The 1145828-nt window shown below is 40.7% G+C and overlaps 6 protein-coding genes and 2 long non-coding RNA genes across 8 annotated transcripts; 3 read left to right on the top strand and 5 right to left on the bottom strand.

Annotated features, from left to right (window-relative positions):
* Positions 1–30271: 30271 nt before the first annotated feature.
* On the bottom strand, positions 30272–34137 carry LOC127580551 (leptin-like). Its single transcript, XM_052034137.1, has 2 exons — positions 33988–34137; positions 30272–30658 (listed from the first exon to the last, which is right to left on the bottom strand). Exons 1-2 carry the CDS (start codon positions 34135–34137, stop codon positions 30272–30274), a joined length of 537 nt encoding a protein of 178 aa, XP_051890097.1.
* A 56051-nt stretch (positions 34138–90188) lies between these two features.
* LOC127580632 (uncharacterized) lies at positions 90189–133824 on the bottom strand. Its single transcript, XR_007957846.1, has 3 exons — positions 133798–133824; positions 91624–91693; positions 90189–90410 (listed from the first exon to the last, which is right to left on the bottom strand). It is a non-coding gene; the product is annotated as an uncharacterized LOC127580632 (long non-coding RNA).
* Positions 133825–294648: 160824 nt separating this feature from the next.
* Positions 294649–1040731, bottom strand: snd1 (staphylococcal nuclease and tudor domain containing 1). The gene is made up of 24 exons (XM_052034288.1): positions 1040513–1040731; positions 1027957–1028106; positions 1017549–1017669; positions 1015459–1015540; positions 1014275–1014435; positions 1012981–1013072; positions 1010933–1011091; positions 1008031–1008137; positions 998944–999034; positions 979407–979520; positions 922363–922449; positions 864015–864115; positions 838487–838597; positions 813278–813350; positions 782853–782994; positions 704845–704954; positions 502517–502705; positions 408851–408995; positions 376061–376184; positions 359187–359256; positions 351943–352056; positions 344631–344834; positions 297066–297110; positions 294649–295906 (listed from the first exon to the last, which is right to left on the bottom strand). The coding sequence occupies exons 1-24, from the start codon at positions 1040714–1040716 to the stop codon at positions 295841–295843; spliced, it is 2862 nt and encodes a 953-aa protein (XP_051890248.1). The 5' UTR covers positions 1040717–1040731; the 3' UTR covers positions 294649–295840.
* Positions 648241–651754, top strand: LOC127580629 (leucine-rich repeat-containing protein 4-like). The gene is made up of 2 exons (XM_052034289.1): positions 648241–649233; positions 649426–651754. Exons 1-2 carry the CDS (start codon positions 649204–649206, stop codon positions 651292–651294), a joined length of 1899 nt encoding a protein of 632 aa, XP_051890249.1. The 5' UTR covers positions 648241–649203; the 3' UTR covers positions 651295–651754.
* A 1258-nt stretch (positions 1040732–1041989) lies between the features above and the next one.
* On the top strand, positions 1041990–1059502 carry LOC127580631 (uncharacterized). Its single transcript, XR_007957845.1, has 3 exons — positions 1041990–1042005; positions 1049685–1049751; positions 1059397–1059502. It is a non-coding gene; the product is annotated as an uncharacterized LOC127580631 (long non-coding RNA).
* Positions 1059503–1063122: 3620 nt separating this feature from the next.
* On the top strand, positions 1063123–1094159 carry LOC127580550 (paired box protein Pax-6-like). Its single transcript, XM_052034136.1, has 10 exons — positions 1063123–1063239; positions 1069946–1070125; positions 1071189–1071404; positions 1072658–1072748; positions 1074370–1074501; positions 1075459–1075541; positions 1081235–1081307; positions 1081996–1082093; positions 1082784–1082991; positions 1092376–1094159. Exons 1-10 carry the CDS (start codon positions 1063123–1063125, stop codon positions 1092648–1092650), a joined length of 1473 nt encoding a protein of 490 aa, XP_051890096.1. The 3' UTR covers positions 1092651–1094159.
* Positions 1094160–1098185: 4026 nt separating this feature from the next.
* On the bottom strand, positions 1098186–1110856 carry LOC127580549 (fascin-3-like). The gene is given in 7 exon segments (XM_052034135.1): positions 1098186–1098521; positions 1098983–1099057; positions 1099060–1099154; positions 1105122–1105189; positions 1106875–1107005; positions 1109471–1110161; positions 1110728–1110856. Coding segments are annotated over 7 exon segments (1395 nt in total). The 3' UTR covers positions 1098186–1098315.
* A 9174-nt stretch (positions 1110857–1120030) lies between these two features.
* On the bottom strand, positions 1120031–1139595 carry si:dkey-5i3.5 (uncharacterized protein LOC565091 homolog). Its single transcript, XM_052034290.1, has 4 exons — positions 1139577–1139595; positions 1133133–1133316; positions 1127936–1128404; positions 1120031–1122077 (listed from the first exon to the last, which is right to left on the bottom strand). The coding sequence occupies exons 2-4, from the start codon at positions 1133268–1133270 to the stop codon at positions 1121719–1121721; spliced, it is 966 nt and encodes a 321-aa protein (XP_051890250.1). The 5' UTR covers positions 1133271–1133316; positions 1139577–1139595; the 3' UTR covers positions 1120031–1121718.
* Between the last annotated feature and the right edge of the window lie 6233 nt (positions 1139596–1145828).

Here is a 1145828-nt window from a genome sequence, read left to right as displayed (position 1 = left end):
AAGATATGAAAATATGGGGCAATGCTTTGTCCCAAATTGGAAGACCACGCATAAGTATGTCATCCACGGGCCTCTTACAAGTGATCAGGAATGCTTACAACTTGCCACAAATTTGTAATAAATCATCAACTTTATTTAAGTGAGAGGTAGGTTATAAAGTTGGGCTTAGGATTCATTCAAGGATTAAGATTCTAACTTCTGTTAAATTATATTTTGGAATAAAAACTTTGTCTCTAAGCTATACTGCACTTCCATAGGAGATTTTACAGTATACCTGCCTCAAGAAACTTTACAAAGACAACACCTAATCTTGAAATGTTTCATGAGGCAGTATAGAAAAGGCCTTTTTATTTGGCTTGTTCTGTACCTACCCTGCATGATTTTGATGGAATTGTTTAGACAACTGTACTCTTCATCTCACCTGCCCCGAGTGTGTTTGATGGAAAAGTGTAGCAGGATCATTACTCTGCATGTAACTTGTGCTACAAGTGCTGTGGGAGAGTTTGATGTTGCTGTTGGATGCAGAGAGCAGGAAAATATTTCCATCTATTCAGGAGTAACAGCCCTCATCTTGAACAGATTCCAATTCTCATTTTATATTTTGCCGTATCCTTGGAAACCAACATAAGCACATTTCCAACCCCCACCCTCCAGGCTCAGAGACGGCAGAGTTTTTAAAACTCGTCAGTCAGTCACTGTGTCGACGTCAAGCTGGGTATTTTAAAGGATTTTGGTTTGAAAGTACAAGCACCCAAAACCAGTGACTAAAGCGGACAGGAGGAGGTCAAAGAGTTCTGTAACCTGCAATATGATTGCTCATGGTTTATCGATGATTCATGCTCCCCACTCATGGACCCAATTCTCTGGTCCGTGATGCAGAAAATCAAACATAAGTGATGCTGGGCCAGTGGTGTAGGATATTCCTCCCGCAGGCAAATATTTTTAGAGTTATGCTCGTCTCTGAGACAAACTCAGTGGCTGGAGGCCAGCAAACACAGGAAAAGTTAAATTGCTATGAGTTTTAACTGGTTGCTCTCCAAAACATTGAGGTGAAAGTCTTGTTTGACTGCATGTCTCATGAGTAAGCTGTTTCTTGTTTAAAATATCTTGTATGTATGCTTACCTGGTATCCTCCTGCTCCCCCTTATTTCTATAACAACTTCATGTTCTACAATCCAAGGAATCCTATGAAGTCTTTGCACACCTTAATTTTAGTCAGTTCTTTGCTAACTGCTCTGCCATCAGATGCCTAGTGCTAAACTCTGGAATTCTTTCCCTAAACACTTGCCCCTCTGCTTCTCCCTGTTCCTCCAAGATACTCCTCAAAACCTACTCATTCAACAAAGGTTTTGGTCACTTGTTCTAATATCTCCTTATGTGATGTATGTTAACAATGTTCCTTGGAATATTTTACTATTTCTGGATGTCATATAAATGCAGGCTAATTTTCAAGAATGCATTCTTTGGGTGACGGTTGAACATTTGTTCTCTGTCAATTTTGCCTAATACCTGTACGACCAAGGATTGTTTGGTTTAATTTGTTTTCCATTTTCTTTATAGAACATTATCCTAATTGATATAGCAATCTCTACCATATGAGCAGTTGAGTATTAATCCCAAAAACTGCAAACCAGGTTCAGGAGGAGAGCAGGATTATGAAACAGAAACCCAGGGCTAAGCAGGCAGTTTAGCCTTTGAGCCTTTCCTACCATGGTTGATCTGTGGCCCAGCTAGTGCCTTTGCTTTATATTCTTTACAACTTTCAGTGAACAAAAATCTATCAATCTCACATTTTGAAAAGAACATTTCACCTCTAATCAACTGCCATCTGCACAAAAGAGGGTTCCAAACTTCTTTCACCATTTGGATACAGGAATTGCTTCCTAACTTAACCACTGAAAGATTCTTCTCTGATCTTTAGGTTGAGTCTCTTGGTCCTAAACTCCCAACCAGCAGAAGTAATTTTCCCTATCTACATTGTTATCCTTAATATTTCCAAAACAATATTTAAATTGTCTTTATCCTTTTAAATTCCAGGGAACAAAATCTTAGTTTGTGTCATTACTCATAGTTAATCCTTGAAGCCTAAGTATCATTTTGGAAAACTCATGATGTGCTCTCTCCAAGACCAATGTCTCCTTCCTAATTTGTGAAGCCCAGAATTACTCTTGGAATTCCAGATGTGGTCTAACCAGGGCATTGTGTAGCTTTACATAGAACAGTACAGCACAAGAACAGGCCCTTTGTCCCACGATGTCTGTGCTATTCATATGGCTGTTTAAATGCCTCTTAAACATTGCCATCATATCTGCTTCCTCCACTTCCCCGGCAGCACATTCCAGGTACCTACTTCTCTGTGTAAAAAAAAAGTGTAGATCTCCTTTAAATTTTTTTCCTCTCATCTTAAAGCCATGCCCACTAGTGTTTGATATTTCCAGCCTGGGAAATCTGTCTATCTGTCCTATTTACGCTCCTCATAATTTTATAAACTTCTACCAGCCTCCAAAACACCAGAGAAAACAATCCAGGTCTGTCTAACCTCTCCTTATAGCTAATACTCTCAAATCCAGGCAACATCCTGGTGAACCTCTTGTGCACCCTCTCCAAAACCTCCACATCCTTCCTGTAATGCAGCAAACAGAACTACACAGAATATTCCAAATGCAGCCTAAACAAAGTTTTATTCAGCTGCAACATGACTTCTTGTCTTTACACTCAACATCCTGACTGAAGGCAAGTATGCCATGTGCCTTCGTTACCAACCTATCGACCTGTGTTGCCACTTTTAAGGAGCCACATGACCCACGTTTTGCGCAGTCATTTAATCTGTTGATATCTTTGTAATTTTATGCTTCCATCCACACTTATGTCACCTATCGCTATTGACAGACTTGATATATGATATTCTAATCAATATGTATGTTACTTCTAAGTATTCTAGAGAGCAGTTGAAGTCCCAACACGAATCCTTGTGGGACATCATGAATTGTGCCCTGATAATCAGAGTACTTAATAATTTATAGCATGTGAGCATTGCTATAAGGACTCCCATTTATTGCACACCTGTAATTGCCCCTGAGAAGGTGGTGGTAAGGTACCAGCATGATTCACTGCAGTCTACATCCTGAAGGTACATTCTAAGAGAGTTTCTACATTTTACTGCAGTAATTATGATGGAGCAGTGATATTTTCCCAAGCCACTTGGAGCAGCATTCCTACATGGCCACTGCTTTTATTCATGAGTTCACAGCAGTTATGCAGTGGTTAAACATCTGCACAAATAAGTTAGATACCTAACTACAGTGAGATGAATCCTGCTGTGGCAATTATGGATAGTTTCAGTGAATAATCTGCAATTTAAAGCTAAATTTCTGTAGTCATTGATGAGGAGACAAAACTTCTGGATCTCATGAACAGAAATAAGATATCTTTATTAATCATATGATCATTGAAACACAGTGAAATGCATCTTTTGCATAGAGTGTTCTGGGGGCAGCCCGCAAGTGTCACCACACTTCCGGCACCATGTCCTTCAGGGAGGAAATCTGTTAGCCTTGCCCTGTATGTGACTCCAATGTGGTCTGGAATGGCCAAGCAAGGCACTTAATTCAAGGGCAATTAAGGATGGGCAATATATGCTGAATTTGTCAGTGACACCCAGATCCTGAAAAACTAATAAAGAATAAACAGAAATTGAGAAACTTAACTTCAGGATTTTGTGGTGAGTTGCTGCCCTCGTGCAGCACCTGGGCTGGAAGTAATGATTTATTTTACACTGGTGAATGGGTTGGGAATTCAGCATTATTGTTTATTCTTCAGCTTTTTGTTAGTTCTTAGAGCTGTGCTCAATGAGACATAAGAATGTAAGAAATAGAAGCAGGAATTGGCCTTCATGCATGCTGTATGGTTGTGGTTGATCTTTTCCCTCAATGTCACTTCCCTGCACTAACCTCAGATCCCTAATTCCCCTATACCTAAAAAAAAATCTATTAATCTCATTATGCTCGTGGACTGAGCTTGTATGACCCATTTGGGCAGTGAATGCCAAAAACTCACTGCCCTCTGGGTGAAGAAACTTATTTCTCTCCTGAATGAATGAGATTGTGACCTTGGTTCTCAATACCCCAGCCAGGAGAAATATCAGTTCCATGTGTACCATATCAAACCTTGTAAGAACTTAATGTGCTTCAATGAAATTACCTCTCATTCTTCTAAACTCTACTGAGTATAAGCCCAGTCTGGTTAATCTTTCCTTGTATGACAAGGTCTTGATTCCAACGTCAATGTGGTGAACCTTTGCTGCACTCCCTCTTTGGCAAATATATCCTTCCTCAGGTAGGGGAAACCAGACTTGTGTACAATATTTCAGGTGATATCTCAATAGGGTTCTATATAGTTGGAGCAATGAAGGCCAATATACCATTTGCTTTTCTGATTGCATGCTTTAAGTTAACTTACAGTGATTAATGTATCAGGGTACTCAAGTTTCACTGAATACCAACACTTGTCATTCACTCACTATATAAAAAATACTCCTTTTTATTTTCCCTACCAAAATGGATTTTTACACATTATATTCCATCTGCCATAGCCTTGCCCATTACTGTAATCCCCAGAAGCTTCACAGCACTAGATCCTCCTCACAGTTCACACACTGACACCCAGCTTTGTATCATCAGCAAACTTGGATATAATACATCTGGTTTTTCTCATCCAAATCATAAACAGCTGTGGCATGCCACTTCTAATCCAAAAATAACCATGTTTTCTGTCCATTAACCAATCCTTAATCAACACCAGGATATTATTGCCAATACCACGCATTCTAATTTTAATCTCTTGTGTTGCACTTTATCAAAAGCCTGAAAGTATGAATATACCACATCAATTGGTTCATCCTCATTTAACAGATTTCCTTTGTTGACTTGTTGACTTTGCCAAATTCTATTATTATTTTGTAATTGCCTTGTTACCATTTTCCTTAATGACAGGTCCCAGTATTTTCCCTTTATCGTCTGATCCAGTTAATTTTCTGGTTTAATGGTGACCTCCAGGATAAGATAAAATTTCTTTATTAGTCACATGTACATCAAAACACAGTGAAATGCATTTTTGCGTATGTGGGTGTTCTGGGGGCAGCCCGCAAGTGTCACCACGCTTCTGGCGCCGACATAGCATGCCCACAACTTCCTAACCCCTACGTCTTTGGAACGTGGGAGGAAACCAGAGCACCCGGAGGAAACCCACGCAGTCACAGGGAGAACGTACAAACTCTTTACAAACAGTGGCCAGAATTGAACCCGGGTTGCTGGAACTGTAATAGTGTTACGCTAGCCGCTACACTACCGTGCCTGTTGATGGAGAGTGATCTGACAAGAATGCTGTTGAGTGTCATGGGAAAAGACTGTCTTTTCAGAGAAGGCATTTGGTAATTGGTTATTATTGTCATGTGTGCTGAGATATAGTGAAAACTGTTTTGCATGCCATCCAGACAGATCATTCTGAACATAAGTACATTGAGGTAGTACAAAGGGAAAAGCAATAACAGAATGCAGAATATAGTGTTACAATTACAAAGAAAGTGCAGTTCAGGTAAACAAATAAGCTGATTTGCAGGCTACTTAATAGTCCAAGCCTGATTCTTGTCCAGGTTTAACTTCTTGTTGGCACAGATTGCTTCATTATCTGAGGGGTTGTGAAGGGAACTGTACAATCATCAGTAAATATCCCCACCTTTGATCTTATGGAAGGTCACTGATGAAGAATGTGAAAATAGTTGGGCCTAGGAAACAACCCTGAGGAATTCATGCATTCATACTCTGCGATGAGATGAGTGGACTCTGATGATCTTAATCATTTCCTTTGAGTGGAGTACTTTACCCCAATCCATAATTAAGGCTTAGTAGGAAGTGAAGACAAGTATGTAGTTTAACACTCCTGCATATGTATCTATGTGTGTGTACATGCATTCACATGTTCAAACTACTAAAATCAATTGTCTGAAATATACCTCTCTTCCTTGTTCTTGCTTTTGCTCTACCTAACCTTGTGCAAGTTTAGTGGGCGGATTTCCTGGTGCAACTGCTGGGAAACTGCAGGCAGTTGGACATCAGGATGGGTCCAATGTTAGGGCATGGGAAGAAGTTCAGGATCGATCAGTTGTGAGGAAGATTGGGAATTGTGTGGGAGTCCCAAACTACTTCATGGGTTCTGGAAGTGGATGCTCCCCACAGAGCTGCTTGTTTTTGTTGAAATTTCAGGCCCGTGAATGGCCTTGAAATAAATCAGAAATTCATCAGTAATCGGAGGTTTAAGGTGATTGCGGAAAGAACCAGAGTCAACAGCATGAAACTATTCTAAAGACAGTGTGTACACATGATGAGGAAAGCATTCCTTGAATGGGTGATGGAAGAAGGTTAAATCGTTTACTGAATGAATTGGATAAATCCGTGAAGGGGAAAGACAGAGGGTGATGAAGAAAGAGGTAAGGAAATGGCTTAGTTACATGGCTGTACAATCATAATGGGCTGAATGGTCCCCTGTTGTATCTCTTAACATATGTGCATGTTGATGTACACATGCAGAAATATAGTTTCTGTAGCATTCCTGTTTTGATGCTTTGCAGAATTTCTTCTGAGCCACTTTGACTCACCACTTCCTCAGTCCCATATTAGGTTTTGATGTTTTGAATGTGTTCCTCATGTTGCATTTGGGTACATGTTTTGGGTTGTTGGTTCTGGACTTATTTCAATACAGATCCTTTTAGGGTCCCTGAGGTCACTGCTTCTGAACTGAGTGCTATGTCAGGCACAAAGGCAGAAACCTAACAACCAATTTAACTTGCCAGTCAGTAACCACAGACATCATCCCTGGGGCTTGTGTGCAAAAAAAAATTATTGGGTAATGCTAAATCTCAAGCCCACAAGATGTGTGCAGTGAAACCAAATGTCACAGCTATGACTCAAACCACCTTGGTGGTCAGAATTATGTGAAGCAGGAGATCATTAGTTAAACTGTGAACTGTAGCCAAACAATTTCAATAAAATGTAGACACAACTTGGGAATGTTTGAAGTAAAAAAACATCCACACACCAATATGGCAAGGAAGAAAATGCTTGGCCAGTAGTTTTGTAAATTAAAGGAATCTCTGCGAGATATATTGCTCCTATTACAATGTTTTACGCAAGCTATAGGAATGTTCTTCTTAGATATTTTGCATTTCTGCACAGTGCAGATCTCAAAAGTAAAGCAAAATATCTTGTCCATCACACATTTTCAATTTAAATTTCCTTAAGGAGATTTGGTGAAGCCCCAAAAGGCAACAAGAGCCCATAAACAGTTTTGAATGCATTTTAGCTTCTTTGTTTGGAAGGGTCTTCCTCAGAAAGCTTTGAAAAGCTGTAGCTCTATGCTCACTGTGTAAGCAGTTTGAGAGGATAATCACGCATCTGCATGTCCAACCAGATCTTTGTCAACAGATGCAAATCCCCTTAGTCTATCATCACTATCCATCTCAAATGTCATCCAACTGAATAGAATCCAATTTTTTCATCAATTAAAAAAAATGAAATCCTTGGAACCTCCTGTCCTCCAGTGAAAGTTATTTGGACTTCTGAAATCTACATCCAAGCTCAAAGATTGGGCACCATTGTAGTCACTTTCTCCAGGATCTCTATCTCTGCTACAATGCATGAAGACCAAACTTGCACTGGAGAATGATTGTACTCCAACCCTGAATATAACCTAAATATTGCTTAACTTTATATTGTGCTTCCTCTTTGTGGAGCTGAAGTGATTGACCAGTTCTATTCCTTAGGTCTTGACAGGTGGCAGTCCCCAGGTTTTGCCAGGTAAGTCTGATGTTTCCAAACTGAAATGTTTTATACTAGATCAACATAAGGACAGTGCTATGTATGGCTTTGTTCCCCAATATATCTAAATAATATGCCATCATGCCCCTCACATTAAGTCCAGTGAACACTTCAATTATTTCCCTCATTCAAATCTATAATGAAAATAATGAGCATTCTTGCCCACTTCAAAAGTGCCTCAGAGCACTTTGGGTTGTCCTGAGATTGTGAAAGGCTGTATAAGAAATATAAGTCTTTCTTATCCGTTTGTGCCTGAGGTTACAACTGTACAACATAACATCTGATCACCACTCTGAGTTTTCTTTGCTCAACTGATAGGTTGAGCTCTCGGGTAGTTGCTACTGTCTTGACACTCTGAAGCCTAACATTAAATTGGTTTGGATTTTTCTCCAAATCTTGATGCCTTTAATATCACAGAAGTACATTCTAACAACAATTTGAAGCACATAGTGTTAAAGACCCCCCTGACTGACAGCCCATCAATACCACTATATTATCCAGAGACTGTAAGGAGGCATCGACTCATATACACTTACAATCAGGCAGCATGTTACTGAATGTTGAATGCGTGATTATTGAATGGGCCCAGTGTCCATTCCATTTCCTGCATTTCTTCCCTCATCTCTACCCCTCACTACCAGGGCTGGGATTTATCTTGATCCCATATTCCATCCCATCAGCCTTCACACTCGGCAGATCCTCCAATATTTATGCCTCCTGCCATGTGACCCAGCAACTAAACACATCTTTCCTTCCATTCCAGCTCAGAATTCTGTCTCTCCAATGCTCTCCAACCTCCTAAGGGGTTGGGCTTGACAAAGGATTGGATGAGAAAAGAGGGAACATCAGAATTGGTGCAGGTAGAAAGTGGGGTGAAGGAGATTGAAGGGATGGTGAAGGAGTGTGGTCAGTGACAGGAGAGAACGTATTGGGACTTGTCTTGAGAATGGCCTCCTGATTTCTTTCAAGAAAAATCAGGAGGCCATTCAACTCCCCAAGCCTGTTCTGTGCCATTTAGTTATATCATAGCTGATCAATATCTTAACCTCATTTACCTGCCTTGGTTCCATACCCTCTGATGTCCATGCATAACTGTCTAATGCTTGAGAAGTTTAGAAACTCAGAATTTAGCTCTGATGTTGTCAACTTTTTGGGGAGGAGGCTTCAGACTTACACTGCTGTTTCTGTGAAGAAACCAGCCACTGTCCGTAAGGAGTTTGTACATTCTCCCCATGTCTACGTGGGTTTCCTCCGGGTGCTCCGGTTTCCTCCCACATTCCAAAGATGTACAGGTTAGGAAGTTGTGGGCATGCTATGTCGGCGCCGGAAGCGTGGCGGCACTTGTGGGCTGCCCCCAGAATGCTACGCAAAAAGATGTATTTCACTGCGTGTTTCGATGTACATGTGACTAATAAAGATATCTCCTATCTTAAGTGCTTTCTGATTTCATCCCTGGATGGCTTGGATCCATTTTAAGGTTATATCCTTTTTCCTAGATACCCCCCTAGAGGAAATAATATCTCCCTCTCCACTGTATCAACCCCTGCAATCATCTTAAGCACCACAAATAGATCATTCGTTAATCATTTTCACTCAAGTAAATAAAAGGAATAGGTGCTTGACGAGGGTAGGGCAGTAGACATTATCTATATGGACTTTAGTAAGGCATTTGATTAGGTCCCTTGTGGTAGGTTGATTTAGAAGATAAAGGTGCATGGGATCCAGGGTGAATTGCAAGTTTGAATTTGGAACTGGCTTGCCCATAGAAGACAGAGAGTAGGGGTGGAAGGCTGTTATTCTGGCTGGAGGTCTGTGACCAGTGGTGTTCCACAAGGATCGGCGCTGGAACCTCTGTTGTTTGTGATATATATCAATGATTTGGATGAAAATATAGATGGGTGGATTAGCAAGTTTGCGGATGACACCAAAATTAGTGGAGTTATAGATGGTGTAAAGGACTATCAAAGATGGGATAGATCAGTTACAGATGTGGCAGATGGAGTTTAATCCAGGCATATGTGAGGTGTTGCACTTTGGGAGGTCAAATGAAAGGAGAAAGTATACAGTTAATGGTAGGCCCCTGAATAGCATTGAGGTACAGAGGGATCTTGAGGTCCAGGTCCATAGTTCACTGAAAATGACTACACAAGTGGATAAGGTGGTAAAGAAGGCATGTGGCATACTTAGCTTCATTGGTAGGGATGTTGAGTATAAAAGTAAGGAAGTCATGCTGCAGTCATATAAAACTTTAGTCAGACCATACTTGGAGTATTGTGTGCAGTTCTGGTCGCCCCATTATAGGAGGGATGTGGAGACTGTGGAAAGGATGCAGGAAAGGTTTACCAGGTTGCTGCCTAGATTAGGGAGCATGAGCCATAAGGAAAGGTTGGAGAAACTTGGGTTCTTCTCGCTAGAGCATTGGAGGCTGAGGGGAGACCTTCTAGAGGTTTTTAAAATTATGAGAGGTATAGATAGGATAGACTGTCAGAATCTTTTCCCCAGGGTAGAAATGTCAAACATAAGAGGATATGCTTTTAAGGTTAGAGGGGGAATATTTTTTACGCAGAGAGTGATAGGTGTCTGGAATGGGTTACCTGGGGTAATAGTGGAAGTAGGCAGTTTGGTTGAGTTTAAGAGGCTTTTAGATAGACACACAATTATGAAGGGAATGGAGGGATATGGGTAATACACAGGAGGATGGCATTTAGTATAAATTGGCATCAGAATCAGCACAACATTGTGGGCCAAATGGCCTGTCCCGTGCTGGACTGTTCTATGTTCTAAAAGCCAAGTCTTCCAATGAATGAAATGTTTAGTGGAAAAGTTGGTTTCATTAAAAAGGCAGAAACCTTACCTTATAAGCATTTTATCCCTGTCCCAAAAACATTTCAACTATTTTCCAAGGATTAACTCTACTAATGACGCATCAACATTAAGCGAGTGATAGCTCAGCTTTGAGAGAGACTGACTTCCAAAACTGATAATCTGTACAGGAGACTGTCTTTTACAAAGCAAAATTCATTATAAGAACATCAGAATGAGGTAAAACTTTGAAAGGTGGTATTTCTCACACAGCTAGGGTGAAAGGAAAGAAAGATCGCGTAGATCATGTTAGAATAGATATTACAAGCCAGAAATCTATAACATTTGTGGTGCTTCATACTATAATTCTTAAGAACTTGTGTGATTGTTAACGCTATGGTTATCATTGTATATCTGCCATTGTTGGTCGTAAAGGAAGCTGACCAAGACATTGGAAAAGTTCACTTTTGAGATGAATAATGTGAGATTTACTGTTTATTTTCTCTTCTGTCACTGCACTGCGTTGTTCTATGAGACAGAGGTCATTGCAGGTCAGTTAGTGGGTCTGTAATGTGGAAATAAAGAAACTTTTCCATGACTGTGAGAGTAGATGTACTTTAGTACAAAACAGTTGCTAATACTGACTAAAAGGAAATCGTTCAATTGCACGCTTGAAATGACATTCACTAATCATTTGGTATTTGTTTTGTGGCTTACAATATGCCATCCACCGCCCTTGGTTGAATTTCTGACTGATTAATCAACTGCAGCCATCTATGTGTATCTTATTGCCAAACTAAAAATGGGCTTATGTGGCTCTGGAGAGAAGCCACATTTTCTACGCATCTCCATTGAGATTCCTGTTGATCTCCTTCAATTCCTGCCACCCATCTCCACCATTTTGAAACATTGAGCATAAATGAACGGCTGACAGGCTAGTGAGACTTCTTCTGCTGTTCAGTCAGATTCTCTTTTGGTTGTTCAGTTCCAAGGACATCTTACACTGGGGAAATCTGTCATTTTGGAGTGGCCATTTCAGCATGCGCCTGCACTAAATTTACATTGATCTGATAGCACCAGCTTTTCAGAGTGGTTCTTTCATTCCATTGTCTATATGCCATTGATTGCTTAAAAACAAAGGCCTGGTATTTTGTTGGCACTGTAACTATCTTAAAGGACTAACACCAGTGGTGGGAAAGTTACTGGAGGGGATCCAGAAAGACAGAATCCATTTGCATTTGGAAAGGCAATGGCTGATTAGGGATAGTCAGCATGGCTTTGTGCATGGGGAATTGTCTCATGAATTGACCCAGATGATAGATGAGGGCAGTGCAGCAGATGTAGTCTACGCAGACTTTATCAAGGTTTTTGACAAGGTCCATCATGGTAGACCAGTCCGGAAGATGAGATCATGTGGGATCCAGGGAGAGCTAGCCAATTGGATACAAAATTGGCTTGTTGGAAGGAATCAGAGAGTGATAGCGGAAGGTTGTTTTTCAGATTGAAGGCCTGTGACCAGTGGTGTGCAGCAGGGTTCTGTGCTGGGTCCTTTGTAGTTTCTCATATATATTAATGATTTGGATAAGATTATAGGTAGCATGGTTTGTAGGTTTGCAGATGACACCAAAATTGGTGGTGTGGTGGACAGCGAAGACGGGTGTCTAAGGTTACAACAAGATCTCAATCAACTGGTAAATTAGGCAAAGGAATGGCAGATGGAATTTAACTCAGGCAAGTGTGAAGTAATGCATTTTGGAAAGTTAGACCAGGGCAGGACTTACACAGTAAATGACAGGGCCGTTGGGAGTGTCGTAGAAAAGAAAGACCTCGATGTATAAGTACAGAGTTCCCTGAAAGTGGCAATGCATGTAGAGAAGGAGGTGCAGAAGGTGAACAGTACATTTGCCTTCATCAGATGGGGTGTTGAGTACAGGAGTTAGGACATCATGTTACAGCTGTACAAGAACCACACATGGAATATTGTGTGCAGTCCTGGTCACCTAGCTATTGGAAGAATGTGATTAAGCAAGAGAGAGTGCAGAAAAGATTCATAAGAATGTTGCTGGGGCTGGAGGCCTTGAGTTATGACAAGAGAATGGAGAGGCTGGAACTGATTTCCTTGGTGGGAAAGAGGCTGAGGTGTGATCTTCTAAAATTATGAGGGGCATGGACACAGTCTTTTTCCCATGGTAGGGGTCTAAAACTAGAGGGCATAACTTTAAGGTGAGAGGGGAAAGATGTAACGGGGATCTGAGGGGCAAGTTTTTCACAGAGAGTGGTGGGTATATGGAACGAGCTGCCAGAGAAAGTGGTAGAGGTGGAAACAATTACAATTTTAAAAGACGTTTGGGCAGGTTCATGGATAGAGCTTTATAGCATGGAAAACAGGCCCCTTGGCCCAACTCACCCATGCCAGATAGGAAAGGTTTAGAGAGCTAGAGGCCCAGTGCAGGCAAGCGGCACTAGCTCAGGAAGGCACCTTGGTCGGCATGGATAGGTTGGGCCGAAGGGCTCGTTTCCACAAGTCCGTGACTCTTTGATTAAAATAGGCACTTAGAGTCATAGAGTCACTCAGCACAGAAACAGGCCCTTTGGCCCAACTCATCCATGCCGACTATGTTGCCCAGCGAGCTAGTCCCATCTGCCTGCATTTGACCCATAGCCCTCGAAACCACTCCTATCCATGTACTTATCTCGATGGCTTTTAAATGTTGCTAATGTGCCCGCCTCAACCACTATTTCTGGCAGCTCATCCCAAATACACGCTGCCCTTTGCATGAAGAAGCTGCCCCTGATGTCCCTTTTAAATCTCTCACCTCTGATCTTAAACCTATACCTTCTTGTTTTTAGCGACCCCTCCCTGGGTAAAAGTCTCTGTGCATTCACCCCATCTATGCCCCTCACGATCTTATACACCTCTATCAGGTCGCCCCTCAATCTCCTACGTTCCAGGGAATAAAGTCCTAGTCTTCACAACCTCTCCTTGTAACCCAGGCCCCCAAATCCAAGCAACATCATGGTAAATCTTTTCCACACTTTTCTCATTTAATAACATCTTTCCTATAACACGGTGACCAAAACCGTACACAATACCCCAAGTGCAGTCTCTTCTACGTCTTATATAACTGCATCACTTTCCAACTCCTATACTCCATGAGCGGACTGATGAAGCTCATCATGCCAAACGCCTTCTTCACCACCCTATCTACCTGTGATGCTGCTTTCAGTGAACTATGCACTTGCACTCCTAGTTCCCTCTGTTCCAGGACCCTACCATTCATTCTACCCTGGTTTGATCTCCAAAATGCAATACCTCGTATTTATCTGGATTGAAAGCCATTTGTTAAATCCTCAGCTCACATACCTAGCTGATCAAGGTCCCTCTGTAATTTTTCATAACCTTCTACACTTGTGTCCTTATAAAAAATGTGTACTGCATCAGGAGTGCAAAACCCACTGCATTGATAAACTCACTGTCTCAGTGTCCAGGCTTTAACTTCACACCCTATACATATCCAAACTTAGGACACAAATAAGAATAAGTTGAAGGATAGCAAGCAATGGAGACTTGTTTGAGTTGTGAGATGGAGAAGGGGAAGGTGTGGAACTGTGTATCCAAGAGATTGCTGCTGGATTAGAGATGTTTATATTTTGATCATTTGTGTTGAGAAGCTCAATGCAAACTAGTCGATTAAAATAAAATGTTTGAGGATAAAATAAGATGGAGAGTAGGTAAGACTGTGAAGGCAGCTCAGAAATTTCGTTCAGTTTGTTCAATTACAAAAGAAGATGGAAGAGTAGCGGGTGAAGTTTAACGGGAGCAGACACAAAACAGTGCACATTAGAAGGAAAGTGAAAAATACAGGCTATCAAATAGTGAAGTAGAACACAAAGAGATCTGATGTGCTTGAGCAGACTTATTGGTTAACTGTCACACAGCAGTCAACAGGATGAGTTTGAATGGAAGTTGGAGGAAGTCGTTAGATGTTTTTATGCTCTGGTTGAGGCATAAGTGCAAGGTTCAGCTTACTTTTATCCTGAAAACTCCTGAGTGATAACACCTCCAACAACTGAAAGTCTAGACCACCTACCCTTAATGTTCAAAGTTACCATTGCTGACCACCTCACCATCAAATCCTGGAGGTCACCATTGACCAGAAGCTAAAATGGACCAGCTACATAAGTAATGCGGTTACAAGAGCAGGTCGGAGACTGGATACCCTGTGGCAAGTAGTTCACCTGATACCCAATGCCATTCCACCACTTGCAAGGCAAAATTAGGAGTGTGATAGAAGCCTCTCCACTTAACCTGCATGACTCCAGCACCAACAACCCTCAAGAAGCTCGACACCAGCCAGGACAAAGAACTCCCTCCCCAACAGCACGTTGGGAGTATCTTCACCAGAAGGATTGCAACAGCTCATGAAGAGGACTCACTATCTCCTTCTATAGTGCAATTAGGATAGGAAATAAGTATTGCCTCTGACAGAAATGTCCAGATCCTGAAAATGAAATAAAAATGCATGGAATGAGGTGCTTATGGCAAGCCCAGGATTTATTGTCCATTCCTAGTTGCCCTTGAGAAGCTATCTTCTTCAATTCTTGTTGTCCATTTGGTAAAGGAACTTCCTACCTTGCAGCATTATGGGAATTTTGACCCAATGACAATGATTATCCCTGGGGAATATATTTCCAGGTCAGGATGGTGTGTGACTTGGAAGTGTTATTCCCATATGCCCACAGCTTTTGCCCTTTCAAAGGTATTGTTGAAAAAGTTATGGCAAGCTGCCAAAGTGTGCTCTGTGCAGGATTCAAACTACAGTCTGTGGCCCACTGGGGTGGAGGAAGTGAATGGTTAGGACGGGTGTCTTCCAAGCAAGCTACTTTGCCCTAGATGGTGCCAGGTTTCTTGGGCGCTATTGGAGCTGCACATATCCTGATGAGTGGAGATAGTCATCACGTTCCTAACTTGTACCTTGTGGCTAATGGAAGTTCTTTGGAAGTTGGGAAGTAATTCACTCTCTGGACGAAACCCAGTATTTAATTGGTCTAAATTTCTGGTAAATACTGAACCCCAAGATACTGATGGTGGGTAAGTTAAGAGTAATGTCAATGAATGACAAGAGAAGGTGGTTAGATCCCTGTTTTTTGGTGATAATCATTGCCTGGCTGATGTGTAGCAATTACATGACTTGTCATCTATCAACCCATGACATCTGGGTCATGCTGTATATGGAAATAAATCAATTCCTTATTCAAAGAATTGTGAAGGAAAGTGAACATTGCACAATTGTCAATGGATATCAATCGTCCCAACTTAATGATAGAAGCAAGATCATGATAAAACTAGCCCTAGGACAATACCCTGAGGAATTCCTGCAATAACATGCTGGTGCAAAATGGTTAGACTCCAGCCAGGTTGTTACAGAGTGTGGTGTTCCCGTCACAGAGCTGTACAGGTCCTGGACTGAGTGTGGAAGAAGGACAAGGCTGATTACTCTTGTTGGAGATTTGGTATGAGGAGTAAAGACTGGAGAAACTCAAGCTTTCCCTCTTGGAAGGGAAACATTCAAAGAGATGATCCCAAAATAAAGCATTAAAATAATTTTCAACCAGACAGCACCGGTATGGTGGGAGACACAGGAGAAAATATACAAAACATCTAATGGAGAACTGACATCAGGAAATTCCTTTTCATACAAAGGATAATTAACACTCTTAGTAATAGTTTCTTTCAAAAGCGATTTGAAGGCTAACCTAAAATTATTGAATGATAGTGCACAGAAGGAGCACACTCAGGATGCTTTCCTACCTCTTTCAGGCAGTGCATTATTGATCATAACAATACTTAGTAAAAATATTTCTTCATGTCACCTCAGGTTCTTTTGCTAATCACCCCAAGTCCCTGTCCTCTAGTTACGAACACCTTTGACATTGGGAACACCTGTTACAAATCTCTCAACCTTCTCTGCTCTGAGGAAAGTAATGTCATGTTTCCATTCTCTCCATATAACTGAAGATCTTCATCCCTAATACCATTCAAGTAAATCTGCTTTTGAAAGTGTGGTGCCCAGACATAACCACAAAACTCCAGCCAAGAACTAATTAGTGTTTGATAGAAATCTAGCCAATTTTCTTGCTTTTGGATTCTGTGCCTGTACTAATAAAGCCAAGAATTTCATCTGTTTTTTAATCAACCTTCAAACTTCCATGTTTTGTGTACCTTCACTCCCAGGTTTCTCTGGTCCTGCACCTGGGGTGAAAATAATTTAAATTTCTTCCCAGAATAATTGTATCACTAACATTGCTGATTTAACCCATTTGTACTGATTGTGTGTTCACTTTCTTACTGGCACACAGTATCAACCAGTACCAGCTTACTTTCAACTCTGACTTGCATCCTCTTCGAAACTGGACTATTCAGTTCTTCTGTCTCTTTTTTTCTTTTTCCTATAAAAATGTTTTGCTTTGCACTTCACTGCATTAAATTTCATCTATTTATTGAGCCATGAGCCCTGTTATTTTGTCCTAAAATCTGTTGTTATCCTGAGTTTCATCACATTTGCAAACTTAGAAATTAGGCCCCATTTACCCAACTGCTGATCAGTAATAGATATCCAAGAGAGCTGTTGTCCTAAAACTGACCCCTAGCAACAACATTCCACAATTCCTTCCCATCTGAAAAAACAAGAGTTTACCAATACCCTCTCTATAATATCAAGTTACCATCATTCATATCCTATCTCCAAAGGTCCCTTTCATTCCATTGGCTTCAATTTTAATTGCTATGGCTGTAGAGAGTGAGTTTGATTCATTGGATAGTTTGTTCAAAGACCCAGAATGACAATGGTGAACCAAGCAGCTTCTTTCTATGTTTAATATTTGTATAATTAATGTTTAATTAATATTGAGCATGTTACTAGTTTTGTAAGGAGTAGTACAGACAAAAAGTCTTGGAAAAAGTGGTTGCATTATGTTGATGAATGGATTAGGATTATTTAAATTCAGGGTTTCAACGGGGTTTCTGTGTTCCTGTGAGATACACTGAGAGTGGCAAGATGCCTCCAACTAGGAATGTCTGCAAAAAGAGGTTGAAAAATATTGTTTGTGAACCTGGTGTTTGTTCATTTGTTCTTCCCAATGGGATGATTGGATTGGGGGTTCAGTAAAAGAGATCAAACATGGGATTGATAATTTTTTTGTTGGGTCAGGTTATTAAGGGCTATGGAATCAAGGTCAATAAATGGTATTAAGATACAGATGTGCCATAGTCTAATTGAATGATGGATGATGAAATGCCCCAAATTACCTCCTCCTGTTCCCCTGTTCCAATATTCCCCACTGGGCCACAACACCAGAGTAAGTCTATCTACCTGTGACGAATGAAGGGTTAAAATTCTAGAATTTGTTCAAATGTCAGTAAAAATGGAAATCAAGGAAGTTCCGTTGCTCATCGACTCATTTTTTCCCAGTGTCCTAATTCCCGTTTTGCCTTGCCCAAGAAACAGGGTGACATTATTAAAAAATAGTCTCCAAAATGAATTTTCCTTTGTGTTTTATTAAATATTGACGTGGATCAACTACAACCCATGTGACTCAGTTTCCTCAATCCTTCCCCAAACTGCATGAGCTCTTCATTTTGTTTTCCTTCCCAAGCAATGTTGGCAAGAGTTTGGAAAATTACGCAAACTGTGCAGTTGTAGAGCAGACTTACTGTTTCACTTGCCAAACACTCACAAGCTAGGTTTCAGACTGACTGGGAAAGGAATCAACAGGACAGGCACGCTAATTGTCTTCTGCACACAGGCTCTATAATAAACCAGAGACACTACCCAGCTCACGCAGGATCGGTAAAAACCCTCCAAAACACTCACCTTCCATGTGGCAAAATGTATCATGCTGATGGTCACCGTTATGAAAGTAAAGGGTTTTGCTGAAAATCTTTAAATGGATTAAGTGTTTTCATAAGGTGAATTCATTGTGGAATCCAGAGTTTTGTGCTCATGACAGTTTTTGTGCACTTTTGCTTCTTAGCTGAGAAAATATTTACTTGGCATAGAGGGAGTACAATGGAGGTCCACCAGACTGATAGTTGGACTGTCATACAAGGAGAAATAGGATCAACTGTATTCACTCGAGTTTAGAAGAATGAGGGGAGATCTCAATGAAACATGCAAAATTCAGACAGAATCAGGTATCGGAACGTTTTCCTGGCTGAGCTATCTCGAAACCGTCAGTCACAGCTTCAGGAGAAAGGGAAGGATGTCTAGGACTCAGATAATGAGAAATGTCTTTACTCAGAGGGTGGTGAACCTGGGGAATTTGTTACCACAGTGGGTTGTGGAGGCTAAGGCACTGACGTGTTTAAGAAGGAGATTGATAGATCTCTAGATACTAAATGCATTCAGGAGAATGGGGAGAGAATAATATGGTATTGAAGTATCACGGTATCAGCCATGATCATATTAAATGGTGGAGCAGGTTCACAGGCCTAAATGGCCAACTCCTGCTTCAATGTTTCTATGAGCTTAATGATGGGGAAAGAGATAGGAGATGGGATTGATTCATCGTGGCTATCCCTCAAGGTCGAGGATGATGGTCTTCATTCCGTTGATCTATTTATGGGCTCTCAAGTGGCTTATGAGTCCAGTCCTAGCTCTGAAAATTAAGCCCACAGAGCGAAGACGCCTGTACGTGTATTTGTGTTTAACGTGTACTTGATGTTGCACTACAAAAAGCACATGATACTTCACAAATCAACCAACTGATTCCAATGGCACAGAAACCACGACGATTGGAGCTGATGGGTTTGTTGCAGCCTTCATCCGCCTTTACAGCTGTTGAGTTCAAAATAACTTCATCCACCTGTTCCACTGTTGAGGTCTTGGTAGGATTGTTCTTTGTCAGGGACCTCACCATCGACCTTACCGCCATGGGTGACCCTACCAGGAGCATAGCTCCAGACAGCATCGCTCTCGGGATCTCAGGACCACACAAGCTTCTCTACCACGACAAGGTGACAATCCATGGAGAAGTGGGATTGATTAGGTAAGCAGGATTTGATACAGACTAAAGTTCTCCCCTCACTGTCTCAACAAGCACTTCCAGAGCAGATATAGTATGAGTTCAGTGCTCCATTTATGTTGTCCCAACAAGCACTCCCAGTGCAATTACGTTTCAAGCTCATTAGTCGTGAAAAGAAGAATGATGCTACCTGCCGTCATTCAGAATCAGATTAGTTACTACTGATACAAACCACTACGGGAAGACTGTTTGGAGAAGGGAAAAAAGGAAACTCAATCAAGATACTTGTTTAGCTCGTACTTAGTTTTAGTAGTTGTTTTCCTGGACATTGGGAAGAGAATTAGTTGTCTCCCCCACCCCATCCACCGCAAACTCACTTCGTAAATAAGAACCATCACGACCTTCATGCTTTGACTCCTACCATAAGGTTACTTAATCAGTTGGTAGAGTCTATGATAAAACAGAGTGTACATACAGTCCATATATCCACTACATACCTTAGCAGGGCCTCCACCCATCCATTTAATCTCCTTCCACAGATCACATACATTTTCTCCTATCATGCGTGCTATCATTCCTTAACTTCCTTGTTCATACAGCCCAATTACATTTCTATCCTTTTGTAGTCCTTATTCATTTCCAAATTGGGTATAAGCACATTAATTTATGCATACAAGTTTTTCTAGGTTATTAGATTACTCAGAGAATACAATTGACTACCAGTTGGCAAAATTGCGAAGAATTAGGTGGTGATGATCGGAGGTACAATACCAATTCTCACCAGCAAAGGGCACTGTTGAGCTAAGTAATGTGGGCTGTTTTCCTACTTTTGCAGTACATGTAGTATGTGTGATGTCAGGTATGTTTTGCTATTCACATGTACACTCTGTGTAGAGCCTTTGAATAAATTAGACACACCTTGCTAAAGCTCCTTATGTTCCACCAGTATTAGATTCAATAGATTTTGCTAGATATTAAGAACTCATAGTGCCTGTACTTTACACTGGAAACAAGAATGGGAGGATGACGGATTATAGCCATGAGAAATAACCAAGGTATCGAGGATGCTGAGTGACTGGATGACTACATGGTAAGGTGTGTATGAGAAGCTCCTGATCAATCGTGACTAGTCTAAGGTATAGCCATGAGCACGAGAGCAAAAAGCAGCACCTGCAAATCCAAAGACACACCTAGTGATTGCTGACGTGGAATCCAATACACAATGGCAGTTCCATCCCAAAGGAACACAGAAAATGCTACAAGCACTCAGCAGGTTAGGCAGGATCTGTGGAAAGAGGGATAGTTAATGCTTCTGGTCAGAGACCTTTCTATTCTCAACTGGTTACGTTGGAACAGAGCACAGGGGCTCTTCACAAACAGATGGAGATTTTTAGGGTGAATAACACCATCGAAACCAAGAGTGAAGGCAAAAGTGTTCTGAATGAGGCCATGAGTGAAAGCAAGAGGGCAATCCTGTTGGGTGAAATCGATCCAGATACTTAAGCATTGTTGATTATTTACGAACGACATCCCATTTAATAAAGTAATAGAAACGTTGCAAAATCATTTCAATCCAATATCCCTGGAACTTGTGGAAAATATCAGATTAAAACTCACAATCAGAGATCAGGAGAGACGATTAGTGACTTCTGAAAAACCCATTGCATCATTGCAACTTGCGTGTCTTCTTGGATTGTGCACTATGAAATGTGTTTGCTAAACATACCAGATCTAATGTTTGAACAGGCTTGCAATGTGGCAACACTGGTGGAACTGGCCTCTAAAATGCCAAGGGATTTCAGTGGGTATAGAATGTCAGTACAAACACGGTATACGGACCATTGGCAGGAGACATGGTGGGAGCTCTGATGTGAAGGTGAATGGCAAAAAAAAAGAGCAAGTCTGGCAGGAAACCCAACTACAGTTGCAAAGGGAATCACTCAGCACAAGTCTGTCAGTTCAGAGCCCCAAGGTGGTTTAACAGTGATAAGTAAAGGCACCTAACCTTTGTATGCTGCACTAAACAGAGACTAGCAAGCAAAAGTAATGACAGTTAAGCACTATCTCAATGGAAGGGAAACAACTGAATGGAGGAGTTGAGTAATGCAGGGAGTGCATAAGGAATGACATTTATCACATGTATCTCTGCCACACGCAACCTTCTGGAAAAAAGTGTATCAGACAATGGCCCGTAGTTCAATCATTCCAGTTTGAGTGACTTATGAAGAGTTATAGAATAAAGTACTGTTTCATTCCTCTGCGCCACTTAGTTTCAAATCGGGGAGTGGAAAAATCAGTTTGCACGCTAAAGAAGGTATTGAATAAACAGTGCGTGATAAGTCAATCAAAAATCATTATGAAACATTGAGTTTTTTTTTAAGCCGTGAAACAATGTCACACCTGTGGAAGTGCTGATGCACAAAAGACTCAAATTACAGTTGTTCAGCTCAACTTGCAAGGAAAGGTGGAGGGAACACAGTAAACATCATGACACAAGTTGCGGGAGGAAGAGGATCAGGCTGCATGGTATATTTTATGATATATTCCGGCAGTTCGGTGATGTTAAGGTGAAATATTGTGCAAGTAATGAAAGTTTACATTTCCAAACATTATCCCATAGGACTGTGTAACTCAGTGAAGTCTATGTCAACCACTTGATATTAGCATAGATAATATTTACGAAGTCTGTGAGTTGGAAGATGTTCTTGAAGTAAATCCCACAATTGATCAGGAAGAGCCAAGGGATAATATTTCTCATGAGAGTCAAGATGAGATAATATCATTGAGAACAACATCGTCTGATGAATTAACACAAGTAGCATCAGTACCACAATGAAGATTCAGAGTGTGAAAATGTGTAATTCGGTTAAATTTGTAAATCAGTTATATCTTTTTTAAAATAGAAATCAATGTTATATGTGGGAATATGTGCGATATCACTTATGATGCATTCTTGTCACGTATGTTATTGTCTGCATGTGCAGTCTGAGTAGAGCTTTTGCATAAACTTAACACATTGTGTTTGGGCTTCTTATGATTCACATTTATTGATCTGGAAATGGACTTCCTCTGAGGTTAAGAAGTCAGTGAGTACACATTCCTTTACACCTGTTAGCAGGTTTACCAGCCTACTCCCCAATACCATTTAGCTGCATTTTGATCATAATTCTGATATAAACCATTCTGAACTGGAACAGATTTGACAGGTGGCATGTTTGATGATGCAACTTAAGTTTTTATTTCAATTGAATAAGTGTAATTCTCCATTTCTGCTTAAATTGCTATCGTTAGTGGCACAGGAGGTATAGACCCTTGCAGCTCCAGCAGCCAGGTTCAATTCTGACTTCTGGTGCTGTTTGTGTAGAGTTTGCATTCTATCCCTGTGCCTGTGCCCCAATTTCTTCCCAGAGACAGTCCCTCTCACCTTACGTTCTCAATTCTCTGTAATTCATCTTTCCTCCACATTTAGACCATGGTTGTAATAATATCAGGAACAGAATAATCCTGGCAGACCACATACTGTATACTGCTGAACTCGTTGTTGGTGAGGAACTGCCACATGAAAATCATTGTTGATAGCAACTTACATCACTTTACTGATGATTGAGAGTCAACTAATAGATCAATAATTGGCTGCAATTGACTTGTCTTGGAAAGGTCAGGATAGAAGATTGGCTGACTAACAGAAGGCAAGGAGTGGGAATAAAGGGGACCTTTTCTGGTTGGCTGCTGATGACTGGTGGTGTTCCCCAGCAGTCAATGTTGGGTCCGCTACTTTCATGTTATATGTTAATGATCTTGATGATGGAATTGATGGCTTTGTGGACAAGTTTGTAGATGATGCAAAGATAGCTGGAGGGGCAGGTAGTGTTCATGAAGCAGGGAGTCTACAGAAGGACTTGGACAGGTTGGGAGAATGGACAAAGAAGTGGCAGATGGAATACAGCGTAGGGAGGTGTATGGTCATGCACTTTGGTAGAAGGAATAAAGGCGAAGACTATTTTCTAAATGGGGAGAGAATTCAGAAATCAGAGGTGCAAAGGAACTTGGGAGTCCTAGTGCAGGATTCACTAAAGGTTAATTTGCAGGTTGAGTCGGTGGTAAGGAAGGCAAATGCAATGTTAGCATTCATTTTGAGAGGACTAGAATATAAAAGCCAGGATGTAATGCTGAGGCTTTATAAGGTGTTGGTCAGACCATATTTGGAGTATTGTGAGCAGTTTTGGGCCCCATATCTAAGGAAGGATGTGCTGGCATTGGAGACGGTCCAGAGGAGGTTTATGGAAATTCACCCGGGGGTGAAAGGGTTAACGTATGAGGAGCATTTGATGACTCTGAGCCTGTACTCACTGGAGTTTAGGAGGATGAGGGGGGATCTCATTGAAACCTACCGAATATTAAGAGGGCTGGATAGGGTGGATGTGGAGAGAATGTTTCCAGTAGTGGGAGAGTCTAGGACCAGAGGGCACAGCCTCAGAATAAAAAGATGTCCCTTTAGAACAGAGATGAGGAGGAATCTCTTTAACCAGAAGGTGGTGAATCTATGGAATTCATTGCCACAGACAGCTGTGGAGGCCAAGTCACTGGGTATATTTAAAGCAGAGGTTGATAGCTTCTTGATTAGTAAGGGTGTCAAAAGTTATGGGGAGAAGGCAGGAGAATGGGGTTGAGAGGGAAAAGTAAATCAGCAGTGATCAAATGGCGGAGCAGACTTGAAGGGCCAAATGGCCTAATCCTGCTCCTATGTCTTTGTGGTCTTATGCTTGAGCAGTTTTCTATGTTGTGGCTAGCTATTTTGGTACAGTTTGGCCAGAGGTGGTTCCGGAGTGCTTATTGTTGGAGCCCATAATCTTTTCTGTATCCTATCTGCTTGATATTCCCTGGAGTGAACTGGATTGACTGAGGACTGGAATCTGCATGGTGACAACCTCAGGAGGAAGCTGAAGGGATCATCTACTTGGCACTTGCAGATGAGAATAGTTGCAAAGCTTCGGCCTTGTCTTTAGCACTTCAAAGTATGAGTTCCATGCTGTTGAGGATGGGAATATTCAAACAGCCCCTTTTTTTGCAGTTAATTGTTCATTTGTCCACTACCATTCATGACTGGATGTGGCAGCTCTGCAGAGCTTTCACCTGATCTGTTGTGTGGTGGGATACCTTAGGTCTATTTATAGCATGTTCTCTCTGTGGATCTCTTGATCGTGAATAAATAGCACAGTTACTAGGCTACATGATCCTTGGCAGTGAATACTAACTACTAATTATTTGCAGCAAGTTGTAACATCCCAGATTGAATAAGTGAATGGGACTTTCCTGCTCACACCTGCTGCAATTAGTGGTCAGATCAGAGAGTTGCAGTAATCTGTAATGGGCTATGACTACTTCAATTCCCAATTAACATTTTTGTTTTAATTAGTTTTTCTTTAAGTATCAACCTGATTGAAGCTCACAAAGCCAAGCTACTACATTGGAAAATGAGATCATTATATTAAATAGACAGATTAAAATGATTATTGGATCTCCCTTGATGTTGCTTTTGGGGACTTTCATGCTCTGTTGTTTAACCAGCAACCTGATCTGTGCTTTTAGATGATAATTCATACAGTTCAGAGAAGCCATTTAACCCAGCCTACATATGTTTGCGATTTAATAGAGCTATCCCATTGATCGCATAGTTCCATTCCTTTGCCCATTGCACTGCAAATAATTGGACCAGTGAATGAACCAGATCAAAATTACAAATTCAGCCCATTTATAAATGCTAAAGGTCTATTAGTATGTTCTTCTAAGTTTAAGAGTCAGACAGCAAATGACTTCCTTTCTTTTTCCAAGTTTGTTTTATGTCTTTAACAGAATATGATGGAGCTTTCTACAAGAGTGATGGGAAACTGAATGATTTCCACCTTGAATCCCAGGATGTATTCTGGTGCTGAGATGAAGCCATATATTTTTGAAACATTAATGTTGCCAAAACTGTCATTACTCTGGCTTTCATTTATTTTTATAAAACTGCCATTTGTTTGATATCTTGTCTTAAATGCCATAATCATTTCTCATGCTTTATTTTAAATCCCAAAGATGTATCGGTTAGCAATTTAAATGGCCTCTGTAAGTTATACCTGGGGTATTGTTGAGTGGTAGAATCTGATCGAAAATAAAATGGGGTTCATTTAAATGGATCCTTGATGGCTGGTGCTAACTCAATGGGCTGAAGGGCCTGTTTCAGTCTATGATTCTGTGATCTTCATGTCTACAATTGAAGGCTTGTGGTGGAATAATTTAATTCAAGCGTGATCAAGAATTGGAGAAGTGCGGAGATTAGAAGTGTTGTTAAACTGGAAGAGACTTCATGGATGTGGTGGGGGAAAGTAATTAATAATTCAGCAACAAAGATAAGAATTTTAAAATTGTAACATTGTATAACTGGGAGGCAATATCGGTCAATCAGCACAGGAGTGATTGGTGAGTGGGCCCTAGAACATGGCAGGAGAAATTTGAATGATTTCAAGTTTATGAAAGCTAGACAAGAACAGCCAGCCAGGAAAGCATTGAAATCGTCAATTTGCAGGTAGCAAAGGCTTGGACGAGAGTTTAAGCAGCAAGTGAACTGACTGAGAGGAATCAATTGTTATTGCAGAGGTGGAGCTATGTGATTTTAATGATAATGCAGATATATCACTAAAAACATCTCCAGGTCGAATCTGAGACCAAAGTTGTGTATAATCAGGTTCATTTTGATACAGATACTAGAGTTTGATGTTGGTGGTGAGAGAATGGAATTAGTGACTGTGACTGAGACGATGGCTTTAATCTTCTCAATATTTAGGATTGTTATAGGACAGTTACAATGTTATCAATGGGCCATCATGGTCTGACCATTCATTCTTCTGAAAGCTGGTTATTCAGTGCAGCTTACCAGCTCTGGAATAAAACAGGGATAAAGTTATACATTCACCAGAGGGACTAGAGAATGCTAGCCTGATGGTAGAGAAGGTTAGGGAGAGATTTAATAGGAATTTGAAGTAATTCAGAGTTTTGATGAAACAAGGAGGACCTGTTTCTGTGGGTCCTGTGTCCAATAAACCAAAGGCCACAGATTTAACATAATCAAAAAAAGAATAGGAGGAGCCGAGAAAATTCATTTTTGCACCCAACCGATTGTTGTGATTTGCAGTGCACAGCTCGAGAAGTGGAAATTGATTCAGTTTTTTACCTTATTAAAAATAATCCAGTTACTTCCACACATGAGCTGTGGTATAGGCCAGGAAAGCTGTTGGAGAAAGAGCTGATGTGGGGTACTAATGGGGCAGTTCTTTTGAGACCTCTCTCAAAAAAAGAATGGGCTGAATGACCTCTTTTGTACTGTTCTAAATTTCCACGTATTCAACGTTGTAATCCATGCACTAATGTCTAGTTACCTGCTCACAGCCAGACTATTTCTGGGCTTAACCATCAGACTTTAATGAAAGATACAAAAGATGGTAATTTTTAAATATTAAAGCTTTACTTTTTTAATAAATTAAAATACAGGCATTAATCGTAAAATCTACATTATTACAAATAAGTTATTTTTTTTTCCAAGTTCCCTCGACTTTTTTCCAGTCCCACTCCTCTCCATTTGGATAATTTTTTTACAGATCCAAAGGACCACAATACACATTCAGTAAATACAGTGCAGCAGTTGTTTGAGACGTGGGAATCACTGGTGACATAAAAGCCCAGTCTTCCAAACAAATATGGATTTCATCACAGTGTCATCAAGTGACAGGGCTGGATTTGCACTGGAAAGTGCCCCATAACAACTAGCCTGAAGGTGGGTTGCTGTACCCTTCTGCTAAGGTGAAGAGAGGCAGAGCACATCACTGATTTACACACCAGAAAGTTGCTCCTCTGTTCCCATCCATTACCTGTAGGCAAAGTTACTGAAAACTAAAGCAAAGGCACTAGTTTAGGGAAAATGTACAGGTAGATATACACTACATTAAACCCTTGTGCCAAATGGGCTTTTTATATGTTTAATGGGGGTGCACAGAGGAAGCAGGTCCCAGGTTGGACCAAGTCAGAAGGAACTCAATACTGACTGTGGCAGAACACAGTATTCATTTTTTGTTTCTAGATTTTTTTCTATCCTGTAAAGTCTATTGGTAGTAAATAAATAAATAAAAGTTACCAAACCTGCTGTGCTAAATATTAAAGAGACATAAATACACTTCCTGTAGCTGCAATAATTCTAACTAAACAGAAGACTCATTCTGGGATATTGCTTGGTTATCACTTTGTTTTATCAGTGAAGTAACTACATTCCAAATGTTCTGAAGGGTCGCAAACTCAAAGTGTTGACTATTTCTTTTCCCACAGATGCTGCCTGACCTGCTGAGTGTTTCCAGCATTTTCTGTTTTTGTTTCAGATTTCCAGCATCTGAAGTTTATTTGATCTACATTCCAAATGTACTTCATTGACTGCCATTTTGGGTTGTCCTGAAGTTGGCAAATGTGACAACATTAATGAAAGTCCTTCTTTTACTTTCAGCAATAACCCAATTTGCACTTGTGAAAACTGATATTCACCAAAAGCTCCAACTGAGAAGTCAGACTTAAGGAGCAACATACAGAAAGAAAGAGATGGAGTGGCAGAGAAGTCTGGGGAGGAAATTTCAATGGCCAAGGCAACAGAAGATATGGTCACCAAGAGTGGACTAAAAATCAGGAATCCGTAAGAGGTTAAAAGTAAGGAAAATCTGGGTTCTTAGAGGGTTTCAAGGCTTGAGGAGATCACTGAAATAGGGATGAGAACCTAGAGAGGTTTGGAAAGAAGGATGGAAGTTTTAATATCAATATGTTACCAGACTGAGAGTCACCATTTGTCATTGAGCACAGGGGTGATGGGTGAACTGAAAACGGGGAGCAGAAATTTGACTGAACTCAAATCTACAATTATGAGTTCAGTTGGCAGGTTAGGTGCAGTGGGGTTTATGTGATTTAGTCATGTTTCCATATCTAATTTCTGGCATCTGAACAAGCCATTCCTTACATCAACCAAATTAACAAGAAGAATCAGCAAGACCTGGTAGCAGTTCACCAGCTTGTTCTCTTAATCATTGAGAAGGGTAAAAAAACACGATGATGGTGGAGGAACTCAGCAGGCCAGGCTGCATCTGTGGAGAAAAGCAGGCGGTCAATGTTTTGGGTCAGTACCTTTCTTCAGGACCCGAGGAAGGGTCCTGGCCTAAAACGTTGACCGCCTGCTTTTCTCCACTAACGCTGCCCGGCCTGCTGAGTTCCTCCAGCATCATCGTGTTTTTCACCTAGATTCCAACATCTGCAGTCCTTTGTTTCTCACTGAGAAGGGTACATGGGAACATTATGAACTAGATTTTTTTTAAAGATCAGGGTATTGAGAGCTACGAGAACTGGCATAAGTCAGCCATGATCATATTGAGTGGCAATGCAGGTTTGAGGGACCAAGTGGCCTACTTCAACTCCTATTTTCTTATGTTTTTATATATCATTCAGTCCCTTAAGCATGTTTTGCCATTCAGTTAGCCCTTGACCTATCAAGAATCACTGAATTTAGCAGACAAGGTTCTGTATCCCTGCAAAAATTTGTTGATACAAATTTTGATCTTACAATTGACATAATCTCAGTAACTTTTTGGGATACTTTAAATCAACATTGGGCAACCTTAACAGGTGAATGTTTTTTGTGGTTTAACTCCAACATGCTTCCTTTGTAAGAATATTATCCATACCAGATTCAACATAATATGGTGCCAATTTATCACCAAAGGACAGAAGACATAATAGGCCTTAATTTGGCATATTACTCCCATGACAAGCTCCTGGCCAAAGATGAACTAGCATAAGCATTTGAGTTCTATTTTGTGTGCAGGGGTAATGACTAATATATGAGCAGAGAGATTCAAATCTGCATCACCTGTTTCTACATTCAAGACATTAAACTGCGCTATACGTAACTTTGAATACTTGGGAAAGAATTTTGTTGAAGCATACTTGGATTTTTGGGAAAGTGTCACTCTGTTCTGCAACTCTCAGCTTAGCTTCTGATGAATATTTATAGCAACAAATATTTTTGAATGTATTCAATAAATCTAAAATATCTGAGATATCTGCCTCTGATAGCTCTTGTACCTTATTTCACCCCTGCATAATGATCCCACCTTGTATTCTGCTCTATCCTATGGATGTCAATGTAATCATATCTGGACATGTGTTTCTCATCCAACATCTTCTCCACTAAATTTTAAGGAATGATTCTTACTAGGGTGTTTTCCCACCAGTCCACTTATCCTCAGTGGGAAGAATACAGTTGCATCTTTGGCTAACATTCAGGTAGGTAGGTTTTACAGCACAAGCTGCAAAATGGCAGTCAGGAAGAGCAATTCTGGTTAATTTTCTAGGCGAGGGTCTCAGAATCCAATTATAGTGCTCCTACAGCCAACTGAAAGTTGTGATGTCAAACTATTTGCAGCTAAAGAAGAAGAATGTCTCTTTAAATTATACACTTCCATTGTGGGTGCACTTTCCAAATGCTCAAAATACATGCCCCAAAGACCTCAAATCAGGGGTGGACCCATGCAGCTCAAAGGGTTGTCCAATACCCAGAGCAGCCTACTGAGGTAGTTTTGGAGCCTGTCCAGAACAATGTGTTTAATGGTGAGAACAAAAGCAGAGTTCCTCCGTAGAAAATTCTTCAGTTGTCGAGATGTTCCACACTTGGAGGCAAGGCAGTTGTGTGAAGTTGCCAAGGATCTGACCAGGACTTTGAGGTTCTTCAAATCAGCTTGGATCTGCCCAGTGTTACTTATCTGGAGAGCGGAGAGGCTCTCAATAAAACAGCTCAGCGCCCCATGCACGGTCCCCAGGTTCTCCTGGGCACTGTCTCTGAGTGGTGCTGGAATCAAATTAAGTCCACTGATTTCTATGTTTGGTGAGGGTCTGAACTGAAAGACAAAGTAAAATTCATGTTTATAACAACTTATCTATAGCATTAATTTATGGAGCTACCCATCTTTCAACATCAGTTATCCCCATGTCTCCAGACTACCGAGCCACCTGCCTACTATATCATTCAAACTTCTAACTTGCCTGCCTAAAAATGGTCATAACTGCCAATTCGGTTAAGGCAATTACAAGTATGGGTTACGTGGCCAATGCAAATAATGCTGTTGACCTAGATGTTCTTATAGTGTTCCATGACTTCCAGCGGTTCCTTCATGTAATAAAACTTCACAATCCGTTCTGCTGAAAACTCATTGGCCTGAAACGTTAATTCTGTTTTTCTCTCCACAGAGGTGCTGCTGAGTATCTCCCGTATTTTTATTTCAGAACTTGTTGCCTTACTGTCAAGAACAATAGCAACTTCAATGGTGGAGCACACCATCGCTATTGCACTGAAATGTTGATCTGGATTTCTTGGTCAAAGAGCAGTGCTTGAACGTTTGACTCCAAGTGGACAGTACGACCAAATGTGCTAAACTGATAGATACACTGAATGTTATCAATACTGCTGGGGCATGGAATTAGAAATGCCTCTTTTTATTTCACATTTCCAATTGGTAATACATTTCCTTTTTTATCTCCTATTTTCACAGTCTGTTCTTGTTAAAATCCTTCCATGACCCACCCCTCCGTATGCCAGTAACTTCTTCCAGCTCTACAACTTTTCAAAATCTCGTGCTCCTCGATTGGAAGGACAATGATTTGCATTTCTCTTCGGATCTCATATTTCCCATTTAAACATCTCATCCTTATTTTTCAGATCCTACTATACATAGCCTTGGCCTTCCCCACCCCTTTCTCTCTCTCTCCCTGACACCTAATTTCAAGCAATTTCTGCATCTATTTCTCCCTAGCCTTTGTCAACCCACCCCACTCTGGGCTCATATGGTCATCTCTCCACCACTAGCAACTGTGTCTTCAGATGCCTTGATGCTAAGTCCTTGAATTCTGTTCCCAAGCCTCTCTCCCTCCTTTTAGCTGCCTATCAAACCTTCCTAAGTCCTTGAATTCTCTTCCCAACCCTCTCTCCCTCCTTTTAGCTGCATATCAAACCTTCAAGCTTTCAGTCACCTGCCCCGACACCTCCCTTATGCGGTGGGATGTCAAACTTTTGTTATGAATCTTGTGTTTTATTCCAGGGAAGGTGCTATATAAACGCAGGTTGTTCTCACACCTCACTGACTTGTCAACTCTGGGAGATCGTTTTTGCTGAATGTTTTCATTCATTCCGCCAAGATGACCATGATTTGAGCTTCTTGCTGGCTGGCGCTTTAATTCTCCATCCCACCTCTACCGTGACCCGTGGCTCCTTGCACTGTTCCAATAAAGCTCGGGGCTAGAAAGTTTACAGCCTGAACTTTGAGTTGATCGACATCAGCTCAATCCTGCCCTCAGCCAACATCTGCACAAATTCAGCCAGAGCGGGAGGCAGCAGGGAGGGTTTGGCCATCTTCGCACGGCTTTGTAGCACACTGATGCGCCATCCGAGCTCAGTTGACACACCAAAGAACAGCGTGTCTGGGAGACTCCGCGCTGTGGCCGTTCTCATTGGAGAGGTCGCGAAAGGTTTTACACTTCTACCCGGGAGAACTAGTTCGTGTTATTTTAACCAGCTTTTAACCAGGTTACATGGGCTACGACAGACGGAACGGGAAGAACTGTCGAAACTGGACACAGGTAACTGATCCCAATATATTAATCCTTACCCCAGCGAAGGAAACTAACCCCGAAATTTAAATTAACTTTTAAATGAACATCGGCGGCTTTTCCATTACATTGGTCCAGATTCCTCAGATCCGGAAACTCCGGCCTCACTTTTTAGATGAAATGCAGGTTTTTATTTCGGTCTCTGATTATTTATTGAAATAATATGTTCATCCCCTCTAAGTTTCGTTTAAAATTTCAGTTTAATTCTCTACCCGCAATCAGACAGTACACGCCGATCGGCGAGGACTTCATAATATGCTAAGAAATGTTATTTCGTGTTTCCATCTATTAAGCAATTTTGCTTGTGCTTGGAAGGATTTGTCGCCGCTAATTTCGTTTTGCCGATCGGACGATGTTCCATTTTCACTCTCGAAATAATTTTATAATCGGGCAGCTCGGAGCAGAAATATTTAGGAGGCGATTTACTGAAGAGCGTTCGCCCACGAAGTTGCTTGTGCACGTACAGGAATTTTATTTAAAGATCGTTATTGTAGAGAGGAGTAAAATGTATCTCAAATAGTGGGACACAATTAAACCACTAACTTCCCCGTTCTATTCGCCCTATAGATCCTAACCGCTTCCCGCAAAAGTTTTACTTTGTCCTAATAGTTCAACTTCATTCCTGGTCACCTTAATTTGCATAATATATATTGAGATATAGTTGAGATTTTACATGACTGTAGTTTTATTTTATTCTTTAATCTATTTCCAAACGTTTTAACGAATTATGTTGTAAACGGAATCGGTAGGTGCCTTCGCCCGAGGCAACCTGACATTTGTCCTTTGTAAGCACCTGCAGTCCCAGTGCCCGCCCTTCTGAACACTTCCCTCTGTCCCCATAACTCGATTTCGTTTGGCTCCTTTGTGTCTCTCGATGGCCGGGAGAGGTGTTAACTACCTCCGGCGGCTGCCGAAGAGAAGGGGGTATCGGCCAGAGTTCCTCCAACCAGCACACCAAAACCAACGCTAACTGAAAGCAGAGGGCAGCCTCTACACCAAAGCCGGTGGACTTGAGGTGACCCAGGACACTCTAGTGGTCCGGTGCAATGTAAAGTGCAATACCGTGGAGCAACACACAGAAAGGAACTCAGGGGGTCGGGCAGCATCTATGGAGGGAAATGGAGAGTCAATGTTTCGGGTCGAGACCCTTCATCTGGACTCATTTAGACGTCTCGACCCGAAACGTCGACCGTCCATTTCCATCCACAGATCCTGCCTGACCCGCTGAGTGTTCGTTGCTCCAGTTTCCAGCGCCCGCAGTCTCTTGTGTCGCCATGTGTACACTTCTGTTTTAAGCCCGTCCCCAACTCTGTGCTCCAGTTTACTCTCCGTCTTGTCCACCACTCCCAGCACAGCGGAATGCCCAGTATTTGCAGTCCCCCGCACTATCACTTCACATTTGCTCGTCCGCTCCACCCGGCACCTGGCCTTAATCCCCCCCCCCCCCCCCACCACTCCCCGACACAGACTCCCGCTCCCTCTCACCACTCCCTCCTCCTTCCGAAATGCCTGCCACTCCCACTGCACATCTGGCTGCAGCTGGCAAAGGGGAAGTTCGCCTTACCCGGCCGTTGAGCTGCTGAATGCGGATGATGGCGCTCCTGGCCAACATGCGTGCGTCTTGGATGCGTTTCTCAGTGGTCGTGAGACGTCCCGAGCACACAGGAGTCAGGACCCACAGGACGGCCCAGACCGACAGGGCGAAGCTTCTCATCTTGAGACTTGGAGGTTCGGGTTGTCCAAGGGATGGAGGTTGAATCTAACAACAGGGTGTTGGCACATTTTTACGCCGGCTGTGAATTCAACTTTGCAGTGGAAAACATTGTGTTTTGTTGGAGAGAAACCGACACATAACCTCCCCCAGGGCAACTTTCTAATTCTAAGAGAAAGATTTTCTGGAAGAGACCGCATTTTCTCCAATGGTCCTGGTCCCTTTCTCACGCAGGTTGCTAGAATAAACATCTCCTCATTCGTCGAGAATTGAGCCCGGGGTATTTCTTGGGTTGGGCTCAATCACTGCCCCCGCATCCCTGGCTGGGTTATTCAGAGTGGAATCTGGGCCGCCAGGAGTTCCTATCAGCACATTACGTTACGGTGCCGGGGGGTGGGCAGCCCGGCGTGAATTACGCAGCCGGGAGGACGAAGAGTTAAAGGTGGAGGGTGGGGTGAGGGAGTGAAACGGCGGCGTGACAGTCTCAGCACATCTGTGGAGCCGGCAGATGCTCCCTAGGTGACAGTTTGTGGGAATTGGTACATCTGCACACCAAACTACGTTCAACAGCGGTACGAGTAAAGGGAGTTGATCAAATAGAAAGGTGGTTAGTGCTGAGGTGTGGAGGGAGAGAGATTGCGAAATTGCATAGAGAAAAAGCCAGGGATGGATTTCGGCGAGGCAGGCAGAAGCTGTGAAAGAGGAGCAGGATGGAGACAGGGGTGGACGGGACATAGAATGAGACAGATGGAAACAGTAAACAAACAAATAAGAGGAAGGGGAAAGGCAGGGAGGAAGAAGAAGAGAGGGCGAGAGAGAGAGAGAGAAAGTGGAAAGAATGAAAGGTAGTTGGGATGACGGGGGGGGGGGTAGAAGAGATGGGCAGAATGAGGGAAGGAAAGGAGGGGGGAATCAGCGAGGTGAGATGCATATCTTTGTCAAGACAGAATGAGGCAGAAAACAGCTGCAGAGGGAAACAAGACAGAAAACAACTTTCAATTAATTTCAGAACTTCTCAGCACTAGTGGCGGCCCGAGCCGAGCTCACTGACATCCGCAGATGGGGCAGGAACCTTTTCACATTTCAGGTTAAAGATCCGGCACGGGAACCAAGTGCTTATCTGAATAAAGCAGTCTCTGAGAGCAGCAGCTAAAAACCCGTCTGTGCTGCTCACGCCCCTTCCTGCAAAGGAAACCGTTGAAAGCCCCACTCGAAGCAACAATCTCTGCCCCCTCCCCTATCTGAGAGTCGTCTTACCTGTGGACTGGCTGCTCGCCCGGCTCCTTACTCCGCTCACGTTGTGCCGGTCCTTTATATATTCCGAATTCCATTGCACAATGTGCGTGTGATTCATGTAGCGTTTTGGAAACCCGGTCTAACCCCAGTTATTCCCGACCTGGCTAAATTTCATCTTTAATTGGATGAGCAACGTTAGGGGTTTGGAGCGAGTTCATATATCTTGCATGACAAGAGAGCGAGAAACCAACTGAAAGCTAATCCAGAAGTTGAGCGGAATTGTTGATAGCTTTAAGTGACTGGAGGCTTCAAAGATTACAGAAAAAAAATTGTAAGAAAACAGAACGAAGGAATCAAAATGATGTTTCTGTGTGGTTTATTTTGATAAATAGTTTAATTTAAGGAGCGTTTTATAGTTTACTTGTTATCTCAATTGAGCAGATCTTCATGGCGTTTTGTTGATTTGCGATTGATTTTTAGAGGTCGAATTTAATGCAATTTATCGAGTCTGTTTGGTCAGTAGGTGGAACTCACAGGTCGTGGGCTCGAGCCCCGCTCCAGACGCGAGCAAGAAGTCTCGGCTGAGACTCCACTATAGGAGAGAGAGGCTGCAGCACCGTCTGGGAGAAGACGGTAAATTACGAGGTTATGAGAGGGATTCGAAAACTAAACTAGAATGGATTGTCAGGAAAGAAGCTTAAAAAAAAGAAAGCATCAAGAGGGAAAGCTTGCATCTGTATAGCGCCTTTCATTACACCAGGATGCTCAAAAACACTTCACAACGAATTAAATCCTTTAAAGTTGCAATGTAAGAAATGCGGCGGCCAATTTCACACAAGCAGTCAGAGTGGTACTGGCTAGATAATTGCTTTCCTGTGCCATTGGTGAAGGATAAATATTGGTCATGGGTTTTGCTACCCTTATTCAAATAGAGCCATGGGACGTTTCCTTCAAAAGCAAAACACTGCAGATGTTGGGAAGCTGGAGTTTGTATCTGGAGTTTGAGAGAATGAGAAGTGATTTTCCGAATCACAACCACGGAGTTTACAGCACAGAGGGCGACCATTCAACCCATACTGATTCTGTATTGGTCCTGTGTTAGGGCGAGCCAGCTGGTCCCACTGCCCTCGATCCACCTCCCCCCCCCCCCCCCCCCCCCCCATACCCCAGAAAATTCTTTCCTGTCACATTTTTGTCCAGCTCCCTTCTGAATACCACAACTGAATCTGCCTCCACTACACCCCCAGCATGGCACTCAGACCCTAACCTTGACCTGCATAAAAAGGCTTTCCTTCACATCATAGTTGGTTCCTTTGCTAATCACTTTCTTTCTATGTTTCATACTTCTTGACCCGTCCACCAGTAGGAACCGTTTTTCTATATCAACTCCTCATGATACAATTCTAACTGAATCCCTTCCAAGCTCCACTTTTCCAAGGAGATCAACCCTAGCTTCTCCAGTCTATCGACATAACTAACATCCCTCATCCCTGTAATCATTTTGGTAAATCTCTCCTGCACCCTCTCTGAAACCTTTACATTCTTCCTAAAGTGTGGCATCCACAGCTTAACACAATATTCCAATTATGGCTGAACTCATGTTTTAGAAAGGTCTGTCAAGATTCCCTTGCTCTTTTGCTTCTATTTATAATGCACAGAATTCCACATGCTTTTTAACTGTTTTCTGTCACTTTCAATGAACTATGCACATAAACCCATAGATCTTTCTGTTCTTTTACCCTTTTTAAAATAGCCACTCTGGTTTGTGCCTCTTCTCATTCTTCTTACCCAGATGTAACATCTAACATTTCTGAGCATGAAATTTCACCTGCCACTTATCCACCCATTAGCCTGTCTATGCCTCCTTGAAGCCCAGTGTTGTCTTCCTCATGGTTTACTGTGCCTGCATAGTTTACTGTTTTGTATTGTCTGCAGATTTGGAAGTGTGGACCTGTACACTTAAGATAAACAGTGCTCTATTTCTAACCCCGAAGAACTCCACCGTACACTTCTATCCAGTCCAGAAAACACATTTTCACTACTCCTGTTGCTTAGTAATTTTCTATCTATGCTGTTCCAGCCCCTTTTATTCCAAGCCCTCCAACGTTAATGAAGACCTTTATGTGGCACTGTATTACATGCCTTTTGGAAGTCCATATATATTGCGTTAATCACATTTCCTTCATTAACCCTTTCATCAAAAAACTCTATTGTTAGTTAAGACACTAACTAAGTAAGTCCAAGTTGGTTTTCTCTTATCAGTCCTCACTTGTCCACATGACTGCTAGTTCAATGCCTGATTATTCACCTAGAACCACCGAGGTTACACTGACTGGCCTACAGTTACTGGGTTTATCCCTACATGCTTTTTTGAACAAGAGCGTGACATTTGCAATTATTATTCCTGCTATTACTCCTATTTGATATTTGGAAGATTGTGGCCAGGGCTCCTGCAATTTCCTTCCGAGTTTCCATCAGCAACCTACGATATCCCATAGAACCAGATGATTCACTCATTTTAATGCTAGCTGGCCTTTGCAGTAAGTCCTCTTTATTTAGATCATCTGGAACCTTAACTGCACCTACAGCAACAGCTATATTAATGAACAGCTATTACCAGGATGCTGCCTGGTTTAGAGAGTATGCATTATGCGGGAAGACTAAGGGAGCCAGGGCTTTACTCTTTGGAGAGCAGGAGGATGAGAGGAGACATGATAGAGGTATACAAAATATTAAGAAGAATAGATAGAGTAGACAGCCAGCGCCTCTTTCCCAGGGCACCAATGCTCAATACAAGAGGGCATGACTTCAAAGTAATGGGTGGGAAGTTCAAGGGAGATATCAGAGGGAGGTTTTTTTACCCAGAGAGTGGTTGGGGCATGGAATGCGCTGTCTGGGGCGGTGGTGGAGGCAGGTACATTGGTCCAATTCAAAAGAGTGCTAGATAAGCAGATGGAGGAATTTAAAATAGAGGGATATGTGGGAGGAAGGGGTTAGGTAGTCATAGGCGAGGTTTAAAGGTCGGCACAACATTGTGGGCCAAAGGGCTGTATTGTGCTGTACTGTTCTATGATTCTATGAAACAGATAAGATCCTGAGGGTACAGACTGATATGAACATATAGTTGATGTATACTTGCAACATATATGTTATATGAAGCCAAGTCAAATGCTGATATAAAACTGATTTAAAAGCCAGAGCATTTGAGTAGAATGTTTTCACCTTAGGAAAGAACAGTCAGTGAATTAACCCACTGTGTGCCACAGGACTGTTGATTAAATATTGGTGCTGAGAAAATAGATCTCAACTTTTATAGATCAAACATTGTGAAAAGCAATGCATCCATTTCTGAACATATCACTCTTTATGGAAAGTAAGGGAACAGGCTGCATCTGCAATTCAGCACAAATGAACAGAAAGACTCGGAGAGGGAGCAAGAAACCACAACGTGAAGGTGCTGAGTGAAAGAGCCTTGAGTTATTATGAAGCAAAGGATCTGAGGATTACTGAGAAAAGGGTAATGTTTTGCATTGAACTAGCAAAAATACCATGAAGTTCTAAGCATGGGAATGCAGCAAATCTAAAATTATCTTTGTGACACACCGGACTATCTCCAAAAAAATATCCAGGAGTGATCCATGTAGCTCCAGTCACCTCACCACAAGCGCTTGGCCCTTGAAAAGGTAGACCCTAACAAGGATGACATTTGAATGCACTAATGAAGCACTTTTGAAGATTTTGATTCAGTTTTATTGTAGAAGTGGGAACCATGATGATCGTGAACAACTTTTTCAGAATTATGAAGAAGAGTGACAAGTTGATCTGGACCAATTGTGTCTAATGATACCATGTTTGAAAATGTGGGGATTCTATCTACTGACAATGAAAACCATCTATTAGATGATGTTACCTTCTGGCAGAGAGACTACAAGAATATCTGCTCACAATGCCATGTCAGGAGCTGATGACTGCTGGACAGGTCACCACTTAATCTGTTCTATTCTCCACTAACCCTGTACCTAAGCAATGATGGCAAGAAAAACATTCCCACAGGAAAATCAGTGCTGAAGAACTGAACACAGAAGGGCATTCAGTCACCACCTCACCGTCGAGTGAATCACTCTCACCAACAGAATGCTTATACTATCTGAATTGACCAGCTGACCACCATGATTATTTAATGTGAAGAGAGTTTTAACTCTGTACCAGAAAACAGAGAATGGTTTAATGAGAAGGACCAGGAGACCCAAGAGATAAAATATCATAAATACAAGGCCTTCTTGTATTGAAAACACTATCAGGAGTCAAAGAAAAAATAACTAGGTCTCCAGCCACCCGAAGGCCAACTCCAGTGTAAATCTTATTGCCTAAAGAACAGATGGTGGGTGGAAAGAGAACTAGTCAATGGCCATAACAGATGTTTACTCTTCTGCGTTGTCAGGACCATCCATGCCGCAAATACTGAAGGGCACTCTCCGCTGAGAGACAAGAATGCAGGACAGATCATTAAAGAAATCAAGACAATGCCAGCTGAAAAGAGCACTTTGAAGATTTCCTCAACCAAGACCTTCTTTCCTCATAGACAGTTATTTGGAGTCAAGGATGACTTGTTGTCATTACCAATTTGTGGGTTTTGAGATGGCCAAAAGTTCTCTATGAGATCCACAACTTCTGCCAAAGTTAAAAAAAACTGCAGATACTGGAAATCTAAATTAAAAACAGAAAGTACTGGAAATAGTCAGTCAAGTCGCATCTGCAGGAAGCGAAATAGACCCTTCGTCATAACTGGTCCTGGGTTTGAGATTCTGGTCTTCAAATATTTGTCCTTAAGCTGGCAAAGGACCTACTGAAGGCCATAGTGCTGCCCTCACTGAGAGGTGGCTCCCGAGAAAAGGAACATGATCCAATTTGTCCAGGGCCTTGTCGAGGAGCTTAATTTTTGGAGGAGAACTAGGAGTTGTTGTTATGCAGCAGTGGCAAGTTGATTTTATCTTCTCAATTTTTCATGTAAGGCTCTTCCTCTTGTATGCTATGGTGAAGGAACCAATAACAATTTGAAACTCACCTTCCAAGTGTTCATATCTTTTATGTGCACCTGAGAGAGTAGACAGGTCCTAGGTTTATTGTTGGATTCAGTAACCAGCACTTCTGACAGTGTAGCACGCTCTGCTCACCACACTGCAGCATCAACCTAGATTATGAGATCAAATCTGTAAAGTGAGGCTTCAATACATGGACTTCTCATCCAGAGGCAAGTTTGCTGCCCACTAAGCCATGGATAGTGCCTTAGAATCACAGTTTCAATTCAGGCTAGGATTTTGATCCAAGGTTTCGACCCAAAACATCGACAATCCCTTTCCCCTTCCCCCCCCCCCCACCTCCACAGATGCTGCTCAACCTGCGGAGTTCCCCCAGAAGATTGTTTGTTGCTCCAGATTCCAGCATCGGCACTCTCTTGTGTTTCCTTAACAGTGCCTTCTCCAAATAGACATTGTTCTGATGGTTTTGATCACCTGACTGTTTAATTCTGACCATGTTCCTGCCACTGGTCATCAGACATCCACCAAGAATTCACTTGAAGTTACTTATGTCCAACACAATATGCAATGTTATGCACAGTGATGCAGAAGTTATGCATTAGTATAAAGCCTCTTGTACAAGATACGCTTCCACATTCTTGGGTGAACACACTATCCCATTTGAAAGGTTAGGACACCCAGGGCTTGACATTGCTGTGTTTGACTGCGATTTGACCAGCTTGTAAGCGAACAGACTTTGCACACTGACTGGATGATTTTTCACTCTCAACCAAACATCTTTTTCTCCCAGATACAAGGGACTGCAGATGCTGGAATCTGGAGCAACAAACGATCAGCTGGACTGGAGTGGAGAGGGGACTCTTAGTCCTGATGCAGGGTTTCAATCTGAAATGTCGACAATTCTTTGCCCCCCACAGATGCAGCTTGACCCGCTGCATTCCTCCAGCAGATTGTTTGTTGATCCTTTTCTCCCACCTTTAACATTTTTATGACTTAAAGATGTAAATGTTGAAAGAAAATGAAAAAGAAAGTGAAAAAATAAGATCACATAGTTTTTCTCCCAAGTGCTGTTACCAGGTGTCATTTCTTGGAGAGTAATTACTGGAAACTCTAAGACATTTTGAGAAGGTTGAGATTTTATTCTGAACCTTGATACCTGCTCCTTTCATGCACAGAGCTGGGCTGTGAGTATGAACTTCAAAAAAAATCATCAGTTAAATGCAAAATATCTCAACAGAATGTATTGGTAAAATATACTAAATATGATTTGCTAAAGCTACCATTCTGCATTGCAGTATTATTTTCCTTGTTTATTTGACGAGGCCATTCCCTGATGTAACAATAGTTGCCAACAGAAGCATTAATTCTTTCCCTGAGAAATTATAGTGTGTTCCATTTCATTGCAGCTCTCAACTAACTGTTTGTTAATCCCAAACACTGTGATTCCAAGCTGTAAATGTCCAAAATTTTACAGATAGGCTGGTGTACTTGCAGAAAAATTGGAGAGGCACCTTATACAATTGGTCCCTCATAACCTTTGCATCACTACCAATATATTGTGTTGAACCCCAATAATTCCTCCTTACTTCACATGGATTCTTGACGTGTGTGGTGACACTGAGGCATACGTGAGCTGCACAACATGAGGTCATTCCCTTTGACCTGTTCTTTACTGCAGATGTACAGGAGCTGGTAAAGCCACATACAACACACATGCGCGCGCACACACACACACACACACACACACGTTCGAGCTAGACAGTACCACACAGAAGCAAATTGTTCTTTCACCTGTGGTTTATTTTACATGTACAAGAACTGACAGTAAGGATACGCATAAGCCAGGCAAAACCTGACTGACTGAATTGCCTCTTTTTACCTAGAATTCTGTATCTGCACAATACCTGACCATTGACCTACACAAAGCTGTGTAGTACCAGATAGAAATGATATGTTCCCTTTTATCTGGTGTATTTTAAATTAATTTTATGAATCGTGAGCATTGCTGGGAAGACTGGCATTTGATTGACCAAAAGTAATTACCCTGGAGAAGGAGGTGGTGAACCTGTACATGTGCAGAAAAAGACCTGTCAGACGGGAGTGATTCCTTGTGTGTGATAGAGGCAGGGGGTTGACGCAAGTGTCGTGTACAAGGGACAGGAAATTTGATGAGCCCTACTGTTGTACCAATATATTCACTTCAGCGTTATGCTATTAAATGTTATCTCCTTCAATACTCGTGCAGGAAATAATAACGGTTTTATAAAGAAGATTTTACAACTTGCATTACTGCAATCCAGCACAGTAAGCCCCGCAACAGTCTTGTGAAATATTTGTGCATACCGACTGCAGATACGATCCCTTCCTTTTCAGAATCTCACCGCAGGGAAATGCACAATTGCACTTGTAAATCTTCGCTCTCTAAGTTGAAGCGTTTCGGGGACAACTGTTGCAAATGAATTTATTGCACTGGCGTCAATTACTTTGACGCACTTTTTTGAACTAGTTGTATTAAAGCAAAATAATGGTTTGTTTAAGAGAATAACACACAGATGTGACAAATCGCTTTCTCTGGAGACAATGCGAATTTGAACTGCTCTTTCTCCATTGTTTGCAAGAGGAAAGGGATAACGGAACAGCTTTATAACAAAGTCCGCCCATTCCGATCAATAGCGTCGATCATGACGTTCGATGCTCCCTGGATTCCTTCAATGTAAAAGGAATGGAAATAAATTTAAAGCACAAAAAGGTCCCAGATTTGAGCTTCTCTGGTCTCTTCAATCCGTCTCTCAACGGCGCAAGCAGGGCGGGAAAATGGGGGAGGGGAATCCCCGACGTCATGCAGAAATCACCATGGAGACTCCGGGATGGCATCAAGAGGAGCCGGAAGGGGGAGACCCCCCATCCCCCCCCCCCCCCACCCCGTAAGTCCGGGGACAGCCGCTGTCAGTCACAGTGAGTAGGGTAGCAAACCTCTCCAACCATTCTGCTTTGTAAGCACAAGATTTAATATATAATCATAAGGAGAATGTTACTTAAACTGGTTTATAATGAGCAGAGAAGCTTCGAAATTCCCTGTTAACTGTGTTCGGGGGCATCCGGTTCGGCTGGCGAGTTTTTGCAGGACTTCCTCTGCAGAGGGGCCACACTTGCAACCCGCTGCCCCGTTCGCCCCAAAGAGCGCGGTAGTAATCCGGGCAAGTGGAGGGTGTTGGTTCCATCACCCTCCTGACTGGGTGCCTTTGGATGGTGTCAGGTGAGGTGAGTCTGGCTCACAGGGGACCAAGCCCCTGGTGGCCACGGGATTTATGTGGGCTGGTCCAGTTGAGTTTTTGTTTCCCCACCCCCAGGTTATTGATGGTGGGGGCTGGGCAATGGTCATTGTACAGTGCAGAACCAGATCCTTCTGCCCACCATATCCACGCCGACTACTAACCATCTATTCTGATGCCAGTTTCCAGCACTTTGCCCATAGCCTTCTATGCCTTGGTGATTCAAGTACTTCTTACACATTGTGAGAGCCTCTGCCTCCGTCAACCTCTCCGGCCATGCATTTCCAGATTCCAACCACCTAGGTGAAAAAAATTCTTCCTCTGATCCCTTCAAAACCTTGTACCCTTTACACTAAACCTACGCCCTCTTGTTTTTTAACCATCAGCTACAAGGAAAGGTTTCTTACTATCCACTCTATCTATGCCCCCTCCCCCCATAACTTTGTACACCACAGTCAGGTCCCCTCTCATCTTCATCTGCTTCAAAGAAAACAAACCCAGCCTATCTCATCTCTACTCATAACTGAAACAGTCCATTCTGGGCAACACCCTGGTGAATCACCCCGGCAACCTCACCAGTGCAATCACATTGTTGGTACATGTGGTGACTAGATCTGCACATAGTACTCTACCAATATTGTATAAAGTTGTACTATAATCTCCCCACTCGTATGTTTTATGCCCCAGCTAATGAAGGCAAATATAATGTGATACAGTAGACTATTAAGTGGATGGTCAGTCTCTCTGGTCATTTGAGATGGTCATTTTCCAGTGCTTTCATCTCCCATTTTTTGCCACTTATCAGCCCTTTCCTGGGTATGAGCTGCTTCAATTGCTTCATTGTGAATGGAATGGAATGGAACATTGTGCAATCAAACTCAAACAACACCAGTTCTGCTGTTTTGATGGAAGGAAGGTCATTGATAAAGCAGCTGAAGGTAGTCAGGCTGTAGTACACTGTCCTGAGGACCTCCTGCAATGATGTCCTGGGGCTAAAACAAAACAAAAAATGCTAGAACATTCAGCAGGTTAGGCAGCATTTGAGGAAAGAGAAACTAGAGTTAACATTTCAGGTTAACGACCAATCATCTAAATGGGGGAAGAGAGAAAACAAATAAATCTTATGCTGCAGAGAGAATGGGTAAAACAGAGTGAATAGGACAAAAGAAATATTTGTGATAGGACTGGAGAAACCAAATGGGTGACTGCTTTGTGGAGCACCTGCACTCAGTCTGCTGGGGCAACTCAGAGCTCCCTATTGCCTGTCACTTTAATTCTCCATTTCATTCCCACTCTGTCTGTGGCCTCCTGCACTTTGTCAACAAGGCCCAATTCAGGCTTGAGGAACAACATCTCATCTTCCATCTGAACACATTGCAGCCTTCTGGATGGAATGCTGAGCTGTACAATTTCAGGTACCCTGATTTCCCTAGTTGTATCAGAACTGGCCATTCCTGATATAAGTCATCCATCTGTGATACTGGCTCAGTATTTCTCTCTCCATTAGCAGAAGCTGTCCTGCTGGGCATGGCCCATAGCCCTCCATTTTGCAATTTTTATGTTTCTTTGTTTGTATTCTCACTCTCCAACTGCCTTCATTTACTCACTTTCTCTTTCTCCACTGCCTCCATTAACACCATGATCAAATGACTCTATAGCTTATTCCCACAACAACCCTGGCCTCACTCTATCACAGATATTTGTCTCATCTTTCCCTGCCCATCCTCGATGCCTTCTCCCTTGTTTTCTCCCTTCTCCAGTTTCAACAAAAGGTCTTCAACCTAAAGCGTTAACTCTGTTTCTCTTTCCACAGATGCTGCTTAACCTGCTGAGTGTTTCCAGCATTTTTTGATTTTATTTCAGATTTCCAGCATCTGCAGGTTTTTTTTATTCTTACCTACTGGGGCTGATGTGATTCACCTCCAACAACCATAACGATCTTCCTTTGTGCAAGTTATGACTCCAGCTCTTAGACTGTGGATAACTAAAAGGAAAGGGGGCTCATTAAATAAATTTCTTTTCAATGACGACAGAAACCAGCTCCTGAGATTCAATGGTAAAGCTGAAGGGTTCACATCTAATACTGGCCAGAAGGGCCATGTGGATGAATAATTTTGGCATCCTCCCACAGAGGACCGTCTAAAGCCATTTGATTTACTCACAGGATAGTGTGAAATTGTCAAAACCATTGTTATCAGTCAAGGTAACAACAACATCCTGGTTCTGGCACCAATGATATCCTGGTTCTGATGCTGATGACTTACGTTCCAGGACTTTTTGTGACTATAACTCAGCTGTTCCATACAGCCGCAACACTGGTGCCTCTGCCAGAAAGTGAAAAATTGTCCAGATATGTCCTATCCACAAGGAGCAGGACACATCAAATCTGGCCCAAACAGACTTCCTTCAGTCATTAGCAATGTGGTGCATGGTGGTGTTAACAGTGGAATCAAGCTTAGCTTGGTTCCTAGTAACTTACTCACTGTATTCCAGACCTCCTATAGCCTAAGCCTGTACATAGACTAATGAGTTAAATTCCAGAGTTGAAGGTATTGTTACTAAATTGGCTGGTGATATAAAGGTAGATGGAAAAGTAAGTTGTGTAGAAGACATAAGGAAGCTACAAAGGGATATGGATAGGTTGAGTGGGCAACAATCTGGCGAATGGAGTATAATGTGGGAAGTAGTGAAATTGCTCATTGTAGTTGGAAAAATAAAAAAGACGCATATTATCTAAATATTGAGAGATTGTCGAGCTCTGAGATACACTGAACAAAGAAGTCACCCAATCTCTGGTTTCTCCAGTGTAGTGGAGATCAGATTTTGAACAACAAATGTAGTTCACGAAGTTGGAAGGGGTGCAAGTGATTCCCTGCTTTATATAGAAGGACTCTTTGGGTACTTGGGTGAAAGAGAAGAGCTAAAAGGGTGGGTGTTGCATCTCCAATAGTTGCATGGGGAAAGTGCTTTAAGGAGGGGATGACAGAGTGGACCAAGGAGTTGCAAAGATAACAGTCCCTTTGAAATGTTGAAAGGGGAGGGAAAGATGGGTCTTGTGGTGGAATCTCATAGAAGGTAGGGTAAATTGCAAAGTATTGTTTGCGGGGGGCACTCCAGAACTTTCCTTGTATTTATCCAGTGACAGGATGTGGATGTCACCAGCAGTGCAAACATTTATTGTCCATCCTGAATTGTCCCTGAACTAAGGAGACTTTGCCAGTCTGGAGTTACATATTTAGAAGATTTTGTAAAGATGACAGCTTTATTTCCTTAAGGACATTAATGAACCAGCAAATGGTTTTTATCAATAGCCCAGTGGTCACCTTTACTGAGACCATCCTGTCACTACCTTATATTTCAAATTCCAAATTTTATTTTTAATTTGAATTTAAATTTCCCATCTGCCCTAGTGGGAATTGAATCCATCAGTTGTCCAGAATTTTGGTTGGTAGTCCAGTAGTTTTACCATTATATTACCATTTATAGCAGTTCACTTGACACAACTATCTCTAGGACAGCTGGGAATGGGCATTAAGTGATGGCTTTACCAGGCATGGACACATCCTACGAATAACAAAAAGGAATTTTGAAAACTTAATATTGTAATGAGGCTGTTAGCCTTCAGCTGGAAGATAAGAGTCTTGTCTCTGCAGCACCCTTGGCAGAGCAGCCTTCCTGGGCCACAGGGTAGAGTACAGTATATTGCTTTCCTGGTGCCAGGGTCAAGGATACAGGCGACCCCCTGCGTATTGGCTATTCAAGTAACAAAAATTTGCCCTTACAGAATTCATAGATTACTACCCAAAAATTTGAGATGCAGAATAAATAAAATTTGGTCCCATAGAATTCTTCCCATGTGGAAGAAAAAGTAAATAAATTTTTTTTTAAAAAAACCTCATGTTTCTTGATGCATGCGCAGATGACATGGCTTTGTGTTACGGAAAAGCACGATGCAGACAGTTTCCAGGAACACAACCCTCCCATTACACAGTTATTGTTTTATTACTGGATGGCTGAAGAGCATCTTGAAAAGAGAGGGTGAGCAATCAGAAGCTGTGGTCCACATCAGATCTAATGAAGTAGACAGGAAAAAGGATAAGGTCCTACAAGCAGATGAAAAAGCAAGACCTCAAAGATGGTAATTTCAGGATTGCTCCCTGTACAACGTGCCAACCAGTACAAGCATAAGAAGGTAGATCAAATGAGTGTGTGGCTTGAGAGACAGTGCATGAGGGAGGGGTTTAGATTTCTGAGGCACCAGAACCATTTCTGGATTAGGTTAGACCTGTTCATTCTGGACAGGTTACACCTTAGTAGGACCAAGACCAGACTCCTTACAGGAGAGTTTTTTGGGGAGGGTTTAAACCAGTTCAGCAGGGGAATGGGAACCTTAAAGGGAATTCAGGAAGGAGAGAAACTAACCCCGGAGTAGAAGTTAGAAAAGTAGAGGGAAAATAGATAGGCAAAGGAAACAAAGGCAAGCATCAAAAAGGTTCAAAGTACAGAAAAAAATTAAGAGCATAATCAGAGGAAAGATAGTATGCAGCATTTGCAATAAAGTAGATAAATTAACACCAGAAATGGAAGTACATGGTAATGATATAATTGCTGTTACAGAAATATGGTTGCAGGATGACCAAAGATGGGAGCTGAATGTTCAAGGGTATTTGATGAAGGAAGGATAAACAAAAAGGAAGAGGAGGCGGGGTGGAGCTGTTATTAAGGGTTGAGATCAATACAAGAGTGAAAATTAATCTTGGCTAGGCAGATCTGAATTTGGTTGGAGCTAAGAAACGGCAAAGAGCAGAAAACATCGGTGGGAGTTATTTATAGGTCACCAAAAAGTAGCATTAATGTTATGCTTGGCACAATCAGGTACATGTGACAGTGGTACTAGAGTAATAATGGGGGAATTTGATTCACATATGGACTGGACAATTCAAATTAGCAGTAATAAGGTAGAGGATGAATTTATGGAATGTTTTCAAGATGTATACAAGATTTCAAAATCAATATGTTGAGGAACCAACTAGGAAAAGGATTGGAGACACACAAGACTCCAGATGCTGGAGTCTCAAGCAACAAACAGTCTGCTGGAGGAACTCAGTGAATCGTCAACATTTCCGGTCAAAACCCTGTATCAGGTCAGAGGGAGAGCATTATTTTAGAACTAGTGGTGTGAAATGAAAAAAAAAGGGTTAATTAATCATCTTGGTGTAAAAGGGGCTTTAGGGAAGAGTGACCATAATGTGAAGGAAAGTGACGTAAATCTAAACCAAGGTACAAGAGGTGCAGTGGCTATAGTTGGTTGGGAAACTACATTAGAAGGTATGGCAATAGACAGATAATGGGCTGCATTTAAATAAATTATATATGTTTTGTATTCCTTTAAGACACAAAAGCCAAAGGGAAAAATAGTTCCTCCACAGCTGACAAGAGAAATTAAAGGTGGTATTAAGTCAAAGAAAGAGCTCAGGAAGATGCCAGAAATAATATTAGGCCTGGGGATTGGGAGCATTTTAGACCTCAACAAAGGAGGAAGAAGAAATTGATAAAGGGAAGACTAGCAAGGGCAAAGGTGGATTCCTTACAGAGATGGAGAATTTATAATGGCAAAGAAATTAAACAAAACTTTCTGTCTTCATGGAAAAGGGTATCAAAACCTCCCACAAATACTAGTAAACCAGGGTCCAATGAGAATGAAGAACTGAAGGAAATTAATATTGGTTAAAAAAAGTACTAGAGATGTTGACGAGGATAAGACTAATAAACGCAAGAGATCTTTTGATCCACATCCCAAAGTTTTGAATGAGATGGTTATAGAGGTAGTGGAAGCATTGGGATTCATCCTCCAAATACTATAGATTTTAGAATGGTTTCTGCAGAGTAACAAATGTCGCCTCACTGGTTAAAAAAGGAAGGAGAGAGAAAGTGGGGAACTCTGACCTATTAACCTAACATCAATAGAATGGAAAATGCTGGAATCTATAATGAAGATGTAATAACAGAACACCTTGAAAAGAATTATCAGAACGAGCAGAATCAACGTCAATTTTTGAAAGAGAAATGTTTGACTAATCTGTTGGACTTCTTTTGGGGATGTGATTATTGCATAGATAAGGGGAAGCCAGTAGATGTGGTATATTTTCAGAAGGCTTTCAATTATATCCCACATGGGAGGGTGGTTAGCAGGCTTAGATCACATGGAATTAGGGGTAATTTACTGGCATGGATCGAGAATTTGTTAACAGACAGAGAGCAAAGAGTGGGAATGAACAGATCAAATAAGGAAGAGAAACAAAGGACTGCAGATGCTGGAATCTAGAAGAAAAACACAATGATGCTGGAGGAACTCAGCAGGCCAGGCAGCATCTGTGAAGAAAAGCAGGCGGTCAACGTTTCAGGTCAGGACTCTTCTTCAGGACTGAAGGTAGGAAAAGTGGAAGCCCAATATATAGGAGGGAAAAGCAGAGCAGTGATAGGTGGATCACAGTGGTGGAGCAGTGAGAGAGGGACTCACAAAGCTCCCATCAAAGAGAAGAAGAAAACTTCTTCAAAATGGGCATCCTTGAAGAGACTTTGCAGTGGAGCAATAATACTAGCGAGACAAAGGACTGCAGATGCTGGAATCTAGATGAAAAACACGATGATGCTGGAGGAACTCAGCAGGCAGCATCCGCGGTCAACGTTTCGGGTCAGGAAGCACAGTAGTTCATGATGATTCGATGAGGAGCAGACTCAGCACCTGATGTACTCAGAATTATGTAGAACATACTGAATTATATTTCAGTATGTTCTACACTCATCAAATATGAAATTGAGGTTCTTTTTGCTAACATCTCTGGATGAATGGAGAATGGAATCCATGTAGAACTCAATCCAATTATTCAGATATTGTATCTATGCTGAGAGCAGTTATTGGCCAAGATATGGGAGGATCTGATCTTTGACTGGTTATGATGAAAGTATTAACCTATTCTTTGGAATATGACATAGGCCTTCAGTTCCCATTCTGTTATAGAGTCATAGAGCCATACATCAGGGAAACGGGCCCTTTGGCCCAACTGGTCCATGTCGACCAAGATTCTCATCTAAGTTGGTCCCACTTGCCCACATTTGGCCCATATCCCTCTTTCCATATACTGACCACCCTCTGGGTGAAAAAGTTGCCCCTCAGGTTCCTATTAAATCTCTCCCCTCTCACCTTAAACCTATGCCCTCTAGTTCTTGATTCTCCAACCCTGGGAAAAAAGACTGTGCACATTGACCCTATCTATACTCCTCATGATTTTATACACTTCTGTAAGATCACCCCTCATTCTCCTTCACTCCATTGAAAAAAGTACCAACCTACTCAATCTCTTTCCATAACTCAATCCCTTAAATCCCGGCTACATCCTAGTAAATTTCTTCTACACTACTTCCAGCTTAATGGCATTTTTCCTTTAGCAGGATGACCAAAACTGAGCACAATATTCCAAGTGCGGCCTCACTAATGTCTTGTACAACTGACGTTCATGGTTCTCATTATTCTGTAAGTGACATAGCCGCAGGCCCCCTGCTAGTTATGGGCACTCTGTTCTGTTATTGGAAGGCACCAGGACTTAACCCACATCTGTTATCAATCCAGAAGGAAGTGTGGAGCACTGAACCGCTGCAGCAGGACAGCACAGTGGTCCAGCTTGTAGAGCTGCTGCCTCACAGTTGCAATGATGTGGGTTCAATCCTGACGTCGCAAGCTGTCTGCGTGGAGTTTGCACATTCTCGCTGTGACTGTGTGTGATCCTGTTTTCATCCATATTCCAAACATTTGTAGGCTGGTTGGTTAATTTGTCACTGTAAATTGCCCCTAGTGTGTAGGCAAGTGAGAGAATCTGTGGAGAGTTGATGGGAATGTGGGGAGAAACAAATGGGTTCAATGTAAAAGGGTATTTGTTGGTTGTTACCCACTGCTGAACTGAAGTGTCTCATGTCTCATGGGCTAAACTTCTTAACATCCACCCTAATATCTTTATATGCAATTCAGAGTCAAATCCTGGCACCTGGTAGGCATTTTGGGCACAGATTGGGAACCTGTCAGTTCACCCTGACTATTCAAGGAGAACTTACCTCTTGCTGGAGCTCTCTATATCTGGGAGGTTGTATATGTAAAACTCCCAGCTTCCCCTACACATTGTGGTAACAGCAGCCTTTTCTCATAATCCTGGAAACACAGAGAGCTGAGTTGGTGCCACTTCCTGCATCTGCAGTTTTCAAGGATGCACAAAGTTCTCCCACATGGCCCAGGATATTCACAGGACAGACACCAACTGTGCTGGTGAGCAAAGAATTTTAAAAAGTATTTTAATTTCAAGGCAAACAAACTTGTTCAGCTTGCATTTGTTGTATCACGTTACATATTATAAAATAAATTTACATCATTAAATGATAACATTATTTCCCTTGCACAGGATGGACTTGTAGACAAATTTGTAGACTGGTATCCAAGGAAATATTTTGATTTTACTGAAAATAGAGATGAATGTGCTTATACTAATGCAAGTTAGTGACCTAAATGTGAAGGAAATTGCAAGTTAAATCCAGATAAATGGATAGAAGGATTGAGGATATTAATAAGATCCTAACCGGATGAAATGTAGATAAGTTTAAGCTTCTAGCAACAATTTGAACCATCTCCCAGCAGGGAATGCTGCTTGAGGGAATACCACACACCACATCCTGAGGGACGGGTGGCATGTGTGGCACTGGAGATAAAGGAATGGACTCCGAGTGTAACATTAAAACTAAAGGCATGCACACAGGCTGCAGCACTGGGGTCAGAAAAACATATAGTGGGGTCTAAAAGTGACAGAGGAATATATACTGGGTGAAGCACAGGAATTAGCAGCATAAGTACTGGGTGTAGCTCTTGATTCAGAAGAATGCATGTTGGGTGTAACAGTGGAGCCAATGGAACGTACAAATGGCATAACACTGGTGTTATTGGAATGTTCTCTGGGAGTTGAATTTTATGACAATATTATGAATATTATAGCTCTATAGGTAGTCAAAAACCAAGGGGGTCAGACCACAGCTCCCTCTTTCTCTGTCATTCAGTCCTCATTGCTTGTACATTTTACAGAATCTTGTTTTCCCAGAGCATGTTGGGCTACTACACTTTTATGCTCAGTATCTGCATTAGAGAACCATGGGCTGTCTCGACCACAGCTGCCTGTGCAGGCGCCCAATCCTGTTAACGTAGGTACCATTAGCCACTCTTCCTGAACATATTGGTGCAAAATAGTGCAATGGTGAAGGCAGTGAAATGTAGAATTGTGTAACACTGGAGTTAGCATAATATACTCTCAGTGCAGCTCTGGTGTTATAGGAGCTTAAGCTGTTTCTAGTGCAGAAGGTAGCTGAAGGTACCTTGTGTGTAACACTGTAGACAGAAGAAAGCACGATAGGTTGAACAATGAGTCAAATGAAACATGAAGGATTTGTCATAAGATTTTTTATTTCTATTCTACCACATATGGTCCTTGACATTCATTGAAATATAGACTTAGGAGTTCCACTTTTATTGGGAATATATAAGACATCTTTATTAGTCACATGTACATCAAAACACACAGTGAAATGCATCTTTTGTGTAGAGTGGTCTGGGGGCAGCCCGCAAGTGTCACCACACTTCTGGTGCCAACATAGCACACCCACAGCTTTCTAACCCATACGTCTTTGGAATGTGCGAGGAATCTGGAGCACCCGGAGGAAACCCACGCAGTCATGGGGAGAACGTACAAACTCCTTACAATATTTGGCTCGTAACCTTACTGTTACCTCTTTGAAGGCTTCCCATGGCTCTGAAACAGAGTTACCTTCAGGGCCACTTCAAGTGAAGCTGCTGCAACACAGTTCTGGCAACCTGGGTCCTGGCCTCCAAGCTGTCTGTGTGGAGTTTATGTGCTCTGGTGTCCTACCACATGCCAGGGATGTGCAGGTGGATGGGTTGATTCACCAGTGTGGGACGTCCCTGGTGTGTGGGTGAATGATGGAGTCTGAGGGGAGTCGGTGGGAATGTAGGGGAATATAGTGGGGTTAGTGTAAATGGGTGCTAATGGTCAGCATGGACTTGGTGGGCCGAACTGTACTGAATGAGTCTATGGCTGTGGCACCACTGTTGATGTCATTTGGGTGAGCTGGATGTTTGAAAAGCAGAGTAAAGGAACAAGGAAATCTCACACATTGATAATTCAATGTAACAACAGGCTTTAACTTCCCTAGTAATGTACACGATGTGGTTTAGTCTAGTGTTAACGTGATTTTCCACCATCTACAACATCAGTAATTTTTGTGTCATCTGCAGAGTTACTAATCATATCTCCTACATTCACTTCCAAGCAAAGGTCCCAGCACCAATCCCTGTGGTACACCACCAGTCACAGATTTCCAGTCACTTTACGGAGAGGCTTGTAATTCTTTGGAATTCTCTGTCTCAAATGGCAGTTTTGTTTCAGTCCTTGAATATTCAAGGCTGAAGTTGTTAGATTTTTGGACAGTGAGAGAGTCTGAGGATACTGTGATCGAACGACAACGCGGACTTGAGGTCCAGCCATTACCCTACTGAAAAGTAGAGCAGGCTTAAGAGCCAGGTGTCCTGCTGCTGCTTTGATTTCTTACGTTCTTATATCCACTTACATTTATTTAGCCCATGAACATGATAAAAATACCCAAGGTGCTTCACTGGATTCTGAACCGCCAACACTTCCCAGTGAAACAAATTATCAGGTAGTGATAGCCCTAACCCTATCCCTAACCTTGTCTGAAAAACAATTTCCAGGATCAAAGTGGAGAGACAAAGTATTTTAAAGAGGCAACTCCAGAGTTTAGAGCTGAGATAAATGGCTACCAGTGATGGAGCAATAAATCAGGAGTGCATGAGAGGATAGAATTGGGAGAATGCAGACACCTCAGAAGATACGTGGCCCAGAGGAGATTACAGAGATAAGAGCCTTAGGTTTCAAGAATCATCCAGAAGACCGCAGCTGCCCTGGTGCAGCGTCCCCTGAATCCTCAGGCCGCATTATGGGTCTGGGTGTCTGGGACGATTCTTGAGTCAATGATGTGAGAGCTACAACTGAACTCAGGTAGAGCTCCTTTGCAGACCAGGTCAGGGCAGATGAGTTGAAGGGTGAAAAGGACAGAAGAACACAGTTACATATGCAACTCTTCCTGGGAGGGCATCTTCACTTTGCCTCCACAAGTTCTGTGATCTTTCAAAGCAGCTGCAGTATGATTGATGGCCTACAGGTGGGGATGGTGAGGTGGGGCAACACTGGTCTCTGTACTGCCACCAGGAGGGCGCTACTAGAACGACAGCACTACATTCACATTGCGGATTTCGTCCTGCAAAAATTGCAGAAATCCTTCACCGTTATCTATACAAGTCAGGGAACTCGTGTTCTTGCAACACTTCAAACTTATCACCTTTGCTGCAAGTTCTTCACAGGATCAATATAAAATAAGGTATCTTTATTGGGCACATGTACATCGAAACACACAGTGAAATACATCTTTTTGCGCAGAGTGTTCTGGGGGCAGCCTGCAAGTGTCGCCACGCTTCTGGCGCCAACATAGCGTGCCCACAACTTCCTAACCTGTACGCTTTTGGAATGTGGGGGGAAGCTGATGCACCTGGAGGAAACCCAAACAGTCACGGGGAGAACATACAAGCTCATTCCAGACAGCGCGGGAATTGAACCCGGGTTGCTGGCACTGTAATAGCGTTATGCTAACTGCTACACTACCATGCCGCTACTTATCAGGCAACATATCTGCTCTGAAAAAAAACAACTGCAGAGTTGGAAATCAGAAATAAAAAGAAAATTCTGGAAATACTCAGCATCTATGGAGAGAGAAACAGAGCTAAAATTTCAGTTCTGATGGAAGGTCATTGACTTTAAATGTTAACTCTGCTTCTCTCTCCACAGATCCGGCTTGGCCAGCTGAAAAATTCTGCATATGAGGAGATATGAGGAGAGGTAACCAAACACTTGATCAATGCCTAATTTTTAAGGATAGTGTGAGGAAATGCAGCAACCAATCCGTGCACAGGAAGATTCCACAAGGAGCATTGAGGTAATGGCAGAAATTGACCTTTTTTTATATTGTTACCGGTGTTGTTCGTGATCAGGAAGGATACTTCGAGAGCCATTGAGTTGAACAGCATAGAAACAGGCCCTTCGGCCCACCATGTCCATACTGACCATCATGCCCATCTACACTTGCCTGCATTAGTTCCATATCCCTCTGTGCATTGCTCATTCAGGTATCTGTCCAGGCGTCTCTTAAATGTTGTTACTGTTCCTACCTCCACCAGTTCCTCTGGCAGGTCATTCCAGACACCAGCTACTCTGTATGAAAAGTTTATCCCTCAGATCCCCTTTCAACCTCCTCCCTCTTGCCTTAAACCTATGCCCTTTAGTTTTAGACACCCCTACCATGGGAAACAGACTCTGACTATCTACCCTATTTATGCCTCTCATAATTTTATATACCTCTATCTTCTCACCTCTCAGCATCATTTACTCCAGGGAAAACAGACCCAGCCTATCTAATCTCTCTTTATAACTCAAGCCTTTTAATTCAGGCAACATCCCTGTGAATCTTTTCTGCACCCTCTCCAGCTTAATCACACCCTCATATAATGTGATGACCACAGATGCCACAATACTCCAAGAGAGGCCTAACCAATGTTTTGTACAATTGTAACATGACATCCCAACTCCTGTACGCAATGCCTCAGCCAATGAAAGAAAGCTTCTTTGCCACCTCTTCTAACCATGTTGCCACTTTCAGGGAGCTACATACTTGTACACTAAGGTCTCTCTGTTCAACAACACTCCCCAGGGCCCTGCCATTCATTGTGTATGCCCTGAGAGACAAAGGACTGCAGATGCTGGAACACTATGGTGCTGGAGGAACTCAGCAGGCCAGGCTGCATCCGTGGAGAAAAGCAGGCGGTCAACGTTCCCAGTCAGGACCCTTCCTCAGGACTAAAGATAGGAAAAGGGGAAGCCCAATATATAGGAGGGAAAAGCGGAGCAGTGATAGGTAGACAAAAGAGGGGAGGTGAGGTGGACACAAGGTGTTGATAGATAGATGCAGGTAAGAGAAAGTGTTAGGCGAGTGTAGGGGAGGAGGGGAGAGCAGATCCACCGGGGGATGGGTCAAAGGTAAGGAGGTAAAAAAGGGGGTAGAAAAAAGAGAGATAGGCTAGGAAAGGGAAGAAAAGAGGAGGCATGGTTGGGGTTGGGGTGGGGATTACTTAAAGTGGGAGAATTCAATATTCATGCCATTAGGCTGCAAGGTTCCAAGACAGAAAATGAGGTGCTGTTCCTCCAGTTTGCGCTTGAAATTATCCTGGCAGTGGAGGAGGCTGAGGACTGACATATCAGCGATGGAGTGGGAGGGGGAGTTGAAGTGACTGGCAACGGGGCGATGCAGATCGCGGTTACGGATGGAGTGCAGGCGTTCTGGGAAATAGTCACCTAGTCTGTGTTTGGTCTCGCTAATGTAGAGGAGGCCACACTTGGAGCACCAAATGCAGTTGATGATATTAAGGGAGGTGCAGGTAAATCTCTGTCTCACCTGAAAGGACTGTTTGGGTCCCTGGATGGAGGTGAAGGAGATGGTGTAGGGGCAGGTGTTGCACTTATGGCAGGGGCAGTGGAAAGTCCCTGGGGTGGGAGCAGGATGGGTGGGTAGGAACTAGGGAGTTGTGGAGAGAGCAGTCCCTGTAAAAGACAGAAAGGGGTAGGGAGAGGAAGATATGCTTGGTGGTGAGGTCCTGTTGGAGATGGCGGAAGTGGCAGAGAATGACATGTTGGATACGTAGGCTGGTGGGATGAAATGTGAGGACAAGGGGGACCCTATCCCTGCTGGGTCTGGGAGGGGTGGGGGTGAGAGCGGAGGTGCAGGAAGTGACAGAGATGCAGGTGCGAGCTCTCTCGACCACAGTAGGGGGGAAGCCGTGGTTAGTAAAGAAGTTGGACATGGGAGCAGATGTGGCGGAGGCGGAGAAATTGAGAGAAAGGGATGGCATCCTTGCAAGAGACAGGGTGGGAGGAGCTATAGTCGAGGTAGCTGTGGGCGTCAGTGGGTTTGTAGAAGATGTCGGTGGATAAGGAGTCTCCTGAGATGGAGATGGAAAGATCGAGGAAGGAGAGAGAGATGTCAGAGATAGTCCAAGTGTATTGGAGGACAGGGTGAAAATTTGTGCGAAATTTATGAAACTGTTCAGTTCCGCACAGGTGCAAGAGGTGGCACCAATGCAGTCGGGGGGACAGGATAGTGTCTGGATACGAGCTCAGAGGGGCAAGAGCATGCCGAGACAATAAGTCTGCTGGTGGGTAGCTGTGAGCCATGACCCCACCAGGGACTACCAGGACATTATCTCCCACACTATCACTGACCTCATCACCTCGGGAGATCTCCCCCCCACAGCTACCAACATGATAGTCCCACAACCTTTGACTGCCTGCTTCTATCTCCTCTCCAAAATCCACAAAATGGACTGTCCTGGCAGACCTATTGTCTCTGCATGTTCTTGCCCCACGGAGCTTGTATCCTCATACATGGACGCTATCCTGTCCCCCCGGTTCAATCCCTTCCCACCTACATCCATGACACATCACATGCTCTCCAACTTTTCCATAGCTTTAAGTTCTCCGCCACGCACAACCTCATCTTCACCATGGAAGTCCAGACCCTATATACCTCCATTCCCCATCATGATGACCTCACCACCCTCCGCTTCTTTCTTGACCAGAGACAGAAACAGTTCCCTTCTACTAACACTCTCCTCTGTCTGGCTGAACTTGTCCTCATCCTAAACAACTTCACTTTCGATTCCTCTCACTTTCTACAGACCAATGGTGTAGCCATGGGCACTAGCATGGGCCCCAGCTATGCCTGCCTCTTCGTTGGCTACGTTGAACAGTCTCTGTTCCAAGCCTACTCTTGCCCCATTCCTCAACCCTTTCTCCGCTATATCGAAGACTGCATTGGTGCCACCTCTTGCACCCGTGTGGAACTCGACAATTTCATACATTTTTGCCACAAATTTTCACCCTGCTCTCCCAATGCACTTGGACTATCTCTGACATCTCTCTCGCCTTCCTTGATCTTTCCATCTCCATCTCAGGAGATTCCTTATCCACCAGCATCTTCTACAAACCCACTGATGCCCACAGCTACCTCAATTACAGCTCCTCCCACCCTGTCTCTTGCAAGGATGCTATCCCTTTTTCTCAATTTCTCTGCCTCCGCCGCATCTGCTCCCATGATGAGGCTTTCCACTCCAGGACATCCGAGATTCCAACTTCTTTACTAACCTGATTTAATTTTTGAAAATGCATCACTTTGCACTTGTCTGAGTTAAATACCATCTGCCATTCCCTTGCCAATGTTCCCAGTTGATCTATATCCTGTTGTAACTTTAGACAACTTTCTTTATTATCCCCAATACCACCAATTTTGGTGCCATCCTAATACTTACTAATCATGCCACCAGCATTCTCAACTAACTCCAGCACCGATTCCTGTAGCACACCACTGGTCACAGGCCTCCTATCTAAAAAAAAATTCCACTGCCACCCTCTTTGTCCTACCACCAAGCCAATCTTATATCCAATTAGTCAGCTCACCTTGGATCCCATATGTTCTAACCTTCCAGACAAAAGGCAGGATCATCATGGCAATATGAGGATATCCCCCCAGGATATTGCCATGATATTCCTGCTAATCAAAAGTCGACTCCCTGTCCTCTCTTACCTCCACCTGTAAATGCAGTTCAGCCTGTCAGGCCTTCCATGCTCCCTGTCCTGCCCCAGCCTAGCCTGCCTACTGGACATGCTTGCTTTAACCTCTATATTTGAGAGGCGGAGATAAGGTGGACAGTAACAGTCTTTTCCCCAGGGTAGGAGAGTCCAAAACTAAGGGGCATAGATTTAGGGTGAGAGGGGAAAGATTTGAAAGGGACCTGAGGGGCAAGTTTTTCATGCAGAGGGCGGTGAGTATATGGAACAAGCTGCCAGAGGAAGTGGTTGAGGCAGGTACAATAGTATCCGTTAAGCAGCACTTGGATAGGTCCATGGAGGGCTGGTGCTTAGAGAGATATGGGCTGAACACAGGAAATTGGGACTAGCTGGGTGGGCACCGTGGTCAGCATGGACTGGTTGGGCCGAAGGGCCTGTATCTGTGCTGGCAGATGTAATCATTGATCACAAATGTAATTTCAGTCGGAGTCTCTTCAATGTGCAGAAATGAATAATGAAAATGCAGGCCGACTCCATGAAGTTAGACAGTGGAGTAAACCTGTTGCACTTCAGGAGAGGGCACATCAATTGCAGAACAATGATGAGGATAAAGATTGGACTATGTGTGAAGTAGGTTGACCGAGTTTGGCATGGAGGAGCGCTGTTAGAACTGTAGTCACTGGGCAGCAAAAGGCAAGCATGCCAGTGGTTGGGGTTATACCTCGCACAAAGGACGATGATTGTGGTTGCTTTGTTCAATCATCTCAGCCCCGGGCTATCACTGCTGGAGTTCCCCATGTCAGTGTCCAAGGTCTGACTATTTTCTGCATTTCATCAATGAGGTCAAAAATGTGGATGTTCACTGTTGATTTCACAATGTTCGTTTCATTTATAATTCCTCAGTGAACAAACCAGTCTGTACCTAGATGTGGCAAGACCAAGGCAGCATTCAGGATGATAAGTGTCAAGTAAAATTTACACCACAAAATCACCAGGTAATGACCATCTCCAACGAGAGAGAGTCTAACCTCTTCCCTTAATATTCAATGGGATTACTATTGCCAAGTTCTTCACCATCAACATCCCAGCCATCACTGACCAGACATTCAACTGGAGCAGCTATGAGTACACTGTGCCAGCAAGGGTAGGTCAAAGGCTGGGTATCCTGTAGTCATTGTCTCATCTCTTGGCATCCCAAAGCAAAAGTCAGGAGAGTGATGGGATATGCTCTGCTCATGAGCAAAGTGGCAAAATCTCTCAAGAAGCTCGACACCTACAAGAACAAAGCATTTTGCTTGATTAGCACCCCATCCACCACCCTAAACATTCATTCCCTCCACTACCAGGGTATAGTAGTTGTAGTATGTTCCATCTACAAGATGTTACTCATCTAGGCTACTCCGACAGCATCTCCCAAATCAGCAACCTCCACCACCAAGAAGGTTAAGAGTATCAGGCAGAAGAACATTGGAAGATCACCATTTTCAGGTTCCCCTTCAAGTCGCACACCATCCTGGTTATATTTGACCATTCTTTCTGGGTCTGAAACCTGGAATTCACCTCCCAGTGGTTTTGTGTGAATGGATTGACAAGGAGGACTGCCCTCAAGAAGGTGGCTCATTATAACCTCCTCAAGGGCAATCAGGGATAGTAATAAATGCTGGCATTGCCGGAGACATCCAGGTGCTGAAAAAAGAATTTTAAAAAAGTTGTCCTTGCAACAGAGAATTATTAAAGGAGGTTTGATAGAAGTTTCCAAAGCCATGAGCAGTTTTGGTGGAGTAATTAATGCAGTGTTGTTTCCACTTGCAGAATGTTTGGAATGCAGAGGATACAGATGTAAGCTAAAATTGGCAAAAGAACCACAGGCAATTGGGGAACTCTTTTTGCACAGAGTTGTTGTGGTCTGGATTGCCTGAAAGGGTGGTGGAAGCAAATTAAACCTAAATATTAAAAGTGAACTAGAGAAATGAAGTGAAGAAGCACAGGATTTGGTGAAAGAGCAGAGGCATGAGGTTAGTTGAAACACTGGCATGATGGACTGAATGCCTGTCATTCTATGGTTCTACGATTTCTACTCTATTCCACCTTAGGAACGGTGGTGTCCTTCCTGAAATTTAAACAGCAATGCCCAAGGTTTGGTCCTTTCTGGTCCTTTCAAATTCCAAGTGCTGAATCTCATTCCCCAAAATTGGGTGGGTCCAGGCCAGATGAAATGCGAACATTTTGAAAACCTCGAAGCCATTCCAACCCGTTTCCAACCTGGTCTGTTCTGGCTTCAGTAGAGGAGGGACGGGCACAGGGAGAATGGCAGGAGCAGCAGGCACACCTTCAGCCCACATGTCCAGCTGGTGAAGCTCCAACACAAGATAAAACATGGGGAGCTGCAGGCAGCAAACAGAGCCCAATAATCCCTCGATCAACTGATTAGAGCCGAGCCCTGCTGTCCTGTCATATCTAACCCTGAATGATATCCATATCTCCACCTCAAAGATGGTGGAAACTAGCACCTGAGGGTCAAAGGTGAAGCTGAAGTGTTCACAACTAACATTGCCCAGAAGAACCAATTATTGGCCAACTCCTGAGGTTCCCACCATCAGAGTGGACTGTTAGAAGCCATTCGTTTCACTCAACATGACATCATGGAGTGACTGATCACTTTGAATTTGGCAAAAGCTATGGGCACTGTCAACATCCTGGCTCCTGTACAGCAGACGTGTTCCAGAACTTTCCGTGCTCTAGCTGAGCTCTTCCAGCACAGCAGCAACGCTGGCGCCTCACTGTGAATTCTGTAAAATTGCCCAGGTGCGTCCTGTCCACAAGGAATGGGACAAATCAAATCTGGCCAATTATTGGCCAAAATCTCCTTCCAGTCCTCCACGAGGCTCCCAGTGGAGTTTATTCAGCAATAATATGCATGGTGAACCTTCAAACCTCATTACAGCCTAGCTCAAAAGATAGACAACTGAGCTAATTCCCAGACCGAGAGTGACTGCCTTTTTTACTGAGTGTGCCATGTTCAGTGAATCTGTAGCCGGTGTAGCTGGAGGTGTTCATGGCATAAAGGTGGCTGTATTTGTTGGGGCCCTATCATCCAGGCCATGGGGCAGTACCCCAAGGAATTCCTGTAGCAAAGACCAGTCACTTTCTGTAGTTTTGTCAGTGCTGTTAATCCATCATAAGAGCAGGGGGGCGGAAAGTTTACATGGTTTTCTTTCTCGTTTGCAAATCCTCAGACGGTTCTGCTTCCTGTACTGCATTCAACTCGACCCAGACAGCACTCAGGCTGGCAAGTGATGAGTAACACTTCCACCACATAAGGGCCAGGCAATGACCACCTCCAACAAGAAAGAATCTAACACCTCATATTGGCTCTCAATGCCACTACTGTCATTTAATCCAACTCCATCAACACCAGCAGCTTAAGTAGACTAGGACATAAATACTGCAGCCATAAGAACAGGTCAGAGGCTGGGTATTCTGTGATGCTTCCTCACTCGCCTGAGGCACTGCTCACAAGTCTGAGGGAAGACTCTCCACCAGCTTGAATGAGTGCAGCTCCACAATCAGTCAGGAAAGTTGAAGCCATCCTGGTTAACCCGACCCTCTTGACTGGCAGCCCACCGTCCATTCTCACCCCCACCATCAGTGCTCTGAGGCTGCACTTTGTGCTTTTAGCACCTGCACTGCAGCAACCTAGCAAGATTCTTCAAGAGCTTCTAAAACCAATACAAGGACAAGGCTGGCAAAGGTACACTCCATTTTAATTTGCCATTAGATGACCATTCCCTCCTCATTTCTCAGTGCACACCCTGGAACTCCTTACCCATCAAAACACAGGAAATGCTGTCACAACAATGTTTGCAGCAGTCCTCAGGGTTGTAGAGTTTTGGCAATTTAAATGTTGTAACAAGATGAGCAACCTGCAGTTTTTCTCCTGATAGACACTTGGGGGAGAAACTTTGTTGAAATGCTAACAGAGAGAAAGAATATCCTCAAACATTGCAGGTGCAAAGTGCAGCCCAGATAACCCAACAAACTCTTCTCCAATGGACTGGCAATAAACTTGCAATGAATTGCTGATTGGTGTAAATAACACAGGTGATGGGCTGCTTCTAGCTGTTCAGTCCTGATTCCCTGTTTGTGGTCCACAAAGTCTGTTAGATGCACAAAGCTGAGGCCACACATCACATAGAGTGCCAGAAGTTTTGTGTCCCCCTGCATTATCTGTGAGCTGCAGGCTAAGCTTGGTGGAACAACAGGAAGTGAATCTTTCGAGGTGTGTGCGGTGGTCAATAATCTACCAATTCTGACAGCTGACAATATTGGAAACATAGAGGGATACATGATGAATAAAAAACATGTGGCACACCGTTCATATTCTACACCACTGTGTCCATGTAGGGAGCAGAGACTGGCCAGTATGTGAAGAGGTCTGATCCGCATGGTGGCTGCAGTAAAAATATAAACCCACTCATTGGAACAGGAGGGAAGGTCCGTCAGTCCCACACTATTCCAGGTGCTGATCTCATTCTCCCATCATGGATTCCTTCACACATCACCCAGTGATTTATGGAACACACTGATCCATCCCAGTAAAAACATTAAGATGTTCCATAATCTCTACATTCATCAAATCGCTTCTGAACAGACATTTTCCTCATTCCCTTTAGAAAGATGCCAGTGGTCCTGAATTAATCCTAAATAAATAGGTTTCAATCTCATTGATGTCTCTGTGTGATGAACATGGTAGGAAATAGGGACTAGATGTGGCTGAAATCTGCTGTAAAAACAATTGAAGTGGTCTGAGGTTTTTGTAATATTGTTCTTAATTTTTGTGGTCTTCACCTCAATATTATGATTACCACATCCTGAAAAATTTCATTGATGATATTCATTGAATAATAATTCTCACACACATTTTCCTTTACACAATGAGGTCAGCAACTGTGACTGCCGTTTCCATTCCTAAGGCCAGGCACAGACTCACATTCTTCAATCTCACATGGAACTCAGGACATTCATGTGGTTTCAGTCCATCCAGTCCTGAGCTGCCAGTCATTGATTGGCCAGCAGTAATTCTGACATAATTAACAGTCCATCCAATTGGATCTGATTTATTTAACGAGAGAATTTTAAACCTGGACACGTGTGTGTGTGTGTGTGTGTGTGTGTGTGTGTGTGTGTGTGTGTGTGTGTGTGTGTGTGTGTGTGTGTGTGTGTGTGTGTGTGTGTGAGAGTGAGTGTGAGTGTGAGTGTGAGTGTGTGTGAGAGTGTGAGAGAACTAGCAGCAGGAAATCCCCATTTTCACTTTGGAACCTTGACAATGATGTAAAACCTTTTCTTGTATCTTTTTTTGCTTGTCAGAGGAAGGCAAGTTCATTGCAGTCATGAGATTTGTGCTGGTTTTGCTACTGAAGGCATTACTCACCAGTGATGTTGAAGGTAGGGTCAATCTGTTCTGTGAGGACAGGTTGGTGGTGTGAGGGGAAGAGCTGGTTGATCACCTGATGTGTTAATCAGAGGAAGCAGAGGTGTCAAGTTTATTGTCATTGCCCAAGTACGGTGAGGTACAGGTACAATGAAAAACTTGTTTGCAGCAGCATCACAGGCAGAAAGATTCAGACAACACACAGAACATAAATTATACAAGACAGTGAAGAAAAAGACTATGCAAACAAGACTGTGCAAACAAGACATTGATGCAAAAAACACAAACAAAAACAAGTCCACAGTAGTGGAAGAGATGGTCCTTAATGTTCCATTGCCGAGGTAGAATTAGGGTAGTGAAGGTCAGTTCAAGAACCTGATGGTTGTAGGAAAGTAGCTGTTCCTGAACCTGGTGGCGAGAGACTTCAGGCTTTTGCCCTTCGTGTTCTATGGTAGCAGTGTACCTGCAGGTACCTGCAGAACGAACTGAAATAATCATCTGTCTAACTTTATAAAACTATGTACCCAGTCCAGTTTCACTCCCTGTCCAATTTACAGGCCCTTTCATCTCCCACCCAGACTAATCCCAGCTCACTTACCAAGTATTCCAATGCTGTAGTCAGTGAGAGAACAGTGAATAACATGCAGTCAATTGTCCAGATACAGTGTCCCATGACTGTGTGTGTGTGTGTGTGTGTGTGTGTGTGTGTGTGTGAGAATGAATGAGTGAGTGCATCATGAACCACAAACTGACGAACCATAGGCTGCCTCTCTGACCTAGATCCTTTGTCCACATCCCATGGCGTTACTGCTGGAATATGTCAGGAAAGTTTGTCAATTTGGGGTGTAGCTTATGATTAAATAAAAAAAAACAGAAAATACTGGAAACACTCAGCAGGTCAGACTGCATCTGTGGAGAGAGGAACAGAGTTAATATTTCAGGTTGACAATCAGAACCAGAAATCAACATGTTACAATGGCCAGAGAAGGAAGAGGACAAAGGGAATGTCTGTGACAGGGTGGAGACCAAGAGAGACTGGGTGACACAAGTGGTGGTGGTGTCAGTGGAGAGAGGGTGGAAAATGCCCGTTAACAGAGCTGATTTGTCCTGAAGGACATTAAACAGAAGGGGATGAATGAAATGAGAGAAAAAGAAACAATGCTGGAACACTCAGCAGGTCTGGCAGCACTTGTGGAGAGAGTAAAACAGAGTTAGTGTAATAAGTTGATGTACTTTCATCAGAGCCAACCAGTTCAGACACATCTCAAATAGTTGAATTCAATATTTAGAAGTACATGCAGCATCAATATGCCAGGATAGAAGACGAAATGCTGTTCCTCGAGCTTATCTCACTGATCAGGCCTGAACTGTCCTTTATATAGAACATTGGGAGTAACTTGGTGCTGGGTTCAGATTTATCTAAAGTACTTGGGGCTGGGAGGTGGGGAAATAGGAGGTATGTGGGGGGGAGGGGGGAGAGGGGAAGGAGTGTGTAGGAGGAGATGGGTGGAGAGTAGGGCTCGGTGGGTTGGGGAATGGAGAAAAGGGGGATGTATTTTGACCAAAGGTGAAAAGAGATGTCACACAGGTTCAGTGTTAGTTGGACAAGCCTGTCGGAATGTCTGGATCTGGCACATAGTTTGGTTCCTATTGATGCAATTTGGTTTTCAGGCTGTTTCAGTATTTCTGCCCGAGACACTGAAAAACAAACTCGTCATTCAAACTGACGACAATGGCACTTTATTTAAAAGAAGAGAGGCTGACAAAGTCGGGACACCAAGGCTTCCTTCCGCAGAGGTAGATGGGCTCTGGCAAGTTCCACACTAAACAATGTCGTAACTCTGGTACAACAACATATCAAAGTCATTCTGCAAGGAAAGATCAGTACTTAAAGGTACACTTGCATTTAAAATAAACCATATCAATATATTTCCAGTTAGGATGTGTGTAACTTGGAGCAGAATCTGCAGATGGAGGCATTCCCATATGCTGCTGCATTTCTTGCTGTTGGTGTTAGAGGAATGTATGTGGGAGGTACAGTTGGAGTAGGTTGGTGAGTAATATGGTCTACTCTGCAGTCTAAGCCTGGAAAAGGTGGAGGGAGTAAACATGTAGTGTGGTATGTGGTAGGCAAATCAAGCAGCACACTTCACCCTGAGGTTTGATCCAGAAGACAGACTTGCCCCCTAGGTTAGGTCACATTGCTTTTTGAAGGCATGTGTGCAGCTGTCAACCTTAATGATGGATATACACACACAAACACACACACACACACACACACACACACACACACACACACACACACACACACACACACACACACACACACACACACAGAGTGTGCAGGACTTGCCACATAATGAAAGGTCCCCAGGTATCCCTAGGAGAGCCACACTGCTCCTTACAAGGAGCAACGGTGACTTTTCCACCCAGCTTGCCCTGACCTGGAGACTTCATGCAATTGAACACTCAGGGTAAGGACTCAATTCCACTCACTGTCTACTTAGTCTCTGAAGCTGAGCCTTTGCTGGATGAGGAGCTCAGGGAACTGATACGGAGCCTGGAAAACCACCTAAGGATGGGCGAGGGGAACCACACAATGGTGAGCTAGGAGCCCAGCCAGTTCCGAGCATGGAACCAGGAACTAGAGATCACACCTGCAACCAGGGCCCAAAGACTCATGGATCTTGTCAAGACCACATCCAGATCTAGGTCCTATCCACCTCTGGACCCTACTGGTGGACACAGGTTTAACACTGCAGTATTGTGCTGGTGGAATGGGTTCATTGTCATAACACTGAGGAACAGTCATTGTATTATACAGGGGAACTATACTAGTGAGCACAGGTATGTTGCTGTGTAACACTAGAATACAAATATCGTACTGGTAGATATGGCTCTATCACTATAAACAAGATACAGCACCGGTGAGTACAAATCTATCACTTTATAACACTTCTTGCGATGCCAAGATTGGTGGGCTGATTAGTAACATCCTTTACTGGATGAACGACACATTTATATTCACCGTATTAATTAGTCTTCAAGACAATATAGGTTACTGATAGTAAAACTGAACAATCCCACCAATGTACACGCCAATATGTAACGTTCAGTCCTGCTTAGCTGAGGTACTGGAAGACTTAGTTCCTGCTCTTATCCTCCAGCTTGATCCTGCCCACAGTTCTCCCAGCATCCAGCTTCTTCCTTATCCTCTTCCTGCTCTCCCCGACCTCCTGATTTTCAGTCTTCTCTCACCCCCCCAATGTCCAGCCTCCCCATCCCTCCCTCACTCTGGCCGTCACCTTTCACTCCGACGAAATTCAAGGTAGTGCTGCCCACATGATTGAAAAGGCTGTTCAGAGCCACCGTCAGCTGGGGACCCAGTCCTTGTTGGAAATACGCACCCAGAGGTACGCTGGTAGAAACCGTGCCGTTGATGGTGTGCAGCTGAAGAGCACGGGAATTTCACCCCTCTTCTGAGATCTGCCCCACTTTATTGGTGTTTATTGCAAGGGGTTAAAACTAAAATAAGGATATCTTCCTGAATTGTGCAAGACTTTAGTGAAGCCTAAAAGCCATGCCCATGCAGTTTTAGTTAAAGAATAAAGACTGGTTTGTGAGAATGATGAGGAAGTTGAGGGTTTAATCAATCACAAACATGAGGTGTTCCTGTACTGGAAGCTCCACCTATACTTAAGGGCGAAGTAAAAACTCTACAGGCAGCTGAAGGCGGAGTTCCCACAGAAAACACGAAGAACAGATGGTGGATGGAGAAAGTGCAGGAGAATCAGCAACTTGCTGAGAGCCATTGCAGGCATAGCTTCCTCAGAGCTGTAAAGGCCAGCTACAGCCCCAACAGCCAAGGCTCCACCCCATTGAGAACCAGGAACATGGATCAACTTATCAGGGACAGAGAGGCAGCTAATGCCCTCTAGAAGGAACACTTTGAAGATCTCCTCAATAGAAACTGTGTTCTTGGTGTGAGTGCCTGGACTCCATCCCACATTAACCTGTTTGGGCCAGTTTTGCTGTCACTTGTGACTGACAAGAAGACCATATCCCAACTCCAATACAACACAGCCTCGGGAGCACACGACATCCCTGCTGAAATCCTAAAGCTTCACTGTGAAGAATCACAATCTCATCAACCATATCTGGGAAGAAAAGATTAAGCCAAGGGATCTCAGAGATGTTGCAAACATGAAGCATCACCTCACAGAGTACCCACCACGCCAGCTATCTCCTGCCCTTCCGTGGAAAAATTCGCATGATTTTCAACAGTACTTGTAAATGAAGAATAGCTGTAACCAAAGAAATGTAGCAGCAAGTCTTCACAAGGAAAGTCCTGTCAACAGCAGCACAGTATTGAGCAGATAAATTGCTTTGGAGATGTTGGTTGAAAGATCAATATCTGTCCTGCTAAGAAGTGCCTTTGTTCTTTTTCTAATAGTGCCACAGAATCTCAAAAAACAAAGACTGTTGATAAAATCAGGAAATGCTGGAAATGCTCAGCAGGCCAGTCAGTATCTGTGGAGAGAGAAGCTGACTGGAAGAGTTAACCTGCATTATGTACTCACAATTCTCTGTTTCCTCCTAGGCAGCTCCTCAGTATTGAGGATGATTTGCTTCCACTCTGGTTGTGTGGATTCTGAGATGGCTGGTGAGGCCAATATGGGAACGGCAGACTGTTCCACCGATGGAGAAGAGTGTGTGTGTGACAGCAGGTGGTTGGGTTGTGAGGTGCTGTGCACCTTCCACTGCTTTTGCAGGGCTTCGAGGATGGTATGGACAATGGGTGAGAGGTCTATCTCTATCCTGGACCATATGATCTTACTCAAATCAACCTGTTACAGAACAGTTTTGTGAAGAAGCAGCAATGGTATCTATTATTTGTTTATGGCAGTAGACATCTCCCATGTTACTACAAGGAATCTTTTGAGAACCACATGTAAGAATGCATTGTGGCTTTTATCAACCACTTCCTCAGTAATGGCTTTCAAAGTTCAGCATATGTGTCAAGCTAAGTGAAGATTGGAGCAGATTGCGCCTCCAATGCAGAATCCCCCTTGTTGTCCATTTCATCACCGTCTGCTCGGGTTCACTTGTGAGGTGTGAAACACCAAGTAGATACACAATTACTACATTCTAGATTTGTCCCAGCTGTGCTTCATTTGGTAGAATTCTTGCCGCATTTGGAAAATTGGGGTTTGAGTGTATCTCTGGAAACCTAAGAACAAAAACCGAGGCTGACAATCCAATATGATCATGAGGGCTGCTACACTTCTGGAGCTGCCCATACTTTGCACAAGATGTTTAAGCCAAGGCCCTGTCTGTTCCCCAAATGAAGACAAAAAGGTCTCATGGCACAACTGTGAAGAGCAAAGGAGCTATCCCTGATATCTCGGCCAATATTTACTCCTTAATTCAATTGTCAAAACAGGTTATGAGATCATTTCACATTGCTGTGAAAATATTGGCAGCTACATTTCTTGAAAGAGAAAAGAATTTAATTGTGGTATTAGTATTGGTATTGGTTTATTATTGTCACTTGTACCGAGGTACAGTGAAAACTTGTCTCGCATACCGATCGTACAGGTCAATTCATTACACAGTGCAGTTACATTGGGTTAGTACAGAGTGCATTGACATAGTACAGGTAAAAACAATAACAGTACAGAGTAAAGTGTCACAGCTACAGAGAAAGTGCAGTGCAATAAGGTGCAAGGTCACAACAAGGTAGATCAAGGAGGTCCAGAGTCCATCTCATTGTATAAGGGAAAACTGTTCAATAGTCTTATCGCAGTGGGGTAGAAGCTGTCCTTAAGTCTGGTGGTATGTGCCCTCAGGCTCCTGTATCTTCTACCCAATGGAAGAGGAGAGAAGAGAGAATGTCCTGGGTGGGTGGGGTCTTTATGCTGGCTTTATGCTGGCTGCTTCACCAAGACAGCGAGAGGTAAAGACAGAGTCCAAGGAGGGGAGGCTAGTGTCATTGTAGGCACCTCTGAGCTTGGCCATTGATGAAATAAAAGCAATATCAGTGTATTGGAGACATCCTGTCACCGGCAAGCATTCAAGCTTCCCATCTCCTTTCAACAGAGAATGTGCAGATGTGCCAGTTATCTCCAGGACGATCTCCTGGGCAATGGTGATCTGTACAATTTGTTCTTGCCCCACCTCTGATCCTGTCCCCCTCCCTTGTGGCTTGCACGCTCTTCACCTATGAATGGTGTCAAAACAGACCTGCCGGCATGTGAAGGAGTAATGGTCACCAGTGCATTTAGTGAGGGTGACTGAAAGACACATGAATTACCTTTATATTAGAGAAACAAAGGACTGCAGATGCTGGAATATTAGGTTTGGAGTGAGTGTCAATGGTAAATAGTGAAGTGATGAACTGCAATTAGACAGATGAAAAATTGAGTGAGTATAAAGAGGGATGTTCAAGAACACACAGAGCAAGATAATGAAGTGTAAGCTTAAAGCACAGAATGCAGTTAATTCAGCAAATGTACAGTACTTACTTTTTCTGTCCTGTTTAGTTTATTAGACTATTTTTCCACTCTATAACAAGAGAATAGCACCCATGGTTCTTAGGTATCTCCAACCAATTTGATGGGAATAGCAGGTTTCTTCCTCCCATTGCTGTGGAAAAAAGATGCCCCTCTCCTCCTGATTACACCCAGCAGGAATTCCATTAAGGTATCAATAAACCTGGGTACTGTTCTCACTCAATGTCCTCCGTCTATCTTCAGCCCTTTAAAGTAACATCTGTGCTCTTTGCAAAAGCAGCCGAGATTCCCATGGGTAGGTGCCATCGTGCCCACTGTACATCTTGGAAAGGTGAAATCCTGAAACAAAACTAATCACTTCAATTTAACAGGTTCCAACTCGTTGAGTTGGTTTCCAGATTGTGGTTGAACCATTCCACATCTTCTTAGCCACATCCTGATTAAAACTGAGGCCAGTGTTTCTGGGATGGTGTATTGGAAGGAAGAGTATCAGTCAAAGCCAGACACAGCTGAAATTTAGTGAACCTGTGGCAAGTTTATGGAAGGACTTTTGTTGGCTGAGCTGTGTTGTTCCACTGAGATCAATTACCAACCAATGCTCACTATCTCACACATAAAGACTAATCCCTTTGATAAAGCCAGAAGGCCTCTGTGTTCGGTAATGTACACTGGCTCCCATTTGAGCAATGCCGCAGTTTGAAAACTCTCAACTTTATACTCAGATCCATCCAGTCCTATAGTCCCTGCACTTCTCCACATCTGGTCTTTATACCACTTTCAGTTTCATTGTGCCTTTGTTATCATGTTTTTAGCCGTCAAGACACAAAACACTGGGATTCTCTCCCTAAATTTCTCCCTCTCTTCCTCCTTAAAACCTGTTTCATTTACCAAGCATTTGGCTATTTGCCTGATATCTCCTTATGTGGCCCAGAGTCAAGTTTAATTGATAGTGTTCCTTTGAAGCTCCTTGGAATGTTTACTACATTCACGGCAGCATCATTATGGTTGTGCAGGCTGTTGGAACCAACTGCCAAAAGGAGTCAACACGTTCCAGCAAGGGAGAAGGTAAAAACTGGGAATTCAAACCATCCATAAGGAACGGAGATCTGTCATCCTTTCTATAATTTATTACCTGTATGAAGCAGCTCGAAAGTACTTTTCTCAGAAGCTGCTCTGCCCTCCACACATACATTTCCCAGAAAGATAATAGCACGGTCGTTGACAAGACATACTTGCTGGGATTCAAAGAATTTACCTTTGCCTGAAAAGAGTTCAGAGCGCCTTGTGTTGAAATTTAAACCTCAAACTCTTTGCAAAAAAAACAAAAGAAAGTGGATTTCATTGACCTCCGCTGACAACCATTGAGTCATAGAAGCGAGCCATTATGAACCAGTGTCCCAGGCAGAGGACTGTTTCTCAGTTTCAGGACAAGGTTGTAATTTCAAGGCTTCAGGAATGAGGTCTGTGCTTTTGTGCCGGTTAATCAACAAAAGAATTCATCAAGGGCATTTAAGGAGAAGGGCTTCATCAAGTGATGAGTCCACATCCCAAAAGTAACCCTTCACTTTTCAGTTCTGTCCTGAATTCGGAGAATTGTTGATTCCAATGTCAGAAGAAGCAAATACTTCAAATGGGATGATGTATTTCAGTTGGTTGGATACAGTGCAGTGGTGGTTATGTTCATGGGCTGGTATTTTTATTGAACATGAGTGCAAATCACATCATTGTAGGTTGAGGGAAATGATGACTGAAAAGGAAAATGAACTAGAAACTGTCTGACTCTGGCAGTAACCCAATGGTTCGCATGTCATCTGTGACAGAAATCAAGCTGTTTTTATTTGATCTGGACCTATCTGTGACCTCCTGTCCCATACTCAGTGTGGTTGATTCTGCCATCTGAAGTGAACTACAAGCCATTCTACAAGAATGTCCTGAGGTGGGCAATAATTGCTGGCCTTTGCAGTGATGCCTGCAAAGAGCAACAGGGTTCTCATTAAACTCCATTTAGTTAATTTATGTTAGATTGGACATGGATGGTTATGACACTGGCTGAATTGTGATAATGCTGAATTTTTGTACAAATGCTTCCATAACTTCAAGCTTTGAATTTTCAGTTTTCACTGGTAACAAATAAATACTCTTGAAGACATACTTAAAAAATCTGTTATTTACTTTGTAAACTGTTATGTCTTTGTTGCAATATATTTGTAATGTCAACCATGCACCATGCATTTTGCTTTAAGAATGCACTTTCAAAACGGATTGACTGTTGACATTTGTTCATAACCATAAAATAGTTACAGTATTTAGTGATGTGACTGGTGCGTGCCTTTATATGTGTAGGTCTTATTTTGTAATAAACAATTTAGTCACACTTATTAAAACCAGAACTTGTGGTATTTGCCTGATTTTTTTTTTGAATAACCAAACAACCAAAAAAAAACAAATTTTGTCAAATAATGTCAAGTAGCTGAGAAGGACACTGACATACCGAATCAAAGACAAAAACTGAAAAGTTTCAAGCTCTTCTGTAGGGGAAAGCGGACGTGGTACAGTAGATTGTCTGTGAAATGAATTGGAAACTTATCTGCTGTTTCAGAAATACAGCCAGGTTCTTTTAACCCTCTAGAGAACCAGTTAAATCTTGCAGGTCAACTTCCGAAGTTTCCCTTGCGCTCAGTCCATAACCGCGATCTGCGTCTCCCTGTTGCCAGTCACTTCAACTCCCCCTCCCACACTATCACAGATATGTCAGTCCTCGGCCTCCTCCACTGCCAGAATTCAAGTGCAAACTGGAGGAACAGCACCTCATTTTCCGTCTTGGAACCTTGCAGCCTAATGGCATGACATTGAATTCTCCCATTTGAAGTCATCCCACAACCACCCCCCACACCCACCCCCCCCAACCATGGCCTCTTCTTTTCTTCCCTTTCCTAGGCCTATCTCTCTTTTTTCTACCCCCCTTTTCTCCTCCTTACCTTTGACCCATCCCCCAGTGGATCTGCTCTCCCCTCCTCCCTCCGCATCTGCCTATCATTATCTCTTACCTGCATCTATCTATCAACACCTTGTGTCCACCTCACCTCCCCTCTTTTGTCTACCTATCACTGCTCCGCTTTTCCCTCCTATATATTGGGCTTCCCCTTTTCCTATCTTCAGTGCTGAAAGAAGGGCCCTGACCCGAAACGTTGACGCCTGCTTTTCTCCACGGATGCAGCCTGGCCTGCTGAGTTCCTCCAGCATATCGTGTTTTCCCTTGCAGTGGGGTGTGGCTGTGGTTCATGTTTGGGAATGGTTGGGGGTGTCTGAACTTGGGGAAGCCCAAGTCGACCTTGGAGGAGTACTCTTGTCTCTCCTAGCCCGACAAGGAAAATTTTAAATTAAAACATATTCAGGCCTCTTTTGACTCTAGCTACTGTCACTGAATTCACTTGGCTTGAAAGTTACAGGCTGAGCTATACAGTTTAAATTACAGTCAAGTGACAAAGATGTCAGCAAGCCCTGACATCCTGAAAAGAAGGATTCCTCATGCCTTTCTCATCAGTGAGTTAAAAGGGGAATGTTATCACCCTCCTCAGTTCTGCTGGGCTGTTATTGTTAAAATTTCCCCTTGTCGACCAACTCCTTCAATGAGGATGTGCAGTAATACCCGTTTGTTGTAGGAATGGTGTAGACTGAGGTGATGTGAGACTTTGACTGCAGGCAAGGGGAAGCAGCAGGCCACCAATGATCTTTTGACACCCATCAAAGAGTCTAGGTTATAGGTTCAGGCTCATAGTCTTATATCCCAGTCTCTGACTTTTAATTCCATTTAGGGAATCACTTCAGGAATGAACATATGAAGACTGAAGTGTTCTGTACTTTCTGCCGATAAAGTTTATGTTAATTTACTCAGTGGGTGTGAACATCACTGGCAAGATGGGCATTTATTCTCCATTGCCTATACAGCCTGAGGAGATGGAAGGAAGCTTTCTTCTCGAGCTGCTGGAGACCAACTGCTGATTCTTGTTACATTTTGACAGCTGAATGGGCTGCTCATTTTGGATTCAGTGTGGTTTGCAGCAGTTAACACTGCTGCCTCACCATTCCAGGGATCTGTGTTCGATTCTGACCTCAGTGTGGAGATTGCATGTTCTTCCTGTGACTATGTGGGTTTCTGTCAGGGACTCTGGTTTCCTTCCACAGTCCAAAGATATGCTGGTAAGTTAATTGGCCACTGAAAAATCAGTATGGACAAATGGTAAAAGAAAATCAAAGGGCAGTTGATTGGCATGAGAGAGTGATTAAGTTGCAAGATTACGGGGAAAAAGGAGTGGGACTTAACCAGCATTGACCTAATGAACTGAATGGCATTCTGTGTTGTCCTGGTAAGTAAGCCACTTCAGAGATAAGTGCTAATTACACTGGTGTGAGCCTGGAATTCTATGTAGGACCAGACCAGTAGAAGACAGCAGATCCTTCCAATGGAGATTGGAATTTTCCTCAGGCTCCACATGGAAACCTTCAACGTCACAGCCATGGACTTCTCCCCTGCTCCTGTGGTACTTCCATGCCAGTGAGACAGCTCCAGGACCTGATCCCCACAAACTAATTTTCCTCTCAGAATATTAGTGGACAAGTTGGGTTTTTAACAATTCATCAGTTTTAATGATAGCAAAGACACGTTACTTGCGTTTTGTCTAAATAGAATTCAAATTCACATCATCAACTTAATGGAATCTGCACCCATATTTTACTGATTTAGTGCAGGTCCCTTAATAACTGGTAACTAGGCCAGTACACTACCCACCTACTGAATTATGCCCCACTCATCTGAGGAGGTCTAGGGATTTGCACAACCATCCCTTCCCCTTTTGATTGTGCCAGGGAGGTTGGATATTGCTTTTGCAGTTGGTACAGGGGAATGAGAATCCAGGACAAGGGGTTTAATCCTAAAATTAGTGCTGGTCTTTTAAGAGATAAGAGAAGATATCTTTAGTAGTCGCACATAGTGGGAATGTCAAGAAGCACAGCCTCACACAATGCATGGTGGAAATGAGGAACTTTCTTCTTCAAGACTCAGGGTTGATTGAAAACTTCAGAATGACAATTACTTGAGGTAAGTTAGGTTAGGAATGTTCTTGGCTAACGCTATTAAAGGTTACCAAGTCAAGCCAGGTTGATGGAATTAAGATGCAGATCAGCTAGGATCTAGTGAAATGGAAGATCATGGTTAAAAGGTCAAATGCCTTCCTCCTGTTCCCCTGCTGCAGCCGATCAGTATCAGTCTTGTGAGGTGGGGCCCACAAGGACATTTGATTCAACTTACATGCAGTTGAATCTCGACAGTTAACAGATCCCAGAGGTTTCTTTTGCCTCAGCCTTGGCCTGACCTGAATCAAGGTCTTTGAGATGAAAGGTTGGAGTCTAAGCTCCCTTGAGCCTAAATTCTCTGCGTTCCTCAAAGGTTAGGTCTTGTAAAGTGCTGCCTTTGATTAGTTTAACAATCTTCAGGGTTATTACTCCAAGTCCTGTGAACCCTCCGCCCTTCCACCCAGCTGAATCCTCCTTTTCTGTGGTCTGGCTGTCTAGTCCAAGCTCCCACAGCACTTGGCTGTGGTTGGCCTTTATGTGAAAGAAATGAATTAATCTGATATTCCACTCCTGCTCTCTCAGCATTGGCTGCAACAGGGAAAGTGGTCACCGTTTCAAAGGAACGCTTACCGAAAGCTAATGTTTTCTTAGTTAGATCACTTTTGCACATTCCCCAACTCACGCACAATGTCACCCTCTGCTGTTGGTAGGGAAGCTAGCACCAGCTGTAAAGCTCTTGACTCTGAATATATACAAGGTGAAAGGTAGCAATTCACCACTATCTGAGTTAGTATGGCTCATGTACATCTTCATGATGCTCCTTACAAGTAAAACACGCACTGGGTGAAAGGGAACAATTCACCTCTGTCTTGTACAGTGCAGCTTGAGTATGTCACAGTGTCAGCTCCTCTAAAGTACACATAAGGTACAAGGGAATAATTCACTCCTGTGTGGTGTGTCAACTCACTGTCAACTCCTCCATGTGTAAAGTATATGTAAAGAGCAGTGATTCACTGCTGTCTGGTACTGTATGGTTTGTGTATGTCTCAGTGACAGCTCCTCCCTGGGTACAGTATTCTCTATGTAAGAGGGAGTGATTCATTTCCTTTGAATATATTTTGGTTCATGTGCCCTTCTTAGCCTCTGTACATTGTACAGTACCCAGCAGCAAAAGGGATGATTCATTCCAGTGCAGTAAAAGTACCATTTCTGAGGACTCTTGAAGACTTTCCTTGAATTTATATGATGCATTTAACAAACTAAGTATTAAATGTGCTATATAAACTCAAGGAAGGTCTTCAAGAGTCAAGTTTCATGGCAGATTATGATATATAATTTGACACCGAGCCACAAATTAGAGCAGGTGACCAAAATCTGATCAAAGACTTAAGGAGAACCTTTAAGAAGTTAAAACGGCACAAGGGTTTAGTGAGGACATTCCAGCGCTCAGGGTTTTGGTAGCTGAAGGCACAGCCACCAATGGCAAAGCAATGGATATCAGTAAGACTCCAGATGTCTTGGATGATTGTATATTTGGAAGAGATTATGGAAATAGGGAAGTGAAAGGCCATGGAGGGATTTAAAAACAAAACGAATTTTAAAGTTGAATCACAAGTCTTAACCACAAGTCAATATCGTCCCAAAAACACGGGGATTTTAAGTGAATGGAATCTGATGTGAGTTTGGGACATGAGCAGCAGGGGACAGACATCCACTACTCACGTAAAACCTTCTTACAGAAGGTCAAGTGGTAATGGGAAGATGTTCTTGATAAGGTCAATGTCCGAAGTAAAGTCTCAAGGACACGAAAACATGCTGCAAAAAATAGTAATGTCTTTACTAGTGTGGTCAAGGTCAGTGAGGCATCACCAAAAACTGTCCCACTGACTTATAGACTGTTCCACGTAATGCACTCTCATTATTTCCCTAACAGCAATACACATCAGGTAGGATTTCTACCTGATATTCGTATGTCTCACCACACCCTTACACACTCACAATGATCAGCTCCAATATTTTGGGGTTTTTTTTGCAGCATTTCCCTTAGAGACAGGATCAGTTCATGCTGACTCATCAGGCAGGAAGAGAAGGTACCCCAGGTGCCAGCTTGGTGGAGGGTGACCCACAGGTGACCACTCAGGGGTATGCACAACGAAGGCTTCACTGAATGTCTGCATGAAATGCCAAAGACCATAAGGGAATTCAGCCCCAACTTTGTGCAAGGCTTTCTACTTGGAGGCCATCATGTCCAGAATGGAAGTGCTGGCTGGCTCCATTTCAACAGGCGGACTCAGCCATAAAGCAGCATTTGCTGGCTGATCCCTGGTGCAAGATGAAGTTACCTTGTGAGTTCACTGGGTGACTCTAGTTACAGACCACTGCACATTGAGGGAGCTCTTTGTTTCTATGTGTCTTGCATTTTGAGCTGAAGCCCTGCAGGTGATGTGTGATAGAGTTATACAGCCTAGAAATAAGCCCTTCTGCCCACCTTATCGATCCGTCCATTGAACATATCTAGACTCATCCTATTTACCCACATTAGCTCTGTATCCTATGCTCTTGCAATTTAAGTACTTGTCCAGAGGCTTCTTAGATGTCATGAGAGTATCTGCCTCCACCATCTCCTCAGGCAGTGCATTCCAGACTCCATCCACCCTCTGCATGAAACATTTCCCCCTTCAGATGCCCTCTAAACCTACTTCTCAAACCTATGCCTTCTTGTCACAGGCACTTCTGCCATGGGAATAAGATTATCTACCTATCCAACCCATTCATAATTTTATATACCTCTATCAGGTCACCCACAGCTTTCTCTGCTCCAGGTAAAACAGACCCAGCCTATCCAGTCTCTCCTTACAACTGTAGTGCTCCAGCCCAAGCAACATCCTGGTGAATCTCCTCTGCACCCTCTCCAGTGCAATTACATCCTTCCTATAGTGGGGTGACCAGAAGTTCACCCAATACTACAGGTGTAGCCTAAAGTTATAACATGATGTCCCTGTTCTTATATTCTATGCCACAGCCAATGAAAGCAAACATCCCATATGGCATCTTCACCACTCTTTTCACTGGTGCTGCCACTCTCAGGGATATATGCATTTGTACCCCAAGGCCTCTCTGTTCATCAGCACTCTCTAGGGCCTTACCATTTACCCTGTATGCCCTACCCTTGTTTGCCTTCCCAAAATGCATCATCCCATACTTGTCAGGATTAAGTTCCATTTGCCATTGGTCTGACCAACATTCCAACTGATCAAGATCACACTGTAGCCTTCGACAACCTTCCTCGCTATCTACAGCACCACCAATTTTCATATTGGATAGTGTCAGATACACCTCACTCCATCAGGAAGCTGCAATCCTGCCAAAGCCTTCAAAGCAGGCACGGTAGTGTAGCGGTTAGTGACAGTGACCCGGGTTCAATGTTCAATTCTGGCCGCTGTCTGTAAGGAGTTTGTATGTTCTACCCGTGTGTCTGCGTGGGTTTCCTCCGGGTGCTCTGGTTTCCTCCCACATTCCAAAGACGTAGGGGTTAGGAAGTTGTGGGCATATTATGTTGGCGCCGGAAGCGTAGCGACACTTGCGGGCTGCCCCCAGAACATTCTAAGCAAAAGATGCATTTCACTGTGTGTTTTGATGTGCATGTGACTAATAAAGATACCTTATCTGCTGCAGAACAGCACCTGGCTGAGAATTCTCTGAGTGAAAATTTGAGGCCCACAGCCATTGTTAAAGTGACCCCTGCAACAGCTTTACAGCTGTAGCATAAGGCAGACCTCAGTCATGTTCTCCTTGCTCCACAGGCCTTGCTCCTCAACTAGATGTTCATAGGAGAACTGCCCTCTAACAATGCAGAGCAGATAAACCTTTCTGCTGAGGTCCCTTCTCCTCCTCTTCCTTCTGGCAGTTTCTTTCTCCCTACTCGAGAGCATGTAATCCAGGTTGTCACTCTTTTCCTGATGAACCACTTTTGCTTGCATCTATTTCTGACAGGAAGCAGGTTTTGCTAAATCTACTGCAGGGGGATGTAATGTTAACCCTGCCTCGGCATTTCCTGGAAGATTTAGGGAATTTGATATCTTCAGACACTGCAAGTACCACGGCATCTAGCCATCTCTAGATGCAATCGATCATCTATAAAACTGCAATTCATTTAAATAACACAGGTCAGGATGGTTCCTCCTGCTGCTTAATGCTAAGTTCTTCACCTGCATTTGCTGGAAGAATCAAGGCATAATTTGAGAAACCTGATGCCAAATCAGTGAGAAACTGATCAGTGCCAAAACAATGAGAACTGATGGCATCAGCTTCCTTTTTAATATGCTTCATACAATCGATACATAGCACCACAATAACTGTCTGCCAAATAATGCCCAGCTGTATTAAAAATACGTGCTTCTAATTTGCAAGTGAAATTTCAAACAAATTTGATCTATAGTGTGAATTCACAGCTAATATGGCTTAGTAACAGAGATAAATATTGGCTAGGACATCTGGAAAATGTCTCTCGCTCTTCTTTTACACCCAGTTGAGATGGCAAATAGGGTTTATCATTTCATGCCAAAGTGGACACACTGTATTCTACAACACAGTACATCATCAGGGCCAGAGTGCCATCCTGGATTACATGTTCAGGTCCCTGGAGTGGGTTTGAGCCACAATTGCTGACTCAGAGGCTGTAATGCCACCACACATCATTTCACAGGATTCCCCAATATCAGCATCTAACTCTGTTTTAAATAACATTATATTGTTTGCCCAAACCTGCCATCCAGAGACCATTCCAGGTATTGATCAACCTTTGATTGGAACTACTTGCTGGAGTCAGGCCTGTATTTCTATTTCCAAGTTATATCAGCATTTCCTTCTTCATTAATTGTGATTTAATTTGAAAGATTTCTCTATGGTAACCTCTCCTATCCACCTACTGTATATATTTTACATCTCTTAATACTATATAATTAAATTTTATTTACAGCGTGGTAACAGGCCCTTCCGGCCCAACAAGTCCGCGCCGCCCATTTTAAACCCATATTAACCTACCCATACGTCTTTGGAATGTGGGAGGAAACCGGAGCACCCGGAGGAAACCCACGCAGACACGGGAGAACATACAAACTCCTTACAGACAGCGACGGGAATCGAACCCTGATCGCTGGCGCTGTAATAGTGTCATGCTAACCGCTACGCTACCGTGCCGCCTCACCCTCAAGATGAGAACTTCACTACCAAGATGAGGATTTATTGCCCATCCTTCAATGCTCTGAAAAAGTGGTGCTGAGCCTTCTCCTTGAACTGCTGATAATGCTTTGATAGTCTGGCTTGGGTACATTTGCGAACTAGAGTCACTCATTAGGCAGACCGGGTAAGCACAGCAGATTTCCTTCCATGAACCAGTTGTATTTCTATTCCACTGATATCTGTTTTATATATCCTTAAGTAAAAACAGAAAATATCAGGAAAGTCACTTATTCTAGCCTAACCACCCCTGAACTTGCATTGGCTGTTTGCTAAGGTCCAACACCAACACTGTCATTAAACCTGCTGGTAAAAGTGGTGCTGTTATTTGGTGAATCAGCTCTATCTTACAGAGGCCTGTATGCATCCAAGACAGAAACTGATCGAAGTCTGTGGAGGAAAGTGGCTTGAATGTACCCTGTGGCCTCTCCATACCTCCCTCAGGACCATGATCGCACCATCCAAATATCAAGCCAAAGACATTTCTTACAGAGACCTTCTGTGCCCACAACCTCACACAGGTCACTTCTACCTTCCTTCCCACGACGCATTAACAAAACCTAACATTTCTGCCAGATCATGCCAATGGAACCTGTTTCATCTTATTTTGGATCTTTTTTTCTCCACTTTTCTGGTCTCCTCCCACCTACATCCATGACTGTTTCAATGTCCCCTGCCCACTTTAATAGCATCCAGTTTCCTGGTCTGATCTGTCCATTTTCAGAAGGAACTTCCAATCCTCCTGTTTGTCTCACCCTACCATGACACCCTGAAAAACTTTATTTCTTCATCGAACAGAGATCCAACCGGCCCCCCTCCACCATGAAATTGGATACAAACTTGGCTTGATGGTAGGAGTCAGAGGGTGGTAGTGGAGGTTTGCTTTTCAGATTGGAGGCCTGCGTACAGCAAGGATCTCTGCTGGGTCATCTATATTAATGATCTGGATGAGAATGTAGTCAGCATAGCAAGCAAGTTTGCAGATAACGCCAAAGCTGGTGATATAGTGTACAGAGAAGAAGGTTATCTAAGATTACAACAGCATCTAGAGTGGGAAAGTGGGCCAAAAAATAACAGTTGGGATTTAACTCAGACAAATGCAAAGTGTTGCATTTTGGTAAGTTAAATCAAGGCCTTTTTTTCCCGGAGCATAGGAGGCTAAGGGATCTTATAGAGGTATGTAAAATCATGAGGAGCATATATAGGGTGGATGGTCACAGGCTTTATCCAAGGGTAGGGGAGTCTAAAACTGAAGGACGTAATTTTAAGGTGAGAGGGGAAAGATTTAAAGGGGACCTGAGGGGCACGTTTTTCACACAAAGGGTGGTGGATATGGTAGAGGCAGTACAATTACAATGTCTAAAAGACAGTTAGATGGGTATATGGATAAGAAAGATTTCGAGGGATGTGGGCCAAACACAGGCAAATGGGACTAGCTCAGGTAGGCAACTTGGTCAGCATGGACGGTTTGGGCCGAAGGGCCTGTTCTATATTGTATAACTCTGATTCCATGACTTTATGACCACCATCCTCCTCCACCTGAGGGAGCTAGTCTGCACATTATGCAACTTCTCCATTGACTTCACTCCCTCCAAATAAGTATGTTGCTATGGGAACCCATCTGATTCCTAACTCTGCTTGTCATTTTGTGAGATGTGACACATATTCTTTACAGCTTTACTTAGTCCCCTCTTTCAGCTGTTTCTCCAGTAGATTGATGATTATGTTGGTGTTGTTTCCTTCACGCCTTAAATTGTAATATTTCATCACTTTTACTGCGACTTTCCAACCTTCTCAAGCTTACAGAGAGTCCATCATCTCTGGTTTATCCCCAGCTTGTCTTCTGTACCTCACATTCTGGGGGTAGGTCTGTGACCAACATCCACCAGAAACCTATTGACCCCCACAGTTACCTTGACAATACTTCCCATCCTGCTTCCAGTAGAAACTCCATTCCTTTCTCCGCATTTCTTTGCCTCCATTGGATCTGTTCTGATGATAGCACTTTACACACCACTGATTCTGCCACATCTAACTTCACTTTCAGTTAAGGATTCCATTCCACCACGGTTAACAGCCTGTGACCATGGCTTTCCATTTGCCTATATCTCTCTCCCCACTTTGCCTCCCTCCCAGAAATATTCTCCTTGTCCTCATTCTCCAACACCACCAAAGGAATTTAAAATTAGAAATAAGCACAAGAGCAATCTATTCAGTCCATTGTGCCTGCTCCAACATTCAATAAAATCCCAGCTGTTCTTTCATCTTAGTGCCTCTTTCCTGCACAGACCTCCATCAATCTCTGTCTTGAATGTACACAGTGACTAAGCCTTAGTAGCCCTCCTGGGTAGTGAATTCCAAATGTTCACTACACTCTGGATGAAGAAATTTCTTCTGTTGTCAGTCCTGAATGGTCAGCTTCTTATATTGAGACTGTGACCCCTGATTCCAGACACTCTGGCCAAGGAGAAACAACAACCCTCCAAGGCCAGTAACAAATGTAAACTTAAATGCGATGATATTTCATTCTTCTAAATTCAAAAGAATATAGACCCAGTATTTTTAATCTCTTCTCATACAATGTTCCCCACCATGCTAGGAATTAATCTGGCAAATCTTCACTGCACTCGCTCCCTTTAACTACATGGTTCCTTAGGTAGGGAGAGTAGACCAATACTCGATATTCCAGGTGCAGTCTCACCAGAGCTCAATCAATCTTTATTCTTGTATTCAGATCCTCTTGCAAGAAGGCCAATATATTGGTTGCCTTTTTTAAGGCTTGCTGTACCTGCACGTTTACATTCAGTGCTATGTGTACAAGGACACCCAGGTTTCTCCGAACACCAACTATTTCTCACTATTTAAAAAGTATTCCGATTTGCTTTTTTATGTATATAGCAGAGTGAATGACCTCACATTTTTCCACATTATATTCCACCTGGCTTGTGCTAACCCATTCAGCCTCTCTGAAAGCTCCCCACAACCCACAAACATACCAGCTTCATCCATTTGCACTCATTCATATAACTTGTGAACAGTTGGGTTCTCAGTACTGATCCCTGCAGTCATAGCCCCCCTTCCCCAAGGTGATACATTCATTCTCCATCAGTCTTCTGTCCATCAGTTGAATCTCAGTCCACCCCATCATATTACTTTCATGATGATCTAATTTTGTTTCATAACATCTTGTGTAACACCTTATTAAAGGCCTTCTAAAAGTTCAAATATACTACAGCTACTTGTTTCCCTTATCTATTCCACTAATTACAGCCTCAAAAAACTCTAATAGATTTATCAAACATGATTTCACTTTCACAATACATGCTGAACCTAACTAAACATAGTATTATATTTGAAGTGCCCTATACCACTTTCTTAATAATAAATTACTACTGATGTCAGGTTAACGGGTCTGTAGTTCTCCATTTCTGCCCCTCATTATATAAGTAATAGAATTACATTTGCTCATTTTTACTTTGTGGGAATTGTTCTAGAATCTATGGAATCGACACTGTTTAAAGGCCAAACCCCAGCCCAATGTTTTCTGCACATTGCTGTTTCTTAGTTCCATCCAAACTGATTCTACTTCTTGATTTTCTGAGCTAAAATCCTTTCTCCCTTCTGCCTTTATCCCATCCTATATTATCAAGGCTCCTTCATCTCATTTTCCATTTTGCCTTTCCCTTGTAAATGTTAAGTATCTTGAGATATTTAATCACCAACCTTGGTCATTTTGCAACCACAACTCTGTAATGGTTATTAGATTGTTCCCATTTATTTCTATTTGAGCTAATAATTCATCTAATCTTGTTATGAGCATTCATGTAAGTGGCCTTCAATTTTATCTTTATACCACCAAACCCAAACTCAACAGATCACCCTGTATTGTTTCAGGCATCTCTTACTATCGGAGATGTTTTAATATAGTTCAAAACTTATAGCAGTAACGAGCTGACAAAGGCCATTGAGGCACTTGGGGGACATAGCCTTGGCGGTTACCACTTGAGTCTAACCTGTCACTCAGAGCTCACCACCTTGTATACGGGGCTCAGTTTGCTTGGCCCTCTGTATCCAGGAAAGGTAAATTGAATGTGTGGGCTCCATGGACTAAGTCCAGACAGCAGGTGAGTCCAGCATGATCTGGCCGATTGTGTTTAATCCTCATTTCCTTAATGTGTAATCATTAGTTGCAATTATTTCAAATCATGTTGTTCTAACTTCATTTGCTGTTGTGTATAACAGAGTTTGTTCAAGCAGATAATGGGAGAGGCAGATGGCGAGGCAAATAGTGCAGCTCTGGAGGTCAGTAATCACAAGCTACCTCCAGGCGCATAGTATGGAAGACCACCTTGTGTAAATTCTCACACAATGGAACACTCATAACAAATCAGGTGTGGATCGCAACACATCCAGATCGCAATGATCCCAACTGTAGCCAATAATTTGACAGCAAACCCTCATGGAGTCTCTGAAAATTGATGATTAACTCTAGGATACTGCTGTTAGTATTCCTCTGGAAAATTCATTGCCACATGGAAGGAAAGTTGCTTTTTGAAAAAAAAACATACGATTTATTTCCCTACATGATAACAATAGTTTAACTTTGGAAGTGTTTCAGTGGCTGTAAATTGTCTTGTAGCTTCCTATGGTTCTGATGTGAGAACCGACGCAGCTTGGGTGACCGCTTCGTCGAGCACCTTCGCTCTGTCCGCCACAAAAGCAAGGATCTCCCAGTGGCCATCCACTTCAATTCCACATCCCACTCCCATACCGACATGTCTATCCATGGCCTCCTCCACTGCCATGTTGAGGCCAGAAGTAGGTTGGAGGAACAACACCTCATATTCCGCCTTGGGAGTCTCCAACCTGACGGCCTCAACATCAATTTCTCAAACTTCCGGTAATCCCACCCCTCTTCTCCCCCACCTTCTCCTCCTTTTGTCATTTGTCTTCCCTCATTCCTGAGGCCCCCTTCACTCTTCTCTTTCCACTTCCCCTGCCCTCATGACTTGCCCATCTATTCCCCACCGCCTTCCCTTTACCCTTTTGTCCACTGCCCCCTCCCACCAGATTTCTTCTTCTTCAACCCTTTTCCCCTTCTACCTATCACCTCTCAGCTTCTTACTTCTCCCCCATCTCCCACCCCCACCCTCCTACCTTCCCCCTCTCACCTGGACACATCACCTGCCTGCGTGTGCTCCTCCCCCTCCCCTGACCTTCATCTTCCAGTTTCTTCCCTCTTCCTTTCCAGTCCAGATGAAGGGTCTCGACCTGAAAAGTTGACTGTTTATTTCCCTCCATAGATGGTGCCTGACCTGCTGAGTTCCTCCAGCATTTTGTGTGTGTTGCATAGAAATGTATGGGCATTGTTTCGTCAATTAGTTAAGGAACTATCGATGAGGAAATAACGTCACCAGAGTAGAAGGGGTGGTTGATCAGAGATGAGAAGTGATGTAGTGAAATCTTTGAGAATCCTGAGTCCTGATGCAGGGTTTCAACCCAAAAAGTTGACATTTCCTTTCTCCCACAGATGCTGCTCAACCCACAGAGCTCCTCCAGCATCTGCAGTCTCTTGTGTCTCTCTTTGATCATCTATCTCTCTGGAATTGGACAATTGTACTGAAAGTGTGTGAAATGAGTTTACCAACCTGATTCATTGGGATCTGCTGCCAGAACCAGAGTCTCAGTGAGTATATATGTTGGGAACCTAAGCAGAGCAAGGTTGAGGTGGGGGTTCTTTCCAAATCCCGTATTATCTATGGCACCTACACCAATTTGATGGAAAAGTTTTATTTGTTGGAATGTAGCTGATGGAAATTGGGAAGACTGAAAGGAAGAGTTTGAATGAATGCAAATACAAAAATATTTGCACTCATTGGCAAATATTTGGCTATATGTTGAAGAATGATCAGCATATACCCAATATGCTATATATATATATGGCTGGAGAATGATCACACAATTACATACTTAGCTTCCAGCTAGACATTCAACTAGATGCATGTGTCCTTACTGATCAATAACTCATTTTGCAATGAAATTCTAACACAAAATAGTTGAAAATGTGTCCCAATGCACCAAACGTTCTAACTCAGACAGTGAGGATGTTTGCTCCAGAGTTTACCCTGAGTTCCCCCCATTTCTGAAGAGTTGTAAGTCTCCTGTCACTCCTCCTTCCCAATTTACAGTCTTCATTGTTGAATCCAGTGCAGTTCTCTATTAGAGACGGGATTGCTATTTCAAGCAGCAGCTTCAAATGCCTTGGTTGTATGTTTAAACAATGAGTCAAATTATGATAAATTTTAAGTCTGACCTGGAAGCAATGAATAGATGTGGTGCTCAGTCTCACCCAGACTCTGCATCTAGCTGATCTGCCACAGGAGTGAGTGGACACTGGAGCAAATTCCACATGTTCAGTTACATTCATTGTTTCACTGTGGGATGGAGGAGGAGGTTGCAGAAGAAACACTGAATGTTATGTCAACACCTTTTAATCAACAGTTCATCCTTATCACTTAACATCAGAATAAAATCCACTTCCTCCACTTGGGTTCCTGGCACCATGACTATAACAAGGAGAGCTGGTTCTTTTGTCCAATGAACTTATAAGCTTTATCTTTCTTATCAGGAAAACCAGAACACCCTTTGGACAGTAAATGGTCCCATGGATAAGGCCCAGTGTCAAGCAGGTGACTAGACAAGATGTGGGAAACACCACCTCCATGAACTTCAGAACAGAAAAGAGGCATTAGACCCAAACTTTTATTCCTTTAAAATCAATCACAACCCAACCACATCACATCCCTTGATTCGTTGTCTCATACCATGATGACCCTTGAATTCATTAAACTCTTGGATAATTAACTGAAAAGGATTTTCTAAGGCTATATCAATGACTTTTAGATGTCATTGTGACATAGTGATTGATTTGTGTAGAGGCATCCAGGTTTGCAGTACATTTTCAGTGTCTTATCTTTCGTCAATAGCACATCAGGTACTTGGAAAGAGTTTGCATATTGGTTGTATTTGCTAACTCTCCTCCTCCGTTCCAATACCATTTTGGATCTCTCAAAATCTTCTGCTTATGTCACCCTCCATAAGATAGTGTGAAATTCCTGGAATCCCACACGTTGATAGAATAGAACCATGAGATTTATCATTGCTGAGTCATATTTCAATAAGGATAGATGGGTCTTGGAAGAGATGGGCACCCGTTCCCCAGAATAACAATGCATCCAAGTTGTGAGGAAGGTTGCATGAACAAGGCTTGCATTTCCACAAGGTAATGATGCAATTGAGGTGTTTAAACTGATTAAAGAGTAAATGATAAAAGGAAAAGATAACAGTAAATAGAGGAACTGCATCTATTTCTAGAGGAGGAGGAATCCTAACGGGGGATATATTAACCCAGTGAGGATTCAACCATTCGGTGTTGTCGGGAAGCACTTATACAGACTAAGGTTAATGAGGTCTGGAGCTATCTCCCTGAGATAACTGTTGCAGCTTTGACACATTTAAAAATATTAAAACTAAGATCAAGAGATATTTGTTAGGCAGGAGTATTGAGGGATATGGAACCAAGGTAGTGGGTGAAGTTAAAATGCAGATCACCTATGGTCTAACTGATGGAAAAAGCTTAAAGAGCTAAATAGCTTTCCCCTGTGCCCATGTTCCTTCATAAGTATCCGTGGTTTTTCATATTTTTTTTGCAGTGTGCCTTTCAGCAACACTTGGAATTCTAGTGATTTCCTACAGTTATATGATTCTTATACAGGGGTGAATAATATAATGGTTTATCTCATCTGACTGGATTCTATTTAACATTTTAACTTTGTTTGATCCTTAGTATGTAATGAAATTCTTTTCCGGTAATGAGATAATCACAGTGATAAATCCCATTAATGAGGGAAAAATATTACGAAATATAATGCCAGGCTCTGCCAGCCCAGAATTAGTCACATTAGAAGCCAGATCTTGGATGGCAATTGTAGCCTCCTGACTGGAGACAGCCAGGAGAGCATCCTGGAGAGTACGCAGTAAAGCGCAACAAGCTGGATCTACAGCAGGAATCATCAAGGGGAGCATCCTCTGCATGGCTCGGCCTGACCTTCCGGAGTGCATAAAAATTCAGAATAGTGCTTCTATTGGTGATAAAGACCATAACATCACTGGAAAGGTCCCTGTGAAAATCTTGCTGAATGGGAATGTGCCTCTGTAGTTTCCTGCTTTACATAATTATCAATGTCTATGTACTGTATGAATATAGTGGTCTCCCTTTGTAAGGGATCTTGCTCCATCTTTATCTCTCTTTCCATGGTACCAGCCCCTCATTTCTCATCTCATCTTGCTCTTCATCTCCCTCATTATTCTGTGCCCAATTTTCTTCCTTTCTCTCAAAAGGGAAAACGTTATTCTGGAAGAAGAGCCGTTCTGTTTTGCTTGGATTGGCACCGACTTTCCGCTTCTGAATTCTCTCTTGCAAGGTCAGACTGAGACATGCTGACTCTGTTGGATGATGCCCCACTGCAGTGTGTATCTCACGCAAATACTTTTTGGGGTAAGGGCTTCCTGATTGTCAGACAAAGGAACAGCAAGCCCAGACCGCAAAAAGATTCAAGAGAGAAAACATGAGAAGGCTTCAACCTGAACTCCTTTTCCATTATATTCCAGTCACCAATCTGTGAAGAATAAGGAAGAAACAACATGAATTGCCTCACTTTTGTGTTTCCTCTGTGACGTTACATTGTCCACTTTCTTTCTCTGCTGAGACATTTGATACTCTGGGGGTATAGAAATTCCTTCCACCTCTCGTTGAATTGTCTATTTAATCTTGAAAATAAATGGTAATTGAGAGTGGTCTGTTTAACCACAGAAGACATCTCAATCAACCATGGTTCCCCTCGGCAAATGAGCAAATGTGGCAAGCAGTGATCAGGATTGATTTGTCCCTTTTCTCTCTACAGACTCCAAGGTCAGTTACAGAGCCACTCACGTCCCAATTGACGGCTGTGGTTCTGTGAATCACATAATGGCTTCCAGTCAGGAAGTTTGTTTATTGAACTCCCATGCAGAAGACTTGGATGTGTCCTCTGGATGGATGTTGTGGTGGAGTACTAAGGGTGTGTTGCATTGTTAGTGCCATTTTTTGAATGGTTCCTGTAACCAAGTCCTCGTCTGTTGTCATGGGTGGATCTAAAATTCCCACGGTACTATTTGAAACAGGTGTGCGGGCCGACATTTAATCCTCAACCAGCAAAGAAAGCAGATCATCTGCACAATTATCTCATGGCTGTGCATGTACTGATGGCTGTGTTTCCTGCACTTAAGCAGTGACCACACTTCAAAAGCACTTCATTGGCTGTAAAGTGCTTTTGGATGCAGTAATTTTAATGCAAGGCAATCTTAATGCAATTTGCCTTGTCTAACCACATCTCTTTTCTTCCCTTCTTTTCTTTCCCATTATCTCCATAGACCTGGGCTCTGAAAGGCTGATCTGTCAGGGAAACTAACTTTCCAGCACTTTACTCGTGATTTTCTCCAAGAACTGTGCAGATCTGTGAACTGTTTATCTGCTGACAGGGTTTTTGAGCCGTGGTATTAACATGCTGCTGTTTCCCGAATCCCTGCGAAGGTCCAACTATAATTTTCAAATGAGTGCTGAGTAACATTATTGACTAATGACTTATAGATAGTTAAAATAAATTAAATAAAAAGCGTGCATTCAAAAACATTTGTGTTGATTGTGAGACCAGTGGGGACTTTATGCTGAAGTGATGTCTTTCGGGAATAAGCCCAGTAATTAGAGGGGGTGGGGACTGGAACCTGAAAATAGGGACTCTCCTCCTATTGCAGGAGACAGACCCACAGAGTGGCAGCTTCTTGACTTCTTACCTTGGGATGAACGGTGCAAAAATGTATGAGCTATTCCATTGTATTCAGGCATCTCTTTTGTCTTTTGTTCCTGGAGAATAAGAGAAAACAGGAGATTATTGTAGAAGATAGATGATCCAAGATTTCAAAGAATTAGCAAAATTTCTCTTTAAGTACTGTGGCACCTATCATGTATGTGTTTAACCTACAAACAAGATTATTAAACATGAAGCACTGGAAAACTAGGTGTCAATGTAGATCAGCAGGAGCTGTAGAAAAGGGCAAATGGGTTTTGAAACGGGAAGGGATTCAGAAAACAGTGTTGGATGAACTAAAGTTTATAAAGGTGCAGAACAAGAAGTTAGCTGGGAGAGCATTAGTATGATAATATTTGAAGGTGATAGTATGAGCAGCCATTGGCTCCCTGCAAGAGTGGTAGATGGTACTAGATGGGAATGAGACTAAGACAGTGGTTGGACACTGGTAAAGAGTGTGTGGTGGAGCACATGGCTTCAGTCTTCCAAATGTTTTGTCAGAGGGAATTACACCTTATCCAGTTCAAACATTAAAGTAGTGGAGTGGTTAAGAGGTATGATAGAGAGGTGAAGCTGGGTAATGTCAGCATATAATGAAGTAGACCCCAAGTCTTTCAGGTGATGTGACAAAGGAGAGGCAGACAGAAAAAATAATAGAATCATTAAGAGTAAAATAAAAGAGAGAAGCATATTGATACTGACAATGAACCATGGAACAGATGAAACTGAAAAATCATCCCTGGGACAGCACAGCACTACTTTTCAATGGAGGGGACCCTGAATCCAAGACCTTCTGACTCTAAGGTGTGAGCACTGTCATGAGCTCTGGTAAAACTGGATACAAATTTGCCAATTTTCTATTCTGCATTTTCTGAGTCTATGAAACTAAATGTACCTGTTTTCTAGTGTAATCCAGACCATTCTGCTCTATACTAAACCATGAAATGATCCAATTCCCTTCTATTGCTTCACTAGGGAGAGTACTTACAAGCCAGTGAGCAGTTCATTCAAGAATGCCACCGTTCTCCAGCTTAGTCCACAACCATTTTAACTTGTTTTGCTGCTTTTCTACTCTTGGTTTTCTTTGAAATATGACAAGCAAATGAAATGATGCTTTTTTTTATATATGCAGCAACAATTATTTTAAATCTGAAATAAATCTGTGATTCAAGTTCTTGGAAAACAAATCATTAATCTTTTGAAGAAAATTCTACCCCTTTACAAACTTAACTGACTTCTTTCATTTTCTTTCTCTTCATGAAAATAAATTTTATTTCCTTAGCTTCTGTCATTGCTCATATGATTCAAGAACAAATTCCCTTCTCTAACTGGAGAGTTAATAGAGTGATGGTGTGGTCCCAGCACAATGCCTGTCTGATGAAAGCACACAGTGGCGGATGATACTTTAAGGACAAAGTGACTGGGAACCAAATAGAGCAAAGCTCTGACAGGACATCACTGAAATTGGAAGTAGACCCACGCCCTCTCCATTTTTATCTCCACGGATGGAAGATAAACAGTACATTTATAGAGAGTCTGGTTGTATTGCATCCTGTATACTATTTTCAGATCTAGAGACCACATCTCAGGAAGGAGATATTGGCTTTGAGGGGGTGGTGAACAGATTATCCATAATTATTATTAACAATGCAATAGCTAAATTATAAGAGCAGATGGCATAGACTAGCCCTGTATTCCTTCCAATATACAGTGGAAGGTTAAATGTTATTTAAGATGATTACAGGAATTGAAACAGTCATATTTCCTCTTGTAGGGATGATTCCAGGGATGAGGGACTGTTACATGGGCAATTGGAGAAGGTGGATTTTTTTGCTTTGGAACAGTAAAGGTTGAGAGACACCACTATTTCAAAAAGGAGGGGAGAGAAAACAAGGAACCACAGATCAGTCAGCCTTACATTTGTAGTAGGGAAATGCTGGAAACTTATAAAGGAAGTAGTAATAGGGCACTTGAAAAATAATATTAGGCTTGGGTAGAGTCAACTTGTCTTTATGAAAAGGAGATCATGTCTGATAAATCTGCTGGAAAATTTTGGGTATGTAATCTGCAGAATAGATAAGAAGTGATATATTTGTGGTATATTCAGAAGACCAGAACTATACAATCTATTCTAGATCCTGTCTCACCAGGGCTCTACATAATTGGATCAAGATGTTTCTATTCTTGTACTCAAATATTTTTGTAATAAACACCAATGTACCACTCCCTCCCTAAATGTCTACTGAACACCCCCTGCTAACTTTCAACCACACCTTATTGAATTGGAGTGCATGGTATAAGGGTTAACATACTGGCATGGATTGCAGATATGTTAGGACAGAATACAGACAGTAGGAATAAACAGACCATTTTTGTGCTGGGAGACTGTGATCATTGAGGTATTCACAAGTTTTATCAATGATTTGATAAATAGATCAAGATACATCTGAGTTTCCTGGTGATACAAAGCGAGGTGATAGTATAGGCTGTGAGGAGGATATAGAGAGTGATCAGGGGAAATAGTGGTCCAGTTAAATGGTTGAGGACATGGCAAATGAAATATAATATGGAAACATGTATGGTCGTCCTCTTCGATAGTCAAAATAGAAAGGCAGAGCCACTTTTAATTGGTGAGAGATTGAAAGATGTTCAGCAGGACCTGGGTATCCTTGTACGTGAATCATTAAAAGTTAACAGGAGGGTTCAGTAGGCAATGATGAGGGGGAACAGTATGCTAGTGTTTATTGCAACAAGACTTGAGTACAAGATGAAAACATTTTGGTCCAATTGTACAGGGCCCTGGTAAGACACCATCTGAATATTGTGTACAGATCTCCTCTTCCTGACTAAGGAAGAACATGCATGTGATAGAAAGCAGCAAAGGTAGGCCAGATTGATTACTGGAATGGAAGATTTGTTGCAGGAGGAAGAGGTAAGCAGACTGGACCCATGCTCCCTAGAGTTTGGAAGAATGAGAAGAGATCATATTGAAACAAACAAAATTCTTAAGGACCTTGACAGAGAAGAAACAAAGTTCATGTCCCCTGACTGGGCAAGGTAGAACCAGGGGTCATACCTCAAAATAAGGTTTGGCCATTCAGGACAGAGTTGTGATGACATTTCTTTATTCAGAGAGTAGAGAATCCTCAGAGTTCTCTACCCAAGACAGTAGTGGAGGCTCAGTTGCTGAGTGTACTCATCAGAAATTGATGGGTTTTTTGATATTAAAGGAATCAAAAGATGTGGGGTTAGTGCAAGAAAATAGCATTGAGAGAAAAATATCAGCCACAGACTTACTGAAAGGTGGAGCAGACACAATGGGCTGAATGGCTTATTCCTGTTTCTGTTTGTTATGATCTGATAGTGGTATCTAATGTCATGAATGGTCTATAGAGAAAAAATACAGAGAAACAATTCCCACTGGCAAAAGAATCAAGAACTAAAAAATGTAAAATGAAGTTGATTGGCAAAAGAACCCAAAGTGACAGGAATAGTATCCTTAGAACCATCAAGTTGTCCGGGGCTGGAATGGACTACCAGGGGAGGAGAGGAGGCAGATTCAATCAGTCTTCAGAAGAGGACTGGATAAGGATGAAAAACACAATGATGCTGGAGGAACTCAGCAGGCCAGGCAGCATCCGTGGACAAAAGCAGGCGGTCAATGTTTCAGGTCAGGACCCTTCTTCGGGTCTGAAGAAAGGAAAAGGGGAAGCCCAGTATATAGGAGGGAAAAGCAGAGCAGTGATAGGTGGACAAAAGAGGGGAGGTGGGGTGGGCACAAAGTGGTGATAGGCAGATGCTGGTAAGGGACAGTGATAGGGAGGTGCTGGGGAGGAGGGGAGAGCAGACCCACTGGCGGATGTGTCAAAGGTAAGGAGAGAAAAAAAGGGGGGGGGTAGAAAAAAGAGAGGTAGGCCAGGAAAGGGAAGAAAAGAAGAGGCATGGTTGGAGGGAGTTGGGGGAGTGGTGTTGAGAAGAGGTGTGGGGATTACTTAAAATGAGAAAATTCAATGTTCATGCCATTAGGCTGAAAGGTTCCAAGACGGAAAATGAGGTGCTGTTCCTCCAGTTTGCGCTTGGAATTCTCCTGGCAGTGGAGGAGGCCGAGGACTGACATATCAGTGATAGTGTGGGAGGGGGAGTTGAAGTGACTGGCAATGGGAAGATGCAGATTGCGGCTACGGACAGAGTGCAGGTGTTCTGTGAAACGGTCACTTAGCCTGCATTTGGCCTCACCGATGTAGAGGAGGCTACACTTGGAGCACCGAATGCAGTAGATGATATTAAGGGAGGTGCAGGTGAATCTCTGTCTCACCTGTTTCTCTAGGATAAGTACCTGTAAGGAAGATGTTGGCAGAGCAATGGGGAGAGGACATGTAGTGGGAATAGCTGGATTGCTCTTGTATAGAGCCAGCCCAAAATAGATGAAGTGAATGACCTCCTTCCATGCTGAAACCTTCCTGTGATTCTATAAACATTAAGTTAGAACTAGGCCATTTAGGGATGTCTTGCATAATTGTAGGAGAAATCTGGACTTTTGCTTCCCCATCCAGAATAGGAGAAAATGATGCAGTTGGGAGAAGAAAATCGAAAATATCAATTTTGTCAAATGTCAAATGGTGATTTTTTTAATTAGGCAAGAATTTTAAGGGTTAAAAAACCAAAGTGGATAATGGAGTTGAGATCGGGGTCAATCATGTTCCAACCAAATGGCAGAGCATGCTTGAATGGCCTCCTCCTGTTCCTGTATGTCTCCTCTTTAAACATAAATACTGCGAGGATTCCCACTGTAAACGGCGGCACCAAAGAGAGAGGATTAAATGAAACATAAAATGACCTCCAGCAAAATTATAATAAGAAATAATTACTCCTTGGAACATTCTGCCAAACACGATTTCCCACTTCAAGACTAAGACCTGTTGGAACAAAGAGAGCAGGTTTAGGAGAAGGTTCCACTCCCTGAAAATCCTTCACCATTCTTGGCTACCTAATCTCAGCAGCTGTTGAGGGTGCTGAGCATGATTCCAGCCTCAACAGGGAGTCACGCACGCTGGTGTGGGTGGGTAATTGTCCTGCTCATTACACCGCCCTTGCTCATGTTCTGCTCCTGTCTGGAAGCTGTTGTTTTTATTCATACCTTCACACTCTTGGGGAACAGTGTAAAAGAGTGGAAGGATTCACCAGCTGATTAACAGGCTGTAACAAGAACGTTGATTGTTGGCTGAGACCATCTTTATAGCAGTTGATGGAGCAGTTTAGTCCAGGGCACTAGGAGGGTGGAATCATGGATTACCAGAATAATGAAGTTCCCACAGGATGCAAAGATCCTGCTGGATATTAATCCAGAGTCATAGCTCTGGTTTCCAGTTGCCAGGGATTCAAAACCTATGACTCTGATGTAAGAACAATATCACTTAGCTCAAAGGTTTATTCCAGGCAGTATGTCTGTGGTCAGATGAGATAAATTGGGTACAGATTTGGTGATGAAGATTTCTATTCTAAATACAGTATTGCCAAACACTAAGCAAACCAGGTCTTTGCATCACAACTGTGATGCAAAATTGTTCAGCTACAGTTCAGTTTAATTGACAGCTTTGGGACAAACGGCAGAGCAGGACACCACTCAAGTACAACTGCACACAGTCCTTTACCATAGTGGCGCACAATCATTTGCAGGAGTAGGGGGGTGTAGTTGGTCATGCCTGCTCTGCCATTCAGTATTATAACTGATCCCCGACCTCAACTGTAATTTCCTGCCTAATCCCCATTTACCCCAAGAGTCCAAATGGCAGCACCAAAGAGAGAGGATTAAGTTGATCCCATCAAAAAACCTTACAGGTTATTGAACTGCACCCTTTCTGCAGAGCACACATTTATCTGTTTTAAGCTGATTCCACCTCATTTTCCATTTGTACCACTGGTAGCACACAATAGCTTTCTGCATCCATGTAGCAGATTTTGTTTGTTTCTTTGGATTTATCTCCACTTTGTAGATAAATCCAATGACTAGGTTTAGTTCAAATGTAACAGTGTTGTATTTACCACCTTTTGAAGTGGATATAATCTGGCTGGCATTGCCACATTGCCTGTGATGTTAAACAGACCTATATGAGTCCTGTAGCAACCATCTTACTCCTACTATGTGAAAAGATCCTGGTGATGGTTTACAACTTAACAGTCTCCTTACAAAACCTTATCTTTGCTGTGAGCATCTTTTACAAATACTGAGGTGAAAACTTGAATTGTCAAACAGTCAATGATTAGCTGATTATCCCACACAGAATTTTTACCAAACACAGCCAGGGTTTATGCTCCCCATGAGCATCCAGCTTTCTTCATCTAACCTCACAAACAAATATTTAAGTTCCCTTCGCCCTTGCATATCTATCCAATTTCACTCTAAAATGCATTTATACTTTCCATCTGAACTATTCACAGCACTATCAAGTTCTACATTTTAACCACTCTGGATGAAGATGTTTCCCTTGTATTTCTGACAGGATTTATCAGCAGATAGTCTTATACTTATGCTCCTCTAACTATCCATTTCAGATGACCAGTCTTAATCTTAATAACCTTATCAGGTCAGCCTTCAACCTTTTCTAAACATAAGAGCTCAAAACTGTTCATTCATTTGAAAAGCTTTCAGTTTTGGCATCATTCTTCTCACATGATATTACACTAGGATCTTATTCTGGATTTACCTTATTTAATGTTATACCCATCCTTCTGGAATCATATCTGCCATTTTACATTTCAAGCATTCAACTACATTTGTAGATAGCCTTTAACTGTATCCTTTTCTTCTGAACTTCCTGTTTTAAAATAAAGATATAGTTATTGCAACATGTTTAAGACTGAGCAAAATTATGAGGGATCTTGACAGAGAAAATAATGAGAGACCATTTCAAATAGCTGACAGTTCAGTATCCTGAGATCACAGATGTTGTTGGCAATGAATAGGTGGAAGGTGAGAAGAATATCTCCACGCTGCAAGTTCCTCCCATCTGGAGTACATTGGATGAAGGGGAGGTGGGAAAGATTCAGCAATAACTTTCACAGGGATGAATGGGTGAAAAAAGAAAACAAAATATCCAGCATCTTGATGGATGAGCATGGGAGTGCAATAATCATGCTCTTTGAAAACTCTGCTAGTATCACGAAAGGCTGAATGGCCTCCTTTGATGCTCTGAGATTCCATGCACAATTGCTTCAAGATAAAGCATAAATATTGTTAACGTAACAGAATACAATGCAGTTACTTGGCTGGGCTACTCTGATAGTACCTCCCAAGGTGGCAAATTCTACTACTAAGGACAAGGGCAGTAGATGCATGGGAACACCACCATCTGCAGGTTCCCCTTCAAGTTGCACATCATCCTGACTTGGAAATATATCTCTGATCCTTCAAACTCGCTGGGTCTAAATCCTGGACATCCTTACCCAAGACAGTGGGAGAGCACCTTCATCAGTTCAGGAAAGTAGCTCATTACCTCCTTCTCAAGAGTAATTAGGGATGGGAATGAAATGTTGAACTTGCCAGTATGGCCACATCCTAAAAAGACAAATTTACTTTTAAAATGGTTCAGGGAATAAGTGGTAGTCTTAGAAATGTGCACTCTTGATTACTACTCCTTTTTCCTTACTGCTAGTTCATTTATGCTCACAGCTCCAAGAGAATTTAAGGAACCAACTATATGACTGAAATCTAACCACACTACACCACCTCTGAACTCTAACTATGCTGAGCCACTCACTGTGTCATGACTGATGTCCATTTATGCTGAGTCATTCGCCGTACTGCAGCAGAAATCTAACCATGCTGAGATCTGCATAACCACATAACTGAAATCTGGCCATAATGAGACATTCACTGTGAAACAAGTGAAAGCTAACATTGCTGAAACATTCACTGCAACATAACTGAAATCTGAACAAGTTCAGACATTCACTATGGCACAACTGAAATTCAATCAAACTGAGACATTCACAATGCCATGATGGAAATCTAAACTTGCTGAGACACACGCTATGATACAACTGAAATCTAACCGTATGAAGACATCTGGTACACCATGACTAACAACTAAACAAGCTGAGACACTCACTACACCATGACTGAAGTATAACCATGCTGAGACATTCACTACACCATGATAAAAATCTAACTATTCTGAAACATTCACTACAGCACGACCAAAGTCTCACCATGCCGAAACATTCGCTAGGCTGGACTGAAATCAGACCATAGTGAGATGATATCGATCAATTGGTCAGATCGGCAGAGCAACAACAGATGGAATTTAATCCTGATAAGTATGACGTGATGCATTTTGGAAGGACCAATAAGGGTAGGACATACACAAAGAATGGTAGGGCCCTAGGGTGTATTGAGGAACGGAGGAGCCTTGGAGGTGGCAATACAGGTAGATAAGGCAGTGAAGAAGGCATATGGGATACTTGCCTTCATTAACCAGGGAATACAAGAGCAGGGAGGTTATGATACAACTTTATAAAACATTGTTTAGACCACAGCTGGTTCAGTTCTGGTTGCCACACATAGGAAGGACATGATTGCACTAGAGGGGGTGCAGAGGAGATTCACCAAAAGATAAGATAAGATAAGATCTCTTTATCAGTCACATGTACGTCGAAACACACAGTGAAATGCATCTTTTGCGTTGAGTGTTCTGGGGGCAGCCTGCAAGTGTCGCCACACTTCTGGCACCAACATAGCATGCCCACAACTTCCCAACCCGTATGTCTTTGGAATGTGGGAGGAAACCGGAGCACCTGGAGGAAACCCACACAGTCACGGGGAGAACGTACAAACTCCTTACAGCCAGTGGCCGGAATTGAACCCGGGTCGCTGGCGCTGTAATAGCGTCTGTTGCCTGGGTTGTTACAGTTGTGGGGAGAGAATGGACTTCCTTGTTTTCCTTGAAGCAGAACAAGTTGTTGGGGGACCCAATGAAGATATACAAACTTATGAGGGGCATAGATTGGATTGACTGCAGGAAAGTTTCCCCCATAGCACAGGTATCTAATACAAGAGGGTATTGGTTTAGGACAAAGAATAAGAGGTTCAGAGGGGATCTGAGGAAGAACCTTTTCTCCAGATGGTGATTGAAATCTGGAATGTGATGATGGAGGTAGTCCTCCCACAATATTTAATAAGTTTTGAGATAAGCACTTGAATCACCAAGGCATAGAAGGCTATGGACCAAATGCTGGTAAATGGGATTAGTAAAGATGGGTACTTTATGGTCAGGATGGACAGGGTGAGACCAAGGCCTGTTTTTGTGCTCTATAACTCTATATGAGACACTTACCATAACATGACTGATATCAAACCACATCCTAATATTCACTATAGCACCATTGAAATCTAACCATGCTAAGACATTCTCTGTGGCTCAACTGAAATCTAAGGATGCTGAACCAATCACCACACAACTAAAGCTAAATATTCTAGGCATTCTCTACACAAGAACTGAAATATAACCACACTGATACTCACTAAAACACAAATGAAATCTAACAAATTGAGACATTCATTATGGAATGACTTAAATGGAACCATATTGAAACAATCATGACATGACTGAATCTAACTATGTGGATACCTTCACTGTATTACACTGAAATCAAATCATTCTGAGGGATTCACATGTGTGTCACAACTGAAATCTAACCATGCTGAGACATTCATTACAATACAACTGGAATCCAACCAGAATGAGGCATTCACTTTGACACGACTGAAATTTAGCCATACTGACATTAACTATGAAACATATAAAATAAAATCATATGAGACACCAATACACCACAAATAAAATCTACCTAGACTGAGACACTCACAATGTTAGGACTAAAATTTAACTACATTGAGACATGGACTATGATGTGACTGAAATCTAAGCATATATTACATCAAGACTGTATTCAACTACACTGAGACAGTCACCATGACACAACTGCAATTTAAGCGTGTTGTGACATTCACTGCACCACAATTGAAATCAGCCTATGCTGAGACATTCACCATGACACGACAGAAATCTAACCCTGCACGGACACTCACTAGAGTGCAACTGAAATCTAATCATGCTGAGACATTCATTATAATATGACGGAAATCTAATCATTCACACTTACTATGATGTGACTGATATCTAAGCATACTGAGGTATTCAAATGACATGCATGAAATCATCCTATACTGAGGTATTTACTCCATCATGACCTAAATCATGGCTTAGCTAAGCCATGACTGAAATCTAACCATACTGATACATTCACAATGTTACTACTCAACTTGAACTCCATAATCCCACCTACCATCAGCAACCTTTTCCCTCCTTGCTTTTATAAAATCTTTCTATCTACCTTAAGTGTATTCAAAGGCTGATTTCACTGCCCCTTTAGGAAGAGATTTCCAAAGACTTGTGACCCTCTGAAAGAAAAAAAATCTTCCCACCTGTATCTTATTTGGGTGACCCCCTATTTTTAAGCCAGTGTCTGCTTACAAAGAGCCTTGTCTTGACTGAAGGATAGAAATATAAGACCAAAAAGGAACCAGTTTTTGAGATGCATTAATTAATACTGTTACTAATAAATTAAACACAAATAGGAAATGAAAATGTTGTTTGTAAAAGAGCTGTGCAATTGTACTTCATTATTTCTATGCCTAACTCATAAATTGAGCTGTTTTCAAAATTCATCCAGACATTTCTAATTTCTGCACATACTAGTACACATCAGCCATTTGGTATGTACACATTGCTTTAAGTGACGTTATTATGCAAAAGCCATTTAACTTGGAAAAGTCCATGGACACACATAGAGAACCAAGCAATTATGTTTCACCATTCTCTGCAGCTGTGCTCCTTAACAGGCTAATCTACCACCTGACAAACATTTCTGCTGTGCTCTTTGTGAATGAGAGGTTGGTGTTGTTCTTGACATCTTCCATCTAGCAGAAGACATTGGAATTGCATTGAATGGCAGCTGGGGAAATGCAGGCAATGTGCAAGCTACCAGTGCCGTTTTATGTGAGCTGCACTGCCATTGTTCCCTGTTACACTTTGCCCTGGGTGCTTTATGATGGTGCCTTTGGGTAAACTGGCCTAGCTGGGCTGTAGGAGATGTGTTGGAGATGGGGCAAATATTCCTAAGTGATCCAGAAGGAGAAACAATGGAAGGGTTTGTGATCAGAAACCGTTCCCCTACAGTGCTCAGGCACCACACTCCAAATTCCAGATCTCTGAAGGGTAATGTATCCAGAGACTATGGTTTCTAGAGGTGTGGGAATGGGGTGATTGGACCGTGTGGGGTTGGAGGATCCAAATGTAGAGCTATGTGGGTGATGGAAATGACTGTGCAAGTGAGTGTGGTGCACGTATTGGGAGAGGTGGAAGCATGGGAGAGGGGACTGAGAATTGTGACATATGTGCCCAGATGATGATTGTGCGGCACTTAAGTTCTTAAATGCTACACTAATGAAGTATCTGTTTGTGGGAGAAAAATCACACACTGCAGCAAATCTCCAAAGAATTGCACATTTCAAGACACTTAACCCTCCACTTCCAGTTGTCAAGTGCACCTTCAGACACCAGGCACTGGGTGCATAGCTTGTGCATGGAGTAATTTCATTCACTGTGTAATCATCCTTTTGAGTAAGTCAGAGTGAAATTGGGTCATGTTTTCCATTTCAGAAAGGCCACTCACAGAGAATGGTGTTTTCATCGCACTAACAGAAGCTATGCAATTTATTGGGGTGACTCCTACAATCAACATTTACTCTGGAGGCTGTCTTCTGGGATTCTGTCCTGGTATTTGCCTTCATGACTTGAGTAAGGTGAACTGCCACTTCTCTATTATCATCTCTATGCCAGTGTTTCAGTTATGAGGAGAGACTGGATAAATTGGAGAAGAACATGATGACGGGGCACTTGATGGAGGTACACAAAATTATGAGGGTCATAGATTGGATTGACAGTAGGATACTTTCCCTCAATGCAAGAGTGTCTAAATCGAGACAGTGTTGGCTTAGGGTAAGAGTTAAGGTGTTTAGGGGGTGATCTGAAGAAGAACTTTTTACCCAGAGGGTGACTGGAATCTGAGACATCTTGCCTGAGTGGGTGGTAGAGGCAGTTACTCTTGCAACATTTAAGAAGTATCTAGATGAGTATTTGAATCATTAAGACACGGAAGGCTATGGACTTAGTGCTGGTAAATGGAATCAGTGTAGATAGGTACTTAATGGTCAGCATGGGCATGAAGAGCCTGGTTCTGTGCTCTGTGACTCTATTAGGCACAACATGGCATGACTGAAATCTAACCACATCCTGATAATCATTACGGTACCATGCTAAGACATTCTCTATGGTTCAAAAGAAATCCAAACACTCTTGACACAACCAACCCTAAACATTCTGAGGCATTCTCTACACTAAGCTGAAATATAACATGTTTTTGAGGAGAACAGATGTGGTAATTCCACTGGATGTGCTGCACAGACCTGTCAAGGGAGAAGGACGAGAAGGGCTCACTTATATAGAGCCTAATGCCCCAAGAGTTTTCATAGATCCACATTCCTATCTCCAGTTCTCCATACAGCAGTATGTCGGCAGTCTAAAGTCTTCTAAAGCAGCCTTGACAGAGATTTGCAACCATCTGGTGACAGAGCTGCAGCCACACTCTCTGTCTGGACTGCTCAGCTCCTGGTAGTTAAAGTCACTGACACGCTGAATTTCTTTGCCTCTAGGTCTTTCCAGGTAGCACCAATTGACACATTTTGCATTTCAGAGTTTGCTGCGTGCTACAGCATCAGGAAGGTCACTGATGCTCACTAATTAAAGAAAAGGTACTTCAGACCAAACTTGCAAACTTTGCAGACTTCCCAGAGGTTCTGGCGGTGATATCTGCACCCATGTGACACTTCAAGCATGCCTTCAGAATCTGGGGCTCACTGAATCAGAAAGACCATCATCCCCTGAAAGTATTCCTCTTGGTTAGTGTTTTGTATCTGAAGAGTTTACATGACCCCTTATTCTTGGGCACTCTATGTTGCCTGCAGTACTTTAGCTGACATTCCACCTGGGAGCATCTCCATCCTTGGCTTCTGACAAAGTTCTTTTAGATCCAGTGGGCTACCACCAGTGGAGAATGGCATTAGAGTCCTCAGTGTATAAGTACAATGGCAGCTACTGCCCCAATGGGAAGCTGCAGTGCCAGCTTGCTTGATAAAACAATGCAACAGTATGCTCCTTCATCTTTGTGTGCACAGAATTAAGCATAAACCTTAATGTATCTGCAATTATCCTGTTGCATAGAAGTCAGTGGCAGGGTAGAAGTAGGCTACTGGAGGCTGTACCAATTGGTACAGCTCTTTGAGGTTTGCCCTATAAAAAGAATTCTCCTCAAACACCACTCCCAGTCCAGGTGGGGGTAGTAATTTAGTGACCTGGAAATTCTAGTGATAAGTGGGGCCCCATGCTTCCTGAGGAGAAACCTGAGATTGGTCTTACTCTGAGGCTACTTCCTGTTCTCTCCGCTCAAAGCAGGTTATTCCCAATGGAAATTCCATGTCACCTCTGTACCTCTCCCTCTATCTTGTCCAATATTTACTGTCCTCACACTGCAGTTCTGACATTACAACAGTGATTACATTTTAGAGTGGTCATAAGGCCATGAAATATGTTCCATAAATCCTTACTTTCACATCTCACATAATATTTTGTTTTGTTTCTTTCAAACTAATGAAGCCAAATCTATAATTCAATAGCAGTAAGGATCGTCTTGTGCTTTTACTTACGCACTTCCATCTGGCCTTCAGGATCCCGTTCTCTATTTTGGAAGAGTGAGCAATATTTGAAAATCTTAACAGTCTTCAGCTGAAAAATGATTCCAAAAAATTAAGCAAAGGAAAATCTGGAGGAGGTCGATTGAGGCCTGTGCAACTCCGGACATGAAAAGCACTCAAAGCAGCAAAGAAAGTGGGGGCCAGTTTGTTATCATTTGCAGAAGATCATTTTAAAGCTGGTTCATTCAAATCATGGTCTACAAAGAGTTAAGCTGGTATTTTCTTTCTACAACGAATGCCAAACAGATCTTCGAACAACCCCTGACACGTTGTAACTCTGATTTCCCAGGTATTTCAGCCAGCAGGATGGAGACGTTAGGATCAGATGACTAACAACAGCCAATACCCTCTCTGTGAGCAGTTCATGGCTGCCTTCAGTCAGTGCAAATGATTCCCACTGGAAGTTGGAAACCTCTGCGTGCATGAAATGATAAGTGTGAGTTGTGAGCAAGCTCCATTTAGAGGAGCCTGCTCTCTATTAAATGCATTTTCTTGGAACTTGGGAGTCTTTCTTTAAAAAGGAGGTGCAGCCGAACAGTAGAACCTAACTGATTGGCTACTCTGAGCCAACAATACGGATTGGTCCCTAACTAAAGGAGCATCAAAAAAACTATACTTGTTTGTAGACTGACAATGCAGTGAAATCAATATATTATAACCACAAAACTGTTAGTGATTTTCTGCTGGGTTTTGCAGTTGCTGGAATGAGATGGTTGTCCTATCAAGAGATAGGCAATTTAGGCCAGTATTCCTTGGAGTTTAGAAGAATGACGAGTAACCTTATTCAAACATGTAATATCCAAAGGGACTTGACAGGGTAGATGTTGAAATGTTTTCACTAGTGGGAGAGTCATGAACAAGGAGACATAGGTACAAAATAAAGGACCGGTCATTTAAAACTGAGGTGCATAACATTTCCTTCTCTCCAGAGAGTAGTGAATCTCTGAATTCTTCCCCAGAGGTGCTGGAAACCAGATCATTAGATATATGTAAGGTGGAGATTGTAGAATTGAGGGTCATGTGGAATCAGCACAGAAGAGCAGTTGATGCCAGCATAGATCAGCCTCGATCACATTGAATGGCAGGATATCTTGCAAGTTGAATGGAATAACAGGACTGAGTACAGGTTTATGAAACAAAAATTATCTTTGATATTTCTATGAATTCTTTGAAGATGTTATTAGTGGAATAGATTGGGGAATCAGAGGACGTGGTGTATTTGGTTTTCAAAAGGCTTTTGATAAGGTCCCACTTATAAAGGTTAGTTAACAAGGTTATACCAAGCGGAGTTGTGTAATATACTGACATGGATTGAGAACTGATTATCGGAAGGGATATAAAGAGTGGAATGAACGTTTCTTTCTCAGGTTGGCAGCTGTGACCAGTGGGTACCACCGGATCAGTGCTTGCATCCCAGATATTCATGATCTATATCAACAATTTGATTGAGGCGATCATTTCCACATTTGCTGATGATACTAAACTAGGTGGGATTGTGAGTATGGAAAAGGATGTAAAGAGGCTGAACAACTCGGTGAGAATATAATGTGAAAAATTGTGAGGTCATCTACTTTGGCGCACAGAACAGAAAAACAGAGGCATGCTATGTTGGCACCGGAAGTGTGGCGACACTTGCGGGCTGCCCCCAGAACACTCTACGCAAAAGATGCATTTCACTGTGTGTTTCGATGTACATGTGACTAATAAAGGTATCTTTTCTCTCTTACTTGTTGAAGGGGGAGTGACTGGGTAATGTTAGTGTTTTACTGGCTCTAAATGTGCTTGTACACAAGTCATTGAAATCCAACATACAGGCACAGCATGTGATTAAGAAGGCAAGTGGTCTTTTGGCTTTTAATATGAAAGGAGTTGAGTACAGGATTTGAGATGTCTAACCACAATTATATAGGGTCTTGGTGAGACCACATCTGGAGTATTATGTATGTTTTGATCACCATCCCTAAGAAGGTATATACTTGCAATTAGAGGAAGTGCAGTGAAATTCATTAGTCTGGTTCGGGGGATGGCAGATTTGCCATTTGAGGGAAGATTGAATAGACTAGGGCTGTATTCTATAGACTTTAGAAGAATGAGAGATCTCATTGAAACTTGCTTTATTATAAAGTAGATAGAGTATAGAAGTAGCATGGTGTTGCTAGAACTATGGGGCTTTGGCAGGACCACATCTGGAGCATTTTGTACTGTTTTGGACATTTAGGAGGGACAAACTTTCATTGGAGAAGGTTCATTCGTTCGATTGCTCAGATGAAGGGGGTCATCTTGTAAGAAAAGGCTGACTTAGTTGGGCTTACACTCTTTGGGGATTCAAAGAATAAGAGGTGATCTCGTTAAAACACATTCAATTGATTCAGAAGACAAGGTAGATGCTGAGGGAATGTTTCCCACTGTGGGAGAACCTAGAACCTAGAACAGTGCTGTACAGAACAGGCCCTTTGGTCCACAATGCCCGTGCCAATCATGATGCCAACTTGAACTACTCCGCTCTGCCTGCACATGGTCTATATCCCTCCATCCCCTGCCTGCTTATGTGCCTGTCCAAATGCCTCTTAAATGTTGCTATTGTATGTGCTTCCACCACTTCCCCTGGAACGCAGCATATTCCAGACACTCACCACTCTCTGTGTATATCTAGGTGACATAGTTTCAGAAGGTGACTTAGTTGAGGAGGAATTTCTTCCCTCAGAGTGTTGTGAATCATTGCAGCTCTCCACCACCAGGGAGAGGCTGAATGAGTGAATATATTCTAGACTAGAAAGGCACACTTTTTGTCAATGGAAAACAGGCAGGAGAGTGGGGCTAAAGCCAAGATAAAATCAGACATGATTTCTTTTAATGACGAGTCATGGTGGAGGAACCACAGAGCTTACTCCAGCTCCTATTTCTTATGTCCTTAGACTAATGTATGTGACGTTCATCAAGGTAAATGATCAACCAATTCCAGACCAGGTTTTGCATGGGTTATGTACAGAATGCAATCCCTTCCACACTATTCCATCAAACATCTCTGGTCAGGTGCAGCACTGGTTAGATCCAGAGTAAAGCTCCTTCTACACCAAACACTCTCAAGGCAGTTACAGAAAGGTGCTTCAACATTAATCCATCACAGATTCCTAGGGCAACCACAGCATTTTATCTGATACAGAGTAAAATACTTCCTACACTTCCTCATCAAACAACTCCAGGCAGCTACAGAGTGTTAGGTACAGAATAATACTCCAAATAAAGATCTTCTAGCCATTACATTGACATGGTTACAGGGAGATCGAACCCAGCAACTCATTATTCATGGATATTTGAATCTTAGGAAGGATAGGTAGTTGAGAAAAGCTGATGGGTGGCTCTGCTGATAATGGGTGAAATAAAAGGGTCTGGGCTTAGAAGATGTCAAAATTAAAACAGAAAATGCTCTAAACGCTCAGCAGGTCAGGTCTGACAAATGGTCTCAGACTTAAAATGTTAACTCAGTTTCTCTTTCCACAGATGCTGCCTGATCTGCCGAGTGTTTTCAGCATTTTGTTTTTATCTCATATCTCCAGCATCTGCAGTTTCCTTTTTTATTTTCATTAAGAAGATGTAGAATCCTTTCGGGTAGAGATTTTAAAAAAGCAAGGGAAGGAACACACTGATAGGAGCAGTACAAAGGCTCTCAAACAGTAGTCACCCTATAGAAGATAATATATATCAAGAAATAATGGGGGTAGGGGTAAAAAGTGCAGTAATCATGAGGGACTTTAATCTTCATGGAGATTTGGTTAAAAAAGAGATTTGGAATTGCTAGACTTGAGAATGTATTCATAGAGCACTTTCAGGGTATTATGAAGCCAACCAGTGAACAGGTTGGAACTGGTAATGGATAACAAGACATGTTTAATAAATGATATCAAAGTAATGATCCCCTAGGATGTCGTGATCACAGCATAATAAAATTTAGCATTCATTTTGAGAGTGAGAAACATGTTTGAAACAACAGTGTTAAGTTTAAGTAAGGGGAATTATAAATGAAGGATAAGAGAGTTGGCTAAGTTGGACTGGGCAAATAAATTAATAGGTAGGGAAAATGAACAAGTGGTCACAGACATTTAAAGATATAATTCATGAATCTTAGTAAAAATATATCCCAATAAGGAGGAAAGATTCCGAGGCCAGAGAGGGTTGGGGTTGTGGGAGTGGGATTCGTGAATCATTCACAGCTAACCAAGCAAACTAAGGAGAGTAATAAGTTGAGGGTAGCAAAAGTTGGTAGTAGGCCTGAAGATTGAGATGAATTCAGAATCCAATAAAGAACTAAAAATAAAATCAAGGAGGAGAAAATAAAGAAGGACAAACTAGCAAACATATAAAACTTGATAATAAATAGCTTTTCTAAGTATATAAAAAGGAAAAGAGAGATCAAAGTGAATATAGAGTCCTTAGGGAATGGGGCTGGGAAATAGTTATGGGGAACAAAGAAATGGCAGAGAAGTTACATAACTTTGACCAATCCTTACAGTAGGAGATACCACACACATCCCATTAATGCTGAGAAATATGGGGAAGTAAATACGATCACCATCATTAGATTATTATTATTTAGCAAAATGATGGGATTTAAAGCAGATAAATTCCCTTGACCCGATGGTTTGCATCCTAGAATCCTAAATGAAGTGGCTACAGTGATATTTCAGAGTTTAAAAGAATGAGAGGCAAACATATAAGGTTCTTAGGCAGGGTAGACTTTGTTATGTGATACCCTTATTCACAATGAATGGAAGACAAGAAGTGAGTAACTATAGACTGGTTAGGTTAGCATCTATTCTTCGAAAAATGATACAATCAATTATTTAGCAGGTAATAGCGGAACATTTGGAAAGTCATAATCTGATCGAGCAGAGGGCTTCATGAAGGGGCAATCATGCCTGACAAATTTATTAGAGTGGTTGAGGAAGTATCAGCCAGAGTAGGTGGAGGAACCAGTCAATGTAATGAATTTGGATTTTTCAAAAGCGTTTGACAAGGAAGCAGGATGCAGCCAGTAGGGATAAGGGGTCATTATCAGTTTGGCAACCTTGAACCAATAGGGTGCTGCAGGGATCAGCCCTGGAACTGCAGCTGTTTACGACATATGTTAATGAGTTGGAGGAAGGAAACAAGTGTACTGTGGCCAAATTTTCAGAGAATACAACTGTAAGAGAAAGACAAGCTATGAGGAGGATATAGTTTATAGAGTTATATTGATAAATTAAGTGAGTGGGTAAAAAGTTGGCAAGTGGAGTGTAATGCGGAAAAAAGAGAAGATATTCTCTCTGGAAGAGAAAATGTTAAGCAGATTATTATTTAAATGAAGAAGACTGCAGAACACTGCAGCAAAAAGGCATTTGGGGGGGCCCTCGTTCATTAAACACAGAAAGCTAGCATGCAAGTGCAGCAGGTAATCAGAAAAGTTGATGGAATGCTGGCCTTTATTTCAAAGTAGGGAAGTTTTACTGCAACTGGAGAAGGTACAACTGTGAACACATCTAGAGGATTGTCTACAAATTCTGGTCCCCTTATTTAAAAGCAAAATACATATTGCCATGGTAGACATTTCGTGGAACATTCATTTGGGGTGCAGTGACAAATGAGTGCAGCAATGGATTCCCCTGAATGATACCAGCAAAGCGTTATAGCAAGTACTGTAGGCTTTGCCTTTATCTGGTGAGGATTGGGCCCTGCTAAGTCACTCTGTCTGAGAATCACCCAATTTGCAAACCAGATTGCAGCATGTAATCTGCCCCAATCATCACAGTATCCTTGAGACTGTGATTACAGACAGAGCCAAGTGGGGTTGGAATGGTTTTGTCATGTCTGACTTACCTCCGAGGAGGGAACTGAAATGATTGGAATGTCACCACCCACCCTGACAGCCTCCAATTCACCTGAACCCACAGTCACCACTGCGAACGTAAGATCAGTCTTCTGGAAAGTGAACCTGCGGAAAGCACCTGGCCCGGATGGTGTTCCTGGCTGTGTCCTCAGATCCTGTGCAAATCATCTGGTGGGGGTATTTACAGACATTTTTAACCTCTCCCTGCTTCAATCTGAAGTTCCCACCTGCTTTAAGAAGACCATTAATATCCCAGTACCTAAGAAAAATAAGGTAATGTGCCTCAGTGACAACTCCCTGATAGCTCTAACACCCACCATCATGAAGTGCTTTGAGAGGCTGGTCATGGCACGCATCAACTCCTGCCTCCCAGGCAACCTCGACCCACTGCAATTCATCTACTGCCAAAACAGGTCTACAGCAGACGCCATCTCCCTGGTCCTACACTCATCTCCGGAGCATCTGGACAGTGAAGACACCTACGTTAGACTATTGTTTATTGACTACAGCTCCCCCTTCAATACTACAATTCCAAGCAAACTCACCACCAGACTCCGAGACTTGGGACTCAATATATCCCTTTGTAACTGAATCCTTGGCTTCCTGACCAACAGATCGCAGTTAGTAAGGATAAGCAGCAACACCTCCGCCACGATTATCCTCAACACTGGTGCCCCACAAGGCTACATCCACAGCCCCCTACTCTACTCCCTATACACTCACGACTGCATGGCCAGATTCTGCTCTAACTCCATCTACAAGTTTGCAGATGATACCACCGTAGTGGGCCGTATCTCAAATAGCAATGAGTCGGAGTACAGGAAGGAGATAGAGAGCTTAGTGACATGGTGTCATGGCAAAAACCTTTCCCTCAAATCTCAGCAAAACAAAAGAGCTGGTCATTGACTTCAGGAAAGGGGGCGGTGTACATGCACCCGTCTACATCAACGGTGCTGAGGTTGAGAGCATTGAGAGCTTCAAGTTCCTAAGAATGAACATTGCCAATAGCCTGTCCTGGTCCAACCACATTGATGCCACAGCCAAGAAAGCTCACCAGGAAGCTAAAGAAATTTGGCATGTCCTCTTTGACCCTCACCAATTTTTATCAATGCACTGTAGAAAGCATCCTATCTAGATGCATCATGGCTTGGTATGGCAACTGCTTTGCCCTTGACCACAAGAAACTGCAGAGAATTGTGGACACAGCTCAGCATGGAAACCAGCCACCCCTCCATGGACTCTGTCTACACTTCTCGCTGCCTTGGTAAAGCAGCCAGCATCATCAAAGACCCCACCCACTCCAGACATTTTCTCTTCTCCCCTCTCTCATTGGGCAGAAGATACAAAAGCCTGAAAGCACATACCACCAGGCTTAAGGGCAGCTTCTATCCCACTGTTATGACTATTAAATGGTTCTCAAGTACGATAAGATAGACTCTTGACCTGACAATCTACCTTGTTATGACCTTGCACCTTATTGTTTACCTGCACTACATTTTCTCTGTAACCTCAATGCACTGTTGTAATGAATTGATCTGTATGAACAGTATGTAGACAAGTTTTGCACTGTACCTCAGTACATGTGACAACAATAATAATAAACCAAATAAACCAAGTGAGGCTGTTTCAGAGGACATTTAAAACTCAACTACATTGGCAAGTCTGGAATCACACACAGACCAGGTTTCCTTCCTTGAAGGGGCATTGGTTCCATGATGGGATTTGAACTCAGGTCTCTTATTTGTGAGTCTAGGCTTCTCTGTTTCTGATAACAACCATTAAACCATCAACATACTAAATAACATGCCAGCAATGAAAGATGGTTTTCAAGGCAATGTCTTTTAACAAGAGAGTTCTAGGTCTGTTGATAATCTGCATCTTTACCAGTTTTAAATTTCTGTTTTTTCCTTCCTCTTTGGTTATGTTGGTTATCTCTTATTTTTGTAATTCATCAGTCATATTAATTGAGACAGGCACTTCAGTTCAATACTAAGGGGGTACTTCATTTAGTGGTATTATTATTCAAATGAGGCATTAATATGAGGCCCATTTTGTCCTTGCGGTTGGACCTCAAGGGTTCCATGGCACCTTCTCCCCTATGCCTGATCAATACTTAAATTACAACCAACATTGCTAAAGCAAATTGTCTGTTGATTTAGCATAATGCTGATTCTGGAAACTTCTTGTGCACCAACAACCACAGTACTTTGACACTCTGATTGCATACAACCACTGGTCCTTTTCCACATAAATTCTGTGCAAGTCAGCCACTTTACACTAGCTATTGTCCTCAACCACAACCTTATGTATACATTGTACTTAACCCCTAATTTTGTAGACAGATTGTGTAATGTGTCTTAAGGCGGATTTTAGATGCTGCTGAAGTTCTGGTAAGTTCTCCTTACAGTGACAGTTATAGTTCACAGGGGCTTTGAACAAAGGGGCTCATTCTACTTCTAACAGCAAGAAAATGCCTACATGTGATAATAAATGTGACCACTTGACTTGTTTACATTACAATTTTAAAATATACTCCATTGATTTCTATCTTTGAAAAAAATGTGTGTAAACTCATTTCACAGTTATACACATTTCACAGGCATTACTGACTCAGTCTGTTGACTGGCCTTCTTAGTGAATGGACCTCTTCAATCGAATATCTACCTCTGATGTTGAACATTTTCCTGCTACTGAGGGACTCACAGCCTCGACTTGATTCACTGTGTTCTATGATAATTGAACAGTAATTGACTCTGTATTAGTGCAAGGCATAGATTCACCATCACATCTTACCTGTCTTCAGGTACATCTTTAGTTATGATCATTTGATCAATGTGGACATTCCTGAAATGATTTCCAACATGAACCAAGTAACCATTTGGACTGCAGATTTGGACTACTTCATCAAGGTCGCACTGTTGAGTCTACTACCACTCACTAATCTGTTTATTCTAATTTTTTCACACAGTTAAAATTGTTTTTCCCTTCCTTAAGAAGATGCTTTCTGGTTTAATTTATGTCTCACAATTTCCCCTTCTAAGTTAGGCTGTACAAAGATCAAAGACATGCAATAGCAACAATGTTGGAGTAAAACCAGTAGGAGAAGATACAGTTGTATTTGAACAAGAAATTTGCCAATCAACAATCATGAAACTAGAGTAAAATAGGAACATTTGTTCCTTCAGGGCTTTTTACACACAAAAATCTCTCTACTGTCCCATTGGAAATAGGATGATATAAAGGAATCAATAGATGTTTGATGCCATAGCATCATATGACATTCTCAAATAGATGCAGAGTGAACTGTGGTCATCATCAGACATTAATTCTGCCAGTATTCCATGTATAGCAAAAACCTTTATACAAGTGCCAACACATCTGACCTCAATTCATTTTAAGTGCTCATCGAGGAGCACAAGGAACAGGTCATTCCTCTTTTGACAAGAGTCAACATGAACTCTTTGGAATGGTCATTATGGGTTATTTCCATAACGATAATGGTGGTTGGTGCATTGCTGGCAAACTGAACACAACTTTCTTCAACTCTTTATCAATGCATAAAACTCCAAACAATGTTGATAATTCCAGTGTTTTCAGTAAAGCATTCATCTACAATCATTTTCCTGGCAATACTTGGAATGACTACTTGATACCCCCATTTTAAACATCCCTGGGCAGTTTACAATTCAAACCTGTGATTATAGATGGGTTGTAGTGCTTTCATTGGACACTTATCCAGTTTGGTCTGTCCTCTCAAATAACTCACCTTGATGAGTCAACTGATCAATCTCAGTGGTTGTTATTGGGAAACATACATCTACAAGCTGCAGTGTGAAAAGCAAGTTTTCACTAACAATATCAGATGATTCATGTAATAATCTGCACAGAGCTTCAACTCATGCAGTGAACATTTCTGTCCAATCAATTTCATGTCATTAACCAATTTTTGTCTATTATCATTACTTGCGCAGTTTAGTCCACTTCAACTATAGGTTATGAGTCACTGGGTGTCACAGCATACAATCCATAACATCTGTCCCTTGACGTTCAAAACTGAATAACTCCTAAAATTACCTTGAGTCCTACTAAGGGTAGAAGACTGAACCAGTTATATAGCTCCTTTCCAGTAATGGAATAGTCTTCCAACATGTTGACCTTTAAGTCTGGTGACTTTCTGTCAATGAGAACTGTGATCTTAGACCCCTTTTGTCTTAAAGTTACTTGTAGCATAGATACTATAACAAAGTACATTCTGCACCATCTGTTGTGGTTGTAATATTCCGTAAATTCTTTTTTGTGTCTTTTTCGGAGAAACATTCTTTCTGTGCTGATGTTGCATCTGGGTCTATACAGCTGTCATATTTAGCTTTACAAACAACTGCTCTGTATTCTCTTCTCTGACATGACTGGAATTTAACTCAGGGTCACTCCTGCATAGTGAATGTGGCTACTCCACAAAACAGTGTTCCAATCTGCATTTGGTTTCTCCAATGTACATTAGTTTGTAAAAAATGTAAGTGAATTGCAGCTTCAATTGGAAGGATGGTTTGGGCCCTATATGTTGAGGATGGAGGAGGTGAAAGGACAGATATTTCACTTCTTGTGATTGCATGGGAAAACAGTGTAAGAAGGGAAGTGGTTGGTGGAGATGGAAGAGTGGAGCAGGGAGTCTCAAAGGGAACAGTCCCTTTAAAATGCTGAAAGAAAAGCAGAGAAAAAGAGTGTCTGGTGGTGGCATCTCGATGAAGGAGGCAGAACTGGTGAAGGATGATCTGTTGAATGCTAAGGCCGGGGTGGAAGGTGAGGACCAGGGGAACTCTTGTTTATTCATTATTAGAAGTGATCCTTTGACTATAGAGTACTGTTATATGTGTGCTGTCACAGAAGGAATTCCCTGGCATCCTTCACTGCCATTTCCATTGGAAGTAGCAATAGCACACACCAAGTCAAACGTGAGGCTTTTTGTGCTTAATCCACACTGGATTAACTGAATCCTTTTTATTCTCAGACTACTCAAGAACCTGTTTCTTGATACACAATTTAAAATCTTCCCAAATTTACAATGTTTTTAAGTCTTTCCTTTCAATAAATTAATTGCTGATGATATTTGCCAGCTTTATCAAGCAACTGTGAGTTGAAATATTCTTTGAACCTCTGGACTACCTCTGAAAATGAGATATCTTAAGTTTTCTAGAGAATTACTACATTAGTGATCGTGTGGTACACTTCAGAGCTGATTTCTCTAAGTACCATTGCTTTCTTACATTCCTTCACAGCAGCATTCAATGTTTGTGCATTTTCAGCATTGCCTTCAAGCTCAAAAATATTATTAGCCATTAGAAGTATCTCCATCCTCTCTGTGTAGGATGCAAACAATTCACATGCTTTGTTGTACAACCCCAGTATGAAGCCTACTTGTCCTTGAGTCACCATTTTATTTCTATTCCCACCAAAATAGTGTCACTGTACTCAACCTTCCAAGTTGTCCTTACTATTTGTGAGTTTACACTCTCTTCCTCAGTTTGGATTCTTGTTAAGGTTAATTATTGTGCCTTTAAAATCGCCTACAGTTGTCCAGCCAGCAGCAAACACAGCTACCTGGAGTTCTCTCTGTTCCCCTCTGAGTTGACCCACAACACTCATATAAGATGCAGTTGGGAGGTTCAACATTTGGGGCCATGGTTCTTCTATATTTGCTGTTTCTCCTTGTTCCATGGGATTTTCAGAGCCCACAGGTAGGAACAATTCTCTTAAAGGTGCAATGCTGATCTTTTTCCCAACTTATTTTCGGATTTCATGCAGTCATAGTGTTATACAGCACAAAAACCGGTCCTTCAGACCAACTCGTCCAAGTTGTCTACCTGAGCAAGTCCCATCTGCCTGCATTTGGCCCATATCCCTCTAAACCTTTCCTGTCCATGTACCTGTCTAAATATCTTTAAAACATTCTAATTATACCCTCCTCTACGGCTTCCTCAGGCAGCTCATTTCATACACCCACTACCCTCTGTGCGAGAAGGTTGCCCCTCACGTCCCTTTTAAATCTTTCCCCTCTCACCTTAAACCTATGCCCTCTAATTTTAGACTCCCCTACCCTGGGAAAAAGACTGTGGCCATCCACCAAATCTATTCTTCTCATGATTTTATAAACCTCTATAAGGCCACCCCTCAGCCTCCTTCATTCCAGGGAAAACAATCCCAATCTATCCAGTCCTTTCTGATAACTCAAGCCCTCCAATTCCTCTGGCAACATCCTTGTGGATCTTTTCTGCACCCTCTCTAGCTTAACCACATGCTTTCTATAGTACGGCAGCCAGGACTGCATGCAATCGTCCATTTTATTAACCTTCCTGATTCTTGTTGCCAACTGTAATATATCCTAAGGATACAGCTGGAGTTCTCATCAATATTTTTTACAATAACAGTAACAGTTAGTGTATTATCACCTGGCAGCAAGGAACGCACCATATCGTGCTTACATTGCATGTGATGATGTCATTGTATCTGATAACCATAGAACCAATTTGCATATCTACATGCAAATACATCACAGATTGGCCTTTTGTATACAGATTGAACACGTACTGTCCTTTGTACACACAATTGATCACCACTCTGAAGCTGGTCAGGATTTAAAGGTGGTGGGTGTGAAGAAGCAAACAAACACTGAGGGGTGAATTTTACTTGTGGAATCCAGTGTGTGTGTGTGTGTTTGGACAATTAGAATGTGCCAATTAATGTTCAGGCTGGAGGTCAACCGCTCTTCCATAAGCCACACAGATCTGCTTATGCCTGTGGAATCCAATGAGGTTCCCAACCAATGCAATTAGAGAATTGTCTTGGGCTCCTAAAATTTGTAATGTTCTGGACTGTCCTGGTCATTTTCACCAGTCATTTTCATAAATCCTACTAATGGTAAATGACTGCAGTCAGTTTAAGTAGACCATGGAGTGTGATGCTGGGAATGAGGGTGAATTTTATTCCAGTTGTGTGTGTGTGTGTGTGTGTGTGTGTGTGTGTGTGTGTGTGTGTGTGTGTGTGTGTGTGTGTGTGTGTGTGTGTGTGTGTGAAAGTGCGTGTGTGTTGTGTGCATTATGTGTGTGTCTGTGTGTGTGTTCTGTGTGTGTCTGTGTCTCTGTGTGTGCCTGTGTGTATTCCTATGCTTGTGTGTTGTGTTTGTGTTATATGTGTGTCTGTGTGTGTGTCTGAGTCTGTGTGTGTGTCTACATCTTTGTGTATGTCTGTGTGCGTGTGTGTGTCTGTGTGCTGTGTGTGTGCTCTGTGTGTGTGTGTGTGTATGTCTGTGTGTGTGTGATGTGTGTGTGCGTGTGTGTGCTGTGTGCTTGTGTGTGTGCCTGTGTGCATGGTGTGTGTCTGTGTGTTATGTGTGTATGCATGTGTCCGTGTGTGTGTGCTGATCGTGTGTGTGCTGTGTGTGTGTGTGTGTGTGTGTGTGTGTGCTTGCGTGTGTGTGCTGTGTGTGTGTGTATGTCTGTGTGCATGTGTGTCTGTGTGCTGTGCGTGTATGTGTGTCTGTGTGCTGTGTGTGTGTGTGTGTGCGCTCTGTGTGTGTGTGTGTGTGTGTGTGTGTGTGTGTGTGTGTTTGTGTGTGTGTGTCTGTGTCTGTGTCTGTGTGTGTGGGGGGGGGAGCGGCAGTTAGGATGAGACGACTATCCTTAATTTTAGGTCTCTGGAGGTCAACCTCCCACTCCTCCCATTAACCACCCAGCTCAGCTTCTGACTGTAAATATTGAGGGCAGTCTATAGTCCTACACAGTCACGGAGCTAACAAACACACAGAGCAACACTTGGTGGTCTGGAATGTGTCGACTTTTTTCTGTAGTTCCAATTGGATTCAGCCCGGTCATGAGAATCGCCTCTCTATCCTGTACTTGTTGGAACCTGCCATAGGATCTGAGGCCCCATTAACTTCTTTCTGGTGCAAAGATTTAGGAAACAAAGGGAAAGCAAGTTACATTTTAAACATTATTTTCTTTATAAATGTCTTTGCTAATGTAATTTGTCTTTTTACTTGAAATCTTTTTTTAAATTGTTTACTTCAATTTTAGTGGTTTTTAAGTGTCTCTAAATGGCTTTTGGGGTGATCAGAAGCACTTTGGGGGCAGAAGCCCATTGCAACAGCTCAGGCCCATTCACCCAGCAGATCAGGCTGTGGACACCACAGTGCAAAGGGCCAGTAAGATGTCCATCCATGCCTGACCCAGATAAGTTCAGGTCTGGCTTGACCTGGTCAATGAGCCTGGGTAGAGGTCCCAGTCCAGCACAATCCTGGCCCATGTGAATTAATGGCTGTGAAATTGCATTGGCTTCCCAGAGGCACCAACAAGGTGTACCACATCAATGGAGAGCTAGACAGGTAGAGAGTTATTCTGAAGGAAGGTTGCACTGACCACTTGGTGAAGGAGCTTCATCGTCAGAGCAATGTCTGTTTCCACAGCTGGCTGCTGTGTCCCCAGGCACATACTGCAGAGTGGGTGTGGTTGGCTGTCAGAATTAATGCCAGAAGTCAAGCTCCAAGGCCCTGGAAGATGTTCAATGACCTCACACAATCAGTAAAGGTCAGTGAATGTATCTCCAAATGACAGATGCCACTAACTGCTCCAATGGCCTCATACAATACCTTAATCAACTACCAACGATCTCCAACAGTCATGGTGCATACCTAACATTCATACATTCTGCAGCATGCATACACTGCCCTGCCAGCTATTCAGTTATCATGCTGCTGCACTTTTCAACATGCCCTTTACCTCTTCCACAAGCATCAACACCATCCAGGGTAAAACATCCTGCTTGATAGGCACCCCATCTACTAACCTAAACTATTGTTCCCTGCACCACTGTAGTATGGAGTGTGCCACCTATACTGTGGACTGTGGCTACTCACCAAGGATACTCCAACAGCAACTCCCAAACCAGTGGCCTCCACCACCAAGAAGGAAAAGGGCAGCAGGCACATGGGACACCACCGCAGCATCCCCACCAAGTCAAACACCATCCCAGCTTGAAAGTATATCACCTTCCTCATCACTATGGCTAAATGCTGGAACTTCTTATCTAACAGCAGTGTGGAGGCGCCTTCAATAAAAGATCTGTAGCAGTTCAAGAGGTGACTCTCTGCCACCTTCTCAGAGGTGATTAGGGACAGGCAGCGAACGCTAGCCCTGCTCATGACACCCACAACCCAAAAACTGAATGAGGAAAGCAAAAATAAAATCAGCAGTTAAATGGCAGGAGAGGGAGGACAGATGACACTGGAAAACATTCATCACCAAAGGCCCACAGAGGGGAGAGCACTCCCCATCAATGGTCAGTACTGTGGCTCTGACCAGTGAAGAGGCTGAGCTTAGAAAGGATCACAATATTTTTGTACTTAATCCTCCCCCTTACATCCCACTCTCCTCCTTGTCCCAGGTTATGCAAGCTGCAGATAAGCTGAGGGTGGTGCATCTCTCATTTTCTCCTGCTCTCTTCACCACTTCTCCCTTGTACCATCCTCCCTGCAGAGAGCCAACTGGTCAGGCTGTGAGAGAAGAACAAGCAGAGTGTGAAGATGAATTCACACTGCCACTCAGTTTAACATTCTCAGTCACCAGCTCAGATACTGATACTGCTTATAAAGTAGAGGAGAGTTTAGAGGCAAAGTGAGTCATTGGTTATAAATGGCTTCCACCAGGAAAAAGGTCAGGAATATTGCAGGTGCCAGCTCCCTGGCAGATGAGTTTGCACACAGTTTCCGCTACAGAGGACTTAGGTGAGGACTTTACTGAGGGATTCTCCAGCAAAAGGCAGATGTTTATGTAAAACGTGACATTTGACACATTGCAGATTTGCCAGAAAGCTGCAGGCAATGTGAGGGAGTGGGAAAGAATCCCACACCAGTCTTGCACAGGGTTTTGAACAGAGCATGGGGGTGTTCATTTTTTCTAACCTAGAAGTGGCGGGCAGTACCATTAACACAAGCAGTGTGCAGTATATGACAGCTGATCTCTCAGCTTCCATTGCAGCACAAGCAGAAGCCACCCAACATCCTTTGCTCCAGTTTAATACTCTGTTGTGCAAACTCAAATTATTGCTAAGCAAGGTCAGTCTGCTACAATCAGGGCTGCGGATACCAGTGTTCAAAGGAATTTGGAGGGAGTAGAGCAATCCACCAATCTGTGTTTCAACGCTTGCTGGGATTGCTGAGACACCGCCTTGAGACAGAGAGGGTGGTACTGAGGACATGAATCTGCTGTCATCTTAGAACGACAATATTCTTGATCACACAACAGTCACACTGCCAATATACATGCTGTTGCCTGTTCACCAGCCAGCTAGTCGGCTGTTCTAAGAAGCTGCAGTCTGAAGTAGCATCTTCTGGGCCTTGAGCTACATGAAGCTTACACTAAGGCTACTAGAAGTGTCCTCTTCTGAAAGTCAGGAGTCTGCCACTTGCCATGAAACAGTGAGGTAGCACTGCATGAGGATAGGCAAAGAAACACAGAAGACAGACATTAAGGGAATGTAAGAGATTTGACACGTTATCCTTGCTTCAGTTGATAATTTTAGTTTGGATTATTTGTTTTACGTTGACGATTTTTTGCTCAGTGGTGATGGACAGGTGTGGAGCTCTGCGTGGGTAAGTCAGGTTGTGTTTACTGGTGTGGCTGCTGGATAAGTTGTTCATGGACAGCCTAGAAAGGAGGTTTCATTATTACCTCCCTTCTTCCTATTCTTCCTCCTTTTCTTCCCTCTGTCTCTCCTCTATCTGCCTTTCAGCAGTTCATCATAAGGGAGTGTAACAAGGGCTGAGCCCCTACAATGGCAACATTCACCAGATCACCACAAATATTGGGACCCACCCTAGTGGGTCGTGTGCAACTTCTCCAGAGTGATCCAGACGTGGGAAGAGAAGTTTCAGCACGACAACAGGTTACTCCATCTTATTTCATGCAACAGCATGGTTTTCATTCTATGCGTGTGTTGTGCCAAAATGAAGTGTTGTCAGTGGAAAACTCTGGTGACGAGCAAAGTGTGCACATCATGGAAAAGCCTGCAATCTTTGACAGAGCAGGGTCCTGGTCTCCAGCCAGCTCCCTCCCAATAAAGTGCACAAGTGAACTTCTTTAAATAACAATAGAAGACAAACTACAAATTCTTTCAAATAACCCCAGCACCAGAATGGCATCAAATTTTGTGGCCATGGTAATCTTGCCAGCATGGCCCTTGCCTGCTTTGAGGTTGCAGGTGTGAGTGCAGCAGGTGAAAAGTTTCAATGAGAAAACCCTGACTGAAATGCCGGTGCCTCGGAAATGGTTTAGGTAGCACTGGGTACACTTGCAGCAACAGCCAGTGAAAATCAATCAACCAACTGGTCTGCAGCTAATGATCCTTTTAAATGCTAATGTTGGGTTATTCTGGATGGGCGTAAGGGAGTGGGAGGTCTTCTCTGTCTCCAGGTGTATGTTCAGCTCTGAGAAGTTCTGAGAGGATAACAGCAAGTGTGTTTGGCTTTAATTTGGCTGCACTGGTGTCAAACTAACATTTCACACTGACTGGCATCATGAGCTGCTGATTGTGCAGTGAGGAACATCCTCACTAATTCTGTGTTCACAAGTGTGCTCACGTACATCAGATGCCCAAGTGGAGTTGACTCAGCACCTTAATACTACAGAATTTCATGGAGTGTTAGGAAGGTGAAGTGTGTGGCCTGAGTCTCTCTCTTTCTATCTCCTGCCCCCTGAGCATTGCTGGTCTGGTGGCTAAATTGCTGTGACCCAGTAGAACAGGACAAAAGAAGCAAACAGGGAAGAAAACTGTGATCTAGGATGGATTTAGGACAAGAGAAGGGCACAATCAGGTCTGTCAGGTCTATTTACAATAACACCAAAAACATTTAAAAGGCATTTGGCCAAGTACATGGATAGGAAGGGTTTAGACAGATATGTGCCAAACGCAGGCAAATGGGACTAGCTTAGGTGGGCACCTTGGTTGGCATGTACCTTTTGGGCCAAAGGGCCTCTTTCCGTGCTCTATGACTCTGTCTATGAAGGCTTGCTCATTAACACCTGGGTTCTTGTACCAAGGTTAGAAGAGCGGTCACACCGACAAACCAAGAGACATCTGGCATAGTCCTTCATGCAGTGTTAATGCCAGTCAAAACCATATCCAATGTAACCATCTCTCTACCACCACCAGATCCCACAATCAGAATTATGGGGCAGGCACGGTAGGGTAGCGGTTAGCGTAACACTTTACAGCGCCAGCGACCCGGGTTCAATTCCAGCCACTGTCGGTAAGGAGTTTGTACGTTCTCCCCATGTCTGCGTGGGTTTCCTCTGGGTGCTCCGGTTTCCTCCCACATTCCAAAGACATACAGGTTAGGAAGTTGTGGGCATGCTATGTTGGCGCCGGAAGCGTGGTGACACTTGTGGGCTGCCCCCCAGAACACTACGCAAAAAATGCATTTCACTGTGTGTTTCGATGTACATGTGACTAATAAAGATCTGATCTGATCTGATCTGATCTGATCTGATCTGATCTGATCTTATCTTATCTTATCTTGTCACTGGCCATAAAATTAACTGGACTAGCCACATGGATAATGTGGCTGCAAGAGAAGGTAAAGTGTGGCTCCCCTCCTGACTCACCAAAGTCCATGATATCTGCAAGCCAGTAGTCAGAAGGTTGACAGAAATCTCTCCACTTACTTGAATGAATGCAGCTCCAACAGCAGTTGGGAAATTCAATGTCATTTTGGACAAACAAATTCACTTGGTTGTCACCCACACACCACCTTAAACATTCACTCCTTCCATAGCAGGTTGTAGCATATTGGAGAAGACCCCAGCAGCTTACCAAGACTTCTTCAGCAGACCTCCCAAACCAAAGCCTTTCAAGTGTCTCTCCAAGCCATCCACCATCCTGAACTTTAAATACATCACCTGTCCATCATTGTTGCTGGGTCAAAATCCTGGCACATGGGCTTCGCTGGTTCAAGAAAACATCACTATCCTCTCGAGAGCAATTGGAGATAGACAATAAATTCTTAAAATGGTCGCATCCAGTGAATGAATAATAGAAAGAAAAATACTTACTAGAACTGTGTATGACTCCATTACCGTTCCTAGGTAGTTTTTGTTTGATCAACAGGACACACCCATCAGAGATGGCAGTGTACTCATACAGTAGGAAGAAGAGGCCTTGGGGATCCTCAGTAATGTCTCAGGATACCCTGAAATATCGTGGCTTGCAGGTAAGAGTGGTCAAAGAAACTTACAGCTGTTTACCCAGCTGATGAATCAACATGACTGCTGAACCACCATTAGGAGGCAGCACTATGGGTTGGAAGGGCATAAAATCTCCTTATGATGGGTGATTTGGATGTTTCTCCTTGGGTGATCTGGTCATAACACCACTGACATAACTGTTAGACTGGGCTTGAAATAGGTGGTGGGAGATCCAGAAGAAGGAAATGTCCTATTTGACCTCATCTAATTCGTCTGTCCATGATAACATGACCCTTATGGAGAACATGCTACTTCTTCATAATGAAGACACCCTCAATAGATTGTGTGGCCTTTACATTGTGCTGAATGAGACAAGTTAAGAGCAGACTAAATCTGGGAACCCCTGAGGTGTTGTGGGCTATCAACAGCACCAGAATGGTGTTTGCTGTAATCTGTAATCCCACAAGACTCAATCCCCGATTATCATCAAACCAGGGTTAATGACAAGTGCAGCAGAACATGCCTAGAGCCAGCCTGGTGAAGCTCCAACACAGTATGGTGAACAGCAGAAGCATCATGATATGAACAGAGTTAAATGTTCCCACAGCCAACCAATCAGATCAACGTTCTAGAGTCCTGTCACATCAAGATAATTTGCAGCCTGACACGTGAATACAGATGAAGTGTTTGCAACCAGAACCATGAGTATGAAATGGATGACCTTCTTCATCCTCCTCCCGAGGCTCCCACTAAAATATTACGCCAGTTTTCATCCAATAATATTCACTCCATATGACGTCAAGAATGAGCTGAATGCACTGGACTCAGAAAAGACTATGAGCCTCAAATAACACCCTGGTTGTTGTACTAAAGACTGTTACTCCAGAATAATAGCACACTTAACTGATCCAATCCCGTCTAACTGTAATATTCATACCTAACTAAAAAGATGAAAAATCCATTCCATCCACCAAAAGGACAAATCAAAGCTAGTCAATTTTGGCCTCATCAGCCTATTCCCAAACATCAACAAAGCAAGGTAAGGAGTAAATAAGAATGCTATCAAACTGTATTTACTCATCTATAAACTGCTCAATGTTCAGTTCTTCCAGAACCATTCTCCTGACCTTGTTTAAGCCACTACCCAAATATAGATACTATGTAACTTTTAGAGATAAGGTCAAAGGATCTGGCCTTGATTTCAGGGTGATATCTGACCATGTTTGGGTCCAAGAGTCCTAGTAAAGTTACTCATTGGAGATCAGGTGAAAATTCTTCAGTGGCTGGAGTCATAGCTAGCACAAAGGAAATGGTATGATCATTGGAAACCAATTGTCTCTATTGGACACCATTGTAGGCCCAAATATCCTCAGTTGCATCATCAATGACCTTTCTTCATCATGTCAGAAATGGAATTGTTTGTAGATGACTGTGCAGCCTTCAACTCCATTTGCAATTCTTCAGATACCTTCATGCAGCAAAATCCATGCAACATCCAGCCTTGGGCTGATCAATGGCAAATAATATTTGTACCTACATATGTCAGGCAATGAACATCCCCAAAAGGAGAGGACACAACCACTTTCCCTTGACACTCAGTGGAAAATCCATCATTGAGTTCCCCATGAACAATATCTTAGAGGTCATTATTGAATAGAACTCAACTGGAACAGTCACATAAATCCAATGGTTCTAGAGTAGGTCAAAAACTGGCTGTTTGTAATCAGTGGTTCATCATCTGACGCCCCATATTAGTTATAGAGTCATAGAGTCATACAACATGCAAACAAACTCCTCGGGCCAACCCTTCCATGCCGACCAAGTTGCCTATCTGAGCTAATCCCATGTGCCTACATTTGGCCCATATCCCTCTAAACCTTTTCTAACTATGTACCTGTCCTAATATCTTATAAATTTTACAATTGTACCCACCTCTAACACTTCCTATGGCAGCTCATTCCACATACCCACCACCCTCTGAATGAAAAAGTGAATCTTTTCTGCATCCTTTCCAACTTAATGGCATCCTTCCTATAGCAAGCAACCAGAAATGCACACAATATTCCAAGTGTGGTCTCACCAACATCTTGTAAGTTGTAACATGACGTCCAAACTCTTGTACTCAGTACCCTGACTGACAAACACAAGCATGCCGAACACTTTCTTCACCACCCTGTCTACCTGTATTGCCGCTATGTACTTCTGCACAGTATGGTTGTATTATTATTTTTAGTAGAGCTGAACACACAAAGAATTGGGGTTGTGTGAGTTGTATTCAGTTCTCTCATAGGAAAAGGAATAGTCCATTCAGCCCATACCTCTTGTGCAATTTTTAAGTGTGATCGAGGTTAATCTAACTGCTGCTGTCTGGGATTAATATTCCCTATTACCTCTAGTCAGTGAAAGTTTATCAATTTCAAATTATTAATTGACCTAATATCAATTATGTTCCCTTCACCTTCACATACTTACCAAGCATTATTCCTGTATATGTACAACAGTGAATTTTATTGCAGGTCCTTATCTAGCCAATACCAAGCAGAGATTTTAAACATTAAAAAAGTACCCTTAGCCTCTCTGATGTTTATAGGCATTTAGTGCTGTACCACACAGACCAGATGGTTCAACTGCTGAACAGAGTACCAGGGGCACTACATCTGGTTGGTGAGCTTGCTGAGTTAAGACGGGACGGTCTGCCAGACTGCCAACCTGAATCCCATTTGTTCCCTCACCAGGTCCACATCCACAATGGTCCCTATGATGAAATACCCAATCAACACTCACAGAGTAGGCACACAGCTGAGGAAAGTAACCTGGCTGAGGTAGTTGGGGGCAAAGTTAGTCAGAGAAGGGATAATCAGCCCAGGATTCCTGATCCCGATGGTTAACCACTTTACCCTGTTGGAAAAAGTGTGCATTGTCATTGAGTGAGGCTAGACTGCAGCAGTTCCCCTGGATGGGAATCTCAATTTGGCTTAACCTCCAAGTTCATAGAATTAGATATAGTGGCTTCAGTGAACACTGAGGAGGTGCTTGTGGAATCATACTACAGCAAGGAGTTGGTATTTTCACAAAAGGAGCTACGTGGCAAGGGGTTACATGAGGAAAAGCTGTATTGTTAGCACATTCTGTGTTTTTCTGAGTGCACTTACCATAAAAACTAAGCATTGACAACCACTTATGGATGTTGGGATTTGGCTGTGAGTCATTACTGGTACTTGGACCAAGCAAGTTTAGTTGACCATGAGTGTTGGGAATATAAGTATTAAATGCTAGCACATAGGTTTGGGGGAATGAGGTGTGAGCTTTGGGGTACAGGTGTTGGGATATGGGTGATGGTGATGGTCTGTTGGCAATTGGTGGATGGGCACTGGCTGGTTTGGTGTTGGGCCCTGGGTTATAGGTATGAGGACATTTTGGTGTGTACTGAGACATGGGTGTTGACTGCTAGGATAATTGTACTGGCATTTGGATGTTAGGTACTGGTCCATTTGTTTACAATCCTGAAAAATGGGTGTTAGATTCTGTGTTAACTGTGCAGTCATATAATTGTTTGTGATGTATTGCTGTGGGCTGTATCAGTGCAGGGATATAAGTATTGTGTATTGGTGCTGTGATATGGGTGTTGGCTGTGTTGTGATATGTATTTGGTTACAAATGTTGGGCGCTGGGATAAGAAGTCCTGTGCAAGCCACGGAAGGAGCACATCACCTCACCAGCCTGCCTGATCAGGCACCTCCTGCCCTATCTGTGGAAGAGTCTGCAGTCCCACAGAGGCCTCATCAACACCTCAGAGCCCACCAAACCAGAGTGGAAACAAGTCATCCTCGATCCCAGAGGGACTGCCTGAGAAGAAAAAGAAAAAGAAGAAGATTTATATTGCAGGAAAGGTGGAGATTCTAGTCAATAGTGACCCCCAGGATTTTGATCTGAGGGACATTTGATATCAAAGATAGTTTAGATTCATTCTGAAGTATTGGTGTTGGCTATTATGGTCTGGCTGCTAGGTACTGCAGTATGGGTAGTGGGTGACTGGGGTTGGGGTGCCTGGCTATGTGTGCTTACTGCTGGGATCTAGGTGTTGGGTGCTGGCAAATGAGCATTGATGCAGTAATATGGGTGTTGGGGAATTGGTGCTGACCATTGGGTAGTGGAATGGTGTTTGGATATGGGTGTGGGTACCTAGCATTTGTATTCGGTGCTGAGATATGGTGCTAGGTGCTGTCTATTGGTCCAACCCCCACAAAATGCTGGAGGAGCTCAGCAGGTCAGGCAGCATCTATGGAGGGAAATAAACAGTTGATGTTTTGGGTTGAGACCCATCATCATCTGAGTCCTGATGAAGGGTCTCGACCCAAAACATTGACTGTTTATTTCCCTCCATGGATGCTGCCTGACCTGCTGAGTTCCTCCAGCACTTTGTGTGTGTGTTGCTCCAGATTCCAGCATCTGCAGAATCTCTTGTGTCTCTGTGTGCTGTCTATTGGTGTTGGGATGTAGGAGTTAAGTGCAGATGCACTGGTGTTGTGTAATGGCTATGGGCATTGGATGTGGGGTATGACTATTGGCTACTGGGCTATTTGCGCTGTCAGTGGTGTATGGATGTTGGTCACTGTGTTGTTGATATTAGACACTGGGGTATGGCTATTGGGTACCGGGCCGTGAGTGCTGCATGCTAGATAATGGATGTTTGTTGATAGGGTATTTGTGTTGGTTGTTGGGGTATTATTGATGGTGCTAGACATGGGTGTTAGGTGCTGACATATGCATGATGGGATACTGGTGCTATTGGTGTTTGGGTATTGGGCACTGAAGTATTGGTGCTGGAAGCTAAGGTATGATTGTTGAGCACTAGGGCTGGGATATGGCGGCTGCATCAGTTTGAGTGCTGGATTATAGATGTAGGGTGCCAGGGTATTGGTGTTGAATGGTGTTTAATGCTGAGGTATGAGTGCTGGAATATTGGTGCTATTGATGGTATATGAATGTGTGCTGGTATTGGTGCTGATTGATGGGATATTGGTGTATGGGCTGCATGCTCCTATCCTTGATATCAAATGTCCTTCACTATCAACATCGTGGAGGTCACTATGGACCAGAATCTTGACCCTACCTGCCATATAAATATTCTTCTTCTTCTTAAGCAGTCCCTCTGGGATCGAGAATGACTTGCTTCTACTCTGGTTTCGTGGGTTCTAAGGTGGTTGGATGCTGGGGTGTGGTCATTGGTTGCTGAGGAATCAGTACATGCTAGATTATGGCTGCTGGTTGATGGTGCTGGTGTTGTTATATGGGTAAAGGGTGTTAGGTATTGGTGTTGGGTGCTGGACATAGGATGCTGGGGTATGGTTGAGGGGCTGGATTATGGATGTTGGATGCTGTAGTCTGGGCGAAGGGTGCTGTAGTATGGGCAAAGAGTGCTGGGTGTGAGTGCTGTAGTATGGGTGAAGGGTGCTCGGTGTGGGTGCTGGGTGCTGTAATATGGGTGAAGGGTGCTGGGATTGATATTGGGTGCTGAAATGGGATGCTGAGGTTTGGATGTTGGGCTCTGGGATATTGGTGCTGGTGTGTTGTTGTAGCATGCCGAGGAATGGATGTTGGGTATTAGCGTTGTTTGTGACAGAAGGATGTGGGTATCGGATGATGGAATGTGGGGTGATGGTGTATAGGTGCTGTGTGCAGTGCTATTGGTGCAAGGATGTTGGATGCTGTGCTGTGGTATTAGGTGATGGATTGTGATTACTGGGTGCTGGGATGTCGTTGTGTACTATATCAAAGTTGGGATTTGGTTTATTAATGTTAAATGTTGGTGTTTGGTGCAGGATTATGGATGTTGGTTGTCGGATATTGGTGCAGGGTTTGGGGTGTAGGTGGTGGGTGTTGGGTGCTGGGATGTGGGTGTTAGATTACTGGGAAGTTGGTGTTGGGTGCTGGGTTATGGGTGTTGGGTGCTGGGATATGAGTGTCGGGTTATTGGGAAGTGGGTGTTGGATTACTGGGATATGGGTTTTGTGTGCTGGGATGTGGGTGTTGAGTGCTGGGATGTGGGTGTTGGGTGCTGGGATGAGGGTGTTGGGTTACTGGGATGTGGGTGTTCCCCGCTGGGATGTGGGTGTTCGGTGCTGGGATGTGGGTTTTGGGTTACTGGGATGTGGGTGTTCCCTGCTGGGATGTGGGTGTTCCCTGCTGGGATGTGGGTGTTCCCTGCTGGGATGTGGGTGTTCCGTGAACGGGTATGCGTGTTGGGAGAACTCCTGCAGCTTTCCAGCTGACGCAGTAGGTTTGTGAGTGTGATGCTCCCACACAGCACCGTTGATTTTACACGAATGACTGACTGACCTGTGCAGTGGGAGGTGATGTGTTGTTGATGGAATACATGGGGGACCCTAGATACCACTCACTGGAGAAGGAATGCATCCTGTATCCAATCCCCAAGCAGTAGAAGCTCGTGTTCACACGCATTCTGGGTGGGCGATAGTGGTCCATCTAGTAGATAGCAAGAATTTTACCCAGGATGATGTATAATCTGTAATGAAAACCTCCCCAGATAGACGTAAGAGAGGTGTAATTCCTTATCCACCCCGCCTCTCCCACTTCTGCTCTCCCCAGCCGCCCCGTTAAACCTCTGGCGTTTTCCCTCTGGTCGTTTTTAAGTGGGAGCCCAGACCGTGAGACCAGAAAGCCCGTGACTCCAGCTGAAGTGCACCCGAGACAGTAACCCAGGCGCTGGGAAGAGCCGTGCACTTTATTATTGCCCAGTGAGGAACTGATTCAACAGAAGCCCGAGTCTCTGGGGCCAGCGGGTGATGGCGGTGCCTTCCTGAAGATTTACACCGGGGTCCTGAGATGATGAAAGCGCCCCGCCTGGAACCACAAAGACCAGCCGCCTGCTGCCAGGGGCTCTTTCTCATTCCTTTCTCTTTACAGCATTGAGGGAAATTTCTTCCAAGCAAGCCACTGCCTCATGGGGGATGTTGCGCTGGTGATGCCTACGTGTGTTTCCTTGAGACACGCTTTTCTCTCAGTGTGCCTTTGCATCTTTTCTTCTGACCAGCGCAGAATGAGCGGGGGAGAGAGATCTGGTTGGGGCAGCCGAGAATCTGGGATCCAAGCACAATGTCTGGTCCAGTGGAGTTGGTGCATGAGGACCGTTGCTTGAATGCTGGTGATATAAGTCACCGGGCTGTGCATGCCACCACCGAGCCAGAGAAAGTGGCTGGGAGGGTTGTGGGTAGTAATGGGAAAGAAGCTGAGCCTTTTCCATGGACAGCTGCTCACCCAATGAGCAACCTGCAGACAACATCTCTGCTGCCCTGAATTGGGGCGAGTGTCTGGCATCCTTAAATAAATGTGCATTGAATGCGCTGCAATTCATTGATGCCTGACCTTGGGGAGACAGTTCAGAAACCGCAGTGTGCTGTAAAAGGTGCACTCTGGAAAACCTACAGGGCATTCTGCTCAAATAATCGACGCAATTGGCAGGGAAACGCTCGCACCATTCGGCGCAGTCATGGGCGCAGCGGATGGCGGGGTGAAGAAATTGACGAGGTCGTTCGCAGCATGTTCTTGATTGAGGAGGTTGTGTTTAAATGGCATTGTGCAACCCCAATCCTGTAACTGGGGACAGGTCAGACTGAGAGGCCCTCTTCTTCCTCCAGAAACAACCTGCCCACTGGCTAAATTCACTATAAACGCCATCCATGTCCCTGTCAGTGAATGCTCCCAAACGAATGATTCTACACAACCCAGCCCTTGCCCTTGCAGGTTGGATCCCAGTAAATCCAGGTTATGTTGGGGGAGAGGGAGGGAAGGGAGATGGTTTCAGCCTTGCTTTCTGTAATTTCCTTCGAGGCAACAATTCTGGAACGTTTTCTCACTTAAATGCAAGCTTTCTCTAAAAACGCAGTCAGGAGTTCTCCTTTACAGATGCCAAATCAGTCATTAACTTTCATTCAAATAGAGAAAAACAAATTATCAGTTGATAGATTTGCCACGATGTGAGTAAGTCCAGTTTACGGGAAAATACGATACTTGGACGAAATCCGTCATTTTGATTCACTGACCTGGCACTGAAGATTGTCAATCCTTGTTCTGAACATATACAAAATATAAATACATCTACATATCATATACTTAAACAAAGTTATGCATTCCTCATCAAAATACGTTAACCCTTTGAATGAAAATAATTTAACTCTAATGCTGACAAATAATGCAATGGCGTATATATAAAATAATTTGCTGTGACTGAGATACAGAGTATAAATAAACCATTTGCTCATTCAATTTCTAGGCCATACATTGTTTATTTCCTATTTCTTAAATATTTGAGAGAAATGTTCTCCTAAATGTCCGTCTAAACAAATTGACCTGCTACTAAAAATTATTCTTAATATGTACACATTGAGTGTGGCATGACAGTTCGAGGCGAGGTTCCGAAGGGTGCATTTTTAAGGCAATGGTGTTTCGTTTTATAAATGTTAATGCCAACAATTTCCTCCCACCCAATTTCTCCTATTGTGAAATAAATCAGAATGCGTTTGATGCTGATAAGTATAATCACGCTGTTGATGTGAGGTGAGACTGACTGTGACAGGTGAGATGAAATTGTACATTGGATTTTATTGCTTCCTTGCGTGACATCCCGGCCAGTTATGAGGGTCCAGTAATTTTGTCAATAAACCCTCAAACCACCCAATGAACCCCTCCAGCCAACCCACCAGACATATGAAAGAGAGAGAGAGAGAGAGAAATCCTTTCGTCCAGCTAAACAAGGCAGATAAAAAACAAACTCTCCCTCAATTACCTGGTACTAAAATGGATTTCGTGGATTTTTAAACATGCAAATAATAAAATAGGATTAGAAATTTTCTTATCGGAATATTAAATAAACCCTGTTTCCCCCTTTTTTCGCTCCATTCCACATACCTGAAAAGAAAAACCTTGCTTATTATGAAGTTGGGAAATTCGCCAATATAAATTCTTCATATATACAAATAATTTAGAAACAGTGGTCAGAATTGAGACCAGGTTCCAGCTAATAGCTAAAAATATAAACGATATCCAACACATTTTAAAATAACAGAATCTTTTCCTTTGAAAAACAACTTGCAAATCGGACATATTCCTTTATATAAAAATATTCATTAATCCCCTTTTCCCCTAAAAATAAAGCTATGAATGTAAAGCACCCACCTTTCATCCCCTTCCACTCAGTGCCCGTGTCTCTGCCTCAGGATCTACTGCAACATCCACTCTAACAGAAACTCTCAAATCTCCAGGCTGGAAATTGACCTGCATTGACGTCATTGCGTCATTAGGTTTCCCCTAGAAACGCGCGGGTTTATAAATAGCAACACATTAAATCAGTTCAAAGCAAAGGAGACTATTTGTGTCGCTGCCTTTCTCCAGCTATTGGGGGTTTTTTATGGTTACAGGCTGCAGAGATGAACAAGTACTTCAGCCGCCAAGGACAACCAAGCTGGCTATTTATAGAAACTATTATAGGGCAAATATTTTACAAACACAAAACTCTTTTTCAGCAACATGTATGTTTATATTAGAGGGATGGATTTATTATTTTTTTCTATAGGTTGTTCAAGTGTCCCACAATAAAGATAGGAACAGCGCCACTGAGTTAAAAATAGAAGCTGCTTAACGTTCGCTGTCAAGGAGCTTCTGCGGTATGTAGTAAAAGGGAGAGAGATGGAGAGATACGAGGAGGGAGAGATATTGCAGATGGAAGGAGGGAGATAAAGAGATCACGGGGATGATACAGAGAACGAGAGGGATATTGGAAGGTGGAGAGTGATATTGAAATACAGACAAGGAGTCAACGATTCAAATAAAGAGAGGGCGTGTTGCATATATATGCAGTATAAGGGAGGATGATACCGATATATGAAGAAGACGTGAACAACATAAACATAGAGGGGACAAGAGGAGAGAGAGATATTGATATGCACAAATGGAAAGAGCAAGTTATGGATATGGTGAGATGCTACAGAGAGAGGGAAGAGGAGTGATATAAGGGGAGCATTCCAGGTATTCATGGTGCTAAATGTATGCAGATACTGCAGAAGAGACTACATGAGATGGAGCTACAGAGAGAGAGGGTAGGATGCACGATGATCTACACCATGATACACCATGATACACAGGGCATCAGATGGATCAAATCTGAAAATGTAGGAAACCACAGAGAATAATAATGGCTCGCAAGAGAAGGTGGGCTGGTGAAAGGGGCAAATAAATGGCAAGTGAAATTTAATGCCGTAAAATGGAAAGTGATGGAAATAAGATGTACAATTTCATAAGGATGTGGGAACAGAGATCTGACAAGAATGCTCTCAAGAATTCAAAGATGGCAGAATAAGAAGCCTGTGGAAAAACATGGGATCTCTAACATTATTAATAGAGGCACCGAGTACAAAAGCAAGAAGCTTTGCTGGGCTTCAGGTGAAGCGTCATTTGAGGAAGGGTCTTAGGAAGGGTGCTAAAGAGATGTAAGGTAATGCTGAAAAGATACCAGGGCTGAGAAAATTCAATTATGTGGAGAGATAGAAGAAGCCAGCATTTTTCTCTGTGGAGCAGAGAGGTTAAAACAAGACTTGATGGAGATGTGCAAAGTTACAAATTGTTTTGGTAGAGTAAACAATTGTTTTCAATGGCATCAGAAATAAAAAAAAACAGAAAATGCTGAAAATATCCAGCAGGTCAGGCAGCATCTCTGGAGGGAGAAACAAAGTGAAAATCTCAGGTTGATGACCAGTTCTGATGGAAGGACATCAATCTGACACTACAATTTTGCTCCCCTCTCCACAGATACTGCCTGACCTACTGAGTATTTCCAGCAATTTTGGTTTTTATTTCATCTGTAGTTTTATTTTCAATGGCAATAGGGCTAGTAGCCAGCATTTCTGGAGTAAGAAGATTGCCAAAAGAACCAGGGTAACATTAGGAATCATTCCTCGACACTGAGTTATGCTCAGGACTGCTGATGTGAACGCATGCCTGTGAAAGGTGAAATTTTGGATTGGTGAGAAGAGTACTATGGAATTTTCCAGGGGTCAGTATTAAGAAAGGTGTTTTTCTTAATGTGCACTGTTGACTTGAACGGGGTACAATTTCCAAATGTGCATTTAACACAAAACCTGGAGGAGAAGTGAACTGCGAGGATGGTAATAGACTACAAGGAGCTTTAGATAGGCTGGTGGAATGGATGGATTGGCAGCAGATGAGATGTAATGCTGACTCTTAATGTTACATTTTGGTGGGAAAGATGAGAAGGGGAATATAAACCAGAGGGCACAATTCTGAAGGAGGCTCAGAAGCCTCAGTTCATAATTCATTGGATGTGGCAGGTTGAAAAAATGCATTGGGATCCTGAGCTTTCAAAATGGAGGCACAGTGTACAAGAGCAATGAGACTATGATGAACTTTTATAAAACACTGGTTCAGGCACAATTGAAGCATTGGTGCCTGGTTTTGGGTGCTTCACTTGCTACACTTTACAAAGACTTTAGAGAGACACAGACGGGACTTACTGAAATTGATTCTAGGGATAAGAGATTTTATTGTGTGGTAAACTGGAGAAGGTGGTCTTGGTCTCCTTGGAACAGACATCTGATGTAAGTAATTAAATCATGAAAGAAGACCAAGTAGATGGAAAGAAACTGCTCCCATTGGTAGAAGGTTCTGGAGATAGGGGACATTGAATTAAAGTGATTGTCAAAAGAACCAGAAGTGACACCATGACATTATTTTCTTGCAGTAGGTTACCCTTTTGAAGGTAAGTTAGTTAAACTACTATTGGAGATGGTCATTGCTTGGCACCTCGTAGACCCAGTCTGAATGTTTTCTAGGTCTCCGTGCAAATGGACATTAAGTGCTTCATTATCTGAGGTGTTGTAAATGGAACCAAATACCATAAGCAAATATTTCCACTTCTGACCTAACATCACTGGGCAACTTCCTAGAACAACCTTACTAACAGTGCTATGGGAATACAGTCACTAGGGAGGTAACAGTAGTTGATGTAGATGGCTCACCACAATCTACCTAGTGACAATTAGGAGTAGACAATGGGGGCTGGCTTTGCCAGCAATATTCACATGACGTGAAGAAGTTTTAAAATAGTCATAAAATAGGGAGAAATATCTGTAAGGAAATATACTGACATATTATGTACTGTAATCTGACATACTTCAATGAAGAGCTCCATAGAAAGAAGATACAAAGAAAGAGAAAGATAGTACAGACATCCACACACATACACAGATACAAAGATGCAGAGGGAGAAACACACACAAAATATGTTTAGAGTGGGAGAGATACAGTGACAAATATTAACAAAAAGTATACAGAGATATGCAAATACATTTATTAAGTAGGAGCTAAAGGCACACAGCCACACAGGGAGAACATAGATTGAAAAAAGATATCCAGATACAGGGAATTACAAACAGGCACAGAGCAACAGATACAAACAAAGAAGGTGTAGTCACACAGGGAGCTGTAGATAAACATACACAGTCTCGCAGAGATTTATAGCCTGAAAAGGACAAACAGTGACTTAGAACTGTAGACAAAAGTATACAGTCACATGGGTATAAACTGAGAAAGATATACAGTCACAGACTGCTGTGGGTAAGGATATATAATGACATAGAGAGCTGTTGATGAAGATGCAGTCACAAAAACAGACTGAAAAGATGTCTAGTCACACACAGATCTACAGGTTGAGATGTACAGACACACAGACAGTTCTCAGTGAGATATACAGTCAGACGGGGCAGACACTGGAAAATACAGTCACAGAAATCATAAATTAAGATGTATCGTCACAGAGGCGTAGACATAGTTGCACAATCTTACTGAGATATAGACTGAAAAGGATACAATCACATAGAAATGTAGATTCAGATGTTTAATCACACAGTAAGATATAAACAGAGAAATATGCCCAGTCACAGGGAAATAGATAAGGATGTAAAATTGTATATGGAGCAGAAAAAATGCAGAGATAAAAATGTACAATTACATAGAATGATTCAGAGATGCTAAGAAAAAATGTGCAGTCATATAGAGATACATTAAACTACAAAGAAGAAAAACTCAGCAATACTTATTAGGCAAAATCACATAGGAATACACCAAGAATTCTCAGAGACAAACAGTGACACCAAACCACGCAGAGACATGTCATTCCCAGCTACAGAGCAGTGTGGAAGTGCAGAGGGGCCTAAACAATTTTTCCAGCTGAACCTCTTGGACTAGAATTGACCAGATAGCGGGGCTCACAGAGTTGATGGAACTCAACAAGCTTGGTGACTGGATATAATGGGAAATTCAACTGTTGTGCCGAGGATCTAAACAGGAGGGAGTGGGTGAGCCAGGACATCCAGCAGGATGGTGGGAGGGGCAGTGGGGAATGTACTCAAGGGGAGGAGATGTCTAAGGTAATCAGACCAGGAGTGGGTTGGGAGGTGGGCTTTGGAAATCCAAGGAATAGGGGTGTGAAAATCAAAAGACTCCAGAGGCTGGAAGTCTGAGATAAAATGCTGGAAACACTCAGCAGGGGAGGCAGCATCTCCCGAAAGAGATGCTTTAGATCGAAGACCCTGCGTGAGACTGGGAGTGACGTTTTAGATTGAAGACCCTGCATGAGACTGGGGAGTGGCCGGGTCAAACACAGGGGCTGGATAAGAAAAAGTTAAAAAAAATGGGCCACTGAAAGGGGTGAGTGACATAGGGAATCATTGTGGTAGGGTAGGCAAGGCAGTTCAGGCTGGTGAGGGAAGAAACCCCTGGGGGTGGTGGGTTTAGTAATTAAGGGAGCGGGGCTGGACAACAATCAAAGTGGGGAGGTGTCAGGGAGGGGATCCACAGGCATGGAGCTGGGGTGGGGAAGCAGTAAATGTTGGGGTGGGAGTAAGTGAGGAAATAACAAGGTTGAGGCAGAAGAAATTCAAGGAGTGGCAGTGGGTAGTAATCGAGGGTGTTGAGTAAGAAGTGAAGAAGGCAATCAGAAGGGATCTAGGGGAAGACAGTCAGGGATGGGGCCAAGAAGCTTTATACATTGGCAAAGGAGTGAATGGATGCACCTCGTCCTTCTGTTTGGAAAAGTTTAAATGATTCTCCTGGCCCCGTGTAAATATTTACATCCTTCCACATGACACCAGTGGTCCTGGGTTGGGCCATTGGGAGCTTCGTACTGGTAGGAGAAATCTGGATGGCCTGTGCTCAGTCTCTTACTAATTCAGAAGTACACCAGGGTCATGTTGACATTTCAGGAGCCAGAGTTATAGAGTCAGAGCATCGTGCAGCATGGAAACAGACCCTTCCGACCACCGTGTCCATGCTCACCATTGAGTACTGCACTAATGGAGATTGCAGATGCTGGAATCTGGAGAAAAATAAAACTGCTGGAGGAACTCAACTAGTCGGGCAGCATCCCTGGAGGGAAGTGGACAGTACTACGCTCATCCTATTTACTAGTACTTGATCTGTAGCCTTCTTGGTGATCCAGGTGCTTGTCTAGATAGTTCTTAAATGCTGTGAGAGAACCTGCTTCCACCATCCACTCAAACATTCCAAGCTCCAACCACCCTCTAAGTGGAAACATTCCTCCTCAAATCTTCTCAAAACTTTTCCTTTTAGACACTTATACTCCGGGCAAAAGTTTCCTACTATCTACTCTATCAATCTTCTTCACCTCCGTCTGGTTCCCCCCTCAGCCTCCTCCACTCCAAGGAAAGTAAACCTGGCCTATCCTGTCTCTCGTCATAACTGAAATACTCCATCACAGGCAACATCCCAGTGAATCTGCCCTGCAACCCCTCCAATATCTGCTTGTAATGACACTGCAATTTTTGGGATCTTGATGTGCAAACTGGCTTCTGTGTTTCCCAAATGACAGCAGCACTCCACAGTTGAAAATGAAAGGGGTGATTCCTAAACAAAGTGGAAAGACAAACTGTCGATGTGTCAGGTCTGTGACCCTTCGTTAGATCTGTGAAACGTTGACGGTTTCTCTGTATACTGATGCTACCTGACTTGCTGAGTTTCTTCAACATTTTCTGTTTTTGTTTCAGATTTCCAGCATCTGCAGTTTTGTTTTATTTTCAAATGCATATCTTGTTTTCACATTGGGTCAGGCTGCTGCTTGGAATGATTATCTCAAGTTCCCGCATCTGTGGGAACCTTGGTCATTGTCACCCCCTCCAGAGCCACAAGAGTAAAGATCAGATCCCATGGATGCAGAGACTGTTGGTTGCTGCACATTAGTCAGTTAATGGCAAGGTTCCAGAGAGGGCACAGAGAAGATTGGCCAGAATGGGATGAGCCACAGCGTCAGACTGGAGGAGCCAGTGGCGTTTCCTTGGAGCAATGAAGCCTGAGAGGAGACTTGATAGCTGTGGACAAGGTCATGTTATCTGTGGTTTATCAGAATGTGCAACATCCCTGGGTCACAATGTACAGCCCCATTGGTCAGAGGGACCAACATTGTTGTAGCAGCTTGCACAGCCTTTGGCTATGGAGTCACTGAGTCGTAGAGCTACTCAACACAGAAACGGGGCCCTTCAGCCCAATTGTCCATGCCAATTGCGATGCTTATCTACACTCATTCCACTTGCCTGCATTTGGCCTGAATCCCTCTCCTTTCTTATCCAAGTACCCGTCTAAATACCTTTTAAATGATGTATTTGTATCTGCCTCAACTAACTCTTCTGGCAGCTCATTTCCACTTGTACCACCACCCTCTGTGTGGAGAACAGGCAAAGAGAGATAAGTACCAAGATGCATCGAATAGATGGTCAAGAAGATGTGAGATGCTCCTCTTTACTGATGAAGGGAATTCAAGCTGGAACTACATAAAACATATTAGGTCATAGTTGAAGTACTGTGTACAGTTGAAGACACCTCATTATAAGAAATGAGGAGGATTTCCTATAACCAGAGAAGGTTTCGGTGAGCTGAGAAAACAAGGATCTGGAGAAATTCTGATGGATAGAAATATACAATTACAGTCACTAAGAAATACACAGAAATAGAAACAGGCATGAAAGTTCCAAGTGTTACAAATGAAAATATTCACAGTCTTTCAGATATACACTGAAAAAGGGATTGTTAAGACACAGAACTACAGAGACTGAGAACTACATGGAGATGCAGAGCTGCACAATTTTTAGTGCAGCCCATTTTTAATTTACCTTGTTCTGCCACATTCTCCTCATCCCTTGTAATTCCAGCATTACTTCCCAGAGAAATTCAGCATGACCACCTGTTTTTTCTCAGTCATCTCCTTTGGAGATTTATTTTATATTAATCAAAAAATAGTAATTTGAAAAAAAAGTAAGATTATTGGAAAAACAAACAAGTCCTAACGTTGCTCAATATACATTTTCATTTCAATCTCTCTGGTGGTCACAGGTCGTGGAAGACTTCAGGCGAGTTAGCAGAGACTGTGTCCTCCCTCTGCAAGGATACCTGGGTATGAATGAGGCTGTAAAAGAGCCAGCAGTCCCTGCCTGGACCTGGCTCCTTAACAGTCACCTTGGCCTAAGACTAATACACCTGATATTCCCAGATAGACACTATATAAGTACAAAATAGACCTGAGATCAACCAAGATCAGGCATTTCAGGTTGGAATGTCTGGATTTCTGTTTCCATGAGTACATAAAATCCAATACTCATTACCTTTGACTTATCTGTAATTTTGGGTCATGTTTACTTTCATTTCCTAATTGTCTATTTTACTTTCCTTCTAATAAATTTTAAAATTGCTTTATTCTGTATTATCCCTTTGCAAAAGAAGCAAATGAGTTCAATGATAATTTTTCAGACCTTTCAGAGAATCTCTGTAATACGTTCCATCCACGTTCAAAAATAGCCTCCAAATTCTGAAATGTTTCCCAATTTTAAGTTCCTTCCTTATTCTAAACATTGCTTCGCATTGCAAACTTAAACTTTCCACATTTCCCTCCACATTTATCGTTCCCTCCTCACTGTAATGTTCATTCCACGTTCATTCAACACTCTTATTCACTCATTCCCCTTTTTAAAGTTCACTCCACATTCTCTTTATTCTCCTTTCTATTACCTCCCCATTCTAATATTAGTACCCATTCCACCCCTCCCCCAAACACACAGACACACAGACACACAGACACACAGACACACACACACACACGCACACACACACACATAAACACACAAACACACACACACACACACACGCACACACACACGCACACAAACACACACACACACACACATACACACACACAAAACACCCATTTCAATTTCATTTTCATTATGGGACACATGTCTGTAGGATGACCAGAGCTTAAAATATAAGGATATTCAATATTTAGGAAGGACAGGCAAAAAGGAAGCAGGGGTGTGGTGGATTTGTTCGCAAAGGATGCAGTTGGTACAACAATGAGCAAATGATGAAATGGAATCAGTTTGGGTGGAGCTAAGATGCATCAAGGGGAAGAATACCTTGGTGGGAGTTATCAGTAGATGTCCAAGCAGTAATGGCAATGTAGGGAATGGCATTAAACAGGAAATTAAAGATGTCTGTAGCAAGGACACTCCATTTGGTCATGGGTGACTTTAATCTACACGTAGGCAGGCCAAACCAAATCAGCAGGTACACTGGTGAGGAATTCCTGGAGTGTACGCAGGTTGGATTTTTGGAGCAGTATCTTGAGCAGCCAACTAGAGAATGGGCTATTTGGTAGGTTATTGTGCAAGGAGAAAGGGTAAGCTAATAATTTTGTTGTGGAGGATCGATTGGGAAAGAATGACCCAAGCAGCTGAAATTAAGCTGGAAAGGGAGGTTGTTGCATCTTAAAAGAAGGGTCATATCTAAATAAAGGAAACTACGAAGGTATGGGAGGGGAGTTGGTTATGGTGCATTGGGGAGATTCATTAACAGGTGTGAAGGTGGATAGACAATGGCTAATGTTTAAGGAAGGAATGCGGGGACTACAACTGTATTGGCATAAAAATGCAACAGGAAAAGCTGCCCAACTGTTGCTAACGGTGTAGTTAAGGATAATATTAGATCCAAAGAGGAGGCATATAAAATTGCCAGACATAGTGGCAAACCTGAGGATTGGGAGCAATTCAGCAAAGGAGGACAAAGGAATTGATGAGGAAAGCAAAAACAAAGTAAGGGCATAAACACAGGGAGCATGAAAATGGACGATCAAGCTCCTGTAAAAAGTAAAAGATTAGTGAAATCAAGTGTTGGTCCCCTACAGACAGCAAAAGGAAAAATTATACTGGGGAACAAGGAACTGACAGAGTAATTAAACAATTATTTTGGTTCTGTCTTCACAGCAAAGAACACATAACTTCATAGGAAAGTTAGTGAAATCTAATGAAGGTGAGGAACTGAAGGAAATCGGTATCAGTATAAAAATAGTGCTGAAGAAATGAATGGCACTAAAAGTTGCCAAGTCCCAAGCAGCTGAAATTTTGTATCTTGGAAATAGTGGATCGATTGTTATCATTTTCCAGAATTCTATAGATTATAGAATAAATCCACAGATTGGGGGGGTGGCAAATGTAGCCATGTTATTTAAAAATGGAGGGAGAGGGAAGACAGGACTATAGACCAGTTACTCTAACATCCATAGAGGAGAAAATATAGAAGCTGTTGCAAAGGATAAGATAATAGTATCCTTGGAAAACTGCAGCAGGATTAGACAAAGTCAGCATGAATTTCTGGAAGGGAAATAATGTTTGACAAATCTACTGGAGTTGTTTTGTGGATGTATTTGGTAGAATAGTTAAGGGAGAACCAGTAGATGTAGTGTACTTAGACTTTCAGAAAGCCTTTGATAAAATGCCTTAGGAAAGACAGGGTAGAAATAAATGAATCTTTTTCAGAATAGTGGATAGCAACTAGTGGGATACCATAGGAATCAGTGTTTTAACCTCATGGGGAACAGAATGTAAAATATCAAACAAGACTAAACTGGATGGGATTGTGAACTGTAAGGAGGATGCAGGGATGATTCAGTGTGATTTGCACAAGTTGAGTGGACAAAAATATGGTAGATGCAGTATAACATAAAGTGTGAAGTTATCCACTTCATAAAGGAAAAAACAGAAAGACTGTGTGTTATTTAACCGTGTTATGCTGGGAAGTGTTGATACACACAGGGACTTGACTGTCCTTGTACTGAAAGCAGGCATACAGACGCAGCAGCAGTTAAGAAGGCAAATAGGATGTTGGCCTTCTTAGCAAAAGAATTTGAGCACAGGAGCAAAAATGTCTTGCTACAATTATACAGGGACTTGCTGAGACCACATTTGGATTATTGTGTGCAGTTTTGGTCTCCTTATCTAAGAAAAGTTATACCACCTTTACTGGGAGTGCAACGAAGGTTCAGCAGACTGATTCCTGGGATGGTGAGACCGCTGTAGGAGAAGAGACTGCAGATGCTGGAGTGTGGAGGAAAGCATAAACTTCTGGAGGAACTCAGCGCACCAAGCAGCATCCGTGGAGGCAAAAAGATGGTCAACGTTTTGAGTCAGGACTCTGCATCAAGACTGAAGTTGACGAGGTTGGTAATCACTGGAGTTCCAAAGAATGAGAGGGGATTCAACTGAAATTTACAAAATTAAAATGGAAGCAGATAGACTGGATGTGGGAAGGATGTTTCCCTTGGATGGACTGCCTTGAATGAGGAGTCACTCTCTCACGTTACAGGGCATGAGGTTTAGGACTGAAATGAGACGAAATTTCTCCACAGAACTCGTAGAATCTCTATTCGTTAGGATAGAGAAGGGTCGAGGCCAAGTCACTGAATATATTAAAGAAGGAGATAGATAAATTTCTGGATGCAAAAGGCATCAAGGGGTATGGGGTCAGAAGGGAAATATAGTATTGAAGTAGAGAATTAGCCATGATGGTACTGAAGGGCCAATTAGCCTACTCTGCTCCTGTTTTTGTTTCTATGTTGAAAATTCACTCCACCTATTCATTTCCCTTTCTAAAGTTCACTCTCCATTCTCCAGTTGTAACATGTATAACATTGGGCACGCTAAGGACTGTAGTATATGATCAACTGCTCTCTGAAGACCTTGCAGCAATGCTTGAGGAGAAGCCACCAGTATGTCCCTCTCTGGAGAGTAGCCGTTTACCTATCGGCGCATGGCAGAGAAAGAATGCCTGTCCCTCTGATAATTCTTCTGTTGGTTATAACACTTTGCTAGTCTAACTCACCAGCTATCCTCCAGTTTCTTGGAGATTGATTTTGAAAAATTGTAACAGAATGCTCATTAGTAAAACTATGAAATTCAGTCTCCATGCCTGAAAATTAAGATAGCACATGAATGTGTGCTGACAGTCAGCAAGCTGTGTGATTCAAGTGAGGTATTACAACATGAAATAAATAAAGATGCTCAAGCCATTGGATTTCTCTGCTATGAATGATAGGAAACTAGGGGGCTATGTGGGAGGGAAGGTTTAGATAGATCTTAGAGCAGGATAAGATGTAGGCACAACATTGTGGGCTGAAGGGCCTATACTGTGCTACAGTGTTCTATATTCTATTAAAGAATGGAGATAATGGAGGGAAGGGCTTATGTTCTGAATTGAATTGGCTGTTCGAGAGAAACCAGAAAAGGTGACAGGAAAGATGTTGTAAGTCTCATTGGCCACATTGTACAACACTTCTGAGTCTTCAGATGAAACTGGTGAATTATTAGACAGCTTTCAAGTTCATTGCAACACACTTAGAAAGGAAATGGTTGACCATTACCAGTTCTTTTCTCATCGTCAAAAGCGGGGAGAATCATCAATACTTTCTTAAAAGAGCTCAGTTGTTAGCAAACAACTGCAGCTTCACAGATCTGAAGGAATCACCCATCAGAGATAAGAATGTTTGTGGAATCTGTGAGTTCAGCTTGAGGAAAAAGCTGCTACGCGAGGTAGTTAACTCTAGAATACAGACACGTGAATAGCTGCTGAGTTATCAAAAAACAGGATTTTTCCAATGTCAGATATTTCAGTAAGTCTCCCAGAATTCCCTGTTATCTGTCTCCTTCCTCTCTTGAATAGGGGCAGAACATCTGTGGTTTTTCAATCCATTGGGACTGTTCCAGAATCTTGGGTATGCCAGAAGACCACAAACAGTGCATCCGATATCTTTACAGTCACTTCAATTAAGTCTATAGAATGCAGACCATTTGTTTCAGAAGACTTATCAGCCTTAAGTTCCATTCATTGACCTAGTGTATTTTCTCAAGTAATATGACTTCTTTCTGTTCCTCCCTTTAGCCCCTGGATTTTCTACTATTAATGAGATGCTTTCTAAAGTTCAATCCCCTTTCCAAACCTCATTCCCCATTCAATTCATTCCCCAATCCAAAATTAATCCCTCTTCCAACTCACTCTCCCATTCCAAAGTTCACATCTTTTACTGGACTGTAATTCAGAGACGAGTTCAAAACCTACTATGACAGCTGTGGAATTTAGTCAAAAAATAATCTGGAATTTAAAACTGGATTGCTGTGAAAAGCCTTCTAGTTCACTATTGCCTCTTCAGAGATAGAAATATATAATTCCAGACCCACCAATGTGGTTAAGCAAGCCAATCAGTTGCACCATGTTGAAACAGAGCAAGAATAAAAGCTGATGTGCCACGTGGCGTCAACCCAGGCACCCAGCCCAGTTCAGACAGGGAAACCTCACTCCCACCCCGACCTCCTCATGAACATCTGGGGAATGGTTCTAAATCTGGGGAGATGTCCCACTCATCAGTCAAGCAACAGCCTCATACTGTTGCATTAGAATCACACCTCACAGACAAAGTGCACGACGCCATCACACTTATTGACCCATCAGAGGGGATGACACAGGCAGGAAGGAGTAGCGCTGGGAGTCTGCAGCATTGACTCCAGATCCCATGAAGTCTCGGGGCATCAGGTTAAACATGGACAAGGAAATTGTCGCTCACTCAGCTGATGAATCAGTGTTCCTCTACGCTGAACAAGATTTGGAAAAAGCAATGAGAGTAACAATGGCACAGAGTGTCCTCTGAGTGGAAGGCACCAATGTCCATTAACATGAGTGCATTGATAGCACCATCTCTGAAAGAGCTGACAAGCAGCTGCAGATTTGGAATTGGAATTGGTTTATTATTGTCACCGAGGTACAGTGATAAACTTGTCCTGCGTACCGTTCACACAAATCAATTCATTACAACAGTACATTGAGGCAGTACAAGGTAAAACAATACAGAATGCAGAGTAAAGGTCACAGCTACAGAGAAAGTGCAGTGCAGGTAGACAATAAGGTGGAAGGTAATAACAAGGTAGATTGTGAGATCAAGAGTCCCTCTTATTGTACTAGGGGGGATAGAAGCTGTCCTTGAGCCTGGTGGTATGTGCTTTCAGGCTTTTATATCTTTTGCCCAATGGGAGAGGCAAGAAGGAGGATGAGGGGGGACCTGATAGAGGTATATAAGATGATGAGAGGCATTGATCAGGTGGATAGTCAGAGGCTTTCCCCAGGGCTGAAATGGCGGCCACAAGAGGACGCAGGTTTAAGGTGCTGGGGAGTAGGTATAGAGGAGATGTCAGGGGTAAGTTTTTTACTCAGAGAGTGGTGAGTGTGTGGAATGGGCTGCCGGCAACGGCGGTGGATGGCGGATACGATAGGGTCTTTTAAGAGACTGTTGGATAGGTACATGGAGATGAGAAAAATAGAGGGCTATGGGTAGGCCTAGTAATTTCTAGGGTAGGGACATGTTCAGCACAGGCTTTGTGGGCCAAAGGGTCTGAAATTGTGCTGTAGTTTTTCTATGTTCTAAGAGAGAATGTCCAGGGTGTCTGGGGTCTTTAATTATGCTGGCTGCTTCACCAAGGCAGTGAGAAGTGTAGACAGAAGGGGAGGCTGGTTTCCGTAATGTGCTGAGCTGTGTCCACAGCTCTCTGCAGATTCAAGTAGCGAACAGGAGGGATAAACTTACTTGACCTTATCCTCAATCTACCAGTGGCAGGTGCAAGGTGCCTATGAAGGGATAGCGTTGGTAGAAGTGACCACTGCACAGTCCTTATGGAGACTAAGCTCCATCTTCACACTGGGGGCAGACTCCATCATCCAGCTGCAGTGATGTTAAATGGGATAGGAATGTACACGATCACAATCTGGGACCTCATGGGCCTGGGATATCCCTCACTTTATCTTTACTATAAGTCTAGGGGATCAGCCCTTGTTCAGTGAGGAGTGGAGAGGGGCATGCTGGGAGCAGCACATCTGGTGCCACTCGGTGAAGCTGGACACATGCATGAACAGCCAAAAAAACATCCTATACACAGAGCTAAATAACCTCACAGCCAATGGAATCAAATCAAAGCTCTGCGGTCCACCCAAATCTGGTGGTGAATAGCAGTGGACAATTATTTAATAGGCCCCAAAAATCCCATCTTAATGATGGTAGGATGCCACATCTGAGGTGCTAAAGACAAGGTGTAGCATTCACTACCATATTCAGCCAGAAGTGCCGAGTGAGTGATTCATATTGGGCCTCCTTCTAGGATGCCCAATGTCATAGAAGTCAGTCTTCAACCATTCGATACACTCCACCTGATATCAAGAAACGGCTCAGACCACTGGATACAGCAAATGCTATGGGACCAGAGATAACATCCCAGCTGAAAGTACCGAAGATCTGCGCTCCAAAACTAGCTGCACCTCTAGCCGAGCTGTTCCAATACAGTTTTAACACTGACACCTACGTGACAACATGAAGAAGTACCCAGGTATGTCCTGTCACAAGAAACAAGACAATGATAGAAGGAGTCATTGCTATCAGTGGCACCAAAACCTTTCACCGGGCTTCCCCAGAACCACTGCTTCAGACCATGCAGTTAAATGCTGCCTTGATGTCAAGGGCAGTCACCTTGACCTCACCTCGTTTCCAAATGTGGACCAAAGAACTGAATCACAGTCTTAAGGTCAGAGTGTCTGCCTTTGACATAAAGGCTGCATCTAACTGCACACAGCATCGAAAACCCTGGTTACACTGAAGCAATGGGCACCGAGGCGAAACATTCCAATAGTTGGGGTCACACCTTGCACAAAGGAAGGTGGTTGTATTTGTTAAAGGTCAATCCTCCCAGCCCCAGGACATCACTGCAGGGGTGCCTCAGTAAAGTGAGCCGGGCCCTAGTTTCAGCTGCTTCACCAATAACTATATCTTCAAATAAGCGGGTTGTTCGCTGATCCTTGCACAATATTCATTCCATTTGCAACTCCTCAGCAAACAAAGCAGCCCAACCTGCAGACCTGGACAGCGTTCAAACATGGCAGATGAGGGGCGAGTAAAGATCATGCCTCAAAAGTGCCAGGCAATAACATCTTCAACAAAAGAATCTAACCACCTACCCTTGACATTCATTAACATTACCATCACCAAGCCCCCCACCATTGGAGTCACCACTGACCAAAACTACAACTGGACCAGCCACATTTATTGTAAGCTGGTCCTGGTTTCCCCAGCGACCTTCACCTCACTCTCCACCCACTTCCCTCTCCTAATTCTGACATCACCTCGCCCTGGTTTCCCCAATGACCCACCTCCGGTTCTGACCTCAACCTTGCCCTGGTTCCTCCAGTGAACCCTCAACACCAGTTCTGATGTTACCTCGCCCTGGTTTCCCCACAAACCCACCTGCAGTTCTGACATCACCCTGCCCTGTTTTTTGTCATTTTCTTTGCAGTGATTGCTCATTGTGCACATTCTGTTACGAGAGCACCCTCTGATGGAGGCTGGAAGTATAGCAGCCAAAGGACAGCAGCTGAGGAATATGAACAGAATTCTAGTTGGTTGGTTTGTGGGCCTTCAATTGTCTGAAAGGAACTTTCTGCAGTGAAGGGGACTGTGATCAGTGGTTGTTTTTTATGCCGTCTTAGTGCTAATTTATTTTTATTTTTGTAGATATTGTAACATGGGACAATACAGTATAAAAAGGTGGTAATTGTGCTGTGTTAATAGTTAGAGTGGTCCAGACACTACTTGGAGTCGTGCCTTAAGTATATTTAAAACTTTCCTATGTCAATATTATTTCTATTTTGCATTATTGTAAACAAAATCTAACATTATTCCCAATGCACCGCTCACTGCTGTGACTTTCTGCTTGAGATATTGATCCAATTTTCTCTGGCTCAAAATTGTCTGTGGCAAGTCATTCAATGCTTCAAAAACCCGCTTGTGAAGGAATTGCTTCTCATCTCTCTCCTTGCTGTCATTGTGATAATTGATCATTCCTTATCACCTCCTTCTCAAAACTTTATCCTCTGTTCACGCCAAGAAATCGCTACAGAACTTTTTCAGCTTCCGTTCCTCTGCTCTTGACCTTCACTGACCTGGATGGAATTAGCCCCAGTACATTGCTTGACCTTGTAGCTCTGCTTTCCTAACATTAGTATCATCCTAGTGAATCCATGCAGATCCTTTCCCTTGCTTTAAAAATTTCCTTCAATAACTGACTGCTCAAACTACTCTAAATGGCTGTTCATACATTTTGTCGATGTTAATTGTCGTCTCTGAATTTTCTGAATTGAGCTTCGGGAAGTCTGTCAGATGAACGCAAGGGCATAATATATAACAGGTCACTGATACTGATACACTGCAACTCATTTCTCAGGAGCATGTTGTCACAGGTTGCTATTATGGATTGTGACGCAGAACATCATTAACGTAGTTTTTTGTGATGCAGAACATCATTACATATCTTTGTCACAGGAATCATTACAGAACATTTGATGCAAGGCATTATTTATAGAGCATAATGTCCTGTGACTCCATTAATAGATAAATATAATCAGGACATGATTCCAGATTATTGTGTTACAGGACATTAGCACAGATCATTGTGACAGAAAATGTCATTCCAGGTCATTTTATACAGGACTTTGTTATCGATCACATTGACACCTGATGACATTACATATGGACATTGTAAGATCAGCTTGACACAGAACATGATATTACAGGAAATCATGGTAAAACAAGTATTGTGTTGGCAAGCCACCACAGCAGTTCATTGTTATCTGAAAATCATTACAAAGCATTGTGACATGGAACATTATAGATTACATAAAAGAATCATACAGATCATGAGGATCGTTACAGAACATTGTGAATATGGGTATTATTGGCATAATCACCAGAGCTGCCAACATTGTTCTTCAAACACAAGGACAGGTTTGTCCTAATGGGTGGGATTTGTGGTGGATGGCTGGGTTGTTGTGCCTTGCTAAGAAGGATTCAGGCAGTTCCTGTAGTCGCCTGCCGGCAAGATCGCACTAAGATATCTCAATTAATTTAGAGGTCATTTGCAAACTGGTCGTGTTTTCCAACAACCACAAACTTCTGGGCACTTGTACAAAGAGTGTCTCAGAATCACTTGGGTCAGAAGCAGCCCGGACCTCAATCCTTGCTGGAAGGGTGCCCAAGCTGGATAAATGATAAAGGTAAATGTGTATACCAAAATGACTGTTGCGCGGAGCAACTAATTTTGTCATTTAAATACAGCGTTTCATTTAACATGGGATTGTTGGCAACCCAACACCCTCCTCCTGCCTTCCCCCCATCCTCGTTATTCTCACACCCCACTTTTCTCTTCCTCATTCTCCTCCTCAATTTCTACTTCTGCCCTTCCCTTTACATAGAACACAAGAGCATGCAATTCAGCATCTCATGTCTGCTCTATCTTCCAATATGATCATGGTTGATCCTTTACCTCAGTACCACTTTCCTGCATTGATCCCATATCCTTTGATTGCCATATTTATCAATATTAATTGAACTTTATCCTTGAACATCCTGAGCAACGAGGATCCAGAGCCCTCTTGGGTAGAGAATGCCAAAGATTCACCTCTTTGAGAAAAATATTGAAAAATTTCTTGTGCAAAAAATGTCTTCTCATCTCCAACCTTCATTTTGAGACTATTCTTGATACCATAACTAGAGAAAAAACATCTTCTCTGCATCTGCCTTGTCAAAATTATCTGTCATTCTTTCAAGGCATAGCCCTAGACTGCTTAATCATGGGTCAACCACTCCAATGCCATCTCATTCCTGAAATCAATCGGGTAACTCTTTATTGCATTCCCTCTGGGACAAGTTCTTCCTTAGGTAGGGAGACCAGACCTGTGCACGACATCCTACATGTGGACTCACCAGGAGTATGTAAGTACTCAAAGACTCTTGCAATGAAGGCTTCTACAATTTGCTTTCTAATTGTTTGCTGCACCTGGCATGTGAGCTTTCAGTGATTTATGTTCACGGGCATCCAGGTCCCTCTGAACACCAACACCTTTCAATTTGTCACCTGTTAAAAAATACTCTGCTATTTTTACTACACTCCACATATTCCCATTCCTCCCCAACTCCATCCTTTCCTTCCACCTATAACCTCCATCTCCCAGTGCAGCGACCTCTAGCAATGAAATTGGGTCGGGCACACCTCCAATTGGGCCCTGCTATCTATTGTTAACAGCAGAAGCTGCAGCAAGAATGCTGGGTCAGGAGCAGATCCCTAGCTGCTCCAAGCTCTCCCTTGGGAGAAAGGCTGCAAGTCAAGCTTCAGTTTGTTTCGTAATTATCTGGAAAGTCCTTGTGGTTCCCTAGCTGTAAATCCAGCTATTTTTGAATTTCAGGTAAAAAAAGGGGAAAAAAAGCCACTTCGATTTGATCTTGTATGGGTCAGTCTATTTTGCTTTTGAAACGAAGGAATTTCCTCATAATAAGAGGCTGCTGGCAACCCTAATTATTGCAGAACATTCACTGTAGAAATTGGATCATTATTTTTTTCAGTACAGCTGAGTCAAAGATGAATGAGAAAGTAGCAGCCACAGTAGTTAAGGATGTTTGATGCTGCCCCAGAAATCAGACTGTGCTCTGCAGCTACATTTCACCCCACATCTTGATTACATCTTTCATCTGCCAGTTCTTTCTGAAACATTTCATTGCAAATCGAATCATGTTACAGGTGGCGACTGTCAATGGCACAGCAAGGGGCTCCCATCAGGTAAGATCTTTGTATCCAGACATGACCTTCCTATGGACTGGAACTTCCTTCATCCTTTGCTCTGGGCTCTTCCACTACAATACTCTCCAAGAGACTCCCGATTACCTCTTGCCCCTGCCCAGAGTAACTGCTGGCAAACTATAGGAAGCTTTTAAATGAACTTCTGGAAGCCTTTGGAGACACAAGAGACTGCAGATGCTGGAATCTGGAGCAAGAAACAATCAGTCCTGATACAGGGTTTCAACCCAAAAAGTCGACAATTCCTTTCCTCACACAGATGCTGCTTGACCTGCTGAGTCCCTCCAGAAGACAGTCTGTTGTTCTGGAAGCCTTTGTTGGACTTTGGGAAGTTTTGGACAATAGACAAGGTAGAACCATCATGCCTTGGGAAAATCCTGGCACTGTCAAATTCCAATTTCACACTGTTCTCTTGGCAACCAGTATTCTGCAATCTGGTATGTTTGTAATCGAATGACTAACAGATGAAAATTTATTCTATGGATTGCTGTAGTAGAAATAGTAGTGTATTAGATCCAAGAACTCTGTGTCCCAGGAACTGGAACTGACGTTGAGAATGTGGCGTGTGCAAAGGAAAGGAGACATGAATCAATTAAAAGGTCTTAATCCAACAAGGTTTGCATGGAAGAAGTGGTGTCGTGTTCACCTAAAGGTGTGGAGAACCCAGAGGGAGCAGTCACTACCATCCAGTAGCAACAGGCTGTAGCTCCATGATCTAACAACTTCCTTGTAGATGCAGAATCCATGTACACTGACGTTGGGGTTATCATTCACTTGGAATTCCAGACAGTGTCCTGGGCAATAAAACTCCAAAGTCCATTAAAGGCACTTTGTGTCCACACCAGTTTGCTTTTTGCAGACTTGTGTTCACCACATTTTCACACGTGGAACAGTGTAGAGTGGTGGAAGGTTAATAGTCTGAGGGACTGTGATATCAATATTCATTCTATAAGGCAATCGTCTCTATACCAACAAACAGGATGCGTTAACCCTACAGTGGAGGACCAAGGAAGCACTCACTTTTATCTCTAAAATAAAATGCTAGATTCAGGCCTCATGTTTTTTAGGCTCAATTAAAAGATTCAATGGGTCTACTTGAAAATCAAATAGGACTCATCACTGGTGGCCTCCAAACAGGGAAGCATTAAGGTTACAAGAAAGCAGGAGCAGGAATAGACCCCTCAGGCATGCCCCACCATTCAATATGATCATGGTTGATTTATGCTGGACTCAACTCTTCTTCTGTGCCACTTCCCCGTGACCCTTAATTCCTTGAATTTTCAAATATTTATCTGCACCTTAAATATTTCTAGTTTAGCATGAGTAGCATCCACCAGAGGTATTCTCTAGAAGGAGAACTTTCCAAGAACATCAAATGACTAGTCCCTTAATTTACAAGTGTTTCCTTGTTCGTGATTCTCCCACTAGTGAAAACGTCTCAATATCTACCCTGTCGAACCTCCTTGGAATCTTATATGTCACCCCTCATCCTTCGAAATTCTGAAGAAAACAGACTACCCCACTATGATAAGACTATTGAATGGTTCCCTTATACGATAAGATGGACTCTGACCTCATGACCTACCTTGTTGTGACCTTGCACCTTATTGCACCGCACTTTCTCTGTAACTGTGACACTTTACTCTGTACTGTTATTGTTTTTAACCTGTACTACATCAATGCACTCTGTACTAACTCAATGTAACTGCACTGTGTAATGAATTGACCTGTACGATCGGTATGCAAAGACAATTTTTTCACTGTACCTCGGCACAAGTGACAAGAATAAACCAATACCAATACCCAAGCTATCTGGCGTCTGGATCCTGAAGGAAACAGACCCAAAACAAAATTCTGAAGAAAACAAACCTAAGCTATCTAGCATCTCTTGATAGGACAACCCTCTTATCCCAGATTATAGCCTGATGCTTCCATTTGTGAGAACTTACTGTCTGCTGTTATGTTTCCTACATTGCAGTGACTGCGCTTTGGGGCATCCAAAGGTTGTGAAAGTTGGTGTAAAAGCGCAAGCCTCTGTTTTTTAGTAAGGCCAGTCTTTCCTCGTTCCTACATGAGTGGTGGGGAAGGGTTGGCCCCTGCGTTCTGTAGAGTCCAATCACAATCCCTTTCATGGATATCCCCTCAATCTCGATCCAAAGTTCAGAGCCAGAGGGCAGCCTGCACCCTCAACACTGTCTGGAGTTGGTTCAAACACAGGAAAACAATTGGCACAATGGCACAGCCTCAGGGACCTGGGTTCGATCCTGACCTCAGATGCCATCTGTGTGGAGTTTGCATGCTCTCCCCATGACCATGTGACTTTCCAAAGGTGCTCTGCTTTCCCACCAGGTGCTGGAAGGTTAATTGGCTACTGTAAAATTATCCCTTGGTATTAAAATTAGCCTTCATGTAGCAAAGGAATCAAAGACTGGATGGGCATAGAGAGAGAAAGTTGCAAGGGCACAGGAAGTAAGGAGAGGCAGATGGGATCGATGGGATTGCTCTGCTGGAGGTGGCATAAACTCAATGGGTTTAATGACAGCCTTGTTAAAATGCAAGTGTCTGTTGTCTTCTCATTAACAAACCTAATGAAATACCATGGCCTTGTACAGAGTCCTGGAGACACCATTAACCATGTCTATCAAAACAAGTGGATACCAATTGCCCCTTCTCACCCTTACCTCCTAACTAATTCTTCATCCACGCTAGCGGGTTTTGTCTAATTTCATATCCTTCAATTGGCTTCTCACATGAAGCCTTACCAAAGGCCTACTGGAAGTCTATATAAATAAATCATCTATTGAAGTTTCTTAACCACCTGGATACCTACCTTACCAGGAAAGGTCACCTGGGCCCTATTACAAAGCCACATTGGCTCACTCTGATCAGATCAAATCTATTCCCTCTGTCCCTAAAGCAGATCCAATAACTTCCCCGCAACTAACTAAAGGACTATTGTTTCCTAGTTTATCTCTACATCCATCTTAAAGAGTGGCAGTTTTCCAGTACAAGGAGATAATTCCTGGCTGGAGACAACTTTAGAAGATTATAACTCGTGCATCAATAATTTTCTCAGTTATAAATTGGGACCAGGAGATTTGTCAATCTTTAGTCTCCGTTATGAGTTTATGCTGAATCTAGTTGACATGTCCTCATGATTTTTGTTTTAGTACTCCTTGAACCTCATACTTCATTTTTATCTTCTGCTATGAAAACTGATACAAAGTAACTCATTAGTAAGATTCCCATTTCCTGATTTCCAATTACAGTATCAATTGCATAGTTTCTAGGGGGCTAGAATGATCCCCAGTCACCACCTATGAATATACTTGTTCAAAGCTGTTCTCTTGTATGCTTCTTCTCACCATTCTAGTGCCCTTCCGTTCCGTGAATTTTCCGCAGCTCTGCATTACTTTTATTCACCCATATGTCTTGTCCTTTAGGAATATATTCAGACCTCAGTTTCTTTGAACACCTCCCACTGTTCATCAATGGTTTTATCTGTTATTAGATCTGCCTGGTCTACTGTGATCAGTTTCACCTCATTCATCAAGTCAGCTTTGCCCAAGTTTAAGACCATCTCAAATCCTGTTGAGTTATAGTCACTGCTCGCTGAGTGTTCCCTTACCGTTATGTTATTGACATTCAGCTCAATACCCACTGACAAATACAGCTTGTTCTCTTGCTGGTTCAAACACAGGAAAAAAAGTGGCACAGTCGCAGAAATGCAAATATATTTAAAACCTATATTTAAAACCTCACAGACAGCAGGGCTACTTCTAGCAAATGCAATGCAAATTCCTTTAGGAACAAATACATATTTTAATTAAAACAATTCTTGGCATCCAGGCATTGCTGGAAGGCTGGGATTTACTGCTTATTCCTTGAAAGCAATGGACTATTTTTTTATCTAGCAATTTTCAAGATCCCAACCATTGAACAACAGTTAATGTCGCAAAATAGGAAATGCCGCAGCTTTCTGGGCCAATATTAAACTTCTAATCAACCACCAATAAAGCAGACTGTCTGGTCATCATTGCTCTGCTTTCTATAACACAACAATTCACAGTAATTGCTCCGGGGAATCTTAAGGTAATTAAAGATCATGATATAAATTCAAGTTACTTCTTTCCTTTTGGTGCAAGAATACTCAGTCTCCCTGTCTCTCGCACGTCCACAGATTTCCAGGAGTTCCCTGTATGCACTAATACGTTTTCATGTCCCCTCAGGATGTAATACCATTTATCAGCCAGGAGAGGGGAATGTTGGACCATGGATAGACATTTGGCCCAGCTGTTTTTACAAAGTACATTAGCCAAGGCCTTCATATGCCTGTTGAGGAGACAAGGAAATGTCACCTCTTCAAATTCATCCTTTCACAGCCCAGTATGTTATATCCCTAGTACAGACCAGTGGTCTTTACAGCATCTAGTACTAGATTGCAAATACCAATGATCATCCACCAGAATAAATTACATGAAATTGCATAGAATACACTGTCCAGAAATATAGCAGATTCAATATTCCAGATGAATCTCCTCCCATTCCATTTGTCTCATTTCACCATATCCTTCTCTTTCCTTTTCTTTCAGTCGTCTGGTTTCATTTCAAAAGCATCTAAGTGTTTAGTTTCATTCGCTCCCAATTAATAGTAAATTCCACTGAATTCAAAAGGTTTACTCCTTACTTCCTATTGTATTTATTAATAACTACCTTATTTAATGATATGTTTTGTACTCTCCCACAAGAGAGAATCTTGAAATATATTGTGTCTACTCCATTTACAAACTTAAGGACTGCTATCAGCTTTTTCTTAGGAGAAAAAGTCCAAGCTGTTCAATCTTTTCTGACCATTGTAATCTCTCCGTTTTGATACTATCATTGTAAACTTGCATTTATGTGCAGTCTCAGGATGTGTACAAGTGCTGCATAGCTAATGAAGAACTGGGACAGCTGATTTCTATGTTAAATTGTAAGATTTTTATTTAACAGCAGCCAACAACAATAAGGAGACAAATGACCAGTTAATTCTTAAACTTCAATGGAACAGAACTCAACCCTGTTTCTACATTTCCTAATAGCATTCACAGATTTAGAAGATGTTTTGCTTTTAATAGAAGTGCCTTCCTTTTTTTGGATTCTTGTGTGTGTCAGACTTTTGGTGACAGCAACAGAATCTATTTTTGCACTCAGTGTTTATGTCAATTCCACCTACATAAAATGTAGCACTTTGAAAGATAGGACTCAATCAATTCAGAGATTAAATAAATGAACATTACATTAAATACATGAACTTTAGAAGGAGATCTTTACTGAATAGAGCATTGCAGATCCTAACTGGTTTCAGAATGAAAACCTTTCTCTTCATCTCCTCTTTACTGATCATTTTGAGTTTATAGTTATTGGCCCACTTGCAGGATGGAACACAGTTCCTTTATTAAAACCTCCCACTGTTAGGTCAGCTCTTAACATCTTTTGTTTGATGGAAAACAGTCCTAACTTTCCAAAGTCTCATAACTGAAATTCCTCATCCTGGTAATATCCCAGAGTCCAGTCTGAGCTATTTACATTCATTCCACTGTGCAGCTCAGTACTGACCACAATACGATAGTTGAGGCTTAGTCAGTGATCTATGAAGTTCAAGCATAATCTCTTGGATTTTACATTCTATGCCTCTATTTATAAACCCAACTTGTGATTTCAACCAACCACTCAAAATCATTCCACTGATTCCTTGTATTCCTGTGATGCTTTTGATAACCTTTATTTTTGTCTCGATGTGTGATCCATTATTTTCTTCTTGTCTTTCATCTTCAGAAGCCACCTGTCCGTTGATCCAATCCACCTGCAGCTGGCCAATTCCATATTTAAGAGCAGTATTCTTCTGAATCAGGTAGGGACACAGAAAGGAAATTAGCCCCGTGGGTTCAGTGCCCAGGTACCTGCAACTAGTGCAATTTCAAAGGAATTACCTGTAATCACCGGACTCATTAAACCACTGCAATTCCCAGAGCACCTTCCTCAAGTCTCAGGAACTGCCCAAAACCAGGAAACTGCTCAATTCTCTGAGAACTGCCCCAACATCCAGCAAACTATTGTGATCACCAAGGCACAGCCCAATCCCAAGAGCATTGTCTCATTTGTAAATACTTCTTTTTCATCAATTTTTGGAGGTGGGTGTCACTGGTAAAGCCAACATTTATTAGCCAATCCTAAATGCTCCTTAGAGGCGGTGGAGAATCACTGCAGTTCTGCTCCTGCAATGCCGTTGAGTTGGGAGTCCCAGCTTTGTGAGTTCCTGCCACTCTCCATCTTCTTGCCATCCACTACCCCACCTCCTGGCCAAATGTACCTCATCATTCTCCACACCATCCACCCCTCTCCATCCCCCTCCATCCCCATCCATCCCCTTCCAACCCCCTCCACCCATCTCCATCTCCCTCCATCCACCTCCACCCCTCTCCATCCTCCTCCATCCCCATCCATCCCCCTCCAACCCCCTCCATCCCCTCTCCATCTCCCTCCATCCACCTCCAACCCTCTCCATCCTCCTCCATCCCCCTCCAACCCCCTCCACCCCTCTCCATCTCCCTCCATCCACCTCCAACCCTCTCCATCCTCCTCCATCCCCATCCATCCCCCTCCACCCCTCTCCATCCCAATCCATCCCCCTCCATCCCCATCCATCCCCATCCATCCCCATCCAACCCCCTCCACCCCTCTCCATCTCCCTCCATCCCCCTCCACCCCTCTCCATCCCAATCCATCCCCCTCCATCCCCATCCATCCCCATCCATCCCCCTCCATCCCCCTCCACCCCTCTCATCTCCCTCCATCCCCCTCCACCCCTCTCCATCCATCCCTGTCCATCCCCATCGATCCCCTCCATCACCAACCATCCTCCTCCATCCCCCTCCATCCCCCTCCATCCCAATCCATCCCCCTCTATTTCCACCCATCCCCCTCTATTCCCAACAAACCTCCTCCATCCCTATCATCCCTATCATCCCCCTCCATCCCCCCTCCATCCTCCTCTATCCCCATCCATCCCCTCCATCCCCATTCATCCCCACACCATCCATCCTCCACCCTTCTCCCTACCCCCTACCTCCACCCCTATCATCCACCCCATCCCCCAACCCCCACACCTCCACCCTCCCCATCCCCAACCATTCCGTCCATCCTCACCCCTCCACCTCATCCTCCATCCTTCTCCATCTCCAGCCCCATAAACCCCTCTCCACCCTCATATACTCTGCCCTCTTGCATCCCCCACCAATTCATATGACCCCATACGACCCCGAAACCTCTCCTGCCCCTCACTCCTGACCTTCCATGACTTTCCATCAACCCCCTCCCCGCTTGACCCCTGTGCACCCCACCACACCACTCTCCATCTTCTTCCCTGCACTTATCTTCCAGTCCTTTCCCCCAATAACACCCCCACCCAGTGCACAGCCCCCGCCTTTCACTCTCCCACACACGTGTGTGCCACCTCTCCTCCCCCATCCCATGCCCTCCAATCCTCGCCCTCCCTGGCTCACCCCCACACCCATGGACCCAATCATTCATCCTGGGTTGTAACTCGTCAAGTCGTAGAGTCTGAAATAAAGAGGTTCAGGGCTAATGGAAAGTTCTGTGCTCAATCTTCTGTTTTCTGTGGTATATTTTTGTTTAATGTCCAGACGAGGGGCAATATTAATCTTGCAGATGATACAATAATAATCAATGTCTTGATAGTGAGAAAGAATGTTCTTGTCTGAAGGAAACTTGAAATTAAGTTTCTGGTAGCAAAAAAGTAGCAAATAGGATTGAAGCAAGAGAAGTGTGAGGTGATGTATTGTGGAGGACAGATAAAGGGAGGGTATATGGTATATGGTAGGGTACTGGAGAGGAACAAACAGACCTTGGTGTGCACGTTCACAGATCCCTGGGGGCAGCAGGTCAAACATATAAAATGTTTGAGAAGGTGTACAGGATACTTGCTCTTCTGCCCACAGGCTATTTTGTCAGCCTATTCGCTAAGGGATTTTACAAGGACAGAACGACCAATGAAACATCCTTTATTGAAGGTGGTCAACATTCAGCTGAGAGCAGCCACTTCTTCACATACTGTACATTTTCATGTGTCTATTCTCACCTTTTGTACTTCTATTGTACCTTGACTATGCAGAACTAAAACTACATTATATAATATACTTTCTAAACATCAACTGTAACAATAAACATAACAGGCTAAGAACCCTCATTAACTACTGTAGTAATTATAATAATCTTGCCTTTAATATATTATTAAAAACCATAAATCCACCCATATCATTGTCTACTTTGATTGCTCCTTGATATTGCTTTTCCATGTGCCTCTGCTCATTGTCTTTCATCTTGACTTTCAGAACACAGTGAACATTTTCTCTTTCATTGCCTCTGACCTTCACTCTCTCTGGATTAGTGTTACTGACCTTGATGATATTGTTTGGTCTCAGGGATATCTCCACTCATTCCACTTATGGGGAAAAAGATTGAGACCTCTTACATTTCCCAACCTCATCGAATAACCACCATGTTCACTGTTACCATTACTTCTGCTTTACCTTGGGAACCCCATTCTCCAGTTTGATGACTGACCCATAACCCCTCAAGCAGCAATATCTTAAACCCAATGCCATTATGGTGTTCTTAGGCTCTATTGTGATGATCACTAAAGTAGGTGAAAAGGAAATTGCTATTAAAGAACCTTTCTATATTGAAGGTAGTGAATACTCAACTAACAGCACTATCTGTTACAGCAGTGCATCAAAATCATGCCACATGTTACACTCAGTTCTTATAAAAGATGCATTCATACATACTACACTTGCCTTTTTTAATGTAGGAGCAGAGAGGTCACACTGGAACTGTATACAGGCCACAGATAGAATACCACGAACATTTCTGTCAGCACACAGGATGAATGTGAGAGTATTAGAAAGGAGCAAAGGAGGAATGTGAAGAGTTGCCAGACTGCAGAATTACAATTATGAGGATTGTTTTGGAACAAGAGAGATTTGATCAAGGTTTATACAATTATGAGTATTCCTTAATTTATGAACACTGTAATGCCATTGACACTTTAGCACACATTCTTTGCTATAACATGTAGCATGCCAACCCACCCGTAGGAAGACATTGTACCAAAGAACCCATAAAGTACTTTTCTAGTCATTTGATTTATGAAAATGAGAGCTTTTCCAGGAATACATCCGTTTCATGAATCAAGGAATAATTGTATCAGAGACCTGGTTAGGAAGGACTGATTTCTCTTAGCACTGAGGTCAATTGATAATTTGTAGGATTAGAAGAGCGTTAAGGAAAAAAACCACGGTGGATTCTGGATTTCATTGTCCGAAAGGGAGATAAAGGCAGAAACTCTCACTACATTTAAAAGTTTCCTGGATCCAGTATCTATTTGAAGAACTGTTATCTAGAGAGAAGGGGTCCAAGAGCTGGACATTGCCAGGGTAGCTCATACTTTTCCAAGGCATGAATACGGTGAACCAAATAGTTTTCCTCTCTGCCATAAATTTCTATTGTACTCTATTTGATGGGGGCTGAAGTAAGGAGGTCTGTTACAATGAGAATAGTCAATGTCTGGGTTAAAGGTGGCTAGGCAAATGGTTCTGGAGAAAGAATGTCTGGGGCAATGGGCACTATACAAATGACATTGGCAGAATGTGATTTGGGGTAATGGGCACTATACAAAGTGAATGAGCAAATGACGTCTGGGGTAATAACTCTGGGGAAATAACAACTAGGCTAATAATGCCATTAAAATTGTCTGTGCAAAAGACATACATACAAACAAATAAATAAATGAATTAGACTCATCAAGCCCGCTCCATCATTCAATAAGATCAATGCTCACCTGACTGCAACCTCAACTGTTACATGACATTCTCTTATTGCTTTTTCCTTTTGTACTAACTCGATGTACCTATGGTTGGAATGATCTGTCTGGCTGGCATGCAAAACAAAGCTTTTCACTGTATCTTGATACATGTGACAATGATAAACCAATACAATTCCCTCCTAACCCTGTATTATTTCAACTCCTTGCTTTTCAAGAATCTACTTACCTCTGATTTAAAAATAATGAAAGATTCTGCTGCCACTGCCCTTGAAGAAAGAGAGTTCCAAAGATCCACAACTCTGTCATAGAGTCATTCATCACTGAAGTAGGCCCTTCAGCCCATCATGTCTATGCAGACCATCAAGCCTCCAACTAAAACAGAAACAGAAAACACTGGAAACACTCAGCTAGTCAGGCTGCGTCTAAGGGGAACTAAGTCAACATTTCAGGTCGGAGTCCCTTCATCAGAACTTAACCATACTAATCCCACTTACTAGCACTTAAACCAAAGCCTATCATGACTTGTCCAATCAAGTGTTCATCCAGATGCTTCTTAACTGTTACAAGAGTACCTGCCTCCACCACCTTCGCAGACAGTGTGCTCCAGATGTCAACCACCCACTGAGTGAAAAATTTCTTCCTTGGATCCTCTCTAACCCCATTTGTTCTCACCGTAAACCTATGCCCTCTGGTCTGATATACCTCTGCCATGGGTTAAAAAGCTCTAGGTTCTTCCACAAGAGGAAACATCCTCCCCACATTTTGCCCTGTCAAGAGCCCTCAGGATCTTTTGTCTGGGCAAGTGTTGTCTGGCGGTGATGCTGTTCAGGCAAATGACGTTTGGGGCATGCTACCTGCAGTGATCATGCCTGAGTTATTGATGTCAGGACAAATGGGATCTGGGACATCGATCTCTGGGGAAAGATATCTGGGGGAATATTGAAATACTGTTGCCTGAGCAAATGTCTAGGCTAGTGATGCATGTACAAATAACATAATGGTGTCAGGATAAACGGTGCCTGTACTGTGATGCCTGTGCAAGTGGAGCATCTGCAATTTGTCTGATCTAATGTTTCCTGGGGTCATGTTTTCTGTGTAAGTTATGGATCTACAAATATTGTCTGGGGTAATGGTATGTCTGGGGTAATAGAGTCCATGATAATGGGGTCAGCGTGTGCCCTCTCCCTTCTCTCTTTGTACTCTGTCATTCTCCCTCTCCTCTGTCTGCTGCAAATATTATAAATCTCTAGAGTTGAGACTGGGGTAGGGGAGGATTCACTGAGTTGCTGTTAAGGTCTGTCACCAGATCTCTTGCTGTTCACTGAGTCATTTAAATGAGAATGAGGAGATATTGAGGCCACCTGACCAGCATTGATTCCTCATTTATTGCTGATTATTTTTAATATATTGCAGCAATCTCATGGGGCTGGTATGGGATATGACTGTGGTGACACTGTGAATGGATGCAGCCGGTGAGTGGGAGAGAGCTGTCGAGTTAAACTAAACAATGCGCTTCCCTCTGGGCAAATGGGAATGAATTAAAAAATCAAATCACAGACAGTGATCCCTGCAATGAGCGTGTGCAGACTACAGCCACTGAGCAGCTTGTAGATCGATCCATCTCTTGTCTTAAGGGCCTAAGGCAGAAAGCTTTACAGATGGATTAAGGTCTGCTTCAAAGAATGATCGCCAGAGGTATTTCCCCGGGAATCAGTATTAAGACTATATCTACTTAGTATTTTCAGTCATGGTCTCGATGTAGTTATTGTTGTCACCCTAAAGCTTGCATAACTTTTCTCTTGGAATTAGGTATGGAATATATTCAATTCTAATAAAACCTTAAAGTGTCTGGAGACTAGACCTATCATTAAATCTTTCAAATCGCCTGTCAGGAATGTTTTGTTTTTTGGTTACCTTGTGGGCCAAGAGCTACAGGATCTTTAGGCCTTCCCTTTTTGGGACCCAGCCCTCTTCCATCTCTTGCAAGCTCTGGTTTGATGTGTTCCTGGAAATTTTATCTGTTGACCTCCTGATACCAACCACCCAACACAAATTCCTCTCCTAACATGTGCATAGATGAATCTTTATATCTATATGCACTCTGTATCAGTACCCTTACACTCATATATCTGGATATTTATTCTACAAAATCTATATGCCCATGACTGCACCTTTACATGCAGGGGTGCAAGTATGCACTGTAGGTCTATAGATCTGTGAATGTAAATATATATAATGTCTTGGTATATGGATGCAAAAGAACTGATATGAAGTGCATATTATATAAAGATTCATATACATTACATGTGGGATGCAGATATAAGATTCCACTAGTTATAGGTCTGAACTCCTAAATGCATAGAGATTATAAGTCTGGAATTATGTCGAAAAACTTACCTACTGTTTGACTTTTGTTCCATGCGTAACATTTTTCTTTTGACTTCATAGAAATACAGTAAACATCCCCAGCATTGTAAAAAAATGGTTCAGTTTGAGCTCCAAAGACTGTAGTGTCTAATGCTTGCCAGAAGGAGGCAGGAGACTCACATTGGCACTCCTCATGCACTGTTCTTGTTTCTTGGTCTATTGCTTGCTTCCATCTGTACATCTCCCCTCAGGGAAAATAACTTGCGAAAAAAAATTCCCAACAAACTATGAAAGAAATTCAGAAATAAGAATCCTCAAGTATAGGCCCACTGAGAGAGCTCTAATCACTGCTGGTGAGATGATCAACTCCACGGAGACAAGTAAGCAGTGAAATAACCACTGTACAAATACAGAAACTGCAGAGACTTACCTTAATCACAGCGTGCACCCAGAACAACAGGAATCCAAAATTATATGTTGCAATTTTATCCAATCTTTCACACAGCATCTATATACATTAATGGGTACCCAACTGCGAAGAAGCATAGAATTCGCCAAGGGGTTCAAGAATAAAAACTGCCTGGGGAGTGAGTTGCAGGTTGGAATCTAATGAAGGAGTTTGGGTGGTTAATACTGCATGTGTACCAAGGAGCATGCTGCAGTCAAGAAGCTAATGGTTATATACAGAATGTCAGAGACTGTGAATGAGTTATAGGCTGGGGATATGATGCTTCTTGAAAACCTGGCATTTATAGTTCATTCCTGGCTAGACCTGAGACAGGAATCTTCAACAAGTGACAATTATAAACCAATTCCAATTTCAATGATCTGAAATACACTGTTGGAAAAATGATCAAAGTGGATTCAGAACTTTTAAAATGCATTTGGATAAATACTCAAAGGAAAGTTTCATAAAGCTGACCAGTGGGAATGGGATCAATTAGACAACACTGTGAGAGAAAGGGCATAATAGAAGAAACAGCCTCCCTTTGTGCTAAGTGATTCTACAATTGTATGTGGCATTACGTGTGGCCCAAACCTCCTAAAGTCATGAAGGCAGTTTATGATTACCGGTCTCAATTATGCCAATGCAGCAAGCAGATTCCCAGCATCTCCCACCAGGGAGAGAGCAAAAGGTGACAACAATTTAATGTTAACTGTCAGAATGTGATACTTGGAGTGCACTGAGAAACTCAAATAGAAAATGTGAGCATTGGCTCCAGGGATCAAAAGGTTGCCAAATTACATTGTTACTTAAATACTAATACTTGTTACTTCCTGCATTCAATGCATAGGAAGACTAGGGAAACTGAGATTGTTTTCTTTTGAACAGAGAATATTAAGGTAAGATTTGACAGAGGTAGCCAAGATCATCAAAGGTTTTGAGAGGTTATCAGGTATTGTTATGTATGGAAAGTGACCATTCATCCCACGATACCTCCTCAGTAAAATTATCCAATTAGTCCCAACCTTTTGTTGTGCATCTGGATCACAATTTGCTGCGTAAAGTTCGGTAAAAATGAGTTATATGGGTGTGACACATACTGCTGTCCTCTGTGCTGCAACATTTGGTCATTGTTGCAAGGGGTAGAAACTAGGGATGGATGATAAACACCACACCCGCTAGCAACATGCAGAATTGGTGAACAAATAAAAAAGCAAATTGACAGCCTTTTTTGAGCAGATGTTTATTAAATAACCATTAGTTAAATTTAAAGCTCATGGATTTGATGGCAAATTATTGACCTGGTTAGAAAATTAGCTGAGCATCAGAGAAAGTGGAAGATAATAGACAGGTCCTCCAGAGTGTGATTAGTGGTGTCCCACAAGGACCTGTGCTGCGGTCACAACTATTCACTGTATTTATAAATAACTTAGCTGATGGGAGAGCAAATCATGTTTCCAAGTTTGTCAATGACACAAAGATAGGTGAGACTGTTCGCAGTGCAGAGGGAAATATTAAACCACGAAGTGCTATTCATGGATGGTGTGGGTAGACAATACTATGGAAATTGATTGCATTGTGGGCAAATGCAAGATCATCCATGTGGACCTGCAAAGCACAAAACCAATGGTAATGGTCTGAAAAACTTGAGATCATGAACATTAATTACTAACATGTCACAGGTACAGAAGAAATTAAAGGACTAAAGGATTACTGGCTTTCCTATCTAAATAATTTGAATACAAGGGGGTAGAATGCTATACAAAGCTCTGTTTCAACCAGACCTAGATTGCCATGACAGCACACTTATGTTGTGTGTGGATGAAGTTTGGAGTTCTCTTAATCAGGCAACAATTCATGCTGTCAATTGTTCATTTCAAATGAACAATTGATAATCTCTTGTCAACTGAAAGTATTATTGCTTTTCCCTTTGTACTACCTCAATGTACTTATATTTTGAAGTGACCTGTATGGATGGCATGCAAAACAAAGTTTTTCACTGTATCTCAGAAGGTGACAATAGTAAACCAATTTCCAATTAAGGTTCAATGGACATGGTGGGTGTCTGAAGTTGGCCCATAGATCAACCAGGTGGTTCAGATATTCTACATTTCAGGATTGTGTACATTTATTCCATTTTTCCTCAGGTTATGAATGGCCTAGCTCCAATTTTACTAGTATGTCCATTTGTCTTGATTTCTCTAATCAAAATTAACCTATTAAATCAATAAATCACACTTCAACCATCTATACTCAAAGATATATATATATGCCAATTTTATGCAAACTGGTTTTATAAACTTGAGCCAGGTTAACCTATTACCTTCAGTCTTGGTATCCAGCCCTCTCAATCCTTGGCACATCAAATCCTTAATGGTGTCCCTAATTTTCTTTGCCTGAGTTGTTCCACCAATCCCCATCCAGGTTTGGTAGTCCAGTGGCATCGCTATGATGCCACCATTCCCACTTATTGCATCAACTAGTGCATGAGGTTAGCAGTAGAATTGATCTCGGGACCACAAGAACTATAACTTAACATGGTTCTGTCCAATTTATTCTTAATATACATGATGGTGATATACTTAGCTTGATTCATTGCCTCATTAGGGTTTTACATCTGATTGGTAAGTCATAAACCATTTGACTCAGTCAGCATCTAAAATACCTACAATGGTATAATTCGTCCTGTACTTTCCCTCAGCTTTGAGTGATGCATCATACAGATAAGATCATCAATCCACCTGTCAAATATCATTAAACAGACACATTAAAAAACTGAGGTAGGGATTCTGTAATATATTATTAATATTTGATATGCTCTTAAACAAACAAAAGTGCATTATAATTCAATCAAAATAATTTCCAACATTGTTCACATAGAAACTCCATTGGCCACATGGAAACTCACACCAGGAGCTGAAATGGATGGCACTGGGAAACTGGGGCCAGGATTGTGACGTGCGATTATCCCACTGCCACCTGACCCAGTGCAGGACACACACAAGATTCCACCTAATTTCCAGAAATAAGTTGTGTGCTGTTGTAAATCTTAAATGAGGGCCAGTTTCTTGAGTAGCTAGCACCAATTCAAGCCACCCACCACTAATTAAGGTCACGCTTTCACTTCCTAAAAGGATGATTTATGGCTAGAATGATGACGGAAGTCATTCCACACTAACTTGGAATTTGTTAAAGACATGGTTGAACATGGAGACCCTGATTTTCCAATCAGAAGCCTTTTCTCATTGAGTAGAGGGACTTCACTACCTGTAGATGTCAGGATCTCCATAAGAAAAACCTTAAAAGTGGCTGTAGGAGCAGAGAACAGTTGAAACAAGGAGTCAAGCCCCCCACAAGGAGTGCGGTCCAGGAAAAAGTTCAATGACCTCACATGCATGGTCGAAACTAGATAATGCATCTTTAAATCCCATTACCCCTGATCTGCACTACCAGCTTCAAACACTGGAATACATGGGATTGGAGCTTAGTGGATAAATTACTCGTCTGGTAATCCAGAAGTCTGAACAAATGTTCCACAATTACCAGAAGGTTATAAAAACCCATCTGATTCACTAATGTTCTTCCTAGTTTAAGTATGTGACCTTAACTTCTGTTTGAAAAGGTTTGGCAAGCCAAATAATCAAGACTAATTAGGGACAGGCCTTGAGAGTGACACATACATTCCATAACTGAACAAGTAAGAACCAATACACTATCAGTCTTTTGTTAGCTGATAACCAGCTTCATAAGGCTGTTGTTCATGGAGTGGTATCCACTCTAAAACTGGATCTTAAAACATGAGACCATAAGAAAATAGGAGCAGGACTGAGACACTTAGCTCTTCAAGTCTGCTGCGCTATTCAATCATGGCTGATCTGTCCCAGACCTCAATTCTTGCTCTGTGCCAGTAATTCGTAGCCCTCAATTCCCTGATCTTTCAAAAATGTATCTAGTTCCTCTTTAAGTTCCAGCAATGATCCAGCATCCACAATCTCCCAAGGCAGAGATTTCCAGAGATTCACCGCCCTTGTGAGGAGAAGTTCCTACACACCTCAGTTAGTAATGACCACCCCTAATCTTGTAACTATGTCTCCTCATTCAAGACTCTCCCACTGGTAGAAACAGCTTGACATCTACCCTGTCATGCCCCTTCAGGGTTTTACATGTTTGAATAAGGCCACCCTTCATTATTCTAAACTCCGAAGGATATAGATCTAATTTCTTTACCCACTCATGATAGGATAACCCTCCCATCCCTGGAATTAGCCCAGTTAATCTCTTTTGGACTGCCTCTTAAATATTGTTTCTTAAATAAGAAATGAGCACAGAATTCAAAGTGTAGCCTCACCAGTATCTTGTACAATTGTAACAAAACTATCCTATTTCTAAATTCCAACCCTGTTGCCATAAAGGCCAAGGAGCCATTTGCTTTCCTAGGACCTTCTGGGACCAGAACTTCTCAATGTTGTCTGTCAAAGGCATTTGCATTAATATGCCACAGTGTCCCTCAGACACTTACCAGTACTTCAAGGCACATACCCACATCCTAGAGAGTGCCAGCACTTCAACCATTGTGGGCCCATCACCCAAACACATTGCATGGTATTTACTGACACTACCATCGATAACAGAACAAGGGAGCATGTAACCAGCAATAGCAGCATCAGATTAACAGAGAACATGTGTAGTTCTAACATCTTACAGCCCCAGCTGGTCCATCCCCAGAGGAGAGACTGTTGGCCGACATTGGAGCAGTCATCATAAAATCCGTGGCCTTTGACACGGATGGTATGATTATACCTCATGCTCTTTCTCATATTCCACCAACCTCTCATCCCACAATCTCTTCTAATTTCAAGCCTCAGGTAATGTAAACCCCTATTATTTGCCCCCTCCTTTCACCGTGGCTCTACGTTGTGCCTTACTCCTTGGAGATAGCCCAGAACTGCCACCTGGCCAATCAGCAGGAAGCAGCTGGAAGGTGATGATGAAGACACCTCTTTACTAGATCTCACAACCACCAGCTCAGATGCAAAAACCTCTCAAACAGCAGAGTTTAGCTTAGAGGTGGGTCCCCAAGCATAAGTGATCCACAACAGAGCAGTGGTGAGGGATGGCTGGTTGCCAGCTCCCCAGAGGCAGGATCACACACTAATTTTGCTGCACAGGACTTGCATGAGAACTTCAAATGAACAGCCCACAGAAGAAGGCTGATGGATATGCACGGTGAAATGCTTGGCGCACTGACAGCCCTGCCTGAAAGCCTTTGAGGAGTACCCGGGACTCCAATTCCAACAATGCGCAGAAGACCCTGGAGTTATAACGGAAGCTCAGACTGCTTCTGGATGAGATTAAACTGCTGCCAGGATTGCTCTGTTCAAAGGAACTTTGAGGGTGCTATAATTCTCCAGAAATCTGTACTCTGAAAGGTCAGTGGGATTGCTGAGGTACCCCTTGTGGTACAGCAGTGGGTCTTTGCTTTTTTCTTTCAGGATGACAGTATTTGCCCTCCTATCCGTGCCATTCCGCTGGTGTTCTTAATGTGCCTGTGAGCAAAACTGTCACCAAACTGATACTGATCATGGGGGAATGGTGCAGTCCAGTGAAGGATCTTCTGTGCCAAGAGTTGCATCAGATTAGCCTCAAGAGATTCAGCAACCTCCTCAATGCCAAGTTAGCAGTTGGGAAAGAACTGGGACTAGGACAAGCAAAGACAAAGGAACATTATCATGCACATGAATGACTAGTTGATTTTTCCTGGTTGGATGTATAAATATGTTTTGGAATACTGATTATTTTTCTGTTTTAATTCTGCCATTGGTGTCAAGTAGAGACATCTAACGATCAGATAAGATATGGATATTTAAGACAAGGTATTTATTTATTAGTCACATGCATCTTTTTGCATTACTGAGAAGGTGCTGGGGGCAGCCCGCAAGTGTTGCCACTCTTCCAGCTCCACAGCTCCTAACCCGTACGTCTTTGGAATGTGGGAGGAAACCGGAGCACCCGGGGGAAACCCACGCAGTCACAGGGAGAACATACAAACTCCTTACAGACAGCGGCAGAATTGAACCGGGGTCGCTGGCACTGTAATAGCGTTACACTAACCGCTACACTACCGTGCTGCCCAGTAACAAAAGAAAGAAGGTAAGAAGGAGAGTGAAATGGAAAGTAAGGCTTGTATTTACAAATGACAGTTTGATCAATTAATCTTATTCTGAGACTAAAGGGGGGCTTTCAACGTTAACCCTTCCTTTGTCCTCTGCCACCACCACCTCCTCCATCTCCTACTGCTACAAGGCTTCTGCCACATTATTACCAAGTTATGGAGCATGCAAAACATAAATATGGAAACCTGTTCTGCTGCATTCTGCAGGGCACCTACAGAGCAGTTCATGCAGTGGAAGCTTTGCTTGAAAGCATCAGCAGTCCCTTTGATGAGGTTGCATGTGGCAACATTGTGGGCACAATCACACAGGAAACAAGGGTCAGCTGGTGAGAGGAAAGCCCCAGGTCTCTGAACATTATTTAAGAAGTAAAAGGAGGAGTAGACCATTTAATCTCTTGTGCCTGCTCCATAATTCAACAGGATCAGGGCCGATCTTTTACTCCAATGCAACATTCCTGTACTAACCCATAAACCTTGATTCTCTTAACATCCAATTATAAAATATCCAAAGATATGTTAATTGCTTTGTCTTCTCCTTGTTTCTCTGTGGACCAGCGAGTCTGTCAGCCTTTGATCCACACTGGTTTGCAGTCAGGATTTTCTGAAGTTCAGAAGACAGAGCTAAAAGCTGGAGATGTTTAGGGTGGGAGCTCCAGACGCACTTATGGAGTTAGACCCATGTGTTCTCTTGGAGTAGCCTACACAGCCAAATTCTCCCAGAAAAATGCTTGAAAACTGACAGTGTAACACAATCAATGAGGAACATCCCATGCACAAGGCCTGAATAGGACAAAGTTCATCCAAAAGAGGATATTTCAAAAAAACCAATAAAAACCTAATAACCAAGATACTGTGAACTTTGTGAATTCTTCTGACTGTGTGTCATATACTTGGAGATTTTTGCTATTTCTCCAAGTTTCCTGTGGTTTGCCTGACAAAGCAGATCTCATCTAATAAAGGATGATGTCATTATAGTAATGAGGAATGAGATTGGCTCAGAAGCCCAAGGTGTAGAATCAGCTTGGGTGGAGATTGGTGGGAATCATATAGGGACCCTATAGCAGAAGCTATACTGCAGAGCAATGTGTAAATCTAAAACTTTTGAGAGCTTGTGATATAAGCCCTACAATAATAGTGGGTGATTTTAATTATTATATTGATTAGACAAATCAGATTGGCAAGTATAGCCCTGAGGACAAGTTCATAGTGTGTATTTGGAATGGTTTCCTAGAGCAATGGAAGGAAAAACCAACCAGGGAGCAGGTTATTTTAGATCCGGTTTGTGTAATGAGACGAGATTAATTAATGACCTTGTATTAAAGGATCCCCTAGGAAAGTGATCACAGCATGGTAGAATTTCAAATTCAATTTGAAGGTGAGAAACTTGTGTGTGAAACTAGTGTCCTAAATTTAACTAAGGGCATTTGCAATGGTATGAGGACAGAGTTGGCTAAAGTAAACTGGGTGAATAGATTTACGAGTAAGATGGTAAATCAGCTGTAGCTGATACGTAAGGAGATATTTGATAAATCTTAGTAAGGTATCTTCTGGTGATAAAGAAGGGCATGAAGAGAAAGGTGCACCACCCATGGCCAATTGAGGATGGCTCAACTATTTACAAACTGTAGTGATGACTTGGATAAAGGGACTGTGTAATCAAATCTGCTGATGAACCAGAAATCAATGAGTAGACAAGTTGTGAAGAGGCTGCTAATAATCTGCAAAGGGATATAGATGGGTGAAGTTGTCAGATGGAGTATAATGTGGGAAAGTGTGAGGTTATCCACTTTGTAAAGAAGATTGCAAAAGCAAGTTATTATTTAATTGGAGTGAAGCGGCACAATGTTGTGATACTGAGGGATTTGGGGGAACTAGCACATGAAAAACAAAAGTTAGCATGGAGGTACAGCAAGTAATTAGGAAGGCCAGTGGAGGTTTGTCTTAATTGCAAGGGGTATAGAGCAGAGAAATCTTGATGCAACTTTACTAGATCTGATGTGGTAAATGCGGGCTCGCTCTTAACTTTTAAGAGTAAATTGGATAGATACATGGACAAGAGAGGTCTGGAGGGGTATGGGCTGGGGGCAGGTAAATGGGACTAGCAGAACAATGTTTCAGCACAGACTAGAAGGGCCAAATGGCCTGTTTTCTGTGCTGTAGTTTTCTATGGTTCTATGGTTCTATGGATGCTGGTGAGACCACACCTAGAGCACCACATGTAGTTTTGGTCTCCATATGTAGGGAAGGATACGATTACAGAGAAGGCAGTGCAGAGAAAGTTGATTCCTGGGATGAAGGGGTTGACTTATTAAGAAAGGCTGGACACATAAGATAAGATGAGATGTCTTTATTGGTCACATGTACATCGAAACACACAGTGAAATGCATCTTTTGCGTAGTGTTCTGGGGGCAGCCCGCAAGTGTCGCTGTGCTTCCGGCGCCAACATAGCATTCCCACAACTTCCTAACATGTACATCTTTGGAACGTGGGAGGAAACTGGAGCACCCAGAGGAAACCCACAGACACAGGGAGAACGTACAAACTCCTTACAGACAGTGGCTGGAATTGAACCCAGGTCGCTGGCACTATAAAGCGTTATGCTAACCGCTACACTACCATGCCTGCCCATACTCATAAGTGTATTAAAGAATGACATGCTGTTCTATTGAAACTTATAAGACTCTGAGTAGGATTAATAGGGTAGATACTGAGATAATGTTTTGGGAGTGGGATTTTCAGAAGTGGACGTACTTTCAAAAAAAGAGGTCTCCAATTTTATATGAAATGAGGAAGAATTTCTTCTCTGAGGGTCATGAACCTATGGAATCCTCTACCCCAGTGAGCTGTGGATACAGTGACTGAGTATGTTCAAAGGTGTGTTGAAAGATACTTAAACCATAACAGAGTAGAAGAGTATGGGGAGAGAGAGTGGAGAAGTAGTGTTGAAGCTGAGACTGAGCTGGGTTACTCTCGCTCTTTACTTCACAAACCTTAGAAAAGAAGCAAAGAAATTGCTAGGCCACAATGCTGATTCAAGTGATCTTGAGATACCAGAAAGCACTTAAATATTACAGCCCAACCATTCAGGAGTGAAATAAGGAAGCAGTTCTTCACATCAAGTGTGTTGGAAACTTAGAACCATGTTCTCCAAAGAGTGTGGGTGGTGCAGGTCAATTAAAGCTTTCAAACACTGAGATGGACAGATTTTTGTCTGATCAGTGTATCAAGGAATATGGAGTGAAAAAAGTAAAATGAGTTTGTGTTAGAGACCAACCACAGAAAAAATATCAGGTATATATTGCTTTCTGTAACCTCAGGATAAACTGAAGTGTTTTGCAGATAATTGAAGTGTAGTCACTCCTGTGATGCAGAAAATTTGCAAATAGCACGGTGCCATAAATACAGATCTGATAATAAATAGTGATCTGTTTGGTGACATGGATTGAGGAATGGATAATAGCCAAAGTACAAGGGAAAACTCCTCTACTCTACTTCAGAATAGTGGTACAGGATCTTTTGTGTGGTCCAGTTAACATCTCAGCTGAAAGTTGACACCTCTGAGAGTGCAGCATCCCTTTGGTACCAAGGGAAGTGCCAACAATGAACTTCAGAGTGGGACTCGAACCCACAACCTTCTGACTCAGAGGGAAGAGTGCTACACACTGAGCTGAGGTTAAACAATGACCTGACTGTACACAGAGTAGGCTCAAGGAGCTGGATGGTCTCTTCCCATTGCTGTGTTTCTAAGAGACTTCAGCACCGACAGGTTGAATAAATGGAGGTAAGACACCGACGGGAAATAAAGATCATTGCCTGGGTCAAATAGATGATGAGGTTAACGCTGTGCTCCAGAAAATGCTGACTGCAAGCTAGTGCGACTTAAAGGCTGACAGCGTCACTGCTCCATGGTGTAATAAGAAGCGGACAAAACTATCAGGTAATATATACACCCGGGGGCACCTGCAGACAAGTCCTGCTCACATTGCAGTTATGCAAGGATCAGATGGCCCCACAGGGTATAGAAGCTGGACATTAATAAATGTTAATTGCTTTACTAACAGTTTGAAATGATCTGCTTGTTGAATTCAAGCAGAGCCAGATTGAATCCAGCAAAGCGTGGAGCTGATTTTCTGCTGTCACCATGTTCTGAGGCTGACAATTCATAGCGCTGTGACGTGCAACCCCTAGTCAGGTCACCCCTTTACGTCAGCCCCTCATAGCCTGGTGTGGGAGAGGGGAGAGATGGGGGTGGAGAGGTGTCATGTAGTGAGGAAAGTGAAGGTGTGGCAGAGGTCAGAGGGTTTACAGGGTCAGAGGGGGGTAGGAGTTGACATAGGTGGTTGATGGGAGGGGGTGGGCTGAAGTGCTGCAGGGTTTAATAGGGTGGAAGGGTGAAAAGGAAAGAGAGATGGAATAGCAGGAAAGTAGGAGGAGATTCTGGAGGATCAGATGTTTGGAGGGGCTGGGGTGAATGTGTACAAATGTGCAGTAGGAGGGGATGAAGTGGAAGGCTCTGACCATGATCAGATTAGTGAGTGGAGGGGCTGGATGGATGAATACTTTGGAAGAATACATGTCAAAGAGGTGGGAGGGACACAAGTTTGGAGTGAGTTGTGGTGGGATGGCACGAAGGAGTGAAAGAGTGGTTTGGAGGATTAGTCGGGTAGTGGGGTTCAGGTAAGAGTGCAAGGGTGTGATCAGGGGTGGAAGTGTCAGGTTTTGAATGGAGTTTGATTGGGAGAGGTTTGAAGGGGTGGAAGGCTAGTGTGTTAGAAGGTCAAAGGGGAGGAGGGAATGGATTAGAGGAGTGGAGGGAACAGGGAGGCAGAGGAATGGGTGGTTGGCTGGAGATTGCAGGGCATGGATAGGGGGGTGGCAGGTGATGAGGGAATGGAGCAACTGAAGAGGCATCTGCTTGTCTCCGCCACAACATTTAAGGTCAGGTTGTACAATGGGATGCCCCTTTGGAAGCATCTCCCAAATTTGTGACCTGCACTGCCAAGGATCAGAGCAGCATGGGATAACAGTCACCTCCAAGCTTCATCTCCAAGTCACTCATCATTCTGACTTAGGAATACATTAACATTTCTTTATTGTTGCTGGGAGATAATCCTGGGAATCCCTTGCCTGTGGCATAATAGGAGCACCCCCTCACCACTGAAAGTCGTCAAACTGGGCCTGGCGAGGCAGTGGGCTTAAAAAGCCACAACGCGTCACTTACGGCAAATCTGCAGGACTTGGCCAGGAGATGGTTAAATGTCCAGGGTGCTTCGTTGTGGTGTTACCACAAAACATTTGACACTGAGCCACAAAAGTGAGATCAGAAGAACTGACTAAAAGAAGTAAGCTTTAAGGTACAACTTTCAGGAGGAGAGGGGAGTACCAGTGAAGAATCCAGAGAGAATTCGGAGCTGAGGTCCATGAGAGCAGAAGATGACTCTTGACAATTGAAGTTCAGGATACACAAGAGACAAGATTTGGAGAACTACCAAGATCTCAATTTTGCTGGGTTAGAGGAAGTTCTGAGATTGAACAGGGCAAGGCCATGGAGAGCTTTGACCACTGAGAATTTTTACATGGAGGTATTAGTGGACTGGAAGCCAATGTAGATCAATGAGCACACTGGAAGGTGGATGGATGGACCATTAGAAGACAGTGGAAGAGTTTTGGGTGATCTGGATTTTATGGGAAGAGGTCGATGAAAACATTAGCCTCTGGGGTAAGTGTGTCTAATTTCACCTGCATGGAGTCATCCAAGGACAGAATGTCACCTTGCTGCCAGTTGAAACCAATCTGCTCAGTGTCGAGAATTACTCCCACTGCCATTAACCGTAAGGGTATTCTTTGTTTCAAAGATTTTAAGCTGTGGGGAAAGGGAAAAAGATTGAAGATTTTTTCATAACAACAGAAGGAATGATATCAAGGTCAACGTTTCTTGTGCCCAAGATTACCACGATTCAGGGACATGGCTCACTTTGAAGAAGACAGTAGAATGAAACAGACAGGATAATAGAATGAGCAAAGGCAAACAAAATGAAGTAAAACACTGAAGTAAAGGAAAAGGAAGTTCAAAATTTGGAGATGCAAGATGCAAAATTAGGCCATGAAATCAACAATGAATATAAAAACAAGGGAGTAATATTAATTTGTGCAGGTTTGGAAGAAAGTGATATTGTTCAGTCCAGCATGGAAGGATAGTAGAGCCAGGATATAGTGAAGGTTAGTCAGGTGGAAAGCTGGAGTGTTGTAGCGGACTATCATTTTTTTTAATGGAATGAAAAGGGATACAAAGGATCTAATTTCATTGCTTTGAGAGGGTAAATAACAAAAAGTTTTTCCATTGCTTGGTGATTCATTATCAAAGGCATCAGAGACTAAGGGTTTTGACAGAAATTTCATTTACAGGACTGCTTTGAATCGGTGGACTGGACCATATTCAAGAATTCATCTTCGGATCTGAATGAATATGCCACGGCCATCACTGACTTCATCAAGACATACCGAGTGGGTGCATTCAACAACATACCGAGTCTTTCCAAACCAGAAGCGCTGGATGAACCAGGAGATTCACAGTCTGCTGAGGGCTAGATCTGTGGTGTTCAAGACTGGTGATCCAGAACCCTATAAGAAGTCCAGGTACAACCTATGGAACAAATCGTGAGAGCAAAAAGGCAATTCTGAGTGAAGCTAGAGACAGAATCAGATACACAACAGCTGTGGCAGGGTTTGCATGCCATTACTTCCTGTAAGGCGAAACCTGACAGCATAAATGGCAGCGATGCTTCACTCCCTGATGAAGCGAGAATAACACTACACCTGTGCAAATCCCCACAGCATCCGGCAACCCTGTGATCTCTGTCTCGGTGGCCGATGTCCAAACATCCTACAAGAGCATGAATGTTCGCAAGGGGTCAGGCCCCCATGGTGTACCTGGCCGGTACAGAAAACCTGTGCCAACCAACTGGCTGGAGTGTTCAAGGACATCTTTAACCTCTCACTGCTACAGTCTGAGGTTCCCACTTGCTTCAAAAGGGCAGCAATCATTCCAGTGCCCGAGAAGAGCAGGGTGAGCTGCCTCAATGACTATCGCCCGGTAGCACTCACATCTACCGTAATGAAATGCTTTGAGATGTTGGTTATGGCTAGAATTAACTCCTCCCTCAGCAAGGACCTGGACCTGGTGCAATTTGCCTACTACCACAACAGGCCTACAGCAGGCGCAATTTCACTGGCTCTCCGCTCTGCTTTGGAGCACCTAGACAACTGCAAGAGATATATCAGGCTACTATTTATTGATTACAGCTCGAAGTTCAACCATCATTCCCTCAGTACTAATAACCAAACTTCAAAACCTAGGCCTCTGTACCTCCCTCTGCAGCTGGATCCTTGATTTCCTTATCAGGAGACCACAGTCAATGCGGATCAGTAATAACATCTCCTCCTCTCTGACTATCACCACAGGCACACCTCAAGGATGTGTGTTTGGCCCACTGCTCTACTCTCTTTACACTCATGACTGTGGCAAAGCACAGCTCATGTCTCAATAAATTTGCTGATGACACCACTGTTGTTGGTAGAATCTCAGATGGTGATGAGAAGGCGTACAGGAATGAGATAGATTGGCTGGTTGAGTGGTGTCGCAACAACAACCTCGCACTCAACGTCAGCAAGACCAAGGAACTGATCGTAGACTTCAGGAAGGGAAAGTTGTGAGAACACACACCAGTCCTCATTGAGGGGTCAGCGGTGGAAAGGGCGAGCAGCTTCAAGTTCCTGGGCACTAACATCTCAGAAGATCTATCCTGGGCCCAACACATTGATGCAGTCATGAAGAAGGCATGCCAAAAGCTCTACTTCATTAGGAGTTTGAGGAGATTTGGTATGTCACCAAAGACTCTTACAAATGTCTATAGATGTACAGTGGAGAGCATTCTGACTGGTTGCATCACAGCCTGGTATGGAGCCTCCAATGCACAGGATCGCAAAAGGCTGCAGAGGGTTGGAGACTCAGCCAGCTCCATCACGGGCACAACCCTCCCCACCATCGAGGACATCTTCAAGAGGCGGTGCCTCAAGAAGGCGGCAACCATCATTAATGACCCTCACCATCGAGACATGTCCTCTTTTTGTTACTACCGTCAGGGAGAGGAGGTACAGAAGCCTGAGGACCCAAACTCAATGATTTAGGAACAGCTTCTTCCCCTCCAACATCAGATTTCTGAATGGTCCATGAACGCATGAACACCACCTCATTATTCCTTTTTTTTGCACTATGTTTGTTTTTGTAATTTATAGATTTTTATGTCTTGCCCTATACTGCTGCCACAAAACAACAAATTTAACATCATATGTCAGTGATAATAAATCTGATTCTGATTCAATATTTTCACACAGAATTGCTGGGCCAGGAATAGTTTTTTGAGGCTGAGATATGTTGAAAGAGTTATATAAGAAACCAATGTATAACTGCATCACAGAACAATCCAGCCAAATAGGAGGCTATTCAGCCTGCCATTCCTCTGCCTGCTCTCTGAAAGAGCTGCCCTTTAGTCCCACCTCTCTGCACAGATCACTACCCAAAAAAGATATAGAAGAACTGACAGAAAGGGCAGGGTTTTTGGATGATGACAGCTATGCCCAGTTAAAAAGATAACACCAGCAGAGGAATAATGGGCTGAACGCCCTTCTTCAGTGCTTTATTTTCTATGACTTGATTTCTGTATCCCCACATGCTTGATAGGCAGCATGATAATTGCACAAAGAAAGCGCTGTTGGATTCAGACTGTGAGCAAAGAGCTAGAGGACAGAGCTTCAGAATTAACAAGCTTCAAGCAAGACTGCAGATTAAGAGAATGCTTTTCCCCACAGACTGGCGAATCTGCAGAGCAGACGCTCAGCAAACCAATGCGTCCTTCAGAGAAGAGTTAGATAGATATACCAGAGCTAATGAAGTATGAAGGTTACAGTGATCCTTACAGAACTATGAATAGATATAGAACCAGGAATATGTGTAAATCTGGGGATAGGGCCAGGAAGACATGTAGAGCCAGAGGTATGCGCAATACAGGATACATATATAGATCCAAAGAAATGTACAAAGCCAGAGAAAGAACCAGAAAATGTAGTAAACTGGGACAGAATGGGGAAAGGATTAAGAGTACATGTAGAACTAGGTAGAACCAGAAATGTGTGTACATTTAGGAAAAGAACTAAGGATACACCTAGAATTAGAGTTAGAACAAGGGATACAGCTAAAATCAGGCAAAAGAACAGAAGCATAGAGTTAGTGAGTTGTTTAGAATTAGGAACAGAACAGTACTAAGAACAGGAATAAAATTAGGGATGCATCTAAAACCTGGAATAGAAATAGAATCAAAGATAAAGCCAGGCTTTGTATAGAATCGGGAATTGTACCAAGTATAGGAAGGAGTCAAAGATAGATCTATGAATACACAGAGGACTGGGTATAAGAATAGCATAAGGAATGCGAGGAAAGCCTACAGAGCCAATCACAACCCATTGTTATGTATAGATTCCAAGATATGCATGAAGTAAGGAATATGGGGATTGAACCAGAGATAGCCATATAACTGAGAATAACTAGGGATGCATTTGAAACCAGGGATAGAACCAGAGAGGAATAGAGCAGACAGTAGAACCAGGGGTAAGACTGGAACTGGAGAGTCCCAAAATATCAGGAGTTTATTAACCACCTCTCACAAAACTTTATCCATTTTACTTTTGCAATTTTCAACTGACCTCCGACCTCAGCATCTTTTGTGTTCTTCCAAACACAAAGTCTACTCTACACAGCCTGTACAGCTCTTACAGCCCAGGCATTCTTCTGCCTAAATCAACACATTGCTCTTAAATGCAACAAATCCTTTCATTACCTTTCCAAGGATACAACAGTGATTACACTTCAAAGTACTTCAATGGCTATGAATCTTTGGGTTGTGCTGAGGTCATGATAGGCATTATATAAATGGAAAATTATTGGTGGCCTTGAGCATCAGTTGGTACCTGACCTCAGGGAGGGAAGCTGAACTGCAAAGAGATTGGTTCACACACAGCTGCTGAGTGTTAGTGTTTCCATTCCACCTAGCCTTAAGGAATTGAGGTTAACTTCTTGGGCATGGCTCAGGAGAAAGATCAGAGGTGCATCTAAAATAATTTGAAATTTGTTTGCTTCCTTTTAGTTTCAAATCTCTTGATTGAGTTTGAAAAAAGATATAAGGGAAAACTGATTGTTTGACCACTGCAAATCATCCAATCAGGTGCTGGAGAGTTTGAATGCTTTGCAATCAGTGTGAAAGGACGGATGTGTTGGACTACCACTGGCAGGACAGTGGGGGTGGGACATCAAGCCTCCTGGAGTAGATCCAATTTGGGTTGACCACCCTGGTGGGTGTATGGCAGCTTGAGCATGATCTCACTCCAATGGCTGGGATAGGCTTCCTGAAGTATCTCTTTACTCACTGTGGAGTAATGCAATAACTCCCGCCCCAGCACACACAGTCCTTCCCTTCCCTGAATGTTAACAGTCTTCCCCAATCACTGCAGCATACATCATTTTCAGTTCCAACTGTACACTGCTACTCTAATTTATTACCTCCTCACACCTCCGCCATCCTTCACACATCAGAAACACTGTTTCACTCTCACTTGTATGTCCTCAGAGCTTCTCACAATTCTAGCACTAACACACTTCTTTCTTTCTTCTGGTGCTGGAAGAGGCACAGTGACCATGAGCAGGCAGCCAGAAGATGTGAGCTGTTCCTCATCCGTGTGTTGTTCTAACCCTAAGCTGATCTTAAACACTGAGAACAGGAGGTCAGATTGTGCATGGCAAGGCTGAAGGACAATTACTGCAATCTTTCAAAACAATCATTCATTTTTTAATGTCATCCTTGCACATGAAGCTGTGCACCTGTCTCGTGTTCCCATACCCTACCTACCTTAAAACTTTAAAAACTTTATTTATACAGGACGGTAACAGGCCCTTCTGGCCCAATGAGTCCACACCGCCCATTTAAACCCATGTTAACCTACCTGCACGTCTTTGGAATGTAGGCCTTCTATAGGCAATCTATTCAACTACTGTAGGAGCAGACAGAGCAGAGTTCCCACCAGAGCAGTCGACTGATATATTTTATGGTAGGGGACAGTCCACTTGTTCTCTGCGAGGAGCACTGCATGTTTTGTCAGGAGCAGACTGTACACCTGTCATCTGGGGCCAGGCTGCCCACCTGTTCCCCAAGACCAGGAGTCTGATCAGGGTCTGTTCTCTTGGAGCAAGCAGTCCACTAGTTTCTGAAGTGTTCTGCAGAAGGAGGAGGTCCACCTGGTCTCTTGGAGACTGTCTACCAGTTCTGCAGGCTGTTGGACCACATGTCAACAACCTGCCTGTCCTTCTGGAGCAGAGGGGGCAGACCATCCACATACATCCTGGACCAGACCACACCCCTTTATCTGAGATCCTGTTTACTGAGAGAAATTTGCTCACTTCTTCTGCAGGATCCATCAGCCCATTCCTACCCTTGGGGCTCTGAGAGCAGAAAGGCCGCTTCTTCTCCAGGGATTTACAGTCAGCCTGTATTCCTGGATGGAATAGTGCACCCGCTCTCCAGGAGCAGACCTGCCTCCACGTTCTTGGAAAATTAATCACCCACATGTTCTCTGGACCCTGATACCCACCTGTTTACCAGAAATTGAGAATTTACGCATTCTGTAGGAACAGGCAGTTTACCTGCTCTCCAGAAATTTACTGCCAGCCTTTTCTCTGGGAGCTGTACACCCATATGTTCCACGGGGCCAGGTAGTACACCTGCTGTCCAGGAGCAGACAGTCCAACTGTTGTCTGGTAGCAGAGCACCCACCAGCCTCTCAGGCTCCAAAAAACAAGTGAGTGGTCATTCTCCCAAGAACAGGTAGCAGGTCTGCCCACCAACTCCCTGGGAGCAGCCGTCCATCTGCCCCCTGGGAATTCAGCAAGCCACAGTGTGCACAGATGAAGCCACTCAGCAGTCGCACATTAATGACTGGAAAACCTGATCTTGTGATGTTGCTTAATGGCCAATCCAAGACACCACAGGAGTTCCTTGCATATCTTTGAAATAGTATTAGAGGATCGTTTACTTTCATTCAGCAGCCAGATGGAATCTTTCTTTAACATCTCATCCAAAAGATGGATTATAACTGGAATATTCTTCCGCCTGTGTAAAGTCAAATAGCTGGTGTTGGCAACATCTCTGCCTTTAAACCAGCAGAGTAACAACCTGTATTCTTATAACCCTGCAATGACAATTTGCATTCATATAGCATATTTATTATTTATTCATTTCATGGGACCCATTGTGCCACTGGCACAGTCAGTATTTCTTGCCCTTGCATCCATCCAGGCAAATGGAGAGTTTGCAAGTATTTCCAACTTGTGCTTTATAGATGGTGGAAAGGTTCTGGGATGCCAACTTCTCACCTACATCTGTAGCTCAGTATTTACATTGCTGGAGCAGTTTATGTTCAATGGTGACCTCCAGGGTGTCATTGGTGGGTCTTGGCGATGGTAATGCCATTGCATGTCAGGAGAGGTGGCTTGATTTGGAGATAGTCCCTCTTTTAAGAAATTTTGAGGCATAAATGTTACTTGTCACTTATTAGTCCATGTCTGGACGTTGTCTCAGTTTAACTGTATGCTGCCATAAACTGCTTTATTTGTTGAGGAGTTGCAAATGGATTGAACATTATGTGATCATTAGCAAACATCTGTGCTTATGATGGAAGGAAGGACATTGATGAAGCAGCTGGTTGAGCAGAGGACACTGCCCTGAGGAACTCCGAGCGATGTCTCAGAGCTGGGCAAATTTACCTTCAACACCAACAACCAAGGCTCCTGAATGCCAGACTCGGTCAACTTTCCCTTGATATCAAAGGTAGTGAGTCTCACTTCATCTCTGGAATTCAGCACTGAGGTTCATGTTTGGGTCAAGCCTGTGATGAGGTCTGGGGCCAAGTGGTCCTGGTGAAAGCTATACCAGGCATAGATGAGTAGGTTGTTGGTAGATAAGTGATGTCTGACAGTACTGTTGATGGCAGATCCCATCACTTTACTGATGATTAGGACTAGGCGATTAAGTGATAATTAGCCAGATTGAATTTATCCTAATTTTTGTGAAAGAGGATTTACCTGGACAGTTGACTATATGGTCAGGTAAATGCCAGCATTATAAGTGTACTGAAGCAGCTTGGCTGGAGAAATAGCTGATTCTGGAGAGCAGGTCTTCAGTACTACAGCCAGGATATTGTCTGCTCCCACAGTTTTTGCTGTATCCAGTGTTCTCAGCTATTTCTTAATATCACATGGAGTGAATCGAATTAACTGAAGACTGGCTTCTGTGATAACAAGGATCTCAGGAGGAAGCCGAGATGAATCATGCACTCAGCTCTTCTGGCTGAACATGATTGTGAATGTTACAGCATCACTGTTAACACTCACATGCTGGGCCCCATTGTCATTGAGGAGGAATGCATTCTTGGAGTCTCCTCCTCCTGTTAATTGCTCAATTGTCCACCATCATTTGCAACAAGACAGAGCTGTGATCTGATCCATTAGTTGTGAGATTACTTAGCTCTCTCTATCTGTGCAAGGAGTGTATATAAGGGAGTAAAATGTCCCAGAAGTGTACTCCAAAAATATTTCACACCAGGTCATATAGGGAGCTGTAGGGCAGATAAACAAAAGCTTGGTCAAAGACAAAGGCCTTGAGGAGAGTTTTAAAAATGGGGAGGAATAGACAATTAAGACAGGGACTCCAGAGGTTGGAAACTTAGCGACTGAAGGTGCAGTCACCAGAGGTAGAGCAATGAAAATTGGAGAAGCACAAGTGAGCAGGATTAGAAGGATAAGAGAAGGGCAGGATGTGGTCAATGTGGGGAAGAAGGATTAGATTAATTAGGAGTCATTGGTTTAATTACTTTGGCACTACATTGTGGGCCAAAGGGCCTGTCCTGTGCTGTACAGTTCCATGTTCTATGTAGAACAGTGCAAGCATCTTGGACTGCTAAAAGGCTAGAATAGGTTACTGCAATAGGAAGCATTTGAGAACAAGAATGGGAATTAAAAGGTAGAGGCCTTCCTGGTCTGGGAACCAGTACTGTAAGTGTACTGAAACAGCTGGGTCAGAGGCACATCTGGTTGTGGAGAGCAAGTCTTCAGTACAACAACCAGGATATTGCCTGGTCCCACAGGTTTTGCTGCATCCATTGCTCTCCATACGGGGTGAATCGAATTAGCTGAACACTGGCTTCTGTGATGACAAGGACCTCAGGAAGGTCAGTGAACACACAGATCTTGGGTGAATGACACTTCTTGAGAGTTAGCAGGGGCATGGTAGGCAAGGAGGGGTGACCAGAGGCACAGAAACTCTCCTCATCCACCCACAATCATAAAATAATGATACATATGACCTTGGGTATAGACCTCACATGCTCATTAGTCTCATAACATCTTGGATGCAGATTAAAGCCAGTGAACTGTGGACATGGTGAAATAGGATGGCGCAGTGGCTTAGCATGCAGTGCTGCTGCCTCACAGCTTCAGCATCCTGGGTCTGATCCCACCTCCAGTGGCCTGTAGAGTTAGCACATTCTCCCTGTGACTGCATGGGCTTCCCCCGGGTGCTCTGGATTCCTCCCACATCCCAAAGACTTGCTGGTTGGTAGGTAATTATACCAAGTGTAGTGGGTGAGTGGTAGGCAAATTAGGATACAATTAATGGGCATGTATAAAAGAATAGGTTACAGGGGAATAAATGGAAGAAAGGGATTGGTCTGAAACCTAGCATAGACTTGATGGGCCAAATGGTCTTATCCCACGTAATGAGGAAATCTATATATGAAATGTGAAAACTGTATACTGCAATTAAATTTCCCTGGTCCTGTTTTCATCTCTTTTAATTTTTCTTTCTTCTGTTGTTATTGAATTCCCACTGAAATGCTATGATTGACTTGATGTCAATACTTGGTTGTGTGGGTGGCTACTACACCACACAATGCTAACAGTCTAATTGCAAGGAAATAACAGCTCCATCAACACAATTTTTTTAAAATTATGTAATATTTATGAACTTAAGGCAGTAAAATCAATACAAAAAGTAAAGCATTAACTTCAAGAGTCATAGTTTCTGTTTAGTTAAAACATATGAAAGCTTTAAAACCTCAGGCCTGAGTCTCGTGAGTCTTTACAAGCTCTACAAGATCACTAAAACACTTTGATAGAATCTACACTGGAGCCTTTCAGAACCTGACCTCTGCAGTTCATCATCAAAGGACTTCACTCCTGAAGAATTCATGGCTGAATGCTCATTAGAGGCTGCATCTTGACTCCTTTTTTATATTCTGAACTGCATGCAGCCAGAATGTGGAAACATTCCATCTGCCACATACTCATGCAGGGGAACTGAGAGAAATAGGTGGGTTGGAAAAATGTAGGAGGGAAGGGGAGGGAGGAATTAAGGAGTCATAGAGGGAAGATTGTCATCTGAGCCTTGCTCTCTGTAAATCCCTCAATTTGTGTTGATCTCACTCGTTTTCTATCTCCCTTTCATTGTCTCATTGCCTCTCCCTTTTTCTGTGCGTTCTTCATTCTCTTTTATGTCCCTTCTGTCATTCTGCCTTTCTCCTTCTCACTTTCAGTCCATAACAGGGTGAACGTGAGACATTATTTTTGATGTCAATGCTCAACAGATTGCTGCCTTCAAAACAGTGACAGCTGATTGGAGCCTTGCAAGGCCTGAAGGGCAAACCGTGACCCAGACAATATTCAGTGAAACCAGCAACAGAAGGCGAATGAACAGATTGTGGTTTTTTCACATCTTGTTCATCGACTAGCCTCAACAACTGATCAACATCTGATGACGTCTCCCGTGGAAACCAACAGCCCAACCATTCTCACAATTCCCACCCACATCCACCTCAGCAGGAATGATACCGTTTGAGTGATGTAGGTCAAATCAAAAGAGATGAAATTGCTCCTGCATAATACATTGACACCATCCCATCTGGGTACTGTATAGAGCTCTGATCACCTTGTCATATTTAAGGGTGTTATTTTTAGGAAGGATAGAGCCAGTGAATAAAACCAATCCTGGCACCTGCAGACATGAGGAAAAGTTGAAGAATAATTGGACTTATTCCTTTGGGACAGAGGATTTTTCAGAAGTAATTTACTTCAAGTTTTCAGGCAGTTTTGCAGGCATCCCATGCCGTTGTCTGGAGGGTAGGTAGAACATTTCATTGGTTACTGTCACCATCTTCTTGGGCAGTTCTTTGAAATACCAGGGATGGGGTAGAAGTTGCTTGATCAGAGGTACCTAACTTGTGAGGTACTGCATTTCTTCCCCTATTTACAGTGGGCTTCTATGCACCCTTGAATGATGGACTTGGGGTTATCAGTGCCATTCTGAGTGCTCCTTCTCCACTTTGAGCAGTGATGGGCCAGGGACGCCCAGGAATCAGTGGGGGTGTTGCATTTTCCAAGAAGGCTTTGAGAATGGGCTTGAATCTTTTTCTCTGTCCACTCCCATGACAGAGCTCAGTAGTGTCTGCTTTGGGAGCCTGATGTTGGCCAGGTGAGCATACCCATTAGAAATGGCTGGGTAAAATATAGGTCAATGCTGGGAATCTTGGACAGGAAAAGGATATTGCTGTTGATTCCAGTGAACTTGGAGGATTTTGCAGAGACAGCATTGGTGATATCTCTCTGTGGCTTTGAGGTGTCTGCTTTAGGTAGTCCACGTCTCATGGGCATGGGAGGGCAGGGATCACTGCTGTCAGGTAGACCATGAGTTTCGTGCCAGGTTTGAGGTTATGATCTTCAAACACCCTTTTCCTCGGATGGCCATAGACTATGTTGGTGCATTGAAGTTGATAGTAAATCTCATCATCAAAGTCTGCTTTCATGGCTCATAAGCTATCAAGAGTCTTGGCGCAAACGTTTATTGTTGGAGGCAGTGTTGTACAGCAGAGCCAAGTTGGTAGAGGACCTTTGTTTTAAAGAAATTTAGTGGACAACCCATCCTCCCATATATTTAGATGAGCAGATCATTGTTGGAGCTCAGCCTCTGAGTGTGTGCAAATGTATGTATCGTCTGAGGCTGTGGGTACCTTGATCCTGTAGTGTAGGTAAAGTAAGTTGAAGAGTTTCCCATTGGATCTTGGATTAGCTCCACTCCAGCATGAAGCTTGTTGGAGGTAAGGTGTGGCACTGCAGCGGGAAAGATTGGAAAAAGTGTTAGGGCAATGATGCAGCCTTACTTGTAACAAGTCTGCAGTAAGATTGGGTCTGTTATGAATCTGTTAATTAGGATCATGGCTTACATGCCATCATAAAGCAAACAGATGGGGATGAAATTTTGCAGGCAGTCCCCGCTGGTTGTGGAGTCAAAGACTTTAGCTTCCTGCTGCTTGCCACAGGCAAATTCATCAGCAGGGTCATCATTGGTTGAAGAGCTGCTCCCAAATCACAGTGTGAACTCTGTCATCTCAAGGCACAGTGGGTATGATGTCCTCTTAGATTGGGGTCACTGCTCCAGAGTAAGCAAATCAAAGTGGTTGTAGGTACAGGTGACCCCTGTGTTATGGCCTTTCAGATAACGGAAACTCACCCTTACAGAATTCACAAATCACAACCATGAGACATGGAATAAAATTCACGCTCACAGAAATTATGTAAAAAAAGTAAATAAATAAACACAACATTTATCTTTTTTCTATTTGCATTTCTTGGCACATGCACAGATGACATGACTTCTTGTTATGGAAAATTGTGATAGGGACCATTTTACAGGAATGCAATGCCCCTGTAATACAGGGGTCACCTGTAGTTGGAAGTTGCTGCGGTCTCTTTCCATGGTATGGATGAGTTTCAGACAGACTAATTATTTTTAAAAGATTATTTTGAATTTTCCACAAAACCTGACATTGAAATGTAGTGCTTGGTAGATGCTGGACATTAAGTGCAATTATTAATAGAAGTCAATCTATCACACACGCACATGGGCATGTATGTTTGTATCTGTGCATGCATATGTGTGTGCATATGCGTGTGTGTGTGTGTGTGTGTGTGTGTGTGTGTGTGTGTGTGTGTGTGTGTGTGTGTGTGTGTGTGTTGGCCAAATACCAATTGGCAATAATTGGTTAAAATTAAATTTATTAAGATTCAAATTATTTGGACTCTGAGCAAACAAAATTGGAAGCACAATGTGGGGTTGGGCTGAAATACAACACACCTTTCTGCATGACAGTGATTTCTCACAGGGGCTCAGTGGGTCAGATTGTCTACCATAACCATGGATGTTGTATGAATTGATAAAACGAAGAACATAGAACAGTACAGCACTGGAACAGGCCCTTTGGCCCACTACATCTCTGTTGATCATCATGTCAATCTAAATTAATCCCATCTGTGTGCATGTGGTCTGTATCTCTCTATTCCCTGCCTGTACATGTGCCTGTCTAAATGCCTCTTAAATGTTGCTCTCATATCTGCTTTTACCACCTCTGCTGGCAGCACGTTCCAGACAGCTACCACTCTGTGTAAAAAACTTGCTTTGCATATCTCCTTCAAACCCTTCCCCTCTCACTTTAAAGCTATGCCCTCTAGTCATATGTCCTCTTTCTCTCAGCTGCAGAAAATTCTCGAGGGGGAGGGCGAACAGCCAGAGGTCATTGTACACATTGGTACAAATGACATAGGTAGGACAAGGGAGAAGTTCCTGCAGATTGAGTTTGGTAAGAAGTTAAGAAGCAGAACCTCGAGGGTAGTGATCTCCAGATTACTCCCGGTGTCACGTGTCAGTGAGGTCAGAAATAGAAAAATAGGCCAGATGAACTTGTGGCTGAGGAGCTGGTGCAGGGGGCAGGGATTCAGGTTCTTGGACCATAGGGATCTCTTCTAGGGTAGAGGCAACCTGTACAAGAGGGACTGGTTGCACTTAATCTGGAGGGGAACCAATATCCTTGCAGGAAAATTTGCTAGTGCTACATGGGAGGATTTAAACTATATTGGCGGGCGGTGAGATTCTGAGCAGGAGCAAGTCATGGGATAAAGCAGTAGCCAGCGAGAACAAGTTTAGTAATCAGGTTAGCTTGGGGCACAGTAAAGGCAGGGAAAGGAATATCCAGTTAAACTGCATTTATTTCAATGCACAAAGTTTAACAGGTAAGGTGGACAAACTCAAAGTGTGGATTGCCTCTGAGGACTGGGATGTTATAGCCATAACAGAAACATAGCTGAGAGAAGGGCAGGACTGGCAGCTCAATATTCCAGGATGTAGATGCTACAGGTGTGACAGAGGTACAGATAAGTGAGGAGGAGGTGTTGCCTCTTTGATAAGGGAGGATGTAATATCAGTACTTAGAGGTGACATTCTTGGGGGATTGTCCAGTGAGGCTATATGGGTAGAACTTGGAAACAAGAAGGGAGGGTTACTCTAGTGGGGCTGTATTATAGACTCCCCTCCCCCAATAGTCAGCAGGAAATTGAGGAGCAGGTGTGTAGGGAAATTGCTCATAGTTGTAAGAATAATAGGGTTGTATTAGTGGGAGATTTTGATTTCCCTAGTAATGACAGGACTACCCAGGGTGTTAAGGGCCTGGATGGGGGAGAATTTGTGAACTGTGTCCAGGAAAGCTTCCTGAGACAATAATAAGAGGGCCCTACTCAAGAAGGTGCAATACTGTACCTTCTCTTAGGGAACGAGGCAGGGCAAGTAACTGAAGTGGCAGTCAGGGAGCACTTTGACTCCAGTGACCATAATTCTATTAGTTTTACGATAGTGATGGAAAAGACAGAACAGGTCCACAGGTTAGGTCCTAAACTGGAGCTGGGCTAATTTTGGGGTAATTAGACAGGATCCAGCAGGTGTCAGTTGGGCGAGCCTGTTTGAAAGGAAAGGAATGAATGGCAAGTGGAAGGCTTTTAGGAGTGTGATATAAAGAGCAGCATGTTCCTGTTAGGATGAAAGGTAAACCTAGCAGGGTCTGACTGAGTGCATCCTAGGAGTTTGTGGGAGGCTAGAAAAGAATTTGCAGAGGCCCTTGTGGAGATATTTGCTTCATCATTAGCCAATGGTGAAGTTCCTGAAGACTGGAAGGTGGCTAGTGTTGGTCCTTTGTTTAAGAAGGGTAGCAAGAACAAACCAGGCAACTACAGGCCGGTCAGCCTGACATCAGTGGTTGGGAAGTTACAGGAGGGAATTCTGAGGCACAAGATCTACCAGCATTTGGACAGACAGAGTCTAATTAGGAGGAGTCAGCATGGCTTTGTGCATGGGAAGTCATGCTTGACAAGCCATTTAGAGTTTTTTTAAGAGGTAACCAAAAAGGTAGATGAGGGTAGGGCAGTGGATGTTGTCTATTTGGACTTTAGCAAGGCCTTTGACAAGGTCCCACATGGCAGGCTGTTCTGGAAGGTTAAGTCCCATGGATCCAGGGAATCCAGAGAGAGCAAGTTGGCTCGGAGGTAGGAAGCAGAGGGTGGTGGTTGAAGGTTGTTTCTTGGAATGGAGGCCAGTGACCAGTGGTGTGCTGTAGGGGTCGCTGTTGGGACCTTTGTTATTGGTTATTTATATAAATGATTTGGATGTGAATGCACAAGGTTTGATCAGTAAGTTTGCAGATGACATGAAATTAGGAGGTGTTGTTGATAGTGAAGAAGATTATTGTAGTTTACAGGGGGATCTTGATCAGTTAGCGAAGTGGGCCGAGGAGTGGATTTCAATACAGATAAGTGTGAGGTGATACACTTTGGAAAGTCAAACCAGCATAGGACTTGTACTATGAATGGCAGGGCATAAGGGAGTGTAATGGAACAGAGGGACAAGTGCATAGTTCATTGAAAGTGGTGTCACAGGGTGGTGAAAAAGGCATTTAGCACGCTGGCCTTCATCGGTCAGGGCATTGAGTATAGGAGTTGGGACATTATGTTGCAGTTGTATAAGTTGTTAGTGAGGCTGCACGTGGAGTATTGTGTACAGTTTGGTCACCCTGTTATAGGAAAGATGTGGTTAAACTGGAAAGAGTGCAGGAAAGACTTACAAAGATGTTGCCAGGACTGGAGGGCCTGAGTTATATGGAGAGGTTGGCCAGGCTAGGTCTTTATTCTTGGAATGTAGGAGATTAAGGGGTAACCTTCTGGAATGTTTAAAATTATGAGAGGCATGGATAAGGTGGATGGTAACAGTCTTTTCCCCAGGGTAGGGGAGTCCAAAACTAGCGGGCATAGATTTAGGGTGAGAGGGGAAAGATTTAAGAGGGACCTGAGGGGCAACTTTTTCAAGCAGAGGGTGGTGAGTATGTGGAACAAGCTGCCAGAGGAAGTGTTTGAGGCAGGTATAATAGTACCACTTAAGAAGCATTTGGATAGGTAGATAGAGAGGCAGGAAATTGGGACTAGATGGGTGGGCACCATGGTCGGCATGGACTTGTTGGGCCGAAGGGCCTGTATCTGTGCTGTATTGCTCTGTGACTCTATGACTCTATTTGACATTTCCATCTTGGGAAAAAGATTCTGACTGTCTACCCTATCCATGCCTCACATAATTTTATATACTTCTGTTAAGTTGCCCCTCAGCCTCTGATGCTCCAGAGAAAACAATCCAGGTTCATCCAACCTCTCCTTGTAGCTAATACTCACTAATCCAGGCAACACAAAATTCAAACTGATCTCTTTCTTGTTGTATTCTTTGACAACCTTCCTCACTATCTGCAACTCCATCAATTTTCATTTCATCTGCAAACTTATTAATCAGTCTACCTACCTATTAAGCTCAGTCGTTACAAACAACAGAGATCCCAGCACTGATCTCTGCAGAACACCACTGGTCACAGAACTCCAGTCAGAAAAGCACCCCTGCACCACTGCTCTCTGTTGCCTATGACAGAGCCAAAGTTGTATCCAATTTACCAACTCACCATGGATCTCATGTGACTTATTTTCTTGGACCAGCCTACCATGAGGGACCTTGTCTAGTACTTTACCAAAGTCCATGCGTACAACTACCCTCATCAATCATTTTTGTGAACTCCTCAAAAAATCCAATCAAGTTTGTGAGACAGGACCTCCCCCACACAAAGCCATGCTGACTATCCCAAATAATTCTATGCTTCTCCAACAATTTCCCCACCACTGAAACTCATTATGTGAAAGAAGAAGAAATAAAATACTTGGTCAGCCTGTTACCCCTTTACAAAATCTGACCATTTTATGAAATCGCTGCAATGCTCGAAGTGTATGGAATGTTCTAAATGTGACAATGCAGGAAATTAGGGAAAGAAACCATAAAACTTGTTTTTAATTCCAAATAGAACACAATATGGGAAAATGGGAAATGTTCCACTTTTAGAAGGAAAAATAAAAGGGAAGCATTTTGTCTGAATGCTGAGAGATTGCAGAGCTCTGAAATGCTGGGGGATCTGGGTGTCTGAATGCATCATCTATAAAAGTTAAGTATACAGCAAGTAAGTAGGAAAGCCAACAGAATGTTATTGCTCATTGCCAAGCCAATTGAATACTTCAGTTATATTAAGCAATGGTTAAACCACATCTGCAGTTCTGTGTCCAATACTGGTCTCCTTATTTAAGGAAGGATGCTATAATGTTGGAAACAGTTCAGAGAAAGTTTTCTATCGAGGTACTTGGAATGGTGGATTGTCTTATGAAGAAATATTAATCAGGCTGGGTTTGTACTTGTCAGAGTTTAGAAGCATATAGAAGAAAGTAGAAAAGGGGATGTGTTTAAAACACATAAGATCCTGATGAGTCTTGACAGGATAGATGTCAAGAATATGCTTCCTCTTGTGTGAGATTCTAGAATTAGGGGGTGCTGTTTAAATATAAGTGGTCAACCATTTAAGACAGAGATAAGGCAATTTTTTTCCCTTGAGGATTATGAGTTTTTGTAACTCTTGTCCTCTAAGGGCAATGAAGGCAGAGTCTTTGCATATTTTTAAGGCAGAGGTTGATAAGTAATAAGTCAATAAGTAAGATAAGGTTGATACACTTGATAAGTAAGGGGTAAAAGTTTACTGCATTTGGAGGCGAACATGAAGTTGGGGTTAAAACCAAATCAGCTGTGATCTTATTAAATGGCAGAGCAGGCTTGTGGAGCTGATTGGCCTATCCCTGCTCCTAAGTTGTATGTTTGTAAACACACCTTCCCTTCCTACTTAGAGGGCTAATACTTCCCACTTCTCTTAGTCAGAGTATTGGGCACATTTCCTTTCTCTGCTGATTCGTATGTCCTTTGAGGAAGGAAGCTTACTTTGGATAGCCTACATGAAGCTCATCCTGCAGGACCATGAAGGACCCTCTGAAGCATTCCAGCAAGCTGTTCAACTGGATCCAATCAGATGGGAAGAACAGCAATGATTCAACCTTCTCAGGGTAAGTAGAGATGATACCCATTCCCAAGAAAGTAAGAAATAAGCAATGATCAGCCCAAGCCTGCTTTAGACTGTTCCTTATTGTACCTCTTGCTCCTGCCAGCTTCTCACATGGGCTCCCAATGCCAAATCATTCCACAGCTCAGTTACGTAAAAGCTGAGGTGCATAGAGTTTTGCCAGATAGAAGTAAGTAATGGATTTGGAGCCAAGACAGAAGAATGGAGTCGGTACATGGATCTTCTCGAATGGGTGAGCAGGTTCAGAGCTGAATGGCCTACTCTTGTTCCTTTGTTCTCGAGGCTATGATGACAAGATGGCACAACAGACACAAGCCAGCTGGGAGAAGGGCTCCGTGCCAGATGCAGAGCAAAACATTTCTCCAATCCAAAAGCAAAATACAATAGAAGCTGGAAATCTGAGAAAATAAACAGAAAAGGCTAGATGACTTCTGATGAAAGGCTATCAATACGCAATGCTAACTCTATCTTTCTCTCCCCAGATGCTGCCTGACCTGCTGAGTACTTCCAGCATTTTTAATTTTACATCTCCTCTACTTATCCCCTCACAATGTGGTCTGCAGTCCCAAGCATCCAAGTTATGGTAAAGCCTCTGCTGGGGCAATCCTTCCTCCAGACCATCCTGATCACCCTTAAGCTCCCTTGCAGACAACAACAATTCCCCAACAACTCCCCACACTGAAGCTCAGAAGGATTCAGAGAATCACAAGTTATGGAAGCAGGACAGCATCATATTTCTCTGGGGCTGGTTCTTGGGAAGTCACTGAACTGATCCCACCAGGGTTGCCGATTGTGGATGGATGAGCCCTGGAAGTTGCAATCACAGGGACTGCCATCTCCTGGTCCGGTCAAACTGTGATCTTTTCTCCACGCTAACATTTTTATAACTAATAAACATAACTGTTAAAGAAATAGACAATGAAAACCTACTTTTTATTGCCAGGGTTTGATGATGGTGATTCTGAAATTAACTTTTAATTGCTGGACAGTGCTGGAGAATCCGCGAGGATGGATGAGCCTGCCCACTCGCACAGCCCTTTCCCCATAACCTTGTTATATTAAAATCAACAAAACGTCATATCAAGAGAAACTAAAAATGTGAAAATTGATAAATAAAAACATCATCAACATAAATAAATGCAAAAAATGCACTGATTTGCGGAAACACTCCTGAAACAAAGCAACAGAGGTCAGGGCCTTCTTTCCCTTCACATTTCACAGGCTAACCTTGAACTACTGTGGCTAGATAATTAAAAATAACATCTGACTTCTCTCAGAGGCTCTAGGGTTCACCCTCAGCAAGAGCTCTAACAGCCCCCAGAGCTGCTTAACTGGAAGAAGCTGGACTACGTGATCAGAATTTTAGGAGCCACCACCACCTCCCTCCGCGCAGCCCCCAGCTAGCCTGTCAACGTGTGTGTGCATCCAACGAATCAGACTGCAAAGTCAGTCTGACACCTACACTTCAACACATTTGCCTCCCCCATGTTATTTTATAACAGCAAAAGTCACTCACACTCTTATTGAGTTCCATCTCCGATCTCCCAGCTTTAATGCCGTGACCAAGAGGTCAGTCATCTGATTGTGGTTTCAGGTGGACTGTGCCCGTCACTGCCAGATCAGTCTGCACGCACAGTCATTCACATTCACACAACAAATGTGTCGGCTTGACACATTCCCTGTGCCTTAGCACATCATGCCTGTTAAATTATGTTGAAGCTTGCTCCTGTTGAAGAAGAGATTTCTGCTACAACTCAAGGAAAGAGTCAGGACAAAGTGATTCAACTCTCTCAGCTCAGTCAGTGTAATTATTAAAGCATACAGCATCGTGAGAGTCAAGTTCAACCTCAGGCACAGTACCCCTCTCATTCAATCTTACTCTCTCAGTCCCAGGGACCTGTCACAGTCTCCTTCCCCTAGTCTCACCCAGAATCACTTCCACAGACTCAAGGCTCCTGTCACCCAGATTCACTCCCTCAATCCCGGCTCCCTGTCACTCCAACTCACTCCCTCAGTCTCAGCTCCCTGTCACTCCGACTCACTCCCTCAGTCTCAGCTCCCTGTCACTCCGACTCACTCCCTCAGTCTCAGCTCCCTGTCACTCCGACTCACTCCCTCAGTCTCAGCTCCCTGTCACTCCGACTCACTCCCTCAGTCTCAGCTCCCTGTCACTCCGACTCACTCCCTCAGTCTCAGCTCCCTGTCACTCCGACTCACTCCCTCAGTCTCAAGCTCCCTGTCACTCCGACTCACTCCCTCAGTCTCAGCTCCCTGTCACTCCGACTCACCTCCCTCAGTCTCAGCTCCCTGTCACTCCGACTCACTCCCTCAGTTCCAGCTCCCTGTCACTCCGACTCACTCCCTCAGTCTCAGCTCCCTGTCACTCCGACTCACTCCCTCAGTCTCAGCTCCCTGTCACTCCGACTCACTCCCTCAGTCTCAGCTCCCTGTCACTCCGACTCACTCCCTCAGTCTCAGCTCCCTGTCACTCCGACTCACTCCCTCAGTCTCAGCTCCCTGTCACTCCGACTCACTCCCTCAGTCTCAGCTCCCTGTCCACTCCGACTCACTCCCTCAGTCTCAGCTCCCTGTCACTCCGACTCACTCCCTCAGTCTCAGCTCCCTGTCACTCCGACTCACTCCCTCAGTCTCAGCTCCCTGTCACTCCGACTCACTCCCTCAGTCTCAGCTCCCTGTCACTCCGACTCACTCCCTCAGTCTCAGGGCTCCCTGTCACTCTGACTCGCTCCATCAGTCTCGGCTCCCTGTCACTCAGATCACTATCACAGTCCTGGGCTCCCTGAGTCTCAGGTCCAGTCCCAGGACTTTCTGTCACTCAAATGCACTACCCCTGTACATACTATGTGCACAGGGTTTCTGTAGCTTATTATATATCACTAAAACCCTGTGATCATATTCCAGCTTTTCTATAATTCCACAGCAGCATTGAGAAGGAACAGGTAGTTCCTCTTTTGTTTTAATACTCTACCACATCAATCCATTTGAGGCTTTGAAAAGTTTATATGAAGTGAACAAGTCAACAGTGACTTGGAGCATGGTCTCTGAATGTGCACATATGCATGCATCGTCCGGGTGCTGAGGCTGGAATAACCTTGCTTCTGAATAAAGTTTGAACAATTTCCCATTCTTCTGCAGATTAGCCCCACTCCAACAGGAACCTTAGTGAGAACTGCAGCAAAAATGATTGAGAAAATGTTGGTGAGAGGTGTTCTGCTAGACCGCAATCTCCACTGGGATTGTGTCTCTGGTGGACCCATTGGTTTGAAATACAGCTTGTATTAACAATGTGTCCACTAGAGAATGGACCTTGTGTAATCATCCCACGAAGGTCCCCTACCAACTTGCCCCCTGAACAACACCATCTCTGCAACAAAGGTTCACAATGAGATCCTGGAAAATGTGGAGTTCTCCCATATTTCAGTAGGCACCTCTAAGTGAAGATAGACATCCAAGACAAAATTCACCAGAGCTCCCAAAAGGTTGAATGGTCTTTCCATCTCCCTTGGATATTGAAGTGGCATCAGAGGAGTGGACAACTACAAGTGTTCCATCCCTGTCCAGATCAGGGAAAGCATAGAACCCATTGAAGACTATTGTCCAGGTCAAAAATAATTCTCAATTGGAGAAATATCAGCCTGTATGTTAAAGGCAAATTAGGTCTGAATAACCTGCATGAGATCTTTGATGATTGAACGGGGGCTGATGAATGCAATGCTAAGATGTATTTGAAAAAGTATCACACAACCAACTTAGTTGGAAAATTGAAAGATGTGGAATCAAACTTACCCAAGTGTATTCCTGGAGTGGGATTCCTGGAGATCAGGTATTAAAACTATTTGTTTCCTAATCATTGATAAATGACCTAGTTTTGGGTGAAACAAAGGTAACATTTCATTTTGCTGAAGATGCAAAGCTTAGCAACAAAGCAATTTATGAGTAGAATAGGGCAGACATTTAAGTGCAAAGTGAGGTACTTTGGAAAAAACTGATTAAAATAGTAGCATAATCTATATGAAACTACTTTGAGGTGTTCACAAAAGTAGGTTAATTGGGGAGTGTATATTCACAAACTGTTGCAGGTCAACTTGATATTGTATTTAAGAAAGGGCATTGTGGAAAAGAATAATTAATTCAAAAACATAGAGGTTGTGCTAAATCTTTACAAGTAACCAGTTAGGTCTCATCTCATAGGTATTATGTACAATTCTTGGTGCCACACTTTAGGAAGGATGCCAAAGCTCTGCAAAGGTGCAGAGGAGATTTGCTTGATAATATCTGGATAGAAAGTTATGTGGAAAGACTGGAGAAGCTCGGACTGTTCTCCTTACAGCAAACAATATCAAGGGGAGATCTATCAGAGGTAATCAAAATTGTGAAGAGGTTTGCCAAAACAAGAAGCAGAAAACCGTTCCCGGGAAGGTGGGTCAGAAAAAATGATTTACAAAAGAACCTGATGGTAAATGAGGAGAATTTTTTTCAACAAAAAATTGTTCAGATCTGGAACGTACTTTCTGAAAGCTGGTGAAAGCAGATTCTATTGGATCTTTCAAAATCTGATCAAACGTGGATATGTAAAGGACTCATTTGTGGAGTAATTAGGAAAATTCTGTGGTTGGGATTAATTGGACATAGACAAGATGCACCATCTAGCTCTCTTCTATGCTGTAAGATCTAATTATTTTATTAAATCTCTGGAACATGAATTCAATCTAGAACTCTCTGACTTAGAGAGAGTTATCTACTGGACCAGGATGCAATACTGAAAGGATGCATCCAAAAATAACTGGCTAGTATGCAGAGAGCCATACACTGGATACAACCAACGCTGCAACTGGTGCCTCTGAAATGTCTTCCTATTTCCTTAATCATGTCTTCCCCTCAGGTCTCACCTATTTCCTGAACCTTTGCTCTCGCCTGCTGTTCTCCCAGCTAGAGCAAGAATAGATTTCCCATGGTCCTCATAATCCACCCCACCAGCATTGCCCTTCACATTTTCTGCCAACTTTAACAAGATTTTACCACCAGACACATCTCCCCCTCCGTCCTCTCCCCTTTCAGCCTTCCAAAGGGACCATTCTCTTTGCTCTCCCCTGATCTGCTCTTCCATCTCCACCAACCAGCACCCTTCTCACCCCACTTTCCCATGCAAATGCAGGAGATGTATTACCTGCCCTTTTACCTCTCCCCTTCCGACTCTCCAGGGAGCCAAAGATTCCTTGCGGGTGAAGTGGCAATTCAATTGCACGTCTTCCAATCAGGTCTTCCACTTCAGTGCTTACAGTGTGGTCTCCTCTACATTGGAAAAATCAAACACAGATTGGGTGACCATTTTGTGGAGCCCCTGCATTCAGTTAGCATGGAAACCCTGAGTTTCCTGTTGTCTGTCACTTTAATTCTCCATCTCTCTCTGACCTCTCTGCCCACACCTCCTGCACTGTTCCTCAGGTCTCATATAAGCTCGAGGATCAGTGCCATAACTTCTGTCTGGGTATGTTGCAGCCTTCAGGACTCAGTAATGAATTCAACAATTTCTGTTAACTTTGTATTAGAAATTGTATTAGAATTGGCCAGTTCTGCTGTGGGCTACCCAACTGTAATATTAACGTTGTTTTGCTCTCCATTGACACTGCCTGACCTTCTGGGCATTTCTTATCATCTTGACCTGCACTTCACAGTTTTTACAAATTCCTTTGTTTACTTCCTCACTGTATAACTTCCTTCATTAATCTATCAACTGGCTTCTTCTGTACTCTTTATCACCTTGGTAATCCTGGTCCAAACCTATCCAGGGTATTCCCTTTGCCTTCTCCATCTCTCCCCCATCCCCCTGCAACTTAAAGCTAACTTGTTTCCTTTCTTTCCCACTTCTAAAGAAAAGGACTTTGACTCAAAACATTAACTCTTTCTCCTTCTACGGATGTTGCCTAACCTGTTGAGTGTTTCCATGATTTTCAAATTTCCACCATCTGCAGATTTTTTTATGAAGGATCCAACTCATGCTGTACCCATCCTGAGAATGGTTGATAGGACTGTACAGAGAGAGCCTTACTCTGTGTTGTTCCTGGTCAGGGGAGTGATTAGTGAAACAATACAGAGAAAACTTCACTTTGGATCTAACTAATGCTGTGCCTGCCCTAGGAGTTTTTGATGGGGCAGTATGGAGGGAACTTTACTCTGGATGCAATCTGGCCTAGGGACAATATGATGGACAGTTTAGAGCCTTACTCTGGCGTTGTGGGAATTTGTTGGCATAGTGCATAAGGAACTTTATGCTGGATCTAACTGTACTATACCTGACCTGAAAGTGTTGTTGGGACAGTGTATTGGGAGCTTTAATCTGGATCTAACCTGTGTGTATCTATCCTGGGGCTGCTCTATAAACAGGTGCAGGCTGCAAGTAGCTTCATCCTGCATTAAGTACTCTTAGCCCATCAGCTCCATAAGCAAGAAACCACTTCCACTAAAATAAATTGAAATATCTAAATTAAAAATCATAACATTTTTACCATCAATTGCTGTGACTTACAGGAGATGGGTCTGTAATTCAACACTTGGCTCAGCCCATCTATTTTGCTCTATTACTGTCCCACAGCAGGTATCCAGGGTGATTTAAGAAATCATTAATTCAGCCTTAGTGCAGCCATGGCTACAGATTTAACCAGTGCAGGAGATGGGTGTAATTCTCTAGGTAAGACATGGTCATTCATCAAGTGCAGATCTTCCTCTAATTTCCTTTTGGTTTACTTGCAAATTAATTTGTTGCCCTACGCACTTGCTGCAGCAGGATGGTTGAGTCAAGATAATATTTTATCTGGACATTGGGTAATCAGTTAGGAATTATTTTCCTTGTTCACAGTACTTCAGAATTTATTTTGAAGTAATAGTTTTATAATTAATTTTCAGCCAGTGTTGAGAGAGCTGGCCATTCAGTACATCCACCTAACCCTTCTTTTCTAACTCTCCAATAGTATCATAAGATCTAAGAACCCTTTAAATGACTTGAGAAGTTTCCCTTCATTTCGGGCAGATTATAGGGCGAGATGGTTCTTCGCATCAGGGTGATGGGGCAAGAAACTACAAGTCACAGCTCCTGCTTTTTGATTCCCTTGAAGGAAATGAGATTTACCAAGCTGTCATCTCTCTTTGGGAGGGACACAGTGATGCAGCTTGAGTGACCCAGATTCGATCCCAACCTCCAGTGCTGTCGACGTGGAGTTTACGTGTGACCGTGTCAGTTTCTTCCAGGTGTTCCTGTTTCCACTCATATGCCAAAGGTGTGCAGATTGGTAAGTTAAATGACCACTGCAAATTGCCCTTAGTGTGTAGGTGAGTAGTAGAAACGTGAGGGGGAAGAAATGGGGGGCGGGGGGAGAGAATAAAATTAGTATAAAGGGGCACTTGGTGGTCAGCCAGGACCCAGTCAGCTGCAGGACCTTTTTCCGTGCAGAATGACTTTCCCTTGTACAGATAGATGTAGTGATCGCCTTGCTTCATAATCATGTTTCCATAGTGATGTGATGAGATCTCAAATATGTGTCCAACCAAAGTTGGCGATATGAATTTTCAACCTTGAGGGCAAATTGTGGAGACTTTAACATGCTTTATAAGAGACTCATTAGAATAAAAATGGATGAAAGAAATACAATCATGCAGAGAGAAAGATTTGCAAGAACACACAGAATTATCAGGAAACAAAAATCTCTGGTCATTCAAAAGCCTTTTATATATTGTGATTGTAGATCTGTAGAGTTCTAACAGAAGGAATCATTGGATGTGCCAACATGACTCCTCCATCTAACGTACCATTTTGGCAGGAGGTGGATCTTTAGGTATGCAATAGATTGGCCATTCTCTGGAATTGCCCAGTGTTGATCTTGAAGAATGTAAAAGCAGCCATAGCTAAGGATATTTTATCTCAAAGTACTGCTACGACACTTAAATTGAGCTGCACTTCTTTGAAGGGATCAGCACTATAATAACCCTTTTCCATGCCCTTATTTAACTTGGAGACCTTTTCACCAGAGCCAATCACTATCATCATTGAACAGGTGCAGATTATTAGTACCTATCATTTAATACAACCTGTATACTGCTGGATTAAATTCCCTGCCCTTCACCCAAGAGCTTCAAAACAGGAATTAATTAATGTTGCCAACTTTGGTTGGACATATCCCAGGGAGTTCCACCCCATGACCTGCCACCTCAACAGCACCACTCCACAAACCTGTGTCACAAACCAGCAACAAAAGAAACACACTGAGCATGATTCAGTGTTAAAAACTATTTTATTAATCACTACTTATGATAATACGTAAAATAAAAGTTAAAAAAAAAATGTTAGTATGTTAGAATTCAAGAATGTTAAACCTCGAACGTTAACCCCAAAACTAAACTCTTTGTGTGTGTGTGTGTGACAAAGTCCAAAACTCCCAGTTCCTGAATGGTTCTTAAAGTTCAGTTCCGCAAGCCATAAGGTGAAACATGAGCAAGGGCTTCTTCAACAACCACTGTTGTCTGAAGATAAGATGTAGATGTAGAAAAACATAGAGAGAGTACATACGAAATCCAAATGTTCCACGATGGAACCCAAACGACACTTCAGTGTTTACTCGGTAGTGACTTCCTCACTCCAAAAGCATCCGAACCGTGGTCGTCCACATACAAATACCTGTTTCCTTCTACAGGTCAGCAACAAAGTGAACTCCACTGGATTACTTCCAACTTCCATACATGGATTTCAGTGGCAAACACAGTTATTGTTTCTCATCCATCGATAGAGAAAACAAGCAGGCTGGTGTCTCTCTCCCTTCTCTCTCTCTCCTTCTTCTTCTTCTGCCTTCTTCAACAACGTTATTACGTCCTTTATCTTCTATTGACGTAAGCACGCCCCACACACACATACACACACACTCTCTATCTTAAAGGGACTTTCACTGAGTCCGTAACACCTGCCATTGGTTGCCCAACTTCACGGTGTCCTTCCTTCCCACAAGCAACCTGAAAATGAACAGACTCCTCATTACCCAAAGGGTGATCCTTGATGACGGTCAAATGGCCTTTTCTTCCACTATCCCTCAAAAGATGTTCAAATATGAATGAAACACAAGTTTTTAATGGCTAACTATTTGTCCTGTGTTTTGTTTGGAGCACTGTCTAGGAGAATAATGTTTCAAGATCAGTCTTGGAGGGTTGACAACTCCATAACTAATAACGGTAGTTACCATCACTGACCCAGTCTCTGAAGTCAGGAACTGAAGAAGGGATTGCCTTCTCTTAGTTTTAGTCAAAGTTGCCATCAGCAAAGGGGACCTTAATTGGTGTTTCAGTTACTGTTTTAAACCTATATTAAAAATAGTGTGGGGAAACCAGTTATCTGAGTGATTTAACAATGACTCTGAAAAAAACAGCAGTAAAACTGCAATAATCTTTCACATAGATAAGTTTTCCAAAGTCAAGGGAAAGAAATGAATGCATTAGTAAAGGAGAACCTATGGCAGAAATATGAAGACAGGCCAGGGGACAATGTGATAAAAACCCTCAACATATTTAAACAGTATTTGGATATTTACTTGAAGATCTGTGCTCTGAATGGCTATAAACCCAGTGCTGTAAGGTGGTATTAGGTTAGGTAACTGGTTTTGAAGCATCATAGACACAGTGGGCTGAATGGCCTCTTTCTGTGTTGTAAAATTTCAATGATTTCGTTTCTAGGGAGGTGAAGGATAATTCTCAGTAACTGGTAAACACCAATGTTAAAACTGAGCAAAAGGAGGCCTAAAGTGATTGTCTCCAGTCCTGGCCAACTTAGATTGGATATGTTTCAGGAGATTTTATCACATGACACCCCAAGTTTATGTTATTGGTTGCCCAAAACACCTATCATCACTACCTTACCAAGCTTGTCGGAAAGCAAAAAACCATTACTTGAATGGGTCAATCTTAAATAAAAGGATATGAATCTTTGCTCCCCATTTTCAGTAATGTTATAGCTTCCCTAAATTTACTCCATCAAATACTCATAGGGCAGACAAAGTACAGTAGAGACTGAATGAGCTCTGTGATTTTATCCCCCTTTTAAATTATATTTTGTTCTTAAGCTTTCAAGATTTTTCTGTCCTCTGCTCCCTATTGATCATTCTTACTTGTGTAGTCTTTTAAAAATCATTATTCATTTATTCAAACACACTGCTGTTCTTGCTTGATTGAATATTTAACTCCTTTGCCCCTTTTATGTGAGATGGAAAGTTTCCTGAATTAATGGAACATTACATCTTAATGATAATCATTAAAAAAGATACATTTTAAGGAGCATTGCCCATCTTAACACTTTATATTACTTGGAAACTATTAGCCGATGCAATGAAAGAGTAACAAAGGATTCAGTTCGTAAAGAACAAAAGATTTGCATTCATCACATCTCCTGCAATTCATCTTAAGATGGTCCATGTACTTTGAAAGATGGTGATTACTGTAAATGGGCAAATATGGTGACCAATTTGCAATTAAATGAGAGATAAATATTGCCACATCATCAGTAGCCTCTCCTTGCTAATCTTTATTTAATATCAAGTTCTTGAACAGCTTACTGATGAACATTATAGATTTTAGTCGGTCACTAGTAGATACTTAAGATTTCAGTTTAACATCACACTCAAAACACACCTACTCCAAAAATTCTGTACTTTGTGCTACTCCAGAGAGTGTCAGTCCAGAGAGATAGGAACAGGAGGAAGCCATTCAGGCTCTCAGTTCTGTTCTGCTATTAAATCTGATCATGATCTAATCTCTCTTTATTATCCTTTGCACCATACTTGTTGATATCCTGATTCTTCTCCTCTGGTATCCAAAGGTTCTTGAGGGAATCTCTTTTCAACCTTCTCTGAGTCTCCAAGAGTGAAAAGTCAACTCTTGAAGTAATGTTTAGACAGGATGCTAAGGAAATGGAGAAAGTGCGAAAATTTTTATGAATAGTATCAGTGGACAGACTGGAGAAGCCTGGCTGTTACTTCTTACACTGAGAAGGCGAAGGAGAGATTTCACAGGGATGTCAAAATGGTGAGGGAATTTTGCTAAAGGGAGAAATTGTTTCCATTGGAAAGACAGCAATTTGAGATAATTGGTCCTCTGGGTTCTCCGGTTTCCTCTCACATTCCAAAGACGTACGGGTTAGGAAGTTGTGGGCATGCTATAGTGGCGCCAGAAGCGTGGCGACACTTCGGGCTGCCCCCAGAACAGTCTATGCAAAAAATGCATTTCACTGTGTGTTTGATATACAAGTGACGAACAAAGATATCTTATAAGAAGTGTGTTATGCAGGTGGTTATGATCTTGATTTAATAGTAAACTTCAGACAAACTTCTTTTGTCTGTTGAAAGGGGGAAAAATAGGGATCATAGGGAAAAAAGTAGGGGAAGTGGTTGCTCCCATAGACTAAATGGGACAAAGGCTGATTTATCAATCAGGAATACCACTAATAAAGAGGGGCAACATGAAGGAAGGTGAGGCTGTATTTTTCTGGTGGAATAACATTGACTTTAGAAAGGAGCCAAAACATTGTCCAGTCAATCAAAACTCTGCAAAAAGAAATGGCCTTTCAAACTGACATTGAACCAATGAGAGACAGCTTTTTATTGATCCAACATGTGAGCAAATTGAAATATGAAAACCTGAGTTGGATAAACATTATTAATCATCTTCAGTCTGCTACACCTTAGCTGCTTTAATTTCTTTTAAACTACAAATTTTGTTACAGTCAATTATGTAAAGGTCACATGGCTTATGGCTTGAATCAGATGGCTATTTCAAACCTTAATCTAGAGACTCCAGACTAAAGGAATGCCATCATGTCAGCCTCTGGGTGAAATGTTTCACTGTTCAGGTGAATGCAATGACTGCCTCGACAGCACTTTGAAGTAAAGCAGAAGGATTCTCCAATGAAGAAACGAGTGACCTACCATGTTTCCCTACTCTAAAACATTATCGTTGTAGGTGAGGCACCTTGGGAATCCATGAGTTCATGAAAAGCGTCTTCTTTCTTTATATATAATACATGCACCTGCAAGTCTTGTGCTCGCTGCAGGAGGTATGGATGCTCAGAGTTCACATCATCCTTGCCCTTGTTGAATATCACTTGATATTAGGAACTTTTGAGCAGTCAATCAAACTGAAAATGTGTGTCTTAACAGCAGCAAAAGCAATGGCCTTTCAAACAAGTATTGAACCATTGAGAGACAGCTTTGCATTGATCACATCTCTGAGCAAAAACTTCACTCTGACATTTCCTATCCCTACTTCTGCTCCTATATCCAGTTATTTTATAAAGCGTTCAATATTTTAAAACACAGATACAGCTCCAGGGTCAGTGAATGTGAAAAATAGATGAATGTATAATAATTCAGTATATAAAATATTAAAAATATATAAACAGTGAAATCTAGGAAACATCAAAAAGATTAGTGACCCGTTATGCAGACTGATAACCCCATAGAACCATAGAACCATACAGCACAATACAGGCCCTTCGGCCCACCATGTTGTGCCGACCTTTAAACCACACATAAGACTATCTAACCCCTTCCTCCCACATATCCCTCTATCTTAAATTCCTCCATATGCTTATCTAACAATCTCTTGAACTTGACCAAAGTACCTGCCTGCACCACCACCCCAGGCAGCACACTCCATGCACCAACCACTCTCTGGGTAAAAAACCTCCCTCTGATATCTCCCTTGAACTTCCCACCCATTATTTTAAAGCCATGCCCTCTTGTATTGAGCATTGATGCTCTGGGAAAGAGGCGCTGGCTGTCCACTCTATCTATTCCTCTTAATATTTTGTACACCTCTATCATGTCTCCCCTCATCCTCCTTCTCTCCAAAGAGTAAAGCCCTAGCTCCCTTAGTCTCTCCTCATAATCCATACTCTCCAAACCAGGCAGCATCCTGGTAAATCTCCTCTGCACCCTTTCCAACGCTTCCACATCCTTCCTATAATGAGGCGACCAGAACTGGACACAGTACTCCAAGTGTGGTCTAACCAGAGTTTTATAGAGCTGCATCATTACCTTGCGGCTCTTAAACTCAATCCCACGATTTATGAAAGCTAACATCCCACAAGCTTTCTTAACTACCCTATCCACCTGTGAGGCAACTTTCAGTGATCTGTGGATATGAACCCCCAGATCCCTCTGCTCCTCCACACTACCCAGAATCCTGCCATTAACCTTGTACTCCACCCTGGAGTTTGTCCTTCCAAAGTGTACCACCTCACACTTCTGCAGATTGAACTCCATCTGCCACTTCTCAGCCCAGTTCTGCATCCTATCAATATCCTTCTGCAATCTTCGACAGTCCTCCACACTATCCATAATACCACCAACCTTTGTGTCATCTGCAACCTTGTTAATCCACCCTTCTACCCCCTCATCCAAGTCATTAATAAATATTACGAAAAGTAGAGGTCCCAGAACCGATCCTTGTGGGTCACTGCTAGTCACAGCCCTCCAATCTGAATGTACTCCCTCCAGCACAACCCTCTGCTTTCTACAGGCAAGCCAATTCTGAATCCACACAGCCAAGCCTCCCTGGATCCCATGCCCTCTGACCTTCTGAAGAAGCCTACCATGTGGAACCTTATCAAACGCCTTACTAAAATCCATGTAGACCACATCTACTGCACTACCTTCTTCAATCTGCCTGGTCACCTCCTCAAAGAATCCTATCAGGCTTGTGAGACATGATCTGCCCTTCACAAAGCCATGCTGGCTGTCCCTAATCAGTCCATGATTCTCTAAATGCTCATAGATCCTATCTCTAAGAATCCTTTCTAACAGCTTACCCACCACAGACATAAGGCTCACTGGTCTCTAATTCTCTGGACTATCCCTACTACCTTTTTTGAATAAGGGGACAACATTTGCCACCCTCCAATCTTCCGGTACCATTCCCGTGGACAATGAGGACTCAAAGATCCTAGCCAACGGTTCAGCAATCTCCTCCATTGCCTCGCAGAGCAACCTGGGGAATATTCCGTCGGGTCCTGAGGACTTATCTGTCCTAACATTTTCTAACAGCTCCAACACATCCTCTCTCTTGATATCTACATGCTCCAGAACATTAACCTTACCAACACTGTCCTCAGTGTCATCTAGGGCCCTATCCTTGGTGAATACTGAAGAGAAGTATTCACTGAGAACCTCACCCACTTCCACAGCTTCCAGGCACATCCTCCCACCATTGTCTCTAATCGATCCTACCTTTACTCTCGTCATCCTTCTGCTCTTCACTCAAGTGAAAAAAGCCTTGGGATTCTCCTTAACCCTGCTCACCAAGGCCTTTTCATGTCCCCTTCTTGATCTCCTCAGCCCCTTCTTAAGCTCCTTCCTTGCTACCCTATATTCCTCATTAGCCCTATCTGATCCTTGCTGCCTACACTTTAAGTATGCTGCCTTCTTCCTCCTAACTAGTTGTTCCACCTCTCTTGTCAACCATGGTTCCTACACCTTGCCATTCTTTCTCTGCCTCACCAGGACAAATTTATCCCTAACATCCTGCAAGAGATCCCTGAACAACAACCACATCCCCATAGTACATTTCCCTTCAAAAATGTCATCCCAATTTACTCTTGCAAGTTCTAGCCTTATAGCTTCATAATTTGCCCTTCCCCAATTAAATATCTTCCCGTCCTCTCTGCTCCTATCCTTTTCCATGACAATGCTAAAGGTTAGGGAGTGATGGTCACTGTCCCCCAAATGCCCACCCACCAAGAGATCTGTCACCTGACCCGATTCATTACCTAATACTAGATCTAATATGGCATTTCCTCTAGTCGGCCTGTCAACATACTGTGACAGGAATCTGTCCTGGACACAGTTAATAAACTCTGCCCCATGTAAACCCTTGGTACTAAGCAGGTGCCAATCAATACTTGGGAAGTTGAAGTCTCCCATGATAACAACCCTGTTATTCTTGCACCTTTCCAAAATCTGCCTCCCAATCTGTTCCTCAGTATCTCTGCTGCTACCAGGGGGCCTATAGAATACTCCCAGTAGAGTAACTGCTCCTTTCTTGTTCCTGACTTCCACCCATACTGACTCTAGAGAGGATCCTTCTACATCATCCACCCTTTCTGCAGCTGTAATAGTGTCCCTGACCAGTATCGCCACCCCTCCTCCTCTTCTCCCCCCCCTCCCTATCCCTTTAAAACACTGAAATCCAGGAATATTCAATATCCATTCCTGCCCTGGTGACAGCCGAGTCTCTGCAAGAGCCACAATATCATAGTCCCATGTGCTTATCCAAGCTCTCAGTTCATCACACTTATTTCTGATACTTCTTGCATTTAAGTAAATGCACTTTAGCCCATCCACCTTTCCACTTTTATATCCTGTACTCTGCTTCTCCTTCCTCAAAGCTTCTCCACACGTTAGATCTGACTTTTCCACATCCTATTCTTCCTCTGACCTACCCCTTTGGTTCCCATCCCCCTCGCAAACTAGTTTAAACCCTCCCGAACCACCCTAGCAAACATGCCTGCAAGGATATTGGTCCCCCTCCCCAGAAGAGATCCCAATGATCCAAAAATATAAAACCTTCCCTCCTGCACCAACTCCTCAGCCACGCATTCATCTGCCATCTCCTCCTATTCTTACCTTCACTATCACGTGGCACTGGCAGCAATCCTGAGATTGCTACCCTTGAGGTCCTCTTCTTCAGCTTTCTGCCTAGCTCCCTAAACTCACTTTTCAGGATATCCTCCCTCTTCCTATCTATGTCGTTGGTACCAACATGTACCACGACTTCTGGCTGTTCTCCCTCCCACTCAAGAATACTGTGGACCCAATCAGAGACATCCTGGACCCTGGCACCTGGGAGGCAACATACCATCCGGGATTCATGCTCACTGCCACAGTTACCCTGACTATCGAGTCCCCTATCACTGCTGCCCTCCTCTTCTCCTCCCTTCCCTTCTGAGCAGCAGGACCAGTCCCAGTGCCAGAGACCTGGCTACTGCTGCTTGATCCCTGTAGGTCATCCCCCTCAACAGCTTCCAAAGCAGAAAACCTGTTACTGAGGGGAACAGCCTCTGGGGTCCTCTGCACTGTCTGCCTGTTTCCTTTCTTTTTCTTTTTCTCTCCCTTGACAGTCACCCTTCTATCTACTTCCTGGACCCTAGAAGTACCTGCTCTAAGGGGGGGGGGGGGTGACTGTCTCCCAATGCACAGCATCTACATAACTCTATCCCTCCCTGATGCTTCACAGTGTTTGAAGCTGCGATTCCAGCTCATCAGTTCTGAGCCGAAATTCCTCCAGCCTCCAGCACTTACTGCAGAAGTGGTCACCGTGCACCCCAGTAGGGTCCACTAGCTCCCACATCAAGCAGCTGCTGCACATCACCATGTCTTCCATCTGAACTATTCTTTCCCTACCTAGTTTTAATCTACTTAAAATTTATAACAATAACAGTTAAACCTTACCTTTACTTACCAGCTACTCACCTGCCTTGCCCCTCTACACCTAAGCCCATTGAGTCAAAGCCCAATCACTCTGCTCCCTCTCACTTCGTTGCCCACTCCGACACTGCCTGCTGGATATGGTGGTCTTCTTTTTAAACTGCTCGCACTCTACCGACTGATGCCACGCACCTGCGCAGTCCTGCCCCACTATTCCCGGTTAGAGAAAAAAAATTTAGCTGCTCTGAAGTCCTAAGTTCGCTGAAACGATCTGAAAACAAAACCGCCAAAGTTGTTTTTTTCGCTTTTTAAACTGTTTGATCCACTGGTCCATCACTTGTTCGTGGCTGGATAGGAGGCTTCTGAAGAAATTTTGTGAGTTTAAGTAAGAATGTGATTTGTGAAATTACCCACTGAACCACAATTACAAACAATCTGCATAATATGGCACCATTCTCATAGTAAAGTTGCTACACAACAGCGCAAGACACTTCACAGGAGCAACGAACAAATAATATTTAACATTGATCCGCATAAGGAGATGTTAGGACAATTGGAAGGTAGGTTTTACGATCTTCATAAAGAAGAGGATAGAGAGTTAGAGAGATCAGGAAGTGAATTTCAAAGGTTGGGGTTAAGACAGTTAAAATGATGGCTGCCAATGAGTGAATGATGAAAGTCAATCAGAATAGGTTTACAGACCTGGAGGGACGCAGAGATCTCAGAAGGTGTATCTGGCAACAGAACAATCATCAAGGAGCCAAATGATTCACTGATGGTCTTCAGAGAGGACAACCTGTAGACCGGACCATGCAGGCAGCATCTGTGGAAAGAGAAACAGAGTTAACGGTTCAGGTCAAAGTCCCTTTCTCAGAAGTGAAAAAGAGAGAAAAACAAGTTAGTTGCAAAGAAGTTGGGGAATATCTCTGATAGAGTGAGGTCAGGGTTGCTGTGGGGATCATTTGTAGAGGTTGTCCAGTCAATGGATTAATGGGGGCATTAAGAGAATTAGAATGCAAACAAAGAAGCCTAAAAAGTTGTGAATGCAGGGCCGTAGCACATGCCCAGTGGTTCCAGCAGCAATAATGGAGAGGGAAATGCCGAGCCAATATCACTTTTTCCCTTTCAACAGATGCTGCCTGGGCTGTTGAACATTTCCAGCATTTTCTGTGTTTATTTCCGATTCCTAGCATATGCAGATTTTTGATTTTTGCCATGTGATTGACAGTCGACTGTCTTCAGGACAATGAAAGATGAGCAATAAATGACAACTCTCTAGTATCACCCAGATTGCAAGAAGTTTCAGGAGTAGGATTTGGATCAATTATATTGATAAAGAGTGGCAGGGAGACTTGTGTGTAGATAATTGTCAATGACTGCAGCAGGGTTGAGTCACTGAAGTGTATCATGGAATTAGGAAAGGCCTAGCATATAATCAGTGTCTTTACTGGAGTGCCAACTCTCCAGTAATTAGGGAACACACCAGGATGGTGATGCTGAAAAAACCCTGGAGAAACATCAAAGGGAGCATTAAACAAAATAACTTTTTGTTTCAATGTTCATTTCAATAGTTTTGCTCCCTACTTATGGAAGGAAATATAAGGGAGACCTCTAGATATATAAGAACCCTCTAATCAGGAATCAAAGAGCCTCTGCACCTTCTCATCCACCATGATGATAGATAGGTCAAGGGTCGACTAACGAGAGGGTGTGGGTGGTATAAATGGAGACAGGCAGTCATGTGATCAAACTTCAGGGAGTCTGTTCAAACAGAGCTGGCAACCTTGGTGCCTCCACTTAAGGAAGAAACCAACAGGAAATCAGGAAAGTTAGGCCAGGCAGCGAGACTATGAAAAGCAAACTCAGACAACAGTTTCTAATTGCTGTCACTGGCTGGTAACCAATTTAGTGGCAAACACTGCCAAGCTCCCTGGAGCAACCTGACCACAAACCAATGCTACAAGCACACACACACAATGAGCTGGTGTCTATTTTAATCATGTAAATAGACTGATTGGGAAAAGTCCAACCAAGCTGCAATGCATTCAGTTGGTTTTTCCTTGCACAACCCCTCCACTCTCATAGAATGACTTCAGTAATAAGACCATAAGATATAGCAGCAGATTTAGGCCATTTGGCCCTTTGAGTTTGCTCCGTCATTCAATCATGGTTGATTTATTTTTTCCAATCAACCCCATTCCCCTGCCTTCTCCCTGTAACCTTTGATGCCCTTACTAATCAAAAAATTATCAACCTCCACTTTAAATATACCCAAAGACTTGACCTCCACAGCCGTCTGTGGCAATGAATTCCACAGATTCACTACTCTCTGGCTAAAGAAATTCCTCCTCATCTCTGTTCTAAAGGAATGTCCTTCTATTCTGAGGCTGTGCCCTCTGGTCTTAGACTCTCCCACAACTGGAAACATCCTCTCCACATCCATTCTATCCAGGCCTTTCAGTATTCGGTAGGTTTCAATGAGATCCCCCCTCATCCTTCTAAACTCCAGCGGGTACAGGCCCAGAACCATCAAACGCTCCTCATACATTAACCCTTTCATTCCCAGGATCATTCTTGTAAACCTCCTCTGGACCTTCTCCAACGCCAGCACATCCTTCCTCAGATATGGGACGCAAAACTACTCACAATACTCCAAATGGGGTCTGACCAACACCTTATAAAGCCTCAGCATTACATCTTGGCTTTTATATTCTAGTCCTCTTGAAATGAATGCTAACATTGCATTTGCTTTCCTTACTACCGACTCAATCTGCAAGTTAAACTTTAGGGAATCCTGCACTCGGACTCCCAAGTCCTTCTGCACCTCCAATTTCTAAATTCACTCCCCATTTAGAAAATGGTCTTCGCCTTCATTCCTTCCACCAAAGTGCATGACCATACACTTCCCTACGCTGTAATCTATCTGCCACTTCTTTGCCCATTCTCCCAACCTATCTAAGTCTTTCTGCAGACTCCCTGCTTTCCCAACACTACCTGCCTCCTCACCTATCTTTGTATCATCTGCAAACTTGGCCACAAAGCCATCATTTCCGTTATCCAGATCATTAACATATAATGTGATAATTAGTGGACCCAACACTGACGCCTGCAGAACACCAGTAGTCACCAGCAGCCAACCAGAAAAGGCCCCTTTTATTCCCATTCTTTGCCTTCTGCCAGTCAGCTAATCTTCCATTCATGCTAGTATCTTTCATGTAATACCATGGGTTCTATCTTGTTTGGCAGCCTCATGTGTGGCACCTTGTCAAAGGCCTTCTGAAAATCCAAGTAAACAACATCCACTGACTGTCCTTTGTCTATCCTGCTTGTTAGTTCCTCAAAGAATTCCAACAGATTTGTCAGACAAGATTTTCCCTTTAGGAAACCATACTGACTTTGGCCTATTTTATCATATGCTTCCAAGTACCCCAAAAGTTCATCCTTAATAATGGACTCTAACATCTTACCAACCACTGAAGTCAGGCTAACTGGCTTATAATTTCCTGTCTTTTGCATCCCTCCCTTCTCAAAGAGTGGAGTGACATTTGCGATTTTCCAGTCCTCTGGAACCATTCCTGACTCTAGTGATTCTTGAAAGATCACTACTAATGCCTCCACAATCTCTCCGGCTATCACTTTCAGAACCCTGGGGTGCAGTCCATCCGGTCCAGGTCACATCTGCCTTCAGACCTTTCAGTTTCCCAAGCACTTTCTCCTTAGTAATAGCGACTACACTCACTTCTGCCCCCTGACTCTCTCAAATTTCTGGCATGTTGCTGGTGTCTTCCACAGTGAAGACTGATGCAAAATACTGATTCAGTTTGTCTGCCATTTCTTTGTTCCCCATTACTATCTCTCCAGTGTCATTTTCCAGTGGTCCAATGTCCACTCCTGCCTCTCTTTTAACTCTTTATATATTTGAAAAAACTTTTGGTATCCTCTTTTATATTATTGGCTAGCTTACCTTCGTATTTCATCTTTTCTCCCTTTATTGCTTTTTTAGTTGCCTTCTGTTGGTTTTTAAAAGCTTCCCAGTCCTCTAGCTTCCCACTAATTTTTGCAATATTGTATGCCCTCTCTTTTGCTTTTATGCCAGCTCCTCTCTCATGATTCTGTAGTTACCTTTACTCAACTGTAATATGGATAACATCCGATTTTCCCTCTCAAACTGCAGGGTGAATTCTATCATATTATCATCACTACCTCCAAAGGGTTCCTTTACCTTAAGTCCCTAATCAAATCTGGATCATTGCACAAAACCAAATCCAGAACTGCCTTTTCCCTAGTGGGCTCAACCATGGCTGCTCTAAAAAGCCATCTTGTAGGCATTCTACAAATTCCTTCTGCTGGGATCCAGTGCCAACCTGATTTTCCCAATCTACCTGCATATTGAAGTCCCCTATGACCACTATAACATTGCCCTTTTTACATGCTTTTTCTACCTCCTGTTGTAATTTGTACCCCACATCCTGGCTACTATTCAGGGGCCTATATATAATTCCCATCAGGGTCTTTTTACCCTTGCAATTTCTTAACTCTACCCACAAGGTTTCTACATCTTCTGGTCCTATGTCACTTCTTGCTAAGGATTTGATTTCATTTTTTACCAACAGAGCCACCCCACCCCCTCTGCCCACCTGCCTGCCTTTTCAATAGGATGTGTATCCTTGGATGTTTAGCTCCCAGCTGTGATCTTCTTTCAGCCACGACTCTGTGATGTCCACAATGTCGTACCTGCCAAGTTCTAACTATGTTATGAGCTCATCTATCTTATTTCATATACAGCATGCATTCAAATATAACACCTTCCTGTATTCACCACCTCTCAAGTTTGTCTCCATGTTGCCTGAAGTTAAATTCTTATCCCTTTCTAAACTTTCTGTCTTATTCTTTATTCTGGAAACTTCACTAACCTCTCCTGCACTCTCCTTCCCTTTGACTTTATCCGTACTTTTCCAATCTGTTGAACCCACCCCCTACTATTTAGTTTAAAGCCTTATGCACAGCCCTAGTTCTGCGATTCGCCAGGACCCTGGTCCCAGCGTGGTTCAGGTGGAGCCCATCCTGTTGGAACAGTTCCCTCATTCCCCAAAGTCATAAGCCCCGAGACTCCTTAAAGAAGCAAGATGTGCACAATTCCAGGGATAGTTGATCCACTCAAAATAGTCTTAAAGGAAATTAAACTAAATGCACCGTGTTAAATCAAAATGGTAACCTTGGAGGAAATCATAATGTTAATTTCAACATCGCATGAGAATTAATGTGTGCTGGTAGATAACAGCTGCTTAAACTAAGAGATGACTGAGTGTAAATCCTAGCCCGAAGTACACCCCGCATCTTTGTTAGGCCACAGTTGAAATAACAGTGTCAACTTTTAGAAGCTCTATTTTTGTTGCTGATCACCAGACCCCATTCTTCATTCAATCGAATGGTGTTCTCAATCCAGTGACTCGTCACGGAAGAGTTAATCTGTAAACGTTGTTCTTGGATTCCCAACCTCTGAAAAGACATTTGGGAGATTTGATTGAGGGCAGAATTGATCCAGGTCTTGAACACTGAGATATATTTATTGTGCAGACAAAGGGTGGCTTTAATTAAAAACACCATGCCACAGGCCATGATAGAAAATTAATGAGTCTTAAGCAAGATTAAAAATTACATACTTTTCTCTAATCAAGTATTGGATGCGTGAAGTTAACTCCTACCAAAAATTGTTAACCATGGTCAGTCAATATTAGAATAAAGATTTGTTTCTTGACCAATTTTTATTCATCAATCAACAGTATTAAAACAGATTACACGATCATTGTCACACAGTGTAGGAGCTTAACTGCGCAAACGTTTCCTACATAGTGGTGCAGCAAGTAGTGCTGTTGCCTCACAGCGCCAGAGACACTGTGTGTGAGCTGAACCTCCACTGCTGTGTGTGAGAATTTTTCACATCCTCCCCATGACCATGGGGACTCTCCCAGGCTTCTCAGCTTTCCTTCAATATCTCAAAGACGTGAGTTGGCAGGTTAATTGGCTGTTGTAAATTACCCTTAGCATCCAGATGGGTAATGGAATTGACAGGAATGTGAAGAGAACAGGTTACAAGGAAAATCATTTGGGAATAGGATTACTTTTTGAGGCAGCACAGACTTGATGGACCAAATGGCCTTCTTCAAAAGGGTGGCATTATAGCACCGTTAATAGAACTGCTGCCTCACAGCTTGAGTGACCCTGATTCAGTCCTGACCTCCAGTGCTGTCTGTGTGGAGCTTGCACGTTCATTCTCCCTGTGGCCACATAGGTTTCCTCTGGGTGCTCCAGTCTCCTCCCACATCGCAATGACATGCAGGTTGCTAGGTTAATTGGCTACATTAACTCAAGTGCATAGGTGAGTGGAAGATTCTGAGAGGAGTTGATGGGAATGTGTGGAGAATAAAATGGGATTGATGTAAACAGGTGCCTGATGGTCAGTGTGGACTTGATAGGCCAAAGGGCCTGGATTTGAGCTGTGTGACTCTATGACTCCCATTACGACATTCAAAATTATTCTGTTAATTGTGAATTGCTTTGGGAGATCATGAAAGAAGGTTTTTTAACACAACCTCCTCATTTCTTTATCTGTTTGAAAATGCAGTTGGAGGAGCTCGGCTTGATGTACAGTAGCATGGGTACGGAGCACCACGGAACAAGAAGAGCAACACTGGCTCATGTAGTGTCAACTGCTGTCTGAAGGACAGTTCAGGTGGGATGCTTGAATTCAGAGTTCCTCAATAACAGGAAGGAATTAACATTGACCAGGTCTCCTTCTTCCTGATTGTTAGCATGGAAACAGGCCTTTCGGCCCAACTGGTCCATGCTGACCAAGATGCTCCATCCAAGCTAGTCCCATTTGCCCACATTTGGCCCGTAATCTTCTAAACCTTTCCTATCCATGTATCTATCCAAATGTCTTTTAAAAGTTGATATTGTACCTGCCTCAACCACTTCCTCTTGCAGCTCATTCCTCATACGTACCATCCTCTGTGTAAAAAAGTTGCCCCTCAAGTTCCTTTTAAATCTTTACCCTCTCACCTTAAACCTATGCCCTCTTGTTCTTGATTTGCCAACCATGGGAAAAAGACTGAGTGCTTTCACTTTACCTGTGCCCCTCATGCTTTTATACACATCTATAAGATCACCTCTCAGTCTGCTACGCTGCAAGGAGAAAAGTCCTAACCTGTCCAACCTCTCCCTATAACTCAGCCCCTCAATCCCAGCAACATCCTTGTAAACCTTTCTGGCACTCTTACCAGTTTAATAATATCTTTCCTATGTGATCAAAACTGAACAGAATAGTCCAAATGCAGCCTCACCTGCGTGTTGTACAACTGCACCATGACTTCCCAACTTCTATACTCAGTGCCCTGACTGATGAAGGTCAGTGTGCCAAAAGCCTACTTCACCACCCTGTCTACATGTGACTCTACTTTTAGGGAACCATGTACCTGAACTCCAAGGTCCCTTTGTTCTATAACACTCCCCATGGCCAACCGTTCATTGTGAAAGTCCTACCTACTTTGACTTTCCAAAACACAATGCCTCACACTGATCTGAATTAAACTCCATTTGCCATTCCTCTTCCCGCTTACCCAGTTGATCAAGTAATTTTTGATAACCTTCTTCACTGTCCACTATACCACCTATTTTAGTGTCATCTGCAAACTAACTTACCATGCTTTGTAGATTCTTATCCAAATCGCTGTTAACCAAAGATCCCTACCCTTCTCGTCTGCATGTAAGAAAAAATAGCACTGGGTTCACCGGTGATGCTATTCATGCAGAAATTGGGCTCCTGGTGAAGTAAGAGAAGGTGTCCTGTATCACATCAGAAATCTGAGCCAGGAGAGGTTGAGATGTCTGGGCAGGGAAGGTGAAATGATTTTAGGGAAAAAAAATCATTTTTCAGACCTTTGATGAAAGAAACATTTTAAAATCAATTATTTTCCATGGGATAAATGCAAAAAAATAAGATTATTCTAGGCTACAGTTGAAATTGGTGTATTGTGCAGGAGATCCTAGAAACACGACACAGTTTTAAATTCATACCACATCTCCTTAATTTTTATAGATTTCCATAATAACTTTTAATGCCCATATTTATAATGGAAACTGCCTATGTAAACGTGTCATGCTGTAATAACAAACACCTACAAGTACTGCTGCACAAAGTTTAAATAACAGGTTTCTATTATAAATGTGGGGTTGGAAATTCATTTTGGAAAAAATTGATTGAGATGTGCACAGATATATGATTTTAATACATTAATAAATTATTAAAAGCTGTCAAACTGAATGGAAAACTTAATATGATTCATGAACCACAGAATGCTTTAAACTGTCAGATTTTTAAGATTTGCTCTCCTTGAATAATATTCATTATCCAGTAATCACTGGCCATTATTAGCTGTAAAGCACTTTAGGGTATTGTGAAGTTGGGAAAGCTTCTATAAAATTACAAGTGTTTTTTCCCTTTAATGTCATCAGGGCTTGACTTTGAATTCCTTCTCCCTCAGAATATGACAGCAGGGGATTCTCAAGGATCACTGACTAAGCTTTGGAATTCCCCTATATAAACTTTGACACCTCTCAGTCTATTTGTTCCCCACTAAGACATTTCTCTTAAACATATCTCTTTGGCAAAGCTTTCGGTCACCTGACCTGATATCTCCTTTTAAAGCTGAGTCAAATTTTGTTTGATAGCCTTTCCCTTAAATGTTTCGTGTGTTTTATTATGATAAAGGCGCTTTATGAATGTAAGCTGTTATTGTTGATAATATATATCTACTTATTCTGTAATGAGATATCTGTTCTTTGGAACTCACTGACAAAACCACTTCATTGCCTTTCTTGCCTTCAATAGCTGTTGTAAAAATGTTTCTTTTTGATCATGCCCTCAATCTCCTTTTCTGCCCAAATTTCCTCCTCATCTGGTCAATAACTCTTTGTTATTTCCTCCTGAGACTTTCTCTTACATAAGAATTGTCTAAAGGCTATTTGTCTGTGTCGGGGATGCTGCAAGAGGGGAGGAGATTGTTCAGGAGCATCTCATAAGGGAGCAGGCTGACATTGACCCCAGCTTCCCCAAGCAGCCTGAAAGACATTCAGAGATAAGAAGGCAAACACAAATTAGTCCTGCCACGCTCAGAGCTTGTTTGGACGAAAGTCATTTTTAACAAAGGAGCAGTTTAAAGCCATTGCCACTGAGTGAAAAATGGGAAAATCACATGGGAATCCGAGACTCAACAGCTAACTGAGTTTGCCGGAATTAATCCATCGTAGGTTGCTGTTAGCTTCATCTTAGATTGCTTGGATCACACAGATGAACATTGCAATTAAACATGACCACTAGACTCTCTCAATCTCCCCTGTTTCTCTCTTCCCGTAAATCACCACATTCTCTGAGCTATGTGCTTACAATCTGGAGTCAATAATTATTTTATATTGGAGTAATTATTCGAGTTAATTATTATAAAGTTGTAATTAAGAATTGCCCATTAATTGTACGCTTATTATTATAGCACTCCGATGGCCTTCTGCAAACTTCCACTTTTGATTTCTCAGAAGAATTTCAACTGCAGTTTGCTGGAAAGTAAAAACTCCTGATTTAATGAAGAATTACATAAAAGTTACAGCACACAATAGGCCATTAGCTCCACTGTCCTCAGTGGTGTTTGTGTCCCACATGAGTCTCTTCTATCTCACCCTAATAAGCATGTCCTGCTTTTCTTCTCCCCTCTTCTGTTTATCCAGTTTCTCCTGGTGCATCCATCCTATTTGTCTCACTCCACTCCAATGGTTTCTTCCCAGTAACAGGGAAAGGACCTCTTCTCTATCTGAGGCACATTATCATAGATCAGATTCATTGTCTGGGGCTGACTGAAGGGGTAACCTCATCCTGTTATGGTTGGCAGTTGTGTCAAGTTGGAGAAAAGGTGGTGCAAGGATGGTCCATAATCACTTCCACAGCATCCTGGGAGTGGGTCACGAGCTGCGGTCTTCTCAGATTGAAGAGCTGTCCATCAGTCTTCAATCAGATTTTGTCTTCAATCCCAAAGTGTCAAAAGGCTCACCAGCTTGTTTAGCACTTGAATTTTTTAGATTTTATTTTTGATCCAACTCAGGGGAGTCTTCTCTCTTTTTTGTTTTCCATTTTGAAAAACTTGACGCAAGAGATGCGCTAACTTTTGATTTCTATCGGAGCAAATAAATCAAAATCAATAATAACTAACTATTTTACTGGCTTTACTTTAATTATTTATTTGACCAAATCTTCATTTACTTTCATGTAATTATGAACAAATGTTGTTTCCTGTTGTGTTTCCACCTGCTCATTCCAGACCTATACATCACCAATACACATATCCTGTAAACAAGTGCTTGGTCAGATGTCTGTAGGAGTATTTTAAAAGCCACCTTTGGCATTTGAAGCACAAAATCAATGAAAGTGCAAATTTATTACCAGCACCAAATTTTATTGGTGAAAAAAACTTTTTAAATATTTTCCAGTAGGCCCTCGGGAGTGTTTTTTTTAACGGTTTACATCAGTTAAAACTGAAAAATTAAAGCCCAGTTTTTATTTCACACATTCCAAGATGCATCAACAAAAGACCTCCACCTTCTAACAGCATACCAATCAAACAGTCTCCTTATCTCTAATATTCCAAATCTCGTAAATAAACTATTCAAAGAAAATGGGCAAAAAGCAACAGAGGTCCTCCATGTTTTATTTTCTCCCAACCTTTTGTGAGCATACATGGCCAGGTCTTTGATCTCTGATTCCCGGAGACACCAGTACAATCCTGGGAGGGTTGGCAACAGAGTGGATTTATAATTCATTGACTGTCCTTTCAAACAAAGCTTCCCACCCACCCCTCACCATGCCCCCACACCTGAACCAGCCAGTTACCTCTGAAAAATAAGTAACAATCCATGGGGTTGAAACCTGATTTCCACAGGTGTTTTTAAGTAAGTCTCTTTAGCAACTACAGACACAGCAGCAGGAGTTATTGTGAGCAATGTTGAGTCTTGCAATGGATTGCTCATGGTGCTTTTTGTGTCTATAATTGAAGAGGCAAGAATGTGTTTAGCAATCAGTCAAAGCAGTCTGAAAATGAATTAAACACTGGCAGGCACAGCTGCAGACGCCGGGGATTAGCTAAGCTTGCCTTCACCCTGACTTCACCACTTGGGTGCATTGCAGACAAGATTAATATTTCATATTGATAATTGTTATGAGCCCAAGGATCCATAGTGTTTCGGATGATAACAAATTCTATAATTTATCTTTCACACAAAATTCAGCTGGGGACCCAATTCTGTAATAATTCAGAAATGGATTCTGATCCAGAAGGATTCAATCACCATTTGTGCAGAGCAGTGTTGTCCAATAGAAATTGCTGCTGTGTTTTTGGCAGTGGGTAGCTTATCCACATGTACTAATTTTAGTAGCAATCACTTCATACACAAAACTAGTAAATGTATTTCCCATATGTATATATACTAAAACATCTACTTCCATTCCATGTCAAAGTCTGGATTACTTCTCTTTCACCAACGTTTAATATTCTGGAATGCAATTAACATGTAGCACACTTCAATGCAACTTCCAAGCTTTTGCTGGAAGAGCTTAGACTTCTTATTAAGAATGTGAACTCACACAATGTAACGTATGTGGCTTATGTGCCCCTCTACCCTTCTTCCTCCCCTCTCTCCTCTGAGCTCCCTTCCCACGACCTTACCCACCCCCAGCCGTCCCTCCCATCACCCTCTTCTGACCCATGCCTTGCCCCAGATCTGACCCCTGCCAGGTCTTCACCATTTCCATGACCTCCCCTCTCTGACGCAGAGTGGTTTGTCCTCAGCAGAGGCCTCACCCTTGTACCCCTGCAGCCACACCTCAACGAGCTCTGAGCCTGTTATGTTATCGAGCTCTTTTCCTGTCACCTCTGCCTCCGTGCCTATTTATTTGACAAGGAGTCCTCACCCCCAAAGTGTCTCCAACACTCCTCTTCCTCTTGGACGCAACCCTCTGGCCTTTTACCCTCTCTTGACCTTTTCACTTCCAATTGCTGACATGACATCAACTGCCTTGACTTCTCCATCCCTCACTCACTCCAACCTCACCCCTTCTGAACACACATCACACCACCCACTCCGCTGCAATCCCAGCCTCATCATCAAACCCACAGACAAGGCCGGTGCCAATGTGGACTGGCGGACTGACCTCTACCTTACAGAGACCAGACGGCAGCTCGCAGGCACCTCCTCGTTCCAACCCTGGACCATGAACCCATCAACAAAACCAGGTCACTGTCTCCCATCCCAGGTCTCATCACATCAGGAGATCTCCCCTCCACAGCCTCCAACCTGATAATGCCCCAACCCCACACTTCCCACTTCTCTCTCTTATCCAAGATCCACAAACAGGACTATCCTGGTAGGCCAATTGTTTCTGCCTGCTCTTGCCCTACAGAACTTATCTCCTTGTACCTTGATTCTATTCTGTCTCCCCTTGTCCAGTCCCTTCCCACCTACATCTTGGATACCTCTCATCCCCTGCACCATTTTGATAATTTCCGATTCCCTGGCCCCACTGCCTCTTCTTCACCATGGATGCCCAGTCTTTATATGCCTCTATTCCTCCACCAGGAAGGTCTTAGGGCCCTCCATTTCTTTCTGGAACAAAGATTCAACCAGTACCCCTCCACCAGCACTCTTATCCACCTAGCAGAACTTGTTCTTACCCTGAATATCTTCTCTTTTGACTCCTCCCACTTTCCACAGATCAAAGATGTAGCCATGGGCACCACTTCTAACTTTTGCTGGCTCCATGGAACAGTCCCTGTTCCAAACCTACTCTGGCAACCCTCCACAAATCTTTCTGCGTTAAATCGACGACTGCCTTAGCACGTTCGCCATGAACTTCTGCCCTGCCCTCAAATTCACTTCAACCATTTCCAGCACCTCGTTCCCTTTCTGGGTCTCTCTACCTCTATCTCAGGAGACAAGCTATCTACTGACATTTACTATAAACCCACTGGCTCCCACAGCTACCTTGACTATACCTCCTCCCACCCTGTCTCCTGTATGGACGCCATCCCTTTTCCCCAGTCTGACCATCTCTGTCATATCTGTTCTCAAGATGAGGCTCTCTGCTCCGGGACATCTAAAATGCCGTCCTTTTTCAGGAAACATTGTTTCCCTTCTACTGTGGTTGATGCAGCCCTCATTCTCGTTTCCTCCATTTCCCAGACTTTTGATCTTACCCCCAACCCAGACAGCACAGAGATAGAGCTCTCTTGGTCCTCACCTTTCACCCTACCAGTTTTCGTATCCAGCACATCATCCTTCATCATTTCCGCCAGCTGCAATGGGATCCCACCAGTCTCACCTTCCCCTCCCTATCCCTTTCTGCTTTCTACAGGGACCACCCTCTCCTTTTCTCCCTGGTTCACTCATCCTTACCCACCCACCCCTCCCCATCCCCAGGCACTTTGCCCTACAATCATAGGAGGTACAACACATGTCCTTACACCTCTTCCCTCACTACCAGCCAGGGACCCACAGAGCTCTTCCACATCAGACAACGATTCGCACTCACCTTGTCCAACCTCGTCTTCTGCATTCGGTGCTCTCGATGTGGCTTCCTCTACATTGGGGAGACCAAGCGTAGACTAGGCAACCATTTGGCAGAACCCCTCCTCTCTGTCCACAATGGTCATCCTGACCTCCCAGTTGCATGTCACTTTAACTCCCCTTCCCATTCCCACACTGACCTGTCAGTAGTCAGCCTTCACCACTGTCAGGGTGAGGCCAAGTACAAACCAGGAGAACAATACCTCATATTCCATCAGGATAGTCTACAATCCAATGATATGAACACTGAATTTTCCAGTTTTGGGTACCCCACACTCCTTGTGCTCCTTTCTCTCTCCTTCTGGTTCCCCTTCCTAATTAAATTAACACTTGGACATATGCTTAAAATCGACAAACCCTGTGATTCAATTGAGACAGTAAACAATAGAACAACTAAGGCTGCCTGGATCACTGGATATGTGAGTAAATGAACTGTCTAAAGAGTGCAGACAATGGAGGGGAGAGTCTACATTCTACCCTGAGCTTGGTATGGCAAATAAACCAGACAAGATACAAATGAAGACATTCTATCTAATTAATCAGAAGGAGAGAGAATTTTACCATACTGTAATAGCCCTCAAATGAAACACTGGAGAACACATTAGATGCATTTCAAGTATTCTTCGTGGAGCAATGAAACTACAAGCAAAATGCCACCTAACCTCAGATAAGATGGAGCAGCCAGTAGTACGCTCACCATTAAAACCAAACTGGAGAGGCTGCCTCAGGCAGAGGTACAAGCCCCAGTAGATATGCCAACCTAGCATGTGACCAACTGCTCTCTGCATAATGGAAGAAAGCCAGAACAAGGATGTTGTCCCATATTGTGAGCATTTGCTTTGTTTAATAAAGCATATCATTAATCTGAATCGCCAGAAGGAGATACAGAGAAAATACATCAGAATCACTTCTCTTGCCCTGAACACCAAAGACCCTTCCTCCATCAAATCCAATGCATTTTCTCATTTGTCCTTTGACCTTAGTCCTGATCCAGACCTCCCTCATAGAGTCATGGAGTAATACAGCACAGAAACAGGCCCTTCGGCCCAACACTCATCCTCCAGCTTTAGCCTTCTTCCTCCAGATCCACCCCCAAGCCTTCCTCTTGCTGGGTTGTTTGGGTCCCCTTGCCCCTTCCCCATCCAGACCCACTACTCCGCCTCCCTTCACATCCAACTCCAGTCCTGAACTTTCCCCTTCAGACATATCCCACAGCCTAATCTGTCTCTAGCTTCAACCTTCGTTGTCCCTTCAGACCAACCCACTGTTCTCCATCTAGATCTTCCCCTTCCTCCCCATTTTCTGCACAGGCTCATCCCTACCCCCTCTCCAGGCTCACCCCCAGCTCTTCCTTGAAATCCTCCTACTGCACCCCCTCCAGACTCTCTTCTCCTGCTCCAAAAGACTTTAGTTTGCTCTTTATCTGATCAGCCTCCAAGCGCACCCAGAACTGCCCCTGTTTTCCATCGAGATTATTTTGTTATGAACTGTAGTCCCAACCCCTCCTCCCCCACCCCACCCCACCCCGCCACCTCCCACCATGTTCATCCCTTCTAAGACAGATGTTTACACTTACTCTTCTATTACCCTTTCTAGTCAGCTCCACAATTGTACACAACACTCCCACAGACTGCTACATGTTTAGGGTAAATTATTGGGCTTATTCTAACACTCTCACAACATTCATTTGGTCCTCAATTACTTTTGTTGAAATAAGTTTATGGTGACAATGACAGTTTTGATAGAAGGCAATCAACCTGAAACATAAACTTTGTTTCTCTCTGCACAGATGCTGCCTGACTTGGTGAGTGCTGACAGTAGTTTCTGTTTTATTTCAGTGACAATGACTGAGTGCTTTCAGTGAATCACCACACTGACATATTTCATCATGTTACCTATGCTAATGAATACATTTTTCTTAATATATTTTTGTTGCAATGATATGTTAACTCATGTTAAAACTCATCTACACTCTTCAGTTAATCTGATTAATTAATTGAAATCTTTTGAATTATTATTTATTCTTTATATCAGTCCTTGGGTAAATGCTTCCAGCTTGTTTTCTTCTCCCAATCACTTTTTGGTCCAACTAATTAATTTGATATTAATTCCATTAGCCTTAATCATCTTTTAAAGCCTCATAATTGGTAACAGCCATAGAAGGAGGCCATTCACCCCTTTAAGTCAATGCTGTCTCCCTTGAAGAGCAACACAGTTAGCCCCAAACCTTTGCCTTATCCTGTTGCCCTGAATTTTATTTTCTTTCAAATACTGATCCAGTTTTCTTCTGAAAGCCACGATCGGATCTGCCACCAACATCCTGTCAGGCCCTAAACGTTTGCTAGCAACAATGGTTTAACTCATGTCACTTCAATTTTTTTGCCACATACCTTAAATCTGCCCACTCTAGTTCTCGACAATTCCGCCAATGCAAACAATTTTGTTCTATATTTTGAGTACTCTGTTGCACCTCCTTTCAAGCATCTCTCTTCGAAGGAGAATAATCCCAGATTTTCCATCCTTTTCCTGTAACCTAAATCTCTCAGCCCTACAACCACTCCAGCAAATCTTTTCTACATCTTCTCCAAGACTGAAGTATAGTGACCAGAATTGGATGGAATACTCCAGTTGTGTCTGGGCCATGGTTATATAAAGCTTCATAATGACTATTTCACTTCTGTACATTATGAAGCCCTGGATCAACCTACCCTGCTACCTTCATAGATTTATACACATAATGTTTCTCTGTTCTGACACTCTTTTAGAATTTTACCATTTGTATTATATTACATCAGGATTTCCTGAGCAAATATATCACATGCTACTTTGCATTATATTTTGTCTACCCACCAGCTGTCCACTCCAATACTGTCACTCTCCTCCTCCCGGTCACTAGGTTTCCCAGTAATGTATCATCTGATAATTTTGAAATTGCCCTTTGCATACCCAAAGCCTAGTCATTACTATGTATCAGAGAAAGCAATGATCCCAGTTCTGTCCCTGAGGAACACTATTGTCTCCAGTCCAAAATCAATTCACCACACTTCTCTATTTTCTGTCCCTAAACCAGTTTCTTAACACAGCCTCTGTTATTCTATGAGCTTCAATTTTTTCCAACTATAATGTAGCACTTTTAGAAGTCCATGTAAACCACAACAGTCACATTGCCCTCATGAACCTATTCTGTCAGCTCATAAAAATGATTAATTAATAAAATATTCCTTTTACACATCTCTGCCAGATTTCATTAATTAATACATATTCAGCCAATTAACTGTTAATTTAATCCCAGGTTATTGTATCTAAGAGCTTCCCTCAGCAAGATGAAACTGAATCCCAGAAGTGGGCCAGCTTGACCCTGCCAAAGATCTGGGATCCTGGACTTCCAGGAGACAAGTTTTTGAATTCATGGGTCTCTTGCAGAAATCAATGAATAGCACACAAATACAGAATCAGAATTAGATTTATTATCACTGACATATGACATGAAATTTGTCATTTTGTGGCAGCAGTATAGTGCAAAGACATAAAAATCTATAAATTACAAAAATAAATAAATAGTGCAAAATAAAAGAAATAATGAGGTAGTGTTCATGGGTTCACAGACTGTTCAGAAATCTCATGGCAGAGGGGAAGAAACTGTTCCAGAATCATTGAGTTTGGGTCCTCAGGCTTCTGTACCTCCTCCCCGATGGTAGTAACATGAAGAGGGCATGTCTCGGATGGTGAGGGTCATTAATGATGGATGCCGCCTTCTTGAGGCGCCGCTTCTTGGAGATGTTCTTAATGGTGGGGAGGGTTGTGCCCATGATGGAGCTGGCTGAGTCTATAGCCCTCTGCAGCCTCTTGCGATCCTGTGCATTGGAGGCTCCATACCAGGCTGTGATGCAACCAGTCAGAATGCTCTTCACTGAACATCTATAGAAATTTGTGAGAGTCTTTGGTGACATACCAAATGTCCTCAAACTCCAAATAAAGTAGAGCCACTGGCGTGCCTTTTTCATGACTGCATCAATGTGTTGGGCCCAGGATAGATCCTCCAAGATGTTGATGTCTAGGAACTTGAAGCTGCTCACCTTTTCCACTGCTGACCCCTCAATGAGGACTGGTGTGTGTTCTCCCGACTTCCTTCCATTGGCGAATTTATAGATGGTGTTTGAGCTGTGCTTAGCTACACAGTCATGAGTGTAGAGAGAGTAGAGCAGTGGGCTAATCATGCACCCTTGAGGTGCGCCTGTGTTGCTAGTCAGAGAGGAGGAGATACATCAATGCCCTCCTGCTGAACTGTAATATGTACCCGACCAGATGCAGCACCAGCTACAAACGAACTTCAGGAGGTGCAAAACACGTGATGAAACATTGGTGCACATTTCAGGGCAGTCTGAGTATGTAAAATGCAAGAATCAAGGGACAAAATGGTGGAGTGTCTGAAAGAGAGGGCCCAATGGAAATCAGACCTGATATCCATGAAGGAGAAGGAAGTAGCAGTGGTCAACGTTACAATAAGATCTGAAGACAACAATGTATTATTTTTTTTAATTAAGTTGATCTGTAGTGTTATTCTTGCTCCCTTTTTTGAATAAGGGTGTAAAATATGAAATCTTCTTTTGAGAACTATGAAATGCCTTCTGAGAATCCCATTCAATTACATCCACCGGGTATCCTTCAAAGAATAAAGACTAAAGAGGCTGCAGATGCTGGAGACTGGAACAAAGAAACAAAACACTGGAAGAATTTAGCAGCACAAGCAGCATCTGTGGAGGCTAAAGGAGTAGGTGGAGGTTTTGGCTCGAAACCCTGCATCAGGACTGAAAGGGAAGAGGAAGGATTATACAAGAGAGAGGTAGTACAGATGCTGGCAGGTGATAGGTGGGACCAACTGGGGAGGGGATGATGGGCAGATGAAACCAGTTGGGGGAGGGGAAGAGGATGGGAAAGGTGGACAAAGGGAGAATACATTTTGTGGACAGGTGAGTGTGTGTGGGAAAACACCAGGAGGTGTTGATTCCCTGAAATTAGAAAAGTAGATGTTCGTATCATTGGGCTGTAAGCTAATCAAGAGGAATATGAGATGTTGTTCTACCAATTTGCATTTGGCTTCTCTGTGGCAATGGAGAAGGCCAAGGGCAGATGGGACAGTGTGGGACTGGGAAGGAGAGTTAAAATGACATGGAACCAGAATAATCCTTCAAAGAATTACTTCCCTTCTCAAAGACTTCTGGTTTATCAGTAACTATTGAAATAAATCCATGCAAATGATTTCTTTTGATCTCTGACAGTAAATGAGACTCATCACAGTCCTTCATCTGCACTGGAGTGTTGAATTCTGACATTTGCCTAACTGAGATACCTGTCACAGAGTCATAGATTCACACAAATAGGTTCAAGACTAGTTTCCACACCACTAGACACAAAAGAAAAATACCCCACTTACAAAACAAAATGTTTGGGTCTGAAAGGTTAATTATATTGCACTTTCACCATGACTGCTGCCTGATCCTAAAATATTTAAGGCATTCCTAGATTTCTAGAATCCATGGGATTTTGCTTTCATTTTAGTGAGAAATGCTTAATATTTAGGTTATATGTAAAAACATTTCCAGTCACTAAAATAGCTGGTCCAGAGTTGGAGATGTGGGGACCATCTGCAGGCAGACACTATGGGGTGGGGGGGATTTTCTTCAGTGGGGATCAGTATTCTGTGTAGGGAGAACAGTCTCCCAATTCTGAGTGAATGCTTGGCATCGGTGACAGAGCAGCAGGCAATGCAGGGTTAACAAAATGCTGACAGTTTTCTTATCCTAGCAGGTGTGAATTTAAATCTACTCCTGACAAAGGAAACAAAAGGCCTTCTCCGTGATACGGGAAGCAGCCTGGATCCCAATGGGAATGTAACCAAAGTCACAAAATATCCTCAAATTCTACTGAATGAGGCAATCACGGGTGTGTGGCAAAGGAAATGTCACTGTAATCTCAAGCGAGAAAACTGCTCTGATCCCCAGCACTATCATCCTTCATTTTTAGGAGTGCAGTTATGCAGAAAAGTTGTAATAATTTCAAACCAGCTCAGAGTGATGGAAGAAACACAAAGGGCAAGGCAGTGCTCTCTGCTTCCTTCGAGTACTTCCTTAAACAGGGCTTCCACTGGGGATGATTCCTGAAGGAAGGAGTGACACTTGGCAGCCACTCAGAGAGGCCCAGGACTAGGGAGAGCCTCTGTAGCAGAAAATGCAGGTGCTGGAAAACCAAAAGATAACCAGAGCAAGCTGGAAGTGCACAGCAGGTCAGGCAGTATCTGTGAGAAGAGAAACAAGAGTTAACGGTCTGGGTCAAGGACATTACAGTACCTCAGAACTGGAAAAGTGTGAAAATAGTGTAGTGAGGGAGATGGGTGGAGAGAACAGAGGGAACATCTGTGATAGGATGCAAACCAACGCTGTCAAGGTAATATTTGTTTAAAAACTGGCAGCTAGAAACAGAAGTGAAAAAAGAAATAAGATGAAACAGAAAAATATACAGCAACACCTATGGAAAGAGAAAGGAAGGGTAATTACCTGAAATTATTCAATATGTTATTGTCTCCAGATGGCTACACCATACGCAGATACAGGTACAGTTCCCTCAATCTTATATTGGGCATCAATGTAGAAGGCCAAAGACAGTAAAGTCAAGAGGGGCATGGGGTGAAGAATTAAAGTGACAGTGACTGGAAGGTCAAGGTCATCAAGGCCACCCTTGAGGACTGAACAGAAGCGTTCTGAAAAGTGTTCACTGTGTTTAATTCTCAGATGGAGACATCATTCCATTGTGAGCACCGAATGTGGTACACTAAGTTGGAAGGTATGCAAATGAGTCGCTACCCTTCCCTGGATGGTGGGAAGGGAAGAGATGAGGAATAGCCAGCCTTGCTATTCACTCTGCCCTAACTGGCTCTGCCCAAGTGTTTAGAAGGTCAAGTCGACATCTGTTGGAGTGGACTGAAGTAACTTCTATTAATTGATCTGTCAAGAATTCAACATCCATGGGAAAATATCCAATTAAATTGAAAAACATAGGTGTGTAGTCAGTCAGTCGGAATGAATGAGCTCACCACGCCAGTGCAGCAGTGAGAAAGTGGCTGACATGATCAGTACAAATGAGTTAAATTGGCAATGTTAGCAGTACAACCATACTGATAAGAATATAAGTTACTTTCACCCCTGACATGGAGAGACCAAGTGCAACATTTGAGGGGAAACTGAATACTGTAATTAACTGGCAGAGGAACCAAGAAAAGCTCTTGGCTCGCAATTCCATGTGTTGCAAAGGGATTACCATACAGTGTGCTAATAAACTGAAAAATAGCTGTGGTGTGATTGGGGAGGGGTTGGGACGGCTGTTGTAAGAATATGAAAAAGTTGATGTAAATAAATTCAAAGATCTTTTTCATTTGAACTAACTTAAAAGTTGAATGATTAACATAGACTATACAGCCACACATATCTCAGAAAGGTAAAGTACAGGTCACAGGGGTGAATTCCCTCTCTGCTTTGGAACATTAGCAATGCATAAATTAAATCTTTTTCACGGATTCCACAAATAAAGTGCATCCCCCAGTGATGAATATTCACTGAAATCCATGAGGAAACAATTTACAGGGTTTATCTCCCCAAATCCCAGAAGAACTACCAACATGAAAGGAGCCATGGGCGGAACTGCACTAAAACCCATCAGGCCACTTCATGTGGAGTTTGCATGGAAGTTCCCAACAGAAGCCCTGAAATTATTGCCTTGCCTGGTGATCCACCCATCCTGGCTCCACTTTTCTCTGCATGTGTCTTGGGTTCTCACCCACAATGTGCTTGTGATAAATTAGATGGAGAATCAATGAGGCACAGTTACTGTTATCATCATTTGTGACTGGGATAGTGAGGTGGGCAGGTGGTTTGCTCAGCACGAGTTTGTGAATAGTCTCGACAACTGAGAAATAAATTTACACCTGATGATCTTGTTGTACGGAAGACAGCCATACTCGTATCTGATAAGGTTTCTGACAAGAGACTCCCAGACTCCACCCAACAACAGGCCCTCTCCCACAACACTCGTACTCAGGAACTAGAATGACTTTCCTTCTAATCACACAGGACAGAAATAGGCCATTGATTGCGTATAGTTGACTAAGTGCAGGTTCCTTTATTCATTAATCTGCATTTGCACAACTATAACTGGCTTATGCTGATATCTACCTTTTACTTTCATCCTACCAGTGTGTCTTTTTCTGACCTATATTTATCAAGCATCCCTTAAACGCATCCTATGCTTTTTATTTAACCAATCCATATGACAGTAAGATCCACAATCTCGTCACACTGTGTTATATTTAGGTTTACTGGATTTATTAATGCCCACCTTAAATTTACTGCCTCTAATTTTCAACTGCCCCAGAGGTGGAAACTTATCCATGCCACTGAACCTTTCCAGATTTTAAATTACTAGATCACCCCTCAGCAGTCTCAGACTCCATCTGCTCAGTCTCACTGATTGTTATTGTCTCTAAATCCCAGTGAAATGGTAGTAAGTTGTTTCTGTACGATCCTTGAGCTTCCATATGTTCAAACTATGCAAATGACTTCAGGAGATTCTGTGGAGAGAATGATGCACAGTGTATAGCATAGTGCAAAGGAGACTTTCACAGGACTTGACACTGCACAGCTCAGCACAAAATCCTTCCGTTTGTGAGAGACAGCTTCCTTCAACACCTCTGCCTGACCTGCCACCTTCCAATAGAGGAATTTGCTTTTACACAACCATTCTTAACCATCTCAGAAACTTCAGGTCTGGTATCACTCTAACCAAATGCCACATAGTTCTGATGAAGGGTTTTTGATCTGGAATATTAACTCTGTTTCTCTTCCCATTGATGCGGCCTGACAGTTCTAGCGTTTTCTCTTCTTGTGCCACATCTGTACACATCCTATTTAGCAAATGCTGAGGATTTACTCCTTCTACAAACTGCCCTTCCTCTTAATATCTATGTAGACTGCATTTTGTAGCCTGTTTGTGGGCTTCTCCTGGCTGTTCCTACAAAGCTAGGGGACCTCAGGAGATGTTCATTCCTCATGCTCCACAAGATTCTCACAGAGCTTGAGAGGTCACAGCGGGTCACAGAGTCACACAGCATGGAAACTGGTCCTTTGGCCCAACTGGAGGTCATAAATGTCACCCCAGATGCCCATTCAAACTGGTCCCATTTGCCTGTGTTTGACCCATATCCTTCTTTACCGTTCCTATCCATGTACTTGTCCAACTGTCTTTTAAAAGTTGCTATTGTACCTGCCTCAGCCACTTCCTCTGGCAGCTCATTCCATATACGTATCATCCTCTGTGTAAAAACATTGCCCCTCAAGTTCCTATTAAATCTCTCCCCTCTCATCTTAAACCCATGCCCTCTGGTTCTTGATTCCCCAACCCTGGGGAAAAGATTGAGTGCATTCATCCTATCTATGCCCCTCATGATTTTATACACCTCTACAAGATTATCTCTCAGTCTCCTTTGCTCCAATGAATAAATGCCTAGGTCTTCGTGTGAGAATTTGGTGAGAATGAGGTCGCACTGCAAATCCAAAGCAAGTGTTGAGTAAATAGCATGTTGTTGTCAAACTGAAAATTAAACTAATTTTCTTATTTTACAAAGTACAAGTGGGGAGAGCACCTGGTAAAGTCACTGGGATTCACAGAGTATACAAAGGACAAACAGCATTAGAAGGAAAAGTAGCTCATCAAAAAATGGGATCAGACAGGAGTGGGGGAGGTGGTAGTGCAATGTGAGGCAGATAAAAATGGAATTAGCGTGCATGTGCATAAATGTCTGGAACATGGTAAATAAGGTTGATGAGCTGTAGGCATAAGTAGCCACAAGGGATTGCGATATAATGACAATAATAGGAAATTTGGCTCAAGCAAGGGAGCAATGAACAATTAATTGTCCTGGCTATACTGCATTCAGGAAAGATAAAAAAGAATCAAAAGATATTTTAGCAGTACACGGAAGGGCTGAAGTAGATTAAGCTCCATAGCCGGTTTCTATTTAGTTAGATTAAGGAAGAGCAGAGGAGCTGTTAAGCCGATGAATATGAAGTATCGGCCACTAGAGAGTGAGAAAGAAGCGGAGGAGCAAGTTTGTAGGCAAGATGCAAAAAGATGTAATTCTTTTAGAGCAGAAACAACGGGGTTCTGTAATAATAAAATATCTACAGGGAAAGTAACTGTAAAGGATGAAAAGGCAAAGAATTCCTCATTTCATCTGCAGAAGACAACACATTGGCACAGATAGAGCTGTTGCCTCAAAGCTCCAGTGACACAGATTCAACCCTGACTTCCGGTGCTGTCTGTGTGGAGTTTGCACGTTTGCCCTCTGACTGACTGAGTTTCTTGTAGGTGCTCACACTTCGTAGAGCCATGCCAGTTGGGAGGTTAATTGGCCACAGAAAGTTGCCTCTAGTGTGTACATTATCAGTGAGAGGTAGATCTTGGGGGGCGTGATGAGAATGTGGATTGATGAGAATAGATTAGAGAGGAAATTAGTTGGGGAATGGGATTTCTCTCTTGGCCAGCAGAGAGTTGATGGACTGAAGTGACTTCCTTTCCTGTCACTGGGTGGTATGGAAGTGTCTTGATCAATATATTTCCAACCCACTGAGGAAGGGAGGAGTCCTAGATCTTGTTCTGGAGAACTAAATGGGGCAAGTAGAACATATTTTGGAGGAAGAGTGTTTTGAAAAACAAAATGGTTGTAACATAATAAGGTTTGGGCATTCAGCTTCCTTCTGCACTGCATCCAGTTCCTAGGGATCAGTCCTCATATTGACTACTCTGATTTTTGGAATCTTAGAAACAGGCAAGAAAATATCAATTGTGAAAACATTGAGTATGAGGAGAGCTAACTGCAGTGAGTCGATTTGGGATCTGACCAAGTTGGATTGAAATCCAAGAATGGGAGTAAATGAGTAATTGAGGCCATCAAATAAAGGGGTAGTTTGGGTACAGATCAGGTGCCTTCCCTTAAGGAGTAAAGGATGGGCATCCAAATAGAGTCACCCTGGATGAACAATAGAAAGGAATGAGTTTCAGTTGTACAGGTCAACATGCACTAAAATGGCACCCATGGTGGACCTGCACCAATTTATCCAGGTGCTGTTCCCACAAGAAATTTAGGCATGCCCCTTATCATAGATTCCTGAACCTACTGTGCCAATTGCCCTCTTTTTCACATTAATTCTCAATAATGGGGAGTTCTGTGCACCATGGGAAAATGATGGTATTTTAAAGTCATACTTGTACCTCTTAAGTAGGTGGTACTCGCTACTTGCAACACCTCTGGAGGTCATTGTAAAGTCTAGGATGCAGAGTGGAAGGATGAGAAACCAACAATGAACAAGCAAACCAATTTCAAATGCTGGCTTGGTTAGAGGCAGATAGCAGGAAGTTTGGTGTTTCAGGCAGCCATCCAGGACAGAGATGGAGAGACAGTGGGAGGAGGTGGCCAGGGAAGTTAACACAAGGACCTGCAGCCCTAGGACACAGCCCCAGCGCAGAAAGAATCTGAATGACCTCACATGTGTGATCAAGGTCAAAGGAAGCAACAACAAAGTACATATATCTACAACAAACACCTACATTCCAGTCCTCCCAACACTCCCACACACACCTCACACTTCACACAAAGTTTCAGCTATTCAACTGCACTAGGTGTATCATGGGCATAAATTGCAGCACAAAGATTAACTGAGTTTCCTCTCTCATTTGTGAAGGTTGCAAAAAACTGATGACCTCAGCAGAAGAATCCCAAGGTGGAAGTTACCATGCCCACAGGAGAGAAGGGCTCAGGCACAGAACTTGTGGCCAGTGGAGGAGCAGAGATCATTGAAACTGACAGCATGTGCACCTCCACCTCACGTCTCCCCCACAACCCATTATCCTAAGGTACAGCTTGCTTAAGTGTGGCTTCTAAGGTGGCCATCACCATCTAACCCTTGTGCCTTTCTCACTTCAGTTAGCCCAGAACTACCATGTTCCCAGGCCCTGAATGGTGAGCCTATAGACTCAGCAGAGGAAGGCACCAGCTTGGATCCAGGCACAGTGCATGCAGCAAAGGATGGCCCAGAGGAGGCTGGTGAATCACTTGACTTGGTTAAAATGCAGGCAGGCCAGAGGCAGCATGCCTTGGTGCCATTTCTGACTGCTGATGTCCCAGCTTCCATTGCAGTAGAGGCAGAAGTCAGCCAATAACCAAGTGTGGCACTGGAAGCCCAGGCTCCTGATCGTCACACTCAGGTTGTGCCATAAAAGATCGACAGATGCTGCTGACAATCTCCTTGCATCTGTGCAGCTTGGAGATATGCACAGAATCCACATAATTCAATCGTACAGCCATCTCAAGGTACTGAATGACAAGAGATATCACATACAACCAGGGGCCCAGAGCGCATAATAAAAACTAATTATGTGGACAAATGTCCAACCAACATGGGTTAACATGAAACAAAAAAGAAAGCTTACGGCATATATTCCTGTCTCCATCGATGGTTGGTGGGCATCAATGTCAAGGCCAGCACCTGTTGTTCATCCCTAATTGCTGAGCCATCCTCTTCAACCACTGCAGTCCTTCCGGTAAAGGTACTCTGCAGTGTTGTCGGTTAGGGAAGTTACAATGAAGGGAAGGCATTTTCCAAGTCAGGATGGTGTGTGATTCAGAGGGAAACCTGTGGGTGGTGATGCTGCAAGGCACCTGCAGTTCTTCTCCCTCCTGGTGATAGAGTCCATGAAGTGGTGGCTGGTGCTGTCAGGAGCACGATATCAGGTTCTTACCTCAGTGGAGACATTTGCTGAGGACATAGAGTTTGTAGGATAACTAAGAAAAGAAATGAGGAAAAAGAAAGCGTATGAGTAACATGACAATAAAATCCATTGGCATCTAACAACATAACAATAGACATGTAAATAGTAAAAGGAATGTCAAAAGAAACATAGGACCAATGAGGGAACAGAATGATCTTGTGGTGGTCAAGGGGATGGCTGAACCAGTCACTGAGCACCTTCTGACTGCTTTCACTGACAAGTTTGCATTTATAAATCACACTCAACATACCAAACATCTCAAGGTGCCTCACAGGAGTGTGAGCAAACAAAGTTAGACTGCAGAAGAGAATGCTGTCAATATGCTGGTCATAGAAGGTAGTGAAATGATTGGATAGGATAAAAGTGGATAAAGAGGAGTACTGAAAAGATTTTCGAAGTGGGACTCCCAATATGTATCTTTGGTTGCTGAGGGAAGCAAAGGTGGAAATTGCAGACGCACTTCCAACAAACTTTTAACCCTCAATAAGAACATCAGAAATAGGAGCAGGAGCAAGTCATCCGGCCCGTTGAGCCTGCTCCGCCATTCAATAAGATCATGGCTGATCTGGCCGTGTACTCAGCTCCACCTACCTCCCTCTTCCCCATAACCCTTAATTCCCCCACTATGCAAAAATCTATCTAACTGTGTCTTAAGTATATTTAATGAGGTAGCCTCTACTGCTTCCCTGGGCAGAGAATTCCACAGATTCACTGCTCTCTGGGAAAAGCAGTTCCTCCTCATCTCCATCCTAAATCTATGCCCCCAAATCTTGAGGCTATGTCCCCTAGTTCTCAACTCACCTACCAGTGGAAACAGCCTTCCTGCCTCTGTCTTGTCTATCCATTTCATAATTTTATATGTTTCTATAAGATCCCCTCTCATTCTTCTGAATTCCAGCGAGTATAGTCCCAGGCGACTCAATCTTTCCTCATAGGCTAACCCCTCATCTCTGGAATCAACCCAGTGAACCTCCTCTGCACCGCCTCCAAAGCCAGTATATCTTTCCTGAAGTAAGGAGACCAGAACTGCACGCAATACTCCAGGTGTGGCCTCACCAGTACCCTGTACAGTTGCAGCATAACCTCCCTGCTCTTAAATTCAATGAAGGCCAACATTCCATTTGCCTTCTTGATAACCTGTTGCTCATGCAAACCAACCTTTTGCGATTCATGCACAAGCACTCCCAAGTCCCTCTGCACAAAAGCATGCTTCAATCTTTTGCCATTTAAATAATAATCTGATCTTCTATTTTTCCTTCCAAAGTGGCTGACCTCACATTTACCAACATGGTACTCCATGTCCCAGACCATTGCCCACTCATTTAACCTATCTATTTCTCTCTGCAGGTTCTCCGCATCCTCTGCACTATTTGATTTTCCACTGAATTTAGTGTCATCAGCAGACTTAGATACGCTACACTCGGTTCCCTCTTCCAAACTGATGGAACCACTTCTGTCCAGATGTTTCACCATTTCTTCCTTAATGATAGCTTCAAGCATTTTCCTGACTACAGACGTTAAGCTAACTGGCCTATAGTTACCTGCCTTTTGCCTACGTCCTTTTTTAAACATTCATTGACACTTGTTGTCTTCCAACTGCTGGGACCTGCCCAGAGTCCAGAGAATTTTGGTAAATTATCGCAAATTCCTCTAACTATAACTTCTGCCATGTCTTTCAGTACACTGGGGGATGCATCCCATCAGGAACAGGGGACTTGTCTACCTTTAGGCCCATGGTTTGCTCATCATTACCTCTTTAGTGACAGCGATTGTATCAAGGTCCTCACCTCCCATTGCATCCATAGCATCTCTCTTTGGCATGTTAGATATGACCCTCACCTTGAAGACCAACACAAAATAGTCACTCAAGGGCCTCAGCCATTACCACATTACCCAATATTAATTCCCCCTTCTCATTTTCCAAGGGACCTACATTCACTTTAGCCGCCTTTTCCGCTTTATATAATTATAAAATGTTTTACTATCTGTTTTTATATTTTGTGCTAGTTTACTTTCATAATCTATCTTCCCTTTCCTTATTGCTTGCTTAATGGTTCTTTTTTGCTTTTTAAAGTTTTCCCAATCTTCCAGTTTCCCACGACTCTTGGTGACTTTGTATGCATGAGCTTTTAGATTGATGCCTTCTTTTATTTCCTTGGTTATCCAAGGCTGACTCCCCCCAACTTTACTGTCTTTGCTTTTAACTGGAATATATTTTTGTTGAACACCGCGAAAAATCTCTTTGAAAGTCTTCCACTGTTCCTCAACTGTCCCACCATATAGTCTGTGTTCCCAGTCTGCACTAGCCAACTCCTCCCTCATCCCATTGTAGTCTCCCTTGTTTAGGCATAATACACCGGTTTTAGACCGAACTATTGCACCCTCCATTTGTCTGAGAAATTCAATCATACTGTGATCACTCTTTCCAAGAGGATCCCTAACTACAAGATTGTTAATTTTACCTGTTTTATTGCACGGGACCAGATCTAAGATAGCATGTTCCCTTGTAGGTTCACTGACATGTTGTTCAAGAAAGCTATGATGATGCACTGTATGAAGTCCTCCTCAAGGCTGCCTCAACCCAATCTATGTGAAAGTTAAAGTCCCCCAGGACAACTGCCGTTCCGTTCTTACATGTGTCAAATATTTATTGGTTTATTGCCCGTGCCGCTGTAATGTTATTATTCGGTGGCCTATAGACAACACCCACCAGTCATTTTTTCCTTTACTATTCCTAATCTCCACCCAATTGGACTCAACATTCTGCTCCCTAGATCTTATATTGTCTCTCACTGTCGCCCTGATCTCATTCTTGATTACAAGTGCTACCCCACCTCCTTCACCTTCCTGCCTATCCTTCTGTATTACTTAATACTCTTGGGTATTTAATTCCCAGTCATCTCCACCCTACAACCACATTTCTGTAATGGCCACTAAATCATACCCCTTTGTACTGATTTGTGCCACAAGTTCACTGACCTTGTTTCGAATACTACAGGCATTCAGATAAAGTGCCCTTACACTCATTGTCCTTTTAGAACCTGGTAACCTTTGTGTCCTTTGCATTTGACTTTTCTGTACTCCACTCTTACTTTTCTTTTTTCCCATTTTTGCTCTGGTATCTGCTTTGCTTCCCTCGTCTTTCTGCATGGATTCCCATCACCCTGCCAAATAAATTTAAACCCTCCCCAAAAGCACCAGCAAACAATCCCACTAGGACATTGATCCCAGACCTGCCCAGGTGTAGACCATCTGGCTTGTACTGGTCCCACATCCCCCAGAACCAGTTCCAATGCCCCAGAAATCTGAAACCCTCCCTCCTGCACCACTGCTCAAGCCACATATTCATCCTAATTCTGCTGTTATTCCTTCTCTGACTATAGCTATGGAGGTTTGGCCAAAGGATTGTAAATTTTAAACCCAGGGTTGTGTGAGCTCTGAGTGTGGCAGCTGTGATAGTCTGAGTGTGAGTATGTGAGGGGTGAATGTGGGAGGTGTGAGTGTGGGAGCTGTGAGTGTGGGAGTTGTAAGCTGTTATTGTGGGAGGTGTGAGTGCGTGAGGTGTGAGTGTGGGAGGTGTGAGTGTGTGAGGTGAGTGTGAAAGGTGTGAGTGCGAGAGGTGTGAGTGTGTGAGGTGTGAGTATTGGAGGTGTGAGTGTGGGAAGTGTGAGCATGGAAGGTGTAAGTGTGGGAGGTGTGAGCTGTGTGTGAGGGAGTGTGGGAGATGTGAGTGTGTAAGGTGTAAGTGTTGGGGTGTGAGTGTGGGAGGTGTGAGTGTATGAAGTATGAGTGTGTGAGGTGTGAGTGTGGGCATGTGAGTGTGGGAGGTGTGAGTGTGGGGGTGTGAGGGTAGGAGGTGTGAGTGTGTGTTGTGCGTATGGAGGCGTGAGTGTGGGAAGTGTGAGTGTGGATGGTGTAAGTGTGGGGTTGTGAGTGCTGGAGGTGTGAGTGTGTGAGGTGTGAGCGTGGGAGGTGTGAGTGTGGTAAGTGTGGAATGTGTGATTACGTGAGCTGTGAGTGTGGGAGTGTGTGAATTGTGAGCTGTGAGTGTAGGAAGTGCGAGTGTGTGAGCTGTGAGAGTGTGATGTGTGAGTGTTGGAAGTGTGAGTGTGTGTGTGTGAGTGTGGGAAGTGTGAGTGTGCGAGGTGTGAGTCTGAGCTGTGAGTGTGCCAATCCTGAGGTGAGGCATGGGTAAACCAGATTTAAATCATCTCGCCACTGAACTGCCCCAAAAGTGCAATCTGCAGCTTCAGCGTGAGAGGAGGAGGATGGGGAAATAATCGGAGAAAAAATGGATTGCATTTTGTATTTTGGGTCAGCAATTCAAACTGTGTTTATAATTCTGTAGAAAGAAAAAGGCTGAGCTGGAGGGGTCAGACCTGAGTCGAGGTTCTCCAGGGTACCGACAGGCTGATTTGCTGATGTGCTTTCACGGGGCCCAGGAGGCTTGGCCAGATTTATAAAAATAATCTCGAGTATTTCCCTGCAGACTGTGCCGTGATCAGGATTGACTGGCTGGCTTGCCTGATCCCTTGGGATTGCCTCTTGCTCCTTCTCTTGGCTGTGATTTATTTTCTCATTCTTTTATTCTGCTGAGGCTATCCTTCACTTCTTTAGATTAGATTCATTTACCTCTTTCCCGGTGCCAAAGATTATTTTATCTGTCTGGATTTGTTAACTTGTTTTTTGTTGCATTAAAGCTGCTCGAGTGCTGTGATGAAACAGCTGATCACTTCATAAACCCCCAGCCAGGATAATGTCCCACAGTCCACCACTATTTCAGCAATTCCCTCCAGCAGCTTGGCACTTAATGTGCTCTCCTGCAGACTGAGTGAGTGAAGGAGTGAGTGCAAAGCTTTATATATTTCCATCTCTATTTCTACTCTCCATGGGCAGTCCCTCAGGGTTGAGGATAACTTGCCTCCACTCCAGTTCCACAAGTTCTGAAGAGTCCACATCTGGAGCAGGGTGTGCTTGTAGGGGCAGCTGGGTTGGTTATTTGGGAGGTTTTGCACTTCTTCCATAACTGTTACTCAGCTTCCAAGTGCTTCTGTCAAGAAGATACAGGGAGCTCAGCACCTTCTGGGCAGTTCTCCATTTTGAACGATCACACGCACCAGATTCCCACACACCGATGAGGATGTTACATTTTTTCAGCAAGACTCTGAGAACAACCTTGAAGTGTTTTCCTGCTAATCTCTTGCCATGATAGAACTTGGATTGCAGCACCTGGTATCAGGCATAAGCACAACATGACCCACTCATCAGCACTGGCTGAGTGTCATCAGAAGCTCGATGGTGGGAGCAGTGGCTGGGAATGAAGCTGATGTTAGTTCATTAATCCTGCCAGTAGATTTGAAGGATTCTGTAGAGAGAGTGTTGAAGGTCAGTCTCCAGTGACTCAGAGTCCATGCTGCAGGTGCTGCATAACATTGAAGTATTTTGAAGGGCAGGGATCACTGTTCTCAGCCAGAACTTGATCTTCAAATAGACAGTCAGTGCTGGTACATTAGGAGAGGTGATGAATTTCATCATAGATATCTGTCTTCACCGGAGGTGGCTCCTGAGATATGTTGCCCTTTATATTGGGCAGTGTTTGACTGTGATTGGCTTCAAAAACTTTGGCAAAAAATGTTCTACAGAAGTCGATACGCACTGAGGCAAAAACACTCCGGTTGGTTCATGAGTTCTCTGTACAGCCCTCGGTTTATAAGTTGTGGTTAATGAATTGTCGGGTGAGACTTAGTTCATGAGTTGGCCATCTGGCTGTTGGTTCATGATTCTGGTTAATGAATTTCTCAAATTAAGATGGTTGTCGGTGTTAATGGAAAATCAAAAAAACTGCAGATGTTGGAAATCTGAAATAAAACAGGAAGTGCTGGAAATACTCATCAGGCCAGGCCACATCTGTGGGAAGAAAAAGGGAGCTAAGGTTTCAGGTCAAAGACCTTTGTCGGAACAGTTCTGACATCTGACTTGCTGAGTGTTTCCAGCACTTTTTGGCTGTGGGTATTGGAAGTCAATCATCCCAGCCCCAAGGATTCCTCAGGGCAGTGCCCTAGGACCATCCTGAGCCACTTTGCCAAAAGACTTCCTTCCATCGCAAGGTCAGAAGTGGAGATTCGCTGATGTTTGATTCCATTTGCAACTCTCATCGTTCAGCATCACCCAACAAAATGGAAAGTAACATTCCCACCAGGAAAGTGCCACACAGTGAAAGTCTCCAACAAGAAAGAATCAAACCATGTGTCCTTGGAATTCAATGTTGTTACTTGTGCTGAATACAACATCATCAACGTACCAGACACCAGGATCTCAGCTGGACCAGCCAAATAAACACCACAGCTGCTCAGGCAGGTACAAGAACATGACTGGACCCTCAGTCCAAGCACTGGTACCCGTTAGACTCTGCATTCTCCAAGCCACAGACTGCAAGGATGTTCACATTGACCCTGCCATCCTGAGAGCCAAGGACTACTGAACCAATCACCACCTAATTCACTCTGTCATTGTCAGCAGTCTGGTTTCAAAACGATGGCAGCAGTAAAAATGTTGCTTCAAGAAAATCAATGTCGAGGATCTCAAGGAAACTGTAAAGGAAGCAGTTCTTAGTCAATGCCTCACAAGACAGCCTGCTCCTCCACACTCCTCACCCACCCATTCCTCAGGAGCCGCAGAACATCCACAGTGCCTGGTCTGCCCTAAGGTCACTGTAACTAGCACCTGTCTTCTCTGCCAGAAAGCACCACTACTTGTTTGATGGGAACAACCAGGAGAACCAGGAGCTAATTAACCACAAACTCCATCAAACCTCAAGAGGTAAAATACTTGAAGGCCAAAGTCCAACGGAAAACCTGTGACTTATGTCAACATAGCTTGTCTCTATTTACATTTTTTATGCATGTGTTCATGTTAATGTTGGTGTGTGTGCCTGGGCTTCTGTGTGACTGTCGCTTTGTTCCTATATTTTTGTGTGTTTGTGCATGTGTATCTGTGTTTATTCATGTATCTGTGATTGTGCTTGTGTACCTGTGTTTGTGCATGTGTACCTGTGTTTATTCATGCCTATCTGTGTATATTCATGTGTATCTGTGATTGTGTTTTTGTACCTGTGTTTGTACATGTGAACCTGTGTTTGTGCATGTGTATCTGTGTTTGTGCATGTGTACCTGTGTTTGCGCATGTGGACCTGTGTTTGCACAGGTGTAGCTGTGTTTATTCATGTGTATCTGTGATTGTTTTTGTGTACCTGTGTTTGTACAAGTGTACCCACCAAGAGGCATCCTGAAAGGGATCAGGGCCAAGCTAACCCCTGACCCACATAAACATCCAAGAAAAATCAATAAGATGTGAGGTGCATACTTTCATCCTACAACTAAGAACAGTTGTGTCCCTCCGAAGTCCTGTACACACTCCTGAGCATTCTTTTGTTTGCCTGTCTGTGTTTGAATCAATGCCCATCATCCTGTATGTCACTGCATATGTGAGATGGTTCTACAAGAGATGGTGGGATCAATTTAACTGCATCCTTTGTTCATTTTCCATCCGATGAGGACAGTTAAAATTAACTGCAGCATACATTGGGAAAGAAGGAAGACAGGAAACCTGGGCTTAACTTTGTAGAGATTGCAGAGTTGATGTTGCGGAGGTGAATATTCATCCTTCACTTTTTCTCACAAAAACAGATTTGAGAGAATCTGTAAATCAAGAGCGATGGGAATTTGGTGAGATTAGAGATTCGGTACAGAGTGGGAAGGAGGGACGGAGTAATTTAAACCCGGGACAACAGTGGCAAAGCAAAGACTTTGAAAAATCATCAGAGTAATTAATTAGGTCTCAAGGGATAACATTAAAATTAACTAAACAGAGGATACAAACATTAAAGGGATCAGAAATGCATTAAATATAAACCTGAATGTACAGTACATAAATGATAAATAGGAGGTAAGGGGATACTGAAATAAAGCTAATAAACAGAAAACAAAACTAATTAGTTACCAATTAACCTGAAATCAAGCTAAATCTATCTACTAATAGTAACTTAGACCCCACGTAATTGTATTTAAAATGATATTAGTACTAACAAATAACATAACTAGAAGTGACAGTGCAGGCTGTGTGTCTGGTTGTGGCGTGGAAGCTTATGCTCAGTGATACTGTCCCAGTCGTTTCATTTACCAGGAAATGTTGCTCCAAATGTCATTACAGAACACCAGACATCACAGCACCATTGAATGAGTACAACAGCAAGGAGCTCTGGTAAAACTAAAGTCAATTGGAATCAAGGAGAAGCCTTTTCTTAGATAGCCACATGAATGATAGAAAAATGGAGGGCTATGTGGGAGGGAAGGGTTAGATAGATCTCAGAGCAGGATAAAATGTCGGCCCCACATCGTGGGCCGAAGGGCCTGTACTGTGCTGTGATGTTCTATGTAAGCTTCTCCACTCACTGGATTTATACCTTGCGCCAAGGAAGACAGTTGTGATTGTGGGAGGTTGATCAACTCAACTCCTAGACATCACCACAGGAGTTCCTCAGGGTAGTGTCCTAGACCCAATCGTCGTTGACCTTCCTTCCATCATAAGGTCAGTAGTGGGGACGTTCCTGCCTGCATTGAAGCAAGCAACAGTTACATCGCATATTGCCAAGCAATTACCAGCTCCAACATGAGAAATTCTAACCATCCGCCCATGACATTCTGGCATTGCCATCACCGAGTCGCTCATCATTAACTTCCTGGGATGGAGGAAGGGGATCACTATCAACCGGAAGGTTAAATAGTACAACTACAAGAGCAGATCAGAGATTGGATATGTGGTAAATGACTCATCTCCTGACACCCAAAGACCTTTCACCATTAAGAGACATATGACAGAAACATGAAGGAGTTGGCTCCAACATCATCCAAGAAGCTCAGTGCCATCCAGGTCAAAGCAGTTGCATTCTGCTCACCACCCAAACATTCACTCCCTCAACACACAACAGCTACTGCGTGCATCATCTACAAGATGGACTGCAGTTTCTCACGTCGGATCCTCTGACAGTATCTCCCAATTTGAAACCTCTATCATCCAAAGGACAAGGGCAGCAGGTGCACAGAGAAGCCACCACCAGCAGTTCCCCCTCCAAACCTCACAGCATCCTGTCTAGGGAATATATTGCTGGTGCTTAATCAGCACTGGGCTTGCATCCTACTGAGGGAGAACCTTCACCACAAAGTCTGCAGTGGGCGAAGGAAGGGTTCACCAAAATCTTCCCAAGAGCAATCAGGGTGGGCAATAAATCCAACATCCACATTCTGTAAATGAATTTTAAAAATTCCTCAGGCAAATATCATTGCCTTGATACACTCCATCTCAGGATCCTTGAGTTGGAAATATCCTGGTACTTAAATGAATAAGAGGAATTTCTGGATAATTTTCCCCAAGGCACAGTCACACATCAGAGGAAAGCACAGGTGTAGTAAGTGGAGGATGTGACTATCAGTCATCAGTGTGGGTGAAACTAAGAAAAGATAAAGTAAGTCCCAGAGACAGGAACAGTCCAACAGAAACAGTTCACTTGATATTTGTGAAGATAAGGAGAAAGGCAGCAAGGAGTAAAACTATGGCAATGATCGATTCCACTGGACCAGGAAGCCATCCAAACAAGGGAGGAACAGAACAGAAATGTAGGTGTTATCAAGGGACTCAATAAGTAGGGCTGGAATAGTATTTTCTGCAGCCATGGTCACAGGTCCTGAAGGGTTCCTGCCGTCCTGCTGCCAACAAGAGGGATACCTCTGGCAGCTGCAAAAGTACAACTCCAGTCACCATGGTTCATGTCAGGTCAGGGAGTAAGCAAAGAGGAGTTTTGTGAAAGAACCGCTTAAGTTTGGGGCAAGACCTCAAGAAAGGCAACTTAATTTTATTATTCAAATCTTGAGCTAATTAGCATAGGGAACAAACAGATCAAGTGGATGACATCCTGGCAATGGTATAGTATCCCTTCAGGTTGAAATCTAAGCCAAGGTTAACTTTAACAAAGGAGGTGGAGCCTGACAAGAACGAACAGTTGAACAATTGTGGGAGAGGACTGGGATGTACAAGTGTATTCAAAAAACTGGTGTTGCCTAATGCAGCACTAGGGGATGTCCTCAATGGGCAGAACCTTACTGACCAAACAGTCATGAGTGATAGAAGAGGCAAGAAAACCAAAGGGAAGAGTTGATGTTGCATTGATCCAGGGTACGTAAGACATAGAAGCAGGAGTTGGCCATTTGGCTCCACACCTGCTCCCTCATCCAATAAGATCATGGCTGTTCTTTTACCTCAGTGTCACTTTCCTGCACAAAACCCCTCATCTTTTGATTCCCTTGCAATTCCAAAATCTGTAAAGCTCTGTGCTGAATGTACTCAGCGAATGAGCTTCCTTAGCCTTCCCACAGGATAGAGAATTCCAAAGATTCTGTACTCTCTGGGTGAAGGAATTTCTTCTCATCCCTGTCCTGAATAATCATCCTTTTACTTTGAGACAGTGAGCTCTGGTTCTAGATGTCCCAGCCATGGGAAAAGATCCCTGTGCCTAGCCTGCCTGGACTGAACAGGGAGAGATAACATTAACAAGATTAACTGGAGAAGTTTTTTCGTTTTATATTTGAAGGAAAAGGGAAGTCAAATGTACTGGGGGGTCTTTTATAAGGAGATACAGTAAGGTTGCAAATAAAGCCAAGGAAACAGCAAACTTGTTGGATAATCACTTTGTACTAATCTTCACAGAACAGAAAGAGGATAATTTATTCAACATTAAATTGAATTTGTCCACACAATGTGGGCTAAAACCATGAGGCTGGCATTCACTTCCCATCACCCCACGTACTAAATGTTCATTAAAGGGTCAACAGCACTTGGGAGATGTGCAAACCAGCTCAACTTCCCTGAAGAACTTCAGTGAGCCAGATGGATTTTTATGGCAGTTTGGTAGTTTCATGGTCACCATTACCGAGACTAGCTTTTTTAATTTATTTGTTTTTAACAACCTGAATTTAAATTGCGCTGCTGTGGTGGTGGGATTCAAAATGATGCCTTGAGATCAGTAATCCCTAATAATGAAAAGACTGGAACTTATTAAAGAAAATCTAAGCAAGAAAAACATTAGCAGTAAAGACTGACATCTCTCAAACTTTGAAGTTCCACCCCAGGGTTTTCAAGGAAGTAAGTGAGGAAATTTAAGATGCTTTAGTCATCATCCAAACTTCTCTTCCTTTGGGAATTGTCTCTTGTGATTATAAATATGCAAATGTAACTCCATCATTTAAGAAAGGTGAGAATGAAACCAGAAAATGATAAACCTGCTCATCCATTATCTGTTCTGTGAACTTATTGGAATACATATCTCCAAGGTGACTGTTGAGTTGGAGATATTTGAACTGAATTACAACATTGAGTCTGTTAAGTGTAAGTCAGTCTAAGGAGGCAATTTTTTTTGAATTAGCAGTCGTGGTCATGTCTGTGGAAGTTATTTAAATAGACTTCCAGGTGGTATTCAGTAAGCTGCTGCATAAGAAACTGCTGGCCAACATTAAAGCTCATTGAATCAAAGACAAATTATTGATTAGATGGTAAAGCCAGTGAGTAGGTTAAAGATCTGAGTTCGATCCTCAGGTATTACTTTATTTATTCAGGATTTAGATAATGCAACAGAGAGCTAGATATCAATGTTTGCTGATGGTACAAAGATTAGCATCATAGTAAGTTATGTAAACTGGAACATAAAATTACAGAGATATTGATAGATGAAGTAAGTGGGCAAAACAATGCAGATGGATTTCAGCACAGAGATTTAAAAGTCGATATACACCGACCATTAAAAATGTAATATTCAGGTACAAAAATAATTTTACAGGCTTTGGAATGTGTGTCTTTATAAATAGAGGGAAAAATATAAAGGGGAAGAAGTTTTGCTACATCCACACAAAGTTCTGGTTACACTCCATCAAGAGTAATATGTATAGTCTGGCACTGCACCTCAAATACATGAGCCTTACAGGGAATGCAGCACACCTTCATAGGATGTTACAAGGGATCCAAGGATTAATTTGTGAGGATGAATTACATGGGTGCATGCAATGTAAGGGATAAGGGGTGACAACTGGGATTTTGAAAAGAAGTGGATTTTTTTTACTGGAGTCGAGGATAAGAGGAGGTGACCTTAAAATTTAAACCAGGCCAGACAAGGGAGAAGTTAGGAAATACTTCTTAATGTAGAAAATGGTAGAAAATTAGAACTGTCTCCTATACAGACTAATAGATGCCAGCTCAATTAATAATGTTAAATCTGAGATCAAGAGATGTTTGGGAAACAAGGGTATAAAAGGTCATGGAGCTAAGCCAAGTGGATGAAGTTAACACATAGAAAAGTCATAAACTTTTTGTTGGGCGAACAGACCTAGGGTTTAAATAATGCATTCCTATTCTTACATTTTCCTCCTAATTACTGTCAGAAACAGGGGAAATTATAGTTGGAAACAAAGAAGGAAATCAGTATTCATAAAGAAATAGTGCAAAATTAATGATCCTCCTGGGTCTGATAATCTACATCTAATAAAGGAAGTGGCCCCAGAAATAGTGGTAATTTTCTTCCAAAATTCTTTAGACACTAGAGCAATCCCTACAGACTGGGGAGGCGGCAAATGTAACTGCACTACTTACAAAGGAAAGTAGTAGTAGAGAAAATTCTAGAATCAATTTGGAGAGATGCAGTAACAGAATACTTGGAAGCATTAACAGGATTGAACAACGTCAATATGGGTTTATGAAAGGGAAATCATGCTTAAGAAGTCTATTGGACTTTATTGACAAGTGATGTAGATTAGGAAGAACCAGTGGATGTGGTATATTAGGACTTTCAGAAGGCTTTTTTAAATTTTATTTACAGTGTGGTAACAGGCCCTTCCGGCCCAACTAGTCCACGCCGCACATTTTAAACCCAAGTAACCTACCCGTATGTCTTTGCAATGTGGGAGGAAACCGGAGAACCTGGAGGAAACCCACGCAGACACGGGAGAACGTGATAAGGTCAAACTTAAGAAGTTAGTGTTCAAAATTCAAGCTCATGGGATGGGGGTAATATACTGGCTTGGACTGAGAAGCAGTCGACAGAACAGGGAACAGAGGGTAGGAATGAACAGGTCTTTGTTCAAGTGGCAGGCAGTGATGAGTGGGGTGCCATATGAATCAGTGTCTGAGCTCCAGCTATTCACAATATATAATACCAATGTTGTGAATGAGGGGACTAAATGTAAAATCTCTCAGTCTGTGGATGACACAAAGCTGGTGTGGGGGAAAGTTTGAGCTGTGAGGAGGATGCAAGAAGGCTCCAATCTGATATGGACAAAATAGGTGAGTGGGCAAGTATATGCCAGATGCATATTGATGCAACAAGGCAGAATCTACTATTAAGGACCCTCAGCACCCGGGACATGCCCTCTTCATGTTACTACCATCTGGGAGGAGGTACAGGAGCCTGAAGACCCACACTCAAACGTTTCAGGAACAGCTTCTTCCCCTCTGCCATCAGATTTCTGAGCGGTCCATGAACCCATGAACACTGCCTCGTTGTTCCTCTTTTGCACTAGTTATTTATTTTTGCAACTTATGATAATTTTTACGTGTTGCACTGTACTACTGCCGCAAAACAACAAATTTCACGGCATATGTTAGTGATAATAAATCTGTTGACCACTTGCTTTTCTCCACGGATGCTGCCTGGCCTGCTGAGTTCCTCCAGCATCATAGAGTTTTTCGTCTAGATTCCAGAATCTATAGTCCTTCGTTTCTATAATAAGTCTTATTCTGATTCTGAGATGCAGTATAACAGGGATAAGTGTGAATTTACCCAATTCAGTTGCATAAGCAAAAAGACAGATGATACCTGAATGGTGAGAGACTGGGAAAGGGGCAGGTGTAGTGAGACCAGGTTGTCCTTCTACACCAGTCACCGAGAGCAAGCAATTAGGAAGGGAAATGATATGTTGGTCATTATTGTAAGAAGATTTGAGTACAGATGTCCCACTGTAGTTGCACAGGGTCTTGCTGAAATCCCATCTGGAGTTTACTGCCCAATCTTGGTCTTCCTTTCTGCTGTAAAGGAGGGAGTGCAGTGAGGGTTTACTGGACTGATTCCTGGAATGGCAGGACTGATGTATGAGGAGAGCTGGGTCAGTGTCTTCAGTCGAGAATGGAACGGAAGGGGATCTCGTGGAAGCCTACAAAATTCCAATCAGAATAGACATAGTAGATACAGAGAGCATTTTCCTAAAAGCTGGAAGCTGATGAAACCAGGGGTCACAGCCTCACGATATGGATATGCCCTTTGGAACTAAGATCAGAGAATTTTTTTCACCTAGTGGATGGTGAACTTGTGGAATTCTCTACCAGTAGAGCCCAGGTCATTAAATATATATCGAGGAAGAAGATAAATATATTTCTTAATGCCAAATGATCTCAGAGATATGGGGAGAAGGAGGGAACAGGGTACTGAAGAGAATGATCAGCCATGATCACGTTGAATGATGAGTTACATACGAAGGGCCAAATGGCCTGTTTTAGCTTCTACTCTCTATGCTAATGATAACCTCGTGTTTATGTTTTTGGAAAGCTGCATTGTCCACATAACCGTTCCCTCCTGATGAACACAGATCAATTTGATGTTTTGCTAATTTTATTTTTCGTTATTGAATTTTTTGGTCTTTTACAATTAATTAAATATATCTGTCACACTTACTGTGAAGATAATTAGGTTACTTGGAAAGATTGAGTCTAAGAAATGAATATTCATGTCTTTAACATTTCAGAAGATGTGGGAATCTGTCATTGTTACAGGGTTGAGACAGAAATCTTGCATTAATAAAATCTAAGTGGCTGTTACACTTTTCTGTCACAATGACACAGATCAGGTAATTGAAGAAGGAAGGAAAGCATTAACATTACTCATACAGAAATTCACCAGGGAATCCGACTCAGACTCAGTAAATAACCAACATCCCAGAGTGTTTAAATCATTGTGTACTGGAAACTCAATAAATCCGTGGAAGAGACTAAGGCAGGCGATGGAGGGGTTGAAGCTGGAAGCAGTAAGTAGAAAGTAAGATAAAGGCATAAAAGGATGTATTTGCCTTTATATGGTATTCTAAATTACTTTGCAGTCAATGAAATATTTTTCCAGCGTAGTGTTACAATGGAGGAATCTGTGTGATGTTTTCATGACCTCATTCTCCTCATGACTGTGTGGGATTCCCCCTGGTGCTCTAGTTTCCTCCCAAATCCCCAGGATGTGCAAGATGGTAAATTAATTGGCCACTAAATTGCCCCTAGTGTGTGGGTGGGTGGGAGAATCTGGGAAAGTTTGATGGGAATGAAGGGAGAATAGGTTCCAGGAAAAATTAGTGGGAATAGGATTGCTGTGTGAGCCGGCATAGACTCGATAGGCCAAATGGCCACCTTCTCTGAGACAGCATATTGGGTGCAGCAAGTTTCTACAATCAGCAGTGTGATCATGGCCAAATAATCAGATTAACTGATATTGGTTAAAAGGTAAATAATAACCAAGGCACAGGAGATAACTAGTGTGAGCTTACCAGAGTCATATTCACAGGAAATGATTTTACAAATTTACATTTTGGAGACAGCTTCCCTCAGTCCCTTCAGTGATGGGCATTTGGACTAATTATGCCAATGGCTCATAAGTTTATCTAAGCAAGGAATGTGTGTCTTACCCTTTCACTGTGCAATGAACTCACCCATTTTCTTACCTCTTGGCATCCTTGGACACCTCTGCTGTGCTTGGAAATGGCACAATGCCATCAAATTAATGCATCGTATTGGATGAGAGAAAATGGTGCACTTCTTCTGCCCAGCTGCATGACCTTCTGAAAATAAAAATTCATAAAACTGCAGATGCTGGAAATCTGAAATAAAAACTGAAAATGCTGGAAATGCTCAGCAGCTCATTCAGCATCTGTGGAGAGTGATGAGGCCTTTGGCTTTCGGGGTTCGGCCTTTGACCTAAATGTCAACTCTGTTTCACTCTCCACAGATGCTGCCTGACTTGCTGAGAGTTTCCAGCATTTTCCGTTTTTAATCCCATCACCACCTGTCATCACTGTGACCAGGGGCCTTTGGAACAGGTGAGGGAGAACTGGACCTGTCCAATGAAGCCAGCATATCACCAGGGCAATAAATAAAGCTTTGATGCAAAAAGGAGATGTGCAAATTGTGACAGAGGCTGAACTTGGAAAAGCCTGAGCACAATAACAAGTGGAAGCACAAGTTCAGGAAGAAATCTATGGGGTTCATATCCACAGATCACTGAAAGTTGCCTCGCAGGTGGATGGGGTAGTTAAGAAAGCTTATGGGATGTTAGCTTTCATAAATTGGGGGATCAAGTTTAAGGGCCATGAGGTAATGATGCAGCTCTACATAACTCTGGTTAGACCACACTTAGAGTGCTGTGTCCAGTTCTGATTGCCTCATTATAGGAAGGATGTGGAAGCATTGGAAAGTGTGCAGAGGAGATTCACCAGGATGCTGCCTGGTTTGGAGAGTATGGATTATGAGGAGAGACTAAGGGAGCTAGGGCTGTTCTCATTGGAGAGAAGGAGGATGAGGGGAGACATGATCGAGGTATACAAAATATTAAGAGGAATAGATAGACGGCCAGTGCCTCTTTCCCAGGGCACCAATGCTCAATACAAGAAGGCATGCGGTGCATGGAATGTGCTCCCTGGGGTGGTGGTGGAGGCAGGTACACTGGTCAAGTTCAAGAGATTGTTAGATAAGCATATGGAGGAAATTAAAATTGGGGGATATGTGGGAGAAAGAGTTTAGATAGTCTTGAGTGAGGTTTAAAGATCGGCACAACATGGTGGGCCAAAGGGCCTGTATTGTGCTGTATTGTTCTATGGTTCTAAAAGCAATGGGTTAAAAGTGGAAGATACAGAAGGAAGCTCAGACTGAATGGCCTGGAACAGTCTGGGTCAGGGACTGGAGAGGAGAACAGCTGAAGTTATTGAAGGGCCAATATGATGGAAATTCTGTGGGAAAGATGGGTTGAGAAAAGAGTTTGTATGTTCTCCCTGTGACTGCGTGGGTTTCCTCTGGGTGCTCTGGTTTCCTCCCACATTCCAAAGACGTACGGGTTAGGAAGTTGTGGGCATGCTATGTTGGTGCCGGAAGCATTGCGATACTTGCGGGCTGCCCCCAAAACACTCTATGCAAAAGATGAATTTCACTGTGTGTTTCAACGTACATGTGACTAATAAAAAAATCTTGTCTTGTGCAAAGGGTGGGACAGGGCATTGTGCCTATACCATTTCCAATGCTTTCAGTGCAAGCAATTAGTTCTGATAGCCATGGTGGGAGAAGGGGTGAGGGTGTGCAGTTGACAAAGATGGTAAACGAAGGGTCACATACAAGCCCCAGGATGACGTCCCACAGAGCCTCGCACCCCTCGGGCAGGAGAGGCCACAACAGTCTGCTGAAAGCAATTTCTTAAGCTCTGTTTTCTGAAGAGTCAGACCTGGTACGTAGGATGTTCCTTGTTCAAGTACAAGGTATCGATTAATCTGTCCAAATGTTTGAAAGGCAAAGAGCAGCCTTAACTACACAAACTGTGCAAGATGAGCAACCAGATGCCAGCTCTGGTTAAACCGATGTTCAGTCAGCCAGTGTAGTGGGAGTCAGACGGCAGCATCAAGCTCCCGCTCTCTCTATTGTTTCCATTTATTAGTTTATGAGGAGAGGTACAGGCGCTGTCAGCATTGATTTATGATAGTAGTGTTCTGCACTGATCCCAACTCTCCCTGTACATCTCAAAGCCATTACTCAGAGACAATCAGTGTTTGTATGCTCTCCCCAGCTTGGCTCATCCCAATTTAATAATATATATGTTATTACTGTGGTGCGTAAGGCAAGGACATCGCAACCATTGATACGGCTAGAATTTCACTTCAACCAGCAGCTCTCTGCTTGCAATGAGCAGCAAAGCAACAGCAGGTACTTGGATTGACAGAGAAGTAAGCAAGCAAAGTGTTAGCTTTAATTCAAAAGCAGAATTCTGCAGACTCTGGAAATCTGAAATAACTGTGAATTCTGGGAATACTCACATGTCAGGCTGGGATCTGTGGAAAGAGAATGCGTTGGGTCGATGGCCCTTCATCAGGACAAAGAAGTTGAAGATGTTTTGAACTGGACACAAGTGAAGGGAGATTAAGAATTGTGATAAGGTCTGTGATAAAGTAGAAGGCAGTAGAGATTAAATAACAAAAAGGAAAATAGTGCAAAGTAAAATGGAATGGGAATGAAACAAGAACCAAAAAGTGAGTTTGGAGGAGGTGTGAATCATTCCCAATTACTCGTGTCCAAACTACGGGGGTTACAGTGCTGATCAACATTCCAGTCCGAACATTTGTAAGATGTCTAATTGAAAGCTTGAACTGAGCCTGACTGGAAAAATGCCGGAGGCTGCAGACTGAGGTTAGAGTGGAAGGGAGGTGGAGAATTAACAGGAGAGGGGACTGCAAACTTGTGGGCACACTTGCAGAACGTAACAAGTGTTTTACACAAAGCAGTCACCCAGCCTGCACCTGAGTCTCCCCAGTGTACAGCAGACTATGTTTTGAGCACTGAATATTGGTATTGGTTTATTATTGTCACTTGTACCGAGGTACAGTGAAAACTTGCCTTGCATACCATTCATACAGGTCAATTCATTACAGTACATCAGATGGTTTGGCGCCTCACAAAGGAAAGCAAGGATGTAACAGTGCAGACATTACATTTCCTGAGCCTGCGAGGGAAGCGTTTAGGGAAAAGGAAGCAAGTGTTGGAGTGACTGAAGAATAGATCAGTGTCAATTAGGGAACCGTCCTTCTTTTGAAAGTTGTGATCAGATCCATTAAAGTTGGTGTACGTGAGCCCACTGTGAGAACATTTGCCCAGCTGAATGGACACATGCCTGGTTGTGTGTGGGTATGTCCTGTTGACAAAACGGGGTTTTGCTTTAGACAAATGTATGTCCTGCTGTTTATACACAACCCTGCTTGTTTGTACACATGTCCTGTTGTGATTGCATGGTTCTTCTCTTCTGCTGTGCAGGAGGGACCTCATGTTGCTTCTTAAGCTGCTGGAGGAGATTGGAGCCATGGGGTTTGAAGATGGGGAACAGGGAGGGAATGGCTGAAGTAAACAGACACATCCCTCATGGGGCTAAGCTGTGGGGCTAAGATATTCAGGAGGACACTTGCAGTGAGTGGAAACCCTGCTCAAGGCTCCGAGATCTGAGTAAATGAGCTGTGTGTTTATCAACATTCAGCTGTACCACAGATGCTACTTCCTCTGGGAACCCACACTGACCCCTGAGTATCGTAGCCTCAATAATTAATCGTAGCTCACCATTTTAAGAGAATTAAAGAGGCGGGGTGCGGGAGGAAATTGGAAAGGTTCATCGGTACAAGGAGTTAGAACATGCTCCTGTTGTCTCTGGGATCTGGTTTCACTGAGTTTACACTGACGGGATGGTGACACACCCCTCTGTTTAAGTGCTTGACATGTGTCAGCATCATTGCCAGGCCCTGGTTTGCTGCATTTCCTGCTTTAGACAGACAACCCTTTGCTTTTTTTGTTGATGTATTTGGAATATTAATAGCTCCATTAAGAGCTTCCATACCCTGACATGCCCTGATACAAACCGTGACTGTACAAGTGGACCTAAATGGTCCCATGACAATATTTTGAAGAAGAATTGGGAAATCCTTCCTGGTATCTTTCCCTATATTTTTCCCTTATTGAACTTCACAACAATAGATGATCTTGTCACCTTATCCAATGCTGTTTCTGGGATCTTGCTGTGTTCAAAATGGCTACCACATTTCCCACTTGACAAAAGGACCAGCACTTTAAAGATGCTTCATTGTGAACCAAAATGAAATGTCTTCAATTCATAAAGGATGCTTGTCCTCAGCATGTAAAAAGGAGCAATAAAACAGCTCTGCCTTGAGAGCTTGTACAATCATTGATTTATCCAGCACAGAAAATGGCCCTTCAGCCCATCGAGTCCACAGACTATCAAACACTCATTCACACTCATCCCATTTTATTCATTCCCATCAATTCCCACCCAAATTCTCCCACCCCCCCCCCCCCTCACTTACACACCAGGAGGAATTTACAAAGGCCAATTAACCTACCAACTTGCACATCTTTGGGATGTGGGAAAAAAATTGGAGCATCCAGAGGAAACTATATGGTCACAGAGAGAATGAGCAAACTCCACGCAGTCAGGATCCAAGGTCAGGACTGAACCCAAGTCTCTGGTGCTATGGGGCAACAGCTCTCCTGGCTATGCCACTGTGCCACCCGCAGTGCCATAACAGTATTGTTTGCTTGTTACTGCATGGTGAGTGGTAGTTCAGTCCTGGGCACCTGCCCGTTCACTATTGCACAACTGGGCTCCAGCCTTCACAGGGCAGCAGATCGTACATCTGCTCATGACCCACAACTGGACGTAGAGCACCTCTGCTGGACTCACAGACACAGGCCTCAGTGAATGATGGAGCAAATGGAGGGGCCGAGGGATCTACCCTGCACCCAGCGAACCAGGAACCCGTCACAAGCAGAGCTGAACTGAAACTGCAGGAGGTGGCTAATGAGGTTAGTGCAGTACTAAGTGCATGAGGCATCAGCCCTCTTGCTTTTGTCAAGGTTGGCGTTCTGAGTCTTGCAGGGAGGGACTTGTTTTCCCTGCGGCAAAGGAGGCTGAGGGGTGACCTGATGGAAGTATGTAAAATTACAAGAGCATAGATAGGGTAGATAGTCAGAAACTTTTTCCATGGTAGACGTAACTAAAGCAAGAGGGCATAGGTTGAAGGTGAGAAAAGGGAGATTTTAAGGGGATTTGAGGGGGAAATTTTTTTTACACAGGAAGTGGTTGATATCTGAAACTGATTGCTGGAGGTGTTGGTGGAATCAGGTACAATCACTGTGCTTAAGAGATGTTTAGACGGGCACCTGAATAGGCAAGGCATGGAAGGATACTGACAAATGGGATTATTATAGTTTGGCAAAAAGGCTGGCCAAAGGTGGTGGGCCGAAGGGCCTGTTTCTGTGCTGGACAACACCCCTGCAACACCACTTGCACTGCTTACGGCTCACAACAGACACAGAGCAGTTCCTCTGTGCAGGATTCCTACACTCCTCATTGCCTCCTGGTTCACATAGGTCACAGCAAAGCTCACTGCCATGAACAATAAAACTATGAGTGCTCATGTAGTAATAGTATGTTGATATTGACCTTCTCCTTGATCTAGTGGGAAATCACCACCTTCCATTCACAAACTGTCATTGACACCAACTGACTCACTGGATCTGAAAGAACAAACATTCTCCTTGGAGATTCTCCCAATCCCCTGCTGGAACCAAGTGACAAAGGTTTGTAGGTATCTTACTGCTCCTTTTCGCCTTCCACCCTCACACGACTGAATGTCTGCCTGTGTATGCATGCCTGTCTGCTGGGTTCCCTTTTAATAGCATCATACTCTCACCATAACCATGCTCTTTATCTGCCTATCATTACAGAACTGCAGCATCACCAGGAAGCTGCTCCCTCTCCTCCCACCCAGCCCTGGGGTAGAGACTGCAGTGCCCCAGAGAGCGTGTTTACACATCTGTGCTGCTCCAGAGGGCTTCGGTTTGTTCTAATTCATTAACAGGATGGCTCGTGGCAATGCCGGGATCCAATACCAATCCATAATTACCCTTGAACTTAGCAGACAGTTAGAAGACAGGGTCTGGAGTCAGATATGTTAGATTGAGGTAAGGGCATAGATTCTTTTCCTGAAGGACACATCCAGTCAGATGAGGTTTTACAGCAGGCCAGTCATTGTGTTATTACTGTTATTGAGACTAGATGTTTTATGTAATTTCAGATTGATTTAATTACATCATTTATTTAAAATCCAAGCTGTGACAGTGGGATTCGGTCCCACAGGGTCAATGGTGCAAATCTCTGGCTGCTGCTCTAACCATTTAACAACTATCCCACCAAACCTCTAACGTTGGATGAGAGCAGCATGAGGGGAAACATACATTGGAAGACTATCCTGATTTTATTTGAAATATATCCCTTCACAGGATGTGGTCGCTGCTGCCAGGGTCAGTACTTATTACCCATCCCTAGTGAGGAGTTAACCACATTGTTGGGTCTGGAGTCTCATACAGGCAAAAGAATTGCAGATTCCATTCTCTCAAGTGAACCAGATGGATTTTCATGACAATCCCCTGGTTTTGTGGTTCCCATTACTGAGACCATGTCTTTTCTAAATGTTGAATTTATTTAATTATTTGAAGTGAAATTGTCTCGCTTCCATGGCAGGATTCAAACTCATTTCTCAAGGTCAATGGTCCAAACGCCTGGATGCCAGTCCAGTTACTTATCCAGCAGGCTGCCGTACCCCACACGTTGACGTGCAACTGGGTGTGAAGGAAAGGGCTCAGAAGTAAGTAACACGTGACACAATCATCATGCTTGTGGGACAAGTTTTACCATTATTCAATGCAAGTTTGTGAGACTGTGGACGTGACAGACGATCTGCAGGGCCTGGGATTTCCTCCTTCCACAAAGGCATGTATCTAGTGTGAGGCAAAGTGATCATTTTCACCAAAGTGCTTAAAGTATGCAGAGGCAATTAAGCTTCAAAGTGCAAGGAGCTCAGCTCAGTCACTGCTCATTTATGCAAAAGAGGGGTTAGTTCCCCCTTTGAAGTCGCTCTTGCTACAGGCCCTTACACAGAATCTGCCTGTTCAGTTAAGCATTGTAAAGTGCTTCATTTTGACAGTAATACTATGAGGAGATTAATGAATGCTGATGTAATGCAAGCAGCAGTGCTCAGGGCTGGAGGAACAGCAGGTTGCATTGTCTACTGTCCACCAGAAACTATGTGGAGACGTTAAGGCTTCTGACCAAGGAACTTGCTGTCCTCATAAAGGCTCACAATGCAAGAGCAGGCATCTCAGAAGATCAGAGTGATTCTGGAGCCGGCCTTAGCCTTGTGAACAGGGATGATGATTTTGAAAGACAGAAGGCTTGGTTCTGTTTTGGTAACAGTTAACTCTGTTTAGCATGGCTAAGGTGAGAGAGGGAAAGGTTTAAAAGAAATCTGAGAGAAAGGTTTTTCACACAGAGGGCGGAGGGTACATGGACCAGCTGCCAGAGGTGGTGGTGGATGCAGGTGAAATTACAGCATTTAAAAGACATCTGGACAGGCACATGGATAGGAAAGCTTCAGAGGGATGTGGGCCGAGCACAAGCAAATGGTCTGCACCACTCTGTCTACCTGTGTCGCCACTTTCAAGGAACGATGTAATTGTACCCCAAGTCTCTCTGTTCAATAACACTCCCCAGGACCCTGTGATTCATTGCGATATGTCCCACCCTCACTTAACTTCCCAAACTCCATCATTTGAAGTTTATCGGAGTTAAGTTCCATCTGCCAATCCCTTGCCCACTTTGTCAGTTGATCTAGATCCTATTGTAACCCTTAGACAACCTTTTTCACTGTCCACTATACCACTAATTTTGAAATTATCTGCAAACTCACTAATCATGCCATCTACATTCTTTTCCAAATCATTAATGAACAATAAAAGATCCAGCACTGATCTCAGAGGCACACCACTGGATACAGGTCTCCAATCTGAAAAGCAATCCTCCAGTAACACCCTTTATCTCCTGCCAACAAGCTAATTTTGTATTCAGTTTGCTATCTTACCCTGGATCTCACGTATTCCAACGTTCTGGTCCAGGCAACCATGCGGGACCTTGTCAAAGGCCTTGCTAAAGTCTATGTAGACAACATCCACTGCCCGCCTCCTTTTTCCTGACCAGAGGCTCAATATCCCTCATCATTTAGGGTTCCCTCATCCTGCCGGCCTTGCCCTTCACTCCAACAGGAACATGCTGGTCCTGAGCTCTTCCTATCTCACTTTTAAAAGCCACCAGAATGTGTCCTAAGAGTCCATTTCTGTAAGCCTTGTAAAATCACAGCAATGTTTCTACAAGAGAGGTATGGAGTTTCAATGGGTTCCTTGAAAATTATGGTCTTCCGTGCTGCTGCAGTGCTATGAAATGACCACTCCATGTCCTTGAGACTACCCTGTGATAGGATTGGATGCACCACAGATCAGAAAAGGATCCCACAGAATGGCTTTCTCCATGTGGTCCATTCCTTGCGCTGATGGTATGGGGATGTATAACCACCTGGTTTGGTTAGGACTGTGATCTAAGTAGTTCGAGAATGTTCTAGAGTAGTTCAAGTTCAAATTCATTGTTGTGTACATATATACCCAGGGATAAATGTCATGAAAATTAGCTTTTTTTGCAGTAGCAGCACAGTACATTACAAACATGACAAACATAAATTATATAAACTTAACATAAATTATACACAACTTACATGACAAAATAAACAAAAACAAACATAATGACGTTATTGCAAGTTGAGGGAAACATAGTCTAAGGTAGAGTTAGGGTTTTTCAGGTCGCTTCAAGAACCTGATGGCAGTGGGCAAGAAGCTGTTGTTGAACCTTGAGGTGAAGGTTTTTGGGCTCCTGTACCTCCTGCCTGATGGCAGTAGGGAGAAGAGGGTGGGGGTTCTTAGTGATGGATGTTGCCTTCCTGGACATCACCCCTTACAGATGTCCTCAACAGTGGGGAGAGCTGTACCTGTGATGGAACTGGCTGAGTCCACCACTCTCTGTAGCCTCGTGCATTCCTGTGCATTGGAGTTTCCATACCAGGCTGTGAAGCAAGCAGTCAGAATGCTTTCCACTGTACATTTGTAGAAGTTTGTCAGAGCCTTCGATGACATGGTGAATCTCTTTAAAGTTTGAGGAAAGTAGAGACATTGGCGTGCCTTCTTCATGGTTGCAACTATGTGTTGGGCCCAGGATAGGTCCTCTGAGATGTTGACACTTAGGAACTTGAAGGTGCTCACCCTTTCCACTGCAGACCCCTCAATGAGGACTACTGCTTATTCACCTGACTTCCCCTAAAGTCCACAATCAGTTCCTTAGGTTTGCTGACGTTGAGCGCAAGGTTGGGCACTGGTACAATTGATGCCATCTTGAAGCAGGTGGGAACCTCAGACCACAGAAGCGAGAGGTTGAAGATGTCCCTGAACACTCCAGACAGATGGTCAGCACAGGTCATTAGCACTCGACCAGGTACGCAGTCAGGGCCTATTGCCTTACAAGGGTTCACCCTCCTGAAGGATGTCTTGACTTTGGCCTCCAAGACTGAGGTCACAGGGTCGCCAGGTCCTGCGGGATCTCGCACAGGTGTGTCATTATTCTCCCTCCCAAAGTGTGCGTGAAGACACTAAACTAATCAGGGAGTGATGGGTCATTGCTGTTTATGCTATTCATTTCTGCCTTGTAGGCAGTGATGGTGGGCAAGCCCTGCCACAGCTCTTGAGCATCCATTTGTGTCTCCAGCTTCGCCAGAATTGCCTCTTTGCTCTCACAATAGTCTTCTGGAGGTCGTACCTGGACTTCTTGTAGGTATCTGGATTGCCAATCCTGAACGTCCTTAGATCTAGCCCTGAGAAGACTATGAAACTCCTGGTTCATCCAGGGCTTCTGGTTTCTGATTTTGTGGGCACACACTCATCCACACAGGTCTTGCGGAAGGCAGTGACATACCACGTGAAGCGTTGACTGGCCTAGGACCACAACCGCTGCACAGTGTCATCACTTGCCACTCACTCCAACAAGAGACTGTTGGATCACTATGACATGGCTCTGAGTATCTTAGGGCAAGAGTTCTGCCAGTTGTGATTGAAATAAATCAGGAACTCTTCCTTCAGCAAGAAGAGAACCAAGGGTGTAGATGGTAGTCCATTGTGTTTAATAATTGCCGTAATTGTAATGTCCATGGGTTTCTTTTGTGTCGTGGCAAGTACTATATTCCAGATTAGCCAGCTAACAATAGAACATCCCTTATCAAAGGCAGCTATTGTTGAGTTTTACAAAAAACCCTGGTACAACAATTTTTCAAGGTCAGACCATGTGGCACACTCAGCTCTTAAAGGTGCATCAACACTTCCACAAATTAGGATCCTATTATACTACGAGTGCTAGATTCTCAGTCGTAGAGCACAGAAGCAGGCCCTTCAGCCCACCATGTCCATGCCATTCTTTTTGCCTAATACACTAACCCCATTTGCTCACATTAGGTCCGTATTCCTTTTGTCTAAATGTCTTTTAACCACCTCCTCCGGCTGTGAGTTACAGATATCAACCACTCTCTGTGTAAAACAATTTTCCCTCAAATTCCCTTTTCAAATCTTTCCTCTTCCCCTAAATCTATGCCCTCTTGTTTTTGATGCCCCTGCCATGGGAAAAGGCTTCTGACCATCTACTCAATCCATGCCCCTTTTAATTTTATATACCTCCATCAGGTGATCCCTCAGCCACCTTCACTCCAGTGAAAACAAACCCACCCTATCCAATCTCTCCCACAACTAAAGTCCTCCAATCCAGGCAACCTCCTGGTGAAGACACAAGAGACTGCAGATGCTGGAATCGTTTCGGGTCTTGGCCCGAAATGTCGACTGTCAATGTAAACCTGTGCCCTCTTGCATTTGACCTTTCCACAAGCTGGGAAACAGACTCTGACTATCTACCCTATCTATGCCTCTCTATACTTCTATCAGGTCGCCCCTCAGCCTCCATTGCTCCAGAAATAAACAATCCATGTCTGGCCATCCTCTGCTTATAGTTAATACCCTCTAATCCAGGCAACATGCTGGTGAACCTCTTCTGCACCCTCTCCAAAGCCTTCACATCCTTCCTGTGATCGGTGACCAGGAACAGACACAAATGTGGCCTTATCAAAGTTGTATACAGCTACAACATGACTTCCTGACTTCTATACTCAGCACCCTGACTGATGACAGCAAGCACGCTGTGTGGCTTCATTACCACCCTATCTACTTGTGTTACCACTTTCAGGGAGCTATGGATTTGTATCCCAATATCCCTCTGTATATTAATGTTCTTAAGGGCCCTGCCATTTACTGTATACTTTCCTTGTGCATTTGATCTCCCAATGTGCAGCACTTCACACTTGTCCAGATTAAAGTCCATCTGCCATTTCTCTGCCCACGTTTCCAGCTGGTCTATATCCTACTGAATCCTTTGATAATTTCCTCACTGTCCATAATTCCACCAACTTTTCTGTTGACTGCCAATTTACTAATCAGCCCACCTACATTTTTGTCCAAATCTTTTACACACATTACAAACAACAGAGGTCCCAGCACTGATCTGTGTGGAACACCACTGGTCAGGGAGCTCCAGTCAGAATAACACCCCTCCACCATTGCCCTCTGTCTTCTATGGCCAAGCCAGTTAGAATCCAATCTACCAAGTCACCATGGATGCCATATGCTCAAATCTTCTGGTTCAGCCTACCATGAGGAACCTTGTCGAAAGCTCCTCCTCAAAAAACTCAATCAAGTTTGCAAATCAATCAAATCCACACAAACCCAATATATGTCCCAAAGACCAAGGGTCCCAGCACCCAGCACTGGTTACAGACTTCAAATCAGAAAGGTGTTTTTCTACCACTACCCTCTGCCTCCTATCATCAAGCCAAAGTTGGATCCAATTATCTAGCTCACCTTGGATCCCATGTGACTTAACCTTCCACACCAGTCTACCATGTCAAATGCTTTATTAAAATTCATGTATACAATGTCCATCACTCTGCCTTCTTTAATCTTCTATTGACAGATATGAAATTATAAAATTAACTAATTACTTAGAGACGATAGATAGATAGATAGATAGATAGATAGATAGATAGATAGATAGATAGATAGATAGATAGATAGATAGATAGATAGATAGATAGATAGATAGATAGATAGATAGATAGATAGATAGATAGATAGATAGATATATGTAGTCTCTTGGATATCTTAACATAAAAACTCTTCACTATGAGCTGTAATTAACATCTCAATTGTCTACTTCAGTCATAAGTGATTCCAATTAATCTCCCTCCATGTAGGTCTTGTAAATATTTGGTCTCATGTTCTGTTCTATAATTCTCACATGGATATAACTATCTCATAACTATGAAATAACCCTATAGCTTGCTCAGAGTCACCATATGAACACCTCAATGTGTGATTTATATAACTGATAACTACAACAAGTGTAATTATACTTTAAGCAAATACTGCAGATGCTGGAAATCTGAAATAAAAACAGAAAATGCTAGAAATATTCGGTAGGTTTGGCAGTGCCTGTTGAGAACTAAAGTTTCACATTTATGATCTTTATCAGATCAAGGAGTGGTTGTAAGACAAGCATGTTTTCAGTTGTAGAGCAGGGGAGGGGCGAAAGAACAAAGGAAATGCCGGTAATAAATTGGAGACCAAGAGACGCCAAATGACACAGATAGCATATGTGGCAGCTAAGAGGAGGTGGCAGGAGCTTGTTAATTGCAACTAATCTGTCTAGAGGTGATATAAATAGGAAGAGAACAGAAGGAAGAGCAAAAACATAATACTGGAGCTGTGAGAAAGAGAACAGTCACTGGAAATCTGGAACCACTCAGCAGACAAGGAGTATCAGTAAAGAAACATCGAGTTTACACTATATTTTGTTGATGTTACAGTGGAACTGGCCATCCCTATTTAAATTATCAAACTATAACATTAACTCAGCTTTCCTCTCTCCACAGATGCTATGCGACAAATTCTTTCACAATTTGGTGGGCTGGTTATCTGGAATTTATGAATTCAGTATTGAGTCCCATGTGCTGTATCCTAGGGGAAAATGAGATGTTGTTTCTTTCACTGACATTGGGCTCAATTGGAAGAGGCCAAAGATGGAGAGATCAGAGTGGGAGTGAGGTGGACAATTAACGTGACGGTCAAATAAAAGTTTTCAATCACTTTTGTGGACTGAGTGGTAGATGTTCCACAAACTGGTCACCCAGTCTGCATTTGGTTTCTCCATTCTGGAGGAGAACACCTCTTGAGCACCAAGTGGAAGGCACACGTGTAAATCACTGCCTAACCTGGAAGGATTGTTTAGGGCCCTGGATGGTGGGAAGGGAAGAGCTAAAACGGCAGCTGTTGCTTCTCTATGGTTACATGGGAAAGTGCTGTTGGAATGGGACTGGATATGTGTAGAGATGGAAAGGTGAACCAGGGAGTTGCAGAGGGAATAGTCCATACATAACACTGAAAGGAGAGGGGAGGGGAAGGGGAAATGTGTTTAGTGATTGCATCTTGTTACAATTATGGAGAATGATCTGTTAAATATGGAGGCTGGTGCAGTGGAAGAAGAGGACAAAGGAAACTTATCCCTTGATCCAAACAACTTGTGGTTCCTCACCATAACTGTGAAAGATAATTGGGCCCAACAGCATTTAGCTCTGCTTCAAGGGAAAGAGTTAAGGTATTTCCAATTAATGTCCTTGCCTATGATGGACTGACTTGACAGAGTATTAACATGCATGCTTATTGCTGTGTTTTCAATCAGTAAGACAGGCTTAAATGTCTGCCTTTGGTTGTGCAATAAATCTAGTTCATCTCTACTTACTCGTTATCCTATTCTGCTGTGTATCCAGTAGCTCAGCAGGACTGCTACGTATCAAGGCAAATGGGGACAACCATCCTAGCTGGGCAGTTACTTTCTTCAAGGATCTGCATCCCCGATGCTGTGACATTTATAGAACCAGGCCACCTTGAACAGGCATCCTGAGGTCAAGTCTCCCACATGCTTTGCAATTTTCCTGCCTTCGGTATTCATTTGATCTCCTGGTTTCTCTCCAAACTCACTCACAGTACCTGTGTGATCCAGCTGTGAAGACCATGTTGCCATTACAAATGCCTGTGGTTTGTTTCATTGGGAGTCTCACCAGCATCTGATCTGTCCCCAGCCCTAACAGCAGCAATAGGCTCTTCCTGTCCTTGTATGTCATTTGTTCTGTACACCCTGCCCTGACCTTAACAATCTAATTCCCCTTAGAAACAACTCCACATGGGAAATATACAGAGCCATTGGCTGCATGTGCTCACACCCCTCACCACACACACTCTGACACAGAGTCAGCTTTCAACTTCACCACCTGGATAATGGATCAGTTGCCTGTTGTGGGGCTTGTCAAGTTACTGTCCATAACAAGTCATCAAGATCAAAAGCCATGGAATAAAAGGGGCTATATTCGCATGGAAAGAAAATTGGCTGAGTAACAGGAAGGAGTGGTGAGAGGGTGTCTGTCAGACTGAGGAAGTGTAGAGTTCCCCAGAGGTCAGCAGTACTTTTCTCATTACATGTTATTGACATGAATACAGGGCACAATTTCTAAAGTTAAAGATGAACCAAAACTTACAGGTGTAATGAACTCTACAGAAGACCAAAGCGATATTGACAATGGGTCGACAGGTGGCAGATGAGGTTTAGTGCTGAGAAATGCGATATCTTACATTTTGGTTGGAACAATGAGGAGAGGGAATATAAATTAGAAGGCACAATTCTAAAAAGAGGTAGAAGAACAAAGGTACCTGCTGGTTAAATGTGCATAGATCATTAAAAATGGAAGGACAGGTTGAGAAAGTGCTTAAAGAAAAGCATGTGAGATGCTGGGCTGTATAAACAGGGACACAGAGAACTGAGCAGTCTCTTCAAAAGACTGATTCAGCCACAGTTGAAGTAATCCATCCAGTTGTGGTTGCTGCACTTTTAGGAAGATGTTTAGGAACTTTAGAGGTTGTGGAAGAGATTTACTGAAAGGGGGACCTTAGTTACGTGGATAGACTAGAATAGCTGGGGTAATTCTCCTTGGAACAGAGGAGGATATGAAGAAACTGACAGAGGTGCTTAAAATCATGAAGGGGACAGAGAGAATAGATAGAAACTATTTCCAGCAGTGGGAGGTTCAAGAACCAGGGCACGTGGAACGAAGGTGGTTGGCAAAAGAATCAAAAGTGAAATGATTTTGTTTACACAGTGAGCGGTAGGAGACTGGAATACACTGTCAGGGTATCGGACAGCATGGAAACAGTCCATTCAGCCCAACTCATGCATACTGACCAGTGGGCACCCTTCTGTATGATCCCACTGCCCAGCACATGGTCCATGGTCCTCTACGCCTAAGTGATTCAAGTCTCGTCTGGACACTTTGTAAATGCTGTCGGTGACCCAGTTTCAGCCACTCCCTCATGCAGTGGGGTAGGCAGGTGATTGCAGCATTTAAAAAGGAGCTGGACAATATCTGAAAGGACAATATCTGGATAATATCTGGGGGAGGACGGGAGAGATGGGTGGAGAGGGAACTGGCTGAATTCCTCCACACTGAGCTATCACAGACTTGATGGAACAGATGGACTCCTGCTGTGTTGATTCTGTGACATCCCATAATTTACAAGGTATACATTGGGCAGACTGAGCACTTGGTAACACCACCTTGTCAGTCAGGAGGTTAAGCTTACAGGACATCCAGTTCAAGGCGTGTGTTACAGGTGCAACCCTTGGACTACAGTAGCACATGAAACACTTCATTGTGCAGGCACCTTCCTCAACAACAGGGGCTCAGGCCACTTCCCAGGGGAGTTTAGACAGGTACCTCCCGGCCACTGATGGGGAGTTGAGGTGTGCGATTTATATGGGGGTGGAAATGTTGAAGTGGGGTGTGGCGACTAATACCGCACGCCCCTCGCCTGCATACTTGCCAAACACCGTGTGCTGAATATGCCGGCAAGGGAACGATGGGATTGGCAGCCTCAGCTTCACGGGTCCAGACCCCTCTCCCCACAGCCCTCCTGTCGCCGCTCGGAGTGCGGACAGAGGCCGGTCCGTGGTCAGCTCACTTAGTGCTCAGAGTGTAAAGTCAATGGCAGTGTCTGGGTGCAGACACCAGCCTTTCCCACCGTGATGGTTGCTTGGTCTGCTTGTGGGGAGTATTGGTCCATTTAGTGCACGTACCCAGCACATCCTCGGCCAGACATGGAGAGCGCATTCCATTGGACTCTCTCTCTCTCCCTCTGGACCGTTTATCACGCTATTCTAATTGGTATGCAGTCAGAATCGTCGCAAACGATCGACTATATCTCCAGGGACTCACTTACCTGCAACTGCTTTTAAACTTTTACCATTTCATGTTTCCTTTAACCTTTAAAATCAAGGATATAAATCAAGCTCCTTTCAGAATGAAAGCCCGAGTTAGCATTTAGTGATTTGCAGTTTTTACCCTCAGCACCCATCTCTCCATTGTGTGCCTGCCTCAGCTTGTCCGACCCGAAGACAGCCTGCCTGGGTTTGGTGGTGGTGGGGAGCAGGGCTCCTACCGGCGGGGCAGGGGCGCGGCAGGAAGACCTCGGGAGTTGGGTGGCCACAGGTTGACGCTCAGCCGCTGCCGACAGTCGAGGCTCCTCGGAAATGGAGGAATTGTTCACATCGCAAGATGTGAATGTGATGAATGTAATTAATTACCGAGGTCTGGCCCTCTTAGCGGTTCCTATTTCTGCTCCACTTCTAGCAGCTGTATCAGGTGATCTGAATCTTTCTTACCTCGTGCAAAATGGAGATGAATTTTTTCACTGTCTCTATCTCGCTTATTATAATTTGTTCGGTAAAGGATGTGTTGCAGTGAAAGTGCGATTATCAATCTCCGTGGCACATCCTTGTCATTCCCAGTTAAATTCCAATCTGTTCCTGAGCCCCTGCTACCTCCTGGAATTTCAGCCATCAATACAGCTGCCTTTCCCCAGTACATCATTCCCATTATTCCTGTTGCAATGGAATGTGTCAGGATTCAGTCTGTCGGAGCACATGTGGCAGCGGGACAAAGAGAACGGCGGCAACTGGAGGGCGGCCAGAAAAGAGAAACACTCCTCATTGTCCAGCGAATGGGCTAAAGAGTGTTTGTGAATATGGTGAGAGTTGAAGCTTCCAGAGGTTAACTAGCTGGTTAACAGTTATTAAGACTAACCCTTGCAGTGACGGTCCGTGAGTTAAATAAACAGTGATAATCCATCCAAGGTTGCCCTAACAATGCCTGGTGAAGTTTTGCAGCATCTGCTTCCATTTCAAACCCAGGGGAATACTTTGTCAGAGATATCACAAAAGATTGAAGGCCCTGGGGTGTACCTGCTGCCGGATGGTTCCTTCTGTTACTGGGACACCACTATTCAATTGGCAATGTGCAGGTACAAGGTGTATCGACAGCACTGCCTGACTCCCTCTGCTCTGCCCGCCGCTGTGAACACGTGGAGGTGAACGGCAGGAAAGGATCTGCTGGTCCAAGCAGCTTGCTTCAAGACAACCAGAGCATCAGGACAGAAAAGTTCCCTCCCTTCAGCATGTAACGTCCTGGGGGAGGCGGAAAAGGACAAACACAGAGCCAGCAAAGGGGAATTAAACCTCTGTCAAATTCTAAGCAATCAAAACCAGCCCAGGTCAGCAAATGTTCTTTGAAGACATCTACCTTCTTTACAATATAATCTCAGCTACAGTTAAGAACCAGCCCAGCTTCCTCCTAAAGACAGGTGGAGTCACCACCCACCTACTGGCAGACAATGAATTCAAGAAACTCTGTGCCCTTTGGGAAAAGAACAAGTGTTCCCAACCACACATCGATTCAACTCGTGACCAGACCCTCCCTACCCTGAGGACAGTGTATGGATAGAGGTCGTAGCAGGAAAGTCTCAATGAGCTGCTCCAGATCAGAGCCAGCAGTAAAATGAATGGACAGGGGTGACTAGCTCTCCACACCACTCATCCAGAACCACTGACCACAAGGGCAAAACTGACATTAAAACAGTCACCATCCTGACATTGCAGCTACCTCAGTGGGCACAATGCTGGAATTCTAACATACTTTCACCAGCCAACGCCTTCTCCAATGTGTTTTTTTATATACACAGCTGGCCACTATTTTAAGCACCTCATCATTTTTCTTTTGAAAGCTGTTGAAGTGCCATCCCCTAATCTCTGGGCCCCAATCTTTCTTCAGGAGGTGTTAATTTTGAATCATACCTTTTTATACTGTGTTTATAATCTACTATACAGCCTGTTCAAGTTCTCACTGCCTGCTCCTCTTTGTCACTTTAGAGAGTGAGAGCTAAACTCTTGTCCCCACATCAATCTTCTTATGTTCAATACGGAGCTTCCCTTCATCTCCAAGACCCAGAATTAACGCCCTTCCTTCTCTTGAATGTACCAATGTAACTTCATAAGAGTAGGATCCAAAGGTTAAACAATGAAAGATTTACATTAATGCAATGGTGTAGCACATTCAGGATAAGGAGTTGGTCATTTAAGATTGAGATGAGGAGACATTTTCTGCGGGAGAGGCTCTTTGGAATTCTTCACCTCAGAGGACTGTGGAAGTTCAGTCATTGAGTTCAATCATGGCTGGGATCAATAGATGAAAGGATATAGGGATCAGGGCAAGGTACGAGGTCATTCAATGCCAGATCAGGTGTGAGGGCCCTTATAGTCTGCTCCTGATTCTTTTCCTTATGTTCTTGTTGCACACATAAGATAAGATAAGATGAGATAAGATCTTTATTAGTCACATGTACATCGAAACACACAGTGAAATACATCTTTTGCGTAGTGTTCTGGGGGGCAGCCCACAAGTGTCACCACCCTTCTGGTGCCAACATAACATGCCTATAATTTCCTAACCTGTATGTCTTTGGAATGTGGGAGGAAACGAGCACCCGGAGGAAACCCACGCAGACATGGGGAGAATATACAAACTCCTTACAGACAGCGGCGGGAATTGTACCCGGGTCGCTGTCACTGTAAAGCGTTACACTAACTGCTACACTACTGTGCCTGCCTGTGAGACATACATGGCCTATAGACAGGGTTCCCAATGCATCCTCGTTAAGACAAGGGTAGGTACTTCAAAATCAGATGCGCTTAAGATCTGTGATGGTACTTGATCTGTTTCCTTGACAACAGTTTCCCATTGACTGGAAACTTTATGTGAGTGATTAATAACTATACTCAAATTCTTTTCCATTTTTGCTAATGGACACCCATTCATCGCAAATATATTTCACATTTCCTAATCCAATCTCCATATTTTACATTTACCTAGATTAACATCCATCTGCTTAATTGGCTTATATCTCTCTGAATGGTGTTTATCTCTCTTATACTTGTCACTTAGCTTAGTATTGTCAGCAAATTTTACAACACAGAAGCAGCATGCTCCCTAAATCATTTAGAAAATGGTTGGACTCCCCTGAGAATTCAGCAAGTTTATCCAGTTAGTCAGTAGTAAGTTCATCTCCAGTCTCAATCAAGTCCATGGGAGAGGAAGGTGAACCAGAAGCCACAATGCCCAATGGCCATGAGCCCACAGATGTGCCTGGTCTTCTGGTTGTTTCCAGCATTTTCTGCTTTTATTTCTGACATGCTGGGAAATGATGATAATCTTTATTCTGGCATCAAGGAGGCAAATCCCATTTAATTTCTTTTATTCAGTCAAATTCATAGAATACCCTTGGATTGGAAAAAGTTTTGTTTTTATATATTACTGACAATCATTGACAGTTTGTCCTGTTGGCTGATGGGATTAGAGAATGCGGCTCTCTCCTTTAACCTTCACCCACCTCTTGCTCTCCTCCTTCAACCCTCCAGTTCTCTCCAATCCGTTCCCTCCTTCTTTCAACATCCCACTCCCTCCTCCAATCTTAGCCCCTCTGCTCTCTCCTCCAGTCTTCAACCGTCCACCTGCACTCTCCTCCAATCTTTATCCCACACTCCATACGATCCTACTGTTCCTACCCTGTTCTCCTCCGGCTTTGTTGCATAATAAACGCTAATATAATGCAGGTCTTTCTATACACCCGTCCCATGGGCACTTGACACTGGCACTGGGGAGTTTATTTGGAAGCTTTTTTTCCCAAGTCCCCAAGATAAGTAGAACAAGATTTCCTATGAGTTGTGTCCTCCAGTTCTAGTTACAATGTATTGGTATTGGTATTGGTTTACTATTGTCACTTGTACCGAGGTACAGTGAAAAACTTGTCTTGCATACCGATCGTACAGGTCAATTCATTACACAGTGCATTGAGGTAGTACAGGGTAAAAACAATAACAGAATACAGAGTAAAGTGTCACAGCTACAGGGAAGTGCAGTGCAGGTAGACAATAAGGTGCAAGGTCAAACAAGGTAGATTGTGAGGTCAAGAGTCCATCTCATCGTACAAGGGAACCGTTCAATAGTCTTATCACAGTGGGATAGAAGCTGTCCTTAAGTCTGGTGGTACGTGCCCTCAGGCACCTGTATCTTCTACCCGATGGAAGAGGAGAGAAGAGAGAATGCCCCAGGTGGGTGGGGTCTTTGATTATGCTGGCTGCTACACCAAAGCAGCGAGAGGTATAGACAGGGTCCATGGAGGGGAGGCTGGTTTCCGTGATGCGTTGGGCTGTGTCCACAACCCTCTGCAGTTTTTTGCAGTCCTGGGCTGAGCAGTTGCCGTACCAAGCCGTGATGCATCCAGATAGGATACCTTCTATGGTGCATCGATAAAAATTGGTGAGTGTCAAAGGGGACATGCCAAATTTTTTTAGCCTCCTGAGGAAGTAGAGGTGCTGGTGAGCTTTCTTGGCTGTGGCATCTACGTAGTTGAACCAGGATAGGCTATTGGTGATGTTCACTCCTAGGAATTTGAAGCTCTCAACCCTCTTGCCCTCAGCACCATTGATGTAGACAGGTGCATGTACACTGCCCCCTTTCCTGACGTCAATGACCAGCTCTTTTGTTTTGCTGACATTAAGGGAAAGGTTGTTGTCATGACACCATGTCACTAAGCTCTCTATCTCCTTCCTGTACTCCGACATCTTTATTTGAGATACAGCCTATTATGGTGGTATCATCTGCAGATGGAGTTAGAGCAGAATCTGGCCACGCAGTCATGAGTATATAGGGAGTAGAGTAGGGGGCTGAGGATGGCTGCATCCTCGTGGGGCACCAGTGTTGAGAATAATCGTGCTGGAGGTATTGCTGTCTGTCCTCACTGCTGTCTGTTGGTCAGAAAGTCAAGGATCCAGTTACACAGGGAGATGTTAAGCCCCAGGTCTCAGAGTTTGGTCATGAGTTTGCTTGGAATTATAGTATTGAAGACAGAGCTGTAGTCCATAAACAATAGTCTAACATAGGTGCCTTTACTGTCCAGATGCTCCAGAGCTGAGTGTAGGGCCAGGGAGATGGTATCCACCTGTTTCGGCCGTAGGTGAATTGCAGTGGGTCAAGGTCATCTGGGAGGCTGGAGCTGATGCGTGCCATGACCAGCCTCTCAAAGCACTTCATGATGGTGGATGTCAGAGCCACTGGGCAGTAGTCATTAAGGCACGTTACATTGTTTTTCTATGGTACTGGGATGATAGTGTATATACAAGTCTCCTTTGTTCATGGTTATTGTTGACCATGAGACCTGTACACTGGCAACAGTCCAGCCATCTCAGCCTGAACACCTCTTGCACACAGCTGCCAAGAGCATACAACGGTGGCTGATTTTTCCCAACTGAGGGGAGCACGGAGGGCACTGACTGGCCACTTGAACAGCCTGACTGATGTTAAGGGACAGGGTATCCAACTGGAGAATTTTGTCCTAATGTAAAAGAAGAGTTGTTTCCATTCTTAGTGCCACTGTAGTGGAAGAAAAATTGTTTCTTGTACTGAAACAACAAGTCAAAATGATTCACAGAGGTGAAATCAACTGAATTCACTGAGGCAAAGGAGGACAGAGCCTTAATGAGGATCTAAAGCGATGAGAAAGAAACGGCAAGTTTTGTAAAGAAGCGAGCAGATTAGACAGTTGAAAACAACAGTGGGGTATAATTAAGAGAATGCAGAACAAACCATGGTCAAAAGGACAGTGTTTGAAGAGGGTTTTTAGCTTCAAATAAGTTATAGTATCAGGAATCATAATACCATGAAAGGATTTAAGGACAGGGTAAGAATTTTATGTTGGATGACTTGCTGGACCAGGTGATGAGGAGAGAGATGATGGGGTCTGGAATTGGATGGGATTCAAGGAGCAGAGTCATGGATGAGTTGAATTCTGTTGAGGTTGTAGTGATGGGAGATGGGTCAGGAGAAGATAGTAATACTTGAGTCAGGAGTTGATAAAAGCAACAGGGCTGGGGCAGATGATGAGGAGGCAGGAAGTAGGATGGATCACCAATGTACGAGATGTGGAAACAAAGTTCAGCTAGGAGTTTGACAGGCAACCAAGAAGAGAAGAGTCTGCTTCAATCAAAGTTGGTGCCAACAAGGGAATGGAATCAGTGGCCTGAACATTGGCAGGGGTAATGGCTTCAGTTTTCAGAGTCTGAACTGGAGGATATTTGGCAGAGCAAATTCTTCATGGAGAAGTTGACATGGATCTGAGGAAAAGATGCATCAAATACAAGAGGGCATAGGGTTAGAGTGAGAGGAAGGAGATTTAAAGTGAAAAGGTTTTTTTTACATAGAGAGTGATTGATAGCTGGAACTCTCTGCCAGAAGAGGTAAATGCAATCACTGTGTTTAAGAGACATTTAGACAGGAACTTAAACAAGCAAGGCAGAGAGGAATACAGATCTATTGTGGGAACATTGGATTAGTGTAAATGGGCAAAAAGATAGGCAGGGACAGGTTGGCCCAAGGCCCATTTCTGTGTTGTCCCACTCCATGACTTTAGGTGCATGAATTTGGGAGATGATCAATTCAAGGACTTTGAGGAGGATGGGAGGTAGAGGAACAGCACAAGCTTTGTCTGTATAGTAGGAGCAATGCATGGGAAGTCTTTCTCTGCATCTAACACAAGCTATACCTACATCAGGAAGCATTTGAAGGGATTCAATCCCTGACCTGGAAGTTTTATTGGGCCAGAGGAGAGGGGGCTTTACTCATTACTAAACTGCTGTATCTGAGTTTGGAGTGTTTAATGGTGAGTGAGGCATTAACTAGCACTGACACAATTCATGTTTGATAAGCAGGAATTTGTTGCTCCCACACGGAAGTGGTTCCCTAGAGCTGGTGACGAGAATTGTCTTCCCCTTGCTCACTGGATTAGATGAATTGTAATCAAGCTCTTTGTTCCCATCCCTTGTTTCTTCCTCAGAGGTCAATTATTGTTACACTGAAAATTTACACCATAAACTTCAGCCTCCAATTTCTGATGCCTGTAAAACATCCTCACTTGTCCCCCTTCAAAATATGGTGTAAGCGTTAAATTGGCTAGTCCCACTTTAACATGGAAAATATATTCCCAACAATCTACTACTCATTAATTAAGCATCATAAACCATCTCAATAATTCAAAGTATTAGCAAAAAAATTAAATCCAGCTTGAAGTAATATCTTTTCATACATAGTTACATCCAGAAAAAAAATTGCATAGTGTGGTTGGATGGAACAGCCTATTTAAATGTTGTCCAATCATGTCCAGAGCTTTGTCTGAATGCAGTGAACAAAGACCTTGCCTTCATGATGGTGTATTACCATTTGTTAGAAATGTCCGGAATTGTGAAGGTCTCTCTGTGGCTGAGCATCGTAGCGAGTCAAACTAAATACAATCCCTTCACCCTGGAGACGTAGGTTTGACTGTTGTCTGGACAGTAGGTGACGATGGTCTCCTCTCTTTGATAACTGTTAGGACTTCTTAATCAACATAATTAATTCAGGCAGCACTAATCGATTTCCCAGCAGACATCACTCTTTACTGCAGGATGACCTTTATAGTGATATTCATTCTCAATTATTTTTGTATTAAAATCAATAGCACTTGGCAAAATACATAGTTCTTCAGAATACTGCAATTTAAATCTATTTAACTTTGAATATCAAGATGGAATATTTGCTGAAGGCAATTTAAGAGTGAGCACATTTTATCAAGTGTTTCTGGGTTTCAATGTGTCAATCTAGAGGCATACATCAGGAATCAAAGCCAGCATCTACATTACTGGGTACCATTCCTCCTTCTGATCTTTTATGCTGCAGTGGGTGCAGGCTTTGTGATCAAAGGAGGGTTTCAAACCCTTTAAAGATAAGTTAATGACAAAGGCCCACACTGAAGGACACCACCAAGGTTCCAAAGAACTGAAGAGAAGATGACGTGGGTTAAATCAAGTATTGCTGGATTATTCATGTCATATTTGAGTTTTTTTGAAGCCTGTAGGATGCAGGAAGAAGACAAAACTCATGAAAGGATGAGGTTCTTGTAGAGAATAAAACACAAGTAGGCTGAGAGCCCTCTTCTGTAGTGTAGAAAATATGTAATAGAATTACTCCATGGTCTTCGGAGTTTTGAAATACTGAGTTAGTTTGGGGGTAGTACGGTAAGTCTGAATTTTAAAAACAAAAATATTGGACCTTATTTTCAGGAAAGGACGTTGGTCCATTTCAGAATCAGAGTCAGAATCAGAATCAGGTTTATTATCACTGACATATGTTGTGAAATTTGTTGTTCTGCGGCAGCAGTACAGTGCAAGACATAAAAATTACTACAAGTTACAAAAATAAATAAATACTGCAAAACCAGGAATAACAATGAGGTGTACAGGAGTGAGGTAGATCGGCTGGTTGAGTGCTGTCGCAACAATGACCTCGCACTCAATGTCAGTAAGACCAAGGAATTGATTGTGGATGTCAGGAAGGGGAAGTCGGGAGAACACACACCAGTCCTCATTGGGGGGGTCAGCGGTGGAGAGGGTGAGCAGCTTCAAGTTCTTGGGCATCATCATCTTCAAGGATTTATCTTGGGCCCAACACATTGATGCAATCATGAAGAAGGCACGCCAGCAGCTCTACTTCATTAGGAGTTTGAGGAGATTTGGTATGTCACCAAAGAGTCATGCAAATTTCTACACATGTACGGTGGAGGGCATTCTGACTGGTTGCATCACCGCTTGGTATGGAGGCTCCAATGCACAGGATCGAAAGAGGCTGCAGAGGGTTGTAGACTCAGCCAACTTCATCACGGGCACAATCCTCCCTGCCATCGTGGACATCTTCAAGAGGCGGTGCCTTAAGAAGGCGGCATCCATTAATAAGGACCCTCACCATCCAGGATTTGCCCTCTTCCCATTACTACCATTGGGGAAGGAGGTACAGAAACTTGAAGACCCACACTCAACGTGCATGTGTCTCTCCATAATGTTTACCAGTTGAGCTCCTCCATTGTAAGGGGTTTTTGATCTTCTTCAGACCCTGCACAGTATCTCGTTAGCTTCCTCCGCTGCCACTTTGCTAACATTCCCTCTAATGCATTGTGAATTTGTGAAGTTTGTACACAGTTGGCACAAGCCTTTTTGAAACTGAAATGTGTTTGTGAAATTAAAAAAAATGTTTCTCTTCTTGAATCTACAGCCCCTGTTTTTGGAATCATTGTATATCTGAATTTCAAATTCCTTCTTAATCATCGAAGTCCTGTCAGTTCTTTCCTTTATTCAACAGGAAAGGCGCAGCTCTGACTTTTTATTCAGTCTCTTAATATTAATCATGTGGTTCTCAATGAACAATCTCTAGTTACTTAGCACCTCTTTCAAAGCAGGAGATTCAATTCAGGGCACATTACTCCATTGAGATGTGGTCTCATTAAGTTTGAGATGACCCCTTCATTTTGTTCTGCACAGTGTTTTAGTTGCTTTCTTTAGCAACAGAAGTATTGAACTGATAATTGTAGCCACCCTCTAAAGTTTGTCCCCCACCCAATCTGGTTTCCAACAGTGCTGGGGATTCAAGGAGTCGAAGGGAAAATGACCATGTGGTCCATTGGCAGCATAGGAAACATTAGACATTGAGTGATGCTTTTTAAAGTGGCGTGGAGAATAATTGGAATAGGACAGGCTTTTATAGAAAGAGGGCAATATCAGTGATTTTGAGACATGTTAGCATAGCAGAAGCTAAAGATAATGCCAAGAATAGTGCTGGAAATGAAAGTGAATTGGTTGGGAGCTCCTTTGAAAGGGATTTGATGGAACAAGAGTAAACATAATGCAAAACTCTAGCCTAAGAGCAGCAACATGCCTCCCCGGCTGACGCAGGAATTCCATAAATGAGCAAAAGCTTCAAGGTGGAGATTTGCTTGATTTTATATAACATGGACCTTGGATGGAGTTTCTAATGGTTTGTTTTGATTTAATTGCAGGTACACCCACCTTTTAACAATTTGTGTGTGATAGTTCAGTAACAATTTTCCACTACCAAGGTCACATTTGGAGTAGTGTGTGTCATTTTAGGTCAACAACCTCCAATAGGTCATAGATACATCAGAATGGGTTCAGAAGATTGATGTAAGTAGGTAAAATGTCAGCTTGGCAATGACATGCTCCCCGCCTTCATGCTTGCAATGCGGGTTCAAGTCTCTTCATGTACAATCTAGTTCAGACCACTGTATGTCTCCAGTGCAATATCACTGCATTGTTGGAGGAGACTTCTGTTAAATGGGGCACTAATTTGAAACTTTATTGATCTTTTAAAATGGATGCAAAAGATGCCAAAACAATAGTGGAATTCTCCTGGTAACTTGACAACTATTTAGTCATGAGAAGCTGAGTCAGTTCAACAAAGAAACTGTGCTGTGTGCCCAAGTCAGGATGGTGCATTACTTGATGGTCAGTGAAAAGATGATGTTGTTCCAGAAGCCTTTTTGCTTGTTCTCTTCAACGTTACTTCTCCTGTGACAGCTGCTGCTGCCAAGTAACCTTGAGTGAGTGGTGCACTGTGGCTGTAAAAGAATGGTTAAGGGTTGTATATTGAGTTCAGTGGCAGGGCATCGATCGAGCAGACTGCTCTGCCCTGATAACATATCACACATGCACATAAAGAGTACAAAGATTGATGAGGTGCTGCTCTTTGAGCCCTGGCTATCCTTCAGTACTTTGCCCAATCTGCCATTCTTCATCCGAGTGCATTGTCTGGAAACTTGGCCAGAAGCCCAAATACATGTACCTTTGGAAGTCTTTGGATACCAATCAGGAATGTGAAATCTAGTTGGAGTTTCCTTCCCCTCTCCATTTCAGAATGTTAAAGCTGGGAGCTGGGACTGCTGACGTGCATGACTTTTAAACTGTGGCAAAGAATTGCATTTATTCATTAACCTATTGAAAGAACAAAACTATTTCATTTCAGACTCCCTGTGGCCTAACAGGAGGCAGCATCAGTCATTGAACTGAAGAAAGAAAAAAAAGGAGAAACTAAAAAGAAAGGAAAAAAAGAAAAAGACACCCCAGCCAACTTACACACTGCAATGTTCCACAGCAACAATATGATCACAGCTAAATCATCTGTTTTTGGTGATGTTGATTGAGGGATAAATATTGGCTCAGGCACCAGGGAGATCTTCCCTGCTCATATTTGAAACAGGCAGTGCTGAGTCACAGTGTCCATTTATAAAGGAGGTGGATGATTCACATGGTGACTAAGCTGAGGGCCAGCTCACTGCACAGACCATAGGGATGCAGGTTTGAATGCTGCCTGGCTGTGTAGGCTGAGTGCAATGGAGCTGAATTAACATGAGTTACAGTCATTAATCTAAAGGGCTTCGAGTGTGCATTTTAATTCCGCTTTTCCACACTGCAGGAGAAATAACACCCCGACTGAGAAACACGAGCCAGCAGTCATCAATGTCTACTGCTAAATAAAGATATAAATGAGACAAAAACACTATTAAATCAAAGTAGAGGTTCGATTCAAGGCATGAGACAGGGACAAACACATGACTGAAATGATTGAAATTGCTTTTTCTGCTCTACAGTGGCTTTTTGATGAATAATCATTGCAGCAGGTGTGAGAAAGAAATTGCAAGGTGACAGACATGGAAAAGGTGCGGCCCATGTTGGAGATCCATTTAAATCTACTTTATCCAATTGGCAATGAGAAGCACTGAGGAGACGTGGGGAGAGCACAAGTGGCAAGGAGTCAGCAGTCTGTTCTCAGGAGTGAGGGAGTTGGAATTATATATTTGAATGATGAATTTGGAATTGAGTCCCTGTACATCTCATGCACACCAGCACATGTAGCAGCAGTGCCTGGGATTCCATCAGTGGCTTCCTGCACACATCAGTAAGTTGGGAGCATTGTGCCGGATTTCCATAGCAAACTGTACGTTTAATATCCTCCAGGAAAGTTCAAAACATCTAACGATGGAGTGGTGAGTTCTCAAAAGATTTTCTTGCACAAACTAATACATTAACATTCTATACTGGACTCAATCTTCTTCTCTTAGACAGCCTCTCAGGATGATTTACTTCCACAGCAGTTCTGAGCGTTCTGAGGTGGCTGATGAGGCCAATGTACGATCAGTTACTCTTCCACAGGTGGGGAGAGAGTGCTTGACAGTATTGATGGGGTGGCTAGTGTGGGAAGCTTTTTATGTTGGATTTCTGCATACTTCCAAAGAGACTCTAGTTTCTTAGTGCTGTCCTGGATAATCCTTCTCCATTCTGAATGGCATTGGGCGAAGGGATTCCCATGAGATGGTGAGGATATTGTTTTTTTCTCTAAGGAAGCCTTGAGGACATCCTTGCAGTATCTTCTCCATCCTCCTGTAATCCCCTGCTGTGATGGAGCTCAAAGCGAAATGCTTGATTCAGGAAGGTTGTTGTTCTGCTTGTGAACAACGTGCCCCACCCACCACCCCAATGGAGTCAACTAAGTGTGGTTACAGCCTTGATGGGAAAGTTGGCCTTGAACAGGGTGTTGACATAGATTCACTTACAATGGCAGTGGAAGTGCAGCATTGTGCAGAGACAGCATTGGTAATATCTCCCTGGTACTTTAAGGTGCCCACTGCAGGTACTCAATACCTCTGAGCATATATGAAGGTGGCAGTCAGTGCTGCTTGTTAGACCATGAGCTTTGGGCCAGGTTTGAGGTATTGACCTTTGAACACCCTTCTCCTCAGATGGCCAAATGTTGTGCTGGCACGGAGCAGATGGTGGTGAATTCCATCACTGATTTTGCCCTTGCTGAGAGTTCGCTCCCAAGAAATGGAAAGTAGTGCCATGATTTCCAGGACCTTATTGTGGACCTTTATCCTCAGGGGGTGTTGATGTGCAGAAGGGTAGGTTGGTAGAAAACCTTTATTCTGTGGAGGTTTAGTGTAAGGCTCATTCTAGCATTCTTTTTAGTGACATGACATTGACTTGGCTTCTGAAAGTGTGTGCATGCAAGTGTTGGCTATGTGCTGCCATTTGCATTAGGATGGGTAGGGTCACATCATCATGCAGCGGCAGAGAATGGAGGTGAACTTGAGAAGGATTCTCCTTAGTCCCACTTAGCTGAGAGTCAAAGGCTTTTCTGATCCCTTCCATTTCCTTGTTGTGCGGTGACAATCACATACAGTGTATCCCTTGATAGAATCCATACTGTGATTTGGGGAGCAGAATTTGGTCACTGGGAGGAGGTAGTTGACTCTCCTCATGACAGGATGGATGAAGATTCAGCTGTAGTTACTGCAAAGAGGTGTTTCCTTGACATTGGTCACAATTATAGCGTTTCTGAGGTCCCCCTGGCATGTCCATGGTTTCCCAGATGTGAGAGATATAGCCATGAGTGTCTGAAATTCCTCTTGTCAAATATTATAACTTCATCAAGGATACTGTCTGCTCCAGAGGCCTTGTTGTTTTCCAGTTGAAATGTAGCATTTTCAACCTCTTGTGGGTCTGGGGAGGTGGCAGGTCCGAACTGGATAGTCATGTGGAATGGAGAAAAGGACGGAGTCTTGGTTGAGGAATTCTTCAAAGTGTTCCTTCCATGGGTGCTGACTGGCTCCTTCTCTTGGATAAGCTCTTGTCCATCTTTGGCTCTCAGAGTGGTGGTCCCATGGTTGTTTGGGCAGTAGTTGGCATTGACAATACTGAAGAATCTGCACATGTCATTGTTATTGTCAAATTGTTGGTTTCCTATATTCTTTCCATCCACCACCCGTTCTTTAGGTCATGAGTTTTAAATATTTAATTAATAAGCAGAGCTAAATTCTTTCCTTGCTGCACTCAGTATAAATTCTTTCCTGCAGTACCTAATGTAGGTAAGTAGAGTGTTCATGTGACCTGACGGGAACTTCCAAAATGATGAAGTTGATTGCAAAACACAGAATTTGATCACTCTGTTGCATGATTAACTTTAGTTGTCTATATCTTTACCTGTAAGTTTTCAATGATCACACTGTTTTCACTGTGTAAATATTTCCTATTCCACATGCACAAACCACTATTTATCCACAGTATCACAACATTTAAGAAGCATTTAGAGAGACATATGAACAGGCAGGGAATAGAGGGATGTAAACCTTGTGCAGGCAGATGGGATTAGTTTAGATCAGCATCATAGTCAGCGCAGACATTGTTGACCAAAGGGGCTGGTTCATGTTCTATATTCTAAAATCCACCAGCAATCACTTCCAAGTCCAGTTTATTTAAAAACATAACAAATAGAAGCAGTACTGGGACATTCAGCTCCTTGCATCTGGTCCATCTCAGCCAACATTTTATCTCAGTGTCACTTTGCTGCACTGACCTCATTTTCCTTGATTCCCTTTATATCTAAAAATCTGTCTATCACAATCTTAAATATACCCAATGACCGAGACTCCACAGCCTTCTTGGATAAATAATTCTAAAGAACTGCTACTATCTTGGCAAAGGAATTTCTTCTCATCTTAATTCTGAATGACTGATCTCTTACTTAGGGGCTGTATCCCCTGGTTCTAGACAGTCCAGCCAGGGAAAACACCAGATGTACTCTTATAATATTTTGTCTTTCCTTGGTACCTCCTTACTGTATTCTGAAAATTTCCCAGTCTTCACTACACAATGATCTCCTTTGGTCTAATACTGTCTTTAAATTCTCATTAGCCAAAGTTGGATCATTTTTCTCTCTGGATTTTTGTACCTAAAGGGATATAAACTTGTAAACTTTGTTATCCTTTCCCATTTTGCTCTCCCGCATTATCATCTTGTTACTTTTCTATAAACTAAATCCTCCTTTACTACTTAATTTAAATCCTTATCCACATCCTTAGTTATTCATTTGCTAGGATGCTGGTCCCAGTCCGACTCACATGAAGCCTGTCCCAGGGGAATAGCTTCCTGTTTCCCCAGTAATGGCCCAATGAGCTGAAACCCTTTCCACCCACACCAATCACTGAACCAATTCACATGTGTCTCAGGTAATAATTCAGAGATTATTAATCCAGAGATTTGCCAAATTCTGGAAGGCTATTAATTCCTTAACATGTTCATCAATCTAAATGTGGTTATTAGATCTGTGGCATATAACAAAGTGCCCTCCTGACCTCTGCAACCTCTTCCAGCCTTATATCCCTCTGGGCATCCACGTCCCTACAAATCATCCCTCCTGCATATTCATTTTTGTAGCGTCATTACTGATGACCGCACTTCCGGGTTTCCTTCACTCTGCAGGACCCCTATCCTGTGCTCCCTCAAAACTCACCGGTGCCCTGGTCCCCGCACTCTCTTAAAATTCACCTGGTACCGTATCCCACTCTTTCTTGAAACTCATCTTGGTTCTGTTGCCAGCGCTCCCTTGAAACTTACTGGGCTCGGTGGAAAATTTATTATTCTACTGTGTAACATCTTTAAGAAAGGGTGAATTAAATGTTGTGGTACTAGTAAGAATAACATCCAATAGTTTGGGAAATTTGCTAGTCTGGCACCGCCAAAGTCCCGAGAGTATTGGATTAACTGGGTTTTACTGTAGTTATTTTTGTTTGAATAAAAATCTTGTGAAGTGCCTTGGAATGGTTTAAGATCTTAAAGGTATTGTACATGACATGAATATCTAGTATAAGTAGGGATCCCCTTAAAATTACAAAGGGGCAATCTCCATCCTTTATTTAGCTTTATTATAGCTTTTACCTATGTGGTGCACCTATTTATATAACAATAGTTGTCACTACTTGGCAGTGTCCCACAATTTGACATTTTAAATACCTAATTAACAAGCAGAGCTAAATCCTATCCGTACTGCACTTCACATAATGATGCAGCCTGCTCTTTAATCATATTTTTCCCCTAGCATACTTCTGCTTACCTTTCTCAATATTAAATGCCATTTAACATTCATCTACCCTGTTGCTAAGTGGTTGTCAATCTCAGATGATCCTGCTTTTCTGTCAACGTGTGTTATCTGCAAAAGTAGAAAGCTGTTGTTTTCAATTACTTGTTAGGGTGGGGGGGGGGGTGGGGGGAGAAGGGAAGGTGTTTATGGAATAAAAATCAGAAGATGTCTCCATAAAAATTGTAAATGTGAATAGCAGAATCTATAGCAACAACAGCTCTCTGGAAGAATGGGGGCAGTGGTTATGATCTCTGAAATTGTTAGACTGAATATTGAGTCCAGAGGACTACAAAGTGAATAATTTAAAGGCATGGCTTGCATTGAGCCTCACTAGAAGTGTAGGAGGCTTTAACAGAGATTAGAATGTGAGTGAAATGGAGAAATAAAATGATAGGGAATCACAGACTCAGGAGCAGGCTTGCAGACTCAGCAAATGATCACCCAGTCTGTGCTTGTTCTCCCCAGTACAAAGACAACACACTGTAAAGGAGTACACTGAATGGAAAGTGCAAGTAAATCACTTTTTCATTGGAATGAGTGTGGGAGGCTCAGGACAGTAGAAAGGGATATAGCTCCAATATTGCAACTCCTGTGCATGAGTATATGCTGTTGAAAAGATGATGTGGGGACTGAGGACCAGAGCAGAGAATTGCAGAGGAAATGGGGTCTTCAGGATGCTGAAAGATGTTGTCTGATGTGATTTTACTGGAGGTGGTACAAATGACAAAGGATGATATGTGGTCAATGGAATGGCAGAATGCTACGAAAAGGGGAATCCTGATGTTTACCTGGGGAGGAAAGATAAAACATGACAACAGGAACTGGAACTAGTAAACACATGTCTGAGTACAAGGGCAGAGGGGAATCCTTGGATGTGAGACATATTGGAGGCACTGATATGGGGATATATTGGTTAATTATTGTCACATGTACCGAGGTACAGTGAAAAACTTGTCTTGCATACCATCCATACAGATCTATTCATTACAACAGTGCATTGAGGTAGTACAAGGTAAAATAATAACAGAATGGAGAATAAAGTGTTACAGTTACAGAGAAAGTGCAGTGCAGGCGGACAATAAAGCTCAAGGTCATAACGAGGTAGATTGTGAGGTCAAGAGTCCATTTTATCATTCTAGGGGACTGTTCAATAGTCTTATAGAAGTTGTCCTTGAGCCTGGTGGTGCCAGCTTCCAGGCTTTTGTACCTTCTGGCTGATAGGAGGAGGGAAGAAGAGAGTATGTCTGGGGTGGGTGGGGTCTTTGGTTAAATTGGCTGCTTTACTGAGGCAGCAAGGTGTAGAGGGGAGGCTGGTGTCCATGATGCACTGTGTCCACAACTCTCTGCAGTTTCTTGCAGTCCTGGGCAGAGCAGTTGCCGTACCAAGCTGTGATGCATCCAGATAGGATGCTTTCTATGGTGCATCGATAAAAATTGGGAAAGGTCATAGGAGACATGCTAAATTTCTTTAGTCTCCGAGGAATTAGAGGCGTTGGTGAGCTTTAACGTGGTTGGACCAGGACAGGATAGTGGTGATGATCACCCTAGGAACTTGAAGCTCTCAACCCTCTGGACCTCAGCACCGTTGATGTAGACAGGAGCATGTTCACTGCCCCCTTCCTGAAGTCAATGTCCAGCTCTTTTGTTTTGCTGACACTGAGGGCAAGGTTGTTGTCATGACACCATGTTACTAGGCTTTCTATCTCCTTCCTGTGCTCCAATTCATTGTTATTTGAGAAATGGCCTACTACAGTGGTATCATCTGCAAACTTGTTGATGGAGTTAGAGCAGGATCTGGCCACACAGTCATGAGTATATAGGGAGTAGAGTAGAGGGCTGAGGACGTAGCCTTGTGGGACACCAGTGTTGAGAATAATCGTGCCGGAGGTGCTGCTGCCTATCCTTATTGATTGTGGTCTGTTGGTCAGGAAGTCAAGGATCCAGTTGCAAAGGGCGGTGTTGAGTCCCACGTCTTGGAGTTTGGTGATGAATTTGCTTGGAATTATAGTATTGAAGGTGGAGTTGTAGTCAATGAACAATAGTCTGACGTAGGTGTCCTTACTGTCCGGATGCTCCAGAGATGAGTGCAGGGCCAGGGAGATGGCGTCCGCCACAGACCTGTTTCAGTGGCAGGCGAATTACAGTGGGTGATCTTGTTAAAGAAGTGACTGGCATGGAGAAACTGGTAGAACAGAAACAGTTTTTTATGAAACGTGAGGTAGGCAGGTGTTGTCAAGTAGCTGCAAGTGGATATTGATTCATAACCTATCACAATGGAGATAGAATAAGCAAGAGTTGGAGATGGACTGTGTAACAATTTGGGAAGCACAGATATTGAGAAAAAAAGTTAATGAAATTTTCCAGTTTGGGGTGCAAGAAGGAAACAGCATCAATATACTGGAGGAAGAGAGGGAGACCTATGGGCTTCAATAAGAAAGACTTTTATGTGGAGGAAGTGAACGGAATCAAAGAGAAGTTGTTCAATGCAAGAACATGTTCAACCCAGCAGCAGATGATGGTGCTCGATGGGGACTGATTTTAACTCCAATTTCAAGGAAGTAACAGGGAAGCTTACACTAATTTAGGAAGGAACGGCAGTGTGTACAAAGATGGGAGATTACACATTCATGATGAGGGAGAGGCTGTAATGGTCAGGAAACTATTACACTGCTGGAGAGCACCTAAGGAGTCACAGATGTGGTTGAAAGAGACTCAACAAGTTGCTTCTGTGGGGTCAAGATCAGATGAAAATGATGGGTCCACCAGTACAATCCTGTTAATGGATCTTGAGAAAAGGATGGAAGTGGGATGTTGGGAGGAGCAAGAGGGGCCGAATTAGAAGACCATGAGATTGGAGGCTGTCAGCAGACATGCCACCAGGTACTGTCTGAAAGACAATGGTAGGGCATTCATTGGTGGTGTCATGATCCAGGGGTAAGGAAGAGATGTCAGAGTAGAAGCATTCAGTTTTCACGAGTTAGAGAACTGTTCATGCCAGTGACAACTGTGTTAGAAATTTAAAGGCAATGTTGGGTTTGGACCTAAGTGAACAAAATGCTGCAATTCAGTAGAAGTTAGATTAAGTGAGTTGGAGAAAAACTGAGGGTGCTGTTTTCATATTGGCAGTTTACAATGACAAGGTCTAGAGAAAGTATGGATAAGTGGTCTGAGAGAGTAGTCCGGGTGGAGTGAGGATTTCGAAGATGGATGAAAGGTCTGCAGTATGGGTGATGTGGAGGGAGTAAAGAGAAGACCCCTGGGCAAATACTTGCAGAAGCTAAAGTGTCCGTAGAGCTCAGTATTACGCTGAGCTTGAAGTTCATTGAGATGGGGCAAAAAGGGGTGAAGTTGAGAACTATGTGGAGACCTGATAGTTTGGGATCAGAATGAGTAAGGTCAGAGGGATTATTGAAGGTACGGCAAAGAATGAGTGGAAGGGAGAGGGTTGGACAAAAGTGAAGAGCAAGGATGAAAGGAGTGCTGATAAACACATTGTTGAAAATGTGCAGGTTTTCATCACTGATTATATTGTTCAGAATTGTTAATAAATTATCAGCAGGAATTGCCTTATTCTTGCTCTTGTTTCCCAATGTCAAAGCAAGTTTAAACAAATTGAGGTGCAGTAATGCAGCAGAATGCCACATGAATAGAGGTGCCAACAATCCTTTATGATATGGGATTTCCCAGATCTTAAAATTAGTTGCCCTGTATGATTTTGATATGGGTTTGCCAAATTTCCCGTAAAACCAACAAAGGTCATAGGTCAATTGCAGTAATCAACAGGCTGGCTCCAACCTTTTTCCCAGGGCGAAAATGGCTGACACAAGGGAGCATAATGTTAAGGTGATTGAAGGAAGGTGTAAGGGGGATGTCAGAGGTAAGTTTTTTTTTCCAACACAGAGAGTAGTGGGTGTTGGAACGCACTGCCAGCAGAGGTTATGGGGGCAGATACTTTAGGACATTTAAGAGACTCTTAGATAGAACATAGAAAACCTACAGCACAATTCAGGCCCTTCGGTCCACAAAGCTGTGCCGAACATGTCCCTACCTTAGAAATTACTAGGCTTACCCATAGCCCTCTATTTTTCTAAGCTCCATGTACCTATCCAAAAGTCTCTTAAAAGACCCTACCGTATCCGCTTCCGCCACCGTTGCTGGCAGCCCATTCCATGCACTCACCACTCTCTGAGTAAAAAACTTACCCTGACATCTCCTCTATACCTACTCCCCAGCACCTTAAACCTATGTCCTCTTGTGGCAACCATTTCAGCCCTGGGAAAAAAGCCTCTGACTATCCACACGATCAAGGCCTCTCATCATCTTATATACCTCTATCAGGTCCCCCATCATCCTCCGTTGCTCCAAGGAGAAAAGGCCGAGTTCCCTCAACCTGTTTTCATAAGGCATGCTCCCCAATCCAGGCAGCATCCTTGTAAATCTCCTCTGCACCCTTTCTATGGCTTCCACATCCTTCCTGTAGTGAGGTGACCAGAACTGAGCACAGTACTCCAAGTGGGGTCTGATCAAGGTCCTATATAGCTGCAACATTACCTCTCTGCTCCTAAATTCAATTCCCGATTGAAGGACAATACACCATATGCCTTCTTCACCACAGAGTCAACCTGTGCAGCTGCTTTAGCGTCCTATGGACTCGGACCCCAAGATTCCTCTGATCCTCCACACTGCCAAGAGTCTTACCATTAATGCTATATTCTGCCATCATATTTGACCTACCAAAATGAACCACATACCCACACAAACGATAGAGAAATGGGAGGGAAGGGTTAAGATAGATATTAGAGCAATATAAAATGTTGGCACAACATTGTGGGCCAAAGGGCCTGTACTGTGCTGTAGTGTTCTATTGTTGTAACTCCTTAAAAGCAGCCAGTGATATTATTGTGTATTTATGAAGAGGCTGGGCTGAAGACCAGAAAAGGGACTGGATTTTCCTGTTATCTGTTTCATCTCCAGGGCCTACCAAGGACCCAGGGACCAGGAAACCACTGAGCATGTCAGGCCAAAGTCCATATCCGGATACAGACATAGGAGTAGTGTATTGGTAGGTACAGATAGGATCACATATACCGCAAACAGGTTTGTAGTCTGTAGCCTTCTATACCTTGGTGATTCAAGCGCTTGTCCAGATAATCTTTTAAATGATGTGAGAGTGCCTGTTTTCACTCCCTTCTCATTTATCACTATAACACAGGTACTGGTAGATATACACCTGACATTGTGTAACATTGGGGTACTATACTGGTGGGTGCAGATGTGTCATTGTATAATATTGGGATGGAGCATCAGATGCCATTTCAAAGAACTCTCTTAAAGAGCTTGTACTGTCAAAATGGGCAATAATATTTTTTTCAAATTATCGTCTCTGCTATGTCCTCTCTCTCAAATATTGCTCCTGTTAGAGAGATGCACTTGCACCAGATAAAGCTGATGCTTTGAAGTACAGTGATTATTGAGGGCAGGGAGCAATTGAGTCTAACTTCCTCATTGAGGAATGATGGAGATATTTGCCTCCCAAGAAAAAGATGTGAACATCTAACTTAAGAAATATACACTTAGGTTTTATGGATCTTTCAGAATGCCCTGCAGTGTTGCCTTTAGAGTTTACCTCAATGTAACAGTACACACTTTGGGCAGTGTTTTTGAAAAAAATAAGCAGATTTCAGGAATGGGAACTACCAGGTCCTGTATAATATTTTCTTTTCCCTTTCACCCATTTAATATTATTTCATACAATGACTATGGTTGCACAAGACAGTTTGACCCACTGATCCTACACTGTACCTGGGATCTTCTGTTAATAGTGGGCTTTGTGGTTGCCTTATGCTCAAATTGTTGCCTATAGCTGGAATACAACCTTGGCAACCGTATATGAGGTACATACCTTGGTTGCTGTGTGTGCTGCTAAAGGATCAGAGCCTGTTTACAGGGAAACTCTAGGACTGTGCCAGTATTTGTTGAGGATCTCCTCTGGGACTGTGCCAATATTTAACAATCATCTATTCTGGGACTGTGCCAGTATTTACACGGGGATCATGGGTGCATGCCAGTACTTAACCACATTCTTCACAGAGATGATGCCAATTTTTACATAAGAAGACTGGGAGTGCGACTGTTTTTGTTGGGATTTGCTCTGGGTACATGCTCTTATTTGCTAGGGATCACTTCTCAGCGTAGGCCAATATTTGCAGGGTGCGATCCACACACAAAACTTTAGAGAACACTGCAATGACACACGTTTCCTATTAACATGCTATTGCACAATGGAGACCCAGTGGCCCTGCTGGTAATTGCTTCATGTCAAATAGTGCTTACCCCTTCAAAGCAGGTGAGGTCCAATGTTTGAAACCTGCTCTGTACTGATCTCAGCAGAGCAACCTTAATCAACCTCAGTAAAACGAAATAACATGATCATTGTTCCTGCTTCTGATCTTCACCTAATTATCTACACTAGAGACATGCATATATGTAGGTGGATGGATGTTGTTTGAGGCCATAATAAAGACTGACCATGATGTTTCCCCACAGGCAAATATTACACAAACGCTGTCTATGCTCTCAGCTGTGCAAGCATCCAGATTGTGGAGCTGTAATTCAGCATGAACCATCAGCCTCAAGAGACTAGAATGAAAGAGGAGGAGGAGAGATGAAAGTGCAGAAAGAACAGAAAAAAGCAAGATGCAAAGCTTTAATGCATTCCTTTTCAGAAAGCTACTTGAAAATCTTATAAAGTTCAACATGACAAGCCTACTTTGCGTGCTTTCCCCTCTGCTGGGCTCCACACGATGTTTCAGTGCAGTTGGCTGCTTTATGTTTTTTGGTTTCCCTATTTGATATATACAGGAATCCCAGAGAGAGAGAGGGAGAGAGAGAAGAGCAGCAAAGCCAATGGGGCTTTACTCTGCTGTATGAATAAAACAAATCACACAGCAAATTGCACTGCCATGTGACTTGGTGCTGAACCGCACTGCAGCTGCTCCAGCCTCTGTAGGATCAATTCTGTCACCGTGTTACTTTTAAACTCTCATTATTGTCAGAGACTGTATGCTTTCCCCCTCCTAGCCGGGGGCATATTACTTTTCAGAGATATACAGTTTGTTAAACAAAATAATTCACTAACTTGCAAAGACTTGATCTTTCCATCTTCAATCACTTTGTCTTTGTCTTGTATAAATCTCTCAGATTTTTTGCTTGTTCCGAACCTTTGGGTCTGGTGAGCTTTCCTTGGCTCACAGAGGCACTACCTCAGAAACACCTCCATTTCCTCGGCTGGTGTCATTGAGTACTCTTCTGAAGGGGTGACCTCTGACACATTGCCTCACAGACCCTCATCCGGTACAGCCTTTGTGTCACGATTCTTCATCTTGAGTTTAAACAATGTCCATTTTCTGTTTGCTCGTAAGTAGTGAGTCAAGTACCATTTCACCATCTAATGTCTGACCTCAGGGCCCATCAATTGGTTAAATGAATCACTGGTAGCTCTCTGATACCCCTTCATTAATGTATCCAGTTCACTTTTGCAAGTTATTGAATCATGTCCACTACTTTTTCAGGCAGTGCATTCCAGATCACAGCAATTGCTTTTGTCAACAATGGTATTAAGTGGTTCCTACTAATAATTTGCTCACCGTTATTTTGCTTTTGCTCAGCGAGGACCACTTGACTCATTATAGCCTTAAGACTAAACACTGATAAAAGAGCCGGATTGCAGAGAAGAGGTGAGACTGCCTTTGTCATCAAGGTCACTTTTGACTGAATTATTTCAGTCCCTGGACAATGTTACTGAAGTTGGTCAGGACAAGATCACCCAAGCCATCTATGAGTTCCATACCTATTAGCTCTCAACGAGACTAAATAATTGAAATCAAGCCATGGGGTTTGTGCTTAATACTGCACTGGACAGTACAGTTAAAAGCTTGTCTGCCAGAGGAGAGGCTGAAAATTTCCAAATGTCTGTTTGCAATGTTATTGTGTAAGATTACTTGTACATTAATACTAAGGCATACCTAATAGTTACCAGCCACTTGATTTAATAGCAGGACATATACATTTTCATACTGCACATACTAGGTGCAGCAATCTTTTAAATGTTATAAGTAGGGACTCATAACCTGACTTGCATCCATCCAGTGATCACCCACTAGGGTTGAAGTTCTGCACCTGTTGCTTTGCATATATCAAAATTTTAGACTGTTCACATGATGCATTCTGAGAACAGGATTAGCCACTCAGGTGGCCATGGTGGAACCACTCTAGTTGGGTGACATATGCCCAAGATGGAGCGACCTGAACAGGTTCTTCACCCGTTCAGGTCACTTTATGTTGGGCAGCCTGTTCAGTTGACCTGTCGATGGCGATGAGATGCAGGGCAAGATACCATGCCTGGACCATCCTCAGCATTTAGCCACATCAATTCTGCACTAACAATAAGTGAAGAGATCATGACACTAAGGATATTCCATATTACCAATGCTATTTTTATTGAGACTGTAAGCATTAAATATAATGACAAGGGACAACATCAGGTAAGGGAAGAAGCGGGGGAGGAAGGAGAAATCATAAACCTAGTTAGAGTTACAAATGATAATTACTTGCAATCAAGTCACAAGCAAAATAAAAATCAAAGAGAAAGAGAGAGAGGAACACAGCTTCCTAATGTACATTACACTGCATCAGCTATTTGTACCCACATGTTCTGCTCAAGACAAGCAACTGATTGCTAAGCAGACAGGGCAAGTACCTTAGAAAGGACTCTGTCGGCACCACGTATCATATTTATATATGGTTCAAGCTTGAGCAGACGGAGGATTCTAACACTTAGCAGTTTGGCTAATATTTTTAAGACATGAATAAGATTAACTCAGGTGCCTCTACTTCCCATTCTGTCCAAGGCTAATTGATTTTTGGGATGGGATGAGGGGAGCTCCATATGCAACAAAATCTTAAACCTGCTATTATAAACAGGCTCAACATAAAGTTACAGAAAGAAAATAATTCCCCTTTGTTAAAATATAACAGATAAAATTAAAAAAAAAACATCAAATACACAATGCAGTATGCAGGGTTTGCAAAATTAGAAACATTTACAAGTTTCACAGGCAATTCCCCTTTAAGACTCCATCTGTCCTGACCTGGAACATCTGCTTGAGTTTTTCCTTGAACAGGGCTTGCTTTAATTACCTGCCAAACATTGGGCCGTCAGGTATAACAGTTGTCAGCAACCTTATTGTGTAACTGGATTTCATTTGAGATTGACTTAGTTTCCAATGTTTTATCAAAGTTTAGACTTTTCAAAATAAAAAGGAATAAAAAGAAATCACCAAATGAAGAGTGCTGATTTATTCTGCAATTCAGAAGGAACTTAAAGGAGAAAAAAAGAATTTCAGGTCAAAGCAGGGAATTAGTTTCCAGTTCATTTCACAGACTAAGATCACCACCCAATCATGATTAGTATCTCAGCCCCTAACACTGCCAACTGTTCATTTGAAGATATAGAGGACAAGTGCAATGAGACTCTGAATGCCTGAGAGGAGGAAACAGAAAGTAGCAAGTCTCTCTTTCAATGGATTGGTTGGGGGTTGGGACACAGTAAGAGAGAGAAAGGGCAGAGGGGAAATCAGTATGTTGTCATCTTCACATGTAGATTCTTCAGCGTCTGTAACCAAATTCATCAGCGTCATCAGCTCGAAAGTCGCCATAGCGCCAGAGGTTCAGCTGTAAATAGAAGAGATTATCAGTGCAGCAAGGAGTGTAGATAAGCAAAGCAGGGGACGTGGTTCAACATTAAGGCATGATGCCTGTTGCTAGAAAGGGCAGTGACCAGGAGAGGCAGACATGAAAAACAGATCATGTCTGTCCTTCCATATCAGGGACGGAGGGAAAGAGGGAAAGGGGAGGGAGGGAAAGAGGGAAGGGGAGGGAGGGAGGGAGGGAAAGAGGGAAGGGGAGGGGGTAGGGAAGATGGAGGGAAGGAGGGAAGAGGGGGGAGGGAATAGAGAGTTTTAGGTGATAGAATTGGAGAGCAAAAGAACATGGATGAGACAGGATGGGTTGATGGTGAAAAGATCGTACAGTATTGTAACCATAAGGGGCAGTCAATTCTTCATTTGTAAATGGGACACCTGTGCAACATGGGACTTGCCGATCCTAACTGGCAGGCCACATGGGTTGGACAGCAATAGGGTTACGGGGATGATCTCAGTTAGGATACAAGAAACAGTTTTGGATGATAAGTTAATGGGGAATAGGATGAGGAGGCTCACCAGGGTTATTGTGGAACAGTGTAGAGGTCAGAAAGGCAAAGATATGGGTTTCATAGAGGGGTGAAAATAACTCAAGTTTCTTACAGGTACCTGCCTTTATTTGGCTTACCTTTGGCTTCAGAAAAGCTGAAGCAGGGATATATTTGGTTCATGTTGTTTTGGCTAGATGTGGTAAACAGAAATGACCTATTTCCAGCAAAAGAGAGGTAGTAATGAGGGAACATGGATTTAAGTTAATTAGTTGAAGTACTGGAGGGGAATTGAGAATGATGAGAGTGTGGAACTCTCAGTCTGAATGCGTGATGCTGGCAGAAACCCTCACCAGATTTAAAATACATCTTTGTGTGATCCCAAAACCATAACCTGTAGGACCTCAGACCAAGTTCTGGGTGTGGGATTAAACTAAGGTCCACTTTTAGCCAGCATAAACATGTTGGGCTGAATGGTCTCCTTCTTTGCCTTTAACTTCTATGTTTTGAAGGTGGAATAAATATAGGGCCTGAAAATCAGTTCAGAGCAAATACGGCAATATTGAAGCACTGAATGGATGGAGTGTAGGAGGGGTGGAGGGAGGGTATGAGTTAATCATTTGAACTCCATACCGCACTTACCCTGGCAGATTTGGCAGCTTCTTGGGCATTCAGGTATTCCGTAACCTGTGGAAGAGAAAACCAGTATTAAGTTAAATTATAAAACAAAAGCAAAATTCTGCAGATGGTGGAAATCAAGCAAAAATACCTGAAATATTCAGGCAGCATCTTTAGACAGAGGAACTTTTAATACTCGCAGTCATTAGTCTTTCATCAAAATTGCTAAAGTTGGTGATAAAACAAGTTTTAAGATGTTGACAGAGGTGGAGGAGAGGAGAATCGGGATAAATAGGATGGAGGGCAAAAGAGATTAATTGACAGAAGAGTGACGGTGCAAGGCAACATGGAACAGAAACCAACAATAGTTTTGGAAGAGCAGTAAATGGGGGAATAGAATTATTGTCTGAAGCCGTTGGACAAGTTCAGAAGGACGTAGAGTTCCCAGTTTAAAGAGGAGATTCTATTCCTCAAGCTTAAACTAGTTTAACTGGAACAGTCAGAGGTCAAGGACAGAAAGTGATAAGTTATCAGAAGCTTGGGGCTGCATGTTAACTGATTGAGTGACTGCTTCATGGAGTTCTTCATTGACTTACACCACCTGCCTCCATAGATGCTGCCTTACCCAATGAGTTCTTCAGCATTCTGTTTTAATTGCTGCCTTGCCTGGCAAAATCCATTTGGATCTCTGGATGATGAAATTATTATTGTCCCATTAGTATTAACCATCACTTTTTGCCTTGCATTGTTATTTCTTCTGTAATTTAATCTCTTGCATTCTACAAATTCATGGTCCTTTTTGTTCCTACTCTGCATTCAACTTTTTCCACATCTTAAAAGCTGTTTGACTTGACATACTTTAACACAGGTAAACATTTATTAAAGAAGAGGTGCTGCATATTCTACCACTAACAGGGCCCCAATGGGACTCATGAGGTAGAATAGGTCTTACACATACAAATCCATCAAAGGCTATTCATCCATGACTTCCCACCATGTGAGAGTGGATATTCTGAATCTCCTGTCACTGTAGAGAGTGAAGGGCAGGAAGAGTGTTCAAGAGTACATGTGGGGAAAAAGATGATAAGGAATGGGTTTGGCCAGATGTCCAGGAGAAGTCCTGGGTGCATACTGGCAAATAGTTTGGGGAGGAGGGAGTGCTGTGGCTGAAGACATCAGCAACAAGAGAGGGTAATATGGCTATGACAGATGAAGTTAAAGAAGTAATCTACTGAAAGGAAGGAAGATGCTTTGGATTCACTAATGCCAAAGCAGTCCTCAATAGTCTGGTTAGTGTTTGAGACCTGCACTGTTTGTGGACATTCTAGAAGCAGTAGAATTTCAAGCAAGTATCAATGAAGTGGTGTACGCCACATTTTGGTGGCATGTGTCCATGTGAAAGTCATACAACAGAGGATCAAATAACTAGAAGTGTACTGTGCACGCATGAAATACACAATCATGCAGTTGGGTTTTTGACAAAATTATTTTGCACAAATGCAGAAAAGCATTTTGGCATATGATAGAATATGTTATTAATTTTTTTCCAGTTCTGATGCAAAGCCATTGATCTGAATCCATTTTTCTCTCTACAGATTACACTAAGTTATGAAATTCATTTTTAAAATTTTGACTGTACCATTTAAAGTATAAACTTGTAAAACAGTTCAATAAGTCATGTGACCAGAACTATCATTAATTGTTATATGGGTCTGTTGTAGCTGTCAACATTGGACCAAAAAATCATAGTACAATACACATTGCAAGACAAGCACGTACAATTTAGCTTGACAATTTAATGGAAGACCACAGGGTTTCTGATTCACTGGCGGTTTTTTGAATCAAGGTCTCATTTACCTGTCCAGGCAGACATACAAGGTTTGAAGGCACTGCTTAGAGAAGAATTCTCCTCGTCAATACTTATCCTTCAACCAGCAACTCCAAAAACACATAAGCTGATCATTCATCTCTTTACTCAGGGTGCTTAGTACAGAAAAATATATCAGCTGCTCCAAGTAGTAAGAGTACATCCTGGTGTAATAATGAATGTGGATAATCCATCATATCAACTCTTCCCAGGCACAGTGGATGGTCACCAGAACAGCCCACGATCATTTTGGGTTGGAACAAACATCAACTGCACCAGAAGTAGCCTTGATTTTGAATGTATTGTTCAGATACCAGTGATACTGGCAAGGTAATGTATTGGTCATGGTGGTGGAATCCTTCTTGGGTGGAAAGAAAACAGAAAATTATGCAAATACTCAGCAGATTGGACAGCATCTATGGACAGAAAAACCGTCAACCTCTCTGGCCAATGACTTTTCATCAGAAGCCAATATGGTCTGATGAAAAGTCATCGATCTGAAACGTTAACTCTGTTCCTCTCTCCACTGAAGCTGCTTGGCCAGCAGGTATTTCCAGTATTTGCTTTCAGGTTGCCAACATTCGTAGTATTACTGTCTGGGTTTTTTCTTGGTGATTGTTTTTCAACTGAGTGGCTTGCTAGGTCACTTCAGAGGACAGTTAAAAGCTGACATAAATGCAAGCTCAACCAGAAAGCAAAAGCAGGTCAGCCTCCTTAAAGTATATTATGAAGCAGTTGAATTTTACAGCAATTCTCCAGATGTTGTGATTATTTTTCTTCTTATGTCAACCTATAAATGATCATATCTATAGACTTCAATTTCACCACTTCTGGTGAGGTTTGAGGTCTCTAACTCTATGTATTTGGTTATGGGTCTCAGTTAGGCCAAGAAGTCTAGGTGTCATCTATGGATCACTGGTAATCCTCCCACCTTCAGAAACCTAAGCACAAAACTGGACATTTCAGAAGGAAACTGAACATGGGACTATCTTTCAATGAGACAGTAACCACCTGCTCTCTCTGGTGCACATAAAAGATCCCATGCCATTAATTCAAAAAAAGAGAAAGGGAGATTTCTCAGAATCCAGGCCAATATTCATCCCTCAAAAATCCTACAAAACAAATAACCAACCATTATCACATTTTTGTCTAGGAGATCATACTGTGTGGAGATTGGCTCCCACTGCCCTCCACTACAAAAAAAAATTGGCTATAATGTGCTATGGCACATTCTGAAGTTATGAGAAGGGTTACAAAAATGCCAGGTTTTCATTTATTTAAGTGGTCAAACAGCCCGCCAACACAAACGTACAATCAAGGCTGATGCACAAAGAGTAGCTATCATACTCAAACCAAAGAGCCAACAGCTTCTGTAAGGCTGGAGTGAAATAAAAAGCCAGTTGAAAAAAATTACTGAGAGAAGAAAATGAATTTGGAAGCAGCTAAATCATTGTTATGCCATATAACAGCTCAGCTCAGACACTCAGTCCTAGAATTACAGAAAATTTATTGCACAGGAGGTCTTCTGGACAATCATGTCTGTGCCCGATTAAAGAGCAACACAACCAATTCCACCTTCCAGCAGCAAGTCTGTGGCCCTGCAGGTCTCTGCTATTCATACACATTTCAACTAACAACCTTTCAGGCAGAAGTTCCACATCCATTATGCCTGCTGTGTGAAAAAATATTTCCCCATCTTCCTGCTAATCCTACTACCAGCAACTTTAAATCTACTTTCTCTGGTTTTTGTTCCCTCTTTCCTACTTAATCCATCAAGGCCTCTCATAACTCTATACACCTCAGTAAAGTTCCACCCTCTCCCCTCCTCTCATCCCACTCAGCCTCCTCTGTTCCAAAGGCTACTAATCTAATCCCTCCTCATAGCTTGGATCTTCCTGTCGAGAAAATATCTCTGTAAATCTTCCCTGCGCCTCTCCATCTTTCCTGTAAAGTGGTGACCAGAAATGTATACAATAGAATCATAGAGTCATAGAGACATACAGAATGGAAACAGTCCCTTCAGCCCACTGAGTCTGTGCTGATCATCAACCACCCATTTAACTAATCCTACATTACGCCCATTTTTAATTCTCCCCACATTCTCATCAACTCTCCCCCAGAGTTTACCACTCACCTACACAGTAGAGGGCAATTTACAACAGCCAATTAACCTACCAAACCTACACTTCTTTGGGACGTGGGAGGAAACCAGAGCACCCTGAGTACCCAAGGTCAGGATTGAACCCAGGTCTCTGGTGCTGTGAGGCAACAGCTCTACTAGTTGTGCTGCCCTACTCCTATGTGCCTTTTTAACCTCCTTATTGACCTGTTCCTGCTACTTTAAGGATCTGTAGACAAACCTCTGAGATCCCTTTGTTTTTCTACTTTACTCAATATCTTCCCATTCATCGTATTACCTTGCTGCACACCCCCAAATGTATCACCTCACACATCTTGGGATGAATTTCTATTTGCTATTTTTTTGTCTAACCAATCAGATCATCTCCGTTTTCCTGCAGTCTAAAGTTTTTCCCTTTACTGTCAAAATCAGATGAAGTTTTTGTATCACCCACATACTTCTTAATGAAACTCTTAAGTCATTAATATATATCATGTAAATTAAGGGATTATTTAGCCCCACAGAACACTACTCGTAACTACCATCAAGTCACAAAAAAAAGCCATCAATCATTACTCCTTCTCTTCTGTCACTGACCAATTTTGAATTCAACTATCCTTGGATCCCATGGGTTGTCACTCTTGTTGACCAGCCTGCCATGTGGGACCTTGTATAAAGCCTCACTAAAATCCATGTAGGAGAGACAAAACATTCATTGACCTTCATCAACCCTCAAAAATTTCAATCATTAGTAGCGAACAATCTTGTCTTAACAAATCCACGCTGGTTGTCCCTGATCAATCTGCATCTTTCTAAACGGAGGTTCAAAATGTCCCTTGGAATAGGCTATTGAATAGATTCCAGTTAAACTAACTGCCTTGCTGATACTTGGTTTATCCCTTCCTTTTTTAAACACGGTGCAACATTAGTAGTCCTCCAATCACCTAGCACCACTCTGGCAGCCTGGGATGTATTTCATACAGGCCTGCAGATTTATTATTTTTCCAAGGAAAACAAACTCTTTAATTATTCTTCTTTTACTATATTTATCCCATTGATATTTCACACTAATTGCAACTTCAACATCATTCCCCTCTCCTGTGAATATGGTAGTGAAGTACTTGTTAACAACCTTGCCCTCATGCTCTGTTCCGACACAAAGGTTACTTTTTTGGTCCCTGATAAAGCCACACTCTTTCCCAAGTTATTTTCTTGCTCTTTATGCACATAAAACATCAGTGGATTTTCTTTGACATTAGTTGCCAATAATTTTTCATACCCTCTATGTTTTCCCAATTTCACTGCTACACCTTTTATATTCTTCTAGGCTTTCTGGTATGCCAAGCCCTTGGAGTCTGACATTAACATTTTTTTTTGCCTTATCCTACCCTCTATGAACCTTGTCATAGTGGATAGGATAAGGCAAAAAAATGCTCGTGTCAGGCTCGAGATTTAGCAGTTCCACCCTTTTTCTTCATGGCAGACTTGAACTCTCAATATTCCAAGAACAATCTATTTCCAGTGCACTTTTGCCAAATTACTTCTCAGTCCTGTAAAATTGGCCTTATCCCAATTTATACCCTCTAATTCTATTTCATATTTGTCATTTTCCATAACACATCTATAACTGAATTATCACTACCATAAAACTGCTCTCCTACTGATACTCGTTCCACGTGCCCTACTTTATTCCTAAAGTAAATTCCAAATTGCCTGCCCACTCTTATTGGGCTGTGACGTGCTAGATCAGAAAGTTCTCCTACAGTAAATGCACTTGAGGTATATTGTGCCCTCTATGCCTTTGACACTGATTTTATTCGTCAATATGAGGGTATCTGAAATTTCTCCATTTAAAATGCCCAAGCACTTTTGGATGTCACAACTTTCCTTACAATTTGCTCTGAATGTTTGGAGGTCAATAGTACACTTCCAACAATGCCAGTGCCCCCTTTTGTCCTTTACTTCAACCCATATAGCTCAACTGATGATCCTTCTAACACACCATCCATTGGCTATTGTGTGATGTTTCAGTTTAATTGCACGTGCAGCAAATACCTAGGCTGAAATACACATGCAAAGCAGACGAGAGGAAGTTCCTTGTGTTAGGATATATTCATTTGAGTGTTTCCATGTCATTCAACAGAGTTGCAACATTGGCAAAATAAATGCATCAAACTCTGATGCTCTCCAATTGGCAGGCAGTGTGGTCAGTTCAGCTGTCAGTGATTTAGGATAAAGCTGGCAATTTTCTGGCTGGCATTAGCAAAATAACCAAACTGCAACACTACTGTCTCCTAGAGAAAAGAGTCTTCTAAACTCTCTTGATCTTGCCTGCATGCAACCCCATTTCCCTGGCCAATTCTGGGGTAAGAAATGCTCCACTGTTGATGTTGCCCACATACCAAGGACAAATTAAAACCTCTCTTTACCCCACCATGCCACAGTGCCCTAAACTGCCTAAACCCTAATATTCAGTAATTCATTTGCTAAACTACCTTGCCTCTCCTCTGTTAAATTCAGTCTTTGACTAAGATTTTGGCTACCTCAACTTTTCATTCTCTGGCTCAGTGCTCATTTGATCCTGGAAATCTTGCCAATAACCCTTTTCACTCTTTTTTTGCTCTTTCAAGTGCAATTGGATTGAATATTTGAACACAAATTTAAAAATCTGAAATTAAAAGGCTGGTATTTGTTAAAGTGATTATGTTTGGAATAAGGAAATGTGTTTACTTAGTGACCAAGATTGGAAATCAAATATTTTAGATATCTGACATTCCATGAGGAAGGGTCTTGGGTACAGAAGATCAAGAATTAGAATCATGAAAAAAGGCACCTTAACCACAGCTATGTTGTGAATTAATGCAAATCGTGGGTAGTAAAGAAAAGAGTCAAGACTGCTTAAAGACCGAGAAAGTGATCTATGTATAGATACTATGGCAGGGGAGGTGGTAGAGATAATAGTAAAGAGGAAGCATTGGGAATGTTGGCTGTACTTAAAGTAAATGTCACTTGGCTTGGAAGGGATGCATCCCAGGTTGCTGAAGGAAATGGGTTATGGAAGAACTTGCCAAAATCTACCATTCCTTCTTAGGTATAGGAGAGGTTCTGGAAAACTGGAAAATGGTGCATGTGACACCCATGTTCAAAAAAGGGCTTAAGAATATGGCCAACAACTGCAGGCTGGTCAGTTTAACTTCAGTGGTGGAGAGAATCTTTCAGAAATAACTATCAGGGATAAAGAAGGACAATAAGAAAGAATGCACAATGATTTATTAGAATTGTTCAAGACTTGCAAGATTTCAGCTGTAAGGTTTGACTGGAGAAGCTAGGGTTATTCTTCTTGGAGCAAAGTTTGAGAGATTATTTGACAGAGGTGCTCAAGATTGTGCAAAGTTCAGATAGGGTAGGGAGAAGCTGTTTGCATTAGTGGATAGCTCAAGGACTAGGGGACAGAGATTTAAAATAATGGGAAAAAGATAGCATAGAAAATTACATTATAAAGCCAACAAAAGAGGCAGGATATTTTAGATCCTGTTTTGTGTCAGCTAGTAATCTCTTGGTGAGGGATCCTCTGGGGAAGAATGATGACAGTATAATAGAATTTTGCATTGAGGTTGATAGTGATGTATTAAAGTCAGAAACTAGAGCCTTAAAATTAAATAAAAACAGTTATAGAGGTATAAGGGGAAATTGGCTAGGGTAGATGGGGGAATTAGATTAAAAGGTAAAATAGTAGATAAGCAAATATTTAGGAGCTATATTTTGTAACTCTCAACGAGCAAACGTTCTATTCAGTATAAAAACTCCAAGAGAAATATAATCCAGCCGTGGCTAACTAAAGAGATTAAGGATATTATTAAATTAAGAAAGACGTGATGCTGCCAACGAGAGCAAAAACAAAACGACTGTAGGAATTTCAAAATCAACAAAAGATCATATAGTTGACAAGGGGGGTGACAATGGAATATTAGGGTGAACTGGCAAATATAAAAAACTTCCTGCAAGTGTGCAAAACTCTCGTTCACAGTTGTGAGTATCTTGAGCACTGTGAGCACAGCCCACAATAGACCAAATCTCTGCAGATCAGTGTCAAGTAAAGTCTGAGTCATTGCCCCAACACATTTCTCATCCTTCCTCACTGCAATACTGCTCATCACCTTCAACCAGCTTTCCACAAGGGTGGAGCTAATTTACATGACAAACCACGTTGCCTCCGCTCCAAAACCAAGTTCACCTTAACTTCAATTATTAAGCTGCAGATGATGCTTACGTATGAGCACATTCAGAGGCTGAGCAATTTGTTCACTGAAGCATACGAGAGAACGAGTCTTACAGTCAATGTCCAAGAAACAAAAGTCCTCTATTAACCTGCCCCTGCTGTACAACACCGCAAACATCTCCACTCCCTCCCCCACTGGCAATAAGACACTGGAAAATGCAGACCACTGTACAATTTTGGGAACTTCTCTCAAAAGTGGCAGACATCAGTGATGAAATTCACTACTTCCTTCAGAGTGCCAACATAGTCTTTAACCATTTGAGCAAAAGAGTGTTTGAAGATCAAGATCGCCAACCCACCACATTGAAAACTCAATGTGTACCGGGCAGCTATGATCTCTGCCCTCTTGCATGCCTCTGAGACAACAGACTTTGTAGAGAAGGCAGCTTAAGGCAATAGAGAGGAACCACCAATGCTGTCTCTGCAAAACGCTTCAAATTCACTAGAAGGATAAACAAATCCCCCCAGCACTGCAGCCCTAATTACACTCAGCCAGCTTCAATGGGCAGGCTACATCACATGCCCAACACTACACTTCTAATCTGATACAATATTCCAAGATCTGTCATAGCAAGACATTACCAGGTTGACAGAGGAAACGATTCAAGCACATTCTCAAAGATTCACTGCAAACGTGTGAACACCTCCACCAGCTCATGGGAATCCTTGGACCACGAGTGCACAAAATGAAGAGACTTAGAGGATGGGATTGAGCATCTCTGGTGCATTCTTGGGGGGCACGCAGATAATCAGAGTAAACAGTGGAAGAAAGGGATAATCTCCTAAACTACCCATCCACCCTCCCTGTTAAGCTTCTCCTGCCCCACCTGTGGCAGAATCTGCCACCAAAGAATACTCAGAAATGGATTGGAAAAGTCATCCTTTACTCTCAAGGTGCTGCCAAAGAAAAGAGACCGGAGAAGAGGGATCAGGCTAGTAAAATCAACCTTAGTGTTCTAAACAAGAATGGGAAATTGCGGGAACAGAGCAAACTGGGCAAGCATTCTTCAGTTGTCATCCTTAAACTGAAAAATGCATGTGCATGGATCACGAGAGGGCAAAGCCAGCGTAACAATGCACAGTAGGTTGAACTGAATATCAGAGTGTGGCTGTCACTTGCGAAATTGCAATCCTGCGAGGAACCTTTGAGAGAGGAGGTGAGAAAATAAAGGAAGTGTAAGGTGAGCAGCCAATCACAGTGAAAAATTCTTAGACATTTCTACAGCAAAAAAAATTGCTAATATTTTAAATATTTTACAGACCATAAAATAACAATTGAAACCTCCTCAATATGTTGAGGTAGAAGCTGAAACAACATGTTAACAATATTTTACTTTAATAAGCATTATATTTTGAACATTTATTTGAGAAAATTGCAATCCACGTGTCTGAAATTATTTTTTTAGGACCAAAGAATTTGCTTGGAAGTAATTATGGCACAGAATGCTATTGAAAGCTCATTTCACCCATGCCTCAAAATGTACCATTTTCCAGAGTATTTTACAATGAGATCAGATAATACTTGGAATTTTCATTTAATTCACTGATATTTGATTCCAATAGAGAAAGGTTTAAAACAGGGCAGCCTGCAGAGAAGCACTGTATCAATTACGGCAACTTCAGGATTTCCCTGTTAAACTATATATTCAGCCAGTTCCATGGCATAATATTGAATGCTGATAGTTTTGCCAGTTTTATAACTGCAAACATTTTTATGACATTTTTATTGTTATGGACAAGGTGAGATATCTTGTCATGGCCTCCATTATCTAGTCATTTTAGAATCCTGAAAACACAAATCACACATAATCAATATACTCTTTACTAGTGAGATGCATCCTGTTTACATTACTGTTTCCTATAGTCCATCCTCATTTCCTCAGATCATTCTGGTTTCTCTGTTCTATATCCTTTCTGTATATAGCAACCTGAACTGTACATAGTATTCTAACTGAGGCTACTCCAATGATTTACAAAAAGGAAAGATTAACTCTCAATTATAGCTCAATACTGACCTCTTAATGCATCCCAATATCTGATTTAGTACTCTCATTGCCATTAAACATTGTTGTGATGAAGTTAACGTCATTTGGGACCATCTTCTATGCACATTATTTCCTTTCCTGGGTTAGTACACTAAATCCATTTGACCCTTCTATTTTCACTGTGACATTCTGGTTAAATCACTAGCATGACCAAGAAAATTTGCGTGAAAATGCCTCAATGCACGTGCATTGCCCCAAATTAGCTAGAGAATGTAAATTAGCTTAAGAATGCCCTCTAGGCAGAGGCTTACATTTAACATTCATTTGGAAGGGAACGCACAGGTGGTGGTGCCTCATCTTTCTTTGTGATAGAGGTCATGGGTATGGTGGAGCTGTTGAAGCAGCCCAGGCAATTAATTGCAGTGTGTATTGTATGTAGTATGCACTGCAACCACTATGCACTGGTGGTGGAGTGAATAAATGCTCCAATTATTCCATCACACTCCTGACTTGCATCTGGTGAAAAGATTATGTGGTATAAGGAGGCTGCAGTATAAGCCAGCCTCAGCCTGCTCTTGTATCAACAGTATTTATGTTGCTGATGTAGTTGAGTTTCTGGTCAATAGTGACTCTTCCCCCTGCCCTTCTCCCCAGCATGCGATGGTGGGGAGTTGACAATGGATATGCCACTGAACATCAAGAATAGGTGTCAGACTCTCTCTTAGTGGAGAAGGTCCAATCATCTTTTGTGGCACAAATGTTACTTGCATTTATCAGCCCTGAACATCATCTAGGACTTGCTGCATGGGGTTGAACAGTATTCAATCATCAGTAAATATCCCCACTTTTGACCTTATGATGGAAGGAAAGTGACTGATGTAGCAGCTGAAGACCATGTTTAGGACACTACCCTGAAGGCCTCCTGCTGTGATGCCCTGGGGCTGGGATAACTTGACCCCTAACAACCACAATCACCTTCCTCTATGTGGGAGATGACAAGAAATGTTATCTCCTTGATGCCTATTCACTTTTGTTGTACCAGCTTCCTTGATGCCACACTTGATCAAATGCTGCCAGGTAGTTATTCTTGCCTCAGCTGCAGAACTCAGCTCTTGCAGTCCAGGTAAAACCCAAACTGGGCATTGGTAAGCAGGTTATCCTCAATACTGAAATCAAATAGTTAACTTGGACTCAAAACTACATCTTCTTCTTCAACCCTACTCCTCCAGTTTTACCAACATTTCAGATCCAGCACTGGTATTATATATTTATTCACTTCCTTTGGGAATTTTATTATACCAAATTAAAGTTGCTATTTTGTAAAGCTGTTATTGTCTTCTCAGTGGTTGTGCTGTATTCACTGTGGATCCTTCAGCTAGGTTTCTCATTAATTACTGTGTGGAAGATTCATTGCAGTCTTTTGAAATGGTCCTTTTACATGGAGCTAAAAGACCACTTTTGGAGTGGCAGACTCTTCTCACAGTAAAGATCAAGCTCTGAAGGTGGTATCATAAAGAGGCAGAGTGTGCTAACTATTCCAACATTCACAGTTGCTTTGATCAAAATTTATAAATCAAAATTCTATGCAGTGATCTGCTATGCAACATGAAATGCTGCAAACACACCCTAGAGGACTCCAGGCTTGCTGAGAACAAGCAGTGTGCTATTAACATAACTCCTGTTTGTACACCAATTGCCATCAGCTCTTTCTAGGGCTCAATGAGGTAATGCCCACTCATTGTGTACAATAGCTCATATTGTCTATATTTTTACTCCCAGTGGTAAGAATGTGGAGCTTGCTGATATATGGATTGACTGAAACATAAACATTTGAAGCAAATCTAAACTGCAAGAGCAAAAAAAGAAATACATTGATAAGTTTGGATGAAAGTGGGTGGGAGAGGGAGTATAGCAGAGAGATTTGGATATGGTGTAGAGTAGGAATGAGGTAAATGGGGGAAAGAGGTGTGGTATGAACACTTTTCAAAGATCAGGATTGAATTAATGAACAGTTGCAGTGGCAATTCAAATCAAGAGTTAGAAGAACAGGGGAAGTAGAAACTTATTGATCTTAAATACTAACTCTCTCTCTCCACAGATTGCAGCTGATCAGCTGAGCATTCTAATATTTTATGTTTTATCTGAAAAAAATCAAAATATGAAATCACAAAGGATAGGGAAATAACTGATTAGTAATTATTTTAGTTGTTATTTATATTTTGTGTTCTTTTATCTGAATGACAACCCAGAGCAAAAAGCATAACCTAAATTGGTTCTTAAAACCAGATTATTGACCAGACTACAGTTATAAAGAGCAAATTGAAAAACTTAATTACAATTTAAATCAATAAATTATGAAAGACATGGCAAGGCAGGTGACGATTTATGGCTACAGCATGTGGATACTACCAGTAACCACATTTGAAGTAAATACCTGCAATTTAAGGAACTTCAGCTCAGAGCTGATGAACTGGAGTCAGAGCTTTGGACAATTCAGTGCATCAGGGGAAGATGAAGTTACCTAGACAGTTTCTTCCAGGAAGCTATCACACCCCTATGGTTAAGTACTGTGGATTTGCTTAGTGGTCAGGGACAGGAGAAGTGGAATGCAAATTAGACAGGTGTGGGGATTCTGATGGAGCTTTAGTCCTTGCATTTGTCCAAGGCTCTTGTGGCTTTTATAGACAAGAGTAAAGCCTCCAAAGAGTTTGAACAACTTGACTGAAAACCATGGTACAGAGCAAGCATGCAAACTGGGAGAATAAAAGGGCAGTAGGGGACAAGATAGTGAGTGGGAATAGACACTGTTCTCTGCAGCCCCACAAATGAGTCCTGAGGCTGTATTTCCTGCCCAGTGCCATTCTTAAGGACACATCCATTGGAATGAAGAGGAACTAGACTCAGGAGGAGAAAGGTCCAGCTGTGGTCCAATTAAGTACCAATATATAAGTGGAACTCGGAAAGAGGTTTTGCTGAGGAAGTATAAGCAGCTAGAGTCTAAATCAAAAAGCATAACCATAAAGATGATGATCTCTGGATTACTGCCTGAACCTCATGCAAATTGGCAGAGGGTGAATAAGATCAGAGCATTGATTGGTGTGGAAGCAAAGGAGTTCAACTTATGGATCAACAGTGCTGGGGAAGAGAGCTGTTCTATTGGGATAGGCTTCGCTTGAATTTGGTTAGGACCAGAGTCCTGAAAATAAAATAACTTGGGATGTGCACAGGGCTTCAAAATAAATAAGAGGTGGTAGGTGGCCTTAGGTGGGCAGTAAAGCAAGGGTTCAGGTGAGGGGAAATTTAGAATGTCAAAGACAAAGAACAAGGCAAAAATTCAGGGACAAGAAGAGACCGTGTGACATAGATAAAGGTGTACTTGAAATTGGAGCCAAAGCAATGAAAAATGATTACAGATGAAATTAAAGCCTCTTTATCTGAATGCACACAGCATTCGTAACAAGATGTTGGAACTGATGGCATAAAAATAAATAAATGTTGAGAGAAAGAAACCTTAGGAATAAACAATTTAAAATCTAATATTGTGCAATGGTAAATGGTTAATAAGTAATCTAGTAGTTAAAGGGCCATTAGGATGAATGGAACCTTCTATTAAAAGTTAAAGTGACTTAGTTCAATCTGAAAATAGGGCCTGAAATCTAGACAATGCAAACTATGAAGATATGAAGTACGAGTTAATTATGGTAGAGTGGGAAACTACATTGAGACAAGCAATGGCTAACAACATTTAAAGCATTAATACGTGGTTTGCAACAAATATATATCCCTTTTAAGGCAAAAGAAGTTAAAGATAATATTAGATCAAAGGAAAAGGCTTATAATGTTAACAAGAACGGTAAGCCTGAGGATTGCAAAAATTCAGAATTCAGCAAAGAAAGACATTTATGAAGGAAAGCAGAATATAAGAATAATCTAGTGAGAAACATGAAAACAGACTGCAAAAGCTTCCAGAGATGTGTAAAAAGGAAAAGATTAGTGAAAATTAATGAGATCCTTTATGGACTGAGACAAGAGAATTTATATCAGGGAATAAGGAAAAGGCAGAAAATTTAAACAAATCCTATGTGTCTATCTTGTCAGACAAAGATACATAAAACTGTTTGGAAATAGTCAACAGGTCTAGAGAGAAAGAGGAGTTGAAAGAATTTAGGGGTAACTGAAATTTCGGATTGTTAGGCATAAAGGAAAAGAAGGTGCGTAGCTGTGTTAATAAAGGATGAGATTGGTGTCATTGTAAGAAACTATTTGGCTCAGAAGTTCAAGGTACATAATCAGTTTGGGTGGTGAAACAAATGTAGTAGTCTATAGGCCTTCTAACAGTAGCTGCACTGTAGGATAATGGTAGTCTTGAATTGGCTTCATGGAGCACATTCAGGACAATCTCTCAGGGCAATATACTGTGGAACCAAATAAGGAAGTGGCTATTTTATATTTGGTCATGTATAATGCTACTGAATTAATGATCTCATAGTGCAGAGTGATCATAACATAATACAATTTCACATTCTGTTTGAAAGTGAAGTACTTGAGTCCAAAGCTTATGTCTTAAACTTAACTCATGGCAAAGGATTACCAAAGGACGAAAACAAACTTGGCTAAAGTTGCTTGGGAAAACAGACTCAAAGATAAGACAGTAGATAAGCATTGACAGGTATTTAAGTGAATATTTTATACTTCTTAACATATATACATTCCATTGAAAAGACTAAAGAGGTATGATCTATCCATAGCTAACTGAAGTAGATAAGTTTGGTAACAAATTGAGAGTGTGTGAAGATTAGAATGTTGGGAACATTTTAGAACACTGCACAAGATGACAAAAAAAGAGGCAGAATGAATTATAAGAATTAAGTAGCAAAAAAAAATCAGCAAGAATTTTTAGAAGTTTTGATAAAGAAAAATAGTAGCTCAAGTAAATGTTGGTTCCTTGAAGGATTAAACAATGAAATAAGTAACAGGAAGAAATAGCAGAGACTTTGAACAAATGTTTTCTATTTGGCTACATGGAAGAATACTTTAAAAGCTTTCCAATAAAGCAGAAGGTAATGAGCAAAAGAGAGGATAGATCTTAAAATAATTATTATCAATAGGAGAAGTAGTATTAAGCAAATTTATGGGACCAAAGGCCAAGACATTTCTCAGACTGCATATAAGGGTTTTCAGAGAAGTGGCTGCAGAGATATTGTATGCATTGGTTGTAATCTTTAAAATTTCCCTAGATTCTGGAAAGATCCAAGCAAATTGGAAAATCATAAATGTAACAACCCCTTTTCAAGAAATGAGGGAGGCAGAAAACAGGAAACTCTAGGCTAGCACCAACTGTCATTGGTAAAATTCCATCATTAAAATGTAGCAGTTTGATGTCTAGAAAATCACCATACAATTATGCAACATGAACACAGTTTTATGAAAAGGAGATGGTGTTTCACAAATTTATTTGAATCCTTTGAAGATGTAACTGGCAGGGTGAATAAAGGGGAACCAGCAGTGGTAGCGTATTTGAATTCCCAGTAGGCATTCGGGAAAGCACATGCAAAAGGTTATTACGCAAGAACAGAATTAAGGAAGTTGGGGTAATCTATTAGTATGAATTGAGAATGGCTAACTAAGAAAAAATAGAATGGGAACAAGTAGTTAATTTTCAAGCTGGTAAACTGTAACTAGTCCCACAGGGATCAATGTTGTGGCTTAACTATTTGCAATTTACTTCAATAACTTAGATGAAGGGGTACATTCCAACCCAAACCGCTGACAATACAAAATCGGGTAGGAAAGCTAGTTGTAAGGAGGACACCAAGTCTGCAAAGGGATGCAGATCAGTGACTGGGCAAAGAGTTGGCAGATGGAGTACAAATGTGGGAAAAAGTAAGGTTATCCACTGTAAGGAAAAACAAAGTAAAATATTGTTTAAGTGGAACAAGACTATAGAATGCTACTGTACAGAATGATCTGCGTCTCTTCAGAGGTAATCAGAGGAAGTTAGTGCACAGGTACAAGTACTTAGGAAAACAGATTCGAAGGGTGATTGAGTATAAAGTATGAAAGTTTTGCTGGGCGAAATCACAAGTGGACTACAGTGCAGTTTTGATCTCCTTGCTTAAGGAGAGATATGTTGCATTGGAAACAGTTCAGAGAAGGTTCTCTAGGTTGATTCCTCAGATGGAGTTTAGAGAACATGGCAGGGTAGATGTTGGAGGGTACGTTTCCCCTCATGGGGGAATGCAGAAACTGGGGCATCGCTTCAGACCAAGAAGCTGCCTATTTAACACAGTGATGAGGATTTTTTTTCCCTCTCAGAGGATCATGAATCTTTAGAATTCTCCACTCCAGAGAGCTGTGAGGCTGAATCACTGAATGTATTTAAAGCTGAGAAAGACAGATTTCTGGACCATAGGGGAATCCAGGATTATAGGGATTGGGAGGCAAATGAAATTGAGGCCAAGATCAAAGCAGCCATGATATTATTGAATAGTGCAACAGGCTCAAGGGTCTGTATGGCTTACATCTGCTCCTCTTTCATATGCTAGCATAAATAAAGGCACAGGCCAAATGGGCTGATTCCCTCTGCTATAATTTCTGTTCTCTCCAGGTTTGGTTTTTCATCTTTGCTGAGTTAGTTGATCTCAGTTAGGGTAACAGGAAGGGTACAGTAATTGATTTGGCTTCCGAGGCTAGAAGAAAAATGGTGTGGAGAATTAGGTAGTAAAGAGGTCATGATACTGGAACACAGGAGTGTGGGGGCAGGATTAAGCATAGTGGTGCTGCTCTTCACAGCCTGTAGGTGCTTGGTGGACAGCTTTGCACAGACTCATTTGGCACATGGATTGGTAAATTGGTTTATTATTGTCACATGTACCGAAGTACAGTGAAAAACTTGTCTTGCATACCGTTCATACAGATCAATTCATTACAACAGTGCATTGAGTTAGTACAAGGTAAAACAATAACAGAATGCAGAATAAAGTGTTATAGTTATAGAGAAAGAGCAGTGCAGGTAGACAATAAGATGCAAGGGTCATAACAAGGGAGATTGTGAGGTCAAGAGTCCATCTTATTGTATGAGAGAACTATTCAATAGTCTTATGACAGTGGGATAGGAGCTGTCCTTGAGCTGTGTCCACCACACTTTGCAGTTTCTTGCGGTTACAGGTAGAGCAGTTGCCATATCAGCCATGATGCATCAGGAGAGGATGCTTTCTATGGTGCATTGATAAAAATTGGTCAGGGTCAAAGGGGAGATGCCAAATTTCTTTAGCCTCCGGAGGAAGTAGAGGTGCTGGTGAGCTTTCTTGGCCGTGGTGTCAACATGGTTGGACCTGGACAGGCTATTGGTGATGCTCACTCCTAGGAACTTGAAGATCTCAACCCTCTCGGCCTTAGCATTGTTGATGTAGACAAGAGCATGTGCACTGCCCCCTTTCCTGAAGTCAATGACCAGCACCTTTGTTTTGCTGATATTGAGGGAAAGGTTGTTGTCAATGACACCATGTCACTAAGCTCTCTATCTCCTTCCTGTACTCTGACTCATCGTTATTTGGGATATGGCACACTATGGTGGTATCATCTGCAAACTTTTAGATGGAGTTAGAGCAGAATCTTGCCACGCAGTCATGAGTGTATAGGGAGTGGAGTAGAGAGCTGAGGATGCAGCCTTGTGGGGCACCAGCGTTGAGGATAATTGTGGTGGAGGTGTTGCTGCCTACCCTTATTAATTGTGGTCTATTGGTCAGGAAGTCAAGTTTCCAGTTGCAAAGTGAGGTGTTGAGTCCCAGGCTTAGGAGTTTGGAGATGAGTTTGCTTGGAATTATAGTATTGAAGGCGGAGCTGTAGTCAATAAACAATAGCCCAACGTAGGTGTCTTTACTGTCCAGATGCTCCAGAGATCTGGAGCCAGGGAGATGGTGTCTGCCATAGACCTGTTTCAGCGGTAGGCATATTGCAGTGGGTCCAGGTTGTCCAGGAGGCTGGAATTAATGCATGCCATGACCAGCCTCTCGAAACACTTCATGATGGTGGATGTCAGAACCACGTTACATTATTTTTCTTAGGTACTGGGACGATAGTGGTCTTCTTAAAGTGGGGGTGGGGTCCTCAGATGGAAGCAGAGAGAGGTTAAAAATGTCTGCAAATACCCCCACCGGTTGATCTGAGCAGGATCTAAGGAAACCACCAGGGACACCATCCAGGGTAGATGCTTTCCGCGGGTTTATTTTCTGGAAGACTGATCTTACTTCCGCAATGGTGACTGTAGGTTCAGATAGATCAGAGGGTGAGTGGTGACATTCCAATCCCGTTTTGTTCAAAATGTGCATAGAATGCATTAAGATCATCGGGACGGGATGTGCTGTTGTCAATGATGCTGCCCGACTTCATTTTGTAGCCTGATAAAGCCATAGTTCATATAAATCAGAGGGCTGTGGGTCTAAGTTCCAATCCAGTGACTTAAGTATGAAAATCTATGCTAACATTCTAGTGGAACACTGAGAAGTGCAGTCTTTCAGATGAAATATTAAACTAAAGCCCAGTCTGCAGGTGGATGTAATAATTTACTGGCATTAGAGAGTTATGTCTGGTGTCATGGTCAATATGTATCCCTCAGTCAAGATACGTAAAATAATTATTTGATCATTGTCACACTGCAATAAGTAGGAGCTTACTCTATATAAATTGGCTGCTGTGTTTTCTACATTATAACAGTAAACGCACCATGGAAATACTTAAGTAGGTGTTAACTACCTTGGTATGTCCGTAAATTGTAAAAGATGACTTACAAATCAAAATCTTTCTTCTTTTTAAGCAGAGTATCACCATTATTTATGAATTATTGCTCAACAACACTTAGGAACTGCAAGGAACAGGAAACAAATTAACCAAAAAGGGCATCCTCTTCATGAAAAGGATGCTGAGAACAGATTTAACATGCCATAAGATTCATCCATGCAGAAAGGAATTACATTCTGCACATTGGATTAGCTATTTGCAAAATGATTTTGTTTTTTCCTTCACTAACAACTATTTCTACAGATCCATTCCACATTTATCATTCCTTATTGGATGAACAAATGCTGACGTCAATGTTTTTAAGCCCATTTTCTTATAGAGAGGAGCCTGAGGAGTTTACTGTGATGTATTGTGGTTACGATGCAAGATACATTTTAGCCTACAGTCAAGGATTATACAATTTTAAAAACAGTACATATTCTATAAAGAACACTTTTCTATTTTGTTGGGATTTTCAGGGAAGGAGGTCAGCCCATTCCTTTAAAAAAATGCAAAACCAAAAATATGAATTCGAAACATGAAAGTGATTGCACATCACTCTAGAGCAGACAGGCTGCCTCAGGGAGTGGTGGAGACAAATTCCAAAGAATATCCTCTGCAGCAGTACAAACTGATTGTTAATAGTAATTTTTCTTCACCCCCAAACAGGCACCAAAGGATGCTCTCCACAAGATTTACCATTTGCAATAACTTGGTTTACCCTTTTCCCCATTTCTACTTCTGTTTACTCTGCACTCCAATGATAAGCATAGATGTTTTTGTTCTTTCATTGATTGGATGTTGAAGGCAACCTAGTACCATACCCCCACCCAAGCATGGACCCTTAATCAACTTCATCCAACATCAGGTGCTGTGACACCCATATAATGTCTCCCTTAGTGCAGGAACAGATTCTCTACTTCAAAAGCAGGCATGGGGCAGGAGTTCAGTAAAGTAGGCACAGGATTTGTGCTGAGTGGTGATGAAAATAGTAAATAGAATTAGCAAGACCTATAAGGGAGCAAATGCCATGCATCCTAAACATTTTAAAATCTAATCAGACTGAACAAATAGCACCCTGTTGAAACGTGGCAGGGTCTGGCATTACCTGGTGACACACATTAAATGTGGGTTCAGTGGTTTGTTCTGTTTGCTTTGTAACCCATAAAATTTTACTGACAATGAAGAATGAAGATTTATCAGATTACCCTTGGATATTCATTCACAACAGATTCATTTCATGGATAAAGATTTCCAGGATAAGATGCATTTGGTTCTGCCACGTTCACTATTCCTGCACCCACTTCACCCACAGCTAACCATCTCATTTCACAGCCAGAAGACTTTATTCTTCAACCTGATATGTTAACTGTTTTTCTTTCCACATTTTCTGGAGAGTTTCCACTATTTTCTGTTTTGATTTCAGACTGCCAGCATCTGCAGTTTTTCTAACATTATTGGGAAAGGTAGAGCTGGGGCTTTCCAGAGTAATTTATGTTCTAATTTTCCTTCTCCACAGGCAACAACCAAGATACAAAGAGCCAGGATTTGGCAATTGCCCTACATTAAACTGATGCACCTCAGCATGATACAGCACAATGGAGCATCACCAAAGAAAAATGTACACCTGCACCATCTAAATTTCTATTAAATTTTGAACTGCTGAGCAAACTTAATGTGCAACACAAAACTGCTTTAGCTAGAGTGTCACTTTGCTTTATTGGTTCATAACCACACTGGCTTATTTACTTCCCTTTGCTTACATCAAATACTGATAAGAAAAGTTTAAATGTTGTTGTCTGCTGCTCCTACTGCTTTGGTTGATGAAATGCTGTTTGTGCACTTCTCCTATTAATTGTAAAAAGCTGGGTTCAAGAAGAGGAGCAAAAGCCACAAAGTGATCCTGTCCTACAAGCTATCCAATAACTCTCACTAGAACCTGCATATATGTATACTCTCCAATGGTGAATGACTGGTGTTACGGACTCAGTGAAAGTCCCTTTAAGATAGAGAGTCTGTGTGTATGTGTGTGTGGGGCGTGATTACGTCAATAGAAGATAAAGGACGTAATGACGTGGTTGAAGAAGGAAGGAGAAGGAGAGAGAGAGAGAGAAGGGAGAGAGACACCAGCCTGCTTGTTTTCTCTATCGATGGATGAGAAACAATAACTGTGTTTGCCACTGAAACCCATGTATAGAAGTTGGAAGTAATCCGGTGGAGTTCACTTTGTTGCTGACCTGTAGAAGGAAACAGGTATTTGTGTGTGGACGACCACGGTTCGGATGCTTTTCGGGGTGAGGAAGTCACTACCGAGTAAACACTGAAGTGTCATTTGGGTTCCATCATGGAACATTTGGATTTCGTATGTACTCTCTCTATGTTTTTCTACATCTACATCTTATCTTCAGACAACGGTGGTTGTTGAAGAAGCCCTTGCTCATGTTTCACCTTATGGCTTGCGGAACTGAACTTTAAGAACCATTCAGGAACTGGGAGTTTTGGACTTTGTCACACACACACACACACAAAGAGTTTAGTTTTGGGGTTAACGTTCGAGGTTTAACATTTTTGAATTCTAACATACTAACATTTTTACTTTTATTTTACGTATTATCATAAGTAGTGATTAATAAAATAGTTTTTAACACTGAATCATGCTCAGTGTGTTTCTTTTGTTGCTGGTTTGTGACAAAATTGGGGGCTCGTCCGGGATCGTTTGCGTTACCGCACTTGATGGGTAAACATCTGGATCATCCTCAGACTCATCAATCCTTGGTTTGGTTGTTAACCGTACCACAGGATCACTTTCTTCACCAAAATTTAAAACACTGTCCAGCAAGAGAGATTGACTAGCCCCAGTATCTCTAAGAATTTTCACTGGCACCTGGGGTGACTCATCATTCAGTGAAACAAAACCCTCTGATACATACGAACGGAATTCCTTTCTCACCTCCTCCAACTTTTCCGCTTTTCCCTCTTGCAAGGACTGGTCTTTAACAGCATCTCCTAAACCTTTTTGATTTTTAATTGCCTGAAAGCAAGCATTGGGCCCAGCTTCCTTCTTTTTGTTCAAAAGGGCACAATTAGATATCACGTGGCCAGGTTTCCTACAGTAATAACAAGTACGCTCAACAGGTTTCTCCAGCCCTGGCTTCTTTTCATCTTTTCCTTTTTGATTACCTCCCAATTTAATCTCCGGTTTACCTGGATTGTCTTTGTAACTCTTTTGAAAGGTTTTAGGTTGTCCCCATTTGGATTTATGGGTTAAAGCATAATCATCTGCCAACCTAGCAGTTTCATGTAAAGTTTCCACTGCCTTTTCATTTAAATATGTTGTTAATTCAGCTGGAACACATCTTTTAAAGTCTTCCACTAGTATCAATTCTGTCAATTTATCATAATCCCCATCTACATTTTTAGCCAGGCACCATCGTTCAAAACATATTCTCTTTCCATTGGCAAATTCCATATAAGTCTGATCTGCAGATTTCCTCAAGTCTCTGAATTTTTGTCTATAAGCCTCAGGGACCAATTCATAGGCCTTCAAAATAGCTTGTTTTACCTTGGTATAATCAGCTGCATCCTCAACAGACAAAGCAGAATAAGCTTTTTGAGCTTTACCTTTAATCACACTCTGTACCATAAGAGCCCATCCTTTTCCGCCACCTCCAATCCCTTTTGGGTTGGTGACTCCAAAAATGCCTTAATATCCATTGCTGCTGGTTTCCACACACACAAGCCAATTAAAAAGAATTTATCAGACCTCCCTCAAAAATCTTTGGATTGAATCCCGAACAAATCTTGTCAATCTGGGGAACAATCCCAGACGACACTCGTTAACCTTGGGAACTATCCCGGACGAGCCCCCAATAGTATGCTCCGGCAGTGACATTCATCATCTTAATTAAAATCAAGTACCAGCACCCAAGAAAGTATATGGTAGCAACAAAATCACCTTCATAGGAATAGTGGAAAATGCTTTTCTTCCTCCCCCTCTATACCACTCCTAAGAACAAGGCTTTCGGCTCAGTAGCAGTAGCTGAATCTCAGTCTAGGGTTCAGGGTTTGAACTCCAACTCTCTCTTGTTCTGAGGCTGGAAATTCAACTTTGCATTCCAAGTTGACTGATCAATAAAAATAGAAATAATGGCATGTGAGAATAATTCTGAGCATGGGAGGCAAACTGGTTTTGTGTTGGGGTTGAGGTCTTGATTTTTCAGAAGGCCAAAGCAAATGCTGGTTCATTGGGAATTTCAACATCAAAGACAGTCTTTGTTGAGATAGTCTTGAAATAAGAAAATTGTCCATATTTTCCAATGTGTCATCATATATGTTCATAGTGGTGCAGAGATGGGATAATGGTGAATTCAGCCAATTGAAAGACATCATACTCCTTGCTTTCTTGATGTTGGTGCCTCTTGAACAACTGTGGTTGGCATTCTTTTGAATTCCATCCAACCAGAAAAATATTCCCCCCAGATACAAAGTGAATAATGCTCAAAGTGAATAATGCTAGTACAGACACGATGGGCTGAATGACCTCCCGCACTGTAACTATTTTGTGAGTCTATGATAATAATGGTATAGTAAATGGACAAGTTTATACTGACACTTATCTCAAATCATTAAGAATCACAATTATATCACATAAAGATATTCTAGAAATCAGAAATAACTACAGACAAGGAGTGGCAAGGTGGGATATTTTAAAATCAATCCAGTGAAGTAACATATATTTACTGGTCAAGAGATTAAAAATTTTTCTGTTCATGAAGGCAATAAGCATGAAGAAACAACCTGGAGAGGCGCATGATTGAAATATGTTATTCTCCGGACCTTTGAGAATCTTTCCAATATAAGTGCCCCAGCAAACAACATGCCTTAGGCTTGCTTCATGGCTATGTCAAATAACTTTTTTGCTGAAACATGAAAGGATGTTAGTAACCTTAACAGCCATTAGCAGTGTCATGTCAATCTCAGCAGAAGGAGGTAGGATTAAAAATCTGCTTGCAACTTGTGTCATTTCCTACCAATAGCTTCTTCAGCATAGTGTAGCCTTCAGAAGAAATGCTCTTCTGACAATGTAGGGATATGTGCCTGTTGTCTGTATGCTCCAGGGTGGGGTAAACTATGTGATATGTATTTCCAGTTCTGGTGCCTGATGGGCCCTGTATCAGCTCATTGCTCCTTTGAAAGATACACAGCAACTGACAATGAAACCTACTGTTTGAAACTGGAATGTTTGCAGAATGGGATTAAGTTGTGGCAGCACACTAAATTGTGGAATAACAAAATGATAACAGCAAAATAAGGTCAAAATAAACTTAAGCTGACAGCAATGGTATTGATTAACAATGTGCGCTCTTGAAAACCACCTGTCCTTCAATACACCCCCTCCACTCCTACCTGCCTGAAAGCCCACACATCCTCCTCATTCCACACCCCCCCAACTGTCCTCAAGTTTGCCCATTAACCACCCAGCAATGCTGGAGACTGGTTTCAGATAAATAGGAGACAGAATTGGTGGGAATCAGGTCTTACACTGAAACTTTGCCTCAGTTCCATGGAATGATGCAGAACAGGCAGACACGTGTGGGAAATAATCTTCGTGTTAAGAAACTACCTGATTTTCCAAACACATCTGCTTAAATTAAGCCCATTAATTTGAATGAAGCAGGTGAGGGCTATCAGACTTCCCCTTCACTTTATCTGATCCTATTATCAGCCAGCCTGTACTTTGGTGCACATTTCTGGAATGGAATTGGAATTCTGTTCAACTAAGACACTCACAGGTCAAGATTTCCCAGAACAAATACATGACCACACTGTGCGTCTTACTGAAATTTGCAACATAACACAGATCATCCGTCAAACTGGGAGATTCTACTTTGTGATGGTTGTCTGGACAATCCATTTAATAATCCACCTGGGAAACATTGTGTGTGTGTTTTCTGTAGATCTCCACGTTGCCCAATATCTGCAAGGGTATCAATTGCCTTGATCCTGTTAATGGGAGGAGTGCAAGAGTAGATCTCCCGAATATCTTATTCATAATTTTCCTTGTCTGGCAGTACCTACCAACTTGTGGTTACATTAAGAATGCTGCTTGTAGTAGTCAGCCCATATCATACTGCTATGTGGTGCATATAAGTCTCAACCATTTAATTTTCTACAATGGCATAAAATCTTAAAAATTTACAATCCAATAGAACATTATTCAGCCCACTGTGTCTATGCTGGCCAAAAAAAAATGTTATTTAGGCTTCTCCCAATTCCTAGCTCTTGGCCCAGAGGTATTCAGGTTATGGCACACCAAGTGCTCATCCAAGTATTTTTAAAATATGATGACAGCTTCTGCATCTACTACCCTTTGAGGCATTGACTTCTAGACCCACATAATCCACATGGTGAGAATTTTTTTCCTCAAGTCTTCTCTAATGCTTCTGCCACTTACTTTAAAGACACCTCTTCTAGGGGAAGTAGAACCTTCCTGTTCACCTTGTCAAGACTTATCATTTTATACACAAAATCTATCCTCAACATATTTTGTTCCAATAAATCTCCAACCCAGCCAATGTGAAATTCAATCAAGTTAGGCAGTCACAACCTTCCCTTGCCAATCCATGCAGTCTGCTCTGGATCAACCTGTGCCTTTCTAAACACTGAATTATACTGTTCCTCAGAATTTATTCCATTTTTCTGTCCACCACTTATATTTGGTTGACTAGTTTGCAGGTACTCAGCTGATTGCTTTCCCCCTTTTAAAAAATCATCAGATTTGCAGTCTTCCAGTTCATCAGCACAATGCCAGTAGTTAAAGGATTGGAAAATAATGATCAGTCTTTGATTTTTTTTCTCCCTTGCTTAAGGGACTACAATACATTTCATCTGAGCTTGCTGACTGATCCATTGTTTAAGATGCTGAACTCCTTAATATTTTCTATACAATCATAGACATCATTTCACACTATTCCTCAAATATCAGTGTTTATGTTATGCCCCACTCTTTTTGCATCTTTCAGCTCATTCACTTAAACTGACCAGAGCTTGAAGCAGTGAATTGGAAATATTCTGGAACAATTTTCACGCAGCACTAAAAATAACAAGTGCTTTGGTTCAAGTTGATAAAAATGTACGATCTGGTCAATTCAAATTCAGTGTTGAATGTGCAATTCTAGGGGTGCTGCAATTGGCTTCAATTTCTCTGAGCAAGGTAGGATTTAAAAGCCTCAGCCACATTTGCACCCAAGATTAGGTGATAATTGGGGTGGGGGGAGGACGACACTTTTTTTTAAACAAAATAAACTTTATTCACAATACGACACTTATGCAGCTGAAAAGAATTCATAAGCCATTTGTGGTAAATTTTGTATAATTCGGTGTAGATTTCTTTGCTGGAAACCCCAGTATGGTCATCATGTAAGGGGCAGTACCTGCCTGAACAGTGGCACAATGTTCATATGAACATAAGAAACACTGTGCCAAAGAGCACCAATCTAACCTTCTCCAAATATGGCTAATCATCTTCAGGAAGAAAATTTGGTCAACAACATACACAAATAAAAATAGCAAATTAATTCTGTCAGGTATGATACACGCCAGGTAATGAGTTGACAATCAGCTTCTAGAAAAAAGTGAATGTTTTCACAAAACTCTTATGAATGTGTTACTACAAAGTAGACTTGTGTGCCTAGAGAGTGGCGAGACTTCCACTTGCCAACCTGAAGCTATTCTGTTTGTAGAAAATGGGGGAATGGGGCAGTATGATGCAAACCAACCACTTCCTTCTTCAATATTCAAGATGTCATTGACGCACACACTAACATATAGAAGTAAAACGAAGCAGTACAAGCAAATGTGCTTAAAACAAGATAGGAATGAGATTTCTCTTGGGCACCTGCTCCCTCTTCCAGCACCAGTTAAACTACCTGACAGATAGTAGCACTTTGCTATTTTTCATAAATCACTTCAAATCAAAGCTGAGAATATAAAATGAAAAAGAATCTGACTTTCCTTTACAAGCATTTTCTGGCTGTCATGGCTCTACGATTGCATAATAAGCAGCTCCTCTTTACTCATGGGGGAAGAAGATACACAGAGGATTAGTCAATAGATTCCAGATATATCATTCTACAGAGACACCTGGTGCTTCTGTTTCAGACCACTCTTTATGTTCAGAAGAGAAGGATGATAATGATTGGTCAGCACAAACATGCTGGACCGAAGCGTGTTCCTGTCCTGTTTTATGTTTTAATTAAATCTCCTTATCTTCAACTTGTGCTCCTGTACAATATTAATGTTTGATGACTGCACTTTATTCTTTCAATGAAAGCAAAATTAGCATTAACTATATCTGTGTATAAATAGCATACTTTATTAATACTTCCTTAGTCCCCAACCGCTGCCTCCAGAAAAGAACCATAGAACAATACAGCACAATACAGGCCCTTCGGCCCACCATGTTGTGCCGACCTTCAAACCACTCCTAAGACTATCTAACCCCTTCCTCCCATATATCCCTCTATCTTAAATTCCTCCATATGCTTATCTAACAATCTCTTGAACTTGCCCAACGTATCAGCTTCCACCACCACCCCCGGCAGCACATTCCATGCACCAACCACTCTCTGGGTGAAAAACCTCCCTCTGACGTCTCCCTTGAACTCCCCACCCATTACCTTAAAGCCATGCCCTCTTGTATTGAGCATTGGTGCCCTGGGAAAGAGGCGCTGGCTGTCCACTCTATCTATTCCTTGTGTTTGTGTACTACCTCTTTGTTGGACAGATTATTTGCATATTAACATAAGTAAGTTTTACTGCCGCTCCCTTATTCAGGTCTTCCTGGGTCACAGGGCATATACGCTGCTTATCATCAAAGCCTCTTTAGGTCTCAGCCATGAAAGATCGAATGATTGCCTTATCCCTGGGCAATGCTAAGCATAGCTGATTTGCAAATTCTCTCATCCAGATCCTGGCTTTTGTACAGAGTAGCCAGTGTTAAGGAAAATGGCAGAAAAATATAAAATGTATTCATAATAAGAGACTACATGGAAGGAATTTATTTGGTCCATTGCATCTGTGCTGACATTATTTAAAAAAAACCTTTGATCTAGTTTCCTGGGGTAAAAACGGAGAGTGTGATGGGATGGGGAGGGGAAATGAAGTTGAGGGAAAAAGGCAGCAAAAGGAAAATGATTCAGGTTAGGGTGCTGAACTGAACATACTTATAACTCTTACCCACTGATTCAAATATCCTGGTGACAACAGTTCCAATTTACTTACGAACAACCGCTGGTCTCTTGGGTGAAATCGTAAACAGCAGCCAGAAAGAATGTAGCCCTATGTCAGCCCGCACCTTATTGGTATTGGTATATTATTGTCACTTGTACCAAGGTCGTACAAACCGATCGCACAGGTCAATTCATTACACAGTGCAGTTACATTGAGTTAGTACAGAGTGCATTGCTGTAGTACAGGTAAAAATAGTAACAGTACAGAGTAAAGTGTCACAGCTACAGAGAAAGTGCAGTGCAATAAGGTGCAAGGTCACAACAAGGTAGATCATGAGGTCATAGTCCATCTCATTGTATAAGGGAACCGTTCAATAGTCTTATCACAGTGGGGTAAAAGCTGTCCTTAAGTCTGGTGGTACGTGCCCTCAGGCACCTGTATCTTCTACCCGATTGAAGAGGAGAGAAGAGAGAATGCCCCGGGTGGGTGGGGTCTTTGATTATGCTGGCTGCTACACCAAGACAATGAGAGGTAAAGACAGAGTCCAAGGAGGGGAGGCTGGTGTCCGTGATGTGCTGGGCTGTGTCCACAACTCTCTGCAGTTTCTTGCGGTCCTGGGCAGAGCAGTTGCCGTACCCAGCCGTGATGCATCCAGATAGGATGCTTTCTATGGTGCATCAGTAAAAGTTGGTGAGAGTCAAAGGGGACAAACCAAATTTCTTTAGCCTCCTGAGGAAGTAGAGGCGCTGGTGAGCTTTCTTGGCCGTGGCATCTATGTGATTTGACCAGGACAGGTTGTTGGTGATGTTCGCTCACAGGAACTTGAAGCTCTCAACCCTCTCGACCTCAGCACCATTGATGTAGACAGGTGCATGTACACCGCCCCCTTTCCTGAAGTCAATGACCGGCTCTTTTGTTTTGTGACATTGAGGGAAAGGTTGTTGTCATGACACCATTCCACTAAGCTCTCTATTTCCTTCCTGTACTCTGACTCATCGCTGTTTGAGATACGGCCTACAACAGTGGTATCATCTGCAAACTTGTAGATGGAGTTAGAGCAGAATCTGGCCACACAGTCATGAGTGTAAAGGGAGTAGAGGGCTGAGGACACAACCTTGTGGGGCACCAGTGTTGAGAATAATTGTGCCGGAGGTATTGCTGCCTATCCTCACTGATTGCGGTCTGTTTGTTAGAAAGTCAAGGATCCAGTTACAGAGGGAGATATGGAGTCCTAGGTCTCGGAGTTTGGTGACAAGCTTGCTTGGAATTATTGTATTGAAGGCAGAGCTGTAGTCAATAAACAATAGTCTAATGTATGTGCCTTTACTGTCCTGATGCTCCAGAGCTGAGTGTAGGGCCAGGGAGATGGCATCCGCTGTAGATCTGTTTCGCCGATAGGCGAATTGCAATGGGTTCAGGTTGTCTGGTAGGCTGGAGCTGATGCGTGCCATGACCAACCTCTCAAAGCACTTCATGATGGTGGATGTCAGAGCCACTGGTCGGTAGTCATTGAGGCATGTTACCTTGCTTTTCTTTGGTACCAGGATGATAATGGTCTTCTTAAAACAGGACGGAACCTGAGATTGAAGCAGGGAGAGGTTGAATATGTCCACAAATACTTCTGCCAGCTGATCAGCACAAGATCTGAGCACACGGCCCGGGACACCATCTTGGCCAGGTGCTTTCCTCGTGTTCACTCTCCGGAAGACTGATCTTACATCCTCCACTGTGATCACAGGTTCAGCTGTGTTGGTGGTTGTCAGGGTGGATGGTGACAATCCACTTCCCTTTTGTTCAATATGTGCATAGAATGCATTAAGTTCATCAGGAAGGGATGCGCTGTTGTTAGCTATGCAGCCCGACTTCGTCTTGAAGCCTGTTATGGCATGTAAGCCCTGCCATAACTGGTGGCTGGTCAGGGACTCTATTTTGAGTTGGTATTGCCTCTTGGCATCCCTTAGCAAGATTGGGTGACAGAAAAGGTGAGTGTGGGGCTGTGATAAATCGACTATTAAATGAATAGAGTTTATTAACGATAAGTTACTCTCCATTATTCTGAAGCATTTAATTAGATTCAAAATGGGCTTGGAGGTAGGAAGCAGAGGGTGGTGGTTGAAGGTTGTTTCTCAGAATGGATGCCGGTAACTAGTGGTGTGCTGCGACTCTTGTTATTTGTAATTTATATAAATGATTTAAATGCGAATATGCAATGCTTGATCAGTAAGTTTGGAGAAAACATGAAATAAGGAGGTGCTGTTGATAGTGAAGAAGGTTATCGTAGACTACAAGGGGATCTTGATCAGTTAGAGAAGTGGACCGAGGAGTGACAATAGATTTCAATACAGATAAGTGTGAGGTGATGCATTTTGGAAAGTCAAACCAGCATAGGACTTACACTATGAATGGTAGGGCACTAGGGAATGTAATGAAACAGAAGGACTGAGGAGTACAAGTGCATAGTTCATTGAAAGTGGCGTCACAGGTAGACAGGGTGGTGAAAAAGGCATTTAGCACACAGGTCTTCATCAGTCACGGCACTGAACGTAGGAGTTGGAACATTATGCCGCAGTTGTATAAGTTGTTGGTGACGCTGCACCTGGAGTACTGTGTACAGTTTTGGTCACCCTGTTATAGGAAAGACGTGGTTAAACTAGAAAGAGTGCAGGAAAGATTTACGAGGATGTTGCCAGGACTAGAGGGCCTGAATTATAGGGAGAGATTGGCCAGGCTGGGTCTTTATTCCTTGGAACTTAGGAGAATGAGGGGTGACCTTATAGAGAGGTTTAAAATTATGAGAGGCATAGATAAGGTGGGTCATAACAGTCTTTTCCCCAGGGTATGGGAATCCAAAACTAGGGGGCATAGATTTAGTTTGAGAGGGGAAAGATGTAAAAAGAAACTGAGGGGAAAATTTTCCACACAGAGGGTGGAGTACATGGAATGAACTGCAAGAGGAAGCAGTTGATTGGGCCGAAGGGCCTGTATCCGTGCTGTATTGCCATATGACTCTATAACTTAATTTGTACTGACAGTGAGAATTCTTATAGTCAAGGGGGATGTAAAGGGAAAATGGCTGAGGCAAAACTAAATCAGCTATGATCTTACTGAATAGTGGACCAGGCCCGGCGAGCTGATTGGCCTACTGCTGCTCCTATGTCTTATGTTCTTATGGACTGAAACAAATATCAAGGGAGGCACCAGACTGGAGAGTGATTTTAAAAACAATATAAATCTGACAATCCTAGTCATGTATGCAAGCTCACAAATGGAAAGGTCATTTGTAGAAACAGTAAAACTAACTGGCTCAGCTGTACCTGGGTTTCCTCATGTGTTTCCCTATTACTGGAACTGGGCCATTTTGCTTTGGCCTTCATCCAGTGATTGTGCACCGGTGTAATCCCTCACCAATGAGACTGGTTCAGTCAATTAAGTAAATGTTATTACATCAGTGTTTCACCTACATTCCCTCATGCACCTGTGTGCCTACGATATAGGGGCCAATATAAAAGAAATTGCACCAGTAAGTGAGGTATGGCTTAGTATAAGCTGAGATTCGAGTTGGTTATTTAAAAATAAGGTGGAAGATAGGGAACTTATCCAAAATACAAATTCATGATCTTTTGTTATGCAAAAATACAGCTTCAGACTTCAATGACTTTCTTTATAGTCCTCTGAAATGGTATTTGAACATATTAATAGGAGAAAAGAAAGGACAAATCAGGAGTGTTATTCAGAGATAAAAAAAATCCTTTTTTTACTTCAATAAGGCAGTGTCGTAAGAAATCAGTTTCCACTCCTTACTTTTTGCCTCTTTCTCCTGAATGTTTGATGAGATAGTGTGGTAGGAGTGTAACCTGGGTTGTAACTGGCTTGGGAATGTCTGATGGGATTTGTGCAGAGAGAACATTAGTTTATATACAACTTATTTTAAACACCCCATGTGCTTAACGAGAGTGTAAAATGAACTTTATTCCAATATCAACCCATACTGCACCCAGCCTGAAAGTGTTTGATGAGACAGCCTAGACTTTTACACAGTATCTAACAAAGCTGTACTTTCCTGAGATCAGTTCACGGGGTAATCTAAAAAAAATGGAGCTTTATTTCCATACATGCCCACACACTCCTTGGCTTCCTGTTCTCTTTTTTTCTGTCACTAACACTCATTAAATTCCATGGCTATATATGATTCCACTCCGCACCCACCAACCTCAGAGCTATAAACCTAGATGGAAGAAGTCACTATACTATTTGATGACGCAGAACATAGAACAGTACAGCACAGTAGGGGCCCTTCAGCCCACAATGTTGTGCTGACCTATATAAACCAACTCCACAATCAATCTAACCCTTCCCTCCTACACAGCCCATGACCCTCCATTTTTCTTACATCCATGCGCCTATCTAAGAGACTTTTAAGTGCGTTCCAGGCACCCACCACTCTCTGTGTAAAAAATTCCTACCTCTGACATCTCCCCTAAACTTTCCTCCACTCACCTTAAATGGATGTTCTCTGGTATTGGCCATTGCCACCCAGGGAAAAAGGTGCTGGCTGTCCACTCTATCTATGCCTCTCATAATCTTATACATCTCTATCAAGTCACCTCTCATCCTCCATCACTCCAAAGAGAAAAGCCCTAGCTCGCTCAATCTTTCCTCATAAGACATGTTCTCTAATCCGGGCAGCATCCTGGTAAATCTCCTCTGCAAGCTCTCTAAAGCTTCCACATCCTTTCTATAATGAGGTGACCAGAACAGAACACAGTACTCCAAGTATGGTCTAACCAGAGTTTTAACAGCTGCAACATTACGGCTCTTTAACCCAATCCCCTGTCTAATGAAGGCCAACACACCATATGCCTTCTTAACCACCCAATCAACTTGTGTGGCAACTTTGAGGGATCTAGGACCGCAATCTCTCTGTTCCTCCATACAGCTAAGAATCCTGCCATTAACCTTGTACCCTGCCTTCAAGTTCGATCTTCCAAAGTGCATCACTTCACACATTTCAGGGTTGAACTCCATTTGCCACTTCTCGGCCTGAGTCTGCATCCTGTCTATATTCCGTTGTAACTTACGACAACATTCCTCACCACCCACAACACCTCCAACCTACTGGTCATCTGCAAACTTATTAACCCATCCCTCCACTTCCTCATCCAAGTCATTTATAAAAATCACAAAGAGCAGGGGTCCCAGAACAGACCCCTGTGAAACACCACTAGTCACCATCCTTGAGGCAGAATACGCTCCATCTACCACCACCCTCTGTCTTCTGTGGACAACCCAATTGCGAATCCATACAGCCAAGTTTCCATAGATCCCATGCCTCATGACTTTCTTCATGAGCCTACCATGGGGAACCTTGTCAAACGCCTTACTAAAATCCATATACACCATATCCACTGCTCTACCTTCATCAATTTGTTTTGTCACCTCCTCGAAAAACTCAATTAGGCTCATGAGGCACAACCTGCCCCTCGGAAAGCCACACTGGCTATCCTTAATAAGACCATGCTTCTCCAAATGCTCATAAATTCTGTCCCTAAAATCCTCTCCAATAGTTTGCCCACTGCTGATTTAAGACTCACTGATCTATAATTCCCAGGATTATCCCTATTACCTTTCTTGAACAACAGAACAACATTTGCCACTCTCCAATCCTCTGGTACCATTCCTGTGGCCAGGGAGGACGCCAAGATCATCATCAATGCCCCTGCAATCTCTTTCCTTGCTTCCTGTAGTAACCCGGGGTATATCTCATCCAGCCCCAGGGACTTATCTATCCAAATGTTTTTTCAGAAGCTCCAACGCTACCTCTATCTTAACCTTAACATGCTCCAGCATATTAGCCTGTTCTACGCTGATCTCGCATTGGTGAAAGTCCCTCTCCCTGGTGAACACTGAAGCAAAGTATTTATTAAGGACATCCCCTACCTCCTCACCTCCAGGCATATGTTTCCCCTTTATTCCTGAGCAGTCCTACCCTCACTCCAGTCATCCTCCTGTTCTTCATGTGTAGAACGCCTTGGGGTTTTGCTTAATCCTACTTGCCAAGGCCTTCTCATGTCCCCTTCTTGCTCTCCCAAGTCCCTTCTTAAGCTCCTTCCTGGCTACCTTATAATTCTCAAAAGCCCAGCTTGATCTTTGCTTCCTAAACCTTAAGTTTCCTTCTTCATCTTGAACACATGCTTCTTTCTTCTTCTTGACTAAACCTATCCAGGACCCCATGCAAGTTGTTCCTAAACAACCTCCACATTTCTTCTGTGCATTTCCCTGAGAACATCTGTTCCTAATTTATGTTCCCAAGTTCCTGCCTAATACCATTGTAATTAGCCCTCCCTCAGTTAAATACTTTCCCATATTGTCTGCTCCTACCCTTGTCCATGGCTATGCTAAAGGTCAGGGAGTTATGGTTACTGTCTCTGAAATGCTTGCACACCGAGAGGTCTGTCACCTGACCACGTTGATTGCCTTGTACTGGATCCAGTAGGGCCTCTCCTCTAGTCGGCCTGTCCAATACTGTGTCAGGAATCCTTCCTGGGCACACCTAACAAATTCTGCCCCATCTAAACCTTTTGCACTAAGGAGGTGCCAATCAATATTAGGGAAGTTGAAGTCACCCATGACAACAACCCTGTTATTATGCACCTTTCCAAAATCTGCCTACTTATCTGCCTACTTATCATGTCTGACGCATCCAAGATGCAGTAACTGATACAGTGCGGGAAGGCTTAATATTAGAGTGTTTCATTCTCAACTCATCCATAATCTTCTTCCTCTTGAGCAGGTCTTTAGTATTGAGGATGACTTGTTTCCACCCAGAGCCCAAAACATGAGTTATTTTGCTGAGAATGTTGGCTGGGAGAAGATGCTGACATTAGCTCATTTATCCTGCTAATAGATGTGAAAAATTTTGTAGAGACAGCATTGTTGTACCTCTCTAGTGTTAAATATATATTTAAAAATTATTCTCTTATATGCTTGACTGAACAATGATTTGGAGGTTGGTTTTCAAGTGTGCACACACATAAACATTGTCTGCATTGTCTCAGTGATTGAGGATGGAGTAAAATTTGGTTCTGGAGTGGATGCAGTTTCCCTTGCAGATTAGTTCCATTTTAGCAGGAAGCTTTTTAGAGGCAAGGTGTAATATTGCAGCAAGAAAGACTGAGTAAAGAATTGGAGCAATGACATAGCCTTGCTAGACCCCAGTTCTCTGCTGAAATTGGGGCCTTAGGTGGACCTGTTGGTTAGAATCATGGCTTGTATCTCATCTTGCAGTGGAAACAATAGTGATGAATTTCTGAGAATAGCCACATTTAAGAAAGATTCTGCAAAGGCCCTATCTGGTGACAGAGATAAGATGTTTGTTTATTAGTCACATGTACATTGAAACACACAGTGAAATACATGTTTTTGTGTTGCTAAGAATGTTCTGGGGGCAGCCCGCAAGTGTCGCCACTCTTCTGGCGCCAACATAGCATGCCCACAGCTCCTAACCCGTACATCTTTGGAATGTGGGAGGAAACTGAAGCACCTGGAGGAAACCCATGCAGACAATGGGAGAATGTACAAACTCCTTACAGGCAGCAGCGGGAATTGAACCCAGGTCACTGGCGGTGTAATAGCATTATGCTAACACTACCGTGCTTTTGTAAAGTCGGAAAAGGACAAGTATAGTTGTTGGTGTCGTTCCTTGTATTTTTCTTGGAGTTGTTATATGATAAAGATTATATCAAGTGTGCACCATTAATCAAAAGAATAAAGTAAATGTATGGGGTTTGAGAAGTGCAAAAAGATTAAATATTCATAGGGTTAAACACTGTTAAGTCTCTTGGTTTATTACTTCCAACTGACTGAGAAATACTCACCCTCTTACAGCATTGAGAAACACACTTAAACCATTGAAATTAATATACAGCCTAGTAATTTCTAGGGTAGGGACATGTTCGGCACAGCTTTGTGGGCCAAAGGGCCTGAATTGTGCTGTAATTGTTCTATGTTCTATGTTCTAAAATGACCTCCACTTCCACATTTGTAGCTTCTGAAGTGTAAAGTAAAAGGCTTTAAGTCTCCTTCAAAAATCTTTCCTGTCATTGATGAAATGTTGAACTCAACAAAAAATTAACTTTGGTGTTTAGGCAGAAATTTTTGAATTGACTCATCAATAAAATCCAGAATGCTTTTGTACCATCCTGGTTTGTTGCAGGAGGTTAACAGCAGCCCAGGCACCCAGTGGGCTGTCAAACCTTGCATTATGGTCCAAAGGAGACATAGAAGGTAGCATGCTCAGAGAGAGGGAGAGAGGGGAGTTTTGGGAGGTATTTTCCTGAGTTTATGGTCTGGGCAGCCAAAGCCATGGTCATTAATGGAACAAAGGAAATCAGCAAAATGCAGGGAAAAAAAAAGAAATAATGGTCTGGAATGGTAACTGTTTTCTCCACACCACTCCTCTTTCCCCTCCATACCAGCTTTTGTGCCCCTAGTTCTGATATATCTCCTGCAAGCATTTAACTCAAAACAGGCCATGGAGTTGAATTAACATCATCTGTGTGACATATTGTTGTTAGTTACAATTCGGTTGATCTCCTTAGTGGAATCTATCCACCCAGCTTTTCCCCTATTTCCTGCTCATTGACCATCATTCCCTTCCTTGAATTGGTTTTGAGAATTATTTATTATGTGAATGACACCATACTAATATAAGCCTGTAAATCTTTAAAAAGAACGACTGTGAAATACTGCTGCTTTTTATCAGCAATTTAGAAATCGATGCTATATTTGACACGTAACCTCCAAACAGGCCTGTAAATATCACATACTCATATTCCTTTGCAATGCCTTTAACACCTCCTTCTGAACCAGTGAATGAGGTCAAATGGTCTCATCAGTAAAGATGAAAGTAATTTAAATTTCTTACCAGTGTGGACTATACACTTTCTACGAATTTTATCTATTTGTACCGAATGCTCTGGCCATTTTCTTACTAGAGTACTGTACCAATCAGTACTGGCTTACTTTTACTCCTACTGATCAGATAAAAGATCCATCTGGGAGAAATTTGAATCGCTCATGCTTAAAGAATCAAAATGCTCATTTAGAACAAAAACAGGTAAGAGTTTTTTTTCATTCAAGTTTTGATCAGATTAAACTTGTTGCTGATCCATTTAGGCACTACTTCCTGTTTAATTAATTTGTGAATAATAGATTTCCATTGGACTTCTGCTCCTAATGATTTATCATAGTTTGTGGATATTACATTGTACAAACTGGCTGCCATGTCTGACTAAAGTCACTGCTCTTCAAAGTAGATCATTGCAATTGAAGTCTTTTGAGAATGTTGAGAAGCACGAGTAGGTGTTCCATGAACGCAAGTCCATCTTTCATTTTTGGTTACATACAAACTGTCTGCAGCTGTCCCCAAGTCAAATCACCATCACAAATCAATTTTACATTTTCAGCTTCTCTGTAGTTGAATTATGCAATAAAAATGATGAACCCTCCAAGTAGATGGAGTGGATTAGAAACTGCCATTTTACCAGAGGTCCTGGGATTTGCTTCTGGGTGATGAAAATTATCTCTGCCCTGAGGGATCACTTTGGGTGGATAAAGGCCAGACTGTGCAGAGCATGGGTCCACACCAGTTCTGTCTCAAAATTAGCAATTTAACTCACAGGATCCATGCTGTAGCTGTTGGGACAGGCATTCTTCTGAAGTTGAGATTTGAAGGAATTGGTTGAGACAATTCACTGGGAATTTAATCATGCTGCAGCTCACGTAGAAGTATTCAATAGATAGCATAGAGGGAGCCTTATTGTGTATGCAACTCAGGCTATAGTTGACCTGGAAGCTTTTCAAGAAACAGTGCAGAGACATTTTAACTAAAATTCACCACTTATTGCCTTTCTAAACCACTGCCTCCTTTCCACCTCTTGTTTTCAGCAAAGTTTTCCAAATCTCCAGAGACCAGTTACTATGCCACTTTCAGTACAAGTTTCTATGTTCATTCCAAAAACAATTCAATCAGTCAAAAGACAGCTGAAGGAAGTGGACATATGTCTAACATCAGTAATGGGTGAGCTTTTGGAAGCCACAATATACAATTACATTAAAATTCATTCTGAGAGACTTGGGCAAGAACAACTTTACATTACTCATTCTTGTAAACTCCAGTGGTCACAAGACTAGCCTATCCAACCTTTCCTCATCAGATAACCCATCCATTCCAGATATCAATCTTGTAAACCTTCTCTGAACCTTCTAATGTATTTGTATAGTTTCTTAAATGAGACTGATATGTTGTGCAGTACTCAAATACCCTGGAGCATAATCTCGCTACTTCTCTATCCAATTCCTTAGCAATAAAACAAGATCATTCTGTTAGCTTTCCTAATTACTTGTGGTCCGTGCATACTAATGTTCTGTAAATCATGTACTAAAGCACCTAGAACCTTCTGTAACTCAGAACCTTGCAATTTCTCACCATTAAGAACATCTACTTTTTATATTTCCTGCCAAGATAGACAAGTTCACATTTTTCTATATTACACGCTAATTGAAAGATTTTTGCTCACTCACTAAACCTATCTATACTGCTTTGTAGCCTCCTATATATCTCTACATCATCAGTAAATTTAGCAACCACACCTTTGATTAGTAAGGGCGTCAAAGATTACGGGGAGAAGGCTGGAGAATGGGGTTGAGAGGAAAAAATAAATCAGCCATGATCGAATGGCAGAGCAGACTCAATGGGCCAAAGGGCCTAATTATGCTCCTATGTCTTATGGTGTTTGGCACCATCATGCAAGTTATTTATAAAAAAACAAATCAATCAGTCAAAAGACAGCTGAAAGAAGTGGACAAATGTCTAACATCAGTAATGGATGAGCTTTTGGAAGCCACAACAGCTTTTGTCAACCAAAAAAGCTCCACTTCTGCCTACTCTTGGTTTCCTGTTCGCCAGCTAATCTTTTATCCACACCAACACATCATCTCCTCCATCATAAACTTCTTTAATAACCTTTGATGTGGCACCTTACCAAATGCCTTCTGGAAAGCAAGTACATCTACCAGGTTCTCGCTTTATCAACAGCAGACTACTTCGTCCAAGACTTCCAATAGATTGATCAAAAGGATTTACCTTTCATAAATTACGCTGGTGTTCCCCATTTACATTTTTTTTTAAGTGCCGGGCTATAACATTTCTAAGAATGTCTTCTAATATTTTCTCAATGAATTTATTGTTCCCTTTTTAAAAGTACAAACCAAACATGTTACGCAAACATTAATCAGACACTAATCTAACTTTGTATTAGTGCAACTTCACAGAAATATGTCAAAATAGAGAACAATCGCAATGTAACATTTGAGCAATTTCCTTCTCAGTGGATCATTATCTTTCTGACAGGATCCACCTGATCATTCGCAATTCCACACTAGCATTCCTTAGCACCACTTGCCTTTCTTTTCTCTGTGATTTACATATTAATTTAATTCCTATGGTTAATTAATTTTAATGACTGTAATTAATTAAAAATCAACCAATCTGTGATCTCATCATGCTGAGAATTAATCAGAATATGGCACCAAGAAAGCTGTAAAATTCAAGGAGAAAGGGTTTTCTTTTTGTATGCAATACAGAGATACAATATAATTAAGACAGATTAAATGTATCTTCTAATGGCTGGCATGAAACAGCCAAATAGTTTACCTCCTAGGTCTGAGTATCTGGGAAGTGCAGGATGCCAGGGCAAATGCTTGAGAGATGAGCGAGAAAATAGATATATTTGCACTTTCCGCTAAGGGGCATTGAACAGTAGCAAGTGGCAGAATTCTCGACTAATTCACCTCTTCTTAAACCAGAAAATCATGCATTTGGGGAGCACTTACTGCTCCCCTGGCAACCAGTTAATTCAGCGCAGATGAGGAATGGAACCACAAAAGACTTTGTCTTCCATGGCTAATATTATCCTTAATTGTCGTAACAAAGCCTGGAGTTTTCAAGCCTCTTCAAGTTAGTAACAGGGTTCTTCAAGTAGATTAGATCTGTCTTTTGACATCAGATCCTTTACACTTGCCAATGAATGTTCCATTGAGCTGACAATATTCACATGGATTTTTTAAATTCACATAAAGCATTTGAAAGGCATAACCATTAAAAGTAATGTTATACTTTAGCTGTGCACAGAACATTTTTTCTTAAATAATCATAGGTTCTTTCTCTATAACCAAATATTTAGAGTAAATTATATTACCCATAAACCAGCACTCTGCTACTCTAAAGCTTGAGTGAACAAAGGCAGCACATCACAGCCAAAATACCTTGTATTATCATAGACTTTAAAGCAGTAAAATATCCCAAAGTAGTTCAAAGGATAATTAGTACATAAAAATTGACAATAAAGATAAGGGAGATATTTATATGGATCAAAGAGATAAGACTTTAAGGAGCAATGAAAAGAAAGAGAGTTAAAGGGCACAAATTGTTGATGTTAGGGCTTGACTAGTTGAAGACTGCCAATGGTGGAACAAAAGGAGTTAGGAAAATAGGTTGCATCATGGCCTGGTAGGGGAATTCCAATGCACAGAAACACAAGATTATTGGTTTTTTGGTTTATTATTGTCACTTGTACCGAGGTACAGTGAAAAGCTTGTCTTACAAACTGATCGTACAGGTCAATTCATTACACAGTGCAGATACATTGAGTTAGTACAAAGTTCATTGATGTAGTACAGGTAAAAACAATAACAGTAAAGTGTCACAGCTACAGAGAAAGTGCAGTGCAATAAGGTGCAAGGTCACAACAAGATAGGTCATGAGGTCATAGTCCATCTCACTGTATAAGGGAACCATTCAATAGTTTTATCACAGTGGGGTAGAAGCTGTCCTTAAGTCTGGTGGTACGTGCCCTCAGGCACCTGTATCTTCTAGCCGATGGAAGAGGGGAGAAGACAGAATGTCCCGGGTGGGTGGGGTCTTTGACTATGCTGGCTGCTTCACCAAGACAACGAGAGGTAAAGACAGAGTCCAAGGAGGGCAGGCTGGTGTCCATGATGCACTGGGCTGTGCCCACAACTCTCTGCAGTTTCTTGTGGTCCTGGGCAGAGCAGTTGCCATACCAAGCCGTGATACATCCAGATAGGATGCTTTCTATGGTGCATTGGTAAAAGTTGGTGAGAATCAAAGGGGACAAATCAAATTTCTTTAGCCTCCTGAGGAAGTAGAAGCGCTGGTGAGCTTTCTTGGCCGTGGCATCTACGTGCTTTGACCAGGACAGGCTGTTGGTGATGTTCGCTCCCAGGAACTTGAAGCTCTCAACCCTCTCGACCTCAGCACCATTGACGTAGACAGGTGCATGCACACCGCCCCCTTTCCTGAAGTCAATGACCAGCTCTTTTGTTTTGTTGACATTGAGGGAAAGGTTATTGTCATGACACCATTCCACTAAGTTCTCTATTTCCTTCCTGTACTCCGACTCATTGTTGTTTGAGATATGGCCTACAATGGTGGTATCATCTGCAAACTTGAGAATAATCGTGCCGGAGGTATTGCTGCCTATCCTCACTGATTGCAGTCTGTTTGTTAGAAAGTCAAGGATCCAGTTACAGAGGGAGGTATGGAGTCCTAGGTCTCGGAGTTTGGTTACAAGCTTGCTTGGGATTATTGTATTGAAGACAAAACTGTAATCAATAAATAATAGTCTAAAGTAGGTGTCTTTACTGTCCAGATGCTCCAGAGCTGAGTGTAGGGCCAGGGAGATGGCATCGGCTGTAGAGAGTTGTGGACACAGTCAGTCCATCACAGGCACAACCCTCCCTACCACTGACAACATTTACAGGAGGCGCTGCCTCGACAAGGTGGCATCTATCATCAAGGATCCCCACCATCCTGGTCATGCCCTCTTCTCGCTGCTACCATCAGGCAGGAGGTACAGAAGCCTGAAGTCCCATACTACCAGGTTTGGGAACAGTTATTTTCTCACAATCATCAGGTTCTTAAACCTACCTGCACAACCCTAAACCTACCCCAGCAATGGAACACTATGGACCCCCTTTTGTACTACCTTGGATTTGTCTTTGATTGTGTCCTTGATTTTTTTTGCACTAAGGCCTTGCTTTTGCACAGTCTTTTTTTCCACTGTATAGTATAATTTATGTATAATTTATATTCTGTGCATTGTCTGTACCTATATGCATGTGATGCTGCTGCAAGCAAGTTTTTCATTGTAGCTCTATTTGTGCACATGACAATAAACTTGACCTAACAAAAGGCCCATGTTGGATAAGTGCAAAACTTTAGGTGGAAGTTAGGACATCTGTGTTTTCTGTGGCCTTGCTTCTCCTTCCTTTTGTAACCTTCTAATGGGTAGGTTACAAAAGGAAGGAGAAGCAAGGCCATAGAAAACACAGATCCACAAAGATTAGGATTTAAAGGCAGCATGCACAGGTTTGGTGAGTGAACAGCATCTAGTACAAGTTAGCAAATGGACAGCTGACTTCTGGATGAGCTCATGTTTATGAAGAGTGCCAGGGCAGCTTCAAATAGCCCTGGACAGAAGTAGCAAAACATAGATGAAAACTTAACCAGCAAATGAGATGAAAAGGGGTAGAAATATGAAATGTTATTTAGTTCAGTTGTGTTGGGTAAAATGTTGGTTTGGCAGCTCAGCAATGTAGTCAAATTGGACAAATAGGTTGTGACCAGCCTGGCTCAGAATACATTATAAGAAAAATATGTGGATAGTGGCAAGCGAAGTAAGAAAGGAATAGATCATAAGGAAGCTCAATAGTGTTATAATTTAAAAGACTTTTGAAGGCAGGAGATGAAAATTAAGGCAAAGTGAGTTTGGAAGACCTCTAAACAGTAGCCATGTAAAGGCTGAAGTATCAGCTGCTAAAATGTCAACTTGGCTCAAATGGTTAAGTTCAAGTTCCACCATGGGTTTGAACACATAATCTGCATTAACATGTTGATGCAATGTCAAGGGATTGCTCATTGTCTGAAGTGTAATCTCTTGATTGTGAAGTTAAAGCAAAGTCATATGCAACTGTTTAAATGGATGAGAAAGATTTGATAGTGAGATTGCAGTTGAAGTGCCTTGGCCAACATGGTCTCTCTGGCTTATAATTCACAGTTTTGGGCTGACACAAAGCACCCAATAATTAGGCTTATGCTTTACAGACAGAAAATAACTCAGCACATTTCCAATGTCTGCTACTCTAAGCTTGGGTGAACAACGGCAGCACATCACAACCAAAATACCTCATACTACCGTAGACTTTAAACCAGTAAAGTGTTCCTGCTGCTGACCACTATCTCAATGCTAAAATATATTGGCCAAGGTTACAGTGGAACTTGAATATGTTCATATTCAGAGTTGAAAAGCTAACCAGCTTTTCAACTCTGAATATGAACATATTCAAGCATAAAATATAGCCAACTGAGTAAGGTATTGATGTGCAGTTGGCATTCATAGAATCATACCGTGCAAAATTCTGTATCTTTTGGAGAGAAGGGGAAAATACTCAGAGTGGTATGTGCTTACTTAGGTGGGTGGACAAACAGTTAAACAGTTAACCACAATGAAGACTAAGAATCTAAAATGAAATGCCAATTATAGTTATTATAGTACAAAGGATTGGATGGTATTTGAAAAGTTATCAATTACAATTATAAGCAGAAATACATTTTCCCCATTATTGTTATTGCACTAGTACCCTGCTCATTGAATATTTAATTGCAACAAGCAATAATTAACTAACTTTGGAATGAGATGTATGCCAGTCCTTCGGATCATGAGCTGTGCAACACTAATTAGGTGGCTCTGCATTCTGCACAAATTTAGAAAGCTCAGCACGATTCATCCCCTCCTCATAGAGGCCAGAAAATACATGTTTAACTGCTAATACATTTTTGGTGCAGTGTATTTGACCCACTTTATGAACATCGTTTACATTTTCAGTTTTTTTTATTGGATTTATTTATTGATGCTGAACCTCAATCAACCTTAACAAACCTCCACTTGTTATGAGATCTCAGGAAGCTGTGGCTGCTATTTACAGATTTATAACTCTGGCCTACTTGGCTTTCCTCTTTCTTACCTCCCTATTCTTCTCCCCTATTATTACTTTACACTGGTATCAATCATCTCCTGCGGTAAAAACACTCTCGATTACTGCCATATTTCACCCCATAATAAGAGTTCTTTCACAATTTGATGTTATCGAAGCAGTAGAGATTACAACATAGTAATGTCAGCCAGGTCTTTCTGCAATCAATTCGCTTTATGAGAATCTGCCAGGGTTTGCAAATAAATAATGTACTTTCCAAATCACAAGTACCACTGATTATTTTAAATCTTGCTCACTTTAGGCAATCTTGCGAAAAGATCCCCAACAATTGCATTGTAATCTCTATGCAGAGTGCCACATTCATGGCTGTCTGTCAGCCAATCCAGTTGGATTATCTCTGGACTTTATTCAGTATAAAAATTGACACAAAGACTCTTGGTAGCTTTCAGTTAGGAAAAATGCAAGGAAAGAAGGTTAAGGAAAGAAAATGACTTTCATTCTTCATCTCTACTTAGTCCACACGACAAGGTGAAAAAAAAACAGACTGAGACTTGTTTGTGATGTAGCCCTACTGTAAAACCGACCAAATGGGTGGTGAGGGTTTGTTGGCACTTATTATAACACAGTGCTTTTTCACTATTTTGCTTTCTTAGCATCACATAAATTGACAAATAATACCAAATTATAGAGAATTCCACTAAAGTGCAGCATTACACAAAACTGGGAGAAGGTGCAGTTCAGGAAAGATTATTTCTTTTGCTTGGATAGAGAAGGCTGAGGAGACAGTCAAAGAAGATGTGGGATGGTGACCAAAGCTAAGGGTCAAAAAATAGAATACAGTTACTTATAAACCCAATATGGAACAGAGGAGAGAATGGTTGACATTTGGAAGCTGGTATGCCAAGGTGTGCTTGAGGTGAACACTATTCATACATTTAAGGGAAAGCTATATGTACATGAGAGAGTATGATGAACAGATGAGATAAAGGGGGCAAAAGGAGGCTTGTTTGCAGCATAAACACCAGCAAGGATCATCTGTACTGAATGGCGTATTTCTGTGCTTTACATTCAATGGAACTCTATGTAATACAGATAGGCTTTCATATGTGAGGAATAATGCAGGCAGGTTGGGAAAAGGCAATTAGAATCTGAGAATACTTGCATGAGAGAGGGACTGAAGTAGAGACCAGTTGGTCCAAGTTGGCTTATTGCTGTATTATAGATTCAACTGTAATTCTGCACAACTAATGAAAGATGCCAATAAACTAAACACTCAACAATTCATAAAACAAGATTGGAATGTAAAAGTATACTGCATAAAAAATGCTCTCCTTGCTGCTGTATGTTTATGCTGACTGCAGCTAACTTGTACCGTGGTGCTGAAACAACAATATAGAATTTCGCAGGTGCAATCTTGTCCTGACTATTCCCATGTTAGAATGCTTTGGGCTCATGTGGCTCCAGGCCAGAATCAGAATGCAAAAATCTCGGCAACTCTTCATTGTTGTTGAAGGCAGCCACTGAAACTGTTCCTGGGAGACAGTGCCTGATAACTCTCAAAGCACTGGCTTTGGGCTAGATAACACTGCCAGGATAACTCTGATAGAATCCTTGCTTTTGAAAGGAATCCTATTGGATAAAAGCCTTATTAGGCAGGAAAGATCATCTAACTTGACAAAAAATGTTCTGTATTGTGTAGAAATTGTCAATATTTAGAGCATAATTTTAGAATATAGAACACAGAACAGTACAGCATAGGAACAGGCCCTTCAGCCCACAATGTCTGTGCCGAGCATGATGCCGAATGAAACCAATTCTCTTCTGCCTGTACATGATCCATATCCCTCCATTCTCTGCATATCCATGTGCCTATCTAACAGCCTCTTGAATGCCAATATCGTATCTGCTTTCACCACTACCCTTGGCAGCCTGTTCCAGGCACCTACCACTCTGTGTAAAAAACTGCCCCACACATATTCTTTAAACTTTACCCCTCTCACCTTAAATGCATGTCCTTCAGTACATGACATTTGTACCCTGGGAAAAAGATACCGATTGTCTATTCTATGCCTCTCATAATTTTATAAACTTCTATCAGGTCTCCCTCAGCCTCCAACATGCCAGAGAAAACCTAAGTTTGTCCAACCTCTCCTCATAGCTCATATCCTCCTGGTAAACCTCTTCTGCACGCTTTCCAAAGCCTCCACATCCTCCCAGATACGACAGTGGCATTTAAGAGGTTGTTAGATAGACACATGAATATGTAGGGAACAGAGGGATATGTCCTATGTTCTGCCTTTCAAGTATTTGTCCAGTTCCCTTATTGAGTCACTATTGAATCTGCTTCCAGCATCCTTTCAGGCATTACATTTGAGTTTAAGTAAAATTCCAAAGACCTGACAGAAACAATTTGCAATTACAATAGATACTCATGTTTCAAGCAAGTTGGCATCCAACAAATCTAAAGGACCAAGCCATGAGGGAGCTGAGGATAGACATTACAAAACATTCTCTTCTAGGTATCTGCTGACATTCACATATAAAATTTTGCTTTTATATTCAATCGAATTGGTATATTCCCATCAAATGTCACTCTGTTCCTCCACTGCTGCAATATTTAAAAGAAAAAAGTCTCCTCTCACTGCATCTGGCTAAATTTGGTTTTAGACCAGCATTAGGAATCATGGCTGAATCAGAAGCTCCAATATAAACAAGGCAAAGATGCTTAAAATCTGAAACAAATACAGGAAATGTTGGAAAGGCATGAGCATATTAGGTGGTGCCTGCAGGAACAGAACTAATGATCCAGGTCGATGAAAATACTGATGAAAGTCACGGAGCTGAAATGTTTACTTTGTTTCTGTCTCCACTTCTAGTGCCTGACCTGCTAAATGCTTTCCAGTATTTTCTATTTTTAATCTATCAATGTCTCACCTGCTTAAAAAAGACATGCATTATAAACACCTTACTTGACCTCTCTACATCCCAAAGAACTTTGCAGCCAATGAAATAATTTTGAAGTATAGTTCTTGCTGTAACATAGGAAATTGTTGGTAAAGTTATTCTGTAAGGTGAAAACGCACAACTGGATAACCTGTATTCAACGGATTCATTCTTTTCTTTTAATTCGAAACTAAGATTTTAATTTCTTGTATTCTTGGTGTGTTCATTTGCTAGGGTTTTCCATCAGAAAAAAAAACAACCTGTATTGAAACAGCACATCAATCATTACTCCAATCATTATGTGATCACTTACCACTTTCTGCAAGTGTTTCTCTTTACGCACATCCACCATCACAAGCCCCTCCTTGACTAGTCCGAGACCTACATCATCCTTCGTATCGGAAAACTGCAGTGTAACATATGAGCAAGTGGGTCCCCCGAATTCAACGTTCAGCAGGCACTGAGTGTTTTGAATGTCCCTGACGACACTGTCAATTGCATCAGCTCTAGCATCTTCCTAAAGGACAGAAGACCATATTTGCTTATTAGCAGTAGATTATAACTAGTCACAAGAACTCATCAGGAGTAATTGCTGAATGTTGGTTTTCCCAATTTCCAGAGTGGAGACTAGAATCTGGCTCCAAATTCTGGGATGAGATCTCCTTAGGATACTTGCATCCAGTGGGTAGGAGTTGCCCACTTGAGATCATATAGATTGTAGGCACCCATAAAATCAACCCCCCCCCCAGATACAGGACCAATGTTGTGACCAGCTAGTTAAAGATGATTAATGGCCAGAGAAGGGTCATTGATGTAGTGGACTGTGAAATTCCCAAATATTTATAAATCCCCCTTACTTATCCTCAACTACATGATGCACTTAACCAATGGCAAAATCCACATGCACGTTAATTACATCTAGCTGTACCTCTCGTCCCTTTTTCATTGTCAATTGTAGTTTAGTTTGCAAACTCTGAATCAGTAGGTTATGGTTTCAAGAGCCACTCCAGAAATTTGAGGATCAGAATTTACAGACATTCAAGTACACTACTGAGGGAGTGTTACACTGTCTGAGATGTTGACTTTCAGATGAGATGTTATATTGAGGCCCAACCTGATTTCTCATGTGAATGTAAAAGATCCTCTGGTACTACTTCAAAGACAAGCAGGAGAGTTATTCCTGGTGTTCTGGACAACAGGCTAGATCATGCTGATGAATAGCTGGCAGGTCTCGAGAAACTAATAGCCAGCTCTAGTGCAAACATCAGCAAGTTCCAAATTTCTGCAGCAGCTCACTGTAGAGTGGAAGTACTGACAACACAGAAGCCTCCAACCATTATTCAGCCAACATGTTTAGCTGTTCTTTATTTTTCTTTAATTTACTGGAATTATTTGTTTTTAACTAATCAACAGTTTTTTTTTTAGTGTGTTTTTGAATAAATCTATTTCTTGAATTAAAACAGAAATAGCCCTTAACATCAGAGATATATGGGAAGAGTGAAATGGTCAGGGTGGTCCATAGAAGGAGCCTTAATTTGCACTGCCTAAGGTGTACTTGCCTCTCAATGCCCCCTCCGTTTTGCAACACAGCCATGGAGGTGAAGCCTTGAGATTATTGGGAGCCGCATAAATGCAAAACGTTAGTATGGCAACAGGACTAATGTGGGAATGGCTGGGGGGAGAGCACGGAGACACTGAAGTGCAAGCCAGGTCCAATCCAATGCCACCCAACATTTATCCCGTATTCTACAATTCTGAAACAGATTGTATGTTCAGAATCATATTACTGTTTCTGGGAAGAATATGGAAATTTCTTACATTACAATAGTGACTGCATTTCCTTGGTTGTGGAATGTCTAGAACATAGGGAAAGGATCTCAAAAGGTACTGTAGAAATGCAAGTCTTTTTTTTTCAGTTATCAGCTTGCAAACTTTTCTGCTACTTCACACTGTTCTCCAAGGGAAGTACGTGAAGATTCTAAGTAATTCATGGACTGAAGCATCAGTTTACCTCAGCTGTTATCATTCCTACAACTGTGGGTACAGGTCCCACTTTGCAACTTGAACATATTTCAATGAAGCATTGAAGGGGTCCTGCACTTTTGACTGCATGAGGATGGGATGTTAAATCAAGGTCTCATCAACTAGTTCACGTTGCTGTAGTAAGCCATGCTCTCCAGAGACTGCCACTGAGACACATTATTTGGACAGTGTTGAAAGAGGGCAAACAATGGCAAGATCAGTATGCCTCAATACCCAGAGGAACTACATACAACTGAGTAGCTTTAGAGTTGGAAAATCACATTTAAGTAACAAGTCTGACTGATGTTCTGTTTTCCAAAAGCATGAAACTGCAGATGCTGAGAATTTGAAATAAAACCAGAAAATTCTGAAAATACTCAGCCTCAGCAGTTCAGACATCAATGGAAAGAGAAACGGTGCTAAACTTTCACGTTGATGACCTTTTTATCTTTGTGATGAAAGGTCTTCAAGCAGGAACATTTACTTTATTTCTCACTCCATGGCACTATCTGACTTGCTGAGTATTTGCAGCATTTTCTGTTTCCTTTCTTTAATTTCACATTACCAGTTCCATACAGATTTCTTCCCTTTTATTCTTGCACTGTGCCTTTCCCGCTCTTTCTGCAGTTTAAAATTTGTTTAATTTGTAACTTTACCTAGTACTCATGAAAGATCTGAAACATTTGCTCCATTTCTGTCTCCACAGATGGGGCCGAATCTGCTGAGTATTTCCAGCATTTTTGGCATTTAGTTTAGATCCCCAGAATCTGCAGTATTTTGCTTTTCAGTTCCAAAACCCAACAGTATTCATCCTGGTGAGGTGTTTTGAGGGTTGGAGTGAGGAGGATGGAGGAGGGGGGGGGGGCACGATCCATTACTGAGAAGGCAGAGGCAGAGAAATTTGATGTTTCAGTAGGAAAGGGCTGGAGGACATCTGATGGCCCCATTGATAGCTCTTCCCAGTCAGTGAGGGGAAAAAGCAAATTGATTTGCAAGAAACCATTAAATTGTGTTCATACTTTAAAAGTATTTCACTGATTCTAAAATGCTTGGCAAATGGCATTACACATCACTGAAATAAAATGCTTCACTTTCCCGAAGTAAATCTCAAAAACAAAAAATGCTGGAAACACTCTGCAGGAAGGCAACATATTCATATAGTCTGGCCTGCTGGGTATATCTCACAGCCTTGCATTTACAACACCTTACACAAATATGTTGGTAACTGCCTTGTTAACCCACATGGATTCAACTTATCAGAGATATTCCCTTTGTTCTACCCATCCCTCCCCTTCTGAAAACTAACTTGTTTTCCTCTCTTTCCCAGTTCTGACAAAGGATCCCGAACCTGAAACATTAACTATTCCTCTTTCCATAGATGCTGCCTGACCTACTGAATGTTTCCAGCATTTTCTGTTTTTATTTTGGATTTCAAGCATCTGCATTTTCATAATCAGAATCAGGTTTATTATCACTGACTTATATGTCATGAAATTTGTTGTTTTTGCAGTCATAGTATAGTGCAAAGACATAAAAATTACTATAAATTACAAAATAAATAAATAGTGCAAAATAAAGGAAAAACAAAGTAGTGTTCATGGACCATTCAGAAATATATTTATTCATTTTCTAAATTTAGCCATCTTATTGCTAGAGGTAACAGACCCAAATATATATGGATTGGCCAGAGATCAAAAGGTTTCAGTTAATTCTGAGTCTGTGCTTTGTACTCTGATCTCAGCCCTGAAAGTGGCGACACAGCTAGACAAGGTGGTAAAGAAGGTATTTGGCACACTTGCCTTCATCAGGCAGGGCAATGAGTACAGGAGTTTGGATGCCATGTTATAACTGTACAAGTCTTTAGTGAGACCACACTTGGAGTATTGTGTGCAATTTTGATCACCCAGCTATAGGAAGGATGTCACTAAACTGGAAAGGATGCAGAAAAGATTCGTGAGGATGTTACTAGGACTGGAGGGCTTGATTTATAAGGAGAGGCTGGATAAGCTGGGACCTTTTCCCTGAAGTGTAGGAGGCCGAGAAGTGACCTTATAGAGGTAAATAAAATCATGAGGGGCGTAAATAAGGTGGCTATTCACAGTCTTTTTCCTAAGATAGGGGAGTCAAAAACTAGAGGACATAGATTTAAGGTGAGAGGGGAAAGATTTAATAAGGACCCAAGGGGTTTATTTTTTCAGTGCAGATGGTGGGTGATATATGGAACAAAGCTGTAGAGGAGGGTACAATTACAATGTTTAAAAGACATTTGGACATGTACATGGATAGAAAGGGCTTAGAGGGATATGGGCTAAATGCAGGCAAATGGGACTAGCTCAGATGGACATCCTGGATGGCATGAACGAGTTGGGCCGAAGGGCCTGGTTCTATGCTTAATGACTCTCTGACATGTGTATACCACCAGAGTAACCAAAACACTGTGATCTGTAGAGGAAGTGGTCATTTAGTTTCTCCTCTCTTAATCACTAAAAGAGTAAGCCATGACAGTAGTGAATGGATGTGGACATTACAAGAGCTCAGGATAGCATTTAGCTGAGGTGTATCCCGTGATCCAATAGCCTGCATGTAATCATTATCTAAATTCCAACATTAAAATGGCGAATTGGATCAGAGGGCTGGCTGGCACCCAACTGTGAAGCATCAGCAGGTCTGTGCTTATAAAGGATGGTGGAAAAGTAAAGAAATGTCTAAGATTGAAACTGAGATTTTCAGAAATATTTTTAGCTGCTAATCACACCCACCTACTCAGTGAGAATGCCTTTACCTGTCAACACTACAAGGTGCCAGGTACGTGTGGGAAGAAGTTGAGTGAAGATACTCCGAATTCAATAAGTTATAAGCATTTCTACAAATTGTAAGATGTGGCTCCTAATTCAATTTCTGCAATCCAATCTTTCCCAACAGGAAAGGCAAGGGAGAAAAGAAATGCCTTAAACCAAATGAACCTAGTTTAATTAACTATTTACTGTTATGACTTCAATTAAATATATAAATTAGTAATTCCCTCAGGAGGTACACATTCATTATACTTGCAAATTATAAAAGAGAGACTAATGGAATCAACTGAAGGTTGCTAGGGAACCGAATGCTCTTTAGTACAGTGAGCATGCTGTAGGACAGTTGATAAGTGTCGCTTTGAAGATGCAATGATATTCCCCAGTGGCTAGAAGCTTGATAATTTACAATACAATTTCAAAATATTGACTTCCAAATATGGCATCCAAAAAACTCTTCCCTCATCATCATAGTGTTGAAATCATGACAGTTCACACTATGCCCTAATCCACGTAATCCTCTCTTTTCTGGGCCCTATTCAGAGCAGAATTTATTTTCCTTTTACAATCTAGAGATTTTAATAACCCTATGTGTGGCAGTATCTAATTACCAACAACAGAAAATGCTGAAAATAAAGGTCAGTTGGCATTGATAAGAGAAAGTAAGGCAGTTTAATATTTTAGGGAGATCTAAAATGTGAAATGTTTCACTCGCTGCTATTTACTCTTTACAGGAATGCAGCATTTGAAAGAACCTGGCTTCCCTTCTCGAAGATAATTGAGGATGAGCAATGATTGCTGACCTTGTCAGCGGTGGTCACATTCTATAAATGAATTTAAAAAGAGCAAGTACTTCTTCACAAAAAAAATCAACAGTAATAATGTTTGGTATAACAAATATCTAGTTCAAATCAATTGCCCACTTCCAGTGATTCCTTATTGGTTGAGGACAAGAGATATTACAGCAGGAAACTCTGTAGTCCTATCAGAATGAAGCAGAAGATTAAACTTTCCTCTACCCTGCTTTCTAGAATTAATCACAGATTAGGGGCACAACAGTAGAAATGAATGATGGAAGACTATGGGAGAAATGGCTATTATAAAGACGAAGGTCTCAATCATTTTGAACACATCAACAAAAAACTGACAGAGGAAAATTTGCAAAGTTGTTGTCATCGGGGAGGAAATCTTTAGACTGCAGGTAGATAGGGATGGTCTGGTCATTCGGGCAGAAAAATGGGAAATAGAATTTAATCCAGCAGAGTGGGAGGTAATGAATTCGGAGAAGTCCAACAGGGCAAGGGAATTACACGAAAAAAGGAGGATATTGATTGTAGAATTTGACCCTTGAACTTCACAGACCCTTAAAGGTTGCAAGACAGGTCAGTAATATTATTAAAAGGGTAAACAGTATGTTTTGTTTTAGCCAAGCCATTGAATATAATAGGGAGGATACTCTGAAAGCATATACAACACTAGTTAGACCATCATTTGAATACTGAATACAGTTCTAGTCATCGTATTGCAGGAAAAATGCAACTGGAATGGAGAGGGTGCAGAGATTGATAAAAATGTCACCAGGACTGGAAAATTGTAGCTTTGAGGAAAGATTGAGTAAGTTAGGGCTGTTTCCAAATAGTGGAGGCTGAGGTGTAACTTAGTTGAGGTGTATAAAGTTACAGGGTTTAGACAGAATCAACAGAAAGAACCTAGCCCCATAGCAGAGGGTCAAAAACCCTCTACCTAAAACATAGACTTGAAATAATTTGTAGGATGATTAGAGGGGAGGTGAGGAAAAACCTATTTCATCCAGAGGGAGGGAGGTAAGGAAGCATGGCGACACTTGCGGTCTGCCTCTAGAACACTCAATGCAAAAGATACATTTCACTGTGTGCTTCAATGTACATGTGACTAATGAAAATATCTTATCTTATCTAAGGGCTCAAAAGGACGGGAGAGATTGAAACGCTCATCACCTTTAAACAGAATTTGGATGTGTACTTGAGGAGCTATGACCTTCGGTTTTACAGACCTTATACACGAAGATGTGTTTTGAGTGGGTAGCTCCTTTGTTGATTAATACTGATACAGTAGGCCAAATAGCCTCCTTCTATGTCTTAAATTTTCTCTGATTCTATAAACGATTTAAATAATGTGTTTCTGGTTGAGTGAAGAATGTTGGACAGGACATAGGAAAATACAGATTTTTCACTGTACTGGGAAACTTAAGCATTCATTGGAACCTCTAGCATTAGGTGTAACTAAATATCTCATCATTTGAACAAAAACTCATAAACTCATAATGAAAGTCAAAAACACTGTAGCTGCTGGAAGTCTGAAATAGGAACAGAAAATGTAGGAAACATTCAGCAAGGGTTTTCAACCTGAAACGTTAACTGTTTCTCTTTCCACAGATGGTACCTGATTGTCTCAATGTTTTCAGCATTTTATGTTTTAATTTCAACTCCAATAACAATTTTTAAAGCTCTTCTTCGTCTATTTTGAAGATAACGGGTACGAATACTAATCACCGGTGTGGAGAGCAATAGGAAGTAAAAGTTAAGAACATCACATAAGCAGCTTAGTTCAAAACACTGAAGATTATTTACGTCTATTTTCTTTACAGGATAACAGTACCAACATCAATAAATTAAAGAGGCCCACTGGCAACACTTATGTAACGTCAGGCTGTGGTTTTGTCTGCACTTCTAAATTGAGTTTATTGCAATCACAAAACCTACAGATCACTAAATATCAAAAAATAAATCTTGTACATGTCGAAAGAAGTGATTCTGCTACAGCTTTACTTACATCTTGTGGCACCTGGATATATGCAAAAGAATATTCTGTGGCCTGAGGCGGCAGGATCCTTGTGCTGAAGGCAGGCGGCAAAACACCTAGACGAGAAGATGCCACGTTCTCTCTCTACAGGAAAGAACAACAATTAGCACATCTCACCCTGAAGTGAATACAACCACAGCTTGTTTATATAGCACCTTCAATTTAGCGTTCACAGGAGCTTTATTAGATAAAATTTAACACTGGGATGCATAATAGGACTGTGAGCGAGAACTTGGGTGAAGCGGTTGGTTTTACGCAGCATCTTGAAAAGAGAGTTGTAGGGACAGAGTTGTGGGGAGGAAATTCCACAGTTTGGAGCTTGCGCAGCAAAAGGTACAGCCACCAATAACACTGTGAGATAAATCGAGGATGCACAAGAAGCTAGAATCAGAATGTGCAGAGGGTTCTGAGTTCTCTATTGGATTAAATGCCATTTGGCTTTTTTCTGCCCAAATGACTGTACCATTACCTCCCTGCATTCTAAAGATGTCCCCTTCAGTGACAACGAGTTGGTTAACTGATAAAAGGGGCTAAACCATGGAGAGATTCACCTGCATGGATGGGAAATATTTCTTTTCTCTACAAGCTGATCTGTTCTTGGATGGAGCCAATATAAGTCAGCAAGCCTGGGGCGATGTTTAAGCAGGATTTGGTCTGATGTTGGATATGGATGTAAAAGTTTATTAAGGTTGTTGGATGTAAGCCCATTCAAGACAGTGTTTTAACAATTTTAAGAACAGCATTTAAATTTAAATATTATAATAATTTTTAAAATAAACAAAGTATTTTAAATAAGAAGTATTATTTAAGAAAACTTGTTCTAGAGTAGTGCTTTTAAGATCAAGTGACACATACTTCCAGATGTTCCAAACATTCTGTCCCTCCTCCCATCATCTTTTCCCCGAAGGTCAGATGTTGTTCCTGTATGAGTCAGCTATATAAATGTGTAGAGTAACACCACCGTGACTTATTCTGCAGATTCCTATAGTAGAGGACTTAGAATAGTAATCACAAAGAGGAAACCAGGTTGCATTCCTCTATTGCTGGAAGGCCAAAAGGTCAACTTAGATCAATTATTGAGGTACTGTTAGGATCTTCTGATCTGAGTTAGCATTAAAAGGAGCATGCCCAATGGATTTTCACTTTAATCAAACCCATTGAATAAATCAGAAGTATCCCAACTGGAGAATGAACAAAGAAGTTTCAGAAAGCTATTTCAAGTGAGATTGCCTTTGGATTAAATTTTGTATTAAAGATGACGTTTGTGGTTCAAAGACAATTTCTGCAAAACTACAAATTTTGGGAAATTGAAAGGAAGATCGAGGTTCGGTCGCTCTCTTACTGAGTTCAGCAACTGTACAGTGAGCTCTCCTGCAGCCTTCACAGCATCAAAGATATTGCCTTTGAATACCACCTACTAATCTAGTCATTGGAGGTCTGAGGCTAGAACTCTCGTTTTTGGCTTTTTTAAAATTCAGTTCAGAGATTATTTTTGTTTTCTGTTAGTGTCCATTAAAATTCTGTCATCGAAGTCAGTAAGATGCATCAACTTACGATTTTTATAAGTTCAACAAAATTGATGTAGCAACACATGTACATTCAAATTCATACTGGATTATTAAAATACGTTTAATTTGATGCTTGTCTTATAAAAATGCTTATTTAAAATAAAAAAAATAATGATAATTGTTTGAATAATGCTCCAGCATTAATGATAACTTCCACTATCTCATTAACGGAAGCAGTTAAGGCTAGTCTTTGTCACCATGTCTAACAAGTGGGAGGGGTCCTTCAGGTACATTGCTCTGAAGTCAGGGTAACTTTTCAACCCTGAACTTCAAAATACAGCTTTTGCAGTCACATCAACGCAAGAATTTTTCAATGTCTTAAGAGGTTTTCCCAAAGCAATGTTACTATAGAGAGGAAATTGCATATTTGCATAATTTCTATGCTGGTCCTTAAAGTATTCCTTCCATTTTTATTCCCTGTTATCATAAGTAAAAAAGGTTACTGAAGGTTGGATCATCTGGTATCTCAGGGCTTTCATCAAGGATAATGGTTTTTTTAAAAAATTAATCACCATACTAGAAAGGCATTACAAATCATTTTCAAAAACCTCTTGGAAGTACTTGCTATAGAGCTGGTGAGCATGTGGCAGAGTTGTTGCCGCAGGGGCTTTCCTGCAAAACAGTTTACCAAGGGATCCATCTGGTGATTCAACATGGTTTCTGAGTGCACAATTGCCTGAACAAAAAGTTGCCCTCCTCTTCGTGCTTTCTCTGCATTTTAGTTACTGCTGATGTTAGTGACACGTGTACTGCTCTAGAATCTGAGATTGGGTTTCTTTTTATTTTATTTTTGATGCTCTGAAAATTGACAAGCAGTTTTACCAGTTAACAACAGAAATAAAAACTTTATGGTATTTACCATTTAGATCAGATTTTCCCTTAATTATTCCTTCAGCGAAATCTTTGCTTTTCTTTCACATAATCAGATACTCCATTCTTTTTGTACCCTATTCCCACCACACTTCTACAATTTGGTTTCCCCACTGCTGTCACACTACTGACCAGCTCAAATGGGTCAGTAATCTAAACACAAATTTTGACAGTCATATGCAGCATTCCGAAAGCAAATATAAATTCTGCATGATTGTGAGAAAGGAGTTTTATCAGCGGAAACCAACAGAAAATCAAGTCCTATGCATAACCTAAAGCATTTGATACATCAATGGGCAGAATTTATAACACTCACCCTCCTTTACTTTCAAGCCCCAAAATTGGGTCTCCTGAAAATAAGTTATGTCCAAAACCTAACAGTTCTTTAGACAACATGTGAACAAGATGTGAACTTAGCATGCATTTATGCAAAACAGTACTTAGAAAAAAAGGATACAGTTTAAAAGAAAGTCACTCTTGGACTGTCAGTGTGAAGGAAATGTTATTCAGCATTACTGGTAATTATAATCTAATTCCTTCCCCATTGCTGGCTCTGATTCTCTCAGCTTCTCAGCAGGTGAGATATAAATTGATGAAGGATAGTGATACAAGTTGAAACCAGCATTTATTGCAAGGGAGGGGAGGGGGTTAACGACAATTCATGGCTGAGGGAGAATGCAATTGATTCCCAAATCTCATTTAAATGCCAGAAGCAAAATAAATCTAAAGATGCATTCAGTTTATCACATAAAAGAAACGTGGGCTGGTACTTCAACAGTATGGTGCCCACCCTCAAATTAATGAATAAAACAGAATTGAGTAAGCTTAGAAAGAACTCCATCTGGCCACATTTCTACTTGTGAACCTATATGACCGACAGCTGCCCTTCCATTTGATGTAGATTCGGAGAGCTGTGTGCAAAGACCCATGAGCTGAAGAGGTTTTCTTTTGCTGCAATGTGGAACCACTTCAGAGCTGAAGAGGAGATTTGACAGAGCAGTGGCAATCTGTGCATCAGGCACTGATGCAAAACTCTCAACAGCTGCTACAGAGCAACCTGAAGACATATCACTAATTGCTTGCCTTAAGAAAACCATTTTTTTGGTCATAGGACTAACTGAATGGAGCAGGGGATTAGCAACAACAGTCCTTGAAGGCATTCAGTCTTTGCCTTGCAAAACAGATGGCAACTGGATCAAGTGCCAGGGTATTGCCAGCACCTGAATCTGGACCCAGTTGCAGTAAAAATGGTGTGCCAGCAAGCAAGTCAGGTTGAATGGATGGTGACAGAAGAAAGTAACTTGCATTTACATAGTGCCCTTCATGAGCTCAGAACATAACAAAGTTTCCTGAAGAGTAGTCAATGTTCTAATGCGGAAAATGTGGCAGCTATTTTGCACACAGGGTTTCCCAAATGACCAGACATCTGTTTTAGGGTACTGCCTGATGATTCAATATTGCCAGAACAATGTCTGACTTCTCTATCTTTTTGATATTTTTTACATCCAGTTGCAATGATGCCATGGTATTTTTAGGTACAAGTGAAAGGATGAGTTCAGAGGTCTCAGTTTAACACAGAATTTGAAAGGTAGCTCCTCTGATAGTGCAGCACTTCCTCAGTTCTATGCTGGAGCATCAGCCTGATTCTGCACTAACTGTGAGTATCCTCCATTACTGAGCTTAGTCTTTTTTATTTAACTACTATTACCACAGGTTCTCTTTAAGTGGCACCTTTTCCATTCATTAGACAAAAATATCAGTGCTAGGAACCGCATAATTTCAGATCTTTGAGACTCAACTTTGCTCCGATACTTCCAAGAGAAACACAAATTATAGCTTCCTGAACTCTGTTCAAAATGCATTATTCCCTTCAACAGCTTCAGCATTTGCACAGTAGTTGGGGGAAGGATATGCACAAGTAGAATTACAACCAATATACTCAATGGATGCTAATACTACAGTGCATTCTTCACCCATGGGCTTGATGTGATCTTTTTATTGTAGTTTGGGGAATATTAAGATACAGCACACAAGGTGGCTACTCAGCTCATTATATCTATTCCGCATCAAAACTTTATATTTAAGCTGCAAGGCTCCATAATCTGTTGCCAAGTTCCATATTCCGACAAAATTCCTTGACAGTTTCTCTACAGTTTTAGTCTATATCCTTATCATCCTTGTGACTTTGGTTAATGAGATATCAAAAATGGTAACAATTGCAGGCAACATTTAAATGTAAATGCACAGTTGTTCAGAATGAAACTGAATGCATATCAGTTACAACTGACAGGAGAAAGATTAAGTCACAGATGCCAGTGAAAGGACAGTGTTCCAATCAACTCTAAGTTACAATCCTCGTGTTGCTACAAGTTTAGTGCAACATGTGGACAGATTTATAAGCCATCTGCAAGCTTTTGAATGTTTTAGAATGGTAGAGGAAAAAGTCAATATATATACATATCTGTGAGAATATCTTCTGGCTCCTTGCATTCACTCAAACTGGCTTATGAGAGATTAGGTGCTCAGCCAGGGCTATTTCCCTTTTACCTAGGCATTGTAGGAATAATTAATTTTGGAAATAATGGTAAGGCCTCATTTATTGCTATCTCCAGTGTATGTGATATGGTAAAGATGGACCTACTCGAACTGCTGCAGTCCTTGAGCTGAAGGCACTCCAACAATGATAGAGACACTAACAGATGTTCAGATCAAGCTGATTCTATGTTCCCATTGCACAATTCCATGATGGAGATTACAGGAAAGAAAGCCCTGTCAAAGGCATTTTTGGCAAAATTGTAACTGTCCATTCTGTGGTCATGTATAGTGCAGTCACAGCAGGGCAATAGTGGAGAGTGTGGATATTATATCCAATGCGGCTGTACCAATCAATTTCTTTGGTGTTGATGGGGTAAAACTTTTGAGTTTTGTTGCTGCTGCACAAAGTCAGACTACAGGTGAGAATCTGATCCCATTTCTGATTTAAGGTTTGTACCTGATGGATAGACTTGAAAGGATCAGGTCATGAGACATTTGTCAAAGAGTGCACATATTCTTGTCTACTCTTGTAACAATGATATTAATCTGGTACATGCTTGTAATAAATGGTCACTATTTTTCCATTCCACCACTGTACTGCCCAAGTTATGAATGGTCTGTGATGTTATTGCAGTCAGTTGTCAAAGAAAGATAGCTAGGCTATCCCTTGTTTGGGATGATCATTACCTGACTCCTGGGTTTTACGAACATTACCTAGTACTTGCCAATCCAAAACTGCATGTTGTCAAGATTCTGTTGTAGCTTGGAAGGGCAGCAGAATATGGTTTAGCTGTGAGCAATCATTGAGCAGCAAAGATGTCCTAGGATAATGAAGATAATCCTCTAACCACCATGACCATCCTCTTTTATGTTAGATTTAACTCTAGCCATTTGAGAATTTCCCCTAGACTCCCTACTGACCTAGTTATGCCAGTGCATTGTTGATGCCATTATTTGTTCAAATGCTGGCTGTCACCTCTTCTCCATCTGCTCTGTTTCCATGAGAACCTACTCTTCAATTCCATTTCACCTAAAGAGCATACATAATCTGAATTCTTCATGTGTAATGCTTTGGGAGATAGCCCTGTATAATATTAAATAACAGCATTTTATTGTTGTTCCCTTTTATGGTTGAAAGACAGGGGCTTGGATCATGTTTCTGATTATGCTGCTTATATCAAAGATAACCAAAAATCTTGGGAACTCATGTCTACATGTCATTTGTGACAGAAGTCAAGAAAAAAATGGATTTCTGTTAAAATGAGGCTCTTGATACTTCACTGTGTTTAGAAATTTCAAGTCAACTTTCTCAAAAATAAATTGTTTGGTCCAAAAGAAGGTGGGGATACCTATCTCCCTTTATAAAACAACAGAAAGAGCAAGGGAGAAATGGACATGCTCCTTCTCAAATTATTAGGAGCAAATGAACCATCATGGAAAGACATTCCACATTCTGCTTGCAGTGCAAGATGAAACCCCTCCCCCAGAATCTCAGTGTTGCCTAAAATTCCTGGGAGTGCTGTAAATGTCAGGTTTCTAGCAGACAATACGCTTGTTCCAGTAATTACTTAAGCAATTTAGAAAAGGAATGAGCTAACATGTTTGCTATTCCCAGAGATGGCTGCTTCTAACTGCAGAGACTGCATATATTTTGAACTCGGTGAAATGCACTGACTAAATATGAATATTCAATCAGTTTTCCATGAAAGCTGCTGAAATGCAATGCGTTCTCTCTTTTTTAGAAGGGAATGATTAACAGCATTATGTATGACTGTATTAAGGCTATATTCGATAGACAGGAAAATCCTTTTAAAAATAACCGTGCCTATTAGTTAGAGAATCACAAATGAAAAATATAAACATTGAATTAAAATTTAAATGGCAGAAAATTTATTGAAGTATAATAGAAGACATAACATGGGCATCAAATATCAGATGCACGTTACAATTATCATTTCATTATAAAAGAAAAAACAAAGCCGGTAACAGCAGCAGGATCAAGGGAATTTCTTTTTCTATTTTCCCTTTCTCTTTTGTGACATATTCTTGAATATTTTTTTCTTGCAGTGACCATTTCACACTTAACACTGATTGAGATTTTTTTAAAGGCATAACAAGTTTGTTAGCTCAGATGTTGAGGAATTGTTTCTGCTTGTGGGGGAGAATGAAACCTAGGGCTTCAAATAAAACAGTTATCAGGAAAGTGATGAACAAAGGAGCTAAAAGACTTTAGGTACTCACGTTGCCATAGTCAATGTAGAAGATGTGGACTTTGGCAGGCGACTCAACCTTTTCCACCCGGGCTCTGTACCTGTTTTGAAAACATAACAGCAAGATTAGTGTGAGAGGCAATTAGTTGGCCTGAGAACAGTTTATAGTGAGGCCAGCTGCTGTGATCTGGCCTTTGCATTCAGTCCCTGCTGACATGCATATAACATAAGTAGAGGAGACACAACGGTGGCCACTGCTTAAATGGTGCTATCTGGCATTGATGAAGCTGCTTTTACAATGTTGCTCCGATTTTCCATTAACTTGGCTTCCCAGCATCTCTTTCCAATTTACAATTTTCCTAGTCTCAAATTATATTTTCGTAATGGTCATGTGCAATGAGATGTCTCAGAGATCCACGTGTCGTGTCTATCACCCCGCATCACAGACAAACAAAGAAGAGGACTTCAAACTACAGACATGTTGGTTGGATTAGCGGTTGTTGATAGAGGGGACAGGGAATGAATATGGTGGATCGGGGTGCAAAAAATTAAGGTACTATCAGCAGAGTAGTTAATGAACTTGGGAACTTAATAGATCTATGGGGTACGTTACAATCAGAATCTGGGCTTCACAGCAAGTCAGAGTGTTGAGGAGACAAACAGAGCACTGCAAACATTGGAACTAAAGCCAGTAAAGCACAGGATGGAGATGGGCAGGAATCAGAGACGTTTGCAATCTGGGGGAATCAGATGTGAAGAACTTGATAAAGGATGGGGTAGTGGTCAACCAGTACACCAAAGCATGCCAGCAAATATTGGGAGAAGTGAACACAGCTAATCTGTTCAGAGCTTGCAAAATCCACAAGAAATTGAATCTTTGCCACCTCAATAATAAGTTGAAAGGATTGATAAAAAAGGGGAATTTATTACTTAAGCTCATGACAGGAGAAATATTTGCTCTGGTTGCAGGGTAATTTACCACAGGTACAAAGACAAGAAGCCAAACTTGCCAGCTTGTACCGCCTGTACAGTCCAGAAGTCCTGAATGTGCTCTTCTAGTTATTTCCAGTGTTGGATTCTATGTGCCATCTCATGGAGTTTCATGATTCTGCCCAACTCCCCAGCAGTTAAGCTGGGAAATCTGTCCACTGAACGTGCATCTAGTGTAACCGGATGCAGGAACAGTATACCCAGGAACTTCTTAGGGAGAAATAAGTTATATTTTTTCACTTAATCAAGTTTGATTGTTTAATAGGCATTTTAATTAGATCTTCAAAATTAACTGTTCAATTCACATTAGAGTTCCTGGATGTTTCTGATACTCAAAATCCTTCAAAGCAGTCCTTCCAGCAAAGTCTGCTTACCCAGCTGTCATTTTTGCCATTTCATAGGCAAGTCTTGATCTGCATCCGGCCCCGAGTTCGAAAAAATTATGTTGTGCAAGGCTCTGTTGCAAGCAGGACCTTATCATTTTGAACCAACACAGTAAGTTAACAATAGGAAAAGGTCTATAGTTGGTATACCCGTCAGCAGGGATTGTGAGTGATTCTTCATGCTGTAAATTCTGGCCTATGGAAGGAGTGCAAGAAGGAGTTTTGGTGTTTTTTTGTTGTTGTGCTATTTTATCCGACTTAATTCATTTCCTGTCCCTTCTTATTGGTATAGGTGTTGTGCCAAGAGGAGGATCAGTGAGATATGCAGTGCAGTACCACCATCATGAGATACTGGCAAGGTTCCAATGCCTTAATCTAAACTCAATCTTCGTAAGATAGGCTCAGCGATGAATGCCAACAATCTATTTGTTCTCAACTGATATCCATGAATAATGGCGATTGTGGATTCAGGCAAGGCAGTTCAGCTTGTTTCCTCCACTTCTGATAGTCACACAAATGAGATTGCCTCAGTTAACTCTGACAGATTTGGGTTGCAACTGAGAGCTTACAAGTCTGTATAGCTCAGCTGCACACAACCAAATACCTTTTGTGAGAGCAATATTTATATGTTGAGATAATTTAGTTATTTACACATTTGTTAGTCACAGGCAGAATCTTGGATCCTTATTTCAATGCAGTCAACACAGGCTTCACTGCAGCATCTGCAGAACAATGAATTGTGCTATTCTGAATAATAGCCTGGCTTTGCCATTTCTTGCTTCAAGGTTTCTTTCATACAAATAAAACAATAAACAAAAAACCCTGTCCCTGATGCCTACAACCTTATAGAAGCGAAAACTATGACTTAAAAAGACCAGTTTTCAGTTTTCCAGCATGTTGGATGAAAATTTCTCCGAAGTCCAGAGCAGAACTCAATGTCGTCTCTGAGCAGAAATGTCACTTGTGCTTCTAGCAGGGGACATCCTCCACCTCGTTCTGGGCATATCCTTGTCCCATATTCCATGCCAAAAAGGGAAAACTGCCCCACACGCCGCCTAGAGGAGCAAATAGCTCCTCACGACACCCAGTGAGTCAAACTTCCCCACGCACCACCAGGGAGGCAACTAGCCCCTGGGAGGAAAACTGCCCCACAGCCCACCCAAAGGGAAAACTCCCTCATGCCCCACCATGAGCTGGAAACTCTCCTACATTCCACTCAGAGAGGGAAACTCTCCTATATTTCTCCCTGATGGCAACAGTTTTATTCAATTGGTTAGTCATCAAATATTTCTCACTGAGGAGGTTTGTGCACCACGAGGGTTGTACCCGTTGAATATTATATTTTTGAGGACAATGACTCATTTTCTTAATTATGACCTTGCAGTTTGAAGAAACTGCTGAGAAATGTTTTCTGAACAAATGGTTTTTTTGATCAATCAAATAGTCAAAGCAAGCATTGCAATCAGTACTTCATATCTGTAGTGATACACAAGATGAAACACAAATTTGAATGCTTAAATGAGCTAAGTTTCTCCTCTTTCCTCATGCTAAGTTCATTGGCAATATTCATGCCAAAGCAATTTTCTGTAGAAGTCTTAGCAGAGAGTCAGAAAAAGTCTAGGGACTTTGGGGGCTGAACATCATTGCCTGTGTGTGGAAAGTAACTTGCTTTCATCCAGTTCTCTGGTTCTGAGGAGTCTTCGAAGGGACCAACAGATTCTGCTGGAGGTGGGGCAGCGGTGCCTGACAGGGTGGGTTAATGGGTACTCTGATATTATGCATTTCTTTTGCTCTTTGTGCATGCTCTCTGTAAATGTTAATTAAGAGGCCAGCCAACTTTCCCAGCTTTTCTTTGAGCTGTACCATGGGATCATTCATCAACTGAACAGACAAATGCAACCCTGCCTTAATTTCAGGTGTTCAAGTACCACGTGTGAGGCTTGAAACTACAAAATTCTGATTCAAAAGTGAGGAGCTAACTGTGAACTAAGTTAACTTAGCATTCATTTTCACTTTATGAAATTTTGTAAAATGTGCGGATACTGGATTGGTTGTATCCAATTATTACACTGAATCCAAAAATGCTATATTTTTCTTTGTGGTTTTACCAAACTGAGGAAAATTTTGAGCATTTTATGTTAGTGTGCCTCTGACCATTGACCATGGGGAGCATCACTTCTACATTTCACTCTGCACCCAGTCAGTATCTACACATTCTCTAGCAGTCGGGATGTCACTGCGTAGCAGCCACAATTGACCTGCTGCAGGGGCTGACGGCAGCATCTGAGCTACATCCTGGTAATTCAGAAGAAACTGGGAATCAAAACTTATGCGTATTATTTGTCAAAAGACTGACGATTCAATTGATAAAATAAGAGCCAAATCTGTGGCAGGATTACCAAGGAAGAAGAGAGAAATAGTTTTAATCTGGACAAATCCTCAGAGAATGGTAGAAACCAGACACATTCAGCAACTTGTTCATGTCATCCCTTCATGTGAGATGCTGCAGAATTACATCAGGGTATTCTGGGTAATTCAGTATCAGTATCTGTCAGACAGTAGTGTTATATCTGGAGTCTGGTTATAACTGAAATGATGATTCTAACACTTGCTATCAGTTAACAATTGATCCAAAACAAACATCAATTTTTCAATCTTTACAAGAGGTAATTTCAAAAATGGTAAGATTTTCAGCAGGGTGGAATGGTACTAAAAAAGGGAGAATGAATCTGAAGCAAAGCCAAACACTTACAAACATCAACAATATTATGGGTTTATAGCTTTGTTTGTTGTCAATCTTTTTCATGTGTGCTATATGCTAGCTAACTGTACACTTAGTGTTACTGTGGAAAAGAACTAAAAACAATCACGGCTTTTGACCCAGTTAGTTTTAAAGCTTGTAGGACAACTACCATCAAATATTTCCAGTGCGATAATTTGGCCAACAAGACAAATGTATTTGTAGTATCAGAAATGTTAATTTTCAGTTGCCTGTTGCTTTTCGTTACTCTGGTTCCTACTGTTAGTTGAAACTAGTGGGGAAAAAGCCCGTGTTGAGTATATTCACAAGGAAATAGCAAAGCCAGACCCTTATCTCCCATGTAATTACCTTTAAAAGTAATTGTATCAAAGTTCAGAAACACTGATGGTAAATGAGCAACTGTGGAAACACCTCAATAACCTGTAACATGGTCATTAACTAACTCAAGGAAGCCAGTCAAACTTGCATTAACTTCAAACTCTGATTTATAAATGTGCCAAACTCCTTGGAATCCAATACAAATTTAAAACGTCAACATTGCTATTACAGTAGGTAATTTGTAACCTTGGAATGTAGCTTCCTCAGGGAGAGAATAAACACTGAATCAGCAATAATAATTGACATTATTCTTAGTGCATTATAGCAGAGGTTTCCCCAAAGATGCATGGCCCCTGGCTTAGCCAAAATGCTTGGAGTTCAGGTCCTGATAAGCATTACATGATTATTAGTCTTTCTTCTATATTAAGAAGCCCATGTATAAGGCAAAGCATTAAGAATGTAAACTGTAGTAGGGTATGGAGAGAAATAGATAGGGGACTGAAACAGCAAGTTTTTAATTTAATTTATTTATTTTCCAGGATCTGGCCATCACTGGCATGTCCAGAATTTATTGACCAGCTCTAACTGCCCTTGAGAAGGTGGTGGTGGTGAAGCATCTCTTTGAACTACTGCAATCTTCTGGTGAAGGTAGTCCCACAGTATTGTTGAGTACAGTGATATGTTTCTAAGTCAGGTGCAACTTGGAGGGGAACCTGCAAGTGGTGGCACTCCCATGTACCTGCTGTCCTTATCTTTCTTGGTGGTAGAGGTTGTAGGTTGGGAAGTACTGTTGGAGATCCTTGGGTGAGTATCTGCAGTGCCTTTTATAGATAGTGTACACTGGTGGGAGTGAATTAATGTTTAGGGTGGTCGATGGAGCACCAATCAAGCAGGCTGATTTATCTTGGATGGTATTCAGCTTTTTGAGAGTCGTTGGCAGTTTATTCACCCAGGCAAGTGGAGAGTATTCCATCACTCTTCTGATTTATGTCTTACAGACTCTGGGGAGTCAGAATGTGAGGCATTTTCAAAGAATACCCAGTAACTAACCTTCTGGTCTAGTTGAGTTTCTGATCAACAGTGGCTCTCAGGACATTGATGGTGGGAAAAGTGGTGATGCTAATGCTATTGGATGTCATTGGTAGATGGCTAGTTTTCTGATGTCATTGCTTGGCAGATCTGTGGTGCAAATATTACCTGCTACATATTGGCTCTGACATGAATGTTGTCTAGCCCTTGTTGTGTGCAGGCAAGGGCTGCTTCATTTGCTGAGGACTGGGAATTGAATATTGTATAATCAATGGAGATCATCCCCACCCCTGACCTTATGATGAAAGGAAGGCTCTTGATGAAGTAGCTGAAGATGGCTGGGCTTAGGACATTGAGGAACTCGTGCAGTGGGCTGGGATGACTGACCTCCAATACCATAACCAGCTTTCTTTTGTGTGAGATGTGACTCCAACCACTAGAGTGTTTTCCCTTTCATGGCCATTGAGTTCAGTTTCACTACAGATCCTTGATGCCAGACTCAGTCAAATGTGTCTTGATTTCAAGGGCTGTCACTCAACCTTCAGCTTTTAGAAACACTAACTGGACAATTCAAAAGAAAATTACATAGTGAACTGCTCTCACATGGAATGCACTGCCTGAAAGAGTGGTGAAAGCCAGTGACTTTTATGGAATCAATCTTAATGGGCAATGTCAAGACAAGCTTGGATAAATACTTGAAAGGAGAATAAATTATTGAGCTAACAGGAAAGGAAGAGAGTGCGATTAATTGTTCTTTCAAAAGTATGCACAGGGACATTAGGCAGAATGGCTTCCTTGTGTGCAGAACACACAAGAAAATAGGAGTAGGGGTAGACCACCTAGCCCTTGAATTTGCCCCACCATTCAATATAATCATGGCTGATCTCCCTCAGGCATCAACTCCTCTTCTGTGCCAGTCCTCCAGAGCTGTAAATTTCCCAAATGCGTTGACCAAGCTCTAAGTCAATAATGACTATTCAGATCTCTTCCATAACGAAGCAGCGGGTAAAAATAATAGGCAGTGTCAACAAAATATCAACCTTGTTAGTAATAAAACATGGAACAAGGAAAGAACACTCACTTTAATAGACAGTAAATTTTTCTAATTAATCACCTGAGGATGGTGACTAACTACGGCTAAAAACTTTCAGAAGAAAACTTGGACATTGGAAGAAAAGCTCCAGGACGAATATTTTAATTATCAGTGAACCTTGGCCACGCATACCATAGACATTGATCCAATGGTAATAGAATCACAAAGTCCCAACATCGACTTGAACAGATGCTCTCGTAACTAAACAGAAAAGTCATCTCCTTCCTTTGTGTATGTTACATTCACAATAATATTTTGAACAATAATATTTTTTCTTTGAGAAACAAAATCATTAGTTCAAATTCTGCACTTTAATTTTGTATTAAGCTTTGGGAAGCTCTGGTTTCTTTGAGCACTTAAAAAAATAATTCTGGGATTAATGCTTGTTATTTTCTTGATTCATCCCAACATACATATTGATCTAATGAAAACAAAATTGGGAATAAGGGGTCAGCTACTTAAGATGAAGGAGGAATTTCTTCTCTCAGCAAGTTGCAAAACTATGAAATTCACTACCCCAAAGGACAGTAAAGGCTAAGTCATTGAATATATTCAAGGCCTGATAGATTTGTGGTCTATGGGGGACTCTGGGGTTATGGAGAACAGGCAGTAGACTGGAGCCAAGCCCAAGACCAGATCAGCCATGACCTTATTAAATGGTGACTGAAGCTTGAGGGGCAACGTGGCTCTCCTGCTCTTAGTTCTTCGGTTGTCATATTTTAAAATGAGGTGTGTCAATAGAAGTGCTGCACTAATGGCAGCAAATGAAACTGCCATCAACAGAGAGTTTAATGATCTCACCATTGCTAAATCCCCCAGTGACAACTCTGGGCTGGGGTGTGGGATGGTGGGGGTCTCTGCTGAACAGAAACTTATATGGACCAGCACTTAGCTACTGTGGCCCCAACAGCGCATCAGAACCTTGTGTATCCTGGGCTTACACCTCCTGACTCTGCATATCCTTTCCACTATTTACAAGGTGCAAATAACAAGTGTAATGGATATCTAGATGAGAGACAGAAAAGCTAACCCCCTCGAGAGGAAATTAGATCCCTTAAATGGCAACTAATCTTTCACCCTAAAAAACTTACTCCACTTACAGTGCAGCATTTGTTGCAGTGTGCTTCATATCAAAATACACTGCAACAATTAGAAAAGATTTCTTCAACAGCACCTCCAAAACCGACAGGACAAAGACAACATGTGCATAGGAACATCATCTTCTGCAGGGTCCCTTCTCAATTGCACATTACTATGACTTGGTAATATATCATCATTAGTTTCATTACCACTGTGTTTAATTCATTGGATTCCTACCCAATAACTTTTTGGGAGTGCCTTCATCATATTGGTTCAAACCAATGATTCGCCACAATCTTCTCAAGAGTACCTAAGGATGGACAGTAAATGTTGGCCTTACCAGTGCCCTCTTCTTCTCCCCTTACATTTTCCAAATGAATAAAAGGTTAAAAAGTTGTTTTTTTTGTAGCCAACTCCCCTCTAGATGCACTCGTGTACTTTATCATATCAGTGAGGGCATTAATGGCTGAGATCCCATTTAATCCCTCTTTCTACCTGTACACTGAGAATTTAATCTGCATTACTATATGCTCTGTCATGTGAAATGCTTCCACTAGTCAACCCATCTGCTTAACCAAAGTGATGCATTTCCACTTGTGGTGGAAGCTAAAACCAGAAAAATATCACTCATGGGATATTTGCTTGTCAAAACACATTTATATCAGCACATGGTTCGTCACATAGAGAAAGTCAAGTTGTGGAATAAACTTTGGATTACATTACAGAATTATTCAGCAAATGAGATAAGCATTTAGTTCATCAAGCCAATGTTCACTCTCTGAAAGAGCTACTACTTCATGGTTGAAAGTCAGTGGGCAAACGGAGGAGTGAACTTAAGACAATTATCAGTGGAATAAAAGCATTAGCCAAACAAATGGAACTAATGGACTGGACCTGATTGATTGGGCCCCTAGAGTCTTAAATGGCTGCAAAGATAGTGGATGCATTGGTTGTGATCTTCTAAAAATAGCCAGATTCTGGGAAGGTCTAAGCGGATTGGAAAACCACAAGTGTAATGACATTATTCAAGAAAGGAAGGAGATAGAAAACAGGTTATTATAGGACAGTTTACTTAAGATCTGTCATTGAGAACAACTAGAATTTATTATTAAGGAAGTAGTAGCAGGACATTTAGAAAATCATATTTTACCTTATGCAGCATTATTTTATGAAACAAAATGGTTCTATGAAACGAAAGTCATGTTTGACAAATTTATTGTAGTGTTTGTGAGGATGGAAGTAGCAAAGTCATTAAAGGGGAACAAGTGTATTTTGATCTCCAAAAGACTTTCAATTAGATATCACATAAAAGGCGAATGGCAAGATAGGAACATGGCATTGGGAGTAGCATGTAAGTGGGTTAGAGAATTGGCTAACTCACTGAAAACAGTCAGAATAAATGGGTTATTTTAAAATATGGTATGGACGACTTTACTCAATTTAGCCAAAGTGGACTGAAAATAGCTACGAGAAGATAAGTCAGACTTAAAGCAATAGAAGGCATTCAACTGCCAAATCTGGACTCCCCAAGGCAAAAATGGAAAGCTTACATCAAACACTAATACAGGAGACAACCTGGAAGAGCATAGAAAACGTAGGAGTGAAATAAAATAAAAAAAGCAAAGCGTATGAACACACATTGGCATATGTGGGTAAAGTTCTTAACAAATATTTTGCAATTGTCTTCATGAGAGAAGTGGATGATACTGATATTGTAGTTAAAATTAAGGAATGTGAAATGTTGAATGGGATAATTATTGGAAAAGAGGAAGCTTTTGAAAATGGTTAAATCACCAGAACAAGATGAAATACACACTAGGCAGCTGGATGAAATAAGGCAGGAAATTGCAGAAGCTCTGACTACAATATTTCAAACCTTCCTGGCTACAGGAATGGTGCTACAAGATTGGAGGACTGCCAACATTATAGCATTCTTTATAAAGGGAGGAAAAGATAAAGTAATTTCATGGCAGATAGTTTAATTCCTGTGGTAAGAAAATTATTGGAATACATCCTAAGGGACTATATAAATCATCATTTAGAAAGACACAGATCAATCTGGGTCAGTGACTATGGATTTGTTAAGGAAGGCTGTGTCTGACTAGATGGACTTCTTTGAGTAACAAAAAAGGTTGGTGAGGGCAGTGTATTTGATATAGTTTACACAGAGTTTAGCAAGACTTTTGACAAGGTTCCAGGTGGTAGGTGGGTTGAAAAAGCTTAAGGACATAGATACAAGGGAGAATATCAAATTGGATCCAAAGTTGGCTTAGTGGTATGAAGGAAAGGATAACGATTGATGGGTGTTTTTGTGACTAGAAAGCCGGACTCAATTCTTAGTTCCTTGGATTTTGTAATACACGTTAATGATTTAGACCTAAACGCAAGGGGGCATAATAAAGGAATCTGCAGATGGAATAAAAACAGGTGTGTAATTGATGCTGAAGAAGAAAGCTATAGAATTCAAGAAGGTACAGATGGTCTGATCAGTTGGACAGAAAAATGGCAAGTGTAATTTAATCTACAGAAGCATGAGGTAATCAAGGGATGGGAATATACAATAAATAGAAGGATATTGAGTGGTTTTGAGGACTAGGGGGAGCATGGAGTGTATGTCAACAAATCCATTAAGAGAGCAGGAAAGGTCAATAAGGTGAGAAAAAGGCATATGGAATGCTTTTGTTTATTAGCTGTGGCACAGAACAAAACAGCATGGATGTTATGCTAGAACTTGAGTATTATGTACACTTCTAGTCACCACATTATAGGAAATGTCTGATTGTACTGGAGATTTACAAAAATGTTGCCAGGATTGGAAAATTGTAGCTATGGGGAAATATTAGATAAGTGACAGTTGCTTTCTTTGGGCAAAGACAAGAGCTAAGGGGGAGACAGCTGAGGGATATGAAATTACGAGTAAATATGAAGAAAGGATCTTCATGGATCAGAAGTGCAATGAGGATTTTTTTTACCCAGAGGATAATTAAGGTTTGGAGCTCATTGCCTGAAAGGGTGATACTGGCAGAAACCTTCGCCACTTTTAAAAAGCACTTGGATGTACCTGTACTTAAAGAGCCATGTCTTGCAAGTCTACAAACTTAGTGCTAAAAGGAGGGATGAGGTTAGGTAACTCTTTTCCAAAAGGCACAGACACAGTAGTGTGAATAGCTGCCTTCTCCACATTCTACATGCCATAGTGGATGGGTGAGTGGGATTGGAAGATGGGGGCAAACTTTAGCTTCTGAAGGGCACACTAAGCACAAAGAGAAAATTCAGAAACATTCCTACTCGCAATTGGTTTCCTGTGATTACTGTCTAATGTACATTTTCTACTGTCAGCTCAAAACTGGAGTAGGCTCAGAGGTGAAAGCTCTGAGTGAGAAATCCGAATACGTGTAGTGGGACGATATTGAAGTCAGCAAAGACCACAGGATAAAATACCATGACAGCACCTTCAGGATAAGGAAGGGGGAAACTGCAAAGTCAACAGCTTATATTTATATTACAATATGCTTTCAACTAAAAAAAGCTTCAAGACACTATGTAGATCTTTGTAAGGAAAATTGGTGCCAAGCCAGGAAATATCTGAAAGCTGGTCATACACGCAGTTCCCTGCAGTGCAAATTACCACTTTTTACCATTGTGTCTAGTGGAAGATACTAGTAAACACCAATTGCTACTGTAAAAGGAGGACACGGCAAGATCTATCTCCCAACTCATCGCAGATTTAGGTTGGGAGCCAGGAAGTTAAAACAAAATTCATTCCAATTGGGAAAGTTCTCCAATTAATCGAGACTAATGCTAACTAACCAGTATGCCACAGTACAGCAAGGACAGGAGCAGATAGTTACGAACATATAAATTAGGAGCAGGAGCAGGCCATTCAGCCCCTCAAGCCCGTTCTGCCATTTAATAAGACCATGCCTGATCTGTTTGTAACATCAAGTTTTATCTGCTTTAACTACTCACCTCTTGCTTATACCAACTATCTACCACTTCATTAAAAATATTCAAAGACACTACTTACATCACCTCAAGAAAGAGAGTTCCAAAAGCTCATGATCCTCAAAAAAAAATCACCTCATCTTTGTTTTTAAATTTATTTTTAAATTGTGACCCCTAGTTCTAGACTCTCCCACAAGGGAAAGCATTCTTTCCATATTTATCCTGTCAAGACCCCTCGGGGTTACACGTCTCAATTAAGTCACTTCTCACTCTTCTGAACTCTAGCAAATATCAACCTAGCTTGTTCAACCATTCTTCATAAGATAAGCCACCCAATCTAGGTATCAGTCTGGTAAACCTTTTCTAAATTATCTTAAAAGTTGGAAACTGTACATGCTTTATTCTACACATATAATGTTCAGACACACACACAATGATGCTTTTGAAGTGAAGCTGCTAATGTGATTTACGGAAACCCACAGCAGCCATGGGCATATATCAGACAGGTCCCAAAGAGAACAATGAGATAAACTGTTCAAATAATCTTTTTTGATAATAATTAGTGACGGATTAATATTGACAAGGATAAGGATGGAAATCTCTTGAGTCTTCTTCAAATGATGGTATTGGTTCTTTTACATTCACTATAAAAGCACATGGGTGCATTAACATTCCCATCCAAGGATGTCAGTGCGATACTTCCACAGTATTTTGCTGTGATGTTGGTCCAGATCATCAGCCTTCAGTGGCACATGAATCCACAGCGTACTGAGAGGCAAGGATGCTACTGTTAAGTCAAGATTATTTTTTATGTTTGCAGCTATTAATTTTAAACATGCATCCTCTGAGGTGGATAAGAAATGATAATTGAACACATTTTCAGTTAAATGCAAAACTGCTTCATTTGGGTTAGCACATTTAAACAATATTTGTTGTTGGCTAGGGAAGGAATGAAAGTTTGGAGTTTGGATAATAGAAGAATTCCTGTTTTCTGAAAAGTACCTTGAAATCTGTAAAGTCTACCAAAACGAAACAGAAAGGCATTGTTAAATATCTGCCTACCCCACTCTCACCCACCCTATCTACCCCCCTACCTCCAAAATACACAACGTAATTACAGGTGATCCTGCTTTACAGGCAGGGTTTGGTTTGTGCTCCTAGAAAATGTGAAGTCACGTCATCTGCACATACGTCAAGAAACGTGAGTTGAAACAATAAATTCTGTATTTATTTACCTTAGTTCACATAAATTTCATGAGAGCGAATTTCATCCTGTATCTCAAAATTTTGGGTTGTGATTTGTGAATTCTGTAAGGGCAAATCTCAGTCACCTTAATGTAATGCAGGGTTTGCCTGTACTGAGTTAAAATAAAATACTCTGGAAGCATTCAGTAAGCCAAACAGCATCTGAGGGGATAGGAAAGAGAAGTTAAAGTGGAAGTGCAGCAGACTCTCCAACATCTTTGTCTTCTAACACTGCTATAAGATTGCCTAGTGTAAGTTTGAGGAGCAGCACCTCACCTTCTGTCTGGATATGTTGATGCACCAAGGACTCAGTATTGAGCTTAGCAATTTAGTAACCATTCTACTTTTTTTGCTCTCTTTCCACAGACGTGGTTGTACCTTTCTGTTTCAATTACCTCTTATTTCCTTTCCAATCTCCAACTGCTGCTTTTTATAATAATTGTCACCTTGACGAATTTAGTCTGTACCTTACATTAACATTTCTTTTATTCTCTCTACCCTATTCCCTCTGTGCAACTCAACATGCTGGTTTTCTCAATTTTCCAGTTCCGATGCGGTGTCCATGACCAAAAACGGTGAAGTTGTTTTTCTCACCAGTGCTGCTGCCTGACCTGCTGAATGCTTCCAGTATTCTCTGCTTCAGAATTCCAGCATCTGCAGCTTTTTTTTGCTAACTTTTGTTATTAGTATTGTTGTGTTGTTGTTGCTTTTTTTTGTTAGTATTGAACTAATGTATTGGCTAGGATTACATGCTCAAATCCTGATGCCAAACACAAAACCACAACCTTAAGAGGCACGAGTAGTGCTAATTGAACAAAGCTAAAATCTTGTGGTTGGGTTTCATCCCCGATCTACATGGAGTTAAATAATCTCCACTACAGAGTGACTGTATATTTTGTGAAGAACTCAATGTCCACTAAGTGAAGGAGGGAAAATTAATGAAGTTTCCCATCCCAGTTGCCTTCTGATGACTTCGTTGGGAAAGCAGAATTGAGGTGAGAAGAACTCAGCTATCAATGCTCAGTTATTAGGGTGAACACATGATGACTGATTCATAGGGAAATGAACAAGAGGGCTATGATTCCAACTTAATCGTATCCTGTTAAGAGTCAGCATCTTAAGAAGAGCACCGAGGAAGGGTATGTTGGGAATGAAAAAAGCAAAGGCTGATGTAACATAGAAGGGTCCAAGCATGGAGACCTGTGTGGTTGCTAATGACAACAAATGGGCAAATGGTAAAGTGTGCAATGTCCTGGTAAGTTTCATCAATAAATGTACAATTTATAAATTCCTATTAATGCAATGGACACATTTTTGCTCCACTCCCTCCTCACCTCTTCCACCAACATACTTTTTGGATTGTACACTGCTGCAAATCAGCATGCACATCCTTAATAGGGGAAGCAGCCTGTGTGCTCCAAGTGTTTGACCTATACAGAGCCACATGGGAGAATCAGGGAGAGGCCAAGATAGTCAGAAGTTCAGGCTGGAGATGAGAGACAGATGGTATTGGCCTTTTAACAGTCAGTCCAATTATGCCAATAGAGCAGTGCTTCTAAGGCAGTCTCAACTAAAATCTTATCACAGGCTCTTTGCTCATATCATTACAGTATTTTCTGTACAAAAAAGTCTCTTTTCCTTTCCTCTTTTCTTGAAGGAGTTGTTGAAGAAGTCCATTGTGGCTGTGACTCCAAAGATGATCTCTGGGAACATGCCTGTATTTGAAGACTAGACAGTAATTGTCGGCATTTTTGCCAAAATCTAACCCCATTCTGTTTTCAATAGATAGTATTTTGGGTTGAGAATCAAGAGTTAAAGCCTATTGGTAAAATCTCAAAAGAGACCACAAAACTCATTTAAAATTAGTGACTGAACGTGGGATCTTCTACCTGGTATGATCTGGTGCCACACTGTACATCTTCTATACAAACTATTAGGGGAGCCTGATGAGCATGTTGTTGATATTCTGAATGCAGAGGTCAAACTGAAACATGAAGTTATGAACAAGCTTTTTTACATGGAAATGTTAAATTGCAGCTAATCATACAGGTTTGGTGAAGGGTTGGGATCACTTCAGTTGAGAGATTACAAAAATACATCAGATATAAAGAGTGTTGCCAGAACAAAGGGAAATAGTATTTTGGGGATATTACCAATAATCTCCAGAAAAATAAAGAGGGAACATGGGTTAGGACATCTCTTTGCTACAACGTCAATCCTGGGAGTAGATATATTAGGACCGATTGTGCGATTTTGCGCTGCCAGTAGACAGCAGAGTAATCTAAGAAATTGTGGTGTCTGTTAAAATGAATGGACAGAAATTGGCAACACAATATTGATTACCTGACAGCAAATAAAATTCCCTACTGGCACTGCTAAAGTGAAAATGATCCCTACCATCAAGATTTTCTGCTTTTCTGCTACCATAACAATGAACCTTCTGTCTCAGTGACATCACGAAATTTAAGATCATAGATTAGTAGAACGAACTTAAACACAATGAGCCAGGCCATCTGGAAACAATGGCTCTAAAATAAATTTAGGAGAATCAGGGGACTTAGATCTGCTTTCCCAATCTTTTCTCTCTCTGGGGGGGTTTTCCTCACTTCATATCAAGGATTGCTGCAGAGTAAATGATAGAGGTGATTGCCATGGTTATCTAACAACTGTTGTATTGTTGTATCACATGACTACCAGTCTCAGAGTGTGAGCTGAATGAACCATAGTCTTTCTTCAAATCACCCTTCTCATGTTCCCCAGATGGTGGCAAGGAGTGACCAAGAATCCAATAAATGTGCAACTACTTCAATTAAGCTCTATTCAATAAGATGCATGCACTTCATTGAAAAATATTCAGAGAAATAATATACTAATCTTAGTGCTTCAAATAGGCATTTTAAAATGGTAAAAGCATTCCTGATAACCCAGTTCTGAAAACTGAACAATCTGAATGGATGTCAAGCTAATCAATTTTTGCTCTTTTTGCTCCCATCAGCCATTAGCCTCCTTTCAGTGATGCAGATATCTATGGTTCTATTAACCGTCTTTTGTCTCATAGCTGGAATGTATTCAGATTGTGAAAAACTCTGAATAAAACCCCGTCCTTTCTCTTGGGTTATTATAATTTGTGAAACCTTGCTATGTGCAAACATTGATATTTTGGCTTCTTTAACCAAGTTAAACTGCATATTCAAAGCAAAACATTTGAAATGTTTGAAAGATGCTTAGGAGATATGATAAGATGCTAAACATTTGGCAGTATCCACCTGATATCCATGGATATAGATATTAAGCAGGTTTTTGCCTAGCAAAACAACTTTAAATTAGCCTTAGGCAATTCTCTCATAACACAGAGAACAGGCTCACAGGTGTTTAAATAAAGAAAGTTAGATCTCTAAAAACTGGATCTCTTCAGGACTTCAGTATTTTATTGGCTATAACATGGCTTGGAGTGTCTCAAGGTTGTGAAAGGCACAACATAAATGTATCTTCCTTTCAAGACCTTAATTTCTGCAATTCCCTCCCCAATCTCTCTACTTTTACCTGTCCCTTGAAAGTTATGTCAACTTCTAAACATTTCCTGATCTGGTTTGCTGTCGAACATTATTTGATAGGATATCCTGTGAAGTGCCCTGGGTCTTTTACTATGTTCAGGGCTTCACATGAGTGCAAGTTGTTGGTAGTCCTTCTGAATCAGAGTCATCATATTACCACACTAAATGCACATGCTGGCCAAAGTGTCAATCAATCTGTACATGTGCAGGTCCCTGTGGAATGGATGCATTTACAGGAAGGCTGGCTGTGCATCACAAAGTCAAATACAGGAAGATACTGCAGTTGATTGACACTCTCCAGACTTGCAGACTGCATTGTAGGGACAGTTGTAAATCAGAAGAGAGGGCAGAACAAACTTGAATGAAAGAACATTTTTCATACTTGCTGGTAAGGTGTTGCTCTTGAACTGAATATGATTTGTTTTTGAATACTACAGCCTGTCAGAGGAAACTGACCACTTTGCTCTTTTTGTATAAAGACGTGATTTTAATGCAATTTCTCTTTACCATTCTCCATCGATAAACTTGGCAATGCAGTAGTCTCCTCGGCGGGGTGAATAGGAGCCCTCTAAAGGTGGATGAGCTGCTATCTCGCTCCTCATGCTCTCCATTAATTTCTCCAGCTGAGTACCTGCAAGGAAGAACAGAGCAAAGGATAATTAAATTTAAATTTTCACACTGACATCTTAATTAACACCTTGCCATAACCTTAGAGCATTCCAGCAAGGGTTATGCACAGCAAAAAAGTGTTGGTGAGGAATAGTCAGTGAATGAAACACCATAGAAAAAACTAAGAAGCAACCCTGCTGTCAAGACAAAAAAAATGGATTTTTGACTAAAATATTTCTCATCAAAAATTATATTCTAACTTACATTTTTTCTGGAAAATCAGAAATATTGTGCGTTTTATTCTGAAGTCAAAGTCAATGAGGAAGAAAATTATGGATATTCTAAATCATTTTGCAGATTGGACTGCTGGTGCTTTTACTTTAAATCCAACTGATTTTGATTTCAAAATAAATGTATGCAAAACCTCAAAGAGGCTGAAGGAATAATTTGCTGTATGTGGCAAGAAGAAAACTAGAATTTACAAATTGATTGCTTCACATAGGAACTATGGATAGAAAAATAAGTAGCTTAAGTGTCCCGAAATTCCTCTTCCTGGATACTAAAACTGATACAGCCCATGCTGGCTCTTTAAAACTATTCAAATTACTCCCTTTCATTGCCCTTTCCCAATGGCTCTTCAGTATTCTTCTCCATTACCTATTGCATTGTCCTTTGAAAATTAGTGTCAAATCTGCTTCTATCACCCTGTCTGATGGTGTATTTCAGATAATAACTATATACTTTTTTCTCGTGTCATCTCCGCTTCTTTTGTCCATTACATTAAAGTTATGAAGCTTCTGTCAATAAAAAGTTATTTTTTAAATCTTTATCAAAGCCTTTCATGATTTTGACATTGCTTTTAAACCTCCCCTTATTTTTCCTGTTCTTATGAAGAGAACATTGCTGGCTTCTCTTTCCATACAAGTCTTCATCCCTACTGTTAAGTAAATTTCTTCCGGACCTTTTCCGTTGGAGAGGTCTTTGCTAAAGCATATTTTCCATGATTTAGGAAGTATATTTTGATCACCAACCATTGTACCCACCATCTTGATGGACAGAATAAAGCCAGATTGTGAGTTCCTCTACCCAGTTAGGCACCTCGGACTCCAATTTCCCCTTTCTTCATTGAAGGGTACTGAGACTACGTCTAATTCCCCAATCACCATTCTAGAGGAGAATGTTAATCAAACTTGTAAACAACATGTCAATACATCCTGGCAGCACAGTTTCCCTTTTCATCATCTGCTGGGAGAGTCTCTGTTTTGTGAATTTTCTTTTAAATCCAAAGAACATTTTGCTATCTTCAATTACTGTTTTGTGCTCATAAGGAAGTTCTGATGACAACTGTTTTTGCCACAAACACAATGAAGATATGCATATTGCACAACATAAAAAGAACACACACATGCTTCCACTTCAAGACAAGAGCAACACACAAAATGCTGGAGGAACTCAGTGGGTCAGGCAGCATCTATGGAGGGAAATAGACAGTCAACATTTTGGGTCAAGGCCATTCATCAGGACTAGAAAGAGGGGAGAAGTCAGTATAAAAGGGTGGGGGGGAGAGGAGGTGGAGCAAGAGCTGGTGGGTGATAGGTGGACCCAGTTGACGGAGGGGGGGGGGGGGGGGGGGGGGGAGGAGAGTGGGAATGGTGCAAGCAGCTGGGAGGTGATAGGTGGAAGTGACAAAGGGCTGAAGAAGATGGAATCTGATAGGAGAGGACAGTGGACCATGGAATAAAAGGAGGCGGGGAGGGGAATCAGAGGGAGGCATATGTGGGTGATGGGCAGATCAAGAGAGCGGGGAGGGGAAAGAGAAGGGGTGATGGGGCCGGTGGGATAAGGGAAAAAAGGGGGACAGAGGGGATTGGTTTCAAGAGAAGAGCTATTTTTCCTGTGTAGATGGGAATATAAATTCGCAACCTGATCCATTAATGCGCTCCCAAGCTCTGCGCTCCACAAATGTGTTGAGAGCAGTATGTTTCCTGACATAAGCCACTGAGCTAACCTGCTGGCAGCAGATTATGTTTTGCTACTGACTCCAGCATCTGCAGTTGCTTGCATCTCCAGGTTGTTTTCCTGTTGTTTCCAGAGACATAAATCTAAAATATGTATCCTTTTTGCTTCAGGCTATGGGCAGGTTTAGTAAGTAATCCCCTCCCTGTCCAGTCCAAATAAGAGACACTTTTCCAAACTGTACAAATAATCTGCAGCAACATGGAAACATATGAGGGGTTACAAAGGGTGCTTTTGGACTACAACTTTCCAATAGTACCAGTCTCTGAGGAAGAAAGTTAATTAAATTATCTATTTCGGAGACTAGAGCACGATGTTCAATACAGTTCAACACAGATGTTATTGCACTGGCAGAAGAGCCATTTTCAGATGATACATTAAACAGGCTTAATTCGACTTTCAGGTAGATATAAAGAATCCCATGGATACTATTTTTAAGAAGAGCAATTAACCTAAGCCAATTATCTAACTGCTGCCCACAACATGGTTGCTGTTATTCTTACATTATGACAGTGACTAACATTTATAAAACACTTAATTGGCTATCAGGGTATTTGGAACATTATTGCATTGAAAAAAGGCATCACAGGCACAAAGCTTTCTTCCTTTAAGAACATGCATACAAAACTGAGAGTTATTTTGTTGATCCAAATTCTGGCTCACATTCTCCAAGTATTATACAGCATCAGGAGCTTGTGGCCACATAGAATCGTTTTTGTGCGAGTTACTCTGTAAATTGCCTATTTCAATGAAGCTGGCTTGATTCAAGGAACAGGTCTCCCATATGGTTTCTTCCCTTGGAGCGTGATCAGGAATAATGGAATCATGGCTTTCAGCACCAACCCCTTGCCATGAGTCCAATCCCAGTGTCACAAAATAGCCAGAAGACTTCTCTTGTGAACCAAATACCTTCTGTTCTGCACACCCTCAAAAACAATCACCAAGAGAATGAAGTGGACCAAAGTCTTGTCCCTTGATAGAAATAGCAGTCCTTGTGCATTGCTGGCTCACTGACAACTGACTAAATCAGTACAGGCAATGCAATAATGTTCTGTTCAATGCACCAAGTAATGCTTCTATAATGGGCTATTAATGTGTTCCAGGATACATGCTCACTCATTTCACTTCAGTTTACTGGCCCTATTTCCTATCCTGAATGGGTAATCTCTAGACTTTCTGGTTTAAACAAATTTTTCAATAGGTCACACGTGTTAAAGATATCATATATTTTGCTTCTGACATCCCAAAACTATTTTGGAAATATAGTCAATCTTATTGGGAATGTGACAGATGAATCATGTACAGCAGGATCCTTTACAGCAACTTGAAAGTGACTACATAATCTATTCCAGTGATGTTAATTTAACCATAAATATTGGCTTTGGAGTCATCGGAGAGAAATCTCTTGCCCTTGGAATCTAGAATATCCGTGGGAAGGCTGATGGCTCTCAGCTTAATGTATCAAAATGACCCTTGGGCAGGACAACACAGCCTTTGAACTGCACAGGGCACACTTGTTTAGTTTGTGTATTTGACCCACAGCAGTGATACATTAAGCTCTAAAATTTAGTACCTTCTTTAGGCTATGGCTGGTTAGTAATAAAATTAGTAATAAAAAGAGAAGGGCACTTCCTTAAAGTGGGACTGTTCTGACTATCATCATATATGTGGCCACATCAAGTTCTAAACTATCATCTGCAAAGCCATGGCTCAACCTATTTGTGTTTCAATCCCATGTTTGCTGATTGGCCATGTTTGAGTATTGTGGCCTTGGATTGCTGTTAAGAGCTGTTTTTGACACTGTTGCCTCAAGATAAATCATAAATTAGATCAACAAAGTCTGTTAGTTTCAGCTATTATGATATGTAGCAAATAGAGGATTGGGAATTTATAAGGCCCCTGAGGAGTTCATGAAACACAAAGTATTCATACATTCCTGTTACACAGCTACATCACAGGTAGGCATTTCAGAAATGACAATTTTTGTTGAATACAGGTGCTTCAGGGAAGAAATTCAGTTACTGAACCAACAGAGAAAAAGATTTAATGTATGCTTGGCTGAAAAAAATATGTTGAGGTTGTTTCAATGCTTCTTTCTCCTGTTTTGAAAGATCCACCATGCAGCTTGACTGGTGCATTTGAGTCCAACCGAGTGTTCTGCATCTGAAATGCCTTCCCTCATTTCACCCTTTGTCAGAATGTTATCTTGAACACCCTGAGAATTTTTAAGTGATTACAGCAAATGAGCATAGTCATGCCAGATGATCCTGGTTGATTTTTTTTTGAAGAATAGTTAAAGTTGAAAGGTAGTGGACAGGGCATGTCTTATGGATGTTATTTCTATGGAATTCCAGAAGACATCTAATAAGCTGCCTCAGAAGAGAATGGAGGCTTTAACTTAAGACAAAGCAATGCAAGATGCATTAAAAAGATTCACCTCTTTTTCATGTCTTCAGGTAACATCCATGGGATCTTTTATAAATATTTTAAGAACTCTAGGTATACTGCATTAATACCAAACTACGCCCCCTTAAGGTGGCACAGTGAGCTGTTACTGAGCCAACAATTGCCAATTCACAAGGACTGCTGCACATACCAAGAGGAAAGTAAGAGTCTTCGCCAACGGTGCTTGTTGTTGAGGGACATGATAAAAACTAAAATGGAGGCTGTCATAAAGGCAGTACAGGAAAGAAGACAGATGGTGTGCAGCAGATGTTCCCTGGCTATTTTGTGACACTGGGACTGGGCTCATGGTATGGGGCTAGTGCTAAGAGCCATTGTTCCATGATTCTGGGTCACCATCTAGGGGAAAAAGCCATCATATGTCACCCTATGAACCGAATGAGCAGCATGAAAATAGGCAGACAATGATTTTAGAATAGGGTAAGCCTTTCCGTAGGGAAAAATTCAGGCTGTAGTAACGTCACAAGCTTCTGAAGCTGTGTGATACCGAGTTCTATGAATTGAAGGCAAATGATTGACCTGCTAAGGACATCAACTGAAGAGAGAGGGTGAGGATAATAGACAAGTGCTCTACTGGCACGATGTGAGTGGTGTCCAACAGGGATTTGTGTGAAATTTAAACTATTCACCATATTTATTCACAGTGTGGATGATGGGACAGAGTCACATATTCAAGTTCACCAACAGTACAGAGATAGACAGCACTGGAAACAATGTGGATGGAAGTACAACATTACAAATAGGTATTAATAGGTTAATTGAATCTGCAAAACTGGGGAAAATGGTGTAATTTCCGGAATATAAAAGATTTAAATTTTCAAGACATTGAGGGGAATTCATAGGGTAGAGTGAATCTATTCCTGCCAGCTGGGGAATATAGGATGCATTCTGAAAAAAGTTAGAGTGATTAGATTTAAGGTTATTAGGTTATTGTGGCTGTGTACATCCCCCCAGGTGTTAATACCAGGGAAGCACTGTGTGAACTTTATGGAGCGATAAGCGAACTTCAAACGGCTCACCCTGATGGCTGTTTCATTGTCGCTGGAGATTTTAACCATGCTAACTTAAAATCGGTGCTTCCAAAATTTTTCCAACATGTTAACTTTGCAACCTAGGGAGTGAATACATTGGATTTGGTATTCACAAATATCAAGAATGCATACAGAGCTGTCCCCCAGTTTAAGATGGTGGCGCACTCAGATGCAGCGGCATATTCGTTCGACTCACACAATTGTTTAAATGTTAGTGTTAGTGTCACTCCTGATGTTTTCAACAATGATAAACTACAAGAGATTACTTGGAAAATACAGAATTACTCATACAACCGACAGATACTGTTGGACATCGGCAGCAAACCATTACTTTACTCTGTCTGGACACCGACGGCAGAGGTGAGTAACCTTGGCTTGTTGCGCAGACCTGAACTTGACCCCATCAACGTGCTGCTCACCTCGGCTGCCCCAGTGAGGAGACGCCATAGGTGGTGTGAGAGGAAACAGAAGCGGGGTAAGCGGAGTGGAATCTATCTCAGGCTAAAGGCTCGCCCTGTCAGACCAGCGCTCCCGTCGATGTTGCTTGCCAATGTTTGCTCCCTGGAAAACAAGTTGGACTGCATTCGACTACGAAAGGCAGTCCACCAGGAGACGAAAAATTGCTGCGTTTTTTTCTTTACGGAAATGTGGCTCAATAACAACATTCCCGATGCTGCTATTCAGCTGGATGGGCTGACCTCCTTCCGAGTGGACAGGGTAACATCAGTGTCTGGTAAGACCGCGGAGGTGGTTTCTGTGTTTATATAAACAATGAATGGTGCAATAACGCTGTGCTGGTCTCGAAGCACTGTTTACCGCTAGTGGAGTTTGCTATAGATAAATGCCAGCCATACTATCTGCTGAGGGAGTTCACAGCCATTGTTATTGCGGCTGTGTACATCCCCCCAGGTGTTAATACCAGGGAAGCACTGTGTGAACTTTATGGAGTGATAAGCGAACTTCAAATGGCTCACCCCAAGCTGTTTTATTGTTGCTGGAGATTTGAACCATGCTAACTTAAAATCAGTGCTTCCAAAATTTTTCTAACATGTTAACTTTGCAACCCGGGGAGTGAATACATTGGATTTGGTATTCACAAATATCAAGAATGCATACAGAGCTGTCCCCCGCCCCCACCTTAGCTACTCAGACCACGTCTCTGCTATGCTGATTCCAACATACAAACCACTCTTTAAACGCTACAAACCCTCCTGAAAGCAGATAAGATTATGGCCTGTGAATGCAATGTCAGCCTTACAGGACTGCTTTGAAAACACGGACTGGAGTTTGTTTAGAGAAGCAGCCACCTATGACCATACCATCAATTTGGAGGAGTATGCAGCTGTGGTGACTGTCTACATCAACAAGTGCATTGACGATGTCACTGTCATCAAAACCGTTACCACAGGTGCCAAGCAGAAGCCATGGCTGACAGCAGAGATACATCAACTGTTGAAAACTCGAGACACCACAGGTGATGTGGCAGCCCTCAGGACAGCAAGGGCCAAACTGTCCCATGGTGTCAGGGAGGCAAAGAGGAATTATGCCCAGAAGATCCAGGGCTACTTCTCTGATACCAAGAACATAAGACGTCTGTGGCAGGGCATCCAGGCCATCACGGACTACAAGCCCCCACCTCGCACTTGCGACAATGACGCCTCCCTCCCAGATGCACTGAACAACTTTTATGCTCGGTTTGATGTACTTAACAATGAACCTGCGAACAAGACACCTCCACCGCTCAATGACCAGGTACTTTGTCTGTCCTCAGCTAGTGTGAGGAAGATATTATCCAGGGTTGACCCTCGGAAATCAGTGGGACCTGATAACATACCTGGCCATGTGCTCAGAGACTGCGCAGACCAGCTGGCAGATGTATTCACCGACATCTTTAATGTTTCTTTGAGCCAAGCAGTTGTCCCTGTATGTTTCAAATCTACCACCATTATACCAGTGCCTAAAAAGATGCCTGTAACCTGTTTAAATAACTACCGCCCCGTGGCACTGACTTCAGTCATCATGAATTGCTTCGAGGTTAGTCTTGCAACACATTAAATCCATTCTCCCTCCCTTACTGCATACCGCCCTAATCGGTCAACTGAAGATGCAGTGTCCTTTGCCCTCCACCTGGCTTTGTCTCACCTAGATCAAAAGGACACGTTAGAATGCTCTTTATAGACTTCAGCTCTGCCTTTAATACTATCATCCCACAGAACATCATAAGGAAGCTACACCTACTGGGCCTTAGCACCTCCACCTGCAATTGGATTCTGGACTTCCTCTCTGAAAGGCCACAGTCAGCTCATATTGGAAACACCATCTCAAAAATCACTAGGCTGAGCAGTGGAGCCCCCCAGGGCTGCGTGCTCAGTCCACTGCTGTTCACGCTGCTGACCCATGACTGTTCTGCTAACTCAAGCTCCAACCATATCATCAAGTTTGCTGATGATACAACAGTGGTGGGCCTCATCAGCAGGAATGATGAAACAGCTTACAGAGAGGAGGTGGTGAGGCTGGCAGATTGGTGCTCAGTCAACAATCTCTCCTTGAACGTGGACAAAACAAGAGAGATGATTGTGGATTTTAGAAAGGCCCAGGATGACCACTCACCCCTGTGAATCAATGGCATCATTGTACAGAGAGTCAGCTGTTATAAGTTCTTGGGAATACATATAGCAGAACACCTGTCCTGGTCAACTGACATCTCTTCCCTCGCCAAAAAGGCACAGCAGCCTCTCCACTTTTTACGGCGGCTGAAAAAAGCAAACCTGCCCTCCCCCACCCTCACTACATTCTACAGGGGTACCATTGAGAGTGTCCTGACTAGCTGCATCTCTGCCTGGTACGGTAACTGTAACATCTCTGACCGTAAGTCTTTGCAGAGAACTGCGAGTACAACAAATAAGATCATTGGAGTACCTCTTCCCTCCATCTCGGATATTTACAATACACGATGCACATGTAAGGTTTATAGAATTATAGACGACCCTTCTCATCCCTTCCACGACCTATTTGTCCCACTGCCGTCTGGCAAGCGGTACCGGAACATTCGGGCCAGAACTACTAGATTGCACAACAGTCTTTTCCCCCAGGCTGTCAGGCTCCTGAATACCTTGGTAGACAAATGCCGCGTCAAAAGCTCTGGTTTGCACAATGGCGTATAACAACTTTGGCCACTGTTGAACATGCTTATACATGTTTTGCACTAACTCTGCACTAAATTTGTATTTTGTATATACTTTTTTTTGCACTATTTGTACTTGCACTATTTTATTTTGATTTTTTGTTTTTTGTTTGTGTTTATTGTATGTCTTCTGTTCTATGTATGTCTTCTGTTGTGAGAGTCTGGGGTAAATGACATTTCGTTCCGCCATGTGTTTTTATAGCGTGGATGAATGACAATAAAGTAACTTGAACTTGAACTAAGAGCAAAGTGTGATGGGTGTTTGTAACATTTCTTCCAAAAAAGTTAATAATTGTAAGCCCATGATTTTTATAATTGAAAGTCATTAATAACTTTGGGGCAAAGACAGACATATGGAAAGGTCACAGAATCAGCTGCAATCTCACTGAATGGCAGAAAATACTGAGAGGTGAAATAGTTTCCTCTTTTAGCTCTGTGCTTGAATATGTTATTAAAGTTAAGTATCACCAGCATTTGGTTTCTATAGATGATGGTTTTCTGCCTTTCAGGTTAAATAGATCACTATGCTCTCTCAACAGATTGTACAGTACTGAGAGAAAAGAATTTCACCCAGGGAGGCTGATGTTTGTACAGGATTTAAATATGCTCCCTATCCCTGTGTATTTACATTCAACATAGCTGATCCAATGAGGCAAGAAAAGTTAAAATGTTTGTTCTTGTCTTATTTTATGAAAGAACAAAAGAAACTCACAAATATACCAGAATCTGGCCAATTAAAAATTAACAAAAGCCATTAGTGAAAATTGACTGAATTGGAACAGACTCAGAAATGAGTTATTTTCATTTTTGGGACCATCAGATACACCTTGCACGGGTGTAGCACATATTAGATGAATAATAAAGCTCTTTCTACTGCTCCATCAAACACACCCAGGGGAGATACAGTAGGGGAAAGTGAAAATTGAAGATGTTTCCTGTTCACAAATGAAGCTCTCTTGGTTGTCCAGTCTCTCGATACCTGTGACCCCCACCAAGATAGCCTCAGAGCCTTCCCATTTCTACCTTGAAAAACACTCCTCTGTCCACAACCACCACCCTCAATGGAATGCAACCTCATCTTTTGATCAGACACTTCATAGCCTTAGACTTAACAATGACTTTATTCATCGGAGTGTAGGAGAATAAGGGGTGATCTTACACAGGTACGCAAAATCATGAGGAGCATAGATAGAGTGAATGTGCATAGTCTTTTTTTTCCAGGATTGGGCAATCGAGAACTAGACGACATAGGTTTAGGGTGATAGGGGAGAGATTTAATAAGAATCTGAGGGGCAACTTTTTCATCCAGATGGTAGTCAGTAGATGGAATGAACTGCCAGAGGAAGTTGTTGAGTCAGGTACATTAACAACATTTGAAGCTACTTGAACAGGTATATGGGTAGGAAAGGTTTAGAGGGATATAGGCCAAATGCAGGCAAATAAGACTAGCTTAGTTGGGTATCTTGGTCATCATGGATCAGTTGGTCTGAAGGGCCTGTTTCCATGCTGTATGATTCACTGAAGCAATGACTTCAACAATTTCAGATCAAAATCACTGATCCAACTTTTTGGGATTGCAGCTGAAGGTTATGATTCTGCTTCTACTTCAACACTTCTGAAGCAATAATGTCTTTCTTGTCCTTTTACCAACCCCTTCTGCCTCACATCATTACTGTCTTTTAATTTCTCCCACTTTCCATCCTTGACTAAACTCTCCCTTTTGTTCTTTCCTCTGATCACTACTTCCCGTGCTCAAAACAAGTTGCATATTTAACTTTTACAGTTCTGATGAAAGGTCACTCAAATATTAACTTGGCTTCACTCCACACAGATGCTTTGTGACTTGGTGAGTGCTTAAAGATTTGCTGTTTCGTTGTCAGATTGAAGTTCTCTTTATAATGAGATCAGAGTCATATGGCCCCTTGGGGGAAGTGCTGATGGCTAGGCAATAGTTCTTCATGGACCCACTGGCCAGCCACAGTGCATGTGATAGTACATTTGGATTTCCTGCAGCACTAACTTGGGAATGCACAGATACATACACATCTGACCTCCTGCTCTGCTGCTGGAATGCATGTACACACCTTACCACTTGGTCTGTCCCTGCCCTACACCCAAGCCCAAGGACATTACATTTGTTGACAGAAAGCAAAAAAACTGCCAGGGTGACCTCTATGGAGAGAGAAACAATATTCCTGATTGATGACTTTTCATCTCCCAAAATGTTCTGTTTTTCTCTCTCCAAAGATACTGTCTGATGCGCTGAGTGGTTCCAGCGTTTTGTATTTATATTAAATTTCATAAGGTGTTGAACCAAGGGCTTGGATACATTTGTACCTGACCCTCAGTTTCATGTCGTCAGAGGTGAATGGGGCCTGGCAACTCAATGGGATCAGTGATCTTAAGTTAAAAGATAAATTCAGGTAAATTTTTGATCTATTGTTCTTTATTTTATTGCACAATTTAAGTTTAATTATTTAGCAGCAGCTTCATACTTTCAAATAACTTTGATATATAATTATTAATTTTTTAAAGGTTCATTCCAACCGTGTTCAAATGTGTCTGATTATCAGAAGGCCATCAGGGTGATCTGTGGACAGGGCCTAGTTGCTGCTCTTGGGTCCACTGTGCCTCATAGAAGGGATGCAGCAGCAATGTTGGCCATGTGTTGGGAGACACATGGCCAAAAAAATTTAAATGCAGTTGTGGAGCTGTGAGAAAGGCAACTTTATGGTGTAGGGGTGGTTTTAACATGATTGGCCACTTCTGTATTCCATTCTTCATACAAGAGTAATAACCTCATGCTTCCTGACGATATACACTATCTGCCATCTTCTTGTTTACTCACTTAAAACCATTTCCTTTCGGCAGTTCACTTTCCCACCCAATCTGGCATTATCAGCAAAATTGGACAGGTTATATTTCATGTCTCTGACAGAAATCTTTAGTACATGCTAAAAAAAAAATCGTACGCTTTGTAAGTACATGTCCTTGTGCCATATTTGGGTGGTGTTATCCCAGGAGAAAAGCTTGTCTCTCTAACTTTTGTTCAGAAAGCTGTGCTGGCTTTATCATCTGACTCTAGGGAAATACAACTTGGATTCTGATTTGCCAAATCCCTTAGCAGCTGCAGTGCACAGAGAAACACACACACTCACAAACACCAGTGACCAATGCTACAAAACAAAAGTAGGATTACATTCATCTACCATCTCAGAACTTCAGATTAAATTACCAATGTCATGTCCAAAAGTCCTTTCATATCTGCTGGAAAAGTCTGCCGTCCTCCAGCTGTGGTACATACACATATTACAAGAGCAGTTTCCACTACAAAACAGAATGATTTCGGTTTTTGAATTCAGGATGGAGTTCGTGAAATTGTAGATGTAGGTATGTGATTCAAGTGAAGTAAAGCAGGTAATAGAATGAACGGTCTGCACTCAAAATAAGTTTTGAAAAAGTTAAAAAAAAATCACAGAACCAGTGAGTCATTGCTGATAATCCACACTCCACTCTGTGGTACCAAGAGTGTGTTCTGGTTCCCTGGGTGCACATACCTTGGTGACTTTCCTCTATTCTTGGCCCATGGATACTCACTGTTGTCCATATAACTCAAATTAAACTAGCTTCCATGTTCAACTCATGAGTACTAGAGGACAAACTTTTTCATCTGCCTGTAGTCCACCAATGCTTTTGTGTCCTGCAAATTGGCCACTTGGGCATCACTTGCTCTCTCAACAATTGTGCAAATGACCAAGGTCAATGTTAACAACTTGACCTAGGCACTTTGTGTCAGTAGGCCATTCAGATGTGAAAGGCAGCACAGTCAAATTAAAATTTATCTTTATCCAGTTTACAGCAAGATTGGCTCTGTATCAGTCACGAGTGGAGAAAACTTGTCTGATCTCCTCTGCCACCTCCCAGCCCCACTTCCTCAGCCTATAAGTGTTCAGGCCAAGTGTGCTGGGACTAATGGCAATCTTGGTAGTATCAATAAAAGTGTTTATGAAGCTGAACTGTTGTTAAGACTCAACAATGTCATTTTGGATAAGCTGTTTGTATTTGGATTAAGACTATATGCAACTCCTGTACTTCACCAATAAGGTTTACTCTGAAATGTCACCTGAACTGACCTAGCAGGTCTCTCAGTTGCAACAAACCACTCAAAGAAAAAGAATGTTCTGTTGCAATTCAAGATGATGAACCACTACCCAAACAACCAAATAAAAGGACAACAAATACTGACTAAAGCACCCATATCCCAAGGATGAATTCATTGAGATCTAATAACAACGTGACACATTCTTGCCCAGGCATTCAATGAACAAGTTTCATTTGTGAGATTACTCTTAATGTAGAACAACATCTCAATGTGCTTTATGAAAGTGTAATGAAGCACATATTGGTAATGAAACTGAAGGATGCCTTTAACAGAGATCACCAAAAGTATGGTCAATGAAGAACTTCCAGACAAGGGATTTAAAAAAACAGGTGCTGGAGTATATGTGATTAGGTAGTGAGTTCCGCACACCTCTCCATTTTCTTCATTTCATTTTAGACATTCCTTGAGAAGCACTGAATAGCTTTAGGTTCATCTCCTTGCTAATTAATAAATATATTGATGAACAAGGGCAACTTCACATATGATTACTGGCCTATAGCAACTGGCCTATACACCTAGGTTTATGGAAGGGAGAAATGAGTTTGGATTCTTGCTGCAAACATATAGATCCAGAGTTATGGTCTTCAGTCACATAGTCTGCTGAAGCTTACAACCTAGATGAACTAAGTTAAATGGGCCCAGTATCAGAGGGTCAATTGTTTGCACTCCAGCAAGCAGTCTTTAGGAAAGAGTGGAAACACCAAGTGAAAAGAGAAGTTAGAAATATTCACTGAAATAAGATACATAGCAAAGAAACTTTAAATATCTCACCTTCATAGGATACAGCCAACAGTATGAACAACAATTGAGGTTAATGCCATCTGGAGATCAATTTGTGCAAACCTAAATATAGATACTGTGCTCACGGAAGGTGAAGAGACAGGCATCATGCCAACAGTATAGGTTAATGTGGTTACAGTAAGAGGCCAACACTTGTTAGATACCTTGACCTCAGTTTATACTCTGACAGAGTTTGAATTAGGGACTTTTTTGTATATATATTATAAAAACATAGTTAACTGAAACCAATTCGCAATTGAAAACTACAACTGTTCACCTACTGTACTGAAAACAAATTCAAAATTGATTCCTGGGCATTAGTACAATGCATGCCTGTTACAAGACAATCTTTGAATCCCACTCCAACTATCCTCCACCCCACTCAATTATGTTATGGATTCCATGGAAACCAGCACATTATCTCTGTGTGGATCAGCCATCATTCTTTGAAGTGCTATTTTTCAGGTTAGCTTATTTTTTGAAATAAAGAATAAGGTCTAACATTTAATGAAACATCTAATCTCAATAGCTCATTCAGCTTCACGTTCGAAGCAGATGACTAAGCATTTCATTCTGCCACATGATGTACTGCAGGCTATGAGTACAAATTACCAATGTGAAAAGTAAGGCATTCTCCCAAACCATTTATAAATAGTCATAAAAACAAACCATGCTGGAAATACTCAGCAGATCAGTCAGCTTCTGTGGTGAGAGAAACAACGTTGATGTTTCAGGCTCATTGATCTTTCATTAGTTCTGACCTCGAGTATTTCCAGCATTCTCTATTTTTATTTCAAGATTTCCAGCACTGTAGTTTTGTTTCGCTTTTCAACTCAAGAGTTATTGAGCTTCATCCTTGCAGAATATATCATTTCCAAACGGGGAGGGAGAGTCAAAAGAAGTAGTTAATTTAATTCACCCAAGACATGCAAATGTACTGTTGGTGATTTCTATTTATAGTACGGTGATACTTTGCTTGTTAGGTGAAGAATTGTGGGTAAATTTGGATACAATGACAGTTGAAGGGTTCAATAAGAGTGACCTTGAAGCAATAGTCAGTTTAGACAACAAAATGAATTAAAAAGCTACCACACTGATAACAAGTTAGTTCTGCAGAAAAGAACATATCCATGAAATGACACAAATTTATTATTAGTTTTGGTCGGTTAAATGATAACAAATGTGTAATTATTATTGAAATATGTAAAGGTCTATTGAAAAACAACATAGTGAAGCTATTGATAATGGACAAAGCTTATTAAAATTCACTTAAGTAAAGCTGTATTAGATAATACAGAAATAGCAATGATGTGCATTTATTTTACTTTGATCCACATGCATTGAAAAGACAAATTCTGACTGAGCACAAATTTGCACAGGAGAATGAAAGCTTGATGCAAGAGGCTTTAAAGAAGCATCTGACAGAATGAGAGAGAGGAAGAGAAACAAGCATATTTAGGGATGGAAGTGATTCAGGAGCTTTGGGTCTAGATAGCAGAAGGCTCAGTGACCAGTAGTAAAGCAATGAAAACCAGGAAGGTGCAGCAGACCAGAAGCAGAGGAGTGGAGATTCAGAGTGTTACAAGGCTACGAGTTACGGAGATAGGGAGGGTTGATATCATTAAGACTCAAATGAGAATTCTAAAAAATCAAGAGAAACATGCAAGTTGTCAGATAGAAAGGAATATCAAAGAATTATAAAAGTAAACAAAGTCTAGGGATTGAAGCCTGTACCCCTGCTCAGAATTGCAACATATCAAGTCTTCTAAAATGTGTATTTATGTTGCATGTTTAACTTGTGAGATTTGACTTTCCATGTGGTGAATCCCATTGATTTGTGGAGTAATTTATATGGTAATGGCGTAACATTGCCTCCCCTCCAGAAAAGGCTGCCCCCTGCCAAACATCTGCATACTGATGTTTAGTTTTGCAGACCGAGTTATTGATCTCAGCTGTGCTTGCGTAGGGTGGGACTGAGCTGAGGTCAAAACAAACCCACAGGATGCAAGGGTTTCTAGCTACTTCTGTCTAAATTATACTCAAAGTCTGGCATTAGGATGTCATAGAATCATAATTGTGTCAGCACAATACAGGCCCTTCGGCCCACAATGTTGTACTGACCTTTAAACCTCGCCTAAGACGATCTAACCTCTACCGCCCCCATATCCCTCTATTTTAAATTCCTCCACATGCTTATCTAGCAAATGTGTGGCAACCTTCTTGTCCTGAGATCATACACACGGGTTGATAGTCTTGTAATATGATACCTCAATTTTGAGAACACCTGACACCCTGCTTTTTATTTTAAAACAAATAAACAAGGAACAGAAAAGCTTTCACTGAAGTTTAAATTTGTAACCATCTGGGTAAGATTTACAATTCCTCCTTGTGTTTAGGAATTAAATTTAAAACTTCGATATCTTTGGGTATGCTCAGTTCACACATCTAAAATATCCTCTCCAACACCCTTCTTTCTTACTATTTCCACTTTGCTGGTTATCCTACAAGCAAGTTATCTCAACTTCTGCAAAGTTTTACTTATTTATAAAGCAGAAAAAAAGGAAACATTGCAAATGCTTGCACCATATTTATTCAAATTTTCAATCACTCCAGGCACAAGAATAATGGGAGTACTCCAGAGCAAGCACATAAAGCACTCTTTGTAATCCTGAAGCCATTCCCTGTGGGGTCTTTATGTAAAAGGACAAACTAGCAATGACCTCTCCCGGAGCAATAAGAAAGAAGAAATTTTGAACGATTTACACTTTTCAATACACTGAAAGCTTAGGGAAAGCTTCTCCCTTTTAACAAAAAGTTTTCTTTAAATTCCGCATCATATTATGCTATCCATGATGACAAAAGGCGTTCTGTATTGACTGCCAAAGTGCTGTGGTGCTTGGAAATGACAGTCATTGGCTGTCAATGACATGGACTCATTTGTTTCTTCAACACTGGTGCTTAGTTATTAAACAAATTAATTGTTTGCAACAATTTGCTGTTTTAAACAGCCAATTCCACTTTATTGCTATCATTTAACAGTGATTCGAACAGCACAAATAACTGTCCATTCAGGCATCAGTAACCACAGTCCTTGTTCTAGAACATGCTCAGAAAATTTTACATGTCCAAAATAATCCTCAAAAAGCCAGGTTGAAGGAAGTAAAAGAAAAAAGGCTGCAAATGTTGAAAATAAGAAAATGCTTTAAAAGTTCAGCAGGATAAATAAACAGTTATCAGTATAGATGCTGCCTGACCTGCTCTGTTTCTACAACATTTTCTGTTCTTATGAAGGAAGCGAATGGATTGGTGGGTCACACACTAGTCTTTATCTATGGTTTGAAAACAATAAAGTTATCATTCTTGCTGATTGCAACCATGTTATCCAAAATGAGATTAAGGAAGCCTCTAACTCAGTCCTGGTGGATCAAGTAAAGAAAACAATGGGCAATTCATAGACCAATTAGGACACGTACACTGACAAGGACTGGAAATGCCATACCAGTGTTGTACAGTAGGTTCACTCAAACATTTGCTTTCATGAGCCATATTGGTGGGTATCACGTAGATATGATGTTGCACGTTTCTATGCTACCACTAATCTGCACAGAGTTTATATTACCATATTCTGTGATCTGATTCATGACTTATCTACCAGTGAGGGAGCTGTCACATCCCTCAGATGTGGTTCTGGACTGCAGCTTAGATATTGTGTTAATGTCTCTGGAACAAAGTTCAAGCACTCAGTCTTTCGGGAGAGGTGAGAAACCATATTTATTGATTCTCAATAATTTCAATCATATTAAGGAAACAAACCAACTTAGCTTCAAATATCAGATCACTCAGTGTACCTCATATTAAAAAGGACATGTGATTTACACAGCATCTTTCACATTCTTTTCAAAACACTGCAAAGTGCTTTACAGCCAATGTAGTACTTTTGAAGCAAATACATTGTTGTCATGAAGGAATTGTGCAAACTAACTCATGCACAGTAAGTTCCCATGGACGACAATGCAGTATGATCAGATAGCATGTTTCAGAAACATTAATTAAAGAATAAATATTGGCCAGGACATCAGGGATCAGTTCTCCATTCCTCTTTGAAATATAGCCACAAGAATTTTTGCATCATCTGAGAGAGCAGTTTAACATCTCAAATGAAAATCAGCACCTCAGTCATACTGCACTGGATTGCACATTGAGACAGAGGAATAACTGGAAGATTGGCAAAAGACTGAGGAACTTTTGCTAATCATTCCTTCATCATTGGCATCAAAATCCCACATCCAATTGATCCTTAATTTAGACTGACATTCAGAAGCAATAAAAAAGCCTCTAAAAGTAAACAATCACTTAAACACTTCTAAATAATTAAAAACATTACTGCAAACAAAAATAATTAAAAAGGACCTTGTCTTATTCTATCCTTCTTTCCAGCTGAAGTCTCAATTGAAATGTATGCTAATAGCTGGCGGTTATTTCCTGAGCAGATTGCCCAACTTTAAGTGCTGGGGACATCAAATTTGGTCTTCCTTGCTGGATTTCCTGCAGAGTCTAGTGCCAAAGCATACTATGCAGAATCTGCTGGCAAGTGTGGGACTTCTGTGCTCAGAGGTGCATGTAACATCCTGAACTTGCTTGCATTTTGTCACAGGCCTGCCGCCATTTACTTGGAAGATACAGCTTAGTTGCCGAACTCTGAACTAGGATGAAATACTGACCTGGAAGTGACCAGTGTCTGTGGAAGTTCATGTCAGCAAGAGTTCAATGCCTTTAAGGGGACTGACATTAGTAAGTGGATGACAAAACAAAACAAAGGATGAGTGACTATCATATTGGAGATATAATTAGTAAATGATTGCTAGTGGTCTTGGGGTTGGGGGGATGTGAAGATGGTAGTTACATTACTGATTAACTGCATGACTAGCACACACTATTTCCAGCACTCTGGGCAATTGTTTACTTGTCTTGAAATTTCAGTCAATGCACACATACATTAAAGGGACATTATTGGTAATTCCAATCAACGGCTGATGTGGTTAGCTACAGGCCAAGTGTGTGACTAGCTTACTGAGAAGCGAGTACAAGAGAAATCCGTCTCTCTGAAAAATACATTGAACCCTGCTCTTGCAAGATCCTTTATAGCTGGGAAAACAAAGATGCAATACATCTTAGTCATCACTAACCTTGTACTGTGCAAGCCATTTATAATGAACTAATCTGTGCAGCATTATTTTGCCCACTCTACAAGGCTGTCTTATGCATCACTAGGAACAATACAGTAAACCAAACTCATTTGGCGAGGTCTTTTTCTTATTTATTCATCTTTCAGGATCCAGGCTTCATTGACAACACTGGCATTTATTGCTATCCCTAAATGTCCTCTTCATCACAAGTCATTCTCTTGAACTACTGTACTCCTTTTAGTGAAGATATTCCTACAGTGCTGGTTGGGATTTCCAGCATTTAGATCTGGTGATGATGAAGGAATGACAGCATATTTCCAGGTTAGGATAGTGTCAACTAGCAGGGGAAATTGCAGGTGGTGCTGTTCCTAGCATCTACTTTTGTAGCATGATGGTAGAGATTAGAGTCATAGTCAAAGAGCTATACAGCACGGAAGACAGGCCCTTTGGCCCAACTTGTCCATGCCAATCAAGTTGCCTAACTGAACCAGTGCCATTTGCCTGCATTTGGCCCATTATTACTCTGAACCTTTCCTATGCATAATGTTCCTATCTGTAATGATTGCAGGTTTGGAAGCTGCTGCTGAAGTACACTAGCTAACTAAGTGGAGTGCATTTTGTAGATGGTATAACATGGGTAAAAGGTTTAGAAGGTTACAGGCCAAACGCTGGCAAATGGGACCAGCTTGGATGGGGATCTTAGTTGGCATGGACCAGTTGGACTGAAGGGCCTGTTTCCATGCTGTACGACTCTAACTGTAGCCACTGTGTATTGGTGGTGGAGGGAATGAACATTTAGGGTAGTGGATAGGGCATCAATCATGCAGGCTGCTTTGTCCTGGTTAGTGTTGGGCTTCTTGAAAAATCTTGGAGCTCTATTCATCTAGACAAGGGGAGAGTACTTTAGCACACACCTGATTTGTGCCTTGTAGATAGTGGAAAGGCTTTATAGGTGTCAGAACACAAGTCAATCACCGCAGGATACTCAGCCTCTGACTTTGAGTCCAGTTGAATGCATGGTAAGTTGTGACCCTCAGGATGTTAATGTGCAGGACTCAACAATGGTAATATCATTGGACGTCAAGACTGCCTTATTGGAGATGGTCACTGCCTGGCATTTTTGTAGTGCAAATGTTATTTGTCTATATCTAGCAACAACCAAGGATGCACTGGTTCACTTGCTGAGGAGTTGTGAACAGAACTGAACATTATGCCATCAACAGCACACATCTCCTCTTCTGACATTATCACGGAAGGAAGGTCATTGATGAAGCAACTGTGAGACCCAGAACTCTGTCCTGAGGAACTCCTGCAGTGATATTCTGGAGCTGGGATGATTGATCTCTAATAAACACAACTGTCTTCCTTTGTTTTAGGTATGACTCCAACTACTGGACTGTTTTCCCTTAATGTCCAAAGATCAGGTTTACCCGGAACTCCTTATGCCATATTTGCTCAAATTCTGCCGTGGTCTTAAAGGCAGTCACTCTCACCCTATGATTGGAATTCAACGATTTGGTCCATGTTCAGACCACAGCTATGATGAGGTCTGGAACTGAGTGTTCCTGGCAAGATCCAAACAGGGCATCAGTGAGTGGGTTATTGGTGTGCAGGTGCCATTTCTTAGCAGTGTTGATGACACATTCCAACCTGATGATTGAGAGTAGTATAATTAGCCGGATTGGATTTGTCCTGCTTTTTATGAATAGGCCATTGCTGGGCAATTTTCCATATGCTTCGGTAGATGAAAGTGTTGCAACTGTACTGAGACAGCTCACATCAGAATGTGAAGAAACTGTCAAACATTTTATTGATCTATCAGCCAATTATCTGAATTATCTGCTCGCTGCAATCTGGAATACTCTGCCACAGATTTTCAATTCAAAAGTTTCAAAACCAAATTCAAAATACTTTTGTTAACAAGAGGCTAAGGGTTATGGAACCACGGTGATCAGAAGAAGTTAGGATACAAGTCAACCATGATATAATTAAATGCTGGAATAAGTTCTTGCTGCTGAATGGCATCCTCTTGTTCTCATCTAACTCTCCGAATAAACCACATTCAGGATAAAAAGCTCACCTAATATTACTTGTATTTCAGCAACCTACTGAAATTGGCAGTATGAATGCATTATTATAGATATATCAAGCTCCCACTGAACTAGCTGGTTAAAACAATGATTGGAGAAATGATAGTTCAGGAAAGATAACTGGCTCTGGTAAGAGTAATGAGAGGAGCATTTAAAAAAAAAATCATTATTCTTGGACCAGCTCTAGCCCAGATTTGATAGTCATGCTGATCAAATAATGCCAATCGCTAACTCCTGGAAAAAGATCCAGTTATTCCCAGTAAAGGCTCTCCATTGGCCACTTTCTTTATTGAGATTGTCAGACCCTCTTTCTCAGCTGACTGCAATTCAAGGGAAAGCAAAATGCTGGAAACTACTGATAATTTGTACAATGCACGTTTGGGAATATGAGTGCCATGGCCTTTGCTGTGGAAAGTAGTAGTTTGCTGCATTCATATTAAATTAAGACTTATCCAAAGTCCACAAGCCAAACCTTCAGTATATTAAATTGATTTTCTAAGTGCAGCAAATAAGGACATTCTTTTTTTTTGAAGTATTGTCTTCTTGGTGGTTGGCCTTAGCCATCTGGCAAGTTCATTTTGGAGTGTTGCTGAATGCACGAGAGATACACATTAAACATTGTTAGTTCCAGCACGAGTACAGCACAGTAGAGAGGCAAATGGCAATGACACTACATGGAATTATACATTTGCTAAACAGAAACTGGCTACTTGGCCCAACTACTCCATGCTGGCATTTATGCTCTATTCAGGCCTTGCTTTATCTAACCCAGTGGCACACAACATACATTCAACAGGCCACATGCAGTCTAACCTGGCACAGCTGATTTCCCAGCAGGAAGTTAGCAATCCACAAATGGTCCAATATCAGAGATCAAAGGGAATGATGATGGCAAGGAGCCTCAATAAGTTCAGAACTTCCCTGGTCATGTGACTGGCCTTCAGGAGGGGTTTGGATTGTCAATATGACCCACTCAATAAAAGAACTGTGATAAGGATAGGCATGTTCCCTGTGATGCTGCTGCAAGTAAGTTTTTATGAACCTGTGCATACATGTACTTGTGCATGTGACAATAAACTCAACTTTGACTTTTGACTTACTTGTTTATCTCCTCCCTAAATCCATTTCTACTATTCACTGCAGCTGCTCCACGTGGCAGAGTTTCCCATTCTCACCATTCTGAGTAGACAGTTCTTCTTCTGAATTCCCTAGATTTATTTGTGACTAATTTATGACAGTAGCCCTAATTTTGGACTCCATGATACAAAAAGATCTCTACATCTACATTATTAAATCTTTTTCCTAATTTTAAGAACTTTAATCAGATCACCCTCAAGTTTCTCCTTTCCACATTAAGAAAGTGATGGCTATAATCTCCCACGTGAAGAAAAGCCAGCTGAATTAGGAGGTAGTTGTATAAAATATCAAACGGAGAATAAGTGAACACTTTTCTGCCCACGGGCATTTTCACCAATCGATTGCCTTTTATTTTTCTCTATCCTGTGCATTAAAAAGCATATGGAGAATAATGCAGATCTGAATAAATTCTGAGCCCAGGGCTCTACACTTTACATTTAATTGCAACTATTCACAGCACTGCAAATTCTGCCACTATAATATCTCCAATTGTCATCAATACTACAATATCATAATGCTGAGTCAGTGAATAAAGGACTTAGCCCAAGGAAGCAAGATGTTTAACATAGTTGGGGATTGGATAAGATGGAGGGTGAGGGGTAGTTGAGGAGCTAGAAAATAGCAACTTTGCTTCAATAGTGCCAAAGGTTTATTTAAGTAGCTGGAAAGCTCAAGAATGGAAGAAGACTTTGAACCTATGGTGATAAGTTATTTCATTCATTGGCAGAATTGTAGCCTCACTGGGCTAACAGAGCTGGATTTATGACAATCTGACCTCCAAATCAAATTAGGAACACCATGAAAGTGACTTTGAAGTACTCCTGTCTTCCAGGTGAAACAATGTTAATAGATTGTGGCCGCTCCCAATAAACCTTTCAGGCAACTTTTTAAACTTTCTTACCCCTTCAAAGTTGAGATCCACAGCAAGTACCATTAATGTTAACACTGGTCAGGCAGCATTCCATGACTTATACCCAAGCTGGGGAAATCTTGGACTACTAAAATCAAACTAATCTACATATGTCAAAATTTTCATAACATGATCGTGGACTGATGGAGATACCTAAAATCCCTAAAACACCTCCTTACATTTGTACTAATTCTTTCCAAGACATGAAATCACAGAATGAAAAATGGATGAAGCTTTCACTCCCCCTTCTAGCACTGTTTCCTTGCTGTTTGTCATTGGGTCTGCTTTTCAGCCTGGTACACTTTATCATAGGGACAGACACTAAACACATCAAGGTCAATACTTCCACAAGCTGACTGATCACACAGATGTGTGTGGTATACTGTACATTGGTAGCACATACCTATGCAGTTGTTTAGAAAGCAGAATATTGGATCTTCTACAAAAAAAAATTTAAACAGATATAAATGACAAATAATACATTGTTGCAGAAATCCTAATTTGAATATAAAATTAGTCAAACCACTGGCACAAAAACTGCCAATATACAAAACGTACTCTGTCTGAAGGGAACATTTTCTCCTGGATTTACAACTTTATTGGATTATTATTAAATTCTATAGAATTCAGGCAGAGGAAGCAGTTCAGCCAGGCAGGAGCTTTTCCTTTCCATATCCCTATTGGCTCAGCAAGAAGAACTGGGGATAGAGGCCAGGGATCTGAAGTAGACCACACATTAGCAAATGTCTCATCCCTTATGGCGGATACTACCGGCAGCTGAGGCTTATGAAGATGTCACTGTGTCAAACTGCTAATCTGGCATGGAGCCTGGATGTGAACCGGAGAGCAAGGCTCTATTAATTAAATTCACTAATTAGAAAAAGCAAGGGATCGATGAATCAGCTCCTGAGTTGAGCATATCTGGGCTCACCACAGTAAGTGGGTCAGACCATTGTCATTCAGCCCCTACTTTGAAGGAGAATGCTGAAAACATCACAATGACACAAGTCTATTTTTGTCCTCTGTTTATTACCTGGCTAACAGGTAAGTATCTTTACTTTGGAAAAAAATTGCAACAAACAAGTCAAAAATACAGACTTCAAACCTAATTCTTCATGCAATCACTTTGACAGCTAATTTGACTGTAGAGAGTTCAGTCCAAGCTTTCCCAATAATAGGCACATTGTACAAGGGTCACGATAGATGTTCTGGACTGTGAATTATCAGTGATTTTGTAACCTTTAGCCACAGAAATCATAGTTTCCATCAACTAAAAGCAGCCAGTTTAAGATGGACTGGGAACTGAACCTAGTCCATATATCCCCAGTTAAACAAAGGTGTGCTTTCCCCGGGACAGGTGATAAACCACATAAAATCATTGGTATCTGTGGCACAGATTGAGGCCATTCAGTCGATCATATCAAAAGTGGAGCAATGCTGCCCAAAATACAGTATTTAGATTACTCCCACTCCCGAGCTCCCTAGTGCACAGTATTGTTCAAGCACTCATCCAGCGCCTTGTATACGTGAACTCCAGACCTCACTGAGCTTTGAGTGAATACGTTTTCCCTCAATTCTCATTTAATCATTCTACCAACTAATGTAAACTGATGTTCCCGAGTTATCAACCTTTTAGCCAAGGGAAATAAGTCCTTCCCATTTGCCTTGTTTAGACCTCTCATTATTTTGTACTCCCTCAATTAAATCTCCTCTCAGTTTTCTTTGTTCTAATTTATGATCATAATCCCTGATTCTTCCTTGCAGGTGCTGATTGCTGCACAAGAGTCTAGCCCCTACACTGTTTAAAAACTCAACCAAATCACCTTAAACTTCTCTAAAACATACAGTAAATGAAAATTTTAAAAACTGCAAATTATGGATATCCAAAATAAAAACAGAGAATGCTGGAAACAGTCAAGAGGTCAGGCAGCATCAGTAGAAAGAGAAACAGAGTTAATGTTTCGGGTTGAAGACCCTTCGTCAGATCTTTGTTGAGAAACAGTAACTCTGTTTCTTTCTCGTCAGATACTGCCTGACCTGCTGAATGTATCCGGTATTTTCTGCTTTTATTATATAAAATATACAGGTCCAATTCCTTGAGTCTATCTGGATAAGTAATGCTTTAAATTGGTAATTAAACTGGGGTCCTCCTCTGCACCATTCCAGAGCCTTTACATTATTAATACATTAGGAGACAAAAATAAAACACAATAACCCGAGTCCTAACCAAAGTATGGACAAGTTGATATGTTTGGTTTTAGGGTTAATCGCCCTGTGAAAACACCTATTTACTGTGGTTGCTGCCCCACAGCTTTGGTCATGAACCAAAAGAACAAAAGCACCAATATTTCTTTCAATCATCACTGAGTTTAATTATTTTCCCTGCAGGATACTTGGATGTTTAGCATTTGAATTGCCCATCTGCATGGTGCTACACATTTCTAGGTTGGATAATCTTGGTATTGTACAGAATCAAACAAATCATTTCAAGCATCTACAAACAGAGCGTAACTAAAAGACAGTAACTAAGCAAAAGGTTTAAAAAAAGCAAAACCACCTAACTGGTGGTTACCAGGGGCTGCCTCAGGAAAATTTGTCAAAGCCAGGGAAAGGACATTAAAATTAAATTAGGAATGCAAGGTCTTAGTTATGAGAAGGAACTAAGGAACCCAGTGTAATTTTCAATGGAACAAGAAGTGTTAAGAAGTGTTCTGTTAATAGCGAAGAATTAAAGAGTTTGGTAAACTAAAAAGCAGAAAATGTAATTACATTGGTTTCGAGATCAGCAGCTCAAACCTTCAATTTTTCAAATATTTATCCATTTCCCTTCTGAATTGGGCTTCCACCACTATTGCTGGTTAAGAATTCCATGTCCTCATTCAAGCTCTTTGTGAAAAAAAAACTCTTCAATCTCTCATCTTGATTTGGAGATTAATGCCCCCTAACATAATTCATCAAGGCACTTCATAATTCTGAACATGAACTTCCTTTAAAACGTTTCACTGAAACAAGTCTCAGCCCCTAATCCATGTTTAGCATCTGTACTCATTCCATGGTCCTGACTTCATTCTTATGCAAGACTTCCAAAACCAGATAATATATTAGCTTTCTACAGTGGTTTCATGAAGTGTCCAGAAAGAACATAAACACACAAGTAGCTAGTTGAAATAAATTAAGAACAGGGATTTAGCAAATATATGGAGGTTTCTTCGATCTAGTAAATGTGAGATCACCCAAATCATTCCTGTCTCAACCCTATCCCATTTACTCATTGCACCTGTTCTTGCTGAACCTATAATGGCTCAGAATTAAACATGCCTCGATTTTCAATTATGTTCTTTTTTAAAACCCTCCTTGGCCAAAACCATCCCTATTGATTACTTCCCCTTAGAGATGTGGTCTTACAACTTTGGCTTCTTGATCACCCAGGATTTAAGCACTTCACTACTGCCTTCAACTGCCAAGGACCTAAGCTCTGGTACTACCTCCCTTAAAGACTCTGTTGCTCTACTTTTTTTGCTTCCTTTAAGGCAATCTTCAAAACCTCTCTCTTTTAACAAGTTTTTACTCATCTGCCACAATATCATATTATGGAGTTTGGTGTCAATTTTATTCAATAATGCTCCTGTGAAGGGCACAAGACATTTTGCAACATTAAGGACATTTTATCAACACAAATTTATGTTGTTGCAAATTATTCCAAATCTAAAATATCATTCATTGAAGTTTATAAATAATAATTTCAGTGATTCAACTGGAACAGAATGTTTTTATCCAATTAAATATTTAGTGGCTTTGTTGTGATTTATATCCTGTCATATACATATATGAGATTCTTACATCATTAAAATAGGCATTGTTGCCATTTGCTATATTCATATGATAGCCTTGAGAGTGCATCCTTTAAATCGCACGAATAAACTGAGTCCAAGATTCAAATTATTTACCAGTGAGCTGAATGCTGCTGGAGCAGTGAAGTAGTGGTTACAATTGGCCTCAGTCCTTTGAGCTTGAGCAAAAAGGGCTCTTGAAAGGATTGTGTGTAAAACAGAACAATTCACTTCAACTTGTATTTTCCAGCTGGCCACCTCAGCATTAGCTTACCAAGGTGTGCTGGGGGTAGGCTAACTGCTTTCACTCAGCTTGGTACAGTTGGGTGAAAGGCACCAATTCACACTGTCTGCTTTGTGCTGGCCCCAATCCTTGATGGTGGCTGAAGCAACTTCACCTTTTGGAGAACAACCCAGAGTAGTACATTGCTGGAGGCTGGGAGCCAGTGAGCGGTTCAGTGAATGGATTTCCGAAAATAAACTGGAGAGTCATTCTCAAAGTGACACTTCTACTTCTCTTGATTAATGAATTATAGCAGCATGCGCTCTAACACAGAGCTGCGAGAAACTAAACTAATAAGAATTAATGGAAGATCTAACTGAAGTGGGACTATAGATTGGTCAAGGTTCAAAGCACAACCAGTGAACTAGAATGGAATTTCTGCAATTGTCAATTTCATTCTGTGTTTTTACAAATCTCTTGCAGCTTGCTATTGTGGCCAGTCAGAAAAGTGGTTAAACAAACATACCTACACATCTTGCAGCCCCTCATATATTAATTTGGGTAAATGTCTTCATTACATGCCTGGTCAAGTTATTGAACTACATTGGATTCCCACCAGAATATCACAGAGAAATGCTGTACTCTCTCTCAACAGAGAAGTTGTTTTATATGGATAACATGTGCTACTGTGGCTCCCTTTCCAATTGCCTTTCCAATTGGCTTTCCAGATAGTCAGAACACAATTTAGTAATACTCTCTTGCAATCTCTGGGAATAAAAAAATCAATGAAATCAAATCTAGAGGGTCACAGACCACCAGAGTTACTAGATGAAGTTGATGAATCCTTTTACAGCCAGAGGAACAAAATATCATACCAGTATGCTAATTCTATCCAATCACTTCAACAATGGTTGATGAAATGGAAAGGAAGGGTTGTAAAAGACAAGTTTGAATGAATTTTTGAACTCATTAAAAATTTGCACAATTAAACTAAAAGAATCAAATGTGGCTTCAAGTTTTCATTTGGGTTTTGTGAGAAAAAGCTAACTACATTATGTAACTGAACCATGGAAATTTACAGCACAGAATGAGGCGATTCAGCATATATCTACACTGGCCAAATATTAAACTATTCAAGTTAATCCTGGTACACGGTGCAGGAAGCTGCCTGTCCTGTCAAGCTTCTTACTCTGTATCTGAGGTAACTGGCATTGAGAAGGTGTCAATGTGGTAGGTACCAACTAGATACAGTCTGCTTATTGGTCCCAAAGTACTATCACCAGACCAGGAGAAGGCTCTTCCCCACTGCCTATCTGAAAAAATCTGGCATATTTACCACTGCGATGCCACTACTCTAGAAACAATGGCTGAGAATAAAAGCAATTGAAGGGTGGAGGGGAACTGGCCTAATCCTAGAATGTACTCCAGCCCTCCAGCAATATGTCCTTTCCTTTACTTGACCAGGATATGCACATCAACAAACTGTTAACCAATAGGGGAGTGGTAGTGGAGATGGGTGTGGTGGCTGGGGGTGATGGAATAGGGAGGAGCAATAGCTGAAGGTAGTACGATTGCCTTTACCTCTTCCAAGACTTAGTCGCTTCAGATTGTGCTCTTTTCCAGTTAGCACCCATGGTAACAAATGTCAGTCAATTTTCACTCCAGACAGAAATAGAACTTACTATCCTGGGACCAATATTTATCTCTCAATTGACATTAGTAAGGCAGATAATCTACTGCCACATTGCTTTTTGTGGGATGTTGCTGTGAGAGTAAGACTGTTCAAGACAGGCAGCTGGGAAGAAGCTGCTACTAGTCTGGGGGCATACTTCTGAGGCCATTGGAGATTGCACCAAGTTAGCAAAAGCCACATGGGAACTTTGTCAGTATCAGTCATTTTTTTGTTTTAAGAGCTGCGGTAATTCAAAATTATTTTGTTGTAAAACACTTTAGGGTGTCTCATTATGAAAGGAGCTAACATAAATGTACTGGTATTGGTTTATTATTGTCAGATGCACTGAGGTACAGAGAAACGCTTTTGTTTACTTCCATCCAGAGAGATCATTCCATACATAAGTAGTGCAAGACTTTGTCCCTAAGTTAGTATCATTATGGTATGTCTGATAATAGTTAGTTGGTCATTAAACCTATGCCTCCTTGTGTGGGGGGTTTGCCGCTTCCTGAGTTTTGAGCTAGATATCCATCTTACAAGCTGACTGGATAGAAATTTCTATATGTAAATGCCAAAGTTTCAATTTTAGATACCTTTTTTTCTCCACAATGTTCTGTCAAATAGACATCTTCACACCCTGATTTATACTCTATTCTCTCATTTTGTACTTGGGAAAATGCCAGACTTTTTGGCGATTTAGCTGGTGCAAATGACTGGACCCCAAATTAAGTACTTATGACTACAAGGACTAAAGAAAGACCGTTTTTCTTACCCCTCAACTCAATACAACCAAAAGAACTGAAGAATATGTTATTTTAGATATTATTGAAATGGAATTTATACTTTAAAATGGGATCAAGACACACATGATTTTGGAGAACTAAGGTAAGATTAAACACTAAAAATGGGTAGGTTTTTTGACATTTTGTGCTATATTTCAAACCATACTATATTCAGAAGGCATGGGATGGTCTCCTTCATTTAAAAATGTGCTAGTCTTGAAGATAGAAACTTTTAGTGAATGTGAAAAGGCAGTTATGCAGCTTCTGACAAGAAAGAGTTAAGTAAGGAACTCAAAGACACCACACTGGTTTTTCTGTCACAAAACAATTATTTCAACTGTGGTTGGACGAGCAATTAAGCTAAAAGTACCACAGTACTAGGGAAATCAGCATTTCTCAGAAGCCTTGTCAGTGTTCAACATCTAATTCTTTATACTTCTTAATACATTTTATTCTAATGAACTAATGTAGCAAACTTCCAACTAAGTACATATGCTAAAGACACTTTTCTCTTCAGATACCACATAATAGTAATTAGAGGCTTTCAACTATGGAGGTTCTGAGACAAAAGACAACATGTAGACAACATTCTGATATTCAGAATGAATCTGGGAATTGCTCCAGTACAGTCAGCAAAGGGTATCTATCTCGGATGGTTAGTCAATTAAGTGTGAGTGGTGACAGGATATTTAACCTTTGGGAGAAGGAATTGGCAAAAGGAAGAAAAAAGCCCTATCAAGAACAATCCTAATTTTAACCCATTAAATATCCATATTCAATTATTTTTAGGAATATCAAAGGCGTTTGCGTAATTTCTATTAAGTGTTCAAGAAAGAACTCATACAGACTGCATTGGTATCTGTCACAACACAATTTTTCCTACAGTGGTTGGGTGAATAAATAAGCAAAGGATCTGGAAAAATATCAGTCATTGGAAAATTAAACAAGGACTTGGTAATGAGGAATCTGTTTTTCTGTTCTCCAGTCTGTTCTAATATCTATACAGTCACTTTATTATTTTGATTCTAAAGATTAGTCTGAAAGAAGCTGAGTGTAACTTGCCTGGATATATGTAGTTTCAATAACACCAAAAGTCTGACACCTTCCAGGACATAGCAAACCTTTGATTAGCATGTCATCCACTATCTTAAACAGTCAATCGCTCCACTACTGGTATGCTATGGATGCAGTATGTACCAACTACAAAATACTCTAACAGCAATTAACCAAGGCTTTTTCCTCAATATCTCCCAAATCCGTAACAACCACCAAGAAGGACAAGGTCATTGGGCTTACAGGAATTCATCACTTGCAAGTTCCCCTCATAGTCACATTCTATCTGTTTGGAAGTATTTCTCTTTTTCATCTTTGCTCGACCTAAATAATGGAACTCCTACCCAACTGTTGGGAGTACTTGCATCATGAGGTTGGCAATGTTCCAGAAGATAGCTCATACTCAACATCTCAACAGTAATTAAGAGATGTGAAATAAATTCTGGCCTTCCCAGCAGTGTAAACTTCCCATAAATCAATTTAAAATATCCGCTGATTTGTAAAATGCATGTATTCAGAAAATCTTAACTATCATGAAGGAGAATTTCTGTGTTGAGTGTCTATGTAAAAATATAGGGTCTAATAAAAAGTTAGAAGCAGAATAAAATTCTCCCTGCACTGATTAATCAACCACTTCATCAAGTACAGCGTTTGTTTGATGTTGCACAAGTCTCCACTGACCACCCCAGGTTAAGAATTTGCGAAGGAGACACGATCAACTGCAGATGCTGGAATCTGGAGCAAAAAAATTAACTGCCGGAAGAACTCAGTAGGTTGAGTGTCATCTGTGGAGGTAAAGAGATGGTCAACATTTCGAATTGAGACTCTACATCAGGACTGAGATTGCAGAGGGAAGGTAGCCAGTATATCAAGGTAAGAAGGAAGGGTGAGACAGAGGCTGATAGGTGTTGGTGGAACCAGTTGAAGTGGAGGGGGGGAATGATGGGCAGATGGCTCCCCCACCTGTCTCAAACTGTCCATCATCAATAAAAAAAGTGAACTGAGTTAGGGTAGAATTGCAAACTATCTACAGTATAGAGTCACAGTTACTGATATAGGTTGGTCCTCCATCAATCTTGTTTCACTTGAGAATCTTACATAAGACCAGTGGGCCAAGCAGCATTCACATCAATGTTCCATAATGTGCCACTTGACTCTTTATTATGCCTTTGAAAGAACTCTTTGCTAAACATCCTAACTTTGTGTTACCTCCTATACTAATTTCATATTAGCTGCTATTCAGAATATCTAGCTATTGATTGACCAAGTTTCCCCATCTGCAGTCCCCATTACTTTAATTACCTTCTTCAGAAAGCAAACCATCTCCCACAACAATAAATGTCATGATAACATTAAACTTCACAGATAAAATACTGCCTGCTGCTTCCACTATCACAGTTCACATGCCAGAATCAGTTGCAGGCTGAATAAAGCTGGCTCCCAACCTCATCTTTTTCAACATGAGCTAATCTTCTTACTCCAGTATCTTTTCCACTATGAAAATTGCCCACTTGCACAAACAAACCTACCTGGACTGTCTTCTGAACTGGATGTAATGTAAAGTCTTACAACTGTCCACTTATAGTTGACTGATTGATCATACAGTTCAAGAAGTTCTAAAATCTTTCTATATATTTATTTATGAAACAATGCATTACTGTAGATTAATACAAAAATGCTGGCTGAAAAGGGTAATTAAATATTCTAAGATTGTACAATATATGACACCAGTGTAAATCAGTGACAGATTGCCTTAGTGAAACATTCATTGCTCAAGCACCATCACTATTGAACCATATTGCTTTCAGTGCATTACATGAAGCTATTTGGTAAATTCTGCCAGGATGAAAGTTGCAATTAAGAACTCTACCATGGAAATTAAATACCAAGTTTAAACTTGTAAATGAGAAGATTTTAACTGAGAGAATCACAGTGCACAAAAGCGGTGCAACATGTTGTTTTCCCACTGGACACATTTGAATGCTATATAAACAGCTCCAGTGTATCCCAAACTTCCAGTTATATCTAGCAATATTGAAGAAAACAATATTGTTATGTTGCATATGTGCTTCTGCTATATAACTGGTGACACCATTTTCACAGGGATATTGTAGATTTAGCTTAGTCAAGAGTAAGCACGATTAAACACCCCTGCCCAAGAGTACTGACCAGTCTCAACATCTTGGACATAGAAGTGAAGGTCATCTGTAATCTCAGTGACAAAAACAGGCTTGTAGTTGGTTGTGCGCTCCTTCTCCTCTGCAACTTGCAGCACTGCTTCTTCTGTTGGCTGCTCCTCATAATTTGACCAGACCTGCAAAAAAGTTACACAGAAATGTGAGCAGTGACTCAGTGCAACCTGAGAGAAACTTGCAGTAAAGTATATTATTAAACAAAGTAACATTAGAAGTTCTCAGCAGGTTGACCAGCATCTGATAGACCTGCATCTCTTCTGTCTCCCTGATAGACCTACTTAGTACAAAGATGAGATGAAATTTTCTCAAATCGAAGATTGTGAATCTTAACAATTCTCTAGCTCAGAGGACTGTAGAAATTGAATACATTCAAGACTGGATCAATGATCTTTGCACAATAAGGGTATCAAGGGAGTTAGTAGTAAGTGGGAAAAAGAACTGAGGTAGATCAGGTAGAATCATACTAAGGCAGGCTTATGGGATTACTTTGTCCACCCTTCCTTTTTTTCTATTTCACATGGGCCCCTTTGTCAGATGTCCAATATTCCTGCTTTACTTTTTTTGTTTTAAACTAAAGAAGATTGTGAGAGAGAGAGATAGCTGCTAGAGATCTGAATGTCACAGAGGTTTGACAAATGCACAGCATTTTGAAGAAATAACACAGATATAAATTTATCTTTTTAAAGCTGTACATTTCTAGAACTGCTACTGTTGGCACCAGAAACAGTGTCAAATTTCAGTAACAATGCCCTGCCAAAGGAGACTACAAAATACATATATATGCAATAAAGTATTACTCCCGAATTTGCCAAGTTTGTGAATGACTAAGCAGATCACAGCTGTGCAGCATCAGGTCTTAATATGGTATTCTTGGTAGTAGCACTTTTATGATTATTCCATCTCCAACAATGCAAGGTAAGTTTTTTTTAATATTTAAAACAGAACATTTCCACATCAGTCAACACTGGTTTATTGGATCAGAGTGTGACAGCATTGATTCTGTGATTTCATTATCCAAGGCTGTGCTTGGGCAGGAGCAGGAGCAATTTGAAACAAAATTCACTCACTCAAGATTCCAAGCACCCACTGAAAGCCTGAGCAATGTATTATCCATGTGACCGGAGGTTTTAGGACATTTGCATATAAAACTCTCCAGAAGCCCATGGACATGATTGTAGGATCACAGACTAGTTAGAACATAGGAGGCTATTCAGCCTATTGTTTCTGTGCCAGCTGTCTACCAGAGCAACTCACCAGTAAAATCTGGATCTGTGCACTGGGCACCATTTGGCAGCGAGTACCTACAATATTGAGCCTCAGTAGCAGTCAGTAGAGACATAGGGAAAGACATAGCACAAAAGACACGCCACAAAAGACACCAAAATAAAACACACTTATTCATAAAACTTCTGTAATAATTCTGTAAGCCTCTGATCTTCCATCATTCAGGTCATGTCTGTCATGGGAATAAAGTACTTACATTTACGGCATGGAGGAAGGTTAGACTGGGTAAATTGCATATATAACACCTACCAGTCTCTTCCACAAACTGATTTAGTGTTAATAATTTTCATGTTCTATTTCCAGACTGCATGAAGCACAGGAGGACATTTGCTTTAAATTTTAGAAGTGACAATAACACTGCTCTCCCTTCTAGACACAACTTCAGATCCACATTAATATAATGTCCTTAATAATAAGGCCCCAAGGAAATACAAGAACCATCTTCCATTTCATTCAGGTTCCGCAACTCAGCAGATATATAGCAAGAATTCCCACAGCTGCGTGCATAGCTAGAAGCTCCTTCATTAACATACATCCAATCCTATACAGTACATTCAAAAGGTCTTTCCCGGAGAAACCTTCAGTAAAACAGGATCCCTGGATAGTTCAAGCCTATTTCCCCTTTGTGTACATAGGGCTGTTTCCCTGGAGCTGACTTTAAGTGAACTATCATCTGTTGCCATCAAACTCGCCCTGTGGAGCATGAAGTAAGGTCTCTCAAAGGTGAGTACAGTGGATTTCCTCATCAAACATCAGTTATGTGGCTGTGCAAGACATGAAAGGAACTCCCCAGAGATATTCGCCACGAAATGCTCTTTCCTTTGTCACTTCTTTTTAAATCTACTAAAATTTCATAAAAATGAAACTTCAGAGTATTTTTATAGAACAAAATTTCCAGATATTGGGGAAAGTGACACATTTCTTTTTTTTAAACCACTCCATCACTTATCAGGCCAGTTCATCTCATCTTTCTAGTCAGTAAGTCTTTCTTCATATCAGAGGAATAGTTAAGAATATATGCTTGACAGATTTTGTATGCAAACATGTATCAAGATAATGGTTTGTTATGAGGAGATTGGTTTTTGGGGAATGCAAAAGTAGTAAGGAAAAGGATATGGACCCCTTCTATCTTTGAACTACATTAACTCTTAATGACTGAAGTAAATCACATAATGCCTCGTCTCTACCATTCTCCACTATTCTATCCCTCAGAACCAAAAAGTTCTGAGAAGCACTAGTCATTGCTTCATTGGCAAGACCAATTGTCCTACCATTTTCTCTTCCAACTTTCATGGTTGGTATACCCATGGGTAAAAATCTTGCTAACTTCACCTCCAGCATGTCTATCTTATTCACATTTGTTCCACTTGTTCTGAGTCAGGGAATCACCTTTCCCTCCCAGAATATTCATTCGTCCTTGCTGTTCAGAAGCATATTATCATTGATTGCACTGACATCCTGCCTTTGATCAAAGCTTGACTTACAAGTAACAAAATCCTTCCCTTTACCAAAGTTTGTTCATAGTTTTCTCCATTACCCCCAGCTAAACCAATGTACAATACAGAATACAGACTCATACAATTTTATGCACAAAAGAAGGCCACTCACTCCATCATATTTATGTAATTTTGTCTTTTAAAATTTCATCATTCATCCCAGCGCCCAGCACCCGGATGGATCCCCTAGTACCTGACAAAGCAGGAGCTGACGCACAGAGCATTTAAAAACTACCAAAATTGCTTTAAATATTAAAAACAATAAAATTAATTGAAAACATGTTCAAACTAATAAGCAATTAAAAGCATTAAATTAAGTAAAACAAGTATAAAAGTAACTAAACACAGATTTTTCTTCTGAGTTTCCATGCAAGTCATCCCCATTCAAATTAATGGGGATTCCTATCATATTCCTGGTCTGGCTGATGTGAGATTGTAGAGGTGGATCCCTGAGCATAATGCTGCAGAATCAAAGAATGATTGGCCTCTGCCAGTGGATTCCATGTGAAGTCCAACGATGAAGCGGAATAACAGGTGCATCAGAGTCTGTCCCTCAACTTGTCCTGGACTTGTCGGGTAGAGCCGTGTAAGTGCAGGATGTACTTACTTGTGAATGGTTAAATGTGGCTGATTCCAAAGGGAACCACCAATCACAGCCAGTTTACATAATGCAGCAGTGACTTTCTAATCATAAGCAATTTTGGATATAGTACTCATTCTCATTTGGGTAATTTTCCTCCCAATTTTCTCTTCTGAAGAGAGGACTTGTTGGTTTATTGCAACCTGGGGAATTCCCAAAATATATCGCACCTAATTAATTCTTTTGAGGTGCGGTCATTTTTCCCTTGTAGATGAACACAGTAATGTTCCACATGCAGCAATTGACCAAAAAGACTAGTTAATGGTGATGACATGCAAACACATGTTGGCTGGGACACTGGAAAACTCCTGCCCTTCAATTATAATCTTTTATGTTGATCCAATGGGGAAGCAGGGTCTTATCTTAATGTTGCATCATAAAAGATAATATACATAAAAATGAAAAACGTTCTCAGTATTTAATTTAAACATCAATATGAACAATTAATTAAATCTTTTTTAAAAATTAATTTTAAAAAAATTAAATTTTATTTACAGCATGGTAACAGGCCCTTCCGGCCCAACGAGTCCGCGCTGCCCATTTTAAACCCAAATTGACCTACCCGTACGTCTTTTAGAATGTGGGAGGAAACTGGAGCACCCAGAGGAAACCCACGCAGACACGGGAGAACGTACAAACTCCTTACAGACAGCGATGGGAATCGAACCCCCGATCACTGGCGCTGTAATAGCATCGCGCAAACCGCTATGCTACCGTGCTGCCCACAAATATCTCACGCATAGATGTCTGCTATCTAAGCTAAATTCACATGATGATTATGTAAGTGCTCATTATTCATGTACATGACAAATGTCAACAGGTCATCTGTGGCAATATCACAACCAAGCCCAGTTCTGTCCTTGCTAGCAAGTTACTGAACTGTTATCAGGAAGGGAAATGACATCTGATGTTTGCTTTCCTCCTACTGTGAGGACCAAGTGTAGCACTCATAAACTCATATCTGAATTCATTTCACTTGGTATAGATTGAAAACAAATGATGAGAGCTCCCCATTCTATATGAGTTTGTGTTAGTTTGAATTGTTTTACAAATTAACTTATTTGTTTTGCTCCCCATGGCTTATCCAAGAACAGAAGTCAAGAGCAGTGAAGATATGTGAGGAAGTATATATCTGATTGACAAGAATTCTGAACTGATGCTGTGATCTGAATTACAAAAGAAGATGGATGGGCCATAATTACGATATGAAAACTTTAAAAAAAATCAATTTGATGCTAGAGAAGCACAGAACATTGATGGTCCCCGAGGCAGAACACCACAAAACAGTTATGATGCTCAGGGCGCAGCTACTGAGGCAGACCTGGTATTCATCAGCTCTAGTCCACTGAAGCAGGTTATAGGGCTTGATGAGATCCAAGAGGCAGATAATGTAGGGATTGTAACATAGCCCTCACTTTGCTACTCTACTTAAGAACAGCCAAATATGCAAAAAGACCATTTGATCAGTTGAATCTAATCTCTTTTACCCTCTTAGCCTAATATTCCAGTTGGTTTTTAAGTGCCTGTAATAGCTGATTTTTCTGTTACCCTGCCTTATTCCATTTACATGAAGATAATTGTTGACGTCAAATTTACTTTTCATTTGTTTATCTTCACACTTACTACTTCTACTTTAAAGTCTTACTTTAAACAGGCCAAAGAAAATTACAGATGCTGGAAATCTGAAAGCAGAAAATTCTGGAGATATGCAGAAAGTTAAGCCACATTAATGGAGTAAGGAACAGGGTTAAAATTTTGAGTAGCCTTTGAGAAGGCCATCTTTTTGTGTTGGGTGGGGGGGAGAGCAGGGAGACGTTAGGTATGGAGTTCCAGGATTTTGACCCAGTGATGAACGAAGGACAGGGACATATGTCCAACTTGCGGCATGCAAAATTCAAGGTGAAGTTCCTCTCCTGTATCTGCTGCACTTGTCCCTGCAGGTAGTGCAATGTGACCAAGATACTAAAGAGAAAGCTGGGTATCAACATTTAAATCTTTCTTTTAAGCAGCAGACAGTCACCTTCTGGATCTTGCAAGGCAGGGATAGGAATTATTTTGTTATTGCTATTGTGATTTATACATAGACATTACTCAAAACAAATCCTTTCACACTGTTAGCAAACTGCATAATTAATTCGATATATCAAAAATTCCATTAAGCAATTCCCTTTCTTTGCTCAATGAATTATTTGTCAAACTGTGAATCCGTTACATTTTTTAATTTGAGACAAGTTAATGCTATATTCTTAATGACATAGTAAATTACAAGTCATTACATATTCATTAAAAATTGTTGTTCTTTTGAGGATTAAAATGCCTTTTCTTTGTCCAGTATCAATATCAGTACGTGAGAAAAGATAAATATATAAAAAAAACTCAAGCCCTTCATACCCATTTTGTAGTTCCATCACTGGTTCTTGTTTGGAAGTGTTCAATAGTTCCAAGTCATATCCCAGAACAGCACACAATGAAATGGTAACCAAGGAAATGTTACATCACCCTAAGCAGTAGAAATGTAAAGTTCCTTCATCCTCCGGATCTAATATGCATTAACACCAAGTTGCTACCAAATGCAATATGACTTGATCTGGTCTCATTTGAGGAGAAGCATAAAAACAGCACAAATCAGATAGCCATGATCAGGTGTCAGCCAGCAGAGATCCGGATATGGAACTTGAAAAAATGGCGGAGCAGCCTGACTGCTAAGGTTATTGTACTGATGATGAACCAGTTGTCTGGCAGGAAGGTTCAAGCAAATTATTCCCCCCCCCACCTCAGGTGGGCACCAAATCACCTCCCACCACAGCCTCTCAGGCAGCATGCTCACCTACATCCCACAACTAGCCATTCCAGACTGCTACACAACTGAAACTGGCAACAGTCCCAAACTAGTTCGTAGAGTCAAGTGCTTCTTCATGGGTCATCGTGGAAAGTTGTAGAAACTCAAAGTGAAATGGAAAAGCCTTCCACTGGCCATTCAGGGAACACTGCAACATAGTGCTTGGAATTCAAAACCCAGATACAATGTAGTAAAACAGGGATGGCGCCAGGGTATGCAATTCCATTGAAAAATGATTTTTTGAAATTTGTATTCATTTTTTTTCCTGCCGCAATTGATTCTGAATACACCTGTATCTCTGAGATGCATCCTTATTTAAGATAAACAATATCTTTTATTGTGTATAGATAGTTGACACTGGTGATGCAGCTACAGGCATCACTACAGATTGTGCCCTGGCTCAGCTAGAGAGGCTTGCAATGGAGTGTTGCCAGTGATATTACCACTGTGCCATCAACTGAAAGGATATCTCAGCAGCTAAAAACTGCAGACAGCAATCCCTGCACACTTTGTGAATTTTGTGAGATGCTTCAGCAGCCAGTAGTGAATTATGAAATTGGCCATCCAAGTCTCCTGATGTCAGCAAAATGGACACAAATATAAGCAAGTAGCACAATGCAGGATTAGTTTAACCAATGTGGTAGTTTGTACCCAAAGTTCCAATTTCTATTAGTAAAGAAGGAAATCTGCTGTGCACAATTGTGGTTTTCAGTCTTTGTATCAAATATAGTTGTATCAATGTCAACTTCAGTGGCACTATCTAATCTAACAAAGGAGTTAGTCGAGGGACACTCAAGTAATAAGTGCATCTCTTACACAATTGTTCTTTTTGGGAACAACATTTAAAATACAGCTTTCTGGAAAAGAGTAAAATAGCCTTCCTGGAGGAAATCCTGCAGCTTTTGTATGAAATTTAGGGTGCAAACCTTGAAATTAATGTATGAAATTTCTTTACCCACTTTTCAGAGATTTAATTTGATTTCTTGAAATAAATCAGCACCTCTGTTAAACAGAAAATGATATGTATTTGTCCCTTGTAATCTGTATCAAAAATCCTCAAGGATATATCACAATAAGTGAACACCAATTTAGAATTCCAAAGTCAAAAGGCTGCAGATGCAGAAAATCTGAAATAAAGACAGAAACTGCTGGAAATACTCAGCAGGTCAGGCAGCATCTGTGGACAGAGAAAAAGAGTTATGTTTCCGGTTAATAACCTTTCTTCAGAACTAGAAAAAATTAGAATAGCAGGTTTTATATTGCAGAGAAGGGAGAGAGATGGAGAGAACAAAGATCTGTAGATACAGAGAAATTGAATAGCATAGATGGTGGTGATGCCGACTGAGAAAGGGTGCAGAAGGCTTATTTATTGCAGCTGATCTGTCAGGGGTGGTGTAAATAGAGAAAGATTAATGAGACAGAGGAAAGAAAAATACCCAATGCTCTAACTGTGAGATACAGAACACAACAGTTGCTGTTCTTATTTCCCTTATATATTGAGAATCTAGTGTTGTAAATAGTGCATCAAATTATTTTCCAATTTGGTTCTATATTCTGCTTTCTACTCAAAGTAGAAAGGCTGTCCCTGCATCAATGTCTGCCATACTATCTATGCAGATAAGAACAACAGTTCTTTGAATCCAGTGAACAAACACTCTCCAGTACTCCCACACGAGTGCAGAAGCAAATTGGAATACAATTCAATACATCAATTACAATACTGCACTCTCAGTACAAGAACAGAAAATACCGTCTGGTTCGAGGCCAACATTGCTGTAATGGAACCTGTCATTGAAGCCAAGTGATCCACCCTCATTAACTACAACAAAGACCTGAGCGAGGAAACTCTGAATGCATTAAGAGCTGCTTAGAGTAACATATGAACATAAGAATTAGTAGTAGGAATAGGCTATTTGGTCTTTCAAGCCAATTCCACCATTCATCAAGATTATGCTGATATTCTTGCATTTTCCTGCACTACCCCCTTGAATTTTTTAATATCCAGAATACTTCCAATTGGCATTGTAGGAAAAGTATTTGCATGCCATGCCCATCTAGAGCAGAGATCTTGGTTGAAAGTATTTACCCCAAATCTGAGGTCTTAGAATCGGGAGAACCATGATTCATGTGATATTCACAACTCAGCAGTCACAAGAGAAATACCATTATATATGGCTTTTATCGATCTCACCTGAGCATTCAATTGTGAAAGTAGGGACTGTTCACTTAAGCTGCTGAAGCTGCTCAGTGGGATCTATTCCTTTCACATTAACACAAGGGATAAGGTTAATTGTGCTGGGACAACAGAAACAGAACTGCAATGGTGTCAAACAAGGTTGCACTCTGGCACCAAAACTCTTTGGCATATTCTTCTTGGTGATGCAGTCATATGCCTTCACATCCGCAGAGGGTACATTTACATAATATAACAGAACAAATGGAATGCTTTTCAGCCTTGCCCACCTAAGGAACAACACAAAAGACAGCCAGATTGTCATTAGGGAGTTAATTAAACTATGCTGACCAAGCTGTAATAGGAGTCTATAACTAAAGAACAGCTCCTTTAATGCCTGTAAAGCATTTAAATTGATTATCAAAATCAGAAGGATGTACATCATGGCCCAGAACCCTGCCATTGGTTAGCATTGATAATGTTTTCTTGAGCTTGGTGACAGCTACACAATAACTAATCTGTCATTTCATGCTGAAATCAACATACATATTGCAAAAAGCTGCAATTGTTATGTAAAGATGAGCAAGAACCAACAGTGACTGATGGAGAACATCAAACTTCAAGTTTACAATGCCTATGGTCTTAGTAACTTTTCAACAGCAATGAGATCTAGACAATATACACATTGGAGGGAAGGCCAAACATTCTCCACCTTTCCTGTCTTAGAGACATCCGAAGCAGGTCAAGGTCACCAACTTACAGATCCTGGAGTGTGCAAAGACTGCCAACATACATTCATTCCTAAGCCAGCAACATTTGCAGTAGATCAGCCACAGCCATCTCATGAATGAGGACACTATTCTTACAGACATTCTGAACGGTGAACTGGCCACTAGTCTCAACCTCTTGGATGCCCCTATCTCTACCACAAGGACAACTGTAAATGAGAAATGAACGTGGTGGGTATCAACACACAAATGGAAGTTTGCTGCCAGTCAGGACCACCGGAGGGTGAATGTTCAGAACAGCAGTGGATTAGGTGAGGTTAAATAAAAACTCAGTTGGCTGAGAAGAGGATGCAGAGAAACCAAAGGGCAACATGCTGGAGTGGGGCTCCTGTGCCACATCAGACAACCTTCAACATGCAGTTGACAATGAAGATGCAAATCATTGCCTTACAGGACAGACAGCTACCAGAGATATCATACAACCTCCTTGTTTCACCTTGGGTCAGTATGCAGAATGCTGGTCTTTGTGATTCTAGCCTTGGCCGAGAGCTTAGTGCTTAGCATATTCCGCACTGAATTTCTGGCATTTCTCAATGCAAATATATGTATGTTTTGAGAATCCAGAGTGAGCATAGAAGGCCTGAATTTAGTGACTAAGCTCCACCGAATTCCTGGCTGCACTCTGACCCTAGACCCTGTAACATTTTTATTCTTTTAGGATCAACATTTAAAAAAAGTATTTCAAATAGTTCTGAAATGTTTCTAAATGTTGGAGTTTTGACAACTTTGACAGACTTTAAAGTCGGGGGCAGGGTTCTGCTGGCTTCAAAGGCTTCCAAAGAGGTTTTGTGGGCAGGGCCCATTCTGGTCCCCTGCATAACCCCACTTTGTCAATCAAGGCCCTGCTGCTACCCAGACAGTCTGGGCCACATGCAGATAAGTTCAAGTTAATGCAGCAAGTAGGCAATGGTCTCACGCTGGAAAATCCCAGCCCTTATAATTTAGTTTGACATCTTCATGCAAAGCCTGAGGGGCTCCTGGATTGTCAAATAAATTTTTCTTTGGAGGAAATATTAAACTGAAGTCTACCGAGGTAGATGTTAAAGATTTCAACCTGACCAACATTTTTCCAGTACTGCAAAAAAGACAGTGGTTTATTTTTGCTTGTAGGATCCCTCCATCAGCCAAATGGCAGCGATATGCAATGTTCTGTATATCACTGCTAAGTTTTATATTAAAGTGCAATAATAAATACAACATTTGTACACTGTAAAAATTAAATTACATATAGCATGTTAAGTATGTTCAATTTGGTTTAATCATTAAGCTACACAACCATTGGTGTATCATGAACTGCTTGCAACAGACCAAGCTATAACTAGTTCACCATAATTTTTCAAAATTTTTTCATGGAATATGGATGTTGCTGACAAGGCCAGCATTCTCTGCCATCCCTAATTGGTCCTTGAACTAAGTGCCTTGCTAAGTTAATTCAGGGTGAAATAAAAAGTCAACCACAATGCTATGGTCTGGAGCTGCAAATGGTCCTGATTAGCAAAGTACGATAATTTTTTTCCCCGAAAGGATGCTAATGCACCAGGGCTTTAACAAGAACTGGCATTTTCATAATCATCATTTCTGATACCAGTTTTTATTTCTCAACATGTTTAATTAACTGGATTTAAATTCTCAGTTGCTGTGATGCAATTGAACTTGTGCCTCAAGATCAATAGTCCAGGCCTCTGGATAGTGAAAAATCAACAAAAAAAAAGTAGATGCTGGAAATCAAAAACAAAAACAGAAAATGCTGGAAATATTAAATAGGTCAGGTCACATCTGTGGGAAGAGAAATAATTCAACAGTTTCAGGTCACAGACTTTTCATCAGAACTGAAAAGGAGACAAAAGAAGCTTGTACACCTGCAGGGAGGGTGGGGGGAGAGGGGTGTCTCTGATAGGGTAAAACCGGGATGACAGTGGAGATAAACTGTAAACAAGGTTATATGGTCAATGAGTGAATGGGAGCAGTGACATGGCGAGAACATAGACAAAAGAATATGGTAGTTGAGAAATGCAGAGCAGGAGGACAAGCCCAGTAGGCCCAATATTCCATCTGCAATATTAGCTCAGCATGTTTTCCCCCACTTGTTTTCCCTCTGGGAGTAGAGGACATGCCCAGCCTGGCCTACTGGGCTTGGCCTCCTGCTCTGCATTTTGCAACTTCCATACTATTTTGTCTAAGTACTTTTGTCTATGGTCTCACCCTCTAACTACTCCCATTCAGATGACCTTGTTTACGTCTTATTCCATGCTCACCCTATCAGAGACATACCCCTCCCCACCCGCCGTGCAGCTTTACAAGCTTAATCTTGTCTTCTTTTCAGTTCTTATGAAGTGTCTCGGACTTGAAATGCTGACTTGGGTTTCTCTTTCCACGTATGCAGCCTGACCTGCTGTATATTTTCAGCAGTTTCTGTTTTTGTTTTAGGCCCCTGGATATTTGTCCAGTAACTTGATTAATGTGCTTGTGCTCTTGGTAGTCACATGATGAAATGATATTCAAGTTGCTGACTTCTCCTAGGCAATATGAAATTAAGTCTTGATTTAGTGACTGTTCCCCAGAGGACCCATTACTTTTACATTATTTGGAAAAACCAAACCCTGAAGTGAATTATCATCAGATCGTTAGCAACTTTTACCACATTCTCCTGATTCACTTCAAGTACCACCGATTTTCAATGTGTTTAAGTTAGATGATATTACATTATCTCTGCATGTTATCTCATAAAAATACATGTACATCCTGTCAAGAATTTTAACTCATGGAAAGAAAACAAACTTTCATAATTTCCAAGTAATCAATCATCACTGCAATCATTCCCCCCTGTCTTTTCTATTCTATATTCTCCATTTTGAATTCATTCCATATTGCTAATATAATCCTCTATACAGACTTTGACTCCATCCTAAGGTACAACTTCATGGCTATTGATCATTTTTCTGTTCCTCAATTTCATGGATGCTTGTGTTTCTCCTGGACTGCTGCTGCACAGATATAACTCATTTTCCCGTTCTTCAGTTCATTGGATGTTGGACATTCTCACGCAACTCAGCTCTTCGGATTCTGATTATTCTGTTGTTAAGCTCCATGGATTTTGGTCATTATCCTGTAGCTTATCTCCATGGATTCTAATCATTCTCCTGCACCTAAACTCCATGTATTGCAATCATTTACTTGTACCTCAGCTCCATGAATGACAATCATTCTCTTGTGCTTTAGTTCAGTGGATTTTAATCATTCTCCTGTATCTTAGTTCCATGGTTTCTAGCCATTCACCTATACTTTGCTGAAATGGCCTTTTTTTTAACATGGACACTATACATAGAGGTAGAATGTTCCCAATTTAGTCAGTCTTAATTTCACCTATCTCCACATAGTTTCAAATAGAATAAACATTGGGCATGGAATTCTAAATTTTCTGCTCTTAACCTTACATTTTCTTAGCTGAGATCATGAACTCAATGCAGACTAGAGAGCAAACTTGAGTCCTTGTATTTATGGCATGCTACTCTTTGGATAAGCTTTAAGTTTTGTTTCTGCAATCCTCTCATATAGACACTTAACAATTTAAGGAAAAAGTAAAGACTACAATTAAGACTCTGTTTACTTTGCCTGGATTTACTTTACTGTATTATTCTCCTGTCTTCTGGTTTCTCTCCAAGTTCTGTTTATCTATAATTATAACCTTCACCTATCAAACGTGGAATCTGGTAAAACAAACTTTCCCCTACATTAATAGTTGATCTCCCTGATGGTGCTGTATGCAGCCATTTCTTGCATAGAAATCTAGTTTAACCCTGAATAATTCCAGTTATTTATAAACCCACCAGGATTTGACTTGCACCAACTGGCTAGATGCTAATTCAGCTCTATTCATTAACTCTTTTATTCCAGAGAACAGCGACAGGCCAAATTTATGGAGTATCTCCTTGAACTTGCTCGCAATATGCACAAATCCATCTAGAAGCTATCCGAGTCATTTATTTTTACATTGATTCTAACCAGTGGCTTCTGTCTTTTGCTCTGCATCAGCTCAGCCACCAACTCAAAATCCACAATCTTATGCATGATGATTAATCGCAACCCTGTTGAATATCAGGACAAAAATAACTGCCCAACTGCACATTTGAGTCATCTGCTGCTACGATATCTATTGTACGCTCCCACTCTTCAGTTTCTCCTTCTACTTTTCAAATCGTATCCTCAATAATGTCCAGTGCTTGAAGCCAGTTCATTCTTATACTCCATGGCTGCTGTTCTCATTAAAAAGGTGCAACTTGAATGCAAATTATTATTGTCTGTTGTAGTATAGCCTAATTTATGCCTTTTAGACAGCCTCTCTCTCCAGCAGCTCTTCTTTTACAAGATCTGCATTCACGTCATTTAGTTCATCCACTCATTCAGCTGTCTTCCCATAAGTGTAAACTCTCTGCCACATTGCACATGTGAACTTATCAAACTCAAAAGAGAGTTCATAATTACATGGGACCTAGTCTTCACATCCATTCACCTTCAGGTTCTTAATCACCTAACAATGTTTGCATCAATAACCCTGTCCAGTCTCCTCATCTCTGACAAGTGTACAGGTCACAGGACAGCCAGACCATTGTTCTCACTTTAGCTTCCATTTCCTGAAGCAGCTGAGACCCAAGCCAAAAAGCATTCACAGACTTTTCACAACTCTAAAATACTCTTCAAAACTACTTAACTTACCATATACTTGACCTTTATCCATTTAATGCAAGCATCACCTTTTATTGGATGCAATATGGCAATGGAAGCACTACAGTAAAGACCTTCCTGGAGACAAGTAATAATACTGCAACATATGGCTTGCTGTAAAATAACTGGCTCACCCTATCTATTGCCAAGGGTAATGAGAAAAAAGGAGCAATACCGTCTGCAAATACAGCAAAATGCACGTAACAGCTTTGCAGCAGAATGTAAATTTCCCACCTCTCCCCCAGATGAAGGCTCCAATCCGAGTCTTTGGTACTCTGTGTTTCTGGGCGGAGAGTGATGCATCCTGATGCTGTTCACCAATATTTTATTTGGAATAGGTCACATCCCTGCCACAGAATTCATTCAAAATTTATCCTGCTATCTATCCCAGAATTAATACAGAAGACAAGTCATAGATAAGGTAGACAGTCAGAGTCCTTTTTCCAGGGTGGAAATGTCAAATACTAGAGGGCATGGCTTTAAGGGGAGATGGGGGAGTTTAAAGGAGATTTATGAGGCAAGTTACAGAGAATGGTAGCTGTCTGGAACACACTGCCCAGGGGAGGTGGGTGGGTGGGTGGTGTAAGAGGATACAATAGTGATGTTTAAGAGGCATTTAGACAGGCACATGAACATGCAGGAAATAAAGGGATATGGATCATGTGCAGGCAGATGGAAATAGTTTAATTTGGCACCATGGTTGGCAAAGACATTCTGGGCCGAAGGGCCTGTTCCTGTGCTGTACCATCGTATGTTCTAAGGGAACAAAAAGACTAAGATCTGAATCTCCAATTGGAAATGAGGGTCTATTTGCCTCTTCAACACAAGAAATGTCATGTAGTATGATACAGGTGAGCCTCCTGTGTTACTGATGGGGGGGGGGGGGGGGGGGGGGATGGCATTCCTCGAAAATGGTCCATAATCATTATTTTCCGTAATATGAAGCTGCACCATCTCCGTACACATCAAGAAATACAAGTTAAAAAAATTGTGCTTTTTTTTTGCACATAAATTTTGTAAGAGTGAGTTTTTATTCCATATCTCTGATTTTTTGGTAGTGATTTGTGAACTATGTAACAGTGAATTTCTGTTATCTGAATTGATGTAACATGGGAGTCGCGTGCAGTTTCCTTCTTTTAAATTACTTGGTATGAACTGAAGTACGAACGAGGCAGATTTGCATTTAAATAGCACATTTCATGATGTCCTAAAGCACCTTAAAACTAACGTTCATATGTGGGAAAAACATCAACCAATTTGTGCAGGGCAAGAACCAACAAACATAATACAATAATTGACTAATTCATTTCACTGAGGACAGATATGAGGTAAGATCCATGAGTGCAGATAGAATCTCAGTTTAAAGCCTCACGCAAAAGATGAGGCATCTGATAGTGCATGGCTCCTCCTAAGTCAGTGATTTTCAACCTTTTTCATGCTGCGGCCCCCCAGAACATGTCCTTGTTAGATGGCGGACCCCCAAAGCCCACAAAATCAAACAATCGCTAATTCATGCATACAACACTTAAATTACTGCACATAGGCCCTATTGAAATAGTGACTATTTCAATCACCGATAGTTACCAGCGGTGTCTTTCAGTGTTCGGTTCAATGTGAAGGCTGTGCCTGTTTTGCACTGCAGAGTTTGTCCAAACGTGGTGGTATGTGTGACAAACATACGCATATGTCATCCTCAATATTCAGTCTTGATCTGTATTTGGTTTTCATGGCAGTGACTGCAGAAAATGTTATTTCGCACAGGCAAGTGGTTGCAAATGGTAACAGAACATTGACGGCTTTGCCGGACAGCAGTGGATACTCCTGGGAACATGCTATCCAGAATGACAACAGTGACATTCGGTTGAACTGCAAGCGCAAAGTCCTGTCAGATGACAGTTCAGCCAATTCTTCTTGTTCACGTCCAGTTAAATCAGTAAGCATGCATTCAAACGGATTTCGGATCCAATCAAACATGCTCGTGTCATCGTTGCCGAAATACTCATGGAAATAATGTGACAGCTGTTGAATATGGTTCAAAACGGTGCTCGCAATGGCCTCTGTCTTAGTCTCGTTCACTGTCAGAAAGTCAGCCAGCAACGGAAACATATCTTAGATGCTTTGCTCGCATCTTCCCTTCCAGATACGGAGTTTTTTCTGGAAGGCATTGATTTTGTCATGCGTTTTCAGAACATTTGAGCCAGGTCCTTGCAATGATAGATTTCAGCTTTCAAAATGTTGAAAATATCTGCAAGGTAAGCTAATCTGGCAACCCACGTCTCATCTGTCAAGAACTGGGCCAATGATCCGTTATGCTCATTTAGAAAATGAGCAGCTCATCTCGCAATTCATATACATGCTGCACAATGCGGCCTCGTGACAGCCATCTGACTTCTGTATGTAGCAACAAATGCTTATGCTCGGCTTCCATTTCACAGCATATGTTTTCAAACAAACGATGATTGAGCGGCCTGGCTTTGATAAAGTTAATGATTTTAATGCACATGGAAAACACATCTGCAAGATTTTCATCCATATCCTTTGCAGCCAAAGCCTCACAGTGAATCATGCAGTGGGCTGCTGCTACATGTGGAGCTACTTCTTTCACTCGTGCGACTAGACCCGACTTCTGTCCCGTCATTGTGGCAGCACCATCCGTGCATATTCCAATACACTGTGTCCACGCTAATGCCAATTGTACATAAAAAGTGTCAAGCACACTGAAAAGTCCTTCACCGGTTGTACACCCTGGGATCGCCTTGCAAAACAAAAAGTCTTCCAAAGCCTCTCCTTCCCAGCAATATTGAACATAAACCAACAACTGCACAGCACTGGCAACATCAGTACTTTCATCGAACTGAATCGCAAATCTGACTTGCTGAAGATGTGCTATCAGCTGGCTCTGTATATCTTCCGCCATATCGCCAATTCTTCTGCTTACTGTGTTATCAGACAGTGGAATGGCTTTCAGTTTTTGACTGGATTCTTTTCCCAGTACAACTTTGCACATATCTACTGCTGCAGGCAGTATAAGCTCTTCTCCAATTGTGTGAGGCTTTCTGAAACATGCTATTCATAATGCCACCAAATACGTTGCGCGAAGAGCCTTCTCATTTACAGTGGCGCAGGCTGTCATTTTGCCTTTCTGCTTGAGGTACAGCTCCTTTTGCCCCTCAAAATATTCCGTTGGCTTACTGGCAATATCTAGATGCACTGTTGTTAAATGGCGCTTCAATTTCGCTGGTTTCATTGCATCGTTGGACAGTGTTTGCAAACACACAACACAGAGAGGTTGGTCCGCATTTGTCCCCACTGCGATGAAGCCATATGAAACGTATTCTGGACCATACTTGCGTTGTTTTCTCTTTTGGTCACCCTTATCCCCTTCGTCATCAGAACCTTCTGGTTTCTGGTCAGCTTTTCTCTTCAGAAATTTCTCCATACTCAGCAATACACGCTGGACAGTTTAATTACTATTACTGATAAACAAAATTATCAAACATCTAAAATTTACACGATTGCGCACTTTTCGTTTAACAGTGACGTCAATGTGGCGTAAATGCACGGTAAGTAAGCAATATTATTAAGGCACCCAAACATCGTCACTCAGTCTCGCTAACACTACAGTACACAACAGAATAGTAGTGAGCAGTGAACACTACTGACTACTCTGACTACACAAATCGAATATTAAGCGGCAGCTTACTAGAATGGAACACCGTCTAAGTCTCTGAGGTTGTCACCTATCACAGATAGAATAGATATGGCCGATTTTCTGAATAGTGGAAAACTGGAGCAAGCAAGTAAGCTACGTCTTTGTAACAGGTCACTTTTCCATTTTTTTCTTGGCTTGCTCGCGGACCCCCTGGCAACCCGCCATGAACCCCCAGGGGTCCGCGGACCACAGGTTGAAAACCTCTGCTCTAAGTACTGCAAGGAGACCTTGAGAACATACGAAATAGTAGAAAGAGGCCAAATGCACCTTGAGCCTGTCCTGCCAAACATTAGGGCCAGAAATTGGGATTAGAATAGGTTTTTTTTGTTTTCCTATTCCCCATTTCTCATTTCTTCTTTCCCTTGGAGCAGACTCGATGGGCCGAATGGCCTGCTTCTGCTCCCTTGTCTTGTGATCTTGTGAAGATCACGGCAGATCCTTGACTTCAAATCCAGTTTTACACCCAATCCTTGTATCCATGATATGCCTATGAGCCCAAAAATGAATTGCTGTTGTGAACATATTCAATAACTGAGCACCCACAGGCCTTGGAGTAATGAATTATAACAAAAACTTCTTCTCATCTCACTTTTAAATGGACCAACTCCATTTCTCCAGACAATGCCCCTAGATTTAGACTGTTCAGACAAAGATAACATCTCAATAGCTATCACTTGAAGCCCTCTCAGATTATGTTTCAATGAGATTGTCTTTGCTGTTTTCTAAACTCTATACAGTATGGAGTTACTTAATCTGTCCTCATAGGATTATCCTCTCATCTCAGAAACGATTCCTGTGATCCAGTTAACCTAGACTATGTATTTAAGTCTCTACAGTGAAGTTTGAACTCATGACCTTCCAACTCAAAGGCAGGAGGATGATACCCACTGAGCTATAACTGGCAGCATGTTAATTAAAACATGAATAACCTCAAACCCAAAACGAAGGCCATTTAAAGCAGCTCAATTTTTTCTGCATTGACACTGGGTGTACCAGAGCCCAAATCATGAAAATTTAAGTGCCACATCACACAGCTTCTTTGAGCAAAAACGTGTACCCTAGCCGTCAGTTGCACTGCTAATTCAACTGCCGTAGCTAATTTGCTTGACCCTTATTCAGTTTAATGTGCTTACTAGTAGTGAAATTCAATGTGGTAGAAAAACCAATTTGTGTGAAGAAATGCAGTTTTATATTTACAGTAATAGAAGAATTTATCATGTTTAAAGAGAACAGAATATGACATTTACACTGGATCAAACAGAGCAGAGAAGGAATAATAATGAGCTTCTAATCTGACCTGTTCAGATGAACAATTAACCTCTCATTAATCTGTTGTTTAAATGTGCCTTGTGTTTAAAAAATGGACTGAACACAGGCTGGGGCAGTAACATATCCACACCCTCCCCAGATCTAACAAATTTAGCTGCTTTCCCCTTCTATTTGGTGCCTTCAGTTTTTTCCATTTCTGATAAGAGCTATTCAACAAGTGTTAGTTCAAGGATCAACGATATTCTCGACTTACATAAACAACTTGCACTCGGGAAATCAAGAGTGAATGTTAGGCTATCAGATGACACATTAAACAAATCTAGAATAACAATCTGGCTTTGACAATGATAACCATGAAACTAGCAGATTCTAGTTCACTCATACTTTTGGGGAAGAAAATCTGCCATCCTTATGCCCCATGAGTGACTCAAGACCCACAACAAAGTGCTTAACTCTTAACTTTCTTCAGTTCAGGGACAATAAAGGATGGACAATAAATGATGGCCTTGCCAGTAATATCCATATTCCTACAAACAAATAAAAAGTCAAAGTTCAGTATTTGAAGATGAGACTAAATTTGGAAGCACAGTTAATATATAAAATAAATGCACCAATATTCAAGAGGGCATGAAGAAATGTCAATATGAAATGTAAGCAGCAAACTAATTTGAACTTAAGTGGCATATTTTGGCAGGAGGAATAACGAAGCAGCACTCCTCAGAAAATGAATTTAAATGTGGGAAAGGTTCAAAAACATCGATGAAACATTAAAAGGTATCAAAACAGATCGATAAAACTAAAACATGTACAAACCAGGCATTGGGATTATTACTCAAAGAACAAAATTTAAAAGTAATATAAACTTATATGTAGCCTTGGTTAAACCACATGGAGAGCACTAAGTATAGTTCTGATCTCCAAATTATGAAAGGATTACCAAAGTACCGTAGAAGAGAACTATGATGCCTGAATGTAAAGGATACAAATACAGGGAAAGTCTGACATGTCTCCTTTCAAACAAATGGAGGCTATTAAATTGCAAAGGAAGTTAGTCAAAGAGAAATTTCTACTTGAAGGAATATCAAAACCAGGGGTATTCAGTTGAGATTTTTAGAAACAAACCCAACAGGAGTAAATTGCCTTTGCTCAGAGTGCAGGATAGAGGAATCAAAGGAAAGGGTGCAGAAAAGATTCACAAGGAGGTTACCAGAACTAGATGGCTTGAGTTATAAGGAGAGGCTGGATAGGCTGGGACTTTTTTCGCTGGAGCACAGGAGCCTGAGGGGTTACCTTATAGAAGATTATAAAATCATGAGGAGCATAGATAAAGTGGATGGCCACAGTATTTTCCCCCCCAGGGTAGGGGAATCTAAAACTAGAGGACATAGATTTAAGGTGCGAGGGGAGAGATTTAAAGGGGAGCTGAGGGGAAAGTTGTTCCCATACAGAGGGTGTTGGGTATATGAAATGAGCTGCAGAGGAAGCTACAATTACAACGTTTAAAAGGTACATGGATAGATAAGGTTTAGAGAGGATATGGGTCAAATTCAGGCATGGACAGGTTGAGCCAAAGGGTTTGTTTCTGTGCTGTATAATTCTATGATATACATATTAAGTAGGGCGAAGGGAAACGCAAAGGGATCATAAAGTCCAGTAAAGACATTGGCTGAGTTGCCTATTATTGTGCAATAAAACTCCATGTAATGTTAAGGCATGTTAAACTGAAGTTCTGGTGCATTATTCATCCTGGAGTCTGTACACAGATCATTGACAAAAATCTAATATTGGGTTTGAACTCAAAATGCCTTGAATTTGAATGAAATACCAAGAATGTTACCAACTGAACTACAGGGGAGAGCAATAAATGCTTGCTTTGCCACCTATGAACTCAACAATTTATTTTACAGGATATGTTTGTCACTACCTGTTGAAGGTACTTCATTGATTAAGGTGCTTTTGGGATGTTTTAAATTATGAAAGGTGTTCTCTCAATTCAAGTTCTCCCCTTTCTGAACTAAACTTACTATTGCCAACGGTTTACAGAAGAAAGAACATCCCTTACAAATTGGGGGTGGGGGAGATGTGCCAAAACAAAATGACAATTATCTTTCATGTTTTCACAAACAAATATGGTGGAAACATACAGTAGGTCTGTCAGCGTTTGCAGAGAGAAAAGAGAAATTCAAATTGTAGGCAGTGATAGTTGATGTGACTCAAGTGCTGATCTGCATTTTCTATCCAGACTAATGCTATTTTAGGATTCTCAATTAATTTAAAAGCCTCTGTGTTGACTCCTGCATATACTGAATACATGCTGGGTAATCCACAGCATCTCAACTTAGATTGACCAGTCTGGGAGCCCATGTACAAATATTCCAGCGGGAGGCACCAATGAACTGTAGCTAGATTTCCTGAAAGGGCAGTGAGAGTGGAGAGGGCCAAGTTGTGAAGGAGGTAGTGTCTCAAATCTGCTCAAAGGGATGCTCCAGGATTTCATATATCTTCTATTAATACAACTGTTGTCTAAAGAAAGAAACAAAAAGAAAAAAACGATATGGAGGAAAGTACAGATGCCCTGAAAAGAGACCACTATTATTCAACACGGTAAACACCAAATACACCATACAGAAAGGAGGACAGCAGCCCAAGTTACAGGAGAGGACATGATATTATGACATCTATTAACAAAAATACTCAACTATAATATACAAGTTGATGCTGATCTGTTAATAAGTCAACGATTGCCAAAGTAGGCTTTTAAGCAACCACTGGCTGCCGATTAATTTATATTGACCAGCACCATTCCAGCTTACGTGACTGCATACAATACTTAAGGCTACTTAATTCTTTGCTTTCCTTGGTTTATAAATTGTTCAAAGGTTATTTGTACCCTCACAGTTCTCCTGTTCTTTGTTGTGCCATGGAGTATAAATGCTGGGCTATGCTGTATAACTATACAGAATTCACAGAAGAGAAGGCAACCCCACCCCAGTACAATGAATAGGTGACCATTATGTTTGAAAGGGATGGGCAAGCAAAGAGTATGAGCATGCTACCATAGAAATGGTGGCGGTGGGGTTTTGGGGAGAACAATATGGGGATGGGAAAGCTGCATCGGCAGAGATGAGAGGGCAGGTAGGGGAAGGGTTAAGTGGGGTGAAAGGATGCATCAAAAGTAAGAGGCAACATTCAAGAGTTATGTGGGTGCGATGTATGAAAGGTGAGGGCTAGTAGTATTTCCAACAGAAAAGGAGACAATGCACAAGAGAAAGGGGGTCAGGAAGGGATGCACAGGAAAGAAAGAGGCAGCGGATGCTGTGGAAGAAAGTGGGCAGAGATCATGAGAGGGGAAGGGGAGCTGCCAGAGTGATTTGTTAATTTGTAGGATATACTTCCACTGACCATCTCCTTTTATATGTTTTTTAAACTGTGTCCCACAGCTGAGTATATTTTCTCACTTCACATTCACTCTTCATCAAGGCTTGACCACTGATACTGATTCTCCCCCTCGCTTGCCCAGAAATATGGAAAATGATGGGTCCAATTAATGCCCCCATTGTTGTTGTTGACTACCATAATAGTATATGGATTTTCAAAATAGTATACCAGACCTTCAGATTTTAAGGCCATGATCTAATATAATACTATTCCATGTTTCAATTTATTAGAATACAAGTTATGCTGCTATATATGCAATGTGTATTGTTTCTCTTTGGTCAGTTGACAGCATCTGCTGGAAATGGAAAAACAATAAAAATGTTGGAAAAGTACCAATTATTACAGTGGTTCTTGAGAGATGGCTAATATTTAGAGGGATCTTTCAAGAATGCCATTATTTGCAGGGTGGTTACAGGAAAATACAACTATTTCAAGAATCCACTGACAAAGAAATGTTCAAATCCACCTCACTTGACCACCTCAGTACCACTCACATTCAGAAAAATAATCCCCAATCTTCATCAGCTAAACTCTTGATTAAAACCTTCTACTTCTTTCTCCTTCATCTGTTAATAATGTAGTTATGATGCCCAAACTGAGAGGGCGTAGGTAATACCAAAGAATATCACACCAAATTACTAGAGGACAAAAATGAATATATAAATAAGAGCATAATCAACAAGTGAATTTCAAAATAGATTAATGGTGCATTATATAGAAGAAATAAGGAAGCAATGTATTCCTCAAAAAATAAAAGTCTAAATGTGGTAAATGCACAAAAGGTACATATTCATAAAACATTAAAAATAGCAATAAAGATAGAGAATGCTCAAATAATCGGCAAGTCTGTTGGTATCCGTAGTGACAGAAACAAAGTTAACATCTATAGTTGATGATCTTTAATCAAATCTAGGAAAAGGTAAAAGTCAAACATGTTTTAAGTTGCAATGGAGAAGGGGTGGAGAGAACAAAGGCTGATTACTAAGTTTGTAGACAACACAAAAATTGGTGGAGATGTGGTTAATGAAGAAGGTTGTTGAAGGGTACAGCAGGATATAGACCAGTTAGAAATTTGTGCAGAGAAATGGCAGATGGAGTTTAATTCAGATGGGTGTGAGGTTTTGCACTGTGCAAGAAGAAAGTATACAATAAATGGCAGGATCCTTTGGAGCAATGGTGTAGAGGGATCTCAGGGTGCAAGTCAATAACTCCCCGAGAGTGGCAACACAAGTAGATAGGGTGGTAAAAATGCATACGGCATACTTGCCTTCATTGGTCAGGGCATTCATCTCCTCTGGACAGATCAGTTGCAGCTAACAAGCTTACCCCAAGCGCTCTCAGCTGGCACCACAACTACTTGTGTCATTCAGTCTCTTTCACCCTCCACTCTATCCACAGGTAAACCCCTTGTTCTTTCCATCCCTTTCCTTTCCATGTAACTTAAAGCATATTTCATTTCTAGCTTTTCCCTGATGAAAACTTGTTGATCTGAAAAACTAGTGCTGTCTCATTCATAAATGAAAACCAATGGAACTGCAGATATTGGAAATCTGAAATAAAAACCAAAACTGCTGGAAATACGTGGAAAGAAAAACAGATAACATTTCAGGTCCGAGACCCTTCATCAGAACTGAAAAAGAGAGAAACAATGTCACTGGTCAAAATCCCAGAACTTCCATTCTAACAACACTGTGGAAGAACCTTCATCACAAGGACTGGGGCAGTTCAAAGGCACAATTAGTGATTTAAGTTTATTCTGGTCTGTTCTACAGCATTCGCATCCCATGGATTAATATTTTAAACATTTCTGCTGGCAATAGGAATCATTGTAAAGAAGCATAACCCCATATCATTAGTTTGTTAGCAATAAAATCAGGAAGGATTTTCTTCACTAAAGAGAGGTGAAAATCTCTTCCCTTAAGCAGTCACTAAAGGGGTATATGAAATTAACAAGACTTCTACAGATTTTTGGGAAAAAAATCTAGAAATCTGAAACAGAAACAATAAATGCATCAGTGGGGAGAGAAACAGAGTTGATGTCTTGGGTCAAGGAGTCGTCATTAGAACTGGAAAAATGAGAAGACAAACATGTTTTAAGTTGCAGAGCAGAGCAGGATGGGAGAACAGATAGGGGACAGATCAGAGTTGTCAAGGTCACAATTACTTTAAGGACAGTAAAGAAAAAAGAAAGAAATTGAAACAGGAAGTTATTGCCACATACGTGTTGAGAAAATAAAAATAGTTATCTGAAATTGTTAAACTGTCCAGATGGCTGCAAAGTACCCTGACAAAAGACGAGGTGAAATGAGTGAGAGTTAGAATGTCTAGAATGAAAATGCATAAAATTGAGGGGGGTGGGGAATAGACAGTAGAAGAGAGAGTCAGGAAAGAAGGCTGCACAGGAGATAAGAAGAAAGGGCCCAAAACATGACATTTACTCATTGGTTTCTGTGAATTGGAACCCCACTAACCTAACATTATGCCAGGTGTTTAACTCCTGCGTCTGCTTATTTCTAAACCAATTAGTACATGGCTAACATAATCATCCAAGAATTATAACCATGGTGGTCCTGTTCTTTAATTTAGTTTCTAGCACTTGGTACTGTGCAAAGAGGACCTGCTGCCTACTCTTTCTTAGGACTGATTCCTCCTCTGCCTCGTCCAACACCTTTTTAACATCTTTCAAGATGTCCTTTATCATGGCACCACACAATAAACCATATGGCTATTTGATCCTGTTTCCAAAGGATGCTATCTGTCCACTTAATTATGGAAGCCCTGGAATTACTATTATGTTTCCTCTCCTCTCTCCATGGATAGCCTCTGTATCATTTAGTTATCTCACTTCATATGCCCAATGAATGCTCATCCATCCTCAATGATGATTCAATTCTGTAAGCAAACTAAGAGATATATTTTTTGGAGAGCAGGTAGGAAGTTGGGTTGAAAAATTTGCTTATAAATCCTTACAAGACTAAGAGGTCAAAGATAATACCTGGGGTCCAAATTAACAAAAATGGAGATCTACGTTTGCCAGACTGTTGAGGACTGTCTCTGGCTGGAGCTCAGTGCTTTGAAAGGTTAGAGAAATGCAGAGAAAAATATTTCATGAGTGGGTTAATGAAGGTTAATTTGATCAGCCTTTGAAGTCTGATTTATATCCAAGAACTGTTAAAGTTTTTCAGAGCATATTTAGTAGATTGGCTTGCCAGGCACGAGAATATTTAGGTTCCATACATCTTCCAACAGAATGTTTTTAATTTTAAAAGAGAGGTTCCACTACGTATTGTATTATTATTAAATATTTTGAGAGAGAGAGAGAGAGAGAGAGAGAATGGGAGAGAGAGAGAATGAGAGAGAGAGAGAGAGAGAGAGAGAATGAGAGAGAGAGAATGAGAGAGTGAGAACAAGAGAGAGTGAGTGAGAGAGAGCGAGAGAGAGAGAGAGCGAGAGCGAGAGAGAACATAAGAACAGGGCTAAGCCATTTATCCCCTTAAGCCTATTCCACCATTTAATAAAATCGTGGCTGATCTGTAACTGAACATAATCTACCTACCTTTAGTTCATGTCCCTAAATACCCATGATGTTCAATTATTGTCTACATCCCTTCTATTTCAACCACAGATACAAGTGCTGCTTTACAGCAAACAAGTTCCAGATTTCCACTACCCTTTCTACAAAAAAATGCTTCCTGACATTATCCCTGAAGGCCTTGATCTAATTTAAGGCTGTGCTCTCTTGTTCTGAACTTCCCTACCACAAGGAATAGTTTCTCTCTATCCACTCTATCTAATCCTTCAATTATCAACTGGATCAGTTCTTAATGTTCTTTCAAAAAACAACACAGTTGCTATAAATCTGAAATAGAAAATGCTGGAGTATGTCTGGCTAGGTGTTTCTAGCATTTTCTATTTTTAATCCATAATATTCTGTACTTAGGTCAAAAAGACAATGTGGTATGGATTTGTGCATGCAACAATGATTTAAGTTACAGTAGACCTAATAATGGCTTTAATTGCTATGGGCAGGTAAAGCAGGGATCCAAGGCTGAAGTCTCAGTCTATGAAGCAGGACTTTACAACTGACCTCAGGACTAGCAAACAATTAGGGCAAGAAATTTGACACTGATCAGCATCTAGTAACTTCATGGTTTTGAAAGCATTTAAGTGCATGCCTTTTTCCTTCATGCTGGAAAATACACTGATGGATGTCAACTGATTGGCCTTGGCTGATCTGCTCTCTTCAGTGAAGTAGCCAGATGATGATTAAGGCTTATACAAGAAGAGTAGTAGTTGAGTTGTTACTTAAAGGTTGTAAGAGCCTGTGAGACTGCAATCTGACAAGAGCCAGCATCATCAAAGGAGGAACAACAGCCATAAATAATGAACTGTTTATAGCTTAATTAACTGGATTTTATTTAATTGCAATTGTAAGACAGCAATTTAATTCTGGGTCAAAGTAAACCTGAAAAAATAAATGTAATGAAGCAAACAACGGATCATAGAAACATGCCAAATCAAGTGGCAGTCTGTCATCCAAATCAGCGGGTGGCTTCAATGACAACAAAGCCAAACAGAACATGAAGACTTGAGCTGGATGCAGAGAAAGCAAGTCAGATGAAAGAAATACTGAAGGAATGTTATCACCTGGCAACAGTTTTTCAAGATTAAATTCTTTCCCCAGCAAACAAGTCAATTTGTTTCTGATTACAGAAGCTGATTGATAAATTTCTTCCAAAAATAATTTCAGTGCTGCATGTAGTAGACAGAATTGATGCAGTATTAAAGAGGGAGAGGTAAATAACATTTCAAAAGAAATCTGGCAAGGTAATTGATATATACTGACAAATAGATACAATACTGTGACTGGAGCCTGATATCATTATTCCAATCATTTACTTATTACAGATGAAAAGAATTTTGATATCCTTCACCCTCAACAAAAAGTCACCCTTTTTTTTCTTTCAGTCAAAGGAACAAATGGGTAACCTGTGCTGAGATAACTCTCCCTCACTGAGACAAATATCAGTCCCTTCTTACTCAAGCACAACCAAGAACACCAGTCTGGAAGGATAATTGCCATCATGGTCTGAACTGTGCATGTTAAAGCTATATATTTTATATTTGAAGCAAGTGAAGTGAAGACATTCATAAAATATACAGTGACTAAATAAACCTAGCAAATTGATGTTTTCCAAGATTGTTCACCAGGCTATTATAGCCTGATTAAAAACTCATTGGTTTTGTTAGGTGATGGCAGAGACAAATGGTGCTGCTTTTGTTGCTTTAGAGGACATGAAGGAGTTATTTGATAAAAATATTTAAAATTATGGAGGAAAAGAGTACAGTAGATTTCTTCCAGTGATTGAAATGAGGGAACACAGATTGCAGATTAAAATCATTAGATTTCAAATAGGGAGCAAAAGAACTATTTTTATGCACAGAGTTGAAGCTGAAGAATATGGGCAGGGTACATGATTAAAACAGAAATCGCATTAATTTTTCATAGCGTCATTGAAACAAGCCCTTCAGTCCACCGAGTCTGTGCTGATCATCAAGCACCCATTTACACAAATCCCATTTTACTCTTCCAACATTCCCATTAACTCCAGGTTTTTCTCTCAGACCAAGTTTGAGAGAGTTTAAAGAAAGCTGAATAAAAGGATTTAATAATAAAGTGCAGACACTTGAGATGAGGACTCACAGGTCCAGGAGGATAGGCTACAGACTAACATGGACTGACTGTGCTGAATGGCCTGCTTTCATTGTCATTTTTCAGTAATAATAATGCATGGTTGATGAGAATGTGGGAAGAATAAAACAGGATTAACATAGGACTCGTGTGAATACGTGACCATTGGTTGGCGTGGACTCAGTGGGCCAAAGGAGCTGTTTCCATGCTCTATGTGGATGGGCCTTACACTCAACATTCACAAGAGAAACACTCTCTCCAAACCACCACTTGCTGCACAACACTGCCTCCACCAATAAAGCTTATTGGGAAGATCCCTGAAACAGATATTCTTCCTCAAGTTCTGTCAATAGACAAAGAAAATGTTCAAAAATGTAGTCAATACCTCCTTGAAGAAATACAACATCCTCACTGAGTCCTTAGGTCTTCTGGCACTTGACTGTTCAAAGAGGAGAGGGAACATTCAAGATCAAGAACCTCAAGGTCATGGAGACCCTGTGTAATGGTGGAAGGAACTGACCACCTCACAAACTGCCCACCCACCCCTTCAGCCATCAAAACCACAGCTGCCCTGTGATCTTCAGTGTTTCAACATTCTCCCTATATCACTCCAGAGCAAACACTTTTGATCTCTTTTTCTTCCCCCCACCCCACTACAGGATGTTGGATATTAACCTAAATGAAGTAGCAGTTCAACACTGAGCTACCAATGTCATTCAGATTAAATAAACAAACAAAAAACAAATTTTAAAAAAATTTGTGAACTACCGAGGATTTTCTTTTGCTGGTGTTAAAAGTTGTGAAAAGATTATAGTTTAGGGGACAAGGACCTCCATTTGTATTTTCTTTCCATTTTTTTTATTGTGAATCAAGACAACAAAATTAAATTTTTGGAAACTATCACCACTTTATTTTTTATATATAAACAAAGCCACTCTCTTTAATCAGAAACCCTGTCAAGCTTAAAACAAAGCTGGGAGGTGAGGCCTTTGAATGTAGCTATAAATTATAAATTAAAAAGAGTCCAGTCCTTTTGGGATTGAGTCGGATTTATAATTACTTCTAACAAATTTGTCCTCATGAGCATTCTCCATTACCATTGATGGAATTTCTTCTAAATTGGTTCACAGGAGCTATGGATGCAAAGAGAAAATGGAACTTGCTCTTTGATGAAGAAATGTAATTTAACAGGGAAGTATTTAATAGCAGTAACAACGCTGATGGGTATTGATGGGAAAATTTCAGAAGATATACTGACACTTTTTTGGTGAGAAAGATATTAAGCAAATATTTTAAGGGAGTAGATTGTGAAAGGCATGTGGGAGTCATTTAAAGGCCAGCAGGTCAGAGCTCAGGACCAACATGTTCCTGTGAGGAAGACAGACAAGGTTGGCAAGGTTTAGGAACCTTGAATGGCAAGAGATGTTGCAAATTTAGTCAAAAAGAGAAAGTAAGGTTTAGGAAGCTGAAATCGGATAGGGCCCTTAAGGAACATAAGGGAGCAGGAAAGAACTTAGGAACAGGGTATCAGGGGCTAAAAGGGCCCATGAAATGTCCTTAGCTTGAAAGGAAAATCCCAAGGCCTTTTATACACATAAAAAACAAGAGGATATCGAGGGAGAAGTGAGGACCACTCGAGGACAAAGGAGGGGATTTATGCCTGGAGCTAGAGGAAATGGGTGAGGTACTAAATGAGTATTTTGCATCAGTATTCACCAAAGAGAAAGACTTGGAGGACAGCAAAATCAGGGAGGGATATGCTGACATTATAGGGCATGTGGATAACAAGGTGATGGTGGTGTTGGGTCTCTTAAAGAATATTAAGGTGGATGTCCCCAGTTCCTTATGGGATCTATCCCAGGTTACTGAGAGAGGCAAGAGAGGAGATTGCTGGGGCCTTGATAGAGGTCTTTGTATCCTCTTTAACGACAGGCAGCCTTCCAAAGGACTTGAGAATAGTCATTGTTGTTCATTAAGAAGGGTAACAGCTACAAACCAAGAAATTATAGGCCGGTGAGCCTTGCAGTAGTGGTAGGGAAATTGTTGGAGAAGATTCTTAGAGATAGGATTTACTTGCGTCTGGAAAAGCGTGAACTTATTAGGGATAGTCAGCATGGCTCTGTGCGGGTGGGGGGGGGAAGCGAGGGGTTGGGGGTCTTGTCTTCCAAACTTGATTGAGCTTTTTGAGGAGCTGATGAAGATGATTGATGAGGGTAGGGCAGTGAATGTTGTCTACGTGGACTTTAGTAAAGCATTTGACAAAATCCTTCACAGTAGATGATCCAGAAGATCAAGGCATATGGGATCCACGGTGATTTGGTAGACTGGATTCAAAATTGGCTTGTCCATAGAAGACAGAGGGTAATGGTGGAGGGGTGTTATTCTGGCTGGTGGTCTGTGACCACAGGGATCAGTGGTGAGATCTCTGTTGTTTGTGATATACAAATAGTTTGGATGAAAATGTAGATGCGCTGATTGGTAAGTTTGCAGGCCACAGAAAATTGGGCAGTGTTGTGGATAATGAGGAAGATTGTCAAAGGAATCAGAAGGATATGTATGAGTTGGAAATTTAAGCAGAGGAATGGCAATTGAAGTTTAATTCAGAGAGGTATGAGATGTCACACTGTGGAAGTATACAATAAATGGCAGGAGACTGAGGGGTGACCTGATAGAAGTATATAAAATTATGAGAGGCACTGTTAGGGTAGAAGTCAGAGTCTTTTTCTCAGCTGCAAATGTCAAATACTAGAGGGCATAGGTTTAAAGTGAGAGAGGGGAAAGTTTAAAGGTGATGTACAAGACTTTTTTGTTTACACAGAGTGCTAGGTGCCTGGAGGTGGTAGAAGCTGATACGATAGCAATGTTTAAGAGGTACATGAACAGACAGAGAATGGAGAGATATGGACTATGTGCAGGCAGATGTGCATTTAAATTGGCATCATGGTTGGCACAGAAATAATTAGCTGAAGGTCCTGGGTCTATGTTCTATCTGAGACAAGATGGTGATTAAGAGAAGTTCACTGACCCATGTGGTGGTGTTGCAGCTCATGGAAGGTGGTGAAGGCATGCAGATGATGTCTGGAGGAGACATAAACAGGAGGAGATGAATGAAAGCAAAGGCACAGAGAGAAAGAAAAATAAACATTGATCGAATGTTGAATTGAACAATTTCAGATAACCAACCTTTCCAGTTTGTCAGTTCCAAATGGTTCTGATGAAAGATCATCAAATTGCAAGATTACTTCAGTTTTTTTCTCTCTCAACAGATGCATGGCCTGCTGAGCATTTCCAACAATAGCAGTATTTTGCATCCGACTGGGAATGGTAGGTGCCTGGAACGCACTGCCAGGGGAGGTGGTGGAAGCAGATAGCGGTGTTTGAGGGATTTAGGAAGGCACATGAACAGGCAGGGTATGTAGAATATAGACGACATGAAGGTAGATGGGATTAGCTTAATTTGGCAACAGGGTCAGCACAGATATTGTGGGCCAAAGGGCCTGTTTCTGTGCTGTACTGTTGTTCTATGTTCTATTCAGTATCTGTGGTAAGATACCAGGTGTGGGAGATGATAAATGTAATATTTTTTAAAAAATCTGTAGCTTTGAATGTTCCTAAAAACTGAGTACAGCAGCTCAAAATGTTCTCCAAGTGATAAGTTCAGCATTGTGAAAGGATCAGAATTCATGGTGATATGAAAACCATTGTGCAGCTGTAAACTGTCAAAGTTCACTATCATTACACTCGGGAAACTGACAGTAACTTGTCATTCAACACACGTACAATTAAAAGGTGAAAATTTATAAACTGCTCTCAGCAATGCCCACCTTCTCCAAAGGGTGCAATGCTGCAGATTTTGTAGATGGAATTGGTGAGAAGTCACTGATTTGATGGGAATCACAATCAATTACAACTATCCTTGTGAAAGTTAAGCCATGTTAAATAACTGAGTTTTCAAAGAACACACCAAACCATAGTTAAATCTCTATCACTCCTCACTGTGAAGGATTCTACCCAGTGGATCCCAGAAGCTATCACTGAGAGGATTGCTCTGAGATCAAGTTTGAATTTACTTTGGCCAGTGGCAAGTTGAAAGTGTCCACTGCTGACCGAAAAATTGCAGGCGACGGTTATTACTGGATAACTCCAGATCAAACTGTGTCCTAAAGTCACATGTTCAGTTCATGCTTGGCTTGGGAGTTTGAACTTTATAGGTAAGGTACCAGGAGTAGGAAAATTATACAAGAAAATAGACAGCCTGTAATGATTTTGTATGAGACAGACCATTTTTTATTTAAATGCACGCAATACCAGATCTGACACCAGAAAGGAATTAGTGTCATGAACAGCAAAATCTATGCCACACAGAATGTTAGATATTTGTGAGCAGCTGTGACCATCATCACTTCACTGCTGACTGCAAAATCCAGGCAACAGATCTGCTCAAATAGCTCATTCCTGCAGATGGGAAGGAGTAGGGCAAGGTTAGTCACTGGCTGCATTGCCAAGTTAACTGATTACTGCTTGATACACATTCAAATTATTTTTCATAACTTTGAAATCTAATCTGAAATTTTTAGTAGTAGATATCTGTGGAATATGAACTGACTTTGGAACCCATTAACAGATTCTGCTAGGAAATCCAACAGAGCAATAGGGCTCTGCTAAAAGTGTAAGTTATGACCTTTCACAATTATTGTACTAGATTCCTTAAATAACGGGCATCAATCATTCCTCAGAGTCGCTGCTTGGGAGAACTGTATCTTATTGGAAGCTGACTGTCTTCCAGCATTGGCCAAATCCTCCCTATAGCTGCCTACCAGTCTCTTAGCCGGTTTGAAGGAGTGTACAGCATAATATCGGTGTTTTCCTTGCTTGCCCCAGGTTACCAATAGGCCGTTTCATTTCTTCAAGTGACCTTGTATTTGTGTAACTCCACTCACCTGATCAACTGCTTTATTCAGGGTATGTGTCAATGATGCCAACAAACAGGTCTTGTTTTATCTCTCCTTTTCCAAACTGTGCTTGTACTCTTATCAAATTATCAATGTAGAGGTGAAACCACAATTCCTCATTTATTTTTCATCATTTCAAGACAAGGTACGGTTTAAGCATACTGAAACATTTGAATTACATTTCAGCTTGTGGATACCTACTATTCTACACAAAATCCATCTGTCTCTCAGGTTTCTCTGATATTTTTAGGAATCCTATGCCTCAAATTTCCTAAAATAACTCAATTAGAACTTGTATTGTAAATTATAATTTTGTATCCAGAGCTTCCTTTTGCAAAAGCAAAATTTTTCAGACAAATATTCTGAATATGCACCGAGGAGTGACAAATCAGGGATCCTAGAACGGACAAGTCAATACTGAAGCACCAGACATGAATGAATAAATTAAATAGATATAAATAATCTGACCCGAGTCATAACATTCTGATCCTTCTACCACGTTGAATTGTTGTGCAAGTTCTGGTCACGTTCAGCAATGCCTTGGAATTATTCAAAACAAGGCCTGATTTGGAAGGACCTCTTGAATATACTAAATCATTTTGGATTCAAAGTTGGGTCCAGATGAATTTCTTACCATTTTCACCCAATTGGTGCACATGCAGGCAGTTAACTCCAATACTCAATGGCAAAGAGATGGTGTTATTCCAAAGTCACACACTGTTAAAATAGAAAGAGCTTTTTACTATATAATCTGTGGGTAGCTACTCTCCGGTAAAAACAAAAGATTAAGGAATCAATCGATCCTGAAATCTATTTCCTATGAATGATTTTGCTGACACTATTCTGAAACAAATTAAAAGATCCCATGTTTGTCAATACTGATCTCCTGGAGGCTAGGAGTTGTAATTTTCAAAATATGTTCCAGCAGAGTGGTGAGATGGGACATAGGATCAGCAAGAGTCCCCAATACTGAGGGTTGTAAATGACTCTTATGGGAAAATACACTTCTTGTGGATGCTAGATAAGAATGGGTTTGGATGCTCATACACAAAGATTCATAGGAGGGATAATTAAATCCAGCATGCATGTGACAGCTCTTTGATAGACCTATCCAATTAGTCCCATTATAGCCATCTTGGAAAGTTAAGGGTTAATAATTAAACATCCTTGTTTCTTGGAGCAACAGGCTATGCAAGAGAAATAGAATGTGAAACGAGCAGGAAGATGGGTTATCTTCAGTCTTCTATATCCAAATATTATCTACAAGCAATTCTGTTAAAAGTTGAGAAGTGACCTGAATAATATCAAGCAATTTAAATACCCCAGACCAGTGTAATGGCATTGGCAGTGGACTCCCCTTTAACTACCATTTGGAATGTAATAATTAATAAGCCTACTCTGTAAAGAATTTAAGAACTGAAGTAGCTTTGAAAACACCCATCTGCAACTGTGTGAATAGACTATTTCTGAAGACACACATTATAAGGTCTTATAAAATCACAAGCTTTATCTTTGATGGAGGCAAAATAAGGAGAGAAAGAGCATGGTTTTCACTGTCCTTTAGAGGGCTCACAAAACAGAACTAGAAACTGAAATAAAAACTCACCATGTACAATATATTTAGTCTACTATCCATGCTGCATATGATTTAAATATGGTCCATATATTCCATCATCTAGTATCTTACATACATTGCTTTCAATGGAAGCAAAAAGGCTAACAGTCGAATGTCAATTTTCATTTTCCACTTTTTCTGATTTATAGACATAGCTATCTTTTTCCTTCAAGTATTTACTTAATAATCTTTTGAAAGTTACTGCTGAATCAGCTTCCATCATTCTTTCAGATAACCTGCTTAGATCATAACAACTTGCTGCACATTATTTGCCTCAAATTCTTTGACCAATCATCTTAAAACAGTGTTCTCTGGTTACTAGGTCTTTTACCACTGCAGAGAGTTTCTTCTCATTTACTCTTTCAAAATCCTTCATAATTCTGAACATCTCTATCACATTTCTTCCTACCCTTTTCTGCTCTAACAGCAGCTTGATTCCGAAAGCCCAACAATCTGCCAACAATCATAATAGAGGTTCACTAATAAAAAATGACCATTTGACTGAGCTAGCAATCATGGAACCACATAACCAGCAAGAACAAGTGCCTTCAGGAAAGAAAACAAAAAACAGGGAGCAAACTGACAGGAAAGACAGTAGCAGATAAAGAGCATGGTTGTCACCCTAAGGTAATAATGTCACCTTGAACCAAAGGAGTCGTGACTGTCCACTATTGGTTACTACTAAAATGTTCCAAAGTAATAATGTGTGAAGCTATCGATGGTTTCTGGAAGCGAAGTGGGAGGCAGCATCTGTAACTGGAATGGGCTCTGTGCAAAGGGAATTGACAATTTTAATGGAAGGTCACAGGGCACAGCTGGAGATTAAATTACAATCAGCTGGTGGAATTCTCTGCCGCCTGCTTATGATCGAAATGACCGGCCATGAAATGCTACATTACCGGTGAAGAACCAACAGAGGAAGAAAAAGAATATAATGCACATGAACCTTCCCTTGCTCAAATCATTTAATGTTTTTCACACATCAAACAGATCAATAAAAGGGCTCTCTTAATTCCTCAAGATATTCCTTTCAATTGTAATCATTGCAAACACAATCAAAAGTGGTGCATGCAACACTGAGCTGATATTTGAGGAAAGAAATAATTATCTTCCTTACTGAGCCGACTTTCCTGCTCAATTATCCATGAATTCCAGACCCACCAGCAATTCTCTCCTTGAGGAGGAGAATTGCTGTTTCTCAGAAACATATGGTTGAAAATATCAGTATTCGACTCTACACATTATCTTAACCCCCAATGCTGCCTTTGACAAATATTTGTAATACAAGGAAAGGAAGAGCTAATTAAAGGCAGCACAGTGGCACAGCTTATGGAACTGCTGCCTCACAGTTTCACCAGGGTGTTCAGATTTCCACCTACATTCCAAAAAGGTGCACATTGGTAGCTAATTGGCCACTGTAAAATGCCCCTCATGTGAAAGTGAGTGGTAGAAACTAGGAGGGAATTGATGAGAATGTGGGGAGAATAAAATGGGTTAGGGTACAATTAGGGTAAAATGGGTGCTCAGTGCCAACTTGGTGCGCTGTATCTCTCCATGACTTCAAAGGCAGGGTCTGACTTCAGTCACTTCCTAGTATTTTGTCACATGCTGCACACCTATTGACTCATCGGGTGCGGAGAAATTGATCTCAGCTGGGACAACAAGTTGTATTCATAAGACAGTCCCAGGAACAAATAGGATCAATATCCTTAGGTTAGAAACAATCAGCCAATGGCTTTATTTCTGGAAAGCCTTTGTGCATATATGATCAAGAATATGACTTGAATGCACTACTTTCCATTTTCACATAATCAAGTACCCAAGCAATACTCCCTGCCAGCTAAGGGATGACAGCACTTAAGGCAGTGATACTTGGAAAACAACAGTTCTTACAGAGTATGTAGGAGAAATAAAAATATATTTATATCTCTCTTTTTAAATAAAGAGATCCAAATTTAGTTTCCAATATGCTTTTGTTTCAGCAATTAGTCATTGGTGGAACACATGATAATCTGTCAACAGCCTTGGGGAGAAAAAATAAATATTATTTATCTAGTGATACTGCCAACTGTTTTTGACATTACACATTTTGAACTTAATATGTTCTTATTGACAAAAAGTTAATTTGCAGGTATATGTGGGGTCTTGCTGCTTCTAACAGATTCAAACTACAATGCATTCTGAGAAAATGAGCATGGCACAAGGAAGCTGGGGGCAGGGGGTAGAGAGAAAAAGAATATTAGTTTTCTTTGTTACACAGAATATTCATCTCTTCAGGTGCCTAGAAGTAATATTGTGATAATTTAATCCAAAGTAAAAACAAATTTCAACTTGGGCAGATGTTTTAATTATTGAGAGCAGCCATTCACTGTACTTGATGAATTGTTGCCAGCCTTTTTCCATGTCAGAGGGCATCACACAGTTTCCAGAGGTGACTTATAAATATCCATTTAAGAAAGCTATGGGACATTTAGGGCGCTATTCACCAGGGGAAGAATCTTTAAAAACCCCAACTGTGTTTATTAATGTTCTTCAGTACAAAACTGCAAGCAAATTAATGGAGGGGGAACTTGAACAAAGGAACATTCATGGGTCCACATGGAGTAAGTTTCAGCAGCACATTTGACAAGTTGCTTAAAGGCACCAAGTCAAAGGTCAGGTATTTTCCCCAAAGAAAGACTGCAGATAAAAATGAAAAGTGTCTGTCAGAATGGAGCAGTTGTGCATGCACAGGAAGCTGGTCATATGATGAACTCTTAAGAGACCAGGGTACTGGGTCCTATTTCATCTCCAACTACAAGGCAATGGGATTACTTGGGGAAAGGAAGTGGCTATTTGTATTTTAATCTAGATCTTTGAGCTACCTCCTGAAATTTATGCAATTAAGTCAAGCTTCCTGATTCTAATACCTGAATTCTGGGAACTTGCCACAGAATGAAAAGAGAAGGGCCAGCAGTAGCAGTGGGAAGTGGACAGCTGTTTAACCTGATATGTTATATTGTTTTCTCTGATCTGGTTAATATTATACAAGTAGACCATGACTCTGTGTGTCCTAAACACCAAATTAGCTGATTTGTTTCATCTGCACAAGAAAACATCTTTGAATGCATTATGGAATGATTGAGTGCATCCTTTCACTGTTCTGGGGAACCAATTAGTGAGGAGCTTGCAGTTATTGCACTGTTGGCTGAGGTTACATACAGGAGTTTCATAGACTTTTCTCTCCTTTCAACAGAGTACAGTATGTAATTTTGTTAATAAAACTCTTTAGCAAGTCAGCACCCAAGTTTTAATTTTTCACTATTAAGAAATTTAAAACAGTATTTTTTGGACTGTTTTCCGGCATTTACACAGATTTCTTGTAAATATTTACTTTTTGTTTCTGAAATTCAAACTTTTAAACCAATAGGTTTTTAGCTACTACAGGAAACAAGAGCTATGGGGTTAGTGTAGGAAAATGGAACATAGATAAAAGCTCAACCATGACAATTGTGAATGGTGGAGTGGGCATGAGGGACTATACGACCTAATTCTACTTCTATTTCTTACTTTCACATTGACATTCTTCCTGATTGTGAGATGGGGTAAAGAGGAACGTGGGAAACAGAGTGAAGAGGAAAGAAAATTCCCCCACAATCTCCTTTCAGAGCTCCTGGCCAGAATGTGGCACAGCCCTCCAAAGATCACAAACTACACACTTGAACAATTGTCACTTGGATGATACCAGAGGGTCACCAAAGCCAATCAGAATTTATCTGTTTCTCAGCTACTGTTAGCATCCTCAGGAAAGAAACTGGTGGATTTTTTAAAAGACAGATGGTTAATTTTTTTTAAGAAACGCATTAGCAAAATAATACAGCAGGGAGAATGCATCTCACCTGCTGGATGCTGGAAATAAATTAACATTTTACTTTAAATAAAAAGATCTACAAAAATCTAATAGAATTTCTTCTTTCTTCACCTCCAAAACTCATTATTTTTAATGAGTATACCCAGCAGCTAGAACTGAAATTGTGGAGGTCACACAGCTCTGGAATCACGGCTCTTCCTATGGAGCAGATTATGATTCACAACAGTGATGTGAAATATTTGGGCTTCACCCATAGCACCCTGAGTGAGCAAGGACTCTGAAGCAAGTCCATCATCATCAAGTAGACCTGGACTTAGTCAAATGTGGGTTACATGCAAAACTGTTCTCAATGAAATTTTTATGGTCAAGAATAATTAAAACACTTCACGGCATCAGATTTATGACAATTTACCAATGGTTTGTTACAAGACATAAAATTTCAGTAGTAATCTCATGATACTGTAAAGCACAAACAATAAGTAGACATCTATCTATGCAGTTATGTCATTATTTAATTACTGCAAAATAAAAATAATTTTGTAATGATCATATGAATTGACATTACGGGAGTAACTGCACCAGAAGGACAGTGGCAATACCAGGCAGTGTTAATCACCACTTTCTCAGGGTATTGAGTAAATATATAAAACCTGTACACCCAATTTCCAGATTGCAACAAAGCATATAGACTAGCAGGTACATAGATATCTAAGACCTAGAGGTATACGAGCCAAACTCAGGCAAATGGGGACTAGCTTAGATAAACATCTTAGTCAGTCATGGGCAAGTTGGTCAGAAAGGCTTGCTTCCATGTTATTTAACTCTATGACGAGAACCTACCTGGTTTGAGTCTCATCCTATATTAAATTCTCAGATCTCTGCTATGGCAACACGAGGCTACAATTGGTCACATGGATTGATCATTAACTCCTACTACTTTTTTAAATATCTCCTACTGACAGGTTTACTTTGTGATCATTGGTTCCCCTGTGACAATCTCATAACTACGTTGTTCTTGACAATGCAGAGAATAACTGAAGGGTCAGGGATGGAAAGTCCTTAGCACCCATGAAACTGCAGCTTACCAAGTGTTACTAAGCTACATTTTTCTATCTATATCTTAATCCAGTCATCAGAATCCTATAATTCCAGTGCTGTCACTATAATGAAACACAAAGCAGGAAGCAATGCATTTCCCACTGGGCCTCACAGTCCATTAGCATGAATAGGCCAGGTAAAAGATTTGTGGGTCAAGGTAAGGAATCTCTGAAGACACTACACCTCAACTCTCCCCAACCCCTAAAGCGAGCCGTGATACCTTAAGGAATGCAGATGTTTGCACATTTTAACTCAAAAATCTAATTTTAAATGCAAAGCTCACCCAAAGTTAGCCCTGTAAATGAAAATTACTGGATGGAACTGCAAGTGACCTGGAAATAACGTGGAGCTGCTCATTCCTAGATACAAGATGGCTTATTCATTTTCAGGGAATCATTGAGAAAAGGCAATGTATATCAGATGCTGATAGAAAGTAGAAGGTCACTTAGCCTTACAAATGTTACATTTGGTTCCTTCATTCAAATAATTGATATATATTCCAAATATCTGGGTTGTGTGGTACCCCACTACTCACCATCTGCCACTCACAAGAAAGTCTCATTTATTCCTACTCTCTGTTCCCTGCCTAACAACCTATTTTCAATCTGTGTCAGGATATGACCTCCAATCCCATGCACTTTAATGTTGCACATTAACCTCTTAGGTAGAGCTTTAATAAAAGTCCTTCTGAAAATCAAATGCACCACATCCACTGGTTCTGCCTTTATCTACTCTACCAGTTACATCCTCAAAGTACTCTAGCAGGTTTGTCAAATTTGATTTCCCATTCATAAATCCATATTGACTGTTTAATCCTGTTGATATTTCCTAAATATCTTGTCATCACATCCTTTATAATAGATTATTGCATTTTCTCTACTATTGATATTATGCTAACTGATCTCTATTTCGTTGGTTTCTCTTTCTCTCTCTTCTTTTAATATTGGGGTTACATTTGCGACCCTCCAATCTGCACGAACTGTTGCACCGTGTATAGAATTTTGGAAGACAACAACCACACATCCGCTATTTCCATGGCTACCTCTTTTAATACTCTGGGATGCAGATGATCAGGTCATGGGAATCTGTTGGCCGTAAGTGCCATTAATTTTTCCAGCACTTTTTTTTATTAATACAAATTGCCTTTAACTCCTCCTTTTCACAAGACCCCCTTTTTCCCAGCATTTCTGGCAAGTTATTGGTGTCCTGTGATGACAGAACCAAAGTATTTAATTGTTCTGCCACTTCTTTTTTCCCCATTAGATACTCTCCTGTTTCTGCCAGTAAGACATTTGTCTTGAATAATCTTTTTCTTCTTCAATGTTTGTGGAAGCTTTTACAGTCCACTTTTATTTTTCTTGTGAATTTACACTCACACCCTATTGTCGCTCCCTTAATCAAACTTTTGGTCCTTTTATGCTGAATTCTAAACTGCTGCCAATTCTCAGACCTGCTAATCTTTCTGGTAACTTTATACACCTCTCCCTTGGATCTCATATGGCAGTCTTCAGGTTAAGTTTCTGATTGTCCGTGAGCTGACTTTGCTGTGAGTCAGAAACATCCGTTTTCAGCAGTTACCCATATTGTATATACTTGCTATAATTCTTTCATTTTATTGAATAATCACTCCAATACTATCCATAATAAACTACTGGAATATATATCTTATCCAGTCATTAATGAATACCATGAAACATATTATTACTATTAGCTTGAAAAATGCTTTAAAGATGTATAGGAGAATTTTTATAAACTCAGATTTTTGTAAGATAGGTTATTCATAACCTGGGGAGCCCCTGCACTATCCTTAACCTTTTTTCTAAGCCAAACTTCTTTTTGTGTTTTTGCTCCAGAAGGGAAAGTATAATGTTTGATGAAAACCAATAAAAAATGACATGCTGGAAACCTGAAATTAAAAACATAAAATTCTGAAAACAGTCAGCAGACCAGGCAGCATTTGTGGAAAATTTGAGTGGAGAGAGAGAGATGAGATAAACTGAATATCTGTGATAGAGAAAGGCCAGGATTGCCAGGGAGATAAGTTGTAGAGATCTTCAGGTTAAATGGGTTAATGAGGGCAGTTGGAGGGTGATAATACAGACAAAGAAGGGTAAGCGTTGCAAATAGCATGACTGAGGGACATGCCCACAGGCCAGCCGGTGCAAATGAAGAGAGAAAAGTGAGCCAATACCACAGATGGATGACTTACAGTAGAAATGGCCAGCTGTGATACAGACAGAGAAAATGTGTGATCTACAGCAGGAGAATTCAATATTGATTCTGGAAGGCTGCAACATGCATAAACTGTTGCAGTTCCTGCATTCATTCCTTGAATGCTAGTCATTACCTACCCATCATCGTGCATTTTAATGAAGAACTTCAATATATCACAGCCAACATACCCTCATACTTTTGTAGTTTTCTTTGTTTACATTTAGTAAATTAGTGTATTTGTATTCAGAAGAGAAAATATACGAGAAAAGGGATGGTCCAGAGATAAGCTTCAGGTGAACCATGGCTTGCAAAGTTGCTTTAACGTGATTAAATGCTCAGTGATTTCTGTGCATTTGGAACAAGCTGTTTTGGACTGCTTCTTCATGTTCTCAGGTGTGGGGAACTAGAAAAGGTTGCTTCCAGTGGGAAAGTCACTTCTTTCAAACCTTCACATCCAGTAAGATTAGAAACGGAGTCAACAGAATCAAATGTTGAAGGAAGGCAAGAACAAAAATTTGAACTTCAGTGCCAAACCATAATCTCTACATTTGTGAATGTCTTAAGGCACACAGATTTAATCAGCCCAGATATTTGATGCCCCTCACTTCCAAAAAGGTTGGGTAACTCCACCCGATACAGAATACAGAAAAAGTGCCCAAGGATGCATCGTCAGAGGACATATAGATGCAGACTGCTGGAAAATATGCTCGAAAAGAAAGTCTAAAGATTTGCAGTTTTAAGTAGTTGCTGAAGGGGAGACATTAGTGTCTGGTTACCTAAGCTAAACATGTGTTTATTGGCTGCTGGTTTTACTCACCTCCATACATTTGGTTCTGCTGAAATCAATGGAATTGAGTGCAACACATAGCCAATCCTCACACATTTAGCACTAGCAATCAAAGCTAGAATTTTCTCCCAAAATAAATGTGATAAAAATCAAAATAAGACGCTGGTCAGGCAACTGTACAGTTTACCAAAACAGTACTGGAGCCTCTGAAAGAGTACAAAGCAAATTCATTAGGATAGTGCAAGGGAGGCAAGGACATAAATAGGACCATGTTCACAGAAGTAGAGAAGGTTAAGGAGAGATGTAAATAAAGTGTTCAGAATTACAAAAATGTTTGAGAGCAAGTCGTGAAAGATTATTTCCACAGATTGGTGAATCATTTATGAGGAGCATAAATTTACAATTAGTACATAAGGAGAAGGTTAGAAGAAATGTTATTCCCACAAAGGATTATTAGACTGCAGAATACGTTACTGCAAGTGGCTACTTAAGCCAAGTAAATCATGACATTTGAGGGAGAATTAGACAAACAGATGAAGCAGAATTTTAAAGGCTAAGAAGAAAGGGTATGGAAATGAAATTAAAGTAGCTAGTTCCAGTGGGGTACTGACAGTCTTAATAGGCCAAATTGGCTGAGGGCCTCATTCTCTGCTTAAATCGCCATAATTCAAAGTTCAGTTTTGAAACATTACTGCTGTCACCAGTTTAATCTACAAGTAATGAGAGAGAGAGAAACAAAATTCAGAAAGGGGAGAAAAAAAAGCAACTCCTGTAAATCTGATACTGAAAAGAAACTCCTGTTCAGTGAAAATTTACTGTGTACTATTGGCTCCTTCAATGGGTTTTGTCTTTACTAACAATTTGCTAAGCCTAACATGCTCTCAAAAATTGGACACAGATATCTCTTCTCCTATGCTTTAAAAATAAAGCAATGACATTGATAGAGTGACATGAAATAGAGTGGGAGGATGCTTGCGCACAGCATAAACGTTTTGGGCTGAACAGTTATTAAAAGTTATCAGTCAGCATCTGCAGAGGGAACAACTATAGTGTTATGCATCCTTTGACAGAACTGAAAAGCAAGAAAAACAGAATAGGTGTCATATCTAGGAAAAAGATTTCAGTCTACTCACCTTTCAGTCTTTAATTATGATGAAAGGTTCCACACCCAAAACACTAACAAAGAACTAAATGAGTAAGTTCAGTAATTTATTGGAACAAATGAAAAGTATGTAACATAGAGCATCGGTACACAGAATGGTGACAAAGATTTGATATCAGAGATCCCATACACACTGGAAAATTCACCTTATGTAGATGAAGCTGAGAATTTCCCTCCATAAGGAAGAAACAAGGGAAACAGTCAGGCTCCAGAATGCTCCACTGACAAGTGTCTTGTTATCTAGTTCAGAATACTATTTTACGTAACCGTCTCAGGTAGAGACCAAGAATGGAAGAAAAACACCTTAGGAGTCTCAAGTCACGATTCTTTGAAATATTACTTAGAACAAAACAAAAGCACAAGCTGCAGCAGTCTAGGGAAATTACAGAGCCAGATCACATCTCACATCTAAGACTCTAATGATCTTATCATTGGAGACTAATAATTAGCCTATTATTTCTTTATATTACCTTCTTACTGTACATATTGGCTAAGCCTCCACAACACTCGTTCATTTCAATAACAGTAGCTTTAAAATATCAATAAAGCAAAATCAGATAAAATACAAAGCTTGTGTGCCAAGATATTTCGTGCATGCATCAGGATTTATAATTTTTTTGATAGAAACAGCATTGTGCAAATCTATTTTTATTTTGATCAAACAAATAATAATGAAATAAAACTTTCACTCATCAGAAAGTTGTGGGTTGTAGTCCCATCAAGAGGTGTGAGCACATAAGATAAGGTGACACATCTGTGCAGTACCAAGGGGATGCTGCACTGTCAGAGGAGCAATCTTTTGGATATGACTTTCTGAAGTCTGCTTTGTTTAATTCTGTTGGAGAACAGAAAATATCCTATGATGCTATTTTAGAGAAGAGCAAGGGAATTCCTCAAAAAATATCACTATAAATGAATTACCTGGTGATTATCTCATACATATGATTACATACACAGGATATATGACCAGCCAAAGGTGTTATGCTCCACTTGAGCCTCCTTCTGTCTTTCCTCATCAAAATCCATCAGTGCAACCCTCTATTGCCTTCTCCATCACATGCTTGTTCAACCTTCTCTTAAATCCAACAATATTTGTTTCAAATCACTCTGTGGGAGCAAGTTTCACATTCTCCACCTCTTTGGGTAAAGTAGCATCTTCAGAATTTCCTGCTGAATTTCTTTGTAACCATCTTATTTTGATGGCCTCTACAAAAGTGCTAACACTCTCTCTGTGACCACTCTACGAAACCTTTCATAATGTTTAAGATATCTACTAGATCACCTCTCAGCCATCTTTTCTCAAGGGAAAAGAGATCCATTTTCTTTCCCTGATGTACATTTTTGGTAACATTCTTGATAGTCCTCTCTGTACTCTCCAAAAGTTCCATATGCTGTTTATAAAATGCCCACCAGAATTGTTTAAAAAGTAATAAAATATGTTCTAAGCAAGGTTCAATTCAGGTTTTGCTCTGTTTCTATACATTTCTATCCCTTTAAAATAAATGCTAGTGTTTGACTTGTTTTTAAGACCTTACTAACCTGTGGTATTACTCTAAGTGATTAGCCCATTTGTAATCCAAGATCCCTTTGTTCTTTTACCTCATCTACATTCGCACTTTCAGTAATAATGTGACCTCTCTGTTCTTTCTACCAAAATATATTACCTCACATTTATATGTGTTGAACTTCATTTGCTAATTATTTTCCCATTCTGCAAGTTAATTATTATCCTCCTGTGATTTGTTACATTCGTTTTCAGTATTGACCGTCCCCCCTGTACTGTACTCCCCCACTCCTAACCTTAATATGGTATCATCCCCGAATTTAGATACTGCCCCACAGTAGACTGAAGGGCAACAGCTCCTCACTTTTATGGTCACATTGTTGCTTTGCTGGTACATGTCCTCCTTAGCTTATGAATGCCCAACTTATGTACAACCCATACATATGAACGAGCATTTAGGGGACTGGCAGGATGGATTTGCCTGCCGCTGTGGGCTGCAGGCATCTCCTACCAGGTGGAAACTTGGTTTGTTCTGCATTCCTGACTTGCAAACTGTTCAGGTTACAAACAGTTCTCAGAAACGGAACCCTGTCATAACCTGGGGAGGATCTTTATACTTAAAGCCTACCCTACATAAACATTAATAAATGTGTATACTTATACATGGTCGTGATATTTGGCCAAGATTTCAGAGATAACTGAAATTTTACAACCTCTTCCTCTGAAAAATATTTCCATGTATTTGAAACTAGTTATATCTCTGCAATTATCTGCAGCAGAAAACAGTTACTGCAATGCAAAGGTTGCCATAGAAATACAAAAGCTTTTGGTTGCACAGATATTCACCTTGGACACTTTTTGATTAATCACCTTCTTGATTAATGTGATTACAAAATACCAAAAAGGTGCTTCCAACATTTTGTGATGCAGCACTTTTTGCCTGCAAGGGGATGTCTGACAGTATTGTAAAATATGGTCTTATCCATCTCATTATTAATTGTAGAAACTTACTACCTGCAATTTGGCCATCATGTTTCCTACATTACTTTGAAGTGTAGTCAGTGTCACAAGATATTGTCTGACAAGACCTTTGAGATATCCAGAAATTACATAAGGCCCTATAACATAATTGAAAGTCTTTCTGGACTGATGAAAAATTATGGTGACTGATCAGTAAAGCTGTTAAATGGCAATGGAAATCCTGCTACCAGTCAGCACCTGTAGGACACGGAGAGAGGAAACATGGCAATTCGACGATCTGCCTTCAGGAATTATTGCAGCTTTGGATCATTTTTACAACAAATATTTTTCAACCATTAGAATATAAAGAGGAAGAGCAATCGATCAACTGTCCCCTTGTGCCTGCTCCACTATTCATTTAGATGATGGTGATTTGTTGATTGATCTCAATTCTATCTTCCTGCCTGATTCCCATAGCCTTCTATTCACATATGGTCCAAAAATCTGTCTTGGCCTTAAATATACTGAATGACTCAACATCCATAGCCTTCTGGGATGAAGCATTTCTAAGATTCATAACCCTTGGAGCAGAAAATAAAAAAAACTGCAGATGCTGGATATCTGAAATAAAAACAGAACATGAAGGAAATACTCAGTAGGTGAGACATCATCTGAATAAGGAGAAACAGAGTTAACATTTTAAGTTGAAGACTCTTCATCAGAGAAGAAACTCCTTACTTCAGTCTTCAATGGATATCCCTTTATCTTGACACAAGGTCCCCTCATTCCAGTTTCTCCAGGTAGGGGTAACATCCTAACTACATCTACTCTGTCAAGCTTCCTTATAAATTTTCATGTTTCAATAAAATTGCCTATCAGTCTTCAAAACTCCAGAGACTACAGGCCAATCTACTCAACGTTTCCCTCATAGGCAATAGCTTCATCCCATAACTGAATCTTGTGAACTTACTCTGCAATCCTTGCACAGCAAATATATCCCTCCTTAAATAAAGAGTCCAAAGCTGTATGCAGGACTCCAGTTGTATGTCACCAAGACTTCCCCTCACCCCTTGCCAACCCTGCCATTAGGGCCAACACTTCTTGCTTGGTGTACCTATATGCTAACTTTATGCTTCTTGTACAAGGACATTCAAGTCTCTCTGAACACCAGCATTCATTAGTTTCTCAATATAAATAATATTCTTCTTTTCCATTTTGCCCACTGAAATGGATAACCTTACATTTCTCTACATTATACTCCATGAATATTACATCAGTGAACAGAGTCATAGAGAGTCAAAGAGACTTACAGCACAAAAACAGGCACTTCAACCTATCCTATCCATGCTGACCATCGAGTACCCATCTATACTAATTCCACTTACCTGCACTTGGTCAATAGCCTTCTATGCCTTGGCAATTCAAGTGCTCCATCCAGATACTTCTTAAATGTTGCAAGAGTTTTGCCTCCTCCCACCACCAGGTGTTGCATTACAAATTCCAACCACCCTCTGAATGAATTATTTCTTCCTTTTATCTGCTTTAAACCTCTTACTTCTTACCTTAAACCCATGTCCTCTGGTTACAGATCCTCTGCTATTGCAGTTTAGAAATAGGCCCTTTGGCCCAACTCATCAATGTCGAAGGTGCTTTCATGATCTAGTCCCATTTGCCTTTGTTTGGCCCATATCCCTCTAAACCTTTCCTATTCATGAACCTGTCGAAATGTCTTTTAAACACTGCAATTGGGAAAAGTTTGCTACTGTCCATCCTGTCTCTGCCCCTCCAAATTTGTACACGGCCATAGGGGCCGCTCTCATCTTTCTCTGCTCCAAGGAAAACAAATTTAGCTTATCACGTCTCTCCTCATAACCAAGACATTCCATTCCAGGCAAATTCCTGGTGAATCTCCTCTGCACCCTCTCCAGAGCAATCATATCCTCTCTATACTGTGCCAACCAAAACAGTACACAATATGAGATGTGGCTTCACCAATGTTTTATAAAACTGTGCTCTAACTTCCCTGCTTTTATATTTTATACCTCGGCTAATGAAGGCTGGTATCCTATATGCCTTCTTCGCCACCTTATTAACCTGCGCTGACAAAAATTAGAGAATGTTTTGTTTTTATGAAAAGTGAATTTTATTTCAAGTATTGTGCAAAATCAGTCTGAAAAGACATTTTTATTTTGTCAGGCCCCAGGGATGTATCCACCTTTATGCCCACTAAGACATCCGATGGTGGGGGCTTTGATCATGATGGTGCTTTAAATGAAAACGTTCTCTTTTCTCTGCCATCAAGGCAATCATTATTGCTTTACCTTCTTTTCAGTTCAACTGGATCCCTTTAATGAAGAACATGTTTTGAAGAATTTTGAAAGAGATTTCAGGGTTAAATCCCAATTAACAACTGCAGACAAACAAAAACGTATTACTAAAATGCAAGGTGCCTTGACAACTGCTGCCTATACAGAGTAACATCTAGCCAAATTCAGGCTTTTTTGACACCATTATCATCTATCATCTTTCACAAGCACCAATTTAAAAAGACCAGGAGAGTTCTCTTCTGTCTGGGTTAACATTTTTCTCCCAACCAATATCACTTAAAGTAGATTATATTGTTTTTATTACAGTGGGAACTTGCAGCGTGCAAACTGGTTACTGCATTTCCTAGATTACAATGATGTTTACACTTCAAAAGAATGCTGGGCTATGAAGCACTGTAGGGCATGGAAGATGCCATGCAAATGCAAATGTTTCTTCTTCTCATTCCACTATAAATTACTTGGTAGCAACCTCCGAAATATCAAACAATGCAACATGTCATGGATGATATATAAAAAAAGTTATTCCTTCACTTAGAGCTCCTCTGGCTACTCATTAATTCTTCAATAATTGTATTTTGTATGTCCTAGGCCTTGATGCCTGTAACCCTGTATATTAAACACTAAATAAGTTGATATTTTCTGACATTTATTTGAAGTAGTTTTTCTTGCTAGTTTCGAATTGGACCTTTTTTGGCTTAATTTGATGTAATATATATATATTTTACTTTATTTATTCTGTTTCATATGTTATTTACTTTTATGTATTATATCAGTTCTGCAGTCCATCAATTCTCAACTTTCAATAGCAAGTTAATCTCAACCTGTTGTAAAACATAGAACAGTACAGCACAGGAACAGGACCTTCAGCCCACGATGTTGTGTTGTAAATGTTAACATGGTTTGATACCACTCCAAGCTTTTACTTGCTGCAGGTGTTTAAAGCCTTTTTTTTATGGTCAATGGGAGTTGTGTGTGAACCACTTGCCAATCCCATTCATGCACTGACACTTCAAAACAGCTTTGTGACCTCTGGCTTTAAAACATAAGAATTTTTATTCTAACTGCCATGTCAAAGATGTCCAAGGTTACGACAAGTGTGGTGGAATGAAAACTGAATGGCCAATCTTAAAACAGATATCTCAAAAATTTCAGTGGACAGGTGCCACATAAATCAGATCTCAAAGAGGTTAAATAATAATAAAACTATGACACCTGCTCAGGTGAAATGAACAAGGTCTGACATTGCAGGCAACTGCAGAAATCAGAGTTACAAAATCTCAGAATACAAACAGGGTCAGGTTGGTGTAATTTGACAACTCAATCAGAAAACATCCGATTCAGAGTCTACACTATCATTATAATGTAGGGGAACTTGCTTTCAATATCGGAAAGTGAATATGATAAAGAGTTCGTTAGAAAACAAGGAAATTGTACTAAAAGGAGTGACAAACAACACATATTTGTGGAAATAGAGAATAAACTACTCACAAGCAATAAGGAAAGGTTAAGGGACAATTTACTAGAAAGGGGGAAATCGACTCCACAGGGATAGGAACCAGAGAATGTGATTAAAGATGAGCAAAACTAAATAGAAGATCAGAAAAACCTTTTGTTTTAAAGTAACACAACAACTTATGATAATCTGAAATATACTGCCTGGAAGATTGGTGAAAGCAGATAATTGAAAAAGAAAAAGCTGCAAATCTGAAGAAAAAGAACTGCGGTGTATGTGTGTGTGTGTCTGTGTGTGGGGGGGGGGGGCGGTGAGGGGAACAAATTAGATATTGCTCAAAGACTGAGAATAGGCAAGTTGGGCTGCATAGTCTATGCCACAGTTTATGATAGAACTAGTGGAGGAAAGGTTCAATGCCTTATTCTTTAGTTAAAATTAACAAAGTTCCAGACACTTTTGTCCTGGAGTTCAACATCTTTGGAGTTGCAGGTAGAAGAATTACACTTTCTGTGCAACTTATGGTGCAGAATTATACAGAGAGGATGGGGAATAGCATGAAATAAGTCACATAAACATTGACAAGTCCAGCATATCATATGATAGCTCTGATTACAATAGTGTAGAGTTTGTGTAAATTAGGCTTTATACACCAATAGAGGACCAGCCAGTGCAGATCCAAATATAACCATTTTAAAAAGGTCAGCAGAATGACATACTGTAGCGGCCTCTTAAATCACAATACCATAAAGGTCAAAGGCCCATACATCTGGTAGATACAACAGCACTGACACAGAAGGCCATCATTTTCAAGGGCATATGTCTCCCGTGCATTAAATGCCTTCAGTTTAGTTAAGGGGAGTGCATTTTTGATGCTTCAGAGAATAAGAGTACCAACTTCTGTGAGAGGCAACACCCACAACTGTGATAGAAACCTGTGATTCGATTAACTGAACACAATGTAATAATAAACAAATTATTATCAAGCTAAAAGCTATGGGTCTGTTTGGAAATAGACAGCCTGATTTTGGACCTGAAACACAAAAAGATCTGAAACTAGGAAAAGAACAATCCAGCTTTCAACTGCTTAAAGAACATTATTTGATCCACAAGTGAAGGCACTTCCTGCAATCAGAAGGCTCACATATAAAACAAGTCCCTTGTTCTCTCCTAGTGCAGTTTTCAAAAAGGCAAAATTATAGTAGACCTAATGAGGCTTTCCCCACAAAGTACACTACTGATGGTCGACACATTCCTCCAAGCCCTACAGGCATGCTTGTTCAAAATACAAAAACATTTTGTCCTGCCATTTCCCCAAATAAAGAACCATTGATTTCTAGTTTATGCCAGTACATTCAGAATTATAATCACACCAGTCAACTGCATTAAGATGGAAAGTAGTCGCGTGGAGTACTTGGCTCCAGATGATTTTAAATGAACTCCATTGATTTTGTCAGATGTTATAAACACAGGCTTGACAAATGGAGTGAAACTTAGGAACCATTTTGAAATCAATATATGTGAGAAGTGCTTGAAGTCACAATTTCTATGGTGTGCAGGATGAGATGGAGTGCATAAAATAAAAGTGTCAATGTTAAAATCAGAGACTTTTGAAGGACCACGTGTTACAGCACTTGTAATCTTGATGTCTCTGCACTGCTTGAATTGGTTTGAATCATTGGATGAAGCTTAATGAGCGAATGACGATGTTACCCTGATAATCTACCACAATCAGTATCAGCTGGTGTCATGCTTACTAAGGTTTCCTGTTTCATTTTCCCTGCAGATTGTTTGTCCTTAACACAATCTACAAAATGAAAACATACTAAAACTGAACAGGGATCAGAAATTCAAGATAAGATAGCTTTATTAGTCACATGTACATCGAAACACACAGTGAAATACATATTTTTGCATAGTGTTCTGGGGGCAGCCCGCAAATGTCGCCACACTTTCAGCGCCAACATAGCATGCCCACGACTTCCTAACCTGTACGCCTTTGGAATGTGGGAGGAAACTGGAGCACCCGGAGGAAACCCACACAGACACGGGGAGAACATACAAACTCATTACAGACAGTGGCCGGATTTGAACCCGGGTTGCTGGCACTGTGAAGTGTTACACTAACCACTACACTACCGTGCCTGCCCATATTTACTGTCGCCAGCGTGGAGATGCCAGGGATTGAACCCGGGACCTCATACATGCAAAGCATGCGCTTACAGCATCTACTAAATGTTCAACAGAGCCCACAGTTATACAGAACGAGGACAGGCCCTTCAACCCAACTCATCACTGCCAACCAAGCTGCTTACCTGAGCTAGTCCTATCTGCCTGTGTTGGTCCATATCCTTCTAAACTTTTCTATCCACGTATCTATCCAAATGTCTTTTAAAGGTTGTAATTGTACTCACCTCTATCATGTCCTCTGGCAGCTTGTTCCAACATACCCACCACCCTCTGTGTGAAAAACCTGCCTCTCAGGTTCCCTTTAAATCTTTCCTCTCTCACCTTAAATCCATGCCCTAGTTTTAGACTTCCCTATTCTGGGAAAAAGACTGTGAGCAGACACCTTATCTATGCCCCTCGTGGTTTATAAACATCTAAGGTCACCCCTTAGTCTCCTTCACTCCAGGGAAAACAGTCCCAGCTTATTCAGTCTCTCATAACTCAGTCTTCCAGTCCCAGCAACATCCTTGTGAATCTTTTCTGCACCCCCTTGAGCTTAATCACATCCTTCCTACAGCTAGGTGACTAGAACTGCACACAATACTCCAAGTGTGGTCTCAGCAACATCTTGTACAGTTGTAACATGATATCCCAACTCTTGTAACTCAATGTCCTAACCAATGTAGGCAAGCGTGTCATATGCCTTCTTCACCACTCTGTCTAACTGTGTTGCCACTTTCAGCAACCTATGTACTTGTACCACCAGGTCTCTCCATTCCACAATATTCTGCCATTCACTATGCAAGTCTTGGTTTAACTTCCAAAAATGCAGCACTTTGCACTTGTCTGAGTTAAATTCCATCTATCATTCCTTTACTCCCTAGTACATCTGTATTACCCCACTCCAGCATGCATGCTATGTGGCAAAAAACTGCTGTTCTGGTTATGCCAATTATCTCAGCATTGATGGGGAAATGTAAGATTGCAGCTTAGTGGTTCAATGAATGGTGTATTTATAAATTATCAGGGGAACTTCACCTCTGCTCATGATAATAGGATCCAAATTGCATTCATTGATATTGATACTGATCCTGCCACCTATACCCTATGTGCATCTCACACAATTGTTACGGACTCAGTAAAAGTCCCTTTAAGATAGAGAGTGTGTGTGTATGTGTGTGGGGCGTGCTTACGTCAATAGAAGATAAAGGACGTAATGACGTTGTTGAAGAAGTCAGAAGGAGAAGGAGAGAGAGAGAGAAGGGAGAGAGACACCAGCCTGCTTGTTTTCTCTATCGATGGATGAGAAACAATAACTGTGTTTGCCATAGAAATCCATGTATGGAAGTTGGAAGTAATCCGGTGGAGTTCACTTTGTTGCTGACCTGTAGAAGGAAACAGGTATTTGTGTGTGGACGACCACGGTTGGGATGCTTTTCGGGGTGAGGAAGTCACTACTGAGTAAACACTGGAGTGTCGTTTGGGGTCCATCGTGGAACATTTGGATTTCATATGTACTCTCTCTATGTTTTTCTACATCTACATCTTATCTTCAGACAACGGTGGTTGTTGAAGAAGCCCTTGCTCATGTTTCACCTTATGGCTTGCGGAACTGAACTTTAAGAACCATTCCGGAACTGGGAGTTTTGGACTTTGTCACACACACACACGAAGAGTTTAGTTTTGGGGTTAACGTTCGAGGTTTAACATTTTTGAATTCTAACATACTAACATTTTTTTTACTTTTATTTTACGTATTATCATAAGTAGTGATTAATAAAATAGTTTTTAACACTGAATCATGCTCAGTGTGTTTCTTTTGTTGCTGGTTTGTGACACAATGCAATTAAAAAAAAGAGCTAATGCCAGCTTGCTGTGTGGTGAAGTGCAGATTAACTAGTTGTAATGCACGGTGTCAGATCTCTTTCTACTCTTCACCATGAGTAAGTATGTTAAATGGTGATATACTGGCTGCACCAAATGCACTCCTAAAGAATGACGTAATTTTCCTCCTCCCATCCATTCTCTCGAACATTTCTCCACCTTCACGTTTGAGACCAATGATGACTTCCAACACTCAATCTACACTAGTGTATTCTTCCTTTTAGGCTGTTCCTCCAGATCTACCCTGTCAATAACTTCCAGACCATCATTAAGGAATCTGCTAGTGGATTGGCAACAACTTGCATTCCTGGGATCCTGGAATCAAACACTTTATTTTCAAATGAAACACCACAAGTATGTTGTTGATGCTTGATGCACTTTAAGAACTTTGCTTGTATTATTCTTACAGTCAGTTCAAGGTACATTTGAGAAACCTGAAAGGATAAACCATGGGCTCCAGTTCAATTATCACAGATGATTTTCACTGGGGAGCAAAGGGAACTCTTGGGTTTCTGAGCCATCATCCTTTCCATTGTTTCAAAACCAAAAAGAGATATATAATTACTGTTTGTGAGATATTGTGCTCTCTTATATATACATATAGCCAGTGTCTGCACTGTGTCATATTTGAGCTGCCCTTTCTATGAGTCCTAGAGAAACCCAAAATATTCTTCAGAAAGTACATTTTATTATTTCTCTTTACAGCAGAATCCAGAGTATGAAATGCATGTGGATGAGTCAATGCTCTATTCAAAGAATGCCTTTTTAATCGTGCAGTAACATTTTGAAGTTACTGGTTGAATGCTGAGGGAGTGCAGTGTTCGGTGGGTGACTGCAGATCTCCCAGGTATTCTTTCATGATATAATACTGGGTCCTTGTTGGGTCCCATGACAAATAGACAATTTTTGCTGTTTTGCATACCAGTGCTCAGGATCAATGAAGATTCAGTTTCTTAATTATGAAAGAAGTATGAAGTTTTTCTTGCTTTATATCACCAGTGGAGGACAGCTTAGGCTGGAAATGAAGTCAGAGTGGTAAGGCTTTGGCTCAACAGACTTCGGCGAGAACAGGTACGAGGCAAGATTTATAGAGAGGGGCTAAGTTACCACTTTATTTATTTTAGTAGCATTAGACAGTGCCATAGCAGTATGCATCTGGGATTATTTTTATGTTTGGAGTGCCAGATGTGGGGACCCTAGGAGACTACCAGCCCCCCTGAGGACTACATCTGCGCAAAATGCATTGAGTTGCGGCTCTTCAGGGATCATGTTAGGGATCTGGAGCTGCAGCTTGATGACCTTCGGTTGATTAGGGAGAGTGAGAAGGAGATAGAAGCTATAAAGAATTTGTAGAGAGTACCTCTGTGGCGGTCCCCCTCAAAAATCGGTATCTCATTTTAGATTCTGTTGGAGAGGATGACCTGACAGAGGAAGACCACGGCAAACGGGACCTTGGCACCGTACCTGGTGCTGTGGTCCAGCAGGCAAGGAGAAATGCAGTGGTTATTGGGGATTCTATAGTGAGGGGAACAGATAAGAGATTCTGCAAACCCGACAATGAATCCCGGAAGGTGTGTTGCCTCCCTGGTGCCAGGGTACGGGATGTCTTGGACCAGGTCCAGAATATTCTGAAGGGAGAGGGTGATCAGCCAGAAGTCTTGGTACATGTAGGTACCAATGACATGGGTAGAAAAAGAGAGGAGGTCCTGAAGGAAGATTACAAGGAGCTAGGAAGATGGTTGAGAAGCAGGACCTCCAGGGTAGTAATCTCAGGATTACTACCTGTGCCACATGCTAATGAAAGTAAGAATGGCAGGATCAGGCAGATGAATGCGTGGCTGAGTAACTGGTGCAGGGGGCAGGGCTTCAAATTCTTGGATCATTGGGACCTTTTTTGGGGGAGGTATGACCTATTTAAAAAGGATGGGTTACACCTGAACTCCAAGGGTCCAATATCCTGGCGGGAATGTTTAGTATAGCTGTTGGGGAGGGTTTAAACTAATTTGGCAGGGGGAAGGAAACCAGGATGTTAGGATAGAGGAAGAGGTATATAGGAACAAGTCCAAGACAGAGTGCAGTGAAGATGGTAAGAAGGACAGGCAGGTGAAAAGACAGGATAATTTGCTGAACAATAGAAATACAGCGAAATCGGTAGCAGACACTGGTCTAAATGTACTATATTTAAATGCACGTAGCATTAGAAACAAAGTGGATGACCTAGTGGCACAGCTACAGATTAAAAAATATGACATTGTGGCAATCACAGAGTCATGGCTTAATGACGGATGTGATTGGGAACTGAATGTCCAGGGGTACACAGTGTATAGGAAAGATAGGCGGATAGGCAGAGGGGGTGGTGTGGCCCTGATGGTTCGTAATGATATAAAATCAATAGAAAGAAGGAGCATAGGGTTAGAAGAAGTGGAATCCTTATGGGTGGAGCTAAGAAATGGCAATGGTAAAAGGACAATAATAGCAGTTATATATAGGCCCCCTAACAGCAGTGGGATGTGGACTATAAGTTGCAGTTAGAAATAGAAAAAGCGTGTCAGAGAGACAATGTCAAGATAATTATGGGGGATTTTAACATGAAGGTGGATTAGGAAAGTCAGGAAGGTAGTGGATCTCTGGAGAGCGAGTTTGTGAAATGTCTACGGGATGGCTTTTTGGAGCAACTTGTTGATGAGCCCACCAGGGGATTGGCTGTTTTGGATTGGGTGCTGTGTAACAAACCAGAGGTGATTAGGGACCTAAAGGTAAAGGAACTAGCTATCACAATATGATTGAGTTCAGTTTCAAATTTGAAAAGGAGAAGCTAATATCAGGTGTATCGATATTTCAGTGGAACAAAGGAAATTACAGTGGCATGAGAGAGGAACTGGCTCAAATTGATTGGAAAAGTAAGCTAGTTGGAGGGATGGCAGAGCAGAAATGGATGGAATTTCTACAAGAAATAAGGAAAATGCAGGATAGATATATTCCAAGAAAAAAGGTTATGAATGGAAAAATGGCACAAATGTGGATAACGAGAGGGGTTAAGGCTAAAATAAAAGCAAAAGGGAGGGCATACAAGGAAGCAAAAATTAGTGGGAAAACAGAAGACTGGGAAACTTTTAAAAACTTACAGAAAGAAACTAAAGGTCATTAGGAAAAAAAAGATGAATTATGAAAGGAGGTTGGCAGATAACATCCAAAAGGATACGAACAGTTTAAGAGTAAAAGATAGACACGGGTTGATATAGGACTAATTGAAAACGGCGTGGGAGAGATTATAATGGATAACAAAGAGATGGCAGAGGAACTAAATGAGTATTTTGCATCGGTCTTCACTGTAGAGGACATCAGCAATATACCTGATAGTCAGGGGTCTCAGGGGATAGAACTGAGTTCAGTCAAGATTACTAGAGAGAAGGTGCTCGGGAAGCTAAATGTACTAAAGACAGGTAAGTCTCCTGGACCAGATGAAGTGCACCCTCGGGTTCTGAAGGAGGTGGCTTTAGAGATTGTGGAGGTATTGGTGATAATTTTCCAGGTATCAATAGACTCCGGCATGGTTCCGGAGGACCGGAGGGTCGCGAATGTCGTCCCGCTGTATAAGAAAGGTGGGAGGCAGCATAAAGAAAATTACAAACCTATTAGTCTGACATCGGTGGTTGGAAAGTTATTGAAATCAATCCTCAAGGATGAGGTTATGGAATACCTAAAGGTGCAAGGCAAGACAGGTCCAAGCCAGCATGGTTTCGTGAAGGGAAGATCCTGCCTGACCAACCAGGTAGGGTGGATAAGGGAGAGGCTGTGGATGTTGTGTATTTAGACTTTCAAAAGGCCTTCAACAAGGTGCCACACAAGAGGCTGATTAATAAGATGAGAGCTCATGGAATCACTGGTAGGATATTAGAATGGGTGGAGCATTGGCTGGTAGGCAGAAAGCAAAGGGTGGGAATAAAAGGATCCTGTTCTGGTTGGCTGCCGGTTACCAGTGGTGTTCCACAGGGGTCGGTGTTGGGGCCGCTTCTTTTTACATTGTACATCAATGATTTGGATTATGGAGTAAATGGTTTTGTGGCTAAGTTTGCAGACGACACCAAGATAGGTGGAGGAGTAGGGGGTATTAAAGAAACAGGAAGGTTGCAGAGAGACTTAGATAGTTTAGGAGTATGGGCAAAGAAATGGCAGATGAGATTCAATGTTGAGAAATGTGCGGTTGTACACTTTGGAAGAAGAAATAAACGGGCAGATTATCATCTAGATGGGGACAAAATTCAAAGTACAGAAATGCAAAGGGACTTGGGGGTACCCATGCAGGATACCCTAAAGGTTAACCACCAGGTCAGATCGGCGGTAAAAAAAGCGAATGCTATGTTGGCATTCATTTCGAGAGGTATAACGTATAAAAGTAAGGAAGTGTTGATGAGGCTCTATGGGGCACTGGTGAGGCCTCATTTGGAATACGGTGTGCAGTTTTGGGCCCCTTATCTTAGGAAGGGTGTACTGATGTTGGAGAGGGTTCAGAAAAGATTTACGAGGATGATTCCCGAATGAAAGGGCTTACATACGATGAGCGTTTGTCAGCTCTTGGACTGTACTCACTGGAGTACAGAAGAATGAGAGGGACCTCATATAAACATTTTAAATGTTGAAAGGACTGGACAGAGTAGATGTGGCTAAGCTGTTTCCCTTGGTGGGTGAGTCCAGGACTAGAGGGCACAGTCTTAGAATTAGAGGGTACCCGTTTAAAACAGAAATCAGGAGAAATTTCTTTAGCCAGAGGGTAGTGAATTTATGGAATTCTTTGCCACATACAGCTGTGGAAGCCTGATCATTGGGGGCGTTTAAGGAGGAGATTGATAGGTATCTAATTAGTGAAGGTATCTAATTAGTCAAGCTATCAAGGGATATGGGGAGCACAGAAATTGGGGCTAGATAGGAATAGTTTTAGTTTAGCTCATGGAGCAGACTTGATGGGCTGAATGGCCTACTTCTGCTCCTTTGTCTCGTGATCTTATGAACTGTAGATAATGTAGCATTATACTGTACATCACAGAAACAGCCATCTTACCCCATCAATATGTTCTCATTCTTATCTCCTTCATGAACTTTTCTTTAAATTACATCTATGCTATTTGCATCAAACATTTCTTGTGGTTTAATTTTGTAGTACTTCCTTGGTATAGAAGATTGGCCTTACAAATTCTACTATGCAGCACTGCTTCTTTCCAGCGTAATGTGATAATTACCACGTATGAGTTGTTTTGCTGTGTTCCCAAAAATTTGACTGGACACTTCCTGGCTTAAGTAAACCTTGTGCCTCTGATGCAATTTCAACACCAGTCACACAGAAGAAAATGTCACTCCCTGTGAAAAGTGTTTTTTAAAGTACTCCAAGTGATACTACACCAAGCTGTCCAGGAAACGACCATCACTGGGCACTGCTGGGACAACCACGTTTTAGTAATTTAGTGACTTAATTTTCGTTCTATACCTTCCTCTCCTCCCTGCACCAACTTTCTGGGTTTATACCTCACCACACCAAGCACAGGCCATCTACTCCTACCACCAAGCCCTATGGTCACGACTTCTCAAGGCTTCGATTCCCCCAAAACCCCAAGGTGCATCCAATGTCCTGACCCTCCAGAGCTCAGGCTTCACATAACAATCCCCAATTGGAGTCCCCAATCTCTACCTCCCACTCTACCCTAGATTCCTACCTGATCACCACCCCTGTTCCAAGCCACTGTGGAAATTCCCCCCAACTCCTAGTCCTTCACCTCTGGCTCACAGTCAGCTCTTCCTCTTATCAAGCCTTGGTCCTGGGCAGCACGCTTTCAGCCTTAACATAGATTTCTCTAACTTCCCATCCCTTCTTTTTCTTTCCCCCCACCCACTCCTTTGTCTTCCCTTGTTCCTGTGGCTCCCTTCCCCCGCCTTGATGACCTGCCCATCTCCTCTCCTCCCCTCCTCCATCCTTTATTCCATGGTCCACTGCCCTCTCCTACTGGATTCCTTCTTCTTCAGCACTTGGCTTCTTCTACCTATCACCCCTCAGCTTATTACATTTTTCCCCTCTCACCTGGACTCACCTATCACCTGCCTCTGTTGTGCTCCTCCCCCTCCCCCCACCTTCTTATTCTGACTTTTGCCCTCTTCTTTTCCAGTTCTGATGAAGGGTTTCAGCCCAAAACATCGACTGTTTACTTCCTTCCATGGATGCTGCCTGACCTGATGAGTTCCTCCAGCACTTTTTGTGTAATGCTGCAGATTGCTGTATTGCTGTGTATTGTGTTGTGTATTGTGTATTGCTGTATTATTGGACCTTGCCGTGGTCTACGATGGCCACACCTGCAGTAAGTGCTTGAGGCTGGAGGAACTTTGGCTCAAAATTGATGAGCTGCAGCTTCAAACACTGCGCAGCATCAGGGAGGGGGAGAGTTATGTAGATACTGTACAACAGGAGACAGTCACCCCTCTTACAGCAGGTACTTCTGGAGTCCAGGAAGTAGACAGAAGGGTGACTGTCAGGGGAGGGAAAAGGAAAAAGAAAACGAACAGGCAGATAGAGCAGAGGACCCCGGAGGCTGTTCCCCTCAATAACAGGTTTTCCGCTTTGGAAGCTGTTAAGGGAGATGACTTGCCGGGGCCTAGCAGCAGTAGCCAGGTCTCTGGCACTGGGACTGGTCCTGCTGCTCAGAAGGGAAGGCAGTAGTGATAGGGGACTCAATAGTCAGATAAACAGATAGGAGGTTCTGTGGCAGTGAGCATGAATCCCGGATGGTATGTTGCCTCCCAGGTGCCAGGGTCCAGGATGTCACTGATCGGGTCCACAGGGTTCTAGAGCAGGAGGGAGAACAGCCAGAAGTCATGGTACATGTTGGTACCAACGACATAGGTAGGAAGAGGGATGAGGTCCTGAAAAGTGAGTTTAGGGAGCTAGGCAGAAGGCTGAAGAACAGGACCTCAAGGGTAGCAATCTCGGGATTGCTGCCAGTGCCATGCGATAGTGAAGGTAGGAATAGGAGGAGATGGCAAATAAATGCGTGGCTGAGAAGTTGACGCAGGAGGGAGGGTTTTAGATTTTTGGATCATTGGGATCTCTTCTGGGGAAGGTGGGACATGTACAGAGAGGACGGGTTACACCCGAACCTGAGGGGGGGCCAATATCCTTGCAGCCAGGTTTGCTAGGGTGGTTCAGGAGGGTTTAAACTAGATTGCGAGGGGGGAAAGGAACCGGAGGAGTAGGTCAGAGGAAGAAGGGGATGGGGAAAAGTCAGATCTGACAGGTAGAGAGGCTTTGAGGAAGGAGAAGCAGAGTACAGGTTATAAAAGTAATAAGGCGGATGGGCTAAAGTGCATTTACTTAAATGCAAGAAGCATCAGGAATAAGGGAGATGAACTGAGAGCTTGGATAAGTACATGGGACTATGATATTGCAGCTATTACAGCGACATGGCTGACATCAGGACAGGAATGGATATTGAATATTCCTGGTTTTCAGTGTTTTAAAAGGGATGGGGGGGGAGGGGAAGAAGAGGAGGAGGGGTGACGATATTGGTCAGGGACACTGTTACAGCTGCAGAAAGGGTAGATAATGTAGAAGGATCCTCTCTAGAGTCAATATGGGTGGAAGTTAGGAACAAGAAAGGAGCAGCTACCCTCCTGGGAGTATTCTATAGGCCCCCCAGTAGCAGTAGGGATACTGAGGAGCAGATTGGGAGGCAGTTTTTGGAAAGACGCGAAAATAGCAGGGTTATTATAATGGGAGACTTCAACTTTCCAAATATTGACTGGCACCTACTTCGTGCCAAAGGTTCAGACGGGGCGGAGTTTGTTAAGCGTGTCCAGGACGGATTCCTGACACAGTATGTTGACAGGCCGACTAGAGGGAATGCCATATTACATCTAGTTTTGGGTAATGAACCGGAACAGGTGACAGATCTATTGGTGGGTGAGCATTTGGGGGTCAGTGACCATTGCTCCATAACCTTTAGAATTGTCATGGGACAGGGATAGGAGCAAAGAGGACAGGAAAATATTTAATTGGGAAAAGGCGAATTATGAGGCTATGAGGTGAGAACTTGGGAGTGCAAATTGAGATGACATTTTTGAAGGGAAATGTACTATGAAGATGTGGTCGATGTTCAGGGATCTTTTGCAGGATGTTAGGGATAAATTTGTCCCGGTGAGGCAGAGAAGGAATGGCAGGGTGAAGGAACTGTGGGTGACGAGAGAGGTGGAACAACTAGTTAGGAAGAAGGCGGCAGCATGCATAAGGTGTAAGCAGCAAGGATAAGACAGGGCTCGTGAGGAATATAGAGTAGCAAGGAAGGAACTTAAGAAAGGGCTGAGGAGAGCGAGAAGGGGACATGAAAAGGCTTTGGCGAGTAGGGTTAAGGAAAACCCCAAGGCATTTTTCACTTATGTGAAGAGCAGAAGGATGACAGGAGTAAAGGTAGGTCCGATTAAAGGCAAAGGTGGGAGGATGTGCCTGGAAGCTGTGGAAGTGGGTGAGGTTCTCAATGAATACTTCTCTTCAGTATTCACCAAGGAGAGGGGTCTTGATGATGCTGAGGACAGTGTTGGTAAGGGTAATGTTCTAGAGTATGTAGATATCAAGAGAGAGGATGTGTTGGAATTGTTATAAAATATTAGGAGAGATAAGTCCCCGGGGCATGACGGAATATTCCCCAGGCTGCTTCGTGAGGCGAGGGAGGAAATTGCTGAACCGTTGGTTAGGATCTGAGTCCTCATTGTCCACGGGGATGGTACCGGAGGATTGGAGGGTGGTGAATGTTGTCTCCTTTTTCAAAAAAGGTAGTAGGGATAGTCCAGGGAATTACAGACCAGTGAGCCTTACGTCTGTGGTGGGTAAGCTGTTAGAAAGGATCCTAAGAGATAGGATCTATGAGCATTTAAAAAAAAAATTATTTACAGTGTGGTAACAGGCCCTTCTGGCCCAACGAGTCCGCACCGCCCATTTTTTTAAACCCAAATTGACCTACCCTTACATCTTCGGAATGTGGGAGGAAACCCATGCAGACACACGGGGAGAACATACAAACTCCTTACAGACAGCGACGGGAATCGAACCCCGATCGCTGGCGCTGTAATAGTGTCGCGCTAACCGCTACATACCGTACCGTGTCATTTAGAGAATCATGGACTGATTAGGGACAGCCAGCATGGATTTGTGAAGGGAAGATCTTGCCTCACTAGCCTGATAAGGTTCTTTGAGGAGGTGACCAGGAAGATTGATGAGGGTAGTGCAGTGGATGTGCTCTACATGGATTTTAGTAAGGCGTTTGGTAAGGTTCCGCATAGTAGGCTTCTTCAGAAGGTCAGAGGCCAAGGGATCCAGGGAGGCTTGGCCGTGTGGATTCAGAATTGGCTTGCCTGTAGAAAGCATAGGGTTATGGTGGAGGGAGTGCATTCGGATTGGAGGGCTGTGACTAGCCGTGTCCCACAGGGATCGGTTCTGGGACCTCTACTTTTTGTGATATTTATTAATGACTTAGATGAGGGGGTGGAAGGGTGGGTTAGCAAGTTTGCAGATGACACAAAGATCAGTGGTGTTGTGGATAGTGTGGAGGGCTGTCGAAGCTTACAGAGGGATATTGATAGGATGCAGAGCTGGGCTGACAAGTGGCAGATGGAGTTCAATCCGGAGAAGTGTGAGGTAGTACACTTTGGAAGGACAAACTCCAAGGTGGAATACAAGGTAAATGGCAGGATTCTGGGCAGTGTAGAGGAGCAGAGGGATCTGGGAGTTCATATCCATAGATCACTGAAAGTTGCCTCACAGGTGGATAGGGTAGTTAAGAAACCTTATGGGATGTTAGCTTTCATAAATCGTGGGATTGAGTTTAAGAGCCGCAAAGTAATGATGCAGCTTTACAAAACTCTGGTTAGGCCACACTTAGAGTACTGTGTCCAGTTCTGGTCGCCTCATTATAGGAAGGATGTAGAGGCGTTGGAAAGGGTGCAGAGGAGATTTACCAGGATTATGAGTGTGATAGAGAGAATGGATTATGAAGACAGACTAAAGGAGCTAGGGCTTTACTCATTGGAGAGAAGGAGGATGAGGGGAGACATGATAGAGGTATACAAGATATTAAGAGGAATAGATAGTGGACAGCCAGCGCCTCTTTCCCAGGGCACCAATGCTCAAAACAAGAGGACATGGCTTTAAGGTCATGGGTGGGAAGTTCAAGGGAGATGTCAGAGGGAGGTTTTTCACCCAGAGGGTGGTTGGTGCATGGAATGCACTGCCGGGGGTGGTGGTGGAGGCTGATACGTTGGTCAAGTTCAAGAGATTGTTAGATAAGCATATGGAGGAATTTAAGATAGAGGGATATGTGGGAGGAAGGGGTTAGATAATCTTAGGTGTGGTTTGAAGGTTGGCACAACATGGTGGGGTGAAGGGCCTGTATTGTGCTGTATGGTTCTATGGTCCTAAAGGTACAATGCCTTTTCAGTAGCATTCAAGTACACTGTTGAAATTTGCAGTGGGGAGGGAGGAGGGGTTGTCACAACCCAGGCAAGATATTGATCCTGACAGGTACTCAGTCTGCCAACCAAAGGGGGTCTCAGGTACCCTGTAAACCATATTGGTTGACCCTGGTGGAAAACTCGTACAATTATTTCAGTAGATAAGCCAAAAAGACAATATAATCAGATTCCATCCTCATTCTGTGCCAAGTGGGTTATCTCATTGGCAAAAGTATCTGTGCTACAACTGGTCTCAGGGCGACTAGCCATGGAAGGGAAAAATCAGCTCTGGTTCCCAGAATTCCTGATAAATGTATATAGAACTGATAAGATCGTGCTTCGGCTCATCTCAAGAGTCCTTGTGATGGTATAATGGGTCATTACTTCTTTAGGTACATTATATCTACTTTGGGCATAAAAGAGAACCTGCTGACAAAAAACAATGGAGGGAGAGAAATTTGGGTAAAGGGTGAATCCACTCAGTCTTTTTCCCAGGGTTGGGGAATTAAGAAATAAAGGGCATAGGTTTAAGGTGAGAAAGAAAAGATTTAGTAGGAACTTGAAGGGCAACTCTGTGTAAATAAAAGGGTGGTATGTATGTGGAATGAGCTGCCAGAGGAAGTGGACAGGTACATGGATTGGAAGGGTTTAGAAGGTTATGGGCCAGTTGGGCCGAAGGGGCTGTTTCCGTGCTGTGTAACTTTATGAAATAAAACTCAGCAGATATCCATGGAAATAGTACAAGATGGGGGCCTTTAGTAGTGTTAGGAGGAATACAATCCTAATAAGTATTTTCATCAAGCAACATCAATTGTAACTAGGCAAAGAGTATGAAGAATTGTACAAGACACATTTACAATTTGGAACTAGCTTTCATCTGAGAAACTGCCAGTATTTCTCAGGGGAACAAGGAAGACTGACCTTGTCAAAAAGAGCATTCTTCTGGTAAATAAAAAGCTATTAATCACAGTTCAATTTTTACTGACTTCTCAGCGATTATCAGTCACTGCTCATCACAGTTCTCCAATAATGACATTGGCCTAATATTCATGAACTTATAAAGTGGCATATTACTCGCAAGCATTTCACCTACAATGAATCACCTAGAAGGAAAGCAGCCTATATAGGAAAACGTGGCAGCTATTTTGTAGATCACACAAATTAGTTTTGGATGATGTTAGTGAAAGCGTGAAAAGCGTAGAAACCTGCAGATACCTGCAGAGTTCATCCCGATCAATCTGACTAGAGCCAAACCTTGCATTTCACCTTTAGGATAGCACCTGTTACAATGCAAGATTCCATTCCAGTATCATTTACAGAGCTGAATGCTGGACAGTGGCTTAAAAATAAATGCAACTGTGCAAGATTAGTGCATGGGGAAACTGTCATCCCAGCAGGCGAATGGGGATAGCTGATTTGTAGCATCTCAAGTGAAATCAATGTCAGGAATTGCATGATGGATTGTTTCTTTTTCCTTCATAAACAGAAAAATGTAGCACATAACTCAAGGAAATTAGTCATCACAAACAGGTACTCTCAAATCTCGAGGTGAGTGCAGTATTCCTACAGGAAATCCTACATGCTCAACAAATCTGAGCAAAGCTTGCTCCAATTGCATTGGAGAAAGCATCTACTGGGAACAACTTGATCTTCCAAATATATAGACGAACTGAAAAAATCAGATGTTTTGCAAATCTGCACGAAAAACTAGTTAGCTGCTGTATTCGTTTCTGACAGTAGTTATATTCAGGGCAAGCAGAAATTGTTATGATACTTAAGGCATTGCTACCTTGTAAATATCAGTAATTCTGAAATGTTCTGCTCTTGTGCAAGACACTGCATTACAAATTATTAATGCCTCGAATATAAAGCTGTGAGCATCCAGATTATTAATAATGTTCAACAAATGTTCTTTACAGAATCTTGACTAAATGGTTTTTCCAAATTATTACTTAATTAAATGCAAGACTGTTATCAAACATTCCAAAATATTCAAGTGCCAAGCCTATCCACTAAGAACAACTGATGGCAAGCAGGGAGCCAAAAGGACTATTATTTAATAATTTACTTTATGGAATAAACATCCCCCTGCGAAGTACATGGGTACATTTCCACTAGTACCAAATCCAGCAGTGTCATACATTGGTCTGGATTGTAATCTAGCAAGTCATAAGTGTTTGTTGAGCTTACTATCCTCCCTCATTAAAAGGGGCAAAGACAGTTCTAGCACAATTCACTGAAAAATGATTAATGAGGTGCAGAACTGTTAGAAGATTTTTTACTCATCCTTCCCCAATCAGTCGAGCTCAAGAGGACATTAAAGAACTAGGATGGCACAATGGTACAAGTCACACTGAGCCATCATGGGACAGGGTTTTAGTGACTTGGCTTAACACTTAGACCGTTATGTACTTAATCTGGGAACACTAGTCAAAACACTGGATATAAATATTACCCCAGTGAAATCGCTCATCAAATTGAAAAAATGTGAAACAAGTGCAAAAATTGCAGCATAAATTGGTTAACAAAAATTTGTAACAAGAAGCTGACTTGTAGATTCAAGATGCATTCCTTTGCATAACAGCTGCCAAATGATTTGATTCATTTCTCAATTATGCAGTACTAGATTGTTTGAAACACTGACCTTAGCATGATGCAATAAAGTGCTAAATCTCCTGCTACTCCTCTGGATGCTGAGCACTGTATGACCATTGAGTAGGACTTTTGGATGCCCGGGGAATGTGTGGGGAATTGACAAATAGGGTGGCTCTCATCTCAAAACCAAAACCAAAACCAAAAGAACTGATAATCGACTGTTTCTGGGACCTCAATGCACAGAATCCAAAAATTAAACATGAAGTACTTTAGTAGCACCAGTGCAAGAAAACCTTTGCCCCATGTGCCAATCCGAGCAAAACATCATGGTGCTTCAGAATGACCAATCCCATTTGATAATTCACTGTTAGGATACACAAGAGCAGAATCTTATCCTTTGTTACTTGCAATGATTGTGCAACATAGCCGCGGTAGTTGATCTCTGGTTGCAAAAAATGATTGAGCGAGCAATTGCAAGTAGAACTTCAGAAGTGGAATATAGTGTGAAGCCTCTACTTTATTGCGGGTTTAGTGCAAGTGACTGACATCTAATTTCTACACAACTGCCCGGGGATGACAACTTGCCAATACAGTGCATCACTCACTGGTCTATTCAAATTTATTTTACAGCTTGAAGTGGAATAGCTGGTTCAGAGAGAAAGAAAAATCAAAGTCAAAGGGAATGAAATGATTATTTTCAAGTATAACTTAAACCTTATAAAGTCAGTTCAATCTTATGACCATATACACATGATTCCATCAATTTACACTGACCTTTAACCCAATCCTCTGAAGACCATAAACTTTCAAGAGCAATAAATGCCACAAAGGTAAAAGTGAAGAAGTGCCCACCTGGTTATTGTCTGTTATATTAGGTGAAGTGGTACTGAGCCTACATAGACAAGATCTGCAATGAATGCCAGGGAAAATGGCAAAATCAGAAGTGCTCGAGTTATACTGCTTATCACTGCCTGAAGCACAATGATCACCTTGTCTTTAAATACCATCATTTTCCTTTCACCAATCTACAAATAAAAGCCTGCTGGACAAGCAATTTGTTCAAAGATTCAATCACCAGTACTTTCAACAGCTCCAATAATTGGACAGCTTTCATGTGAACACATGAATTAGAAGCAGGTGCAGACCACTTGGCTCCTTCACCATACTCTGCCATTTAATAAATTATGGTTAATCTGACTGTAGCCTCTACTCTGTATACCCATCTACTCACAGTAACTTTTCACTGTCCTTCAAGGAAGATAGTTCCAAAGAACCATAATCTTCTGAGGGAAAAAAGCGGCCTCATATCTGTCTTAAAAGGCTGATCCTTTGTTTTTAAACAGTGATCCATAATTCTAGATTCTCGGAAAGAGGAAACCTGCATTGCACATCCAACCTGTCAAGATCCGTCATATACCCTCCCACTCTTCTCAAATCCAATATGGCTCGCTTGTCAAAAGACAACCAGGTATTAATCGAATAAATCATCCCCCAACAGCTTCCAATGCATTTACATACTTCCATACATAAGGAGATCAATAGTGTATACAGTATTCCAGATGTAGTCTGACCAATGCCTGATGTAACAGAAGCATAACCTCACTATCTTTGTATTCAATTCCCCTTGTAATGAACAATGACATTTTGTTTGCTTCCCCATTTAATTGCTAAACCTGCATCCTAGACATTTGTGAATCATGAACCAAGATACCCAGATCTCTCAATATATTAGCTATGCAATCTATCATTATTTAAGATATATACACTTCTTTACTTTTCCTGCCAAAATAAGCAAATTCACCTTTTCCCACATTATACTCCATCTGTCAAATCTTTCTCTTCATAACCTTCTTACTCCTCTTCACAACTTACTTCACTACCTATTTTTGTTTTAATTACTGTTTCCTTCCACTAACGGGAAAAAGAGTATCGCTAAGATAGAGACCTCAACTATTTTGCGTCTTTCTTTGGCAAGCAAATACTACTGAAATATGTAAATTGTTGTAATGTATAAGACAAGCAAGCAATTGGAACAATAAGTTCATATGATCAACATAGGGCTACGACCAACCAGATTTTTTAATATTACTTTAGTAATGTTAGTTGGGAGATATATATTAACCAGGACAGCTGAAGAAAACTGCACTGGTTGGGCCTTCAGTTTAACAGTGTGGCCATTTGTGCTTTGGCTGCATTGTTAAATTGAAGGCCCAACCACTGCACTGTTTCAAGATCAGAAACTCACTATGCTGAGGGTGCAACCATTCCCCTAATCAGTTGCGCATAATGCAATAAAATATTGAACTTTTGGCTCCATGGAAATGGATTCATGTTTTATTTTTTAGAAATTAAAAACTGAATAGTTTTGAACTTGATCAAAGGATCCTAACTCATACAGTGATCCATTTGTAAAAGCATCAGCTGATGCATTTTGGAGCCTTGCTATGCAGGATATCCTTGTTCCATGGCAGGAGGATCCAAGTTAAGGCAGTTGGCATCAAGTCGCTGGGTTAAAGGGATGGGGTGAGAAAAGAAAAAAGAAATCAGTCCTCTGCAGATTGCTCTACATTGACTTTTTGTGGAAAAAATGTCTTTCAGGTGAAAATATGAGTGCTTATCAAAAGAAGAATAGCCTTCCAACACCTTTGAAGCTCACACATGAAGAATAGATACTTAATCGAGATACACAAATCTCTGGCGAATGCAACTAAAGTTGATACATTCAGGAAAGGAAAAAAAAACACAAGGGAAATAAAAGGAATCAGGAAATGAATGATATAAAACAGTCCCTGTTAAATTATAAGGTTCAGCAAAACTGAACTCCAAGTTAGAGCTATGGAAAAAAAGTTATTTATTTAGCTAGAGAAGATGGTGGAAAATGACTAATCGTGAATTGCTTAGTAAGGTACATTAACAAATTTTACCCATTTGCATCATAATAATTAGAACCATGTTATTAAAAAATTAGACCTGTAAATATTGCTCAGGTTCTGTATTGATCATGACGTCTTTTTAGATGATAAAAAGAACATAAAAAGGGTGAACGTCAAAGACTAGGTTGTAAAGGATTAACTAGGTTAGCAGTAGCAATTCTTCAGGGTATTTAACTGATCTGCCAAAGAGATCCATTAATGTTAAATTTGAAGAGCTCACAGAACAGAGAATCACAATGCCTTGTTGTCAAGGTTATATTTACATAGGATTACATTCATAGGATGTGCAGAAGACAGACAGACCATTCTGTCCAACCAGCCCACACCAGAGTTTATAGACTCCAGTCACCTCCCATCTTTTCTCATCTAAATCTATCAGCATTCCTTCTCCTTTATTTGCTTGTATACTTAAATGCATCCATACTATTCACTTCAATAATTTCTTGCAGTAGCAAGTTCCAGATTCTCACCACTTTGGGTAAAAGGTTTTTCTGAATTCTCTATTGGATATCCTTGGTGCTTGTGTTATACTGATAGCCATTAGTTATGATCCTCCTACACCCTGACACATTCTCTACTGTTTCCACTCTTCAAAACCTTTTCTCAATTTTAAAGACCTGCATTGGGTCTTACATTTGCTTTCTTTTTCAAGAGAAGATGCCCAGTTTATTCATCCTTTTTCTGGACATGTATACCCTCAGATTTGTGGTATCATCCGATGGAAAATTTTCTTGCATCCTTTGTGCTCAACATCTTTTTGGACATTATGCCAAACAAAACTCTGTGTAATAATCTAAATGTATCTAACCAAGATAACATACAAATCTAGGAAAACTTCCCTATTATTCAATTCTGTTCCTCAGAAATGAACCCCAATCCTTGGTCTGCTGTTCTTAAGGGGCTTGTTAACTTTTAGTGATTGTATTATTTGTAGTCTGAGATCCCTTTTGATTCTCTACCTCATCTGGACTTGCAGCTTTCAAGTAATAGTGACTCCTCTATTCTTCCTGGCAAAATGTACTTCCTCACATTTGTCTTTGTTTAACTTCTATTTCCAAGTATCTGCCCATTCTGAAAGTTTATGTCCTTCTTTAACTCGCATTCCTCCACGTTACTGACTATTGCCCTCCATATGGCAACAGCAAGATTTCAGTGCAACACCCTCCATCCTTTTGACATCAAACATTGCTGCTTTACTGGTATTTTCAAAGCCTGTCTTAATACTAAACTGTTGTTTTTTTTTTATATAAATAAATGTGTGCCCTTGAATCTTTTTAAACGTTTAACCTGCAGTGACTTATGGCTAACACGTAACAGATAAATGAAATGTTACAATCTCTTCTTCAGAAAAATAGTTCCATATCTTTGAAACAAGTTACATCTCAGTTACAATTCTCCAGTAGCAAACAGTTACTGTAATACAAGAGTTGTCATACATTTAAGATCAGTTTGCTATTATATTGTAAATCACTTCTTCAGGCCTTTGTTGATGAATCAGCGTTTGTAATGAATAAATTGACTTCAAAGTACCAAAAGGATGCTTTCAGAATTTAGTAATAGAACGGTCGTTGCCTGCAACAGTTTGCCTGATGGTATTGTAAAACATGGTCTCATTCATATGATACATTCAGTAAGTGCAGAGTGCAAGCAATAGGTGAGGGGGATAAATGTTCCTCCAAGCCCATACAGAGCAACGCCAGACAACTGGAAGTTGTATTCTTTTATAGTCTTAAAGCAGAGATGTTTGAGTAGAAAATTAACTACAGGTAACAGACTTAAAAACTTCTTCTTGCATTCAAGAGACAATCTGGTTTAGCCACACAGCAAGATTCACAGCAACAGACAAGGAAAGTAGTGACAAACTACTGAATATCTTTGTTTGCCTTGCGTAAAATTACCCACGAAGGACAACAGCTCCAATTTAATGGCGTTCAGTCAACAAGGTAAACTACCCATGTAGTTTTGGTCAAGGCAACGTAATTTTGTTATTTGCATCCATCTGCATATTGTTCCAAAATACTTTACTTCAGAAAGAAAACCCTTTGTCCATCAATAATAAAATCAGTTTTTTTAAACAATTCCATTATTTGATTGCACATCAATTACTCTCACAGATAGAAGCTACAAATCCCACTCAAGCTCTTCCTATTGTCATTACTACAAGCTCACTACTAAAAATTACAGGTATTTCTCACATTGTTTCACAGCTGATTTAAGTTTCTCTGATGTTTCATTTGATTGCCATTATAGTTGATGGCCTTTCAAAATAACTATTTCTTTTGCCTTCAGGCTTCTCATGTGATTCTGCAGCTGGAGCAAGTACGTTGGTGGCAAAAGGCAATTGATAATCAAGGGTGAAAATATTCCAAAATCAGAAGGTTCAATTTAAATTGCATTTGTGAAAAAAGAATAACTTGCAGTTATATAGCAGCTTTTATAACCTCATGATCTCCCAAAGGTTTTTTTTTACTAAAAGGAAAGTTTTTGAAGTGTAGTCATATTGATGAAAACACAACTGTAAATTTGCATACAGACTCTGATAAACAGCAATGAAAAAATGTTCAAGCTTTTTTTAAAATGATATTGATTGAGGAAATGTATTTAAATGTTGTCCTCATCTTTGCTAATCTCTGCTCCTTTACTTATATTGATAAATTGAGTTTTTTTCAAAAGTGTGACCCAGATATTTCAACATTAGCTTTGTGACTTCTAAAAAAAATTCACAACCTTGTCTTCATCTTCCCCAATGTCAATTTTGGCATTTCAACTGTAGGGTCATTGTTACATGCCCCTGTCCACATTTATGTTCCTTATGCTCTCATTTTGTCCCATTGCCACTTCCCCTTCCATCATCCAGTCCCTATCCTCAATCGTAATTGGTTTATGCTGCCCTTTTCCATACCCACAAATGGTTTTTCTTGTTGCATTTGCCAGCACCAGCAACTTTCAAGAAACTCATCACCATCCAGGACAAGGCAGTCTGCTTCACTGGCATCCCATCAACCACCTGAAACATTCATTCCCTCCACCTCCAGCATACAATGTGCTGCAGTGTGTACCATCTACAAAATACACTGCAGTTACTTGCTCAAGCTTTTCTGCCAGCTCCTCCCAAACCAATTGCCTCTACCGTCAAGAAGGACAGGGGCGACAGACACATGGGAATACTACCAGCTACAGACTTACCAATTCATACACCGTCCATATTTGGGAAATATATCGCTTGTTCTTCATTGTCACAAAATCCTGGAACTCCCCACCAAACAGGAACAAAGGAGTACTTCACCAGAAGGACTACAGTAGTTCAATATGGCAACTCACTACCACCTTCTCATGGCCAATTGGGGTGAGTAATAAATGCTGGCCTTGCCAGCAATGACCAGTTCCCCAAAATGAAGAAAAAAATTCCAATCCTAATTGGCTCACTTTGTTGCAATTCTGCTCCTTGCCATTTAAAATTATTTAACAATTTTCCTTTTCATCATCCTTTAGCTCATTATTTTATTTACACCTTTATGGCAAATGCTTCCTCAGGCATCCTATCAGGAGGACAAAGATCCTTCCACTGCTAGTATTCCATACCAAATGTCCTATTTGTCTTCTCCAAGTAAACTGCATTATGGCTGTAACTCCCACTCAACTTAGGAACAATTGAATTATTCCTTGAGCTCAATTTATTTAGAAAAGAATATTAAGTCACTAACCAGTTCCTACACATCAGTTGAGAATTAGAATCAAACTCAAGTTCCACATTTAAAAGGTCAATTGAAATTTACTGAGTCATCAAGCCCCCAACACTTTCTTACTCAGTAGGAAACCAAATTCACAAGAGGGGAAAGTAATCAATTTTAGAAATTGTTTTGCTAATTTAGCTTCAGACCCTAGTTCACTATCTGGCTACACCGACTGTTGAAATTCATTTGTCCAAATAGTTATTGAATATTTGGGGAAAAAAGTGTGAAAATGATCTCTCCCTCTCTATTACTGTACAAGGCAGTAACATCAAGCCAATGTTTAAGATAATAAAGATGGAACATATGACTAGAAATTATTTCAAAAAGGCGTCGCTAAATTGTATTATCCATATTGTACTCACAAGTATGATTTATATAATAACTTCAACATTGTAAAGCATCCAAGGTGTTTTATGGAGTGTTAACAGATGAAATCTGACACCAAATCACAAAAGCATTAGACAGGTGACCAAAAACCTGATCAAAAAAGTGAGTTTTCAAAGCTTCCAGAACTAAAAGCTGATATAGCATACTGCAGCAATGAAAAAATGAAGGAAATGTATCAGTGATGGATAGGAGGCCAGAAGTTGAGTATCAAACAGTACTATAAAGTTGGAGGTTGGACATGGAATAACTTCTACATGATTTTTTTTCTGAGATAGAGTTCTAGTTTGCCACCTTGCAATCTTCACTCATGATAAACTCTGATTCTTCAAAACTTTTAATTCTGTCCCACATTACAAAACCCCAGTATCCATTAGACACAATGTATTAAATTCAGAGTTCATATCCTCAAATACGAACTCTGAATTTAATGCTTCAATGCTTCTTCAAGCACTTCTCCAATCTCCTTGAACCCTTTGTCCTTGTATGTGCCCATCAGTTATGCAACTTTTGCCTGCTCTGTATCGTTTCTTTCATTTATAAGCTCCCCATAACCCCTATACTATTGGTCCTAACTTGTTAATTTCCATTTGCCTTTCTAAAATTTATGTAAACATATCATGTACTAAGCTTTAATCTCCTAATAATGGTTGACATTCATTCGTCTTCTGAAAAGGGGTTGCTATATGTGTTAAAAAACATCCTTGCCTATAGCTATTGTCACATAAAGCAGCAGAAGCAAACGAAATTGGATGCACCCAAGGTGAAACTTGATGCATATACAAGTGAAGGAAATGGAGGTTTTGGTTCTGGGAGTGGGTAGGGAGAGATAATTAGAATGGGAAGAATTGGGACCAACCTCAGCGATGAACGTGAGCATTCACAGGGAGTACCTGGGACAAAATTTGATGGTTGCCTGGACAATCTTCTCAGCACCAGCCTAAATTGCTCTTACAGGGCATGTGGATAATTACAGGCACTATGTTATCACTTTAAACTTCTAAATACCTTAAAATATTTTCAAGATTTAGTTTTAAAAATTGTAATTGTAACCTTCTGCAAGCTGTAGATAAATTTTAAAACCTGTATATATTCAGAAATATTCTTTAATATATCAGTACATTATAGCAGTAAAAGATTAATGGACATAGAACATTACAGTACAGGCCCTTCGGCCCATAACGTTGTGCCGACATTTTATCCTGCTCCAAGATCTATCTAACCCTTCCCTCTCACATAGCCCTCTATTTTTCTATCATTCATGTGCCTATCTAAGAGTCTCTTAAATGTCCCTAACGTATCTGCCTCCACCACTTCTGCCGGCAGTGTGTTTCACGCACCCACCACTCTCCGTGTAAAAAAAAACTTCTCTGACATACCCCCATACCTTCCTCCAATCACCTTAAAACTATGCCCTCTCGTGTTAGCCACTTTCACACTGGGAAAAAGTCTCTGACTATCCACTCAATTAATGCCTCTTTTAATCTTGTACACCTCTCATGCTCCTTCGCTCCAAGGAGAAAAGCCCTAGTTCACTCAACCTATCCTCATAAGACATGCTCTCCAATCCAGGCAGTATCCTGGTAAATCTCCTCTACACCCTCTCTAAAGCTTCCACATCCTTCCTGTAATGAGGTGACCAGAACTGAACACAATACTCCAAGTGTGGTCTAACCATAATTTTATAGAGCTGCAACATTACCTCGCAGCTCTTGAACTCAATACCGCGACTAATGAAGGCCAACACACCATATGCCTTCTCAACAACCCTATCAACCTGCGCAATTGTATTCTGCCTTCTAATTCGATCTTCCAAAGTGTATCACTTCACATTTTTCCAGGTTGAACTCCATCTGCCCAGGTTTGCATCCTATCAATGTCCTTTTGTAACCTACAGCAACCTCTTACACTATCCACAACACCACTAACCTTCGTATCACCTGTAAACTTACTAACCCACCCCTCCACATCCTCATCCAAGTCATTTATAAAAATCACAAAGAGCAGGGGTCCCAGAAACAGATCCCTGCAGAACACCACTGGTCAACAACACTCTGTCTTCCATGGGCGAGCCAATTCTGAATCCACACAACCAAGTTTCCCTGGATCCCATGCCTCCTGACATTCTGAATGAGCCTTCCATGAGGAAACTTATCAAATGCCTTACTAAAATCCATGTACACCACATCCACTGCTCTACCTTCATCAATGTGCTTTGTCACATCCTCAAAGAATTCAATCAGGCTTGTGAGGCACAACCTGCCCCTCACAAAGCTGTGCTGACTGTCCCTAATCAGCCTATGCTTCTCCAAATGCCCATAAATCCTGTCTCTAAGAATCTTCTCCAGTAATTTGCCCACCACTGAAGCAAGACCCACTGGCCCCTTTCTTAAACAAAGGAACAACATTTGCCACCCTCCAATCATCTGGTACTACTCCTGTGGCCAATGAGGATGCAAAAATCATCGCCAAAGGTGCAGCAATCTCTTCCCTCGCTTCCCGTAATAACCTTGGATATATCCCATCCGGCCCTGGTGACTTCTCTCTCTCAATGTTTTCCAGTAGTTCCAGCACATCCTCTTTCCTCACGTCGACATGCCCTAGCGTATCAGCCTGTTGTACGCCATCCTCACAAATGTCATTGTCTCTCTCACTGGTGAATACTGAAGCAAAATACTCATTAAGGACATCCCCTACCTTTTCCGACTCCAGGCACATGTTTCCTCTTTTATCCCTGATCGGTCCTACCCTCACTCTAGTCATCCTCCTATTCTTCACATACATGTAGAACAGCTTGGGTTTTCCTTAATCCTTCTTGCAAAGGCCTTCTCATGCCCCCTTCTAGCTCTCCTATATTCTTAAGCTCCCTCCTGGCTACCTTGTAACTCTCAAAAACCTCGTCTATACTATCCAAGGCGGTTTTCCTGTTATTGAGGGGAACGACCACAGGGGTACTCTGCACTACCTGCCTATTCTCCTCCTGACAGTCACCCAGCTACCTGCCTCCCTGTAGCTCTTATCTATGAACTCATTCTCCCTTAGGAGCCGAAGGTCATCCAGCTGTAGCTCCAGTTTCCTAACATGGTCTATAAGGAGCTGCAGCTGGATGCACCTCGTGCAGATGTAGCTATCAGGGAGACTGGAGGTGAGGTGACTGAAGGTGAGCTGTGGCAAAAAACTTATGGAAACAATCTAGTATACTGCAAACGATCGATTTACTCTGGAAGCAGTCTATTTGAGGATCAAAAGAAACAAACTACAGCAATATCTCCCAGTAGGTTTTTCAATAAAATGTGTGTGAGGGATAGTTATTCATAAATTATGTGCATAAAATCAATCGCAGACACCTTTATCTTTGTGGTTACTCAGCTTGATTGACTGAGGAGTTCCCCATCCACTGGCTGACTGTAGTGTTATCACCAAATGCAAATGTAGCATTAAATTAGTGGTGCATTATATACAGTCCACAGGCCATATCCAGTTAATGAAATGGGCCCATTCAACCTGAACTGAACACCCTTACTGCCTAGTTGAAGCTGGGCTCAGGTCCTAGGACTCTCCAGACGCTGGATCTTGGAACACATCCATGGACCAGGTCAAGCCAGGTCTGATAACCAGGTCTAAGTCTAGATGGAGATCCACATCAAGCTCCAGAGCCAGATGTGTTATACTGGTGGGTGTAGGTGGTCTTCAAAGATGAAAAGGGGTGAGGGGTAGTAAGCAAGGCAGGTGATGCGTTAAGCAGGTGAAGGCACATTGGTTGGAATAGGGAGGATGCAGTAAGGGAGCCGCAAATAAATGGTGACAGAGCAGCGAGAACAATGGCATTTGTGTCTTTAAATATAACCAAGTATTGATATATTTAGTGAAGCATGATTAAAATAAAACTCTTTCTCATGAGCGACACTCAGCAATGGTTAGGATTGTAAATCTGTCGATCTGAGGAACAAGTTTTGCATCATCGTGTTTACATGTACAAAAGCTTTTAAATCCAAATGCTATTGATATGTGGTCTTATTTTAAATCTCTTAATAAAATAACCATGCTTCAGTTACTCTGGAAATAAACCACAGCCCCTCCTCAGGTTATGAACGTTCAACTTGTGGACACCCGTGCATACACACAAACGCCCATAAATGTTAGTTATTTCGAAATGGGAACCAGTCCTTCAAAATAAAACCTGTTTACATACAACCTTCCCTCAGTAATCAGACATCATTGTCTCTTGAGGATACAGACTGCCTGCTTCATCACATGAGGCCACTTAAGAGATTTGCTTTGGAAACTGACAAGGCAATCGATACCTGATACAAAAAACAAGTTGCTGGTTGAACTCAGAGGGTCAGGCAGCATCTCTGAATGCAAAGGGATAGTTAATATTTCGGGTCAAGATCCTGCATCATGACTGGATACCTGACACTTGTGCAACGATACTCCATTAAATAATGTAGTATCGACTGATACTTCATGGCCAGCGAGCCCACCCATTGAGCATCGGACATCCTGATTCTGTACCACTGTAACCAAGCAGGGGAAAACAGTAAGTAAATGTTCGTGTTAATTGGCACTTACTGAAACACCTTGCCACATAAGAGACAGGTCAGGACATGTTTGTTCTGCCAATTAATATTTTGGCTGTTTGTATATCCAGGGAACTATCCCTCCACAATGTAACAGGTATATTTTGGCTTAAAACTCCTTGGACCAACCACCAGTATTTGAATATTCAAAGGGATTCTTGTCAGTTGGGAGGTGCTCCCATTGTAAATACGTATATCAACACTCAAAATTTTAAAGAAGGTAATTATAACCATTGAAACTGTACTTAATCACTTATAGGTATCTTTATTTTAAAAGTATAAACCTCACTGTACTGCAGAGTATCACAAAAGGGAGAGGAGAGGAAAGGCGAAACAGATTCTCCATATGACCTGTTTGTGCTGAATAAAGACTTTTTACCTCTCCAGCAGCTTATTCACAGTCACACCACCATTCATTACAATACTTTGGTGGTATGGTAACCATATTTTTGTGTATTTTCCAGCTTATGGATAAAATCAACTTACAGATGTCTGTAAAAACAGAACTCATTTGTAACCCAGAGAAGGCCACATGGGATAAAAATTTAAAACCTGCATTTTATGAAAGAATAGTTCTTTAAAAATAGTTTTTTGAGTTGACGTCAATATATCAATGGAGAGGTTTAAAACACTGTTGTTTCAGTACCTTGTGTCAGTGTTTTGTACCATCATGCCACATTATACATCATCCTTGGATATTAAGTTACTTGATGTTTGTAAACACATCACTGTTTGAGGTTTTCATTATGAATTTTGTGTTCACTAATGTCAGGGCATTACTATTGTTGGTGTGAAGCGTGTTTTTACTTTGGGAACTCAAAGCCATGCTTATTCGTGTCCAACTTTTACACTGAAGGAACTACCCCCCTCCTCTGCCTATACAATCTTCTTCTGAATCCACTACACTGACTTTCAAGTGCAACATCTCACATGTCCCACATTGATCAATGTGAAGCCTCTGTCAATTCAATGCCCATCTGTTTCATCACTGGCTTGCAATAAGCAATGTACAGTTACTGAAATAGGGATAGAATTTGGTCTATTCCCATGCAATAACCTGTCTGCTGCTGAAATCTTCATCTCTGCATTGTTACTTCTACTTTTGGATACTCCAATGCTGTCTTGCATTGCCTTTATTCTACATCCACCATAAATTGTGACCCTTATCAGAATTACCCTATTCAAATCCTATCCTAAGCCCCACTCACCAATCATCCCAGTTTTTCTGGGACTTAAAATTTCCACCCAGTTCCTTCAACAATTCACATTTAAAATTCATCATCCTTGTGTTTAAATCCCTTCAGGCCTCATTGCTACTCACCTCTGACACCTCTTGAAATTCCACAAGATCCTCTCAAACTCTCCATTACTTTTGGTCTTACTCTAGCCCCCCTCTCCTCCGCCTCACCATTGGATGTTTTGAATTAAATCAATTTATATTTCTTAACAACACACACAAAATGCTGGAGGAACTCAGCAGGTCAGGCAGCATCTACGGAGGGAAATAAACAGTCAACGTTTCAAGTCAAGACCCTTCATCGGGACTGGAAAGAAAGAGGGCAGAAGCCAGAATAAGGTGGTCAGGGGAGGCGGAGGAGCAAAGGCTGGCAAGTGATAGGTGAGTCCAGGTGAGAGGGGGAAGGTAGGTGGGTGGGGGGGGGGGGGATGAAAGGGAGTGATGCAAGAAGCTGAGAGGTGATAGAGGAGGCAAAGGGCTGAAGGAGGAGGAATCTGGCAGGAGAGGTCAGTAGACCATGGAATAAAGGAAAGGGGGTGGGGAATAGATGAGGAGGTCATGAAGATGTGGGAGGGGAAAGAGAAGGGGTGAGGGGGTCACAGGAATGAGGGAAGACAAGGGGGGGGGGGTGGAGAGAGGGGAGTGGTTATCAGAAATTAGAGTCTGGCCTCAACGTGGCAGTAGAGGAAGCTGTGTATAGACAAGTCAGTATGTGAGTGACACAGACAGAGAGACAGACAGAGCAGACAGAGCGAAGGGTCTCACCGATGTAGAGGAGGCTGCACTAGGAGCACTGGATGTAATAAATCACAGGTGAAGCACTGCCTCATCTGGAAGGACTGTCTAGGGCCCTGAATGGCAGTGAGGGAGGAGGTGTAGGGACAGGTGTAGCACTTTGTACGTTTTAGGGAAAAGTGCCGGGAAGGACATCAGTGGGGAGGGATGAGTGGACAAGGGACTTGTGGAGAGTGTGATCCCTGCGGAAAATGGGGGGGGGGGGGGGCGCGGGGGGGGGGTGCGATGTGTCTGGTGGTGAGACTTGCCCACCTATTCCCCCACCCCCTTCCCTTTATTCCATGGTCTACTGCCCGCTCCTACCGGATTCCTCCTTCTTCAGCCCTTTGCCTCTTCTACCTATCACCTCTCAGCTTCTTACATCACTCCCTTTCATCCCCCCTCCCCCACCCACCTACCTTTCCCCTCTCACCTGGACTCACCTATCATCTGCCAGCCTGTGCTTCTCCCCCTCCCCCAACCTTCTTATTCTGGCATCTGCCCTCTTCCTTTCCAGTCTTGATGAAGGGTCTCGACCCGAAACATCGACTGTTTACTTCATGCTGCCTGACCTGCTGAGTTCCTCCAGCGCTTTTAGTGTGTGTTGCTTCAGATTCCAGCATCTGCAGAATCTCGTGTCTCCATATTTCTTAACAACATGGAAGAAGGTCATTCTGCCTACCAAGTCAATGCTAGCTCTCAGAGCAATTCCATTCCCCCATTTATTTCCCTGAGTAAACTCATCCACATGCTCGTCAACACCACCCAGATTCTCCTATCACCTATGTATGCTAGGGGTAATTTAGAGGGATAATTAACCTCTAACCCAGCTCTTCTTTGGGATACGGGAGGAAACAGAAGCACCCAGGGGAAACCCATGCAGTCAAAGAATGTGTAAACTGCACACATACAGGACCTGAGGTCAGGATCGAACCAGGGTTGCTGCTGCTATACCACTCTTCTGCCTGCAATCCCCTTGTTTTGGAATTCCTTCCCTAAATCCTTCCTGTTTCTACACCTCACTCTTTCATTCAAAGTCTGCCTTAAAATCCACTTTTGTGACCATGCATTTTGTCATCCCTAGCAATATTTCCACTTTTGGTTTCATGTGCTTTTTAAAAATATAATGCCTCCTAAGAGCTCATACTCATTCTCCTCCATTGAATATTCTGAATCAATGAAAGCTGTAGCTGCATTACAAGTTAGGTGAAAATGTCAGAAAAAAGCAGGACTAACGATTGGGTTGGGATCATTTCAAGGTCACTGATTTGCCACAGAGTCCTGGATAATTCTCAGCTGAAACGTGCACAAACAAATTTGCTTAAGCAAGTTGGTATTAAAATATGATTGCTTCACAGTTCTCCATACTGTGTGTTATGAAAGCTCTTGGAGGTTATCATTTACAATAATTACTTACACTTCATGATGAAAAGAGGAAAAAAAAAATCACACTGTACAAAATTTGAGCGAAGTAAGCACTTTGCCTCTGACCTACAGATTACAGAATATTCCCCATGTGCCAGTGATGAGAGCTTGTGCTTTTCTACACTCTACATTACAGGCACGTAATACTACTATGATACCACAGACAAAGAGATCTCTGTCACTCCAATTAACCCATTCTCTGTGTGAAAAGCCAACTAAGAATGAGCTTTTCTAAAAAAAAGTTGGCAGCTAACCAGATTTTGAGAAAATATAAAGAAGTCAAGATTTTTGCAAGAATCCCAGAGGTGAATTACAAAACATAACTGCACTTATTTCACAGTGGGAACTAAAATCACAGGCAAACCCTAGGGTGCCATCGGCCTCAAATGAACTGCCCTTGCTTTCACAATCTGAGTGACAATGACGATTCTTCATTACTTTTTGCTGCTTCTCAGTGACTATTCTGTAACTCACTTATCCAGAGACTGAGACACGATCAAGAAGAGCCTGAAGCTTATATAAAGCTTGTGGGGATTGGTGGGGTTGGCTGATGAGGAAGAGGGTTTGCCAAGAGAGGAGGGGTGAAGTCCAATGTTTGACGTTGTATTCAAACATAGGCTGGCTTTTCCTGTAACAGGATGCAGTTCCAGGTCTGTGACCTGGACTACCTACAGCAAGCATCACAAAGTACTGGAAAAATACCACCAATGCCAAATCCTCCAAATTTACTGGAAGGATAGGCGAATCCATATCAGCCTCGTCTCCCAGCCCAACATCCTCAGCAGGGAAGCCCTGGTTGCTCACTGTCAGTTATGTTGCACAGGCTATGTTGTTTGCATGCCTGACGGCAGACTCCTGAAACAGATGCTCTGTTTCGAACTCTATCAAGGAAGATTACCAGACAAACAGAGAAAGTACAACGTCTCCACTGACTCCTGGGAACCTCTGGCCCATGCCCACTCAAAATGGAGAAGCAGCATTTGGATGGCATTGAGAACCTCTAGGCCATGCCTCAGGAGCACAGAGAATCTCTGTGGAAGTGGCATAATGAGTGCACCACTTCACAAACAATCCACCTGCCCAGTTAGCCAACTCCTGACAAACGTGTGAAAGAATCTCTGGTTCCCACAATGGCCACCACAGAACCCACTAAACTGGAGCAGAAGTCATAAGGCCAGGGACTGCCTGAGAAAAGAGTATCCCGTCACCTTAAATCCTATTCAAACCGAAGGGTGCAAGTGAATAGGTCTGATTCACAATGCAACACAACTTTTGCACAATTAGTTATATAGCCTTATTGAAATCCTAATTAATGCCTTCATCTGAGCGCAGAGTAGTAACATAAGGACATGTAGCTGCAGTCAGATGAATTAGGGCAAGTGAAAGTTTGTGCAAAGAAGGCAAAGACCAGTTGGAAAGAGTGGCTTGTTTCTCAAAGTGTGAATTCTATGCAACTTGGAATTCAAGATAAGTATTAATTAAAAACACATACCTTTGCATTTTTTTTAAACAAAGCAAAATGATTGTGAACATGCTCAGATTCAATATATTACAGCAGTTTGAATAATCGCCTTTCTTAAAACTCCCTGATCCTACTTATGCTCTTGCTGTGGTGATGGAATAATCCTACAGTACCTCAAATGGTTAAACAGATCAAGAACAATGCAGAAACTGTTTTAAGGACAGTTTGCATTGCCCATGGGAACAGTAAATGATAAAACTGGCCCCATGGATTTATTGAAGACAAAACTTTTCAAAGAAGCTAGCACCCTAGACACATATGACAAAAAAGAAACACAGTACAAATAATACATTAGGTAATCAATATACCAGGAAAGCACAGTACTGGTGGTCATTTAGAGCCCTTAATCCTAGAGAATTAGGTCAAACAGTAGAAGATATGAATATTGGCACTCCAGTCAGAAGAGGAGTTGATCTCATCAACTGACTGGAGAAGGTACATTTGGCCCAGACTATCTGAGGGCTGTCCGTGCACAACAACTACATTGGGGACCTGAAAGCAGAATATTTAAGTGGTTTCAAAGTAGAAGTATTTTGTCAGAGTTGTATGAGTATTCCTATTATTTGTAAAAGGTGTAACAGATAACATCAATAAAGCAGTTTGGTTAAGTATTTCTAAGCTTCTGTATTAGAAATCACAAAGTCAAACTTCTTTAAGGGGTGGGTTCAATGCAAGTTACAGGTGCCACTTTTTTTCTGATCAGCAATTTAAAGAATGTGTACCTTTCTGCTTATATCATTCCATACAATGGAATGAGTGAATCCAATGACAGTTCTACATAGTAACTTATGATTGCTATCGCTAAAGAGGTAGTGCCAAGCAAACCAGTGGGACTAAGGTAGATAAGTCCCCTGGTCCTGATGGAATGCATCCCAGGGTCCTGAAAGAAATGGTGGAAGTTATAGTAGAGGAATTTGTGATAATTTACCAAAATTCTCTGGATTCTGGGCAGGTCCCAGCACATTGGAAGACAGCGAATGTCATGCCACTGTTTAAAAAGGGATGTAAGCAAAAGCCAGGTAACTATAGGCCAGTTAGCTTAACATCTGTAGTCGGGAAAATACTTGAAGCTATCATTAAGGAAGAAATAGAGAGACTTCTGGATAGAAATGGTTCTATCAGACAGACACAGCATGGATTCAGGAAAGGCAGGTCCTGCTCAACAAAGTTACTGGAGTTCTTTGAGGATATAACAAGTGCAGTGGATAAAGGGTAACAGGTGAATGTTGTAGACTTTGATTTCCAGAAGGCATTTGATAAAGTACCGCATAAAAGACTTATCCATAAGATTAGGATATATATGGAGTTGGGGGTAATGTATTGGCATGGATAGAGGATTAGTTAACCAACAGAAGGCAGAGAGTTGGGATAAATGGGCGTTTCTTTGGTTGGCAATCAGTGGTGAGCGGATGCCGCAGGGATTGGTGCTGGGCCCGCAACTGTTTACAATATACATTAATGATTTGGAAGAGGGGACCAAATGTAATGTATTTAAGTCTGGTGATGACACTGAATTCAGTGGAAAATCAAATTGTGCAGAGGATAGGGAGAGTCTGCAGAGAGATATAGATAGGTTAAGTGAGTGGACAAGGGTCTGACAGATGGAGCACAATGCTGGTAAATGCAAGGTCATCCTCTTTGGAAGGAAAAATAGAAGATCAGATTATTATTTAAATGGTGAAAGATTGTAGCATGCTGTTCTGCAGAGGGACTTCGGAGTACTTGTGCATGAATTGCAAAAGGTTGGCTTGCTGGTGCAACAGGTTATCAAGAAGGCAAATGGAATGCTGGCCTTCATTGCTGGAGGGATTGAATTTAAGAGCAGGGAGATTATGCTGCAGCTGTACAGGGTACTGGTGAGGCCACACCTGAGTACTCCTTGAGGAAAGATATACTGGCTTTGGAGGCGGTGCAGAGGAGGTTCACCAGGTTGATTCCGGAGATGAGGGAGTTAGCCTATGAGGAGAGATTGATTCACCCGGGACTAAACTCACTGGAATTCAGAAGAATGAGAGAGGATCTTATAGAAACATATAAAATTATGAAAGGATCGATAATATAGAGGTAGGAAGGTTGCTTCCACTAGTAGGCAAGACTAGAACTAGGGGACGTAGATTTAGATGAAGATGAGGAGAAACTGCTTTTCCCAGAGAGTAATGAATCTGTGGAATTCTCTGCCCAGGGAAGCAGTAGAGGCTACCTCATTAAATATATTTAAGACACAGTTAGATAGGTTTTTGCATAGTAGGGGAATTAAGGGTTATGGGGAAAAAGCAGGTAGGTGGAGCTGAGCCCAAGACCAGATCAGCCATGATCTTATTGAATGGCGAAGCAAGCTCAAGGGGCCGGATGGTCTACTCTTATTTCTTATGTTCTTATGATGCATACAATATCTCAAAACAATTCAGAAAATAAGCTTCTCTTTGAGGAAAAGCTACATGATATGCAGGAAATTAAGAGGAGCCAACTTATAAAATGCATAACTCACCATTTACCTCAGAGACAATAGGAATCAAGCTAATCAAACCAAACTATAAAGCACAATAATATTGCGACAAAGACAATACACACACTTGAGAGGAGGAAAGGTAATTTGTCCAGAAAAATCACTGAATAAGGAGCAACTCAGAAGGATAATTCTCTCACACTTTTTGGGGAACCACGACAGCATAATAAAAAGACATACCAGAATACTCAACCAGACAGCAACATATGGGGAGGAAGACTCAAATATAAGGGGTTATTTATCATCCAGTCAATCAGGATAGGAAAGCTGATTAGGAGAGGGCTAAGTAAGTTTGCTGATCAGAAAAAGAGTGATGCACAAGAACACAAGAAAACAGCAAGGGTAGGCCATTCTGCCCCTCAAGCCTGCCCCACCATTTAATATCATTATGGTGATCTATGCTGGCCTCAACTCCTCTTCTGTTCCAGTTCCCATAACTCTCAATTCCTTGACCTTTCAAAAATTTATCTATCTCCACTTTAAATACATCTAATGATTTGGCCTCCACCACCCTCTTGGGCAGAGAATGCCAGAGAATCACTATGCTTTGAGAGAAGAAATTTCTATGCACCTCTGTTTTAAATGACCAACCCCTTATTTTGTCGTTGATGTTCCCTTGTACGTGACTCTCCCAGTAGTGGAAACGTCTTAACATCTACCTTGTCGAGCTCCCTTAGGACCTTATAAGTTTGAATACATTCACCACTCATTCTCCAAAATTCCAAGGAATCCAACCCAAATCGTCTAGCCTCTCTTGATAGATCAACCTTCTCACCTGTATTTTTATTATTCTTGTTTCCAAATTATGGGTGACATATAAGTAAGTATTATTTTGTCCCTTCATTCTTGGTATATATCAATAATGGTCTTTTTTCACTGATTCACAGCATATCTCAAAACACATCAGAAAATAAGCTTCCTTTTGAAGAACAGTTATTTGTAAAAACTTTATTAAGACTGACACAGAACATGTTAATGTATAGGTGAAGGCACTGGAAAATAAACAAAAAAATCTTTTCTGGGTTTTAGGTGGTCTGTGCTTGTCACAAGGTTAAAAACCTATATAATATCTTTGAAGTCAGAAGGCTGTTAAAGAAGTTGGAATCTTGAGCTTTTACAAAAAGCATAGAATCTAAAAGCAAGGAAGTCTTGCCAAACATTTTAAAAACATTCGTTAGGCCTCAACGGGAATAGTGCGTTCAATTTTGTGCACCACATTTGAGGAAGGAGTGGATGCAGATGTAATTAAATAATATGCAACAGAAATTTGTATCAGGTATGAGGAAATTAAATTATGAGAGATTGGAAAAGCTAGAATTATCCTCCCTGGGGCAAAGGTGGTCAAGAGTCTGTCAAAAGTGTTCAATTCTGTAGAGTAACGAAGAAGCTACGCTTTCCAGTCACAGTAGGGTCTGTAATCAATGTGGACATATTTAATGTGGCTGGTTAAAAATAAAAGGTCAACTGCAAACTTGTTTTAATAAAGTGGATTACTGTGAGCTTGAATATTCTATTTGAAAAGTCAGTGCAACCAGATTCAATTGTAATGAAGAGAAATTTGTATAGATATTTAAAGTGGAAAAAAATTTGCAGAACGATGGGGAAAGTGGGACTAATTGGATCGCTCTCCTAAAAATCCGGTACTGCCAAGATGATGTCCTGCTGTGCTGAATCACTTTAAGTAATAGGACTTCAGGGCACATCTAAATTACCTTGATGAACAAAAGGTGCCCATTGCACCTCTTCATGGGACACACTTCATAAATTACCTACCTGCCCTGTCAGCCACCTGCTTCCCTGACAACACCACCCAAACTTTGTCTGACCACTCATGACGTGCATTTCAGCCAGAGTGCGGAATATGTAAAGGCATTATACTTGTTTAGGCGTTATGTTCCCAAAATTTTAATTGAGTGATATGTTAAGGTCCAACATGTAGCTCATGATATCCAGAAGATGGTCTCAATGATCTCCTTTAAGAATGTTTTAAAACTGCATTTGTAAAACTTTCCTTGATTTACAATAAACCAGCGGTACAAACGTTTTTTGAGTTAGGGCTGGGGGACCATATTGATAATCCAAACAATCCCTGAACTCCACAAATAAATATGTTTTATATTAACCATATACAGTCAATTATTGTTATTTTTAGTTACACATATGAAAACACAAATGCTAGTTTATTAATAGCCTAGGTTCTGTTCAGTCTGCTACCCACTAACAAGCTAATAATGGCTTCCTTATTTAAAACACAGGGAATTATGATGTAGTTTGACAGCATAACTTGCTTGAAATCATTTTTTCTTAGCCTTTTATCAGTTTTTGAGACTCAGTAACAATAAGAGTCCATATCCAAACAACAGCTGATCATTGATTTTAAAATATCCATTACAACAAAATAAGTTGACCTTTAATTATTAAAATAGTATGAATTCACCTCTCCTCCAACCCCTCACTCAAAGCTAAATTTTTATGTTATTTGCTTTTCTTTTACCAATTCACAAGAAATCCTGTTTAAGAATTTCCAAACCAAACTATTGAAAGCTTGAAATTTCAAAGATTCCATTTACATCGCCTCCACCTAAAGCCTTGGTCCTATCAATTTGTAGGTTATTTTCAGCTACTTTACAAATAGGATTGCAGGTGAGTAGGGGGCCATCAAGCATATACAGGGCTGCTACTGGAGCTTAAGGAAGGAAAATCAAAACCAAACTTTCCACCGAGAAGAGCACTAGTAAACTTGCAGTTCCTAAAGGTAGGTCAGGACATTTACTTAAGGAAACTCACGTTGATCCTTTACGTAATATATAAACCAGAAATTTCTCTGGGGCTCCTCCCTGGATAAACAAATGGGTGAACCTTCTGAGCCTGTCACAACTTGCTCTCCTACCTCATGGAAATTCTCAATAGCAGCATCAGTATCACGTCCCAGAGGAGTTTAACAGATACGCCCAAATGTTTTGCACTTGCTACAGTCCAACAAAATTTAGAGGGTGTTTAATTTCCCAAATACTATCAAAGTAAGAGCATACAAAGTTAGGGCAATAAGAAGCATACAGCACCTTGAGCCTGCTCTATCATGCAAGAATACGGCTGACCTAATCTTGGCTGGAGTTCCCCAGAACCTTTGAGTCCCCCATAGACCAAACAACTGTGCTTCTTGGCCTAAAATGTATTCAGTCATTCAGCTTCCACAAATTTCTCAGATAAATGATTCCAAAGATTCACAGCCATCAAGAGAAAACTTTACTTTTCATCTCTATCTTAAATGGGTGCGCTGTTATTCTGAAATAATGCTCCCCTCTCCTAGTTCTAGATTCCTGCATGAGGAAAAACATTTGTCCTGTGAAATTTCCTCAGAATCATATCTGTTTCATTAAGAACACTTCTCATTCTTCTGGACTCCTAAGCCTATCCTTCTCTATTTTTCCTCAATGCACTTGAACGAGCTACACCTCAGCAAATCCAGATGAATATGCTCGCAGTGGGTTTGCTAGTTCTGTTGGCTAGTGTTTAATTTAGTTCGGCATGGGGATGGAAACCTCCAAGAGAATTCAGAAAGGAATGAAACAATGCAGGAACTAATAGTCAGAAAAGTGGTAAGTGAAACAAGTAAGCAATAGGCATAAAGGCAAGGAGCAAATGGAGTCAAAAAATGGAAAGTTGTTAAAATAGCAAAATTACAAGTGCATTTGCAACAAGGCAGATGTAGAAGTAAATAGGTATGATCTAATTGCCATTATAGATTTTTTGCTACAGGGCGACTGAAGCTGACAGCTAAGTGTTCAAGGATATAAAGCATTTGGGAAGAACTGGTAAACAGGCAATGGTGGAGGGGCAATCCTATTATTAATAAAGGATGAGACCAGAAGTGGTAAGAAATAATCTTGGCTCAGTAGACCATAACTTAGAATTAGAATCAATTTGTTTTGATCTAAGATAAACAAAGGGCAGAAACACTAGCAGGAGTTATTTATAGGTCCTGAAATAATTGTAATAATATTGGCATGACATAAATCAGGAAAGTAGAGGTGCATGCAACAGGGGTAATACAAACATTATGGGAAACATTTCTACAGATAGACTGGACAAGTGAAATTAGCAGCAATAAACTGGAGGATGAATTCATGGAATGTATACAAGATATTTTTCAAGATCAATATGTTGAGAAACCAACTTGGGAAAGGGCTATTTTAAATCTCATTTTATGCAATGAGAAAGGATTAACTGATAATCTTGTTGTGAAGAGATTTCTAGGGAAGAGTGACAATGATACAATTTTATATTGAGTTTGAAAGTAGTTCAATGCAAAACTGGAGTCTTAAAATCTAAACAAAGAAAACTTTGAAGGTGTGAGAAGCGAGTTAGCTGTGGTTGGTGGGGAAAATATATCGAAAGGTATGATGTTGGATGAATATTTAAAATAATGTATCAAAAAAATATATTCGCTTTAAGGCACAAAACCCAACAGGAAAATTAGTCCATCCTTGGCTGACAAGTGATATTAAAGACAGTATTAATCTCAAGGAGGAGCTCAAAAATCTGCCAGAAGCAGCAGTAGACCAGAGAATTGAGAGCATTTTAGAGTAAAGGGGGGCCAAGTAATTGAAAAAGACAGGATAGAATTTCAGAGTAAACTTGCAAGAAACATATAAATGGATTCTAAGAGTTTCCATAGATATGTGAAAAGGAAAAGATGAGCTAGAGCAAACATGAGTCCCTTCAGACAAAGATGCAAGCATTTATAACAGGGAATAAGGAAAGGGCAGAGGAATTAATCAATTATTTTACGTCCATCTTCATAAGAGGCTGCACAATAAAACTGCTATAAATACCAGAGTACAAAGTATTTAACAAGACTGAGAAACTAAAGAAAGTACTAATAGAAAAAGTAAGACAGAAGTTTAAGAGGCAAAGTCCATAAAGCTTATGATCTTCATCACAGAGTTTTGCTATAGAGACAGTGAACATTCCAGCTATAATCATTCAAAATTCTATAGGTTCTGGAATTGGCCCTGTGAATTGGAGAATAGCAACTGTGACCTCCTGCGACCTGAGAAAGGAGCAAGAGAGAGAAACCAGAGACCTATCAGCCTAATGTCAGTGCGAGAGAAGAAACTGGAATCTATAATGAAGGATGTAATAACAGAGCACCATGAAAAGTATATAGGACTGAGCAGAGTTAGTATGGATTTATGAAAGAAAAATCATGTTTGATTAATCTATTGGAGTTCTTTGAGGACGTGGCTAACAGAATAGGTAAAACTCAGCTGCAGATTCCAGGAGGTCGAGTACAGGAGTAAAGATGTATGTAATGATATTAGGCCTTGGTGAGACTACACCCAGAGCAATTTTGGTCCCCTTATCTAAAAATATATATTTACCATAGAAAGTGTGCAAGGAAATTGACAAGACTGGTTTCAGGAATGGTGGCTTTGGTGTATGATGAGAAATTGAATAGACTAGGTAGTAATATCTAGAGTTTAAGAGATCTCATCAATTCTTAAAGAGCTCAGCAAGTTGGATGCAAGGTGGTTGTTCCCTGCCTGTGGAGTGTGGAACTATCTCTGATCTCTGTGGACTCCACATTACAGCTTGCTGACCTGTATATTATTGATAGTTAGCCAATTCTTTATCTGTGCTAATATACTGTCCCCAATGCTTTGAGGTTTTAACCTGTATTATGGCACCTTCTTGCATGCCATTTGGAAATTGAAATAAGCTATATCTACTGATTCTCTTTGTTCATCAGACCCATTACAACATTAAAGAAAGCCAATACATTTTCAAACCTGATATCACAGTAAGTAAACTGAAGTAGTGACATTTCAGTTCAACATGTAATTTATTCACACAAGACTGCGATTTATGTAACATTAGCTGACAAATTTATGGAAACACATTATTGAATTCTACATCAGATAAGAATGTCCTTTGAGGATTCAAGATTTAAGGTGGCATTAAGTTGTTTACACTTTTTCATCAAAACTTATGATACGCAAATCTATTCCTATGTCACCTTATTTACTGAGTGCTAATATCTGCACAGTGGTGGTTTTACAAGAACACCTTGTTTCTTCGTTCCCCTGCTTGCCCTCCTCCACCTGCCCCCAGAAGCACTGAGCCCTTAATCCGGATATTGTCTACTAATTTTCAAAGAAAACTTAATGATCGCAACAACTGCTGATCATCTTTTAAGAGGTTAGAGATCTACAGCATTAAAAATACCTACTAAAGTGCACTGGTTGAAAGTATCAAAGAATATATTAGGACAGGGAATGAAAAATTAACATTGACAAGCAGAAAACTTTCTTCTAAAATTGAGATACAGCAGTGAAAACTTGAATAAGCATCTTGTCGTGTTAGGAATGTTTAAAGCAGACTGTGGGAAGGCAATATAGAGAAATGCACCTACATAACTTACTTTAACTAAAGAGGAATGAGAATACTTGAGTGGGAAAACAACAGAAGTTTTTTCTGGCTGAAATCTGGTCAGTTTATGATGAAATTCATTATAGCTTTGCAACTCAGAAAAGGTGAAGAAAAATAGAACACTTTTTCTGATGTATTCAAGCCATAAGCCTCATCTTGATGATTCCCTGATAATGTTCCAAAAATATAAGTTAAAACTTGCCTTCTTGTAAACTGCAATGGACAGCAGCTTTACGTGGTGAGTTTGCTAAAGACTGCAGGATTTACATATCAAGAGGTCAGCTGTGTGTGAACAGCTGTCTCTGTTATCTGGAGACAGGAAATTCACTTGAGATGGATACCGAAATGTATTGCACAGTCTGAGCAGGAGCCCAGTAAAACGTTTTATTTATTAAAGGATTTTCAGACATCCAGAATTGAGATCACTCATGATCTTTTAGAATGGTAACATTTTCTGAGTTCAATTCTTAAGTGAAAAGAAATATTTCTACATTAATGTATAGCCTAAGAATCATTTTTATCACAATTCCATGAATGTGTGCAACTCATGTAGTGTTGGCAGGAGCTCTGACCTAAATGGCCTTCTTCCATGCAGTCAACATCATTTAATTCTGGCAAAATACAACAATTTATCTCCATACAGAGCCTCAAAAGGATTAGATTAGATTATATGGACAGCTTTATCTGGGAGTATTCCAATCAAGAAATAGCTTTAATTCAATTAATTTGCAAATTACACACCCATGTACACCAAAATAAAAAAAACAACAAAAATATAGGCAACAGTCTTCAAGTTAGCCAGCACTTGTGGAAGGTGAAAGGGTTTGTTCCTCTTCTCACAGGTACTGTCTGAAGTCCTCATTTCTTTGTCATTATTTCAGTTTTTCAGCATTCAGAGTATTGTTTTTCTAAACCAATTTACAGCATGAGCCTAGTGAAAATCACAAACACCTACAACATTTTAGAAAAGTGGAAGCTGCCTTTCAAAAAGCTTTCCCATTCAAGTCCTACCTTTTCCCGCTTCAGTTTAGCTGCCTCCTCAACTGACAGGAGGGCTTTGTAGTAGGAACTCCGCTCTGCAGTAAAGTGGACCTTTGACAGTGAATGCTCCACAAGGGCAACAGAGAGATTGACCCCATCTATGTGCAACCAGCCAATGAAGTTGCCAGCTTTGTCCATGCTTTCCACTTCTACCTCCACCTGAAATTGGAAGAGAACATTTTAGTGAACTGATTCACAAAACTTAAGAGTACTCAATCTCAACAGCAGATCACTTAAAGAAAATCCAAGACAAAACTGCTTAAGAATAAAAACAAGCATAAAATGTACATCAGAGCAGTGCAAATGCAAAGAGAGATGTTTTTATTTGGAATATGAATAACATGTTGATGCCTGTCTTGATGATGTAAGATTCAGTGTTTTACTGCAAGTTCTGAATCACCAGGTAGAATTAAGACCATGCAGCGCTGGAGTCACTGAGAACATCAAGTGCGAGTTTGGGATCATGAGGTAGGCCAGTTAACAGGAAGATGACTGGGTTCACCAAGTATACCAGACTGACAGGGCAACAAGTTGCATGGTGAGGATGACTGTGTTGACCAGACTAATATCTCTCTTCCCTGATAGTCATCAACCAAACAGGTTGGCTGTTATGCCAATCAGGAAAATTTTATGATCTGTCTATCTGGTGCAGATTTATTGAATTCATTCAAAACTGATTTTATTGACCATTCATCAAATTGTTCTTTGTGAGGCTACTCATGATCTGGAGTAACTGCCTAGAGAACAATTATGGGAACTTCAGAAGTATTTCATTGCATTTAATCAACTGCAGGCAGCAGTTGGCAAGTAAAGTGACGAGGTACAACATAAATATCTTTTCACAGTTAGTTAAAAAACTAATAAATTGTATTCTTGTTAGATTATAGTCAGTCTCTGTTGTAGAATTATGTCCAGTCGGAAGTGATTTTGTACATCCTCTTGGCCAGCAGCACCGCCAGACTGAGCTGAACCTATTGAGAAGAACTGAGAGTTCTAATATATTGCATCACCCACATCCTAAATTTAGATTTTGTTTTTAAATATATATATTTGCATAATTGGTTCTGTAATAATGACAGAGAAATGACAATGCAAGAGTTAGTAAGTGTAACTACATCAGGTGACTGAATTAAACAGATTATAAAATGTCTCCAGTAGCATCAGCCATTTCAGTAAGACCTAATTGGTACAAACATATTACATGAAGAAAAGGAAAAGACCAAGAGATTGGTGGTTTGGAAGAGAAGGAAGAGGTCAAGCAAAGAGAATGAATGAAAGGAGGTAAGCAAAACACAGAGGGAGAAGGTGTATGGCAAAAAGGGCAAGCAATTAAAATGCAGATAAAGCAAGAGGGCATGTAATTTCAAGAGACTGAAAGAAATGAATACTGAAGGTGAGAAGGATGGGGAAAGGGAAAAAATGACAATGACAATGAAAAGGAAACTATGAAGACAAAAAACTGAACAAAATAAAATACCAAATATAATAATATTTAATCCCATCCCATGTCAGACTCTAAACTGCATTCAGCCTTAAAGCGTGCATGCAGTAAGCGTATCTTTCACTGAAAAACACATTTAGGTTAACATTTCCCTTTTTCCTTAGGTAAAAGGAATGGAAACACAAGGAGCTTTCAAAATAAATCTCTCTCAGAGAAAAAAAATTCAAGTCATTATCCATCCCACTTAAAAGGTACTTTCATTGGAAGTGTAGTAAAATAGAAAGAATAAGCTTCACTGCACAGCACATTGGATTCTAACAATCCTCTTTCTGAATTTACCATGCAGACAGGAATGGACAGAGAGAAATCCAACTGATGTCTTTAAATAAAAGCTCTGTGGTTACCTGAGAAGCAATACAACAATTGCTTTCTTCAATTATGGTACATTAGCAAAACAATCCAGAAATGTGATCAAATATTCAGCAAACAATATCAAAAGTATCTTCAGCCTCAATAAAAATGTAAATAAAATGGTTGGTTTCTCACATCTAACATTCGCTTCAAGAGTCTGGGTTCTCAGAGGTTTATGATGGGAGAAGAGATCTATCAACGTTAGATCTTTTGTAGCATTCTTCATTCCTTGAAAACAATTGATGTTGATTTTTGGCCTTGACCAGCACTGAGTGCAGCAAAGAATCATGAGAGTCTGCATCTACTCACTCTTTCATAATGAGAACTAATCTATTGAAGACCTCAGTTTCCATGCATCTTGTTAGCTTGAGAACAAACTGCAGCTCAATTATGTCCAAAATCAGAGGATTGGATTTAATTTCAAACAAAACAGTAACTTATTTTGTCTACCTCGGTGCAAATACTCTACAATTCTTTAGCATCCTAATGCCGCAAAATTGCCTGGATTACATAACATCATGCAGATCGTCACTCTTCTGCCACCACTAAGCTACATTCCAGTTTACATAAGTTATAGATCAATACATATATGAGTAAAAAACATTGATGTATTAATTGCATTATACGTAACATGGATTAATCTGGCATAATTCTGCTTTGTATTAGTATATCTTGGGTATAGTTGAATCTAATGGCTTTAAAGCAAGAAAACAAGCGTTTCCATTTGGCTTTTTTAAAGATTTATGGAAGGTGGACAACTTTGGCAAGGCCAGCATTCATTGCCTACCCTGAATGCTCTTGTGGAGGTAAGAGTATTGGTACAACATTGTTGGGTGAGGACATACAAGATTTAACATGCAGTAATGATGAAGGAACAACATTTTACATACAGTAAGGATATATGATCTATAGGCCTTTCTTTTTAGTTAGAGAAGTACATTTTATAGAAAGGTACACATTGTGTACCATAGTCTGCTGATTCTACTGCTTAATGACACACTAGGGGCAATTTACAATGGCCAATCAACCCAAAATCCTGCAAGTCCTTAGGATGCCAGAGGAAACCCACATGATCACAGGGAAAACATGGAAACTCCACATCGACAGCACCCAAGATCAAGTTTGAAGCCAGGTCTCTGACGCTGTGAGGCAGCAGTTCCACTCGCTGCACAACTGTGCTGTCTTATCCTTGTGTATTTCAATAAGAAAGGCTGCAATGTTGGAGCTGCACTCATCCAGGAAATGGAGACTATTTTATCATATGTGTATGACTGACTTGCAAAGACTGTGGATAATCTTTGGGGCATCAGAGTGGCAGTTAGCCCACTGCTCATGTAGCCACAGTATTTATGTGGCTTCTCCAGTTGAGTTTGTCAGTGGGTGATGCCTGGGACTTTAAGTGATGTAAGACAGCAAAAGTAATGCCACTGAATATCAGGGGTAATTAAAAACACAAAATGGTGGAAGTTCTCAGCAAATAAGATAGCATATTTGGAGAAAGAAACAGAATTAACATATCAGTTTGGTGACCTTTCATCAACATTAAGAAAAGTTAGAGAATAGGGAAGGGTAGAGAACAACGGGGTTGGAACCAATTGATGCGGAGTTATACAAGTGGTGGAAGAGCCAGCTGATAACATGTGGTGACAGCAGATTATCTTTTTGGAGGAGATGTAAGGAGAAGATAAATAAAAACAAAGGCCAAGAAATCAAAGGTTGGTTAGATTACCTTTAGTTAGAAGTAGCCATTGCTTGGCACTTGCATGCCTCCAATGTTCATGTTTACTACATCTTGCTGATGGAGCAATGGACTGCTTCATTTTCTATGGAGATGCCGGGAGTTAGTGAGAAAAAAACAAAGGGATGTGTTGACTGAAAGTGTGAAACAGAAGAAAATGCTGGAAACACACAGATCCTTCAGCATTTGTAGAGAAAGAAAAAAATTATACACTCATGAATGGTTAAGAACAAACTTGGATACTGTGACGTCTGTTCAGTTTGGTCCAAAGACACTTTTTGTATAATCCAAGTCTTTCACAAAGTATTTCATGCCTTTCCAATTTTAGCTCAACAATTTTAGTCTGAGTGCATTGGTTCTAAGTTGCAGAGAATCTCTAATGCCATTTGAAAATTTCTTTTTTGGTGAACTTAAAAATGCAAATCTTCCCACAAGGAATAGACAGGCAATGTCTGCCTTGGTGATGGATGATAGTCTGTATGGAACATGTTAGTGGTGATTTAAATATATGGTAATTATTTTTAGAACATTCAGCATTTTGGAAGGAAGAATAAGGAGAAGCAACATAAACTAAATGGAATAATTTAAGCAAGACAAAATGGGACATGCATAAACAAATCTTTTATGGTGATACCAAAATGTGAATTAGAAGTGGAAGTCAACTACAGCCCTTTGAGTCTGCTCTGCCAATTAAAAAGATCATGGCTGATCTGACTGCAAACTCAACTCCAGATGTGGTTACCTTTCACCACCTTGTTTGTCAAGGCTCTACTTCTGCTTTAAAATTATTCAAAGACTCTGCTCCTACTGCTCTTTGAGGACGAGTTCCACAGAAGCACAATGGAGACACAAAAAATTCTGCAGACGCTGGAATCTGGAGCAATACACAAGAAGTGCTGGAGGAACTCAGCAGGTCAGGTAGCATCCATGGAGGGAAATAGACAGTCAACATTTCGGGCTGAGACCCTTCATCAGGACTGGAGAAGAGGGCAGAAGCCAGAATAAGAAGATGGGGGGAGGGGAAGGAGCACACACAGGCAAGGGATAGGTGAGATCAGGTGAAAGACGAGTCCAGGTGACGGGGGAAGGTAGGTGGGTGGGGGAGAGGGGGAAGATGTAATAAGCTGAGAGGTGATAGGTAGAAGAAGCAAAGGGCTGAAGGAGAAGAAATCTGGTAGGAGAGGGCATCGGACCATGGAATAAAGGATGGAGGAGAAATGGGCAGGTCATCAAGGCAGGGGAAGGGAGTCACAGGAATAAGGAAAGACAAAGGAGTGGGGGGGAGGGAAGAAAAAAATGGAAGGGGTTACCTGAAGTTAGAAATCGATGTTGAGGACATCAGGTTGGAGACTCCCAAGGCGGAATATGAGGTTTTGTTCCTCCAGCCTGTGTCTGGCCTCAATGTGGCAGTAGAGGAGGCCATGGATGGACATGTCAGTATGGGAGTGGGATGTGGAAATGAAATGGGTGGCCACCGGGAAGTCCTGGCTGTTGTGGTGGATGGAGCAAAGGTGGTGGATGGAGCAAAGGTGCTCAACGAAGCAGTCACCCAATCTGTGTCGGGTCTCACCGATGTGGAGGAGGCCACACCAGAGCACTGGATGCAATAAATGACTCCCTCGGACTCACAGATGAAGTGCTACCTCATTTGGAAGGATTGTCTGGGACCCTGAATGGTGGTGAGGGAGGACATGTAGGGACAGGTGTAGCTCTTGGTGTGGTTGCAGGCATAAGTGCCAGGGGGGTTATCAATGGGGAAAGCAGAGAGATGGGGTGAGGGGAAGATGTGCCTGGTGGTAGAATCCCATTGGAGGTGGCGGAAGTGTTGGATACGGAGACCCATGGGTGGTCAGTGAGGACAAGGGGATCCCTGTCCCTGTTATGTTGAGGGTGGGGGTGAGGGCAGGCAACTGGAGGAGATACGGGTAAGGGCAACATTGATGGTGATGGAAGGGAAACCCCGGTCACTGAAAAAGGAGGACACATCTGATGTCTTAGAATGGAAAGCCTCATCATGGAAACAGATGTGGCAGAGGTGGAACTGGGAGAAGGGGATGACGTCCTTACAAGTGACAGGGTGGGAAGAGGTGTAGTCAAGTGCACAGTGTTCTGAGAGAAAAGAAGCCTCATTTCTGTACTAAGTGGTGCAGCTGATAAAGCTGCTGCCTTACAGCTTCAGGAACACAGCTTCAATCAGACCTCTGGTGCTGTCTGTGGGGAGTTCTCCCTATGACTGCGTGCATTTGTCTGGGTACTCCAGCTACCTCCCATATCCCAATGTGGATTGGCAGGTTAATTAGCTACTGTAAACTACTAAGTGTTGAGGTGAGTGGTAGAATATGGGGGCAGTTGATGGGAATGCAGGGAGATTAAAATGTGATTGATATAAATGGATGTTTGATGGTTGGCGAGGACTCAGTGGGCGAAGGGCCTGTTTTCATGCTAGATGACTTTGATTCTAAATAGTCAAATACTTCTTTATAAACAGTGGCCCCCAATTCTAAATTTTCCTACTAGAGGAATCACACTGTTCGCCTCCACTGTGTAAAGATCCTTCATGACCCTATAACTTTCAATCAAGTCTCCTTGCACTCTTTGAATCTCTAACGTATACAAATCCAGCCTGTCCAACCTGCCCATTCCAGAACTAATTGATGAGGCTAGTCAAAACACAATCTAGTTTCTTGGCTTCAATAATGAAGATCTAGAGTAAAATGCACCAAAATTTCACCTTTATAAATCACCTGCTAAGCCTAGCTATAGCATTACATTCATTTCTATGCACCATTCTTTAGAAAGGATGCAAAGGCTTTGGAATATGGTGGAGAAGATTTATTGAATGGCACCAGGGATGAGGGACTTCAGTTCATTCAAGCAACGAGAAAATCTGGATTTATTCTCCTTAGAAAAGAGGAAAAAATAAGCAAAGGTTTAACAGACAAGCTCAAATCGATGAAAGTTGAATAAATTAAGTGAAATATATCCCCCAGAGCAGAGTCAGTACCCAGTGTACACAGATTTAAGGAAATTGGCACAAAGAACTAGACCTGAGTAAAATACAGCAAACTGTAATGATTTGGAATGCAAGTTAAAAAGGTTGGTGGAAGCAGATTAAATAGAATCTTAAGGAACCTGAATAAATACTCAAAAAGAAGAAATTTGCACAATGGTTAAATAGGATGGGAATGGGACTAATTGGGTGGCTCTTTCATAAAGCTGACCCAAGCATGACGATCCTAACTCAGGCAAGATCAACACATCAATTGTGGAACCCTTTATTAATCTGCCACCTAAAACTCCACACCTTTTATCAAGAAGCTCCACACAGTAATATGCCTTAAGAGACTATAAAATTATACAGTACAAATGGAGGAAAATCGTGCTTATGGCAGTACTTTGAAATAGCTATGTTCCAACTCCCCATATCTCCACCACCCTAGTTCTTCCATCACAATGCTGCAATGTTGTTCCCGCCAAATATTAATTCTAATCCTCTTTTCAAAAGAATCACCAAATCTGTTTTACCACTCCTTTGGATAGTGCAATCTATATTACATTAACTCACACAAATTATTTTTTTCTTTCATGATGCCTCTGGTTCAATTGACAATTACTTTAAATCTGTGTCCTCTGGTCACCAGCCTTTTTGCTGCTGGAAGCAGTTCTCCTTTATTTACATTATTAAGCTCTTCATGATTTTGAACACCTTTATTAAATGTCCCCTAGTCTTCTCCGTTTTGAGAGGAACAAGTTCAGTTTGTCTAATCTCTCCACATATCTGATCTTCCATTTCTAGTATCATTACAGTTTATTATTACAACAGCTCTACATACACTTCCTACAATTGCACTGCACTGAAATAATGACAGCCTCCTACTCTAACTTCTTGTTTTTGAAGACTGTGACATTATTTACTTCCATCAATCTCCACTTCCTAAAACAATCCACTGGCTTATGTTTTCAAAGCTCGTCATGTATCATCTATCTACTCTAATTCACAGGGTTTTAGAGCAATGGAACCACGACTTCTTCAGCAGCCACTCAAGATCGAGGATGATATTTTTTTATTCTGGTTTTGTAGGTTCTAACCATGATGGATAGTTTGCAAGTGGTGCAATCCTTCCCTCCATTTATGCTGGGCTTCTGTATGCTCCCCATGCATAGATTCAAAGTTGTCAATACCATCCCAAATCTCCTTCTCCATTTTGAGTCATTATGGGCCAGAGATTCTCAGGAGTCAGGAGAAATGTTGCACTTTCCCCTCCAAGGAGGCTTGAGAACATCCTTGAATCCTTTTCTCTGCCCGTTTGGTAAATTCTTCCAGTGATAGAACTTGGAACAGATTGTCTGTTTTGGAAGTATGATACGAGTGACATAGCCTGCCCAACAGAGCCATATGAATGCAACTTGACTGTCGATTCTGGAAGAAGACACTAATGCCAGCTCACTTATCCTTCCAGTGAATTTGGAGAACTTTGCAGACACAGCTTTGGTGGTATCTTTCAAGTGTCTTGATGTGCCAGCTCTTGATACTCCAAGTCTCAGAAGCATATTGAAGTGCTGCCAAGTGACTGTAATTTTGCCCCAGATCTGAAACCATGATCTTCAAACACCCTTTTCCTCAACATGCTAAAGACTGCACTGGTGCTGTGAAGATGGTGGTGAGTTTCGCCGTCTATACCTGCCTTTGCTGAGAGGTGGCTCCTGAGAGATGAGACTGCTCACATTTACCAGGGTCTCACCGTTAACCTTTATTGTCGAAGTGCAGAGTTTCTTAGTAGGGGCTGGTTGGAGAAGTATTTTTGTCTTGTGGATATTCAGCCTACATTCTATCCTCTTATATGCTTCAGAGGGCAAGCTGACAAGGCTTGGAGCTCAGTCTCCAAGCATGAACAAATGCAAGCAGTCTGCATACTGTGCTGTTGGCATTGTGAGGTTCGGGAGTGTTGTTGCCATAGGTTGAACAGTTTCCCATTAGGTCTGAAGATTAGCTCCACTCCCAAGTTTAGAATACAACATTGTGCCAAAGAAGATTGAGAAAAATATTGGGGCAATGATATGGCCTCACTTGACACTGATCTTCACTGAGATTGGTTCTATTGTAGACTCTCTGGTTAGGATCATACCTTGCATGCTTCTATCAACCAAATATAAAACTGTGATGAATACAAATGCAAGTTTTTTTTAAAATAGAGGATGAAGGATTTAACACTGAAAGATAACGGAGAGAGAAAGGGAAGAAAGGAAAAAACACAACACACAAAAGAGGAGAAACAGTAGGTTAAGAATGAGAAGAGACGATCTGGCAGCTTTGGCATAGTCATTGCAGGAAATTAAATAATTGCACAAGATGTTATCATTGCAAGGCCCTGGACATTTAGAGTATTTTGCTTTTTGTGCAAAACGCTGCTCTTAAACAAAACTTACATACAGATCCCAAGGCTCTATTTGTTAGCTAATACTTCTATTGCAGTAGGATAAAAAAAAGTGAAATAAAGATATGCAAAGTCAGTGTCTTTTTAAACTTGGTACAATATAACTTGCTGGGAGCACTAATGAAACAGTGCTGAGAAATGACAAGACAGTGCACGTGTTGTCACTTGCTATATAGCTCAAGCTCAATGCAAGCAGCAAATAGTGGACAATACAAAGGGGAATACTCCAAAAGTTGTAAAAGAAAGCCTTCCTGTAAACAATGTGTTGCTTTTAATACTTCTGGGACTCGATGCACTTCTTTTGACATCAAAAATCTGAGAGCTCTGCGGGCATTAGACATGATTCTGGAGAAGCAGCTCAACACACATTTTAAGTGAATCTATTGGTGTGCCTTTATGTTCCTGTGATCCCAGTTGTGTTTAATTATAATTTTTTTCCCATTTCCCTCATCTATCCTCCTGAAGGAAAAGCCAGTGCTGCTGAATTTCATTTTCATTCTTCATTTATTCCTTTAAGCTTCCTTTTAAAAAGTGGAATCTAGTCTTGAAAGATGACACCTTGGTGTTACCAGGCAAAGTAGATTGTAATGGCACAAATGAAGAAATAAAAAAAAGTTAATGGAACTGTAAATAATAGGCTAAATCAAGCTAGCTAAAACCTGGTGGTTGCAAAGCTAATTACTAATTATTGGTTTCTTGTGGTTTAGCACATCTTGGACATTTGAAGTGCATCTTTCTGCTCAGTCAGAAAACTAGTTTGGTCAAGAACCTGACCTGGAATGACTATGCAATTCAGCTCAGAATGGGTTCCCCCTCAAGATTACTAACTGTATTTTCTGTTTCAGGATGCACGTTAGGGGATATCAGAAGAGGAAATCAAGTTTGGGTGAGATTGCAATCTTGCCATGGGATGAGAAAGCAGACCGACAGAACTTGCACAACAAAGGCTGAATGGGGAATATTGGATTAAATCATGAATTGCAAGATAATTTTGTGAACCAAACACATAGTACACAGCATGTGACCAAAAACAAAAGAATGTGCATGTATTTGAAAGTATTTGGTTATCTGGCTTACTGGTAGGAATATCCTTTACCTTTGGAAGCATGTTTGGGGGAAAAAAAATTCACTTAAGAGCAAAATTGCAACTCTTTGTGCTGGAGAGATCATTTGCTCATATCTTTTCAGGAGGCAGCTCCAAACTAGCCTGTGAAATTGCAGTGCTGCTAATCTAACCTTTTTAGATGACATCTTGGTGTCATTTGTGCAAAACCATTCCAATCATGGAATCAAATCTTCCCTCAGCCTTCTCCTCTTTACAGAGAAGTGTCTGAGCTTCTCCAGTCTACGCTTGTAGCAGTAGTCGCTCATCCAAGGAACAATTCTAGTCAGTCTTTCCTTGACCCTCTCCAAAACTCTCACATTCTTCCTATAATGTGGCAACCAGAATGGAACAGAATGCTCCAGTTAAGACAGGACCAGTGCTTTATAATAATTCAGCGTGATTTTCTTGTGTTTATATTCCATGCGTCAATTGATAAGCACAACACTGTGTATGCCTCATTAACTACTTTCTCAACCTGCACTGCCATCTTCAATGATTTGTGCATTTCCCCAAGTCACACAGTCCCTATACCCCTTTAGAACAGTATCCTTTATTCTGCATCGTCTCTCCACCTTGTTCCCACGAAAATGCAACAGCTCACATGAAACTTCAGCTGCATGTGTCTGGCCATTCCACCAACCCTTCTTTATGTTTCTGTGGTTTATCACTGTCCTCCATGCAGTTCATAATATCCTCAAGTACTGTGTCATTTGCAAATTTATAAATTGTGGCATGCAGCAATAAGTTCAGGTCATTGACAAAGATTCAAATAAAAACAATGGCCCCAAAACCAATCCCCAGAGAACACCATTATTCACCTTCAAGCAGTTCAAAAAAACAATCATTTAGTCTTTAGATGCTGGGCTTGCCCTTACTCCCTTTTTTGAACAAAGGAATAACATTTGTCACTCTTCAGTTCTCTGGCACTACTCCTATGTCCAAAGAGCACTGAAAGATTATGGTCAGTGAGACTATGAATCCTCCTGTACATTCTTCAAAATCCTAAGATGCATCCCATCCATTCCTAGTGACTTACCAACTTTAAGGTCTGCCAGCTTTTCTGAAACCTCCATCCTATCAAGTGTATCAACAGTTGAGGGTTGCAAATGTTCATTTAAAAATAAGTTAAGTTTTGATTTAATTTTACAGAAAAGAATTTATTCCTCATCCCTTTCTTTTCCAAGGAAATCTTTTCTATAAATCATTTTTTTTTATATAAAAATACCACAAGCCAAGTCTCTGCAGGCCCACACACAATATTACTTCTCTGGCAGATCACAAAATGAAAGATTATTTGTAATGCATTTTCAATGACTTGGGAATGAGATGGCATTGTGCTTTGTACTACAGTCTGTGTGCTTGCATAGAGAATATCTGTATCTCCATAAGCCCTATCTCAATAGCTGTGATGTTTTAATTGGCCTCAACAACTCTGGACTAGAGAAGAGCTGGTGGGAGGAATTGTGAAACAACTTTGCAGCAGTAAAACAAACAACATCAATTGCAAGTGATAAACACAGAAAAAGGACAGACAGATGAACGGATTGGGTACCAACACTTCATCCAGGACTATACTCAATATGACAGGAAACTGCAAACATGTTGAACATATTTTTCAAACTTTTCCAAATATGGGAACTTCGACAGGATCATAAAATTGTAAATATCACATAATTTAGGAAAGGAAGGGAAGGGGAGAAAAACCTGGTTATGACAAGGCAGTCCAGTTTTAGTTATTGGGAGCTTACTAGAATCCAGGACACAGTGATGGATTTGAACACAACTGGCTATGTGAAGATCAGAGAGAGTCAATAAAGATTTTCAAAAGACGTCTGATTAATCCAGTTTAAATTTTTGAGACGGTTACAAAAAATTGACCAGGGAAGTCTCAGTGGATGTTATCTCTTAGTAGTTCCTAAAGAAATTCAATAACATCTGGACAAGAGAAGAGCAGAATAAATAAAAGACCATAACAATATCCTAGGGATTAATGTCCCAGGGGGATTGTTTGCTAGTGCTGTTGGGGAGGGTTTAAACTAATATGGCAGGGGGATGGGTTTCCATGCAGAAAGATAGAGGAAAGTAATGCAGAGACCAATGCAAAAGTTAGAAGAGAGAAATGTAAGAGTGGAGTACAGAAAAGCCAAATGCAAAAGACACAAAGATTACTGGATTCTAAAAGGACAATGAGTGTAAGGGCACTTTATCTTAACGCCCATAGTATCCGAAACAAGGTCAGTGAATTTGTGGCACAAATCAGTATAAAAGGGGTATGATTTTTTATAAGATCTTTACTAGTCACATGGATTTAGTGGCCATTACAGAAGCACAGTTACAGGGTGGAGATGATTGGGAATTAAATATCTAAGAGTATCAGGTAATACAGAAGGATAGGCAGGAAGGTAAGGGAGGTGGGGTAGCGCTCTTATTTAAGGATGAGATCGGGGTGATGGAGAACGATGATATAAGATCCAAGGAGCAGAATGTTGAATCCATCTGGGTAGAGATCAGGAATAGTAAAAAGGGAAAAAAATTACTGGTGAGATTTTCTGTAGGCCATCAAATAATAACATTACAGTGGCACAGGCAATAAACCAAGAAATAGCTGACGCATGCAAGAATGGAACGGCAGTTGTCATGGGGGACTTTAACTTGCACATAGATTGGGCAAATCAAGTGGGTCGAGGCAGTCTTGAGAACTTCATAGAATGCATTCATGATAGCTTTCTTGAACAGCACGTCAGTGAACCTACAAGGGAAAATGCTATCTTAGATCTGGTCCTGTGCAATGAGACAGGTAGTAAAATTAACAATCTTGTGGTTAGGGATCCTCTTGGAAAGAGTGATCACAGTATGATTGAATTTCTCATACAAATGGACGGTGCAATAGTTCGATTTAAAACCAGTGTATTATGCGGAAACAAGGGAGACTACAGCGTCATGGAGGATGAGTTGGCTAGCACAGACTGGTAACACAGGCTATATGGTGGGACAGCTGAGAACAGTATAAGTCTTTCCAATGAGATTTTTCACAGTGCTCAGCAAAAGTATATTCCAGTTAAAACCAAAGACAGTAAGGGTGGGGAGAGCCAACCTTGGGTAACAAGGAAGTAAAGGAAGGCATCAAGCTAAAAGCTCATGCATACAAAGTCACCAAGAGTAGTGGGAAACTGGAAGATTGGGAAAACTTTAAAAAGCAACAAAGAACCACTAAGGAAGCAATAAGGAAAGGGAAGATAGATAATGAAAATAAACGAGCACAAAATATAGAAACAAACAGTAAAAGTTTTTAAAATTATATAAAGCAGAAAAGAGTGGCTAAAGTGAACATAGGTCCCTTGGGAGATGAGAAGGGGGACTTAATATTGAGTAATGTGGAAATGGCCGAGGCCTTGAACAACTATTTTGTGTTGGTCTTCACAGTGGAGGATGCATCTAACATGCCAAAGAGAGATGCTAATGGATGCGATGGGAGGTGAGTACCTTGATATTATTGCTATCACTAAAGAGGTAGTGCTGAGAAAACTAGTGGGCCTAAAGGTAGACATGTCTCCTGGTCCTGATGGAATGCATCCCAGGGTACTGAAAGAAATGGCGGTAGTTATAGTAGAGGCATATGTGATTATTTACCAAAATTCTCTGGATTCTCAGCAGCTCCCAGCGCATTGGAAGACAGCAAATGTCACGCCACTGTTTAAAAAAGGATGTTGGCAAAAGGCAGGTAACTATAGACCACTTAGCTTAATGTCTGTAGTCGGGAAAATGCTTGAAGCTATCATTAAGGAAGAAATAGAGAGACATCTCGAGAGAAGTAATTCCATCAGGAAGACACAGCATGGATTCAGAAAGGGCAGGTCCTGTTTGACAAACTTACTGGAATTCTTTGAGGATATAATGAATGCAGTGGATAAGGTGCAGTTTGATAAGGTCCCGCATAAAAGACTTATCCATAAGATAAGGATGCATGGAGTTGGGGTTAATGCAGAGTATCAGCATGCATAGAGGATTGGTTAACCAATAGAAGGCAGAGAGTTGGGATAAATGGATCTTTCCCTGGTTGGCAATCAGCAGTGAGCAGGGTGCTGCAGGGATTGGTGCTGGGCCCGCAACTGTTCACAATATACATTTACGATTTGGAAGAGGGAACCGAGTGCAGCATATCTAAGTTTGGTGATGACACGGAATTCAAATTGTGCAGAGGACGTGGAGAGTCTGCAGAGAGAAATAGATAGGTTAAGTGAGTGGGCAAGAGTCTGGCACATGGAGTACGATGTTGGTAAATGCGAGGTCATTCACTTTGCAAGGAAAAATAGAAGACGAGATTATTATTTAAATGGTGAAAGATTGCAGCAGGCTTTTGTGCAGAGGGATTTGGGAGTGCTTGTGCATAAGATATCTTTACTAGTCACATGTACATCAAAACACACTGTCACGAACCAGCAACAAAAGAAACACACTGAGTCATGATTCAGCGTTAACAACTATTTTATTAATCACTACTTATAATAATACGTAAAATAAAAGTAAAAATGTTAGTATGTTAGAATTCAAAAATGTTAAACCTTGAACATTAACCCCAAAAACTAAACTCTTCGTGTGTGTGTGGCAAAGTCCCAAACTCCAAGTTCAGGAATGGTTCTTAAAGTTCAGTTCCGCAAGCCATAAGGTGAAACATGAGCAAGGGCTTCTTCAACAACCACCGTTGTCAGAAGATAAGACGTAGATGTAGAGAAACATAAAGAGAGAGTAATTACGAAGTCCATATGTTCCACGATGGAACCCAAATAACACCTCAGTGTTGACTCGGTAGTGACTTCCTCACCCCAAAAAGCATCCGAATCGTGGTCATCCACACAAATACCTGTTTCCTTCTACAGGTCAGCAACAAAGTGAACTCCACCGGATTACTTCCAATTTCCATACATGGATTTCAGTGGCAGACACAGTTATTGTTTCTCATCCATCGATAGAGAAAACAAGCAGGCTGGTGTCTCTCTCCCTTCTCTCTCTCTCTCCTTCTTCTTCTGACTTCTTCAACAACGTCATTACGTCCTTTATCTTCTATTGACGTAAGCATGCCCCACACACACAGACATACAAACACACACTCTATCTTAAAGGGACTTTCACCGAGTCCGTAACACACACAATGAAATGCATCTTTTGCGTAGAGTGTTCTAGGGGCAGCCCACAAGTGTCGCCGCACTTTCGGTGCCAAAGGTTGAATCGCAAAAGGTTGGTTTGCAGGTGCAACAGGTTGTCAAGAAGGCAAATGGAATGTTGGCCTTCATTGCTAGAGGGATTGAATTTAAGAGCAGGGAGATTATGCTGCAACTGTACAGGATACTGGTGAGGCCGTACCTGGAGTAGTGCATGCAGTTCTGGTCTACTTACTTGAGAAAAGATATACTGGCCTTGGAGGTGATGTAGAGGAGGTTCACCAGGTTGATTCTGGAGATGAGGGGGTTAGCCTATGAGGAGAGATTAAGGTGCCTGGGACTATACTCACTGGAATTCAGAAGACTAAGAGGGAATCTTATAGAAACATATACAATTCTGAAAGGGATAGCTAACATAGAGGCAGGAAAGTTGTTTCCACTGATAGGTGAGACTAGAACTAGGGGACATATCCTCAAGATTTGGGGGAGTAGATTTAGGATGGAGATGAGGAGGAACTGTTTCTCCCAGAGAGTAGAATCTGTGGAATTCTCTGCCCAGGGAAGCAGTAGAGGCTACCTCATTACATATATTTAAGACACAGTTAGATAGATTCTTCCATAATAGGGGAATTAAGGGTTACGGGGTAAAGGCAAGTAGATGGAGCTGAGTCCACAGCCATGACCTTATTGAATGGCAGAGCAGGCTCAACGCGCCAGGTGGCTTCCTCCTGCTCCTATTTCTTATGTTCTTAACATTATATAAAATTAAAAGGATTAGAGGCAAGCTTGTTAATTGTTGTTTGATACAGAAAGTATTCCACAGCTTTTTATCATGGACATCAATGTCTCTGATGAAGGAACAGGGATTTACATAATTCATTTGAAAATTACATTAACTTGTGTAGTGGGAGCATAAAGTTTAAAAAGGTGACAGGCAGTCTCTGTAAACGAGTTTGTAGCTTACAGTATGTGGAACAGTATGAAACCAGATTGTATAAACTTGCTGTATGTTCACAAGCTTAGAAAGTTGACGGGAAACCTAACTTACATGTTTAAAAAGAAAGAATCTAAAACAAGCAATTTCTTATCATTGGGAAATGCAAAGCAAGGATAGTGATGAGGAGCACTGTCTTAAAATTAGAACTAGGCCATTTACGAGTAAAATCAGGAAGCAGCTATCCACGCAGAACCTAGTAGCAACCTGGAATGTGCTTCCCTACATACTGTGGATCAATAGTATTGTTTGAAGACAAGGTATAAAGGCAGTCATATGTATCAGTTCTTATACTAATGAAGAGACCACATGTGAAATGTTATCGTTTCTTTCTTTGAAACAATGATCAATTTATATTTTAGATATTTTCAGATTTGTTTAGTTACATTATCAACAAATTGAGGACATTTATTTTTAAGTGAAATTATACCAGAATTAGGAATCAGTAACTCCTATGTTCCTTGTTTATATTAAACATTAATGCCAGTCATGAAGTAAAAAAAATACCATTAGAAACATCAGTGGAAGCCAGACAAAAAACCGGAAGCTGTGAAAATCTCATTTCCACTGCTACACGGCCACTGGAGGTCAGAAGGTAAACAGCAGAATGCATAATCAAAAGGACCAAATGCCTGCTGTTCATGGAATTCAAACAATATTCAAGATGCTTGAGACTGCAAACACAATATCAGGATTCCAATAAACTAAATTAGATGAAGAAACACCTCCTGAGTTTTTAAAATAGTCCTTATTATACCCAAGATTCATGAATGTGCTGTTCATTAAGGCTTATAGGCAAGTAAGGCTTATATGATTTTTTTCATACCATCACAACCTAGCTCACCAAGCTTCCCACTCCTACAGTCCTAATGCAATACTACTAAGGAGCGTACTTTAATAAACAGCTGATATAATTGTGCTACAAATCACCCATTATTTCTGTGCTATATTCAACTTTTAATGAGTGCTGGCATGCTCCTACAATAGTGTACTCAAATTTATTTTAAAATTGGTCCACAGCTGGGCTATCCCAACCAGATGCACATCCTCCTCACCTCTTGTCTGCCAGGAAGTGCTGGGGAAAAAGCCTTGAATTGCAATTCAAGTGTAACAAAACCATAACAGAAAAGTTTCAGCCTTCAAGTTTCTCCCTTAACAATTTCTCCAAAGTTTGAAAGCAAAAAAAATGGGAAAAATTAGTTTTTTTTAAGTCGATCTACACCAACCACAAGCAACAGAAGTGACATACGATTCTCCCATGCCTCTGCTTTCAGCATTCTTAAAGTAACTCCCAATAATGTGCACAAAAGTGAGATGTCAACTTTCATACTGAAATTGCGGATCTATACTCACAGAGCAGTGGCGCAAATTGAAAAGTGTCAGGCAATCAGCTGAGTGCAGAAGTTACAGTTAGTGAGTTTTATTCAGGTTACATAAGAAAAAGAGTGACGTGGGCAAGGTACTCAAAAATGTTGATGTTCTGAAAAAGTACCAGTTACTGGAGACTATGGAAATACAAATATTTATAGTATGGTTGGATTCAACTCATTACGTCTGTGGCAGTTCTTTGTTATAGCAATTCAAAATCAATCCTTCTTGATTTTTCTCAACAGCCTTATATTTTCCACCATTTCAAATATTTATCCAATACTCCTGTGAAAGATGCAGCTCTCTGTCTCAACCATGTCCTCTGGCAAAGTATGCCATGCTCTCACAATTCCCTGCATCAAGAAATTTCTGGTACTCTTTCTTTTATGGTTTAACAAGTCTATTTCAACACAGCCAGGGAGTATGGAACAAGAGGAGCATGTGGAATGACTGCTTACATGAGAATTTACCACAAGGGAAACATTCCACAGGAAAATTGCTCGATGAATTTGGTTAATTTACTTTACAAAAAAACCAATAGTGTCTCCTAGAAGAGCTTGGCAGGTTGCATCGAGCAATTACACAATGCTATGACATCTAAATAAAAGCAACTCTAAACAAACCCACTATTCCCAATTACATACATGCTAGGATGTTATGTGCTTACAAATCTGCACAAAAGGACATTAGAAATATATTTAGTGAGCAAAATCACAATAAGTATCATCAATGACAAGAACAGCAATATTGCTGATGTCAAACACTAGATATTTAAAACAGCCTAATAACCAATTATAGTGAAAAATTAGATTGGCTTTTTTATGATGTTATAAATATTCCAGTACATTTGGTCTTTCTCAGCTCAGTCAAATGCCAGCAGACTTGTTAATAAGGCAAAAATTTAGCCATATCACACATACAAATGTTCAATTAGTATTATGCCAGGGAGGCAACAACTAAGGTAATTGATATACAGCACATGCACGTTAGTGCAGCGGTTAGCGTAACGCTATTACAGTGCCAGCGACCCGGATTCAATTCCCGCCACTGTCTGTAAGGAGTTTGTATGTTCTCCCCACATCTGCGTGGGTTTCCTCTGGGTGCTCCAGTTCCTCCCACATTCCAAAGACGTACGGGTTAGGAAGTTGTGGGCATGCTATGTTGGCGCCGGAAGCATGGCGAAACTTGCGGGCTGCCCCCAGAACACTCTACGCAAAAACTGTGTGTTTCGATGTACATGTGACTAATAAAGATATCTTATCTTATAACAAAAGATGATCTGAAGGCATGAACACACAGTTCTGTCCAACATAATGCATTAGCTGCCAATCAAGATTGAGCTTAAATTTCACAATTTAACTGCAAAATGGTTACTTCTACCTTCAGTGACTTTATATGTCAATTCTCTTTCTGGTCCTAGAAATCAAACCATCTTCAACCAAATCATGCTAAAATTATAATGTAAGGAATTGATTCAATCATAAAAAGAACATTTCTTCAAATGCAGTTCTCAGCCCCATCCTCAAACTAATAATTTGTCCTTTCATGATATGTCAAACCCTAATCCAATTACCTCAACATCTAACTCAACAGGTAAGTGCCAAGGAACAACAAATCCAGAACTTGCATCTCAAATACTTAATATAATGTTGCAATGTATTTCCCACAATAATAAGAAAGCAAATGTTGCAATAGCAATAAGCCTTTTAGAATGGTTCAAGGTCAATACACCAACATTACTGGTTGAAAATTACAATAAGCATTTAATGATAAAATAGTTTCTACAGATTTTTTTTGTTGCTACAGAGAACTACAATCCTCTACCCAATTTATTGACAGCCTCCAGAGGGAGAAGTACAATTCCCATTCACACTTTCCAATTTAACTAGCTTGTAAACAACCTAATATGCAGTCTCACAATCATTGGTCAAGTCCAGAGGTTTCTCATCTATGTGTTGCAATAAAAAAATGCTCAAAACTGTAAATGAGATTTACTGCATCTGCCACAGCCAGTGTGCATTCATCCTTCCAACAAAATGGGCTCTGAGTAATTCTAGACATTGGTGTTCTCAAAACAAAGATCTATGGAAAGCTCTCAGGCATCCCCTTCCAATTTTTTCTAGCTCTTTACTCACTATTTAAAACAGTAGCCAATCTAACAACAGACACACATCTGGATGGCAAGAAATTTGGCATAAGCACCTGCTCTGCCACACTCTCTGGCATAAGAATTTAATGTTTCAATGGAGGTAAGCAAAAAAAAATACAAAAAGTGTAGAAGCATTGTCTCTGCTACAGCACATCAATGTGCTTAAAAGCAAAGCTGCCTTTGATGCTTTGTACCAAAAACAAACAATTTCATTAATTGAATAATGTAGTCCTCTTCGCACAATAACAAATGGATGTTTGAATGAACGTAAATGAGCCCCTTATTTTGTGAGGAAGGAAATGTAAGCTATTAAAAAGGGGATGCTCTCACCTCTTGTTGAATTTTAGTACATGAAATAACCTCCTGAAAGGCATGTTCTCAGTTAATAATAGGAAACATCTCTTTCCAGACTGAGCAGTGAATAACTGGTCTGTGAATGCCAGCTGTTGAAGTCCACACCAAATGCCAGAACCAAAGGTATTCAATTGAAGAACTCTTGATGGATGAGAACAAGATGCCTTTTCACCACACAATCCTCTACCCATTCTACTGCCTGGAACCCTGCTGTTGTAGCCCACTATTCCCATTTTTCTCAATTATCTATGCCATCCTGGCTCTTGGTTGCATGCCATTTCAACTTCCCTTCTCATTGCCACACTGACCCGTCTGCCCTCTGCCGCCTTCTCCATTACCAGAATGAGGCCCAATGCAAACTAGAGGAACAAACCTCATACTCCACCTGGGCAGCCTACAACCCAAGTTTATGAACACTGAATTTTCCAATTTCAAGTAAATGTGTCCCCCCCCCCCCCCCCCCCCCACTCCCCATCCCACTCTCTTTCTTACCAATCCACCTCTGGTGCTCCCATTTTTGTCTCTTATCTCATATGTCTCTCCAGCCCCATCACCCATTTTTGTGCCCTCCCCATCCTGGTCCCATCCATCCACTATCCACATATTTTACCCACCGGATGTCTCTCTCCTCCATCTGGTTCCACCTGCCAAATTCTCCCCTAATGGTTCCCATGATCACATTTACTTATCAGATTCCAGCACTGATGGTGCTTGTGCTGCTGCTGATTATCCTCCAAACTGTCGCCTTCACCCTCCCTTCTCACCACCTGGCTCCATCTGCCTTTTTCTGTCTGCCTCTATGCATCATCCACCTGCCTCTGCCTCCCAACTCCAACCCTACCCCTCCCATACCTCCACACCTGCCCATCATCCTTCACCCCATCTTGGCCCACCAATCACTACTAGTCCCTGTCACACCTCCCCCCTCCTCTTTATACAGCTATCTTCCCTCTCCATTCTCAGTCACGATGCAGGGTTTTGACCTGAAACGTCAACAATTACTGTCCCCCCCACAGATGCTGCTCGACCCACTGAGTTCCTCTAGCAGATTGTTTGTTGCTCCAGGTTCCAGCATCTGCAGTCTCTTGTGTCTCAATCTTGGCTGAATTTTTCCTTGCATGTCCAAGGGATAGCAAAGTCCATTGTAACTATTAACTAGCCTGGATAAGCTAATTTGAACAAATCTAAAATCTTCTGGTATGCAAGGCTCAGACATTATCAAATGAGTCAACAGAACAGCCCTGTGTTTGATACAGGAAATATCTCATGCATATTGCTGCAATTAAACAAGGATTTTGGTACAGGCAGTACCCAGCTTCCTGCCACATAAAAGCAAGATATTCATTATCACTTGCAACACACGGCAATGTGAATAACCACAAGAGACCATTGTTTCTACTGCTTCCATGCCTAAAAAAACACTCTACATTCCTACAATCCTTGATTCTTTCCCACTGAAATAAACTACCCAGAATCACATGAATTTACTGACACCATCAAGAGCTTTAATTTCATCAGGATAACATCCTGCTCCTTCATTACTTTTGTTTGTAGTAGTAAAGTCAAAACCAATATTTTATATCATGAATTATGTTAAGTAACATAGAACCCTATTAACTACATTCAGCAGATCAACTATTAAAACACATGGCAGAATTGGGAAATGTTAACTGATGTCGCTTTGAAAAATAGTTCTTTCTGTCTTGTAAAGCAGAGTCCACAGTCCATTCTCTACTGCCTTCATGGAAAAATGTTTCTGGCTAAATGCACATAAAGAATTATGAAGGTATGAAATCAATTGTTACCCTATATTTGACATTCCTTATCTGTGCATCAGACATGGAAGAAAAAGGCTTTATCTCCTGTTGCTCTATTCACCTCAGGCTGAAGAGAATACCAACTGAAAGTTCAAAAGGGAGTGACCTTCTCGACAATTATCATCCACAGCAGTTACTCCCTTAACATTTAACAAGACAGGAAGAGGTTTTCTTTAAATGTACTCTCACTCTCTATTCACCATTGCCTCTCTGATGACAGGCTATGACTTAACTCACACTGTAGATCCTGATATCACTACATGTAAAGTACAATTGTTCTTCAGGAATGTTTTTCCCACAATGGAGCTTTGATGTCAAATTTACTAAAGACCTACCTATCCTTGATTTTCTTTGGCTTCTCTTTCCTTTGGCTAGTTGGACATAATTTGCTTCAAACTTTCCTATGCCATTCTCAATCACATTCTGCTGTTTCTTTTCCTCTGACAAGCAACATGCTGCCTTGTGTCAGTTTTCTCAGCACTATCTCTTTAGTGATAGCAATAACATCAAGGTACTCACCTCCCATCGCATCCATAGCTACTGTACATCTCTTTGAAGAAGCTTGTTCTTTAGATATTCTTAGAACTCTTGAATTAATGGCAAGAGTATTTACGAAGCTTCAGCTTACTATTGATATAGTTTTTAGTGGTCTGTGCCAGTTTCCACTCAATTGGTAACACTCTTGCCTGTGAGTCAGAAGGTTCCACGTTGAGGTTCCACAAGGTTGATGCTGCAGTTCAGGATTAAGCGCTGTAATGTCAGAAGTGTTGCTATTTGGATGAGATGTGATCTTTTGTGCACATAAAAGATCCAAAGGCACTAGAGCAAATCTTCACCATCAGAACATAAAACAGGAGAGCACAGGAACAGGCCCTTTGGCACACAACGTTTGAAAATCCCGGTCGCTTGGCATCTGGCTCACCTGGTTTTGTTTCCCATTCTCCCTTTAAACTCACCAAAACATTGGCTCCTGCACTCTCTTTATATACCCCAGTGCCCTTTTTCCACATTCTTTTTAAACTCACCGAGGCCCTGTTTCCCATGCTCCCTTTAAACTTACTTGACTCACTGGAAAAGTTATGTTACTGTGTAACATGTAAAAAGTTAATTAAACCTGTGCTGGAATATTAATAGGAGTAATATCTAGTTCAAATAATCTGCCAGTGTGGCACCACCCAAGTCCCAAGGATGCCAGAGATTTGAAGCCGTGGTCAGTAAAGAAGTTGGACATCTCAGATGTCCTGGAGTGGAAAGCTTCATCATGGGAGCAGATGTGGCAGAGGCAGAGAAATTGAGAAAATGGGATAGAGTCCTTGCAAGAGACAGGGTGGGAGGAGCTGTAATCGAGGCAGTTGTGGGTGTCAGTGGGTTTGTGGAAGATATTGGTGGATAAGGAATCTGAGATGGAGATGGAAAGATCGAGGAAGGAGAGAGAGGTGTCAGAGGTAGTCCAAATGAATTGGAGTGCAGGGTGAAAATTTGTGGCGAAATTTATGAAACTGTCAAATTCTGTACGGATGCAAGAGGTGGCACCAATGCAGTCGTCAATATAGCGGAGAAAGAGTTGAGGAATGGGGCTGGAGTAGGCTTGGAACAGAGACAACATAGCCAACAAAGAGGCAGGCATAGCTGGGGCCCATGCGAGAGCCCATGGCTATGCCCTTAGTCTGTAGAAAGTGAGAGGAATCGAAACTGAAGTTGTTTAGGGTGAGGACAAGTTCAGCCAGGTGGAGGAGAGTGTTAGTGGAAGGGGACTAGTTCTGTCTCTGGCCAAGAAAGAAGCGGAGGGCGGTGAGGCTGTCGTGATGGGGAATGGAGGTATATAGGGACTTTCCATTGCCCCCACCACAGGTGCAACACCTGCCCCTAGCAGCTCCCAAGTGCTTGATGGAGACACAAGACTGCAGATGCTGGAATCTGGAGCAACACAGAAAACACTGGAGGAAGTCAGCAAGTCAGGCAGCATCTATGGAGGGAAATGGACGGTCGACCTTTTGGGTCTAGACCCTTTATCCAGATGAGGAGATTCTTATCCAGATGAAGGGTCTTGACCTGAAACGTCAACTGTCCATTTCCCTCCATAGATGCTGCCTAACCTGCTCAGATCCTGCAGCGTTTTGTGCATTGCTCCCAAATGCTTTATTGTCCATCCCCATCTGCCTTTGAGAAGCTGATGGAGATCTGCCTTCTTGAATTACTGCAGCAGTCAGGTTTTGGGATTATCAGGTAGAGTTCCAGGATTTTGACACTGCAACAGTGATGGAGCAGCCTGCCTTTCGAGGTGATAGAGCCTGAGATCAGATTTTATACACGGGAGGTACTTTCAAAGTAATTTCCAAAGTGCAGTTGGAAAGAGTACACATTGCAGCCATGGTGCACTGGAAAGTGGCATTGTTCTAGCTTCTGGATGGGATGCCAACAAATCAGGTGGTTTTGTCCTAGACTGTACTGAGCTTCCTGCAGGTGATTAGAACTATATTCATCCATGAAATGCAACATATTCCATCATATACCTTGTAAACGGCAGAAAGGCATTTGAATGTCAAGTGATGAATGATCAACTTCAGAATATCCAAAATCAAACTTGATCTTATAGCCAAAGTAATTATGTAGTTCAATTAAGTTTCTGGTCAATGTAATCCCAGAAGTAATGATGGCATGGGATTTCACAACATTGTAATTCGAGGGAAAATGGCTAAATACTCTCTTTTTTAAAGATGGTAATTGCCTGACTCTGTATGACATAGATCAACATTATCCAGGTCTCTTCACCTGTAAAGTGTGCATGGTTTTCTGATGAGCTGTAAATGGCACCAAACTCTGGAATCAGCTGCAAACATCCCCATGATGGAAGGGAGGTCTTCGAAGAAGCAGTTGAACATGTCTGGGCCTTGTATACTACCTTGAGGAAATTCTATAGCAATGCCCTGGAGCTGAGATGATTGTTCAACAACTACAACTATTATCTTTCTATGCAGATTCTAACCAGTTTCCATCTCAATTTCCACTGATGTCAATTTCGCTGAGGTCCCTTGATACCATATTCAAATATGGTCTTGATATCAGAGGTAGTCACTCTCCCCTCAAAAATTCATCTTGTTTGTCCATGTTTAAACTAAAATTGTAATGAGGTGAGGAGCTGAAGGGGACCCAAACTAAGCTGGTTATCACTGTGGAAGAAATGGAAAACAAGTAAAACTGCAGATACTGGAATCAGAAACAAAACAGAAATGCTGGAGGAACAGTTCTTAGGAAGGGTCCCTGACCCAAAACATCCACTGGTTTCTCTTTCCACAGATGCTGCTTGAGTGGCTGTTGTTTTCCCAGCATTTCTGTTATTATTAAGTGGCATTTGATATTGTTGTTGATGATATTTAATCAATGATTAAAAGTTGACGGAGGGGACAGTAATAGCCACAGTGATTGTGCTTTGTTGGACAGGACATACCTAGACAATTTTTCACATTGTCAGGTAGATGCCAGAGTTGTAGCTGTAATCAAACAGCTCAGCTGGAGGCACAACTGGTTCCAAGGCACTACAACCAAACTACACTTTTGCTGAAGCCAACATAGTCAGCCATTGCCTGATATCACAAGCAGTAAAGTAAATTTGCTGAAGATTAGTCAACTTATGATGGTGGAGACTCCTGGAATTGCTATACCGACTTGGTACTTCCAGCTGAAGGTGATTCCAAACACAATAGCTGTGACTTTCAAGTTCAAATGCTGGTTTCCACCAATGTTGAACATAGAGGTGCTCTTTGAGCCATCTCTTTCCATTAGCTGTTTGACAGGCCAACCATCATTCTCCAAAGTCTTAGTTTTATACTGCAGGGGCAGAAGCAAATATCCACTCCTTTATTTTAACTTGGGTTGGTAGGTGAAGAATACACAGGTGTAAACAGCTGACAAAAACAAGGAGAAACAAGGGTTTCAGAATAGAGATCTCGACATGAAATCTTTATGAATGATGGAGATAAAAAAGCAATGAAGTTTGTTAGGGCTCAACTTGGCTCATTTGATAACATCACTTGTGGATTATGTTAAAGCCGCTGGACATGGTCATATAATCTGCTCTCAATTTCAATATGTCCTTGTGAGAATAGTCTATTCTAAAGTTGTCATTGAGCTGTTTCTCTGGACAGTACATATACCACAACAATATTCAAATTAAGAGCAGGGATCACTTTCAGTGCCTTCCAATATTTTTCACTCAAGCTGTGCCAAAGAGAAATGCTTAATTTGTCATCTGGTACAATGGAGAATGTAGCCTCTTGCTGTAAATAAAATAGCCACTGCTTGGTAATACAGAATCCAATTTCAAAGCAATTTGTTGTAAGTGAAATGCTTCAGAAGACATAATCAGGCCCCACTGAATGAGGGTTTCATTCTTTTTGACACAATTAAACTATATGGTCAACTTACAGACATGGAATCTTCAGCACTGAATTAAGATGATACCCAAATTAATTTAGGCCCCTTGGGGCTGAATGTGCATGAAAATTTAGGTATTTACTGTCTGAACTGGGCTGGGCTTGACTTGAACCAGAGTCAAAATTCTAAACAGAATTTTGCTGAGGCTCACTAATGCCATCATTCTCTCAATGAGCACCATTTGCCGCTGGTTCTTTACGTTTGAACTGTAACATGCAGGATCAAGAGATGCGTGTATATTGATAACATAATTAAAAACAATTTCAACTGAGTTCTATGACGAGAGGACCATGAACAGTAATGCTGTTTGGAAGGATTAAATCTCCATTTCTTACTGAACCCCACCTCATAAATGGACACGTAAAGGACACAAGTCACTAACATGCCCCTTTGAACACAGTACTAATAACATCCGAGAACAAAACAAGCAAGAAAAATGTATGAAAGAATGGCAAAATGAAAGCTGCCAATTTTTTCACTCTGCTCTTCAGTTTTGCTAAAATAACTGGCACATAGTTCATCACATTTCAGAGTGTCTGGGGTTTTATGAAAATATTGCATTATTCTCATTTCAAAAGCAATTGAGAAGACATACACATGAAATACAGGCATTAATCACCCTATAATAAAATGACATGTAACCATTCTTCTGCCTGGATGAAAATGTTAAACACGTTAAAAAATTAAGAGTGAGATTAGAAATTATTTTGCAGCATTTATAGCATCAATTTACAATGTTTGCGAATGCCAGGGATCCAATAATATCACACTGAGTAGGCCGGGGAGTCGTCTCACCCACGCATGCTGCACAGAGGTAATCAAATCAAATGTAAACAGACAAAAATTTGGATAATGCCAGACAAAAAAAAATGTTCATATTCAGTGGTGATTAAAAATAAAACCATCCAAATTAAGCATCTATATTTTTCCAGGAAATATTATTTGAACTTTAAACAAAGGAAGTATATTCTAAAACAGAACCAAATAACTACTGCTATCAATTTAGAGATCATCAATAGAGGAGAACTGAAACAGGCTGCCGAGGATCACACAGGCAAAGAAGGGAAAGGGTATTAAATACACATATAAAATAAATGTTATTGAAACTTGCACATATGAACACACAAAAGAAAGGGGTTTTGAAATGTATACATGTGCATAACTGCTACTATGTTTTTTTTATTGATTTCAATGCATAACTCTGGCAAACACACACTTTGCTGTTTGAGGCATTGTTGAAAGGCAGGAATCACTCCTGACAGAAATAGGCAGCACATATGACCCATTTCTGGAAAGAGGGTGGGATGGGGAGGGGGGGTATGCGTCAATATCTGTCTGCTTGGAATTTGCTAATTGCAGTAAAGTAACACCACTCATTGCTGATTCTGAAACAATTTCTAAACAATGATCCAGTCCTCTATGTTGAGAACACCCCTTTTCTATGCATGTTGCTGACAGATATCAGTTCAAAAGCAATCTTTGCATCCTGCAATTGTCATGTGATCAAGCTGGCTGAGCATTCAACTACTAATTCAATTAGAATTCTGACAGACAGAAAACCAGAAAGGAAAACACACAAGTTTTAACACATAACTATTTTACAGAGCGCTGAATGGAGAATGGAACATGCACACTGCGTACAGGTGGAAATTGATATATCATAAACAGAATTAAAAATAAAAATGTCTACTTTTTCACTATTTAAAGTTATAACAAAACTGTTTGCTGAGACAATAGGCCATTAAAAACACTCAGACCTCATTCAACAAACCATATCAATACTTTCCTGGATTGCAGTGGAACAGCCTACAAACGGTGCAGTCAGTACAGGACAGCGGAATCAATGACAGCAGTTTTGGAATTCCTCACGTTATAGTAATCATTGATACAAATCTGAAAGTGGCTGTATGTTTCAATGAATAATGACAGTGAACACAGATAGTTCCATTATCAGCACCACAGCAAGATTCAGGCCAACTTTCCTTGGGTGGTTGATAACTTAGACTGGTCACTTTTGGAACAAAACACTGGGATAACAACTGTAAAGTTATGGGGTAAAGGAATCATTAGGGGAGGAACACCATCAAATTAGATGGTGTAGATAATGTACTTCTTTCAAGCCAGCAAAGAAACTAGGAGTAGGTGATGTAATTGCCAATCAGGAAAAACAGTAAGATTTAAATCTAACATTTGGAAAAAAAAACACAAGAATACTGGTACAAAATAAAGTCAGATAATATAAAATACAATCAAATTTCTCCCAGTTCTTAACCAGGATTCTTAAATGCGGCAAGTAGAAATAGTATGCTAATAGGCTAACAGCCTCTGTAGTCTGTAATGGAGATTTCAAAGAATATATAATGAGCACAATCAAATGTTCAGCAACCAAGTGTGGTATGACATCTTTCCACATTAAGTCACTGCCCAGTGATTACTTCAGTATTTTATTATTCCAATGTAGTTCTCAATAAACACAGATTCTGATATTCACATATGCTTTCGAATGGGGCTCTGGTCCAACAGATGCCTGAAAGATCTAACATCTCTTGATAACTGTTCTGACACAACCCATTGCAGTTGTTGTCCACAGAGTGGAATGACCCTGCACATATTCAATCCAGGTTAGTGACTCCATTCAAATAAATAGGACAACGTTAAATATGGGAAATGTTGCTGACGTAAAGCTCAGGGGCCAGATACAAATTGTGTCAGGCTGCTTGGCTCAGGATAATATGGGACCACACCTGGACTCAGTTGGGTGCCTAGAGGTGGAATGAAAAGTCAAATGCGCAGACATGTGACCTCCAATGCGTTCAATACTTGCACACTACAATGCACAGTCATGCAAGACATGAACTAGCTTACCCGTGAGCAGTGCCTTACTGGGGGTTTTCTGCAGAATAATTGTCAAGAGATATATATGTTACAGACTGCTGACATTGTTTCTCTTGTAACAGATATGCTGTCTGCTGATTACTTTCAACTTTGTATCTTTCGTTCAGAACTGAATGAGACACAAAGGCCTGATGTTCCTATTTAAATAGCTCACGGGGGGGGGGGGGGGGGGAGGAAATTATTTGGAAATGAAAAGAAGCATGGATGAATTTAAGACATACATAATTACAGATATGTGAATGTACATAGACTCTTTCTGTGATTCTGTAACTTTAGTAATTTAAGCAAAATATCGCAACTAATGAATAATTAAACATTGAATTATTTTCCTTCAATTTAATAAGCAAGGCTAGTGAGTGGCACTGACGAACCTTATCCAGTATTCATAAGAATGTGGGCAAACTCTTATTTATAAAAGAAAGTCCATGGTCAACAGTAACAAAATCATTGACTTTTTTTAAAAAGATATCACTACATGGCTTGGTTATTGTGTCAAGCGGAGCTCCTTGAATATTGCTATTTTCAAATAAGGACAGAGCAGACAACTGGCAAAACTACAGGCTTGCACAGCAGTTAGTCCATAGAGTAAAGCAGCCTTCTGAAAAAATGCAAGTACATCAGAACCTGCAGTTATTCAAAAATCTATGATGGAAGGTCAATACACTGAAGTGACTACTAGACAATAATTGGATGAAGAGATGCGTTGGTAGACATTAGGAAAACTTAGTACGTGTACAAATCGAAGAGGAGGAGTGACTGTCAAAAGGAACCAGTTTAATTCCGTTGATGTGTGGGTCTGAGTAACACTGGGAATGGTCATGCTCACAATTTGAATCAGCTCTTCTGGTGAGAAAAGTCATGGTTATTACTCCCAAAAGTACTTCCCAATGTCTTCTGGAGCGCAAATGTATGCATTGGAGTTCAGTGGCCTGTGATACTCAAATGTATGGGCAAAAAACAGAGACCTGGCGATAACCAGGTGAGTTCACACCTTTCAGAGGGGTGAAAACAATGAACAAGAGAAAAACTACCAAGTAGTAGTTTTGCACTCTGATTTAAGAATACTGGCATTCCAGGATAGGTTTACTACACACCAATTATATTTTGTGTACCAGGCATAGTAGGTTGGATTGTGGACTTATGCTATTGGGTTGATGCACTGTTTTTTTTAACTAAGGAAATCTATAGTTTGATTTGTAAAAACCTCATTTTAGAGGGAGTAAATTATGATTACTTTTACATTTTAGGGATTTAAAGAGGTAGAAGGATGATCATCCTGCACAAGAATCCATAGTATGGAAGGCAGACCTTGGAATTGTGGTTATAAATTAACATCTTGTTGAGAGGAGCCAGGGAGAAAAATTATTTAAGCTGTACTCTGAGATTTATGTTGCATTTGTGCACGGTATCTCTTTCCCACTTCATGTCTAACTTCACCATCATCCTTTTCAGTCCTCCTGTGAAGCAAGAACCCCAGGAAACAGTACTTTATTATTATACCAGAAACGTTTCAGCCCTCTGGCCTTAACACCGACTTTATGGAGGGCCAAATGCATCAGCATTTCTGGCAATAGACTGGGAGTAAGCTGGTGTTTAGAAATAACATCTGGCTAGATCTCAGATCCCTTTGCTACTTTATTCTCATTGTTTCTTACCATTTGACGAATAAATGGTCCCTTTTTTCAACGTCCAGAAACGAATCATCTCACATTCTGCTGCACTAAAATTCATTTGGGTACTCTTCTTCACTTTGCAGGCCTGCTTTAGCATGGATGTACTCTTCTGAAATTAGGTGAAGTTGGTGTGCATTTAAGAGCCTGAGAAATTTTAGTGTGTTCCCTGCTGCACTGTATACCCAAAATGGAAAGTGTTCTATACCCATTATTAATAATTTGATAACAGGGTTGTGAAATACCATCAATAAAGCTGCAAAATCAATACTTTGCTGTGGCACATTCATTTACTGTGATATTTGTCCATCTATCAGTGGCATTTCTGACTAGGTATTCAAACTTGCCTTGTGGCAAGATATTAGTATTGAGGACTCTACTTCCTTTTCTTCTCTTTATCTTGATTCTCAAGAAAAAACATACTTTCTCACCCACAAAACACTGCACAAAGTATCCCTAATTAAGAGCTCAGCAGTACAGTCTTTTCTACTGTACCCATTACAGCACCATCTTTTGTAACATCAGAGCTGTATGTTGTGGTACCATCTGCTTTCTTGTACTTAAATATCCATTCTTGAAGTGTGCACATATTCAGTGGTTGGGTGAGGGTTATTTATATTTTTTAGAATCGTTAATATTCCATAGGCAAACTGGACTAAGTCTTCATTTTGTATATACCACCCGCGCCGCCCACCCCCTCCCCCGCAACCACACACATTCACAGCTACAGAAAGTCATCAAGCCAACAGATATGAATAGAAGTAATAGAAATATTTGCTTGCAATGATTTTTCTTAGGTTCAACATATGTTAACAGGCATGATTATCTCTTAACAAATTAACACTTTTCACTAGTTTTTAAAAGCGATCTCAGTAAAATACATGAAGTAGTGCACAATACCCTTCTCTTCTACCCTTTCTAATATTCTCGATGGCAACCTATCAGTTACCCAACCCTTGTGTTCTCCAATGCTTGAATCAGATACAAGAATGAAGACAATATGTGGACAGCAAGCAATAAGCACCTGGTTCGAGTATTGCTGCCACAGAATCTGTTGGAGGGCAGCCGTCTTGGAGGCAAGGGAAGGAAAGGAAGATTTAGGAGGGAGGGGAGGAAGCTGAGGAGATAGAGAGAGGGGAAGGGAGAGAGTGAGACTGAGTGAGACAAAGTACAGCATGGGAACATGCTGTTTGGCCCACAATGTTGGTGCCGAGCATGATGCCAAACTAAACTAAATCTCTTCTGCCTGCACATGATCTGTATCCCTCCATTCCCTGCCTACTCATGTGTCTATCTAAAAGCCTCGTAAACATCACTATCATATTTGCTTCCACCACTATCCCTGGCAGCAGGTTCCGAGTACCTTCTACTTTCTGTGTAAAAAAACTTGCCCCGCATATCTTCTTTAAACTTACCCCTCTCACCTGAAATGCATGTCCTCTACTACTTGACATTTCTACCCTGGGAAAAAGACTCTGAATGCACACCCTATCTATGAATCTCATAATTTCATAAACTTCTATCAGGTCTACGCTCAGCCTCCAGTGCACCAGAAAAAACAACCCAAGTTTGTCCAACCTCTCCTTATAGCTCATGCCCTCTATTCCAGGCAGACCACAGTGAACCTCTTCCGCACCCCTTCCAAATCCCTACCCTTCCTGTATGGGGCGACCAGGTGGGAGAGAGGAAGGTGAGTAAGGGTAAAGCAAGTGGGGGGGGGGGGGCGGGGTTAGTGGGGGCATTGGCATCATGCAGTTGGTGCAAGGGGAGGGGGGCAGTGACCAGGAGAAAGAGGGGTGGGGGGCACAGAAGAATAGGGGTGGGGGGGAAGGAAGATAAAGGGGGTATGGTGGACTGGGAAGGTGGGACAGGGAGAGCACTTGATCCCTAGCTCTGCAGGTCACAGCTCTTCAAGTATACATCTGGCACGTATTTTTAATGCATTTAAACTTCACTTTAAACTTTATATATACAGCATGGTAATAGGCCCTCCCGGCCCAGCAAGCCTGCTCCACCCAATTACACCCACGTTAACCTACCAGCCCATACATCTTTGGAATGTGGGAAGGAAACCAGAGCACCCGGAAGAAACACATGCAGTCATGGGGAGAACGTACAAACTCCTTACACATTTACCTCCTTACACATTTAAGGTCTCTGCCTCCAATAAATTCTTTCCCTCATCTTTACTCTAATCCTTCCCTCTATTATTATAAATCGCTTGGTTTCCAATTAGATTTTTGATTCTGTTTCCATTACAAGTAATTTTTTTGCAATGAAATGAAGAACACCTGCTGTAAGCATTCATTACTAATAACACACAGACTTTTTTACTGTTTGGGATTCTCTTTTCAGACTAACTCAGAACTGGTTCCATCCAAATCTGTATTTTAAGCTTTCAGTTGAATTAACAGTGGCTACTAATTGTGGCCATTCACAAAACCGAATCTTGATTTTCTTGCTCTGAATAAACATACAAAACCCTCGATGCTCATCATTAAGCCATGCAGAGATAGGTAATATCCCACCACCATTCCATCCCTAGACTAAAACTACATCAATTCTAATTTAAGTGTTAATCAGGCCTGATCAAGCACAGCTTTTCAGATTGGAAACTTGCATCGTAGTATGGCTACACACTGATAGCAATCGTACCTTGGAGAAAGCCCATCTGTAGCCTTCAGATCTTGAGGCTGGCATCTCTAATGTTCCTCTCGAACCTGCCTGTTTCCAATTATCCCACTGCTGCTTCACTTGCTATTAAGAACAACTAGCTCACAGCAGAAATCTGGTTCAACTAAAATAAGTGCCATTAAAATCTGTGCTCTAAACAAGCTCACCAAGAACTGTGCTGATTAGAAACCCTTGTCCAGTTTGATTGAGGTAATGTTGTATTACAGAACATTAGGAGATAAACAAATCTTGGGAGTGAGGTACAGGATGAAATTTAATTGTGGACTTCAAATATCATCAGATAACTTGATTGTAAAGCAAGAGTGCTTCATAAATCCAAATCCCTTGATTAGATTTCACTGCAATTCACTTCTAGATATTCCATTAATCGAACAAACACATATTGTGTAATTTAATTAACAGTCTTCCCTGAATAAACTTCAACAGTTATAGTGCAAGCTTCTGAATTGAAACAGAGGTTGAGGCATTTTTTGGAGGGTTAAAGCTCCCTGAAGTGTTATAGCCCTGGAACCCCTCACTACAAAAGGTTTCACAGCCTATGCAGTGTCCTTCATCTTTCATTCATTTCTGTAATAATCAGGCATGTCAAAGGAACTGCTCTTGCCTCTCAACCACCTCACAGCCATTTAACTTTCCAGATGAGGTTTGTGATGATGAAAAATTTTGCAATTACCTTCATCTGTGCAAAGCCGCCTACTCAGCTTCAAACAAATCTCCACTCTCTGGACAATCCAGAGTAACTATTGTACAGCAATAAGCATCCAGTTGATAGAATAAAATGCCATAGGAGCAAATGCAATTCAGAAGCTCTCTTCCTCTTACTCCCAAATATATGAATTTGGCAAATGCTGCTGTACCACTGTGACAAAACGTGTATTTATTGCAAGAGCCAGGTATATGGAAGATCTGGTCATAAAGTGGAAGATCTTAATTTTTCCTCCTTTTTGCTAACCAGATAACAATTCCATCTCAAATACTGGTTTTAATCACTTTATGCAAAGCTAACCTGAAATAAAAAAGTAGGCGTGCTCTTTTCCCAAGATGGAATTGAGGGTTATGGAAAAAGGGTAGGAAAGTGGAAGAGTAATAACAGATCAGCCACGATCCCACTAAATGGTGGAGCAAGTTTGAGGGGCTGAATGCTCTACTTTTTATAGTTTTATGGAAATATATCACTGTTCCTTGGTGGGTCTTAATCTTGGAATTCCCTTACACAGTAGCATAGTGGGAGTACCTTCACAGCAAAGGTACAAGAAAGTAGCTAACCACCACCTCCTCAAGCACAATTAGGGATGAGCAAAAGGAAAAGGAGAGTCTTGGCAGCAAAGCACAGATCCCCAAAAAATGAATAAAAGAACTATAAGCCATAATACATTCTAGAGATTTAGCCAACTTCACAAATTATGCAACTGCGTAGCATTTTTATGTAAATATTTCAAAGAACACGATAGCAGTAAGCACTGTTTATCAAACACAAGTGGATGCTGGAAAGGTGATCACTGGCAAAAAGAAATAAAGTTTTGAGGAGCTTTTAAAGGCGAGTTGTGGGAAGACAGAAGCATATATTAAAATACAAACCTGTGAACTGAGCATATGCATGGAGGCTGTGCTAAGATCATGCATAATGTTATCTACAGGAGACAAGGACCCCGACACAAATTTAGAAACAAGTTAATGTGCACCATTCCATTTAAATGAAAGGAACAGCAACCTCAATTGATTGCAGCTGCATTTCTAATGCCTTTCACATCCTCAGGATGCCTCAAAGCATTTCACAGACAATTAAGTTAATTTTGATGTACAGTCATTGTTCTTATAAAGGTATAACCCATTGGTCATGCTTTTTATTCCCCCTGCTTATTTCACTAAGTAGTTAGATGAAAATGAATTTGCCAATCATAGATAGAAGCAACAAAGTCCAATAATAAAATGGCAAAAAGATGAAAATGAGCACAAACATCCATATGGAATTCTTGTTTCACTTACGTTATAACGCAAATTTGGCACTTGAAGCTGTGGGATATCTTGCAAAACTGACTCCCTAAAAACACTCTTGGGAAAACACATGCCCTTTTACTACAGGCAGATCTAACAGTCAGCCTTTACAGCTCCAAGCATTTTAACATTTGGAGAAACTCACTTCCCGACATTATGAAAGGATAAAACCTGTGTTATAATGACATTTTTCAACAGTGACATTTGTATTACAAACTCTTCTTTAATCCCCCTACATTGCCCCCAAAAAGCACAGATGTTCACTGATTTGTAACCTTGCCCATGCAGCCAAGTCACTAATATGACTCAAGAATTCGCTGACAGTCAATTCAACCATGGAAGGAATCATAACTCAGCCTACGGTTTCTAACATTGTGTTAGAAAACTAAAAATCATATTTCTGTTGTGCTATCCTTTTCCACACCGTGCTTCCCCCGCCACCCCCCCCCCCCCCCCCCAATCCCGAGTTTTTTTCCCCTACTGTTGCAGCAGTAGTTAAATGACATTATTTGACATCAGGCAAAAGATGGCTTTTGTCTAATGAGTGATATAAAGAATCAAAGAACACTTAAGTCTCCCTATTATGACCCAATAAAAACAACTCTTCCCTTCCTGGAGCTTAAATCTTCTGAGGGAAAAATTCTGTCTTCAGTCTCCATATGTTCAGTTCAATTCTTTTCAACATCCCAAGGATTAGTAATGTTATAGTAACCCCACTGTTGTCCCATTTCTAATGAAAACAGTTTCAACTCATCGTCTTAAATGCAAAACTTATGATTCTTAATTTATAATACTCTAAGCATAGTAAGGGCCTGGCTGTTAACATTTGATGGATCAACGCAGAGAGAGTTTTACTGTTCTTAACCATTTTTTAAAGGGGTTTATTTCCATATTTATGTTACGTTCCTCAGTATTTTTCTGTAAGATGAGCTTCTTTTCAAAGGTTCCCTGAAGCCTCCATTGGAAGTCAAATCCGGTGGGAAGTTTGAATTTATTTTGGATCTCAGGGACGAGCCAACAGTGCTTATTATTGTCCACAAAATACTGATAATTGTATCAGTTGAATGGCTTGAGGATAAACAATCAGAACTGGCCCAGGACTATACACCTTTGCAAATCGGATGCCCAGGTTAGGAAAACTATACTAGAAAAAGGACATCCCACATTGATTTTGTATGAGACAGCCATTTTTCAATTTAAATATGGAGTGCCTCATGTAATAGTGATAAATTGCAAGGTATCAGTGTGGACTGAGGGATGGATGTAGAGGCTTCAGGGTTAATGAACAGGTTAAATAAAGGGGCAAGGAAATGGAAGATGGAATATAACGTGGAAAAATATGGGGTTATCCACTTCCATAGAAAAAAAATAGAAAGATAAATTAGTTTTCAAACAGTGAGAATTTAAAAGTGGTTGGTGTACAGAAGGAGCTGCGTACTCATATGCAGAAATCACTTAAAGTTAATATATAGGTACAGAAAGTAATGATCAAGGCAAATAGCATATTGGCATTTATTGCAAAGTGATTTGAGTACAAGAGTAGAGATATCTTGCTCCACTTATACAAGGCCATCATGAAATAGCATCAGGAATAGTGTGTACAGGTCTGGCCTTCCTACCTAAAGAAGGGCATACATGTGACACAGAAAGAGTGTTAATGTCCACCAGACTGAGTCCTGGGTTGGTGGTTTAGTTTCATATAGAGAGACTAAACTGACCCCAAGTGGACTGTAGAGGTTCAGTTGCTCAGTACATTCAAGACAAAGATTGATGTTTTTAGATATCCAGATAGTCAATGGATATAGGTAGTGCAGGAAAATGGCACTGAGGTAAAAGGTCAGGCATGATTTTTACTAAATAGTAGGGCAGGTGCTAGGGGTTGAATGGGCCCACTCCTGCTTCTATTTGTTATGTTCTAATAATGTAAGACGTATGCTCATGCTAGGCAGTTGGGAACTCAACATCATTTTTACCTAACCTTTACACACATCTTCAAGAAGAATTAACTAGATAGAGAAGATTATCACAAACAAATTACCACTGATAACAGTAAAAAGCTCAAGAGTTCAGGTTCTTATGCTTCATTACAGCACAAAAGAAATAGTTCTTAAACCTTCTTGCACGTTTTTAGTTTTCAATTCAACACTGAAATAAGTAAATTAGGTCTTAATTGGCAAACACTAATAAAAATAAATAATCACTCTCAGGTTTCTTGACAGAATGGAACCAGATGCATTTTGGCAGCACTCACTATGGCTTATCTTAATGAGATATATTTGTACAACCAGGGAAGCTCAAACCATAACCTGGTGTGAGCTTTGGCTTGGTTGACTGAAGGGGAAGGTTGCACATCCTATCATGTGTCATACCCAAGCTATCATACTACTACAATAGTGAACTGCTGCACTGCAGTGGGGTGGAAGAGGGAAAGGAAATCAGAAAGCGACTGGGACTGATGATGACTTGAGGAATGTGGCACATGGTAACCAGGAACATCAACAATGAGTGTCAGAGGGTTGAATGATCAGTAATAAAGGAATGGCAGCATAAACCTGGAGAAGATTCATGTCTTCAACTCACTGGCAAGAGCATAGAGGGTCTGACTCAGCTAAAACCTGCTTCAAAGTTTTTGTGGTCCTTGAATACACAGCTGAATTTTGCAGAAGTAATGACAGATGAATGCTGCATGTTGTTTATCATTCTGAGTGCTGTGCAGTCACCAGGTAGACCAAGGTGCAAACAAATCCTGGGATCAATTTTAGTCTGCAAGCTTCTGCCCAACCTGAAAATGGCCCTCTGAAGCCAGAAGTTTGGACTTCCCAGTTGAATATCAAATAGCCTCAAATGGCTAATTGAAAAGTTTTACAGCCTACTCAAAAAATGATTTCTGGTGTTTTTTTTTGCTTGAGGATTACCTTGGCTTGTTTTGCCACATGAAAGTCCATATATAGATGGCAGTAGCAATAGTTGTTGGAGGTGCATCCAGAATGGCATCCTAGATAAAGCAGTCCACCTGATTAGCATCTCAACCATTACTTTGAACATTCACTACTTGCATCACCAGAGAAAGGCACACCATTTGTAAGTTGCACTGTCTTCTTTGAAAGCGCTACTTAAATCCATAACCATCAACACCAGAAAGACAAGTGTAGTATTCACTTGAGAACATCACCAGCTTCAAGTTCCCTACCAAGTTGCACAGCTCCTTGCTAAGACCTCATAAGTTGCTTTACTGTCACTGGGCCAAAGTCCTTAATAACATTGTGGGAGCACATTCACCACATGACTATAGTAGTTCAAGGTGGCAGTTCATCACCAGTTTCTCGAAGGCAGTGAAGTATGGTCAATGAACACTGGCCTTGCCTGCAGTGCCCACATATCATGTAACGAAAAGCTCTTGATTTTCATCAATGAAATTAATGGGAGTTAAAATATATGCCTTGAAAACATCAAAAATCTGAAATAAGTCATTTGTTTGTTTTTGTTCTTTGTAATATATCTTTGTTGTTTGTATATATCAATGAGAGTGTAGGTGATATGATTAGTAAATTTGCAGACTACATGAAAACTGATGGAGTCCAAGATAGTGAAGAAGGTTGTCTAAGGATATAAGATCAGCTGGAAAGTTGAGCAGAGTAGTGGCAGATGGAATTTAATCCAGGCAAGTGTGAGGTAATGCAATTTGGTAAGTCAAATTCTGGTAGGTCATATGAAGTAACTAGCAGGGGCCTTTGCAGTGTCGATGTACAGAGAAAACTGGGAGTACAAGTCCATAGCACCCTGAAAGTGGTGACACATGTGAAGAGGGTAGTGAAAAAGGTACTTGGTTGTTTGCCTTCATAGGCCAAGGCATTGAGTATAGCAATTGGGACATCATATTGAAGTTGTACAAAACAACGGTTTGATGGCACTGAGGCTATTGCGTATAGTTCTAGTCGTCACACAACAGGAAGATTGTGATAGCAATAGGGATAGTGCAGAAGAGATTCACCAGGACGTTGGCTGGAATGGAGGGCTATAGTTATAAGGAGAGATTGGATAGGCTGGGTTTATTCTCACTGGAATGTGGAAGGTTGAGGATTGATTATAAAATTATGAGAGACAAGGAAGAGTTTTAAAGTAAAAAGACAGAAATTTAAAGGAGATCGCACAGGTGGTGGTGAATATCTAGAACAAACTGCCAGAGGCGGTAATGGAAGCAGAGCACATTTATAAGGCGTATGAAGAGGTATTTGGATAGGAAAGGCATCGAGGGATCCAGGCCGAATGTAGGCAAATATGATCAGTGTGGATAGGCAGCACAGTTGGCATGGACGATGTGGGCTGAAAGGGCCCATTTCTGTGCTGTACAATTCTGTACAACTGAGCATGCAACCAGGAATAACAAAATTCATCACTTAATAAAAACTGCTGAAATACAAATTCACTAAAAAAAAATGAACTAATGGACCAAACTCCATAAGAGGAAAAGTTCTGGTAAAAAGTCAACAACCTGAAACTGTTTCTTCTCCACAGATATTTCCTGACCTGGGTGTTTTCCAGATTTTTTTTGTATTTTGCAGAACTGGCTTGATTTAGAGTTAACTAGCATCTTTAAAGAGCAAGGTCAAATCCAGCAAAAACTGGCGGGGTCAATGTGCATAGGGATTAACAACATGGCTTGATTTGATTCCAATGAAGGCATTTATGACATTTAAAAGTGAGGGCTGTGCAAGAAAGAAAAGCTGTAGCTGAGCTGGAGTTTCTTCTATTATTAAAATCTGATATAAGATTTGCACCTGGGAAAGGCAAGTAGGAGTTCACATCCTAGCTCTCAGTAGCACCTTGTACAACAATGAAGATATCTAAAGCTCTTAATTGCCAGGAAAGCAGTTGATGCCTGTTGACAACTTCTGCCAACACTCACTTCTTTTGGGAGAAAGGTTTGCGTTTAATAGTGATGGCAGGAATAAAGTTACAGATAAGCCATATGTGGAAGGGACACAAGTGAGACACATTCTGTTGATATGTGAAATCAGCACATCCATGAAAGCTGACTTCTGGAATGACTACCTGTTTGTAAGTGTGTCAGAGTTTGAAATATTCTCTGAGCTCCTGCTTTGAATGAATAAACATGTGCAAATAATTGAGGGCATCTCCCTTGATGGTTGGAATGATTTTAATAAATGCTTTGTCTTGTGTCTGTAGAACATTGTTAGAATATATAGGTAGTAATTGCAGGAACTGAGCTCAATTCACTTCTGGATTATGTGCAAGATTAAGACCACTTATCCAGGAGGATTGTTGCAAAGATGAAAAGAAAATTTAAAAGAGTAGACACAGAAACTCAAAAGAAAAACTGTAGTCAAATGATCTGTGCAGCAATTTCACTAACATCAAAGATACAGGAATAGGTATACAAGAGAACAATTTCTTCTCCATCATCTTGGTACATCTGCTTTGCTGAAATGAGCAGCCTTTGTAAACAGTATTATTTCCAACACAAGCAAACAAAAGCCTGAACCGGGTGCTATGTCATTGTGTTACATTTTCACAATTTCAGCTCTGTTGCTGTACTGTAATTCTCAGGTATTTCAGTACACAGATCCTTTTGACCCATGTCCATGTTTAACTGAAATTTAGCCATTGCATAACATTCTGTACAGCTTTTAATATTTTCCTTGGTGATTATTAAATGTAATGATTAACTTAACAATGAGTAATAATTTGCTCCATAGACTTTATCTGAAAAATATCTTCCAAATCTTTCCCATTATGTCCCTTGTACAAATTCTGAATTTAAATTACATTCTTTCTTGTATTTTTGTAGTACTTTTAATGTGGAAAATGCTCCAAGGTTCTTCACGGTATCATTGTCAAACAAAATTTGACACTAAGACACAAAGAGATATTAATCCAGAGGATAAAGACTGACAAATAAACTGGACATTTTAATGCCTGACGTTATCTTCATCATTTCACTTAACCACCCCACCACAAGTTAATATCCACTAGCTATTGTGTTGTTTTTCCAGTGTTGTAATCTGCAATGCAATGAATTTCCAAAACTTCACATTAAATGGCAGGATTTCCATGGATTAATTTTGAACACAAACTGCAAAGTGGTATTCGACACTACTGTTTTCATTATATTATTCAAGCTCCTTCAATGATTCATTTTACAAAAGCGCATGCTCTTTGAGGAATTAAGAGGATCCGAGGTCAAGGAGATGCTTTAGATCATCTGAGGTAGAGTGGAGATGGTGTTAAAATGGCCTTGAGAGACCCCCTGATCTTGGGGGTGGGCTACATACCTAATAAGAACAAGTCAGTCAGATATTTGGGGAAATGCAACAGCATGAGAAAGGGGAAAGGTAAGGAAGATGTAAATATAAAAGTGCTTACTGCGAATAAAATATTCCAACAAAATATGAAATAGTAGTGACTTATTACAGGGGATATATAGCATCTATTGTGTACCTCAAAATGTCACATGCAGCAATGAAATGATTAGTCAGTTAAACCAATGGAAGAGATAAAGTTGTGTGTGCAGAAACACAAAAGATTCGGTATTCTCCATGGGAAAAGGCATTGTATGCCAAGAACAGACTCTGCTTGGCTACAACCCCTGCATGTCTGTGTGAACAGCCTGCACAACATTCACTGTCTCGACTAACTATGAAGGTTGGCTTTATAGGTGAGATATTTCAGCATGCTACCACAGAAGGGCCGAAAACTAAAGATTTTTTTTTAAAAAAGGAATTAACCCCTTGAAAGCTGGACTCCACTGGAGAGGCAAACTTCAAGCTACAAACAAGATTTTCGGTCGAGTCTAAATACACTACTATTGGGCTCAAGAAATTGCAGATACTTTTAAATTTAAAACTGTGTAATTTTCTGCTCTTCTGAAGTTGTGGGGGTAAATTTGATCTTTTATATTTGTGTAAAATAAATATCAATAAATATCAAGCCTAATTTACACCCTTTTTATTTCTTTTACCTTTAATAATAGGCAGAGATGTAAAATGACTGCCAATTCGCTGTGCAACTGTTTATTCTATAGTACAAAGTCAAAACTCCTTCAATGGACCATTTCAATGGCAGTTCCTCAGGTATAAATGCCCTCATCCAATAGCCCATTCTTCATCCACATAAACTGGTCGATCATTTGTGGTTGCCCAAAAAACTTTTCAAACAGATATGCATTCTTTCCATAAAAGTCCCCGCACAGCTGGGGTGCGAATATTGGCTGATTTCCCCCTCCCCCTGCCCCCCATCTCCTTAGCCCAGGCCTGACGAGGCCAACACTGGAGCCTCATCTACCACCTGTTAGCCCAAGGTAAATCAATAGGCAAACCTGCCAGCTTCACATTGGTTGAAAATCAAAAAGCTACAAATGCTGGAAATCTGAAATAAAAACAGAAACTGCTGGAAACTTTCAGCAGGCCAGGCAGGCAATATCTGTGGAAAAAGAAACAGAGTTAGGGTTTCCAGTCAAAGACCCTTCATGAAAACAACCTTCTCATGTGTGTTGCACCAGCCAGAGATTGAGCTAATAGGGATCCTAATTCTACAATACTGATTGTCAATTGTTCTTTGCTATTTAGCCTGAGAAATGTTTTCTCATTTTAAGTAAGTATTTCAAAGCCAGCATTTCCATTAATTTTGCAGTAAAAGAAAGTGATGTCATACTACTAGTTGCTGCTGCTGACTAAAATACAAAAAAATGATAATACCAATGGAAACAACACCCTCCAAATTCCATGAAGCAGGTTTATGCTGATAATTAAACAGAATATGTGTTAACTTCCATCCTGAGTTCTGCTGAAAAATGCAGAATTCTCCTGGAGTAAAAAGGTTGCCTGCTGCCCTCACAATCCAGATTGTGGATAGGTTAACAAAATGCAGTCCATTTCAATTAAACCTAGATTATGTTTGAATCAGAATTTAAATAAACTGAAAACTAATTACAGGAAATTCAGCAATTTTGCTCAAACAATATTCAAGTCTACCAGAGGGATTAGGATTTTAAAATGCTCTGTGCCTAATAGACCAAACCCCCTCCATTTACCGGAATAATAGAATCTCAAGTAAATGAACATCTTCCATTTACTCCCACTGTGTAGCAACTCAGCAGGGTAAACCTTCGCCATTTGCATCACTATTATCACCAAATTTAAAAGAAAATCAGTCTTACATTTAATAGATGAGACACACAATGCTCAGAGACAATGTAAACACCTCAATTGTTTGTATTTTGTTTCCTTTTCCCTTAAATGATTAAATGAGAAAGGATGTGGAGATTTTGATTTGGTTGCTGTCTGGAGATTACAGTAATTCAATCCATATAAAATATGTCCTTGCAAAGTTGATGTGCCTGTCAAGACACTTGAAGTTTATACTAAACGTATATTGACAACAATGGTACTTACTACAAACAAGCTAATTTAGCGCAACGGTTTTGTATAATACTGAGAAATTGTACATATTGTTCAGTTGTTTAACAGCATTTTGGTGGATCTCTTATGTTGCTGCTCAAGCTCATTCAAAAATATATTGCTCTTTGGCACAAAGCATTCAGTAACTGAGTCTTCACTTCAATATGAATTTGTACAATACCTTTAATACAGCAGAGCACCCAGAGGCACTTAACAAGAATTGATTATGAAAACTTATCGACACTAGGCAACAGGATAGGTCACCAAAAGGCTAATTAAAGAGGCAAATTCTAAGGACGTCAAAAAAGTATTTACAGCCAAGGAAGCAGAAAACATGATTGCCAACGGTAGAGCAAATAAAACTGGGGATCCTCAAGACCTCTGAACTGAATGGCACAGCAATCTCAAAGGATAACAGGGTCATAAGAAGTATGGTGAAAAGTAGGGAGGAGCCTGATGGGATCTGAAAACAAGGTGGAGTATTTTAAAACTAATGTCTTCTCTAACTGGGAGTTTGTGTCATTCAAGTAATGGCACACGAGACTTGGACTGTGTTAAAAATGGAGGCAGAATCTTGAATGAGCACAAGTTAATGTGGAAAGGAAGATGGGAGGCCAGTCAGGAGAATAATGGACTAGTCGAGTCAAGAGGTGACAGCAAAGAGCCATGCAAAAGGTCAGAACTGAGTGATGTTACAGTAGTGGAAGCATATAATCTCAAAGATCGTCAGAAGCTCATCTTTAAGTGACAGACAACACCAAACATATGAACAATCTAGTGTGACTCACCGGAAACAGTGAACAGAGGGTGGAGTTGATGGAGAAAACCAAAGACAACGGCTTTAACATTACCAATATTCCAGCCAGCTGTTCAAGTTCTTGCTTCCAAACCAGATTTTCCATTCTCCATTTCTCTTCAACAGCCAAACCATTACTTCAGATATCTGAATATGACCATTCAACTGCAACATAGGGCGGTGAAATGCAGGAGTCCAGAAAGATGTATGGTACTATTTATTAATGTGGTGGGGGTACCATGCAGATGAAAACTGCAAGTATCTTACATAATTTTGAGACATTGAAATTCAGGAGCAAGATATTGCAAGGCATTCTGTTGCAGCAAAACAGGTATACAGGCTTGCTAATATGAAGATGAAACTTCCCTTCAAGCAATTAGGGTCAAGAAATTAATGTTCTCCTCTCAGCAATGGCCACTACCTGAGAATGAACTGAAAAATATGGACTGTCAAAGAAAAGTTGGTTTATTGTTGTACCAGATATTCTGCACTGGGATTATAATCACAATAGTTTATTTTAAGTTTTGTTCTCACATTACTACAGACTTGTGGTATTAATTAAAAATATATACATTTTGATAAGCGATAGCTCCTCCTGTTTGTAAAGTGATCCACATGATCTTCCTCACAGATTAATATCTGGGTTCTACGGGTCTCGTTATCTGATGCTGCATGGACTTACTTGCAGTCAATCTGCAGAGGTCTGCAAGATATTGTACAAGATTAATTAGAGCCAAGGACTTGTGCTTGTAAAATTCAATGATGAGAGTTTTTTCTCTCCTCTTTGGGAAACTAAGGGAACCATGAATCTTTTTTTTAAATATATATAGTATGATTATTTTAGAGTCATATTAGGGTATCCTGCCAACATTCTAACATGCATCATAAAGTCAAAAATATATATTCTGAATAAATCAGAATTCAGCAAGCTTATGGACCACATGCTGAGAAATATCAGTTGCAGCATGCCAGAACTCAGGGTTAAAACTTTGAAAGCCCTACAGTATGACAACTTTATCACCCCTTCATCCTTGTCCAAAAATGTTGCAATCTGTAGTAATTTTTGTCCCATTGTGGTACGTCAGAATCAGGAGTAATGAATGGTCTGAATGATGGTGCTCAATTCTGCTCTTTTAGTTGGACCAGAGAGGTGGAGTGAGATAAGAGAAATAAATCAGAATTCAGGTTTCAATTACTCTTCAAAGCACACTTCTGCCTAGATATTGGTCAAAAGCATGATAAAGCTTGTATGGGATGCTCCCCACCATACCCAGACTGAATAACTTGTCAACAGTTTTAAAAAAAGCACAAGGGCTGAATGAGCTGTGTAGATGTCATCTCCTGAGGAGAATGAGGCAAAGGTTTCAGGTCCTTGAGAGGTCACAAACTTTTAAACCAGAAAATGGATCCCAGTCCTCCAATGTAAAAACACCGATAGAAAAAGCATACCAACACAGCCTGAGACAAAAGGGCCGGGACACCATTAAAAGAATTGAGTAGACAATAGCTAGAGGAAAGGTACAACACAAAAATTGGTGGAGTTGTGGATAGTGAAGAAGGTTGTCAAAGGATACAGCAGGATAAAGACCAGCTGGAGATATGGGCAGAGAAATGGCAGATGATAATTTAATCTGGACAAGTGTGATGTGCTGCATTTTGGGAGATCAGATGTAAAGGGAGTGTATATAGTAAATTGATGTACAGAGGGATCTTGAGGTGCACGCCCATAGCTCCCTGAAAGTGGCAACACAAGTAGATGGGGTGATAAATAAGGCATACAGCATGTTTGCTTTCATTGGATAGGGTGTTGAATATAAAAGTCAGGAAGTCATATTGCAGTTGTATAAAACTTTGGTTAGGCCACATTTGGAGTATTGTGTGCAGTTCTGGTTGCCATAGGAAGGATGGATGTGAAGGGTTTGGAGAGGGTGCAGAAGAGGTTCACCAGGATCTTGGCTAGATTTGAGAGTATTAGCTATAGGGAGAGGTTGTTCAAACAAGGATTGTTTTCTATAGACATTGGAGACTGAGGCAAGACCTCATAGAGTCATACAACAGGGAAACAGGCTCTTTGGCCCAACTCACCCACGATGACTGTGTTGCCCAATGGGCTGGTCCCAGCTGCCTCCGTTTGGCCCATAGCCCTCTAAACCTCCTATCCATGTACTTATCTAGATGGCTTTTAAATGTTGCTAGTGTACCACTCACTCCAAATACGCAGCATCCTTTGCATAAAGAAGCTGCCCCTGATGTCCCTTTAAATCTTTCACCTCTGATCTTAAACCTTTGCCATCTTAGAAGCTTATAAATTATGAGAGGCATAGATAAGGTAGATAGAGTCTTTCTCCAAGGATCGAAATATCAAATATTAGAGGATATTTCCCCGTCTTTAAGATAAGACGGGGAAAGTTTAAAGGAGATGCGTGAGGCAATTTTTTTCACCCCCCACACAGTGTGGAGTAGGTGCCCAGAACATGCTGCCGGGTAAGTGGTGGAAGCAGATACGATAGCAACGTTTAAGCAGCATGTGGACAAACTCATGAAGATGCAGGGAATAGAGGTATATAGATCATGTACAAGCAGATGGGATTAGTTTAATTTGTCATCATGGCCAGCACAGACATTGTGGGCCAACGGGCCTGTTCCTGTGCCATACTCTTCAACATTCTTTGTTCTAATTATCCCAGTGTAAGTTAACACCATAAGGAAAACAGGGTTGTATGTTGTAAATGTATTGAATTATAATTTCAATTTGAAGGTTGATCTCTGGAGATACCCAGTATTGAACCTATGATGGGAAGAAGGCCATTGATGTAACAGCTGAAGAGGAATGAGCTCGGCAGACTGCCCTGAGGAACTCCTGCAGCAATGTGCTAGGACAGTAACAATTAGTCTCCACAACCACGAAAGTCTTCTTTTATACGAGGTATGAATCCGCCAGTGAATCATTTCCCTTCATTTCCAATTGACTTCATATTTTACTAGGACTACAGAGTCAAAATCTGTCTTAATAGCTGGAGCAGTCACTCTGGCCTCACCCCTGGATTTTAGCTCTTTGGTCCATGCTTGGACCAGGTGATAATGAAGTTTAGAGTTAAATGGTTTAGGAAAAAACCAGAGGCATCCTTAAACAAATTATTGGTAAATGGTAATTGATAGCATTGTCAATAACACTTCCCCAAAATTTACTAATGATTGAGGTTACTAATGAACTTGATTGGATTTGTCCTGCATTTCATGGGCAGGACATACGCAAGCAATTTTCCATGTTCTCAGGTAGATTCCAAATTGGTAAGTGCACTGAAAGCTTTCCTGAGAGAGTTGCTGGAGAGGAGAACAAGTCTTCAGCACGAACCCAAGTGTGTGTCTGTTCCCATGTACTTTACTGTTTCCAATGATCTCAATGAATGGTTGCAAATACTTTAGCCTGGTTCTAGCACTCGTGATGTGCCCTGCTTTCATTGAGAATAGAAATGTTCCTGAAGCCTCCTCCTCCCATTAGCAGTTTAATTGTCTATTATCATTTTTATCCACATGTGGAGGAATGTGGAGCTGTATTTTGATCTGTTGGTTGTAGCTGAAACTACTGCCAACTGCCAGAGGAATTCCTGTGTCAAAATCTCAATTTTAGATATGCCTGGTGCCCTTTTGCTACTTTATTGATTCAGGGTTAGTCCCTGGTTTAAAAGTAATGAGGTGACAGATTATGGTGGAATTTAGATTGCAATGACTCACTTGTGGTTGACCAGCTTTGAGCTGCCAGACCTGTTGAGTCTAAAGTAAAAACAGAAAATGCTGAAAATGCTCAACAGATCAAGCAGCAACTGTGGGAATGTTTTCAGGTCCATCACTCATTCTGAGCCTATTGCATTTAGCATGATGGCAGTGCCAAAACACGACAGGGTATCATCTGTATAAAGTCAGGAAATTGTCAACACAAGGGCTGAGCAGCCATCACTCCTACCAATATCCAACACACTCCTGTTCTTGTTTTTCTTATTTTAGAAATGCTAATGACTTTGCAGCCTGTTCACCTCCTGCTCATGGGTATTTCTATGGGAACGTTTTATGCAATAGAATCCTCAAGGCCTATTTATGGATGTTGATGGAAGAATACAAACTAAAATCATGCACCATCTATTTCACACATTGCAGAAGGCTTATTTTATTAATGGAGTATTAAAACACCTATTTTTAATTTAATTATTTTTCACCAATAATCACTTACCACATCTCACCCAGCCAGCCAGCAGACAAACGAGACCCCAGGCCTGTGTCAATATTATTTAAAAATTCTTGCATGGAGACTGAACATAATTCAACTTTCCTCCCTAGAAGCAGGACCTCAGTGGCATAGTGGAATGCGTAACCAATATTCCTGAATGTCTGTTAAAGCAAAAACACCCTATTCTCTCTCGTGCTATCAGCCTCATACTACTGCCTACTGTAATCATCTGGACCTATCACAGTCACGAAGAACATTTTGCCCAATGAAAGCTTAACAAAATCTATAATGCATATAGGTGATTTTACTCAAGGACATTTGACTGCACAATGAAACTTCATATAGCACTAATCAACCTCATTTCTTATAAAGAAGACAAAAAAAGCTTCACTACCGGTTTCAATTGTATGGTTGCAGGCCATTTTGGGGTTTCTTAAGTGGGGCTCATCTGCAGTACATGCTTAGCTGTACCTTCACTGGATTTTGAGTTAGTGAGCTAGAATCATCATGTACATACAAATATTGTCCATGTACTTTCAGGCAAATCCAGGCCGTCTGTCTGAGCTGTGAAAACTGCTGACTCGGTAATATACATGCTGTTCAAAGGAGGATGAACAGCTGCAATCTGTTAACTTTGGGGAGGAAAAAAATAATAATCAGCAAACTGTATGATATTAATATTCCCAAAAAAGGGACCAAGATTTCAAAGCAGAGCTGAGGATAGGAGTGATTTGTTAGTTTTCACAGTTCAATTGTTTTTTACATTATACATTTGCTTGCCATTTCATTTTTTTGAAGCTACACAGGTGGTGTTCTTTAATAGAATAAGTTGTTTACACTAAAGCAACTCTGTTGTCTAATTTACTGCAGGTCAAGGTTTATATTTAAGTAATATTGCAATGTTTAAAATACATCAAGGTTGAAAGAACACACCTTGTGCCACCATTTGAGACTCTATGCACAGCAGCATTCACCACCTCAGCCAGCAATTCAAGGTTACATACAAAGGGTCAGATGGATAAGGGGTAGTTGAACCATATGTTCTCATGCACCATACAACTGCCAATAGCTGCTCAGAGAGTGGCAGTGCAAGTCAGTGCAAAGTGTCCCTCCAATAAAGAGAATAAGAGAATAAACAGTTTCAAGTTTTGGTTTCAGGGTGCCGAAATTCATCTAACAAAATAATAAATCAGCAATTGTTTCACTTCTGGGTTCTGTAACACCTGCTATACTCCAAAATCCCACAACATTGTTTGGGTTGATGATTAATTTGTACCTTTTGAATTTCAGTTCTGAGTTTAAAGAAAAACTCTTATGATGAAAATAACAGCCCTAAACCAGCACGTCTATCCTTTTGGACAGTCTCCATTCCTGACCAACAAACATGTTCAGCAGATGCAAAAGTTCAAAGGGTTTCTTATTTCCAGATAATCAAAGAGCAATAAAAGTTAAGAGATTCAGGTTGAAAGTTTAAAGGTGAAACCAACTAATTAAAAGTAATTATTAATAAGGTAAATTAGATACTGAAGTGTATCTAGGCAGCCGTGCAGAATAGATACATCCTGATTCATATACTGTAATCCAAGGCATGATCATCGTACCTGATGCAGCATGCCCAGTAATTTATCAACATTAGCAGGGGGCTTTGGAGCAAACTCTAGGTGACTGAAGACTGAGGATCCCGATCTGCCAGCCCTTCTGAGCACTTCAGAACATGAAGAAGAGTCTTTGCCTCAATGCACAGCTGAATGTGAGCATAGACAAGATGTAGTGTGTGAAGCCAAGTGACTGTATCTGCAGATTTACTACTTTCTGCTGCAGAGTAAACTCAACCAAACAGCCAAGAAGTTTCTGAAACAGTCCAGTGTGCTGAACCCTCGGCCATTATTATAGGCATTCATTTTCTCTTTTATTTTGTGAGAGGGAAAGTGGTGTGTCCATGTATGTCATCCAGCTGATACCCAGCAATGTAAGGTAGGGTTGGAACAACTGCCAGCTGAGGTTTCAATCTGTGTGTGCACATCCCCAGAGGCAATTCGAATCCTCATGTCCATGTGCAAACAACAAAAAAAAAATCATATTTCTGCATGTACTGTTGTTTCATGAGTAAATATAACATTGAAGCAAAGTTTATAACATTGGCTCATAATGAAAGGATGGCCACGCTGTAGATGATACATTCTTCCCACATGCAGCTGGTTTACAGTATTGTATTTTATCAACAGAAAGCTCTAGCTATATTTCCCTATTTTTGTACATGACACAGTTATCCATGTTGAATCCAACTGCAGTCAGTTGATTTTGTCTTATTGTTGTTTAAAGATATAGAAAGGGTGTTTTGATTTCAAAGTATTCCTGGGTTTACTTTTTTCTGGTTTACAATAACCTGACAACATGTTACTTCGCCCAACTGATCCAGATTGATGCTTATGTGCCACAAGGCTATTCCTGGTTGCATCATGTCCTTCTCAAGTGGAAACATATACACTGCTCCTGATCAACCCTTTCATATGGAAAAGCCCCAAACTTTCCTAATTAGTATATGCTCTCGGTTCTGCAATTGTCCTTGTGAGCCTTTTGTTTACTTCTCTACTGCTGACCAATTAAATTTGATCATTTTCAAATTTAATTGGTGCACTATTGGCAGCCATGCCTTCATTTATGGAAGTCTTAAACTGCAGAATTTCTTCACTAAACTTCTCAGCTTCTCTTTTGATATTTAAGACACTCCTTAAAATGTACACGATTATATCAAGCTTATAGACGTCTTCCCCAATTTCTCCTTCAGTGGGTTAGCATAAAATATTGTTTGATAATACCTGGGAAGTACCTTGAGAAACTTTGCTGTGTTAAAGGTGTTAGACTAATACAAATAGCAACAGCAGCAACAGCTGGCCTTTGGTAAGTTTAAACATCAATGCTTCTGAGGTCTGACCATCATTCTTCACTGACTTTAGTTTCCCAGCCAACAATAAATTAAATTTAAAATCTTTGTAGCAAAAAACAAACTACTGGTGGAATTCAATGTTTCGGGTCAAGACCCTGCATCAGTTGGTGAAGAGCATTCTGACTGGTTGCATCATAGTCTGGTATGGAGGCTCCAATGCACAGGATCGCAAAAAGCTGCAGAGGGTTATAGACTCAGCCAGCTCCATCACAGACATAACCCTCACCACCATCAAGGACATCTTCAAGAAAGAATAAATTTCACATCATGTAAGTCAGCGATAATGAATCTGATTTTGATTCCCTTTGCCTCCACAGATGCTGCCTGACCAATCGAGTTTCTCTAGCAGCTTGTTTTTTGCTCCAGATTGTAGCATCTGCAGCCTCTTGTATTTCCATTAAAATCCTTGCACTTGCCTTTAATAATTCTTCACCTTATCCTGCCCCTATTTCCTGAGATTTTCAGTCTTACCACTTGAGCAAATTGATCAGAATCTGATATTTGCCTCATTTTCTCCAATCATATGAAGCTGATGTTACTTTGAGGTTCCACCTCTAAATGCCTCACTTTCTCTTTAAATTGTTCTCAAAATGCTTCTCTTTGATTATACTTTCTACCTGCTCCATTTGTGGTTTAACACCTTTTTTCAAGCTAATCTGTGAAACTGCATCAACTCAGGTGTACACTGACATTATTATACTGACCAAAAAAAGACAATAATGATGGACTCAGTTTTTGATTAAGGCACACAGTGTAGCAGCATCACAAAAGCCACACATTAGAAAATATTTAGGGAGTTATTGTGCAAAATGATTCCAATCCTTGGAAGAGTAAATTGTCAGGAAATACTCAAAAAACCACCAGCTCATTTATTTCGGAAAAGACAACCGAGGAAGGTGGGCAAATATAAAAGTCTTGGGAATAATGAAAAGCTATAATATTCTAAGTAGGCTAATTAGTTTCTAAAACAGAAGTTCTGAGCATGGCTACAGACTAAAATAATTATCTTCCTCCCTATCGCCTGAGATATCTTTGTGAAGCAGACCTCAAAGAGAGTTCATTCACAGTCAGCTCTGATAGGACATACACGCATGGCCTTTTAGTAGTGAGGATTAAATTCATACAAAGTCCAAGTATAGAATATGAACTTTGTGATCTGTGTTATATCAAATTAATTAAATGGCAATAAATGGATAAGGTAGAAAAGTTCTTAAATGTCATAAAATCTTGAACAATTTGGCACCCGAATCTGGTCTTTGATTTACTATCCAGTGTTTTCTTTACATTTTCTTTTTAAAATCATTGCTGTATCTCCATGGCTCATTAACATATTCTCAGTAATTTTGCAGACTAACTCAGCATATTAAGCTCTTTCAAATAAATAGTTTAAAATATTTAATAAATAACTTTTACATTTACAGGGATTATTGTAATTTTAATCAGAATATCTGGCTGTATATTCAATGGATCATTCAAATTCTGCAATCCAACTTCATTAATAATTAGCTGTTCCCAAAATTTTTGCTATTTTAGGATAATCAACAATGAGTTTAAATGTACCAATTGTAATGCACACAAAGTTGAATTCAAATTTATGTACCCTGGACTGGTGTCAAGAACTGAAACCGTTTTATGCAACTGATGTGTGCATGTGTAGTTCAAAAGCAACACAACCTCATTCAGTCGCTTCCACCCTTCCCACTCATCATTATTTTAATAAATAGAGAAAGCACTGCCAAATGAAATAGACACATTCAGCTAAATCGTTAATTTCAGCAATTCAAAATTTCCTGCAAGTTGTGAAAGTGGCCTCTATAGATTTCAATTCCAAATTAGAGTGCAGAGGCTTGGATGACGGTGGTGCACAGGAAAAGGGAAAGAAGAAATTAAATTCTGCAGTTCAAAGAAATCAAGCTCTTTTTTTGTATCACCATTTAAAACACACTAAATAAACCATACTCACTTTGTACCAACTGAACTTCATATAAATCATGTCAGTCTTACTGAGAAACAAAAGCCTGATGTTCTACTAACTACGATGAAGTCAAAAACCAATAGTTGAAAGAACTGAAAGGAGAGGAGGCAGCAGTATCCTCTGTTAAGCAGGTGACAGCATTGTTTCACCATATGTATTTCCAGCACCAGTGAAGATCAATTTTACCATGATTCATAACTGCTCTATAGATAATACTGACAGGCTTTAAGCACAAGAAGAATGACATAGACTGATGCCTTTCATCTGTACTGACAGACGCTGTACTAAGCCACACCATTAATATTGGGTAGCATAGATTATACTATTTCAATTTCAAACCCATCTCTGCCCTGTCGAATGGGTTAAGGGTTTGAACAGACAAATCATCTCAGCATGGAAATAATTGAGGAACCATCAACATATTTTCAAGTGCAAACCCAAGAAAACAAAATGCAATTCAATTTTTATTAAGATCCTGCAAGGCAGTCAATTCTAAATATGGTACACTCGAGTAATTGCAATGCTTGAAAAAATACTATAACAATCTGCTCTGTTACCCCCATACTGCAGAGCAGCAGTGAAATTAAATTTAACAATTTGTAGGGCCAGGAAGAGGAAACACTTTTAAACATACACTGAGTTTACATCCGTACACATTTTGGAGACCGAGGGCCTTCCTTGGTCTACCAAATGTTCCAGTATTTTATTCGGCAAAGCAAATTGCTTAATTTAAAGTGCTGGCTTCTATTCCATCAAAGACAAAAATGAAATGTCACTTAGTTTTATTCATTACCAGAAAATTCAGCCCATCAATATCTTAACTGTCCTTTAAATGATAATTCCACATCAAGCATTTGTAAGAGATACGTTAAATTTTCTTTACCCACTTTCTAGCATGACACAATTATGTCCTGACGAAGGGTCTCAACCCGAATATTCGACTGTTCATTTCCGTCCATTGATGCTGCCTGACCTTCTGAGTTTCTCCAGCATTTTGAGTGTGTTGCTCCAGATTTCCAGCATCTGCAGTCTCTCGTGTCACAATTATGACTAGCATTGTGTAAAATGCTCTTTGGCACATTATATTTCTCTTGAAAGCTATAAAAGTACAATTGGGTATTTTGGTTTATGAAATCCTTTCGTCCTGGTAAATTTTGTGCATATTAGGTTCAGTAACACTGAATCTGAGATGTGCAACATTTCTCATTTCAGGCACTTAAGACTCCGTAGGTCCATCATAGTACAGGGACCCCACCATTCCTAAACAACATAAAGGCTGCAAAAGAGACATCTGCAATAACATAAGCCATCCTGTGACAATCCAGTGAGAATACGTGGGAGATGCAGTTTACTGCTATCACCCACCCATTGACAAACGCAAGCTGTTCAAACCTGCAACTGACACATGGACATCTTCACTAGAAGGCTTGGTTGGTATTTCCTCATCAGTGAGCATGTGACTTGAATTCAGAACTGAACAGAAATGTAAACTGGAGAATGAAATCATGTTCAAGGGTAATAATAATCAGAGATCACCAATATCCAACCAAAGAGGAAAAAGCAAAACATGCATTCTTGTCCATATCCATCCTTAGTGTAGAGGTCTATCCTAATTTACTTTAATGCCAATGCTTCCTGTAATCACTACTAAAATACAGATTTATGCATATTGAGATCATTTAACTTAATTGTACCAATTCTACCTCCTTCATAGGATGATAGCTTCAGCTCAGTTTGTTGCACTTTCACTTGGTAATTAAAAGGTTGAGTTCATGCTCCACTCCAAAAGCTTGTCCACATATTTCCTTCCAGTGGAGTAATATGAAGTGCTGAACTGGGGCCGAATGCACAAGAGGCCAAAAAAACCTGGATTATCATTGAGGATAACCAAGTTTAGTGTTATAGGGTGAGAATGCAGGTCAACATTCTGGAGGTTTACAAGGCAAAAAAAATCCAAATAACCAGGAAGTCCGCAATGAAACAGACAGAAATTAGGACCACGAGGGGAAAAGAATGAATGGGAGAGTTTGAAGAGCAGAAGGATTCAGTACGATAAATAAAGTCAAAACCTTAAAAATACCGAGGTCAAGGTCATTTTAAAAATATGGAATTATGTCAGGGTCATTGCCTTCAGAATTTGAGCTCAGAGGTCTGAGCAAAAACAAATGATAGCAATAAATGAAGTATTTCATGAAGTGTAAAGTGCTATTAAATATTGTTATTACAGGCACTATTAAAAATCTGTTTTTTGTCCTTTTGGAAGATGATCAGGCAGGGTAGAAATGTTATTCCTGAACTTGTCCATGATGTGTAGCCAGCAAAGTGACTAGCAATGATAAGGCAAAAGGTATGAGTGCATGAACTTACAAGGTTTATTGGGGGAAGATGATGGTGGCTTTAGGCTTCAGTTTTCCAAATAGTCAACGAAAGGAAAAAGTACTGCTCCAGAATGTGACAATGTGCTATGTTCTGACAATAAAGAGACACTTTGCAGAGTCACCAGGATGTGGCATGTAAACAAGGAAATGTAAATATATAAGGGCAGATCCTTGGACTGATCTTGGTGAAACCTAACAGCATAAATGGCAGTGATGCTTCACTCCCCGGTGAGCTCAACACCTTTTATGCATGCTTTAAGAGGGAGAATAACACTACACCCGTGCGAATCCCCACAGCATCTGATGACCCTGTGATCTCTGTCTCGGAGGCCAACATCAGAACATCCTTCAAGAGGTTGAACCCTGACAAGGCATCACGCCCCAATGGCGTACCTGGCAGGGTACTGAAAATCTGTGCCAACCAACTGTCTGGAGTGTTCAAGGACATCTTCAACCTCTCACTGCAGCAGTTGGAGGTTCCCACCTGCTTCAAAAGGGCATCAATCATACCGGTACCCAAGAAGAGCAGGGTGAGCTGCCTCAATGACTATCACCCGGTAGCACTCACGTCTGTGATGAAGTGCTTTGAGAGCTTGGTCATGGCTAGAATTAACTCCTGCCTCAGCAAGGACCTGCACCTGCTGCAATCTTCCTACCGCCACAACAGGTCTATAGTTGATACTATACTGGCTCTTCACTCGGCTTTGAAGCACCTAAACAACAGCAATACATACGTCAAGCTGCTGTTTATCAATTACACCTCGGCGTTCAACACCATCATATACTCAGTACTAATCAACAAGCTTCAAAACCTGGGCCTCTGTACCTCCCTCTGCAACTGGATTCTTGACTTCCTAATCGGGAGACCACAGTCAATGCGGATCGGTAGTAACATCTCCTCCTCGCTGACAATCAACGCAGGCACACCTCAAGAATACATGCTTAGCCCACTGCCCTGCTCTCTCTGCACTCATGACTGTGTGGCTAGGCACAGCTCAAACGGCATCTGTAAATTCACCCATGACACCACTGTTGTTGGCAGAATCTCAGATGGCGACAAGGAGGCATACAGGACTGAGACAGATCGACTGGTTGAGTGGTGTCGACACAACCACCTCACACTCAATGTCAGCAAGACCAAGGAATTGATTGTGGATTTCAGGAAGGCGAAGTCGGGAGAACACACACCAGTCCTCAAGGGTGAGCAGCTTCAAGTTCTTGGGCATCAACATCTCAGAGAATCTATCCTGAGCCCAACACATTGATGCAATCACGAAGAAGGCACGCCAGCAGCTCTACTTCATTAGGAGTTTGAGGAGATTTGATATATCACCAAAGACTCTTGCAAATTTCTATCGATGTACTGTGGAGAGGATTCTGACTGGTTGCATCACCGCCTGGTAGGGAGGCTCCAATGTGCAGGCTTGAAAGAGGCTGCAGAGGGTTGTAGACTCAGCCAGATCCATCACGGGCACAACCCTCCCCACCACTGAGGACATCTTCAAGAGGTGGTGCCTCAAGAAGGCAGCATCTATCAATTAAGGATCCTCACCATCCGGGACACGCCCTCTTCTCATTACTACCATCAGGGTGGAAGTACAGGAGCCTGAAGACCCACACTCAACGTTTCAGGAACAATTTCTTCCCCTCTGCCATCAGATTTCTGAACAGTCCATTAACTCTACCTCATTATTCCTCTTTTGCAATATTTTATTTATTGGTAACTTATAGTAATTTTTATGTCTTGCACTGTACTACTGCGCAAAACAACAAATTTCACGACGTATGTCAGTGATAATAAACCTGATTCTGAGGTAATGGCACAGAGGTAGAATAAGAAGTCATTTCTGGATATTAAAACAGAGAAGCATTGAACAGACAGCATCTGTGAAGAGGAAAATGGCATCATAAGGACATTCAAACAAAAACAATTCTTCCCTCTCTCCAGAGATGCTGTCTGAATTGCAGCTTGCTTCCAACACTTCCGGCTTTTGTCTTAATTTAAACTTGCTCACCCACACTGGCTTCCATTTAAGCCATACCTTAATGTTGAAAATGTCATCTTTAACTCTTCATTTCCCTACATGGTTTCATTTTTCTCTATCACTACATCTTTTTCAATTCTGATCTGTTGATCATCTGCAATTTGAAATCGCTCCATCATGCATGATTATGTTAATTCTAGATCCATGCAGATCTAGATTGTGTAGCAGCACCACAACCCATCCCAAGCTTCCTTTGATAAATTCCTGTGAAAAGGTCTTTAACCATTTTTAAGGCATCTAACTGATGGGTTTTGGTATCTATTCTCCAATGAACTGCATGGTAACTTTTTCCTGAAAAAGAGCTTTACCATTACAAGTTGTCAATTCCAACATTTATTTGTAGGGAACTGCTTTTAAACATTGAAATACTACTTCTGGGAGCTCCGTACCAACTCCTAAAACATAGTAATAGGAAAAAAACCTTTCATTACGAACAATATTATGGAGTCATGAAATAACGTAATCATAAATCAGTTGAAAGGCAGCAAATTATGGAGGTTGCATCCTCACGACCCTGTGTGAAAACAGCTCAGAAATCTGATTGCGCAAAATGGAGCTTAAAGATCTATTATATGACAGAATACAAAAGTTGTGTGGTAATTCAGAGTAATTGTCCTCAGTTCCTTCAAATATTATCCAGATAAGTCTGAATAGCCTTTAAAGCAGGATATCATAGCCAATAGCTCTTCAGCGACCCATTCAACCAACATATATAGGCCTAATTTCCAAACATCTTCTGCAGGTTTCATTATTTAAAAATCTGAATGAGATCCCAATATGAAAGAGTGTGGTTTACCAGTTATGACTCAGTCTCTCGAGCAACTCAAATTAGAAAAACACTTCGTATTTCACAGTCTGCAATACTAAAATACAATATCAAGAACAAAATTAAATTGTTTGACCTACTTCTGATGAATTCTGAAAAAATAGTAGAAACAGTACATTGATGTTAGGATCCTAATATGTGGAAAAAACTAAACTGAATAAAGCAGATCACAGCTATCAACATCATGAAGTCAAATAAACTCAATAGTACCGAATGAGTATCTATGTCACTCTCCTCAGAACTACAGACATCAATGAATTTCCAAGAACTGTCACAAGTGACAAAAAGCTGTTTACATCATGCTTTGAGAAAAGAAATACCCTGCTCCCACCCCCAACTTGGCCTTTTAAAAGGTTAAAAACCACCCAAAATGAAACTGAACTTAGAGGATTTAAATGATAGATGTACTTAAAGGGATGTGAGGTAAACAGACAGATGGAGAAAAGAACAGTAAGATATGATGCATTTTGTGTGTGTTGCATCATATCTTACTGTTCTTTTCTCCATCTGTCTGCTTACCTCACATCCCCTTAAGTACACCTATGATTTAAATCCTCTAGGTTCAGTTTCATTTTGCAGATGCTGGAATCATTTTGTGTGTGTTGCTCCAGATTCCAGCATCTGTAGAATATCTTGTGTCTCAGTAAGATATGATGGGTTAGGTAGAAGTATAAACAAAGGCACAGTTCAGCTGAGACAAAATGTCTGTTGCTTTGCGGAGGGGGGAGAGAGAGAGAGGCGCGAGGGGCATGAGAAAAAGAGATGGGGTAAGGAAAGAGAGTCAGGGTGAGAGAAAGAGACAGGATGAGTGAGAGAGAGGGAGAAAAAATACACAGGGAAGGAAAAAGGTGAGAGAAAGGAAAATAAGGGAAAGAGAGAGAAAGAGTGACTTTTTGAGTAACTGCAGTAGAAAAATACCACCACTGGATGTTAATCAAATGGTCTATGTACAGAGCCGTAATTTATTTATATATGGATAGCAGTTTTTAAATTTTCACTGCAACTAAGCCCATCAGCAATCATCAGGAGGATTTTGGCTTGAGGCTCAAGGATACTTAAATTAACCTGCATCTTCAAAAAATTCATATTTCAGGTTCCAATTGTTTAAAATCGGTGTAGCTCAAAATTTCCAAGAAGATTCATGAACTGTTGGTCATCTCTTGAAAAGGTAGAGAACCTCCCAATCTCTCCAAGGACGAAACAAAATTATCTGACAGCTGCAGTTAAGCATCTGACAGGAGGTTATATTTTAAGAAACTAACACCCCAGTGAAACAAAACTTTGCTTCCCAGTTTCAGCAATGCTATGTAGTTAACCATCTTACTTATGGAACATTCTCCTAGAAAATGTTATTTGTTTTTGCTGGGAGTTGAACCACTGTTTTGTGTAGATTCTCCAAAAATGAAAGTCCACCTATACCCAGAAAGAAAAACGCCTGTTAACTGCATTTCTTGCTTCCACTCCAGTCATATCTGCATATTGTTTCCCAGCCAGACTTGGGCTGGATATTTTTTCCCCTTACTTGATCAGAATGAAAATAGATGTGACACTTTCAACATTAATAAATTTCTCAATGCAAATAGGCTATATGGTCCATCAGCTTTGTACCAATGTTTTTACACAATGAACTTCTCACTCAAATCTCACTCTTTTCATTCACCATGCTTAGTATTCATTTACCGAGCAACTATCAGGCCCCCATTTGATAGAGCTTTTTTCAAATGGTTTATATGCAAGTAGGTTGCATGGCAATGATCCACATGATGCCAAAGATCCCAGTTTTGACAATCAATCTATGTCCGATGTGACAAACCTCTAATGAATCTTGGTTTCCATTTTAGGAAGAAAAGGAGAACTCCACTACGAATATTTTGGACTGTTCCTGAAAATTCCAATCAGCAGCTCTGAAAGTAGACATTACATCAAACAATGCAGCTTCCACCAGTGATCGTGAGACTATGATTAGAAATGAGAAATTTTACCGACTTTCTCCTTTTTAATTCAGAGTCAAGAATACCACTGAGGGCAAGAATACCACTGAGGATTATTCTACTCGGCATCCTGGACTCGAAACATAGACCCCTCTGATCTGTGTGTCTCAGCGATATTGTAATTCATTATACTATAAGCAATAACTTACCCGTGTGTGCATAAATGTATTTGCTGTATTTTTAAGATCAGCCCATTCCTAAAATTGTATGTGCCCACACAGAAAAAGAGAAAAGCATTTAAATCTAGCTTTACGATTTCAATGGAAAGTAAAGGCTATACGATTAGCTGCACCCCATTAAGTGCTTTACGATTAATGCAGTTGCTAGGCTATTATGCAAGTCTGCTAAAAGAAACGACAAAACTTAAACCATTTCAAAATCTCATTAATTTCCCTGAAATTTATAAAGGTATATTTGATTTAAAGAAGCCTCAAGACAATTTTTTTTCTTCACCATATCACCACTTATATAAAAAAAATCCTGTGAGGAGTTGCTTATGATCACTATCCCTTTCTGCTCTTTTCTAAACACTGAAAGTAATAAGTCATTATGGCACGTGTACAAGCATAAAATTCCATCCAGTCATGTGCATGTGAGATTTGTGACCTGACGTTGCCCTATCGAACAAAGGTAATGCTGGACGAGGTTTGCTGAGTGTGTTCAGAAAGTTGTATGTTCAGCAGAGCAGGCAGAATCCGTGACTGGGCTTGTCCTCTGCAGGGTTTTTAAAAGCTCCTAAGATCATAATTTAAGAAAACCTAGTGGGGTGCTACCACTGTTCCAGCTGGCTCAGTTGCCACCATCTTGCAATGCTGATGTTTTAGGCCAAATCATCTCCATCTTTTTTGTGCCTTTAATCTTTTAAGCAACAATTTATCTCCTTTGCCTTTAAATGCCAACCCCTCACCCACCAACCTCCATCTCCTCACTATACCTCTCCAATTGAAATAGAAGATAACTAATGTCAGAATTATGGGTGCAATTCATTAAAATGTGAAAATGATGAATGTTCTTGAAGCACTGCAATCTAAACGCATTTGATTTTGGTGCAGTAGCAGCACAGCAGTCCTCAAAGGATTAACTGCTTTCTTAACCTTGAGACTACAGAAACATTCTTGCAGTCTAAAAATATCACATTGCTTTTCCTTTTTGCAACAGGACCACAATGCATACAACAGCGTTATAACCAACTGCAAATATTTTTCTTCTCAGACATGATTTCCCTACACCATAAACAAAGAAGATTAAATTAGAACCAAGGGCAAACCTGCATTGACATAGCACCTCTTGCTTTCAAACATCCCAAAGGAACTCACAGTAAATTTACTTTGAAGTGCAGTCAATATGTTTGCAAACCTGCCAACCATTTTATACATGTCATCATAAACAATAAAGTGAGGGTCCAGCTACCACTTCACTGATTTGAGTAAAGAGCACTGTCTAGAATGTTAAGGAGTTTCTTGCTGATTTCTTCATCAAATCTGTAATATTTGCCTAAACAGGCAGATGGGAGCCTGAATGGGTCAGTGAAGATTGGCACTCCCAATAATACAGCATACCCTAAGGATTGCATTAGACTCTCTGTTGCATTACTCTCTCAAGTCCTTCTGACTCAGAGGCAATAATGCTATTAAGGCAAACAGTCACATGACAAATATTGCCAGCCTCAATCTTTGCAATGTAGTGCTACATGAACCTGGGTAACTGCAATGGAAACATAAAGGACATTGGAGAAGTTAATGAAAATGAAGTTGAACAAAGTGGGGAGTGCAGTCAGCTCTTCTTCTGATAGGAGTGAAGCATATAGAATCCATCACTAGACCACTTGTGTGTCCCCTGGGTGCAGTCTCATAACTGTTCAACTGAAAGCTCTGGGAAGAGGTCACAGAGCTGCCATTTTGCCTGCATTTGAGGTTTGATTATGTGTGCATTTGGAAAAATAAGGACTACAGGTTTGCACACCATCAAAATAAATGAATTATGTCACTATTGTCACCATTGTCACTATTGAATGCAATCACAATTCTACTATCAACTGCTTAAAATAGAGAAGTACAAGGTGGTACACATCCAATATTACAATGTATCATTGATTAAGCACATAACCCTTCAGCATTCAAGAGACGTGCCAAGATGGGGAAAGGGCTGACTAAGAACAAAGAGAAAATCCTAAAGGAGAACATTGTTTCTACATAACTAACATCAATTCTAAGGCATAACTGAAAGAAAAGGAATTAAAAATATTACTGCAATGCAAACTTTTGTGTTAATCCCAATTAAATCTATGCCCGTCCTTGGCCAGAATCAGACAGTAAGCTTGATGCCAAGAATCATCTTTGCTGCAGCAGTGATTTACCCCACCTACTATAGCAAACAAGCATGCTAGCAATTCTGCAGTTTATCAGTGGACATTATACAGTAATTACTTGACTTACAAACATTCAATTTACAAATTTTCATTGTAACAGTATTGACTCTTTGGGTAGGTATCATGATTGGGTTATTGGGTGCTTTAACGAGAAGTGCGCCATTCCTCACCCACATTGCATTTTTGCACATCCCCTACACCATTTTATCTTCATGATGACCACAATGCTGTGCTTGTTATTGCGATTTATCATAACTTATTTTGTGCATCTTTCAAGATGGTTTCAAAACATGTTGGCAGTTCTGAATATTGCACCGTCTCTAAGAAATTGAAGAAAGCCGTAGCCATTAATTTTAAGTTGAATATAATTAATAGAAGTAAAAACAATGAGCATTTGGTAGACATTGGCCATTTGTTAAATCTTGCAGCATCAAAGGTGGAAATAATCTGACAAAATAAACACAGTGACTGGTGTTACTCTTGGAAGTGTTACAATAGGCGATGTTACATGAAAAGAATGGAAAAAGGGTCGTGGTCAGAAGAACCTCAAATTTGATGTTGTTCCAAGAAAAAATAAGATAACTGTGACAAGAAAGAATGTGAAAAGGGTGATGAAAGTCCCAACATGTTCAAGGTCAGCCATGGCTGGTTTGAACATTTCACAATTTGTGCGGACCTGGATAACATTGTCTTGTGGGAAAGGCAGCAGGTGTAGGTAATGCATGGTTGCAGAAAAATTTCCAATGGAACCAAAGTGAATCATTGAGGAAGGTGGCTACTCTCCTAAACAAGTGCTGAACGTAGATTAGACAGGTCTCTTTTGGAATGTTCCATCTCAAGGGATAAGAAAACTGTTCCAGGTTTTAAGGCAAAGATCTCTTTACTCTCCTCATATATCTATAATGACAGATGAGATCATTCAATCATTCGGGTCCATGCCAGTTCCCAGGGGTGCATTCCCATTAGTCCCATTCTCTTACTCCTCTTTGGGATATGCAATCTTCTAGTGGGATAGTGATCTAACAAAAAAAGCCTAGGATTCTAAGATTACTTTTCCATTTCTCACCACTTCATCAAACACTATTGTGCATGAAATAGTTTGAACAACAAAGCTTCTGGACAGTCTTTTAACATCAAAGATAAAGTTAACAACATACAGGTAGCATTTCTGTCCCGACACCACTTCATTGTTACAACCCATGGTTCAGGGTGTTATTGCTACATTCAAGGCTTACAACCTGTAGCATGTAATGGCAATCCCACCATTCCAGAAATTTGGAAGAGGTGAAGTATCAGGGTATCCATAAACTACATCAGTGCCTCTTGCAGTGATGTAATCCATGAAACAATGAATAGTGAACAGAGAAAATTAAGGCCAGAGAGTATGCAAGGTTCATGTGGGTTTATGAACCTGAAAAATCACCAAAAAGACATTGTCAAGTTGACGAGCGAGGCTGCATTTGAAGAAGATTTGGAAGAATAATTGGAACTTCATGCAAAAGGAGGATCAGTTTGAGTTTGTGTTTGAGTAATGAAGGTTACAAGTGAAATAAGACAAAACTATATAATTTTACCACCCACCAAAAGAGCTCACAATGAAAAGGCTTTCAGAGATGTCTTCCAACATTATGCAAGCGACAGCCATGTTCAAAGATAATAATCTCAGACACAGCACTAAAAATGACCACACGTTAGGAAATGGCAAGATTTGCTATAAGAAACTTTATCAAATGAAAAAAGAAATGTTCAGATTTCTATGATAACTTCTATATAATTCTATTGATAATTCACCAGCCAACTAGAAACAGCCACAGGATGAAGCCTCAGCAGAAACATTGCCACCATAATCTGAACATAAAGTATCTCCTCTGCCTATCACTTCCTTCTTATCATCTCGACATGCAAAGCCACTTCTACCATTTGCATACAAACACATAAATTATGAATCACTCGACCCATGGTTCTTTTAATTACAACTTCAACTCCACTGTAACTTTTCATCCCCTTACTTACCAAGATCTATCTACCTCTGCCTTAAAGGTAATCAAAGGTTTTACTTCTAACTACCTTTGGGAAAGAGTGTTTCAAAGACTTATACTAGAGAGAAAAAAAATCTCACCTGTATTTTAAACGGGCAAAACCACATTTAAACAGATTCTCCCAGAGGAGGAGACATTCATTCCACTTCTACTGTGTCAACTCCCCTCAGGATATTGTATGCTTAACTTGGTGAGTACTAGCATATTATGTGTTTTTATTATCTCAATTTATTATTATTATTAATAACATGATTTTTTATTATTTCAATTAATTGTAGTGATCTGTATGTGCACATTTATTTAAATAAAGTTCTTGAGCCATGGAATCTAAATTGAATTCTTACACTTAAACCAATGGAGAAAGGCTTTTTGATTTACAAATGTTCACAACACAATCCTTTCATAAAGTGAGGAATCCTTTTAGATGCAAATTATACGGTAAAGCGCAACTGTTTCCCTCCCCTCATGCCATGCATTAATTTTCTGTATTAACCCTGAAATTATTTTCACAAAACCAAAACAAAATCATTTTGATCTGGTTAAGAAAAGGTTATATTTGCTGGTAATCAAGCACAATCCAAGTCTGTCTCTCAGCTGACAAAACCTATGTTAATGTCAAGCTCAAAGAAGTGCAGAAGCATTCACTGCTATTACAACTGATTTCTTCAATTTCCCCAGTGGCCCATGACTATTAGTGAACTGCTGAACCCATGTGGCCCCAGGGTAAATTTGGATTTATGCTGAGCAAGCTGGTCTCATCCAAGATATGAATAATGGGTAGTTGCATTGACAGATAACTAGTATCTTTAAGTTTATGCACAGATGGGAAGGTTTTAAATTAGTCAAAAATGAAGAAAATATACCATTTTATAGAGCCCAGAAAGCCATGTCAGTCCCACTCAGCATCTGAGTAAAAGACATCACAAGTGTTCAAGTACACTTTGTTCATTTACCATTTTTAAATAAAGGATTTTAAATAAGCCATCTTTAAAATATCAGTAGTTCAATGAAGTTAGCATTAATATTTTTTACTGTTATGTAATGCAATCAAAACGCTGTTTTCTTTCTAGAGGAAAGAAATTAAAAAGCAGAAATGTTACATTAAACCCAAAATTCTAGGGAAATAGGAATTGTATTTAAAAACAGGCAAGCAACAGACATTACCTCTTCTTTGAACAGGAATGTAAACTAGGAATAAGGTACAGACTAGTTAATCTCCAGGAAATCCAGAGACCATAATAAAAGACAACTTTAACAAACAACAAGAAAGGTTTATGAGTCAATCAGTATTAGTCAATATGGATGTGCTTGGATAACTCAAGTCTTTTACCATGTTCTTGAGTGTTCAAAAGGAATACATGAGATATTGCCTATTTTAATCTCAAAAAGAATCTGACGATTAGGAAGAGTTGGGAAGGTTGTAAATCAGCCAAATCAGAAATCAGAAGAAAAGAGCATACAAGTCCAGGAAAGCTTGTTGGTCATCCAGCACTGAGGTGAAAGACGTCAGAGGTCTAATGAGGCTCTTGGAAATAAAGGCCCATCGTACTTTCGTAAAAATATTGGAAGGAGAGGCAATATGGTAGAACCATACAAAGCAAAGATAATGAGTAAAGGAATAATTTTTAATCAGATTATAAAGATGGAGCTGTGGTATTGTCCAGGGATCTTTGTTCAGATCTATATAGAGACAACAAAAATCTTCCAAGATATGAGACAAGTGGATTGATGAAAGATCTGGATCTTCTTATAAAGGGTTTTTATTATAAAGATCGACAGCGTCAATGCCAAATGAAACCTGGGAAAATAGAGAGAAACAGTTAAACAGAGGCAAACTGGACTGCTATTGATAGCTGACGTGGGGCTGCTCAATATAGGCACTGTGATTCAATGCTGCTGCAAATTTGGATATATTCATTGACAGACAGGTATTAATTTGGCTTCTGATGACTCTCTTACACAGAGCATCTGATTCATCATCATGGCCCTTGCTGTAATCATTCTACTGCTAGGTTTTTTCCCATGTGGCTGGTGCTTCGAAGAGGAGACTCTTTGATCAGACATGTAACATCAGCTATCTCCATTTGTTATCATGACTAAAAATCAGTCTCCCTATTTTTAGGTTTTACTGAAATATTGTTTTTGCTTTACTTGGTTGTGGTACTGTTAAATGTTCCAAAGATTAGCATTGTGATGTACGTTTAAAAATCAAAGTTGTGTGTAGGGTCTTCCAGAACGACAAGTCCGACACTTCACAGCCAGTGAGTGTTGTCATTCTTGAAATGTTGGAAACCTGGCAGCCAATTTGCATACTGCAATTCCCAAAAACTTATGCTAAATAAATTTCACTTACTTCTATTAGAACAGCTGTTTAGGAAAATGGATTGAAAGGATATGATGACAGAAGTGGCATTTGTGGTCAGAACTCAATGCAGGAAGGGTGAATGCCAACATGGACTGCTTGGGCCACATGACTTTCATATGTTACCACATCAACACAGCAGCCCTTCAGTGCTATACTTGTATCAGCCTTAAGTGCTCAAATATCTCAAACCCATAACTTCATGGATTTACAAGTTATCACTGAGGTAAAACCATATAATGCAATCAAAAGCACTGTTTCATTTCTGGAGGCACAATAGTGTAACTAGTAGAATTCCTGCTTCACAGCTCCAATGATCCAGGTTCAGTCCTGACCTTCAATGCTATCTGCGTGGACTTTGCTTGTTTTTTCCCTGTCATTTGTGGGTTGGTTGGTGCTCTGGTTTCTTCCCACATCTCATAGACATGCAAGTTGATACGTTTCTTGGCCATGTAAAATTACCCTGGTGTGGGGATGAGCGGTAGAATCTGAGGGTAGTTGATGGTATCGTGAGGATAATAAAATGGGACGAGTGCAGTGTTAGAGTGAATGGGTGCTTGATAGTCAAGGTGGACTCTGCAGTCTGAAGACCGTTTCCATACTGCATAACTTTATGATACCTATGCGTTTGGTTTTAAAATAATATCTTAGGCACAATGCTTTTTACATTTAAAAAGGGACAGAGACAAAGTCGAAACTCACCAACTCCCAAAGTCAACAAAACTTATTCCATTCTCACAATCACAAAATGGCTACAGCACCAAAGGAAGCCTTTGAACTCACCAAATCCTCACCAGGAGTAATCCAGTTGGTCCCACTCCCTCATTCTCTCCCACAGCCCAGCAAATTATTTCCTTTCAATTACCCATCCAGCTTCCCTCTGAATGCTACCAGTTAATCTGCTCCATCTCTACCAATAATATTCCATACTCCCAACCATTCACTATGTGAAACAAAATTTTAAAACCATTTTTAGTTCTTTTGCCAATCATTTTCATGTTATGTTTCCGTAACTTCTCTGCCAACAGGAATAATTTCACACTATCTATTATCCATACCTTTTATTATTACATACCCCTCTTTCAGATATCCCCTCAACCACATCTATTCCAACAAATACAAACCCAGCTTCTCCAGTCTATCCACATAATAATGTTCCTCATCTCTGGAATCATTTTGGAAAGCTTCTTCTGCACCTCTTAATCTCTCCTGACGTGAGGTACCCAGAACTGGACACAATTTTTCAGTTATGGCTGAACTAGTACTTTAGAGGTTCACGACAACTTCCTTGCTCTTTTTCTCCTTCAATTTGCTTTGCATTTTCTAAATGTCATTTGAATACAGACCTTGCACATACACATTGGACAAATAATCTTATCATACTTCAGTCTGGAAAGTAATAATTCATGCTGTGATTTGGTGCCAAACCTACATTCTGCCACTTCTTAAGATAGAGGACTTAGTTGTCAATTAGTACCTGTTCAGCCTAACAGTTCTAGGTGCAATGTCATATTATCTATGATTTCATGTATTAATCAAAGTAAATGGTAAATGGATAATGAAGGAGTGACAGAGATGGCAGACCCAACTCCTTTTAAAACATTCAATAATTGCAGAATAATTCAATAAAACTCCATTCCTTAAAATTCCATTCCACTTTGTTTTTTTTATTCAATCATAAAAGGGGGTAGAGTGGGAGAATGAAAGCCCACACAAGGTAAGCTTCAGCCGAATTCATCTTTCAGCACAATTAGAAAGAGAACATTCTCAAGATTCATTAGCTTCATAATGGTAGCATTAAAAGATTTACCTGCACTGCTTCATTCAGTAGCATCACCGTTAAGATTATAATTTTCCAGTCCTGATCTAATTGCAACAGTGCATGAGGCAACAATTTCTCAGAAGGGAAGTCATGCTTGTGACTGTATCAATTCTTCTCAATTGTTAGCAACTAGAAGTGAGCTAATGTACAAGAATCCTGGCCCATAAAGGGAAAGTTTCCAGGAGAGGTCAGGGAATATGCTTTCTAGCTTCACCAACCTGGATCTTGAGATCCTATCTGAAGAGATTTACTCAGACGGGGACATTCTTTTCATCTGGTAGGAGAGGATTTCGTGTTTCATTGACTGCCTGCATGGGCCCCATGGAAATTAAAATGTTTGGGTGCATGTGTTTGATGACTGTCTTAATCCTATAGGCATAAATGTATATAAGTGGTGTGAAAAACAAGTCCATGAGAATTTGGGGGATGCTGTACTGTGACAGTATGCCCAGAAACACCTGCTATGCCTGTGTCAACCAAACATACAACTTGTACTTCACTTCCTTCTTCTCGCCCTCTCTTTCTCTGGTTCCCATGACTCCTCCTCTGGGGCAAAGATATTGCTCTCCTGATGGCTGAGTTGTATAGGGACAGATGACAATAACAAAGTACAATGCTCTGTTTGAGGAGTACTGGATGAAAATGAATCATATGAGCACTCTGGATACCTGGCATTGGCCAAGAAGTTTCTCTCATAACCAACGCCAATTTGAATATTAAGGGAGGAGAGTCCCGTGAGAGTTGTGGATTTCAGTGACTAGATGCCAGCTCTGTCTCGTGCTCTGCTATGAAGTAATGTCCCCTTTCCTTGAGCTTGAAGCAACAGACACTTCCCTGATACTGTGACAAGCAGCAAACTTCAAGATGTGCTATAGATCAGCCATGGCTATCTGGAATGGCCCAGTGGCTAGGAATCTGAACTCGCTAGTAACCTCGATCTCAACTGGTAATGCAGTTCATGAATGGGCATGACCCTGAAGAAGGTTGCAGATCTGAAACAATTGATTTTATAAATTTTAGCCTCAAGACACATTTCTTCTTGGAAAGGCCATGATAGGAGTATGGATCCATGTAGGTTTTTTAGGGATATGGTCTGCAAACACCAGGGCATCTACGTCTTCTCTCTCAGGGTTGCCAAACTTGCTTGTGGTGCAGGAAATCCTTGTCTTGTAGCTTCGAGTCATCCAGCAGAACCAATGCAGAACCAATGGAACTACCATGCTAGCACCCAAAGTGAATAGGTTTCAAAAGCTCAAATAGCAAAACAGCTCAGTAAAAGACTCTGTGCTCAATAAGGGCAATATTTTTTTAATTGCACAGCCTCCAGAGTCTTCTGTGGCAGACCACAGAACTTGGAACCAAAAAGAAGAGTGGCCCTTTAAATGACAATGTTACAGATCATGCTCTACGATGAAAACATGGTTCTAAAGCCAATAACAGTTACTCTCCTGAATGTTGTAACCATATTTCACCAAGAAAGACTGCAAAACAACTTTGCATGAGGAGTGAGTAGAGAGATGCGCCTCAATGTTGAAAATGCAACAATTGCATAAATACATAAAGTGCCTATTGGAAATTCTAGAGTAATGCAAATATCCTTGAGAGAAACAAGGGACTGCAGACACTGGAATCTAGGTGAAAAACACAATGATGCTGGAGGAACTCAGCAGGCCAGGCAGCATCTGTGGAGAAAAGTAGGCTGTCAACGTTTCGGGTCAGGACCTTTCTTCAGGACTGGAAAAGGGGAAGCCCAATGTATAGGAGGGAAAAGCAGAGCAGTGATAGGTGGACAAAAGAGGGAAGGCGGGGTGGGTACAGGGTGGTGATAGGTAGATGCAGGTAAGAGATAGTGATAGGTAGGTGTAGGGGAAGAGGGGAGAGCAGATCCACTGGATGATGGGTAAAAGGCAAGAGAGAGGAAAAAAAGGCTAGGAAAGGGAAGAAGAGAAGAAGCATGGTGGGTGGGGTGGGGATTAACTAAAGTGGGAGAATTCAATATTCACGCCGTTAGGCTGCAAGGTTCCAAGATGGAAAATGAGGTGCTGTTCCTCCAGTTTGCGCTTGGAATTCTCCTGGCAGTGGACGTGTCACATCAGTGATAGTGTGGAAGGGGGAGCTGAAGTGACTGGCAACGGGGAGATGCAGATCACGGTTACGGATGGAGCGCAGGTGTTCTGCAAAACAGTCACCTAGTCTGCGTTTGAGTGTAGAGAAGGCCACACTTGGAGAACCGAATGAAGTAGATGATATTAAGGGAGGTGCAGGTGAATCTCTCTCTCACCTGAGAGAGCGCAGGTGTTCTGCAAAACAGTCACCTAGTCTGCGTTTGAGTGTAGAGAAGGCCACACTTGGAGAACCGAATGAAGTAGATGATATTAAGGGAGGTGCAGGTGAATCTCTCTCTCACCTGAAAGGACTGTTTGGGTCCCTGGATGGAGGTGGTGTAGAGGCAGATGTCGCACCTTCATATCAGTGATAGTGTGGGAGGGGGAGTTGAAGTGGCAACGGGAAGATGCAGGTCAAGGTTACGGACAGAGCGCAGATGTTCTACAAAACAGTCACCTAGTCTGCGTTTGGTCTCACCAATTCATATCAGTGATAGTGTGGGAGGGGGAGCATAGCAGTGATAGTGTGGGAGGGGGAGACTTCCACTGCCAGGAGAATTCCAAGTGCAAACTTGAGGAACAGCACCTCATTTTCCATCTTGGAACCTTGCAGCCTAATGGCGTGAATATTGAATTCTCCCACTTTAGGTAACCCCCCACCATGCTTCTTCTCTTCTTCCCTTTCCTAGCCTTTTTATCCTCTCTTCTTACCTTTTACCCATCCCCCGGTGGATCTGCTCTCCCCTCCTCCCCCACACCTGTCTATCACTATCACTATATCACCACCCTGTACCCACCCCGCCTCCCCTCTTTTGTCCACCTATCACTGCTCTGCTTTTCCCTCCTATATATTGGGCTTCCCCTTTTCCTATCTTCAGTCCCGAAGAAGGGTCCTGACCCGAAACACTGACCGCCTGCTTTTCTCCACAGATGCTCCCTGGCCTGCTGAGTTCCTCCAGCATCAATGTGTTTTTCACCTGGAAATAGTTATCATAGTTTACTAGGGAAAGAATTGATTTTTATTCACATAGCATGGAGGGGAAAAAAATGTTCTAGTTCACCTAACTTCTAGGACATTTTCAGGATTAAGTTCGAAGCAAAGGACATTCTTTGATTTGGAGCCAACCAACTGGTGTATCAGCAGATTGGTTCATTGAACTGTGGGACATAATTCTATCACCAAATCTTACATTTCTGAATTTATCACTCCTAAGCAGCTCAACAGCCTCAAGAAGTCTTGAGAACTACAGAATAGTCTCAAGATGGTCAATTCCTTCAAGGATAAAGCAGCCCACTTGATTGGTATACCATTTACCAACTTGACATTTCATTCCAGCGACTATCATCACACCATGGCTGCAGTATGTACCATCTACAAAATATACAGCTATTATTTCCAATAGCACCTTCCAAACCTGCAACAAGGAAGACAAGAACAACAGATACATGGGAATACTATCACCTGCAAATTCCTGTTACACACTATCCTGACCTTAAGCCACGATAACTATGGACTCTGCTTTTTGTTACTCAAATGAGGAAGAGGCAAAAAAGAGAAAACTAATCATGCAGGATTTGTCTTCATAACAATTATATCAATTCAACCAGAAAATGCATGGTTTGATTATGCTCAAGGTCAAATTTAACATCAATTTCCTATCAAGCTGACCAATAGCTGACACTCAGCACCACAACTCAGTTGAGGAATGGTCCCTTGAATGAAATTTCAGAGGGCTGAATATACCAAGTATTTGTGAGCAAAATGGATAAAAGAAAAATAGCATTTGCAATTCACATCTCAGGCATAAATAAATCAAACACATTTCTTGCCTTGAGAACTGCAATGCCCATGAGTTTTTAAAGAACTGCAGAATAGTCCCCATCATTAATTTTACAGTTTGCTCAACTGTCTTTAGCATTTTTGCCAAAAATTTAGTCATATGATAAAATTTGTTGTAGTGTCTGATTTGATAACAGCAAAGCTCCCTCCGTTCAATGTAACTGACAGTTCCACAAAATGGCAAATGCATTACTCAGATAGTTATTGCTTTTCAATAGACTCAAATACAGGCAAAAGCTCCAGAAATTATATAGATGAGATATTTACTACAAATCAGGAATTCCAATATAGTGGCACAGAAATTCTGTTAAAATGAAACCAATTTCAAACTTCATGTCTGATTCTAATCAAGTAGCTTTGCTGTCCAGATTTTATTGAGGCAATTTAAGAGTATTCAACGCCACACACTAATACACAGATTATCAATAAAGATTCAGTGCTGGGACACCAATTTGTACCATGGTGCTGGACTGAATCATGCTGCAAGTCTGTTCTTTTCCCTTTCACATCCAGAGATAAATCAGAAAACAAAAGGACATAGTAAATGCAACAGAGCAGACATTACCCTTCACTCCAGGGCTTAAGATCAAATCCAGTCCATGTTGATAGGAATATTGTATCTTCTGGCTTTTAGCCAGAATCGGGCAAGCTGTCACAATCCACCTCGCAAGTCTACAACACAAACCTGCCTCAATTGTGCATGAACTGAGAATCTCTCCTCAGATCATCAGAAGTTGCTTTGAAATCAGGAGACGGTTGGATTAGTGAGACGTTCACCTTAATGTTTGGCATAAAAGTTAAGGAAGCTTTACTCTGAATCTAACAGTGCTAAAGCCACATCTGTCACCATTGGGTACCTGAGAATACAATTTAATGAAAACAGGGGCTATTCTATCTATTGCTTACACATGATTATTTCATTATCACACAACATTTCTTGATCCTTTTTTTGGGTAATATTAAACATTTCCACTGATTCCCTCAAAAAAACAAAATCAAACTACGTTATTAAAAAAATTCAATCTGGCTTTTCAAAAGCAATTAACTGAAATCATTTCAAAAATTGTCAATTGGTTCCAAACCAATTACATTCAGTGGAATTTGTTTTACTCTGCTAAGAGGCAAGGGAGAATAAATGTATATTATAAATTTCCAACCTTGCCCAAGGTTGTGGACTTTGAAATGGAAAATGTTCCCTTCCTCAGAATAGAAAAACATAGTAAGTCATAGTTCCCAGCCATCAATGTGTGTCATCAATACTCATTTCCTGTATCAGATCTCCAACTCTCCTCTTTACTCCAGAATGATGAAACTGCTCTTCAGAAATAGTCAGCAGCCTTCAATTGGTTAAGTTCCCTTTAAGAACTGCATGGAATCCAACCTTAGGCACTTCATCCTGAAGGCCATGAAACACAGCTGTGACGTGAACAGGGACTCATTCCTCCCTACAAACCTACACTTTTTCCTACAGGGTTTTGACTCCAATATGCTTTTATAGTTCCGTCCAAGACAACATTTTTTTCCTGGCAGAATGAAAGATATGTTGTGTTAGATGAGTGCAGACAACAGAAATCACTTTCCATTACAAATTTGCTCTGACCAAAGTGAAATCTGAAATGGGGCAAACTTAAAATCGACAAAATTGAAAATGAAATTTGCTTTCCTGTATTTATCTGGTAAGTAACATTCACGTCACACAAGTGTTCTGCAGTGACATCTCCAATCACCTATCATCGACACTGCCATCACCAATTCCCCCACCAACAATATCCTAAGGGTGGGAGGCAGGATCACTCATGACTAGAAATTCACTGGATCAGCCACATAAATATTTTGCATCCTGTAGCAAGCGACTCCACACACCAGAATATCTTTCCACGATTTATAAGGCACATCAGGAGCCTGATGGAATACTTTGCATTTGCATGGATGAATGCAGCTCCAACAACACTCAAGAAATTTGAACACCAAGAGCAAAGCAAATCATTTGATTTACACTCTTTTCACTGCCTTAAATATTCATTCCCTCTGAAAATGGCACACAATGGATATAAGATCAAAGTTCAATCCTTGGTCTGTGTAGTGTTAGTGGATCTCAGTACAGGTGACGTCATAGTTTAAGAGAGAGAAGATGAGGGGATTGGGATGGAGTGGGTGGGAAAGAAATATACCAAGGTCTCATGATTGGGACTTAGTTAAACAAGTACAATACCCTGGAGAGTATGAGCTAGCTTACATATTGACCACTCATGCCTACCTGAATAGAGCAATGAAGAATTGCTGATGCTTCACGAGAGATACCTTAACAAAGCATCTTCAGATTTGGAAAGGGAAGACTACAGGAGGAATCAAAGATAATATTTAAATTGCTTAGGCATTATAATTAGTAGGTATGATTGCAAATTTAGGCACCTTCATTTTAACTAATTACTTTGTACATCCTACATATCTCCTCCTTACCCCTAGCAAAAGAAAAAAGCTACATAGAAAGGAGGACTGAATGAAAGTAATTTGAAGAAAAACACTTAGTTGCTGTTGGATAGTATATACCAAAAGAATTTTATTTACATTAATAAAGGCAGAACATTCTATTAAATGCAACTCTATCTGAGCTGGCATGTTGACATTTAGGATGGAGAGCACTGAGACAGGATAAGGAAAGAGTCAAAACAATTAAACTAGGAATAGCTGATTGCATAAATTATTTTGCGCGAAGAAATGCAATACTCATTGTTCAAACAAAGACCATCAGCTCTGTTCTATCCCTCAGGCAAATAATAGCTTGTCCAAATTTACTGAGACCCATTGATTAGAGACAGTGTGCCAACGTCACTGATCTGAATAAGGCGCTGTGACAACAGGATTGAAAACTTTACAACCTCTGAACAGGAACTATTTTTAACTACTTTTGATGACAGAGCTGAATTGCTAGCATTAATAGGAAAAGGAGTCTTTCTATCTGTTCTTATGAGTTCTGTGGAACAGCAATGAATGATTTCCATGTAGAAGGATATGTCTTTGGTTTCACTTAAGTATACTCAGGCAAATCTAAATCAGCTCAATGTCTGAACTGCAATATACAGAGTGACTTTCCTGAAGCAGTATTTACCTTGCAAGGGACAGCTGCATGGCATGTTGCGAAACCTCAATCAGAACTGTCAAGCCTTCATTTCAGACTCTTATTATATCCTGACCATCACTTAATCAGAAGATATCTAATCTTTCCCTGCAATTCTGGCATATTTTTGATTTAATTCATCATTTCCATGAAATGCAGGGAAGTATTCTGTAATATTGCGCCAATGTATCCTAACTTTGTCCACAGTCACCTCCTTGCAAAAACCATAATTTTTTTTTTACTAATTCAGCAATTCAGTGAGTTTCTAAAAACCTGCTTTCTCTTTCAAAGCACACAATTATCAGCATTTCCAATTGAATCCAAAAACTGACAAATGATTTTTTCTTGAAACATCACATGGTCAATAACCTGAAAGTTTGAATTTCCTTTCTGGAAAGTTCAGCAGTTTTAACCTGGCAGTTTGAGCAGCTTGGTGAAAGCAGACAGAAATTTTCCATTTTTTCCAAAAGTACTCCAATAGTCACCACATATAATAGTCTAAATTCAACAATATGCATTAATTCTACATGTATACAGTCCAGTAAATTATAGCTATATTTTAACTGTAAAAAATTGAGACCAAACTTTCTCCAATGCATTGACATTGCATAGGACCAAATGGACCAGAGTCTTTCTAACTTGGTGTCATTATATTGAACTCTTGAGCTAATAACCCATCATTACTCATTTCCATTCACAGGCCTTTAGTTAAAACAAGACAATATAAAGTATTAGATTAGCGCACCTCATTCTTTGTACCATTACTGCTGAGTTTTTAGAAGGTTGTGGATTCATGCTTTATTACAGGACCTAAGCATTTAACCTACTGCTGCATTGACTGTTTGCAACACTGTTCAGAATACTAACTTTTGACGAGGGATTAAAAGTCTATTCATTTGGACAGGAAAAAAGTTCATGTCTAGTGCCTGAACCAACATTTAACCCCACAACTATCAGAACAAATGAACTTAATATTATTCAGTAGAACCACAAAAGTAAATCATTGGCTGTGAACTGATATACAAAGTACAAAAGAACTTAGATGTTATATTAATAAATGTTTGTTCTTATGTCTATATGCCAGATTAATAAATTCAAACATGTTAGAAGACAGGCTTGAACAGAGTGCATTCAGAAGCTAAAATATATACTTTATACATAAAAATAAGTGTTTTATTTTATCACTGAAGGTTTAAAATAATGCTGTTATGAACATTAGATTATACAACATCTTTCACTGGTATGTTTGAATGACTGAAATTTTCAAACCTTGTCATTTGTGACAACTACTTAGGAGAAAACCAAAATGCAGTTATGGATGACAGATAATAGCTAAAGATCCAAGTTGTTCCAATGAATACAGTTCAGTGTTGTATGCAATTTATTAAGTAGGACAAAACCTATCATTTGTCATATAACAGGTTTGTCTGGATTCTTGCATGATGTTAAGACACAAGCCATTAATTTCTATAAAATATGTGGCCAAACCCCAATTAACTCAAGCTGCAGGTACAGTAAAAGACTACTTTAAAAAATTGCTCTCTTACTCAACCATTGCAAAGAAAAAAAACAAAGTTGCTCCTTTCGTCAATCTTCTTGGCAAACCTTCCTCAAGTGCACTGCTTTTTCAGTTGTGACTCCCTCCAACATCTTGTAAAATTGACTATTTTGCACAAATTCACCCAATTAAGCAGAGAAGTTTGTTTTTTGTCAGCAATGCTAAATGGCCGTATATCAACTGCCAGCTAAAATCACCCCCCTAGATTCAACTCCATTTATTTTAATGGAAATGAATGGGACAGACTACTATAAACTGATACAACTGAGCACATTTAGCAATGGCAATCAGAAGATGATTTTTATGATCATGATCCATGAAGACATCCTGTTCCACAAGTGGGAAACACATCAGACACTATGAAATAGTGGTATAAAGTTATATCCCTGGGAGAAACATCAAAACAAATTTGCAGATACTAGAAGTCTGAAACAAAAACAGAAAATGATGGAAACACTCAGCAGGTCAAGCATCATCTGTGGAAAGAGAAACAGAGTTAACATTTCAGGTCAAAGACTCTGTCAGCTGGAACGAAGAGAATACTGCAGAGGGTGCAGTACACCAGTTTGGAAGTGCAAGTGAAATGCTGCTTCAGCTAGAAAGACTGTTTGAATCCCTGGTGGAAAGGGAAGATGAAAGGATAGACGTTGCACCTGTTGCGGTTGCATGGGAAAGTACTGTAGAAGGGGGGATTGTTGGTGGGGATGATAAATTGGACTAGGGAGTCACAAAGGTGTGAAGGAGCCCTGGAAGAACTAAAGTCAAAGGTAAACTCTCCATTGGATGAAAAGTTTCTCCTTGAATTCACATAAAGAAACATGGTTACATTTGCTGTAGGCTGATCATCTCAGTCCCTGGAGTTCATAACAAGAATACCCCAGTGTCCTGGGCCTTTCAGCCACTTCACCAATGACATTCTCTCCACCATAAGGTCCAAGGAAGGGATGCTTCTCATTGATTACTCAATTTTAAACCCATAGGGAACTTCTCAGAAAATATATTAGCTCATCCTCACATAGTCATTCAGACAACAGCAGATAACAAGTAATTAACTTTTGATTTACACAGACATCAGTAAGGAGTGACTCACATTCTGACAGCACCCCTCCACTACCGCCCCACCAAAGCCTTTTCATTGTGACAGGCAAGGCCTTTGACAAGGTCCCTTATGGCAAGCTAGTCTGGAAGTTTAGATCACTGGGATCCAGGGAGAGATAGCAGAATGGATTCATAAAGGGCTCAGTGGTAGGAAGCAGAGACTGATGGCCGAGGGTTGTTTCTCGGACTGGAGGCCTGCGTCTGGTGGTGTGCCACAGGGGTCGGTGCTAGGACCTTTGTTTTCTGTAATTTATATAAATGATTTGGATGTGAATGTACAAGGCATGGTTAGTAAATTTGCAGATGATACTAAAATAGGTGGTGCTGTAGACAGTGTAATAGCTCACAAAGATTTACAGGGGGATCTTGATCAGCTGGATATGTGGGCTGAGGATTAGCAAATGGCTTTCAATCCAGATAAATGTGAGGTATTGCATTTTGGGAGATCAAACCATGGTAGGAATTAATTAATGGTAAGGCCCTGGGGAGTGTTATGGAACAGAAGGACCTAGGAGTGCAAGTGCATAGTTCACCGAAAGCAGCATCACAGGTAAATGAGGTGGTGAAGAAGGTGTCTGGCACGCCAGCCTTCATCAGTCAGGGCATTGAGTATAGAAGTTGGGAAGTTATGTTATAATTATACAAGACATTGGTGAAGCCCCGCTTGGAGTAGTGTGTAGTTTTGGTCACCCTGTTATAGGAAAGAAGTTATTAAACTACAAAGAGTGCAGAAAAGATTTACCAGGATGTTGCATGGACTTGAGGGCCTGAGTTATAAGGAGAGGTTGTGCAGACTTATTCCCTGGAACGCGGAAGATTGAGGTGGACCTGATAGAGGATAATATCATAAGGGGCACAGACAAGGTGAATGCACATAGTCTTTTTCCCAGGGAGGGGAGGTGCTAAAAACAAGAGCGTATAGATTTAAGATCAGGGGCAGCATCTTCACTCAAAGGGTGGTGCGTATTTGGACTGAGCTGCCAGAAATAGTGGTTGAGGTGGATACATTAGCAACATTTAAAAGCAATCTCGATAAGTACATGGATAGGAAAGATTTAGAGGGCTTTGGGCCAAATGTGGGCAGATGGGACCAGCTCACTGGGCATCACGGTCAACATGGAAGAATTGGGCCAAAGGGCCTGTTTCCATGCTGTATGACTCTAAACACAGGCCAAGAATTCAATGGAATATTGTCCATTTGCATAGAACTGTGCAACTTCAACAATGCTCAAAAAAACTATAACATCCATGACAAAGCAACCATTTTGGCTGGCATCCATTCCAATTTATTTGTTAAAAATTCACTTCCACCACCATCTGAACGTGATAGTCATATTATGTTCAAATTTACAAAATACACTACTGTCACCTGCAAAACCTTCCAAAACTGCACCCTTTCATCACATAGGAAAACAAGTGCAGCAAGCACATGAGAAGTCCTCTCTCTGGAAGCTCCCTTCCAAGTCACACACCATCCTGATTTGTAAACTTATTCCATTCCTTTCATATTAGTTGGGTTTCAATTCCCTAACTCCCTTGCCATAGTAATGTAGAAGTACATCCAATCCCAAGACTTCAACAGTTCAAGTAAACAGTCTGCCACAACACTTAAGAGTAATTTGGGATGCACATAAACACTGGCCTGCTTATGATGGCCAAATTCCATAAATGAATGAAAAAAATTACAAACCTCAAGGGGAAAAGTATTCAAATTTTTAATGTGTTCTAAGATATAGCCATAAAATTCACATTTCTCCACAAAATGCAACTGCTATCATCTCAAAATACTTCGGTTAAAATCTTTCAATCCCAATGCTAATGTGTATCAAATGTATCTGGCAGTATAGTGCACCATCTTCCAAACATGGGAATTCTCAAACTGAATCAGCAAATCAGGCATTTGGCATTGAATCCTAAAGATTATGATAGTCATGAGATGTCACTCATTCCCACTATTGGGCACGAGGCAATAAATGATTTGTAAAACATTCATCCCAGAGAAACAGGAGAAGTAATACAAATCTAAAAGGAAACCCTATTCACTTTTCTTGCATAGTTTCAAAGATGTCCTTGGCTATCTTATCCAGTTGCACTTTCTTCATTTATGAGCCAACACAACACATATTGAAAGTCTATTCCCTTGTGGTAATTCTCAAGCCAAAATACAGTTCTGCTCAGCAAGGGCCCACAAGCTTATGTTGCAGTAGCTGTGATTGCACAGTCAAGAAGGTAGACCTCAATTAAGTTCCTCCTCCAACACTGTCAGAGGCACTGAAGCCAACTGCACCTTCAACTAATGTTTGTTAATTCAGGTTGCGAAGCAATCCTAGAAACATCTGCTCTCTGATTTAAACTCGATCCCACTTCTTTAGCTATTACATTTCTTTAAAAATAATTTCAAATCATATTCTATTTTGATTACTTTAAATATGCAAGATATAGATTTACAATGAAGTTAACCGAAAGACAATTTGTACCCATATGTGAAAATTTATTGCCCCACACCACCATGGAAAATGTTTTCAAGATTTGATCTAGTTCTAGTCAAATGATTGGGAAGATGCATTTTGTATTCAATGGAAACAGTCAATGTCACCCCTCTCTAAAGAACATATATAACCATGATTGAGGAGTGTTTTAATCAGCAGGAAATGGAAATGACACGTGAAAGTTTGTGACATTGAACAGAAAGAACAAGTAAATTAGTTAAGAATAAACAGGTGCTATTTTAATATCTATTTTTGTCCTGTTCTTCTATCAATTGAGTCAATTAGTTCACATGCCTTCTCTGTGAAATCCTGAGAGATTCTCTCAGATTATTTCAATATTTGAGGCGAATTGAATGCTACTGGAGGTTGGCAGCAAGAAAGGGAGGGGTGGTGGTAGTGATGCTGACGGTGTGGGAATAGGGAAAGTAAAGGTGACTTCAAGTGATTTCAAGTCACAATGAAATAATACAAAATGCATTGATTTTATAAACAGATGACTGTCAAGCAAGAACTACAAACAATATTTTGCCTCCAGCAATTTAGAAAACATTATCGTGTCATTTCTGATTCCAGATAGAAAATGAACATTTAATATACTATTTCAAACAATATACTATTAGGTTACAGGCAGAGTTTAAGCAGACCCCATACTTGAAAAACAAAGAAGGCAATTTGTAACAAATGCATTGAAAATTACTTAAAGTAATAAAGAACAAATCAAAGTGCGCTCTGAAGTTTCAGCAGTATTGCTGAAGAAAACTTAAGTTATTAAAATATATTTCTCACATCTAAATTGCAAATAATTTAATTGCATTTCAGAAATGAGTTAAATGAAGACCAAGAGGTCTTTCTAACACAAATGCTTTGCTAATAAAGCTAATTTGACAAGTTGACTGAAGCATTCAATGCGGACAATGGCTTTACTACACATTATACAAATAACATTAAGACCAAAGTTATATAATGAACTAAAAAAGCCACCATGTAAATCCAATTCCTTGACTTCTGCAAAACCCTAGAAGTTTCATTACCTCATTTGATCAATCCAAAGGACTCATAAAATTCCAAACTCTTGATATCAAATCACCATTATGGCTACTGAAACCACTGTTTTAGGGATAAACAGCTGAACAGCTGTTCTCCTATGCCCAAATTCTTTGCTTTTCGGACACCAATTCACTACCCCTTTTATCCATTTCTTTTATTTGCCTTCCAATTGGTTTTCCTTAACTTATTTTCTCCCCTCTCCTATTCTGTATCAACATTTTCCATGTTAATAACCTTGTAGAAACTTTATACGTCTTAACCTTAATTAAGTAGCATTTGGCAGCTCATGTGGTGTTGACTAGAAGACTGGTTAATCAGCCAGGATTCTTACTCCAGAACACCAACCAAGAAATTCATTCATACAAAACTATCTGGTAACTCATTAACAAATCAAGATGTCCCTAAACACTTGCAAATATCAGACATGTGAGAAAGCAGTTGAGGACAATATTGTGCTAAAATTCCCCACTCATCATTGTGGAATTCACCATTTCTTTGCCCATTGATTACATGCTGAAGTGGCTTCCACAAGAAGAGTGGTAACTTTTGATTCCCTGGTCCTTATGAAAATAGGTCAAAAGTAGCAATTGTGGGGAAGCAAACAAACAATAGTGTTGTGGAAAGGAAGAATGAATTTCCAGTGAAATAGAACCATAAAGAACCTGGACTTAAACCTTTCTGTTTGACAAGACTGGAACAGTTTAATTTAATTACTGCCTTGTAACTTACTGCCATCTATTTCATATATTTTAAACAGCAAGACTACAAATAGCAATCATAATTAAACCTTCAAGTTTTCAAACAAATCACAAATTCATTTATCAACTGTAAAGAACATAAGTACATTTCAGCTCAACATTTTCAAAACATTTCCAACTGCTCCTCCCATCCGTACAGCTGGGCACTTTTCCAAGGCATCTAATGCACATTTGTGGGCACAAGAGGCAACTTTGGCACTTTCAAAACAAACCTGCTATCTTCTTCCTTTTGGTGCTGATTCTGGAAACACCTAACATGGGTATCTATAGCTCTTGGCCATTTACCAAAATGGCAATATGCTATTCAAATTTGCATAGCAGTAGAACAAAACCTAATCTCATCTTCAACTGTAATTCACTGCCACAATGGCCATTTTAGCTTACAGAATAGATCTTAGGGACTCCGGCCGATTTCCCCACTACCCTAATAACTTGTACTGCCTCGGAGTGCTAATGCGAAATTCTTCCTCTTGAGATTAGCTAATTTAGCACAAATCAGGGATCAAGTACAGATCTTTGTACTGTAAGTTTATGTCAATAACAGAATGCTCAATTAAACAGTTTTAAAATTTGCCTATCTTAAGAGAACAGGATACAAACTTGCACTGGCTTATTACACTGCGAAAGTCAAGGGCTAATGGTATCACCTTAACTGTACAGCAACACTGTGACGCAAGCAAATATGTAGGCTTCTAAAATATCATCTCATTGAGAGGAGTCTGTGGTAATGCTGCAGAATGCCGAGCGATGACTGCTACATCAGTATTCCTGACTTCACTCAGAGTTAGTCTCTTCCAGCAGCCAGGATGACTCGGCAATGCACCATATTAACATCAAACACAGCCACCTACAGAATTCATCACTATCAAAGGAAACACTCCTTTCCCCTCTTCCCCCTCCACCTCACACACTGAGTACTACCAACCTTGTAGAACAGCAAGTGGCACTGAGTGGAGGTGGTAGAATGTCTACAGTTCTATATCGAGTATGACAGAATGTACAGATTCATTTCTCTTGCTTTCTCATTTTGGCACAAGCAGAGTTGCTAATCAGAATCACACTCCTGTCTATCACCTAGTTCAACTCAGAGCATGATCAACAGGCAAGCAGCAATTTGTGGAGACTGTCAACAACTTCTACATTGCAAGACACTACTCTGCTCCAATGAAGGCTTCTAGCTCTGCAATGTACCATTTTCTCTTCAGGAAGTTAACCAATTCATATCTGCTAAATATACAAGGAAAATGCTCAATATTATGTTCAATTCTAGGTGGGCTTTTCTCACGTCGAAATATCTCCAAATATAGGTTTGATGTACTGTTACGGACTCAGTGAAAGTCCCTTTAAGATAGAGAGTGTGTGTGTATGTGTGTGTGGGGCGTGCTTACGTCAATAGAAGATAAAGGACGTAATGACGTTGTTGAAGAAGTCAGAAGAAGCAGAAGGAGAGAGAGAGAGAGAGAAGGGAGAGAGACACCAGCCTGCTAGTTTTCTCTATTGATGGATGAGAAACAATAACTGTGTTTGCTACATAGAAATCCATGTATGGAAGTTGGAAGTAATCCGGTGAAGTTCACTTTGTTGCTGACCTGTAGAAGGAAACAGGTATATTTGTGTGGACGACCACGATTCGGATGCTTTTTGGGGTGAGGAAGTCACTACCGAGTAAACACTGGAGTGTCGTTTGGGTTCCATCGTGGAACATTTGGATTTCGTATTTACTCTCTCTATGTTTTTCTACATCTACGTCTTATCTTCTGACAACGGTGGTTGTTGAAGAAGCCCTTGCTCATGTTTCACCTTATGGCTTGCGGAACTGAACTTTAAGAACCATTCCGGAACTGGGAGTTTTGGACTTTGCCACACACACACACAACGAGTTTAGTTTTGGGGTTAACGTTCGAGGTTTAACATTTTTGAATTCTAACATACTAACATTTTTACTTTTATTTTACGTATTATCATAAGTAGTGATTAATAAAATAGTTTTTAACACTGAATTATGCTCAGTGTGTTTCTTTTGTTGCTGGTTCGTGACAGTACTCATATGAATTATTACAGGAGACTCCAGCCAGTCTACTCAGCTATACCCAGAGGAGCAAAGATGGATTGAGACACCTTCCTTTTGATTTCGTGAATCGAAATTCTTCTTGAGAATATCTGCCCAATTTTATTACTTTCATACATAGAAGTGAAGCTAAATTCAGGCTGAAATACCAGTGGATGTGTTTATTCTACTTCAACTTCAGTCCATCCCCAGTTTATTTTTCTCTATTTATAGCTTTGTGAAAGCACCTACTCTTAATGCTATTCCAATGGTAACTGCATCCTTTCCCTACGTTCCAAGTGGACATCCTTATTTGAGCTAAGGTCAGAAGAAATGGATGTTCAGCTGTGTAGTATCAGTCAAGCTTGGTCTAGAGTCTAGAGTATATATACACACACACACACACACACACACACACACACACACACACACACACACACACCCTCTCAAAGGCTTATCACAAAGAGAGGTTTTGATCTCGGCCAAACTTAATGAAGTGAAGATAAAAGTCCACAAAACAACCAATTTGGTTGAAGTAACAAATTTCACATCAGGAATCAAGAATTAGTGGCACACAACCAGGAATATTAAAACCAATGGAAATCTGAGAAAATGTGAACTTTGCAGGAACCGTGCTGAAACTTGTTGATATCATTGCCCATTAGGTAGTAAGACAAATGACAAAACTTAGCTATTTCTGCTTGACAAAAAGATTTTTTTTTTACACAACGCCATAAAACTCCAGTTTTCTGTGATATCCTTTCGGGTAAAGTACACTAATGCAATGAATGAACTAGCTGCCTCCTGATAACCTTAGTTGAAACAAAAGTTTATATCAACCTATTTCAGGTACTAATCCAACACTGTGGTTCAGATGACAACCTCCTTGATCAGACTGCTGGCCACCCACTGTTCACTCTGTAGGTTCAATACCAATTGGAGAACACAATAAATTTCTTGGTACTAAATGATCAGAAATCAATTTAATCTTATCTGTAAAGTTCAGAAGGTACTGTGTGCTCGAAGGCAGTAAGCAGAGGAATTCTATCAACAGAAATAAGCCATCCTAGATAAGCTCTAAAATCAGCTGTATCCCATGATGTATTGTGCTTTACAACATATTCTTAAGTCTGAAAAAATTGTTTTCTTCTTTCTTGCCAAACACTTTGACTGCCATGTCTCAACTTCACAAAGCCCAATTTGTTGAAACCTTTACAGCAGGGAAGCTTAAACATCTTTTTCTGCTTCTCCAAGTCCTTTCTTGCCCCTACTTCATTCGATGCTGCTGAAATCCTTACCATTTCTCCTTTCTAATCTGAAAATACACCATCATGAACACCTTTTTCCTTCCTAGTACCTCGGCTGTATTTGATTAAGGATTATCATTTTCTTTTAAACTCTTCTTTGCCAGGTTACAGATGAGCTCTGTCCTCTGAGATTCTTTCCCAGGATCTCAAAATCTAAATTTCTGTCATTCCTTATTACAAGATGTAGGTACCTAAAAACTAAGACCAATGAAACTTAAGTGTGATTTTGTTATTTACCTGTACAAAAGTGGTGCCCCAAACTATAGGCCTTCATGTTTCTCAGTGAAACATTTACAATCCCTTATGAACAGAATGATAATGCATTGTACACAGGTCAACTGATGGTCATTTAAGATAATTCAAGTCATAAATCAAACAGTCAAGGTCAAAGTCATGGAAATGGGTAATGCGTATTATCCTTTTATATTTAAAAAAATAACAGGAGAATCACTGAAAAATATTTTAACATAGAGGAAGATCATTCAGTCCATCACCTCCTTTCTGGAATAAGAAAAAGGAGCTACCCAGCCTAACCCCACCTAGAGTCATAGTTGTACAGCACAGAAGTGGCCTCTTTCCCCACCACATCCATGCTGACATTTTTGCCCATTAACCTTGGTGCCCATTCCATTGCCCATATTATGACCATATCTTTCTTTGCCTTGCCTTCTTGCACTAGGTGTGTAGCCCTGTAGGTCACGGCTCTTCAAGAACCTATTCAATGACTATTTCTGCCTCCACCACCCTTTCAGAGAGTGAGTTTGATATGTCACCTCACCAATTACTTTAAATCTACACCCAATGATTTCTGACCCCTCTGCTTAAGGAAACTGGTAAATGCTATTTACTCTGTCTAGGCCCCTCAATCTTATGTACCACAATGAAGTTTCCCCTCAGCTTCCTGTGATCCAAGGAAAACAAACCCTAGCTTATCCAATCTTTCCTTATCGCTAAAATGTTCCACTCTTAGGAACAATCTCCACCTTCTCCCATGCAATCACATCTTTCCTGTAATCTGGTTGCCAAATAGGTAGCAACAATAAGTAGCCTATGGTGGCAAGAAACCAGAATGAAAGGAAATCCTATCTTAAAACAAAGGAAGGAAGCATGTCCAATCGGTGTACTAAACTAGTCATCTTATTTAAACCATTTAAACTCAATTTCTATTGTGCTTTTTTAGAAGGATAGATTTTACTATAATGTTTACAATTGTTCAACAGTAATTGCTTTGTATGATTTTTACTTTTCTCCTATTAAATAACAGCAGAATCAGAAAAGAAAATGTATAAATCAGCTACCATCTGAAATATACCATCAATATGTTTCCAGCTTCAAGATTCATACAACTTAGTAGCAAATAAAAATTCATTTGAGTGGTATATTCGCCTAGGACATATTTTGTCAGACTCTAGCAAAATGTCGCCTCTAAGGCAATGTTTCTTTGCCGGTATTCAATTTTATGAGTGAAGGCTGTTCACATGTGAGCCTAGATATAATGTACCGGCAGTATATTTGATCCAGTTTTCCCCAGATTATATACGTGGCAATTTCAAAAGCAGTTAAAAACTCAGCCATTACTTTTCCAGGACAGTTAGGCACCAGCAAGTCACAGAGGAAGAGCCAGCAGGAAATAAGAACTGAAATTAATTGTGATACCTCTCCTTTGCAGATTCAAGATAGTTTGCGAAGCCTACATGGGATCTTCTAGTTTATACTGTCCAGTGCTAACATCAGAAAATAGTGCTATCCATTGAGGCAAGTTTGATATCTGTTGCCTTTAATCATGTCCCCTCCTTCCAGATTTTGTTTCAACATTTTCTGATCAGTCTTAATTCTCACTAAGTGTTCCACCAAATTCTCCCTGAAGTGAGTATTCTTCTTGAACACAGTCAAGATATCCAGGAGCCTTTTTAACATCACATTCATTGAAGTTGTCTCCTGCTGTTATCAACAACCAGCACATCTCATTGGGTATGGATAATATTACCATATTATAGTCACTGGGCAGCACTGATCAGAAAGAATGCTATTTGGGAAAGAAAGCTAGATGATTTTCTTAGACCATTTACTGTGTTCATTTCACTGGAGCTTGGATCAACTGAGAAACTAAAAAATGGAAACTGGCACGGTTTGATCCATATGGTGCATTTGCTGTAAAAATCTAGCCGCTGGGGAAAAAGATACCTGCATTTTGAAAATTCACACGATAACCACAGACAGCGATTGTTTCTGCCCTTCCATATACAGAAGAAAACAATCCCCCAAATCAAACAGCCCCAAAGTATTGCCTCCTTTTTGTCTCCCTAAACAACTGATTAATCCTAATGTTGAAGCATTTCTGTGAAAGTTGTTCTTCCTGACATGAATGTGTTCATCCGGTGCACTCAATAAGTCCTTTATTATGTGAGTGTGTCTCCTAAGATCAAAGGCAGGTCCTTCAAATACTTCACACAAACTTAACTGCTATGCTAGACAAGCAATTAAACCATCTCACTAAAAACATTTTGACAACAGAATGAAGTACAAGCATCCAAAAGTTACTAAGATATGGAAAGTAATCTCTTTACATCAAGAGTAGAGACATAATTTTATAAAATATGTAGCTCCAGAATTAATAACTTGTAAAATGACTTAACTACCTTCTCTTTCCACTGAAACAAAAGCAGCAAAACAAAACTTGTAAAGATACCAACAGCAAAAAAAGACTTCAATAAGTTAAACCAGCTACAGTACTGAAATCAATAGCAATAACCTCCATCCTTCTTTATAGTGCAACTTATAAAGTTAAAGATCAATACATATTAAATTATATATTAATAAGGCTTCAAATATTAGTTTTTGATGCCAGAACTTGTGAATTAAAAAAACAAAATCAATACTGATAACACACAGTACAGATTTATCACTCTGAGGACACCAGGTCGACTGGGTCTCATAGTATTGCAATCGTTTTAGGATATCCACTTGTTACACTTCAACCCCATTATTACACTCATCTCTAGCAGATGGTATAATTAATGTAGGCCTTGCACATCACAACATCCTGGCATATTTAAAGATGTGACATCTTCAGTTATTGTAGCATTCATCAGCCTGTGCTATTTATACACTATCTAGTGCTTGAAACAGAATTGCATTAGATCCAAGGTATTTTTATTTCTTCAGTTTTCCCATTTACAACCATGAAGCATTTTCCTGCTTAGGACAACTCAACTGCAGTTGCTGTCATTGATACCTAGGTACAGGGGGTTAATCAAAAGAATGCAAGCAAAGGCTATTCAACCAATGATGACTAAAGTAATGCAAACACTATTTGCACATTTCAAATGTTTAAATGTAATATCACCAAATCTGTGGATAACACAAAGCTAGTCGGGAGTGGGAGCTGCAAAGAAGATAAAGAGAGGCTCCAGAGTGATTTGGACAGGTTAGGTGAGTGGGCAAACACCTGGCTGATAGAGTATAATGTGGATAGATGTGATTTATCTATTTTGGTTTTAAAAATTCAGCAAAGTAGTTTATTAACTGAATGTCAAATGAGTCGGTGCAGCGAGACCTAGGTGGCCTGCTATAATAAGAATGCAGGTGCAGCAGACAGTTACAAAGGCAAATGATATGTTGACCTTCATGGCAAAGGGAATTCAGAACAGAAGTAGGGAGTCTTATTGTAATTGTACAGGCCCTTGGTGAGACCACATGTTGAATATTACGTGGAGCTTTGGTCCCCTTACCTGAGGAAGGATGTTCTTATTGTGAAGAGAGTGCAGCAAAGATTTATCAGACTGATTCCTGGGATGACATACCTAATGCATGGAGGTGGATTGGGACAATTGGCCTTACATTCAGTTGAGTGACAAGAATGAGAGGGGCTCCACTGAAACTTTTAACATCCTGAACAAAACTGGCCCAGTCCTATTTCTCACATACACTGTTCCTTGAAAATAAGACCTGAAAATGTGTCCCAGTGTTTGATGTATGCTGATGACCTCCCAGTTTTAACTCATTGTCACCTCTCAAATAGGTCTCCAAATTTTCAGACTGTGTAGAGAGAACAGAAATTTCCTCCATCCAAATATTTATCTCTTTGACCGTTCCCTGGCTACAAACTCTCTTTCAGTTCTTTAAAGCTGTCTGAAACTTAGAGAGATTGGTTGGTGTTAAATTTGACCAAGTTGTTTCAGACCACATAGCTTGCCACTTCCACAGAATCTCCCAACTCTGCACTGTTTTAGCTCAATTGCTGCTGTATCAATCATCCATGCCTTTGTTTTTTGATTATTCAACTGCACTTTTGGCCAGTATCCCTCAGTTTACTCAATGTAAATTTGAGGTCAGCCAAAACTTTACTGCTCTCGTCTTCAGCTGCACCATGATCTGTTCATCAATGCCTCCATTTAAGCAATGTCCCAGTTTAAAAAATCACATTCCTGTTTGTAGATCCTCCATGGTTTCATCACTTACAACCCAAGGTACCTATATTCCTCCAACTCCAGACTTTTGACTGGCCCTTCACAGGCAGTTGTTCTTTCAGCTGCCAAGCTATAATCTCTTAAATTCCCTTGCTGAACCTCTCTGCCTCTGTTTCCTCCTTCAAGACACTTTTAAAACCTCTCTTTGAGCCAATGATTTGGCATCCACTGCAGTAATTTGTGTGGTTCAGTGTTAATTTTTGTCCAATTACATTACTTTGAAGCACTTCAGACGGATTTCCTTCTTTAAAGCTATTTTTTCCTGAAATAAAATCTATTGTTTTGATCAATTAGTTTTACCAACATTGAGACCAATAAAACAAAATTGACATCAGAGAGAAAAAAAGTAGAAAATGCTGGAAACACTCAGTAGATTCATCAGCATCTATGTAAAGAGAAAAAGAGTTGACATTTCGGATGGAAAACATTTTGGAACTGACAAAGGGACTTGGACCTGAAATATTAACTCTGCTTTGCTTTCCACAGATTCTGCTTGATCTGCTGAGTGTTTCTATAATCTGCAATTCTTGATTTTCTTTTATCACAAGAAAACTAACTGGTAAATCTGAGTAGTCTGATGAGCAAATATCACACATGGCAGTTACTCAATTCTACATATCATGATAAACACATCGTGTTTAAAAAAGGGGGCTAAGATGTATTACTTTCTACCTCTACAGTGACACAAGAGGTCATGTAAGATTAGTCCAAGAAGTTCACATTGAAGAAATATTTATATAGGAATGGGTCCTCGATAGATGCTCTATTTCACTGAAAATGCACCAAAAGAGTGACAACAGTAGCCCCCAGGGATTTCCATTTATCATGCACTCTCTCTGGGAACACAGACATGCTAATAATTATAGAATGCAATTTTTTTTTTGACATTCTTAAGTCCAGATATTCTTGCTGAGTTAATGCAGTAGGCATTTCTCCCTGTAAATAAAGCACCTGAACGTCTGCACATGAAATGCTTCCCAGCATTTGCTGAGTTTCCATTGAAGACTATCCCATTGGGGAGAAAATAAATAAAGTGCATATTTGTGCTCACAGCTGACTGATTTCTTATGGCAATTGCTTTTCTTACCATGTACACAAGCAAAACGTCTCAGGCTGAAAGACCAAACTAGTGATGGCTTTTATGCAGAATAGACATTCGAGTTACTAATAGAGGAATGATTAAATAGAACTACTCTTTATTAAACTTAGCTGGTTAAAAATAACTTTGATTTGCTGAACTTGAAATACTATCAAAGAAACAAAGTCATAATAAACATCTGGCTAACATAAATCAAACCATTTATGTTGTTTAAATAATGGATTTTCATCAAAAGCAATGAAATGGCACCAGCAGCAGAATTATTTTTCAACTCCAGCATTAAAAAATTTAAGGATAATGGTTAGTAGGAAGTCAAATATTGAAAAAACAAATATGAACACCGTCCCCCACCCGTACTCTTGCTCTACTTTCTCTAGACCTTTGCTGATCTGTTTCAGTTGCTTTAAATCTCTGATGAGATGACACACCAGTTTTTCAGGGTGGTCAAAGTTTCATGTTTGCATTTCAATAACCAGGAGAATTAAAAGTTAATTATTTTAATGAATGTTTCTATTTGAAATGTTTTGGTGTAGGTTCAAATCTCAATTGTGCACAAAGATCGGGGCCGACACACAGTACTTGGGCAATAATATCTAGTTGCTTCAGATGCTTAGATGCTTCAGAAGTGATCTTACTCTGATCTACTGATTATGCCAAAGAAAGGCATGGATTTTCTCAGCATCCTGAAAACATTCCTCATTCAATTGATATCAAAAACTTTTTTTTTTACATACCAATGTAATTCTGTGTGCAAGCCAGATGCAATGTATGCAAGTTACATCAGATATCAGAATATCAAAGCAAATGTTTTGAGACATATGATAGACGCCATGTGAAGGCAAGATTATCTCACTTTCTAAAATACCACTTTAAATGTAGCACATTCATACCTCTCACATTTTAATGAAATACCTTTAAAAAAGAACAAATTATCAGAACTCATTGCAATTGCCATTGGAAATGGGACAGCAAAATTTGCACAACACACTGTTAAAACAATAATCAATTCCTCATGTGAATACTCAAGGAAAGTTCCATGTAATTTTCCCAATGCAAGAGAATCAGCAAGCACACCTTGATACACTAAATGTACACTAGATAATAGGTGAGGAGCTAAACTTGGTCACCAAATTTGATGACAATGCACTCAGCAGAATATTCCAATTGCAAAATATATACAGAAAAAGTTTTCTTATCTATTGGATTCCATAGGGCAGGTTAAAATAAATGAAACATTATCTAAAACTATGAATATTATTCAATCAAATTAAAAGAACTGACTATTAAATACTAATATAACCAATTTCAAAAAAAAGTCATGTTCAGGATGTGGGCATCACTGGCAAGTCTAACATTATTGCCCATTTCCAATAGCCCTCCGTAATTTAAGGATAATTAATAGTGGTATGTGCCTTGAGTCACACACAGACTAGAATAGGTAAAATCAATGGTCTTCCTTCTCAACAGGAGACACTTACAATAATCTAATATTCAAATTTTCTTCATCATCTGAATTTGATTTCCCAAACTACCATGATGGGATGCAAGCTCCCACTATATTCAATATCATATTTTCAATATGGCTCAGAAAATACCTAACGCAAAATATAGTAACTGCAGTGACCCAGTATTAAGCTAGTTTAAGTATTAACCCAGCTAGCTTTGCCTCTATGTATCTTAATGCATACACAACATCTAGTTATGTTTGCAATATGATAAAGAACTTGGTCAAATCAAACCATTCACATTGCCTATTTAAGGCCAAAGATGGCAGCTTCAAGTGGAATAATATTGTATAATTTATTTGAGTCCAAGTATCAGATACCAGAAATTCAAAATACATCAACTAATACTGCATAAATTTATGAGAAATGTGCAGCCCAGTGAGTTCATTCCTAAGTGGAGGGGGCCATTTTTTGGTCGGAGACTGTGGGATAGAGAAGGTAACAAGAACACAGTTACCATCTTTTTATCTACCAAACAATGTCTTTTGTTGATGGACGTTTCTATGTGGAGCAAAAGACCATTTAAAAACATGATGACAACAATAATGAGTCTAAGATAAATGACGACAACTGAGCACCTCAAACATCAGTGCATAAATAAAGCATACTCAATGGCTCAGCAGGGTACATTTCCATCTAATACCTTAAACAAACAGCAACTGACACATGCAAGACCACTGAGCGGAAACATAATTAAACCTAAGCTCTTCGAGATATTTTCTAGTCACCTTTCATACTAGCAAATCACAAGTTTTTACAACCTTATTATACAACCTTATTATAACTTCAATTGATTATATACCCAAGTATTCTGGGTCATTTTATTCCATATTCTACAAGGTTTTAATGAATAAATTTATTTTCCTTTTAAATGGCTTGGCTTTAACTCTAAGATTACAATCCCTGTTATTTACGCAATTATAATTACTCGGGTAACTTGCCATCACATTATTGGAAACATGTGGTACCATAAGACACTCACACCCATTGTCAATGCCTGAAAGCTTTGAGATATTATAAACAGCACTACGGCCTTATCTTTCACTGAAGAAAATTCTTAAAAACCTTTGAACAATTTCATGTCTTGGCCATCTTCAGGTTACATTATATTTGGTTTCCAATAGCTCTATGACAAAGGAAATAATTTGCTTTGACACTAGTGGTGGTTTCAATCATAAAGCTATTGTACAGTGCATTGAAATTAGCCTAATTACAAAGCACACAAACACAACCTCATTAACCTTGCCTCTACCACAAATTCAATCATTAACATTCAAATAATATTAAGAGATGCTTGTTGTGTATCTATGACAGATGGAAGGAGTATACAGTATTAACATCTCAGTTAGGGTTCAGGTAGTTTGGGACATTAACTGACAACACAGTATTGTAATATGCAAAGGCAGGAAACAGATTACACATTTAAAACCATTGGGTGGGTGAAATTCAGGATCCATCTTCATGGCTCCCATCTTCTCATAAGAATAAAAAAGAATTCTTAAAAGACACAATAAAAAGTCAAAGTAATAAGGGCTCTTTCTTCCAAGAGTTCACCTTACTTATTGAATTACACATTGAACTTCCCCCTTATCTGATTCCACTATTGTAACTGCAAGAAATAGAAACAGAAACAAAACAAAGACTTTCAGATTAGTAAATTCAGTTTTCACTAACTTTTAACATTTAATTCTGACTGATCACAATATCATAGGTTCATCGTATCCACGTCATTTAATGGTTTAATGCAATATGCAGTGACATCCAATTTTAACCTTTGACACTTCTTAACTGTGGAGTTTTATTTTTTATAAAAGGTGACCTTGAAAGTTGATTCTAGCTCCATGATCATTTATTTCTGTCTACAGCATTTCCAAAGCATGTTGAAATTTGGTGACCAGAAATGCACATAGTTTGATAGAGATTTGAAGTAGATATCACTTGAATTATTTTTCTTCTTTCACGACAAAAGGTCCACTGTGGATGCTATAAACTGGCTCCCAAATCCTACTAAAAAATTACTTCTTTTCCTGATTGCTACAAAGTATTTGAAAGGTACTTTGCCTACTGTATACCAGACTATAGCTTTAAGTACAAATATTGGATATGATTATTTGTGGAAATTTGGTGCAGGAAGGGAAAGGATGTACCATTTAGCCTCTCCAATATTATGATTCACGTTAGCTTCAGGCAGAAAGAATTTGACTTTGATGCTCAGTGTTGAACAAAGGTGTTTTATTTAAAGCCTATAAAAGGTTATTTTTATTCACTTTTCATTATAGGCAATTTTATCTTTGAAAGATAAATTAATTGGTTAAAAATGAGATAAAGTAAATAAAAACCTAAACTAACTGAACTGTATAAAAATAGATGAGATGGATGTGGTAGGGGGGATTGTGTGTTACACCTACAATGAATGAATGTTCAGTCAGTGACGAGAACTGTCTGCATACTGTAAAATGGGATTAACATAGGATTAGTGTAAATGGATGCTTGATCTTTTGTGTAAACATGATGGGCTGAACTGCCTGCTTCTTTGCTATATAACTGATCTCAACTCAAAAACTCAGGAAGCAGAATCACTTTAAAGAAGTGATAAAGAATAATAGGGGACAGAAGTAAAGGTGGGGCCAGAACAGTAGCTATTCTTATTCTTCCGAGACAGTCCCTCGGGATAGCAGAGGACTATGGATCCACAGGTTCTGGCCATGTGATGGTGGGCAAGCATGTTGTGCACTCCTTCCAGTGTGTGCTCTGTGTGCTTTCTGAGATGCTCTTTCTACATATTGAGCATTCAGAGCCCAGAAGTTTCTATGAGGATGCTACAATTTCCAAGGAGGCTTTGAGAACTTGAAGTATTTTACCCCTCTGCCTGGAAATCTCTTCATGTGACAGTCTGGTAAAATGGGGCATGAACCATATGATCCACCTACTGGAACTGGACCATGGTCTCTATAGTGGGGACGTTAGCCCATAAGAAGACACTGAAATCGGTTCTCCTATCTTGCTAATTGAGTTGGAGGATTTTGGTGGTATTTCTCCAAGTCTGAGTTGTCTCCTGCCAGATATGCATTATTCTGAAGCTTAAAGGAGGATGGAGATTACAACTGCACTGTGGACCACTAGCTTGGTTTTGGGTTTGTGGTCTTGGTCCTCAAACACCTTTTACCCCAATCAGCTGATCTGCCACGCAGGAGAAAGTAGTAATTTCAGCGCTCCTAAAATGTGAAAAGTGATCCACATTTTCCAGGGTCCTTCAATGGATTTGGATTGTTAAGGAGTGGTGTTGTGCTGTGGCATCAGGTTAGTATAAGGACTTTCTCTCATAGGCATTCAGTATAAGGCCCCTCTTTACTGACTCATTCACTGAAGCATTAACTATGACATGTAAGTTCGTCTCCCAAATATGTCTGCATCCTGCAATTTGATGACTAAGGTTCAGATGATCTTGGTTCTGGAGTAGTGGCAAAGGTTGAATAATTTCCCCTTCATCTTGCAGATTAACCTAAATTTCAGGACATCCCAAAGCAGCTTAGAGTAAATGAAGTACTTTTGAAGTGTAGTCTCTGTTGTAATGTAGCAAATGAGGCAGCTACTTCACTGAGAGTCAGGTCCCACCACTGGTAGTGAGATAAATGTTCAGTTAATCTGTTTTACTGATGTTGGAGTAAATGGTGGACAGCACCCCAAGGAAGAGCTACCCACATCATCCAATAAAGATGAGGTGGAGCACTGTAGGAAGGAAGAACAAAGCAAAGTTGTTGCCATGACACAGCCTTGCTTAATCCCAGTCCACACCAAGGATGGGACTACAGTGCACTGTTGGTTAGGACAGATGTGGAATGGTAATAAATATATCAGGATAGCCAAAGCTGTTAAGGATTCCCCATAATCTTTCTTGGCTGATGGAGTGAAGGCTTTTGCAAAATGTTTGGGCTAGTGCTGCTTTCCACATTTTTCTTGGATATGCTGAGCGGTGAGATCAGGAGCACTTTGATCACTGAAAGGTGGTTGAGGAGCACCTTTACAATTACTTTGCCTGAGACAGATAGACAAAAGACTCCCCTGTAGTTACTCCAAACAAATATATCTCCTTCCTTCGGATGGTACCAATTATGGTGTCTCTCTAGCCTGCTGACATGTTCTCCTTTTCCCAGATGAGGGAGATGCCTCATCAGTAGCTATACAGTTGGACAGAATATCAAATGAGAAATAATGGGAGTTTGTAACTGAGTCCAACCTGAGTCTGGTCTAGACATATTTAATGAGACTTGATTAATTAGTAATCTCATTGTGAAAGAACCTTTTGGAAAATGTAATCAGAAAATTGATAAATTGGTCACTCTCAAACCAAAAGTCCAAAATGAAAAGCATAAAAAGAGGCAATTACAAGGAAGAGTTGGTTAAAGTAGACTGGGAAATTGGTTATACAGTATGATGGTAGATTAGAAATGGCAGACAGTTAAAAATTACTTCATAATTATGAATAAAGATACACCCCACTGAGAAATAAGAACTCTGTAGGAAAAATGATATATCCACGGCTACAGTAGTCAAGGTTTATTAGAACCATAGAACAATACAGCACAATTCAGGCCCTTTGGCCCACCATGTTGTGCCGAACTTCAAACCACTCCTAAGACTATCTAACCCCTTCCTCCCACATATCCCTCTATCTTAAATTCCTCCATATGCTTATCTAACAATCTCTCGAACTTGACCAACGTATCAGCCTCCACTACCACCCCAGGCAACACATTCCATGCACCAACCACTCTCTCGGTGAAAAACCTCCCTCTGACATTTCCCTTGAACTTCCCCCCCCCCCCCCATTACCTTAAAGCCATGCCCTCTTGTATTGATCATTGGTGCCCTGGGAAAGAGGCGCTGGCTGTCCACTCTATCTATTCCTCTTAATATCTTGTATACCTCTATCATGTCTCCCCTCATCCTCCTTCTCTCCAATGAGTAAAGCCCTAGCTCCTTTAGTCTCTCCTCATGATCCATACTCTCTAATCCAGGCAGCATCCTAGTAAATCTCCTCTGCATCCTCTCCAATGCCTCCACATCCTTCCTATAATGAGGCGACCAGAACTGGACACAGTACTCTAAGTGTGGTCTAACCAAAGTTTTGTAAAGCTGCATCATTACTTCGCGGCTCTTAAACTCGATCCCACGACTTATGAAAGCCAACATCCCATAAGGTTTCTTAACTACCCTATCCACCTGTATGGCAACTTTCAATGATCTGTGAACATGAACCCCACCCCCTCAGATCCCTCTGCTCCTCTACACTGCCCAGAATCCTGCCATTTACCTTGTATTCCACCTTGGAGTTTGTCCTTCCAAAGTGTACCACCTCACACTTCTCCGGATTGAACTCCATCTGCCCAGCTCTGCATCCTATCAATATCCCTCTGTAAGCTTCGACAGCCCTCCACACTATCCACAACACCATCGATCTTTGTGTCATCTGCAAACTTGCTAACCCACACTTCCACCCCCTCATCTAAGTCATTAATAAATATCACAATAAGTAGAGGTCCCAGAACCGATCCTTGTAGAACACGACTAGTCACAGCCCTCCAATCCGAGTGCACTCCCTCCACCACAACCCTCAGCTTTCTACAGGCAAGCCAATTCTGAATCCACACGGCCAAGCCTCCCTGGATCCCTTGGCCTCTGACCTTCTGAAGAAGCCTACCATGTGGAACCTTGTCAAACGCCTTACTAAAATCCATGTAGACCACATCTACTGCACTACCCTCATCAATTTTCCTGGTCACCTCCTCAAAGAACCCTATCAGGCTTGTGAGGCAAGATCTTCCCTTCACAAAGCCATGCTGGCTGTCCCTGATCAGTCCATGATTCTCTAAATGCTGATAGATCCTATTTCTTAGAATCCTTTCCAGCAGCTTACCCACCACAGACATAAGGCTCACTGGTCTGTAATTCCCTGGACTATCCCTACTACCTTTCTGAATTAGGGGACAACATTCGCCACCCTCCAATCCTCCGGTACCATCCCCGTGGACAACGAGGACTCAAAGATCCTAGCCAATGGTTCAGCAATCTCCTCCCTTGCCTCACGAAGCAGCCTGGGGAAAATCCCGTCAGGCCCCAGGGACTTATCTGCCCTAATATTTTCTAACAGCTCCAACACATCCTCTCTCTTGATATCTACATACTCTAGAACATTACCCTTACCAACACTGTCTTCAGCGTCATCAAGACCCCTCTCCTTAGTGAATACTGAAGAGAAGCATTCATTGAGAACCTCAATGAATTTAGATTGAAAGGAAAAGCTGATAATATTGCAAAGAATTGTGTTCAGCATGAGAATAGGGAGATTTTTTCTAGGAACCAGCAAAGAATCACTAAAAATATTATAGAGGGCGATAACAAAGTCTGTGTAAATGAAAAATTATATATAAAAACACAAAAACTTCTTCCCAGAACTTTGAAGGGAAATAAGAAACAAAAGTAAACATTTGTCCCTTAGAATCTGATACAGAAGAAGAAACCATGGGTAATAAGGAAAAAAAATGTTAAGTAGACTTTAAATTTGCCTTCTCTGTAGATGATGATTAAAAAATAAACACAGCAAAGACAGTGGATACAAGTGGCAAAGGAGAATGAGGGACTTCAACAACCAATATCAATAGCAAAAAGAGAGTACTAGGAAAACTAAGGAGACCAAAAAACAAACAAATCTCAGGTCCTAATTGCTTGTGTCCTAGGTTTCTAAAAGAAGTGGCTGCAGAGATACTGGTTGCATCGACTGTCATTTTCAAAAATATCACAGATTCTACAAAGATCCCCGCAGACTGGAAAATGGCAAAAGTAACATTGCTTTTCATGAAAACAGGGAACTACAATGTGGAGAAGACTGCATTGTGAGTGCCAAATGCAATACACTATATTAGGAGTAAACGTGAATTGCTGTTTCACCAGGAAGGAGAGTCCCTCGATGGAGGGAAGAGAAGAGGTAAAAATGCAGGTGCTTCCATTACATGGGAAAGTTCTGTGAGAGCCGTACCACTTAAAGAGCCCTTCCATGTGAAGCAGCAATTCATCGACAGTTCTTGCAATTTCATGCATTGCCTTTAGTACTCTCAATGTTGTCTCTAGTACAATGGAAAAACCAAAGTAGACTGGGTAACCATTCTACAGAACCTCTCTGTCCAGTCCACAAGGGCAACCCTGAACTTCAGTGGCCTATTAACTTTAATTCTTCTTTCCATTCTCGCTGTGATTTCTGTCTCTGACTCCTACACTGTTCCAAAAATGGCAACATAAGATTGAGGAACAGAACCTCATTCTCAGTGTAGCTCTCAGGACTCAATATTGAATTGAACAATTTCAGGTAACCAGCCTATTGATTTCTCTCCATAGACATCACTTGACAAAAATCAGTCAGCACCTACCACAGACATTCCCTCTGTGCTCTCCTCTCCTTCTCCTTTCTGCAACCGAAAACATCTTGTTTTTTCCACTTTTCCAGGTCTGATAAAAGGTCACAAAGTTGAAATAATATGTTTCTCTCTCAGTGGATGCTGCCTGACCTGCTGAATGCTTCCAGCATTTTCTATTTCTCCTGTGGATTTCCAACATCTGCAGTTTATTTTCTAAATAGTGAAAGATTGCGAGCTCTGAGATACGGAAGGATCTGTGTATTCCAGTGCAGGATTTGCAAAAGGCTGATATGCAGGTATAGCGAGTAATTAGAAAAAGCAAACAAAATGTTATTTTTTATACAACTAAGGGAATTTAATACAAAGGAAGGGAGACTGCACATCAGTTATAGAAAGCATTGGTGAGACCACATGAATATTTAGAACTTTCTTCCTCAATAGACGATGGAAGCAACGTCTTTGAATATTTTAAAGATACAAATAGATAGATTCGCCATGAGCAAGGGAGTGAAAGATCACAGTGGATAGACAGGAAGGCAGAGTTCAGACTTCAATCAAGTCAGCCATGATGTTATTAAAAGACAGATCAGGCTTGAGAGGCCTAATCCTGTTCCTAATTCATGTTGCATGTTTGACTCATACAACAATACATAATCACGTGCATTATTAAACCAGATTTCAAAACTAATGCTTACCTATTCTTTGTAAACCTCTCCCTCAAGCTACATGACTTCAACCCTGAAAGTCTCATCAAAAAGTGCTACTTGAACATTTTCATTTGCATTTGATTCTCTCCCCATACTGACAGCCATAGCTCAACAGATGACATTCTTGTCTCCAAATCAGAAGTTCATTGATTCAATTCCCACTCCAGAGACTTGCAAACAAAATCTTAACTGTCACATCAAGCAAATCCTGTACTGTTGAAGTTACTAGCTTTTAGTTGTGCTGAGGTTCTGTCTGCCCTCTAAGGTAGTGCCTGGCAACATGATTTAAGCTCAACTACATGTTGGGTTTGGGTTGGTTGTATGTTCTGATGAATTATCTCGGTTCAGATCAGGCCATGGCACATAACCACATATGCCTAGTTCAGTGCCTTACTCAAGCCATGGTGATATACTCAGTGTTATCACAAGTGTCATCTGTTTTTGATCAATAGGACAAGTGAATGTTTGAGATTATTATATTTATGGCAATGGTTGGGTTAGGTATGGAAAAAATGTACAAATAATCAGGCTTGCATCACCTTAAAATACCTGTTCACAAATCTGGATTGTTTTAATTTTATAACCAAACAGACCCCTCTTCTTAGGTGGATGTAACTGATCCCGTTGCACTATTTCACTAGAAACATGGTGTGTTGTTCAATATTTAGGAGAGACTCCAAAAGTACTTCTCTGGCTGTCAAACTACAGAAATGCAATTTTTCCTTTCTACAGCAGTTCCCCCACACCTAAACACAAATGAAAGGGATGGATGGAATAATTTAGATGATAAAAGTTTGAAATGTCCAATTTGGGCACTTCAGATAACTGGTTAAACTGACTGACCACCCAAATGACCAGTAATACACATCTGTGATTTTGCTGGTCACCACAGCTGTGGACACAGTACTAAAAATTAATTTGAACAATCATTTCCTTTCTCTTGAAAGCTGGTTTGTAAATTAAAATAACCAGCAATAATATCTAGAGATTTTCAGAAATGATACAAAAAAGCCAATAAAGCTACTAATAAAAGTCAGAATGGTAGTAGGGCAGGCACAGTAGTGTAGCAGTTAGCGTAACGCTATTACAGCTCCAGCGACCCGGGTTCAATTCCGGCCACTGTCTGTAAGGAGTTTGTACGTTCTCCCTGTGACTGCATGGGTTTCCTCTCACATTCCAAAGACTTACAGGTTAGGAAGTTGTGGACATGCTATGTTGGAGCCAGAAGTGTGACGACACTTGTGGGCTGCCCCCAGAACACTGTACGCAAAGATGCATTTCATTGTGTGTTTCGATGTACATGCGACTAATAAAGATATCTTAATCTTAAATCTTTCATCAGTGATCTTCATGAGAAGTATGACATCAGCAACCTCTCTCTGATCGTTTCTGTATTAAAAGTCATTGCACATCTAATGGTGCCACTAATAGCTGGTAGTTCATTGAGAAATGGTTGTGCAACAATTTGAATATATTACATGGAAAGGTATCAAGGTTGGAATTCAATTGGTATTGGAGCCATCTGCACAGCTACAGAAAATACATCATGTGTCACACAAATACTCAGCCACACAATACAACTCCCTTTCCTTCTGCAAGGAAACCTATTTATCAGTGACATTGCAAGCACACCATTGATGACGGCATGGAAATATTTGTATATTAACAATGTATGGCTGCATACAAGAACATTCCAAGGCATGAAAAACAATGGAAACTGTTGTCCCTTATGACAAATCTATTCTCCCACCCCCTGCCCTACCTCATGCCATATTTCCCCAATCTAGACTTATTCTTTCCAACTTTCCTGAAGAAGCCATTTTATATCAGGTTTTATCCTAGAAGTACTTTTAAGTGTTCAAATGGGCCTTTCAGGTCTACACAGAGGGTCATTAGCCTGTTCAACAGTGAAAGAATCATAAAACAGTGAAATTCTGTTCTTAATATCTATTCTATACATATCAAGTGAAATTCAGGCATCGACCCATAAACTAGGCAAATGCCAAAAAAAACTTTACACACCATTTTATATTAAATTGCTTTGATTGATCAAAGTTCAATCATTCAAATGTCATTTTGTGCTGAATGGGTACATCCTTATTCTAACACTTTTTGCACTGGAATAATTGTACACATGCAGCACTTCACAGGCTTTTTTCCCCACCAAATTTTCAAGGTATCACAGCAAGATAGTGTTCTGTCACACAGCATCAGTGAGTCAGTAAATACAAACAGGAAAAGGCATGTTTTGCGGAGGCAATGCATTCATCAGCTTTGAATTGGAAACAAGCATTCACATTTCTTCCCGGGATAAAGTGACACTGGCATTTCTCCTCCCTGTTAAAATGCTTACTGAAAGATTACTATTAAGTAGATACCTGATAATCAGGCTTGTTGTGGGACCAGTGGCTTTTTGTTAAAATATATCTTGTAAAACCAGACAAAAAGCTGACAGTATTTTTAACATAATTTTCTTGCCACAATATCTACAATTTTTCGATTTTCAAAATAAAAACAACTCCAATCTCAATCCTTTCAGTTTTTTTAAACAGATGGGAGATGCAAAGGACTGAGTTATGAATAATAAATGTAAGCAAACTAACAAGGTCATTCTGATTACTATGTTAATAGAAACTGCTCAGCATAGCCTATACAGATTGCAGTTCCCCATCCGCTACCTCCCCCGCCCTCTGTTTGTTCAGCATGTAGTTACTCCTGTATGTGTTTTGAGAACATTAACCAGCAATGATGCCCAGTGAGCAAGCCATCAGAGAAAACATGTTTAAAGAAAATGGTCCTGAAAATTCCAGTTTGGGATTTTAACAAAGGCCAATAACAGAAGGATCTGCACTGGCTGTTGATCAGGCTCATTCCAATCCACAGCCATATATGGTTAGGCCAAGCAACCCATATGGGTGAAAAGGCAATATTATCACTGATGTGCAAAAATGCCCAATAATGGAACAGCTACAATTGATTCACTTTAGCCAAATTTGCAATGTGCAGAAAGTAATTAATCATCAATGATGACTCAATTAGTTTGCAGAAACTCAATGAACTTCACACCTTCAGCACTTTGTCCTTAATTGCTACATCAGAGTCACCATAGGCAGAAAGCACATAAATAAAACCTTTAACACTACTAATTATAAACTTTGTTTTTGCACTCAATGTCCTTGCTTTTAACTCTCATGTTCTTCTCTCTAACTTCCTTTACAAACGCTCCACAGGTAATTTTTCTACGCTGGGCAAACAAGACACTGAGGAGTCAGAGCAAGCTCATTATCAACACTGGTCTTCAATCCATGCCCCAACCCCGCCCAGAGCAGTCCCTCCCGCTCAACTATCACAGAAATCATAGACTCTGGAATCACGCAAGAGTCTATTGAGCTTGCCTCTGTGAAGGACAAGTGTGCTAATGCGCAAACCATGGCCACCTGGCCAGGAAAGGACTGTTTAAGTGTTCAACTGTGCTTGTAGTATTATTGTGTACAAAGCAAAAGAAACAAATGTGCATTTTTATTATTGTAGATGTCTGATCCAGCAAAACAAAGAACTTCATACAACTGCTTTTTCTGCAGTAATTTGTCGTTTTGCTATTGTACAGCAAATGGTAAACTGGGGTTTGTGGCAACAAATCACAAAAGGCTAATGGGAAAGAAAAAACAATGGTATCAAACAGAGGTAGTGTATGTTAATTAGTTATCAATATACAGAGACTAATTCTGATGGGTGCCTGAATGATTCCAAAATACTCAAATCATTAATTACCCAGCACACTTGAGTTTTCTGCAATGCCTCAGAATGCATAACTTATGACAATGTCCCTCGAGCGAGGCGAGGCATATAAAATAAAGTCAAATGGAAATTTTAAATACCTTTAACTTAAGAAATGTTTGAATGCCGATCACCAGGTTCCTGAAAGATGGAAAGCTGGACCAATTTACTTTGTTTACACCATTCTCCCCGTGACTTGTTTTAAACTTAACATAAAATACATCTAATGATCAAAATGCACATTTGTTATTTAGTAAGAGTTTGTTAAGAGCAGAAAAGATGCAATACTAGGGCCACATTATACACATACATGATCTACAAGATTGTTGTGAAAGCTGTAATGTAATTTTATGTAAGGCACTTCAAATACAATTAAGCATTCTGACAAGACTTTTCTATAGGCTGGGTCCTTGACTGAGTGGAATTGGAATAACAAGTTGTTATATGGATGCCCAGTTTCTGGTGAAATTGACTAACCAAGCAGCTCTGATACTGTGTACCTTGGCCTGTCCATAAATAGATGTACAAAAACTTTACTGGCATAAATATTTACCCTTCCTCACATACTTCAATTTGGGTTTAGTTATTTTACAGTGGTTAGCGTTTATTATGTTATACCTTAACCAGATTCCTCTCATTGTTTCCATCCAATTCCTTATGCAGAACCATTTACTCATTTTATACTGCCATCATCAACGAGAACAAGAAGATAAAACCTACCTTTGAATGTACCTTTGAATACATCAAACCTCTGGTGAAATGGATGAACAAAAAGCAGATGAAATATAATGCAGAGAAATGTGAAGGTGCATCTTGGAAGGAAAAATGAGAGGAGATCAAGAACTGGCAAAATAGAAGTGTGCAATGTGAAAAACTTGTTCCATCTACGCAAACAATAATAGAATACTGAGTATTGAAGATGCCGGTTGTGCACTTGTTAGCTTTTTGGTAGAGCTATCAAATGTTAATTCCCCTGCTCTTTTCCCTGGCAATCTGTTGGCTGTTTTAACATACTCTTAACACATGATTATCTTCTCATTATCTAAAATAGAAATTAGCTCATTTTAGTTGAATATTGAGAAATTGTTTTTTTTGCAAAACAAAGGAAATGTGTCTTATATGAAAATTTGCTTTGTGCCCCCTCTGGGAATACTTGCAACTGATCGGGATAGGATACCGGCAGGGAGGGGAACTTTTCTTACTTATAAATGTAAAAAGAGGTGAACTATAAAACAAAAATGAACACAGCACTTTCAAATAGACAACAAAAATACTATTGGTGTGAAATCTATGGTGAACAGAAGAGTTAAGCAGTTAAAGGTGGGAGTTCATTGACAGCTGCTTGAATGAAAAGCAGTGTTAATACATAACAAGTTATTCAGCAGTAAATGTCACATAATAACAGTGAATAGTATTCACAAATTCCAGAATCTACTAAATCAATTCTGAACGATAATTATTAAGGCTGATTAGTAGATCATCAACATATTACTGTTTGTGGGATTTTTCTGTGAACAAACTGCCCAGTGGCCATCAAAAGAACAATGTAGATGCAAGTTCCTTCTTAAGAAACATTAAGGAACAGATTTGGTTCATCAACTTTTTTTCTCAATGAAACTTCTGTTGACTCAACCACCTCTGCATTTTTTCTCCATCTGAAACATTTGTTCATTTCCTTTTGAAAAACACAAACCCCCATGTTCCTAGAAATTATTCCGTATTGCGATTTTCTGTAATGTATCATCTGCTCATGTGTCAGAAACGAGAGCTGAAAAAAGTGTTTATATATATACTTTTTTCACATAAATTCTATGAGAGCAAATCTTATACTGTATCTCAAATTTTTGGCTAGTGATTTGTGAATTCTGTAAGGGCAGATTTCCGTTACCCAAATGACTGTAATGAAGGGGCCGCTATGCACTGCTTCAACTTCCATATCAATAAACATCAGAAGATAATTTGTCAATTGTAACTGCTCACTTTTAAATAAAGTAGTGAATGATCAAAAATCAACATAGAAAGAGATATATATATATACACCAATCTATCCTCTCCAGATGCACACTTAAAGCAAAGTCTCCAGAAAACATGCTGCACAATTGCAAAGCTGCAGCTTTAATTTAACTTTGTTCTTTTGCAATACATTTTCATTTAGTTACAGGACTGATTCACTGTAATTTCACTTGACGCAGTGGCTTTATGCAAAAAAAAATCTTGCTGAGCTGCGATTGATTAGAACTGTCACTAACAGCATTTGTTCATTGGTGAGATAATTGCTATAAAAGGCAGTTATTTCCAGACCTGGATTTTAGCAACAGCAATTTCAATGGAGCGGAACCATCTCTAATTTGCAAAAATAGGCAGTTTGTTCATTAAAAAAAAACTTACTATGGATATCTTATTATTTATGCTGGGTTGCTTTGTCTAGACTATTGCCATTTGAACAGCTAAAACCATTTCAGTGTATTCCTGTTTAACAAATTGCAAGTTCTACCAGATCAGAAGTCTCTATCCTACTTCTATAAAAATTGACATGAAGTGGGTGTTTCCATTTTGCTAGAGATGCTCTCAGCCAATTATCCCCCTATCACAATCCCATGGAGTTGCACGAGACAAGCAACAGTAACCGTAAGTCACTGCATGCTGCTCTCCATTTATGACACCATTGGTCCAATTTTGCTTTGTAAGAACAAACTACAGATTTCAATTGGGTTATTCTACTTGAGATGAATAGAATATTGTGATGTATTTACACTTTACTTGTAAATGTGTCATATGGTCAAAGGGCTTCAGCCTATCAATTTTTGTTTATTACTGATAACCTGATGACTGACACTGCAACATAAGTACTGCAACAACAGCAGTTTGCATTCTGAGATTTCAAAAGAAATAGGCAGGTTAAATATATGGGCAACAGCACATAATGTTGAAAAATGTTAGGTCATTCACTTTTTTGGAAAAAAAAATCGAAAAACAGTATTTTTTTAAATAGTGTGAGATTGATAGGTTTTCCTGTTCAGAGGGACCTGGTCGTCCTTGTACGTGAATCACTGAATATTAATATACAGGTAGCAATTAGGAAAGCAAATGGTATGCTAACATTTGTTGCAAGAGGATTTGAATACAAGGCTAAAGACATCTTACTAAAATTATACTGTGCCCCAGCGAGACCGCACCTGGAATACTGCACACAGGTTTGGTCTCCTTACAAAAGGAAAGATGCACTTGCAATAAATGGAGTGCAACAAAGACTAAATCATGGGATAGGAGCAGGGGATTCTCCAATGAGGAGGGATTAAGCAGACCGAGCCTATACTCTCTTGAATTTACAAGGATGAGAGGTGATCCAATTAAAATGTACAAACTCTAACAGGGCTTAAATACAGAGATGATATTCCTTGGCTGGGATGTCTAGAACCAGGGGTCAAAAATACAAAGCCAACCATTCAAATCTGAGATGCAAAGAAATGGATTACCATCAGATTTCTGAACACTACCACGTTAGTCCTTTTTTGCACTATTTATTTATTTTTGTAACTTAAACAAATTTTATGTCTTGCACTGTACTGCTGCCACAAAACAACAGATTTCATGACATATGACATAAATTCTGATTGACAACCAATAGCTCTATATTGAACTGTCAACTGTTTATATAAGGTGGCTCAGCTTGCACCTGACATCATGATGTCTGTAATGATCTGAAGGTCAAATGTTAGTGCATCTGACCTTCTGCTCTGCTAATAAAGCACTGATATGCTGGACAAATGGGGCAATTTTGCATCTAGCCCCTCATACTAATGCCAGGGATGGATAGGGTAGAACAAAAGACAATGTCTCAAATGAACAGCTATTCCTCATTTACCTGGTATCCTATTAGTTTTTTGTGACCTAGCTATATTAAATCACAGCAGCAAAACAGGAGAAGGAAAGTATTCTTCCTTATTTACACTGGGAAGTACAGCCTTCTTGAACAAACGATATGAAAACACAGGTGTGATTGCACTACTGCGAATATTTCAAAGGCTACAGACAAGTGGGTAGGATATTGAGGAGCAAGTTTGCCAGGAATTTACAGAGATGGGCAATAACCATAGAGACCTGATATTGGAGAGTTGAATTATCCAATTATCGACAAGGGTAGCACTCACATAAAGGGCAAAGAAAAGGGGGAGTTTAACTGCGTTCAGAGAATCAGCAATCATAACATCATACGAATTAGAATTGTTCTGCAAAAGGATCCAGACCACTTCAAAGTGAAAACAGCCAATTCAAGAAAGGCCAATGGTAGTGGATGAAAACACATCTGGTAGAGATAAACTTGAATCAAAGACTGGCAGGGAAAACTGCAATTGACCAATGGGAGACCTTTAAAGGGGAGATATTTCTGGGTACATTCTCATGAGGGAGAAGCGCAGTCAAGTTAAAACCAGAGCTCCATCAGTGACCACAAAAGACAGAGTGAATAAGAGCAGGACATAAAAATGACATATGCTATGTTGTTAACACAAATGAGAACTCGACTGATTACTTTTTTTTAATTATTGGTAATTCAGAGGGGATGTTTAAGGACAGCAAGGAGAAAGCATGAAAAGAGATTGGCAGCAAATGTAAAAAGGAAATCTACTGGTGGAGGCAAATGGCATGGGACGAGTACTTTACATCAGCCTTTACCAGGTAGATGCTATGATGAAGACTCAGTGAAGAAAGATACAGTTGAGATTTTGGATGGACTTAAAATTGATAAAGATATGGGACTTAAATGGTGAGCTGTATTTAATGGTGTGGGACTTAAATGGTGAGCTGAATACGTCCTAGGTTACTGAGAGAAGTAAGAGAGGCAATTGCAGAGGTTCTGACCATTATCTTCCAAATGAGTGGTGGTGCCCCAGTATTAGACAACTCCAGAAGTTATACCCTTGTTTAAAAAAGGGTATAGGTGAAACACATGGCAATGATAGACCAGTTAGTTTAACCTTTACTGTGAGAAAAGTTCAAGAAACAATAATCAGAAGCAGTGTTACTCGTGACTTGGGACAAGTGTGGATTAATTAGAGAAAACTAGCACATATTTAAAAGCAAACCACATCTACAAATGACCAACGGGGAAAATGCAGTTGATCTGGAATAAATGGACATCCAAAAGAAAACCATGGTATAAAGAAGGATACAAAACAAAAGATAACCAACTAGCTGAGAAATAAGAAAGAGACAGTAAAAGTGAAAGACTTTTTTTTAGACTGGAAGAAGTGTTCAGTGGAGTTCCCCAAGGGTTAGCATTAAAACCACTGCTTTTCCTAATGTCATGTTTTCATATGACATAGAAGGAAGCCTATGCCAGCTCTCAAACAACCCCATTCCCCCACTATTTTTATCACTCTCTCATATGCCCATTAACACCCATCTACTACCTTCCTACTACACCCTTCAACACTAGAAGGGCAATTAGCAGTAGCTAATTAACTTAACAACCTGTATGTCTTTGGGAATCTAGAAGGAAACTGGAGCATTTCAAAGGAAACCCAAGTAGTCTCAGGGAGAACATGGGATATTCCACATAGACAGCAGCAGAAGTCGGTATTGAACCCAGGTCACTGGAACTGTGAGACAGCTGCACCAGTTGCATGTTGCTGTGCCACCCAAGATTTGGACTATAGTCGATGCCAATATTGGGTTATAAGAGGCAGCCTATTTCTGATGAGAGATGAAGGGAATTCCAGAGTTTGAAAACTTGGAGAGGAATCAGTTAGTCCAGAAGGTTGGATACATGGTTTTAACACAGACAAATTAACTGAATGTAAAGAAATCCCACAAACAAATTTGCAATGGAAATATTGGAAATGATACAATGGGACCAGAAGGTTTAAGAACACAGAACATTACAGCATAGTACAGGCCCTTTGGCCCACAATTTTGTGCCAACATTTTATCCTGCTCTAAGATCTATCTAACCCTTCCCACCCATATAGCCCTCCATTTTTCTATCATTCATGTTTATTGCCATGTTCATTTCTTAAAGCCAGTTAAATCCATAAGGCACATGATATATCTATAAAATGTAGCACCATCCATTTCTCTATACCTTCCATAGAATAATAGAGAGCTGGCAATGAGGCATAAGATAGTATTTCAACAGATAACTTCTAAAAACTGGGAGTAGTTTTCAAGCATTTAATGATGAATATAACAGATTCCAAATTATCTCCAGTTCACAACCACATACAATTTGATAGTAGTTAAGTGTTAAAACTGGTTTCAAAAAAAAATCTTACTTCATATACCACAACAGCAAGTCTGCTGATATGGGAGCAAGGCAGCCAAGGCAGCAACAGGACAACCTGGCAAATTATGTACCCATTTCCACACTAGCAAATTTGATGCTCAAGGAAAAAATATTCATTACTTTTTTTGGCTCCACTGTGTACGGCAGAGTTGATGCAAAATGGAAAGGGAACTGATGTCATTTGAAAAGAACATCGAGTCTGAGGAAAGCCTGAGGAAAGGAAAGGGAGAGGCAAAGAACGTATGAACTACTTATGGCTAAGGCACACAGACTATAAAGATCCAAGCCCAATACCTTGTAACAATTGGTGCTTGTGACTTATTGTGAGAAGGAACCAATGCAAGTTCCCCACTCTTGAAGAACAATCTATAACCTGGTCTGGGAAGGATACATTTGTGGATCTCTCTTGACAGCAAGATGGAGGATCAGCCATGATGTTTTTTCTGTGAATGAACAATTTGCCAACATATTTTGCTGAAGCTAACAGTTACAAGTGGTCCTTTGGGAAAGTTTCAGAACACAATTCTATATTATCAGTAGCGAAAGCTGTAAGAGGAAAAAAAGGATCTATTCCATCCATGTCCCCAAGTTGAAATAATTCTCTTTAAAAAAATGATAATGCACGTCCAATTATTGTCCAGAAGGAAATGCCGCTCTGGTAGAACCAACGGCTACTGCTGAAAATATAGGTTATGAATGCAAAGGATACAACACCTCTACACAACAGCTGACAGGTAGAAACATTGTGTGCTTCTCTCTACAGACTCAGATAATTCAACACACCATTTCAAATTTGACTGCAGTTTGAGGGTTAAAACTGGTATCAAGAAAAATCTTATTTCATGTACCACAATAGCAAGTCTGCTGATACGGAATTAAAGCAGCCAAGAGAGCAAACAGGACAAGCTGGCAAATTGTGTACCCATGTCCACACTAGCAAGAGTAGCAGTAATACACCTTACAATCTTCTGATATTTTTGTTTTCAGATACCTAATGATGCAAGTTGGAACCTTCCTCCTACAAAATCAAGATTTTGTACAAACCCCATAACTTCTGCAAGCCATTACATTACGCCAATAGCTCTGAAAACCACTAATAATAGAACCACTGATTTGAATTAAATATTTCACTACACAGCAAATGGACAAGAACAGCAGAACCATCACAAAATAAACATCAGAGGCAGCTGCAGCACATATTCAGATTTCAAATTAACTGTATTTTATCCAAACTTTTGAACATACATTAAGGTTAAAGTTCAGGTTCTAGGAGACTAACCATGAAGTGAATATCCATGGTCCTCAAACATCAAAGTTAGTAACAGCCATTGTCAGATCCCAGAAAGTGGAACTGTGAGCGAATCAGCCTTAGGTAGTACTCATAGCCATGGGTAGTACTCATAGCCATGAGTAGTACTCATATCTTGGTGTCAGAAACGTTTGGTTTCAAGTCACATCCAACAACTTTCGCACAAAATCTAGGCTGATAGTTACTGCAAAACTGAGCAGTTGTTGCACCCACTAGAAGTGTTACCTGTCAGATCAGATATTGAAAAGAAGCCCTGTGTGCTCTCTTAAATGATACAATAGATGCCATGACACTATTCAAAGGAAATATCTGTGCCTCAACCAGCATCAATAAAACTGCTCACCTTGACATCATCACAATACTCCCTGCAAAACTTTGTTGTGCACCAAACAACCACCGTGTTTCCTACATTACGAAAGAAACTGCGCTTATACACACATCATTAAAGACATTGGGACATTCTGAGATAAGAGTAAAAGTATCTTCCTATTAAACCCATGAACATTGCTTTGATACATGAAGCTTGCTTCCTCTTTAAGAGTAAAATAACAGGAGTAGTAAAAAAAGCCTCCACTTTGCCATTCAATAAGATCACGTGCCTCAAGAACACTTTGCTGCCCAATCCCCTGCTCCCCTTGATGGTTCAGAAACCTACCAATCTCAGCTCTCAATTTACTCAATGACTGAGCAGTCACAGTTTCTGGAGGTAGACAAATCCAAAGATCTACCAGCCACTGTGTAAAAAAATTTCTCCTTTCAGCCCTAACTGCCTGGCCTTTTCCCTGGAAAATCCACTAAGAAACAGTCCCATGACAGCCATTCTGTCCTTCTCTGCCAAGTGCTCTCAATCTTCACTTGACAAAATCTTTCTCACAGGAAATCAATCTTGTAACTATGTGATGGACTGACTCTCTGGCTACAGAGACCAAAACTAGAAGCAATACTCCAAATGCATTCTGACCAGACTTACACAATTGCAAGAAGAGTTGGTGACTCCAAATGCTTTCCAATAAAAGGCTAATACATACAATTTGCTTTTTTAATTGCTTGCTGTATTTATATGTTTACCTTCTACATCTCTGAACCAGCACATCCAGATTCCACTCGATACAAAATATTTACTGGTTCCTCTGCATTTAACAAAGAAACATCTGCTCTTCTATTCCTCCCAGAAAAATGAATAACCTTTCTTTTATCTTCATCCTACTGTCTATCCAATTCTTAACCTGCTAATGATCGATAGCAGATTCTGTGTTCTCCTTATGCTCCCACCTTGCTTTGGGCCATCAGCAAACTTGTAAAGATAAAATTGTTACTTTTCCAAGTCATTATGTAAAGTGTAAAATGCTGAGGGCCCAATACTGATTCATAGCAAAAGTCTGCCAACCTGAAAAAAAGGCATTAACTCATTCTCTTTACTTTCTCTCCTTTGAAAATTCCTTTATTCACACCAATATGTTACGTCAACCCCAAAGGTAGATTTTTAAATAACCTTTCTTGCAGCACATTATCAAATAAATGACTATTTCTATACATAGATTTGTCAAATATGATTTTCCATTCATAAAACAGTATTGTCTAATTATATTATGATTTTCAATATGCACTGTCATCATATGCCAGTAGTCTTCCAACAAGTTTTGCCAGGCTGACTGGTCTATTGTTCCCTATGTTGTCTCCACCACCCTCCTTTCTCAACTGGTGGCACTGCATTTCTACCTTCCAGAATGTAAGGAGTTTTGAAAGATACTAATGCATCCTTCTTTGTAGCTACGTATTATTAGCCTGGTTTGGGAGTGTTAGTCCCTTTAATTTCTCCAGTAATTTCCCCTCTGATAATATCACTTTAAGTTCCTTCCTTTCATTAGTCCCCTTGTTTTCCTTTATTTCTGCCACATTTCCATTATCTTCCACAGTTTGGACAGAGAAGCAAATACACATTGAGTGCCTTTGCCATTTCTTTAGGATACAGCAGTTAGTACTGCTGCCTCTCATCTAAACAGCCCACTTTCAATCCTGACCTCTGAAATTCTGAATTCCACAAATTCTGTGTGGAATTTGCACATTCTCATTATGACACTGTGGATTTTCCCCAGGTGCTCCAGTTTCCTCCCCTATCCCAAAGACATGTTGGTAAGTTCACTGACCATTGTAAATTATCTTTTGTATAGGTAAACAGAAATAATCAATGGGGAGTTGCAAGGAAATAAGAGAATGGAACTATTGTGATTGCTCTGCTGGGAGCTAGCATGGACGATGTGCTGAGTGGCCTGCTGTGTAATAATAAACAAATTATTCCTCCTATAATAATTTCACATACCCAAATCTTCATTTTTGCAAGTTAAAAAATATTACTTCTAACCCACTTCCATACTCCACCTTCCATTCATTTTTTGGTTAATTGTTGCTGTTTTTAGATAGCTCTCTCAGACCTCTGGCTTATGACATTGCGCAGAAATCCAAATGGTTCATCATCTGGCTTATCAGGTGATGTTTCCTGCACTCCCTTTAAATGCAGCAGAAGCCCACTTCCCACATTCTCTAATTTCATGTTACCCCAGTCCTATTCTTTTAAAGTCCCATGCTCCCTTTACGTTTCCTAGGGTCCTCTTGCCCATGATCCCTTTAAGCTCACCAGATCCCTGTTCCTATATTCCCTTTAAACGTACTGGGTTCAGTGGGAAATTTATCGTACTACTCTATAACCTCTATGTGAATTAAAAGCATCTTGTGGTATTAGTAGGAATAACACCCAATAGTCAGGAAAATCTGCAAGTCCAACACTGAAGCCCAAAGGGTGTTGGATCATCAGAGTTTTACTGTATTTCTTTTCACAACATTTTTAGCCTATTCTTTTGATCTAGTATTCCCCTTCTTTTTGCCATGGACAGGTCTCTTGATTTTTTTTAAAAAATTCTCAGTGGAATGTATTATTTATTGAGAATTTCAAAATATTTCTTGAAACGCCTCCAATTTATAAGCCAATTCATCCTGCATACCTACATAGGTAGATTTATGATCAAGACTCTGGTTTTTGAGTGAACTGGTCCTTTTTGAGTCACATCCAAAGTTCTACCATATTAGGATCATGTATCCATGGAGAATGTTCCAAATGATTTCATTCTAAATCATGCCAATATGTGGTACACCACACACTTCTGTGCAGGCCCTCAACTACCTCAAGTGTAGGAACAAGAATGCTTGGTGAAATTATGCTTAGGTGATCAACATAATAGCATTTCAACACAGTTAGCTGCTATCTCTAACATTTTATTGTCAAACACATAACATTTTGATTACTTGTGGTATCAAGGAGCCCTGGTAAAAATTAAAATCAATTGGCATCAAGGGGAAAATACTTCAACTGGTTGGAGCTATACTCTGCACAAATAAGTTGTTGCAAGTCAATCATCCTAAGCCAAAAACACTGCTGCAGCAATTCCTCAGAGATGCATCGTGGATCCAACCATTGGCTGTTGTTTCATTAATGTCTTTCCATCGTATGGTCATAACTGGGGACCTTCAATTCCATTAACAACTCCCCAGAAAATGACGCAAATCACTTTTAAAAGGATTAAGATTTAGATGTCAATCAGGCATAGGCTGATAAGCACCAAGTAACTTTCAAAACAGGCAAGTGACAAGCAATGACCTTGCCAACAAGAGACAGTCTAACCTCCTACTCTTGAAATTCAACAGCATTACCACCACCATTCTGGGAATCACCACTGACCAGAAACTAAACTGGACCAATCACATAAATACTAGTGACTACAAAAGTAAATGGGAGGTCGGAAATTCAACAACAATTTATATAGCTGATATCCAAAAAGCCTTTCCACATATTCAAAGCATAACTCAGGAGTGTGGTGAAACACTCAAGATCAACACCATCATCTCATTCAACATCTGAAACATAGGCTCCCTCCCTATCATTACTGCTGTGTCCACATGTACTAAATGTACAATTGCACTACAGTTATTTGCCTTGGCTACTCTAACAGAGCCTTCCAAACTTGTGATCTCTACCATCATTGAGGACCATGTTATTCTGTCTCAGTTGATTTGCTCCAATGACTCAAATTTCCACACATGCCTTTGAGATATCTTCCTTTTTCCTTAACTGTGGACTTCTCCCTACCACCATACCATAGTTGACAGAGCCATTAACTGTGTTTATGTCCTCTCATTGAAGATGGCAAAAATTGCAAAGGATGAGGTTTTGAATGTGAAGGCTGGTGGATGGAAGGTGAGGATCAGGAGTACTCTATGCTCTGGGTAGGAGCAGAGGGAAATGTACTTCCAGCCTCCACATTCAACAGAGCATCCTTTACAATTTTTGCCATCTTCGATGTGAGGGCAATTGTCAAGGGCAATTAAGGAATAAGTGCTGGCCTTTGGAAATGGTAAACCAAAACACGAGTACAGTCCGAAACACTGGCACCACCAGCTGCTTTCAGTGTAAACTTATAAAACTAAATACAAATACAAATTTAAGATATTCCAAAACAATTTTTTTTGTAGTTATGTGTTTAAACTCTCCAAGTAGGAAACATATAAACTAATGATTTAATGCTGTATATCTAACTACAGTCTGTGCGGTGGTAGAACTGCAACGTTTGATTGGACGTAATTGAAGTGCAAGGTAATACAGCTACAAAATCTATTCTAATCCAATAATCCTGGCTAAGATTACATTAAAAAGGAATTATCAAAAAATATTTGCAAAAAATCTGATCACGTTAACAGGAATCACAGCAAAAAGACCACCACATTCTCTTCACTTTTTACTATCTCAATACCTTTAGTGGTCATCATATTAAGCTTGCATTGTTCAGCTTTTAACTTGAACGTTTTGAGGGACAGTGCTATATAAGCAAGGAGGGGAAGAGAAGAATTAGCCAATGATTCCATTCTGAGCCCATCAAGAAACTCATACCTGTTTGGAAACACATGACAAAGGATGTATGTCATTCAAAATAAAGTTTGAAAAAAAATATTTAGCAGTGAGGGTGGAAATGAAGAAATTGGCAAAAAAAATACTTGTTTACAGTAAAAAAAATTACTAGTTTGGGTCTCCTTCTTGACTTCAATCTTCAGCCATCACAACATACCTTAAAACTTTTGCTTTAGCCCTTTACAAATTTAAAGATCTCCTTTAAAAAAAATACAGATGTTGGAAACGCTTGCACGTTGACTGTCCACTTCCCTCCATAAATGCGGCCTGACCAGCTGAGTTCCCCCAGCTTTCTGTGTGTTGCTTTGGAAACCCCTGTTGCCTGCCTCTTTAATTCTCCATCAGACTCCCATTTTGACCTGTCTGTGGCCTCCTGCATGGTTATAATGAAGCCCAACACAAGTTTAAGGAACGTCAGTCTGAACAGGTTGCATCCTTTTGTGGTCATCAATACAAGTTACAGTAATGGGAGCTCCATGTTATGATGCATCATGGGTAGACTACAAAGAATCCTAATCAGTGGATCTATAACAAAGCATCTCAGTGTGGTCTGGTGTCATTGCCCTGATGGACGACCAAGAAAAAGGATGTTGGAAGTTTGAAGCTTAAGTCCTCATATCAAGAACAAAGCTTGCAATCTATCAGGCAGCAGTGATTCCTTCCCTTATCCGCTTTTGAGACTTGTAGTACATATAGCAGGCAAACAAGGCACAGGAGAGATACCACTAATGATGTCTCTGCAAAATATTCAAAGCACACTAGAAGGATAATCAAACCAACATCTCTTCCACTCCCATGTCAATGTCTCCACGGCAAGACCCTCTATATACTCTGTCAGCTGCATGAGTCTGGCTATATTGTTCACAAGCCCAACATTAGACTCCAGAAGCGGATTTACTATTCTGACTTTTTGTCACAAGGACAGTTTACAGCGGGCAAAGGAAAAGCTTCAAAGCCTTCGTGAAAAGATGCAACATCCCCACCAACTCCTGGGAATCCCTGACCTATGACAACGAAGAGTGAAGAAAAAATATTTGGGACAGCATTGAGAACCACGAGGACATGCATCAGCAGAACATGGATACCCAACATAAACGGTGGTAGGGGTGCACCATCTCACTAACTATGCATCCATCATCCCGACAGGTACCTCCCAACTTATCTGTGGTAGCGTTAGTGTGATCCCTATCAACCTTAATCACCTCAGAACACAGAGAACTGGAATGGAAGCAAGTCATCCCTGATCCCAATGGTTGCCAAAGAAGATAGCGGTACTTAAGGATTGCAGACAGGTGAGGCATACTTGAATCGTTACCCAATTTTGCCTCTCAATTCTTTGTATACAGACAACTTTCCTTTGGGTAGCTCCTCTAGGCAAATACTGTTCTCTAATCGAAATAGTATTCATAAGTAGCAACACTCTAAGTAAGGGAAAGAGGACACCGTTTAATAGTGAATTAAATCTCTGGACTTGCTTGCCACTCATAATCAGATCCATAAATTTTTTTTTACAGGAGAAAGCAAACTACAATCAGAATTACCAAGGGACATCCCATTGGGTTTCCAGCAAGTTAGCATGCTTGGGAGTAAATGTCCAAACAAAAACAATAAAATACTTGTTACGTTAAGATGGGGCAGTATTAACCATTATTGCACCGATAACGAGGGTACAGTCAAAACTACCTCCACAAAGAAAACTACACCAATTTTTTGCACATCTTACAAATTTAGTACCAATCCTGAGTTTGTTGATGAAGCGTTTGATCCAGGAAAAAGCAATACATGAATGAAATATATTACAATCCTGACAGCAAATTTAAAAAGAAGCACATCATTTGTTACTCAATCCTAGGTAATCCATTCATTCAGTTTTCTATGTAACATCACACTAAATGCCTGTCTGAATCTGGCAAACATTCACACAACAATTATCCTCACTTGATTCAAAATAATGTTCAAGAGGAGAAGGAAAAACTGCCATATGGCCTATTAAGAATGAAATAAGCATTTTCAGCTACTGTTTGTTGGTGATTCATCATCAGTGTTCCGTTCATAACTGATCCACAACCCAATCCATGCTCAGGGCAGCTTTTGAGGTAATAAATTAGCTTATCTATTTAAGTGCTGGTCAGACACAGAACCCAATTTAAAACAGAAAAACAAATGAATGCCTACAGGCAACATACAATTTCTTCCACCAAGCATCAGGGGCATGATAACCATGGCAAATAATTTGCAGATATTTTATGGGGAAATCAGAATTATGGGAAAGGGACTTCTTGTACTGGAGGAATAGGCAGCTTTGTATCCTCAAAGTTCCACAAATGTAAGCTGCATCATTCAGGCTTTTACCCCCTACCTCATCATGGCAGGGAATTTGATGCAAAAATCTTGATACCTGGAAATCCAAACACCATAGAATTAGAGCATTCTATGTTTTATACTTTACCTTGAGTAAGTTATACATCACAATGGAACCCATCAGCAGGTGAACAAAATACTACAAATGTTAAAAATCTGGAAGATACATTGGCGCTGGAAACATTCAGGCTAGGCAACGTTTGTGTAGTGAATAACCAAGTTAACTCTTCAAACATGGCCCTCTTATTGGAATAAATGCTGCCGGTAAATTCTACCTTCTAACATCACTATTTTCTTATAAAAATGCATATAAAAAAGTTACACCAAAACACAACCAGGTTTCAGATCAAACAGATATGGCTAGATGGAACAAAGTAGGTTGAACAACATCTGAAAAAGAACAAGGGAAAAAAGTATCACATTTTAGGTGGAAACCCTTCAATTTAGAGATGTGACAGAATTGGCTGTCTGACAGCCTGATATTAACTTGTCTTTATTTCTGTAAATGTTGGCAAAACAGCTCTGTGGAAACATATCGACATATACACATACTATATACACTTCAATATATGCCTGAACTGGATTAAAAAACACACCGATGCTCTATTAAAAAAAAGATGATCAAATCAAAGTGGGAAATACATAGTGAACTGTTCCATGAAAAACTAAGGTGGATAAATAGACACTAGCAAAGCGAGTAGATAGGTAGCAAAGACAGTCAAACATGAAGTCAAATTTTGGAAATGAAAATAGCAAAAGGAGGCACACCTTAAACAATCAATTTTTAAATGATGGAGAAGAAGACTACTAGTGATGTACGGATACATATTATTAAAACATACTGATGCAAGGAGATAAAGCCATTAAAAATTTAAATAGAATCCTTGATAATATTTTGTTTTAAACTTTCTTGGTATGCCAGTGACATTGGCAAGTCAGAATGATTAGTATAGCTCATCAAACTAGCAAGTTCTCTTCACCAAAGGACATGGTAAGACATGAATATGTCATTGGATTGAGGCAGAGAAGGAATGGCAGGGTGGAACCGTGGGTGACGAGAGAGGGGGAACGACTTGTTAGGGAGAAGAAGGTAGCATACGTGAGGTATAAGCAGCAAGGTTCAGACAGGGCCCGTGAGGAATATAGGGTAGCGAGGAAGGAACTTAAGAAAGGGCTGAGGAGAGCTAGAAGGGGACATGAAAAGGCTTTGGCTAGTAAGGTTAAGGAAAATCCCAAGGCCTTTTTCAAGTACGTGAAGGGTAGGAGGATGGCTAGGGTGAAGGTAGGTCCGATTAAGGACAAAGGTGGGAGAATTTGCCTGGAGGCAGCAGAAGTGAGAGAAGTTCTGAATGAGTACTTCTCTTCGGTACTCACCAGGGAGAGGGGTCTTGATGATGCGGAAGGGAGTGCTGGTAGGGGTAATGTTCTCGAGGTTGTTGATATCAAGAGAGAGGATGTGTTGAAGTTGTTAAATAATATTAAGACAGATAAATCTCCGGGGCCTGACGGGATTTTCCCCAGGCTGCTTCGAGAGGCTAGGGAGGAGATTGCTGAACCGCTGGTAAGGATCTTTGAGTCCTCGTTGTCTACGGGGGTGGTGCCGGAGGATTGGAGGGTTGCGAATGTGGTCCCCTTGTTCAAAAAAGGTAATAGGGATAGGCCAGGGAATTATAGACCGGTGAGTCTCACGTCTGTGGTGGGTAAGCTGTTAGAAAGGATTCTAAGGGATAGGATTTATGAAGACCTTGAGAATCATGGACTGATTAGGGACAGCCAGCATGGCTTTGTGAAGGAAAGATCTTGCCTCACAAGCCTGATAGAGTTCTTTGAGGAGGTGACCAGGAAGATTGATGAGGGCAGTGTGGTGGATGTGGTTTACATGGATTTTAGTAAGGCATTTGATAAGGTTCCTCATGGTAGGCTTCTTCAGAAGGTCAGAGGCCAAGGGATCCAAGGAAGCTTGGCTGTGTGGATTAGGAATTGGCTTGCATGTAGAAAGCAGAGGGTTGTGGTGGAAGGAGTGCCCTCAGATTGGAAGGCAGTGACTAGTGGTGTCCCGCAGGGATCGGTTCTGGGACCTCTACTTTTTGTGATATTTATAGATGACTTAGATGAGGGGGTGGAGGGCTGGGTTAGTAAGTTTGCAGACGACACTAAGATAGGCGGTGTTGTGGATAGTGTGGAGGGCTGTCAGAGCTTACAGAGGGATATTGTTAGGATGCAGAGCTGGGCTGACAAGTGGCAGGTGGAGTTCAATCCGGAGAAGTGTGAGGTGGTACACTTTGGAAGGACAAACTCCAGGGCAGAGTACAGGGTAAACGGCAAGGTACTTGGCAGTGTGGAGGAGCAGAGGGATCTGGGGGTTCATATTCACAGTTCATTGAAAGTTGCCTCACAGGTGGAAAGAGCAGTTAAGAAGGCCAATGGGATGTTGGCTTTCATAAATCGCGGGATTGAGTTTAAGAGCCGCGAGGTTATGATGCAGCTTTACAAAACTCTAGTTGGCCACACTTATAGAGTACTGTGTTCAGTTCTGGTCGCCTCATTATAGGAAGGATGTGGAGGCATTGGAGAGGGTGCAGAGGAGATTTACCAGGATGCTGCCTGGATTGGAGAGTATTGAATATGAGGAGAGGCTTAAGGTGCTAGGGCTTTATTCACTGGAAAGGAGGAGGATGAGAGGAGACATGATAGAGGTATATAAAATATTGAGAGGAATAGATAGAGTAGACAGTCAGCGCCTCCTTCCCAGGGCACCAATGCTCAAGACGAGAGGTCATGGCTTTAAGGTTATGGGTGGGAGGTTCAGGGGAGATGTCAGAGGGAGGTTTTTCACCCAAAGAGTGGTTGGTGCATGGAATGCACTGCCTGGGGTGGTGGTGGAGGCAGATACATTGAACAGGTTCAGGAGCTTGTTGGATAGGCATATGGAGGAACGTGAGATAGAGGGATATGCGGGAGGAAGGGGTTAGGTAGTGTGAGGGTAGTCTGATGGACGGCACGACACGGTGGTCCGAAGGGCCTGTTTTGTGCTGTATGGTTCTATGGTTCTATGGTTCCAGAACCAGAACTATGATCATAGTTTCTTTTGAAAGGTAATTATCCAGCTGTTTGAAAGAGTATGAAAAGGTACAGACTGCGAAGTGGAGAATTAGAATGAAACAAAGTAGCGTACATGGAGAAAAACATACCTAACGGGATGAATGTGTCATAACAATATTTTTATTAAACCAGAATATACAGTACATCTTTATCTTGAAAAAGCTGGCCTATGTACCATATCCACTTGCTGCTTTATATTTCCACCACCTGCTTATTAACTGTACAACAGCCCAGCTCAAAAGTGCATGCCTGCACTGCAACATAAAATATCTTCCACTAGTTTGCATTTACTGTTGCTAACCAATCTCTGCTAATTACCCTGCCCTTCTGAAATATCACTCAACATTAAATACAAGGCTTCAAAGGTAGCTCAAGTTTGAGCAGAACAAGTATTTGAACCAATTCTAGTCATGCTGGGGGCTCCAAGATGGAGAACATTGTCTAAGCAACACTATTCATAAAGGATTGAGGCTTATCCATTTCCTGAGAGAGCAAGTTTGAACATATCATACTGTGAAGAAAAAATAAAATCTGCGGCCTTACAAAGAATCTTTCATCTCAGCATCAGCAAAGCTTTTCAGAGCTACAGTTAAAATAAAATATAACTGTCATCTAGGCACATATACAGCAAGTATTCCTTCAATCACACTTAAAATCTAAAATAATCCCTAAGTTTCTTTCGTCTAAGGGGCAGAAGGATAATATAAAATGACATAGCAAAGAAACCACAATGGGAGTGATGATTCTTCAGATGCAAAGAGACCTTCAAAACATATTGCTGTTAGAGTCTTTCCCAGTATCAGAATGGTGCATCAATGGAATTTTTTATTCCAACGTAATTCTAAATTAGAGTTAGCTTGTTCCATTTGGCCACATCCACAATTTGACCAACAAAGGTTTTATAAGCTGTGTCAAAAAAACAGAAAACCCTAATCAGTTCAGAGATGAACAAAGTCATCATCTACCTTGAATGTTGATATTATTGTGAACACAAGCTGCAAATAGCAAGAAATGCTGTAATTAATTGTGCTAATATCAATTTACAGATTTTACACATTTCTCAATAAAATTGAGAAATAATTGATGTTGTGGTTTGTAGTGCTCATGGAGTATTCGGGTATGGCGTCAAGCCTATTTGAACCTCAACTTTGGGGATCAGGAAGAGACAAGCTTAATATTTGCTTCTTAACATTATGTAACTGTCAGAGCAAAATATAGGTATTCAAAGATGTAAAGAAACCCAAGGGCAAGGTAATCCAAAATCTAGGGTTTGTTAGGTTCTCCTGAACCCTAATATTCACTTAGGTGAAGATTTGTAACCAACTCATCTGGCAATCTCAAGTTCTGGGAATCTAATGTGCAACACAGTATGATAGAGCTAGGTGAGAGTATATAATGAAGTAGATTACAAATAAAATGATGATTTACTTAAAATCAATTTCACAGCAACTAGAGAAGGCTTTGGACTTCAAAGACTTTCATATACTACAGCACAAGCATACAATGACAGCACATGGCAGCAAATGGACCATTAATTCAATTTTTCAGGTTGAAAATTCATCTTTACAGCAGGCAGTATCTAGTTTTATTACGCCAAGGTTGGTTACTTGCACAATGCTAATGCCATAGCAACCCACTGAATTTCAGGACTGGAACTGAATCTTGGCACAAAAAAAGATCTGAGCAGCCCCCGGGAAAGAAGAAAGTGAAATTTTTTAGCTAACACATTCAATAGCTATTAATCGCCTCCTACTGCTGAATGGCATTTTTAAAAGTACTAAGCTGGGAGTTTGCTTCCTGTTGCTGCATCTTTTGCTGAAAACAGTCAAACCTACACAAAACGTGCCTGGATTCCTCCTTTCCTCTTAAGATTTCAACAGGCATACACAGAACCACTCTCCTAGGGCAGTCCTCTTCTCTTTCCAGAACCCATTATTCTGACTATCTTACCTATTTTTATCTTTTATGCAATGCAGCAAAGTAGAATGAACAGATAGTGTATAAAATTTTGACATAGATTCTTCGTAGAGATACTAATAGCTATGCTTAGCAGGAAGCTATTTCAAAAACAGAATATTTCTCGGAATGCAGTCATCACATACAGTGTCAGTATTTATTGCCCACTTTTAGGCCCTTTGAAAAGCAGGTGATAGACTGTTTTCTTGATCTGCTGTGTCATTTTAATCCAAGGCAGTGGCTTGCTGGACACTTTAGAGAGCAATTAAGATTGACCATATTGGTGTCAGACTGGTGCATAGAGACAGAGAGAGGACGCAGGCTTCCGTTCATAAAGGAAATCAGTGAACTGACAGTTCTGCAATGAACTTTACTCCCTGCATCAAAAAAGTCACTGGGAAGTGTCACTATGATTATATAACTCAGGTTTATTAGATTCACATTGGTTAAGTTCACTCTCAAAGGTGATCTGGGAAACTGCTTTCTAATTTTGGTACACAGTTCAATATCCACACACTCTAATGTAGTTGTTAATAATAGAGGTGGGTAGGGAATTTTCAGACTGTTCATTTGATATTTCTAGTCAAGGTCCTTCATGATACGTTTCAAAGTTTCATTAACATTTTGTCCAGTGCCATATACATACAACCTGACCTGCTAGCTTAGACGTGGTATCTGATAAAAACCTGAGAATTTTTAATCAGAATAGCTCAGGTAAAACAATGAAGGGCAACATGCAATATTGGAATAAAGCACAGTGGTCAATAATAATCTCTTGAATTCTAAAATTAAAACAAAAGACAACCAACACCTGCAAAATGCAAATGTAGCCTTCTCAGGATTCCTGTACTGATTGTGGATTTTTAGGTTCTACAGACAACCCATGTCATGGATGGGATAAACAACTAATGGACACTCTGGAACTTCACTGGTGAATTTCTCATTATGCTATATTGTGGACTGCTTGTAGAAATCTGCCCGCTGAGGCTGAACTAAGATAGATTTGGCATAGGTACAGTGAGCCATGGTAATTTATATGTCTAAGTGTTGTTTAGGGTTTTAAAATATTTTAAAGTCTAATAATTTAAAAAGATTAATAGAACGTTTCATTTTAATAGATTGTGAATATTTTTGAACCTTTGTAAATGTCAGTGACATTTGCAGTTATAGCTCTTAGACAATTGGTACATCCTAGGTGCAAGGCTTAATTGACTCTCAATGTACTTCGGTGGGGATTTACAATCAGAATGCTCTGCAATGACTAGATTACCCTTCTGCAGAAAGTCTGCATAATGCTACCTTCCTAAGGCCAAAGCAGGTTTAACTGTCAGGCGACCAACAAGCTTGAGCAGTTTGCCACTCAGCAAAATATTTGGATCATTAAGTTGATGAGAACCGTGTAAAGCAGGATCATCACAGAGTGAACCGGATGCATTTTACATGAAACAGGAATGTATTTAAATTTGTTTGGTCAGCAAAATGTTTCATGCAATTGGTTAATCAGGTTAATCGCTGATACAAGGAATCTTCCAAATTAACTGACAAACGTCGTTCCATAAAGTTCGTGTATCACTTACTTTTATATCTGGTGGACGGGTGTTATAACAATTATTGATCTATGACCAGGATCAGTGCTGGGACCTCTGTTGTTTATGATATACATAAATGATTTGGTTGAAAATGTTGGTGGGCTGATTAGTAAGTTTGAAATCAACACAAAAATTGGCAGAGTTGTGGACAGTGAGGAAGACTGTTGAAGGATTTAGTAGGATATAGACCAGCTGGAAATATGGCCAGAGTAATGGTAGATGGAGTTTAATCCAGACAAGTGTGAAGTGTTGCAATTTAGGAGGTCAAATGCAAGAATAGAGTATACAGTAAATGACAGGACCCTGAGGAGCATTATTGTCCACAGGTATCTTGGGGTGAAAGTCCATAGCTCCCTGAAAGTGGCAACACAAGTGGATAGGATGGTAAAGGTGGGAACAGCATACTTGCCTTAATCAGTTGGGGCATTGAGTATAAAAGTCGGGAAGTCATGTTGCAGCTATATAAAACTTTGGTTAAGCCACATTTGGAGTATTGTGTGCAGTTCTGGTTGCCGCATTACAAGGAAGGATATGGCGACTTTGGAGAGGATGCAGAAGAGGTTCACCAGGATGTTTCCTGCATTAGTATTAGCTATAAGAAGTGGTTGAACAAACTTAAATTATTACTTTGGAGCATCAGTGGCTGAGGGGTGATATAAAATTATGAGAGGCATTGATAGGGTAGATAGTCAGATTTTTTTTCTCCAGGGTGGAAATGTCAAATACTAGAGGGCATAGCTTTATGGGGAGGAGGGTTTAAACTTATTTGAGATTTACGAGGCAAATTTTATTTTGCAAAGCGCAGGTGTCTGGAACACACTACCAGGGTAAGTGGTGGAAGCAGATACTAGAGCAATGTTTAAGAGGCATTTAGACAGACACATGAACAGGTAGGGAATGGAGAGATATGGATCATGTGCAGTTTAAATTGGCATCATGGTCGGCACAGACATCATGGGCCGAATAGCCTGTTCCTGTGCTGTAATGTTCTATGAACACATCTTTGAGGAAAGGTCAATAATATGAATGCTGTAATCACTAGGGACAGTAATGCAAGACTTGATTTGCAGTTAACATAACCTACCCCATATCAGCCATAAATTGTTCTCAACTCTTGGTGGGAGCAATTCAAGGATGTATTCATGGGGTTGATAATGACATTGTCAGTTTCCTTGATCTCAGAAACAAGTAAGAAACAAGTAAGAAACAAGTGAGAAACAAGTAAGAAACAAGAAGTCAAGCAATTACCGCCAATGCTGCCTAACCTGCTGTTTCCAGCATTTTCCATTTTTATACAAGGTAATTACCTAGTTATAAGCAAATAGATAATAACATTGATATATTGAAGTAAGACCTTTGCTCTGAGGGCTGTGCTGGTGAGGTGGTCTGCATTCCTGATGTCAACTGTTTTTTCAGCTTCTACTTAATGTTAGAACCATTGTAGCCCCTCTGCTCAGCCAGTTTTCATGCTTTGCTTTCCACTTATCTTTAAATCTAGTCTCACACTAGATGTTGCAATGATCCATCAATTTTTTAATTGTTCTCATTACTGTTCTGCACGGCTGCATGCTAATATCTCTTCTGACATACACAGACACATGGCCTAAGAGATGGAAAAAAATTGGGTGAGTTACATGTATAACATGATCATATCTCTTTGGTCTTTAACTATTAATCTTATTGCTCAAATGCACCACTTTCCATGCTGTGCCCGCACCACCTCACCCGCCCCAGTAAAAGAAACATACATGCAAATTTGCTAAGTAATTTTGCTGATGTTCTATTGCAAACTTTCATGTATTAAAAGCTTTAGCAATTCTGGCATTCTTTGAGTGAAAATACTGGTCATGTCAAAAATTGAAAAACTTGCTCAGATGCAAATTCTTAATCACATGTCACAATATTGATTGAAAGAAAAAAACAATGTACATTGCCAATTTTCTAAGGTGCAGATAGCGTATGTTGATTTTTGTGTCAATAAAAAGAACTAGCATATTATTGATAATCTTCCACCAAACTTCACAACTGCACATAATAAAATATTTATAAAATCCATCAAGTACAAATAGGGTTAGCAACTGCAACTTCCAAATTCAATATTCAATTATTGAAAATTAGACACGACAGCCACATTCTCTGGATAGTCGTTTTACTTTAGGCTGTTTCAGCATAAACATAAATCCATTCAGTGAGACTGCCTCTCCATGTAGAGCTATAAAACGTTTCATGGCAATATCCATCCATCAATATTGTAAAAAAAAAGTCACCGGCATGAGATCATACTCATCCACACCAACACAAAGTGATTTTAGAAGCATGTTCACAATAGCAACTTCACAAAAAAAATCTGGAATAAAAACAATAAAAAAAATGAAAATAATCATCAGAGCAACAAAATGTGTGGAGAGACAAAAATGCACTTTGCATTACAGGTCAATGACCTTTCATCGGAATTTGCAAACATTGGAGGTTTAATGGGTTTTAAACCCTTACAGATACAGGAAAACCGAGGGAAGGACAGAAAAGAACAAAAGGGAAAAAAGCAGGACTATCATGTGAGGGTAAATGACCAAAGGGATGATGTTTACAGGAACAAGCAAAACAAAAAAAAGATTGACCTTGAGGTAGTGTAAAGGGGATTAGCAGAATTGCCCGAAATTGTTGAACCTTCATTACCACCTTCAGTGTCACACTTGCAGACTGATCAAAAATATTCCACAAAGTCAATCTGCATCTGGTTCTTCTGCAATGTGGAACAATGTAATTTGATGAATAATTCTAACTTTTTCTGTTTCATTTTAGACTTTTAGCTTCCACAGCACTTTGCTTTTATAAAAATTCAGATGTAAGGTCAGGTATTACAGTCCTGGAAAATCTCCAAACTCAAACTCCAGACGTTCCTTCAGCAAAGAAAAATCTACATGCCAAAGGTGCATGATAATAGACCAATTCCACTTGACTTGAGGAAATGAATAGTATTCTACTTGCCCTGTGATTCACATAACAAACACTGCTCAAAACTAATCCACCAATTCCCCTTTCAACATCTATGTCAACTATATTAACAGTCACCCTTCTCGAAGGCTGTTATCCATATGATAAATACATTTCTCATGTTACAGCCTTTTCACATGCCTGATGATCAAACTTTACAATAAGGACATCAGATTTATTCATGCAAACTTCAAGTCATCTCCCGAAAACTATAAAATACTGTGCTACAAATCTTGATCTCTTTTGAATGTCCTCACCATCACGGAAGCTAGGTTAATTCACTTCATGTGAAATAAAGAAATGGCTGACTGGTTTGGATAAAGAAACAGTGATGGGCCCTGACAAAATCCGGCCTCTGTTTCCAATACAGCTAAAGCAATGATATCTAGCTCACACTGCGGGAAATACGTCTCATCCACAAAAAGCAGGACGCATCCAATCTAGCCAATTTCCACACATCCTGAAAGTGACTGAAATTGTTGTTGACAGTGCTATCAAGCCACACTTGATCACCAACAAACTACTCACTGATATTCAATTTGGATTCCTCCAAAGCCACTCAGCTCCAGACCTCATTTCCATTTTTGTCTAAATATGGATGAAAGGGCTGAATTCCAGAGATGATCGTAATTGGCCTTGACATCAATGCAGCATTTGATTGAATAAGTATAAGATCAAGGACCCTAAGTAAAATGGAAGTCAAGTTGAGTCAAGGGGAAAACTTTCCACTTGCTTATGTCAGAACTATCAGAAGGGCTGATGATTGTGGAAGGCCTATTATCTAAGTTCTGGGTCATTTCAACAGGAGTTTGACAGGGCAGCATACTAGCTACATCAATGACCTACCCTCCAGCAGAAGGTAAGAGGTAGAAATGTTCACTGATGATTATATGACTACCTCTAAAGAGTGACTCAAGTCATTTCCTTTATGTTCAATAATATTACCACCCACAAATATCCCTCCCCCCAGAATGCTCACCACTGACCTAAAACTTAATAGGACAGGCATATAAATAAAAAGGTGGTCCAGAAGCCAATACACCAGGTATTTTGCTGCAAGCAGTAAGGCACAAATCAAGAGCATGATGGAATATTCTCTATTTGGCTGGCAGCTCCAACCACCCCAAGAAACTCTAAATCACCCAATCCACCATCTATTCCCTTCACCATGGTATTAGCATGCACAATCAACAAAACACATTACAACAACAGACCATGTCTTCATCAACACAATCTCTTAAACCAGAGACATTGACCCTCCAGGACAAGGGCAGAAGGTCCAATTCAATCAACAGCTCATGCAAATTCCCCTTCAACTTGAATAACATCCTAATTTAGTTACACAACATCCTGATTTGGAATACATCCTAGTTCTTTATCACCACGGAGTCAAATGCAGGAAATCCTTATCCCATAGTATTATGCGAGCACTGTCACACAGAACAGCAGCAGTTCAAAATAGCAGCTCACTAACAGCTCTGGAGGCAATTAGGCATGACCATTAGATGCTATCTTGCCGGCTATGGCCACATCACCGGCATGAACAAAACAAGGTACCTTTTAAGTTCAAAAAAAATTAGAGTAGGAAAACTTACATGAAGGCTGAAAAAATGTTATTGTATACAATGTGCCATGGTCTAAAGACAATTAAATACAACATTTCTGCATCTTTTCTGCATGGGGCAGGAAGGCATTTGCATTGCTGCTATTTTGTTTACAATGACCAAGAGCATAAGAAATTGCACGGTCTATCTATCCAACAGTAACTTTTCGTCTCCAAGATGCAAAGCTGGAATGAGTGGGAACGTAAATGGTGATACTGTGATAGAACAAGCTTTTTTAAAAATATAAACCATGTACTATAATTATTCTGCAACAGAAATCTGTGTGCTTGATCTTGGGAATAAGGGGTACTAAAAGGACGTAATATTGATTATTTGTTTAACCCTTTGAGCTAATTAGGTAAAGGAAGGCAAAAGTGCCCCAAAAACCTGTTTTATATGAGGCACTTTGGTTATTGGGGACAAAAGATAGATACAAATAATAAGGAAATTTCAGGGACCCTGTAAGGAAATATTTGCAGGAAGCATAAAGAAAGTTAAGACCTATAATAGCAACATTTTTAAACATGACTGAATTATAAATCATTAAAATATTAAGACACTATTAAGGCAATTCTCCAGCCTTGGCCTTTCCATGAAAATGAGTTGCTATTATTTGTATAACAAACACTTCTGTTGCTAAACTATTTGGGAATTCTAATCCATATTCAATTTGAAAAAAAAGATCTCTCAGACCAGTTTTATTGTAATGAAACCAGTAAGTGACCACAAACTACAAAATTCATTTAACAAACTCATTGACTGCCTGCAGTTTTATCTTCTGGAGGAAAAGATCAGCTTTTGTAGAACTGTTGGGTGTAGAGCCAAATGGATCTCAATGTATATATGCAAACATCAACCACTTGCCGATGAACTTTAAATTGCTCAACACTTGATTGCAAAAAGCAAATAACTGAAACAATAGATAAAATTATGGTGAAAGGACTATTCAGATACCACCATACTGTAATCATGTGCATGGAAGAGATGTCAGATTCCAATTGTAAAACTACACCCACTATTGCCAGTACATTAATACAGAAGAAAATGCCTCTCTAACTTGCACATCAGCATAAATTTGGATTCTTTTATTCCATCTTAATTTGGGAGTACTGCACAATTGGTGCAATTCTTTAATTACTTGCATCAAGGTATTTGGCAGTCCAAGAAGTGTCTATTCACCAATATAGCAGCCAACTTGCGCATAGCAAACATGTCAAAAAATAACATTGAAATAAATATTATCTGCTTCAGTTAGGTTAATAAATGTTAGCCAGGAGAACTACTCTATTCTTTTACCCTTAACACAATGGAATTGTAAAATTGACCTCAACACAAACTTTGAAAACTGTTTCATCTGATGGATGGCATTTATGACAGTGCGGACTCTGCTTGATACTGCACTTCAGATTTAGTCCTCAAGTCTTAGGAATGAGGCTCAAATTCACAACCTATTCATTCAAATGTCAGACTCAAAATCAACAAGAGGGGAATATTAAGCACATGAACCTTCCAACACATATTCATTTCAGAACACTCATATTTAAAATAAGTGCACTTATCTCATTAGTCAACTTACATTTTTGTATCAGACAAAGAGTATGTGACTATTGCAAAGCTTCTGAACCTGTTGTCAATTTGCTTTCAGCACTTGCTCATATTACAGCTTTCAAAATCTCCCTTGAGAAGTGCCTAATCAACCTAACAATGGAATTCCTTGGCAGTCCTGTAAACATACCATCCACTCACATAATCTCATCATCCAGGGAATTATGGCAAAAGTAGTATATACAGGTCCTAACAAGCAAAGAATAAAATCCAATAATCAAAAGCTGTCTAACAGATTATACGTATTAATACCTTACGGTTAAGTTAAAAATCTTCAGACACGACAAGATGTTGTAAAACAAATAAACGTATCGGCTTCATGAGGACATCTCTAAACACCAAACCTGCAATTCAACAAATGTACCAGCAGGAGATAATGAGCAGCATCAATCTTAACCACAGAACATTAATGCATTTGTTACTTATAGCAAAAAAAAATCACAATTTCAGATTTATTCTCTTCTGGTTTGTTAAAAGCACACAGGGAAACCAACAAATAGAACCAGTATACAGCCACATGAATATTCTCATCTCACCAAAAAGTGCAACATTAGAACCATTAGCGATCTTTGGCACGTCAGTATATCTGTCAATTCAACAAATTTAGACCTCAGAATTATCCAAAGTTCCTCACAATCATTTCACCACAAAGAGTAATTACAGGATCGTCCAATTAACTCTCCTTCAAAAACTAATCCACTTGTTCGGCCAGGACTCGAGGGAAGCTCTCCAATTCTCATTTAATATCATCACAGAATGTTAAATTCTTTAATGATGCACTATTGAGATGTGTTTCTAGTAGTACATCATTGATAGTACTGCACCAGACAGACCGTCCGGATTTTGTACTATTAATCTCTGGAGTAGGTTTGAACCCACATATTTCTGACTAGAATGCTATTGCTGAGCTCAGATTTTAGGCAGTCAGTTGTGGGCATATTAAGGTAAACAAGTAACATGGTTAAAGCACAGCATTGCAAGGTACTCAGTCATCCTTTTCAGAAGATTCCAGACATCATTTGTAATGAATAAGGTGTACACAGCTGGGAATGATAAATAACTTCTGCAATCTATGAAGGGGAGGAGTAGGGGGATGGAGGGGAAGAAAAGGCTCAAATGATTAAAAAACAGCAGGTTTTTGTTCCTGACTCTATCCAGTGATTCCAACCAAATAATGCATACATCTGGATTGCGCTTGGACAATGACATATCTGTTTGTAAGGTCAAACTAAAAAGTATTGAAATTGACTGGAATATAACCATTAGTAATTTTGTCTGCTACTCAGGGATTGGGGTTCTCCATTCCCTTGTTTACACATGAATCTTGCAAAAAAAGTATAATCAGTACTTAAGTACAAAATTACTGATCTTCTGCCTTCAATAATACCACCAGTGCCCAATACTGGTATTGAAGTGCCCTGAATAGCCACCTAAGGACAGGTTAGAAGATACCTGTGAAACTGTGCCACAGCACAGTTAATGCCTTCAGGACATCAGGGGAGAAGAACATATTAGCAATCAAAAATCACATCAATCATCTCAGCTGCATTTTGCAATTTGTCAGTAATGCTGAATTCCTTGTGAAATACTTAGTTTCTTCTTCTACTATTCACTTTGTGGATTAAGAACCTCCTAAATTCTGGAAAATATCCAGCAATTACTGCTCTTTAGCTGAAATCGAAAGAGATGGAGTGTAGCTTCATGCCAACAGGGCTGTGCCTTGTAATCAGCTCAGTGTTTTCCCGTGGAATAGTTGATATTCAAAATTTAAACTGGTAGTGCAATTGGATGGGAGAAGACAAGGAATGGAAGAACACACAGCATGAAAATTAGATGCACAACCTTTTAACCTAGCAATCTATGACAAAGCTCCAATTAGAACTTAAAACCACTAAAATAACAGAAATCCGTAAACAAATAACACTGCAGGCCACAGCCACTATTCCACAGGAGCAGTTATTGCCCCACCGAAAACTTAGATGAAGAGCTGAAATCCCAGGCAGTGTGCCATATCAACCAAGCAGATTAAGTATTATCCCTCCTAACTAGAAACATGCATCCCCAAGCAAATACAAATTTTCTTTTGCATCTAAAAAAGGAGAAAAACCAACTACCACTTTCAAACTACAAATAGTTTCAGGAAGACCAATGGAAGATGTTTAAAAAAAATCTCAAATCGTTTTGCTCCAACTACTTGTGTGCAGGTGAGTCTCTGGATTGGATTAGATTGGGCTCAATGCAGCATTCCCCATGGTCACATTCTATCACTGCCCATTGTCAGGATCCTTGCATGCTGACACAAAAGGGATGGGAGAGTAAATTTGCATCTGCAACATTCCCCAGTCAGTCCTTCAGGAAAAATGAAAACTGATGAGGAAAGCAGACCAAAATCAAATGTTTATGTGGATTCCAGATCAGCACGTGGATGAGGATCAAAGGTTTCAACTATTTGCACTGTTGTCTTCCTTTTACTGAATTTTTCACAGATATTTTAGATTTTATATTCAATTACATCATGCCAGTCCAGAGTCTCATATAGTAGCCGGCAACATAGCTTGCTTAGGCCAGCAGCTTGCATGTTTGGCAGATTCACTATTACAAAGAACTACATTGTGTTTCTGGAACATGAATAGTCATTCAGTGCAATTGCTCCACAAAAGCCTCTTCCCATTTTATTTCAACTAACCGCAAGGTGCATAAAATACAGCTGTTGGCCAAATATGGATGGGGTTTCACTCTGATCAGTTTTTGAATCACAATTGGCAGCTGCTATTTTCTTATAAATGACAAGAGGGGTCTAATCTCATTGTGGGAAGGATAATCTTATTGACATGTAATTGCAATTAAACATCAGCCAGTAACCACAATCACTATGTCTCCTCTTGCCTAATTGTTCCATTTCACTGTCTTATCACTACAACTGACCTGTTTCTTTGGACCAACAACCAAACGATCAAAACAAAAACTGTTTTCTCCCCTCTATGGCTGCAGTCAGGAGTGTGAGAGAAAAAAAATTAAATTTGACCACTTTTATAGGGATATTTTAAATAAACCCCTACACAAGCCAGACTGCTGTTCAATATCTTAAGTGCTGAGAATTACCAAACAGGGCCATAATCCATTACTGGATATGCAGAGAGAGAAAGTAGTGATAATGACAGAAATAAATAAGCACAGTAATAAAAATAATGCAACAAGACTTTGAGAAATAGATCCCACTCTCAAGGCCCAGCTGAAATGCTATCGCAGTTATCATATTCAATGAAACCCATGAATGGAATCTTGAATTACAATTCACTACAAATGCTACAAGCTTTGTCAAAAACAATACCAACACTTAAATTTGCATTAAATGGTTCTTGGAAGGTGTAAGATGTAAGGGGTATTTAGAATCACCAAGTGTGGTACAAGAAAAACCTTCCAGAAGGGTATAGTCCCTGTTCCAGAAGGGCATCGGTGAACTACTTATGGACAAATGGATGTCCTTCATAACCATTTCTACAAGGCCACTGTCTAAAAGACTTTTTAGAGAGTCATAGAGTTCTACAGCATGGAAACAGGCCCTTTTGCCTGAACTCTGCTTCATAACTTGGGGTGGTGACATTTGAACTTTGAGCCAAATTATTAGACGGTACAAGAAGCAGAACCACTAAGCTGTTCTACACTAGAAGCACTTCATGCCATCAGCCAACCCTATTGCTATGTGATGGCATTTAATTCTTTTAGACATTTGCACAAAACTAAACCATGCTTCTGCTAATTTCACTTTACCAATTTTTTGATTTATTGATACAAAAAAAATGTTTTTTGAATTACCTCAGTTTGCCCTTTATATAGAAAGACAGCAGTAGTTCATCTCTCAGTACTGCACATAAGTAGTTGCTTTTTCATCACTGGCGTCATTCCTCATGGGAAAAAAGGTCCAAAATTTCGAATTACAATCATGAAATACTGGTATTGGTTCTAGAATTCAGTTTAGTAAGTTTTTTTTAAACGTTACAGTTGTAAAAGTTTAGTTATAAGCCTCGTCACACTGCTATAATCAGGGATGTTTCAGGGATATTTAGAGCTTCAGATATATTGAGGAGAGAGAATATGAGGTCTGCAATGTGCATTGGAATAGCCACCCCTGGAGATGACAATTGATGGTCAGCGCAGACTCAGGGGCCAAAAAGCCCATTTCTGCACTGTATCTCTCTAAGACTCTATGCAACGAGGGCTTTAGCAACAGAAAGGCTGAGATGGGATGAAGGGTCAGTTTTTAAGGTGCACAAGACTTCTCAAGATAGAGAGTCTGATGGAAATAAGCAATCTTTATTATCAAGTTTTGCAATTCATTTCAAGGTTGAATCGTATGCCTCAGTTGTGAACATCGTGGCCCATCTTAAAACAGAGAATAGATTTTGTGGCAATGTTACAAAGGTTGTACCAAAAACCAAAGGCAACTGCAGCTTGTCTGAGATTTTTCACACATCAAGCAACACTGACCCCTCTATGGAGTGATTTACTTTGGAAGAGTTTACACGACTATGACAGAGTCATGAAGTTCACTTGTCTTCTGGGTAGTACATTCATTTGCAATCGTGCCTTTTCTATGATGAGTTCCAACAATTCAAACAAGCACAATCACATTACTGCTTCAAGATAATCATCTGTGATGCATCTGACAACATAAAAAATAAAGCTTGATATTCCCAAAATTATCTCCCAGAAGCAGAGGAACAAGTCACTGTGCTTCTGAGAAAACAGCCACTGGTAAGTTTGTATTGTTTTAATAATTAAAATTCAATTTATTTTATAAAGCTGTGAATATATCAGACACAACGATGAGATGTCAGTTGAATCAAAAATCTTGGACTATTATTGAGCCTTCACCATTGATATGGGCTGTAAAACTCATTTCAAGAAAATTATGCTGTCAAACATACAAAACCAATCAGAATTCCCTGCATTTTAAATTATTAGTTAGCTGTTTGGTAGCAATCTTGCATAGAAAATAAAGTTCTGCTGTATGTCTTTTCATATTCATGATCAAAAATAACAGCTCATTTAGTAAGATTAAAAATGAAAATTTTTCACATGTGACCCTTGAATGGATTTTGGAACGTCAAGCTGGCTCTTACCCTGAAAGGTTGTACACCATTGACCTAATCACATCAACCTCTTTTTTTTATTCCTTTCTTCCACAAGTAATTTACCGAGTATCCCCTCAAATGTTTCAAAGCTGGTCACCTGGTAAAGATGTTTCTCTTGAAGCCTGCATAGTTTGATCCTTGATAAAGCAACTCCATCCATTCACCAAGGCCAGTGGCTGAAAATCCTGGCTACTAGCTATTATGAAAACATCAGGCTTAGAAGCCACAAAAGGCAGCTCACAACTGCTGAAAAAGCTGAAACGCATCCTATGTTCACCTCGGTATAAATTCATCCTACCCAAAGTTGAGAGTAGGAGAGGTCAGACTTCAAACATAAATCCAAAACCATCAATCATGCCTATCTCACACGATGGCAAATCTGCTCGATTTGGACAAGGCTGCAGTAAGTTAAGGTCTTTTTGGGAAAAACTTCTTTCATTTGCAACATTTTGGGCAAAGGCTTCTGAAAACCCACAAAAACTTCAGTGTTGACTTACTTTTTCCCCCAAGGCAATCAACATGGCTAAGTGACTATTAGTTAGGCCTTTTTAAAAACATATTTTATATACTTTATCCCATGTGAGCAATTTCCCATTTGTCAGAAGAACACCTTGCATTTCGGAGATCCAGCATCAGCAACAAGAACAAATCAGACAAAATGTAGTCATGCTAGATTTAAAGGGTAGTCTTTAACCTTGCCCTTCTCACTCTTGAGAACAAGGCGATTCTTTTAATTTCTCCTAGCAGTCATTTTACATTCTTCAATAAGAACATGAGTAGAATCAAATTATCAATTGTTTAATGTCCAACATTCAAGTTTCTTCAGTTAGTTGCAAGCATAACCTGAACGAGCAACACCAGCATATGTTATCATCTCATACAAGACTAAAGCTGAATAGAATCTGGAGGGAAAACAAGCAAATCTTAGGCTGATTTTCAGAAAACTAATCCCACAGGCTCCATGAAAAGATGTTACATGGCTTAAAAAGGATCATAATTCAATACCTGGACAAAGTGCAGTAAAAAGTACAAAGTACAGTTATAATCCGGCACATTCAGGAATTCAGTCATGATGGACCAGCAGGTTTTCCGGACCAGCAGGTTTTCCAGACCACTGGACATTATTCCTGTTAATACCTCCAAACAATTCTAATTCACTCTTTTTAGAAGTGAGTTTTATAATCAATTTCCCAGTGAATTCAGTAAGTTGGAAGAGAGCCCAGGAACTGGGGCCCTGGTGAATTGGAAGGGAGCGCGGCAAACATCACCTGGTGAGCCAGATGCTGAACCATCCGGATTTTTGAACAGTCAGGTAGTGGATTATCAGAGATTTACCGTAATGCCATCTCAAAATGCACATTAATGACTATTTTTTATTTGCAACATGTGGGCATTGCCAGCAGACCTACATTTATCATGCATTCCACTTTGCCCTTGGTGGTGAACCAGATTGTTGAACTGCTTTTGTCTTCGAGGTGAAGTCACTCAAATTGTGCTGTTAGATAATAGTTTCCAGAATTCTAGTCCAATAGGATTGAAGGAAGGGATCTTGATGAGACGATGGTGCTCTCCTTATCCTTCTGGGTGGTCATGGATTTCAGATATGGTCAAAAAGCTTGGGCAAGTTCCTGCAGTGATCCTTCTAGACCATGCTGCAACTAGAGTCCTCTATACTAAAAATTACATTCTTATCATGATTAGAGGACAGGGTGCCAATCAAACATTGTGCTTAGTCCTGGCTGATCTTTAGCTTCTTGAGTGTTATTGGAACAGCATGCAGCCATTTAAGTGGAGGGTATTTCATCACGCTACTGACTTGTACCTCATACATGATGGAAAGGTTTTGGGAAATCAGGTACTGAGTCACTGATCTGCTCTTATAGACACAGTATGTGTCTCATACAGTTAAATTTCTGGTTTCAGGATACTGATGGTAAGAGATTTGACTTGGGTTGCAAGGCCTAATTATATTCAAGCTGTGAATGTTGAATGAAAAAATAATCTGTAATATTCACACTACACAAATGTCAACAATGATAATCAACAAAACAATATTACCATCTTCCTATGCTTTCCAGGATCCACGTTGGAGATGACTTTTTTTCATTCAACATTCATATCTGAATGTAATTCAGGACTTATGACATGGAAACATGAATTTCATTATCTGAAATACTGTAAAAGGAACTGTAAACCACATAGTTAGCAAATATCTCCACTCTCACCTTACAATGAAGAGAAATGCAAATGAAGATAGTTGTGACCAAGACACTGCCTTGAGGAACAATTGCAGCATTTTACTGGGTTTGGGATGCTTGATCTTTGAAAGGAACAACAATCTTCCTTTGTACAAGATAGGATACCAGCAAGCTTGGAGCTTTCCTCTCAATTCCCAATGACTTCAATTTACCATGGCTCCTTGATGCAGCATTTGATCAAAAACTGCTTTAATAACCTCAGATCCAGAACATATCACTTTCTTAATGCATTTGGGCCAAAACTGTAATGAAATGTGGAGTCAAGTAGACATGGCAGAATACAAGTTGAATACTGAAGTTGACAGTGAGTAAGTACTGCTTAACAGCATTGTCAATCTCACCTTCCACAACATGTTGATGATTCAAATTAGACTGATGGGATGGCAAATAGTTGGATTTATTTTCTGTACTTTTTGTGAAGAGAACATACCAAGGCAATTTTCCATATTATTGGAAAGATACTCATTTTGTAGTTATACTGAAACAACTTGGCTGGAACCATGGCTACTCCTCGAGTACATCTTTAACACAACTGCAATGTCATCTCATGCCATTGCCCTGAGGCACTCAGTCCATTCCTACAGTCACTTGAAAGAAATCAATTCACTGCAGACAGGCTGATGGTGGGGATTTCAGAAGAAATCTGAGTGGATTATCCACTTGATGCTTCTGTGATGATGATGCAAATGCTTCAGCCTTACCTTTTACACTCATCCTGAGTTCTATCATCACTGAGGATGGAGAGGCTCATGGACCATTTATTGCCCAACCTTAATTGCTCTTGAAGCGATGATGCTGAGCAGCCTTCTTGAACACTGCAGACCTTCAGATGAAGATATTCCTACAGTACTTTTTGATAGCGAGTTCCAGGATTTAAACTCAGTTACAATGAAAGAACATCCATACATTTCTAAGGATGGCGCACAACATGGAGGAGAACTTATAGTGATAGTATTCCCATGCACCTTCTACTCTTGCCCTTCTTCGTGGCAGAGGTTGGCAAGTTTAAAAAGTGCAGATGGAGTAGCCTAGGCAACTATCTGTACAGAATTTTGTAGATGGCACACCACTGTGCATCAGTGAAGAGAATGAAAGGTAGCTGTGGTACTAATCAAATAAACTACTTAATCCCAAATGGTATCCAGTCTCCTCTTAAATGCATTTTGTACCATTCAAATCAAAAAATTCCCTGTTGTAGCAAGTTCCATGTTCTCACCGCTCTTTAGGTAAAGATATAATGTGTGATGGGTGAATTTCCACTACCTGATGACCTTCCTGAATTGAGAGATTCTAACTCCCCATTAGTGGAAACATTCTCTCTGTATCTGCTCTAGCAAAACCTTTCAGAATTTTAAAGACCTGCAGTTGGTTACCTCTCTCCCTTTTTTTTCTCATGAGAACTGAGATTGAGTCTGTTCAATCTTCCCTGATATTGCATACTTTCATATTCCTGGTTTCATCCTTGGAGATCTTCCCTGTAGCCTCTTTACTGGCTTTATATCCTTTTCATAGTAATAAAGACCCAGTACTCCAAATACAATTTTAGTTAATGTAACTTCCCACCTTTCAATTATTTTCTTCTGCAAATGTACCCTAAAACTTGCTTTGTCTTTTTCTGGCCTCACTAACCTGTGCCACAACTTTCAATGATTAGTATAGTTGTACCATCACCTTTTGTTCCTCTAGCACATCACTCTCACATTTTCCAAGTGTCCTTCCGCTACTTCCTACCAAAATTAATTACCTTGCTGTAATGGGTTGAACCTGATGTCACTTATTCACCTATTCTGCAAGCTTATTAATGTTCTCTTGAAATTTGTTCCACTGCTCCTCAGTATTCATTTATTCGCCTATTATGCTCACTTTTCTCAAAGGACAAACCCCTCATGCCAAGAACCAATCTAGTAAACCTTCAGTGGGCTGCTTCCAATGCAGGAATATCCTTCTTTAAATAACACCACCAAATCTGTATGAAGTTCTCCAGGTTTGGTCACATCAAAGCCCAATGAATTACAACATTACTTCTGTGCTTAATTCCCCCACCCCACCCCTGTAATAAAGGCCAACATTCAATTACCCTATTAATTACTTCCTGTTTCTTTTACAAGGACACCAATCTCCCCAAACATCAATATTTACCCTCACACAATTTAAACAGTATTCTGCTTTTCCATCATTCATACCAAAAATGGTTAAACTCACATTTCTCCTTATTATAGCTTACCTGCCATCTTTCTCCCACACTCAGTTAACCTGCCTATAAACCCTTTGCATGCCCTTCACATCTTACCTTCACACCTTTGCATTATTAGTAAATCTGCAGTCATTTCCTTTATCCAAGTCAGTAACAGAGATTGGAAAGAACTGAAATCCCGACATTGATCTCAGAAGTACCCCATTGGCTACAATTTGCCAATTTGAAGATGACCCATTTATCCTTTCTCTTTGTTTGTGTTTGTCAACCTATCCATAAAAATATATTACCATCACCCTACAAGACCTTATATTATATACTAAGGTTTTATGTGGGATCTAATCCTATGCCTTTTGGAAACTCAAACATACTACATCCACTGTTTCCGTTTTAATTATTCTGCTAATTACATCCTCAAAAGTCTTTAATAAATTTGTTAACCACAATTTCCTTTGATAAAACTGTACTGACTCTGGCTAATCATGTTGCTCTTCTTTTATTACCTCCTTGATAATGGATTCCAGGATTTTCAGACAGCTGTGAAGACAGACACTCTACCATTTCTCCTTTGTCAGTTAAAAGGTAAATGCATAATTTTGTCTTTTTTCTTTTTATAAACTTATGGAAACCCTGACAATCTGTTTTTATGCTGCCTGCTAGTTTACATACATATTCTATTTCCACCCCCTTAAAAATTGTTTCAGTCATCTTTTCTGGTTTCTAAAATTCTCTCAATCTACAAGTTTATTAGAAAGATTTCTTCAAATATCTACTATTACTTAACTATCACCATACCTTTTAGTCTAATTTCCCAATGTGCCTTAAACAACTCACTTCTTACATCTATGTAATTGCCTTTATTTAAATTTCAGTTAATGGACTCAAATTTGTCATTTTAAAACTGAATGTGAAACGCTTTCACTTTCTGATCACTCTTTCCCAGATGATCCTTCGCAAATAAGACTACCATTTAATCCTACCATGTTAAACATTATCCAAACTAATATAGCCTATTCTCAAGATGGGTGCACAATGTATTTTTCTCAATTGCATTTCTTCCTCAAGTTCATCTTGGCATAATCTATATAAAAATTATAGCATTTTCTTTGGTATAAGCCACGAGAAGATCCTGACCAATTGTCTGCCGAATGTTAAGGGTAAATATGTAAACAACTCCCACCATGTTTTATCCCCCTCATTATTCCTCATCTCCAAGCAAACTAAGTCCACTTCCCAATGGTCTGAACCAAAACTCTTCCTTACTACTAACCTAATTTACTTAATTATTAGAGCTACAAACTTTCTGCCATGTTATTTATTCTTGTCCATGACTGGATAATGCACTAATATCATCCAAAACACAAGAGGTGCACAATGATACATCACGACAGACCTTCACAATGACTCCATTCCAAAGTTAAATCCACAACACTCTATATAAAACAATTACAAGGCTACCTATGACCAACTCCTGCATACACAAATACAGACAGGTCTATCACTACAGTACAATTAAGTTGTGTACCAGCATCTGCCATTGAATTGAGTCTAATCAGCACCTGCTGGTACACAACTGAATGCAACACTGAAAATCCACAGGAGCCCCAAATTGGTCGAGTTGCTGGTCATGTGAGAAAATAAAAGATGAAAAAGGTAAGCATTAAAAAGTTAAGGGAGACATTTGTACTTTCATTGCATTTAGTCATTCAGAATGAAGACTCCATTTTGCTTACAGTCTTTTCTCCTGCCATTCCATACTATGCGGAAGCATTTCTCTCTTCACCTAACAGATTGTCTTGCCATCCACAGAGCAGCCAGCTCAGCATTATAAGGGATGACGTAACACTGGCAGCCAGCTGACCAATTGCAGCTCACTGGCCCCCAGCAGTTGAAACATCAATTCATGTTTATCCCAACAGGGACGAAGGACAGTAAACTAGCTTAAATCACTGCAACATATTCGCTACTTGAAAGACTCAGCCACCACATCACATGCACTCAGCAAAGACCAAAATAGCAAGAACACTACAGAGTCTGAATTGCTATCCCCTTTGCAGATTACATATTCATCTAAAATGCAACACCACTGGAAGCATTTATCAGTAAACCCTGGAGGGGAAGACAGCGGGGCAGGGAGAAGGATGAAAAGGCTGGGGGTGGGGGTTGGTGGGACAGTGTAGCTTGCTCATACATACAAGAGCACTGCATCACACCAAAGTACTGCTTATTACGACATGCGTCAGCAATACATTCACGTTCAGAGTGAAGGACAAAGAGATGAGAGCGCAGCCTGTGTGGTTGCCTGCAAAGGGAGACGCGAGAAAGAGAGAAAAAGAAATAAATTGTTCCAGAAGACAGAGGTTTCTGCTGCAGCTGTTAAGTCACTGGCCAACAAAGACGTTATTAACAGGACAAAAGACTAAAAAAACTGCCACAACTCACTACCTCAAAACAAGGATATCACAAGAAATACAGTGGGAGGAGAAAAGGATCTTTATTTCCTTCTGTTATGATGCTAATTCTGCCAACATTTTAAAAAAAAGGCTCATCACTGAAGATTTTCATTTCATCAGTGAGAGAGAGCGCTCTCCAACAATCTTTTCCTCCTCCAATCGCCTCCCCCCTCCCCTTGGAGCAATCAACGGATTATTGCTAACTGTGCGGGAGGCAGCCTGCAGCTGCTGCGTCTACTGGTGGAGAACTGGCTAGTTAAGCTGCTGACTGCAATATGCTGCTTGTAGCTGTTTTTAAATCAGCCGACTCTGGCAGAGAGGAGAGTGAAATAGATTAGAGAGCAAAGCTACCACCAAGAAAGAGGCTGGTAACAGCAGTAGAGAGGTGGGGGAAAAAAAAGACAGGCGAAGTGCTCTACACAAAGCAGAGTGCTTGGATGCTTTAATCGGAGATGGAGCTCACTCGACAGCTTTCTCAACTCCGAGGACAAAAACCACGACTGTTGATGGCGCTGCTCTCTGGGGCAGAGAGGATGCATGCACCTGCGTAGCCGATTGGGCCTCACCTCTGTTGGTCCCTTCTACTTACTGGTTTGGATTTATTAGGAGCCATTTTGTGAATCCTTTGTTTTTTAAGGAAGAGAAGGAGAAGTAGCACTAGTATCTAGTGCATGAAAACCAGGGACTGCACTTTTGTAGAGGTAGGTGTGACAGGCCGTCCTCATTGCATCGCTCTCCTCTCTTTCCCCAACCCCACCCCCTCTTCCTTTCACTGTCGATCGCTACAGGCACTGGTAGCCTGCTGTGCCGGGGTAGAGCCGATTTTCAAATCAGTGCCGTTCCCAGACTATGGTGAATTATGAATGTGCCACATCATGAATCTCTTGTGGCAGGTAACTGTGCATCACACCTGGAATGCTGCCCTGGTTCTTCTTGTCTACCTCACGGTACGGATGTGGAGTATATGCGAAGCATCAAACAGAGAACAGAGTTGCCCAGAAATCTGCTCCTGCAGTAATCACTTCAGTAAAGTCGTCTGCACTCGCCGTGGACTAAAAGAGGTCCCTCAAGGGATCCCTTCTAATACCCGGTACCTCAATCTCATGGAAAACAACATCCAGCTTATCAAGGCAGACACCTTTCGACATCTGTACCACATGGAGGTCTTACAGCTCGGCCGGAATTCCATCCGGCAAATAGAGGTTGGTGCATTTAATGGACTGACTAGCCTTAACACACTGGAGTTGTTTGAGAATAGACTGACTGTGATACCAAGTGGCGCATTCGAGTCCTTTTCAAAACTGCGTGAATTGTGGCTCAGGAACAATCCCATTGAAAGCATTCCATCATATGCTTTTAACAGGGTGCCATCACTGCTGCGCCTGGATCTGGGGGAACTTAGAAAACTAGAATACATTTTGGATGGTGCTTTTGAGGGCTTAATTAACTTAAAATACCTTAACCTGGGGATGTGTAACCTGAAGGACATGCCAAATCTCACACCACTGGTGAGATTAGAAGAGCTGGAAATGTCCAGTAACCATTTCCCTGCAATTAAACCAGGATCATTTCAGGGGCTTAAATCGTTAAAAAAGCTCTGGCTTATGAATTCGCAAGTCAATCTGATTGAGCGGAATGCCTTTGATGACCTCACTGCACTAGTGGAACTAAATCTGGCCCACAATAACCTTACTTCACTGCCACATGATCTGTTTGCACCACTGAGATACCTGGTGGAGTTGCACTTACACCACAACCCATGGAATTGCGATTGCGATATCCTCTGGCTCACCTGGTGGCTGCGAGAGTACATCCCTACAAACTCTACCTGCTGTGGCCGGTGCCACTCCCCGCTTCACATGAGGGGAAAATACTTGACCGAAGTAGAACAAGGCACTTTCCAATGCTCACGACCGGTTATACTGGAGCCACCACAGAACCTAAACATCTCTGAAGGGAGAACGGCCAAACTGAAATGTCGAACGTCCTCCATGTCATCCGTAAGGTGGTTGTTGCCAAACAACACAGTATTGAGTCATGGCTCAACACATCCCCGTATGTCTGTATTTAACAATGGAACCCTATACTTCTTGCACGTTTTAATAACAGATGCTGGTAACTACAAATGTACGGTCACCAACGTGGCAGGGAACGCTGATGCATCTGCCTTCCTGAGAGTTAGCATGGCAGAGATCAACACGTCAAATTACACCTACTTCTCCACAGTTACCGTGGAAACAACACCAGAAACCGTCAGGACTAAAGTTCCGCCGTTTCTGTCGACGCCACCCACTTACAAGCCAGCGTTCATCTCCACTCCCACGGTGCTACTGCAGAGCACGAGGAGTCCCAAAACAGTGGTGGCGGTCCCTACACTGGCTGCCATGGACACGACTCGCACCAGCCTAGATGAAGTCATGAAAACCACAAAAATCATCATCGGTTGTTTTGTGGCGGTAACACTGCTGGCAGCTGCCATGCTCATAGTGTTTTACAAACTTCGCAAGCGGCACCAACAACGGAGCACGGTGGCGGCAGCCAGGACTACAGAGATCATTAACATGGAGGAGGATCTCACGCCATCCGAAGGAGCTGTTGTCGTACCCTCGGTTCACGACCACATGAACTATAACACATACAAACCAGCACATGGGGCTCACTGGACAGAGAACAGCCTGGGTAACTCGCTCAACACCACAATACCTGAGCCCTTTATTATACAGACACATACCAAGGAAAAGGTTCAGGAGACTCAGATCTGACCTGTACATTATATATGTATGTAATATATACAATATATATATAATATATATATAATATGTAATATACATATGTGTATATATAATATATATATATATATGCAATAGAATGCACAAGTTGTCAGAATTTTGTAAAAAGTGCAGAACCCAAGACTGTTTTCTTGTATATGCTTATATCAGAGCAACCATGGCTGATTAAAAAAGTGATTATATATATAAAAAAATAAACTATTTTCTAACCTGTAACTTATATGTTTAAGAAGAGAAAGCTGTTCAAGACGCTTTCATGACTTTGGAAAAAAAATGGGCCGAACCAGTTTAAAAGGGCATTCTGTAATTTTTAAAGCCAGTGCTATGAGGATGCAGTCAAACATATTTATATGGAAATTCTTTCTAAGCCCAATATCAGACTTTACAGGTTTATCTTGTAAAAGCACCAATTTGTACTGTGCCAAAATGTTAAAAGGCAATAAAAAGGGATTTTTTTTGAGAAGAGTTGAATTAATTTATAACAGAAGAAAAATCATCAACCTTTTCATCTGAGTGAAACCAGCGAGGGCTCGTTCCACTTCAAGACATTTTCTGTTTATTTATAAACACACTTTTCTGCATGCTGTGTTACTGTGAATTCTATAAAATGGTGGAAGTGCAGATGAGTCTGCTAATTACCGTAAAGCATAATCTTGCCATGTGTGTATGTGCGTGTGTGTGCACGTGCGCAAGTGAGTGAGTGAATGAGTGTGAGAAAAAGTGTGTGTGTGTGTGTGTGTGTGTGTGTGTGTGTGTGTGTGTGTGTGTGTGTGTGTGTGTGTGTGTGTGTAAGAGAGAGAGAGAGAGAGACAAAGAGTGGGAGAGAAAGGGAAAGGGGAAAGAGAACAGGGAACAGTATTAGTGGATACGAGGGGTAGTATGCAGTGAAACTTATGCTGGCAAAGGATTGAGAAAATACCTGCAACAAATTCAAAATATGGGAGAAGGAAGAGAATCGGAACACATTATGTGGTAGTAACCATTTCACAACTTCTGCAGCAAGAATGGAATGCACTTCTACAGACTTAAGTGATTTATACAATATTGCATACTGTTGGCAGCTTCACAAACACTGCATTCTCATCCATAGCCTTTGAAAGACTTAGCTTTTTTTGTTGGCAGACTCTTGCTGCAGTGTCTCAACTGAAGGACATGTAGCAACAAAAGAGTTAAACAGTGCATTAGATCCTTCTATTGATCACCTTCCATTTCTAGTGATTTATTTTAAAAGATGATTCAATGTGCTGAGTATCAGGAAAAGATCATGCGGGTGGGTAAAGAGAATAAATCTTGATAGATTTTTATCATTTTCAGAAATAAAACCAACATTATTAAATTACAAATAACATTCTTGCATGGTAAGATTAGAAAATCTCGGCAAAAAAATGGGGATTTGCACAAATGGTTTGAATGATATTTGGTTCAGCTCAAGTCTATACTAGAAATAGAAACTGAAAATGCTCCTGCTTGCTTCAATTGGTGTAATGTATGAATAGCAATCGTATTCTTGTAAAAGTTATTTGAATTTTACTGCCGTAATCCATCTGCTGACTGTGCTGCTCCTAACCCAGCATTAGCATGCAGAGAGCACGAGCTGCCTAATTTAGAATTTTCTAAATGTCGACAGAATGGATTGAAACGGAATTGCAGTTTCATAAACCCGCAAGCAGTCAGGGCAGTAGACCTGCGTCAAAAGAAATAAATGCGCCATGTTAAGCCATTAAATTAGATCCTCAAGAATGGTGTTGATTAGGAATGCTTGGTCCTACACACTCTAACCATGAGTATGCCATTGTGCTTTATGCTAAGACCGGGAGGTGGGGTAGTAAAGTTGATGCACCAAGCACTTTAATCAGCTCAGGATCTGCTGCTCCAACACAGCACACACTAGAACATTCATCGCTAACAATCAGCAGCTGATCGCCGTTCTACCATTTTTGCAGCAACGGCTTTTATTATGTATTAATGCTCATTGCTGCTTTCAATTTATATATTATCAATCACTTTGTTACATCTAATCAATAATGACATTCTGGGAAATATGAATTAAAGTACAATTTGAAGAGTATGTAAAGAACTGACATCTATATTTTTGTTGCTGTAGCCGCAACATCCCATTAACCTTCAAATGCTCTGTGAAAACAAACTAACCAGGCAGTAATTTTTTTTGGTGTTCAGAGATGGGATGGTAGGTGGTGTAAAAAATACAGTGAAAACATAGTAAGAATAAAATCTATAACAACTGAGATATAGTAATGAGTTTGTTCAGACTTTAGCCTCTTAATATTAATATGATGAATATCACTTTTTGCATCAACTTTACAAATGCAACAGGTTTCAAGCAAAGCCAGGTGTAGCAAAATGTATTATACAATTCCCTTGACATAGCTCCTCTGTTACTTACCAGGTATTAAAAAAAAAATTAAACCTAAAATAAAAGAAGAAATACTTGGAGCAGTGACTGAAAGCTTGGTCAGAGGTAAATTTTAAAGGCAGCTTGAAAAGTATAAAATGTTACAGAGGCAGAAGAATATAGGAAGTGAACCCCAAAATTAGAGCTTAGATTAAAGAGTGGAGTGGAGAAGACACAAAAGGTGAAAGCTGGAGAAATGCTGAATTCTGAGAAAGCTTTTGGATAGAAGACGTAGCGACAATATTTGGGAAGGGTTAGGTGGATGGCAACAGAAAATTATGGTTTACATTCCAATGTGATTGACTTCTAATTGCTGCCTCAGATCAAGGACAATTAAGAATGGATAATAATATTCCAGAAATGCCAGAGATGTTCACATCTTGTGAATAAACCAATTAAAAAAAAGACATTACAACAACTAACAAAGTTCTAGGTGCTTCCGAATTTAATTATCCCTCAATGGAAACAGAAGTATGCCCTAAAATATACATTAATAATTCAGTGTAGTGTATAGTATCTACCTCAACCTGTTCACAGCTCTATCACAAATTATGCTTCAGAATTTATAAATCCAATCGTAGTTTGGAAGCACTAGGAAAAGGACACTTAAAAAAAAGACAGATTGATAGATAAGACCCTCTCCTGCCCTTGTCAGTTTGTTTTTGTGTTTAAAATTTCCAGTGACAAATACTCATAGACTTGGAAAGCAAGACCCTAGGAAATTCAGCACTATTCTTAGTGCATATCTGTGTGCACATGCCAGCATGCGCATGTCAGCATGTGTGTGCATGTGTTAATTTTATTTCTATCTTCAAAAACATACAGGTTGAAGCTCTCTAATCTGGTACCCTTGGGACCTGACTGGTTCTGGACCTCAGAAATTACCACCTGATCACCTTCCGCTGAGCAGGAGAACTTTCCTTAGGTCTGAACACTCCCAGGTCATGTAAGGTTTCCAAGAACCCGTATATTGGAAACGCAGTCAGCTGAGATTGCAAAAGTTGCATTGGTAGGTTAATTAGCTACAGGTTAGTACAGATCTTAGTTAATTTTAGATCTTAGTTAGAGTTAGTTAATTAGCATAGATCTGAACCGCTGATTCAATATATGGATGTTGCCGGATGAAAGCACTTCGGACTAGAGAGTTTCAACCTGCACTAAGTTTTCCAGTCTTGGGATTTTTAAAGAGGAACTCATAACTATTAGATCACTTCAAAATAACTACAATTCCTTTAAACTACTGTAGTGTACATTAACAAGATTGGATTTTACTGCTAACAAATGATACCCTAGATTTTTTGTGGGTGATTTTCACCATCCATATGCCTCCAGTGCTATCATTTAAAATCAACAATCATCCACTTCAAAATTTTGTATACTGAAAGTTATTTTCTTTTACAAATGACTTGAAGTGGTCTCAGCACATTCTACTGTTGTTCCAGCTTTGCAAAACTGGGCTTACTGCAGTATCATTTTCTGCCAAACCAGCACAGGAAGCCATTTGCTGGGCTTTTTATTTCACCGACTCTCTCTCAGGTCCAGGGGTCTGTACACATCTGGCTGATATGGAGCTCCAAGATTCTACAGTGACATATCATTCAAATTTTTTTTATCTACCCATGATTTTTATTTTACTTCAGTTAAGTAAAAAATATATTTATTGGATTCCATAAGGATTTTGAAATGTGAGTTAATTATTTTTGCTGATAATCTGCTCAAATATGTAATGTTTGAAATTTTTTTTATTGCAAAGTTCTTTTATTGTTATCAGATGACAACATCATACTCTGGCTCGCAGATTGATATAGAGTTGTTTAACAGAATTTAAATTGTCCCAGTGGTGTCTTCATAATTATGTATATTGGTATAATAAGTGTTACATCATTCTGTATTTTTGAGGTTGGGAAGGAGAAGGTGAGAAAAGGTACTGTACTTCCATATCAGTCTCTTTCTCTCTAGGAGCACATGAAGCTGATTGAGAGGAGTATTTAGGTTCCCTTGGAAAGGTTTCCTTAATGTGCCACTAAGCAATGCTTGTCGTATTCAGCAAAATAAAATATGGACATGCCACCTGAGCAGGAATAACTATTTTATAGCTGAGTTCAGAAACACTACTTTTTAAATTTATACTCTTATTCCTCCAATGTTTTCACACATTATTCTTGGGATGATTTGACCAAGTGAAAGAAAACAAACAACTTATATCTAAACTTACAGTAACTACATAACCCATATGCAATGCACATATTTTAAATCTACTATATTCTTTATTCCTCATTTGGTACAGACTCTACCTTCAGCGATACTGTCTAGAAAGTATTGCCCTTGTGCTTATTTTATTTGTTTATGGGACTTGGGCATTGGCAAAACTGCTACAATCCTTCTGGTGAAGATACTCCCACAGAACTGTTGGGGAGGAAGTTCCAGCATTTAGACCAGCAACAATGAAGGAGAGGGATGTAATTACAAGTCAGGATGCGTGAGTTTTGGAGGGGAACCCACAGGTAGGATTGTTTCCACGAACCTACTGCTCTTATCCCCTTATGTTAGATGTCGTGGATTTGGGTGGTGCTGTGAAAGCAGCCTGCGCAGGTAACTGCAGCACAGTTTGCAAATTGTACACACCGCAACTACTGTATGCCAGTGGTGAAGGGAATGAATACTTAAGGTGGTAAATGGGGTGCCAATCCAGTAGAATGATTTGTCCTTTAATGATATCAAACTCCTTGAGAATTATCGGTGCTGTACTTATCCAGGCAAGTGGAGAGTATTCAATAATGCTCCTGACTTGTGCCTTTAGATGGTGGAATGGCCGTGGATTTTCAGGAGGTAAATAATTCACCACAGGATATCCAGCCTTGGAACTGCTCTTGTAGCCATTGCTTTTAATGTGGCTGGTCCAGTTAAGTTCCTGGAGAGCGGTGACCTCCAGGACACTAATGGTTGGTGAAATGGCAATCATAATCCTATTGAATGTCATTATAGGTTGTTCCACATTGAGGATGGTCACTGCCTGGCACTTCAGCAGAATTTTTGCAAGAAAGCAACCATTCTACCTCTAATATAAATCCCATTGAGAAACAAGGACTCTACAGAAAAGTTGAACCAAAGAGGGAGAGAGAAGCAAAAGTAAGTATTATATATCTTAGTAGCCACTATACCCAGCACTGCTTGGGTTATTATGCTGACAATCATGATGCCTTCATTTATTTCCATACAATCGGGTTTCAAACTATCCTTGCAAACAAAATAAACCCTTAAATCTTTAATTATTCCATGAGCAATATCATTAGGGGGTTAAGTTACCAATGAAAAAATACACACAGAAAATAAACATGTGTAAATTTACTTGACTTCATTGTTGAAGTGCTTCAGAATACACTCTATTTCTTGCATTTGAATCTGGTGTAAAAATGTATAGATTATTTTTATTTCCAACTCTGAAGCAACCAAAATTTAAATTTAGCTGACTATGAGAGAAGCATCAAGTTTCAAGATTAAAGCCAACAACTTTTAGTGACCATCCTTGTACCTCGTTAATACTCATATCAAATCTTAGTTGAACAGGGAACTGAAGTCATTTGAAAAGGTAGATCAGATGAGAGAATTGGTATCTGGACGATAAAGACATTTTCCCCAACAACATTACCAGTCATTATTGCAGCCTCAGCTATATTGGTAGTAGTTTTAGAACAGATAATCTTGTGCCATTGCACAGTATTAATGGATCCAAATTCCTGAGTTGTATGATTGGAGCTCCTTTAAGTTCAAGATTTTACGATGGCACACCAGTTACTGGCAAAGTTTAAAAATCAAGAAGAAAACAGTCTCATCAATGTCTGTCACACCATTAATAGAATTATATTGTACAGGTTGTCCAGGAAACTTTGAAAGAAGGTGCTTATTCGTGGAGTGCACTGTGCCAGCTTTTGGTGCTAAACTTGCTCTTTCAAGCAACTACTGGTAATTCAAATAGTGTTTAGTGACATTTGCATCAGCTCATGAAGTAATGTAACAATTCGAAATCATTCCTGCTGAGTCCTCATGTTTAATTTTCTCATTTCCTAATTTAAGTAAACTTGCACATGGATCCCCTATCAAATGCGCTCACATATTGATTTACAAGTGTAATCATTTAGTATTTTTCTAAATATATGATGCTTCAGTATGGGCTTTCACTTCATCTGCTTTGGGACCTGGTGGAATTACTGGTAGTGTTTGACCAACAAGTCTCCAGGCAGCACTAAATTAATACCCACAATTAATTGATTACTGTATTATATGTTTGAGTCTCCACATCTGTCATATTTAAAGGCAGTTTAAAAGCCAAATGTGCAGTTTTCCCTCCTGTCAAAAGTTTTGAAGCAATGCCTGATGATACCAGGGCAATCATGTTTTGTCTTTAAACTTCAGCCAAAAGTAGATTAATAAGGAAAGTTTTTCCCATTCCACCAAAAAAAATCCTTTGATCATTGTAAACAGCCTTTGTAATAATAAGGCATTTCTTTGGTATCTCACTAAACTTGGTTCTTTCTCTTGGATATATTTGTCTAACTGGTTTAAATCCTAGCTGATCTCCCACAGAAACTCAGTACAAAAATTTTCAGTTTCTCTTTGTGTTTCAGGTAAAGCAAAAGTACTCAGGTCAGGCCCACCCAAATATCTAGTACCTCAAACACGGATCTGGAAAAAAATCTCATCAATTTTCAACAGGGAAAATTAAAATTAGCATCCCTTTAGTCTATGGCGGGGGGGGGGGGGGGGGGGGCTCCGATGGGGGTTTTAGAAAAACTAAGAGTGTGATGCACATCCTTATGCTAAACTGAACTTACATGCAAAATTTCATATTTCAAGGTTGTTTTATTACTGAGATAAGCATGGGACATACAAACATGCTATTTTGTTATTTACCTACAGATAAGCAGAGAAAGGGAAATTAATAATGTGTTCAAAATTTTTTTTCAATCTGCCTTCAAAAGACACAAAGGACTGCACAATGTAAAATGATCACCAGAGGAAAAAGTACCGAGTAAACTAACTGAAATAATGCTAATGAAATTAGAAAGATTAAACAAAAGCAAAATAATCAAAACGTTTACCTTTCCCCTTGTCGCCTAAACTGGATAACTAGAATCTACACTGAAATCAATGGAGAGCCAGGGCTAACTGGTTCTGGATGTGAGGGTCAATTCCCCATCTTAATGAATCCCAACAAAACTCAACCCTGTCTTGGATTCATTGGGGGAACCCAGCAGCAGAAGGGTGGAATGCCAGCAGTTCCCTTTGCAAACACCAGCCAGAACCAGCAGAGTTCAGCTGAATAACGGTTTGGATGAAGGGACTGAATATAGTGTGTCCAAGTTTATTCATGCTATAGACAATTTAGAAAGAAACTTGTTGGGAAGACATGGTATTTGCAAAGGTAAGCAGACAGATTAAATGAGTGCACAAACAGATGGCAGATGGAGGATAATGAGGAGAAATATGAAGTTATCTACTTTGGCAGGAAGAATGAAAGAGCAGGATGAAAGTGGTAAATTTTGCTGCTTGGAGAGATTTGAAGTCCCCTTTAACAAGAAACAAAGTTTTGATGCAGGTACAGCAAGTAATTTAGGGCAAATGTTAGCTTTTTTCTTTCACGAGGAGGAGGGAGTGAGTGTAAGAGTAAGTCGTCTTGATGCAAACAGCATACAGCTTCAGTGAGAACCCACCTGATCTCCTAATTTAAGTGAAGATGTACTTGTCTTCGAAGCAATGCAGTGAAGATTTACAAGATTGATTACTGAAAGGAGAGGTTAACATAAAACAGTACAGCACAGGAACAGGCACATTGGCCCATGATTCCTATGCCAACCATGATGCCACTTTAAACTACACACCTGCCTGCATGTGGTCTATATCTCTCTATTTCCTGCCTGTTCATTTGTCTGTCTAAATGCCCTTTACGCATCTACTTCCACCACTTACCCTGCAAGTACATTCCAGGCACCCACTACACTCTGTGTAAAAAAAAAACTTGCCACTTAAGTCTCCTTTCAACTTTCCCCCTCTCACCTTAAAGCTACTGTATGCCCTTTAGTATCTGATATTTCCACTCTGGGAAAAAGACTCTGACTATATACCCTGTCTATGCCTCTCATAATTTTATGTACTTTTATCAGGGTTGCCCCCCCTGTCTCCAAAACTCCAGAGAAAACACTCCAATGTTTCCATATAGCTAATACCCACTAATCCAGGCAACACCCTGATGAACCTCTTCTGCATCCTCTTTAAAGCCTCCATATCCTTCCTGTAATGTGGCAACCAGAACTGCACACAATACTACAAATGTGGCCTAACCAAAGTTTTATACAACTGCATCATGGTTTTTATGATGAGAAAAGATTAAGCACAATGGATCTGTAGTATCTGGAAGAAAATTGATGAGAAATTAAGGGAATGGAATTGGTGGTTATGAAGTGGCATTTGTGGCAAGTGCCAAAGACAATGACTGGTCTGTTCAAAATTTAACTGACGAAAATGGCTGATAGTCCATGAAGACTCAGTGGGCTGAAGGGCCTGTTTCCATGCTGCATCTCTCTATGGCTTTAAAATCATTGTTCATCCATATTAAACACTGGCTAAGGTACTCCTGCTTAGCCTCATGTAAAAGTCATCTACCTCCACCCCTCAAGGTCTTATGCCCTAACAGCAGCCTGTACATTCAAGAGAGGAAGTGCTTCAAGTTCGTGAAGGAAATGCAAATCAGCACGCTGACATGGAATATCTGTGCAAGTAATGCAATGCTTACAATTTGCAGCAGGAACACTGAAGCAACTGCATGACTTTTGATATGCCTTACAACTGTTTTATACAAAATTATAATTTAGAATTGATCTGCATAGCATTGCTCCATATAACATTTTATTGAGGAAAAGGGGAAATATAGACACATATGTGGGACAAAAGGAATGGCAGGCAGTAAACTATATACTAAAGATCTTTCAATGGTCTTACTTTCAAATCAGCTATCACCAGGATCTAGTTTACCTCTTGAGCTCCATGATTAATGACAAAGCTTCATTGCTTTTAGCTTAAACACACAGAAAAGAGAGCTTTTGCAGCTTCTCTCTATGCTCCCCATGCTCATCATCAGGTCTGCAACTTGTGTGGACAGACATTTTAGATTTTTATCAATTAATGAAGTTTTCCAAAACCACTTCTATGTTAACCTGATAGTTTGCAATTTGATGTTCAATGTCAAGAATGCTCCAGAATCCTGACTTGTACCATAAGGTGCTGATTTGTCTAATTTTTCCTCTGTGTCCTGTGGAGCACTCAGACTTGTCTTTCTATGTGCAAGCAGCATTGGATTTTACACTGTTGCAATTTCTTTGAATCTCATATTACCAAGATACGCTGATCTACTTTACTGTGAAGATAATAGATCTGCTGCAATTTCATTGCTAATCCTAGTCAGCTAGAACAGTAAAACAACTTCATTAAGTGGCATAAGGGGCTAAATGATAATGCTTGCAACAGTAATAAAAACTGTGATCTGATACACTTAGATTCTACATTCAATTTTATTTCTGCAAATGAAACAAAAATAATTTTTTTAAAAATTATTGAAAAGGACTTGTAATAAAGAGGAGCTACACCACCTGCTTTCAAATGCTCCTTGAACAGAGTATCCAATTCCTGACTGAATATTGGCAAGATTTGTACCCTTCCATAAGACCATTCCAGGGATTGAACACTGCGTAAAAGATGAGCTATCTGATAAGTCATGAGCCCACCTTTCACCAGAGTTTGCATTTCCCCAAGTCCTTATGAATTCTTCCCCTACAGTCAGATTTTACCTTTAAGACTGCTCAGAATTAACTCTATTATTCCACTTTCAAGGTCTATAAAATCAATCAAGTCAATTTGATATATCCAAAGGTTAATGCACATAAGATCCAAGGCGAGCCTGTGGATGGGATCTAAAGCAACACACAAGGCGCTGGAGGAACTCAGCAGGTCGAGCAGCATGAATGGAGGAAAGGGACAGCCAACGCTTCGGGTCAAAACCTGGCTTGTTGATAGGAAGCAGAGTGTAGTGGTGGAAGGGTGTTATTGTAATTGGAAGTCTATGACTAGTGGTGTACCACAGGAATCAGTACTGGGACCTTTGCTGTTTTTGATATATATAAACAACATGGCTAAAAATGTCGGAGGTATAATTAGTAAGTTTGTAGAAGACACAAAAACTGGAGGTGTTGTGGATAGTGAGGAAGGTTGTTTAAGGCTAGAGCAGGCTATAAACCAGATAGAAAGTTGTTTTTATGTTAGAGTGCAGAGGAGATTCACCAGGATGTTGCCTGGATTGCAGGACTTTAGTTTTGGAAGAGATTGGCCAGGCTGGGCTCATTTTCCCTGGAGCAAAGGAGACCAAAGGGTAACCTGACAAAAGTATATAAGACTGTGAGAGGCATAGCTAGGGGAAACAGTCAAAACCTTTTTCCCATGGTCGGGGTATCAAAAACTAGAGGGCATAGTTTTAAGTTGAGACGTAGGAGATTTTAAAGGGGATCTAAGGGGCAAGTTGTTTTTTTTTTACACAGAGAAGGGTTGATATCTGGAATGCACTGCCAAAAAAGTAGCGGAGTCAGATACAATTACTACATTTAAGAGGCATTCAAACAGACACTTAAACTGGAAAGGCATGGAAGGATACAGTCCTAATGAGAGCAAATGGGATGAACAAAAGGTCAGCATGGATGTGGTGGGCTGAATGGCCTGCTTCTGTGCTGTGTGACTCTAAGACTAAGGTATTACTGAATGTGCAAGGTTCAAATGTTTGAAGTTCACATGTTAAAAAAAAGGTCTAACCCTTTATAAATATAGGTAAGTTAAGTCAGTCTAATTTATCTATATATTTACTTTAAGACAACTGAGATACAAAGAAAATTCCATTTAAAAAGTGCAACACACAACAAGCCAGGTCTTTTATGGAGGGAAAAACAGGGGATAAAATTCTTGGCAAGCTGATCTAGTTTAACATTTTTTGAAACAGAACCAGAGTACTTGAATATCATTTCATATTAAAGACACCTTTCATCTTCCTTTCTAATAATGAGATGAAGGCAACAAAAACAAAAATCAAGGATTGCTATTTTGCAACAGCTGTTCAAATTCAAGGATACAAGTGCAGTGCTAGATCAATTCCAGGACATCAATTTAATATTTTAAGTAAAGTGAGCAAACAGTGTAAATTATAAATTGCTGGAAGTTATTCAAAGCTATTTTACCAGAGAATATTTTTCACATTCAAAATTCCCTCTTCATTTAAAGAAGAGCTGACATGTTCCAGCAATTGAACCTTGAACTAGCGGCAGTTGAATTACTGCCATAACAGGTCAACAGCAGATGCGTTTTCTCTGGCTCTTCACTCTGCTCTGGACCATCTGGACAACAGGGACTCATACTTCAGGCTGCTGTTCATCGATTACAGCTGGGCATTCAACACAATCATCCAATCCAAACTCACAATCAAGCTTCAAGATGTGGGTCTCTTTACCTCCCTCTGCAACTGGATACTCCCTCATCGGCAGACCTCAATAAGTGAGGATTGGTAACAACATCTCCTCCTTGCTGATCATCAACACAGGCGCACCAACTGCTCTACTCTCTATACGCACATGACTGTATGGCTAAGCACAACTTCAATGCCATCTTCAAATTCGCCAACACTACTGTTGTTGGATGAATCACAGGTGGCGATGAGTCAAGCTTACCGGAGCAAGATAGGACACCTCTCGCTCAACATCAGCAAAACTAAAAAGCTCGGATCGGTGCTGGTCAGCAGCTTTAAATTTCTGGGCATTAACAAATCAAATGACCTGTCCTGGGCCCAGCGCATAAATACAATCATTAGGAGAGCCACGCTAGTGTTTTTACTTTCTTAGGAGGTTAAGGAGGTTCAGTTTATCACCGAACACTCTAACAAACTTCCACAGATGTATGTTGAAAGCATCCTGACTGGCTGCATAATGGTCCAGTACGACAATTTGAATGTGCAGGAATGCAAGAAGCTGTAGAGAGTAATGGACTCTGGCCATTACTGGCACATCCCTCCCACAATGTGTAAGAGGCGCTGCCTCAAGAAGACAACATTCATCACCAAAGATCCCCACCACCTGGACCATGCTGTCTGTTCGCAGCTACCATTCGGCTACAGGTTCAAGAACAGCTACTTTCCTTCAACCATTCAGTTCTTGAACCAACCAGCAAAACTCTAATCATCAATACAGTTTAGCAACATTATGACCACTCTAATCACTTTGCACTAAAATAGACTTTGCTTTTTTTTTTGTTCTAATTGTTTTTTTGTAAAAATTGTGTATAATTTATTTTTAATTTATGTTTTTCTTGTGAATGCTGCTTACCTGATGGTATGTGCCTGTGATGCTGCTGCAAGCAAGTTTTTCATTGCACCTGTACACGACAATAAACACGACTTCGACCACTATACGCATGGATATCGGATAAAAACCATCAATTACTGTAATAGTCTGGGATTTATTACAATGGAGAAAAGATTAGGAATTTGGAGGGGACAAGGAAGGAGAGAAGGAATACACAGACACTGATATATGCATACATAAAGTACAGAAACAGACCCTTCAACCCATCATGTCCTTGCTGACCATCAAGTACCCATCTATATTAATCCCATTTACCAGCACCTGGCCTGCAGCCATCTACGTCTTGGTGATTCAAGTGCTGTATAATTAAAAAACAGAAATGGCACACGCCATACACCTAATCCTCATTATCTGCAGATCCACAAGGTCAATGGTGTATTATTGGAAGTGTTGGTAAACATTGTGTATTTCTCCAGAACTCTCTACTGCTGTGTCCGGTGAATCCTGTTTGCAATAACGTGGAATACATTTGATACCTCATGCTGTCAAGTGATGAAACATCAATAGGGAGTGTGCGGCCTGAGCCTGGGTCAGGAATCTAGGCTGGATATTTTTTTGTTAGTTACCATGTTGTGCTTTAGAATTATGTAAAGCTACATTAACCTTGAACATTGCTTCTAGGTTCATCTCTTCCCAGTTCCCAGGTCCTGTGATGACCAGCGTTTTGATAGGCAAGTTAAAGTACACAGCTGTACATTGGGTACATCAGCTATAAGGCTGGTACTGCAGCCAGAATCAGAGGTCTGGAGCAAGCAGCTGGAACCGGAGCTGTAGGTCCAGAGCTTCGGTTGGATGTGGAGCCGAAACCGGATGAGCAGCTGGAGCTGGGGGCCCAGGGCATGTTTAAGTTGCTGACAACTCTGCAGTTTTCTGCTTCTGCTTCAGAACCACTAGCTACCAGCTGCTATAGACGGTGAGTAAAGTCAGGAGCTCGTCAATCTCCTCCCAGTAAATATGCAGTAAATCAAAAGCAAACCACGCTCATTTTGACAAGCTGATACATGCACAGAAGTCGTTATATCCATGGAGAAGTTGACCGCTGTATGTCATTATAGCCTTTGTGTTACTGCCAGCAGCCTTAGAGGTATTGACATGTTTTTTGTTATCCATTGGAAATCTGTGTCCTTATCCCTTGTGGATAACAAGGACTCTGTGTATTTCAGATCTGCAATATGCTCCTTGACAGCCAGAGGAAGCATTGCCACAAGTCAACCACATATGTGCTGCTGCAGCTTTATTACACACCAAATACACTTAACAAGTGGCCCATCACAAAATGCATGAGTAACTACATAATCAGCAGGCTTTCTTTTCTGACTTCCAAGTCATTAACAGAACTTTTATTTCAAAAAAACAGACTCTACAGCATACTTATAAATACTAGCTTCAATAATGGCAGGGTTAGATGTGTGACTGGAGGAACTGATTGCTTTCTGTAACAGTTACGTCATGTATGTGGAATAGAAGAGATTACATTTTCATGAACCCATTCAGTTGCCATTTCATTTAGTGAGGTAGGTTGTTTTCCACACAAAGTAGTATCAACAAAGACATGCAGCATTGTGTGCATGATTGGTATAAAATGCTTCCATATTTTATGTAGCAAAGACAGAGATGCCCATGAGAGAGCAGAAGTATGATGTTTTCCTTGAGAGGGTGAACGGCACAGAATCCATTCAACTGGTCAAGTCCTGACTTTGTTTCACCTACCTGCTATTGTTCAAGTTGTAAGCTTTGTGACTATGAAAGGAAATTCAACAACAGAAGCCTTCAGAGTCAGAACCAACTCAAGAACTTGGAAACTCCATGAAAAGTTGTGGAACAGTGAGCAGAGATATTTTTCTCTCCCAAGTATGAAAATACAAAGGCAAAGACCAGGGCAAAAGTAGAATGGAGGTTAAGTTGTTGCATTAGTATCCAGAGGCCTGAGTTAATGATTAGGGCAAGGGACACAAGTTTGAATCTCACCACGGTAGCTGGGGAATTACATATTAAGTCATTCAATAAATCTGGAATCAGCATCAATATTGGTGACCATGATGCTACTGGATTGCAATCAAAATCAATCTAATTCTATAATCTGCTGTCCTTACCGGGTCTGGCCTATATGTGGCTCTAGCTTCATCAATTGATTGGCTCTTAACCCTAAATTGATCTTGCCAGATATCCACATCCCAGAAGTAAATAAGAATCATAGCTGAGATCAGTTTATCTAAAGCAGAATATAGGTCAAGGCCAAAACCTTCCCAGTGAACAAGGAGACATCAATGACAAAACAACGCATTTCATCACAGCCACTCATTCCCACAACCTTGTACCCACTGCACCCTTCCTTAAATTAAATACCATTTTTGCAATTGAACAGGAATATTCCATAAAATGGAGTCATTGTCCAGTGTAATAAGATTAATCAAAACACATTTGTCTCATTACCGTTTATAAAATTCCCATTACTATTAGGATTGATAAGGTTAATTCTACACCTGATTTCACAGCTAGTTTTAAAGTCTGTGATAACATCACATCTGCTTTTGTATTACATGTTCATTCTTTGCACAAAAAAGCAATGTGCATTATGGCCAAACAACCATCTGAAATCCAGGTCCAAAACAAATCCACAAAATCAATGAAGGGGTCAGAATGGTGGGAACAGGGAAGGTCAGAGGAAGATCAAATACAGGTTAAGTTTATCAGCTTCTGACTAACTAATCATATTTAGGAGACAAATGAGAAGAAATAAAAAAACAAACTCGAAATGTGATGTATTCTCAGTGAACAAGAAGCTCATTTTTCAATTGCACAATAATGCCACACAACTTGAGGCTGATGTACCATGTGTATTGGGTTTGGATTGTGCAATGTACATGTTCAGACAGGACATTCTACTTTGGATCAGTTCAGGCCAGATCTGTATTTCATCCAGGTCAGTTTAACTGGGTTGTGGCTGTTGGTTCGACACTTGAAAGCGAGTGATCAAGGAAATTAGCCAAGGACAAATGAGTTATTTTCCAGTATCATATTGACTCAATATCATTATGAAGACAAAAAGCAAGTGGACAGTAGTAGGAAGTGCTTTCCTCTGCATTGGCTTCATGCTTACCTCACTGTTAGTCAGTCAGTGATATCAGTAAATTAGGGGGTGTGAGCGCTGAAGGATGAGGGACTTCGTGCCTTTTACATTTGTGGATGTCAAGTCCAACTGAATGTCAGTGTATTGGCATGATAGTCTCCAAATGCCTCAGGATCGAAAAAGAGGAAAAAACAAGTAAGAGCTTGGCATTGGATCATGTTCAGATTCCGAGTGGATCTTCCATGATCAGGTCAATTTTTCATTTTTATACCCAAGTAGACTTCTATTTCAGATTCTGCAAAAGAATTTCAACATTTTGTATCACTTTCTCACTGCATCACATATTAACTATGAATTATTACAGTGGTCTCCCGATCCTTATTAATCTAGCCAGAAAAATAAAATATATTACACCATTTGAATCAATATAAAATTGCTACAGATGATTTAAAAATTAGACTTTGGCATCTTCCTTTGCAGTCATCGAGTTCACCATATAAGCTCATATACTGGGTATGCTCACTTAGAGGAAAAAAAACACATGTTCACCAAAATTTATGAATCCAAACCTGTGTTAGTATCTTCAAAACGAAATTACTTTATTCAAAAGCCAGGCTTTCGAAGATACTAGTCACAAACCTAAGTGAACCGTTCAAGTGAAAAGGCAGAAAATGTTTTTAGGCTTCCATCCACGGTGAGGTGAAATAAAAGATTTGAACTTTGCCTAAAAGATTTAGCATGTAGTTTAATTTCAAATATTGCATCCAGATCAATTTATTTCTAAGTAAGAAGAAAAGTGATAAATTGGCATGGAATGATTGAACAAAGCTCAGTTTTACTGCTAAAAAAATCTAATGCAAATTCATCCCAATCTAATGACTGTTTAAATACGAATAATCAGGGCAAGTTGAGCAATAGTGAAGTCTATCTACAATATAGAATATCCCAGACACTTATCCCCTCGATTCCCCAGACTTAAATATAATTTTAGCATCGCATGGATTAAATTAACAAAAGGTCCCTTTTGAGCAACTCGTTAGAAAACCTAAAAGGAACATTTTAATACAATTACAGGCAACATGCACATCTTTCTGTCAAACTTTATTTAAAAGAAACACATGGTATTTTGAACTTCACCCATCACTATTCTCCAAAGTAGTTGAAAGTTTTAAAATAAAAGTTCTTCAGAATTTACCAGGGTAAATATATAAAGTAACCAATATAAATGCTTAAGCAAATTGGGCTGTACATAAGATGCAGTTCACTTAAATCAGGTCCAAGGAGAGAATACCATTTATATTTCTGACTATTTGTTTTAGATTGCCTCAGATATTAAAAAATGGTAAGTACCACAATGCTAAAAGACTGAATGGTCCATGATCACTACTTCATTATTCCTCTTTCACACTATTTATTTATTGGTAACTTATAGTAATTTTTATGTCTTGCACTCTACTGCTGCCGCAAAACAACAAATTTCACGACATATGTCAGTGATAATACTGTAAGACAAGTTTGAAAGGTCTCGAAGGGCAAGGACTCTGGACACAGTCTTTGGAGTTAGAATGATTTATTTATAAAAGACAAACATGGGACAGGATAAACGGGAACGAACGCACAGCCCTCTATCTCAGTGCAAGCACGGCTCTATGCTAGAGGGATATTCTAACTAATTTCTCCTAAGCAGTGCACAGCTTACCTCGGCATCCCTTGGAGACAACAAAGAAGGAGAACCAAGCACATGCAGCTCTATAGCACTGGAGGGCTGCGCGTGGTCCAGGTACAAAGGTGTTTAAAGCGACGAATCGTCAGGTGTGCCCTGAGAGGCAGGGGTGGAGCCAAACCTTGATTGACAGTGGTGTGTCTTCCGACCAGATGGGGTCAGTGTTGTCACGTGACAGCCACGACCCTCCACAAAACAGATAATAAACTGGATTCTGATCATTTAGAAAATAGAAAATTTCATTCCACTTCATATAAACATATAAATTGCAAACCAAATGTCACTCAAACCTCATCTGATTGTAACCTCAACTCTGCATTACTACCTACTCCCAGTAACCTTTCACCCCTTGCTTATCAAGAATCCATCCATCTCTGCCTTAAAAATATTTTGAAGCTTCTGCCTCCATCACCTTTGGAGGAAGAGAGTTCCAAGACTAACAACCGTTAGAGAAAAGAAATGGCACCTTATCTATCTGAAATAAGCAACTCTTCTTTTAAGCAGTTCTTGATTCTTTCATAAGAGGGAACGTCCTCTCCACATCCACCCTGTCAAGATCCCTCAGGATCAATCATGTATGCTTCAATAAACTCCAGCAGAAACAAGCCTGTCCAACTTTTCCCCAGAAAACAGCTCGTCCTTTCCAAGTATGTGCCTAGTAAACATTCTCTGAATTGCTTCCTGAAATGAGAATAATATTGTATACAGTACTCCTGATGCAGTTTGCCAATGCCCTATCAATCACTATGTCTCAAAAGAATAATTTTACATTAGGGCTGGAATACCTGATCATACTGTTAAAGGTATCCTCTGACAGGTAGAATCACAGTCAGAAGTTCAAGTCTATGTATCTCCGCCTGTACGCAACCAACCCAGCAGCAAAATGCCATTTGCCTTTTTGGCAATAAGGGGTTATTTCTTGAAATGAATGGCCTGAATGCTTACTTGAAAACAAATTAATATTCAAAATTCAACACACAAAAGAGAAATGAGAACTTGCACAGCCCACAGCTGTGGGGAGGCCATTACGCAAAGGAGTGTTGTGCACCATCATATTCATTCATTCTACCTCTTTGCCTAATTAACTTCATTTAATTTTTAAACTTGTGGTTTTAACAGAATGGATGAAGACGACACATGGGATAATCCCAGAGAAGGCTGAATCAATGACTAAAAGGAGCTACGTCCCCCACAGGTGTATTCTATCATTAGCCCACTTCCCACCTCAATTTCCCATTAATTATATACCTTCTATTATCTAATAGCTTTCATATTTTAAAGTTTTTAAAAATGCAATAGTCTATTACATATTTACTAATTTGCTTTAAAATATTGAATTCCCATTTTGCTAGAGATCAAAAACTTCAGCTAAAATTTAGAAAGTTTTGAAATTCTAAACCTATTGCCACTAAAACAAAAGAGACCAAGATAAGATTTATCTTTGGTGGGGGGGGGGGGGGGGGGGCAGCGGCGGTGGGCGGTGGTTATAGGTTTAAAAACCACACGTTATAATAGTTGAAGTGGTGAACCATTTAAAATCCCAAAAAAATTCTAAAGGGATCTATGCAAAATAAGAAACAGAGCAGGGGAGAAATGGACTGAACTAACAATTCATACGATAAAATGAAACATTTTGGTAATTATCAAAACAGCTCCCATACAAGCAATGGGCATAATTCCCAAACGTTAATGGTGACAGAACAACTAGGCAAATTCTTCAGTACTTTTTTTCTTGCATGTGTTATCTCACAGTTCCAAAGCAGTCAGTAACACTTCACTACTCAAGGCTTAATAATGATGTGCTTACTCAGTAAACACAAACAAGCTACCTCACCATGGAAGATATCCAATCCTACTCTCATTAACAAATTGCACGTTCTCTGTCCTGCAGTGGTCACGAGATGATCATCCATATAGCATTTATCTGTTCAAACCTGGTGATGCAAAGGTCCTCTATGCTACATTACTTTGGCTGGGATGAGCAAAAATTATTACTGCAGGATAACAGTTCTACACATAGTTATCAAGGAGCTCAAAACACTCAAAAATATTTCATCAATAAAAATAAATCAAAAGTAAATAAAATGCAAAGTAAACTCTCATTTGGATTTTGGTCACAATTAGCAACATTTCAAAATACAGAAATAAAAGACAATATTTTTATTGCCAAAAATGAAAGCAAAGGATAACTTTTTATTGCCAGAGTTTTAAGAATGCTTGGATATTGTTAATTGACATCAGGAATTAAGAAGAGGGTAAGAGGGAAGAGTTGGTGCTGACTGGTTGAGAATATACATTGACAGATGAAACGGACAGGCAAGGGCAAGCATTTAAAGAAATAATGCACAATTTGCAGAAAAAAATATATTTGTTTTGGTACAAAACCCCAAGTGGAAAGGTGATCTATCCATGGCTGACAAGAGAAATTAAAGTTCGCATTAATTGCAAAGAGGTGGCTTATAAAGTTGCCAGAAATAGCAGAAAGCCAGAGGACTGGGAGCATTTTAGAAGTCAGCAAAGGGTAACTAAGAAACTGAGATAAAAGGTAAGATAGAATTTGAAAGTAAATTAGCAAGAAGCATACAAACAGACTGTAAGGGCTTGTACAAATATGCGAAAAGAAAAATACAAGCAAGGTCAAATGTGGGCACCTTAATGTCAAAGACAGGAGAATTTAAAACGGGGAATAAAGTAATGGCAGCAAAATTGAACAACTTTATTATTGTCTTCACAAAAAAAGGCACAAAGAATCTGGCAGAAGCACCAGAGAACCAAGGGTCAGGCAAGAATGAGGAACCAAAGTCAAATAAACATCAGTTGAAAAAATATAGTTGGTGAGGTGAAAAGCTAATAAATCCTAAGGACCCAATGATCTACATGGCAAAGTATTGAAAGAGTTGTCTACAGAGATAATGAACACTGGTTTTCACCTTCCAAAATTCTATCGAATCTGAAAACGTTCTTATGGTTGGAGGGTGGCAGATGTGGAAGGAGGGAGAGCAAAAATACAGAACTGCCAACCTGTTGGCCAAATACCAGTAGCAGGAAAAATGCTGGAATCATTAATGAAGAATGTAATAACAGAACATCTTGAAATGAATAATAGATTGAACAGGCGCAGCATGGATTTATGAAATTAAAATCATGTTTGACTAATCCACTGGAGTTCTTTGAGGATGAGACTAGTAAATAGATAAGAGGGAATCACTGGAAGTGGTGTATTTGGATTTTCAGAAGGCTTTTGATAAGGTCGCACACAGGAGTTTGTGGGAAGGGTACTCATATGAATTGAGAATTGATTATTGCACAGAAAGCAAACAGTAGGAATTAACAAATCTTTGTCAGGTTGGCAGCCTGTAACCAATGGGCTACCACATGGATCGATGCTTCGGCCCCAGCTATTCACCATCTATAAACAACAATTTGGCATAATGGTCCAAATGTCATATTTCTATGTTAGCCAATGATGCAAAACTAGGTGGGATTATGCATAGGGAGGAGAATATGACAAAGGTTTCAAGGAGACCACAGACAAGCTGAATGACTGGACAGAAGAACAGCAGATGCTAAATAATAAGGAAAATGGGAAATTATCCACTTTAGTGCATAAAGCAGATCAATGGTGAAAGACTGAGTAATGTCAATACTCAAAAGGGACTATTGTCCCTGTACACTTGTCACTGAAAACCACTATGCAGATGCAGCAAGTGATTAAGAAGGTAAGTTGTCTGGTGGCCTTTATCCCACAGTCCAAGAATTCCGATTTGCCACCTGCAGCAATGGGCACTGCAGCATAGGAGAATGGCCTTTATTACAAGAGGGTACCAGTGCAACAGTAAAGATATCTTACTACAATTACATTGAGCCTTGGCGAGTCTGCACTTGGAATAACGTGTACAATATTGGTCTCCTTGCCTAAAAGAAAGGGATACACTTGCCACAGAGTAAGTGCAGCAAAGATCGAAGCATAAGAGACTACAGACGGTGGAATCTGGAGCAACAAGCAATCTACTGGAAGAACTCAATGGGTCAAGCAGCCTCTGTTGGGGGGGGGGGGGGGGAGCAGGGGGAGGAATTGTTGATGTTTCAGGTTAAAACCCTGCATCAGGACTAGCAAAGATTCCAGGGCTAACAGGTTTGTTGTGAGATAAGTGATTGAGTAGACTAAGTCTGTATTCTCTAGAATTAAAAGAATGAAAAGATAGCTTGTTTAAAAAATTCTTACAAGGCTCAAAAGCTGAATACAGTGACAAGATTTCCTCTTGCTGAGGCATCTAGAACCAGGAATTAGTCTCAGGAAAAAAAAGACTTGAAATAAGTAGAAATTTCTTCATGCAGAAGGCAGCAAATCTGGACTTCTTGGGCCACAGTACCTCAGTTATTTAGTTCATTCAAAACAGATCAATAAATGTCTGAATATGAAGAGAATCAAGGGATAGTGCAAGAAAATGCCAAGGATGAATGGCTCAAAAAGCCAAATAGCAAACTCCTGCTCCTATTTATTATGTTCTTAAAATGCTAGTGATTTGCTCAATCTGATCACTCGGTTAAAGTAGGATTGAAATAGAAGGAACCATTAACCATATGGTCCAAATTTAAAGGTTGAATCTGCAGATACTGAGTTTAGATAAGGGACCTATGAACCATTAAAAGAAAATTAGGTTAGTTCCACTAAATTACACGACAACAGCTGAAGGCAGGTAACAGGTGTTTACAGCAAAGATATTATAACACAGAGGAAATTATATTTCATAACCAGGTGCTTCTAATATTTTCCAGGTTAAAGTGTGATGAAACAATGTTCTCTCCAATTGAAGGCCATACAACATATAGCTCTCAGTGGTATAATAAAAAAAACCTAAATACCCAGATGACCAACATTTTTTGATGTAGAATAATTGGCTGTAAAAAAGTTGAAAACACATTGAGGAATTCAGCACACATTGCTGTTCTCCACTTTCTCCCAGAGCACAACTTGCAAATATAACAGTTCATTCTTTCACTGTCCTACTAGCAGCAAAATTACAGAATGGTTACCACACAGAGGCCATAAGACCCATCAAGTCTGCAGCAGCTCTTTGCAAGAGCAATCCAGCTGGGTGAACTTCTGTTTACCCTTCCACATAGTTCTGCAAATTATTTCCTTTCAGATACTCACCCAGCAACTTTTTGAATTATTCAACTCAATTTACCTCCATTATTACTGCATCCCACCCATCTCTGTAAACAAAATCCTCAAGCTCACTTTTGATCTATCTGCCAATCACTTTCACTTTGCATCCCCTAATTCTAGATCCCTCTCTTAATGGGAATGTTCTTTATCCTTTATGATCTTAAGTTCCACTATTTGATCTCCTTGCAACCAGCCCTAGTCCAAGAACAACAACCCAACGTCTTCAGTCTATCCACAAAATTCAAGTCCCTGATCCCTCAAAGCATCTTGATAAATTTCTTTTGCAGCTTCCCAAAGCATTCACATGTTTCTTAAAATGTGGCACCCAGAATTGTGCCTGAACTAGTGTTTTATAAAGACTTATCATGACTTCCTTGCTTTTGCACCCTCTGCAAATTGCATTCTATGCCTCTATTTGTGAAGGTCAGCACCCCTGTACTTTTATCACAACTTTCAACCAGCTCTATATGTATACTACCAGATCTCTATATAGTCACCATATAAATGCAAGCTCATGTTCATGTTTTATAGTCATCAACCTGGCCTTAGAGATCACTTGTGAGAAGAAAAATTATTTCAAGTTCAATGTTCTCAACTAATGTGAAAGATGGAATTATAATGGGAATCACAGCATTGTGTACTGGACTAGCAACAGACATGAACTGGATGAGTTTTAATTTTGTCACATTTAATGCATTTGATGGAATGCAAAGCTAACATTGGTAATGGTGATGTGCAAATGTACGCTTGTCGTAATGTCCATTGGATAAGGAAATCTGTTGCTCTTAACTTGTTTAGTTTACATGCCATTCTACATAGACAGCACTGCATTCATTTATCAAGCCTTTGAAGTTGCCTCCAAAGCAACTCAATTGTATTATTATACCATGCAGAATGAAGTTGTGTGAATTACTGAACAGCATCCCAAGGACCTGACAAAATTTCACCCTACAAAATTCTCCTCACCAGCCGAAGGAAATTTCTAATTGAATCAACCGAAACAGAGACTAACCAAGCAATAGCCTGATATTTACATTTACAAAATCATGAGCCCTCATATTATTATTAGTGTTAAGTTATTAGCTAATTCTGCCTCAATGAGGAATGCAAAAGGGAACGCAAGGAGTTTCTCAAAAATGAGGTATTACTCTGGTGAAGCTGTAGCACAGGACAGAAGCATCCCAAATAGCTACAGTGAGCTAAGTAAGAAAACAACAAATAAGAAAGATCAAAAGCTCAATAGTCCTACCACATCCAGCTAAGAATGATGGTCTACAATGTAACAACAATGAGAAGGAGGCAGCTCCATGAACGTTCCTTATAATGGCTCATGAGGCCAAAAGGGAAAGCTAAAGTTTTTGCAAAAATATCCAGCCAGAAATGCCGAGTACAGGATTCATTTTGGCTTGCACCTTGTCATCACAAAAGCTCATGTCCAGCAAATTCAACTCACTGTGCAATTCCTGGAAATTGCTTAGTCCACTGGATATAGCATACAACAACATCTAACTGTAGTGCTGAAGAATTCTGCTCCAGAAGTAGTTGTGCTTCCAGCCAAATTGTTCCACTACAGCTATGCTCCTTGCACTTGAAATCAAGGCAGCATTCAAACTGCTGCATTATAGACTCCTGATAAAATTGAACTCATGAGAAGCCATGAGAGTAAAAAAAATCCATTGGCGGGAATTAATCCAGCACATCAAAAACTTGTTGTGATTACTGGAGGCCAATCAACTCAGCTCCAGCACATCTAGCTCAAATACTATTAGCTGCTTCTCCATCACAAGTAATTGAAAACTGTCCATAGTCCATCTTGTAACTCCTCCTGTCTTTGCCCACATGCAACAACACTTGGACAACAATCAGGTTTGAGCCGACTAAACAAGGATCACCATTGAAAGTGAATGTTTTTTTCCATTGACATTCCAAGGGACATCTTTGACCAGAAACAAACCTGAACCAGCCACATATTTGTTACGACTAAATGAGCAAATAGGAGACTGGCTATTCTGCAACAAGTGGATTTCTTAAAGCTTTCCCACTAGCTACAATTCACCAACTAAATTATGGGGAATTCTATTCTCTTGTCTGGATCAGTGCAGCTTCAATAACACTAAATTATCTTGAGATAATTCAATACAAAACATCCCATTTGATTTTTACCTGGTCCACTACCACCTTAAACATTTAATTCCTCTGTGTATCTGTCACAAAGTGCACTTCTGTAACTCAGCAAGACAACAAAGCAGCTCCCAAATCAGCAACCTCTAAAATTTACAAGATTAACAGCAGCAAGTCCACAGTAACACCATCTTCTGCAAGTGCCCCTCTAAGTCACACATCAACTGACTTGTACCCAAGTCAAAAAATTAAGGCAAGGCCCATTATTGCAGATTCAGAATTTTCCACAAAATCACATTTTAGGTGAGGCAATAGTAAGGAAGAAAGTTAACTGTCTAATGGTTTAATGATCTGAGAAATAATCCTAATAGGACAATTCAGTGTTTGAAAATGAGAAACCCAAAACAGCCACAATTCAAGCTGAAGTAAATCTGACTTAAATGTGATAACTGAGACTAACCACAACACAGTGTGAAAACCATAATAGAGAGATGCTCAAAAAAGAATTTAGTACATCAAGTCTATGCCCCTAAGGAGCAAAAGATATGTCTGCCAAAAAAATAAATTTTGTACAACCAAAGAGATAAGAAACCACAAAGAAATAGCACACTAAGGTGTAACAATTATTACGAATCCTAGCAACCAGAAAAAATACAAACAAAATGTGACAGACAACTGGAGCAACAAAAATGGACCAAGAAGAAATTTGCAAGGAGTATTCGATGAAAAAATTGCAGGACTGATGTGGAGGGTGGGGCTTAGAAATAATTTCCTTGTTTTCATTTACAGTACAGGCAACCACTGCGTTGCAGGTAGGCTGCGTTCCAAGGAAACAGTCCCGACTTAAAGACACCCAATACGTATATGATTGAGCGTTTGGGAGACCGGCAGGATGGATAGGGATGGATTTGCTGGCAGCTGTGGGGCTGCAGGCATCTTCTCTGGAGTGGATATGGGTCATTTCTGCATTCCTTCCCCTCCTTCTCTGAGCCACAACAACAAGGGGCTGGGTCGAGGCAAGCAGAGCTGGGAGTGCTGAGTACACTCACTCACTGAGTCAGTGAGGCTGGCTGACATTTCCCACATCTGCTTGGTCTCCTGTCATAGCTGTTTCTGTGATCATCTCCCTCACACTGCTTTTGTTTATTCCAACTTACGAAAAACTCAGGTTATGAACAGTTTTCAGGAACGGAACCTTGTCATGACCCCAGGACTGCTTGTATCATGATTTTCCACATCACAAAGCCTCATCATCTGCCCATGCATAAACCATTGCGAGTTGAAAAAAAAGTTGTATTTATTCATTTACTCACATAAATTCCAAGAGAAACATTTTATTCCTTAGCTCAAATTTTTAAATAGGGATTTGTGAATTGTGTAAGGGCAAATTTCCATTACCCAAATGACTGCAACATGGGAGTAGCCTGTTTTGAAAATGTTGAAAAATTACTTTGTCAGCATTCAGAACAACAGAACATTCAACATTCCAGACGAACCAATTTGGAATCAAGAGCGGGGAATCACTAATATCACCCAAGCAAAATAAACAAAGGAAATGATCCCCAGGATCAGACTATTTTCCAAGCTTCAAGTGAATGGGTGAGGACACTGCAGATGTCCCAAATCTAAAGTTCTAAAGTTCTCTGCAATTGAGGGCTTATCAAAATTGGAAAACTGCATCTTATTGCCGGAAGTTAATGTGAGATAATGTATTTTGATAGGAAGGATTAGTAGATCACTTAGAACTGAAAAGATGCAAGTCCAAGTGGAGGGGTAAAGGAATATAGGAATCTCTTTGTACAAATATCACTAAAAGAAAATTGCTCACAGGTGAGCAGAACTATATATATGAAAAGCAAACCAAGCATTCAGGGTTGCTTCTTCAGGGGGAGAACGGAAAAGAATGCTAAAACTTATCAAACCTTGGTTGGACTACTCTTTCACTCCTGGAGACAGCTTTGGTTGCCATATTACAAAAAAAGATATGGACTCATTGGAGAAAGCACAGAGATGATATACAAGGATGACACCAGAAATGCAAGGGTTTAGATATCAAGAAAAGATGAACAGAGTGGTCCTATTTTCTTTCAAAAAAGGTTGAGGAATAACCTAATATAGTTCTTTAAAATTACGGAAAGGTGTGATTTGAGTGAATACAGATAGAAGGTTCCCATTTGTGGGGAAAAGCTTAACCAGAGGCCATGATATAACACATTACTAAGAAATCTAAAATCTAAAAGTGATTTTCTTAAAAATCATTTACCTAAAGAGTGCTGACATGTAGAATGTGTTACCATAGGAGTGGCTGAGTGAGTTGTATATTGGAGAGACTGGACAAGCGTATGAAGGATAAGGGAATAGAAGGCAATACTGAAATATTTAATTGGAGAAAAGATGAAAGGAAGCTGAAGGAAAGCATAAACGACTGATGTGTACTAGTTGGGCCTAACAGCCTGTTCTGCAATAATTACTTGAGAAAAGACAAGTAATTGTAGACCTTTTATCCTACAGCTGTTCTCAGGGAATTCCTAGAATCCATAATTAAGGATGCAGCAAAATGAAAAGGTGAGGGGGGGGGGGGGGGGTGGGGGTGGGTGGAGGAGAGAGAGCGAGAGAGCGAGAGGGGAGGGGGAGTGGGGGAGGGGGGAGTGGGGGAAGAGATCACGTTAGCTAATTTCATCCATGGGAATAATACTACATTTGGCTGCAGTTTCCTTATGACAAGAAAAGAGAAACATTAACTGCCCAGCCTACTTCTGCTTGCTTTTAAAGCCATTTCTTTGAAAGAATGTATGCATGCTCACTGGACCAGGCTTAAGGCAATCGTCTCCCTAATATCTGATGATCCCCACTGCTAACTGCACGTGAAGAATAGCCTCTCAAATGAGGTACCCAAGAATTATATCATGCCAAACAATATTTTGAAATAAATTACAACTGACTTACACTTCAGTCAGGGCATTTTGAAATAGATGACAAATAACAGTATGGTTTTGCAGCAAGAAGCAAAAGACTGGAAGATGGAATGCATGAGGAGTGGAGAAAGAAAACATTTTTGGAAGTATTTTTGAAACTAAAACAAAAGGCATTACAATCAACTGATCAGATTCTAGAGGACAGTCATACAGCTGAAAGAGAATCAATGAATGAAGGAAAGAACGAAATGCAGATCTGTATCAGGAGTGACGGCGATCACTGATAAGGTGGGGCAAAGGAACAGAGCTGGATGTAGATATGCCCAGAAGTCAATGAAATACAATACAAATGAGTGAGATGCAAATACCTTGAACATTAGAAATAGGAAATTCAAACTTTTGCAGAGGATAGAATTAAAAGATTAACTAGAAGAATGCAAGAGGGAACAAACACAGTTCCTGATTTAGCAGCTGTGGACAAGACAGTGCCCTATGTTAAGGCAACACAGCAAAGTAATTCTATAACACTCCAATGAGTGAGAGCTTAACAAAGAAAAGAGGGGGAAAAAAACAAGATTCAACTTTCACTACCTGGAGACCAGTACAGAACTACATAAATTTAGGAAAGACACTAAACAATTTGCATTATGGTGAAGTCCAACAAACAGTAATGAAATTATTTACCAGATATCAATTTTCATTACTGGTCAATAGATGAATGTTTTCCATTTTAGAATGCCATGGTGTCACTGAGGCCTTGGTTTAATGCCCAACCTGAAAGACAGCACCTCTAACAACACAACAATTTTTCAGTACTGCACTGAAGTGTCAGCCCGGATTACACGCTCACACTTCAGGAATTGGACAGCTTTCCGACTCAAGAAGAAAGGTCTCAGCAATGAGCTATGGCTGATATTTCAGTGAAGAGGTTCTACAATGACCCAATTCCCCAAGTGAAAAATAATCAACAGTGGAAGGAGTGTTTAAAATGCTAATCCCGAATACAGCAATCTCTTAACCACGGCATAAAAATAACTGTAAGATGAAATATATTAGCATATATTAGTGTTATTGCATCAAACCATTAAGTCATATTAGTATACAAGAAAAGCTCCCAAGGTAAATAGCTAAACAAAAACCCTTCCCCTTCTATCACCTGGCCCTGAGGTAATTGCATGGCAATACTCCATTTGATTTTTGAGAAAAGCCTCCTTTAAATGTAAACAAACATTCAAATACTTGCACTTTTTTAAAAAAAATAGTTATCTACAATAAATTCATGACATTTGACCTGAGGATAATAAATTATCCATATGTCACATCACTAAATGCCACTTTCTGTGGAAGCACAACTGTCAGCAATAATAGTCTAAGCTCATATCTGTCATATAAAGTTTAGAAATATACACAAGCAAGGCAAAGAAAGTGGCTGCGACAAACCAGAAATCAGCAGATAAACCCAGAGCAAATCACTACCTTCTACAGTAAATGAAACTGTGGGTTGAGGTTAGGGATAGAAACATAGAACAGTCAGGATATCTGTTATAGCAAGGATCCCTTTATGACACTATGAATAATCATTGTGTTTAAATAACTACCTGTAACATCTTTAACAAATTCAGGATGTCCCCAGGTGCTTCACAACTTATAAAGTGTGACAGCGATTACAATTTCAAATATAATACAGAAAATACAGACAATTTTCACTTAGTAAGATCCCAACAATACAAATCTGACAGTAACTGGGCATTGTGTTTTTAAGATGTTGGAAGAAGAGTAAATATTAGCCTTGAAACTGGTTGAACTTCCCCCATCTTTGAAATAGTACAACCAACCAAAAGAGCAAACAACGCCAGTGTTTAACCATTCTTTGAAAAAAATGGCATGGTCATTAGATCCTAGCTGACCTGTACTGGCATAGATAATTGCCACTGAAGTAACTACTCGCTGAAAATTGGTGAACTTACGCTATTTACTTACAGAAGGCTACTTTGGTTCCTTCAGACAAAAGTGCGGACTTAAAAAAGATATCGAAGCCCAAACTTCTGTTAACAGCCTGGGATATACCTCATCTGAAGATTTGTTCATTTTCAAAGTGGAGGAAAACCTCAATGTCTTCTCTTCCACTTTATTTCTCCTATTCAACAGCTCATACTTGTTCACCTTAACTATAGCATTGCTCCAAATCCAAAACATGTTTGCATTTTTCAGGAACAGGCTAATCTTTTACCTCAGCTTCACTTGCCCGCACATATCCTTCAATTCCCTTAATATCCAAAAATCTATCAGTCTCTCACTTGAATATACTCATCGACTGGGCCTCTACAGCCCTTTTGGATAGAGAATTCCAAAGATTAAATAACCTTTGGGTGAAGAAATTGCTTGTCATTCCAGTCTTGAAAGGCTAAACCCTTACTTTGAGGCTGACTACCCCCCTCACCCATCCCCAGTTCTAGAAATGTCAGCCACGGAAAACCATTATTCCAGTAATTTACTCACATGTTATCCCTTCTTAGAGCTGAGAATCTTTCTTCAACGAGTTTTGCCACCCACCACTGATTTTTTTAAATCCCCTTTGTCTAAAATCTTGTAACTAGGAATGTTAAGTTTCTAGCCTAACATCTCTTTATTTAAGCTGCATTTCTGTTATAACTTTAATATCACTTATGAGCCCACTAGTACCCTGAACTTATCTGTTTTATTCACTAAGTTTAAGCATGTACCATTAAGTCCTACCAGACTCCTTTTTTGTCCATTTTCTAATGTTTTTTTTCTATGCCTTTCCAACTCTCTCATTAGTTTTCTCCCTTCCACTTCCAATTCTGATTTATTGTTGTATGAATCTTTGCTTAATGTCTCATCCTCCTGCCAACTTTGTCTAAACCTTGCCCAACAGCACGAGCACAGCTACCCACAAGGATGTGGGCCCCAGCTTTGGCATCTGGCTAATACATCAAACTTAAGCCAGAATATTTCTGAATGCCCCAGGATTCTGAAACCCACTATTCTGCACCATATTTCCAATCATACATTCATCTGCAGTATCTTCCTATTCCTTCACTCACTGGTTCATGGCACACAGAGTAATCCAGTTATTAGTCTTTAGAGCTCCTGCTGCTTTTGCTCTCTCTCAAGTCTTTAAAATTTGTCTCCAGGATCTCATTCCTTTTTCTACCCATGAACCATTACCCCACCCCCCTCCAAAATGCTCTACAGCCATTCAGCAGGACCCTGGCAACTGAGACATAACAAACCACCCTGAAAATCATGCCTGTGCCTGCAGAAGTAGATTTTGCTCTCCTTTACGTTCTCCCTGTGTGTCTGCGTGGGCTTCCTCTGGGTGCTCCAGTTTCCTCCCACATTCCAAAGACGTATGGATTAGGAAGTTGTGGGCATGCTGTGTTGGTGCCGGAAGTGTGGCGACACTTGCGGCTGCTCCCAGAACACTCTATGCAAAAGATGCATTTCACTGTGTGTTTCGATGTACATGTGACTAATAAAGATGCCTTATCTTATCTTATTTATAGAGTATCCCTTGTAACTCTTGTTCTCTTGACCCTTCTTCTTCCACTGTGTACCTATGAACCACTCAATGCTACTGCCCTGGTTATGGCTGCATTCACCAGGAAACTCCTCTCCTTTATCAGTACTCAGAACCGGATACTGATAAACAAAATGCCCTTGGGGGGCCTCCAGTATTGCCTAGTTGGTCAATTTTTTCCAGCTCCTCCAACTTGTCAACAGCTGGAGGAGCTTGAGCTTCAGATAAACAGTGGCTATCCAGGACAGGGGAAATGTCTGGATTTGCATCCCATTGGTCTGAAGTGTCTTGCCATGCCTTCTTTGCTTAGATTAGTCTAATCAGCCAAAACCAGAATTTCTTCTTAAATATAAAGCTAGGCTTTTACATAAAAATTGCAACACATCAGTTAAGTTCCACTGCAAGGTCATTAATTCTGTTTCTCTCGCCACAGATGCTGCCTGACATGCTGAGTGCTTCCCGCATTTTCTGTTTTTACATCAGCTAAATAGCAGTCCATTAACACTTGCGTCAATTAACAGATTTGTTTTCCTGGTGCTAAGTTAAGTGTGAAGAAGTCTGTGTGAATGTTGCACATAGGAAAGAGACTTGAGGTTAACTTCATCAACAACTATGATCCTTTAATAAACATCTATTACTGAATAACCTCTAATTGGCAGATTTACTTAAACTACAGCTTTTATTATGAGATACAACCGTAAAAGCATTTTGTTATCAAGGAACAAATTAAGAGGATTTTGAATGTAGGAATGTTGCACCATTACTGGTTTTTGCAAGTCACTTCTACCTTTAAGTGAGAGTTTAGAACCACATAAACAGCTAAAATCTGCAAACTTCATACAGTTAAAAGATTCAGATCTTGAATTCTCCTTAAACTGCCTGACTCACTTTACTCATTGCATTGAGTGAGCAATTGAAGGACCCTATTTGCATTATTTTCAGACTGAATTGTGGCATCAGTTATTGGTTAGTATCCACCAATTGCAGGTTCCTTCCAACGTTAAACAAACGCAGGAGTGCAATACCCCAGGCCCCACACTAACAGCATTGAAGATTCAAACTTTGGAAAAACTCATGATCCTGCATCACTCCTCTACTTCATTTCAGGCTTAAGACTTATGATATTCAGAGCACGAGGTGTTAAAATGGTCAGGCATTCACCCTCCAGCAAATAAAAACATTGCTCCAACATTCTTGAAGAATGACAGACTTAATTGTGCTAAATTTTATCAACACTGGAGACACATCTTAAATGCTCATCAACATCATGGGGCTTCAAATTAATCTTCCATAGCTTTTCTTTAATTCTATGCAGTCCATAAACTAAATCTCTCTGAGGCAAACACGTTCTAATAGTTCACACACAGTGTAAAAGTGCTATTGGATCACAAAGTGTCATCTTAAACTGGTTTTGACTAACTTGGAAATTTACTGAGTCATGGAAGGACAAGAATTTGTTAAGCAGGGTAGAAATATATCAACACCATGCTTGCAATGCATTTGCAAGTGATTTGAAATGAGCAAAGTTGCACATGTACATGTCCATTAGATCTCAGCAGCTGAAACAGTGCTCAGCTTCAGCAACTTCTAAGCAGCAACATATGCAAGCTTCAGGGCTACACACCACAGTAAATTTGCAAAAGGAGACAATCTTAGACGGAGGTTTTCTTATAACAAAATATAATCCAGTTACAGTTCAGCAACCTCACTTCACCTTCACCCAAAACATCATTGATATTCAATGAACCACAGAGTCTACTTTTGTCTTGCGCTAATCTCCTTAATCGACAAAGGATACAGGGAAGAGAAAAATCAATGCTCAATTTACATGTTTTTCTTTAGAAAAAGTGTACAGACACATTTGATAACTATGAAATGTTTTCTGGGCACTCTTGAGAGACGAGTTGCAACTTAAGTAATCCAACTAAATGTATAATCAAAATGAATTCATTTTTTAAAAACTGGTCTCAGAGTAAACATTCACTGGAATGCTGGCACTCCCCTCCACAAAAACATGCTATAGCTTTTAATTTTGCCACCTAAACACAACTCCTCCTCCTGGGTAAAATTAGAAACAAATTTTAATTTTGCTTCTCTCTCTACTGTTTGACTTGCTGAGTATTTCTAGCAGTTTCTAGTGTTATTTCAAGCATCTCCTTTGTGAACACAAATGCAAATGTGTCAAATTAAAGATTAGTTATTGATAGCTGGCTTGGTGAGGGATTCTGATCAATATTACGCATTCATAACTGCTATGAAGGGCAAATTCTATTCAATCTCAGATGGAAAAGTGAGACATTTCCTAACAGGATAACTTAATCACTGCAAAATCAGAACAGACCAAACATCACAAGAGCTGTACTTTTGGCCTGTCTCTCAAGTGGCAATGGCAAATGGAGCACGTTAATAGGAGATCATAAGAAAATCTTCACTTTTCCCCATTTCAAGGAGGGTAAGAGTGATAACGAGACTCTCATTTTCACCTCACCAAATACAACCATTCCAGAGCTCTGTTGCTCATAACCTATTCTGGGTTAAGTTGCAGGGCACCTGTCCAATAGCTATTGCTCTGATTTTAGTGAGAACTATCATTTTAGAAAAGCTTGATCAATTAAGTTAACAGTGATGAAAGTTCTTACCTATTTGCAGCATCGCAATACACTGCTTCACATTTTCACCAGTAATCCCCTTGACAGTTCACTTCCTCAGTTTTCTTATCCCCCAGGTTTCCTCAATTTCTTTGATTAGTTCAGCTGCCCAAACTATGGTGTCATTTCAGTAAATCTCCTTCACACTGCACAGCTGATATCACGTTGCATACATGGACATATCACAGCTGCAAGCTGAACTATTGTTTTTTTTAGGATGATGCTAGAATAGATTATTTTTCCTAATTGTCTGATTGCATAAAACTAAACTACAACTATTTAATCATTCTGAAGGTACAGTGGATCAAAGTGAGGCAGAAAAAGAATTAGCTAGAAGGGAAAAACTGAAATTAATGAAAGCAGATTTAAAACCAATGGGATTTTTTTTTCAAATCCAAGGATTGATGCCTGTAATCTGCCTGCTAGGGAAGAAGTAACAAACACTGAAGTCATTCAAAATGCAGTTGAATAAATTGGGGAAAGACAAGACACCTCTTGTCCTTGGTTTGCTTCAAGATATTTATATTGAAGTACTAAGCAAGTGATGAAAATTTAAAAAAACATTAACTAGAGAGGTATTACACCAGCTTGTATTTATATAGCATCTATATAGAAATCTCCCAAGATATTTCAAGGGAAAATTAGACAGTAATTATTGACAGTTGAGCAAAAGCATGGCCATGAGGAGGCCTCTAAAATCAGTGAGTCTTCCAGACAACGTACTAGAGTATTTACACTTCAATGCAAATAAGGCAACAAAATTAATAATAAATAGGTTATACCCATAGGAGCAATTTATTGTTATGACTTGCATAGTACAGGAGCATCTGGGCTTAAAGTGATGATTTCAATTGTCCATTCAACCACAAAAGGATCACAGCTCAGCCTCATCCTGTCGGCACCCAAGGCACTTCAAAATAGGTTTCACTGATTTCCGATCATAACGGGGAGAACTGGCCATTTCTCTCTCTCTCCTGCTGACCAGGCTTCAAATCCACTTCAACTGCATTGTGATCAGTGATATCACACTTTGCCCCATCTGTCATTTGCCAATATTTGTTCTCCACAAGGTGGGAAAAATCATGAGTACAACTTGACAAAACCACCACAAAAGCATTTTAAAGTCACATTGAACATACTGGCAAATGACAGTCAACATCCATGCCATAGGCACAAACTTCCAAATTAAGTTTAAGGAACCATGGGATGCAGCCAATGCAGGGAACAAATACTTTATCAGTGACCCCACAGTAGAGATCCCTTGCCTCAACCTACCTCAAAGATAATAAACAGAATCCACACAGGCTAAAGTAATGTTTGATGACACAAGGTGAAATTGTAACACAAGTCCCAAACCACGGAACATATCACATGAACTTGCCCTCTAAGATCTGTTGTAGGAGGTACAACTGGCATCTCAGGGTTGACTGGATATCCAAGTGTGAGGCTTTTCATGTCATACAAAAGAAGAAGAGCATGCCTTTTAAGTGCCTAGTCCAACCAGTGAGCCAATTGATGCCTTGACTGATAATACACCATAATATAGGAGTAGTAATTATTTTTTTTAAAAAGCTTCAGCAAATAGCATGCACAATGAGAATGGAAAATGTTGCCAGCATTTGTGAATGCTGGAAGTATTCTTTGGCCCATCAAACTCCCACACGCTGGCCTGTTGTTTGATAAACTGGGCTCACACAGTTGACCAATGCTAATCCTTGCATTCAATTTCTATTTTTATGCAATAGTTTTGCTTAAAATCAGCCTTGTTATTTTATCTAATTTAACAGTTCCAAGCTTGTAATAGCCTTGATGTCATTACTGAGACCCATTGTAAGCTAACATTTAACAACTAAATGGACTAATTAGGATATGTTTGAATCCATTTATTAACACAGTGAGTGTTAGTTTGGTATAATTCACTGAATTCCTATCTGCGGTAGGATTTCTCAATGGCACAGCATATATTACAGCACCAGCGTGTAACCATGCACTGCTGAGAATACCATTCAGATCAGCTGTGCTGCATGTATGGTTATACAACTCCTTCACTCCTCATCTAAAACATGATAGAGAGGGAGGTATTAAAGGGCAAGGAGTGGCATTACTCATCAAGGAAAATGTCACGGCAGTGCTCAGAAAGGAGGGCTCGTCTACTGAGGCGATATGGGTGGAACTGAGAAATAAGAAAGGGATGACCACATTAATGGGACAAAATTATAGACCTCCCAATAGTCAGCGGGATTTAGAGGAACAAATTTATAGAGAGATAGCAGACAATTGCAAGAAAAATAAGGTTGTGGTAGTAGCTGATTTTAACTTTCCACATATTGACTGCAACTCCCATGCTGTAAAGGGATTGGATGGGATGAAGTTTCTTAAATGTGTTCAGGAAAGTTTCCTTAATCAATATGTAAAGGTCCCAACTAGAGAGAGTGCGATACTGGATCTCCTCTTACACTACCAGACAGAGCAGGTGACAGAAGTGTGTGTAGGGGAACACTTTGGATCTAGTGATCATAATTCAATTAGTTTCAAGATAATTATGGAGGAGGATACAACTGGTCCTTGGGTTGAGATTCCAAACTGGATTAAGGCCAATTTTGATGGCATCAGAAGGGATCTGGCAGGCGTGGATTGGGATAGGCTGTTTTCCAGCAAAGAGATGCTTGGTATGTGGGAGGCTTTCAAAAGTGAAATACTGAGAGTACAGAATCTCTATGTTCCTGTGAGAATAAAAGGCAAGGCTAACAGGTTAAGGGAACTTTGGTTATCGAGGGACATTGAGGCCCTGGTAAAGAAAAAGAAAGAGGCACATATCAGGTATAGGCAGTTAGGATCAAATGAGGTGCTTGAAGAGTAGAAGAAATGCAAGAGAACACTTAAGAGAGAAATCAGGAGGGCAAAAAGAGAACATGAGGTTGGTCTGGCAGACAAGGTGAAAGAGAATCCCAAAGGTTTCTACAGCTATATTAAGAGCAAATGGATAACAAGGGACAAAATTGGTCCTCTTGAAGATCTGCATGGTCATCTATGCATGGAGCAGAAAGAGATGAGGGAGATCTTAAATAAACTTTTTGCATCCGTATTTACTCTGGAGATAGACACAGAGACTATAGAACTGAGGCAAAAAGAGTCGTGAGGTCATGGACGGAGGTGCTGGCTGTCTTGAGGCGAATTAAGGTGATAATTCCCCAGGGCCAGACAAGGTGCCCCCTCAGAACTTGTGGGAGGCTTGTGCAGAAATTGCAGGGGCTCTGGCAGAGATATTTAAAATATCCTTAGCCACAGGTGAGGTGCTAAAGGATTGGAGGATAACTAATGTTGTTCCATTGTTCAAGAAAGGCTCTAAGAATAAGCTGGGAAATTATAGGCCGGTGAGCCTGACATCAGCCATGGGTAAATTATTGAAAGGTATTTTAAGGGACAAGATACATAAGTATTTGGATAGACAGGGCCTGATTATGGATAGTCAACATGGCTTTGTGCGTGGTAGATCATGTCTAACTGATCGTATAAGGTTCTTCAAGGAGGTTACCAAGAAGGTCGATGAGGGAAAGGCGGTGGACATTGTCAAATGCCTTGCTAAAATCCATGTAGACAAAGTCCTGCATGGGAGGCTGCTCCAGAAGATTAAGTCGCTTGGCATTCAGGATGAAGTAGCCAATTGGATTCAACATTGGCTTAGCAGGAGAAGGCAGAGAGTGGTAGTAGATGGTTGTCTCTCTGGAGGCCTGTGACCAGTGGTGTACCGCAGGGATTGGTGCTAGGTCCGTTGTTGTTTATCATCTATATTAATGATTTAAATGATAATGTGGTAAACTGGATCAGCAAATTTGTGGATAACACCAAGATTGGGGGCATCAAAAAAAAACAGCAAAGAAGGCTATCAAAGCTTGCAGCATGATCTTGACCAGCTTGGACAATGGGCTGAAAAATGGCAGATGGAATTTAGTGCAGACAAGTGTGAAGTGTTGCACTTTGGGGGGACAAACCAGGATAAGACTTGTACAGTGAATGGTAGGGTTCTGAGGTGTGCGGTAGAACAAAGGGACCTGGGAATATACATCCATAGTTCCTTGAAAGTGGCATCACAGGTAGATAGGGTCATGAAGAGAGTTTTCGTCATGTTGACCTTCATAAATCAGGACACTGAGTACAGGAATTGGGATGTTATGTTGAAGTTGCGCAAGACATTGTCGAGACCAAATTTGGAGCATTGTGTGCAGCTCTGGTCACCTACCTACAGATATCAGTAAGCTTGAAAGAGTGCAGAGGGAACTTACAAGGATGTTGCCAGGACTTGAGGACCTGAGTTATAGGGAAAGGTTGAATAGGTTAGGAGTTTATTCCCTGGAGCACAGGAGAATGAGGGGAGATCTTATAGAGGTATCCAAAATTATGAGGGGTATAGATAGGTGAATGCATACAGGCTTTTTCCCCTAAGGTTGGGTGACACTGGGTCATAGGTTTAGGGTGAAAGGTGAAATATATAAGGAGAATCTGAGGGGGAACTTCTTAACTCAGAGGGTGGAGCGAATGTGGAATGAGCTGCCAGCAGAAGTGGTAGATGTGGGTTCAATTGTAACATTTAAGAGAGGTTTGGATAGGTACATGGATGGGAGGAGTTTGGAGCGATATGGTCCGGGTGCAGGTAGATGGGATTAGGCAGAAGAACAGGTTGGCATGGACTGGATGGGCCGAGGGGCCTGTTTCTGTGCTGTAGTACTCTATGACTATATTTGTTTCCAGCCCTCCCACACACACACACACACACACACACACACACACACATACAATACCCCCACTCACCTCCTCCTCAAAAATTAAATTCACCATTAAGAGTCCAATGAAAAGGCACGGTAGTGTAGCAGTTAGCGTAATGCTATTACAGTGCCAGCGACCCACGTTCAATTCCGGCTGCTGGCTGTAAGGATTTTTTACATTCTCCCCGTGTCTGCGTGGGTTTCCTCCGGGTGCTCCGGTTTCCTCCCACATTCCAAAAGACGTATGGGTTAGGAAGTTATGGGCATATATTTTATTGGCACTGGAAGCGTGGCGACACTTGCAGGCTGCCCCCCAGAACACTCTATGCAAAAAAGATGCATTTCACTGTGGGTTTCGATGTACATGTGACTAATAAAGAAATCTTAAAAGCGGCAAATCAATCACCTCAAGTGCAACAAACATCAACAGAACTATACATCTTGAAGAAATCTATTTTCAGAAAGAGATAAGGAAACTAATTTGGATACCGACACCTTACACTAGTTCTCCTCTTTCAGTGCTTAAACAAATCAACCCACCCATTTGTACCGCTGATATCACTGAAATTTCAATACATTATGCTTCAAAAATATTGTTGTTTCAATATTCATAAAAAAACAGCTGCTCGGGTGCTGAGCTGAAAGTATAACTTCAAATATTAGGAACATGAATTTAAAACAAATCTCCCTCCTAGTATACTTCTCGTCGAACATTCTCAGCTGACAATTCTTGAGGATTTTAGATTTCAAATATCTATAGTATTTTGCTTTTGTTTCAGGTTTTTACTTCACCGCCACTTCTTAGAACTTTCACAAATAAGTTTCTCATTTCAACTTTTTTTTTAAATAAAGTATCACTCCCTGACAGCTTCCTGTTCTAAAGCAAGTTTAATATCTCAAAACACAAAAGTTGCCAGACCTGTTGTGCACTTCCCAGCATGTTTTGTTTTTATTTGAGATTTATCTTTATCTTCCATAACAACCAGTTCTAAAGAACAAGTAGTCCTTAGTTAAAATAATTTAAATGGTCTGACCATTAAACCAAGTGAAAACAGGACTAAAAATGGAAATGATAACACTATAATTCACAAAAATAACACTTAAACAGCCTTATGCATCAGGAAATGCTCTTTGCCTTTTCTGTAGTTTCTTTCTCTTCCAGCACCAAAGGGATTCTGTCATCAGTGTTTCCTCTCTGATTGACATTTAGACGGACTACTAATAAAAACAGCAGCATTAACAAAATGGGCTAAAATGGCAGATCAATAATTTAACAAAATATAATCCTATAACAGTTTGTTTTGTCAGGCACAGATTGCAGGACTCTCCAAAGTCATTATCTAAATGTGAACAAGATTGGTTCACACTCCTGAGATTCCATTTATCAAAAACAGTGAGAACTGCAGGACTGAGGAACTTGGGACCTCTGCCCTGCCATTATCCATATGAAAGGTTGGATTCAGTAGATCTGACAATTAAATACCTTGTGGTTTTGCCTTCACCATCCCATTTTTCTTGATGTCACTTTGATCAAAAAGGGGGAAAGGCAAGGAAGTATTAATTCTGAACATCCCTCTTTTTCAAGAGCAAGCACCAGGACCAAAAGGCTAAGCAAAATTTCAAGCTGTCACCAAAAAAATCCTGTAACACAATGTCCTGATTTCTGGTGCATACATAACTTAAAAGTGGAACTGTCTTGATGCAGAGCTTTGGAGAGTGAACAGCCTGCTTTCAACTTAAAGTATAGCAATAAGCAGGCTTAACAAAACTGGAGTAAATTAAGGTACAGGAGAAATTGTTCCAGTGGACCGAATTGCATGTACAAACATAGACAACTTCAGGTGGTGCAAGCCTGAACACCAATCACTCAGGAAAGGGTCCTAGTTTTGTTGTGTTTTCTGCTTCATTAATGGCTCTCCTTGTATGTGGTCATGAGTCAGACTGATTATGAATGACTCCACAGAATTCAAAACCAGTTACAAATTCTTTGATAACAAAGCAGCTTGTGTACTAAAGTAGGACTCACGCCACCCATGTGATAATAGCCATCTAGAATGCAAAAGTATAATCATTTCTCCTTGCCCTCAATGGCAATAATTACCAGAAAGTCCACCACTTTAATCCACTTGACCAGCAGCTTAATCAGGCCAGCAATATCAAAAAGCAAAAGATTCCTCAGATGCCAGAAATCTGAAATAAAAACAATGCTGAAGATACTCAATAGGTCAGATAGCAACTAGGGAGAGAGAAACCAAGAATGTTTCAGGTTGACAACATTCCTTACGAAATTGCGGGTTTTGATATAAACTGCAAGGATCAGTTATCTGAAATTGTTGAATTCAATCTCAAGTCCTGAGGCTATAATGTGCCAAGTTGGAACATAAGAAAAGAAGGCCATTTGGCCTTTCAGGCCCAGCCTACTAGATCATGACTGATCTTCATCAGTTTTGAATGCAATCCACAACTCTTCGGGATAAAGTACTCCAAAGAATTACTGCCCAAGTGAAGACGTTTTTCCTCATTCCAGTCCAATACAGCCTGCCCTTTATTTTGTGACTCTAACCACAAGTTCTAGACTTCTCAGCCAGAGGAAATATCTTTGCCACATTTATGTTGTTGAGCCCTCTAAGAAATGTGTGTATTTTTTAATGAGTTCATCTCTCATTATTCTAATCTCAAGAAAATAGAGAACCAACCTACTTGCTCTCAAAGTCACAGAGCTAAAGAGCATGGAAGCAGGCCACTTGGTTCTTTCCGTCCACACTGACCAGGGGGCACCCATCCATATTATTCCCATCTTCCAACACTAGGCCCATAAGCCTTCAATGCCTGAGTGATTCAAGTGCTCGCTCTCTCTCACATGACATACCTGTCAGGAATCTGTTGACTGCTTTGCAGTTTTCAGTGATTTGTGAGCAAAGAAACTCTGGCCCCTTTAAACATAAGCATTTCCCAATCTCTAATCATTCAAAAAACTTAGCATTTCTGTTTTTTTTTATTCTGGCTCAAACTTCTCCATCTGCATGTTGCTCCCACTTACTTAGCTTGTAAACATCCCTTTGAAGTTTCTTTGCATTTGCGTCACTACTCACATTCTCACTTAGATCCACATCTTCAACAAACTTGGTTAGATTAAATGCTGTCCCTCAAAAATTTACATTGGGCTTCACTGAAGCAGTGTGAGAGACTAAGAGTTCAGAATGGGAGTGGATGGAGACCTTTCAGTTGTCTGTCACCTTAGTTCACTCATAAATCTCTTCTGCACTCTCTCCAAGGCTTTCCACATCTTTCCTCAAGTGTGATGGTCAGATCTGGACACAACACTTCAGTTTTATAAATTTTCATCACAATTCCCTTACTCTTGTACTTTCTATCTCTGCGGGCTCTTTTTCAAAAAAACATCACTTACTCAAGCTACCCTGCCACTTTCAATGATTTATGCACATAAAATCCAAATCACTGTTTTGAATCCCTTTTAAAACCATGGCTCTGGTAGTGCACACACTTGACCATTGGCCCCTGTAAACATCTTTGTACCTAGCTTGTTTGAATTACCTGGGCTGGACCACCCAGCCCTCCAGCACTATAAAGAATGCCACATGTGTGTGGTTCTCCCTCTTTTGATTGCTCCAGGAATTGTGAAACAACGCTGAAGAGACCATTGGTAAGAGCGTGCACTTCCACAAGGGTTAGGAGCATCCTAAGTAGATTCCAGGTAGCATAGAGCTGATGCTTGCACCAAGACGAGGGGTGGCAGGCACCGTATTGTTTCTTCCTTGATTTGCTTGTACCCAGTTTGTTTTGTGTGTGTGTGTGTGTGTGTGTGTGTGTGTGTGTGTGTGCGCGCGCACGCGCACACATCTCACCCTTGTTACAATTTCCCCCACGTTCACGATCACCCGTGTGCATGTGTGTATGAGTGTGTTCATTCCTGCTCATCCTGTCCCGCATTTGTCTTTGCGAATAAATCATTTTAACTCCAAAGACTGTGTCCAGAGTCCTTGCCCTTTGAGACCTTACAAACTTGTCTTACAACAGGCGGAGACAACAAGCTGGGCTTACTTCGAAAGAGTAGCACACAAGCTTATAATGCCTGATTTATTCATGTAACCGGATATATTGTGTATCAAATGATCAAGTATTCAGATTTTGCTCATAAAATGTCCCCAAGCTATAAATAGTTGCTTTGTTTAGGATGAGATTTTGCAGGATTTTTCTACTGAGATGCAATTTACTTAAAAGTGAACTATAATCTACAATTTAGTCCTGAAACAAAGCATTAAGTGATTGCTTTGTCTGATTAACTGCTAACTCTCAGAATTACTATGCCTATACAAAGTTTCTGGTTATCCAGCATAATTGAACTTTGGTTTACTTTATACTAGACAAAAGATAAAAAAATCTATTTGCACTTGGTTAAATTCCACCATGCAGTTTTAGTTAAAATAAAATTGTAGCTAATGTATTAGTCTACCTGGATGAAACTAGTCTGTAACTGTATTTAGGACTAAGTAATGATAGGACCAACTTTATTTGGTTGCAAACCTATACAAAATAATGTAGGCTCTCTTTTAAACTAGTGTCTTATGTATGAAATGTACTCAAGCCCTTCACTTTTAATTCTTTTGCTCTTTTTTTCCCTCTTATCATGTGCCCTCTCCCTCACCCCACTCCCCAATATGGTGAATATTCCTTTTTCTCTACACTGTTGGAGAGGGGTGGGTGAAAAGGGAAGATTAATGATGCTTGTTTTTACTTGTACAGTCTAACATACATCTTCTGAGCAGCTGTTCTTGCCTAATGTCAAACATTACAACATTCCCCACAATTCAAACAGAACTTCTTTGACTGTATTTGTTATAAAGTGCTCCAAGTATTGAGTTTGTGAAATGCTCCAGGTTTGCTTTTTTTTCCTCCCTCGTCCATACTTTTAGTTACTGATAATAATCTGACTATTTCAATGCGAGTTACTTGGCTGTTTATCAGTTTGTGAAGACATTTTATAATGTTGTTGATGGCCTCCATGTCATCAATGGATGTAAGGCAGTGAAATCTTTCATCACTGGAATACTTATTATTCAATATCAACACAGGAATCTGTTCTAGATTTTCAATTCTCCAGTTTGGGAGAGGAGGAGGCTTGATTCCTTCCGATTTCACTTGTAGGTTTTTAATTTTATAATCCCCATAAGCAGCTCATTTGGTTAACAGGTTCATATCTGTGTCTCAGCATTTAAAACAAAGAAACATGTCCTCACAATTTTTCAAATAAAAATTTGTTAACCATCCCAAGTCTGTCCAGAGTCAGCATGCCTTTTTGAAGACAAGCAATCCAAAAGGAAATTACATTCCAAATCTAGCATCACCCATGGGTCTAGAAATGTTCAGATTATTTGTGAGAAACCACTCAGCTGCAGACCTCATCACAGCCCTTGTCCAAACATGGACCAAAGAGCCGAGGTCCAGAGGCGAGAAGTAGGAATGTTTGCTGATGATTACCACAACGTTTAATTTCAGTTTCAACTCTTCAGTGAATGAAGTAGTGCATGATTGCATGCAGCAAGACTTGGGCAACATTTAGGGAGGGGCAAATAATATTTCCACTCTACAAATACCAGTCAAGAACTATCTCCAACAACAGTCCAACCATTCATGTTTGGCATACAATAGCATTGTTATTGCCAAGTCCAACATCATTAACATATCAGGGGTCACCTCTGATCTGAAGGTCAGATTGATCAGCCAATAAATACTGTGACTGTTTAGGAAAGTGAAGGTTGGATAGATTACTAGGTATGCATATTGTCTGTTAGTCTTTGTTGCAGGGGCTTGAATAAGAGAGTAAATAAATCTTTTGAAAATTATACAGGGTTTTAATGACATCACAAATTGATTCCTATACAAAGTTTTGGTCTCTTTACCCAAGGGAAAACAGTGGGTGCAACAACTACTCACTGTGTTGATCAAAGGGTTGGCAGGGCTTTCACAGAAACAAGGGAGAGAATGAGACTACATTCTCTGGGGTTTGGAAGAATGAGAGGTAATTTCACTGAAATGTAAAATTTACAAGGTGAGTGGAAGGAGATATCCCCAGCCAGAGAAAATAAAGCCTGGGGTCAAAATCAAAGATCTTGAACATTTTTTCTAGAGGCCAGTACAAAAGTACCATGCAGAGAGAACACCTCAAATTAAAAGAGCCACAAGAGGTTTTGTTCTAAGTGCATTAAAATTCCCCAGAACAGATTTAACTGACAATCATTTTTTTCTCATCATAGCCTTGATCCAAACATGGAGCAAATAACTGGATTCTAGAGGTGAGGCAAGAAGGCAAGAGTAACTGTCCTTGAAATCAATGCAGCATTTGACCCACTTGGCAATAAAGAACCCAGGTAAAATTGAAGTCAAAAACATAAAAAGGAAAATAATTCAATGGTTGGAGTCATATCTCATGAATTAGAATATGGTTGTGTTTATTGTGAGGTCAATCATCCTAGCTAAGGCTTTAAGGCAGAGGTTCTTCAGGGCAGACAAGTGTCAGGAAATATTACTACTTCCTGTTTTATGAAGCTCACTGAAGTAGCAGAGCAGATCATTCAGACTAGAACACCAACCCGAAGAGCAGGTGAACCACAGGGCTGAGATAATTCTTTTTACACAATAAGAACAGTCTTTTTGCGAGGTACTACTCTGGTTTTCCCTTTGATTCCTATTGAATTCAATTTTATGGTTCCTGAGAACAATGATATATGAGCTTTCCATGTTAACTGAAAGTTTCTTCCATTAAAGTATTTCAGAATTCATTTATATTAGAATGTAAAAGGCTGGGGAGAAATACATTTTACAATTTCCTTTCAACAAAGTTGATGATTTTTTTCTATATGGAATATAATGGAGGTGGGAATGGAACCTCCCTCCATTCTGTGGAGTCTTGTTCCATAGAGCCACCTGGTGTCAGAGCACATGACTACACTGTAACAATTGAGAACAACAGTCAAAGTTGCTACATCAGCATTTAGCAGTGATAAGTCTGGATGCAAATACTAAAACAATTAAGGGAGTGTTTGAATAGGAAAATGCATCCTTTCAGCTAGATAGCAAGTTTTATCCACGGAATAAAAGTGAACATTAAACAGTTTTGTATAGACAAAGATTTGGAAATATAAAATTAGTCCAGATTCCAAGTTCAAATCAGAATGCTGTATTTGATGTGCCATCCTTTCAAATTTGGCAGTTTCTTATTTGCCAAAGTTTGACCAGATTGCATTTCAATTTATGTTCCTTTCTCATTTGACTGTAAATTGCAAGCTGGTTAAAAATAAAATGCACCCTGTTGGCCCCCATTTCAAAATGGGCAGTGAAAGCCAAGAGGCACAAGAAGGTAAAGGGAAATGTTTTAAAAAGCTTACTTCCCAAAGCAAAAGTAACACAGAATGGTGAAATGGTACATTTTTGTTTTTTTTTTAAACTCTACCATTAACATTTCTATACTTAAGTTACTCCTGATTAGTTCTGTTTCATTTCCAAACCGAGACTTACTTCTGTGGCATAGGAGCTGAACAGAGGGACAACTAGGGTGTTTGATGGGTTGACAATGCAAGCTGCTTTGGCCTGAATGGAGTCAAGCATCTTGAGAATTGTTGGAGCTGCACTTATCCAGGCAAGTGAAGAGACTTTCATCACAATTCTGACTTGTGCCTTACAGGTGGTGGAAAGGCTCTGAAGTGTTAGAAGGTAAGGCATGTGCTGCAGCATACCACCCATGTAATCATGATATTCATGCAACTGATTCATTTGAGTTTCTGGCCAACAGTAACCTCCAGGATGTTGATGGTGATGCCATTGAATGTAAAGAGGAGTTGGTTAGGCCCTTGTTAGAAATGCCATTGCCTGGCAAGTTTGTGGCTTGAATATTCCTTGCCATTTACCAGCCTGTGCCTGAATGTTGTTAGGTCTTGCTGCATATAGACACAGTGAGCTTCTTTTGCTGAGGAATTGCAAAAGGAATTGAACACTGTGTACCCATCAGCAAAACATCATTGCTTCTGACCTTACGGTGGAAGGATGTGAACTGATGATGCAGCTGAAGATGATTAGCTCTGCAGTCCCTAAGAATCCATCAATCAAACATAACTTATGGCATTCATAGCTGATATTACATACAGAGGTCAAATATATAAGAAAAGCTTTAAAGGGTTTTTTTGGGGGGGCAAACAGGAAGCATTCTTTGTGTAAGAATTAACTTAATTGCCTAAGACTAATTTCAAAATTAAAAATTTTCTGTGGAAAGCAGAGAAAAAAAGTAGCTACACAGACTTATTAAGAAACTCTTGATACAATGGTGGTAAAATAGCATTACCCACCCGAAAATAAGTTGATAGGTTTTTTTTGGAATATACAGGGGAATCATTTTGTACAAGAACAAGTGAATGAATTTTTTTTCAGCCTTCGTACATAGATGAAGTGAATGTATCCAAGATGAACTTAACTGAACTTATACATAGACTGGCAGAGCAACAGCCACTGTTAATTCAGCTTCCCTATAGGTTAGGACTATAATCTACTGGTGATTCATGCTTTAATTTTCTTTGTCTCTCACACAAGATACATTTTTGTTTAAATCCAGGGTACCACAATAGGTTTCTCTTGATGTGACCAACAGTAGAGTTTTATACAGCAGTTAATCATCTTATAAATCATTTGAATTAATTACAAATGTCCTCAGGAATGCTATTGTTTTGCACATGGGCTGATCACAAAATACCACTCTGTATAAAGCAACATGCAAAATTGAGTTTTTCTGGGATTGGGCTGTGAGTCCTCATTAAAAAATGCAATATTGATGCACTTATTTTTGTTTTGTGAATGTATTGAATTGGAGCTTTGAGAGCATTTATTATCCTGAGTTACTGACATATATTTTCAAGAACAATTTCAGCATCAACTAATGATATGTAGCAGAAGGAGGAGGGAGAGCAGAAAGGGGGCAGGGTGTAGGGCACAGGGAAAGTGAGAAAAGGAAGCAGAAGGGAGGGGAGGGTGAAGTGGAATGGAAGGGATGAATGAATGGGGCACTAACATTCTGCAAACACTACAAAATTAGGAAATCAACCAGAATGAAATTAAACAATCAATCGGTAGATGAAATCACTAGACATTGAATCAAAATTTAACTCTCTTAAATGTTGGCTCTAAAAAAAAGGATTTCAAGCTGTATGCAAAAATACCTGGCACTCATTGAATTTGAAGTTACCACCATTGACAGGACAATGAGTCGATTTATCATGCTGCCTTCATCAGGAACGGAAACCACATGAAAACCTCTACCTTTATTTTTAGTTCTCAGACTCTTCAGTTGCCATTGCTTAATGCTCATTGATACCTCAGAACTATTCTACAGACTGCTGCAGCTACATGTGGTTCCTTTCTTCCTTTGCCTTAAGGAGAGCTGAAAATCCATTTAAGCTTCCAAATGGTAGAAAGAACTCAACAATATGCAAAACACTACCTTCAATAATAACCTGCACTATTTTTTGAAAACATGATTCCTGTTTTCCTGGGTTTTTTTTGGACCCAGAGTCCACTTTTAGATCCCTGTGCCACTGCTGCTACCTTAATCAATAAGCAACAGACAATCTGTTCCGAAACTTCTAAAATCACTCTTTGGTCCAGCTTCCTGCAAACATGTCACACTATCTTTGTCCTACCCCTAGGCTCGTGCTATCGAACAACAACTTTCCTGGAAAGAGTCTTCACTGGATAAACTGTCCAAGGTTGAACATTCACTCAGTAGATCGTCCGGTCAGCCAACCTAAAAGCGGGCAATATTATAAAGAATAATACTAAATACAAATACGCTTTGGTTCACCTCCATAGAGAACTTTCTTCTCCACTTCAGGCTCATGGATCAAGTATATTAGCAAGTGGGAGAAACATATGGGCATTCGGCAACAAAGTACATCACAGTGAAATTGAGATGTGAAATTGAGTACACTGACACCACAGCAGTCCTAATTTATTAAGGACACGTGCTTCACTTCAATGCAATAGTGTAACTTTTCCATGGCCCTTACAACTGTTTTCTCACAAATCCCAAAACAATCACAAAGTGTCAACATGACTCAGCGGCAACATCTAAATTCAGTCAAAAATCTGTAGGTCAAAAGATGCAAGTTTACAAATCTAGGCCCAGTCTCCAGTGCAACTCTAAGAGATTGCTACACTGCTGGAGGCTCTATCTTTTGGATGAAGCTTGTTCTCCAAAACGGCAAAATATACAGGAGAATTGACTGATATTTATCCCTCAATCAACATCACCAGAAAATATTTACTCATCATACTGCTATTTGATAATGTGCAATTTGTTGCCACGTTCTGCCATTTTTGTTACAAATGATGCTACATTTCAAAAGAAGCAATAATGTGGGGGGGGGGGGGGGCTTAAAGAGACAGGATGCAATTTTTAATCTCTTACATACAACCTCTCTAAAAGCACTGAAGGGTAAAGTGACAAAACAGCATTAAACTAATTTGAGCAAGGGAAGAGAATGCATTCACACTTGCAAATACCTTCCTTTAATGAGTATATACAACGATCTATTAAGAGAGAATTACTTAAGTCAGCACTGCAAAACCATTAGCAGCTTTCCTTAAAGTATATTTATATTATAAACTTCTGTTAAGGTGGCTAGAGATCCTGTGGAACTTTTATTCTAATAGAGAGTTAAATCATAGAGCAGCACATTAAAATTAGCCAACTTCCCCTCAAGGCAATGTAGAAAACTCTTTCTTGCACGATCATTAAATATATTCTACAATTCATTAACCTGCTTACAAATTTCTTAATGCTCCACTGAGTACCATCATCCCCTTTCCCATCTCAATTTGTATCCATCTACATGAATAAAAACACAATGTAACATTGGACTTCAATCCCACGCATTATCCAATTCATTTTCAATGGGCTGCAACTGTTACAAATATGGTGAGCAGACACTCAGTTCAAACAGGTTAAGCCTGCACATACGTCCCCCATAAGAAATTCTACCTTAGGTAAATCTCTTGAAAATCTTTTATCTATTTCCCCTCTTCTTGAGACATCAAGTACTTTGATAAATTAAAGTTAAAAAGGAGTCAATAATTAATGATTTACATGAATTTGGAGTTGGTGGTGGTTGAGGTGGGGAGTACTGAGGTGAGACGGGAATGGGGTTGGGGTGGGAGGGGCTCGAAGCAGAGGGCAGCCAAGGTGAGGGGTGGGGGTTGAGGATGAGAAAGGCTGAGCTGGGCCGATGGGGGCAAGGCGTCAAATGGGAGAAAAGGAGCATCAAGCCCAATCCTTTCCACAGCAAGTGCCTTCTCACACATTTCCCAGAACTGCCATGAGGTAATTAGGTGATTTTGATGCACACTAGATCAGGCACAGCAAGGGCAAATGCACTGTTCCAATGTCATGATGATAATTATCCAGGGCTGACTGTAGGTTTTGAGACACAAAGACACTGCAGATGCTGGAATCTGGAAGAACTCAATGGATTGAGCAGCATCTCTGGAGGCAAGGGGATGGCTGATGTTTTAGATCGAGACCCTGTATCAGGACTTAGTTTACCAGTGTAGCTTTTTTCAAAACCTGGTAAATAAATCAAAACATCATTCCTGATACCTTAATAATATTTGCACGAGTGTCCATATCCAATTTCACAAATCCCAGGCTTATATCAATACCACAGATTTTCTTACTTAAGCAGCACTCAAGCCAAAATAATCAAAATATATTCAACCAATTCTGTATGTTATCTTAAAAAGGCAATAAATAGTTGATCCCACATTTTCATGCATTTTTGAACAAAATCCATTCCATTCTCCATTCAAAACAAGATGAAAGAGAAGATTTACCTCAGCACAACTGGAAATGGTTTCAAACCCTGCAATAATCCTGCACTTTCTTAAACATTACATTACTGGAAAGAATCATTGCTGATTATTATGATTACTTTATCAATTAAATTCTTTCAAAATGCATGGCCAATGCCTGCACTGATAGTTAACTGGATAATTAGGTTGTTGAAAAAACATCCACAGACCTGCATTTTCCAGATCCACAAGAAGGCAAAATCGAGAGGCTAGGGAGCGCGATGGACTCAGCCATTTCCATAACGGGAAGACAACATCCATCAACAAGGATCCCCACGATCCGGGCCATGCCCTCTTCTCATTGCTGCCTTCGGGCAGGAGGTACAGGAGCCCAAAAACCTTCACCTCAAGGTTCAACAACAGCTTCTTTCCCTCTGCCTTCAGGTTCTTGAACCAACCTGAAAAACCCTAATTCTACCTCAAATTATGTTTCCCTCAACTTGCATTAATGTCATTACATTATTTTTTTGTTTATTGTGTAGTGTAAATTATGTATAATCTATGTTCATTTAGTTTATGTAATTTATGTTTCTCATGTTTGTAATGCACTGTAGTGCTGCTGCTGCAAAAAAGCTAATTTTTATGGCATTTATACCCGGGGTATGTATGCACATGACAATAAATTTGAACTTGAAGGTGGTTAGGATTGGAATGATGAACTTAAACTGAAATTACAGCTCTTTTCACAAAGAGATTCAGAGATCTGATACAAGGCCACAATCAAAAAGAACTTTCATCATGTGAAATGGATTAAAAAAAAGCCTACTGGATTGATAATAATGCTGCATAAAGTGAAGATCATCCAAAACAGTTAGACTGGTTAGCTTTGGTTTTAGAGTAAAGGAAAATTAAAATCTCTGATATACCAATGCTTAGCATTTCTCCAATAGACCAAAATCCTTCTACAACCAATTTCTGCATTGGATGTTGCTGATGGCTGATGACAATGGTGTAAGGATAACAATGATACAAGGATGATAATCAAATTATGTTGGGAAGGAAAGAAAGAAGCTGTGTTATCCTACTCCCATTCAACTGAACGCTCAAATATATTGTCCAAGAATAGCTATCTAAAGTGACACTATCACATCACTTTAAGCAACCCCAACACAAGTCAAATTGGCAAACTACCAAATGCTTAAAAAAAATCACAATTAATTATCACTACCCATGGAGATTTAGGCACAAACAGAGATTTCAAGCTAACCACGAGATCACTGTTTACCTTACTGTGTTCAATGACATACATCATGGAAAGAGCACTAGTATAAACAGTATGAGTGCTGCTCTGTGTATTTTCCAGGCATCCTGTATCTCTTTGCCAACATTTCAAAGTCCAGATGTATTTACGTGGGGTACAAGTTAGCTAACCTTTCTCTCACTGCTCACACTTCCAGTCCATAAAAACGGAGAACGTACAACATGTTACTGAAATAAAACCCTGCAATTATGGGCAGTGTTGGTGTGCAGTTACAGGGATAACCTATTGCACTTAAAAAGCAAGCGTGTGAAATAGAGAGGCCATTTTCAATCAACACAGATTTTTCAGCACAGTGGACAAATCTCAGTGATATTTCAAATTACAAAATGTCACATAAAAATTTATGTCTGGCATCATGATAAGGTAAACTAAATCAATCATCCAAAGAAACAGTTCCATTTAACTGTTAGCTTCACTAATTGATAAAGATAATTCTGTTCCTTGAATCATACCCCACTACCCCCTTCTCCCATAAGTTAAGTGATAAAAACAAGTGAATACATCTGCATGTGTAGAGCAAGAACATTCTGGAAGACATTTTATGTCAACCTCATATTCCAGTCATTTAAATGGTACCACCAAGACCATTTCTTTACTTGGCCTAGAGCTAGCTGAACATCCTGAATGCTGAAGCTCATTCATTAATGAGATATTGAACCTTGGTTGCTGAATCATGCACTGTGTGAAATTTATGATTTGTCTGTCCCAATCCTTCTAACTTCCTGGCAAATAGATTTGTGAAACATTGCCCTCATTATAGTGTTCTCTCAACAGCATTTATTATATCATTTCAGAGTTAGTAACTAGTCCAAGACAGTTTCCTTTGCACACTCCAGAATGGACTTAATGTGAGAGCAAGATGATTCACTGTTCAACATGGGTTAGGTCCATGAGTATCAGACAAGGAAATAACCAGGGAGTTGAGAAAGGTTCAGGTCTACAACTTAACCACTCATTTACCATTGTTAGATTAACAGAGTAGATTTAATACTTTTTTTTAAACATTGAGAGAAATCTATAGAATTGGATTTGCTTTAGAGATTCCACAGAATTTTAGAATGTTTCGGTCACATGTGCTTTCCAAATTCATCAACAGGATTAACCTTAGCTGTTCAACCTATAGGGGAATGGAGGCTGTGAGGGGTGCAGGATTGATGGAGGTGGAGCTGCAAATGTAGAGGATTTTATTGTGGAACAAGGCAGGGAAAGGGAATCGCAGCAGACCACATCTGTGAAATAGGAGAGTAGTTGCAATGTTCTCAAATAATTCATGAACTAGGTAACCAGTAACCAATTCCAGCACCAATGGTGTGTTGCACAGGAAAACTAAAATCTCCCGAATTAGAGCCTCCTCAATAATACATTTGAACACAACCAGATATTACAGTGAAATTCAACTGTGAAGCCAACAAAAAGATTTATGCGCGTGAATAAAAGCTCAATTTCAATTCAAATCTTTTATATTTGGTACCATTTGTACCAAACAAGTGAGAGATCTGGGCAAAAAAAACAGACCATATGTGAGTCACTGACTTACCTCACGCTGCAGTACCAGCTCTTTAGTGAATTGTGTAGCATCTTCACTAAATGGTTCTCCTTCCTGTATTCCTGAAGGCGTGTTCCGGGACCCACGAGGGCACTCAATACCTGAAACAATAAATAAGGCACTTGAGAATGATGGAAACTGAAAGAAAATCATTTCTGTTGATGTTTGAAAATAATCATATACTCAAAGGAACCAGATATCATGTCACAATGCAGGCCAAATGACAGCCCAGTTGCGTCAAAAAGAATAATTCCAAACCTCAAACTGTCAAAAGTAGCAAATGTCAAAAATTATTAAATAAAAGTACCAGTAATTAATCAAGCATGAGAAGTGAACATGAAATTCACCCAAGAAGTGGGTCTACTTGAACTAATAGTACAGCCATCAAATATCAAAATCTTTCTAGTTGCCAAGTTTCTTTCTCCATTGCATTGGGAATTAGAAATGTAGAAGATCCAATAGATCCAGACAATATTTTTTCCCTCAACCAGTAGTGAAAGTAGATCAACAGCTCCACTTATTTCAGTTGTTGTTTGTGGGGTCTTGATGTAGTAATTTGGCTAGAAAACAACAGTAATTACAATTCAAAATAAATTTATTGACTGAGAGTTTTAAGACAGTCTGATGACAGGATAGGAATGACAATGCAAGTTTGTTCTTAAACTCTAGTATTTTGCACCAATGCAAGACCCAATTTTACTGACCAAAACATGTCACGTCAGTCTCCAGTCTCACCAGATAATTTCCCAGTCACATACAGCAGAGCACTCATTCCAAATCCTTGATCAAGGAAAATTTTCATCCTGCCATTTTCACACAACCTTCTTATTCTACACATTATCTCCATGTTGGATATGGTTCAGTGAGTGTGCATTCAAATTTCAATCCAGGCAATTAAGCATAAAATCTACATAAAATCTAGGCTGCTGCTTATGCTGCAAGAGTCTTGAAATAAGATTCCCCCTTATTGCATGAGACTTAAAACCAAGGCTCTATCTGCCCCCTGGGATGGACATAAAACATCCTGTGGTGCTTTGTTCAGTCCACATGTGTAATCCTGAGCTTCCAGTTGCCTGTCAATTTAATTCCCTATCCCACTCTGACCTCTCTGCTTTTGCCTTCCATACTGCTCAGAACAAAAACACCTCATCTTCCAACTCGCCACAATAGAACCTTCTAAATTCAAGATACTAATTTCAACAATTTCACACAATTAGCCATTCTAAGCCTTGTATCTCATATTTCCAGCATTCCATCTTTTTCTCTCTCTTCTGCTAATTTCAGATTTCATTTGTCTCCTCCTGCATACACCTCTCCCAGATATGTTATTTATTATTCACTAACCTTCCCCATCCTTTTTGAGCTGAAATCAAAGAGCATCATTCAATCTCTGTTGGTCTCTCTAACACAAATCTTTCCACTGGGCCTGAATGTATCACCATGTACCCACACCCCCACCCTCCATTTGCCTTCCTCAGCAACCCAGTCTCTAGGACTAATGCTTTTCCTGTTGCCTCAGCCCCTTCTACTTCCCAACCTCCAAACCAGTCTCAGTTGCAGGAGGCACACTTTCACCGTGATAATGTGCACTGGCTTTCAGTAGAGCCTGAGGCCTTGGATCCAACTAAAATTTGACAATGGGACGGAGGGTTGCCACAATAAATGATCATTAACACTCACTGCATTACCATGCAATGAGCACATGGGATGGAGAGCATGCAAAGTGTCATGGATTTAAGTGGGAAGGGATGGACCAGGAAGGGAAAAATGGAGTCGAGATAAGAGGAGATGAGTTCCATAGGGCAGGAGCATGGGCCTACCAGGGCAATTTTGTTTGTGAATCTTGGGAAGGAGGTAAAAACGGGCAGTGTGGGTTTGGGGAACAATCAGGTTGGAGGCAGTGGAGGGAAGATCTCCAGAGGTGATGAGGTCTGTGATGGTGTGGGAGACAGTGGCCTGGTGATCATCAGTGGGGATTGGTCCCAGGGGTAGGTAAGAGGTGGTGCCCGAGAACTGCCATCTGGCCTCTGCAAGGTAGAGGTCAGTCCGCCAGACTACAATTGACTGATTGATTGATTTCTTTATTAGTCACATGTACATCGAAACATACAGTGAAATGCATCTTTTGTGTCGAGTGTTCTGGGGGGCAGCCCGCAAGTGTCGCCACACTTCTGGCGCCAACATAGCATGCCCACAACTTCCTAACCTGTATGTCTTTGGAATGTGGGAGGAAACCAGAGCACCTGGAGGAAACCCACACAGTCACGGGGAGAACGTACAAACTCCTTACAGACAGCAGCCGGAATTGAACCCGGGTTGCTGGTGCTGTAAAGCGTTATGCTAACTGCTACACTACCGTGCCTGCCCTGCACTGCACTTCAATGTCAACTGCAACTGCACTGCACTTCAATGTCACCACTCAATGAACCCACTTGGATGAACCAGGATTTCTAGGCCAATACATCATTGGATCCCACCTCCATTTTTTTTAAATGGAGGAGCTATAGAATACATGGAAAAACAAAATCCAGGTAAAAAACCAGGGTATCAGGAATTTCATACCACAAAAGCCCTGGGGCATATAATGTGACCAGATAGGCTTTATCTCGGAAGGAGAACATTTAGCACAAAAGCTTACCAAACCTTACCAAACCTTACACACAACAATAAACACCACAAGGTGCAGCAGACGTGATCGTGGGATGGGAAATGATATGTAAAATGAGAATACAAGGAACCAATGAAAAATGCAGCAACGACATGTGGTGCTATAAATTCACTACTGTACAACAGCTCAGTAAAATTCAATGTGAAAAACAAAGATCTGTTCACAGTTACAGTGGGAGGTGTGGTAGGGTTAATGGGAATAGCTGTAAGAGAAACAAGGCTAGATCTTACGGGCAACATTTTAAATAGGAATACACCCTGCTACAATGAGTTCTTTACTGGATGAAAGCCATATGAAAGAAAATGTTGATAGTTGAATCTACCTGACTTAACTGCACAAACAGACAGGAATAAAAAGGCTTCCACTTATGTAACTTGATTTATAATACTGATAAATAGAGCAGACTGAACAATTGTCCTCACCACTGGATATTTCATATCTTCGAAAATAGACTTAAACCAAATCAAACAAAAACAGTTATTAGTCCTGCCAGTAATTGAATTGGCTGGCAGTCTAAATGATATAACCAATGATAGTCACTGAGCAATAAGTCGAACTCCTGCTGAACCCACAATTTACGTGTGTTGTACCACAGCTTGTAGTCTATGTATGTGTGTCTGATTCTGTGTGTGTGTGTGTGTGTGTGTGTGTGTGTGTGTGTGTGTGTGTGTGTGTGTGTGTGTGTGTGTGTGCGTGCGTGTCCATATAAATACATATATGTATATGCTTATGCTAGTGGACACATGTACTTGTGCAAAGGGGGATTGGAAAGTGATGTAGTGGTGGATAGAAAGTGTGATGGGGAAAGGGAGATAAACACAGGCAGGAACAGTTGACCACAGGTAAAGAACAAGAGAAAGGAGCAGATGGAAGCAGGATAGAGGGCTTCATAATGGGGAAAAGGGGAAGTTGGGGAAGTGAAAGGTAGTGGTGTATAAGAGAGGAGGGCAGGGAAGGTGAGCATGAGGGAATGACCATAGAGTCAGGGAAGGGGGCACAGCAGGAGAGGGGTAGCAAGGGAGCTCATGGAAGATGTGTAGAAGTGGCCTATGTGGCAATGAGAGAGGAAAAAAGTGAGGAGGAAGAAAGGGTAGAGAGTGTGGCAGGATCAGCAAATGGGTATTGCTATTGGTTTATTATTGTCACTTGTACTGAGGTACAGTGAAAAGCTTGTCTAAGACAGAGCCAGACAGAGCAGAGGAATGGATCGGGTTTATATATTCACATCTCTGGCTAGTTCATATAGAAATCAGCCAGGATCAGACAAAGCAGATATATGGATAGGGTTTTTGTACTCTTTACTTCAGGAGTGTAGGTTTCACACTACAGGAAAGATTTTGAAGCCTGAAGGTTCACTGTGAAATTGCTTAACAAAATATAGAAACATAAAGACAGATCTGAAAATTAGACCTTTATCATTGAAGGGCTGCAGTTTATGGTGCAATGATGGATATGATTAAAGTGTGGAAATTATGAAGGAATCAGATGGAGTGGATTAAATCAACGTGTTTCTAGTATTTGGACTATTAGTAATAAGACATTTTGAGACCAGGTTAAATGTAAATTGAGGAAAGCAGGAAAAACTCACTGGAATTTTGTGACTGAATTCACGTAGTGGTTAAGGAAGAAATTTCAACACTATTAAGTTGCATAAACGGTGGGAACAAATGGTTGAAGGCTTTTAGAAACTGCCAGATAAATGTGGCTTGAATTACTTGGTCATGTGGAACATAAACACTGACATAGACTAATTGGGACAAATGGGTTGTATCCCTGTAGTAATTCGCATTTTTCTCCTCCGTGCAGGCAGCCTTATTTTAAAAAAGAAAATATTTTAACTTTTTACAGCACCTTTTTCATCATCTCCAGGGTGTCTCTAAACACTTGTGAGGCAATGAATTGCTTTGGGTAGTAGAAAGTGCAGTAGGCTTCCTCAATGAACAAAAATGTTTGAAACTTTCAGTTACATTAATCAAGACACCAGGGATAATTCTCTTAATTATCTTTGAAGTCATGTCACAGGATGGTTAGCATCCACCTAAGAAAGCAGACTATCCACCTAAGAAAACAGGCAACGTGCTTCAAATGAGAAAAAGAACCCAACGGTGCAGCACTCCCTTCATAATACGCTAAGAGAAATTTTTGTTCCAAGTCTCCTTGTTCAAGCCATAGCACGCAAACCTCAGTAACAACAACTGAAACCCATTAGAAATGCAAGAGTTCAAGCCCACCTTGCTAATATTGGAAACTATTCTAAGTTGAGAGTGAAAGAATGACTTGGGTGAAGCAAAGGTTATGAGGATCAGGCCAAAAAATGAACTCCAAAGAAATAATCATCCAGAACAGAGGAAAAGCATGAGAGGCCAAACAGCCTACTTCAGCTTTTAATGTTGTTCTTGTACCAAAACTTTCAATGTGCTCTGGATATCACTTATGAAATGATCACTTTCAAGTCCATGCAGGCTTTCGGAGCAATCTTAGTAATCCCATTGCCCAACTTATTTTCTGATATTCTCTCTCATGCCCATCAACTTCACCCCAATTCCTCAATGTTCAGCTACATTAGGAGTATTTTTACAGTATCCAATTCACCTACCAACTCACACATCTTTGGGGAGTGGGAGGAAACCAGAGCACCAAGGGAAACCCAGAGTAGCAGGAAAATTGTGCAGACAGCAGCACTACCTACTGTGTCACTGAGCTGCCCACACCTAAATCCACCAAATGGATCAGTTAACAATGAACACACTCTATTAATTTGTTAATTATTCCCCTCCCCCCCCGCCTTTTTTTAACTTTAAAAAAACTTAAGCCAGGGTCTGTATGAGACTGAAGTTTGAGAGCAAGTCAGACCACATCAATAACTTTCAGTGTACCAAGGATTCTGCTCTGTTCACTTCACAAACTTTACTTGATTAAAAGCTAATGGGCAAATTCAGTAACAGCTAATAGACATATTTTAAAAATACTTTATGAGAATCTGTACCAATTATGTACCTGTTGCAGCTTGAGTTATTTATACTTCAGAACATACAATGCAAGCCCCAAGAGAATGCATGCATCTACATAGGGATAGGTTGAATGTGAAAGAAACAGAGTTGGGGCTAAAGATGAGTGAGGGAAATGCATATTCAACATAATCAAGAGGAGATGGTGCAGACACAGACGAGGGGGTGCAAGAGAGTTTTGACTAAGGAAACATGGAGGCTGAGAAAAGATATTGCAAGAGGCAATATAAATCATAATTTGAAGGTTAAGTGTGCAACACAAGATATAAATGTTTATCTTTTAGGTGAATGAATCCTTTAAACAAAACCTTCAGCCCTGGCCAGTGTTAGTGTTTCTATCAATCTTGTTCAGAAATTTTCCCTCCAGTAAACACAGACCGCCTGCAGCTAAGTTAATATCCAACAATGACATCTATTGTACTCCCCCTTATCTATATCTCCCTATTTTAGCATTCAGCTGCCAACACACCCATCCCTCTTTATCTATATATAAAATAGTGGCACTTTCATTATAAACATCTCTCTAAGGCAGTTCATCACAGACCATATTTCACCAATTACCAAGGAAAATGGATGTAAGCAGGAAAACCCAATGAGTTCTCCTAAATTAAAAATACTGATTTGTGTTCAATACCCTCAGTCTATCAAGAGCAACATTAATATTAATCCAAGCAATTGTTTAATTCACTTTCTTCCTATTGCTCTTAGCAGCTGGTTTAATTAGTGAGTGACTGATTTATTTCTGTTATTGTTACACATGGTTTTTGCATTGAAGACATTTCTTTAATATTTTTGATAGTTCCACAGTACACAATATGTGTCCATTCAGTTCTGCATATGACCTGCTTGGTCTCCTCCCTCCGAGCTGTAGATTTGCCAGAAGTCCCAGAGTATCTCCAGGGTGATTCCAATTCATTAAAGGAGCAGCCTGTGAAGCCATGAGCAACATGGGTGGAAGCTGTGGTTGAAAACCCAAGGAAAGATTTGATTCCTCTCAATGTCTGCCTGGTCTCTCCCATCCACAAAACACTGGGTCTGGACCCTTCCCAATGCTTGGACCAAGCCTTTGGACGCACCAGAGGCTGAAAATCAGGCCTCAGGGATTCATCTGACAATGGAGCCAAGATAGAAAGGATAAGTTATGCATGGACCAAGGTATCATGTCCAGACCCAGGTCCATATTCAGCTCTATACTCAGGTGAACTGCACTGGTGGGTGCATGAGTGGCTGGTTTGCAAAGAGTATCAGAGAAAGAACAAAGAATACAGCAACAGAAAGGGCAGAGAAGCAAAACAGAAGCAAGTGGAACAGGAAGAGGTATGGCACTTGTACCTTTAAACACAAGTAGAAAGTATCGATATCTGATTATGTATATTTAAAATAAAATGAGTTTCTTATGACTGATTGTCCTTCAGAATGAGATTGTGCACCACTGTAACAATGTCTCCAAAGAAAAAAATTTCCTTTCAGCATGTGTTAAATTATAATTTTATTATTTTTGAAAGAAAATCTCAATACCTCAGATTTACAATTCAAATTCAAGTCAGGTATCATGGATATTGGGATCCAATTATTGCAAAGTGTTAAGTTTTCGACATATAAATCAGTGAAGCAAGATGCTCAGATTCATTGAGACAGTCAAAGTTTACAAGAAGTAACATTAATTTTATATCTTGCAACAAGAATGCAGCACGGTAGCATAGCGGTTAGTGTAACGCTATTACAGTGCCAGCGATCAGGGTTCAATTCCCGCCAATGTCTGTAAGGAGTTTGTATTGTCACAAACCAGCAACAAAAGAAACACACTGAGCATGATTCAGTGTTAAAAACTATTTTATTAATTACTACTTATGATAATACGTAAAATAAAAGTTAAAAAAAAATGTTAGTATGTTAGAATTCAAGAATGTTAAACCTCGAACGTTAACCCCAAAACTAAACTCTTCGTGTGTGTGTGTGTGTGACAAAGTCCAAAACTCCCAGTTCCTGAATGGTTCTTAAAGTTCAGTTCCGCAAGCCATAAGGTGAAACATGAGCAAGGGCTTCTTCAACAACCACCGTTGTCTGAAGATAAGATGTAGATGTAGAAAAACATAGAGAGAGTACATACGAAATCCAAATGTTCCACGATGGAACCCAAACGACACTTCAGTGTTTACTCGGTAGTGACTTCCTCACCCCGAAAAGCATCCGAACCGTGGTCGTCCACACACAAATACCTGTTTCCTTCTACAGGTCAGCAACAAAGTGAACTCCACCGGATTACTTCCAACTTCCATACATGGATTTCAGTGGCAAACACAGTTATTGTTTCTCATCCATCGATAGAGAAAACAAGCAGGCTGGTGTCTCTCTCCCTTCTCTCTCTCTCTCCTTCTTCTTCTTCTTCTTCTTCAACAACGTCATTACGTCCTTTATCTTCTATTGACGTAAGCACGCCCCACACACACATACACACAGACTCCCTATCTTAAAGGGACTTTCACTGAGTCCGTAACAGTATGTTCTCCCCGTGACTATGTGGGTTTCCTCCAGGTGCTCCGGTTTCATCCCACATTCCAAAGATGTATGGGTTAGTAGGTAAACATGGGTGTAATTAGGTGGCGCGGGCTCGTTGGGCCAGAAGGGCCTGTTACTGTGCTGCATAAATAAAGTTTTAAGTTTTAGCAGAATCAGTACTTACTAAAAACTATACACAGCCTAGATATTGTCAAGCAAGTCATCGTCTACTATTCCATGTATTCATTGACGTTCAATTTCATTCACATTCAACTCCTCAGATAATGAAGCAGTCCACACCTCCATGAAGCACATCCTAAACAATATCCAGGCATAGGCTAACGAGAAGCTGGTAACACTTGTGCCCCACAGAAAGCAGGCATTGACCATTTCCAAAAAAAAAAATCCAACCACCTCCCACACCAAACCCCACCATAACACAAAACCTACCAAACAGAAATTCGACTGGACTGGCCACAAAAATACCATGACTCCAAGAGCGGCCCAAAACTGAGTACCCTGTGGCAAGCAGCTCACCTCTTGATCACACATACCTCTTCCTACATGTGCAACACAGAAGATTTGCTTGGATGGATGCAGTTCCAAAGTTCAAGAACCATGCATGATAAATTAGCCTGACTGACTCATCTACCACAATAGACTTCCACTCACTTCACCACTGGTGCACCATGGATACAATACATACTATCAACAAAATGTACTGCAAGTCCTTGCCTAGGCTTCTATAACTCTCAAACCCTACATCAGACAAGGACGTGGGAATTCCACCCGCTGCAGGTTCCACTCCAAATCATACATCAGATGTACTACTATTCCTTAATTGTTACTGTGCCTGAATCCTGGAACTTCTCTCTCTCAACACTGGAAGTTCCTTCACCAGAAACACTGCAAAAATTCAATAGCATGGCTCAACCCCTACCTCAAGAGCAATGATATGCAATCATTCATTGCACAATTTTTGTGTGTCACCAAAAACTCTTACATATTTCTATAGATGTACGGTGGAGAGCATTCTGACTGGTTGCATCACAGCCTGGTATGAAGCCTCCAATGCACAGGATTGCAAGAGGCTGCAGAGAGTTATAGACAGCCAGCTCCATCACAGGTACAACTCTCCTCACCATACAGCACATCTTCAAAAGGTGGTGCCTCAAGAAGCCGGCATCCATCATCAAGGACCATCACCATCTAGGACATGCCCTCTTTTCGTTATGACCATCTGGGAGGAGGTACAGGAGCCTGAAGACCCACACTCAACATTTCAGGAACAGCTTATTCCCCTCCACCATCAGATTTCTGAACGATGCATGAACACTAACAACCTCATTACTCCTATTTTTTTCTTGCACTATTTACTTTTGTAATTGATAGATTTTTATGTATTGCACTGCCGCAAAACAACAAATTTCATGTCATATGTCAGTGATAATAAATCTGATTCTGATAGAGAAATAAAAAGATGTATGAAAATGAACAGGAAGAGATAGGAGCTACATCTAACTAGTATGCAATTACATAAACCTCCCAATTATTTTGCTGGAGGGAGGAGGACATTGCAAAATTACATAAAGCAAAGAGATAAAGAGTGGGGAAGCAGGGGAAGTGGGAGAGCAGGAGATAAAGGTAGAAAAGGTAGGATGGGGGAGAGGGGGAACAGAAGAGGATACCAGGATGGAGGGGAGCAAGAGAGAGAGGACAGGGATGGAAGGGGGCAGGGGAGAAAGCCGGAGAATGGGGGCTCTGATAAGGATATCAGAGGGAGGAAATTAAAAGCTGACAGAATTTTACAGATATTAGCCAGAAGCATACTAGCCAGGTCAGATCAGATTTGGATTCCTATGTTCATTTCTGATCAGCACACCATAAAGTAAATAATTGCTGGGTTCAGAGTAAAACAACAAATGATCCAGATGGTAAAATAAAGCTAGGGAGGGAAATCAAGAACTTTGTTATGAATATAAAGCATCAAGGGGCATCAATTAAGTTACATCCAGATTATGTCAAAGGCAGAAAAATGGTCAAGGAGCCAGGATAAGAACAACATTTTTATTGAAAACACTGCATCAGCTACTGTGGTGGAGGTGGAACAGTACAACTCTGAATAGTCCAGTGTATGGCAAAACTGTCTATTTATGCAGGAAATAGACCATTTAAGGAGCAGAGACAACAGAAAATACAGAGACATCTCCAAGTAAAAGCAGGCTAATTTCTACAGAAAAATCCAATGAGTGAAGGACTGCTGGATTTAAAGTGTGATGTCATTAAGCTAGATTGGCATGGGCATTATCCAATTATCTCCATAATGTCTGGTTACAGCATTATCATTATGTGCTGTCAAGGAAAAATATACACAGGACAAATCCAAAGCAGAATGCATCATTTAGAGGAGATAAATAGTTAAGATAATTTGGACAGAAATGTGGGAGAAGAAAAGCATTGGACTTTACCTACACAAACAATAGGAAGGGAGTTAATTGGCAAAAAAATCCTTTTCTTATCCAAACTTTGTGTTTTGCACTGACATAGCAATTCAACAAGTTTCTCCTAAGTGGCATATGCAATCAATAATTGGATGCTTTACTGCACAGTGACAGTTAAGGGGGAAAAGGTTGTCTCTGCTATTGTGCATAAAATAGAAAAATTGCCATTTATTACTGAATGCAAATCATGGATTGCAATGTAGTTGAGTGCAAGGGATTTCCTATATTCATTTTGTGTCACAGACATACAGGAAAATGAACAAATTCCAGCTGCTACAGATTACAATCATATCTTAAAATAAGGGAACTGTAGCGTCCACTACAACGATACCATCATCATTGTCCCCAACTTCAAGTTTTGTACTTTCGTCACTAGTCCCAAACCCCATCCCCAAAGTAACAACTGAGATTGAACCAGACTGCAGAAACCAGATTGTTCCATTTAGCCCACGCACAGCTTCTGACCCATCTTCTTTTTCCATATAAAAACCAACCCTTTTCTTTATTGCAAGATCACCTCATAATACACTACTTTACCACGTGCTGACAATGCATTGAAAATGCTTCACAGTCACCTTTAAATTTCAAGTCAAATAGTCTCTTTGTCAGCCTTTCATCTTCTAAATCCACTAGATTTCAACTCATCCAAAACTCTGCTACCTTCATCCTCTCACAGAAATCCTGACCTTTCGAGACCAAGCCCTCCAAGGTCTCTGTTTCAAAACTTTTCTCAAGAAACTGCATTATGGCCATCAACTTCTCAATCTTATTTCAACAGAATTTTGAAATCAGTATCAAACAATCTGGCCCACAGGTGTTATGGCTTATTCGAATTTCTTATAAGTGCGCACATATTTGTTACACCATTTATTTTACAAGATCAAAGTTTCTTCCAGCAGATTATACATGGGGAAAAAGATTTTGATAAGTTGATGCTATAGAGAGCAGAAAATGGAGATAGGATATCGGTGCACCTTTCCTGAAGCATAATGGCAGGTGACCTTCTCTCAAATGAGAGCACTCCAGGTGTGCACAAGGACAGACAAGCAAAAAATGTGACTATGGATAAACACTGGAATACAACACAAGTGCAAGAATAAAACTAGTGCCAAGGTTAACTAAGTTTACTTGATGTGTAGCATTCTTCATTTATACAAAATTTATACAGAATGTTAGTGCTTAATTTGCTGAAAAACACAAAACATTTATGCTATAAAGGACTGCTGCAAGCTAGTCCAGCAATGAACTGAACAATGTACATCTTTTACATTTGTGCATAAACAAGTGGAGGTGTTTATAAGTCAAAAATCTTTAGTGTGAAAAGCATCTCAACATTCTTTACACTGCTTGTACACCGATTCTGGGAATGTTATTTCCTGGCCCTGTGCAACAAGTGTGCAGTATTTTGTTCTTGTATAATGAGCAATTTTCATCCTCATGAGCACTACATTCAAAGGTGGAAAAAAGAATAAGGGATACAAGCATATTTGCAATGAACATCAATATTTTACTGCTTGGCCATCTCCAGTTAATAAAGTAAATTTATTCAAAGAGTGCTCTGCTTAAAATCTTCCTGGTGCAATCAGGTGGAGAATCCTGTTGATTAAGTAAACAATTTTATGTGCTGTGCCCATCACACTGGTACTGAAGTGCAGTGGAGAACATCAATTACACACTGCCTGTATTCACTTGTGTACCTGCTTCATCGAGTGAAAAGAACACTTGGCAATTCAACTGAACCACTTCTTAACAATACCCAAATATTTCTTGGTCAATAATCAAAAACTAATCACCAAAAGAAAGGCTGATCAAAACAATTACTAACGCACAAGGGTATATGACGAAAGCAAAGTGAAAAATGCAGCAAAGATCAACAACATAAGAAATAATGGTACCAGGCTCTTCAATCCTTCAATTGATGGATTTGTTCTCTTAAATGGGTTAGGATGGGGAAAATGAGAGAATAAGCTGCTGGGAGATAGTCCCAAATTGAATGATATTACTGGTACTTTCTTCAAGATTACAACTTGCAAGTTTTGTTCCAATGCCAAAAGACTGCACTTGTTTTTCTTCTAAATGTAATTTCTGGACTTCTTTTCAGTAAGAAAAGCAGAAAGGCAGAGTATTATTTAAATAGAGTCATAAAGTCAGAGTTGTACAATATAGAAACAGGCCCTTGGGACCACCACATCTATGCCAACCATTAAACCCAACTATAGTAATCCTACTTGTCTGCATTAACTCCATATCCTTGTATGCCTTGCTCATACAACTATCAGTCCAGATGCCTCATAAACGTCATTAATGTTCCTACCTCCACCACCTCCTCTGGCAGCTCATTCCAGATACGAACTATTTTGTATGAAAAAATTATCCATCAGTTCTCCTCCCTCTCACCTTAAACCAATGCCCTCTAGTTTTCAACATACCTACCATGGCAAACAGATTCTGGCTATCTACCCTATCTACGCCTCTCATAATTTTATGCAGCTCTATCATGTCACCTCTCACCCTCCTTCACTCCAGGGATAACAGGCCCAGCCTATCCAATCTCTCCTTATATATGGAATGATCTGACTGGATGGCATGCAAACAAAAGCTTTTCACCATATCTCAGTACATGTGACAATAATAAACCAATTATCACTTTAATGCAGCCATGCAACATTTTGTACACCTACAACAGGACATCCCAACTCTTGTACTCAAATGCCTCAGCCAATGAAGGAGAGGACATCATATGTCTTCTTCATCATCGTCTACCTCTGTTGCCACCTTCAGGGAACCCTTGGTCCCTCTGTTCAACAATATGCCAAGGACTGACATTCACTCTGTAAGTCCTGGCCACCTGCTTTAAACTTCCCCAAATTCATTGCTTCACACTTATCAGAATTAAATTCTATCTGCCTTTCTTTTGCCCACTTTCCCATTTGTTCAATATCCTTTTGTAGTTTCAGACAACCTCCTTCACTGTTCACTACACCACCAATTGCAAACTTACTAATCATGCCACCTACGTTCTCATTAATATGCAATTTGCCTACCACTGAAACAGGTCCACGGTGAATGCCATCTCTCTGGCCCTACACTCATCTCTGGAGCATCTGGATAACAAAGACACCTTCGTCAGGCTCCTGTTTATTGACTGCGGCTCTGCCTTTAATACTATAATTCCAAACAAACTCATCTCCAAACACCTAGACCTAGGTCTCAGCACCTCTCTTTGCAACTGGATCCTTGACTTTTTGACCAACAGACCACAATCAGTAAAGATAGGCAGGAACACCTCTGCCATAATTATCCTCAACACCGATGCCCCACAAGGCTGCGTCCTCATCTGTGTGGTCACATCTGTGTGGTCAGACTCTGCTCTAACTCCACCTACGAGTTTGCAGATGATACCGCCGTAATGCACCGGGTCTCAAATAATGACTGGATGGAGTACAGGAAGGAGATAGAGAGCCTAGTGGCATGGCATCAATGATAACAACCTTTCCTTCAATGTCAGCAAAATAAAAGAGCTGATCATTGACTTCAGGAAGCAGGGCAGTGCACACAACCCTGTATGTATCAATGGTGCTTTGGTTGAGGGTTTCAAGTTCCTAGGTGTAAAATAGTACCAATAGCTTGTCTTAGAACATAGAACAGTACAGCACAGGGCATGCCCTTCAGCCCACAATGTTGTGCCAACATAGTTATTCCTTCCTACCTACAGAATGCCCATATCCCTGCATTTTCCTCTCATTCATGTGCCAATCCAAGCCCCTCTTAAAAGCCCCCAATGAATTTGCCTCCACCACCATATCAGGCAACGCATTCCAGGCATCCACCACTCAGTAAAAAAACGTACCCCTTACGTCTGTTCTGAACCTACCCTCTCTCACCTTAAATGCATGTCCTCTGGTATTGGATCGCTCAATAATGGGAAAAAGATATTGCTTGCCCAGCCTATCTATGCCCTTCATAATTTTATACACTTCCAACAGATCATCCCTCAACCTCCACCACTCCAGAGAAAAGAGCCCAAGTTTGTCCAGCCTCTCCTATCATTGCTCCAATCTTGTAGACGCTATGGCCAAGAAAGCACACCAGTGCTTCTACTTTCTCAGAAGGCTAAGGAAATTTGGCATGACCCACTGACCCTAGCCAAGTTTTATAAATACACCATAGAAAGCATCTTATCCGGATACATCACAGCTTAGTATGGCAATTGCTCTGCCCAAGATCACAAGAAATTGCAAAGAGTTGTGGATACAGCTCAGACCATGTCAAAAAACAGCCTCCCCTCCTTGGACTCTGTCTACACTTCCTGCTGCCTAGTAAAGGCAGCCAGCGTAATCAGAGATCCCTCCCACCTCAGATATTCTCTCTTCTTCCCCCTTCCATCGGAGAGAGGATACAAAAGCTTGAAAATACACACCACCAGGCTCAAGGGCAGCTTCTTTCCAGCTGTTATAAGACTCTATTGATGGACGTCTTGTGGGATAAAGATGAAAGCTTGGCCTCACAATCTACATCATCATGGCCCTTGCACCATATTGTGAACTTGCACTGCACTTTCTCTGTAACTGTAACACAAAATTCTGCATTCTGTCATTGCTTTTCACTTGTACTACCTTGATGTTCTTACATTTTGAAATGATCTGTATGGATGGCATGCAAAACAAAGTTTTTCACTGCATGTCGGTACATATGACAATAATAAACCAATTACCAATATATATGATAAACAACAGAGGACCTAGTACTGATTCTTGTGGCACACACTGGTCACAGGCCTTCAGTCTGAGAGACAACCCTCCATTACTGCCCTCTGCCTCCAAGCAACAAGTTAATTTTGTATCCAATTGGCTAACTCACGCTGGATCCCATGTGTTCTAACCTTCTGGATCAGCCAAATGCCTTGCTAAAATCAACATAGACAATGTCTACTGCCCTGCTCTTGTCAACCCTTTTAGTCACCTCTTCAAAAAAAGTTTAGAGAAATGAGAAATAGTGAAAATGTGGAATTCACTATCACAGAAGGCAGTGGAGGCAAAGTCACTGAATATATTTAAGGGCAGGTAGATAGATTTCTTGAAGTATCAAGAAATACAAGGATAGAGCAAGAATACATTATTAAAGTGGATGATCAGCCATGAATGTATTGCATGGCAGAGTAGGCTCAAAGGGGGCAAATGGCCCATTCCTGCTATTTTCTGTTTCTATATCCTCCAAAGTACAAGGTTACCTCACGTTTAAACTCAAACCAAGAAAGGAACTGGCTCAAAATTGCAGCATTTCTGGAAGGAATTAAATCCAGTTTCAAAGAATTAAATCCCAAGAGCAAAATCAAGTTTTTCATTAGATTAATTCTAATGAAAAAAAAACCATAAGCAAACAAATGTCTGGGGACAGGACTAATTATTCGGTTTATTGCACCTGTACCTTCCAAGAAGAATTTTGATAGTGAACACTGCAATTTTTTCTAATATCTAAACAGTAAACAATAACGAAAGGTATTTCCCAGTTCCCAAAAACTTTCCCATTCCAAAAGATAATAGAAGTATGATTTAGACCCCAACACTGTCAACATTATTAAGTCCCAACTAACTAAATTCCCCAAATCACTGTAGGACTAGAAACACCACGTCCTATTGATACTTGGCACACCATTTGCATTTGGAAAATTAAGCTAAATGTTAACTACTGAGAAAGAAATCATGATAGCAAGTCAAATAATATTCAATTATTATGTGGTTTTTGTAAAACTTAGTAAAATAAAGGGGCAAATTACATAACTCTGGATTTTCAGTTGCAGTGGGAAAGTCAGTATCTCATCTTTCACTTGCAATCACCAACTCACTCCCACCGATAATTTCGTGGTAGTGAATTGAAGTATCTTACTGCTGTATTCTATGCATTAAAGCATGGGCTGTCAGCCAAGAAGCAGACAAAACGTCCTGTACTCTATCCCAGCAACATCTGCAATCACAATTTTAGCAAAGCACCTCAATTGCACCAATGTCAATTTACTTTTGGACCATTTTGCTATGTTAAATTAGAAATTGGGCAACATTAGTCAAAATTATTTCACAAGAGCCTTAAAATGAACAGTGAAATGTTTTTTAAAAAAACTACCAATCATTTGGCCGAGATTTAGTTTCATTAATGAAGGACAGTATGTCAATGCACTGCATCATCCACCCTTATAACTGTGATTAGGATTTCCCAATAGGGCAATAACTTTCATGGAAAGCAGCTGGACATAAGAATAATATTTCAGTATTTGGTCTGTATTCCACAAAGCAGCAAGGCATCATCATATCTCCAGGTTAATATCAAGAAATCAGGGCTCTTGTTCCTGATTATTAACCAGTGATTCCCGTTGAAATTGCCATGCCGATGGAATGTTTCCAGTGGACACTCCGCCAAGTTGAAAAGTACAAGTTCTGGGCAAACTCAGCACTATGCTTTGGATGATTAAGCCAAGACCCTCTCTGCTCTCAGGTGGCTACAATAAGTTCTAAAGCACTATTTGTATAATGGGCTTCCCTTAGCCTTTTGATGTGGCCAATCCCTGAACACCAGTAATCAGACCTGTCAAATAAGAACATACACATTCAGAGCAACAACATTAACAGTTTTATTTCTGTAATTGGCTTCATGCTTTCCTAAAGCACTTGCTTTTTTAAAGCACTTCATTGACTGTAAAACACTTTGGTACGTCTGAAGGTTACGACAGGCACTGAATAAATGTAAATCGCCCTTTACTTTGTTCTTTAAAAAGCCGCTGATGACATATATTTAGATGAAACCGAGTAACAATGAAAACAAACTTCTATTATTGTCCTCCACTCAATTTTAAGTACAGAAGGATCAAATTTACATCTTAAAACAATGCCTGTTATGGTATAATTAAGTTTCCTAATAAAGGCACCTTTTTTTAAAGTAACATCAACTGTACAGATAGGCACTGTAATTAATTTACAAATTATATGCAAGATGTTAAGGGCAGGAAGCAACATGCACTGTCCAAACCATTCCTTGATCAGATCACACAGCTGTAGCCCAAAGATAAATAGATGAATTAGCCACATTAACAATAGATCTAAAATAAAACTAAATGGCAACACCTGGCTTTGAGTAGGATGCATCACGCTGAATCTCATATTTTTCTTTTCTCGCGTAGACCAAATTGCACAACCAATCACACTGAGGGTCTGACAAAGCATTGGTCCCAACTTAATGCTGATATATTGCAAGAGGTACAGAGATCATGTCCAAAGAAACAATGAAACCCCAACCAAACAAACCTATGCATATGCTGTTACCACTAAAGATTTTCAACTTAATATTCATCTTAAGTTATAGATTCTTTCAAAAGTTCAATATCTGCATATGATTATCATGAAATTCCCGAACATCACTACTGTGAGAATAACTTCACGTGGTAACTGCACTAGTTTAAGATAGCAGCTCACCAACTTCTCCAGAGCAATAAGGAATGGGCAATAAATTCTGGCCTTGCCAGTGACACCCATGTACAGAAAGTGAATTCAAAATTACCCAACACAATTTAAATTACTGCAACTGCAACAGCGTGAAAACCTGGCTTTTCTGGATTTTAAAACTTAATTAAACAGGACCATATGCTGAAATCCACTTACATAATTAATAATAAATATATTATAAATACAGAGCCTTGATAATTTTATATTCCAATAACTATCAGCAAATGGTAAAGTTTAGTCCACTGGTGTGTGACTATCAAGCAAACGTATCTGTGAGAAGTCTAGCTATTTCATTGCCAAATTTTTCAGGACTTAACAAGAGAATGAAAATAATCCAATATACCAAGAACATCATCTTTTGGAGTCAAGATTTAAGATATTTAACAAGTTGATACAGGCCCAGGACTTGATGGTCAAAGAGACACACACAGTCAAAGGGAAGTTTATTCACCCATGGCAGGCGTCTCATTAAATGATACCATAAGGGAGAGAAACTTTCCTGCCTGCATCTTCCTCTCCAAACTCCTCAACTGAGTTATTTCCCTATCTTTATCCTTCCTGAAATGGTGTTCCCAAATAAGGGAAATTATAAGATTTCTTAAAGACTTGAAAGTGAGATTTTATACAGAAATGTAAAAAATAGTTGTAATCCAGTTGGTCCTTCATGCCTCCTTAATCATTCAATAAAATTAGGCTATCATATAGCTGACTCTGCATACCCTTGGATGTTTTTTTGCATGTAGAAATTTATCAATCTACTTCTTAAATATATTCAAGCAACTTGGTCTATGCAGCCTTTGGGGTAGCAAATTCCATAAGTTCACAATCCTATGAGTGAAAGAATTTTTCCTTATCTCAGTTCTAAATCTCTTGCCTGTAACCTAAGACAGTGATCCCTCATTCTAGACATCTCAGCCAAGGGAAAACATCCTCTCTGCATCCAGTCTGTATGGCACTGTCAGAATGTTTTAAGTTTCAATGAGATCCCCTCTCATTGAAACTCTGGTGAATATGAACCTATTCTAACTAATCACTTCTTATACTGCATTCCCACACACACCCAATGGTAAATACGTACCGTATATCCTTTCTTAAGTAAGATCAAAACTGCTCACATACTCCACATGTGGTCTCAACAAGATATCCTTGCTCCCATTCTCTTGTTATAAAGGCCAACATACCATTTGTGTTCTCAAACACTTGCTGCACCTACATGTTTGCTTTTAGTGACAAGTGTACAAGTACACCCAAGCCTCTTTGCACATGCTATTTAAATAGTCCACTGCCTTTCTGTATTTTCTACTGATGTGGATAACTTCAAATCTATCCACATTAGTCTGCATCTCCATATTTCTGTCTACTTGCTCAATCTTTTCAAGTCACCTTAAAGCCCCTATGCATCCTCTGCACAATTCACAATCCCACCCAGTTTAGTGTTGTTGGCAAACTTCAAAATATTATATTTCATTCCCTCATCTAAATTATTTATATGCATTATGAGTAGCTGAGGCCTATGCACCTCAAGCTGTGGTAGCTCACTAGCTACTGCCTGCCACCCATCATAGATCTATTTACTCCTACCCTTGTATTTTCCATGTTTCTATGTAACAACAGTAACAAGTAAGCTAAGAGTGTGGCAGCTAGAGAATCTGAATCGCAGGAATGAGCAGTTGGATGCTTTTCAGAAATAAGCAAACATTGATTATATCTCACTTAAAAAGTATTATTGATATTTTTGTAATGACATGATTAAATTTATATATCAGAAGAATTAAAATTAAAATGGGTTCATAAGGACTATAATGAAAAAGACAGAGGATGTAAGAAATTAAGAGACTACATGGGATTATGAATGTTTAGGATGAAACCTCTAAAATCAAGAAAGCAAATCATTTACAAATACAGCCATTAAAAAGAGAAAAGTTTACAACAAAATTTGCATTTATGCATTTCCATTCTCATAATGTTCAAAAAGCTTTAATTAACTCGTTCACTTACAAAGTATTTTGAAATGGTGCCTTAACTGTAATATAAGGATTCTGATAGAAAATTTATGGATAGCAAGTTACCACACAAAAAAAGACATAGTGACCAGCAAGGATGTTTTGGAAATGCTGATAGAAGAGTAAACATTAGTCAGGACGAAAGCTGGGTTAAAAGGGAGGCAACATTCTTTAGAGGGCTTCCAATTTGTTGATGATGGCCAACAATTGCCAGAAATGTCTGCAAGAAATGCAACTTCTGCATAGCTGATCATTGCTTTCATTTTGTGTTCCAAGATTAGATCCATAAGGGCTCCAGCAAAAATGCAAGAACTTTTTGTAGCTTCCCTGGAGCTGCACTGGGAAAACTGCCTGATGAACCTGTGCCAAATTACACCAGATACAGAGTCTCCATGGGCTGTCTGTGTCCTCTCCAAGGCAAATCAGTATCAGACTCACATGGATGCACTGCAAGCCCAGGAGTACTGAGTGACCGATTTCAGAGCATCTGGCATTTCACTTCACCAAAGTCTCTGCACGGAGCCCAATTGTACAGAGACTCCCCAGCTTCACTCTGGGAAATATGACTCTGTCATCCTACGCAAGTCAAATGTTGGGCCAGTCATCATAATGACTTGAAAAGGGATTCCTAGCCCTGTAGATCATACTGAAAAAGGATGTTTTTAAACTAATTTAATTGTGTTCTTCCAGTATTTTAACTTTTAAAACATAAATTCTTTTTAAAAATAACTTTTAATAGTTTTTTAATGTTATCAATGAAATAATTCATTTGATTGATAGCTGGTTTAATCTGGTAACCGAAGTCATGCAAGGGCCCAAGAGATTAACTTCGAGCCTGTTTTCTTGAGGAAGTTCTTGCTGGAGGATTCACTGAAAGTAAGACCAGATTAAATGGATAAGTAAAGACTATTGGCTTGCTCTCCAAAAATTCCCAATAAAATGGTAAAATAGTTTAGACTGAATATGTACTTAAGAAAAGGATCTTGGAGGAGAGGAGAATCCTGTTCTGGGTGAGTGTTAAAAGAGTGATATAATGAATGAAAGGAATTTTTCAACTTGAGTTGAGCTGAAGGTCAATGTGAAAAAAGCATTGTGCAAGACATACTTGACTCCACACAGTACCAGCTTTATTTGGGGTATCCAACTAGTGGCACCATGAACAACTTAATTTTGGGAATGCTTCCATTGGAGACAGGCAAGATGATGAAATTTTGTCAGGAAAAGTTATAGAACATAGAACAGTACAGCATAGGAACAGGCCCTTCAGCTCATGATGTCTGTGCTGACCATGCCGCCAAATTAAAGTAAACCCATCTGACTGTACATGATCTATGTTCCTCCATTCCCTTTGTGTTCATGGACAGTCAGAGACTTTTTTCCCAGTGCAACAATGGCTAACACGAGGGGACATAATTTTAAGGTGATTGGAAGAAGGTATAAGGGGGACATCAGGGGAGAGTGGTGGGTGTGTGGAACGCACCGCCGGCAGAGATTGTGGGGGCAGATACATTAGGGACATGGGGGCTATGTGGGAGGGAAGGGTTAGATAGATCTTAGAGCAGGATAAAATGTCGGCACAACATTGTGGGCCAAAGGGCCTGTTCTGTGCTGTAGTGTTCTATGTTCATATGCATGTCTAAATGCCACATTCATGTCCACTTCCACCATCACCTCTGGCAGTACATTCCAGGCACCTACCACTTTCTAAGTAAAATAAACTTACCCCGCATATCCGCTTTAAACTTTCCACCTCTCATGTTAAAATTATACCCTTTAAAGTTGTGATATTTCCACCCGTGGAAAAAAACTCCAACTACCCTAGCTGTGCCTCTCATAATTTTATAAACCTCTATCGGGTCTTCCCTCAGCCTCCGATGCTCCAGATAAAACAATCCAAGTTTGTCCAATCTCTCCTGATAGCTTGTACTCTCTAATCCAGGCAGTTTACTGGTGAACCTCTTCTGCGTCCTCTCCAAAGCCTCCACATCTTTCCTGTCATGCTGCAACCAGAGCTGCACACTACACTCCAAATGCAGCCTAACCAAAGTTTTATACAGCTGCAACACAACTTCCTGACTCTTATACTCAATGCCCTGACCAATGAAGACAGGCATGCCATACGCCTTTTTAACCACCCTATCTATTTGTGATGCCATTTTCCAGGAGCTAAGGAATTGCACTCCAAGATCCCTGTGTACATCAATGCTCCTCAGGGTCCCACCATTTACTATATACATTTGACCTCCCAAAGTGCAGCATCTCACACTTTCCCGGCTTAAATTCCATATGCCATTTCTCCGCCTATATCTGCAACTGATCTAAATCCGGCTGTATCCTTTCACAACTTTCTTCACTATCCCCAACTCCACCAATTTGGTTATTTTCAGTAATTTACACAGTAATCAAATACTTGATGGTTCAAGTTCAAAACTATACTGCATGCCAACATTTTGAACATTGCATGGAATTAAAACAGCTAGGATTGATGAATTGAAATTGAGATGTTCAACTTGAATGAAAGACTTATTTACAGAGTACCTCATCAATCACAGAATCAAAGAGCACAGAAGGTGGCCACTCAACACCATGACAATGGTGGCTCCTTAAAAGAGCTAACCACTTATCTCAAAGCTCATCATATTTAATGAAATATTTAATGTAGCATCCAAACTGTGCACAGCAAGGTCTGACAAATGAGATGAATTAGTTCTTTTCCTAATACACTGTTTAACTTAAGAATCCTAGATAGGACACACCGTTAGTTGGAATCCACTGAAATGACAAACCTTCAGAACAAGCAAATTCTTAAGTTTAACATTTCCTCTTAAGGACATTAGCTCCGCCAGCAAAGCAGCCCACCTCTGTTATACTGGATCAAGAGATCATCAGGTTATATAGTCAAGGATTGGAGTTACCATGACTCAAAAGACATGTTAATTAAGCTGACAATCCTGACTTATAATCAACAGACATGACTTTTGGGCAATAAATGGTTTAAACTTTAGATTAGCACTCAGTATCACTAAGTGTCTATATATATTGTGTACTCAATAACGTCATGCCAGAAACATGACATTTAAAGTTACTGCTACAATTACATTGAGGACAGGAAGATGTAATCAATAAAGAATGATTATAGAAAATTACATGTGGCTGGAAACATACTTTTGTGCCTAAAACCTAGATCACTTAAAATACAAAGCTAATCAACTTTGGCTGCCTAATCCTAGCTTCCTGTAACTCTGTCTTTCTTCTGCATGGGGAGAAAAATCAGAGGATTGTTATAGCCCTTCTAATCTCAAGCAAAGTTTCCTGGCTGCAATCAAGGGACTATATAAGTTGGTACAAGTTGAACAGGCAGAAAAACCAAATGCAAAGTTCAACATTAAATGCACCATCAAAATACCCCCAATCTATATGTATAATTTTACAATATTTTTCTCCCTATGTTACACTGATTTGTGTCAAAGTCAATCCTTAATCATTTCATTCAGATTTAAATACAAGGTCCACAAATACATGAACCTGCGCTCTGCCCATAACCACGATCTGCATCTCCCCATTGCCAGTCACTTCAACTCCCCCTCCTACTCCATTGCTGATGTGTCCTCGGCCTCGTCCACTGCCAGGAAAAGTCCAAAAGCACACTAGAGGAACAACACTTTATTTTCCGTCTTGGGACCTTACACCCTAACAGCCTGAACATTGAACTCTTCCACTTTAATTAAACCAAAAACCACCCCCCCCCCCACCTCCACCATGCCTCTTCTTTTCTCCCTTTTCCCAGCCTCTCTTTTTTCTCCTCACCTATTTTTTTACTCCCCTCCCCCTTGGGCACCTGCTTCCCTACCTTTGACCTATATCCTGGTGGATCTGCTCTCCCCTCCTCCCCAGAATCTGCCTATCACTATCTCTTACCTGCATCTACCTATCACCACCTTGTGCTCACTCCTCCTCCCCTCTTTTGTCCACCTATCAGTGCTCTGTCTCCCCCCCCCCCCCCATATATTGGGCTTCCCTTTTTGCTATCTTCAGTCCAGAAGAAGGATCCTGACCCGAAAGTTGACCATCTGCTTTTCTCCATGGATACTGCCTGGCCTGCTGAGTTCCTCCATCTTGTTGTTTTTTCATCCACAAATAAAAACATAACATTAGCCCACCAACATGTGAAATGTATTCCTTGCACAAAAAAAGCACAAAAAAATTATTTCCAAATAGACAATTGATATCTTTTTAGCTATTTTAACTCCAAATCATTAATTAGTGAGATTGAAGCTGTAGATATTCAGAACGTGAAAAATTCAAACTAGATTATTCGAAACTACCATTCCTTATTTCAAATGTGGACACAACCCAGATATGCAAATTAAGCTATTAACATATTTATAGTTTTTTCTCAACTGTGTGATGATTATCTTCAGAGATCTTATAATGATGCTCCTCCTGTCTCATTTCTAGGGGATATCACTTTTTCCTAATTAACCTGATTTGCCACATACTAAGTCAGATCTAATCACCACAGCTCATTATAGGTGCCCCTATTAACATTAAGAACTCTTAAATTTGCACCAAGTTTAGTTGCAACACAAGTTCAGAGCAATAGCACTTTGTCAGCTTACTACAAGTTTACTTTTACAGTCCTGAAGAGAATGCTTAAGCCTCAGTTATGCAACTTGCAACCCATCTCATTAATTGCTTTTGGAAGTCTTGCTACTCCATTCAACTCTGTTGGTGGCCTACCTGATTGGAACTTTGTGGAAGGTGATTCCTTTCCTCTTCCAACAGGGTGAGACTATTCAGCAAACAAAGATTGACCTCTCAGTGCACTGCTGAACCTGGATATGTCCCTTTAGCTTGTGGCCCAGCATGATAACGCATTTCATAAGATCAATCAGGTAAGTAACTGACACTAATAAACTCGTATATAAATAGCAGCATTCTTATTCTTTCCTGGAGGCCTCAATGCACTTTTGTGGCACAGATCAGAGAGGCTCCAAAGAACAATGAATATTACATGCCAGTCCATAACAGAGAATCTCCAGAACAAATGAATTCTAATGACTTTTCGTAGTGAATAGAGATCAGGCACTTCTTAACAGGAAACACAAAAACTGGAGGCTGATCAAGGTAAAGCTGGCATTGGAGAAAGCCTTCAATTAAATGTTGCCAAGTTGCCAAAAAATAAATAAAGGCTTTTGGAGGAGGAGGGGGGTGAGGGTAGAGGTGGTGGAGGTAATGGAAAGGGGAAAAAGATTAGGGAAACCATTATACTGCTTCACTTACTATCACCAACCCGCACCCGCACCCCCCATCACGCCCAGAGAGGTGAATCACAGATGTTTTATGTTTTATGTTATTTTTATGTTTTCAATGTGCTCTCAATTTGGTTTTTTTTTTACAAATTATTGTAAAAATCTTAATAGCTTTTAAAAGTTTCTCAATATCAGGAACATTTAACAACAATAATGTTACTGCTCCCAGTATTGCCTCCTGCCTAAGGCTGTCAGGATGTTCTGTGGTTAGGGCCTCAGGATTGCACCAGCCAAGGCCCAATCAGCATTAGGGCCTTATTACAACTCTCCAACTATCTCTAGGGTACAGAGAGCCACACACAAAATGCTGGAGGAACTCAGCGGGTGAGGCAGCATCTATGGAGGGAAATGGACAGTTGACGTTTCAGGTCGAGACCCTTCATCTGGACTGAAAGATAGGGGGAGGAGGCCTGTATAAAAAGGTGGAGGGAAGGGGTGGAGCAAGAGCTAGCAAGCGATAGGTGGATTCAGGTGAGGAGGGGTGATAGGCAGATGGAGTGGTTGGAGGAGGGGAAAGAAACAGGGTGGGGGGGCTGGGGCGAGTGCAGGAAGAACTGAATAGATCAGGAGGAGAGATAAAAGGGAGACGGAGGCAGAACAGTTTTCTGGAGGCTGGAGAATTCAAAGTTCATGAAGTCAGGTTGTAGACTACCCAGGCAGAATACGAGTTGCTATTCCTCTAGTTTACATTTAGCCTCACGCCGGCAGTGGACGGGGCCGAGGTCAGACATGGTGGTATGGGAATGGGGAGGAGAATTAAAATGACTAGCAACCAGGAACTCCAAATGGCCATGGTGGATGGAGCACAGGTGCTCGACAAACTGGTCATCCAGTTTGCGCCTGGTCTCACTGATGCAGAGGAGGCCACGTTGGGAGCACCAGCTGCAATAACTAAGGCCAGAGGACTGCATGTGATAGACTGCCCCACTGGGAAGGGCTGTTTAGGACCCTGGATAGTGGTGAGGGAAGGAGGTGTAGGTACAGGTGTTACACTTCCTATGGTTACAGGGGAATATGCCTGGAAAGGGATAAGTGGACTAGGGAGTCACAGAGAGAGTGATCCCTCAGGACCACTTTGGTTGCCTCACTGCATCTGGCCCAAATAGGCTCATACAGGCAGGAACTGCGAGCACCAAGCCATAGCCAGAGCAATCTGGTTAAAATCCCCTCAAAATATACCTCCGTCTTCAGGGGCAGCTGGTTCACATCAAATAGTTAGCAGACTGTTTCAGGAATCATACTGCACTTGCAAATCCAAAATGTTGTCCAAACTAATCGTTTTTTTTTAAATCATTCCTGTCTTCCACCTCAGCAGTCTGTCTCTTTTGTTCTGTATCTCTAAGCTTGGTCAAAAATTTACACCTCTAACTATGTCTATTAAACTGTTACTCCCTTCACATTTGCTCAGTGCCTTACTTAATATTTGCAATGCTCTCTGCAGTTTATTTCACATTTCTCACATCCACAATATTTCGTTTTTGTATTCTAAAATATCACTAGCATTTCTGGCTAATAGTTTAGAATCCAATGACTTTAAATATGAAAAGGTAAAATATTGCCAAATATCTCTCTGTAAGGTCAATTCTACTCCAAATGCTTGGCAATGCAGTATTTCCATGCCAACAACTTCCAAATAAAACACCTGAAAGAGAGGCACATCCTTGCCCAGAGTAAAGTTGAAATCTGCAAAAATAATTCTCAAAATTTCTCACACTGTAGGAATATTACTTTAACTAAAGCAATGCAAGTCTGCTGTAATGTCAGCATACTAATAAAAAACTTATTGTCTTAAAAAAATCTTATTTTCTTAACTGATTCAAGGGCAGGATAATTGTTTAAAAGTAAATTACACATTCATTCTTCCCCTTCTCTTCCTTTGAAGTTGAAGTAGATGAAAAACAAATGCATATACATAATTCTCGAGAACAACTTTTATTTACAGTATGAAAGTACCATATTTTCCAATGAACCAGCTGTTCATATGTTTCTGAAATACTGTCACATGATTCTCAAGGACAGGAAGAGTTAGGATCAACTGAGAAACATACCTCTTACCAACAAGCACCTTACTTAATCAAGGTCTTTCATATAACAGCTTATGAATGAAGTACAATGAGCACTGTAATACTGCTCGTTGAAGTAGTGTCCTTCAGAAAAATCAAGATTTTTGTCCTTCTGTATTTTCAAAAGGCTTCTAATAATGTATTTCCCTCCAATCCATTTTTTAAGCAACTATTGCACCAAACTCAAGAGTCATCCATTACACACCTGTTCCCATAGCTGGGCATGTCCATCGCCGTTATTTCTAAATTAACAAATGGGTTGCATTATGGGAAAACGTTTCATCAAGTGAAATTTTGCAAATCCCATTAGCTTCAAAGTAAAAATTCTGGTTACATTCCAGGGCACAGGCATTTCAGACAATAAAAAACAGAGCACACGTATCTTAAATAATACAATAAAAAACAGAGCACACGTATCTTAAATAATACAATAACATCTTATTAAGTTATTAAAAACAATACACCCTTTCAGGGTCATCACAACATGAAGCATACAGGGTCCTGAGGTTCTTGGCAGGATGGACATGACCTTATTGAATGGCAGAGCAGACTCAAAGGGCTGAGTGGTCCACTCCTGCAAATGTGTGGTGGCTTTGCAGATCAAGGTGGTGGCAGGGGAGAAAAGGGGCAGAGGTATCACTGGTATTTATATGATGATGGAAGGCAAGGGTTCTTCCTACAACTGTTCCTCTGTGGCTGATGAACAAGTCTGAAAGAAGATATTGATGGGCATCTCAGTTCTCTTCTTCATCTGATAAAGCTCCTTACAGCAAAGCACAACATTTTCCATCACAGGACCACATCAAATGTTGCACTCCATGTTGGGATCAGCATCTTTGAAGATACCCATCACTTTCTTTTTGGGTCAGAAAGCCTCTGAAGCCCTCTAACTATTTTGAAACTGTTTTGGTGATGCTGCTTGGTTAGTGACTTCTTGCTCCTCCTGTGAGCTCTGCTGTGGAAGTTCCAACTTTGCCATGGGAATGCTTCTTGGATATTTGTATGGTTTGTAAGCCATGGGATTATGTACAACTTTCATTGTTGTATTATGGGCCACATCATTGCAAAAAACATTGAAGTCCATGGCTATCTTTATATTGTATCTGTTTTAAATTTCTTGAAAGTTGTGTTTATCATTGCCTCATTAAGTGCTGCAAAGTAGTAAGCCTTGAATGTACTTTGTTCTAGCCTAGTCCATGGTTGTAACAATGAAATGGTGTAAGGGGGCAAAAATACTAGCTGGATATCAGCCATGCCTTCAATATTAACTGGATGCCCAAAGACATTGATAATAATCAAGGCTCAGTCATCAAAGTTGATCTTGTAGGAGCAGCACTTTTTTAGGATTTTCCAGGTTTTTTTTTGATCCCCACACCGTTGGAAGATTTGCTCCTTTGAATATCCTTTTCGGCCCCTTGGATCCTCTGAGTGGTAGATACAGAGGGTGAAGCTTAGTCATGTTTGGCAATGCTTCCAAGGAGGAGACCTTTAGCTGCCTTGAAGCCTGGATCAGTTATATTGTCCCTCAGGGTGAAATGCCTTCCAAAAGAACTCCAAATCATCCACAGTAAATACTTGTTTAGGAGATTAGCCATCTTTCTTGATGATTCGTTTCAACTCCTGTGGAAATCAGGTCCTGGAGAGTTATCAGTTTACAGTCCCATTAATTTTTTTTGATTGACATTCATTTCTTTCAGCTCCTCATTCACCCTTGATTTGCCATTCTCCACTATTTCCAGACGGGGTTTTTGTGTCTTCTTCCATGAAGACAGACACAAATTACTTGTGAAATTTCCATGGGTCTTTTAAATCTTTTTATCTTTTAAATAACCACAGTCCACTCCACAGAATTTTACATATGGACAAAAGACAGTAAGTTTGCACACAGCATGACCCTGCAAATAAATGGCAGGCTAATCTAATTGCCAGTGACAGAGGAAGTACACTCTTGGACATGAGAATTTTCTCTTCATCTTCAGATGATCGTGTGGTTAAAAAGCCACTCAGAGTCTAGGGCACAGGCGAAGCTCAAACATGTTTATATCTAATGCCAAGTTCAATGGTGCCAAATAACTTTAGTCTAAAATGTCTAGTGGTTCTGAAGCCTACATCTTTCAACTACTGTGTCCCTGGTTCTTTTCATCCACCTGGTAGTTTTCACATCACTTCACAATACACTGATCTCCCTTATACTGAGCTCATCAGTGTATTGAGGCTTAAAGGTTCACTGTAACTCAAGGAGTTAATCGGAATCCAATCTACCTTTACCTCAGCAGTCTTCCTTGTTCTCCTTTACATTTGGTCAACCCACATCAGAATGCCTCATGGCCACATAGAACAGTAAAGCACCGGACAGGCCATTCGGCCCCAACGATGTGCCAATCTTGATGCCAATTTATACTAAATGTCTTCCTCCTGTGTATCATCCATATCCCTCCATTTCCTTCATATTTATGTATCTATCTAAAAGCCTCAAGCTCCACCAAACTGCCTGCTTCCACTACTACCCTGGTAAGCCATTCCAGGAACCTACCACCTTCTGTGTAAAAAAAAACTTGCCCCTCACATTGCCTTTAAACATCCCCCCTCTAACCTTACAAGCATGTCGTCTGGTGTTTGACATTTCTACCCTGGGGAGAAGATTCTGACTGTCTACCCTATCTATGCCTCTCATAGTTTTAAAAATGAACTGTTGGTCATGACACATCTGATGTGTCAGAACTGAACAAATATTTTATTTTTCATGTATAAAGGTATAAGATGCTGGAAACCCAAACTAAATACAGAAAATACTGAGAACACTCAGGTCAGGTGGCATCTATTGGAAAAAGAAATACTTCACATTTCAGCTCTGTGCCCCTTTAGGTGTTCAGTTCTGATAAGGAATCCCTGACCTGAAATGTTAACTCTGTTTCCCGTTCCACAAATTATGCCTGACCCACTGAGCATCTCCAGTATTTTCTGTTTTTATCTATATGCATGCATACATTGAGGAGCCAATCATTGACAATGGTGATAAGGTTCCATATTACTTATGTCAAGCAGTCCCCTGCTGTGACAATATAGCTGCTATTTTAAAAGAGTCTTGGTTTACATAACCTCACTTGTAATTTCAAATTTGATTATTGCTTGCATGTTACATTTGGAAATAGTCTGAAGGCTGGTTCTTACTTACACCAGTGGTTCCAATATTAACTATATACCATATACCGTACTGACAATGGCTTGCTACAACCTAACATATGCTACTAAGCAATGAGTTCTCGAACACAGTGAGAGTCTTTCTTAATTTTCAAAAGTGAGGCAATCGTAACAAAGCAGCACTCTCTCAATACTCTTGTGAAGATTTACCACTTTCCAACTCAACAGCTCACTTGCAAAATCAATGTTAACTAACTGACAATCGCACTTCATTTCCTTCAAACCAACTCATCTCTTCAACTTCATCTCTTCGAACTGGAGAGACTGGGGAAGAGGTGTTTGGCTCTCAAATAGAGAAAGCTAGTAGTAGGTACGAGAGGGAGGATAGGCAGGTGATAGAGAAGGGACATGCTCAGACCGGTTTGAGATGCATCAATTTTAACACAAGGAGTATTGCGAACAAGGCAGATGAGCTTAGAGCTTGGATAAATACTTGGAGCTACGATGTGGTGGCCATTACAGAGACTTGGATGGCTCAGGGACTGGAATGGTTACTTCAAGTGCCGGGTTTTAGATGTTTCAGAAAGGACAGGGAGGGAGGCAAAAGAGGTGGGGGAGTGGCACTGTTGATCAGAGATAGTGTCACGGCTGCAGAAAAGGTGGATGTCATAGAGGGACTGTCTACAGAGTCTCTGTGGGTGGAGGTTAGGAACAGGAAGGAATCAATAACTTTACTGGGTGTCTTTTATAGGCCGCCCAATAGTAATAGGGATATCAAGGAGCAGATAGGGAAGCAGGTCCTAGAAAGATGTGATAATAACAGAGATGTTGTGATGGGAGATTTTAATTTCCCAAACATCGATTGGCATCTCCATACAGTGAGGGGTTTAGATGGGGTGGAGTTTGTTAAGTGTGTTCAGGAAGGATTTTTGACACAATATGTAGATAAGCCTACAAGAGGAGAGGCTGTGCTTGATTTGGTATTGGGAAATGGACCTGGTTAGGTGTCAGATCTCTCAGTAGGAGAGTACTTCGGAGGTAGTGATAATAATTCTATCTCCTTTACAATAGCATTGGAGAGAGATAGGAACAGACAGACTAGAAAGGCGTTTACTTGGAGTAAAGGGAATTATGAGGCTCTCAGGCAGAAAAATGGAAGCTTAAATTGGGAACAAATGTTCTCAGGGAAAAGTACGGAAGAAATGTGGCAAATATTCAGGGGATATTTGTGTGGAGTTCTGCATAGGCATGTTCCAATGAGACAGGGGAGTCACGAGAGGATACAGGAACCGTGGTGTACAAAGGCTATAATGAATCTAGACAAAAGGAAAAGAAAAACTTACAAAAGGTAGAGAGCTAGGTAATGTTAGAGATCTGGAAGAGTATAAGGCTAACAGGAAGGAGCGTAAGAAGGAAATTAGGAGAGCCAGAAGGGGACATAAGAAGGCCTTGGCGGGCAGGATTAAGGAAAACCCCAAGGCATTCTACAAGTAGGTGAAGAGCAAGAGGATAAGATGCGAAAGAATAGGGCCTATCAAGTGCAGCAGTGGGAAAGTGTGTATGGATCCGGAAGAAATAGCAGAGGTACTTAATGAATACTTTACATCAGTATTCACTACAGAAAAAGATCTGGGGGATTGTAGTGAGGACTTGCAGCAGGCTGAAAAGCTTGAGCACGTAGATATTAGGAAAGAGGAGGTACTGAAAATTTTGGAAAGCATCAAGTTGGATAAGTCGCCGGGACCGGATAAGATGTATCCCAGGCTGCTGTGGGAGGAGAGGGAGGAGATTGCAGAGCCTCTGACGATGATCTTTGCATCATCCATGGAGACGGGAGAGGTTCCAGAAGATTGGAGGGTTGCGGATGTTGTTCCCTTGTTCAAGAAAGGGAGTAGAGATAGCACAGGAAATTATAGACCAGTGAGTCTTACCTCAGTGGTTGGTAAGCTGATGGAGAAGATCCTGAGAGGCAGGATTTATGAACATTTGGAGAGGTATAATATGATTAGGAATAGTCAGCATGACTTTGTGAAGGGTAGGTCCTGCCTTACGAGCCTGATTAAACACATCGATGAAGGGAGAGCAGTAGATGTAGTGTATATGGATTTCAGCAAGGCATTTGATGAGGTACCCCATTGCAAGGCTTATTGAGAAAGTAAGGAGGCATGGGATCCAAGGGGACATTGCAATGTGGATCCAGAACTGCCTGACCCACAGAAGGCAAAGAGTGGTTGTTGAAGGGTCATATTCTGCATGGAGGTCGGTGACCAGTGGTGTACCTCAAGGATCTGTTCTGGGACCCTTACTCTTTGTGATTTTTATAAACGACCTGGATGAGGAAGTGGAGGGATGGATTAGTATGTTTGCAGATGACACAAAGGTTGGATGTGTTGTGGATAGTATAGAGGGCTGTCAGAGGTTACAGCAGGACATAGATAGGATGCAAAGTTGGGCTGAGAAGTGGCAGATGCAGTTCAACCCAGATAAGTGTGAAGTAGGTCAAATATGATGGCAGAGTATAGTATTCTTGGTTGTGTGGAGGATCAGAGGGATCTTGGGGTCAGAGTCCATAGGACGCTCAAAGCAACTGCACAGGTTGACTCTGTGGTTAAGAAGGCATATGGTGTACCATCCTTCATCAATCATGGAATTGAATTTAGGAGCTGAGAGGTCTTGTTGCAGCTATATAGGACCCTGGTCAGACCCCACTTGGAGTACTGTGCTCAGTTCTGGTCACTTCACTACAGGAAGGATGTGGAAGCCATAGAAAAGGTACAGAGTAGATTTACAAGGATGCTGCCTGGAATGCGGAGCATGCATTATGAAAGCAGGTTGAGGAAACTCGGCCTTTTCTCCTTGGAGCAGCGGAGGATGAGGGGGGACCTGATAGAGGTATATAAGATGATGAGAGGCATTGATCAGGTAGATAGTCAGAGGCTTTTCCCCGGGGCTGAAATGGTTGCCACAAGAGGACACAGGTTTAAGGTGCTGGGGAGTAGGTATAGAGGAGATGTCAGGGGTAAGTTTTTTACTCAGAGAGTGGTGAGTACGTGGAATGGGCTACCGGTAACGGTGGTGGAAGCGGATACGATAGGGTCTTTTAAGAGACTTTTGGATAGGTACATGGAGCTGAGAAAAATAGAGGGCTATGGGGAAGCCTAGTAATTTCTAAGGTAGAGACATTTTCGGCACAGCTTTGTGAGCTGAAGAGCCTGAATTGTGCTGTAGGTTTTCTATGTTTCTATATTGGTTTCATAATTATACAGGGTGAACATTTGAACCATTTCATCTAACACAAAAAAATTGTGTTTCTGTCTTCCCCCTCATCTGGTTGCCTTTAATATCCTTTCCAAATGTCACCATTTTGGAATAGTGATCAACACTACATAATTCTCTAAAATTATGATCTCACAAACAATACACTCCAATAGCACACAGATCTGCCCTTAGGACTGGTCCCCCTTAATTTGTTCTACACATTTTGAAAACAATGCTGATCAGGTACTGAGTGACATTTAGCAAGACTATTTAGTGCACAATTTGGTCAGTATCTTTTCCCGGCTACACATACAAAATTAAAAAAAAGATATGAACAGCACTTAAATGTTTTTCTTTCTAATTACAGACTTCCCTACGTATCAAATCCCTATGTATCTGAATTTTTTTGTACATCTTCAATCCTAAGCAAGATATTTGGTACTATCAACAAATTTATTAGTTCTGAATCATTCATTTGCCAAGGTTATTAATAAAAATTGTAAACGGCACAAGTCTTTGCATATTTCCCTATGGAGTCCCAATAGTCACTCCTACTCAACTCTAATAATTACCCTTTACAACCACATTCTGCTGCCTACTGTCAGGCCAATTTTTTGTTGAACTTAAAGTTTCTGTGAGAATCCCCTACTGAGCTTTCACTTCAGATATCTTTTTTAAGGGACCTTGTCAAATGCATTTTGAAAGTCAAGTTCTTGGTATCTGCTGATTTTCCAGCTGAATCACCTCTTTGAAAAGAACTACATTTCTTTTCACTTTTTTCTTTTAAACCCACATTAGCTTTTGGTGACATTAGCTGTCTAAAAATCTGCAGAATTAATTATTTTGTAACAGGGGCCATTTTTCTAATGACTGACTTGAAATAGTTTAGTCAAATATCCAGGATTGCCCTGTGCTATATTTAACTACCCACACTTCCTCATTTTACTTTTCAATCAGATCTATCCCCCTTCCTCCATTTCACATCTTCCAGTTATGTCATGGAGGAGAAAATCAATCCAAGCAATTGTGGAAACTGCAAGGCTCAACACTTTTAAGATCATAGCAAAACATAAATAAGGCCCTGCTCAAAAAAACAGAAAAAGAAGGAAATTCAAAGTAACAATTACCAGTCGCACATATCTTGTGGCAGATTCACAGGGAGTGGCTTTAAAGGGGAGGAGGCAGAAGACAGAGAGAGAGATAGAAAGGCAAAATAACCACTCTGCCCAGTCATGTGATCAACCACACATAAGTGTCCAAGCACAGAGAAAAAATAAAACCCAATCAGACAGGAAAAAAACTACAAAATCAAGTATGATGTGCTGTTTCACTGTTATCATACTTGTTACATGCAAGTTTTCAAATTTTGCACTGCCACGGGTGCAGCAGATTAGAGAAATGCCTGAAATTAAAGACAAATCAAACTGATAAACCACAACCTTCACAAATTGGAGAAACTGAAGCCTGAGATGTCAAATACATTACCCAGTCATTAAGTGATGCTGATTGAGGACCATGTGCAAGATACCTCTCAACTGAGTAACATAACTTCTCATCATAAAATAAGAAACCAAAGTACTATGAATTGACCGTCACTCAAAGGAGGACTGATAAATGTTAACTTATATTAATTATTCAAAAGGGGTTGAAAATTAGCGAAGAGAATTTTGGGAGAATTAAAACATACAAATAATAATAGTTCCATGTAATGCACTATTAAGGAAAGACAAAAAAAACAAAAAGGGATTTTGTGAGATGACACGTCAATGGGATAAAGAAAAAAACGTGCTGTTTAAATCTTTTTCCTCTTTGCACGAAATATTCCAAATTCCTTTTTAACTATTTGCATTATGTTTAGCTACACGTTACAATTGTTGCTGGTCAAACTACAATAATTCAAAATAGACTCATCTCTACATTATGATAGCAGAGCAGAAGAGATGACATCAGTTGGCAGATCAAGATTTTTTTTATAATTATTTATTTTCTCTCATGGATCATGGATTAATGAGGTAAAATTCGCTATTGAGGTTATTACTGCTATTAGATCATGATGTCACAATTTTCATTATTTTATTACCTTTGTTACAGTAAACTAAATCCATACATTAACATGTAAAAACCGTTGGCTATTTAAGAAAATCCTGCACGATATCTATTTGATGAAAAAAATTACCTGGTGTAGGAACAAACTATATTAACCAAGAATCAATTCGAGGAAAATAGGGATTAATGCCTCATAGACACTTGTAAGACTACTTGGACATTCCCATAAAAGGAACTTAGAAGTTTAAATCTGACATCACAGCAATTAATGTTCAGACCCTCTTATCTACAGGTTATCTTTAAAAATAATATATAATTAAGAAACTCATTAGCTACTTTTAACATTAGCTTGCTTTAATAATTGCCATTACGCTGCATCTATCCTATTGGGCATCCCTGTAGATTGAGAGCAGATAGGAAAACAAAGCAGGAAATCTACTGCTATTTGAAAATGATTGCTTGAAATTGAATAGTATGAGAAGGTTCAAAAGCAGGACAGATTAACTTAAATCGAGCAAGGCAACCCACTGATGTGGGGAGTTATAACATGTCATTTTATATCATGCACATGGCAATTGGGATCATTAAATTGTGGTAGTCAAAGGGTTAAATGGCCATCACAGAATAGAACCATGAATATTGTGTGCAGTCATAACAGACATTTGGATGTTGCCGCATACACAGTCTGTGAAGTTCTCTGAGAATGTTAATAAAAATTAAGCAAGGAGATTGATAATGACTTAAGTGAAGGAGTCAAGTGAATCATCAGTCATGATTGATCACAGGGTTCCAAATCAGGAAATGTTTTGGGAAGCCACTGACGGCAATTAACACTCTGAAATAAACATAGCTGCAGAATGAGCCAAACTGGCATGAGATATGGGACAATATCCCAATGTAACATTTTCTCAGCTTCACAAAGCAGTAGCTTTGTGAAGCTGAAGCAGTTGGAAGTTTGCTTGCTTCATAAGGATCCAAGGTCTCAAAGGCCTGATAAACAGGAAGTAACAAGACAGTAGCCATCTGTTTTTAGTGATGTCTCCAATGGCATCTAGAACCTCAACATCAGGCAAAAAAGCAGAACAATAACTAGAGGTTAAGACAGAGAAATACCTGAGTGAGGCTTGGTCATCAGATCCATGTGGAGAACAAGGTGCTTGTATGAACTGTCAGCAAGATATGCAAGGTGTGACTGCTCACACATTGTCATTGAAATTGTTTGCATAAAGCTAAGCGCATCTTTCACCAGTTGTCAGTAGTGTGACTCTAATAAAAGTATGAATTCAGAACAGCAATACCAAGTGAATCTCATAACTGGTGTTCCACAGTGAGAAATAAAGCAGTATAACAATACATTAAGTTTGCCTTAACAAATATTTCCTCAATCTGCCTACCAAATTATCTGAGCACAGGGACCGAAATATCCACTTCAGATCAAAAGGAGATACCATTTTTGACTCGTGTTATTGTACAAATAACAGTACACTCCTAATGATCACCACCATTGCACTTGAACATCAAAGGCAAGACCCCAAGCTTTCAATGCCCAAGAAACAAAACAATATTTAAAAGTCTGAAAGTGAATTTATGTGAAGGTTCCTTCATTTAAAAAAGTCACCATAGTGATAAAATAATGAAAGGTTGCCAATAAAGAAAATGTAAATATCTCAATATCTGAATTATATTGTCAAGTATGTAAAGAATAAGCTCCATATCTAACTAAAAATTCATCCATCTGCCCACTATATTAAACATACATTGAGAAAAATATACCCTCCCATTCAAACAGGCTGGTTCCCAAGTTCATGCCGCATAAGAATTCCATTTGCATTGTGCAGTTTCAAAGGATCAGTTCTCATTGTAGCAGTTTTCTGGAAAACAATTAAAAATGCATGTATAAACTGCACTTTCACCCATATTTAGCTCCCACAATCAGAACCACAGGAAAACTTGTTTGACCGCAAAAGATTTCCTGACAATTGAAAGAAATAAGTTGATTAAACGTTTTAAGCTTTGAATGTGAATGTTTGAACTCTCAGTGTACCTTATTCCAAAGAGAATAAGGACGATCAAAGAAGAATAATAGATAGGAAGATGATCATTGGCTGACAAGAGGACTATAATACCTATTCAGAAGATCAGATGTCAATAAAAGAGATTACATGGTGAGTTTCAATCCACTCTGCCTGAGTCAGTTCTCTGAATAAACCAGTCTAATTCCTTCCCAAGCCATGAAAATTCTTATTTTTCTAGTATTTATCCAATTCCCCTTTTGAAAGATTGTATCGAATCTGCTTCAGACATTTCATATCATAACTGAAATGTTTCATAACCAAATTTTTACGTCTTTCATCCTACATTTGCTAATTATCTTAAATTTAATTTCTCTAGTTACTGATACCTTAAAATGGGAATGTTTATTTTCTTTACTCTAACAAATTTAACACCTATTTGAGGATGGAGAGAAAATAAAACTATAGGGCACAGTCTCATTACCCTGATATCGGCTGTCAGCGAAATACTAGAGTTCATCATTAAGGACATGGTAACATGGTACTTAAAAATGATAATGCGGATTAGGCAGTGTCAATGTGATTTTATGAAGAAACAAGTGATGCATGACACATCGATTAGAAACTTATTGATGATGTTACTAGCAGAATAGATAAGAGAGTCAGTACTGCTTCAGTTCATGAGAGTCAAGTGGTTTGCCCTATGAAGAGAAGCCAAAGAAAATTGGTCTATACTTGCTGGAAGAATGAGCGGAATTCATTGAAACATAAATTTCTAACAAGGATTCACAGGTAGGAGTCAAGGGGCCATTGCCTGTAGCTGTAGAATGGAGAACCAGGAGGTACAAACTCTGGATAAATGCTTTAGGAAAGAAATATTTTATGCAGAAAATCTTTGGAATTCCCTACTTCACCATGTCAGTCATTAAGTAAAAACAAGGCCAAAAAGGGTAGATTTCTGAACACCACAGAATTCACATCTTGAAACAAAGGATCTTAATAAATGCTGAAGCAGAACTGAAGGACCGCAAGGCCTATTTCTGCTAAAAATGTTTCTAGAACAAGGTTTGTTTGACAAGGTCCCTCATGGCAGGCTAGTCTGGAAGATTAGATCACACGGGATCCAGGATGAGATAGTGGATTAGATTCATAATTGCCTCAGTGGTAAGAAGCAGAGGGTGATGGTCGAGGATTGTTTCTTGGACTGGAGGCCCGTGTCTAGTGGTGTGCCACAGGGGTCGATGCTGGGACCTTTCTTGTTTGTAATTTACATAAACGATTTGGATGTGAATGCACAAGGCAAAGTTCATGAGTTTGCGGATCTTACTAAAATAGGTGGTGTTGTAGACAGTGTAGAAGGTTATGAAAAATTACAGTGGGATCTTGATCAGCTAGGTATGTGGGCTGAGGATTGACAAATGACTTTCAACCCAGATAAATGTGAGGTATTGCATTTTCGGAGATCAAACTAGGGTAGAACTTATACAGTGAATGATCGGGTCCTGGGGAGTGTTATGGAACAGAGGGACCTAAGAGTGCAAGTGTATAGTTTATTGAAAGCAGCACCACAGGAAAATAGGGTGGTGAAGGCGGCGTTTGGCATGCTGGCCTTCATCAGTAGGGCACTGAGTATAAGAGTTGGGAAGTTACATTGCAGTTACAAGACGTTGGTAAGGCCGCACTTGGGAGTATTGTATACAGTTTTGGTCACCTCGTTAGAGGAAAGATGTTATTAAACTATGAAGAGTGCAGAAAAGATTTACCACGATGTTCACAAGATCACAAGATAAGGGAGCAGAAGCAGGCCATTCGGCCCATCGAGTCTGCTCCAAGGAAAAGGGAAAAAGAAATGGGGTGGGAAAAAAAGAGAGAGAAAAAAAAAAACTATTCTAATCCCATTTGCCAGCCTTATCCCCATATCCCTTGATACCCTGACTATTTAGATATCTGTCTATCTCCTCCTTGAACACCCCCACTGATCTGGCCTCCACTGCTGTGCGTGGCAAGGAGTTCCACAATTTCACCACCCTCTGGGTAAAGAAACTTCTCCTCATCTCTGTCTTGAAACTGTACCCTCTAATTCTAAGATTGTGCCCTCTGGTCCTGGACACGCCCACCAAGGGAAACAGCCTAGCCACATCTACTCTATCCTTACCTGTCAACATTTTAAATGTCGCTACGAGGTCCCCTCTCATCCTTCTGTACTCCAGCGAGTACAGTCCAAGAGCCGACAAACGCTCATCGTACTTAAGCCCTTTCATTCCTGGAATCATTCTCGTAAATCTCCTCTGAACCCTCTCCAACGTCAGCACATCCTTCCTAAGATGCGGGGCCCAAAACTGCGCACAGTATTCCAAATGAGGCCTCACTAGCGCCCCGTAGAGCCTCATCAACACTTCCTTACTTTTATACACTATACCTCTCGAGATGAATGCCAACATAGCATTCGCTTTCTTAACCACCGATCCAACCTGGTGGTTAACTTTTAAGGTATCTTGTATAAGTACCCCCAAGTCCCTTTGTACTACCGCACTATCAATCTTCTCTCCTTCTAGATAATAATCTACCCGCTTATTTCTACTTCCAAAGTGTACAACTGCACATTTCTCAACATTGAATCTCATCTGCCATTTTCTTGCCCATTCTCCTAAACTGTCTAGGTCCCTCTGCATTCTTTCTATTTCCTCTATGCTCCCTACTCCTCCACTTATCTTGGTGTCATCCGCAAACTTAGCCACACAACCATTTATTCCATCATCCAAATCATTGATGTACAAGGTAAAAAGGAGAGGCCCCAACACCGACCCTTGCGGCACACCACTAGTAACCGGTAACCAACCAGAACGAGATCCTTTTATTTCCACCCTTTGCTTCCTGCCAACCAGCCAATTCTCCACCCATTTTGCTACCCTGCCCATAATTCCATGACCTCTCATCTTATTAATCAGTCTCTTGTGAGGCACCTTATCAAAGGCCTTTTGAAAGTCTAAATACACAACATCTACCGCCTCTCCCTTATCCACCCTACCTGTGATTTCTTCAAAAAACTCCAATAGGTTGGTCAGACAGGACCTCCCCTTCACAAAACCATGTTGACTAGGTCCTATCTTGCCTTGCGCCTCTAGGTATTCGGTAACCTCCTCCTTGAGGATAGACTCCAATAATTTTCCCACCACTGACGTCAGACTAATAGGTCTGTAATTGCCTTTGTGCTGCCTCCCACCTTTCTTATATAACGGAACTACATTCGCTACCCTCCAGTCCTCCGGAACCATGCCAGAATCTATCGATTCCTGAAAAAATAATCGCCAACGCCTCCGCTATCTCCACAGCCACCTCCTTCAGAACCCGGGGATGCACCTCATCCGGTCCGGGAGACTTATCAGCCTTAAGCCCCTTTAGTTTTCCAAGCACCTTCTCCCTATTAATCTCAATTGAACTCAGCTCCAATTCGTGAGACTCCTGACTAATGGGCACATTGCTTAAGTCCTCCACGGTGAAGACCGATGCAAAATATTCATTCAATTCCCTTGCCATCTCACTATCATCCATTATAATACCTCCTGCACCGTTATCAATTGGTCCTATGTCAACCCGTGTCTCTCTTTTATTCCTTATGTATTTAAAAAAACTCTTAGAATCCTTCCGAATGTTGTCCGCCAGCTTCCTTTCGTAACTCATCTTTGCTTTCCTAATGACCTTCTTAGTTTCTCTCTGCAGATTTTTAAAATCGTTCCAATCTGGACTTGGGGGCCTGAGTTACAAGGAAAGGTTGTGTAAACTAGGACTTTATTCCCTGGAACATAGGAGGTTTGAGGGGTGACTTGACAGAGATATACAAGACAGTGAAGGGTATAGACAGGGTGAAAACACTTAATCTTTTTCCCAGGGAGGGGGGTGCTAAAAACAGGAGGGCATAGGTTTAAAGCCAGAGGTAAGAGATTTAAAAGGGACATCAGGGGCAGCTTCTTCATGCAAAGGGTGGTGCATATTTGAAATGAGCTGCCAGAAATAGTGGTTGAGGCAGGCACATTAGCAACATTTAAAAGCCATCTTTTAAATGTTGCTAATGTGCCTCTAAGGTAATCTCTAAGGTTTAGAGGGCTTTGGGTCAAACGCAGGCAGATGGGACTAACTCACTGGGCAACACAGTCGGCATGGATGAGTTGGACCAAAGGGCCTGTTTCCCTGCTGCATGACTTTATGACTAGAAGAATCTCTCAATTTTCTCATCTATTAAATCTTCCAAAACCTCTTACTCTCTAAGGAGATCAAATCAATTTCATCTCTAATGTCTCCACTATAGCTATCACTGGTATCATTCTCTAAATCTCATACGTGCTTTCTCTAGTGACTTGACAAACTTCCTGAAGTGTGGTGCCATAATTTGACAAAACTCCATTTGGGGCCTAACTTTCTAGTAAATTTTACTTCAACTCCCTTGCTTCTATATCCAAACCCACTATCTATAACGATAAGGATAACCTATGCCTCAACTTGCATGAACCTATTTGCCACTTAGAGCCTTGTCAGTGGATGGCACATTTCCTACAAATATTTTCTGCTCATAAATCAAAGTAAATGTGGAAATAAGTAACAAAAAAGTTTCTCTTCCCATGCACTGTCTCACCAGAATATATCATGCATCATCACTTCAGCCCTAGGAAGAAGAACATAGATTCCATTAAACCACTGTTCACTTAACAAACCAACTAGCCAGCTTAAATAAGCATTTGAACAAGTGACAAAATAATATGAAGCACAAAAATATTTTTAAAATAATTAAGAACTTCACAATTCTCCTAAAAAACCAGAAGTATCTCTTTTCATTTATGACTACCACAGAAGTACTCTTTGAAACATGATGACTACTACTACCTATACCATAGCACCATTTAATTAATGATGAATCTGACATTCTCAGGCTGAGTGAAATGTTAAAAACAATTCAGTCTTCTTAAGATTTTTAAGCCATAGGAACAAACCTGATATCAGGCCATTTAATGTACTTTTGAAACAGTTACCATATTCTACACAGCATAAATACAGTCAAATATGTACTGTAAATAGGCCCACAGAATGCTTAATTGAATGAGATGATTTGACTCAGTGAAATGGGCGCGTCAGTCAGTCTGGGATGTACATTTTATGCTGTTTGATAAATACCACTTAGTTCATAATAATAGGCTGCATTTGGTAACAATGACATAGCCAGCCAGAGTGGAGATTACTGAGTAAATCCTCTATCAATCAAGCATGGTAACCACACTGCTGATTTTTTCCACATAAATTATACCCTTCACCTCTACATTTCTCTGAAAATATTAACCTACTTTTACTGGCAAAAGTGGCTATAATTTTGTTCCTTATTCTCTTGAAATAGATTGTTAGTTACTGATGAACCTGACATTGTCTGCTGTACAATAGAAGTACACTGAGAGTCAAAACACCCTGCCCCACCTTCAGTTCATTGTCTGACATTGCCTGCAATAAATATTCTTACAATAGAAATACGTCAGAGTACACCTGAAATGTGAAAAACTGTAGAATGGTCGCCTACAGATAATTAAGTATCTGCAGATCATTGAAATTATGCAGAGTGTACAGCATAGAAACAGGCCATTCAGCCCAACCAATCTGCATTCCCATTAATGCTTCTTTCAGGTCATCATCAAAATCAGATAAAATAACCCTGGGTTCCTTCTCTCTCATATGCCTATTTAGCCTCCCCTTTAAGGTCCTGTCATATTTGCCTCAAACGCTTCCTTAAGCAATGAATTCTACATTCTGACCATTCTGTAGATGAAGTAATTTCTTCCAAATCCCCTATTTTATTTCTTATCGCTTTGCTGTGATAACCTGTAGTATTGTTCCTCCCAAGACTGAAGCATTCTTTGTCTACTCTCGGAAAATTTTTCATAATTTCCGCAACTTCTAATAGGTCACCCTTTAGCCTCCTTTTTTCAAGAGGAGAGAACCAACTCACTTCATTCTTTAAGACATAATTTGACATTCATCATGCAGCGACAGAAACTGCAACAAACATTATTCGAGCTAAAACTTTTAGAAACATAGAAAACCTACAGCACAATTCAGGCCCTTCGGCCCACAAAGCTGTGCCGAAAATGTCCCTACCTTAGAGACCCATAGCCCTCTATTTTTCTCAGCTCCATGTACCTATCCAAAAGTATGTTAAAAGACTCAATCGTATCCGCCTCCACCACTGTTGCCGGTAGCACATTCCACGTACTCACCACTCTCTGAGTAAAAAACTTACCCCTGACATCTCCCCTATACCCACTCCCCAGCACGTTAAACCTACGTCCTCTTGTGGCAACCATTTCAGCCCTAGGAAAAAGCCTCTATCTACCTGATCAATGCCTCTCATCATCTTATATGCCTCTATCAGGTCCCACTTCATCCTCCGTCATTCCAAAGCAGTACAAATTCTTTAATCCTCTCCTGAAAAGGATAACTCACAGTGCTGGTATTATTCCTGCAGATCATCTTCATTCTTCTTGCTCCTCTATAAATTTCAAGTAATACAATCATCAAAACTAAATATAGAACTTCAGGTATGGACCATCCAAAATTCATCATGGTTAGTATACTCTTCTCCTTTCTATCCCTCTAGAAATAAACTCTATTTGCTTGTTTTTTTTTGTATGGTTTTATTAACCTTCATAATCACTGATTTGACTATTAGTACTCTCAGATCCCTTTATTCCATTACCCAATTTAGATTCTTATTTTCCAAGTGACTTGTTTCTCAATTTTTCTTAGCAAAACATAATACTAACTACTTATGTTTGTATAAAATCATTTGTCATTACATGCTATTCTGAAGTTTATTGAAGTTATTGTGTAATTTGTAATAGTCCCCCATAATTCTCACAGTTTTGTATCATCCACAGATTTAAAAATTGTACTGCTTAATTCCAATGTCTCAATCATTCAGATAAATTGTGGACAGGTATTTCATCAGCCATCCTTCTGGAAACCTACTTTCTATTTTCTGCTATTCTAATAACTATCCTCACCCAAATCCACTTCCTTCTGTCCTACAACCAACTTGTTATCTGTTGTGTTTCTATCTATTTTTTTTTGTTGTAGACAAACCCACAGCAAAAACACATTTAATTCAATATTAATAAAGTCTGACCAAAAACTGAGCAGGCTTCATATCCCAGTCTGTCTTGAGGAACCAAGGGGCTTGCAATGAACTTTTAAAACAGACTAAACTGAAGGAAATGTTAAAGAAGTTATTCATACAAATATCAAACAGGACTGCATTCCTGTTAGAGGACGATTCAATGACATAGGAGCAAGAAGGAATAATTTTCTAGCTTTAAGTAAAGAACAAGGTCAAATTAAAGCTGGTACAATCACGGGACTAATCGTCACTGGTGTGATCAACAGGTATGGATTCAGGGCAAACTTTCACAACTTGCAAGGAGCTACAGAGAGGATTGATCCCCTGCACATATGGGAAGAAATGCTCCATACGATCACAGGGACTAGTTATGTTCAAACTGTGCTTAAAGACAACTATACATGTGAGTAATATTTACAGTCAGAAGGCAGTTTGCTCGGAGTAGGCACCTCAAAGCAATGGAGAAAGACACCAATATTTTCTCTCAAAATCCTCCAAAATCTCTGTTGGGTAAGCAAATCAACTGCAGCAACCTCTCCACGCCACTATCCATAGCACTGTAGTTCAAATTACATTGAACCAACTCCAACAGGCAGCTCAGATCACTCACATGTCCAACACAAAATTCTTAAAGCTGTTTCACAAGAGATGACCAGAAGGGCAGAGGAAATGCTTCAAGGCTTCTCTCATGAGCTCCTTGAAAAACATAACATACTCACTGACTCTTAGAAATCTCAGGTTCACCTCCATTAAAAATGGGAAAGCAGCATCAGAATGGCACCGGGAATCTCAAGTCCCTTCACTAGGAGCACGTGGGAGCTTAATAAAAATAGAATAACGTGCAAACCACCTCCCATACTACCTGCCCCATTAAACACTTCCGGCACCACCCAAAGCAGAGTCTATAGACCCCACATTGACCTCATCAGCCTCCTCAGAACTTGAGGGTAAAAAGCCGTTCACAACGCTGGGAGATTGCCTGAGAAAATTCTATATTTCCACATTCTATCTCCCATACACATATGCACAATATTAGCTGTCCACCTGTCCTATGCACTACAACTTTTTCAAATAATTATTCACTATGTATAACAGTACCCATCTTCTCTAGATTCTTCGAAATGCAAATGCCAACTGTCCAAATTTGTGTGTTTATTCTCAGTTTATTAAATTTGTTGATTTATGTTAATCAATTGATATGTAAACTTCTTTATTTTAAATGCTGTTAAGTCTTTTTAAATTTCATCATTTTATATAATGCCTACATGATGAGTCTCACTAGTAATTTCTGAACCAAAGTAATTATTTAATATTGCTACCATTTCCTTATCACTGCCTGTAACTTTGTCCTATCAACCCCTTAATGGCCCTATTCCCAATTGATTTTCCTTTATATAAAAAAATGATGCCAGGAGAATATTTTACTATTTTGTTTCTCTGATTTTTATTCTCTTTATATTGAGAAAAACAGTTATATCCAAGAAAGTCTCATCCTTCATTGAACCTGCATATCCTTGTTCACTTTTGATGTTTCCTTAGTGTCAAGGAACATTGTCTTTAGTGCTGGTACATCTTACAATCAACAAAGCAACTGAAATACTGGCCTTAATGTCTAGAGCAGTAGACTACGTGGGTGGGGGAGTGAAGAGGTTACAAGTTACGTTGCAGCTAAACAAAGCTCTAGTTAGTGGTAGTGCGTTCAGTTCTAGGCACCACAACCTATGATAGATACAGTATATTGCCTTTGCAGGGAGTTGGTTTGCCAGATTGACACCTAAAAATTACAAGGAAAAGTTACATAAATAGGTTTGCATTCTCTAGAATTTATCTATTATGAAATGACTTGATTGACATTTAAAAGGTATTAAAAGGAACTGAGACTGTAGATGGAATGAAACTCTCTCTGCATATTGAGAGTCTTTTTTTTACACACACACAGATTCAGAGAGGTTATCAGCTCTCTTCCGCAAACAGCAATTGATGCTCTGTGATTTAATTTTAAATCTAAGCAACAGGTTTGTTAAAGTGTTTAGGGATACGTATATGGAGGAAGATTAGATTTAGCTTGAGGACCTAAATGGCCTACCCCCTCCCCAAGTTCCTTATGAAAAGATTCAAAACAGATTTTGTTTAGATGCCGAATATTCATAAAATACCGCAAAGCACGTTTCCAAGTTAATGATTGAAGTAGGTGTGACACACAGATATCTCTGTAGCTCAAAAGATATCTACTAATAAATAATTATAATCTAATGTGTTGTGACCAGCAAAACAAAATCCAATAATTAGTTTATTACAGATGTTATTATTATCTAAAATGATTAATCTTTATCAAAACATTTATTCTCTTTTCAAACAGATCGGTAAGAGTCCAATGCCTCGTTTGCAAAAAAAAAATTCACTGTTACTTGCTTGTCACGAAGACTTGTCAAATCTCTCAGACTCCAAATGTGCCTTAGTACTGCAGTTCAGGTGACAGAAATTGAACAGTGCCCCATCCTACAGACTGGCTCCACTCTACTGGACGGATTATTTGATGAGCTGCAATATTGTAGCAAGGAAGATTGAGAAGAAGGTTGGTGAAATGTTGCAGCTCGAGTTGACCTCAGTCTGCAGTGGGATTATGTACATGGTGGACCTGTTGGTTAGATTTATGGCTTGCATGCAATTGTACAGCACACATAGAAAGCAAACTAACTTCTGTGTGCAATCAAATTTGAGAAGGATTCGCCACAGCACTGCTGAATTAAGAGCGAAGACTTTTGTTAAGTCAAGAAAAATCTAAGTAAACTGCTCCCTGCATTTTTCTTGGAGTCATCAGGCAACAAAGATTACATCAATTGTGCTTCTTGATGGATGGAATCCATACTGCAATTTGGGGAGCAGCTCTTCGACAACTGAGAGGGAGATGAGGAGAATCCTTTGCATGCCATTCCCTGTGGCAGATAACAGGAAGACCCTCCTGTAGTTCCCTCAAGGCCCCCTCTTCCCAGATGAAACTGTGAATGTGTCAGAGGTGACTCCTCACCTTATGTAGAACTTCAGCACACATACCAGAGTCCTTGTTTTCCAGTTTGGACCATAAAACTATGAGGTGGGAAAAGGTCAAGGTCGTTCAGTCCTTCGAGCCTGCTCCAGCATTCAATAGGATAGTGGTTGACCCAACATACCCTGTGTTCACTTTTTTGCCCTTCTCCCATAACTCGATTCCCTAACTGATGAGAAATCTATCTTAAGCTTAAATGGACAGGAAGACTCTGTCTCCAGCTCCCTATGGCAAAAAATTCCAAAGATTCACAACCCTTTAAGATAAGGGATCTTTCCTTATATCAGTCTTAAATGAGTGCTGAATCTATTTGCATATCCTCAGAAAATAAACCAGTCCATGCTTGCATGTAGCAAGACCCAAGCAGCATTAAATTATGGATGAACAAGTGACAAGTAATATCCACACTACAAAGGTGCCCTGCAATGATCATCTCCAAGAAGAAAGGATCTGAATACCTATCCGTTAATCAATAGCTCCACCACCACCATTATCATGTCCTGAGGAATTCCTGCAACAATGCCACCATAAATCATGGAATTTAATTTGGATAAGGTATTGCATTTTGTAAAGTCAAATCGAGGTAGGACTTTCACAGTGAACAGCTGGGCCCTGGGGAGTGTTGTAGAACAGAGGGACCTTGGACTACAAGTACATGGTTCACTGAAAGTGGAGTCACAGGTAGACGTGGGGGTGAGGAAGGCTTTTGGCACATCTACCTGTATATCATTTCCAAGAGAGCATCTGAATACCTACCCTTGTTATTCAAAGTGTAAAAGCTGGGAGGACATGGTGCAGTTTTACGGGATGCCGGTATGGACGCATTTGGAGTATTATGTTCAGTTTTAGTCACCCTGCTATAGGAATGATGTTATTAAACTGGAAAGAATGCAGAAATGATTTACAAGGATATTGCCAGGACTCGAGGGACTGAGTTTATAGGGAGAGGTTGGACAGGCTAGGACTTTATTCCTTAGAGCAGAGACTGAAAGGTGATCTTATAGAGGTGTATAAAATTATGAGGGGCATAGAAAGGGTGAATGCAGCTAGTCTTTTTCCCCAGGGTTGGAAAATCAAAAACTAGAGGGCATAGGTTTAAGGTGAGAGGGGAAAGATTTAATAGGAACTTCAAGGACAACTTTTTTTTACACGAAGGGTGGTATCTATGTGAAATGAGCTCCAGAGGCAGTGGTTGAGGCAGGGACAATAACAACTTTTAAAAGACAGTTGGACAGGTACATGGATTGGATAGGTTTAAGAGGGTTATGGGCCAAACACTGGTAAATGGGACTAGCTTGGATGGGGCTTCTTGGTCAGCATGGACCAGTTGGGCCGAAGGGCCTGTTTCCATGCTGTATAACTCTACAACTTCTTCAACTCTGAGATCACCACTGACCAGAAAATCAACTGGACCATCATATCAAGAGTGCCACTGGCCTGGATATGTACAACTCCAATAACAGTATCATTATCCAAGACAAAGCAGCCCAATTAATTGATAACCCATCCACCAGCCTAAACATTCATTCCCTCCACCACCTGGGTTGCAAATCACACTGCACTTACTTGCCTATTCTACACCAACAGCATTTCCTAAACCCTTCTTCCACCATGGAGGACAAAGACCACAAGCATATCAGAAAACCACCACGATAGATCCCCTTCCAAGTCACCTCACCTGAAAATAGCTTATTCTTCCTTCATCATCACTGTTCTAAATCCTGGAGCTCCTTATTCAACAGCACTGTGGGCCTTCACTAAAAGACTGCAGTGGTTTAAGGAAGCAGTTCATCAGCATGTTCTCAAGGGCAATTAGGATGGGGAATAAGTGCAGTCAATGATGAAAAAAAATCACCCAACACTCTATCAAAGTCTTGGAACTCCACACAACACTGTGGGATAACCTTCACCATAGACTTGACTGCAGCATTTCAAGATGGCAGCTCACCACCACCTTTTCGGGGGAAAATAGGAATGGGCAATTAAACACTGACTTGGCCTGCAAAGCCCACATCCTTTGAATGAATATATAAAAAAAACAGTGCAGGAGCTTTACATTCACCCTCTTGAAAGCAATGAGAGATGGACGATAAATGCGTCTTTCCCAGTGAAATGAAAATATACCAAGGTCACAGAAGAACAAATCTTGCCACTCCAACTGTTTCCTCAACTACATTTTAAAATGCCAGGGTACAGTTCCACATGCTCCTGCAGCTATACAGTACCTCATTCTTCTTGAGCAAATGCAGCATTTAAGCAAGTTTGAGAATGTAGGTCTGACCTCATTTTCAAATTTACTCATGCATTTTCCACTAGGAGGGGAGAGTTTACTGGGGCATAGGGAACAAGAAGGAGCAAAATTTCTGGTTAACCCTTCAGCAACACCCCTCCCACTATAGCAGTGATTCTGAGCCTTGCCTCATTAGAGACAGAATACATGGTCTCGATGTTTTGGTGCTTTCCCAAGCAGAATTTGTTAAACCCAGATTGAGGCATATTTTAAAAATCCTGAACAAAGGAAATTCATAAATTTAGACCCTGTTCTGAAGTGTTGATCACCAAACTTGGTGATACATCCAACCAGAAAGCTTAAACATTACTTATAAGAAAAAAAAATTCCCAAATTAACATCAGCAGGTATGACTTCATAACAAATATTCATCTAAAATCCAGTCAAACGAAACATTCCCATAACTGTTGCACGTGTTGCCTAGAGAGATTTGATTTTAATTTACATAATCTATTTATGAAAAATAAGGCCATCAGCAGCACAATGGAAGCAATTTATGATCTCATTTTCAACTGCACCTTTAGGGACGCTACAAGATTCTCATAATAGAACAGGCAGAATCTCCCTCTTTTGCTCTTATTAAATTTGAAATATATTTTTCTCTGAATAAAATTAGAAATTGTCTGATGCTAAAATAAAATAGACAAGTTTCGACAGGCAAAACTCTGAAGCAGAGTGGAACATTTTACGATATTAAGACATATAAATTTAGCAAAAATCAAATCCCCATATCCACAAACCCTTCCATGGAAATTCTATTCCCAATGCAATATCTATTTCCATCATCTTCACACCCATCTTTCTTCCCAACTTTACATACTTCAAAGCATGACTAAGTCACTTCCCCAACCCTTGAATATTTTCCATTTTAATAGGCAGCACATAAAAGAAATTTTTAAAAAACTGCAGTTGCTGGAAAACTGAAACAAAAACAGAAAATGCTGGAAACACTCAAAGTGTCAGGTAGCACCTGCAGAAAGAGAAACAGTTAACATTTCTCAGCTCTGCTGAAGGAGCCCAAACCCAAAACGTTAACTGTTTCTCTTTCCCACATAAGCTGCCATACCTGCTGAGCACTTCCAGCACTTTCTGTCTTATTACTTAAATAAAAGATCAAGTATCTATTTCAATGTATTTGGTGCCACTTCCAGGTAAACAGGACCAGATTTATAAGTTCAGATGGCAGTAAAATCAACATCCACCAATAAATTGGTATGCATTAATGAAAGGAGAATCATGTCTGACTAATCAGACGCAGAGTTATCAAGATATACAGTACAGAAACAGGTCCTTTGACACACCGGGTCCGTGGTGACCATCGAGCACCCTAATCCCACCCTAACCCATGTTATATTCCCCTCATTCCCATCAACTTCCCCCACATTCAACCATTCATTCACCTGCACTTGAGGCCATTTACAGTGGCCAATTAACCTACCGACCTGAGATGTAGGAGGAAACTGGAGCACCCAGAGGAAATACATGAATCAGAATCATAGAAAGTACAGCACAATACAGGCCCTTCAGCCCACAATGTTGTGCTGACCTTTAAACCTCACCTAAAAACTATCTAACCCCTTCCCCCCACATATCCCTCTATTTTAAATTCCTCCATATGCTTATCTAGTAATCTCTTGAATTTGACCAATGAACCTGCCTCCACCACCACCCCAGACAGCGCCTTCCATGCACCAACCACTCTCTGGGTAAAAAACCTTCCTCTGATATCTCCCTTGAACTTCCCACCCATTACTTTAAAGCCATGCCTTCTTGTATTGAGCATTGGTGCCCTGGGAAAGAGGCGCTGACTGTCTACTCTTATCTATTCCTCTTAATATTTTATACACCTCTATCATCTTTCATCCTCCTTCTCTCCAAAGAGTAAAGCCCTAGCTCCCTTAGTCTCTCCTTATAATGCATACTCTCTAAACCAGGCAGCATCCTGGTAAATCTCCTCTGCACCCTTTCCAACGCTTCCACATCCTTCTTATAATGAGGCGACCAGAACTGGACACGGTACTCTAAGTGTGGTCTAACCAGAGTTTTGTAGAGCTGCATCATTACCTCGCGACTCTTAAACTCGATCCCACGAGGTAATGCTAACATCCCATAAGCTTTCTTAATTACCCTATCCACCTGTGAGGCAACTTTCAGTGATCTGTGGATATGAATCCCCAGATCCCTCTGCTCCTCCACACTACCCAGAATCCTACCATTAACTTTGTACTCTGCCTTGGAGTTTGTCCTTCCAAAGTGTACCACCTCACACTTCTCCGGATTGAACTCCATCTGCCACTTCTCAGCCCAGCTCTGCATCCTATCAATGTCCCTCTGCAATCTTCAACAGTCCTCCACACTATCCACAACACCACCAACCTTTGTCTACCAATCACAGGGAGAATGTGCAAACTCCACACAAATAGCACCAGACGTTAGGATTGAAGCCAGGTCACTGGAGCTGTATGGCAGCAGCTCTAATAGCTGCGCGACAGTGCTGGATCTACTAATCTACTGTAGTTCTGAGGATATGACCAGTAGAATTCACAAGCAGAGTATGTTTTTTTAAAATGGTGAGAGATTAGAATATCAACATTAGCCAAAGAATCTGTCACAAAGCTAACAAACAGATGCAGCAAGTGAGTAGGAAGACAACTAGTATTTTAAATTGTATTACTAGAGGATTTAAGTATAGGCATAAAGGCATCCTACTGCAACTATGAAGGACCCTGGTGGAGCATTAAGTGCATTTTTCATCTTCTTACCCAAAAAAGCATTTACTTGGCACAGAGCAAATGCTGCGAAGAATCAGTATACTGGTTGCAGAAATGGCAGGTCTATGTTCTTTAGAGTTCAGAAGAAGTTAGGAAGATCTCATTGAAACATACAAAATTCTAACAGGGTTCAACAAGCTGGATGGAGGTAGGATGTTTCTCTTGGCTGAGGAGTCACAAACCAGAAGTCACAGTCTCAGAATAACAATGAGAAAAATTTCTTAATGCAGAAAATGGCGAATCTTTGAAATTCTTCACCCCAGAAGGCTGTGGTGGCTCAGTCATAGAATTCATTCAAAAGAGGTATCAAGAGATTGCTGGATAATAAGGGAATCCAGAGACACAGGCAGGAGAATGAATATGAACAATGGCATAACAGGGCAAAATGGCCTACTCCTACTCCAGTTATTATGTTCTTGTAATTTTCTGTTTTCTGCAGAACACAGTATTAGCAGAGTCCCTATGAGTGACACTAATTTCCTTCTGAGAAAGAATAGAAATCTCATTAGTTATGCCAAACAGCTGTCACAAGAGGAAAATCACCAATTTAGAGATAGGTGCATGCTTAGATGCAGGTATCAACTGGATCACAATTCTACACTGACAGAAACAAGAACCCTCAGAGTAAGGGAGCAGCAATCTTTCCTCTCACTCTTCTTTGTTGGGTTGAGTCTAGGTTTCAGAGCTTGAGTGAGAACATGTTAACCCTCTGAACCATTTAATCCCCAACGTATTGTTATTTTGTTTTTAAATGGGACACATCTTCCTCAACCAGAGTTAGCTTTAAAACTTGTGTTTAAACAGAACTGCAGAGTGCAAAATGATGTTTAAAGCTGGTTCTTGGGCCTACATGAAACAAATTTGCTGGCTCCATACAAGTATCAGGGCATTAAAACAAGAGTTGTTCATTGAGCTTCACAATATGGCAAAACAATAAAGAAACAGTAAATAGGTTCCTATCAGGGGAATAAAGTACTCCTGCTCTTTGATTTGAATAACATGCTCGCTGGCAGTTATAATTTTTAAAAATCAAAATTAAATGATACTGAAGTATTTTAAATCCACTCCAACCATCTGACCTCAGCCAATTTAACTTCAATATGAAGTACAAATCTATGTAAATAGGAACATAAATAGTTTTATGGGGTGAAAATAAAAAAATGCAGGTGCTAGAGATGCCCCATGGTCACCCCAGTTTTACCCGATCAGGGATCCCCCCTCCCCCACCCTCCCTGCAGCTTAACTCACTTCTTTTTGTCTCCTTCCCAGTTCTAATCAAGGGTCTCTGACCTGAGACATTAACTCTGTTTCTCTTCCCATGGATGCGGACTGACTTGCTAAGTATTTCCAGCATTTTCTGATTTTATTTTAGTTTTACGCGGTATTTGGTAGAAAATGTGTCATCTTTATAGACATTTCCCCAAAAGTAACCCATTCAAACATTCCCATCTCCCACATTAACCGTCCTGTGGCTTTTTCAAGATTGCCAATGTGACAAATCTGGGCAGGCCAATGGCAGGGACAGGCTGTTACCTTTCAAACTAATTCCACTTAAGAACTTTACACCACCAAATAATGATAATTGATTCTGAAACAAATTGCATTTAATCCCAAACCCCATTCTCAGGATGTTCTAAAGTCCATCACAACCAAAAGGACATTCCTTGAAGAACAACTACTTACGTAAACAGATGCTGCAGGCAGGTTTGTGCACGCTCTCAAAAGCAGCTCAGTGTTCTACTTTTCATGGCATCGCTATCCAGAACAGAGGAACAATTGTCTTTGATCAAATGGAAAAAGTACGATAGAACATGAATCAAAGCCCTTTCAACTCAGGGGCAAGGATGACTTCAGTAATAAAGCTGGTAATTTAAAGTGACATGTTGGTGAGCATTTGGCTTGGGATTGTACACTGAACATGGAGAAATATAGAAAACTTATGACACAGGAGACTATTCGGCCCAACACGTAGAACAAAAAACAATGGATGGATACTTCAATGCACCAGTGAGCAACTGTGGAATTACTAGAGGTGCTGTCTCTTAAATGCCACCTTTAATCAAGACAGTCTGCTCTCACTGGTAAATGCAAAATATCCAACAGCATTTATTTTAATAGGAGGAGAAGACAAACATTATTCCTCAATGAATATACCCTAATCTGATTACCTCTTCATCACATTGATTTTTGGGTCTGCACCTTGGCGGCAAATATCTTACATTATAACAGCAACTGCATTTGGGCAAAATGAATGATTTGTGACATCCCAAGATTATGAAAGGCTATATAATGCACACCTGCTTCTTAAAGAGTCAAGAAACTGTAATTTTCTTTAGTTGATTGCACTTTGCTTGAAGGTAATTTCAATACTCCAAACTCAGGTGACACTACAATCTACTAAGGATGGATTTATACTAAGGATGGATTTATACTAAGGATGGTTTAGCAGGCAGCATTGATTCAAAGTAATTGGTAGAAGGATTAGAGAGATGATAAAGAACTTCTTTTCACCCCAGATGTGTCAAAATCCCACTGCACCTTGAATTTATAATAGGAGAGATAGTGAATAATGCAGGTGGCTCCCTTTCTACAGCACATCGAAATATATACTGGACTGAACTCTGTTCTGTCTGTCGTAATGGTGGGCTTTTAATTTGCTTGCTTATGTGCTCATTGGAATTGAGAACAAAATATGTGTCACAGTATTTGAACAGATGGGTGTTTTCTTATTTTAAAAAATATTCTTAGGTTAATAGGTATCAATGGCAAAGCCAGCATTTGTTGTCAATATCTATATGCCCTCAAAGAGGTTGATGGTGACCATGTTTGTGAACCCCAACAGTTCATGTAATTAAGCTACCTAATAATGATAAACACTAAGATGTTCACTCAGTGACAATGAAGGAATAGTAGATACGTGCCCAGAGTGATGAGAGATTTAAAGTGAATTTCAAGGTGAATGGTATGCACCATACAACCTGCATGCAGTACAGAGACAGATACATACGGCGCTACACAGGCAGAGCTGCTGCCTTACAGCTCCAGCGACCGGATTCAATTTGACTATTGACATTATATGAGTTTGCATTTTCTCCTCCAGGTGCTCAGTTTCTTCTAACATCTGATAGACATGCAGATTGGTAGGTAATTGGCCACTGAAATTGGCCCCCTGGTATACAGGTGAGTGGTAGAATCTGGGGGGAGTTGATGGAAATGTGGAGAATAAAAATTGCAATTAGTGTAAATGGCTGCTCGATCGGCAGTGTGGGCTCTGTAGGCTAAAGAGCCTGTTTCCCAAGCTATGTAGATCGCATCAGTAGCATTCAGCACAAAAATCTGTGCTGATATCCGTGTAGCATTGCTGGAGGTGCTACCTCTCAGATGAAATAATAAATTAAGGTAAAAATAGAGGAATAAATATAGAAACTGCTGGAAATACTCAGATCAGGCAATATCTGGGGAGAGAAAACAAGTGAACATTTCAGGTCAATGATTTTACCTCAGATAATGAATGGCTCATATAAAAGGACATTGAACTGAAACGCAGCATCAGCTTATACCTCCAAAGATGCTAACTGACACGCATTTAGTGTATATCCAGCACTTAGTGTTTGCAAATTTCCAACATCTGCAGTTTTATTTTTATTTTCTTAAGAACAATGCTGGAATATTCATCAGATCAGGCAGCATATGTTGAGAGAGAAAGAGAAAGTAAATGCTTCACGTCGACGACCTTTCATCAATACCAACAAAAGTTAGAAATCTAATCAGTTTTAAGCTGCAGATAGGGGAATGCGCGCAGAGTTATGACAAGTCGTGGTGGTGCCAGCTGAGAGGGGACAGTAACGACAAGTTAATTGCAGGTAATCTGTCTGGAGGTGAATGTAAACTAAGGAGAGAGAGAAAAAATTAATGCTGGAATTGAGAGATATAAATTGGAGAAGCAAAACAATGCTTCTACTGGAAAATCTAAAATAAAAACTGAGAATATTATACTCAACAGGTCAGTCAGCATCTGCAGACAGAGGAACAGAGCTAATATTTTTACATTTATGAGCTTTTATCACGTGCCACTTACAATACAACTGGAAAGACTCTGACTATCTGAAAATGTTGAATCCGATGTTAAGTCCCCAGTTGGAAGATGATATGTTGTTCTTCAAGATTTCAATGGGCTTTGTAGGAACAAAATGAGAGACCAAAGATAGAGGTCAGAGTGGGACTGAGATTCAGGCAACCAAAGCTCCGGCTCATCCTTGTGAACTGAACAGAAGCATCTCGCAAAGTGGTCAACCAGTCTGAACTCATTTTCTCAAGTGAAGAGGAGAACATGTTTTAAGTATTGGGAGTAGGACAAGTGAATTGCTGCTTCAGCTGGAAGTAGTGTTTGGGTCCCTGGACAGTGGGAAGGAAAGAGATAAAAGGGCAGATGCTGCATCTTCTGCAGTGGCATGGCAAGGAGGTGCAAGAAGAAAAGCGGGCATAGATGGCAATGGAAGAATAAACTAGAGCGCTACAGAGGGAAGAGTCCTTTCAGTATGCTGTAAAGGGATTGCGAAAGGAATGATAAGTCTAGTGATGGCATGTTTTACCAGCATTAATTCTTATCTATTTTTGCTCCATTTATATTCATCTAGTCCTATTTACACCTGCTACAGACAGATTTCCAGTAAGTGCAGCTCTTTCTTTTTTAAGATTAAACTCTCTCCACTCAAGTAGATAGAAAAAAATGCCTATGGCAGTATTTCAAAGAATAGCAGAGGAATTATTCCTGGCGTCCTGTGCAATATTGATCTCTGGATCAATATCACAAAAATAAATTATTTGGTCATTAATTTACTGTCTATGGAATCTTATTATGCACAAATTGTTCCTGCATTTCCTACAACAACAACTACACTTCATAAGGTACTTCAGTGACTGTAAAGCACTTTGGAATTACCAGAGGCCATGACAGGCGCTACAGTCAAACCTTCTTGTACATAATGGATGAATGACTAAGGATCTCTTGCCAGTCTTGTTCACCTATTGGGTCTGCACTGTCAGCCACTGTTTAGAAAACCAAAATGAATGAGGTATAGGTATATTTTGACAGAACCACCACTAAGTAATAGAAGAAATTTAGAAAATCTGCACTCACACCCATATGGGAGATAACCATATTTCTGTTACCTATCTTGCAAGATGCTTCTGTTCAGTTCACAAGGATGAGCCGGAGCTTTGGTTGCCTGATTCTCAATCCCACTCCGACCTCTATCTTTGGTCTCCCATGTTGTTCCTACAATATTTCTGTTGAGAAGACATGAGAGGGAATTGGATAACCATGAAAAGATAGTTATTTAGCATCACTATATGAAAGAAACAGCAGCCCCACACTCAATAGAGCTTTTAGGAAGATTCTGTTCCTGACCTAAAAGCTTGGGTAGAGCTATATAAATGTGCAAGCAGTGGTTTGATTTCTTAAAACAAGGAATTTCCAGTTGCATAAACACATAGTGAAAATCAGAAAGATAACATCAATTATTTAACTAAATATGAGGTGCTACCACAAACACTTCTCAGTTTAAAGGTAAATCAATAGTCAAGATTCAATTACCATTACATGGAAGACAACAGTCCTTCCAGGAACTCATTTAGCTTTTTAAAATATTGGCCCAATTGAACAACTGACAACTAAGCTGATTGAGAATATGCTCACAGCAAAATAAAACTATATTATGTGATGCTTAAAAGGGATACCAATCATCAAAATCACAACCTGCCAGCGTAAGCTCTTTAAGAAAGCTTTTAAAGAAAACTGTAATATTTGTTTAGTAAGGCCTGTGAGCAGCAAAAACAAAATGATGGGTCTACTGAGAACAGAATTCAACAGGATTTCTACTAATTCACCAACAGTGCATATGGTACAAAATAAAGCATTATAGCAGAAATATGTTAGCAGTGAAGTGACAAATTCACAATATTTAACAACTGTACATCCATGCAATTCATAGAGTTCAACTCCATGCACTGAAGTACAATATTAACAGAGTCCTTTAAGTATAAATCACCAGGCCATTCAGTTCTGATGCAAATGTCAATTTCTATGGCTGATATTAAAATGACACCTCTCTTTCCTGTTGACTCCTTCCACAAGACAGGCACACAGATCCTGGTAAGTTTCCCAGAAAGAGGCATGGGCTTGTATTGTCCCACCTCAAAGATGCAGCTTTTCATTGTCAATAAATACCCTTGATGCAATGTAATTAAATGCTAGTTTCTATTAAAAAAATGTTTGTCAGGCTACTTCAAATATCACACACAAAATCAATCACATTCAGATCACAACAACGAGCAGTTCCACCCGCAGTAACTTGCTGAGCAATTTTGCGAATTACAAATTTGCTTACAACTTTTACCTGGGAACAGGGATGGTTGACATGGAAGATCAACATTTCATATTTGTATAGCAGGCAGTTGTTGCTCTGAGGCCAGATTAGCACAGAAAGAGTTTCACTCAGCACCTATCTGAGCCATTGAGATCAATGCAGAAGCTGACACTGGACAAAATATTGAAAATATTACATACCCCGAAACATCCATTTGATTGAACACAGAGATTAACCTGAAAATATAAGTAATACAACTTCTTCTTCACAGACCACTGATTGATGTCCTAATTTAGAAATTGGTTGGAATATGAATGGCTCCTCAGGTCTGAAGTCATCAGGTAGATTTAAAGTCTAGGTCTCCTGAAGATTCTGCTAGGTTTTCAATTTCACAAGGCCCTTCCATTTTATTGACTTTTTTTTCCAGGCTAAAAGAGTGGCAATAACATATATGCTGATTATTTTATCCATTTTCTTGAACTACTGGCAATTTTATCTTCTGTCGAGAATAGTCATAATATTGTATACTTTGCAACTAAAATTATTTGAATCTGGCACCCAGTGATTCAGCTGGTCATGGCAGAAGTTGCTGAGACAAACACAAAAAAAATCTCAGAGTTATATCCCATTCTTTTGCTGAATTAACCGTTCTCAATAGGAAAATGGCAAAATTACCACCAGAGATCATGATTACAATGAAGTAACAGTGTCCTCAAAGCATGCTCTGTAATGATTTACAGCACAGAAAAAGGCTACTCAGCCCAACCAATCCTTGGTAGCATTTATGCTCAACTCAAACCTTCCTACTTAATGATCTAAATCTGTCAATAATACCCTCTATCCCCTTCTCCCTCTTTGCTTGTCCATTGTTTTCAATGTATCAATCACTTCAACTATATCCTGTGGTAGTGAATTCCGAACAAAGAAGTTTCTCTGGATTCCATACTGGAGCTCCTGGTGATCATCTTATTTTGGTGGTCTGTAGTTATGCTATTTTCCACAAGTGGAATCATTTTCTACTGTTTCCATTGATCAAAACCTTTCATAATTTTAAAGACCTCTGTTAGGTCACCTCTCAGCTTTCTTTTCTGAAAAGATGGAAAAGAACAGGCCAAGTCTGTTCACTCTTTGTTTATGTGTATACCCTTGCAGTTCTGGTATCATCCACTGAAACCCTGTTCCCTCTCTCTGGTGCCTCAATATTCCTTATATAACATGCCAACAGCATTACATACAGTATTCTAACCATGGTCTAACCAAGAGTCCATATCGGTTAAGCATAACTTCACTATTTTTCAATTCTATCCCTCCAGAAATAAATCCTGGTGCATGGCTTGCTCTTGTTTTTAATGGACTTGCTAACCTGTGATACATTCTTCAATTTTTGGTATATTTGCACTCTGGGATTCCTATTGTTCTATCCTAAGTTGATTTGCACCTGCCAAGTAAAAACTGACCTCCCTACTCTTCCTCCCAAAATGTACCACCTCACATTTATCCAGTAAACTTCATTTGTCAATTATTTATCCATTTTGCCAACTTACTAATGTCCTCCTGCAATTTGTTCTTCTGTACTATCTACTCAATTTAATATCATCTGCAAAGTAAGAAATTGTTTTTATATACACCATATTCTTTCAAAATATCTGTGTTGCTCAATTCAGTGGACTTATTTAGTAGGTTGTTAACAGTCCCGTCTCCATTAGTGGTTTCCACCTGAAGCCATTGCTTCTAGAGATCTCCCACATCCAACATCTTGACATCACCTATTCAACATGTACACTTGTTAGTTCCAGCTTTAGTTCTCCACAAGCTCTGCCTTGTGTCAGGCTACTTACCCAATAGCCAATTTTCCATGATCTATAATTACCTTCATTCAAATTAATCCAGAAGACCCAAGGAGCAGAAGCAAGTGTTGATCAAGTATGCTCGTCCTTTTAATAAAATATTCCCATTCCCTCAGAGTCCAAAATTCTATTCCAGCTTTGAACTTGTGCAATAACTGAGCATCCACACCTTCTCAAAGCACAGAATTTCAAAACTTCCCAAGCCTTTGAGTAAAGAATTTTCTCAATTCTGTCCCAAATGGCCAACCCTATATTGTGAGACTATGCAGCTAAGTTCTGAATTTGCCTGCCTCCAGAAAGGACACCAAGACAGAATCAATCTAGTGACTCTATACTGTTCTGTCTCCATGGCAAGTAATTCATATCAAGGTACAGAGACTAATATTATACACCACCTCCAACTGAGGTCTCAAAGTGCCACACAATATTATTACTTAATACTTATGTACTTAAACCCTTCTGCCATATTCACTTGTTCACAACCCCCTGCAATCAAGACCAATGTACTATTTGCCTTCTTAACTGCTTGCATGTTAAAATTTTGCTTTCACAATCCAAGCCTTTGACATTTCCAGCCTCAACTGATCGAATAATCAAACCAGATTTAAATTTTTCACATTCTGTAAATCTCAGCACTTCCTAAATTCTTTTTGCACGGTTCTCTCCTATACCTAGCTTCTTTCAATATTCAGCTCTTCAAAGTGATCCAGTTCTGATTAAGGCTCATTGCCTTGAAATGCTGACTCTGTTTCTCTCTCCACAGTAGCTTCCTGAACTGTTCAGTATTTCCAGCATTTTCCATTATTGCAAAGAAAAAAATCCAAAATACTTCCAAGGGGCAACTCACAAGAAAGTTTTATTTTAAGCATACATAAACCAGGTACTGATATTCTTAGTCACATTCATATGGATATAAATTGTAGTTTTATTAGAATTTTGACTTTATTTATAGTTTGCAAATTATACTAAATAACAATGTTATATCAGCTGTTCTACTGCCTCTACCACTTGCTAATGACCTCTATTTCACATGCCCTTTTTAAAAGTACTCAAGCGTTTAGGATAAAGGGGCATCTTTGAGTGCTCCAATCAAATACTTGGAGGATACCAGGACCCTGTAGAGCCCCCAAAGCATTCCAAGAGATTTGTACCATAGTTTCACAGTACTTGAACCTCCCAACTGGATTTTCATTTGAATAGTCCATTCTCTGTACCAATCAACACTGGACATCAAGATTTCACAAAGGAGTGACTGTAAAAGTGCTGAACAGAAGCAAAATTTGCAAAACAGCAAATATGCTGAGTTGGGCTGACAAAAAAGCAGAACCATACAAACTGATCAGCACGGGCAGGCACGATGGATGGATCTGTTGCACAGGCTGTGTGTGGCCCTGTTGTACACCTTGAAAATGGTGGATGATCACAGAAGTTCGGCTATGGTCAATTTGATTCACCTTGCATAAATGCAATTCCCAATTTGCTCAGCTATTTACTGATGTGGAGAGATGTTCAGTTTCCCTTTGCGCAGATGTTGCCTGACTCACTAAGTTTCTCTGACATTTTTGCTTATGTTTCAGATTTCCAGCATCTGCATTTTTTTTTGCTTTTCATTGCTGCTTTATACAAGCAGCTTCTTCCACCACTCAACAGCATCTCAGTGGCCCCCTTCTACATCAGTGAGACCAAACACAGACTAGGCGACCTCTTTACTGAGCACCGCACTCTGTCTGCAATGGCCACCTGGAGCTCCCAGTTGCCAGCCTTTTTAATTCCCCTCCCCATTCCCACAATGGCCTGTCTGTCCTCTACCTTCTCCACTGTCAGGGTGAGGCCAAACATAAACTAGTACAGCACCTCATATTCCACCTGGGTAGACTACAATCCAATGGCATGACCATTGAATTCTCCAGTTTTAGATAACCTACTCCCCTCTGTTCCATTCTCTCTCCTTCTGACCCACATAGGTCCTCTCACACACACCCTTCTTTCCAAACCACGCCCCTCCACCCCCAGTCCCCTATCACCCAGTTTCTTTCCCCTCCCTCACCTATTTCATCTACCCATCACTGACATTCCTCCCACTGGGACCCCTATCCCCTCCCCCCACTGTTTCCATCTGCCCACCATTCCTCCCACTATTCATCTTTCTTTCTTATCAGGTTCCATAATCTGCAGCCCTTTGTTGCCTCCACTTATCCCTCTCAGCCTCTATCACCCCCTCCTCACCCAGATCCACCTAATACTTGCCAGTTCTTGCCCCACCCGTCTTCCCCACCTCTTCATACTGGCTATCTCCTCTCTATTCCTTCAGTCCAGATGAAGGGTCTTAACCAGAAACATCAGCTGTTCATTTCCCTCCATAGTTGTGGCTTGACCTCCTGAGTTCCTCCAGTAGCTCATTTTTTTGCCCTAGGTTCCAGCATCTGCAGTCCCTTGTGTCTCACAGAATTTATGTGAAATTAAAAATATTTTACAAATAAACATATAAATTGGTTAAATCACAAGCTAAACATCCAATAGATGGTTAACTAGAAGATGTGTATACCACTCAAAGATTACAGGCCTTTAGTTCCTGCTTTTTGGACACCTAACATGCACTTTCCCAAAACCAGTAAGCAAATCGGTTCCATAACTCAGTCAACTCTCAAACCAGCCATTATCAAGGGAGATAAAGCTGTGGGTGCCAAATGGCCTTGCTTTCCTCAGATGAACTGTAACCAATCTGAAATAAAATGGCACATTTTCAGGAGGCAGGGGAAGCAACATTTTCTGGAGGAACTCAGGAGGTCAAGCAGCAACTGTGAAGGGTAATGGACAGTTGATATCTCTGGTTAAGACCCTTCATCTAAACCAAAGGAGTAGAGGGGAGATAGCCAGTATGAAGAGGTGAGGAAGAGGGGTGGGGCAAGAGCTGGAATTTTCTGAAACATTTGCTTTATCCTTTTGGGAACTTTTTTTGTTGCTATCTTGTTTAAACTGCATCCAAAAGGTATCAATTCTTCCAAAGATACCGTTCGACATAGAGAATATTTACAGGTCAGTTTTTGCTTGCTTCAGCAGATTAGAGGTGACTCCAGTTCTCTCTGTGAATAACTCCAGCCTAGAATGGCCAGGGATCACTGCACAGCCATTAGGTGTGTCTGGTGACACACAGAATAGTTGCAACCCCTTCTCTCCAGTGATCAGACTAAGTGGTATCAGATTGCAAGGGATTCTTGTCTGCACCTCTTTGTACACTGCACCAGGACACTATTTTTTTTAATCTAGATCTTTTGTAACATAATATATAACATGAAATCAACTGCTGATTGTCCAATTTCAAATCTTTGGCAATTTAATATTCAAGCTCTAGAGTCAGAAATAATGGATTTACATTGCTTCTATGGCAAGCAAAAGCACTGATAGGCAAAAATATAACAATGCAGGACAGAAGTCGAAGTCTGATTTAGTGAATATACTGATGTTGTTTGCCCAAAAATATTTCAGAATGGGCAGCTGCTATTCTATAAGTATCCCTTCATTCTCCCATTAATAGAAAATCCAAGAAAGCAACTGTACAAATCAGCCTTTCAATTTCCAAGTCAGCAGGAACACGTTATTTTATTCAAATTTGTCACCTTTGTCACCAGCTGACAAGGAATGATAATAAAATTCCGGAGTGGTGTTTCAAACACAACAGCACAAATATCACACATCATAATTGGTCCTGGGTCTATTATGATGCCCACCATTTGTAATCCAAGAATAAAACCTCAAAACCAATAATTTTTCAAATTCAAATGTATTTGTCCATTTCATTCCAGTTTATGTCTGCTGGCTTGAAATAGATGCTTACATCCCAATCAATTGGAACATATCCTCAATGCTTCCTGATTTTATAGAATATTTTCAAATTTTACATGTGACAAAAGATCTTCCAGTTTATCAAGTCTCCCCATCAGGACACGATACAACTACGTACAATGACACACCTTCCCATAATATTACTATTATATAACACCATTAACAACATGGAGAGACAATAGACTACAGGCACTAGAGTCTGAAGCAAAAATAAAACAAACTACTGGAGAGTAATCAGATAAAAATAGCCACTGAGTTAAAGATGGAGCTACTAGGATAGATGACCAAAAGGCTTGTTAAAAGAGTAGAATCTTTAAAGGATTATTGTAGAAAAACTAGAGGAAACTGCACAACTAGGGACCAATATACCCAAAGACGACATGAAGGGAACAAGCAATGTATGAGGGGAAAATGTAAGAATTTATACATCAGAAGTTCATGATTGGGATAAAGGGGTGGCAGAAATAGTTTAGAAGAACATGGGGTAAATTTGAGCACAACATGAACTGTAAAATCTAGGTACTGACTCTTCTCAAGAATTGCAAATACCCTCCCACCTAACCTGAAACCGCAAACAACTTCTTCCATACTTAAGCCATTATCCACTGAAGTATTTATTGGTAAATTCAATTACTTGACATTATTTACAGATGTTGACATTAGTTACAGATGTACCAATGAATTCCAGTACAAGCAGCAATTCAGGCCATTAATCCTCTGCCAACACTACAAAGAGCAAGCTAAATAGCGCCATTCCACTCCGCTTTTTCCAAAGCTCTGCAATTACTTTTCCTTTCAATTACGTATTGAAAATCTTTTCCAAGTTACAAATGAAACTGCTTCAACCACAGGAAACAGCAAATCACTTTGTGTGCATTAAAAAAACTGACATTTTTACCTTTCCTTATTTTTGGTTCCTAATCTCAATTATGTAGTCACCAAATTTCCAGCCAGTCGTAACAATTCCTTAACTACTCTATCAAAATCATTCACAATACTGAATAGTTTCAGTAATCTTCCCCATTATTTATACAAAAATACTGTTGCTATAGCACGGGCAAGAAGCATCAGCTTTTCACAGATAATAAGAAACATTCAACAAGCCAGGCATCATTTGTGGAAATAGAAACAGAGTTAACATTTCAGGTTGAAAATCCCTCATCAGTACAATTTCCTGCAGTTTTTTGATGTTCACTCTCCACAGAAACTGCTCGAGTTGCTGGCTGTTTGCTGAATTTTCGGTTTCCATTACAAAATAATTATAAGATAACTTTATTAGTCACATGTACTGTTATCGAAACACACAGTGAAATGCATCTTTTGCATAGAGCGTTCTGGGGCAGCCCGCAAGTGTCGCCACGCTTCTGGCACCAACATAACATGCCCATAACTTCCTAACCCGTATGTCTTTGGAATGTGGGAGGAAACCGGAGCACCCGGAGGAAACCCACATAGTCATGGGGAGAACATACAAACTCCTTACAGACAGCGGCGGGAATTGAACCCAGGTCGCTAACGCTGTAATAGCGTTACGCTAACCGCTACACTACCATATCATTTACATAAAGCAACAAAGTTCTCTACTTTGCTTTCCTCCCTCATCCCCATTTTGATTTGCAAAGCTTCAGATTACTCTAACATTCAAAACAAAAACCAAGCACACAAGAGAGTCAGATGGCAATAACAAGACTGGATTTGTACTTCTTCATCCGATACCACAGAATACTACAGCATTGAATACAAAGCTTGCATCATTGGTTACAACCATCTCAGTGCAGAGAGCCCCAGTAGAACCAATATCTGATGCAAGATTCACATTATTGATGACTGGAGTGCACACTCCTCAAGGATTAAGTTATCAGGACATATTACATTTACTAGGCTTGCATTCCCCAGAGTACAGAAAGTTCAGGGATAATGACTTTACTTTAGGATTTTGTAGGAATGAAGTTGGCCTAAGAGGTCGGGGACAAACTTCTAGACATAGAAGTGTTGAGGACATGAAACATTAAAATCAGAGCCAGGGCATTTAGTTTGGAAGAAACATTTATATTAAGGATGGCTCAAGTATGAAATTCTCTATCACAAAAAAGCAGATATTAGTTAAATTAATATTATTTAATTTGAAATCAGATTTTTGCAAGCCAAAATTCTTAAAAGAAATGAAGTTGTGAATAGTGAAACAGTTCAATGAGTATAATGGTCTCTTCCTATTCTTAAAACAGGGAATGATGGGAAGTTGGCCCCAAACTGCTTTCCTTTCATATATCTGAAGATAAGGCTTGTCACTAGTACTCATTAGAAAAATAACATGTAATGCTATTTCACAAGAGATTACAATCCCACTTGCCTTCCTTATTTGACTGCCAGTTAGAGACATCGTGAGATGCTGCAACTACTTATCCTCATGGCATTTTACTGTATTTATGTTTCTGTGAAATCACAACAGCTATAGGAAATTTATATTCATAACGGTATAAGAAGTGTCTGCACTGAAGAAAAAATATGCTTTTCAAGATGAGGAAAATGAGGCTACAATGCCTTATCAACTAAATTCAAATACCAATAACTAACATAATTCCTGCCCACTGTCAAAATAACATACAGTTCACCACTGACATTAGCTCAGTTTACATCATAGCTGAATACGTAAATAGCTTCTTTATTTTCAAATGGTACAACTTTAAAGTACACTGTTAACAAGAAACCCTACAACCTCCACATAAGCCTCCTTTCACCCAGCAAGGTGCTGGTTCATTAAATGTCTCTTAAGAATGAATCTACCCAATAACAATTTTCTTTGGCAATCTGGAAATGCAATGAATCTGAAAGCCTCCAACAATTAAACTGGTGATTGCCTTTTTTTAAAGCTTGCTCTCCTGGCTGTGACTTTAACAAGTGATATTTTTTTCCTTTGATGAAGGAATTCTACAAAAGATTTCTTTAATTCAACAGCAGCAAGCTCGCAAATTCTTACATCTTATGGAAGGACGTCACTTTGTGGCCAGAGCATATTAATTTATGCATCTGTGGCAATTAAAGTATGTAACTCGAGATGCAACATTTGGATACATTTGAGCCATACACATCTCATTAAACCAGTACTGTCATCCAAATATATTTGAAGGTTTGTTATTTACATAAAATGTTGTTGCCATCAAACACATCAAGCATTTTGAAATAGAGTTATGCAACTTAACAGGTCTTCTACATTTTCTAGTCAAGATGAAAAATCCAGAAGGTGTGGAAATAATAAAATTTCTTTTATTTAAGAATAATACCATATGTTTTTGTTTTCTGGGGGCAGGGAGAGGGTCAGATTCCGGATATTACACTATTATCATGGGAGGATAACAGTGCTAAATCTGTCCTAATATATAGATAACTATATCTAACTCTTTACTGGAGTGGCAGAAAATGTGAAATAAGAGATCTGGGAGCATTCAACAGCAATTGCACAGTTATCTCCAGGTCTAAAAGATTTAGATTTATTATCAGAGGAATTGTACCAGCTGTCTGCCTTAACCTTACCAGAGAAGTACTACAAAAAATTGCCTTAATGAGTTTTCCAACATTCTCAGTGTTCTGTTACTTTACCAGCAAAAGATACAGAGGAGAAACTCCCATGAAAATCCAATTCCTTCGCTTTTAGACTTACAATCATAACAAAGATGACTTTCAGAAAGCCTTTGATAGACCTCAACACAAGAGGTTACTCAACAATGTGACAGTTTGTCAAAGGTTTTCTTGGATTGGGCTTAATGGATTGAAGACGATAATGGATTTCACGGATTGAAGACTGGTTCATGAGCAGAAAACTGTAGGAATAAACATTTTCAGGTTGGCAGGTTGCAACTAATGGGGTGCTGAAGAGATCAGAGCTGGGGCCCAGTTTTCATAATCTATATCAATGATTTGGGTGAGTGGACCAAATGTTACATATGCAGTTTGGTGATACAAAGCTGGATGGAAGTATGGGTTGTGAGGAGGATAAAAGACGGTTTCAGGGGAATATAAACATTCCAAGTGAATGGCTGGAGGACATGGCAAAAGGAGTATAATGCAGAAAAAAATGAAGTTATAGACTGTGGCAGAAAAAAACGGTTGAGTACTTCTTAAGCAGTAGGAGCCTGAAAGGCGTTGGTGTTCAGAGGGAGCCTAGTATCAATGTACATAAATCATTACAGTTTAACATGCAGATGTAGTAGCAGAAAAGTAAATGGCATGTTGCCCTTACCACAGAAGGATTAAAATACACAACTAAAGATGTTTTACTGCAAGCCAGTTGGGATTGGAGCAGAGATATTGTTCACAGATCTGGTCTCCCTACCCAAGGAAGGATGTGATTACTGTAGTGGGAGTGCAGTGAAGGTTCACCACTGATTCCTGGAAAGGGAAGACTGTCTTACAAGGAGAGATTAAGCACAGTGGGCCTAAACTTGAGTTCAGAAGAATGAGGGGTGACTTGAGTGGGCTGCAGAAGCTCAGTCACTGCACATTCAAGACAGAGATTTGATCTTTGAATATTAAGGGCATTAAGGGACATGATGTTTTACAGGAAAGCATTGACGAGATAAAAAATCAGTCATAATCTCATTGAGTGGCAGTGGAGTAGGCATGAGGAGGCAAAAGGCCTACTCCTGCTCCAATTATTTCTAATGACACCTCAAATGTACATCATTGGCTCTGAAATATGTTAGGAAACGCTTAAGTTGTGGAAAGTGTTAAAGAAATGCAAGGATTCTTTTTAAAAGCAAAGTGAAACCCCTCTTTCATCACCACCACACCCCTGATATCCCACACATTTATAGAAACTACAGAGAAAAGTGGAGGCTTCTGCAAAAAATATCCAAATTAGTGACCCATGAGAAGAATTTTGTAAATCCTATGAAATATATCTGCAGATCTCCAGCTTGAGAGTAGCCATGTGCATGTATGGATCTAACAGCTGGAACAATCTAGCACCTAGGAGATACCGATTTCAATCAAAGAAATTTACCCTGCATTGCTATAGTAGTGCAGCACCAGGCGAACTTCTTATTTGGGTAGCACCATGGTGCAACAGGTATTTGCTGCTACCTCAGCTCAAAGATCTAGGTTCAATCCAGGCCTCAGGTCTTATCTGTGTGGAGCTGACACATTCTCCTATAACGACGTGAGCTCTTCTAGGTTCCCTAGTTATTTCGCACATCCCAAAGACATGCTGGTTGGTGGATTAATTAGCTACTGTAAATTATCCTCAATGAAAGTGGGCGATAGGGCAGAGTTGATGGGCATGTGTGAGAGGATAGATTACAGAGAAATATGGGGTGAATGGATTGATATGTTTGCTCTTAAAGTCAGCAAAAACATGACAGAGCAAATTGCCTCCTATGCCAGAAGAAAGCATTAAAAACATGCGATAATGCCCAATATGAAGTAACAAGTCATTCCAAATGATCCAAAAGCTTGTGGTGGCTAATTGTAACTTAATTTAGCATGACAGATTTCAGACTGCACTTGCACTATCATTTTATTTAATAATGTTCATCGCAGTTGAGAACCCGGTTTGATTTGAATCAATGATAAAGTGGCAATATAAATCCAGATTCAAAGACCAATTTGACCACAAAGAGAAATGGCCAGAAGGTAGAGTTCTCTCGAACAGACATATCCTAATTTGAACACATAGGATAATTGTATTATATAAAAAGAATATCAGGGAAATCCCTTCTAAGAACCATGAAAAAGATTGCACAGCTGAAGGAAAAGACTCACCTGTAAGAAAATAATTTGAATGTGAAACTTGCTTCTACTTGTAATTACTGAAATGAATAACACTGATAAAAATAATGGGAATCTTGGTAATGACTTCAGGGGAAAATATATAAAAAATTATACTGACAAGTTTCGATGAAGTAGATTGGAAGGAGGTGCATGTGAAATATACACAATTGTATAAACTCAATGTTTTTGTCTCAGTCACTGCCATTCTATCTTCAAGTCTCAGCCACCTACATCTCCCAACACATCAATTTCTCAAGTATATTACTAAACGGCTTGATCACCACGGGTGGCACGCAAACAAAAGCTTTTCACAGTATCTCAGTACATTTGACAATAATAAACCAATACCAATACCAAATTTCATGCAGAAGAAAGCATTAGCTCAGGCTTAACAGGCAGAACTCTGCCCCATGACAGATTCTGCGTTCAATAGTGCAGTGACTTAAACACAAAATCCAGGTTGATGTTCCAATGCAGGACTGAGGTAGTGCTGCACTGTTGAAGGTGCCACCTTTCTAAATGAGACATTAGAATAATACCCGGTTTACTTCCTCAGCAGGAAGTCAAAAAAATAATGGCACTATTTCAGAAAGCAGCAGAGCCCTGGTAACCTGACCAATAATCCATCAGTCAACATGACTAAAATTACAGTGTGATTATGCAGGAAATGGCATGTAAAATCATATGTACCTACATTAAACAATGAATATGCTTCTGAAGTACCACATTTGTAATGGGGCCCATTGTACAAATACCTCACTCTCTCTAACCAGCTCAGTAGAATTATTTAACAAACTTGGACCAATAACAGATTCAAAATACAAATGTGATAAAGTCTCAATCCAGTTCACCAAATCTTTTAGACTTAACAGGGAATGGTCACGAAGGGACAGGATAAAATTAATTGCTTTATTCATTGGATAGCTCTGTCAGCCAACATCTTCAGTCTCTTTTGTCTTCCTCTTTATTTTCCTATTGTCCTGCAGTTTACCTTCTCTTGCATGCCAGTCAATTTTCTGTTTGATTCATTTTATTTGGAAATAAAATTGGAGCATGTAGTGGAAATCCACTAGGTCACAAGGAGCATGTGCAAGTGCCAGTCAAACAGCACCCAGGATCACTATCAAATGCAGCTCCCTGGAGCTGTGAGGCAGCAGCACCAGCTACTATGCCACCATGTGCAAGGAGATGTTTGGGCGGATAACCAAAAGCTTAGTCAGAGCTAGATTTTAGAGAATGTCTCCCAAGAGAAAGGAGAGAGAAAGAGAGGTTTAGGTCAATAATTCTGGTGACAAAGTCCTTGACATCTGAAGGATGTCAATCCTCCACTCTAATTGCTCTGCCAATGCTAGAGCAATTAGATTCAGTGATGACCAAGGCCAATTGGAGATAGGATGGGATATTGTAAGGAGATAAAGCAGACAAAATGGAAGTGTGTATTAGAATGCACCAGGACTGATGTGTATAGCTAGTGGACCTACTTAATTAGAGAGAGAAATATTTGTGCATTGGTCCCCATTACAAATGGGATACTTTTGAAACATATTTATTGTTTAATGTAGGTACATATGACTTTTACATGCCATTTCCCACAGAATTACATAATAATTAGTTTTTAATCATTCTGAAGTAGTGCCATTGGTTTTTTTGACTGTTGTAAAGGAGGTGAATCACAACAACTTGTCTGAACGCCCACCCTTTTCTTTTCTCCATTCTGTGGGAAAGCATCATGGTGTACATGATAAAGGTTATGATCTCACTGGGTGAGGCGCCAATGACACAAGCACATTTCTAAACCATTCTTAGTGCCTGCACCATTTCCTATTATTCAGTCCATCTATCTCCAAATGTAACAAAAATTCATGCAAATTAAATTTGAAGGACAAGCAAGCATTATCCACAAGGTACATTTACAGCCATACATTTATAAGGTAGAAGAAAAAATGTTGTTTAAAAAAAAATGTGGCTGGGAAAGAGAGAAGAAAGGGAGCCCAAAGGTGTAGTTCAATGTCATGTCATCCAAATAGCTATATTTGTAAATTGTTCCATTTTACCAATACATTGCAACTAACCAAATGAAGCTCAGATAAAGAGAAGCTATTAAGATTAAACTTAAATAAGAAATGAGACAGAGCCATTCTTGCCATAAGTGCAATGGAACACCACAAAAGGTCAACTGTTAGTGTCAAACTACTTTAAACATGAAATTTCCTAATCTTAGCATGATGCAGGCAGATAATTTTATCCCAGTCCAGCATCCAAAATGAATGGGGGAAATAAAAGAGGCAATAAGATCGAGCCGAACTCACCTAAATTATGTACGTGTTTCTTTTTTGTTTTGAAACCTCTCCCTGGACTTGGGTGTTACTGGCAGGTCCACATTTAAAAACTCATCCCTGGATGCCACGATGGTGGTGGTAACCTTCATAAAATGCTACAATTCAAACAGCATTCTCCATATTGGTTTGATACAACTGAGTAATCTGCAATGCGACTTACAAAGGTAGGTTAAAGTCAACCACCTTAGTCTGGGACTGAAGTCATATGCAGACCAAATAGGCTTGGAAGACAGGATTTTTTCTTAAAACCAGTGGGCATGAGTTTTATTCCAGATTTTGTTTCTAAACAGCATCAGACAGGATGGGCTCCTCCAATGCTGTATTATTCTGTGAACAGAATACAAATTTTCAAACCGCTACTGTGGGAATTGAAATGTGATTCCATGGATCATTAATTCAATAATAATAATACTGCTATATCCCATAATAAACATAATTTATAATTTTTAACACATTTTCAAACTACCAATAATCTAATTTCCAGAGACATCTCATTAACATTACTCAGCCCAACAGGGCAAGCTGAAGTCACTGAAGCCCATGGAGTAATGAAATTTACTGAAGCTAATTCAGCTCATAATTGGGCTCAGTAAATCCTCTTGGCAAATCTTCAAGAAAGAAAGTCAACTTTCCACAGGCATCAGTTTTGGAGAGACTGTGCCAGCTGGAACTGGCAACACATGCAAGTATATAGTAGCACACTCTAAAAAGGCCTGACAGGTATATCACAAAGGCACAAATTGTTCCAAAACAAAAGACTAATTGCACAGTTACACCCTGCATTTGGTAACAAATATACATGGCTTACACAGACTGTTCCTAAATGTTATCACATTTTCATTCATGTCCCTAAGGCTCAACAACTTAGTTACTAATGGGGTTAATGCTCCCACTCCCTGCAAATAAACCCGGAAGGAAAAAAAAATGGAAGGATGCTACAGTGAAATACTTTCTAAAATTTTAAATCGTCAGAATACAATGAACCTCTGCATTAAACCATCATGTCTATCCAACAGCCATTTACAAACCAAATTTTTGATGCACAAATCTGTAATAAACATGAGCATAGCAAGACAGATCCGCCAAACAAAATTCTACATTAACATCAAACTGAAACATAAAATATGGATAGATGAGATTGTTTCTAGTTATATTTTTTCAGGAGAATTGGGAATTGCAGGAATGATCAGCATTGATTGCCCATTCCCAATTGCCCTTGAGAAGTTGGTCATGAGTACAATCCTAACAGCCAAGTTGCGCGCTGGACCATTTCATCGGGCAATTACCCTACAGTGGGTCTGATGTCACAAAAAGGTTGACAGATTTCCTTCCTTGAAAGGACATTAGTGAAATGGGCAGTTTTTTTAACAAAAACTTGGAATCTTCATGATCACCTTTACAGATACAAGCTGTTTATTCTAGATTTTAAGTAATTAAATTTAACTTCATTGCAGGTGTCTGGGGATAATTGGTCCAGACCTCTTAAATTACTATTCAACAATAACCACAACACTTCTGCACCTTAGGAAAAATATCTAGTGCAACTGCAAAAATAGTATTCTGCAAAAGAATGAAGTAGTATCTCCAAGAAGTATTTCTAAAGTATTCCAAGTATTATTTCTAAATTAAGTTTTAATGCATGTATGCACATATCAAAATGATATACTTCATCAAATCCACTTGCAAACAAGGTTAATGTTGTTTTAACTCAGACGAAATCCTAAACCAGATGTCAGACACAATTCTCTCAATTCCCGGGCTCACTCCAAAGGATTATTATACTTGGGATGAAACCAAGTCACCCCCTCAACAGGATCTGAGTAAAATTATTTTTTAGTCTAACTTCTTTTTAGGCAGCTCCTCAGAGCCCAGGATGATTTACCCTCACTCCAGATCTGTCCGTACTATGGTGGCTGATGAGGCCAACAGGGAACCCGGTGGGCAGGTAGTGCTTGATGAGGCAGGTGGCTGCACAGTATGGGAGGTAGGGAGCTCCTTCTGCATTGTTCACTGAGTTTATGCAACTTGCCAAAGAGACTCTTGGTTTTCTACATCATCCTGGTCACAAGCTAAGATTTCTTCTAGTTGGTGAGGCTTGGAGAACATCTTTGTAGTGTTTCCTCTGTCCTCTGGATACTTGCTGCCATGATGAAACTCGGGGCACAGTGCCTGTTTCAGGCATGAGTTTCATCATGGCAGCAAGTATCTAGAGGATAGTGCCTGTTTCAGGCATGCAAATGACATGGTCCACCCACTGGAGGCTGGCCAAGAGTAACTACAACCTCAAGGCTGGGAATATTGGCCTGAGGGAGAAGGGTGATATTGGATTGCTTATCCTGCCAGTGGATTTGGAGGCTTTTGCAAAGACAACATTGGTGGCACCTCTTCAATGCTCTGAATTGCTTGCTAAAGGTAGCTCATGTTTCTGAACCATGGAGGGTGGGGATTACTGACACTAATAAAATAAGAACTTTGCACTAGGTTTAAAACACATATCTTGTTCTTCCAGGGATAGAATCCATACTGTGTTGCAGGGAACAGATCTTCACCACCATGAGGAGACCAGTTGGGGTTGCTTGAAGTATATGTAATTATGAGAGGCATAGATAGCGTAGATAGTCTTTTTATCAGGGTGGAAATGTCAAATACTAGAGGGCATAGGTTTAAGGAGAGTGGGGAAAAGTTTAATTTATGAAGTAAGCTTTTTTTTAAAAAAGGTGGCCAGTGGTAGGTGCCTGGAACATGCAAGGGAAAATGGTAGAAAGAGATACGACAGTGGCATTTAGACAGGTCATAAACAGGCAGGGAATAAAGGAATAGGGACCATGTGCAGGCAGATGGGGTTAGTTTAGATTGGCATCTTTGTCGGCACAGACATGGTGGACCGTAAGGCCTCTTGCCGTGCTGTACTGTTCTATGTTCTATGAGCTGGTCAAGAACTACCCTTGTGATGACCTTTTATAACACAGAGCAGGGAGACCCCCCCCTGTTGTCACCACAATTGGATTTGTCTTCTTTCTTGATGATGATTATGAGTACAGAGCCTCCTGGCATGTCTTCTCTTTTCAAGTGTGGGAGAAGAGACTGTGAATTTGTGTCTGAAGTTCCTCTCTCCCAAGTCTTGGGATTTCAGTAGAGATACTGCTTGTGCAAGAGGCCTTATTGCTTTACCAGTTGACATATGGCCTTTTCCATCCTCTTGTTGGAATGGGTGGTAGTGAAACTGGATCAGATTGGTGCATTGACTCATGGACTTGCATGTCAACAACAGGATTCTCAGTTAAAATTCTCAGTTGTCATCATCCATCCTTGGCTCTCAGAAGGGCAGCGAGGGCATCCTTAGGTGCTTGAGCTATATATGGTCCAGACAACTTTGAAGAATCTATGCACATTGTGGTAATTGGGTAGTGTGAAAACTTTTTTTTAATCCATCTTCTGTCATGAGTCACAACTTTTTGTTGGACTTCAGCCTTCAAGTCCCTGTATGGTTTATTTACACAACAACGAGCCTTGTCATTCTCATCAGTGAGCCTGGTAGAGATGCTAAAAGTTGCAAATTATTGTATCTGCAGCACTGCGGCTCTTGTTGGTTGGGAGTCAACAGGTTGACCATGAGGCACTGACTGAGAAGAGGTTTCTTTGTGTGATCCTCGAGTCTTTCAATACTGATTTTCTTGCAGCAATGTCTCTATTGCTGCCTTTGTTTTGAGACCAGGCAGATAGAGATAGCAGAATGAATTAGTTGGGTTTTGGTCAAGCAGGTGGATGATCACAAAACTACAGAATGGTTATGGCACAAAGCACCATTTAGCCCATGATTCTATTTGGATTTATGCAAGATCAATCCAGCTTATCCCACCCTGCCACCTTCTCCCAATACGCCACATACTTAACCAGCTCTCTTTCAAACATTACAATTGAATTACCCTCTACTACCACCCCTGGTGGTGCAATCTAGACCCAAGACACTTGCTGCGCTAAAACAAAAATTCCTATCACTTTTGAATCTTCTACTCATCACTTTCATTCTATATTCCCATTTCTAGACACTTCCACCATTCAGAACTGTTTCTCTCTACCTCTACCCTTCACAATTTCAAATACATATATAAAATCTTGTTACCATATCCTCTATTCTAAGAAGAGCAGCAAACTGGAGTCGAGGGGAGGCGAGGCACAAGAAGCGAAACAAAGACAGAAGGAAGGGGTGGGGATGGGACATAGACCGTGTGTAGTTAGAGGTGGAAATATTAGATGTGGGGATGATTAAGGGATGAGAGGCAGTGGTGCATGTGTGCTGCTCAAGGTCTTGACATTTCTCTTATTCTCAAAATCCCCATAATCTGCATAGTGTTGATAAAATGACATGTAAACTATTATAACTTATTTGACCCGATCTCCTAAAAGTTACATTCTTTTTTTGCATGATCTCCAACTTCAGATCATTCAAATATCATAACTCACCATCAAACCAGGCAAGTATTTCAACTAGACTGCCATTCACAATTTTGCTTCCACACTACAGATGTGGAATTATTAGTACCAGGTTAAGCTAAGTATTTAACCACTTGCCTGCCAGTAGAAAGGTGATCAAACAGGTCTCTTTAGGCATGTAGAGCTTTAGACGGGAACCACTGAAAACATACTCAACGACGGCTTCAGAACGCCCCGCTCTCTGTAAGAATGGCAGGAACTGTTTGGCTTTCTGGGTATCCTGTAAGGAATAAAATACAAGTCTACTTTAGAATTTGAGTGGTTTATTGCCAATGAAATACTTCTGAAGTGTATTCACTGCAGTATTCTGGGAAACATGGCAAACAATGCATGCGAGCAAGTTCCCACAAAATGGAATGCAATAATAATCTTACAACCTGTTTTATTAATGACTGAGGGATGAATATCTACCAGGATAATAGAACCTAAGAAACAGAAGGAGAAAGGCAATTCAGTCTCTTGTGCCTACTCCACTTTCAATATTATGACTGATCGTTTACCACAGTACCACTTTCCCATAATGGTTAATGTAATGGTTAATAAAGGAATCACACTGTTGTTTCCTTTATTATTCAAAAATCCATCAGTCTCTGTCTTGAATATACCTAGCAACTGAGCCTCTGTAGGCATATTGAAATTTCTAAAGGTTCCATGTTCCCTGAATAACAAAAATTCTTTTCATCCCAGTCCTGAATGATTGACCCCTTATTTCAAGACTGTGACCCCTTGTTCTAGGCATTGTTGCCAGGGGAAACATCAATCCTCCACCTTCCACCACAGACAATAAGAAATGTTTCAGATGAGATCACCTGAGATTATAGGCCCAGTCTGTTTCAATCCCTACTCAGAGGACTACCCTCATTTACTTCCATCCAGGAATCAATCTGGTGAACGTTTGTTGCACTCCTTCAGTCACAAATATATCCTTCCTATGGTAGGGAGACCAGGCCTGCATACAATATTCTATGCATGGTCTTCCCAGGGTCAAAACATTTCCAGTAAGACCCAATTATCTGTTCCATTAAAATCAATATACCATTTCCCTTCCCAACTGATTGCTACCCGCACTCAAGTTCCTCCAAACACTGACAATTTTCAATCTTGCACCATTTAAAAAAAACCCTACTTTTCCCTTTTTTCTTCCCAAAAGAATGACCTCATACACTTCTAGAGAAAAGGTTTAGCAGATTTACTCCTGGAGTGAAGGAATTTTCTTATGAGAAAAGACTGAACATTGGAGTTTGGAATAATGAGGTGTGAAACATGCATGATTCTGAAAGCGCCTGATAGGATAAATACTGTGATGGTGTACACTCACAGAGGAATCAAAAGCCATAGTTTCCAAACAAGGGTTCAAGAAGTTAAGAGGAAGATGTAAAAATTTCTTAAGAGGGTTGTAAATCTTTGGAATTCTCTAACTCAGAGGACATTGGATATAATCACTGATTTATTCTCCAAAGGATCTACAATGAGTTGGAAAGTCAAATACAAAATTGGCTTGGTCATGGACGGCAGAGGGTAGTGGTAGAGCGGACTTCTGATAATTTGGATGAAAATGCAGATGATCTGATTAGTATGTTTGCAGATGACACGAAAAATGATGGCACTGTGGATAATGAGGACCGTTAACAAAGAGTGCAACAGGATATAGACCACTTGGAAATTTGAGTGGAGAAATGGCAGATGGAGTTTAATCTGGACAAATGTAAGGTAATATATTTTGGGAGGTCAAATGCAAGAGGAAAGTATATAGTAAATGGCAAGACCCTTAGGAGTATTGATGTACAGAGAGATCTTGGGGTGCAAGTCCATAGCTCCTTTCAGGTAGCAACACAAGTGGATAGAGTGGTAAAAAAGACATGTTGTATGCTTGCCTTCTTCGATCAGGGCATTGAATGTAAAAGTTGGCAAATCATGTTGCAGCAATATAAAACTTTGGTTGGGCATCATTTGGAGTACTGCATACAATTCTGCGTGCCACACTGCAGGAAGGATGTGGAGGCCGTTGGAGAGGGTGCAGAAAAGGTTCACCAGGATGTTGCCTGGATTGGAGTGGTTTAACTACAAAGAGAGGTTGGACAGAGTTGCGTTGTTTTCTCTGGAGCATCAGCAGCTGAGGGGTGACCTGAAAGTAGTATATAAAATTATGAGAGGTATAGATACGGTAGATAATCAGAGTCTTTTTTCCCAGGGTGGAAATGTCAAATACTAGAGGGCAATGCTTTAATGTAAGAGGGGGAATGTTAAAGGAGATTTGAGAGGCAAGTTTTGGAGAAAGAAAATAGTAGATGCTTGGAACGCACAAGCAGGGGAGGTGGCAGAAGCAGACAAGATAGCATCTTTTAAGAGGCATTTAGACAAGGCACATGAACCACATGCAGGCAGATGAGATTAGTTAGACTGGCATCATGGTCAGTGCAGGCACAGTGGGCTGAGAGGTCTGTTGCTGTGCTGTACTGTTTTATATGCCACGTAAAGATGAAGAGAATTTGGTGTATAAGGGAGCCTAGAATGATGAAGAACAAGCAGCAGAGCACAGTGAAAGCCATGCCCTTATTGAATGGTGGAGTAGGCTCATGGGACAATATGACCCTATTCCTGCTCCTATTTCTTAAGTTTTTTACGTTCTCATTCAGCTTGTTCTTCCTTTTTAAGCCAGCATGGGAATGACAGGCCAAATAGCCTACCCTAGTGCAGAAATTTTTATGACTGATATACCCAGTATAAATCCCAATTTAGTTGAATTCAGAATGTTGCTGCATTTCGACAATTCAATTCCATTTCAATAGTTTCAGGAAAATTAAATGCTGCAACTTTTTCAGGGCCAATGGGCAGGTATTTTTTAACACTTTATTGTTATCTCAAGAAAGTATATTTTATCACAGTGGTGTCATTGATGCTGAACAGTTTGAAATATACAGATATACAGAACACAAATTTGTGCGACCCAAAAAACAAAAACACCGTGGGTACACATGCTTTGAACCATATAAGGGAGCAGACATCCAAATTATTTAACATTACTGGGTAGCTTATTTGTGAAAGTAAAGGGATAAATTAGTATTAAAAATTGTCATGCAACACAGGACTAAATAATCATAAGGCCTCCAGATGCAATATTAAAATCTGCAAACTCCCTGGGGAGTCAGTCACAGTTTTACATTTCTGGAGCCAACTATACTTGTTAGATGGAAAGCAAGGTGCGGTGAAAAATGAGAACATCTCTTCAGGGCTCATTATCTGTAGCTGGAGGTGGAGCATTTTATTAATGAACTATAAGCAAAAAGTCAATATGTTGCTCAAAAATATCTGTGGTAATCGGATATATTTGAAAAAAAACACACTTGATTTGCAACTGAAATTGGCAATGCAGTGGGAAAGAAAAATCAGCAGGCTCTCAATCCTGCCAAGTCACATCAATTTTGCTCTCATCTGGCCACATAAGTAAAGCACAAGTAGACACTGCCATCACAGGAACAGGTATATTTATTTCAGGAAGGTGGGGAGAAAAGAAAGGGGAATAATTTTTTTAAACTACTAAAAGACAGGCTATAATTTAATCCTATTTAAAAGCATTTTCCTTAATCGGCAAAATAAGTCTGCACAGAAATACAATTGTGTTCAATCTTTCATCGAGTGTGGTTATCAAACTGTCAATTAAGAGGGAAAGGAGAAAAAGCTCCAGGGAGAAAGTCCTTAAGCCTAACAGTGCAAGTCCTTCCACATTTTTGTTTTACTTTTTAAACTGCAGAGATCAAATTTGAGGCTAAAACTGGGTTATGTTTCAGAACTACTCTAAAATACATAGCAGCAGAGTCACGTATTTGATTGAGGCGATCCCAGCTCAGAACAAAATCAATATTAGGATATTTTCCAAATATACTTCTGAAAGGTTTATTTGCCATCTGTTGCCAGAGTGGTACATCCAGAATATTCAAAGAATAGAATTGAAGTTATTGAGTCACATAGCACAGATACAGGCCCTTTAGCCCACTATGTCCTGTCTGTAAGGAGTTTGTACATTCTCCCCGTGTCTGCATGGGTTTCCCCTGGATGCTCCGGTTCCCTCCCACATTCCAAAGGCATACGGGTTAGGAAGTTGTGGGCATGCTATGTTGGCGCCGAAAGAGTGGCAACACTTGTGGGCTGCCCTCAGAACACTCTACGCAAAGATGCATTTCACTGTGTTTCGATGTACACATGACTGATGAAGATATCTTAAGTTCCCACCTATACTAATCACACTCTTCAGCATTCAGACCATTGCCTTCTGTGCCATGCTGTTTCAGGCACTAATCTACATTTTATTTAAATGCCTCCACCACCCACTCGGGCAGTGTGTTCCAAATTTCAACCACCCTCTGGGGGAAAAAATCTTCCTCAAATCCCCTCTGAATCTCTTAGCCTTACCTTAAACATGTGCCCTCTGGTTATTGATATCTCTTCCAAGGGGAAAAGTTTCTCACTTTCTACCCTCTCTCTGTTCCTCATAATTCTGTATACTTCAATCAGGTCTTTTCACAATTATGAATATAGATGAGAATCATTTAAGATGTCATTCACAGACTATAAAACATTGAACATGCATCTTATGACTAAGTCTGAACCAATGAATAACTTCAGTATAATGAAGCAAATGCATTAAATAATACAACACAAAAGAGGGGCAAGGCTGGAGGAGTGAATGGTGGGGAAGGTGGCAAAATTTAACAGAGGCACTTTAAGTACACTCTGAGCACTTTATATCCCCAGAAAGCCAACATGAGAGAGGACACACATATGCAAGTGAAATAGCCACAAGAATACAGACAGATAAGCATTGCCTGGGAAATTCCAATGTTATTTGTTGGAAGCTAAGGTTCTCTTGCTTGAGCATGAATTGAGCTTAGTTGCAACAGTGAAAATGACCCAAGACAGCAGTCAGATTGGTGGTAGGATGGAAAATTGAAGTCAAAAGCAATTGAACACAGGGGTCAGCCTTGTGGATCAAATAGAAACCTTCTGTAAACCAGTCACACAATCTGCATTTGGTCATCTCAATGGAGAGGGGACCACATTGCAAGCAATGAACACAATGTACTAAATTGTAAGTGGAACAAGTAAATTCTCATTTCACCTGGAAAGTCTCTTTGGGTGCTGAATGGCAAAAGGGGAAGTAGTAAAAGGATCACTGTTGTCTTTCCAGTGATTGCACTGGAAGGTATGGTTTTGAAGGTTCTGGTGGAGACAGAAGTTGGAATGATGCCTTCAGAATATTCAGAAGAGGTGGGACAACATGTCTGGTGGTGACATCATGTTGGGGTTGGAAATTACAGAGGACAATCTGTCACACATGGAGGCTGATGGGGATAGAAACCAAAGACAATGGCACCATGTCCTTATTCTGAATCGGAGGACAGGACATGTGAGCAAAAGTATGAGAAATGGAACCGAGCTCTCAACAATGGGACAAGAGGAAGCTACAACTGAGGGAAAAGAAAAGGTACTTTGGCAGTACAGGTGTGGGAAACGGCATTTTCAGAACAAATTTGTTGAGAGAAGAAAAAAAAGAATGGAATGAAGTCCTTACAGGAAACATGGTGGGTGGAATGAATTACTTACAGGAAACATGGTGGGAGGAAATACAGTCAATATACCTGTGAGAATCTTTGGAACAGTCGTGGACACTAGTCAGTAACTTATTCCTAAAATGGAGATAGACAAGTCAAAAAAAGGGAAAAATTCAGAGATGGACCATGTGAAAGTCAGAGGATCGAAACTGGCATCAATGATGAAGAAACCTTCTATCCCATGCAAGAGCATAAAGTGGCATCAACAATATCTTCATTGTATCAGAATGAGGTAACACGGGTAAGGTGCTGGACCTGAGTAGCACTGGAATAAATAATGTTCCACATATTCTACAAAGAAAAAGTAGCATAGCTTGGACTCATACAGGTTTCCATTCGTAGACCATTTATTTGGAAGAATAAGTGGAGTTAAAGGAGAAGTTGTTCGATGTGAGAACAATTTTATTTAGGCAAAAGAAGATGGAGTGTCTCTGGTTGGGCCTCTGTTCAAGAAGACACAAAGGGCCCTCCGACTGTCCTGGGATGCAATGAAGGTCTACGAGGGATTGGACATCTATGGTGAAAATTAGTCACTTGGACCCTGGGAACGTAAAACTGTTAAAATCAGAAGTGTAACTAAAAACTATTAAATTGGCAGAGTGTTTGGCATTTGGATGAATATTTGCAGTTGAAGACACCAGACTAAGGAAGGAGTGAATTCAGAAGAATTACTCCGGTAATTCTATATTACTAGAATACAGCTCAAATGCCATCTATAAATTCACCAATGACACCACTGTTGCTGGCAGAATCTCAGATGGCAATAAGGCAGGATACAGGAATGAGATAGATCAGTTGGTTGAGTGGTATTGTAACAACAATCTCGCACTCAACGTCAGCAAGACCAAGGAATTGATTGTGGACTTCAGGAAAAGGAAGTCGGGAGAACACACACCAGTCCTCATTGAGGGGTCAGCAGTGGAAAGGGTAAAGCAACTCAGAGGATCTATCTTGGGCCCAACATATTGATGCAATCACAAAGGCGGCACACCAGCAGCTCTACTTCATTAGGAGTTTGAGGGGATTTGGTAGGTCACCAAAGATTCTTGCAAATTTCTACAGATTTATGGTGGAGAGCATTCTGACTGGTTGCATCACTGCCTGGTACAAATGCTCCAATGTGCAGGATTGACAGAGGCTGCAGAGGGTTGTAGACTCAGCCAGCTCCATCACGGGCACAACCACCCCCGCCATCGAGGACACCTTCAAGAGAAGGTGCCTCAAGAAGGCTGCATCCATCAGGAACGACCCTCATCACACACAACATGCCCTCTTCAAGTTACTACCATCAGGGAGGAGGTACAGGAGCCTGAAGACCCATACTCAACATCTCAGGAACAGCTCCTTCCCCTCCACCATCAAATTTCTGAATGGTCCATGAACACTACCTCATTATTCCTCTTTTGCACTATTTATTTATTTTTGTAACTTATAGCAATTTTTGTGTCTTTATGTCTTGCACTGGAATGCTACTGCAAAGCAATAAATTTCACAATGTCAGTGATAAAAAATCTGATTCTTATATTACATTACTCTAGTAATGAGCCAGCATTAGCCCAAAATGCTCCATTGTATATTGTGTGCTGCAAACTTATACACTTCTATGTAAGAGACCTCAAGGTGCTAATTTCCAGTATGTTTCTTCCTCTGAGTTTATTGGTGGTTTTTAAACAATATCAAGCATAAGATTATCCATCTTAAAAATACTTAAAGAACTTGACAGCATAAATGCAGGGAGGAATGTTTCCTGAATCTAGGACTAAGAGTTAGCATCTCTTATTAAAGGGTAGGCCATTTAGGATTAAGAGAAGGAAACATTTCTACACTTAGAGAGTGGTGAACCTGTAGAATTCGCTAATCTGGAGGGCTGAAAAAACTCAATCATCGATAGCATTCACAACAGAGATTGATAGATTTCTGAATAACATAGGAATCAAGGAGTATGTGAATGGGTCAGGAAAATGGTGTTTGATGTAGAAGATCAGCCATGATCTTGTTGAATGGCAGAGTGGGATTGAGGGACCAAATGGCTTCCCCCTACTCCTGTTTCACATCTTCTTAAGTTCAAAGTCATTCATAACGTTTTACAAAGTCTACAAAAAGCAACATCTGTTAGCAGCTACTTAAGGGAATACATATTTCAACTTCACCACTGTTCGCCTGGGTTCAACACTTGAAACACATTAATTTGCATATTTATGAGGATTAATTAGCAGTTACAATTTTAGTTTTCATTTTTTGTGGGTGCTCCCGGGACACACTTATTTGGTGGAATGGACAAAATAAACACAAATTATAGGAATAGTTCCCAATAATTTAAACTTTTTAAATAATAGCTCCCCAGTGGCAAAACACTGACAATCTCTGAAAATTAAATAATGTAAATTGGCAACATATTCACCTTCAGCTACATTGCCAAGAAAAAAAAAGTTTAAAAACTATTTTGCCTTCAAACTGAATCTTCTTAATTTGATTCACCTTTGGGGCTCAGCCCTGTTTAGATAAGACTCTTGGCTATATAGCAAACCCAAAGAGAAATGAACTACCTTTATCAAGTTCCCAATGGATGCAACACAGTACTATTAAACATCCCTTAAAGCAGCATCCAGAAGCTGCAAAGATGCAGGTGATGAATGCAGAAAGAGCATTTAATGTAACTGGATACATTGGTTCACAATGGGTTTAACAGTGTTCATTACAATGCTGTTCAAAACCTAGAAAATAGAAAATTGCTCCACTCACCAATATTATGATGAGCACAAAGTTCAATCATTTTCTATTTAATTGCAAAGCAAGAGGTTCTATCAATATGAAGTATCTACAAATAAAGATCTCTTTAGCAATAATAAAGAACTGGAACAGCAAACCATGCAAAAGGAATTAGAATTTTTCAGTATATGCATGCTCCAAAAATTATTATCCAATTATCAAGGCCAACCGAAAATTATGCAAAACACAAAATGATTGCAACCAGCTGAAAGCAAGTGCATCCATTCCCATTATTTCATGCATAGCTACAATACTTTAAAGAAGATGCAATGCCCAATCACTGCAGATGTGCAAGAGCATTCATACCCTTTATCTGAATGTTTATTGACATTGCTGTCAAGATAAGTGCCTTAAAAAGAATGAAATTATTACTAGACCAGTGTGGAGGACAATGGGAAGGGAACTCTGGTGAACAAGGAGTTAATGGTTATAAAAGATTAAGCCATCTGCTAGTTGCAAAATGTAGCGTGATAGGAAGGAAACAGGGTACAGAGTGTAACAGAAGGCACCAGCAGTAAAGGACATGTAAGGCTACACACAGCAGCCGCATTTTGACCAATGGCAGAGTGAGCTGACCAAGCACACCCACCGGAGAACAACGTATTTAAGCTAATTTAGCACCCTCTATTTCTCTGAGTCGGGCCATGTGCAGGGAAGAGCAGCACTGTCTGTTTGCTCCTCCTTGTACCCCCCACTCCCGCTAGCATGGAACAGTAAAGATTTGTTGATTACTTTTAACTTGGTTCTGGATTTTTTAGGTCACAACGAGATGCGAGTTTAACACCAAATTCTGCCAGCTTGGGAGGTTTTCAGGTGTTATCTGGTCACCCAGTAAAATCAGCATTAGCCACGAACACTGTACTAAACAAGCAGCCATTTTACAGAAATCCAAAATTGCTGCACCTTAAAACATAGCCAAATAATAGTACAATGCAAAAATGGGAGTGGTTGAGTTCTTTGAAGACTCATTCATTAGCCCAGTTTTCAGTCATTTGTTGCAATGTATTCCTGCTAATGTCTTACAGTCATCAGATTCTAAAATAGAGGCTCTCTTTAAGAGGGGAGAGAATGGGCAGGACAAAAATACAGGGCAGGTACTTTGTGTTTTCAATGGAGGATCAGAAAAGGAAGACATACTCCTGCTATTGACTTCTTTTTACAGTAAATACTTCCTAAAATATGTAAAATGCCTAGTAATTCCTTTCAATCTAGCCTTGCTCCATTAGAAAGCCATATTGATTGTCTGATCCAGAGAATATTTTTCTACTTTTGTTTGTTACATAAAAACAAAACCAACCAAACGCTTAGCAGAACAAATTGTGTCTCAATGATGTTCTGGAGTAATCCAATTTGTTTTCAAAAACTTAAGCACCACCTCCCTGATTAGTTCCACAGATTTACTGCAGACTTATAAATGCATATGAAATAAAAAAAATCAAAGCTCAATCAGAGAAGTCAGATCTAGATAAATGCAGAACTAATTTGACAAGTCTTTGCAAAATGAGGATTTATATCAAATAGAGCGAACAAGGTGGCACACTTGGATCTGTTGCTCGAGGTCAGAGTCCGCTTTGATCTAACTCCATTGCATTAGATTATCAACTTTCAAACGATTCTGCTTATTCCAGCAACATATTGCCTCAGTCTTTCCATTTGCTCAGGAAAATGACAAATGATTGGATTTAGACATATCGTTCAAGTAATCTGATGAACCTTCATTTCCTATTCACCTGCAATAATACTTTCTTAAAACTTTGATTAAGTCAAGGTCTACTTTTCTACTAACAAGCACCCCTTATATGCTGGTCAATGAAAAGATCATTTTATACAACTTACCCTTTTGGTATGCAGAAAACTAGATTCAGATTCGAATGTACAATCTTGTTGATGCCATCGTAAAATCTCTACTGACTTCACCCTATCACAGGCCTTCCTTTGTCCTCCTTCAACACACCATACAACTCTCAATCCCTCCAAAAAAAGATTGATCTGAACCTACTTTGTCCAGTCTTAAGCAGCGCTGGCAGAATTACTGACAGACCTGTGCAGTAAACAGACAGCTGCAAACAGCAACAATACACACAGCACACACAATGGGAGTTCTCTGTTGTTAATTCACTCTCCACATTGCCAATTGTTTATTTGCAGCAGATATTTTTTGGAATATTTACTTACTCTACTCTCCAACTGAATTTTGAGGTTTGTATGCAGCATGTAAACCTGATCATTATCACGAAAAACTCGAATAGAAGTAGCTACTTTAAAACCTTAACTGTTTAAATCTTTTTTAAAATATTTATTCAAATTCTGCGATGTCAATAAAAGGAAACAACTTCACACCGTTATTCTAAAATTTTATCAAAATCAATTTCATTTACAGAAAATTGAAAGTGAAATTTATGATCTAATCTGCTCATCCGTTCAACTCAGTTCCAAGCATTGTTTTATGTTCCATTGTCAAAACAACAATAATTTGCCAAAAGCTACAAAAACATTCTGGCATCTCTCGATATTGCATGAGGATTTAGTGAAGATTATGGGCTAGTTTACATCCAGTTATATATTGCAGAACAGAGCTCTATCAATTATCTTTTATTTATGAAGCTATCAGATTAGGTTCTGTTGTATTCACTATCTCCTCATAGTCACAAATGTTTGTTGCAAAAATGTTTTTACACGACTGATTAATTACTTTAACCAGGAAACTTGGGCCTGATTCACTGCATTCCAAAGTAAAAACTAATCACATTTTAAATATGAGCACCAAGTTAAAATGTTTGAAACATTTCAAAATCACATTCTTGGTCAATGTGTTCCTTTTGCCACTAGCTAGCAATTAGAAATGATGAATAGCTGAAACTCAGACATACAATTATCCTGACATTAGTTGTAAAGAGTGGCACGGCCAGGCTGATGTCATCAACCACAAATAAAAGTCCTACTACCCGAAAATCTGTCTTAGCCCAAGCTCAAGAGAACTCTACTACTGTGGGATGAATAATCTCTGTAGACTCAGATCAGAAACCTGCTGCCAGCTTTGTGGACAATTTTGTTCCATGCAACATTGAACGGAACTAGGTAGACGTTGCTTCAGGCTCATGTTATATTGGACCTGTTGATACTTCCTTTCTAAGTGATATTGAATTGTAAACCACACCAGAATGGACAGGGTGTCACGCCACTTCCACCTGAATTGTGCGCATGATAGCTTTAACACCATTTCTGGGTTTGGATGACAAGTCAAACTGCTCCATTAAACTCCTGCAATGCAAGTTAACTCAGCTCCTTCAAACACTGCTTTAGAGAAGTTTTAGCTGTTATTATAAACATTAAGTTTGGAAAATAGCCACATTGAGCCTGCCAATCACATTTCTCATTAATCCAGGTATCTTAAGGATTTCACTATTGCAAAATACCACTTTTCAACTGCTGACTTGTACATTCACCCACTGATTGCCCAAGTACAAGTTATGTTCCTGTTAAATTAAGTATAACACTGCAAAGAATGAAGGTTCAATGCTTACTTAAAATCACATAGATATTCTCCAATTTAACAGCTGCAGGCCCTAATCAGTCACATTAATACAAGTATTCTCTTCTAGAAACTGCATTGGTATCCCTCTTGACACTCCTCCTCACTTTAAGCACCACCAATCACACAAGCGTCTCTGTTTACCTACAACCAAAAAATGGATCAATTGGTCATGTTCTCCTCAGTCTAAATGTGACACAGCTGTAAGTAAAATACATACTACTGGAGGAACTCATCAGGTCAGGTCAGGTAGCAACTGCAGAGGGAAGTGACAGTTAATGTTTCAGGTCAAGACATTTCATCTGGACTGCAAAGCTGTAAGTAATTTTCCTGTAAACAGGGGTTCGAATGCAATGGCCATCAGTAATACACAGAAGAATGATTTTGTTTAAAAATTCATCTCATGCAAATCAAAGGGTGGAGGGAGTGGACAGAGGAAGAAAGCATGGATTCTCATGTTCCATTTGAACCACTGTCCTCTATTGCAAAAACATTGAAGGAATAATGATCAATCAGTCCATCAAACTAAATCATTTATCTAGGTCCTCCCTTACCAAAAGGAGATACCAAATGGTTTGCTGATTCAATGTCACAAAAGGTCCATTCTGCTTCACACCAGATTTCAATCCAGCACTCAAAAATGTTGTTAACTGGCCAAAAAGGGGGAAAAAAAACTTTTGCTGAACCCCATGGAGAGAATGTTACTAAACTATACAAAGCTTTGTCTCTCTTTTATACTGGAAATTTAATATCCCGTGATATTATTCAAAGAGATAAAGTGACATTTTTTTGGTTTGGGAAAAGGAGAGTGGAAGAAGGTGGTGTGTATGTTTGTTATCATATGCATTTCTTTTTTAACTATCACAGTCTGATGAGTTAGAAATGACTACTATCTGTTTACATTAGTCATTGCATTTCAAAGTAACCACAGTGAAGAAAATTATGATAAAGGAAAATTGGGCTGTTTTACATGGATGACAATACATTAGTGTCACAAACCAGCAACAAAAGAAACACACTGAGCATGATTTAGTGTTAAAAAACTATTTTATTAATCACTACTTATGATAATACGTAAAATAAAAGTAAAAATGTTAGTATGTTAGAATTCAAAAATGTTAAACCTCGAACGTTAACCCCAAAACTAAACTCGTCGTATGTGTGTGGGTGTGGCAAAGTCCAAAACTCCCAGTTCCGGAATGGTTCTTAAAGTTCAGTTCCGCAAGCCATAAGGTGAAACATGAGCAAGGGCTTCTTCAACAACCACCGTTGTCTGAAGATAAGATGTAGATGTAGAAAAACATAGAGAGAGTACATACGAAATCCAAATGTTCCACGATGGAACCCAAATGACACTTCAGTGTTTACTCGGTTGTGACTTCCTCACCCCGAAAGCATCCGAACCGTGGTCGTCCACACACAAATACCTGTTTCCTTCTACAGGTCAGCAACAAAGTGAACTCCACCGGATTACTTCCAACTTCCATACATGGATTTCAGTGGCAGACACAGTTATTGTTTCTCATCCATCGATAGAGAAAACAAGCAGGCTGGTGTCTCTCTCCCTTCTCTCTCTCTCTCTCCTTCTTCTTCTTCTAACCTCTTCAACAACGTCATTACGTCCTTTATCTTCTATTGACGTAAGCACGCCCCACACACACATACACACACACTCTCTATCTTAAAGGGACTTTCACTGAGTCCATAACATTAGTGATATTCTGTTGCTAACTAAAGACAGAACATGCTGGAAATTTCACTTAAGGCTGTATCTGTGGAAAGAAACCATTTTTCCCAGGGCTGAAATGGTTGCCACAATAGGACACAGGTTTAAGGTGCAGGACAGTAAGTACAGAGGAGATGTCGGGTAAGTTTTTTACTCAGAGTGGTGAGTGTGTGGAATGGGCTGCCGGCAACAGTGGTGGAGGCAGATATGATAGGGTCTTTTAAGAGACTTTTGGATAGGTACATAGAGCTTAGAAAAATAGAGGGCTATGGGTAAGCCTAGTAATTTCTACGGTAGAGACATGTTCGGCACAGCTTTGTGGGCCGAAGGACCTGTATTGTGCTGTAGGTTTTCTGTGTTTCTAAACACAGCTCACAGTTCAGGGAGAAGACCCTTCATCAGAGATGGGGAAAAGAGAAAACAAGTTATTTTTAAGTTGCAGAGAAGGTGGGGTAGAGATGGATAGGAGAAATGGAATCTCTCTATTAAGGTGAGGTGAGGGTGCTCTGGGGATAAGCTATGGGGGGGATTTGATCAATAGGTGAAGGGTACAGTTAGAGAGTAAAAGCAAACAATGAGTTATTAAGAGGGCAGTTACAGAATGAGAAGACAAATGAAGGAACATAAAAGTTATGACGTGCCCAGCACATCAGGCTGTGCTAATGGAGAGAGAAAAACTGAGTCAATATCTCAGGTAGATGACTTATGGCAAAAATGGCCAATTCTAATGTAAAAAGAGAAAGCAATGTACCCAAATGTGTAAAATTTGATACAGAGTCCTGAAGGCTGCATTGTACCCAGACGGAAGATGAGATGCTGTTCTTTAAGATTACATTAGACCACAATATAACAGCACAGGAAGCCATAATGAGGGAATGGATGAAAAATTAACATCGCTGGCTACAAGGTAGTCAGTCACCCCTGCAGACAGGATACAGTTTCTCCACAAAGTAGTCAAAGGAGAGGAGACCTCATCATTAACAGTGAATGCAGTACACTAGATTAGAAGCAGTACACATGAATTGTTGCTTCACCTGGATTGACCATTTGGATTCCTGGATGGGGGAAGGGGAAAGAGGAAAGGTAAAAGGGCAGGTATTGCATCTTCTGCAGTTGCATGGGAAAGTGCCTTAAGAAGGGGAGTGGTTTGTGGGACTGGAAAAGCGGACCAAGGAGTCACAAAGGGAACTACCCCTATGAAATGTCTAAAGGGGACAGGAGGGGAAGATGTGGTGGTGGAATCTTGTTAAAGCTGGCAAAAATTGTGAAGGCTGACCTGTTGAATGTGGAGGCCGGTGAGGTGAAAGGACCTGGGGAACTCTATCCTTGCTGTGCCCAGGAGGAAAAGGGGTGAAAACAGTGGTGTGGGAAATAGATGAGATGCAGTCAAGAGTTCCGTCAACCACTTAGACAGAAATCTATGTTCAGGAAGAAGGAAGACAAAATATACTTCAGAGGAATCTGTGTGTAAAGTCTCACCATTGGAGAAAATCTGATAAAGACTGAGGACCTGGGAGAATGGAATGGAGAGCTCACAGGAGGTAAAGTGAGCATAGTTGAGACAGATGCGTATTCTTGATTTCTCTTGTCCCCAACTCTGATAAAGGGTCTTCCACCTGAATCATGTTCTGTTTTCCTTTCCACATATACTGCCTGACCTACTCAGGGTTTTGAGCATTTCTGTTTTTATTTCAGATTTCCACATCTGCATTTTAAGTTGCATATCTTGCTTTCTTCAATATTGTCTACTTTATTCATCAAAAGACCAGTTACATTTTGTCACTAAAGAATTTTCTCCAGAAAAAATGCACATCTTTCTTAAATGAGAAATTTACTGACCACTGCCCATCTGAGTTCCTTAATGACTATGATTAAACAAGTACACCCATACTTCTGAATGGCCCTTCCTTTTGATACATCTATCATTACAAGTTATTTTGACTTCATGTTAAAAACCACTCATAAGCACAGATATCAATGTGCATTAATACTAACACTCTTAAAAGCTATGATAATGAGGATGCCAATTAGAAGTGATGGGTCAAAGATACCAAAATAGGACTAAGGTGGGGGGAAGGAATGGAATGAGAAGAAAAACTCACATAGTTTATGATCTGCAAATTAAAAAAAAGTAAAAGTGATGGAAACAGTCAAATTTCAGTTTCCAAATAATTTATCAACTGGACACATTTACAGTTTTTAGGACTTCATATTTTTCCATATCATTGAAACAAACTGAATGGCTAAGGTCTGAAACTGGAGACACGAGAGTGCAGATGCTGGAATATGGAGCAACACACAAAAAGCTGGAGGAACTCAGCGACTCAGGCAGCACCTATGAAGGGAAATGGACAATCGACATTTCAGGGCGATCTTTCATCTGGACTGAAAGAGGGGGAAAGCCAGTATAAAATGGTGGATCAAGAGTTGGCAAGCAATAGGTGAATCCAGATGAGGGAGGTGATAGGCAGATGGGGGAGGAGGGAGAGTGAGAATGGCACCAGAAGCTGGGAGGTGATAGGTGGAAGTGACAAAGGGCTGAAGATAATGGAATCTGACAGGAGAGGCTGGTGGAGCATGGAATAAAGGGATGGAGGGGGTAAACAGTGCAAGGGACCATGTGGGTGATGAGCAGATGGAGAGGGTGGGGGAGGTGAAAGAGATATGGTGATGCAGGCAAAGTGGAGGAGGAGAGGGAAAAGAGAAAAGCAACAGAGGGGGAACAGTTACTGGAATTTGGAGAATTCAATATTGATGCTGCCAGGTTGCAGACAACCCAGGCAGAATATGAGGTGCTGTTCCTCTGATTTGCGCTTAGCCTCAACTTGGCAGTAGAGCAGGCTGAGGATAGATATAGTGGCATGCAAAAGTTTGGGCACCCCTGGTCAAAACTTCTGTTACTGTGAGTAGCTAAGCGAGTAAAAGGTGACCTGATTTCCAAAAGGCATAAAGTTAAAGCTGACACATTTCTTTAATATTTTAAACAAGATTACTTTTTTTATTTCCATCTTTTACAGTTTCAAAATAACAAAAAAGGAAAAGGGCCCGAAGCAAAAGTTTGGGCACCCTGCATGGTCAGTACTTAGTAACACTCCCTTTGGCAAGTATCACAGCTTGTAAACGCTTTCTGTATCCAGCTAAGTGTCTTTCAATTCTTGTTTGGCGGATTTTCCCCCATTCTTCCTTGCAAAAGGCTTCTAGTTCTGTGAGATTCTTGAGCCGTCTTGCATGCACTGCTCTTTTGAGGTCTATCCACAGATTTTCCATGGTGTTTAGGTCAGGGGACTGTGAGGGCCATGGCAAAACCTTCAGCTTGTGCCTCCTGAGATAGCCCATTGTGGATTTTGAGGTGTGTTTCGGATCGTTATCCTGTTGTAGAAGCCATCCTCTTTGCATCTTCAGCTTCTTTACAGACGGTGTAATGTTTGCTTCCAGAATTTGCTGGTATTTAATTGAATTCATTCTTCCCTCTACCAGTGAAATGTTCCGTGTGCCACTGGCTGCAACACAAGCCCAAAGCATGATCGATCCACCCCGTGCTTAACAGTTGGAGAGGTGTTCTTTTCATGAAATTCTGCATCCTTTTTTCTCCAAACATACCTTTGCTCATTGCGGCCAGAAAGTTCTATTTTAACTTCGTCAGTCCACAGGACTTGTTTCCAAAATGCATCAGGCTTGTTTAGCTCTTCCTTTGCAAACTTCTGACGCTGAATTTTGTGGTGAGGATGCAGGAAAGGTTTTCTTCTGATGACTCTTCCATGAAGGTCATATTTGTGCAGGTGTCGCTGCACAGTAGAACAGTGCACCACCACTCCAGAGTCTGCTAAATCTTCCTGAAGGTCTTTTGCAGTCAAACAGGGGTTTTGATTTGCCTTTCTAGCAATCCTATGAGCTGTTCTCTCAAAGTTTTCTTGGTCTTCCAAACCTCAACTTGAGCTCCACCGTTCCTGTTAACTACCATTTCTTAATTACATTACGAACTGAGGAAACAGCTACCTGAAAACACTTTGCTATCTTCTTATAGCCTTCTCCTGCTTTGTGGGCATCATTTATTTTAAATTTTCAGAGTGCTAGGCAGCTGCTGATTGTTGGGACAAGGTTTGAGGAGTCAGGGTATTTATAAAGCTTTGAAATTTGCATCACCTGGCCTTTCCTAACGATGACTGTGAACAAGCCATAGCCCTAACAAGCTAATGAAGGTCTGAGACCTTGGTAAAAGTTATCTGAGAACTCAAATCTCTTAGGGTGCCCAAGCTTTTGCATGGTGCTCCTTTCCTTTTTTCATTCTAAAATTGTACAAAACAAAAATAATACACTAATCTTGCTTAAAATGTTGAAAAGAATGTTTCATATTTAACTTAATGACTTCTGGAGATCAGTTCATCTTCTACTCACTTAACTATTCACAGTAACAGAAATTTTGACCAGGGTGCCCAAACTTTTGCATGCCACTGTATGTCAATGTGGGAATGGGAAGGAGAATTAAAATGGCTTGCAACTAGGAGATCCCAATGGCCACAGCAGATGGGGTGAAGGTGCTCACAATGCAGTCACCCAATCTGCATCCAGTCTCACCAATGTATAGGAGGCTGCAGAGGGACCATTGGATGTGAAAGACTGCCTCACCTGGAAGAACTGTTTAGGGTCTTGGATGATGATGAGGGTGGAGGTGTAGAGGAAGGTGTTGCACCTTTGCAGTTATGGGGAGAGTGCCTGGGGAGGGATGAGTGGACCAGGGAGTCACGGAGAGTAATCCCTGCGGAAAGCTGAGAAGGGAGCAGGGGGTCTAAAACTGATCCCTGTTGAACCCCACTACTCACAAACTCCCAGCTCAAAAATGACCCATTTACTCCTGTCTTCTGTCTGTTAACCAGTTCTTGCTCCACACCAGTATATTCGCCCAATCCCATGTACTCTGATTTTGTTTATTAACCTAGCATGGCACCTTACAAAAGGGCATCATTTAATCTACTGACCAAAAGTCTCCTTTAACTATAATCCTTCATCTCACTCTGGGTCTGATTTCTGTCCTTGGCATCTTACACTACTCCAATGATGTCTCAATAAACCTGAGGAACAGTATTTCATCTTCCAGCTTTTCAGGCTCAATCTTGAGTTCAACAATTTCAGATAATCAGAATTGCCACCAACTTTATTTCAGATTTCCAGCTTTCACATTCCTTTAGTGATTTCAAATAGTAATTCAGCACTTCATATCCTCCAGCCTTTTATTCCTGATATTGCACAACCCCTGATCTCTCTTCTACCCTATCAAAAACCTCCTTTTGGTTCTTTCCTCCCCTCTCATTTTCTCTGGATCTTCAAGGTGTTATATTGTTATTCCAAGTTTTAATGGAAAATCATTAACCTGTTTCTCTCTCCACAGATGTTCTGACCCGCTGAGTATTTCTGGCATTTTCTATTTTTAATTCCGTTTTCCAGTATCTGCAATGTTTTTGTATACGTTTAGCACATATAAAAAGCCCATGGCTGAAAACGGAATCACACTGATGTAACAATTGGAAACAACCAACATATCTCCAAAGTAATGGATCATAACACTGTCTCATTCCAATAACTCAGGAAACGATCAATGTGGAATACTTTGCAGACTTTACAGTCGGGTCATGTGTCTCTTACCTGTAGTACTAAATTTCAGAAAATAAATTTGATCATTTCACTCTTTTGCTAGATGTTCACCTTTAATCTACAGTTTCAGTGCTATAAACTCTGACCGTGGCTAATGATTTAGAAGTAGATAAATCCTGTTTGTTTCATATAAAAGCATTAGGACAATTCTACTAAAGTACAGTAGAAACTCTAATTCACTGTTTATTTAGCAATCCCAATGGTTTGGCAACTGGCACACAGGGTGCTTGCTGATTCCCATGCAATGTGGCCATAGTTCCCACACTCCCTTTAACACACAAGGGCCCTGGTTCCCATGCTCCCTTTAAACCTACTGGAATCACTAAAAAATGTATTATATTACTATGTAACATCTTAAAACTGAATTAAAAGTGCACTGAAATAGTAATTGGAATAACATCCAACAGTCTGGAAAATTTGCCAATCCGACACAGTGGATACCAGATTAATGAAGATTTACTATATCACCAATTCAAAAACCTGAGAATTATAATCTTTAAGTATGCATAAGGTATATTGTATCAACTGCACTTTTATAAGTAGGTTAAAAATGTAATGTTCAAAGCAGTTTGAACTGTCACTTGATGCAGACATATTCCAGATCTGCAGATATTCTATCCAGCAATGCTGCACAAGCTTAACTTCTATCTCAACAATTTTACAACCAATTTTGTTGATAGCAGCAGATTTTCAATTCCCATTAGAGTCCTCATTGTAAGTTTATGTTGGAAGAGTGTTTTAGCAGCAATCAGCTATCCCTTCACTCAGCATCATTTCTCCATAAATTTCCTATGATTCAGGTGACATTTCCTTTACCTACATTTCTCAATATAAACCAAATAATTGTTTAATGACAGCAGTGAACGCAGCAAGATAGAATTGTTTTTTGCATGGGCAGTTGTGTGTGGGAACTGGAAGCAATACAATCATTGCTTAAACATGTTTACCATGGTTAGCTGCTTTGAACCACAAGAGGGGCATCAATGAAATACTTAAGAGGGTTGAGGACAGGAAGAAAAAATTGTCCAGAAACTAATATTTGCCATACAAGATAACTGACAGACAAATATCTACAACATGCATTGTAATAAAATTCTACCATATAACAAGATAACAAAGTACTAAACTTAAAATGTTCTATTTTGCTGCTTGGACCTCATAGGCATTTCAATAATAAAGCACAGTTGCAGAGATTGTGTAATGAATGGACACAACATATTGGCCTGATATCCTTAATTAACAGAAAAATGCAAAATAAATTTTATTTGATTGTGCATACTTGTTGGAAAAGAGCTATCCAATTTAATTCTATTTCATGGCACTAGGTCTGGAACAGATTGCAGATAAATAGAGTGATCTTGGTGTTGTGCACAAATCACAAAAAGTTAGCAGGCAGGTGCAGCAAGTGATTAAAAGGGGAAATGGCATATTTGCCTTTATTGCAAGGGGAATGGAGTTCAGAAAGAGTTAAGCATTGCTACAGATATATAGGGTACTGGTAAGGCTAGACCTGGAGTACTGTGCACAGTTTTGGTCTGTTTATTTAAGAAAAGATATACTAGGGTTGGAGGCAACCCTATCATGAGCAGCTAAAGAAATTATGTCAATATTCTTTGAAGTTTTGAACAATGGTAGGGGGTGGGGTAGGTGATCTTATTGAAACATACATGGGGAACAACAGGCTGAATGTCAAATGTTTCCATTAGTGGGAAAATATTGAATGAGGAGCCATACAAGATTAGGGAGCAATCATTTAAAACTGAAGTGTATAGGAAAAATTTCTCGCAGGTGTTGAATCTCTGGAATTCTCTATTTTCTTATAAACTTATGTCCATACCCTGCAGGTCTGGTTCTTCAATTGCAATACACGGACCTTATGATGCAAGTTCATATCTCCCTGAAAATGGCAACGAAGGTGGATAGGGTAGTGAAGGCAGCATTTGGCATGCTTGCCTTCAAAGATCAAGGCAATGAGTATAAGAGTTGGGATATCATGTTGCAGCTGTACAAAACACTAGTCAGGCCGCACTTGGAGTAGTGTATAGCTCTGGTCACCAGACTACAGGAATGATGTGGCAGCATTAGAAAGAATGCAAAAGAGATTCACCAGAACGTTGCCTGGAATGGAGGGGTTTACTTAGAAGGAAAGGATAGGCTGCATTATTCTCGCTGGAATGGAAGAGGCTGAGGGATGATCTTATCGGGGTTATGGAGGGACCTTAGGGACATAGATAGGGTAGATAATTAGTTTCTTTTTCCTTGGATTAGGAAAGGCGAAAACTAGACAGTTATAAATTTAAAGTGAGAAGGGAGAAATTTAAGGGAGACCTGAGGGTTTAGTTTTTCCACACAGAGTGGTGAGTGGAACAAGCTGCCAGAGGAAGTAGTAAAGGCAGATACAAGTAAGTGCTTAAACAGCATTTGGGTAGGACAGGAAAGGAAGAAGAGGATCTGGACGTAATGCAAGAAAATGGGTTTAGTATCACAGTCCAGAAATTCCAGTTGGGCCAAAAGGCCCGTTTCTGTGCTGTACAACTCCATGACTCTATGATATGTCCTGTTTAAATGTGACAAAGGTTACTGCTTCTAATGCCTTCCCAGTATGTTGCAGACCCCACCATGCCTTGGGTGGAGATTTTCTCCCGTCCATCTATACTCTAATCCTTCTACTATTTGTTTTAAACCTATGCCTCCTGCTTTTTGACCCTTCTGGTTAGAAAAAATATGTACTTCTATTTACTCTACACTAAGTGACTCATAATTTAAACTCTTGTCATCCTCCATAGTTCCAAAAAAACCAACCATAACCTAACCCATATTTTCTGCAAAGCTAGTTTTTCAGTCCTGGCAACACCTTGGTAAATCTGAACTGCACTCTCCAGTGCAATAACATTTGTCCTATAATGTATGACCAGAATTGAACACACATTCCAGTTGTGTCCTACTAGTGTCCTATACCATTCTTGCAAATGCTCTCTGGTCTTGTATCCAATGCTGCAGAAACGTGCCAAATTCTTTTATATCTATTTATCATCACAAAGATGCACACCAAACAAACTCTGTTGACTGGTTTAAATTATCAGACAGTCCAATGAGGGGCAAAAAAGGTAAGCAACCTCATTAAATAGAAACAAAGAAATATATGTTCTTGTATTTGGATATAAAGCAAGAACCATCATTATGGTATTTACAACATTGTATTATATGAGGCAGGTGTATTCACATGTCCTTACAAAAAAAGGAAATTACAGTCTGGCATGAAATGACAAGGGCAGAACAGAGATGAGATTAAGTTCAACCCAAACCACAATCACAAAAACACTGTTTAAAAGCAAACATTTTTCTTGGCACGTGATGTATTTTACAAGTTCTCTGGCAATGTAGATCATTTTGTTGACCTTAATGCCTTCAAGTAGAGGTACTCAAATTCTACAGCACATACACAGACATACAGTCCAACAGATCTATTATAATGTTTATGTTCTACTCACCCAATTACCTCAACCCATCCTGCAATCCAAATCCCTCTATTCCTTTCATCTTTATGTACCATCCAGCCAACGTAAATCCAACAATTTTCTGTGCATCAATGTTCCATGAGGTATTGTACCATATTCTCACCACTCCACAGAACAGGAAACAAAATATTTTGTATACTAACACAAAGTTTCATAACACTACTCCTAATTTATTTGCTAATTTATCTTACACGATACTAACCAACAGTTATCATACAACGTATCATCGCCTCATGTGTGGAAAAATATGTGCTACGTAACTGGGAATATTATATAACACAAGAGAAACAAAGGACTGCAGATGCTGGAATCTAGATGAAAAAACTTCTGCCTGATCGTATTATATAGTGCGTTGCATATTTCCATTTATTTCCCACCCCTCACAACAACCCTCTGTGAACCTAATTAAAATTTGAGACCAATAAGTTATAATAGAAATCAAATAAAAAATATCTACAATTCTAGATCCAGATGGGCATTGGACTGTTTTCTATTCCATAGTTTTCAAGTTCAAGTTACTTTATTGTCATTCATCCATGCTATAAAAACACATGGCAGGAAAAAATGTTGTTTCCCCCAGATTCTCTCAACAGAGGACATACATAGAACAGAAGACATACAATAAACACAAACAAAAAAAAATCAAAAAAAATAGTGCAAGTGCAAATAGTGCAAAAAAAAACCAGTATATATAAAATACAAATTTAGTGCAGATTTAGTGCAAAACCGAGTTGGACAAGAGAAATACAAGCTCAGTGTGTTGTACTCATTGTATAAACATGTTCAGCAGCAGCCAAAGTTCTTATACGCCATTATGCAAACCAGAGTTTTTGACGCGGCATTTGTCTACCAGGGTATTCAGGAGCCTGACAGCCTGGGGGGAGAAAACTGTTGTGCAATCCAGTAGTTCTGGCCCAGATGCTCCGGTACCACTTGCCAGACGGCAGTGGGACAAATAGGTCATGGGAGGGATGAGAAGGGCCGTCTATAATTCTATAAACCTTACGTGTGCATCGTGTATTGTAACTATCCAGGATGGAGGGAAGAGGTACTCCAATGATCTTTTTCGCTGTACTCGCAGTTCTCTGCAAAGACTTATGGTCAGAGATGTTACAGTTACCGTACCAGGCAGAGATGCAGCTAGTCAGGACACTCTCAATGGTACCCCTGTAGAATGTAGTGAGGGTGGGGTACCATTGAGAGTGAGGGGTATCATTGGTGGATGAATTCTACAGATAGCATCCAAGTTTGCAAATGTGACTCAAGACATGCATTTAATTGCTCCAAAATTAGGAGTTCAGGTGTCAGCAGGTGGCAATATTACTGTCTCTGTTTCATTATGTTATCCAACAAATACACACAACTCTAAGTCTTTTATTGCCCAATTCTCCCTTCACTGGATGGAGGGTACACCTGCAATAACCTCAAATCTACTTCTCCTCCAGTTTTCAAACAAAGCTTAAAGCAAATCGTGTGCTTTCTTGAATTTGCAATGAGCTCATAGTTACCTTATGACAATTCCCCTTTTTAAAAAGCATTTTTGCCTCATCTTTTAGGCAATTATTCTGTCTTTTTTCTTTGAAGGGGATGGAGGACCTGCCATAGTTGTGAAATAAAAGGACAAAATAAAAATCCATGACCAGGAGTTCCAAGAACAGCACTCTAGGCACAGTAGTGTAGCAGTTAGCATAACACTATTACAGCGCCAGCAACCCAGGTTCAATTCCAGCCACTGTCTGTAAGGAGTTTGTATGTTCTGCCTGTGTCTGCATGGGTTTCCTCCAGGTGCTCTGGTTCCTCCCACATTCCAAAGACGTACGTGTTAGGAAGTTGTGGGCATGCTGTGTTGGCGCTGGAAGCATAGCGATACTTGCGGGCTATCCGCAGAACATTCTACACAAAAGATGCATTTCACTGTGTGTTTTGATGTACATGTGACTAATAAAGATATCCTATCCTTTCCTAAACCAGTTTTTGTTCCCTGCATTTTTCAGGATATGGGCATCATCAGCAGGGCCGGCATTTACTGCCCATCCCTCATTGCCTGTGAGAAGGTGATGATAGCCACATCCTTGAATCACTACTGTAATGTAGCAGTTAGGTTACAGCTCAGTGATTTGCAAGGCTATTTCAGATGGCAGTTAAGAGTCAACTACATTGCTCTGAGTCTCGCGTCACACATAATCCAGACCAAATGGTGGTGGCAAATTTTGTCACCAAGGACGTTTGAACCAGATTGGATTTTTACAACAACCCCTTGGTTATATAATAGAACCATACAGCACAAAACAGGCCCTTCGGCCCACCAAAGTGGTCAGCATTATATGGTCAGCATTAATTCAGGTTTTCTTTAAAATTCTGATTTATTTTAATTGACCTATTTTAAAGCTCACAGCTGTAGCTGTGAGTTTTAAACTTGCATCTCTGGGTGTTATTCCAGGCCTCTGGATTACTAGCCCAGAAATTTAACCACTATACCTCCACAACAGGGGATGCACACTTAGTTTCCCTCTATAAAATGCCGTTCCATCATAGAAGCCATGAGCACAATGAAAAAGAATTTGGATCTATAAAGCATCTTCCATGATTGGGTCATCCCAAAAGGCTTGACTGCCAGTGCTTACTTTTGAAGTCAATTTTGTAATGCACGAAAATTCAGTAATAGATGTGCACAAGTAGTAAGCTCCTACAAACAATAATAAATAATGAAATAAATGCCCAATACTTTGTTCTTGGTATTGGGTGAAAGAAAATCACCTTGTCAACAATTCTTCTCCAAATAGTCTTGCAGGAGTTTTCACATCCATCCAGGGGCAAACAATGTTTTGGTTTAACCATAAAGAATCTCTGAAAGTGCAATAATCCCTCAATGACATGCTGAAATGGCAGATGAGGCTGCACGTACACAAGTTTTTGTGGCAAGGTTCAAACAGAAGTTTTGCCTGCAAACCAAATCTGACACTAATAGACCTCTTTGGACTCCAAAGTGCTCTACTTAAATAGGCTGCATGACGTGTACTTATAATGTGGGTACAAAGGTTTGTTATATCCTCTACCCTCCCTCCCATCTCTGCTGGGTACAATTACATAGGGAGTATTTTGACCTCATCATCTCTTCCCCTTTCCACACCTAACACACCACCATTACCACCCTCCTGCCACTACAAGGATGTGAATACTCTAAAGAAATGTACTGTGACATCAGCTTCACTGCAGATGGCAGAACAGTCATCCAAAATCTGTAATTATTCAATGCCTGTATAACCATTTTAAGTTGGAGGTGCAGGAAGCAAGAATGCCACTGCTCCTTACTATTAAATCAATCACACACCTCTAATTCAACTAATTGAATTCAGTCTGATGTGTCTAACTCATTTTTTGATTCTATCCCAAAACCACCTAAATTCTCATTACAGTTTACAGTCCTTTATATTTCTATACTTATGAGTTCAGTAGCATCAGACCACAGGAGTGCCACAACTGATCAGTGCAGCAGCAAGAAAAAATAGCAAGCGCCAGAATTTTTCTTGTTGAAATTTCAGGCACATGACAGCATTCTTCCTCTTTATTCCACCCTGCCATTCCCTGAGCAGCCATCCTAAATGAAAAATGTATTGACGACACATATAACTTTGAACCATCACACACAGCCAAATATTCAGCACAGTGCCTGGTAATCACTAATCTTTCAGATGAAATATTAAACTAAGGCCTGCACACAATGATTAATGTACAATATCCAATATGGCATAATTTCAGAGTTCAGGGCATGGCGAAGGGTGGTTGGTAAGTATTCTCCTCCCCACACCATGTTTATGGTGTATTTATGCCTAAGTTAACCAAAAATAGAGAACTCAAGGTACAATGCAAGTTACAGCTTTTCTTCACAGTTCATATTTTTATTACACTTTAATTTCAGTGGCAACATTTTAATTCTGACCAACCTTTTAACTACAAAAGATCTGCATTTTGGGGACATTCTCTTTCTTTCCTTTACCTAGATCTGTAATAGGCCAAAAATACCTGCACAGGAAGGGAGTGGGAGTTGAAGTGGAAATCATGAGTACTATTTCAAGGTTTGAGATGACACCAAATTGCTAGCTGTAGTGAGTTAGATGGGGCCTGTGACAAAGGAAAACTAATAAGTTCAGAGTGGATAAACATTTCTTTATACAGCATTTGTTGAAATAAAATTGCGTGAAAAATTACAGGGAATTAAGTAGAGGAATGGGATCGATGGAAGGGCTCTGGAACGAAGACTTGATTGGTTCAATGTCCTTGGTCACAAGGAAATACGAGAAGTATGAAATTGTTGCAGTGCAGCAGGTAAATCATTGACTGCTTAAAGAGATGTTAAAGGAAAAGATCAATTTAAAGGGGAACTGCATGAATTTATGGGAAGAAAAAAAATGGCAGAGCTATAAGGAAAAAAGCTGGTGAATGAGATGTGACATTACATAGTCCATGTCATAAAATGGATGTGGACATATTGGGAGAAGGCGTAAAAAGACTTACTAGGATGATGCCAAATTGAAAAGTTATGCCTACCAGGGAAGATGAAACAGAGGGGCTCCTTAGGAAACAGGAGAGAAGCAAAGCTGATGGAGGGCTTCAAGAATGGCCATGGGAAGAGCAGAGGACATTTCCATTTGCATGCAAGATCAGAGTTAGGAGCCATTGCCGAAAGCAAACTACTACTAAATTCAATAGGGAGTTCAGGAAAAACTTTCTTACCAAGGAATGGTTAGAAAAATGAACATGAAGCCATGGGGAGCGGTCAAAGTGAATATATAGTTTGGGCAAAGTTAGATAAGCACAACAGAGAAAGAATAAAACAATGAGAGATGGACAAAGCTGGTGCAGAGCATAAACATCACACAAATCAGCCAAGCCTTCTCACACATTTCTCTACTGTAAATACTTCACATCAGTGTGCTAATCTCATCTTTCTAATTTCTCAGTGCCAGTCTACTTTTATTATTGAGAATTTGTTCATAGTCAGACTGTTTCCTCTAACCCTTCCAGTTGCAAGTATTGTCGCTTTTAAAAAAAAATGTATTCTCCAGAAATGGAAGATGATGGCAGTCATATTTGTGTCCATTTCTAGTTACCAAGGAACCATTTCTGACCTTGAGTGTTGGTAACAGGCACATCCAGTTTCATTTGAAATTAATGAAACCTTCAAATGCACGATTGTGCTTTGAACTTTCCTTGACATTTATAAAAAGAACTGCTATTCTATGCCTTTGTTATTACCAATTTCAATATCTAACATTACTGTCTGCTTCTGATTCATGCATTGGAGAGTATTAGCTGTGAGGAGGTTAAACAAACTTGGATTGTTTTCTCTGGAGCATGGGGAGGCTGATAGGAGTATATAAAATTACGAGAAGCATAGGTAGTCAGAGTCCTTATCCCCCAGGGTGAACATGTCAAATACTAGAGGGCAGAGCTTCCAGGCAAGAGGGTAAAAGTTTAAAGGAGAGTTGCGAGGCAATTTTTTTTTAAACACAGAATGTGGCAGGTGCCTGGAATGAGCTGCCGGGGAGGTGGTGGAAGCAGATATGATTGCAATGTTTAAGTGGCATTTAGACAAACACATGAACAAGCAGGGAATAGAGGGATACGGACCACATGCAGGCAGATGGGTTTAGTTAGATTGGCATCATAGTCAAAGCAGACGCGTTCTCTGTATACCAAATCATTCCTATTGTGAAGTCAGATGGTAGCATTAGGATATGTGGAGCTTATTGGATAAACAGAATCAAAGGCAGATACTGTCACTGATAATGATGTCTGCTTAACTAGAAGGACAGATCTTCACAACCCTTGACAAGTTGAATGCTTACGAGCAGAGGTCTGGAGTAATTAATGATTAATACACATCTTAGACAACTCCAATACAACAGACGTTCATTTGCAAAGGCATCAGCTCCAAGCACTTTCTACAAGATAATGGATAGTTTGATCCAAAATCTTCAACATGTTGTAAGCTAACTAGATGACACTTTGGTGTGTGGAAAGAAAGCAGACACAAGGAGAACCTCGATGTACTTTGACAAGTTGAAGCATAGATGAGGAAAGGCAAACATGTATTTGCTACGTCAGAAACAGTCTACTTGGTTATAAGACACAGTTAAGGACGAAGTTAAAGCAATGTTGAGTGCACCTAGCTCAACCAACTTAACATAGTTGAAGGCCTACCAAAGAATTAACTATAGTGGGCATTTCCTGCTATCTTTAAAAAAAAGCATTAGAACTACTACATGAGCTGCTCGATCACAAAACAAAGTAGAGACAAGCAGCTGCATTTCAAGAGTCAAATCAGTTGCTGCTGATTTCACAGGTTCTTGTTATTTATGATCTGGAGAGCTGTTGCTACTGCCCTGTGATGCATCACCTCATGGTGTTGATGTACTTTTATCACATACCATACAGAGATTAAAAACAAGCAATAAATTATGTTTTTTAATCAAGCTTTCTTTAACTGAAATATATATATTTATACATACACACACACACACATACATACATACATATATATACATATATATATGGAATGACAAAGTTCTATACATACTTGCATGGCCAGAACTTTATGAAATTTTCAAGGACCACAAGCCTCTGCAGGTATTTTTGGTGAATTTGGGGTGGATATCTCCAACTGCCTCAGCTGGAGCATAGAGATGGGCATTAAATATTGGTTGCAAACGACTAACCTCTGGAGCACAGGAGCAGACAGTACAAGTCAACCCTGACCAAGTAGGCTCTTCTATCTTGATAGAGCATCAAACAACTTTAGTGTTGGGCAAATACACTATTAGGCAATTATCACACACCCAATTTAAGGAAGCAGTTGAAGCAGCTCCAAGAGATCAGAAGTTGAGTCACCTCTTCACAGTATATAATCTCTGATAAATTCTTGATACCACAGTATTGGCAAGGCTGCATCAGTAAAATTTCTGGGGAACAGTGATTGAGGACAAATGTAGATCAGAAACTCTCAGTACTAATGTGACATATTAGCCCAGATCTGGAAGCCAATCAAGGTTCTGCTAGAGGTGTGCATTAAACAAGGAGCAATAAATGGGATTGATCACAGTCATTAATGCACAGACGATCAGCATTCAGCCAATCCAGTCTATGCCGGCTCCTGTAGAACAATCACATCAGTCCTATTTCCCTGCACCTTCCCCACAGCCCTGCAAATTATTGTCTTTTGTGCCTTTCCAATTTCCTTTTGAAAGCCATGTTTTCCATCAGCTTTACAGTTAGCAGCTTCTATATCATAAGTACTGGCAGCAAAATACTTTTCTCACCTCCCCCTTGCACCTTTTGCCTGAAATTTTAAAACTGTGCTTTCTGGTCCTTGAACCATCTTCCTTCTCAACTTTTGTTTCAAGGGAAAAAAAACAGCTAATCCTGCATAATATTATGGCTGAAATTCTTCATTTCTGGAACCATTCTAATATATGAGAAAACAAGCAAAATGTGATTACAAAGTTTAACACCCATTCTGCACGTTGCCAAAACCATAGTAGAGAGAGTGTGCTCAATGTAATGCACTGAAAATTCCAAATCATTTTCTACACCAAGTTATCATTACCTTGAAAGATTTTGCAAAATCAGCAATAAAACAATAAAATTTAACTTCCATCACATTAAAAAGACTTGCTTGTGCAACAACGCACACAACTTACCCCAGAGATATCAGCAACACGATGGATTGGCACCTCCTTCTTACTGTGCAGTCCTTTTGCATTCTTAATAGCTCTAAAATAACGAAATGAAGGGACAAAAGCAAAAGAATGGATTTAGATATCAATTTGCTGATCCATCCCTCCCCATTCAGTGCAATTTAAAGCAAATTTGATCTGAAATGTTAACTCTGCTTCTCTTTTTCCAGACACTGCCTAATCTGCTGAGTGTTTCCAGCATTTTCCATTCTTACTTCAGATTCTAGCATCTGATTTTCAATAGATTTAGATTGTGCATTCAAAATCAGCATTAAACTTATCAATGCAAACTCTACAGGCATATAACAAAAGGATACAAAAGCTTTAATGGAAGGTCATTAACCCAAATCTTAATTCTGTTGCTCCTTTGCAAATCTCTTAAATGTATTATGCTTGAATGTGCCATGGATAATTCTGCAAAGATCCAGTATGGAAACCAAACATAAATATTATATTCCCAGATGCACAAGCCAGATTTACATTTAACAAGTTCAAAACTTCTAATGACATTTTCACTATAAAAAGCATTAATTAAAGGTCACCATCCGATTAGGAGCTAACTTGGTCTACTGGTAAAGCCAACTTCCAAGCAACAACAAACAAGATCCTGCATTTATGTTGTACCTCAGGCAGTTCTGAACGCCAAGTAAAATTTGACATCAGTTACCAAAACCTTGGTAAAAGAAAAGGGTTTCAAGTAGTATCTCAAAGGAGTAATGAGGTAAAGTGGAGAGATTTGTGAAGGAAACACCTTAGCTTATGGTATAGGTGCCCATTAAATATAGAAAGCAATTTAGGGTCCTGCAATACAGGAAAGAGGTTACAACATCAGAGACCACGATCAATGCAAGTGTGATCATTGATCTTAGGTGAAGACTATTCCTTATACCAAGAGGATACATGAACCAATATCAGTCTCCTTTTCCATGCTAACATCCCCAGCACTGAGGCCCTGGTTACTTTCAATTGGCTATGTTGGGCAGGCCATGTTGTTCACAATCCTGGCAGCAGACACCTGAAAAATATACTCTAAACTGTCATGGGAGAGATTACAAAGCAGCGAGAGGAAAAGATTAAAGAATGTGCTCCTTGAAATGCAACATCTTACTGTTTCCTGGACCCTCTGGCCCAGGACCACTCAAAGAGGAGGAGGAGGATTTGGGATTGTTTCAAGAAACTCAAGACAATACATCAAGAGCACACAGAAGCCATATAAGTAGCATCCTGCCACCTCACAAACTACCCACTCACCCGTCCCATCAGTAACCTCCTGCTGTATTTGTGGAAGAGTCTGTTGTTCCTATAACAGCCTGGTTAGCCATTTCAGAACCCACAAAATCAGAGTGGAAACAAGGTACCCTCAATCACAAGGAATTGCCAAAGGAAGAGAAGGAATGGTGGATCGATTTTGCACTCGTAATTGCCATCCAGAGCCCAGCTAAAATGTGTGAACAATGGATAGCTACTGGTATTGGGAAATGGAACCACAGGTGTGTGGGTGAAATACTAGAGAAGTCATGCCACTTCCAGCCACTTTTTTTTACAAAAAGTGAAGTAAACCACAATATAAAAATTGAAATCAAATGAATAAAACCTTTGCATGAGACATAATACCAATCCAATTGGATGACAGTTATTCATATACACCAAACTACAATTGACTGTATATTGAAAAGAACAGCAAGATGTTTACTAGCACAATATTCACTAGATATTAGGAAAATGCTGAGGGTAAAAAAGTCTGCAGGTTTGTCTTTGAAAATATTGAGCTCCAAAAGCAGGCACTTTAGCCCACAGCAAGGAACAATTGCAGTCATGCAATTTATGAAAGGATTTCATTCCATCTCAAATTGTATTAGAAGTACCAAAAAGCTTCCCTGTGACTTCAGATGTCCAGGCCAAATGAGTGTTCAAATGTGGGTTCAAATTACTTTTACTTTCAAAAATAAATTACTTACTTTCAAGCCAGTCTCTTATTACTTGAAAAGGAGAAAAAAATGCAAGTCTCATCAGGACTGAGATACAGGTATATGTTACGCTGTCTATGTGTTTACTGTGCAGGTCCTTTGCATGGTGCCCTTTAGATCTGCCAAGCTCTAGTAAATTGTACAAGAGCTCAGCAATTTTCCTGTTTTCTTCATTTCAGATTCCATCAGGTCTAAAGCAATGGACAGCAGCAGAAGTATTACATTTGTCCATACATTTTTGTGTGATGTCAACATAGTTCCAGCAAGTTAAGAAATATATATTGAAGTTGTCATTTTAATTCAAATCTGATCCAGTTTATCACTTTCCAAAAACTTGTACCATTGACTTGCTCTGGATTCCACTTCCATATTTCTGATAAACAGGAGGGAATAGCATTGTATACTCCTGGTCTCTTGCATATCAATAATAATAGTGTAATTTTTAATCCTTAATATCCACTCCAATTCACAGCCAATTTAAAGGATCTAACATATTTAAACAGAGATTTGGCTAGAAACACAAATTGAAAATCTAAGTGGAACTGGCTTAAATAAATAGTGCCATGCTTCAAATGTATTAGTTTAAGTACAATTTTTACTGATACACCTTAGTGTCTTAATCATTACTATCATACAGCAATGTTCCAATAAATTTAAGACAGCTGCAGTATATATGAATTCAGTATACGACAATATGTATTCAGGACTATAAAATAAAGAAAATTTGCCATAATTTAGTATTAACATGGGAGTAAGGTTGGGAAGGAAAGCATGATGTTCAATTAAATCAAAAACAATGCAAATTGAAAAGAATATACCATATCAGGACACTGATAATAGCCTGCAACCAGCAGACTGCAGACAGAGACCAGGTACATGATGAGAGGAACAATGTTAAATGTGAAATTGACAGGTAAAATACATCGAGCAAATCTGCAAGAAATGAATGAAATTTAGTTTTTCCAAATTAAGGCAGTTCAACCAGAAGCATGCTCGGAATGGTTGTCAAAAAAGGTGGAGATAGGGATAAATATTGATAAAACGGATGGAGAACAGCAGAAAGTAAAACATCAATGCTTTACTACATATGTGGTAGAAGAGAAAATCAGCATGCAGTAGACAAAGCTATATGATCTCACAGCCAAATGATCAGATCAAAGCTTTGCAGTCCTGCCATATCTAGTTGCAAATGGCGGTGGACAATAAATTAGTAAATGGGAGAAGGCGGTTCCAAAAACATTCGTCATTCTCAACCATGGCAGAACTTAGCACAAGAGTACTAATAACAGGCTGAGGCATTCTTAGCCAAAAACAGAGAGTGTAGGTTCCACTTTGGCTTTCTTCCGATCTCCATGATCAGAGGCCAGTCTTCAGATATTCAATTAAATCCACACAATATCACGAAATAGTTGAGAGCAAAGGTCACATGATCCAAACTGAACATTTGCCCTCCACACATTATCCATGCCTCTATCCTGTATAGATCAGATGCAGATGTGGACAGAGAAATGGCAGATGGGAGTTTAATCCGGACAAATGTGAGGTGTTGCACTTTGGGAGATCAAATGTAAAGGGAAAGTACACAGTTAATGGCAGGACCCTTTAACAGCATTGATGTACACAGAGGAATCTTGGGATCCAAGTCCACAGTTTCCTGCAAGTGATTGTACAGGTTGATAGGGTGGTAAAGGTGGTGTATGGCATGTTTGTCTTCATTAGCTGAGGCAGTGAGTTCTAGAGTCAGGAAGTTACATTGCAGCTTTATAAAACACTGGTTTGGCTGCATCTGGAGTATTGCATTCAATTCCAGTTACCCCATGTAGGAAGGATTTGGAGGCTATGGAGATGGTGCAGAAGAGGTTTACAAGAATGCTGCCTGGATTAGAGGACATGTGCTATAAGGAGAGGTTGGATAAACTAGGGTTGTTTACTCTGGAGCAGCAGAGACTGAGGGAAGACCTGATGGAAGTTTACAAAATTATGAGAGGCATAGAATATACAGCCGGTATCTTTTTCCCAGGGTCAAAATGTCTAATACTAGAAGGCATGCATTTAAGGTTAGAAGAGGTGAAGTTCAAAGGAAATGCGTGGGCAATTTTTTTTTGAAACACAGTGTGTGGTGGGTGCCTGGAATGCACTACCAGGGGTGATGGAGGCAGATACAATAGAGGCTTTTTAGAGCCTCTTAGAATAGCACATGAATATGCAGAGAATGGAGGGATAGGGACCAAATTCAGGCAGAAGGGATTAGGTGTCATTAACTTAATTAGTTCAGCACAACATCATGGAACAAAGGACCTGTTCCTGTATTGTACCGTTCCATGTACCCAGCTGTGCCAGTATAGTTGCAGTAATGGCTTCAATCTGATATTGTGGAAAAAATGTCCACTATGTCCTGTGTGCAAACAGCAAGAGAAATTGAATTCAACTGAGTGCTATCCAGTCTACTCTCTTAAGTATAGCAAAGTAATGGAAGATGCCATTGACATTGCTTTCCAGCAGCACTTATTCCCATGACCTGATTGCTGTTGCTCCAACTGATCCCTGCTAGATTTTTGCCAGGACCACTTTCTCCAGATCTGATCCCAGCTTCAGTCCAAACATGAACCAAATATAGAATTCCAGATGTGACAGACCTTAACTTCAAGACAGCATTTGACAAAGTCTGGCATCAGACAGCCCTGATTAAAATGAGGTCAATAGGCACCAATGGGAACCGTATTTGGAGTTATCCCATGCATAAAGGAAGATGGTTGTTGTTTTTTGGAGCTCATTCATCCCAACCTCAGGATACCACTATCAGAATTCCTTGGGCAGCGAATAGAGCTCAACCAAGTATTTCATCAATGACCCTCCTACTGTTATTAAGACAGAACTGCCAATGTTCACTGATGTTGACACAGTTCAATTCTGTTTGCAACTCCTCAGCAAATGCTGAGGTGTCAAGCAATGACAATCTCCAATAAAAAGAGTCTAATTACTTGTCCCTGACATTCAATTGCATTGCTGTCACCAAGTCTACCATCTGCAACATCCAAGTTCATCACAAACCAGAAACCACAAACTCAACTGTACCATCCACATAAATATTGTGGTGATGAGAGAAGGTTTGAGGTTGGGTATCTGGTGACGTGACTCACCTCCTGATGCTCCAAAGCCTTTCCGCTATCAACAAGGCGTAAGTTAGGAACCTGGTGGAATTCTCTTCATTTGCCTTGAGTGCAGCTCCAAAAACTCCCCAGAAGCACGGAACAAAGCAGCCCATGTGAGTAGCACCCTACCAATCACCCAAAGCATTCATTCCTTCCACTACAGGTTCCAATGTATACAATCTACAAAATGTACGAAATTTATTGACTTTGGTGACTCTGACGGTAGCTCCCAAACCCATGATCTGTAACATAAAAAGTAGCAGAAAGGCAGCTGGCACATGGGAATACCATCACTTGACACTCTCCTTCAAGCTGCGGACCTATAGTGATTTAGAAACATTACATCTTAACTTATTTTATCATCGCTGCTGAGGCTAAATTATAGAACTCTATACCAAACATCATTATCATAGAACATGCAAAGAAGAAAGCTACAGTTTCAGAACGTGTCTCATTACCTCTTCAAGAGCAATTAATAGAGTATTTTCCAGTGATTGATAGATAACAAATGAATAAAATGTCTGACTCGAGCACTAAATTATCACGGCAGGCAACCCCTGGAGTTTGACCTCAAAAAATGGGACTTTATTTTTGGGCACCCATCATCATAAACTCATTCTCCCAATTCCAGGACTCACAGTAGTCTATTACCACGTTAGACCCCACTCTCAATATCCCAGACACTGGTAAAAGATTGATCAATCTTAATTGCGTCAGCAATTCAATATAAAAAGACAACTAATTCCTAACTACATGTAATATATTGGAAATATGAAATTGCTTTCCACAATGAATTTTGTAGTTCAGTCTGACCTAACCTTGTCAGTGGCACATTGTATTTACTGAAAAGCTCTCAGGCACTCAATTCTGAGTAATGCAATGTGATAGCTGCAGTCTTCATTTCCTTATTTGACCAATTTACTTAAATCATCAAATGTTTATTGAACTGAATCCATTTTAATCACAGAATGTCACACGGAGGTAGTACATCTGATGAAGATAAATAAGGGACACAGAAACTGGCTAAAAGAGAAAACCATTTATTTTGGGAATACAAGATAGAGGGATATCCCCAAAGGCATCTAAAGGTGTCCCCAGGCTGTCAACCTTCAAGGATGTAGGGTTCATTTAATGTAACACATCTAGATTGATCTACATTGCTATGCAGTCTTCCAGATTCAGTCATCTTAATGGTAAAACTTAAAGAATACTGACATTTTGCCACCTAAAATTAATTCCAGAAAATCGCTATCAATGCACATAACAAAAATTTCACCTAAGCCAGTTACAAAAGCATCACTATGCATATTTATACAGCTCTTCCCCTCAGTTCTTCACTTGGTACCGAGCACCTACCAGGAAGCCCTTTGGCACCAAATACCATTCTTCAATGAAAGTCGACAAAAACAGCCATTTGACAACTTCTTATAATCAATGGGCAGTTACAGCAGCATTGAATTAGTTGTTTCAGTTACAACATTGGAAAAAGGGTCTTTGAACGAGAACCGTTTTCATCAATCTATCACCAGTTTAAAAAAGTGAACTATGGTCAGCATTTGAGAGGGAAATAAAGGATCAACAAATACTTGACTGCATAACTCCTTTAATGTTCTCTTCACCAAAATGCTCCAATTTTCTTCTCAGACATGTATAAATTTCTTCCTGTACAGGCCTGTTGATTACAAAATAATTAATGGATCCAATGCAGGATTTGCAGGCTGACAGCTGGAATAGGTAGGAGGGTTTTTAGATTGTTCATAGTGCCTTCCTGGATGGTTCTCTACCAGTTTGACTAGTCTTGTGTGCTTTGAGGCTGAATATTTCCTGGAAGTATGTTCTGTCCTCCTTGAAATGCCTTTCCATGATGGGGTTCAAGGAAGACTACCAAGCATGTGACGAACTTAGCCTGCTTGTTGTAGCTGGTTGAGAATGATCAGAGCCTAGGAAAGGAAAGGTCCACCTAAGAGCTGGCTACTATCCTGAAAATGGGCATGATCATGGTGCTTCCAAGATCCATTGGCATGCCCTCCTCTTCCCAGATGATAGAGAGGTGGTCACAAATTTGCACAATAAGTACTCCGCCACTTCAGCAATAGAGTCATAGAGGTATACAGCATAGAAACAGGTCTTTCAGCCCAACTTGTCCATGCCAACTGAGAAACCTATCTACATTAATCCCATTTTCCTGCATTTGGCCCATATCCCTCATTCCTTTCCAATCTATATACATGTCCAAATGTTTCTTAAACACTGATTGTACCTGCCCCTACCATCTCCTCTGGCAGCTTGTTCAATATACCCACCAGCTTCTGAGTGGGAAAAGTATGCCCCTCAGATCTCCATTAAACATTTCCTCTCTCACCTTAAGCCTATGTCCTCTAGTTCTCGACTCTCCTAGCCTTGGAAAAAGACTGTGACGATCTACTCCTTCTATACCCCACATAATTTTACAAACCTCTATAGGATCTCAACTCAGTTTCCTGCACTCCAGTGAGAACAATCCCAGCCTATCCATTCACTTCTTGTAATTAAAGCTCTCCATTCCAGGCAACATCCTGGTGAATGTCTTCTTCACTCTCTCCAGTGCTACCACGTTTTCTAGTGTGGTGACCAGAATTGCACACAATATTCTGTGTAGCCAAACTAACATATTGTACAGCTGCAATAAGATGTCCCAAGTCTTTTACTCAATAGCCCTGCCTGTGAAGGCAAGCAAACTAAACATCTTCTTCGCTACCCTATCCAACTGTGTCACCATTTTCAGGGAGCTATGAACTTGCACCCAAGGTCCCTCTGTACATCAAAGCTTCTAAGATCCCTGCCATTTACTGTATATGCCCACCAGTATTAGATGGCCCAAATGCATTATTTTGCTCGTCTAGATTAAATTCCATCTGCCACCACTCTGCCCAACTTTCCTGCTGTGTCCTCAGGCAAGCATCCTTGCTATTTACAACTCCACCGATCCTCACGTCATCAGCAAAAAAATTACTTATCAGAACACAGACATTCTCACCCAAGTCATTCATGAGGGAAACAATAAAGGTCCAAATACCAATCCCGACAGTAGACCACTGGTTACAGGCTTCTTGCCATAAAAACATCTTTCACTTCCTCCTATCACAAAGCCAATTTTGAATCCAGTTTGCCAAATCACATTGGACCCTACGTTCCCTAACTTTCTGGACCAGCCTACCATGCAGGACCCTGTCCATGTATACCACATTTACTGCCTTGCCTTCATCAATTTTCTTGGTAACCTCCTCAAACATACTCATTCTGATTTGTGAGGCAGGATTTCCCTTGCACAAAACCATGCTGACTCCCCCTAATCAGTCCCAGTGTTTCCAAGTGATCATAAATTCTATCCCCAAGATTTTTTTCCAGTAGTTTCCCTACTATTGACGTAAAGCTCACTGGCCTGTAGTTTTCTGGCTCATTCCTACCGCCCTTCTTGAATATGGGAACAATATTAGTTACCTTCCAGTCTTCTGGAACCTCAACCTTACTTCCCTTAATAGCCTGATGTGTAACATCAACAGTGTTAAATGAGAGTACACTCTCTGACTCTTCAAGAGAAAGTTTGAAATAAGTAACATCAAGGCCCTTTAAGGCAACCCCAACAGCAAGAAACCCTAATGTTGCACCATTATCACAGCTCAGAAACTCTGGCGCATCAATACTGAATGAGACAATGACAGTAAGGAGAAGGCCAGATCAAGGATAAAGGTTTCAGATACACCTCCAAGAAAGGCAAACTGGAAGAACATAGTCTTCAAAATATTTGCATTTTCATGAACAATTAACTAATCTGGCAACTCCTGTATGGGAATAGCAAGCACCTCAAGACCTTTTAGCTCGCTATCATGGAACCAGCATGCCCGTAACCCCGGAAACAACAGATGAAGGTAAACAAATTCTATCCAACCCGAGCAATGATCGATCCAAGTTGAAATGGGAAACAAGCCAATTCTCCTTGACTATTCAACACCAGAACAGAAACGGACAGAAACCTCTGGTAGCGTGCAACTGGCAGAGAAGGAATCAGGAAGCCTAACACCAGAGTTCTTCATCTGTCCAAATGGTTAGTTCGTGTTTTTTTCATAATCAACATAGTTTTGGGAGAAAAGATGGGTAACATAGCAATGCCCTCAGTCCAGACAAAAACACCCATGAGACTATATTAGCATTGGAGCAAGGGACTGCAAGGATGTCTACATCAAGCTTATCACTGTAAGAGCTGATGAATGCTGCATCAACTATCACCTCATCTGTTTCATCTCTCTCACATATTAAGGAAACAACAGTGCCTGCCAAGATTAGCCCATGTAAAGCTAGAAGAATTACTGGAAGAGACTGATGAAAATTTGAGTTTCAGCTGGTTTGTTTTCCCTCCAGTGGCGTGAATGAATGAATCTTTAATTGTACACAGTGAGCTGCTAAAAAAACAACACAAGAGCCAAGCCGTTCTCAGTATTATAAACCTAATTTATTCAGTGTCTCTCAATGAGCAACACAGTATATCTTATTTAAAGCCAACAAATACTGGAAAATAAAACTAATGATCATCTTAGAACCTGGATTACCAAAAACAAAATGCATTTATATCATGCCCTTAACTTGTTGAAATACACTGGTACCACAGTTAATGCTACCCAGCACAGTACATATTTGTTATAGCATTCTTAGTCCTTCAGTCTGAATAGGTATATAACACCTCTCACAGTTCAAAAAAAAATCACTCAGACTGTGTGCCGTTGTTTCAAGAAGCTGGTACAAATTCAGCTATGAATCACCTCAAGGCTTGGCAATGGTGAGGCTGCCTGTAATAGCTGTTGTTGTCGGATCAGAATGAGCACTGCAGCCACTCAGCACTTAAATGTAGGGCTCAGCACTTCACCCTGGATGACACAGCGAGTGCAGGCGTTGCTAGCGACTGATAGCACCTGCTCCATGTGTTGGCAGTCCACCAGATCCTATGGTCTTTCTCATCGCTTTCTCTCGGTTGTACTGGAAGCTCCTGTTTCCCGTTCTCTTTGCTTTTATAGCTCTTCCCAGAGCTTGTTACAGTAACAAATGGTGGTGGCTGGCCACTGAGTTTGTTATCATAGAGAATCCCCAAGTGAAAGGCATACCACTGGTGGCGTCAAAAATTGCATTTTCATTCAATTGCAATCTATTGGATGTGAAGGCAGGTAAAAAGGAAAACTAAAAAAGGGGAATCCTATCCTATATCAGGGAGTGGGAAATAGGGGCAAGACAATTATGGGATATGGAAGATCAAATGAACAATTGTGCTGCATTCTTTCCATAATCAATTTTGAATTCAGATTTCAAAAACAAATACTTGGAAAAAACATTTACAGTGCTGTTCCCCAGCAAAGGCAAACTTTGTGAACTTTCATTAGTGAACTTTGCCTCTTCTTATGATGGATACTAATAATCCAGACTTTGGTACACAGAACACAATTTCAAAGTTTGCAGGTGAAACAAGATTTAAAATGTAGCAAACAAAACTAGATGAATAAAAAGGTGGTAAAAGCACTGTATGGCATGTTTGCCTTCATTGGTAGGTGCCTGCAATGGGATACCAAAGGTAGTAGTGGAAGCAGGTGGTTTGGTGGAGTTCTACAGGCTTTTAGATAGTCACATGAATATGAAGGGCATGGAGGGATATGGATGACACACAGGAGGAGGAGGACAACATCATGGGCTGAATGGCCTGTCCAGTGCTGTACTGTCCTATGCTCTATGTAACAGAATGGACCAGGACTATGCCAAATAGCACATTCCAGTCTTTTCCACCATTCAACAAGATCGTGGCTAATCTACTACTTAAGTCCAGATTCTTGCCAATCATTATACCCAATAAGAATATGTATGAGTAGAATTTTACAGTCACAAGATGGGAGTGGAACTTTGAAGTCTGACTGAAAATGCTGATACTTCCACATTTGGAAAAATGTCTTGAGCAAAGGGGAGAATGAGAAATTGTTGATATCTGCAAAAGGAGAGTTGACAGAAACTAACAATAAAAAGTGTAAATAATGCAGATCAATTTAAAAAGGCGAAAGACCGAGAGCTAATGAACAGATCAGCCTATCTCCAAAGTGTCAGATACCCGAATCAAAAGACCTCCTCTTCCCTTTTGTCATGTTAAGCAAAAAAAAATCAAGTTGATTGATCAGCAGTGAACCATTATCAGATTGCCCATTGGGGAAAAAAGGTAATAAAACACACATCCCAGGCAGCAAGAGATTCAACATGATCTATTTATAATTGGTTGACAGCTAAGAATGAGCACACTTCAGCAGAAAGACCCAATATAAAGAGGAACAGTACGAGAAACTCAGACCATGTGGGGTTAGGCCTAACAAGGAAGAATTGTCAACATTAATAGAATATTGACAACAAAAAGGAAGACTATTGGACCGATGGTAGCCATGCTGGTCAAATAAAGCTATCCAACCTAATCCCACTTTCCAGCATTAGGTCCACAGCTCTGCAGATCATGGCTATTCAGGTACACATTCAATACATTTTTAAATACGAAGAGGGTTTCTGCCTCAAACACCCTCTTGATTTTCCTCATCTCCCATCAAATCCATCAATTATGTTTTTGCATCCTTTGCTAAGGAATACATGTCCTTCTTGACCCTTCAATTCTATATAACTTAATTTAGTCCCTCCTCAACTTCTTCTGGTTCCTAAGAAAATAACATAAGCCTCAACACACAGCTAAATTTTTTCCTTTTCTGGCAACATCATCATGAGTGGCACAAACAACTTAACTCAACTTAGCTCAAACAACTCAAGTTCAATTCAGAGCTCCGGAGTTGTCTGTATGGAGTTCGTACATCCTGACTGCGTGGAGAGCCCCCTCCCCCGGGTGCTGCAGTTTCCTCTCATACCTAAAAGCAAAATCTGGAAAGAAGGCCACAGCAAGGATGTGATTCAAATCATATAGCCCATCTTGCCTGTACCAGCTATGTAATGTCTATGAAATAGTTAGCAAGAGACATATCCACCAGAACTGCATCTATGCTATAAAACGGCAGACCTGCATCTGGTGTTCTTTCATAAAATGGTACTACTGAGTAGACCTGGGTTTGGACCTGGAACTGCACCAGAGGTCTGGTTGGGTCCCTGGGACTTGTCCTCCAGCTGTTTCTAGTTCCCAAAGTCTCCCACAGAGGACTGGATAAAAGACCTGCTATGCTATACGTACATTGCTGCTGATCAAGGTCAGAGGACACAAGCCACATGCAGTCCCACTGAGCAAGTCATCCTCAACTGGATAAAGTAATGACTTGGCCCAAAACAGGGTAGCCTGATCCAACCCAGAACATACATCTGATTGAATGCATACGTTTGGGTCCCATTGGGCTTGTGTTGGGTATTCAAGCTCCAGCCTCAAGGGGAGTGGGCAAAGAGAACGATAGGGTCATCCTTATCTGCAATGTTCTGCTTCAGCCTCACACCACCACTGTCTCGGTTGCCATAGTTTATAGTGAACTGCGTGATGACATCAGCTGCCACTCCATTTAAAGTGCTGTGGCTTCCCCACCATGCTCCAATAGCCTTTCTGTTGGCTGGACAGAAAAAATTGGCACCTCCTGCCAAAGTCAAGTAGGACATCCAATTTTCCTTTTTGATAATGAAAGTGCTGATCATACTAGTTTGTTGGCAATGCTATTTCAATCTCATTGTGAATGCAATATTGGCTAGAACCTAAACCTAACCCTGCCCCTTCATAGGAACTCAATCAACAGCAAGTGAAGGACATGCCCTCTACCCAAGTTGAAAAGTTAATATTCATAGTTTTGTGTCATACTCTGCCATCGTAATGTTAGTTTGTGTTAAATGTGCAAAAACAAAAACCAATTGCTTAATCAAGGAATGTTTCAGGCTCAGTGATACACAATAAAATTCTTACAATTGCTCCAGTCCTCAAAATTCAGTACATTCATGGCAGATATTAATGACCAAACACAATTCTCTGGTAGAGATAATTCAAAATCGTAATTCCCCTTTCCCCTTTTGAATTCCAAATAGATGATCCTAGACTATCCAGGCAGCAAGTAAAAGAGGCACTCTAATCAATTTTGTCTCCTATCACAACCCTCTTATCCCATGAATTAACCTGGTAAATCAACATTTCATCGCCTTCAAGTAAAACCTTTCTTAGATGCAGAAACCAAAACTGAACATCACTCTGGGTACCTTCTCACCAAGGCCATGTACAATTGCAGCTACCACCTTGCAATAAAAAACAATTTCTTCCTAACTGCTCACTATAATGGTACATGATTCTGCATTTCAAGCACATATTTTATTTCATGGACATTCTGTGTGTTATGTATATATTTTATTCTTACCACAAAAAGGAAGAGCAACTGTAGGCGACCCTGTGTTACAGGCGCCAGGCGCTCAGGTTGCAGAAATTCACCCTTACGGAATTCACAAATCTTGACCCAAAAATTTGAGATACGGAATAAAAATTGCTCTCACGGAATTTGTGTGTGGAAGAAAAAGTAAATACATCAACGTCTTCATTTTTTCAACTCACATTTTTTTGGCACATACACAGTTGATGCAGCTTCACAATACGGACTGTTTTGTACAAACTCACCCCCGCCCTCCCCTTAACACAGAGATTGTCTAAATTAGTTATCAACTACATAAATTTGAAGTCCCCTATTGCCATGTTGGAATTCAAACTTATGACTCATCAATAATCCAGCCTGAGGATGCTACCACTCAAATTGGCAAGGTATAGAATATCACAACAGCTGAGCAATGATTGCAATGCAGATTAAGAAAAATGCACCACTGGCCAAGTAAAGCACAATCCAGACATCCATTCAATTTGGAGAACTTTCTGCTGGATTGAGTCAGGATTATAATTCCACATCTCAAAAAGCAAAATGCTACCCATGGTGAATATAAGAGTACGTGCACGATAATGTTAGCAACACAGGAGGTACTTCAGCTCTATTTCATGGGTACTCAACTGTAATAATGTAACAATCACCCACTGATTTCATACCATCGAGACCACAGTTCACTAGCTCAGTCCACATCTGTTAAATGAATACCCCTGCTAACTGCATAACTCTCTTTGTTAAATGAGGTATGAAAATGATATTAGCAAGGATACACAAGAATTAAATAATCCATCTAGTCTCTGCAAGAGGTGTCTCAGAAGTGCAGTCCTGCTGAAGCTTTTATTTGTAAATACAATATATTGGCAGGAGGGGGGACACAACATCTCCAACTATGGTGATTAAAGATTTTTTTTGCTAAAAATAGATTTACTGATTCACACTACATGCATTATTATAAAGATATACTCTACACGTTGATTTTCATAGCCATACTATTCTGTCTCCCCCTTTCAACTCATGTTAAAAATGCATACAGAATAGCAAATAAGGGGATCAACCAGGTCTCATTAAAATAAACCAACCATTGAAAGTTCCATCCACTATAATCTGGGTCAAAAGAGGAATTGGATATACATTAAGACACGTTCAGTAACTATTAGGCAGTGAATTGCAGCACTATTGGACTGTGTCCAAACATAGAAAACTAGGAAGAAACAGACAATGAACCCAATGAAATGGAAGAGATAGAGATGCACATGTTCAAGGTCAGTTAGTGTGAAGGTCCAAAAAGAAATATCAAAGCTCCATCTTAAGTGAACAAACTGGAAACAATTTTGACCTGAGACAGTTCATTGAAAGAATGCATTACCTAACCTCCTAACTGGAGAGTGTGCAACATTTTTTCTTGATTGTTATTTTGAGGTACAACTTATGGCAATGGTGAGAAATGATAGTAATCTAATACTTGTCAGTTGAAGCTGAAACAATGAAACTAATGTTTTCTTGCTTATACATAACGTGTGCATTTATCCAAGTCCACTTTCAATAGACTGCAGAGGTCAGAACTTTGGCAAAAAAAAGGAACTGAAAGAGGGTAAGCTAATATTGAAAGTTAGTTTTCTATAAAGAATTCTGAAAAAAATTTAAGCTTCCTTTAGTGTTAATCAGTGGTAAACAAGCTTCCTGCCAGTGGCAGTTTAATCAATTAATTATGTGGTTAGCTAGAACTTGCTACCTTGTAATGTCAACTGTGGCTGGGCCAAAAAAAGCTAGAGAGATTTTTTTACCTAAACATAGACTGTGCATACTTCACTTTAGTGCATTTTTAACTGCAGAGGCCTGCGTTTGGCAAAGTCTGGAAATTAAGTGAACTGGACACTTAGAGTACTGTGTCCAGTTCTGGTTGCCTCAATATAGGAAAGATGTGGAAGCATTGGAAAGGGTGTAGAGGAGATTTACCAGGATGCTGCCTGGATTGGAGAGTATGGATTATGAGGAGAGACTAAGGGAGCTAGGGCTTTACTTTTTGGAGAGGAGGAGGATGAGAGGAGACATGATAGAGGTATACAAAATATTAAGAGGAATAGATAGACAGCCAGCGCCTCTTTCCCAGGGCACCAATGCTCAATACAAGAGGGCATGCCTTTAAAGTAATGGGTGGGAACTTCAAGGGAGATATCAGAGGGAGGTTTTTCACCCAGAGAGTGGTTAGGGCATGGAATGTACTGCCTGGGGTAGTGGTGGAGGCAGATACGTTGGTCAAGTTCAAGAGATTGTTAGATAAGCATTGGAGGAATTTAAAATAGGGGGATATGTGGGAGGAAGGGGTTAGATAGTCTTATGCGTGGTTTAAAGGTCGGCACAACATGGTGGGCCAAAGGGCCTGTATTGTGCTGTATTGTTTTATGAAAGAAAACGTTGGTATTTAATATCCAAGTTGAATTAATAAACACAACTAATGCCAACAACCAAAACCAACAGCTTAAAATCAGGAAAGCAAATCAAAGGGTGACACAATGGAAAGGCAGGAAGGCAACAGGTAGTGAGAATGGTAATTTTTCTCCACTTTAAAGGGTTCATTTTAAATTTTAATCCAGAGCAAAGAGTGCATCTAAAACTGTGATAGGACCTTCAGCAGGTTAGTCACGCAAGAGAAATGCGTGACCACCAGGAAGGACCTTAAGGTGTCAGCAAGACGTTTGATAAGGTACCCCATGCAAGGCTTATGGAGAAGGTGAGGAGACATGGGATCCAAGGGGACAATGCAGTGTGGATCCAGAACTGGCTGGCCCACAGAAGGCAAAGAGTGGTTGTTGAGGGGTCGTATTCTGAGTGGAGGTTGGTGACCAGTGGTGTACTTCAGGGATCTGTACTGGGACCCTTACTATTTGTGATTTTTATAAATGACCTGGATGAGGAAGTGGAGGGGTGGGTTAGTAAGTCTGCGGATGACACGAAGGTTGGGGGTGTTGTGGATAGTTTGAAGGGCTGTCAGAGGTTACATAGGGACATAGATAGGATGGAGAGTTGGGCTGAGAAGTGGCAGATGCAGTTCAACCCAGATAAGTGTGAAGTGGTTCATTTTGGTAGGTCAAATATGTTGGCAGAATATAGTCTTAACGGTAGGACTCTTGGCAGTGTGGAGGATCAGAGAGATCTTGGGGTCCGAGTCCACAGGACGCTCAAAGTGGCGGCGCAGGTTGACTCTGTGGTTAAGAAGGCATATGGTGTATTGTCCTTCATCAATCGGGGAATTGAATTTAGGAGCCGTGAGGTACTGTTGCAGCTGTATAGGACCCCGGTCAGACCCCACTTGGAGTACTGTGCTCAGTTCTGGTCACCTCACTACAGGAAAGATGCGGAAGCCATAGAAAGGGTGCAGAGGAGATTTACAAGGATGCTGCCTGAGATGCGGAGCATGCCTTATGAAAGCAAGTTGAGGGAACTCAGCCTTTTCTTCTTGGAGAGACGGAGGATGAAGGGGGACCTGATAGAGGTGTATAAGATAATGAGAGGTATTGATAGGGTGGATAGTCAGAGTCTTTTCCCCAGGGCTGAATTGATGGCCACAAGAAGGCATAGGTTTAAGGTGCTGGGGAGGAGATATAGAGGAGATGTCAGGGGTAAGTTTTTTACTCAGAGAGTGGTGAGTGCGTGGAATGGGCTGCCGGAAATTGTGGTGGAGGCTGATACGTTAGGGTCTTTCAAGAGACTGTTAGATTGGTATATGGAGCTGAGTAAAATAGAGGGCTATGGGTAAGCCTAGTAATTTCTAGGGTAGGGACATGTTCGGCACAGTTTTGTGGGCCGATGGGCCTGAATTGCGCTATAATTGTTCTATGTTAGGCATGCAAATCAGCAGCTAAACTGGAATGGGATCTACATCCTTGCAGGGAAGTTTGTTAGTGCTGTTGGGGAAGGTTTAAACTGAGTTCGCAAAGGAATGGTGCTCAGAATAGATGTTCAAATGGCGAGATACTCACCTAAGCTGAGAAAACGTTACGAGTCCACTAAGCCAAGTAAGTGCCTAGATGCACACAAGGGGAATTGCAAAGCTAAATTGTATCTGTTTTAAAACAAGGAGCCTGATTAGTAAGGTAGATGATGAACTCACAGTTTTAATTAACAAGTGGGACTACGATATTGTTGCCATCACCGAGACATGGTTGAAAGTCAGGCAGGACTGGTGACTCAAGAGTATAGAATTTTCAGGCGAGACAAAGGGGGCATTAAATAGGAGGGGGCATTGCACTGTTAGTCAAGGAATGTAGAACTTCAGTATTGAGAATATCCCAGAAGGTTCCTCAAATGAGGCAACATGGGTAGAGATTAGGAACAAAGAGGTTGTCATCTGGTCCAAAGGATTGGGGTCGCATGATCCAGGGCAAGTTGGTAAAATTGGATCCAAAAATGGCCAGGCAAAAGTAGACAGAGGTTGATGGTAGAGGGCTGTTTTTGAGATTGGATGCTTGTGACTCATGGTATTCCACAGGGACCAGTGCTAGGACCCTTGCTATTTGGAACATACATGAATGATTTGGTGGTGGATATAAGAGGCATGATCAGTAAGTTTGCAGACAACACAAAGATTGGTGGAGTTGTTAGTAGTGCGGAGAGTAGTCTTAGGGTATAGGGCGATAGCAATTCGCTGGTGAAGTGTGCTGAGAAATAGCAGATGGAGCTTAATCCAGATAAACGTAAGGTTATGCGTTTTGGGACTACTACTGAGGCTAGAATATACACCATGAATGTGAGGGTCCTAGGAGATATTGAAGGATAGAGGGACCTTGACATACAAGTCCAAAGATCCTTGAAGGTGGCAGCAAAGGTAAGTAACATGGTTAAGAAGGCATGTGGGATACTGGGCTTCATCAGTTGGGGCACTGAATACAAGAGCAGGGAGGTTATGCTCCAACTTTATATGAAGAAATTGGTCAGACCCCAACTGGAGTATTGCATGCAGTTCTGGTCACCATCACTGTAGGAAAGATGTGATAGCACTGGGGAATGTGCAGAGGAGATTCACTAGGAGGTCCCCTGGGATGCAGCAGTTTGGTTATAAGTGCTTGGAGAGGCTAGGTGTGTTTTCCCTGGAGAAGAGGAGATTAAGAGGGGATACAATTGAAGTACATAAAATTATGAGAGGTTTAGGTAGATTCAACTACATGAAATTTTTCCCCATATCAGAGATAGAGTAAACTAGAGGACATAGATTTAGGGTAAGTGGCAAGAAATTTAGAAGATATCTGAGGAGAACCTCTTTCACCCAGAGAGTGGTGGGTACCTGAAATACACTGCCTGAGAGACTGATGAGCGCAGAATCACTGACCGCACTCAAGTAAAGCCAGGACAAGCATTTGAATCTTCTTGGGATAGAAGGCTATGCACCAAGTGCTAGAAGATGGGATTGATATGGATGGGTGCTCATTGGTCGGTGAGAACGCAGTGGGCCAATGGCCCGTTTCTATCCTGTACGACTCAATGACTCTAAAACCAGATTAACTAGACCAAAATGTAATTACAATTTATAAATAGCAAGATGAAAAATTACATTCTGAAAATATATTTTCATGGGTAGCCGACTGCCTAACTGATTGAAAACTGTCGAGATAAGTGCATAATCTTCAAGTTGGCAAGCTGTATCTAGTGGAGTGCCTCATCTAATTACGCTATATTAATAGCTTAGATGAGGGGAATGAATATATTGCAACCAATTTGCTGATGGCAAAGCATGATGTGCAACAGACAAAAGGAGATGTCGACAGGTTAAATGATTGAGCAAAATTTGGTTAGATGAGTTCAGTGCCTGTTTCTTCCTAGTTTCCTATGTCTGGGCACTGTCCAATAGAGCTGGAGTTTGCTGCCTAATAGTTACTGAAAATGCGAAGTTATCAGCTTCGATGGGGCAATAGAAAAACCAGGGATCTGGATGTCCTCATATATAAAACAAAGTTAGCATGCAGATCTAGCAAGTAATTAGAAAGGCGAATAGAACATAGGTCTTAATCACAAGGCTGATGGCAATATAAAAATAAGGAAACCTTCCTGCAAATAAACTGGTGGGACCAGATCCAGAGTTCAGCAAACAGTTCTGGCCCCCTTATTTAAGTTATCAAGTGCCTAACTGGCAAGTTAAATACCATAGCTACCAGAGCAGGTCAGAGGCTGGGTATCCAGAAGCAAATGGCTCACCTCCTGACACCCTAAGGCCTTCCCACCATCTACAAAGTACATGAGTGAAACACCAAAATCCCTCAAACAGTACAACACCATCGATGACAAACCAACCTGCTTGATGGGCACCCCATCAACCACCCTAAATATTCCCTCCTTCCACCGCCAGCATACTGTGGCTGATGTATGTACCGTCTATAAAATTCTGTGTAGTTACTCACCCAGATTATCCTCACAGCACCTTGCAAACCCATGACCTCCACCACCAAGGTGGCAAGAGCAGCACGTACATGGCAATACTTGGAAAGTATTGGCACACGACGACTTGAAAATATATTGCTGGTTCTTCGTCATTGGATCTAAAGACTGGAGCTGCCTATCCAACAGCACAGTGGAAGTGCCTCCACCAGAAGAATAGCTGCATTTCAAGGCAGTGACTCACCACAAGCTTCAAGGGCAACTAAGGAAGGGCGTCATGAATGAAGCCCAGATCCCAAAAATTGATTTTAAAAAAATCCTGACCATTCAAGGTTAATCTAGTTAAATTTCCCTAAACTGCTTCTAATGCAATTCTCTCATTCCTTAAATAATACCAACAAATTCTGCAGAGTACTGCAGATATTCTCTCACTAGTATACAGATAACCTCGTAACTCTATATTCAATTCCCACAGCAATAAAAATATTATATTGGTTTTCCTAACTATTTACTGCACTTGCAGACTAGTCTATCACGAATCACACACAACACCCAGAGCCCTTCAATCTTTCACTATTGTTTTCATTTTTCTAACTAACATAGATAATTCATATCTTCCCAAATTACATTCCATTTGCCAGATCATTGTCTATTCACTTCACCTAACTATATCCCATTGCAGCCTCCTTCTCTCTTCTATGCAACTTAACTTCCTACTTATCTTTGCTCCAAGTATACTGGACACAGCATTGTAGGGCAATGGTAAATATTCACAAAATATACCATCACCTAAATTAAACTGAATTACCTTAGAGAGAACGGAGGACAAGAAAAACAGTGACACCAGACCTACTACTCCCATATGACTAGCTAGTAATCCTTGTTTCAGAAGGGTACAAACTAAAGTGAAATGTAATGCTTGCAGTGTGATCAACCAACCTCAAAAAAAGTACAACACACAAAGCACTGGAGGAACTCAGCAGGTCAGGCTGCATCTGTGGAGGGAAATGGACAGTCGACATTTCAGGTCAAGACCCTTCATCTGGACAGGCAGCAGCTCAGAAATGCTGCCTGACCCACAAACTGCCTCCAGTGCCTTGTGTGTTGTCCCAGCTTCCAAAATCAGCAGTATCTTGTGTCTCCTCCTTAAAAAAAGTACAAATCTACATTAACACCAAAGGAAGAGTATTTATTTTGTGCAGTACTACAGAGTTAATGGAACTGTGCCCAAGTCTCAGGACCATTAGGGAAGAGGATCAGGAAAGAAATTATACATCTATTCCTTCTTGTAATTTACATGTTTGTCAAATACATATTCCATGGTACTAAGTTGGTGATTAATACCCAGACACTCCAGGCTAATGTACATTTCAAAAAGCTGGAGATCAAATAATTACCCAAAGTTTAACTAGAAACTTGGGTACATCATTCCTTGAAAGTGGTGACCAAGATGGACAGGGTGGTGAAGAAAGAATTTGGCAGGCTTGCCTTTACCAGTCAGGAAAGAAATTATACATCTATTCCTTCAGTTGGAATATCATGTTACACCTGTACAAGACTTTAGTAAGGCCACATTTGGAGTACTGCATGCAGTTCTGGTCACCCTGCTATAGGAAGGATGTCATTAAACTCGAGAGAATGTTACTGGGACTGGAGGGCTTGGGTTATAAGGAGAGGCTGGATAGGCTAGGACTTTTTACGCCTAGAGCATAGGAGGCTTTGAGATCCTGAGATTTAAAAGGGACCTGGAGTGCAACTTTTTCCAAACAGGTGGTGATTATATGGAACGAGCCGCCAGTGGAAGTGGTAGAGGTGGCAAACGTTTAGAAGGCTTTTGGACAGTTACATGGATAGGAAAGTTTAAGAGCGATATAGGCTAAATACAGGCCAATGGGGCTAACTCAGTGAGACAACTTGGTCTGCATAGACAAGTTGGGGTAAAGGGCCTGTTTCCATGCTGTACAGCTCTATGACTCTAGAATTCATTCCATAGCTGAACAATAAGGTGAACAGGATAGCCTTTTAATTTCTTGGAGATATTATTACATCCATAAACACTTGGAACTCCTGAATTAGACTACAGCACAATTTGCAAACATCCATTTATCTACATCTTAGACTATCTTGCTGACATTAAGCATCCTACTCTAAGGAATCCCTTAAACAAACAAGGTAGGTTTAAAAAAGGATCTTAGTGATTTATCTTAACTTCAAGAATGAGAAATTTTATCTACCTTGTTTAAAAAATTGAAATATTCAATAACATTTCCTTATTCATAAGTGCATGTCAGTGACATTTATTTTCCCACCTTCCTTCATAGCCTTTTAGCTGAAATCCTGCTATAGGTTTGTATTTTCAGACACAAGGAACAAATCGAGAAAGATTACACTTGAGTACAGGGTGTGACCACAGTTCTCTGCCGGCATAGTTACAAAGTGAGTGACAGTTTTTAGATCAGCATCTCAGCACACGAAAAGCAAATCAATCTCTGTCTATTCACTGGGGCCAACTCATTGTCTGGCTGAGCCTTGGTCTGATTTTAGATAACTGTTTATCCCATAACTTTAGTTTAAACATCAAGGCTCTATGGAGACAAAAGAATGAGAGTTCCCAAGCTACAGGGACCTTCCAGCCAGTATACACCAGAAGCATGGGATAGTAGCAAAAATTTAATTTTGAAAATATGCATGGAATCCTCCAGCCACACCCACATATTCACCTCATTCATCAGAGCCTGGCTATACCCTGCCAGAAATCATGCTTAACCTTTAAATAACAAGACATTTCCATCCAATAATTCATCAAATAACAGAAGTTATTCAAAAGTACACATAGCACTAAGCTTCAGTTACAGTGGCATGCAAATGTTTGGGAACCCTGGTCAAAATTTCTGTTACTGTGAATAGTTAAGTGAGTAGAAGATGAACTGATCTCCAAAAGTCACTAAGTTAAAGATGAAACATTCTTTTCAACACTTTAAGCAAGATTAGTGTACTATTTTTGTTTTGTACGATTTTAGAATGAAAAAAGGAAAGGAGCACCATGCAAAAGCTTGGGCACCCTAAGAGATTTGAGTTCTCAGATAACTTTTACCAAGGTCTCAGACCTTCATTAGTTTGTTAGGGCTATGGCTTGTTCACAGTCATCGTTAGGAAAGGCCAGATGATGCAAATTTCAAAGCTTTATAAATACCCTGACTCCTCAAACCTTGTCCCAACAATCAGCAGCTGCCTAGCACTCTGAAAATTTAAAATAAATGATGCCCACAAAGCAGGAGAAGGCTATAAGAAGATAGCAAAGCGTTTTCAGGTAGCTGTTTCCTCAGTTCTTATTGTAATTAAGAAATGGCAGTTAACAGGAACAGTGGAGGTCAAGTTGAGATCTGGAAGACAAAGGAAACTTTCCGAGAGAACTGTTCGTAGGATTGCTAGAAAGGCAAATCAAAACTCCTGTGTGACTGCAAAAGACCTTCAGGAAGATTTAGCAGACTCTGGAGTGGTGGTGCACTGTTCTACTGTGCAGCGACACCTGCACAAATATGACCTTCGTGGAAGAGTCATCAGAAGAAAACCTTTCCTGCATCCTCACCACAAAATTCAGCGTCAGAAGTTTGCAAAGGAACACCTAAACAAGCCTGATGCATTTTGGAAACAAGTCCTGTGGACTGATGAAGTTAAAATAGAACTTTTTGGCCGCAATAAGCAAAGGTATGTTTGGAGAAAAAAGGATGCAGATTCATGAAAAGAACACCTCTCCAACTGTTAAGCAGTGGGGTGGATCAATCATGCATTTCACTGGTAGAGGGAAGAATGAATTCAATTAAATACCAGCAAATTCTGGAAGCAAACATCACACCGTCTGTAAAAAAAAAACTGAAGATGAAAAGAGGATGGCTTCTACAACAGGATAATGATCCTAAACACACCTCAAAATCCACAATGGACTACCTCAAGAGGCACAAGCTGAAGGTTTTGCCATGGCCCTCACAGTCCCCCGACCTAAACATCATCGAAATCTGTGGATAGACCTCAAAAGAGCAGTGCATGCAAGATGGCCCAAGAATCTCACAGAACGAGAAGCCTTTGCAAGGAAGAATGGGGCGAAAATCCCCCAAACAAGAATTGAAAGACTCTTAGCTGACTACAGAAGCGTTTACAAGCTGTGATACTTGCCAAAGGGGGTGTTACTAAGTACTGGACCATGCAGGGTGCCCAAACTTTTGCTTCGGGCCCCCTTCCTTTTTTGTTATTTTGAAACTGTAAAAGATGGAAATAAAAAAGTAATCTTGCTTAAAATATTAAAGAAATATGTCACCTTTAACTTTATGCCTTTTGGAAATCAGGTCACCTTTTACTTGCTTAGCTATTCACAGTAACAGAAATTTTGACCAGGGGTGCGCAAACTTTTGCATGCCTCTGTATACCATTTGTGACTTGCTATCTTACCTGCAAAAAAAAAGTTTGCAGAAGACCAGCAGAACAGTGCAGGTAGAGGTAATGTTATTACGTGAAAGAGTTAAACTGAACTGCTGCCCATGAACTCTTGCAGGTGCTCAAGTCTTTTTCCTTTCAGTTTTCTCTCCCAAATGACAGCAGCCTCCAATTATTGCATTCTATTAAATAATTTCTTAGTTTTATAGGTCAATAAAAGATGTGGAAACAGAATAATTAGCTATATTATTCTCTTTCTCATACCCTGGGTCCCTTTACCAGAGTATTATTGCAACGTGCCATTACTACTTCAACCTCATTTCTTTCACTTCACTCTAGAATTGGCACCTGTGCTTTCAGCTGTTCCTTCCTCGAATATCCCCATCCTCTTTTAAGATGCAACACTTGGATCAAGCATTTAGTCATCAATCATCACATCCCCTTCAGTGTCAATTCTTTGATTATGTACCTGTCAACTTTTACTACGTGGTTGCAAACAGAGTCATTGTTCCTTTCAAACCACAGCTTCATTGATCAAAGACAGGGGAGTGAAGAAACAGATTCAGTGGAAATTATATTGTTCTTATTGACAGCTGCTCCAATCTCATGGGATCCACATCATGAAGGAAAATATCATCAAAATCTTCAGAAATTAGAAGTATACATACACCATTAATGAATCACATTATTGAGCAGGTAGAAGATAAAAAAAATCTGCAACCTCTTCAAATGCATTATTTCAACATGACTACTGCTTCACTAAGTTAATTCCCATACTTTAATACCAGTTACATTTTCAAATGAAATTTATATTTTTACATCATGTCCAACATTATTACTAGCCACTAGAAAAAGTCATTTTACCTGGCCTCTGCAGCAAGCAGCTCATCATAGTGAGAAGATCGTTGATCATCATCTTGTCGATAACGGATAACTGTGGCAAGGCCTTTACTCACTAGGGCTTCTGCAATGTTACTGAAAAAGGACAGAAACAGTTACTCGCATGCCATACATTTATAGGGGAAATAAACGCAAGTACAAGAAAAATAGTATGATTATGGACCTCATCATTCCAAAGTTAATTTTTCAGGGATTCTGCAAATTCATTTATTTTTCAATTTTTCATGTTTCCATCACCCATTATATCTCATCAGTTTTTTTCTCAAAGGCAATTCTTTTAATTTCAAAGTTGTAGATTCCATCCCTGCTCCTGCAGTTAAGCATTTATCTATGTACTTATAACATATATGTATATTTAGGAACAAATTAACCAAAGGATTTCCTGATAGATGCATTGAGGATAAGCAAAACACCCGCAGAAAATTTTTCCAGATTGAGGATGTGCTTTGATTTAAAGGGTGTCACAGAAGTGCAGCTAGTAGAGTTCTCATGCACCGTCTCTGTGGAGATTGTATGTTCTCCCTGTAACTTTGTGGTTTCTTTCAGCTGCTCTGGTTTCTCCGCACATGCCAAAAATGTGCTGGTTGGAAGGTTAATTGGTTAATTGTTGGAAGATTAATGTAGATTAGTGTAAACGGGTGATTGATGGTCAGTGCAGAACTAATGGGCTGAAGGACCTCCTTCTGTGTTGTATCACTTTATGACTCCTCCACTCCAGTCCAAGGTGTCATATTTCAAATGACATTTAAAATGAGGCAACATACCTGCAAAGTTTATACAACAGAGCCAGGATGCAGGTTCAATCTACATATACACAAATTTTTGATCAATGAGAATAGGTACTTAAATGAGAAGAGAAAAATGTTCAGCCTAAGCTGAACACATGAGCGAGACTACAGTCAAAATAGTACTTATCACAAAGTAATAAGCTCTAAGATTCCATAAACAATGCCTTCGAGTTGTGGTACAAATCCATAGGTGTACTCCAACTGAATTATCTTGCTCTATTTACCAATCTAGTAAACTATTCTGCAAGGTATCACTTGCAAGTGAATCTGTGTATGCATGTTATGCACAATACTAACACTAGTTTGGAATTTAGCTGTGCCATAGTGAGAAAGAATACACATTTCAAGCTATTGCCAGGATAAGCAGTGATAGCTGCAAAGCGATTGCACAAACTCAATCACCTCACTGAATGTTTGGCTGTCTTCCCTCCATCATTGGATGCAAACATCTACAAAGGCATGAGTAGCACGAACAGGATAAGGAAACTCTATTGGAGTCCTCCTCCAGATGAATGGCTTAGAACTTAACTCTATCATAATCAACACCTTGTTTCATCAGGGTGACAATTACATGATTCTGTGTAAACATCCCTGGGCCAGAAACTTGGGAGTGGATTGGAAACTACTCAAAAAAAATTACATCTTAAGACTGAAATCTAATAAGAAACCCATAACCTAAAGAAGAGATGGTGGTCATAAAAAGTGCAAGAGATCCAGCAACTTATCAATAACCATGACATTCATAGATTCTTAAAACCCATACAGACTATGTACAATCCAAACACTCAACAGCCTAAGCTTTAGCTCAACATTGTTCTCCTCTGATAAAAACCCTATGGGGAAGAATTAACATTTTGATACCTATCCTTGGTGATCAAGAATTGATCAAGGGCCTAAGCCAAGAACAAAAGACATCAAGGATAAAGAAGCAGCCCATGCCTGCTGAAAGAAGCAAGTTGAAGAAATGCTCTTTGACCTCATTCCACTGTAAATTATCTGCTCCAGCCTTCTGAAAACGATGAGGCCTCAGCTGAAGATGGTATAACAACTGAAGTTCCAAAAGTGTGATGGAGTAGTGTTGAACAAATTTACAGACTCATCTTCCAATCTGTAAAAAGGGTCAGGGGCATCAGACATGCCATATCCACTTCAGGAAAGGACACAAGTCCAAATGCCTTAACTATTGAGAGGTCTTCCTGCTGTCTGCCACAGGAAAAATGCAAGAGTCCTTGTCAACCACCACCTCCTAGTGTCTGAACACCTGCTCCCCAAATCACAATATAGATTCCATCCACCAAGAGTCACGATGAATTTCATGATTCAACAACTGGGAACAGTGTTGATCATTATATATGGCTTTTTTTTTTACCTTGCATTTGTTTCGGACTCAAGCAACTGAAGAAAACTGTGGAGAATCCTTCTCAAATTTGGCTGCCCTCAGAATTTCACTGTCCTTCAACATCTGCTACATAATGACATACAAAACATGATTCTAATCAACGGGTTCACTACAGACTCAATCATAGCACAGATTAGAATCCAGCAGCACCATGTCATTACTCTGATATTTTTATGAACATATAAAGCTCTATACGAATTAAAATAGGAGTAGCCCACTTGGCTCTTCAAGACTACCTTTCAATAAGATCACAGTTGATCTAGGATGGCACTGACAACATCAAATCTTTTCATCGGGATCACACACTGGTCTCATCAGCCACGTCAAAACCCACAGAACTGGAGTAAAAGTAAATCACCCTTGACCCCAAAGAACTACATTATTTGTTGTTGTTGTAGTTGTAGTAGTAGTACGGTAATACCAGAATCTCCAGATGAAGAAAAATTCTCCCCACTTCCCTTTAATCCTACCAATTTAAATTAATGATCACTTGTCATTGAACTATTTCCTTTCAACTATCTAGTCCCCTTAATTTTATATAACTTAATTAAATCTTCACTCAGCCTCCTCAATTCCAGTGATATGACAGCAGAAAAGCACATAGGAAAATGGGTTGAAAAACTAAAAGGTGTGCATGATTACATAAAGAACCTGTGAGGCAACTTTCAGGAATCTGTGGATATGGACCCCCAGATCCCTCTGCTCCTCCACACTACCTTTGTACTCTGCCTTGGAGTTTGTCCTTCCAAAGTGTACCACCTCACACTTCTCCAGATTGAACTCCATCTGCCACTTCTCAGCCCAGTTCTGCATCCTATCAACGTCCCTCTGCAATGTTCGACAATCCTCTACACGATCCACAACACCAACCTTTGTGTCGTCTGTAAACTTGCCAACCCACCCTTCTACCCCCTCATCCGTCATTAATAAAAATTGCGAAAAGCAGAGGTCCCAGAACCGATCCTTGTGGGACACCACTAGTCACAGCCCTCCAATCTGAATGCACTCCCTCCACCACAACCCTCTGCTTTCTACAGCCAAGCCAATTCTGAGTCCACATGGCCAAGCTTCCCTGGATCCCATGCCCTCTGAAGAAGCCTACCATGTGGAACCTTGTCGAGTGCCTTACTAAAATCCATGTAGACCACATCTACTGCACTATCCTCATCAATCTGTCTGGTCACCTTCTCAAAGAACACTATCAGGCTTGTGAGACATGATCTGCCCTTCACAAAGCCATGCTGGCTGTCCCTGATCAGACCATGATTCTCTAAATGCCCATAGATCCTATCTCTAAGAATCCTTTCCAACAGCTTGCCCACCACAGACATAAGGCTCACTGGTCTATAATTCCCTGGACTATCCCTACTACCTTTTTTTGAATAAGGGGACAACATTTGCCACCCTCCAATCCTCCGGTACCATTCCCGTGGACAACGAGGGCTCAAAAGATCCCAGCCAAAGGCTCGCGGAGCAGCCTGGGGAATATTCCGTCAGGCCCCGGGGACTTATCTGCCCTAATATTTTCTAACAGCTCCAACACATGTTCCCTCTTGATATCAACATGCTCTAGAACATTAACCTTACCTACATTGTTCTCAGCGTCATCAAGGACCCTCTCTTTGGTGAATACTGAAGAGAAGTATTCATTGAGGACCTCACCCACTTCCATAGCTTCCAGGCACATCTTCCCACCTTTATCCCTAATCCGTCCTACCTTTACTCCTGTCATCCTTCTGCTCTTCACATAAGTGAAAAATGCCTTGGGGTTTTCCTTAAGCCTACTCGCCAAGACCTTTTCATGTCCCCTTCCTGCTCTCCTCAGCCCCTTCTTAAGTTCCTTCCTTGCTACCCTATATTCCTCAAGACACATATCTGATCCTTGCTGCCTAAACCTCATGCCTTCTTCCTCCTAACTAGATGTTCCACCTTTCTTGTCAACCATGGTTCCTTCACCCTGCCATTCTTTCTCTGCCTCACCGGGACAAATTTATCCCTAACATCCTGCAAGAGATCCCTAAACAACGACCACATCTCCATAGTACATTTCCCTTCAAAAATGTCATCCCAATTCACACTCGCAAGTTCTAGCCTTATAGCCTCATAATTTGCCTTCCCCAATTTTGGTGAAGAAATAATATTGGAAAAGCCTAGGCTAGTCTGTAACTATATCTGTGTTTACTGGCAATCCCACCTGTCAAACTTCAAACCACCAAGCAGTGCATCATACAAACTTTAAGATCTCTGTCTCAATTTCTGGAACACTACAGATGATTTGAACAGAAGTTGTAACTACAAGGAGAAGGAAGCACGAGGACAAGGAGGGCATCACTTTGCATTTGTTTGGATAACATTGTAATTGGGACCACAGTGAAATGAATGGATGGACTCCTTGGTGAACTGATGCATAAAAGAGTCCCTGCACCAAGAATATTATCGCATGTAAGCTAGTTTTAAAGCAATTATTTACCAGAAACTATGCAAGCATGGCAAATAGGGAATAAAACCATTACTATTGATGCAAGTTATGAGATTCATGGGAAAAGATTTTTGAAAACAATATAGTGCACGCATGGTAATATATAAAAACATTCATAACTCTCAATGAAAGCTCTGAGATACATGGCATTCCAGCTGCAGGCATCATGTTTATATACTATAACAAGAACAAAAAAGGTTGTAATACTGTAATGACCAATGTGCAGATTGTACAGATGCATTTCCAGCTCTTTAGCAATGATGCTTTGGAAAGTTCTTCATACATTCAAAAAGTTATGGGCCAGCATGATGTGTCTATCCACAGCATTTGTAAGCTACATGGGGAAGATGTTCTGTGATTTGATTGTAAAGGCATATGTATGCAGGATCCCTGCCACTCTTTCAACAGTGATACAACGTACAACCAGGCTCAAGGACATCTACTATCCTGCTGTTATAAGACTATTAAACGGACCTGTTGTACGTTAAGATGGACTCCTGACCTCACAATCTACCTCGTCATGGCCTTGCACCTTATTGTCTGCTTACACTACACGTTCTCCTCAACCCTAACACTATATTCTGCATTCTGTTATTGCTTTTCCCTTGTACAACCTTACTGTACTGATGTGATGAAATGATCTGTAAGGATGGTATGCAAAACATAGTTTTTCCACTGCACCTCGGTACATGTGACAGTAATAAACCAATTCACCAATTTAAAAGTTAGCTTTAACTGTCCTTTTGAAGTGGTAATAGATTATGTCATTCATGCTGGTACGTTATTCAAACACGAAATGGAGTTGAAGTAAACCAATGTTGCAATTTGCTTGGAAATGGATTTAGTCCTAAAAATGACTTGTCAGTCACAGTACCTCTTTAGTTTTCTTTGCCAAGACTATTAGTTGTTTGGTGGGATACTCAAGAGTATTCATAAAATTTCTGCTAGGTGACAGGCTATGCAGCAAAATTCTCAGACTGAACAATCTGAGCAGCTCTAAAGATAAAAAAAAGTGTTTTTTTATTTTGACAGCTTATGTAGTCAACAAGAACCTTATGCCTCTGATTGAAGCAAAGGCTTAGAATGCAAAGCAACCCATGTTCAGTGAGTTTATGCCATACTTCAAATTAAAATACCATCAAAAATCTGAAGGCTTTGGTGACCATGGACCTGAATTCTGTACTCTCCACCATTTAATATATGTAAAAATCCTGAAGCGCCTTTTAAGCCTTTTATCCATTCAACGTTTACGAAAAAGCAGACAATAATAAGGTGCTTTGACGAGCATGAAGAAGCATTTTGAATCAATGGGTAAATTATTGATTCTCTACATGAAAAGCAATTTTTTTTCCAGATCTTTGAAGATCAGAGTTTAGTCTTTAACTGTTTTGCATGGAAAACGATGAAGAGGTACTGCAGAGGAAGTTCATGGATCACATGCTCACTCTATCCACTACAAATCAAATGCTAAAGCACCAGGTTTCTAGAGAGGGCAACATTCAGAGTGGCCATAATTCACCTATTTGCAGCAAGGGTAAATGAGGAACATTATCTTAGAAACGTGTCATCAATGACTGAAAGGAAAGAACTTCAATGTTTGCAGACCCATTAAAGATGTATGCCCACAATGGATTTTTAGAATCTTGACCTTAAATATGGGCATTTGAACTTTAACCCTTATTTTTATATTTAGGTATTTTATCATTTACATGAACAAAATATTACAGAAGCATTTTTGTAGAAAAATGGTTCTGGGGCACAAAAGTTAATGAAATATATTTTGATAATTTAATACATCTTTGCATATACATGTTGTTATTCCAGTTAAATTGACTTAAGAGACCAAAAGTTGATGCACCTTATTCACTCAAATATTTTTAAAACAAAACTAAAAAACATTGTAAACCACTACTTAAAAAAAACTCAAACTGAAAAGTTAACTGTTTCTCTACAAAGATGCTATCTGATCTCCCAAGTATTTCCAACTCTTTCCACACTTTATATTCTATGCCTTGCCTTCTTGACCACTTTTCCCTCATCTCCCAGTACATACTGGGCTTTGTAGCACTTGGCCCAGGGTCCTCTATTCCTCTGCACCTTTCAGTATCCTTCCACTTAATGCATATTCCTTGCCTGGTTGATGGCCTCCTCAACATATGCATCATTTCAATTTCTCCAGACTGAATTCCATTTGCCACTTTGCTGCACATTTGACAAGCCCATTCATGCTCTTCACATAGAGGGTCAATAATTTGCCCATTTAACCAAAATCAATCTTCCTGCAGACTACTTCTGAACTGCTCATCACAAAGCCACTTTTTATATGTATTCCTGTAGAAATCCAAATCCGCAAATTGAAGAGATTTGTCTACAACAAATATTCTTTCCTTCCTTATATCACTTTTCCCCACACTGCACATTCAGCCCCACCACCCTCACTTCATTCCTCCCTTCTGCAGAGACTCTGCAGAGAGTTGTGAACACAACCCAGCACATCACTGAAACCAGTCTCCCCTCTATGGACTCTGTCCACACTTCTCACTGCCTCGGTAAAGCAGCCAACACAATCAAAGACCCCACCTACCCCAGACATTCTCTCTTCTCCCCCCTTCCATTGGGCAGAAGATACAAAAGCCTGAAAGCACGTACCAGCAGGCTCAAGGACAGCTTCTATCCCACTGTTATAGACTATTGAACAGTCCCCTAGTACAATAAGATGGACTTTTGACCTCACAGTCTACCTCGTAGATTGGTCCTTATTGCTTACCTGCACTTTCTCTGTAACTAACACTATATTCTGCATTCTGCTATTGTTTTCCCTTGTACCACCTCAATGCACAGTTGTAACGAAATGACCTGTATGGACGGCATGCAAAACAAGTTTTTCACTGTACCTCGGTACAAGTGACAATAATAAACCAATTTACCAATTATTCTGGACTTCCCATCAACTACTTTACATCATTCTCCAATCACTCCCAGCTCTCTCAGGCCGATGTATTGTCATTAACCTTGAAAAGCTTTCTGTATGCATATTGGATAAACCATACAACTTTTATCACATATAACAACTGAATTAAAATTTGGATACAGCTTCTGTTTACTCAACTGTGGCCTTGAAGAGTTCCAGCATTTCAGACTGGTTTAGCATAGCATAGAGGAGGCAGCACTAAAACCAATTTAAGAAACAATGAGGCCCTCCTCCCAGGCTTTAAAGCTTTCAGTATGATCAGAGCCAGCGAATGTTTGCAAACACTTCACATCAACACTTAGGTCATGTCAAATATATTAAAAAAAGAGTATATTTTATACATTAAAAAGTAGAACCACAACAAAGAATCAATTAGAATCATGGAAACCAACTTAAACAAGTAAAAGAAAACATAACAATTAACCTTCCCCCAGAACCCAATGTCTCATATTCATTTGAACAGGGTCCCAGTCAGCTTAAAGGGAGTGTGGGAACAGGGCCCTGATCAGATGCCAAACCCTGATAATGGGATGGCAGAGTATTAGAGTGTTGCTGGATATGATCTTTTCCATTGTTCTACTAAGGATCCTAAATGTTCAACTGGAGTAAATCAATATTGTAATAAGTAATGGAATTAGGGCAGATGACTAAAAGCCTGGTCAAAGCAAAAGTATTTCATGTCTTAAAGGAGGAAAGAAGTGGAGAGGTAAAGGGAGAGACTTTGGAAAGCAATTCCAAAGCTTGGGGACCTTGGCAGCTAAAAGCAGGACTACCAATGATAAAACAATTAAATTCAAGAGGGTAGAATTGAAGCAGCATAAATGTACTGAATCAGTATAGTACTGAAGGAGATCACATAAGATAAAGAAGAGACCATGGAGAGTTTGAAAATAAAGATGAGATTTTGAAAATCAAGTTGTTGCTCAAGGGTGACAGTTGAACCAAATACAGACAACCCCTGCATTACAGCTGTTGGGTAATGGAAATTTGCCCTTACAGAATTTACAAATCACTACCAAAAAATCTGAGATATGAAATAAATGTTTGCTGTTACGAAAATGTAAAAAAAGTAAATTAATAAACACAATATCTTTTCAACTTGTATTTTTGACGCATGTGCAGATAATGCAGCTTCACGTCACGGAAAATCACAAGAACGCAACCCCCACCGGTAATGCAGGGGTCACCTGTATGGTGTAAGTTTCGATAAGGACTGCAGTATCTTGGATAACTCAAGTATCTGCACAGAGAAATGAGAGGTAATGTTTTTAATTTTAATGTAAAGGTTAACTTGAACCATAAAAAAGATTCATGACTTATTATATGTGCCATGAATGCTGAATCTGGATTACAAGACCTCAGAAAGTAAGCTTTAACGTTATAGTAGAAAACGTGTAGAAACTCGAATTCCTTGTATTTCAACAAACATGACATGGTTCTTTGTGCATTGTCACACAGAAGGTCCAGCTTTATCTTATATATTTTTCCTGCAGATAATATCAAAACAATAATTTTTTTGGACAGAGTAAATAATGAGAGAGAATGGGACTGAGGAATGAACAAACAAGGGTCTGAATCTCAGCAGGCTTTCATCATTACTACAACAAAATTACTGTAATTGGATTTCCACTATGCAATTGCCCACAGATGCTGCACAGATTTAAACCAGTACACAACAGCAGATGTTTCAAAACATTCTGCTCTCTGCCATTTACTTCTTTCTTCTCCAACTTCACTTAAAGAACTGTATGGCCACCAAAATGTCATCTTGCATTCTATATAAAACATCTTGAATGCGGAAAGAGCAAGGGTGTTTTAGAAGCCTTTTAAACTGTAAATCTTGTACAACTTAGAGCTTTTACATCTACCCATCAATATCTCAGTGCACTCAGACCTCATCCTCATTCCATTAAAGAAGATCTCATCCATCAGTGCACACATTTTAAGAATTAAACCAATTAGCAGAATGATTGTTTAACATCCTGCAAAATAAACGGTTATTATTTTTAGCAATTAAAGAGGTGATTGTTTACTAAACCAGCAATAATTATGATAAAGGCAATCCTTCAGGGGTCTTCAGCAGTCAAGCAATGCAAAACATACCATGCTCATATATCGAAAATGACAGCAACTGGCACAAACCAAGACACTGCACCCTATGTAACCAGAACCTGTGACTCACATACAGGGTCCTGCTATTGTGATTTGATCTCATGATGCAACTTCAATGAACCAACCAACTGTACTGTTGACCTTTGATCCATTATAGCTATTCCTCCACCGCCCCCCCCCCCCCCAACCAACCCACCCCAACCCTTAAAAACAATCCAATTTACTGGTTCAGATCCTGCTGGCAAAATACTAGAGTTTAATGTGCATGGCATTATCAATCTGTGGAAAGTTCAAAAATACAGTGAAGACGTACCCAGTCAGCAATGATTCACAAAGTACCAAAGTATAAGATTTTTGTTCCTGCAATGTTAGCACCATCAAAAAGGGAACAGTTGAAAATATGAAGTCTCATTCTGTAGCTTGAAAATTGCTAGATTCTTAATTTTATTTTACCTTTGCTTTCATACCTTTTCCCACTCTTTCAATTCATTCTCCCTTCCCGTTAAAATTGTTTCACTTTATCCAATTTGAAGAATATACTACAAAGAATGGGACAAAGGCAGCAGAGAAGAAAGGTCTCTGCTCAGAAAATCACAAAGTATCAGCTTGGATGGAGCTAAGTAGTAGCAAAATGCAGAAAACATAGAAAGTCAAAAAGACTCTAGACACCAGAAATCTGGAAAAAAAAACAGAAAACACTGGAAATACTCAGCATATCAAGCAGCATCTGCGGAAAGAAAGAGTTAATGTTTCAGGTTAAAGATATTGGTGGAAGCTCTAAATGGATTCAAATGGTATTGGAAATGGAGGGGATAAAATAAATCAGGAAAATTTTCAGGTATATTAAGAAGGACTTTAATCTGCACAGACTGGGCAGACCAAATTAGAGTAATAGTGAGAATATCAAATTGATGGAATGTATACAAGATCATTTCTAGATCAGTATGTTGAGAAGCCAATGAGAGAATATACTACTTCAGATTTGGTAATAAACATTGATAAAAAGCTAATGAAAGATCTGGTGTTTGGGGGGGAGGGTGTTTAGGGAATAGTGATCATAATATGAAATGATTTAATGATTAAAATATTGAAAGTGAATCATAGATAGAATCATAGAACAGTACAGCACAATACAGGCCCTTCGGCCCACAATGTCGTGCTGACCTTTAAACCTCACCTAAGACTATCTAACCCCTTCCTCCCACATATCCCTCTATTTTAAATTCCTCCATATGCTTATCTAGCACTCTCTTGAATTTGACCAATGTACCTGCCTCCACCACTGCCCCAGGCAGTGCATTCCATGCACCAACCACTCTCTGGGTAAAAAACCTTCCTCTGATATCTCCCTTGAACTTCCCACTCATTACTTTAAAGCAATGCCCTCTTGTATTGAGCACTGATGCCCTAGGAAAGAGGCACTGGCTGTCCACTCTATCTATTCCTCTTAATATCTTGTACACCTCTATCATGTCTCCTTTCATCCTCCTTCTCTCCAAAGAGTAAAGCCCTAGCTCCCTTAGTCTCTCCTCACAATGCATACTCTCTAAACCAGGCAGCAGCCTGGTAAATCTCCGCTGCACCCTTTCCAATGCTTCCACATCCTTCCTATAATGAGGTGACCAGAACTGGACACAGTACTCTAAGTGTGGTCTAACCAGAGTTTTGTAGAGCTGCATCATTACCTCGCGGCTCTTAAACTCGATCCCTCAACTTATGAATGCTAATATCCCATAAGCTTTCTTAACTACCCTATCCCATGCCCTATGACCTTCTGAAGAAAGTGGTTTAATTTAAGATTGAAACTGGGGTCTTAAATCTGAATTATGCAAATTATGAAAATACGAGGCACAAGTTAGCTATGGTAGATTGAGAACATAGTACAGCACAACAATGTTGTGCCAAACCAATTAAATTAGTAATAAAATGACCAACTAAACTAATCCTTTCTCCCTACACAATGTCCATATCCTACCACTTCCCTCACGTTCACGTGCCTATCTAAGAACTTCTTGAACGCCCCGATCGTATTTGCCTTCACCACCACCCCAGGCAACGCATTCCAGACACCCACCACTCTCTGTGTAAAAAAACTTGCCCTGCACATCTCCATTGAACTTACCCCCTATCATCTTAAATGCATGCCCTCTGGTATTTGACATTTCAACCCTGGGGTAAAGATACTGGCTGTCTACTCTACCTATGCCTCTCATAATCTTGTAAACCTCTATCAGATCCCCACTCAGCCTCCACTGCTCCAGAGAGAAGAACCCAAGTTTGTCCAACCTATCCTCATAGCACATGCCCTCTAACCAAGGCAGCATCTTGGTAAACCTCTTCTGCACCCTCTCCAAAGCCTTCCTATAATGGGGTGACCAGAACTGAATGCAATACTCCAGATGTGGCCTAACTAAAGTTTTATAAAGCTGCAGCATAACTTCCTGACTCTTGAACTCAATGCATCAACTAACGAAGGCAAGAATGCCATATGCCATTTTCAGAGAGCTATGAACTTGGACCCCAAGATCCCTCTGTTCATCAACACTGTTACGGGTCTTGCCATAACAGTGTACTGTCTCTTTACATTTGATCTCCCAAGGTGCAACACTTGACATTTGGCCAGGTTGAACTCCATCTGCCATTTCTCCGCCTATATCTGCAACTGATCTACATCCTGCTGTATCCTTGGCCAGTCTGCATAAGGCCACACTGACTGTCCCTAATTAGGCTATGGTTTTCCAAATGCTCACAAATCCTATCCCTAAGGATCCTCTCCAGTAACTTCCCTACCACGGACATGAGAGTCACTGCTCTATAGTTACCAGGATTAATCCTCTCTCCCTTCTTGAATAATGGAATATTAGGTACTCGCCAGTCCTCCAGAACCTTGCCTGTGGCTAGAGAGGACACAGAGATATTGGTCAAGGCCCCAGCAATCTCATCTCTTGCCTCTCCCAATAACCTGGGGTATATCCCATCAAGCTCTGGGGACTTATCCACCTTAATGCTCTTTAAGAGACCCAACACTACCTCTTCCTTCATCTTGAAATGCCCAGGCATATTAGCATGCTTCACACTGATTCAACTTTGTTAAAAAGTGTGACATTAAATCGGCAAAGGCTGACATGTATAGCATTATCATCATTTACAAGTAATATATATTGCTTTCCAGGCAATAAAAACAACAGCCAGTCTAGCCATGGTTATCAAACATCAGATCCAAGAGTTAAGATAGTACATGCAGTCCCCAGCTTACAACAGGGTTCCACTCCTGAGAACTGTTCATAACTCAAAGTCTTCGCGAGTTAGAAATGAACAAAAGTAGAGCGTGAGAGAGGATCACAGAAACAGTTGTGCAAGAGAGCAAGCAGGCGCGAGAAGAGTGGCCACCAGCCGGCCTCATTGACTCTGTGAGTAAGCGAGTCTGCTCAGTGCTTCCAGCTCTGCTTGGCTTGAGACAGTCCCTAATTGTTGCAGCTGGGGGTGAGGTGGAGATGGAGGGTGGGAAAGCATGTAGAAATGCATCGTCTTCACCTAGCAGAAGATGCGTGCAGCCCCACGGCAGCTGGCAAATCCAACCCCATCCATCCAACAGGTCTCCCAAACACTCGTTTGTGCATACAGGGACGTCCTTAAATTGGGTGTTCGTAACCCAGGAAGGACCTGTACCAGATCAAAGGGAAAGGCATATAAACATTGTCAAAAGGAGCAAATGATGAACAAGGAAAAGGGAAAGTAGAATACAAGAGCAGGCTGGTGAGAAATGTAAAAATCAGACTGTAAAGTTTCTACAGAAATGCAAAACAGAAAAGATTAGCATGTTAATGGTGGTCCTTACAGACTGAGGCAGAAGGAATTATATTGGGGAATAAGGAAATGGCAGATAAATTAATCAAATATTTTGTGGCCAACTTCGTGGAAAACACCAGAAACACATCTTACAAAAATAGCTGGAGTTGATTGCAAATTGGATTCTCCAAATGCTGTAACTGGGATGTTTGGCTGACAATGTGGAAGGGAGTGATCACATGGTCCAATAGGATTCTTCATCTAAATCCATTTGACAAGTTTCTCTTTATCAGTAAACAACACATACTCATGTGAACACTGAGGAAATCGAATACCCATCTTTTTGATTATTCTGCCTTTTAAAAATGGATGGCCAGGTTGTATTATGTCTGATCAGAATTCATCAAGAGGTCTGGTTATAAGTAACTAAACACTCTTGCACAACCTTCATCTTCCTCTGTGTCATTACTTTAAAGATGGCAATCTAAAAACAAATCAGGCAAAAGCTTTAAAAAGACTGTCTTCTGACAAAAATAGTTTCATAAAAATGAAATGAGAATACAAGCTAAAATCCTGAAATCCCATGTAACGTTGACAAATACAAATCCATCACTCAAGCACTACTACTGTAATTCAACAGAAGGGAGAAGATGCACAAATAGATGGTCTCTATTACACAAACATTTACCCCATCAGTTTGGACAACTAATTACAGGAAGACAGAAACAAAGATCTATATAAATAACAGACAAAAACCAGCTTGGATTTAATAAAAGGGCTCAGAAGAAAAGCTGTCTTGTTCACTTCAATTAATTTCAGCTAAGCACCCCCCTCTTTATACAGTATACAGTGGTCCAACATAGCAGCTTAGTATTAAGCTTGGACTGTACTCACTGGAGTACAGAAGAATGAGAGGGGACCTCATAGAAACATTTCAAATGTTGAAAGGACTGGACAGAGTAGATGTGGCTAAGCTGTTTCCCTTGGTGGGTGAGTCCAGGACTAGAGGGCACAGTCTTAGAATTAGAGGGTACCCGTTTAACACAGAAATGAAGAGAAATTTCTTTAGCCAGAGGGTAGTGAATTTATGGAACTCTTTGCCACATACAGCTGTGGAGGCCCAATCATTGGGAGCGTTTAAGGAGGAGATTGATAGGTATCTAATTAGTCAAGGTATCAAGGGATATGGGGATAAGGCCAGAAATTGGGGCTAGATAGGAATAGTTTTAGTTTAGCTCATGGAGCAGACTCGATAGGCCAAATGGCCTACTTCTGCTCTTTTGTCTTGTGATCTTGTGAATACTGCTAATATAAGATGGAGAAGAATTTCTATGGTCAACTGAATTAAGGGATGTGTTCCGCAGTCCGCCCCCCAATTGGAGGGAAAGGATTTAGTGAGGTCAAAGGCAGTAATCTGTAATGGTCGGAGCTGCTCCCCACATTTTTCCTGGAGTAGTCATGGTGCAGATTATGTCCACTGTGCCTTCAGACAAACATCATCACATTGATTAAAGACAACAGCTCATTGGCCACTGGAAGGTGGTGGTTGAGGAGTACACTGGCAATGCTTTCCTTGTGGCAGGGAGCAGGGTGACCCCTGTACAGTTACCATAGCAGGATGTCTTATTTCTTGAAGATGGCCTTACATCTTCTGAAGTCCCTTTGTAAATCCTCCTTTTTCCAGATGTGGAAGATGAAGTTATTAACTGTGACTAAAGCAATTCACCAATGAAGTTTTGCATTTCAGCAAGGATACTATGTGCTCCTGAGACCTTGTCATTTTTATGTTGGGATGTAGCCTTCTTGACAATTTGTTGGACAGGAGTGCCAGTATGGCTGGAGCAAATAAATTGCTGTGGGATGAAGTCCAGGAAGACTATGGATGAGGGGACCTTCAACATGGTCCCTCCAAAGGTATTGACAGCCTCTCTGTACCTGATGAGTTCACCCACATTCAGTGGGGCCTTGAGAGTTTGGACCATAAATGTCGTTTACAGCACTGAATCCACATATATCACAACTGTCAGAAAATTGCTGAGCCTCCTGCACTCTCTCCATCTGCAATCTGATCCTCAGGTCACTAGTTTTCTGCTGTACTTCTGCCTTTATGCAGATGTTTCTTTTGCTCAAGTAAACATGGACTTCCAACCAAGGAATACCTTATGTTTGCAGTTGATCAGCTCATTCATCTCCTTGTCATTCCTATCAGACCAGTCTTGGTTCTTCTTGGTAAAGGAGCCAAGAATCTTTTTACTGGTGCTAATTATATCAGACTTCAGGCTGGGACTTACCGAGTCATAACTGGGAAGAATAGCATTTATGGTGTCTCTTGAAAGCTTCAACATCAATTTCCTTGTGGCAATACTTCGATTGACACTTACGTTTGAGGTAAGAGCAAATTAGGCAGTGGTCAGTTCAGCAGTCATCGGTGCTTACAATGCAATGTGTGATGCAAACATCTTTGCAGATGCATCTATCCTTCTTCTAAATCTTTCTCACCATGATGTTGCACTCAGCTTCAGCAAACTACCTGTGGTAATGGAACTAATCTTCAGAGCTAATGGGAAATTGTTCAACCTTCAGCAATTATATTCCAGAACCAAGCTCACCAGAACCTCGGTAGTCAAGTTATAGTATACAATCAACACTTACATCTTTGAATGCTCAGATGTCAAGCATTATTGACTCATTCACCTAGCCATGAGAAACATACAGTCAATATCCATAAGACCTAGGTAATCTACCAACCTGCCTCTGCTGCACAATGCTGCCCTCCCACAATGAAGGCTAACGGCAAGATCCTGGGAAAAATGGATCATTTCCCCAATCTCTGGAGTCATCTCTTGGCAAAGGGTAATATTGATGATGAAATTCACCACCGCCTTCAACGCACCAGCACAGACTTTGGACAACTGAGAAAAAGGTGTTAAGACCTCAAGCCTGGCACAAAATGCATGGACTTCCAGGCAGCAGTGATACTTGGCCTCCTATACACTTTGGTGACTATTTATAGCAGGCACTCTCAAAGCACTGGAAAAACACCACCAACACTTTCTCTGCAAAATCCTCCAAATTCTTTAGAAGGATAAGGCAAGTGCCATCTCCCAGGCCAACATCCTATCATTGAGGCCCAGATTACTCTCATTCAGTGATATTGCAAGCCAAAAGTTCATGTGCCTGCCACCAGGCTCCTAAGACAGACTCTGCCCTGAGACCTATTGTGTGAGCAGATTATCAGCCAGCCAAAGACAAGAATACATGGAAATGCTTGAAGAATTGTTGAAGAAGTGGAACATCCCCATTGACTCCTGGGAATCTCTTGCCTTTGACTGCTCAAAGTGAAGCAGCAGCACTTGCGCTAGTACTGGGAACCGAGGCCATATACCAGAAATGCAGAGAATCCCTAAATAAGCTTCTCAGGGAGCACACCACCTGACAAACCACCCACCCTCCTGCTTCATCAGTCACCTCCTGCCTCACCTGTAGAAAAACCTGTGGTTCCCGTCATAACTCCAATAGACGCCTCAGAACCAATAAAACCCAAGCAGAAACAATTCATCCTCAATCCTGAGGAACTGCCTTAAACACAAAGAACTTGTACTGCAAATTGTCAAACAAAATGTTCAACACATACAGCTACAATTTACTTCAGTGAATAATTTAGCGGACTCTATCAAATGACTTATGTTCATATACCAAAAATACTGTTGATTTTACAGAAGAAACTCCTAATCACTGAAGAGAATCTGATGTTCATCAGAACAACAATAGAATGAAATTCTTGTGAGAAAGCAATGAAAAAAAACACATGTGTATGTAAATACATATATAGTGTGTAAAAATGAATGACTTGGGAAGATGTCCAAGACATTCATCCCCAAAGACACAAATACTGAGGCCTTCAACCTTTGCTCATCATTGTTATCACTTTATATGGTAGCCCTTACCCATTGCACCTTGTTGGTTATCCAACTTTTTTTAATTGTGATATTTTTACACACAAATTGAGATCAGATTAGACATTTTTCTAACAAAAATGAAAGCACTAACAGTTCTTTAAGCATTTCTAGTGCCAATACAAAGGTAATGAATCTTCTCTACTGAACATCAAGGATCATCCAAGATTAACAACCAACTTTGAAATAAACAAAATACAAGGAGGCCAAGATATAATTTATCTAAAAGCTTGTGTTGCTGGACAATACAGGCTGCATAGCTAACAACAGCGCATCCCTTCCCGATGGGCTTAACGCATTCTATGAGCATTTTGAACAGAAGGGAAGTGGATTGTCACCACCCACCCTGACAGCCTCCAATGCAACTGAACCCACAGTCATGGTCGAGGACGCAAGATCAGTCTTCCGGAGAGTGAACACGAGGAAAGCATCTGGCCCAGATGGTGTTCCTGGCCATGTGCTCAGATCTTGTGCTGATCAGCTGGCAGAAGTATTTGCAGACATATTTAACCTCTCCCCGCTACAATCTCAGGTTCCCACCTGTTTTAAGAAGACCATATCATCCGGGTACCAAAGAAAAGTAAGGTAACGTGCCTTAATGACTACCGCCTGGTGGCTCTGACATCCGCCATCATGAAGTGCTTTGAGAGGTTGGTCATGGCATGCATTAACTTCAGCCTCCCAGACAAGCTCGACCCACTGCAATTCACCTATCACTGAAACAGGTCTACAGCGGACGCCATCTCCCTGGCCCTACACTCAGCTCTGGAATACCTGGACAGTAAAGACACCTACGTTAGACTATTGTTTATTGACTACAGCTCTGCCTTCAATACTATAATCCCAAGCAAACTCGTCACCAAACTCCGAGACCTAGGACTCAACACCTCCCTCTGTAACTGGATCCTTGACTTTCTGACGAACAAGCCGCAATCAGTGAGGATAGGCAGCAATACCTCCGGCACAATTATTCTCAACACTGGTGCCCCACAAGGCTGCGTCCTCAGCCCTCAACTCTACTCCCTATATACTCATGACTGTGTGGTCAGATTCTGCTCTAACTCCATCTACAAGTTTGCAAATGATACCACCGTTGTAGGCCGTATCTCAAACAACGAGTCAGGGTACAGGAAGGAGATAAAGAGCTTAGTGGCATGGTATCATGACAACAACCTTTCCCATAATGTCAACAAAACAAAAGAGCTGGTCACTGACTTCAGGAAAGGGGGCGGTGTACATGCACCTGTCTATATCAATGGTGCTGAGGTCGAGAGGGTTGAGAGCTTCAAGTTCCTGGGAGTGAACATCACCAATAGCCTGTCCTGGTCAAATCACGTAGATGCCACGGCCAAGAAAACTCACCAGCGCCTCTACTTCCTCAGGAGGCTAAAGAAATACGGTATGTCCCCTCTGACACTCACCAACTTTTATCGATGCACCATAGAAAGCATCCTACCTGGAGATATCATGGCTTGGTATGGCAACTGCACTGCCCAGGACAGCAAGAAACTGCAGAGAGTTGTGGACACAGCCCAGCGCATCACAGACACCAGCCTCCCCTCCTTGGACTCTGTCTTTACCTCTCGTTGTCTTGGTGTAGCAGCCAGCATAATCAAAGACCCTACCCACCCGGGACATTCTCTCTTCTCTCCTCTTCCATCGGGTAGAAGATACAGGTGCCTGAGGGCACATACCACCAGACTTAAGGACAGCTTCTACCCCACTGTGATAAGACTATTGAACGATGAGATGGACTCCGACCTCATGATCTACCTTGTTGTGACCTTGCACCTTATTGCACTGCACCTTCTCTGTAACTGTGACACTTTACTCTGTATTCTGTTATTGTTTTTACCTGTACTACCTCAATGCACTCTATACCAATTCAATGTAACAGCACTGTGTAATTAACTGACCTGTACGATTGGTATGCAAGACAAGTTCTTTACCTCGGTACAAGTGACAATAATAAATCACTCCAATACCAATACCAAAGATTTTTTTCACAATAATAATCATTTCAGCATTCCCCTCAGACATCCTCAATAATTATTTTCAAATGCAGTGATATTGTTTGCTCCTTACTAAGTGTGAAATCAATTCATCGAACTGCTTAGCAGGACATGTCAAGAGAATACCCTTCTCTCTGCTGTGAACAAGCTGTATGAGGTTTTATTGGTCAGAAACCAACATCACAGATCCAATCTATAATGAGGTAGAATACTGAGAATCTATAAGATTACCTAATACCACATGCAGTTTTTACTCTCCATTTCACTGTACAGATGCACACAAACTGTGCACAAAATGGACATATCTATTCCACCCCCAATTGATGCTTCACCTCATGGTAGATACAAATCTGCTCATTTAAAGTAGCAGGATTCTCATCATTTGCTTGCTCTACACACTTTGCAGCAGTTACCTTTTCAATGTGAGGGTGATACTTTTCAAATGGCATCGGTTCTCAGAGGAGGTCTGTCTTGGAACCCTAGTATTGTCTGAACTCTTCTGAAGCAGGTACAATTTCTGTTATTTCGTATTAAGTCTGAATAAAATTAATTTCTCTAGTAGATCAAAAGTGTCCATCTTTTAGCAGCAATAAACCAGATCTCTGCTTAAACCCCTTAGCATGAGACCAATGGGAAATTAATAGATCAAAAAACCAACACAACACTACCTCCTCCATTTTTTAATCAGCTTCCTTGTCTGACTCTAAGTTACCACTGTGCTACCCATTTTCCACTGTGGATTTTGCTCGTTGTTTGTGCCACCACCGTTGTCATCATTATAACCTTCAATGCTTTCCAGCTGCAGTATCAATAATGTACCATCACCTGTTTTGAACTTTAATGTGTCTTTTCATTAAAGGGGCACTATAACGTCACCAAATATTACATCTGCATCTCTGGAAGCCTATTTACGATATCCCAGGGTTTTAAGTTAGATAAATTACTATGTAGAATAGTTGCATGCTTTTCAGTTGGACCTCCGAACACAACAACCACTGAATGAATGTTGTTAAGATCTACCACCTACAACACCCTCACAGTATCGTGCTGAAATTTAATCTTCAATTCAGACAGTAGTGGATTAATTCTACCTTGTCCAGCCAACTAATCTTCAGTCTCAAAGCTTTTCTTCCACTGTTTAGAATCTAAAGATGTTTTGTAGACAAGGCCACAGAGATAAACTTTGAGATTTTGTTCTCGATGCTTGATTCTGAATTGTTTGCAGGCCTTAAATCCATGACTCACCAATTTCAGTCAGAAAAAGAATTTTATGACACAAGCAAACTTTTGAAGCTGACACGTTTCTTTGAGAATTCACAACTGACCTAGTTTGTCACATGCCATGGCAAATGCCCACATCCTAGTCATATACTTCTGGAAAAAATCACATCCAGCAACTTGGTGAGCTTTGTTAAGTAGCTCAGTCTTTACAAAGCTCACCAAGCTTGAAAGCAAATACTTTCAGTTCTTGCCAAACTAATATCATATTTAAAGCACATGATCAGTATCTGAAATAGAAAGATGAGTTCATGTTTCAAAGATTAATAATCCACCAGTGAGTTTACGCCCAAAACAAAAACGAGCTTTCTATTTCGAATACTGACAAATAGCTTATCAATGCTGACAATATGTACCTTATTAGCAAGATATAAATAGAACAAACACTTCAGAACTAAAACATTGGATTTTTTTTTATTCAGAAAGCTATCTTATAATTTTTGTCTTGCACAAATAGATAGCTAAAGCTTCCCTCAATTTTTTTTCATGAACTCAAAATGGTGACAGCCAAACCCAAGTGATAATAATAAGCTTGCACAAAAAAAATGAATCCCAGTTAATATGAAAATAAAACAAGCAGAAAAATATCACTATCTGTTTAAGCAGCATGACAGGGAATCAGCAATGTCAAGTTCACTTACAATCTAGTGTTCGTTGCTGTCACTATGATTGACATGCACAGACCAGCAAACCTATAACAAACAGTTACTGAACTGAACAAGGAAATTATTTCCAACCAGAAAAAGATAGAAATGTAGAAATTTCTTCAAACTGTAAACTGATTCAACAGTGCTTTTATTGATTTACTATGTGCCACACAGCTGTTAGCAACAGCTGTTCCCTAAAAAATTACATCCGAGTGTTTTTAATGTGCTCAGAACTCTAGGAGTTCTGTTCTTTTGTATTATGCAACCTATTCTGCAACCTGACACAGTAATTAATCGAAGGCCACAGTTTACACCATCATGACTGGCCCCACACTTCCCTGTCCAACACAGGCCAGTGCTTTAAAAAGGAAGCAAGAAGGAAGTTAGAAGGATGAGGGAAAACAAATAGAGTGCATTCTGAAATAAAAGCTGGTGAATGCTCCCTCCAATGGCAATATTTATATTTGATTTCAAGAACCTTACTAATTTCAGAAGGTATTCAGAAAACACACCTGCTTAAGTGGATCTCCATTTTCTTTCCAAGCAGTTAGTTTGTTTGCTTTCTGGCACACAGTCAGTAAAGCTTGAATGAAAGTGAATCAGCTGAAACCCTTATGAAGCTGATTTGCCTCAAAACTCAAACAATGCTGCTCAGACCCAGTCACAAGCAGCTTCACAAATCTGGCATCTTGACCAAATTCCTGTTTATTCCTTCCACACCCTACCACAGCAATTCAATGAGGGTGGGAAGAATCAACCATGTATATCCAAATATTAAATGTCATGTCATCAAGTGCTTAGTCTTTCTTAAAATATTAGTTGATATATCAATGTCCTCGCTCCAAGTTTGGCAAATGACTCTATCACTTGGAAACATTGAAGGAAAAATATGGACTCGACATTTCTGTTCAACAGGTAGTTATCCACAGCACCTTAAAGGCAACCCTATTTTAATATCTAGCTTAATGATTTGACAGTTCTTCTGTGCTGATGCAAATTCAATGATGCTTCTATTTCACATTCAGAGCATGAGGAAATAATTTGTAATAGAGAAAAAGCTTGTCAATTTTACCCAAAACTACAGGCTACAAGTGTACCTTGGAGAAAAAACACCAGTTATAACAGTATTTAAAATAAGTTACTTTAAACAAGATAAATTAACTTCCACAAAAATGTTATATTTCATAATTATCAACAGAAATTAAAGGCAGTATTTTCCACTATAATCTTATTAAATGTATCATAGAAACAACTAATAATTCTGTTACTAATGCAACTCTAGACCTGGTATCAAGTAGCAATATTGGGAAACATATTTAGGAAATTACGTATGTATAATTGTTCAAAGGCTTTGACAATCAAAATGCCTACGGCTGCTGAATGGGTTTAAAAGTTGTTTCTCCAGTTAAGAGGCAGTTTGAAGACAGTTTCATAGAATCAGTATGGCACAGAGGGTCATTTGAGGCTTCAAGTCGGAGCAGAACTCTGTGCAGCAATCCCAACAATTAGTTTCTCCCATTCTTTTCCCGCTGCACTGCAAATTAATTCGCCTCAAGCCTGTCCAAATCCCTTTTAACAGCCCTTATTGTCTGAGCTCCCATTCCCCTAAACACAGCAATTTCCAGATCATAACCACTCTCTGCTTCAAGCAGTATTTTTTCTCATATCCCAGTAAGAACATAGGAAACAGAAGCAAGAGATCACTATAAAGGCTCTCACATTTGCCTTGCTACACAACATAACTGATTTGATTTTTGGCCTCATCACCATTTTCCTGCCTGCTTCCCATAACCCAAAATCTCTCAGCTTTGGATATATTGACCTAGCCTTCTCAGCTGCCTTAAATGGACACTTGCCTTATCATGAGATCATTCCCCCAGTTTTAGATTTCCCCACTAAAGCAATCATCCTCACATAACTTCCCAGGTCAAGCCCTTTCAGAATTTTTGCCAATATTTGCATCTAAATCTTTCTGCTATTGCTTACAGAAAAGCTTTCCTACTTCTGACATTTTTACCTACCTTCATTGATAGATAGAACAGACCCAAAAACAATCAAGTTCCCATACCTTTGAATGGGCCACTGCGCCTCTGCAGAGGCTCAAGTAGAATCCACAAGGGAAACAGACACAAACTGTCTCAGTAAAATTTCGAAAATAGAAATCAATACCCCATCACCAAACTGCACATACTTTACACTGTCAATGCTTTTAATTAAATTTTGTTTGCAGATCATACTGTCAGCATACTGTCAGTCCAAAGTCTGCCACCCAGGTTTCACAGTAACATAAAGCAACCAAGCACAAGACATGTCAAATAATACTACACAGGTGTGCCATTTGTTGAGATGAAACCAAATATGTCCACAATGATTTAAAATTCAATGACATTACCACTGCTGGTAATGCCCCTATGGGTGGGAGCATCATTGAGAGACATTAACCGGCCCAGCCACTTACATTTTGCAGCTAAAAGGGCAATCAAATGCTGAATATTCTGCAGCAAATGACCCACCTCACAGTTCCCCAAAGCCTTCTCGTCAACTACAAGTCACAAGTGTGCAATACAGTACTCTCAACTTGTTGGACACATTCAGCTCAAACAATAAACAAATAGCTTGATTAGCATCCCATCCACTGTCCTAAAAATTTACTTTCGCCACAATCACCACACTGTGGTACAGTGTGTACCATCTTCAAAATGCACTGCAATTGCTTGCCGCAGTTACTTCAACAGCACGTCCCAACCAGTGACAGAGATTGCCTAAAAGAGAAAGAGCAGGTGCATCTGCAATTTTTCCTCTAAGTCACACATGATGAGTCACAATGTCCAAATATTATTACTCCCTATCTTGCGAAAGGACAATCATCAGAAGCACTGTGGCTTCATTGCCACCTTCCGAATGGAACAACCCAGCAACATTGGGCATCAAATTTTATTTTTTGTTTGTTGGAAACCTGTGTTGCTTTTTTTAAAATTTGCACATGGAATGTAGATAACATTAGCAAAATCAGCTAGCGCAGAAGGAGTACGCACAATCAAGCTGTTCACTGCATCCTGGCATATTGAACTTCTTAAGTGTATGACTACAGATATCCATGCATAAAGTGACAAGCATTCTCAGACTTGTGATTCTTGCTGATAGCAGAAAGGATTCAAGTCAAGTGGTGAGTTGCTCATCACAGAAAGCCAGCCTTTGACCTGCTCTTGAAGACACAGCATTTAAATGGCTGGTCCTGTGAATTCTTTGGTCAATGGTAAACCACCACTATGTAGAAAGTAGAGAAATTTAAGATAGTAATGCCACTGGGGCTGAAGATTATGGAGGAGTGCTATTCTGTTGTTCCTAATGGCCCACACCACCACACAACTTTACAAAAGACTGGTTATACTGCATTTTGATCACCACACTATAGGAAGGAAGTGGTTGCACTGATGAAAGTGTAGAGGAGATTCACCAGGATGTTGCCTGATTAGAGGATTTAGTCATGGGGAGAGATTGGATGGACTGGTCTTGTTTTCCCTGGAGTGAAGGAAGTCAAGGGCTGGCACCTGCAGAAAGGTTGCGTGCCATTGGTTCAAGTGGATCAATGACAACCCCAGCTAGATTAATAAACCATAACAAATTAATTCAACATCAATATTTATACGATTACTATCACTGCATATTACTCTTCACAGATGCCAAATAATTTGTTTTCTCTAAAAGCATAATTACTGAAACATTTGTTTTTAGTCTTGACTACATGTAGGAATATAAAACCCATAAGTCCCACCACCATCCTTTTCAAACATTTGTTTCAAGTAATGTAATTTTCAGCTCAACATATTTGAGGCCCGAAAGCACCATTTTGGCGATTGTCCAGATTATATGGAGTTAAAACAAATTAAATAACTTGAAACATTATCCCAGTTAGCCGAATGCCAGGCTGCTATCAGATGTGCCAAATTCTACAGCCGCTTTTTCTCCCACAGCCAAGTCTCCTGTGATCTAATTATATTCCGATCAAAAAAAAGCATTAACGGTTTCTTCGAGATTTGCTCCAGCTTTGATCTACTCACATTCCGCCAATAGTAACTGTAGAACAGGTGCGTTCAGGGAATGCTGGGGTGGCATTCGTAGCTGGGGTGGCTTGCCTGATGTAATCCACTGTTACATTAACCTAATGAATATGAGAAAAGAGAGATCAGCTGCAGGCATATCAAATTAATCTAATTTCTGTCAGCAAAGGGCCAAATTTATAGATCACATTAGCTGATAAAAATGAAAAGGAACACTACAATTGAAAATATGAACAGAAAATACAGAATAACCACAGGTTCATCAGCATCTGATCAAGAAAGAACTTTGAAATTTGAAAGCTCATCCAAATATTAAGGGGAAAAATTCACTTTAGACACAACAAACCATAGAAAAATCACAGAGAGATGATAGATATCTACAACATTATTTCCAAGCAATACAAGGTAATGAAAGGTTCTTCTGGCATCGTGAGCATGAAACTTATCAGTTAAGGTACAACCTTAACACTCAAGCTCAACCATTCCTTCATGAAAGCACAAAGGTGAACAAACACTCCTTCAAAAAACAAAGGTTTGTATAACGAAAATTTTAAAGTTGAGATTGATTAATTTGTTTTATAATTGGTTAAAAGTTAAGAAGCTAATTTGTTGACGGAAGAGACAGAATGCAGATAAATGGAGTTAAGATACAGTTCAACTGTGAAATATTGAATGGTGCAATAGGGTTGAGAGGCAGAACAGCTTACTTTTGTTGCCATAATGCTATTTTTTCAGAGACTTTTCTACTCGTGTGATATCTATGGAGTCAAGCAGATGCAAACCTATGGAAACTGAATTATCAATTACCTTCTAATTGACTACAGAACCACTGGACTATTTCCCCACAGACAACATACTTATAAGGAAATATGATGGGGCTGGTTTTCTTCAATTTTTTTGTTCAAAAATTCTAAGGATACAGGATTTATGCTCACTTGGAAAGGCAGGGACTGATTGGGAAGAGTCAACATGGCTTTGTGAGAGGAAATCCCATCTCACAATTCTGTTATGAAAATTTTTGATTAAAATCAAAAATCTAGATCCCGCTATTTTAACGGAGTCACGTAATTGTTCTAAACTATACCTCAGTAGCGTTTTTCTTAAGAAAACAAATGTCATTATACTAAGATGTCACAAATATCACACACCGGAGAACACAAGAAAATAAGAGCAGGAATAGGCCCTCAGGCCCTTCAAGCCTACCCCACCATTTAAAGATTATTATGAGTAATTTGATCAATGTTGGCCTCAACTTCTCTTCTGTGCCATTTCTCCTTACCCCTCTACTCCTTGATTAATTATTATTCCACCTAATGATCCAGCTTCCATCACCTGCCTGGCCAGTGAATTCCAGAGATTCAATATCCTCTGAGAGAAGAAAATTCTATGTTTAAATGACTGGTCTTTTTTCTTGCAGTTATGTCCCCTTGTTCAGGACTCTCCCACTTGTGAAAACATCTCAAATCCTACCCTATCAAGCCCCCTCAGTATCTTATATGTTTGAATAAGGCCACCCTTCATTCTTCTAAACCCCAAGGAATATAAGCCCAACTATTTTGTCTTTCTTAGTGGGACAACCCTGTCATCCCAAGAATTAGCCTGATTGATCTCCTTTGTACTGTCTCCAATGTTGCTATATCTTTTGTTTGGCAAGAAGACCAAAACTGTACGCAGTATTCCAGGTAAGGCCTCACCAATACTCTGTACAATTGCAACAAGTCCAGTGCTCTTGATGTGACCTTCTCTACATCGGCGAGACCAAACATTGACCAAGCGACCATTTTGCTGAGCGCCCACATTCTGTCCACAATGGCCATCTTGAGTTTCAAGCTGCAAGTCATTTCTACTCCCTTTCCCATTCTCACACTGCCTTGCCTGTCCTTAGCTTTCTCCACTGTCATAGAGAGACCAAATGCAAACTAAAAGAACAGCACCTCATATTCCACGGTTGCCTACAACCAATGGTATGAATGTTGCATTTTCCAGTTTCAGGTGACCCTCACCCCCAGTGTTCCTTTCCCATTCCTACCATTCCACCTAGGTTCTCATTCACTTTTTTCATCTTTTCCATTCACCCACCCCCATCACCTGGACTCATTAACCTCCTCCACCAGGTTCCAGCTGCCCATCACCCACACACCTATCCACCTAGGTTTCTTCTCTCTTGGCCTACTCTTCATATCCCTTCCCCCATCTGGTTCTATCTGCCCACCATCCCTGTCTTATCTAGTTGTACCTATCACCTTGCAGCCTCTATCTCTACCTTACCCCACCTCTCCCCCCAACTGGATCCATAATCCTAAACATTTTTTTTCCTTTATCTGTTTCACTTATCACCCACCTGCCTGTCAAACTCTCCCCCACCACCACCCCCCCGCAGCCCATCATCCCCCCACCTTACCTGGTTTCCCCTCTCACTACCAGCCCCCATCTCACCTCTCTACACTGGCTATCTTTGCTCTGCACTCTTAGTCCTGATGCAGGCTCTCGACTCGAAATGTTTTCCACCCTTTTACATCCACAGATACTACTTGATCCTCTGAGTTGCTCCAGCAGTTTGGGTTTTTTTTGATCCAGATTCCAGCATCTACAAGTCTCGAGTCTCCCTATTGTTAAACTCCAACTCATTTGCAATGAAGGCTAAAATGTTGTTTGCCTTCTTAACTACTTGCTGGACATGTCTGCAAGCTTTCTTTGTGATGAATGCACTAGAACATCTAGATCGCTCTGTACTTCACTTACTTGCAGTCTCTCTCTATTTAGATAATAATCTGCCTTTTGATATCTCCCACCGAAGTGCATGACCTCACATTTCTCCACATTAAACTCCACTTACCAGTTCTTTGCCCATCATTCCAACATATTTCTTATCAAATTACTGCCTCCAATACGAGGTATCATCAGGGAGACTTTTGGAGTCAAGGGTAAATAAGTCACCCTCTTGGAAAGGGTTCAAAAGGCAGCCGTTACTAAAGACGTGGGAGAAAAAAAGAGAACCACCAACCTGTGAGCCTAACATTGGTAATTTACAAAATGGGAGAATCCATAATAATGTTTGTGGTATCAATACACTTAGAAAGTAATAGGATTGAGTAGTTTCAACATGGATTTATGGAAGGGAGATCATGTTTGACTAGCCTATTGGAGTTTTTCTTGGAGGATGTATCTAACAGAATTGATGAAAGGGAACTAGTTGATGTGGAGTATATGGATTTTCAAAAGATTTTTAGTGAGGTCCCATCACAGGAGGTTGGTGAACAAAGTTGGAGCACATGGAATTGGGATAAAGTTTGAGTGTGATCCAGAGTTTATTCACAGATTGAAAACAAATCTTTACTGTTGGCAGGCAATAGGCATCAACTATTCATAACAATGTGGCTGAGGGGCCCAAATGTAATATTTGCAAATTTGCTGATAGTCATACAGCACGGAAACAGGCCCTTTGGCCCAACTAGTCCATGCTGACCACAGCATCCTCCCTGCTCATCCCAATTGCCCGCGTTCAGCCCATAACCCTCCAAGCCCCTCCCCTCCACATACTTGTCCAAATGCCTCTTAAATGTTGCAGTTGTACCCGCCTCGACCACTTCCTCTGACACCTCATTCTAGGTACTCACTACCCTCTGTGTAAACAAGTTACCTCTCAGGTCTCTTTTAAATCTCACCCCTTTTATCTTCTATCTGTGCCTTCTAGTTTTGGACTCCCCAACTCCGGGGAAAAGACTATGACCCTCCACCTTATCCATACCCCTCATGATTTTATAAACTTCTATGAGATCATCCTTCATTCTCCTACTCTCTAAGGAATAAAGGTCCAACGTGGCCAACCTCTCCCTGTAACTCAGGGCTTCTAGTCCAGGTAGCATCCTCATAAATCTCTTCTGCACCCTGTCCAGCTTGACAATGTCTTTCCTTTAACAGGGTGACCAAAACTGTACACAATACTCCAAGTGCAGCCTCACCAATGATTTGTGTAACTACAACAAAAAGCCTCTACTCCTAAATCCGATGCCCTGACTAATGAAGGTCAGCATGGTAAAGGCCTTCTTCATCACCCTGTCTACTTGCACAGCCGCTTTCAGTGAACTATGCACTTGTACTCTCAGGTCCCTCTGTTCCACAACACTCATCAGTGCTCTGTCATTCACTGTATAGGTCCTAACCTGGTTTGAATGTCCAAAATGCATCATCTCACACTTATCTAAGTTGAAATCCATTTGCCATTTCTCAGCCCATCTCCCTAACTGATCAAGATCTCTTCGCAATTCATTGTAACCTGCTTCACAATCAACAAGACCCTCTAATTTAGTATCATCAGCAAATTTGCTAATTGTGCCATGTACATTCATATCCAAATCATTTACATACATAATGAATAACAGAGGTCCCAACACTGACCCATGGGGCACCCCACTAGTCACGAGCCTCCAGTCGGAGAATCGATCTTCAACCACCACCCTCAGCTTCCTATCATCAAGCCAATTCTGAATCCAGCTCGCTAGCTCTCCCTGAATCCCATGCGACCTCATCTTCCAGATCAGCCTGCCGTATGAGACCTTGTCAAAGGCCTTACTGAAGTCCATAACTTTGATGATATGATGATGATCGTATTACTTCTTAAAGTACAAAAGGGCAAGGACAGTTTCCCATTTTGTTTAAATGCAGTAGCTGAGTAAAATAGCATTCACGTACAGCAGCAAGCCGATACTTCAACTCAAAGCAGCCCTGCGCAAACAAGAAAGATTTGCTGTGCCCATTTCATTAAATGATTTTGAAATGGGTATCTACTGAAACATAATTATCAATGCTCTTTAATAAGGTTACACAATGTACCTAGATTGGACTAACAGCCATTGAGTACAAGAATTGGGATATCATGTTGCAGCTGTACAAGACATTGGCAAGGCCGCACGTGGAGCATTGTGTGCAGTTCTGATCACCATGCTATAAGAAGGATGTGCTTAAGTTAGAGAGTGTGCAGAAAAGATTCACAAAGATATTGCTGGGACTGGAGGGCTTGAGTTATAAGGAGAGACCAAATATGTTGAGATTGTTTTCCCTGGAGTGAAGGAGGCTGAGAGGGTGGCCTTACAGGGGTTGATGAGGGGCAGAGACTCAGAATCTTTTTCCCTGGATGGGAGAGTCTAAAACTATGAAAGGGCTTACGTATGATGAGCGTTTGTCGGCTCTTGGACTGTACTCACTGGAGTACAGAAGAATGAGAGGGGACCTCATAGAGACATTTAAAATGTTGAAAGGACTGGACAGAGTAGATGTGGCCAGGCTGTTTCCCTTGGTAGGTGAGTCCAGGACCAGAGGGCACAATCTTAGAATTAGAGGGTACAGTTTCAAAACAGAGATGAGGAGAAATTTCTTTAGCCAGAGGGTGGTTAATTTGTGGAATTCCTTGCCAGGTACAGTAGTGGAGGCCAGATCATTGGGGGCGTTTAAGGAAGAGATAGATAGATATCTAAATAGCCGGGGTATCAAGGGATATGGGGATAAGGCCGGAAATTGGGATTAGAATAGTTTTTTTTCCTCTGCCCCCCCCCCCCCCCCCATTTCTCATTTCTTTTTCTTTTTCCCCTTTTCCTTGGAGCAGACTCGATGGGCCAAATGGCCTACTTCTGCTCCCTTGTCTTGTGAACTAGAGGGCATAGATTTAAGTTGAGAGAGATGAAATTTAAAGAAGATCTGAGGGGTAAGTTTTCCTTACAGAGAGTGGTGGTGATGTGGAACAAGCTGCCAGACGAAATGGTAGAGCTAGATACAATTACAACATTTAAAAGGCATTTGGACAGGTACATGGATAGGAAAGGTTTAGAGGGATATGGGCCAGACACAGGCAAATGGAACTGCTCTGATATGCACATTGATTAGTATGGACAAGTTAGACCAAAGGGCCTGTTTCCATACTCTATGACACTATGATATCTATCAGATGATGCATAATCTGATCACTGCTCCTTTACCAAGCTATGAGAAAAATTATATTTGAACTTTATGAGTGCATCATCCCTATTCAATGGACATTTAGAAATGTCAATCACTATTTGATGCCAAACTGACTCTTACCCTATAAGCGGCCGTCTTCAAGAAATATCAGTTCATGAATTGTAACCTCTGGCACTTCACAAAACTTCAGAATCCTACAATTTTATGATCAATGGTAATTCTTTAAGTAATGAAAAGCAATTATTTTAATCATGCAAATTCCAGATTGCTGAAATGCTAATAATATGTTGCAGTTAAATGGGCTCTGAACCTTACCTTCAACAACAAAATCAAGACTGCCAGCCTATTTAAGATTATTAGCAAGAATGATCGGAGCCACTAATTCAGCACAACAGAATTTGCATGATGCAGTATACTGGAAACTGATACACTGATCCAAGTGATAGACTATCAAAACTGCATACATCATCCTACAGCATTTTGGTTGCATGGTCCTGAGGGGAACTCAAGTCAAGTAGGCTCCCAAAATCAATAAATCAAATCTGGTTTAGGGGAAACCAAAGGCTTTGAAATGCACTGTAGCGAGCACAATTACCAACTCAGCAAATTAAGATCACATTTAAAATGACCAAATGAAGCGAATTAGATTCAATAATATTCGTATGCGTAACCCAATTAATAGTGGCACCACTAAAAAATGGATTTTTAGCAGTAGCATTGTCCAAACTGATGGTGCAGAGTTCCCCTTTCTTAAAACCAACGTTTTCTATTATAAATATAGATATTCCAATTGATATAGACCACTAAAGCAGCACCAATTCTTTCCATATTGAGTATTGTGTACTGCCTCCCTTACACTGAAGCTGGAGATAGAATTGTACGAAGACAAAGTGCCACAGCTGCTGAAGTCTGAAGTAAAAAGTGAAAATACTGGATTTACTCAGTAAATCAGGCAGAATCTGAGGAGGGCGATGAGCTTACATTAACGAAAGGTTGCAGAAAGTGGTAATGTGGTGGGGGGGGGGGGGAGACAAGGGGGGTGTAAGGAAAAGGAAATTGTTCATGTTGTGGTGAACAGGAAAGAGAATAACACAAGTGGTAGTGGTGTCAGTTAAAAGAGACTGGTAAAGGTATGTCTGTAGATATAAAGAGATGACAACTGAAAATGTTAAATATCACAGGGAAAAAAGGTGCAGGGAAATATCACAGGGAGAAGTAGAAATTGCTGATTACCTGAAATTGATGAATTCAATGTCAAGCCCTGAAAGCTATATTGCACCAATTTGGAAGGTGGTGCTCCATGAACCGCCTCAATTTTTCAACTCCATTTCCTCACTCACTTTCCTCCTTTGAACTTGCAGCACTCTGCTCAGGACCACTACCTAAATTGTCACCAGACCCAGTGCTGTTATTGTTTAGAGAACTGAACTCTGTCTCAGGGAGGCTGAATGCCACCTCTTGTATTTCATTCCTCCCTCTGGATCATGAACTCAACATAAAACACTGTTTTCCAAACAGCCACTTATTTTATTTCCTCTGGAGGTCTTCCCTCCACAGCCTCAGCTTGCTTCTATCTTGCCCCTAAGATCCAATAAGCATGACTGCCCCACTAGATGCATTATTTCAGCCTGTTCTTGACTGACAGAACTAATTTCATCCAACACTGACCATGTTCTTTCTCTCCTATTCCTACCTGCATTTGCAACACTCCTGAAAGAAGTGGATACTCAGCAGATCAGGCAGCATTTGTGGAGAGAGAAACAGAAATAATTTTTCAGGTCAATTACCCTTCATCAAATTTAGAAAAGTGAAAAAGCAAGCATGTGGGTAGTGCTGCATTGTGGGAAGCCACAGGAGCCTCAGCCTTTACTCTACTTCCACTAAGTCACCGTGCTTTAACCCTTTACCGTCCTGAGCTCCTTCAAAGCCACCTTTTTCCAATGAACCCCAAACCTCAAATCCTATCCTTTTCCCTGATATCCCCACTTCCTAAACCCTTTCTTAATCCACGAGCTTTGCTTGCATAGAAAATATTCACATGTCCTCAGATTGGAGAGGGCATGGCAAAGTAGGGACTCGGCTGTGATTGCCAACCCAATCGACGTGGTGACATCATATCCAAATCTTGTTGCCCCATGGTATTGAGCGACTAAAAATAAAAATTAACAAAATTTTTTGTTTCTTTTGCGGGAGCTTTACCCATCCCCCAAACCACCCCATCTCTTCCAGAGTCTAATGTTGGCCTCAGCTGCTAAATAACAGCAGTGGATCACTTTGTCACCCCTGATAAAATAGCTTAATATGTGAGAGAAACGTCACACAGAAACACAACTCTGCTTATAACATGGGATTCAAAGCAAAATAGGGGTTCACTTTACAGAAAATCGTGATACAGATGGTTTTCTAGGAATGCAACCCCTACGTAATGTGGAGGTCGTCTGTACTGAATTTTTGATGAGATAAACAACGAAAGCTGGTGAAGGGAATGCAATCAATGCCATTAAAGCTGATTTTCAAAAGACCTTTTAGGAAGACTAAAGCCCAAGCAGTCAGTGGCAGCTTGAATGAAAAATAACTGGCTCAAGGGCAAAAACCGGGAGTTCTGATAAATGGTCATTTTTCAGACTGGAGAACAGTAGACGGTGATGTACCCTGGCTGTCAATGTCATGGCCATTACTTTTTTTTTGATATATATTCTCAGGACTTGCTGGAGCAAAATTTCAAAATTTGCATGCAACACCAAATTTGGGGAGATGTGGTACACTGTAAGAGAGGATAACAAAAGAACACATGTTGCCAGAATACGCAGACAGGTGGCAGGTGAATTTCACAGAAGTATGAAGCAACACATTTTGACAGAAAGAGGGGAAAGAGACACTAAAAGGAATTCTAAAAGGTTAGAAGTACATGTTGAAAGACAAACTGGTAAAGAATATGGGATCCTCGGCTTCATAGAAACTAGAATTTAAAAGCAGGAAGATTATTTTGAACCTTTAGAAAACTCTGGTTAAGCCTAAACTGCAGCAATGCATCCATCTGGAGTACTGCATCCATTGGTAATCACATTTTAGGAAGGACATGACAAACCTTCATAAGGTACAGAAGGGATTTACAAGAATGTTTCCTGGGATAACGGTTTTCAGTTGCAAGGTTACAGGGGAGAGGGAGGGATTGTTCTGCTTCACGCAAAGACAATTGAGGTGAGATTTGAAAGACGTAAACAAGATCATGATCAGTTTAGACAGGGTAAATAGGGAGAAACTGTTCCCATTAGCAGATCTTTTGATGACTAGTAGAACATAGATTCAAAGAGACAGGCAGAAGATCAATGCTCAATGCATGGCACCAATGCTCAATATAAGAGGGCATGGCTTTAAGGTAATGGGGTGGGGGGGGGGGGGTAGTTCAAGGGAGATGTCAGAGGGAAGTTTTTCACCCAGAGAGTGGTTGGTGCATGGAATGCGCTGCCTGGGGTGGTGGTGGAGGCTGATACGTTGGTCAAGTTCAAGGGATTGTTAGATAAGTATATGGAGGAATTTAAGATAGAGGGATATGTGGGAGGAAGGGGTTAGATAGTCTTAGGAGTGTGCTGTATTGTTCTATGGTTCTAAGATACAGGGGTAAAGGAAAGAAAAAGGTCAAAACACAGAATGGTTATGATCTGGAACCCACCGCTTTTAAGAGTGTTGGAAACAAATACAATCAGTGTCTTTAAGATAATTTGATCAGGATCCAGGGCGATGGAGACTTGGAAAGAGCAAGAAAATGGGACCAAGTAGATTGCTCTACAATGAGCAACATTGATTCAATCAGTCAAATGACTTCCATTTCAGCTGTAGTAATTCTGTGATTCTGCAAACAAATTAGCTTGACCATTTGCCACTGCACCATATTAAAGATTATTAAATCTACCAACTCTTTTATACAATTCAAACATCAGACTTTGTTACAGCTCACCTACCTTCGCTAAACTCCAGAACTCCTGCAAGTCCTCTGGTTAAATCAACTTAAACTATTTATAAAGGAAGTTGAATGGTTGAAAAAAAGGTAGAGGAGTCAAATCGGGTCGTGAGAGAAAGAAATATACAAGGAAAGATATATTACAGACAAATAACTTTAAAAATATTACATTTTCCTAATGGTTTTAAAACAAAAGTTATTCAACAATTGACCTCATGCAAGTGAGAGTGAAAGATTCAACTTCTAGGAGGTGAAAGACTTTGTATTCACTATTTATTAAAATGAAGATTTACATGCTTTATTCCCAAAGTTCATTTATCAGTGATCAATGGGTTTGCAATTCCAATATGTTCTTAAAAGTAAGTGATGCTAGGGGCAAGATTCCTTTGAAGCTGAACAAATGCCATAAGTCAATCACCATGTTTGACAGATTCAAAATTCTTGAGAGTCATCTCAAAACCTTGAACTTGGTGGCTGTTAACTGATATTTTTGTTGCAAGACATAGTCCATAAACACAAGCGAAGTAGACTGCTCCAGTAACAGGGTCAGAGTCCATCATTGAATTGACTGCTTTCAGTTGATACAAAACAAATTATATCAATATACTAATAATTATATCAATGTTCTGACACCTGGTACACTTCTAGCCATGTCATACCAGGCAGCATATCTAGTGGAAATACCATTCACTAGTCTCATCAGAAATTTCCTAAGATTTTCTTCCCTTGACACTTAATAGCAAACATAATGCTGCTGAAATAAAAGGGGGGAAAATCCAGTGAAATCTGTGTTCTCATACTTTTGCAGACAAGAATTACACTGCTACTACTGGAGAGTAATCTATTTAATGGCAGTTGTGCAGTCATGGTAAGCTGAAAAGGACATTTCTTTCACAATACATGCAAACCAAGAAAGCTGCAGTAATGCTGACAAATAAACAATTTTCTTAAACCACCATACTCACTGCACAAAAAAGCCAACTTGTGGCATTCAACTGCCTTGATCCTTATTTGGATTTCAGCCTCACTTTCTCTTTATTGTAAAACTGCAACGTCACTTAAGTGGATAAAGTTTAGCAGGTGAAGGCCAAGCATTCCTCAAGTCTGTTCTAACAGAGTCTTCAACCTGAAATGTCAACTCAGTTTCTCATCCCACAGACGCAGCCTGACATGCTGAGTATTTTCAGCATTTTCTGCAATTTTTTAGTGCCTCGTCAGAGTCCTTAATTTTGTCAGTACGGGTATCAGGCTAACTGGTCATCTACCTTCTAATTTGCCAGGACCATCCCAGAATCTGGGGAATTTTGGTTTCTGCAACCACCTCTCTCAGAATCCTGGTATGCAGGCCATCAGGTACAGAATATTTGCCTGGCTTTAGTACCTCTTACTTCTTCAGTGCTCGCTCTTTAGTGATAATAATGATTTAACATTCCTAATTATCATTAGATACTGGTTACTTATCTGTTTCCAATACAAATTTTTGACCTAGAATTTTCCCAGAAGCAGCACGCCATACATGCTTACCACTCACCTACCGTTCTTGCTTTGAACACATCCCAGGTACAAAACTAGCAAGATATCACACAATTTATGGACTTCCAATTACAACCACCTCCTCACCAACAACACCTTCTGAAAATGCTTTGACAGTTTGTTGAGTCAAGCCCCAGGCTTAACAGGTTGTCAAAGCTGTCAAACAAACTGAACATTTGTACATGTCTGTGACATGCACTCATGAATTCATACTAATTTTGTTTTAATTTATAAGAAAAATAATACAAACACTAGAAACACCTAAAATGATTGAAAACACTTGAATCAACTCAAACAGAAAGTTCAAGTTACTTTATTGTCATTTACCCATATGCTATAAAAACACATGGAGGGACAAAATGAGGTGTTTCCCCCAGACTCACACAACAGAGGACATACATAAAATAGAAGACATACAACAAACGCAAACAAAAAATTTGTGCAAGTACAAGTAGTGCAAAAAACAGTATATACAGAATACAATTTAGTGTAAAGTTAAGGCAAAACCGAGTTAGATGAAGAAAATAAAGAACTCTGTGTTACACTAATGTATAAACATGTTCAGCAGCAGCCAAAGTTCTTATACGCCGTTGTGCAAACCAGGGCTTTTGACACAGCATTTGTCTGAAACTGTCTCCAGGGTATTCAGGAGCCTGACAGCCGGGGGGGGGGGGGGGGGGGGGGAACTGTTGTACAGTCTCATAGTTCTGGCTCAGATGATGAATTAACTGAAAGTTACCTCTTTCTCACAGCCATCCTTTTCCATTGAAGTAACGGAATCACTGAACATGCACCAGATCTAACCACAGGTTCACCAGACAGATTTCCCACCTTTAACTGCTGGGAAACTACATGGAGTAGGTGTTTCCCCACTGGATTCCATAAGGATTTTAATGTCAGAATGAACTAGCATTCTGATGAGAAAACTACCGTTTGCTGCATTTGCATATCCCAAGCATCCAACAGTTATGCAAGTAAATGTTAAGAATTCTATGCAGAACTGCTGGCACTTTTTTCCAGAAAATTTCAGGGCAATGGGGCAAATCAGGGAGCAATCAACACATTAGTTGGACTAAATGTCCACATTCCCCAAGCACCTGCACTCTGCTGGGCCAGATGTGCAAGGCTAATTGAGTTAATCATCACAGCAAGGCACAGCAAAGACTCAATGGTAAGTAAACTTGAGGTGGTGTACAACTAAGGCCTTGACCCCAGACCTCCCTGATCACCTTTGACAGGACTACACTTATTTTTGTTACTCTCTTCCTTTTTTTTAAAAAAGGTAGTTGTAAATCTTACAAGCTTGTTAAATTTCTTGCTCATTTATTCTCATATTTCTCCCACTATATTTTTTCATTGCTGCTTCCCAAAGTTCAATCCACTTTCAAACCCAAATTTAATCAACACATCTTCAGAATATAACCCTTTAAACTACTATGTCATTCTGGTTACTCTGAATTATGACCCCTCCACAGCTACATCCTCTTCACTTCACTATTTCAATTGAAAATCAGGACTAACACATATTGAATTACATTTCACAGCCAACAGCTGATAACATTTGAGTAGCATCTTTGCAATCGATTCGTATTGTACCAGCAAAAGTTGTCAGCACTATTATTCTTGAAAATGAAGTGGACTGATTTTTTTTTTGAATGAAGACCTAATGCTGAGCCAAAGTTTCAAAATGATCAAAAAGCAAAAAAATCTGCAGATGCTGACAATCTGAAATAAAAAAAAACAAAGTGCTGCAGATGCTTAGGAGGCCAGGGAGCATCTGTGCAGAGAAAATTCAGAACATTTCAGGTCAATGACTATTCAACAGAAGTGGAAAAATGAGGAAACGAGCACGTTTTAAATTGCAGTAGTGATGAGAACATAGGGAATCGCTGTGATGGAGTAGAGACCAAGGTTACCCAAGAGAAAACAATGTTGGCATTTAAGAGCGGGTGTTGAATGCTTGTTAAATCATAGCTGATCCACTTGCGGGAGTGTAAATGGGGGAAGATGAATGAGAACATGAGAAAGAAAATTAAATACAATGCCAGTACTGCAAGATGCAGAACACAGCAACTGCTAAATATCTGAAATAAAAGAGATACTTAGAAGATCAGGTAGCATCTGTGAAAAGAAAACAAATGACCTTACATTAGAACTGGCTGGTTCTACCACAAACAGGAAAGGTTAAGTTATCTGTTGTCAAATTCAATATCAAGTTCTGAGGTTTGGAGTATGCCCAAACAGAATGCGAGGTGTTGTACCTCAAGCTTATCTTGGGCTTCATTGAAAGAGGCCAAACAAAGAGTTGTCAGTGTGGCAGTGGGATACACAAATAAAGTAACAAGCAACTAGAAACTCAGGGTCACCCTGTGGATTGAACAGAGGCTCTGCAAAGCAGTCTCCAATCTGAAACCGGCTTCTCCACCAGCATCCTTATTCATCTGGCTGAACTGATTCTTGCACTGAACCTGGTCTCAACCAGCTTGTCTTCACCATGACATCCGATCCCTCTAGATCTCAATAACCACACCAGGAAGGCCAAGCACACTGTAGCCCTGAAGACTCAACACTGAATTTTCAGTTTCAGGTAACCAGCTTTTCTTGTCTGCATCAAAAATGGCCATTTCTGAAGATCATCCACCTGTAAATTCACAGTTTTTTTTCTCTCTCCACAGATGTTGCCCAATATGCTGAGTATTGCCACATTCTCTTTCATTTCAGATTTCACTGCTCAGCAATTTGAAGTATTATGGTTTTAACCCTGAAGCAGTGGCTCTACTCCTTTCCACAAAGCAGAACTTACTGCACACAAATGAACACCATTCTGTCAAATTGAAGCTCAGTAAACAGCAGGATCCAACAGGGAACTAAATTAGAACTATCCTTTTTCTAGTCATGACTAATGACTTCCAATTAAAATTTTCCAACTTTTATGTAGGTCAATGATTCAACTTGTCTACCATGAGCAAGGATGAAGTGCCAAGGTTACAGCCAAAAGCCTATTGCAATATGACAAAAAATGTGACAATGAAGCAAATGTAACAAAAGGGAGATATTCTTTGAATAAAATGTTCAAAAAATACAGTTGCTGATCACAATATAATTAGTGGTACACATAGAAAGACTAAGAAGGAGCAATCTCTGGGTAATCTTAAATGTTACTTGGTACATGACAAGGCAAACAGATTGTTATGTAAATCTGGGACAAAATGTTTAAGGTAATTGGTGTATGGGGGGATGGGGGGGGGAGAAGGAAAAATGAAAATCGATTAAAATGTTTAAAGAGAAACACCTTACTCTTCAGGGGTAAACGGTCAATTATTAACCAAGCTAATGGAAGATCCTCACTGACTTCTCTCACACACAAGCACTGTGATAAAAGATTTGGAAATTGTTGAATATACAAACCTTTGTAAAACTATCAAAATTCAAGTACCTGGATAATGCCCTGTACACAAGGCTACTAGGCACACTTTCAATTGAATCAATGAAATAACAAGCAAATAGATCTCCAAAAGCAGCTGAAGTAAAAACACTGAAGTATACTGCATAATAGCATGTTAAATAACAACCTCCATTTATACCTTCAACTGAGGCCAATGGAGAACACAAAATGAAGAGAGGCAATGAATGCAAAAAAGAGAAATCCAATCCAACTAAATAAATAGACTGCTCCATCAGTCTATTTTCAATCAACAATAAAGCAATGGAAAGTGTCATCAACAATGTTATTCAGTGGTACTCAGTCACCAAAACCTTGCACACAAATGCTCAGTCTGAATTTTATCAGGACCACTCAGTTTCAGACCTCATTGCAGCTATGGTCCAATCCTGGACAAAAGTGCAACATTCCAGAAGGGAGGTGAGGGTTACTGTCCTTAGCATCAAAGCAGCAACTGGCGGGGTGCTATACGAGTAAACTGAAGACAATATGAAGTAAGTGGAAATCTCCTCATGGGCTGGACTTGCATCTTCCACAGAAATCGTTGTGAATGGAGAGCAATTATTTCAGCATCAGGGCATCACTGAATAAGTTCCTGAGGGCAGTGTCTCCAGCACAACTAGTTGCATCACATAAGAAATAGGAGAAGGAGTAGGCCATCTGGCCCATTGAGCCTGCTCCACCATTCAATAAGATCATGACTGATCTCGTCGTGGACTCAGCTCCACCTACCTGCCTTTTCATCTTCTCTCTGTAACGTCACAAGCATTTGCAGATGATTTTATTCCATTTGCAACTACTCAAAATTAAGTAGAACCACATGCAGCAAAACCACAAAAGATTTCATCAATGGATAAAATCCATTGATGGTGCGGGCAGCACGGTAGCGTAGTGGTTAGCGCGACACTGTTACAGTGCCAGCGATCGGGGTTCAATTCCCGTCGCTGTCTGTGAGGAGTTTGTACGTTCTCCCATCTCTGCGTGGGTTTCCTCCGGGTGCTCCGCTTTCCTCCCACATTCCAAAGACGTACGGGTAGGTTAACGTGGGTTTAAAATGGGCAGCGCTGACTCATTGGGCCGGAAGGGCCTGTTACCATGCTGTAAATAAAATTTAATTTTTAAAAAATTTAATTAAATAACATTTGCACCACACAAGGATCATCTACAACAGGAGTGTCTAAGACATCCAACTGCAATTCAACAGCTTCATTATTATGTAACCCTCCACTACTAACACTTTGGAAGATTGGCTGAATGTTAACACTGATCGGAAATCCAACAAGATCAGTGACATACTCTAGCTACATATTCTGTCTTAAGTGATTTTTTAAATCTTATGCAGATCTACAGGTATAATGTGTGCAAAGGAATATTCTCTACTTGCCTGATCGAGTGATGTTACACCGCAGCTCATTGCTTGACACCATCCAAAATAAACCAACCAGTTTGAGTGGCAGTCATTCACAACACTAAACATTCAATTTGAATAGCACTTTGTGCTATGCACAAATTACACTGTAATATCGCCTAAGCTTCTTTAACAGTATCTCCAAAACATGAAACCACTTCTACAAAGGAGGACAAGGGCAGCAAAGACATATGAATTCAACCACTTTCAATTGACAATTTTCACAAAAAAACAACCATGAGATTAAAAGGCCCTCATCAAGGGATTTAAAAAGTGGACAAATTCTGACTTGACAAAAACATTATTCAACAATTGACCTTTCCAAAACAGATTATACATTTAACATGGATTACTGCCAGGATAAAGTGTCAAAGATCAACTGATGTATACGTTTACTGAATCTACCATTTGCTTACCCTTGACACAGAAATTTCATTATTTGTAGCACTTTGTGTTAACATAAGACTTGATTCAAGCACAAAAACAATAAAACACTGAAGAAACGATTCAGAACTTCCAAATGAGTACCCCCAAGTTTATCAATATTTTCTAATATAGTAACATTGGAATGTATGTGTATGCTCTTCCATTTAATTCCTCAATGCAGTTTAATTGATCCCCCACCTCTTTCACTTTTTCACGCCCTGACCCAAATTTCCACATTTCTCATGTTCCTTAGATCTCTCAATTTTAATTTTGAAAGTACTCAGTAACAGGTCATCCATGGCCCTTTGAGCTAGAGATACTAAAAATTCACAAACCTCTGAATAGAGGTTTCCTCAACAAATGTTTTTTCTCTTCCTTATTCACCCATAAAACACATTCTTTGCCCAACCAAATCTCTTCTGAAATATCGAGAAAATGTTTAAAAGGCGAGAGTAAATGAGCAAATAATATAAAACTAGACATAAAGAGATCCTATAAGTATATGAAAAGGAAGAGTCGCTGAAGTAAACATTGATCCCCAAGAGTATGAGGCTGAGTAATTAATAATGGGAAGTGGAAAAATGACAGATATTCTAATAATTATTTTAAACCAAGCTTTACAGTGGAAGACACAAGCAAGACCCCAATAGTAATAAATAATCAAGAGGCTTCAGAGAAGAGGGGAAGACTGTTTTATCTCTGTCACTAGGGGGAAAAAAGGGCAAACTAATATGGCTAAAAGTCAAAAAGACCCCTGGACCTGAGAGCCCACATCTTAGGGTGATAAAGGAAGTGACTGCAGAGAAATTTTGGATAGAATCCAACAAAATTTCCTGGATTCTGGAAAGATCCCAGAAGATTGAAAATCTGCAAATGTAACACCAATATTCAAGAAAGAAGATATTCAGAAAGCAGGAAACTATAATCCAGTTTGCCAAACATTTGTCATTTGGAAAATGCCGGAATCCATTATTGAGCAGGTAACAAAAGGGGGTTTAGAAAATCATAGACAGTCAAGCAGATCATGTTTGACAAATTTTCTAGAACTCTAGGTGAGTAAATGAGAATGAGTAGATGTAATTTAGGATTTCCAAAAGCCATTCAATGAAGTAGCACATAAAAAGTTACTGCACAAGGGTGCATAGGGTTGGAGATAACGTGGACATGGGAGTGGCTGACTAACAGGAGACATGTTTGGGATAAATAGGTCTTCTGCAAATTTGCAATCAGAATCAGTGAGGTACCAGATGAATCAGTGCTCACACCTCAACTATTTACAATCTATATTGATGACCTGGTGGAAGGGACCTACTGTACTATAACCAAATTTACCGATGATACAACGAAAGGTGGGTTAATAAGTTGGGAACACAAAACAGATGTAGATCGGTTAAGTGAGTTAGCAAGAAGGTGGTGGATGGAGTATAATATGGAAAAATTAATGGTGTCCACTTGGAAGAAAAATGAAAAAGTAAATTGAGTGAGGCTACAAAATGTTGCAGTAGAAAGGGATATAGGGGTCCAGGCAAATGAAACAAAAGGTTAGCATGCAGGTAAGCAAGTACTGAAAGTGGCTAATGGAATATTGGCAAGTGGTAATGGAGCATAAAAAATTGAAGTTTTGGTGGAACTCTGCCGAGACAACATCTGGAGTCAATGTACACTATTGGCCTCCATTTTTATGCACTGGAAGCACTGCAGTGAAGGCTCACTAAGGTGATTCTTGAGATAAAGAGGTTAATATATGAAGAAATACCAAGTGGATTGGGTTTGTGCTTATTGAAGTTTAGAAGCATGAGAGGTGAGCTTCTTGAAACAAAAGGTTCTGAGCAGGATTGACAGGGTGGGTGCTAAGAGAATGTTTACTTTGTAGGGGTGCCTTGAACTAGGGAGCATAGTTTCAGAAAAAAGGGATCAGCTATCTAAAATAGAGCTGAGGGTCTCAGAGGGCCATACATCTTTGTAATTCCCTACACCACACAGCTGTGAAAATGGGGTCATTTAATATATTCAAAGCAGAGACACACAGATGTTTGAACTACAAGGAGACTGGGGAGAGAGCAGGAAAGTGATATAAGATAAGGGTGTTCTGGGAGCAGCCTGCAAGAGTAGCCAGACTTCCGGTGCCAACACAGTATGCCCACAACTTCCTAACCCGTACGTCTTTTTTGGAATGTGGGAGAAACCGAAGCACCTGGAGGAAACCCATGTAGACACGGGGAGAACGTAGAAACTCCTTACAGACAGTGGCCGGAATTGAACCCAGGTCTCTAGCACTGTAAAGCGTTACGCTAACCGCTACACTACCATGCCTGCCCGGTAGTGTTTCGACTCAGATGGGATCAGCCATGATCTTAGTGAAACGTAAAGCAGGCTTGAGAGGCCAACAGGCTACTCAGAGTCAGAAAATAAAGGACAGAAGAGGGATCTTCTCCATGCCAACTATTTTGCCCATCTACACTAATCCTATTTGCCCCCTTTTGGTCTGTATCATTCTATACCTTGCCTATTCAAGTGCCTCCTGCTTCCTTTTATTTAGTGTTCTTGTGACAGAGAAACTTAATATTTCAGGTCCACCAACTTTCTATTAGCAGAGAAAAAGGTTAGAGATGCAATAATTTACAAACCTGCCCAAACGATTGGGCATATCTGGCTTGTTCTGGATACAAACTATACCTAATATTCCTCTGACTTCTCAAAAACAATGAAGTTATTCAAAATGCATTTGAACATTGTTTGGAAATAGTATTATAGTTGAGCCTTGATGGGTTGTATGAGCTAATCCTATCTCTAAAACTCTGAAAACAAGAATGAAAATGGCACTTTGATCTTGAAGAGGAGGAGCTAAAAAGCAAGCCTTCCATCTCCAAATTCTTCCTTTCTGCCTCACTCAAAGTACAAAAAAGACTGTTTCATTTATCTTGTTCAGCATGACTGCTATAATATCTACAGGCAAGTTTACAAGGTCAGTCATAGTCACTCTGAATTAAATCACTGCAACAGAAACTCAGCCCCAGGAGACCAGGCAAGGAAAAAAAAATGACAAAACATGGAAATTGTTTATGACTTTTTACAGCTTAGAAATCCAATGTCACCCACATAGCCAACACACCATGCTCCAGATTCATTTAAAGGTTATTGATTACATACAGATACATCTATTTTTCTTTTAAACCAGTGGTGAATGTGTGGTCATCATCTTCCATCTGCGTTGCACCTCCTATGAACTTCAAAAACTCGCCACAATGACCTTCATTAATCTAAACGTGGCACCCCCACCACTCCCACCCTCCACAGAATGACAATACGGAATTCTATTACTTTCTATGTCAATTATATAAAAAGCCAGTATAAACTACTTATACAACAGATATCCTTCACATGTAAGATGACTGCTCGGATTGCTGGCCTTGAGTATTAACATGCATCATCTTCAACATCAATCCATTTACAATTTCATTTCTGCTTGATTCAAACACATTGAAACTTGACACCGGTTCTCTCCAATGCATCTAAATTCATTTTCCTCATGTTGTGCCTGCATTAATATTCCTGTGCTATCCTGTTTACACAGTTTACATTAGCAATGGAAGTTGGGAAAGGCCCAAGTAGAATAGCAACAGGGAAATCACTTTACCTGAGCTCTCAGCGAATACAAATACAAAATAGCTGGCAGAATCGGGATGGAGCCAGGAACCCTCAAGTACCCAGTTTCTGGGCATCCTAGCCCAAACATTACAAGCATGTAGTCATGGTCAAACCAAATCTAGAATAATTTAGTGTGTACATATTCAGACTGGACTGGAAATGCTCTACTCCCTTAAGGTCAACCATGCTCCTCAAAACAGATAATCATTTACAAATTAGACAAACAATGTCACAAAAAAAAATTATGCAGCATCTTTGACAGTTGCAGGACATGAACAAAGCACTTTACAGTCAATTGGTTCTTTTTTGTAATAACGGAAGGAGCAATTTTCCTTCGTACTGAGTGCCAGACTGACATCAAAATCACTTTTGAGGGCCATTCATGTAGAACATGTTTTATTCTGACTACAGATATTCAGATTCTGATTTTTTTTACATTTACACCAAGACACAAGTTCTAAAATTTATTTACAGCCTAGTTTATGTCCAGATTGCTAAAAAAACAAAGCCTATTAAACACTGTGTCTGTAGGTGCTTGACAGCAAAATGTTTTGAAAATCATTTTAAAGTCCTAACAGTATGGGCTTTTGATCTTGATAGCATCTTATCACTGAATTTAATATATCCACCGCTTTCCAAATTAAACACTCATTTGTTATGTTTATTTCCATTTTTAAAAAATCCTACAGTTTTCTCTCCATTCCTTCATTCAAAATTGTGTTTGGCTAGTTCTATGTTTATTCTTCACCAAATAATCATACAGCTTTTCATTTGGAATAGGATTGTCTATGTGTCATGAAAATCTGCTTAATGTATTTGCACTGACAAATTGGATAAATATTCTGATTTTCTGCAGAGTCAAAGAACCTTAAAACCTTTTTGCAAAGTTAACTTTTTTACTGTAAGAAGTTGTATAAAATGTGTGTAATGGAAGGAGTTTACAAGTAATATGACAAGTTCTTATGAAATAAAAAAGTTCTCATTAACTTGCAAACTAAGTATCAGATTTTGTTGTTATATTTCATCCCAACCCTATCCTTTAAAATTGCAAGCCCCAGCATAAAAATGTTAAAGCAAAGACTGATACACTTGAAACCTTTTTTAAGCCAGAAGTGCTGAATGGATGATCCATCTTGGCTTTTATCTGAGATGAACATTAGAGAAGTAAGTCTTCAGCCAATTTGATTCACTCCATGTGAATTCAAGAAACAGCTGACATCAATGGATTCTACAAAATCCTTCCATCCTGGAAGGCATCCGAAGAAAACATCCTGGCTGTAGTAGTGAAGACCTGCACTCTAGAATCAATGAAGCCTCCAGGCAAGTTGTTCCAGCACAGAAACAACACCAACATCTACCTGACAATAATAGAAACTTGCCCAGAAACACCCTGTTCACAAAAAGGACAAATCCAACCTGGCTAATTACAATACAATCCTTTCTCAAACAGCAGCAAAGTGATAGAACACATTGTTGAGAGAGTTATTAAGTGGCAATTACCCGCCGATAACCTGCTCATCAATGTCTGTTTTGGGTTTTGCCAGGATCACTTGGCTCCAGACCTTATCACCACTTTGGTCCAAACATGGACCAAAGAATAATTAATCTTGACATCAAGGGAGCATTTGACCAAGTACAGCATCAAGAAGCCCTGGTAAAACTGAAGTCAACAGAAACAAGGGGAAAACGCACCAATACTATGCAGAAGGGAAGATGGTTGTGGCTGTTGGAGTCAATCATCCAAACCTAAGGACATCACTGCAGGAGTGTCTTTGCACAATTACCTGCCCAACAACATTGTGGGCACAATTTTGCCAGAAGAATTGTAGCAGTTTGAAGTGGTGGCTCACAACCACCTTTAAGGGCAGTTGGGTTTGGCTATAAATGCTACTTTTGCAAACAATGTGTAGATTTAAAAAAATAAATATTTGAGATGTCTCTTAAAACATATTTCATACAAAAGAATATTTTAGCTCTTTATTCGTGGTACTCAATTTGGTTTGGTTAGTGTGACTGCAAAGAAACCACTCAAATTTAGCTACTGGAAGAAATCTGCATTTGCAGAATTTCAATATACACGATTTCAGCGCAAGCCCTGGTCACGTCACATTAAGTTTTTTGAGCAGTGCAGTAATAGAACAATTAATAACCACAGATCAACTATTGAGTTCCTCCAGTAGTTCACCTTATTAAAACAGAACATTTTACCCCAGTAGAACAGTAGGACAATTCCCAAAGGTCCTTGAAGTCTAAGCTGGAGCTCCAGGACAAGCCAGGGAAAAAAAACACTTGAGAAAGCAGATGACAGGACCACGTATTCTGCTTCCCTGATGAGCAGTAATATCACAAAGCACATGGACACAGCAAATTCCAAGATCAGCAATGTGACAATTATCATTTATTTTCTTTCAGTGATTCTAATTGAGGGATAAATATTGTACAGCCCTCCTGTAGAAATTTTCCTGATCAAATAGGCAAGAAACATACCATCAATGTGAACTAACTTATTTTGAACAGTTCAATTTCAGGAATTAATCTTTCATGCAAAACGCTATGCATTACATCTATCTGCCAGCAATTTGCTGTACAATTTCTTAAAATGAAATTCATTTTTAAAAACTTTTTATATTAAAATTATGAATACAGGCCATTCCCAGATAATAAACAGGTTCTGTTTTTAAGTCATCCTTGTCAATTTTGTCCGTAAGTCAGAAAATCCACAAAAATAACTTGATATGCTAACCATACGTCAGTATTTTAATGAAATGGCATCAAAAGTGCATAAGACTGATGATAAAGAACAAATACTGAGAAAGGAAGAGAGAGGAAACTAGTTCTGCCATTCATTGGACAAACATATGTACTTATGTCGGACTTTTGAATTTAATAATATTATGGGAGTTCATTCGCATGTATGGGGTGTCCATAAGTCAGGCATTCATAAGTTAGGGGTGACCTGTACTCTGACCATTTCAAGGGCATAATAATTACTATAATGCACTACATTTTTTTATCAGTACAGGCACAAAGTAGAAATAAAAATTCCACACCAAAGCACATCGCCAATATAATCTCAAGATTTAAATATCAACTCTAATGTTTCTTTTACATTACGTTAGGCAGCAACACTCTAAAATCACTGCACAATCAAACTCTTGTTCAGACTTCTTTCATTACAATCTTTTTCCTTCTCTGGCACCTCATGCAATCTTTGGCCTCTAAACTCAGTAAGTATATCTTATGCATCAATCTGCTGGAGGAACTCAGCAGGTCGAGCAGAATCTGTAAGAAGAAAGGAATTGTCGACACTTTGGGTCAAAATCCTGCATCAGGACTAGAGAGCAAGATGGCCAGTGTAAAGAGGAGAAGGGGAGTGGTGGGAAAGCATTCCATGGCAATTGGTGGACTGAAGAGGGGAGTAAGATGACGAGCAGGTAGGGGAGGTGAGCAGGGGTGGAGTTGGAAGACAGTGGCAGGTGACTGATAGATGGAGACAGACAAAGAGAGAACAAAACAGGAAAAAACATGGAGCAAGGTGGGGGGAGGGGAGAGTGAAGATAGAAGACAGCTGCTGGAGGGAGATAGGCAGGAACACAAAGTGCTATTAGTGCCAGATTTTGATAACTAAAGGAGGTGAGAGTGGAAACCATTAGGTGATGGTGAGGCTTTATAAGGCATTGGTCAGACCACATTTGGAAGATTGTGAGCAGTTTTGGGCTCCAAATCTAAGGAAGGATGTGCTGGCGTTGGAAAGGGCCCAGAGGAGGTTTACAATAATGATCCCGGGAATGAAAGGGTTAATATACAAGGAGAGCTTGATGGTTCTGGCCTGTACTCACTGGAGTTTAGAAGGATGGGGGGGGGGGGGTCTCATTGAAACCTACCGAATATTGAAAGACCTATATAGAGTGGATATGGAGAGGATGTTTCCCGTAGTGGGAGAGTCTGGGACCAGAGGGCACAGCCTCAGAACAGGACTTTAGAACAGAGAGGAGGAGGAATTTCTTTAGCCAGAGGATGGTGAATCTGTGGAATTCACTGCCACAGAGGGCTGTGGAGGCCAAGCCATTGGGTATATTTAAAAGCAGAGGTTGCTAGGTTCTTGATTAGTAAAGGCGTCAAAGGTTACAGGGAGAAGGCAGGATAATGGGCTTGAGGGGGAAAAATAAATCAGCCATGATCAATTGGCATAGCATACTCAATGAACTGAATGGCCTAATTCTGCTCCTATGCCTTATGGTCTTATGGAAAGGGGGTTACCTAAAATTGGAAAATTCAATATTCATGCCATTGGGTTGCAGACCACCCAGGCAGAATATTAGGTATATTTTATGCTTGGCTATGGATGTACCATCTAAGGAAGATCATAAAATACAAAGGCTATACAAAGTGTAAGTGCTGAATCCAAGACTTCTAGGGTTTTATGTAAATACAGAAATAATGTAAATACAAATACACAAATCTATACAATTATACACAGATCAAATCAAGTACAGCAGCCCATCAAGATGTAAAAAGGTGTAATATACACTAAGCTGCAAGTCCAATGGTCAAGCAATCAACACTTCAAATCAGATCTAAAGGAGGGATAGAAAGATAGCCCGATTGGATACCCGATTAATACTATAAAGGATGATGACAAACTAAATACGATAAATCCTGATGACAACTGATATTGTGCTACAATAAAAGGTATTTTTTAAATAGAAAATCCTATCCAGAGTTATGGATAGGATTTTTATTTAAAAAATACCTTTCATTGAAGCACAATAGGGGGCATAACTCTAACAAGAGTTTTAAACATACTGGAATAAGAGGTAATTTTGCATTTGATCTGTTGCATGCAAGAGAGCATAGAGTTTTCCACAAACCAGGAGAATCAGTGCTCGAAGCAGTATCAATAATATTCACTTCAGATTTGTTTCAGCAGCCAAGTCAGTCACTCGGGTTCAGGGTATCTTGAAATAAAAACCTCTCATTTGTTTGAATATTCATGTATACATAAAAATGAGCTAAGAGTCCACTTGTTGGCTGATTTTAGTCCACAGTCAAAATCTTAACATAAGGGTAAACAACCCAACTGCATATTTTCTTTGCTTGAGACACAGTGGTTAATATTTGAAAGGTTACTATTTCAAATTAATTTTTGTTAGTAAATACTCTAACCCTACCTGCCTGCTAGGTCCATTATCTCAGAGTTCCTTAGTCTTATTAAAAGCCATCTTTATTTGCAAATGTTCAGCTACTTGAGCCACAATGGGACAGAGGTCACAAATATACTACATTCAGATTTTGGCCAAGTTGCGAAAGATACATTGCTCCTGAACATAGTTGTCAGAATGTAGACCAACAACCAACATAGTTATGAGAATGGCACTTTTCAATTCAGAAGACATCCAATCGGAAAATGAAGATATACAACCGATTAAAATCCTCAGATGACAACAGAAATAAAACCACTTCACCAGTGATTGCTTAATGCAAGACCAATTGATTTATCAGGACTATAAGAGGTGCTACAGCTACACTTCAACATTCTGCAACAATCTCAAAATACAAGAGTCCACGGACAAACTCTGCAACAGTGGCAAAACATCATAATGCTCGCAAATTCTTTCCTTGCTTCCACGTAAAGTTAATACAATCACTTACTAGAACATGCATTAAGCCATGGGAAGTGCTCACAGGCACTGCAGAGCAATTTCTCAGGGTCTCCGCACTCTTAGCAGTCACTCTTAACAGAATTGATTTTGTGCTATGCCTGGCCTCATTACAAGTACCAACTTCTCTTATTATGCCATGCAACATATAAAACAAACTAAGGTAATAAAGTTCAGATGCTGCAAATTCAGAACAGCTGGTACGATAAGATGGACTCTTGACCTCACAATCTACCTCATTATGACCTTGCACCTTATTGTCTACCTGAACTGCACTTTCTCTGTAGCTGTTAAACTTTATTCTGCATTTGGTTATTGTTTTACTTTGTACTACCTCAATGCACTGTATAATGAATTGATCTGTATGAATGGCATGCAAGACAAACTTTTCACCTCAGTACATGTGACAATAATAAACCAATTCCAATAAACTTGTTTTTATACACACTGAATCTAGTTTCAAGGAAACAGTTTCCACTCAGTAAGCAGTTGATAACTGAAGAGATCTTTCCTCTCACCACGTCTCACCAATTGCTACTTTTGCTGCACAAAGAAAAATCTATACGGACATTTTTCAAATTAGAGGAAAAATATCAAGCTATTGAGGCATAGTTAAGTTTCAAATTGTTGGGGGGGGGGGGGGCAGGGGGGAATTAAGTAGAACTGGCCTATACTCTCGAGTTTAGGAGGATGAGAGGTGATTGCATAAAACCACAATACATTCTTATGGGCTTGACAGGATGGATACCTGAAAGATGTTCCTCCTGGCTGGGTACTGAAGACCCAGCCAGGGGTTAGTGTCTCAAAATAGGAATCAGCATCAGCACTGAAATGAGGGGAAAAAATATTTCCACTGAGGATACTGAATCTTTACAATTAGCTATCCATAAAAGATGATCAATGACTGAGTCGAGGCAAAGTCTGACAGGTTTGTGGATTTTAAGGGAATCAAGGATTATGGAGTTAGGACAGGAAAGTAGACCTGAGCTAAAAAATCTGCCATGATCTTATTTAATGGTAAGGCATGTGCGAGGAGATGAATGGACTACTCATGATTCTATTTCTTGTGTTTCACTAAGGTGGCAGGAAGCTTTTCTCCCCCACCACTATTGAGCATACAAGATGACTGTGAAAATGTTGTACCGGATTCCAACTGTGATTACATCAATAATTAAAAGCACAAAACGCATACAAAACAGAAAATGCTGGAAATGCTCAGAAAGTCAAAACTGATTCTCCATATATGTAGGGACCATGCAAAAGTGCAAAGTAGATGTGGCTTAAAAAAGACCTCAAGTGCTTAATGAATTCATATTAGAACAATGGCAAGCTTAAGAGATTTCATGAAGAATTATTATAATATTAAGTGGTTTGGAACAGCATGTGATACAAAAAGTTAAAAATGTTAAAACATTAAGAAGAGTACAGATAAAAAATGGGAGAAAAGAGTTATGGTATCTAGGAGAAAAGGATTACGGTATCTGAGCATCTGAGCAGTTAGGCGTAACAACAAGTCAAGGCAGAGTGAAGCCTGCTCCATTGGTTCAGATGCTTAAGTAGCTTTGTTTAGAAGCAGCATGCTTGCCACAATCCAGGGAAAGCACTGGAAAAGAGGACTTTTAAAAAAAAGCTTCCTTTTAACAATCCCTTTGCTGGCTCTCAACTAACCACCACTTGTTGGAATGTTTTCTTTATGTCTGCCAGAAAGCAGCCAAATGGTGAGATTAGACTTCCAGAAACTCAGCCACTGGATTAAGTGTACTATCATTTCTACTGCTATGGGAAATCTGACGACGAAACAACAGGATGAGATTTCCTGTCAAGATGTATACTCTGATTGGAGTATACATCCCTACAGTTTCTATAAATGAGAGGCTATGTGTCCAGTTGTTAGCACAAATTCAGAAACTCTTACTGATCTCCCTACCAATCTACAAACCAACAGTGGACTTTTCCACACAGCAAAAATAAAAGATCTATTCCCAACAGGAACAGGTCAAGAATATCCCCACAATAAACAAACGTGCAAATATCTGCTCTTGTGATTACAATCCCTGAGAGCACTGGGGATACTTCACTGGACAAGGTAGCATAAGCAGCCTCAACAAAATTGGACAGCCAGTCCTTGTGAGCTCATGCTTCAAACACCTAATTTTCCTGGCAGCAGCCATAGGAAGGTCACATTGAAGCAGGCCTCTGGACACTGCTCTAGGATCATCCTGATCATACAGAGAAATATTTATGACATACTCCGTGCTCAATGCTCAATTAATATACAAAGCTGACTGATTCATTGTTCTTTTAAGGTCCAGGCACAAGTTACACTCCTAAAAGATTCATCATGAGCCCAATCACAAACATGAAGCTTTCTGATACCCCTGCACTTTGTGCTTTTTGAAAACGGCCAACTTGACTCTCTTAATTCTGACACCTATTGGAAAAGATAAAACAAGACACTGGGTATTGCCAAGAATCACTGAAACAAAAAAAACTTGCACGATTTGTAGCATTTGAACATCTGCTGCTCCTAACTCCATTTCAAAATTCAACTCCAGATTGCTCAAGTTCAGCAGTGAAGGTTGCAGTTCAGAAACCTGCCATTCCACAGCCCATAAAGTAGGAGCTGGACCAAGCACCAACTCTTGAAGATGTAAAAAGCTATTAAAGAGGATGCATCTGGAAATCAACAGACAATGATGAGGTGTCTACAGAGTGCTTAAAGCAACAGCCACACTTTTCTCTGCACCAGCTGCAAAGAAACCCAGATACAATAGGGTTTGAAATATGCAAATATAATCACTATATCAAGATTCCAACACAGACCCAAACAGCTTTCAGCTCAGCTTGGTCGGCAAGATGCTTGCAAGGGTCTTAGTGCAAAGTCCTTGATGCAAGAGTCCACCATTAGTCAGTGTGGCTTAGGCAAATGCTCCAATACTGCTATCTCTCACACTGTAACCAAAAGCCTGTGAATAAGAGGCACTTCTCCACATAGCATTTGTTTGCCTACAAAAGTCTAATGACATAGTTTGCAGGAAAAGCATCTACAAAGATCCTACTAAAAATTGGTAATCCACAATTGGTGTTCTCCCTTTAGAAATTATGAGGAAATAAAACAACCCAAGTGGATAGGGTGGTAAAGAAGGTATAGAGCATGCTTGCCTTCCTTAGCTGGGGTGTTGAGTATAAAAGGTGGGAAGTCACGATACAGTTGTATAAAACTTTGGTTAGGCCATATTTAGAGTACTTGTGCAGTTCTGGTTGCCACATTACAGGAAGTGGATGCTTTGGAGAGGTTCACCAGGATGCTGCCTGAATTATAGAGAATTAGCAAAAAGGAGAGGTTAGACAAATGTGGATAGTTTTCTCTGGAGTGTCAGAGGCTGAGGGGAGATCTGATTGAAGTACATAAAAGTTATGAGAGTAGACAGGGTAGATAGTCATACCCTTCTTTCCAGGGTTGAAATGCCAAATACTGCAGGGCATAGCTTTAAAAGGTGAGTGGGAATGTTTAAAGGAGAGTTACATGGCAAGACTTTTTTTTATATACATGCACAAAGAGTGGTAGGTGCCTGGAACACACTGCCAGGGGAAGTAGTGGAAGCAGATACAATAGCAACATTAAGAGGCACTTCAATAGACACGTGAACAGGCAGGGAATCAAGAAATGTAGACCATGTGCAGGTAGATATACAGTTTAAATTGACATCATGGTCAGCTCAGACATTGTGAGCCATAAGGTCTGTTCCTGTGCTGCACTGTTCGATGTTCTATAGAGGCTACCATCCAGGTTGGAAATGAATCACCATCTCAGTTTAGTACTGATATTGGCATGAAACAAAGCTGACTTAGCACTTACCGCCTTTGGTATATTCTTCTCTATTCTTCTCATACACTTTAAAGACAATCAACCTGATGCACTAATTGAGCCAAGTTTGAACAAGCATCTGATATTCATCAATTTCAGATCAAAAGGCACATCATTAAATGTGCTTTTCTGAAGAACTGTCTGCCAAGTTCAATATGATAACCAGCCGCAAGAAAACAAGAAAACAAGAAAACATAAGACACCAACATTCCACCTAAAATCTACCTCAACAAGGAAGCTCTGGACAACAAGAATCGCGTCTGCTCTCTCCACTCAACACTTACAAATTCACTTAGCTACAACAAAGAATTAGATGGTAGAATTGGCAACACCCACTGCAGAGCTAAGTTGCTAACACTAAACATAAAAGGCATACATCCTGTATTCTCAATTCCCTCCAATTTGCTTACCTGTGAAAGCTGGTTCACTTACAAGAGTGATCTGAAACTGAACAGTTTCCACCTTTGCTGTCAGAAAAGTTCTTGGAGTCACTTGGGATCAGTGGATCCAATGATGTCCTTGAGAGAACCAGCCCACTGCCCACGCAGGCTTTGATCAACATTCACGGGCTCAGTTGGTTGGGACAGGTGAGCACGCACTCATTATCAGGTGTCAAAAGCTGTGTTTCACGCCAGACTCAAGAATTGACCACAGGACAGAAGAAGGCCAAAATTCCAATGCAGCAACAAGGTCTCAAGAAATTCAGCATTAACATTGACATTTGGCAGAACCATGATGGCAACCGTTTCCTCTGTAGAAGTGGAGTCAAGGCTGATGCAGAAACACACCAGATAGCCAAAGCTGAAGTCAATAGGAAAACCAAGCAGCAGAGTGTGCTCCCATCTTCTGTCTTGAATCAGCCACTCTGGAAGGCTTTCTACTCGTGCTGTGGCGTCTTTCCAACAATTTCCAAACATCAGTGACTGGCACATCTCCTTTCTTCAACAAAGATGCTAGGAACCCAGTCCCTCCCCACACAACCTATCTCCCCAAAATGACATATCGCTCAACATTCATTTGTTTGAGTGCCATTCTACAACAAATGAGCATGATAACTATCTGTCTGTCACATTTCCAGGATCTCTATTAACCAATCCAACAGCATTTATTAAGCACCTTTCACACAATTAAGTATTTGAACTAGGAACATCCAATTCTGCAAATATGGTCTCAAACCAGAAGGTTACTCTGAATCACAGCCAAGTATAACAGCACTTTTGGCAATGATCTCCAAAATGTTCAAAGCTCAGACAATAAATTCGTGCCAATTCATGCCAACTGTTATCCTTCTGTAGGCAAACACATCCATTCAAGAAATTAAATCTGTAAAATACAATTAAAGTACTCTTCATATCTTTTTATTGCTTTAAGTGTAATATATTTCCATGAATGCAAACCAATCTGAATCAATTTCAATTGTATCCAATAATGATCAATAGCAGAATTGCATCAATATTTCTCAAAAAATTGGCCGAAGGAAGTGTTACGGATGAACAATCGGAACTTGCACTGTGGTATCCTCTACATCAGAGAAATCAAATACAGATTGGGGACTACTTTTCACAGCACTCCTATTCACTCCACAAATACATCCCAAAGCTTCCAGTCTCCTATCACTTTAATTCTCTGCCCCAGTCTTACTCTGACTTCTCCACCTTTGGCATCCTATAGTGCTCCAATGATGCCTAAAGTCTGAGGAAACTCATCATCGATCTGGGTATATTGAAGCCTTTGTGACTAAATATATAACTATTTCAGATAACCACAATGTTCATTTTCACCTCTCTCCAATGATGATGATGTACCTGCCTTTCAATACAACACAGAAACAGGCCCTGCAACCCACGTCAACCATCAAGCATTCAGTTGCACTAATTCCCTTCAGTTCCCCCCAGATACTACCACTCCATCTTCACGCACTTGGGGCAATTTATAGTGGCCAATTAAGTTATATAAACCCCTCATCTTTGGAACGTGTGAGAGAACAGGATCATCCAGAGAAGACCAAAGCAGTCACAGAAGAACATAAAAATTCCACCACAAGTCAGAACTGAACCCAGGTTCCTGGAGTTTTGAGGCAGCAGCTTTACTAGCTCTTTGTCTCCCAACAATGATTGCTTCTTACCCCACTGATGCTGTTTAACCTGGTGAGTGTTTCCAACATTTTCCATTTTGTTTCAAAAGCCAAATGTGTTGATTTGGTACAATTTAAACAATAATTTTTATTGTTCATCCTATTTTTTTTGCTTTCCATCACAGCCATTTGTACTGTACACACATAACGAAATGCTAGAAAAATTCTAATTTATCAACATTCAATTAAGCTAAAACACATTTTCAAATATTTTAGAAAATATGCCCTAGAGAAAGTGCCAAATGTTGTACCAATTTGCAGTTTCCCTCTTAATCTATGAAGGATTTTAAAGTAAATTTTGGATGTCCTTTTATGATCTTCGAACCAGAAGACATTTAAATGGCCTGTTCACATACTCCTGAAACAAAAATGGGTATCTTTCATTAATAAATTTATGTGGTATCAAGTTACAGAAATTTCATGCAATTTCATGAATTCAGCTCTTCTGGTAGCAGAACAGAGTCTCCTAAATCCAAGGACTAGGACCTTAAAACCTGACTGAAGTACTTGAGCAAATAAACTAACCTTACAAACCTGTTATGTGTTCACTGAGTACTGCTTTATCTGAAAGCTGTCCTTTGGATAAGACATTTATGCCACACTATCTAATCCAGTGATTCAAGTGGATGTTAAATATCCCACAGTGCTGTTCACAGAGCATTTTCACCACATCCTAATCACACCATTGCTTAACCACCAAAACAAGACAAATTCTTCCAATAGTTGTCTATGGAAAAGTATGTTCAAATTAGATATTTGGCTATGCAAACTTCCCTGTACATCCAAGTAATTCACACCAAATTAATTAGGACCCAATTAATTGATTTGTAACTTTTCGCTTTTTCCCTCAATCCAGAATTCAACTCTATGCATTGCTCAAGTGTGCAAGAACAACTCTCCAATACCATTTCTCTGTGTATGTTTCTTGTCTGAATATCTGTCAACTTATCCAAATCTTGCATAAAGTAATTTCCTATATATCCCACATTATCTAAGGATACAAGCTCAGTACTACTAACTACTTCTCAGATGTCTCATTTCATGGCAGAAAAAGCCTTAAGGGTCAGTTTTATGGGCAGTCCCTCAGGAGAATTTACTTCCACTCAAGTGGCTAATGAGGCCAATATGGGAATTACAGATTCTTCCACAGATGGGGCAGGTGGGTGGTTTGTGAGGATGATCTGCTCCTACACCACACATACAGGGTCTCCATCTGCTCCTAATGAAAGGCCTCGAGGTGCTCAATAAACCCAAATGCTCCTCCTCTGCTTAGAGTAGTCACAGACAAAAGTTCACTCGTCATAGATTCATACAGTCATAGAGCACAGAAACAGACTCCTTGGCCAACCACGTCCATGAGAACAAATCTAAGTACCTACCTAAGCTAATTCCATTTACCAACCTTTATGTTCCAGTGATTCAAATGCTCATCTAGGTACTATATGTGAGAGACCTGCATCCACCAGCATATTCAGGCAGCACATTCCAGCTCCCAATTACTATCTGGGTGAAATAGTTCTTCCTCAAATCTCCTCTAAACCTTTTACCCCTTACTTTAAACCTATTCCCTCTAGTTTTAGATATGTCTGCTACATGGAAAGTTTCTCACCATCTACCCCATCTATGACCCTCACGATTTTGTATACCTGTATCCGCCACACCCCTTTCAGCCTCCACCACTCCAAGGAAAACAAACCTCGTCTCTCCTCATGTTACAAGTCAGGTTGCTATTTGGTGAATGTCCCTTTAAGGCACCTGGACAGTACAGTAGTTGTGTGTGCGTGCATGTGTGGTGTCATCAAGACAGCAAGACCATACCAACGTGCTGGCTGTTTTGCTCAGTGAGTCGAAGTGAGTCAAGAAGAGAGAGAGAGACACACCCACACTGACTGCTGGTCTCCGTATCTATGGATGAAGAACAACAGCTGTGTCTGTCACATGCAATCCATGTATGGGTTTTTGGAGTAAACAAGTGGAGCCCACTTTGTCGTTAACCTGTAGTGGGAAACAGGTATTTCTGTGGGCGGCCACGTATTAAATGCCTTCAGGGTGGCAGACACTTCGGAACAAAGCAATGGAGATTATCAGAGATTGAGGTGTCGTAGGTGTTCCATCGTGGAACATGTGGAGTTCGTAATTTCTCTCTACATTCTCTCTACATATTCTCTTCAGTCAACGGTGGTTTTGCAAGAGCCTTTGCTCACGTTTCATCTTATGAATTGCTGAACTGAACTTTGAGAACTATTCCTAGACTTGGGGTTTGGGAATTTGCCACACACACACACTTTGAGTTTATTAGTTTTGGGGATTATGTTTGATATCTAACATTTTTACTTTTCTTATTATTACAAGTAGTTATTAATAAAATAGTTTTTTAACACTTGTACATAGCTTGGTGTGTTTCTATTGTTGCTGGTACATAACACTCATAACTGAAATGCTCCATCCGAAGCAACAGCCTGGTGAATATCCTCTGCGCCATCACCAGTGCAATCACATTTGTTCCTATAGTCTGGCAACCAAAACAGTACAAAGTACTCCAGCTGTGGCCCAATCAATGTTTTGTATTGGTATACCAAAACCTCCCAGCTCTTATATTCTATGCCTCAGCTAATGAAAGTAAGTATCCTATCTGCTTTCTTCACCACCTTATCTACCTGTGCTGCCACCTTCAGGAATCCCTGGACTTGTACATCAGAGTCCCTCTGTTCCTCAATACTCCCTAACACACTACAATTCATTAAGAATCTTGGGGTGCTGCATTTCTCCAAGGCAACTTTGAGCACATCTCTCTGTCTGTCTGGCCAAAATAACCAACTAAGTCTAAGTAGGGTCTCAATATGGAGATTTTGGCCAGAAGACATGAATATTGGTTTGCATATCCTTCTAATTAATTTGGAGGATCTTGCAGAGGTGGTGTTGGTGGTGTTTTCCAGTGCCTTTGCTTTTTATAGGTAATCCAGGTCTCAGAAGCATATTGATGGCAGGGATTTGTTACCCAGTTTTGAGTGAGGTCAGAGGTCTTAATTGTCAAATACCCTTTTCCTCAACTGACCAATGACTCTATTGACTCATTGAAGACTGTGGTGAATTTCAACAGCAGTATCTGCCTTCACAAAGATGTGGCTCCCAAGATACGGGAACTGGTCCACATTTCCCACAATCACACCATGAATCTTTATTTCCAGAAGACAGTGTGGTGGAGCAGGGGCAGACTGGGAGCAGAACTTTCTCTTGTGGATGTCAAGTGTATGGCCAATCCTTTTGCTCGTTCCAGTGAAACTGTCAATGACTTGGACCTGGCTCTACCTTTTTGCAAATACTTCCAACTTAGTGAGCAGAAATGAACATAGTTCTCAGTGTAAAATGATCACACCACTAAGAAGTTTAATATCTCTGTCTGCTAGATATCCTCTTGCTGTGCTTGTAGAGTTCAGCTTTCTAGTCATTTTGTTGATTGATGCTTTGAATTGGCTATTTTAAGCATCGAATCTGGAATCATTGAACGAAACAGCTTTGGCAGTGGCCATTCAGCCCAGCTCACCTATGAAAAGACCTATGCAATTGACCCTGTCTTTTTCCAGAGCCTTGTGAATTATATCCCTTTGTATTTGTCCAATTCTTCTCTAATTGTTATTTTTGAACCTGCTCCCACAATCCTTTCTGACAAGGAATTACAGACCATGATTCTCATTTGATTCCTTTGCCAAGTACTTTAAGTCTTGTGTGTTCTAGTCACTGGCCATTCAGAAGCAGGCTCTCTTTGATTGTATCAAAACTGTTCATGATTTTGAACACCTCCAATAAATTTGGCATAGCTTTGGCATAACAAAACAAAAGCTTCTCTATTCTTGCAATATAACTGAAGTGAACACATCCTAGTACCAGTCTAATAAATCTCCTCTGCCTTGACATCCTTCCAAAATTGTAATACTAGGAAATAAATATGTTACTCTAATTGACTCAGTGTTTATAAAGGAAGATTCAGCATATTTTCCTTTCTTTGGCACTCCATGCCAGGGATTCAGTGTGCATTCAGAGCAGCCTCCTCAATTTGCCCTACCACTTATCAAAAATTGCCAGCATATCTGCAGCTTTCTGATTGTGCATTCCCTATAAACTGCACCGCTTAGCTCAATTTTCTTGTCTCATTCTTTCCAAAACATAGCATTGTGTTTCTCTGCTTAAATTGTGCATGCCAAATGTTTGTCCATTTTGCCAGCCTATGGACTCCTTAAGTACATTACTATCCTCGCTGTTTATTATATTTGAGTTTAGGACTCAGGAATCTCTTTTAATTTGATATTTAGCAATGTATTGTGACTATGTGTTCTGGGACATTTGAAATGCACAATAATGTAATATACAATAACTTCTTTATTGTTCTCTTAATTACCTTCCCCCCCCCCCCCCAAAGTACACTATTTGATCAATTGTCAAGTATCTCAACTGTTCCAATAACTTCCCTAGCACAGAATCTGCTCCATGGCCTATGCCAAAGACACTCTAAAAGCAGCTAAGACCTGAAAATAGCACTCCCATTGTGACTGACTCTTAAATTTTTTCTTTGTAGAGGAATGTCTAGCACCTTCCTACAAGCCATCTGTGCTCCATAATAACAAGCTGCAGCATCAGATTCGATCTAACTTTATTCACTGCCAATTACATTTTAATGTACCCAAATTGCTACTGAGTAAATCACACACATTTTCTTCATGATCTAGTGCCATAACAGAAGACATAATGAACCCACAGCTCAGATGCTTTCCAATCACAGTCTAGATTACTTCACACTGAAAGATTACAGGGCACTTGAAAAATATGCTCAAAATATTGAAAGACAATGCAGAGTAGTTAGAAATAGACCACGTCAGGTGGTTCCGGCTCTAGCAAAAGGACAAATATCAAAAGGAGATTTGTTTTGCCTGCAAGACTATAGAGCACACTGTTGGACTGTTGACACAGAAATGAACTCAATATTCCATTATTGTTAGATCTGTGGCTGAAAGTGTGGATGGTGGACAAAGGGGGGGGGTGGGGGGAGGAGAATAAAGGAATAACGGCAGGTATGTTGGTCTTTATTGCAAGAGAATGAATGCAAGATTAAAGACACTTTGAAAAATAGAAATGTAACTGCTGGAAACCTGAAATATAAACAGAACCTGCTGGAACCATCCAGCAGATCAGGCAGCATCTGCGGAAAGAGAAACTGTATTGATGTTAACTCTGTTCCTCTTTCAAAGATGCTGCCTGACCTGCTGTGCGTTTTCAGTATTTTCCGTTTTTATTAAAAATATAGAGCTAAGATGAGACCGCAGCTGAAATATTCCATGTGGGTCTGGTCCCTCTACCCAAGGAAGGATATACTTATGATAGAGTAACAAAGGTTTGCCAGATTAATTCCTGAGATGACGGAAGGTAATTGCTGATGAGAAGAGGTTAAACAAACTGGGCCAATATCCTTTCAAATTTAGATCTCACTGAAATACATTAAATTCTTATGGGGTTTGAAAGGTGAAGTACAGGGATCATATTTCTCCCATCTGGGGTGTCTGGAATCAGGCATCACAGTCACAAAGTGGTCCATTATTCAAGACTGAACGAGAAAATATTTCTTGTCCCAGAGGGTAGTGAATCAAAAGATACAGGGTTAGTAAAGAAAGCAGCACTGAGGGGGAAAAAAAAACAGCTATGATATTGTTGATTGGTGATGATGGCACAGAGGTGCCACATTATTCATACATCTCCTGAAGTATTTCTCATACTTTCATACAACATTTAGGCCACTGTACATTCTCTGGCTTTCAGAAATTTCCCATCCGTCCCATATAACCCATTTATTTTGCTGTAACCTGTGTTCTCTCACATGCCCATCAACTTCTCCCAATTCTACTGTCACCCACCTATGTTAGTAATTAATTAACCTACCAACCAGTAGGCCTTCAGGGTGTAGGAGGAAACCAGAGCATCTGGGAGAAAAATCCCACACAGTCACTTAAAAATGTGCAAACTCCACACAGACAGCACCTGGGTCAAGATCAAACCCAGTTCACTGGAGCTATGCACTAACTGCTGCACTACCATGGGAATATATTGACATTTGAGGTGCTAGTTGCTTTCAAGCCTAACCAGCTGTCAAATAGTATGCGGTAGAAAAAAAGTTAAAAGAATTAAAATATTTAAGGTAATTAAATGGACAAGAAACCCAAACTCTCTTCCATCAGCCTTTATACTCTACTGAAATAAATAGAATCATAGAAGGCCACATATAATCTGGTATGGGTTCAGCAGGTTGATTTCCCAGCATAAACACTGGAGAAAAGCAGGAGGTTTGTGCTCCACCCTCACCATAAAGAATCTGATAGTGCAGCTGACAAAACACTGGCAAACACCTCTTGGGAAATTCAGGACTGCCAGCATTTCTCAGAAAATTCCAAACCATTGGGCTACTTTTACTTTTAGCAGTATGCAACTCAAATTTATAATTTGGAGTGTTCATTATGTGCACTTCCAATCTATTCCAATACTTAAATTAACCATCCTATTTTATCCATTTATTCATGTACCTACAACACATTTAAAATTTCCTTCATGCAACTATCTGGGTCAAAGTAACGCAAAGGTACGTCACATATAATTGCATGGACTGTGACTGCAAGAGAAAGCCCCGTATTGCAAAATGCACCAGGTTCTCTAAAACAACATTTAAATTATACTTACTGATTTATCAGTGGTAAACCACCTCACTAAAATTAAAGCATGGGGGGGGGGGGGGGGGGGGGGGAGTGGAAATTAACCTGTTTAGCAACTGTAGAGTGTAACTGTTATGCTTAAGTGTTTGGTTCTAAAAAATAATCGGGTATTGGTGATTTTGGCACAGGACAACAATATTTTAATGTCATATTCTATCATGGGGGCAGCATTATCTGCTTTTACTCTGTATATGGAAGTACTACTAACAAGAGAAATATCACTCATTTTGTCAAGCAGTTCCTTGACGTTTCACATTCTGCACGTGTTACATGCATAGTCACTGGAATATTAATTCTGAAAAATCACCATCAATCTCAATGACCTCTTGCACTATTAAACATTCAGCATATACATTAGTTTCCTTGGTATCTACTCAAATGCACAAGATATTCTTTTTACAGGTGGCTCGCTCAAGTAAAACCATACTGCTCTCACTGTATTTTAAAATCATATTGTTCCATGCAAAATCTCTCAGACAAGTTCCCTTTTTCATGTAAAGTTTACAAGTTACTCAACTCAAGTGCACCAACAAACCCTGCCAAAGGTACTTACGTCTTCAAGAGCAGGTCCCAGCCTCAGGGTCACTATCCAATTTTAGAACACAACAATTTAAAAAAATAGGGCCAATGGAATACTAATTTGACTTTAACACTTAGCAGAATAACCAGCATAACAAGCATTTTATATTGATCTGTTTATTTGCTGTATAAAGACCACAAACGGGTATTATGTTGCAGAGCTATGACAATGCCTGCATGCATCTGCATGATTTTGGGGTTGTTAACAATTTTCAATACTTAAATGGAATCACAGTAAGAAAAGGTTGTCAAACAAAAGTCTCCAGCAGCTTCACAGTTAGCATTGCACTAGATTCTGAAAAATGCCACACTTTCATTTTTTACTAACATATTGCCTTCATGATGCAACTGATATTGACAAAAAACTTATATTTAATCATCTCCAGTTGCCCATTGTTGATGGTTAACCATTTCTTCCCCGAGTCATTGTAGTTCTTGCTGAAAATTAAAACTTAGAAGCAGTTTCTGAATGACACCAAGAAAAGGGAAATATGGAAAGGTGGAATGGGATACATTGGATAGCTCCCCAGGAACCAGTGTGAACCCAATGGGCCAAAATGGCTACTTTTGATTTGTTATCAATATGAGCAAAAGATAAGAAAGCCACTGATAGCCAAAATATACCAAATTTTAATATCATATAATGTCAAAGCTTGGATGATCCAAGTTGTTACTGCTTGATTGCCAAGTAGTATTATTCAAGCTTCCCATTGTAGTTTTAGGTGAGCCAATTACTCGCACTGTTTACTGTGTTTATATCTGCTAAACTCCGCTCTAAGCAATTGGCATTGAACATCAACTTTTAATTTTAAAAATATACCTTTGATCATCTTTAATTTACCAAACCCATCTGCCAGCCAGATTCTATTACTCACATTCCTACTTCAGGAAACACATTGGACAGCATTAGAATTCTTTTTGCTGTTATGACAAGGCACAGATATCTGCACCTGTCTGACCCAGTAAAGCACATACACAAAATTCATGCTCCCATCTCTGCCATAATTGAGAGGGCAAAAAATGGCAACCTATGCCCAGGAAAACATTCAAGTCTGTGAAGAATCAGTGGGAGGAGGTCACTGCCTTGATCAATGTCAGAAGTGAAGCACTGAAGACATGGAAGAAGAGTCAGAAAAAGTTTGGTTCTTTCATAGTAATGTTATTACTGCGGCGGAGGAAAGAATGGACCTCCTTCATGATTTAATAAGATCATGGGGGATCTGATATTTGGCCTCAACTCCACTTTCCAGCCCATTCGCCATCATCCCAATAAAGCACTGCAAATGCAGTGTCATTAAGACCTTATACAATTGAGGCAACAATTCCTTTTTTTGTTCTACTGGCTAACATTCTGCTTGTCCTAATTACTTCTGTACATGAATGTTACTTATATATTTCTTGTACAAGAATAGCCAGATCTCTCACTACCAATATTTAACAACTTCATACCTTTTAAATAACGTGTTGCTTTACTATTGCTCCACTAAAATGGATAACCTCATCCTTTCCCTCATTATAACCTATCTGCCACCACTCAGCCAACTCACTTAATCTGTCTACTTCCCACTGCAGACACTGAACTCTCCTCACAACTTCCTTTCCCACTTAGCACCAGCAGCAGACAGCACTCAGTCATCTAAGTCACTAACCATAGACTGTAAATAGTCAAGGCTCCAACACTGATCAGAGGCATCCAAAGTGTTCAGCTTGCCAACTTGAAAATAACTTATTATCCCTACTCGCAGCAACACTGAGGAACTCAGCAGGTCAGGCAGCATCTATGAAATGGATAGTCAATTAAGTCGGTTAAGCGTAACCCGAAACATTGATTATCCATTTCCCTCCATAGATGCTGCCCGGCCTGCTGAGTTCCTCCAGTGTTTTGTGTGTTGCTCCAGATTCCAGCATCTGCAGTCTCTTGTGTCTGTCTCTGTTATCCCTACTCTTTGTTTTGTCATCAAGTCATCCAGGGACCTTGGCCAATGATCTAGAGGTCACCTTGGGACAGTTTGAAGTCAATAAGGGAATTTAAATTCAGTTTATTAATTAAATCCAGAATTAAAAAGAACACCAAATCTGGAATGAAAGTGTTGTATTAGTAATACCTACCATGAAACTACTAGACCATCATGAAAATTAATTAGATCAATAAGAGCCCTTAAGGGAAGAAATTTTACCATGTCTTACCTAGCATGGCCCATAGGCTCCAGGCTCACAGCTATATGGTTGACTCTAATAACCCTCAAAAGTGGTCTGTCAACCCCTTCTGTTAAGGCCAATTAGATATGGAAAATAAATGTTGACCTTGACCGTGAATGTTCATGGTCTTAGCTACCTTTTCAAAACAGACTTCCATGTCCTCACAAATTATCTTGATTTACAAGGTGCAGATGATGTGATCATGAAGTTCTTACTTCTTCCCCTCCTTTCTCCTCAAAATGACCAGACATGTGTGGCCTTATAACTTCAAATAGCCAAAATCTGAGTAGGCCCCAGATGCAGAACACCAAGAAAGTAAAGAAAATATTTTGTCATTCAGGGAAACACCAGCAGCGATCATCTCAGATACTTAAGCTTTGCAAATTAAGGCAAGTGGTTCAGATGAGGCCTGCAACACCAGGCTGGGAATGACTCCACAAAGGAACAGCACACAGTTCTGTGTCCAAGGACTCAGATGAAGACCTTTATGGACCAGTCTTGGGCCAAACCCCTTCATGTTTGGAACAAAACCAGAACTGTATGAAACTTAGGTGAATGAAGAATCTAATTCCTACCCTGTCAAAGTTTTATACTCATCCTTTCTAGCACAGAAGTAGACACATTCTCCACTTCAACACTGCAGACCCAGCCATATTTCTTCAGAGGTTCAGCTTTTCACTGTAGCACAAGTAGAATTCAACCAAGAGTTGACTGCCACAATAAAGACTTAAATTTCTGCCATGCAAACTTCAGCTGCTGCCATCAAGGCTCTGGATTTGCATGTTCAAAAGGGGCATTGAGAGTGTTATGTTTCCTCATGCAAGTTCATTATCTAATATTATCAATGCTTGTGGAAAGACAATACTGTTCAAAGCCAAGAAACAGATATCCAGGCTACAGCAGGTAGTCCAAAAGCCACATGAATTATCCTCCAATGCAAGTGAACAAGCTTTCCCCAAGCTTGACTGTATCCACTTGGGGAGAATTGCACAGAAAGAAGGATAGGTCAACAGACACCAAACAATTTGCACAAATGTTACACATCAACACATGCAGGCTTTGGGCTTGATTAGATGTCTAAACATGGTCAGGAATGACGATTTGGCTGATTGTACATTTATGAATTTTAGTCAACTGGATGATGAGATGATCAGAGTGAAGGCTAATGTACAAAATGTGGTGGAATATTTAACATCAAGATTTTTTTAATTCACATATGAAATGCCTGATCAGCATTTTAATCATTCCCCAACTGCCCCTGAGAGAGTGGAGAGAAAACAACCTTCTTAACCAGGTTTAGTGCTTATCATGCAGACTCTGTCAGTGCGATTCAGTTGAAAAATTGGTGGATTGCATTCAAGCAATAAGAAAGCACTGTATGCAAGCACCCAAGTGAGAATGGTGTGCATTTTGGAGCTGGCATGGTGTGCTGCACTGGGCAGCAGTGACACTGTAAATAATCCAGCTGTCTCACAGCACCCTCACAACTCAGGCAATCCACATTCAATTCTGACCTTTATGTGCCATCTATGCGGAGTGTGCCCCCTGTTACGTACCAGCAACAAAAGAAACCCACCTAGTCATGTACAAATGTTAAAAACTATTTTATTAATAACTACTTATGATACTAAGGAAAATAGAAGTAAAAATGTTAGAGTGTTAGAAGTAAAAATATTAGATCTTAAACCCCAACCCCGAAAACTAAACTCGTAGTGTGTGTATGGCAAATTCCCAAACTCCAAGTCCAGGAATAGTTCTCAAAGTTCAGTTCAGCAAGCCGTAAGGTGAAACATGAGCAAAGGCTTCTTCAACAACCACCGTTGACTGAAGACAAAACAGAGAGAAAATAGAGATATTACGAAATCCAAATGTTCCACGATGGAACCCATACGACACCTCAGTGTCTACTCAGCAGTGACTACTCCACCGCTTTCTTCCGAAGCATCTGCCACCCCGAAAGGCATGCGAATTGTGGCCGTCCACACAAATACCTGTTTCCTTCTACAGGTTAACAACAAAGTGGACTCCACCGGATTATTCCAAAAATCCATACATGGATTGTAGTGACAGGCACAGTTATTGTTTTTCATCCATCAATAGAGACTAGCAGGCTGGTCTCTCCCTCTCTCTCTCTCTCTTCTCCTCTGACTGACTCCAACTGTCTGTTCCACCAAAGTCATAACGTCCTTATCTTCTGTTGTTGTCATCACGCAGCGCACGCACGCGCGCGCGCGCGCACGCACACACCACTGTGCTCAATCTTAAAGGGACATTCACCAATAGTAACCTAGTCCGTAACACCCCCAACAACTTAACCCATATTCTCCTATGACACACGAGGTCACCAATCAGCCCAGAATTTATGCTGGCCCTCAGAGCAATCCCATCAGTCCCAATTCCCCCACTTATTTCCCAGTAACTTATCTTTCACACATGCTCATTAAAACCTGCCAAATTCTTCCACTAGCCACCTTCACTGGACGTAATTTACTATAGCTAATTAACCCACCAATCAGCACATATTTGGGTTATAGGTAGAAACTGGGCACCCATATGGTCACAGGGAGAACATGCAAATAACATACCGAAGGCATCGGAAGTCAGGATCAAACCCAGGTCATCGGACCTGTGGGCACCAGCAATGCCATAATGCTCCCTTTATGTTATGCATGACTCAGCCATTTCATACATTTCTTCTCAGTTTCAGTTTTCCTTTTTGCCACAGTCAGTCAAATGCTGCCTTGATGTCACATTAATTATGCTCAACACACCTTTTTGTCCATGCTTGGGCTCAGGCTGTAATGAGATCATAAGCCAAGGAGGCCTTGTGCATCCCTAAGTGGACTGATGGGGTGGGAAACTGGCCAAAATGGATCAGTCCTGCCTTGTGTACACAGGACATACTTCAGCTATTTGCTTATGCATGTTTTGTAGTTGTAGCTAAACAACTACAGCTATACCTGGAACACAAGTCTTCAGTGATTCAGGAGGATGCTGCCACAAAATTGTTTTAAAACAGACATACTGCTTCTATATAATTTATCACAGTGGATTTTGTAGCATCTTTATTTTAATACATGCCACTTGGGTACGGCTTCCTACAAGACCCAACTGGTTCCAATTAATTTAAGATCCAGTCTGGGTGAAATAGACAACTTTGGAAAAACGCTGGAGATTTAAAACAGTCACTGCAATCAGTTATCACAGCTGGACAACTCCTACCCAATACATCAGTGTTACAATATCAAAAACAACTTTGTACCTCTGCCTATAGGCAAATACTTACAAAATCTGATGCATTTCATTGTGCAATTCCACAATAAACACTAAGTAGAATAAAACTCTTAGTAAATCATAAAAGGTACATAAACAGAGGCATAATTCATGAAAATGACTTGTATCAAACCAATTCACTCAAGTTGCACAGTTGCGAATTAAACTACAGGAACCCCTCAACATACGAACGTCCAATTTAGAAACACCCACACTTATGAATGGCTATACACAATGAACATTTTTCAAATACTGTAAGACATTCATAGCAACATTTAGATTTAAATTCTTTAGTTGAAGGAAGAATTGAAAGCACTTTAAATACTAAATACCATTATTTGCTGCAACATCTGCAGGTGGAATTTAAATGAACATAGCTCAAGTGAAATGCTAAACAATGGATTTTAAATAGACGCTGCTCTGTCAAGCAGCTCCCAGCCACCCATCTACTTCCCAAAAGTGTCACAGATAGCATTCTGTCTTCCTGCCCTTTCTCCAAAGTCATCCCTTTCCAACTCCAATCTTGTGGAAATAGCAATAATCGTTCCTTGCTTCCAGAACACATTCTGACTTTCAAACAAATCAACTTATGAATGGGTTCTTTCAAGCAATCCATCCAACATAAAAGTTAGCCCCCCACAACAATCACTCAAGAATGGCACAACTGGCAACTTGAGGCCCTAGGCCTGCTGTTCATTGGGAGTGAGATGGCAATAGTGATATCTAACAGAGGCAAAAAGACGTGATTTCTTTCAAGCAGGCAGTCTGCATTTTTTTTAAATCATTGCTATGGTGTATCAAAATACATTAGATGTAACATTCAACACAGTCTCACTTCAGGATATCATTCCATGAGTCCCATTTCAGATGAGGGCAACCAAAGAAAATGGGACAGACCAGCACAGTGTTGACTTACCAATGTGCTTTGTCAAACCATCTAGCTATAAAGGTAGAAATAAAGGTAAGGAAGAGAACAAAAGTTGCCGAGCAAAGCCAAGGCATTCTCCACCACGTGGAGAAAAATTAAGGCAGAATCTGGCCATTTCACTTACCATGCAGCAGGTGGCTTAAAAGCAACACCGAAACATTTCAGAGAAGAATCTGCCTTTCAGTTTAACAAGGTGAATCATGGTGACTGGAAAGAAAATGTATGATGTATCCAATCTTATTGACAAGGTCCCACATGGAAGGCTAGTCTGGAAGGTTAGATTGCAAGGGATTTAGGGAGAGCTAGCTAACTGGATTCATAATTGGCTCGATGGTTGGAAGCAGAGGGTGATAGTGGAAGTTTGTTTCTCAGACGGAATCCTGTGACTACTGGTGTGCCACAGGGATTGGTGCTGAGGCCTTTGTTGTATTATTTATATAAACAATTTGGATGAGAATGTACAAGGCATGGTTAGCAAGTTTGCGGATAATACTAAAATTGGTGGTTGAGAAAAAGTTATCAAAAATTACAGGGGGATCTTAATCAGCAAGGTAAGTGGGCCTAGGATTAGCAAATAGCATTCAATCCATATCAGTGAGAGATGTTGCTTTCTGTAAAGTCAAACTAGGGTAAGACATGCAGTGAATGGTAGGGTGCTGTGGAATAGAGGTATCTAGGAGTACAGGTACATAGTTCACTGAAAGTGGCATCACAGGCAGACAGGGTGGTGAAGAAGGCGTTTGGCATGCTTTCCTTCATCAGTCTGGGCATTCAGTATAAGAGCTGGGACATTATTGAGTGTTGTGTACAGTTTTGGTCACCCTGTGATAGGAAGAATGTCATAAGCTAGAAAGAGTGCAAAGAAGATTTACAAGAATGTTGCCAGGACTCGAGGGCCTAGGTTCAAGGGAGAGCTTGGGCAGGCTAGGGCTTTATTCCTTGAAGCACAGGAGATGGTGGGGATCACCTTAAAGAGGTGTGTAAAATCTAAGGAGCATAAATAGGGTGAATGCACACAGTCTTTTTCTTGGGGCAATGGACTCAAATGCTTGAGGGCCTAGCTTTAAGGTGAGGGGGGAAAGATATAAAAAGCAACCCAAGGGGCAACTTCTTCATGCAGAGGGTGATGCATATATGGAATGAGCAGCCAGAGAAAGTAATTGAGGCAGGTACAATAAGGGCATTTAAGAGAACTTTGTATAAGTATATGGATAAGAAAGGCTGAGAGAGAAACATGCCAAATGCAAGCAAATGGAACGAGCTTAGGTGGGCACCTAAGTCAGCATGGACAAGTTGGGCTGAAGGGCCTGTTTCCATGCAGTATTATTCTACGATACAAATCTAGCTGAGATCGTGACTCAGGGAGTCTTCAATGGGAACAGCTTAAGTCAGTCAACAAAAGAACATGCATTTACTTTAAATGTGAGAAACTACTACAACCTTTGCATAGAAGGATCTGGTTCACATAGACACAAAACAAACAAGCAAGTACATCAAACAATTAAGACAAATGGCACATTGCCCCTTATTGCAAGCAAAATTAGTACAAAAGCAAGTTTTGTTTAGATTGTACAGGGTCTGGAGAGACCGTGTTTGGACTATTATGACCAGTTTTGATACTTGAGGAAGAATACACTTGCCTTGGAGTCAATGCAGCTTTACAAGATTAATTCTTGTAAAGATCTTGACTAAATCTTGGGGTAAGAGGCTGTTTGAGGTAATCTCAGCTGAAAGATCAACAGTGCAGATGTTGAGAGACTGTTTCTTCTCGGCAGGGTGTCCAAAATATGGGAGCATAATCTCCAAAGAGGTCAACCATTTAAGAATGATATGATAAGTTTCTTTACACAGAATCTTTGGAATTCTCTATTTCAGGAAGACTGTCAAAGCCTATTGGTTGAAGAGATTCAAGGCTGAGACTGATATTTCTGAACACTTCAGGAGATTTAGTAATTGAGCAGGAAAGTAGACTTGAGGCACAGGATCAGCCATGACCTTGACGAACAGTACAGTAGGCTCAGTGAACCACATTGCCTATGACTGCTACTAATGTTCTTCAGTTCATACAAGTGCTTTACATGATATCTCAAAGTGTTTCTTGGCCAACTAAGGACATTTAAAGGTGAAGACTCCTCCCCAAAGAATTTTTTGCTCTATTAATGAGGCTGCCAAGGTCAGTATCAACAGAAGGAGCTTTTTAATATACAAGAGCACACTCTCATTGTTGTCACATTTTGGGGGAATCCTCTCAAACACGTAGCTAACATGATTCACTAAAAAGATTAAAAAGCAAGTCACCAATCTGAAGGAAGTTGAAGAGAAATTTAGGGATTCAAATTGTGGAGCAAAATTGGACATACAATTATGTAAACAAGCCTAAGGGACAGTAAGTTAATTAAAAGTCAAATGAAGGGTAGATGAATATCACAAGGATGGGATAATCTGAGGTGTGTTATCCTCGCAGGTTTGTCATTTCCAAAAGCTCAATGCCCACTATTAACTTTAAAATAGACATGACCTTTGGCCAGACAATGTGTCAGGCAACTTAAATAAGAAGGTGTCAAGAAAGAATGGGTTTTATAATCCCTCCAGTCTGGACTACCATTCAACGAGGTCATAGCTGATCTACTTCAAGATCACTTTCCAAACCATACCCAAACGTCAAAACTGGTCTTGAAGATGCTTCCAAAGCCATTTTGTGTGGATAATTCTAAAGATTCACAACCATCTGAGTAAAGACATATTTATTCAATCCTAGAAGGATTACTAAATATCCTGCACAGTGCCAACCCAGAGAAAATAGCCCCTCAGAATCAACCCTGACCTCTTTACAAATTCCATCTGTTGCAATGAGATAGCCTCTTGAATCTCTACAGAACATATTCAATCTCCATTCATGGGCAAGCACCCTATTCTATCAAATAATCTAGTGAACTTTCGCTGTACCACCATATATCTTTACTTAAAAACAGTGAGCAAAACAGCACATTCCAGGTATAGTCCAAAAGACAAACAATTGTAGCTTGAACATCTTGCTCTTAAACTCCATTATGTTGCAATCAAGGCCATGTAATTGCTTGCTATACCTGTACATTAAATTCTTTGTTTTGGGTGCAAGGACACCAAATTCTCTCTGAATACCAACATTTAATAGATTTGTACTATTTTGAAAAAAGATACATAATTTTATACAAGACTCCCTTCACATCATAAAATGCCTATGGTTTATCAAGATAATGTGAATTCAGTGCAATTCCAACCCTGCAGCTTTATGACAAGATGACAACCTTCATCATCCTGGCCCCTCTACCTCAATTAAACCATAACAAGATTTCCAAAAAGACTATTCAGAAATGTTCCTTCAGGCAACATCTCAGCCACAGAATAATTATAAAGGTGATAAAATGTGATCCAATTCAACAAAATATAAAGGGTTAGAAAAGAATAAGTTAGGAAAGGCTTGCCGGCAACTGAAAAGCTTCTGAAAATGAATAGGACAGCCATCCTTTATCAAATTGCTTGAGTGTACTTTCCATTGGTATTTTTGTTAACACCGTTTACTCTATTTCAGTTTGAATACAGAACGCATTTAAAAATAAACAAAGCAATCCTCAGTTGACAAAAACTCAATTAAGTTAGCTTATACTATCTCATTCTGATTGAATCCTTTATAGCACAAACGGCACTGGTTCAAACCCCTGTGCAAAATACTTTATTGTGGAGAAAACAGCTGTTCTGCTTACATACCAAGCAGCAAATTCACAGTAAAGTAATGAAACATTGCAGAAAGGTCTAACAACACTGTACACCAACACAGCATAAAAACCCTTAAACCTTTGGCAGGGGTCAAGATCCAGGATAAATTGCTTGCCTTTTTCATGAAATTTAGCACACAACTTGTCAATTAAAGTATGAATGGACATGCATTCCCTCCATAACACGTTTGGAGCTGCAGAGTTCTTTATTTTCCTTTTTTTTCCCAGCTTGATTTTGGCACAGCATCTGCAGTGCATCACGCTTAGCATCAATAAATAAGGATCAATTGCCCCAACTCAACCACAGTTATCAATTTCAGAGGCCAAGGATCTATGTATGGAAAGAAATGAAATCAAAATATAAGTTACCCCAAGAAGCTAACTTAAAATGGAATATACAATAACACCAGAGGAACCTTGCAAGACTGCACTGACCAACATTGAACAGTTTCCAACTTGTGCATAGATTTGGAGGCAAGGTGCAGGAATGTAGTGAGAAAGCTTGAGCAAAATGGGCAATGATGGCCCCCTGCTTGACACCAGTCTGCAATGAGATGAAGTCTGTTGTGGACACAATGGTCAAGATAGTCATCTATCTGGGCAGCCAAATTTGTAAAGGATGTGGCACAGTTCCTCTCAATTAACAAAGTCAAAAGTTTTGAGAGATCAAAGGCTACATGTAGCAGCCCTGCATTTTTAATGGAGTTATCACACTGTCATGGTCATGTGCATTGTGCCTCTAAATATACAGAGTTCACACTGTTAAACAAGGAGCGGTGTATGGCCACTTTTGAGGAGGTGGTTTAGGATGACCCTTGCAATGGCTTTCCCTGAAGGGAGACCTCTCTGTAATAACTACAATTTGATTTGTCTCCTTTCATGAAGATGGTCATGATAACTACATCCTTGAGATCCTCCTCTTTCCAGATGTAGGAGATGAGGTTGTGAATGTGTCTGAAGGTTTAGAACTTCCACAAGGATACCATCTGCTCCTGCTTTTCATTTGGCATATGGCCTTTTTGACTTCTTATTGGTCAAGAATGGTACCAAGGCTGGACCCAACAGTTTGCTCTGTGATGGAGTCAAAGGCATTCACAACAAAGACAGAGTTATGATTGAAAAGTTCTTTGAAAAACCCCTTCCAGCCGGTGCTAGCTGCCTCTCTGTACTTGAAAAGGTCGTCTCTACTCTAAAAAGGGCAAGACGTTGGCCTTGACATTGCTAAGAATCAACTTATCAGCAAATTGTTGGACCTTCAGCACTCTTTCCACCAACCATCTGTTGTTTAGGTTATGGGTTTTCCATTGAGTCTGGGTCTTCAGATACATACAGAGTGGTTTCTTTCCTAATTTTCTCATCACCATAATTGGCTTCTAATCCAGGAATGTCCTGAGTTAGTGATTAATTAGTTCCAGATTATACTGGTCATTCCCATAAAATTATTACTGGTGGTTTCTGGTTCAGAAGCCATTCATCTCTTCATGGATGTTAATTATGGTGATTTCAGGACAGCCTATATGCTGTGGATACACTGCAGCTCCTGTTGGCTGGGTGTCAACAGGTTGCCTGCAAGGTACATCTGAGAAGAGCTCTTCACAGGATCCTTGAGATTTCAAATATCAATCTTATGTGGCAACACTTCTGTTGCTGCTGCCAAGCTGATGGATATAATGGGGCAAGTTACAAGGTAGTTAGTCCAACAGCCATTAATACCCATCATGGCACAAGTGATGTAGACACCCTTATGATCTTTCAGAACAATACAGCACAGGAACAGGCCCTTCAGCCCATGATGTCTGTGCCAACCATAATGCCAATTTAAACTGAATATTTGCCTGCAGGTGGTCTATATCCCTCAATTCCCTGCCTGTTCACGTGCCCACCTAAATGCTTTTTAAATGATACTATCGAATCTGCTGCTACCACTTCCCCTGGCAGTGCATTCCAGGCACCCACCATTCTCTGTAAAAGAAGTTGCCATGGAAATTACTTTTAAACTTACCCCTCTCACCTAAAACCACCCTGGGAAAAAGACTGACCATCTGCCCTGCATTTGCTTCTCATAATTTTATCTACTCTGACGCTCCAGAGAAAAGAATCCAAGTTTGTCCAACCTCTCCTTATAGCTAATGCACTCTATCCAGGCAACATCCTGGTAAGCTTCTTCTGCACCCACTCGAAAGCCTCCACGTCCTTCCTGTAATATGGCAACCAGAACCGCACACAATACTCCAACATGGCCTGACCAAAGTTTTATACAGCTACAACATGACTTCCCGGCTATTATACTCAACACGCCGACCGATGCTATATGCTTTCATTACAACCCTATCTACTTTTGTTGCCACTTTCAAGGAGCTATGGATTTGCACCCCAAGATCCCTCTGTACATCAATAATCCCAACAGAAGGCCTGGACTGTACTTTGAACAGCTAAATTCACAAGGAAATTGAATAAGTGGGGAAACATTTATGGAGCTATGGGAAAGGAAATCAGAGTGGTGAATTGGATAGCTGGTTCAAAGAAAGGGCATGGGCAACCACGAGTCATTTTGTGGGATTATGATTTTGTCTTGGACGACTGTCGAGATAATAGCATTAATAATACGTTTCAACGATCCTTAACAAGCAAAAGAAACAGCAGAGAACAGTAAGCATGATGAGACGCAGCAGTGCATCCTGAAGATGGAATATACTATAGCCTGTATAATAGTGTTGCAGGACATGATTATCCACAGATTGAGCAAAGTGGTTTGTCCTGTATCCTAGAGAATATTGCACCCCCCCCCCCCCCCCCGTGCAAGGGAGCACAGGACTGGGGTCCACGAGTACAAGGTCGGTCAGGAATCAGCACTCAGTAAGCCAGACGCCAAACCATCGGGATTTCCAACTAGTCAGGCAATGAACTATCCCAGTTTAACAGTGCTACTTTTCTCCCTCGGGTTCCCTATCTTTGAACATACCAATTTTTCAGCGATAGGAGGAAGTTTTCTTACTGTCATTGCAAGTTTTACTATTTCTGAAACAATCCTACATCTTTGTTCTGTGCCTCTCTTGACATTTTCTCAAGATGCAAACAAGGTGCTGTTGCTGCCTAAAAGGAGCAACTGAATTGCCACATTCCACAATATCAGTGTGCCTGTGGCTCCTTCTATCTTCTATACTTCCATCATTCATCCCCTCAGTTCTGTCCACAGACTTCTATGTTTGGCTATCACTGCTCCACTCTACATCTGCTCCCACCCAGAACATACAATGGCATGCAAAAGTTTGGGCACCCCTGTTCAAAATTTCTGTTACTGTGAATAGCTAAGCGAGTAAAAGATGACCTGATTTCTAAAAGGCATAAAGTTAAAGATGACACATTTCTTTACTATTTTTAGTAAGATTACTTTTTTATTTCCATCTTTTCCAGTTTCAAAATAACAAAAAAGGAAGAGGGCCCGAAGCAAAAGTTTAGGCACCCTGCATGGTCAGTACTTAGTAACACTCCCTTTGGCAAGTATCATAGCTTGTAAACGCTTTCTGTATCCAGCTAAGTCTTTCAATTCTTGTTTGGGGGATTTTCGCCCATTCTTCCTTGCAAAAGCCTTCTTGTTCTGTGAGATTCTTGGGCCATCTTGCATGCACTGCTCTTTTGAGGTCTATCCATAGATTTTTCATGGTGTTTAGGTCAGGTGACTGTGAGGGCCATGGCAAAACCTTCAGCTTGTGCCTCTTGAGGTAGTCCATTGTGGATTTTGAGGTGTGTTTAGGATCGTTATCCTGTTGTGGAAGCCATCCTCTTTTCATCTTTGGCTTTTTTACAGACGGTGTGATGTTTGCTTCCAGAATTTGCTGGTATTTAATGGAATTCATTCTTCCCTCTACCAGTAAAATGTTCCCCATGCCACTGGCTGCAACACAAGCCCAAAGCATGATCGATCCACCCCTGTGCTTAACGGAGAGGTGTTCTTTTCACGAAATTTTGCACCTTTTTTTCCTCCAAACTTTCCTGCGTCCTCACCACAAAATTCAGCGTCAGAAATCTGCAAAGGAACATCTAAACAAGACTGATGCACTTTGGAAACGAGTCCTGTGGACTGATGAAGTTAAAATGGAACTTTTTGGCCGCAACGAGCAAAGGTATGTTTGGAGAAAAAAGGGTGCAGAATTTCATGAAAAGAACATGAAACTCTTTAATTTCTTTTAAACTCTTTATCCCTTCACACCTCATTTATAATCCTTGCTTTCACATCAAGTTTCTCTTATCTTTTCTGCTTTCTTAAATCAAGGATTGAGAAAATTCATTTCCTGAGTGATTTCAACCACAATCTCAATTTTTATTCTCCCTCCTAAATTCAATGCCCTCCTTTAATCCCTCCAGTTAGTTAAATTGTCTTGCCCACTTTCATGGCCACCTTCCAGAATCTGCCATCTCACCTCACAGACATCTCTCATGAAACACACCATGATCAGTTCCTATTCCCCTTCCTCCATTCAACTTTTCATCTCTATGCTGGAAGTAAAAATCTCCACTCAATTGAAACCATTCTAAGGCAGATGAATGGTTTAACCGTTCATTGCCAAAACTGTTTGGGGACATAAAGCATTACCAAGTCTTGCTCTTCATTTCTTAACCTGCTACCCATTCATCATTATCCTGGTTACCCTGGCCTTACCAATGTTTCATTGAATACTGCTTCCACGCCCCTTCCATCCTCCTCAACAATGTATAAGCAGCTTATTCATTTTTTTCGTAACAAGGACCATCTGTTCTTGATGGTCCCTCAACATCCATCCACCTCCCCCATACCATCAGTTCACACTTCTGCTAATGTTCCCTGCTCTCGTCGTTCTCATTTTTCTCTCTTCTTGTTTGTTCTGTCAGAGCTTACTCGGTCCATGAGACCCAGCTACTGAACCCCTGCAAACACGGCTCCACAACTACAGTGCTGAAGAAGACCTTATCAAAGTCAAGGACATCCTGTATTACTGGACTATATTGAACTGTCCCTTATTACCTTTTCCAAGCCATTTAGTGTATAAAATGCATTTTAATTATAAGGGCACTTTTTTAAACTTCATTTGTCAATAATACATATTGTGAAAAGCACAAAGTTGCAGTGTGACTCCCAGGGAAACACCACTCTCCCCATTCTGCCAATTAGGCAGCATTCCCATGATTCCTACTTTAGGCAAGTATTTTACTCACGATGTATTCAATACCCTCGATAGAAATGACTACATATTCTTTAGAAAACAAAAGAAGGTGTAGATTCCAATATATCAGTGCTGATGTCTTTGAACTTGGGTTCATATTTCTAGATTATAGACACTTCTACCTGTTCACTAATTCAAAGCTGCTTCTGCCACCTTGTGGCAACTGAATGACAATGGAAAGTAGCGATTAATTTAAATATTCCACATAAAACATATACACAATTGTTTTAAATTTAATAATCTTATTCAGTAACCCTGACAGCAATTCAGCTGATGAGATACTTTCATTTCAAGAGGTTGAAAGTCACAGGCAAAGCACTATTACCTGCACAAAAAGCAGCATGTTCTTGTGTTATGAAGGGAAAAGGGTTACAAATGTTAAATTCTAGTATTTATTGGAAAGAACAAGGAAACATACTTAAGATGCACTGCCGCATTGCATAGCATCCCCCACAACAGGAAACCAATCTACTCCCTGTCAACTCTATTTTCAAAATACCCATGTTAGGTTACCTTTCAACTTTCCCACTTCAAGCAACCCATCCTCATAATTCAATAACTATCATTCTGGTTAATCTTTATTTCTCCTCTTCCATGACTCGAATCTCTTCCAGAGGTTCAGTGCCAAAAACTGGACACAATACTCCAGATAGGTCAACAATAAGCTTCATATAATTGCATCACTTTCTCTCCTTTGTATTCCAGTCATGAAATGAAGACATTAGTTTCTTTGCTTAGTTGTTTGGGCCATTGCATATTTTAATTTGTACTTGCAGATTTCTTTTTCCTAGTCCAATACCATGCATTTCAGATCAAAGGAAGACTCCCCAATCTGAAATTTTCTTAATTTTGCTTCGTCACCTCTTTTGTATACCTATTTGTAACTTCCTCCCATGCCCACATTAAGGTGGCTCCAAATTCCACAAAAAGATACCCAACAAATAAATCACTTTTACAGCAAGTGCTGATGAAATTAAAGAGTTTGCTTAAAAATAACCTCAAGTTTGAGCATCACCAAGACGACTAATCAAATTTGCTTTGCCTATTGGAAAACAAAAGTTTATGTAGTACATCTTAATCATTTTTTAACAGCAAAGCTGTCCACATCATTGCCATAGACTACTTCTTCATGATAGAGGCAGCTAATGGACACTGTCCACCTGAGCTCGATCCACATCCCACCCGCACTCCATGAGCCATCACAAATAGTATGAGAGATGGATAAATATTTTTGTATGCATCTTCCATCCAGCACCAGCCCACAACACCCTCCAAGTATTGTTCAATGTTTTCTTGTTTACATCGATAATAATGAGTTCAAGAAACAATAAAGTGCCCTTTTTTAAATGCGCCCAGAGTGACTTCTGTTTCGGCTTCTTTTAAAATCTAGCAAATAACACTTTTTGTTGCTAAAGCCTTCGGGGGTATGACTGAACCAGTGTCGTCTGGAGGGGTGTTGGATAATTTTATTCACACAGTTGGAAAGCAGCAGATTGGCAAAACACCTCAATTCAGCTCTCACAATTTAGCCCAGCAACTCCAGGCCATTTTTTGTGATGAAATCATCATTGCCTGCTGTTCAAACAAAAATATTCACTGTCATCAGCTGCTTCAAAAGATAAAATTGTCCCCTCACCAAGAAAAACATCTGATGACACTGCATATTTTTGTTTAAACAGTAGGCGTTGATGAGTTTGTCACGGCAAATGGCTTTGAGGAGTTACTGCAACACTGACACAGACACAGCAGCAAGCAATGCATCAGTCATCATCAATGTGGATGCAATTTCTCTAGAGTCAGAGTCCATCTACTCACTGAAAAGTGCATCACAAGCAAGAATAAATATTTTATGGGAACACCAACACAGAAAACACAAATCTCAATTGATCTACATGTTTAAACCAACAGTGGAAAAAGGAACACCAGCACTCTTTGCACTGATCCAAGAACAGAAAATGATGCACAAAAGAATCCAATTTACTTCTTTTCACCCTTTACATCCTACTCAAATTAATACCAATCTAATCAGCCTAGTTTGCCATCATGGATTACCTCACTCACTAAAATGAATCCTCCATGATGTGTGATAGGCTACCAGCAGAACGTCTGACACCCTATCATTTTTCATATCACTTAATGGAAACATTGCTTACAAGAAGTTGAGTGTTTCACTTTTGAAGATGGCAATAAAAAGTTTGCAAGCTATGCAAGATGGCACCTCAGTGTACTAGTGCTACAACTAGTAACAATCCCAGCTATGCTCAATAAGTTTATAACCTGGATCCCATCAAATATAAATATATGCCCGTAATCCTATTATGAAGACATAGCAAAATTATCTTTAACTTCATCGGATGGGAAAGAAGAGGGATGGAATTCAAAGTGAATTAAAGCAATTAATATTGAACAGCTGAGTATTTAGAGCAATTTCAGTTAGCAAAAAGAAACATAGGAGCAGTTGTCAGTGAGTAATAGGTTTTCCTATCTGTTCATCAGAGGTTATAAAATAATTTAAATGCTTACTGTGGAAGTGCATTTCATTTCAATACTTAACCAAAACATCTTTCACCAAATGGCTTGAAACAATGCATTTGTTGCAGCTAGAACGATATTGCAGCATGAATAAATCTATTACTTCATTTTTCATGACAAGGATACCTCAAACTGTAGCCCAGGTAACATACAAATTCTGGCAAAGTACCCCAGTACCTGAGGCAGTTCAGTTCAATTTAAATTTACTTTTTAACTCCTGACTGAATAAGTTGTTTTGTTTCTCTGACCCAATGAGAAAGTGAGAACAATAAATTAAGCTCTGAATGCAACCTGGACTGCAGTTCCATGCTATACTCCCAAATGGCTCACCAGAAAGGGAAAAAACTGCCAGTGCAGATCAGTGTGCAGTTATGGCTATAGGAAAGTCTCAAAGAACTACATTTCCTCACCCTCATGTAAATTCATTGCCCACAGAACAAGACCATGTAAACAGGACTATAATACCAGCACTAAGGTATTGCACTCCACTGCCTAAATCTCTCAATGTGAATGAAAACCTATGGTGCTACATTTCAAAGAATTTTGTCTTGCATTTCAGCAAGTCATGATTCAGTACCCTACAGTATACCACCAGGCCATGATGCTGTTCCAATAGTTTCAATCAGGATATGCATAAATTTCTGTATGTTTCACATTTTTAGAAACAATAAGACATTACATCTTTTAATTAGGCAGTACATTAATTTGGAGCAATTGTGCATGCTTATCCAAGAATCCTTATTCCATTCTGGCATGAAAAAAATAGCCACATATGGTGAACATAAAAGACAATGACCCTCAATGCTTGTGAAAACATTCAGCCAAAATCATATTCAAGGGATGTATGGCGAAGGGGAAGCAAAATAAATTATACAGAATTTCCTTGTACTGCACCCCAACCTCTACTACTCATACACGAGACTGGTAAATTAATCTGCAGGGTAATAGAGGTGAAGGATGAAGAATAAGGCAGGAGTTGTTAGTGTAATCCATTGTTTCACTTGTGTGGTTAGATTGAATGTACAAGTGCCAGCAGAAAAAAAATGAACTTCGACAGTAACTTATGAATTAGGACAAGTCTTTTTCAGACTTACCTTTTTGCCAATCAACTTCTTCCGTAGAAATTCTCGGGCCTCGAACATGTAAGGAATATCATAGAGAGGTCGCAGTTTCTTTCGGTCCTAGGGATGAAATAAAAGCAAAAATCTTTAACATAGTGTAAAAGACAAAACAGTCTGAAGAGCATGTGAACAACTTGCTTATTAAAAGAAGCAAACAACCAAACGGTCAGATAAAATTCATCTGCTATAATTTTGAATGAATTTTTACCCTTGGGATCTCACTACTTAAAAATATGGCCTCTTTTATGCTTTAAAGTCATTATTGTTTAATATAAATGCAGCAAGCATTACTTCTTTGGTTTACTTTATAACTACAAAGTTTTATTATTAATTATAAACATCTTTACAAGCTCAACAATCTTCAAAGAGTTCTTTGCTTGTCTTGCTCTGTTCTCAATATACAAACAAAATTCACTTATGTATATTTCATGTTGATCGAAATGTGCTGGAAGCAGTTCAGAGACTATTTACTGGACTAATACTGGACTAGTCGGCAATTTTTTCAGCAGGTAAGGTTGGACAGGTCAAGCATACACCTGCTGAAGTTGGGAAGAATGAGAGGGGACCTGATTGAATAATAAGATCTCGAGAGGTCTGGGTGGAGTGGAGGTGGAGAGAATACTTAATCTAGAATTACAACTCAATGTTAACCAAAAAAAAGGGTCGCCCATTTAAGACAGATACAAGATGATTTTTGTTTCTCTTAGTGCATCATTAATCTGTGGATCACATCTTCAGAGAGTGGTGGAACTAGAGTCTTTGAATATTTTTAAGGCAGAGATAGAGTAAATCTAAGTTTACTACAGATAGAAGGGAATGCAGAGTTGAGATTACCATCAGATCAGCCTTTAATTTATTAAATGTCGGGACAGGCTTTAGCAGCTGAATGACCTACATCTGTTCCCAATTCATTATGTCCCTATGTTTAATAGGGAAGCAAAAGAAATCAAGAATATTGAACAGAATGAAAGATCAATATGAAGGAAATAGCAAATGAGTTAATAAAAACAAAGTATTTTTTTCTTTCCTACAAAAATTGAATGGCCATATAAAGATTTATAGTCATCATGTATTTCAGAGTTGGAAAAGCTAGAAATAATACAATGGTATTTGCAAGTGTTCTAAGAAAATACAAGTTGGACTGTGGGAGTAGCAAAGTGGAAGAGCCAGTCCTGGAAATAAGGATGAAAAGCACTGTTATAAAGTTGATCACATCAGAACCACCACTGGGCTCAAATGGTAGACATGCCAGTATAACGTAGTTGGTTTGGAAAAGAATAGCTGAAACATGACTAATAATTTTACAGATTTTTTTTTAAAAAAGAGAAATTTAGATGTATTACTGGAGCAAAATATTACTCCCGTCTTGAAGACTATTTGCCCTTTCAGGGTGGATGGGGGTATTAGGAAGGCAAAGAAAGAAAGTAGACATTTATAGAGCACCTTTTACATCTTCATGAAAAACTAAAATGCTTCATTATTTTGAAATGGAATACCAGCTATAACGTACACAAATATATCATTCAATTGCAGCCAAAATCCTACAATCATCAATGAGATAGAATGCCAAGAATTACAACCATAAAACTGACCATTTGGCCCAATCAGTCTGCATCAACAGGTAAGCAAATATTTATCCAAGAATCAATTTCAGTAATAGTGGTTGAGAGATAACTATTGGTTAAGGCATCACAGGCACTCGTTTTCAGTATTATGTTTATGAGAACCACCAAAAGCAGACAGCTTAACAACTCAGCAAGAAGATATCACTTAATACTAGGTACAACTCCATCAATAACACCAGATGAAGCCATGACCTTCTGACCAGAGGCAAAAGTGCAAACAATCGTAAACCCATCTCTTCCCTACATTCTCCACCCTCACCTCCTACAAGTGTGAAATATTCAGATGTTTTTGTCACTAAGATAGAGATATTCTGATCAAGTGCATCAATCTGCTCCTTCCATCGTTAAGGTTAATTCATTGAACCAAAGTTTCCTCTGATGACTTCTCTAGGTTCATGAGACTCACTGTATGCTCATCAATCCATTCCCACCAAAACACTTACCAACTAAATTCCCTTCCTGGTTCTCACATTAGCAAATATTAACAACTCACTTGCATCTGCTTTCCCCAAAAAATCCTCAAAAAAAATTACTTCAACCTGCATATATGCAAATTCTAAGTTTGCATCCCTCTGATTTCAGTCCAAATTACATCCAATACAATTGTGACAAAGGCAAATTATCCCTTTTCATTTCTCTCGATTTGTGCACAACTTTCAGCATTGCTGACCACATTATACTTTGACGCTTCTGTAACAATATACAACCAAGTGGAACCATATTTACCCAATTCCACTTTTTCTAATCAAGTAGTAGCCAGAGAATCATGTAGTGGCCTCTCTCCCCACAGGCACTATGTCTCTGGTGTCAAAAGAACTATCCTTACCTCTCCCATTTCTCATTTTCATCTTGCTTCTCACCAAAATCAGATTTCTACCACGTCAGTTTCCACATGAATACTGGCGATACTTTGGTCCAAGTGAATACCACCTCCTGACATTTCCACGGTCTCTAAATTGCAGGAGTACTCTGTCAGCAGATATTATCTCCAACTACAGGCAGCTCAAAAGACACTGTAGATGAGAAATATAAGCCACCTTATTTAACCTTCTGGGGCTGCATATTACTCACTCTAGCAGTACAATCAAGCCAGAGGATCAACGCCAGTGCACTGATTGCAAAATAGCATGCTGAAAGCAGCAGCAAATGTACCCAAAAATGAATTGCACACCTTGTCAAGCTGCAATACAGGACCATGCATGTGCAGAACAGTAAAAACAGCACGCAAAAGGATCAGCAATCCCAAACACCCACCAACAGATCAATATTCTGCAGCACTGCCAGTTCCCACTGTCAGTCCCACTGAAGGGTAGCAGATAATTAAACAGCTCACGGAAGGAGGCACCAAGAACACATCCAATCTCAACGATGGCAGGACCTAGCCTGTATGTGCCAAAAACAAATGTGAAGGATTTGTACCTATGATCCACCAAGAGTATAGAAGAGATGATCCATTACAGTTTCCTACCAAAAACAAAAAAGGCTGGAAACACTCAGTAGACCTGAGAGCATGTGTGAAAAGAAAAACAGAGTTAACGTTTTAGGGTCCTGGATCCGAAATGTTAACTTTGTTTCCCCTTCCACAGATGCTACTAGACCTGCCGGGTGTTTCTAGCAGTGTGAAAGTGTCTTCATTAGAAGAAATGTACAGGTTCAGGAAGGTGATTCACCCCCACTTTCTCAAGAGCAAAAAGGGCGATAAGTATTCAAATCCTGAAAAATACAGACTAAAGACATTATCTTCCATCCCCTCCATAACTGATCTCTTTAACCACTGACTAAATTCCACCTGATCAACTGCCTGATGCTAAACCATTTCTTACAACAAGATGAGCTGCAGAATGCACATAAATCATCACTAGAACGGCCCATTTTCATCGATATAACATGACCTGATTGCCCATTTCAGGTCAATTGCAGTCACTATCTCACCTTTGCCATCTTTAGAGTTGACCAGTCCAAGACCTCCCTGACTAGCCTCCTTCCCATTCTGCCCTCTAAGCTTAGCCATCCAAAATGCTACCCATGTCTCAACTCACACCAAGGCCCATTCACCCAGCACGTGCTTGTTGACCCATGCCTTGATATTAAGATTCTGATGTGGTTTCAAATAACGACAAGATCTTATGGAACAAAGAAGAGTGCAGCAAACAAACAGGCCTTTGGCCCATGGTGACTGTGCCAACCATCATGCCCATCGACCAATCCAATATCCTCTTCATACCTCTCAATTTTATATACTTCTATCAGATCTCCCTTCAGCCTCCGATCCTCCACAGAAAACAATCCAAGATTGTACAATCTCTCTTTATAGCTAATGCTCTCTAATCGCAAAATTCAATTGCTCCACCATTGGCAGCTATGCCTCCAGCTCCCGAAGGTCCAAACCCTGAAAAATGCCTCCTATAATCCCCTCTGCCTCTTTATACTGCTTTTAAGAAGATCCTTTAAAGCAATCTCTTCAATCATCTCTTGGCAATTTGCTCCACTGTCTCTTTATGAACAATATCTTTATAAAAGTTCTTTTAAAAAGTAATAATTATTGCTGACCATCAAGCTCTGGTACTGAAGAAATGGTCTTCATAAAGTCTGAGTGGAGCATTATATTTGCAAAATTGAGAGTTTTAATCCTTTTTTTGTATGACTTACTGGTTAAGACAACATGGACTGAAGATTGAAGATTATGAACAGCAGAACTAAAGTGAAACTTTCCCTTTTCCTCACGGAGATCATTAGAACATGAAATGTTTCACCGCTCATGGTTACTGAAGCATAGAATAGGATGGTTAAGAATTATATAAGTGTTTAAAAACAAATAATATACCAAAAGAGATGAGAGAAATGTGAGAGATGTCCCCAGATGAAGTAGCAGCAGTAACAGGGGCATGATGGATGGAATGGATAACTCTTATGATTCAAGTTTAAGAGCCCCATCCAAGGTGATTTTAATATTCGCCATACTACATTAAAATAATTATCATACAGTAAAATAATGATGATTCACCAACTTTTTTCTGTATATAATTATAATGCAGAGCCAGAATTCAGAAAGGGATTAAAAGCAACCAAAATTTTCATAGAGCCTATAAGGGTTCAGCATAGAACTCAACACTGAAAAGACTAAAAAGATTTTCAAACCCAGTATAATTGAATGAATATAGATTTAGAATGCAAAAACTGGAAATCTTCAATAAAAGTGGAAAATTCACAGCAAGCTGGTCATTGCCTGATGGAGAAAAAGGAGATCCTCCAAAAAACATTCACCTTTAGTCAATGAATTGTTTCAAAATGTCTTTCTCTTTCAGGCGGATGCTATCCTAATTTATTTTTGTTTCTAAAATAAATTCCGATTTTAGAATCCAGCATCATGCCACCATTTCTCCCTTCAAACATAGCATCATGCTTCAAAATCATTTCTAATTTTAAACAAGTGACAAACCTATTTAGTGTGAAAATACAAAAAGGAGCATTAATTTGGCATCAGTTTGCATCACAATTTCACTAACAATCTGGAACGGAGTTCTAAGCAGGAAAGTTATCTTGTTACCCAACAAGGCTGTTATTTTCTAGGTGGGTGGGCTAAACAAATTGCAGCTGGACTAGGTTTCCACCCTGTGATGCAACTTTACAGTCACAATGGCAGGAAAAATTGTTTGAAAAATAAAACCAACCATCCAACTGTTTTCCTAAAAAAAAATCCTATGTTTTGGTATCAAAATGCAGCGCCTTGCAGTGGATTTAAATTAGTAATGTACAATGCTTTTTGCAGGAAGGGAAATTTACAATCTAAACCAGTTCCAAGGGAAACTCAGGAAAAATATGTTTTAATTCAGCCAAATATAACCAGATACAGGCACTTATAGAACTGTTACCATTTATTAAACAGTCAGGATTTACTAACAGTTTGTTAAATTTAAAGTATTCACAGCTTCCCATTTTAACTTGTATCTTAAATAGTATTAAACAGCAGAAATTTACTGGTAGATTCTTTCCCGACATTAATGTGATGCCTTGCACTGCTTCACAGAGATCAATTTGGAAATGTCAGACTTTAGTTACAACATTGCCAGATGCATTACTACTTAAAGATTATTATCTGTGCTCCAATTATGCATTTGGATTCATTGAGATTCAGCAGACAGAAGACATGATTGCAAATGAATATAGAGCCAAAAGGCAAGTAAACTTCATGGTTAATTGTAGCAGTTACTGGAAACTGCTCCGGTGAGGACAACTACAGAAATCGAGCAGATTTCCTTCCCAATGCTTACTGCAAAGTGTGTCAGTGCACTGCAGGTCAATAAGTTGAAAATATCATTCCTCTTCCTCTGGCTCACCTGAAAACAGGTCAACAAATAAACTTAATTTTCCTTAATGTCAAATGAATGTATTAGAATCAGTCCCCTTAAATTAATCCACAAGTCACAACTGTGTCATGAAAACACTTACTGGTAGGTAGGAAAATGGGAGCTCTCTCTGTGCTGCAATCTTATATGAAACAGTTTCATTTGTCTCACAAGGTCATACAAGAAGTTGAGCCATTCAGACTGTAAAGATGGGCAGCAAGAAAAGAAAGATCATACAGCCAGTTAGTACCATGTAGGTGGTTCCTACAGACTTCTTTCACCACAGGTACACCTGAAACCTGTGGTGCGCTGACAGGATCTAAGACTCTAACCATGCTGAGCCACCACACTTTTGCATACTAATTCCTTCACTAGGATCAAAATCAATTTCTTCTAAGTGCAACTGTAACTGACCACACAATTTTATGAAGACAACATAGTAAGACAATCACACTTGACAAAACCAAAATCTGTTAAATGGATTCTGATGGTGGATAATTAAGGACATCACAATCCTGTCTCGCATCTCCAGCCACACAGGTTTGATTCTGCTGTTGGTTGCTGTATGGAATTCCCTCCCAAATGCCAGAGATGTGCTAGGTTAACTGGTGACAATAAATTGCCTCAAGTAGAACTGGCTGATCAAAGAATTAAGGTGTTACTGATAAGCATTTGAGAGAATAGGTTGCAAAAAATTGGGGGTGGGGTGGGGGGGGATGTAATTGATGCATTGCTCTGAAAGCCAGCAGAGACTTGGATGGGGAATATGGCCTCCTTCTACATTGTTAAGAAATATGGAGTAATAAAGTAAAAATGAATGCCCTGCTTCTCACAATCATCCATATTTTGCTTGAAATATGTGATCATTTGCCTGATGTTGAAGGTTCGCCATCTGTCAACATGTCCACCAATTAATTCCATTCCTAACACAGAGCCTCAACTTTATCTCAGAGATGGATAAGCAAGTCCACAATCAAGCATCAAACTCAAAATTACTGCGAGTTATATTGGGGTAATTAATGGCTTCACCTGCTGGGACAAAGATATTCAGCCACATTTTCAATTAATCTAAGGTGTCATTTCCGGGATCTAATACAGGGTACTGAACATTCATATTATTAAAACTGTCCCCTCCCCCATGTTCAGAGCTTCAGCATACAGTCATCAAGCAGACTTTTACAAAATCTCCAATCGTGAAAGGCCAACCCATCTTGGCAATTAATGATGCAATTCTGTAGCTTACCCATAACAATTCCTAATTCTTTCTGCTGAATGCTTTCCTAGGCAGAAAACTGTCAATGATCTTTTTCTGTCACTTTTTTTTTGTCTTCTTGTCCCACGAATACATTACAATTGGAATACTTAATACAGGGGGTCCCCAAGTTACAGAAGACCTGACTTATGGAAATCCAACTTCACACAAATTCTCCCATAATCATTTTAAAAAATGTTTCAATTTAGTGATAACAATACATTTCATGGTATTCATTAACAACTGGATACAACATATGTTCCATTAGTTTAATTATGGGTAGTGTTAGGCAAGGTATTCAATGAAATAAAATTATAGGAAATGTATGCAGAGCAATACCATATGGGTACTATGGAAAACAGACGTTTTTGACTTCCAGAAAAATCAGTCTACCGACAGTTCTCAAGAACAGAATCCTTAAGTAACCCAGGGACTGCCTGTGTTGTAATGGTTCTTCAGGTTTCATTAGTTAAGCAAACTTAAACCTCCATCTTCAGCAAGACTGTGCATTTCCATCCAAGCCATGAAAAGGTCGATGCTCACCATCAATTTTGCACTCTTTCCTGCTTTCTCTCCTATGCTCCTTTTACCTTCTCGGACCTCGCTTGTTCCTGAACTTATTTTCCCCTCTGCTGCCTCCGTCCTACTGCTCCATTTGCTATGAATCCACAATTCCCTTACCGTTCTACTCACACTTCCATGAAGCTTCTCTTGCACACCACCTGTGCCTCTTTCCACCTTGCTAACAACCTCAATACTTTCCATGCTCTTTTTAAAAATACATTTGGGCCACTCTCTGCTTGGTGAGGACAACAGTTTTCATTTGAATGGTGCAACCAAAAATTAATAGTTACTCAGACTTTGTAAAGCCCCCCAAGGCGAATTAAGTGCTATGCACCACACTTTAACAGGACTGGACCTGTCTCCTGATCAGACCAAATAAAAAATCCATTTTTCAACCAATCAAGATTGGTAAGTTAACACTTATTGAGTATTAAGGTCTTATTCAGCTCAGACAAGCACTATTCATTCTCTCCATTACCAGCACATTTTAGCTGCTATGTGTACCATCTACAAAACATATACTGCAGTTATTTGACGAGACTACTCTGACAGAACATCCCAAAACTACAACTTCTACCACAGAGGAGCATCAGGGCAGCACATGCATGGGAACAAAACCAATTGTGGGTTCCTCATGTCACATACCAACCTGACTTGGAAATATATCACTGCTGATTCATGAATACCTTCACGAGAAGAACTGCAGTAGTTCAAGATGGCTGCTCACCACAACCTTCTCAAGGTTAATTAAGAATGGGCAATAAATAGCTTTATCAATGGCACAAAAGCATCCTGAAAATTGAGTTTAAAAAAAAAATTGGATCAAGTGATTATGCTTCCCTTTTCAATTAAATGTATAGGAAGACCACTTGAGTACAACCCAACCCTATCCTCACTTGATATCTATACAAGTATAAAGGAGGGTAAAATAGCCTGATTAACTCTTGCCAACCTTTCACCCTCTCATCTAGTCTAACAGTAGACTGGAGTGTTTTTACCATTTACTGTCCTGTCTCTCAGCACCATCCTGAAGACCAACCCCAGATGGTTTAGTTATTCTCTGGATAATTTCATCTAAATAAAGCATACTCTGCACAATACAAAACTATGACAAAGATGGAGCCCAGGACAAAACAATCTGGGCAAGGATCAGCTCTTTGTCTTCAAGTCTTAGGTACAGAAGTCCTCATTTTGCTCCACTGAAGTCAACACAGAAGTAATGGATTATCTCATGGGAGAAATTCCAGTCTTGGGCAGTTCTTTCCCCTCTCCTAGTGCAAATAAATAAATCACAATATCCATATGAAAGAAAAGTGGATGTATGAATTAGGACAAGTAGGGTCCTTTGCCTCTCTGATCTCCTCCAAAATCAATACGTTCATGGTAACTCTGATTGTAATTGCAACTCTACATTGCTATATACCCTAGATAATCTTTCATCTTCTTGCTTTACAAGTATCTATATATTTCTGCCTTAAAAGTTTTTGCCCGTCTTAAATGGCTGACTTTTTTATTTTTGAAAAGCAACCTCTAGTTCTATATTCTCCCACAAGAGGAAAGTTTCTCTCCATATCCACCCTGTCAAGACCCCTCAGGATCTTGTACATTTTAATCAAGTCCCCTCTCATTCTTCTAAACTCAGATATATTCAAATCCAGTTTGCCCTGTTACGGACTCAGTGAAAGTCCCTTTAAGATAGAGAGTGTGTGTGTATGTGTGTGTGGGGCGTGCTTATGTCAATAGAAGATAAAGGACGTAATGACGTTGTTGAAGAAGTCAGAAGAAGAAGAAGAGAGAGAGAGAAGGGAGAGAGACACCAGCCTGCTTGTTTTCTCTATCGATGGATGAGAAACAATAACTGTGTTTGCCACTGAAATCCATGTATGGAAGTTGGAAGTAATCCGGTGGAGTTCACTTTGTTGCTGACCTGTAGAAGGAAACAGGTATTTGTGTGTGGACGACCACGGTTCGGATGCTTTTCGGGGTGAGGAAGTCACTACCGAGTAAACACTGAAGTGTCGTTTGGGTTCCATCGTGGAACATTTGGATTTCGTATGTACTCTCTCTATGTTTTTCTACATCTACATCTTATCTTCAGACAACGGTGGTTGTTGAAGAAGCCCTTGCTCATGTTTCACCTTATGGCTTGCGGAACTGAACTTTAAGAACCATTCAGGAACTGGGAGTTTTGGACTTTGTCACACACACACACACGACGAGTTTAGTTTTGGGGTTAACGTTCGAGGTTTAACATTTTTGAATTCTAACATACTAACATTTTAACTTTTATTTTACGTATTATCATAAGTAGTGATTAATAAAATAGTTTTTAACACTGAATCATGCTCAGTGTGTTTCTTTTGTTGCTGGTTTGTGACAAAATTGGGGGCTCGTCCGGGATAGTTCCCAAGGTTAACGAGTGTCGTCTGGGATTGTACCCCAGATTGACGAGATTTGTTCGAGATTCAATCCAAAGATAATGTGATTGCTGATTGTCTTTCCCGATGTTAAATGGGAAACATGTATCTGTACTAATCTGATAGTCTGTAGTTGTGTAGAATGATAATTATTAACATTACTAACTGTATGCGCGGTTAAAATTTTCTTGGGAAAATTTTTTTTTAGGTGGGAGGTGTTACGGACTCAGTGAAAGTCCCTTTAAGATAGAGAGTGTGTGTGTATGTGTGTGTGGGGCGTGCTTACGTCAATAGAAGATAAAGGACGTAATGACGTTGTTGAAGAAGTCAGAAGAAGAAGAAGAGAGAGAGAGAGAAGGGAGAGAGACACCAGCCTGCTTGTTTTCTCTATCGATGGATGAGAAACAATAACTGTGTTTGCCACTGAAATCCATGTATGGAAGTTGGAAGTAATCCGGTGGAGTTCACTTTGTTGCTGACCTGTAGAAGGAAACAGGTATTTGTGTGTGGACGACCACGGTTCGGATGCTTTTCGGGGTGAGGAAGTCACTACCGAGTAAACACTGAAGTGTCGTTTGGGTTCCATCGTGGAACATTTGGATTTCGTATGTACTCTCTCTATGTTTTTCTACATCTACATCTTATCTTCAGACAACGGTGGTTGTTGAAGAAGCCCTTGCTCATGTTTCACCTTATGGCTTGCGGAACTGAACTTTAAGAACCATTCAGGAACTGGGAGTTTTGGACTTTGTCACACACACACACACGACGAGTTTAGTTTTGGGGTTAACGTTCGAGGTTTAACATTTTTGAATTCTAACATACTAACATTTTAACTTTTATTTTACGTATTATCATAAGTAGTGATTAATAAAATAGTTTTTAACACTGAATCATGCTCAGTGTGTTTCTTTTGTTGCTGGTTTGTGACAGCCCAACCATTCCTCAAAAGACAACGAGTCCATTCCAGTTCAGTGTCTAGTGAAACTTTGTTTCTAATGCATTTATATTCTTTCTTAAATAAGTTGACCAATAGTATATACTACAGAGGTGGTCTCACCACATCCCTATATAACTGAACCCCTCCCTACTTCTCCCTACAAAGAAACTGCAGAGAGTTGTGGATACAGCTCAGCACATCACAGAAACCAGCCTCCCCCTCCATGGACTCTGTCTACACTTCTCACTGCCTTGGTACAGCAGCCAGCATAATCAAAAATCCCACCCACTCCAGACATTCTCTCTTCTCCCCCTCCCATCAGGCAGAAGATACAAAAGCCTGAAAACATGTACCACCAAGCTCGAGGATAGCTTCTATCCCACTGGTATAAGACTATTGAATGGTTCCATAGTATGATAAGATGGACTCTGACCTCACGATCTACCTTGTTGTGACCTTGCACCTTATTGCACTGCACTTTCTCTGTAGCTGTGACACTTTACTTGTACTGTTATTGTCTTTACCTGTACTACATCAATGCACACCGTACTAACCCAACGTAACTGCACTAATGAATTGATCTGTACGATCAGTATGCAAGACAAGTTTTTCACTGCACCTCGGCACAAATGACAATAATAAACCAATACCAATACTGTCTACCTGCACTGCACTTTCTCTGTAATTGTAACACTTTATTCTGCACTCTGTTATTGTTTTACCATGTACTACCTCAATGCACTGTTGTAATGAATAGATCTGTATGGATGGTATGGAAGACAACTTTTTCCACTGTACCTCGATACATGTGACAATAATAATTTAACAACTTACCATTGAAATAAATGACAACATTCTTGCTGTAAATGCATATTAGCATTTTGTGAATCGTGCACTAGGACACCCAAGTCCCTCTGCATTTCAGTTAGATGATATTTTCCCATATTATGTTCCATTTGCCATACCCTTGTCTACACATCCCTTCGTCGCCTCCTTATATCCTCTTCGCAACTTACTTTCTTATCTTTGATTCATCAGCAAATTTTGCAGCCAAGTCCACAATTTCTTCACGATCATGAGACATCATGAACAAGACCAGAAAAATTAAACCTGCTGCTAGGAAAAATTCTTCCAGAAGTGTGTAGGAGTGTAACTGAAACCTAAACCAAGGTTCCTGTACAAGTGTTTTGAAAATACAGTAGCTTTTTTAATAATTAGCATCCAAGTAAAAGTTGTGTTTCAGCTCAGTTGAAAGGAAGTGGCTATAGAACAAGATGGTATTCATGTTAAAAGAGCAAGATCTGACATGCTTTGATGGATCAAACTGTTTACTTTGGTTTCAGGTTTTTCACTAACGTCTTGCGCACTCCATTCTGGTCTTCACTAACAAGAGAGAATTCTGATCGCCTAGCCCTGATATTCAACATCATTGTCATCACTGAGTCTTGCACCATCAACATTCTGGGGATCACCACTGGATAAAAACCCAAAAGGATCAGTGATTTTAAAAACTGTGGCTACAAGAGGAGGTAAAAGGTTCAGTACTGTCCAAGAAGAATCTCTTCTCAACTACCCAAAGCCTTTCCACCAACTTTAAGGGAATCAGGGGAAGCAATGAAATACTTTCCATTTCCCAGAATGAGTGCAGATTCCAGGTCAAACACTGGCATGAAGTCCCTGGAAGTCATTTGCAACTTTTAGAAGAGCCCATTTCTAATTTCTCTCGACAGGTTCAGGGTTAAAATCCATAAAACTGGTGAGGTGGGTAGAGTGTGAAGCGGGGGCATGCTATCCCAAACCCAGCACTATAATATGTGAAGCAAATAAACAATTAAGAGGTATGATAAAAAGAAATGATGGCAAGGGTAGCCCCTAAGCAATCAAGAAGAGGATAACTCATCATAGCAGTTGCTTGCACAATATGAAAAATCTTGGGCAGGTGAGCAAAAACAAATATTTTTCAGCTAAGTGCGCCAATATTCAACAAAACACAGGGGAAAAAAAAGCTGATTCAATTCATCCAACTTGAATGCCAATTCCAGAGATCACAATCCTGCTTGAAGTTCATTAAAAAGCAAAGTGGCCAATTACAGAAATCAAAGACAGAACCATTACTGCCTAATCGCTTCATTCTAATCATTCAACTTCATAATCTTGTAAGAATTTGAACATTTACAATTTGTAAAAGAAACAAAGTATAAACAACACATTCTTATGATGTATTCTGTGACATTTAAACCATTATAACTAACACTCTAAAGTTGGAGATGCATTCATCCAGCCAAGTGGAGAGTATCCAATCACATTCCTGACTTATGCCTTGCAATGATGGAAAAGAGACCCAGCTTCTGAACTGCTCTTGAAGCCAATCTGGCTGCTCCAGTTGAGTTTCTGGTTAATGGTGATTTGCAGGATGTTGATCTGGCAATGGTAATGTAACTGACTATCAATTATTAGAGATGTCAATTGCCTGACACTTGTGTGATGTTAATGTTGCTTGCAAATTATCAGCCCATATCTAAACATCTTGTATATCTTGCTGCATGCAGGCCAGGGCTGTTTCATCTGCTGTGAAATTGTGAATGGAGTTGAACATTGTGCAATCACCACCAAACATCCCCATATCTGACCTTCTCATGGAAGTCCTTGGTGAAGCAACTCAAGATGGTTGGACCTAGGACACTGCCCTGAGGAATTCCTGCAGTGATGTTCTGGGGCAAGCCTGATTGACCTCAAGCTACCACTGCCATCTTCCTTTCTAGCCACCAAGTGTTTTCCCCTTGATGCCCATTGACTTCAATTTTACCAAGGCCCTTTGATACCACACATGTTCTTAAATGCTGCATTGATGTTCAAGGCCGTCACTCTCACCTCACACCTGAAATTCAGCTCTTTGGTCCACATGGACTAAAGCAGTGATGAGGTCTGGAGCAGAGTAATCCTGGCAAACCCAAATTGGGCATCAGTGAGCAGGTTATTGGCAAGTAATTGTCACTTGATAGCACCGTCAGTGATACCTCCATCATTCTGTTTACCTTTGATCATAACTACTTGTACAAGAAGGAAGGAACATTCCAAATTTAAAATTTACCTTAAACAAAATTTATGGAACAAAAAAGCATTAAACACAGAGCATATGGTGTTTGACAAAATAAGGCAGTTTGACAACACAATTAGGAAGCATAACAGTTTTGCTTCACCAATCAAGTAATAGTACAAATCAATGCTAGATGTACAAGAAATTCCATTTTGTTTTAATCTAACATGCTATAAATAACTTTGCAATTGTTATTTAATACAAGCAGATACATAGTTACAGACCAATCAAGAACATGAAAATTATCGTCATTTTCAGAGCTCCACATACTATTAACCAAGGTCTGCAGCTGAGAATTTAAGTAATCAAGAAAAAAGTATCCAAGCAAATTAGAATTTTTTGATCAAGCTGCATCCTTTTGCAAGATTCCACGTCAGCACTACACAACAATCAGCCACTAATTATTTTGCTTTCAATATCTCCTTAGTACAGATTATACGTCAATTGTCTTTTCAACTGAGCTGACAGCTTTCATCAAGATTCTACTCCCTTCCCACCGCACCCCATATTCACCTATAACCAGAACGTCCTACATACCATTTCATCTAATCACATCGTTAACCCTATTTCAAGGTGACCCCAAGTGCTTATTATGCAATAAGAAATCACAAAGCCATCTTATCAATCTGCAAATCACAACTGAAATATCATGACCTGTGATTTCTTGGGGTTGAAGATTTCTTGCTTCCACTATAGTTCTGTGGGTTCTGAGTTGGCACAATGAGATCTACAATGAACGCATATACATGCTACAATTTTTCAAGGTAGAGATCCTTGAGACATTTTCTCTGCTCCTGGAAATCACCTCCTGTGGTGGTGCTTGACATAGTGCTTGTGTAGAGAGTCTGGTGTTAGGTATGTGGAAGATGTGGCCCAACAACTGGAGCTAGTCATGCTTAATCAAAACATCATGGGAGAATATATCAACATTCTGCCTCAGATTTGGAGGAGTATTTTGCAGAAGCAGCTTTGGCAGTATTTCTCCAGGGCTTCAAGCTGCTGACTGTAAGTTGCAAGTTGCCATGCCTACAGGAAGATGCATACAGGAAGGCAGGGGTCACTGCTACTGACAAAGGGTCTTTGACAGATGCTGCTTGACCAGCTGAGTGGTGGGGGCGAGGGGGGGAAAGAGGGCAAAGGGGGAAAGCGAGAGAGACGTGTTACGGACTCGGTGGAAGTCCCTTTAAGATAGATAGAGAGAGAGAGGGAGAGAGGGAGAGAGAGAGAGAGAGTGTGTGTGTGTGGCGTGCTTACGTCAACAGAAGATAAAGGACGTAATGACGTTGTTGAAGAGGTCAGAAGAGAGAGAGAGAGAGAGAGAGAGAGAGACAGACAGACAGACAGACAGACAGACAGACAGACAGACAGACAGACAGACAGACACCAGCCTGCTAGTTTCTCTATCGATGGATGAGAAACAATAACTGTGTCTGCCACTGAAATCCATGTATGGAAATTGGAAGTAATCCAGTGGAGTTCACCTTGTTGCTGACCTGTAGAAGGAAACAGGTATTTGTGTGTGGACGACCACGATTCGGATGCTTTTCGGGGTGAGGAAGTCACTACCGAGTAAACACTGAAGAGTCGTTTGGGTTCCATCGTGGAACATTTGGATTTTGTAATTACTCTCTCTATGTTTCTCTACGTCTACGTCGTATCTTCAGACAACGGTGGTTGTTGAAGAAGCCTTTGCTCATGTTTCACCTTATGGCTTGCGGAACTGAACTTTAAGAACCATTGTTGAACTTGGAGTTTGGGACTTTGCCACACACACACACACACACACACACACACACACACACACGCACGAAGAGTTTAGTTTTTGGGGTTAATGTTCAAGGTTTAACAATTTTGAATTTTAACATACTGACATTTTTACTTTTATTTTACGTATTATCATAAGTAGTGATTAATAAAATAGTTTTTAACACCGAATCATGCTCAGTATGTTTCTTTTGTTGCTGGTTCGTGACACATGTTTTTGTGGGATACTTAACAGTCTTCATTTCAGTCCTACTCCACCCACACTCTCAACTCTTTTTCTGATATATCAACAACTATATTGGTGCTGCTTCCTCCACTCATTACAGTACTCAAAGATTTACAACACATTACACAACACCTCCCCCCCCCCATCTTCTCTCCTACTGAAAAGTAACAGCTTCCCTCTTTCTCCCAGTTCTAACAAACGGCCCCGAACCTGAAACACTAACTCTGTTTGCTTTCCACAGATGCTGTCTGACTTGCTGAATGTTTCCAGCATTTTCAATTTTTAATTCACAATTCCAGCACCTACACCTTTTGATTTTCCTGTCCTTATCATTACTCTATGACTTTTGCACATCTCCACAAATTCCCCACAAATTTGTTCCTCAATATCATTAATTCAGATCCGTGACGCAGCTCCTGGCATTTGTGTTACTAAATCCAACTCCCTGGTAGCAGTGCTCTCATTAAACTCTGGAAATGCAAAATCTATCATTTAGTTCAGGACCAGTTTCGGAACAGAAATGACAGAGCCAAAGCTATAGATATAAAAAAATGAAATTAAAGCAGGATTAATCTACAAGTAGTTTAATCTTTCAAACCAACTTTAAACACCGACTTCCTGTTTACAAAATAATCTTCATCTTGTTCCGGTGTAATTTTATGTTAATGAAATCAAGCCACCAAGCAAGACAGGAGCAGCTTGGTTTTGCATCACTGATTATATATACATTACAACGTTAATAGACTTATTTATTAGCAACATTATTAGAAGCGAAGAGTTATTAGAACCTCATTAGTGAGGTACAATTAGAAAAGAAAATCAAGCTGCTTCGCTCATGCATTGATATAAAAACCCGCTTAATCACCTTCATTATCGAACTCTACTCCCTGCTGTTTCTATTTAATTGGAATTTTACCATATTAACAGAATTTGCATTGGCGTGGTTGGTATTGGCAAAGCTAACTGACATTCCTTATGACCTGACAGAACTATTGTCCTGAGGGCCATAAGTAAACAGGAACAAGTCATAATTTTCATTGTAGAAAAAAAAGCACAAAGTGTTCGAACAACTTCAATTATGAATACCTTAAATCATTTCCACAGCTGACTTCTCCTTCACATTGAACAGTTCTGACATTCCCAGCAATTCCTTAGCTTTTAAGAATTTGTACTCGCCAATGTTATTTGTCAAACTAAAACCTGAACAGGTATTAGGGGTAACACGTAGTGATCTCCAACAGTACATGTCACAGAACTGGCAACAGTGAAGATCTTACTCTGTGCTGCAAGAGAAACAACTTCAATGACAAAGAAAATCCACGGTATTTTGTTATCAGCTGTGATTAGGACTGAACCAAAGTGGTAGTAACTGGTAAATTAATAATCAAATGCCATTCAATTGATGAAAACATTTATTTTGAAAAGTCTCACAGTGCTTGTGCAAATTCTATTTTGGTCCAAGTTACTTAATGTGCATAAACATTGCTGCAAAAGATTGAGTAATAAGGCTGGCAAAAACAATTTTCATTGTCAAAGATTGCAATGAGATGTAACCTTACTCTCATCTTTTAAATCAGGAGAAACTTAAAATGATAGGGTCAAACAGTTCATCTCCACTAGTCTTTATAAGCAAGAATTCCTTGCAATCTCAACTTATCACAACCTAAATCATCTAAGAGATAGCAGCATCTTAAAGACCAAATGAAAATATCTTGTTATGTGAACTGAGCACTGTAATGTCATATGCCCCGAAGAGCATTTACCTCCAAAGTAGTTGAATGATGCTTAATCACACACTGATTTATTTTTATATATTATCTATGGACAACTATATTTACAAGGCCTTTATTTGAAGAAAAGCATCTTGGCAAAAAAGATAACATTGCACATCTCACTACCCTATTTCGAAAGCTCCTCACAATTTCCTGACCAGAAATTTTTAATGCTGGAAAGCACCAACATGAAGCAGGGATTCTGCCCTGTACGCCAACTTTCAAATGCAAACTCTCCAGACATCCCCCTTCCAGTTGCTAAGTTAAACTGATTAAGGAACCCACTGTAGCATGAAGTGTCTTAGTAATACTAATTAATGCTGGACTGAATTTGAACCTATTACCAATTGCCTTACATGAATTTACATGCAAGAATTTTGACGGTCTGATAATTTTCCTTCTGTACTGTTATTGCAATCCCTCAGATTCCTTTGAATGAAAGGCATTGATGGATCTTTGGAAATTAATTCAAAATCAGACACGCATGTTTACAGCAAACATAGTTTAAACCACAAAAATCCTTGAAGTTAATTAACAGTCCCAAGATATTATGGATGGATGACAAACTTAAACCATGTGGATAAGAAGGACTAATTAAAATTTACCTTCACCTCCACCATAAAAGTTAGCTTCTCTTGATTCTCCATTCATGTTCACAGCGCATAAAAAGTTACTCTGTAGCTTGGCACACTTACCACTTAACCAGGTCATTTATATACATGTACAGGTGTCAAAGCACCAGCAGCTAATTTGCCTCATATTCTAAGGCACAAAGTTGTACTGGAAATCCAAAAAAAACTTAAGTCACACCAATTTGGAAAACAAAGCTAACATTCCATTTTTTGTCTGAAGTTTATCAATTGTACTTGATGAAATACATAGTCTTATTATAACAAAATAAATGAGTGCATAGGACAATAAATCAAACTTTCATTGCTATCTTAAACATTTTTTTAAAAATTAAATTAATGAACCTGAACAATCATAAACACTTGACAGGGCAAATTAAAAATAAGGAAAAAAGCTGCAATAAATTAATCTTGTCCAGACAGTTTTACCCATCTCAAGTGGTTGTAAATATTCATAATTTTAAAAGGAATGAAGGAGGAATTATTAATGCTGACATGCATATGGTTTGCATTATTTATTTGAATATCATTGGAGATAATCATGGCCTTGCACTTGTGCCGTAAATGTCATTTGCCACTTATCAACCCATAGCTAAATGTGCCTAGATCACATGCAAGCAGCACAGATTCCTCCAATCTAAAGTTCTGCAAATAGAATTGAACACTGCGCACCTGGCAAACACCACCTCTTCCAAATCCGTATGGTATTGGTACGGTACTTGTTTATTATTATCAGTTGTACCGAGATACAGTGAAAAGCTGTTGTTTGCATGCCATCCAGGCAGATCATGCCATACATAAGTATATCGAGATGGTAAAAAGACAGAATGCAGAATATAGTGTTACAGCTACAGCTATAGAGAAAGTGCAGTGCAGGTAAACAAATACAGAGTAAGAGCCATGATGAAGAAGATTGGAGAACAAGAATTCATCTTTCCTATCATGAGAGGACCATTCAAGCGTCTGCTAACAGCAGGATAAAAGCTGTTCTTCTGTCTGGCGGTACTTGCTTTCAAGATTCTGTATCTTCTGTCTGACAGGAGAGAGAAGAAAGAATGACCAGGTTGGAAGGTATCCTTGATTATGTTGGCTGCTTTCCAAAGGCAGCAGGAGGTGTAGACAGAGTCAATGGAGGGGAGGCTGCTTTGCATGATGGACTGCGCTGCGTTCAAAGCTCTCTGCAAATTTCTTGCAGTCTTGGGCAGAGTAGTTGCCATACCAAGCTGTCATGCATCCAGATAGGATACTTTCTATAGTGCATCTATAAAAATTGGTAAGAGTCATTGGGGACATGCTGAATTTTCTTAGCCTTCTGACGAAGTAGAGGCATTTGTGTGCTTTCTTGACCGTTGCGTCAATGTGGCTGGAGCAGGAAGGAAATATCATTCACAAGACAAGACAAAATGGTTGGGTCTAGAAAACTAGATGAGGAAATCCTATAGGTCTGAAGCTGAAATGACTGATCTTCAGCAACCATAACCTTTCTCTTTTTTTTTCAAATGAGACATCGCCTCACCCTAAGAGATTTATTCCAGATTCCCACTGACTTCAGTTTTGCAAGGGTCCCTTGATGCCACCCATCCGTCATATGCTGCCGATGTCAAGGGCAGTCACTGGCATCTTCTTTGTACATGATTGGACCAAGCCTATAATGAGATCAAGCTGTAAACTGAACAAAACCAAACTTAGTACTTCAAAGCAGGTAATTGGTGAGTAATGTCACTTGATAGCACTCTTGGCAACACCTTCCATCACTTTACTGATGAAAGTAGAAGGATGGGGGCAGCTGGGGCTGGTTTGGATTTGTCCTACTTTTATGAACAAGACATAACAGGGCAATTTTCCACACCCTGTGTAGATGCAAAATGTTGCAACTCATAATTAATTTGGCTCAAGGAAAAAATATTTCCAGGCTGCAAGTCTTCAACACCACAGTCAGAATGCTGGCTGGTCACTTGGTGTAAGCTGTATTCAACTGAGTCAGCGTTTCCTGATATTAATGGGGCAAACCAAATTGGCTTCAGTGACAGCAATGTCCTTGCAAGGCGGTCAAATTAGATCATTTGCTTCACATTTTTGGCAGAAGACAATTACAACTGCTTCAGCCTCTTTCTTTGCCATACGTGGTGTACTCCATTACTGAGGGTGCCAATGTATTAAATATAACAAAAATCAGAAGGAGCAGACCTCTGGACCCCATGTGCCTGTTCTTTTATTCATTAAGATTAAAGCTAATCTTCTACCTCAGATCAATTTCTGACAAAAGCAGAATAGGAACAGACCATTTTTGGGTAGGGAGACTGTGACGAGCATAATGCCACAGGGATTGATGCTGAACTAAGAGATCTAACAAATAGAATTTAACTTCTCTAAGTGCCACATACAATTTGAACTTCTGTCTAGATGTCCAGGTTCTTGGACTTTACTCATCCAGCAATTTAAACACAGCTCTGGTCCTGATAGTTCATGTAAATTAGCTCTTGTGTACGCTTCCCAGATTATGAAGTTCTTTGTGAATACATGTCTATATTTTTTTTGTTTTTATCCTTAAATCAACTACAGAAGAAACCACTTCCATGAATTGGGTAACCATAATGTTTGTTTTTAAAAAGTCATATATGGTTTGTTTAAAACTTGTTGTGAAAATACTGAATCCTTCTAAGTTTCAGGTGCATTTATATTGCACTTTCCATGTCCATTTCAGAATTAATTACTTCGAAACTATTATCACTGCAGTAGCCAATTTGCTGGCAGCAATCTTCCACAAACAGCAATAAAACTTTCAGCATGTTCAAACTAATTGAGTGATGAACTTTGGCAAAAAACAGGAAACCTCTCCCACAGCAAAACCAAAAAATACAAACCTCATCCTATGCTTCTTTGTATGATGTTGTAGTTCTTATTTAAAAGTTGACACATCTAACAGTGCAACATTACACTTGTGCTAATCAAGATTAAATCCTCAGATTTGGTGAATCCCCAACTTTGACTCAGGCATTGAAGCCAAGTTGGACACACCAAGTTTGCCAAGTGGTTTTATTCTAGAGCATTGTCCTAAACACAAGATATAATTAAACCTCTCAAACAAGAGTAAGAGAGCATGATTAGCATTTTCATCTATCCAGCTCATAATATCTAATTTGAAATTCAAGTCCTAGATGGCAATTTATTTCCCAAGTTACCAATCCTTAGAGACAATTTGTTCTCATGTCATCTGAATAAAGAACATTAAAAATTAGAGATCAAATACAGAACCACATCCTCAAAGATAAACAACAACGACTTGCACTAATTATGAATCTACCTACTTTATTTTACTACGGACAATACATAGGGTTAAACAACACTTAAACATAGAAAGTGGGGCATGTGGTGCCATTTTATGTGCATAATTTGCAAATAAAAACTGTTTCCACATGTTTTAACATCTTTGTCCCCACTTCTGGTCCATCCATTGAAAGTTGAACCTAGCACTTAGGATGTAATGCAGCTTAATATGGCCAGCATTTCTCTAGTGCCATTCACACATATGATGATGCCAGCAACACATGTAAAACTCATCTCTACCTTGCCAACAAAAATTGGACCAATAATATATGGTCAAAAACCTTCATTTTTAAACTCTTTTGCAAGGAACAAATCCCTCTGCAAGTCACCAAGTGAATTAGGGAGTCCCCACTGGCACAGTGAGGTTTTGCTGACTACATGTACCAATCTGAGTTTTCAGTAGCACTATGGATAAACAGAATAACCTACGCTGCAATTTGTGCAGCACTATGATGACAGGGCGTGAGCCACTCTGAGGATGGGACTAGATCAGTGAGGACTATTAAAAGAGGGGTTACAAAACAAACACCATCTCTCTCTTTGCGCTTCACCTGCAAGGCATCTTAATGCTACTGTACCCTGACAGTCATGGAGAGTGTACTTGAAGGATCCAACTTGCTTCCCAATGATAATGCAAGAATGACATGGCAGCTGCAAGCTCTGCATAGCTGCTATCAGGAATCATGAACATCCTATTTTAATCACAGCAAACAGGGTGTCGAGCATTCTAAAGATTTTTTTTTTAAAGCTACACTATAAGAACCTTACTATTTTGCTGGTCCCCCAACTGGACGTTTGGGCTAAAAGCCGAACTTGTTTACGATACCAAATGTCAGTGAAATCCAGTTTCTGTTCAAGAACACCTGGATGCTGATGAGAATTCAGAAGTTAATGCTTAAAATCTCAGAAAATGCAATGGGCAACCTCAGTTTTTTTTTAAATTTTCCATTGCATTCATATGCATGCAGCACATCAGAAGTTTGATTTCTGCAGGGCTAATACTGAATAATTAACAACACGTTGAATTAATCTTCATTTTGTCCTCTGTGATTATGGTTACAGTAAATAGTATCTCTGAATTTAATACAAACCTTAAGTTCAATTAATTCAACTAAACATTAAACGCAGAACAAGATAGTACAACTCAACAGACTATGCGGTGCTTCTCTGCAAGGGGTCTGGAAGTAAGATATAGTTGAAAAAAATTACCAGTAAATAGTGCAGAATAATTTAAATTTAACCCCAATACGAAGTGAGAAGATTCAAAAATGGTGCCATGGAGGTATCCATTTTGGGCCGCATTTGATAGGTGAATAAACAATGGACACTGAAAGGAGAAAAATATTGACAAAGCACTGATATTGCTCACCTTGGCAAAATCATGTAGATGAACCAGTGCAGTTGGGGAAGGTGGGGTGTGGACTCACAAAGACATTCCAATTTAGACCAAATCTAATGCAACTGGTTGGATAACTCTTTACAATTATTTTTAAGTTAAATATTTTCACCAATTAACATTACATTACCATCTATTTTTGCATTCAACTTTATAGTATTAACATACTTAACTGGTTAAGCCTACCTATTTTCTACACTTTTGCTGAAGAATATATTTTTACAACTTTGCTTCCGGTAAAAAGCAAATGAGAAAGAGTAACAGTAAAATGCTCAGTGCTTAGGTTTTACAGTATAGGATCAATGACATAAGCAGCTAAACATATTTGCAGCAGTTAACAAAATAATTATCTTCATCAAATGCATAAAGGGGAAATCACTACATAAACAGGCTGCATTCAACAACCAGGAAATGTTTTCCAATTGGGATTGAACACACATTCTCCTGTGTTCCCCCATATTTCACATCAAATGTTTCAAAAACCTTCCAAGTTACAAAACCAGAAGCTTCCAAGAGGAGAATGCAAATAATAACTGTATGATCCAAGTCTTTTTTTTTACAGGTTTATTGCATTAGAAAAGTGGCTTGCATTAATGAAGATCTGATACACGACACAATTTGTTGGAAAATGCTGTAATGAGGAACAAAATTAGCTTTCATCTTGCAAACATCACTGAAATAATTTTCATTAGAACAGATACATTACATCCACTCAGACCTGGTTTGCATATCGACAATGCAATAACAGCAATTATTTCACAAATACCACAAATCCACATTTTTGTTGCATTCCAAGCTTCTCCCCATGAGCACAGCTAAGTTGTCTTGTGGAAAGCAAGCAATGAAAGTCACCTCTTTGAAATCATTGAGTGGCACAGTGAAATAAATTCAAAATGTTGAATGTTGACTATTTTGATCAACTTTACAACACAATTTATGTGTATTTAGGAGACGAGGCACTTACTGACTAAAGATCTTCAAGGATGAGGGTGTAAGCACAAATAAGCAGAGTATTATGTAATTGGATAAGGCTGATACTAAGCCTGTACCTAACACTGGTATGGATTATGAAATGGGAAATCAGCTCAAATGTTGCACACATGCAGCCCAACATTCAGAGCCAATGTCATCAGAGGGAAAATATAACAAAGAACATTATCTTTATCTTCCAATTGGATCTTGGATGAATCCCATCTACGATGCAGTCCTCCCTCACATGAAAGTTGATAGGGTCTAAAAATAAGGTTAAAAAGCCTACAAGATTGATACCCATCTTAAAAGCCCTTAGTCACCCATGCAGAGGGGGAAAAATGGTTCCATCAACAACAGTGCAGACTTCACAGACTAAGGTCACTGCACAAAGGACTAGATTGTGGCTGTATGACTCAGATATTTTTAATAGATTGTACAGGGAAAACAAGGGAACCTGACCACATATAAGCACACACCAAACTCACAACAGGAAGTCCATCTTTAGACAGTTTTCTTCCTTTGAAATGTCAATAGTGCAGATTCTAAAGGGAGCCAGACCAATTCTGCAGATGATATCCAAGTTGGTATAAAGAAAATACGTGGCATATTGACTTATGTGCTTCTTTAAACAACATATGCTAAAAGATATTTCAATCACCATCAAGGAGGCATTTCCTTGACTTATTTTCAATTGTCCTTGGGTTTCTTTCTTCACTCTACAGAATACAGTGTTGAGTTGGACTCTTCAAAAGATCGTGAGAATTGATGAAACAGCTGATCTCTCTTATCATCCTCACAAGGTCATGTTTATGAAGCGACGGTTATGGTTCTTGGTTAGTTTAATGAAGGAATACAGAACACTGACCCAGAGATTTCCACCCAACTACTTCAATGCAGAAATAGGAATATATTTCATAAGTTTCTCAAAAATCAAACCAAACTTCAAATAAAGCAATAGGCATCTGTAGTATTATTTTCAATGCCTTTCTACTGATTTAATTTAGAGAAAGAAAAATAAAAAAAATTCTTCACTGGTCATGAACCAATTTTTAAAAATTTGAAATGCCATTTTAACAAGGTTTCCTGTGGACGCATCACACTGCCCAGAATACTAATATGGGCACTCTGCAGGTTGTAAGCTTACACAGATAGCATCCAAATGAAAAAGTGTTTCAAATTATACATGACAATGTAACACTCTCCTTAGCTTTTGTTTGCAGTAAAAGAAAAATCTCTGAAACAGCAATATGATGGAATGTCGATCTTTGTTTCTATTCCAATTAGATGATTATACAGGTTAGACAGACAAGATTTAAAACAACTACAAACCTAGGGTCAGGTGCTTATTTATTCAAATTTAGTAAAATGACTAGCAGAAATCCTCAAGAACTAACATCAGAAATTCTCAGAAACACAAAGGAGGCAGAATATCATCACTACTTCAAGAAAGATCCTTTGGATTGATCAGGCTGGAGAAGAGAGTTTATAATTAGGGAAGATTTAAAGAAATAATCCAAATAAAGAAGGGTTTTAATAGAACAGACAGGGAGAAACTGTTTCCAGTGGCAGGAGGGTTAAGAATTTAAGGTAACTGGGGAAATAACCAGACAGATGAGATTTTAATTTTAAGAACATAAGTTATGATGATATGGAATGCACTACCCGAAAAGAATGATTCAACATTAGCTTTGAAAACAGAATTGGGGCCAAACGATCCATTTGCTTAAATGGAAGGATCCAATACCCCCTAATACTTTTCAATGGTTTTCTCAAACTGTATCATGTTTAAACTTGGAAAAAATTGGGAGTGGTACTGTTGATCCTTCGCTTAAATTTGAAGATATTTGGAGTCCATTTATTTAATATTTTCACATGATGTAGATCCCCTTTCAATAACTTTCCAACTTAGAGGAACGGAGTTGACAACGTAATATTGCTCTGTTTCTACTGAGAAATTTTAGCCCCGTTTTCTTTGTTGTTTTTTTTTGCAATTTTTCTGTTTAGTTTAGTTTATATCGTTTATAATTTTTCTTATTGATTTTGGGTTTTTTTTCTTTTAATTTATATAATAAATCTTTTTCTTTCCTTTCTTTTATATTATATTCATTTACTAAGAGATCATTGGATCTACAGATTTTTTTTTATATTTTATTGTTCTTTATGATTATCTATGCCATGATTGTTATCCTGATCTCTTTGTATTACATGTATAAATATTGATGCTATATATCAATGTGTATTAATTTGAAAACTAATAAAAAGATTGAAAAAGAAAGAAAACAGAATTGGATTTCTTTAATGATATAAGGCTTAAAAATAATATTGTTTACTCAAAGGGTTCACATCAAGAATCACTTGACATAAGACTACTCAAGGGTGCCCTAATTCAACTCTTTTCCACTAACGTACAACTCATTTCTCCATAAGCTGATTGTTAATGTCATGTCATAAATAGAATTTCACAATAAAATCACAAGCACCCCAAATACCACCAGTAGGAACACATGCCATTTGATTTCAAAACAAAATTATAGTTTTGATCTTTCAGCTCTTGGCATCAACAAATGTTGTACTTCATGTACAAATTTTATCTATTGAATGTTCAACAACTTCAATCTACTCCACAGTACACAGCTCATAAAGATTGTATTACACAAAACATTTACAAAAAAATTACTTTCCCCATCATGAAAAACAACAGATTCACCCCTTCAACAACTGGCAAAAATAAACATACAATCTTCTCTACATAGCATTAATCCATTGGCTAGATTTCAGTCCTACTTATTTCTGACACAGGAGAGGGGAATTTTGTTTATTGTGTCCATGCCAGCTCCCAATTGAGCAATCCCGTCTCATCCCCCCTCGTAATTCCCCGTAGTCCTGCAACTTATTCTCTTTCCCATGTCTATTAACACTCTTGTTGACCTTCTTGACATTTTTCAATACAAAGGGACAAGTTACATCAACAAATACACTAACCAGCAAGTCTTTGGGAGGAAGCTGAAGCACATGGTGGAAACCCACACAGTCTAAGAGAACTCATACAAATTCCACAAAAAGACAGGACCCCAAAGACAGGTTTGAATCCAGGTCCCTGGAATTCAGGCAACAACGCTACAGCTACACCATTGTGCAGCCCCAACTTTTCTTCAGCAATCATCATAAGCTTTTAACCAAAACCGAGAAGGGGACCAACAAGAGTAACCACTGCATGCCAATCCTAATTAATTGAACTAATACCAAGAGTAAAATTAAGACCCAGAATAGTAAAAGAGCAACAACCTTAAACAATGTCCTGAAATAGTATCCCCAAAGAAAACTAAAGTGAGGAGAAAACAACTTAGACTCATTTTAATATCCACAATAGTCAGATCCCATGTTCAACATTAAGACCAAGAAAGGGTGCATGATAACTTTCAAACCTCAACTGGACTACAATTCAAGGACCACTTGGACAAGCAGATTCCTAAACGTATTCAAAATGCTTGAACCACCAATGATTCATTAAAATGTTTTTAATTGCTAAGAGAATCAATTAAGTTCACTTCACTCACATTTCAGTTTCTGTTTGTGGAGCTAGAAGATCAGCACACCATGTAAAGATGTATTATTGTACTCTACAACGCTTAGGGAATTTCAGTTATCAATATGCTGCACAGTTCTTCAACCCGAGGAAATGAGTATCAAATGCATCTGTAATTTCATACAGGGTTCCTCCTGTATGGAGGAAATTCAATTTCCTCCAGCTTGGTAAGTGCAGCAATCACAAAGGACACTTTCAACAACTGGATGTGGTCAAGAACCAATCATTTTTTGATAATTATATTATTTTTAACATTATTCCTTATATCCACCCTTCACAGGAAGTTCCTTTGGGAAGTCACCACATTGCATTTGGGGAGAAAAGAGGGAAAAAAAAGAACTCTAATCACATGAGATTATTCACAATCCTTGGAAGCCTGCTGGATAGCAGCCCAAATGCAAACATCTATTGTGTCCTCACCTTCTGGAGAGATATATGGCCATGGAATAAGAGAATTTACAAAAGAGATACATCAATTTTAAAACAGATGTTCATTGGAATGTTCGAATATAGGTGCAAGGTGCTCTCTTTTAAAACAATAGCTTGCTCAAACTTACATCACCAGCAATTCAATTAAAAGTAAACATGTACAATACAAGCTTTTTACTCAGTGGACAAGTAATTTTGGATAAAGGCCAACTTCACTGCTCATTACAGAGGAAGAATTTAACTTCAGCTGCAATGACCTCTAGGCAGCTAAACAATAGCTGTAACTTACCCAAAGGCAGAATACTGTGCTACAGAGATTGAAGGATTCAGAACAGGAAATAAATTAGCTTTCTTACAAAGATTCATGATCAGCTCCACCAACACTTGCCCTTCCTTGCTATGAACATTCCAGTGTTGGGAATCAGCAATATATTTCATATACAAATATTAACCTTGACTAGCATTTTCAAGTAGTTTAATTGGGTCAAGTTACCAAATCCCTCGGTTCTTCAAGGTAAATATATGCAGAAGACTTTAAATGCAAATGTTCTGTACTTTCAATTTTAAAAAAATTGTTTCAAGGCTGTTATGTAAACCACAATAAGTTTGTCCAGTTGATGTCTCTACCCTAGGCAAAAATGTTTCATAGTCTTGTTGGAGCTGGAATCTAATTTGTGGAGATACTTTAAAGGGTCATAATTCATGTATCGTTATCTGTCACTCCTCCTTACAGTCCTTAATATCCCACAATGACATTGCCTGATGCTGCATTAAACAACAACTCAGAAGGTAGTTTTCCTTACCAGTTTTTTTTGGCTGGGGAGAGGAAATATCACATCTGCAATAAATGGACAAGCTACCATCCAACACTTTATCTCTCCACTTATATCTGCAAAAACCTACGCAAGACCCCACCATTGTTTCTGTACCATCAAATACCGGAAACCAGCTGCACAATCATTTGTTTTCCCTTTGTGCACTGATTATGCTTTGTGATTTTCCATTCCCAAATTAAAAAGAGTGAAATTTTCCTTCAATTGGCTTGAGGAAAAACCAAGAAGATCTTCAATGAAACATGCTCATCTACTGGTACAGGAAGGGCAAGTTAAGAATACTGCACATTGAACAACCTACTCGAGAAACCGTGGTGTACTATGCAAGTCGACCAATTTTAAAGCAAAACTGAAAAGACATTGAACATTATCAGTCAGGGTGACTAATTCAAAAATTAATGTTCCTTGAAATATTAGAACTAAAGACTTTACTTATCACACTGCAAGAAGCCCATCCAATATAAATAATTATGAATCTTGATAATTTTACATCCAGATAAAATACACTGAACTGAAAACATGGCTATCAAGACATGATTAACTGTCGTACACATATGTAGTCATTCAAATTGCAAAATAAATGTGCTGAAAATTTGACTGAAACATTTTCTTGCACCCCTCCATAAATTCCCTAGTTGGTTATGAGCATTTACTGTACCAAAAGGTACAAGCTCCATCTCTAGTCATAAACATTGATTTGTTACATAGTACATGGTTATCTCAGTGTAACCAGAGTTTTCATTTATTCAACAGGCCAAGAATTAATCCACTGACATTCACGTTTTTGCTTTCCTCTTGATGGGAGATCCAAGCTCATGGCTGATCTAAACCCTAAGCATCTTCCTGTCCCTCTATTAAGCTTTCACTGAGTTTAATCTCACACTTTTCATATGCATCAGCCTCAACATAAATCAATGCATTAGGGTTAGGCTTAGTGTTAGAATATGACACAATGTTTAGACCATTTATCTATTCAGACATTACTCTGCAATACGAAATGGTTGTTGGTCAAGGTTAATCTTCAACAAATGTTAATCATGCCTTTGCATGCATTTCACTTCACAGCCAAACAGCTTCAAAAATTATCAACTACTGATCAAATTTTCAAAGGCTTAAGCGGTATTCTTTTTTGAAACACATTTCCTATTTGAAATGAGAGAATATTACTGGTGGGACCCAAGTTAATTCTTGCATCAGACTGGCTTCAGAAAAGCATACTTCGTTTCAATGGTGTAGCATGAGAGCTGGAGCTAAAAGCAGGCCAGCCACACCAGCCTCTTGCTCCTCCACCACCATCACCCAACAAATTGAGTTAGCTGACCTTTATGTGTGACTTTGTGCCCCGACACAGATGATACAGTTAATGGAAACTCAATTGGAAGAAAGCCAGGTAAGATTCTATGCTTTCCTTAAGCACATATAAGCATAATGTACATATTAAAAATGTTAATACTCAGTGACTTCAAGAAGGACAGACACTCAAGCAGAAGATATGGAAAATGGGTATCAAACTTCCATAAAGCATCAACCTAAATGGCAAATCTCAACTCCACTAGCATGTATATTTGATATTGTTAATATGAGTCTTTCAGACCTATATAGAATCACGAGATGATACAGGAGACATCGATTCTAATCACTGGGCCTGTGACAACTTTTTGTTATCTACTAGTCACACAATCATCCTCTTTCCCTTTAACCATATAAAACCTGAATACAAATATTCAAATTTACCAAATCTGCTTCCATCATCTTTACAGACCATGCAAAAATAAGTTACTGGTCTCCTAGCAAACCTTTGTCCTCTAGTTTCCCTTCTACTACTGAATAGTTTGTTATTTATTCCCTTATTTATGCAACTAAATAATGCTAAACATCAGTTATGTGAGCCCAAGGGTCAGAGGGAGATTTGATAGTCGTATAAACTAACAAATTTCTTTTGCAGTCCACTCAAGGACATGATATCCTTCCTAAAGTGTCATGACCCGAAATTTCCACAAGACCTGACTGCAGTTATTTTTTAAGTTTAGCATAACTTCCTTTCTTCTGTACTGTTTATGAAGAAGCATTTTAAAAGACCTTGTAACATCCTGCCAAAGCTGTATGTACATCTGTCCACTGCCTCCAAGTTATCCTCATTTCTGCATTCACTTTAAAACTATCCCATTTAACTTCTTATTCTTCCTACTAAAATGTTTTACATACTTCCCTGTACTGAAAAGCAACTCAAATTTTACTCTCTCAACCACCTGTGCTCCCTTAAGGCCATTATTTTTCATCGTTTATTACGTAAGAGTACTGTGACATCTGCAATCCTTCAAATTAGACCAGGCCATTAACCTGTCAAAAACAGAAGTCACTCACAAACCTGCCCCTCCAGTGGAATGTACTTCCCTCCAGTCTGGAAAAACAACTTACCACCACTGTTCCCATCTCCATCCTTTAGTTAATGTTATACCCATGCTGCCATTCTCTCTTTAGTCCATGTGCTTCAATTTGTCAAGTGTACTATATGGTATTTTATCAAATGACTTTACAAAGTCCACAATATCATCTGTATTACATCTAAATTTGTCCTGTCTGTCATTTATTTACTCATATTTTCAAATGACAATTTGCCTGAAATGAGAATCTAAATATAGTTTTGCCAGCATCAATGTTGGGCTATCTTATCCGTAACTGCTCCGTATATCCTTTTCGCCTTTGAACAGAATGCAATATTTTCAATGCCCCAGAGAGGCTCAAATCTTAATACAAGCAACTCTCATTCTTCTAACCTTGAAAGAACACGGATTTAATTTCTTTAGTTGTTCCAAGCAGGAAAACCTTCTCATCCCAAAAATTAGCCTAGTAAATCTCTTCCAGACTGCCTTCAATGCTGGTATACACTTTCTTAAATATGGTTCCAAAATTGTACCCAGTACTCCATGTGTGGCCTCACCAACATGCCATTTGTCTTCCTAACTAGCTGCACCTGCATGCCAATTTCTTGCAATTCATGCGCAAGACAGCTAGAATGCAAGCTCGAGGAACACCTCACCTTTCGTCTGGAGACTTTACAGCTCACAGGATTCAATATTGGGTTCTCCAACTTCAGACAACATGCTTTCCTTCTGTTTGTGTCAGGACTAGCCATTTTTGCTAACCATTTCTCTCTTCCTTTTTTTCTTTCATTCGTACGTTCTGGTCTGTTGGGCATGTCCAGAAGGGCAGGCGATACATCATCACCCAGACTTCACAACATTAATGACACATTACGCAGACAAAAGAGCTTAACCACTACATTATTCTGCAACCATTCACTCACTCCACCAATGTTGCACAGTGCAGCAGTTTGTACCATCTATAGAGTGCACTGTAGCAACTCACCAAAACTTCTTTAGACAGCAGCTTTCGAACCAACAACCTCTATCTACTAGGAGAACAAGGGCAACAAAAACATAACACCACCAACCTGGAAGTTACCCTCCAATCCACACACCTTCCTGACTTGGAAATATACCGTTATTCCTTCACTGGATCAAAATTCTGAAACTCTCTACCCAACCGCATTGTGGGTATACCACACCTCAAGGAAGGCAGCAGTTCAAGAAGGCAGCTCACCACTGCGTTCGCAGGGGCAACTAGGATGGGCAGTTAATTGCTGGCTCAGCCTGCAAAGCCTACATCCCTCAAATGAAAATAAAAATACTGCCTTATTGCAGATATTATTTGTTACACCAACTGCACCCCCTCCCCCCCCCACTTTTCTGCCACATTGACTAACTTGTTTTTTTTCTTTCTCAGTTATGATGAAGGATTTTCAACCTGAAATGTTACTTATTTCTCTTTCCACAGGTGTTCCCTGACCTGCAGAGTTTTTCCAGCATTTTCTGTTTTTTTATTTCTGATTTCCAGCATCTGAAGTTTTTTTGACTTTCACAGCCAAATTCTTCAATTTACTCAATTGGAGACTGACTAAATTTAAATAATATCTGCTTTTTGATTCTTCTCTCACTTGCCTACATTAAACTTGATTTGCCAAGTTTTTGCCCACTCATTCTGGTGCCCCACAAGGCTGCATCCTCAGCCCTCTACTCTACTCTACTCCCTATACACTCATGACTGTGTGGCCAGATTCTGCTCTAATTCCATCTACAAGTTTGCAGATGATACCACCGTTGTAGGCCGTATCTCAAACAGTGATGAGTCGGAGTACAGGAAGGAGATAGAGAGTTTAGTGGAATGGTGTCATGACAACAACCTTTCCCTCAATGTCAAAAAAAACAAAAGAGCTGGTCATTGACTTCAGGAAAGGGGGCGGTGTACATGCACCTGTCTACATCAATGGTGCTGAGGTCGAGAGGGTTGAGAGCTTCAAGTTCCTGCGAGTGAACATCACCAACAGCCTGTCCTGGTCAAATCACATAGATGCCACGGCCAAGAAAGCTCACCAGTGCCTCTACTTCCTCAGGAGGCTAAAGAAATTTGGTTTGTCCCCTTTGATTCTCACCAACTTTTACCGATGCACCATAGAAAGCATCCTATCTTGATGTATCACAGCTTGGTACAGCAACTGCTCTGCCCAGGACCACAAGAAACTGCAGAGAGTTGTGGACACAGCCCAGTGCATCACGGACACCAACCTCCCCTCCTTGGACTCTGTCTTTACCTCTCGTTATCTTGGTGAAGCAGCCAGCATAATCAAAGACCCCACCCACCCGGGACATTCTCTCTTCTCTCCTCTTACATCAGGTTGAAGGTACAGGAGCCTGAAGGCACGTACCACCAGACTTAAAGACAGCTTCTACCCCACTGTGATAAGACTATTGAACGGTTCCTTTATAGAATGAGATGGACTATGACGTCACGATCTACCTTGTTGTGACCTTGCACGTTATTGCACTGCACTTTCTCTACAGCCGTGACTTTACTCTGTACTGTTACTGTTTTTACCTGTACTACATCAATGCACTTTGTACTAACTCAATGTAACTGCACTGTGTAATGAATTGACCTGTATGATCGGTTTGTAAGACAAGCTTTTCACTATACCTCGATACAAGTGACAATAATAAACTAATACCAATACTCAACCTATCAATATTCTGCTATGGTGTACAAATATCCTCACAGAGGCATGCCTTCCCGCCTGGTTTCACATCATCGGCAAATATGAAGACCTTACACTCACAACCCCCCCCCCCCCCCCGCCTACAAACTATTAATATAGATAGTAAATAATTGAGGGCCAACAATGGATCCCTACTAGCACTCCACTAGTTACATGCTTCTAGCCTGAAAAAAAAACAATTTATTCCAACTTCTGCCTTCTGTGATAACCAGTCTTCAATCCATGATAATACATCTCCCCTAATACCTTATGCTCCTCATTCCATAAAATCATGGTGACTTTAGCTAATCATTTTGTCCTTTTTGTAGTGTCACACCCTTCATGAAGTTCAGCATTTTACCAGCACCTGATCTAAGGCCAACTGGTCTAATGGTCCCCTATTTTCTCTCTTCCTCCTTTTCATGAACAGTTTGAATGCTGTGACCTCTTATGATAGTTCTAATTTTAACTCGGAGTGAACAATCTCCAGATATCGTCACTGTCACGGATAAGTGAAACATGGACTTGTGACATCCCTCTTGAAGAGTATTATACCTGTTAAAGTACAGGTTTATGAGGTAGATACTGAACACTGAATCGAAAGACAGTAATCCACGAGGGGTTCAGATATGTCCTTGAGAAGTAGATGAACCTCACCTAAATCCAAAGATGGAATGTGATGGACCTTTATTGAACTTACATTTTCATTTCCCTCCCCCAAATGATGAGTTTGTCTGGATGCTTTCCAATAATGGAATTCATATTTAAAAGCAGCAAAGTCTGCCCCAGACAGGATTTCATTAAATGCTGCAGAACCAATCATTGAAATGCAATGTTATTTCATTTTCTGAAAATAAAAAAGCCTTTCCAGTTTAATAGGAGAGTGCCATTTTCTTTGAAACAACTACATGTACAGAAAAGGTTCTCATAAATGACAGAGCTGATTTCTAGGAATCTTTTCATTTCTTAGGTCATTCATTCTACTGCAAAACATGTATTCGCTAATGTGAATGGATTGACATTTTGACCTCTGGAGTCTGGACAAGCAAATGTCAGATCAAGGTAATGCTTAAAGTGCAGCATGCAAAATGAAGGTTAAGGAGGTTCAGCATGTCATTGAACATTCTGACAAGCCTCCACGTAAATACCATTGGAAGTATCCTGACAGGTTGCATCACAGTCTGGCACAGCAATTCAAATGCATAGGAACACAAGAAGCTGCAGAATACATTACAGACACATCCCTGCCCACCATTGAAAGTATCTACACGAGGTGCTACCTTGCAGGCAAGTTTGCTAGTGTGGTTCGGGAGGGTTTAAACTAGTTTGAAAGTGGGATGGAAACCGGAGGGATAGGTCAGTGGAAGAAGTGCATGGAGTAAAGTCAGATCTAACATACAGAGAGGCTTTGAGGAAGGAGAAGCAGAGTATAGGGTATAAAAGTAGTAAGGTGGATGGGCTAAATTGCATTTAATAAATGCAAGAAGCATCAGGAATAAGGGTGATGAACTAAGAGCTTGGATAAATACATGGAACTATAATATTGTGGTTCTTGCAGAGACTTGGCTGTCACCAGAGCAGGAATGGATATTGAATATTCCTGGATTTCGGTGTTTTAAAAGGGATTGGGGAGGCGGGGAGAGAAGAGGAGGACGGGTGGCATTACTTGTCAGGGATACTATTACAGCTGCAGAAAGGGTGGATAATGTAGCAGGATCCTCTCTAGAGTCAGTATGGGTGGATGTTAGGAACAAGAAAGCAGTTACTCCACTGAGAGTATTCTATAGGTCCCCTGGTAGCAGCAAGGATACTGAGGAGCAGATTGGGAGGCAGATTTGGGAAAGGTGCAAAACAAGACAGGGTTGTTGCATGGGAGACTTCAACTTCCAAAATATTGATTGGCACCTGCTTAGTACCAAAGGTTTAGAAAGGGCAAAGTTTGTTAAGTGGGTCCAGGACAGATTCCTGTCACAGTATGTTGACAGGCCAACTAGAGGGAATGCCATATTAGATCTAGTATTAAGTAATGAACTGGGTCAGGTGACAGATCTCTCAGTGGGTGAGCATTTGGGGGACAGTGACCACCACTCCCTAACCTTTAGCATTGTCATGGACAAGGATAGCAGCAAAGAGGACAGGAAAATATTTAATTGGGGAAGGGCAAATTACGAGGCTAAAAGGCTAGAATTTGCAAGTGTGAATTGGGATGACATTTTTGAAGGGAAATGTACTATGGAGATGTGGTCGTTGTTCAGGGACCTCTTGCAGGATGTTAGGGATAAATTTGTCCCGGTGAGGTAGAGAAAGAATGGCAGGGTGAAGGAACCATGGTTGACAAGAGAGGTGGAACATCTAGTTAGGAGGAAGAAGGCAGCATACATAAGGTTTAGGCAGCAAGGATCAGAGAGGTCCCTTGAGGAATACAGGGTAGCAAGGAAGGAACTTAAGAAGGGGCTGAGGAGAGCAAGAAGGGGACATGAAAAGGCCTTGGCGAGTAGGGTTAAGGAAAACCCCAAGGCATTTTTCACTTATGTAAAGAGCAGAAGGATAACAGGAGTAAAGGTAGGACGGATTAGGGATAAAGGTGGGAAGATGTGCCTGGAAGCCGTGAAAGTGGGTGAGGTCCTCAATGAATACTTCTCTTCAATATTCACCAAGGAGAGGGGCCTTGATGACGCTGAGGACAGTGTTGGTAAAGTTAATGTTCTAGAGCATGTTGATATCAAGAGAGACCATGTGTTGGATCTGTTAGAAATATTAGGACAGGTAAATCCCCGAGACCTGATGGAATATTCCCCAGACTGCTCTGCGAGGTGAGGGAGGAGATTGCTGAGCCTTTGGCTAGGATCTTTGAGTCCTCGTTGTCCACGGGAATGGTACCGAAGGATTGGAGGGTGGTAAATGTTGTCCGCTTATTCAAAAAAAGGTAGTAGGGATAGTCCAGGGAATTATAGACCAGTGAGCCTTATGTCTGTGGTGGGCAAGCTGTTGGAAAGGATTCTTAGAGATAGGATCTATGGGCATTTAAAGAACCATGGTCTGATCAGGGACAGCCAGCATGGCTTTGTGAAGGGCAGATCATTTCTCACAAGCCTGATAGTGTTCTTTGAGGAAGTGACCAGACAGATTGATGAGGATAGTGCAGTAGATGTAGTCTACATGGATTTTAGTAAGGTGTTTGACAAGGTTCCACATGGTAGGCTTCTTCAGAAGGTCAGAGGGCATGGGATCCAGGGAAGCTTGGCCACATGGACTCAGAATTGGCTTGGCTGTAGAAAGCAAAGGGTCGTGGTGGAAGGAGTACATTCAGATTGGAGGGCTGTGACTAGCGGTGTCGCACAAGGATCGGTTCTGGGACCTCCGTTTTTCGCAATTTTTATTAATGACGGATGAGGGGGTAGAAGGGTGGGTTGGCAAGTTTGCAGACGACACAAAGATTGGTGGTATTGTGGATAGTGTAGAGGATTGTCGAACATTGCAGAGGAACATTGATAGGATGCAGAACTGGGCTGAGAAGTGACAGATGGAGTTCAATCCGGAGAAGTGTGAGGTGGTACACTTTGAAAGGACAAACTCCAAGGCAGAGTACAAAGTTAATGGCAGGATTCTTGGCAGTGTGGAAGAGCAGAGGGATCTGGGGGTCCATATCCACAGATCCCTGAAAGTTGCCTCACAGGTGGATAGGGTAGTTAAGAAAGCTTATGGGGTGTTAGCTTTCATAAGTCGAGGGATCGAGTTTAAGAGACGCAAGGTAATGATGCAGCTCTATAAAACTCTGGTTAGACCACACTTAGAATACTGTGTTCAGTTCTGGTCACCTCATTATAGGAAGGATGTGGAAGCGTTGGAAAGGGTGCAGAGGAGATTTACCAGGATGCTGCCTGGTTTAGAGAATATGCATTATGAGGAGAGACTAGGGGAGCTAGGGCTTTACTCTTTGGAGAGGAGGAGGATGAGAGGAGACCTGATGGAGGTATACAAAATATTAAGAGGAATAGATAGAGTGGACAGCCAGCACCTCTTTCCCAGGGCATCAATGCTCAAAACAAGAGGACATGGCTTTAAGGTAATGGGTGGGAAGTTCAAGGGAGATATCAGAGGAAGGTTTTTTACCCAGAGTGTGGTTGGGGTATGGAATGCGCTGCCTGGGGCGGTGGTGGAGGCAGGTGCATTGGTCAAATTCAAGAGATTACTAGATAAGCGTATGGAGGAATTTAAAATAGAAGGATATGCAGGAGGAAGGGGTTAGGTAGTCTTAGGTGAGGTTTAAAGGTCGGCACAACATTGTGGGCCGAAGGGCCTGTATTGTGTTGTGCTGTTCTATGTTCTCTGTTCAAGGTGACAACATCTACCAAAGATCCTCACTATGCCATCTTCTCACAGCTACCATCAGGCAAGAGGTACGAAAGCCAGAAGTCTACACAACCAGGTTCAAGAACAGCTACTTCCCTTCAATCATTCAGTTCTTGAACCAACCTGCATAACCCTAATCACTACCTCAGTGTAGCAACACAATGACCACTTTGCACTCCAATGCACTTTGTTTTTCTTTGTTCAAATTGAATTCTTTCTTGTATAATTTAGTATAACTCATGTTTAATTTGTTTTTCTTGTGAATGTTGTGTCTCTAATGCTATGTGCTTGTGATGCTGCTGCAAGTAATTGAACAGATGGGCTAGGGTTATAAAGGAAGTGGCTGGAGAGAAAGTGGATGCCTGGATGTGATCCTCTGAAACTCCTTAGCTTCTGGAAGGGACCCAGTGGTTTGGAAAATCACATTTGTAACACCAATTTTCAAGAAAGGAGAAAGAAATCAGGGAACAAAATAGTCAGTTCTCCAAGATCTGTCATTGGGAAAATGACAGGCCTATTGCCGAAACAGGTCTACAGCTGACGCCATTCCCCTGGCCCTACACTCAGCTCTGGAGCATCTGGACAGTAAAGGCACCTACGTTAGACTATTGTTTATTGACTACAGCTCTACCTTCAATACTATAATCCCAAGCAAACTTGTCACCAAACTCCGAGACCTAGGACTCAACACCTCCCTCTGTAACTGGATCCTTGACTTTCTGACGAACAGACTGCAATCAGTGAGGATAGGCAGCAATACCTCCAGCACGATTACTCTCAACACTGGCACAAGGCTGCGTCCTCAGTCCTCTACTCTACTCCCTATATACTCATGACTGTGTGGCCAGATTCTGCTCTAACTCCATCTACGAGTTTGCAGATGATACCACCGTTGTAGGCCGTATCTCAAACAGCGATGAGTTGGAGTACAGGAAGAAGATAGAGAGCTTAGTGGAATGGTGTCATGACAACAACCTTTCCCTCAATGTCAACAAAACAAAAGAGCTGGTCATTGACTTCAGGAAAGGGGGCAGTGTACATGCACCTGTCTATATCAACAGTGCTGAGGTCGAGAGGGTTGAGAGCTTCAAGTTCCTGGGAGTGAACATCACCAATAGCCTGTCCTGGTCAAATCACGTAGTGGCCATGGTCAAGAAAGCTCACCAGCGCCTCTACTTCCTCAGGAGGCTAAAAGAATTCGGTTTGTCCACTTTGACACTCACCAACTTTTATCGATGCACCATAGAAAGCATCCTGTCTGGATGCATTATGGCTTGGTATGGCAACTGCTCTGCCCAGGACTACAAGAAACTGCAGAGTTGTGGACACAGCCCAGTGCATCACAGACACCAGCCTCCCCTCCTTGGACTCTCTCACTGCCTTGGCGAAGCAGCCAGCATAATCAAAGACCCCACCCACCCAGGTCATTCTCTCTTCTCTCCTGCTCCATCAGGTAGAAGATACAGGAGCCGGAGGACTCATACCACCAGAATTAAGGACAGCTTCTACCCACTGTAATAAGACTATTGAACAGATTCCTATGCGATGAGATGGACTCTGACCTCATGATCTACCTTGTTGTGACCTTGCACCTTACTGCACTGCACTTTCTCTGTAGCTGTGACACTTTACTCTGTACTATTATTGTTTTACCTGTACTACATCAATGCACTCTGTACTAACCCAATGTAACTGCACTGTGTAATGAATTGACCTGTACGATCAGTATGAAAGACAAGTTTTTCACTGTACCTCGGTAAGTGTGACAATAAAAAACCAATACCAATATGTAGAGAATGGAGGTACATGGGCCATGTGCAGGCAGAAGGGATTAGTGTAATTAGCTTAATTAGTTTGGAAGTGCCTGCTCCTGTGCTGTACTGTTCTATGTTCCATGTTTTGAAGTTGATGGAAAGGGGACCTCCAACTTTCCAATCAAGAGTTGTGATGATACTGTCTCTGCAGGACACCCTAGAGTGTGCTGCACCTGCAGTAATTCTGCATACATGATGGCCACCTAAACTGCAATCGGGTGTAGAAACTGCAAACAGGAAGGATTTGAGGCACAAGTCTGCATTTGGATACTACTGCTATACCATGGTATCGCATTCCAAATTAACAGCTGGGAAATGGAAAGCTTCCCATTCAAATATGGAGTCAGACAAGCCTAACCATTCTCCTCCATCTTGGTTTTGTAGTGCATTTAGTGTTTTACCAAATCCAGCAGGAAGGGCTTGGGCAAAGAGGGTGACATTCCAATGAAGTGCAGGCAACCATATCAAAGCCTTTCTGTACATGGGTAATGATGTCATCTTCTACCTAGCTCCAACGTCAGTGCCCAGATTGATGCGCGTATGCAGCTGATATGAACTGGCCTCAGGGGCCAAAGTGAATTATGGCAAAAAGCAGGGCCATATTTTTGTTTGGCAACAGGTTCAACTGAGACAATATGAAAAAGTAGTTTTGACAATAGCAATTCAACTCCATTGATGGGTGAACTACAACTTAGGTGAACTAACATTTCTTTAAGATATTTACAGTCACCAGCCAAATTAACCAATTTGTGTTATTGGATAATTTCAATAAGAGGATGCTGTTGCTTATTAAAACTCTGTAGCAGCTATTTATAAACAAAATTGGAATATGATTCTCTTCCACAACTCAATCATGCATAGAATCAGATATTGTTTTCTATCTTCTGTTTGTATCTGAGATGTTTCCACCAGCGAGAGAGACTTCAGCAAGGAAATATAGTTACAAGGAGATGGTCACTTAAAACAGATGTATAGGAATTTCTTCTTTGAGATCACTAAAAGGATTTAACTATGAGGTTCATAAATTTTTGAAACATTGGGGAATTGAGGGCATCAGGGAACTGGCACAGAAGATGAGTTAAGACCTGGCCCAGATCAACCATGATGATATTAAATAGCAGGCTATGCTTAAGTCAGTTAGTCTGCTCCTATTTTCTAGTGCTCTTGTGTGAGAACAGTGGCTGACAAATTGTTGTGAGGATGTAAGTAGCAGAGTAGATGAGGCTGTATCTGGATTATCAAAAGGTAGATAAATTTGTTACAGAAAATAAAGGCTCACAAGGGTGGAGCTAGTAGGCAGATAGAGGATCAGTTTAAGAACAAGACTTACAAACGAGTAATTTTCTATGTTACTTGTGGTGGGTATTAAGGATCCCAACTGAACCCTTGTCTATTTTCAATCTAATTTAATGATTTACATAAAAGGACATTGTACTGCATTCAGAAACACAAGTGAGAAACCTTCAGAAGGACAGAGACTGCAGAAATACATCAAGTGGTCAAAATGGTGTCAGATATAGTGGAATGCAGCAAAGTGGGGTAATTCTATTTGATTGGAAAAATACAAAAATATTAAATGATAAATGATGTTAAGATTCTTGTTTATTAAGAGCTGTCTTCACTGACAAGGCCTGCATTTACTGCCCAAGGAGGGCTGCAAGAGCCCCCTTCTTGAACCATTGCAGTCCTTCTACTGAAGGTAATACCACAGTGCTGTAGGGAGAGAGTTCCAGGATTTTAAATCAGTGATGAAGGACCAGTGATATACAGTGGCATGCAAAAGTTTGGGCACCCCTGGTCAAAACTTGTTACTGTGAATAGCTAAGTGAGTAAAAGATGACCTGATTTCCAAAAGGCATATTATAGTTAAAGATGACATATTTCTTTAATATTTTAAGCAAGATTACTTTATTTCCATCTTTTACTGTTTCAAATTAACAAAAAAGGAAAAGGGCCCGAAGCAAAAGTCTGGGCACCTTGCATGGTCAGTACTTAGTAACACCCCCTTTGGCAGGTATCACAGCTTGTAAATGCTTTCTGTATCCAGCTAAAAGTCTTTCAATTCTTGTTTAGGGGATTTTCACCCATTCTTCCTTAGAAAAGCCTTCTTGTTCTGAGAGATTCTTGGACCATCTTGAGGTCTATCCACAGATTTTTCCATGGTGTTTAGGTCAGGAGACTGTGAGGGCCATGGCAAAACCTTCAGCTTGTGCCTCTTGAGGTAGTCCATTGTGGATTTTGAGGTGTGTTTAGGATCGTTATCCTGTTGTAGAAGACATCCTCTTTTCATCTTCAGCTTTTTTTTAAACAGTGTGATGTTTGCTTCCAGAATTTGCTGGTATTTAATTGAATTCATTCTTCCCTCTACCAGTGAAATGCATGATCGATCCACCCCATGCTTAACAGTTGGAGAGGTGTTCTTTTCATGAAATTCTGCACCCTTTTCTCCAAACATACCTTTGCTCAAGCGGCCAAAAAATTTTATTTTGACTTCATCAGTCCACAGGACTTGTTTCCAAAATGCATCAGGCTTGTTTAGATGTTGCTTTGCAAACTTCTGACGCTGAATTTTGTGGTGAGGATACAGGAAAGGTTTTCTTCTGATGACGCTTCCATGAAGGTCATATTTGTGCAGGTGTCGCTGCACAGTAGAACAGTGCACCACCACTCCAGAGTCTGCTAAATCTTCCTGAAGGTCTTTTGCAGTCAAACGGGGATTTTGATTTGCCTTTCTAGCAATCCTATGAGCAGTTCTCTCGGAAAGTTTTCTGGTCTTCCAGACCTCAACTTGACTTCCACCGTTCCTGTTAACTGCCATTTCTTAATTACATTATGAACTGAGGAAATGGCTACATGAAAACGCCTTGCTATCTTCTCATAGCCTTCTCCTGCTTTGTGGGCATCATTTATTTTAATTTTCAGAGTGCTAGGCAGCTGCTTAGAGGAGCCCATGGCTGCTGAATGTTAAGACAAGGTTTGAGGAGTCAGGGTATTTATAAAGCTTTGAAATTTGCATCACCTGGCCTTTCCTAACGATGACTGCGAACAAGCCACAGCCCTAACAAACTAATGAAGGTCTGAGACCTTGGCAAAAGTTATGAGAGCTCAAATCTCTTGGGGTGCCCAAACTTTTGCATGGTGTTCCTTCCCTTTTTTCACTCTACAATTGTACAAAACAAAAATAATACACTAATCTTGCTTAAAAAGATGAAACATTCTTTTCAACATTAACTTTATGACCTTTGGAGATCAGTTCATCTTCTACTCACTTAACTATTCACAGTAACAGAAATTTTGACTGGGGTGCCCAAACTTTTGCATGCCACTGTACTTCCACATTAGAATAGTGCACAGCCTGGAGGGGAACCTGCAAACATTGGCCCTCTTGGAAGATGTCATGGACATGGCTAGTGCTTTCGGAGTAGCCTACATGAATAACAGCAGTACAATGTGTAGATCATATACACTGCAGCCATTGTGTATTGGTGGCAGAGGCAATGAATGTTTAGGATGGTTGATGGGATGCCAATCACAAAACCCTTTGTCCTAAATGGCGTCAAGCTTCTTGGAATTTGTTGGCAATATACTCATCCAGGCAAGTGGAGAGTATCTCATTACACTCTTGAGATGTCAATGAGATATCATGAGGCAAATCACTTGCCACAGGATACCTTGCTTCTGACCTGCTCTTGCAACCACAATATTTATAAAGCTGGTCCATTTCAGTCTCTCGTCAACAGTGACCCTTAGGATATTGGTATTGGTTTATTATTGTCACTTGTACTGAGGTACAGTGAAAAACTTGTCTTGCATACCGATCGTACAGATCAATTCATTACACAGTGCAGTTACATTGGGTTAGTACAGAGTGCATTGATGTAGTACAGGTAAAAACAATAACAGTACAGAGTAAAATATCACGGCTACAGAGAAAGTGTAGTGCAATAAGGTGCAAGGTCACAACAAGGTAGATCGTGACGTCATAGTCCATCTCATTCTATAAAGGAACCGTTCAATAGTCTTATCACAGTGGGGTAGAAGCTGTCCTTAAGTCCGGTGGTACATGCCCTCAGGCTCCTGTACCTTCAACCTGATGTAAGAGGAGAGAAGGGAGAATGACCCGGGTGGGTGGGGTCTTTGATTATGCTGGCTGCTTCAACAAGGCAGTGAGAGGTAAAGACAGAGTCCAAGGATGCACTGGGCTGTGTCCACAACTCCCAAGCCATGATACATCCAGATAGGATGCTTTCTATGGTGCATTGATAAAAGTTGGCGAGAGTCAAAGGGAACAAACCAAATTTCTTTAGCCTCCTGAGGAAGTCGAGGCGCTGGTGAGCTTTCTTGGCCGTGGCCTCTATGTGATTTGACCAGGACAGGCTGTTGGTCATGTTCACTCGCAGGAACTTGAAGCTCTCAACCTCAGCACCGTTGATGTAGACAGTGGTACATGCCGGTACACCGGTACATTGATGGTAGGGGGCTCAACAATGGTAATGCCATTCAATATCAAGGGTAGTTGGTTAGAATCTCACTGTAAATGGTTACTACATGGCACTTTTGTGGAGTGAATGTTACTTTCCATTTGATCAGCCCATGCCTTCATGCTGTCCACTTCTTGCTGCCCACTTCTTGCTGCATGCACATTTTCACATGCTAAACAACAGCGAATGGAATTGAACATTGTACAATTATCCGTGAGAATCTCCACTTCAGACCTTCCATTGATAAAACAAGATTGGGCCTAGGACCAACCCTGAGGCACTGCTTCTGTGATGTCCTGGGGCTGGGATAATTGACTTCCAATAAAGCAACCATCTTTCTTTGTGCAAGGTGCCTTGACATCAAGGGCAGTCACTCTCACTTCTGAAATTCAGCTCCTTGGTTCATGGTCTGGGCACAAGCAAATAGGTTGTTATTAAGTGCCATTTGCTGGCGTTGTCAACAACAGTTTGCATTACTCTGATGTTTCAGAGTAAACTGAGCAGCAATCAGACCAACTGGATTTTTTCTGCTTGTTGACATAGTTTGGCTAGATGCACACCTACTTCTGGAGCACAGGTCTCCAATACTAAATCTGGAATGTCGCCTTATCCTAGTCTTCATTGTATGGTGCTCTCAGCAATAACATAGAGTGAATCAAATTGACTGGGGACTAACTCTGCAATGGTGGGAATCTCAGGAGGAAGGTGAAATGGATCATCAATTCTGCACATCTGCTTATGATTGCTTCTGTCTTCAGTTAAAGAGGATTTAAAATTGGCTTATAAAACAAAGTTAACATAGAGACATCAATCAATAAAGCCTTTTGTTGCAAAAAGGTTCAAATACAAAAGTGAGTCTTACTGTAAATGGACAGGGCTTCAGTGGTATCAGACAGAGCACTTTTTACAGGTTTGGTTTCTATACACAAGCAATGATATATTTGGTTTGAAAGTACAGGTTCACTAGACCAATTTCTGAGATGAGGGGACCATCCCATGAGCAGACATTGAGAGGGAATACTGTGATCTCAATTGGGACACGAACACACAATCTTCACTATCAAATGCAATAACAAGGGAGTGCTGCACCAGGAGTCATCTTTCAAATGAGCATGTCAAAGGAAGATGCCAATTGCCTCCCAAATGAATGTACTACATCTTATGTAATTATCTGAAGTGAATCAAAAAGTGTTCTGTCCCTATGTCATGGCAAAGTATGCATTGTTTAACCAACTCCACAAACAGATTTATTGAATAATTTATTTCATTGTTTATTGGGCTCAGAAGTGAACAAACACAGCTGCCATGCTCCAGACAATAATGACTATACTTCAGAAAAATCATTCTTTGTGTGATGTCTCAAAGTGCTTCATAGGCAATATGCTATGTAAATACAAGTCCTTCTTCCTTGTCTGCCCTATTTTCTATGCTGGACAACATAAGGGGCCATACAGCAACTCATTTTTAAAAACCGAAGATTGTGCAAAATAAATAATTTACCTAACTGCAGGAAAATTGTGCAAAATAAATAATTTACCTAACTGCAGGAAAAAAATAAACTGAAAGCTCTCTGCTATGAGAATCTCTAAAATGATGGATACCCGAGGCAATCCCAACTGGAAGGAGTCAACAGAAAACAGACATATTGCTTTAGTGCCTTCTGTTCCCCAGTATCTTTTCTAAGATATCACTTAATCACAGTATTCTCCCCAGTGAATCTGATTATCCTTCAAGTTAAAAGTGATCAGGACTTACAAACATATGAATTAGAAGCAGACTTAGGGCACTCAGCCCCTCTACTGCCTTACCATTCAATAGCATCAAGGCAGATCTGATTTTAACGTCAACTCCACATTCTTGTCTACCAGCAATAACCTTACACCCCTCACTACTACTTATTTGTCTGGTTCCACCTGCCCATCCTTCCTCTCTTATCTGGTTCCACTGATCTTCCTTACTTAACAAATTTCAGCATCCTCAGCCTCTTGTTTCTCCACTTATCACAAAGCCAGCTGTCACCAAATAGCTAGCTATAAGAGCTACCTAAACTGCCATTAAAGACACAGACATACAAGAGGATGTAGATGCTGTAATCTGGAGCAAAAAGAAAACTGCTGGAGGAACTCAGCAGGTCAGGCAACATCTGTGGAGGAATGGTCGTTTCAAATCGAGACCCTGCCTCAGGACTGAGTATAGTTAGCCAGGGAAAATGCTACAGATGGAACCAGGTGAGGAGGGGTATGATGGGGCCAGATGAGGGAGGGGCAGGAGTAGAGTTGGGAGACAGCAGCTGGTGGGCGATAGGTAGAAAGAAATAAGGAGAGGCGAAAAAAGGAGGTATATGGAGCCAGGGGGAGGTAGAGACAGCGGCTAGAAGGTGATAAGTGGAGAAGTAAGAGGCTGAGGATACTGGAATTTGTTAAGTAAGGAAGATGATAAGTGGAACCAGGTGGAGGAGGGGAAGAAAACTGGATAATAGGTGAGGGTTTGGAAGATGGGGAGTAAGAGAACCTGGGAGAATAAGAAAGCGAAGGAAAGTGTGTGGGTTACCTGAAAAAGACTCTGAAGCACAAGTCTTCTAGAAACAGTCAAAACTGAAAAATTCTGCACAGCGACTGCTCAAACTGATCAGCATAAAGTCTACAGGGAGAACTTTCTTTCCTCATGACTTCTCCACAACCATTTCTCTTAGCTGGACAAGAAAAAAAAGACTTGACCTCCAACTTTACTACTACCCTCTGTGCAAGGATTTACAAATTGAGCTGACTCTCAACCCTGCAACTCCTCTCCTGGAGTATATCCCTATAAGTCACAAACCAAGCCCATATAATTGCAGCCTTCCCAACAATCCAGTTGCAAAACTTCAGAAGTGTTACAGTACCATAATGGATTTACTTGTTGTTCCAAACCAATGGAAAGCAAGTTTTAATAGCTGATCCATTAGCTTGCTGGTGACCCTAAAACACTGCAATTATTTGATTATCTCATGGCTCAATTTACTATATTACAAAACTTGACAGTTGCATAAAGTATTAAAGAAAAACCTTGAAGAAAGCAACTGGACCACCACTAATACACAGAACTGCCTTTGAAACAATCAGTTTTATGCACTATTGATAGCATTTAGGGGCACAGGTGGAGAATGTACCTGGAGTCAATAAGCTCACCATATGCAACTATGCTCTGCAGCAATGTTGTAGTGTTGTTAAATTAATTTTAAATTCATCTCCCAAGTAAAAAGTTCATGAATTTCAAGAGTTCATTAAAATTACTATATTTCACTAAGCAGTAACACATGACTATTACCACCTCAATTAAACTGCAGGACTTCACACCATAAAAGGTTAAAAGTTCACTTGAAAACCCAGAATCAAATTAATAGAATGCTAAAGCATATTGCTGTACATTATGGATTAGGTCAAGAATAAGGGGCTAAAATTTTCCATCAAACATTGATATTATTTGAAGTCTTTGATATTCTCATCCTTCTATTCAGAACACTTAAAATAGAGAGAAACTTCAATTGGTACAGGGAACTTCCAAGAAGCAGAACTCTCTAAACTGCCTAACCTTAACGAGATTTATCTGACATATGAAAAGCTATTCTGCACTTGCACATTTTAAACTCCCTTTTCTACTCTGATACCACAGTAAACACCAAAGAACAAAGGAAGCAATAAAGAGGCCACCTGCAGGTTTCAGTACACAGTGCCTCAACAGTAGCCAGGGAAATAACGAGTTGCGAGATCACCAGACAAATTGACAGGGAGGACAGCAATTCTCTTGAGAATAGCATTACAAGATGTCTAGAAACACAAAAGATACAACTACCTCTCTTTAAACCTTGGCCATGAGTTGGAATGAGAACAAATCTGGCTCAAAAGTTGTTCAGAGACATTTTCATTACAAAAGAGAAATTTGAGACTAAACAGCTGGAGATAACAGGGCTAGTTAGTTCTGTGCAAGCAGGGGTATTAATATTTTTAGAGATGAGGTCCATGCATGTCTGGGGATCTACAGGAAAACTGATCATGCAGGGGTGATGTTAGAAACAAGTAATCACGAGCTCATCTGTACTTGAGTGGCTTCACGTGAATAACTGAATATCTGTACATTGGGTAAGGATGCTCTATCTTATCTCATTAATGTGTTTGAAAATGCTGTGCTTTAAACAATCAGAGAGATTAAGGATAAGACAAACAGGTCTCTCTCCTTCCTACAGGTTACGATTGATCAAAATAAATATGCTTCTACTTGACCTGAAAATGGATGGTGTAAGCAATTCTTTGTTCCACAGCACAAGCTGGACAACAACATGGCAAATATTACTTGACCAATTATCTATAAATGGTCATGCACATGCCTCAGGCAAGAGCAAAAGTGGTGGTGAAAGTATTGTTATTAATTCCTTTACCTTGTTAGCCAAGTGTCAAAGAACAATCATTGAGGCATGCAGTGATTTTTCTCTAATCAAAAACTAGTATTTCCAATTTATCACCAACACCAGATTATGCAGCCCAATTGAGGCTTTTCAGCCCACTGTGCCTGTGCCAGCTTTTGGAATGAGTTATCCAATTGGTCCTACTTTCTCCCTACACCCTTGCATCTCCCACTTACCTCTTCTCCCCCCACCTCACCATTCCCTGCCCCCACCCTTAAATATTCATCCAAGTTCCTTTTAACTATTCTAAATGAATCTACTCCCACCACCTATTCATACAAATCATACCATATCATAAATTTGCTTTGATACTTTTAAATACCTTAATGATTTCATCTCACATTTTTATCCTCTGGTTCTTTATCAATCAGCCAGTAGAAATCTATTTACTCTATTTCAACCTTTATTAAATATTTCCATGACCTTCATTGTAAAATAAGTGGTTCAAGGTGACAATTTTCTATGACAAATAGAAAAATAAATGAGGGTTCATAAGCACTGCTAACATCCCAATGAAGAAAATTAAAAGACATTTCTGCTCTTGTTCAAATTATGGTTCCAATCCAAACTAAACTGCACTTCTCTTGTGAACTCAGTTAATTTAAATCTAATACAAAGTATTGCAGGAGTGGAAAATAGCTCACACCAGTTAATATCTTCAGAAGTCTTTTACAATTGACCTCCTGAAATTCATCAGCTTCCATTTCAAAGTCAAAATTACACAAGTCTTTGGAGTTGCACAACTCCTTAATTTTAACTGCAGCACCAAACATTCCTGACACTGTTAATTCCAGGTTTTGAATTACTGAACATTCAACTTGTTTGGCACACAAGTGTGCTGAATTAAGAGACCACCATATACATTGTGGTTTGATCATTTCAGACAGAGAGAGGCCAAGTGTGAGCAAAGAGAGCAAGGGAAGAAAGGAAAAGAGGCCAACAACTATTGTTGGGAAGATGTTTGGGGTCCATTACTAAGAATGTTGTAACTGAACGCTTGAAAATCATAATATGATTAGGTAAAGTCAATAAAACTTCATGAAAGGTAAACAGTGTTTGAAAAATTTAGAGTTCTTTGAGGATGTAGCTAGCAGGGTGAATAAGGGGCAAAAAGTGCATTTCCAGTTCCAATGCTGACATCGCCAAAGGCTATTCAATACAGTCTCACATGAAAGTTAACTGCACAAAATAAGGAATTAGAGAAATCGTGTGTAATAAACTAGTATGGATACAGGATTGGTTAAATGACAGAAAATGGAGTAGGGATAAATGGGCCATTTTCATGCTTCCAAGTTGAAACAAGGGATCAGTGCTAAGGCCTCAGTTAGTTACATCTTAATTAAATTTCCATTTAATTTAATTTATATTTGTGATTCAGATGGCATGTAGTGGATGGTATCCAAGTTTGCTGTCAAAACAAAAGCACATATCTTCATATAGGATGTGTCACAGAAATAGGCCATACAACACAACCCATTTATGCTTGTTGTTTTGGTCCCCTCCAGCCTCCACTCAGCTTAGCATCCCACCTATTTTCCCAGAATCAAGTTGTGAGGGTACAGAATGCCTGTAATGGATATAGATAGGTTAAGTGAACAGACAAAACAAGCTGAACTAATATTAACACACCTGCAGACAAAGAGACAATCAAGATAGGAAGTGAAAAACTTGTATTTTAAAGCACAGAAATGGGCAGTCATTTGGCCCTTCAAACCTGCTCTGCTTTTCTCCACGATCATGGATGATCAGCCAATTCAACACCATTACCTTCTCCTTCCACATACATCTTGATGCCATTTGCCTTTAGAGACTTACCAAGCTTCTTAAATACATTCTGTTACTTGGCCTCCAGGAGCAAGGCAGAAGGTCCCAGGGGCACTTTAAATGAGCAGGGGAGACAGAGCAGCCTGTGGAGGTTTAAAGAAGCAGGGAGAGAGGGGCTCTGCCCTAATTCCCTCTGTCTCCATACCTTTGACCTCTTTCCCTAAGCAACTCCCTCTGTCTGCCATCTCTCTTGGTCTCCATCCCTCTCAGCTGCCACTTCTTTTGTTCATCTCCTTCATGGTTAGCCTATACCCATCATTTTATACACATCCCCTCTTAACCTCCTCTGTTCCAGCAAGAACAGACCTAGCTTCACCAGTTTCTCCTCATAACTAAACTGCTCCATCCCAGGCACTGATCCTTGTGGGACACCACTAGTCACAGGCAAAAACAACACTCAACTATCACGCCATCTCCTATTGCCAAGCCAATTTTGGATCCAGTCTAACAACTTGCCCTCGATCCCATGGGCTCTAACCTTTTGAACCAGTTTCCCCATGTGGGACCTTGTCAAAGGCCTTACTAAAATCCATTTAGATTCCCTCATCAATACAATTTATGACCTCTTCAAAGAATTCAATCAAATTGGTCAGCCAGGATCTGCCCTTGACAAAGCTAGGTTGGCCATCTCTGATGAGCTCCTGCCTTTCCAAGTGATCATTAATTCTCTCCCTCAAATTTTTCCAGCACCTTCCCTACAACAAGTGTTAGGCTCACAGGTCTATAGTTACCAGGCTTTTCCATTCCCTTTCTTGAAAAAGGGGACCATGTTGGTTGTTCTCCAGTTATCTGGTACCTCACTTGTGTCCAGCAAAGATTGAACAATCTCAGCCAGAGCCCTAGCAGTATCTTCCCTTGCCTCCCGTAACAGTATGGAATAAATCCCATCTGGTCCTGGGGATTTATCCACCTTTAAGCCCGCAAAGGCATCCAGTACCTCCTCTTTATTTATGAAGACCTACACTAGACTTTCACCTACCCCTTCACTGAATTCTCCAACTAAAGTCTGTTTCCTTTGTGAATACCGATGAAAAGCATATTAGGACCTCACGTTCACCTTCTGGCTCCACACACAGATTGTCCAGGTTGTGCTTAATGGTCCCTACTTTTTCACCGGTTATTCTGTTGCCATTAATATACCTAAATAACACCTTCAAGTTTACGTTAACTTTATCTACTCGTGATTTCTCAAATGGCTCTTAGCCTTCCTAATTTTTTTTGAGGCACCTCCTGACATTCTTATACACTTGACAGACCTCCCTCATCATTAGCTCCCTATACCTCTCATGCGCTTCTTTTTATCACTTTATCCAACTCTCAATATCCGTTGATGTTCAGGATTCCCTATATTTGTTACCACTGACTTTTACCCTTACAGAAACATGTTGGCTTCCCTCTATGCAGATATAGACTAAGCTGATAGTAGATGCTCCAGACATACTTTTGCCTGGTCCTCCCTTATGTTAATGAAATTGGCCTTACTCCAGTTTAATACCTTTATTACTGGTTCATCACTATCCTTCTCCATAACCCCTTTAAAACACACAGATTATGGTCACCATCTCAAAAATGATCTCCATTGGCACTCCCTCCACTTGACTAGTTACATTCCCCAAGGCAAGATCCAGCAAAGCTCCTTCCTTGTTCTGTCTATACACTGCATCAAAAAACTCTCCTGGACACACCTCAAAAATTCTACCCCCCTCTGAACTTTTAATGCAAAAGAAATCCCAGTTAACATTTGGAAAATTAAAATCCCCCACTACGATAAACCTATTTATGTTGTCTCTCTCTGATATCTTCATACAGATCAGTTCCTTTATCTCCTGTTGACTGTTGGGAGGTCTCTAGTACACCTCCAGCAAAGTGACAATACCCTTTTTATTTCTAATCTATCTTTATACTGGATCACCAAATATCATTTGTAACTTTACCTCGATTCCCTTTAGACCAGTCATCAGTTATGGCTATTCTGAGGACCAGCTCACCTGGCCAATGAACAAACAGAATTTTAAAAGCTGGACAATCTCCAAGTAATCATTTCAGATCAATACTGATCAAATGAAAAATCAACGCTACAGGAAGTACAAAGCAATCAACTGATATTTTAAGTTGACCAAATCTGCTTCAAGGCGGCCCAACACCTGCAAACAGTGCACCAACAAGACGTGATGGCCAGATGGTCTGCGCAGAAAACTCAGTGTCACATTACTCACAACTGGTGATAGAACATGTTTTTGCCCCTCACCTTCCCTTTTCAAACTCTCAAAAATTCATTACAATTCTTTTTAGGGGCCACATTTTCCTTTAAGTCACTAAGTGACAATTACACCAGAGCCACCTACTTGGAAAATTTACAGAACCCAACAAAACGAGGAAGTTCAATTAACATGTCTAGCCAAAGGAGAGGCAGTGAGATTAATGACCATCACTACTGGTGTTAATTCGGCTCTTGTAGTACAAGATTCAGCAATTTCTTCACCCCTGCATCTCAATATCATTATTCAGAATTTTAACACAGTGCCCAAAATTAAGTGCTACGAGCCAGACATTAATTGTATTAATAGTTCAAAGTTTTAAGGAATGAATGGATGGTCACAAACCTATTACTGGGAACTGCTTGTTTCATATTTCTGAGACAGAAAAATGCCATTGGAATCAACTGGAAGGTTTTCCATGCAGTCAAAATATAAGCAAAGTAAAGCAGAATGACATTTGAAAAGAGCTGTGACTAAAATAATAAACAACAGGTTGACAGCATGATGGTTGCTGTTAAATGCTGCAATTTTATACTGTTATTTTTCTTCATTTGCAACGCAAGTTTTGGCAACTAGAAGCTGGCATATTTTAAAGACAAAAGGATGATGCAAGTTTAAAAATCCCACATTTCAAACAGACCACTGGAATCATTCAAATTCTTGGAATTGACACTTAGACACAAAATTCACTAAATGCCCTAATCAACTTCAAAATCGAGCCCATCCTTGTCTTCTTTTAAGATTAAGATATTTTTATTAGTCACATGTACATCGAAACACAGTGAAATACATCTTCATGCATTTAGTCAAGAAACCCGAATTTTCTCTTCAGAGGTATTAAATAGCTTGATCTATTTCCATCAGTTTCTTTTTAAATTAATCTTTAAGTGAAAATTAAGATACTTGGCGAGCTGTTATTGCTGAGTTAAAGATCTAATGCTAGAAGCTGGGATTAGGCTGAGTAGCTCTTTTTACAAGAGAGACTGACACAATAGTGCCATAAATTTTCTATTATCTTATAAAACAAAACATAATTCATCAGAATAAAGATTCACCCAACTAAAATATTAATGCCGATGGTCACAATAGATGCTGACTGACTTATTGATTAATCTAAAATTTTATGCCTTAATTAAAAGTAGACAGTTTGAAGAGCAGAGAAACCATAATGCTGCTAAAATTATTTGCTCAAACAATTAAATGTGAACTCAGCACCATATTAATAACAGTTTCAATTTAATTATTAAATATAGGAGTCAAGAAATAGCAAATTAAAATCCCTGATGATTTTATACAGCCAATGGTATAGAAAGTGTCCGGTCACATGGGCAGTGGTATGCAACAAATCCAAAAAGGTTAGGGCCCATGAGATCCAGAGCAAGTTGATGAATTGAAACCAGACTTAGCTTGGCAAAAAGAGATAGAGGACAATGGTTGAGGGTTGTTTTTCTGATTGAATGCCTGTGACTAACGGTTTTCAAAGGGATTAATGCTGGGACTCCCACTGTTTGTCATATATGTGAATGATTTGCATGTGGATGTAGGAGGCATGATTAGCAAGTTCACAGATGACACAAAGATTGGTGGAGTTGTTGACACTGAGGAGGGTAGTCCCTGACTGCAGAGTGATGTCAATGTGTTGGTGAAGTGAGCTGAGAAATGGCAGATGGAGTTTAATCCAGATAAATGCAAGGTAATGCACTTTGGGAGTACCAGTGAGGTTAGGACATACACTATGAATGTCCCAAGGAAGTACTGAGGAACCTTGTTGAACAAGTACAAAGACCCTTGAAGGTGGCAGCACATCGAACAGGAACTGGCCCCTTGGTCCACAATGTCTGTGCCAAACCGTGTTACCAATCCAAACTAATTCTCTCTGCCTACACATGGTCTATATCCCTCCATTTTCTGGCAGGCACATATCCCATGTGCCTGTCTGAATGCCTCCTCAATATTGCTATTGTATTTGCTTCCACCACTTCCCCTAGCAGTGTGTTCCAGGCATCTACTACTCTCTATGTAAAAACACCTGTCTCGCAAATCTCCTTTACACTTTCCCCACTCTCACCTTAAACTTATGCCCTCTTCTATTTGACACTGCTACCCTGGGAAAACAACCGTCTACTCTATTTATGCCTCACATAATTTTTATATAATTCTATCAGGTCACCCCTCAGCCTCCAACATTTCAGAGAAAACAATCCAAATTTGTCCAACCTCTCCTTGTAGCTAATACTCTAATCCAGGCAACATCTTGGTGAACCTCTTCTGCACCCTCTCCAAAGGCTCCACATCCTTCCTGTGATGCAGCGACCAGAACTGCACATAATACGTCAAATGTAGCCTAACCAAAATTTTTATACAGCTGCATGACTTCCTGACTTTTATACTCAAGTCCCCAACCGATGAAGGCAAGTATGCCATACATCTTCTATACCATCCCATCTACTTATGTTGCCACCGTCAAGGAGCTATTGACTTGCCACCATTTTTTGTGTTGTCTGCAAACTTATTCATCAGCTGATCTACATTTTCATCCAAATATCACAAACAGCATGGGCCCCAGGACCAATCCTTACAGAACATTGGTCACAGACCTCCAGACTGAATGACACTGATAGATAACGTTGTTAAGGTAGCATATGGGATACTGGCCTCATGAATCAGGGCACTAAATGGAAGTGCAGGGAGGTTATGCTCCAACTTTATAAGAACTTGGTCAGACCTTAAGTGGAGTACAGCGTGCAATTTTGGTCACCACACAATAGGAAAGATGCGATAGTGCTGAAGAAAGGGGCAGAGAAGATTCACCAGCATGTTGCCTGAGATGGAGCATTTCAGTTACAAAGAGAGACTGGAGAAGCTAGGTCTGTTTTCCCTAGAGTGGACCAGGTTAAGAGTGGACACAATTGAGATATATACCATCGAGGGCTATAGATAGGGTAGACTGCAGGAAACTTTGCCCCATATCAGGCGGTACATTAAACTAGAGGACAGATTTAGGATAACGGATAAGATATCCGTAGGAGATCTAAGGGGACCTTTTTTTCTACTGAGTGGTGAGTAGCTGGAATACACTGCCTGAGATAATGGTGGAAGCAGAGTCACTAATAGCATTTTAAAAGTGTTGAGACAGGCACTTGAACCATCTGGGCATAGAGGGCTATGGGCCAAATGCTGGAAGATGGGATGAATACAGATGGGTGCCCACTGGTAGGCATGGATGTGGTGGGCCAGATAGCCTATTTCTATGCTGTATGGGTCTATGACTGTGACAAAAAAATAAATTCCACCATCTCTCAAGATTTTTCAGGTTGATTTGAGGATTACACAATTAATCCACATCAATATGCTGTTTAACACAATTTTAATTTTTTTTTAAAAAGCATATCAGTTCATGGCTGCTGCATTATTCTTCAAAGTGTAGTACCTTGTAAACAATGGCTGCAAGTTTGGACCAAATTCATTGGTCAAGATTAAAATTTACTGCATAGATTAGTGCATGAGCACACTAAACATTTCAAAGTTTTTTTTGTTATCGCTATTGTCCAAAACACAGCTAGACCTTAGTCGCCATACCTGGTTGACCTCTCCTTCAAGCCTCGGAGGTCGGATGCTGGAGAGATGAATAGTCTTCTGTTCGCCTGAATTTAACTTTGCCACCATGGCGTCTGCATTTAAAATCTGCATAACCTGAAATAAAGAATGTTACAACAACAGAATTACTTCAACAGAATTAATAATTTTACTGCAGTTATCAAGATAGCTACTCCAGAAATATCTGATGCCTGCATAAAAATCCCTTATTTACTTTGAAGTAAAACAAAAAAAAGCAATCTGTTGAAAACAAAGTCAAAGTCGAGTTTATTGTCATATGCACATGTATGCAATATTGTCCCCAAATACATTAACACTTCCAATGCCTGTTGGAAATCAAACAATCCGTTAGAGTGGCTTATCAGCCACTGAGTGTACCAGAGTCAGTCATACAGCACAGAATCAGGCCCTTTGTTTCATGTCAATGACATTTCAAATTTAATAGCAGCCATTGTTGAGTCCACATTTGCCCTCTTATACATAATTTTACTAATTAACCTTTTTTTTGAAGGCTTGTTTTCTGCTTGAAATAACAATGAACATTGTTGAGGAACACCAAGTACAGCATTGTACAACTCAGCAAAAAAGATACCGTGAAGCCGACAAGCTCGAAATTATACTTGAAATGTCAAGAAATATTTTTAGCACGGAAAATTCACAAATTGGTTTGAATTTAATGTAATATTTGGTTTTAACCTGAACAGTGATTTGCTTCTGCCCTATGCAGAATGTTTCAAAGCAAAAGAAAGTACGCATCATATGTCAAAGCTCAAGGAAATGACACTACTTTCTTAAAATGTAGAAAACCTTGTCAAAGTAGGCAAAACGTGGTAAAAATCATAAGGAACTTAAGGTCACTGTTATTAATCTATATTGTCACATCTTTTTTAGTTTAAAAAGGAAATTTGCTAATACTGAAGCTTTTAAAATTGCAATAATTTCCATTGTCCCTAGTATTTAACATAGTAACTCCAGTTAGTCACTTTTAAGCCGATAACTTTTTTTTCTGCAGCAAGAAACTGCTTTCCCAATGCTCCAAATCAATGTCAGAATACACAAGCACTATTTAACGACAGACCCGCAGATGCCCAAACTCAAACTATTCTTCCAGTATATGAATTTGGAAACTCAATCAACAAGTGCACTAGTGATTTTTTTTTAAGCCTTTCACAGAATTTAAAAATTCTGAATTAAATGGAAAATAAACACTTGAAAACATTTACATTAAAGCAAATTACTTAAAACATCTATAAAAAGTAGCACTTCACCACTCAGATTCCATTAAAATCATTGAATTGCCATAACTTCACACTCCACATCATGGCAAAATTCTCTCTCTGTCAACAGCTGTCAATAAGTTCTGAACTTTATGCATGCATAAATAAAAATTCAGAATTTCAAAGCACTTTTACAACAATACTGCCAGTATTACTCTGCCAAATTGAATCAGGTTCTCAGGCTGTCCGTAAAACAGTTTAACAAGGGACAACCTGGAAACAAAACCCAGTATGTCCCTTTAAATAATAGCAGAAAATGCTCAAAATACTCAGGTCAGCATCCGTGGTAAGAGCAAGTATTAACATTTCGGTTTGATGACCTTTTATCAGTGAGGCAGTCTTTCATCAATGTTTTTGATTACTCTTGAAAACTTGACAACTGCATCTTGCACCTCAGAGCTCACCAAGAGATTATGATCACGCCAACTGAACAAAAGAAAGCTGGAAACCCAAACATGTACCAGTGTGCAAATAGTTCAATCAGAATCACAATAGTAAGACCTGAATCCCGCTCCAGGGGCTTATAACCAAGACACCTTGGAGTTCTACAATTTCAGTACTTTATTTATTCTTGAAGTATGGGTGTTGCTAGCATCTGTTATTATTGAATACTGTCAAAATAGCCTTTACGGGGTACCACAGTGTATGCTGCAAGCCAGTACACAATGCAGTCATGGCAATCCAATGGTGGAGGCAATGAAAAAGATCCTGCAGCAAAAGTATTTGTGTGTCTATGCTGTTCTAATTTCTGCCAATAGTGACTCAGAATGGTTAGGATGAGGAAATTCACCCATGGTAAGACCATTAAATATCATGAAGTTTCTCACTTGGAGCCAATCACTGCCAGTCCCATTTACCAAACCTGAACACTGCTCATTTTCTTTTGCCAAACACAGGCATTAACTGCTAGTTTTCCAGGAATTGTGTACAAAGTTATATACCTCACTTCCATCCAATTTCTATTATACTTTTAATATTGAGACAAATCAAAATTATATGCAGTTCTCACATTGTCAATTTAGCAATTCCTTGTAAAAGATTCATTTCTCCTTGCCTCCCCCAACCCAGCCTTTGCTTTTAGTAACAATAAATAGAGTTACAGGTGCGAAAGAATGGAAAGCGAGCTTCTGATAGCACGCACTTGGCAGCCTATCAAGACTATTTTGATAGCACCTCATAAAATGTTGTAATAAATGGAATGCCAGCAATGCCAAAATCTCAGGAATAAGTGTGTAAAGTGTGCAGCTCAAAATTAAATAGGATAATGAAAGGGCATTTCATCAGAGAAAGTAAGGGTGCAAAGGAGTACCATCTAGGTTGTGGAACATGTGGGGAAAACAATCTTTTCAGAATCACTATTGGTCTAAGCAACAGCATATTCTGACAGGAAGTAATGACAGAGGGGATTTACAAAATTACAATAAATGAAATTGATCTAAGAGCAAAACAGCTATTGCTCTATTCTTTGAAACAGGCCCAACCACGTTTATTACTTCAACAGTGACCCCTCATGTTCTTGGATCTTTCTAATCTTCTACCAACACCACCAGTTAAAATAATTCCCTAAAAAAGGTTTACACAGCAGCTTCTATCAACAGCAACATTAGATTAGCACTGGTACTCACTGCCTGTGGGATGCTATGCAAATTACTCTATTTTTTATTCTGTTGACAGTGACTAATCAACTGAATACCCAAGAGTTTTAAATTCAAGTAATGCATAGCAATCAATCCTTGTACATTCTAATGAAAGGACTTGAAATTAGATGGAATTTATCATAAAGTCCAGGAATTTAAAAACAATAAAATTGTGCAAGTCTCCAGAGTGCTGAGGAGGGGAAAGTAAACAGAACTGTACATGACACTAAAGTGCACTGGAACACACGGAGACTGTTTATAAAGAGAACAACCACTGCTATCCAAAGACTTCAAACAAACAACTTCTAGTAAAGCCAGTCACAGTATCTCCGTGAAACATACTCAAAGCCACCAGTGCCAGGAGCAACACAAGTTTGAGATCCACAAGCCACTGTACAGCTGGATTAGAAAGGAATTTATCTTCATGTATTGAGGCCAGGATATGATGCTACAGTCCATTATTTGATGCCAGTTACCATATTCACTGACAGAGGAAGCTTTAATTTGCCACATATGCAATAAGTTTCAACAATACTCAAGTTCCACGTGGATCCAATTTAGAAATGCTGATATCATTCTCAGCTTATGAAACACTGAGGGTCTAGCCAAGGTTAAACAATGATCAGTCTTTTTAGTCCAAGATCTATTATCACTGTTAAAACTGAATGCAAAAGTTACAGAACCAGTTACAGGTTCCTTGAAACCATGCAATAACTTCAAGGTTGAGAACTACAGTAGAAAAAACCAGAGAGCATCTGATAGATTGGTAGGAGTGGATTACCACTTGCACAGCATCTGTGACAGAACATTTTAACAGGTATGAGAAGGGGTGCAATTCAAGAGCATCAGGAGCCATTAAGTTGGGCTGTCTGCATATACGGCAGAGTTCAATTAGCTTTATATGGCCACAATATTCATCAGTGGAGTACATAACTTAAAGGGCACAGGATGTGGAACTCCTGTCTCAGCAACCCAGATAGGATTTGCAAATTCCAGAACATTAATCCAAGTTTTGGTCTTGGTTAAAACCTTCTGAAGATAGAGGTACAAAGTCAGAGTTACAGGGCACAGAATCAGACTGTTCAGCCCATCCTGTCCATGCCAACCATCTAGTGCCCATCTATACTAATCTCGGCTACCAGCTCTTGGGCCGTAGCCTTCTATACCTTGGCAATTCATGTGCTAGTCCACATATTTAAAGGTTGAGAGTCTCTGCCTCCATCAGACTCTCAGCCAGTGCATTCCAAATTCTAACCACGTCTGGATGGAAAAAAACTCTTCCTTACATCCCCTCTAAATCTCTTACTCCTAACACAACACTTATGCCCTCTGGTTATAGATACCTCTGCTCCAGGGAAAAGTTTAAGCTCATCTACCCTAGCTATGCCCCTCATAATTTTGCACACTACTATCAGTTCCCTTCTCAGCCTTCCCCACTCCAAGGAAAACAAATCCAGCCTATCCAGTCTCTGCTCATAACTGAGACGCTTCATCTCGACCAATATCCTGGTGAATCTTCTGTGCACCCTCGCTACAGCAATCACATCCTTCCTATAGCGAGGTGACCAAAACTGGACACAATAGTCCTGATATGGCCTCACCAATGTTTTATGAAGCTGTACCATAACTTTCCTGCTCTTGTATTCTATGCTCCAGCTAAGGAAGACTTGTATCCTCCATGCCTTTTATACCAGCCTACCTACCTGTGCTACCACCTTCAGGGATCTTTGGACTCAGTACACCAAGGTCACCTACATTCCTCAATACCATTCCTTACGTACCTTTATTTGACCTTGCAAAATGCATCACTTTGCACTCAAGATTAAATTCCATCTACCATTGGTCTGCCCAACTTATCGACATCTTTCTATAGCCTGAGACTATCCTCCCCAGCATTCACAACACCACTATTTTTTAAATGTCAATTGTCATGGGTCACTCCAAGATATGCTGGCCTCAGGTCATGACAAGATTTCAATCCACAGAAGTGACATCAAGTGGTTAACACATTGCTGGTAAGGTTAAATCCAGTATTCGTGAATTTTATCCACTAAGTATGCAGCTACTGCAGATTGCTCACCATCAAGAATGTCCTCCAGGTGTTGACCTATATCCAAAAGGCCATGTTCTCTGCAATAGGCAAATTTCCACAGCAGTATATAGATGTTGGAAAGTATTGCCCTCCATATAGGTTCAGAAACAAGCATATACTTTCAGACCATCACTGGCAGGTGGTAGGTCAGTGAAGGCACCCCACCTTAAGACTAAGGTGGAATCTGGTCTCTGTGCTCATTATCAACATAAACACTTAGTTGCCAAGGGTCCACAGGGCTTAACATTTGCCTTCTCAGAGGAGGGAAGCATCAACAATTAGACTGGTTCTTCAAAGAATAAGCCAATCCATTAAGATAGAGGGTGTACAGAACATTAATTTGGGCAATAGCTCTTTAGGTCATCAACCAGTTTAATCAATAGAGTTTAATATGGGAAAACATGAAATCACACACTTCAAGAGGAATCAAAAAGCAGACTTTAATCAAAATGGCAAGAGATTGCAAATGAGTGGAACACAGCGAGATCTAGCTGTTCTTACAAGTCACAAAAATAAGCACACAGGTGCAGCAGTAGTTAAGAAGGGAAATTGCATATTGGCCTCTATTGCATAGGGGATAGAGTTTAGAAATAGACTAACATTGTTACAATTATACAGGTTGTTGGCAAGGCCACACTTGAGGTTTGATCTATTTAAGAAAGGATATACCAGCTTTGGAGTCAGTCCAGAAGAGATTCCCTCGCCTAATTGATGGGATGAGCAGACTTCAGTGTTAGGAACAAAAGACAGATCTGAGTTCTTTGAAATTTCGATGAACAAGGGTTAATCTTATTGAAACATACAAGATCTCGAGGGGGTACGCAGGATGTTTCTATGAATGGGAGAGACTTGAATGAGGTTACAATGGGGATGGTCATTTAAAACCAAGATACACAAGAATTTCTTCTTGAAAGTGGTGACAACTGTCTGGTATTCTCTGCCCCAGGGGGTTGAAGGGGCTAGATCACTGGAGGTATTTAAAGACAAGGTTGATACATAGGGAACAGGTGCAGATCAGTCACATTTGTATTGAATAGGTTGGCATGCTTGAGGGGCTAGGGGGCCTACTCCTGCTCCTTTTTTCTTCTGTTGTGTTTCAGTATAGTGACAGCCATCACCTTTTGCCAGATTTGCAGAATACCATGATAGCTTTCATACCTCCCACACTGAGAAGTGGAATACCACAGCTAACATCATCACACTTACAACTAAACATCAAGTCTATTGTGGAGTTCAGCACAGCACAATTTATGGCGCAAAGGACAAACTGAGCAACACAACCAAGAACTTTCATCCTTCCAAAATTTGGTTTGCCTCAGGAACTTCAAAATTTCTTTTAAACCAGGTGGGTAAAAAAAAGTCAGGTGATCCCAGGTCTTTCAACTGTGATGACAAAACAAGAGGATGGGTATCAGAGAAACAAACAAAAGCAAAAAATGGCATAAACATGCACAAGTATTCCCATTTCCTGATTAGCTGATTGCATAACTAGGCACCTGTCCTTTTTAAAATCATTTCTTCATATAGAAAAGCATCCAAAGCCAACTTCAAGGGAAGAAAATGGGAAACAAAGCTAAATTCAAAATCACAGGTTTAATACTTCCAGAAGGTATGGAGAACAAGAAATGAATTAAGAAACATCAATTCCCAAGCCTGGAACCCAGTCTATTCCATTCATTACCACCAATTGTGGGGTGAAAGGGAGTGGAGTCCTGTATCGCTCCCAACCCACCTTTCTTAATGTATCCAACAAGTCAGTCATACTACCTTCATTATGAACAGAGAAAAATAAAGTATTTTAAAATGGTCCATTTGGGCATAAGAAAACTGATGAGGCTGTACATCAAGTCAGCCAGAATCCTTGAGAGTGAAAACTCACTATTTGTAGAATTTAACATAAATGTGAATTTTTATTGACTTCACTAAAGATAAGCAAAATAAACCCAAATTCAGTGCAGCCTCAATTTAACATGCTTATTTTATGTTTCAAATATACCACAGGTATTATCATGCCTCCAAGATGAAAATTAGGTAAATGCTAATAAAACCAATGAATTGAGTATCTTATAACCCAGATGTTAATGTTGGTCCCCTACTCCCAGGTTATAACGATGTTGCATTATATAGGTATTTATGGTGCCCTCAGGGATGTGCACAAATCAAATGTTTGGACAAATTCACATCAGCAAAAGTTAAATAAATGCTACTGCTCATGCAAGCAGAAAGCTGATGCAGACAGGTAGAAAGAGGATAGAGATAACATCCTGTCAGTGCTACCAACAGCTACTGTTTTCAGATTAGGTTTAATAAAAATTATTTAACAAGGCAACAATGTTGGATTAGTTACAACAACTGAAGAAACAGGAGGCTAAGTCCTTGTGGTAGCATTTGGGATCATTTGTTCAGAGACCTAAATACTCTCAAATGCATTTCAAGACTTTTCCAGACTAAAGAAATAATGCCTGTGTAATGAGGCATTTTAATTTCCCACTCATGCAATGCAATCCATCCAGACTTAAAAGGTAGGACAGCTGAAAGACTTGGTGATAAATGGCTGATAATATAAGCATGAGAGTTTAAAAGCAAAATAGGCATAGAAGGTATTCCAAAAATGCAAAGTATTGTAGATGTTGAACACCTAAAATGGAAACTGAAAATGTTGGAAACACTGTGGATTAGGTGCCATCTTTGAAGAAACCAGTAACATAACCTTCTCATTAGAACCAGTTTTTTTTCTTAAGTAGGGAAACTGACCAGAAACCATCTTCGAATTCAATATTTACTCCAGTACTTGGGTCAAGTTACAAATAATACCACAAACAGAAGATTCCCATATTCCTAGTGTCAAAAATGGATGTAAATTATGGGTCTTACAGCTCAGACTGCTGGGCCCAAAGGTATTCACTCAAGGAGGGGCTCAAAAGCAATAGGAGATTCACACCAAGCCACTCGTCAATAGGGCTTGGAAAGACTCAAGAATGCAGGAGGAGGGGGAAGGAGACTTATTCAATGTCATACTACTTTCATTATGAGTAGAGGAAAATGAAATACTTCAAAATGATCCAGATGGGTACGAGGAAACTGTCGAGGCTATACATCAAATCAGCCAGAATTCTAAAGGGGGAAAACCTCTCAAATTATTTGTAGAATTTAACACAAATGTGTAAAAGGCTAACATCAGATTCAGGACATTACAAGCTCATTTGATTACAGGCAAAACCAGCAAGGGCTGAGAACTATTGAACTATCTTGGCAGCAACACCCAAAACACGTAGTAAAGACAGGCAAGACTTAAACATATAAATCTTGCCAATCTACTTAAATCTTTCAAGTATATGAAAACTGATAATATATTCTGATTGAAATCATATACCTGGATTTTAAGAAAAGGTCTACTTATGATGGAGGTCAGGAAACTGGTAGGCAGTTGCAGAAGCAAATTACCACTGATGGGGATCGGTGCTCCATGACCATTAGCAGAATTCATCTTATGCCCATTGCTTTTCAAAATATTTATTGAACAGGGTGAAGGAGGTGGAAGAATGCCTGCAATTTCGTGATTCTAAGATCTGACAGGATATTTAAAATCTGTCATTCTCATCCGGTGACCTAGTACTTCTTCGTGGAATGGACAAAAGTGTTTGATAATTAGGACTAACTCAGTCAAGCCACAACATAAAACACATACAAACCATCGAGAGATCAAGATTTATAGTACATAAATTACAAGGCTCAGGAATTGTGCTCTAGAACTGTAGGAAAAACAGAACAAGTGTATTGTCCACAATCCAGAACATTGAGTTGTTCTTATACAAGTAAGGTATATTTTTATCAATAATGTACTGTTCAAAGTTGATTGCTCGTATGGTGGATGAGGGGAAGCCTTTGAAGCAGACAGAACAGTCACCTGATGGTGAATTTAAAGTGGCTTCAGTTACAGAAAAGGACTTGTCTTTTGATACCAGCAAGCGACAGACAAAGATATGAATTAAACAAATTCATCTGGTTTGTCGACAGGCTTTATTCTGAAAGCAAGTCAACAGGTCACGCACACAAGATACAGAGGCACACATCTGTATTAGGTATCCGAAATTGCTGGAAACATTCAGCTGATCTATCAAAAGAGAAACCAAATTGGCAACAACACTCAAGAATGTTTGTGCAAAAGATGGCCACATTTTTAACAATCTGCTGCAAATATTAAGTTTAATAACCTTTTTCTCTTTCCACTAACCTGACAGGAACTTCCAGCATTTTCTATTTTTAAGACTTCCAGCATCTGCAGTTTTACATTCCACGTCTACATTCCTCTAAGTCATCAATTGTTCTGGATTAAGTATTCACCCATGCAGCATTAACTAGCAAACTCCCACTCTGACATATCAGGGATCTGTGCCCTACTGTCTTGTTACAATGAGGCCCAATGAATGCTTGAGGAATATTCTGACTGGGCATGCAGCTGCCTTCCAAACTCAATATTGAATTTTACAATTGTGGGTAGCTTGATTTCTGTCTATATCAGTAGTCCATCTGCAATATTGGCTCAAGTTGTTTGTTGTTTTCTTTCTTTTTCTCCTCTGGAAGTGGAACAAATGTCCAGCCTGACTTGCCAAGCATGTCCTCTTGCTCTACGTTTCGCAACTCCTACATTCATTGCCCATCTCCCATACATTCCTCTCAGTTTCCCCTCCTCTTTATTCCATGGTCCACTGTCCTCTCCAATCAGATTCCATCTTCTTCAGCCCTTTGTCTCTTCCACCTTTCACCTCCCAGCTTCATACATCATTCCTACCCTCACCTGCCTTCCCCTCCCCCTCACCTGAATCCACCTATCACCGGCCAGCTCTTGCTCCATCCCTTCCCCCCCACTTATTTTCTTTAAATATACTGGCTATCGTCCTTCCTGATGAAGGGTCTTGACCTGAAACATTGATGCTGCCGGACCCACAGAGTTCCTCCCGCCTTTGTGTTGCTCCAGATTTCCAGCATCTGCAGTCTCCTGTGTCTCCATCCACTGTCTATGTTTTCATTCTTTAACTGCTCCCATTCATTCATTGACCAAATAACCTTGTTTACAGCTTATCCCTATGGTCACCCCAGTTTTACCCTATCAGAGACATCCCCCACCCTCCATGCAGCTTAACAAGCTTTAACCTAAAACATTAACTTTCTCTTCCCATAGATGTGGCCTGACCTTCTGAGTACAGCAATTTTTCTTTTAAATTTCAGCATTAAATACCATTAATGGATTGGGTATACTCGTGCAAAGCAATGCAAAACTGCAATCATCTAATCTGGTGCTTGACAATCAGCATGGACTCTGAGGACGCAAGAGCCTGATTCCGTGCCTTCTGATTTTATAACTTCACCACACTCCATCAGTATATAGTGACGTTTAGTAGGAACTGATGACCGCTTTCTTTGATATACATCAATAACTTGGATTTCACTAGGCAGGGCATCATTTCATAATCCACAAAGATCTTATCCAATAGACAACAAAAGTCTTCTAAGGACGGTGGATGGGCAAATGCATAGAGGATTAAATGTTATATTTTGGTTGGAAGAATGAGGGGAGGCAAGTTGTTTGAGTACAAATCTTTGAAGGCAGCCACCATAAAAAGGTTGAGAAGGCAATTAAAAGTGCATGAAAGGAACCATGTCTTTATAAGCAGGAAGCATACAAATGGAAAAGGAAGTTGTATTGGAGGTTCTTAAAAATAAAACACAGGTTCAGCCACAAAAGAAATAGTGTGATAATTTACCAAAAAAAAGTGCGCAAAAAGTTGCAGAAAAGATAGACCAAAATGGCCTGAGGGATGCAGGTCTCGTGGATTGACTGTTGTTCTCCTTGGAGCAGACAAGATTTAAAAGAATATTTGATAGAAAAGCAGTCAAAATCATGAAGAATCGAGACAAAAAGTGAATAAAAGGAATTGTTCCTGCTTGCAGAAGGCTCAACAACCAGATTAAGGTGACAGGCAAATAAACAAAAGATGACACATGGAAAACTTATTTGCACAAGAAATTATGTTGAATTCATTGCCTTAAAGTGGTAGAAACAGATTCAATTGTGGATTTCAAAGAGGACTTGGGTATGTACTTGAAATTTTTATGGCTGTGGAAAAAGATGGGACTTTATAGAATGCCCTGGAACATTGCTCTTAACATTTTTGACAGGCTTCAATGCACTTTTATTTCAACAATTCTATGATAAATTGCATTATGCAGCTTGCAGTCTCAAATGTAGCTCTCAATCTTAACAATTGGTTTTTAACATCATTGAATTTAATAATTTTATTCATTTTTTTATGATGTGGATACAGCCTTTATTCCCTTACTAAATTACTCTTGTAAAACTGGTGAGCCACTTTCTTGAACAACTGCAAGCCTCCTCATGAAGGATGTTGGTCAGAGTTCCAGGATCCAGTCCCAATGAAAATGAAGGAACGACATGGGACTTGGCAATAATAATTTGCCTTTGAATGTCAATTAGGTGATTAGCACTCCTGGCACTTAGAGAGCACAAATGTTGTTTGCTACTTACCACCCCATGCACCATTTTTTTTGTCTCCACACAAGTCCACCACCCATGCAGTGACAGGCTTCCATTTTGATCTGTATTTGAGGAAAGCTTTAAACAACCCCTCAGTTTTCCCTCTGGTTTAATTCTGCAGAACCTTCCGATGTTCTGGCCAATTATTCAGTGAGTTCACCCTGATCGTGTCCTTGTTGATACACAAAAGCTTGCTGAATAGTATGAATAAAAAGTGAGTTCTCTTTCCACTTGTAACCTACTCCTTTCTCTCCTCCCATATCCCATGCCACAAGTTCCAGCTGTTGCTGCACGAAGGACATTCAAAGGAAGCAATTGCCCTGACTAGCTTAATACTGGAAATGCATTGTGTTAAGATACTCAATGAAACCATGCAGGCCAGAATTTAATCAATAGCCCATGTCATGTTACCAGAATTTCAACCTGAAGAATCTATAATGGCATCACAAGTAGGATGGGAAGACGGAATAAAGTGAAATTAGTCAGTATTCCCATTTCCAAATGTCCCCCAGTGAAGCCTACTGGAAAAATCACACATCTCCACCAGTACAGGATCCAGTTTAAGTGATGAAAGTTTTCCCACTATACGATACAGCCTCTTTCGACAGAAAATGGCAGTGAGAAATATCAGAATAACCAGCATCTTTAGAAAAGTGTAGAAATAGGAACACTTTGAGCAAATTGTTTAAAGGACACAAATTGTCCTATTGCACCCATGCATCAGCTGAGGAAACTTCTGTGGTCAACAACCCAACTCCAGATATCAATATGTAATTGGCCATTTCCAGAGTTAACAAGATCAATACAATCAGATCAATTTATTGTTGACAAACAAATCCTTCAACACTGACACAATCATCATGTAACAAAGTGGGCACATGAGCCTCTATGCTTCTGCCACAGGAAATGAAGAAAGGATCACATTTGAGAGTAACGTTTTGCCTGCAGTTATTCTCTTTCAAGGGAGGTTGGGTTTAATTGAGCTTTGAAGAACATTTTGTTAAAATATGCAGGAGGGCATCTTGCAGTTACCTTAAGTTCAACAGCACCCCCTAGTGTCAGCCATGAGTAATACCAAGGATCTATTCCAAAAGTAAAATTGTGATGTTGCAGTCTCCTGGAGCAATTCCTGGCTCAAACCTCAGTTTTAGGTCTTACTTTTCTCTCCTTGACCTTTCTATGATATCACCAATACTGCAGCATGATGTCAAAATTCACAGAACAAACTTATTCAGAGTCAGCAATGGCATCCTTAGCATGAGGAAAACTGTTCCATAAGTGTCAGATCTTCATTTTGTGTCCAGGTCTGGAAGAAAACTCTTCCAATTTACATCAGAACTTTCAAATTCTCAACTGCCTAATTTCAATTTGGCCCTCCACTCACAATATTTTTCCAGCTATTGAATTACATAACCATATTCTCTTCTCCAATTCTGATTTCCTACTCCTCATGAAAACCATTACATTGTACTGGCTACTCCTTGGTTCAACCCACAACAGGCTCCCTTAAGTCTCAAATTACAAGGCCCTTTTTTTTAATCTGCCAAATTAGGTCTATCCTCCAACATTAGCTTGGAATAGAGGTAATCCCCATCATTTTCTACAACACAGCCTCCCCCAACTTTTCCATCAAAGACTAGAGGGGTTCAGACTTCTGCTACAAAAATTGAGACAACTTCAGTTGTAACTGCTATTTCCCTTCCATTCCCAAGCCACAAACCTTTTATTCCTTCTCTGTGTCAGCAACCTACCACCCACACCACCTCACCCAAAATCCCATTCATCGTCAAATTTTATCTCTCATGACTTCTCCAAACATACCCTGCTCTCCTCCACCCCAACCACCTTCATGAATTTTTGACCCCATCCACATGGAGGAACAAGAAATTGGTTGGTCAGCCCTCTGTGGAGAGAAATTCGAAGTTTCACAGTTCTGAATAAATTTCCCTTCATCTCCATTTTAAATGGTTGATCCTTTATATTGAGACTGAATCTTCATTCTAGACTCCCTGGCCAGGGGAATTGACATCTAGGCATAAGACCAGAGTAAAGGTCTCAAGGAAAGCAACAATCAGCTTGAAGGTAGATCAGGTCTGAAGGGTCAGACGGGCCCCCTCCCATTTATAATTAAATGGTATTTTCCCTCAGGCCATCAGCATTTGAGAACATGGTTAGGATATGTTTATATAGCTAACTACAGAGTTTACTCACTGAAAATGTACAGACTAGATCCAATGAAAACTACTACAGTTTCAATCTTGTGATCTACTCCCTTCTCTCAACATTCAAACCCTCTGCATTGAGGAATTGACCTTTAGTCAATTGATACACTTCACCTCCTTAAAATAGCAGGTGGGATGGAAAAAGAGAACCCACATAGTCAACAGTCAACAACTGCGCAGGCACGTGACATCACTCGGAGGCACGTGACATCACTCGGAAGCACGTGGGTGATTTAAAAATCAATAGAAAGGAAGGATATTGGGTCAGAAGAGGTGGAATCCTTATGGGTGGAGCTAAGAAATAGCAAGGGTAAAAGGACAATAGTAGCAGTTATATATAGGCCCCCTAATAGCAGTCAGGAAGTGGACTATAAGTTGCAGTTAGAAATAGAGAAAGCATGCCAGAGTGACAACGTTAAGATAATTATGGGGGACCTTAACATGAAGGTGGACTGGGAAATCCAGCAAGGCAGTAGATCTCAAGAGTGAGTTTGTGGAATGTCTACGGGATGGCTTTTTGGAGCAACTTGATGTTGAGCCCACCAGGGGATCAGCTGTTTTGGATTGGGTGCTGTGTAACAAACCAGAGGTGATTAGGGAACTAAAGGTAAAGGAACCATTAGGAACTAGTGATCACAATATGATTGAGTTCAGTTTCAAATCTGAGAAGAAGCTGATAACTGGTGTATTGATATTTCAGTGGAACAAAGGAAATTACAGTGGCACAAGAGGGGAGCTGGCCCAACTTGATTGGACGAGTAAGCTAACTGGAGGGATGGCGGAGCAGAAATGGATGGAATTTCTACAAGAAATAAGGAAAATGCAGGATAGATATATTCCAAGAAAAAAAAGGCTTTGAATGGAAAAAAGGCACAAATGTGGATAACGAGAGAGGTGAAGGCTAAAATAAAAGCAAAAGGGAGGGCATACAAGGAAGCAAATTAGTGGGAAAACAGAAGACTGGGAAACTTTTAAAAACCTGCAGAAAGAAACTAAGGTCATTAGGAAAGAAAAGATGAATTATGAAAGGAAGTTGGCAGATAACATTCAAAAGGATACTAAGTTTTTTTTTAAACATATAAGGAGTGAAAGAGACACGGGTTGATATAGGACCAATTGATAACGGTGCGGGAGAGATTATAATGGATAATAAAGAGATGGCAGAGGAACTAAATGAGTATTTTGCATCAGTCTTCACTGTGGAGGACATCAGCAATATACTAGTCAGGGGTCTCAAGGAATGGAACTGAGTTCAGTTAAGATTACTAGGGAGAAGGTGCTAGGAAAACTAAATGGACTAAAGACTGATAAGTCTCCCAGACCGGATGAGGTGCATCCCCGGGTTCTGAAGGTGGCAGCTTTAGAGATAGCAGAGGCATTGGTGATACTTTTCCAGGAATCGATAGACGCCGGCATGGTTCCAAAGGACTGGAGGGTTGCAAATGTAGTTCCGTTGTATAAGAAAGGTGGGAGGCAGCATAAAGGAAATTACAGACTTATTAGTCTGATATCAGTGGTGGAAAAGTTATTAGAATCGATCCTCAAGGATGAGGTTATGGAATACCTAGAGGTGCAAGGCAAGATAGGTCCAAGCCAACATGGTTTCGTGAAGGGAAGATCCTGCCTGACCAACCTATTGGAGTTTTTTGAAGAAATCACAGGTAGGGTGGATAAGGGAGAGGCGGTAGATGTTGTGTATTTAGACTTTCAAAAGGCCTTCGACAAGGTGCCACACAAGAGACTAATTAATAAGGTGAGAGGCCATGGAATTACAGGTAGGATAACAGAATGGGTGGAGCATTGGCTGGTTGCCAGGAAGCAAAGGGTGGGAATAAAAGGATCTTGTTCTGGTTGGCTACCGGTTACTAGTGGTGTTCAGCAGGTGTCGGTGTTGGGGCCACTTCTTTTTACCCTGTACATTAACAATTTGGATGATGGAGTAAATGGTTTTGTGGCTCAGTTTGCGGATGACACCAAGATAGGTGGAGGAGTAGAAGTATTGAGGAGACAGAAGGTTGCAGAGAGACCTAGATAGTTTAGGAGAATGGGCAAGGAAATGACAGATGAGATTCAATGTTGAGAAATGTGCAGTTGTACACTTTGGAAGCAGAAATAAACAGGCAGATTATTATCTAGATGGGGACAAAATTCAAAGTACGGAAGTACAAAGGGACTTGGGGGTACTCATGCAGGATACCCTAAAGGTTGACCACCAGGTCAGATCTGTGGTAAAGAAAGCGAATGCTATGTTGGCATTCATTTCGAGAGGTATAGTGTATAAAAGTAAGGAAGTGTTGATGAGGCTTTACGGGACACTAGTGAGGCCTCATTTGGAATACTGTGTGCAGTTTTGGGCTCCATATCTTAGGAAGGATGTGCTGATGTTGGAGAGGGTTCAGAGGAGATTTACGAGGATGACTCCTGGAATGAAAGGGCTTACATATGATGAGCGTTTGTCGGCTCTTGGACTGTACTCACTGGAGTACAGAAGAATGAGAGGGGACCTCATAGAAACATTTAAAATGTTGAAAGGACTGGACAGAGTAGATGTGGCCAAGCTGTTTCCCTTGATGGGTGAGTCCTGGACCAGAGGGCACAATCTTAGAATTAGAGGGTACAGGTTTAAAACAGATGAGGAGAAATTTCTTTAGCCAGAGGGTAGTGAATTTATGGAATTCCTTGCCACGTACAGCAGTGGAGGCCAGATCATTGGAGGCATTTGAGGTGGTAGCTAGATATCTAATTAGTCAAGGTATCAAGGGATATGGGGATAAGGCTGGAAATTGGGATTAGAATAGTCTTTTTCCCCCCCTCACTCCCCCCCTTCCCATTTCTCATTTCTTTCTTTTTCCCCCTTTTCTTCGGAGCAGACTCAATGGGCCAAATGGCCTACTTCTGCTCCCTCGTCTTGTGATCTTGTGAACATGCCTAAAAATCTCATTAATGCCTTCAAGCAAATTAGCAAACTCCCCATAATTTATTAGGTAACCATCACCCACAAATTTCATGGTGTTCAACTTTGGAAATGATACCAGCCAACCACAGCAGTTCATAGTTAAGCTCCCTCATCAACTATGCAAACATGCAGGTACTCAATTTGAAATCAAACTATTCCAGCCCAGGACATTATTGTTGGAGTTGATCAGGCCAGTGTCCAAGGCCCAAACATCTGCAGCTGCTTCAATAATCTTTCATCACAAGATCCAAGTGGGGATATTCACTTAATAACTGCAGTGTTCAGTTCAATTGACAGCTCTTCAACCAAAGAAGCAGTCCATTTTGCTAACAGCAAGAGCTGGAGAACTGTTCTGTTCTGACACTGTCAAGTAACAATTGTGCAACGCAAATACTATAGTGAACATCAAGAAAATCTAACCACTCCCCTCAAACTTCAACCACAATCCCATTGCCTTCCCATTACCAAATTTCCACATCAATACCCTTTTTTTGGTGGGGGGGGGGGGGGCATGAATTACTATTAAAAACTGATCAACTAGTTTTTTGATATTAAGAGAATGGGGGATTCAGGGTTGGTGCAAAGGAACAGAGATAAAAGATGAGCCACAATCGTACCAAGTGATGGACCAGGCATAAGGGGGGGGGGGGGGGGGGGGGGGTCATCATTTTTGTGAATTCTGTGAATGCTCAGCTATTGCACAGTTATGTCCTTGTTGGTTTAGCCAACTGTGTCAAAGTTCAACTGCAGGTGGTGCTGCTGCCTTACAATTCCATTCATTGCAGTTCAATCCTGACCCCTAGTGGCATGTGGAATTTATACATTCTCCCTATGACCATATAAGTATCCACCAGGTGCTCTGATTTCCTCCCACATCCTAAAGATATGCTGGTAGGTTAATTGGTTACTGCAAATTACCTCAAGTATAGATGAGTGGTAGGAGAATCAGGGTGGAGTTGTGGGCATAAGAGGAGAGAATAGATTGCATGGAAATAAGTGGAAGAATGGGACTGCTAGCAAAGACTTGATTTGCTGAATTACTACCTCCTTTATCATAAGATAATGTGATATAGGAATTGGCCTGCTCCTGCTTTTTTTTTTAAGTCTTATGAATCCAGTTACAGGTCAATCACATCTTGTAGAAACAGCAGGAAGTCATTGTGTCTGGCCTGATTAAGATGCAATCTTGTCTGAGACATAAAGCAAGGCCTCGTCGACATGCTTGGGTGGAAAGATCACATGACTATTTTCAAGAGTAGGAAAATTACCCCACATCCGAGCTCATACATCCTTCAACCAAAATCATTAATAAAAATTATCAGGCAATTATCACTGTTGTTTGTAGGAGTTTGCTACCTTACAATTGTGACTAAAAAAAATAACTTAAGAGACTGTAAAGGGCTTGCCTGAAAGGGATGAGTAAGACATTATGAACAGAGGCCTCTCTCTTCGTTTTCAGGGGGGTGGATATCCTATGATGAGCTACTTGCCCAGTGACACCCAAATCCGATCCAACATCCACAAGGCACACATCAATACAATACATTCTACTCGCTTGGCTTGACACCATCCAGAACAGAATCCACCTGATAGACATCACATCCAGCACATTAAACATTTACCACTTCCATCACCATAACAAAAACCAATGGCAAAATAAATTCGAGGAATTGCCAAGACTTCTCCAAAGCACCTCCCAATCCCATAAACTCTGCCAAACAGAAGACCCAAGGAAGCATGTGCGTGAGAAAGCCACTACCTCTATATTCCTCTCCAAACCGACACTACACCAACCTGGAATATTATCATTCCTTTATTAAACTTGGATCAAAATATCCTAGAAGTACTCTGGGAGTAACTTCATAAAGACTGCAGTTGATCACCACAACCTTCTTGATGCCAATTAAAGACTTTAAAAGCTGGCATTAATATTTTGCCTACAATTTGTATATTAAAGATACTTTTTCTTTAATGTCTTTTCTAGATCAACTGCTTTTGTTTTCTGTAATATGCAATCTTTGAGTTCATTTGCTTCCTGGAACCGATTGTCTTCATAAATGCTGATTTTTAAAAGGATCTCTATCAGAAATGAATTCTGGAATCTTCTCAGATAAAGCAGTTAAGCTCCCAAGATCTATTTTTCGATCTTCACAAATAAGATGGTCATAAGATTCAAACACAAGTTAGAGTCAGATAGAGCATGAAAACAGGCCCTTACACCCTTAAGACCACCAAGTCCATGCTGACCATTAACCATCCATTTATAATAATCCAATGTTAATCCCAGTTTTCTTTTTTTTAAATTCTCCCTACATCCCCATCAACTCTTTTCTACACCCCTTAAATATTCCACCACTAGCTGCACAGCATCTGATTTCCATGGTTAAGTAGCTTACTCTGACTTGACACAAGGTTACAAAGAATTCCTAATTAGAAAAAAAATTGGAATAGTTACAGTACAGAACCAGGTTTAGTGTAGCAGGGCAAAAATTAAGTTTAAGATAAAAGCTGAACACCACATCAGAGACTTGTAGCAATAAGCCCCAATGTATGGATCTCATCCAAAGGTTGCAGGATAGTACATCTCAACCATGCAAAATTCATGGGGAATTAAAATTCAGGATGTATCATCTCCACAAAATTATGCTCTTCCACTTCTCCAGTCATTACATCAGTGAAGAGCACTTGACATAGCCATTTCAAAATAAGCAAACAGCATGAACTTTAAAAAAAACACAAGAACACATTTAACCACTGTCCACTGCTGATTTGAACCAACCTTAGCCACAAAATGCTTGTCCTTTTGGTCCATATTAGCTGTTGGAGCCACATAATCTTTCCAGATCCGAAGTTTGCGTTCTTTGGCAGATCTGTCAACATAAGAGAGCATTCTAAGTGTGCTAAGCTTTACGTCACGCTATAGAATAAACCAGTTGACAGAACTGCTGAAATCACTTCTCCCAAACCAGAAAATGGTACAGATCTCATAGTTTACAACAAGGTTTTCAACTGAATCTTGGTGGAGGTCAAGTATTGAATTCAAAAACTCTTAACAAAACACAGTCTTACAGGACCCGACCATCTGCATCCAGCCTGTCTCCCCTGGCTGAGCTGTGAACAACCAGGTGTCATAGTCTTTGAATATGGGTAGGCCATTTAGGACTAAGGAAAAATTCCTTCACACCCACAGTATTGAACCTTTGGAATTCTCCACCCATGGGCTGTGGAGGCCCAATCATCCAGTTCATCTAAAATGAAGAGCAAAAAATTTCTGGATATTAAGAACAGTGAAGGATATGGGGTCACTGCAGAAAAGTGGAACCAAAAATCAGGTATGATCTCGATGAATGGTAGAATGGGCTAGAGGGGCCCCACAGAACCAATCCTGTTCCTAATTCTTACATTTTAACTGGGGTTATAGCAAGGTGATTGATTGAAGAGGTATATGAAACTAGCTGGCCAAGAACCAAAGCCACCATTGCAATCTTGCACAGGCATATGGATGGAACAAAAGAGTGATCTATGCTGCTTTGAACAGTTAACCAGAGATCAGATACATCCAGTACCCAGTTCCAGATGCAAGAATTTCACTCAAATATTCCAGACTATACCAAGCTTTGTCTATAATGCACTTCTGGTGTCTAAACCAGAAGAAATACATTCCTGTGGTGCATCCCAATTCAGTCACCTATTTGAGCACAAACATTAGATATCCAAACACAGAATTAACAATGAATCCAAATTATTTTTCCAATTTTGAATTTGGGAGGAATGCACTATCTTGGAGGAAAATGATACAATTCCTTTAAGAGAGGGGTAAATATGACATGGAATTTCCAAATGAAAGCTTAGAGTTTGAGAATCTCCAATCAAATGAGGGTTCTTATTTGGAAGAAGGAGACGAGACTGCAGATGCTAGAATCTAGAGCAACAAACAATTTGCCTGAGGAACTCAGCAAGTTGAGCAACATCCGTAGAAGGTAAGAAATTGGTATTTTGGGTCGAACTGCTATATCAGGACTGATGCAGATTTTCAACCCAAAAACAGCAATAATTCCTTCAATTCTGCCCCCCCCCCCAAATTCCTGAGTTCCTCCAGCAGATTGTTTGTTCGACTTTTGTAACATCATCTCAAACAGCGAAGTGAAATGCACACAACTTTACTTCAAGTGTATTTTAAGCTTCGATGCCCTTGTCATATGTGACAAGTTGATGAAGTACCTCAAAAGACTCGAACATTGCCTCGTTACAAAAGAGCTGATCAATCACAAATGTAAAGACACTGGGACAATATGTCAAAAGGAGAAACAAGCTTAGATGTAACACTGTCAGTTGTTTTTGAAATTACTTTGTAGCTCCTGTCTGTAACTACACTAAATGGGATTCCACAATTTGAAATGCAGACACAAGTGGGCCAGCAGTAAGGAAAAAAACTCTCCCACTTTCTGTAAGATGAACACTCACTTTATTAACACTTAGCTTTTTTTTTTGAACATCTACAGAAACTGTTTTTACATTTCTGCTTAGGTTCATCTCAGAGTTTATCTTTTTCATCACTATTCTTTGCTTTTTATTTTATAGTCAGTCCAATCTTCTGATCTGTGACCAATCTTTGCACAGTATACTTTTTCTTTAAATTTCTTTAAGTTTTTTTTAATTAACCAGAGATGGTGGGTCCTGCCCTTGGAATTCTTCCTCCATCATTGGGAAGTTATCAACTCTAAAAGATCCACTTGACTGTCTGCCTTCAATAAACCAATCCTTTAACCTACTTCACCCATTTAGTTTAGTTGGCTCTGCTTTCAAGCCTTCAGAATGGTCCTTGAAGTTTAAAATACTAGTCATTTTTCTTTCTCACACTGAACACAAAATTCAATCACATTTATTGTTACTGCTATTAATCCTCCCTTATTGCACAGTATTTGATCTAGGATAGCCGACTCTGAACAACAGACCAATTCTTCATTTAGGCTGCCTTTACTGATCTGATTTTTCAGTCTATGTAGATTAAGATACTCCATAATTATCAACACACCTTTCTGATAAGCTCTCACTGATACCCCCTTCCCCTCAGCCTATGTGCCTCTACCACCCACCTTCTTACAGCTATCTTGATTACACAGAGACATGAGAAAAGACTACAAGCTGATTTTGGCTTCAGCTCCATTTTCTTGCCTGTTCCCTATAATCCTAGACTCCCCTACAGACCAAAGACATCTACCTCAGCTTTGAATCTATTCAATGATTCAATCTCCACAGCTCTCTCATAGAAAATTCCAAAGACTGAAGACTCAGAAAAAAAATTTCTCATCTGTCTTAGCTGGGAGACTGCTTACCGTTACACCATGCCTCTAGTTCTAGATCCCTGAGAGAAATGGTGTTCACACTCTCAAGTTTCCTCAGAACATAGAACATTACAGCACAGTACAGGCCATTCAGCCCACAATGTTGTGCCAACATTTTATTCTGCTCTAAGATCTAACCCTTCCCTCCCATATAGCCCTCCATTTTTCTGTCATTCATGTGGCTACCTAAGAGTCTCCTAAATGTCCCTAATGTATCTGCCTTCACAACCTCTGCCAGCAGTGCATTCCATGCACCCACCACTCTGTGTAAAAAAAACTTACCTCTGACATCCCCCTATACCTTCCTCCAATCATCCTAAAATTATGACCCTCACGTTTGCTATTTTCACCCTGGGAAAAAGTCTCTGACTGTCCACTTGATCTATGCCTCTTATACACCTTTATCAAGTCACATCTCATCCTCCTTCGCTCCAAGGAGAAAAGCCCTAGCTCACTCAACCTATCCTCATAAGACATGCTCTCCAATCCAGGCAACATCCTGGTAAATCTCCTCTGCACCCTCTCTAAAGCTTCCACATCCTTCCTATTGAGGTGACCAGAACTGAACACAATACTCCAAGTGTGGTCTAACCAGAGTTCTATAGAGCTGCAACATTACCTGGCAGCTCTTGAACTCAATACCCCGACTAATGAAGGCCAACACACCATACGCTTTCTTAACAACCCTATCAACCCGCGTGGCAACCTTGAGGGATCTATGAACGTGGACCCCAAGATCCCTGTTCCTCCACACTGCTAAGAGTCCTGCCATTAATCTTGTATTCTGCCTTCAAATTCGATCTTCCAAAGTGTATCACTTCACACCTTTCTGGGTTGAACTCTATCTGCCACTTCTCAGCCCAGTTCTGCATCCTATCAATGTCCTGTTGTAACCGACAGCAACCTTCTACACTATCCACAACACCAACAACCTTCGTGTCACGAGCAAACTTACTAACCCACCCTTGCACATCCTCATCCAAATCATTTATAAAAATCAAAGAGCAAAGGTCCCAGAACAGATCCCTGCAGAACACCACTTGTCACTGACGTCCAGGCAGAATACACTCCATCACAACCACCCTGTCTTCTATGAGCAAGCCAATTCTGAATCCACACAGCCAAGTTTCCCTGGATCCCATGCCTCCTGACTTTCTGAATAAGCCTTCCATGAGGAACCTTATCAAACACCTTACTAAAATCCATGTGCACCACATCCACTGCTCTACCTTCATCAATGTGCTTTGTTACATACTCAAAGCATTCAATCAGGCTCATGAGGCATGACCTGCCCCTCACAAAGCCATGCCAACTGTCCCTAATTAGCCTGTGCTTCTCCAAATGCCCATAAATCCTGTCTCTAAGAATCTCCTCCAGTAATTTGCCCACCACTGGGAATTACAGACCAGTGAGTCCTATTTTAGAGTTATCCCTACTCCCTTTCTTAAACAAAGGAACAACATTTGCCACCGTCCAATCATCTGGCACTACTCCTGTGGCCAGTGAGGATGCCAAGATCATTGCCAAAGGCACAGCAATCTCTTCCCTCACTTCCCATAATAACCTTGGATATATCCCATCTGGCCCCAGTGACTTATCTATCCTTGCAACTTTTAATAAGATCACCTCTTATCTTTTTATACGGCGTGGAGTAAAGGCCCAACTTTTCCACATAAAGCAAGGCCTTAATCCCAGGAATCGACTTGGAGGATCTTTCAAATCCTTTTAATGCCAGTATGTGCCTGCTCAAAGAAAACAAAACTATGCAGGTCTCACCAACAACCTATACAGATAAAGGCAATGCCTCTTTCATTCTATCCCCTTTACAATCAAAGACCATTTCATCTGCTGGACCACCACGCAAACTTTATTTCATGTACAATAACACCCTGATCCCTCTATACAGCCACATTCTTATTTCATATTTCAAATAAACTTCATTCATAATAAAAAGATATAGACAAAAGAAGAACAGTGCAAAACTTTTACATTTCTGGTCACTACATTCAGTAGTGTTAACTTGTTTTTTTTAAAGTAATGTTTGAGGGGCTTCCCCACCCGACTCAACCCCTTCATGTGTGGTAGCAGAAAGAGCCTAGACTGTGGTCCTTCCCCACAGAGCCTTTGCATTGGCTGTACCAAGCTTCATTGCATTCCTCAGCATGTACTCCTGCAGTCTAGAATATGCCAGTCGACAGCATCCCCTCAGGTACATACTGCTGTCCTGAAACACCCACATGCTTTGGGCAGACCAAAGGGCATCCTTCACTGAGTCGATGACCTTCCAGCAGCATTTGATGTCTGTCTTGGTGTGCCCCCCTGGGAGGAGCCAGTATATCAGAGCCCTCTGTTACGTAGCTGTCGGGGATGAACCTGGACATGGACCCTTGCATCCTTCTCCACACTCTCATAATAAATCCATAGTCTGCAAAGAAGTGGGTGACCGTCTCTATCCCACTGCAGCCGTCCTGAGGGCAGCATGCATTGGGGATGATATGTCGTCTATACAGGACGAATCTGACTGTGAGAGCCTCTCTCACTGCCAGCCAAGTGAGGTCTTGGTGCTTGTTGGCAAGTTCTGGCAATGAGGCATTCTGCCAGATGATTTGGACAGTTTGCTCAGTGCACCACCCCACAGTATCCATAGAATCCCTGTCCTGCTGAGCTGACCACTGCCTGATGGGCATGTAGTCAAAAGCGTTTATATGGAAGAACTCTTCCACAAAGGACAGGTAGTTCAGCAACGTCCAGCTGACAGGGACATTGCGTGGCAACAGGACCAGACCTATCCTCCACAACACCAGGGACAGGTAGAACCTCAGCACAGAGTGATACTTGGTGCCCACGTACTTTGGATCCACACAATCTTTCTTCATTTAACAAATATTTTGCTTCTCTATCCTTCCTACCAAAGTAGATAACCTCACATGTTCCAATATTAAACTCTGCATGTCAAATTTTTGCACACACTTAAAACCATCCGTACTACTTTGCAGCCTTTGTCTTCATCAATAAACCATTACTTTTGTCTGGTCCGAAAGTTCAGTTGCAATACATTTGGCCCCTTCATTTAAGTAAAACTCCAATAATCCTCTATCCAGTCTAGATCTAGTCACATTCACCTGCATTTGGCCCTTATCATTCTAAACCTTCCCCATCCATGGACCTGTCATTTCCAGAAGCCAGGGAACTTTGAAAGATTACAAACAATGCATTCAATATCCCTGCAGCTACTTCTTTTAAGGATGCAAGCCATCAGATCTGAGGAAGTTGGCAGCCTTTACTTGGCACCTTTCTTGCAATGGTACTGATTATTTATAGTCACTAGTTCCTTCCTACCTTTGGCTCCTCAGATTTTCCAGTTTTGAGATTTTGGTGTCATTATAAAATATTCGTTCAAAGTTTCTGCCATTTTCTCGTTTCCCTTCTTTCCATACCATCTTCCATAACAACTTTCTTCAGCCTCCAAAGGTTCCACTCCAGCACAGAACTGGCAGAGTCGAGGGACTATTTCCAGCACTTCCGCTCTCACCTCTTCTCCCTCTCACTCTTCCAGAAATAAGTCTGCATTCTCTTTCACCTCATCCACCTCCACATTTCTTGACGTTCTCACGTCACCACACAAATACTTTCTTTTCCTCCTCTTGTTAAACTCCCAAAGGGACCATTCTTCTGGGGGAGACTGGTTTACTCCTTTATCTCTGTGACCACTCTTTCCTCACCCTAAGGAATCATTCACTGAAACCACGAATTATAATTCCCAACCATTTACACCCCTCCTTCCCACTATTCAGGCCACAAATGTGAAGCACTGATTTACATGTACTTTCAATTATGTACAAAGCATTTACAACACAAAATCTGGTCTTCTCTACACTGAGATATAACACAGAATGAGTGACTTTTGTAAAACCTCTTCAGTCCACGAAAGTGACCAAGTCACTTAAACTTTCCCATTCTAATCTGTCCTGTCTACGACACCGTTTGAATGAAGCTCAATCCTCGGAGCAACATTTTGCCTTCAACCCAGACTCGACGTGTTTTGAACAACTTTAGATAAGGAATCTGAATCTGTTGCTCCGATTTCAGAATTTTCACGCCAATATATCCTTCTGATATTACCTAACTATTCTGCTTCTCACATTTACACCTCCCCCAACAAAGCTTTTGTTTTTCACTTGTCATATTACCACCCTCTTTCAAGTTGCACTCATTTTCTCATTTAATCACTCTCACTTTTAACCTTCCGTACTCTTCTCCCCTCCCAACTTTTAATCTCTCTTAATAATAGTTTCTCCTAACTTTACCCTGTTCCTTGAAAAGTAATCAGTTTCACTCATCACAGCCACCACCTGACCCAAATATATCCAACACTGATTTAATTTCATAACATTTGGTCCTGCAAGTTCACTACCCAAGAGTTTTGACTGGATCCAATGTGCATCGCTACCCAACAATGCAAAGCTCATCTTAAAACTGCAGCATTAAATTTAAAACTTACTCTGGTTGCAAGGAAGAGAGTCAAGAACAGATTTCAGAAGATCTTACAACATTGATGCTGAGCCAATCTCAAACAACATTATTTGTCCCCTTACACATACATAACACAACATCAACACTTCCTACTCATTCAGTAAACACTTTCTCCCAATACTGGCAATCTCAGAAGATTTGACATGTAGTTGCTTCCAAAAAGTGAAAAATCTGAAGACTGATGGGGAGGTAGGGAGAGGGAACTGAACAAAATCATTTTACATTACATTTTTAGACATGATGGAAGTGAAGTTGGCTGGACTGGGCAGCAATTTCAAAAGACTCCATATTTCTCTCTTCTCCATCTCCATGATGCTGTGTCAAATTCTTACAATTTCCCATGTGCCCTGCCCACCTTCCAGTAACTTATTCAACTGATTATTCTTCCTTCAACAGTGAAGGAGCACTGGGCACCAAGGGAATACCCAACAGCAAGCTGGAGACAGCACAAACATAAATGACAGATATTCAAGACTCATTAGGAAAAGCAGGGTGCACAACAGATTAATCTGGGCTTCACTTAATACAAGGCATACATGCTTCCCACCAAGATCAAAGAACAACATTGCAGGAAACCAAGCTGATGTGCCCCATTTAGATTGGGAAAGCAGAAATCAAACAGTGGAAGTTCAGTATTCCAGACTGGCCCAAAAAGCACATTTATACTTGAAAATTTGCAACACTGTAAGAATCCATTCAGCCTAACATATCCATGATAGTCAAAAGAGATATGCAACTTAATGCCACCTTCCAGCACTATATCCACTGCACTGTGAGTCACAATTCATCAAGTACACATGCAAGGATTAAGAACATGATGAGCACTTCTTGCTCTACTGCCTTTTCAGGTAGTGTGTTCCAGATCGCTACCACCCTCTAGGTGAAAAATCATTTTCCTCATCTACTCCCTATTCCTTTGACAAATGACTAAATCTCAGCCATCTGGTTTTTAACCTCTTACACCAAGGGAAAAAGGTCATCCATTACCTTGGTTTATTACCTCAGTTCAGTCTCTCCTAAGCCTCCCACGTTGAAGCAAATCTTAGCTTATCTATCTTCCCTCTCAGCCACAGTTTTATAGTTCTAGCAAAAACTTCGTAAATGTCCTCCTCACCTTCTCTAGTGCAATGATTTCTTTGCTGCAAGGTGCTGACCAGAACTGTATACAATAAGACAAGGTGTTTTCTAAACATTGCATACAGTTCCAGTACAACCTTTTTGTTCTTGTATTCTGTGCTGTGGCTTTGGAAATCATCCCTTAAGCCTTTCTGAACACTTTATTAACTTGTCCTGCTAATTTTAAAAATCTGCATTCTTCTACACTTCAGCATCCTCCCATTTGGTGACATCCCCCTAATCTGTCTCACTTCCCCAAATTCATTAACTCACTTTTCAGGATTGAATCCCATTTACCATTTTAGTGCTCAAAATTTCAGACTGCCTACCTAAAGCTTTCCTCCTCACTTTCAATTATTTAGCCAATTTTTGTATCATCTGCAAATTCATTTATCACAACCACTCCTTCCACCTCCCCAAAATACAAGGGACCAAGCACTGAACCTTGTGGAAGCCCAATAGCCATAGCCTTCCAACCACACAAGTGCCCATCAACAATTAGCCGCTGAACCAACTTTGGATCCAATTTGCCACTCTCCTTTGAATCCCAAGGGCTTTTAATTTATTGAGCACCACGCCATATTGGACTATGCCAAAAGCCTCACTAAAAATCTATATCAACCACATGCAACTTAATCAACCATTTCCCAATTCCAGAAGAATTCATCAAGGTGCCAGCTTAAATAACTTTTATATTCTGTTTCCATTCTCAACTGCATCTGATGGCTTTGGGAAAGTAATTGCTCTGAACAAAAAAAATTGATTTATCAGTCTAAATAAATGTTGTTCAAATCATTTCACTTTTACAATTAAGCCCAATTTTTGGCATCCTCACAATATTTACAGTTTCCCAATTCACAGTCAAAATTTACCTTTCAGCAGCTCGAAGTTTTTCAGGACCTTGAGTGTAAACCGCAATTGACCAGTCAACACAGCGAGCAAATCCTTCACGAAGCAGCAACTCTGTGATATTACCATTCTGTGGATTAAATGAAAAGAACCTGGTGTTGTTTTTTAAAAATGCAAAACAAAAAGCAATTCTTCTGGATACACCACTCAACAGAACAGCAGGCAGTGCCTTACATTGCTGCATTTGTTGCACATTCACATACATCTCCTTTAAAAAGCAAAGTCCAATGCAGTCATACTCTGAGCACAGAGCAGAAGAGGTAACAGGAATTCTCTCATTTCCCTTTTGTTTATCCCTTCATTGAAAGCACATGCCAGAAGGCATTGAAAGTCTTCAGCTGTAATCTGGCACAATCCCTCTTCACCCTATATTCTCCCAGCATCACCCACACTTAGAAGCAGAATATTTTCTTAGTACACCAAGCTGCTACACCCAGCAGATGGCGGAATTGAGTAGATTTCAATCTTGCTGCCAAGGAGTCAGGTTCTGAAATAGTCAAATGCAGCACATCTACATATTAACATGATGCATTAAGGAATGAAAGGACACATGCCTTCCAGCATATCCACTCCCACTCCCATGATTGTTCGTGCAAAGAGCCCCAGTCTTACAAGAACTGGCAAGCTTACACAGCACCCAAAGTTAAATTCTTCAGAAGATACAGCACAGAACCATATGTATGCCTCCCTGGTGCCAGGGTCAAGACTTCTCTGAGCAGGCACAGGACCCTCTGATCAGAGAACATCACAGTAGCAGTTACAGAGGACATCCTGGAGGAGTCATATAGTGATGTAATATAGGAATAAGAAAGGTGCAATTAATGTAATGGGATTATGCCATAGGCCTCCAAATAGCCAGCGGGAGACAGAGGAACAGATATGTAGGGAAATTATGGGAATATGTAAAAGCAAAAGGGTAGTTGCAGTGGGTGACTTTAATTTCCCCAATATTGACTGGGACTCCCTTGGTGCTAGCAGCTTAGATGGGACAGAATATAAGTGCATCCAGGATGGCTTCGTGAAACAGTACCTAAATAATCCAACCAGGTAAGGAGCCATTCTAGACCCTTTATTGGGAAATGAGCCTGGCCAAGTGATCAGAATTGCAATGGGAGGGCATTTTGGGAACAGTGATTCTAAGTTTTCAGATAGTTATGGTTAAGTATAAGACTGGACCTTGGGGGAAAGTACTAAATTGGGGAAAGACTAATTACAACAGTGTTAGTCAGGAACTGGGGAGAGTAGATTGGATAGTCCACATCTGGCATGTGGGCATTGTTTAACGGTCAACTGGTCAGAATTCAAGAGCAACACACTTGCATGAGGAAGACAAACAAGGATGGCAAGGTTTGGGAACCTTGGATGATGAGAGATGTTGCAAATTTAGTCAAAAAGCAAGCATGTGTTAGGTTTAGGAAGCTGAAATCAGACAAGGTCCTTGAGGAATACAGAAGATGCAGGAAAAAAACTTAAATAGGGAATCAGGAGGGCTAAAAGGTGCCATGAAATGTCCTTGGTGAGTAGGATTAAAGAGAATCCCAAGGTATTTTATACATACATTAAAAACAAGATGGTAACTAGAGAGGGGATAGGACCATGCAAGGGACAAAGGAGGGAATTTACACCTTGAGCCAGAGGAAGTAGGCGAGATATTAAATGCACCAGTATTCACCTAGGAGAAGGACACAAGCTAACAAGATCAGAGAGAATACAGCAGTGGATGCTGGATACATGGACTTCAGTAAAGCTTTCGACAAGGTCTCTCATGAAAGGCGGATCCAGAAGAGACATGGGATCCAACGGAGAATTGGTGGATTGGATTTAAAATTGGCTTGGCCATAAAAGGCAGAGGGTAATGGTGGAGGAGTGTTATTCTAACTGGATGTTTGTGACCCTAGTGTTCCGCAAGGATCAGTGCTGGGACTTCTGTTGTTTATGACATGATTTGGAGAAAAATGCAGGTGAGATGATTAGTAAATTTGCAGACAACACAAAAATTGGTAAAGTTGTGGATAGTGTCAAAACTTCAGCAGGACCAGTTGGAAATATGAGCAGAGGAAAGTCAAAGTTTAATCCAGACAAGTGTGAGGTTTTGCATTTTGGGAGGTCAAATGCAAGAGAAAACTATACAGTAAATAACAGAATCCCAAGGGGCATTAATGTACAGAGGGATCTTGGGTGCAAATCCATAGTTCCCTGAAAGTGGCAACACAAGCAGCTTGCCTTCATCATTCAGAGCATTAAGTATAAAAGTCAGGAAGCCGTGTTGCACCTGTATAAAACTTCGGTAAGACCACATTTGGAGTATTGTGTGCAGTGCTGGTCACTGCATTACAGGATGTGGAAGCTTTGGAGAGGGTACAGCAGAGGTTCACCAAGACATTGCCTGGATTAAAGAGCATTTGCCATAAACGAGAGGTTAGACAGACTTGGATTGCTTCCTCTGGGGCATTGGAGGCTGAGGGGGCAAAAATCACCTAAGTATATAAAATCATGAAGAGGCATATATAGGATAGATAGCCAAAGTCTTCTCCCCACCCCCCTCCCCCACCAAGGTGGAAATGTAAAATACTGGAGGTTACATGTTTAAGGCGAGAGAGGGAAAGTTTAAAGGAGATTTTTGATACAATTTTTTTTTGAAAAACAGAGTGATAGGTGCCTGGAATGCTCTGCCAGGGGAAGTGGTGGAAGCAGATACGACAGCAAGGCTTAAGAAGCAGAGGGACATATATATGGTATATAGACAATGTGCAGGCTGATGTGCAGTTTAAAATGGCATCACATTTGGCACAGACTTCATGGGCCAAAGGCCTATTCCTGTGCTGTACTGTTCTATGTTCATTCTGTCCACTTTACAAGACTTACCGGGTGAAGAATGGTGCCCAGAATGACCTGATTCTGCACACTCTCCAAGATGATCTGGACATCCCTCTGCAGAAGGCGCGATTCTGTAAAAAACTTTGCTTCTGCTGCAAATGGCTCTGGTGTTTCTGTCCCATCAGCTTCGCGTTTGAATGTTGGGCACTACAAAAGGAAAGTGGAATTAAAAGTCAACATACTGTATACTTGCATATATCAACTGCAGGGAGAACTACAGATAGCAGTTGTGTACAAAGAATACTTCATACATTCCAGTCTTACGTTGTACCAATAACAGTGTGACAAAAAAAAATTGATCCTATTAACTTCAGTGATCCAGAAATAAATTCTAAGTAGACATGGCTACAAGGCTGTTACTGGGGAATAAGGAACTTCCTTCAGTTTTCAGTATTTTTGTTTCTAGGATAGAAGGTTATTGCCCTAAAAATATTTAGGCAGGCACCACTACAGTAATGATGGGATGGCAAATGCCAAGAGCCACCATTTTTAAAATAACACATTAAACAGATCCACGTGCATCATTAGATAGACATTTAATAAAATTCAGTGATGATCAAGAAGCCAGAAACAAAAGGGGCATAGAAAATTGTAGATGTAGAGAGGTTGATGACAAATAGAGATTTAAAATAGTGAGATCTTTCATCATTTAGAATCAAGACAATGCCAAACCAGAAGATCGTGGAGGTCAGCAAGTACAGAGGTGATGGGGAACAAGTCGTTACAGAAACAGAAATTTATTCCATGGGAGGTCTCTTGGCCAGTACTGTAACAAACCAAATAAAATGTTCATAGGTCAATTCTGCTTCCCAGCTCTCAGCACTACAAGGTTACAGCACTTCAGGTTCTCATTTACCTTTTCGAAGTAGAGAGGATCTCTGTCCCTCAAGTTGCTTCTAACAAACATCCTTTATGTGAAAAATGTCTACAACTCACCTCAATTCCTTCTACCAATTGCCTCAAACTTATGACCCTAGTTACTGGCCTCTCTTAAGTGAAATACATCCCTGTTCGCCATGTCAGTGTTTTCTGCTATTATTATATACGTGAATGGTATCTTCTCACTTTCATTACTCAAAAGAAAAGCTTTATTGACAATGTTATTGGCCCTCTAAATTTACAGTTACCCACTTCCTGGCCCTGTCACCACATATCCAATTCCTCTGCTTCTTCCTCCATCAGAAAGACCAGAAGGATCTTCACTTTGCTTAGATTGTGGCTCAACACCTGGACAAATTTAACCAATTGCTACTCAGAAGGTTGAGTTCCACAATACCATTAACCAATTTCCAGGCAGTTATGAAAAATGCCTCAAAGTGGCTGTGCACCTAGAGGGATACATTTCCTTCCCCTAGCAACATGATCATGCCAAAGAAAAACATTAAAACTCCAAATGATTACGGAAGCTCACATGCATTCTCAACAGATCATTCAACCCACAAATAAGACACTAAAATAAGAGATATCCCTGTTTTTTTGGGGAGTAGATTAACTAGAAAGTGGTGCTAAGAGAAAATTGATTGCCAAAAATATTAAGTTCAGTTATTTTAAAATTTAACACTGGTTTCTAACATCTTCCGCTAAAGTAGTGCTTAATAGATTTTAATTACCCACAAGGTACGATAGTAACTTGGGCAAAATGAAAAGTTACATTTCAGATCAATGACCATTGCTCAGAACAGCTCAGAGTTTTGACAAACTCACTGACCTGAAATATTAAATCACCTTTCTCCCCCAATGACCAACCACCCTCAAGAAAGATGTTTCTTAACCAAATATTTCCTGACATTGGTTTTAATTTTAGATTCTCAGCATCCACAATACTTTTCTTCTGCTGTACAAGTAATACTGCAGATTGACAGCCAAAAGCATAAAAGTTGTGATTGGGCAAATTAATAGCGGCAATTTAGTGGGAAATCAGAGATCTAGTGAATACTTAGAACATCAGCCACATTCAGCTTGGAAATTAGTACAAATCTGCACACAAATAAATGCAATTACTTAATTACAAAATAAATATTGTTCCAAAGTTATACCTTCACACCAGAAAGCATCACTGTCACCAGGTAGTAGTCAGGCAGCAACAAAGCTCTCACCACACTTCCATCTCGCACATGCTCAATTACAGCTGTATACAGAAAAAAAAATTCAGAATGGATCCGCTGAACAAACCAAAATTCAGAATGACATCTTTCAGGTAGAACACTAAACCATTTTATAGAACAGGGAGATTGAATAAACAGGCCAAGACAAATACTGACCAAAACATCAATCAGGAAGGGTACGGCAGTAAAACAAAGATGCAGAGATTTATACTGCAACTTCCAGTGGGTGTATCCCAAGACAGCTGCCTTAAATTAGCAACAGAGATGGGAAAATCCACTCTCTAACTTTCAATTCTGTTTTAGTAAGTTTAAGAGATAGGGTGGGGAATGTCATGAAGTCATATTAAACTAATACTTTTTAGGACAAGCAGAAGATATTGATCAAGGAAGACAAGGAGAATAGATGGACAAATAGCACATCACATAGCTGACTGATCTATGAACAAAAAAGTTTATGGAAGAGCACAAGAACCAATAAGAATGACACTGGAGACTAAAATTTACAAAACCTTGATCAGCTTGAGGCAAGGCTAAACAAAGGTGTTTGCAAAAGCTGTATTAAACCAATTTACTAATAGCTCAATTTCACAATCTCCAAAATGAGGCAAAGGCCGAAACCAGTTCTAAACAAAGATGGAATCTCAGCAGCTCAAACTCTAAGAACTTATCATAAATCTTACCATCGTTTCCATACCCCATGCAAGAGAACTGGCATCTTGCTATATACAGAATAATTGGCCCATGAATCTCCTAATCTGTTGCACTGAAACAACCTCTAAGTTGGCGGCCTAATGACCACATCAGCACTACAAACTATACAACTACTTTGTGTTTCTCTACACCTTTGTTTGGGAACAAAATAAGAGGAGAAAGCTCAAATACCACAATACATTTAGTCACCATCATTAACACCATGTCATATCATTTACCCACACACCCAAAACAAGATGAAAATCATCTTTTCCCCAGTGTCCAAAAATACTGCCAATTAAACAATATGTTAGAAATCTGAAAACAGGAAATGCTGCAAAAAAAACATGCATCAGGTAAGGCAGCATCTGTGAAGCGAGGAAGTTAGCAATTAAATAACGTAACCTTTCACCATTTCTGTTGGAAGAGCATCAATTTCAATGTTAACTCTGTTCCTCCCTCAAATGATGATGTCTGACCCACTGAACCGTTCCAACATCAAAAAGACAAAGATATAGCAGACAGGACAACTAACCATTCACTGGTTTCTGATGATGGGAGTCCACAAAATGGCGAGGATTTTCTATGGTGTATTTAAGATCACGAATAGTATGAGAACCACCTCCATCGCCCCACATTCCTTTCTTCGCAGCTCTTGCTTGATCTTCAAGTTCACAAAGTCTGGCTTGCTCAGGACTAAGAATGAAAACAACACAATTAACAGATTCTGGACTTAGAAAAATGATACCTCAGACAAAATCCCATTTACCATTCCCCAACATGAAGGGCAGCATACTCCTGGTTCTCTGCCAATGCAGCTTTTGAACCGCAGTAACTGCAATATATTTTGTTGCACCCATGATCAACAAATCGACTGATTTTGAAAACATTCAACACAGCTCCATAGCACACCATGGTAGAGCACAGATGGTTCCTACCCCAAAAACACTCTTCACAGGAGTTTACCAAGGGAGAGATGCCAAAATTCAGAATGGAACTAATCTTAAATTCATTTTATGCAAAGAATTTATACAAGAATCCTTACTGAAAAGGGTTCTCCAATCTTGTGTCAGCTCTGGCTGGCATAGGGTTGCAGAAGCAGATTTCCCACCATGATTGGGCTCTGCTATTTAACTCCAGGTGGAGGCCAGCAATAAAACAGAGTGCACAAATGCAGAACTTGGTTACGTAGGAACAGCCAAAAGCTGTTTGTTCAGCAGCAGCTAATGTGAATCGGTCTAATCTGCACAAGGCACCATGGTGGAACAAAACAAAGCTCATTATTTCTTCACATTTTTAAAGCATGAATTTACAGTCTTTGAGGCTCAATTCCCTTTATTCAACTAGCATAGAATTGCATTACGAATCATGGCAAGAGTTTTTATGCTACTGACCCCCTAATCCAAACCCTTGAATGATTAACTTCAACTAGACAGAAGGGCTAACAGGGTGATAAGAGAAAAGTGGATGAATACTAGACTTCTCATCCTCAATGGCCCAGACACAAAGAAAAATTTTATTCAGGACATTGCACATTCAACCCAAACCATGTCTGCAGCAAAAGTAAAGAGAATGCAAAAATGTATTACCAAGTATGTTGGTGCTTCAAGGTTTATTTTATTTAATTTAGGCACCTAGAGTTACTACTTTAATTATGAAAGCAGCAAATAGATCCTCAGTTTCTTTAAATTCACCAGAAGTTGCATACAGTATACTCACTTAGTTCCTCGAATGCCTTCTCTACGAACTGCAACTAATCCCTCAGTTAATAATGATTCCGCAATATTCTCGCCTGTTGTATCTGAATAACCAAATAAAAATCAGAATAAATTCAGTGTATTGATTCAGAAAGCAGCAAACTATAAACCAAACATTTAATAAAGATTCACTCAAATAGGTTTTATTCACCCCCTCCCTTAACATGATTCTTCAGGCAACAAAGTTCTATTTTTCACATGTATGCCGATAACACCCAGCTCTACTTTATTACTATTGCCCTTAGTCTTTTCAATTACCTTCAAATTATCAGACTACTAACCTGATGGAGTTATAGAAAAGGAGACATTTCCTCCAACTAACATTTGGAAGACCAAAATAATAGTCTTGGTTACCTCACAAAGCTTCCATTCCCTAGCCACCTTCTCCATCTCTCTCCCTGGCAATTTACAGAAACTGAGGCAGACTGAACACATCAGTGCCATTATTCAATATTTAGATCGACTTAGGACCACATATCCACAACAATTTTGGATTCCCCTTAATAATATTACTCAATGTTGTTCTTACCTTAGCTTACCTGTATCTGAAACCTTAACCCTTACTACATGTCTTTACACCAACAGGTCTTCATCATTCCAATGCTTTCCTGGCTAACCAGGTTTGAATGTCAATGATTAGAATTAGTTACCAATTCTTGCCCTACTTGTATTAATGGGATAGAAAAAAATGTTTTACAGCCTTCAAGGCTAAGAAGCAGATGCAACTTCAGAGTCAGTTGTACAGCATGGAAATAAGCCCTTCAGCCCAACTCATCCAAGGTATCTTCGCGAGCTAGTCCCATTTGCCTGCATTTGGCGTATATCCCTCTGAACATTTCCTATCCATGTACCCGTCCAAATGGCTTTTGGACATTGTTATTTTACCCACCTCTACCACTTTGTTTGGCAGCTCATTCCATATGCCCACTGCCCAAATACAATTTAAAACAAATAGAAAAGGAAAACTCCAAAGTTCAGCTCCAAAATAAACTGAGAAAAATACATTCAAAGCTAGTAAATTACAAAGGAAAACCAAGAACAGGGAATGAATAAAAACTGAAAACCAAAAAATACTGCAGATGTAGGAAAAACTGAAATAAAAACAGAAAATGCAGAAAGTACTCAGCAGGTCTGGTAGCATCTTTGGAAAAGCAAAACAGTTAATGCTTCAGGTCAAAGACCCTTGGTAAGAACAGAATCAAGAAAAAACTCTGCTCATAACTTTGTGGCAGTGGACAATAGACAAGCAAGGGCCTACCAAAGGAGAAGTGCCTAGACAGTTATACAAAATACCATCCAACGTGCACAGAACAAGTAATTACATCCAGTGGCATAACTTCATGCAGGCCTCAACTCATCACAGATGTGTCCCAAAATTACAGGATCTGGCCCGTACTACTAAACTCCATGAATCAGAAGAAAAATACACTATCAAATGGGATTATGGAAGATGGGCAAAAAAAGGTCAGCATGGGTGTGGTGGGTCAAAAGGCCAATTTCTGTGCTGTGTGACTCTATGACTATGAATTAAGACTAGTGGCTTATTGAAACAAAAGATTGAGCTTTACAGGGTAGATGCTGTGATTTTATCTCCCCACTTGAATGAACCTGGAATTAGTGGACAGTTTCCCAATGAAGAGTTACTCATTTAAGACAAAGAATTTCTTGGAAGATTAGGAATCTTTGGAATTCTTTACCAAAGCAGAGAGTCAGTCATTGAATGAAAACTGAGGTGAAGATCAGAAATGAACTTATTGAATGGCAGAGTGGACTCAAAGGGGTGTCAATTCTTACTGCTCTTTATCTTATTCTTAATACTTGATTTACCAAACTGCTGATACACAAGAAATAATTTAAATTTAATTCAGCCAATTATTTGGATACGCACATATTTCTAGGCAGCAAGTATTATTTTCATGATAATACACACAAAGTTTGAAGATATAGTAACTAAACTTTTTCCCCCCCAATATTCAGAAGCTGAAATGGATATTGGACCACCCATCATTGTTCATTCAATACCTGCAGTTTGTTAAAAGAATACTCACTAACCTTTTCCCAGGTAAACCATTCCATATTCACGACCCTGGGGAGTCTTGTACTCCACTGTGAAACACACCTCTTTTCCAATCAGCTTCTTCCTGAGAAACTCTCGAGCTGGCCAGGCCCAAGGCTATAAAACAAAAAGCACAAACAAGAATGTATGCTAGCAAAAGATTCACAGAATAACAAAGGGAAGACAAGTCCAAGTAGATAATCATATGCTTTTGTAAAGCAAGTCTGCAAATCACCTAAACACACCACTTACACAAAGGTTTAATGATCTGATCCTAATTAACTTCCCCCATTTTAATCATAACAGCATGTTAAAAGGCAAAGCAGCTAAGTAGTCAATAAACAGCATCATTCACTTTGTGGCATTTACATCTCAAAACAAAAAACAAAAATCAGATGCGCTTAACTCCAGAACCTAATCACAATCTTGGTTTATGGTCATTTTAGACCTGAAGGGGTTAAACCTATTAAAGATCTTAACTCAGATCTCAGTTAACATTCCAGTGGTTCCTATCAAAAGCTATGGTACTTTTCAAATAATCAAGGAACACACTTGACCAGCATTCTTCACTTCCAACAATGAGCTTATGGCTGCAGTGTAACTGTTTTTCTACTCGACTCCAAAACTCTTACTACACTCTGTAAATATGAAGAAAACCAAAATGTTATAAATAGCATGGTACAAAGGCAAGATTTGCATTTGAAACTATAGAGCATTTCCACAGTTCAAAGTCATCACCCAAGACTACTTATCTCCTCAAAGAAACAATATGCACAGCACACAAAGCCCCACAAATATGCAAGCAATAAACATCCAGAAGAACTGCCTAATAATAGAAGTATTCATCCACTTACTGCTCACTTTATAAATATTATCACTTCATTTTGGAATAAACATGCTGTGGTATTGTCAAGTACAGTAGCTTAGAGTAGTTTGTACCCCTTTACTTTCACCCATTTTCTCAAGTACTTGAAGCCATCCTCAGCCAAAAGGCCAAGTTACTAGACAGCTGCTCTGAAGCAGGCTAAAGCAAATACCAATTAGTTAATTCCATCTTTATTTCCTCAAAGGGAGTAACCTACCACTTCTCAACACATTTCCAAATCAACACCCAAGAGGAATACAACCTCCACAACAACTGAAAATCCATCTGAGGTGTGGAATTTGGGCTCTATTGCCCAGCAAAATACCTTAGTGACAAAGTGCATTAGAAGAGAATATTAATATATTCTGATACAGCAAATCATGTGCAAGTAATTCTTGCAACTGAATTTAGCAATTAATATTCCATTTTAATGGCTCAACCAAGGCCAAAAATGACAAAATGGTTCAGCTAATTGTTTGCTTGAAATTTAACCCTGCCAAAAACACAGCACATACCCTTCCATGTGCCTCTTCAAATTAGTTCTGGGCATCTGTGTTACATTCACACACTTGTAACAATGGAGAACAATTACTATTCTAGTTTAACAATTGAAATCATAACGCCTTGGCACCTGTTTTTAAGACTATCTGGCTGTCCAGCTTAAAACAACACAGGCCTCCACCTACAAAGACCGAAGGCACTTCAAACCAGATTTACCGAAGACACAATCCTGGGACTCAAACAATGGAGGATATTTCATTTGACAGTGAAAATAAAAACTCCAGGTGCTAGAAATCTGAAATAAAAACAACAGAGAATGGTAGGAAAAAAAAACTTGAGTCAGGTAGCATCAGTGGAAAGAGATAGTCAATGTTTTGGTTCTTTCCTCAGAGAGTCTTTTATTATCAGATATGATAATAAAAGGCTCTCGGAGGAAAGTGTAAAAGACAAAGATGGATAGAACTTTTAGTGAAACCTGATAACCTTAAATTTTACTTGAGCAAGATCCAACAATTCAGATAGTTAACAACCACACCAAAGAATCCTATCAAAAATTCTACATTAAGATTTGAGGTTCAGAAAGGTTGGTAAATTACAGTAGAATTTTCAGATATTAGTGTGGTTGCCATGTTCAGATACAGGCAACCTAATTGAACTATATTCAGAAATAACTTTTCCCCATAGATACAAGTTATATCAATTAAAAAAGACATTGATACAACTGCACAAATCAAAATTTAGAAAATATTCATGGCAACTAAATTCTATCAAGGTACATAATTTCCTTCAAAAGTACCAGCAATCTCTAGTCAAAAAAAGATAAAGTTTCTGTGATACAGAGCAAGACAATAAGCATTTGAAACGAAAAGATAATGCATGGTTTAATGATGGGACCCTTCCTCACCCACAACAGAATCACTACTGACAGTGGCTACAATCAACTCCACACAAAGCATTTCAGATACCAGTCTGTCTACACTATTTTTCCAGTGTTGTCCATTTAAACCAAGGAAAATGTTGTAATTTTATGTAAGGATTGCAACAAAAACCAGATTGGATGCCAAATGATGTCCGCAAGAGGTCGGAGTTGTAATGCAAACAGTGGAAAAATATTTCTTCTCAACAAATCGTTACTAATGCCCAAAAACTTTTCAAACAGTGAACAGAAATGATGATTCTCACAAATGCAACAGAGCAATTTCACTCTATTTGTAACTTTTTCACTACCCACAACTGAACCACTTCAAAATCAAATAGCTATTTAATGTGCTACAAAACCAATCCATATTAAGCAAGCAATAAGAATTCATCCAACTCATTCTAATCCACTGTTTAAAAGTGCTCTTGCACTCAGTGGAGCACAAGTTACCAAATCAAGACCACAACATAACATCCAAAACCAAGCTAAACCTAATGAGGCCACCATACCACACCATCACTACCAACTGGGCACGATTCACTTTCTCCCCTCTATCAAAATCATGCTTTTGCAGCAAAACCATGTCAAGGTAAATTAATAATGTGGCAAAACAGAAATTGGTAACCACTTAATGTTATTAGAGCATGTCAGACCATTTCTACCTATGCCATGTTTTCACTGGTAAACTTCTTCTTCCATCACCAATCAAGAATGCAGCAGTGAAGCAAATCAGAAGTAATTCTCATGTCCCATTTTCAACCAGTTTTGCTCAAAGATACAGAATGAAACAAGCCCTTCAGTCTACCAAGTCAATGCCTATCATCAACCACCCATTACACTAAACCTACATGAATCCCATTTCTTTTTTCTCCCCACATTCTTATCAACTTCTCCAAATTCTACCACTTGCCCACATACTAAAGATAATTTACAGTGGCCAATTAACCTAGCAAACCATATATCTTTGGGATGTGGGAAGAAACCAGAGCACCCAGAAGAAACCCATGTAGTCAGAGGGAGAATGTGCAAACTCCATACACACAGTACCCAAGATCAGGATTGAACCTAGGTCTCTGGTGCTACGAGGCAGTGACTCTCCTAGTTGCACTACTGTGCCATTCTTCAGTTTGCTGTGACAAGCACAAAATATAAAATTATGCAATTCTCCCTCAAGAGGAAAGGTAGAGGTGCTGATGCCTTTGCCCTGGCAGTGTTTGCACAGGCTGGGCAGCAGGCCTTTAATACCCTTCTCTCACCCTCTTCTCCTTCATGAGAAATCTCAAGCCTGAAATGCAAACTCTATTTCTCTTTCCCCATATGCTGCCTGACCTGCATAGAATTTCCAGCATTTTCTGTTTTTATTATATATAAAAAAAAGACAATTCTCTGAACTCCACTTAAGTGGAAGTAATAAATTGAGAAAGTTGCTTTACTGAGAGCCAAGATTTTAAGAGGCCTAATAAATTGGCAGCAAAAGACCGGTTATCTGGTTGTAGAGTTACAGAAAATAAGAGCTCAAGCCAAGACACCTCCAAAGGCATCCTGGGTCTCAAAAGTGGGCAGAAGAACCAGCTGCTGCTGTGGTAATAAGATAATCAAAGGCCAACATTTGTCAAAGCCATATTGTGGGGACAGATTTACATTTGCATTCAGGGAGGCCTGGTGCTTTGCAGGGTCTCTCCAATCAGCTGGAAGACTGAACAGAAGTGCCCACTACAAGAATGAGGCTATATCCAGAGACCAGAATTTAAATGCCACTATGGAAATTAAGTTAATCATGTAATCTGGACCTTAAAACTAGACTCAAAATGTGAACACACCAATGGATTGCCATAAAAACCCGTCATATAATCATGGAAATCTGCCATCCTTATCCAATCTACTCCTTATGCAACTCTAGGCCCACAGCAATATTGTTGACTCAATTGCAAACTGAAATAGCTGAGTAAACCATTCAGCTGCATCAAAGCCACCATGTTTAAACAGAACACAATAAGTCTACCTGGACTCAACTTGGGTGCCAAATTCAAAACATAACAAAGTCACTCCCAGTCCAGCCAACTTGCAAGCCCTCTTGAATATCAAATTACTTTCTAAAGTGGGAGAACTGACCACAGACTTTTCAAGCAATAGCCTGTCACAGATCGATCCAGAATCATATCTTTCAAACAACATGCCAGACTCCATCATTGCTGCCATCAGGTAGGAGGTAAGGAGACTGAAGACCTGCACCTCAAGGTTCAACAAATTTTCCACCCTCTTTCCACCACCACCACCACCACCCTCCCCCCCCCACCCACCATCAGGTTCTTGAACCAGCCTAAAAAGCAAATCCTACCCTGGACTATATTTCCCTCAACTTGCATTAATGTCATTATGTTTGTTTTTGTTTATTTAGTCATGCAAGTTATGTATAATTTATGTTAACTTAAATTGATGCAATTTATGATTATCATTTCTGTAATGCACCGTGCTGCTGCAGCAAAAAGTTAATTTTCATGGCATTTATATCCTGGGCATGTATGCCTGTGACAATAAACTTGAACCATCACTATCTCTAGTTATGTCTTGTCCAGCCAGAAGTACAGGACATACCCACCACTGATGGCAATATAGTGATGTGCAGAAATGTGGCTGTGGCAGTGATACTATGAGACTTCATGGGGTCAGGTCAAACATGGGCAAGGAAGTATCCTCCTAATGATGAATCAATGCTCCTCCATGTACATCTTCAAAGAGTTGTACTACAAGCCAGCAGAAACACAATACAGTAAGTAGAGAACTTCAGTGTCCATCTTCACATCAGGTACATGCTCAGTGTTGTGTGGCATGACCATCGTAAAAATGGGACAAATTAACAGATTTGGCAGTTCAAAACTGGACATCGATGAAGCACCATGGGCCATTAGTAGCAAAAGAATTGTACTCTACTAAAACCATAAACCTATTGCCCAGCGTATCCTTCATTCACCCATTACAATACCACCAAAGGACCAACCCAGTTCAATGATATTGAGGTATGTAGGAACATGTCTAAAGTAGTATGTAGTGAAGATGGTAAGAAGGATAGACAGGTGGAAAGTCAGGATAATCTGCTGAACGATAGAAGTACAACAAAATTAATAGCAGATACCGGACTAAATGTACTGTATTTAAATGCACATAGCATTAGGAATAAGGTAGATGACCTAGTGGCACAACTACAGGTTAATAAATACGACATTGTGGCAATCACCGAGTCATGGCTTTATGACGGATGTGATTGGGAACTGAATGTCCAGGGGTACACAGTGTATAGGAAGGATAGGCGGGTAGGCAGAGGGGGAGGTGTGGCCATGATGGTTAGTAGTGATATAAAATCGATAGAAAGGAAGGATATTGGGTCAGAGGAGGTGGAATCCTTGTGGGTGGAGCTAAGGAATAGCAAGGGTAAAAGGACAATGGTAGCAGTCATATATAAGCCCCCTAATAGCAGTCAGCAAGTGGACGATAAGTTGCAGTTTGAGATAGAAAAAGCATGCCAGAGTGACAATGTGAAGATAATTATGGGGGATTTTAACATGAAGGTGGACTGGGAAATCCAGAATGGCAGTAGTACTCAGGAGAGGGAGTTTGTGGAATGTCTAAGGGACGTTTTTCTACAGCAACTTGTTGAAGAGCCCACCAGGGGATCGGCTGTTTTGGATTGGGTGCTGTGTAATGAACCGGAGGTGATTAGGGAACTAAAGGTAAAGGAACCACTGGGAACCAGTGATCACAATATGATTGAGTTCAGTTTCAAGTTTGAGAAGGAGAAACTGGTAACTGGTGTATCGATATTTCAGTGGAACAAAGGAAATTACAATGGTATGAGAGAGGAGTTGGCCCTAATTGATGGGAAGAGTAAGCTGGCTGGAGGGACGGCGGAGGAGAAATGGAAGGAATTTCTACAGGAAATAAGGAAATTGCAGGATAGATATATTCCAAGAAAAAAGGTTTTTAATGGAAAAAAGGCACAAATGTGGATAACGAGAGAGGTGAAGGCTAAAATAAAAGCAAAAGGGGCGGCGTACAAAGAAGCAAAAATTAGTGGCAAAACAGAGGACTGGGAAGCTTTTAAAAACCTGCAGAGAGAAACTAAGGTCATTAGGAAAGAAAAGAGGAATTATGAAAGGAAGTTGGCGGATAACATTCGAAAGGATACTAAGAGTTTTTTTTAAATACATAAGGTGTAAAAGAGAGACACGGGTTCATATAGGACCAATTGATAACGGTGCAGGAGCTATTATAATGGACGATAGAGAGATGGCAGAGGAATTGAATGAATATTTTGCATCGGTCTTTACCATGGAGGACATCAGCAATGTGCCGGTTAGTCAGGAGTCTCACGAAATGGAACTGAGTTCAGTTAAGATTACTAGGGAGAAGGTGCTAGGAAAACTAAATGGACTAAAGACTGATAAGTCTCCCGGACCGGATGAGGTGCATCCCCGGGTTCTGAAGGAGGTGGCTTTAGAGATAGTGGAGGCATTGGCGATTATTTTCCAGAAATCGATAGATTCAGGCGTGGTTCCGGAGGACTGGAGGGTCGCAAATGTAGTTCCGTTGTATAAGAAAGGAGGGAGGCAGCATAAAGGAAATTACAGACCTATTAGTCTGACGTCAGTGGTGGGAAAGTTATTGGAATCTATCCTCAAAGACGGGGTTACGGAATACCTAGAGGAGCAGGGCAGGATAGGTCCTAGCCAACATGGTTTTGTGAAGGGAAGATCCTGCCTGACCAACCTATTGGAGTTTTTTGAAGAAATCACAGGCAAGGTGGATAAGGGAGAGGCGGTAGATTTTGTGTATTTAGACTTTCAAAAGGCCTTCGATAAGGTGCCTCACAAGAGACTGATTAATAAGATGAGAGGTCATGGAATTACGGGTAGGATAACAGAATGGGTGGAGCATTGGCTGGTTGACAGGAAGCAAAGAGTGGAAATAAAAGGATCTCGTTCTGGCTGGTTACCGGTTACTAGTGGTGTGCCGCAGGGGTCGGTGTTGGGACCGCTCCTTTTTACCTTGTACATTAACGATTTGGATGATGGAGTAAATGGTTTCGTGGCTAAGTTTGCGGATGACACCAAGATAGGGGGAGGAGTAGGGAGTATTGAGTATTGAAGAGATAGGAAGGTTGCAGAGGGACCTAGACAGTTTAGGAGAATGGGCAAGGAAATGGCAGATGAGATTCAATGTAGGGAAATGTGCAGTTGTACACTTTGGAAGAAGAAATAAGCAGGCAGATTATTATCTAGGAGGAGAGAAAATCCAAAGCACGGAAGTACAAAGGGACTTGGGGGTACTCGTGCAGGATACCTTAAAGGTTAACCACCAGGTCGGATCGGTGGTAAAGAAAGCGAATGCTATGTTGGCATTCATTTCGAGAGGTATAGTGTATAAAAGTAAGGAAGTGTTGATGAGGCTCTATGGGGCACTAGTGAGGCCTCATTTGGAATATTGTGCGCCATTTTGGGCCCCACATCTTAGGAGGGATGTGTTGACGTTGGAGAGGGTTCAGAGGAGATTTACGAGGATGATTCCAGGAATGAAAGGGCTTAAGTATGAGGAGCGTTTGTCAGCTCTTGGACTGTACTCGCTGGAGTAAAGAAGAATGAGAGGGGACCTCATAGCGACATTTAAAATATTGATAGGAAAGGACAGAGTAAATGTGGTTAGGCTGTTTCCCTTGGTGGGTGAGTCCAGGACCAGAGGGCACAATCTTAGAATTAGAGGGTACAGTTTCAAAACAGAGATGAGGAAAAATTTCTTTAGCCAGAGGGTGGTGAATTTGTGGAACTCCTTGCCACGTACAGCAGTGGAAGCCAGATCAGTGGGGGCGTTCAAGGAAGAGATAGATAGATATCTAAATAGTCAGGATATCAAGGGATATGGGGATAAGGCCGGTAATTGGGATTAGAATAGTTTTTTTTTTCTTCTTCTTCCCCCATTCCCCATTTCTCATTTCTATTTCCCTTTCCTTGGAGCAGACTCGATGGGCCAAATGGCCTGCTTCTGCTCCCTTGTCTTGTGATTTTGTGATATGCAGAAAGGCATGTCAGCAGAAACTGTACCTAAAAGTGAAATGCAAATCCAGCAAAGCTGCAACAAGGCAAAAGTGCATGCAATAAATAGAACTTTCTGAGCTGACCTGGTTGTGGAATCAGTATGTTGCAGTCCTGATACAGAGTCATGAATGGTGGTGGGTATATCAGCAGCTAATGGAAGGCTTCAACCCTAAAAACTGTCCTATCAGTGTTGCCAAAGCTGCCATGCAAATACCAAAGATAATTTCAAGTATTTCAATCATACCCAACCAAAATTCCAAAGCGATGACCATTTCAGCCTTTTTCTCAAATCTCTCCATCACAGGAGCCATTTTTCAGTCATTTGAATTCACTCAACATAACACCAGCGGCATTGGATACAACAGGCTAAGCAACCAGACAAAATCCCAGCCATAATTAAATCATAAAATGTTGGAAACATTTGGCAGGTCAGGCAGTAATTACTGAAAGAGGAACGAAGTTAACATTTTAGAACTGGGAAACTAATAAAGCAACTTAAGTCACAGAGAGTAGGGGGTGGGGGGGGGAGGGAGGGGGGAAGAGAAGGGTAGAACAAAGGAAATATCTTCACCCAAAGGACAAGCTGTTCAACAAAGTGGCTGATCACCACTTTCTAAAGAATAATTAAGGACAGCAAATGCTGATCATGCCAATAAGGACTACATACTGAAAAATTAATTCAATACAAGGAAAAGCTTTCCCCAAGGCATAAAAATTGATAACCAGGCGAGTTAAGGTAACTGGCAAATGAACCAAAGCAGAAATGGATTTAAACATAACATGATCTATAACATGCCGCCTGAAAGACAGATGGAAATAGATTCAGTAGAGATCCTGAAAGAATCAATGGCTTTGTTCTGTACAATATTGTATTTTGTGCAAATTCTAAATCACAGAGAGGAAACACTATGGAAGTAGAAATAGTGACTGGGGATAAACAATCACCAGGGACAGAATGTCACACAAGTTTAATAGAGCATCTGGATATATCCAAGTTAATTTCAATGCATACTTGACCAAGGTCAGCAATTTATTTTATCCCACGTTCAAGTGCATTAGGGTCCTTCAATATGCTGGTGCAACACCAGGTTGATTGCCACTGAATTCAAAAGCTCAAATTCCTTTCAGCTTGAACAGAAAGTTTCATTCAATTCTCATTCCAAATTTTTAATTGGTTTCTACAGCTTATCATAACAAAGTGCAAACCTGATAGCTTGAAATATTTCCTGTAATCTATTTCAGATACATTGCTGAATTTGATCTCCAATATATTCTTCTGAGCTTCTCCACTTGCTATTTCATGTAATCACAACGGAAACAGCAAGGAGACCATTCAGCCTACTATACCCATGGCAGCTCTGTATTAAAGAAACTCCCTTGTTCCACCCATCAGCCCTCTGTGGTCTTACAAACTACTTTTTTCACCATTTATCCAATGCCCTCAAAGACCACAATACAAGCTGCCACCAATGCATCTGCAGGAACCTCCAGATTCCAACATCATGCAGGTTTTCCTTGTGTCACTCTAATTTTCTTCCTCTATTTTATAACCTCAGCCAAATGGAACTGCCTCCCACCATCCACTTGATCCAAATCCCTTATTTTATATATTTCTCCCAAATCTCTCCTCTGCCTTTTCACTAGAGTCCCAGTCCCTCTGAACAAAAATTTCAATGAACTTTCAATGGATAATTCAAGTATAAACACATTGAACAAAAGTTTGAAAATCCATGTTACTACAGACTTGCATTTATTCCTTCTCCATTGTAGAATTTAGATACAAAACTAGAATGCATAATCTTGATTGACCTTTGAACCAAGAAAGTTTCTACTGAGTGATGCTATTTGCTGTAAATTGATGACCATTGATCCAGCTCTTTCCTTCCCCCACCAATCAAATTCGTGCAGCACCTCTGAACTGGCTTATGTCAAGACAGTCAAAGTGCATATATGCTGCTTCTGTTCTGCTTATTGTTAAGTAGCCCAAAAGTTTAAACATTTGTCCTCAACAAGCACATATTGAAAAAATTCACCTCATCGGGAGTTTCCTTGGACTCTGGCTGGTTTGGAGCAACACGACGTGCTAAGGCACCTGGACGAATGTTACTGAGGTTAATCTGCCGTTCTGGCGGAGGTCCTCCTCTTGGCTGGCCACGAACAATAATTGCACCACCTGAAAGCACCTGGGAAACAGAACAAATCCTTATTATGAAGCTACTGTTGGGAAATTGAAGGACTGGAATAGTTTAGTTTTACTGATTCAAGTCAAAAATCGCTGCAGCAAAACACTGAAGATTAAAAAAATGTTTATGTATCTGCTAACACTGTCAATTAGATAAGAGCCAGTTGTTTCATATTTGTTGAATTATGGGAGTGGGTTAATGAGGGAATGGCTGGAGTGGAGCTCCCAAAACATAACAGTTTCAATATAATGCATATTTTTACATGCTCAACCTGCTCAATGACCTTCTAATGGTTCTCCATAGAGCAATGGCAGAACTCTACATAGGCAAGCTGGCATCAAAATGATTGCTTAGGAATATGGTAGAATATGTAATTATTCTAATTAGACAGAAAATGTGTGCAATAATTAGAGCATTACATAACGTAAATAAGAACAAGTGCAGGCCCTTTGAGCCTGTTCTCCCATTTGATAAGATAGTAGGTCATCTTATCATCAACTCTAATTGCCTGTATGATACATAACCCACAACTCCCCTCAAGTTCAAAAATCTCTCATTGTAGCTTAGCACTGTACACACAGGGTTGTAATACAAGTCAACAGCCATAAAGAGAAAAAGGAATAAGTAATGAGTGATAAACCATCAGGTCACTCACTCAAGTCCCACAACTTCCCACTATAATATTCAACTGTAGTATGAACAATTCCATTGTTTCACCTAAAGTGATGCGACTTCCTGTCCAGATTCATCCATTGCTTATGCATTGGTAACACCCTATTTATACATCCAAAGCATTTTCTTCAGACTGCAAGACAACCTCTAGTTTACCTTTATGATCCCAAAAGCTAATTGAAATTAACCATATTGCTGTTGCACATGTACTTTATTGATTGGATAAAAACAGTGGTGTCACAAGAACACATCTCAACTTAATTACTAAATCCTCTTTTCAATATAATGCAGAACTTTTAAAAAAAAAATAAGGGGGCTTAAATTGAAATTTAGTTCAAGGTTTAACCTACTAGATCTATTGCTAAATGAAGTTACATCACCAATCAAGACACTGCAAACCCATATTGGTCTGAAATTTCCAACACTAAACACCAAATTGGATTTCACTGGTCTTGACTGGAAATTGGATTTCAGCCATTTTTACATGCAGAAAATAGAAGAGAAAACTGTACACAGGATTTGTAGGCATGAGGAACTGTAGAGATGATTTTAATCGGATCAAAGGGTTGTAATCCCTGCAAGGGTAAAGCAACCTACAAAGAAAAACCTCAAAGTCCTACAAAAAGGATTTAATTTGGGTATAACAAAATACTGTATCAAATCAAATGCCCATGGGTACAAGCTATGCCCATCTCCCTTTGGGAAACATGGAACATCTTAGTTTCAGTTCTACGTCTCCATCTTTCTCCCTCTTCCCTCCATCCCTCCCCCTCAACCCCCATGTACTTTTGATTGTATCAATGCTGCTTCCTGCAATTATACAAAACTTGCTGTAAATTTCCAAATAGCTCACATTTTCACAGGATAGATCTTGAACTCTTCACTTCGCTTTCAAACTCACCATCTCCAACTCAGAAGGACAAATTGTGTAGAAGTGAAGCAAAGATGTGTTCCATGTTCCAAGAGTGGAGGGGAAGGATGAGTGGAAAGGGAAAGGAAAAGAAACATCTAGAAATCAGGATTTTTCCACATAAATACCAGTCTTTTCCTGCATATTTGTTCAAGAGGCTTAATGATGATTTCAAAGATACGAATATCAGCCATCTACCAAGGTTTGTAAATTTGTAGTTCCAGACTGGAGTAAGTCCAGACAGATGATGATTTTCTTATTTGTTATTTAAGAAAATTGTTCTAAGGTGATTTAATTGCCACTAAATAAGCAGCGTGTTAACTTTTCAATTCCTGGAGCCAAAGTGAATGCAAAACTAAACAGGAGTGTGCTCAAATAGATTCAGACAGTGTACGCAGTCTGCATGAAGGCTGACCACTATCCCTGGTTGTAGACTGCTATCAGTGTAGTCTATTGTAGAAGGTTGAAAAAATGTCCAATTACATCGGAATATTGAGCTTAGATCTGGTCTTCTTATTTAAGAGATATACTTGTCACAGAATGCGTCAATTGAAGATTCACTAGACTATTCAGGGATAATGAGTATGTCTCATGAGAGATTTAAGCAGATTCATCAGTCTAGAAGAAATGAGGGACAAATTTATTGAAACAAAAATTCATGCAGGGCTTGACAGGATAAATACAGAGATGATACTTCCTATAGCCAGAGTGTCCAGAACAAGGGGTTATTGTCTCAAAATTAAGAGTCAGCCATTAAAGAGAACAAATTTCTTCACCCAGCAGAATCTGTGGAATTCTCTTCCCCAGAGAGGTGTTGAGGCTCGGTCTCTAATTACACACAATAAATTAAAAGATGTTTACCTATAAGGGATCAAGGATTAGTGCAGGAAAGTGACACTGAGGTTAAACACCAACCCTGATCTTATGAATGACAGAAGGTATAAATTTAAGCGGGCTTAAATTTACTGCTCGTTTTTTTTTACAGGAATAAGGAATCAATTTAATCCAGCTCAAATTTATCTTAGAGGTTATTACTAAAGTAATAGCAGGCCACTTCGAAAAATTCATGATAATCAAGCAAAGTCAACATGATTTTGTGAAAAGGGAGTCATATTTAACCAATCTGTTTTGGAGTTCCTTGAAGTAGTAGCATGCGCTGTGGATAAAGGGAAACCAGTGGATGTACTAAGATTTTCAGAAGGTATTAAGATAAAGGGCCACATCAAAAAGTTCATTGTGTAGGAAGTGACATAATGATGTAGTTTGAAGATTGGCTGGCTTGCAAGAAACCCATAATTAGGTTTATTTCTTGTTGGCAAGTCGTTAGCCACAGGGATCAGCAGTACCCAGACCTCACCTTTTTACTATTTTAAACAAATAACTTGCACAAAGACACAGCTGCTAAATTTGCAGATGACACCACAAGTAGAAAAGCAAGTTATAAAAAGGACATAAGGAAGCTATAAAGAAATATAGCTAGGTTAAGCAAGTGGGCAAATGGGAGTATTGTGTGCAAAAATGTGAAAATTGCCTGTTTTGACAAAAAAAAATAAAAAGCAGCATTTTATCTAAATAGTGAGAAATTGCAGAGGGATCTATTGCATGATTCACAAAAGGCTGGTATGTGTGGCAAATCAGCAATGCTAATTGAATGTTTTTGTTTTGAATGCAATAGTGGGAGGTTATGCTTCAGGTATACAAGGCACTGGGGAGACCACATCTAGAACATGCTGTAGAGGACAGGACTCCATTATTCAAAGGATGTTACTACATTGGAATCTATGTGTGCAGCCAGAGGAGATGGGTGAGAATTTTAATGAATATTTCTCATTAGGTTTAACTGTGGAGAAGATCATGGAAGCCAAGGAAATGAGGCAAATGAGTTGTGATATCTTGAACCATATACAAATCACCAAAGAGGACATATTAGCAGTTTTAAAACACATTAAAGCAGATATGTCCCCAGGTCCTGACCAAGTGTATCCTTGGACCTTGTGAGAGGCTCTTGCAGAGATATTTGTTTCATCTTTAGTCACAGGTGAAGTTCCGGAAGACTGGAGAGTGGCTAATGCTGTACCATTATTTAAGAAGGGCAGCAAAGACAAGCCAGGGAACAACAGACCAGTGAGCCTAACATCAGTGGTATGCAAGTTACTGGAGGGGATTCTGAGGGATAGGATCTACCAGCGTTTGGATAGACAAGGACTAATCAGGAATAGTCAGCACAGCTTTGTGCATAGGAAATCATGTCACAAATCTGTTGGAGCTTTTTGAAGAGGAACCAAGAAGATAGATGTGGGCAGGGAACTGAACACTGTCTATATGGACTTTAGCAAGACCTTTGACAAGTTCCTGCATGAAAAGCTAGTCTGGAAGATAAGATCTCATGGGATCCAGAGAGAACTAGCTAAGTGGATACATAATTGGCTTAATAGTAGGAAGCAGAGGGTGATGATGGAAGGTTGTTTTTTGGACTGGAGCTCTACAACCAGTGGTATGCTGCTGGGATCAGAGCATTGTTATTCATCGTCAATACAAACTATTGGGATGAGGATGTACAAGGAATGGTTGCAGATGACAAAAATAGGTGGTATTGTACACAGAGAAGATTATCAAAAATTACAGGACTTCATCAGAATTACCAAACTTCATCAGCTTGATAAGTGGCTGAGGAATGGCAAGTGGCATTCAATCTAGCTCTGTGCAAGGTGTTGCATTTCTGCATGTATGACCAGAGTAGGACTTGTACAGTGAATGGCAGAGCTCAGGGGAGTGAAAAAATAAGATCCCAAGGGGTCTTGACAGGGAAGGAATGGCAAAGACGTGCCCTCTTGTGATAGAATCAAGAATTAGGGGGTCACTGCTTAAAAGGGGTTAGCCATATAAAGCCTATGTGGCAAAATTCTCTCTCAAAATGAATGAAAGTAAGTGAAAACTAAGCCTTTGAATAGTTTTCAGGCTGAGGTAGATACTTGATCAGCAAGGGGGTGAAAGGTTACCACAGGAAGACAGGAGTACAATCTGATCAGCCAGATCCCATTAAATTGTGAAACAGGCTTAGGGGATCAAGTAACCTACTCATCTCCAAATGTCATATTTTTTAAATACAGATATTCTCAAATTATTGTCTACAGGGAGTCGTATATAAAGATTAACCTTTTTTACCAATGATTTTGATCGCTACATATGCCAGATACAGGCCATCCCCAGGTTACAAATGGCCAACTTACAGACAGCTGTGCATACAAACTTGCTCCCAAAACATTATTAAATTCAGAAGTCTGACATACATTTGTTCCCTCGAATAGTAGAACTAGTTTCCTTTCTCTCTTTTAGTAACTATTCTTTCTGATTAGTCTTGTGTTTTAGATGCCATTCACTGCAATACTGTGGAGATATAATTCCCATAGAGTGATTTTTGTGCATATTCTGACTTGGACAAAAATCGACTTAAGGACACCTGTTAAAAACAGAATCCATTTGTTACTCAGGGACAGTCTGTATGCATCTCTGCAACAGCTTGCACACTTGTTGTCCCACTCTAATTATAAATTGAAGTCTAGAAATAAATCACCAGGAATCTGGAAAACAACAATACTTGAATTTGACACCCGAGCACTGATGCTCAATTAAATGCGAATGACATAGACTTAAAGGTTGAATACACTCAGCATATTACAGTGGCACAATTAAAGCCTCACTCAAGGAAAATCTAGTAGTATAGGATGGATCTTTCACTTCGGATACAATTCAAATTCAGCCAAAAAAAGTCTCCTTGATGTAATCTGAAAGCTTCCCCAGAAGTTCTTAGAAACTGTTCCTAATTTATCACAAATTGATATCACATTCAAAGGGCCACTGGGTGAGAAATATTACACTGCAACAGGGGAGCTGCTCTTTGTGGGAGTAAAACATGCAAGCAATGCCTTTTGCCAACACTGTTGCTCAAAGTGGGAGTAATTCCACTTCCCAAAACCAACATCTTTCTATTTCATGAATTAAAACATTACTCCCCCTTCATAACATTTTTCGCCATAATTCTCTCCTTCCTGCATTGCAATACCAGCATCACTTTGATGCTTCATCCAGAGAGCTAGACTCCACATGTATCCTGAACCAATGAAACCAAGTTATTTAACCACTGCAATTTCACATCTTAACCAAAGTCCAATCATGAGGAGGAACTCCAAGTTATGCTTCTATCTGTCCTAGATGAAATGTAGCATTCAACACGAATGAATTTACAACTACCACCCAAGATATTTTGGACTGTAGACACCAATATCAGTCACTGACTATCAATATTCATTAACCTAAGCAAGCAGAACAGTTTGTTTAAAATTAGAACATCAAAACACTGCAAACAGCAGGACAACTGAGAGTTAAGGCTGATATTAAAGTACTAAAATCAAAAGCTAAATCTAGTGCTGTAACCTTTGGGAACATTTCATGAAGCAATTTCTCAAATGTGGCGATGCGATATTGTATAGGGTGGCAAACAACATTAGAGAATTGAAACTATTCCTAACCAAGGCACAAAATTCTCAGGTACAAGGGGAACAATCATATGGAGGATGAAAATAAGTATTCAGTTTCAAATCTCATTTGACTAAAATGTTTGCATTTCTTCTCTTGCCTCCCTTAGAACACTTGATTGTGCAAGGAGAATGTCTGCTTTTAATAGGAAAATATTTAATAAGCAAACAAGACTTTCTAGTGATCTGAAAAACCACATTCAATTAGTTAAATCTCCACCAATTTAATTTTTACTTTCAAAAACACATCGTTAGGCACAACTAGTATTCAACAATTGGCAAGAATTTTCAAATCCCCTGCCATTTTGATTCTCAATTCAGTATTGCACATACACAAATTAATTTTCCAGTCACAGTTAATCATTTACATAGTAATGTATTAAGATCAAGTAGTGACACATTTTACCAAGCTTGTGGCTGCATGTACCAAACATTAATCTTCATAAACACATTACTGCCATAAAGATTTAAAAGAAATTTAGCTTGTGTTTGCTTGATTCAAATATGATAGTGCATGAAATTGTGAGCTTGTACATTCAGGTCATATTCCAATTATGCACAATCTAGGCTGACATCTCAGTATTGCCTTAAGTTGAAAGCACTGCCTTTTGGACAAGACATCAAATTGGTGACACATCTAAGTGAGGCACCATCTGCCTGCACAGGTAAACACGAGATCCCAAAGCATTGAAAAGAATAGCAAGGAACACTCCTTAAAAAAATAGACAAGATTCTTCTTTCAACCAATACCCAAACATTTATACATTTGAACTTCGATATGTGGCTCTCCCATCAAACTCTTCCAAATAATGCACCTGAAATATCACAAAAATACAAAGAAATAATGATTTTTTTTTAAATGGGGTAATCCATACAGATTCAAGGCTGCTCAGTCACTCAATACTTTGGTTGATCCCCAATCTCAACACTCCTACTCTATCTCCACATACTTTGTTTTCCAAAAATCAATCTTGGTCTTGAATACACAAAGATTCAACTTCAAGAAATTTTACATTTCAGTGCTAAGTGACTGACCTGCATGTTCCTGATAATACACCTTATTCATAATATATACAATAAATACAATTGTTTCTCATCTTTCTGTTTTCAATGAATCATCAATATACTATCTTACAATGCATCAACATCACTCATGTTTCTGCCACGTACCCATGAAGAGTTTGGGAGGATGCTACACAGGGCCCAGCCCTCAGTGACTAGTGATAGGACCCTAGATTGTGGTCCTTCCCCACAGAGTCATTGGGGTGGCTGCATGGAGCTTCAGTGCATCCCTCAGCACATACTCCTGCACCTTGGAATGTGCTAGTTGGCAGTATTTGCAGGCAGACATTTCTTTTATGAGAGACAATGTACCCAGGCTCCAGACTCTGGGAAACAGACTGTCTGTCCGTTCCTTGTGAAAATTCAAGTAAATAAGGAAATATTTTTCATTTTATAAACACCCATAAATACAAAATCATTCTACCCACATTTTCTTCATTGTATATCTCTTAACCCCCTCAACCTCGTGAACCTTTGCTGCATTACCAAAGCTGACCGAATTGCACCAGGCCTTCCTTGCCCTCACACTTCAACCCCTTGGCAATAAAGACCAACTTTTAATTTACATTCTAATTGCATGCTTACCTACTTGTTACTTTGTGTTCATGTACAAGAAAATTCAAACCCTTTGAACACCAACATTTAGAAAGTTCTGGCCATATAAAGAAATATTCCACCATCCTATACTTCCTACCAGGTTAGACAATTTCATATTATACTCTATCTGCAATATACTTGCCAAATCATCCAAAATGTCTAGATAGCTTTGCACCCACCCCACAACATACTTTCTGACTCAACATTGTGACCAGGTTTGCTGACAGTGCAATACACAATAATGTGAATAACTCACTGGTATAAACTAATCCTTGGTGAACCCCACTTACCAAACAGAAAGTGGGTTTTTTCTCCACTGAAATATCAATTGCATGAGCCCTTGTTTTGCATGCCAAACACTTTATGAAAATCCAAATATTCTACATCTACTGGTTTGCCTCTTATCAACCTAGATACATTACACTTCCAGAAAACTAATATTTGTCTACCATTTTATTTTCCTAAAATCCACAATGACTCTATCCAATCATTATATGAGGGTATTGTTACATTATGTCTACTACCAGATTTGAGCCCATTCCCCATCTAATGACACAAAGTTAACTGACATACTGTGCCCCACCTTTTTTTCTGAACAGCAGAAACTCCTTTGGCACCTTTAAATCCACAGGAACTATTTTGCGATATGTGGATTTCATTCCTAGTTTCTACAGCAATAACACAGAGATCAGCAATATTTATCTGTCTGCTGAAATAGCCCAGTGACAAATGTTGCCCAGGATGATACATTTATTGGCCAACATTGATCCTAACCTATCACAATAGAACTCACAGCCTTGAACCAAGAGTATCTCTGAAAATAAAATTTAAAACAAATATTTCTACAAAGATCTTAGACCAACCAGTCCACATTGAAAAAGTTAAAGGCAATAACACTGCTCTCTCACAGCCGAGAATATGAACTTTCAATACGACACCTATGCTAAACAAGTAATACACACATTCGTTATATTTGTATCCATGCTCGACTTCATTTAGCAAATAATTAAACACACATATTTGCATCCCAAAGTTTAACACAATCCCCAAGGAGTTCAAATGTTTAACATCAGTTTCAACAGAATTAGTTTCCAGAAAAGTCACGAGTTGTCTCTATTACCCTGAGCAAAGATGTGCCAATTCATTGTTAAAATGGTTGAAAATTTACTTTATGACTTATTGAGCAGTGTCTCACTGCAGTTCCAAGACAAAGACCAAAGTAGTTCCAGGTTCAATCACAAATTTGAGTTGGAACATGCCCTTCAGCCCACAATGTCTGTGCCAAGCATGATACCAATTTAAACTAATCCCATCTGCCTGCACATGGTCTATAATCCCTCCAATCCCTGTCTGTTTATGTGCTTGCCTCTTAAAAGTTGCTATCATATCTGCTTCCATCATTGCTTCTGCTAGTGCTCCAAGCACTTACCACTAAAAAAAAAACTTGCCTCAAGTCCTCTAAGCTTTTCGCTCCTCACCTTAAAGCTAGGCCTCTAGCATTTGACATTTCTATTATCTACCTTATCTTTGTCTCTCATAATTTTATACACTTCTCAGGTCACCCCTCAGCCTCCAAAACGACAAAGAAAACAACCCAAGTTCCCATAACATCTCCTTATAGTTAATACTCTCTCCTCCAGGCAATATCCTGGTGAACTTCTGTTGCACCTTCTCCAAAGCCTCCACATCTTTCCTAGAAATGCATAAAATACTCCAAATGTGACCTCAAAGGTTTATGGAGCTGCATCACGACTTCCCAACTTTTATACTCATCACCCCAACTGATGAAGGCAACCATGCCGTATGCTTTCTTTACCACCCTATCTATTTTCACTATCAGAGAACTATGGACTTGCACTCCAAAATCCCTCTGTACATCAATGCTTCTAAGGGTCCTGTCATTTACTGTATACTTTCCTCTTACATTTGACTTCCTAAAGTGCAACGCCTCACATTCATCTGCATTCAACTCCATCTGCCATTTCCCTACCCACATTTACAAATGGTCTATATCCTGCTGAATCTTTTGACAACCTTCCTCAATATCTACAACTGTGCCAATTTTCATGTCTTCTGCCCATATCAGCCCATGATATTTGCATCCAAATTATTTTAGAGGTCCCAGCACTGATCCTTGCAGAACACCACTAGACAGACCTCCAATGAAAATAACATTCCTCCAACGCTACCCTCCGCCTTCTATGGCTAAGCCAATTTTGAATCCGATCTACCAACTCTCCATATATCCAATGTGCCTTAAGCCTACGAGAGATCTTGTCAAAAACTTTACTAAAGTCCACGTATAAAACATCCATTGCCCAATCCTCATGAATCATGTTCATCACCTCCTCAAAAAAGTCAATCAAGTTTTTAAGACATGACTTCCCCCACACGAAGCCATGCTGACTATCCCTAATAAGTCCACGACTTTCCAGATGCAAGTAGATCCTATCCCAAGGATCTTCTTCAATAATTTTCCTACAACTCACCAGCCTATTATTTTACGATGAGAGTCAATTCTTTTTTCAACTAGCATCAGAACCCCGAGCTAAATAGAGGAATATCAGCCAAGATTCTGCCCCATTTGATAGTGTCATCAAGTTATGCAACACTGAAACAGGCCCTTCAGCAGATGGAGTTTAATGCACAAGTGTGAGGTGTTGCACTTTGGAAGGTCGAATGCAAGAGGAAAGTATATAGTAAATGACCGGACCCTTAGAAACATTGATGTACAGGAGGATTTTGAGTCAAACTCATCCAGGCCGACCAAGATGTCTATCTGAGCTAGTCCCATTTCCCTGAGTTTGGCCTCTTTCCTTCAATCCTTTCCATGTATGTATCTGTCTTTTAAACATTGTAATTGTCCACGTCTCTGCAGCTTCCTCAAGCAGCTTGTGTTATATACCCTCCACTCACAGTGTGAAAAAGTGTCCCCTCATGTCCCTTTTAAATCTTTCCCCTCTCATCTTAAATCTATGTACTTTAGTTCTTGCCCCAACCCTGGGAAAAAGACAGCCTTATCTATTCCCCTCATGATTTTATTTTCCTCTACAAGGTCACTGCTCAGCATCCTACACTCCAGGGAATAAAGCCCCAGCTTATTCCACCTCTCCTCGTAACGCAAGGCCCTCCAATCCTGGTAACATCCTCATGAATCTTTTCTGCACCCTTTCCAGCTTAATGACATCTTTCCTATAGCTGAACAACCAAAACTGCATACAATACTCCAAGTGTGGTCTCAATGGCTTGTAAAGCCGCAATATGAAGTCCCACCTCCTGTACTCAATCGCCTGACCAATGAAGGCAAGTGCACCAAATGCCTTCTTCACCAACCTGTCTTCCAATATCTAGAATGCTACCGGAAAACACATTTGCAGATAATAGGCAAAGGAGTATTGAGTAGAGCTACATTGCCTGCTGATACTTCATGCTGAGGCAGTGGAGAAAATAAACTTAAACAAGTTTTAAGATGGCTTTTATTTCAGAAGTAGGATCATATTCCTTTAGGAGTCAAAATTTGGGGATAAGAAACTGCAATAGAAAAGAAAATTAAAAAGAAGTTACATAGATAAAGCTTTTTGCAAAAATACATACGTGGAGATCCACAGGGAACAGCTCACTGTACTTGGTGTTAACTAATTCTACGTTGCTTCAATGCAACGTATAACAACCCTACTAAACAGACCCATTTTATAACCAGGACATATACTTCATTCAACCAACATTCTTAAGCGTTCCAATCTTCTTACAGAAAAATAACTGATAATAATCCCGGAGTACATTTACAGTACTTCGAAAGCGCAATCCGAGGTCAGCGCCTGCGCAGCAAAAACGAATGCACAGTGCCTTCGTGTTTGTTCCATCCGCTACAAAGTTACTGGAAATACGAAACAATATGATACCCCTCGTCCAAGATTGCTGAACGGGGCTGCTAAAATTGAAGTATACAACTTTCTCCCGCCTTAGAAGCAACGTGTTACTTTCGGTGGACGGTCACTCCGTAACACGCACTCACTCACTCCTTTCCGTCTTGGACATCTCGCTGGAATAGCCCCCTGATCCTTTCGCTTACCCCCACCCCACCCCCAAGGCTTACGTGGCTCATTCTGTTACCAGTTTTCCCTTTCGATAAGACGAGGAAACCTCAGAGTTTAACTCCGATACCGTAGCTCGCTGACGCCATGGGATTTCCTGCCCGCCTGCCTCACAGCCCTTTAAGACTCCCTCTACTGATCAGACCGAACCTCCTAAATTTGGAGTTTGGTGGGCACACTTACTTCCAAGACTTCTGGGCCACTTTACACTTTAATAAAAACACTGCCCGTCCTCTTGTCAACCCTTCACGGACTGAAGCACCAAACTTTCCCAGTAAACCATGTTTACGGAGTTGTCGCCAATGCTCCATCCGCTTGAATAAAGGTTTATTTCGGCACTCAGTTCAGGAAAGGGATAACCCTCCAAGGCCGGGAATTGCTCACACTTCACCACCCACTCCCAACCTTTGACTCTTTGTCAAACTACACCCTCCCTCCCAAAGAAAAACGCCCTGGTCTTCCCCCAACCAGTGGCACCGCTCTTATTGTGCACGCTGGTCCTGCCTTCCACCTCGCCAGCGACAGCCGCATCTCACCAGCTTGACGATCCCTCGCTGGAGCGGAAGGGCCGGAGCCGCTGACTGGGCTGGAGAAGGAGTCGCTGCTGCCGTCGCCATCGTGCCTGGACGTCGCCGTGAGTGAACCGGAAAGAGAAAGCCCAGGGCGCGCAGCGGCTCCGAGCGACTGTTTCCGGGGTGGGAGCCAGGGGGCGACGGAGACGAAAGGGTGGGACACGTCATGGTTACCACGGCGACCCTTTCCGGGTTAGCGGATGCGGAGAGGCCTGGGACACGTCAGCTCCCACAGAGGGGGTGGAGTGAGCATGTGCGTGGTGCGGATGAGAATTTTCTTTTTTATGTGTTAACATAGACAGTACAGCAGGGGCCCTTCGGCCCACAATGTTGTGCTGACCTATATAAACCAACCCCACAATCAATCTCACCCTTCTCTCCTACACGGCCCATGACCCTCCATTTTCTTACATCCATGCGCCTATCTAAGAGTCTTTTAAGTGCGTTCCAGGCACCCACCACTCTCTGTGTAAAAAATCCTACCTCTGACATCTCCCCTAAACTTTCCTCCACTCACCTTAAATGGATGTCCTCTGGTATTGGCCATTGCCACCCAGGGAAAAAGGTGCTGGCTGTTCACTCTTATCTGTGCCTCTCATAATCTTATGCACTATCAAGTCACCTCTCATCCTCCATCACTCCAAAGAGAAAAGCCCTAGCTCGCTCAACCTTTCCTCATAAGACATGTTCTCTTTCTGACTATCGTGAGCCAAATAACCATGCTGAATCTTAGTCATGTAATTCAGTCATTATTAGCCACTCTTCAGAGGCAGGTGGTTGAGGTCCAGCCCTGTTCCTTAAGGTCCAGTGTAAAAGTGTAGGCTGGCATTCAGTATTTAAATTGCCTTTTGTTTCTGCGGTAGCATTGTGGCTGATCGTTTATCTCAGTGCTAGCTTCCTGCACTAACCTACATCCATTAATTTCTTTAATATCTGAAAATCTGTCAATCCCTGTGTGGAATATAACCTAGCAACTCTGCAGCCCTTGAGTAAAGGAATTCCTTCTAATCTCAATTCTGTGTAGCTAACCTATTATTAAATTAACCAATTATTTGGTTTAATCACTTACTTTTTGAACAATGTTAGCTTTCCTCCAATTTCCGGCTCTCGTTCCTGTAACCAGAGAGGCATGACAAATTTTAGTCAGTCTACAATTTCCTTCTTTAAACATTGGAGAAAAATTTCATCTGGGCCTGGTAATTTATCAATTTTCAAAATACTGAGCACATTACTTTCTCTTTTACAGTGTTTATCCCATGCAATATTGCTATACTCCTCTGCTTTACTTAGAACATCAGCATTCTCCCCCTCTTGTGCAGTCACAAAATATTCGTTAAAAACAATGCCCACATCACCCACCTCAACACACAGCTTCAACTCTGATGAATGGCCTTTAACCTGAATATTAACTCTGTTTTTCTTTCCACAGATTATGCCTGACCCGCTTCGTGTCTTTGGTACCTTTTTTTTAATTTCTACTTTTAATTATCCTCTTGCATGAGAATCCACAGTAGGCCAATTAGTTCCTTGAGCCTATTCTACCATTCAATAACTTAATGGCTAATCCAATTTACTGTCTTAAACTCAACACCACTTTCCCACTTTTTCCCCCCATATTCCTTGGCTCCTTTATAGTTTAAGTGTTTGCCATGATCTGCCTTGAATATATTCTATGACTCTTCCTCTGCAGTTCTCTGGGGTAGAGGATTCCAAGGAATCATCACCGTCAGAGAAGAAATTTCTCCTCGTCTCCATCTTAAATTGGCAACTCCTTATTCTAAAACTATACCCCCTTATTCAAGATAACCACAGCAGACAAGACATCCTCTCCACATGCACTTGATTCAGGAGTGCCTATATCTGGCTTTCCTAATATTTCAAGCTTATTTTAGCTTGGAGTAGCCTGGTAGGTAGGGAAAACATGGCAAGGTAGCTCATACCCACGGAATGCATATTCTTTGCCATGGAGGTGGTCCTGGTCACTTCCTGTGATCTCGACAACCACATGGAGTGCTACAGCACAGAAACAGATCCTTTGGCCCATCTAGTCCATGCCGACCTGATCTTCTGCCTAGTCCCATCTACCTCCACCTAGACCATATCCCTCCAAACCCCTCCTATCCATGTACCTATCCAAACTTCTCTTAAATGTTGCAATTGAACCCACATCGACCACTTCTGCTGGCAGCTCATTCCACACTCACACCACCCTCTGAGTGAAGAAGTTTCCCCTCAGATTCCCTTTAAAAATTTCACCTTTCACCCTAAGTCTATGGCCTCTAGTTCTAGTCTCACCCAACCTGAGGGGTGAAAGCCTGCATGCATTAACCCAATCTATACCCCTTATAATTCCGTATACCTCCATAAGATCTCCCCTCATTCTCCAGTGCTCCAGGGAATAAACTCCTAACCTATTCGACCTTCCCTATAACTCAGGTCCTCAAGTCCCAGCAACATCCTTGTAAATTTTCTCTGCACTCTTTCAAGTTTATCTTTCCTGTAGCTAAGTGACCAGAACTATACATGATATTCTAAATTTGGCCTCACCAATGCCTTGTACAACTTCAACACAAGATCCCAAATCCTGTACTCAATGCCCTGATTTATGAAGGCTAATGTGCCAAAAGCTCTTTATGACCCTACTATCCACCTGTGATGCCACTTTCAAGGAATTATGGATCTGTATTCCCAGGTCCCTTTGTTCTACCGCACACCTCAGAGCCCTACCATTCACTGTACAAGTCTTACCCTGGTTTGTCCTCCCAAAGTGCAACACCTCACAACTGGTCAAGGTCGCTCTGCAAACTTTGATAGCTTTTCTCGCTGTCCACTATGCCCCAAATCCTGGTGCATCTGCAAATTTGCTGATGCAGTTTACCACCTAAATCATTAATATAGATGATAAACAACAACGGACCCAGTGCCGATCCCTGCGGCACACCACTAGTCACAGGCCTCCAGTCAGAGAGACAACCATCTACTACCACTCTCTGGCTTCTCCCGCTGAGCCACTGTTGAATCCAATTGACTACTTCATCCTGAATGCCAAATGACTTAACCTTCCAGACCAGCTTTCCATGCAAGAGTTTGTCAAAGGCCTTGCTAAAGTTCATGCAGACAACATCCACCACCTTTCCTTCATTGACCTTCTTGGTAATATCCTTGGAAAAACTCCAAGATTGGTTATTTAGACACAACCTACCGTGCACAAAGCTGTGTTGACTATCCCTAATCAGGCCCCGTCTATCCAAATACTTATATATCCTGTCCCGAAGAATACCTACCAATAGTTTACCCATGACTGACGTCAGGCTCACTGGCCTATAATTTCCTGGCTTAATTTTAGAGCCTTTTTTGTACAATGGAACAATATTAGCTATCCTCCAGTACTTCACCCATGGCTAAGGGTGTTTTAAATATTTCTCCAGGGCCCCTGCAATTTCTGCACTAGCCTCCCACAGAGTTTGAGAGGACACCTTGTCAGGCCCTGGGGATTTTTCCACCTTAATTCACCTTAACACAGCTAACACCTCTGCTTTTGTAATCTGGCTGCAGTCCATAACCTCACTACTCTTTTGCCTCAGTTCTATGTTCTCTGTCTCCAGAGTAAATACAGATGTAAAAAATTCATTTAACGTCTCCCCTATCTCTTTCAGCTCCATGCATAGATAACCATGCAAATGTTCAAGAGGACCAATTTTGTCCCTTGCTACACTTTTGCTCTTAATATACCTATATAAATCCCTGGGATTCTCTTTCACCTTGTCTGCCAGAACAACCTCATGTTCTCTTTTTGCCCTCCTGATTTCTCTCTTAAGTATTCTCTTGCATTTCTTATACTCCTCAAACACCTCATTTGATCCTAACTGCATATACCTGATAATGTGCCACCTTTTTCTTTACCAGGGCCTCAATAGCCCTCAATGACCAAGTTCCCTAAACCTGTTAGTCTTGGCTTTTATTCTAACAGGAACATACAGATTTTGTCCTCTCAATATTTAATTTTTGAAAGCCTCCTACTTACCAAGCATCTCTTTGCTGGAAAAAAGCCTATCCCAATTCACACCTGGCAGATCCCTTCTGATGTCGTCAAAACTGGCCTTACTTCAATTTAGAATCTCAACCCAAGGACCAGTCCTATCCTCCATAATCATCTCGAAACTGATGGAATTATGATCAGTAGATCCAAAGTGTTCCCCTACACATACTTCTGTCACCTACCCCATCACATTCCCTAAGAAGAGATCCAGTATCACACTCTCTCTAGTTAGGACCTCTACATATTGATTAAGGACACTTTCCTGAACACATTTGACAAACTCTATTCCATCCAATCCAAAATGTAAAGTGTAGGAGTCCCAGTCAATATGTGCAAAGTTAAAATCACCTACTATCACAACCTTATATTTCTTGCAACAGTCTGCTATCTCTCTACAAGTTTGTTCCTCCAAATCACGCTGACTGTTGGGAGGTCTATAATATGGTCCCATTAATGTGGCCGTTCCATTAAAGTGGTCATCCCTTTTTCACATGCAAGAAGTGTCACCATGTCAATTTGAGCGTTAAGTTACTCAGCTTGAGTTGTGGGTGAAGTCACTGTTGTGCATCAGTAATGTTAAGAGCCATGTGAATAGCACATTTTGAGAGTTGATCATTCCACTGCTTAAGAATATGCAGTCAGAGAGGGAATAGGTGTCCACCAGACAGTAGAGGAGGACCAGTTGATTTTGCAGGCGTTCCCAGAGCTCAACTGGCTCATGAACTAGTATTCCATCCTGAGTACTGGTCAGGGTGATGGTTCTTCTTAGAAATGTCTATAAATGAATGGTGGAGGGCATTCTGGAATTGGTTTATTATTGTCATATGTACCGAGGTACAGTGATAAACTGGTCTTGCATACTGTTCATACAGATCAATCCATCACACAGTGCATTGGGGTAGTACAAGGTAAAACAATAACAGAATGCAGAATAAAGTGTAACAGCTACAGAGAAAGTGCAGTGCAGGTAGACAATAAGGTGCAAGGTCATAATGAGGTAGATTGTGAGGTCAAGAGTCCATCTTATCGTAATTAGATTTCAAAGAGTAGAACGATTATAATAGAAGTAATGAGTGGATCTGCAGAGAGCAGCTTGCAACAAGTCGCCACGCTCTATCATCTTGAATCATATCCCCATCTTGCATCACAGCCTGGTATGGAGCCTCCAATGCACAGGATCACGAAGGCTGCAGAGGGTTGTAGACTCAGCCAGCTCCATTATGGGCACAACCCTCCCCACCACAGAGGACATCCTCAAGAGGCAGTGCCTCAAAAAGGTGGCATCCATCATTAAAGACCCTCACCATCCAGGACATGCCTTCTTCTCGTTACTACCATCAGGGAAGAGGTAAAGGAGCCTGAAGACTCACACTCAACAATTTAGGAACAGCTTCTTTCCCTCCGCCATCAGACTTCTGAATGGTCCATGAACATTACCTTGTAATTCCTTTTTTTTTGCACAAGTTATATATTTTTGTAATTTATAGATTTTTTATACTGTACTGCTGCCACAAAACAAATTTCACATAGTGTGTCAGTGATAATAAATCTGATTCTGATTTTCTGGGAGTGCAGCCAGGGCTAAGTCTATTGCACTGTGGAAGGCTCAACTGCATGAGACTGGGGTTGGGCAAAGAGGAAAGGCAGAGCAATCGTAGTCAAAAACAGGATAAATACAACCCAGTCAAAATCTATCAGTCCCTTTCAATCATCAGCAAAGTGATGGAAGTTGCCATCAATCATGGGTTCACCTACCAATAATGTACTTAATAATATTCAGTTTGACTTTGCCAGAACCACTCAGTTCTAAACCTCGATCTAAATATGGATAAAACTACTGAATTCAAAGACAAGCTGAGAATGACTGTCTTTATAGCAGGGTAGCTTCTGAGTGTGGCAACAAGGAGCTTGGATAAAGCTGAAGCCAAAGAGAATTATGGGGAAAACTCCACCCTGAATGGAGTCATATGCTTACATACACAAGGTTCTTATGGCTGTTGTGATCAATCAACTCAGCATTGGGACATTGCTGCAGAAGTTGCTTTTGACATTGTCCTGGGCTCAACCATCTTTCAATGCTTCACTAATAATTTATCTTCCATCATTAGATGAATATATTCTGATGATTGCATAATAGTCATTTCCATTCATAACTCCTCAGAGAATGAAGCAAACATGCAGCAAGACCTGGATAACCCTCAAACATGGGCTGATAAACAGCAAATCATGTCTGTGCATTACAATTGTCATGCAGTCACCATCTCCAAGAGAAGAGGGGTGCAAACACCAGCCTTTAACATTCAGTGGGATTATCATTGCCACATCCCTGATGATTATGTTCTGGGGTGGATGAGGAGGTATCATTGACCAGAAACTTAACTGTACTAGTCATATTAATACCATAGCTGCAAGATTAAGTTATCATGTTGCAAGTGTAGAAACTCCTGACACCCCAAAGACCATCTACAAAACATGTCAGGAATGTGATAGAATTCTGTGGACTCACCCACTCCACTACGTTGATAACTCCCCCAGAACCCACAACTTCTGCCACCCAGAAGATAAGGACAATTGGTGTACAAATATAGGAAGTTCTTAAAGACAACAGAGTGACTGAGGATGAGTTGTTTGTATAAAGGAAATCATTCAATGAATCAGATACGTAGCTCACAACACAGCTCTTTGCCTGAACTTCCTGGCTCAGTTGTACATTAGTTATGGTGTGCATGATGATTGTGCCATGATTTTTCCAACAAGATTTGGGCATTTATTCACATTCTGCTATTTCATTTGGACAGCCTCCGTTTGATCCCAAACTCCGGTGCCTGCATGTTAATTCACACCATGCTCCTTTCAACCATGTGCCCCGTATTTTGAACAAACATCAACCCAACTCTCAGTTTTAGAATGAGTTGGCAATATAATGAAGAGGATTTTCATCGGTATGCACAGAGAAACAATTGGAGTGCAAATCAGTTATAATAGCAAGATGCATTTATGTAGTGCTTTTGATGAGGTAGAATAAACCAAGGCACTTCACAAACAAGCACTGGCAAAAAAATAAAATAAATGACATAGTTAGGTATTAGAAGAGGTAACCAAAAACTTGGCCAAGGAGGTAGATTTTAAGTAGCATCTTAAAGGAGAGATGTTTTGACAAATATTTTCCAGAGATTAAAGCTGAGGCAGCTGAAGATATGATCAACAAAGGGAAACTAATTGAATCTGGGATACACAAGAAACTAGAACTGAAATTGCTCTTTGAGTTAAGAACACAAATAAATATGAATACAAAGATGAAGATTTTAAATCTGAAGTTCTGAAGCAATGTCAGTGAACAGAGTTGATGGGTGAATGGTGTGAATTAAAAGATAGGTACCAGAGTTTTGAATAAATCCAGGCTTATGGAGGGTGAAAGATGGAATGCCAGGTACGCAATAATTTTTCAGAACATAGAATATTACAGCACAGCAGAGGCCAGGCCATTTGGCCCACGATGTTGTGCCAAAATTTTATCCTATTCTAAGATCTACCTAACCCTTCCCTCCCACATAGCCCTTCATTTTTCTATCATTCATGTGGCTATTTAAGGGTCTCTTAAATGTCCCTAATGTATCTGCCTCCGTGACCTCTGCCGGGAGTGCGTTCCACGCACCCACCACTCTCCAAATAAAAAAACTTGCCTCTGACATCCCCCCTATACCTTCCTCCAATCACCTTAAAATTATGGCCCCTTGTGTTAGCCATTTTCGTCCTGGGAAAAACCTTGGCTCCAAAGAGAAAAGACCTAGCTCACTCAACCTATCCTCATAAGGCATGCTCTCCAATCCAGGCACCACCCTGGTAAATCTCCTCTGCATCCTCTCTAAAGCTTCCACATCCTTCCTATAATGAGGCAACCAGAACTGAACACAATGCTCCAAGTGTGGTCTAACCAGAGTTCTATAGAGCTGCAACATTACCTGGCAGCTCTTGAACTCAATACCCCAACTAATGAAGGCCAACACACCACATGCCTTCTTAACAACCCTGTCAACCTGCGCAGCAACCTTGAGGGATCTATGGACGTGGAGCCCAAGATCCCTCTGTTCCTCCACACTGCTAAGAGTCCTGCCATTAACCCTGTATTCTGCCTTCAAATTCGATCTTCCAAGATGTATCACTTCATACCTTTCCGGGTTGAACTCCATCTGCCACTTCTCAGCCCAGCTCTGCATCCTATCAATGTCCTGTTGAAATCTACAGCAACCTTCTACACTATTCACAACACCAGCAACCTTTGTGTCATCTGCAGACTTACTAACCCACCCTTCCACATCCTCATCCAAGTCAGTTACAAAAATCACAAAGAGCAGGGGTCCCAGAACAGATCCCTGCAGAACACCACTGGTCACCGACCTCCAGTCAGATGTTTCAGGTGTTATATTACAAATATTGAGGGGTTTTTTATTTATATTTACTGACTGCACTGACTGAATTTGGCATTCACAATGTGCTCTCCTCTACACTGGAGAAACCAAACACAGATTGGGTGATCATTTTGTGGAACACCTGCATTCAGGCCACATGGGTGACCCTGAACTTCCATTGCCTGACACTTTAATTCTCCATCCCACTTCCATTCTGATCTATCAGCCTGTGGCTTCCTATTCTGTCACAGTGAGGCCCAATGCTCGTTTAAGGAACAGCTCTTCAACTTCTGTTTGGGCATGTTGCAGCCTTCTGGACTCAATATCAAGAGTCCAACATCTGCAACATTAGGGAACTTAATTTCTGTCTGTATCAGTTGTCCGTCTGTGACATTGGCTCAGCCTGTTTATTATTTTCTTTCCTTTTCTTTCTTTTTTTCCGTCTGGGAGTGGAGGACATGCCCAGTCTTACCTGCCAGGAATGTCTTCTTGCTTTCCATTTTGCAACATGTACAGTCTTTTTTCTATGTTCTTTTATTATGTTCTCACTCTCTAACTGCTCCCATTCATTCATTGACCAGATAACCTTGTTTATAGCTTATCTTCATGGTCATCCTAGTTTCACCCCAGAGGCAGTCCTCCTTCCACACTCTTCCAGCAATTTAATGATCTTTTGTCTCCTTCCCAGTTCTGATGAAGGATATTCGACCTGAAATATTAGCTCTGTCTCTCTTCCCACAGATGCAGCCTGACCTGTGAGTATTTCCAGCATTTTTTGTTTTTATCCTAGTCTAGGTATTATATAATAAGAAAGGGTTAGTTAATAATCTTGTCATGTGGGTCCGTTAGGGAAGAGTGACCAAAACATGGTTAAATTCTTCATTAAGATGGAAAGTGAACTAGATCAATCCAAAACTAGGGTCCTAAATTTAAAGAAAAGGGAGATATTAGGATTGAATTGGCTGATAGATTGGGTCACTTCATTAAAAGGGATGACAGTGAATAGGCAATGGCTGACATTTAAGGAACAAATGTAACAACAATTATACTTTCCCGTACAAAAATACAAGAGGAAAAGCAATCAAATTTTGGCTAACTAAAGTAGTTAAGGATAGCATTAAATCCAAACAGAAGTCATATAATGTTGCCAAAGTAGCAAACTTGAGGATTCAGTGCTGAATGAGCTTAATGACTCCACAGACCAACAGGAAGAGAATATCAAAGAGTCACCACCCTCTGATTGAAGAAGATTCTCCTCATTTCAGTCCTAAGCAGCCTATCCCCTATACTGTGACCTCTGATTCTAGACCCCTCAGCCAGGGGAAACATCCTCTTTACATCCAGGCTATCAAGAACTGTAGAATGTTGCAAGTTTCAGGCTAGATCTCCTCTCATTCTGCTAAATTCTAGAGAATACATGCCAAGTTCTTTCAATCTTTCCTCAAGGGCAAATCTACCATACCTGTACCAGACACATGAACCTTCCCTGCGCTCCCTCAATGGCAAGTACATCCTTTCGCAGGCAAGGAGATTAAAACCTGCACAATATGCCAGGTGCAGTCTCACCAAGGCCTTATATAATTGCAGTAAGACGTCCTTACCCTTGCATGCAGATCCCCTTTTAATGAAGTCTCACGTACCACATGCCTTTCTAATTGGTTGTTGCGCTTCACGTTAGCTTTCAGTAACCTACTTACAAGCACACCTAGATCCCTATGACCATCAACACTACCCAATATCTTTCCACTTAAAAAATTGCTCTGCTTTTCAGTCATGTGCACTAAAAGGATGGTCTCACATTTTTCCATATGTTATCTGCAACGTTCTCATTCACTCACATGTTTGTCTATATCCACTGAAGCAGTAATCCTTCGAGTGAACTTGGAGGATATTGCAGAGGAGCTTGGGTGGTATCTTTCCAGTGCCGTAAGTTGCCTGTTGTAAGTAGTCCAGATCTCAGCAGCATGTAGGAGGGCAAGAATTATTCCTGCCTAGTACACATGAGTTTTTTTCTAGGTCCAAGATTGATCTTCAAATATCCTTTTCCTCAAATTGATTAAAGACTACAGGCCCATTGAAGGTGAGAGTGAACTTAAAAATGAATGTCTGCCTTTGCTGAGGGGTCCATAATCTCAATTGTAATGGTCAAATGGAGAGGTGGAATGTTCAGACTTAGCTTTCGTTGTGCATCAACATTGAGTGATTGATTTCAACAGTACATTTGAAGTATTCTACCATGTCATGACACTATAATTTCTATGGGTTAGTAAAAGCCTGACTGTTTCTTAAAAATTGAACTGGAAATATTCAGCAGATGAGGGAGGGTCAGTGAAGGAAGAAATAATTGATGTTTCAGTCAATGACCTTTCATCATTTTACTGATTCACATGTTAGTGCTTATCTTTTGCACAAAATGGTGGCCTTGGGATAGTGAAGATGGTACCACAGATTATGTGAAACAGTAATTCTTTATTGCTTTAATTATTATAGTTTCCTTTTGTGAGCTAAAAGGTATTCAATTAGCCAAAATATAAATAATCCAAATCAGTCAATTAAATTGATTGCTTGGAAACTGCAGTTTGATTTTGTTTGCCAGATTTGCTGTCTTTTTCCTGGGGGATTCATTGTAATGAACCAAAGTCAGTTGTATGGATTTTTCAACTGAAGATTAATTTTAAAATTGTTCAACAATGGTCAAATTTTCCATAACCATTGACAACATTTACCATGTTTTTATGTACCATCAATGCAGGGACACAGCTGAAAGATAATTTGGTACAGAACACTCAACAAAAAATATTTTAGGCAAAAAGAATTGTAATTCTAAAGCAGGTTGTAATTTGCAGGATTTGGATTCAGTGACATTGAAGGAAAAGTGGGTGGATTGAGTCACTATAATTTTACAGGAATAGACACAGGAAGAGTTTTGCAGCACTGAGATTCTTTATAATGGGTGTAAAAGGGATATAGTTGAGATTCTGCAGTGTGATTGTGAACACATTAGGATATATTGATACTGAGAAATACAATGGATGATGTTATTTTAGATGCTGACCTGTATGAGTGAAATGCAATGCGATTGTTCCATCGAAATTCAGTACAAGCCAATGCATTTTGAGATTTTGTAGAGCTGTCTCTTAATGGTTCAACAGCAATATCCCAAATTATGCTTTCATCCATATTAGCTAAGGGGTAATTGTTCTATATGTTGGTTTCAGAAGAGTGCACATGAGAGATCAGCAGTTAAATTTAATGTTTTATGATTCTTGCTGCAAATTGTATTCAAAGTAATACATTTTACACAGGCTAGATATGCAGTTCAAAGTAGCAGAAGTATTTATGTGCTTCATTTTCCATTTAATTTTTCAAGATGGTCAGTCTATAATGGACACACTGCCCTTAGATCAAATAAAACACTTAAAGATTGTTGTCTTACAAAGGTAGTCAAATTCAGTAAATTTTTCATAAGACTGTTCCTCATAAGTAATAAGTTGCTTTGCAAAATAATTAAGAGATTGATAGACCAACATACAGAAACAACAAACTCTTAATAGCACTTCAAAAGTGGCAAAACATTCCAAGGAGTTTTAAAAGAGAATTATCAAAGTAAATTTGACACAAAAGGTGCATAAAGAGGTAGTAGGAAAGGTGGACAAAGGCTAAACAAAGAGATAGGATTTAACAACACGAGGTGGGCACAGTGGGAAGAGAGACAAGAAGTCTAGAAAAGGAATGTTCATGTTTAGGGCACAGCATCAATCGTTGGGCGATTAGAGACCTTATAGTTAGTCTAAGGGAGAGCAAACCATAAAGACATCAGAAAACAAGGTTGAAGATTTTACTAACTGAAGTGCTTCTGAAAAGGAGCCAATGTACACCAGTTTCTAATTCTAGCATTTAATCTAGTAGCTGCAAATCCTCCACATCCTACAAATGTATTTTTAATTACAGCTTGTAGGTAGTGTTGATCATTATATATACACATTTTCACTTGAATGCATCAATAAGCACAATTTTTATAATTGCAATAAAATACAGATTTAGTAAGTAAATAAACTATTCCTTTTCCACCTCATCCCAACCCATATGCTCTTTCCCCAAAGAATGCAAACAAACTGGAGCTTTTGATTACAAACAGTCTAAATTTTTCCTGAAAATTAGTTCTTGAAAACAATCTTCAATTCCTCTCGCAGCTCTTCAGCAAATGATGCATCTCGTGCCTGAATGCAGAATGCAAAATCAGGTGTGGGCTGATAAACAGCAAGTAACATTTGAGCCACAAATGTGCCAGGCAACAACCATCTCCAAGAGAGTCTAACCACCCACCCAATGCCAGGTTCCCCCACTATCAACGTCCCGGTGGTCGCTATTGACCAGAACCTCAATTGGACAACACACACAAATACCATGGCTACAGGAGCAGGCCAGAAGTTGGATATCTTACAGTGAGTGACTTAACTAACACCCAAAGTTTTTCCACCATCTGTAAAGGTACAAGTCAAGAATATGATAGAATTCTCTCCACTTGTGTGCAGGTCCAACAGCATAAAGCTTGATATTATCTAGGACAAATCAGACAACTTGATTGGTACTCCATCTGTCACCTTAAACAGTCATTCCCTCCATCCCTGCTTCATCATAGCTGCAGTGTGTACCACTGAAAAATATACTGCAGTTACTCACCGAGGCTACTCCAACAGCACCTCCCAAATTATGGACAACAAATACTGGCCTTGCTAGTGAAACACACAGCCCAAAAAATAAATAAGAAAAATGCTCAAGGTGGCTGTGTCTAAAATGGTAAAAGTGATTTACAGTCTATCTGAACCTCCTCACATCTGTTCCTCCACCACACACAGTTAACTATGTGGCAGTGCATTCTGTTCCTCTGCAAGTTCCCTTACCTTTCTTCAGTCCCTTGCTTCTCTGTCCTTCTGCTGTACAATGATACATGTATTAGTAGCTCAATCATGTGCTGAAATTCATTGACATATAAGGACTTTCCATTGATCAATAAAGACCTCACTAATTGCTCAATAGTTGCTTCAAGAAGGCTGAGGCCAATTGCAATGCCCCAACTGTATACCCACCCATCAATTTCTATTAAAATGTTCACCTTCTTCCTTTCACCATGTTCACTTTCCCCCTTCATCAACCTACTCTTATACCCTTCCTAACCAATTAACAATGATCAAGATTACCAGGAGGAATTATGTCCACCAGTTAATTCTCAAGGGTTAAGGAACATACATTGCAACACTGATCAGCACTTAATGAGCATTTTATTCCTGTTGGACCAAATGTGGTCTTTCTGTCCAACCATTTGGAGCTTGAGATAGGGAGAAACTTCTTTGCTCAAAATGCCTTTGGAATTCTCTACTTCAGTAAGCTAAGGACACTCGATCATTGAATTTGTTCAAAGCTAGGGTCAGTTTTTTTTGCATACTGAGAAGATCAATGGATATGGTGAAAGAGGGAAAGTGGATGAGTCACAGCTTCAGCTATGATTATATTGAATGGTGGAGTTGATTTTAAGGGCCATATGGCTTCTATATATTTTATTCTTATTTAGGAAGACTTTTCTTTCCTATAGTGACAATCCTTATACCATCTGAGGAAAATCTGGAAGAATAAAAAAATATAAGCACACAAAGGAAGGAGTTTAATTGAGATTCATCTCCTTGAGAAAAAAATATTTCCATGAAGAATAAGGAATCGCATGTAATTATATTTAAAGTAATCAGGAAGGAAATGAGAGGAATATGCAAAATGTAGGCTTCAAATTTGGAGGATGATTCTTTGATTTCCTTTGCTTTGTTTATAGTGGAGAATTCTTATGTTTTAATCTTTTTCTTCACTGTAAATAAAGAGTTTCACATGTATAGACATATAGGTAAGAAAATAGTGGACTGTTTTGTCATTATGGACTGATATGATGAGAAATTTCTTCACTCACAGAGTGGAACTTATGACCACAAAGGAATGTAGAGGCCAAGGCACTGAATACATTTAAAAAGATGATATACTTCCAAGCACAAAAGACACTAAGAAGTATTGGGAGAGTGTGGGAATATGGTATTGAGGTAGATGATTAGCCATGATCAAATTGAAAAGTTGAGCAGACTCAAAAGCCCAAATGGCCTGCTTCTGCTTCGTGTTCTGTTTCCAATGCCTGTGTAAAATTCTCACAGTGTATTGTGCACATCCACCAGGTGATGGTGCTAGAGTGCCACAGATTTTTTAAAAAAAATCTTTCCTATTCAACCAGTGCTGTTGAAAAGACCATAACCGTAAGACCATAAAATATAGGAGCAGAATTAGGCCATTCAGTCCATTGACTCTTCTCTACCATTCAGTCATGGCTGATTTTTTTTCTCAACCCCATTCTCCCACCTTCTCCCCATAACCCTTAACCTCCTGACCAATCACTAACCTTGAGGGAATCCCGCACTAGGACTCCCAAGTCCCTTTGCATCTCTGATTGCTGAGATCTCTCCAAATTTAGAAAATAGTCTACACCTTTATTCTTCCTACCAAAGTGCATAACCCCACACTTCCATATGCTGTATTCCATCTGCCATTTCTTTGCCCGCTCTCCCAACCTGTCCAAGTCCTTCTGCAGACTCCTTGCCTCTGCGACGCCACCTGCTCTTCCACCTATCTTGGTATTGTCTGCAAACTTGGCCACAATGCCATCAGTTGCTTCATCCAGATCATTAATGTATAAAGTGAAAAGTTGCTGTCTCGACACTGACCCCTGCGGAAGTCCGCTAGTCACCAGCAGCCATCCTGAAAAGGACCCCTTTATCCCCACTCTGACCTCTGCCAGTCAGCCAATCTTCTATCCATGCTGGTACCTTGCCTCTAACACTGTGGGCTCTTATCTTGTTTAGCAGCCTCACGTGTACTGAAAAGTACCAATTCTACTTTTGGTTTCAAAATTGGCATAAATTTTATAGTTTAAGTATAAATAATAATATAAAGGAAAATGTTCAATTACAAGGGAAATTGACTGGCAATGTTAAAATAACATATTCATACATACTTCTCTTAAACTCACAAATTTTACTGTTTTATACTGACTTCTAACTTTGAAGCAGTGTTTTTCATATGTGAACAGTTGCCAGTCACAATTGTTTTTTAAATAAATATCGAATGACATTTTGCTCAGTAACTATAATTTTTAATGTCCAATGTTAAGTTTAAACTAAAAATTTGCAACACATATTTGAAAGTAATACAATTGTATTTATTATTGATTATTTTGTGTATTTGAATACTTTCACTTAAGTTGTTATTTGAAAGCTCTAACCTCTCTCAAAGCCCTGGCATACTTACAATTTTAATCAGAACAGAGACATTGACACCTCCAGGAATTTCCTGCTGTTTATGAACATGCAATGTGTACAATTTGGAAGGATTCTTATGCAGTGTTTGAGCCAGCTAAATGACACAATCCCTTTGAGCCTCAAAATATATTTGGTTATTTTTCAAAAGTACTTGAAGAAAATTAAAGAAAAAAATTCAAAATCTCTACATAGTCACATCCATGTTGACTGTACTTTTAAAACAGGGATTGTGTGTGTGTGCGCACGCGCTTGTCTGCTTATGCTGGAGCCATCATAGAGGTAAATGCCAGTGTTCAGAGGGGCATGTATGATCTCAGAGCAGCTTAAGACTCTGTCATCCAGAAGAATACTGGGAATGCTGAGACACCATCAGAGGGGGACTGATGATCAGGAGGCTGGTGGTTAGGCAGATAATGGGGATGGTTGGGCAGATGGTTATGATAATCAGGGGGAGGGTGCAGAGGGCAAATGATGGTTGGTGATGCTGGGTGGATAAGTGGGGGGGGCAATGCTTGAGGTTATTGGAACTGGGAATGTGAGAGCACCTGGTATGGAGGCTCCAATGTGCAGAATTGAAAGAGGCTGCAGAGGGTTGTAGACTCAGCCAGCTCCATCACTGGCACAACCCTCCCCACCATCAAGGACATCTTCAAGAGGCGGAGCCTCAAGAAGGCGTCATCCATCACTAAGGACCCTCACCATCCGGGACATGCCCCCTACCCGTTATTACCATTAGGGAGGAGGTACAGGAGCCTGAAGACCCACACTCAATGTTTCAGGAACAGTTTCTTTCCCTCCGCCATCAGATTTCTGAACAGTCCATGAACCCATGAACACTACCTCATTATTCCTCTTTTGCACTCTTTATTTATTTTTGTAATTTATAGTATTTTTATGTCTTGCACTGTACTGCTGCCGCCAAACAATAAATTTCATGATATATGTCAGTGATAATAAACCTGATTGTGATTCTGATTCTTGACCTTCAGTCTGAACACTCCTGCATTCCACTGTACCTCAAAAAGGACATCCATTCAGGCTGCAAGCGTGAACTTGGCATGAACTCCTACCCTTCCCACTGCTGTACCATTAGCCAAGCATGAATTCCAGCCTTCCTCTGGTCTCCTCCAGCAATGAGTAGTCCCCATGATGTGGTGAGGCTGCCTGTGGGGCTAGAGTCAGGTGGGCAAGGACAAGTGATGCAAGCCACACAGCACTAAGATGTGAGGCTGCGGGCTGCATGCTGGCCAGCACAGTGAGTGTGGGTCATTGCTGGGGACTGGCAACACCTGCTCCATGTGTTGACCACATCACCCAGTTCCCACATTTTCCTCTGTTGGCTGTGATGGAGACCATTGTCTCCTCTCTTCGTGTGACACTGAGCTTCTAATTGCTCCTCATTTTAACACTGTCAGCCCCACCTTAACTTCTCTCTTTGTCCTCCTACACTCATCCAATGAAGTTCAGGGAACAGCACTTCACTTTCCAATTGGCCACTTTGCAGAATCAACAATGAATTCTACAATTTTGAGGCAGGGGCCATTTCTAATGTTTTTGCTATTCCACTTACACATCCTCTGGGCCCACCTTCTGTCCTTTGCACCATTGTACTTCTAGTTACTTAATTTCTCCTGCTTTCACCCTATCACCAGAGCTTCCACTTTGTACCTTCTGGAGACCACAGGAGGTGCCAACAATAAGTAACATTTCTTTATTTCTGCAGGAGTGGATGACATTGAAAAGAAAATGAAAGAGCAGTTAGCGGGGAAAGAATCAATATCCTTCACAAAATCCTGCAGTTTGAAGAAATGAAATTGATGACTACAAGGTGGAAATTCTGTGGGATACAGGGGATGTTGGGGTGGAGGCTTGCCCGATGTCTTGCTTTATAGTTCTTTGCTTCCCCTTTTTCTCTCACTTACAATGTTCTTGTGGAACAACTTTCATACTGGTGGTATCCCTTAGAGGATGAAAGTTATGTGCCAGGTGAAAGCATTTTGGAAATGAGGTTTAAAGTAAAGAGAGCAAACCACAAAGGCCCTGGAGGAATTCAGTGGGTCAGGCAGCATCTATGGAGGGGAATGGACAGGCAATGTTTTGGATCCAGATGAAGGGTCTCAACCCGAAATGTCGACTGTCCATTTCCCTCCATTGATACTGCCTGACCTGCTGAGTTCCTTCAGTGTCTTTGTGTGTTGCTCCAGATTTTCAGCATCTGCAGCCTCTCATGTCTCCTCTTTAAAGTATGGTACTTATGGTCCCTTGTTCTTTCATCAAAGAACCAATGGACAAAATGTTCTCAGTGGAAGGAAATATGTTGGCATTACATATTGGGCATTTAGCATAAGAAGTTAAGAGTGAATACTTACAGCAATATGTCTTAATTATGTAGGTTGTTGGACATCCTATTGAAACCTTCTTATAGTCTTTCATGGTATACCTTACTGTTGCCAAACTACTAATTTTTGTCTCAAGAGCAAACTTGAAATATTTAACTAGATGCATAAGATATAGGAGCAGAATCAGGCCATTCAGCCCATCGAGTCTGTTCTGCTATGCAATCATGGCTGATTTTTTTCAAACCCATTCTCCCGCCTTCTCCCCATAACCCTTAACCCCTTTACCAATCAAGAACCTATCAATCCTCCTTTCCTGAAGAAGTTCCATTTGCTCCAACTTTGTTGCCCATTCCCTCTAATCTTATACAAAGCAAATCAAACTATCTGCTTAGTGCTCCCTTTAACGTGTTAAAGGTGTTTTTGGAAAAGGAGTATCCAACACTTTGAATGTGCATAATTAAAAGTACTTAAGAAATGGGAGGAACCACAACTGCTTGATTTATATCACAGACGTAACATGGACAAGATTATCATGAAATCTAACGTCCCACTGGCCCACGTAGAAAGATATTCTGCTAAATGAACAGATGCTTGGTTGAAATGGTAGGTTTTAAGGATTGAAAATCAAAACCTACATATGCTGGACATCTGAAACAAAAGCAGAATATTCAGCGTCTTTGACCTGAAATTTTATCTGTTTCTCTTTCCACAGATGTTGCCTGACCTGCTGACTATTTCTAGCATTTTCAGATTTTAAGAAATGTCTCACAGGAGGAAACAACTCTTTGAGGTGCAGTTATATTTCAGAAAAACATTACGCGGAGTGGTCCATAATTCAGCGTTCACTTCCAATGACGATCCAGCTTTGTACATTGTAAGCCAACATTTACATTTCTATTTACAAGCAACATCATATAAATATTAAGTTATGAAAGAGGAAATTGACAAAGGAGGAACGAATATCAACAGGAAACTGAATCAACGAAAGTCAATCGGGAGCTCAGAGTGAATGAGAGAGACAGTGAAAAGCGAATGAAAGGGAAATGGAGAGAATGTGAAAAATTGGCAATAGATAGCAAATCAAGGGAAAGTCAGAAGGGATAAAATAGGCGCAAGTGGAATGAGAGCAGAGTTGGAAAGAGATAAAGGAAAGAAAATGAAATGCGTAATAGTACATGCAAACACCTGTAACATCGTGGATGAACGGCGAACGCATTAAACAACTGTGCAGGTATACGTGACTTTGAGACAAGGCGAAGTGTTGTGTAAAGGAGATGTTGGGATATATCGGCGGGGGAAGGTGGGTGGGGAGTTGGGAGGAGTCTCCGTGATAATGAGAAGCAAGATAAAGAATTTCCTTTCCATTGACGGGCGTTTATCGGCAGTGCTCCGTATTGTCAAAGCAAATCACACCCTGAAATCAGACATCAACTCGCGGAGACTTTATCAGTAACAAGAGCAGCGCGACATCATCCTAATATGTAGCAATATTGTTGGAGAAAAGTTAGATCACTGGGAAAGTAAGGCGGGGTGAATCCCACGAAGGTCTCGGACCATGAGAAAATCGTTCTCTATCCTCATTACAAATGGTTAAATAACAAAAGAACCCACTCCGCTGGTGTTCACTGTCACACCGTCACTCAATAACTCTCTGCCATTGCATTAGATCGTCAACTTATTGGCGAAGCACCATAACAGAATCATTCGACCAAATATTTATTAACGTAAAGCAAGTTAATGTCACGGAACACTCGACAATAATCGCTCTATTGTTTAAAATATTCCAGTTACTGGTCTAAATAGACTGCAAACTATGCAATTCTATTGATAGATTGCTCTAATCACAATGTGGCGATATAAAACCTACTGCATTCTGCAGGGCTGGAGTGGGAAGGTGTACTCACTTTCAGGAGCCGCCTCGCACTGCAAGGTTTGGTACCCAAGCGGAGCGCTAAAGGAGGTTGTGTTTTCCGTTTTAATTCCGCGCGGTCCTATAGCCCACGGTATTCCTCTGCGACAGCACACAAGGCTGTATATCAACATGAGGGTGAAACGGACGCGCAATAACGGAACATCCAACCAAAAAGAGCCTGACCAATTAACAACTTACAACAATCACAAACTCAAAGAAGACATTTTGTTCATTAAGATGTCTGTTCTTATTCTGCTTTGGAAAAAGAAAAATGAATTGGAAAATATTTAAAATTTGCGCACTCAACTCATTAACCGACTGGATCGGAAATATTCGAAATGTGTACTTCTTACTACTTATTTTAGAAATGAAAATTATTGGAAGTATAGAATAGGCGTGCATACATACAATGAAACGAATGTCAACATATAAATGGAATTGTTCCCAAGCAGTTAGATGTAATAATGACAGGATGCTATATTTTGTCCGGCTGGGCTGGCAGATTGGACGCAGATGGATGTGTTGATGCCCTGAAGAAGTGAATAAAGCCCAGATCCTCCTGGTTAATGTATAATTTGCAACATATGGTATTTTAACATCCAGCCCATGCTTTAGTGAAGAGGATAACTCGGTGTAGGACTCGCTAATGATCCCCAATTATTCATTAACAGTCTCCTGGACCAGATCTCTACGGATTTTCATTTGCTAATATTTGCTCTTCAAATATTTTGTGAAACGTTTACAACATATTTTATCTGTAGACTCGGCCGAGAACATCTGTGATCGTTTTCACAGTAACATTTTATGAACAGAGAGCTCAATGGCCCATTCACCATTACCCATATTTACCTCTCATGTGCACACACAGAAAAACGTAATAAAATGGAATAATATGAGAGATTTATGATTTATCCCGTGCAAGTTCACGTGAACATATGGCAGGCGTTGTTTGAGAAAGTTCTTCGCTGTTTATCACTGGAGAGGGGACAGATCTGAGTCAGTTGCACTCTGCATCAGCCTCTAAACAAGGATACATCGGTCACGTGACAGGCCCGTGCTGAAGCAGAGGGATACAAACTGAACCATTCCCTTCAAAGCAAAATGAATAAACTCCACACTCGCCACCAACGCCCCCAAACACTGGCCAGCACAGCCCCTCAGCCCCAATCACAAGTTTAGACTGAACATCCCTGTTTTCTACACAACTTCAGGGTGATGGATACAGGGTGAAAACTAGGACCAGAGATGTTGAGGTATCACCTCCCAGGCCTCTTTCTGTTTAAAAAGCTCCCTTCAATACCCGACCCTGGTAAGCATAAAATTTACCTCTGATTTGTAGTTTAGACAGCTTTATTCTTCTGAGTAATGCCTGATAAGATTCCATGCACCTTACACACTAGAAAGTCGTTTTTTTTTACCCAACTCTGTGTTGTCGCCTTGAAAGATAAACTCGTTAAGACTGTCTGTGTTTCATAGAACACCAAGTCTCCCTGAATCTGTCAGCTGTGTCATTGACACATCGTCCATCCCGCCTCTCAGGAGAGAAATCTGAAGTGAATCACTTTACCGCAATACTTGTGCAAGAGCAGCACTGATCCGACCAGCACTTGTTCAATAAAACATCTTCCTTACAGGTTTATTTTCTGTAAATAAATTATTTTATCATAGGATATTACTACCTCACATTAAGCTGAGCAAGGCAAAATGAAATTCTGGTAACGCTGACTTTGCGTTCAGATACACATTTGGAGCTGGATATTTCTGATTTTTTTTAACCAAACCCATTTTACTTCATTGATTCTGGAACAACGCTTCACTGTCCTTTCAATCTGATTATCTAGACTATATAGGGAAATATTTCACACATGTACATCAATATAAGATGAGAGCGCCAGTGTATGAGAGCGCGCCACTGGAGACACACAAAGCGTTTGTTTCGCCCGAGTCGAACAGTCTACTCTTCCTGAATGCCAGAACAAAACCAGATAAAGTTGCGTCCCTGAGTTGCTGGGCACCTTTTGAAAGGTCAATTTTAACTTCACCACTTCGGCTAAATGCCCTTCCCTATCAGTTTGAAAACCGTGGAAGTGTGTATTAAAACTATTCCCACGCCAGTCGCGCACAGTCAGAAATCTCAGGGCGTTGAGGCATTATTGTAACCCATTTAGGGATTCAACACACATTCACTCTGTTCCCGGATGAGCCACGCAGCAAATAATGCGCGAATCCTGTGTTCTGCTGCGTTATTTACAACTTGGCAGGATCCAGAAGTAAACCGGTGAATGCGAACTTCCTCCGGGGTAAGAGGGCGGTGGGGGTGCCATGCGAACGCAGCCTCAGTTTAACCCCAGTTGGTCCAGTTTTCCAAACCGACCGCGATCACTCGCATCACTCAAAGTAGTGTTTATCTAATTGAAATTACTCATCTTGGTAAGAGAAATTAGTATCTGAATGTTAGGTGCCGATTTCGAAAAACAATTCAGCGTGTGTTAACTTTCAACACTGACTTTAGAGTTGGAGAGGACGATGGGGCTCTCCGTGAATCCGGGGAGTGTTTGTACTCCGAGTGAAAGGCCCGCACACTCCGACTATTCATGTCCCTTCCTTGCGGGTGATGCGCACCGGGACCGGGCAAAGCGCAGTGTAAGCGCAACATTCTCAGATTTCACGGAGTGCTCTGCTGCAGGAAGAGGGTGATATTAAGAACTCCCCGTTTCACGTTGTTAAAATTCCATAGATATTTCATCATACGAAAAACTCCAAAACAACTAAAACGAAGTAATGTTTATAACGGGGAAATAATGTTGAAACAGCACACATACGTATAGAGCTTTCAACGTTGTATTTCTCCTTATGTACCAGTGCAGGAGAGGTAATGTGTTTTAAATGCAAAAATGACATTAGTAAAATATTCTCTGCAGAATTCATATATTAGTAAGATATATAATACAGCGATAAAACGAAAATATCTAAATATCAGCATCTTAAAATTGCGCAATTAGACCTGATCAGTTTTCAGTACCGAATGATGGGGAATTTCGATCACACTAGTATTATCCTTTGGACTGACTTACCTCGGGAGTGTTTGGGATTACTGCATCTGGGATGGTTTACTTCTCCAACTATTCCCAGACAACTTCAGTCATTGGGGTGTTTATTTTTGAGTGTTTATCTTTTACTTTACATTTACTGTACCAGAAGGCACAGCACAACGAAACTATGTTCAGGAACTTTTCATGACTAGCACCCAAGACGCCCATATCGGCTGTTGATCTTAGTGGAACAGTTATAAACTAAAGTGCCCAGAGTCTGTTTGTCACTAAGACTGTGGAATGAATTATAAACTAAAGTGCCCAGAGTCTGTTTGTCACTAAGACTGTGGAATGACTACGAGAATGATTCCGGGAATGAAAGGGCTTAAGTATGATGAGCGTTTGTCGGCTCTTGGACTGTACTCACTGGAGTACAGAAGGATGAGAGGGGACCTCGTAGCGACATTTAAAATGTTGACAGGTAAGGATAGAGTAGATGTGGTTAGGCTGTTTCCCTTGGTGGGCGAGTCCAGGACCAGAGGGCACAATTTTAGAATTAGAGGGTACAGTTTCAAGACAGAGATGAGGAGAAATTTCTTTACCCAGAGGGTGGTGAAATTGTGGAACTCCTTGCCACGCACAGCAGTGGAGGCCAGATCAGTGGGGGTGTTCAAGGAGGAGATAGACAGATATCTAAATAGTTACGGTATCAAGGGATATGGGGATAAGGCTGGAAAATGGGATTAGAATAGTTTTTTTTCTCTTTTCTTTTTTCTTTTTTCCCCACCCCATTTCTTTTTCCCTTTTCCTTGGAGCAGACTCGATGGGCCGAATGGCCTGCTTCTGCTCCCTTGTCTTGTGATCTTGTGAACTGTAGTTGCCGTCTTGTGACTCCAGCGGTTATTTGGTTATGATGGACGATATTAGCTTATTAGGAAACAATGCCAGCACTTGGAGGTCCCGTTCATTTTGTTTTCACTATTGCATTGCTTTTGTTACTTTTGCAACTTTTTCAAGTACTCCATCAAATCTGGAAGAATTTTGCGTTGACATTGCGCTTTACTCGGTCCCGGTGCGCATCGCTCCCAAGAAAGGGACACAAATACCCGGAGTGTGAGAGTGTGCGGGCCTTTCACTCGGAGGACAAACATCTCCCTGCAAGGAAGTTGAACCAGGTTCACGGAGAGCCCCAGAGCCCTCTCCCAATCTAAAAGTTAACGTTGAAAGTGAACAAACGTTGAATGGAACTTTTGTTCGGAATCGGCCCCTAATATTCAAATACCAAAATAAAATAATAATTTTATTCATTTCCACCTGATGGAATCAGTATTTTAAAGTCAAGGGGAGCCCCAGTAGAGGACAATGTTCGCAGACTCAGCGCTGAGCTGTTGGGAAAGGATCAGATTTGCGGGCTCCGGGCAGATCACGATTTGTGATCAGTAAATAAAACTTGCAGATGCTGGAAATCTGAAATAAAAGCAGAAAATGCTGGAAACACTCAGCCGTCAGGCAGCGTCTGTGGAAAGAGAACCAGTTAATGTTTCAGGCAGATATTGCCTGACCTGCCGAGTGTTCCAGCAATTTCCGTGTTTAAATCCATGGTCCGAATCTCCTCCCCTCTTCCCAACCTGACCTCGCCTGCGTTCTCCTATCAGCGTCTCCGTGCTGACTGTTAAAAGCTACAGGAGGCAGAGACAAAAGACTGAATTAGCGCAGGAGCTGCCCGCGGGAGGATTACTACAGGCACGGCGTCGAGCACTGAATTCACCCCACGCAAGGTAACAGCAATCTCGAACTCATTGTGAGATCAATTCTCTCCATTACTGTAATTCACGAAGAAGGAGACAGTCAGAGTGGTAACCTTTAAATCGACTTGAGTTACTCGATGAGCAAACTGGAGCCGTGAACGAACTGCCGTGGAGAATCATTGAAAGGGATTCACAGTTTTTAATAAGTTTTCTTTGAAGGCTTAGAATTAAGTTCCTTATTTCTGTCTAAGTGCGCGGGATGTAAACCTTCCAGCCTTAGTCCTGATCTGCCCAGGTAGCGGCGAATTGGTGATTTTATTTCCTTGGAGCCCGTACTTTCTCGTCTTTGATTTGGTCAGAAGCACGGACTCCCACAAACGTTATAAATCTATTAGAATCGTCCATAGGATTTTAATTCTTTGTGAAATTGGACAGATGGGGTGCAGTTGATGGAAACTTTGCGGACGAACTCGAACCAGGATTTAATTTAAACGGGATTTTCGCAGGAGGGTCCGTCCTCGTTGTGCGACTGATAGAACCAATACATTGTCACACCCACGACAAACTTTAGTGAGGGATAATGCTTGAAAACATAGCAGCAGAAGGAAACATCGGGCGGGACGTAAGAGGAACCACACGTTGAGTTTAAGTGTATGTAGGCACAGGTGCAATGAAAAACTTACTTGCAGGAGGATCACAGGCAACTAGCATCCGATACACAACATTCAAAAGGAAAACATAAATTAAGCATAAATTATACACAATTTTTACGGTAAACGAACACAATTAGAACAAACGAAAATATAGTACAAAGTGGTCATAGTCTTGCTATACTGTAGTGATTAGGGTTGTGCAGGTTGAGTCAAGAATCGAATTGTTGAAGGGAAGTAGCTGTTCTTGAACCTGGTGGTTTGGGACTTCAGGCGTCTGTACCTCCTGCCGATGGGAGCTGCGAGAAGATGGCATGGCCCGGATGGTGGGGATCTTTGATGATGGATGTTGCCTTCCTGAGGCTGTGTCTCCTGCAGATACTACCGATGGTGGGAGGGATGTGCCCGTGATGTATTGAACTAACTTCAGTTATAACCCTTCTCCAACCTCTTTGGCATGTTATGGAAGTGTACTTAGTTTTGGCTTTTTCAGCACCGTTTATACTTTTAATTAAGTTAACTTCCTGTCACATCTATCAAGGCTAAAGACCACGGTCTTCTGTCCTAACCCAATCGTTTAACTGTCAGACAGCCAGTCTCATGATTTTGCCCATTTAGCCATTGGGGCTTTAATACTCCTCTTATTCCTGGATGACTGGTCTGATCGGGACTCTGTAGGACATCCTCCGGCAATCCTTGCAGTACACTGCCTTCAGTTCTGATGAAGGGTCTTCGACCTGAATCATTAACTGTTTTCTCTTTCCACAGATGCTGCCTTACCTGCTGAGTTTTCCAAGCATTTTTGGGTTTTATTTCAGGTTTAGGCACTTGCATTTTAAAATTTTCATTTACCTAGCAGAGCTTTTGGTTGCTGTTACATACCAGTGGTTCAAATATAAAAGGCAGAATCAATTAACATCCTAGAATCCCTTTCAACTTTGCTGTTAGGTAACTTGATATTAGACAGTTCAGACAACACAGTATAAATGTACAGTTTACAGCTTCTTGCATGTCAGTGTTGATAAGTGTGAGGTATGAAATTTTGATCAGGGAGGGAAGGTCACATATTGCTTGAAAAATAAGAATCCAAATGGATAAGAAGAGCAGAAGAACAGAAATGCTAATGACTGTTGACAAAGGCAGAAAGGCAAACCAAACGCTGGAGTTCATTTTTAGATGAATGGAATTAGAAAGTAATGGGAAACTTTTTAATGGAGTCTTGGCTGGACCACACAAGGGTAGCACAAGAGGCTAATGTGAGGTGCAACCTTAATCAGGCACTGCTTCCTTAAGTACATATTGTCTTACAGTTGTCCTCCAGGACATTATGCAAATACTCATTATTTAGATATCTACAGATTGTTTAACATTGTCAGAAGCTGTGTTGAAGGATAATACAGGAAGGATGTGGTAGCAATGGAGAGAGTGCAGTATCGATGGGCTGAGTTTATTCTCACTGGCACTTAGGAGGCTGAAGGATGACCTTAGAGAGGTTTATAAAATTATGAAAGGTATAGATAGATTATTTTTCCTGGGGCAAGGGAGTCTTTAACAAGATGGCACAGGTTTAAGGTGAGTGGGGAGAAATTTAAAGGAGATCTGAGCAGTAAGCTTTTCACAGAGAGGGTGGTGGTTATCTGGAATGAGCTGCCTGAGGAGGTGGTGGAGGCGGGTACAATTGCAATGTTTACAAGGTGCTTGGACAGTTACTTGGGTAGAAAAGGTGTAGAGAGATTAGTGTAGATGAGCATCACAGTCAACATGGAAGAGGTGGACTGAAAGGTCCCATTTCTGTGCTGGAATAAGATTCTGCAATGATATCATGTGATCTGGTTTACATGTGTCACCAAGATACACAAGCAATTGAGGCCGAAGTTTGCAGAGCTCCGGTTACAAAATATTCACACATTTCACATTATACCTTTTCTGAAAGGTGTGATTTCCATTGTTATGCAAATCCATGTAAATTCTTTTAATAACATCTTTAGTAACATCTCCAGTGCTTTATATCCTTTCTATAATAAGGTAACTAGATTGCAATGGTTCAAGAACGTGGCACACCATCAACTTCTCAAGGGCAAATAAGGATGGGTAATAAATGCCGGCCTTGCTGGTGACATCTTCATCCCATCATTTAAAATAACATTCTAATTGGTATAAAGAAAATAGCATATGTTTCCAAGGGCTAAGTTTGTTAAAGTCAAGGTTTATAACCAGAGAGAAGTGCAGTGCTTAGGAGAAAGAAAGTCTTACAATTAGATGTTGCCATTCCCAACCATAGGGAGGTCCAATGCTCCTTGCAGCCAGTGATCACCTAATATGCCGGTGCTCCACTGCTCTGATGACCATAATCCAAGGCCCTCAGTGCTTGACCGTCTAAATCCCCAAGATCACAAGCCCCACTTCTATAGTGGCATGACACTGAACATCTGACTCTGTGATGTAATGTCACTAATCCTCTCTCTGATCACTGGTCCCTCCCCAACCCCAACAGAACCCCAGCACATTGCCAACCCCACACAACGTCTCCTATCCAGACTGTGATTAGCCGTGCTGCCACTAATTCTCCATCTGCTCCCAACTCCCTAGACCCCTCCTCAATCTCGGACTGTGCAGTTTTCCTCATACACTGTGGAGCATCCAAAGGGAAGCGCACAATAATAGTGCTATAGTGCCCAAAGCCTCGGGCACCACTGAAAGTTGCAGCAGCCTGCCCCCCATTGCTGAAATAGTCATGAGGGAACTGTGAACCTAGAATACTGCTTTATAACTTTTCAGCCAATACAATTGAGTCTGTCCTCCATCCAATGGTCACATTCCTCATTTGAAAGCTCAAACATTTTCATGTAAGTTATGACTTTTGTCTTTCTTGCAGAACTTGAATCAATAATAACGAATGAGCAAAACTGAAGTTTGTGAACCTGAAACAATGCCACAGAAAGGTATTTAAACTGTTTCATTTTTAAAAAGCAATGGGAAAATTACAACAGTTCCAATTTATTTGACCCAAAGTTTGCTTTTTCCAGAAGTCAGCCCAATGGTGAAAATACAGGTCTGGAAGAGAAGATGGGTTAATGTTTCAGCTGCAAATCCCCATCAGAGCTTTCCTGTATCTCTACCTTCTCTTCTGAATTCTACCATAATTAAGGTTGTTTTTATTAGGACACTGAACACAAAATTCCAGGAAAAAACTTCACTGATTGCACAGGCACTAAACTTTCAGCACCACCTCTGTTAACACATGCAAGTTCCTATCTACAAACCATGATTTCAACATGCAGAAGGAACAATATCCCTGAATAATGTGCATGAAGAGCAAGGTGCAGTTATGTTAAACGAGCTTTGCTCGTGCTATTGCTTTGGATGCAAGTATTTTTTGTCAATCAATTTGATAAATTGTCAGACTGTTTATTAATGGGCTGTGTGATGAAATTTCTGATATGTTCTCCATAATGCAAATGTTGTGCCAATGATGCAGTCCATGGTTGGATCATTCAATCCCCTTAACACTCAGTAGGAGAATGCACCATGTGGTACAGTACCAACTACTGTCCTGGTTCAATATCTGGCCTACACTGACTTAGGCAGTCTTAGCTGGAGCAGTATAATTGACCTCAGTGTCATTAGATTAAAGGTGACACCAGGGCTTCTAATCCTGACCACCATCTAGCCACTTGTCCTGGAAAGTTTGTGAGAATCGTGGATGATGACAGTACCTGTGTTCCTTGTTGTCTGCAGGTTGCTATTTTTATCTAACCCTTGCTGAAACCCAACTGGGAGCTCCTGCTGCTGATGTGGAGAGCTCACCTTTCCCCAACATGATGTTCCTCAGGTGAAAGAGCTTAAAATTATAACATAAAGTACGTTAGCAGGAGTTTCTTGCACTGACTGGATTCTGCTATTCATAGATTAGGTTTAGGAACATTTTTTTAAATGTTCACTTATATTACATTGCTCTCAACCTGCAGGTGTGGGCTGCATAAATCAACTGGGAGGGTTCTTTGTGAATGGTCGCCCTTTGCCCACATGTAAGCGAGAGAGGATCATAGAAATGGCAATAAATGGCATCAAGGCGTGTGATATCTCCAGGATTTTACAGGTAAACCAGATTTACATTTTGCTTATGTTTATCAAAATATAGAGCCTGGGAACAAATCCACCCATGGAGTTAACTGATTTCCCTTCTTTTAGATATAAAATTCTGAGGTCAAATGAACTATGTTAAGCTCAACTGAATTGCTCGTTGAACCAAATTCAGCTCAAAATATTTACTCACAGTTCAAGATCAACTGGTAGTCTCACTCAAAGAAGAATGAGTATCATCCTAGGTTATAAAAGAGATGCCTACCGAGGCATAGACAAGTCAGAACTCTCTTTTACTGAACAATATCAAGACCAAAGCTACACCTCTTGGTTCCTAATGAGAATTTGATAATATGCTTCTGATTCTATCCCTTGCACTTCTAATATTACTTCAATCTCCCCACTTACCTTTTCACCTACTGAAGGTCCATTGCAAAGACGTACGGGTAGGTTAATTTGGGTTTAAAATGGGCGGCGCGGAGTCGTTGGGCCAGAAGGGCCTGTTACCATGCTGTAAATAAAACTTTAAAAAATTTAAAATTTAAAATTTAAATTTAAATCCTATTTCTGATCCAATTACTTCCCCTCTAATCTATCAATGTCTTCATCATCAGCTTGTGGAACACCACACAACATAAACTCCAACTTGTCCAAAACTGTGGCCGTTCACTTTCCAACAATAAGTTCAGTGCTCTACTCACACAACTGTTGACTTTTGTAACCCACTCTGTTAAACTTGAAATCTTCAACCTAGTTCCCAATTTGTTTCACTGACTCATCCTAATCCACCTCTATAAAGTTCTCCAGCCTTATGTTTCAGCTTTTGACGCTTTGACCTCCTGAACTGCCCTTCCTTCCTCTGCCTCAATATCTAAACCCTATTTTCTGGCTCTCTCTCCCCATTCCTTTATATTCCCTCTTCCTCACATGTGAAAGCCTCCCCAGAACGTGTCTGTTTGATCATGGTTTCTGCTAGTTCTCTTCCTTATCACCGCCTACAGGACATTATGGATGTTACAGCACCTGGTAATTACATCTTACTGCTCCCTACCAAACTTAACGTCTTCTCTCCATTGCAGGTCTCCAATGGTTGTGTGAGTAAGATCTTGGGCCGATTCTACCAGACGGGCTCTGTGGATCCAAAAGCAATTGGTGGAAGTAAACCACGGCTGTCAACCCCAGAGGTTGTGGCAAAGATTGCTCAGCTTAAGTTGAATAATCCATCAATGTTTGCCTGGGAAATCCGTGGAAAGCTGCTGTCAGAGGGAATCTGCACCAGGGACAAAATTCCTAGTGTGAGTTTGCAATTCAATTCCCTTTTCTAACTGTGAACTCTACCTTCAGATAAGAACCAGTGACCGGAAGATGGTGAGGAGAGCAATGTTCCATCTCTAAAATGGTCAAAGTCATAGAACTATGGAATCTAATTGAGAAAAATGAAGTTCACTGTGATGGGATAAATGTCTCATATACCTGTCAGTTGTAAAGACCCAATGCGATGGGGCAGTTTCAGTGGCTTACTCTTAAGCTTGGGCTCACATGATGAAAGTGTTTGTGATTGGGTACAATCATGATAAAAGCTATCTCCCTTGAGTTGTGCAAGTTTACTTGTGACATGTGGTGATAGTCTGTCTGTAGGGTTGAAACGAAAAAACTGTTGGAGATGGGTGAACTTTACTGTGCCCAGCCCTGGACCTGGCTGACTCTTCTGCACTTGATGCTGGACCTAGGTGAAACTGAAATGCTGGTAACTGGCTCTGGTCTCTTTCAGGTGTATAGGTATCTGTGTCAGTTCTTTTACATAATCTTTTTACATTTATCTTTGACAGGAAAGTTGCATTAGGATCATCGGAACAGGAGCAGGCTATTCTTCCTGTCAGACGTCTTCATTATTATTTGATCATGGCTATTCTGTATTTCATTAGCACATCTCTGTCATTATTCCTAGTTCCGTGAAATCTCCACCTAACAAAATGTTAGTCTCTAAACATTCAGTCGATAATGGCCTTTTGTGGAGAGAGTTCAGATTGCTACTCCACATTGTACTTTTTGATTTCACCCCTAAGTGACATAGATTTAACTTTAAGAATTCCCTATCATCTGGAATAGTTTCTTCATCAAATTCCTTTATCATTTCAAAGACCTCAATTGGCTCACTCCTCTATTTTCTAAACTCAAGATAAAGCGTGCCAGGCTTACACAAACATAATTCCACTTTAACTCTTCAACCCTGATATCCTTCTGGTGAATCTGCTAGCTTCCTGACTGTGCTGATCAGAACTATGTTCAGTACCTTGACGGAGTCTGACCAGTCCCTCATTGTGCCTTGCACAGCACTTTGGACCATGTTTCTATGTTAAAGGTGCTAAGTAAATGCAAGTCATTGTTTTCGTTGCATCAGTAAACTTTGAAATGAGTAACAGCAAAACAATACATTTGTACAGCTTTGCATCAACTGTTCAGAAAGTGCTGTTTGACAACAGACTCCTCAAAGAGTTCACATGGACGTACGTGCAGACAGTTGTAAATTTTTTTGCATCTTTTCTAGGTTTCATCTATTAATCGAGTTCTGCGCAACCTGCATTCTGACCTGCAATTCTCTACATCTGAGAACTCAAGAAGAGGGAAATGGACAGAAGGTAGGACAGCTTCATAGGAGGAAACAATTAGTAAAGCAGAATAATGAACAATAACCAAGGTCATGCGAGAGTACATGATCTAATTCACTCAAGTCCTGTGTTTGGTGCCTTACCATATCTCCAGGTTAAGCAAAGCATGATTTCAAAATTCTCATCCTTGATTTCAAAACACCCCATGTTCTTACCTCTTTCTGTGCCTGTAACTTCCTCCAGTTCCATAAACCTCCAAAATATCTGCATTCCTCTAATTCTGGCCTCTTGTTGATCCCACAGTTACCATGGCCCTAAACTATGGACTTCATTCCCTATTCATTCTCCTCTCTACTCTCTTAAAACTTACCTCTCTGACTAAGCTTTTGGCAACCTGTCCTAATCCTAATGTGGTTTGCAACACTTTTTTGAATGCTAAAGTGAGGCACATTGGTGTGTTTTTGCTACATTAAAGGTGCTAGCTAAATGGAAGTTGTTGGTACTATTGCTGATGACCCTAAATTATAAGCTATGTAAAGCTAACCACTAACATGATTGAACCTTGATTATAATTTAAGGAACTGAGAAGTTAAGGCATAGGATCAAGATGACACTGCTCCACCATTATTTATCCCATTAATCATGCTTTTTAGAGGGTTATCACCATTGTTGCCTCTCTTCCAATGTCTGAAGTTTGTATTTCTACCCCTTGTTGAATCAGTGATATGTCAAATTAGTTATCTGACCTATTGATCAGGACATAGATTGCAGGTTTAAAGGAATAAAACCACCAGCACTATCTCAGGGCAGCTAGGAATAGGCAATAAATACAGCTTTCCCCAAATTGGCCAAGTTCCCCATATAGTTTTAAGATGTATCACATTGTGCCTGGTAGTCCCTGCTGCTCAGTTAGATCATGTCTGTTCTGTATCTTTTCACGTAGCCACCTTTAATCTGTACACCTTGGTACCCATTCTGAAAACAAATGTATTAATCTTGAAAATTGCAAGTGTTCCAGCTCCCACAGGTATTTGATGTCAAGATTCCAGATTTCTGAAAGCCTTTATGTTAAATAGTGCTTCCTGATTTCTCTCCTAAATTTAAAATTTTGACCTGTTATTCTTGATTTCTCATTTGGAGGAAATAGTTTACTTGTACATACCTGTGCAAACTGTACCTACCTTATGATTATATTTGTTGCTTATAGTTTTGGTTTTCTCCCACAAGTGAAAACATTACCCAATGTATCCCCTAACAAACTAATTCATAGTGCTTTCTGCCAACCTGAGAAAACAGTTGTGGTTTCAGTTTAAAATCTTTTCCAAAGGGGGCCTTTCTGGAATGGAACACTCCTTTCATACTGCACGAAATGTAAACCTGGATTCCATATGGAAGTCTGTGGTGGGATCTGAACCCCAAATTTTCCAACTCATCCTAAGGATGGCTTGTGTGACACATATGAAAAATAATGCTTGAAGGTAGTTTTCTTTGGTTGGCATCTAAGAACATTACTGAGAAAGTGTAGAGAGAACTTTGCTTTGTATCAAATATGCACCATATTATCATTGACTTTGATGGATACTAGATGCATAAAATGTTTCAATTGGAGAGCAGACCTCTCATTTACTCAATTTGTATTCTTTTGTCTCAGATTATGGAGAGCACGGAATAAATCAAGCTCCAAATATCTTGGTATCTGATCCTGCCAAGGATGTTCAGCCAAATTGTCAGCAAAAGAATCGAACTGTTTTCACACAAGAACAAGCTGAAGTGTTGGAGAAAGGTATGGACTGCTGAAAGATCAGACTGGGCAACAGCAAGCTGCTGGTCAAAATCCCACAGATTGTAAATGATAGGATCTGCATTCAGATGGCACCGTTCACATCCTCAGGGCATCTTCACAGCTGTTAAATGTCAAAGTACAAAAGTTGATGTGCACACAGTGGAATCCCACAAACAGCTGATGGACAAGCAAGCAAACATTTTGTTTTGGTGTTATTGGTTGAAGAAAAGACACTGAAAAGTGCACTACTCTTTGTTCAACAGTTACATGGAATCATTTGTATTATGGGTAGGGATTGGGATTGAGTTCCTGGGCCAGTGGAGCCTCCCATCGCTCCTGGGCCCACAAGAAAAGGGAGAAAAGTGGAGTTATTTAGACTGCTTCTGGTTTAACATCACAGCCTAAAGGTGATACTTTTGACAGTATTGAGCTAACAGTCTGAATCATGAATGAAGCATAAATCAACATCTTTTTGGGTCACTTTATAAGAGTATTAACTCCATTATGTTTTTCAGGGGAATGTTATTGTGGATAAAGGGGAGAGGACTGGAAAGTATTCACCCTATATAATTATAGGAAGATATACAATCAACTTTAGATGATTAATACAAAGCACAACAGGGAGGAGAAGCAAAGCTTAGATTAGAAAATTCATGAGAGTTTGGAAACAAGCTAGCAGTCAACAAAAAGGCAACTGAAAACAATATTATCAACAAGTTGAAAATAAAAATATGGTCACAAAATTGATGGCACCAATGTGGGGATTTGTCTTCATATTGCCAGAGAAAGCTGGAGAATAGACAATTCAAGAACTGAGTTAGAATCATTGGTCACATTAAAAATGAAACAACATGGAAGGAACAAATGCAGTAGAAATTCTAACACTGAACAATGCAACTCATTCATGTCCATCTCACTAATGCTGCACTTTAACCTGTGTTTCTGTTGTGGTTTCAGAATTCAGAAGAACACAATATCCAGATGTATTTGTGCGAGAGAAGTTGGCATCAAAAATATCTCTTCCAGAGGCTAGAATCCGGGTGAGGATTTCACCTCTATTCCAGAAAACTATATTCCAAACTGTATCAATTAACTGGAAACTTCTCCCATAACATTTCTATCTGTAAGATCTTGGTGCCGGTGACAAAACTCCTTTGTTGGAGGTGGAACCTGCAGAAATACATCCCACCACAATTTGCAGTTTTAGTTAATGGTAGGAAGTGGTGGAATGTGGTGCGATCTGACAATGGCGGGGGATTGGAATTGAGTTCCTACACCAGTCTAGACCCATGAGAAAAATGAAAAAGCTGGACCTTATTGGGCTCCTTCTGGCTTCTGCTCCTCTCCTGGCCTTATTCACCTGGTTACAGCTAAGGACATCCAGATAAAATTGCATTCAGTTCATAATGATATCATAGTATCTGATGTTCATCCATTCTAATCCTGCTGGGCTTGGAACCTGGCTCAGTACAGCAGGTTTAAATTCAAAATAGTTGATTTCTGATGGCTCTGTACTGGGTAAGTAATATGGGTGGATGGATTAAAAACCTTTATACCTGAAGTCTTGGTTAATTCTAGAGAAATTTCCATTGACAAAGAAGCACAAGGTTCTGGCTCTAGGTCACAAAATTCATTGTTCCCTTTGAGGTTAGTTAGGGTTACTGGAGACAAATTCCATGGGAATAATGGAATGGAAGGAATGAAAATGTTTTCCATGGCCTGCAATATCCTTGCTATGGAAGAGCATGCTGAGAATGTGCAGGCACTGAATGCTGCAGTGAGAGATGTGGAGGGAAAGCCATTTTACTTACAGTAATCAGCCCCATGACAAACTGAATGTACACCAACAGTACAATGTTGCAAAGGGCTAGAGGTATCCCCTCTGCAGAGGTAGTACAGAAGTTGGAATAGTTCTTTAATATTTAGCCATTTGAGAAGGTGGGCAGCTACAAATCTGACACCTGTGACCAGTAAAATGGGACAGTGATTAACTTGCATTGAAAGACTTAGAAACGTATTGTAGATTTTAAAGAGTTTTCCAGTTGTGCAGTGAGAGGTGTATGTGTAGCTTGAATGGTGAAAGGTTCCAATCTAAGCTGTTAGACCCACAGAACCTCACATTTGATGTGGCTGACAGGAATACAACTTCAATGGAGATGGTGGTCAAATGTGTCAAAGAATTCCACCTCTTCCCAGCCACAGATGTAAAGGGAGGTTACAGACAAAAGACAATACCCAAAGCTTTGATCCAGAAACAAGTACCATGTAACATCAAGTGACAGGAATCTGTGTTACAGGGGTCAGTGTAACTGCTCCCCACATGCTTACTCCTTTAAGAACACAAAATGCTAAGCATGCCTGAAGAAAGGGCACGTGGCAGTGGTGTGCAAATCGAAACGCAAGGCAACAGATAGGGACCACTGTTTGTAATGCAATACAGAGGGGGAAGTGCTTTGGTAAGAGACCATTGATGCACACAAGACAGATATTAGTCTGTACAGCGTCTATGCCAGGTGACCATGTTATGATGCAACAAAATGTTAAAGTCATTGTGCTGATTGATAGAGATTGGCACAGCGACAAATTATGGTGTTATGGGTCAGTAGTTCAGTAACCTAGCCTTAGCAAACAGCAGTCAGTGTCAAGATCTGTTTGTGCAAAGTACTGGATGTGTTGAAGCAAGTACAATGTATGGTATCTTACAAGGGCCAACATGTTCAGTTACACATAAGTGTAACTGTGAGACCAACAGTATTGGGCAGGGACTGGCTCAGAGGAGAAGTTTAATTGGTATTCAATGCTAATCAGGATATTCAAAATTCAAACTTGGAAACATTGCACAGATACAATGAGATCTTCAGGAGGCACTAAAAGTGTATCAAAGATGGAGTTAAACCAATCTATTGCCAAGCATGGACAGCACCTTATTCTTTAAAGAGCCAAGTAGAAGAGCTCACCAAACTGGAGAGAAATGGAGTCTTGTTGAAAGCACCTCTGATAACAGTCAGAGCAAAGGCAGAAAAGACAGTCAAACTGTGCAGTAATTATAAAGTTACTCTGAATCAAGCAGATTACAGAAGCAACAATCTACCAGAGGAACTCAGCAGGTTGAGGAGTATCAGTGGGAGGAAGGAACTGTTGATGTTTCGGGTTGAAACCCTACATCAGGACTGAGAGTGGAGAGGGGAAATCGCCAGTATAAAGAGAGGGGGAGTGGTGTGACAGAGGCCAAAGGTGATTGGTGGACTGAGGAGGGGAGGGGGTGTTGAAGGATGACGGGCATATCAAGCCAGATAGGGGAGGGGTGGAGTGGAATTGAGAGACATAATAGATGGAGACAGGGGGAGGAAGATGGAACCAGGAGGGGTGGGGCTGATGATGCCTGAAGGTGGAGACAACTGCTGGAGGGTGATGAGTGGGAACACAAAGGCTATCAGTGCTGGAATCTGATAAGGAAGGAAGGCAATAATGGGAACCTTTAGGGGAGAGGTGAAAGGCTGAAGGAACCAGGACCAGATGGACGAGTGCGACAGAGCTGGTGGGTGAAATGTGTGGGTACTAGGTGAATAGAACTGTGGGAAAATTGTGGGACTGAGGAGGGAGAGAGAGAGGTGGGGGTGGGTGTGTACCAGAGGTGGGGGTTACCTGAAACTGGAAAATTCAGTGTTCATACAATTCAGTTCTAGACTACCCAGACAGAATATGAAGTGTTGTTCCTCTAGTTTGTGTTGGGCCTCACCCTCGCAGTGGAGAAGTTTGAGGATGGACAGGTCAGTGTGGGAATAGGAATGAGAATTGAAATGGCATGCAACTGGGAGCTTGGGATGGCCATTGCGGACAGAGTGCAGGTGCTCTGCAAACCAGTTGCCTCATCCACGCTTGGTCTTTATACCGGCTATTTCCCCTCTCCACTCTCAGTCCTAGTGCAGGATTTTCAACAATTCTCTACCCCTCACAGATGCTGCTCAACCCACTGAATCCCTCCAGCAGATTGATCATTGCTCCAGATTCCAGCATCTGCAGTCTCCAGTTTACAATAGCAACATCCTTTACCGACATCTCAAGACCAGAGGTGGCTGGAACTGAGTTTTTCCATGAAACTTGATTTATTCCATGCATGTGCTCCATCTGATATAGATGAAGAAATTGATAAGTATATCACTATCAATGAATACTAAAGTGTGTACTCTAATACTACATTACCCTATGGAATCATACCCTCACACAAAGCCAACATGAAACTTATTCAATCCAAGTATGCTTTTGTGTAGTCAGAGGCTGTGCGTCTTTGTCTGAAGGCAGACACTAATGGGCTACAGTCAATCAAAGGCAAAGTTGATACTATCATGATGGCCAAGAAAAGTCTGAGTATGTGACAGAGCTCGTCTCTTTTCTAGTCATGATTGATTATTATTCCAGAGTCTTACTGGATCAAGTTATGGTGTTGATACCACTGCACCAAACTCTTCAGAAGAAATGAGAAATGGAGTTGGATGGCAAATGGCACTTGATGAATGTGCACAGAGCTTGAATAGTGAGTCCCTCTTGGTTCACTACAACATGATGAGGAGGTTAAAATTTGAGTGCAGTACTTGTGAAAACATGAGGCCATCAGCTATATTACGGATAATGGCAGGAAAAATTAAAAGCATTAGCGTCTCAAACACAGAACTTAAGTAACCAAAAACTGTGCAAATTGAGAAAGAAGCCTTAGCAACAATCTTTGGTGAACAGAAATTTCACCACTTCCTTTTGGGAAGTTACAGATCAGAAACCATTATTAGTAACCCTATATCCTAAATAATGGCTGCTTCGAGGATACTAAGGTGGGCAATTTTGCTGTTATAGTACAGTTATATGATCAAATATTGTTCTTCAAAGAATAATGCCATTGATGTTCCATTATGATTGTAACATAGCTGTTATATATAACATTGGTTTGTACCACTTTAAGAATTGTATCATGTGATCAACCACTCTCTATGCTGTTACAACATTGCTTACTGTGAAACTTGCCAGAGAGCCTGTCTCTCTTTTTAGAGAAAGCCACAGGAAGAAGAATGTTACCTTGACACTGTAAGCTTTTCTTTTATTTAATTAACTATCTTTGCATCTTCATCATTTTGTTTTATTTACAATATCACTGTTACCAGTTTTTAAGTAGTGCTCCTTATTCCCAACAACTTTTAATTCCTAATATAACTATTAGATATTTCACTTTTTGTTGCTCTTTAGTATGTTTCCAAGATGTAAGGATTTGTGCTAGGTTTTGCCTTTTTGAATGTTTAGTTTTATGTTGTCTCTTACCTCTTTTTCGACAAGTAGAGTTCTTGCCCCAGGAAGTATAAAGTGGTTTTGTGTAACAATAAATCACCTTGGATTCCATTAATATGATGCTGCCTGGAATTTTTAAAATATCTGTTTAAACCATGGTACCTAGAATTGGTCACCATAATCTATCTGAGGGTTAACCCATGTTTTACAAACATTTGATACAATTTCCTTGTTTTTGTATATTATGATTCTGCTTAAAAAGCCAAGAATCCCATATGACTTTTAATTTATCCTACCAATGTCAAAGACTTGTGTACAATTACCTTTAGGGCTCTCTGCCCCTGCATCCCCATTAAAATTGAGTTTATATTATCTCTTCTTTTTTCACCAAAATGTATCATTTTACATTATCTTGCATTACATTTCAACTGATATGTTAGGACATCTATGTGCTGCTGTGCTGAGAAATAGGAAATTTAGAGAGTCATAGAGTTCTACAGCATGGAAACAGGCCCGTTGGCCCAACGCATCCATGCTGACCAAGAGCTAGTCCCATTTGCCTGCATTTGGCCAATGTCCCTCTAAACCTTTCTTATCCGCCTACCTGTCCATATATCTTTTAAATGTTGTAAGTGTTCCCGCCTCCAGCACTTCCTCTGACAGCTCGTTCCATATCCCCATCACCCTCTGTGTGAGAAACTTGCTCCTCAGGTTTGGGTTTAAATCTTTCCCCTCACCTTAGAGCTCTGCCCTCTAGTTTCAGACTGCCCTAATCTGGGATAAAGACTGTGGCTATCCACCTAACCTATGCCCCTCATCATTTCATGCAGCTCTGCTTTTACCCCATCTACACTTCTCATCATCACAGCTCAATCCTCCATACCCTTCTTTATCCCAAATCCACATCTCACTCTATCCCCAACCCATCTATCTCCCTCTCCCCACAACATTCTGGTTTATCTGTTTATTATGTACCCCCTTGTAAATCCAAATCTATATTTCTCCCTATCCCATTTCCATATCCCTCTCTATTCCAAATCCTACCCTACCTCAAATATCTCTCTACGTTCTGCTGCAGCTAGAATTGATCAAGTTCTTTTTTGATTATTGGCGTCTATATTCATTTTAAGTTTATTTCACTCACTGACACCTTAAATGTGCTTTGTTGAGTGAATCAAATGTTGTCCTCACTAGATAATTGTCTGACATTGCAGGGGTGGGAAGTGTTATATCACCTTTGAAAGGGTAAAGCTGGCAATATTAGACCATTTGCCCATTATACACCTCTCCTGGTTTTTACTTTTATTGCAATCAATGATGCAAAATGTTGGCTCATTTGATATTGCCTACTTTACATGATTGCCCAGTCAACATGATACACAAATGACTATAAGTGGGTGGAGTGAAGCTGAGGTGATTCAGTCACTGGTTAACACTGGTTAACTTTATCTTCTCTTAGGTCTGGTTTTCTAACCGACGAGCAAAATGGAGACGAGAGGAGAAGGTGAAAATCAAACCTGGCTTTCTAAATAGTAAGTGGGCTGGCCTAACTGCAATTGCATCCTTTTAATATCGCCATATAAGTATTGGCAATCTCTTTATTCTGTCTTAGACATCTTCCCAAAGCTACTAAAAATGGTGTTTCATGATCATGTAAATACAGCAAAGTTACCATTCTTCACTTGTGAGGCTGTTTAGCTGAAGGAAGTCCACTGCTGAAACCTGTGTGTGCTTGGTTATACAGTGAAGAGAGGGATGGACCTTCTCATTAAATCCCACAGGGCATTCACATCAAACACTCCCAGGGTAGGTATGGAAAAAATAATATAAAGTTTCCTCCAAGCTGGAAATAATAAACTTGCCTAAGGCAGGTATAGCACAGAGCAGGTAATGGATAAAGCTCATGCCATCCTGTTCCATCAAACATTCCCAGGGTAGGTTTAGCATGGTTCAAGATTGTTGTTGCCATGTTATGGACTGTTAATCAGCCTGTGAATCCTCCTCTGACCTCACATCATTTCTAAAGAAAAGAGTGTGAAGATGTGAAAACTATATAACTTAGCAAGGCTGAGGGACATGTGAAGTTCCATAATAAAATGTATGTTTTATTGAAAATAGGGGATCTGTAAGTTACAAACTTCCAGCATCACTTACCTTTGCCTTTTGATCATTCTTCTTTTGCCTTCAGTTTAATAAGAATGTTCTTCATGTCCTGTGTAGATACCTCCTGCAGTTTGGAGCTAAACCCACTCCAAGCCTCAACTCATGGTTTCCCAACTTTTCACCCATCAACAATGACTGACAGTCTGTCTCGCCAGGTAATTGCAACTTCATTTCCTCCATATATGTCTCCCCTTTTCTTTGCAATATAATCACTCAACGAAGTGGTGTCCAAAGTAAAATGTTTTCTACTCTTCAGCGCACACGTCCCACAGCTTGTTTGCTTTTGAACCACTATTCAGTGAAGAACTGCAAGAACATATTGATGAACATAGAAACATTAAAAACTGGTTATTTAGATCTTCAAGCCAGTTCCACCACTCAATTGGATCTTGAATGAGCTGCACCTCAACTCTTATTTTCTTAACCTCTTCCGTATTCTTTGATAGTCTTATAAAACAAAAGTGCATCTATTGTTTACCCTATATTCACAGCCTTTTATGTGGACGTGGGGATTGGGGGGGGGGTGTAGGGACAGGGGCAGTGGTGGGGTGTTGACTGACGTTGGGGGTGCAGTTAGGTTGGAGGGGAAATTCCAGATTTCTATCATCCTTTTTGTGCAATAGATCTTCCTGACGTAGCTTCTGATTGGCCTAGTCCTAATTTTAAGATTATGTAGCCTTGTTTTTGATACCCCTGCCAGAAGAAATAGTTTCTTCATTTTCACTCAACTGGGATCCTTTAACAGTTCAAATCAGCTCTGCCCTCAGTCTTCTGCACTCTGAGATTTGAATTACAAACAATACACCATTGAATGGAAAACTGAACTATTTCCTCATCTCTTGCAGCCTTACCAGCCTCCACCCATACACCCAATTCGCCCTCTCCTGGTTGCTGAGACCCTAAAGCCACAAAGGTATCTGGCAGCAGAAGCACAACTCTACCCAAACAACACTACGGAGATGTGGAAGGAACACGGCTTTGATCTGTATAGGGCGCTGGAATCATCACCATGCCTGGGTTCTACACCAACATGTTGCTCAGATGTTTCTAACGGTAAGCCCAATTACATCCAGAAAGGGCTTGTAACATGCCAAGACTATTATCTGTTACCGCAACTTTCAAATAGGCCAATATGAGGAAGTGCATTCCTGAGTTATTAGACCTTCCATGAAGTTTTGCATAAGATTCTGGGGCTGGGCTATTTCCACACAGGAAAGGCAAAATTAACCAATCAATAATTTCTTCCATGGCTCAGTGGACATCATTCTTGCCTCTAAGATGTAATGGATTTAAATCCCAATCTTGGGACTTGGGCATATATTCGTTCTTTCCATTAACAAGATGCAGGAATTGCTGGCAAGACCATTTTCCCACCCCTAGATGCCCTTGAAAAGGTGATGGTGTGCTGCTGCTTTCTTGTACTGTGGGCAGTTCTTCCAGTGAAGGTACTCCCACAACGCTGTTGGGTAGTGAGTTTGTGGTTTCAGACCCAGTGACAATGAAGTGATGGTGATATGTTTCCAAGCCTGGGTGGTATGTAAATTGAGGGGAAAACCTACAGGTGCCAGTGTTGTCATGCACTTACAGTCCTTGTCTTTCTTTGTGATAGCATGCTGAGTTTGGAAGGTGTGTTGAAGAAACTTTGGTGAATGACTGTGGTACATTTTGTCATGGTACACATTGCAACCATGGTGTGCTACTGATGAAGGGAATGAATATTTAGGGTGATGCATAGGTGCCACACAATGAGTCTTGTCCTGGATTTGACCATCACTGTCCAAAAACCTACCCTTAGTATTCAACAGCATTCTAATAGTATTGATGCTGCACACAGGCAAGGGAAAAGAACTTCATTGTGCTCCTGACTTGTGAATTGCAAATGTTGGAAAGGATTAGGGGTACCAGGGGATGAGTCACTTACCACAGGATACCCAGCCACCAACCTGCTCTTAAAGCCACAATACTTGTGGGATGAGTGTCGCGGAGGTATTGATCAATGGAAAACAATCTGCCCATCACCCCATTCCCTCCTCCCCCTCAGGATGCTGATATCGGGGGGACTTAGTGATTGGAACGCTATTGAATGCCAAGGGCGGATTTTTAGATGGTGATGGACAAATCCCGGTACTTGTGTGGATGAATGTTAATTGCCACTTACCAGCCAGTGTCTGAATGCCATCCAGGTGTTGCTGTGTGCTGGCATGGACTGCAAATGGAACTCAACATTATGCAATCATCAGTGAGCTTCCCTACTTCTGACTTCGTGATAAACAGTTATAGATGAAGCACCTGAGGATGGTTAGACCAAGGACACTTGAGATTTGTTCTGGGCAGCAATTCCAGTCCAGGGTGATGGAATGCTGGCTTATCTTTTGGAACAAACACCTGTCCTGATATAAAAAAAATCCTATGGCACTATTTGAAGAGTGAGGGAGTTCATTCCAATATTTATCAATGGCAAACATTTAAAGAAGTAGGTCATAATTTACAGTAAATAGATAATCCACTGAGAAATAAAAACCATGCAGGAAAAATGATCCATCTGGTTGTCAAGTACTAGATCAAAAGAGGCCACATATAACATTGCTAAGAAAAATAGTAAGCTAAATGATTGAGAGAGTTTGACAAAGAAACCATGTTTGGCAAAAGAAATGTTAAAGAGCTAGAAAATAGAAAATTGGCAAAAAATCTAAAAACAGATCATAAAGCCGCTACAATAATGTAAAAAGGAAGAAAAGTGGGCAACCTAAAAGATGAGCAATTCTAATGGGGAATAAGGAAATAGGTTTTTCATTCATCAAACATTTTATGCCTAACTTCAAAGCAGAAGACACAAATCTCATACCAGAAACAGTGGGAAAACACAACTTGCATTTAAGATATTTATTTATTAGTCACATGTACATCGAAACACACAGTGAAATAAGTCTTTTTGTATTATTTATATAATATCACAAAGAAAGAAATTGTAAAAGTCACAGAGAAAGAAATCAGATCAGATGGTCAAGGGCTTGGTCAGAGGGTGTACTGTAAGAAGCTTCTTAAAAGAGATAGGTAGAGAGACAGAGGGATTTAGAAAGGAATTCCGGAACTTGGGCCAGGAAAGTGAGATCAAGGCTAAAATGATTAAAATTTGCAATGTGTAAGAGGGCCCAATTAAACCATGGAATGAGTAAGAGTGAGGAACTTGGATTAGTAAAAACAAAGTACTGGGGAAATTAATGGAACTAAAAGCCAGCTATCTAAACCTCTGGACCTGATGGCTAAATGTGGGTTCCAAACTATGCGACTGCAGAGATAAAGAAATGCATTGGTAATGACCTTCCAAAATTCCCTGGATACCGGAATTGTCCAATTGGAAGGCAGAAAATGTAACACACAGTTTTTAAAAAAAGTGACAGAGAGAAAATGAATAGTTTCACATCTTCAATTAGCCCTGTGGGAATTGTAGGGAAAATGTTGGAATCCATTCTGGAGTAACTGATTATAGGGAACTGACATCAGACGAAGATTCAGCACACTTGGATGGTTTTATGAATTGGAAATTGAACTTGAAAAATCATTTTTGTCTCATGGATATAACCAGCAGGATAGTAAGGGATGAGCTGGTGGATACAATATATTTGAATTTTAAAAAGGCTTTTGACAAGATGCAAGACCAAAGAACAGAACTCAAGGTAAGAGCTTGCAGGGATGATTAAAGGAAAGAAAGAGAAACAAAGGACTGCAGATGCTGGAATCTAGATGAAAAAACAACAAGATGCTGGAGGAACTCAGCAGACCAGGCAGTATCTGTGGAGAAAAACAGATGGTCAAAGTTTTGGGTTAGGACCCTTCTTCAGGACTGAAGACAGGAAAAGGAAAGCCCAATATATAGGAGGGGAAAACAGAGCAGTGATAGGTGGACAAAAGAGGGGAGGCGGGGTGGGCACAAGGTGGTGATAGATAGATGCAGGTAAGAGATGTGGGGAAGGAGGGAAGAGCAGATCCACCAGGGGAGGGGTCAAAGGTAGGGAGGCAGGTGCCCCATGGGGGGAGGGGAGGATAGGGAAAAAAAAGGTGAGGAGAAAAAAGAGGGGCTAGGAAAGGGAGGAAAAGAAAGAAGAGATATGGTGGGGTGGGGGGGGCGTGGGTGTTGGTTTACTTAAAGTAGAATTCGATGTTCATGCCATTCGGCTGTAAGATCCCAAGATGGAAAATGAGGTGCTGTTCTTCCAGTTTGCATTTGGACTTCTCCTGGCAGTAGAGGAGGCTGAGGACTGACATATCAGTGATGGTGGCATAGGGGCAGGTGTTACATTGCTCCTGCCATAGGTGTAAAACCTGCCCCTACACCACCTCCATCCAGGGACCCAAACAGTCCTTTCAGGTGAGACAGAGATTCACCTGCACCTCCCTTCATATCATCTACTGCATTTGGTGCCTCAAGTGTGGCCTCCTCTACATTGGCGAGATCAAAAGCAGACTAGGTGACCGTTTCGCAGAACACCTGTGCTCTGTCCGTAACCACGAGCTGCATCTCCCCGTTGCCAGTCACTTCAACTCCCCCTCCCACTCCATCGCTGATATGTCAGTCCTCAGCCTCCTCCTCCCTTTCCAAGCCTATCTCTCTTTTATCTCCTTGCAATTTTTTTTTCCCTATCCTTCTCTCCCCCCATGGGGCATCTGCCTCCCTACCTATGACCCATCCCCTGATGGATCTGCTCTTCCCTCCTCCCCTGCACTGGCCTATCACTATCTCTTGCCTGCATCTACCTACCACCACCTTGTGCCCATTCCACCTCCCCTCTTTTGTCCACCTATCACTGCTCTGTTTTTTCCCCCCTGTATATTGGGCTTCCCCTTTTCCTATCTTCAGTCCTGAAGAAGGGTCCTGACCCAAAACGTTGACCACCTGCTTTTCTCCGCAGATGCTGCCTGGCCTGCTGAGTTCCTCCAGCATCTTGTTGTTTTTACTTAAAGGAAAGAAAACAGTGCAAGAATAAATTCAGGTTTTCAGGTAACCCAGTCCCTGTGTCCCTTTCTGACTCCCACCACACAGGGTCTCTCTCCTTTTGTTCACCTTTTCCAACTCCCCCGCCCTTTCCCCTTGCTTTGCCTTTCCTATCCCCTCCCCCATCAGGTTCCATCTCTCCCTTTTCTGGTTCTACCTATCACCTACTAGTCTCCAACTCGACTGGCTCCATCTGCCTAAAATCTTATTTTTCTTATCCTGTGCTTCCCCCCCGTCATCTATCAGACTCTGTCTCAGCTCTTTCTCTCACTTCTGTATACTGGCTATCTTCCCTCTACACTATCAGTCCCAATGCAGGGTCTTGACCCAAACTGTCGACCATCTCTGTCTCCACAGATGCTGCCTGACCCGCTGAGTTCTTCCACCAGTTTATTTTTTCTGCAAGAATAAATGGTTCATTTTTAGGCTGGCAGGATGTGACTAGTGATGCAAGAGGCAGTGCTGAAGGCTCAAATATTTGTTATCTATATGAATGGCTCAGATATTTATGATCTATATTAGTTATTACATGAACCAAATGTGCTATATTCAGGTTTTGTTGATGTCTCATAACTAAAAGGGAAATAATATCATTGCAGAGTTTTCAGAGTCTGCAAAAGAAATAAAGACTGGTTAAGTATGTGGGTAGAAAGGTGGCAGATGGAATATAATCTTGCTAAATGTTAGGTAGAATAGAAAAGCAGAATATTTTAAAATTATGTTAAACTATTACATGACAGTGTTCATGGAAATTTGAGTGCTCTCGTACAAAAAACTTGAAGAATTAAAATCCAGATGCAGCAGGCAGTTAGGAAAGCAAAGATAATGTTCGTCTTTATTACAAGGAGACTGGAACACAAGAGGAAGGTAGTCTTGCTGCATTTGTACAGGACTTTGATGAGATCACATCTGTAACATGTGAACTGTACACTTACCCCAGAGGCAGTTCAACACATTTTCACTGGATTATGGTGCAGTCCCATGAGGAATTTTTAATGGAAATTCTCACCAGACCATAGAAGGAGAATTGATATTGAATAAAGGACCATGGCCACAGGAAATGGGGTCAGCCATTTAGGACTGAGATGAGGACATCCTTTATTGAAAGAATTGTGAATCATGGAATAGTTACACAAGAGAGCTGTGGATGCTCAGTAATAATCAGGATAGAGATAAAGAGATCTCTGTGAATCAATGGATATGCAGATGATTTAGGTTCAGGATCTGCAATGACATTATTGAATTGTGCTGCAGGCTTGGGAAGTCACATGGCTTAATTGTGTTCCTATGTCTTTTGCTCCGATAAAAGCCAATGGATTTCATGCATTAAAGGGGCAATGAACAATAGCCATAAGATCAATATTATAATCAAGGTCATGCAGGTACAGGAGATGTATAATCGAAGGGAAAAGGGGATAAATGGAAGCAGACCTTCATTTCTACAGTGTCTTTTACATCTTCAGGACATCCAAGCCACTTTATAGCCTGCAGTTCCCTTGAAGTGTAGCTACTGTAAGCAAGTGCAGCAGCCAACACAGCACATGTCTCCATCCAGTCATGAGCCAACAAGCAGATGCAATGTTTTGTGATTTTGGTGGAGGGATAGATGTTGGCTCTGGAATAACACCTGTACTGCTTCAACAGTGCCACACAATCTTTTACATTCACCTGAAAGGACAAACACGCCTTTAGTTTATTGCTTAATTTGAAAAGTCACCTTCTTCCTCAGTGCAACACTGAGTATCTACTTGGACATCGTACAGTGGATCTAATTGGGATGGAGCTTTATCCATTGTAGGTTGATGGAATTGACTCTGGATAAAATGTAACTTCTGTAAGTGTTGTGTTCACTTCCCCCTACCAGATGATGCTACTGCGTTCATAAGGTGATTTATGCCAGTAGGTGGCAGTGTTGAATTTAATGGAAGAAACCACAGTTCTGAAAAGCAGAATGGAGACACAAGAGACTGCAGATGCTGCAATCTGGAGCAACAAACAACCTGCTGGAAGAACTCAGCAGGTCGGGCAACATCTAGTCTCAGCAGGTTGGGCGGGACTGAATCAGGGTTTCAACCCATAACATCAACAAGTTCCTCTTCCCCCCACAGTTGCTGCCTGACCCGCTGAGTCCCTCCAGCACACTGATTGTTGCTTTGAAAAGCAGTATGTCCTTTAATTTTGAAATTTTAACATTGACTTTGCTTTTGCTGTTGAGCTGCCAGTGCTAATTCTGGAAAGCTTCTTCTTAATCATTTTTGCGAGTTGTACCTGAGATGAAATGAACTTAAGTTGCCACCCCAACACTGTGCTAGTCCTGCACGGTCCTCAATGTGCCCATAGCCCTGCTGTCTTGGCTGTACCTCAAGGCAGGTTAGGTTGTGAGCAGCAAATCGGCTTCAGGTGGCAGAACCTGAACCCCTGACCCAGAATGTCCAGAAGATCTGACAGCTTGAGACGTCAAAGGCTCAGATGTCTCCAACATTCTCAGACGATCAGAGACACGTAGAAACATAGAAAAGTGCAGCTCAGGAACAAGCCCTTCGGCCCACAATGTCTGTGCCAACCGTGGTGCCAAATTAAACTAATCCCATCTGCCTACTCGTGACCTATATCCCTCCATTCACTGCATGTTCATGTGTCTGTCCAAATGCCTCTTAAATGTCGCTATTGTATCTGCTTCTCCCACTTCCCTGGCAGCATGTTCCAGGCACCTACCACTCTCTGAGTAAAAAAACTTGTCTCACACATCTGCTTTAAACTTTCCCCTTCTCACCTTAAAGCGACGTCCTCTAGTGTTTGACATTTCCACCCTAGGAAAGACTTTATTTACCCTATCTATGCCTCTCAGTTTTATATACTTCTATCAGGTTGCCCCTCAGCCTCCAATACTCCAGGGAAAATAACCCATGCACACAATACTCCAACATGTGGTCTAACCAAAGTTTTATACAGATGCAACATGACTTCAACTTTTATACTCTATGCCCTGACTGATGCAGGCAAACATGCATCTCACAAGAGATTCTGCAGATGCTGGAATCTGGAGCAACACACACTAAAAGTGCTGGAGGAACTCAGCAAGTCAGGCATCTATGGAGAGAAGTAAACAGTCGATGTTTCAGGTCGAGACCCTTCATCAGGACTGGAAAGGAAGAGGGCAGAAGTCAGAATAAGAAGGTTGGGGGGAGGGGGAGGAGCACACGCAGGCAGGTGATAGGTGCATTCAGGTGATAAGTGAGTCCAGATGAGAGGGGGAAGGTAGGTGGGTGGGGGAGTTAGCCTTGCAGGAATCGTAGGGAAAATGTTGGAATCTATTCTGGAGTAACTGATTATAGGGAAATGACAACATCATACGAAGATTCAGCACACTCGGGTGGTTTTATGAATTGGAAATTGAACTTGAAAAACCCCTCAGCCTCCAGGAAAAACAGTCCCAGCCAATCCAGTCTCTCCTAATTACTCAAGCCCTCCAGTCCTGGCAACATCCTTGTTAATCTTTTCTACGCCCTCTCAAGCTTAATCACATTGGTGATCAGAATTGCACACGATATTCCACATGTGGTCTCACCAACATCTTCATCAGCTGTAACACGACGTCCCAATTCTTGTACTCAATGCCCTGTCTGATGAAGGTAAGTGTCCCACTCACCACCTTTTCTACCTGTGTCACCACTTTCAGGGATCTATGTACTTGTACCCCTCGGTCTCCCTGTTCTACAACACACCCCAGGGCCCTGTCATTCACTGTGCATGTCCTGCCCTGTTTTAATTCCCAAAATGTATCACTCTGCATCTGACATAAACTCCATCTGCCATTCTTTTGCCCACCTTCCCAGATGATCCAGATCCTGTTGTAACCTTAGACAACCTTCTTCACTGTCCACCACACCACCAGTTTGGTGTCATCTGCAAACTTACTAGTCAGGCTACCTACATTCTCATCTAAATCGTTAATAAATATGACAAACAAGAGAGAACCCAGCACCAATTGCTGCTGCACACTACTGGTCACAGATCTCCAATCTGAGAATCCGAGAAACAACCTCCACTACCACCCTCTGACTCCTTCCACAGAGCCAATTTTGTATCCATTTGGCTAGCTCACCCTGGGTAAGTAAGCCAATTCCAAGATAATCCTTAACAAGTTCGTACTGGCTTTCCTTATTTACTCTTTCCATTTGAGTATTAATCCAGTCCCAATGTTTCTAAAAGCTTTCCTACCACTAAGGTTACACAGTCTGGTCTATAGTTCCTGGGCCTATCCTTACTCCCTTTTTCAGACAAAGGTATTGTCAATTGCTGCTCACCAGTTCTCTGGCACCAGACCCCATACAAAGAGCATTGAAGTATTATGTTCAGTGTGCCCACAACTTTTTCTTCAATTTCCCTCAAAATCCTAAAATGCATTCCATCCAGTCCTAGTAACTTACTAACCCTATGTCCAGCCAACTTTTCCAATATCTCTGCTTCAAGATCCTTGCCAGTAGAAGCCTTTTTTTTTGTTTTGCTTTATCTTCCTCTGTATCACTTTTGTTTTCCAGTGAGTTCTGCATTTGTTTGTACTTCCTTTGCCCCTCGTGGAAATGCTCCTGGACTGCACCTAAACCATCTCTTCCTTAAAGTTCCAAGTATTTACATTTTTACCTGTCAACTTTATTTATTTCTACCTTGGATTGCTTGTTCTCATTTTCTATAGCTAACCTAGGTCTGATGATATTATGATCACTATCTCCTAAATGTTCCCCTACCAAAACACCCCCCTTTCCCTAGAACCAGATTCAGCAATGCCTCCTTTCTTGTTGGACCAGAAACACATTATTCTAGAACATTATCCTGGACACATTTAGAAACTCCTCACCCTCTCTGCACTTAACATAATTACTATCTCAGTTTACTTTGGGATATTTGAAGTCTCCCTTTATAACTAGCCTATGATGTTTGTTGTTGTTAAGACTTGTTGCTTCATGAAAGTTGGATGATAATACTCCAACTGAGCACTGTTTACAGGAGATATCAGGTCTCAGATATGCAGCAACAGCTCTGCAGATTTAATTGACACCTTGTCATTCCTTTCATCGTCGTGGAAAGAAGGGAGAAAAGGCAAGTATTATGTCTCTGGTAGGCTGTTTAAAAGAAGGCTGGGGTAGGGAGAGAAGCGACTGGATGGATAATGTGACCTTTTCACATTATGTTGCTGTATTTTACAGGTCAGGGAAAATAGGTATTTAAACTGCACATTGTTTCTCCTGTGTTAAGTTATTGGGAAATGTGGAGTTGACTAAGTCAAACATTAATCCCTTGCTGCAGATTTGACTCCATACAAGCCTAAACATCATGTCATTGGAAGAGGCTTAGGTTATTATAATTCTCATATGCTAGATATTAATATTGCATTATATTTCCAAGTGCAATTCAGAATGATCATTTTTTTCATGCTTTTCTAGGACAGACTCACACTGGGATTCCACTTTCTATTTTGGATCATACTCCATTGGTTACTTCTTCTGGCAACACAACATCACTACCAGTTCCTGGCACAGATAAGCCATCACTTCCTCTTCCTGCCAGAGAATGTGCATGCTTTTCTGTTCCAATAGGAACTCATGCTTCCAGTGCCATAATGGACAATATTACAGTGTCATTTCCTGTTTCTAATGCTGGCTGTCTGCTGGACAATCCACAGCGGTATTTTAATATCTTGAATTACAATCCTTTATAGTAGCAATTCCTCTTCTCCCACTATTTATTCCCTTTGTAATTCTAGAGCTGCAACTTGGCAACAGCACTTGTGGATGTTGAGTTAGTGAGATTGCCACAGGTTGATAATGACAAGTTCTTCTGACTGTCGAAAGATCAAATCAGCCTCTCCTTTCTATTTTCCTTTCTGTTGTTATGACGTGACTAGGCTCTGAAGACAACAGCAACATTTGTCTGTTGATTACGTTCATCCTTTCCTTTGATTGTCCAAAATGACAAAAGTCCTCATCCACAATTCAAACATTTTCATTTATAATTGTAATAAAAGCTAAAGAAAGACTTCAAATCCAAAGACTGTGCAGTGTCATACTCCTCTGGTTTAGAAGTTGATTGGAGCCTACAAATTATTGCCAAAGAATTATATTCCCATAGCTTTTTCCTGGTTTGATCATCACTGTGGATGAACTATGAGAAGAAAATTACATGCAAAACTGTGTGTAAAAACAATGCTATCCCAAACATCACAAGACAATGAGCAGCATTTGAAGTTAAGTGTAAAGTACAGATATGGAACAAAACCCAAACGTGTTCAGAAGGCAGATACAGAATGCAGAGCACAAATCTTCATTGAACATGTTCAGTATCTGGTGAAATGTTTCCAGTAGCTGCTTGGCTGATGGAAGAACTGACAAACAAGAGGCTTTCTACAAGGACAATAAAATGAGATTGATCCCACTGAATGAATGACTCCAGTAACAATCAATGCTGATCTGTTATTTGAACTTGTGAGAGTACAAGAGAACATTGTTTCAAAGTAGGAATCATTGCGGGCACACTACGATGCCTTTGTTCTTAAAGCTTTTGCTGTAACTGGATACTGGTCAGGAGCAAGGACTCTGGGCAATTTCCCACATCAAAGGGAACCTGATGATGTTGACTAATCTGCAACAAGAATGAAGATCCCTAACTTATCACAGACCAAACATCAAATCTCTCTGGTCTATATGGTCTGAACAGAGTGTTTACCTACCGAGCAATTGGGTGGCTTTATCTACCAGGGCCTGTTTTGTTTTGGAATTTACTGTAGTATATGATTCTGTTCACGAATATCCTCCAGGAAGAGATATCTGTTGTCCTTCCTGATCTGATCTCTATGTAACTCCAGACCCACGCCAATGTTGTTGGTTCTAACTACCCTCTAAAATGGCTCCACAAGCTGCTCAATTACATGATATCACAGTTTCAAAATACAATAATAAAACCAGAGGGACTCTCCGGCAACAACATGGGCATCAGTTTTGGCAAAATAAACACACCCAGCCAGTCAATCCCGCAAAAGCTCCTTGTGAACTCTGGGGAGATGACAAGATTGTTTCACTGACGAGTGAAGCAGAAGCTTCATAAAGGCAGCTTTTCAACCATTTGCCTCCTGTCTCTCCAAAGCTAACATAGCCACCACAAGGTCTTTGTCAGGAATGTGATACAATAATCCCCACTTCCATGGATAAGTGTAGCACTAACAACACTTCAAGAAGTTGAGCATCATTCAGGACAAAGGTTTTTTTTTCCCAATATACTTGCAATGTATTCATAAATATATAATGCAGTACATATGTCACCATTCACGGTACAAGACTCATCCTTCCACTTGCTTACAAGATTTACATTTCATCAGCATAACATCAATTTTCCTTTCACATACATTCCGTGAGTGACGTCTAAGAAGTTTTTACACAGGCTTCAGCTCCTTAGTATGTAGTGTGGCCTTTCCACATACAGCCTTAGCAGTGGCTGTACCAAGCTTCATTGCGTCCCTCAGCATGTAGTTGTGTACTGTCGGAGTGTGCCAGTCTGCAATATACAGTTGAGGGTAGCTCCCTGCACTAGAAGGCCAATGAATTTCACACAAATCAAAGTGCTTCTTTCTGCAAATTGTCGATCCAACAGCAGAAATTGATGTTTTTCTCAGTAGGGCAGACTGGGACAGACTTCAGAGCACTTTGTTGAGGTTCAGCCCAAGTGTTTCCATAACACTGGACTCTGTTGCCAGGAGCACATTGAGAGGAACATCAACTGTTCCTGAAAGTTCATCAACTCAGCAAAAGATGCACTTTGATCTGCCTGAAGCTGTCCATGACCAAATGTCAGCAACCATTCCAAGGTTCAGGGGTACATACTGAGAGACATACTGAAGCATAATACATCTGCAGCAAAGGCTCTGTGGGGATAGGCCACAGTATGGAGTTATCACATCACTGGACACTGAGGGGCTGGGCCCTGTGTAATGACGTCTCAAACCTCTTGTTAATGGAATGCTTGGGAATGATAACATTGGTTTCATATGTTTATCAGACTTCTTCAGGACTGAGACCCAAACCCACACCTTAAAATATTCACTCCCTCTAGCATCAGCACATTGTGACCTCAGGGGCTACCATATTATGGTGAACTGTCAAGAAATAATGTCCATGGTCCTTTGTAAATGAATAGTCATTTTATACATAGCAATAAGAACAAATGGCTATTATGGTAGATTTTTGGGGAACTGTTGATTGGCTTGGACGCTGGAAGGACACATCTTCAGAAACTGGTATGAAATCTTCAACATCCCTCATTCAAAGAATAGCTTCTTAAACTGCCATACTTCCTCAGTCTCCCACAGATAGCCGTGGATAATTCAATGGGCACGGACACGAGGACTCTCTTTGCCCCTGAACTGGAGCTGCTCAGATCCTGCATATCATTTTTTTTCTAGATTGGCCCAACTACTTCCTTCATCACTCTGGCAAATTCCCACACCCCAAGCTATCATATTATATTTCCTTACCATGTAGAATGAGGCTATTTGTCCCATCAAGTCTGTGCTGGCTCTCAGAGCCATCCCATCAATCCCACTACCCTGCAACCCATTCTCTCTTACATGCCCATCAACTCGCCCAGGTTCTCCCAACCACCTACATGCACTCGGGGTAATGTACAATGGCCTACCAACCAACTCATCTTTGAGTTGTGGGAGGAAGCCAGAGCTCCCAGAGGAAACTTACACGGTCACAGGGAGAGCATGCAAACTCCATGCAGACAGCACTGGGGGTCAGGATTGAACCCAGGTCGCTGGATCTGTGAGACAACAGCTCTACAAGCTGCACCGCATGCTGCATATGGTACTTATGACAATGCAGTAGTTTTGTTAAGGGATTATTAATAAGCTGGTGGATGTGCGTTCAAAGCCTGCCATTTTTGAGAATTTGAATCCCATTAAAAATAAATAAAAAGCCTAGATATTAATCCATCCCATTCTGGTGAATCTGAAGCATTAGATTGTTGCAAAGACCCAATGGGTCCGCACGTGTGGTTCAGGGAAGGAAATTTTCTCTGACTTTTATGTGGCATGACATAATCAACTCTTAACTGCCATCTGAAATGGCCAAAGAAGCTACACAGTTAACCTTCAGAGGACAACACATTCTGACCCTGGTGGTGAAGCCCATGTCCAATAGAGCAAGCTAAAAAAAATGAATGAATCCCACTGACAGTCCCAACACAGAAAAGGGAAGGAAAGGGGTATCCTTCTGATAATCTCAGGTTGGAATCAGCATTTACCTGAGAGCCTCTTTACTCACCCAACTCCTTTTCCTCTGCCACCATGTGATGCTCAAGAAGAACAAATTCTGAGAAAAGGGAACTTCATAAAAATCCATTCCCCTCAATATTTCACACAGCAAAATTCAGGAAGACTTCAGTCCACTTATCCAGGAGATAAAGGCATCATTTACTTACAGATTTTACATTGAACAGTATTTCTGCGAAAAGAGTAAAACTTCTTCAACCACCTTCTACATCATTGAACCAGGCAGTTTGTAGATTGGCACCCTTAACCTTTGGTCCCCATGTTCCTCTGAACCTCTCAGTGTCACCTGAACATACAAAGTAGAATAGAATTAAAATATGCAACCATGGCACTCACCCCCTCCATGTCTGAGCTGGAATTTTAATTTAAAAATGGCCTTTAGTTGAAAATTGGGGACAGAGATGTAACAATTATGATGCAGGCTTACAAAATTTGCCAGGATGCTTTAACCTTGATTTTATGATCTCTTTCTCCAGTTTCACCTGTTTCTAATCTGCCTCACAGTAAACTTTGTTTACTGCAATACAACCCAAGGCTTTTAATGTTGATTTCAGTGATTGTATTCCACCATAAATTCCTTTGTCTGACTTTAAAATTGAAATGCCTTTTGTAAACTTGTCGTGCTGTAAGTTTGCCCTCCTGCCAGTGGCTGAGCTGTATTGTGTCCACTGGCAGTAGGGCTGACAGAGGGACCAGTTTCACAGGGCAATTTCCATTCTAAAGATGGACATGGGACTTAATAATAGGAAATGTTAACCTGAAGAGCAGATAAAGAAAATAGTTTTTTTTAAATGGGTTATAAATGTAGATGTGGTGCAAATTGAAATCTGTGTCAAATCTTTGGAAAGAGTGGGACTGATTTTTGGTCAGGAGATGAAGTGATTGCAAATTGCAGGTTAGAGTAAAATTGCAGCAGTGTCAGACAGGAATGCCATTTGTCTGTTTCCTTCAAAATCACAGTGGGCCAAAGGTTGACGGGAATGAGTTGCACTGACATTTTCATACCAGGCCCATTCTTATTGAAGACAAAAATCACTGTCTCCTGGCCTAACTCACTGAATTTTCAGCAGAGCAATGCCTTTCTAATTATTTACCCAAGATTTTATAAAACTCTTGAGAAATCTTTGAGGAAAGCTGAACAGTAGGTGGCCAGGAGCCCTTGGAAGGCAGAGTTCACATCTCAGAGTCATAGATTCATAGTCATACAATTAAGAAATGGGCCCTTCATCCCACCACATCCATGCCGATCTTTCTGCCCAACTACTCTAGTCCCATCTGCCAGCATTGTCCGTATCCTTCCATGACTTAAGTGCCTGTCTAAGTTACTCTTAAATATAGTGACTGTATCTGATTCCACCACCTACTCTGGCAGTGTGATCCAAATGTCAACCACTCTCTGTGTAAGAAACTTTCCCCTCATATCCTCTCTCGCTTTAAACCGATGCCTTCTTGTTTTGATATTCCTATACGGGAAAAAGATTCTGACCACGTTACCCTATCTTTGCCTTTTATCTACCTCTATCAGATTGTCCCCCAGCCTCCTTCACTCCTGAGAAAACAAATCCAGCCTACCCATCTCTTCCCATGACTAAGTCCTCCAAACCAGGCAACAGCATGGGTAAACCTTATTGCACTCTTTCCAGTCAACACATCCTCCTTGTAGTGTGGCACCAGAACTGCACACAATACTCCATGTATGGTCTAACCAGTGTTTTGTAAAGTTGTGACTTTTATATTCTATGCTCTGACCAATGGAGGCAAGCATGCCATAGGCCTTCTTCACCATATGATTACCTTAGTTGCCAATTTCAGGGAACTATGAACTTGAACTCCAAGGTCCCTCTATTCATCAACATTCCTTAATGTCCTAGCATTTACTGTATATGTCCTATTAAATGCATCACTTTGCACTGGTCAAGATTAATGTCCATATGCCAATGCTCTGCCCAATCTTTCCAAGTGATCTACATCCTGTTGTAGCCATAAACAACCCACCTCACTATCCACAACATCACCCATTTTCAGGTCATCACCACACTTACCTCTGTACAGATGGGGTCTAGAATTCCCACAGATTTTCGTTGTTGATAACCATGTTCGATGCACTCAGCAAGCCATTGTGGTCACTGCTCAGATAGCAACCATTCGGAGCTCGGACTGCCAGAAGGTTGTCTGCATGAATTTCGATGCAGAAATCCAGAGGAACATCTCCTGTGACTGAAAAATTGCCATTTGGCTCCACAGTCCAGAACTTCCCATTGGTCCCTTAATAATGAAAGAAGGTTTTCATTATGTGCCCTGCTGACAGAAAGGATTATCTCACCATTTGGCTATCTTTATTTCATAAGAGAAAAAAATAAAACAGTGAGAGAAACAATACAGGGGTTCCAGAGATTTGCAGCTAACTGAGCATGTTTACATCACAAGAAGTGACTGATGGGAGGTTGGCACTGTTAGGACAGAGAAGGTTACAATGGGGTGGCTGGATAATGCCATGACTTTGGCTCTCTCTGTTGGCACTATTCCCTAGCCATGGATTCTCTTCTTCCCTCAACTCTATCTCGCTTGTTCACCAGCATCAACATCTGATCCAAGTCCAAGCTAAACTACCAACCACACATTCTCTCCATTCTCCAGCCAGGGGAGTGGCCAGGGAGCAGGATGGAGTTAGTAGCAAGGGTATCTCCATGGCTTTTTTGACAATGTGGTGTGAACCAGCAACTTGCCTTGGAAATGATAGAATCCTCCTTTGCAATGTGTCAGTAGAATGATTTCATACTTGTTTCTGCTGCACCGTAGTTGGGGTGCATGGTAGTCGGTGGCAATGTACCCCATTTACCACGGAGAATGACAAATGGGCGGTTCATCAGCCTCAGAGTGAACTCTTCCGTTTGGGTCCTGAAAAAGAGACCCAGAGACAGTCATTGAGGGGTCCATAGTTTAAAGCGTAACAAATTGTTTTCACTAGTTGGCAAGGTGGCAGTGAAAAGGCGCAAATCAAGATACTCAAAATATTATTTACACAGATACAGATTAAGATAGGGAGTTCTTTGCAACATACCACAATGAAGCATTTAGAGAAGCGAGTTTAAAGATAGTAAATCACAAAGAGAAATGCTGCATTTCAGGTCCTTAATCCTTCTTGTAACTTGAATTGCCTCCATTAGCAGTCACAGGTCTCCACCTGTCGAATGTCAACATCCTGGTTTTGAAATCTAAGTGAAATCTAGCAAACCCTGATTTACGAATTTATCTACAGATTTCTCCATGGAGTCATTAAAATCTCATTGCATTCTTCAGAAGAATCAAGTCAGTTTATTTTACAAAGGAGTTATAAGCAAATATTAATCTGATATTTCCACTGTCAACCTTACAACGAACCCCAAGATAGTAATAGCGTTACCGGAATGCATGTATTAAGAATCATATTAATCCTAAGTAGGTAATTCATATTATTTTCCTTGAATCTGTACCACTGTAGAAAACTAATTAATCAAACTGCTCCTTAAAAATAAAAACTGGATTTCAGTGGATATCACTCCAGCCCTGACTCATACAGTTGTGGATTAAATGCTCGCTCCAGTGATGTGAACACTTAATGCAGGCTGACACTCCCAGCCCCAGAACAAAGAAATACTGACTTTGGATAAAAACTTAAACCAAGGTCCCTTCTGCTCTGTCTGGTGGATATAAAATGTGCCATTGCACTATTTCACAGAACAGCAGAGATTGTACCTGGTGGCTCAGCTCTCTACCAACATTACTGTAGTGTCTTCTCCATAGCAGCTGATTGTGCTTCAAAAGTACTTCATTGCTGTAAAGATCTTTGGCACCCATCTTAAAAGTTTATGCCCAACATTATGTGGCTACAATGTGCATCATTCACAAGATACACTGCAACAATTCACCAAGGCTTCTTTGGCAGGACCTCCCAAACCTATAGTCTCTACCGCCAAGAAGGGTAGGGCAGCATGTGCAAGGAAACACCATCACCTGCAGCTTCCCTCCAAAGTACATACTATCATGACTTAAAATGCTACAAATCTCTGGAACCTACACCAATAAAAATATATTATTGATTATCCCCAGTCAAACCAGATTTCCCACAGTACTTTCCAACTTCTCTCTGATAAGACTGTAAGACATAGGAGCAGAATTAGGCTATTCGATCCCAACGAGTCTGCTCCACCATTCAGTCATGGCTGATTTACTTTTCCTTCTCAACCCCATTCCCCTGCCTTCTCCTTGACGCCCTTACTAATCAAGAACCAATCAACCTCCACTTTAAATATACCCAATGACTTGGTCTCCACAGCTGTCTCTGGCAATGAATTCCACAGATTCACCACCCTCAGGACAAAGAAATTCCTCCTCATCTCTGTTCTAAAGGGATGTCCTTCTATTCTGAGGCTGTGCCCTCTGGTCCTAGACTCTCCCACTACTGGAAACATCCACTCCACGTGCACTCTATCCAGACCTTTCAATATTCGGTAGGTTTCAATGAGATCCCCCCTCATCCTTCTAAACTCCAGCGAGTACAGGCCCGGAGCCTCACACATTAATCCTTTCATCCCCGGGATAATTTTCATAAACCTCCTCTGGACCCTCTCCAATGCCAGCACAACCTTCCTTAGACATGGGACCCAAAATTGCTCACAATACTCCAAATGTGGTCTGACCAATGCCTTACAAAGCCTCAGCATTAAATCCTTGCTTTTATAGATAGATAGATAGACAGATACATAGATAGATATTTATTTATTAGTCACATGTACATTGAAACACACAGTGGAATGTGTCTTTTTGCGTTACTGAGAATGTGCTGGGGGCAGCCTGCAAGTGTCACCACGTTTCCAGTGCCAACATAGCATGCCAACAACTCCTAACCTGTACGTCTTTGGAATGTGGGACAAAACCAGAGCACCCGGAAGAAACCCACGCAGATACGGGAAGAACGTACAAACTCCTTACAGACAGCGGCGGGAATTGAACCCGGGTCGCTGGCGCTGTATTAGTGGTTAAGCTAACTGCTACATTACTGTGCTGCCCCTACACTACTATATTCCACACTACCATATTCTAATCCTCTCAAAATGAATGCTAACATTGCATTAGCCTGCAAATGAACTTTTATGGAATCCTGCACTCGGACTCCTAAGTCCCTTTGCACCTCTGATTTCTTAATTCTCTCCCCGTTTAGAAAATAGTGTCTGCCTTTATTCCTTCTACCAAAGTGCATGACCATACACTTCCCTACGCTGTATTCCATCTGCCACTTTACCCATTCTCGCAACCTGTGTCCTTCGGCAGACTCCCTGCTTCCTCAACACTACCTGCCTCCCCACCTATCTTTGTATCATCCGCAAATTTGGCCACAAAGCCATTAATTCCATTATCCAGATCATTAACGTACAACGTGAAAAGTAGCAGACCCAAAACCTACCCCTGAAGAACACCACTAGTCACCAGCAGCCAACCAGAAAAGGCCCCCTTTATTCCCACTCTTTGCCTTCCGCCAGTCAGCCAATCTTCTATCCATGCTGGTACCTCTCCTGTAATACCATGGGCTTCTATCTTGTTTAGCAGCCTCATATGAGGCGCCTTGTCAAAGGCCTTCTGAAAATCTAAGTAAACAACATCCACTGACTCTCCATTGTCTATCCTGCTTGTTACTTCCTCAAAGAATTCCAACAGATTTGTCAGGCAAGATTTCCCCTTGAAGGAAACCATGCTGACTTCAGCCTATTTTATCATGTGCTTCCAAGTACCCCGAAAGCTCATCCTTAATAATGGACCCTAACATCTTACCAACCACTGAAGTCAGGCTAACTGGCTTATAATTTCCTGTCTTTTGCATCCCTCCCTTCTTAAAGAATGGAGTGACATTTGTGATTTTCCAGTCCTCTGGAACCATTCCTGACTCTAGTGATTCTTGAAATATCACTACTAATGCCTCCACAATCTCTTCTGCTATCTCTTTCAGAACCCTGGGGTGCAGTCCATCCGGTCCAGGTACCTTATCTACCTTCAAACCTTTCAGTTTCCCAAGCACCTTCTCCTTAGTAATACTGACTACACTCACTTCTCCCCCTGACTCTCTCAAATTTCTGGCAAGTTGGTGGTGTCTTCCACAGTGAAGACTGAAGCAAAATACTTGTTCAGTGTGTCTGCCATTTCTTTGTTCCCCATTACCGTCTCTCCAGTGTCATTTTCCAGCGGTCCGATGTCCACTCCTGCCTCTCTTTTACTCCTATCTATCTGAAAAAACTTTTGTTATCTTCTTTTATATTATTGACTAGCTTACCTTCATATTTCATCTTTTCTCCCCTCATTGCCTTTTAGTTGCTTTCTGTTGGTTTTAAAAAGCTTCCCGATCCTCTAGCTTCCTGCTAATTTTTGCAATATTGTATGCCCTCTCTTTGCTTTTATGCTGTCTTTGACTTCCCTTGTCAGCCACGGTTGCCTCATCCTCCCTTTAGAATGCTCCTTCTGTGGGATGAAATGATCCTATGTCTTACGAATTACTTCCACAAACTCCTGGCATTGCTGCTCTACCGTCATCCCTGCTAAGGTCCCCTTCCAATCAATACTGGCCAGTCCTTTCTCATGCCTCTGTAGTTACCTTTACTCAACTGTAATACTGATACCTGGAATTTCAGATTCTTCCTCTCATACCGCAGGGTGAATTCTATCATATTATCATCACCGCCTCCTAAAACGTTCCTTTACCTTAAGCTCCCTAATCAAATCTTGTTCATTGCACAACACCAAATCCAGAATTGCCTTTTCCCTAGTGGGCTTGACCACAAGCTGCTCTAAAAAGCCATCTCGTAGGCATTCTACAAATTCCTTCTCTGGGATCCAGTACCAACCTGATTTTCCCAATCTACCTGCATATTGAAATCTCCCATGACCACCGTGACAGTGCCTTCTTACATGCCTTTTCTATCTCCTATTGTAATTTGTCCCCCACATCCCAGCTACTATTCAGAGGCCCGTACATAATTCCCATCAGGGTCTTTTTACCTTTGCAGTTTCTTAACTCTACTCACGAGGACTCTACATCTTCTGATCCTATGTCACTTCTTTCTTAGCATTTGATTTCATTTTTACCAACAGAGCCACTCCACCCCCTCTGCCCACCTGGCTGCCTTTTCGATAGGATGTGTATCCTTGGATTTTAGTTCCCAGCTGTGATCTTCTTTCAGCCACGACTCTGTGATGCCCACAACATTATACCTGCCAATTTCTAACTGTGCTACAAGTTCATCTACCTTATGTTGTATACTGTATGCATTCAAATATAACACCTTCAGTCCTGTATTCACCACCTCAAATTTGTCCCCATATTGCTTGAAAGTTAAATTCTTATCCCTTTCTAAACTTTCTTTCTTATTCTTTATTCTGGAGACTTCAGTAACCTCTCCTGCACTCTCCTTCCCTTTGACTTTATCCATACTTCTCCAAATCTGTTGAACCCACCCCACCACCACTTAGTTTAAAGCCCTATACACAGCCCTAGTTATGCGATTCACCAGGACCCTGGTCCAGCATGGTTCAGGTGGAGCCCGTCCCATTGGAACAGCTTCCTCCTTCCCCAATACTGGTGCCAATGTCCCACAAATTCAAACCCACTTCTCCCACACCAATATTTGAGCCATACATTTAACTCTCTGATCTTATTGACCCTATGCCAGGTAAGGAGACTTTAATGCAAATATCCAGAGATTATTACCTTTTGGTTCTGCTTTTTAATTTAGTCTCCAGCTGCTCAAATTCCCTCAGCAGAACCCTCTTTCCTTGTTCTAACCTTTGTCGTTGGTACCCACATGGACCATGATAACTGGATCTTTCCCTTCCACTCCAAATTCCTCTGGAGGTCAGATGAAATGTTCCGAACCAGGCACCAGGCAGGCAACACAGTTTTAGGACTCTTGATCTTGCAACAGAGAATTGTGTCTATTCCATTACTATACTATCCCCAATCACAATTACATTTCTCTTCTCTCCTCCCTCTTGAATGGCTCCTGAACTACAGTGCCACGGTTCAGTTGCTCACTTTTCCTACAGCTCCCATTCTCATCCGCACAGGGAGCAAGAATCTCAGACCTGTTGGACGAGCTCAAGGGCTGAGGCTCCTCCAGCACTACCTCTTGGATCCCCCTACCTGCCTCAGTCGCAGTCACTGACCACAGACCGATTTGAAGTAGTTAATCTAATGGGTGTGACTGCCTCCTGAAACACAGCATCCAGGTAACTCTCCCCCTCCCTGATGTGTCGCAGCGTTTGAAGCTCAGATTTCGGGTCACTAACTTTGAGCGTGAGTTCCTTGAGGCAACCAACACTTGCTGCAGATATGGTCACCAGAAACCAAAATGGGGTCTACCAGCTCCCACATCATGCAGCTACAACACATCACCTGATCCTGCATCCCTGCTTTATTTAATTAGTTGTAATTTGGTGTCCTTTTATTTAACTACCATAAAAACCTTACCTGTTCTTACCTGCTACTCATCTGTGCCTCCTCACTAAAGCCTCTTGAGCCAAAGCCTCAGATTCCCACTCCTACACTGGCCCACTCTCACAATGGCCACTCCACTTTACCCTACCTTCCTTTTATTGGCTGAGCTGCCACACACTTAGCCAATCAGACAACTTTAAAACAAAAGCTGCTAGCTCCTCCTTTCTGCTGCTTTGGCTGCTGCAACTGGAGAAACCTCTCCTAAATGGCATAACTCCAACTTTACTGTAATTTGCATTAAAGTCTCCTTACCTGGTTGCTCAGCACTGGCTATGATCCTGTCCAATGGGTTTCGCTGTCAAGTAGAGTTTGTTCGCAGCTTGTAAAGTTAGTTGCCTTGGTACCACTTCAGGGTGAAGTAAGTGGCCTCTTCAGCATCATTCCCATTAGCCAAGATGGCAGCTTGTCTCCGCTGCTCAAAAAGTCAGACAATTATTTACAGTTAAGGATCATTAAATTCAGATTCCTATTGGTATTTTAATAAATCATAGTGCTTCAGGATGAAATCCCCCAGGATTTCTGTAGCTGTCCCTGTTGCAATTTCCAAGGAAGGTTGGAGTGGACCCGTTTAGGGACCAAAACCAGCCTCTGCTGAATTCTACCACACCAGCCATAGTAAACTTCCACTTATCCATAACTTTATTGCCCTTGTGCTAACTTACAACCAGACCCTTTCACCCATTTTCTTCCTGTAATCGCTGAGCTTTTTTATCTCCCTGCCTGAAAATGCCTTGATGTTGTATTCCCATCTTTGTATCAGTTATTCATGGCCTCAGCCCTCCCTCTCACTGGAACATCCTCCAGCCCATAACCCTCCACCATCTCAGCATTTGCTAAACTTCAACTTCAAGGCAAAGGGAAAGTTGTTGGCTCAGCCAGAGAAGCTTCAGGGTAATTATTTTATTTCCAACTTCCCTGCCTCCCTCTGTTCCCTCTTCCCAGTACTCCCTCCCCTTCATAAGGAGGTCCTTACCTCCTGTAGAGTGGCTGTATATGTGAAAATACTGTTCTCTTGTGTATCTATGTACTGTGATCCTGTTGGACAGAAGAGTTATGTGGTGTGCCTGCTTTGTTGTTGCAGACTTTAAAATCAGGTCAACTTTAATGGGGAAGCATAGACTGAGAAAACTCCAAATGGATTGGAGAAATGTTTGAAAGTTATGCTCTCACTATGTTCAGAGACAGCGGTACTGGTGTAACCAGGTACAATACACATAGGAAAGGCTTTGGGTTGCCTGGTGAGTCACCTGCTGCAGGATTCCCAGCCTCTTCCCTGCTCTTGTAACTATGGCATTCATGTAGCTTGTCAGCTTGAGGGTTCTGGTCAAACAAGACCCAAGGATATTGGTGCTGGGGAACTTGGTGACAGTAATGTCACAGAGTGTCATAGGCAGGTGATTAGGATCTCTCTTGTTGGAGAGCACTATCATTTTTGAGACATATATGTTACTTGCCACTCATCAGCCCCTGCCTGAATGTTAGCACAAGAGACTGCAGATGCTGGAATCTGGAGCAACACACAAGATGGTGGAGAAACTCAGCGGGTCAGGCAGCATTTATGGAGGGAAATGGACAGCTGATGTTTCTGGTCAAGACCCTTCATCCGGACTCATGAAGGGTCCCGACCCTAAACGTCAACTGTCCATTTTCCTCCAATAGATGCTGCCTGACCCCCTGAGTTCCTCCAGCATCTTGTGTGTTGCTCCTGCCTGGATGTTGTCGACATCTTGCTGCATGCAGGCTGAGAAGTGGTGAACAGAATTGAACATTGTGTCGTCATCAGCAAACTCACCAAACTCCTGTAATTAAATAAAAAGAATCTAGAATATAATATTAGCATCAGCAACAGTGACAGTGAAACTCTGGCTTGTCATAAAAACCCATCTGGTTCCTCAATATCCATCAGGAAGGAAATCTGTCATCCTTACCCAGTCTGGCCATTATGTGACTCCAAACCCACTGACATTGACCCTTACCTGCCCTCTGAAATGGCCTAGCGAGTCATTCCGTACATAAAGTCGATCAGCATGAGTCAAAGCTTGCATGACTCCACCATACAGCACAGGACAATACTGTGTTGAAACTATTGTGACATACCATGTGACACACCTGCACCAGAAGCTGTCCATTTACTGTTCTTAATCTAACATGGTCCAAATTCAGGCTGGCTTCAAACTGAAAGAGCGAGAGCTGAGAGATATTCTCAAAACGGGCATAAACCTCCACTCCTAGGAGGAAAGAGATTTCAGTATGTATCAACTTATGCTTCTTACATTTTACTTTCCTGATCAGAAAATGTAACAGAAAAATTGAATGATTGTTTAACGATTAGATGTTAAGTCAAGCAAGCCCCTTGTCTACCTTTTCAGGTAGTTGTAAAGATCTCATGGCATTGTTTCAGAGAAGAGCAAAGGCGTATTTCATGGTGTTGTGGTGAGTATTCATCAACATCTCTGAAATTAAAATTATTTGGTCTTAATCACCTTGTTTTTTGGAAGCCTTTGCTGTAGTACATTAGTGACAACACTTCAAAAGTACTTCATGTCCTAAGGCAAGTTCGTCATTCTTGCACAGGAACATTACTGATTCAACAGAGTAAGGACTGATTACTGTGCAACTAACTGTGTCAGTACTATTCAGCATTTTAACTTGGTAAACACAGCAATCTAAATCTTTCATAAAAATGTTGGCAGTTTCATGTGGAATTTGTAAAACTGATTACTGGTGATTTCCTGACTGCACTCCAGTGCTGCATTCTGCAGTGGAGTCCTCTGGGAAACTGGTGCAGATTTCCCAGCACTTAACCTGAGCCAGCACTATCCTCTACTTGGAGTATCTAAATAGCCATTCATTTGAATGATGAAGAACAGCTGTGAGGCAGAAGGGGGGGGGGGGGGGTGGGGGGGGGCTACAATTTACACTCACATATTTATGTGAATTAAGTATGTTTTTGTGTTTTATCGTTTTTTTCAAATTTTCTTAAACATTTTTAATATTTTCTAACATTGTTTATTGGTGAGTATGATTTTAATAGGCTTTTAAGGTTTGTGAATGTCATACTCACATTTAATCTTTTTGAGAGTTTTGGCAACCAGTAAATTTGGGGCTGTGGCTTGATTTGAACTCCGAGGATGGGGCAAGGTGATATGTTTGGAACAGCCCAGCGCTACTCAGGACTTCACCCTGGAGCTGGCTTGCTTGAGAGGTTTGCACCCAGACACAAGCACCAAGCGAGAGCAGTTTACGCAGCATTCAACAGAACCTCCAGTTGCATAGCAACACACACAAAATGCTGGAGGAACTCAGCAGGTCAGGCAGCATCCATGGAGGGAAATAAAAGTCGATGTTTCGAGACAAGACCCTTCATCAGGAACCTTTTGAGTCCTAATGAAGGGTCTCGATCTGAAATGTCAACTGGTGAGACTAGAACTAGAGGTCATAGGCTTAGGGTGAAAGGTGAAAGGGTGAAAGGGGAATCTGAGGGGAAACTTCTTCACTCAGAGGGTGGTGCGAGTGTGGAACGAGCTGCCAGTGGAAGTGGTAGACGTGGGTTCAATTGTAACATTTAAGAGAAGTTTGGATAGGTACATGGATGGGAGGGGTTTGGAGCGATATGTGCCATACATCTCACTGACTTGCTTGCATTAAATTTAACCTGATGTAATTCTGCCCACTTACCTTGCCCAACACGTTCTTTAATTACTGAGTTGATTGTATTTCCCTCCAGGTTTGGTATCAAATATAAATTTGACTGTGTTGAGGTTTTGAATCCGGATTATTTATGTCACTTGGAAAAACTAATACCTGAGGCTCACTCACAGCACAGACATTCCTACAGTATCACAGCACTGTCCTATAATCCCTCTCCAAACAAGTACTTGTTTTATCTTTTAACTGATTTCCTATCTAATCCCAAGGTTGACTCCAAATCCCTGAATCTTTCAGTTTAACTATCAGACTTGCATGGGGAAATCTGTCAACAGTCTGTTGAGGATCAAAATATATCCTGGTACATGCTTTCCCCTTCTAATTCTACATTGACTGCTGTTTACTCAACTGTCAATAAGCTGATAATGCTCAAATTTCAAATGCTGAAAACATTCTGCAGGTAGAATGCATTCTTTATTTCTCAAGAATGTTCCTCAGCATACACCTTCACAAGCATCTCAGTAACTACTTCTGTTGAAAATGTGCCTTCGTGACACAGCAAGGTCCCACAAACAAAACAAACAAACTGGAATTGGTCCAGCACGAAACGTTGGCCAGAGTACGATAGAACTCCTTTAAAAGGAAACTTAATCAACTTTAAGTAGTTGTGGTTTAATAGCAACAACAGCACATTGGAGTGGGGTATGAGGGGGCTCTTGTGGAACACTAACACTAGCAAAGGGTAGTTGGACCAAATGACCCATTTTTGTGCTCCTGCAGGGAAATGGAACTCTACAGAGAGCCAATTGGTGGACTATGTGGCCCATTTTTTGCCATAATGCCTCTGATACCTATGAGAGTGCAGATATTAGACATTGGAGCCTAGATCCCATGATCATATCATGGACAGGCTTAAACCTTAAACTCCAACTCAAAACTCTACACCATAGATAAATATCCTAAAAAACTGTCATTTGCAAGTTACTGGAATAAATTATAAAATCAATAATACAGTTGTACAAGCTTTACCCTCCAAATTTCTCACCATAATTAATCGTCACATATTTCTTTGATCTGGTCTTCAGTGTGATCCAAGGCTTGGGTCTCTTGATGATGAATACAGCTTGCAGGTCTGATGGAAACATTCCCACTGAGAGAAGACCAGACCTTGAGTGAGGGTACAGGACCCCTTTCTTTCCAGCAGACAAGGTGACCATGTAACCAGCCTTCAGATGCAGAACAAAAGCTGTCTGCTTTGCGGGTTTGTTGAGCAGTTGACCTTCAGTGGACAGGTAATGGAAGTCACTTGTTTGGAGATGGTACTTTCCATTCTCAAAATGAAATAAGAAGATGCATTCTTCAGAAAAGGGAGCTGGAGCATCAGCAAAGGCCTGGCCTTGGGTATAGTGCATCTGTACATAAGTCCTGGATTGGAGGTGGTACAGTGCAATTTGGGGATGGGTGCTAAGATGTGGGATCCATTGCTGGGACTTAGTTGCATTCTTCAGCATGCAGTGGACTTTATCTACATTATTGCCAAGATAAGTTCCAAACTTGAAAGATTTGAAGACCCAAGATCCATTAGACTGATATTCCAAGAGAAACAAACTCAGCTCATTGGGAGGAGCACATTTAATGGAGCCATTTACGTCAGACTGCAGAGCTAATCCATTAAATGCTGTCAGTTCAACCAGGACCCGAAGCCCTTCAGTTGACTTGAATTTCACATCCCAGATCTGCACAATGGAAAATGAGAGACAAGTTTCAGTTTTGGTCACCAACCTTTCAAATAAAATCACAATAATCACCTGCAATCCAATTCCTTGTACCCAACACCACTCCCCAATCCCACTTTATCATTCATGTTTGGAGCAACAATGTACCAGTACCTTGCCTCTGTGGCTATTATTATTCACGTGTCTGGAGAATGATGTCCAAATACTATTTAGATACAGGAGCTATCACAATTGAACTCTATTCTGTTCCCAGAGATGGGCATTTTCCAAATTCAGTTATCCCTCCAACCTGGATGAATCCATTGAATTTACTTTTGATTACTTAATATTCATAGTCTCTCCCTTTGGACTCTCCCACAACTGGAAAATTTGGTGCATTTGAACCATTCAGAATGCTTCATAATTTTAAAGAAGACTCTTTGATCTTTTATTTTCTAATGAGTCTTTCCTCAGGGTTATAACCTATCAGTTTTGAATCTCTTGGAATCTTATAAAGGTACAGCTCAGAAAGTGACTACTTAGCCCTTCATGTATGTGGTTTGAAAGAGCTACCCAACTACTCCTACATCCTTGCTCTTCCCCACAGCTGCCCAATTCAAGTATTTATCCAGTTTCCTTTCAGAAGTATCCACCAGCCTTTCACACAGTGCAATCCAGGTCACACTAACTTGCTCTGAAAAAATGTTCTCCCCCATCTTGATTCTGGCTCTTCCATCTTACCTTAAATCTATGCCTCTGGTTATTCTCTGTATTGACGTGAGAAACAGCTTCTCCTATTGCACAAACACTTCACGATCTTAAACTCTCAATTATCTCTTTAAGGAGCTCTGCAGTTAAGCAGGCAATCCAATCCCTCCAAGCCCTCTACATTATTGAAATCCCTTACTCCCAGTATCAGTGCAGCCAACATCCTCTGTGTCTATTCCTCAACATTAAAATCCTTTCTAAACTGTAATGCCTCAAAACTGAATACTAGCTGGAAGCACGGAGGGGGAGGTGTAATCAGCATCATATAGGTTTTTGTACAAATAACTTATTTTATATCTCCATTAAATAAAGCCATAAATCCCCTAAGCTCTCACAACAACCTTATCACCTCTGGTTTTCCATTATACTCCCCTTTCCCTGAAGGTGATGGCTTGTGTTATTGAGGCACAATTCCACGGCACAAAGTTAGTCTTCAAGTCTGAGTCTGAACAATGAATTCAACTGTGAAGGGCATCACACCAAAGCATGGTCATGTTTTCATCCCATATCCACTTAAGCACGGTGGAGGACTGTAGGATAATTATCAGAACTGGCTCAATGTTCCTCTTCAGTTCAGCAATACTGATGGTAAGTTAATGATAAGTTTGAGATCAGTTATCTCAACACAACACTTGCCACATCATTGATCCACTCCAATGCCTAAATCCAGGTAAGAGAGCATCTATAATTTTTTTTAGTTTACACTCAAGTACTCAGCCACATAATTGTTCATTGTTGAATAGCTACCTGTTCGGACCAAGTGTTGTTGTGGCCAGTGATACAAGATTTCCAAACAGCTCAGCTGTCAAATATTTGCCACAATGGGTTACCAGACCAATGCTAATGGCATCAGTGTTTGACATGGCAATGATTAATAGCACTCTTCACACTGCTCAACACCAAACAATCAGCTACAAGTTCTTTCTCATGAGAATCTGCTCATCCCTTAGTATTTCCTCCACCAGCAATCACTGCCACCACCTCCTCTTGGTTTGTGTCCTGCAGTGCCATCAGCTGACTTTGATTGGGGCTGTCTTCCTGATGTCATAAATAGCAGGGGTATGGTGGGCAGATGATGCCTTGGTTGTTCAATCAAGGACAGCTTTGGGCAAAGGATGGGAGGAAAGGGCTTTGCTAACATAATTTGCAGCAATATGTAGAATTACTCAATAGGAAAGATTCTGCTAAGTGGCTGCCTGACGTGATGTCAAGGATGTTAACAGACAGGCAGACTGGATTCAGGTGATGAGTGTTGTTATAATCTGAAATGCATAGCTGAAATGGGGATATGGGTGGGGAGGTGAAAAGGGATGGATGAGGGGCAGTGCGAGTAGAGCTATGGGGGAAAAATAGAGGCAGTATGACTAAATGGATGGACTCTTGTACAAATCCAGTTACAAGCATGATGGCCTGGATAGCCACTTTTGTGTTCCATCATTCAATAATTTAATAAAAGATTGAGTTTAATTAGTCCTCTGGCATTTAAAGAAAAGCATCCTGATGCAGGTGTACATCCTCCTGATACTAAGCAACTGGAATTTCAAGATTCTGACCACACCAAATATTGGCCTTCATTGACTAAACAATGTAATGCATGAAAGAATGCAGGAACAGGTGGGGGACTGTTTGTCGTGGCAACTTTAAACATCAGAAATATTTTGTAATGTTTGTTGATACTACTTCAAGCTCACATGGCAGGTATTTGGACAGGTTTTGAACCAAGGATCAGGTGTCATTACAAAACCCATCTATGTTTTGATTACGTGCACAATATAAAAATACACTGAAGAACAAAACAGCAGATGCTGGAAATCTGAAACAAAAACAGAAAATACTTGACATATCCAACAGGTCAGGCAGCATCTGTGGAAAGAGAAACAGTGTTAATGTACAAGGTCAATGACCCTTCATTTGAACTGCAAAAATGTTTTAAATTGTGGAGAGCAGGAGAGCTAGGGAAGGAATAGCTGCAATATGGTGAAGACCAAGCTTGACCAGGTAACTCTAATGAAGGAGGTGTGGCTGTGGAAGTGAGTTTTGGTCAACACCTCTTCGAAAGAAAGGAAACAGAAACAATTTGGGGTGAACAAGGTAAAAGGCATCAGAGAGATGCATTGGAGAAAGTTGCATATTATTTACATCACTGAGATGCCAAGGGCCATATCTATAGGTTTGTAGTGCTGTTTATGTTATCATCACCCCACACTCCTTCCAATCTAACTTCAGTTGGTCCTATTACCACATATCCTTCTATTCTTTTCTCCCTTATGTGTTTACTTAACTTACCATTCCAATTCATTTCAAGCAATCCCCTTGGAAACTAGTTATACATCCCAACCAATCTGAGAGGTTTCTTCTGCATCCTTTATTGGATTTGTCAGTGACTGTCTCATAACGTATGGCCTATAATTTTGAATTCCCATCAAGTGGCAGCATCTTTTCTACAATTACTGTATCAAATCCTTCCACTGTGTTATGACCTTTATCAGATCATATCTCAGCCTTCCACACAATAAGGCAATTCTAATCCAACTAATTAATGGCTGAGTGGTCTACTCTCTTGATCATTAGCAAATTGATGGAAGGTGTCATCCATGGTGTTACAAGAAACACTTCACCTGCCACCAGTGCTCAGTTTGGTTTCTGCCAAGGGCACAGCTTCAGACCTCTTAGAGCCTAGGTCCAAACTTGAGTAGAGTTTCCAGTAATGAGGTGAAGTTGCTCCACTGGACATCACAGCAGCCTTTGAAAGAATGTGAAAACTATAGACAAGGAAATGAAAGGAAAATATTCCTAGCCTGGAGTCATTAATTGAAACAAAGGAAAAATAGCTCTCATTGTTGGAGGTCAATCATCCCATCCCCAGGACCGCAGGAGTTCCTCAGGGCTGTATCCTAGGCCTAACCTTTTTCAGCTACTTCAAAATAACCTTCCATCCATCAGAACCTCAGAAGTGAGGACGTTCACAAATGATTGTACAATCTGCGCACAATATTTTCATGGTGTAAATACTCCTTACCATTTATCAGCCCGCTCCTGAAAGTTGTCCAAGTGGCAATGAGACAGAGAATGACCAATATCTAGGAGAGGCTAACCATCTCCCTCTGACATTCCATCCAAGTCCCTCACTGTCAACCCTTTCCTTGACCAGCACCCGAATACAGTGATTACAACAGCAGGTCAGAGGCCAGAGAGCGGAGAATGCCGGAAATTAACGAGGAGCGAGTTTTTTTTCTTCTAGCGCTCGGGATAGCGGTGAGTGCCTGCGCAGGCGCGTGACGTCACTCGGAAGCACGCAGGGCGATTTAAAAAGCAGACGACCATATCCAGCGGGCAGCGTTGGAGCGGGCAGCGGAGTAAGAGGGAGCAGAGCGGGTAGGCTTTGCTCAAGGGGCTTCGGCGAGAGCGGGAAAGAGGTGAGACTAACAGAGAGGGGGTAAGTTATTAGTTTATTTGTTGAACTCAGTGGTATTCAGCAGTATGCATCTAGGGTTGGTCTTATGTTTGGAGTGTCAGATGTGGGGACCCTGGGAGAATACCAGACTCCCCGATAACTACATCTGCGCAAAGTGCACCGAGATGCAGCTCCTCAAGGAACGGATTGAGAGTCTGGAGCTGCAGCTCGATGACCTTCAGTTGGTTAGGGAGAGCGAGCAGGAGATAGACAGGAGTTATAAAGAGTTTGTAGACAGCACCTCAGTGGCGGTCCCCCTCAAAAACCGATATCTCATTTTAGATTCGGTTGGAGAGGATGACCTGATAGAGGAAGACCTCAGCAACCGGGACCTTGGCACCATGCCTGGTACTGTGGTCCAGCGGAGGAAGCAAAATGCAGTGGTTATTGGGGATTCTATAGTAAGGGGTACGGATAGCAGATTCTGCGATACCGACAATGAGTCTCAGATGGTGTGTTGCCTCCCTGGTGCCAGGGTACGGGATATCATGGACCGGGTCCAGAATATTCTGAGGGGAGAGTGTGAGCAACCAGAAGTCTTGGTACACGTAGGTACCAATGACATAGGTAGAAAAAGGGGGTCCTGAAGGAGGAATACAAGCATTAGGGAGAAGGGTTGAGAAGTAGGACCTCAAGGGTAGTAATCTCAGGATTACTACCTGTGCCATGTGTCAATGATAGGAAGAATAGAAAGCTCTGGCAGATGAATGCATGCTGAGTGACTGGTGCAGGGGGCAGGGCTTCAGATTTTTTGGATAATTCGGACCTTTTTTAGGGGAGGCATGACCTATTCGCTAAGGATGGGATGCACCTAAACTCCAAAGGGTCCAATATCCTGGCGGGAATGTTTAATTTAGTTGTAGGGGAGGGTTTAAACTGATTTGGCAGGGGGATGGAAACCAGGATGTTAGGTTACAAGATGTTAAGGTAAGGGAGGAAGTTTATAGAAACAAGTCCAATGAGGATGGCAAGAAGGACAGGCAGGTGAGAAGTCAGGATAATTTGCTGAATAATAGAAGTACAACAAATCAGGATGTTAGGATACAGAATGTTAGGACAGGGGATGAGGTATATAGGAACATGTCTAAGATAGTATGTAGTGAAGATGGTAAGAAGGATAGACAGGTGGAAAGCCAGGATAATTTGCTGAATAATAGAAGTACAACAAATCAGGATGTTAGGATACAGAATGTTAGGATAGGGGATGAGGTATATAGGAACATGTCTAAGATAGTATGTAGTGAAGATGGTAAGAAGGATAGACAGGTGGAAAGCCAGGATAATCTGCTGAACAATAGAAGTACAACAAAATCAATAGCAGATACCGGACTAAACGTACTATATTTAAATACACATAGCATTAGGAATAGATGACCTAGTGGCACAACTACAGGTTAATAACTACGACATGTGGCAATCACCGAGTCATGGCTTTATGATGGATGTGATTGGGAACTGAATGTCCAGGGGTACACAGTGTATAGGAAGGATAGGCGGGTAGGCAGAGGGGGGAGGTGTGGCCATGATGGTTAGTAGTGATATGAAATCAATAGAAAGGAAGGACATTGGGTCAGAAGAGGTGGAATCCTTATGGGTGGAGCTAAGAAATAGCAAGGGTAAAAGGACAATAGTAGCAGTCATATATAGGCCCCCTAATAGCGGTCAGGAAGTGGACGATAAGTTGCAGTTTGAGATAGAAAAAGCATGCCAGAGGGACAATGTGAAGATAATTGTGGGGGATTTTAACATGAAGGTGGACTGGGAAATCCAGTAAGGCGGTAGAGCTCAGGAGAGTGAGTTTGTGGAATGTCTAAGGGACGTTTTTCTACAGCAACTTGTTGAAGAGCCCACCAGGGGATCGGCTGTTTTGGATTGGGTGCTGTGTAATGAACCGGAGGTGATTAGGGAACTAAAGGTAAAGGAATCACTGGGAACCAGTGATCACAATATGATTGAGTTCAGTTTCAAGTTTGAGAAGGAGAAGCTGATAACTGGTGTATTGATATTTCAGTGGAACAAAAGAAATTACAATGGTATGAGAAAAGAGTTGGCCCAAATTGATTGGAAGAGTAAGCTGGCTGGAGGGACAGCGGAGGAGAAATGGAAGGAATTTCTACAGGAAATAAGGAAATTGCAGGATAGATATATTCCAAGAAAAAAGGTTTTGAATGGAAAAAAGGCACAAATGTGGATAACGAGAGAGGTGAAGGCTAAAATAAAAGCAAAAGGGGCGGCGTACAAAGAAGCAAAAATTAGTGGGAAGACAGATGACTGGGAAGCTTTTAAAAACCTGCAGAGAGAAACTAAGAAGGTCATTAGGAAAGAAAAGATGAATTATGAAAGGAAGTTGGCGGATAACATTCGAAAGGACACTAAGAGTTTTTTTAAATACATAAGGAGTAAAAGAGAGACACAGGTTGATATAGGACCAATTGATAACGGTGCAGGAGGTATTGTAATGGACGATAGTGAGATGGCAGAGGAATTGAATGAATATTTTTTATCGGTCTTCACCGTGGAGGATATCAGCAATGTGCCGGTTAGTCAGGAGTCTCACGAAATGGAACTGAGTTCAGTTAAGATTACTAGGGAGAAGGTGCTAGGAAAACTAAATGGGCTAAAGACTGATAAGTCTCCCGGACTGGATGAGGTGCATCCCCGGGCTCTGAAGGAGGTGGCTTTAGAGATAGTGGAGGCATTGGCGATAATTTTCCAGGAATCGATAGATTCCGGCATGGTTCCGGAGGACTGGAGGGTCGCAAATGTAGTTCCGTTGTATAAGAAAGGTGGGAGGCAGCATAAAGGAAATTACAGACCTATTAGTCTGACGTCAGTGGTGGCAAAATTATTGGAATCTATCCTCAAGGATGGGGTTACGGAATACCTAGAGGCGCAAGGCAAGATAGGTCCTAGCCAACATGGTTTTGTTAAGGAAGATCCTGCCTGACCAACCTATTGGAGTTTTTTGAAGAAATCACAGGTAGGGTGGATAAGGGAGAGGTGGTAGATGTTGTGTATTTAGACTTTCAAAAGGCCTTCAATAAGGTGCCTCACAAGAGACCGATTAATAAGATGAGAGGTCATGGAATTACGGGTAGGATAGAAGAATGGGTGGAGCATTGGCTGGTTGGCAGGAAGCAAAGAGTGGAAATAAAAGGATCTCGTTCTGGTTGGTTACTGGTTACTACTGGTGTGCCGCAGGGGTCGGTGTTGGGACCACTCCTTTTTACCTTGTACATCAACGATTTGGATAATGGAATAAATGGTTTTGTGGCTAAGTTTGAGGATGACACCAAGATAGGTGAAGGAGTAGGGAGTATTGAGATAGGAAGGTTGCAGAGGGACCTAGATAATTTAGGAGAATGGGCAAGGAAATGGCAGATGAGATTCAATGTTGAGAAATGTGCAGTTATACACTTTGGAAACAGAAATAAGCAGGCAGATTATTATCTAGAAGGAGAGAAAATTCAAAGTACGGAAGTACAAAGGGACTTGGGGGTACTTGTGCAGGATACCTTAAAGGTTAACCACCAGGTCGGATCAGTGGTAAAGAAAGCGAATGCTATGTTGGCATTCATTTCGAGAAGTATAGTGTATAAAAGTAAGGAAGTGTTGATGAGGCTCTACGGGGCACTAGTGAGGCCTCATTTGGAATATTGTGCACAGTTTTGGGCCCCACATCTTAGGAAGGATGTGCTGACGTTGGAGAGGGTTCAGAGATTTACGAGGATGATTCCAGGAATGAAAGGGCTTACGTATGATGAGCGTTTGTCGGCTCTTAGACTGTACTCACTGGAGTACAGAAGAATGAGAGGGGACCTCATAGCGACATTCAAAATATTGATAGGAAAGGACAGAGTAAATGTGGCTAGGCTGTTTCCCTTGGTGGGTGAGTCCAGGACCAGAGGGCACAATCTTAGAATTAGAGGGTACAGTTTCAAAACAGAGATGAGGATTAATTTCTCTAGCCAGAGGGTGGTGAATTTGTGGAACTCCTTGCCATGTACAGCAGTGGAGGCCAGATCAGTGGGGGTGTTCAAGGAAGAGATAGATAGATATCTAAATAGTCAAGGTATCAAGGGATATGGGGATAAGACCGGAAATTGGGATTAGAATAGGTTTTTTTTCTCCCCATTCCCCATTTCTTTTTCCCTTTTCCTTGGAGTAGACTCGATGGGCCGAATGGCCTGTTTCTGCTTCCTTGTCTTGTGAGCTTGTGATATCCATTGTTGAATGATTCATCCCTAACTTCTCAAAGCCTTTCCACAATCTACTTAGTGCAAGTCAGTAGTATGATGGAATACTTTACCTGCATAAATTTAATCCCAACTACATTCAAGCAACTAAAAACCATCCAAAGCAAAGCAGCTCACTTGATTGGCACCCATCCCATCATTCTGAATGCTCACTCCCATTAGTATTGTCACAAAAACAATTCAAAACTCACCAAACCTATCCCAACATATAATGCTGTGAACCTCCAAGTTACTTAAGACCTGAGGTCCAGCAATGCCTCAGTTTTTAAGTTCTCAGGCTAGTTTCCAAATCCCCCATGGACCTTCCCTATTTATGTATCATACTTGCAATACCCCGAGAACTCCATGTTTCTCTACCTCTGGCCTCTTATACGTCCTTGATTTTAATTGCTCTACCATTGATGGTCGTGTCATCTAGCTGCTTGGATCCTAAATGCTAGAATATCTTCCCTATGCTTCCCTCCCTTCCTTTAAGATGCTCTTTAAGGCCTATCCCTTCGCCCAATCTATTCAACAATTGCTTTAGAAACACAGAGCAATACAGCATGGAAAACAGGCCCTTTGATCCAACTCGTCCATGCTGACCAAGTTACCTAACTGAGCTGAAGGTATGAAGCACTCTGGAACATTTAATCATGTTAAACACTCAACATAAATTCACACTGCCATGGCTGAGTGAGAAATGGAATATTTCAGTCTACTGCTAGAGTTGAACAGTTGGGAAACTTCTGACAGCACCCACTCTCACTCCTTTAAATAAGTCTGCTATCTGCAGGGCTCTTTTCTATTAGAGTTTAAGGATCACACGAGTGGCGTTGTTGCATCCATTGCTGACACCTGATGTTCGTGGCCTTCAACAAACTGATTAATCTGTGATCTTTATTGAAGTGGTGCATTTATTTATTGTACATTGTGTTGCAAGGTGAGTCATTGCACATGGAATATATTATTCACCCATGTTTCAGTCAAACTATCAAACATACATTAGGAAGTAAAGTGAACAACAACGACGTATCTCCATTCGGAATGAAAATATGAAACCAAATAATTACCAATAATAACAAAAGTACATAGCATAATATATCTATATATTATTACCAAATTTCAACCAACTTTACTCAGTGATACACTCATTCCCAAGCCTTGGGTGCAGGACTTAAGCACATAATCTTACTTGGTAACTTCCAACCCAGTGGTATGAACACTGTATTTCCAATTTCAGGTCATCCTCACCCCTGGTGTTCTCCTCCCACACACACTGGGTTTTCTTCTCCATTTATTCATTTCTCCTATGCCCCCCCCCACCTGGTTCCATCTGCCCATCATCCTCTCCCCATCTGGTTCCACCCATCACCTACCAACATCTATTCCAACCACCACCACCACCACCACTCCCTCACCCTGTACTGTTATATACCAGCAGTCATTCCTCTTCCATCTCAGACCTGAGGCAGGGTCTTGACCAGAAACATCAATTTACACCTTCTGCCTCCACTGATGCTGCTTGACCCACTGAGTTCTTCTAGGGTTCTGTTTTTTGTGACATGATCTAACTTAACCCTTTGATAAAGAACTGAGAGGGTTTTACATTGCATCCTTTTAAGTCAGCATAGAAGATGCTATGGGATTATTAAATAAAGAGCAGGGGAATTCCTAGCCAATACTTCCCTTCCCATTCCCTTTCCAAAATCACTAAAAAAAAGAGATTATTTGGTAATTTGTCTCATTGCTATTTGCAGAATCTTACTGTGCACAAATTGACTGCAAAGTTTCCCATTTTGCAACAGTGATGAGACTTTAAAAGTATATTGACGTTTTATAAGGTGCCCTGGGACATCCTGAGGTTGTGAAACATCCTACTTAAGTGCAAATCTTTGCTTATCACACATGGTACATTGAAAGCAACAGATTAATCATTGTTCTCTGTCCTGAACGCACTCAGCAAACAAACCTCCACAATCCTGTTGGACAGAAAATTCCAAATATTCCCAGGGTAGAAATGTCAAGTACTAGAGGATATCCATTAAAAAAATGGGGGGGGGGTGGGTGGGGTGCAGTGTAAAGGAGATGTGCGGGGCAAGTTTCTTTACAAAGTGGTAGGTGCCTGGAACGGACTGCCTGGGGGAGTGGTGGAAGCAGAAATGATAGTGGCATTTAAGAGGCTGTTAGACACCTGAATAGGCAGGGAATGAATGGATATGGATCATGTATCGGTAAAAGAGATTTAGTTTAATTCAGCATTGTGTTTGGCATATACATTGTGGACTGATGGGCCTGTTCCTGTGCTGTACTGTTCAATGTTTATTCACTCTGCATTAGCATCAAAGAAGGCATTCTTCCATACATGGCACTGTAATGTGCTTCAAGTAAAATGCAATAACACCTAAGACTGGTGTTTACCCTGAAATGGCACTGTAACTTCATTCGCCTGTTAGGGCAAACACAGCTGAAAGACGTGCTATTTCCCTGACAGAATAGGATCAAGGCCATTGGAGATTTACTAATACATCCAACAGGGCAGCCAGAAATGAGCTGATTACTCTTCAACGGAAGCTTCAGAATAAGTTCAGAACTCTTTAACTAAGTCAAATATGTGAAAAATCAATCTATATCATCTTATTTTCATCCTTGTCTGATATTTTTAATGTTTTCTCCCAGGCATCATGTGATTCAAGTAATCCTTGATGTGGAGCCCATAGTCTCTTCTGCATTAATCATGATTAAATGCTTTGAAATAGAGTTGTTCAGACGTGCTTAAACATGTGACAGAAACCATGCATACATAAGGGAATAATGAAATTTATCCTGCAACACCTTGGAAGTTGGTAATCACAGAAGAATCTACTGAGTGGAATCAAACTTGCTTTGGTCATAAAGGTGAATCATTTTGGAGATTGCATCTGAGTATAGTTGCTGTTTGAAAGTCTGATGGGATACCAGGATAAACTAGGCGCCAGAAGCGTGGTGACACTTACGGGCTGCCCCAGAACACTCTACGCAGAAAAAGATGCATTTCACTGTATGTTTCGATATACATGTGACTAATATAGTGTTGTGCAGATCAGCAAGACCCTGGGCTCCCTGGCTCTTTCACTCTCCCTCACAATCTGGAAGGTAAACAGAAGGGGCCAAGTGAATTAAGGAAGTTTTTCAGGGTGTTTTGATATTCCTGAGGATGCTGCCGTAAGTGCCCAGCATGACGGGATATATCCCAGCTTTTCTCAGTTACAGGAATACCTTTCTTCCGCCAACTCTGCAGCAAAGCTTCCAATTCCATGGAGTCACTCAGTGGGTCATTCTTGCTGGAGAATACCAAAATGGGTGCAGGGCACATATGATCCCAAAATGACTTGATTGCAGTTTTGTGGTAGCTGGTGATATAACCTCTTAAGAGCCAGAAAAGTGTGATCCTTTTGAGAATCGGCTGGAGGAATGGGGGAGCCAACATCTGTGAAACACCTGGAATATGTACGAAAACATTCATGTCACTCTCATCAGTGGTGATCAGCAAACAGGAGGTTGTATCAGTGAGGCAGAGCAAGAACTAGGGGACAAAACTATAAGCCAGTCACCAGTAAACTAAACAACACATTAACACAGCTGGTAAAACTGCTGTCTCACAGCTCAATGACTCAGGTTCAATCCGGATCTTGACTACCGTCTACGTAGAGTTTGCACATTCTCCCTGTGACCAAGTGGGCTTCCTCCCACGTCCCAAAGATGTGAAGGTTGATAGATCAATCGGCCACTGGAAATTGCCTCCAATGTGTAACTGGATGGTAGAATCTGGGGGGAGTTGATGAGAATGTGGGAAAATAAAATAGGATAAGTATAAATGCATGTTTGATTGTCAGTGTACACTCACTTGGCCAAAGGATCTCTTTCTGTGCTGTATGATTCTATGACTCTATTAAGTTTGCAGGAACCATCAGGGGAACTCATTAGCACAGGAGTGGTTGAGACATATTGCAGTGATACACACAGAGGAAAGCTGAATAATAAAATAATGGGGGAAAAGGGTGGGGAGGGGGATGGAGGGAAGGGGGAAGCGGGAGATGGGGAGGGGAGGGGGAGGGGGGGCTTGAGGCTTTGGTGAGGAGCAGATAAGGTTTTTATTTTCCTGTTAATCTGAGACCTTTAGCTTAGTGTAGATAAAACGGCAATCAGGGCGGTGGAATGCTCCTCCTGCAAGATGTGAGAAGTCAGGGAACTCACAGCCTCCCTGATGACCACATCTGTGGGAAGTACACCCAGCTGCAGCTCCTGACAGACTAGGTCAAGGAACTGGAGGGGCAGTTGGATGTGCTCAGGATCATCTGGGATGCTGAGGATATCAGAGATGAGAGTTGCGGTGAGGTGTTCACACCTCAGGTGCAGTCTGCAGATAGATGGATGACCATCTGTAGCCTGCAGATAGTGGAAGTAAGGGGAGTAGGCAGACAGAGCAGGGTCCCCCTTGTGCCATTCCCCTCACTAACAGGTATACCCTTTTGGATACTGTTGGGGGGGATGAACTTTCAGAGGCCAGCAGCAGTAGCTGGGTCAGTGGCACCATGCCTGGCACTGAGGCAAAGGAGGGAAGGGTGAAGTCAGGCAGAGCGATAGTGACAGGGGACTCATTAGTGAGGGAAGCAAAGAGGCGTTTCTGTGGCCACAATCAAGACTCCGGGTGGTGTGTTGCCTCCCTGACGCCAGGGTCAAGGATGTCTCGCAGTGGGTACAGGACATTCTGAGAGGGGAGGGTGAGCAGCCTGAGGCCATGGTCCATATAGGTATCAATGACATAGGCAGGAGCAGGGATGAGGTCCTACAAAGCGATTTTAGGGGGCTAGGTAGAAAGTTAATCTCAGGATTGCTACCAGTGCCACATGCCAGTGAGGAGAGAAACAGATACATAGTTCAATACATGGCTAAGGAGCTGGTGCAGGAAGGAGGGCTTCAGATTCATGGTCATTGGGCTCTCTTCTAGGGCAGGTGGGACCTGTACAAATAAGACAGTTTGCATCTGAACTAGAGGGGAACAATTATCCTCACCAGGAGGTTTGCTACTGCTACTTGGCAGGGACATGGGAACCACAGCAGCAGGGCAACAGGTGTTAGGGTTGAGGGCAAGAAAGATGGTATGACAAGTAGGACTGAAAGGAAGGACAGCAAGGGACAGGCTAATAAACATGGTGGGACTGATGGACTGAAATGTACTTATTTCAACGTGAGGAGTATTATGGGTAAGGAGGATGAACTTAGAGCCTGGATCAGTACATGGAATTATGATGTTGTGCCATTACAGAAACCTGGTTGCAGCTCAACATTCCTGGGTTTCGTTGTTTTAGATATGACAGACAGATGGGTAAAAGAGATGGAGGGGTTGCACTACTGATAAGGGAGAACGTCACAGCAGTACTCAGAGAGGACATACTGGAGGGTTCATCCACAGAGGCCATTTGGGCAGAGCTCAGAAATAGGATAGGTACAATTATGCTGATAGAATTATACTATCAGACCCCCAATGGCCACGGAGAGATGAAAGAACAGATATGTAGACAGATTATGGAAAGGTGCAGAAACAACAGGGTTGTCCTCGTGGGGGACTTTAACTTCCCCAGTATTGAGGAACTTCCTTGATACAAGAAGCTTAGATAGGGCAGGATTTCTTCAGTGCACCCAAGAGGGGTTTTTGAAACAGTATGTGGAGAGTCCAACTAGAGGGGAGAACATACTGGATCTAGTTTTCGAAAGTGAGCCAGGCCAGATGACAGACTTGACAGAGGATAAACATTTTGGGAATAGTGACAACTCATTATGTTATAAGATAGTTATGGGTAAGGATAAAATTGGATCTTGCAGGAAGGTACTAAATTGGGGAAGGGCAAATTATGACAGGGTAAGACAGGAGCTAAGGGGCATTTACTGGGAGCAGCTGCTGTTGGACAAGTCCATGTCTGACATGTTGGAGCTGTTTAAAGACCAGCTGAGCAAAGTGCAGGATTGGATGTTCCGGTAAGGAGTAAGGACAAGAATGGTAAGGTAAGGGAACCCTGGATGACCAGAGAGGTTGTAAATTTAGTCAGGAAGGAAAAGGAAGCATACGTAAAGTTTAGGAAGCTAAAATCAGACATGGCACATGTAGAATATAAAGATAGCAGGAAAGTGCTCAAGCAGGCAATTAGGAAGGCCAAAAGGGGCCATGAAATGTCCTTGGCAAGTAGGATTAAGGATAATCCCAAGGCATTTTATACTTATATTAAGAAAAAGACGATAACTGAGGAGAGGGTAGGTCCACTCAAGGATAAAGGAGGGAATTTATGCTTGGAGTCACAGCAAGTTGCTGAGGTACTGAATGAGTACTTTGTGTCAGTATTTATCGAGGAGAAGGCTTTGGAGGATAGTGAAAACAGAGTGGGGCATGCTAATGTGCTGGGATATTTTAAAATTAAGGAAGAGGTAGTGCTGGGTCTTCTGAAAAGCATTAAGGTCGATAAGTCCCCCAGGCCTGATGACAGATATCCCAGAATATTGAAAGAAGCAAGTGAGGAGATTGCTGGGGCTTTGACAAGGATCTTGTGTCCTCACTAGTAACAGGTGAGGTCCCAGAGGACTCAACATGAACAAACATTGTGCCTTTGTTCAAGAAGCGAAATAGGGATAATCCAGGTAATTATAGGCCCGTGAGCCTCATGTCAGTGGTACGGAAGCTATTGGAGAGGATACCAAGGGATAGGATTTATGCGCATTTGGAAAGGCATGGCCTGCTTAGGGATGGTCAGCATGGCTTTGTTTGGGGCTGGTCATGCCTTACAAACATTATTTAATTTTTTGAGGAGGTGACAAAGGTGCCTGATAAGGGTAAGGCAGAGGATGTTATCTACATGGATTTTAGTAAGGCATTTGATAAGGGCCCTCATGGTACATTGATTTAGAAGATAAAGGTGCATGGGATCCAGGGTGAATTGCAAGTTTAGATTTGGAACTGGCTTGCCCATAGAAGACAGAGAGTAGGCATGGAAGGCTGTTTGTCTGGCTGGAGGTCTGTGACCTGTGGTGTTCCGGAAGGATCAGTGCTGGGACCTCTGTTTTTTGTGATATATATCGATGATCTGGATGAAAATGTAGGTGAGTGGATTAGCAAGTTTGCAGATGACACCAAGATTGGTGGAGTTGTGGACAGTGTACAGGACTATCAAAGAATATAGCGGGATATTGATCAGTTACAGTTATGGGCAGAGAAGTGGCAGATGGAGTTTAATTTGGGTATGTGTGAGGTGTTGCACCTTGGGAAGTCAAATGAAAGGAGAAACTATACAGTTAATGGTAGGCCCCTTAATAGCATTGAGGTACAGAGGGACCTTGAGGTCCAGGTCCATAGTTCACTGAAAGTGGCAACGCAAGTGGATAAGCTGGTAAAGAAGGTGTATGGCATGCTTAGCTTCATTGGTAGGGGTGCTGAATATAAGAGTAAGAAAGTCATACTGCAGTTGTATAAAACTTTAGTCAGACTACATTTGGAGTATTGTGTACAGTTCTGGTCACCCCATTATAGGAAGGATGTGGAAACTGTGGAAAGGGTGCAGAAGAGGTTTACCAGGATGGTGCCTGGATTAGAGGGAATGAGCTACAAGGAACGGTTAGACAAACTTGGGTTGTTCTCCTTAGAGTGTTGGAGGCCAAGGGGAGACATGATAGAGGGTTTAAATATTATGAGAGGCATAGGTAGAGTAGACAGTCAGAATCTTTTCCCCAGGGTAGAAATGTCAAACACTAGAGGACATGTTTTTAAGTTTAGAGGGGGGAGGTTTAAAGCCAACATGAGGGGCAAGTTTTTTTTTAATGCAGAGAGTGGTAGGTGCCTGGAATGGGTCACGTGGGGTAGTGGTGGAGGCAAGCTGTTTGCTGGAGTTATGATATCATGTGATATCAAAAAGTGACTGAGAGATCTAGATATTGCAAAGACTATCGGACCAGGCAATATCGCAGCTTCAGACCTCACCACAACCTTCATCCAAACATGAACCAACAAGCTGAATTGCAAAAGTCAGTAAAAGTGATTGTTCTCAGCATCAAGGCTCTGTTTGATCAAGTTTGACATCCAGGAGCCCTAGTAAAATTGAAGTCAATGGTCATCAAAGTGAAAACACTCTGGTGATTGGAGTCATATCTTGTACAAAGAAAGACAGTTGTGGTTGTTAATGGTCATTCACCCCAGTCTCAGGACATCACTGCAGGAGTTCCAATAGGGCAGCGTCCTAGGCCCAATTATCTCAGCTGCTTCTGGCTTTCTACTAACAGGAGATTAGAAATGTGGATGTTCACTGGTGATTACATGGTGTTCAATTTCATTTACAAATAAAGCACCCGGCAAGACCCGAATAACTTTCTGGCCCTACTTAATACTTTTTGTTCAACCAACATCAATAATAAACAACAACAGGATTTCCTGGTCATTCTCTCATTGCTGTTTTGGGGTGACTTAACTGACCCACTTCCTACATTTTAATAGTGTAAAATGCTTCAGGATATCAAGATCATTAAAAGCTCTATAATAATACAGATCCTGACTGGCTTTGGAGACATGTGCCCAATGGACAAAGAGGACAAGATTACACTTGTCTCCCTGGGGCTCAGACATGGAGAGCGCAGAGTTGGGGGAAGGAAAATGATTAAAGCTCAGCCACCTACGAAATCTGGCACCTGCAGGAGAAGAGGATGAAATTGAATCAAAGATTCTACTCTAAGATTACACTGGCCCGTATTCACAAACACACAATCTCCCACAGGACATGCAACTGCATTGCATGAAAACATCATTTATTTATTTTGCCATTAAATATGATCTAATTGAGTGTGATGCTGTTTTATCAACACAGCTCTGAGAATGCCAAAATCAGCAAAAATATATTTTAGTGCTCACAATGCCAGCAGGGACTGATCTGATTTACAATCACTCATGAAAAACCTATACTGAACAATTTAATAATTTCATTAGAGAAAACCAGTTGGTTCCTTAAAAATTACTTTTTTATATATTGGACAAATACCAACATCCAGAGATTGGGGACCAAAGAAAACGAGCACAATTTGAACCTTGAGCTTGGTTAAGCAGCAGAATCCCACAATGTTAACATGAAAATGGTGAGTGGGCAACATGAATTATTGTAATGGCACAAACATACAAGGAATACAGAAATTCAGGTGTAACTTGCATTTAAAAGTTCTCTGATACTTTTCCACCAGCTCTGACAATTCCATCTGCATTTGCATCAATGGAACCAGTAGAAACTCAATCCCATTATACCTTTTTCTGAAAGACAAGAGTGCCTCACCTTTTGCCATTCTGTCTGCATTTCCTATTACCAGGCTGTCGAAGATTTGGCCTATAACCCTGGCCTTGAAGCTCGAGTGCCAAGGAATATTTCTTGAAGCCGTAATCATTTTGGCAAACAGGAAGCCTCCAATGGAGAATGCATGAATGATGATGGGGCAGGAGGCGAAGGGCTCCCTTTGGAGCAGGTCTACCACCTGCAATGCGTATGACAAGCCACAACGTGGCCAGAGGAAATGTAGGATGCTGGTTTCCACGTCCAGGATATCAAAGCCATATGGGTAGTAAGTCTGCCGGTACCGTTCTATAGCATGAGGCTTGGCTCCTAACCAGGGAAGCATGAGGAGCAGAGGCCTGGGACCACCAGTGAGGTACTTGCCATTGTTTCGGTACAGTGTGATGGTATTTGACAGCCTGTTCATCACAAAGGACTGAGCAGCACATTCAGGTATTGACATTAAATCAGCCAGCTGAAGAAGGTGATGGTGAGGAAAAAAAAGAAAGATGACATTTATTTACAGTGAACACCTACATGCACATCTGCTCCTCTAAGAGAGATTTCAAAGATAACCAGCACCCAGCTGACCATTTAATTCACCCAAACCTATACACACTGAATGACACCACCAACATTTGGATAGACAGAGTAGGAGGAGTCAGCATGGCTTTGCATCTGGAAAGTTGTGCTTGACGAACCTGTAGAGTTTTTTGAAGAGGTAATCAAAAAGGTAGATGAGGGTAGGGCAGTGGATGTTGTCTATTTGGACTTTAGCAAGGCCTTCAACAAGGTCCCTCATGGTAGACTGATCTGGAAGGTTAGGTCCCATGGAATCAAGGGAGAGCTACTTAGGGGGATTCAAAATTGGACCACAGGTAGGAAGCAGAGGATGGTGGTTGAAGGTTGTTTCTTGGAATGGAGGCTGTAGACTAGGGGTGTGCCATAGGGGTCTGTGTTGGGAGCCGTTTTATTCGTTTTTATATAAGTGATCTGGATGCGAATACACAAGGCTTGCATTACGGACACCAGCCTCCCCTCCTTGGACTCTGTCTTTACCTCTCGCTGTCTTGGTGAAGCAGCCAGCATAATCAAAGACCCCACCCACCCAAGACATTCTCTCTTCTCTCCTCTTCCATCGGGTAGAAGATACAGGAGCCTGAAGGCAAGTACCACCAGACTTAAGGACAACTTCTACCCCACTGTGGTGACTATTGAACAGTTCCCTTATACAATGAGATGGACTATGACTTCACAATCTACCTTGTTGTGATCTCACACCTTATTGCACTGCACTTTCTCTGTAGCTGTGACACTTTACTCTGTATTGTTATTGTTTTTACCTGTTCTACATCAGTGTATTCTGTACTAACCCAATGTAACTGCACTGTGTAATGAATTGGGTTGTAAGACAAGCTTTTCACTGTACCTCAGTACAAGTGACAATAATAAACCAATACCAATACCAATGACACAAAATTAGGAGGTGTTGTTGATAGTGAATAAGGTTATTGTAGATTACAGGGGGATCTTGATCAGTTAGAGAAGTGGGCCAAGGAGTGGCAAATGGATTTCAATACAGATAAGTGTGAGGTGATGCATTTTGGAAAGTCAAACCAGCATTGGACTTATACTATGAATGGTAGGGTACTAGAGACTATAATAGAACAGAGGGACCTTGGAGTACAAGTACATAGTTTGTTGAAAGCGCATCACAGGTACACAGGGTGGTGAAAAACGTGTTTTAGCACGCTGGCCTTCATCAGTCAGGGCATTGAGTATAGGATTTGGGACATTATATTGCAGTTGTATAAATTGTTGGTGAGGCCAACTTCGAGTATTGTGTACAGTTTGGTCACCCTGTTATAGGAAAGATGTGGTTAAACTGGAAAGAGTGCAGGAAAGATTTACGAGGATGTTGACAGGACTAGAGGGCCTGAGTAAAAGGGAGAGGTTGGCCAGGCTAGGTCTTTATTCCTTGGAGCATAGGAGAATGAGAGGGTGACCTTATAGAAGTTTATAAACTCATGTGGGGCATAGATAAGGTGGATGGTAGCAGTCTTTTCCCAGGGTAGGGGAGTCCAAAACAAGGGGGCATAGATTTAGGGTGAGAGGGGAAAGATTTAAAAGGGACCTCAGGGGCAAGTTTTTCATGCAGAGGGTGGTCTATATATGGAATGAGCTGCCAGAGGAAGTGGTTGAGGCAGGTACAGCAGTATCATTTAAGAAGCACTTGGATAGGTACATGGAGGGGTGGGCTGAGAGGGATATGGGCTGAATGCAGGAAATTGGGACTAGCTGAGTGGGCACTGTGGTCGGCATGGATTTGTTGGGCTGAAGGGCCTGTATCTGTGCTGTATTGCTCTATGACTATTTAACACTGTATTTGGCTTTCCAATGGCTAGGATCTCAGCTCCTGTGATCCAAACCATGTCCTTAAAATTTCAGATTTTCATGCACATCTTCTCCAAAATCTTCATTTAACAATCCATTCCCTGCTTCTGTGCACTGTGTGTCCGACATCCCCTTCCCCATGTATATCCATCATTCCTGTCCCTGTGTACATCTAACATTTCTGTTCCCATGTGGATCTGACACCCCTTTCCATTGCACATCCCAATCTTCCTGTCCTCGTGCCCATCCAACATTCTTGTTCTCCATGCCTGTCTCACATTTCCATCTCTAATCCAATCTTTCATCCCCTCCCCAAATCCATCTGACATTCCTGTCCTTGACAAAGACCGAGCCTTGTATTATGCAGTTTTGGTACTCTATTGATGATTGCACAAATGCAACCATTTTAATGAGGAGAGTGGAAAAAAATGCTTTCTGGGCTAGATCCTGGAAATAGGATCCTGGGTGGCTCAGGACATGATCAGGTTAGGGCTTGTGAGCATGGGGGTGAAGGTGCAGGAAGAAAGAACCAGTAATCAGGATTGAAGAATGGGATGGTGGGGAAGGGGGGGCAATCAGTGAGGAAGGGTGGAGGAAACTGGCTCTGGACACAGGGCTCACTGCCGGGAAATCAGAGAACAGGACATTGGAGGGGTGGTTTGGTTGGAGAGGTGAAGGGTAGTACAGGACTTACCATAGTGAGGTTCCAGTCTGGCAATAAAAACATGGCTGCCTGAGAGACTAATGACGACCATTCCATAGAACCATAGAACCATAGAACAATACAGCACAATACAGGCCCTTCGGCCCACCAGGTTGTGCCGCCCTTCAAACCACACCTAAGACTATCTAACCCCTTCCTCCCACATATCCCTTTATCTTAAATTCCTCCATATGCTTATCTAACAATCTCTTGAACTTGTCCAATGTATCAGCCTCCATCACCACCCCAGGCAGTGCATTCCGTGCCCATTTTCTCTGGGTGAAAAACCTCTCTCTGACATCTCCCTTGAACTTCCCACCCATTACCTTAAAGCCATGTCCTCTTGTTTTGAGCATTGGTGCCCTGGGAAAGAGGCACAGGCTGTCCACTCTATCTATTCCTCTCAATATCTTGTATACCTCGATCATGTCTCCCCTCATCCTCCTTCTCTCCAATGAGAACAGCCCTAGCTCCTTTAGTCTCTCCTCATAATCCATACTCTCTAATCCAGGCAGCATCCTGGTAAATCTCCTGTGCACCCTTTCCAACGCCTCCACATCCTTCCTATAATGAGGCGACCAGAACTGGACACAGTAAGTGTGGTCTAACCAGAGTTTTGTAAAGCTGCATCATCACTTCACGGCTCTTAAACTCGATCCCCCGACTTATGAAAGCTAACATCCCATAAGCTTTCTTAACTACCCTATCTACCTGTGAGGAGACTTTCAGTGATCTGTGGATATGAACCCCCAGATCCCTCTGCTCCTCCACACTGCCCAGGATCCTGCCATTTACCTTGTACTATGCCTTGGAGTTTGTCCTTCCAAAGCGTACCACCTCACACTTCTCTGGATTGAACTCCATCTGCCACTTGTCACCCCAGCTCTGCATCCTATTAATATCCCTCTACGAGCTTCGACAGCCCTCCACACTATCCACAACACCACCAACCTTTGTGTCATCCACAAACTTGCTAACCCAGCCTTCCACCCCCTCATCTAAGTTGTTAATAAATAATCTATCCTGGAACCACGTGGACTAATTCCCTGGCAAAGCTTTCAGGGAATGATATCACATGATGTGCATCTAATTAGTTGTTTATTGCCTTTCACTTAGCAAGGAAGGCCAGCGTATAATTTGCCTTCTTAACAGCTTGCTGGACCTTCATGTGTTCTTTTGGTGACTGATGCACAAGGACAACCAGATCCAATTTTGCATTCTATCGCAATTTAAATAATACTGTTCTTCCATGTTTCCTAACAAAGTGAATAATTTTGGATTTATCCACGTTAATCTGCATCTGTCACATATTTGCCATCTTACTCAACTTGTCTAAATCACCTTTAAACTTCTTTGCTCCCTCTTCACAACTCATAATCCCATTCAATTTCACATCATGAGACTTCAAAACGTTATACTTGGTTCACTTGTATAGGCGCTATATTCAGGAAATAAGTTGTTGCCCATTTTACTTACATTTTTCATCTTAACTCTAATCTCCTCCAACCTTGCTTCCAATCCTCCAATTCTGTCTTCGTGATTATCCCAGGATATAATTGCAGCCAGGCTTTTCCCTCCATGGGCTGTGTCTACACTTCTTGCTGCCTTGGTGAAGCAGCCAACACAATCAAGGACCCCTCTCACCACAGACATTCTCTCTTCTTCCCCGTTCCCATTGGGCAGAAGATACAAAAGCATGAAAGGACGTACCACCAGGCTCAAGGACAGCTTCTATAAGACTATTAAATGGCCCCCTACAACAATAAGATTGTCTCTTGACCTCACAATCTACCTCAGGATGGCCTTGCACCTTATTGTCTGCCTGCACTGCACTTTCTCTGTAGCTGTAACACTTTATTTTGCAGTGTTATTATTTTTCCCTTGTACTATCTCAATATACTTATGTAATGAAATGATCTGTATGGATGACATGCAAAACAAAGTTTTTCACTGTACCTCCGTACAGGTGACAATAATAAACTAATTTACCGATTAAAATTTACCCAAACCCTAAGGTCCTGTAATTACCCCCTGTTACGGACTCAGTGAAAGTCCCTTTAAGATAGTGTGTGTGTGTGTGTGTATGTGTGTGTGCGGCGTGCTTACGTCAATAGAAGATAAAGGACGTAATGACGTTGTTGAAGAAGTCAGAAGAAGAGAGAGAGAAGGGAGAGAGACACCAGCCTGCTTGTTTTCTCTATCGATGGATGAGAAACTATAACTGTGTCTGCCACTGAAATCCATGTATGGAAGTTGGAAGTAATCCGGTGGAGTTCACTTTGTTGCTGACCTGTAGAAGGAAACAGGTATTTATGTGTGGACGACCACGATTCGGATGCTTTTCGGGGTGAGGAAGTCACTACCGAGTAAACGCTGGAGTGTCGTTTGGGTTCCATCATGGAACATTTGGATTTCGTATTTACTCTCCCTATGTTTCTCTACGTCTACGTCTTATCTTCAGACAACGGTGGTTGTTGAAGAAGCCCTTGCTCATGTTTCACCTTATGGCTTGCGGAACTGAACTTTAAGAACCATTCCGGAACTGGGAGTTTTGGACTTTGTCACACACACACACACGACGAGTTTAGTTTTGGGGTTAACGTTCAAGGTTTAACATTTTTGAATTCTAACATACTAACATTTTTACTTTTATTTTATGTATTATCATAAGTAGTGATTAATAAAATAGTTTTTAACACTGAATCATGCTCAGTGTGTTTTTTCTGTTGCTGGTTCGTGACAAAATTGGGGGCTCGTCCGGGATAGTTCCCAAGGTTAACAAGATTCGTCCGGGATCCAATCCAAAGATTAACGAGTGTCGTCTAGGATCGTTCCCCAGATTGACGAGATTTGTTCGGGATTCAATCCAAAGATTGTTGAGGGAGGTCTGATAAATTCTTTTTAATTGGCCTGTGTGTGTGGAAACCAGCAGCAATGGATATTAAGGCATTTTTGGAGTCACCAACCCAAAAGGGATTGGAGGTGGCGAAAAAGGATGATTTGATAAAGATTGCTACAAGGCTAAACCTTACAGAAGTAAAGCAGTCTATGAGGAAGGCAGATATTCAGAGACTGATAGCTGGCCATTATGTGGAAAAGAAGGTGTTTGAGGAGGAAGTGTTAAAACAGTTTCCTGGCAGTGAAATAGCAATTTCTGAGGCACAGGTGCAGATAGCAAAGATGGAGTTAGAACAAACACGACTGAAGTTCGAGTTGGGACAAAAGAAATTAGAGGCTGAACGAGAGCAAACCCAGTTAAAGATAGAGGCTGAACGAGAGCTAACTCGGATGAAGATAGAGGCTGATCTAGCAATGAAGCAGATGGAATTGAAGAGGATGGAGCTGGATAGTGAGGAAAAGGAGAAACAGAGGCAGCATGAGTTACAAATGAAGCGTAGGAGTTTGGAATCTGATTCTGAAGATGGTTTTTCAGCCAGCAGGGAGGTTCGATTAGTCCCTCCTTTTGAGGAAGATCAGGTTGATCAGTATTTCCAACATTTTGAAAAGGTTGCTGTGAGTTCAAACTGGCCAAGGAAAGGATGGGCTCTTATGGTACAGAGTGTGATTAAAAGTAAAGCTCAAAAAGCTTATTCTGCTTTGTCTGCTGAGGATGCAGCTGATTATACCAAGGTAAAACAAGCTATATTGAAGGCCTATGAATTGGTACCTGAAGCTTATAGACAAAAATTTAGAGACTTGAGGAAATCTGCAGATCAGACTTATATGGAATTTGCCAATGGAAAGAGAATATGTTTTGAACGATGGTGCCTGGCTAAAAATGTAGATGGGGATTTTGATAAATTGAAAGAATTGATATTAGTGGAAGACTTTAAAAGATGTGTTCCAGCTGAATTAACAACATATTTAAATGAAAAGGCAGTGGAAACTTTACAAGAAACTGCTAGGTTGGCAGATGATTATGCTTTAACCCATAAATCCAAATGGGGACAACCTAAAACCTTTCAAAAGAGTTACAAAGACAATCCAGGTAAACCGGAGATTAAATTGGGAGGTAATCAAAAAGGAAAAGATGAAAAGAAGCCAGGGCTGGAGAAACCTGTTGAGCGTACTTGTTATTACTGTAAGAAACCTGGCCATGTGATATCTAATTGTGCCCTTTTGAAGAAAAGGAAGGAAGCTGTGCCCAATGCTTGCTTTCAGGCAATTAAAAATCAAAAAGGTTTAGGAGATGCTGTTAAAGATCAGTCCTTGCAAGAGGTAAAGGCTGAAAAGTTGGTGGAGGTGAGGAAGGAATTCCGTTCTTATGTATCAGAGGGTTTTGTTTCACTGAATGATGGGTCACCCCAGGTGCCAGTGAAAATTCTTAGAGTTACTGGGGCTTGTCAATCTCTCTTGTTGGACAGTGTTTTAAATTTTGGTGAAGAAAGTGACACTGGTGAGGTAAATCTAATACGAGGTGTTACAGATGACACCATATCTGTCCCTTTACACAGGGTGATTTTAAAGTCAAAGTTCGTAGAAGGACCAGTCGAGATAGGGATAAGACCTAGTTTGCCAGTGGAAGGAGTTTCTTTGTTATTGGGAAATGACCTTGCAGATGGAGAAATTGTTCCTGTGGTACGGTTAACAACCAAACCAAGGATTGATGAGTCTGAGAATGATCCAGATGTTTACCCATCATGTGCGGTGACTCGAGCTAGAGCTAAGGAATTAGCCAAGACAGACAGTCCGGTGCAGTCTGATGTGGTTCCTTGTGACAGTCCTAAACAGGAAGAAAATTATGATGCCTTATCTGAGACTTTTCTGTTTTCACTGGAGGATCAACATCCTTATAGTGAGCCTGAATTTAAAAGATTTGTCTTTGTCGAGGAAGGATTTTATGGTGGAACAGACAAAGGACCCTGAGTTGACAGAATTGAAAGAAAAAGTACTCTCATGTGAGGAGATTGAGAAAGTGCCAAGTGGATATTATGTCAAAAATGGAGTGTTAATGAGGAAATGGAGACCTCCCCATGTCCAAAAAATTTAAAACTCGGTTGGAAAGAGTCTGCCAGCTAGCAAGAGAGAATTTGAAAACCAGCCAGATAAGAATGAAGACATATTTTGATAGACGTGCTCGGCCTAGGACATTTGCAGTGGGGCAAAAGGTGTTGGTATTTTTCCCTAGCCAAAATAATCCATTGCAATCTCGTTTTTCTGGACCCTATGCTATTGAATCTCGAGTGACTGATTTAATATATATAATCAAAACACCAGATAGACGCAAGAAAACACAACTCTGTCATGTAAATATGCTAAAACCTTATTATGAGAGGGATTCAGTTGTGGCCTTGGTGGATGATGTAAAGGTTGTTTCTAGAATGCCTGATGTTGATGTTGAGGAAGGCCAATTTAGACCAACACTAAAAAACCAAAATATCATGGAGAACCTTGAAACGAAGTTGGACCATTTACAAGTTTCACAAAAACAACAGATGAGAGAATTAATTTTAAAATTTAAAAATCTGTTCCCAGATGTTCCAAACAGAACATCGATAATTACCCATGATGTTGATGTTGGGGATGCAAAACCAATCAAACAACACCCATATCGAATGAATGTGGAAAAAAGTAAACTTGTTGATCAGGAAATAAAATACATGTTGGAAAATGATATTATTAGACATTCTACTTCAAATTGGAGTTCGCCCTGTGTTATTGTACCTAAACCTGATGGAACTGTTAGATTTTGCACAGATTACAGGAAAGTGAATGCTGTAACGAAGTCAGATGCTTACCCTATTCCTAGGGTGGATGATTGCATAGATAGAGTGGGAAAGGCAAAATTTCTTACAAAGATTGACTTATTAAAAGGGTACTGGTGTGTTCCATTAACAGATAAAGGAAGGGAGATTTCAGCCTTTGTAACCCCTTCTGGATTGTATGAATACAATGTTTTGCCATTTGGAATGAAAAATGCTCCGGCAACATTTCAAAGAATGATTAATTCAGTGATTCATGGGTTAAAACATACAGATGCCTACATTGACGACTTAGTGACTGGGAATGATACTTGGGAAGATCACATCTCTGCGTTAGAAAGGTTGTTTGAAAGACTTTCCAAGGCTAACCTTACAGTTAACTTGGCTAAAAGTGAATTTGGCCGTGCCACTGTGACGTATCTTGGGTATGTTGTAGATCAAGGCAAGCAAGCTCCTGTTCAGGCAAAAGTTCAAGCAATATCCGAGTTCCCTATTCCCACAGGTACGAGGACTGTTAGAAGATTTTTGGGAATGGTTGGATATTATCGAAAATTTTGTAAAAATTTTGCTGATATTGCTCTTCCCCTAACTAATCTTCTGAAGAAGGGAGTAAAGTTTGTTTGGACAGATTCTTGTCAAGAAGTATTTGAGAAGCTGAAAGCTATTTTATGCTACCATCCTGTGCTCAAAACACCTGACTTTGAAAAGCCATTTTCATTAGCAGTAGATGCCAGTGATGAAGCTGCAGGAGCTGTGTTGTTGCAGAAGGGTGACCTTGATGATATTGACCATCCTGTAGCTTACTTTTCAAAGAAATTTAATGAGCATCAAAAGAATTATTGCACCATAGAGAAAGAATTACTGTCGTTTGTTTTAGCCTTGCAACATTTCAGTGTATATGTTTGCACCGCTCAGAAACCATTGACTGTGTATACAGATCATAACCCATTGGTGTTTCTGAGCCGAGTCAAAAACAAGAACAGAAGGCTGTTAAACTGGAGTTTAATTTTGCAAGAGTTTGATCTCATGATAACTCACATTAAAGGCAAAGATAATGTGATTGCTGATTGTCTTTCCTGATGTTAAATGGGAAACATGTACCTGTACTAATCTGATAGTCTGTAGTTGTGTAGCATGATAATTATTAACATTACTAACTGTATGCGTGGTTAAAATTTTCTTGGGAAAATTTTTTTTTAGGTGGGAGGTGTTACGGACTCAGTGAAAGTCCCTTTAAGATAGTGTGTGTGTGTGTATGTGTGTGTGGGGCGTGCTTACGTCAATAGAAGATAAAGGACGTAATGACATTGTTGAAGAAGTCAGAAGAAGAGAGAGAGAAGGGAGAGAGACACCAGCCTGCTTGTTTTCTCTATCGATGGATGAGAAACTATAACTGTGTCTGCCACTGAAATCCATGTATGGAAGTTGGAAGTAATCCGGTGGAGTTCACTTTGTTGCTGACCTGTAGAAGGAAACAGGTATTTATGTGTGGACGACCACGATTCGGATGCTTTTCGGGGTGAGGAAGTCACTACCGAGTAAACGCTGGAGTGTCGTTTGGGTTCCATCATGGAACATTTGGATTTCGTATTTACTCTCCCTCTGTTTCTCTACGTCTACGTCTTATCTTCAGACAACGGTGGTTGTTGAAGAAGCCCTTGCTCATGTTTCACCTTATGGCTTGCGGAACTGAACTTTAAGAACCATTCCGGAACTGGGAGTTTTGGACTTTGTCACACACACACACGACGAGTTTAGTTTTGGGGTTAACGTTCAAGGTTTAACATTTTTGAATTCTAACATACTAACATTTTTACTTTTATTTTACGTATTATCATAAGTAGTGATTAATAAAATAGTTTTTAACACTGAATCATGCTCAGTGTGTTTCTTTTGTTGCTGGTTTGTGACACCCCCCCCCCCCAAGCTTATCCACCTCTGTCCCATAAAAAAACTCCGAAAAACCAACACTTCCATCAAATACTGCGACCATCTGCCTCAATATTCCTTTAGATCTTGGAGTGAAGTGCTTGTGGGCTGCCATGGAATACTTTGCTACAGTAAATGCGTTAGATCGATGCTTCAGTAGGGGCCATGGATGGACTTCGAAACAAGACCTCCAGAAACCGATGAGTGCTTGAAACAAGATCTGGCTTGAGCTACTGGAGGCGGTACATCTGGAAATAGCACCCTGCCCCTCAGGATTCAAACAAGACCTTATAATTAACCTACCTCATAAAGCAACCTCAGCCGCACATGTGGCAGAGTTGTCAGGTTCGTTCGTTCGTTCCCTCCCCTCCTCATATCGAAAGTCACCCTAGACCCTGAAGGGGCGCCAATAAAATGATCGGGGGTGTCTGCTGGAACTTCCTGCTCCCCGGGGAGTCCAGACCCCTTTGGGGCTTCCACAATCTCACAGAAATGTTCCCCTCCCCCCCTCCCCCAATTGGGGTCATTCCCGCGAGGAGACGTGGCAGTTTGGAGCGCAAACTCTACCGACAGTCTGGTGTGTGGGGGAACTAACTGCACGGCGGTCGGAGGCTTGGGCAGAGTGATTAGCGCCATTACTTGGATGGTTACATTGGGGTGTGTCCAAGCACCTCGACAAGCACATCCCACACAGACAAGAGAAGACGGAAACAGGAAAAGGCATGAGCAGACGAAGTGAGAAATGCAGCAAGCGAAATAAGAACCAGCTCCTTGAGAGAGCACAGCAGTGTTCAAATAGAGAAGCCGGGAAAAAGGGACGGGGGGGGGGGGGGGGGGAGGAAATGATGCCGGAAAATAAGGGGCTGCTTGAGGATGCATCTAACAGGCAGTAGGAAGTATTTAAACAAGAGGCACTTACTTCCCAGTTTGGAAGCAACATCACAGCTGAGGAGAGCATAGCGGGTTTACTTAAGTTAATCATAATACAGGGCGGAAACGAAAGCTGACAGACTAGGGAGCGTCTCCAAAATACTTAACTTTCCTACAAGCAGTGTTACATCTCTACTGGCTGATTGCTTTAAGGTTCCGAGTTACCCGGCTTTGAACGATAATTGACGTTATTTTGTTTTGAAAATAAGTGAACATTTGAGCAAACTGCAGATCTCTCTCTCTCCCCAAAAAATCACCACGCAATACTTTCACTTCAATAGCATACACATTCCTTCGTCCCTCTAATAATCTCATCACCCAGTTTGGAACCTAAATATCTGGCTTTTAAATCAATTTGGTTTTGACACCTCAGTTTGACTAATCAGCATCTAGTCAAGGGCTCAATATTGGGATGGGAGGGAAGGCAGGGAAGTTTAGAGAGATATCCTCAATACCTCGAGCACTGAGTGAACATTGGTCTGTCGATTCAAGTGGAGGCTGTCTGGGGCTATATGGCTCAGTTAATTAGTCTCTTAGGCTTTTTAACTATTTAAGGAGCTGCCCTCTTTAAATGTAATCAAATATCACGAGTTGCTTCAGAGCACAATATGCAAACAATAAATTGACACCTGCCGGGTAGAGCATTATTAGCACGACTCCAACAACATTGTCAGTGAGGAAAGTTTTAAGAAGTGTTTTAATAGAGAAAGAGGCAGGGAAGTTTAAAGAGATAACCTCAATACCTCGAGCACTGAGTGAACATTGGACTGTTGATTCAAGTGGAGGCTGTCTGGGGCTATATGAATCGGTTAATGAGTCTCTTAGGCTTTTCAACTATTGAAGGAGCTGCCCAGATGTTTTGATATTTGTCCCAAATATTTAGTACCTTCATGAACATCTGATAAATTCGATCATAAAGTTAACTTTACAGTTCTATGAAAAGGCTCAGATTTGACAGAGTTGAGGGTGGAGCAGGAAAAAAATTCAGGATTTCCTCTTCTGATTACGTCCAGGATTTTGGACAATGAAGTTTCAATGGATTCACCACTGACACAGTTAATGGACCCCTCTCCAATCTCCAATAATGCTACAGTTTAATAGCTGTCCTCCACCTTTGGACTGTGGCAGGTGAATGTAGTTTGTTTTAGATCCTAGTCTCCTGGAAGTTAGAAACAAAAACACAATATGCTGGAAACACTTTGTAAGTCGGGCAGCATCAATAGAAAGAGAAACAGAGTTCATGTTTTAGATCAAAGACCCTTTTGATGTACTGAGTGTTTGCTAGCATTTTCTGTTTATATTCAGATTTCTAGCATGTACAGTTTTTTATTTTCATCCTGGAAGACTGAACCTGATCCTGCATGATGTCTATAGATATGACTTGAGCTGAAGGCCTAAAGTCAAAATAGGGAAATAGTCCCCAGAGTAGTCAGATCCTCTGTGAACGTACATTTCACCAGTTTCAACATTGATGTCAAGTATTGTGGAATAATGATAATTTACTGGTGTAAATGCAGGTAATCTGCACAGGGTATCCAAAGATCTGAGCAAATTGAATATTGGTGGGAAAGTGCTTTAAAAAGCAGATGGGCAAACATTTAGGAGCCTTATTACAGAAGAACAAGTTCAGATGGATGAAAGAGTCTTTACATCATCCAAACTGATCTTGTGACTGGTGAAATCTTGTGATATGCCTTATTGGAGAGGACGACAGAGGAAAACATCAGCACAGAGATATGAAAAAGCTAATTGTATGAGAAAGACAACAACTTAAGGCACTGTAAAAATGTCTGTAAACATCTGGGGTATTAGCCCCCTTCCAGTAATGTGCACTGGTCCAAATTGCAGCCATTCACATGCACTGCAGTCAAACAGACCCTGTGGACTCATCCATCTGCATTCATCAGGGAGTTGAGAAGCATATGTCACAGAACCAGGAGCATTCACCCCCCAAAACTTTAGAGAGATCAGCTCAATGGACCATTCATTGTTTAAAGTGGCTTATTCTGACACAGAAGGCCTTTCAGCCCACTGGATCCCAGTGGTGCTTTCCCATTAGTCCCATTCCTTCACTTTGTAAATTGCAGAAGTTTGAGAATAGAACAGGCTTAAAACTGCCTTTGCCTTTTTGATGGTGAGTCAGAGATCTGTGTCTTTGAGACTGACCAATCGTTGATTTATGCCTACACTCTGATTCAGCACTGACTGAGTATGGTACTTTTGGGAGTACACCCTCAGTACTGAGTTGGAGGGTCAGCATGGATTAATTGATTAGTCAGACTTGAGTTACAAACTCCTAGCTCAGGGTGGCAGGTATTATCTAGCTGAGGTAGCTGCTTAATAGAGAACTGGAAAGAGGAATTGGATTCCCTTTCTTGCTCCATTTTTCCCATTTCTTTTGTGGGAGATGACTGTATAGTTTGAAGAGGTGATCTCCAGGTATAAGCCTTGACAGTTTGTACAGGCAAGCTATTAGATCCTGACAGTCTCTCCATGTCATCCTGCCCTTGTCTAATAACTATAGAGTGTACAGCAGGGAACATTATACAGAGATCAGAGGCAGGAATTCTGACTGTTTCTTTTCCTGACCAACTGCATTATTTCACTGATACAAACTAATTCATCAAACTCCAGATATTCAATGGCATGATGCCTTTTCCCAGAGTATAGTGGGATAACAACCTCTGATTTCACATCACCCCAGAAATTTGAATGGCCATTTCTGGACATGGGTCATCCTTGCACCCGGTGCAGTTTCCCCATCAGGGCACAGAGGATTGAGCCATTCTCTGTAAAACATTCCTTGAAACTTGAGATCCCATTGTCTGGGGAGTGCCTCTCATCGGGTATTCTGGATGATACTGATGCAGAACCTGATGAAGATGCCAGATAAGTTTAGGTCCCTCCCACGATCCTGCACCAACTCCCCCACCACACACCGATCTCTTGTCCTGGCCCTGACCCTGTGTTTACTGAGTCCCCAAGCTGCAGCATCCTGATCTCCCACCAATTCTGTCAGTCCCAATCGCACCCACCTCACACATCATCCATTCCTCTGGTCCCAATCTCAATTTAAAGCCCATTCCAATCCCAAATCTAATCAGTCCCATAATCCAACACAACAGAGTGCATTATGACCAATGCTGCCTCTGATAACCATCCCTCTTCCAAAATGTTGAGCTCTGATGCCCCCCTCCTCTCATTTGGCCCCAACACAGGCTGACCCCTGAACAGGCCCTGTTTTAGTGCTGAACATTTGCAATGCCCAATCACATGGCTGAGATTGATGGCCTGGAGCATTGCAACAGAAAATGATTCAACCTTCTGTGACTGTTCAATCATTCAGCTGCATCATGGTTGACATCAGCCTCAACACTACATACCTGCATCTAGTCTGTTTCCCTTAACTTCCAAGAACAAGTGAGCTCACAGTTGACAATTCCAATTGCACCTCAGCATCCATGGCATTCTGCATTTCTAGTGTCCTGAGAGTGGAAAACTGCTCTCTGATTTCATTTCCAAATAGTCTAACTCTAATTTTAAGGTCATGTTTAAAGGTATTGGATTTCCACAGCAAGAAAAATCGTTTCATTGTATTCATTTCCCTTTATCATTTCACCCTCAACAGATCACCTCTTAAGCCACAGTATCATCCTGACAAAGCCTTGTCGTGGAGGGAGGTAGGATGTTTGACCATGGAGCCTAATCTTATTGTTGTCATAGAAACCTTGCATACATGTATTTTACAGTGGAGAACAGAAGTGTGTCAGAATTGAGAGGCTGGTGAGTCAGACCCAGTGAATTTTGGGTGTTAAGGGAATCAGGTATGAGTGCAGGAAAGTGGAGGTGAGATAAAAGATTAGCTATGATCTTACTAAGCGATGGAGCAGCCATGATGGACCAAATGTCTCTCCCTTGTTTCTATTTCCTATGTTCTTGTAACCAGGCTCTCTTCGCTAGTCAAGAGGAGGCTGAGGGATGATCTGATAGAAACTCCTTTACCCATATACTGACAAGAAAATACTCAACTGCCACAGAGAGCAGTGGAAATAAAATGCATGGAGGTATCTGAGAGGATGTTAGATAAACATATTGAGAAGGAGGGAATAGAAGGGGATGCTGATGGCAGATGGAGATGGGTGGGAGAAGGATTGTGTTGCAGAAATATGTTGGATTGGAATGGCTTGTTTCTGTGTTGTAAATCTGATGTAATTTCATGAATAATTTTCTCCTTTACACAAGTCTACAGCTTTCCTATCATAAATCAGCAGACCGTTGAATAGGAATTAACCTATTCTTATTTTGTAGCTACGTTTTGGTTCGATGAACTGATTGAACACTCATTGGAGGAGTTATTCACTGGTGCATCTTTGTACTTGAAGAATTCTTGACTGCTTACCCTGTCCTTGGGCAGGGCTGTTGACTGTCTAATTTTGAAATAGGTTTCCCGAAATGTCCTACATGAAAACATGACCTTATAATGTCTATGATTCTCTAAAAGTTGCCTTACCATTTGAAACTGAAATTTCTGTTCAATGAACATTTATCAACTGCAAAAGTAATTTTGAAACTCAAATCTTTGTCCTTTCCACATCATAAGAAAAGGCAGTTTTCTTTTTGATTTGTTCTGGTGAGGCCAACATTATTTGTAAGATCCCCATTTATTATCCTTCCCTCATTGCTTTTGAAGAAAAGAAAAAGTGCATTTATGCAGTGCAGTTCAAAATCTTGCACAGAAAATGTAACAGTTCTGAAATGATAATGTAGGAAATATTTTCTTCTTTATTTTTTGGGATCTGGGCATCACTGGCAATTCCAGCATTTATTACCATCTCTAGTTGTCCTGGGAAGGTTGGTTCACTCATCCTTCCAGTGAATTTGGAGTATTTTACGAAGACCATGATGGTAGTATCTTTCCAATGCCTTGAGGTGCTTGGTGTAAGGTCTCAGAATACCCAGCCTTTTATATGGACCTTTAAGGCCAGCATTTATTTGATGGCTCAGACTGTCTCCACCCGATCACAGCTTTGCATCATCTTGAACTGATGCATTCCTTCTGATGAAGGTATTCCCTCAATGCTGTTATGTAGGGCATATCAAGCTTTAGACTTAGCAGGCACAGGCTTGCCCACTGCATCCGTCCTTGCTTCTCACCTGATCATCAGCTCCTGAACCCAGATGCATATGGGCCCCATTCCCAAGCCCTGGCTGCAGCCATAAACTGACCCTTGCACAGGCCACATAGCTGTGTCTGCTCACAGATGAAAGTTTGGTGGTGGTGTAACAGTACATTCCAAGCTGCCATAAACAGAGCTGCGGTCTGGTGGAGATGGTCTGAGCCATCAAGTGATCACTGGTTTATTTAAGGTCCCTGTCGGAGGCTGGGTATTCTGAGACCTGGACTATGTACAGTAGGCATCTGAAGGCACTAGAAAGGTACCACAACATGATCTCCATAAATTCTCCAAATTCTCTGGAAGGATAAGTGAATAAAAGTCAGTATCATCTCCCAGGCCAACATTTCCAAAGTGAAGATCCTGATTTCACTCTGCTTTGGGCAGGCCATGTCACTTGCATGCCTGGCACTGGATTCCCAAAGGAGACAGTCCTTTCTGAGCTCGGTCATGGGAAGACATTATCAGTCAGACACAGAAAAAGATTCAAGATGTGTTCAAAATCTCCCCAAAAACCTGCAACATCCCCACTGGTTCTTTGGAATCCATGGCCCATGATGACACAGAATGGAGAAGGAGCATGTTGGATGGTGCTGTGAACCTCTTTCAAAGCAAACAGAAGCCCCATGTAAGTGAAAATAAAAAAAACTGCAGATGCTAGAAATCCGAAATAAAACAAGAAAATGCTGGAAATACTCATCAGGTCAGGTTTCATCTCTGGGAAGAGAAACAGAACAAATGGATCAACGTTTACAGCTTATCCCCACAGTTACCTCAGTTTTACCCTCCCTGTAATTTAACAAGCTTCCTTTGTCTCCTACCTAATTCTGATGAAGTGTCTTTGACCTGAAATATTAACTCTGTTTCTCTTCCTACAGATGCAATCTGACCTGCTGAGTAGTTCCAGCATTTTGTTTTTATAGCCTTGCATAAGTGGCAGAAGGAATACAGCACCTCACAATCTGCCGTTCAGCCACCTCCTACCCTATCCATGGTAAAGTCTGAGGTTCACACCATCCTGACAAAAGCTGTCTGACTTGTAACGTTAACTGTTTCTCTTTCCACAG

Source organism: Pristis pectinata, chromosome 19, assembly GCF_009764475.1.
Source record: "Pristis pectinata isolate sPriPec2 chromosome 19, sPriPec2.1.pri, whole genome shotgun sequence".
NCBI lineage: Eukaryota > Metazoa > Chordata > Chondrichthyes > Rhinopristiformes > Pristidae > Pristis > Pristis pectinata.
This window is presented reverse-complemented; position numbering and strand designations above follow the sequence as displayed.

Bases quoted from the DNA above. Each gene is read 5' to 3' on its own strand.
- si:dkey-5i3.5 (XM_052034290.1), bottom strand. From the start codon at position 1,133,270: ATGGATTTCAGTGGCAGACACAGTTATAGTTTCTCATCCATCGATAGA. The intron at 1,128,405-1,133,132 runs GTAAGCACGCCG...CACCTTCTTCAG, and splicing joins GTCCTTTATCTTCTATTGAC to CTGGCTGATTTAATGTCAAT. The intron at 1,122,078-1,127,935 runs GTGAGGCACTCT...TACATATTCCAG, and splicing joins TGCAGACAGAATGGCAAAAG to GTGTTTCACAGATGTTGGCT.
- LOC127580629 (XM_052034289.1), top strand. From the start codon at position 649,204: ATGAAAACCAGGGACTGCACTTTTGTAGAG. The intron at 649,234-649,425 runs GTAGGTGTGACA...CTCTTGTGGCAG, and splicing joins GGGACTGCACTTTTGTAGAG to GTAACTGTGCATCACACCTG.
- LOC127580551 (XM_052034137.1), bottom strand. From the start codon at position 34,137: ATGAGAAGCTTCGCCCTGTCGGTCTGGGCCGTCCTGTGGGTCCTGACT. The intron at 30,659-33,987 runs GTAAGGCGAACT...TTTGTCTTTCAG, and splicing joins TTCAGCAGCTCAACGGCCGG to TTCAGACCCTCACCAAACAT.
- LOC127580550 (XM_052034136.1), top strand. From the start codon at position 1,063,123: ATGGGGCTCTCCGTGAATCCGGGGAGTGTTTGTACTCCGAGTGAAAGG. The intron at 1,070,126-1,071,188 runs GTAAACCAGATT...TCTCCATTGCAG, and splicing joins ATATCTCCAGGATTTTACAG to GTCTCCAATGGTTGTGTGAG. The intron at 1,082,094-1,082,783 runs GTAATTGCAACT...CATCTCTTGCAG, and splicing joins CTGACAGTCTGTCTCGCCAG to CCTTACCAGCCTCCACCCAT.
- snd1 (XM_052034288.1), bottom strand. From the start codon at position 1,040,716: ATGACGTGTCCCACCCTTTCGTCTCCGTCGCCCCCTGGCTCCCACCCC. The intron at 704,955-782,852 runs GCAAGTGGTTAA...TTATTGTTTCAG, and splicing joins GATCACCTTTCTACTGGCAG to GTATTGAGTGCCCTCGTGGG. The intron at 344,835-351,942 runs GTAAGTAAAGCT...TCTGTCCTTTAG, and splicing joins ATATCCAGGTGCCACAAGAT to GAAGATGCTAGAGCTGATGC.